Here is an 881,179-nt window from a genome sequence, read left to right on the forward strand (position 1 = left end):
AACGAAACAGAGATCATAGTGCAAAATGTCACTATGTATTACTAACGTCTTACAAGATTCATTAGACAGGAATCTAAATTTTTTACGTATCTGTGCAGAGATTTTATGAGTTTGAATGTCTTTAACATGCATACTACAGCAGGAGACCTTAGTACAACTGTACAACTATACAGTGAACTAAACACATAGAGCTTGAGTGTTCGTTGATAATCTGAAAAACTGAAAAAATAATACATTTATACTTGAAAATGTCAAAGATAGTATGACAAATATAATGAACAATTCTATAATAGAATAAGCAATGGTTTATCATAAAGTAAATTGCAATGAAATGCAGAGTATTTCAAGTTAACAAAAATGTTTGTAAAATAATATGCTGAAATACAAGTTTCTTGAATAGATAGGGAAACTTCATCTTGAAATATACACCACGAATTTGATTCTCGATAGCATCTGAAATATGTTAAGAACTTTAAACCTTGAAGAACGCAACACAAGTTTGGCGCCTCATGGTTATAATATTGTCATTACAAACTGACTAAATTAGCGATAAATACAGGGAGTAGATCACTGAATCAGCTCTTATTCCGGGTTTTATATACAATAACGTACATTATCTAACGCCGGAGTTTTGGTCAGAAGATATGTTTTCTTTGCATATATTTCAGGGAGAATATGTAACGTCAACATTTCATAAGCAAATGCAGCAACTGATCATATTGAATAATGCCAAAAATAGCTCACTTTGCCAGCTAGAACCTATTTTTGGTGGAAGTTACTACATCATCGTTTTTAATTGTTTGAATACTTCGGAAGGTTTTACGGATGTTTTTTTCTGTTTGGTACGAAAAAAGTTTACTATGAAGAAAATGGTCTGCAGAACTCTTTTTGCAATGTCTGTTATTAGTTCTAGCAGTTGATTTGTTTTTAGCGTACCATTCAGCAGCGAGGCCATATGAGATATAGACTTACAACTTAACTTTGGATCCGAAACACATGAGCTCCCGCCGAGAATCGAACTCCATCTTTGAAAAAAGTATCTGATCACAGTCTGTTCTTACCCGCTGGGGTTGGAGCAGACTCTACTATTATACTGATATTGGATGAAAGTGGTTAATAATTTCATAACCTGGAAGCAGTCATACTCGTGTCCCGGTATGATCGGAACAGAAATGGGGACGACAAAACGTCGTCATACACTTGTAAAACTTAAATGTTTTCTGCTGGTCTAGTGGCTTTTTGTTTCTTGTAGTCTCGTGTTCGATTCCCGTTAAGGGCCAATTAAAATTTTACTTTAACTAGAATTTATTTTCATTAATCATCCGTCTCCTTTAGCCTAAACGACTTAAACGTTGAGAAAAGTATTTGTTTTTAGATGTTAAATACTGAAAAAGTCAGGTGCCAGTTTTTGTTATATATTTACAAAATAATAGATAGGGAGGAAAGAAAATCTCTTGATAATCGAAACTGAACAATGTTTTAGCATTCATGCTTAATTTGCCACTACCCTGACACATTAAATTCAATGTAATATAAATACTACAAACAAAATTCGCTATTTGACTGTTGATAACATGGAAAATGCCAGGTATTGTTAAACATTAAACTTAACACCTCATTTTTATATTAATAAATAACTTAAATAAATAACAACAAAGTAACATTATTATTCATCTATATCTACATAGTACATAAATGAAAAATACGTTGTCTATCATAATGAAAAGTAGCTGAACCATTTGAAAGGAATTTTATTAACATAGTTAACACCTACCTCGGACTGGGTTGTTGTCACGCCATTCTTATTAAATTGCATATCCTAACAGAAAAGAAGGAGTTAAAAATTTATGCCAAAAATAGAATACCAAACGTTTGTGAGATGAGACTTGATATACAAAAACCTTATTTAAAACGAATGTGTACGTGTCCGACCGTGTTTAGAAATGTCGGTATTAAGTAGAGAATAGGGACAATTTGTATCATTTTTGCTCAAGATTTAAAAGTGATGACATCGAGGTTGTGTCTTGTCATACCATATTTAGCATTTGGTCCAGTCGGGTTTCTATAATTCATTAATATATATGTCATAAGTCGAAGAGATGGACATAAACATCTTATTTTAAAATATGTGACCCATCTTCTGTTGTCCATAAAAATTCGCTTTTGAGGGGAAAAGGGTTCAAGTTCTAAATACGCGGTCGATATGTAAAAGTGACATCGTGATTGTCTGTCCGATCATAACGGAAATAGGATGAACCGTTTAAAATGAATATTTGAAAACATTTAATACTTGGAAGAAAATGGTTAGCTGACGTCCACTGGAAACTTGACAAAACTTCTATACGATTTAAAGGATGGTCAACTATGCCTAAATATAACATTTCAGGTGGAGTAAACACGAGGAAAGAAGTAATAGCGAGTTTAAGTTTAGCATTGGAAGTCATTGAAAAATAGAATGTGATGCACGCAAAAGACAAAAACGTATCATTTTATAATGTTTGAAGACATGATTAACAGGTTATTTATTCCAACGGATCGACTATTTCTTACACGAGTCAAGTGTTTAGTTGCGCTCTCAATTGGTGCTGACTAATTGCGGCTACATTAACATTTTTTATTATTGAGTTTCATTACTAAACTTCACTTCAATCCCCATAACTTCTCCTCGGGTGTGTTTCCACCTGATTTTTTATTTTATTTAAGCATAGTTGATCATTCTCTAAATAGCGTCCAAGTTCGCCAGATGGCCATTTCTTACAAGGGAAAAATCAGACTTTGGTAAATGAACTTCGGGTCCATCCTTCGCGAGGTAGTAGTGCACATTCAAAGTGTTATTATTACAAATTGGGAGAGCACAATAGCCAGAAATAATGAAGACAAAGCGTCTTAAAGATTCCTACTTACGCATATGTGACACGACGCGTAAACTTATCAAGTGACGGCCTGGCAGAACTACGACACCAGTGCAGAGGGTTTTGGGTTGGATCCCCGCTCGAGTCAACTTTTTTTTTTGCTTTAACCAATAAAGTAGTCATTAAATATTAATTCAGCCTATGCTTATAGCGCATAAAACAATAAAAATCTTCAAATCAGTTGTCAAATCTTTCAATGTTCTATGTTAATTAACAATAAAATGTAACCTATTCCGCGTTGAATATTGATATCACGAGTTATATTATGGTTAGCACAGTGGTTGTGTAAAAAATGTTCTACACGCTTCGTGTCTATATCTGCGGACAGTGTGCGAATTACAAGCGGTATGAGGGAGAAATTCCCTTTGGTAATGCTGGATGTATGCTTTAACTAGCCACGTCATTTCCCACTTCACTTAAGGGGGGCAAAAGCACCACCGACATAATACTTTTAATTTTGTACTAGTATATTACTAAACAATCGATTAAAGTATATTTATTCCTCAAACTCTTGAGGGGAAATTGCCCCTCCTGCTCTTTCTGGCTATAATTGTCATAGTTAGCATCTAGTGTCGTCTGAAGCACAATCCATCCCCCCTTGCAAAAAGTCCGGTCAATTCGCAGCACTGTTCACAGATATCGACACGAAGAGTCAATAACATTTTATACACAACGACTGTGTGTTAACCACAATATAAACTGTGGCATCAATATACAACGCGGAATAGGTTACATTTTATTGCTCGTTAACATGAAACATTCAAAGTTTTTACAACTGATTTGAACATTTCTAATGTTTTATGTATTATAAACATATGATGAATTAATATTTTACTTGTAATCGAACCCAGGACTCTGCACAGGAGTCGAGGATTCTTCTAACTCTGCCACACTGTCACTTCATAACTTTTTGAGTCATGTTATACACTCATCTAGTTGCAATCTTTAAGACGTTTTCCCGCATTATTTCTGTCTTGCGCTCCTCCTGTTTGTAATATTAACACTTTAAATGTGCATTACTGCTTCGCGAAGAAAGGTCCTGAAGTTCATTTACCAAAGTCTGCTTTCCCCTTGTTAGTTAACTCTGGCCAGGTTTTTCTCATGTTACTTTCATACAATACATGTTCGAAGCGAGAAAAGGAATATTAGAAATATATTCCAAAAAGAGAGTTTCTGAAGAAACTCTCACCACAGGTAGATGAAACTCGGCATTTAAACTCCTCCTTACATATCTGTGACGACATAGACCATCCTTTTCGGAAATTCCACTCTAGCAGAGAAAGCAAGGCAACTGCTACTATATCTTAATTTCCCGTTCATAAACTGGCCAAAGTGAGTAAGTATTTTAGCTGTTTAAAATAAATCTAGAAGATAGTTAGTAGTTTTATTTATTTGGATCTTTTTCATTTCACTTGATGTGCTATTCTATTGGGGAGAAGGTTGTAATATTTTGAAAATAATATTTCCAGAAACTTATTCTCCTCGCTCGAAAACGAGCATTTCAACTATTTCGTGTCTGACCTTTAAAGATTGCTCCAGCCCATATTTCTAAACGAATTCTGTATTATATTTTTTGGTTTTTAGAATATATTTATGGGTCTTTAGAACCCATATTAGGAACCGGAACCACAATTTTAGGAAGCTAAAAATCAAGTTTAATTATGGGTCACAATAGTTCAGCTAGCGATCAACTTTTATACGCAGATTTGTGACTTTAATCTATTTTTGGTTACGTGGAAATTGCTTCGTGCATGGCTTGAAGATTAATAGAGACCTTTAATAGTTTACAAACCAATCACCTTACCTCCAATTGATAGTTCTAAGACTGATCAGTTGCTTCATTGGGAGTGTAATATTCCTTTCAGCACTGAGACTTGGGATCTTAACTTGGGATTCTAAACTAAATGAACTCCCATCAAGAATGAATAGGGTTTATTCCATAAATGAACATTCTGAACATACATTCTTTTCATTCCCATGTGATTGTTCCCAAACAGAATATGACCTTCCAGAATACATACTGTCTTTCCACTCGGTATGAACACTAGTTTATTAATCATATTCTCATTAAATAGTGAACATGATTTCTTTTTTCAACATAGTGAAACATCTAATATTAAAAACAAAATATACTAATATTGTTTCGTTCTTCTTATTATGTTTCCACAGAGACCAGCACTTCATTGACAACGTTGTGTTTTAAAAAATGTGTGTTCAATTAGTTATTCATATTTAAGATAGAGATACGATAAGCACTTGAAAGCGCCTGAGGTTATATTTGCTTCGCTGTTCTGCGCGGTGGTGACTTACCAAATTGCTACTTTAATTTCATCTACTTGTATATTTAGTTAGCTTATTTTTATATTTTATTAATGGAAAGAAATCTAGAACACCCTTATTTTTGATCACCTAGGTAGAATCATATTTGCAGCTTTACATAATTACCTTAGACAAGAATAAGAAAAATCTAACAGAATGAAACCATATATAAAACTATAATACTACAAGTAATGGTTGTTCCTTCCACGGAAAGAAAAAAATACTACAAGTAATGGCTGTTTCTTTGACGAAAAGTAAAAAAGTAAATACTACAAGAAATGGCTGTTCCTTCGATAAAAAGAAAAAAACAGTGCACTTGCTGAAGATTCGAACGTAGAACAGCTGGTTGGTAGGTTAGTACGTTAACCACTACAATACATACTTGGGTACTTGTTTTCTTACTATACACTTTAAACATTCAGCTTGTGATTTCTCCTTCTGTCGTCTTACCATATAAAAGTGTCTCTGCTTTCCTTGCTTGTCACACTATTCGTGTTATTTGTTATGTAAATTGAATTTGCAAAACTAATATGTTTTGTTGTTTTACCAGTATCCACCGCTTTAAAAGTTTTTAAGGTCAATTACATTAAGCAAAATGATTTTCTCATATCTTCCATCGCTTCAAGTTGCAAAAGATACTATCCCGAGGAAAACATGCATAAACTTGTGTGACAGAAAATATGCTAATCATAATAGGTGAACCGACCTCGGCAACTAAATATAGCGATCTTTATTTCTTAGTCTATGAGCTACTTACCTACTAAATTTTGTTTATTCGGGCAATAGTTACAGAGAAATAAAGTACCACACACACACACACACACACACACACACATATATATATATATATATATATATATATATATATATATATATATATATATATATATATATATATATCCGGAGTAAAAATATAAGTTCCCCATGATTACGTCGGAAGCTAGTAGTTGCCAGTCTTTTTAATTTCCTATCATTCCATTGGAGAGTTTCAGGAAAATATCCAATTTCACGCTCTGTAAATATAGTAGCCTTAGGGAAAGCTTGTTTAATATTGCTTTGTCCTAAAGGTAAACAGAAACAACTATTTTTAAATTATATACTAAGTTCATGTTGTTTGCTTAACAAGTTATATTGTGAGACATGAAATAAGTAATTGTGGATTGTAACCTAAGTAATTACTAGCTTATTTACATTTAACGCTTTTGGTCCTATACCCGAGCTTAAAGTAGCTTCTCACAAGCAACGTATGGAACAAGGCAGAATCAGATCCAACTCAAAGTTTGGCTAGAGGACACAGAATGTAAAAGAAGAAAAATGCTAAATTAGAGCTGCCTCCATCTAGAAACACCGGAGATATGCTCCGCAACATAACGCGTTACGCGACAATATAATATAAGGTAAACATAGGAAGATACCTGTTTATGTCGAAAACGGAAAGGACAAGGAGCACCGTGATGATGTCAAGATACCTGATATGCTGTAACACTGACTTGTCGGCAATCATGAAAGCCGCTATCGTGGAGATATCGTAAGGTATTAAAACATGAAGGGGGTTGTAACATATCAATTTAAGGTACAATTCAAAACGAAAACCAATGATGAAGTCGCGAAAAACATATGTGTAATGGTCTGGACGGAACGAAGTGTGAAAGACTTGGGCAAAAAAGGTACGCGACAAGTAGCCGCGACAGTGTCTGTGCATGGAAGTGCATCCACATGGGCGCATTATGCCTTTTGAGGATATTGGGTCCGGTTTGAGGCAGTGAAAACCACAGTTGCAACCCGTGATACGAGCGCTCGTTTGGAAACTACATGAAGTACAAAGGACTTTCTTGTGAAGCTGCAAGTCAGCAGCTTGCTCCGGAGATATCATCTTGGATTGGTGATCAAAAGCACGACCTACCTGGAATCGAAGTCCCTCTTGGAAAACGTTTTTACGTTTCTTGTTCAATTTTCTTGGTGTTTCGTGTGAGCAAAGAATATTTCGGAATATATTTGTTTAAACAACAGTATCTGGAACAAAGTGTGTACGGATGACAAAGCCCAGCCATGTTCTAACTTATATTTGTTTATGAATATTTCGCTTCTTTTGTGTGGTTTGCTACATTGTTTTTCGACGGTCCCAAACAGTCACAATTTCCGCATTGACTCGATGAGTTCCATGAGTTGTAATGAAATCTCCCACGAGAGGGCTAGTTTACCACGCAACGAGATGACTCGAATTGTGTCTACTGCTTTCACTGTCACATATATAACGAAGTGAAAGTGGCAGCAGGGACCGGCCAGTGAAAAGTGACAGTGTGTTTATGGCATACGCGAATCAAAACGCACAATATTCTGTGTAGTAAATGTGTCCGCACTATCGTTCATCTACAAACACCAGTGTAGAGCTACAATGATGAACCCTCTCAATGTGATGTTAGTAACGCAACAGAACCGACAGTGGCTGAACGAGAAGCAGCTGAACACATACTAAAGATTTTGAACAACTACGATGCAACAGAAGTGAATGTGGATGAGACTCTCAACATTGATAAATACCAACTCGGTCCGGTCCAAATGGGTGAAGAGAATGCTGCGTATAGTGGTGACGGCACGCTGTCTTGGAGTGATTCTTCGCCCGAACCACAGGCAACATCGTTCTCGTCCGACAGTGACTTGAGTCGAGTGGAAATAAACGTAATAGACAATTGACGTAAAAGATGTCAAAGGGCGTCAAACATCCTCACATCAGACATATCGCTCGACGAAACACAGATTCCGCAACTGTCCTTCGGAGAGAACACTATTTAAATGGAAAGTTAAACGCGACGAAGGCTTGTTGAAAAAAAAAAAAACGCGAAATGTATCGCGCTGCAACAATTTACAGCAGCGCGACGTGATAACCATATTGTTCATGACTGTGAACTGAAATTATGGGCAAAGTAGCATTTTCTAAAGAGTGATCTTCGTACGTTCAATGCTAGTCAGGCATGAGTTGAAGCACTCAAACAACAAAACAATATCAAGAGTCGTAAAATCACGTCATATGTCACAATAAAGTATGTATGTATCAGGGAGGATATTGATTTGGTTATTGCTGGGAGGCGTGACGAGACCACGAACATCATGGAGGGTTTTGAGAATGCAAATATATGAAATGCTGATAAATCCGGTTTTGCGAAAGAGTTGACAAGTAGGTGCTATTAGCCAATAGAGGGTGGTCATATATTCAGGGCTGTATCAGTATGTGGATGCAACATCACATACGTACACTGTGGTGCCATTGTTGTCGAAACTAAGGTGGTGGCGGATAAACTCTTTGTCATTCTTCAGGAACCCGTAGCTTTAAGTTCTCGGGTTCAGGACAATATGTTCGATACACCAAATTTATGGTATTCTGGACACCTTCTGGTAAAATGACATGGGAAGAATATACGGTTTTCATCAAATAGTGCGTAATACCACATGTAGCTGCAGATGGTACTAATACACACAGTCTTTTGTTGCTTGATTCATATGGACTTCTTAAGGACAGAGATACATTTTCAAGGTTACTCCATGAAAGTGGATTCACCGCCAATCATATTCGCATCCATATTATACCTGGAAAACTACCTTGTGGTGCTGGCCGTTGGATCTTTATTACTTGCGTACGTATAAACACATTGTTCGACGGATTTTGGAGGCATTGCGTGACCGAATCAACATGAACCTTCACCATGTAGACACCGTCTTCAAGCTGCATTGACTGTGCCACGATTTCACATGACGCATCTATGCGGCTGGAAACTAGCTAGAATAGCGGAGAAGATTAAATTAACATTAAATTAACAAATTATTTGTGTTGCATTAGTAAAATTTTTTCATATTATTTCATTCATTTTTTATTCCAGAATGTTTAACAAGATCTTTTTTTTGAAATTTAAATTTTCCTTTTGCTGAACTACACTTAAAATTGAAGTCGCAAAATATTCTTAAAATTGAAGTAGAAAAACCTTCTTCAATGCTGATTTTGACTTTTATTTTGATCTAAACTATTTGTACAGTTTCCGTTGCTATAGTCAGTGCAAATGAATAATGTGAATGAATGATATTTAATCAATAAATACGACTTTCATCAACCTATACACAATGCTATGATGTAGGAATGAGTTTCTGTTTTAAACTAATTAAATATCATAATTCTGGTGTTTCTACATACGAATGTAAGTCAAAAATTATCCGCCATGTAGCTATAACTTCATACATTGTTCATACTGAAGCGTATTGTATTATTATGCTGTTGTGGGCATGCTATGAAAGTTTGACTCTAATTCCTCCATTTGCCTTCCTTTTGTTGCGGATAGATCAGGGTCGCTCCTTTAGAAGTTTGCATCAAAAAGAAACAACGAGCAGTGATCCGGTTTGTGTGGTAGGAATGTGTATCAGGGTACGCAATCAATCAAAGACTTTCGGCACAATACGGGAACAGTGTCTGGCCACAAAGGACTGAGTATGAATGGATTGAAACATTCAAAAAATTGTTGCACAAGTGATACGTACGAGGAAGGAACCGGACGATCATCTACGGTCACAAATGATGACAACATTGAGCGTGCACGTGACATGATTCTGTTAGACGCATAACTAATGATGAAGTCTCACATCGTCTGGAAAATAGTCATGGTTCCTGACACATTTTCCGACCACGAAATCCGGATCACTGCTCGTTGTTTCTCTCTGGTGCATGAACCATGGAGCTATCTAATTGAGCTGATATGATCTATCTAAAACAAAAGGAAGACAAATAGAGGAATTAGGATCAAACTTTCATAGCATGATCACGACAGCACGACAATAAAATAGACGAGGACAGAGGTCAATAAGAACAATATAAGAAGAGTTATGTCAAAATTGCGGATAATTATTGACTTACTCTCGTAAATTTTGAGTTTTGTTCTGTTGTATGGATAGTTATACTCAAATTAGTGTTATAAAACTTACCTTTTATCAGTTGTTTGAGCTAAACACAGAATATTATTGGTGCACTGCAGGTAGTATACACTTACTGTCTAATAAGAATTACAATTCTAAAGAATATCTGATAAATTTAATCAGGTCATTTCTGTTATATTTATCACACTGTTTTAGGGAGATGTTTATATTCTAAAAGCTTTTGGTTTTCAGTCTCTTCTTTCATTTTATTATTTCTTTATTTAGGATTTTAAATACTGATATTTCAAAGGCGAATTACACACTTTTTCTTTGGAGTTTAACACGTTTTTCTGTTAATGAAAATTAATTTTCCTGCAGAAACTTTTGTATTTTTATTTTTAGATAATGAGAGAAGGTGGTGCCGATATATTTCCTGATTATGATGCGTTTCTTTACATCGAAGGTGCAGCCACGAAACATTATGTGGCTGAAACCCACCTTTATCGCTGCATGGCTTTGTTCGCTCAAACATATAACTTCTCTTGGAGTCGATGGAATTTACTAGCAGGCTACGAGAGAATAATAATGCAAATACGTGAATATATCGACCCTCAACAACTGGTAAGATAAACTTTATATTATTATTATTATTATTATTATTACACATTGTTCATGTTGTTGTCAAGTTACTGGTAATTCCTAAAAATTATTAGTAGAAATTACAGATAGCTAATTTAACAAAAAGACTTTACAATATACATAATATCTTGTATTTATTCAATATGAGACTTCCGTTTCTAACAAACTCAATATATACGTTATAAACATGAAATGGAATTAATTATTTAAATACAGCATGACAACTCCTGTATAGTAGGTTCTTCATGACTTTTAAAAATAGTTTCTAAATAGCTTTTTTTTTTACGTAGTGTTCTAATTTTAATTTTCACGAAGAACAACTGCATCACATCTCATACTTTAGTATTTTTAAATATTGTAAATATCTTGGTGTTGCCTGAACATTTGTATTACAATATTCAATTAAACTATCTGACTTTACATTCATTTTAGTGAAACATAGTAGTTCTTGCTTACTGTCTTGTATTTGTAATGTATAGAATTTATCGCTATCTTCTTGAGTTGATTGTCACTTAGCTATAGTTGATTTCAAATTTTCTCAATTCGTGGAAAGCAATAGCAAAATTATAATTTCGACTTTAAATAAACTTATTCTAACGTCAAAACAGGAACCTTCTCCTATAACTTCATCTTCTTGTTATTTGTATTCAAAGTGATGATGGTATTCTTCGTTCTTGTCTTAAAATGAAACAATGATACGATCTTTCTTGAGAATTTGGTAAATTACTGAATTTCTAAACAGCAAAACTTTTCTGAAGAAAGATGAGCACAAGGAGGAGCGTAGTGAATTTTAACATTATAAAACCTATTATCTTTCAACGCCTGACAGATCACGTTTAAATATGAATGGTTTACTTGCACCAACGATGTAGCTACACTGGTCTACAACTTTTCCGAATTTAAGCAGTAATGCCCTGTATCATATAATACTCTATCTTTAAATTGGACAACAAAAATCCTTTTAAAAAGTAATATTCAAAATAATATCATAATTGAGACCATAGGGAAAAAAGCGAAAGGTCAACTTTTCTTCATCCTGAGAAAATTTAATATTAAACTTTACAAATATAGCCTACTTAGAATATAGCAGGAAGAAAACACTATTGGCTGTAAGTAAAGTATGCACTATTTATCTTTAATATTAAGATAAGAGATTCTACTACTCAAGGCGTACGCACTACCCATAACTCAATTTTGACTAAATGGTGATATTTCGCTTTCATCCCAGTGGTTTCCAATTACTACTATAATTTCCCACTACTATATTACACGAGGCCGCGTTGGTTCAGTAGTAAAGCACTTAACTCTAATGCGTAGAGTCCTTGGTTCAATCTCAACTCAAGCGAAGTGGATTTTGTGGTGGACAAATGTCATGTGAATGTATTTTCTCGGAGTTATATCACTTCATTCATTCTACCATTTCGTTCATTGATATCATTGCCGTTTCCTTTAGCCTCAGAGGGTTATTATAGTACGTTAAACTACGAAAGAAAAATACTATGTATTGTGCACAAAAGCAGAAATATTGGAAGAACAAATATTCACAGATTTTTTTGATATGATTTGAGTTTAGCATCCCGTTCAGCACAAGGCAACTTGGATCTACAGCCTAACGTGAAATCCAAACCACATGAACTCCACCGGGAATCGAACCCAAGGATTCCAAAAATATTCAAAGAAACAGATAGGCAGCAACGAAAGAAAAGGCCAAATAGTGTTTTATTTTACCATCTGTTTGCTAATTTTTATGAAGTATTGAAAAATATATTATCATCTCCAAAATGATTGTTCTATATGATGAAAATATCTATTATAAAGGATGTTCTGTTATATTATGCAACAAATAAAAAAGGCATGGAATACTTCCTAAAAACAAAATAAAAATCACAATATGATTAAAGATAGTAATTATCTCGTAGCAGTAATTACATATTTTTCAATTGGATTTCTGCAGAAAACTAAGGAACTAAAATGTGCTTCTCGGAAGTGCCTAAACAGAAACGTAAACGATAGTTCCAATTAATATTGATAACGAATGATGATGAAACTTTTTCTTTTTTCTTTTGAAAAGAAAAGATACCAGTAAAGAACCTGACATCAAATTTCGAAACATTTCCTCTATGATTTAGAGGGATATTTTCATACTGTGGTTATGAAAATAAAGTCAAGTAGGGAAATTTCCACTAATGATTTCTTAGAACTATTTACTGGCAAGTCCGTACTTGGAAGAGTCAATGTAATCTTCAGGAACGTTATTACTATATTTTAAAGTAATATAAACTATTTTCTGTTAGTTTCTGATTACTGTAAATAAAGTTCTACGTATTCAAGTATGGTATTCAAGTTAAACCACAATTATCGTACTTCTTGAAAAGTTTTTTTAATAATATCTACAAAAATACGCTTTCACAATAACAAATAAAACATTTACGCTTTTCTTCTCACTTCCCACCAATGTGTATAAAGGATACTAAATGTGAATATATAGTACAATGTTAAAATATGGAAATAGCAGGATGGCCCAAATACATATAACTTACATCCGAATTGAACCGAAGCTAAATGGATGCTGATTTGATTTGCGATGATAACGTTAAAGATCATTATGTTTAGTTGCTGTTATTTGTTAATTCTGAGATAGTAGTACTGTAGGAAAGATGGTTAATTACTGTATTATTATTCGTAAAATTAATTTTGGAGTGATAACAGTGAAGAAAAACTGAAAATGAAGATGACGATAACATTACAACAAAGAATTTTTGCCTTACAAGGCATACTTCTTTTAAATTTTATCATTACAAAGTTCAAGCTAAATTTCACATTAAATCGTCAACCAAGGTCCTTATATATAAAGTGGTTTAAATATAGATTCTGACAAGTCTAGTTGATAATGCACAAATACATTATGTAAAATGTGTTCGTACTGCAGAGATTAGGAACCTTGTGTTATTATCTCTTCGGAAATAAATACGTCAATTAGATCAGAAATTACGAATTGCATACTCCTCGTGCCGTGGAATAATGACACTGCATTAGTTTGAAAGCATACGAAATTTGTGTTGTACATGAGTTTAAATTTGAGAACAAAAAATATCTGCAATATTGTGAGTGATTACAGGGACATATTCCATAGGTAATGCTCTTCAGTTGATGCTTGGTTTCATTTGAATGTGTATCCTCAAGATCAAAAATGTGTTTCCATCCATCTCCTTGTTGAGTATATGACTACGACTTAAATATAGGCAGGGATTGCCTAAGAATCTGTGATAGAGGTGTTTATTTGACTAAAGAAGTAAAGAATATGTCTATATAGGTAAGATTTAGATTCGCAGCATCAATGCAACATTATCTCTGAAAAGATTCGGAAGCACCAAAATATGTATCAGTGGCTGTAGATATTTTTGTTATTGAAAATCGACTCTGCAGTCTATTTGTCTGAACATCCATCTCCGGAGAAAAGGTAGAGAGAAGAGAAAGAAAGAGATATAACGTCTATAATATTTATTTGATTCACTAAACAACTATACTATTTTTACCAGGCTTATAAGACAGGAGCAAGGAGATCTAAACATATGTACTTCTAGACATACTAGAGAAGCGCTAATATGACTAGAATTGTTAATCGTGACGCGGAAAAGTAGCCTTGATGCTGTCGTCCCCATTAAACCATAACCAATCAATCAAAGTTGCCAATATAATAATGTAATTTCTCTTTCTTTTTTAAATTTTATTATACTTTTCTTAATTTTAGTATTTTTGAACATCCTAGCGTCTCTATTCAGGATTACGAGATAAAGAGAACATTTCCTCTTCAAGATTTAAATCAGAAAAATGCTGTATTTCCCGACCAGTTTCGAACCGACAACCTTTCCATTATCAGTCCAAAACTCTACTGCTCAACTAAATACATTTTCCTGGTAACACTTTAAGAATTAATATTCCTGGAACGTGTGATGCTCGCTAGTCAGATTTCATGTATTTATCTGTTAGGAAACTACATAAAGGATTGTCCGTTAAACAGTTGAGTTTTCCTATGATTGAAAGTCGATTATTGGTATAATTTATGATCATAAATGTTCAAATCTAAATAGTAATTTATTTTGTAATACGAGGTAGTGTCTGAAAGTTTCGAGACTAGTTCTGTTTATAGTAAAAGAGCTCTATTTACCTACGCTTACACACTATCAACTTGAAAATAGTCACCTTATACAGCAATACAGCGCTCCCATTGTTTCTGCCACTGCTGGAATGCATCCTGGAAGTCTGCTTATCGAAGCGTGTCAAGCACCTTTTGCGATTCCCGCTGGCCTTAAGCTTCGAAAAGATTAAGAAGTCCGCAGGAGCAAAATTTGGCGAGTTTCTGTGTGATCATCTTGTTTTGCTGAGAAACTCACGTGTGAGAAGAGCACGGTGATAGGGTGTACTCTTGTCGTGGAGCAACCAGTGTTTCACGCGCCACAGATCCGGCTGCTTTCGCCGAACGTTCCCTTTCAGACCCCTTAAAACCTGGCAGTAGAACTCGCTATTGACGACCTGGCCCCTGGGGACGAATTCGTGATGCACAATGGCGTAAATGTCGAAAAAGACCATGAACATGTACTTGGTTGAGCTGTGAAATCTGTTGTTTTGTCTCAGAGTCGTAGCTGTAGACCCAAAAGCTTGGTCCTGGAAATGAAAAGTCATTAATGGCACGCTGACGGATTTTTTGTGGCAGATTTAGACGCGGTGTTCTTTCATATCATATTAACATATTTTGCTGGTACGTACAAAAGATTACTTTGATATGTAATAACTACTTAATTATTCCCTTTTATTACAGGAAAACTTCTCTATGCTGCTTGTTACTCCACTCAAGGCTGCTCTCGTAGACTGTACAGAGGTCAGTCAGTCTTTTAGCGAAGAAGAAATTCCGGAATCAAAGGTAAAATAAAGTAAAAGAAAAGTTATGAAATATGTTTATTGGCTATTTTTGATATTCTAAGTGTCTTTTTTGTCTTGTTTACTTCACAGAAGTTACTGCTAGTTTCTAGCCTACGTTCCCTATAGAAAATGTGCATTATAGATGTTAATTTACCAGAAAGTTTCCGAGTATTATTTAGGACAATAATTTGGGACCCTCTTCGCTCAACGCTATCATGATAAATTCGTTCCAGAGATTATTAATTACTAGAGGAAGATGTACTAAATGTCATGGTTTATGATCAACCGTTCAAAAAGGAAACATGTAATATAAGGTAACATGTAATATAAAGGCAACATGTCCCTTGTTCCACTTTTGGGTAAACATTTCCAAAATGCATGGAACGAATGAGATTCGTATTCTACATTTCAAAAGTCTTCCATGCATTAAGTTACATAGTTTATTACATTCAGCAATTAAAATCCATCCGTTCTTTGCATCCATCACAAGATCATTCAAGTGAATGACCGTACGTACTCAGTGAAACAAGAACTATACATATACCAAATATTGTGTCTTCGTAGCCAGTGATCCAAATAAAATACTTCATAACAGCAGAAAATTTTACCTTCCCTTGTCCTTTCAGGAATGAATACACAAGGGGTAATATCAATAGAATGTCACAGGCGATTATTATTGATGATATAAAAAATGATCTAAATCTACGAAGCAGTTTTAGTGTAGTGGTGGGACCGCAGACGGTAGATGAATGCCCTAAAGCAGTATTTGGGTCACCTCGCCCAAAATGATCTCAATTAACATAACATTTCGGCGGCTATTAGTAATGGGAGCCCCTTAGGGGTATACCTTATATGGAGTGTCTTAACATTTCTAGCCAGATACTCAAAGGTAAAGATCAGATAAAATCAAAAAGAATCAAATACACTAAGCCACTTACACTTTCTCTGGAATTGTTCTCTTGTAGATGTTAAAATTGAACTGGAAACAACCTATTTCTCTCTCAAAAAAAATTGACGGAACATTTTTGTTGAGCATTTGAAACAAATCATGATCAAAATTTTATGTTAACTATTTTATTAAAGGTTCTTGGAATACATCTTCGAACACTTTCTATTATAGGCTACAACAAATGAAAATACAAACAAAATATACATAATGTAATTACCAGCACATCTGAAAACCATGTAAACCATCCAAAATTGATTATAATGTAAAATTAAATTCCACTAAAAACTTAAAATATAGATTGAATTTTCAAAAATTCCGCGCGATTGTGCCATCTCCATGATTTAACACCATCAACAAGATTATGTATCGTGGCATACATAAGCCCTTGGCAATGTAATAGCGACTACTTTGGAACCAAATACAGATTATGGGAATTAAATCTATCACATTTATAGTTTGGTTAGAGAAGAAAAAAAATTGTGAACGAAAGATTTAAGAACAACTCAAGTTATTAATATAAAAAATGCCAAAGATTATTGACTTATATAATCATAAAAAGATATACGAAAGAGGTTTAGAAACGAAGAAAATTAAATAGAACTTTCTAAGCGGAGGCAAAGAAACCTAACGTAAATACACTAAAGATGAATCATTTACCGCGTAGTGATTATGGCTCAGTGGTCAAGGCGCTCGACCCGTAATCTGAGAGGCTTTGGATCGAATGCACGGAGGGCAAATATTTGTTTTACTTGAAAATTTCTGGTGGCGATTGATCGGTGATGACTCACGTTTTATTATTTTCAGACATTTGAATATTGGGATGTTTCAATACTTGAACTATCAAATGTTCAAGAATGATAATAGTAATAATAATAAACTAATAATAATAATAATAATCTCGTAGAAAACTAAGGGTTAGGGGCTTAATATCGCTCAGGTCATATTATTCCAGCAGAAACGTGACATTTGGCAAGAATATTTTGGTTTTGTTTAGTGTTGCTCACAAGAAGAAGAATTTCCCATCTTGTTTCTAAAACAAAACAAAATCGAGACGAGAATTGACATTTTACATTCGAGACGGGACAAGGCTAACTCAAATTATCGTCTCGCTTTGGAAATGCGAATCCAGACGAGACGGAAAGTATCGTAAGCATTTCTTGTGTTATCTTGATTCTCGAAATAGTGTATGTCAATTCTTTAAGTAACAATTGCTCTGTAGATTGAATCTTATACGCTATTTTGTTTCTTTGTATTTCGGAGCTAATCGAATTTATTCTGGTCTGTGTAGGTAATTTTGTGGCAAAGGTTTCATAATTACTTCTGCATATCCTAAAATTTAGTTTATTATATACCCTACTCTTCAATAATACTCAATTACAGTAGGGCGTCGATAATCCGAACGTCAAAAATCCGAAACGTAAAAAATCCGTACGCGGTCCCAAGAAACTAGTGACAGTACACTAATTCAATTTTCTTTGTGCGCAGTCAGCCTTTTTACAAAAGCTCATTCATATGTATTTGTTTGTCATGCATATTTTCTATTTTTATATTCCCTTAGGCCTATACAAGTTAAGTTTTAAGTATGATTCACATGAACAGTGTAATTTAGTGTACGAGCAGGTTCTTCAGAAACATTAAATGTAAGTAGCCTTATGTACGGTATTGTAATTACTGTATATACTATATAACCACTGTATCGATAAAATAGCATACCGTACAGTATATTTAAGCCTAAATGGCCTTTTCTTGGTCATTTTCGAAAATCCGAACAATTTGAAAATGCGAACTACCTGTGGTCCTAATTAGTTCGGATTTTCAACTTCCTACTGTATTTCTATTATTTTCCTTAAAAAGTAGAGTAGAATACTTTCTACATGAACCTTTAGTGGAACACTCATTTAAAATTTGAGTAGTTACAGAGGTGTATCCTCAATGTTTGTACCCCTCCTCGAAATCCTGATTATTTTTGTAAGGTTGCCTAATTTTAGAGCTACTTTAAACATTTTAATACCTTTATTACTATTATTATTATTATTATTATTATTATTATTATTATTATTATTATTATTATTATTATTATTATTATTAGGCCTATTATTATTATTACTGAAGTTTTGTGAATTTGATGATTCACCCTATTCCAGAAAGGTTAAGCACTTTCTTTATGGTTGTTTTGGTAGTACCTCGCTCACCTGTGGAGCTTGTGTCCCAGGATCTATCCCAGCTCCCGCGTAGTGGGCATTCTGCTGGACAAACGCCGTGTTTGTAGGTTTTCTCGGTGGTTCTGTTTCCTACCACATTCTTTATTCCACTATTTCATTCATTCTCATCATTGACGTCTCCTTTAACTCAACCGGAGTAACCATGGAATTTAAAACATAAAAACTTAATTTTTCTTAGGGCTCTTGTGAGTTCACTAAACTGGGTAAACACGATATGCGGGCTCTTGTGAGTTCACTGAGTAAACACGCTATGTTCTCAGACAGTGCGAATGAAGGTTGTGCAAATGTGACGTCATGTTGTTAATATTTTCCCCTTGAAGAAAGTCGTTTCGACTCTAACTTGTAAAACCGAGAGAAATTGAGTATTTTTCGTGTTATTATACATCAGACGTATCAATATTATAAATGATAAAAATTTCCTTAATCACCTTAGCGTGAATCAAACTCATAACCACTAAATTATGAAAAGAATGCTCTTGCCACTGCAATAAGATTGATCTGTTAAGTATGAGTCAAAACACTCGTGTATTTAGCAAAGTGTACGCTTTTACATAATGACGAAATATTCTGATTTCGGTCATGGTAAAATGCTATAGTCCAGAGAATTCAAATTCAAATTAGAAAACAAAAAAGACATACAAACACGCAAACACATGAAGGAGAAAGTGGTATTAAGAGTAATTCGAAGCCTTAAGTGGGACCTGGTGCCTCAGACCACTATCTTTTCTGATTCACCCAAAGTATCTCCGTAACTTCTCTCTATTATACTTGGTTATACTCGTTTAAGAAGAGAGGTTTGGATCACCAGGACATATCCCCTGCATACGCCCCTATAACTAGCTAAATTTTAAACGAAAGGGTTTCAGTCAAATTTCATGCAGAAAGTAGGGCTACTGAACTCACAAAAGCCCTAAGAAAAATTGTCTTTAAGTTTTGCGTTCCCTGGTTATGCGGTTAAGCTAAAAGAGACGTCGATGATAAGAATGAAAGAAATAGTTGAATAATGTGGGAGGAAACAGACCCCCAAGAAAACCCATGCACACGGCGTTTGTCCAGCACAATTCCACTGGGCCAGAGCTGGGATAGATCCAGGGACACAAGCTCCAGAACAGAGCGGGATGCGACTAAAACAACTATAAAGAAAACGCTTAACCTTTTTGAAGTAGGGTGAATCATTAAATTCACAAAGCTTTAGTAATAATAATAATAATAATAATAATAATAATAATAATAATAATAATAATAATAATAATAATAATAATAATAAAGGTATCAAAATTTTTAAAGTTGTGCCAAAATTAGGAAAAACTTACAGAAAAAATCCGGATTTCCGGGAGGGGTACAAACATTGAGGACACACCTCTATAACTACCCAAATTTTAAACGAGTGTTCCACTAAAGGTTCATGTAGAAACTATTCTACTGTACGTTTTAAGGAAAATAATAGAAATAATTGAGTATTATTGAAGAGTAAGGTATATAATAAACTAAATTTTAGAATATGCAGATAACACAAGAAATGCTTACGATACTTTCCGTCTCGTCTGGATTCGCATTTCCAAAGCGAGACGATAATTTGAGTTAGCCTTGCCCCGTCTCGAATGTAAAATGTCAATTCTCGTCTCGATTTTGTTTTGTTTTAGAAACAAGATGGGAAATTCTTCTTCTTGTGAGCAACACTAAACAAAACCAAAATATTCTTGCCAAATGTCACGTTTCTGCTGGAATAATATGACCTGAGCGATATTAAGCCCCTAACCCTTAGTCTTCTACGAGATTATTATTATTATTATTATTATATTTATTATTATTATTATTATTATTATTAGTTTATTATTATTATTACTATTATCATTCTTGAACATTTGATAGTTCAAATATTGAAACATCCCAATATTCAAATGTCTGAAAATAATAAAACGTGAATCATCGCCGATCAATCGCCACCAGAAATTTTCAAGTAAAACAAATACTTGCCCTCCGTGCATTCGATCCAGAGCCTCTCAGATTACGGGCCGAGCGCCTTGACCACTGAACCATAATCACCACGCGGTAAATGATTCATCTTTAGTGTGTTTACATTAGGTTTCTTTGCCTCCGCTTAGAAAGTTCTACTTATTTTTCTTCGTTTCGAAACGTCTTTCGTATATATTTTTATAATAATATAAGTCAATTTTCTTTGGCATAGTTTATATTAATAACTTGAGTTGTTTTTAAAAAATTAGTTCATAACTTTATTTCTTCTCCACATCAAACTAAAGATATGAGAGATTTAATTCTCATAATCCGTATTTGGTTCCAAAGCAGTCGCCATTACCTGGTCAAAGATTTATGTCCGCCACTATACAATTTAATGGAAACCTCTGGAGCTGTAACTACTGAGATGCCTGATGTGATAATAGTTAGGTAACGCCTGCAGCACCAGGCGGTTGGTTGTGCTTTGTTAGGACAAACTCTATATTACATGAGGAGCAGTAGAACGAAGGTGTGCAGTGAACTGAATAGGTGGTGATAGTGTAAAATAGACAATCTCTGAGATTTTCAAAGACGGAAAATTGTTAACGTTTAGTTATGTGATACGAGCGTGGCGAATGTGGTGTCATACCGTGCTGGGTGTGTCGCGAAGGATAGTGGCCAAGACGGCCTACAAAACTCACGGCAAAATCACATTGGCGAAGAAAAACAGTGGGCACAAAAAATTCTTAATGACAGGTGCCGTCGAATATTAAATGATCACTCAGAACCGTTGTAAGACTGTGATGCGAGTGACGGAGGAACTAAAGCTGTACTTCCCATAGACTATGTCAAGAATCACAGTCCGCACATGACATGGACATACAAGGTCTAGTTGCAGTCGAAACTGTTGATAATGGACGATAATGCTTTAGCTGCGAAAGTTCAACTTGGACCGCTATGGATTCCAAACATGTGACATGTCTAGATGAACCATGGTTTACCTTATTTCTAACTCGGGTCGTGTTTGTGTGTGGTAGACGTCCAAAGAAGCGTATGATGCACAGTATCTTTACCGAATCGTGAAACATAGCGGCAGGTCCATGATGCTGTACGCTTCAATATTCTGATTTTCAGCACCTGTGCTGCAGGGGCGTCATTTAGCGGGGGGCAGGGAAGGACAATTGCCCCCCTGAGTTTGAGATTTTTATAGATTTTATCAATAAAATAGTAGTAAATCAGTGAAATACGCGAAATTTTACTTATATCAAGGGGTTTTACCCCCCCCCAAACAAAATCTGGAATGACGCTCCTGCTGTGCTGACGCTTACTGACCGCGTCACTGCTCGTGATTATGTCGCAATTTTAGGACACCATGTACATCCTGTTATTGAGATGTTTCCGGGAAATGATGGCTTATTCTGAGACAATAATACAACTATTTACAACATGTGGCATGATTTGAGAAACATCCGACTGAAGTTGAACACTTCCTCTGTCCCACCAAATCTCCAGACCATAACAGAATTGCACATCTATGATTCGTTTTGGTGACAGGAATCCGGCACAGATTACCACCTCCATTCTCTCTTATGGAATTAAGTTATGCATTGTACTCGAGATGGCTTTAATATTCCACTTCTTATCATTCACAACCTCTATTATTCCATTTGCTGAGGGCGAAACATGGTCCGACGCGATATGAATCTGGTAAGTTGCATATTTCAACACCTCGGTGCAGAAAAGGGACAACTCTAATCGTACATTTGGTTCAAAATTGAAAGAAACAGTGTTTTTAAAAATCAATATTTGTATTTAAGCCTTCCAACTCTTTGTAAAGAAAGGTTTTACCCGTATAATAGCATCTCCCTTTGCAAAAACGTTTGGAGGGTAAAATGAAATAATTTGAATTTTTACCCTTTGTGTTCAATCCTGCACAAAATATACAGTTGGAGCTGTCCTATTCTTGCACCGAGGTATTCATTTTTCAGGTGTTCCCATTAAATAGAAAAAAATATAAACCTTTTCTGTGGTCCTGTACTTTTCCAAACATGAACACATGGAGGAATATCTTGACACTTATTGGCTAAAATTGTATATATTCGTCAGTTTTAAAGAGGATTTAATCTCTCTTTAAATGCCGCTCCTAAAATTTGGAAGTAATACAATGTCACTTTTGTCTTTTCTACTTAGGTTTTATTTCATTAACATCCAGAAATGATACTGTAAAACAAAAACACCTAGCGGAAAGAACTTGGGTTTATTAATTGAAAAAAAAAAAAAAAAAATACAAGATAATGTATAATCGAAACTGCAATCTTTTATTCTGTTTCGTGTTATGTTCCTTCTTTTATAAATTTGAACATTATTATTTTAGAAACTTTGTATGATAATATTGTACAATGAAAGTCTACATTTTATTCAGAGTTTGATCTCAACTTACCACCTCAAAAAATAAATGAAACTGTACAATTTATTTAAGTTCGCAGCAGAGCCATAGTTAGGGGGTGGGCGAGCGGGGACGCAAGGGGACGCAGAACGAGCAAGAAGAAATAAAATATGTCGCAAAAGAGTAAAAGACGCGGCGTGCCGTAAAAGAATTGGGGCCCTATTAAATCAGTATTGTTGTCGGATTTCAAAGAAATACATTTATTAAAACTTTTCTTTCTCGCTTCGCTTGCAACCCAAAGTTTTCAATAAGAGTCATAACAAGTTTTTACTTATTACTTAAAGAAAGTTATTATATACGATTTGTTAATGACGGTGTGATATGCGAGGTGTCGAGTAATGACTTGTAGTGTACGGAGGAGCGTTCAAAATCGGAAACGGTCAAAGTCTGAAATACGTGTTTGGCGTTGTAACGATGACTTTGTTTAGTTAATCACGCTTTTCTACCCAATCGAATTAATCACTACGGTGAGATTGAAGGCATGAAAAATATGAAGAGTGAAGAGACACATGCAAACTGCTGTTAGCGCGGAATTGTTAAAAATGAAGGTAAACAAGAGGAATAATAACCTATTCAAAACCATAGGGTAGGGGCTAAAAGAGTCAGAACTTAACCCAACAAATTTCGTCTTTTTCAAAGACTAATCACTATTAGTGATTTTTTCTCTATTCCATTGACATATGATATGCTTCCAATTTGAATTAATTAATCGTGATCATTTCTCCATCAATTAGTTGTATCGCCAGGATATGTTTTCTCTGCATACGTATCAGTTGTGCTTTGTTTTATCTATCTACGTACAGAGAAAATATAAACTTTCTTAATTTTCGTTATATTTCTCAAAGTATTTTTTTTACAAAAAGAACTAACTTTATGACCTATAGAACCCGGAGGTTCAGAGCCACGTTCATAAAACCTCTTCAGTGACTTCTGCCCTTACCCAACTGAATCCAGTTTCTACTTTGTATTCCTATTTATGCGAGAACCATCTTAATATTGTTCTCCCATCTGCGTCTAGATCTTCCTAATGGACGTTATCCGATTGGATAGGATAGGATTTTAGATTTCTGGGCTTTCGGCATCTAAGTTCATTTAGCCCTTCACGTTTTTGAGGGATGGCGTCCCTCGGCGAGCACACAATCCGGGAAAAGGGAAGCGGCCTGACCGATAAGTTAGGTACCACCCCGGCATTTGCCTGGTGTGAATGAAGAAAATCCAAGAAAAACTTCATTCAGGGTGGCTGGCCTGAAAAAACTTTTTACACTTTTTCGACCGAGTGGCCCCAACGGGAATCGAACCCGGGAGCGCTCGCACCGAAGGCGAGAGCGTTAGCGATTACGCTACGCGGGGCCACTTCCGATTGGATTTCTAGTCAAAACTTTGACAGCGTTCCTACTTTCTTTCATTTTTTGCTACATGACCTGAACACCTTAGCATCCTATCTTTGATGATTCTAACAATTAGACAGTCCCTCGTTATGAAATTTCCGCCATACCCCATTCCCGTTCCTCTTGAGTCCGAATATTCGTCTCAGGATTTTATTGTCAAATACTTTCAGTTTGCGTTCTTCCCGCAAAGGAAGCAACTATGATTCGCAACAATACAGAAAAACAGGCATGATTACCGATTTATATATTTTGAGCTTCAAATTCCTCACAGAATTCGCGACGATAAAAGATTTTGAACTGAAAAATAACATGAATTCCCTGCTTTCAGACGCGGTGGCGGCGGTTAGACGTTAAAAGTAGGAGTGCAAGACATGATCTGAATATTTGTTTATAACTGTTAGTTTTCGTGGTTGTTTCTAACACTTTGACGAAAGGTTGTATAACTAATAGAATACTATCTTTTTCAGTTAAAATATCGTATATCGTATTTCATATTTTATTAAGTAAATTGCCAAGAGCAACATATTACTAGCCCTTTGTACTCTTAAACAACGAAAGGTAAGAAGAGATTTGATTTCTTGCTCATGAACACCTTAAAATTCTGTCTGGAAAATTGTGTGATCAGATTATTTAACAACAAATGTGCAAAACAAATAAATAGAAAGAATAATATTAATCATAGTAATGAATAATGAGGCTTGTTTTGTAGAAGTTATATTGAAACTTCGAATTAATAAACAACTTACAATTTTCATTCCAGATATGTTATTAAATATATGTTATTACTCTTAGAAAATGGAAGACAGTAAATACTACAACCATATACTACGACATTTAAAGAAATATTTGCTTTTGCAACTTCCCGAAACAGTTCGTTGCCATTAGGTGCAGTTTTCACTTTCTTGGAACACACCAAAACACAATACTTAGGATCACTCCATACTCCAGTTATACAAAATAATCCTAAAACCTAGAATTATGTTGAATTCACTAAATTCAATTGTATATACACTCGTACACCCCTAAACACACCACTTCACTCGTATATTACACTACAAAACAATGGAAAAGGTAGAAGTTGTTTCTTATTACGCTCTTTTTAATCAATATTCGTTACTTTAGAAAGAAGAAATGAAATTTTAGGATCTATTTTTTGGTGCAATTAAAGAATAACTTGTATTTTTTTTCGAAATGTTCTCTCAATTAGTTTCAAACGCGTAACATATCGAGCCCTTGTAAGAAGTGAAAGTGTGCTGGAATTCTTGTGCTTCAATAGGTTGATTTTTGGGTTATTTTCTGTGGCAATTAAAATGCAAATCCTGTAGTTTCCTTTACTCCACGGGAAGACAACCAATACGTACTCACGCAACGGCAAATATTATATGGTACCATTTTTTCAATGAACCAGTAATACATACAAAAACTTTACATTTCCAAATGAAACTAATTATATACATTAATGGGTTACTTCAAAAAAGTGCGGGGGAAACTGCCCCCCTTTGCCCCTCCTAATCGCCGCCCATTCAGACGACATTTAATGTCTTGGTCCATATCATTTTGGTCTACTAATATTGATCTTAGATACTTGAAAGTATCTACTTTATCGAAAACATTATTTGATACTTTGAAGCATCCATAATTTGCAGTATTACGATTACAGCGAACTTCCATATATATAGTTATTTCTGCATTTACTTCTAAACCTGCAAACATTTAATAATGTCTCTGCATTTCTTTATATAGTTCTATCACCTCCTATCAGATTTATATCATCAGCGCACGCATGACCTGGTGAATACCATTCAGCTCTAGGTCCTGGTGTCTATCTTTAATTTTCCTTATAGCGTAATCCAGAATGAAGTTTAATAATAATAATGTCGAAAACGCATCTCCTTGTTTCAGGCCATTTTCGACGAGGAGACTCGTGGAAAAGAATTTTCCTACTCGGACTTTACTTTGGGATTCGTTTAAACACATCTTAATTAATGTAACTAGGTTTTTCGGTATTCCAAATTCTGCAAGGATGTTGTATAATATTTATTTCCTAATAGAATCATAAGCCTTTCTTAAATTAATAAATAATTGATGTACAGAATTACTGAATTCCCATTTCTTTTCGAGTATTTGTCGAATGGTAAATACCTTGTCCATACTTGATCGATTTCTTCTAAATCCGCATTGATAATCTCCAATAATTTTATCAGGGTATGAGATCAATCTTGCTAATAGAATGTTTTATTATTTATAGAGAGGATTTTATAGGAAGTTGTCACAAAATAAATGCCTTGATAATTATTACAATCAGTTTTATCGCTTTTCTTGTGAATTGGAACAATGATTCATTTTTTCCATTCTTGTCATAATTTCTCCTTGTTCCAGATAAAGAGAATGAGTTTGTGTATCTTGGTCCACAATTTTCCCCTCTAGCTAAAATTAACTCAGACAGAATTTCGTCTACACCCGGAGATTTGTGTTTCTTTAATTTCTTTATAGCAATTTCTACTTCTGTTCGGCTAGGCTCCGAAGTTTATAGTTCTGCTGTACATCTCCCTTTCCCCACGAACATTAGCTTTTAGCTTTGTGTTAAGCAAATTGTCAAATCAATTAAAGATGCTATCTGTATCAATAAGAATTGTTCCGTCGTCTCTCTTTAACATATACGCGCGAAGTTGATATCCTTTCTTAAATTCGTTGATGCCCTTGAACATGTCTCGATTTTTTTCTTTTACTATTATCTACAATTTCATTAATTTAAGGTTCCAAAAAATCTCGTTTCTCTCGTCTAAATATTTCGGAAGTTTCCCATCTAATGTCAACGAAATTTAGTGTAGTTAAGGTCTATATCGTACGTATTTTGTAGCCAACGCAGTTTCGCCTATTTTGCCTTCTCCATTAGTTTGGTGCGTTCCTCGTTGAACCATGATTTGTTCCTCCATATTTCCGCATACCCCAATTTTTCTCTTGCTGAAATGTTAATGGTATCCGAAATTTGAACCCAAGTATCCTGAACGTTAGTGCTCTCAAAACCTTCTAAAAACGAGAATCTATCACACTTCGATCTTTTATTCCTCTCTCGCCTGGTTCTTCTCTAATTTCCTTAAACTAAAATTCTCCGTTTTCAGATGTTGAATATTCTCTTTATTCAACGATAGCCTCTCTCCCTTGTCATCGCTGGTATCAGCTAGTGACCTGTGTCACAGGCGGGTTCTCTGAACGAGTGAACATCGATTATGCTAGATTGTCTTCTTATTTCTACTGAAACATATTCAATTTGATTGTATTCTTCCATGTGGCGAGGTCCTTGTGTATTTATGGACGTCACTATGTGAGAATTCTGTACTCTTCACATAAGGTTTTTGGATGTTCCAAAGTTCACGAAACTAACGCCGTTGTCATTACTTTCCTCATGTAAACTTTCTTTTCCTACAATCGGTTTAAAATTATCCTGTCGCACCACCTTCGCACTGAAATCTTCTAATCGAATTTTCATATGATATCGCGGGACTTGGTCGAATACCCGTGATACTTCTTCATTATATCGTCATCGTTTCCTACTGTTGAAGTATGTACATTTAAAACAATAATATCACACCACCGACCCTAAGGAGTAATAAAAGGAAAGCTATCATTAACAAATTCAACCCACTTAATTGCTGATATTAAAAGAATGGAAATTAAAATGCTGTTTGAGTGGTCATACAGAATTAAAAAAACAAAAGTTTACAATTATTACTGGAAATTAATGCTGTCACAAATTTCGAACATTTTAAAAGCATATAGTTTCTAATATATTGAACTTTTATTTCTTATCGATAGTATGAAACGTTACAAATAGTTGTACTGTAAATATCCATAGCTGATCTTCAAATGGATCTGTATAACAACCAAACGTAGTTTTGTCAACTTTAACAAAAGGTCCAAAATAAGCTCCTTGAAAACAGCTCTTATTTGTAAATGAATACATAGTGATCGTTTTCGCCTGTTGGAATGGTCTCTTCAAGCAGCTTGATAAAAAAAATCGACACGGCATAACAACAAATGCTGCTTCTCTTATACGCAAAAGAAACAAAAGCTTGGTGCGGTGAGTGTTGGAGGGGGGCGCCGAATTCTACTTCGCCCGGGCGCCGAAATCCCTAGCCGGCTCTGGTTCGTAGCTAACATTGTGCACCGTGATGCAACTATTCCTCGAAAGTGTATTTGATCCCATGCTCTAGACGCTTGTCGAGACCAACAAAAGCTTACTTTGGTTTGCAATTATTGAAATTGTCAAAGGGCAATGGGAGATGTTTGATGGATCTAGGAAGAAGGATGTCATTTTACGCAGAAATGAATAAAGTCAACTGAATTGAATTGATATGTTAAATAAAATGACAAAAATTTAATATTCACTTTTGAGTCAATTCAAAAATTTTCACCAACGTTCTATTTTAGAAAGGAAAAAAATAATTTAGAGCCCATTGTTGTATGACACTTATGCTGCATGTACGTAACCATACCAAATTTTCGACAGGCAAACACTTATGTGCTTCTTGCATCCCTCCTAATTTTCGGATGGATCTTAAGATCAAACCTGTAATGTTGACAAAGTGTTTATAAAGGTTTATAGGTTGAAATTTTTAGATGTTTGAGTTAATTTTTTAGTGTATTCTTATCAAAATTATGTCTTTTCTTTATTCTTTCTAAAATTTAGGAGTGTTACAAGGTAAAGACTCTAACGTTTGCAATTTTGTTCTTTGTAATCAATGGTGCTATTCAAACGATTTGCACCGTTTCGGTAGAACAGGTTGTTAAAATATTTCGAGTTCTGAGAACCGTTTATTATACCCAGACATAACAGTAAATTTTATCCAGTTATACCCAGGAACAGTAAATTTTAGTTAAATTATCTGTTTTTAGAAATGCTTACAACTACAGGATTAAACATATGATTTCTCATAACAAGATAAAAGCGTTTATTTCTTAATCTAGAATGCTCAGATAGGTGTGGGTTATTATATTTGAAATGCATATATACCATTATCAACAATTGTTGATTCATTGCTGAATTAAGGTCTTTCCAACACTTTTTGGCAACCATCTATCTGGGATAATTCGTTTCCAACATATTCGCAGTTACCTAATTTCATCGAGCTAAATTTACGATATATTTCCGTGATAAATTTCCGGTTACTAGACAATTCATAGGAAACCATATGAAATAAAAATTGAAACATTTTGTGAGGGAAAAATGTACAACACAATTTTAATGTTTTAGTTTCATAAAGTTTTATAATTACGAAATGTTTTTTTTTTTTTTTAATTAGCCCATATACGTTGTATATTGACGCTGTTAGCTTATTTATCACATTAATTGATTGTTTACTGTTTATAACTTGAATAAGCCTATGAAAATGACTTTAACAATATAGAAGTGTGTTGATTGCAAATATGTATTTGTCTCCTAATAATATAATGCATGCTAAACCTTCGTAAGTTCAAAATATGTTTACGAAATTCGTTTTCTATCGAGTCAACCTCAACTCTCAAGTGTCAAGCACTAGCACTTGAATTTTGTAAAATGAGGCATAACAACTACTCAATTTCATTAGTGCTGGGAAAAGAAGTTTAAGTGCATAATTAAAATTGATTTAATTGTTTTAATGTAGTAACTCAGAAAATGGTACAGATACCTTTAATTTAAAACAAAGATAATTTACATTCAGTTTTCAAAATTTAATGAAAAATAAATCTTAAAGCTATAACTATTATTGATGCGTGTGTTATTTGTCTAGTATAAGAGTTAATCTCAACACTAAAGTATTGCATGCCGTTTATTGCTATAACGTTCTTGTTCAACCATAAAGAAAGTTCACAAGGTATTAACGTGTAGTACTGAAATTTCTACATCGGAATGAGGCGCGTAAAAAATACTTGGATAACAAAATCGTAGAGTCTCAAATTGATATTTATTGTACAAGCAAGAAACCAAAAGTGAATTGTTTCATATCACCCTACCTTAAACTAAATGAGACAATGTAAAGGTTGGCATAAACAGTAAAAAAAAAAAAAAAAAAAAAAAAAAAAAAAAGTCATACATATTATTTTCATCGCACAAATCACTCCTTGGCACACACACACACACTATGCACACACACACACACTATGCTATATATATCGTAGCATAAAAAGAAACATAACTTAAAAAATGAACTTCGAAAAATCATGGATTACAATCTTCGGAGGAATTCTCGGCATATTAGCGAGGTCTCTTTCCCTTCTAAATTGGTTCTACTGCCGATTGAAAATTAGTAAAGCAAAGGTGTATCATAATCTGCTTTTTGAGACTTAAATCATAAATAGACTGATACATTTCTTGTTTAAAATAGATATAACTTACAACATTATTTCAGCCAGGAAATTTGTACAAGTCCGTTGTATACTGTGTATCAATAAACTTGTTCTATTTCTTTTCTAGTTTTATCCTGACCTCTTCTGGCTCATCACAGATAAAGGGTCTGAAGAATCGAAAGTTCAGATGCAGAATATGGAAAGTGAACTTCGTGAGTGTGTTACTCAAATGCTTTTGGCAACAAAAGTATTGAGTTTTTCGTAGAACAATATTTATTTTAAACCATTGAGAATGCTTAAACTGAACATCGTTAAAAACAAGGATATTTGTACGCTTAAAACCTGTTTTTTTATTTGGGTGTGTAACACAAAAGTATATATAGGATATGTATTTATTATTAGTGTGGAAATTTTTATACCTAATTTTTTAGTGCTCAAGTTTAATTCTCTCTCTCTCTCTCTGAACGCAGGCAGTTTTGGTCAGTAATATTATGCATCTTAAGTGTGTATCCCAGGCTATTAGAAATGTACAACGAAGTTATTTTGTATAATGGTTTTATATGTATTGATTCCTAGATTTTCTTATTGTGTATTATAATGAAAACATTGATTTTTGTGTACAAATAAAACAGGGAGAGAAACCATTGTTAAAGTTTATCTAGATATCATTTTTTATTGTTTTTATGCCGAGATTTTTCGTATTGTTGTTCCAAAAGATTGTATTTTTCTTTTACAATGAAAGATAAACGTCAACTTACTATAAGTGTGCATGTTGATATGTTACTATAACTTGAAGTGTGCAGTTTTATATATATATATATATATATATATATATAGAAGTAGAAACAGCTGATAGGAAGTTTATACCTTACAAAAATAAATGTGTGAAGTAAAAAAAAAAAAACATTCAGATAGGGACTGACTTCATCGAGGGACTCGAGTGAGTCAAGGGACTCCAGGGAGTCGAGGGACTCGAGGGAGTCGAGGGAGTAAAAATAATTACTAGAGGGAATCGAGAGAGTAAATATTTTCACTCCAGGGAGTAAAAATATTCACTCGAGGGAGTAAAAATATTCAATCTAGGGAGTCTAGGGAGTAAAAATTTTCACTCGAGGGAGTTGAGGAAGTAAAAATATTCACTCGAGGGAGTCGAGGGAGTAAAAATATTCACTCGAGGGAGTAAAAATATTCACTCGAGGGAGTCGAGGGAGTAAAAATATTAACTCGAGGGAGTCGAGGGAGTAAAGTGAATAATCCCTCGAGTGAATATTTTTACTCCCTCGAGTGAATATTTTTACTCCCTCGACTCCCTCGGGTGTATATTTTTACTCCCTCAAGTGAATATTTTTACTTCCTCGACTCCCTCGAGTGAATATTTGTACTCCCTCGAGTAAAAATTTTTACTCCCTCGACTCCCTAGAGCGAATATTTTTACTCCCTCGAGTGAATATATTTACTCCCTCGACTCCCTCGATGAAGTCAGTCCCTTCAGATAGATTATTTTAAACACGACTCTCTATATTCTAATAAATCAATTTGACAACTGTCTATTATAAACGATGTGGTCGATTTAAAATAAATTTCCGTATCTAAATCTTTTTAATCCTTTGGGGACTTTTGGTACAGATCTGTACCATGGCGTTGACCTTCGGAATTTACTTTATAAATCTCTAGTAAAGTTTTTCACACTTTTTTTTTTTTTTTTTTTTTTTTGCATTGATTCAAGCGGAGCATCAAAAAATGTTTCATGGGTATTGTGTAGTCACACGTGTGGCGCCTTGGGGCAGTGACGTCACAAACATGGACGAAATAAAAAGAGAAGGGTAAATTTTAGAGCTCTTGTTTTTATTTATTTTTTTTTTTTTAAATCCTGATACATCGCTATTTATCCTAGGATCATGGTCCGTACCTCGTTGTGTTTGTAATAAAGGAATGTTTCCAACTACCACTAAAATTTTCCTATTATGTACGAGAAGCGGGAATATCTCGCCCAAAGTGGAAAAGGGATTTTTGCAGGAGTTTTTTCCTTTTTCGGGAATTCCTCCTTTCATGTACATGATTGGGACATGTGAGTGGTACAGTCCGCAGCAATAAACGTGCAACATGGGCATGATAGTTTATTGTGATACGATGAAGTCTTTTGCTCCAAAAGAAATGTGCAGGGGAGGACGCCGAGGTTTCTCCTGGCGTGATTCGTGCCACACGTTATGTTGATTCCTTGCGCTGGTAGGCGTAGTTTCACAATAAACTTACTGCTCATATTGCAGGTTTTTTGCTGCGGACTGTCCAGATTAAAAAGAGCATCAGTCCGAACAAAACGAGGTACGAACCATGATCGCAGGGTACATAGAGATTCTTTTTTTAAAAATGAATTTTTCCCCTATTACACATTTTTAGTCAATATGTTTAGTAAAGTAGCTACAGTGTCATCCCTATTTATCATAGAATCATGGTTCGTACCTCATTTTGTTCGTAATTATGCAACATTTCCAATGGTACCACTACCGTTGCGCTGTCATGTACCTGAGAAGATAAAGTTCCGAAAAAGGGCATTTTTGAAAATTTGAACTTCCCGGCTACTTCTTTATACATTTTTGGCGGGAATTCCTCCCCTCAGGTACTCCCATGCGCAAAAAATATTGCGCGTATACTGTAACTCACGATTTTTCGCAATTATTCCATTTTCCTTATGTTTATGGGTAAAATTCAGTTATTAGTATGTGGAGATAATAGAAAGCAATCCATCTAAGGAGATATTTCCAAAAAATATAATAAAATAATAAAAATATAAGCAAAAAACAAAATTATGTTCGGTTTTGTGTATACTGGCAATAATGTTTTCGAGGGATTTTTTGCAGTAGCACAGCACGATTGCAGAGGGAATAACTTTAGTTGAATGAAGGAACTGGAAAGTGGACTAATATATTGCATTTATTGGCTTAAATCTAGGGTGTAAATTGTCTACCAAATATAAATTAGCTTCTGTAACCAAGATGTTATACGGAAGTATAGAAACAAAGAGAAAACTGTTGTCTTAAGTTTGGAAGTGACATGCTCTATAGCCATGAGCATTTATTTGTTAAGAAAAAGACAGGCAACAAAAGGTAGTCTGTGTGGTCAAGTGGGTAGAGTGGCGAACTAGTAATTCTTATATTGTTTTGACACCAGATCGAATCCCATGCGATCCCATCCAATTTTTTCTTTAAAAAACATTGTAGAAAGTGTATAATTTTTATGTTAATAAGAACCGAAACAATATAATAATGAAATAACTTTTTTGTTTTTTCTGATGACGTATTTATATAGAATTGGTGTATGCTGTTGTATAGCTTCTTTTATCAACCTCTTTTCATGAAAAAAAAAAATTGTCTCCAATAAAGTATGAAAAATATATATAGACAGAAACAGACATCTTAGTATCAAAAGTGATTAATCGTGATGAATTAAACAAGTTTCCCGTTGTTAAAAAAGAAAACTATAGAAAATTATTGAATTTGGTCTTTAGGTTTTTAGCATGCTATATATATTCTTTATAAGACTATACTTTATAAGGGAAGATGTGCGATCATACCCACAAATTTAGCTAGTGAGTGAAAGATGTTTTCGGCACAAATATTTTACAGGTTTAGGTGCATGAAACACCAATACGCCATGGTCTCGACCTTCGTTTATTCCACATTATTATCCGACATATCATAGCAGGTAAAAAGCAGCATCAATTGGCAAGAAGAACTGCAAGTTGTGGTCTGTTTTCGATGCTCCGGACTCGATCGCCTAGCACGCCCGTCTATACCATGACTCATACGTTTATCATTCAGTGCAGGCACGTATCCTGCTTTTCTTTTCGGAGGGGGCCCAACACGAATTCTCGTAAGCATGTAATTCTAATGTTTCAAAAATATCAATAATAATAATAATAATAATAATAATAATAATAATAATAATAATAATAATAATAATAATAATAATAATGAGACAGTTCTGTATTTCTCTTAAACGTTTCTTACTTTTCATTTATGAACCGGTCAAACTGCATTGTAACACAAACGAAATCAAAAAATATTTTCTAGAGACATGTAAGGAAAACTGTCTGCTACGTATATCACATAAAAAAATAGCAAATGGCTATGAGTGTAGCGTTCTAATACAGTAATGTTATAAACAAAACGGAAACGAAATTATAATCCCATTTAAAAGTGTGCTTTAATTTCACCTGGTTTCAATGGCATTACGGTATATTCTTACAAGTAACACTCCGATTTTGATAAAATTTGGCAGGTAGATACTACACAAAATAAACGAATACATGTTTCTTTTTTTCTGCGGAAAAACGATTTTAGGGGGCAAAAGCCCCCACCCAAAATTTTGAAAATTGACGCCCGAAAGGCAAATACAAGTGGACCAAAGTGAACGAAATTGTGCACAGATATGGCAGACGTAAAATGAAGGAATACGTGTTTTGTATTTTCCTGGAAAAAACGGTTAGGTGGGGCACAGACTCCTCCAAACCTTTGATCACGAAATATCAAAAGTGCTAGTAACAATATGTCAGATGTGTGTAAAGGACGAAGAATTCCAACGACACTTTGTGTATATACGATACGCAAAAACTAAACGAATACCTGTTTTTTTTTATTTTCTGGCGAAAAAATGGCTTTTGGGGGTAAAAGCCCCCATCCAAAATTTTGAATGTTGATGCCCGAAAGGCAAGAAAAAGTGAATCTAAATGAAAGAAATTGTGCCCAAATATTGTAGACGTAAAATGAGGGAATACGGGTTTTGTATTTTCCTGGAAAAAAGAAAAGAAAAACGTTTGGGTGGGACACAGACCCCTCCAAAACTTTGATCGTGAAATATCAAAAGTGCTAATAACAGTATGTCAGAAGTGCCCAAATTTACATGAAGAATTGGAACGACACATTGTGTAGGGACAATACACAAAAAACAAACGAATACGGTATTTTTTCTGCGAAAAAATAGTTTTAGAGGGAAGAATTCCCCACCCAAAATTTTGAAATTTAAGGCCAAAAAGGCAACAAGAAGTGCACTGAATTGGATGAAATCGTGCACACATATTCTAGACGTAAATTGAGGTAATTGTGTTTCGTATTTTCCTGAAAAAAAAAAAAAAAAACGGTTGAGTGGGGCACGGATCTTTTTAGTTGGTTATTACGAAATATCAAAAGTGCAAATAAGTATACGTCAGAAGTTCCTAAAAGTATGGAGAATTGCAACGAAACTTCGTATAGGGACAATTTGCAAAACAATAAATGAAATGTGTTTTAATTTGTACGGAAAAACAGTGTTGGAGCCTAGAGCCACTCCGAAAAAAAAAAAATATTACCGTAAAAGTGCAGGAAGGAGTGGACCGAAGCAAATGAAATTGTGTGTAGATATTGTATAGACTGTATGTAAAATAAGGACTTTCGTGTTTTTAAGATGTCCCTATCAATTTTGGCACATCAACAGCAAACAGGAAATTAATCGGCACGTGTTTTTGTTTATGCGGAAAATCATTGTAAGGGTTAAAGTTGCCTCGTGAAATACTATAAAATACGCTATACTGTTTGTGATTGTTGTTGATCTACCAAATTTGAATAAATCTGATGGAGACACTTGTGAAACAGGAGAGGCTTTATTTATCATATCCAATATCTATAGACAATTTCATTGGCTTCGGTCCACTCCTTCCGACACTCAACACCACGGTCCACTCAACAGTATTTTTCTTTTCAGGAAAATACGAAACACGTATTCCCTCATCTTACCTCTACATTTGTGAACAATTTCATTCAGTTCGGTCGATTTCTTCTTCCCTTTCGGGCGTCAAATTTCAAAATTCTGGGTAGGACATTTTGCCCCCTAAGACCGTTTTTTTTTCACAGGAAATAAAAAAGCCGTATTTGTTTATTTTTTTGCTTATTGTCCTAACACAAAGTTTTGTTCCAATTCTTCATGTAAATTTGGGCACTTCTGACATACTGTTATTAGCACTTTTGTTATTTCATGATCAAAGGTTTGGAGGAGTCTGTGCCCCACCTAACCGTTTTTTCCAGAAAAATACGAAACCCGTATTCCCTCATTTTTCGTCTAAAATATCTATGAACAATTTCGTTCACTTCGGTTCACTTTTTCTTACCTTTCAGGTGTCAACTTTCAAAATTTTGGGTGGGGGCTCTTCCCCCTAGAACCGTTTTTCCGCAGAAAATAAACAAAAACCGTATTCGTTTATTTTTTGCGTATTGTTCATACACAAAGTGTCGTTGCAATTCTTCATGTCCTTTACACACATCTTACATGTTACTAGCACTTTTGATATTTCATGATCAAAGGTTTGGAGGTGTCTGTGCCCCACCTAACCGTTTTTTCCAGGAAAATACAAAATACGTATTCCCTAATTTTACGTCTGCAATATCTGTGCACAATTTCGTTCACTTTGGTCCACTTGTTTTTGCCTTTCGGGCGTCAACTTTCAAAATTTTGGGTGAGGGCTTTTGCCCCCTAAAACCGTTTTCCCGCAAAAAATAAAAAAGCACTTATTTGTTTACTTTATGTGTAGTATCTACCTGCCAAATTTTATCAAAATCGGAGTGTTACACTGGGGAAGTGTTACTTGTTAGAATTATAACAACAACTCATTGCCCACAGTTTGAACACTGACTCAAAGTAATCTGATATAAAAGAACCTCAAAAGGAAAAAGTAGGTTTATTAAAAAGTGTTTGAGGTTTGGAAAGGGACAGCTTCCAGGACCTCACGCTGGATACGTCCCTGAGTCAATGCATTATATTTGTTTCTTGCAAAACATGATTATTAGATGAGTAATATGTAAAATTATATCATAGTTTGACTCTTAATAGGTCTTTCCTTAACACACCCATATTATCCGGCATTCTGCCTGTCTGTTTTATGTCGGATAAACGAAACTCTACTGTATTTCCAAAGATAGCATATACACAGGGGCTAGCGGTCTGCACGGGCCGGAATTTTTAGAACGGACCCTGCCCGTCCCCTTTAATTTATAATCTATAGGCATTAGCGGATTAAGGGCGGAGCCAATGGAGCCCAGGCTTCGGGACCCCAAGCTCAGAGGGCTCTTTAAAATCCCTCTGTTTAACAGTAAAATATAGTAATCAACTTATATTATAGGCTCCAGACCGATGCTAATATTTTCCGCTCGTTACGCTCGCGGTATCGCTAGATTTAAGTCTTTCCATCAGCAGCATTTAACTGTTAATAATGAATGCAATTATTTAATTGTTAATAATGGATTTAACTAAACTAATTATTGTAAACTTGGAGCACATTCAAATATTACAGCATAGTTCTCGGTAGTTCCATAAACCTATGAGGCTGTGGAAGGCAGCAAAGAAAATTTATGCACTGGAACTATTCTTAACATAGGGCCCCCTTAAAATAGTCGGCTCTAGGTCCCCAAAAGCCTTAATCCGCCCATGTCTATAAGCAATATTTCACGAAAAGCATGTATTTTTTAACAAATGTGTTTGTCATCAAGTTTTCATAAAGTAGTCCCTTTCTCCTTTAGGCAATTTCAGAGGCCACGGTGTTTCAGTGGTAGAGCGTTCTCCTCTTGTGCATGGAGTCCTTGGTTCGATCTATGCTCGCGCCAAGTGAACCTTGTGCTGGACACTGTGTGCGTGAGTTTTCTCGGGGTTCTCCCGTTTTGTCCCACTTTCTTCATTCGACCATTTCATTCATTTCTTATCATCACTGTCTCCTTTAGCCTAGCCGGCATAACGTGGGATGTAAAACTTAAAGGTTTCATTTCAAATCATTTCAATCAAAAAACAGTTGTAGGAAGTATGTAATTTCGAATAAAACAAACTACTATATACAATTCTGAGTATATTATTCTTTTATGAAATTCTCGCAAACCTTATTTCTAAATCGAAGGGTAAGAAGACTAAATTCACTCTCTTGTTGTTATAGACCCATTTCAATTGAAGCAGTTGGAATAGTTGGAAAAAATTAAAAAGCCATACCCTATATTCCAGTGTGGCACAATTGGTATAACGCGGCACACTGGTGTGTCTAGCAAAGTGAACAGTGTGACGCAAACTGTTTCCTATTATTTGCAAGAATATTTGTCGAGTTTCTGTTATTTATTATTATTATTATTATTATTATTATTATTATTATTATTATTATTATTATTATTATTATTATTATTATTATTATTATTATCAACGATTCTTCTATGGACAGCTGTCTGTATACGGTTAAGCAACCACAAGTATCACATTGAGGGATAATGCAAAAGTCTATCTGCTTGTATATTCTATCGGGAATAACTGCATCCGTCTAGAAAGCTAGGACTAACAACAAAGGGATCCGATGTTCTGAACGCACACCGCCCCAAATCGTGAGTGCTACAAGTTCTCTTCTACGCCTTAGCACAATAAGGGCTGTTGCGTTAAGGGAGAGAGAGAAACAACTTAATTCCATTGCAGTTATATGCTTATTAAATGTTAACTTATGTTTATAAATTATGTAAATGATCGTATCGTTTTCTGTTTATTATTATTATTATTATTATTATTATTATTATTATTATTATTATTATTATTATTATTATTATTATTATTATTATTATTATTATTATTATTATTATTATTATACATTTCTTAATAGGTTGATTGCCACGTGTATGGAATTCCATACACACGGCTCTCCTGTGCAGCAGAACGTGATGATTTTCCATACGCAAACAATGTAGATATTCCAAGTTTGTTGTGTTCGTTTTATAGGTGTATATGTAATTAGATACATATGGCGTAGAAATCAAAATTTAATATCCATGTCACGTATATGCAAAACCATACACAAAGAAATTTATGAACAAAGACATTGAGTTTCAGTTTATCGTCTCGTTCAGCAACGAAGCTATATGAGACTTCGGCCTACTGATTAACGTGGACTCTAAACCACGTGAGCTCTCGCCGGGAATCGAAGCCGTGTCTTCCAAAGGCGCATGCGCTAACCGCATATCCACTAAGGAGCTCATGAACAGAGACATTTATGGGCTAAAACAAAGGCGAAAACAAAGATGTGTGATGTGATTTTGAGTTTATCGTCTCTTTCAGCAGCGAGGCTATATGAGACGTGGACCTACTGATTAAAGTGGAATCTGAACCACCTGAGCTCCCGCCGGCCGAAAACAAAGAATGTTCATTTCAATGCAAACCTATGTAGGCCTACGGACTTCAATATTCGCCCTCAAACGAAAGTGAAGACTATCCATGATTCGCAGTATTAAACTCTCTCTCACCTCTGTATTCTCCTAACATGTCTCCCAGCGATTACAACATTTTTTGGCGTCTCAATCACTTCTTATGTTAGTAGGATAGCTTTACCTAGAGGCCACTGATTAACCTGGCATTGTATTTTTCACTTTTTTACCTTTGGAATTGACAATCATCGTTTGGACATTTCAGTCGCACCTACCTAATATTAACAATGTTTCTACGATAATTTCGTAACATTGTATTATTTCTTTGTTGATTAGCTTGGTTAGGCTTATTTAAACACTTTAAAGAAACGTGTAACATCTCTTGGACGAAAATATACTAGCTCTCACTGGAAATCAAATCCAGAACCAATGCACTTGAACCATTTGACCACAAGAAGGCACATTTAAAAAGAGGTTTCGATTTTGTTCGGAAAATTGTGACTAGGTATAACATTAAAAATACATTTAAGAAAGGGTACGGAGCAAACGCACTGTACTTTCTCGGTTGAATTTCTTACACTGACTCGTGTTAGGCTGCAACTATTATTGAAACATTTATTTGGGAAATTGCGAATAAAATAATATTTTGGAAAACTTTGCTAGAAGAAACTTCAGGCCCAAAAGTAAAGTACCCATTGGTCATATTTTGGTTAGAAATAACTTGATCCATATACTAGAATTATTAAGGATATAATTGTATGCGAACTATAAGCAAAAGCGTCTGAGTAATTTCTGAGAAAATCATGAAAAAAGTCACCCCAAGAATAAATTATCCTTTGTGGATCTTTTCAGGACAAACAAGCTATGCTATATTGTTAGTGTTTTCATAAAACATTTATTTATGAAATACGAACACAATCGCCTGAGTCGTTCTTGAGAAAATCGCAGGGTAAAACTTACTGTCAAAAGTATTATACCACTTCTAGATTTTCCGGATGAGGGAATTATACCATATAGCTAGGTTATTTATGTAACATGTATTTATAAAATATGAACAACAAACTCTCCTGAGTTGTTTTTAGGAAGGTCATCGTTAAAAGCTTACCCCCAAAGGTAAACTCTTCTATCTGTAATTTTGACAGTATATCGAATAATTTTTAAGCAAATCGTCGGGAAAAATTTCACTGTCAAAGTAAACTCTCTCTTTTGGATTTTTCTTTCCGGAACAAGCGAGTTATGCATATTGTAAGAGTGTTACAGACAATATTTTTACTGAAATTAGAAGAAATTTGTCTCAGTTATTACTGAGAAAATTGTCAAAAAAAAAAAAAAATTCAACCCTTGAGAAAACCACTTCTTCTGTATGTTAACGGAATAAACGATTTATGCTGTATCTTAGTTTATTAATGAAACATTTCTTTACGAAATATGAACAAAATTGCCTGAGGCATTAATGGGAAAACCATCGGGGGAAAGCTCACCTTAAGAGTAAACTACTCCTTCGAACGAGTTGTCATATTGTTAGGTTATTAATAATACGTTTATTTATGAAATGTGGTTGAGAAAACTGTGGAAAAAGAACGCATACCATACAGTAAATTACACCATATATATTTTCTCAGAAAAAATATTCATATACGGTGGATATTTGTTAATAAAATATATATTTATAAAAAGTAAATAAAATCGTCACAGCTTTTTTTTCTTGAGAAAATTGAATTATTTTAAATTTTAATCCTTCAGTAAATTACCCTTACTTTTAGGTGTCGAAGGATATAAAATTCGAAAGATAGTATGTTATTAAAACGTTATGTCTAGAATTCGGTCCAGATACGTTGAACAGTATGGCCTCTATTTGAGTGCATGTAAAAGCGTGACGAACCGAGAGACGAATAGATGGACAGACATCGAAAAATAATTTTTTCGATATGTAGGAGCATTGTAGCTTGAATTCATTGAAATCTGGTATTCGGTTTTTATAACTATCACCACACTTTCTTCTTTCGTCGCTCGACTGTGAAAACGAATAGGCCTATACCGACACGTAAGGTGATAATTTGTAATCCCAAAAATTTAATTTGTTATGTTTAATGTGTTGTCACGCTAGAAAAAAAAACTTATGCATGTTACATCATTTTATTATCAGTTTTACACGCTACTGTATAATTTGGTATGATTATAATTAATACCCATGGCATCTTTTGGAAGCATTCGTGTTCCTCACAAATAGAGCTGTTAATTTAGTTTTGTTTAAAGAAAGCATCCTTTATTTCCTTACACAGACTTATGATTGCATTTGTTGCACTTGTGGATATGAAACAAAAGGGGAGAGAGAGAGAGTCAATACTCTAAAAAGAAACACACACACTGAAACACTAGAACAGTAATTTAACATCAGCTTTTTTTTTCTTCATGACAACGAGCTATCGCTGTGACTGTGTTCGCCACGCTGTGTGTAAGGCAGCAGGTCGCGCATGTTTTTTTTTTTTTTTTTTTTTACTGTTCCTGACTCACAGACACTCGCAGTGAGTTGAAGTTACTTCTGCTGACGGAGAGGGAATGATTAACCATATCATACCATAAACTGAAAACAATCGCTATTAGTAATAATACACTAATTCTAAATAAATATGTCATCAGAAAAAACAAAAAGTTATTTCATTATTATATTGTTTCGGTTCTTATTAACATAAAAATTATACACTTTCTACAATGTTTTTTAAAGAAAAAATTGGATGGGATCGCATGGGATTCGATCTGGTGTCAAAACAATATAAGAATTACTAGTCCGCCACTCTACCCACTTGACCACACAGACTACCTTTTGTTGTCCGTCTTTTTCTTAACAAATAAATGCTCATGGCTATAGAGCATGTCACTTCCAAACTTAAGACAACAGTTTTCTCTTTGTTTCTATACTTCCGTATAACATCTTGGTTACAGAAGCTAATTTATATTTGGTAGACAATTTACACCCTAGATTTAAGCCAATAAATGCAATATATTAGTCCACTTTCCAGTTCCTTCATTCAACTAAAGTTATTCCCTCTGCAATCGTGCTGTGCTACTGCAAAAAATCCCTCGAAAACATTATTGCCAGTATACACAAAACCGAACATAATTTTGTTTTTTGCTTATATTTTTATTATTTTATTATATTTTTTGGAAATATCTCCTTAGATGGATTGCTTTCTATTATCTCCACATACTAATAACTGAATTTTACCCATAAACATAAGGAAAATTGAATAATTGCGAAAAATCGTGAGTTACAGTATACGCGCAATATTTTTTGCGCATGGGAGTACATGATAGGGATATGCAAGTGCTATGATTAAAAACACTGCTTCATTACGGACAAAATTAGGTACAAACCATAATCCTAGAATAAATAGTCTTGCTGTTAGAGGGAAAAGAATGTCGTTCGGAAGCTATAAAAATTAGGGATGGCCAATTCCGGAAATTCCGGAATTTTTACTTTCCGGAATCCGGAAAGTAAAATCGGAAAATTCCGGAATTCGGAAAAATTCCGGATTTCGGAAAAGTTCCGGAATTCGGAAAAATTCCGGATTTCGGAAAATATCCGGATTTCGGAAAAATTCCGGAATTCGGAAAAAATCCGGAATTCAGAAAAATTATTTTTTCTTTTTGTAATCCTAAGAATTTTGTTCAAATGCAAACGAACAAATTTCCTTTTTGTAATCCTAAGAATGTATGATGCAAGTTAATCTGAAACTTACATCCTAAAGTATACACTACTCAATCTTCCCATGGTTAATGAGATGTAGTCCAAAAGTACGATGTACTCCTAATATTTAATTTTTATTTTACTGTGATATTGTCCAGAGGTAAGACATATATCACACTGAGATAAACAACTTGACATAATGAAGATGTTATCATACGTAGTTTTCCAGAAAATCGTGAGAAACGAATTTTTATGAAGTTAAAATATGCGTCGCTTGTTGCCAGTGTGATGCAGTTGATAACTTTTAAGCTGGAATAGTATTATTATTATTATTATTATTATTATTATTATTATTATTATTATTATTATTATTATTATTATTATTAATCGTTTATGTACTGTAAAAGAAAAATATGAACCGGTAAGTAGTAGATTTTATCTGTTGTTTTTTGATATCTTCTAACAGTAATAACAAACTGCTTGTAAATACGCAATGATTATCAAGGACAATGGCATATTAATGTAAGGACTACTCTGCAGACTAGCAATAAACAATAAACAATAACAGATAAACAATAGTTTCAAAAAAAGTAACTAACTTGGGTACGTCAGAATGTTCGCGAGAATATAGGGACGCATTGAGACTAGCAAAGAGCGTGGTGTTACTATTACTCAAAGGGCCGTACGATGGAGGCATTAACGTTAATGTTGATGGCACTAATGAGCACTTTCTTGCTCTAACGGTTAACCTCATTTTTGAGATGATTGTTAGAAGTGGGCGTATTGGCATGCAGTTAGAAGACTTATATCCATTATTTAAAAAGCACACGTTATCTGTAAAGTACTAACGATTTGCGTCATTATCGAATACTAACGTAGCACTAGCGACGTTTAAAGTCGAAATTGGAGTCTGACATAAGTGGCTTGTCAACTTCACGGACATTATATTTTCCTTGAATGAGAGAATTTTGCGCCCCGGAAATTTGGGCCCTACCACAAAAATAGGAAAAAATGCGTTCGCAATATATTTGCACTGGGATGTTTGCGCCCTACCCCAAAAAGAGGAAAAAATGCGCCGGATATATATTTGCACTGGAATGTTAGCGCCCTACAATTCAACTTATTTTTGTATTGTGTAAAGTAACTTCCACTCACACTTGAACTAGGCTTGCCTTTCATCGTCTCAGTGAGTTACTTCATCCGTTATAATATTCCGAACAAATGAAAAAAATACAATTTTAGTTCACTAAAGGGCAATCCATACAAATACAATTTTTCATTATACTACAAAATTTACAATAAAAGTATAAATGACTGATATATAATTAAGGCTGTTTGGCTTTACCCAGATATCTCTGTTCACAATCCTTGCGAGTTGTTTGGCTTTTCAGGACACAAAATATAGAAAAGAAAATGTAAAATGAATGTAAAATCAGTTCAGTAATATTATCAAAAAAACTACGTACAGTGTGTTTACTTGCTGGAATTACACTTCAAACACACAATTGCGTTCAGTCGTTCTTTCAGAAAAAATGTAACGGGGGGCACACTTAGTATTCCGGAGGGGGGTCACTGCTGGTACTATTCTATTTATTATTATATTATAGACGTATTATTTTGGTCTCCTCCGAGGGGGCACTCTGAGAACTCTGGGGAGGCCAGTGTTCCCCCAAAATCATCTCTGGAAGAAGCAGTGATTGCGTTGATCCGTTGTGTTCTTTTGGCTTATATTGAAGTTTATTCTCCCCTTATATAGCCACAATGAAAATAAATCACAAATGGCATGGTTGTGGGGGGAGGATTGTTTATGCTGTATACAGCCTTCCGAGCAAATGCGTAAGCTCCAATAGGTTCTTTTATTTCGCAGGGCTCAAACTTCCCGGTGGAGGTACATCGCAGGCGCAATTTTCCCTGTTCTTGAGGTAGGGTGCAAATTTCCCAGGCGCAAAATTCTCGACACCGTTCGAATGACCTCGGAAGACTATATCTTTTTCAATACTCTTTTATATTCTTTTACTCGAGATTTCTTCATGCCTTCTTATTAAAATACTTATTAACATATCCTCATTTCATTGTCGAAACTAATCAATATGCGTATGTGGTCAGTAAAATATTTAGATTGATCGAGCCCCTGGTGTGTAACCACAGTATTTCATATCATCCCCCCCAACCATTAGAAATCTTGGCTATACGAACCAATATATGTTGCCAATAAAATAGTTTAGAATGGTTGAGCCCCTGGTAAATAACCACAGTATTTCGTGACAGACTCCCCCCCGCCCTTCCTGTGCCTGACTCATTTAATTCTCTATATTCTTTACCGAGCACACATTTTCTAAAGCGGAATATGCTCTCTAAATACCTAAGCTCATTATTTTCAGCAGATGCACAAATCGGGTAACATTCTATCTACATGAATGTTATATATGTCGATTACTGGAAACCGCTTCTCGCTATCTATTACCATACTTACTATATAATGATTAACGTTAAAACCGGAAATGGTTGATTTGTACCGCTTCCGGTTTGAATATTACATTCATCAGGGAACTCGATTCTTAACTATTGACTCTGTACATCATGGCCAAAATTGATTGGTAATCCATCAGATAGTTCTTGAGACTGTTTGTTCCACTGACGGACAGAATGAATATATGGCTGTAGAGTTTTGATAAACTAAATTCGTTAATGAGTGATGATGGAACAAATATAAGAAAGGGAACCAAGAGTAGGCCTACCACCGGGAAAATTTTCGAACACAAAATTAGCCATCGAAAACCCACATGTCCTGGGTTAGAATACCATATATGAAAACTCTACCACTGAGTCATCAATCAACCGTTTATTAGTTTTATTAATTATTATATTAATATAAATTAATGAATGCCTGCTTATGTTAATTATTGAACAATTACATTGTATACTTCGTAAAGTCAAAAATTATAAATTTGTATTTACTGTACATACAGTGAGCGCAGAAAGTGTTCGTACACCTATGCTATTGAAACGAGAATGCCTGCGAAAAAGAAACAGAAAATTTAAGAAGTGTAATAACACACACAATATGAATAATGAAAACTAAGCTTTATGAATATATCAATAAAGAACCACAAAGACAAGTTTAATGGTCAGAAAGTAAATAAACTCCGTAGAAAGTGTATAGAGTAGACGCAAAAAGTGATCGTACACCTGACGTACGAATACAAAACAAAGATACCAGAACTGGGGTTCACTAGTATTCACCTGAGTATACACCTCTGTATAGCATGACGAGTAACAGAATGAGTTTAGTTGTGAATAGGAGTGAAAAAACTGCACGGTGGGCTGTCAAAATGGGAAGCAACCGAACAGAAACAAATGAGAAGACAAGAAAAGTAATTATTAAATTGCATAAGAAAGGTGTCTTTGAGAAAGATAGCAAACCTTGCAGACAGGCCCCGTTCAACAGTACAAACAATAATTGTGATGTATAATGTTTCTATCGCTGTGCGAAACAAAAAATAATAATAATAAAAAAAAAGAACTGGAAGACCAAGAGTGTTGATTGAACAAGATAAACGTTACATTATTAGGGAAAGAAAAAAGGTTCCAAAAAGTAGTGCTGTGCAATTGGCAACGGATCTGGAAACACGCGGTGTTAAAGTATCAGCCAGTACAGTGCGGAATATTTGCAGGGTATCATGGTCGGATAGCCAGGAAAATGTTCTGGGTGAACAAGACAAATCGTATAAAGAGACTAAAGTTTGAAAAAGAGTATAAAGATAAGGGATCAGGCCTCTTTCTGGAATAGGGTCATATTTTCGGACGAAAGTAAATTTAATTTTATCGAGTCCAATGGGAGGCGTATGGTATGGCGCAAGGTGAATACAGAGATGAATCCTCAAAATCTCGTCCCTAAAGTAAGACACGGAGGAGGGTCCGTGCTCGTCTGGGGTTGTATGAGTGCCTCAGGAGTGGGTCGTATCCACCTTATCGATGGAGTGATGATCCACAAAGTGTATATTAACATATTAAAGGAAAATCTCCATACTAGTGCGCAGAAGATGGTTCTTGAAAACAATTTATTGTTCAGCAAGACAACTACTCCAAACATACAGCGGAAAATACTCGATTGTGGCTACTCTATAATACCTTGAAACAACTTCGCACACCTCCCCAATCCCCAGACATGAACCCCATAGAACATCTATGATCTGTTCTGGAGACAAGAATCAGAAAGCACAGCTTCTCTACTAAAGAAGGCCTGAGAAGAGCTATTCGAGAAGAATGGGACATAATCAGTCCCGAAGCTACAGAACTACGAACTACTACAGGTGAAATCAATGCCACGAAGACTACAGACAATCATTAACGCACAGGATAATCCCACAAAATATTAAATAACGTTATATACTTTATAAGCATTAATTCAAGCATAAGTGTACGGTGACTTTTTGCGTTTACAAAAAAGGAATTCTCTCTTTCCTTCTGAACAAAACAGTGATTGTGTTTGTTTGGCCTTTCTCTTGTATATAGAAATAAAATGTATGAATGTGTAGTCTTAATTCTAGTTATATATATATTTTCCACCTCCCGTTCTCATGCTAGCTGTTTTCAATATAAAGTATGCACGGTGTAAGCGAATGTTATTAGAATATTTGTTGAGATTTCTTTTCCTTCATTGTGGGTTTTCTCGGGGTTCTCCCGTTTCCTCCCACTTTCTTCATTCCACCATTTCATTCATTACTCATTATCACCGTCTCCTTTAGCCTAACCGGCATAACCGTGGAACGTAAAACTCAAAATTTCATTTTATTTCATTTTTTTCCTTCATTGCCTTTCGCCTGGTAAAAAGTAGTTTGCAGTGCTTTGGAGCAGCTGCAGGTGGGAACGCGATAATGTTTGAGACATACCGGCGACTTTTTTGTGTGTGAAAATAAGACCTTTCTCATAAAGCAGTAAATAACTGCAGTAGCAATTGTTTACGTAAGTGATAAAGACATATCCAACTACAAGAAACTAATACAGTATATATATTCATTATTGTGTTTCTCTTTTAACAGCTACTAGCTAGGGATGGCCAATTCCAGAATTTTTACTTTCCGGAATCCAGAAAGTAAAATCGAAAAAATCCGGATTTCGGAAAAATTCCGATTTTTTCTAAATTCCGGATTTTTTCCGAATGTCGGAATTTTCCTGAATTCCGGAATTTTTCCGAATTCCGGATTTTTTCCGAATTCCGTTTTTTTTCGAATTTCGGATTTTTTCCAAATTCCAGATTTTTTCTGAATTCCGGATTTTTTCCGAATTCCGGAATTTTTCTGAATTCCGGAATTTTTCCGAATTTCGGAATTTTTCCGAATTCCGGATTTTTTCGAAATCCGGAATTGTTCCGAATTCCGGAAAGTAAATTTTCCGATTCCGGAAAACAAAATTTCCGGAATCCGGATTCCGGAAAATTTTGGCCATCCCTAATAAAAATCAATTCAGTGACTTGAACACAAGTGAGAATAATTTCTTTAAATGACCTGTTAACCAACATTTTCGAATCAGCTCTTCCCGCTGGTATAGTAGCTAATGCGTGGATCATTAATGTAAATAGTTCTAGGTTCGATTCTTATTCGAAGAGAGTTGAAGATTCCAACGCATTACGGTGGTTCCAATACCACTGTCATCTGTAACTCCATGTCTTACTTAAACTTGTTGCTAAAAAGGGACGCTAAACTTCATAGAAATTTTCGAAGCATTATACGTTAGGGATTCCATAATACCGTGGTACGCCTGTACTACTGAAGCTTACCTGATGTCCGTGAACCTGGCCCCACCCATATCGGCACTAATTTTAAAACATATGACAAAAAATAGTGCCCAATTAGTGCTGACGACCTGTAATGTTAAAAAAAAATTGTGCCGTTACACAGACTTTAAAAAACAAAGAATATTCTGGGTGGGGCTAGGTTCACGCTAGCCCCACTCACTCAACCGATTGAGATGAAACCTATACCCAAAGTTAGTGTTAAATTAGTGCTGTCGATACCGCATAAAAAGAAAATTAGTGCTATTATCAGAAGGCCAAAATATATTGGAAAATGTTCAATGTCGGCATCATCAAAGAAAACAAAAGATCCCTCATTTTTATGATAAGATATATAGCACTAATCTTTCTATGCAGTATCGACAGCACTAATTTAGCACTAATTCTTGGCATGGTTTTCAAAATTAGTGCTGTTACACAAACGTCAAAAAACCAAGAATATGTGGGTGGGGCTAGTGTGAACCTGGCCCCACCCACTCAACCGATTGAGATTAAACCTATGCACAATGTTAGTGTTAAATTAGTGCTGTCGATACCGCATAAAAAGAAAATTAGTGGCATTATCAGTAGGCCAAATATATTCGAAAATCTAATATGGCGGCATCATCAAAGGAAACAATCGATCCTTATTTTTATCATACTATGCATAGCACTAATTTTCTTTCTATGCGGTATCGTCAGCACTAATTTTGCACTAATTTTTGGTATAGTTTTCAAAATTAGTGCTGGTACACAAACGTCAAAAAACCAAGAATATGTGGGTGGGGCTAGCGTGAACCTGGCCCCACCCACTCAACCGATTGAGATGAAACCTATGCACAATGTTAGTGTTAAATTAGTGCTGTTGATACCGCATAAAAAGAAAATTAGTGCCATTATCAGTAGGCAAAATATAATCGAAAATCTAATATTGCGGCATCATGAAAGAAAACTATCGATCCTCATTTTTATCATACTATACATAGCACTAATTTTCTTTCTATGCGGTATCGTCAGCACTAATTCAGCACTAATTTTTGCATAGTTTTCAAAATTAGTGCTGTTACACAAACGACAAAAACGGCACTAATATTTTCGTTATTTCTGCCAAGTTAACGCTGTTTTCAAAGATTTTGTATTTACTTGTAGCACCTACATTAATAAATCAGGAAAGGTAGGTTGGTGTGCATTAAGAAGCACTAGCGATGCACTAACAATTGCGCTAGAAGGGATCATCAGTGCTTTTGATTTTGGTGGAAATTTAACGCAATGAAAACTTCCCCATGAATTTCCTATGGAGTTTGGTGACATGTAATTAGCCATATCTACATCAATAGTTAAGCATTTACGAAACTGTGTGTGTTTTCTAGAAGCACAAACGATGCATGAACGAATGAAACTTACTTTCCGTTAGTGCTTAAAATGGGAGCCAAATTCACGCTGGTCCCAAATGTTTTTCTACTTGTAGAGCCTACACTAATGGAGCGCTAACGTTAGTTGTCGGTGCACTAGGAAGCACTAACGAATGACACTAAATTTTTCATTAGTACTTGAAATTTCAGATGCAGCGTCAACTTGGCGCCACAAAAGGTTTTTATTTGTAGCTCCTATAGTAATAAAGCATTAACGATAGGCGTTAATGCACTAAGAATCATTAACGATGCACTAGCGATTGACACTAAATTTATCGTTAGTGCGTGATGTGGATGTTATGTTCAGGGACGTCGTTAGTTCTTAATGAAGGTGTTAGAAGGAAAACCCTTTCGTTGGACAATTTCTCGCTGCTACAGATACTTCAACCACTAACGAAAAAATTAGAGCCATTCGTTAGCGCATCGTTAGTGCTTCTTAATGCACCAAGACGTAACGTTAGTGCTTCATTAGTACAGGTGCAACAAGTAAAATACTTTGGGAAATAGTATGCACTTAGGCCCTACTATAAGCACTTAGGATAAAATTAGTGTGATTCGTTAGTGCATCGTTAGTGCTTCTAGAAAAAGTTTCGTTACTGTTTATAAGAAATTTATGAGGAATTTCTCAGTATATCAAAGTACCACCACATTTAAAAGCACTCATGACCTTTTCTAGTGCAATCGTTCGTGCAGTGTAAGTGCTTGTTAGTGTACCAACCCCTAACGTTAGTGCTTCATTAGTGTAGGTGCTAAAAGTAAAATATATTTGGAAGTTGGCTTGAACTTTCCCCACTTCAAGAACTAACGAGAAAGTTAGTGTCATTCATTACTTCTAGAAGACACTAACAGCTTGTATACAATTTGATATTTCTGTAGTTTGTCCCCACCGAAAGCCTTGAAGAAATATCAAAATATGGTAGCAATGATGTTAGTGCTTAGTGCGTTTAAATATTCTAACAATGCACTAACGATTTGTCATTAAGCCCATGTTTCTACGTCAATTTGTATAGCCCTTTTGGGATCCTATAGTACAATTTGTACCATACGGGGTGTTTCATGGTACAGTCAGCGACAGTAGACAATGGAGGTTGGATACATAAGAAATGATAGCTTTTTCCAGTAGCAGAATAGTTTCACTCGATGTCTGATAGTTGGACAACCAACATGACAGCAAATACGTGCCCGAAAACATAACATGCCAGGATATTTCTCCATTTGGAGGAAAAAGTATTACTATCTGAGAGCATCATTTAGAGAAACAACCACGAGTGAAATCTGCAGAAATTCCATTCACATTAAGTTCAAAGAGATAGGAATTAATGCAAAGAAAACGAAAAGAATAATACGCTTCATGCAGAAACCGAAAAAGTACGGAAAGCTAAATAAAATGAGAAAAGAAGGAAAGGAAAGAGCAAAAGACATGGGAATAAATTAAATATTAACACTTAAGGATAAACAGTGTCCGTCTTTCCCCCTGCCCCCGTCTTGGTTTTTCTCCCTTCATAGGATAAATCTCTTTCAGTATCAAAAGCGAACACCATTTATAGTGTTGAATTCCTTGAAAAAATTTTAACTCAGTCTAGGCCGAGACTCTAACCCCAGACCCTTAGAATGACAGTCTCACGCGGTATCCACTTACCTACACAGACTCTATCTGTAAATAAGCTATTATCCGCGCTGTTATCAAACGTGTTAAATCAGCCATTGTCGGTGAGCCACCCCAGTTCCATTTGAAGTTTAAATTTTATTTACCTCACTTAGCCATCTATGGGTAGCAGTCCCCTTGCTTTCATAAAAAGCATTTGTTCTGTAGATTAAAATCAAGAATGAATTAATCTGTACTCTTGGGAGCTTACTGGTGCACCAACATATCTATCTATCTATCTATCTATCTATCTATCTATCTATCTATCTATCTATCTATATATCTGTATATATATATATATATATATATATATATATATATATATATATATATATATATATATATATATATATATATATATATATATGTGTGTGTGTGTGTGTGTGTGTGTGTGTGTCGGATTGATTGAGGATTAAAAAAGCGACTTCGTAAATTTACGGAACGCGTGTTAACACAACAGTAAGGACATCTCGTAACGTTGTTACGTAACACACGCAATGTAAATAAAGTTTCAAAACCAGAAGTCAGAAGATATGCCGTGGGTAAGACGTCTGTTTGCTGAGTGGAGAAATCCGGGTTCAAATCTGGGCTGTTACGTTTTTTTTCTGTTCCGTTGAAAATACATTTCTATATTTTTGCGTTTGAAATTGCTTTCTTTCATTTTTTGTAGATTATCTTAAATTAGTGAAGGCCAAGTAAGGTCCGATTACATATATGTCTGCTTTATCTGTGTGTACAGTCCAGAGATGGAGTGAGTCAATTGGGTCAAGATTTGTAAGTAGGTCAGTGGGTCAGTGGGTCGTGGATCAACAGGACGTGACTCACTGTGACACACTGCCCACCGTGACCTTTCTGACTCACACTGACCCTACATTTTAAATTTTAAGGTCTCCCTCTTTATTCAGCCTCCCTCCTTATTATTAAATTCAATGTATAGATAATTATTGAGTTGAGTTGATTTTGAGTTTAGCGCCCTTTTCAGCAGCGAGGCTATATGAGACGGGACCTACTGATTAACATGTAATCCGAAACACATGAGCTCCCGTTGGAATCAAACCAGGGTCTCCCACGCCACAGGTATATAATTGTGTCTTATATAGCAGTTAATATTCTTGCTATAAAGTATAAAGTTATAGAAAACTTGTAGCTTCACGAAAGGCATTTGTTGGTCCTTCAAGGTCAACACAAGAACAAAAAAATTAATACTAGGTGTGCCTTTATAAGTGACTACTATGGTAACAACAGAATGCTGCCTACGTTTAACATATTATGCCTCCGGGGATTAGTAAAACGCTTAACTGTGTGGAAATCGCTGCACACAACAGGTCTTAGGAACACTCACAAGTACGTAAAATTGAAAGAACAGAAAATAGTGCATTTTTGAAATGAGCATACAATTCACACTTCACGCAAAGTTCCAATATGGGAAATCAGTCAATATCTTCAGTTGGAATTACTGAAAAAGACAGAAACTGGCTATTTAAAACTCCAAGTGTAAACCTGAGCTTGGAGCGATTCTATTAGCTATATCACAACGCATTTTCGTGAGTTGCCTCTGTGGTCAAGCGTGCTTAATAGCGCTGTTAGAGTTCTAGAACCGGAGGGCGGCGGTTCGAGCCTGAGTACAGTAAAATTATTTTTTTTAAATAGGGATGGCTTTTTAAAAGTATATATAAAGTTGTATTTTGAAGTGATTGTAAAAGAAATTCAGATGAACTTTCACATTTCCAAGCTCACTCGTATTTATTCGCCATGTCCCAAATTTCACAGAAATAAATCCCTACGTTAAGCGGGTTTACATATTCAGACTCCTAACAAGGAAGGGTCACGCAGTGGCTCCGCTGAGATCCGAACGAGACAAATGTGTTTTCATTTGATATGTTATAACTAGATGGATCCCGAAGTTATACGTGCCACCGAGCGGAATATCGTGAGTTACAACATATTTTGTAATGTAAGAACTACAAAGCTGGCAGAATATTTTGACCGAATCATTTGTTCGGAAACGGTTGGGTAAATGGAAAACTCGGATAATATGTATCCCGTCATTTTCAAGAACACACTTTTTCGGATAAAAAAGTTTGCCCAGGATCCTCGCAGGGTTCCACATGGGGTCCAACTCAAAATTTTCAAATGACAAGAGGGATTAAGTAGCACATCGTTTGAAAGCTGTTGCAAAATGAAAGAAGATGCAGCAAGTCTCGACTCTCTACGACAACCCTGTGCAAAATGGCGAAGGGTCAAAATGTAAACAAAAACTTAATTGAAAAGTCAATGGTCACCCCTATAAATTGGAAACGGTGAGAAATGTGAAATAGGAAAGGAATTGTGGCATTATTTTCAAAGCACAACAATTTAAGGTAAAACGTCTTGTCCCAGGGTCCCCACATGGTCAAGTTTCAAATGGCAAGAGGGGTTAAGTAGCTCATCGTTTGCAAGATCTTGTTAAATGAAAGTAGATGGATCAAGTCTCTACTCTCTACGACAACTCTGTCCAAAATTGCGGCGGGTCAAAAAGTAATCAAAAGCTTATTTGATAAACTATGGCCACCTTGAATCCAAGATGGCCGGTTAAAACTTATGTCGTTCATAACAGTACAAATTTAAATCTCTGTTTTTCTCTATTATATATTTAGAAACAATAGGAAGATTAAAGAACAATTGAATTTCGATTCACCTCAACTATAATTTCGTTCGGTAACAACACATATATGTTTTGTTTGGTTCCCTCGCCATCATTTACTTTAATATAACGAATATGCGATGAACACACAACTCTGACTTCCTCTAATTTTGTCATACGTAGTTCATGCATAAAGGACTTGCTGCACCAGTAGGTGGGTGGCTCTATTGTAATTCGTAACTGCGTATTCGTGGCGGTTACATTTGTATGTCATTCGTTGGTTTGATCGCAATACTCCAAGCAATACCAAATATACAAAAAAAAAAAAAAAAAAAAAAAAAACATTTGCAAGATTGGCGAGTAGTACCAAACCATGTGTAAGTCATTTCAGTACTTCGAGTTGCGCCAAACTTTGTTGGTTTAATTACAGTATTCCAAGAAAAAACATATTTATATATACAAACTCATTTTTCACGCTGGCAGCCATATTGGATTACCTCCAACACCAGTGGTTTGAGCTGGACATGCGTTCGATACATACTACGGCATTTTGAACTCAAGACGTTTCGTTTTTGATCATTTCGCATCTTTTCGTCATCCACTGATCAACACTCATGCCAAATTTGGTTTTCCTAACTTCAGCAGTTTGGTATGCCTATCCTTTCGATATAGGTTTTAAGCTGTCTCTTGGATTCAAGGTGGCCATAGATTTTCAATTAAGCTTTTGCTTATATTTTGACCCGCCGCAATTTTGGACAGGGTTGTCGTAGAAAGTCGAGACGTGCTCCATCTTCTTTCACTTAACAAGAGCTTTCAAACGATGTCCTACCTCTCTTGCCATTTGAAACTTTTTAGTTGGACTCCACCTGGGACCATGTGGGGGCTCTGGAACAAGACATTTTCACGTTGTGCTTTGAAAATAATGCCACGCTTTCTTTCCTGTTTCCACATTTGTCTTACCGTTTCCGATTTATAGGGGTAGTCATGTACTTTCCAATTAAGTTTTTGTTTACACTTTGACCCGTCGCCCTTTTGCACACGGTTGTTGTAGAGTCGAGACTTGCTGCATTTTCTTTCATTTTACAACAGATTTCAAACGGTGTGCCACTTAACCCCCCTTGCCATTTGAAAATTTTGAGTTGGACCCCATCTGGGACCCCTCGGGGGACCCTGGGGCATTTTTTCTTACCACAAAAAGTTTCTCGTTGAAAATGGTGGGATAAGTGTTGGCAGAGTTTTTCACTTACTCAACCATTTCCGAACAAATGACGGTTAAAACTATTCTGCATGGTAATTTTTTGTAGTTCTTACATTACAAAATATGTTGTAACTCACGATATTCCGCCCGGTGGCACGACGTATAACTTTGAGATCCATCTAGTTATAACATATAAAATGCAAACACAATGGTCTCGTTCCGATTTCAGCGGAGCCACTGCGTGACCCTTCCTTGTAAGTATGAAAACATTTACGCTCACTCCAACCTCAACCATTTCATGAATTCAACCTGATTTACGTATATTATTAGGACGTAAAATTGAATGTGATTTATTCTACAAACACTTTTATACATTGCAAGAGCTGTGACGTCTAAATATTCACTGAGAACTCATAGTCGTATCGCAATAAACAAAAGCGAGTATGGAACAGTAAACTGCTTTCACAAAAGTTAAAAGAAAGCCTGCAAAAGCCTGCAAAATGGTCGAGTGGTTTAGGTCGATACTCTATCAATCATATGTTTGTGTGTTAAAACCCGATAATAAGTTTTTCTAAGTGTCTTCCTATTTTCATTTGGAGGCGGAAAACATTTCTTTGAGTAACTCATTGGAAACTTCTTTTGTTTCAAATTCGGCTAAGGCGGAACAATATATCAATTGCAAATCTAAAATCCATAGCTGAAAACAAAATATAAAGTATGTTTTCCCATTATTATCCTCCGATTTGTAACGAGACCCGGGTTCGATTCCCGGAGGGAGTTCATGTGGTTCGGATCCCACGTTAATCAGTAGGTCCACGTCTCATATAGCCTCGCTGCTGAACGGGACGTAAAACTCAAAATCAATCAATCAATCTCCAAGAGAGAGAAATAAAAAAAACTTTGTTATGGTAAATTCTAGTTCAAAGTTCGAAGCACTTGCTTTTGCACGTGATTTTTTGTTTCTTTTTTCAGGGAACAGAAAAGTTCTGGCGCCTAAGGAATTATACCACATAATATTGCAAATTTTCAAGTGGATGTATTTACATTGCAATTTGTGGTAATAAAGATATTATGATTAGAAAACAATATTGTAATAAGTAAGTTTAATTTCTTCATCCATCGCAAGTCTTAGGGCCCCCTTATACCTCGCCGCCCCCGAATATCGATATCGAAAATTTCGAATGATATATTCATGTCCATATATTCGCGATATCGAATGTTGATATATGATAATATATATATCGACGATAGCGATCTATCAACATATCACAGGCCCAGGTCCGAGAAGTGATGTTTGAAATATACTGGAATCAACAATCAAATTCTAAATAAGTTCTCCATTTCCGTATTCAATGTTGAGAGGGAAGGGTGTGAACCCGAATAGAAATTTTAAGAAAAACAAATGTTAAGATAAAAGTAGGTTTTCCGTCTCCCCTTGAATATAAAAATTAACAGAAAACTGTTACTGCAATTTACCTTATACTTCTGTTTCTGATTGTTATCACAAATCAGCGACAGTACACATACTTTACATAGTACACCAATACACTCTATAACTTTTCACAGCCAAGCAAGCCGGAAGATGAATTTCCTGTGATATTAAAGTGGAATGTTCTACAAAATAGTCATAATTCATTGGCCATATTTCTATCAGTACTTTGGTACGGACTAAGAGCTACAAGACTAACAGAACTAGAAATTAGAGATTTCATTCCTTTTTTCTCTCAGACTAAAAGACTTCTGCATTTTCCTAAGATTTTCATTTTATTAATATAAGTCCCCTATCCTGGGCTAATTCTGGCTACCGCGGTTTCGAGATAATCGATAAACGAAAGAGCAAAGTTTGTCGACTCTCAACTCTCGACAGTTTGTGAGAAGATATTTCACAGTTCATGTCATGGGCGTCTCTGGCGGGGGGGACGGGGGGGACGCGTCCCCCCCAATATTTTGAAGTGACATGATCTAAAATTCCGCTGAGATACTAGCAGTTAGATCATTTCCTTTGATGTCCCCCCCAAATTTTACATGCCAGAGACGCCAATGGTTCATGTTGTTATTTCTTCGATACAAAAACACTTCTAGTTGACTCTATTCATGGCGAATTACTGAACTTATAAACATTGACAATTATTGAAAAATGTATGATTATTTTTAAACATAAAAGGCGTTACAGTTCAGTAGAATGTAGTAGTAGAATGCAGAAGTGAAAGAAAATATTGTTTATTTGTTGAGATGCGCAAACTGAATGTGAATAATAAGTGTTTCCCATTCTCTTGTCCAGAGGTGGATCTACGAAGGACTTCTGGGGGCTCGGTGGTTGGTAATACTCCTATTTAGAGCTACTTTTAAGAGCTCCAAACCCTGGAATGGGTTTTATTTATATATAAAATAACAAATATTATCTTTCTGGGAGGCAATCGCCATGATCGCCCACTGGATCCGCCCCCGCTCTTGTGTAGCAGAATTTGAAGATATTTAGCTCGTGTATGCTCCTGCGATGGTGATTAAGGATTGTAACATCTGGATAATTTTTATACTGATATCGGGTAGAAACTTATCCGGATTTGCAATATCCGGTTGACGGACAACAAAACAGATGACGGATAACGGATAATATCAGGATAATGGATGACGGATAATATCCGGATAGCGAATGACGGATAATATAGATAACGGATACTATCCGCATGATGGATAACGGATGACGGATAAGATCCGGATAACGGATGTTATCCGGATGTCGGATAATGTCCGGATAATGGATTTATCCAGATAATTTATAAAATTAAGATAACGGATAATATCTGGATAATAGAACATTCGGATAACTGATTACATCCGGATGACGAATAAAGGATAATATCCGGATAAAGTATGTGGTTTGAAAAAGACAATATAAGAGAGGGACTTATCAATGCTTTCTCCTCATGAAGTTATTAAAAGACGATCATCGGGCAGTGGTCTTTACCATTGAAAGATATTGCTTCTTAAAATGTTTCCTAGTAACTTCCAATTTTCTTGTTCTTGTTGGGCGCGGTGGCTAATGGTAGACCGCTTACTTTGGCGCGTGAGGTCCTTATTGTTTCGATCCCCGGCCAAATAAGTTTGCGGTGGACAAGATCGTATCCGTAGCTTCTCTCAGGGTACTCCCGCTTCTTGCCACTTTTCCCTTCATCAATTCTTCTATTATCATTGACTTGCTTTAATCATTCGGCACGGCAGCTCAGTGGTAGAGCGCTTCCTCTTTTGCGTGGGGTCCTTATTGTTTCGATCACCACCCAAGAAAATTTGTAGTGGACAATATCATATCCGTGGTTTTTCTCAGGGTACTCCTACTTCTTCCCACTTTTCATTTCACAAATTCCTCTACTATTATTGACTGGCTTTAACCATTGCGCGCGGTGGCTCAGTGGTATAGCGCTTCCTCTGGTGGACCAATTAAGTTTGAGGTGGATGAGATCGTATCTGTGGGTTTTGTCAGAGTACTCCCACTTCCTCCCACATTTCATTCCACTAATTCTTCTATTATCATTGACTTGGTTCAATCATTGGGCGCAGTGGCTCAGTGGTAGAGCGCTTCCTCTGGTGGGCCAAGTAAGTTTGTAATGGACAAGATCGTATCCGTGAGTTTTCTCAGGGTACTCCCGATTCTTCCTACTCTTCATTCCACCAATTCCTCTATTATCATTTACTTGCTTTAATCATTGGGCGCGATAGCTCAGTGGTAGAGCCCTATCTCTGGTGCATGGGGTCCTTATTGTTTCGATTCCCGGCCTAGTAAGTTTGTGGTGGACAAGGTCGTATTCGTGGGTTTTCCCAGGTACTCTCGCTTCCTCCCACATTTCATTCAACAAATTCTTCTATCATCATTGACTTGCTTTAATCATTGGAGATGCCTTGGTCCCTTGGGGATTGCGGTGATGTCAGAAATCAGATTCGGTCCCAAGCATTTGGGTTGTGATGTAAACCTTTGCTGTGGTTCAGTCTCAGTATATTATTACGCGAGTTAAAGCCATCCATACAGCTATAAATGTTGTTCTATCTTGCGCAACCAGGTATTGATTTTGAGCCAATTCGGAACCACATTTTTGGGGCTTTGAGGCCAGAAACCGATTTCGGACATTACGCTATCCTCAAACTACTAGGCTCTTTCCAATGTTACCATCCGCGTCCAACAACCCCATGTTTAAAAGGGAAATAGAAAGGACTCGTATCTAAAACTTCCGGACCCAGTTTCTTGATGTTCAAGTTTAGGGATCGATTTCTGATATCATCATTGTGCTCAACAGATCAAAACCTTTGAAATGTCGCCAACGCCGTCCAATAACTTCATCTTTAATAGGTGAATAGAAGGGACCTGAGCCCATAACGTCAGGACCCCATTCCTTGAGCTTCGTGGCCTGAGCCTGATTTCTGACATTACTACTGAACTCAGGGGCAGTGGTTAGGGATGGGCACGAGCGAGTTCGAGCGAGATTTTTTTAAAACTTGATTCGACTCGAAACAGACATCTTTTAGCTCGACTCGGGAACTCGACTCGAAAAATTTCTTCCGACTCGACTCGAAACTCGACTCGAATTTGGATCGAGTTTCGAGTCGAGTCGAGCCAAACTTGTGTGTAGTTTCAAGTTCCTTTTTCACTTATTCTGCATAAACAAAATAATTATTATCAATGTTGCTACTTCCACTACAACTTATTATTATTATTATTATTATTATTATTATTATTATTAAATTATGTAATTAAGCTTGAAAGATAGGCGGTTTGCATCTAAATACTAAAAACTAGTTGACTGCCGATTTCGGTAGTCGTGAAATCTAGGACACAAGGACAACGTTCACGAGGTTCTGGGTTTGAGTTCCGGAGGATCAAGTATTCGTGCTTGGGCCAAAATTTGTTAAAAGTTATAGCGTGCCAGGCAAACATGTTTAAAACTGTTCTGCCTGGGTCTACGGTTGTCAACGACTTGTGCGGCTTGGCTCACAGCTTATTCAATATCGAACCGAACCGAGAAGTAGGGATGCGCACGAGTCGAGACAAAATTTGTAAAATTCGAGTCGAATCGAGACTGCTCGTAAAAATCTTGATTCGACTCGAATGTCTCAAAACTCTTCACGTATTTTTAAAAATAGTTTTGAAGAAACTAATCACTCAGAAACAGTTTATATATATATATATATATATATATATATATATATATATATATATATATATATATATATATATATATATATATATATATATATATATATATATATATATATATATATATATATATATATATATATATTACAGGTGAGGATCCAAGGGAAGATACAGCCCTCTTGACACTCAGGTATACACTGGATCCAGTGTAATCCTGCTTTACACTGGATAAAGCGGCAAACTGTGATTTAGTCGCTCCCTTGATCATATCCTGGATCCGGGGCTTTAAGGGTTCATAGCTGTAAAACTATGGGACCTATCGTTAGGGATGCGCACGAGACGAGTCGAGACAGAATTTTCCTGACAAATTTCGAGTTAAGACACAGCTCTTGCAATAAAAAAGAATACAGTTTTCGAGTCGAGACATTACTTTCACAGCACATTTGCGAGACGAGAAAGCCTCAAATCTTGTCTCGTGCGCATCCCTACCTATCATAGTCGGGTTAAGACTTCACTTAGAAACTAATATGTGCGCTATCCAAAAATACAATGTTTGAGAATCTAAAGTATACACGCGACAATTTTTAGAGAGGAACTTTGGCTATGTGCATATAATTTGAAGTACTCACCAAATACCTGTATAAAAATTGTTGCAGAAGTATTGCAGAATTCTGAAACATGGATATTTGGATAGCGCACGTACTAGTTCCTAAATAAGGTCTTGACTCTACTACGGTAGGTCGCCTAGTTTTGGAGCTATGGACTTTAAAGTTCATTTCTTCGTGTTTTTGACAGCCTATAACTCCGAAATTAAGCATTTGTGCGCCCAGGTTTGTTATTACCTTTTGTCTTATCTTGGTGTCAGGAACAGTATTTCTTCCAGATATGTTTTTGGGGCACTGCCCCCCTCCCGGAGCTCTGAGAGTGCCCCACGGAGGAGACCAAAATATTACGTCTATAATACAATAATAAATAGAATAGTACCAGCAGTGCTCCCTTCACCCTGAACATTTTTTTCTGAAAGAACAACTGGTCAGGAATCTCCTTGCATTTTTTAAATGGAGTATCGCATCGCAGTTTGCAGTGCAAATGGGAATGCAATGCAGTGCAAACATGGAAATGCAACATTGCATTTTCATGTTTGCACTGCAAATTGAAAAATGTATTGCAAATTGCGATACATCTTTGTGTCTTTAATTACTACGTAAGCTAAAATAAGTAGCAAGTTAAAAATATATTACTATTATTTCAAGAAACTTCCCCCGACTTACAGGGTCGGTCATTGCAAGAAAACATGCCTCGACTTTGGATTACAATAGTTTTCCACTTTTGTATTTCCTTCCCTTTGTTAATTAATTGTTACTGGGTCATTCTCCAGATCTTCTCAGTTTTCGGGTGATTATCCTTGTTTCTGAGCGTGTAATAATAAAAAAATGTTCCTTGAAGAAAAGGCGAATTGGCAGCAGATTGGACCTAGCCGATATATGGTATACATAGCATGATTGTGGCTTGGTTAGTAAAACGCAGAAGTGCGTACAGTAGATCAATAAAACAGTAACGGTATTCTTCAATGCCAAAAATACAGTATAGGAAATTACACTCATCTTTGTCTCTCTTTTCTTTTTGCTTTTCATTTGAAGTACTGATATACCTGATACCCATTAACGTTCCTTGTTAAAAACAACACATGTTTCAGCAAGATTTCTTTTTGGGAGACGCCGCGAACCTCAAAAAACATCCCGAACAAATGGACTCTCTCTTTCTGTGTGTGTTTGAGCCAATGAGTTGTTTTTCCTAAACCTAATTGTTGAATTTGCCGCTGTGGTAAAACTATTTCGCTCAATTTGACAAATAATATAATAAAATATAATACTTATCCAGCAATGAGCGTGGATTGCAAGGAAAAGCAGTGAACCCTAAAGTACCCCTGTAGCAGGGACGGATCCAGGACGGACTTCTGGGGGGAGGGCGTGGATTGTAATACTGCTACTTAGCTAGTTTTAAGAACTCCAAATTTTGGGATGGGTTTTATTTATATATAAAATAAGAAAGCTTCCTCTTCCGTGGGAGGGGAAGGGGGCAATTGCCCCGATCGCTCCCTGGATCCGTGTCTGCCCTATAGCCTCTCCCCGAAATTAAATGCATTGATCTATTTTTTCCAATTCGAAGTCATTTTCGCTTCCATGTTAATGGTGACGGAGTTCTTGTTCTTTGTATCTCTGTACTCAAGAAAATAATAATAATAATAATAATAATAATAATAATAATAATAATAATAATAATAATAATAATAATAATAATAATAATAATAATAATAATGCATCTGAATAATAAAGATATTTTTAACCCTTCTTTAAACTTTCTGTGTATTTCTCTGAATCCGGATATGTTGTTTTATAGTGTATAATGCAAAAAGGCTTCAAACAGCAATCTGGCAAAAATTATTTATGTAAAAGACACAAACGCCTTATCAGTTGCTCTGCAAAGAACTACTAAACAACTGACGTCCTTTCTGTTTGCCTTTAAACACAATGTTACGATTTACAAGGCACAGACAAAAGTAGAGAGCAACGTGAAATTTCGCCTAAGGGCACCTTCGTTGCTAAACTGAAGACTAGCACTCTGTCAACATATTGCATAGCTATCAATAAGTCACACTCAAAGGTTCTTTCCAAACGTTTTGGTATAACAGGTTAATCAAACTACGCTGTTGTAGGTAAGGGATGGGACTCTGAATGACCGATAAGTGTTGGAGCTCAGAGCCGTAACTAGAAATTTCGTTGCCCGGGGCGAAGTAGAATTCGGCGTCCCCCGACACTCACCTTACCAAACTTTGACTTTTTCTTTCTGTGCTTTTATTTTTAACATATAAGAGAAACACCTTTCTGTTGTTATGCTACGCTTTTTTTTTTACCAAGCCGCTTAGACAGACCATTGCAACAGCCAAAAGCGATCGTTATGTATTCTTTAACACATAAGAGTCACTCTCAAGAGGCTTATTTTAGACCTGCTGCTAAACTTGCCAAACTACCTTGTATACAAATCCATTTGGAGAATAATTATGAAAAAAGCATGGAGTCGATTTTCCTACGTCAGGACGACCATGTTAGACATGCAGTTGCTGGACGCGAGTGGTAGCGTTGGAAGGGTCCGGGTCCCCTGAGTGCAGTAGTAATGTCAGAAGTCCGGCCCAGGCCACGCAACTCAAGGAATGGGGTCCTGACGTTACGGATTCGGGTCCCTTCTTTTCACCTATTAAAGATGAAGTTGTTGGACGGCGTTGGCGGCATTTGAAAGGTTTTGATCCGTTGAACACAATTGTGATGTCAGAAATCGATCCCTAAACTTTAACATCAAGAAACTGGGTCCGGAAGTTTTAGACACGGGTTCTTTCTATTTCCCTTTTAAACATGGGGTTGTTGGACGCGGATGGTAACATTGGAAAGATCCTAGTCGTTTGAAAACAGCGTAATATCCGAAGTCAGTTCCTGGCCTCAAAGCGCCAAAAATGTGGTTCCGCATTGGCTCAATATCAATACCTGGTTGCGTAAGATAGAACAACATTTATAGCTGTATGGATGGTTTTACCTCGCGTAATAAAATACTGAGATTCAACCACAGCAAAGGTTTACATCACAACCCAAATGCTTGGGACCGATCTGATTTCTTACATCACCGCAATGCTCAAGGGACTAAGACCTCTCCAATGTTTAAAGAGCACTACCCGATGATCGTGTTTTAATAACTCCATGAGCAGAAAGGACTGATATGTCCTATATGGTATTTTTTCAAACCATATACTTTATCGGGAATATTATCCTTTATTCGTCACTTCATGAATTGTTTGAGGTTGGAGTGAGCGTAAATGTTTTCATACTTAGGAGTCTGGATATGCAAACCTGCTTACCGTGGGGATTTACTTCTGTGAAATTTGGTCCATGAAGTTATACAAAAACGGTAAAATAAGGAACGTTAACATTCTTACAATGAGAACAGATTTCAATTCCCGGTGGGAGTTAGCGTACGCGCGACTTTATCGTGGGAAACCCGGGTTCGATTCCCGGTGGGAGCTCATGTGTTTCGTATTCCATGTTAATCAGTAGGTCCACGTCTCCTATAGCCACTCTGCTGACCGGGCAGTTAAACTCAAAATCACAATCACCACCACACGGCGGGAGTTTACATGGTTCGGGTTTTACGTTAATCAATATGTCCACGTCATATATGGTCTTGCTGTTGAAAGAGACGTTAAACTCCAAATCAACTCAACTCATTAAGATCAGAGTTCTGAGTTTAATACCAACTTGAAACCATACGTTCAAAATAAAAATTGAAATAAAATGAAATCTTTAAGTTTAACGTCCCATGGTTATGCCGGTTAGGCTAAAGGAGACGGTGATAATGAGAAAGGAGTGAGATGGTGGAATGAAGAAAGTGGGAGGAAACGGGAGAACCCCGAGAAAAACCACCAGCACGGCGTTTGTCCACCACAAAGTCCAAACGGCGCGAGCTGGGATCTAATTAGGGACCCGAAGCACCGGAGGTGAACGCTCTACCACTGAGCCACCGCGCCCCCCAAAATGAAAATTATTCATGCTTCTGATACCTATATATATGGAGAGAGAGAGAGAGAGAGAGAGAGAGAGAGAGAGAGAATAAATATGGTTGTATTTTTCATAGGGCCGAAGTGGCTTAGTGGTAGTGCGTTCATCTCTGGTGCATGGGGTCCTTGGTTCGATCCCAGCTTGCACAAAGTCAGATTTGTGGTGAAGAAACACCGTGTGCGTTCGTTTCTTCAGGATTCTCCTGTTTCCTCCTACCTACATCGTTGCACAATTTTCGTTCACTTCTCATCATCACCGTCTCCTTTATCTAGCCGACATAAGCATGGGACGTCAAACTTAATTTAATTTCATTTCATTGAAAAAATTACTATAATTCATAATCTGCATCTTTATAAAGCAACTTTAACAATTATATGGATGTATAATGCTTAAAATTGAATTAAATCGCAATTGCAGTAATCTGCAATATTTTAGGTTTCCCATTTATTTACATCAAATGTTTAGTTATTTGATACTTTATAGCAAAAATATTAACTGCTATATAAGACACAATTATATACCTGTGGCGTGGGAGACCCTGGTTTGATTCCAACGGGAGCTCATGTGTTTCGGATTACATGTTAATCAGTAGGTCCCGTCTCATATAGCCTCGCTGCTGAAAAGGGCGCTAAACTCAAAATCAACTCAACTCAATAATTATCTATACATTGAATTTAATAATAAGGAGGGAGGCCGAATAAAGAGGGAGACCTTAAAATTTGAAACGTAGGGTCAGTGTGAGTCAGAGAGGTCACGGTGGGCAGTGTGTCACAGTGAGTTACGTCCTGTTGACCCACGACCCACTGACCCACTGACCTACTTACAAATCTTGACCCAATTGACTCACTCCATCTCTGGACTGTAAACACAGATAAAGCAGACATATATGTAATCTGACCTTACTTGGCCTTCACTAATTTAAGATAATCTACAAAAAATGAAAGAAAGCAATTTCAAACGCAAAAATATAGAAATGTATTTTCAACGGAACAGAAAATAAAGGAACAGCCCAGATTTGAACCCGGATTTCTCCACTCAGCAAACAGACGTCTTACCCACGGCATATCTTCTGACTTCTGGTTTTGAAACTTTATTTACATTGCGTATGTTACGTAACAACGTTACGAGATGTCCTTACTGTTGTGTTAACACGCGTTCCGTAAATTTACGAAGTCGCTTTTTTAATCCTCAATCAATCCGACACACACACACACACACACACACATATATATATATATATATATATATATATATATATATATATATATATATATACAGATATATAGATAGATAGATAGATAGATAGATAGATAGATAGATAGATAGATAGATATGTTGGTGCACCAGTAAGCTCCCAAGAGTACAGATTAATTCATTCTTGATTTTAATCTACAGAACAAATGCTTTTTATGAAAGCAAGGGGACTGCTACCCATAGATGGCTAAGTGAGGTAAATAAAATTTAAACTTCAAATGGAACTGGGGTAGCTCACCGACAATGGCTGATTTAACACGTTTGATAACAGCGCGGGTGATAGCTTATTTATAGGTAGAGCCTGTGTAGGTAAGTGGATACCGCGTGAGACTGTCATTCTAAGGGTCTGGGGTTCGAGTCTCGGCCTAGACTGAGTTAAAGTTTTTTCAAGGAATTCAACACTATAAATGATGTTCGCTTTTGATACTGAAAGAGATTTATCCTATGAAGGGAGAAAAACCAAGACGGGGGCAGGGGGAAAGACGGACACTGTTTATCCTTAAGTGTTAATATTTAATTTATTCCCATGTCTTTTGCTCTTTCCTTTCCTTCTTTTCTCATTTTATTTAGCTTTCCGTACTTTTTCGGTTTCTGCATGAAGCGTATTATTCTTTTCGTTTTCTTTGCATTAATTCCTATCTCTTTGAACTTAATGTGAATGGAGTTTCTGCAGATTTCACTCGTGGTTGTTTCTCTAAATGATGCTCTCAGATAGTAATACTTTTTCCTCCAAATGGAGAAATATCCTGGCATGTTATGTTTTCGGGCACGTATTTGCTGTCATGTTGGTTGTCCAACTATCAGACATCGAGTGAAACTGTTCTGCTACTAGAAAAAGCTATAATTTCTTATGTATCCAATCTCCATTTTCTACTGTCGCTGACTGTACACCTTGTCTCAAAAAGGTTGAGCGCATTCTTTATTGGTGTTTTGAGGCAAAAATTTTCTAAGTCCAGCTTCGGGTATCTTCGGGAAAAAATAAGCCAGGTTCGAACCTCCAAGCCAGCCTTTGCAATCGGGAAAAAGTTTGCAGATGTGTTTTTCTTCTTTTAAATATAATAAGACTTGTTACCAAGTGTTTAAAAAAGCAACATTGATTGAAATACTTAATGATACAATATTTCGAAACCTTTTATTAATGTCACCATATGCTTGCTTATCATTTAGCTCTCCATACGTAATGGAACATTTAAATACGTTAAAGAATCTTTCCATATGTAAAAGAATGCTCAAAATTAAGAAATAGAACATAATTATCGCCTGAGTACTAAAATAAAAGTCAAAGTAGAACAGAAACAGCGTTTGTAATGGATATGAATGTCATAATTATCTTGAGATTCGTTATACAACGCTAGAAGCTTAGTTCTGGAAGTTCTTGTGTTAGCTCATTGGTAAGCTGTCGGATTTCAAGTCATAAGGTTGTGAGTTCGATCCCCCTCTGGGTCAATACTTTTTTTTTAAATTATATTTTCCGCAATGCATGAAAAATTATATAAAATAATTACATTAAAATACATAAGTTGTTTATATATAACATAATCATTGCAGAACATAGTAATTATTATGTTTAAAATATAACATCTGAGATAATTTTCACAATAGGTCGGTATTATATATGAGAATGTTAAATACAAGTTAGGAAAATCGTTTAATAGCAATAAATAAGTTATGTAGTGTATTTATTTGCAGCTATTTGTCATACAGATTTAACTTCTCAATATTCTCATTACAGTATGTTATTTATATTCGTGAAATGCAGTATATTCCTACTGATATAGAAAATGTATAAACAGAGTATCCAAAGTCGTATCCTGCTTCAAGACACATAACTTTTCCCGATCCCCTTAACGTCACGGGAAGAAACACAAATTCTCTTTAGAACGGAATGTCGTTACTTAGAGTCTTATTCGAATACGTTGAATATGCTTTTGTGTATTCATCTCTCTCTCTCTCTCTCTCTCTCTCTTTCGCTTTGTTTATGTGTGTGTGTGTGTTGCGGAATATCTTAAGTTGAATACAACATTTGCAAAGTATATGAGCATCATTGTCATCGAATACCAGAAATTGAAAGTCGTGTTTCTTCAGGTTGGGTTTGCGAGTTCATGTTAGCTCACTGGTAGAGTACGGACTTGCCACTGAAGAGGTCTTGAGTTCAAAGCCTACAGCTAATTATCATTTTTTTGTTAGTAGGATTGCACAGAAATCGGATACAAGGAGTGGTTTACTTCTACAAATATTTTCAGAAGGCTTTAGGTAGCCCTGAAAAGGGCTGTTTTCGGGAGTTAAGGCGGGGGCATTAATATTGTGTCCAAGACCCTTCTGAATTTATTACACGCTCCATTCTTCTGGGCATGGAATCTATTACATGGGTGACAAATCTATCTCCTTCCCCTACCTCCAGCCATGCTTCGGAAACAAGATGCCACAGGTCATCCTGAGTTCTTGGTGGATCTGCCTCAGGCCAACTTTCCCTTAGAGTACGCTTCACTTCTGCCCACATATTTTCCATGAGATTGAGGTCTACTCCACGAGGCGGCCAGTCGATTAAATCAATCTCAGGGTGCCCTGCGAACCATTCCTGAACCACATGGGAAGTATGTATTGGCGACTGGTATTGCTGGAACTGAATTACACCATCAGGCTGAAATACTCGTACAGATGGCACCATGATATTACTGATAATGTCTAAGTACTGAGCATTGTCCAGATGTCCTTCAATTCTATGAAGCTGTCCTGCTCCGCGACTGGAAATCCAACTCCAACATAAAATAGATACATGGCCACTGCGATTGCAAGCAGCCACATATCCATGGTCATTTCGGGTGCCTCTCGGACGATACACAAAACGGCGTCCCTCCTTTGATGTTGTGAATATGGATTCATCTGAGAAAACTAAGTTTTCCCAATTGAGACCCACATTCGCCTGTGCAAACGCGAGACGGTAAATTTTGTGGTCGTCTGAGAGTTTTTCCTTCACGGCAGCAACACGGCCACGTAACCCAGCATGACGAAGCCTTCGCAGAGCTGTATGCTTACTACCAGGAAAGAGAGAAGCTTCCCTTAGCTGTCTAGACGTACTTAGTGGGTCTAACCGGGCTTAGTTTACTAATCTCGCATCTTGAGCTTCGGTTGACACATGCGGACGACCAGGAGATCGTAAATTACCAGCCTGACCTGTAGCACCATATTTCCGAATCCATCGCCTTCCTGTAGAGGCCGGGACACCTACTCGCCTGCTAGCTGCAGTTGCAGAATAACCTTCCAACTCCCATAAAGTAATTACTGCTGTACGTCTATCCATAGTTACCAATGTTCTGAGCTGTGAGAAGGAAGCAATAGGTAAAAGCTAGTACCTGACGTGTGATTGGTTACTTGCACGACACGCCTATTGTGGGGAACAGCGTTGCCAGATCTAGCATAATGATGCTAGATCTAGCATAATTTGCATGTCTCTAGCATCTAGCATCTTGCTTTTAGCATCCTGCCCAAATCTAGCACAATTTCAGCAAGTTATCAAAAAGCCGTAAAACCTGGAGATGAGAAAGAAGTTGGTCGTGGGAAGAAAAAGAACGGCAGAAATTGGGTCTAGGTCAAAACCCCCACAGCCAAAACTCCCACACTCAAGAAATGTCAAAACACCCACACAAACGGTCATAACCCCCACACAAATGGACAAATCTCCCAAACGCACGAACGGTCAAAACCCCCACAGCCAAAACCCCCACACTCAAGAAATGTCAAAACGCCCACACGATCGGTCATAACCCCCACACAAATGGACAAATCTCCCAAACGCACGAACGGTCAAAACCCCCACAGCCAAAACCCCCACACTCAAGAAATGTCAAAACGCCCACACAATAGGTCATAACCCCCACACAAATGGACAAAACAGCCACACATAGCAACGGTCATAATCCCCACATAAATGGACAAAACTCCCACACAAATGGTCAAAACTCCCACATGCAGAAATTGACACAACTGCCACACAAATGGACAAAACCCCCACTAAATCGGACAAATCCCCCACACTCTGAAATGATCCTCATTCCACGTCTTTGTTGTGGCTCTTTATGACGCCCAAGAAGAATAGTTGCAACATCAGTTTAATTGGAATAAAAAAAATATTAAAAACTACAAGGGCAATACATGCAACCAGGATCATTTCAGAGTGTGGGAGATTTGTCCGATTGTGTGGGCGTTTTGTCCATTTGTGTGGCATTGTGACTATTTCTGCATGTGGGACTTTTGTCCATTTGTGTGGGGGTTTTGTCCATTTATGTGGGGATTGTGACCGTTGCTATGTGTGGCTGTTTTGTCCATTTATGTGGGCGTTATGACCGTTGGAGGTTATGACCGACTACCAGTGTGGGGGTTTTGGCTGTGGGGGTTATGACCGTTCGTGTATTTGGGAGATTTGTCCATTTGTGTGGGGGTTATGACCGTTTGTGTGGGCGTTTTGACATTTCTTGAGTTTGGGGGTTTTGGCTGTGGGGGTTTTGACCGGTTCCCCAGAAATGTATCCTCTTCCATTGATTCATACACTCGGTAAACCATACAGGCAGTCTTATTTTCCGAAGTAAGTTCGGAACGGCTTTGGGCTTTTTTTTCTTTTGTGGCTCCACCCAGGGTTTTCTAATCCTTTAACTCCGAGGCATGGGCGGAGCTATGGGGGCCATTCTCCCTACAACTTTTTGACAACTTCACCATCTTTATTTCTGACTTTATGATCATATTTATACCTGAAATGGCAGCTCCGAGACCGACCAAAAATCTGCCCCCCCTCCCCAGCAGACGATTCCCAACTCCGCTTATGCTGCGAAGTAATTTTCTTTCAAAATATGTAAACAAAAACTTTGCATTCATTTATACCATATATACGCCATTGAGTCTGGCAACGACTGCAGTAATTTAGTTGAGTTAAAATTTTGGTGCGTGAAGTATTGAGTTCTATCCATGCATTCTTGCTCTCTGTGTATTTTAAGTTACGTTATCGTATCTCAACTTCGTTTTTTTTAACTCCTGAATTAGTAATTATGAGGATCTAGCATAATTTGACCGAATCTAGCATAAGTTCAATCAGGTTTTGGAATAATTCCGAGCTGTGAGTCTGGCAACGCTGGTGGCGAACGACTTGGTCAACGACTCGCGAAAGAAATCTGAAAATGGTGCGCCGTAATAATAATATTAAAAATAGTTTTTATAAAGGAATATTAATACATACGAAAAGCTGTTTAAAGAATGAATTGTTATACTGACTTTACACGTATAAAAACATATACCATATACCAAACAGATTGAGCGATATGATGATAGCTGTTTCGAGACGAACACTTTCGAAGTCCAACTTCGGGTATCTTCGGAAAACAGTAAACTAAAGCTGCTGGTTCGAACCTCCAAAGCCAACCTTAGTAATCGGGAAAAGATGTACAGATATGTTTTTCCTTCTGTTAAATATAATAAGACATGTTGAAATGGTATTAAGTGTAGAAAAAAGTAACATTGATTGAAATACTTAATGATACAATATTTCGAGACTATGTATTCACACTCTCGTTTCGTCATTGTGATTTCCATACGGAAAAGAGCATTTACGTATGAGCTCAGTTATATTTCAGAAGCAGCTTCCGTAAAGTGGTACACCACCGAGCGTTTAAATCGTGAGTTCGATACCCGTTCAGGTGAGATTCTTTTATGATATTTTACTTTCCTCAATGCATGAAAATTATGTAAAATAGTTACATTACAATTCATCAGTTGTATATATATTTTCATATCATCAGTTGTATATATGAGTTGAATATATATATTCATATCATCAGTTGTATATATCAGTTGAATATATATATTCATATCATTTCACGACATAAGTAATTCTTATCTTTAAAATATAACATCTGAGGTATTCACAGAACGTCGGTGTGTTATGTGTGAATATTGAATACAAATTTAAAAAATCGTGTAATAGCAATAAATAAGTTATGTAATGTATTTGTTTGCAGCTACTTTCATCGCAGATAACTTCTCAATATTCGCATTACAGCATTTAGATAGAGCATATCGAAAATCGGATCGTGGTTCAAGACAAAAAACTAGCTAGCCCCAAACTGTCACGTAAGAAATTCACGAATCGCAAAAGTAAAGTGAAGACATTGAGAGCGGTAATTCTTTAATCGCTCTCTCTCAACTCTCTCTTATCTGCATTTATACATATAAAAGTGTATGTATGTATGTTCCATCATAGCTCATGTATGCCTAGAGCAGGGTTTCTCAACCTGGGAGTCGCGGCCCCTAGGGGATCGCGAAGATAGGCGGAAGAGATAAATATACTTATAATCTAAAACCAGAAATTATTTTTAAATATTATTTTTAATTTTGTTCTGATAGGCATACTTTTATTTTTTATACACACTGTAAAGAACAATAAAAAATAAGTCTACTAAACATTTTCAAAGGGTGTAGAATTCGTGTTACTATTCGGTTCAAAGTCTCTTGTCGTCGCGAATTCTGTCGAGAAATTTGAAGCTTAAAATATACAAAACGATAATCATGCCTGTTGTTCTGTATGGTTGCGAAACATGGTCGCTTACTCTGAGGGAAGAACATAGACTGAAAGTATTTGAGAACAAGATCCTTAGACGAATATTCGGACCCAAGAGGAACGGGAATGGGGAATGGCGGAAACTTCATAACGAGGAACTACATAATTTATACGGGTACCCAACATTGTTAGGGTCGTCAAGTCTAGGGAGGCCTAGGTGGGCAGGTCATGTAGCTAGAATGGAAGAAAGTAGAAACGCTTTCAAAGTCTTGACTGGAAGACCAAACGGAAAACGACCATTAGGAAGACCTAGGCGCAGATGGGAGGACAATATTAAGATGAATCTCGCTGAGATAAGAATACAAAGTAGAAACTGGATCCAATTGGCTAAGGATAGAAGTCAGTGTAGAGCTTTTGTGAACGCGGCATTGAACCTCCGGGTTCCATAGGCCATAGAGTTAGTTAGTTAGTAGAGTTGTTTAAAAATGAATTTAAATCAAAGAGGTATGATATAAAACTAATGAGAACTGTATATAAAAATACTAGAAAAATACACATGAAACAAAACCTGCACATTGAAATACAATTAAAATTAAAACCTAATGAAATACCTAAGCATGGTGTAATTTCACTAGTGCAGCAATGCCCGGTTCAATCTTCATGACGAACATTATCAAGCCATTTTCAACTGATAAGCGATTTCTTATCTTTGTTTTAATGTTTACCATAAAAAAAACACACACTTTCGCACAAGTACGATATAGCAAATGGAATTATTACTTTTAAAACAGCAATCACCAGACCAGGATATTCTTCTCTCCTCATCAGGCAGAACTTGTCCAAGTCTTCGTTACAGAAAACCAGTTGCAAAGACTTGTCGCATGATCATTCTATTATTTGGTGAAGAAGTTGTGGGCTTATATCGGATACGTTAAACTCCGATCATTGAAGAGTTTAACATCCATCTTGAACCAGCACCTTCGTCTTTGGGAATATAGATATTACAGTTACTGTATCCACTGTCAGTGCCGGGCGCCGAAAAAAGGGACCACATTTCGGAGGAAGTGTGTTACTCATGTTAGGAAAGTGCATGTGCACATGTGTAAAATAGAAGGAAAAACGCAATAAAATGTGCTCAAAATTAAGGAAAGGTAGGGTTTATTTTGAAAATGTTATTGAGCTTCGTGCCAACCATGGTGGCGCTTCGTAGCTAGTCTGTCGACGTCACTCATATATACGGTGACATCGTACTATACTCTCGCCCCGGGCAATGATTTTCCATGGCACTGTTCATTATAAACAAAAAAATGGATTCTACTATTATAGAAATAGGTATGTTAAAAATCCCACACAAGCTTATTATAAAACAAATTATAAAAGGGTCGCTGGCAAGAGCGTGTGATAAAAGGGGATCGTGATAGGAATTAGATTGAGAACCACTGGCCTAGAGTAATTTTAACCACATTTCTTATAGTTTCAAAAAGAAAGCTGTCGGGTTACCTATGGTGAATGGGAGGGGGATACATATAAAAGATTGCTAGAAAATGATAGATATTAGATTCAGTTTTCGGGGTCGTTTAGATAAATAGTGAGACTTTCAATTTTGCTTAACTCCGATTAAGCTCTCATTAGTAGGGATGGGCACGAACGACTTTTCTTTGAAACTCGACTCGACTCGAAACAGACATCTTTGAGGTCTACTCTTGGACTCGGCGCGAAAAATATCTTCCAACTCGACTCGGATTAGAGTCGAGTCGAACCAAAACGAGCCAAATCCTGTGTGTAGTCCTACCTAGACAATACATAGACAATAATTATTCTATCATTAATTATACTACTGTTACTACAAATAATAGTAATAATAATAATAATAATAATAATAATAATAATAATAATAATAATAATAATAATAATAATAATAATAATAATAATAATAATAATAATATGACAACACCGTGTACAAACATGAACGATAGATGGTTAGTAAAGGAATACTAAAAGCTAGTTGACTGCCGACGTCGGTAGTCATGAAGTCTACAAGGCAAGGACATCGTTCATTACCCTAAGCTGTAAGCGTCGGTGGACTACAGATGGTCAACTATTAACCTCTCGCCAGAAATTGGTGGCCCCGCAGCGACGATCCGTGATGGCCCAAGTTCCATTTTGAAAACTTTACTACCAGCGGCAGAGACGCGATGAAACGCCAACGAACCACAAAATTACTCTCCCAAAATATGTTAAAATGCCTATATGTGTGATTTGTTTATATTTAGGTGAATCAAAAAAACACAAAACAAATACCCCGGGGTGGACGCGAACTATCAATATTACGATTACTAGGCACGTGTTCTTCTGACTTCCCCACGGAAACAATCATAAAAAGCTTGGTTGTTGAAGGATAAATCATTGACGTCTTAATTTAGCCAATCAGACAAACCCCTACATCTCGAGTTCTAGGAGGTGATACCGTGAACCGTTTCAGATTTATTGCTTTCTGGTGGAGTACTATCCATGCGCAAAATTTGAGCATAATAGCCGACATGCATCTTCGGTGCCTCTTATCTTTAGTACAATTTTAACCAGAGATGCTGTGGGTCAATGAAAATTTGATCCACGACCCACCATGACCCACTATCACCCACCGCCCAAATGACCCATTGGCCCACTCTGACCCATCAACCATCGTGATCCACTCTGACCCACCACCAACTATGAACCACTCTGAACCATTGCGACCAACTCCGACCCACCAAAACCCACCGACATCAACTCTGACCGATGACCCACGTCCTCCTCTACATTGACTAAAGAGATTACACTTGTAATAAAACAAGACTGTGAAATTATCACTTATCGGAGTTTGAATTTCTACCGTCATTGGCTCAAGCACCTCTTTGTTACAATACTGGTGGGTCTGACCTTTACGATATATAATGGCAAAGTGTTTCTCATCTTCCGAATTAAAATGAATTTAAATTTATCATATGTAATTATTTCTTTGTTGCCTTACAGACACATTTCAGTAGAAAATAGGGTGAAATTTAAAAGTTTCGAATCAAGGAAAAGTAAACCAACGTAAAAAAAAAAAAAAAAAAAAAAAAAAAAGAGAGAGAGAGAGAGAGAGAGAAACTAATTTTCTATATAATTAAGCATGCCGTACTAATTGAAAATGCCCATGTAATTAAGTTTAGAATACAAATTTTATGGCCATTTTTCTCTAACTTTATGGCTTGATTGCCTTATGCTCGGAACGCTCCATATATTAAACACCAGCTTCAGCAATTATAAATAGAAAGCAGTGGGTATAAAATTCAAAAAGAACTTTAGTTTGCATTACTCAATTTTTTTCTCAACTAATATCAATCGTTTTCGATTATTTTTACAAATCAACCCACTACCAATTTCCAATATATAGAAAATGCACCCCCGTCCCCCCGTTCATAAAAGACAATTTTAAAAAATGCCAGGGCATATTCTCTTTATTTTTAATAAAGAGTTATATGCTGAATTTCAGCTCTCAGTTGAATGGCTTGTGAGATACTAACTTTTTCGCAAAAATTCGGATTTCTACTTCCCCTAAGGATATGTATTATAATGAAAGTGACACGCGTATGATAACTTCCCAGTTGGGATTGGAGCCTGATTATATACCAAACGTCAATTCATTTGACTTTGCAATTTGACCGTGATGATTACGCAGACATAGTTACTTTCAATTTTTTATGATACATATCCTTATTTCATATGTTACAGATGATTCAAAAATATTTTTTCAAGCAGTTAGCTCCTCTAGAATCTCACAGGCTGCATCCCAAAATCCAACTCCTACTATCCTATGACAATCCAAAAGTGACTGAACTTTTTTTATTAGGAACAAATGACAAAAGAAAAATGGAGATCTTGAAAGTAAAATGTAGAAAAGATCGGTGCCCCCAATAACTACATATTTCTCCGCCCCTTCATTCCGAACTTAAAAATAAAACTTAATTCGAATATGGTTAATTAGTGAATTTATTACAGCTAAATTCCACTCACTACATGCTACAGCTACAACTATGTAACAAAAAATAACAACTGTGAAACATGTTCTGAATTACTATTACATTTCTTACGCTATTATTAAACATATTAGAATAGTAAAAGAGGATTGTTCCTGAAATAGTATATTTGCTCATGATTTTTAACTTTTTCATACGGAAAAAAATTAAAATATTATTCAAGTTTTAAAATTTGCACTCTGCAAATATGTTGCCCTCTAGGCAATGGGACTAATGTGGACTAATGGGAAATGCTGCACTGTTAGCGGCGCTGAAAACTTACGATTCGATTCTAATATCGGTTGATTTCGATATCTTTATGTCGCTACGTAACCACCCTGGGTGCTAATGGAAGCTTAATTGCACTTGAATTGAAAGTAGAGCTATTCACCTAAGCGACCACGAAACTATGGATTCGATACTAATATCGACCCGTTTCTAGCATTTTTGATATGTATCCCGACAGTACTCTTTTTCCAGACTGTAAGAAATATAGTTAAAATTGCTCTAGATATATCAGAATTATGTTGAAACACACACATAAATCCACTTTTATATTCTGTATAAATAGAGAGTGAGCGAGCGAGGGAGCGAGAGAGGGCGACTCAAGGCATCACTACTTCCACATTGCAAAAGCATATATCAGGAATTGAATTGAAAATCTATGTAAAGACTTTCTGCTGTGGCATGCTTCATAAGGACAATTCCAGTCTGCTCACGTGACCTTTGGGGTTCATGAATTTTTTTGCGAGCGTTCCGACTTTGGATTCTCTGTTTATACCCTCTGTTTATGCATCGAATAACTTTTCAAGAACATAAATGACATTCTGCATTATGAATGTTGAGAATTACTCTCTATATGCCAAATAGCTGCAGATAAATACACTACATGATTTATTTATTGCTATTGAACGAGTTTCTTAACTTGTATTTACATCCTCATATATAATACCGACCTACTGTGAAAATTATCTCAGATGTTATATTTTAAACATAATAATTACTATGTTCTGCAATGATTATGTTATATATAAACAACTTATGTATTTTAATGTAATTATTTTATATAATTTTTCATGCATTGCGGAAAATATAATTTAAAAAAAGTATTAACCCAGAGGGGGATCGAACTCACAACCTTATGATTTGAAATCCGACAGCTTACCAATGAGCTAACACAAGAACTTCCAGAACTAAGCTTCTAGCGTTGTATAACGAATCTCAAGATAATTATGACATTCATATCCATTACAAACGCTGTTTCTGTTCTACTTTGACTTTTATTTTAGTACTCAGGCGATAATTATGTTCTATTTCTTAATTTTGAGCATTCTTTTACATATGGAAAGATTCTTTAACGTATTTAAATGTTCCATTACGTATGGAGAGCTAAATGATAAGCAAGCATATGGTGACATTAATAAAAGGTTTCGAAATATTGTATCATTAAGTATTTCAATCAATGTTGCTTTCTTAAACACTTGGTAACAAGTCTTATTATATTTAAAAGAAGAAAAACACATCTGCAAACTTTTTCCCGATTGCAAAGGCTGGCTTGGAGGTTCGAACCTGGCTTACTTTTTCCCGAAGATACCCGAAGCTGGACTTAGAAAATTTTTGCCTCAAAACACCAATAAAGAATGCGCTCAACCTTTTTGAGACAAGGTGTACATTGCGTTATAACTCTCCTATTTGAGCTTTTTCGTCCGTTTTTTTTTTTTTTTTTGTTTTGTTTTGTTTTTCAAGTCCAGAGGCATTGCAGAAGACACTACGGATGGTTTCACACCTTCCTGTGTCAAGACATAGGATGTGATGACGTCATAAGTCTAAAATTTATATTTTCGTGTAATACTTTTTGGGGGGGTTTATGTAAAGTATTTTTGGCGGGCTTATTTTTGCACGTAGAAGACTGAAATTTTGCACAAACATGCAGTCCACTGAGTAGTATTTACCAGATTTTTTCTTCAGATTTCTGCGTTAAAACAGGGGGGGGGGGATCCAGAGGGTCAAAAAGTTGAAAAAAGGATATTTTTACCCCAAAATCCCGTTTTTCCTCATTTTCCCGCCTTAAATACATGATGGAGACAAGTGAATGGTACCGCCTGAAAGGCAGTTCTATTCTGAAGAGAATGATGTGCGACACATGGCCCTAGGGTAATTAGGGAAGTTTCAGGGAATTTTTATCAAAATATACTTCTGTATAGGGGAATTTTGGACATTTTCGGTACTATGTTTGTGCTGGCTTATTTTTGCACCTAGAAGGTTGAAATTGTGCACAAACATTCAGTCCACCGAGTAGTATTTACCAGATTTCTTTTTCAGATTTCTGCGTTAAACCAGGGGGTACAGAGGGGCTAAACGTTGGAAAAGGGATTTTTTACCAAAAAATCCCTTTCACGGGATTTTCCCGCCTTAGATACATAATGGGGACACGTGAGTCATACCGACTGAAAGGCAGTTCTATTCTGAAGAGAATGATGGGCGAAACGTGACCCTAGGGTAATTAGGGATGTCTCAGGAAATTTTTTACCTGAGATTATTGTGTTTTACGGTAATTTGGGGCATGGTAGGTATTCCTGATAAAATTTCTCCCGCCCTTGGTATTCAATATAGAAACTTGAAATTTGGCACACACATTCAGTATACCGAGTACTATTTATCAGATTTTTTTTTAGATATCTACGTTCACAGAGGGTCGCTCCAGGGGGGCCCAAAGTGCGAGAAAAAAATTTCCCTCCAAAATTTTCCCTTTGACATCATTTTTCCCGCTCCTGGTATATGGTATGAGCATGCAAGTGGTATCATTTGAAAGCCAGCTCCATTCTGAAGAGAATGAGGTATAAACCATGATCCTAGATTAAATAGTGACGATGCAGTAGCTGCTTGACTGAAGTCTAAAAAATAGCCCAAACATAGCCCAAACGGATCTCTTAAGGGATAGATTTGGATATTTCTGAAGTTGCCCTCACCAAAAATCTTGAATAAATCCCAATATATGGTAGCACTAACCTTATTGCTTAGTGCGTTTAAGGGCACAACGATGCACTAGTGATTACCGTTGACCCTATGTTTCTACGTCAATTTATATGGAATTTGATATTTCTGAAGTTGCCTCCCCCAAAAATCTTGAATAAATCCCAAAATATGATAGCACTAACGTTAGTGTTTAGTGCGTTTAAGTGATCTACTATCGATGCACTAACGATTGCCGTTAACTCCATGTTTCTACGTCAATTTGTATAGATTTGGATATTTCTGAAGTTGTCCCCACCAAAAATCTCCAGTAACTGGTAAACGCTGATAGCACTAACGTTAGTGCTTAGTGCGTTTAAGTGCACTTTCCATGCACTAACGATGTGCGACGTTTGGTATAATTTGGGAGAGGTGGGGGGCCAATTTCAAGCACGTGTCTACATAGCAATATTTTTATTTCTATGCGACGTGTTTGAAGTTGCCCTCTCCCTACCTCTACCAAATTACAACAAACGTCGTACATCGTTAGTGCATCGTTAGTACACGTTAGTGCAATCACAATTTACGAGATATTCAAGATTTTTGGTAGGGGCTAACTTCATATGTAGTTATTCTCCCCACTAAAGATGGATTAGTGATTGCCGTTAACCCCATGTTTCTACGTCCATTTGTACGGATTTTGATATTTCTGAAACAGCCCCACCACCAAAAGTATTCAATAAATCACAAAATATGATGGCACTAACGTTAGTGCTTAGTGCGTTTAAGTGCACTAACGATGCAGTAACGACTGCCGTTAACTCCATGTTTCTACATAAATTTGTATGGAATCTGATATTTCTGAAGTTCGCTTCTCACCAAAAATCTTCAATTACTCGTAAACTCAGATAGCACTACCCTTTGTGCTTAATGCGTTTAAGTGCACTAACAATGCACTAACGATGTGTGACGTTTGGTGTAATTTGGAAGAGATGGGAGCCAACTACAAGCACGTTTATACATAGCACTAATATCCTTTCTATGCGACGTGTCTGAAGTTTGGCTCCCACCTTCCAAATTACAACAAACGTCGCAATTGTTAGTGCATCATTAGTCCACTAAACGCACTAAGCACTAACGTTAGTGATATCAGAGTTTACGAGTTATTGGAGATTTTTGGTGGGGGCAAACTTCAAAAATATCAAATTCCATATAAACTGACGTAGAAATTTGGGGTTAATGGCAATCCTTAGTGCAACGTTAGTGCGCGTAAACGCATTAAGCACTAACGTTAATGGTATCAGAGTTTACGAGTTATTGGAGATTTTTGGTTGGGGGACAACTGCAGAAATATCCATATCTATACAAATTAATGTAGAAACATGGGGTTAACGTCAATCGTTATAGCATTGTTAGTGCATTTAAACGTACTAAGCATTAACGTTAGTGCTACCATATATTGTGATTTATTGACGATTTTTATTGAAGGGCCAACTTCAGAAACATCAAATTCCATACAAGCTGTTAGTGTTTAATGGAAGCACTATCGATATACTAATGCATATCACTAATTTTTTTCGGGGGGGGGGGGAGTTCAAGCAAACCTCGAAAGATATTTTACTTTTAGCACCTACACGAATGAAGCACTAGCGTTAGTGGTTGCTGCACTAAGAAGTACTAATGATGCACTTACGATTGCACTAGAAGAGATCATTAGTGCTTTTGAATTTGGCTGAAATTTGACGCAATGAAAAATTCAACATACATTTCTTATCTGTGTTTTCTGACATTTAATTGGACATAAATACACTAACAGTAAAGCACTAACGAAATTGTTAGTGTTTCATACAACCACTAAAGATGCACTAAGGAATGGTACTAATATTTTCGTTAGTGCTTGAAGTGGGGGCGCCAAGTTCACGCACGGCCTATACTAACGAAACACTAACATTAGGTGTTGGTGCACAAAGAAGAACTAAAAATGCATTAACGATTTCCTTAGAAGAGATTATTAGTGCATATGAATTTGGCGGGAATCAATGCAATGAAAAATTCCCCATACATTTCTTATGTGAATTTCGTGACATGTAATTGGCCATAACTAAACTAATAGTCCAACATTATTGCAACTGTTAGTTTTTTGAAGCACTAACGATGTACTAACGAATGCCACTCATTTTTTAGTTAGTACTTGAAGTGGAACAACTAACTTCACCCTAACGTTCAAACCTATTTTATTTGTAGCACCTATACTAATAAAGCATTAACTTCAGTTGTTGGTGCACTACGAAGCACTTACGAATCACTAACAATTGCACTATTAGAGGTAATTAGTGCTTTCGAATGTGATAGGATTTGGAACAATAAAATATCCCCATGTATTTCATATGGGAGATTCATGACATATAACTCAGCACCTCCAGATAAGCAATAAAGGAAACATTAGTGCGGTTTTAGCAGTTTGTGTAATAGCACTGATTTTGTAAACTATGCCAAAAATTAGTGCTAAATTAGTGCTGACGATACCGCATAGAAAGAAAATTAGTGCTATGTATAGTATGATAAAAATGAGGATCGATAGTTTTCTTTGATGATGCCGCCATATTAAATTTTCGAATATATTTGGCCTACTGATAATGCCACTAATTTTCTTTTTATGCGGTATCGACAGCACTAATTTAACACTAACATTGTGCATAGGTTTCATCTCAATCGGTTGAGTGGGTGGGGCCAGGTTCACACTAGCCCCACCCACATATTCTTGGTTTTTTGACGTTTGTGTAACAGCACTAATTTTGTAAACTATGTCCAAAATTAGTGCTAAATTAGTGCTGACGATACCGCATAGAAAGAAGATTAGTACTGTGTATCTTACCATAAAAATGAGGGATCTTTTGTTTTCTTTGATGATGCCGACATTGAACATTTTCCAATATATTTTGGCCTTCTGATAATAGCACTAATTTTCTTTTCATGCTTTATCAACAGCACTAATTTAACTCTAACTTTGGGTATAGGTTTCATCTCGTTCGGTTGAGTGGGTGGGGCTAGCGTGAACCTAGCCCCACCCAGAATCTTTTTTGTTTTTTGAAGTCTGTGTAACGGCACAAATTTTTTTAACGTTACAGGTCGTCAGCACTAATTGGGCACTAATTTTTGTCATATGTTTTAAAATTAGTGTCGATGTGGGTGGGGCCAGGTTCACGGACATGCTTACCTGGGCTCAGAGGCACAACATACACTAAATACTCTTTTCCAGATGAGGTTTATCTGGTCTATGAGGTTTCTAGAACGTATTTCCATACTTTATTAGGAAGCTTATTCTGGTAAAAAAAAAAAAAAAAAAAAAAAAAAAAAAAAAAAAAAAGTACACAAATTTCGTGGAGGAAATGTAAGTAAAAGGAAACATCTATTAATAGCAACGGTAGTGTGTGAGGCTTAATGCAAGTATCTTTGTTTTTAAAATAAGTCTAATTTAAAATTTAGTATTTGGGAAAATTTTGATAAGTGTCGGACTGAAGACAACACTTAGCCTAAAAGCATACATTCAGGTGGGAGAGCAGAATTTGTAGACATTTGGAAAAGAAACTGCAATAGACTCAGATGTGTCAATAAATGATTACTACTTACGGATATAAGTTTCTCGATTTCAGCCTTCGATTTGCACAAACACACACACAAACACTCTACTAGTAACACAATTGGAAGAAGTTGTTTGGCGGGCACTTGGTTAGTCCACAAAGTAGCACGGAAAGTCCTCTAATTTATTGGGTATCGAAATTGATTCAAGAACAGTTCTGGGCGATGACCAATGAGAGACAGTGACTCCGGCACCGTAGTCGGCTAACGAGTGCAGCTTCTCTTCTCTTCTGCGAGAGCGACGTGTTTTGGCAAAACTTCCCTCTTTTTGGAAGGCCACAAGGGCATCTTCTGAAAATTTTGAAGGAACCAACGATGTCTAAAATAGTCCTAATTAGTCCTTTTACATATTAGATGTCTTCTTCTGAATCTTAGTCTCATTTTCGGTTATATACACAAACAAGCAGAATGAACGCTAGCACGGAGCTGTTGCGGTGATGGATTTTGGAGGCAAAAAGCTTAAAGTTACACGTTGTCAGTCCTATTTGTAACTTCCTATGGTGTTCTTCAAGAGGTGAAGCGTCCATATCTCAGCATAATGACAAATCGATTTCATAGCGATGGGAAAGCTCTTCTCGCTGCGTTTCTACCTTAGGTTTGCAGTTTCGTTATTTTTTTATATTTTTTGCTTTGCCTGCATGTCTGTTTCCTGGTTAATGTTGAAGTCCGATTATATGAAGCAAGAAAAGTAATATTTTCTAAGCAATGAAATGTAATAACAATTAATTTGGAATAATCGCGTTTTCCCCCGAATATTTCCTTTTTACTTGTTCTTGTTTATTTCTGCTTTCTTTCTGTATTTCTGCAAATTACAAATTAGATGAGTTTTACGCTCCCTCCGCGGTTTCAATTTTTCTTGAATGCAAAATTGAAAACTTGAAAACATTCAAAATTGTTGCAAATTGAATAAATGAGTCCGTTAAACATAAAAAAATTGAAATAAAATTGAAGTTGAAAAAACTGAAACACACACACACACACACACACACACACACATATATATATATATATATATATATATATATATATATATATATATATATATATATATATATATATATATATATATATACACATATATATATATGTATATGTGTGTATATATATATGAGAAAACAAACTCAGAATGAGGGCGTATTTAAATTGAAAGCCCTGTATATCATTCGTTTCCTAAGTACGTTACTTGAATCGATGAATAGCTATGACGTAAACAAAGGAAAAGTAAAATCAAAAGTATGAATGCAAAGATTGAATAAAAAATAATATCTCAAACTAATCAAAATTATCAAAATGCATAACAAGGTTAATGTATGAATTCGTAATTAATTACTCAAAATTGTAAAATATTTGTATCATGCAATAATGAAAGATATGATACTCAAAATTAAGTATTAAATGAATACAAAACATATTTAAAAATTACGACAACAAAAGTGAATCAATGTACCTAAAATGAAAACATATTATACCTAGTGCATACTTTGAAAATGTTCAGCAATTACTAAGATATGTAGTCATGTATAGTAGGCATTACGAACTAAAATAAAATGCAAGATGATTTAAGTAAAAGTCAAAGAGAAGCTAAAACAACATTGTAAAGAAATGGATAGTGTATTCGCTTCTAGAGTTCTGTGTTTTACCAACACACTCAAAACATGAATTCCTACACAAATTGAATGAGAAACAATTCTTTTCTGATTGCAAAATGTCATTGTCAATGTTTTTAGCACTTAAAGGCATGTCTCTATTAAGGAGGTTCAAGGTTCATAACAAATACCTATCTTAATAGTAAACATTTAAAGACACCAATCCTTAAAATTGTATTACAGTTTCTTATGAATATAAGAGGGAGAGGAGGGGTGGTATAAAGCACAAATACAAATGCAGGGGAACGGGAGAAAAAGGTGAAACAGAAGCTATCAGGTGTTTTCAATCCGTCACTCTGAGTGAATGGGTGATATCAATAAAAATGAGTAACTACTCCTAAGAAGTCCTACTCGGGAATCGGAGTAACTACAGCTGGAGTAATCTCCTCCCTCAATTTCGTATCAATAAAACAAGTCACTACTCAGGTCTAGACTGCTCCAGATTTATGAACGTTCACTCGCGTTTCCTCTGCGCGTAGCAGTGAGTCGTATCAATAAAAGAAGTGATTACTTATTTCTCTCATCTGTCGGATGATCATTTCATTGTGATTAACCTATGGCGCCATATCCTAAATGCCATGGAAGGGACAAGTAGCAACGACAGTTTCAATGAAAGTGCATAATTGTGGATGTTATAAAGGAGTTTCCAGTGGTACTTTCAAAGTCACAGCTATCAGAAAGTAAACGAACTATGGCCGAAGCTTTGAAAGCAATTACAGTGAAATGCAACGAAATACCTAACACACCAACGACTGAGACACAAATCCACAAGAAAATCTTTAATATTTGAGCAAGAATTAAAAAAAACTGATTTGAAAAAACGGGAAACAAGAAAGTAATACGTGTGGACTTTGTGGTGGACAAACACCGTGCTCGTGGGTTTTCTTGGGGTTCTCCCACTTTCTTCATTCCACCATTTTCACTCATTTCTCATTATCACCGTCTCCTTTAGCCTAACCGGCATAACTGTGGGACGTTAAACTTAAAGATTTCATTTCATTTCAAGAAAGTAATACTGAAACCATGTAGTTGAGCCAGTGGCTTCAAATAGTAATAATCTAACCAAGAACGATGTACTTGTTACTATCGGAGGGACCAACGATATTGCTAGAAATGAAGCTGATGCGGGTATAAGCAATCTGTGCTCTTTATTACCAAACCTAACTCATACAAATGTGATAGTTGTAGGTGCTCCACATCGCTATGATCTTATTAGCGCTTCTTGTGTAAACCAAGCGGTAAAAACTTCAATAGGAAACTTAATACATTAAGCAAACGTTATAGTAATGTGCACCACCTAGATGTTTAAGATTTTCCTCGTAGATATTTCACAAGACATGGTATGCACTTAAGCAATACAGGTAAAAAAAAAAAAAAAATGCGAGAAACTTAGCGAAATGATGCGAGAGCTTACAGTAAAAATTAGTGTAAATGAAACACCCATAATTATTGATACAAATGGTGCAGCACGCGAAAACTTTGACATAAATTGCAACAGTAGTAAAATTCCATGTCAACAATTTATGTCATACTATCTAATGAAGAAGGTATCAGGGTAGAATCGAATATTGAAAATATGAATGTTTCAAATGGCATTGTATCTTCTCAAGAAATTACGCCACATCAGGACAATGTACATAGGAAATCAAAAAGAGAAAGAAAGCCTCCAACACACCATCCGAATTATTTTTTATGGTAGGACCATCAACCCAACATAAAGACACCCGTAAAGATAATTGGAGTTTTGATAAACGCCTAATTGGCAATAAATTAAAACTAAGGTATATTGAGGGTAATGCCGTTAAAGTGCAAACATGTTATCAAAGTATACAGTCTGACAACTTAAGTTTCAAACATAATAGAAATAATATAGTTATTTTCCATCAAAATGTACAAGGGTTTTCATTATATAGAAAGAGCATGTTGGAAGAATCACATTTGGACAAATTGTTGGGAGTAAATTTAATCTGTATAACTGAGCGCTGGTTACAATCAGGCTGCTTAGATTACCTAAGCATTCCAGAATTTCAGCTAAGAGCAGGATACTACAGAAGTAATAGAGACAGAGAGGGAGCTTGTATATATGCAAAGCAGGGGCGTACACAGGGGTGGGTCCTGGGGTTCCAGACCCCCCGAAATCCCGTCTTTTTTGTAAATGTAGTCTACTTTTAGGGGCAATTTAAGAAATTTTCATATAATTTAGCCTCGAATTGTATTTGGACCCCCCGAAACGCTTTAGACCCCTCCTGAAATAAATTCCTGCGTACGTCCCTGATGCAAAGAGGGGTCTAAAAACGAAAGAATGCATTAGGTTTAAATATTTAAACGTAGAAAAACACTTTGAAAGTTGTGCATTAGAAATAGCAGATTATAACCTTGTAATTGTATGTGTATAAAGAACTCCTGACAGTGATATAGAAATTTTTATAAATAGGATGGATACGATACTAAATTATTTTATGAAAATCAAGAAGACCGTCGTAATTGTTGGTAATATCAACATAGACTTGTTACAGTCTATAAAACACGAGGTAGAACTTTTTCTAGATTCATTTAATATGGATGCAATTGTTAAAGTTCCCACACGTGTTACAAAATACTTCAAAAATGCAATTGACCAGTTCATAGTGAGTAAACATCATAACTACAACACAGTAGACGTCTTCAACAGCGGTTTTTCAGACCACCTTGCCCAAGTACTCGACATACATGTAACGCCTAATAAAAGTTTTTGTAATGCAAAAGCAAGTAATGTGACGTACAAAAGAAAATTTAATGATGAAAATACACAATATTTTAATCACCTTCTCAGGGAAGAAAATTGGAACGAGCTTTATATACATAATCAGGTTAATAAAGTTTTCAATTATTTCATTGATGCCACAGGATTATATTTCGATCTAGCATTCCCTGTTGAAAAATGTGTAACTTCAAGAAAACAATCAAAACCCTGGGTAACACAATGGATCAGAATAGTAAGTAAAAAAAATGAGACTTCTTAACAAGGCTAAAACACAAGCAAATCTATCACCATGTACACAGAAAATTACAAAAGATACAAGAACATATACAAACGGGTTCTGAAAGCAGCAAAAAAAAAAAAAAAAAAATATATATATATATATATATATATATATATATATATATATATATATATTACACAATGACACAATCATTAAAAAATCAGAGAATAAGTCGAAGGCGTTGTGGAAACTAGTGCAGCGCGAGTTAAGTGTAAACACTGGTAATGATGACAGTAATTTAGAGATAATTAAAAATGGCAACATAATAAAAGATCCTCGTATAATTGTTGACCTATTTAATAACTATTACACCAACTTATCACAAACGTACAGCAATGATCCAACATTGTCCACTTCGAAAATATTCTCAAAAATTTGCAACAATACAACGTTCCTACATCCAGCTACTAATGCAGAAATAATAAAAGTGGTAAAGAAAATGAAAAGTAAATGGGCAGCTGACGTAGATGGCATACTGCCAAGTATTGTAAAGAAAAGCATTAAATATATTGCTGACCCCCTGTGTTTCCTCATAAATATGTCGTTCTCAAGTGGAGAATTCCCTAGTATATTAAAAATTGCAAAAGTAAAACCAATATATAAAAAAGGCGACAAATCAGCGCTTGGAAATTATAGGCCTATTTCGCTTCTCTCAATTTTCTAAAAAATCTTAGAAACCACAGTAAGTGTCCGGCTGGCATTCTTTTTACTTAAACATGACCTAATAACACACGAGCAACATGGCTCCCTTTAAGGGAAATCAACGAAACCGCAATATATAACTTCGTGGAAAGTGTACATAAAAGTTTAGATAGCAAGGAGAAATGTATAGGCGTTTTCCTGGATCTTTCGAAAGCATTTGACTTAGTGTCATATAGCAATCTTCTCTCAAAGCTACAAGATTACGGAATAAGAGGAATTACATCCAAATGGTTTCAATCGTATCTGAAAAATCGGTAGCAAGTAGTGGAAATTACATACAATAACAGGGATACAAACCAAGCTACATGCTACATATCAGAGAAACAAGAAATATCATGTGGAGTGCCACAAGGATCCGTATTAGGAGCGCTATTATTTTTGATATATATTAACAACCTACCAAGTAATATTGCTCCAGCAGAAGCATCCCTTAATGCAGATGACGCTAATATTTTAGTAAAAGGTAAAACAAATGAGGTTGTTGAAGGTAGTGCAAACGAAATCCTTTGTAAACTATCTTACTGGGTTAAAGAAAATAAGCTTAAATTAAATATTGAAAAGACACAAGCAATCAACTTTCATCACATGCGCAACAAACATGCATAGCCTAGGAACATTGTAACTCAAAATAACGAAATAGAATATGTAAACTCAACCAAGTTCTTAGGAATTTGGATAGACAAAAATCTCTCCTGGGATGTGCACATAACTAAGCTTAGTAAAAAAAAATAAACCAAATGTATTTCGCAATTACAGTACTTAAAAATGTTTTAAGAGAGTCTACTTTAAAAACAATTTACTTTGGATTATTCCAATCGAATTTAACATATGGTATTATATTTTAGGGAAATACACACAAGGCCAAAGTAATTTTTACGATACAGAAACGAATAATAAGAATGATGGCAACTGCTAAACCAAAAGATCACTGCAAACCAATATTTTAAAAAACTTTGTATACTTCCAGTACCCCGTTTGTATATTTTAAATCTATTGATATTTGTAAAGAGACACCTACAAGGTGTCCTTACGCGATTAGAACAGCAGCATGATTATGATACAAGAAACGAACAAAACTTTTCTATTGTAGAACACAGAACAGTATTATATGAAAAAGGGTGTAAATACGCTGGCATCATGCTTTACAATAAACTTCCGAAAGAAATAAAAGCTCAGGACTCTGTTGCTAAATTTAAAAAAGAACTCCAGAAATATTTTTAAAACGTTGATTTTACTCGGTAGAGGAATACATGAACTGCTAAGTGAATATAAATGTTACATCGTGTACAGTAAATCAGTGTCATTACTTGCTTTTAGCATTTGAGGATATTTGTTTGAGGATTTCTAGATACACTGCAAGTAATAATTGCTTACTCTAAGTTTATTTTTAACAATGATGTCATGTAAAATGTACAGTGTAATAAGATATAAGAAGTAAGGCTTAATTATTAACCTAGTGTGTGTAATTTTCACTATTATTGTTTCTTTTACTTTTGTATTCATATATAAATGACGTGTCCACTTCATATGCATTGTAATACAGTGCTAAATGTATGAAAAAGGACGAAATAAATACAATACAATACAATACAAAGCAACTTTTTTTTTTTTATATAAGTTTATGAATGTTTCTTTTGTGATTTTTTAATAGTTTCTTATTATTGTTATGCAATTGCAACCAAAGAAAAATTCTAAAATTGTTTCGTTTTAATAATGTTTACTATTGTTAAAATACATCGAAATGCCGTACTTTTGTGGGAAGGAGGGGGAGCATACAAACCCCACGAGAGTCATTTCTTGAAATCAGAAGTATCTTTGGTATCTATTTATGTATAAATAAGTCAGGCCATAGTGGACTCAAATAGTTCGTATTTTTATTCACTTTTCTTACTGATATGCAAATTAAGTTGTATTTCTTTAACTTCGGCTAATAAAAGTCGTAGTGAAATTGTCCATATGTAGTTCTGTATAATGATTTCACTTGTGCAACTGTTTATCTCTTTGTCCTTCTGATAAGATTCTTGACAATTATATTAACAAGTATGTACAGCGTAAAGATCAGTACAGCGTTTTTTTTTTTTATCAGGAGTCCATCGTGAGTGAGTCTGCAGACGTATCGCATTTGTGGCCAATTAGACCTACTTTCGCGTTCAAATGGAGGACAATTTCTCTCGGATGAGCCGAGAAGCGGTTTGGATTCCGCTTCAAGCTTATGTGACCCTTTCCTGCATAACCCAGTTATTGCATAGTAACACCAAGGCGAAACAAACTTATTTCTGTCCATTTGTGATATAAATATATAGAGCAAATCATTCAAACCCCAAAAAAAAAAAAAAAAAAAAAAAAAAAAAAAAAAAAAAAAAGAAAGAAAGAAAGAAAGAAAGAAAAAGAAAATGATTTAAACCAAAAAAGAACCGAGTGTAAACAAAAAACGAGTTTTTTTTTATTTTTTCAATAAAAACCATGGTTTTTGCCATTCCTGATTACAAGTGAAATATTTTCATGTTATCCCGGCGCAAATCTTTTATGGTACAATAAGAAGGGAAATTAGTGAAAGAATTGTATTTTTCACAATTATTTCGATCGATGTTCCAGAAGTAAACCCGTACGGTATTTAGATCTTTGTTGACGAAATGTACACGTAATATTTTTAAAAATTATTTCTTATGTTGTTGCATTCCTAGGTGTAGATTTACTTTACGAGGGCTTCATCGTCATAAATACAAATACATACGAGACATACCAGATAAACTACTATAGGTTCCAAAACCGCTAACTGACGTGTGGTAGGTGGCCACTAATAGCAAGAAGTGTATGTAAGAGTCAAAGCAGAGAGGGAGCGCGCATGTTACGTAGGGGTTTGTCTATAGAGGGGAGGTGCATCAACGATGGAGGATATGCATACAAGCAAAAACAGTGGGAAATTTAATGTGCTATCCTATTTTATCCAATCACTTTATTACGAAATTTTATAAGTTGTTTCTTAGGATAGGAAAATGAAATAAGTTTTACGTCCCACGATAAAGACGACGCTGATGATGAGAAATGAACGAATTGGTGGAATGAAGAAAGTGCTAGGAAACGGTAAAACTCGCACAAAACCCACGCACACGGTGTTTGTCTACCACTGAGCCATGCTGCCCCTTTTTAGGATAGGGGTTGCATTCATTGGAGCAGATTGACTTTACGACGACGTCCCTTACGGGTATAAATACACATTCGGACGTGTTACAAAATCGACTGTGCAAAACATATACCAACTTCTGCTAGGTGGCAACTTGAGCAATAATGCTATTTAACTCAGTCAGGGTAAAAACGGAACAGGTAGACCCGCGCGGGGATGCGTCTGCTGGCAGTGTTCTTTATAACAGTTCCGCACACGGTGTTCGCTACAAGGCCTCAACTAGTCTACTATAGGAAAGCATATACCATTTGATAATCCTGTGCACTTACAGTAGTGTTTACGGCAATGTATTTCTGTCACAAGAGTTGTTTTGTATATGTCATATACGTTCAAACATTGTGAAAACCACATTAAGGTAGTTGTAAATACAAAGTGAAGGATGATCGAAATGCTGCTGTTAGTGGATTTCTAGAACAGGTTTTTGTGCAGTTTTTGCAGTAATAATGTTTTCTGCGCATGCATGCCTTGTTTCGCGCCTTTGCTTTGTATCTTCCACCGATGGCGATGTAGATATAATTATTGATTGTAGTGACCAATTAGCACCGGTTGGTGCATCACTCACAGGTTGGTGCGAGTCCAATTGAGATAAGTGATCGCGAGCCCAGTTGAAAGAAATGTGCTCGAGCGCAAGCGAGCCTAGTGCAAAATGTTCATCTATGATTTTTGTCCACCCTGTATTTGCATGCGCTATTTTTGTCCTTGCGCGGTTTTTGTACATGCGCTGTTTTTGTCCTTATATCTAACCAGGAAAAGTGCCTGACAATTATGTAACCTGAAACACAGTAAAGACATTTGGGTTGTCAAACTTAAGCTGACTTGCTTAACTTTGTTGTCTTCTGCCGTAATTGTTCCTGACTCATCTTTCCTAAGGATGTCTATAAAAATTGTAAACAGTCTGTGGAAGTTGACTTGTAAGACAGAGTGAGAGTAAGACAGAGTAAGACTTGTATAGATCATATTTTTTAAAGCACCAAACCCACTGAATGTCACAACTTTCTCACCAGTATAAATGTTCCCATTACAATGCAAAAGAGGGAAAAGATGTGATATGAAACAACAATTATAGATATACTTTGAAATCAGGTAGTAGAGAGTAGTTGTGTTAATAGTGCCACTTGGAATTTCATCCAAACGATGAAAAAATTTTTATAAGTAATTCACGTATTAACAATAAAAATAAGAAAGTAAGTAGTAAATATCTCAAAATAAAACCATCCATAACAAAAGGATTAGTCAACTCTATAAGAGAAAGAGATAGATTAAGTCGTTAAGTAATAAAAACCAAAATGATTTAGAATTTAACGAATATTGCAGAAGGTAGCCTATAGAAATAAACTTACACAATTAATAAAAGAAGTTGAAAATGACTAGTATAGAAAACCAATTATATTATATAATAACAATGATAGTAAATTATGGAAGGTAATAACAGACATTATAGATAAAATGACAAAAAAATATGTAGAAATAAATTAACTAAACACTAAAAATGGTTTAGTAACGTTTGAACGTGATCCAATGTTAATAGTTGAAAGTTTTAATGAGCACTTTTCCAGTGCTGACAAAAAAGGTTAATGCTTTTGCAATATAGAATCTACATACTCTTTTTTATATTTAAGCTGAATTCAGCCATATCCACCAAAGTCTGTTCACATCATTGAAACCGGATAGACCCTTCTAGATCTGATTTCTGTGAGAATCTCTATTGAAACTTAACAAACTCTTCTTGATAACCTAAGAAACAACTTGCGAAAAAAAGAAATGTCGAAGCGAGAAGAAGCTCCACAGTCTATGCTAAAGTCCACAATGATACAAAGGAAGACTATGCTGTGCATTTGATGGGATTGGAAGGGATTCATGCATCATGAATTGCTGCCGCCGGCAAAAAGATAGATTCGGACGTATATTGTAGTCAATTCGCGCTGGTGCCCTAGCAATTAAAAATAAACGGTAAGAAATTATCAACAGAAAGGGTGTCGTAAACGGTCTAGCTAACAACGCCAGACCACATAACCAGAACTTGGCTGGAAGATTTAATAAGTTCACCTATAGCCCGGATCTGGTACCACCAGATTAACCTCTGTAAAGTGAAATTTATCCTGAAATTTGTTTTATATTTTTTCGAAATAAATTATTTTCAGCTCAAAATCAACAATAAATAGCGGAAAACTATAATTACTTCTGAATTCCCTTTTTGAAAATAAAAATGAAATTTCATCATATCCGCAACAAACATACGCAGCCTGTTAATATTTCAATTGAAAATAACGGAATAGACTATGTGAACTCCACTAAGTTCTTAGGAATCTGGATAGATAAAAACTCTCCTGGGATGTACAAATAACTAAACTTGGTAAAAAATTAAATCAAATTTATTTCGCAATTAAAGTACTCAAAAATGTTTTAAAAGAGTCTACTTTAAAAACGATTTACTTTGGATTATTCCAGTCAAATTTAACATATGGTATTATATTTTGGGGAAATACACACAAAGCCAAGGTAATTTTTACAATACAGAAACGAATAATAAGAATGATGGCGGCTGCTAAACCAAAAGACCACTGCAAACCAATATTTAAAAAATTTCGTATACTCCCAGTACCTTGTTTGTGCATTTTAAATCTACTGATATTTGTAAAGAGACATTTAGAAGGTGTTCTTACGCGGGTAGAAGAAAAACATGATCATGATACAAGAAACAAACAAAACTTTTCCATTGTAGAACACAGAATCGTATTATATGAAAAAGGGTGTAAATACGCGGGTATCATGCTATACAATAAACTTCCCAAAGATATAAAGACTCAAAAATCTGTTGCTAAATTTAAAAAAGAACTACAGAAATATTTACTAAAACACTGCTTTTACTCGATAGAGGAATACATGAATTCCTAACAAAAAAAAAAAAAAAAAAAAACCTACATTATCTACAATAACTACTGTCGTTGCTTGTTTTTAGCATTTGATATATGTTCAAGGATTTCTACGTACACTGCAAGTAATAATTACTCTTACTTTGTTCTTAATAATATCATGCGAAATGTAGTGGATAAGATGTAAGGTGTAATGTTTAATTATTAACCTAGTGTGTGTAATTTTCATTATTATTGTTCTTTTTACTTTTGTGTTTATATAAATGACGTGTCCACTTCATATGCATTGCAATACAGTGCTAAATGTATGAAAAAAGGACGAAATAAATACAATACAATACAATACAATAAATGAGGTCTTTAAGTTCTACGTCCCATGGTTATGCCGGCTAGGCTAAAAAAGACGGTGATGATGAGAAATGAATGAAAAGGTGGAATGAAGAAAGGGGAGGAAACGGGAGAACCCTGAGAAAACCAGTGTACACTGTATTTGTTCACCACAAAGCTAATTTGGCGCGTGCTGGGATCGAACCAAGGACCCCATGCACTAGAGGAGAACGTTCTACCGCAGCCACCCGCCCCCTAATTCCTTTTTTCAATTGGGAGAAAACTCTAAAGTTGACTCTACCTTTATCTTCTTAATATTTATTTGTTTTCGAACCATGGACTTATTAAAACCTCCAACCATTTAATAAATAACGAAGAGCAAACTTTGTGTCGGCTTAAATGTATTAAATATGTCTATTTGAACTTTAGGTTTATCAATATGAAATTGTACGCCAAATTTGTTTTCCAAGATATTTCCTCACGTTCTTCGAAACAAATTTTCTTTTAAAAAATAAAAAAAAATGAATAACGAACGGAAAGCTTTCTCGAACATCCATTTCAACTTCGGGTGCCAGTTTCATTTTCTCCAAGTGTGCTCGCCAAATATTTTGGCCTTTATGCAGAATCATTCTGGCGCGTGATTAGAGTTACACTAAAGAGTTCGACTAACATGTTTCCTCCAGTAGTCAGACCTTTAGTACGACTCTAATCATACGTCAAAACGACTCTGCATAAGGCCCTTTATTTTTACGAAACAAAGTAATTGATTTCAAAACAATCAGAAACAAACCAAGATGGAGTGATTTACGTGTGTTTTGAATCTAGATTTAAACATTAGGGCCACTTTCAAGGTGATCCCATTCTTTTCGCTTTAAGTGCAAGGGCCATTGTTGAATGTTTCTCGTCCTATTGTTCACCTGATTTTGGGGCGCTGCATGTTTCGGCGTGGAAAGTGGAAGTGGAGCATCATGGCTGCTGAGCGCATATATGTTTACGAAGTGCAAGTGTAAATAATTATTGCTTACGAATTTTTTAAACAAATGGACCCAACAGTTTAGGATAAAACTATTGCTAGTCAGGATAGTATCATATTACCAGATGTGCTGCAATGTTCATAGTATAGACGATAGCATGAGTCTAGTTCGCAAATTTCGTGTAATTTGAAATCAAGTTATGATCTCGATGAAAAAACCAGCATGGAAAGTTATTCAGAAACAAGCATATGATATACTTTCACGTAAATATTCTGTATTGATCTTATGTTTAGCATGTACAGGATTACTCATCTCTGCATTCCAATTTGGCGAGGTAGGTTAAATGAAATCAAGTGTAAATAACTGGAAGTAGATTTTCTCTGCGTCTATAAAATCATGTAACAAAGAAGTTGTTAACTTTACAATACTCGTTCCAGCTGGTATACTCACTCCGACGAGAAATTACATTCTATTATTTGTATGAAAATGCATCAAAACTTCCCTAACCTTAAGCAAATCCGTTCGTACCCCTACCCTACTTATCCCTATCTTGCTCTACTCTATCCTACCCTACTGTACTGTACTTTTTAAAGCGGTCCTACCTATCGATGCGCAGCTGGAGCGTCTACTGTAAAATTCACCCCAAAAAGTATCAACTTGACGTTAGTAACGGTAATTGGTGTCACTCCGTGTAGAAAGTAGCACTGGTTTGAAGTTTTATCTAGAAGTGGAATCAACACAAACCAGCCTAGCGGTGCTATGGGTTCGATTCAGGGCTGGACGAAACTGCAAGACATGCACGGAGGTGCGTCTCTAGGAGCAGATGTGTCACCGGTGGTTGCTATACGTGTAAGGGAAGATAGGATTCTTTCATTATTTCCGGTGCAGATTTGCTATACGGATTCACAGATTTGTAAAATTACTGACCAGATTTCTAATAATATTTTAATAAACTAGTGTGTAAATAATCTAAGTATTTTGTACTCTTAACTAAGTTACGTGTCTACGTACAAATACATTGGTGAAAGCCGAATCTGTTATGCAAGGATTCATCCATGAGGTAGCTAGTAACCACGGTATACGAAGTGAAGTGAAGTGAAGAATCTGAAGTCAATATGCTAACTCATAATGTGCAACTATAGATATGTCCGGGGGTTAAGGGATCCACATAATTGTGAAACTTACGTTAGTGGCGTGTTAGAACACAGATGTGTAAGGGCAAGGTTCTAGATTACTGGTCTCCCGTCCCATTGAGCATTAATAAAAACAGAAAACAACGTGGCCTGCGGGACTTTAACCCACCTTCACTCGCTAGCACTCGCTCGGCAATACTATGTAAATTAAATATAAACTTAAGTACAGAAAGAAACCAACCCAGCTACTAATCTACATGGGTGACCAGTAATCTGGAACTTTACCATGTGGGCGCAATGAAAACGTATTGGGGTATTACCTATAACGTCTTTAGTAACGGACAAACACATAATTCAGCACGTATGGTACTTTGGGTAGTATTTGGATTCTTCCACAAATCACTTTGGTGTAACTCTGGTTAGGCGGAACTGTTATCTTTGATTCCCAGTAATCGTTTTCAGTGGTTCACTATTAGTCATAGAACTGGCATCGAAGGCGACGATAGATGTGGGGGAGATACTACTGTATGCCGTCTGGTAATTTTATGTCATATAGAGTGTTTGCTCTATCTTCGTCTATGTGTATACCCATTTTAGCTGACGCGCCTGCTCATTACGGACGCACCCCCTCCCTACAGCTCGGGCCTTCCTACTGCGCTCCTGCCCTGACTTGATTAGATAGCATTTGTGGTTCTTAATGGTCATCTAGCACTGGTTGGTTAGTGTCTTTGGCACACTTGTTCTTATCGTTTAAATACACTGATACACCATAAAATGAATCTGCACAGAGCAATGGAAGTTAATACTCCAAAACTGAACGTTTAAGACACAAAGTGTTGATTTACTGAAATAAAAAGTATATATGCTAATACAATGAGTTTATGTATGGATCCGTACGATAAATCTGTACCTTATTTTCTAATGTTGTGGTTTGTTGTAATATGTTGAAAGTAGTACAGGTACTATTTTGTCGTTTTTTATACCAGCTAGTGATTCTACCAACTGCCGATGCTGATGTAAATTAAGCACAATAAAAAAGACTAATTGTGGCACTAGTACCAAAGCCAGTCATCAGTGTGGTTCAGGGTTACGTTTTGTTTTAAACTACTTTTAAATTAATAATTCTTTTAACATCCTTTGTGCTACAACGTAGTCTGGCGTGTTAAGATTTAGATTAGATTCGGTTTCATATTTCTGGATTTACTCTGCGGTACTTACCTCTTTTTAACAATGTATGTATAGCACGGTTGGTTGGTTAAACCAGGCATTTAAAAAAAAAAAAAAATGGGTAAAACCAGAATGCATAAATAAATTTAAGAGCAAAAATGCCACAAATTGTTTGAGTCCATGAAATCTTCGTGTCTCACATTATTTAGAAGAGTGTTTCCCAATCTGTGCTCTGCGGACTCTCGGGAGGGAGGAGTGGATGATAGACTGAAAAGTAACCGCCAGACATTTTATATTCATTAAACTTTGTTATCGTGTTTTTCACACCTGGGATATTTGTGATGTACGTTATCTAATTTTCAATCAACTGAGATTTCGAATACGAAAAGATAAAAGAAGGAATTAGAGAACTACCCACCTAGGCTGAATGCTAAATTTATAATATTAGGCTTAACTGGTATGATCCCGCTTTTTTTTTTTTTTTTTTTTTTCTTTTCATTTACAATGAAAATAAGGAGGGCAAGGTTCTAAAACACAGGTTTCCTTCCAGGTCCACGACCCAGAGGTCAAGTTAGGTGAATTACTAGAAAGTAAACTATTTCAAACTGTTCACTAATCAAAATACCACTTTCATAAAAAGGATTTCTTCCAATAATCTACATTATAAAATAACAGTGGCGGGCAGAGACCCCACACACCCCTAAAATTTATATTATATATGTTAGAAGAAATCGTTCAACGCAATCCTTCAATCCTTTTCTCATGCCTTACGAACAGAGGAAGCATGAATGTAAATGCTTTATTAGAATCAAAGTTATTTTATGCTTATGTATATGTATGAATCTTTGAGATCCAAATTAACTCAAATGATTCGTATCGTTATTCACTCCTTTTATTGATATGCTAATTGAATGAAGTCGCAGTATTTCTACCTCATTGAACTAACTTGGACTAAATTAGATATTCTGTTCTCTGTAGTCTTTAGAAGTTGTTAATTTATTTTAATATCATGTATAACTCTGTGCAGTGATTTCATTTGTGTAGTTAGGTATGTTTTTGTCCTTGTGAAATAACTCTTAAAATATTCACACGTATATAACATTACTACAACACATCTATATCAGTTGTACCCCTGAATGTCAGTAACCATTGTAGTCAAGAGGTCTTCGTTCGAGTCCAGATTGAGGACCATTTCTCTCGGTGCAGAGTAGTTGTTCGGATCTTACTGTATGCATATTGCTGCCAAATTTTTCAAAGAGAAAAGAGGAAGATCTTGCGATGTTAGGGGGGAAAACGAAGATATGTAATATTGAGAATTTATGTATCACAAACATAAATATGGTTCACATAGTAACGGAGAAACTGGAAACTGGAGCAGTTGCATTAAATAGATACTCTCACACACACACACACACACACACACACACATATATATATATATATATATATATATATATATATATATATATATATATATATATATATATATATATATATATTACAATTCCCAATGATCATGTCGCTTTTAACTCAGATTCTACGTTAAAGTACATGTCCTTGCCTTACATAACCTCGGTGCTGAAAGAAACGCTACTCTCAAATCCAACAACCAAGTATGTTACACAAATCTTCTTTGCCTTTTAACTATTTTAGTGAAGCCATATATTCTTTTTCATACGTTCAAAAAACTTTCATTTTCACAATAGTTTCTGTTCCTCATATCAGTATGTCACGATGGATTCAAACTGGGATGTAAAAAATCAGTTCCTCGAATAATATATATTTTTTTAAAGTAACAAAGTCGTGTAAAAACATCTTAAAAACACCCAGGACTGTTATTCCTTTGTTTATTTTTTTTAAAGAAAAAGAAGTAAAGAAATCGTTTAACGGGGAAAATAAAAACATAACGTGCGAAGAAAACGTAACACCTGACACCCCTATTTAAGTTGTAGGTCCTGCTCTTCATAACCTGTTTGTTGCGTAAGAACGTTTAAGCCAAATAAATTTTTTCTATCTATACGTAATCTAAATAAATAAAATAAATCTATTTAAACAAAAAACAAAACCGGGTTTAAAAACAAAACTTTTTTTAAAGACATGGCTTTTACCAATCCTAAATGTGTAGTGTGAGATCCATGTAAGCTTTGTTCCTTCCGATCAGATTAAGTACGGTATAGTATTTATATTTCTAGGGTGATGTTTCAATGTCATTCTCTTGATGATAGTCTTCGAAACTTAATCTACCATTAGATGTTCTTACATATATACAAATAATGAAGAGCTGCTTTTAACTGTAATTACAGATAAGCTCCTTGGAGGAACGTGCAGATTATGAATGAAGGTGCTACCATATGTCAACTGTAAATATAATGAGTATTTGTCGCTTGCTATTAAATTCAGAAAAATGATGCATTTTATATGGTAAATGGAGAGAAAGAACGATTTTACGTCACACGATTCCTCAGTGGATGCGTACACAAAGAGTGAAAAATGCACGATTGGACAAAGAATTGAACCCAAGTTACCGTTCTAATGCGTTAATCATGACACTACTCAGTCCAGTCTCCTCTTTGAACAGCCACCGTGTGCGTGGGTTTTCTCGGGGTTCTCCCGTTTCCTCGCACCTTCTTCATTCCACCATTTCATTCATTACTCATCATCACCGTCTCCTTTAGCCTAACCGGCATAAACGTGGGACGTAAAACTCAAAGATTTTATTTCTTTTCATTTTCATTTTTTCTTTGAATAGACATAATTCTATCATTCGTGAAGTCGGTGCTCGACCGCTCAAAGCACATAGACTGTACCACAACTGTTGTGCTTGGACAGCCAGTGTTTACATTAATAAATGCCTGTGTACGGTTAAATTACACCTATAGAAAAATTTATTTGGTGCAAAATGGTTATTTTCCTCATTTATCGTATATGATATAAGCCTATAAATCAACTGCCTATATATTTAGTCAGTACGGTAAGCCGAACATCTGGTTTCGATTCGCTGTGCAGTAGTACAATTTTAACGTATATCATGTAAGAAAAAGGATAATTTCCCAGTGGGACGTGCTTACTAAAACTGTTTTAGCTTCGAGGGAAAAAAAAAAATATGAGTTAAGAAACGAAAGTACCGTATTGTACCGAAAATAGCAGAAATTAAAGCATAATTTAATTGTTTCGAAAACGATTTAAAAAGAAATCGAATTCTCTAAGTAATATATATATATATATGAGTGCAAAATACAATTTACAAATTGAAATGTGGACATGTAGTACCGAACTAGTGCCAAAATTTCTTTCTTAGTACCTTCAAAGAGTGTATTTTAGTTGCGCATACAGAATTTTATCAACTCACGGCTTTTACATGAACATTAGCTATATCAGTACTGAATATAGTATACGTATTCTGTCTGTATACGTTTTCATACAGTCGGCTCCTAACACCTTAAAAGACTCTCATTCTACTGTAGACTTACAATTTTTTATAGTTATGTTTCCATGAGGATTTGCTTCCAACAATCGATAAGAGAGAGAGCATAAGAGACTAGCCGAACAATTGCAAACAAACATACGTGAATACCGTAAAGGAACAGAGTGAAATGCATATTTAAATGAAAAGCACCCAGTTTAACATTTCATTACTTACTACTAGTAAGCTATTGTGTGTGCACTGGGAATCCTAACCAGGTGATTATTTCAGCTGAAATGATTTCGGTAACCAATCCTGCTACGGAACTTAGCCCTTTTTTCAAAGAAAATTTTAAAAGCATTAATTACTTTTCAGTTTGAGATTACCTACACAAACTAACTCAAAAGTTGGCGATACTAATATACATAAATAAAAATAATCTAAGACAGCATGATTTACATACCCCTGTACAATTTAAAATGTTTCACTTCACTTCGATAGTACTTTCTGTATGAATTAGTAAATTTTATGGCCTCCCAGATTCTTAGTTTGCACTGGAAAGAAGATACATTCATGTCCAAAATTATTGTCGCATGTCTATAAATATGTTGCTGTAGGAATATAATTTAATAACTATTTTGTCCGGTATTTCTTATAATGTTAGTATGTGTATAATCAGCAAAGACATGTATGTGGCAAATTTCATGTCAAAAGAGCAGTAAATAAGAACAATGAAACGAAAATAGAACTTTCTTGTCCATTTAGCAACATTTTGTTTTATTCTAATTTTCGTATTTATAATTCTTTTCCTATGAAATTTACCACCGATATACATTTCCCGATTATACACATAGTAGCAGTATTAAAAATACTCTGCAAAGTCATAATCAAATTATATTCTTCCAAGAAGACAGTTATAGATATATATGTGACAATCATTTTGGACATGAGTGTACATATACCAGAAAATTTACGCTAGCGTCATGTATTAATCGGCACACATTGTAATTTGCTTTCAGTTTAATATCTGACGAGTATACATCGAAGCTAAGGGAGACAGTAATGATGTTAATGAACGAAGTAGTAGAATGAAGACAGTGGGAAGAAATGGAAGAACCCGGAGAAAACCCACATACCTGGTATTTATCCACCGCAAAACCCACTTGACGTAAGCTGAGATCAAAACAAAGACCGCACGAGCTGAGCACTCTACCATTAAGCCATCACAGTACCATTCCTTGAGATTTATCTTGGTATGCTACAACTAAGAGAATATGTTGCAGTAAAGTAAGTGCCTATCACGTAAACTGCAATCGTGCATTAGCGTTTCTCTTGTAATTATGATTATTATTAATTGTAATAGTAACTGTATCTGTTGACAAAGCCATGAACGCTAAGTTCTTACGGCGGAAAATGAAATAAATAAATAAATATATCCTTATACATGAAACGTGAGTAATGTGTTAAATATTTTATGGTATGTGTAGATGAAGAAATGTGCAACTGAGCCACGAATCAAAACAGCTTCTCCGACTTAACCAACACGAACACGCTACCCAGACGTTGTCTGAACAGGCGAATCCTCAATTACTTGAAATCGTTCTCGGCCACTGAGACCACATGCACTATACAACTCCTGTAGGGCTTGGACTGTTCTATAATACTAACATTGGGTTATCAAAGCACAACGCCAGTTGTGGTAGAGTCCATGTGATCTGAACACTGACATCAAGAGTGATAATATATGGCTGTTCTGGTGTGAACTAAGTAGCGTAGTAGTTAACGCATCGACACAATAAGCCGGAGACAGATATCAATTTCCAGCCCAGTTGATCATATTTTTACTCTTTGTATATTACTGAATTTACACCAATAAAGGAATTGATGTGATATAAAATCGGTTATTTCTTCCATTTATCATATGAGTTGTACAGTTCCAAAATATCTCTTGTCCACTTTTTTGGAATGTGTTTTTATTCCTGTGTTTATGGTTCGCTAATACTTGATTTTAACTTTTTTTTCATCTAATGTGTTCAGGTATGTATCTTACATTTTACGAAACTTATTTTGCTTATTTTTAGGCAGGGTTGAAAAAAAAATTAAAAAAGAACAAAATATGTGTTTAAAACATGAAAAAGGTGTTTAAAATATTTTAAACATATTTTAAAACACACACGAAAAAATACACGTTTTAAACATTTTGAGCAGTTTAAAACATGATTTTAATTATATTTCAAAATCGTGTAATAACGTATTTATTATGACCTTTTTGCTCTTTTATGATCTTTTCATTTATTTTATTCTCGTTAAGACTACATTGTGCTGGGTACAGAATATTTCAGTATAGATTAATAATTCTCAACTTATTTCATATCACGACCCCCTTTTATTACATCCTCTTACTAGTGACTCTCGTAAGTACTTTCTTGGTTGTAATAAGCTTTTTAGGTAGATTTTAAAATCTACCTAGTATAAAGACTTCACACAATCTATCAATATACATAGCAAAACAAAAGTCCTTACCATCCTGGTGTAGTGAGAACGGGTTGAGGGAGAATGATTAAACTTGGAAGTAGTCTGACACATCAGATGGTGCTATCAAGCATCATGGCGAACATCTTTGCATAGTATTCGAAATTTCAAATGCAAATGGTGTCATGTTACATGTTTTAAGGCTATAATTTTACCACAAATGCGGTTGTGCGGTTATTTTAACCCTAAAGCAAGTCATTTCGAGTTGCCGCTTCGAAAAGTTTTGTAGTTATGCCTTTAGTGGCTAAGCTAATGTTTCGTGGAGGCGGATGAGATTTTTGTTGCAAAATTTGATACTATTTCAGAGCACTGATGCTAATAAAATTATTTTGAAATAATATGTTTTCAAAAAGTAATGTTTGAAGCATATTTCATGCTGTGCTAACTTTAGAATATTTTTTGCAAGCCTATGTAAATTGGTTCTATTTTGAGTTAATAATTTATTGAAGAAAGGTAATATTTGGGTCGTTCAGAGCACAATGGCTCCAAATCCATTTTCAATAAAGTTCAGTTTTCCTCAGCAAATGAATTCTATTTCAAAACGTAATACACCTCGTTTCAAAAAGAATGTACGTATTACGAAGAATTATTTTGTCCAAACTATCGATCGCTGTGCCTCAGCTCGGCTATTGGAGAAACGAATACATAGTCTACTTTATATTAATAGCCGCTAGATGTCAGTTGTCTTCTGTTTTGCTTGATAACCGTCATATGTTTAAAATGGCTACACCGCAGCAGAAATCATTTTGTGTTCTCGAGTTTGCGAAGTACAATTCCGTGTTTACAGTGCAAAGACGTTTCAGGTTGAGGTACCAAATTGATCCTCCGAATGGGTGAAACATTCGCAGATGGTATCAACAGTTTGTAGATAAAGGATGTGTATGTAAAGGAAAGAGTCCTGGCTGCCCTCATGTTCCTGAAGAAAATGTTCCACGAATTCAAACTGCTTTCCAACGTAGTCCTTCAAAATCAACTCGTCGTGCCAGTCAGGAGTTACAAGTGCCGACAACAACAATTTGGCGTGATTTGAGACGTCGGTTGGTTATGAAACCGTACAAGTTACAGCTGTTACAAGCCCTGCGTCCTGATGACAAACGCAAACGTGTGGAATTTTGTAACGAGATTCTGGATCCTATTGACAATAATAACACTTTTGCACAACGCATCGTGTTCAGTGATGAAGCGACTTCCCGTGTTAGTGGTCAGGTGAACAAACAAAATGTTCGAATTTGGGGCCTACAGAACCCACATGCAGTCATTGAACATGTACGAGATTCGCCCAAAGTGAGTGTGTTTTGTGCGATATCCCGATCATCTGTTTACGGTCCATTCTTCTTTAATGGAAAGATGGTTAACAGTCAGCAGTATCTCATTATGTTACAAAATTGATTTGTTTCCGAGGCTGCACGAAGACAACTTCATTTTTCAACAAGACGGGGCACCCCCTCACTGGAGTCGAATATCTGAATGAAACACCGAATCGTTGGATTGGTCGTCAAGGAGCTGGCGACTTAGCATTTCTCAGCAGGCCAACGGTCACCGGATTTGCCACCTGTGACTTCTTCCTGTAGGGTTTCGTTAAAGACAACGTTTAAGTACCACCACTTCCACAGAACCTGAAAGAGTTGAAGAACCGGATCCGTACTGCCATAACATCAGTGACGCAGGACATGCTTGCCCGAGTATGGGAGGAATTCGAGTGTCGATGTGATATTGTTCGTGTCGCTGATGAAGGACATATTGAACATCTGTAATTTGAACTTGAGAGGTTCGTAAATATGTGTGTAAAATTTCATATTCGTATGCCTTAAAGTTTAATAAATATATGCATTCGAAATACGTATATTCTTTTTGAAACAGGATGTACTTCGCATTCAAGAGTCTAAAACCATGAGAAAGGGCGTGGGATAGTTTCATATGACAGCCGCTAGACAGGGGCGTCAGTGGAACAGGAGGGCAACCGCACCTATCCCCACTCTGAATTTCAGATTTGGGGGCAGTAAAGCAGTTTTAAAAATCTTTTGATAAGCAAAGTCCAACAGAACAAGCTTGAGGTTCTTACACCGAATAAATACGGAGAACTCTACAGATGAGTAAAACTGGAAAGTTGGTTAGGCCTAATTTCCAGAATTTTAAGCAGGTCCGAAACTCGAAAGTAGAACCACTTTTGGAATCTTTGGGCCAAAAATTATACAAGAGATCAATATAGGCCTATAGCTCCTTATGGCCAATGGAAGTGGATTATAACTGATCAAAATCCGTATTTATTCGGTGTAAGGACTTCAAATTTTTTTGTGTTGGACTTTACTCAGCAGCACTACTGCCCCCAAAATCTGAAATTCAGGGTAGGGGACGGATGACCTCTAAACAGACGCCCCTGTCTAGCGGCAATCATATAACATTCTAGATTGCATCTTTTCATGTAGTTTTTCTTTCTTTCATCTCAAATTCGTGGTTGTGAAAATATGACGTTTTCTGTCGGTGTATTCTTTTGGACACACCCTGCATTTATTTAACGTAATTATGCATCATTGACTATGGCATTCGGAGCTTGACTTGTTGATCGTTCCCACGCTGCAGCGTACACAATATAATGTTAATATCTTAAATTTATGAGCAAGAAGGGGGTAAAATTAACCCTCCTCCCCATTCCATCAACGCCCTTGTGTAGCGGTTTTCCTATGAAACTCTAGTCCACATGCTTTCACGTGATTTTTGTTTAATTTATTTCGTACCCTACGCTGCAAAGATACTACGTTTGCTGAGCAAAAGTGAACCTTTCTGCAAATGGACTTGGATCCCTTGTGCTCTGAATGCCCCATATCTAAAAATATTTTATAAAAACTGAGTTGGAGCCAAATTTATCCTGCAACCCAAGTTTGTTCGAAATGCACAAAATTAGTTTGTTTAGTTTGATTGATTACAGTCTTGCATCAGTACCAAGGCTATATGAGACAGGGCTTTTTGTTTAAAGTGGAATTCGAACCACTAATTTTGAAATTTTACTTCGGATCGCAGTCCAAATCTATACAGCAAATTCCGACGTTTCGAGCCTCTATCCTCAAAATTTAATGTTAAAAGACCGAAAATTGCGCCCTGTAGCGTGATGCATACATATAGACAGACGAACAAATTGAGATCAAATTGTCCCAGACACTAATGTTCCAATAAGTATCACACTTTAATGGTTAGTTACGCGGGCGACTGCCATACCTTGCGCTTTCTCGTCTGGCTCCTTCATACAAGCTATACCAAGTTGAAAAGTTTTTAAGAAAATTTAGAACTGAGGTGGAGAAGAGGGACGAAATAAAATTTTCATAATATAATGAAAAAGATGTTGATACAAAATTAATTCTTATCTGAAGTTTCCAGTTGTATCTCAATCATATCACTGACGTTAGAATCATCAGAAGCAATTTTCGGATCAACACTTTTACCATTTGTTTGGGTTTCCAGTTTTTTCACAGCATTGCATTTTTCATAATGATTCTTCATTCTTTGAACTAAACCAACCATTTCATTCTTACACGTTTTGCAACGAGCTCATATGGTCGTTTTCTTTTCTGATGAAGTTTGAGTTACTCTAATAAATTTGCACCAAATCATGTCCTTTTTTCTTCTCGTAAAACTCCAAGTTGTACGGAGACTGAGAACCAACATGTACTGTATCAGTGAATGCCTGCGATATTTTAATTTCAGAACCTCAATGTAGCAAATAACCTTTTGTTTGTTTTCTGAATACAACACAAAAATTTGTTTCCGTGATAATTATTTTATTTATTTTTTTAATATCAGTTCTACAAGTAGTCCAACATTCGACTACTACACTTTCTCGCAAGTTAACTGAAAAGCATTTAAACAATACAGTATACGTTAAAAATAAGGGAAAAGAGACAAAATAAATTGTAGATCACCACATTGACCTGCTGTAGCCACGAGAAATCAAAACATTCACATGGGAAGAAAATAGTCTTCTGAATGAGAAGCACTTTTTGACAATTTTCTTGCTCTGGTAGTTTTTTTTTTTTTTTTTTTTTTTAATAAAATACACATACAAATAAACATATGTTTAAAACAAGTCTTAAAAATACGCGTGTTTAAAACAAAATGTTTAAAACGTATACAAAATGTGTTTTAAACAAAATTAATTGTTTAAAACAAGTTTTAATCATTTGTCTTAAACAAAACAACTCTGTTTTTAGGTGTAGGAATTAAGATGGTAAAAGGAAAAACTTGATTTCTTGGAATTTTGCAAAGTAAACAAGAGATGTTTTGGAATCGGCAACTCATATATGTTAAGTGTTTGTTTAAATTTAGCAATTCACTTAGTTATCATCATTGGTAATCAAGCTCATTATCGCCACTGCTAATTAGAACATGGCAGTATCTGCTCATTCTGAATGAATCCGATCCTATCTCAGCAGTCGATATATGATTAGTATAGTATTTTATGGAGTCAGTGTCCCAAGCACAAAAGTATCTCAAAAAGATAATTTGGTATCAGAGCAGGGTGGATTGATTTAAATCGGTCTGATTTAAATCACGATTTTAATCAAGATTTAAATCACTTGATTTTTTAAATAAAAATCGTTGATTTAAATCAAATTCCGAAATGAATTAATTTGAAGTGAAAGTAAGTAAAATCCCGTTTTTCTTCTGTTATTTCAATTATGGAAGATAATAATCATAATACAATGTGACTCAAATGTATGTAAGCACAGTATGAAAACGAGTATCATGTAGAGAACGATCAGGGAAAATCCCGTTTGAACGGGTTACGGGTGAACCCTGCTTTCTTCTCTTTGTAACACAGGGTTTTAAAATTTCTATTTCAACGGGGAAAACACCATGGACATTTAAGATGAAAACTCTTTTGTGTCCACGTCTATTTGTTTGTTTCCAGATAATAGGGGCGTGTTTAGAGGGGTCGGATCCCCTCTCCGAAACAATATTATATATATATATATATATATGTACTAAATACATAGAAGTTCCTCGGGATCGTAATACGACAAATTTTGAGTTGAGTTGATTTTAGTTTAGCGCCCCTTTCAGCAGCGAGGCTATATGAGACGTGGACCTACTGATTAACTTGGAATCCGAACCACATGAGCTCCCGCCGGGAATCGAACCCGGGACTCCCGCGCCAAAGGCGCGTACGCTAACCGCTTAGCCACGGATGAGCTCTACGACAAATTTTGGATGCATTAAAATATCGAATAATACTTTTGATAAAGTGGATACTTGACCCCTTTGCATAACATGCCGCGATCTGCGATGTGATCGCAGAAAATTTTCCGCGCCTGTGCAGGAAAAATTGTCAGAGGAAATAAAATAGCCAACAGAAAAGTATAAAAACGTGCCTGCTATGTATAGATGTCTTAAATGCACGGACAACTCGCATTTGAACTGTTTTTCACGTCACATAAAGCATATTTTTAACAATCACAAGTGTTTCTTCTTCTGGAACTGATCATCTTGATTTTTTTATTTTGGAATTCCTACAGAAAATTCTTGCAGGGAATTCGTGTTATTATTCAGTTCAAAATCTCTTATCGTCGCGAATTGCGTCGAGGAATTTGAATCTTTAAAATATATAAAACGATAATTATGCCTGTTGTGCTGTATGGTTGTGAAACATGGTCGCTTACGTTGAGGGAAGAACGCAGACTGAAAGTAACTGAAAATAAAATTCTGAAACGAATATTCGGAACCAAAAGGAACGGTAATGAGGAATGGCGGAAACTTCATGATGAGGAACTGCATAATTTATACTATTCACCAAACATTGCTAGGGTCATCAAATCTTGGAGGCTCAGGTGGGCAGGACATGTAGCGAGAATGGAAGAAAGTAGGAACGCTTTCAAAGTTTTAACTGGAAGTCCAATCGGAAAACGACCATTAGGAAGACCTAGGCGCAGATGTGAAGACAATATTAAATTGCATCTCGCAGAAATAGGAATACAAAGTAAAAACTGGATCCAGTTGACTAAGGATAGAAGTTAATGGAGAGCTTTTGTGAACATGGCATTGAACCTCCGGGTTCCATAGGTCATAGAATGAGTTAGTTAATTTTAGGCGAAATTTATGTACTCTATATGTATTTCGTGCCGCTAGCTAGTTCCAATTGTTTAAAAATATGCCCCTGCCAAATATCAGTAACTTTCGTGAAAAGAAAAGTGTAATGTTGATATACATTGTTGTACTTTTTCCTTAATGCTTAAGAAACATTGTTTGGGATTCAAATAGGTTAACGACTGGGAATTAATTCAAAATTAAAACCCAATACTTTCACGTAAATGACATAATTAACATTTAATACTAATTCCTAATGTTTTTTCTTCAGTTCGCGACTTGTATTATACGAAGAAAAAGATTTGATTTAAATAAAAAAAATCGATTTAAATAAAAAAAATCAACAAAAATGATTTTTTTTGAAAAAAATCATGATTTTTTTCCACCCTGTATCAGAGCATGGGGACCAAAATTAGAACAGACTCCCTCGAAAATTACAAATAGAGTGCGCGGTGTAAGTGGAGTGGATTCTTTATCGAGTGCAGTACTAATAACGGACCTAAGAGTCACAAGACGAGTTAAGTTCGCGAAATGCGGAGAGCATGGGCGGTCTTTACACCGCATTCGGTGTGCCAGCGTAGACCGTGTTCAGACCACACATCGCCGTAGCGAACAATTATGCTGGACAAGTGTTCCATAAAGGAAACACCAATGCAGAAACTAAAGGACGCTCGATGTGTTAGCACAGTAAAGATTAACATAGCGCCAAAGTGAAACCGCTGATCGACACAGGATTCACGTGAGTATCGCTTGACCAGACCTTTTGGTTTCAAGGATTGAGTGGTTTACCTAGTAATTGGAAGTACATGTGTAACTGCCTATACATTACTGGATTTATTAGAATCAAGCAGAAATAGCATATGTATTCACAAATTCTTTAGACTCTGTTTTTCCCGTGACCGAAACTTACGAACTTTATAATCTCTATCTCGCACATGTTTGCAGGGATAATGTTAGACCTGTCTTTTTTTTTTTTTTTTTTTTCTGAAAATTCACATTTGTGTATTCCCCGATCCACAAATTCAGCTCTACCGTCCAGAAATTTATTTAAAGGAAGTAACACAATACTGCCGACTCTGTCTGTTGGCAATGGACAATCGTGCGTAAGTTTTGCACGTTTGAACCTCTGCAACACTTACCACAATATTCAGAGACAACATAATGAATTGAAGAGAAACCACGTAGTACGAAGACAACTGATGCCTGGAACAAATATACACCAAAGTATGGTCTTTTAAGTGAAATGAAAATCTGACTCTTATCTTTTCAAGAAACAAACACCAACAAGACGAACAAATAAAATTACTAGGACATTAAGATAAGAGAAACTTTCGAGTTCGAAGTGACAGTAGATGGACAACTGACAGAAGAACCTACTAGGCAATACAGCATGTAATTTTCAACAAATCGCAAAACACCTGATATGGAGTCGGAACAAAATGAAAATGAAATATTTAAGTTTTACGTCCCACGATTATGCTGACTAGGCTAAAGGAGACGGTGATGATGAGAAATGAATGAAATGGTGGAATGAAGAAAGTGGGAGAAAACGGGATAAACCCGAGACAACCCACCCACACGGTATTTGTCCACCACAAAGGTCCTACTTGGTGCAAGCTGGGATCGAACCAAGGACCCCATGTACCAGAGGTGAACGCTCTACCATTGAGCCACCGCAGCCCAATGGAGCTGGAATATACCTAGGAAAGTTAAAATGCTATTTACCAACACGTATTTACCTTGTAATAACCGACACTGCATCATTATGTATAATAGTGCACCACTGGTACTTACATACTGAAAGGATGAAAGAAGAGCGCATACCTAAACAATTTCTGCATGTGAAAATGATAGGGAAACGGCTACACGAAACATCAGGGCACAAATGGCAGAACGGAGAGTGAAGGGAAGAAGGGTATGAAAAATGGTGAAGCCTAGTAATGTCGTTGTAGAGAAGTCTAGTATAAACCCAGTAGGATAGTGGATTTGCATTTTACAATGATAACAAAAGTATATAGGCAAGTGCAGAACAGACTGTAAAATAGTAACATTATATCTTATTGTAGAAAATTCGTAATTCCCTTGCATATCCTTACGTTTGTAGTGGTAAACAGTATAGGAGGTTTGACACTTTTGGTAGTAGGTGTGGATGATGATTTAAGTTCCACTTTATAATCTCATCACCTGATTTCTCATCAACAGAACAACAACAATTTTGGTTTGATTTGAATTTAGCGTTTCTTTCAGTAGCGAGGCTATATATGAAACGTGGACCTACAGCTGAGCATGGGATCCGAACCACGTGAATTGCCGCCGGGAATCGAACTTGGATCTCCGGGCCAAAGGCGCGTACGCTATTCACGTAGTCACAAGGGAGCTAAACACTCAAATGGAGCTACTTATATCGTAAAGATCTCTATGAATACAGTAGAAACTTAATAATAGAATTATTAAAATTGGATTAAAAGTTTTAATCTGTGTACAATCATTAATGACAGTAAAACATGAGAGTATTGTATCGAATAATGTGTATTTTTCGTTTTGTGTTTAGAGTTGGTTGAATTGGAGTAAAGAGAAGTATTTGTCAGTATTCAACTCATTCAGTGATAATATTGTGGGGAGATCACTGCAAGAGAAGTAAGTATTCTTAATGTGTCTATATATGTGTATGTGTAAAGATGATATATATAACTTAACTTTCATAAGAAAGAGTGGCATATTTTTAGGTATTATTTTGTAAATTTAAGAAAATCTTATTGTAAAACTCATCTTTTCACGAAATTATTGTTATTAGTATACGAACGTGTTGTTTAATGTTTCATATACGCGAATATGGGGTATGTTTACTTTACTATAGTTCTGAAAGTGATAATGGTGTAAGGTGACGTAATTCTTTCAACAAAATAAAATAGTTGTTCTGAGTAAGTGACGAAGATGCCTTATTTCAGAGTTGTCAGTAGAGCTGCTACCTTTAGATAAGCCTAAAGCGGAACACGCGGATCGAACGTGCACAGACTGGTTGTTGCTCATATCCAGTTTTAAGAAGAATAAGAGAAAGAAATAGATATGTTCATGAATAAAAGATTGCAATGAAAATATAAACCGATGAACATGAGAAACAGAAAACTCTTTGCATCAGCTTGTTTTAGGTTAGTTGAACAGAAGTTATGAACTAATGAACCAATCAAGGAATAACCTTATTGCCGATAATATCACTGCTGATAACACGAAATATTGTAGCTATACAACCATACCGATACCTTGATAGTCATAGGACCCCGTCATGGGGCGAAATTTACAAACACCAGTAGCAATTTCATATTTCGTAACTGTTAGTGTAAATAATTTGGCGTCCTGCCGTATGATCCTTTCCTGTTACATGTAGTTCAGGACTCTGGCATTTTTCTTAAAATTCAGAAAGACCTATTTAATTTGGGATAGGTGGTAACCCTAGTTGCAAGTTGCTGAAAGTGAGGAAAATAAATTTGCCAGGCAGCATATATCAACACCACTGGAACCTTAAAAAAATAAAATAAATCTTTGAAAATTATACTAAACAATATCCGATATTTCTAATTAGGCGTTTCAGAATCGTGCTGTACGCAACACGTCGATTCTTATATTCAAAGATTAGTGCTATTTTCTATCCCATATTTACAAGATGATGATGATGACATTATTATTAACTTTACGATGAATTATTTCCGTAGTTTGTAGGATAACATGAAAATACTGTATTAAATCAATAGCTGAATGATGTTTGTCATGTAAATTGTTTGTGTTTCGCCTTTGGGCTGTAGAGAGGGTTTTTTTTTTCTTTCTTCTTTTTTTTTTCGGTCATACGGGTATCAAGTCAAATACATATCATCATCATGCTTTATGAACTTCTCATCCCAACCATGCTTTTCGCTTCCTCTTTTTGGGCCTTCGATTACTTCAACATTGTGTTTAAAAAATGAAAACGTGATCTGATTCAATATTACATTTCGATAACCTGACTTAGCTCGTGAGCTTAAGGAACTTATTTCACCATCCAGCATAACATGAGGTTGTCTCTATAGCAGTGGTTCCCAACCTTTTTAGATTTACGACACGCTTTACTTAATGCCCGCGACATAGCGATACACTTATTTGATTTTTTGTTAATAATAATATAAATTATAATAATGTAAGAATATAAGTTTCTATAAAGTAGTGGCTCTGTATAGTACTGAGCATTGCTGGTGCCGCTGAAGGTGTTGACTGATACACACTGTCTTAAAATTGATTTAAACTAATTAAGTGCTTCAAGATTCTTAAATTCTAAAATTTTGCGGCACACCCATGGGAATACCCAGTACACTGGTTGGAACCACTAATCCATAGTATCAATCCCTATTTATGAATCTTTGTCATTGCCTTTGTGTTATGCAAGGAAACATTTAATTGTGCGCTGTTAATGGAATTTCAACGTGATGTTTCTTCGTGGGTGTCGCTGTTGTTTGTAGTGCAGTTATTCTTGTTTCTGTTATTATTATAGGCTGTCTACATATGAATGATATTATGTCGTACATAGTGTTATTGCTCGTATTTATTGTTCATTAGTTCCTGAGCATATTGGAGTACACACTAAGAGTGTTAATAAAACCAACGATATAATTATTTTAAAGCAGGATGGTTTATAATTCCCAATGTTCTCCAAACATTGCGAACAAAATTGCTTTAGTATGTACAAACAAGAGCAGGGAAGAATACAAGAAGCATGTAAAGTAAATAGGAGCTCAGTTCAATAGATACTTGGTGAGTCAAAGGAAGTTCAGGACCACAAAGAAAACATACAAATAGATTACTTACCTAACCTATTTCAGCGAAAATATTCTCCAAAGAAGAATGCTTTATTATTATGAAAAGATTGAGTATCTCATCACGGACAAGCTGCATCTTTAAAATTAGTTTTACAGGTGATAGTTTTTCAGTAACGTAGAGTAATATCCGATTAAATATATATTCTTGCAAGAAGGACGGTGCAGCTTTGCGCATAACATCTTACATAAAATCTGGTTGCATGGTAGGCCAGTGTTAAAACACTCACTTCTGCTGCGGGGGTCCCTAGTTCGAACCTAAGCCAAGTGAGTTTGTATTGGACAACATTGTATTCGTGAGTTTTCTGAGTTCTGTTTCTTCGCACTTTCTCATTCCATCAATTTTGTCAAATTATTCTTTCATAAATCAACAGTTTCCTTTAGCCTAAAGAGCATAATGTGGGACGCTAAGAAAAGGTTTTATTTTTTACATAAAATCTGCAAGTGAAGAGAAAGAGGATCTTGAAATGTTTTATATGAATGAGAAATTATCCTAATTCAAATGTACACTCATGTCCAAAATGATTGTCGCATATCTATAACTGTATTCTTGTAAGAATATGATTTGATTATGATTTTGCAGGGTACTTTTAATGCTGATACTATGTGTATAATTGGGAAATGTATATTTGTGGTAAATTTCATAGGAAAAGAATTATAAATACCAAAATCAGAATAAGTAAAACAAAATGGTGCTAAATGGACAAGAAAGTTTTATTTTCGTTTTATTGTTCTTATTTACTGCTCTTTTGACATGAAATTTGCCACATACATGTCTTTTCCGATTATACACATGCTAACATTATAAGAAATACCGGGTGAATTCGTTATCAAATTATATTCCTACAACAATATATTTATAGACATGCGACAATAATTTTGGACATGAGTGGACATCAAGATTGCGATTAGAAAAATAGAATGGTTGTGATTGTTCTGCGTTCCACCAAAACATTTTTTTCCAGAATATAAATTAATTTTTCGCGGTAAACCGAACTTGGTGCTGTTACTGTTGCTGTCGCAGATATAAATGCTTTTGTCTTTAAGGAATACTATAAAGTTTCAAAGTAAGGTAGACGAGCCACACATATCAAACGCAGAAACGGTGATAGGAAATGTAGTTTATCATTATGTTGTCCTCAACGAATCTGGAAGACATACGGAGAAATATGCTTCAGCTTAAAATGTCTGAAGCTTGCAAAAATATGCGAACTGTACGCATTGAACAAAGTTCATGCAAATCATGAACACACTACGACTCGACATCCCATTCTGGTTACTCTTATAATAATCTAATAGAAATAATCAAAACAAACACACACACACAAAAAAAGAAAACGATCAATTGTGAATAGAAACAATACGTTCTGACTAAATGGCATAATATATGAACGTTCTAAAAAATTACAGATCCCATTAAATTTGTAACCCTCAATACACTTCTCTTTGTTCTTTTTATTTCCCACTTAGTTTAATTAAATTCTTCTTAAGAATTCATTGAAAATAACCCCTAATGAATAAAATGTTAATTATAGCAATAATACTTAATATTAAGTAGCTGTCATACTGTTAAAGACGTCAACAGGAAATTGTGTGGTTCAAGTTCAACTCGCATTGGTATAGCGTCACCATGTAGACCAGCTGCAGTAGAGCGTAGCATTACCATTGCAGAGCAAAGAAAGCTAGAAGTGTAAGAGAGCGTAAATGACTACAAGGTAAGCGAACTTAAGCTGTAATGTAGTTATGTAGTTCTCTTTAAGGCGAGATAATATGTTGGAATGAAATAATATGGCAGTCTATATTATGAAAATCGATCTTACATAATAGTCTGTTCCCGCCAACTATACCGAGTTAAATCCCTGTTCGAGGTTCGGAGTCCAGATCCAATCCTTCGTAACTACAATCTTGCGTAAGGGCGTAACGACCTAGAGGGAAAAGTTTGTATTCCTTCTTAAAAAAAAAAAAAAATAAAATAAAAATAAAACAATTTCTTCTCACCGACTAAGGAAATGTGTTCTAATCGTAATGAGAAGACAGGTTAACGTTTATTTTTTCTCACTTCGTAATTGGCGTTCCTGGATTCCTATCCCTTTATCGACAACTTGACTATTTTTCGGGGTTTTTCCACCACCACGTGAATACTGGAATAATATTTTTAATTATAAAGGACCTGGCTTTTCTTTTTTGTTAATTCTATTTCTTTTGTTAATGCTTTAGTTCAGCAACTAAATGTAAAACTAATAAATGAAAATAGATAAACGTATCTAACATCATCTAAAGCATTTTACTATCACGGGCTTGTCATTTGGTGCAAATGGAGAATCTTGTATAAGTTTATGATTGCTACAATAACAACTTCATCGTCAACAGCAATAATAATGTAGTTTGTACGCCATATTACAAAGTGCTCCCTTCCCTTGCACTTCACTCCAAACTCTGACACTGTTATTAACAAGTTTAAGTCAATTTTTTTCTTCTTTCCCGATCTTCAATGTATCTATATAGGCTATATATGGTAAATCATTATCAGTAATTTTTTTTTTCTTTCCCAGGTTATGTCAGTATGTGCCAATAGATATTGTTTATACATGGGTAAATGGAAGTGACCCTTTGCTTTTAGAAAATCTGCAGCATTTTTTGGAAGAATATAAACAAGAGAGAGATGAACTTGACACAAGTTGCTCGTACAAAGATTGTGTGCCATCACATTACGTAGCTTTCAGGTACGTATTGTTAAATGAACCTTTAATAAACTTTCATGATGAATATTCATAGTTAGAAATAGAAGGGTTGTTACATCATCATTATCATGACGTTTTTTAAATTAAGGAGTAATAAATTTGACAATTCTTTTTACTAGCTTAATTAGGTGCGTTTTACAACTTTCATTTCTAAGTTAATTTTTATGTTAAATGTAGTAGCTATCTCTACCCTAATATCGTCTTTATCGTGTCTACTTTTAACAATGTTATAAAATATCTAAATCCTTATATTCCAGCCATAACTACTTTCTTCAATTGTAAGTACTTTAAGCATTATTAGTCCTGTCCTCACTTTTAGTTTTTAAAAATGTACCGTATACATCGCCAAGTCAACAAATAGTATGAAAATTTATCATCTTAATTTTGTGCTACTTAGTAAACACTAAGTAAATAAACATCATTGTTAATATTATTATTAGAGACCGGATGTTAGGCAAAATGCCGATTCTTTAATATTAAAGATATAATCAAAAATAACGTTTTAAAGTTTAGATGGGGGTTTATAGTTTCAATTTAAGGCAATTTTATTTTGCCTGTTTCGCCCATTCCTGCCTAACGTTGCCTATTCTATGCATTTTCTTCAAAATAAGACTTTATTGGGAAAAAATATATAATTTAGTATTTCAAGAAAGAATTCTGTCTCTTCCGAGAAATATAAGTGTGGTTTGTAGTTATAAGATGTCGTAAAACTTTGGACTGCTACGTGTACTGGTAAAATGCTGTAAAACTTTAGGCTGCTATGTGTACTGATAAGTGTATAAAATTTGGACTGTTATGCGTAGTGATAAAGTGCTTTAGATAATGTTTTTATCAAATATACGTGGAATACATGTCAAGGTTCGTTTTTATATATACTGTAAAAGAAGATATTAACAAACAGGTATGTTTCTGTATTCTTTGAACATTATCTATGACTTGAAATTATCTTTTAATTGTTTTGAGTATTTATCTCTATTATTTCGAGTTCATTTTAATGCCTATTTTACTGCTTATTTTTAAATTTTGAGTGCCTGTTTGCCTGCCTATTTTCCTTGTTTTTAGTGCGTAAACATCCTTTCTCTAATTATTATTATTATTCAAGAAAACTTCTTCAACCATGGCATCAAGAGCTTATATGATGTATTACGCAACAACAAGCAATACCTCGGAAATTCTGACTTGTACTAACTAGTATTTTCAGTTAAGGAGATTAATTAAGCTAGAGTTAGTATAGAATGAATCATCAGTAGATATTATTATTCAACTAATTGTATTAGTCATTATCAAAACAAGATAATGACAATTTCTTGAAAATTCAACTAGCAATTAAATTGTGTGCTACTCAGTTGAATGCACGGGTGAGTGTAAGCTTATCAATTTCGAAACATGTTTATATGCTACAATGATGTGTAAATAATAATAATATAAATATACAATTCCTTTGTTCAAATATATCGGAGCCTGAAACTGTCTGTGGCACTCAGTGTGTTGCAATGTATGGAATGCGGACCCTATGGTAGTATATCATTCATTGTATCGAATCAATTGAGCCATTAAGTTTATGTAGAAGGTTGGATCGTGCCCTCTTCATGTTTGTTAAGTTCGAGAGTTGTCATAGGTGTGCGGGAAGCTGGATTCTAGTCGCCAAATAATACGACGGGTAGTCGCCGATGCAGATTATCTAACAAATTGTAGAAGGAATTAGGCAGCATTGCATCAAAGGTGAAAATAATGGCAATAGAAAAATGCTTATATGCAAAGAACTGGCTCTAGCATCGTATGAAGTGGAATTTTCCATTTGAAAAGATATGAGAAAATGCTAGTAATTTTGGAAGACAATCCATGAGTTTTGGCAATGTCTTGGAAAAGAGCTTGCTTTTACATTGACTTAAATAATAGAAGTAAGGTTTTAAAAAATATCATCTTTTTCCATGCGAAAAATTATTCAAGTTCTGGTAATCCTAAAACAATTGTGCATTTTTTAATCTTTTTCATATCAGAAACCTACTTTAAGCTAGTCTTGTTCCTTTCCTTTTCCATGTTAGGATACAAATTAGTATCAAAATTTCAACATATTAAGGAGTTACGCTTAACAAAATCCGGTAAAATTTAATTTTTTATAGTGACTTTGGGAACGGAAATTCTCCAAACACCGTATCTGAACAGGTAGCTATTCAAAAGAGATAGTCTCATGCTCGTGGACCAGTACATGTCCAACAATAATATGGAGAGAGAGTAGCTTTGCAATCTGGTTTCGTCAATGATACATGGAACTTGCTGCGGATATTGTGGTGGATCTATGAGATGGTGTTAGTCATAGGCACCAGATTCGTGTGATCGGGACCCCCTTTAGCCTTCCTATTCTCTTCAATATCTTCTATGTAAAATTCCGCCATCTAAATCTTCAAAGTTGTTTTATAACATTACTTTTTACTTTCACTTATCATGCTTAATATTTTGAAAAGTTCCGTTGTACCATATGTCCGTTAATATTACGTATATATTGACATAACATATTATTGTGTGTATTGCTTTTTGTTGTGGTATATTTACTATTGTGTGTATTTACTTTCTTCATCTTCTTCCTCATTTGCCTTTATTTCTTATATCTTTTTCTAGTGCAACTAATTTTCTGAAATTTTGTTGTTCATTTTGAAAAGAGTATGTTTTATTTGCAATACAAAGCAGGCACAAAGTTAAACTGTATTGGTTTCTAGCATAAGAAGTAACATACGATAGATCGTCATTCTGATGATGAAACAAATAATTGTTGAAGCAGTTTTCTGAGTTTCTTCATTTTTGAATGAGTGCTCGGTTTATTTATGTAGTAAAATGTGGATTTGAAATACCATCAAATGTGAAATACGGGTATTTAAATAATACTTGTATTAATTTATATACTGTTACGCAATAGGTTTAACTGCATTAAACGAGTCTTCGTAAAATTTATAAGTATGATTATATATGTTTAGTATCATATTTAGTAAATAGGAATCAATGTATTCTATTTTATGCTACAAGCTAACGTTTATATCAAAACTAAATTTAACAGTGCCCTTCAAAACGTTTTAAATACCAGGATAAGCATATGTCAAAGAATGAATTTCGCTCTTTTACCAGGCATCCCATCCTTCTTTTAGCAGTGATCGGTTTGTGTGGTTTATACCTATATTATAAGTTTCTTCATTAAGAACATTAAGTCCTTTTTCACATTTATGTCCAAACCGTCATCTAATCAGCTATGATCTTGTGTCGTCTTGAGTGACAAAATGGAGTTCCTGTCCAAGGAGGGGAACATAAATCACACAGTGTACTTAAATAATTCCTGAATATCAAAATAATGTTTATTCGGATCTTATAGTCAGCATGGTTATTGGGCCTCTTTAATTGACCATGTTCGAAACTGGATAACTTAATAGTCGCCAATAGCCAATGACACCTATTGTATTCAGCCTTACAGAACATGAGATGGTGCTAGGAAAGGAATTACAATCTTTACAACACAATTCCACAGGCGGTAACAAAATCCATATCAAACATGTCATTTGACATTTCGAAATTCTGTATTTCTGAATTCATAGAATAGTGTGAATATTCTATTTAAGAATATTCAACGAAACGGAACGGTTTAGAATAATTCAGTCTCAATCGTTTAAATAAATACATATGAAAATACACATTAGTAAAGAAAAGTGCATGTTAACATTCAAGTTACTAATATTCACTAAAGTAAAGCTCATGACGTAAATAAACATTTTTGTTTCTTGTCTTGAAACCAAGTTTTTTTTCCATTTTTAGGTCCACAGATGTAGCACTTAATCTAAAACCTCTTTTAATGTACCTTTTATACAGTGGTGCCTGCACGACAATCATAAATATGCAATGTAATTCTACCTTTTTTTCTTTCTTTCTTTCTTAGTTCATGGCTTCTTCCAGAGATCTCATTAGCAGAACTTCAGTCAGCTTCTCCTTCACTCGGTGCTGCTGTTGATATGTTTAAAATTGAAATTCCAATGGTAGATGGAAATAAAAACTGGACGTTACTAGTGTTTCCTAGCGTAGAAGAAGCATCGGCTGCGGTAACAGGCCGTCCATTACAATTACAAACTATAAATTACACGTTGCGTCATGCATATTGGACAGCAGGTACTAATTAGTTCATTGAACTTAATTTGTAAGTAACAATGTTTCTTTCCATTTACATCAAAATTTGCTTTCAGGAAGCATTTTTTGAATATTTATTTATTTGAATTGTCATGCTATTATTTGTAATATTTTTATTTAATTATCCCTTCACGTAATTGTATTTGTTCCTGAGGGTGAATTTTCCCATGCTTACTTCAGGGTGAGAAAGAATGAAAGTAGAGATTAATGGCTATTTATGATCATGACCTTCCTTGTGCAGAATCCTATGTGCTTATGAACAGACCAAAGGATTCACAGTATGGAAAAGACACCTAATAATACTTGAAAGGGTCTTTTAAGGTTCCATTTTCAAATTTGTCTTTCTGCTTAAAGTTTGACCCTTGTGTTATGCGATATTTAGTTGTGGTTGGACGAGCGGATGTAATATATTATAAATAACTTGTGAAAAATAGTGAAGTAGAAATGGAATGGAACTTCTTGAATTAAGAGGTATCGAATTCTTGTTTGGAAAAGCGAAGGTTAATGTCCATCATACAACTAGAAGTCTGTGGTCTGTCATAGGACATTATGAACCGTGATATGAGTTTAGTCTCATTTCTTATGGTAGTGTAAAGAATAGTCAACAGATAAGTGTTGGCTGGGATCCACTTCACCTTGATAAACAAAAACAATTACACAGGTGTGGTTTAAGCTGTTGTGATAGGTGGACCTTAAAAAAAAAAAAAAAAAAAAAAAAAAAAAATGAATCAGAGACCTACAAGAAGCAGTTGATTTTTGTATTGTTAGTTATTTATGATAAATTATTTTATATCTATGAAAATGGTTACAACATTTAGTTCTTGCGAATTCTTTTATAATTCTTTGTTTCGAAATGTAACATTTCATTTTACATAAGTAAAATCATAAGGTAAATTATGACATTCTCAATTAAAGAAATGTATAATTTCAAATTCTGTACCGCTACGATTAAATAATACATGTTCATCAAGAACCAATGAAAAAATAATAATAATAATTTTAGATTTTACGTGCAAGAATAAAATATGCTGATTTGGTTACCATTGCAAGAATGTTGGTTTTCATTAATATATTAAATATGTTAAAACAGGATAGAAAGAGAGGTGTATCCCTGAATTTTATTCTGTTATTTATTTATTTATTTACAATGTACTGACATAGTTCGTAAACCATTTTACATTATAAATAGTATAATTAGATAATAAACTAATCGCTGAGCAAAATAAACTAATTTTTCTTACGTATAAAACTAATAGTTTTATATTTATCATCATCATCATAGGTATTCTGCCCTTACTGGCAGTCACTTGCAGCAACTGATAAGCTTCCATGCTCCACGGTCCTCCGCAAACCTCTTCGTCTTCACGTATGATCTTCCTGTTTTTATATAATCCATTAATTGTAGTCTCCTTCGCCTCCTCGCTCTCTTTCCCGCCACCATACCCTCTAGGACGTCCTTCATGATACAGTTTCTTCTTAGACAATGCCCTAACCAGTTTCTCTTCCTCTTTTTAACAATATCTAAAAGTGTTCTTTTCTCCCCCACCATTTCTAACACCCACTGATTCGTTTTCCACTCGACCCAACTAATTCTTTCCATCCTTCTCCACATCCACATTTCGGATGCTTCCAGTCGTTTTTCATCACTTTTACTTAATGTCCACGTTTCCGCCCCATACAATACAACACTTCACACGAAGCATTTTATGAGTCTTTTTCTCAACTCTCTATTCAAGTGTGTGTTTTCTTTAGATGATGATTAAAGAACTTGCTTTTTACTTAGGTGTTTTCTACTTTGAATAATAGTAGAATAATAGCAGCAGCTTTATATCTTTGCCTGTTTTCGGTATTCGTCTGGTTTAATAAGACGATACTATCGCTTTTTCTTTCAGCAAGCTCGGTACAAAACTCATACTTAGTCGTAGATGCAGTAATTTTGAGTGGAGTTCACTCAGGACTTAATGAAAAGACTTTATTTGAAAAACTAGCGAAAGGTATCCAAGATGACGTTCGTAGCATTTGGTTATATTCCGAGAAAGGGCTTGCTGTTATTCAGTTTTACAGCAAGCAAACGGCAGATACCCTTCGTAAGGTATAGTATATCTTCCACTTCAATAACCAGTTTTAAAATTATTAGATAATGGTAAACATTGAGATAAAATCTGAAGTGCAGTAATATGTACACCCTATTCCGAAGAGAATGAGCGCATTGGTTGTGGCTGCTTTGAGGTAAAAATTTTTTAAATCCAACTTCTGCTATCTTTAGAAACAGTAAACCAAAGATGCAAGGTTTGAGCCCCCAAGCCAACCTTCGCAATCGAGAAAAATTGTCCAGATATGCTTTTCTTTCTTCTTTTAAGTCTAGTAAGACATGTTGAAATGTTAAACATTGATTGAAATACTTAATGATACAGTATTTCGGAACTATGTATACATGTGAATACATGTTTGTTTTGTCGCCTACATTTCCATACGTGAAAGAATATTTCCAATGAAAGGAAGGACAATGAAATAGTTCTCGCATCCATAATAGAATATGAAACACAAAGGAGAAAAATCAGCATTTGCAATGGGTATGAATGTCATTGTCTTGGAAATTCAGGTATATTTCTTCAGAAGGAGTTTGACAAGAGTGGTCACGTTAGCTCAGTCGTAACCGGCGGGACTTCTAATTTTAAGGTCGTGAGTTCGACTCCAGCTTCGATCAAAATTTTTGGTATGTAATACTATATTTTTCAATGCATGAATATTTATGTAAAGTAATTACATTGAAATAAATCAGTTGTATATATATTCATATAATCACTTCAGGACATAAGTAATTATTATGTTTAAAATATAACATCTGAGATGTGATGGATATTGACAGAACGTCAGTATATTATATGTGAATGTTAAATACAATTTAAGAAAATTGTGTTATAGCAATAAATAAGTAAGTGTGTGTATTGTATTTGTCTGCAACTATTTGTTTTACGGAGGTTACTTCTCAATATTCTCATTACAGCATGGGATTTACGTTCTTGAAATACAGTCAAAGGCACAAAGAGAACATGAAGGTATATACAGAATATGCAAAATCGAATCGTGGTTCCAGACAGAAAACTCACTAATCCCAAAACCATGTCTACAGGAAGTTCACAATCCGCACAAGTCACTTTAAAAGACTAAATTTTCTTAAGCAAAGTAGGCAGAACAGAACTTCTTTCTATAGGTTTTTAGTTCAATACTCTGAAGTACTTTTGTATATGGAAGTAGTGAAGCTTTGGTTGCTACCTCTCTCTCTCATCTGTATTTGCATAAATAAAGATGGATGTCTGTGTCTGTGTGTGTGTGTGTGTTCCAGCATATCTCTGGAACTCCTGGAGCAATTTTAATCAAACCTCCTACACATATTACAGTCTGGAAAAGAGTACTGTCGGGATAAGACCCTCTAGCACAGCTATGGGAAGTGGGGTGGACAGTGGCGTATTTACCATTTTGTTTCGGGGTGTTTGCTAACTTTATTCCTGGAAATGTAAAATTCGGCAAGATATTTCATTTACTTTAAAATAGTAAATTAGCGATTAGCGATAGCAGTTTCGATGACTGAAGTTCATCCTGCAGTAGGGTTAAGACGACCTAGCACACCTAGGAAGGGTCAAGGGGAATAACGTATAAAATGATCGAAAACGACTTATATTAATATAGAGTCTATACTTTCGGAGTCGGTGAGATGAATAGCAGCACTTTGAATGTCTATTAAGTCCTACTTCAGCCCCATTCATACCTCTGTTTTTACGATTTTCTGAAAGGTAACTGGGCAATAGATTTTGCTCATATCTAATAAAGATATATTTAATTAATAACATGAAAATATGGCATAACTCATTTGTGCTGACATATTTACAAGGAGTAGTTTATTCTTGGAGGTGAGTTTTTTCGGACGATTTTCCCAATAAAGAGTCATGCCATTTATTCATATTTCATAACTAAATATTTCATTTGTGCTGAAAAAAAAATCTACCAGGGGTAGTTTATTCTTTTGGAACGATTTTCTCAAAAAATACTCTGGCGATTTTTTTTCATATTTCATAAATTTTTTGTTAATAAATTGACATTATGTCATAACTCATTTGTATTGAAACCAGGGTTTGAAAAAGCCCGAGTTTAAAAAAAAAAAAAAAAAAAAAAAAAAAAAAAAAAAAAAAAAAAAAAAAAAACCACCTTGGCCCATATGGGTTTTTTCGGGTTTAATTGGGTTTTTTCAAAATATTTCAATGCCTTTGGGGTAAAAGTGTTAAAATGTGATTTATATTTCAAGATTATCATTGTCACAACTTGCAACAATTTTCTATTCACTGCTGTTTTGAAAAATTAAGGTCATTTTGAAATTTTGCGTGGGATCGCCGCCAAAATATATACAGTTAATTTAGTGTGTCTTGTGCTTCTACTCTGAACATTTCAACTTAAAAAATCGAAAATTGCGGCGTGGATACCTCTATTTTGAAAAAAATAAATGGCAGCCATTTTAAAATTTTACATTGGTATGCCGCCAAAATGTGTACAGGAAATTTAGTGTGTCTCGTGCTGGTACCCTGAAAATTTGAACTTAAAAGACGGAAAATAGTACCCTGTTGTATGTGTGGTACAGGTAGACGAACGAACAATGTTGATCGAATCATCCAATGGCCTCAGAGACAGTCGCCAAATATGAACACCAAATATATTAATTTAGAACAAATCTATAACTCATGTTGTATAAAATAAATGTTTCAAAATGTCTTAAATAAAATTAAATATTTTCTAGCGTAAAATAAATAGTTTTATTGTTGAGGTTCACATCCGATGCTTTGCGCGTTCAATTACGGGAATTTCCCGAGCACTTGTTGCAAGACCGTTCTCCCAGAATATTAATTTAAAACAATCAACAAATATACAGGGTGTTTCAAAACAACACCGACAACGTTTGGGAGGTGATTTCTGACACCAAGATAAGACAAAAGTATAGATTAACCTAGATGCACAAGTCCTTCGTTTCGGAGTTATAATCTGCCGAAACCATAAAAACTGAACTTTAAAGGTCCATAGCTCCGCAACTATGGAACCTACTGAAGTCGGGTCAAGACTTCACTTAGAAACTGATATATGCGCTATCCAAAAATACATGTTTCTGAATCCTGCAGTATTCACGCAACAATTTTTATAGAGGTAGTTGGTGAGTACTTCAAATTATATGCCCGTAGCAAAACTCCCTCTATAAAAATTGTTGCGTGAATACCGCAGGATTCTGTAACATGTATTTTTGGATAGTGCACATCTTAGTTCCTAAGTGAAGTCTTGACCCGACTACGGTAGGTCCCGGAGTTTTTGCGCTATAGACCTTTAAAGTTCTATATTTTCGGCAGCCTATGACTCCGAAAGGAATCATTTGTGCACCCAGGTTGGTCTATACTTTTTGTCTTATCTTGGTGTCAGGAATCATCTCTCAAACGTTGTCGGTGTTGTTCTGAAACACCCTGTATAATTCATATTTCATAAAGTAAATGTTTCAATATGTCTTAAATGAAACTAAATATCATACAACGTAAAATAAATAGTTTTATTAGGGACACGGTGGCTCAGTGGTAGAACGTTCACCTCTGGTGCTTGGAGTCCCTGGTTCGATCCCAGCTTGCGCCATGTGGACTTCGTGGTGGACAAACACCATGCTCGTGGGTTTTCTCGGGGTTATCCCGTTTCCTCCTACTTTCTTCATTTCATTCATTTCTCATAATCACCGTCTCCTTTAGCCTAATTGGCATAATCGTGGGACGTAAAACTGAAAGATTTCATTTTATTTTTTTCAAATAGTTTTATTGTTGAAGTATTCAGTTCCGATGCTTTGTGCGTTCAATTGCGGGAATTTCCCGAGCACTTCTTTCGCGACAAAGGTTTTTATTACTATTATTATTATTATTATTATTATTATTATTATTATTATTATTATTATTATTATTATTATTATTATGATTATTATTATTATTATTATTATTATTATTATTATTATTATTATTATTATTATTATTATTATTATTATTATTATTATTTGAAAATGCAAGCTTTCTTTACTGTACAGTATATTGAAACTTCCCCTAGTATGGAAGTTTGAATTCAGCACTTGAAATAGTAAGCGTTACGTACTCTTCGAAACTCCGAGCATTAAGCTTCTTAAATTTGACAAGAATTTTTACGCTATTGCTGCTGTTGATTCTACAGAATGCTTATTTGAAAAGTAGCAACAAATAACTGAACTAAACTGTTGTTGTAAAACCAAACTTTACTGAAGAATACTTGTGTTACCATCAAAGGTAATAATAAAGTAATAGTTTTGTTAATACACTACATATTTACTAGTAGTACCAGCATCTATGGCCCTAAACCCATCAGACATGAGGGATAACGTCCTTCGGCGTTGCCGAGTAGGCTAGCACACTATTTACGGAAAGTATTTTCTAGAATATAAAATTGCATATTGCACTTCAAATAGGCTATAAGCATAATCCATACATTAATTTGTTCTATAATAATCTAAATCTAAGGTATGGCTTTTTTTTTTTTTTTTTTTTTTTTTAAATTATCCATTCGGTGCATTCAGAACTTTATAAAGGTTTTACGTTGAATGTTGTATACCTTAACGTGAAAGCACCTAATTCATCCAAGGAAAGTCCAAAACCTGATAAAAACCACTTCCAATGTAATCACCCTAGTTTTGTACCAATAATATAGTAACGAAAAGCTCAAAAACCCAGGGGGGTTTTAAGGTGAGTTTTTTCAGATGGGTTCAACCCGAAAAAAGCCGGTGTTTTTTCGGGCTGGGCCCACTTGGGCAAACCCGGATTGAAACATGTACAAGGGGTAGTTTATTCTTAATAACGAGTCATGCCATTTTGTTTGTGTTTCATAAAATTATTTCATTAATAACTCTATTATATTGTGTAAATTATTTCTTATAAAAAAAATTGCAAGGGATAGTTTTCTTTTGCGGATGAGTTTATTTTCACATTTCTTTCTCAGAAGCGATACAGGTGATTTTGCTTCCATTTCATAAATAAATAGAGACCTTACATTCAAAGGTTTTAATCATAGATACTTGTTTTAATTACATCTGTTTCTTACAATGACCAAAATCTGGAAATCCTTGTAGTCTTTCTTGGCTTTTTTACATTTAGTTTTATCTGGTATTATTAATTAAGCAGTGGTATTATTAATTAAGCAGTGGTATTATTAATTAAGCAGTGGTATTATTAATTAAGCAATGATTCATTTAGATCAAAAAGTTACAAAAATTCAATGAAAATTTAAGTTATTTGCTAAATTTTCGATTTAAAGGTGGAAACACAGCTGTCGCTAGTTGTAGGCTACGTCACATTAAATTCTAGAGGTTTCATTTATTGCTAAGCAGCTATTGAAACTAGTTGACAAATAAAAATTGATGTTTTGTACTAGTCTTATATTCATTATGTTCTTTCGTAGGCATCCGTTAACCTTACAATCGATGGAAAATATGCAAGTGTAAACAATGCATATTTAATTGTACAGTTACCTGTGATTAAAAATTTTGAGGACTTTTCTCCTTCAAGATTTGAGGACAAGGAGGTACGTATTGCAATGAAGAGATACCAGTATTCTTTTGAGGAATAATTACTGATTTTATAGGCTACAACTTTGTTAGTTCGGCTCTTTCTTGTGCAAGGGTGTTAGTATTTTGCGTTTGAAAATGATAATTATAATTAATTAAAATGTTCGTATTCTTCGTTTGTAAATGTTCATATTTTAATCAAGTAATATAAATTAACACAATTTACCCATCCTGTATGAAATTTAATAATTATTTAGAAGGTCTTATTTTATAATGTTTTATTTTATCATGAACATATAATGTGATATCAACTAGTACATATATTATTTGGAAAGGATTGAATTATGATGGAAATTGAAGATAACTGTAGAATCCCGACGACACTATGATGTTCACTATAAACTTGGTCTGGATAGAATCACAGACCTTTCGCAGGGGTAGCGCTATAACATGAGCCACCGTATTCCAGAGATATGCAACAAAATAAAATAAGCTATGTAGAATTTGTACTAATAATTAACCTTCTTAGTATTCCTGTATAGTCAATGTCATTACTTATGTTCTGTAAGTAATTTCTCGTTTAAGCTGTATATGCTTAACTAACTTATACCTTTTCTGTATTACCATCATATTTATCAAAATTGCTCTAATTTTCGTTTTTCATTATTATTATTATTGTTGTTGTTGTTGTTGTTGTGATTGAGAATTATTTTAATGTGTTTCTTTGTACAATAGGAATGTACTCTAAAGATTGACATAATTCTATGAAATAATTTACAAATACTGTGTAGGGATAGGAAAAAAAATCTCACAATTTGATCAACTTCCGCTAACTTGCAGTTTAGTATTTATTTAACAAAACTTGTCATTTTTTAAAACTAAGATATGATTTGCATTACTACATATCAAATACATTTTGAAAAAATATTCGCACTTGATCGAATTGAAATAGTCGTACTGAAACATTAAGTTGAAAACGTATAATGTAATTAATGAAAATACTAGCTCATAATTATGGCTTTATTAAATTAATAAGTTATATTTTTGTCTGATACGCAATGCAATATAAAAAGGAAGAGACTTAAATCCGGAATAGGGAAGCATTTTATGAATGTTTTCTTCATATGCTGAATTACAAACATCAGCAATGGCGTATTTTTAGGATCTTTTGGAAAATTAAATATTTTAACAAATCAGCTAAATACTAATTCAAATAAATAATTTTAAAAAGTAATAACATGTACCCGATGAAATCAAACACTATTTAAAAAATGTTTTCTGTTACTTTGTTGATTTGTCACTTAAAAAAAAAAATACTTTGCTTGTTTTGTTTACTTATTAAATTATTATGTAATCTTCACATGTCTTCTTAAATGATGTGCCACTGATGATGTCTGTAATTCGACACCAGTTAAGGTGGTTTCATAAAATATTTCCAATTCGAAATTAATTAGGTTATTTCCTTGTACAGTAGAACCCCTCTAATCCGTCACCTTCGGGACTGGGAGTATGGGCGGAACGCAAAAAAGGTCGGATTATCATAAAATACGGGAAAATACGGATTTATAGTATAATAAATTTCTGAATTCAAAAATGACTGTATTATTCTCTACAGTAAAAACAAACGAACAGTAAGCACTTAAAACTGCACAATACAGTACAGAAAACACACCTCAAAACGAAAGAAACGACACAAGTGATGATTGAGCACTAAAGCGGAAATGCGGTAACAGAAGTAAACAATACCGCGATGGCAGTAAACGACAATGGGCCTCGTGAGTCACCGACGAGTCGGAACAGGTTCGGCCCGAGCACGGGCGGATCAATCTGAGTGGCGGACCAGCCAAGGGCGGACGAGAGGGGTTCTACTGTATTTCTAAATTGTAATTTTATATAAGGTTTGTTTCTATCTAGTCTTTTTGTATATAATTTCTTACAACTTACAGAGATTCACAATTACATTTCTCCGTAGGAACTTAGGTATTCATTGAGATCAGTAGAGAAGTATGCTCCATGGATACGCCATGTATTTATTGTTACTAATGGACAAATTCCATATTGGCTTAATTTGGACAACCCAAGAATGACAATTGTTACCCATGATGAAATTTTTCCAAACAAATCTCATTTACCAACCTTCAGCAGTCCGGCCATAGAAAGTCATTTACACAGGTACTCTAATTTTAACAACTTAGTGTAACAATATGTTAAAGAAAACTTTTGATAAGGCAATTTCTTATATGAAATATAAACATTATTTCTGTATTTTAAGTTTTTTATGTGAGCTGTGTCTGTTATATTTGTAGGGTATTGATACAACTTTTGCTTTAATATTAATACAATTAAACAAAACCTGGCCAAAATTATTTACTGTTTCTTTAAAAGTTCCTGAAAAAGTATGTATATTAACGTGTGATGAAGATTTTTTTCCGTGTTGAAGAGTGTATTACAGTTGTAGTTTGCATTTCATTTATTAAATTTAATTATTAAACAAAACATACCAGATTCCGGAAGGTTTTTGTATTTTCCTATTTAAAATTTCATCCACAATGGTAGAAAATAATATGACAATAGGGATTTGCAGAATAATTAGGGAAGACACTCAACTAATCAAAAACAAGGTATACACTCATTCAGAGAGAGAGAAATGAAATTAATAAAGAAACTTGGATTATTCGTCTTTATCTTGAAACCTCTTCAGTTCTACCCGAAAGTAATAATGGAGTTCAAGAAGGACTTCAAACAGATGAAGACTGTTCATATTTGGAAACTTAATCATGTATCTGGTAATTCCCGAAAAAAAAACCTTGGTGAAATTTTACACAATAATTTCATTTGGTGCGCTACAAACATTCTCAATAGCGCATGAAGTAGTTGATGTTATAAATAATAAGAAAAATCGTGGCAATAAATGAATGAGTAAGTATAAGGAAAAGTGAACGAATTACTATTTACATTAATAGATGATTTCTTCATTTCTTTTAGTGTGCGTCACTGTCACATATGAAAAGTGTGTTCTATTTAATAACGTACTTTCTAAAGTTTATTAAGACTATATTACTTATAATAAATGGAGGTAACTGACTTTCCTTACACTCAATAATTACGAATTTAATGAAATTCAAAGAGTGAAAAGTGCGAGTCTGGACCAGAAATCGAACCCATGTTTATGCTACACTAACATTATCGAGTCCGCATACATTTTCATTTTTAAGGTTGGTGCTCAGGCATGTAAATCATATGGACTATATCACAACTCCTAATATGCTTTGTCAGACCACGTTTTATTATTATTATTATTATTATTATTATTATTATTATTATTATTATTATTATTATTATTATTATTATTATTATTATTATTATTATTATTATTACTAATGAACACTTAATGTTATAAAGGATAATTTAGAATTAAAATAATGAAAATGAAATTTTTGAGTTTTACGTCCCACTTATGCCGCCTAATCTAAAGGAGACAGTGATGATGAGAAATAAATGAAATGGTGGAATGAAGTAAGTTTGAGGAAACGGGAGAACTATGAGAAAACCCACGCACACGGTGTTTGTCCACCACAAAGTTCACTTGGCAGGAGCCGGAAAATTGAAATAATGTCTAATATCTAATATCTAACTGTCATAGATGATAAGTAATATAGACACTAAATGACATAGCTAAGCACAGACTTCAGAATTGGAAGTGTGTGGTTGGTCAAAAGTGGACTATATTGCGTAGGAGTTAGCACACTAGCCCGGAAGTTGAAGATTAGGGTTTGATTCCCGATCTACTTTCACTCTTTGGACTTCATTCGATAAAACTATTTTATATATATATATATATATATATATATATATAAAAGGATCAATACGTGATTCAGTTTCCATTAAATTGGCTCCTAGCGAGCCAAAAAAAAAAAAAAAAAAAAAAAAATCACATACAGCTGTTCTTTGCTTTCTGCTGGCGTCTGTCAGCAGTTTTGACACCCACATTGCACAGTTTGTGATTACTGAGTTTATCAATCACAATCCGATGCAATAAGAAGTTTTCGCAGACACTTCTGCAAATCTTTGGCAAGTTCAGTTATTGAGAATCAGCGATTTGAAGGCATTTTCTTGTTAACGCATTCCATCAGATCATCTATCTGAACACTAGACCTTCCGCTACGCGCATAGGCATAAACATTTGAACGCTCTTCCCGAAACTCTGCACCATTACGTGATCTTCCCTTCACTCATTACTGTGGGTCCGTAAATGACACACAATTCCCGATAGCTGCGTTCTGTAGTTTGGCGTTCAGAAATCGTGGCAGATCTCATTTCACATTTGGTGGGATTTTGCATCACGGCAGCTGTTTCATCTTAACTGCTACTCGCACGTACTCAACTTCACTCGTACGATTCTATCTATGTTACAAGCACAGACTACTAGGGCATGCCCCTGCAGATGCTCAACTTGCGTACATTTATTTATTTATTTATTTATTTATTTATTTATTTATTACATGTACCTCATAGTGTAGTTGTAATGGCTAATAACAAACAAATATTAAAATTAAGTATAAGGTAAATTATAGTGCAATTAGCTGACTCATATTTCCTTTAATGGAAAATAAGTAATATTACATCACGTAGCATATACTAGTGCAATGATGGGCAAACTTCGGCTCGCGACAAGATCAGCACATCCCAGTTCGAAGAATTAGGAGAAACTTTTAGAAATTCATTCACAATTGAAATTATCACAGTCTCCTTTACAATCTTTAATAGGGCTTAGCATTACAAAAATTTTCTAAAATGCACTATTTTTGTTTTAAATAAATTATAATGGCTCGCCGAAAGTTTTTTTCTTTTTTCTTTGGGCCCCTCTTAATAAGGTTTGCTCATCACTGTACTAATGCGTACATACTTCTAATCATATTTTAATAATATGTGTAATGTTTCATCATTAAAGAAATATGTTTTTTTTTATATATATATATATTTTAAAATTGTGTTTTAAATCAGAATTCCAGGCTTGTCCAAAAAGTTTCTGTACCTGAATGATGACGTTTTCTTTGGAAAAGAAATTTGGCCAGATGATTTCTATTCACAAGAATATGGTCAGAAAGTAAGTGGTAATTTTCAGTGTTAATAGAAATTTGACTTTCATGTATTTTATGGAAGTATACGGTATAAGAGATTTTGTTTTCTTTCTTTTATGGGACAATAAGCAACATAATAGAGCAGAGTGACTTAATGGTTAGAACATTAATTTCGTAATAGAATGATCATCGGGTCTGTACGCATCATATAATTAACCATCCTAGCTGGCAGTTTGTGTGGCTTTCCGCTTGTAACACCACAGAAATCGGAAATGGTATGTTAAGTTAAAGGACGAATTTTTATTTTATATTTTGTGTGTAAGTTTACATTCAAGGAGATGACACTAACGTAGAGGTAAAATATAATAAACTGAAGTTTATCTTATTCGTGAAAACGTCATAGAGAATCATTATGTGTACAAAAATAGAATTTCGTTAACCTCTTATCAAATGTCATTTCAATATTCTAATATTTCCGAATTTTCGATGTGACCGTAAAAAGTATTTTTTCTTTCTTTTTCCTTTAAGAAAGTGCATATCCTTCAGTTTTTGGAATGTGTTTAGAGAAATTGATATTATATGTGATACAGCTTCGAACATTCAAAATAAACTACGAATATTTGGAAGCTTGCCAAGTATATCCGTGGATTCGACTAATGTGTGTAAATTTTTCTTCCTTGTAATTATTTCGTAAAGAGTGCTTATGAGTGGTATTCATTTTTACAATTTACTTGACTGTCTGACCATCGTTTTAGTAACTTTATCAAATAGAAAATCGTTTTTCTGTTTCAGCAAAGTTTGCGTGCTTCATTTTTAACAGAATTAAAAATTTGTAATATACTTATAGAAATAGATAGTTCTTTCGCTTTATATATAAAAACAGTATCCTTCTTTCGGTGTACTAAAGGTTTTTCCATTTGTTTGATATTGAACTAGTTAATATTTCCATTGTTGAAACTGTTCAATATCAAATAAATCCTATAAGTCTTGTATACTCAAAAGTCACCGAGAAACATTTTCCCCATAACATTCTTTTGTCAACTTTTAATTTTATTTTAACTGTGCATTACAAGTGACATTGACAAAGAACAACGTTCTAATGCGTTTGTTCTATAATTAATTATACCTACATTTGTACCTTTGTGAATATCTCTTAAAATTGAGTTCGTTACAGTTGTCGTGGTTTGTATTCTCAGGAGAAAACAAGTTTCACTTCTTTGATATGTTGTAGATAACAACATAAAGAATTTTCAGAGAATGTATGTCAATGCTATTTGCAAGAAGGAGAGTGCTCCCAAGTGGTGTGTTTATTTTATTCTAAGTACTTTAGAACTGTATATCATTAAATAGTGAAAATAAGTTGATGGTAATGATAGTGCAATTAGTGGCTGATCCAGAAGGGGGAGTGCACTCTCCTGAAGGAAAAATATCTCTTTTTGTGTTACTTCAACAAGACTAGACATCGAAAATATATTTTCTGTCAATATATTAGCCCAAAAATTTATTCTCGCTCTGTTGTTAGTACAAACTAGCTGATATCTCAAACTGTTACAATTTGATTTTATTCAAGTTTATTTGAAATTGCTTTCTGTTTCTTTCTGAATGTCGTTTTAAATCTTCGATTCATCTTTGTGCTCTGAACAAAGACGTTTATTCCTTATGAGTAATAAGAAAATAAGATTTAGGGATGTGCTTCGCAATTGACACACATTTTACAGTTTTCTAATCAGAATTGCGCACGTAAGGGGTAGTGTTACCTACGAGACAGAAGCAAATTTTCAATTTCGAGAAGAAACATGATATTTATCTCGTTTTCTAGACAAGACGAGAAATTTCGTGATTCTCGTGGGTAACACTAGTTCACCCAAGTCTTAGACCTCAAATACTGGTTTAGTGTTGTATGATTCATAGTGTAAAAACTATAAATTGATAAAGTGTTTGTACAAAAACAACGAAGAGCATTTATCAACATTTAAAGATACGCAAGTCATTTCACAATCTACTCCAATAATAAATATGGTTTAAATGTTGTTATATTACACCGTCAGTGGACCTTCCGTGACGCGCAAGTTTTCTGTTAAGTTCTAGAAGAAATTATGAAAAATCAAGGCATAAGTTTACAAAACAATACGAGAAAATCGAGACAAGATGAGAAATATTTTCGAGAATCGGGACGAGGCCAGAAAACCTTATATTTTGTCACGTGAACAATACTAGTCAAAGGGCTAGTTTTTCCATTAATTTCGTAATTTATATCTACACAGATTTTATTGTATTTTATTTAACGTAATTGACCTACAATTATAATAGGTTGTATTTTTAATGTTTAACTTCAATTTGTTAGATACCATAAAATTTATGCTCGGTAAATAAAATGTGTAAAGTGCAATGTTCCAACTACACATAAAACATGAAGCTGAATGACAAACATTTTGTAAGCAAAACACTAATAGGAGGAAAACTCATATTAAATCAAATTCCCTTGACCTATAGCCTATGAAGGGCTGTGATTGGCCAGATGGGGCACATTTAACTGGGTGACTGAGTTTGCGCATCAGTTCCCTGACATCATTATTTCTGTTTGAGGCTGAAAATTTCCAAAATAATAAAAATAAAACAGAAACTATTAGCAATTAAGCTTAGTTCATAGTAGTCGTACTTCTGAATGGTTAACGTAACATTCTAGCTCATTTTGTATTGTTATCGTTTGTAGGTGTATTTGTCCTGGCCAATTCCTGAGTGCCATGAGGATTGTCCGTCTAGTTGGATAGCTGATGGTTACTGTGATAAGGCGTGCAATAATTCCGATTGTATGTGGGACGGTGGAGACTGTCGAAGAGGAGGCTTAGTCGTTCTGGACACAGAGGATAGCTTCGATCACTGGGCCGGAGAAATGGAAAAAACAGGTTGTACACCTCATTGCGCTAACGATTGGTTGGCTGATAAATATTGTGATTCAGTAAGTATCATAAAAGTAATGGTTTTAAATTCATATGAAAATCATACTAGCAGGAAACAAATTACATGCAATAAATATGTAGTATAGAGTTACTACGTATAAAACTACCTTCTGTATGGGTTGTTGAGGGGAAACTGTGCACCCACCCTCGTAACATGGTAGAAAAGCAGATTTCACTTGCAGTATTGCCAACTGAGGGAAAGTATTATTACTAATCTACTCAACGATTATAACAAATTGTAGTTTTAACGTTTACAATCATTCTCTTTAGACTAAAGAGACAGTGGTAAAGAAAATTAGAACATAAAGAAATAGTTAGTGGAATGTAAAGTATGACTGAAGGAAAGACAAAATCCTTAGAAAACAGACGCATGCAATGTTGTTCACAGCAAAATCCCTAATGCACAGTCCAGTATTGATTTTAACAAAAGAAACACTGACCAAAGCTTCAAACCCACTATATTTTAAACTATAATATATAATGGTTTCGGATATCTAACATATCCTTCCTCAGACACTATATAACATAAATGAAAATACAGACATATATATACAGGGTGTCTACTGGTCATGAAAGTCATGAAAAAGTCATATATTTTGCTTAGTGGTCATGAAAGCCATGAAAAAGTCCTTTATTTACCCAACTGGTCATGAAAATCTGAAATCTCAGAGTATATTTGTGATGGCAGAAATGACAAGTCCTCCAAAGTTAATGAAACTAGACATTTCCAAAGAAAGTAATTTGAAGTTGGCCCGTGATATTGATATTGGATTTGGAGCAAAAAATGCATGCAAGAATTTGAAAGAAGCTGATGTATACTACAGTTCAGGAATGACTGCAGAACGTTTTTAGTTACTATATTTACAAAGTTGAGTATTAAATGCCCCCTCAAGATAAAGCTTGTTAGAGGCGCAACTTGCTTGGATCCTGAAGTGATGTTGAATGAGGACCTCCGTTCTTCACGTGTGAATTCAGCCCTGGAAGAATTTGTGGATTAGAAGTACATGGCTCCGGAAGTTGCTGATCTGAAAAAAAAAAAAAAAAACTACGTTTGCTTCTGTGAAAAAAAGCAAGGTGAGAGAAACTTTAAAAGCTTTCTCCAGGAAAGATTATAAACTTGACCAGTACTTAATGAAGCTGATCACCGAAACCAGCCTTGTTGAACCAGCTACACTGAAATTCTTCAAGCAACTTCTGATCTTATTTCATGGTAATGCTGCAGTAGAAAGGTGCTTCTCTGTCAACAAGGAATGCCTTGTAGAGAATGTGGCAGAAGACTCTCTCATTGCTCAGCGGTTAGTGTATGGTGGAATCCAAGCAGCAGATGGTGTGAAGGCCGTTGCAGTCACAAAGCCTTTGACACTATCTGTGCGAAATGCATCGTCACGAAGGCGAGAAGTCCTCAAAAGGCAAAAAGACACCTACGAAGAACAAGAGAAAGCAAAACGCACCATGTTGAAAGACTTAAAATGTTTGGAACTGAAACGTAAAGCTCTCAGTGACTCAGTAACTTCAGAACTTGATGGAATTGATGTTCAAATTAACTCATTGAAAAAAGAAGTTGAACTTGTGATATTCAATCAAGATGTCCATTTTTGTGTTCACTTTTTTTTTTTTTTTTTTTTTTTTTTTTTTTTTTTAAGTTTTGATGTGATACTAGTATGCAGAATGTGAGAAAAAAATATTTGTAAAAGTACCCTTGAAAAAAAGAGAAGAAAGAAGGCATCAGACCCCATCCAAGATGAAGGTTCCATTATGAACAAATTCAGTAGGTCTTATCAGTATGTTTATGTACGCTTATTTCAATGACACGATGGAAAAGAATTGTATATTTACGTAATCAGTCTTTTCTTGTAAACGGAAATTATAAATTTAGAATTCAGAGTACATAAAATGCAGATAAAAAACCTAGCTGAATGTAACGGGACTGTTCACAAGATTTTTTTAAATCTATAGAACCTGGTAAGCCTTAAACCCATACTTGAACCGCAATTAAAAATTTGTTTACTGCCTTTTAAATTGCTCTTGTATTTTAAAATTAGTTGTCAGCTAATCGACATTATGTACATTAGACAAATAAGAACATAATGTGATCTTCATCTTAACCGATGCACCACTGATGGTAGGGGTTTATTATTACTAATGGTAAATTTTTATCGCCATGGTCATGAAACTTTGAACAAAAAGGTCATGAAAAGTCATGAAAAAGTCATGAATTTACTTTCTGGTATTCCAGTAGACACCCTGATATAGTCATTGTTATGAAACAGTTTAAATTCTTTTAAGAGACATATATATAGTCATTATTATGAAAAAGTTTAAATTCTATTAACAGACATATATATATAGTCATTGTTATAAAAAAAAAAGTTTAATTTCTGTTTGCTGAGGCCTTCAGCCAATCCCTTAAGTCTCCGTGTTCACTTTCCAACCAATCACGTTCCGCCATTTTTGATTCTTTTAAGGGCCTTTTTTATTTTCTTCTTGTCCACGCTATCCAAACTTCTTTGCCATAATTCATAATAGGTAAGCCCCCTGTCCAGTTCACCAGTTTATCTCTTTCTACCTTCTTTATCCAATCTGCTTCTTTCCACTTTTTTATTATCATTCTTGTCTCCATCTCCAATACTTCCGTCTTATCCCAATTAATTCTGTGATTAGTCTCCTTAACATATTTGTATATGGCATTGGTATCTTTCTTCCTCTTCACATAATCTTGACGTTGTTTTATCCTTTCTTTAATTCTCTTTCCTGTCTCTCCTACATATGACATATCGCAGTCCTCACACCATACCCTGTAGATGACTCCTTCTTCCTCTTCATTAATCTTTTTGATGCCTTTTCTATTCTTCTTCTTTATTGATCTTAATAAACTTTCTCCACTCTTTCTATAAGTTCTGACCCCTCCTTTCTTTAATAACTTCTTCAGTTTCTCCATTTCTTCTCCCATACCTTCTATACCATGCCACTTTCCACTCTCGTCCTCTTCATTCTTCTTTCTTCCTCTCTTCCTCCTCCTGCGTTCTTCTTCCTTCTTTAACTCCTTCCTGCTGTAACCATTCTTCTCTTACTGTCTGCAGAATTTCTCTATGCTCTCTTTCCTTCCTTCCTCTTCGCCCTCCAGCATTTCTATTCTTCTTATCATATTTGTTATGAAATTTCTCTTCGTACTCCTATCCATGTCGCTACTCTCATGGCAGAACACCCCCGCTGAGCTTTCTCATAACAATGACTATATATATGTCTATTAAAAGAATTTAAAAATTGTTCATAACAATGACTATATGTCTGTATTTTCATTTATGTTATATAGTGTCTGAGGAAGGATATGTTAGATATCCGAAACTGTTACATATTAGAGTTTAAAATATAGTGGGTTTGAAACTTTGGTCAGTGTTTCTTTTGTTAAAATAATCAATCCAAAGTGATGGATATTCTTGCTATTGAAGTGACTCCGAGACAGAAAAGGAGCATATACATATGGAAAGATAGGAGAAGGGAGATAGTGAAGATACAGCAAGTATGGTTCCTGAAAAAGTGTTTGAAAGAAGAAGTAACACCAAGAGGCCTCAGGATATTGAAGAAAGGAGTGGAGCACACATCAGTGAGGTTTAGGAAACTACTAAAAAAGGCCGAAAAAGAACTAGTGTCGAGTGGAGTTAGAAGGAAGAAAGAAGAACGAAAGAGTAGAGAGACTACAGAGAGAATAAGAAGTGAAATAGAAGACGGAATGATAGTGTTTGTGAGAAGTGGTTATGAAGAGTTTGGAGAAGTGGGAGAGAAGGAAAGAGAGCATTGAGAAATTCTGCAGACAGTAAGAGAAGAATGGTTACAGCAGGAAGGAGTTAAAGAAGGAAGAAGAACGCAGGAGGAGGAAGAGAGGAAGAAAGAAGAATGAAGAGGACGAGAGTGGAAAGTGGCATGGTATAGAAGGTATGGGAGAAGAAATGGAGAAACTGAAGAAGTTATTAAAGAAAGGAGGGGTCAGAACTTATAGAAAGAGTGGAGAAAGTTTATTAAGATCAATAAAGAAGAAGAATAGAAAAGGCATCAAAAAGATTAATGAAGAGGAAGAAGGAGTCATCTACAGGGTATGGTGTGAGGACTGCGATATGTCATATGTAGGAGAGACAGGAAAGAGAATTAAAGAAAGGATAAAACAACGTCAAGATAATGTGAGGAGGAAGAAAGATACCAATGCCATATACAAATATGTTAAGGAGACTAATCACAGAATTAATTGGGATAAGACGGAAATATTGGAGATGGAGACAAGAATGATAATAAAAAAGTGGAAAGAAGCAGATTGGATAAAGAAGGTAGGAAGAGATAAACTGATGAGCTGGACAGGGGGCTTACCTATTAATGAATTATGGCAAAGAAGTTTGGATGCGTGGACAAGAAGAAAATAAAAAAGGCCCTTATAAGAATCAAAAATGGCGGAACGTGACTGGTTGGAAAGTGAACACGGAGACTTAAGGGATTGGCTGAAGGTCTCAGCAAATAGAAATTACTTTTTTTTATAACAATGACTATATGTCTGTTAATAGAATTTAAACTTTTTCATAACAATGACAATATATATGTCTCTTAAAAGAATTTAAACTGTTTCATAACAATGACTATATATATGTCTGTATTTTCATTTATGTTATATAGTGTCTGAGGAAGAATATGTTAAATATTCGAAACCGTTACATATTATAGTTTAAAATATAGTGGGTTTGAAGCTTTGGTCAGTGTTTCTTTTGTTAAAATAATCCAAAGTCATGGATAGTCTTACCAGTATGGATACCTTGATTTGTATTTTAAAAATAATTGTGTACACTCTAAAGAAGTTCGCAAGCCTGACCACCTACCTCTCTTACTGCTGTAGAAGCTGTTATATTTTCAATGTTATAAACAACATAGTTGTGAACTGAAACAAACAAAACGATTATGATGCAGTATTTATTGGAAGGGAGGATGTCCTAAATTTTTGCGATTCAGTAATCATAGTTTGAATTCTTGGACATTAATTAACATCCCATGCGTAGCGCCATATCACTACACAAAAGAACATTTAATAATGCAGACAATTAATTTTCATAATAAGCAATAAACTTAAATAAAAAGTAGTTATTTCGTAAGATAGTAGATAGGCAGCTGAAAAATATACCAAATGAGGAAGATAATCCATCGCTCGTTCTAAGTATTAAAAAAAAAAAAAAAAAAAAAAAAAAAAAAAAAAACCTAAATTTAGATTTTGAAGGAAAGAGGTGTAATTGGACTTATAATGTTTTAGTACTTTAGGCATAAGTGACGAAGAGGAAGACACACACTAGAGGAAAGAACGTGTTCCGGATGTCATATACGAATATGCCCCAACATCGTGTTTTTCTAAACCCCTTAAAAGATACGAAACATAACATCGATATGAGTAAAAGTTGAAAAAAGATTGATTACTTTCCTAGAGTTTAGGATCCCTTTTCAGCGTCGAGTCTATATGAGACGTGGCCCTACAGTTTACAATGGAGTCCAAACCACTGCAGTACGTTCAAATTTCGAGGCTTTCCCATTGGAAATAAAAGCTGGGATCACGTGCATCAAAGGTGCGTGCATTAGCCACTAGACCAGCGGGGAGAATTTTTTAATAACATTGTTGACGCCTTTACTTTACTACCGGCTATTGATGAAAAATCTCAAAGACTAAAGATATATATATTCCGTGAAGAATCAAAGATGTTTCTAAATACTTAAGTCTCTTTATGTCATATGTAATTAATAGAGCAACCCACATTATGCTTTATTTTTTGTTTAATTATGCTTTATTTTTTCAAATTATGCTTTATTGTTAATTTCAATCATTGTTTACATTAATCGTGTATAATGTATAATATTTACTATACACTAAATATTCTAAATATCGTGATCTATTTATTAATATTTTATGCAACCAGTTTGTTTCATATTTAATGAACTTTCTACTTAATGCACTGTAAAGAGATATGCTTTACTGGAGTCAGTTTTTTCTATCACTTGTGTGCGCTTAGAGGTGCATATATACAGAAAGGAAAAGGAAAAGATGCCACCAAAAAGTACAGAAAATGCTTAAGTTCAAGAGGTACACATAACAATATAGTGTGGCGTTCTTGTGCACTATTCATTGTTGGCGGAAAGTTTTCTCCTTCTTTTCCTTTTTTTCTTTTGTACACATCAAAGGATTACACCGAAATGTTTACAGAAATAAAAATAAGCTTTTCATTGTTGCATTGTAATGTTCTCAATGATTTTGCATTATAAACATTGGTGTTTAATATTAATACAGTTTGTTAAACTTGCAGTTAAACAGAATTTTCCAAGAATTGTGGTATATATTTTAAATTATGCTTTATGCTTTATTTTCTAAAATTATGCTTTATTATGCTTTTAAAATTAGTTTCTTCTGGACTTTTAGAAAACCACAACCATGTTCAAGGTACCAACCATATGTGTAAATTTCTGTTATGCTTTTGGGTTGCCCTAGTAATTAAGTTCAATACATCGTATTCTGATTAAAACATTTTCTTATCTATGTCTTCAAATTGCTAAGAGTTGTCAACGAAAAGTTTAAGTTTAATCAGGGGTGGATAACTTAACGTAACTGTAACGTAACGAAAATAGTTCTCTGTAACAAAATTATTGGTTATTTAATGTAGGTAGGTACAAGGTATAACACCAATTTTTGTTACGACACCGTAACGTTATTCGAGCATGTAACGTTATTGTACCGTAACTACTTGAAGGAACAAATCTGTTTCGGGTATTCCATTCACGCTTGGTGGGAGAAAATCAACAACTGGTACCAGCTGAATGAGATTCTTTCCTCTGCGGGTATCTAATGGAACGAAAATGTGTGGAACAGAAGCTATTTTGTTACAAATACTATTTGCCACATGAGTAACACAGTTGATCAGACAGGTTTGGTAAAGGTATTGTGTTCATCAGTTACAGATCTTATCAGATCTTTGGAGAGTTCCTCGGACATGGTATCTATTGTATTGTTCTTCAGAGCGTCACATTGAATTTCGTTCTTCAGGTGGTGAAGCAGAATGAATATTTCACTTTCATATGTTGTTATTGCAAATATGAAGTAGAGACGGAGAAAAAAAGAGATCGATTTCTGTGAATATCATAGGAGGAAGTCAGTCACATAAAAGGAAAAAGGCAGGTGGAAGGGGATAGCAGGGTCAGGGGGGAAGCACAGAGTGAGACAAAAGTAGCAAAGGGGAGGGAAAATAGACAATCTCTTTCATTCTTCATCTTGCTTTGTTTTCGTAGCGCTCTTCGCTGTCCACAACAAGAGTAGGATTAATTTATGTAAGAACTGTTCCATGAATGGTGGGCGCAAGCCTGTGAAAATCATATTATTATTATTATTAAAACAAAACCCACAAAATAGCTAGGAAATTGTGTGATGCATGGCCACGTCATTGGCTATCAATCTGCATTATTTTTGGAATATTTCACCGTTGTTTGCTGATTCTTAATCCAGGCACATCCCCAATTTGTTCATTATATGGAATCAAACTATATTATTATTATTATTATTATTATTATTATTATTATTATTATTATTATTATTATTATTATTATTATTATTATTATTATTATTATTATTATTATTATTATTATTATTATGTCTAGCGAGCATAGCCTAGTGGCTAGCGTTCTTCTTTCGCAAAAGGGAGATCCTGGGTTCAAAGCTTGTGGCCTGCTACCCTGACCGGTTTTACCAGCTTTTTTCGTTGTTCCACAAAGTGAATGTCGGGATGTTATCTTTAAGCATAAATCCTGTCTGATTTTCTCCTTTCCTTTTTCCATTATTGATGTTAAAATATTCTGTTGTAAATTGGCCTTAGAAGCTGCATTTGAAATATTTTACATAAATAAATGAATGTTTAGAGCACGCCAGGCACGCGCCCAGAATTTTTTTTTTGTTTGTTTGTTTGGAGGTATCCGAAGATTTTTGCAGGTCTAATACGTATATGTAGTATTTGACCTGTGTTATTCAACACCCGAAAAGACGACAATTGTTAATTAGTGCCTCTTATTAAACATGATAGAGCTAAAGATATTAAAATTTTTAGCCTATGTCAATCATTTCGATGACAAAGAAGTATACTTATAGTAAGAAAGTTCACAAATGTTCGTCGACTTGCGAAGTTTTGTGGGGAGGAATCTGAATCCTGTGGATCCCCACATAGGCCTTGGTTTCAATTCCCAGTGGGAGCTAAAGTACTTTTCCGGTGTTGATTCAGTATCTTGAGACAATGGAAAAGCTTACGGTAGACTAGCGGAGTCCGGTTACGTGCTATGTGCCTTCCTTTTACTTAAGGAATAATGCTGTTGTTTGAGGTTGCAATTCATCAAGTATAAAAGGGGGAAGGGAGTTAGTAAAATCAATCTCATGTTGAAAGTTTACACATGTAGGCCACATGGAAGACAATATTTCAATATAAGTTAAACTATGTAAAATATTTATAAGTCAAAACTTGGTGTATATTTTCGGGTCGCGGACATAAGCTCACCGGCATTAAGCTCACCTATGTTAATGCAAAAGCGGACAAAAGCTCCCCGGACATAAGCTCACCACTAATAATATATTTGTATTATAAGATAATTTACGAAATAAAGAATACAATAATGATATGTAATTACATTTATAGATTAACTAATTTAATTGCAAAGGAAAATAAACCTGAATAAAATAAATAAGCAACGGAAAAATAGGTTTCTGTAGTGCAATATTTTCACAATTAATATTGAAACCCCAAAAGGTAATAGATTTCTTCCACTTCCGATTTTAGTAGAGGGATTAGAATACAGACGAAATGTATATTTTTGGGACGCTTAACTGATTGCAGAAAACAGCTTCTTGTTATCTATCATAGATTTATTCTATAACTCTCAACGTTAAAACAGGAAGTTTCTGATTTTCGACCACAGAAGATGGCAGCTATTTTTAGAACGCTGAATAGAATGCAGAAAACCGCTTCTTACTGTTACAATTCCTGTTCTATGGATATGACTATTGAAACCGGAAGTGGTTCATTCCTACGACTTCCGGTTTCAATTGAAGATCAATAGAGGACATGAAAGGTATTCTTGCAGTTGCGTAGCGAGAAACTCATCAAGGTGGTGTTCACACACAAGCATTTCATATATATATATATATATATATATATATACAGGCATGAGCGCCGATTCTAAGGGACCAAGATGACCCGGGACCCCCCCAAAGCACATGTAGGCCCCCTAATTGTATTTAAGAAGATATAATATTTGGAATAATTTGAATGCAATTTGTTTTAAAATCCTCATATATGCCTTCTCCATCTAAATGAGGCCCCCCATTTTACAGAGAAATCGGCGCCCTTGTATACAGGCGCGGATCCGAGGGAAGGCTATAGTCCCCCCTTGACGATCAGGTATACACTGGTTAAAATGGGCTTCATTTCTGCTTTACACTGGATAAAGCTGCAAACTATGGTTTAGCCCCTCCCTTGTTCATATCCTGGAACCGCCACTGTATCTATCTATCTATCTATCTATCTATATATATATATATATATATATATATATATATACAGGGCCGGATTTAGGGACTGCAAAGGTGCACTTCCCCCCTTTGTTGTAAATATACACTATCTAAAATGAGAAGCGAGCAGTGAAAATAGCAACACATTCCGAAACTTTTTGCCATCATGTTTTTGTTTGGGGCGTAAAAGAAAGCAGAGCTTTGCAAAAGCATGATTTTCTGAAGGTTGAAGGAAAAGAATTCACCAAGCAAAATAATATAACTTTTGTCAAGTAAGTAAGAAAACATAAGGCAAGAGGAGAGAAGGACATTTTTGTCCTGCATTCCACTTGCGTCCCTGCTTAAAATATTTCGGCCAGTAGTTACTGAAAAAGAAGATACAACGTACAAGACAAGTCGAGTCGAGACAGTCGGCGACCGAGCCTAGACATAATATATAATGATCTTTATTCCTTAAGCGATACTTGGAAACCAAATTTGATTTAAATCTGACCAATAGTTACCAAGAAATAAAGTACAACATACAAACAGAGCCGAGCCGAGCCTGTCCTTTGCCGAGTCGGCCACCAAGTATAGAGATGTTTATTCTTTGGATAATGGGCTATCTGCACACCAAATTTCGATGATATTTGGCCAGTAGTTACGGGGAAATAAAATAGAACATACAAGGCAAGCCGAGCCGAGCCTATCGCCGACCAAGCTCGGCCATCACATGTAGTGATCTTTATTCCTTAGATGATTGGGTACTTGTACATCTAATTTGGTTTAAATTTAGCTGGTAGTTTCCGAGGAATAAAGTACTACATACACACATACTTAATTACATCTGGAGTAAAACTACAAGCTCCCTTATGCTTACTAAGGAAACTAAAAAGAAAAGTTCTAACATTACAAATGGAACATACTTCATGTAAGCAGAATCCACTTTCAACATTCCAACACTAATGGGGAGAGCTTGAGGCGGGTGAGCCCCCCTGACTACGCCACTGCACTTTTGAGACACTTGAGAGCTATCCGAATGGAGAAAACTGCTTTCATCTACCGCTCTTGCTCTATGTAGACCAATATTTATTGAAACGAGAAATTATAGTTGAATGAACCACTTGCGGTTTTAGTAGAGAGTTAATAATAGAGATTAAATATGTTCTTACGAAACAGAAACCCGGATCTTCATACGTATTACGTTTTTCGATCTATGATGATCAATGATCAAACCGGAAATGGTTTATTTAAAGCACTTTCGGTTTGAGAAGACTATTTTAATAACAAACTCACTTCCTAATTCTTGACTCTTTTACCAAATTTGGTGATGATCCATGAAATACTTTATTTATTTATTTATTTTTGTCACACACTGACACACGCGAATATGGTAAATATATAATGGAGTTTTGATAAACCAAACTCTAGTTATTCAAAAAAAAAAAAAAAAAAAAAAAAAAAAAAAAAAAAAAAAAAACGAAAACTTGATTTTTGCCATCCCTGCACACAATTAATCCGTTCTAACCACAGAAACATCGTACTGTGTGCGTTTTTGTGATAAATATTATAAAATTAAAAGAAATCTATCCTTCCAGAAAACAAAAGAAATAGGCAAATATATAAGAAACATTTAGACTTTTTTTTGGTTGTACATTTGTGAGTGGAAGAGATTAAAGCTACTGCTTCGAAGGAGAATCCATCCGTTTCAACCAACAAAAGATGTAGAAAAGCAATTGGAATGACATTCCATACTGAGGTTTCAAAGATCATTATCTTTGTTCTACGAAGTATTTTGTTGACACGTGAATCATACCAACTTACGCCGAAAAAGCACATTCAGATAGTTGTGTCGTAAAGTTGTGGGAAAACAGTGGGAAGTGGGAGTGGAAAGGGAGACTGCTCAAGGCATAAATGATTATGAAACTGAAGGGGTAGACACAGGTTTCACTTTTCAAATTGTCATAATACATCCCTCCTCAGCATTTGTTCTTCAAAGAATGTCATCCATAGTAATTCATGAGGTTTGCAAGTGGTCTTTTGACTCTTTACCTGCAGTAACTCAATACGGAAGAATGCATTACAATTAATCCAAGTAATTAGGTGCAAAATTGTGACAGTCATCTGAATTGTATTACTCTTTGGCAACAAAATTACCAGTTCCTAAATGCAGTATTTTAAAAGATATTTATGAATTAAATTTTACATGTTATCTTATGAAGATTCTGAAGCCTCTGATGATGGGAAGACATCCCCTTAAGCTGTAGGTCATGTCTGACAGTGGCGTAGTCAGGGAGGATCACCCGGCTCAAGCCCCCCCCCCCCCATTAATATTGCGATGTTGAAAGTGGATTCCGCTTACATATAGTATGTTCTATTTGTGATCCTGATGTTAGGACTTTTCTTTTCAGTTCCCGGCGTAAGCTGACCGGATGTTGTACTTTTACTCCAGATGTACTGTAATTATGTGTGTGTGTATGTAGTACTTTATTCCTCGGTAACTGTCAGCTAAATTTAAACCAAACTTGATGCGAAAATACCCAATCATCTAAGGAATAAAGATCACTACATGTGATGGCTGAGCTCGGCCGGCGATAGGCTCGGCTCGGTTTGCCTTGTATGTTCTATTTTATTTCTCCGTAACTACTTTCTGAATATAATCGAAATATGGTGCGCAGATAGCCCATTGTCCAAAGAATAAAGATCGCTATACTTTACAAAGCGACAGGGCAAAGAACAGGTTCGCCTTTACAACAACAAAAGAACTACGAATATATTTTGTTTGACGGAAGGTGAAGGGGCTGAAGTATAATCTTGGGTGTGAGAATGTATTTATTTGGCCCTGTACATTGTCAGTTATTCGCTTCAAACGCCATATTTCTTACCTTTTCATGCCGGCATATGTAATGTCTTCTATATATTGATTTGCTATATATTACAGGCACGCCACGAAACCTCAAGTCTGAATCCAGCAACAAGATCATATAGTTCTTTTTTCTTTTCTTTCTTTTTTTTTTTTTTTTTTTTTTTTTTTTTTTTTTTTTTTTTTTGCAAGATATAATTTATGCAAATGTCTATCGCCAAACTGAAATATTCAGTCATCATTGGCGATCTGGCGATCGAAAATTCCAACCTGGCGACCAATTTGGTACATGGTTTTTGTTTTATATTACTTAGGCACCAGACAAGGGTTGGAAAAAATAGTTTTATTTTTTTTAAAAAAAAGAACAAAACGTGTTTAAAACATAAAAAAAGATGTTCAAAACGTTTTAAACATGTTTTAAAACACAGACGAAAAAAAACATGTCTTAAACATTTTGAACAGTTTAAAACACGATTTTTAACATGTTTCAAAATCATGTAATAACTTATTTCTTAGGACTTTTTGCTCTTTACTAGCAACCGACCTTCTCATTTATTTTATCCTGATTAATAACACTGTGCTGGGTCGTGTCGCCACGTTTGGCCTAATCCTCGTTTCGCCTAACCAATTATCTGACACTTTTATGACAGATAAATGATAAGATTTGTGTCCGCCATTTTAGGCGGAAAAAGGATCCTCGTTTGGCCTAATCCACGTTATGCCTAAAATGGCATACAATAAGAAAAAATCGCGGAAATTGAACTAGAGGGAAATTATATAACAGAAAATTCCCTATTATATAAAGAATTAAGAAATGCAAAATATATAGATTAATATTATAACTATTTTCGAGGAGTTAGGATTACCAAAATTCCTTTATGTATTTACTAGGACCATGGATATATACGAATATATATGAGTAGGCGAATAGCAAAACCCGTTAAATTCACATTTTAAAATTTGTGACAAATCGAGAAAAACTATTTAAACACGTCATAATTGTAAAATAACATTAGAAACTAGAGAACATTAAAAAATTAAGAATAATGTGAGTGTTGGTCTGTCGAAAGCTGTATAATCACACTAGTCTGTGAATTGCGTTATTGAAGAAAATAGTTTGGATTTAATAGTTTTTGCGTATGTAAATGGAAATAACAGCTTTTGCATCTGGACGAGCGGCCATTTTTGTTGAGGCTCAAGATACGAACCCTATCAAAAAGAAAGGGAGTCAGAGTCAGAAATCAGTATTATGCCTACTAAAATATTGGGGGGGGGGATGTATTATCAACTATACATTGCACAAGATTGGCACAAATTAATATGGATACATAAATGCTACATTAATTTTGTTCTAAATTGAAAACAATACATCCAAATGTGCAAAAAATTGAATTACATAATCTCCTCTCCATTATCATCTACTAAATGGAAATCCATATGGTCGTCGTCCTCTGGTGCATCACCATTTTCTCGATTTTCTATTCCTCAAAAACCTCTTTGTAGAACGTGAGCTTTGAGCTGCTTTCAATCGTCAAACCCTTCGTAACTACAAGCGGAGTTAATTATACCTATACGTATACATTTCTAAACTGAATGACTATATTTGGAAGAGTTTGTAACCTTTTATGGACTAACATAGGGTAAATATTAATTTGCCAATCATCCCAATATATGAATTTGAAATATAGCAAAACAAAATGTGCAAATGTTGAGTTTGAGCAAAACAGTGGCAGAAAGAGAATCAGGAATGGTAAATAAGTGGCAAAATTTTTTAACATGTTGTGCCAAAAGCATGTTATAATTTTGAATGATAATTGACACGAGACATTTTAAGGAAGAGGTTCTGCTGAAGCTGAAGAGACCGTTTCGAGAAGAACGTAATCCAACAATGTTCTGTTCAAAGTAAAGAGTTACCCTGAAATACAAAACAAACAACTTTTAACCATAGATAGTCCACTCACCTTGTCTTTTTGGCTACATTTCGTTTCCAGTTTTTCATGTGTCTTGTACGTTTTCCAGACAATTTTGGTGTTGTCTGATACCAAAATTATGATCATCGCTACTTAGACCATCGTTTTCTTTCGATTTTGCGTGCATTTGTCTAGTAATTATTAAAGAAAAGCAAATAAGCACAGAAAAGTTTCACGAACAGTTAGGTTAAGACGTATAGTGTTTCCATTTTCAGTCCAGGGTGCGCGGTGGCTCAGTAGTAGAGCGTTCACCTCCGGTGCTTGGGGTCCCTAGTTCGACACCAGCTCGCGCCATATGGTCTTTGTGGTAGACAAACACGTGCTCGTGGGTTTTCTCGGGGTTCTCCCGTTTCCTCTCACTTTCTTCATTCCACCATTTCATTCATTTCTCATCATCACCGTTTCCTTTAGCCTAACCGGCATAACCGTGGGACGTAAAACTAAAGATTTTCTTTTTTTTCAGTCCAAAAATAAAAAAAATGAAAGCACACACTTCAAGTTCTGCCAAATAAAATTTCGAGTGATTTACGATGTGTTACAATAAATATTCAGATTACTAAATTAATCCTATACAATACGAAACCTCAAATTGTTTGAAATATAGAATTAACCGGTTTTGATTCTGCTTTTCTCATAATGTTATTTGCAGGTTTGGGATTTAACAGTTTATGAAACTGAATATGGAAGAGGGATTTAACTGGTTTTGCATCTGTAGCCATGATGGATTTAACAAGTTTTGGTAATTGCCACATATTTCAATTTCAATTTTTGACCAGTTAAAATGGCTTTTTCTACTGAATACTATTTGGAAAAAATACCTTTCTAAATAAGGTTTCCAGAGCAACCACTATCTTATTTTTTTGTTGTTGTCCATGTGTCGGAGACCATGTTGATTTATAGTGTTTTTCTGTAAGCAATGTTTTGGACCTTTGGTACCTACTATTCACCCGTATTGTATCGAAGTACGAAGATCACCAGAGTCAACTATATCTTTATTTCTGTTATACGAGTGGAAATGGAGTGTACCAGCAGGACAACCACCCTCGTAACAGATCCCGGTTGGCCACCATCTGTTTAGAGGAGCATTCAACTTCTTCCTGCTGAAACAACCACCGAGAAGCCCGGATTTCAATCTCATTGTGCATCTCAGAAACTTATGCTATGGACATTCCCGGTAGTATGTGAAACGAGTGGAAATTCAACTCAAAAGTTGTAATTTCAAAAGTAATAATAAGAAATGAACTATATTTTTCTTCTTTCTTTGTCAGTAACACATTGAGATGTTACTGACATTGAGATGTTACATTGAGATGATTGTGGAATTATCCAAAAAGCAATTTGTCAGCGAAGCGATTTGTCACAAATCACTCATTGCGATCACAATTGTCCATTGTTAAGTTATGAGCAAATTTAGGATCTTTTGTCAGATCTAGCTCGAAATAGTTACAAATTTCATACGAATTGTAATTACAATAGAATCACAATCGGATCTCTTATAATGCATTAACAGTTTCAAAAAAGCGTTGAAACTGGAATGAAATCGTCTGAAAGATCAGCAAAATCTACAATAAAATAACTTTTGCACCTACATAAGAAGAAACACACAAACTATATTTTCTTTAACGTACCGATTAGCAGTACCATTTGGCAATATCAGATATTTGTAAACAAACTGCAAACTAAAAGTTACTTTTGAACAGCACTCACATTACAAAATTAATAACAGGTGTAACTTTTTGTGTTTTTCTCATCTCAAATATAGTCACTATACACCTTGTGGGTGCATTAATATTCTCAAAATGGAACGGAAAAGTAACTGTACAATTGTCGAAACATTTTTCCGAAAGCAAATAGTCCTATTACAATCAAATTAGTTATGGGAAAACTAATTTGTATTTCTCAGTTCTTCACATAGTAAGGAAATTTTTTTTCGAAAAATTTCCCTCCAGTTTTATCTCGACGATTTTTTTATAGTCCACCATTTTAGGCAAAACGAGGATTAGGCCAAACGTGTATCTTTATTTCGCCTAAAATGGCGGACATAAAGCTTATCTTTTATCTGTCATAAAAGTGTCGGATAATTGGTTAGGCGAAACGAGGATTAGGCCAAACGATGCAAGATCGTGCTGGGTACAGAATATTTCAGTATAGATTAGTAATTCTCAACTTATTTCATATTCCAACCCCTTTTTATTACACCCTCTTGCCAGTGATTCTCATAAGTACTTTCTTGGTTGTAATTAGCTTTTTAGGTAGATTTTAAAATCTACCTACTGTGGAGATTTCACACAATCTATCAATATGCATGGTGAAACAAAAGTCCTCACCACCCTTGTGCGTTGAGAACGGGTTGAGGGAGAATGATGAAACTTTTAAGTGGTCTGACACATCAGATAGTGCTATCAAACATCATGGCTGGCATCTTTGATTGGAATTCAAAATTTCAAATACAAATGGAGTCATGTTAGGTGTTTTAAGGCTAGAACTTTACCAGAAATACGCTTGTGCGGTTACTTTAGCCTTAAAACAAGTCATTTCGGAGTTACTGGTTCTGAAAATTTTCTAATTATGCTCTTAGGGGCTAAATTCGCGTTTCATGGAGGCGGGTGTGATTTTTAATTGCAAAAATTTGATTACTATTTCAGAACACTCATACTAATAAAATTATCTTAAAATAATAAATTTTCGAAAAGTAATGATAGTTTGAAGCACACTTCATGTTGTGCTAACTTTGGAATATTTTCTGCAAGCCTATGTAATTGGTTGTTTTTTAAGTCAATAATTCATTGAAGAAAAGTAATATTTGAGGCGTTCAGAGCACTAGGGATCCAAGTCCATTTTCAATAAGGTTCAGGTTTGCTCAGCAAATGAATTCTATTTCCAAACGTAATATTTTCGCAGTCAAGAGTCCGCAATAAGTATAACTAAAACCACGTTAAAGGCCGTGGGATAGTTTCATATGACAGCCGCTAGATAGGGGCGTCAATGGGACAGGAGGGCATCCGCCCCCACCCCACCCTGAATTTCAGACTTTGGGGGCAGTAAGGCAGTTTTAAAAACCTTTCGATAAGCAAGATCCAACAAAATAAGTTTGAAGTCCTTACACCGAATAAATAAGGAGGAAATACAGATGATCGAAACTGGAAAGTTGTTCCAAATGATGTCGTTTTTTCTTCCCGTAAAACTAATGTTAAGCGATTCCAAGTTGTACGGAGACTGACAAGGTACATTCGCGAAGTGTCCCCTCGGGATTCGTGTAACATTGATTCAAATGCAAAGTTCTCCGTGACCCAATGTGTATTGTACTAATTTAAGCGGCCCATACCGGTAATTTCCATATTTATGGGCTTTCATATATATATACGGAATTCAATCATACACTACTATAACACTCGGACACAAAGTTGCTTTTAGTTTCTTTAGATTTCACTGGACATGAATGGCATATGCAGAACAAATTGAATCAAGTACTCCTTCTCTGATATATGTTACCCACCTTGGCCGCCATCTTGGATTTAACTTTCGGTTTTTCAAATGGCAATAGGTTCAAATGATACATCAAATTAATGTAAACTTTTCTCGGAATTTCATTGGTGTACTGAGTTTTATCGTAGCTTGTATATACCATTAAATGTCAAGCACTTCATATTGAACCAAATAGACAGTTGTGTAGGGCCCCGTGTGTATATGCAATCTTTTATGTGTTATCGTTGATGAAATATTCTCTGAACTTATATACATGCAGACACACAGATGTCAATACGGAAATGGTAGGTCTTCACCCAAATCTGGCCGTATCTGGATCTACATTAGGCATTTTGACAGAATACAATACTTCCTTATTATATTATAACATGGAAGTAATAACAATCACTCATGGAAATGTAATAAGATTATGACACCTATGTTGTAAGGAGTTTACCAGTTAGAAATTGTTTTGATTTGTCAACATCAAAAACGTAATCGTAACTGATATTAACCTGCAATTTCTATTCGCAAAGTGGCTGGAGGGAATGAACATGTAATACCTTCCAAATGGTACAAGCTACGGTAAAATACATTACACCAGTGAATGTAAACGTAAATGTCCGATGTAACACTTGCACCTATTTCCATTTGAAAAACCAAAAGTAAAATCTAATATGGCGGATCTAAGATGGCGGCCGGGATGGGTAACACGTGTCAGAAGCAGTACTTGATCCAATTTGTTTTTCATGTGCCCATATTCATGTCCAGTGAGTAACATCTAAATAAACTAAAATGAATTTTGTGTCCGAGCATTATGGTAGTGTATGATAGAATTCCGGATATATGAAGGCCCATAAATATGCCAATTACCGGCATGGGCAGCTAAATTTAGTACAATACACATTAGACAGCAGAGAACTTTGTATTTAAATCAATTTTACACGAATCTCGAGGGGACACTTCACGAATGTAGCCTACCTGGTGAAAACCAACATGTAGGCTACTATATCAACGAATGCCTGCGATATATTAATTTCAGAACCGCAATTTAGAACCGCAAGAACCCTATGTTTGTTTTCTGAATACAACATGAAAAATTTGTTTCCATGATAATTCTTTTATTTACTTTTTAATATCAGTTCTACAAGTAGTACAACCTTCGACTATGACACTTTCTCGCAAGTTAACTTATAAGCATTTAAACAAAACAACGAACATTACAAATCAAAGGGAGAAAATGAGACAAAATAAACTACAGATTACCACATTGCCACGAGAAGTCAAAACATTCACATGAGAAGAAAATAGTCTTCTGAATGGGTAGCACTTTTTGACAATTTTCTTTCTCTGGCAGATTTTTTTTTTTTACAAAAATAAGATAAAATAGAAATATGTTTAAAGGTGCAAAGGTGCACGTGCACCCCGTTCCTTGTAAATATACACTACCTAAAGTGAGAAGTTAGGAGTGAAAATAGCAACACTTTCCGAAATTTTCCTCTGTCATGTTTCGATTTGGGCTTAAATCAAAGGGAAGTTTTGCAAAATCGATAGTTTAAGTCAATTTTCTAAAAGTTCAACAAAGGGATTCACCGAGAACAGATACTTAGGATTTCCAGGGCATTTCCTCATTCACACCACAGGTGCCTAAAGGCATTTAAAAAAATCCAATTCAATTTAAATGTAGGCCTACTGGTAGTTATTGGTGCACTCCTCAAAAGATCCTTTCTACCAAATCTTGTGTGTTGGTCCCCCTTGATGAGTTTCTCGCTACGCCACTGATGTCTGATATATATTTGATTTATAAACTAAATTGCTTGCAAGCAAATGAAATGCCCTTCCTGCTTCCCTGGGGGCCAGTATATGTGTAACTTTGGTGTATGTAGCTCCGGGTTCGATCCTTGTTGGGAAGTGAGCTCGAGCTTCAACCACATTGGTCAGTGCAAGACTGTTGTAAAATAAACATATATGGTGACTACCGGCAGTGAGCTCCTTCATGCCTCGTACGCGCCTTTCGCCTGGAAGACCCGGATTCGATTCCCGGCGTGAGCACATGTGGTTTCGATTCCATGTTAATCAGTAGGTCCCGTCTCATAAAGCCTCGCTGCCGAAAAGGACGTTAAACTCCAAATCAACTCAACTATCCGCAGTGTCATCACAAGAAGTAAAAATCTTATCAATAAGCTTACATTAAAAACTTCACTCTTTGATCATTTCTCTTTTTCCTCTTTTTAAATACAGAGCAATCAAAGTAATGCTATTCTCAAAGGACATGTGCCTGAGGGCCTAAGGCGTTTACTGAAACTTAAGTATGAGGAAAAAGAAAACAGACTGAAAAACGTGGAATTTATTTACTAGTATAATGGAGATTCTTTTAAAGCCAACCTTAGACTCCCTGTCGCCAAGGATGTTTAAACGTTACTCAAGCGTAACTCCAAGACCATCAGAATTGAAGAAGATGAAATACAGGTACAAAAGGTAACCGATAAAGAAAAGAGAAACATAGAAATGGTACTCATCATAACAAAAATGTCTACTTACACAAAAATGTTCTGCAGAATTTCAATACGTTTCATATCGCTAAAATCAAGGAACAAAACCCTTTGGATTCGAGAGAGAACTGGTATTCAGTGGAACCAGTTTTATCTTAACAATCTCAAGCAGGTACGACATACGTGGGTATTTCGAGTAACGCTAATCCCTTGGTGACCGTAACTACAATACCAAAATGCAGAATGTTCCATTGAGTAACGTTACTCGGCGTAACATAATTCAGAGCGTACCATTTTAAAAGTTACACTGACCAATAACGTTATTAACTAGGTGCAGAAATGGGTTACAAAATAGTAACCGTAACAGATAACAAATTGTAGATATTGAACATTTCGTTAAGTTATCCACCCTTGAGTTTAATATGACTTTTTAAACAATCAATGATAGTTTTGAAGAGCAACGAAGTACCTTTTTATTGGTGACTAAACAACTATTTTTACAAGTTACATTAACGTGCGTCAAATTATATCTTTAGTATATATATATAAATTCAATAAATAAATATTATTTTAGCAACAGCAAAATGTACTTTTCGCATATTTTCTCGAATAATCCAACTTAAATTACGTTAAGGCATTTTGTCTTACGAATGCAGCAGTGACATTACTACGTAGCCGCCTCATATGTTTTTATTTTCTAAAATATGACGTACTGTGGAGAAGTTTGTATGCAATATTCTGTTTTTTCTTTTTCTTCTTCTTCTTTCAGAACTGCAACACAAAAGAATGTGGATTTGACGCAGGAGATTGTGGAATATCTCATTATAACTTGTTATATTCGTTTGAATTTTCTTATGACAAAAAGGAGTATTCTGTTCCTAAAGGTAATTGTCAATTTCTTATTATTTTCTTTATATGAGGTTGTCTAAAATCTATTGAGCCTTTGGAGATCAAAATTGAGAATACATTTATTATTATTTGAAACTAATATTAATACATCATACATAAACTAATTTGGTCGATGGCTTGCCATTTATCCAGTAACACATATAATCCAATCGCTATACAACTTATGTGGTTCTTACTTAAAGAATTATGACACGTGGTTTTCACAGACCCCTTTTGAAATTAAGTTCACACCATACCTTTCAGGGAGTTTGCTAGACATCTAAGCAAATCATAGTCGAATGATGTCAGGTCCGAGCTATACTGTGAATCAATTGAAACCACTCAGCGTGGTATACAACAGCCTTTCTGTTGACCATTTCCTGTCGTTTGCTTTGAATTGCTAGGTGCACTGGTGCTAATTATCGACAGTATAGGTCCAAGGCTGTCGTTTTATCCAGCGCACCAGCTCGTAATGCACGATATCCTTTCAGTCTTACCAAACTCACACCACAGCCTTTCTGGGCGCCAATGTGATCTTTGGCACGGATTGTGAAGCTTCTTCTGGCTTCGATCACGATCTTTTTCCCACGATGTTTTCCACGTAGGCTGTCCAATTTGCATCACTCGTAATGAACGGCGTCAGAAATGGCTCGAGTTCGGTATGTCTCAGTAGAGATTTGATCGAGTAAATGTTTTTTGAACAGATCATGTGACACCCTAATGCTGAGCCTCTTTTTGTAGTCAGCCTTCTGCAAATAGTGTAACACTGTTTGGTGATGGATGATTAGGTTGTTGGTTATGTTATGAGTGCTTACATTCCGGTCTTGCTCGACTTTTGCCAGAATATCATCTTCCTTTAAGTGATTGATCGCCCACGACTAGGATCATCTTGAAATCGAAATTTCCAGAACGAAAGAGACTGAACCATCTGCCGGCTATTGCTTTTAACGACGTACCTTCCACAAACAGCAGAAATTTCTTCACACGCGTGCGCAGCATTTGTACCTTTTTCAAAATAAAATTGTGAAATGTTAGCGCAGTTTTGCGGGAAGTTCATTCATCTTCACTATGGAATACCTTACATGTGCTTGTAGATTTCCAACACTTTTATCATCTACTTTCTTCAACTGTCAGCTGTCAAATGACATTAAACCTGATCCGCTGTGACTCATATACCCAACGATTAAGAACATTAATGCTATGTCGTGCGCAAAAGGCACAATACTTTTTAGACAAGCTGATATAATCAACATTTGATAATGTATTATTTAAGAAGCAATAAAGATAGAAGTTTTGATGGAATCCGTTCCATTCTAAAGCAATCATAGGTGACATTCGTAAGATACCAGTATGACAGAAAACTACTTCTGATTTATAGCTCTAATTTGAAAAAGTTTTATTTATTTATTTATTTTATTTTAAGTACTTTACAATTTAACTAGGTAGGTAAGTGGTGGCGAACAAACTTAAAATTAAAGTAAAATCTACTTAAATTTCAGTACTTGTATATGTATAGAGCCCTCACTGAAACTTCTATTTCGTTCGTTTATCTAACCATCTTTATATTCAGTTATAGAAGGAGGGAAAAGAAAAGAATCTGAAACGAGTGAGAGTTACGTTAATAATAATGAATAAGATGTTTTGTCGGAAACAATGGGAATTCATATTGTAGTTTTTAGCAAATATTAAGTTGGTGAGAATAAAGTGTTCACTTTGGTGTGAAACATCTTTACAAGTCAACAGTGTTGGACTAAGTAACACACTCATTGCTCGTCCAGCAAACAGGTTGAGGTACTCAGACAGTGCATTTTTTAATGAAGTCTTACGAAAGTGCACCATGAGGTTTTCACAATTGCAAGTGATTTTTCTTTATGAATTCAGTCTAGAAAATTCTACACAGCAAGTTGCAAAAAGCATTAACAGTACATTTGGACCAGCAGTGGTGAATGAACGCACTATTCGCCATTGGTTTGTCAGACTTCATTCTGGCGACAGAGCATTTTGAAGTGAGTCCCGTGGGCACCGACCGACATCATAATATCGTAGAAGTAGACCCTCGGAAAAATGTTCTAGCCATTCTAAACGCTTTAGGTATACATCATACCACTGTCGTCCGTCCAGTCGGTAGGGTGAAAAAGTTTGATGATGGTTGTCACGTGAGTTAAAAGCAGCCAACAAAAATCTCCATCTGAAAGTGAGTAGTACTTTGAGTTAGACAAAAATACCTACTGGTAAATGAAAAATTAACCAGAAATCCAACAATAAAATATAATAAAATACAAAAAGTGAAAGAATTTTAAATACTCAGGTATAATCATAGATGATGAAAGGAATTACAACTCTCATATAAAAATGATAATTAAAAGAAAAATATCTCATAAAATTATAGACATAACTCAAAATAGGTTCTGTATGCCGATAATAGGACATAATAACATAATCTTTAACTCAATATTAGGCAACAGGACTGTGTATAGGTCTATCTTTAAACAATTAAAGATAACAGGAGATGATTGATGCAGCACAACGACGCACAATTTTGTTAAGACTCACTGGCGCCTATAGGACAATATCTATACTAGCATCCACTGCTACAGTGGATATTACTCGGGCCAGTTTGGTCATTAAAGAAAATGCAGTTAAATACTGGATGAAGAAAGACGAACAAATCCGAGCAACTAAAATGTCGACAAGAACAATATCAAGAATCTTACTATTAGAAAATTACAACAATAGTGAGAAACAGAAGACACAGAAAGAAGAGCGTATGGATTCATAAGTAACAACAGAAAGAGTAAAATTTAAATATTTTCAACCAAATGATGTACTCATACATTCCTTATCGGGACAAACAGGTTAGGGATCAGTATGAGACTTGTCTGTCACTGTAGGCTCATTGGAACCCCAGAATATAAGGTTTTCTTTTGCCAAGATGTATACAATCCTAAACTACATAGAGCAACATTTATAGTCTTACATTATTATAATTTATATTATTAATAACAATAAATGAAACAAATGTGTTGCAACGTGGACATGCAGTAGAGTGTGTCGTCAGTCAAAAAAGGTTGGGGTCCACTGTATTAACAAACGAATTGAGTTATGAGAAACTGCAGATTCTGAGTACTAGTTTCACAAATAAAGAAGGAACACTTTGTACTGGAGAAGAGAGTAAATTATAGTGAGTCTACCCTCCCGGTTATTTTTCTGAATAAATTGGTCCTCAAAATTCAGAGTGCTGGAGGTCCGCATTCTGAGGTATTTCCGAAATTCGAATAGTATGGCTTTGAATCACTAGTGTATGTGTGTAAATAAAAATGACCACAAGTCTTGAGTGCATGATAATAGTGAAATAGTTAAAATCATAATTTATGCGTATATGTATGTTAAAATATGCATAGGTATTAATGAATGTAACTGTGTAACAAGTAAAGTGAATAAGTTTTACAAAGTAAAAAAATGTAATGTATTCTCTTCTCATTATATATTACTGAGAAACAAGTAATAACAACGAGGGGTAAATACAAATAAAGGTAAAAGATAAATAAATAGATCACAAGAGAATAAAAAATTACAATTGGTGAAAAATTACAAATCTCCCACGAACTGGATCAAATCGCCAATGAAGCGCGAAACAAAAATCATTCCAGAGAAATAAAGAAAATCTTTGAGAAAAGAAACCAAAATTAATTAAACAGAAACCGAACTCAATCAAGAGAGAAACCAAAATCAATGAAAGGAGAAATCAAAATAAATCAAAAAGGAAACGAAAATCAATCAAAAGATAAACAAAAATCAGGCAAGAGAGAAACCAAAAAACATTTCAAAGAACGAAACCAAGAAAGTAACCACAAGTTATATTAAAACAACTGATTAATAGTTTAAAAATGTGAACATATATTATTAAGAAACAATGTCTAATTTTCTGTTCAAATCCTGTTTAAAAATTGTAATAGGCGGGATTGTAATAAGTACTCTGAGTCGAAGGAATAACCGAAAAAGTTTCCTGCATCAGATTGTCACTGTAAATTGGAAAATGGTTACCAGTTATGAAATCGCAAATGGTAAATTAATCCAGGAAAGTGACTGAATCGTGATCAGTGTCAGTGACGGTTTCTTAAAACACTTCTTCATCCATAGAAGATGTTGCTATTATGGAAGTTTATGGTGGGATTAATCCATCACATCTTTCTCAGGCGAGGTTAAACTATCAATGCAGATCGTAAGGATGGTAAACTCTATGAAACATACTACAAACTTGTCTGCAAGTATCCAGCAATGGTTAACAAACATAATGTCCTCATCTTGCACGACAATACTGTCGCTAAGGATGGAGCATGAGTTGTAATATAGAACCCTCCCTCACCTAATACATTCCACCGATATCTCTTCCACATCTTCCGGCATCGCGATCACTTCTTGGGAGGAAAGACTTTCCCTGATGACTGAGCGGTCGAATATATAGTTTGGGACTTCTTCGAGACTTATTTTCGCCACAGAATCCAATCGTTAGCAGAGCGGTAGCAAAACTGTGTGGTTGCAAACTATGACTATTTAGATTAACCAGATGTAGTTTTATTTCTTCCCTTTGTAAATTACATATCTGGGGTGGACATTTCACTCGCACCAACCAAATATAAGACAAGATTGCTTTTAAAATGTACATGGCTTCTTACTCGTAGAACAAAATATTTTTGGAAACGACTTACAAAGTATTTTAAAACAGTAATTGTATATTGTCTGTTTTACAATAAAGCCCAACATGCGCGTTAGGCTGTTCTTTACGAAAAATCCTGTTCCTAAACTACAAGCATCGGCTCCCCCATATAGAAACACTCTTTTATTGCAAAGTTATGATATTCGGTCCACCTAACGATTTGCATCCTTCGTTGTGCAGACTATTTGCTCCCCACATTCTTTATCTAATTTATGTCTTTAGATTGGATAGGATAGTCGTATAATAAAATGGTTATAATTGAGTAACGAGTCATAGTCAAGTTTAGTTAGAGAAGTGTTACACTTTTATGCTGATGAGAGAAAGGATCCTGTATTCTGTTCATCATATTCTGGTTTAAAAAAAAAAAAAAAAAAAATCAGACAATTAAACCTTGAAAAAGCTTCTTTCATAAAATAACTTTCTAGTCAATGTACATTTCTCGTGCATTTTAAGTTCAAAAGCGTTAGATTATCATTTTAATGTTCTCAAGTATTAACCATGTGACATTTTAATAATATTTTGAGTATATTTAAGTTAACTCGTTCTAAAATACTTTTTTTCTATTGTGTACAAATACAGAAATTAGTAAATTTCTATTTTTCTTGAATCTTTCTTTTGTAGGAATTACAGTCCTTTACTGGAATCTTACACGTTTGTTTGAGAAAGCCACAATCACCGATGGCGAATTTGATGAGTCACCAATAGTTCGGGTATTTTCTTTGTCCTTGAAATTCAAAGTTTTGACTCTTATTTTGTACCCAGGCTACAACGAAACAATTATTAAATTCTCACTTAAAACTGAAGAAAATGGATTGAAGATGCAGGTAAAGTGTAATATTTGTGTTCGAGAATAGGGATAATTTTTTATTATTTTACTTTGTCTATCAACGTTCTTTCCATATTTCTAGAAAATTTTATGTACTAACTAATAGAAGCCTAATATATATATGTATCGAGTGTTCTAAAATGGCGCTCACGTACCACAGAGCACTATTCTACAGGTCAAAATAAAGCGAACATATGGTAATATATGATGGTGTAACTTCTTCAGCCTCTATGGGGAATCAAAATTTCACTATGTGGCAACGTTGCAGATTAACTTGGAACCATTAGCATTGCTCTACAAATCCATCAAACAATTACGTCGATTGCTACACTAATAAGTGATGCTAGTGTTGACGTCTATCAACTTAACTATCATCTGGAAAGAACTGAAACAACTTTTTGATGAATTCTAGACTGATATGGCAAAAGTTGATATGTCCATTTTTCCGTTTGTGAGTTATATGGTGTAAAGTATTGCTTTTATGCAGATCTACGATATGGCAAAAGTTGATACAGGTGTGGTGAAAGTCTATGCCTCAGCTCCCTGTTGTCAAAACTTGATAAGTCAAAATGTGCACAACACTGAGTTGGCAGAACTTGATATGTTTGACATATCATGTTTTGCCACCTCGGGAAATTAATTGTTAGAGGACATGTCAATTCTATTCATCGTGATTATTGCTAATTTGTTGTCTGTAGATGGCACTGAATAATTTTGTTAGTATTATAATAAATGTAATTTGAACAAATTTGAGTTTCTCTCTACTGACAACAAAGGATAACTAAGAAAATAATTTGGATGTGAGCGTTTCGTTGCTGTTTGAATATTGTTTTTTTGTGTTGTAAAATACAGTAGTTAAGCATCAGGTTTCACTGAAGATTACCTTGTCAGGTATTGATAAATCGGCCGTAATATACTTGTTTTCCACAAGAAGAAAGTACATTAAGTGAAGGGAAGTCTGACGAAAGGTGAAAGTTAATGTGGATGAAACGAGCCACATAGTTTTGTGACCGGGCAGACGGTCACACCCTTGTACTGGAATCTTCTGACGTAGATGATCCTAAGAACATTCTTAAGAGGGAGGAAATATCTACAGATAGCCACAGTCCACCTGGAGGGAGACGGGGAATTGAGGAGCATGGTGAACCACCGGTCTATGCAACTGGAAAGAACCTGAATGACGACTTAGCAAGTCCAAGTTTGTGTTCAACTGTTGTACAAGAAACGGGATACAAAAGCAGAACGGACGCCGAATGTATACGATTAAGGTCTGAACAAGTACATGACAATAACAATGAAAACCCTTCTGTTGAAAACTGTGACAGGAATGCTGATGTAGTAAACACTTTCTAGTGACTTTCTTGATCCGAAGTTCTTTATGTCAGACGTTTTAGTGCGTCATGTGAAAGATACTGAAGGTACCCCCATTAATTGGCTTGCGATCTGATGGATGCAGTATACAAAAGAGTTTGGTGTTGTCAAATTTAAGTACACATTAGACGAAGGTGCGCCATTTTGTGTTCTTGACTTTCGCAAAAATCGTCGTGGTTACCCACCAACTTTGCCTATCAGCATGCTACAGTGAATCCCTGCCAATAAATCCGCGCAAGAAGTCTGATCTTTTGGACTTGTTACCTTTCATGGATCCTTGCTATCACGGCTTCTACAAAGAGTTACGCACGGATACCCGCGCTTGTCTTGTTTTTGATGACAATTCTCCATCCGAGAAGGAGGAAACAGACTAAGTTTGCATACTCAACATGTCTGATCATGCGTTCAGCGTTCATTGACTTTTTCGTTGAATTTTCTTTTCTTTACTTAAACATATTTTGGTGTTTCATTCTCACACATAATAATACTACAATATTATACTCACTGTAAAAAATTACGGTCACATTTACTGACCGATTACCGTTAAATCTGGCTGCCAACCGATTACTCTAAAATTTATTGTATTACCGTAATATTTAAGGTAATAGGAGTTAAATACGGTCTTTTATGCATGTATTACCATGAATATTACGGTAATATCGTAATCTTTAGGACGTTAGTTTGGTCATCGTTCAATAAATGTGACTGTATTTTTTTACAGTGCTGTTGAGCATTTATGCACGTATGCATTACTCACTTCTTCGCCGAAAAAGATTCCCTGTATTACTCCTTGTTCATAACTTACTTGTATATTGATTAGATGAGTTGTATTAATTCATTATATTATTGCAGTTGAAACTAAGTGCTTTTTGTTTAGCACCCAAATCAGCTTTACGTTGTGAACAATCGTAATGTTGCATAACTTGATATGTTCTTTAACCGCCATTTTGAAACGATTATGGCAACCTACGGCTCAAATCAAGATGTGCTGTAACAGACAGCATTCAAAGGAAGCAACTGGAGGTATTTCACAAAAAGTGCATGAAAAAATCGATTGTTTAGAGCACGAAAATATTGAAACGTGTTTTCTGAAAAAGTACAAAAATGGACATATCAACTTTTGCCATATCAGTCGAGAATTGGGAGATCTGCTTTATGGTTCTTTATCTGCGACGTTGCCACATAATGCAATGCACGTCTCCAGATGAGGACCCGAAAAGTGTATATATATATATATATATATATATATATGGGCGCCATTTTTAGAACACTCAATATATAAAAGGCTTATCATTGATAGTCTAGATTTCCAGCTAAATTTGTGAAATGACTATATATTTGAAAAGACCGCCATACCACTTGCAACTGTTTCTACTATACTGACAAAACCACATAAAACAAAAGTTTCCCACATAAGTTTCTAGACTTCCAAAACACACTGTTTCTTATTATGTAAGTTGTCAGAATCGTTAGGTGATAATTGCAATGATCATTTAATCGAACAAGTAAGTAACTAACAAATTCATTGAGTTATAAAATTGTAGTGGTAACATCTGCACTTAGAAATATAATTAATTGTATTGTTTTGTTGAGAGAGAAGAAAGAAGGTACAATAGTATTCAATGCTTAGCCAATATTGGAATAAATTTTCTTCTGTTTAACACTTTAAGTGCCATCTGATTATGTTGTGCGAACTGTCCTTAGCAGTGTTGGCCTTCCGATTAGAATGACATTTATCAGCAGTACATCCAGCCCTCAAAGACAAATCTAAAGATTTTTTTTTTTTTTTTATTTGAAAAGAAACTCGCTGTAACGTATGAAGTTGGATTCCTTTGATATCTTTCATGAGCAAAATGAAAAGATGATGGAAGCATCGTGTGAACATTCTTTTCTAATAGCCAAAGATTTTTTTTTTAAGCCTCATACTATTGGTGAGACTCTAATCAAACCTTGCATACTTAAGGCAACCAAAATTGTATTTGGGGAAGAAACCCAGAAAAAAATGACAAAATATTGCTTTTAGACAATACTGTGAAGCGTAAAATTAATGACATGGCCTTGGATTTAATACATCAGGTAGTTCAAAAGGTAAAAAAATAAAAAAATCTCCATTTTTGCCCTTCAGTGTGATGATTCCACGGACATATCTCAGTGTTGTCATTTAATAGTGTATTGGCGGTTCGTAAATGGAAAGAGGTTAATAGAAGAAATATTGTTTTCAAAAACTTTGAAACGTTGTTCGAAAAATATTGTTTTCTGCTACCTTTTCTGCTTTTTATGATTTGTCTTGGGACAGAGTTGTAGGAATATTTACTGATAGAGCTCCAGCAATGTTAGATTCGTGGTCTGGATTTATAAAACTGGCAAAGGACAGAAATCATCAATTATTTGTTCGCTCTGCTTAATTCACAGGCAAGCCTTAGCTGCGAAAACTTAACTAGGAAACCTTAAGTAGTTATTATAATTGGTTATTAAAATTGTTCATTTTGTAAAGTCAGGTGCTCTGAATACTCGTCTCATTGAGGCTTTGTGTGATGACCTCAGTGCTGAACATAAAATTTTACTTTTCCATGCTAAGTTCATTGGTTGCCGAAAAATAATATGTTAAGTAAGGTGTAGAGCTTAAGTCATATGCGAAATTATTTCTCCTAAGTGTAGGAAAAGATTAACTTTATACTTCTTTTACTGATGAGATATTTGGATTTTCTCTCATATTTTTGAAATATTAAATAATCTCAAATTCCAAGGTTGAAACACAAACATACTTACTTTTGTCGAACTTATCACCGAATATCAAGAAACTTGTAAAGGAAAAGTAATGTCAAACATCACACTGGAGTTTTTCTTCTGCCCTTACTTGATAAGGTTTTGAACTCCATCTTATACACTGACATAGCATTTTGTACTCATTTTATGTAATTTTGTTAAAATAAATTAATTTGCATAATTATATAGTTTTTAATAAAGCAGATATCTTGACTAGGAATAGGAAAGACAAAAAGTCAAACATGTAGCGTTTTGAAGTTTGCTTAAACTAAAGTGTAAATTCTTATTACAATTATGTTTTATTCATAATTTCACATTTTATTCACAGCACTTTTGATAGTCATTCTCACCATTCACACACACAAACAAATCGAAACTCAAAGAGGCTTTTTACATCCTCTCTTCGTCTTGTTCTTCTTTAATTCGACTTTTCGTCAGCAGGTGGTAGCATTATAGAAAAAAGAACACTACTAAAAAGCAACACATTCAAAGACTTAATAGAAGTTCGATAAAGATTACTGGATGTCCATTTTAGTATACGAAATAAAACATTGCTTAAAACTGGAACAATTACAACCCTGTTTTGTTTTGCGGCATCCCTAATGCCCTTAACTTTGTTTTCAGGCTCACAAGCAATCGTGAGGGAAATCATTGCAACTTGTAAGAGATAAGAAGTCTCGAAAGAGTATAATTATTAAGAGATTTCTGCTAGATTGTGCCAATAGTTTTCAGAACTATTTGCTTCATAGAAAAGGTAACTGCACCACGAGAATACTCAATGGTGTGCTCATGTTAGATCAACAGACTACTGACAATTAATTTCGATAGATTCATAGCATTGATCAGTCATCCAGACTCATTAGTATGCTGCAGTATTCCGGTATTAATTGCTGAAATAAATGCATTTCTAGCGTGTAAGAGAAAGTAGCTGATTATCCAATACGGACGCTTGCAAATTTGCACGAGACGCATAGGAACTTATTGTGCGAATAAGGGGATGATGATGGGTGTTCTGTCCAGTGGGAGTTTTGAACTTCTAAGTGTGGGACCGTCAGTTAACGTGGAAATACTTATGTCGCTACCGGATATTGAATCCGACCCCGTTCGAAAATAAATAATGTGGATCAATACAGCTGGTCTCTTCTGTATTTTCTGTGTTTTGGTTTAGTGTGAGACATGACTGTCTCACTACTTTAATTTATGATTCCGTTTTTAATATCATCACTCTAAAACTAGCAGTCTTTTCCATTTTAAGAATTTATCCTTGCACCAACTTGAAAGATAGAGAGGAACTGATTTCAGATTTAGGTTCAGTGACCTAGTTCGGTGGTTATAGATTAAAATCCTTTAAATTATGTAAGGTTAATGACATTCTACGTTTCTATAAATAATTAAAAGAAATTATCCATTAGCGTGCCACGTTAAAATAAATATATTGTAATGGTAAATTGTCATTATATTTTCAGCACAACATCAGTGTAAAAGTAAATACAGCGACGAATACAAGTCTCCCACATCTTTCCAAAGAAGAGGGAAAACACGATGAACTTGTTGTACCTATCTCGAAGTACACAACAGAGGAGCCTGCAATGGTATTTGAAAATTTTGCTTCTGTTAATTTGCATCCAGTAATAGCTTTTAAAAGTGATGTTGAAAGTGAGACCATTTCGCTAAAAAGTGAGGAGATTCAAACGAATACTTCAAATTTGCCACAGGAACTTTCGAAAGTTTTATCACAGCTCGAAAGGCAGTTTAACAGTGGTGAGCTAACAAGAGAAGGCTTCTTAAAAAAGAAATCATACCTTATAAAAGACTTTTTGAAATCAAATAAAGCACAAGAAGACATTAAAAATTCCCGAAATACGAATTCAGTTGTTAAAGAGACAGTTGTCAGTAAAATATCTAAGGAAAAACGTTCCAAGCCAAATAATATAAAAATTTCTATTTCGAATCATCAAAATGTGTCAGTTGATGCTGCTTCAGATACAAGTGCTAACAAGAGAAAAATATTGGGTATTCAGAGCAATCCTCGTTCTGTTATAAAATCATTGACACAAACAACATCTTCCTTAAATATTAGAGGCACACATGCCACAAGTCCCAGTACAAACGCAAAGGAGCGTAGCTCATATGAAGTAAAATCATATTTTTCAAGAAAACTTCTGGACACTTTTGCAGAATCTTTGCTTCATGTGAATAGATTGTACAACAAAAATTACGGATTTGAAGCGAGGAAAGTTCCGGCTCATATGGCTCATATGATAGATAAGGATATCATGGAAGAACTACAGAGAAGGTAAGTAAATAGATGAGTACTATAGCTGCATATAAATATATCCATTGTTATATTGATAGAGTATATTCTTAGGTCAGTAAAGTTGATGTAAAACACTAAGCTATAACATGTAAAATGTAGACCATTACATTTCTCTCTTAAGCAGATGGTCATGGCATAAATTCTGACCAATATAGTTTCAAACTAACAATGTGAATAACAATTTGATCTCTTCCGTAACATAAAACAAAATAGGAGAGCAAGAATATATTAATGTGGTATGTTCTCAGGGTTATATACAAGAGAATATGTAATTTTAGGATATGCTTTGACTAATGTAAGGAATTACAGCTACAGGCGCCGTTTCATTGTGCTAAACCTACAAATAATATTGCAAAAATATATTTTAGATTTTTCTTGATTTTTCTTTATTTTCTATATTTCTTTTCTTTTTCTTAATTTCTCTACAAATTATATGCAATAAATGTGTTCATTTTCGGAACTACACCCAGTTATCTTTTAAATATGATATAACATTATGATATTACAGTTAAATTCTTTATGCATTGTTGATTGGTTGCTGGGATTAATAGCAACCATGAAGCAATACAAATATAAGCTGCACTAATGGATGAAGGCCAAAAATGAAAGAGAAACTTATTAGGAGAACATAGAGTGCGGCAACGATCAGGGTGAGTAATTCTTGTTCGCAAGAGCACGAGCATCCATAGTCAACAGCCAAAAGAAAATTTATTTGTTTCACATAGAAAATATGACTTCATATGCAGAAAGTTTCATTGTCGAAATTGAAGCTTGTAGGTTGATTCGAGATATGATGAACTTGTTTTATATTTTTGATGTTTCGTTTTCTGGTTGCTAGCAATTAGTCGACAGTGCGTAAGGAGGCTAAATTTATTTCTATGTTCCATATTAAAAACCTAACAAACAAATGACTAACCTTTAAAAGATTGTATTTTTTACAATGAACCAAGAGAGATATGTGACACTTCATAGGTTTTATATATATATATATATATATATATATATATATATATATATATATATATATATAGGCTTTTTATCTGTCAGTTATTAGAATAATTCAGTGTCAATACTACAATCGCAGAGTTGTATAGCTACCTTGAAATGTACGGACATACATGAAAAATCACGAACGGTGTAGTTTTCAAACAATAAACTGAAGGGCTTTTATAAATTATAAAATTTCATGTTATTATTACTGTTATTATATTTTGGAAATAGTGTTCTACAGTCACTATCTAATATGATTATCGATCAAAATGCTTTAACTTCGGTGTTTCAGAGTTCTAGTGAGCCTAGTCTGATGAATACTAGGATTTTGATTTATAAACGTCTTTTAACCGAACAGAGACACAAACAAATAAATGATATTGAAATAATTGAAAGGGTGGAAGAATAAAGTGGAATAAAACTTTGCTAAAATTCAGTTGACATGATTTGTACAGTGCTGCTACCTTGTGTCCACCATCAACGGTATGGGTGAGCACACACGTTTTTCAATCGTCTCACCAATTATTTTATGATTGTTAAATTCTGTTCATTAAGATCTTTAATCTTCCGACTTATCGCCGGTTATTAGAGTTGTTATCATTGTGTTTTCACCATTGGCCTACATAGTAAGCTTTTACTGTTGTTTTATTGTGAGAAACTTCCTATAAGATAAAGTCTTTCACCATTGCTCTGCGTCTTTCTGATAATAACACATTATTCTTCGACTCTTGTCACATTTGCGGCCATTTCAGATCTTTAAATATTTCCTGAGCTCAGTGCATCTCGAAATATTTTATCATTCAAAATTAAATATATTTTACAAATATTAACATCCCAAAATAATTCTTTTTTCGTTGCCTTTATTTACTTTCTACCTAGCCATATAACTTATGCTAGTTTTTACAAGTTAAAAAAATTCAGAATTGTAAATTTTTATATGAGAATCTTTTTCTCACCTTTTTAATCATTTCTTTGATATTTTCTGTTTACGCTTTAACTGAAATTGTGTGGTGGATATTCAGCAATACATTAATTTACAAGATCACTTTACATTATTTTACAGTGGATAAGTTTGAAGGTATTCACTACCTCACATATTCTTCATAACTTACTTTTCATTATTTGTTATTTCGCTAATAAGTACGAACTTTTTTTGTACCGTACTAGTTTCATTATAGCCTGGACTTTTATATAGCACAAAGAACACAATAGTACACTAAAAACTAGTAACAACGGCTCAAAAGTAGTAACTGTACTACACATTCCAAAACTAGATTGATTTTTGTATCTTTAGTTAACAAACCACGAAACACACGAAGTCTTGTTTTGTAAATTAGTTACGGGTATGGATGGAATGATGAATATAGTATGATATCTAATTTTATAACCTATAATGATTACTACTTCTAATAATAAATCTAACATTCTAGACACAATTGAAAGGGAATCAATTATAAACGAATTTCCTTTCTGATGTTTCTCGATCCTTTTCTTCCTTTCATTCTACTCCTTTTCTTTTAATACTGATTCCAATTCTCTTCTCAGAAGAAGGTGCATCCATCGGAACGTGCAATATTTGTTTCATAATTAGTAACGGAAAAATTGAATGGCATTCTCTCTCAATTCAGATTGGAGCTAAAGCTAGAAGGGTTTAAGCCCCATCTTACTCATATACAGGTGTCCGTATTCTATTACCATTACTATTTATTGGTACGTTATTTTTTAGATTATTATTTTTTGCATATATTTATCGGTAAAAGGAGAGATGAGATGTGGAATTCAGTCCATTGTTCTTTTCGAACGAATTTCAAAGCGATGTGAAAGTTTTTAAAATTCATCATCATCATCATCGGTATTCTGCCATTATTGGCAGGTCATTTGCCGCAACTGAGAAGTGTACATGCTCCACGGTCTTCAGCTAACCTCTTTGTCTTCACGTGCGATTTTTCTGTTTTGATACCGTCCGTTAGTTGTAGCCTCCTTCTCCCCCTTCTCTTTCCTGCTACCTTGCCCTCTGCCATTCCCTAATGATATACTTTCTTCTTAGCGAATCTCCCAACCAGTTTCTCTCTCTCTTTTCAATAATATCTAAAACTAGCAGCGTTCACCCCGCTTCGCTGCGGTCACCCCGGAACGCAATAAACTTTGTTACTTAGATAATTTTTACTTTTTCGCTTTCAAGTGATATGATAAAAACCATAGAAGATTGCAGTAAATCTTAACATTATATCGCCTGTCATTTATGTTAACCCGCCCCGCTTCGCTGCGGTCATCCCGGTGCTGGCATATTGTAAAAGTGTCTGTAAAAATAAGCAAATCAATTAAAAAATTTTAAACAGAAGATTCAAGCTATTTTCCGCTGTATATCGCCTGTCATTTATGTTAACCCACCGAGTGACACGGTCATGCGGGTTGCATATAAATACGTTTATTTTTACCTATGATGAACTAATAACAAAGGATTTGTACGTTATGGACACCTGAATGGTCAATTATCTCAAGACACTGGTAATTAAAAATTAAAGTGATATGATAAAAACCATCTAGGGTCCAAATCCTAATAACCCCCCAAAAATGAAAGAAATTGGTTCAGTCGTATTAGCGTGATGAGCGGACAAAAAATTGTACGTTCTCTTTTATATATATAGATTGTTCTTTTCTCCCCTACCATTTCTAACACTGTCTCATTCGCTTTCCGCGCAACCCAACTAATTATCTCCCATTCTTCTCCACACACACATTTTGAAAGCTTCCAGTCGTTTTTAATCACTTTTGCGTAATGTCCATGTTTCTGCCACGTATAATACAATTCTTCACATGAAGTATTTTGTGAGTTTCTCTCAACGCTTTATTCAAGGTACCACTGGTGTCTGAAAAATAATTTCAGGAATTTTAACGTTAAATAAGGTCAGGACTGGTATCTTATCTCCCAAGAAACTCAAATCCCAAGTTCAATTCCAGGTGGAAATCGTGTAGTTTTCATCCTCTGTAAGACTGTAGGTTTATGCCACAGTAGTTGGTGTCACCAAAGAACTGTAAACTTAAAACAAATAATTCAAATGATCAACAGATAGTGTGTTCAAGTAAGTTTTCTCGGGCTATCAACAAGGTGAATATATTGGCTTTCGATGTTTTGAATGCAAACGTTGCATTTATTTTCAGAGATCGTTATGAAGAGACCGGAGATATGTGGACATGTATATGTAGCGGCTAGGTAGAGGCGGAGCTATGACTGGAGGCCAGTTATTGGCTAAGTGAAACATTTGCTCTTGATTCACTATCATGCTTACGAGAAATGTCTTTGTTAAACTTTTTTTTTTTTTTTTTTTTTTTTTTTAAGGGCTACAAGATAGGACTGAGTTGAAACCTATTGTCTCTATTGAGATTGTTTCTTTCACGTGATGTGGTTTTGGCTTCCTTTATTACTCTGTCCCAAAACGTACTGCATTTGGCTACTGTGGTAATAGTTGTAAAATGCCCCAGCTCTAAACTATGCTTTGGTAGTAATGACTTTTCGGGTTGCTGAAATCTGATGTAGCTTTCATCGTTCTTGCATCGTTGTTTTATGATGCATCTAGTTTGTCCTGCGTATGATCTGTCATATTCTATTAATATTACTCCAGTAGTGCACAGGCGTAGGTTGTCTTTTACTGATTTGAGTAATAATCTGATGTTAGCTGGAAGCTTGTGAATAACTCTTATACCATGTCTGGCAAACATTCTGGTGAGTTTACCAGAGGTGTGGGTGATGAAAGGTAATGAACAATACAGTAGTGGAAAGATAACTCTCACTTTTGAGTTTTTCGATCACTTTGTGTTGAAAAATATTTTATTATTATGGCCATGTTGATATCTATAAAACTATAGCGTCTCTCTTGTAGCGTCGATCCAAGGTGACTGAATTCCTTTTTTAAACTTTCTTAGCCACATACGGAGACTGCTCTGTGGATCAAGGTTTCAGCATTGTAAGATATTGTGACCTATTTGTGACAGCTGCTTGCATTGAGATAAAGGTCCGCGTATATTGCCTTCCTATATACGCTGTGCTCTAATTTTCCGTCAGGTTTGCACCGAACAAGAATACCAAGAAAAGGGAGGTATCCATTCCGCTCCAGTTCAATGGTGAATTTGATCTGGGAATAGTGACTGTTGAGAAATTCCAGAAAATTCTGTAATGTTTCAGGTCCATATGCGGACAGCCTCTTGCGCAGATCTTCGGGGATTCCAGACTTCTTCAGCAACAGGTTGGCTTTCTTCTCAACGGTTGATATCTGATCTTTGGTTAGCTTCTTGTAGGCTGGGTCGTCTAGCAGGTCAGCCATCATCTTATAAGCTTGCGTAGGTAGCATTACCCTTGTCAGATGGCTTTTTTTTTTCGAAGCAACTTAAAACCCATTGCGTTCTGCTTTGGTTATGTTGGATTTTGATAGAATAGCCCTAGAAAGGGCCTGTTTGGCTTTCACTCATATCTCGTCACTCACATCCGGTGGCAGTGGCTGACAGCTCGTTCAATTCGGATGAAATGTACTTTGGCGTGGGTGCGAAGTTGAGTCCCTTCTCTAGCACAGAGGTGTTGGCGTCGTCCAGTTATTTATCTGTTAAGTTTGCGATGTATTTGTTATCAATGAGCTTCTGTATTTTAGTTTTCTTGGTCTATATGAGTCATATTTATTCATAGCTCCGTCTCTACATAGCCACTATATGTAGTATGTAAAGTCAGCGTTCTATACTTGTCAACAGATCTCCAGTCTCGTCATAACAATCCCTGAAAATGAATGCAATGTCTTCATTCGAAACATCAGAAGTAAATATTTTCACCTGAATGGTAGCCCGAGAAAACTTACTTAAATCACGTCGCATGGAAAGATTCAACTCATTCTTCAGATACTGCGGTGCAAAGTAAGATTTCTGCCACTGGGTCTTCGAAGATTTCGAACTCATGAGTATCATAATTGCCTGCTGTAAGTCTGTAAAGTCAACGTTCTACCATATACATGACTTTACGTTATATACATATACAAAACGAAAATAATGTCATAAAAAGGCAAAATGTTCAAAATGCTTTGCATGATATTTATTTTATTTTCTTCTGTAGCAATAACGGAAGGAAGGAGTTAAGAATAGCTCTTCGTTGCTTTTTGTCTACTGACAAAGAACTTGTGCAGAAAACCATGCCTGGCTTTTTCTAGAACAACAACTGGCGAGGACCGCATAAGAGCAAGCAAATCTTCAACAGCTACTTTTTTTTTTTTTTTTTTTAAATATATTTTCCATCTCTAAACCTACAGGAAACATACATTGTAATTAATCCATTCCATTAAATGTACAATTAAAACAATCATTCAGTTTCTATTGCTATATACCGTATTCGTGAAGTAAACTTTACATGTTATCGTACGGGGATTGAGAAATCATTGATAAAAGGTTTACATCCCCTTAAAATCATATTTGTTCACAAAAATGTGTTCTTTCTCTAAGATATTAACATTCTCATATTTCTTATCTAAAATTATCTTCTACTACACTCTTCTGTTGTAAATTTTGATGTCTTTCGTTTATCTCTTGTTTCAAATATTTTATCTCCATTTGATGTTCTGTAATTTCTTAGATTTCGAACATTCTTTGATCTTCGTGTGAATAAATAGAATAATAACACTAGGGTGGGTCGTTTTGCAACTTTTTTTTCGGAACGAAATGTAATACCTGGCAAAAGTGGCCCACTCACATGGACATTACAGGTATAGATTTTTTTTCAAATCAGATAATATCTTCTGTGAGAACTATTGCCTCAAAGTTTCAAAATTCCACTGAAAATTAAAAAAAATACCAAAATTGTTCATTATTTTTAGTTATATTAAAGTAAACATATTTTGGGTTTATACATGCCAGATGCTATGAAAACTGACATTCAAGTCTCAAAATGCCAGTTATATGCCCCTGCGGTGGGATAGGGATGCTTGCTCTGGGACCGGCAAAGGGGGCAAATTCAGTACAATTAAGCGTTTCTACAGCTATTTTCGCCCTTGCCTTTTCCTTCTACTGGTGGTTCATAGTGGTAGCATAGCATTGTTGTTTTTCACCTTGACACTCCACCCCTCCACCTCACAATACTACAACACCCTTCTCCTGTCCCGATCTGCGTAACTCAGCGTCACTATCAACAACGAGCAGGATATGCTTCAAATTGGGCGCTATTTCTCAAGCGCTATATTTGGTTACTGTTGCATTCAGCTTATATGAATTGGCCGTTATAGATAATAGTTTGCTAAACACTATTTTCACAGAAAATTCTGTATTTCTTCTTTTAAAAAGTCAATATTATTTATTATATCACAAAAATGACTTCAGTGACAATGAAGCAGACCTTGAAGAGAAAGCAGAGGAAAGCTCTTCTGAGGAAGAGACCAAACCCAGAGACAGAACATCTAAACCGAAGCTAGATTTGACTTAAACTGCTATGATTGCTCAGAGATACAATGTAAGTGGAAGGGCTGTGGAACATACTGTATAACATCAGCTGTGCTTCAGGCAGCTTTAAAGGCTGGAATTATAACCTCTCAACAATCTAGCAACATAACTCTGCTTTAATTGTAGACAGGAGCAAAATAAGGCGTGCGAAACTTAAAGTTGTTCGGAATTTAAAAGTAAGTTCTAGAAATGATGACCCCATTAAAAGCCTATACTTTGATGGTCAAAGGGAAGACACTAAAACACACGCAGGCATCGTTAGAGAAGAGCACTTATCACTTGTGGCTGAACCTAACTCTCAATACGTTGGTGACGTGACACCATTCTCTGGCTCTGGCCATGACAAGACCACGGCTATTTTCGAGTACATCATGAACCAAATCGAAGGTGCCTTTGATGAAGTAGAGGTTCTTGGGTGTGATGGAACAAACACTAACACTGGTTGGAAGGAGGTATTCGTCAAAAATTAAAGTAACTAACAGGCTATTTGTCTCTTGCATTTCAATGAACTGCCTTTCCGAGCTCTCTTCACGCATATTGGCGATAATTCAAGCCCCTATTCTTAAGCAGGTCCCATAGGTTCAAAACTATCTGACTGTGAAAAGCTTCCAGTGGTGTCATTCAAACCAATAAAATGTGACTTGCCTCATCATAGTCAGAAGAGCTTAGAAAACTCAGTAAAGACCTGAGATACTTATCTCAAGTCTTTCATTACTAATGGTCCTCGTCACGTCTTTGAGACCATTCATAGGTCTAGATACTTACCAAATGAATACCAGGCTGTAATCCGTTCATCCATTCAGACGAATGCATTTCTCGCACTCCCAGAGAATGTTCTTTTCGCCATGATGACTGATGGTCTACTTGCTGTCCGACAAGATGCATTACATAAGATTCTTAGTGCTCGGAAACACGAAGCAGAGAATCTTCATAACACTATTAGATATAACATCATTCCCAGACTGAATTTTGAGGCGAAAGATTACACTGAAATGATGTTTTGGGAAAGCACTGATGTTTCAATACCTGTACCACCAGTTCTAAGGACGGTATCAAACAAATGGTTCATGGACAAACTTTCACTTTCTGACAACACTGTGCCAGAATAGTCCTCCACCGTCTATCCATGCCACACGATAGCAGTAGAACGAATAGTGAAATTAGTCACTGAAGCAGCCTCTCGAGTATGTGGCAATGATGCTAGGGACGGGATGATCAGGTCAACCTTACTTTCTAGGCAAGCTGTGTCTAAATTGCAATCAAAGTCCCAATTTGTGACAATTTTTCCTGACAGTGACGAATCGGATTAGTTCATCCGTCCCTATATATGGTTGGTTGGTTGGTTGGGTAGGGCTGGCGCAGGAGCCCTAGGTGCAGCCACCTCCACGTGGCAGACTCTGGGACGCTTGGACAGGCTATATGACCAGATGAGCGAGGACCTGCACAACCGCTTAAATGTACTGAATTTGCCCCTTTTTCTGGCCCCAGAGGAGGCATCCCTATCCCCCCAAGGGCACATAACTAGCATTTTTATACTTGAATGTCAGGTTTCTTAGCAACTAACATGTATTTAACCAAAAAATTTTTACTTTAACATAACTAAAATTCATGAAGAACTTTGGTAATTTTTCTAATTTTCAGTGAAATTTTGAAACTTTAAGGCAATAGTTCTCACAGAAGATATTATCCGATTTGGAAAAAAATCTATATCTGTAATGTCCATGTGGGTTGGCCACTTTTGCCAGGTATTACATTTCGTTCCGAAAAAAAAGTGGTAAAACGCTGCATCCTATAATAACACTTATATTATCTTTCTATATGTAATAAATAAGAAGAATCTTTGAAAATTTTGTTGAGTCTGAGAGATACCGAGCAGATTATAGACATTTAACACTTCTATTCAAAGAGAGAAAAATTGTAATATCGTTACCTGAAAGCATACAACTTTTGGAGATTTTGTTTGGGTAAGGATTAATTCCAAGGTGCTGATGTCTTTGTCGTTAATATAGTGTTCAGAAACTAAGACTTCCTTTTTAGAAACTCGGATCAGTTACTACATTTAATATATAAAATCACAGAACGTTCTACAACACTACATTAACTAATTAAGCAAAATAATTCATAGCAACTGTTTAATTATTAACAATAAACAAAAGACAACAATACTGTCATGAATTGTTAGTTTATACCATTAAATTTCTTTATAATAGATACAGTATTCTAGTTGATAACACCGTATTTAATTACTATACTGATATAACTTAAATCTGTCAGATGTTTGAGGAATCATGTTCCTCTAGTGCAGTGATGGGCAAACTACGGTCTGCGGACCAGATGCGGCTCCCTGTAACGTTCTATCCGGCCTCACGACATGATTCCTAAACTGGCAAATGAAAAGAAGAATAGGGTTACTTCGAAAGAGTTATATTAGAAACAGATTATCGGATGAGTATTTGACTTCACTTCTGGGAATCAGTGCATCACAGTTCGAATAAGATTATGAGAAAGTTCAATCATCAATATTACTTAGTATTACAAGAATTTTGTAATATGCACCATTATTGTTTTTAATAAATTATGTTGATCCTTTTACAGTTGCTTCTATTTTTTTTAGCCCCCTCCAAAAGAAAAGAAAAAAAATACCTATCATTGCGCTAGTATGTGCATTCGAGCGAAAGACGTGAGAGAACTACTAGAGACTATTTTTGATGCATCATCCCCCTGTTTGCTTGGTGTAACTAAGCAAATGACTGAAAAATTTGAGTCAGAATAACCGGTATAAATAAGCCTAATCCATCACGTAAGATTCTCGTTTCCGGATTTGTGACTTTTTTTTTTTTTTTTTTTTTTTTTAAACTATAGTGATCAATCTTTCTTTCTTTAGCTAATCGTGACATAACAGTGGTTAATTGTCCATTGTGCTACTCCTAAGTACTAATCTATCACTTATTGTGTTAAAGGATTTTCTAGAAAATCAATTTTGCTTTTCATAGTAGAAGCTTCTTGACGATTCGTACCTTTAATAGTGAACCAATGGTTGGTACGTTCATATTCATGCACCTAAAAATGTTCATTAAATGAAGTACGAACAAAAGGTAAATAGAGTTGCGTGCTGCAGTAGTAGAGTGCTAACCTCTGGAACACAGGGTCGATCCAAGGTCATGTGGACTTGTGGAGACAAAACGTGAACGTATGTGTTGTCGGGTTTCTCTTAGTATCATCACTCCATTTATTCTTTAATTTATTTCAATTCAACTTGAGTCTCTTTTAACTGAAGGACTTAAACGAAGAACTTAAAGTTGAAGACATTGTTTCATTTCAACCATTAAATAATTTGTCTGAATAATAATTTGTTTAAATTTGTCTTTAGGACATGAATTTCAGTCACTCGGCTTATAACGCCATGAGAATTTTCTATCTTTGAAGTTTCTTAATTGGTGTGTGTCAAGTAGTAGCTGGTTAGTTCAACATTTTTTTTTTCTTTTTTAAGTAAATTCTCCAAATGCAGAGATATTTTGTATTCAAAATGCAAACAGATGTTTTTTTTTTTTTTTTTTCCTTTGAAGTTATTTGTAGCTGCAAGTATATATTGTAAAACTGTGAAATACTGAGGAACTAAAGGAACGTACCATTGGTAACGTGAGAGAAATAAGCACTAATTTACAGTATTATGTCATGATGATTTTCTTATATGTCAGGGTAACTCAATCAGTTATCGTAGTGGATGTTTAAATATATTGTTTTCAAGAAACGATGTATAAATAAAAATACACAGTAAAGCGTCGTTTTGTTATAATTAATTAGTATTAAATAATTTTTATTTCCTTACGGTACTAGAGAGTTCGAAAACCATCACAAACTGCGATATTACTCTTGTAAGATATGGTATAGTAGAAGAAAATTTGCTACCATACTTTTCTTCTATTTTTTTTGTAGGTTTCCTCGCGAATGGGAGCGTACATCTTCTCATAAGATTAGAAGTCCATCTGATATGCAATATGCGTTCTCATATTTTTATTTTTTGATGAGCGAGAAAGATCCCCAGGATATCAACGAAATATTCAGAAAATTTGATACAGATCACTCGGGGTAAGTGTCGCTTCAGTTCTTTACTATATATTATTTTACATTCTGTTCTAAAATTGTTGCTCACTAAGTTAAAAGCAGGTTGAAATGGATATAAATCAGGAGTAGTGTGTCTGTTTCATTCTTCTTTATAAATAAGAGAAACCTAGTCAATAGAAACCCAAATATTGCCAATCTTGAAAGGATCTTCTTGGTTTGTAAAGCTTGTTTCAAGAAAACACCGTAGTGAAAATAGTGATAAACAAAACAACTCCAACTTTTTTTTCTCACGTACCTTCCTGTTGTATGCGTCATTAATGATATTAATAGTATTCCAACTTAAAACTAGGATCATGCATGTGATGGAAGTGGAGGAAACTGTAGTTAACTTTCATTTTATTTATTTATTTATTATAGTAAAAAATATTATTTATATTTTTTACTTGTGAATCGAAATCCATGAAAAATCTAACCTTTTGATATTTTAGAAAGTGTTGGATTCTTGTATATATATATCTATATATATATATATATATATATATATATATAGAGAGAGAGAGAGAGAGAGAGAGAGAGCGTTTCTAAACAACTGTCAATTTTTGGGAGATGATTCCTGGCACCAAGATAAGACAAAAACATAAACGTGATGAAGACAAACCTGGAAGACCAGGAAATGTCAGGGAATTTTTAAAGTCCTGGAGACGTTAATAACTTTTAATTTGCTAAGAATGAAATTTTAAAAATATTTAAAAATGATAATTTTAAGACGACCTCAGGTGTTGGTGAGTGCTTGTTTGTTAATTGGCAACTTCGAACTTAGAAACTTAAAAACTTAGATGTGTTTTCCACTAACAATGTGTAATAAACTTATGTTCTGCAATTATGCTCATTATCTTTTTCTTTTCGCTTGTTCAGCGGAAAAACATATCGGAGAATCATCCATAATAGTTAAATCAACAATTCGATGGTAAATTTATTTTCGACGCACGCATATATGAACCTTTTTCCTTTTTCATTTCCACTAGTTTCGATTTTATCGGAGTGTCCTGTCCTGCATTAAGTAAAGGTAGCTTATCATACAAATGTAATGATTTTGGAATACGATTTCTCTTATTTGACGTTATGTGCTTTCATCGTAATGTATTAAAATTCGAAAAGACTTTTTTTTTTTTTTTTCGGAAATAATATTATGAGTTTACGAAAATTACTGATAAAGTTGCGCACAGCATATGCATTGAGTCAGTACTCAGTGTATAACTGGACTAATTTCATCGGACTCTTAATCCTTAAATATGAGAGATACTGATACAGATAACCGATCTTTCTGCTTTGTGCTTATAATGCAATTTGTTAATTATTATACATTTATAGACACGTACTTAATCATTATCCATCAATGGTTAAACATTTGTAACCATTGTGTAAAAATGTGTAACTCTGCACGAAGACTGTAGAGAAGTCTTAAGATAGGGCACAAAACTGAACACTTTGTCTCAGTTTATTTCATGGGGATAATTAAAAGTTTAGGAAACTTCCTCGTAATTATTATTTTTTAAACATGTAGAGCTATTATGAAAGTTATAATTAATTTTTTAAGAAATGAAAGTTACTATGAAAGTTATAATTAAGACACATTTACATACATTCTATACCTACGCGTGCGGGGTTGATGGTGGAATGCAAAAGGAAACACCAAAGCTTATCAGATAACATGCGTGAGTGTGGTGGGTAGAAAACTTGTTTCGATTTCCAGTTAACTCATCTGGAATGAACCATATGTTGTTTCTGGCGAACTTTTATTAAATCGAAGGTTTAGTACAATTTATGAAGAAAAAACTAACCAAATAAATAAATAAATGAATGAAACCTCAAGATGTAAAGCATGTATTTACTTATACCAGTAAAGGTTAAATAAAAATAATATCCGGTCGCCTTAAAAGTATTGAGGCCTTTGCTCACGAGATGGCGTTAGTGTCCCAAATCTCAGGGTATATGAGTCGCAGTGGGTCAGGCCTAACGTCATCTGGTATCTGGCAGTTGAAGCTAGTAGATAGGCAAAATATGTTAGAATTCTTACAATCAGCCGTAAGGTATTGCACCGTGAAGATGAGTGAACCTTTCACAAAACTGCGCCACAGTTTACAATTTTATTTTGATAAAGTCGCAAATGCTGCGCAGGTCTCTGAAGAAATTGTACTGTTTGTAGGTAAGATAGGTTATTAAAAGCAATAGCGAAAAAATTACTCAGTCATTTTCGTTCTGGAAATGATGCCCAAGGTGCTTCTCGCGGTAGATAACTGATCACAGCAAAGGGGCCCATATTCTGGCAAAAGTCAAGTAAGATTGGTATCAAAGCAGTCATTAACGTCTCAATGACTAAACTCCATCACCAAACAGTTTTAAACCATTCGAAGAAAGCTAAGTACAAAAAGGAGCTCGACATTTGTGTGCCATATAATCTGACCCAAAAACATTTACTTGATCGAATTTCCATCTGCGGATTTCTGTTGAAACGTAACGAGCTCGAGAGCCAATTCTGATTCGGTTTATTGCGAATGTTGAAAAGTGGACAGCGACAGACTACAACAACCGTTTGGGGAAAAGATTGTGGTCGAAGAGAGGAGAAGCTTCACAGTTTGTGGCAAAGACAACACTGACGTCCAAAAAGGTTACTCTATGTGTTTGGTGGAATTGGAATTGCATCGTGCATCACGAGCTGCTAGCTACTGTCAGTCAGAGCGATATACTCGAGTCTGTACTATCGACAGTTAGCGCAAATGCGCATAGGAATTCGAAAGAAACAACCAGCACTATCAACAGATAAGGTGTTGTATACTACGCTAACAACACCAAACCTCATATATCTTCATAAGAAATTGAGGAAACTGGACTGGGAGGTTTTAATGCATATATCGTGTGGCCTGAACCTATGTAAGTCGTCACACAATCAGTTGTTTCGTGAACTCTGAGAATGGTGTTAAGTTTGTTTCGAAAGAGGCCTGGAAAACCCACGTGTCACAATTTCTTGACCAGAAACTACATTAAGTTCTGTAATGACAGAATTATGGCTTTCCCGGAAATATGATAGACGATCATTGAATAAAATGGTATGTGTGTGATTTCATAATAATGTTTTCAAATCAGAATAAATGTATTTTCAATTTTAATATTCAAAAGCTCAATACTTTTTAGACAACCTGGTATCAATATATTTAAACAAGCTATACAATTATATGAGGGATGTACAATTTCCTCAAAATGAAACAATTCTCCAAATATTACCTTCTGTTTTCTGTATTTATAACTAGCCACTTTAGATCAGTATCTAACTTAATTACATGATGAATAACCAAATTAATTTGAATATTTTCATGATATACGTAAGCAGTTAGAATTTTCATCAGTAAAATTTATTTTAGGTGTAAAGTTCTTACTAGTAATATTTGATTTATGTACTTTTTTTGAGAATACAATTTTCAAACCATAAGTTTCGCGTTCAATTTCAAGGTAAATAATACCTGAACCTGATAAAAGTAGATATTCAAGCACATAACTGTTGCACAAAATTGTAAGTTTCTCTCTCTAAAAGTGTATGTTTCTTATTCTGTCATTGTTATTCAATGTCACAAAAGCATAGTGATCAATCTGTATAACATGTCAACAATCTGAACAATCATAACAACCAGCCGCGGCTCGTACATAAAGATCTCCACAGAACCACCACTTTTTTAATTTAACGTCCACGATTATGCTTCAAGGCTAAGGAAGACTGAGATGATGATAATTACGAAATGGTGGAATGAAGACAGTGGGAAGAAACGGGAAAGCCCGGAGACAACGCACGCACCCGATGTTTGTCCACTACAAAGCAAATTGGTGAGAGCTGGGATCGAACTAGGGACATGCATTTAGTTTATTCAAGACATAACAGACATAGACTCACTTAATTCTGACATTTTTATTAACAGTACCCGTATATCATATTACCTGATATTTGTCAATGAAATAATGAAGGTCTTCGAACTGATGTTTTAAAGTCGAGGTTCTAGATGTACAGTTTAGTGTCTTACAGTTTATAAAGTTTTTAAACATGTAAGCTATTTTCGCGAGGAATAAACGTTTCCTAAGCAAGGAAGTTGTATTAAGATAAAATTGCGATCACGAAATGTTTTTCTAATCTTTGTATCCAATGAAAATTATCTTGCATTTATTTGTATGGAGTTATACAATTATATAGTATTGATTTTTTAAAGTATTGATTTTAAGCAGTATACATAGTACAGTCAAATCTTCTCGAGAAGTTTTTTTTTTCTTCTCAACTATGAAATACTAGAATACAAGTATTATTATGTAGTGTGACAAACAATGTCAATTCTGTTGTATTTAATACTTGAAGGTTACAAATGTTTTTTCTTCTATTTCTTCAAAGAACGTGGTCCGACAGAGAGATCAGGACAGTGTTAACACGTATTTTTGAATTGCCTCTTGGATATAACAGTGTCGTGAAATTTGAAAATCTAGTCACAAATTGTTCACTTCAGCTGCCTGCAAATTACTCTCAAGGGATTTCAACACCACCATATGAGAGATACTATGATTCGAAACTGGTGAGTAGCATAGTTTAAACTTAAGGTAAGTGTTCTTGTGTAATATTCCCTTATTTTTCTTATTGCATATTTTAAATGAAAACTACAGATTTGCTTTGTCTTTGATCTGCTTTAAGAGAAATCACTATCGCTGTACTAGTACAATGTTAGGATATCGTTAAAAATGTTCTGCAATTGGGAACATTTAACAATTAAACAGAATTTAGACGTATTGAATATCTTATTAAAGTTTACTATAGTTAATAATTGGATACGGAATGTTATTATCAATTCAAATATTACAAAATTACTTTTATCCAGCTATCTTCATGTAAAACTAGATCTATGATATAAAGAAATATTAACTGTGTTCAAAATTTTACTTCAAGCAGTAGGGTCGTTATTCTTTGTAAAAAATGTAAACTTTCTTTTTTCCCTTAGAATACACATTTCGAAGTGTAATCATAAAATCCCAAGTTAATCCAAGTCCTAACTATTTTCAAACATTCGTTTTGAGCAGTTCAAAATTTCCTTATTTTTATTTTTTTTTTTTAAAAAATTGTATTATGAATACAAAATTAGACAGAAATTTTCCTTTTCTCTTGAGAATTAGAATTTTTAAACACACTTGGACATGTATCAGCTTACTTTTAATAAGGAGCTTATATAGTGATTTCATCTGTCTAACTTGAGGAGTTCGGAAGATATTCTATTTTCGGGGCATAAAATTGAAACCTCTTTTCCTGTAGAATACATATTTTAATAAAATTAACATCATAAAAACGCGGCTGGTGTCATGTGCTAACTATGTTCAAAACTTTATTGCAAGTGGTTCAGTCATTTCACCGTGATGATGATACACACTTCGTTACCACCTCACTAAGAAGTGGAATTTTTGAAAACACGGGCATATGCCCACTTTTTATCTTCTAATATAAAGGGCTAAGTCATACACTTTGAACCTCTCTTCCGTCCTTAATATATGTATTTTAATAGAAGTTACATGATAAAATCCTGACTCAAGCCAAGGCTATGTTCAAAAATTCATTTCAAACAGTTCAGCTGTTTTCTCATAATGACAAAACAGACGACGTCTATTTGAATGAGGAGGGAAGCAATTAGAAATGGTCATGCGTAAAAGAGGAGTTTTCGAAAACGTGGACTGTGTGTCGAATTATTTTTAATGGAGAGTTTATATACTGAGTTTCATCCATTAACTTGTAGAGCTCCTAAGTACTCCATTTTTAGTGTAAGTCCTCTTCCGTCTTTCCTTTAGGATACTTATTTTAATTGATCATGATAAAATTTTAGTGTGAGGTAGGTACTATGTGTATGTTCAAAAATTGATTTCAAACTATTCAGTCGTTATTCCATAATAATGTGATAGACATTGATTTCATTTTTATGTATTGTTGAAATTTGATTCCTTGGTAACATTTATTATAAATCTGGATACTATGAGGTTTATAATAATTGGTGATACCACATTCCTTAGATTTTGTAGTAACATCATTTATCGTACAGAAGAAGTCTTAATCAATTAGGTAATTAGGTAATTTTTATCTGTAGGTAATTATCAACAATTATTATGAACACATCCTACTGCGTCTAAACAGTTTGAATGGTACAAAGGACAGATGTTGTGAATGACATTGATCCGTGATTTTCTGACTTCCACCTCTATTTGAAAAGTGTCAGAATATCAAGAACAAGAAATGTAATAGGAGAAAATTTCTTACTGTTTCTTTTACATTCTATATTTCTCAATTATATACTAATGAAATATATGACCCCTTAAAGCAGTTATTCGAATTAAGAACAATGCATATTTACAGAAGGAATAAATGCATGAGTTCCAACATAACTGTAGAACTTACTGAAATAATATAATTCAGTATGTAATGAGTTTCCTTTTAAGCAAAATTTTGGAAGCGATCGTGATTGATAGTTGTATCAATCGGAAATTTGGAGTATTAATATTTTTTGTAAGTAAAGGCGTTCTTTCTGAAAGGCTTATATCTCGTTGTTTGTTCCTTGTATAATATGCTTTATGGAAACAATTTGTGAAAAGTGTACTTCATATTATCGATAATTAGCATCTTAATCTATTTATAACGTTAACTTATGTGTAATTATTTTATGTTACAGCCAACCGTGACAGCGTCTTTGATTGCTAATTGTCAACCAATTGCCAATATGCTGCTGGAAAAGTTTGGTGGAAAAAAGAAGAACAAATATCAAATTGTAGGAGAAGATGATGTCACATTTAAAATGTTAAATTCTAATCTCAGTTTCGTTATTGGCCATCTAGATGATGTGAGGAAAAGACCCAAGTAAGTTATTTTAGCTGCCTTTGTTAAGATAATGTAAGTACCTAAGGTAAACACCCCAGTCATGGACACGGATAAAATCGCCGCCAGTAATAGACACTTCGGCGGAAATCTGTGAAAAATAAGACATTCACTAACGCAGGGAAGTTTGCATATTGATGAAAATTATCTACGTGATATAATGGTTCCACTCAAGATCATTAGGCTGTCGTCTGCTAGATCTACGGACGCTGCAGTTGTGGCAAAGTCGTGGTGTCGATTGCACGCACTTGATTTTACATTATGTTAAGAAGTTGAGTAAAGTAAGAAATCACTTGGCCGCTCCACTATAGTAAAGCTATGAACAAATTGAAAAGTGTGTGTTTTCTACGCACTAATATTGGTATAGGAAAGGCATAAGTGCGGCAAAGATGTATATTAATAAATTTGAACCGTCAATATTGGGGATGTTCATGACTGGTATGATAAAGGTGCTATTTGCCAATGTTGGACACCCTCTTTCCATTACTGGTAGAATTGGAAAATGTCTCAAGAACACAAATGTCCACTGCAAAAGTACCATGAAAGCTATATGAACAAACTGGCTCAAAGAAACTGGTAGCTTGTGACATTTACCATTAATGGACAGTGGGTGTGTATTACAGTACAGCTTAGCAACTTTGGTCCAATTGTGGACACTTCCGCGCATTCCCGTTAGTATATACGGGGTGATGCTAGAGGTGATTTTAGAGGTGAAAAGAGAACAAAAATGTATCTGGCGTTGTTTCCTTTGGGACCTCGTTCCGTTGTTTGGCTTTTCGGCAACTTTGACTGAACGTAAGGCAATGAAAGGGTGTGAGATATTGGCAAGAGGTTGTATAGGATCTATTCGTAAGATAACATCCTGGCATTTGGCCGTTGGAACTCAGAAAATGACATACAAACAAACAGCCCAAACAGATATCACAGTTTCGAATTGAGCAATTTATTTCCATGTCTGAGTTCCAACGAATAAATGCCGGTATGTTATTTTACGAATAGATCCTATACAACTTCTCACCTATATCCTACACCATTTTCATTCCTCATGTTTAGCCACAGTTGCAATATATATATATATATATATATATATATATATATATATATATATATATATATATATATATATATATATATATATATATATATATTAAAATGTGAATTCCTGAAGAGACCCTACCAACGGCACAAGGCCCCAAAGGAAAACATATCAAATAAATATTTGTCTCATGTCGAATAAATGGTATTTCAAAGAACGACTTCAAAACAGTTGTATTGTAACAGTTATTGAGTCTCAAATTTCACGAGAAAAAGTATTACTATTTAAATGTTGTTTGGAGGACTTGCAACCATGGAATGGGCCCAATGAGGATACATGTCTGTTTTATCTTTCGAAGGAATTAAAGTCACAAAGCTTCAACCAGTCAGTGCAGTCCGAGGATGTATCTCATATGAATGATGTTGCTCTACTTGTCCAAGAAATTCCTGCACCTACCCACGACAATATTTTGCCAAATCCAATACAAGCAGATTTGCATGAATTTTTCAAAGACTTGAGCTCTAGTCAGACCTAAATCCCGCAGCAGATAACGCATCGATTAGTTTGTTCCTATTCTCTGAAACAATGCCCATGCCTGCTCAATATTCTTCTGCATTTACAGAAACAACCAGAAATCCAGATGTCTGTACGGCAACTTCCATGATGACGAAATTTCACACAAGGGACAACTTTTCAGAAACCACAGAAGCCAACAATTCAGAACCAAGAGCCGTTGCTTCCTCATCATCTACTCGGTACCAACAACGGTTGCTTCCTCTTCAGCTACATCCCATAATCAGTATGGTGTGATCCTGATGTTCCAACTTCTTTCAAAAGCGCTCTTTTGGCCCGAAGACAAACCGTAATTGTCCAAAAGAAAGAAGAAGGAGCGGATTCCTGCAGTTGTTACATCTAAACCATGCCGACTGTATAGTGAATCAAACCTTGAAGAAAAAGCCAGAATTTAGCAAGAGAAGTTACAGAGAAAACGTATGATGGAGTTGAAGAGAGAAGAAAAGCGACGCGCAGAATAAATAAAAATGGAACGTAGAAAGCAGAACTCCAAACAGAGGAAAAAAAAAAAAAAAAAACAACTTAAAGAACTTTTCCTTTGCGTTTGTATCGGAAAATGGTACCGATACCTTTCAGAATAGCCTTTTGCTTTATTGTTTATTTTTCAATAATAAAAGTGGTATTTATTTTCACCACTTGTTCTCAAACACACGCAATTTCTTAATAACATTGGGCACTTTTTATTTGATTTTCACACAAGTACTGGTTTTGGTTAACATTTTTCAAGTGCAAAATAAATAAAAATCCTATGCACAAATTCTGGTTACGTATTAGTTTACACCTCAGCAAGTTAGACGTCAAAATATGCTGATTTCTCGTGTATGTCCATCACTGGGTGTCCATAACTGGGGCATCCACTGGTTTGAATATTCATCACTGGTTACAAAAGTACAACTCAAATAGTACATTCTACTCTTTACCATAGTAGTAATGACTACGATTTAATAGACGCAAGTGTAAACTATGCCTACCACTACGAAACAACAGAGTTACTACAATTCTCGTCCATCTACAACATATTTTGTCACAAATGCTCGTAATAGTGTCCATGACTGGGGTGTTTCCCTTAGTACGTATATATGTGTTAATATGTATCACTTAGAAAATTATATCAAAGAGGTTGATCGGTTAAGATTTATTAGGCTTGTATTGGGGAAGATTGTGAGTTATAAACCCTATGTATGTAATTCGTGACTGCTTGACTTTTTTAAAATTATTATTATTTAGTCTAAACTTGCTTAATGATTAGCATCGATGTAGTATTACAGTATCTTTGATCCGCATTATAAAGGAGAAATAAAATTATGGGTTTATAAATAACGTGCAAGGCCTCCCTGAAAGGTGATTTTATTTCAAAGTGATGATCATTCCTTTCTCTCTGGTGCTATTTGAATCATGTTCAAGCAATGAAGTTCAAATAGTCACGTTTGTATTCTAGGAGGAAGTGAACAATCTTAAATTGCATTTTACATATGCTACTCATCTTCCATAATTGCGAAGTCGAATATGTTGCTAAAGAAATAGCTGTCTTTCATTGTTTAAAAAGCAATTGTTGAATTACTATAACGCAAAATTTCAAAGATACCAGTGAGGTTAATATTTAAAAAAAATTAATTTTAGTCAGATTGAAGTTTGGATATGAATACGAAACTGATGGAAAATGGCACAAACTTAAGATAAAATTGTGGAAAACAGTCCTCTTTCCTGCATTCGATTTGCGTAGTTCTTATTACGGAACCTTCAACTATTTTTTTGAACTGCAAATTTTGAAGTGCTTCTAGTTAAATTGGACTACACAATTGTATATTAGTATTCCCAGAACTTCTTCTTTTTTCTGCAAGTATCTTCGTTTAAATGTCTCTGTTTAAATGAATCCAAAAGGCACTCATCTTACTCTTATCTACAGTAGGGTGACCAGACGTACTGATTTTCGCAATACAGTACTGTTTTTCAAAGAGCTACCGTGCATGTTGCAAAGACGCCTAGAAAATCGAGAGATGTCCTTTTTTAAAAATGTCCTGAGTTAACTTATTTCCAATATCTTAATATTTCGTTCTTTATTCACAACATTTTGATTCACAAGCATTCTTTTCCCGAATGATAAACCGCTGTGGTTTTTTAACACTCCTCAAAAGACTAGGAATGGAGACCAATCAACAAACCATTGTTTTTACTGAGAAGGGCTTGTTGAGATATCGGTAAAGTAGGAAAAGTTTCTTTTTCAACTTATAACAGTGATGCTAACCAAGTTAAGTAGAAGTTCCTCGTGCCGGTCTAAATTTTCTCTTATTCCTTAAAATAATACTAGGCTCCGAAAACCGGTAAAAAAAATAATAAATAAAAAAAATTAAAATTAAAAAGTCTTTAGACCAGCACGAAGTTTCACTGTATGTTCATAAAAATTAACCACTTTGACATTCATCTAAGCATTTGGAGTTGTATGAATTCTTGGAATACTTTTGTTCAGTACTTTTCTCAACAAAAATGAATGATTAAGTTAAGGTTACAGTTAATTGAAATGATGACATGATGACATGCATATTGCCGACGCAGTAAACTATCATATACTATTATACTTGTGTTCTACTTCTCGCTTGTCAGAATCTGATCACCCTAATCAACAGCGTTACAGATTTCTTCATTTGTGTTTAAAATATTACATTCCTGCTTGCTGTTTAAGCTAAACGAAACGATGAGGTACGTGTAATGATAATGAAATGAATGGTGAAAGGATAATACGTAACAGACATTTCCTGAGTAAGATTCTAACACATAACAGACATACCTTGGCAGTTGCCAACCTATTACCTTAGACTGCTCTGTCATCCCGATCAGAAATTGGTTGCCTGTATAGAGTTCAGCGAAGGTGTATGAGATTCGAACTTACAGCTGAACATGGGATCTGAACCATATGAGCGCCCACCGAGAATCAAACCCGGATCTCCCGCGCCAAATACGCTTCACTAACTATATAGCCACAAGGGATCTTACCATTCGGGAATGTTAGATATTAAAGAATCATTTCATATCTCGTCTTCGTAATGTAGGCAGCGAAAAATCGACGATTGGTGACTGATTAAAAGGTAACATTCTAGGAAAGAACAGAATGAATACCTGCTTACTAAATCAGTAACGTTGTAGAAAAAAGCACAATTATTACTTTCTGAAGTTTATTTACAGAACGGCTTACGTTAATGAAGGATATTTCTCTTTATTACTTTACGTTATTAAAGTATATCCTAATGATTCCTTTCCTTCGACACCTAACACAATCTACACTAAATTTTAGAGGAAAAGTAACCAATTGAGTAATTGTACATACAGTATATGTAAATGTGAAAATATGATAGTTAATCGTTAAATAACGACAATAGAATGTATCAAGATTTGATGTGTGTATTGCGCTGAGTAAATTGAATTAGAATTTCATCATGATTCCATTTACATTACTTTTTTTGAGGGATTAATAGTCAATTGCTTAGGCAAGGAAATATCTGTTAAAGTGTGGTAATACTTTGTTTGCATTTGTACATTTTCATGTATTTCTTCGTTTCCGTAAAAGGCAAAAATCGGAAGCAGTTAACGTCTTCATAAATTAAAATTAGTGAAAGAAATAACAATCTCATTAGAGAAATTTAAAATGTGTAACTCCAAGGAAAGAAAGCATCAAATCTCAAAATTCCCTTCTGAATATGGGTTCTTTGCCACCTGTATTTCCTAGCGCCATTATTATACTTATTACTGTCATTTCGTTATTTTAGGAGTAATAGTTATTTAGTGTTTCGTGTACTCAAGTATCTCTATTTTACATATAGAGTAATATATAAATTGTAATTGTAGACCTGCTATCAATAACGGTAACTGGCAAAATAATGAAGAATAAAGGCGTGCATATTAGCTTTCTATAATTGTATATCTTACTTGCAACATTGATATCAGGAATAAAGGCCACCTTTGTCCAAAATAATATACTAGTCTCTCTTAAATGATATGATCCTATCACTATTAAATTACTTCAGACTGCTGTTGTACCCGAAGCTACAATTATAACAAATTTCAGTAACATAATACGTAATACATAATAATTATTGTTTTTGTATTTTTAGGTATTTATATTTTTTTAATTGTTGAAAGAATAGTAAATATAATGTTAACAAAATGTATATAAATTATCCATCAAGTAACTATGAAGGTTCTGAAAACTCATAAACTGAAGGGAACAATCTTTCTGATGGATCTCCTAATGTTTTACTTGTTGTTGCTTTAAGTTAGATTTTCTTTCCAGGAAATTTATTTGTTTGAATGATAATATGGATCCAGCTCGAGAAAGCGAAAACGTTGTTGTACGTGCAGTGTTACAGGATTTTTATGAATCAATTTTCCCTGTTCCTTCGAGTTTTGAACTGCCACCAGAATATCGCAACCGATTTCTTCACATGTCAGAACTGAAATCGTGGAAAATATATCATAACACCATCAAAATTGCCACGTACTTGTGTCTCACGGCATTGATTGTGTTTACAGTCATCAATTTCTTTCATGCTGAGGTAAGAAGTGTATTTGTAGCATTAAACATTAAGTATTCAAATTCTTTCCGAATTACAATAAGTGGAAATTAGCACTGGCTTTATAAATTAAATGGAAAATATAATTGCAAGGAAAAAATCATTCTGTGTATTTTGTTTTATAGAATAATTTAAACTGAATGAATTGAGATATTCGTGGTAAAAGGACAAACTTAACAAAAGCTTGTTTTGGAGAAAATACATTTTAAACTTTCTTCGTATTGGCGAACTCCACGCAATTTTTCTACGTGTACAGCGCAGTTAACAAAACTTGGCCTCTAACAGTGTTGTAACGAAAGGGAAGATGGTTCGCCAATCACGCTGTTTCTAGGCAACCAAGGTCATTGACCATGCTGTTGCCGTGGTTAAAAGTTGAATCTTTTGTCAAATAGTTGTTTCTGTTATGATATAGTAGTGTCTGTCTAATAGTTGTTTTAATATGTGTTATTTTAAGTGCTTATTTCGAATTACTGATGATTGTTGATTTAAATAATTTCAGTGTGTGCTATGTTTACAGAAGAAAGATAAATACGACGGCTAAAAATACTGGAACAACAACGAATAAAATAGGTGGTTCGACATACAGAAGTCAGTCACAGTAAATAATATATAACGCATGGTGCTTTTCGGAAGACGAATAAGGAAATAAAATCCCCATTTTTCCCGTAGAGCAGGTGATCAAGCACACTTTAAATTTTTCGAAAGCTAGTGAAAGAACTACTATCCTCTCACTGCAGAAAAAAAATCGAAGCACTGGCGATAATTTTATGGTATCACTTAAGACATTTGGTTGAAAAAGAGAGCAAAACGTCATGAGCAAGTCCAAAATCAACTGTAGATAACTTGACAAGGATGCATTCAACTTCATGTTAATAAGCTCTACGAACAAAAGAATATCCAGCTTCAAATTTTCGCCTTTATTTGTTACGAAAAGATAGTTTATTCACGGGTGGGAAATCAACTCTACGCAAAGTACTTAAAAAGATGGGGTTTCGACATAAGAAAATTTTATAAGAAAGAGAGAATGTCGTTGTTATGCGGTGTTGTCTTTTGAGGAAGGGGCAACTATTGAACCTGAAACAATACTGTAGTATGATCGGACGAAACTATGATGGATGGATAATGGATGATGAGTAAATTTTATTTATTCCAGTAGCAAATGGTAGACTGACTCGACACCTAAAAGAACAAAAATTATCCCAATTGATGAAATACAGAGATTGATTTTGTTACATGCAGCCAGGTTGTAAGGGTTTCATATCGAATTGTCTCCTTCTGTTTTATAGGTTATCTGTAAGACAGCAGAAGTTCCGAATTTTATATAAACTCAATGGAAAAAACAATTTTATTAATCTATTCTTTACTTCTCCTGGAGATTCATCAAGGAGCGGAGGAGGGAGGGAGATTCAAGTACTTAATCTCATATCCTTTTTAAGAGACGCGTGATGTTTGTATATATATTATATAATAATATAGTAACCGTTTATTTTTCCATAATACCTTGCCCAAATGGTGATAAATCTCCAAACCCGTCCCTTGCATACGCTCTTATTCCAAGTATTATTATTATTATTATTATTATTATTATTATTATTATTATTATTATTATTATTATTATTATTATTATTATTATTATTATTATTATTATGTGAAACTCTTACGTTCTGTCATATTATTACGATTATAAAATTATGACTTTTTCAACGTCCTAAGTTTGTCGCCTGAGCTGATTCCTCTGTGGTTGCAGAGCCATGGAAACAGCGCCTCTAATACATAGCATACTCTCTTGAACTGTCAGAAGCCAACTTTCGTTAACTGCTTTGTAACTGTGGTTGCTGCGACATATTACTTTGGAAAAATAAAAATAAAAATTGACCCAATGTTTAGTTCATCCTTACTATCCAAAATGTCTTCATATTTGTAGATCATTTCTTTGTTGTATGAAAGTATATTTTGTTTTATAATGCTTACCTTGATTGTGGCCTTTTATTAGTGGAAGTAATTAATTATGCGTTCTTCTTTTTCTTAACTCTTTGGAAACTTGATTAAAACTACTTTTATTAAATTTCTGATACCAATAAGGCTATTATAATCACGTGTCTTGTCTGAAGAGTACAGTAAGCTGCTCTGGCTATTATAGCAATTGCGTGGACGTAAATAATATGGTTAACCTTCATGTTTTGTAAATCGTGAGATTTCGATTTTGAATCCTTTTAACCGGACTACCTTTCGAATCCTTTCTAAAGTACGTGACATCTCTTATTGTTAACATTCTAATGTAAACAATTTCATATTAGTCGTAACTCGTAACTGTATCTCCTTTAACAAATAAGTAATACCTCCATATATGCGTGGTCTTTTTAACTTGAACTAAAAAACTGTAACTGAGAGTATGCCATCTTCGTAAGCTGAGTCGGTTACCTGCTGATTAGGAGGGGGAGGCAACACATTTTATCTTGTAGAATTTATTATCTGCTTCAATTAATTTCGTCTAGCCGCAGGTGAGTGTCGGCTGGTCTACTGTCTATTTAAAACTGACAGAAATATTTTGCTCATAGTTTTCGTAACATTCTGAGGGAAAAAAGGAGTAAAACTATTTCAGCTGTTGTGAAGGTTATGATATATCAAAAAGCATTCAGTTGGTTAGATCAAAGATAGTCAGTTAAATAACTTTTGGAGGCACATAGTGGCTCAAAATTTCATGCTTTTTTTTAATTTTTATTTATTAAGCAGAAAAATATGTGCATTTATGTTAAATCAGTTTGAGCTAGCTCCTTTAATGATGTTGATATTCTACACAATTTACAGTTAGTTTGTGATTAGCATAGTTGTGGTAATATATAGTCCACTCCAGAGCAAAAATGAATCGTCTCCAGCCGTGTGTATATAAAGTTTATATATTTGTATTTGGTTTGTTTTGACACCTACATAATTTCTACCGAAAACTTCTATTTTAACAACTCGATTTATACCTTCTTGGCTTTAGTGAATACTACAACAGTAAATTATTACAATCAAATATTGTTATAATTTACAACCGGAACAATATTTGAGTGTTCCATATTGAAGTATAAAATTATAAAAGTAGCAATTCAAATTATTGCATTATGATTGTACAGTTCCCTAAATTAGTGCAACACTGTTAATAAAGACAGTCATTTGCATTTGAAACGTCTATTTAAAAAAATAAACATAGGTAAAACATCAAAAGTTTAATTCATTTAGTTAAAGAATGAAAATCATGCAGAATATATAAATTTAGAAACAGTAATAATAAAAAAAAAAAAAGTTCTTAAGTGTAGCAGCTATTACGATTTCTTCGTAATAATTAAATTAATCTTTAATCTAATTTAATTAACCATTTACTTTCAGGAAGAAATCCAATATTCATGGACCTCATGCGACATAAACAAGTCTGTTCTCTTTCCCTGAAAGTACTTTTAAATTGCCGTTTCAGAGAAGTCTTCCCAAATTGATTTTATTGTATGGTCCAATTTCATCCAATTAAAATGTTAGCTTTACGTCATCAAAAGGTCAAATTTGATGCTTTTTCGAAGGAGTTTTAGTTCTGCTACCTCAATATCATTCCTCTTTGTTAAAAACTTATGACCATTGTTTGCTTTTCTTATATCTGAAACCTAAACCTCGTGAAACCTAAGTTCTGGAGTCTATCAAGTTTATATTGTATGCTTTAATTTACGAAATCATTTACGCGGCTCTAAAATCTGGATGTTTTTCGATCCGTGGTGGAAGAGAACAGAGAGGGAGAAATCAGTGTCTGTGAACTACTGAAACCTAGAAAAAATAGGTTGTCTGTATTGAGTAACGAAGAGTTCGTTTAAATGATAAAGAACTTAGGAGTTTCTATTTTTACACTAAGCTAGGGGCCGCGGTGGCTCAGTGGTAGAGCGTTCACCTTCAGTGCATGGGGTCCTTGATTCGATTCCAGCTCACGCCCAGTGAACTTTGCTGTGGATAAATACCGTGTGCGTAGATTTTCTCGAGGTACTTCCTTTCCCTCCCACTTTCTTCGTTCATTTCTCACCATCATCATCCCCTTTAGTCTAGCCGGCATAAGATTTCATTTCATTTTTTTCTAACATTATCCTTTTTATTCTATTCTTATCGTTGTACTTTTTCTTCTTGAATATTATGTGTGCACCTAATCATAAATTATGTCCTTAGTTGGTGAGTTATTTTTGTGTCTATCCTGTAGTAAAAATTATTGGTTCACCTATTCGAAAATATTGAACCAAAGGCTCGAATTAAAATCCACTCGAAATTACATGCGAGACTCAACTTATCCTAAGTTTTATATAACTTATCATTTGAAAATCATATTAGTTAAGTGTGTTCTGTGTTACTCTATAGAAAATGTAGTTTGTTTACAGAACCTTTCTTGTTATTTCAGTGTTCCATTCTACAACGTAAACTGTTTGGTCATCGATTCAGAACACGAACTAGACAGCAGAGACAGTGCGCAGCTGAAGTTTAACGTCACTGTACAGTTTCTGGTATAAAGTAATGTAATGATGCAAACTTAAAAATATATATACAACTAGTCATGAACAATACTTGAGAGCGGTAGATTATAGTATCGTTTCCAGTATTGAGCGTATTATAGTTAAGATCATTGAAGACAATAATAGTGAGTGCCTGCCATTTAAAAGACTTTGTGAGAACATTGAGAAGCAATAAGTAAATATTTGATTATATTTAATTACGTAAGACTGAGATAGTTCGGTTCATTTAATAGAGTTGACTAATGCTTGCCATCTTGGAGTTTCACTCCACGAATTTTAATGGAAATGTTTCTGCTTCTCATGTGCCATAGAAGTGGAAATTTTAATTCTTGTTACTCGTTTTATGCTTTACCATTTTCATTCTTCTTGTTTCTAAGAAAATCAATTCTACTCTTAATAATTATGAACACGGTACTTAAACAGTATCCATGATTTTTACTTTCAAAGTGGTAGGAAAAATACGTATATTTTACTGGAAGTGTATATTTGATTTATAGTGTACATCCACAACAAACAATGTTCATTGATGAAGTATCTTTTCGACTGACTTCCTTAATCTTTCAAAGTATTATTCATATACGATATAAAACATTAGTATGTTATAGAGCAATGTAGGACAACCAATAAAATAATATTTGTTAGTTTTAAAATGAAATCTTAAAGAAACTTTATACTATTCGATCTCCTTGTATTATTGTCTAGAGTAATGGTTCTTAACATTTGTACAGGGAACACCAAATGTATATCTTTCATTAACAGTTTTAATAAGTTATTACTTCCAATAACAAACGATTTATGAGGGTTATATGAAAAGTTCTCAGAATGAAGCATATAGGATAGCATTTTTACAATATCTTGCAAATAGATCGATATTTTAAGGCTACGTGCATGTTTCATATATATGTTAATACCTCAAATTATACAGAGTAAAGTTTGTATTATAAGTGAGACAGATAACACTAGGTAAATATGACGTATCTTTTTTTATTATTATTATTATTTTGAGGAGAAATTAACATAAGAGAAGGAGCCGCACTATCGAAGCCAGGTAATGAATTTGTAAATTTTCTGTTTGTTGAGTGCAATACTTCATATATTAATAAATGACTATAACAGAATGAAATGCGTATACTGTTTACTAATTTTATGTACGAAATGCAGAAAATGATTGTACTCGCATATTACAAGTTGACTTAGCCAGAAATGTAGGTAAACAATGATTTACAATTGCTATATGTAACTAGAATACATTTTTGGCTCCAGAGAAAAGCCGAAAGCATGAAAGTGCATGGAATTTTTTGTAATAGAAATTTAAATAAGTGAAATGATAGTTAAAATTTCTGAGCATGTTCGCATACCAATCTTTATTGATCTACAAGATACAATCTTAAAGGTTGAAACTTAGTTCTCAGATTTTTAAACAGGTATTTGTAAAATACCATCATGCGTTCGGTTAGGGAACTCCGGTGGTAAATTATATAATGCACGTAAAAGTTTACTAACCTCCCTTTGTGCGAAGCAAAGGTGAATAATCCCACGTGGTTCGTTTCTATTTTACTAATTTTATTATCAATATCTGAGATTGAAAACAGAAGTGCTGTGAGGATAAGGGCAAGAATTATTAAAATGGTAGAGTGAGGTTTGGAGAAAGTGAACTCCTATGTGCGGAGATACCTAGTAAAGAGTTTAGTTAGTGCTCTTGAATGAAGGGCAAGGATACATTGACCACCCTAATTTTGTTGAACAGGTACTGAGTACATATTTCATTTCCTGTTACACTTTCTTAAAATTTTCTTAATACTAGGTTATGTTTATCATAACATCAGTGCTGTAGTTACTCGTATAACGAAATAACGCAGAAATGAGTCAATCGTAATAAGGAAACCTCTATCTCTAAACTTCATCGTATCCCAACTACTGAAGTACGAAAGGTTGATAGATTATAAACAAAGTACAATATCTTTGAAATACTTTAAATTATTAATGAATGTATTTATATTTCTTAATGTCATAGACTTTCATTATTTATTTAGCTTTATCTGTATCACTCATGCCCTATAGTATAATGGAGATTGGCTGTTAACTAGAAATGGGGTCTGAGATTTAAACACATCACTGGCAAAGTGCAAACCACTGTCTTGGAACTTCCATGTTTCACCAATCATAATAATGTTGCATGTTCCAATTTACGAGGCGCATCCAGAAAATAAGTTCCGATGGATTGTAAAATGGAAAATGGGCATTCGAAGAAAATGATGTTAATACTGTGAAGTTAGTGATATATAACCTACTTTTCAATATAGGCACCATTTTTGTTGAGACATTTGTCGTAACGTAGCATCAGCTTTTGTATGCATGTTCAAAGAATTCTACCCCATGAACTGGAACCAGAATGTCACAACCGTCTATAACTCAGCTGCACTGTCGAAATGGTGTCTGGCCAGAAATGGTTTCAGGGGGAGGAAAAATTAGATGATGCTGGGCGCGAGGTCGAGGCTATAGAGGATGTGGACAAAGATATTCTAATCAGCCTTGGTTGGCCACTACTGTGTTCGTCGTGCACATTGATGACAATGTCTTCACCTATAATATTCGATACATAAACTTCATATAGCCGGTGGATCTCTGATGCCGACAGTTTCTTAACATAGATAAACCTGTACCACGCATACCTCGCACTGGACTGGAGACTATATTCGCAAAGCCATGTTTACCGTACCACAGTTCTCTCACAACTGATTCCACGGAACTGCATCCTTGCAAGGTTATAACTACGTGTTCCTCTTCCACTCCTACGGAAGCACGTTTCGCTCTGACCACTCGTCCCATCTTGGGACACTTTCGGAACTTCTTTCTGGATGCGTCTTGTATGCCAGATACTTCCTTCCTTTCTTTTCTTGAACTCCACCAGAGTTAGTTTTTTTCGGAGATAACTTTACAGTATTCCTACAGTAAGCGGCTATTTTGCAAGTTCATTTTAATTTCTTTGGATCTTTGTTAATAAGGAACATCGACACTATAGGTATTGTGCCAAATAACAAGAACATTAAATGACAGTAATATAAAATGTCAGTGCCGTAGTTTTGAGAAGTTTTCAATTAACCCTCGTACAATATAAATTGTGTTAATAGGAATTTTGTTATCGGTTGAAACTATATGTCGTTTCTCCAGGCTGATTTTTAAGTGGGGTTTTAGTTGCTCGAGCTATCGCCTAAATATGCTTTCGAAATCAAGATTATGTATATGGAAATAAAAGGTGAAATAAGAAGAAAAAATATACAATGTAGAGTTATATCTCCTGTACAGATTCGGATCTTTGTACATCATAACTGAATATTGTAGTCATTTGCAAGTTATGATTGTTGTTATTCTGATTTGTTTCTCAAAAGGTTAATTCAAATTAATGTACTGCTGCCACTTGAATTGGGTCTTCTTTTATTAAAGTCAAATAAGGGGCTGCGGTGGCTCAATGGTAGAGCGTTCACCTGTGTACATGGAATCCTTGGATCAATTTCAGCTCGCGCCATGTGAGCTTTGTGGTGGACAGACACCATGTGCATGGGTTTTCTCGGAATTCTCCCGTTTCCTTCCACTTTATTCATTCCATTCATTTCTCATTATCACCATCTCCTTTAGCCTAGCCGACATAATCGTGGGACGTAAAACTTAAAAATTTCATTTCATTTTTAAAGTCAAATAAATCTAAGTTATCTTTTTTGTTTTTCTTTCTTCAAATTGAGTTGAATTGCTGAATTATTTCTGGTGCTTAAAATAATTAGTGGTAACATAATACAAATGGATTTTTTTCGTGAATACAATAGATAACATACATGAACATAGCTTATTTGGTTTCGACTACTTAAAATTCAACATTGCCCAAAATGTTTGTTTAAGTATTATTTAGAGCTTAATAGCTAGATACAGCAACATGAAATATTGAACTCAGTTCCGAATAATACTTACGTTTGTTATTTATTATTTTAAATAAAATTATTTGTATTATTATATTTATGGACACGTCTCTTTTATGAACGACGAATTTTTAAAATTCTTGCACACAAATATTTTATATAGAGAGATATATCAAGACGCTTCAAATTTTGTATTTGTCACAAGGTTTTCAGTTGCAGCGGCAAATACTGGAATAGCATCCTTAGTGTAGATGTCTACTTTTTTATGTCTGTAAAAGATTTATTGCTTCAAAAGCTATACTGTTTTCTTAAAGATGTTTTAATAGTAACAGATAGAACATGTTTTCTCTAATGTGTTTCTATTACAATAAAAATATTATATATTTGTAAACTTTGTTTCATTGTAGATTTTGCTTTTTTGCTCTCATTATTTCTATTTTCCTTCGTTCCTTCGTAAATTATCATCCTAAGTCCAAAACGATCTATTTTAATATGAGTTATTGGGTTGATTGAAGTTTAACATTGTGATCGCTAAGGATATATGATATATAAAGATTAAGGATATATATCCTACTGTTTAAAGTAGGATGCGAATCACGATTTTGTATCTGATGTAAGTTCTCCCATTGGAAATCGAGCCCGGGACTACGCATATTTGCCATTCGGCTGCGAAGGGATGCAGGAAAGTTATTATTACTTTAAGGATACTTGCCCTATTAATTCAGTAAACTATTAATTATTCTATTTTTATGAGTAATCCAGGCCATCTGATAATTGTTTATATATATTATGGTGGTCCCTATTTATATGGTGAAAAATAAATTTAGAAATTTCCTTGGACAAACTCCTTGAAATGGTTCTTCCATATGGGACTAAATTAAGCCAGGAGAAAAATTAGATCCATTGAATAATTTTAAATGGTGCATCAAGCGACCTAAAGTTTTGAATGCGTTTACAATACAATGGGGAAAATCTGGAATAAACCCTTGTAATTTAGAAACGGCTTAAAGGAATGGGGAGATATCTTGGAAAATGGAACTAGAGGAAGAGTCCATGGTGGCCGTCTTAAAGTCCGCCATCTTGAATTCAGGTCCAAATATTCAAATAGAAAGAGGATCATGTGACATATCGTTTTGAGATAGCGTTTCACTAGAAGCACAAATCTGGCATTGTTTTCAAGCTACCTATAATCATGTAAGAGTTATTACGTGTGAAAAACGAAATGCTTCCATGTAATGTTCTTTTATTGTAGTTATGGACCACAAAGATTTGTAAGAAGTTTGGAAGTCTCTTACATAATTTGAAACAAACTGCTAGAGAAAGTTAAATTTTTGTTTCGCTATGAACTACAAATAAGTTTCCATTAAGACGATTCATAGACCATTATGAGGGAAAAGAAAAATTATAACTTGGAAGAAATTGAAATATCCCTTATTTATGTAGTAACTTTAAGTTTTCAACCTTATTTGCTACATAGTTCACTTTTGTTACATCTAGGAAAAAATTGTCTATGGACCATCACTATCACAAAAGAAACTGTTTCTGCTCCTCATTTTTCGTAAGAACATTGTTGTAATCTTCTATTAGTTTCATTTCCCTTTCTGCTGGATTGTTTGTTACGTGGATGAATTTAACTATTGTTTTTACTTGAAGATAGTCATTGTTATTGGACCATGAAACCGGATCATACTCCAGAAACTCTCTGGCTATTTTAAATCTCCCGAGGAAAATTTGTGTGTTTGTTTAACAAAATTTCTGATTTCTCTTTTCACAAGAATTTTTATCGTATCACCTCTCGCGTCAAGCCTCTTTGCTGCATCACGGTTTCCCCTTACAGTTTTAATTCTTTCAACCATTTTTTCTTTTTGTTTTTCCATTACGCTAACTTCATAAAAAACAACAACAACAACTACTACTACGTTTTTCTCCGTCAAGTACCAGAGATGGCGAGAAAATTCGGAAAGAGCCACTTTATATAATTCAGCATCTATTTGTCTACATCTGTACAAACCTTTCAAAAATTGCATTCCCTGTAATCTTGAATTAGATGATTGATCACATTTAAACCAAACTTGCACATATAGTAGTATCAGAAAAATGACTACTCTCCGAAAACTCGTTTCTATTTCACGAAATTGTTGGCAAAAGAGAAATATTTTTAAACAGTAGATTGCTCTTCCCATCCACCTTGCATGGTGAATTGCTCCAGTCAAACGAAAGGTAAAAAGCCTCGAGGAGGTATGCCACCCAAGAATATGGTGATCAGTTCTAAAAATTTCCTGTAATCTTTACGATGTCCTGCTTCTACAAATTTGATAGGAAAATTTAACACTTCATCTTTTACATCGGAAATATTGTTTCTTACATCATCATCATCATCATCATAAATTTCTGAAATAACGTTAGTGCAATCTATTTTAGACCACTCATTCTGAAAACACTTAAATAGGGGAACGTCCGATCCTGATGCCAACGAAACACAATACTTATCAAATACAGATTTTAAAACCAATTCATAAATGTGGTGTGTACAAGGAAGGTTTAGAAGATTTTTAGGGAGCTTCTGCTTCAGCAGAATGCAAGCACCGTAGACGTGACCCATATTGCAGGGAGTAGTGTCATAACAAACTGCCTACACGAACTTTACGAAGTTCCATTCTTCAAGCGAATGAACTATAGTGGAAGCAATATGTTCTCCACGCCTCTCATGACCATCTCCTGTAATAATTGATAACCTGTCGACAGTCTCTCTGCCAGTCAAATTCGGCAGTAGTTTTCCGTCCTAATGCACAACAAACGCACTTGATGCATTCTGAAATTGCTTTTGTGGTCCTGTGAAACTTCGGTACGGATTTTCTCTCAGCACCGGCGAATGGAAGACCTATTTATTACTATTTCTTCTACATTATGGCCTAATGCTTCTGACGTCGCTGTCAGAGTATGCATTGCTTCTCTATCAGTGACTTTATATCGATCAAGAACAGCAACCTGTTTTGGAATAATAAAATTAGTTTTCCCCTTTTATATCTCTTGAGGGATCTGAGCACACACACACACACCAATGTTTACATTTTCTCTAACATTCTCAATGGGATTTTCCTCTTCATTACGTAATTGCTTACCTCCATGTCTTTTGGTGTATAAAATTCAAACTAATCATTTTCAGAAGTGAATTTTCTTTTGCGTTCCTCTTTCTTTTGAAGCCGTGCATATCCATTTTGTTCTTTTCGCGCCAAACTCTATGTCTTTACCAAGCATGTTACCAGGTCATCCCTTCTGCCTTTGAGACAAAAGAAACTCTCTATCTTCCTTGGTTTTAATAATACCTAAAGCATTAGCGTGGACTATATCAAATAAATCCGGCAAGATATTTGAGAAGGTTTCTTTTTGCCCTTGAACTTTACTCGACCTTTTATTTGTTCTTCTGTAATGCTCGCCATTTCTCAAACAATGCAATCAGCTTGTCAACACTGCGTTGGTATCCTTTACCGGGATCCTTGCCTTTTGCCAAAATACCTAAATTTATTTAATAGCTAATCGTGCACTTTCCCTCGGAGAAATCTTTTCACAGGTACTAATTCTCACACGACTAAAGCTATCTTGAAAATAGTGCCAGATTCGTTCTTCTGGTGAAACGCTACCTCAAAATGATATGTCACATGACCCTCTTCCTATTTGAAAATGTTGACCTGAATCCAATACGGCAGACTTCAAGATAACCGCAATGACAATGCTATACAAAATTAGGTGTATCTTCTCCTCTAGTTCCATTATCCAGGGTATCTTTGCATTCCCTGGAGCTGTTTCTAAATTACAAGAGCTAATTCCAGATTTTTCCCACACCATGTATTGTAACCCACACCATGGGTTGGGACATTGCCTAAGAAGAGATTGTATCATGAGGGACGTCCTAGAGGGTATGGTGGCGGGAAAGAGAGGGAGGGGGCGAAGGAGACTACAATTAATGGATGATATTAAAACAGAAAGATCATACGCGAAGACGAAAAGGTTAGCGGAGGACCGTGGAGCATGGAAGCTTCTCAGCTGCGGCAAGTTACCTGCCAATAAAGGCAGAATACCTATGATAATGATCAGTGGCGGCGGTTGGACGTTAAAAGTCAGGGGGCAAGACATGATCTGAATATTTGTATATAAATGTTAGTTTTCCTGGTTGTTTCTAACATTTTGTTTGACCAAAAGTTGTATAACTAATAGGATACTATATTTTCAGTTAAAATACCGTATATCGTATATAATAGTTTATTAAGTAAATTGAGAAAAACAACGCAAGTAGATACTAGCCCTTTGTACTCAAACAACGAAAGTGTAAGAAGAGATTTGATTCCTTGCTCATGAACATCTTAAAATTCTGTCTGGAAAATTGTGTGATCAGATTATTTAATAAATTTGCAAAACAAATAAATAGAAAGGATAATATTAATCATAGTAATGAATAATGATGCTTGTTTTGTAAAAGTTATATTGAAACTGAGGATTAATGAAAAACTTAATATTTAATTCCAGGGTTGGCTGGTTTAAACCATGGTTTAAACCAAGGTTTAAACCAGCTGGTTTTTTCAAAAAAAACCAACTGGTTTAAACCAAAAAACAAAAAAATGTTCGTAAAAGTGTAAGTGTTTGTAAAATCTTGATGAACACACATTTGTGGGTTATCACGTTTCACTCCCGTATACTATTCGTATTATATTCAGACCTAAATTCCCCATTCATTACTCAAAAAGATTATACTACAAAAGCAACTTTTTTTTTACAAGTTTATAAATGCTTATTTTGTGATTTTTTGTAGTTGTTATTATTATGTAATTGAAATCGAAGAAAAATTTTAAATATTGTTTCGTTTCAATGTTTATTATTGATAAAATCATCGAAAATGCCGTACTTTGTGTGTGTGGGAGGGGGGGTCATACAGACCCCACGAGAGGCATTTAGTGAAATAAGTATCTTTGGTATCTATCTATGTATAAATGAGTTTGAGCCAAAGTGGACTCAAATAATTCGTATCTTTATTCACTTTTCTTATTGATATGCAGATTAAGTCGGTGTATTTCTTTAATTTGGACCAATAAAAGTCGTTGTTAACTAACTTGAACTAAATTAGTTCTTCTGTACTCCGTAATACTTTGAAATTGTTCATATGTCATTTGTGTAATGGTTTCACTTTTGCAACTGTTTATCTTTTTGTCCTTCTGAAATGACTCTTGACAGTTATATTAAGAAGCACGTAAAGATCAGTACAACGTATTTTTTTTTTTTTTTTTTTTTTTTTTATCAGGATTCCTTCGTGAGTGAGTCGGCAGACGTATCGCATTTGTGGCCAATTAGTCCTGGTTCTGAGTTCAAATGGAGGACAATTTCTCTCGGATGAAACTCGAGAAGCGGTTTTTATTCCGCTTTAAGCTTATGTGACCCCTTCCAGCATAACCCGGTTGTTGCATAATAACATCAAGGCGAAACAAACTTATTTCTGTCCATATATGATATGAATATATAGAGTAAATCATTTAAACCATAGAAACCTGGTTTAAACCAAAAAACCTGGTTTAAACCAAAAAAACCGGTATTTTTGTTTTTTTTTTTTAATAAAAACCATGGTTTTTGCCAACCCTGTTTAATTCCACACATGCTATTAAATGTATGTTATTACTCTTAGAAAATGAAAGGCAGTAAATACTACAAGCATATGCTATGACATTTAAAGAAATATTTGCTTTTGCAACTTCTTGAAATATGTTCGTTGCCATTAGGTGCAGTTTTCACTTTCTTGGAACACATCAAAACACAACAATACTTAGAATCAATCCACACATCAGTTATACAAAATAAACTTAAAACCTAGAATTATGTTCAATTTACTAAATTTTATTGTATATACACTCGTACATCCTTAAACACAACACTTCACTCGTATATTACACTACAAAACAATGGAAAAGATACAAGTTGTTTCTTATCACGCTCTTTTTAATCGAGATTCCTTACTTTAGAAAGAAGAAAAGACATTTTAGGAACTGTCAATTTTTGTGCAATTAAAGAATAACTTGTGAAATAAGCCCTACTTTTTAGCATAATGTTCTTTCGATTAGCTTCAAAGCGGCTCACTAACATATCGAGCCCTTGTAAGAAGAAATGAAAGTATGCTGAAATTGTGCTCCAATAGGTTATTTTTTGGGGTTATTTTCTGTGGCGATTAAACCGCAATTACTGTAGCTTTCTTTACTCCACGGGAAGACAACCAATACGTATTCACGCAACAGCAAATATTATATGGCAGCATTTTTTCCTATTAATCAGTAACACATACAAAATCGTTACATTTCCAAATGAAACTATATACATTAATTGGTTACTTCAAAAAAGTGCGGGGGCAACTGCCCCCTTTTGCTCCCCCTAATCGCCGCCCATGATGATGATGTATTGTAATCAGATTCAAAACTTTAGGACGATTGAAGCACCATTTAATATTATTCAATGGAGCTAATCTTTCTCCTGGCTTAATTTAGTCCCATATGGAACCATTTTAGGGGGTTCGTCCAAAGAACTTCGGAAATCAAAAATTAAGGACCACCCTAATATATACAGGGTGTTTCAAAACAACACCGACAACGTTTGGGAGGTGATTCCTGACACCAAGATAAGACGAAAAGTATAGACCAACCTGGGTGCACAAATGCTTCCTTTCGGAGTTATAGGCTGCCGAAAATATGAAAAAATGAAATTTAAAGGTCCATAGCTCCAAAACTGTGGGGCGTACCATAGTCGGGTCAAGTTATATATATAAAAGAATCCAGCACTCGGGCGGGCAGTTCGAATATATATATATATATATATATATATATATATATATATATATATATATATACAGGACTTGAGACATTTTACGAGTGGGCAACGTTTAAAGGTGAATGATTGTGAAATGTTGAAACGAAGAAAGTGGGAGGAAACGGGAGAACCCCGAGAAAATCCACAGAGTGTTATCCATCATAATTGTAATGGTCTGGGATAGAAGTAAGGATCCTCGTGCCAGAGGGTTGCACTGTACCAATGGATCAAACTGTTTCCGTGCAAAGAAGTATTCCGTACAGCAGGGCCTAAAATTGAGTGGAGTACTCCACACTTTGTGGAACTGTAGGAAAGGAGTGTGGAACTATAATTCTTAAAGTGTGGAGTGGTATTAATGTGGGTACCTTACTTTTCTCGGATTATGCATTTAAACGCGTTTAGTGTGTCAAACTAAGTCTTACTGATTCAATACATTCATTGTGCAATGGGTTACTCAATTCCATATAACTGCCAGCCAGAGTTAATACGTATAGGTGTCTCCTAGATGGCAGGGAAAACCATTGCCAATTTTGAGGTGAAGGAACCTTTTAACTACATTTAGTTTTCAAACGTTTTCGGTTGCATTCATATAGTATTAAAATATGCAACTAACTACACGTTTATCTGTTGTTTCAACAGGACTTTACACGTTTCCGATAAAATGAAATGTGTTGTTTTGTAGATAAAAATTACACGATCCTTTTAATCCTTTATTGAAATATGTACTACCAGAGATAACATACATCAATAACCGCCAAAATTTAGCCGAAGCAAGGTAGACTCTCAGCAACTAATCATAACCCAGAAAATATTATCCGTTCGTAAGTTTCGTGGGGAAAAAATCTCGCTAGCCGGCCCAGGTTAATTCTTTTTACTATAGATTAGTGTTCGCTGTTTGGTGACGATGCTGCATTGTTGTCTTTGGTAAAGTAATTTCATTACTTTAGAAACAATAACGAAAATGGAACAGAGGAAGGAAATAAAGAAACAAAAGGTAAGCCAATGTTTCTTTAGTTCGTCTTTATGCATCCAGACACTACACCTAACATATGGTTCTCGTCTAGTTGATTTACCGTTACTTTGTGCCTGCAAGCAGCATAGGGTATTCAATTTTCCATGTTGCTGGGCGTTGGACATTAGGTCTATTTATTTTTATATGGAACATTGGAATCCAAAGCCTCAGTAAAATTATACAGGGATCCCTCCAGAAATTTCTTAGTGTGGGCCCCATTACTGACTAAATATTACCCGGTTTTGAGAAATCGCGCTCACAGTCAGCAGTATGAACAGGTACAGTAGGCAGTAGCCTATAACGCAGTAAATTTGGCCCAAGTTGGGCATGTTGGGTAAAAGAGTACATGGTCTTGTCAGTGGAGAAGTACTTCACCAACTCGGAGTATTTTTATTCGTTTCACGTATTAACGCAATTTGATGCGTATCCGCATCGCATCCGCAATTTGATGTGCTGCCCATCGCATTAATTTAGCATGGAAAGATGTTACCAAGAATGTCCAAGAAGTTTCATGTCATACAAGCAGCATCTAGACTGTGTGCTTTTTATCACTCTTCAGGGCAGCGAACGAAAAGTTTAACGATGGTAGCTTCAGAAAATAACTTAGAAGTTTTGCACTACCCAGAATATTTGGACGTCAGGTGGACAGAATTTTCATTCAGTATGCTCACTACTCTCCTATTAAAAAAAAAAAAAAAAAAAAAAAAAAAAAAAAAAGTATCCAAGCTGCCTTTAATTGCAAACGGAAAGCCATGGATGTAATGAAGCCAATGGTCATCTGCTTAAATGGATAGAAGTAGATCGCCTTCATCTTCTGTGTCTTGTGACAGACCCTCTATATGTTTTCAAGAACTGCCAGCACAAATTTGAGAGTCATGAAATGTTTCCTTTGGACATAATAACAAATAAAAATAGAACTGTAGCACAATTGGAAAGTATGAAAGAGAAACCTCTGTTAGGCGGGTGGGAAGAAACGTTTTTAAACGAACGTGTGCAAGAGAACGTCAACGGAGAAATACAGTACTCATTACATGGTATTCAACTTCATCGTAACACACGTCGTAATAAATCCCATAACAAATATGTCAGGGAGAAAAGAGATTTTACTGTAGGACGCTACGAAGTCCTGGATTCCATAATTAACTTTATTAGTCAGCATTTGCTGTATGAAGACAGTATTGTTGCTTTGGAGCCTTTGCGGGTTTTGCAAGAGGATGTAACTGATGATGCCCTAAGAGAATGCCACAAAGTTATTTATCCTGATACAGATCTTTTGCAGTTCCCATTGCAATATAGAGAGGCATCATCGTGCAGTATGATGAAAGGTCTGGACGCTAAAAGCCTTCTCATGAAAATCTGTGAAAATCAGTCATTTCATGCTCTGTGAACAAGTCTAGCCCGAGTTGTTGCTTCGAAACCATCTTCTTTCGATGTTGAAAAACTTATAAGTGACTACAACATATTGAAAACAGATAACAGACTCTCTTTGGCTCCCACTACTGTGAAAAATTACCTTCACGTTAATATAAATAAGGGTCCGTTGGAAGATTTTAGCCCAACCCCTGCTGTTATGAAATGGCTGGCCAGAAAGGAAAAGTGTTTTGAAGTTGGTAGGAAGTCAAAGGAACAGCCCTGGTATAACGGTGTATTTGCCTTGGCAGAAACAGTGAGACAGCGTGATGATCAGGGAAAAATGACAGTGAAACTCTTATGTAAGAAAAAGTTACTTTTTTCTTCCAGTGTGACTATTTTTCTTACCGGTTTGTTTCCTGTGTTTTAAGTTTAATATAATACAATTAAATATGTATCATTGTGCCTTTTGTTTGCTATAGATGCCAAAATTTTCCTAAATAATAATAATAATATTTTTTTGGTCGTAGGTAGCATGATGTACTGGACAGAACACTGATTATATATCAAAACAAACGCTGACTAAAGTAGTTTTTCTATACTATATGAAATTTTTACCAGTGTGGAGCTGTAACTTCGTTGAATTTTAGGCCCTGCCGTACAGTGATAATTAAGAATGTTGTCTGATATATTTCTCGTAGGATTCGTGCTCATATTGTTAAATAAAGCTTTTTTTCTACTAACATTACAATGGTGGAATGATGAAAGTGATGATGTATAAGAAATAATAAATAATGTTTTCAGATATCGTCTACAATAAATTAATGAGAATTTTAATACAAATCAGGGAGCCGAAAGAAATTTTGCGGGGTCCGAGCACCCAGGATCGGCGCCCGTGTCAAAAGGATAGTTTTAAATTTTAAATTACTTGACCTACATTTTAACACATATCTGGGGAGCAGTCGGGGCCAGACATAACCACCAGAGAAGTGCTCGCCACCTTCTGATGTTGAACTGCTGCTCTTTTTTTAAAGCTTTCAATCCTCCGAATGCCATTGTTTCAACAACAGTCCTTCTTTATAAAGGGGAACTAACAGAAGCGAAGTACAAACACAGTAATTTGATTTCGTTCTTTCTTTTAGGTTTTATCCATGTCTCTAAATGAACATTTTTACTCCCATTAAAGAGAAGGAGAAAAAATTGGGATCGAAGGGAAGGGAGAAACTAAAACAGTAGCGTATAGTCCCCACTCGTACCCTTCATTGAAAGCTTTATAAAATGGAAACTTGAAGGGAGGGGAAAATAAAACAATTTGTTCCTGTAATTTTATTGCCGTTTCTATCTAAACAAAGACGAGTTCGAAAATAATCGCCTCAAGATGGAAATGCAGTGACGTAGCAAAATAGGACAAAGGTAAATAGAGGAATGAATTCGAGATAGTGTATATGAAAAAATATAGAGAAAATCACGTTATCCGAATTTGACTCTTGCGTTCTCCATAACAACCAAATCGAATTAGGCGTTGTCATCGCAGCCGTGCTCCTCTAATAGATGGAGCCTACAAGCAACGTGATACTCTCTCTCTTTTCTTCCGACCATAGTTTTTGTTTTAATAAAATCCAAGTGGATCTGTGAACTGAAATAAATAATAAGAATGATGGTAATGATTCCTAAACACAGTGACCTTGGCTTCCATTTAAGAAACAGCGGTCGATTGTCAAATGAATTGCAGCGTTCTTTTTTTTTTTTTTTTTCTTTGTTTTTCAGTCCCGGTAGCATGTTTCTGGGGGATATTGATCTGAGCTGTCATAGCTATTTGGATTTGTTTTACGCTATTGAAAAGCAAAGTTACTTCCAGATAGTTTTGTCTGGAAGTTAAAATGTGAGAAAATTGCACTGCAAACGACGTAGTCTGCAAAGAGTGCCATGACATTTGAATTTAAAGTAGAAGCATCGATACGGGACCTGCAATGTTTTGATTGATTACCGTTAATATTTGACAAAATAAACACAATGATACCAAAGTTTTTAAAAAATCGAGCTCGGGAACGTAGAGAAAGTCGGTATTGAATGTGAGGAGGGGTGGGAAGGAACAAACACGGGACCCGACTGTACAAAAACTTTTGTGAGAAATTCAATCACTTCCTGTAGCGTAAAAATGCGAAATGTGCAAGGTCTCATGGTGAGCTCTCTCACCCACTCTAAATAATAATAATAATAATAATAAAAAGTTTAAGTTACACTTATGTTCACGAACATACGCACAGCTTAAGCTCAGGAACTGGACAGGATCAAAGAAATTCCACCTTTCTAGACTGGATCTAAAACAGTGGCGGGAAAGTAATACGTTATGTTTCATCTAACGTAACAAGTTACTTTTCTAACATGAGTAAAGAACACATTTTAACGCGTTACATAGTTATGTTTCAGGCATCAGCGCAAATCTGGCTTCAACATTGGGGGCGGGGGTAAGACCGTTCCTATATTATATAGGTATATAAGCGATGTTCAAAATATTTATGAAGTTGAAAAACAATGCTGTGAAGGATCAGGGGAGCAGAATTGTCTTCAGTGGCGTATTTAGGGGGCTATCGGGCTCAAGCTCCCCCCCCCCCCGAAATAAATTTGTTAGTTTTTCGCATTCCACGTATAACAATAATCCTTCTTACCACTTCTAAGAATGTCATTGACTTTCCATTGTCTTATGCTCTTTGTTCAGAAATAAGACTGTATTTGCCAAATTTCATTCCATGTAAGAACTGCGTTCGTTTTTCTTTCTTTCTTCCTTTCTACTTTTCTGTTTCTTTTTCTTGATGTTACTTTCTTTCGTTTCGCCTATCATACTTTATCCACCGTTGTCAGTTGTGATTCAAGTCGGCCGCCAATCAGTAACACCAAAACTAAGAGGAGTTGATAAGCGAAACTGGTGTTCTACACCAACTTGCGCGGATATCAACATGACGGGACTTTAGTTATTATAATAAAGGAAAAATTATATCGTTTAGTTCAAAACGAGGAACAATTAGCCCGGGAAATTAGGTAGGCCAAGAGAATGCTTGCTTTTTGTTGTATGAATAGAATAAAGTGTTAGATTCACTCCTAAATTTTTGTATCATATCATATAGGATTTATCCGTCTGCAATTCTTGCCATTATATCTTCAATTTATGCATAAATTAAGATATATTTAATTCTCAAACTGAGATGGGCAATTGCCCACTTCCTTCCCTGTGTCGGGCATATCCCCTCGAAACAAAATCCTAAATACGCCATTGGTTGTCTTCAACATTGGGAGGTTTGCAGATTTGAGGCTTATTCTAGGGAAGGGAGATGAAACTCATATTACGGTAGATGAATCTGATTTCTGAGGTGAACCTGTTGTAAAGTATATTATACAGATGGTGATCAGAAAAATGGAAACACCTGAACGAAATTGCAACTTACCAAATTAATATGGCATCGGGCCACCTTTCGCCTTCAGAATAGCCTTGATGCGACGTGGGATGGAGGCATAGAGGTCGTGAATGATAGCAAGTGGAATTTTACACCATTCCTCGTGCAGGGCATCGGCCAGTTTTGTGAGAGAGGATGGAGGTGGAAATCGTCGCCGGAGTCGTGTTTCCAAGACGGACCACAGATGTTCAATTATGTTGAGATCTGGGGATTGGGCGGGCCAGGGGAGGTGTTGAATTTCATCCCGACGTTCCTCAAACCACACTGCAACAATGCCAGCTGTGTGAATGGGTGCATTATCATCCTGGAAGATGGCGTCATTGTCCGGGAACAACATCCGGACCATAGGATGCAAGTGGTCTCCTAAAATTGCGACATAATCGTTGGCAATGATTCGTCCGCTAAGTGTGACTACAGGACCCAATGAAAACCATGATATAGCGGCCCACAGCATCACCAAGCCGCCGCCATGTTTCACAGTTGGGCGGAAACACAGCAGATCATAAGCTTCTTTGGGCGTACTCCACACATAAACACGGCCCGTGGTTGGGAATAGGGTGAAGGATGACTCATCCGACCATATCACACGTTTCCAGTCCTCAACGGTCCAAGTTGCATGGTCGCGTCACCATTTGCGGCGTGCGAAAGCGTTATGGTCCCTGATGAGCGGTTTGGCCCGTGCAACACGACCCCGTAAGTTCATGTCATGTAATTCGCGGCGGACTGTGATTGTCGAAACAGGGTGGGGGAGGTGCTGATTGGGTTCCTTCGTCACTTGCTCCGCAGTGGCACCTCGGTTCTGCTTGACAATGCGCTTTAATACCCGGCGTGACCTGTCACTCATGATTTTCTTCCGCCCACTGTTCCACTTCCCCGATGTGGTTTTCCCGTGTGTTGTATAGGCTGTCATCACCTTCGACACTGTCCCACGCGACACACCTAACACAGTAGCCACTGCCGTCACACTCACTCCACATAACCGCGCACCAACAATTTGCCTTCTTTGAAAATCTGAGAGGTCTCCCATTTTACACTACCTCCGTCTGCTGCAGCCACTGGACACTGCTGTTCCACTGCGCCTGACGTAGTATGGAGACCGACCTAACACACCACCACCAGCGGTCCGGTGCTGCGAGCGCCACGACACCACTGCCAACCCATACATCTGACGTGTTGCCAACTACAGGTGTTTCCATTTTTCTGATCACCATCTGTATATTAGGCGATGTAGATGAAGTAGTAGTACATATCAGTATTACAAATCACTGCCGTGAACACATTCTGAAATCTGAATGCATGCATATTTATAATTGGTATGTTTCTAATTAGATATCCACAAAGATCCACGTTAAAATTGTTTTATAATAATATAATAATATAAACAATGACTTTCCCAAAACTATGAAAAAGAATATCAATTATGTATGACGCAACGATACTCTTATTTGAGCAAAATGACGATAATCTCAATAGCATTACAGGAATCGTTACAGAAATCTGACGCATGTCATATACTCTTTGGTTAACAGATGTAACCTTAAGATTATGGAGTAAAATAATCCAGCAATTGAATTCTTTCCTTTGCTTACGAAAAATCCTCTCTCAAAAGAAAAATTGGGACACGCGAAAATAGGTAGGAACAAACCATTGTTCGACCAGGAATGCATTAAACTAGCAGAGAAGAGAAAGGCAAAATTACTTTGGCTACAAAATCCGAATGAAATAACTACACAAAATTTCGTAGACATCAGGCGGGAAACTTCCAAAACTTTTAGAATAAAGAAACGCGATTTTTTGAAAGCTAAAATTAAGGAACTTGAAGATAATTGTGAAAATAAAAACATGTATAAGGGGATCAATGAATTTAAGAAAGGCTATCAATCTCGTGCTTATATTAAAGAAAGCTGACGGAACAGTTCACACTGATACAGATAGCATCTTAAATAGATAGAAAGATTTCTTTGACGATTTGCTGAACTCGCGGCCAAAAACTAATGTGCGTGGAGAAAAGGAGACACACACCGCAGAACAGTATATTCCAGAAAATAGAAACCGAATACAAGTAGAAATCACTATAAAGAAATTAAAGAAACATATATATCTCCGGGTGTTAACGAAATTCCGGCTGAGTTAATTTTAGCTGGAGGCAAAAAATTGTGGAACAAGACACACAAACTTATCCTCCTTATCTGGAACAAGGAAGAATTGCCACAAGAGTGGAAAGAATCAATCATTGTGTAAGCGTGTGTCCTCCCCCACTCCCATTCCATTTTAATTTTTCCTAGTTACTCTTGTCTGAAGTGGAATAAGGCTCCATGGATTATACGTTGACGCAAACTTTGTGTTATGGTTTTATCCTTTTCAATGAATTGGCAATACTGTGTGTGGTGACTTGCAATGCCTGTTCAAGGCACAAAGGAAGAAAAGCAACAGTAACACTATAAATAAATAGTTCGACTAACTCGAACATAATCGATGCTTATCCTTATCATTTTCAGTATTGTGATTATGTAACTTTGATAGCGAATAAAAATGACATTTGACAATATGTATATTGTCTATGAAAAGGCGCTATTCAATGATAAGCGTAGTTAGCATCTGGCATAAGAATACAGACGCGTGATGCTAAACGCGCGAAGTGCACTCTGTGCCGCCATGAAGGATTGAATGGGTTAAGAAGTGCAGTCCGTGTTACAAAAATCGCTAATTTAACGAATCATCATTTAAAATGTAGTGAATTAGTTATGCAGGAGTGTAGAAGGGTAAATGCACTTACTTGAACATGAAATATTGATGGGATTATTAATTATATTCCAGAGGAACGTTAATTACTTAAAGTCGTTTGAAATCACGTCGTAGAACTTATGAACGTTGAGGTTTTCATCAAGAAAAGAATTTTTAAGTTTCGTAATCAAGTTTTTCATCAATTATGGTACAACTGTATAAGTTACTTGCAAGCACAATTACATCTGCTGTACTATTAATTTAGTCAATATTAAGTGGATTGTTACGAATTTCATCATGAGCCGAGGTGAGTTACGATAACCGGGACAAAATCAGAAAATTATCAGACAAGAGAGAAGGCGAGACAACCAGGAATAAACTTCAATCTCCCTTTTTCCTCATTTTAATCCCCTATTGGTGAAGTAGTGAATTAATGTGTGTTAGATGGTCATGCACAACCAAGCCGGCAATTCATAGGCAAAAATCTATTATTTCTATCACAAATTCATTTCTCGTTACTTTTTTTATTTTTTTTTTTTTTTTTTTACTGAAATCGTATATGGGCTAACAGGTATTAAAAACGTACAAAGATTCATTAACAGAAATTTATTGAAAAAGGGTGTACGTAAGTAAATACTTATGTGAAGTATTTTAACCAAATAAATTTCATTTCATATATTTGTTTGTTTCTTGTTGTTGTTTCAGCATGAATCACTACCGTGTGAATTTCTACCAAGATAGTGGGTATTACATCCAGGTATTTACATTCACTCTGTAAATGTTAACGGGCGTGCCGAAGACTCAATCAGACTCCATGTTGGTTCGCAATCCAATTAGAGGTTTGCTTCCCCTTTATTCTGGCCGTTACCAATAGCGGAGTGAAATGCTTGTTCCCTCTAACCACTAAAACCACCATAAGAAAGGCGTACCGGACAAGATACGAACCCAAGCGGGTCATAAGAATGTCTTCCCTAACAGGGACAGGCAGGAATCGAACCCCAGGCTGGTTATAATTGTTCCAATCCACAAGAAATGCGACAACACTGACTGTAATAATTATCGAGGCATCTCTCTTCTGTCAACATCCTATAAAATCCTTTCAAACATTCTATTAGCAAGATTGACCCCATACTCAGATGAAATTATTGGGGATTATCAGTGCGAATTTAGACGAAATCGATCAACTATTGATCAAATATTTACCATTCGCCAAATACTCGAAAAGAAGTGGGAATAGAATACCCCGGTACATCAACTATTTACTGACTTTAGAAGGGTTACGACTTGGTTAGGAGAGAAACATTGTACAACGTTCTTACAGAATTTGGAATACCGAAAAAGCTAATTAGATTAATTAAGGCATGCTTAAATGAATCCCAAATTAAAGTCCGGGTAGGAAAATTTTGGTCCACGAGCTTTCACGTCTAAAATGGCCTCAAACAAGGAGATGCGTTGTCGTCATTATTATTGGACTTTGTTCTGGAATACTCTATAAGGAAAATCAAAGATAGCAACCAGGGCCTAGAGTTGAATGATATTCACCGGGTTATGGCGTACGCTGATTATGTAAATTTAATAGGGGATGATAGGAGAACAATAGAAAGAAATGCAGAGGTCTTATTAAAGGCTTGCTGGGACATGGGTTTAGATGTAAATGCAGAGAAAACTAAATACATGGAAGTGCTTCGAGACCGTAATACAGCAAATTATTAATGCGTTAAAATATTAAATAATACTTTTGATAAAGTGGATACTTTCAAATATCTAGGATCAATATTACAAACGAAGATCATATTCACGAAGAAATTAAATGTCGACTAAAAACAGGGAATTCGTGTTATTTTTCAGTTCAAAATCTCTTGTAATTGCGAATTCTGTCGAGGAATTTGAAGCTTAAAATATATAAAACGATAATCATGGCTGTTGTTCTGTATGGTTTCGAAACATAGTCACTTACTTTCAGGGAAGAACATAGACTGAAAGTATTTGAGAACAAGATCCTTAGACGAATATTCGGACCCAAGAGGAACGGGAATAGGGAATGGCGGAAACTTCACAACGAGGAACTAAGTCTACATAATTTATACGGATTACCAAATATCGTTAGGGTCATTAAGTCTAGTAGACTTAGGTAGGCAGGTCATGTAGCTAGGATGGAAGAAATTAGAAACGCTTTCAAAGTCTTGACTGGAAGACCAATCGGAAGACGACCATTAGGAAGATCAACGCGCAGATGGGAGGACAATATTAAGATGGATCTCGCAGAATTAGGAACACAAAGTAGAAACTGGATCCAATTGGCTAAGAATAGAAGTCAGTGGAGAGCTTTTGTGAACGCGGTATTGAACCTCCGAGTTTCATAGGTCATAGAGTTAGTTAGTTTACAAAGCATGAGTAGGTGCCTAGGCTGATAATACAAATAGATGAAATGCGCATTTACTGAAAAGATGGGTTCTACTTACATTGGGTAGTCTATATACTCTTCGTGTGCTAGGGTCAAGGGAGAGGAGGAGATAAGATTTCACATCAGGTTACGTCGCGCACAGTCACAGACCTTCATTTTCATTAAAAATGGAAAAGGCAAGAGAAACCAATTTCATCTCACTTTCCTTTGTGGCAGTCGGACACAAATCATCACACTTATCTGCAAAGAGCACTTTTCAAATCGGATTATTGGGAGAGCCTCTAGTTCCAATGTTGGGGGATATGCCCCTCCATTTCTCCGGAATTTGTGCCCGTATTTACAGCTGAGACAACTTTCCAGCATGAGGAGAGGGGCATATCCTCCTCTGGCATTTATTGCAATTTGTGCCCAAGTAGCGGAAGTGGTAATATATATTGATGAGACTACTAAAGACACTACAGCACGAGGTTCAGTTTGAAATACTACAGAATACGATTCTTTTCAAAAAATGGAAAAGCCAAGAGAAATAATTTGCATCTTACATTCCTTTGTAGCAGTCGGACACAAATCATCAAACTTATCCCAAAAAGCACTTTTCTCGCCAGATTATTGAGGGAGACAGTCCTCCCAGGTCCAACTTTGGGAGACATGTCCCCCTCGTCCTCCCGGGATTTGCGCCAGTGGTTTCAGGTAGGTCAATTATAATGCGTTACTTTCACTTGAGTAGCTTCCCAACATTACTTTTAATATAATAGAATTGAAATGCCCGTTCTTTGCACGGGTAGAAAAGTTTATGGAAAATACTTGAACTCTCTTCGCCTTAGGATACACACTTCAAAGAAAGTGTAATTATAAAAACTGATAAAATGCTCTATTTTTGTAATTTATTTTGAATTCCCCACCCCTTTAGAATACGCCCGTTATCAATGTGACAAAATAAAGACCCTTGAAGTAGGTACTATATTGCAAAATTTATTTCGAAGTAGTAAGCAATTTTCCGTGATGCGATTACAAACAACAGATGACGTCGATTGGAGTGTGTCAAAAAAAATAATAAAAACACTGTCCCTCCCTCTTAGGCCTAATACCATATTTTGTAAAGTGTTGGATCATATGTCCGTTTATCTATAATGAGAAATTTATATATAGAGCTTCATTTCTGTTCATTCGTGTTCTCTAGAAAATTAAACGAAGAAATTATAATATTATTCTTAATTTCTGAAGTATTTTGGAAAAACATGTGATGATACTGATAAGTATCTAAGGTTCGAACACACAGGTTATCAGTTGCACCAAAGTCACTAAAGTCAGACTCTTATACAAGTGAGATACAATTAATCTTATTATGTCGCAAGTAGTGTAGCCTGCTTTTGCACTACCGTGTATACACAATGCCCTTGATCTATTTTCATATATAGGGTGTTTCAAAACAACACCGACAACGTTTGGGAGCTGATTCCTGACACCAAGATAAGACAAAAAGTATACATCAACCTGGGTGCACAAATGCTTCCTTTCGGAGTTATAGGCTGCCGAAATCATGAAAAAATGATAAAGGTCCATAGCTCCAAAACTATGGGACCTACCGTAGTATGGTAAAGACTTTATTTAGGAACTAGTATCTACGCTTTCCAAATATCCATGTTTCAGAATTCTGCAACAATTTTTATAGAGGCAGTTGGGCTACGGCCATGTAATTTGAAGTACCTCCACAAAAAAATGTTGCAGAAGAACCGCACGATTCTGAAACATGGATATTTGGATAGGGCACATACTAGTTCCTAAATAAAGTCTTGATCCGACTACGGTATGTCCCATAGTATTGGAGCTGTGGACCTTTAAAGTTCATTTTTTGATGTTTTCGGCAGTGTATAACTCCGAAAGGAAGCATTTCTGCACCCAGGTTGGTCTATACTTTTCGTGGTCTTTATCTTAGTGTCAGGAATCAGCTCCCAAACATTGTCGGTGTTGTTTTGAAACACTCTGTATGATGTCAACACAGAATTACCTCGTAGCTATATGATTAGCATACCACGTGGTTCGATTCCCAGTCTTAACTCTTGTGGCTCAGACTCCATGTTAAGCTGTAGATCTGCGCCTCATATAGGCCCGGTGCTGAAGGCGTCGTTAAGTTCCAAACCAAGCAATCAGTAATGTATCTCGAAACTTGAATATCCCTGTAAAAGAGATTTGAAGCATTTATACTCATACTGTATACCGATTTTGCATCGTTTAGCCTAATCCTAGTTTCACCTAATCGATTATCTCATACAGTTATGACAAATAAAAAAATCGTGTCCGCCATTTTAGATAAAATACGGATCATTATTTTGTCTAACGTTCGTTTCGCTTAGAATGACGGACTATACAAATTTAGGTAATAATCAGTGGCGTGGCGTGGCGTTGTTACCGGTTGTTGTTTTTACAAGTATCTCTAGTTTTTCAATATCAGAAAATCTAGTCCTTTTTTTCCTTTTAGCGTATCAATGTTTTAAACTATAGGCATTGGCAATGATTTTTCAGGGGGAAGTCAAATCCCACTTCACTTCCCTTGATCTTTTGAAAAGTGTGGTTTTTCAGGGTCTTCCATTTTTACTAAATATAATCGAAACCGTCTCTCAATGAACTTAGATATTCTTCAAAGTCATTTATTTGTTCTGCAAAAACTTATATCATGAATTTCCTTCTGTAAGATAGTGAACAAAATTTCTTATCTTGATCTTATAACATAAAACAGTTCAAGTAAAAGAATTGAAGTCAAAATTTTGAAGGGTTTGGTAGAATTTTGCTGCACCTCGAACTCTGGTTTGAGAATCTCATTCGTCGATATTTTCGGTATGGATTTAAAGAGTCCTAACAGTTCATCTTTAAAGCTATACAGCACATCATTTATCCTACTTCTATAGTTCCACCTTGTGTTTGAGGCTGTTGGGATACTTTTGTTAACTATACAAGCCGGTAGCCAGCCCAAAAATGTAGAGGGACGGCTGAAGTTAAGGGGGCCCGATCCAACCTTATTATATTTAATCACCATATTATAGTTTATTTGCAAGCCTACTATGAAAATATTAGGGGGGCAGCAAAAATTTAGGGGGACCCGGCCCCCTTAAACCCCCTGGATACGGGCCTGTGGCTACATAGTCCAAAGCATTTGTTCTTTTTAAAGACTTCGAGAATAAAGAAGCAAGTCACGATATAGTTTTAGAAAAAAATTACGTTTTGTACAGTCAACGGACTCTTCTAACACTATAAATGAAGCCTATGGACATGACAATGAAAAAAAAAAAATAGACTTGTGTATTTTGTTTAACAAGAGGTTGCTGCTTCCTACCTCACCAATCATAACGAAGCTCCATCGTATGTTTGAGCAACAAGTTTTCCGTATTGAAAACTAGTCAGACTGTCAAACACAATGCGGAACAGTCAAACTACGGTATAGTGAAGACGATTGCACAGTTCTTTTTCAACACATCAAACTGCATCAAAGTGCAAATTCAACTAGTAGGCTAGAGGCTAGGGCTGGAAGTTTGCTGAATCGAAAGTAGGTATTCTATACTAAATTAAAAACAAAATATTTTCAACTTAATGATCATAAATCTTAAATAATAATAAATATACGAATTAGAAGGAGCGCCGGGAAACATCTCTACTTCTCTCCAATTATCATTACTATGAAATTGCATACTGTTAAGACAATGAAATAACTTTACGAATACGGAAATTACAGCCAAGTTTCCATACTTGGATTAGGAAGCAAACGAAACAGTAGACCCTATAGTTGAATCACACTGCCAGCGCGATCCTCTATAGCGAGAGGAGAGCGAGTAGAATAAATATGCTGATGATATTCTAGATTCTCCTTGTTTTGACAGGGAACGTTCCTATTTTTTCCTGTTCCACTCAGCCGAACGGTAACATAAGGGCCATTCCGAACGTCCAAATACGAGCGCGCAGGATGCTTCTGGCCCTGGCTGGCATGCTGAAAGGTGCTTCTGAAGTGAATGACCGCTATCGGGGTTCGCGTTACCTCTGAAATCTATGGTATCAACAAGAATATGTTCTTATTTGGCGCTGGCAGTATAGCTGCGGCATAGGCCGTCCGAACTTAAAAAAAAAAAAAAAAAAAGAAAAAAAAAGAAAAGAAAGGAAAGGAAAATATGTAAACATCTTCCCATGTTGATGATGAAATTTAGAGACATATGAAAACAACGAAAAACTGTCATATGTTTACCGTTACCGCCGGTAACAGCGGTAATATGCACTACATGTCCCTGGTAATAATGGAAATTACCATCCACTTTGTTTTCTAGAACTCAGCTCTTAATTCCTCTTCTAATTAATCAGAATGTGAAAATACACAAAACAGGATGTCCAACAAATTGGAGAGGTAGTCTTCGAGCATCATCTAAACGTACATAGATCTATTGAAGAAATAAAATATGAACAAGAGGAGAAGAATACTGTCATAAGGATGCTTAGCCACTACAATGTAGCTCAGAAAAAAAATGAAATGGATGAACGATCAATTTAATGTTTTAAAAGTCACACTTAAAAGCAATGAAATTATCGAATTTCCTATTTCGATGCTATTATTTTTGTGCTTCGAGGTTTAGTGATAAGGTAATTATGATAATGAACAGAATGGTGGAATCCAGAAAGCAGGAGGAAACGGTAGTCCGAGAAAATCCACGCACATGTGTTTATCAATCAGAAAGTCACTTAGCGCGAGTTGGATCGAACCCTGGACCTCATGTATCGTCATCCGCAATAAAAAGTTCGCATATACTGTAACTTCAACATTTTCATTAATAACTCAGTTTTCTTAATATATTATCGTTTCTTTGTGCTTTCCTTAACAAAGCAGTGTAGTAATGATTAATTATTTATGATTTTTTTTAGAAAAAATCAAGAAAAATAAGAAAATTATAAGCAAAAAACATAGATTGTTATGAAACTTTAGTCTGTCAGATAATTACGCAAAGAATATTCCGAGAGAAATTTGAGGGAAAATGACGCCAGAAGTGCACAGGTATTAGGAACACTTACAAAGACGTAAAATTGAAAGAACAAAAAATAATGTATTTTTGAGATAAACATACAATTCACACTTCACGAAAAGTTCCAATATGCAAAATCAATCAATATCTACAGTTGAAATTGCTGAAAAAGACAGAAAATAACTAACTAACCCTATGGCCTATGGAACCTGGAGGTTCAATGCCGCGTTCACAAAAGCTCTCCACTGACTTCTATCCTTAGCTAATTGGATTCAGTTTCTACTTTGTATTCCTATCTCTGCGAGATCCATCTTAATATTGTCCTCCCATCTGCGCCTAGGTCTTCCTAATGGTCGTTTTCCGATTGGTATTCCAGTCAAGACTTTGAAAGCATTTCTGCTTTCTTCCATCCTAGCTACATGACCTGCCCACCTAAGCCTCCTAGACTTGACGACCCTAACAATGTTGGGTAAACCGTATAAATTATGTAGTTCCTCGTTATGAAGTTTCCGCCATTCCCCATTCCTGTTCCTCTTGGGTCCGAATATTCGTCTCAGGATCTTGTTCTCAAATACTTTCAGTCTATGTTCTCCCCTCAGAGTAAGCGACCATGTTTCGAAACCATACAGAACAACAGTCATGATTATCGTTTTATATATTTTAAGCTTCAAATTCCTCGACAGAGTTCGCGACGACAAGAGATTTTGAACCGAATAGTAACACGAATTTCCTGCTTTTAGTCGACATTCGTGAATATAATTTCTTCGTGAATATAATTTTCATCTGTTAATATTGATCCTAAATATTTGAAAGTATCCACTTTATCAAAAGTATTATTTAATATTTTAATGCATCCATAATTTGCCATTTACGGTCCCGACGCACTTCCATGTACCGGTATTTAGTTTTCTCTGCATTTACTTCTAAATAGAGATGCAAGGGCTCGGAAAAAAACAGGCTTTTTTGGAAAAAAACTCGGTTTTTTCTGCTTTGCTTTTTTGCTTCGGAAATTTTGGGCTTTTTTCAAAATACTGCTTTAAATTGATAAAACAGACTTTGTATCGCTTCTCTATAACACAAAAAAATCATTTAATTAGTGGTTGATGCTGATAATAATATAAAACATCGAAAATAAACTATGAATTTCGAAAAAATATTTCAAACAATTTTTCTTCAACATATTTACATTATGAATTCCACAGGATTAACCAATGTATATAATAAGAATTTTTTAACCTCCTATATACAAAAGTAAGCAGAATTGGCAAGAACCGTGGTTGTTTTTTAAAATGCCAAAAACCCGTTTTTTGGGGGATGTTTAAACCAGGCTTTTTTGGTTTAAACCAGGCTTTTTTGACTTAGATTTTTTGCTTTATGTATTTATATTACATATTTACAGAAATAGCCTAAGTTTGTTTCGCCTTGATGTTATTATGCAACAGCGGGGTTATGCCGGAAGAACTCCCATAAGCTTAAAGAAGTGCGGTCAGTAAATTTCTTAAGTTGAGAATCTCCCGCCCTAGCCATTGGGAAAATCCCGTCATTACTTGAAATGTAAAACAATAATGGGAAAATCCTGTTATTGCTTTGCATGTCAAATTTAAAGGTCAACGTACCATAATCAGTAAGCTAAAACTGAGGTATTAAATTACAAATTTAGTACCGGTACGTAGATATCATTGAAAGTCCAATCCAAGCTAATGTTGGAAGCTCCGTAGGCAATCGATAAATTTTGCCAATTTCTATCAATATATTTAAGCAATATTGGCTTCTTTATAAAACAACACGCATTTAGGCATGTAGAAATATACAATTTGGTTTGTTTCGTATATTTAGGCTTAACATCCTTACGAAATACCGAGGTTATCAAGGAGAAGACTTTCGCTTAAACTGACATCCGAACCGCTACTTGGGTTACGCATGAAAGAAGGATTGTGGTTCGACCGAGAATTGAACATGGGACACCTTGATTAAAAGGTGAAAGGGAAATAAAACTATTGCAGGTGGTTTGATATCTGGAAACGTTACCATGAAGTTCATACGATTCGCATTTTTCATTCTTTTTATTTTTGTGGTTTAAACCAGTTATTAAAAAAAAAAAAAGTTGGTGTAAATCAGCCAACCCTAAAAGTAAACACTTCTTTTTAAAGAATACACAAATAACTAGCAAAATAGTATGTAGTATTTTTACTTCAAAATATTCCATACCCTCTTTTTGAAACAAAATAAAATTAAAATAAAACATAAGAGAAATACTTAGATTTATATGATACACTTAAAGACTGCACATCTAGAGCTTTTGGTTCTGTATATTCTTGAAATTCTACAGTTAAGTTTTATAGAACCACCATCACAGTTTACCCAATCCTCAAGTTTTCTGAATTTTTAACAAGCTGGATTCAACATATCATTACGGAACTCCCCCCCCCCCCCCAAAAAAAAAGACTACGGAATATATTTAAGTTAAGCTAAATACAACTGCACAACAAACATGACTGAGTGATTAGCTTTTGCGCTTCTATCGGGAAGTCCGGGATTCAACCAGCATTCGACCATTCTGACAAAACTTTTCTTCATTCCATCTGTGAATGTAGAAATAGTGCGTGTACTGTGAGTTGGGCGACTTCCTTTTTTATTGTTTTTAAATCGTTATTATTACTAATTACCAGCAGTTACGGTTTTGCGAAGGTTAGGGGGGCGGTCTTTCGGACTGAAGCCCGTTCCCCAAAGTTACGGAATGTCTGCAACAAACGAAATATCTATTATTTATGCCTTTACTCATAAACTTTAAGCTCCCGTCAAATAAAAATTACGAATGTTTAAAAAAACTAAACATTAGTAAGAAATCCTTCCCAAAATACTTTTCTAAATCCGCCACTGATTCTCAGTATAAAATGATTTTTAAAGTTGTATCCGGAAGATTATTGCTAAACATATAAACGAAACGAAATATTAGTTATGCCTGTACTCATAAACTTCAAGCACTTCCCAAATAAAATTAGGACTTTTTAGGAAACGAAACAATCAGAAAAAACCCTCCTAAAGTACTTTTCTAAGTCCGCTACTGATTATTTGTATAAATTGGTATTCAAGGTTGTGTCCGGAAAATTATTGCTAAATCACTTCACAGCTACAGTATAACAGAAATGTGGAAGTACGGTTTGACGGATATATTGAAAAACGTACGCTTTGACGGATAAATAGAAAAACGGGCAAGTTTAACTTTTGCGCTAGAAGCTAGAGTACTAAAAGCTCTTAGAAATGAAACACGGATGACAAACTAGAGAAGAAAAAAGATGTCGATAACTCAAAAGTTAAAATAAAGTTAAATAGCCTCTAAAATTACCCTCAAATACTACATTCTTCATGTTAGCTTTAATTCGTAAAACATGTGCTCCATCCATCTTGATGGTGAATTTCAGAACGAAATATCACATTCAGGTCATGGAATTCTTATCTAACTATAGAATATACTATAAGAAAGCTATTTAGATACAAAAATCATGAAGTTGAAAAAAGCCAAAATTTCCAAAATTCTCGTTTTTTTCCCAAAAAGCCGGCTTTTTATGTGAAAAAAACCATCGATTCAAAAAAGCCGGCTTTTTTGCATCTCTACTTCTAAACCTATGTCCCTGCAAGCGTTTAATAAGATATCTGCATTTCTATCTATAGTTCTCCTATCATCCCCTATTAAATTTACATCATCAGCATATGCCATCACCTGGTGAATATCATTCAACTCTAGGCCCTGGCTGCTATCTTTTGATTTTCCTTAAGCGTATTACCAGCACAAAGTTAAATAATAATGGCGATAACGCATCTCCTTGTTCCAGGCCATTTTCGACGTGAAAGCTCGTGGACATAAATTTTCCTATCCGGACTTTAATTTGGGATTCATTTAAACATATCTTAATTAATCTAATTAGCTTTCTCGGTATTCCAAGTTCTGTAAGAATGTTGTATAATGTTTCTCTCCAAGCCGAGTGGAACAGACGCCTTTCTAAAATCAATAAATAGTTGATGTACCGAAGTATTGTATTCCCACTTTTTTTCGAGTATTTGGCGAATGGTAAATATTTGGTCGATAATTGGTCGATATCGTCTAAATTCGCACTGATAATCTCCAATAACTTCATCTGCGTATGGGGTCAATCTTGCTAATAGAATATTTGAAAAGATTTTATGTGATGTTGACAAAAGAGAAATGCCTCGATAATTATTACAATCAGTTTTGTCGCCTTTCTTGTGGATTGGAACAATGATTGATTCTTTCCACTCTTGTGGCAATTCTTCCTTGTTCCAGATAAGGAGAATGAGTTTGTGTATCTTGTTCCACAATTTTTCGCCTCCAGCTAAAATTAACTCAGCCGGAATTTCATCTACACCCGGAGATTTGTGATTCTTTAATTTCTATATAGCAATTTCTATTTCTATTCGGTTGAGTTCTGGAATATACGGTTCTGCGGTGTGTATCTTTTTTTTCTCCACGCGCATTAGTTTTTGGCTGCGTGTTCAGAAAATCGTCAAAGAAATCTTTCCATCTATTTAAGATGCTATCTGTATCAGTGAGAAGTTTTCCGTCAACTTTCTTTAATATATAAGCACTATGTTGATAGCCTTTCTTAAATTCGTTGATCTCCCGAAAGTTTTTCATTTTTACTATTTTTTTTTCAAGTTCCTTAATTTTAGGTTTAAAAAAATCGCGTTTCTTTTTTCTAAAAGTTTTGGGAGTTTCCCGCCTGATGTTTACGAAATTTTGTTTAGTTATTTCGTTCGGATTTTGTAGCCAGCGTAATTTTGCCTGTTTTCTCTTCTCTGCTAGTTTAAAGCATTCCTGGTCGAACCATGGTTTGTTCCTACGTATTTTCGCATGTCCCAATTTTTCTTTAGCTGAACTTTTAATTGCTATGTCTAATTTCAATCCTCGTATCCTCATCACTAGTGCACTCCGAATCTTCTAAAACTGAGAATCTATCCGAAACTTCAATTTGGTATTCCTCTCTTACCTGGTTCTCTTGGCTATTTGAAACTCTAAGTGTAAACCTGCGGTTGGAACGACTCTATTAGCTATATCAAACGCATTTTTGTGAGTTGCCTCTGTGGTCAAGCGTGTTTAATAATACTGTTGAAGATCTAGAAACAGAGGGCGGCGGTTCGAGGCTGAGTACAGTAAACTTCTTTTCCAATATAGGAATGGCTTTTTTAAAATATAAAGTTATATTTTGAAGTGCTTGAAAAAAAAGAAAATCAGACGATCTGTCACATTTCAAAGCTGAGTCGTATTTATTCGCCACGTCCATCAAATTATACGGAGACGGTAAAATAAGGAGTGTTAAAATTCTTACAATGAGAACAAATTTCAATTCCTGGCGGGAGTTAGCGTACACGCCTTTGGTGTGGGATACCCGGGTTCGATTCCCGATTGAAATTAATGTAGTTCGGATTCCATGTTAATCAGCAGGTCCACGTCTCATATAGGCTCGCTGCTGACCGGGACCTTAAACTCACCATCATCACCACCCGGCGGGAGTTCACGTGGTTCGGTTTTTACGTTAATCAATACGTCCACGTCTCATATAGTCTTGCTGTTGTGAGGGACGTTAAACTCCAAATCAACTCAACTCATTTAGATCAGAGTTCTGATTTAAATACCAACTTGAAATCATACGCCCAAAATGAAAATTATTCAAGCTACTGATACCTGTTCCTATATAGAGGGAGAGAGGGAGACAGAGAGAATAAATATGCTTGTATTTTTCACAGGGCCACGGTGGCTTAGTGGTAGATCGTTCACCTCTGGTGCATGCGGTCCTTGTTTCGATCCCAGCTTGCATAAAGTGAGATTTGTGGTGGAAAAACATCGTGTGCGTGGGTTTTCTCAGGGTTCTCCTGTTTCCTCCCATTTTCTTCGTTCCACAATTTTCATTCATTTCCCATCATCACCGTCTCCTTTACCTAGCCGACATAAGTATGGGACGTCATACTAAAGATTTAATTTCATTTCATTGAAAAAATTAGAATAATTGATAATCTGCACCTTTATAAAGCAATTTTAACAATCATATAGGTGTATAATGCTTAAAATTGAATTAAATCGCAATTTCAACAATCTGCAGTATCTTAGGTTTCTCATTTATTTACATCAAATGTTCAGTTATTTTATATTTTATAGCAAGACTATTAGCTGCTATATAAGACACAATTATCTATACCTTTGTCGTGGGATACCCTGGTTCGATTCCCGGTAGGAGCTCATGTGGTTCGGATTCCATGTTAATCAGTAGGTCCCGTCTCATATAGCCTCGCTGCTGAAAAGGACGCTAAACTCAAAATCAACTCAATAATTATCTATACATTGAACTTAATTAGGAAATCGGTATTGTTAACATAAGAACAAGTGGTTGTATATAAAATAGAGTTTGCGTATTGTTGTATTACCCCACTAGCCTTTCAATGGTGGACAGTTCAAACTGTCGTTCCCATCATTCTAATTATTTCGCTTCAATGTTCATGTTCCAAAGTGGTGACCGAAATGCATTGATATACCAGACAAAAGCAAGCAAATAGTTGCTGCTCAGACGGTAAAGCCAGGGACTACTAACGTGGGAGTTCGTGTACGAATCTCGGTGCAGTAATTTATTATAATTTTTCATAGCTGGGATTCAATTGCTACGAACCATATTTTCACTTTTGCTGAATCATTTAAATCTCTTCTATATCTAGCAGTAGCTTCTACTTCTATCAGTATGTGCAGTTGATTGCTCCAATAGCTCATAAAACAGTGGTTTTTATTTGCTAACAGCCAGAATCCACTTGTTATTTAGATGTATGTTGTTTTAATTCAAGTGAGCACTGCACAACTGTTTACTAAATTATAAGATCTAATGTAATATTCTGTTCCACTTTCCTTCAGGCAATTTTTACACGTTAACAGACAATATCGTACTGACCTTGTAAAGTCAAAATGTTAAAAGAAATGTTTTTAACATAACATACTGTTCTTTGAGTACTAGCTCAGAAGAGATTTATGTTTCTGCTCTGTTTCTAAATGGCAGCTTTTTGTTTTGGACCGTATAAAGAAATTAATACGTTCCATTACTGTTTCTTCCAATGTTCAAGCTAAATAATCACCTATTTCACAGAAAAAGAACAATGTGTAAAGTTTTACTTTCCTGTTGAAAATTTAATCCTTTTCCAGTGCCATATGAGCTAAACAATGCTTGATTTCTAGAGTGGAAGAATTTACGTAATTACTGCTTTCCCAGGGTGGGAAGAGTAGATCGACCCCTTTAGAAACTTAACAAATCTCATAAGCATTATCAGTTAGGCAATATTTCTTATCCAATCCTGCAACTATAGTATTCATCTCAAGTAATATATAACATAATAATAATAATAATAATAATAATAATAATAATAATAATAATAATAATAATAATAATAATAATAATAATAATAATAATAATAATCATCATCATCATCATCATCATCATCATAATCATTTAGTATCAGTCTTGAAGAGATTTTTATATGATACATGTATTCATGAAAATAGTCACTACTACTTACGTACTCAATTGGTATTCCATTCCGCGTTAATCAGTAAGTTCCGTCTCATATAGCCTCGCTGCTGAAAGGAACGTTAAAATCTACAGTGAGGGACAATTCTGGATGATACAGCCATATGGAGATTTACAGCTAAAGTTCTCCACCAGCTGAGTCCGAAGCATTTGCCGGGAAGTATTGCAACCGAATTAACTTTAAAAGAAGGCGGCCAGGCACTGAAAATTCCCGTACACTTGGGCGAAATCCCCACTACCGTCTACAGCATCATTTCTCCAAAATGAGATGAATCTTAGACGTTTAGTTCTTAGGGCAAACATATTACTTGATATTTGTTCTATTCGTGAAGATAAAGTGCAACAAAAAGTGAAAGTCCAATCCTATTGCTGTTGGAATGAACTCTCTTTAAGTCGTTTGATCTGAAATGACTTTGCAGAACCTGAATAAATATTGTCATTTTTCAGGGTGTGTGTGTGTGTGTGTAGGAAGAGCGAATGCTCCCCCTCCTACAGTATGAAAACATATACTTTTAATCAAATGCTTAGCGAGAGTGAGCCCATTGGTATAGCGCTTTTATGATTTGAAATCTTGCTCCCAAGCCATCTTATGTGATAACTGACAACATAGGAGAACGGGAGATGCAAATATCATGAAGGAGAAATACACTCACATGTGCAAATTCAGAATTGGAGACAAAATGATCGAATAGCATCCAAATTTTGTCGCAAATTTTGATTTTGTAAGTAGACAAGTAAAAGCTCACCCAAACCTGAGAGCATCCCATTACCAATTGTTGAATTCAAGTGGAGAACTCACTTGAGAGCATCAGATGATTAGGGAGGGAGAGAAACATCTTAAGATATGGGGAACGAACAATGAAAAAAAACAACAACTTCCCTCGACCCGAGTCGGATCCTAAACCCCATGATTACCAAGCCACGCCTTTGCTCACTCATCCACGGAGCCACACAGAATGACAGACAGTCATACGTCAGGAAAAACCGTTCGTTACGACCAGTGATTTATTGTTAGGGGGAAGCTAGGGAAATTCCCCGTCTCTAGTTTTTCTATTCTTGGCACTAACTTAATTACTGTTGTCCCAGCCTGGGAAGAATATTTTCCACCTCTCTAGAAAATTTCCTAACAATTTGCATACATTTTTAGCAACACAAAACATTTATTCATGGCTGTTCTGCATAATTATATTTACACAAACGAATTATTTCCAATTCTGTGAATTCCCGTGCCAAGTAAACAGAAGTACTGAGTATGAAATTCTATATCTCGCGAATAGTTTTGCAGAAAATACCTAAACTAAATTTTCTATTTGGAACAGGGGGAAGCACACACGCGGGGCTTAGGAAGCAGATTGCGCCCATAAGATTTATTTTGGTCAGTAAGGGACATACATTTACATTCAAATGGCAAAATCACACGTTTAATTATACCATATTTTTACTTTTAAGAGCGCCAAATGCGTAGAACGAATGCATTCTTTTTGGCTTGGAAGAATAAAATTATGGCTGAAAGTGGAAGTGAACAGACTGATTATGATCAGGAACAATGGATGCTACCAAGCAGTGGCGTAGCCAGGAGGTCTGGACCCCCCAACATTTGTAAAAGTTGCTAATATAAGGCCTAAGATTGCGGTTTTATTCAAACTTTTTCCCGGGGTAAACCCCCGGACACACCCCAAATGAATATTTAGCCAGCGGCCCTCCTGAAATCAAATCCTGGCTACGCTCCTGCTACCAAGTGATATATTCTCTGTGACATAAGAAAATGCATGTTTTCCGTGGGATACTATCTTTTGGCCCTTACTATTAGAATGAAATCGCTACACATTCCTTGCTACCACATCGCGATTTAATTAAATGTTTTAAAAGATTTTAAAGCTCAACCCCTAACCAAATCGATAACTGCATGATCTATCTCTTTGCAGTTCACCCAAGACACTATAGAAATATCGTAAAATTTAATAAAAGGAGAAAAAAGTTTTCACAGCGTGAAGCTTCCGATTATTGCCATATATTTATTGCGTAGATGTGTAGTGTATCTTATTGGATCCGTAGGTCATTGGATCCGTACAGAATTCCCGCGCCCCGTGTTCGAATCTTCGTGCTGCTCTTTTTTATTTTTATTTTATTATTGATCAGGTAGTACTCCAGTAGAAAGAAACATATGGTTACAGTTCAAGGTGTGATTCGATATTCTGCAAGTATTTAATTATTTATTTATTGTCAAGCAAAAAAATGAAGTAGAATTTTACAAGCGTAAAACTTCTAGATTTGACTGTTAATAAAAACTATGAATAAGATTACAGCTCAAAATTAATTGAATTCTCTTCAATTGTAGTCCATAATTAGCTATGCTCAAGGAAATGGATTTCAGCTGTTTTGTGTGTGATCAGCACATTGACTTCCATCATCCCTATTTCTGGAATTAAATATCACTAATTTTGTTTTTTTCGTTTATATATAAAATTCTCATCTTTTAGTCCTTAACAAAATAGAGATTATTGCTCAAACTGTCACTATGGTATTACATTACATTATATAAAGAAACGAAACTATATATATATATACAGTGGCGTAACAAGACGGGGGGACAAGGGGGCATTGCCCCCCCCAAAGTTCTGGTAGAAGATATTGGGGGCGCTGAAGGCTCCTAATGATTACTTTGCATTTTTTAAAAGCCGATTGAATAATGGAAAGTTTACGTACAAAAGCAATGTTTTGTAAGCACTGCCAAATCTTTGACAAAATAGTACAATGCTTTGTATTATTATAACTAATGGACACTTTTTCTGTTCCTCTTGTGTTGATTGTCTAGGGCATCTTTGATACAATAAAATAAAGAAATAAAAAATGTCTATATGACAGTCAAGTAGCGATATAAACATTTTCTTAATCCTTTGTCGCCACTCATTATGTACGGGTGACATAATGCTTCGATAGAATAAAAAAGGAAATAATGTTACAATGACGGAGCATTGTAAATATGTTAATTCTTCCTTTCGTGGTCCCGGGCTGTATACGGGCGCCTTTGATAGAATAAAAAAGAAATAATATTCATTTTGTCGTCCCTGATTGCATAGGGCGCCTTCGATAGAACAAAAAGGATGTAATATTGCACCAAAAGCGCTGTAGATATATTAATTATTCCTTTTGTCATCCCTGATTATATAGGGACGTCTTCGATAGAACAAACAAGGATCTCTTCAGCTACCGCGCAGGAAACAGACCCTGAAAAGACTAGAACACTCCCAGACATCCGCGAAAAATTACCAATTCAACACCGCGGAAGAGAAATTACGCGCAACCTATTATAAATGTTTGGACAATATCATTTGCAAAATTTAGTCGATTCCATCAGCCTGAACTGAAGAAGTATCATGCAATAGAGGATGTAATTCTGGAAGGTAACTTTTGTCACGCAATTAGTGACATTTTAAAAGAATACCATGTCAATCCGGACCGACTACAACTACAGACGCAACAGTTACTCACCACTATTCCCATTCCTACTTGAGAACTTCAAGAAACACTGTAAAGAAACAAGATAGTTGTTTTCTGAAGTGTTGAAAGTTCTTCGTCTCCTGCTTGTCATCCCGGCGACATCTGCAACTGCCGAGAGAAGTTTCTCAATGTTGTGGCGTCTCAAAATTTATCTGAGTTCCACAATGACCCAGGCAAGACTGAACCATTTTGCAGATCTTAATGCATACTCAGACAGGCTTGACTCACTGGACGTGAAGGTAGGGCTGTTCCGATAATCGAGTAATCGATAACAATTCGATAAAATTTCAAAACCGTTTCATCGATAAAGAATTTTAATTTTATCGAATTATCGAACTTTCGAGACTCCCGAAATGTTCGAGACTCCCGAAATGATCGAGACTCCCGAAATGTTCGAGACTCCCGAAATGATCGAGACTCCCGAAATGATCGAGACTCCCGAAATGTTCGAGACTCTCGAAATGTTCGAGACTCCTGAAATGTTCGAGACTCCTGAAATGTTCGGGACTCCCAAAATGTTCGAGACTCTCGAAGTGTTCGAGGCACTCGAAATGTAAGAAACATTAGACAACTTCGAGACACTCGAATTCTTCGAGAGTCTCGAATTGTTTGAAAGCAGCGATTACAGAAATATATCAATATGATCGCATTTGTCGAGTCGCTTGAATATTTTGAAAAGTTCGGGATTATCGGAGTGTTCGGAAGAAACAATGAATTCGAGGTTATCATAGTTGTATATAATATGTATTACATATATGCAGAGTGTTTATTTTAAAACTTCTCTCCTTAGCAATGAAGTGAAGGAAAAGTTTTTTCCACACAGATCTGTATAAGGTTTAAGCAGTCTGTCAGAAGAGAGAAAGACAAAGAGAAAACATACATCACCTGAATGGAATTGGAATCCAAGACACCATTAGTCTACTAATAGTCACTTTGCCGATTGCGCCAATAACGGGGCAGGCAAAAAAATAATTTTAATATGATTTCGAGGGTTTAATTTAAAGTTCTGTATAGAGATAGGTACTGATATAGGTAGAGGTAAGGAAAGTCGATAAGGCTGAAGACTTATCAAACTTCCGTTTCGAAAATTTACTCTCCGGCGCTCGAATGCCTTCGAGTATTTGAGATTGTCGTGAAACAAACCTTGAGAATTTTGGGTGTGAAGCTCCCTATTACAGGCCGTTCTGTCTGTCTGTTTGCATGTGGCATCCGACGATAACTTTCGAACGGATTGTTCGATTTTGATGGAACTCATTTTAAAATGCTCTCTTTTGCTTTCACCAGACACCTATTGTTTTGGTTGCCATACCACAAGGGGATTTTTCCCGAATTGAAGTATTTGTTCTTACTTTGGGCGTAGGCGTGTGAAAGCTACGATAACGTTCGAATGAATTATCCGATTTTAAAGAGGATTGGTCTAAATGCATAAGTCAGGTATCTGTTGCTCTTGGTTACTTTACGATATTTGATTTTGTGCATAAGATGCCGTGCGGCTCTGGGTATTACCAACCTCAAATTCAATGCGTACCTGGGAGGGGGATGCGGCGAAGCGTGGTGCCGACAACACCACATTCATCTACGACTGAGGGCACACTCCCTACATGCCCTCATGGCATGATGCTATGCACAAGGGAGAACTTTACATATGACAGAACGAAGACTAAAGGAAAATGAAATGAAGTGAAATCTTCCAGTTTAATGACCTACTATTATGTCTGTTAGGCTAAGGGAGAAGTATGATTAACTCAAGTGAATGATGATGGAATAATTGGTGGAATGGGAATGTGGAAGGAAACGGGAGTACGCCGAGAAAACCCACGGACACGATGTTGTCCACCACAAACTTACTTGGTCGGGGATCGAACCAGGGAGGGACAAAAGGGATGAAGGGGAAAGGAGAAAACACATCCTCTGACTTACATTTCAATGGCTCTGATTCAATTTCCATATCAAATTAAAATAACTTCCGATCACTTCTTAAGGAAAAATAGAAAACATTATTTCATCAAGAGTTCTCTCAGCTGCTTCGTATATTGTTGCAAACAGCCTTTCAAAGAAAGATGGTCGTGCAGTTACTTGCTTTGCAGTTGTTGAAAGAAATATTAGACCCTATCTCTCCTGTTGTGTCCTGCATACAATAGACTACTTATCATTGTTTCTTTATTTTAAGAAACAAGAAACCAATGTCTTTAAAACCGATTACGATTACATTGCACTTCGGTTGTAATCAGATTTCTCTATGGAAAACAAGGTTATACTGCTAATTCAAGCTGAAACAGTACTGGAAAGTGTGTTCAAGTTACTGAAGTGAAAATGTCAGCGAAAAGATCATATGGGATATTTGGATCATTCTGAAACTTGGATATTTGGGTAGGGAACATACTAGTTCCTAAATAAAATCTTGACCGGACTACGGTAGATCCTATAGTATTGGATCTATGGACCTATAAAGTTCATTTATTCATGTTTTCGGCATCCTATAACTCCAAAAGGAAGCATTTGTGCACCCAGGTTGGTCTATACTTTTTGTTTTATCTTGGTCTCAGGATAGGGTTGCCATATTTTGAAATTAGAAAAGCGGGGGATTCTAAACCGTAAGTACTGATGTGAGTTTGTGTATTATAAATACTGACGATCCTTCTGACCATTTTTTTTTTTTTTTTTTTTTTTTTAGTGATTTCTTTGTTAAGTGACACTTAATGTACTTTTCTAACAAAACTAAAGTAAAGAAAATTTAGTTTTTGCCTTTAATGTTTTATTAAGTTCAACAAATGTGAGTCTCGAATTGTAAAGTAAGTATTAAATAAGTATTACAGTAAAATATCTCTAATAAGAATTTCTCTAAGACAAGTTTTCAAAAAAAAAAAAAAAAAAAAATGCAAACGATATATGGCAGATGTTGTTCATACGGTGTTCTCTCTAAGGAATACAAAATAATTTCTAAACTTTTATCGTAAGAAAGCTAAAACATATTTAGGAGTCTTGGTCCATCTCTTATAAAATTTCTGATCATTTTCAAAGATTTCTACTTGAAATCATACTAACATACGAAAATACCACAGTTTCACAATATATGAAATTCAGTATAAACATTTTAAAAGAAAAAAAAATACTGATAATGAATCTAATCTAAACAATATGCTAAGTATCCGTAGGTTCAATTTGCAATCATTTCTGAATATATAAAGACTAGTTGAACATATAGATTACGTAACAACATAGACGTGTTCAGTTGAACTGGACAGAATGTTATCAAAGAAATACGCATCCATGAGATCATACATTAATATTCATGGGTTGAACCAAAATGTGTATGATTATGCCAAATTTTTTACATTTTTCATTCCCTTTAACTTCCTTTAAGAAATCTCGATGGCATAAAATCTTATCATAAAATTCTACGCATGATACGTCTTTTATATTGTACAAAACCAGTAGTAATAATTTGACAGTTCTTGCGTTCATCTTGTTTCTGTCATCTGTCCATTCGCGATTGAGATTGACAGAGAAATGTAGCGGTTTACGTTGAATATAACAACACTTTATCAACAAAGTCGCCTTAGATTTTTCTCCAATCCGAAAAAGCGGGTGGTTTTTCATGATTAAGAGATGATTAAGCGGGGGACGAATATAAGACCTGAAAATCTGGTGGTATCCGCTAAAATTAGGTAATGTGGCAACTCAAACGTTGGCGGTGTTGTTTTGAAACACTCTATATAAAATAATGCACCACGTTATTCTAAATTGATGCAAAACTCTTACGTTTTTAAAACCTACATTATTCGTCCAGGAGGCAATCTAACGACGCCAAACGACGCTTCTGGATCCGCTAGTGTGTGGATTCATCATAATGTACAAACCAACTGTATAGAACATATGGTACACTGTATATTCACTGTCGAAGAAATAGATTTATTTCCGTTTTTCACCTTCATTAAACTTAGTGATGATTTCAAGGATTCCCCCGCGTAGTCTTATCATACGTCCTAGATTCAAGCCCGATCCGGAAAATTGTCTGGGATTAACTAATGCCCGAAATTTTAGGGAAAATGGAAGACTGGGAAATTTCGCTGTGTTTGGTCAAGTGCTTGGCTTGCAATTCTGTCTTGTGCTGATATTTATGAAAAAATCAATAACGATAAGGTGTTCTTCGCAAGAATACTTTACTCAGGAAAATAATTAAGACAATAATATAAAAAATATATTTTAAGTATAGAAAATGAGCATAAGCATTTTAGGAAGTTAAGATTAGACTTTTCTTAACTTCTCAATAAACAGACACACCATTCTTAAAAATATCCAGAAATTATGGTAATCCTACCCCGGGAGATTTTGAATACACTGACGGTGAAAGTAGCAAAAATATTGGTAAACCACGGTGAACATGATCAGAGATATGTTTGTGGGGAAATATTCCTCCTAAACAACCCCTGAAATCACCACTGATTTGACTAACATTTATTTTACTGAAAGGCTAAAGGGGGAGTTTGCGCCCAAAGCATCATCATATCTGATTGCGGCAATGTGTGAACTAGTGGCCATTAAGAGAAAGCAAACACGACAGAAGATAATACATTTGGCTTAAAAATAAAATTTTGCTATAACATTTTAGCAACACCGTGCGTGATTAATATGGTTGAGGTGTTGGGCGTATACTATATCGTATGAAGAGCAAATTACAATATTTGTACGTTTAAGACCGTATCTCTGGCAACACTAATACACTAGCTGTTAGCAAATAACAAACAAGAGATAAAATTCAAGGAAAAATGAACGCTTTCTGTGTGTGGGGGGGGGGGGGAGGGGACGAAAAAGCAATCCCTTTGTGCACGCTTTCCTTTCTACTCGCTTTCCTTTGCAATAACTTATCAGATAAAAAAAGTTGTTTGACTAGTTTGGCTGCAAGAAGGAGTCATTGGAGAGGTGAAGGAACCGAACTGTCCATCACTACTTTTGATAATACCCGAAACTTCGATAATACTCAAAATTTCGATAATACCCGAAACTTCGATAATACTCGAAATGTCGATAATACCCGAAACTTCGATAATACTCGAAATTCCGATAATACCCGAAACTTCGATAATACTCGAAATTTCGATAATACCCGAAACTTCGATAATACTCGAAATGTCGATAATACCCGAAACTTCGATAATACTCGAAATTTCGATAATACCCGAAACTTCGATAATACTCGAAATTTCGATAATACCCGAAACTTCGATAATACCCGAAACTTCGATAATTTCAAATACTCGAAAGGTTTCGAGTAACCGACGACAACTCGATAAATTTTCAGTCCCGAAGTTCGATAGGTCCTCAGCCTTATCGAACACCCCTACGTGAAGGAACTATGTAGAGCATTCACAAATAGCTCCTACCGTGCAACTGTCTTCGGAAAACTGTGAATTCTGCTCTTTGAAGTGTGCAGGTTTTGTGTCGAAATGAGCTATAGGATCACAGTGGCTCGGTATTTTTTACATGGAACATTTAATCAAATTGAAACTATATTATTCCGTTCTTGTTAAATATATTAAAAGTTGGATGTTACGTACGCAAGGGCTTAAAAACGGCTTTTAAAAAAGTTTTTTCCACCGCTTTTATGCCGGTCAAATTTTGAACTTTTTTAACCCTTATCCGGGCAAGACATTTTTGTAACGTAAACGGGCAACCGGGGCCTGTGAGGCCCAGTATATATTTTAAGTGCAGAATACACAAAATCAATGCCTATTGTCACTTACTGTTTAGACTAGTCTAGAATGTAGTCTAGAATGTACCGGTATATATTTTTGTCAAGTAGCGAAACTTCGTGTCACGCCTTTGTAAGCCAAGCAAAATAGCAAATCCGGTCCAGACATTTTTGTAACGTAAACGGGCAACCGGGGCCTGTGAGGCCCAGTATATATTTTAAGTGCAGAACACTCAAAATTCAATGTCTGTTGCCCCATACTGTTCCAACTAAAGGTTACAATAGTCACGTGTTCAATATATAATTATGTGACAATTTGATCTAATATTTGACAGGAATTTCACTACTTATACGGGGCCTCCTAGGCCCCGGTTGCCCGGTTACGTCAGGAAAAGATTTTCAAATTAAAAAAAAAACACTAGCTTTACCAACTCGATATGTTCAGGATTTTAACTTCGACGAAAGATGGAAGAATTCAGTATTTTATGTCTTCGAAATACGTATGGTTATTGAGAAATTTTAGAAAAATGAAGCTACTGGGCCTGGGAGGCCCCGGTTGCCCGGATAAGGGTTAAATATATATTTCAACTTCAATGAAGAAAGTATTTTCCACCTTTGACCCCATTATAAGAAGAAAAAGAGGCTTAATTACTGCATTCTGAAGAAAAATAAATATGAGAAGTTTAACAATCAGGAATAATTGATCACTCATAAGAAAAAGAAGGCCAAATATATTAACCCTTTGGGGACTTTTGGTACAGATCTGAACCATGGCGTCGACCTTCGGAATTTGCTTTATAGATCTCTAGTAAAACATTTTACACCGTGATTTTGCATTCATTCAAGCGGTGAAGCATCAAATTGTGTGTTTCATGGGCATTTTGCAGTCACGCTTGCGATGCCTGGGGGCAGTGACGTCACAAACATGGGCGGGGGAACAAAGAAAATGATAAATTTTAGAGCTCTTTTTTTTAAAAAAAAATCCTAACACATCGCTATTAATCCTAGGATCATGGTCCATACCTAGTTGTGTTCGTAATAAAGAAATGATTCCAACTGTATCACTCAAATTTCCCTATTGTGTACCAGAAGCGGGAATATCCCGCTCAGAGTAGAAAAAAGGGGATTTTTCAAATTTTTTTCTTTTTTCGGGAATTCCTCCCCTCAGGAACATATGAGTGGTACCGTTTCAAACCTACCACCATTCCAAACAAAACAAGGTATAAACCATGATCGTAGGGTAAATAGTGATTTTTCAAAAAAAAAAAAAAAAAAAATAGAAGTTTTCCCCTATTACATATTTTTAGTCAATGTGTTTACTAAAGTACCTACAGGTCATCCCTATTTGTCGTAGGATCATGGTCTGCGCCTCATTTTGCTCGTAATGATGCAACGTTTCTAACGGCACCATTACCATTACGCTGTCATGTACCTGAGGATTTAAGATTGCGAGAAAGTTGATTTTCCCGCTTTTCTTTATACATTTTGGGTGGGAATTTTCCCCACAGGTACATGATAGGGACATGCAAGTGATACGATTTAAAACACTGGTTCATTACAAACAAAAAGGTACAAACCATAACTCTAGAATAAATAGTCTTGGTGCTAGAGCTGATTACTACATTTCCCTCCCCGTTTTTGGGTAATAGTTACTAATGTATTGTTATTTAATAAGCTCTAGCGTCAAGAGTGTTCATTGTAGGACCATGGTTCTTATCTCATTTTGTTTGTAATGAAGTAACGTTTCAAACTGCACCACTGCCGTGGCGCTAGTATGTATCTGGGTTAAGAAATTCTCAAAAAGGTTATTTTTTTCCTAATAAAAATCTCTTTTCCCAATTTGAGCGGGTTTTTTTCTCTTCTGGTACATAATGGGGAAATTTGAATGGTACAGTTGGGAACATTCCTTCATTACAAATATAAAGAGTTACGAACTATGATCCTACGATAAAGAGTCTTGACACTAAAGCTTGTTGAATAACAATAGTAGATATTAGGAAAAATAGTAAATGAATTTTAGTATCAAGACTATTTACCCCAGTATCATGGTTCATACCTCGTTTTGTTTGGAGTGAAGCAAAGTTTTTTGGTAACATTCGCATGTCCATGTTGTGTACCGGAGGGAAGAAATTCGCAGGAAATGGGGACTTTTTAAAAGGAATCTTAAGGAATTTGCACAGCAATTTTATTGCCTTAGGTACATATTAGGGAAATTTACAAATTAGGAAAACACTGTTTCATTCCGAATAAAACGGGGTATGAACCATGATTCTACGATAAATATTCTCGACGCAATAGCTGCTTGACTGAAAGTCTAAAATTTACCTAAAGAGTGGAAATCTCAAAAGGGTTAATGTGTAAGTTTTTCTAGTTTGAACGAATTGTTTGTACAGTTCTTAGAATAATGTTTAACGAAAAAAAAAAAAGTTTTGGTGAAAAGTTAGTGATGGGAACAATACCTGTTCTGAATAGTGGTTTAAGGTCTCGGTAGAAACTGATTTTATTATTAAAAAAAAAACGAATATCTTTACAATGCTTTTTTGGCTTGGGATCTTTTTCTTTTAATATATCATATTTACCGATGAAAAAACAATGTGTTCCAGCTTTCTTTTCTCATCATAGTCTAACTTTAAAAAAAGTACTGTATTCTGAAGGAAAATAAAAGGGAAGAGCCACTGCACTAAGCTTTGTTGCTCCAGTTCCTTAAACTAAATCATATTATGCTGCTATTAGTGAAACATTTTCTTCTGAAATATGAACAAACTTATGAAGCCTTCTCGGTTCTAATATTATGTATTGAAGAGTATCTGAAACAATAGTGTTTCTGGAACGGCAGTGGTTTTTTTTTTTTTTTTTTTTTTTTTTTTTTTTTTTTTTTTTGTCTGCCAGTTTGAATTTAAGGAACCCAAACAGCACATTTCAAGATGTATAAATTTCAATACCTTGATATGGTTAGGCAACCAATGTGAGACTTATGAGATCCTAGTTGTGTCGAAAGAGCTAAAATTTCCGCTCTCTTTCCTAAAGCCGTTTTTTTTTTAAATAAAAATAAAGCACGTCTCAAAAATCCGGCTATTTTGCAGTGCAGTTCAATCTATGTACTGAAACATTTGAAGATTAACCCTTTGTGGTGTGAGAGTAAAATAAGAAAAGTGTGCGTGTAGGTGTATTGTGAGAATCTTTTGATCACTTTAGGAAAAAAATTGTGGTTGTGATATGTCTTCAGCCTATGAGTTCTGGAGAGTGAGAATAAGGCTTTAGTGCCGAACATATACGGAACAATCATGTCGTACTATTTAGTGATTAATTAATAGTAAACTGTACTTCATATATATCCCGCTGCAAATCAAATGAGGTTTACTAGTTTTACTAATGTACGACTCTTGTGTTGAATAAATACATTGAGTGGGTGAAGAAGCTGTCTTTACTTCAAGTAAGTCAATATTTTAATTTTTCAAATGTATAGCTGTTTTCGTAAATTACAATTATTTCCCCCCCCCCCCACACACAAAATACATAACAGTAATACTGTAAAGATTAGTGGAAATTACGCGCTGTGATTGGGGGCGCTGATGTAAGACGGGCGCAACAAAAAGACTTTTCCCCTCCTATATTCGAAATGTTGTTACGCGGCTGTATATATATATCCCCGATCTTTTTATATAAATCAACCAATCTAAAGCCGGATCTTTGATCAAAAGGTATTTTCTCCTTTGCGTATATTTCAGGGAGAACTTGTCACGTCAACTTTTTATTAGCAAATGTAGCAACTGATCAAATTGAACAATGCTAAAATAGCCTACTTTGCTTGCTAGAACTTATGTTTGGTAGAAGTTCATACATCAAATCACTTTCTTTTTGTTTGTTTCTTGTTTTTTTGTTTAGTTTTCTTAGGTTTCTGAATACTTCGGAAGATTTTAACAGAATGCTTGTAATTATACATTTATGTTTGCTCTGTTTGAAATGAAAAAAATATTTATTATGAAGAAAATGGTCTGCAGAGCTCTTTCTAGAATGTATGTTATTAGTTGTAATAGTTGATTTGATTTTAGCGTCCCATTCAGCAGCGAGGTTATATGAGACATGGACCTACAGCTTAACGTGGGATCAAAACCACATGAGCTCTTGCCGGTAATTAAACTCAGCTTTTAGAACAAAGTATCTTATCACAGTCAGTTCTTACACGTTTGGGTTGCAACAAACCTTGTGATACATTTGTTATTGAAAACCGTAATGAAACTGGATAAGAATTTCATTACCTGGAATCAGTCAGACCCGTGATCCGGTATGACCGAACAAACCTGGAGACGATGGAAATGATAATGTCTACGACACAGTTAAAGGAGCAGTAACCGTTCCTGTTGGTCTAATGGGTAGCGTATGCGCCTGTGGTTCGTGTAGTCTCGGATTCGATTTTCGTTTGGAAATCATTAAAACTTTACTTTAAGTAACCTTAGTTTCGTTGATGATCCGTCTCCTTTAGCCCAAAGGACTTTATCGTGGACAGTAACAATACTATTAACGTATATCTACATAGTATATAAATGAAAAATAGTTGTCTATCATAACGAAAAATGGCTGAACCGTTTGAAATGTATTTTATTGACATGGTTAACCTCTAGCTTGGACTAGGTTGTTGAGATCTAGCTCGGGAGAGTACTCCCGGAAGTAGTAACTAAATACACGATTCTGATAGGTTGGCGTTATCCGTATCTTGCTATGTAGCCTATACCTCTGTATATAACAGAAATCATACGCTTGTTGCTATCTGTCCTCGTGACTGTTCATGCTAGCGCTGTAGGCTGGTAAGAAGAATTGCTTTTGGCGTGGGTTCAAACCCGGCCTAAGGAAAGTTTTCAATTTTTTTTAGTCGTTCATAACACTTTTTTCAATAAAATATGATGAAAAAAGTACTCAAAAAGGCGATTTGCTTGCTTTTGTGCAGATAAGTAGTAGTAGTACAAAAGCGAAGATATATATATATACATATATACATATATATATATATATATATATATATATATATATATATATATATATATATATATATATATATATATATAGATAGATAGATAGATAGATAGATATAGATATAGATATAGATATATAATTTCCATGAAATCATGAAAATAAAAAAAATGACTTCCAACTGTATACAGAAGGTAAATATATTGGCACGTGTCGAACCGAGTTGTTTGCTACTCGACGTTATGCCATCAGGCAAACTACTGGCTATCGACTTGGTAAGTCTTAAGGGCCACCATGGAGAAAGAAAGAAAGAAAAGTTAGTTATCCTAATAAAACTATTCGAGCAGAATAAAACTATGTATTGTGTCTGATTGGCAACGAATAGCATACGTTTTAATACAATAAAAATAGTGTCTTTTGATTTTCTCGAAAACGACTCATGAGAATTCACTTTTGAACATATCATTCAATTCATCTGATTGATTATCGGTGTGATTATCAATATATATATATATATATATATATATATATATATATATATATATATATATATATACAGGGGTCCAATATACAACGCAACCCGGAGTTTGGGATAGTAGAACTTTTGAATCTGAAGCGATACACAAATAATGGTTATATCAAAATAAAGCCTTGTTCATGCATATATTTTTAAACTAGGGAACAACTATTGAAGTACACTAGGAGCCACACAGTGTTGCCATATGCAACCAAAGGTGTAAGCATTTTTTTTTTCAAAACATGTAAATTGACTTATAACTCATACGTATGGGTATTCTGTCAATTAATTTTCAGTTTGTTTAGTTGGAGTAGCTTGGAAACTATGGAGAAGAAAAAAGAATGTTTCATTTCCACCGATAACTAATCGGATGGGGCCTCTGTAATGGGGGAACTAGGGAAATTGTAGTTTTCATGAATTAACACTCTGAATGGGCAACTTTGCTGATGTTTCACTGCATCAAAGATGTGTTATGGATCTGTCTACATTATGCAATTCCTGAAAACAATGAAAAAGAAACTTTGAAATTATCATAAAAAACCTTTTACTTACATACACCCGGCAACGCTGCTATTCATTTCTATGGGGCTAGTTTAAGCAAGAGGTATACAGGGACAATTCTCGAACTTACAAAACTTGGAAACGAACATTCGCAATACCATTGAGAACATTAACACTTCTACTCTTCGTAAAGTTGCTGCCAACATGGTGAAACATGTAAATCTGTGTTTGAATCAAAAGAGGGGGTACTTCCAGCATCTGTTGTAGAGCATATAGCTCATTGCGTGGTGGTAGCAGTATTGCCTGATGCATGAAAGTAACAGTTTTATCATAATAATTTCAAAGTTTCTTTTTCGTTCTTTTCAGGAATTGCGTAATGTAGACAGACCCTTAACACACATTTTGATGCACTGAAACGTCAGCAAAGTTGCCAATTCAGACTGTTAATTCATGAAAACTATGATTTCTCTAGTTCTCCCTTACAGAGGCCATAACCGATTAGTTATCGGTGGAAATGAAAAATTCTTTTTTCTCCTCCATAGTTTCCAAGCTACTCTAACTAAACAAACTGAAAATTAATGAAAGAACATCCATACGTATGAGTTATGTGTTAATTTACATGTTTTGCAAAAAAAAAAAAAAAAAAAAAAAAAAAAGAATTACACCTTTGGTTACATCTGGCAACACTGTGTGGTTCATTGTGTACTTCAATAGTTGCTTCCTAGTTTAAAAATATATACATAAACAAGGCTTAATTTGGGTATAACCATTATTTGTGTATCGCTTCAGGTTCAAAAGTTCTACTATTCCAAACTCCGGGTTGCATTCCAAACTCCGGTATATACAGGCTGTTCCAAAATTCCTGTAATTTTCTACAGCACTGGGTGAAGAAGAAGTTTTCACACTATTAATGTAAAATTTGCCACTCTTATTGAGAAATATCTGAATTTTTCGAATTTCTAAAGGAAATAAGAGAAAATTGCTGTTTAGCTCCCTTTTGGAGGTGTAAACACGAAAGTACATTTTCCTTAGGTGAGATTCAATGTTAAATTTTGGAAGCAATTTTCTCCAATAATTATTCGTAACAATTTTGGGACAAATGAGTTGTATTTGTTACAGAATTCAAGAACACTCATTCACAAAGCTAGTAAAGCCGTATCAAACATTATTTTGGGAAGGCAAGGGGCGTAAGAAGGTGGTGGGTGATGTGTTACCAAAATCCCAAAATTTATCTTCGGAATGCCAGTAAGCGTCAGATTAATCACGAATGTCATAGAATTAATGCTCCAATGCTCCGTAGATTTAAGAGTGACTGATAATGGGGCTAGAGCCCCCTTTCAAAAATAAAAAATCACCATAAGTATCTTTACCAGGGACATACGAGAAGAAGGTATTTCTTCTTAATTAATGTGAAATTTGGCGTCATTGTAACAAAATAGTATGCGTTTTTCAAATCTGGAATGTTATTTTGGTAACGCACCACCTTAGGGGGGCACAGGGGGCGAAGCATAATTTGCTGGATCTTTATAAAAATTCAAAATTTCGTTCCGGAATTTCCAAGTAAGCGTCAGATTTTTCACAACTGTCACAGAATTAATATTCTAATGCTCCTTGTATGTGCGAGTGACTTATATGGGGCTATAGCCCCCTTTCAAATATAAAAAATCACCATAAATATCCTTAGTAGGGACATACGAGAAGGAGGTATTTTTTGTTAATTAATGTGAAATTTGGCGTCACTGTAGCAGAAGATTATGCGTTTATGAAATCTGGAATGTTATTTTGGTAACGCACCGCCTTATGGGGGCACAGGGGGTGAAGCATAATTTGGTAGATCTTTATAAAAAATTCCAATTTTATTTTAGAAATTCCAGGGAGCGTTAGATTAAGCACAAATGGTACAAATTAATATTCCGATGGTTCTTGCATCTGCCAGTGACTGATATTGGGCTACAGCCACCCTTTCAAAATTCATATAATTTACGATAAATATCCTTAGCAGGGACGTACGGGAAGAAGGAAAATATGCTTTACAATTTATGTGAAATTTGTCATTATTGTAGAAGAATGTTTTGATTTTTTTTTTAAATCTCGAATCTAGTGTAAATGAATATCGTCTGCCAGTGTAGCAGATTGATGATATAGGTTCGTTGTTTTGGCATCCCTTGAATATAATCAAAGAATTTTGCGTTTTTAAAAACCAAAATGGACTCTTATAGCATAAAATCACACATACAAGTCACCTATATATTTTCTGCAGACTTAAGCAAACCAGCTCGAAATAGAACACAAAATGACAGTGAAAAATGTCGCGGATACCACGAACGAAAAAATCTTAATGAGAAGTAATTTTAAAAATTAAAGTCTAATAGGTGACCTTTAAACTTTTAATATTGTTTTATTCATTCATAAAAACGTAACCTTTCCCTACTTCTTACACAATAACTGTATGATCCCACTTTCCACGCAGTAGCTTACTCGTATACTGCACATGTAAGCACGTCAGGAAATCGTGTACTATGAACACATGGTTGTAGTAAAAACAAATGTCTCGCGAGGAATAAGGATCAAGTTGAGTAAGGCTATACCATAAACCCAAGGAAACATATTATTCCTTTTTAAAAACAACACTTTTTTGGGCTCAGTTGTCATTAACTAAATTGTTTAAAGATTTCATTAATCTAAGTGTAAGATAGATAAAATGAACTTACTTTTATTCAGCATGCCCTCGTGAACGAGCAAGACATGAATTAATGCGATTTACTAAAGCCACTGTGAACACCTTCTCCAACATATCTGAAGTGATCATGTCTACGCTCATGATTTTTTATAGAATTTGTTTTAGGAATCTCCACAAGAAAATAACCGCTTGGAGCAAGATTTGGACTACTTGGGGGCCATTCGACACCACCCCATAGAAATAAGTCATTCCGCAAACTTCTCTTTTAAAAGATTTATAATCGTAGTCGTATAAGAAGGTGATTTGGATATTTATTGTGGTTAACAAAGTGATTTTGGGATCGGGAAGGGGAAGTTGTAGCTCCACAATGACCACTGGCACATGGAAGTAGCTTCTGAGCGTAAATTCTGTGATATTAGTAATTATTTTTACGCTCACGCCAATAACACAAATAACGAAAACTTTGAATTTTTCTTGTCGCTACTGTTGGCCAATAAGAAGGAATGGCCGTAATAAAATTCCAGAGGCAACAACCATCATAGGTACAAGCGAAAGAGTGTTATTGTAATTTCTAACTAAAAATACAAATTTACCGCAAAATTCTTACAAATAATTAGAGAAAACTGCTTTCAACATTTCACATTGACACTCCCATTAGACAAAAGAAATTCTGAGTCCACGCCCCAAAAAGAAATCCATACATGGGTATGATCTAATTGTCACTTAAGAATTATTTCTTAACAAACATTTTTTTCTAAAATAATGCCAAATTTCACATTTATTATAAAAAAATGCTTCTGCCAGTAGGTCTTTGCGTAAGGACAATCATATTGAATTTATGATGCTTTTCAAAGAGAGCTGTAGTCTCATATTAGTCACTGATACATAAGAGTAGTATGGAGCATTAATTCTGTGTATCTTGCAACTAATTTGACACTCATGAGCACTCCCAAAATAAAATTTGGAATTTCTATCAGTCCTCCCCTATGACCCCCAAAGGTACCAAATTACTCTTCGTGCCCTGTGCCTCCTGTTACCAAAATAATATTCCAGATTTTTAATATCATAACGCCAAATTTCACATTAATTAATATAATATAGCTTCTTCCGTATGTCCCTGTTAAGAACATTTATCGTGAATTTTTAATGTGATTTTTAAGCTCAATATCAGTCACTGGCACATGCAAGAAGCATCGGAATATTAATTTTGTATTATTTCTGATCAATCTGGCTTTCCCAAAGTAAAATTTGAATTTTTTATAAAGATTCACCAATTTATGCTTTACTCCCTATGTTCCCTTAAAGCGGTACATTGCAAAAATAATATTCCAGATTTGATAAACGCATAACTTTTTGCTAACCCAACCCCAAGTTTCACATTAATTGAAAAAAAAATCATTCTTCTCGTATGTCTATACTAAGGATATTTATAGTGATTTTGTTTTAAATCTTTGAAAGGGAACTATAGCCCAATATAAGTCAGTGACCATGCAAGGAGCACTGGAATATTAATTTCGTGACATTTGTGAAAAATCTGTCGCTCGCTGGCATTTCCGGAACAAAATTTGGAATTTTTATAACGATCCATCATCTGATGCTTCGCCCCCTATGCCCCCCTAAGGCAGTGGTTACCAAAATAACATTCCAGATGTAAAAAAAACGTGTACCTTTTTGCTACAACAACGCCAAATTTTACATTAATTGACAAAAAATACGTTCTTCTCGTATGCCCCTACTAAGGATATTTATGGTGATTTTTTTTATTTGAAAGGGGGCTATAACTCATATAAGTCACTGGCACATACATGGAGCATTAGAATATTAACTTTGTGACAGCTGTGAAAAATATGACGCTTACTGGCATTTCCGGAACAAAATTTTGAATTTTTATAAAGATCCAGCAAATTATGCTTCGCCCCCTGAGCCCCCTAAGGCGGCGCATTACCAAAATAGCATTCCAGATTTAAAAAACGCATACTTTTTTACTACAATGACGCCAAATTTCACATTAATTAACAAAAAAAAACCTTCTTTTCGTATGTCCCTCCTAAAGATACTTATGGTAATTTTTTATTTTTGAAAGGGGGCTGTAAGCCCCATTATCAGTCACTCTTAAATCTACGGAGCATTGGAGCATTAATTCTGTGACATTTGTGATTAATTTGACGCTTACTGGCATTCCGAAAATAAATTGGGATTTTGGGAACACATCACCCACCGTCTTTTTACGCCCCTTGCCTCCAAAAGGGAAGGCCTTCCCAAAACAATGTTTGATACGGGTTTACTAGCTTTGTGAATTTGTGTTCTTGAATTCTGTAACAAATACAACTCATTTGCCCCAAAATTGTTACGAATAATTATTGGAGAAAACTGCTTCCAAAATTTAACACTGAATCTCCCATAAAGAAAATGTACTTTCGTGTTTACACCCCCAAAAGGGAGCTAAACAGCAATTTTCTCTTATTTCCTTTAGAAATTCGAAAAATGCAGGTATTTCTCAATAAGAGTGCTAAATTTGACATTAACAATGTGAAAACTTCATCTTCTCCCAGTGCTGTAGAAAATTACACGAATATGTTCTTTACACATTATCATATAAAGAAAAAGTAAAGTTTAAAAGTTAATCATGCCTTTACTGTCGTCGTTTTGATGTTATAAAGAAGTCCTTGATTAGTGTATATTCCAGGATCAGCTCATCTTAATAGATAGCATGATTTTCGTACAGGACATATTTTTAGGTTTACAAAACTTTGTTAACGATTTTCCTGAAACTACGCATTAGAATTTACACCTACCTATATCATTTTATTCAGTTCAATGAACTCGTTTGTTACATGTTTAAATATTGAATTCCGAGTATTTACTACTGTGCGATGGTTTTATAAAGATAGAACTTTCTTCTGCTGTTAAACGTAGCAAATAATTAGAAGTCTTAAGCCCTATTTTGCCATTATTCAGAAAATACACTTGCTTCGTAGAACTTCACTTCATTATTAACTTACTTCGTGAATCAGAATTTAAAAAGAAACTCGATTATTTTTATAGTGTAACCGTAAATTAAAATACGGTAATTGGAGAAAAATATATTGTAAAAAATCTAATTTCTTACTTTTACACAAAACAATAGTATCGTTTGTAATCGACTATCAGAAAATAAAGGAAAACTGAATACTCCATATGTAACGGCCCATTCCGTTAGAGAAGCTCTTACCTTGAAATGCTACATCTCAGGTGATGGATGCTACATTGTCATTCTTTCGTTTTAATGTCATTACATGTTCCATCTTATATATTTATTGATTTTCAATTGTGTTATTGTACATATGGTCCTATTAAATCATTGCTTTGTGTACACTTTTATGCATGTGTCATGTGCATCTTAGACTATGCACTTTTCCACTAATCAAAATAGTGGATATTGTTATACTATCTATCTACATCACGCAACTTTGATTAAACTGTAAAATTTTATTCATTGTTTTTAGTTTTGTTAAAGATACACGAACACTGCTGAAAATCGATTTTATATAGCCAAATGTTGAAATATATTGAGGAAGCACCGTACGTTCGTAACTGTTCGGAATATTATGTCATTGTTTTGAGTCACTGTTAGAAGACGACACTATCTAAAAGTTAACATGTTAACAATAATATATTATAAACAATCTTTCAGCAAAACTATCAGTTATTATCGGCAAGGAACAACATACTTTTTAACTCGAATAAGTTTATTTTTGTCGATTTTCTCGAAAACTATGAATCAGATCTTACACCTAAGCATGTCATTTCATTAAGCTTGATGTGGTGTATCGACTGATATACGAGGAACAGTCAAGAAAGTTCAAGGAATGTTGTTCAAGTTTTGGCATTTGTGATGCAATCACGATGAATCTCGTACAGCATAGTCCTTATTGCCGTTTATAAATTTGACAAGTATTAAAACGTCATAACAGGCAGTGTACGAGTAATGTAGCTGATCGAAGGAATGTGTGATGATCAGTTGATGCAATTTCACAGATCGATCAACAGAGACTTTGATATCCTTAAAAACAGTTTAGCACGACCGGATGTTTGGCTCTTCCCAAAGCTAAAAGTGGGCCTTTTCCGTTCCTTCAACGCAGAAGAGATCAAAACCAACGCGACGCCTAAACTTAGGAAGATATCAGAAGAGGACTTTCGTTCGTGTTTCCAACAATCGTAGGATCGGTAGAACAGGTATGTGTGTGTGTGTTCCGAAGGTACCAACTTTGAAGGCAATTAAGTAAACCTGTACTTATATTGTAGTAATAAAGAGCTACAACAGAATTCCGGGAACCTGTTGACTACTCCTCGTATGTCTTATCATTGGGTAATGCTTTAGTTAATTAGGAAACAAAGTTTAAAGATTGGACTATATCTCATTAACCATACTACGTTCTCTCTTGTTATTACTGTCATAATGAAAAGCTTAGAGGGTATACTTCAGTGTTAGTCTCATCTTAATAAGTGGATTGGTTTTCTTTTTGAGTTTCCAGAATAATTCCTTTTTCTTAATTTTCTCGAAAACTGTGCATGAGCTTTTTCACTAATGCGTATCTAATTTTACTCTACGCACTTTTTCCGATAAACTCTGTGCACATTTTTTCCGTTAAACACTAATAATGTTATAGACTTTGCTTGAAATAAGAATTAAGATTTGATCTAGTTGTATCTTGAGTTACTCATATAGAGTGATCAGTTCAGAAAGTTCTAAACCAAAAACACTTGTAACATCAAATAGAAATATTTATTTCATGATATAATTACAACCAAATTACATGATACGTATCAAAATAAAAGACAAAAAAACAGAACAATACAATTTCACAACGATGACATAATAAATAATATAAATAATGACACTATATACACAAAATTTAAAACTCAATATTATCACATTTTTTTCTCTTTTCAGTGAAAGAAAAATGAATGAACAATGAAAATAATACTTTTACGGTAAAGTTTATTAAATGAGTGAAATTATGGATAAAAATTCCACATTTTAGTTTCTACCTCCAACGTAAATGCAATGTTTTCTGGTAATGTTTCTCCTTTTCAGAAACCAATCTAAATTTACAAAATAATCCGATTATAATATAGTAATTTTTATACTTCTTTTTATAGTATATATTTAGTTTCGTGTACGTTTTCAGATGCTAATAAAAGATTGCTCCCACAACCTAAAGCATTACATAATAATTAACACTGATTTTTAACAATGCAAATAAATAATAAAACAATGAAATATTTCGTAACCATTGAAGTACTAAATACTATTACCGGCTATTTTTTTACGTACACTCTTCTTTTCTGTTAAGACATTTTCCAAATTCAGTTCTGGTTTACATAATTCAGAGTTTAACTAAATTATTTTGCTATTGATAATGTACCAATGACTTGCTTGTATGACACTTTGTTCTAATTTAAATAGTGTTTCTTATTAAAAATGTTGTACCATATTCCCAGACATACAACTATTGAATGGTTTGAAATCTATTTAAAATTAACGAAAGTTAAATAAACATAAAAATCGATTTTACGATATTCATAGATAAGTATTAGTTATGGTTGTAATTTTATAAATGTATTTTCAGGTAGCACTCAAACCATAATCCATATAAAACTAAATTTATTACACAATAAAACTCATAAAACATAAATGCGTTTTCTTCGTTGGATCGCACTGATTTCGTAAGGGACCAATCTTATATCTTAAAGTTGTAATTAAATATCTGTTTCTAAATTTCTGTACGTAACCTTTTTTATATTACGATAACAACAACAATAATTTGAGAAAGGACCAGCCTCAATAATGTAACACCAAGATTTTAATGGCGACAATAAAAGTTATAATGAATAATACAAAACTGTAGCTGAAGACTTAGTTCACTTCTGGAAATGGGAAGCATAACGAAGACATGAAGATGAAATAGGTACAGGATCACAGCACTGAATCCAGCCACATTGGAAGCACTGCTCTATCCTGTACAGGCTTCTTCTCCTTGGAAAATGATGAAGCTTTGGGGGATTTTGAGATCAGCAACAAGAAAATTCTACTGGCAACTTCAGTCCTACAACAACAAAATTTATAAATTAGGTAACAGTTCAAATGTATATGCATTAGATATATATCTCAAATGTTCACAGTGCTCAATTATTAACTGCCATTTTAAATATCTATAAGTTTACTTGTCTTTCTTGAAGTAAATAGTGAGCAAAAATTATAGTGAAAACCTTAATTAACATTTAATTATATTGGTTTATATTGAGATTAAGGGGTCAAATGTTTAGATGAAGGTAAAAGCTAATTAAAAATACCAAAACAAATCTACGTAGCCTAACTTTACCTATCCTAGTATTAGAAGAATTTAACGAAATTCTACCATTTTTTGCTTCGGAAGGAAGGTTTTCCCCCCTCAACGAAACATCGACGTATAAATATGCTATAAACAATCTGCCTACTATCTATGTTTTAAATCCATACTCATTGATTTTTCAAGTTGACCCTTTAATCTTTAGTAGGCCCACAAGAAATAGGATGTAACACTACTTAAAATATAACAGCTTTAATAATCACTGAGTTAGATTTAAAAGATCCTGTGTTGTTCTATAAAATGTATAGGCCTATTAATCATGTTACGCACTAACAAGTAAAGGGTCCAAATGGATGAATCGAGTTGCGGGATGAGACATATAGCGTCTAATAGAGAATGTGAAAATATATATATGTGCAAAATTATAACGACTGAGCGCCATAAGAAACGGAGAAGGAGGGGGTCAAAGTTGGTGCGGAAGGCCTATGTTAGGTTATAGAAATACAACAAATAAAGTGTTGAGTCGTAAAAATAGTGAAAGATAGACAATACAAACAGTAGTAGTTTCACATATTGGCAAAAGATGAATGGGCAGAGTAGATCATGAACCTCCGCCGCCATCTTGAAATCCGACATTTTTAACTCTGTGATATTGTTTGAAATGGAAAAGTAGTCATGTGATATATCAATTAGGGCCAGCATGTTCTCAAAAAGTCAATTATGAACTTTAGTGATCATTATCTGTACTTATTCGGAAGATTTAGGATCAACTTTATAGTTAGGCCTTTTTACAAAAATCTAGGAGCCTGATACTTGTATGTTAAAAATTTGGATTATCACGAAAACAAATTTAAGTTAAACATATCTACAAGCCAAGGAAACTAACAGTGAAATTTGATATCCAATGTGTATATTAGTACATTATTATTTATGACATTACTTCCGACTTGCTTCACATAGTGCCGAAGAGAACTGTTAGGAACTGTCTGGAAGAACCGTTTCCTCTTTGTTTTTCGCTTTTGGTTGAAAAGAATGTTGAGTTTATATAGCTACCTTTTGTTAAATGACATACTTATTAATATTGACCATAACGCAATAAAATCTGATAGATTGGAATGCAATTATGACGTACTGTATGTAGACCACTATTTTTTCACAACTTGCTATATTTTCACTCAACTTTATTTGTCCACCTTCGTAAGCAAAAGTAACTTGGGACGAGCATGTTATCTGGATGAAAAGTGGGCTACTGCAGTAGAATGTATTTTCGTAATAACCCAAACTTTCAACATAAGTATCAGTCTCCTAAATTTTCGTAAATAACTATAAAGATGATCCTAAATCTTCCAAATAAGTACAGGTAACGATCACTAAAGTTCATAATTGACTTTTTGAGAACATGCTGGTCCTAATTGATATATCACATGACTACCTTTCCACTTCAAAAAGATCACAGATTTCAAAATGGTGGATTTCAAGATGGCGGCGGAGGTTTATGACCTACTCTGCCCATTCGTCTTTTGCCAATATGTGAAATTACTACTGTTTGTATTCTCTATCTTTCACTATTTTTACGACTGAACACTTTATATGATGTATTTCTATAACAACATAGGCCTTCCGCACCAACTTTGACCCCTTCCCTCTCCGTTTCTTATGGCGCTCAGTCGCTATAACTTTGCACATGTACATATTTTCACGTCCTCTATGAGACACACTATGTCTCATCCCGCAACTCGATTCTTCCATTTGGACCTTTTACTTGTAAGGGTGATGAGTTAATTGATTTCTGTCATAGAACAAATTTCGTAACTTAAAATGTTTTAATTTAACAAATAAGATTTGCAAGGAAGTAAGACATAATTATGTTAGCAATGTATATGTCAGTCCATTTAGAAAAATAAAATATACATCCTTTATGACTAAAGATAATTATTCAGATAGAGATAATTAATTAGATAAATGTTATAGCTATTGTTTTATGCTACAGGTAAGTTATAACATGGAAAACTGTTCGTCACTGTTGAAGTTTTAAGATAATTTTGTGTTAGAAGAAAAAGATATAATAATTGTATTCCTTATTTTCTATAGGGTAAAAAGGGGAAATTGGAGATATGTTTTTGTCAACATTTTCCCCTCACAGGTTATAGGTGTTTTTCTAGTTTTTAAAACTGATTGTATGTTGCAGGTTCTTCTGCACCTACTGTGGTAGTGGTAAGCTTTCAGCATCTTTACTTTTGATGCTGCAACATTTTTATTTTTGTGATCTGATTTCCATCCAATTACCTCCAAGTAGGTAATTGGGTGCAAAATGATTTAAGCCATTGCCGGTGCACATAAACCCCTGGGAGTGATTGGTTGTAAATTAAGAAAACTCAAGCTTTCATTTGGTGTATATAAATTGTATTCCACTTAAAAACTGATAGTTTTATGTGGACTAGAAAAAAATTATACCTTTGTTTACGCAAAATAAGGAGTAATTTATTTCTAAATTTCAAAGATATTTGAATGCCCTTTCAAACCTTCCAGTTATTATTTATAGCACAGTATATTGTCTTGTGAACTTAATCCAAAATATATCACATACGAAAATATATATATATATATATATATATATATATATATATATATAAGCCGTCAAAACTTTGGTCGAAAACGTAAAAATATAGAAAAAACAAGAGAACAGGCTCTGATATTCAAAGAAACCTAGGAGAAGGTAATAAGACTAACGCTAAATAACTATAAACTATTACAATAGAGCATGTGTTGGAACTGGATTAATAGACAGGTCCTATTTACAGCATCAGCACTATTGGCATACGCAACGGCCACTGGAGGTCTAAGTTGAACAAAATAGCTTAACTTTCGCCCTCGGTGCTAGCGTCACGTCTACCCATTTACCCCCATATCATGCGCCCAATTACCCCGTGGGGGTAATTGGGAGGTACAAATTTTAACAAAATTTTAACTGCCTCAGAGTGAGGATTCAAGTTAGCTGCTCTTCACGGCACCATTCCTATGATGTTTTTAAGCAGCAGTCAAAAATCTGGCTCAAAACATTAATAGATGAGGATTTATTGTGACTGAAACCGAAACACACACAAACCTGAAACTAGGTTTCAAATGTCATTTCTAAAACAAATCTTTTTTTTTTTTTTTTTTTGTCATTATTACACCCTCTCAAAATTCATCTAAGCTCTTTATTTTTTAAATCAACATCTACCCACCCAAAATTTTGGTGTAATTAAATTCCATAAAAAATATACTGAAAGGTAAAATATAAATTTTAAAAAAGTTTTCTGCCCTATTACCCTCAGCGCCCAATTCCCCCTTCTACCCTGACCATTGACATTTCATGGATCAAGTTAATTCAACTAAGGGCTATACAGAAGATTATTGACTTTTTCATATATTGGCAAAAAGTAGAATCTGCGACAATTCTCGAATACTACCAAAAGTGTACGTAATAATTGTTCCTACCTAGTTGTTTCAGTGAAATGGAAATAGAAAAAATATTGTGAAATTATGATGGCAACCAACTTCGTGTCCCTCATGTTGCATAATCCTGAAAATACCTATGGCTATAAGTGTATGTATTGTTCTATAGTACTTACCCTTAAAACTGGTGAAGGGTACTCCCAATCTTCGGATTCTCCTTCTGGCCGTGAATCGTTGTAGATGAGGTATTCCAACAATGCCAAATCCTGTGGGTCCATATCTTTCAAATCTGGAAGAACTGACGGTGATGGCCTTACAGATCGTCTTCTACGGCCCCTGAAAACAAGCAAAATAAATGGTTTCAAATAAATATACCTACTCATATTTGGACTATATTAACTTAAAATAAATGGAATGCATAATATGAACTCGCTATACGGTATAAATAAGTTTAAGTTTTTTACTCATAAGAGTGCGTAGGGAATGAAACATAGAGAATACTAGTTTTTCATACGCGAGCTTTAGTCTGGTTTCCAATGGATCTATAGTCTTCAAAGCAGAATATGGAACGTTATTATTATAAAGAACTATTGTAACACCTTAAGCTTAGTATTACTTCATTCAGCAACAATTTAGAATCGTTTAGCTCCTAATCACTAAACAATTGTATGACTTCGTTTTACCAATTTATTCCCTTTTACTTCTATCTTTGTAGCAATTGAACTTATGGCGTGTTTTTTTCTTCATTTTAAGGCGATATATTTACAAGACAGTTTTCAATATTTTCCACTTTATCCCTTGATCATCCTTCAGATTTCATAGTTTCGGAAAGGTTAATATGGTCAACTACGTAAGTCAAGTAAATATGATGTTTTATTTGTTTTTCATCAGATATTAAACATATGTAACTATTTAAAACATGTAAAATATCTATGCATCACTTATTTGTGTATATTTTACATATTCCTTCACATCAGCTGCTTCTTTGCCACTTAGTCGGCTTGATGAAAAAAAGTTATTGCTTGTAGTGCTTTGAACCTTGAACCTTCGATAAACTAGAGTAATTAAATTGATGTCAAAAATAATTTATGAAAACGAATGTTGATTTGTAAGGAACTTATTTGTTTGTTCAGTTGTACTGACTTTATGTAAGAACTAATATACTACTGTAGTTCATTGTTAATATTATGTATAAGAAATACTTTACATTTTTTGTACCGAGAAATGAAATACAAAATTCTTTAATAAAAAACATATAAATCCGAAGACTGAAAAAATGGATATTTCTTTAGGAAATACATTGACAGTTCTATTTACAGGAAGAATCAATTTGTCATATTCTGTTTAAAGATTCATGCTAACTTGATTGGCACTGTTCTTTGTGCGTCAAGATCGAAGAGTCGTTCCCTCGTTTATCCTTCCGCTTGCCTTTACCTGCTAGGGGAGAGGGAATGAAGAAAGAGATGGGAGATATCTTTCTGTATTTACTTTACAGAAATATTGAATTTTGTCAAAATAAGATTTCCAGGAAAGAAACACAGGTTTCCATTTTTTGTTCGCTCTGTAATTGGCTCGCTGTGTAACATTATTTGATTTAAAGAGTTTAAGAATAAAGCTGAGTTAAAGAAGAACGAAGGGCTTATTTCTTTGTTTCCCATTATCATGTCATGATTGCGAACGCTTGAACATACTCCATAAGATAATGAGATAAACCAAAGAACATACAAAAGCACCCCTCAGTTGTACATTTATCATATTATAGAGAGCTTTCACATGCTACTACTATCACTACTACTACTACTACTACTACTACTACTACTACTACTACTACTACTACTACTACTAATAATAATAATAATAATAATAATAATAATAATAATAATAATTCCTTTCCTACTTCAATGAGTTTCTGCTTTGATGGTAAAACATAAATCTAAAGATTTTCAAACAATTAAAAGTGAATTTTAAATTTCCTTGACAGAATCAAGATTTCTTAAAAAAGAAACAAGTAAGTATACATGTAATTTAATCATCAAACTTTAGTATGACATCAATTATCAATTCACATTAAAACATTATACATGAGCGTCTCAGGGGAAGGCAATGGTAAACACCACTTGCACTAAAATTGAGTTATTAGGTGGAAAAGGTTGAGATCGGACCACCGAACAGTATTAGGTAGTTTAATTTCAGAAATGTTCCAGCAGATACCTGGGAAAATTTGTTTTGTATATGTCATTACTAGGGCTCGAAAGTTGAGAACCTAAAAATTGCCTAAAAAGGACATATAAAAAGACCTAAAAATATCTTTAAAAAAGACCTAAAAATTGGAAAAAAGGACATAAAAATAAGACCCAATTTAACTAGAATTACATATTTAACGCTCAAGAAATACAAGCTTCCGGTAGATTAACGTTCTGTCCTTCTTCCACAAACTGAAGTAAAAACTAAAATAAGAAAATTTCCCCACCTCCTCCCCTTGCTGGAGGACATTGTTACGCCTCCTTATTTGACTTGTGATTGTTACATATCTGGTCTTATCAGTCCAGTCGTTGAAGAATATCTTATCACTGGAATTTTCTTTACTAAAGAAAATATGTTTAAGAGTTGGTGGTGATTCGAGTTAATGGCCAGCAAATTTCTTGTCAAAAGATGAAGTGCAAAAAAGGACGTTAAGACCTATGAAAAGCTTTTAAAAAAGGCCAATAAACAAAAAAAAAAAAAAAAAAAAACGCCGAAAAAGGCAAAAAAAAAAGGACAAATAAAATCCACCATTCTGTGGCCTACAATGACCCAAAATGAGCATATATTATGTTAAGCCTCGTGTTCGGGCACTCGTAAAAAAGAGGATTTTCCCTCAACTTCCAGGCTCTAGTCATTACATTGAATTCCATGAGAATGTTAAACATTCTTTTCCATTTTACTCGAAAGTTAGAAGATGTGATATATCATTGTCATTACTCGAGTCACTTATATATACACAATGATTGCATATGAATTGTTAATTGGAGTCACATATACTTTTCCCATTTCTGTAGCTATGTTGCCTTATTATCTGATGTGTGATGTGAATTTTAAGTTACAAGTTAAGGTTTTAAAGAAAATATGGCAGAAATCATTTTAATGCCTGTGCTGAAATAACTTAAAATTTCTTGTGAATAATCATGTACAAATTGAGATGTGTTTTTATCTATCATAGAATGTGGATAACAATTTTATACCACTACTAAACATAAACTTTAAGAAAACATTGATGACTTCTCGCGTTTGGAAAACAGTATGAAAATTGTAGGAGCAAGGATAAATTCAAACATAAAGCTTTGTTACATACATCTACACCCAACGGAACTTAGTAAGCTGTTTAGAGAACAGTTTGGAAAGGAAAGTATAACTTAATGCATTCTTCACTTACATTTGTTGTAAGTCAAATTTTCCAAATCCTACAGGAACTGTTACAAGTTTCCCCTTCATTTTCTGCAGAGCTATTAGTGTTTCCAATTCTGCGATCCTCTGATCTGATACCCTTTTCTGCCTGTAAAGATATAAATAAAATTACTAACGTTAATAGATATGTACTAGTGACTACAATTGTATCAAATATTTTAAACATGCAAGTGCAATGCATTGATAGATTATAAAATACGTAGTCAAGTTTCTAATTAAGGGATGCCATATGAGCGGAAAATGAATGAGAGGGTCTTGGAAATGGTGGAGGAGAAAAGAACAATTTTAGATATTATTAAGAAGAGGAAGAGAAACTGGTTGAGACTGTATTGCCTAAGAAGAAACTGTATGACGAGGGACGTGCTAGAGGATATGGTGGCAGGAAAGAGAGGGAGGAGGCGAAGGAGGCTACAGTTAATACAAGGTCTGTATGATAAGTAATGAGACTCGCCGCGCCGCGGCGCGCGTGTCGCTGGAGCGGGTTTGTCGGTGATGGAGGATGTAGGGGGGGGTCCGAGCAAAGCAACGCACCGCGCGTCAGTTGGCTCCGAGCCTTAGTGGAGCGCGGACAAGCCTTGGACAAAGCCCTTGTGAACATTCTTGTCACGGCGGAAAATCAACAAACATGGAGGGTTCCATCGAACAGCGTTATGCGATCAAATTTTGCGTTCGCCTGGGGAAAACGGCTACTCAGACGCTTTCTCTCATCACGGAGGCCTACAAAGAGGAAGCCCTATCCAAAGCCCAGGTGTTTCGTTGGCACAGTGCGTTCCGGAACGGCCGGGAAAGCGTTGAGGATCTGGAGAGGGCTGGACGCCCGACAACAGTGACTACGGACGAAACTGTGGCAAAAGTGAGGGATCTCCTGAACTCAGACCGTCGATTATCGTTGAGATTGATTGCTGATGAACTCGATATGAACCACACAACAGTGCACAAGATTGTGACGGAACAATTGGGAATGAGAAAAATCTGTGCGAAACTGGTGCCGCGAGTGTTGACTGACGAACAAAAGCAACGACGTGTTGATTGTTGTCAGGAACTGTTGAACCTCATGAACAGTGACCCTAACTTTGAAGATGACGTCATAACAGGTGACGAGTCGTGGGTGTTCCAGTACGACCCTGAAACGAAACGTCAAAGCGCGGAGTGGCACATTCCTGCGTCCCCGCGCCCCAAGAAGGCCAGAATGTCGAAGTCAAAGGTGAAAACAATGTTGATTGTTTTTTTTGACAATGTGGGGGTGGTCCACAAGGAGTTTGTACCCCAAGGACAAGCCGTCAACGCCGCCTTCTACAAACAAGTCCTTGAGAGACTGCACAGGAGCGTCAAGCGGAAAAGACCGGCGATCGCTAGCCGGTGGAAGTTGCATCACGACAATGCCCCTGCCCACACCGCCTTCTTAGTGACCTCCTTTTTGACCCGGATTGGGGTGGAAGTCCTTCCACAACCACCCTACAGCCCAGATGTGAGCCCGGCCGACTTCTTCCTCTTCCCGAAGCTGAAGCCACGCTTGAAAGGAACCCGTTTTGCAGACGTCACAGCCATCCAAGCAGCCGTGACCACATTTCTAAAGGACATGCCGGCTGCTGACTTCCAGGGGGCGTTTGCAGCGTGGAAACATCGATTGCAGAAGTGCATCGACGCAAGAGGAGAGTACTTCGAAAGCTTTTAAGTCCCTGTACAGATCAGATCAATAAAACAATGTTTCCAGACCTGGTCTCATTACTTATCATACAAACCCTGTAGACTATATCAAAACAGAAAAGTCGCACGTGAAGTTGAAGAAGTTAGCGGAAGACCGTGAAGCATGGAAGCGGCAAGTGACCTTCCAATAATGGCTGAATACCTATGATGATGTCTATTATTTTTACGGGGTTTGTTAATGCTGGAATATTATCATGTTCATTTTCTAGTATTTATAAGTACTACTCAACGAAGTGACAAGGGGTAAGTTTGGAAATGAAATTAATATTCTAGTTTTGTCTCATAGTGATTTCATTTAGGCTGAACAGATTATTTTATTAAAGTAAGAAATCACGTGAACCTACAGTTTCCAGAAGAGCTTATTCCTAAATGGTTATCTCTTTATGAAGTTTGGTTTATGTTGAATTAAATAGTTGAACGTGCTTTGATCAACTATTTAATTTATTAAACACAAACCACACTTCTGAATAGAAATTTATATGCGGAAAAGTTTTAATTAACATTCGGAACTACAACTTTCCCATTCTAAATTCTAGTAATCAATTCTAGGGATCATATGATAGATCCAACAAAAATTTTGAGTTAATGTGTATTGTTTTGATGGAAAGTGAGAATTATACAATCTTCGATTTCAATGCATGACTCAAATTATTTGAGTAAAGAATGCTATATAAAGTGAAAATATCACAAATATAAATTATTGAAAGAAGAGTTTGTCCTAAGATCTACTAGTGATTTTTTTCTGTATTGGACTAGATAGATTTAATTTAATAATAGTCTATAAAAGTAGCAGGGCAAAATTATTTTATGTTTACACATGTTCGGAAGAACATACTAACAATTCATAAATAATTGAATAATCCTTGATATAGTAATTAGATTTGGATAATCACTAATGGCGACAATTCTTGACAAATCAAAGTAATCAAATCTACTTATTTTCATACATATAATAAGAAATCTATTTTGTCAATAATTTCAAAATGATTTTGCTGATTTATCTTGGATGACACTGTTTTTTTATTGCAACACAGCAACATGTTCCATACGTAAAGCAACTTCGTATAGTAATCTGTTATCGTGTTAATGTTATAATTACAAATTACTACAATTCAACATAATTTATTGTCGAGTAATGACTCAGCAAAATAAGAATGAAATAAACTCCAGATTTCCTTCTCTTTTGTAACAAAATTATTTTTTGTTGCTCTTTGGTCGTTTGTACTTGTGTATGTGATACTACATAAAAAATATGTATTTGTAGTCAAACACTGCGCCCTCTAGTATCTAATCTCTTGGTATGTCACTGACGTGATTTAACTTTATGCATAACTTGCGCAATAGAAGATCACTATGAAAGAAACGTGCAAGTCATTTTTTTTCGTTCATAAAAAAATAAATAGGAACATGTGTAAACAGAGATGTCTTTCAAAAGCCGTCAGACATCTTCTCATCTTATCGCTTCCGGTATGTTTTACGAAGTGTGTGGACTTAACGTACAGAATAGAGCAAAATAGAGGGAGTCCCCGTAGAAAAATCTCTTGCGAAATGGATATCAGGATTTATTTTGGAGTTATTATTAATGAAGATTACATATGGCATTGTGATAATACTGTATATGGCGCTTTCAGATAGACCAAAAAATAGTGGCAAAATTTAATAATTGAAATACGTATTCGAATAATGATGTAGGGAACTCATTACTACAATTAAGAATCTGCTAAATTAATCCAATAGGTAGATAACTATTATGACTTTTCTAAATACTAAAATTAACAAAACAACGTTGGCTGCCGTGTTGGGCCGATGGGCCCAAAAGTGAACTTTCCTTCTGCGCCGCGTTGGTCCGATGGGACCAACATTGTAATATTGAGTTTATGACTCTATTCCCAGCCGTTGGCTCACAACTAAAGCTATTTATTCGTGCTGTCGGACCAATACGGCGCACGAAAGTATACTGGAACTAATGGCCTGTGAAAAAGGTTTTTTCTTACTAACTTTATGGGAGGAGGGTTATAGCAACCAGTGAATATTTCAGTGGGAGTTACATAATACTGCATCAATGGCGCCTGGGGCCCAACCAGCTAATTTTGGCCGGCAGTTAACGTGTTAAATAGAATTATTTTATTAAACAATGGCCTTTGTATGCATCCTTTAAAATGAGATCTATTTATTTTTTTTTCTACAAACTTTACAAAATGCGAATAAAGTGCTACAATATTTCGAAGCACGCTTCAATTACTGATAAATTACAATTTACGGAAAGATAAAACTTCAAATTGTGTTAATGGTTGTCGCTTCTAGCTTTATGGTTACAAGTTATTAAGTTTAGCGAAACAAACTCGTGTTCGATTCCCGATGTGAGGACATCTGGTTGGAAAGCCAGTTTAAAGCTATACACATATCACATCTCATGTAGAATGAGTAATGAAAAAAGAATTTGAATAAAAAAAAAACATTTTAAAACATCGTTGACACATATGAAAATGATTTTAGTTCCTTTCTAAGTAGAAAACTCCCTCCTGACGTATCACATTCCTAATAGAGCTAGATACAGGAAGAAAAAATTGATAGAAGGCAAAAACAAAAAATTCAATTACATCATTAAAGAAATTGATTCAAACGAAATATGACACTTTTTAACATTTAGTTTAAAATGACGCTGGGAAAAGTAATTAGAAAATTAAATTGGGGAACAGAATGAGTTACGGAATACAATTTTGCTCTTCATAAATAACTTCGTAAGTTTTCATGTTAAATAATTACTTTCGTTACAAGCCTACGGGAAATTTAATGGATTCTAATATATAACAAAACTGAAGTGCTTCAAATGCTCTAAAAACAAATAATTACTAAAAATGTGTGAAAAAAGAGTGAAGTTATGAAATAGTAAGAGGAATATGGAAAAGTAGTTTCTATCATTATACTCTGCTGTTTGTGAATATGTTAACATGAAGAAAGACACGTGTGAGTGAAATAAAATTTACCATAAATGCGTTACAATTATTAACAAAAATAACAAACACGATCGTCTTTTTGTAAATCAGAAAATTTCTCATAACTTCACATATCACATTGTATACACTGCACCCACATTTCATCTCAAACATCTTCAAAAAGATTATTGCAGCAAAATATTAATTTCTCTTTGTTATTAAGTTAATGATATAACTATAGCATGGTACCTTTCATCTCACTGGAATTGTATACTTCTACAGAAACTGTGAGAAGGTACTATTGGTTTATGGAATACTTGCAAAGTGAATTGTTCCATAATATCGTTCCATAGCCATTTTTGATTTGCGTATATAACGCAGACACGTTTCGACGAGAATTGAAGCAAGTAAGCCATTACTTTGAAGTTTAACATAAGCTCTTGAAACTATTCTAAAATTTTGGTTTGAATTTTTGTATTTTACGGCTCTATGCAACACACAGGTTATGAAGGACGGGACCTGTCATTAACGCGGCCACCGAATCACGACTGGGGCTTAAATTTGGTGGAGTTTGTGGATGCAAAGATCATTACGCAAGACTAACCATTCCCCACCTCATTATCTTGCCTCCAACGTGATCTGAATTACAGGACCACGCCATAAATCCCTTCAATTATTTTAAAGTTTGTACATTTAACATAAAGTACATTTATTAAGAATAAACAACGAAGATATACATGTAAAAGTTCCTGACACATCCACAATTACATTTTTCTTACTGCAGTTCTTTCAAACTCTAAAGAAAAAAATCCATGTTAAATTATCATACGTTGTGTTCATAGAAATATTTTCGACAATCACTTCAAGAACGTAACACAAAATAGAGCAGATATTTTTTCTATTTCATACCCACACTCTTATTCTATAACTCCCAATTTCTTTATATTTGCTCTTATGTATCTATATCTTTATGCAATGTTAAGTTCTTTTATCTACAGAATAGCTAATGGCTACAGTTAATAATAAAGTTCTCTTTACAAAATTTTTATTCAACACTATGATAATATATATAATAAAATAATAATAATATTCCAGTAGAATTCCTAATTGCCCAAAATTTTGTTTCCGTTTTGAAAGACTGGCCAGGAATTATGTGCTAAAAAAGCGAACTCACTAAAAATTTCGCTAAAACACCAACATTATGCAAGAAAAATTCCATGAAAACTTTCTGACCATAACTCTGACTTATGAAAGAGAACTAAAATATCAAACACAAAATTAACAAACAATAAACAATTTTACGCATAAAAGTGTATCATAAGACACAAATAATATGCCAAATCTTCTTTCGGTTCACTTTGTGTTGTTTGTTGGCTGGATTTGAGTTTAGTGTCCTTTTCATATGAGACTGGGACCTATACCTTAACATAGGATCCGAATCATATGAGCTCCCACAGAGAATCGAACCTTAGTATCCGTCACCAAAGGTACTTACGCTAACCATATGGCCACGAAGGAGCTCTTCGGTTTGTGTAGTTTGTACAGCAATATATCTATGTTTGAAGTGCTAAGCAATGCAGCTGAGTTGACTTAATAATAAATAATTATTTTGGCCATACATTCTAAAACAAGGAACAAATTTAGCAAAATGCATTAAAAGAGCATTCATGCTGCACACACTTACTATAGAATGCAGTACCCTTACACTACTACTTCACAATATGATTTTATGTCATTATTAATGCATGTTTTCCAGTCAATATCATAAATTTCCCACAAAATAAATGTATCTGCTGTTATTCTTAGGGTGACTACATGTCTAGATAATACTGAATGTCGAATAATCATGCCATGATCAAGTCTATCGTGAATGAGAGAACATGTGTCTATTGCAATATCTTCTTACAGATGTATTACATACATAGGGCGAATACTCTAAATTTATGGTAGTGTTCTTAGCGCTATAGTGTGTGTATTGATATGAAGCTATGCTCCTCGGTTTTGGATATCTTCTTTTCTTTCATTTAAAACGGAGAAGATTAATTTCTAATACCTCGTCTTCACAATATATTCTTTTGTACTATCTGAAGACTTTTCGTAAAATATGGCACGTAATTTCGTGACGAATTTTGCATACAATGTTCTCCACAACCAATGTTTTGATTATGCTAATCAGTCGAAGATAACAAAGAAAAATAATGTATTTTAGTGTTCCTTATTAAAAGAATTTTCAAGTATAAAACTAGTACTTTTTATCTAGTAGAACATTATTTTATTGCTTATTATTTTATTACACTTTCAATGTTGTAATAACTATATTGGCAATAAAAACAGAAAAATATTAGCTAAGATTTACAGAGGAATCTGATAAAATTACACAAATTTATTTTTGATAGCACATATTTCAAGTATCTATCTATGCTTTTTTCTAATATTCTCACATATTCTTATTACAAGAGAAAAAATGGTTTCTAATATGTTCTTGTGTAATGAAATTTTGTATGAGATATCTGTATGTATGAGCTAAATATACATTATTTACTGTTCAATAATTGCTATAAAATAATTATTATAATACAATACCTGTGTGGCAAAAGTTATTCAATAAACTGTCCATCATAAGGACATGGAAAACAATTCTAATACAAATTCCTAAAAATCTGTTACATATTGAATATATTTGTAATATATACCATGAAGGTACTTAGTTATGACAGAAATAGTATAATTCTGTAAAGATTAAAATTATATGTCAATGGTATGTGATCTTTTAAAACTACCGTGGCAAAAGATTTGCACTAAATCAAGTATACTAACTGAACTTGTTCCCATTGTGTTAAAATTATAAATATTTGTCTATGGATATTAACATTAAAAAAATTAACATTTTCGTTATGAATACATGAATATGTGAAGGAATAATTAAACAAATAACGAAACAATCTAGTGATCCTCAACCCGGATGCATTCATTTTAATTTTTCTATCTGTCGAGATATAAATGTTTTCTGTGTTATACTGTGTTAATCCTCCGTGTATCATATGAAAAATAATTAAATAATTCAACATATATTCCGGAAACCATTGCGCTATAGTGTATAAGTAATTCAACATCTAAGCTGGATATAATAGTATTGTATTCCTTCTGTTTTATTTGCAAATCTACATAATGTGGAATTTTGCAACATTATTCTTTACCTCCTATGGTGGTTCGTAATTACTCTTTTCTTAAATAATAAACTAATCTCTGAGCAAAGCAAACCAATTGAAGCCATGACTTCCATAACCGCACAAATCCACCTAAAGAGATATTTAGAAACTCAATAAAAACTGAATATTTGTGGGAAATGTGAACTTGGAAATCAATTTTTTTTTCATACTTACAGTTTGCTGAATAACAAAGAATGAAAAACAAAAAATGATTTTCAAGTTTATATTTCCAACAAATATTGAGTTGTTATTGAGTTTCTCAGTATCTCTTCAGCTGGACCTGTGTGGTTATAGAAGTCACGGCTTCAATTTTATTATAAAATTAATAACTTGTGACTATAAACACTTAGCTTCATCAAACACTAATCAGCGAAACTGTTGCATGTTACTAGATTTATAATAAAATTGATTTCCATTGCTTAGTAATTGGTTTATTATTTGATCAGTTATAATAGACAAAGTTGGTGTAATGCACAATATAACTTTTCTTATCAAATGAATTACCATAATATCAAATTAAAATATTGGAAATTAATTATTTACTTTGGATCTCATGGAAACCTTGCGGAAAGTACTGACTTATTCTCAAATTCGGGATTCATACTATGCTTATAAAGTACAATTAGAATTTAATAAGTTTCATATTCGTTGTTTGGTTGGTTCTGAGTTTAGCTTCCCTTTTCACCACTAAGGATATCGAGACGTGAATCTACGTTTTAACGTGGGATCCGAACCACATAAGCCCCCACTAGGAATCGAACCCGGATCTCCTGTACCGAAAATTCATACGCTAACCATATAAACACGAGGAACTTTGTTACGATGTTTAAAAAAATTAATCTGTTTATAATACAATATCGATCCAAATTGAGTAAATTCTAAAACGGAAGTACTTTTTCTCCTCACTGTTGTGTTAATTTAATAATATTTTGACATAATTTATAAAATGTGGCATCAGTGGTTACCTCACTGTAATATTTGGCAAAACTGAACTATCAATATAATAAACTAAAGTTGTCACACTTTAGACCACAGATAAATTTAATACGGCTAGTAAAATGATAAAAAAAAATTCTATTTTAAATATGTGCTACCAGAAGTCAGGTTGTATGATCTTTCCAGTTTTCTTTGGAAACTATGTGTTACACTCTTCCTAGTTTTATTGCTAATCTAATTATTCCAACATTGAAGAGTGTAATGAAAATAACTAGAGATGTAGGCTATTCTAGTTGATAATAAATAGTAATTTCATAATAGTAGGTTGATATTGTCTTCTGTGAGTTTATTGAGTTTCCCTATGAGCAAGAGCTAGAAAATCTATAGAAAATCTATTTCTTGCATGTAAAACATGACAGAGTACTGACAGTAGTAATTGAGTTTCTACGTTATTATTAGACTATTATACCTTGGTTTAAGCATACTCTCAAGGTTGGCTCTTCGTAAGTCCAGGTTACTGGAATAGTTTTTCGTCTCCAAAGAACATAGTGGCCATGACTATTTTGCACAATTACTGACTTTTATAGGTTTGCTAGAGGATGTTTTCTCAATCTGTTCCAATTATATCACAGCGAATTCAGGAACAATAACTATAGCCAAGATAATGATGATCTTGATGTAACTATCAACATATCTATATATTTTTGATTTCATCTGCCAGGTCTTTATACTTTCTGGTTTCTGTACTAAATGTTATTCGTATATTGTAGGTGGGACTTCTATATCTATGAGTTACTTCTTGGTTCATTTTATTGATGTTAGTAATGTTCGATCTGTAGACAGTAAAGTTATATCTGTCCTGATTTTTCGATCCCACTATAATTTGTGTTTATCATTTGCAGGATTTCGCTGATATGTCGCATTATGTTTTGGCATTAGTGATTTGTTCCATGTTTTCTGCTAGAAGGTGGTGTATTTTTTTCAATGTTGATGTGTCTTTCCAGATATTGTAGAAAGCCATTATACGATATAATCCTATGATTTTCTTTATTACTATTAGCTTGGGTGCCATTTTCATTTGCACGTGTTCTTTCTAATCTATAGTAACTTCTGTAATCTAATACTATATATTTAATATTAATTTATTAAAGGCTATATACCACGAAAAAAAATTGCAAAGAAAGAATCTTAAACGCAGTTTAATGTTATTTTAATATTTAATATGAGACTAAAGAAAAATCTTCAAAGCCGGTCCGAGCAATTTATCAATCCGTTCTTGGTATTCGCAATAATGAATTTAATCGAGTGAGTTAAATTGAAGTAAATTAGTGAATTGTTACTAATTAAAATTTCCAACACAATTTCGCACATACAATGTCAAAACTACTCTTTCTGGCCGGCCATATTGCTTTTTGGTGTGGTGACTTGTAATTGGTTTCCCAAAGAATTTTCTATTATCACTACTATACCTTGATAGGTCTCAACGTGAGGGAGTTTTGCTTTAAGAAGTAAAAGGCTTCTAGTCTATTTTCATCGCTTTTGCATAGTTTTCGTGTTTCTGCCACATATACTACAATACTCCACATGAAGCATTTTATAAGTTTTGTTCTAAACTCTTTATTTAAGGTCGTACAAAATATATTTTTCTTCTTAGCAAGAATAAATGTTTTCTCATATTGCAAACGACTACTTACTTAAATCATAGGAGTACATATATCGGTTTGTAATATCACTAATTCTGGCTTCTAGGTAGCAGATATTGCTACTTTATAACCACACTGAGAAAAGAAAACGTATGGTGTACTTAAAAATATAGATTATATGCATAAATCCTGTAGGTTTTTTTTTTACTTAACGTACAATCCTATGTAATGAAATGAAATGAAATATTTGAGTTTTACGTCCCACGATTATGCCGGTTAGGCTAAAGGAGACGGTGATGATGAGTAATGAATGAAATGGTGGAATGAAGAAAGTGGGAGGAAACGGGAGAACCCCGAGAAAACCCACGCACACGGTGTTTGTCCACCACAAAGTTCACTTGTCGGGGGCTGGGATCGAACCCAGGACCCCAAGCACCAGAGGTGAACGCTCTTTCACTGAGCCACCGTGGCCCCCAATCCTATGCAATGTCCTGTAGCAAATGTATAACTGAAAACGTATGTTTTGTTACTTTCCGTATGTGTTCCGAATAAACGTACTTTCCGTACGAAAGAACTTCATATAGACGGTCAGAATCTAACATACAGATGGATCTATATAATGTATAACTGACGTATGTAAAATATATTACGTAAAGATATGTAATATACGGAAGACTGTTAGATGTCAAACATCCTGCACCTGCATGATGTAACATCTAAGAGATAAAAGGGTATTATGTATGTAGCATATGGATAACGAATGTTCTGTACAGATTTTCGTAGTAATCATAAGGGTTCCGTATATTTATATAATATTCCGCTGTCCGGATAACGGATGTTTCTCAGTGCAGTACTTCCTAACGTCCTCATGATGCTAAAACTATACGCAAAAATACGTGCCTCTATATGAAGTAGAATCCGGAACCACGCGTACCAAAGACACTGATCTTATTCGTTTGGCAACACTTCATGTCAAAGACTAAATTTTAATGTTTAACGTCCCACACATATACCCTTTAGGATAAAGGAAACGGATGGTTAATGAAGGCGAAGGATTATCAAATAATTGACGGAATGAGAATGTGTGTGGAAATGGAGAGCCTCTATAAAACCCACGGACACTATGTTAGTGATCACAAGCTCACATAGCCTGGATTGAACCAGGGACTTTTCGTACCAGAAAAAAGCGCTTTACCACTGAACTACTGTGCGTTCATAAAATCTTTGGCATTGTAGGCCGCGAAGGATCAGGTCACCCAAATGGCTTTAAGCTGGATGATGTGGAGTCACTACATAGGCTTCAATATTTTTGGCTTTGAAGACTAGACCTCACAATCTCTCAACTCAAGAAGCCCACTAATTGCTTCACTGTGCTAAGCCATCACTGAAAATTATATTGCCTCACCGGGAAACGAACCTTATGTATCAAAGTCAGGATGGGTAACCAGTCCGCTACACGAGTAACTCAATTCACAAACTCTAAAGTTAATTCCGAATGATTTTTTAAAATCATAATTACAATAAAGAAATATGTTTTAGGAAGTGGGATAGTCCTACATATTGTTCATTTTCCTTATTTCACTTTTAGTAAAAGAAAAGGTAAAAACTAAAGATTCCTTGAAGCTTACCTGTAAGGTCTGGCCATCGACTGAGCAACAATAGCAAGAACTATAATGGCAACAATGATCACTGTCCGGTGCATGTTGAGTGCTGGTGGGCTTTTTCCTCTAAGAGCTGCTTTCTACTCTTGTCCGTCACTGATGATGATAACCTGGAAAGGAGAGCAGACCGCTTGTATTTATCCCACAGGGCAAAGGGCAACGCAACACATGCTATGCGTAGGATGCTGGGAGAACCCGATTCAAGGAAAAAATGTGACGTTTCGTTACATATACCAATCATCATTTACGGTTTTTCTTAAATATAGAGATCACTTTCGGCTAACAAAAAAGTATCGTAGTAGAAAAAAGGATACAAAGAAAAATAAATAAAAGATACCTATCTTGTTGACAGTTGTTTTTTACTGTTAAGGTTACACAAGACGAGGAAAACCCTACTCTGAAATATATAAACAGTATATATTTTACAGAATTGAACCAATGTTATAAGGGGAAGAGGGGAGAAACCGTGTCAACTAGTGATGCAAGATGCTACTGAGATTTCGCGCTCATTTGATGTAGGCGGGGTTTTCATTTGACGTAGATATAGTTGTATGTACACAGATATAATTAGATTATATGTTTTAAGCATTGTAAACATTATAGCCACTGGATAAAGGTTTTGTAAAACAATTTTGGTGCTGAGAAGCTAAGCAAATTGATAAGTGAAGTGTAAAGGATTAACGCAGCTATAATAAAAACGGGAAGAGTAAACAACGAAGGAGGATCTTCTTAGAACTCTTTTATTATTCGGCTGATCAAACCCAAGTCATTCCTTTGTGCTTATAGTTTTGCGGTATTTTTTTTTTATTAGTTTCTTTTTATCGCCAATGTGATCGTGATTCTACGGACTATGATACCTAAGTCTGGAACTATTTCCGGCGAATTCTATTTCGCCAAGATTTGTTTTCAGTACACCCACATAAACACTTATTCTTCAGTAGTCAGGCGCCTATGGACACACACGTACACACACGCGCACGTATGCTATAATAGTTCCTTAGAAGAGCCATATAATGTAAACAATTAGCAATATGTATATATAACGGTGATATAATGTTGTGTAATCTTCATTACAAATGTAGTACATTTACGCCTCCATTTTTATCTAAAGAGTATAAATGATAGTCGTAATATGTATAAAATGTGAAAATATCATATGTGAGTATATGCACGTGGTTACAATCTTTTTTGAATAACGGCACACTTCGTTGAACGCCCACATCACATCACATCTTTTTTTTTTTTTTAAGGCTCTATGATTCTATGATTTTTTAAATCTAAAAATTCGCGGCACATTGGTAGTCAAGGAAGGTCTATGGAGTCCAGACCCCCCGGGAAAGTAAGGTGAAACAATAAACACTACCTATAGAAAATTAAATTTCAATTGTCACATTATCCTTCGGGATCTCGCATGTGCGGAATGTATATCAACCGCTTTCTCAGAATAATACGCGCTTGATCCCAATGCGTTGTGGGACAGCGGTGGCTTAGTGATAGAGCATTCACCTCTGCTGCTTGAGGTCCCTGGTTCGATCCCAGCTCGCGCCAACTGAACTTTGTGGTGGACAAGGGTTTTCTCAGAGTTCTCCCGTTCCTCTCACTTTCTTTATCCTACCATTTCATTCATTTCTTATCATCACCGTCTCCTTTAACCCGCACGTATAACTGTGGGGCGTAAGACAAAGATTTAATTTCCAATGCGCTGTATTGGATTGGTTGGACCGTCAGGGTTTCTGTAGTTAACAATTAACACAACAGTTAGTGATGACCCCATTGTTTTTATATTTTCGTGATATTGAGCTGCAATAATTACTAAAAATGCAAGGGTAGTGAAAATGCCGCCATTACACAGAGCGCCCGAAAGTTAACTCCTAAAAGTGACAATAGTGACACCCTCTCACATACTAAATGTAGTTTTTGGCTATAACAACTAAAGTGAGAAATAAATAGTTTTAAACAGTTTCTAGAAGGCAGAAATGCTTATAATCTACTGCTTTCCAACCTTTTTTGACAGAAGGTACACATTACTGAACGCCCACAATGTCATGACGAATGTTGTATAAAGTAAAGACTTGTAGGTAAAGTTACTATATTTCTGATATTCCAAACCGGGACACTGGTGGGAGGTAAATCTTCCAAACCGGGACTCTTTCACTCATTCCCAGTACAAGAGGTTTATATTCACTCCTTCCCAGTGTTTCTTTCATGCAGGTCCAGACTGACCCAAGTGGCTCAGACAGGGGCCAAATGAAAATTTTAATAAATAGAGGAGGTCAGGAGTAAAACAAAAAAAAAAAAAAAAAAAAAAATGTGGAAAACGTGAGCGACACGGCGGTAACCTGCACACATCAAGTTCTTTGAGAGATTCATTAAAATTTTATTGCGACTCACATCCCCTATGAAGTAAGAATGAGCAATGCCAGCTTCGAAGTCAAGTCCAACAGGTGCTAGCAAAAACAAAAGTGAAATACAACATACTTTCGATCGCGGAATATAAAAGGGAGCCGAAAGTGTAATGACCTGACAATACAATTCTTGAGAGTTTAGTTTCTCGGCCCAGGAAAAATAACAATTTGAAACCCAACAGAAAGAGATCTGAGATCAATTTCAAGATTTATAATATCATGGCGTTGAACCGTCGTCTTTGTAACAAGATCTCGTGGTTTTGCCATTGTTGAGTCAATCATGTCAAAGTTGCCAATTTTATCTGCCAAGAAGTCGAGCAGCGAGTCAGTTATTCAAAATCTGTTACTGTGAAGTAGTGTACTGCATGTCCTTATCATGTCGTTTCGAAAATTACCTTAGAAACGGAGCTTAGTACTATTGTAATGAGTGGATTATAAATTCGGACTTCTTGAATTTACAGCACTGATAAGTGAAAAATTATTAAATTCTTTGTACGTAGGTGTTTCTCTTAAATAATACTGTGGCTGTTGTTAAATCCCGCTTCACGGTTGTCGTTGCGTATTCATTACTACAATTGCTATTACAGTAAGAACTGGATATACACATAAATTTGGAATAAAATTACGTGAATCGAAATAAAAATTCATTACACGGATTTCTGGTAGCAATATTAAGATTTACTATTGATAATTTTTAGGGCGTCCGGAAATTGATAATTTCCCCGCGACACTCAGGGTGGGAAATTTGCATTGAACCTTTCAACTCCATAGCTTAAGTAGATTCATCGCAACAGAAACAAAATTTCGACAATGCACGCTGAGATTTTCAAAAAAAATTGACAAGCATAACAATTACGCGCAAATGCCGTGGGATTGGGGGGAACATGTCCCCTCCAATCTTGGAACTGTGGGGGACTGTCCCACACAAAAATTCGATTTGAAATGTGTTTTTGGCGAGAAATGTGATGATTTGTATCCGATTGCCAGAGAGGAAAGTGAGATGAAATTGATGTCCTCCCCCAGAATAAGCCTCAAATCTGCCCGCCTCCCAATGTTGAATACAACTCTGTTCCTCTGATTCTCCACAGCATCGTCTTTCAACTACATAAATATTTTGAACATACCTTTAAAAAATTATGGGAACGGTCTTACCGTCCCCCTTCCCCTGAATATTGAAGATAGATTTGCGCCGCTGATAACAATGTTGTTAAATCACATGACACAGTAGCATAAGGAGTAGAATTGATATTATTCAAATAATAAAATAGATATTAAAATTCGATCATCGATCATTTATTTGAATATAGATTATATTCTTCGTATTACACTACAATGTAATTGAACAACAATCATATCAGGCATATTTACTACTGATGGTAATTTCACTGACCATTCTTCAAGTTTCGACTCTGTTTAGAGTCGTTTGAACTCAGCTAAAATAATGAGTTTGAGTTTATTACGTCACCAAATTTTCTGTATTGCAAACAAGCTTTAGGCCAAAGAAATATAAGAATACAATAGTGCAAGCTTATTATATCGTAGTACGCATGCGTCACGTTTCGACAAAAGAAGCCAGATTGCCTTAGTGAAAATGCTCTTCTAGAACTATGTTACCAGTTATCCCCTATGATCAGTTAATAGCGTGAAACATGGAATAAAATACTGAATGAACTACTTATTTATCGAAGACTAACACAACTTATTTTGACCCTGCCTCTGTTCCAAATTAAGCGAATCTCCACACTCGGCAGTAAGGGAAAATTTCAATATTATAGAAATTGCCCCCACTCTCAATGAAGAAAGAGACATTTGTATGAATATATTATTTCTTCCTTAGGAGCGGAATTTTCGAAAATTCTAGAACATATATTTTCTTAATTTTGATTAGAAGGATATATACTGAATTTCACAAATTCAATTTCAGCGAATAATCGCATTGGATAACTCTCAATAAAGAAAGAAAATTTCAATATAATATAAATGGCCCCTTTTCCCTCCTTTAAGTGTGAAATTTTCAAAAAGGCTGAAACAAGTTTTTTTTTTTCTTATTATCTAAGAGTTTACATACCGAATTTCATCTTCAACTTAAGCAAATCTTCACATTCAGCACTTTATGATTAAAAAGAATGATTTTTTTTTTTTTTTTTTTTTTTTTAGAATTTCAGAAATGTTTCCGTTTCCCTCCCCTTTTAGGAAGTAAATTTTCGAAAGTGCCGAAATACATGTCCCCTTATTTTTTAATGGAGAGTTTACATGCTAAGTTTCTCTCTCTCTGACTTCAATAATTCGTGAGATGCGCTAATTTTGGGGGGAAAATTTTGAATTTCTCTTTGGCCTCCTTAGGATATTTATTGTAAAAACTCTTCTTTATCCTTTCTCTTTGTAACAACAGGAATATCCTGTCCAACGTTTACACTTCTACCCAGGCCCGTGCTGGCCCACCGGGACACCGGGACGTGTCCCGGTGCGCCCTCCGAAATATCACAGTATAAATAAAGGTACAAGCTTTTAGTAATAAATTCTTACAGTTTTATTGGTAAAGAACCCGTGAAAGTTGCAGTGCGCCCTTTACATTAGGCGCCCTTCCGAGACCACATCAAAGATGAACGATTTTATTTACTCTTCTGTATAGCACAGTTCTGTACAATAAATACACACAGTTACTGTTGGCGAAGAACACGTGAAAGGTACAGTGCGCCCTTTACATAAGGCGCCCTACGAAACATCACATTATAGATAAGTGGTTTTAGTTATCCTGTATACCAACTTTGTTTAATAAATTCAAATACTGACTGGTAATACAGAACCTGTGAAGAATACAGGGTGCCCTTTACATAAGATGCCCTACGAAATATCACATTTTTTAAAAATTTTATTTTATTCTTCTGTATTTCAGTTTTGTATTATAAATTCATACAGTTGCTATTGGCAGAGAACAGGTAAAGAGTATAATCACTTACAAAAATATTATAAAGTTATATAGCTATAAAACGAAACAATGTCATACATCAAGAATAGTTCGGATAGTCAAACGTACGATGTATTTATGTAATACTACACTGACATTAGTCTCTAATTTACGATTTTTACGGCATCGAAGCTTTCACAGTCTTAATATGCATCCATATATACGAACATATTGATTGCTCCTGTGTGTTCTAAAGCAGTGTTCGGATAATCAGTACCTGTTGTATTTATGAAATATAGCTATATAAATTGGGAACCGGTCAAAACCCCCACAGCCAAAACACCCACACTCAAGAAATGTCAAAACGCCCACACAAACGGTCATAACCCCCACACAAATGGACAAATCTCCCAAACGCACGAACGGTCAAAACCCCCACAGCCAAAACCCCCACACTCAAGAAATGTCAAAACGCCCACACGATCGGTCATAACCCCCACACAAATGGACAAATCTCCCAAATACACGAACGGTCATAACCCCCACAGCCAAAACCCCCACATTGGTAATCGGTCATAACCTCCAACGGTCATAACTCCCACACAAATGGACAAAACAGCCACACATAGCAACGGTCACAATCCCCACATAAATGGACAAAACCCCCACACAAATGGACAAAACTCCCATATGCAGAAATTGTCACAACTGCCACACAAATGGACAAAACCCCCACACAATCGGTCAAATCTCCCACACTCTGAAATGATCCTGGTTGTATGTCTTGCCCTTGTACTTTTTAATAACATTTTTTATTCCACTTAAACTGATGTTGCAACTATTCTTCTTGCACTATTTTGTAATGACAGAAACACTAAAGTCGGCGTCGTAAAGAGCCGCAACAAAGACGTGCAATCACGATAATTTCAGAGTGTGGGGGATTTGTCCGATTGTGTGGGGGTTTTGTCCATTTGTGTGGCAGTTGTGACAACTTCTGCATATGGGAGTTTTGTCCTTTTGTGTGGGGGTTTTGTCCATTTATGTGGGGATTGTGACCGTTGCTATGTGTGGGAGTTTTGTCCATTTGTGTGGGAGTTTTGACCGATTTTGTGGGCGTTTTGACATTTCTTGAGTGTGGGGGTTTTGGCTGTGGGAGTTTAGACCGTTCGTGCGTTTGGGGGATTTGTCCATTTGTGTGGGAGTTATGACCGATCGTGTGGGCGTTTTGACATTTCTTGAGTGTGTGGGTTTTGGCCGTGGGGATTTTGACCTAGACCCTATAAATTTCCGTAAAATGTGGTCTTCCTGTCACCATGGCACGGCGCGTCCTCAGGTTGTGGATCGAGAAGGCCTCTGGGATATAGAGGTTAGCTGCGAATATACTGAGTAAGTAGTCGCGGACAGACAAGGGATGATAATTCCAGCTTGAGAATTTTGTGTGAGGCTAACAACCTCATCCTGAAAAAAAAAAAATATATTGTTCAGATAAGTTCGCAGAATCCTCGGATCAGAACTGATAACTTGACACGAACTCAGCAAAGTAAAATTTGTAAAAAAAAAAATGAGTTTAGAAATAGAGGTTGGACCTAGTGGGATATCAGGAAGTTAGATGAGAAGGAAATGGAGAAGTCAAGTCGGAAAATTTTACATTCTTTTACAAATTAAACATTACCAACTAGAAACAGGCCTTTCCGTTCACAAACGAATACGTATATCAGCATTTACATAGGTTGAATATGTTAATGATAGATTTTCTTTTACTTCTCTTACGGGTCGGTGGTGTAATATTATTGTTTTAAATGCACATGCCCCAACAGAAAATAAGGATGGCGATTAAAAAAATACAGTTTTTACGAAAGAATAGAATGGGTATTTGATCATCTCCTGCAATACCATATAAAAATTCTGTTAGGCTGTTTCAATGCGAAGGTAGGACCAGAGGGTATTTTCAAACCGATTATAGGGAATAAATGTTTGCATAAGGAAGATTGTGACAACGGCGTTAGACTCGTGAACTGTGCAATATCCAGAAACCTTAACGTGAAGATTACAAAATTCCAACATCGCGACATTCATAAATATACTTGGACTTCATCAGATGGAAAAACACATATTCAAACTGATCATGTTTTAGTAGACAGAAAAGACAGTCTAGCACAACTGATGTTCGGTCGTTCAGAGGAGTTGATTGTGATAGTAAGAGAGAGACTATTGTGGAATAAAGGAAATATTCAATATCTGAAAACGGAGCGGTTTATTTTATTTCTAATAAAGGAAAGTCAGGTGAGAGGGGAGCCAGATTGAAGTGTCGAATAGATTCTCGGTTTTAGAAGGTTCGGAGTGCACTCGTGTTCAAGATACTTGGTTGAAATTAGAGATAACATTAAAATTTCAGCAAAAGAAATATTGGAGCACTTTTTTTTTTTTTTAAATAAAATTTCGAGCTTGCGTTTCTACTCCCCGCTAAAGCTGCACTTTTCATGCCTTTTTTTTTTTTTTTTTTTTTTTTTAATATCGATTCCGTGACAGCTCAAGAAGTCAACACTTACAATTACTTTACTGTTAGGTTAAGATGAGTTGATTCACTATGTGCTACGTTATTCAAATAAAGTAAAACATTACATTGAAGTTTTCCAGACAACATTATTGGCGTGGACTGCAAACTGTACAGTGAAAAGAAAGATGGAAAAAGCCCCCTCCAGTTGAAGTGCTTATACAGACACAGACAATGACATGGAGAACCAGTCGTATTAACAAATGCTGAAACAAATCTTCAATTATGCGCTTACTCACCCTCACTTGTCTGTTCACTAGGGGTGCATCCGCAGCGTGTATGTTAACATATAGCCACGAGAGAATATATCTCAGATTTTGAGTACAGTTTCAAAAGTTAATTTCCGTAAACTATAAAAGGCAGTGATTACTCTGATAATTACCACAAATTAAACGCAGCTTTTGAGTTGCATACACACAAACTACTAGGGAATGAGGACCACGTGCTAACAAAGAATACACTGGAAAATGAAAAAAATATAACAAAAATAAAAATAAGATGACAATCGATAAAAAATGTAGAGAATGAATATGACAAGTCCGAACTTCGCTAAGTATGGTGGAAGAGCCTATTTGTTTACTTCTTCTTGGACAACCGCTAAGAGCACTTATAAATCCATATGTGACTTTGTTATGCGCAATTAGTACATTCAAATTCACGAACGACGATGAACTGAAGGGTACGAGGATACGGTTGCAAGTAACAACTGTAGTCATAGAAACATAGTTCAACTAAACAACGGTGAAAATAGTGGGGAAATTAGAAATGACCAAAAGTGAAGAGTTTACATCGCTCATTTCGAAATACAGATAGAAGATTAAACTTACAAGAAATTACAAAAATCAGTGAAATTTGGCGTTATACTAAGCATAGTTTGGGGGGGGGGAGCGAGCATTCCCGGTGGGGATACTTCAGCTGACTTCTTTGGGGGGAACAAAATGTGATTGAGGGGGGAAATCCCCCTCATCCCCCCCCCGGTAATTCTCACTCTGGGTAAAATCGATCAACTATCGACCAGATATTTACCATTCGACTAATACTTGAAAAGAAATAAGAGAATACAACATCCTGGCACATCAATTATTGACTTTAGACTCTGGTAGGAGGGAAACATTGTACAACATGCTTACAGAATTTGCAATACCGAAAAAGGTAGATTAATTAAGATATGTTTAAATGGATCCCAAAGTAAGGTTCGAGTAGAGAAATTCTTGTTCACGAGCTTTCACGCTGAGAATGACCTGAAACAAGAAGATGCGTTGTCGTCATTATTATTTAGCTTTGTTCTGGAGAACACGATAAGGAAAATCAAAGACAGCAATCAGGTCCTAGAGCTGAATTATATTTGCCAGGTTATAGCGTACGCTGATGATGTAAATTTAATAAGTAATGATAGAATAATAGAAAGGAATGCAGAAATCTTAATTAACGCTTGCAGGGATATAGGCTTAAAAGTAAATACAGAGAAAACTAAATAAATGGAAGTTTGTCAGGGTCGTAATACTGTATTTTATGGATGCGTTAAAATACCAAATAATATTTTCTTTCAACAAAGTGGATACTTTCAAATATCTAGGATCATTATTAACAGACCAAAACCATAATCACTAAAAAATTTGATGTCAACTGAAAGCAGGGATTTCGTGCTATTGTTCAGTTAAACATCTTCTGTTGTCGCTAATTCTGTTGAGGAATTTGTAGCTCAAAATATAAAACGATAATCATGCCTGTTGTGCTGTATGGTTGCGAAACATGGTCACTGACTATGAGGGAAAATCGCAGACTGAAAGTATTTGAAAACAAAATTCTTAAACCAATATTCGAACTCCAAAAGGAACGGGAATGGGAAAGGCGAAAACTTCATAAGGAGGAACTGCATAATTTTATACCGTTTACCAAACATTGTTAGGGTCATCAAGTCTAGGAGGCTCAAATGGTCAGGTTATGTAGCCAGAATGGAAGAAATTAGAAACGCTTTAGAAGTTGTAACTGAAAATCCAAATAGGAAAATGACCGTTAGGAAGATCGAGGCGCAGATGGGAGGACAATATTAAAATGGTTCTCGCAGAGATTGAAATATAAAGTAGAAACTGGGTTCAGTTTTCTAAGAACAGAAATCAATGGAGAGCTTTTGTAAACGCGGCAATGAGCCTCCTGCGTCCATAGGCGTGCTATATTAAGTTGTTGATATATTTAGCTTCTTTTTATTTGACAGAAATATTATTACAGGAACTAAAAGTTTTTCTGTAGTAAAGAGGATTTCGATTCGAGGTGGTGATTATGATATAAAATGGCACCCATACTCTTTCAAAGTCTCTCTCTCTCTCTCTCTCTCTCTCTCTATATATATATATATATATATATATATATATTCCCGTTTGTATGGGCGCCCTTTTAGTAGACTTGTCCACCGCCCTCATTAGTATCCCAGCACGGCACTGCTTCTACCTATAGTACTATGGCCTGAAAAATGATGAGCGAGTCGCTTATACATTTTTAAATAGAATGTAACCTGCATCCCTTTTCTTCTCTTCCAGATCAAATATTAAAAAATGTTGAAAGATTTGTCTAATTATTTTAAAATGAGAAGTCCAAATCCTAAATTTCATGTCTCTATGCTTCAGAGACTCCAAGATATGGACATTTTAGGATAATTATAGCCATCCCTATTCCCTTCTCTTACTTGTTGAATTTCCAGGCCACATCTCTTAAGCTAGGAACTTTAAATTTGGACAGAGGATAAGATGTATGACTAATGCACTGTATCATTAAGGGAGTAGTTTTGGAGATCTGAAGAAAGAAGAAGAGAGAAATAGGGATGGCAGTTATTATCTTGAAACGTGCATGTTTCGAAGTATACATACAGGGTGTTTCAAAACAACACCGACAACGTTTGGGAGGTGATTCGTGGCATCAAAATAAGACGAAAAGTATTATGTTAATTAACGTTAACATCGTTTTACAATTCTTTGAAATACTAAAAACTTTTATTGCAGTTTAGAAACATACAAAACTTTTGTACATGCTTGTACTGACACTCAAAATAATTTCAATATCTATAAACAACATTTATTTTAAAAAAAGAAATATGAACTAGTAAATAGTAAACAACCTCAAAATACTTCATATAGGGTATATGACGTGCTAGTTTGTTTTTAAATTGTATGCCAGTGAAAGTGTTTAGAACTTACATAAATACTTCCCAAAAATGGCAGTAAAGGGAGAACAAGACAGGGACAGAACCAAACAAGACAACAACGTAGAAGAGACATATTACTGATTCTTCGAGAAATGAGAATTTTCGCTGATTTAAACTTTTCGTGTAAGTTAACGTTTTATTATAATTGAATTTGTCTTGTGTAAGATAATGTATTTTCAATACTTCTCACGGAGGTCTCTCGACAGGCCTACCTGTAATCAGTACACTGAAATATTTGTTCTTCTATAAAGCAATTTTCAATTAGTCAATTTAATAATATTGAAATTGCAGACTTAAAGAGTGCACTTGATTCATTTTCATTTAGAATGTCTGCTGCAGTTGATTGATCCAATAAAATGTATATCAATTTAAATTTAATTCTTTAACAAATTAACTTCAATTCGAATTAAATATGAAAAGATATTACTACTATACTACCACTGAAGTCAAATCTATTGATTAATATTAATATTCAAAACATGGGTATTTAAAATAATGAACATCACTCTCTCAAATAATCTATAATTCGACACAGTATAGACCAACCTGAGTGCACAAATGCTTCCTTTCCGAGTTATAAGTTGCCGAAAACATGAAAAAAAAAAAAATGAATTTTCAATGTCCATAGCTCCAAAACTATGGGATCTACCGTAGTCGGGTCAAGACTTCACTGAGGAACTAATATGTGCGCCATCCAAAAATACATGTTTCAGAATTCTAAGATACTCACGTAAAAAAATTTATACAGGCAGTTTAGCTGCGGGAATATAATTTGAAGTTCTCACCAACTACCTCTATAAAAATTGTTACTGAAATAACGCAGGATTCTGAAACATGGATATTTGGATAGGGCACATACTAGTTCCTAAGTGAAGTCTTGACCCGACTATGTAGGTCCCATAGTTTTGGAGCTATGGACCTTTGAAGTTCATTTTTTCATGTTTTGCGGTAGCCTATATAACTCCGAAAGGAAGCACTTGCGTACCCAAGTTGGTCTATACTTTTCGTCTTAGTGTCAGGAATAAGCTCCCAAACGTTGTCGGTGTTGTTTTGAAACACCCTGTATATATAAACATCCTACATGAAAAAAGAAGGGAATGAGAAAAGTGGAAAGAAAAATGGACTGAGTATTACAATTATTATGATAAGACAACACCATTTTAATCTTTCCACGAAAATATCTCAAAGACGGTTGAACATAAATGAATAATATAAAAACTTAAATAGAAAATACCAAGGGGCTCATAGAATGGTGTTGTCGCGGTGCCCCCCCCCCCAGAGCCGCCCTTCATGGAGGCCCAGGGCCCAAATTTAATACTTTAAATGGAAATATGGGTCGAGTGATATCTCGTTCGATAGACCTCCAAACACTAAATAGCGTTCTGGTGAAAGATTTTCCATATGCATCACCGTTTTCAAAATCACCGCCAAGACGTGGGCCTGTATCAGATAAAATTCAAGTATCACTAATATGAAAATGTTTGGAGATAAATGAACAGAATAAAAGGAAAACAGAAAAATGGTATGGGGCACGCCAAATGATGTTGTAGCGTTGACCCCCAAGGCCGCCTTGTATAGGGGCTCAGGGCCCAACTTCGAAATTGTAAATGGAAACATGGGTCAAATGATATATCGTTAGATAGATCGTCAAACATTAAACAGCATTGTGGCAAAAAAAAATCATATCAGTCACCATATTCAAAATGGCCGCCAAGACATGGTGCCTGTATCAGATGAAACGTCCAGTACCACTAATATGAAAACGGTTGGAGATAAAGGAACAGAATAAAACTCGTATAGGAAATCACAGAGGGTATCAATCATTCCACGGCTCGAGAATGATGCAACAGAGAAAAAGATTATTAAAGTGACATAATGCAAAGAAAGAAATCTAATTCATAGAAAATCATCTTTTCCTACCTCCCTCCGTAAGTGGGTAAAACGGGAATGAATGGAACAATCTGAAATGAAAACCTCACTTTTACTTGCAATAGTTATGGTTTGTCTGAAACATTTGTGTGTACAATTGACTGGTACTGTAATGAATAAAAATAAGCTGAAATTCGGTTTGAAGGGTAACACCCATTTGTATTACAAAGTGTGATTTGATAGGAAGGAGAAGCAACTGAAATGCGAAGCAAAGGTTGCAATAATACATTTTTGGAACTTACAAAATTTTGCGATCCCCTGAGAATTTAACACCATGAGTGCAAGATGTTTGGGATGCATCTGCATCAATATGTACCGTTTTGTTACTGAGGTTCACAACTGAAATTACCGCTAAAAGTTAAGCGGAAAGTACCTGTGAACAATATCTCACTGAACCTCATATTCTATCTCCTAAATTTCCCTCGCAGATGGTATTGGGTAGGTTGAAAATGGACATGCATCCTGCTCCGCCCGTTATAACTGGGATTGTCCTTGTCTTTCTGTTCTACTAAATGAATATTGGGACCTTCTGTACTGACACGGCCATTGACTTTTCACATTTTTGCCCACTAATCTGCGATCTGCATTAGACAACTGCACGTCATAACATAAAGTTATGTCACGTCAATTCACGTTCCTGAATTTTACGCACGAAAACTGAAGCTCCAAGCGAAGCCCTCAAACGTCTATCTATCTGAAATATTCACTGTTAAAGAATGATAATAATTAAAACAGGTTGTTTGAATTATTAAATAACAATGTACTAATCACACACTTTATACACAAAAACGTTAGTCAGAAACTCTCGTCGAAAAGATGTTTTATCCGATACTGGTGCCATGTCTTAGCGGTTATTTTGAAACCGGTGACCCATATGAACAATCGTTTTCCACAGTGCTCCTTAGTTTTTATAGATCTATTGAACGAGGTATCACTCGCCCCATGTTTCTATTTAAAATTTTGAAGTTGGGCCCCATGAAGGGCAGTCCTGTGGGTCACGGCGAAAATACCATTCGATATGCCTCATGGCATTTCCTATTTGAGTTTTTGTTCGGTTCATTTATGTTCAACCATTTTCATATTAGTAGTACTGGAAGTGCCATATGTTACAGACACCATGTCATGGCGGCCATTTTGAAAACGATGACCCATATAAAATAATTAAAAATCTTTTGCAACAACGCTTTTTTTAGTTTTTTCAAAGTTCTATCGATTGAGGTATCACTCACCCCATATTTCTATTTAAAATTTTAAAGTTGGGCCCTGGGCCCCCATGAAGAGCGGCCCTGCGGGCACCGCGACAACAACATCCGATGTGCCCCATGGCATTTCCTATTTGTGTTTTTGTTTGGTTTAATTATGTTCAACTGTTTTCGAGATATTTCCGTAGAAAAATCAAAATGAGCCACCCTGTATACGTAATTCATGATCTAAACTTCTCATTTAAAATAATTAGAAGAAGAAAAGATGTGGGGATTATAATCTGTACTCTGTTACTAACCGGAAGTAGTTGGCGCTAAACTTAAGCAGTTAGTTATATAGTTATCTCATTTCAGGAGAATTATTCACTTCTTTAAGCAGGAGGTCGATCATTAAAGTGATTCTGCAGAAACTTGGACTGATATTACAGTCAGCCATTTTTTGAACTAAGGAAAATACTTATTTCAACAAAATGTGATCTTGAATTTCAGTGCACGATCTGTCTGCTTCCGCCACATTAAGTTTGGTGTTTTGCTTAGAGCAGTGTTGCCAGTACTACAGTTACATAAACTAGCTAAACATAATGAAAAATATGAATCGAGCGTAAGCGACTTTAAGAATTACTTAACAGAATTTGTGTCATTTGCCTGCTCCAGAATAACTTCCGTAAAATGTATGTGATATAATGAACATTGGCATGTGCCTTCCTCCAACCTAAAATATAAGCGTATTTTGGAGGTTTACATTTCTAAGGTATAAGTGGTAAAAGAAGACTAAAATGAAGCACATGTTGCAAATTTCCAGATTAGTGATGCCCGTACTGTAGAAGAGAGCGAAAGATTTTATTAAAACTACAAGTGTTGAAAATCGCATCATTTAAAACTTTGTATTAAAGATTTGAGTATCGTTTAAATATATTGATAAGAATAATTCGAAAGGCTTCAACAAAATTTACGCTCATTACATCAAATTTGATTTTCTTGTTTATTTGTTTTTACTAAAATTACTCAGAAATGTTTTCTTAAGTTCGAGGTGGATTGACTCTCTTGCTCCTGACATCAATCTCAAACAATAGGTCATACTAAAAAGCCCCAGGGAAAGCACGTACCATGTTTTGTGAAAATCGGATAATTTTAGGAAAGTCATATATATATATATATATATATATATATATATATATATATATATATATATATATATATATATATATATATACTGTATTTGGTATGAGGTAATCTGATTCCTCTTATCAAATTTTATCGGGGCGGGATGGGGAGAGAATCAAGATTCTGCACTGACATAACAGTTATTAGTATATTAGTATATAAAGGTAACCAAGAAAGTTCTATCACTTCTTCACCAACCACTTTCGAACATCGATATGTCACCTAACACGTACCTGGAAGATCAAAAATAGTCCCCATCAGCATCGACGACTTTCTGCCAACGTTCTGGAAGGCCATGGACTTGAACTGGCGACCTCTAAGGTGATTGTCCAAGGAACGGAACAGGTGATAAACGGACGGTGCAATGTCCTGGGAATATAGTGGATGCAATAGTGTTTCCCATCCAAGGCGTAGAATGGTGTCCGTTTCGTCCTAGCCTCATGGGGATTAGCGTTGTCCTGTAACAGAACCTCTTTGCTATTCAGAAGTGTTGTCTCCAGAGTTTTGAGTTTTTCTTGAACACGACTCAACTGCTGACAGTACACAGTTGCATTGATGCTCTGACCAGCTGGTAGCTGTTCCTGATGCACGATGAGCGAGCAGTCCACCTAACACACAGGATGACCTTGTTTTGGTGGAGTTCTGGTTTCGATTGTTTTGGAACTGGTTCATGGGATGCTAACCAATGAGGATGACGCCGTGGAGCTTCGTACAGGACCCAGTTCTCATCACATGTCAATACCTTGTCCAAAAATGGCTCCTTCCTCAGACGAGACCGCAAAGAAACACAGGCGTCTGCTTGCGTTGCATTCTGGCCAGGAGTCAAACCATGTGGGACCCATCGACCCAACTTGTAGTGCTTCCGAAGTTGATGGAGATGTGCCGAATGGTTTCTCAACTCACATTGAATTGTAGTCTCAGTTCCTCAATTGCTGTCTGAAGATCTTCATTTTGTACATGTGTTAGTCTTTCGGCACGTGGTGCGTCTTCGAGTGTTTCGTCACCATCCTTAAACTTGTTAAACCACCGCTGCACTGCTCGCGTAGTCACGACACCCTCATCAAAAATTTGGCATATCTTCCGCCCCGCTGCAGTGGCGTTTGTTCCTAGTTTGAACTCGTACAGCATACATGCTCTTATGAAGTTCTGTGGGGGTCCCATGTTCACTCTGTCCTTATGCAAGTTCACGGTATAACTAAACTGCCTCAACCAGGTAGTATGTTGGATATTCCTGCAACAACAACTGACCTTCGCCTTATTTCCATTCGCATTCAACTCACGGTGTGAGGGCCTATTTGCCACAGACTTCCACAAAAAGTGACAGAATTTTCTGGTTTACCTTTACACAATTAATTAACATATGTATTTCTCAAATTCTGGGTAAATTGACCGCATGCTATTCCCACATGACGACTCTGACGTATTCTATAACGCAAGGAATGTGACAACAACGAAATTATTAACAGTGGTGAATTGTTTGCAACGTAAAAGAAATTCAAGATACGTACACTTACAAAAGCTGCGAACTCTCACATAACATGTATATTTCAATATTTTTCGTAAATTGAGCAGTCATACATTCAGAAGATGTACATACCGGAATTATAATTCTTCCTTTGGGAGTTTATTCTGTACTGTGACAAAGTAGATTAATCAAACATGTGTCTCTCTTCTTTCCAATTCTAACCGTATTCTTCTAACTTTAATAATGTACTGTGATTTTTTGCCCATTGGAATATTGTACTTGATTATTTATTTCTTCAAGTTTTGATGAAGGAATTTTCTACTTCTTTCTTAAGTTTCTCTTGAGCAGCCGCTGTGCATGATCCAATTGTGTATTAGTGGAATCGAAGAATAAAAATAATGAACCCGATTTTCCTGAATTGCCTCCCCCCCCCCCCCGATGTTAATCCTACATTTTGTTCACGAATTATGGCAGTTTCTGCATTTTCCAATAGATTTTCGGCTGGCCATAGTGCCGAAAGTAAAATAAATTCTACACCCACATTTGGTGTATACTTTTGGCCTTATCTTGATGTCAGGAAGCACCTTCCAAACGATATATATGTTCCATTTATAAATATCCAAAGAAAAGCCGACTTTCTTCGGATAGAAGCTTTTTCATAAAAGCCGGATTTTGGGTAGGGAAAGGAAAATTTCGCTTTTTGACCTTTTATGACTTCCTTGTTCAAGTGCCATTTTTGTTTCTCTATAGTGGGTTGTGCAATTAAAAAAGTCTGTTTACTTGTGAACCCTATGTTCAGTCTGGGCCTGTCTGTCTTGATTGGTACTCAGTCATTATAGCCATCGTCACTTATGCAACCTTCACATCCCAAGTGTCGTTTTGGCTGCCTAACCATCTTATCAAATACCTGAAAGTTACGCATCTTGATATATATGTCTTTTACTAGTTGCCTAAATTCAATCTGGCAGGCAAGAAAAAGTACCATAAAGGAAGAAACAGGTATAAAAGTATGCTTACTTTGTCATAAAATCTTGCTTAAATCTTGTTGTCTGTTCAGGAAACATTTTATCCTGAGCTTCAGAGAATTGAGTTTATAAAATTAAAGCTATTACCTGTTTTTTGGTATATGATGTTAGTTTAAAAACATTATTTGCAGAATCCCTTCTTTTTTACTGTCATAGGTGTCAAAAATGTTAAAATAAGGAACTTGTGGATAGTATTTTAAACATTCTCCCTCTCAAATTGTAGTGGCCACAATAAATGTCATATACAGGTCTAATTATAATGAAGTTTCAATTATTCATAAATTTTTATTTTATCCCCAAATTTTTATAACATTATTGCTAACACTATAGAACTATTTACTAAATCATATTTGTCATTGAATGTTAATGTAATAGCTGTATAAACAATTCGTAGAAAATAGAAAACTCACTGTGTCCATCGATTTTCAATTTTCTTTCCTATCGTATACCCAGTTTTATTTGATTCTTGAATTTTTTCCCGGATTTTCTCTTCAGAATGCAGTAATTAAATGTTTTTTTCATATTGTAACGGGAAAACAAAGGTGGAGTATACTATTATCTTCACTAAAATTGACTATTTTAAAGTCCAAAATTTCCATGACAAAAACCCGAGATGGAAATCTTCGTTTTTTCCCTTTTTTAAAATTTTTAAGAAGCTCATGCACATCTGGTTATTCACTGATGGAACCACATTTAAAAGTAGCCTGTATAAATTATCTGATTTGAACAAAACTTTGCCTGTAGAGGCTATAAGTAGTTTGAAGCTCGTCGAACAAAACAACAAATGTATGTGAATGACACTAATGTCTGTAATGCAATGTCTGCTGTGTAATTAAATGACTTCAAGCGTTACTTATAGTGGAGCTGCGAGAAGTTGAATACTCATTTCTCGTAATTATCATAATTACTGCTCCTGTGGATCGTGATGTATCAGTGGTCCATCTATGGTCTAAACGGTGAAATGAAGAGGAAAGTGCGCGCTCCTATGAGGTCCTGGGTAGAGGTAATATAGTTAACCTCTCCTTAAGTAAGATTATGATCACCGGTGAAGACCAGTGCAACTAATCTTGCATGTGAGCGTATGAACCCTAAAAGAATCGATTCTTGGAGACTGACCTATCGTCCTACGTTCCTCCGCACGATTACGAGTATATTTGATTCTTGCTCAACGCCGAGAACATATGCGGTAGTAACAGGAAAGACTGCAGTGGCGACTGCTTCAGGCACAGTTGCGGTCCATGGAGAATGTCCATAGATGTGCAAGTGAACGAGAATTGCATTCATGTATTCTAGGATCCGCCCTATTTAGGATCCATACTTAGTATTATGGTATAATGGGAAAGAAGATACACATCTCGTTCATCTCGAATCTTCATTAAGGGGAATAGGGCTATTACATCGTGTGTTCCTGACAACATCAATCCTGTTGCCCGCGATGTTAACCATACACTATGCATCTTCCAGCACAACGATACGTTCCATAAGGTCAGGCAACTCAGAGAGCTCTGCGTTCACATCACACGCTTTCTACCATGGTCTACTAAGTTAACACAGCAAAATTTATTTAACATGTCTGGGACATGATGGGACGGAGCCTAACTGGCAGCTCCGGACATCAACAATAACCATAGACTAGTTATGCCAGGATCTACATCCAGTTTGAGATACCATATTCCAGGCAGATATTTCGCATCTGGATTATCGGTTACTTGCCCGAATAACTGCTTGTGTGGCCGCTCCATATGATTACAGTACTATTATAGTGACTATTGTATGTTTTGAAACACCTACGTACAGGCCTGTATTTACTCACGGGCCAACAGAGGGGTCCAATTTCCTTGTGCTACATATTAAAAAAAATGAGCTTAAAATACGATATGTGGAAATAAGAGGCTCCCACGAGAGACAAACTAAAGATAAATCTTTTCAGAAAACAATGTTGGTACCACAGCGTGACCGTGTTTTCTCTTTAGTACGCTATTGGCGCTAGAAGGAGTTGAGACTATTTCTTATTGACTGCAGCGTAATGCTATAATCTTTTATCTTTTGTGTTGTTTTTGCCTACATGCAACTAAACACGAAGAGGAGGAGATAAAAAAAAATTCTTGGGCTCAGAGACATAGAGGGTGGCACTTTTTTTTTTTAATGGGGCCAGTAAAAATGTTAAATTCGGCCTCGTCTGTATAACATCTTGGAGATATCCCACAAGTGCTATGTTGAGATCGCTATCACCTTCTTCTGTACTAACTTTGCACCAGCCCTTTCTGCTGATATATTCGGTAGTGAGGCACCTTTGCTGCACGGGGTTCTGGGTTCGATTCCCGGTGATAGAGTCTTAAAATTTGAGTATATTAAGGTGGTTCGAATTCCATCTTAAAAACTGTAGATCGTTATTTTATATAGCATCGGTGCTGAAAAAACTAAAATCTAACCAACCAACCAACTTTGAACCAGATCTGTGAACTCCTACTGAACGTTCAGTACATTAGAAACTGACTTTAAATTCTAAAAAAAAAAATGTAGTTTATAATGTATACTGGCAACTCTGTTCGTGTGTCTCATACTTCGGAGTAACGATGAAGGATGATGTAGAAGCAATTCCACTTCGTAAAAGCTTCATAAGGAAGGGATTATTTCTGTTTTACCCAACCCATTTTTTTTAAAAACAAAAGCTGGTTTGTTTTACTCTACTTAACCGAATGTCTGTAGGTGACGTATAATTCTCACATGCGCAAGGAATATGCAGCAGTCCAGTAATTATCTTAACATGTGTGTGAAAAAGATGTAAGTATTCACAACCACTTTGATGTCACGATTCTTGGTATTGCAGAGTCTGACTGACACATATTTGCTACTTTTCGGCAATTTGTGGTTTCTATGAGATGTCTGTGGTGCTTGCATTTGTTCCTGCCTCACAAGGACAGGAGGCAAATTAATATGGGTTAAAAAAAAAAAAAAAAAAAAATACACGCAATACTATTTAATTGTAATAATCACATATGCGGGTAATTCGCGTGAAAAAGATAAAACAAAAACCCGTTTAAATCGAAAGGTATTTCTCCGAACATGCATTTACGCGGATTTGATTTTTTTTCTACAAGAACATAAACGCTATTAAAAGGAAATCTAACCAAGTGAGTAAAAGTAAAACTGAATTTTCTTATGAAAAGCAAAGAATAATAGAAAAATTTGATTCATAACTTTGAACATATTTCCTAAGATAACAATTTCTGGAATCTAAACAATTTCCTTATAAAACTTACTGTACTAGTTAGGGAAAAATGTTACTACACCCTCAGCTTAAGCAGTGCTGCAATAACGCCCCATAGACCACTCGGTAAGGAGGACGAGCTTTAAGAAAACCCTCAAGTTATGAAACTTGATTTGCAAAATAGTTGTTTTTCAGTTTTACGAAGGTAAGAACAGAGCTAGTTTCCCCACTATTAGCATGTAGCTCAGAAGGGACATTCATGGGAACAGATTTGGTCATTGGCTTCTATCACTGTTGTTTCCGAGTTTCTAGTTATTAATCAACACTGAAAAGTTTGAGTCTCACACAGGAAATGAACCAACGGCCACGTGCACCAAAGACATGACGTTAACCATTAGACTATACGAAACTGTACATAAGATTTTCTTTTTATTTTCAAATGTCAATGGAAGTGAAGAAATTATTGTGATTGTGAGAAAAATCGGATTTGAGATTTCAGTGGATTTATACGTTTTATGGGCCCCCACGTGATTCCGGATGGTCGTCCTTATGTTCACGGGCGTCTCTAGCGGGGGGGGGGGACGAGGGGGACGCGTCCCCCCAATATTTTGAAGTACGAAATATTCAATATTTTATTCTAGTTTAATTTATTTACTAACGACAGAATAGCATATAAATAATAATAATAATAATATTTATTTGGAATATAATATTCAGGCTGTGAAACAATTATAACAGAATTCTTGATATGTCTCAGGGGGTCCGTGAAGGTAAGATAAAAGGTAGCAAATTGAATCGAAGATAATACACAGGTTGGGCTAGGTTACAGTATTGGTTGAGAATTATTAGTATTAGATGCGGCACAGTAGTAATTTATTATGTACGATAGGATCAAGTTTCTGTAAAATCAAGTTTCTGTATACGAAAATTTATATTTAAGTCCATATTTCTTGGAAGGAGTTTCAAAGCTCCAATCTTAGTCTCAGAGGGGACCGTGACTAAAAGAAGATTAAGAACCATTGGATTATAACATTATGTTAATGTAGGCCTAATATTTTTATCCTCCTTCGAGTAATAGTCCTTCAGAGTAATATTTGGAAACTCATGAATGCAATGCAATGAGCTCATAAGTTTGGTGTCTTGTTTTCTCTTAGCTATAATGGTACTGATTCATTGCATTACAGTTGAACTTAGCTATAATGGTCATGATTCATTATAGCTAAGTCAATTCTCTGGAGAAATTCACAAGGGATATACTTTTGTAGTGATTTCTTTTCTCAAAAACAGTCCAGGTGATTTTGCTCATATTTCAGAAATAAATACAGTTGAACTCAGTTATAGCAACACCAGTTTCTGGGACACATCGTCTATTGCATGAACCATTCAGTGGGATCAACTACTTGTTCATAAAACAAGCAACTCTATACCATCTTAGTACGAATTCACAAAATGCATCAAGCTCCTGTATAATATATCTCAAATTCATTCAGTGTATCTGTAATGTAGGCTTTATGAATACCCAATGCCGACATCACATATCCAGGTTATAACGACACTCATTTATAACGATACTATTTTGTACGTCCCCTTAGTATCGTTATATGCGAGTTGAACTGTATTCCATTTAAGAATCCAATAACACGACATAAATCGTTTCTCTCTGGGCAATTCAAATGAAATCGACCAATTTCCAGGTCAAAAGTTGCTGACAAAATTTATTTATTTTTTAATTTTTTACCTAAGATTGTACCACATTCAGGCAGTTGAAAACGGGTATTCATTTATTCTTTAGCCGCGCAGGTTTGTTTGTAGCGGCCATTTTGTATAGGCGCGTGTGTGTAATGAGTTCAAACCAAAACCATATGAAAGTGAATGGAATGGACAATTTTCTGTATTCTGTACACATTGAGACATACTTCAGAACGTTGAAGGAAAGAGCTCTGAACATTGCGGTTGGAAACCTAGAAATGGCTATTTTGGAATGTTCATTTTGAAACGAAATAAATGAGACTCAACTTCAATTATTTGTCTAGATAGAGACTAAATAGTAAACAACGTCCCAAACAAGTTTCAGATCTGAGAACCATATACTTGATTTTCTGGAAATTTTTAAACATTGCGAATTTTCTAAAATCGTGTATTTTCACCATCAAACATCTCAGGAAGGACACAAGTGAAAAATCTCAAATTTGCACAAAATAGACGATGGTTGGGCATTAAGAAGTGAGTAAAATTGAATCACTGATACTTGAGTGGTTTCTGAGTTATAAGTAGTTGCAATTATATGAAATTCACGATTTTAACAGCTGAACTGATGTACAGGTTTTGTATTGATAGTATCTCAGACATACAATTTATCTGTGTTTCATCAGAAGAAGTGCTGTCAAACAGCAAGAAATTCGAGATTTGCTACTTGTAAAAGAATTATCATTGTCAGATTATATCATAGATTTATACCTCTGACGCAAGCACAAATCAGATATTATGAAGAACATAGCATGTTGTCATTTACCGTAGCCTGTATTTACGACGAGAAATGGTGAATTGGGAGAATTAAAGACATCAGTCATGAAAATAACGATCTTTTTATTAACTTTTTCCATCCCCGTGGCCCAAGAACTTTTTTTAAACTATCTACGAATGACAAAGTGTGGGTGCCAATCACTAAGGTTCTCCGCAAAATCTCACACCCACAGAGTTCACAGCTCTTACAGGTCGTACTTTCAATATCAGTGCCAAAATCTGTATACAAATTAGTCAGCTGCTTACCTCACTGATGTCTGATGCCTATAGGCAGAAAAGAAATAACAGACATTTCGTTTTTTGTACAAGATATGATTCATAAATTATGCATACTTTACCCATTAAACATTACTGTCGTGTTATTTTGACTTTTGCTACGTTTATATCCACTTCTCATGGCGCTTCATGATATTAAGTCCCAGTGAAGAAAATACTTATAACTCAGAAATTGTTCAAGTCTCAGTGATGCAACTTTACTCACTTCTTAATGACCAACCATCGTCTATTTTGTGCAAATTTGAGATTTTTCACTTGTGTCCTTCCTGAGATATTCGGTGGTGAAAATACACGATTTTTTCGAAAATTCGCAATGTTTAAAACTTTCCAGAAAATCAAGTATATGGTTCTCAGATCTGAAACTTGTTTGGGACGTTGTTTACTATCTACTCTCTCTATGTAGACAAAAAAATTGAAGTTGAGTCTCATTTACTTCGTTTCAAAATGTACAATCCAAAATGGCCATTTCTAGGTTTCCAACCGCAATATTCAGAGCTTTTTCTTTCGATGTTCTGAAGTACGTCTCAATGTGCACAGAATACAGAAAATTGTGCATTCCATTCACTTTCATATGGTTTTGGTTTGAACTCATTATACACACGCGCCTATAAGACCTAAAAAAAGACCTATAAAACCTAAAAAGTTACAGCGTTTAACGGAATCCTCTCAAAAGTGCAAAATACGCACACGCGCCTGTACAAAATGGCCACTACAAAAAAACCTGCACATCTAAAAAAGTAAATGAATACCCGTTTTCAACTCACTAAATGTGGTACAATCTTAGGTAAAAAGAAATTTAAAAAACAAATAAATTTTGTCAGCAACTTTTGACCTGGAAATTGGTCGATTTCATACGGATTGCCCCATATTGAAATTTTTTAAACTTCCAAACTATGCGATGCATACGTTTCGAAAGTCTTAGAGAACGACCATGTCTGTCTGTCCGTCCGTTCGTCTGTCTGTCGACAGGCATCGGAACAGAAATGGTAAAAGACATCGGGATTTTTTTTTTTTTTTTTGCAATCTATTCAACGCCCTAAAAGAATAGGTTCCATCCCTGTTAATCCCTATTCAAACCAACAATTTCTGCTTTAGACTTTTCTCGCCATAGAATAGTAATAGATAGCAAAAAACAGTTTTTTTGACAAACGATTCAACGTACTGTATCTAGAAAATATATCATCACCATCCTCAACACTCTATCGAAATCAGAATGAGTTCAAATTTACCAGAGTTCCAAGAACAGGTTTTATCTTCTCTGTTAACCCTCTATTCAAACCGCAAGAGAACCAATTTTACGGTTTCAAGGGTCATCGCCCTAGAACAGAGACGGTAATAGATAGCGACAAACTGTTTTCGCAACCAACTCAGTTTTCAATACAACATTTTCTCACCACCATAACACTCTACTAAAACCAAAAGTGGTTCAAATTTAGTAGTACTTCCGGTTTTTATATTGATTTCCATAGAGCGAAAACTTAAAGCTGTCGAATAGCAATTTTCTGCAATAGATTCAGCGTCCCAAGAATAAGGCAAATCTCCTCCACTAACTGTCTATTCAAACCGGAAGTAGTAAAAGTTCAACAACTTTTGGTTGTAACTTATATGGGCAAAGAACAAAAGCGATAGCAGAAAGCGATGTATTTTTTTTTCAATCGATTCAACTTTTCAGGTGAATAGGTATATATCATCATCACTTAAAACGTTCTACTAAAACAGAAGTAGTTCAAATTTGCTATTACTTCCATTTTTAATATTAATTTCCATGGTGAAACAACGGTAGGAGATATCGAGAAGCGTTTGTAAATTGATTCAGTGTCCCTGGAACTTGTTCCATCTCCCTAGCTAACGGGCTATTCGAACCAGAAATGGTAGAAATCAACCATTTCCGGTGTAGCGCCCAGGGAAGATGAAGTCCCAATTTTTACCCCCTCATAAATTATGATTGTAAAATGTCAATGCATACTGTGTTAAAACAGCAGATGTCTTTTTTGAAAAGAAGACGTTTGAGGTACAAGTTGATGAGAGTTTGACGTTAGACACTGGAATCATATTGGCTAAAAAGGTCAAAGAATCTAGAGGTGTGGCTGTGAATCGAATAAAGAGCTTCGTTTATGTCTTTTGACGCCAACTAGAGACCTGATGACCGCGTGAGCAGGTAGGGAGAACTAAAGTTCCTTATCCTTTCCTCCTCCTTTATTGTCCATCTTCAGACGGCACCTGTTTGTGACGTTCAACTCATTTTAGAAGAAAGAGCTACTACATGTGTTTGTCAAAATAATTTATTGGGGGGTAATCTTTGTGTAAGCACTCCTTGAACTCGCTGAAATATCACCCCGTCCCTTACTCGTACCTCTACATTAGTGGCAACCCTGAAACCAACTTAGAAGACGGTATCCTTTTGGTAATATATCTGGTTCCACAAGAAAGAAAGAATAAAAGCGGATGTCAATATGATTTATTGGGGGGTAGTTTTTGGCTGCACATTTTGTAACCCCCGGTAACGCATGGACGGAGTCAACCATGGGCAGGACACCGGTTTCAACATTGGTTGCTATAGAACAGATATAGTAATAGATACTAACCCGCTACTCTTAAGACAACATACTATCAGCACTCACAATACTCTACCAAACCAGAAGTGACCGAAATTTACTAGTACTTCCAATGTCAATACTGGTTTCTATATAGATAAAACGGTAAGAAATATCGAAGAGGTGTTTTTGCCACAGATTCAGCGCTCGGAAATTAGGTTTATCTCGACTTTTATCTATCTATTCAAATCAGAGGTGGTGAAATTATACGATTTCCGGATACAACAGGGATCGCATAACAGATAAAACAGATATAGATATCGACAAATATTTTTTTTAAAATATAGATTCAGTACCGGAAGTATATATATATATATATATATATATATATATATATATATATATATATATATATATATATATATATATATATATATATATATCACCTCTGATTTTATTCTTCTATTGTAACCAGAAGAGAGAAACATGAATTAGCGCTTCGGGTTTCAGTATTAATCTCCATAGAGTGAAAACAGTAAAATGTAGCGAGTAATAAGGATAGAGCGAGCTTTTTCCATATGGATTCAGCGTTCGAGGAAAAGGTTCTGTGTTTGATCTTATTCTCTATTGTAACGGGTAGTTATATAATGGATAATAGGTATATATATAATGGATTTACACACTTTCTTCTATATAGAGTCTACATGTATATATATATACATAATAAGTGAATTTTGGGTTCTCGTCCGCTCATTCCTCTAGAGACTACAGCAACCAACATATCAAGACCAGGTTTCAAAACTTAAAAGTTTTAATATGATAAACTTCTCAAGGGCGACAATGTTTCCAATTTTTCTCCTACGCTCAATACAAGGTAGTTAGCTAGAAAATGAAAACGGAAAATGCGTATTTTGTAAGTGGCTATAATAAAATATACATTATGTTTATATTTCATAAATAAACCAGTTGAGAATGCTCCAAGAGCATTACCAGAGCGAACTTAAAAAGAATGGAGAGATGGAGCAGGAAGGATAACTGTGATTGTTCCTACATGCAAAAGTGAATCTTTTTATCCGCACCTTTTCGCAAAAGTACGCAAAATATCCTCTCTCTATGGCTTACGGTTTCAGAGACATGGCTCCTTAAATCTTCCAAAATTCGAACTTTTTTGGCCAACGTGGAATGGTGGCCAATTGGCCAGTAGGCAGTTGTCCAGTGGCCATTGATTACTATTTGGTACCAAAAATGTTCACAATTCTCTTAGGTATTGATCAATACCATTATAATCTCTCTATGACTTACGGTTCCCGAGATATGGGTCCCTAAATCTCCCGAAATCGGAACTATTTTTTGGTCAATATGTCGGGAAAGGTAAGTCATAGAGAGATAGTGTTGGTGTTGATCAATACCTAAGAGGATGGTAAACATTTTGGTACCAATATTAACTGGTGGCCACTGATCAAACTACTGGCCACCGGTTACTGTTTGGTACCAAAATGTTCATCATCTTCTTAGGTATTGATCGACACCAATATCATCTCTCTATAACTTATGGTTCCCGAGATATGGCTCCTTAAATCTCTGAAAATCGGCCACTTTTTTTTTAACCAATATTTCGGGGACGGTAAGAGTGACGCGAAAAATTTCATCGCTTTCTCAGATAGTTTTTGGTGTTCTATCGAGTGGAGTGTTCAAAATTGAAAACAAAATCACAAATAACAGACAGACGGACAGACAGACATACAGAATTGAGTAACGAACTTTTTAAGTTCGTTGAAAATTTAATCAACTTTTATACAACATAATTGCAAGTAGTATATGCGTAAGACAAAGAACAGTATGCAAGTTTACAGTGTATTTTGCTACATATACAGCACATTGTATATAACTAAATAATATTTTGTTATTAACTTCTTTAGAAAATTACTGATGAGAATTTGTCCTTAAGCATGTTATTTTGTTTAGATCAATGTAATCTATCGACTGCTATAGTGTCTTAATTTCGGCAAATATTTAAGTTAAGCAGAAATTAAAACTTGAAGGTTAGAGATAAGTCTAGACTATATTTCATTAACCATACTATGTACCATCATCTTGCTAGTGTCGTCATGTAGAGATTAATGAGAGCACAAGATGTGATAAAAAAAAAAAAAAACACGGTGAATAAGTTTTATTAGAAACAAAGTAATAAGTTTACATGGAATTTGATTTATTCTCCTCCAAAATATTATTCTTGACTATCAATGCATATATATCAAAGTTGAATCCATAGCTGGAAGCATTTCTGGAAGGTTCTTTTGGAAGGGCGTTCAGCTGTTCTGTCACGGCCCTCTCAATGTCAGGACTGATGTCAAAACATTTTCCTTTAAGCATAGTTTTAATTTTGGGGAAGAGCCTGAAGTCGCATGGTGCTAAATCTAATGAGTAATGTAGATGTGGACAGACAGGAATATTTTTTCGGTCAAAGACTCTTGGATCAAAAGCAAAATGTGGCACGGTGCGTTTTCGTGATGAAGGAGAAAATCATTTGCCATTAAAGCGCTTTTCACGGACCCATGCGAGATGTTTAGTTCTTTGAAAAGATGTCGTACAGTCATTCGCCTGTTTGAATGAATGATTTGTGCCACTTTTTGCACGTTTTCGTTTGTTTTTGACGTTGGAGGACGTAATGATCATTGTTCGTTTTCAACCGCTGCTTGCCACTTTTGAGTTGCTCATACCACTAATAAACAGTCTTCAATGTTACCGCTTCATCGCCATACACTGATTTTAACATTTTGCGAGCTTGTTTGGCACTTTTTTGTAGCTTAAAAATATTAATGTCGATGAGCCACAAATACTCTTAACACGTCCTCACTGTTCTGCCTCTAAATGTCAACTGACACGTCATAGTTTGTTCAAATTCGAAACTGATTATCCCAAAGGTTCAGGCTATTGGGCTTACTTGTTGAAATGGATAAAACGTCAATAGGTAGTACTATGTAAGCACATTGAAGTGGAAAAAAAGAAACAGAGGTGGTATGCTTTATTATGACTTTGACTCGACATACTGGCTATCTAAATGTTTAAATACAGTGAGGGTATGTTGTGTAAAAGATTGCATTTCTATTTACATAATGACTGAAAAACAACTGTAGAGCTTCTATTTAGTTACGAAAGAGGGCCAGGAGAGTTTGATCCCCCGCCAATAGCTTTTTTTTAAAAAAAAAAAAAGATTCCCTTATGTTATATTATAGAAAATTATACACGAAAGTATTCAAAAACCGAGTTTTTATATTACCAATTTCTTGTGGGAAAGCTCCCGGTGCCCCCACTCGACAGGGGGGTATTCTAAACCCCCGGAGGAATGGCCTCCACAGCAGACAACCACTAAATCCGCTCATGCTTAAAACAAGACATTTATATGAATTAAGACAAGATGATACACACATACATACGAAAGAAACAAATCAATATGGCACATCAAAATATAAACTAGTTCAACTTATTTGAACACACCTATTCTTAAAAACAAAAGGTAGGAAAAAGATAAAAAATGTTAGTGTTGTGAACTTAGAATTTTTTTCTACATAAGAAATAAAGTCTTTTTACGTGTAAAGCTATTTGTCAAATACTGTGTATAAAAATGAATTTATTAAAAGTATTTAACACCTACTCTCCCGTGAGAGTATGTTTGATCACTAAAAAACGAGAGGTGGTATGCCTTCATCATTGAAACACCAGAGACGGTGTGGCATACCCCCGCATACCGTCTCACTTCGATCACTGACATGACCGTACTTTTTGATCAAACCTTGTATATTTTAGGCTCAGTTTCACTTCAGTTAGTCACATGGGTCTCGTACAGCATCAATTTCTTCTACGTTTGTAAAGTAATTGGGTTTATTCCATTTACTCTAAAACTACTCTTGAACTTTTACACTCACACAGCTTAATAAGATCTACTGATTTATATAAATTATGTCTCATATTCGGACTTTTTTTTTTTTTTTTTTTTGAAATGTTAATAATATAGTAGAAATTTTTCTCATGAAGCTTCAGATCGGTTACTTTTCTGGTGTGCATCTGTTTTCTCCCGACATTTACAGAGAATGACTTTTAAGTATTTTCTTGGCATTTAAAGGTAACTTAATATTAACTCTAGAATCAAAACGATACAATCCATATGTTTCTGTAAAAACCCAGGACGGTTGGTTTATTGATCGGAGTAAAGTTTCTTTGGGTGAAACTCTCTGAAAACGTTCATTATGATTTTGTTCACGTTATGGTAAAATTTTTATAATTTGTATCTCGATCATTGCACAGAAGAACACCTGTTACATTTCTTGAATGTAGTCACTTTCCATCTCCATCACCTTCTGCCACACGTGTGGAGAGCGTTACATACCGTCAGCGCGTCAATCTTTGTTGATGTCCCGCAGGTACAGCTATATGGGATGGATAATAGCTTCTCTTGTGTCGTAGTGCTTTCCACGAAGTCCTTGAAAACATTTTGGCGAAAAGTTTGTCACGAAGTCCCTGAAAACATTTTATGCACTATGCCTACATGCCACTTCCACTTTCATCCACGCTTGTTCTTCTTTCCGAAACATATTATGACGCTCAGGCTCGGACTGGTCAGGGCAGGAGAGCAGGGATCTCTGCCAGGGCCGTCACTAAATATTATATATAAAATTATGAATATTGAATAACATGGAAAGTAAGATAAAACATGTCTGCTGTGTTGAAACCTAGTTACTCGTCGTTTGTTCGGTGGTCTCCAGCATAGGCGTCTCTGGCGGGGGGGGGGGGACTAGAAAACTGTGTGACAGAAAGCTTAACGCCATTTGTGCCACATGGCATTGGTTTTGTGTTCCAATCTCGAGACTTGAATGCTTTATTCAAGTGTATTAATTTACAGATACTTATGGTTGGTCTTCAAACTCCTTTAAAATCTAAGTAGGATGTTGAGTGGGAGATTTTCATAAGAAAACATTTTAAAAATTTACATTTTCGTCAGAAATATATCATCTTCAAAATATAATGTGTATTTAAATTGAACGAAAATTTGTTAGAAATTTCTGAAGATTAAAAGCTTCTTTCCGTTGGGTCGTCAGATGAATGATGTGATGATACCTATACTTCGGCTATGTTCATCTCTTTCTTTCATGTTCTTCCATGTGGTGTGCTAACGAAAACGATGTACTTTTTCCCTTAATTATCAATATAAAATACTCGTAGCCTTCAGTTTTAATAAAACTTTCTACTGTATCTTAAACCATTACGATGTATATCCACTTTATACTACAATGAAGTAGTTTGAGTTATGCGCTCAACAAAATTCATAGTTTGCTATAAAATCATCCTTCTTTAAAGCTGATTTTAATAAATATTTATTTTTTCCAGATAAACCTACGTTTTTAAACATAAACCAAAACGATGTTTATAGAAAGGTTTAGGGCTAATAAATAATTTATGACTTCTATGTTTGATAAAGTTTGCAGCGCTGTTTTTTGTGATACAACTTCTAAAGGCATATAAAGTTTAGTAATTCTTCGACTCTAAAGTTCAAAGCTTAGAGAACTTTTGTATTCTAAAGAAAAGTAGCCTGTAACTTCAAGACCGTGTTCTGATTCCCCTAGCTATATATGATCATATTATTGGATCGCTTTTTTCGTGGTCGACAGAAAACTGAAAGAAAATGACGAAATGATTGAGTTGAGATTCTTTTTCTCTTCGTGAATTTCGAAAAAAGAAAAGAAAAGGATTTAGTTGGATTTCTGTTCCCTTACAAGACGAAGGAGAAATCAATGAAGATACAAATTTGACATTTGGAACGTCTATACATCTTTTTAACTTATCAATGTGCAAATTGTGAAAAGTGAATTTACTAAAAAGTGTTGCTCAAATAGTCAGAATAGAAAGAACATGAATTTAACAACCTAGAAACCGTATTTCTAACTGAGGTACTGCAAATTCTTAGTATTGAGAGCGTAATATTGATCATCTATATATTAAATTGCTAGGTTTATATGTCTCCGAAGAAAAGTTTATATGGTTATCTCCAATCCTTTTGACAATGAGATCTCGAGAATCACAAGTTCTAGAAACGTGCCGTTTTCGCTGGTCGATTCTAAATTTTGTGTAGATTGTCCAGTTCTAATTGAATATTAAAAAAAAAAAAAAAAAAAAAAAACGTGGCCGTAGGTCTATACTGGAAGTGCTGAAATTAAAAAAAAAAAAGCATCATAGCCTATGTGTTATACATTCCAACACTATATAGTCGTATACAGAGGTTGTATATCACTTAGGCGTTTGCTTCATTGCCAAATGATAATGAAAAACAAAGATAACCATTTCTCCAGACTAAGATGAATCTTTATTGTTTGGGATGTTTTGCCCAATGAACATCATATTTCACTAACATTATAATTAGTTGTGTATGTAATGTATTTGCTTATTACATACTGCACGCAAGAAGAAAGAAAACACTGATCATATATGAATTAGTAACTTCAACCGGAAATATGCTCAATCTTCCAAACGGTGCGAGAAATTGAAAAAAAAAAAATCTCTCCTTTATGGTACCCATTACCGAATTTTTATCAAGACGCTCTTCACTTGTGTTTGTAAAGGGACATGTGCAGATGTTGTGAGGAATAACAAGGAGATTCATGCTCATATGAGAATGATGCGCTGTGCAGAGAGCGCAGGTTCAGCTAGTTATTACGTTATCGAGTTTAATTTGCGAATGAACATTTTATAAATGCTTCCTACATATTGATATAAAGTTATGTGTCTTACGTAATCTCTATGAAAGATCTATTTTCTTGAATGTCTGTATAATGAAGCAATGATTACTTCCTTCGTGTCTAGACATGGTACCAACAATAATATTTTTTTAAATATCTTTTACTCTGGCTTTCTAATATCTATTTCAGTACGTCATTTATCACAAATTGTCTTTTTCTAGTAACTTAGTAGTTTTAGCAATGAGAAGCAGCTTAGGTTATGTGGATACGCGCTGCCTACTTTCTAACCTTAGAAAATGTTTTGGAAGTAGCTAATGAAGTAGTGTTTTAGTGAAAATGCAATTGATTTTCAGTGCAAAACAATACTAATGCATATGTTAAGTTTATATAAGATTCACACTCAAACGAAAGCGATTAAGGTTTATAGTTGCATTAGTGTTTATCTAGGACATGTGTCAGATAGTTTCTATTTTGTAATATAAGAAACGGTACTTGTGATTTCATAGCTTCTATCTTTTCGTATTGTTGGTCAGGTGGCTGGAGTCACTTTATAACCACGAGTCTACTTCATGTTAGTTACGAATATCTCCACTCACCACCAGTTGGTTAAAATTTTTTATCTTTTGTTTGCAAGGAATGGAATGTTGGGTGCCAACAACTTTAAAAAAAGAAAAGTAATTATGAATGGTTAACAAAACACAAACACTTCGCAAACAAAAAGAAATAAACAAGGGCTTAAGGTGGTGCCTGTCAAGTTATTTTTTAATATTTGAAATCAAGTTATTTTCACGAGAGCAGAGGGAATCTCCTATAAAATGTTTAAAGTGTTATTTTAATAACTCTGTGGAAAGGTAAATCTCATGCACTATTGTCTAATTTTATTACAATTGTGTGCAAAAAATGCCGGAGCCTTTATTCTTAAATAAGTAAATGCTTTGAAACAACTCTCTATATAAAAGAAGTTCTGACGGATTGAACTGTTCAACGCTAAGCCAAACTGCTTATACTAAAAGCTCGAAATTTTGACCGTACATAAGATTTGTGGCTACATTTAGAAATGCTAAATATGTGTTTCAGCGTTTTTTAATATTTTATCTAAAAGGGAAGAAATCAGTTAAGAGGTTCATTTATCTAGGTCTGTATTTATCTAGGTATATCAAAAACCATTAAAAATCTTTATGCATTTACATAATATGTTAAGCTCTTAATTATCTGTGTATTACAAAATTGTCAACATAATAAGAAATATTAGAGGATTGACATGACAATTTGTGTGTATTCTCTTTTGTCATTATTATATTTTGCTGAATATTGTACTGTTTGGTATAGCAACGATGGTAGAAATTTGACATTCATGCCTAAAGAATTTTATTAAAAGTCTCTGAATCCCTAAGTTTTAATGATAAGTAGAACAATTTTCTGACTCTTCATGTTTCCCAAATTTTCACTAACTCTCACGCTTTAATATGAATAACTCCCCATACAGAGTATATTTTTAAATAATAATAATAATAATAATAATAATAATAATAATAATAATAATAATAATAATAATAATAATAATAATAATAATAATAATAATAATAATAATGTGGTATGTTTGAATAAATACTGTGGGCCGCGTAGCGCAGTCGCTGACGCTCTCGCCTTCGATGCGAGCGGTCCCGGGTTCGATTCCCGGTGGGGCCACTCTGTCGGAACGCTTTTTCAGGCCAGCCACCCTGAATGAGGTTTTCCTGGGTTTTCCTCATTCACACCAGGCAAATGCTGGCGTGGTACCTAACTTCTAGATTCCAGGCCGCTTCCTTCCTTCCCTTTCCCCGGATGGTGTGCTCGCCGAGGGACGTCATCCCTAAGAGAGAAAAAAAAAAACGTGGTGGGCTAAATGGCCTAAGATGCTGAAATCCCAGAAACCTAAAATCCTAAATCATAAATCCTTGAATAAATACAATCATTACTACTATAGTTCTCAGTTCTAATGCAAGGGAGTTCTGAGTCGATCACAGGCCAAGCGAGTTGTCGTAAACAACATCGTGTCTGTGAGTTATCTCATGGTTCACCGTTTCCTTAGACGTTCCCATTCCGCCAAGTATTGCATCATCAATCATTTTCATTGATTATCCATCTCCTTTGACCTAAAGGGCACAACTATAAAATATTAAACTAGAAGTTTCAGACCATTTATATTTTCCACTTACTAAAATACAGAATAGTTTTCTTCTCCAAGCTCTAAGTCCCCGTGTCTAATTGCTTATCCTTCTAGTTCTATGGAAAATCCAATAAAAGCAAATATGATCCTACATTAAACTGTAGACTCATGTTTCATATTGCTTCGCGGCTGAAAATAAAACTCCCAACGATATTTTTCAATTTTTGGTTCAAAGCAAAGTGATGCAGCAGTGATTATTTGCTTTCTGTATGCAAACACCAAACCTCAAAATTCTGGTTGATCTCTTCTTTAATTCACATAAGTTGCATGTAAATGACGGTTATTCGTGTCTATTCTGTAATAATCTCCTTCTTTCCTTCTCAGTATTTCATTTCTTCTAAGAGAATTACGAATTATCATAAATTCCTTTAGAATGACTTCTAACATTACTAAGAATATAAGGTTTTGATTCACATTTGTTGCGTTTCTGGCAAAAAAAAGTTTTAAACAGAGATTCGTTTGCGTCACGGCTCTTTTATGCTTCATTTGATGTCTGTGTCTGAGGGTTTTGCAAGTGTGTCTGTATGTGTGTGTTTATATTGCGTGCATCGGGTGTAGCTAGCGTGTTCGGCTAAGCGAGTTACAGTCTTAAAAAAAAAAAAAAAAAAAAAAAATTCACGTTTGAAAGATGCTACTACTAATGTAATGTTTAATTCATAGAGGAAAATAGAATTATACAAATATGTGAGCATAAAAATGAGGGCAGTAATTTAAATTTTCCAGGGCACACTCTGCAACTGCAAGAAAATATTTTGGAAAACAAGCAATATTTTAACATTAAATTCGTTCCAGTATTCTTTTTCACTTTAATTTATTCATTCAAAAGTTTGTATATTGTGAGATTTTTCAGTGAATTAAAAGAGTCAATTTTCTCAGAAACAACTCGGGCGATTTTGTTCATATTTTATAAATACACGTTTGATAATCGGATAATGTAACATAACTCATTTTTCTTGACAGATCCAGAAATGATAGTTTACTCTTGGGGCTGAGTTCTTTACGAACCATTTCTCAAAAATTACTCAGGCGATTTTTGTTTATATTTCACAATTAAAATTTCACTAATAATCTGATAATATGGCACAACCATAAGAGAATGAGTTTTTGTTCAGAAGTTCTTTTCGAAAACAGTTTAGTGGATTTTGTTCATATTTCACAAGTAAATGCTTCATAAATAATTATCAATATGAATTAAGTCATTTTTCTTGAATAAATCTACAAGAATAGTTTACTGTTTAAGGTGTTTTTTTTTTTTTTTTTTTTTGTTTCAAAAGTGACTCAGGGACTTTGTTCATATTTTATTATTAATAATCCTATAACGTTGTGTAAGTTAATTCTCATAAAAATTCCCATAAGTATAGTTTACTATTTTAACAGCTTCCTCAAATACGATTCATGTGATTTTGTTGATATAAACAAATATTTCATTAATAAAATATATACGGCTAATATATTAAGTCATTTTTCATCAAAAAGTCCACAAAAGGTAATCTAGTATCAGGGTTAATTTTTCTTCGAACGAATATTTCCAAAAACATAATTTTGTTCGTACTCAGGAGTATAACATTATATAGCTTAAGAAATTGGGGCGAGAAAACTTAGACGATGTCCTGTACCTTTTGTTAAGAATGCAATGAACAGCATTTGAGTTCCATGTCAGATTCATTCATATTTGGGCATTACTAACCATTTCAAACATTTACTGGTTGTAAGAGTGAGAAGCTAAGAATTTACAAACATATTGTATACACATTTGTGTAAAAGAAGGTAACATTGCAGTATGGTTTAATTATATGTATTTTTGATTTGCTTTTTTAAAAAATGATAAAAAATGTGTTAATGTGGATTTTAAAGATAATATTCATTTCTGAGGAGAAATAATAAAATATGCTTTGACCTTGTTGCGTTTCGCTCAATATATGAAATAAAATTACTACATTTCTGAATCATGCATCCGTTCGTGAGACTGGAACTTTTGACTTAATATTGGAAATGTGACTTTTGAACCTTGACCTTTGATCAACTTTTTCAAGTCATCAATTTGCAATTTATCACTTAGCAATTTTTTAAAAGGGGTTAAAGCCCTAAGAATGATCAGAAGGAGAAGAAAGGGGAAATAAGTAGGAGGGAAGAGATTCCAAAGTCTCCAAATTCATTTTAAACATTTCTTCTTGAGCAACAAAGACAAAGTCGAAACTTTTTATAAATCTTTACTAATTACATATGGCTTCATAGATCCAGACGTATACGAATCACAGTTACAGAAATAAAACATCGCCATTACATCTTCTCTTGTGACAAGCAAACTCTGTTAGAATTTCTATTATTCAGCTTTCTAAGATTCTGTTTTATATAGAGATTCCTTTGGTACTATCATTAATCTCTCATCATCACCGTCTCCTTTAGCCTAACCGGCATAAATGTGGGACGTAAAACTCAAAAATATCATTTCATTTTTTCCTTTGGTACTAGGCCTAAAAATTTGCAAATATTTTAAAAGTTATGAACGTATAATTATAAAATTTGCTTCAAGAACACGTAGAACATTGCAAAAGGACAAGTGAAGATCGTGGTGTTATCAGATAACGATGATCATCTCGATCTATGTTGCACACTACTATGCCTATACTTCCATGGTATTGTTGTGTACGGTAGTAAAGGATAATGCTGCACAACAGAGAAGCGTGTATACATTGTTTATAACTACTAGGTGACAAGTCTCTTTAAACAACGACAGGCCACATTTGTTTTAGGAAATATGACGTAAGGCATTAGAAATTAGTGAGAATATCTTGCTGCCAGTTTTGCCGCGTTTATCTCTACCTAGACAAAATCTCACCTATCAACAATTTTGGTGCTTAAAACTTCGCAGGCGAAAATCTCTCCTCTCCAAAACCTCGTGCCCCAGAATCTTGCCTGGCCAAAATTTCGGAGGACAAAATTTTGCTAACACTATTTCGTCAATGTAGCATGTTCAATAGATCGATGTTTGTCTGTGTGTGCTTTCGCCAATATGAAACAATCACACTCAGTTCTGCCCAGATAGTAGTAGGATTTGAATACGTAGCCTTGCAGACGAAAATCTCGCCAGTCCTAAACTTCATGGTCAAAATTCCACCTATCCATTCTCGTGGGTTACAATCTTCTCTGGCCACACCCTCACGTCCGAAACATCTCAGACCAAAATCTCGCGTAACGAAATCTCGTCTAGCCCAACATATCGGCAAGACAAAACCTCGCTATTTCTTTGGTGTAGAGTGTTCAATACATCGTTCAATGCATATTGATAAATATACAGGGTGTTCCATAATGAACTTTTCTACTTTGATCGCGTATAAGTCATAATGGAGATAGATAGAGAGATGCGGTTATGGCATAATATTCACACACACACCTGAAGGTTTGTTTTGTACCAACACTTCCAACAAATTTCTCTTCTCTAATTTCTTTTGTTTTTGTCTTTGGAGGTGAGGCATTAATGATAATGGCTACCCCCAGAAGATGGCACAATGTGTGTGTGGAAGGGTGGACAGAGACCAAATCTGCCATCCAGACCCAGCGGAACTTCCGGGCGCGTTGCAGGGTACACCCCCATCACGTCCGACCATCCGGCAATGGTACACGAGGTTCAAGGAAACTGGAAGTGTCATGAAGGGGATGACTTCTGGGCGTTCGAGTATGAGCAAAGCAGATGTGAAACGGGTGCAACAGGCATTTCTCCAGAGCCCAACCATATCAATCCGTAAACTTTCTCGACAATTGTAGCTAGCAACGACCATAGTGCACAGGGTGCTTCATGAACGAGTGAAGCTCCATATCTACAAGTTATAGCTGCTGCATGAGCTTTACATGATGACAGGCCAAAGTACAAAGCATTTGCAATTGAGATTCTGAATCTCATTGATGAGAACCCAGACTTTCTAAAAAACGGGATGGTAATCCGACACATTATGCAGATATGGGGCTCGGAGAATCCCCACATAAGTCACATAGCGCCAGAAATAATGTGCGAAGGCCCAAATGTAAACGTGTGGTGTGGTCTGCTTCATGACCATGTCGTGAGACCGATTTTCTTTGTGGATGCATCAATCGTGGCGACCGATTATCTGGACATGTTGGAACAGTTTGCATTTCCACAGGTCGAACACCTGAAACTTGACATCCTGCGGCAGCATTACAGTGCCCATCCTCACTAGGTCGTGAGTGTTACGAGGACTTTGGACAACACATTTCCAAGTCGCTGGATTGGTAGAGGAGGACGCAATTGCTTGGCCCCCAAGGTCACTAGATTTTTTTCTTTGAGGCTTTGCGAAGGACGTAGGTTAGAAGATCCCAGTGCTGAACCTGCAGGAACTGCGAGCTCGTATGAGCGCAGCACTTGAACACGTCATGGGGAACATGCTAGGCCGGGCGAGGGCGGAACTGTAGTATCCTTAATAATGGGTGCTACAAACGGCGCACTCATTGAACTCTGTTAAAAGGCTACTAAAACTTATGGTTTGTGTGAATATTATGCCGCAAATCGCATCTTTCTATCTTTCCCCATTTCTGACTTATACGCGATCAAAGTTGAAAAGATTATTTTGGAACAGCTTGTACGTGTCCTATTTGGTGTTAAAACTAAAAATATCCGAGGGAACAAATCTACCATTCTATGCTACTGTGTGCCGGGTGCAAATTTTCTCACGACATTGGAGCTGCAACTTCGTTTCCTTTTGCAATAGAATTATTTCGGTTTTTGAATACGATAACTCTCATGCCGTTCTTTTTTAATGTATCCTGAAATTGTTGATAAGCTCTGTGCGTATGTTATTTGTGTCAAATACACTTGGTAGAGATAATCGTTCACTATAGTAAACCGTTTTAAGTCTTAACTTACCTGCATTTCACCCTCAACCATACGTGTTCAAATGGCAAACAGTGGCTCTCACGAGTTCAAACCTAAATTTTCAAGTACCATAAGAGGAATTAAGAACAAGATTGATGTGAGAGTGAGATTTTGAATATACGTGTATATAGTGACCTATTGAGCATTCTGCACTAAATAAATGGTTATAGTTAAGTTTTGTCCTGAAAGGATTTCGGGCAGGCGAAATTTCATCTCATGAGATTATCAATGACGAAGTTTTGGTCGGCGAAGCTTTGACTATAGATTTTGGACTGCGAAGTTTATTCCGTATACCAGTGGTGGCTCACATTTCCAGGTTCATCTCTAGTTTCAACATGCATCTCAGTCATATATTCATGTTAAAAATCTAATGAATAATTCCTAAGATATTCGCACTTTCGTGGATCTAGTGGCGGAAGTATTATCCTAAATTATTCTTCCAACTTTGTTAGTCTCTTCAAAAATAATTTTCCTAAATGTTTTCCTGCTAGAGTCCTATATCTGCCATGTGAGAAGCGTGCACCTGCCCCCTAATATATCAAGCGTCTTGTACGATATTCAGTGACTATGGGTATTGTGTTCCTTCACTCTCCTGTTTGGTCTAATTGTTTTGCATCATTTTTCTTACAATTTTGTTGAAGTAAACTTTCAAAACCAGTTCTGCTCTGAAAGCTAGCAAAGAACTTTAAATTTGAAGAAATAGAAGTGATACAATAATATGATTCGTTCTGTGGCTAGTCTGAACAATTTTGTTTGAAAAACTAATTATCCCCTTCACTTTGAAATACCCAATACCCACATTCATAGAAGAATTTGTACTGAAGGCTATTTTTTTTTTTTTTTTTTTTTTTAGCGATTATGAGTACAAAGATTTTAAAAGAGAGGAATGTAGCCATTTTTTTTTTAAAGCAAGACTAGGTATTAAACATGTTTTGAAAGAGTTCTGAATAAACAGCTATCTGATGAATGGCTTAAATATTACGTTTCTATAATGATGCATTACTACTTAGATTTAATGTAATTCCTAGCATGTCATGTCAGTGATGGATATTGATAGTTATGTTCTAATCAGAATTTCACAAATTTGCAACTCCTCTATGTGCTACTGCTGCAAATTGATTGCTGTAAAATTTGCTTCGGTATCTTAGAGAAATTTGGAACCAAAACTTAAGATCCAAGTTATCTAAAAAAAAAAAAAAAAATTAAGTTTCTAGAAAATTTGCTTCAAAACACTAAAATTAAATGTATACGTAAGTTTATTTTTATTTAAACTTTAGGCCAGCATCTTTGCAAAATAATGTCACATATCAACCATTTGTGACAAATCCTTTATATGAGATTCATACAATCAACAATTTAAGATCGAATAATTTGATACCGTGAAGGAAAGACTTATGGAGATTCAAACTATCATGCTTCTACACTTCAACTTGAGAGGGCAGCATCATCAAGGGAACAGTTCATGTTGTCATCTCATGAAGCGTGCATGAAGGAAAGAGGTGCCATTTTCTCTTTGTTCCAACATATGTCAGTTCTAGTTCTTTTGTTTATTGAAGTAATTAAATTTATCCATGTGTTCGTTTGTTCAAGATTAAAATATGAAAGTCAACAGTGTGGCCACTTTAATAATTTTATGCATAAATCTGGTCTTTTTTTTTTTTTTTTTTTTTTGCGTTGATTAACTTGTAAAATATTAGTTTAGCTATTAGCTATAATTTTAGTCAATTCTTTACCCTAATTGCCAGTTTCTAGATATTATATCTTTACAGTAGTTGAATCTTTTTCCAATCAAAAATTATTTTAGAAAAATATGAATTGAAGCAAAACATCACCTTTTGAAACCTGCTTACAATATCTACCATTTATATTGCTACACTACAGTATATACGTATATCTTACTTGTATCTTCTCTCCTATGCGCCTGTTTCACAGCAAATTGAGGTTCCGATAATTCTTGCCTTTCTAGAATTAATTTCAACGTGTTGTTAATTAGTGTGGATATGATCTGCTTCGGGTGTTCTCGGTTGTTATTTCTACTTCTAGGCCTGTACATTGTAGAATATATCCTACGAAATCTCTTACAATTTTTCCTAGAATCAAAATCTCAACGTGTATGGCATCAGATCACATGTCATTTCCTATGTTCTGAACGATCCTATGAAATTTCTCTTCTTTAGAGCATGCTCTATTTCGGAAAGAAAATTAGTAAAATTTCTATTTAAGCGTCATCAGGTGAGAGAAAGTGAAACAAATTTGTTTTCTTCCCGCCATGGCCGTATGTGGGTAAAAGAGCAAATATACTCTACGAAATGAACAGTGGAACAGGAACTGATGAGATGTATTTTGCTAATTTATCTTCTGATTTTTTTTTTTTTTTTGCTTTTTAAGAGATGTGCAATTTAACAACATAGCACCTGGTACCAATATCAGTAGAATGTGCAGTGTAGTTACGTGTATGGTACAAAAGGGTAGAATTTCCTACGAGATATATAGTAACATTTTTCCTCAGATATATCTTAAGATATTTCCTAGGACTTATCTCATAGTGTATAGCAGGTCTTACTGTTGTGCTAAATCAATAATAATCTCACCAATATATGGCCAGTATTATTGCAAGAATTGATAACGAAGAAAAGACTTCAAAGGATATTAGTATTGCTCATCAATGATGGTCCAAACACATTTTTTACTTTTAAATATGAATATATAAACAAAATTCTGCTTCTATGCAAACATAAAATGCTTTATGTTAGAGGTAGTAAAGTTCAGTAACTCTTTTACTTTAAATAGTTGAAATTAACTGTAATTCTGGGATGAAAATCAAACATTTGTTGTCGTGCCATCTACTGACGAAAAAGTAGGTATCATATTTCTAACGAGGAAGGTCCATAAACCGTGAGAGTTGAATTTTGATAAAAATTTGTGACAAGACTCAGTTCGAGTTGCTAAGTAACGTAGTAATAGTCACTCGATGCGCAAATGCTTCGTTGAGATGCTACACCGACGCCATCTTGAAATCCAGTAGGCAATGTACAAGAATACCCTTTTGGCACAAAAATGAAAAAGCTTTTGATAGATCTGACTTCAGTATTGAAAACCAAGGTAAAGCATCTATATGTGGGAGTACTTCCAGTGCATGATCGCCATTTTGAAAGCCGCCATATTGAATCGCCATCAAATATAATAAATGGCAAGGGGGTCATGTGGGGTATCAAATAGCACTGAAATTTACTCCTGAATCCATTTCCGCAACCAAAGTTTACATATCTGTTTTCACGTCAGAGTTAAGAGCTCTCTTACCTACAGAAATATATAAAAACTGTGCGAGTTAGACTTGTGTTATGAAAGGTTGTCGTGTGAGCACTTGCAGGATTTTAACTAATGCAGTAGTTAATGCAGTACAATAGCCACTATACCAATCCGATCTTGAGACTAGTAAGAGAAATCGTTAATTAAATTGAAATGCCTGTAGTGAAAATTGGAATAGCAGCATCCTACAAGTTATACCTATATCAAGCCAAAAATCAACTGTATGAAACCAAAAATCTATTTTAGGCAATTTTTCATGGTCCATTATAGTGTGTTAAGTTTTTTCTCCAATCTTGAAACCTTACGCAAAGACCATCATTGTTATAGAATATTGCATTCTTTTCCAATACTCATGCTTGACAATCTATAATGTACCGTGTTTATTACGAAGTTAAAATACTTTAATGTATTTATTGCCAGTTTGTCTAAATATAATCGATTTATCGCTGACGTATTGAACACTGAAGTGGATTTAAATTATCAGTTCACAGCCAATTCTTAGAAAAAGATACACCTGGTAACACCTGATATCTGTTCTGCTATTAGTGATAAGCGAATGCATACACACTAAATAAAAATAGATGGCAATAAATATTACACGATTCAATACCAAGTTGCTATCCATAAAACAAGCCTCTTTCTTGCTTTTTCCTACAATGTTAAATAATTAAATATTTGCATCTTTCCACCTTTAATGATGAAACACTTGCTTATATTATAATAAGGGCAAGACTAGTTTTCATATCAAAACTGTGATAAATAACTAATTGTAGCAGGTGTTCACTTGTTTGGTGTACAAGTTATATGGCAGAATGTTCATAAAGAAAATGCATTCCGTTTTGTATCATCAATTTTGTGCGCCAGTCCTAAAGGACATGCTTGCATATGCATGGCAGAAATGTCGGTACGTAACAGGAGCAATAGTTGATTCATTTACAAATGTTCTGGAGACTAGTAGAAAACAGTGTCTGTAGTCATGAAGATTTTGACGAAAGTGCATTTGTAAAGTGTTTGCACTGTTCCATGATGCTGTGTGCTAACCACTTCGTTTTGGATCTCCATAATCACAACGGAAGAACAAAAGGTTAGTAAGTTAATATTTGCTTATGTGCACCAGTTTATATTATTTTCTAATAATTTTTGTATTATTTTTCTATTAATTTTCTAATAACTTCAAGACATATTCTTGTAAAGTCATACGTACCGTTGCACCTAACTTATATCACAACATTTAAATGCTTTGCATAATCGCAACACACACATACTCATATATATAGCGCACTTTGAAATAGGTATAATTTGTTACAGTGCTGCTATTCCATTTTTTACACAGGCATTTCAATTTAATTAACGATTTCTCTTACTAGTCTCAAGATCGGATTGGTATAGTGGCTATTGTACTGCATTAACTACTGCATTAGTTAAAATCCTGCAAGTGTTCGCACGACCATCTTTCATAACATAAGTCTAACTCGCACAGTTTTTATATATTTCTGTAGGTAAGAGAGCTCTTAACTCTGACGTGAAAACAGATATGTAAACTTTGGTTGCGGAAATGGATTCAGGAGTAAATTTCAGTGCTATTTGATACCCCACATGACCCCCTTGCCATTTATTATATTTGATGGCGATTCAATATGGCGGCTTTCAAAATGGCGATCATGCACTGGAAGTACTCCCACATATAGATGCTTTACCTTGGTTTTCAATACTGAAGTCAGATCTATCAAAAGCTTTTTCATTTTTGTGCCAAAAGGGTATTCTTGTACATTGCCTACTGGATTTCAAGATGGCGTCGGTGTAGCATCTCAACGAAGCATTTGCGCATCGAGTGACTATTACTACGTTACTTAGCAACTCGAACTGAGTCTTGTCACAAATTTTCATCAAAATTCAACTCTCACGGTTTATGGACCTTCCTCGTAAGTGGTTTATGCAATACTCGTGTGTGTTTGATGTAGACTAGTGTGTAACATAGCTATTAACGGCGCTGTACACAGAAAGCGAAAGATGAGTTGTAGTAGACGTTTAATAGGTTAATACGTTTAATACGTTTTAATAGTTTCCATAAAGTGTATCTCTTAATACTCTAAAGCAGGTACTATGAACTGATCATAGGTACTAGTGAATTTGTTCATAGGAGACGTGTCATTCATCGATGATCCCGTATGTTTTGTTCTGTTTCAAGATAATTCACATTCCTCATTCAAACCTTGATGCGAGAAACTAAATAATTTTGTCACTCATCTGATTCATGTGAATGCATTATAAGAGAATACCTTGGTAGATTAGTACTAGTTTAGAAAAGTGTAACAATTTTTGCTAATAGTAATTTAATAATGCAAAAGTCTCTGAATTTCGTAATGTTATTAACGAAATGAAATTTCAGCTTAATCTCTGAAACATAAATAGAAGAAAAAAATATTATTTTAAAAGCCATTAAACAGAACGGAAAATTTAATATTGTCGTTTCTAAAGCTCGTAAGTCGACCTTACATCATTAACCTTGTAATTTGCTACATGGTCTCAGTTTAAAAGGACGTGTTGCTCTTTGAATTTCCATCCAATAAAGTAATTGATAATATTGATCAGGGACATTAAGAGGAAATTCAACAAGGTACATAACAATCATCATAAATGTTGAAATCTAACAAGAAAATGACGTAGTAATCATGTTTCAACATTCTTCAGTAATTAGCCCTCTTCTCGGAAAATTACGCAGAAAAATTTAATTTCTTGGCTGCGTTGTTCTCAGATCTTTCAACAAAACATTTATACATGATCAGGTATGTGGCGAACCTTGTTAACCGTCTTCCTATAACATACAATGTTCATTGGTTAGTTGCCTTGGTGTTAAGTGTCCCGTTCAGCACCGACGCTATGTAAACAGAACTTATAGCTTAAAAAGGGATTTTAACCACATGAGCTATCACTGGGAATTGAACCCTGTATTGGGAATGGCGCGTACGCATAACATTCAATCGTTCAGATATGGAGGAACATATACTAATAAAGAAAGCATCAAAGGTTGATTATCTGAATCTGAAATAGCTTTGAGATGAAGATGAGCTCTTCTGTGATAATATGAAAATTAGTAACTGAGACATACTGATCTTCGCAAGATATGTGAAGGAATTGATGAGTAAAGCAATGTAAGTCCAAATAGATCTCAAAGCTTTAGGAAATTTAAAAACCATTTTCATGTAGACTACGGCCGAGTATACAGTATGTAGTGTGTTCATTGAAATATCTCAGAATTTGTACTCTTCTCCAATTTACCAGTTTAATTACACATCGTAAGTATGTGTTATTATTAAGCAACTAGATAATTTATGTTATTTACTACACACTAAGAAAACGCACTATAATTTTGAAGATTATTTTCTGATGACATGATTTCGTAAGAACTGTTGGGGGTATTTCCTTTTTCGTGTCCAAACATTAACGCTCAGAGCGAATTAACATTCTGAAATTAAAAGTGCCATTTAAAGGATATAATTTTCATGTTCTTTGAACTTTCCTCTTTCTCTTTATATAGAGAAAAAAATACTACAATTCAAAAATTTACAGAATAAGATTCGATTCATAATTTCTGTAATGGTAATAGTTCATTATTCCTTATTTGTCTTAACTTCCGAATGCAATGGCGAAAGGAAAAAGCACCATATTCTAGATTTTAAGTTTTGTACGTTTATTACTGAAAGGAGTTTTATATATTAATTCATCCATCCACCTTTTTGTATCAACAATTAACTACAATATGGTTGGGAAAACAAAAATGAAGTGTTAAATCTCAATTTCAGGTTATTTATATTATTATTAATGGTAGTCAATTGTTGGACAAAATAGTTGTCATATTATCTCGAATGATTATATTTAATGATGATTGACTTTTTGTATATAAAAGAAGAAATTCTGATTGAATCACTGATCAACGCCCAGGCCAAACTGTTTAAGGTAGAAACTTGAAATTTGGACAGTACATGGATTTGTGACATAAGATAGCACTAAGGCCCCTTCAACGTAGAATTTTCAATAATAATAATAATAATAATAATAATAATAATAATAATAATAATAATAATAATAATAATAATAATAATAATATAGAAAATTCTGCGTTGAAGGAACCTACTTGGTAGCACGCTTGACCGGTTCGCTTGGTCCCGGATTCGATTCTCGGTGGGGTACAGTTGAAAGATCAAAGTGGTTCGGACTCCACTATAATCAGAAGGTCTACGTCTCCTTAAGCCTAGCAAGCATGATCATGGGGCGTTAAACTAAATCAAACTAAATCTATGTTGAGGGGAGTAAACAAGAGTTACAGTTTTATAATCAGATGTTCATATCTCGGATTCTCAAGCTCGCCATGGCTAGTCCCAGTCCTATGCTGACAAAGTGGGGGAGAACTGAAGCCCATGTGCGCTGGTCACCGTCAATCGCTCTGTTTGAATTGCATACGTATGACTTGAGAGAATTAAAACATTGCCTCTTGTCTTTGGTTCTTCCTCATAGACAAGTCGATAGGGCGATGGTCATAGGTGGGGCTTACGATGGGATCCCTCACCATCAGAGGAGAGGTGTCTTCGTGCATGGTCACTAGCCTACCAAACGGGTCATTAACACAGATCATTTGGCCGGGAGTATACGTGATACCTCACCATGATACTTTTGATGGTTGTAATGAAGGTAATTATAGCCACCCAAATTGGTGCCTCCCAAATGGGAATATCTGCCTAGAGCAAATGGACTACATCTCCTGTTGGTACCGGTAATATACGGTATACCCCTTCCGTAAAAGAAAAAGTTCACTTTTTTAAATGGGAAGGGGAGTGTATGACACATCAAATAACACTAGCTTGAGCTCAGGAATTTAGTGGTGTAATTTGTTTTTTCTATCTTGTACAGTTTAGAAGTTATTAATGTTCAAAGGTGGGAAATTACCTTGATACTGAATGCTACAACACATGTTCTACGTGTTGTCCATCCCGTGCAACCTCTCTGCCTGCACACGGAGAAGAATATCTCCTGAAATTTGGTCACAGGCTTATTGGATGCGTTCCTCCAGGTGTCTCAAATCACGGATTGTCTCAGCATACACTATCTGCTTAAGATGTCCCCATAGATAAAAATCAAGGGGCGTTAAGTCAGGAAATCTGGGCGGCCACTCCACGGAACCACGGCGACCAATCCACTTCCCTAGCAGTTGTTCATCCAAGCATTCACGGACACCAAGTCTATAGTGTGGAGGGGCTCCATCATGCTGAAAATAAGATGGGAAAATGCCGTCAGCGTTCAGTGTGGCAGGGAACACAAGGTCCTGCAGCAGCATCAGATACTATGGTGCAGTTAAGGTGTTGTAAATGAAAAATGGCCCAATGATGCGGGTGTCCCATATGCCACACCACACCATCACCTTCGCTGGACTATGTTCTCGACTCGGGTTAACCCAGTTCGGATTTGCGTCACACCAGTATCGACAATTATGTCGATTAACCTCCCCGTTCAAAGTGAAATACGTCTCGTCGCTGAACAGTATGCCCTTGACAAACGCAAGATCCAGTTCGTGTTGTTCAGTAGCCCACATGCAGAACTCCAACCGGCGATCAGGGTCATCCTCGTTCAGTTTATGTTGCATGTGCAGCTTGTAAGGATGCCACTCATTGGCGTGCAATATCCGGACAACGGAGGATTGGCTTATTGCACATGCTAGGGACATACGACGGGTACTTCGTTTAGGACTTTTCACAAACGACGCAACAACCGCCGTTGCAGTTTCCTCATTGTTGGCAGTCTTTGGTCGCCCACTACGTGCCCTATCTTGAACAGAGCCCGTCTGCCCGGATCACGTGAGCCACCGTGTTGTGCGATACCGGTTCTCTGTCTAGGTGCCGTATGTTGTAGTCAGCTGCTATTGTTAGGTAGCTGCGTTCCCCTGATATAAGGGTGATTGCGATCTTCTGTTCACGTGTCAGACCCATTTTAGATCACCTGGAACAAAGAGATAACTGGGTCAGTATCAAGGTAATTTCCAACATTTCAACATTAATAACTTCTAAACTGTACAAGATAGAAAAAAAACAGATTAAACAGATTACACCACTAAATTTCTGAGCTCAAGCTAGTGTTATTTGATGTGTCATACATCCCCTTCCCATTTTAAAAAAATGACTTGAATCCAAAATGGCGGATTTCAAAATGGCGGCCATGAATGACATACTCTCCAAAAGTTGCGGCCCCTCATCAAACCTCTGTTCCCTTCATCACTTTTTACTTTTCCCGTCGATTTTTAAACTTATGCAGGTGTCCAAGGACTTTTGACCCATCCTGTATTTAATATTTTGTATTAGTGTTGAAATGCGGTTTTTATTTTTACATATTCTAGATGTAGAGATCGAAGAAAACAATATAAATCATTACTCAACTTATGTATAGATTTGACTTATAGTAAGACAGATTATCATAACAAGAAAACCTTACATGCTGGATGTTATCCTAATTAACATCTAAAATCAGCATCCCAAAATTAGTATAAAATATTACTTGCTTTCCATATTATTGAAAATTGTTAAAAATTTGTTTAACAGTGTTATTATTTATAAATAATTTGTCATTTATAAAAAAGATTCAATAAAATTTCATTTTATCGATATATTTGGTGGTAGTAGTTGTATTATGAACACCTGTAGACAATATCCCCCTAGCTCTTCAAGCAAAAAATTTCTTCGTATACCCCCATCAAGTCCCTGTAAAATAAATGATTTCATTTCTATTGGTCAGAAGTACCTAACAAGTTATTTATCAAGAAGTAAGAAATAAAAAAAGGAAAGGAAATAAAAAGGTCGAAATTAAAGAATGGGATTGTAATTCTGAAAATAAGATGGACATACCTGGAAATTCCTGAAGAAGACATGCAAATTAAAGACGTGTTTCAGCATTTTTTTTTTTTTGATTCCGTCAGAAGGGAAGAAAAAAAGGGTGGGGACTGTAATTGTTATAACAATATAACCTTATCTCGAGATCCGTTAAGATTAGAGATATGATAGGAATATGAGAATTGTGAGTCTATAGGCCGAGCAAACGGAGGAATCTGGGAGCGAAGACCTCAGCTAGTCAAAGATTAGTACTTTATAACATTATAGCATAGAAATATCTATATGTATTTCAACGATAGACAACCGTATAGATATAATGATATAATGATATGATGATATAGTTTTGAGTATCATCAATTGTTATCCGTCAGTTTTCGAGGACATTTTGACGAATTTTACACGATATGAAACTGATTATGTATTTTATAACAAAGAAGAAATTTCAGAATTTTGGACTTTTTTTGACTAATTAATACATTTTCAACCAATAAATCGACCTGAAAGGATAATGTTCTTTCATTTGAGCCGATCTTAAAGGAACGGACATGAATGTGTCATCCAGACATTCGAATCAAACCTAGTCCATTCGATAAACATAACAAAGATATGTTCATGCATTAAAAATTAGGTGCCATGGACAACGGAGTAAGTCCCTAGGGCCCATTAACGCTGTTAGCATATAGAAAATCGCAGACTCGCAGTGAAATAGGTATTGCATCAACAATGTTCATGGGAAAGTCATAGTTATAGTTCATTCTCTTTAATATGAAACAAACTTTCCACAGGTATCATATATTAGGACACATAACGTACTTGAACATGGAAAATTGAGAGAATGTCGGGAAAATTCCCTGCAAAAATCCCTCACATCAACTTTGCTCCCTCTGGAGCGGCCCCAGGTAAAAGAACACAATTTAAATATATCACAAAAACACTATAGGGGATAAGAAATGTATGTATTAAGTTTTGTTTTGATAGGCGGAACAGGTATGAGGGGAAAGGTTATATACCAATTCGCTCTGTGCATACAAAGCCAAACCTATGTCCTGACCTATAAAGGGAATATACACGTAATATAAAAATATAAACGCAGTACTATTCATCCTGATATCAAGATTTGTACCACATTCTCATCAGAATGAAGCAAGCGTTTTGAACAGCAACTGTGCTATAGTTGTATTGGGATAAACCTATACGTTAACCACCAAAACCCCCATTCATGCCCTTTTGTTCTCTTTTCCGTTCTTACTGTCATACTATATCTTCTCAATTATTTTAAGGATATACCTCCTATCCGTATATCTCATACTATTTTTCAAGGTATATTTTAATTGTCTAAACATACCAGTGTGCGACTTACCAGGGAGGATGAAGGGGAACTACCCCTCTGAAGAATTGGATGTCTCCCATAAGTTTGGAACTTCCCCATGTTAAATTTCTCGGATGTGCACTTTATCCCCCTGGAAATGTATTTTAATTCGCACACTGACTTCTACCGGCTCCGGTGTGCTTCAGAGGACACAGAACTTCACAATAGAGCTACTTTGGAAGACATTTTTGCGATTTATTCCCAATTTCTCTCTTCACAGAACAATATACGCGATAACTACTGAAACGCTATTGTACCACATTATTACAGAGAATGTGGTACAATTCTTGATACCAAGGAAAATAGCAATGAGTTTATATTTTTATATTACATTCTCTTTATAGGTCAGGTCATAGGTTCGGTTTTGTACGTACAGAGCGTATTGGTATACAACCTTTCCCCTCATACCTGTTCCGTCTATCAAAAGAAAACTTGGTACACACATTTCTTATCCCCTATAGTATATTTTGAGATACATTTGAGTGTGTGCAATTACCTAGGGCCACTCCAGAGGGGATCAAAGCTGATGGGAGTTTTTTTTGGAGGGAACCTTCCCGACATTCTCCCAATTTTCCCTGTTGAAGTATGTTATTTGCCCCATTATATGACACCTGTGGAAAGCTTGTTTCATGCTGAAGAGAATGAACTATAAGACATGACTTGCCTATGAACAGTGTTGATGCAATAGCTATTTCACTGCGAAACTACGATTTTCATTATACTAACAGTGTTAATGGACCCCAGGGACTTGCTCCGTTGTCCATGGCACATAATTTTTAATGCATTAATATATCTTTGTTATGTTTATCGAAAGGATTAGGTTTGATTCGAATGTCCGGATGACACGTTCATGTCCGTTCCTTGTTAGTTTATTGTAATTGACACCACTACACAAAGGTCAACGTTTGAACAATACTCCACGTAGTGCTGCTCACGGGATGAGACAAGAAATAAGGATTTTCCGTCTCATAAATTTTCTGTTAAGTTTCGCGTCTCGGCTCGATTCTCAAAGCTTTCTTTTTTACTCTTGTCCCAATTCTCGGAATTATTTTCTCGTCTCGTTTTGTAAATTTATGATCCCTGATTTTCATCTTAATTTCATTTAGAAGTTATCAAAGTCCTTTTTCGTTATGGGAGGTTCAAAAGGATATAATATTAGCAACATTTAAACCATACTTATTATTGAAAGTATTTTGTGTAATGAGTTGTATAAATTTAAACGTTAATGCCCTATATGGTGTTAATACAATCATTTTATCAATTTATAGTATTTTTTTACTATGAATATTAGAAATGCAAAACACCTGGTTTGCTGGGAAGGAGATTTTTCTTATATAAAAAGAACAACTCTAAAAAAATCAGAAATTTTCGATTTTTTTACCTTTTTATGACTTTATTGTTAAAGTACCTCTTTTGTTTCCCGTAGTGGATTCTGAAATTAAGGAAGTGTACTTATAACATTCAGTGATTGTGAGTCTATGTTCAATCTGGGGTGCAATGTCAATCTGGCATTACAGTTGGTACCAGCAAGTTTTATGCAGCCCACACACAGCAAGTAACGTTTTATTGTCTAATCATTTTATCAAGTACCTAGAAGTTATACATTTTGATATATATTTTACTCGTTCCTAAATTCAATCTGTGAGCCAAGAAGCAAGTGACATAAACTAAGAAATATAAAGGTAACCAAGAGTTCTGTCGCTTTTCACTCACCACCTTCGACCATCGATTTGTTGCCTAAGACGTACCTGGAAGATCAAAAATAGTCCACACCAGCATTGACGATCTTCTGCCAACGTTCTGAAAAGCCATTGATTCCATCGCGGTAGAACTTGGTGGGCCATGAAGCGAAGAAAGTATCAAGTGCATTTTGCACCTCTACTAGGGATTTGAACTGGTTTTCCCTAAGGTGACTATCCAAGGAATAGAGCAGGTGATAATTGGAGGGTGCAATGTCCAGGGAGTATGGCGAATGCAATAGTGTTTCTCATTCAAGGTGTAGCATAGTGTCCCGGGTTATCCTAACCACTTGGGGCTTGGCGTTGTCCTCTAACAGCAGGACCCCTCTGCGATACATAGTTTTGAGTTTTTCTTGAACACTGCTCAACTGCTGATAGTACGCAGCAGTATTGATGCTCTGACCAGCTAGTAGTAGTTTCCGATACACGATGTCGCGAGCAGTCCACCAAACACACAAGAGGACCTTCTTCTGGTGCAGTTGTGGTTTTGGCTGTTTTGGAACCGGTTCATGGGATGCTAACCAATGATGACTGAGCTTCGTGCAGGACCCACTTCTCATCACATGTCAATACCCTGTCAAGATATGATTCCTTCCTCAGATGAGACAGCAAAGAAACACAGGTGTCTGCTCGCGTTGTCTTCTGGCCCGAAGTTAAATCATGTGGGACCCATCGACCCAACTTGTAGTGCTTCCCAAGTTGATGGAGGTGCTGTCGAATAGTTTCTGCACTCACATGGAATTGTAGTAACAGTTTCTTACATGTCTGACCACTGCTCGCCCCAATTGCTGCCTGAAGATCTTCATTTTCTACATGTGTTGGTTTTCCAGCACGTGGTGCGTCTTCGAGTGTTTCGTCCCCGTCCTTAAAGTTGATAAACCACTGCTGCACTGTGTACATAGTCACAACATCCCCACCAAAGGTCTGGCATATCTTCCGCCCGGCTGCAGTGACGTTTGACTCCAGTTTGAACTCTTGCAGCATGCACACCCTTATGACGCTCTGTAGAGGTCCCATGTTTACTCTGTCCTTACGCAAGTTCACAGTGTGACTGAACTCCCACAACCAGGTAGTATGTTGGATATATCCACACCAACAACTGACGTTTCCTTATATCCATCCTCAATCAACTCACGGTGTGAGGGCCAATTAAACACAAACCTCTACAAAATGCGACAGAACTTTCTTGGTTACCTTTATAGATACAAAAAAAGGTTTGGTATAAAATCTTGCTCTTCGATCAAGAAACAATTTATCCTGAGCTTCAGAGAATTCAATTAATTCTACGGCCTATGGAATTCAAAGGTTCAATGCCACATTTACAAAAGCTTTCCATTAACCTCTATCCTTAGGCAACTGCATCCAGTTTTTTCTTTTACTCCTATTTCTAGTAATACAGTGGGTAGACAAAAAATCTAAAAACACTTCATACAGGACACATAAGTTTGGCCCTCCACTGTACAACACGTGTTGCGGTTGCCGATCGTGTTTCTTAATGTGTCATGTGGACCTTCCTCTTCCGTCAGCAGTAACCAGTTCACCTGTGAGTGTCGTAGTGTGTAAATGGTGAGGTAAAATGGGCGACCTGACAGACTTCCAAAGAGGCATGATCGTTGGTGCCCGTCTGGTTGGAGCTTCAGTGGCAACAGTGGCGAACATTGTGGGGATGTCGAAAGGCACTGTGTCCAAAGTCACGAGGAAATATACAATTCATGGGCAAACGACGTATGCAAAGCACAACAGTGGTTGAATGAAAGACAATCAGATAGGGACCTGAGGGCATTAAAACTGATTATAGCAGCTAAAAAGAAGACCATTGCAATGAAAATTATTCTGACCTCAATTCCGGCCTACAGAGATCGGTTTCATCGGAAACAGTGCGACAGGAACTCATAAAATGAAAATTCATGGCAGGGACACTATCGCCAAACCCCTGATCACAGCAGTAAATGCAAAAAGGCCTAATGTGGTGCGATGAATCTACCTTCACCTTGTTTCCAACAACCGGTCGTGTTTACGTATGGAGAACACCGTCGCAGGCCTATGATACAGACTGTCTGCTCCCAACTGTAAAGCATGGGGGTGGTTCTGTTACAGTATGGGCAGTGGTATCGTGGTTTTCTGCAGGTTCCATCATAGCCCTGCATGGAACGATGAATGCTAAGGCGTATGAGGCCAATTTAGGGACCAGGCTCTACCCATGACCCAAATATTGTTTCCTGATGGTAGTGGCATCTACCAAGATGATTTGGCACCCTGTCACGCTGCAAAAACGGTGAAATCATGGTTTGAGGAGCATGACCACGAAATATCACACCTTCCCTGGGTCCCACAATTACCAGATCTGAACATCATTGAGCCATTGTGGTCTGAGTTAGAAAGGCGTGTTCGGTCTCATTGCCCTCCACCAGCATCCCTTAAGGAACTGGAACATGTTTTGGAGGAACAATGGTACAAAATTCTACACACCACAATTCAGGAGCTGTATACGTCCATTTCACGTCAGATTCCAGCTGTTTTAGACACAAAAGGAGGCCCCACACCATACTAGGTATGATTTTCACACTTTTGCAAACGTTTTAGATTTTTTTGTCCAACCCCTGTACATCTCAATATTGTCCTCCAATCTGTGCCTAGGTTTTCCTAATGTTCGTTTCCCGATTGGACTTCCAGTTAAAACTTTGAAAGGTCCCTACTTTCTTCCATTCTGGCTGCATGACCTGCCCACCTAAGCCTCCTAGACTTTATGACCCTAACAATTTGATAAACGTTATATGTTATGCAGTCCCTCGTTATAAAGTTTCCGACATTCCCCATTCCGGTTCCTCTTGGGTTCGAATATTTGTCTCAGGATCTTCTTCTCAGTTACTTTCAGTCTACGTTCTTCCATCAGAGTAAGCGACCATGTTTCGCAACCATAAACTTGTCACTCAACTGAGTATGTTATTTAAGTATCTAAGGCTTAAGCGTCATTACAGCGACCAAACATAAATACACTGGTTACTCATGAGATATTTATTGTATGATACTTCCGTAATCTACATGATAGCTCCATTACCAATTGTGATCCAAATTGAAAAGGGAAAAAGAAAAAGAAAGAAAACAAACAAACAAAAGAGGGGGAAACCCTATATTGTGCAAATGAGATGCATGGAGTAAGTCGTGAGTGGGAACCCTTCACCCCTGGTGGGGGAATATTCATGAAGCTATCAGCTTATATCTAATTTAATAGGAATATATATAATCCATTTCTTACTTTCGAACATACAAGGTTCAATCAAAATGAGAAGACTTTTATATCGGACTTCCGAAGAAAAATAAAATAAAATAAAATAAATAAAATAAATACATGACCGTGTTTATTATATATAGAATTCCCAGTCAGACCCCTTTTCAGTTTTATTAAAAATAGAAGAAGTAAAGAAGAGAAGAAAAAGATGGGATAAGAAGGAAAGGAAAAAAGGGAAAATAAGTAGATGAGGAAAGAGGGAAACTGTTACTGGATATTATTGAGAAATATGGTATAAGAAAGTGAATAATTATCGAATTGGGATCATTTCCAATAGCTATTGGGTGAGTATTTGGTATTAAGGTGATCAAAGGTAGACATGTTAACCCATACCCCTCAAACCTAGATCCATGTAACCCTAACTACCGAATTATCCCAATCTAGTTCTGAGATAGATGAGAAAGTTTAATTTAACAGTTTATTCAATATTTCCGAAAGTTCTTGACTAGTATCCAGTACTTGAAGCATAAACGATGAAATTGATGGCATGTTATAATTGACCACAGAGAAGAACAAAAAAATCATAGTAATACACATATTTGTCGAAGATTTTGACTCTCAAAATTCTCCCGTGATGATCATTCGTTCAGGCTATTTCTGTCCCTTCTGCTTCCTTTATAGAGCCAACTTAAATTGAGTTAGTATTGACTTTTCAAGACTTTAATTGTCAACTACCATTAATTACAGTAAGTCACACATATATGTCAAAAGATTTGGTGCACTTAATACTAAACCTACATTTCACTCACACTCACATTCATACAGGACAATGTATACTTCAGGTTGCATTTAGTTGAATTAAACTAACCTAACTACATTTCTATAGATATTTATTACATTCCAAGAAAATTTAATTTGGCATCACAGGAGAAATTTCGATACATGAAAAGAAAATAATAATATGCTTGATAGACATGCATAGAAATTTGTTACTTATCAACAATATTGAATAACACATTTATTTTTACAGATACATTAAGAGTTGGACTACGTTACAAAGTAAAAAAATCGACAGAACGAAAGACGAAGAAAAGAATCAAAGGTCAACATTGAACATATTTAAGATTCAGTACGAACTAATACATATTAATGTGAAAGAGTAAAGAAAAAAATATAATTGGTTAATCATTAAAAAAAACTTTGGTAGCATTTTTATGGAGTCTCTATCCCAAGAGGGGAAATTTCGACAATTTTATTTTTATGAGTCCTTTTCTAACGTCGATAATAACTCCTTTATCAACTCTCTTTATGCACTACGATTGGCGTCCATGAGAGTAGTTACTCGTTTGTCTTAACTACAGACAGAGATAGTTGCTTCACATTATATATATATATATATATATATATATATATATATATATATATATATATATATATATATATATATATTTCATTTCGTCACTTGACGCACTTGGTATGAAAATTCAAAATTTCATGAGATTTAAAATAGTGAATCCAGTCCCAAACATTGGGACATATTTCTATTATACGATATTTCAATGGAGCTAGGTCTCCGGACCTATCCTAGGTACTGTATTCACATTACTAAATTATTAACCACATTTCAGTTCAAATTAAGATCACTGAATTTTATTTCTGGTTTATATCGTGGAGTCAAGAGATTCGAGTCACTGAACTGGCGAATGACAAATAGTTATGTTTCCGGTCATAGGGGAAGGATTTGGGACACACTGTTTCATAATTCACTGATTTCGTTATGGTTTCACAAAAATAACTTTAGATACGGATTAGGGTTATTTTTACGACCTGTTACTTGTTCTATTTACTTGCAACATTTAACATAGTATTAAAAATTTAATAGTTACGAACATTAATAACAAATCTGTAAGGTGTCATTTATTACAAGTTACGCGGTAATACTCTACAATCACAACTAGTTGATCAGTATCGAGTGTCAAAAATCTATGGCAACCTAAAACAACCAGGGTAAATACCGAGCCCTTTTTCATACATATTCGCCCATATATATATTCATATTACTCAAAATAATAAATTTTACTCTAATATGAATCCTAGTATTTCGTCGATACTTAATTTTTTACATAACCTTTTCATATTTAGTAAGTATTCACATTTTCTTGGCTCAAAACAAACAAAAAAAGCCTGACTAACAAAATTCTTTTTCTTTTAATAAGGTTGCAACATTGAAATGTATATATATATATATATATATATATATATATATATATATATATATATATATATATATATATATACCCGATAATGAATAATAATTCCATTTACTAAGATCCGCGATAGAGAAAAGGTTGATATTATTTACTAAGTTGACACAAGAAGTGGAAATACAACAAATGGAACAGGCATGTAACTTTCCAAACGATGTAAGCATACATATATAAATGTATATACAGAGAAAGAAAAAATCAAGATTGTTTGAAATTAGTGGGCCCAAACTACTAATACATACACACCATATAACCAATCAATAGAAAGAAAACCAGAAGTCAGTAATCAATGGGTATAGTTCGTACAATCGATGAACAATAATCAAGTTTCTGGGAATCTGAAATCGTAGTGTACCCTCTCGTTAGTCCCTCCCATGGTGGGTTGAGTATCGTGAAAAATGGTCCTGAGTTGTTCTGAAATACCGGGAAATACCTCCACGAATTGTATCCCTTGATGTCTCAGTCAGTACATATGATCGAAATAAGTGATATGAACATTGTATGTTTTCATGAGTTTCAGAACCGTGGGGGGGGGGGGGAAGGTTCAAAAAATCTTGAAGTAAGATGGAAGAAAGAGACGAGATAGAGAAAGCGGCGCCAACGAAAGGAGAAAAATTAAGGTGCTACTCACTACACAGACGAGTGATCGAATTCAAGTATATAACAACTCACAGCCAAAAATATTCACATATGCCGAAAGAGGGTGACTTACTTAAATACGTAGTCTCGGGGGCGTCCTGCTGCCAAGGATGCAAGTCTGTGTCCATCAGATCCCAATCCCACAAGAGTTTGCTTGTAAGATTGAAATCTGAGCCCCGTATCCGGCCCAGACCAGCAGGATAAAAGGAGAGGGGAAAGGGACCAGGTAACTGCGTCCCCAATTTTGAAATCTCTAAGTAAAAAAGTATTCGATCCCTCAGAAGAACTAAGGAGGTTCAAGGACAGTAAAGAATCTAGAGTAAAAGTAATAGCTAAGATATCCCTAACTAGTAATTTACCAAAATAAAAAAAAAATTAAATAAACTGAATTTTGGATCGGTGATTTCAGTGACCAAACATCACCGATGGCTACCCTGCGCAGACATGCCAAAGTCTGGGACGCCGTTAATTTCCATAATCTAATTAAAATTAGAAAAGAAACGAAAATACTTAAGAGGGTCAGGGGTCGACGTCCGGGTACGCAATGGACCTAGATATTAATTTAGTAGCGGTTGATTTAATTGGATAGTCCTATCCGATACATTAGCTATATGAACACTGTACAGTAAATGAGGTAAGCAACGAAGAAAAAAATCTCGGAGAGTCAATGAATGTTAAAGGTACAAATGACCAAACCCGTACTTTCCGATGATCACAGAATATAGCAGTTATTTTTTCTTAATTATCATTTCCGTAAACCTTCAAAGGTAATTCCTACACGATGCTAACCTATCTGATGAAATTCTTAAGAAGCGAAGCTGTTAATATGAGGTACTTAAATGTGAAGCAATATATAATTCCCTATTACACATTATTACCCAATAGCAAACTCGGTTAAATGAATGCATCAGTGTGGACGTCAAAACGCGAAAGATTTTCTGTAAACATATTCAGATTCTCAATATATAATATACACAGGGCCTATTCATTTAAGTACAGGTGTCCTATCATCTCATTCAAATTGTATCATAATCGTATTATTTTTATATCATTACATTTATTCATTATTTACTCATTTTCACGCGAAGTAATATTTTACGGACACCCTATTACATACATTTACACGCAGGCCATACACGTATTACATTATGCACTAATAAATCTATAATTATCACAATCCGTCTCGCTTAAACTACCACACGATAACATTCATCGAACCACGGACTCTTTGTTCCGAAACACCAAATTATATTTACTTCGCAGTTTTGTAAAAAAAAAAAAAAAATCATACGTGCATTTACTGAAAGTTAAATTGTCAACGATGATTTTATTTCTGATTTGCTGATAAAACTAAAGCAACAATGAAATCTCTCTACAGCAACGGGGAAAGAGAATTTAATATTGTATTTCGAAACAAACAGTAACATCATGTAGGCTTACTTCTATTAAGAAAATATGCATTCTTGATTTCGGCGGATATTTAGGTTTCTAATTGAGGTAGCAAGCTGTAATTTTCAAAACTACGAGATCTCATGCCATTTCATTGAAACGTACACTCATATGAACCAAAAACCATGTCCACGGGATGTAATTTAACCCTTTCACAGAGGAAGTCGACTCTTGTCGACAGAACCAAATTTCCTTAACATGCGAATGTCGACGATAGTCGACGTGTTAAACTTTGTTTTTCCGTATCTTGGCTTTGTCGAGAGTAGTCGCCAAAGTTGTACCGTTCATTTTTGTTTGTGTTCTATTGTTTTCGATAAACAATAGAAATCACACAGAAAACCTTTGGCGACTACAATCGACAAACTCAAGATACAGACAAATTTTAACACGTCGACTATAATCGACATTCGCAGGTTAGGGAATTTTTTTTCCGTCGCCTTCCACAGTGAAAGGGTTAAGAATGAGGGGACCAAATCAAACAATCTAGATCGCTAACTCATGCAATGACGTAATGTCAACAAACAATTGATTACCGAAAACGAACACGATGGTGCTGCAGTAGAGAAATAATTTTACTGTGTACTAAATTATACCCTTACACTTATTAATCGGAACTATAATATTTACTCTGGTTTGGTGTGCTTCGAGTTAAACAAATGGTATTAAATTAACGCATGGTAAACACTGTCCTCGCAGTAAAAATCAAGCATTCACACAGAACTACTAACTACATACCCCACTGTAAATACTACACATAAATACTACTAACTAAACAAGCACCATTTATTATAGGCATGTTAAAGACATTACCTTCAAACACATTACTCCTTGTCGGTATATAAAGTTGGCTCTATTGAACTTTAGGGGGACAAAATGAGAAGAGTAACCCTAGGACCAATTGACCTGGCCAATTATTTAAAACATGTTTACTATAGTTTGAAGGCCCAGGGGACCTTAACAAAATTTATTGAGGGACCTTTCCCCTGAGAGGGGAAAAGGCCCTAAAACAAACAATAACTAACCCATCCCCCCGCTAGAACTGATTCAATTCGGAAAATGAATAGGAGCCCTTTTAGTTAGCTTAAGCTGCCATTATGATGATTAATGTTACAGTTATAAAACCTACTATGTACATGAACTTACTAAATAATAAAAAAAATCACATCTACCAGATACACTAACAAAATGCACAAAACAGGTCGTATTTTCCCTAACCGCTAATTGAACTTGTTGGTTTGGAAGAAAAGGAAAGTAAAATCACGCTTTCATTCTGTCTATTCTAACTCAGCAGCAACATGGCATCCTGTAAACCGGAATCTGATATTTCTTCTTGGTTTTACAGTTCTTTCAACAAAAGTATAGGTTTTCTGGCTCCTAAATGATCATATGGCGTTTATCAATGAAATTAAACTGGATATTACCTTGAGATCGTTAGAATTTCCGTCCTTTTCCAGCAGATAGATGGTAATCAATTTTACATGTTGTACTCACATACGCTTCCACGGTAGGAATGATAACATTGCACCGAAAACGACAGGGATAGGAGGATTCCTCCAATCAGGGCGCGGAAATTACAAAGCAAATAAAAATTGGTGAAATCCAGATATAACCGGATCTGAAAGTGACTATTGACTAGTGAGAGGGGGTGAGGGAAAGTTTTAGTTAACTGGCCAAATTCTACATTGGTCTGAAATTAAGAAAATTTATATCCAATGGCGGAACTATATTGTATCCAATGGTATGACGTCAGAATGGTAAACCTTGTAACTATTCAACTTGTATATGCGAAAATGGTATTTACAATTAATCAAAATATAAATAAATATTTTATTCCGTGAAAATATGATTCCTAATGAGACCTTTCGATTCATTACATTAATTTGAAGTAAAGAGAATAAATACATCGTGTAATTAAACCGAAATCGAATTTTAAAAAATTTCACTAGGTACAGGGTGAGAAAAAAAAAGTTGCCATTACTCTCAACTGTAATCGTACATTACAAAATATGCCTCAAAATGCTCATTAACATAATTAAAGATTCCATCTAAAGAGAACATACAAGAGATTCTTATAGTTGATAATCCATCTTGATTTGTTTGCACATAATTTATCTAGGCAACTAACATTCAATATAGAGGCATGTGCAATTATTCTGTAAGACATCGTGTCCGTAATTATTCCCAACACTTTCTCCCTCTTTACAAAATTAGTGTTTATAGTATCACGAACGGATTGACGAAGTATACCCAATAAAGAACAAAATAGAAGAACTAGAACAAAATAGAATTACAACAAGAAACAAGAAATTTAACATTTTTTAAAATTATAGTATAATTCAGGAGTGAAAGTGGATCTGAAAAGGTAGGGGGACGGAAGATAGTGGCATGATGTCACGACGTCCCCTGCCTATTTTTGCCCATTATAATTTTTTAGGAACTGGGAGACGTCGTACATATGTTTTGGAGGTGGGGAGACTGCGTCCCTTCGTTCCCTGCACTTTTACCCGTGATTAAATTTTTAAAATGATCAACGTGTTTCTGCTTTTTAGTTTACATATATATCCCCATCTCTCGGCCGCCTTCTTTTTAATCGAGATGATCTCTTAAAGAAAGTGGAAGGTGGTTCCTGCTCCTTCTCATTTTCGAAATTAATTCCTCGGTTAGGATGAATAATTTCCATAACATCCTTTTAATGTCTGTTGTTGAATTCGATTCGCTTTCTCCTTCGTTACTTCTTCAGATTATAAGACTTAGTTTTGCAACTGCCAATACAGAGGTTGTTCAGTCTACATTTGCCCAATTTCGACTTACCTAAAAATTTAGAAGAATACATGGTGCTAGGTCCGTAAGTGCTCAATGTGTTTCCCTTGGTTCCTAACAATAGTCCGACAGTGTAATTTCCACTGTAATAGGCTTCTCTGAAGAACTGGGAGGGGAATCTTGTTCCATTCCCTTTGCACAGCTTTCTAAAGTCCTTCCACAGTCGTCACACGCCGTTTTCCCAAAGCCCGCTTCAGTTATCCAAATCCACAATAGTCCATAGGACTTGAATCTGGAGATTTAACAGGTACCTCATTGAAAGGTATCACCTGTATAACACTTGCCTCCTCCATCTCCATGTAGAATGTGAGGGACGATCGTGAGGTATGTGATGAGGCCTTGTCCATGTGAATGCGCACCAGATTGGCGTCACTTCCGTCATTGTTGGAATCACATGCTCGTAGATCGGCCGCACGATCTGCTCCTACAAATTCTGCGAATTTATTTTGCACTTCTTCGCCACCCTACGAATCTTCAGTTTACTTCGGTAACAGTAGCCAGTAACAACCATGAACCCTTTTGGGAAGGATTCTTTACAGACACGGACCCACTTTCTGAATTCTTGGCGCCTTTCTCTCGGTACATGATGGCTCTTGGTTTGCCGCAGTCGGAAAGGTAAATCCACACTTCATCGAGCGTTACGACGTACATCCACCTCTGTTTTGCCAGATGCCGTTCGTACAGCTTCCGGGCGTTACACTTTCGTTCCTTTTGGTGGGCATCCGTGAGAAGATGGCCGCGAGCTTTCATGACTTTCTCCAGCTTGAGTTGATCGTGTAACATCTGGCTCACAGTCCTCAAAGACACGTCAAGACGATTAGCCATACACCTTTGTGTTGGCGGGTTTCCTTGCATTGCCATTTCGCGAAGTTTCCTCTGAATGGTGGAGGTGAGCTTGGTGCATTTCCGCTTCCTAGGCAACTTCGTTGGTGATCCAAATGGTGGATCTTCGTTGCCCTTGTACTTTTTAATAACATTTTTATTCCACTTAAACTGATGTTGCAACCATTCCTCTTGCACTGTTTTCTAATGACAGAAACACTAAAGTGGGCGTCATAAAGAGCCACAACATAGCCTTCCCAAAACCGGTTTAGTTTGGGCGGCATTTTGGTCATAGAGCGGAAACTCACAAACTTCGAAACAAGTTTAACACAACACTCACAACAATGGTCCTGTTTTGTGCGTTATTGTCGTCCGCGCGTTAAAACAGCTGCGTTCCCAGGAAGCCACTGCACAACACTGCAGGACGCCACGAGCCAGGTCGGGTGAGTCGATTCTGCCCAGGAGGGGGAAGGAACGAAATAGGCCAAACGTAGGCTGAACAACCTCTGTAAAACCACTTTCTTCACAACATTTCCGAATTTGGTGATCATGATACATACGTCTAGTTCCATTTACTAATACTTGATATGTATTATGACCCGATTGCTTTTCCTTTTATAAATTTCAACACTGCAGACTGATGATTCCTCACCCAAATAGTCCCTCCTAAAATTTTCATAATTCCCGCCATTGTTTTAGTTGACTGTTTAGAATTTGTGTACCAGAAAAGGTAGTTTAATTGGTTTGTTTCATTATCTTTTTAAAGATTTTTGACGTAGCCTTAAATGCGACTGCGTCGATATTAAATTTATTAATAATTTTCAAATCTGTGAAAGTATTAGATTGAGAACTGACTAAGCCAGTATTAGTAGATTAAATATATAAACTGTAAGAAACTTGAACTTATAGCGATTTCTACTTCTATTCGGTTAGGTTTTGGAATATACGGTTCTGCTGATGTGCATTTTACTTTCGTCACGAACATAAGTTTCTGTCTGCGTGTTAAGCAAATCGTCGAAGAAATCTTTTTATTTACTCAAGATGCTATCTCTATCAGTGAGAACTGTTCCGACGGCTTTCTTTAATACATAAGGTAGATGGTAGATGGGGTGAGGTAGATGGCCTTTCTTAAATTCATTGATGACCTTATACATGTTCCGAATATTTTTGTTTCTACAACTATCTTCAAGTTCATTATTTTTATGTTTCAAAAAATGGCGTTTGTTCGTTCTAAAAGTTTTGGAAGTTTCCCACCGGATGTCAAAGAAGTTTTGTGTAGTAAATTCGTTCGGGTTTTATAGCCAACGTAATTTTGCCTGGTTTTCTTCTCTGCTAGTTTAGTGCATTCCTGGTCAAACCATAGTTTGTCCCTACGTATTTCCGCGTGTCCTAACTTTTCTTTTGCTGAAATTTTAATGCCATCTCTAATTTCAACCCAAGTATCCTCAACACCAGGGTATTCGAACTTTCTGAAATTAAGAATGTATTCTACAATTCAGTCTGGTATTCCCCTCTCACCTGGCTCTCCTTTGTTATCTTTAAATTAAATCTCTCCTTTTTCAGATGTTGAATATTTCCTTAAGTCAACGACAATATCTCTTAATATCGCTGCTACTAGGCAGTGATCAGTGTTACAGTGAGCTCCTCTGAACGACCGAACATCAACTATGCTGGACTGTCTTCTTCTATTCACCAAAACATGATGAAGTTGGTTATGTTTCGTTTTTTATTTACTTAGTGAAGTCCAAGTATATTTACAAACGTTGCGATGTGGGAATTTTGTACTCTTCACGAGAAAGTGTTTGGATGTTCCAAAGTGCAGGAGTCTAACGCCGTTGTCATTACTTTTTTCGTGCAGACATTCATTCCCTATAATAAGCTCGAAAATATCCTTTTATCCTACCTTCACATTGAAATCTCCTAATAGAATTTTCATATCATATCGCGGAAGTTGGTCAAATACCCGTTCTACTTCTCGGATGAATAGATCCAAGCTATTTTCATTTTCAAGACATTTGAATCCAGCAGACTAGTTCAATCTAGATAGATTTATTAAGGTAGATATTCTTTGTTTTTTCCTCGAATTAAAAAAAAAAATTCTGGATGCCACCCATAGGGCAATTACATTAATAAATGACAATGTAATTCATTTTGCAAACTTTAAAGGAAAAGATAAGAAGATAAGAGGCCACGTCTTTGTTTGATGGTCAATCATTTGCATACTCTATGAGTGCAGCATGTTATTGATAAAGTGGGTACTGTTAAAATTCCATTTTTTCTAGTGATCTAATTTCCAGAAAGTAACCTAAGGTCCTTCATTTCAGAAACTTATTGAAGCACTTTATTTTCAAATTATATAAATTTCGAAGTAAATATGGTGTCAATTCTACGACCTGTCTCCTGTAATATGGTGTGTAGTTTGTAATGAATTGTTTTTACGTTTTGGGACTTAAGAGGCACCTAAAAGGAAACGTCATTTTTTCGAAAAACTTCAACTATATGTAAAATCGAATGAAAATATTATGTCGTGAAGGAAAGACAGTAACGCGCTTCGAAAGCTGAGATTTCGCACTTTTGGCAGCACCTAATACTGCATATAACTTCCAAGTTATGTCTGAATATTAGCGTTTATGAACCGCAGTGTACTTCTGCAACGAATTTACGAAGAGAATAACTGTTCAGAATATTGTGTTGAAGGCTTTATTTCCTAAAATGTGACATGTAGATATGGTACGATTCGGGAACAAGTATATTTAGAAAGAGTTTTTACTAGTTCCACTATAATTTCAGAAAATCTCTTTTAAGTCGCATCTCTTTGAATTAGAATATGACGCTGAAACAGTTATTTATTTATTTTTGCAGTTTTGTAGCTTCAGACCCTGAAAACAAAGCTCTTTCCGACCTATATGTATTACTTTTTCCTTCGTTTAATCAGTAGTACCCTTCCAAAGGATGGTAGTATTGTATGTTTTCACCCTTCTCTCTCTAATATATATCTAGCGGACTTATCGTAATTTTTATAGGAAATTCGCCCGCAGAAAATATTTCTGTCGAGTGTTTATCCGCATTATGGATAATATATTACGTCTCTGGGAGTGTACAGCAGAATACGTTTAACAAAACAAACTCATCTCGTTGGATGTGTTTTATTGGCATTGCTGATAGTTAATCTCCAGTCAAGGATTATCTTGGAGAGGCACTTATCACCCCTTGTAGAGAAGTGATATTTGGGAGGCAGCAAGTGGAAACCTGTGTTAAGAGGATGAGGCCCCGATGTAATTAGTATGAATTGACTTTGATGCCGTATCTAAAGAGAATGTGGGAGTTTGCTAAACTTTTTTTTTTTCAGTAGATAAGAAGCACGTTGCTCCCACACATCAGCAATATATTTAGTAGTAACAAGAACCACTAGGCACGAGGATGATATAAATTTTCATTTATGTTTGTCGAGTTTTATGGTTAATCTATTGCCATAAACAAATAAACAGTACGTAGGAACGCTTTGAATTTCTCCTTTTCATATATTACAGCATATTTTAGAGAAATAAACGCATTGGAGTTAATGTGATTTATTCATGACTATTACCATGACATTTGAAAGAAAATTGTCAATGATTAGCTTACGCATTGATTTGTCAAATGCGATATGGTTTAACAGATTAAAAAAAAAACTTAATGTGTTTTTTAAATAAGTAAGTGGCCTTTCACAATAACTAACTGGTTCATATCAGCTTTGCTATGTTAAATAGCTTAAACTAGAAATACAAATCATTGAACAATACAACGTTTATTTTAAAATAATAACTGTGTAGCAATTTCGCTAACTAACTGAACATATTGGTTTCATCAGACACTGTCAATGTCTGATGAAGCCAATATGTTTAATTAGTTAGCAAAACTGTGGCAAAGTTATTATTTTAAAATAAACGTAGCATTTCACAGTATAATTTGAGATATTTTACAAAGAGAAAAATAACTATAAAACAAGTAGATGAAAATAATTAAAAAGACTCTCATAAAATAGAGTGGTAAGATTAAAATTTTGTGAAATGTTTGCAGTTGAGAAATACTTAATGAGAAAGCATTTGTGATTTTTCATTTCATTCACGACTATTAATCACTTTTTGAAAAGCTAAGTATTATTACCAAAAGAAAAGAACTTCAGCTGTAGAAACATGGCCAGTCATTTGTGATACTTATATTGAAATAAAGCTTGTCCTCTTTATATTGATAAAGATAATCTGGCGCTTTTAATATATCTTAATAATACGAAGAGCATACAGACTTCAGTTTACTGGAATTGCTCAAGTTTTCTGTCGTACGGTGTATTTAGGTTATTTCAAAATAATCTCTTCACTATTTGTCATTTACTTTAGTGCTTTTCTTTAATAGCAAAAGATAGCTGAAAAATACCGGAACTTCCAGTATGATATTGTCATGTTTTGCACGTGTAGTTCGGTTGAATTTGAAAGGTATAGGATATTTGTATATTGTAAATAAAGAAAATCAGTTAATTTTGGTGGGCTGTAGAAGAAGATCCACACTCTTTCTTTGTCAGCAAGAATATTGCTACGTGAATCCGAATATGTTTTTTGTACAAACAGAAAAAAGAAGAAATACGCGAGCCAGAGAAATATTCATTTCCCTTCGAAAAAAATATTTCAGAAACATTAATTTTCAGATTTGCAGTCACAGAATGATTTTGGTTATATACAGTGGTGGCCTGGACTAAGTGCCTTATAACTCGGGCGGTACAAATAAAGTAACCATTTTCTTTGAGTCTACCAAGAATTTAATTTTCTGATTGACTGCATAACTACCGGTACGTACACGCTCTTTTCAGATGAGAAGCAACATGAGCAGTAGCCAATGGTACGCTATATTTAGCACAGAGTTGCCAAATTGCTGACCTTCCCTTCCCTTCTCGCTCTTTCTCCACCTAGCATTAAGTGAATTATCAGCATTATTCATATCAAAAATGTTATTCCAATGAAATTTAGAATATTCATTGTCCATGCTAAAAATATAAAATATAAATATGAACTAAATTAGTTGTCTTTTAATTTATTCCATTAGGACTGCTAGAAGCTCGTCGTCTATTCCATCCTGCTATCGCCATCGTCTATGACAGTTTGTATTTTGTAGTAGTGTTAGCCTGGGTCTTAAATTTATTACAACAGGTTATAAAGTTTGATAATTAGTATTTCATGAAATCTTGTCGTGTCATTTTCTATATGTTATGCAAAGCATTATCTCAGTCTTCCTGTTATGAGGTTAATCTTTTCGTTGGTTTAGAGAGGCCTTCCTCTACTTTAGCACAGATTAATCACATAAACGAAATGAATTCTAAATCCTCTGTTTTTATAGTTTTGGATGTTAAGTTTTTCCATTTCTTCCTCTGGTGTGAATTTCTTTCTTTTAAAAAATTTAATTTAATTCCTGGAACCACTTAGAAAACTGACAACTATTTTTAAAATATATTTTCTATAGTTCACGAAAACAATGTGAATTCTATTAACTAAAGAAGAATTCAAGGAACAGTTATACGAGTAAAGGTAAGAAACCTTGTTCCTGCTGAATTTTGTCAGCTTTTCGGGCATCGAAACCCTCAAGTTTGTATTGGATGCAATAATTCATGCTGCCATTTACATGCCTGCTCGTTTGTTCACTGATGATGATATCATACTTTGAGTAGAAGGGAATTAAGAGGGGGAAATGAATGCATTGCACGTTGTAGTACAATATATAGGAAATATCTCTGTACTTTCCTCCATTTTCAGGCCTGAGACGATAGGATACCAAAACACGATTTTCTCAAAATCTATTTCAACGTATTCAAATTCGGTCGCAGAGGAACCCAAACAATTCAAAACATTAATGAATGCACGCTCTAAATTAAGATAGTGTGACCGAATATCCCCAGCTACAATACAATGTCATTCCGAAAAATATTTAATGCTTGGAAGATAAGAAAGGTCTCGGGCCTCATTCTATTGGAGGCAACTGCGAATTGAATGTGATTACCGAAGCAGATTCGCGGAAAACGACACAGAGGAACTCAGCGTTGATCATTCGACTATTTTAGAAACTAGAAAAGGTGGGGAAATGGATAAATTGAACAAGCACTCTCTGCAACTCTGCTCTGCTCTGCTGTTGCTCCTGTGATATAAAACTTATTTCTTTTCACATGAGAGGAAAAGGTTAATCTTGTTTGGCAAGCGATACATCTGTCAGCTGTTGGATAGCACTTCTGCTCCTAAAATGTTTCCAGCTCCAACGTCACATTCGAAGAAGAATATAGTGATTATGAAGTACTTCATGTGCTTCGTGGTTGCACTAATACACTACAGTTGACTCAATCCAGATGTATGCAATGATTTAGGAAATTGGCGAAATTACCAAGAACTACAATGTCTATGTTAAGCATTAGTCAAAAGCATAAGTTTAATCAAGTTACACGACAATAATTTGAACATATAGCACTAGAAAGATTACATGTATTGCGATACGAAACACTGCCCCGCAGTATCCACGGCTCATCAGATCACGCACCCTGCGTTCCACCTTTTCCATCGTCTGATGTGTTATTGTAGTAATACGTCTTCGACAACCAAGACAGTGGTCATGATGCCTTCAAAGACTATCAGCACAGAACAGCAATTTTTTATATTACCGGGATTCTATAGTAGGCAGAACCGTGTTGCTTGTGGTTTTTAGTTAATTTAATTCCGTTCAGCTTCGAGGAATTTATGACAGTTTACATTTACGATTCAAATTTCTACATTAATTTCACAGCAACTCAATATATCAGGGATTTTCAACCTTAACCAATCTGGGAGCAGCGGCGGCACTAATTTCTGCACAACTTCCCGGAAGGAGGGATTGTGTTTGATTGTCATATATTCAAACAAAGATCGAATCAAATGTATAGAGATTCTGGAAACCCCAAGTAAACTTCAGAGGGGGTCATGCCTCCTCAGCCTCTAGGATCGACGCTCACATCGGAACCCATTCAAGATTCATAGAACTCAGAAATATAACATTCTTACGAGATTTTAGATACAAAACAAACATTTTTATAACGAGGGAATAAATATGACACATGGATTACTTTTTCTTCGTAAGTCCCCTCAATGACGATTTAGTTAAGTATTAACTCTAAAAATGCGTCAAGTTTCATTTTTATTTCACTCGATCATTTATTGAAGAGTGACATGATCTACTTGATGCTTTATTCCAAATTTCAGAATATCCTTCCTGACAGTCTTAAAATTTGCTGAACTATAGGCCTACATGAAGCAGTTCAGTTTGATACAAGAATTTCCTCGATCCGTAGGTTTGCTCATTACTTACCAATGGATCGGGAACCATACATTGAGAATTTATATATATATTAATTTCTCGTTCAAATATACAAGTATTGTAGGTGAATACACCTAGCGAATAGGAATAAATGTATGTCAAAGCAACTTGCAAATCAAATTGAAATTAAACTTTAAAATTGCACACACTTGCCTTCTACTCATACAGCTTTTTGAGTATTCTTTAAAGGGCGTTGAGCTTTACGTACGTATGTGAAGGAGATAAAGTTCAATAAGATCTATACTTAAGTAAATTCGTAATATATAATATAATATGATGATTAACAAATGATAAAATATTCAGAATGGCTATATATATAATGGCTAAACAATAATATCACTGTTGATTGTCTTATGATAATGGCAAGAATTAAACTGTTTCGATACCGATGTTTCGATAGAATTGCAGAAGCCTTTGTAATGGTATTCAAACGGCAGAATCGTCAAACATACGAAGTACGACTCTTATTGTTGTCATTAACATTATAACCATTTCTCAACCTTCCATTTCACAGATCCACGCAACGTTTGAAATGAATGATTGAAAGTCGAGTCGTTATTGGAAACTAAAACAGTGGAAGAATCACTGGTTAGGATTTTTAACATGCAAATGGTTAATTTTATGTAACAAGTATTCGATGATAAAAGAGTGGCTGAAAATCAACATGAAAAGAAAACTATACGTGTATGTTTTGAAATCCATGACATTTTTTAATCTAAAAACCATATGTATGCAATTTCATTCTTTTCAGAAATTGTGTGACTCGCTAAGTCACTCGTGCCAAAAGAGATCGCAAGTGGTTATATAAGCTGGTGTCGTGCTTGCGCTTTACAAAAATGTTCCGATACAACATTGTCGTATCTTGAGAAGTTTTTGTACAAATACCGAAAAAATGAAAAATTATAAAATGTTGTTTTAAAGAGATTACTGTTTTCCCTCCCAGATCTTAATGGACTTGTAGGTTTATTTCTGAGAACAATCCAAAGTAGTGCAACAAATATCAAAACTTGTTCCAAATTACTTCCGCTAATTGCTCTTTTACCCCTTAATTTATCTAGACTAGTATACATCAAACCCCAGAAGAGTTTGCAATAATGAGCTTAGATAAACAAAATCCACCTTTCCAATAGTACTTTTATATACAGCAAATTCTCAGTTTTGTAATTTCCATTTTATTATTTGACATGTGTGAAATGTCTCAATGTCAATCTATATACTCAAAACCACTAGGGAGATAAAGTATTGTAATGTCATATGTTTATATTGTGTTAGAGTGTGTACATATACGTAGATATTGCATGTCTCGCGGTTTCCATGACATGACATTTACAGTACAAAACAGACTTCAATAAGAGGCCTTTACACGTAGATAATTAATGTAAAGGAAACTGAATCCTTATGATTCCAACGGAGACAATAGGGGAATAATGTACTCATATTGCGCAATATGCAGGTAAATTATATTTTTATTCCAATCATAAACAACTAAAAGTACACTTCTTTTAATTAGTGTAAAGCAAACCTTTCAGGATGTTCATCGATTCTAAAATATCAAAACAAGTAAATTGATAGTAATTGTAGTAGGCAAGGTGAGAGAGATTTTCATTAAAGTAAGTGAACTAACAAATATACATATTGGAAATAAGGCAGTGATTAATTAAAGTTAGACACTGCGATCGTCTTCCGCTTATCACACAGTTGTTTTAATAATCTTCTTCACACATAAGAATCTGGCACGCCCGAAGTATACACATGTAAAAGTCTCAAACCAAAGTAGAAACTTTCAAAATGAAAATGAAATGAAATCTTTGAGTTTTACGTCCCACGGTTATGCTGGTTAGGCTAAAGGAGACGGTGATTATGAGAGATGAGTGAAATGAAGAAAGTGGGAGGAAACGGAAGAACCCCGAGAAAACCCACGAGCACGGTGTTTGTCCACCAGAAAGTTCACTTGGCGGAGGCTGGGATCGAACCCGGGACCCCAAGCACCAGAGCTGAACGCTCTACCACTGAGCCACCGCGCCCCCCTCGCCCCCGTAGAAACTTTCAATAAACTTGGGTCACACAATGAATATTTCCAGTGAAAAGATCCCGAGAAAGAAGAAAAATCATTTTTAGGTCTATCTAACTCGACAAATATGGGACACATCTAAGACTTTCAAGGAATTGCTTAGAAATGGGTATAGACTCTACCCAAATATTTGAGTCTCAAAATTATGTAGTATCACACCTGCTCAGTAAATCTATTTTGTTCTCAAACAGATTTATATATATGAAAGAGCACAACCCTACTGATTCACTCATTACAAGATCTCCAAAGCAATTAGGCATATAAGCTTGGCTTGGATTTTATGTTGTCCTTACGCTCTAGATTTAAGTAAGACAATCTTGTGAAATGCAGCCACTAGGGGGAAGGGAGTTTAAAAGTCTTTTTTTCGTTCTCTAGATTTTCGAAACTATTAGGTATAGAACTTTAAAATTTTCACAAATAATCTTCTTGTATGTTAGGGTATATGTAAGACGAGATTTTGCAAATTTAGGGTGAAATTAGGAGTAAAAAAATGCGTGACTCCTAAAGGATGAAATTAAGGTTTGAAATTTTTCTTCTTTCTCCAGACTTCCGAAACTATTAGACGTAAAAAAATTGAGGTTTTATATAAATACTCGCTAAAGCTCGCTGGGGGCTCCGCCCCCAGACCCCCGGTCATGCCTTTGCCATAAGGTGTCAAGTTCTAGAAAACTATTCCTTGAGGAATTCACTTCCCTTTACAGCACACACCTGTTACCAACACATACTTCAATCGAACCGGTATTATTTCTTCCATTTAACTTTGGACAGCAAAGACACAATTTATAAGAAAGAACTCTATTACTACTTCTATTCTGGCAATCATGTACATGGCTAATTATATACACTTTGCGCACATCTATACATGTTAGAGACAATAACAGAATTTATTTTCTGAAACATAAACAGCGGAAACTGTCTTGCAATAGCCTACCAATTAAACATTTCATTTTCCGAAAACACTCACTGTTTACAAATGTGAATTTTTCCACCCTTTTAAATATTATGTTTTGCAGTGTAATTTAGTACGTACAATGTATTATAATAGTGTCCCTGTTGTTAATTGTACATATTACCTTCAATAAAAGTAATTCACATCTGTGATATAAGAGTGCGACAATATTTCAGGCTTCCTGCATATTTATTCTTATATTTACAATGAAGACTACAATTTACTAGGTAATTTACAAATATGAATATTGTTGGAAATTATTTAAATTTTTTTCATAGCATTTGAGTGAACACTACTTTTGTACTGTAATGTAGTACAATGGATTATAATGTAAACCTTGGGCATAGTGGTACATATTACCTGCAGCAAGACTTTTTCAAATATTTCATATTTACTGGACAATTTCTTGCAGTCAACCTGTATGTCTCGTCTTGTATTTTCAATAAAGACTACAATTTGTAGGTAATTCATAAAAATGAATTTTGTTAAGGCTTTTTAAACATTAGTTCATAACATTTCATTCAACACTAGTTTTTGCAGTGTAAAGTAGTACATCTTATTATAATGGTGTCCTTTGGTAAAAAATGTACTTACTGCGCAGCAAGACTTTTTGAAATGTTTATATACACTGGGCAATTACATAAAGTCTTCGTGTATCTTTACTCTCATATTTTCAATGAAGACGGATATTAACTAAGTAATTTAGAATATGAATATTATTGCAGGCTTTTGAAAATTTGTTTATAGGATTTTAAACAAACCACTTTTTACATAGTAGTATAACAGTGTCTTAGAATTGTGTCTTTCTCATTTCTTATTACAATTAAATAACAAGACATCACTTCCTTAACGATACTAAAAAACGCATATATAACCCGATTACTATTCCGATTTTAGAGGTCTAATTCCCCACAGATGCCGGCCGCACCGTACCAGTACTATGTGAGCAGTAAGAACGATGTCGAAAATCTAAGGAAATCGGTAGTGTAGGGGATTGACGTGAGCCTACTGGCCAGGAGACCTGGGTTCGATTCCTCACAATCTTTCCCTCACTTTTTCTTTCTTTGAAAGTTTATTTTTATAGCATATATTGTTTGCCTATAAGGTTGAGTCTATTATAAAACGCATTTCACTCCAACCGGTACTGTAAACAAACTACTGACCCGAAAGAGGTACTTTTCCACGTATCCCGTATATTATAACTATATACGCTGCCAACGAGAAAATTATCAAAAGGTGCGTATATATATATATATATATATATATATATATATATATATATATATATATATATATATATATATATATATATATATATATATATATATATATGTGTGTGTGTGTGTGTGTGTGTGTCTGTGTGTGTATAAAAAGGGAGATTGTTTGCAATTATTTCCGGTTCGAAGCACACACTATCCTTGCGAGACCAAATGTATTTTTGTCTCGTCTGTATACTATATCGTGGAAATGATGCTCAATGTTTTTTTTCCAAAATGTTTTTGGGGGGTACACTGCCTCCTTGGGGCTCTTAGAGTGCCCCGCAGGAGACCAAATAATACGTGTATAATAGAATAATAAATAGAATACTATGAGCAGTGCCCCTGGGAATACTAACTGTGATCCTCAGGAACATTGTTTCTGAAAGAAACACTGGTGTTGCCCCATCTCTAAAGCTACATATGTTTCTTTCTAAATAGTTGAGTATCGTCTCGAAGCTTCACACGAACATATTGCCTAGTTTCGAGACGATATCAACAGTTAGTGTATAAATATATTCTTTTCGTCTATGTCTGTAATAACGAAAATATTTTGTTCACGCAATGCCAACAGAAACTATTTTGATAAAACGAAGCAACGTGATAAGAAAAAAAAGTAAGATAAAACAAGGTGCGGCGGGGAATCGAACCCAGACCTGCTAGTTAGAAAGCAGACAGTTTACCGCGGAGCTAACTTATTACGTTGAATTCTGTTTGTTTATTCTCCTCAATATACCACATAAGAGTCCAAATGAAGGCAATTAAAAAATATGGCAATTTTGCATTCAAGATGGCGACTTCTCCAATGATTTGTTTCTTCACTTAAACTGAACTACGTCCTTAATAACATAGCGAAACCTGGCTTACCTACCAAGAGCACAACTTACAATTTTCATGGTTACAAATTTTTGAGCCGCCATTTTGAATCGAATATGACGACTTTTCCAACATGTCGGAATTTTCCCCTCACATTGGCTGTAATCTACACACTTGAACGCAATTTCGTGATTCCACCATTACTACAAGTTGTGTAGAATTAGACGCACCCTTATAACATACCTAGCACTTTCTTACACCGAACATGACTATTTTTTTCAAGTTTAAGGGCGGATTCGCAAACTACGCATCAGAATAAACATCACCTCGAAATTTCAACGTCCTACATACAGCCATTACAAATTTCACATTTTTTCGATTTGCGCCGCGAAACGAAAACGAATTTTAATGCTCTTTTTTGTATCATAAACTATGTTCCTAGCTTCACTGCCTGACAAAATATGACGTTTCTATGGTCTGCGGAACTACTCTAAAAACGAGCATTTCGAAACGACGAAAAATTTCGACACTTCATTTACATGGAAAATGTCGCCTTTTTCGTGATATCGGAATTTTCCCATTACTCACATCCCATGACGAACAAGTATGCAAAATTTGGTGTTTGTATGTTTTGTGGAAGTATGCAAACAATTAAGTGTGTTTCCGATTATAGAGGTATATAATTCCCCACAGATGCCGGCCGCACCGTACCAGTACTATGTGAGCAGTAAGAACGATGTCGAAAATCTAAGGGAATCGGTACTGTAGGGGATTGACGTGAGCCTACTGGCCAGGAGACCTGGGTTCGATTCCTCACAATCTTTTCCTCACTTTTTCTTTCTTTAAAAGTTTATTTTTATAGCATATATTGTTTGCCTATAAGGTTGAGTCTATTATAAAACGCATTTCACTCCAACCGGTACTGTAAACAAACTACTGACCCGAAAGAGGTACTTTTCCACGTATCCCGTATATTATAACTATATACGCTGCCAACGAGAAAATTATCAAAAGTTGCGTATATATATATATATATATATATATATATATATGTGTGTGTGTGTGTGTGTGTCTGTGTGTCTGTGTGTCTTTGTGTGTATAAAAAAGGGAGATTGTTTGCAATTATTTCCGGTTCGAAGCACACACTATCCTTGCGAGACCAAATGTATTTTTGTCTCGTCTGTATACTATATCGTGGAAATGATGCTCAATGTTTTTTTTCCAAAATGTTTTTGGGGGGTACACTGCCTCCTTGGGGCTCTTAGAGTGCCCCGCAGGAGACCAAATAATACGTGTATAATAGAATAATAAATAGAATACTATGAGCAGTGCCCCTGGGAATACTAACTGTGATCCTCAGGAACATTGTTTCTGAAAGAAACACTGGTGTTGCCCCATCTCTAAAGCTACATATGTTTCTTTCTAAATAGTTGAGTATCGTCTCGAAGCTTCACACGAACATATTGCCTAGTTTCGAGACGATATCAACAGTTAGTGTATAAATATATTCTTTTCGTCTATGTCTGTAATAACGAAAATATTTTGTTCACGCAATGCCAACAGAAACTATTTTGATAAAACGAAGCAACGTGATAAGAAAAAAAAGTAAGATAAAACAAGGTGCGGCGGGGAATCGAACCCAGACCTGCTAGTTAGAAAGCAGACAGTTTACCGCGGAGCTAACTTATTACGTTGAATTCTGTTTGTTTATTCTCCTCAATATACCACATAAGAGTCCAAATGAAGGCAATTAAAAAATATGGCAATTTTGCATTCAAGATGGCGACTTCTCCAATGATTTGTTTCTTCACTTAAACTGAACTACGTCCTTAATAACATAGCGAAACCTGGCTTACCTACCAAGAGCACAACTTACAATTTTCATGGTTACAAATTTTTGAGCCGCCATTTTGAATCGAATATGACGACTTTTCCAACATGTCGGAATTTTCCCCTCACATTGGCTGTAATCTACACACTTGAACGCAATTTCGTGATTCCACCATTACTACAAGTTGTGTAGAATTAGACGCACCCTTATAACATACCTAGCACTTTCTTACACCGAACATGACTATTTTTTTCAAGTTTAAGAGCGGATTCGCAAACTACGCATCAGAATAAACATCACCTCGAAATTTCAACGTCCTACATCCAGCCATTACAAATTTCACATTTTTTCGATTTGCGCCGCGAAACGAAAACGAATTTTAATGCTCTTTTTTGTATCATAAACTATGTTCCCAGCTTCACTGCCTGACAAAATATGACGTTTCTATGGTGTGCGGAACTACTCTAAAAACGAGCATTTCGAAACGACGAAAAATTTCGACACTTCATTTACATGGAAAATGTCGCCTTTTTCGTGATATTGGAATTTTCCCATTACTCACATCCCATGACGAACAAGTATGCAAAATTTGGTGTTTGTATGTTTTGTGGAAGTATGCAAACAATTAAGTGTGTTTCCGATTATAGAGGTATATAATTCCCCACAGATGCCGGCCGCACCGTACCAGTACTATGTGAGCAGTAAGAACGATGTCGAAAATCTAAGGAAATCGGTAGTGTAGAGGATTGACGTGAGCCTACTGGCCAGGAGACCATAACGTGTTTCGTTGCTGGAGTGTGTGGACGTGTGCTTCACGCTCTCTGCGATTGACTCACTTCCTAGTTCTTGGTTGTCAAATACCTCGCTTTACACGTGTGAGTGTTTGTTTTCGCCTTGTTTCATATAGTGACGTTTGTATTTATTGCTTTTCAAGTGCTTTTTTTAAGAAAAAAAGTTTTTGTTTTTTTTCCTGTTGAATACTGTGATCCATTTGAAGATGTCAACTCTAAAACGAGTAAACACTCTGAAGTTTGATTTTGGCCCTGTCTCTGAGCGACCTACGTCTCTTGTAATTCATGAGTGGTTGCATAACACCTTCGCCTTTACTGTTGATCAGGTATTGAGTATCGAAATGGACATGTATCGTAAATGTATTTTTGTCAAATTGGTCTCTTTACATTTATGTGAGAAAATACTTCGTGATACGAATGGTACTGTAAAGTTTCGCGATTCACAAGGTTCATATGACATAAAAGTAACTTGGGCAAATGTTAGCATTCTAACAGTGAAACTGCATGTTACTCCCTTGGAGTTGTCACATAATGAAGTGAGGGATGTCTTTGAGAAATACGGTAAGATATATAGTATACAGGACGAACTGTATTCAGCCGACCATGTCTACCCTATACGAACTGGTACTAAGTTGATCAAAATGGAACTGAAACATGCCATCCCTTCGTTCATAAGTATTCAGAACAGTCGATATTGTGTTACCTATCCCGGTCAACAAAAAACATGCTTGCGCTGCAATTCTCTCCAACATCTTCACTCGGCTTGTCCACTCCGTCCTTCCCCACTGTCTGTTTCTGGTACCTTGAGTTATGCTGGACGAGTATCTGTTCCAAAGCCTTCGAATTTGACATCCCCGCCGGATTTCGTTCCGAAATTTTCCAACCTTGCCCCACCTATTCTGCCGCGAGGAAGTGAAGCAAGTTTACCTGCAGTGTCTCCAAGGGTTTCAGTGTCTGAAAATTGTGTTTCAAATGTTAGTGTGCATAATACCGTAGCATCTGTGTCCTCTGATATCAACAATACCAGTGATTTTCCACCCCTCGTGTCTCAATGTGCTGCTAATAGTGACAAAACTCTTTCCTGTGATAATGAGGCCGATGAGCGCCCCTCTCTGGACAAACAACACGGTGATCTTCCGGAGACCATACTGCATCCTCAACGCTCAACTCCCTCCCCACTTGGCGCCCCTTCTAATATGGTTACTTCCTTCCCCTCTTGTCCAGAAGACGATTCTAGTACCATGATTACCGACGAAAGTGCAACCCCCATTCAACCAATCTTAGGAACTCTCAGTGCTACGTCTCTGTCTTCCCCCGCTCTCAGTCTTCCAGCAGATGATCAAGTGCAGGAGTGCCCGTCTCCACGAGAAACAGTAAGAAGTGCACCCAGTTCTCCCGACCATACTAAACGTAAACGTACAAAACGACAAGAACTGAGTAAAGCCCTCTCTCAGCGAAATGATCAACTGTCTGACCATAGAGTTTCTGCATGTTCCTCTGATACTAAGTAAGTACTCTAACCTAACGTTAGTTGTGTACAGTATACGCTTCGTGTCTGTTCCCTGTTTGTCAATTTCTTGACAACCTTGAACGTTGTATGACATTTCCGTTTCCAGCAATAGTGACGTTTGTAGGATATTTCTATTCAGCATATCGATTCTTACTGATTTCAATAGCTTGTGTCAAATATGGTGTATTTACAAACCGATTTACATTTTTCTGCAATGTTTTTCTTCTTCATTATCATGTCCATTAAAATAGCTACTATCAATATTAACAACCTGCAGTCACCTACGAAAGAATTTTCGTTACGTGATTTTCTAAGTCAGTCGCATATAGATGTCGCGCTATTACAGGAAGTTGGCTTAGAAAGGCTAAATCTCGGTGCAGCTTATACAGTTTATAATAATTACACCACCAATGGCACAGGTACTGCAATAGTGGTCAAGAATGACGTAAACTTCACACCTGGGATATTTCACCCAACCGGCAGAATAATGACTGGAACGTTAGGAAGCATACAGATCGTAAATCTGTATTCACCATCCGGCTCACATCATCGTGTAGAAAGGAATGAATTTTATGTACATGATGTTCCATCTGCCTTCTCCTCCAACAATGAGCATATTTTACTGGCTGGGGATTTCAACGCCGTACTCCGTCCTGAAGACCAATCTCCTGGTTTTAACTACTGCCCTACCTTAAATGAACTGGTTAAAGGTTTTCACTTACAAGATAGCTGGCCATTGAAACGTCCACATGAACGTGGATATACTTACGTTCGGAATAATTCCGCTTCGAGAATTGACCGTATATATTTGTCTCCCAGCCTTGCTAAAAAGATTATAGACGTGGAAGTTACTCCTACGATCTTTTCTGATCATCACGCATATGCCATATCCTTGAAACTTCCTGATGTTAAAATTGCACGTGGTAGAGGATACTGGCACCTCAACACTTCCCTTCTCGCTGACACCAATTACTGTGAAACTTTTACAGCTAAATGGCACTATTGGTTGACACAACGACGACATTTTCGATCGCTCAGCGAATGGTGGCATCAATATCTGAAACCTCGGGTCTCTAGTTTCTCCAGATGGTATTCGTCAGAGAAGAGTCGAGATAATCGTAACCTGTACAATTTTTATTACAGATGTTTATGTGATGCTCAACATTCAGCATTTTCTGATCGTACGCTCCTATGTACTGTTAATAAATTTAAAGCAAAACTTTTAACCATGACCAGGAATAGAATGAAAGGTGTAGTTATCAGAAGTAAATCTCCTATATTTGACCTCGAGGAAGAGCCATCATTACATCACGTTATACAGGAGTATAAGCGTGGTGCGAGTCAATTAGTAGCACGCATTCAAGATGACGAAGGGAACACATTTTCTTCTTTCCCTGAAATCAAAACAGCGTTTTACACCTACTATAGTTCCCTATTTGGTGACTGCGGCGAAGCAAACATCCAACAGCAGCTTTTCCACAACCTTTCTCCAGTGCTCGATTATGATTCAGCTAGAGCGATGGACACCCCGATTACGAAAGAAGAGGTAGAATCTGCGGTGATGCATGCACCTTCTAATAAATCTCCTGGTCTAGATGGACTTCCAGCAGAATGGTACCAACGCTTCTTCCCCTTGATAGGAGATACATTAACAGACATAGTCAATGAATATTTCAGTGATGCGCCTGTGCAAAATTATAAATCTCCAGGAGTGACAGTACTTATTCCCAAAGTAAATACTGCAACTTTAGTTACTGATTACCGACCCATCACACTAATGAACTCTGACTATAAAATTCTGGCCCGCTGCTTGAATAATAGACTACAACCATATTTGGAATCCTTGGCTGGGCCATACCAATTTGCAAGTGTAGGAGATAGGAAAATCTACCATCTTCTGCAAACGATTCGGGATGTAATTGCTAGTTGCCAAGCTTCCTCTAGCACTCCTGCGGTTTTATCTATTGATTTCCATCAGGCATTTGATAGAGTAAATCATGCCTATTTATGGGAGCTTCTACAAAAGTTTGGCATAGGGGAGAAATTCATCGGATGGATCCGTGTACTCTATGATGAAGCACAAACAAAGCTTAAAATAAACGGATTTTTGAGTGAGCCCATAAAAATCAAACGCAGTGTCCGACAAGGCTGTCCTCTGAGCATGACCCTTTTCATTATTTCCCTTAGTCCTTTACTCAGGCACATTGCAGCACATATACAAGGGATTTCTTTTCATAATAATGGATTAAAAGTTTGCAGTTATGCGGATGATGTGACGGTGTTCTTACGTGACCAAGAGGATCTTCATTCTGTAGAAACATGCATTGAAGATTATGTGAATATGTCTGGCACTCTGGTAAATCGTGAAAAGACCAAAATACTGCCACTTGTAGAGAACTCTTTTATCACACAAATACGAACGGTCGACCAACTGAAAATCCTTGGAATAACCTTCACGCCTCTCCTTGCTGAAACCATACAGTTAAATTATAACCAGTTAGTTAATACTGTGCGACATGTTCTCCCACTTCACAGATCCCGTCAACTCAGCTTACAGTCCAGAGTATATTTTCTAAATGTCTTCGCATTTTCCAAACTATGGTATCTAGCCCAGATCCTACCTATGCCCTCCTACATTGCGAAACGTCTTACCAGTGTTGGGAATTGGTTTCTTTGGCACGGTCACGTCTTCAGAGTCAAATACCCATATACCTGTCTACCCACCGGACATGGAGGTTTGGGTCTTGTTCATATTGAATGTAAAGCTACTGCTTTATTCAAATTTCGATCATTTGAAAATATTCAACACAATGTAAATTGGGTCAGCCATGGTATCTTAGCTGATTGTATCGAACGTATAGGTTCAAACTTGCCTCTACACATTACTTCAATCCCTTGTTGCTATTGGTATTTCAGAGACGTGGTTGCTGATTATATTTATATGAGTGCTGAACAACAAGCATCCATCACTTCAGTGAAGTGCTTTTATATATTGCTCCTCAACCAGCTGAACCTTGAGCCTCCTCGTATGGAACTGAAACATCCAAACAACAATTGGTCCCAGATTTGGGGCAATGTGTTTGCTCGTCACATTCCACGATCTGTTCAATCGACTTGGTACACTGTTGTCAATGAGCTTCTTCCCACGAATGCCAAAAAGCACCGTCTCAAATTTAGTGACACTACCAGTTGTGTCACATGTGGTAATGAAGATGATATTGTGCATCGCTTAATTCAATGTGGATCTGCAGCGAAAATATGGCTCACATTCCAAACAGCTGTCAGTAAAATCTGCCGTACAGTTCCTACTCTTACCACAGTTCGCATATTCGTTCTACCGGACTTCCACTTTTATCCAATCACTAAACACAATTCAATTACCTGGTTAGCAGCTCATACGATTGAATACCTACTACAATCCTCAAAACTACGCTTTGTAACAGACTATCAACATTTCTTGTGCACTCAATACAGACACTTTCCGCCCGCTAGAAAGAAAAAGCTATTTGCGAACTACCTGGACATTGTACTTTCTGAATATATATGAAGTTCAAAATAACATGGTAAAATTCTCCTTCTTTCCATGAAATTACGATGTTAGCACTCTTGTCATACTACTTGTCGATATCTGTGTGTGATAATTCTCTACTGTATAAATGCTGTAAACACTTTTGATATATTAATCCTGTAATCATGTAATACTCCTGCTGTTATAGGAATATTGTATTTCATATGTAATTACTCTGTAATCCTTAAGAACAATAAAAAAGTGTGAAAAAAAAAAAAAGGAGACCTGGGTTCGATTCCTCACAATCTTTCCCTCACTTTTTCTTTCTTTGAAAGTTTATTTTTATAGCATATATTGTTTGCCTATAAGGTTGAGTCTATTATAAAACGCATTTCACTCCAACCGGTACTGTAAACAAACTACTGACCCGAAAGAGGTACTTTTCCACGTATCCCGTATATTATAACTATATACGCTGCCAACGAGAAAATTATCAAAAGGTGCGTATATATATATATATATATATATATATATATATATATATATATATATATATATATATATATATGTGTGTGTGTGTGTGTGTGTGTGTGTGTGTCTGTGTGTGTATAAAAAGGGAGATTGTTTGCAATTATTTCCGGTTCGAAGCACACACTATCCTTGCGAGACCAAATGTATTTTTGTCTCGTCTGTATACTATATCGTGGAAATGATGCTCAATGTTTTTTTTCCAAAATGTTTTTGGGGGGTACACTGCCTCCTTGGGGCTCTTAGAGTGCCCCGCAGGAGACCAAATAATACGTGTATAATAGAATAATAAATAGAATACTATGAGCAGTGCCCCTGGGAATACTAACTGTGATCCTCAGGAACATTGTTTCTGAAAGAAACACTGGTGTTGCCCCATCTCTAAAGCTACATATGTTTCTTTCTAAATAGTTGAGTATCGTCTCGAAGCTTCACACGAACATATTGCCTAGTTTCGAGACGATATCAACAGTTAGTGTATAAATATATTCTTTTCGTCTATGTCTGTAATAACGAAAATATTTTGTTCACGCAATGCCAACAGAAACTATTTTGATAAAACGAAGCAACGTGATAAGAAAAAAAACGTAAGATCAAACAAGGTGCGGCGGGGAATCGAACCCAGACCTGCTACTTAGAAAGCAGACATTTTACCGCGGACCTAACTTACTACGTTGAATTCTGTTTGTTTATTCTCCTCAATATACCACATAAGAGTCCAAATGAAGGCAATTCAAAAATATGGCAATTTTGCATTCAAGATGGCGACTTCTCCAATGATTTGTTTCTTCACTTAAACTGAACTACGTCCTTAATAACATAGCGAAACCTGGCTTACCTACCAAGAGCACAACTTACAATTTTCATGGTTACAAATTTTTGAGCCGCCATTTTGAATCGAATATGACGACTTTTCCAACATGTCGGAATTTTCCCCTCACATTGGCTGTAATCTACACACTTGAACGCAATTTCGTGATTCCACCATTACTACAAGTTGTGTAGAATTAGACGCCCCCTTATAACATACCTAGCACTTTCTTACACCGAACATGACTATTTTTTTCAAGTTTAAGGGCGGATTCGCAAACTACGCATCAGAATAAAATCACCTCGAAATTTCAACGTCCTACATACAGCCATTACAAATTTCACATTTTTTCGATTTGCGCCGCGAAACGAAAACGAATTTTAATGCTCTTTTTTCTATCATAAACTATGTTCCCAGCTTCACTGCCTGACAAAATATGACGTTTCTATGGTGTGCGGAACTACTCTAAAAACGAGCATTTCGAAACGACGAAAAATTTCGACACTTCATTTACATGGAAAATGTCGCCTTTTTCGTGATATCGGAATTTTCCCATTACTCACATCCCATGACGAACAAGTATGCAAAATTTGGTGTTTGTATGTTTTGTGGAAGTATGCAAACAATTAAGTGTGTTTCCGATTATAGAGGTATATAATTCCATACAGATGCCGGCCGCAAAGTACCAGTATTATGTGAGCAGTAAGAACGAAGTCAAAAATCTAAGCAAATCGGTAGCGTAGGGGATTGACGTGAGCCTACTGGGCAGGAGACCTGGGTTCGATTCGTAACAGTCTTTTTCTCACTTTTTCTTTCTTTGAAAGTTTATTTTCATAGCATATATTGTTTGCCTATAAGGTTGAGTCTATTATAAAACGCATTTCACTCCAACCGGTCCTGTAAACAAACTACTGAACGGAAAGAGCCACTTTTCCACGTATCCCGTATATTATAACTATATACGCTGCCAACGAGAAAATTGTCAAAAGGTGCATATATATATATATATATATATATATATATATATATATATATATATATATATATATATATATATATATATATATATATATATATATATGTGTGTGTGTGTGTGTGTGTGTCTCTGTGTGTGTGTGTGTATTTCCTTAAAAATTATAATCTTATACTTTTTCAGTTGTGGTATAGACTTCAAACTTGGTATACGCATCTATCAAAACGACCAGTATAAAAAGGGAGATTGTTTGCAATTATTTCCGGTTCGAAGCACGCACTATCCTCGCGAGACAAAGTGTATTTTTGTCTCGTCTGTATACTATATCGTGGAAATGATGCTCAATGTTTTTTTCCAAAATGTATTTGGGGGGTACACTGCCTCCTTGGGGCTCTTAGAGTGCCCCCGCAGGAGACCAAATAATACGTGTATAATAGAATAATAAATAGAATACTATGAGCAGTGCCCCTGGGAATACTAACTGTGATCCTCAGGAACATTGTTTCTGAAAGAAACACTGGTGTTGCCCCATCTCTAAAGCTACATATGTTTCTTTCTAAATAGTTGAGTATCGTCTCGAAGCTTCACACGAACATACTGCCTAGTTTCGAGACGATATCAACAGTTAGTGTATCAATATATTCCTTTCGTCTGTGTCTGTAATAACGAAAATATTTTGTTCACGCAATGCCAACAGAAACTATTTTGATAAAACGAAGCAACGTGATAAGAAAAAAAAGTAAGAAAAAAAAGAAGGTTCGGCGGGGAATCGAACCCTGACCTGCTACTCAGAAAGCAAACACTTTACCGCGGAGCTAACTTACTACGTTGAATCCTGTTTGTTTTATTCTCCTCAATATACCACATAAAGAGTCCAAATGAAGGCATTTCAAAAATATGGCAATTTTGCATTCAAGATGGCGACTTCTCCAATGATTTGTTTCTTCACTTAAACTGAACTACGTCCTTAATAACATAGCGAAACCTGGCTTACCTACCAAGAGCACAACTTACAATTCTCATGGTTACAAATTTTTGAGCCGCCATTTTGAATCGAAGATGACAACTTTTCCAACATGTCGGAATTTTCCCCTCACATGGGCTGTACTCTACACACTTGAACGCAATTTCGTGATTTCACCATATCTACAAGTTGTGTAGAATTAGACGCCCCCATATAACATTCCTAGCACTTTCTTACACCGAACATGACTATTTTTTCAAGTATAAGGGCGGATTCGCAAACTACGCATCAGAATAAACATCACCTCGAAATTTCAACGTCCTACATACAGCCATTACAAATTTCACATTTTTTCGATTTGCGCCGCGAAACGAAAACGAATTTTAATGCTCTTTTTTGTATCATAAACTATGTTCCTAGCTTCACTGCCTGACAAAATATGACGTTTCTATGGTGTGCGGAACTACTCTAAAAACCAGCATTTCGAAACGACGAAAAATTTCGACACCTCATTTACATGGAAAATGTCGCCTTTTTCGTGATATCGGAATTTTCCCATTACTAACATCTCATGACGAACAAGTATGCAAAATTTGGTGTTTGTTTATTTTGTGGAAGTATGCAAACAATTAAGTGTGTTTCCGACTATAGAGGTATATAATTCCATACAGATGCCGGCCGCAAAGTACCAGTATTATGTGAGCAGTAAGAACGAAGTCAAAAATCTAAGCAAATCGGTAGCGTAGGGGATTGACGTGAGCCTACTGGGCAGGAGACCTGGGTTCGATTCCTAACAGTCTTTTTCTCACTTTTTCTTTCTTTGAAAGTTTATTTTCATAGCATATATTGTTTGCCTATAAGGTTGAGTCTATTATAAAACGCATTTCACTCCAACCGGTCCTGTAAACAAACTACTGAACGGAAAGAGCCACTTTTCCACGTATCCCGTATATTATAACTATATACGCTGCCAACGAGAAAATTGTCAAAAGGTGCATATATATATATATATATATATATATATATATATATGTGTGTGTGTGTGTGTGTGTGTGTGTGTGTATTTCCTTAAAAATTATAATCTTATACTTTTTCAGTTGTGGTATAGACTTCAAACTTGGTATACGCATCTATCTAAACGACCAGTAAAAAAAGGGAGATTGTTTGCAATTATTTCCGGTTCGAAGCACGCACTATCCTCGCGAGACAAAGTGTATTTTTGTCTCGTCTGTATACTATATCGTGGAAATGATGCTCAATGTTTTTTTCCAAAATGTTTTTGGGGGGTACACTGCCTCCTTGGGGCTCTTAGAGTGCCCCCGCAGGAGACCAAATAATACGTGTATAATAGAATAATAAATAGAATACTATGAGCAGTGCCCCTGGGAATACTAACTGTGATCCTCAGGAACATTGTTTCTGAAAGAAACACTGGTGTTGCACCATCTCTAAAGCTACATATGTTTCTTTCTAAATAGTTGAGTATCGTCTCGAAGCTTCACACGAACATACTGCCTAGTTTCGAGACGATATCAACAGTTAGTGTATCAATATATTCCTTTCGTCTGTGTCTGTAATAACGAAAATATTTTGTTCACGCAATGCCAACAGAAACTATTTTGATAAAACGAAGCAACGTGATAAGAAAAAAAGTAAGAAAAAAAGAAGGTTCGGCGGGGAATCGAACCCTGACCTCCCACTCAGAAAGCAAACACTTTACCGCGGAGCTAACTTACTACGTTGAATCCTGTTTGTTTTATTCTCCTCAATATACCACATAAGAGTCCAAATGAAGGCATTTCAAAAATATGGCAATTTTGCATTCAAGATGGCGACTTCTCCAATGATTTGTTTCTTCACTTAAACTGAACTACGTCCTTAATAACATAGCGAAACCTGGCTTACCTACCAAGAGCACAACTTACAATTTTCATGGTTACAAATTTTTGAGCCGCCATTTTGAATCGAAGATGACAACTTTTCCAACATGTCGGAATTTTCCCCTCACATGGGCTGTACTCTACACACTTGAACGCAATTTCGTGATTTCACCATATCTACAAGTTGTGTAGAATTAGACGCCCCCATATAACATTCCTAGCACTTTCTTACACCGAACATGACTATTTTTTCAAGTATAAGGGCGGATTCGCAAACTACGCATCAGAATAAACATCACCTCGAAATTTCAACGTCCTACATACAGCCATTACAAATTTCACATTTTTTCGATTTGCGCCGCGAAACGAAAACGAATTTTAATGCTCTTTTTTGTATCATAAACTATGTTCCTAGCTTCACTGCCTGACAAAATATGACGTTTCTATGGTGTGCGGAACTACTCTAAAAACCAGCATTTCGAAACGACGAAAAATTTCGACACCTCATTTACATGGAAAATGTCGCCTTTTTCGTGATATCGGAATTTTCCCATTACTCACATCTCATGACGAACAAGTATGCAAAATTTAGTGTTTGTATGTTTTGTGGAAGTATGCAAACAATTAAGTGTGTTTCCGACTATAGAGGTATATAATTCCATACAGATGCCGGCCGCAAAGTACCAGTATTATGTGAGCAGTAAGAACGAAGTCAAAAATCTAAGCAAATCGGTAGCGTAGGGGATTGACGTGAGCCTACTGGGCAGGAGACCTGGGTTCGATTCCTAACAGTCTTTTTCTCACTTTTTCTTTCTTTGAAAGTTTATTTTCATAGCATATATTGTTTGCCTATAAGGTTGAGTCTATTATAAAACGCATTTCACTCCAACCGGTCCTGTAAACAAACTACTGAACGGAAAGAGCCACTTTTCCACGTATCCCGTATATTATAACTATATACGCTGCCAACGAGAAAATTGTCAAAAGGTGCATATATATGTGTGTGTGTGTGTGTGTGTCTTTGTGTGTGTGTGTGTATTTCCTTAAAAATTATAATCTTATACTTTTTCAGTTGTGGTATAGACTTCAAACTTGGTATACGCATCTATCTAAACGACCAGTATAAAAAGGGAGATTGTTTGCAATTATTTCCGGTTCGAAGCACGCACTATCCTCGCGAGACAAAGTGTATTTTTGTCTCGTCTGTATACTATATCGTGGAAATGATGCTCAATGTTTTTTTCCAAAATGTTTTTGGGGGGTACACTGCCTCCTTGGGGCTCTTAGAGTGCCCCCGCAGGAGACCAAATAATACGTGTATAATAGAATAATAAATAGAATACTATGAGCAGTGCCCCTGGGAATACTAACTGTGATCCTCAGGAACATTGTTTCTGAAAGAAACACTGGTGTTGCCCCATCTCTAAAGCTACATATGTTTCTTTCTAAATAGTTGAGTATCGTCTCGAAGCTTCACACGAACATACTGCCTAGTTTCGAGACGATATCAACAGTTAGTGTATCAATATATTCCTTTCGTCTGTGTCTGTAATAACGAAAATATTTTGTTCACGCAATGCCAACAGAAACTATTTTGATAAAACGAAGCAACGTGATAAGAAAAAAAAGTAAGAAAAAAAGAAAGTTCGGCGGGGAATCGAACCCTGACCTCCCACTCAGAAAGCAAACACTTTACCGTGGAGCTAACTTACTACGTTGAATCCTGTTTGTTTTATTCTCCTCAATATACCACATAAGAGTCCAAATGAAGGCATTTCAAAAATATGGCAATTTTGCATTCAAGATGGCGACTTCTCCAATGATTTGTTTCTTCACTTAAACTGAACTACGTCCTTAATAACATAGCGAAACCTGGCTTACCTACCAAGAGCACAACTTACAATTTTCATGGTTACAAATTTTTGAGCCGCCATTTTGAATCGAAGATGACAACTTTTCCAACATGTCGGAATTTTCCCCTCACATGGGCTGTACTCTACACACTTGAACGCAATTTCGTGATTTCACCATATCTACAAGTTGTGTAGAATTAGACGCCCCCATATAACATTCCTAGCACTTTCTTACACCGAACATGACTATTTTTTCAAGTATAAGGGCGGATTCGCAAACTACGCATCAGAATAAACATCACCTCGAAATTTCAACGTCCTACATACAGCCATTACAAATTTCACATTTTTTCGATTTGCGCCGCGAAACGAAAACGAATTTTAATGCTCTTTTTTGTATCATAAACTATGTTCCTAGCTTCACTGCCTGACAAAATATGACGTTTCTATGGTGTGCGGAACTACTCTAAAAACCAGCATTTCGAAACGACGAAAAATTTCGACACCTCATTTACATGGAAAATGTCGCCTTTTTCGTGATATCGGAATTTTCCCATTACTCACATCTCATGACGAACAAGTATGCAAAATTTGGTGTTTGTATGTTTTGTGGAAGTATGCAAACAATTAAGTGTGTTTCCGACTATAGAGGTATATAATTCCCCACAGATGCCGGCCGCAAAGTACCAGTAATATGTGAGCAGTAAGAACGAAGTCAAAAATCTAAGCAAATCGGTAGCGTAGGGGATTGACGTGAGCCTACTGGGCAGGAGACCTGGGTTCGATTCCTAACAGTCTTTTTCTCACTTTTTCTTTCTTTGAAAGTTTATTTTCATAGCATATATTGTTTGCCTATAAGGTTGAGTCTATTATAAAACGCATTTCACTCCAACCGGTACTGTAAACAAACTACTGAACGGAAAGAGCCACTTTTCCACGTATCCCGTATATTATAACTATATACGCTGCCAACGAGAAAATTGTCAAAAGGTGCATATATATATATATATATATATATATATATATATATATATATATATATATATATATAGTGTGTGTGTGTGTGTGTGTGTGTGTGTGTGTGTGTCTGTGTGTGTATAAAAAGGGAGATTGTTTGCAATTATTTCCGGTTCGAAGCACACACTATCCTTGCGAGACCAAATGTATTTTTGTCTCGTCTGTATACGATATCGTGGAAATGATGCTCAATGTTTTTTTTCCAAAATGTTTTTGGGGGGTACACTGCCTCCTTGGGGCTCTCAGAGTGCCCCGCAGGAGACCAAATAATACGTGTATAATAGAATAATAAATAGAATATTATGAGCAGTGCCCCTGGGAATACTAACTGTGATCCTCAGGAACATTGTTTCTGAAAGAAACACTGGTGTTGCCCCATCTCTAAAGCTACATATGTTTCTTTCTAAATAGTTGAGTATCGTCTCGAAGCTTCACACGAACATATTGCCTAGTTTCGAGACGATATCAACAGTTAGTGTATAAATATATTCTTTTCCTCTATGTCTGTAATAACGAAAATATTTTGTTCACGCAATGCCAACAGAAACTATTTTGATAAAACGAAGCAACGTGATAAGAAAAAAACGTAAGATCAAACAAAGTGCGGCAGGGAATCGAACCCAGACCTGCTACTCAGAAAGCAGACATTTTACCGCGGAGCTAACTTACTACGTTGAATTTTGTTTGTTTTATTCTCCTCAATATACCACATAAGAGTCCAAATGAAGGCAATTCAAAAATATGGCAATTTTGCATTCAAGATGGCGACTTCTCGAATGATTTGTTTCTTCACTTAAACTGAACTACGTCCTTAATAACATAGCGAAACCTGGCTTACCTACCAAGAGCACAACTTACAATTTTCATGGTTACAAATTTTTGAGCCGCCATTTTGAATCGAATATGACGACTTTTCCAACATGTCGGAATTTTCCCCTCACATTGGCTGTAATCTACACACTTGAACGCAATTTCGTGATTCCACCATTACTACAAGTTGTGTAGAATTAGACGCCCCCTTATAACATACCTAGCACTTTCTTACACCGAACATGACTATTTTTTTCAAGTTTAAGGGCGGATTCGCAAACTACGCATCAGAATAAACATCACCTCGAAATTTCAACGTCCTACATACAGCCATTACAAATTTCACATTTTTTCGATTTGCGCCGCGAAACGAAAACGAATTTTAATGCTCTTTTTTGTATCATAAACTATGTTCCTAGCTTCACTGCCTGACAAAATATGACGTTTCTATGGTCTGCGGAACTACTCTAAAAACGAGCATTTCGAAACGACGAAAAATTTCGACACTTCATTTACATGGAAAATGTCGCCTTTTTCGTGATATCGGAATTTTCCCATTACTCACATCCCATGACGAACAAGTATGCAAAATTTGGTGTTTGTATGTTTTGTGGAAGTATGCAAACAATTAAGTGTGTTTCCGATTATAGAGGTATATAATTCCCCACAGATGCCGGCCGCACCGTAGCAGTACTATGTGAGCAGTAAGAACGATGTCGAAAATCTAAGGAAATCGGTACTGTAGGGGATTGACGTGAGCCTACTGGCCAGGAGACCTGGGTTCGATTCCTCACAATCTTTTCCTCACTTTTTCTTTCTTTAAAAGTTTATTTTTATAGCATATATTGTTTGCCTATAAGGTTGAGTCTATTATAAAACGCATTTCACTCCAACCGGTACTGTAAACAAACTACTGACCCGAAAGAGGTACTTTTCCACGTATCCCGTATATTATAACTATATACGCTGCCAACGAGAAAATTATCAAAAGTTGCGTATATATATATATATATATATATATATATATATATATATGTGTGTGTGTGTGTGTGTGTGTGTCTGTGTGTCTGTGTGTCTTTGTGTGTATAAAAAAGGGAGATTGTTTGCAATTATTTCCGGTTCGAAGCACACACTATCCTTGCGAGACCAAATGTATTTTTGTCTCGTCTGTATACTATATCGTGGAAATGATGCTCAATGTTTTTTTTCCAAAATGTTTTTGGGGGGTACACTGCCTCCTTGGGGCTCTTAGAGTGCCCCGCAGGAGACCAAATAATACGTGTATAATAGAATAATAAATAGAATACTATGAGCAGTGCCCCTGGGAATACTAACTGTGATCCTCAGGAACATTGTTTCTGAAAGAAACACTGGTGTTGCCCCATCTCTAAAGCTACATATGTTTCTTTCTAAATAGTTGAGTATCGTCTCGAAGCTTCACACGAACATATTGCCTAGTTTCGAGACGATATCAACAGTTAGTGTATAAATATATTCTTTTCGTCTATGTCTGTAATAACGAAAATATTTTGTTCACGCAATGCCAACAGAAACTATTTTGATAAAACGAAGCAACGTGATAAGAAAAAAAAGTAAGATAAAACAAGGTGCGGCGGGGAATCGAACCCAGACCTGCTAATTAGAAAGCAGACAGTTTACCGCGGAGCTAACTTATTACGTTGAATTCTGTTTGTTTATTCTCCTCAATATACCACATAAGAGTCCAAATGAAGGCAATTCAAAAATATGGCAATTTTGCATTCAAGATGGCGACTTCTCCAATGATTTGTTTCTTCACTTAAACTGAACTACGTCCTTAATAACATAGCGAAACCTGGCTTACCTACCAAGAGCACAACTTACAATTTTCATGGTTACAAATTTTTGAGCCGCCATTTTGAATCGAATATGACGACTTTTCCAACATGTCGGAATTTTCCCCTCACATTGGCTGTAATCTACACACTTGAACGCAATTTCGTGATTCCACCATTACTACAAGTTGTGTAGAATTAGACGCACCCTTATAACATACCTAGCACTTTCTTACACCGAACATGACTATTTTTTTCAAGTTTAAGGGCGGATTCGCAAACTACGCATCAGAATAAACATCACCTCGAAATTTCAACGTCCTACATCCAGCCATTACAAATTTCACATTTTTTCGATTTGCGCCGCGAAACGAAAACAAATTTTAATGCTCTTTTTTCTATCATAAACTATGTTCCCAGCTTCACTGCCTGACAAAATATGACGTTTCTATGGTGTGCGGAACTACTCTAAAAACGAGCATTTCGAAACGACGAAAAATTTCGACACTTCATTTACATGGAAAATGTCGCCTTTTTCGTGATATTGGAATTTTCCCATTACTCACATCCCATGACGAACAAGTATGCAAAATTTGGTGTTTGTATGTTTTGTGGAAGTATGCAAACAATTAAGTGTGTTTCCGATTATAGAGGTATATAATTCCATACAGATGCCGGCCGCAAAGTACCAGTATTATGTGAGCAGTAAGAACGAAGTCAAAAATCTAAGCAAATCGGTAGCGTAGGGGATTGACGTGAGCCTACTGGGCAGGAGACCTGGGTTCGATTCCTAACAGTCTTTTTCTCACTTTTTCTTTCTTTGAAAGTTTATTTTCATAGCATATATTGTTTGCCTATAAGGTTGAGTCTATTATAAAACGCATTTCACTCCAACCGGTCCTGTAAACAAACTACTGAACGGAAAGAGCCACTTTTCCACGTATCCCGTATATTATAACTATATACGCTGCCAACGAGAAAATTATCAAAAGGTGCGTATATATATATATATATATATATATATATATATATATATATATATATATATATATATATATATATATATATATATATATATATATATGTGTGTGTGTGTGTGTGTGTGTCTGTGTGTGTATAAAAAGGGAGATTGTTTGCAATTATTTCCGGTTCGAAGCACACACTATCCTTGCGAGACCAAATGTGTTTTTGTCTCGTCTGTATACTATATCGTGGAAATGATGCTCAATGTTTTTTTTCCAAAATGTTTTTGGGGGGTACACTGCCTCCTTGGGGCTCTTAGAGTGCCCCGCAGGAGACCAAATAATACGTGTATAATAGAATAATAAATAGAATACTATGAGCAGTGCCCCTGGGAATACTAACTGTGATCCTCAGGAACATTGTTTCTGAAAGAAACACTGGTGTTGCCCCATCTCTAAAGCTACATATGTTTCTTTCTAAATAGTTGAGTATCGTCTCGAAGCTTCACACGAACATATTGCCTAGTTTCGAGACGATATCAACAGTTAGTGTATAAATATATTCTTTTCGTCTATGTCTGTAATAACGAAAATATTTTGTTCACGCAATGCCAACAGAAACTATTTTGATAAAACGAAGCAACGTGATAAGAAAAAAACGTAAGATCAAACAAGGTGCGGCGGGGAATCGAACCCAGACCTGCTACTTAGAAAGCAGACATTTTACCGCGGACCTAACTTACTACGTTGAATTCTGTTTGTTTATTCTCCTCAATATACCACATAAGAGTCCAAATGAAGGCAATTCAAAAATATGGCAATTTTGCATTCAAGATGGCGACTTCTCCAATGATTTGTTTCTTCACTTAAACTGAACTACGTCCTTAATAACATAGCGAAACCTGGCTTACCTACCAAGAGCACAACTTACAATTTTCATGGTTACAAATTTTTGAGCCGCCATTTTGAATCGAATATGACGACTTTTCCAACATGTCGGAATTTTCCCCTCACATTGGCTGTAATCTACACACTTGAACGCAATTTCGTGATTCCACCATTACTACAAGTTGTGTAGAATTAGACGCACCCTTATAACATACCTAGCACTTTCTTACACCGAACATGACTATTTTTTTCAAGTTTAAGGGCGGATTCGCAAACTACGCATCAGAATAAACATCACCTCGAAATTTCAACGTCCTACATACAGCCATTACAAATTTCACATTTTTTCGATTTGCGCCGCGAAACGAAAACGAATTTTAATGCTCTTTTTTCTATCATAAACTATGTTCCCAGCTTCACTGCCTGACAAAACATGACGTTTCTATGGTGTGCGGAACTACTCTAAAAACGAGCATTTCGAAACGACGAAAAATTTCGACACTTCATTTACATGGAAAATGTCGCCTTTTTCGTGATATCGGAATTTTCCCATTACTCACATCCCATGACGAACAAGTATGCAAAATTTGGTGTTTGTATGTTTTGTGGAAGTATGCAAACAATTAAGTGTGTTTCCGATTATAGAGGTATATAATTCCCCACAGATGCCGGCCGCACCGTACCAGTACTATGTGAGCAGTAAGAACGATGTCGAAAATCTAAGGAAATCGGTAGTGTAGGGGATTGACGTGAGCCTACTGGACAGGAGACCTGGGTTCGATTCCTCACAACCTTTCCCTCACTTTTTCTTTCTTTGAAAGTTTATTTTTATAGCATATATTGTTTGCCTATAAGGTTGAGTCTATTATAAAACGCATTTCACTCCAACCGGTACTGTAAACAAACTACTGACCCGAAAGAGGTACTTTTCCACGTATCCCGTATATTATAACTATATACGCTGCCAACGAGAAAATTATCAAAAGGTGCGTATATATATATATATATATATATATATATATATATATATATATATATATATATATATATATATATATATATATATATATATATATATGTGTGTGTGTGTGTGTGTGTGTGTGTGTGTGTGTCTGTGTGTGTATAAAAAGGGAGATTGTTTGCAATTATTTCCGGTTCGAAGCACACACTATCCTTGCGAGACCAAATGTATTTTTGTCTCGTCTGTATACTATATCGTGGAAATGATGCTCAATGTTTTTTTTCCAAAATGTTTTTGGGGGGTACACTGCCTCCTTGGGGCTCTTAGAGTGCCCCGCAGGAGACCAAATAATACGTGTATAATAGAATAATAAATAGAATACTATGAGCAGTGCCCCTGGGAATACTAACTGTGATCCTCAGGAACATTGTTTCTGAAAGAAACACTGGTGTTGCCCCATCTCTAAAGCTACATATGTTTCTTTCTAAATAGTTGAGTATCGTCTCGAAGCTTCACACGAACATATTGCCTAGTTTCGAGACGATATCAACAGTTAGTGTATAAATATATTCTTTTCGTCTATGTCTGTAATAACGAAAATATTTTGTTCACGCAATGCCAACAGAAACTATTTTGATAAAACGAAGCAACGTGATAAGAAAAAAACGTAAGATCAAACAAGGTGCGGCGGGAAATCGAACCCAGACCTGCTACTTAGAAAGCAGACATTTTACCGCGGACCTAACTTACTACGTTGAATTCTGTTTGTTTATTCTCCTCAATATACCACATAAGAGTCCAAATGAAGGCAATTCAAAAATATGGCAATTTTGCATTCAAGATGGCGACTTCTCCAATGATTTGTTTCTTCACTTAAACTGAACTACGTCCTTAATAACATAGCGAAACCTGGCTTACCTACCAAGAGCACAACTTACAATTTTCATGGTTACAAATTTTTGAGCCGCCATTTTGAATCGAATATGACGACTTTTCCAACATGTCGGAATTTTCCCCTCACATTGGCTGTAATCTACACACTTGAACGCAATTTCGTGATTCCACCATTACTACAAGTTGTGTAGAATTAGACGCCCCCTTATAACATACCTAGCACTTTCTTACACCGAACATGACTATTTTTTTCAAGTTTAAGGGCGGATTCGCAAACTACGCATCAGAATAAACATCACCTCGAAATTTCAACGTCCTACATACAGCCATTACAAATTTCACATTTTTTCGATTTGCGCCGCGAAACGAAAACGAATTTTAATGCTCTTTTTTCTATCATAAACTATGTTCCCAGCTTCACTGCCTGACAAAATATGACGTTTCTATGGTGTGCGGAACTACTCTAAAAACGAGCATTTCGAAACGACGAAAAATTTCGACACTTCATTTACATGGAAAATGTCGCCTTTTTCGTGATATCGGAATTTTCCCATTACTCACATCCCATGACGAACAAGTATGCAAAATTTGGTGTTTGTATGTTTTGTGGAAGTATGCAAACAATTAAGTGTGTTTCCGATTATAGAGGTATATAATTCCTAAACTTGTCCCTAAAATTAGGCTAAATTTACACAAAAGTTGGAATTTCGGGGGTGGTCTGGACCCCCAGGACTCACCCCCTCCGTACGTCCCTGTGTGTTTGTGTATTTTCTTACAATTAATATTTTATACTTTTCACTTGTGGTATTCACTTCAGATTTGGTATACGCATGTATCTTAACGAGGGACATAAAAGGGGAGAGAGATATTTTGCAATCATTTCGGTTTGAAGCAGAAACTGTTGTCGCGAGACAAAATGTATTGCTGTCTTGTATGGACACTATATCGTGAAAATGCCAATGTTTCTTTCAGACTCTTTTTGGGGGACACTGCCTCCTCAGAGCGCCCCTGACAAGATCAAAATAATACGTTTATAATACAATAACAAATAGAATGTTATTAGCAGTGCCTCCGGGCTAATACTCCCCCCCGAACATTGCTTCCGAAAGGGACACTGGTGATGCTCCATTTCCAAAGCTACATATGTTTGATTTTGAATGCTTGGGTATCGTCACCAAAAATTTACAAGAACATACTGCCTCGTTTCGGGACCATCTCAAAAGTTGCCTCTACGTATGTAATAATGAAAATATTTTGTTCCCGCAATACGAACAGAAAGTACTTTGCTAATACGAAGAAATAGAGATAAGAAAAAAATACAAATACCGCTTAGTCGTGAATAGAACCCGGACCTGCTAATTAGAAACCTGACACGTTACCTCTGAGCCATGCTCGTATGTTGATTTATTTTTTTTCTATTATGCTTAACATAGCTCATAACAAGGCAGATCAAGCCAATTCAACAACATGGCAACTTTGCATTCAAGATGGCGACTTCTCCAATGATTTGTTTCTCCATTGAAACTGTCCTTCATCCTTAAGAGTATACCAAAACATGACTGTCCTATCGTCAGAACAACTTACAATTTTCATGGTTACAAACTTTTGAACCGCTATCATACTATATCGTGCAAATGATGCTCAATGTTTTTTTCCAAAATGTTTTTGGGGGGTACACTGCCTCCTTGGGCTCTTAGAGTGCCCCCGCAGGAGACCAAATAATACGTGTATAATAGAATAATAAAAAGAATACTATGAGCAGTGCCTCTGGGAATACTAACTGTGATCCTCAGGAACATTGTTTCTGAAAGAAACACTGGTGTTGCCCCATCTCTAAAGCTACATATGTTTCTTTCTAAATAGTTGAGTATCGTCTCGAAGCTTCACACGAACATACTGCCTAGTTTCGAGACGATATCAACAGTTAGTGTATAAATATATTCTTTTCCTCTATGTCTGTAATAACGAAAATATTTTGTTCACGCAATGAAAACAGAAACTATTTTGATAAAACGAAGCAACGTGATAAGAAAAAAAAACGTAAGATAAAACATGGTTCGGCGGGGAATCGAACCCAGACCTGCTACTCAGAAAGCAGACACTTTACCGCGGAACTAACTTACTACGTTGAATTGTGTTTGTTTTATTCTCCTCAATATACCACATAAGAGTCCAAATGAAGGCAATTCCAAAATATGGCAATTTTGCATTCAAGATGGCGACTTCTCCAATGATTTGTTTCTTCACTTAAACTGAACTACGTCCTTAATAACATAGCGAAACCTGGCTTACCTACCAAGAGCACAACTTACAATTTTCATGGTTACAAATTTTTGAGCCGACATTTTGAATCGAAGATGGCGACTTTTCCAACATGTCGGATTTTTCCCCTCACATGCGCAGTAATCTACACACTTGAACGCAATTTCGTGATTCCACCATATCTACAAGTTGTGTAGAAATAGACGCCCTCTTATAACATTCCTAGCACTTTCTTACACCGAACATGACTATTTCTTTCAAGTTTAAGGGCGGATTCGCAAACTACGCATCAGAATAAACATCACCTCGAAATTTCAACGTCCTAGATACAGCCATTACAAATTTCACATTTTTTCGATTTGCGCCGCGGAACGAAAACGAATTTTAATGCTCTTTTTTCTATCATAAACTATGTTCCTAGCTTCACTGCCTGACAAAATATGACGTTTCTATGGTGTGCGGAACTACTCTAAAAACCAGCATTTCCAAACGACGAAAAATTTCGACACTTCATTTCCATGGAAAATGTCGCCTTTTTCGTGATATCGGAATTTTCCCATTACTCACATCCCATGACGAACAAGTATGCAAAATTAGGTGTTTGTATGTTTTGTGGAAGTATGCAAACAATTAAGTGTGTTTCCGATTATAGAGGTATATAATAATTCCCCACAGATGCAGGCCGCAACGTACCAGTATTATGTGAGCAGTAAGAACGAAGTCGAAAATCTAAGGAAATCGGTAGTGTAGGGGATTGACGTGAGCCTACTGGACAGGAGACCTGGGTTCGATTCCTAACAATATTTTTCTCACTTTTTCTTTCTTTGAAAGTTTATTTTTATAGCATATATTGTTTGCCTAAAAGGTTGAGTCTATTATAAAACGCATTTCACTCCAACCGGTCCTGTAAACAAACTACTGAACCGAAAGAGGCACTATTCCACGTATCCCGTATATTATAACTATATACGCTGCCAACGAGAAAATTGTCAAAAGGTGCATATATATATATATATATATATATATATATATATATATATATATATATATATATATATGTGTGTGTGTGTGTGTGTGTGTGTATTTCCTGAAAAGTTTTAATCTTATACTTTTTCAGTTGTGGTATAGACTTCAAACTTGGTATACGCATCTATCTAAACGACCAGTATAAAAAGGGAGATTGTTTGCAATTATTTCCGGTTTGAAGCACACACTATCCTCGCGAGACAAAATGTATTTTTGTCTCGTCTCTATACTATATCGTGCAAATGATGCTCAATGTTTTTTTCCAAAATGTTTTTTGGGGGTACACTGCCTCCTTGGGGCTCTTAGAGTGCCCCCGCAGGAGACCAAATAATACGTGTATAATAGAATAATAAATAGAAAACTATGAGCAGTGCCCCTGGGAATACTAACTGTGATCCTCAGGAACATTGTTTCTGAAAGAAACACTGGTGTTGCCCCATCTCTAAAGCTACATATGTTTCTTTCTAAATAGTTGAGTATCGTCTCGAAGCTTCACACGAACAAACTGCCTAGTTTCAAGACGATATCAACAGTTAGTGTATAAATATATTCTTTTCGTCTATGTCTGTAATAACGAAAATATTTTGTTCACGCAATGCCAACAGAAACTATTTTGATAAAACGAAGCAACGTGATAAGAAAAAAAACGTAAGATAAAACAAGGTTCGGCGGGGAATCGAACCCAGTCCTGCTACTCAGAAAGCAGACACTTTACCGCGGAGCTAACTTACTACGTTGAATTTTGTTTGTTTTATTCTCCTCAATATACCACATAAGAGTCCAAATGAAGGCAATTCAAAAATATGGCAATTTTGCATTCAAGATGGCGACTTCTCGAATGATTTGTTTCTTCACTTAAACTGAACTACGTCCTTAATAACATAGCGAAACCTGGCTTACCTACCAAGAGCACAACTTACAATTTTCATGGTTACAAATTTTTGAGCCGCCATTTTGAATCGAAGATGGCGACTTTTCCAACATGTCGGAATTTTCCCCTCACATACGCTGTAATCTACACACTTGAACGCAATTTCGTGATTCCACCATATCTACAAGTTGTGTAGAATTAGACGCCCCCTTATAACATTCCTAGCACCATCTTACACCGAACATGACTATTTCTTTCAAGTTTAAGGGCGGATTCGCAAACTACGCATCAGAATAAACATCACCTCGAAATTTCAACGTCCTACATACAGCCATTACAAATTTCACATTTTTTCGATTTGCGCCGCGAAACGAAAACGAATTTTAATGCTCTTTTTTCTATCATAAACTATGTTCCTAGCTTCACTGCCTGACAAAATATGACGTTTCTATGGTGTGTGGAACTACTCTAAAAACGAGCATTTCGAAACGACGAAAAATTTCGACACTTCATTTCCATGGAAAATGTCGCCTTTTTCGTGATATCGGAATTTTCCCATTACTCACATCTCATGACGAACAAGTATGCAAAATTTGGTGTTTGTATGTTTTGTGGAAGTATGCAAACAATTAAGTGTCTTTCCGATTATAGAGGTATATAAATAATAATTCCCCACAGATGCAGGCCGCAACGTACCAGTATTATGTGAGCAGTAAGAACGAAGTCGAAAATCTAAGGAAATCGGTAGTGTAGGGGATTGACGTGAGCCTACTGGACAGGAGACCTGGGTTTGATTCCTAACAATCTTTTTCTCACTTTTTCTTTCTTTGAAAGTTTATTTTTATAGCATATATTGTTTGCCTAAAAGGTTGAGTCTATTATAAAACGCATTTCACTCCAACCGGTCCTGTAAACAAACTACTGAACCGAAAGAGGCACTATTCCACGTATCCCGTATATTATAACTATATACGCTGCCAACGAGAAAATTGTCAAAAGGTGCGTATATATATATATATATATATATATATATATATATATATATATATATATATATATGTGTGTGTGTGTGTGTGTGTGTGTGTGTGTATTTCCTGAAAAGTTTTAATCTTATACTTTTTCAGTTGTGGTATAGACTTCAAACTTGGTATACGCATCTATCTAAACGACCAGTATAAAAAGGGAGATTGTTTGCAATTATTTCCGGTTTGAAGCACACACTATCCTCGCGAGACAAAATGTATTTTTGTCTCGTCTCTATACTATATCGTGCAAATGATGCTCAATGTTTTTTTCCAAAATGTGTTTTGGGGGTACACTGCCTCCTTGGGGCTCTTAGAGTGCCCCCGCAGGAGACCAAATAATACGTGTATAATAGAATAATAAATAGAAAACTATGAGCAGTGCCCCTGGGAATACTAACTGTGATCCTCAGGAACATTGTTTCTGAAAGAAACACTGGTGTTGCCCCATCTCTAAAGCTACATATGTTTCTTTCTAAATAGTTGAGTATCGTCTCGAAGCTTCACACGAACAAACTGCCTAGTTTCAAGACGATATCAACAGTTAGTGTATAAATATATTCTTTTCGTCTATGTCTGTAATAACGAAAATATTTTGTTCACGCAATGCCAACAGAAACTATTTTGATAAAACGAAGCAACGTGATAAGAAAAAAAACGTAAGATAAAACAAGGTTCGGCGGGGAATCGAACCCAGACCTGCTACTCAGAAAGCAGACACTTTACCGCGGAGCTAACTTACTACGTTGAATTTTGTTTGTTTTATTCTCCTCAATATACCACATAAGAGTCCAAATGAAGGCAATTCAAAAATATGGCAATTTTGCATTCAAGATGGCGACTTCTCGAATGATTTGTTTCTTCACTTAAACTGAACTACGTCCTTAATAACATAGCGAAACCTGGCTTACCTACCAAGAGCACAACTTATAATTTTCATGGTTACAAATTTTTGAGCCGACATTTTGAATCGAAGATGGCGACTTTTCCAACATGTCGGAATTTTCCCCTCACATACGCTGTAATCTACACACTTGAACGCAATTTCGTGATTCCACCATATCTACAAGTTGTGTAGAATTAGACGCCCCCTTATAACATTCCTAGCACCATCTTACACCGAACATGACTATTTCTTTCAAGTTTAAGGGCGGATTCGCAAACTACGCATCAGAATAAACATCACCTCGAAATTTCAACGTCCTACATACAGCCATTACAAATTTCACATTTTTTCGATTTGCGCCGCGAAACGAAAACGAATTTTAATGCTCTTTTTTCTATCAAAAACTATGTTCCTAGCTTCACTGCCTGACAAAATATGACGTTTCTATGGTGTGTGGAACTACTCTAAAAACCAGCATTTCGAAACGACGAAAAATTTCGACACTTCATTTCCATGGAAAATGTCGCCTTTTTCGTGATATCGGAATTTTGCCATTACTCACATCCCATGACGAACAAGTATGCAAAATTTGGTGTTTGTATGTTTTGTGGAAGTATGCAAACAATTAAGTGTGTTTCCGATTATAGAGGTATATAATTCCCCACAGATGCAGGCCGCAACGTACCAGTATTATGTGAGCAGTAAGAACGAAGTCGAAAATCTAAGGAAATCGGTAGTGTAGGGGATTGACGTGAGTCTACTGGACAGGAGACCTGGGTTCGATTCCTAACAATCATTTTCTCACTTTTTCTTTCTTTGAAAGTTTATTTTTATAGCATATATTGTTTGCCTAAAAGGTTGAGTCTATTATAAAACGCATTTCACTCCAACCGGTCCTGTAAACAAACTACTGAACCGAAAGAGGCACTATTCCACGTATCCCGTATATTATAACTATATACGCTGCCAACGAGAAAATTGTCAAAAGGTGCGTATATATATATATATATATATATATATATATATATATATATATATATATATATATATATATATATATATATATATATATATATGTGTGTGTGTGTGTGTGTGTGTGTGTGTGTATTTCCTGAAAAGTTTTAATCTTATACTTTTTCAGTGGTGGTATAGACTTCAAACTTGGTATACGCATCTATCTAAACGACCAGTATAAAAAGGGAGATTGTTTGCAATTATTTCCGGTTTGAAGCACACACTATCCTCGCGAGACAAAATGTATTTTTGTCTCGTCTCTATACTATATCGTGCAAATGATGCTCAATGTTTTTTTCCAAAATGTTTTTTTGGGGTACACTGCCTCCTTGGGGCTCTTAGAGTGCCCCCGCAGGAGACCAAATAATACGTGTATAATAGAATAATAAATAGAAAACTATGAGCAGTGCCCCTGGGAATACTAACTGTGATCCTCAGGAACATTGTTTCTGAAAGAAACACTGGTGTTGCCCCATCTCTAAAGCTACATATGTTTCTTTCTAAATAGTTGAGTATCGTCTCGAAGCTTCACGCGAACAAACTGCCTAGTTTCAAGACGATATCAACAGTTAGTGTATAAATATATTCTTTTCGTCTATGTCTGTAATAACGAAAATATTTTGTTCACGCAATGCCAACAGAAACTATTTTGATAAAACGAAGCAACGTGATAAGAAAAAAAAACGTAAGATAAAACAAGGTTCGGCGGGGAATCGAACCCAGACCTGCTACTCAGAAAGCAGACACTTTACCGCGGAGCTAACTTACTACGTTGAATTTTGTTTGTTTTATTCTCCTCAATATACCACATAAGAGTCCAAATGAAGGCAATTCAAAAATATGGCAATTTTGCATTCAAGATGGCGACTTCTCGAATGATTTGTTTCTTCACTTAAACTGAACTACGTCCTTAATAACATAGCGAAACCTGGCTTACCTACCAAGAGCACAACTTACAATTTTCATGGTTACAAATTTTTGAGCCGCCATTTTGAATCGAAGATGGCGACTTTTCCAACATGTCGGAATTTTCCCCTCACATACGCTGTAATCTACACACTTGAACGCAATTTCGTGATTCCACCATATCTACAAGTTGTGTAGAATTAGACGCCCCCTTATAACATTCCTAGCACCATCTTACACCGAACATGACTATTTCTTTCAAGTTTAAGGGCGGATTCGCAAACTACGCATCAGAATAAACATCACCTCGAAATTTCAACGTCCTACATACAGCCATTACAAATTTCACATTTTTTCGATTTGCGCCGCGAAACGAAAACGAATTTTAATGCTCTTTTTTCTATCATAAACTATGTTCCTAGCTTCACTGCCTGACAAAATATGACGTTTCTATGGTGTGTGGAACTACTCTAAAAACGAGCATTTCGAAACGACGAAAAATTTCGACACTTCATTTCCATGGAAAATGTCGCCTTTTTCGTGATATCGGAATTTTCCCATTACTCACATCCCATGACGAACAAGTATGCAAAATTTGGTGTTTGTATGTTTTGTGGAAGTATGCAAACAATTAAGTGTGTTTCCGATTATAGAGGTATATAATAATTCCCCACAGAAGCAGGCCGCAACGTACCAGTATTATGTGAGCAGTAAGAACGAAGTCGAAAATCTAAGGAAATCGGTAGTGTAGGGGATTGACGTGAGCCTACTGGACAGGAGACCTGGGTTCGATTCCTAAAAATCTTTTTCTCACTTTTTCTTTCTTTGAAAGTTTATTTTTATAGCATATATTGTTTGCCTAAAAGGTTGAGTCTATTATAAAACGCATTTCACTCCAACCGGTCCTGTAAACAAACTACTGAACCGAAAGAGGCACTATTCCACGTATCCCGTATATTATAACTATATACGCTGCCAACGAGAAAATTGTCAAAAGGTGCGTATATATATATATATATATATATATATATATATATATATATATGTGTGTGTGTGTGTGTGTGTGTGTATTTCCTGAAAAGTTTTAATCTTATACTTTTTCAGTTGTGGTATAGACTTCAAACTTGGTATACGCATCTATCTAAACGACCAGTATAAAAAGGGAGATTGTTTGCAATTATTTCCGGTTTGAAGCACACACTATCCTCGCGAGACAAAATGTATTTTTGTCTCGTCTCTATACTATATCGTGCAAATGATGCTCAATGTTTTTTTCCAAAATGTTTTTTTGGGGTACACTGCCTCCTTGGGGCTCTTAGAGTGCCCCCGCAGGAGACCAAATAATACGTGTATAATAGAATAATAAATAGAAAACTATGAGCAGTGCCCCTGGGAATACTAACTGTGATCCTCAGGAACATTGTTTCTGAAAGAAACACTGGTGTTGCCCCATCTCTAAAGCTACATATGTTTCTTTCTAAATAGTTGAGTATCGTCTCGAAGCTTCACACGAACAAACTGCCTAGTTTCAAGACGATATCAACAGTTAGTGTATAAATATATTCTTTTCGTCTATGTCTGTAATAACGAAAATATTTTGTTCACGCAATGCCAACAGAAACTATTTTGATAAAACGAAGCAACGTGATAAGAAAAAAAAACGTAAGATAAAACAAGGTTCGGCGGGGAATCGAACCCAGACCTGCTACTCAGAAAGCAGACACTTTACCGCGGAGCTAACTTACTACGTTGAATTTTGTTTGTTTTATTCTCCTCAATATACCACATAAGAGTCCAAATGAAGGCAATTCCAAAATATGGCAATTTTGCATTCAAGATGGCGACTTCTCGAATGATTTGTTTCTTCACTTAAACTGAACTACGTCCTTAATAACATAGCGAAACCTGGCTTACCTACCAAGAGCACAACTTACAATTTTCATGGTTACAAATTTTTGAGCCGCCATTTTGAATCGAAAATGGCGACTTTTCCAACATGTCGGAATTTTCCCCTCACATACGCTGTAATCTACACACTTGAACGCAATTTCGTGATTCCACCATATCTACAAGTTGTGTAGAATTAGACGCCCCCTTATAACATTCCTAGCACCATCTTACACCGAACATGACTACTTCTTTCAAGTTTAAGGGCGGATTCGCAAACTACGCATCAGAATAAACATCACCTCGAAATTTCAACGTCCTACATACAGCCATTACAAATTTCACATTTTTTCGATTTGCGCCGCGAAACGAAAACGAATTTTAATGCTCTTTTTTCTATCATAAACTATGTTCCTAGCTTCACTGCCTGACAAAATATGACGTTTCTATGGTGTGTGGAACTACTCTAAAAACCAGCATTTCGAAACGACGAAAAATTTCGACACTTCATTTCCATGGAAAATGTCGCCTTTTTCGTGATATCGGAATTTTCCCATTACTCACATCCCATGACGAACAAGTATGCAAAATTTGGTGTTTGTATGTTTTGTGGAAGTATGCAAACAATTAAGTGTGTTTCCGATTATAGAGGTATATAATTCTCCATTTACCCTAGGCTGATGATAGGATGGAGTTTAACGAAATGTATCTCTATAGGGAAGAACATGAGTTAGCTTTTACACAACTTCACTTAAAGCGAAAATTCCAAATATTTCGAAAAAAGAAAAAGAATACCTATAAAATATTTTCCTTAAACCTTATTCTTGTTGCGTGATGAATGGACATTTTGCTAGATTTATGGTATAGTCAATCTATCGAAACCAAACGTAAGCTCAAATAATATTTTTGTCGATAATACTGTAACAGAATTTCAATGGTGTACTTGTTTTCACTTCCATCTGATAAGAAATATTTTCACGTCTTATTCAACCATATTTTTCTTTAAAGGATAGTAATTAAATAAAAATGAAATGTAATTTTTAGTACAACGCATTCCGTGTAACGTGGGTTCCTGTCACCACGGCATGGCGCGTCCTCAGGTTGCGGATCGAGGAGAAGGCCTCTAGATATAGAGGTTAGCTGCGAATATACTGAATAAGCAGTCGCGGACAGCCGACTAGGAGTGGTCCTCCAGCTTGGGGGTTTGGGTAGGGCTAACAACCTCATCCTGTAAAAAAAGCACTTGTTCAGAAATATTCACAAAAGCCTCGGACAAGGACTGATAACTTGGCACGACCTCAGCAAAAGAAAATGGACATGAGATTTGGAACATGGAATATTAGGAGTCTTTATAGGGCAGGCGCGTTAAAATCTGTAACGAGTGAGTTAGAGAAATACAGGATGGACCTAGTAGGAGTTCAGGAAGTTAGGTGGGAAGGAAATGGATCTGTGAATTCCGGAAATTTTACGTTCTTTTACGGGGAAAGAAATAAAAATCACCAGTTAGGAACAGGGTTTTTCGTTCATAAACGTATATTACCAGCAATTAAACGGGTTGAATTTGTTACTGACAGACTTTCTTTTATTACTCTTAAGGGATGGTGGTGTGATATTATTGTTTTAAATGTACATGCCCCAACTGAAGTTAAGGATGACGATATAAAAGACAGTTTTTACGAAGAAGCGGAACGGATATTTGACCAACTCCCGCGATACCATATGAAAATTCTATTAGGGGATTTCAATGCGAAGGTAGGACGAGAGGATATTTTCAAACCGATTATAGGGAACGAGAATCTGCATAAGGAAAGTAATGACAACGGTGTTAGACTCGTGAACTTTGCAACATCCAAAAAACTAATCGTGAAGAGTACAAGATTCCCACATCGCGACATTCATAAATACACCTTGGACATCACCAGATGGGAAAAAACATAATCAAATTGATCGCGTTTTAGTAGATAGAAGAAGGCAATCTAGCATAATTGATGTCCGGTCATTTAGAGGGGTTGATTGTGACACTGACCAATACCTGGTAGCAGCGATAATACGAGAGAGGTTATCGTTGAATAAAGGTAATATTCATTGTCCGAAAACGGAGAGATTCAATTTAAAGAAATTAGAAGAGAGCCAGGTAAGAGAGAAATACCAGATTGAAAATTCGAATAGATTCTCGGCTTTAGAACATTCGGAGTGCACTAGTATCGAGGATACCTGGATTGAAATTAGAGATAGCATTTAAATTTCAGCAAAAGAAAAATTGGGACACGCGGAAATACGTAGAAACAAACCAGGAATGCATTAAACTAGCGGAGAAGAGAAAACAGGCAAAATTACGCTGGCTACAAAATCCGAATGAAATAACTACACAAAATTTCGCAGATATCAGGCAGGAAACTTTCACAACTATTAGAACAAAGAAACGCGATTTTCTGAAAGCTAAAATTAAGAAACTTGAAGATAATAGTAAAAATGAAAACATCCGGAACATGTATAAGGGAATCAACGAATTTAAGAAAGGCTATAAACCTCGTGCTCATATATTTAAAAAAATCTGACGGTACAGTTCTCACTGACACGGATAGCATCTTAAATAGATGGAAAGATTTCTTTGACGATTTGCTTAACACGCAACCAAAAACTAGTGTGCGTGGAGAAAAGGAGATACACACCGCAGAACCGTATATTCCAGAACCCAACCGGATAGAAGTAGAAACCGTTATAAAAAATTAAAGAAACACAAATCTCCGGGTTTAGATGAAATTCCGGCTGAGTTAATTTTAACTGGAGGCGAAAAATTGTGGAACAAGATACACAAACTCATTCTCCTTATCTGGAACAAGGAAGAATTGCAACAAGAGTAGAAAGAATCAATCATTGTTCCAATTCACCAGAAAGGCGACAAAACTGACTAATAATTATCGAGGCATTTATTTTCTGTCAACAACCTATAAAACCCTTTCAAATATTCTATTGACAAGACTGACCCCATACGCAGATGAAATTATTGGGGATTATCAGTGCGGATTTAGACGAAATCGATCAACTATTGACCAAATATTTACCATTCGCCAAATACTCGAAAAAAAAGTGGGAATACAATACCCCGGTACATCAACTATTTATTGATTTTAGAAAGGCGTACGACTCGGTTAGGAGAGAAACATTATATAATGTTCTTACAGAACTTGGAATACCGAGAAAGCTAATTAGATTAATTAAGATATGTTTAAATGAATCCCAAAGTAAAGTCTGGGTAGGAAAATTTTTGTCCACGAGCTTTCACGTCGAAACTGGCCTGAAACAAGGAGATGCGTTGTCGCCATTATTATTTAACTTCGTTCTGGAATACGCTATAAGGAAAGTCAAAGATAGCAACCAGGGCCTACAGTTGAACGGTATTCACCAGGTTATGACATATGTTGATGATGTAAATTTAATAGGTGATGATAGGAGAACAATAGAAAGAAATGCAGAGATCTTATTAAACACTTGCAGGGACATGGGTTTAGAAGTAAATGCAGAGAAAACTAAATACATGGAAGTGGGTCGGGACCGGAATACAGCAAATTATGGATGCGTTAAAATCTTAAATAATACTTTTGATAAAGTGGATAGTTTCAAATATCTAGGATCAATATTAACAGAGGAAAATCATATTCTCGGAGAAATTAAATGTCGACTAAAAGCAGGGAATTCGTGTTACTATTCGGTTCAAAATCTTTTGTCGTCGCGAATTCTGTCGAGGAATTTGAAGCTTAAAATATATAAAACGATAATCATGCCTGTTGTTTTGTATGGCTGCGAAACATGGTCACTTACTCTGAGGGAAGAACATAGACTGAAAGTATTTGTGAACGAGATCCTGAGACGAATATTCGGACCCAAAAGGAACGGAAATCTGGAATGGCGGAAACTTCATAACGAAGAACTCCATAATTTATATGGTTTACCCAACATTGTGAGGGTCGTCAAGTCTAGGAGGCTTAGGTGGGCGTGTCATGTTGCTAGAATAGAAGAAAGTAGAAACGCTTTCAAAGTCTTGACTGGAAGACCAATCGGAAAACGACCATTAGGAAGACCTAAGCGCAGATGGGAGGACAATATTAAGATGGATCTCACAGGGATTGGAATACAAAGTAGAAACTGGATGCAGTTAGCTAAGGATAGAAGTCAGTGGAGAGCTTTTGTGAACGCGGAATTGAACCTCCGGGTTCCATAGGCCATAGATTTAGTTAGTTAGTTAGCTAGTTAGTACGACGCATTAGCGTAGCTATACAAAGAGGTAATGCGATTAGTATCTTAAGCTCCTTCCCTTCACTCAAGTTAGGGGATCAATCTTTTATCTTAATTAAACATAAATTTTCCCTTATAAATTTTCAAAAATAATTCATTTTAGCGGCTCATTCTTGAAAAATATTTGATGTATAGAATACCCATTATTTAACGGATTCATAAGATCATAATGCATAAATAGCTTATATTTTTCATATCTGTAATTTCTTGTTCTGTATCATCATAATATCATTGCGTCATTGGGGTTTTATATTTCCCATCTAAATGAACTAAAAGTATTTCACCTGTACTCTAAAACTCTTTCTGTGATCGAATTAATTTTCATGTTATTTCGTAAGCTTTGCCATTTTGTGAATCATATAATTTAACAGGTATTAAACAAAATGAAATCTTTAGTTTAACGTCCTATGTTGTATCCTCGAGGCTGAAGGAGGTACATGGCAACTGGAAGTGAATGCATTATATAAGAATAGGTAGCATGGGGAGAGTGCGAGAAAAGGATAGAGAATGTTGTGCATCACAACATAATATATCATGAAATTGAAGGAGAAAATCTTCGTAAGAGAAATGAATATTGATTTGTCAATGAATAACTGTCCCCCATTTGATAATATGGCAGTTTTTTTGTTTTAAGATTAGGTATATATTTTTGTCAAAGTAAATTGACTATTCTATTTTATAAAGAAATCTACACACAACAAGACAAATAAAAGTTGAAATCAAGAACAGAATGACTTTGTCGATACCAGCAAAAGTTAACCGCAAATATTGGAATATTGGAACGTTGATCATATTTAGACTCTCAGTTAGTATCAAACGTTAAGGAAGCAGGAAATATACAGCAAAATTCACAGATGTTTTGTAATATTGTATGGCATCATATATAAGGACAGAGAAAATTTAGGAAAAGTACAACCCAGATTTCACCAGTTGTTATCCTTATCATATGTAAAACAAATATGGGCATGCTACAATGTATAATATATGCAACATACAATGTTATTTGATAGAGGAAAACTTGATCTATGGGAAGGTTGAATAATTTTCGGAAGTAGGATTTCTCAACAATATGCCAATTTGTCTTAAGGATATTGTATGAATGAACACTGTATTTTAGTCTGGCAATACAGGATATATCATTTGGCTGGGCTATCAATTCTTTTATCTGAGTTGAGTTTGTGTCATTTACTAGTGCTCAAATATTTTTAGTGCTTGTGAAGAAATCACTATAAAGGTACGAAATGTTCTATTACAATATCTTAAGTGTTCGAATAAATGACACAAAGTGGGTTTTTGTTGGCTCAAATGACTTGTTGAAATAAGAGTGGGAAAAACATAAGTGGAAATTACCTAATATAGGTTGATTCAGAGTGCCAGTATGAAAATTACTAAATTAAGAAAACTTATTTTACTTCTGTGAATGTTTTCTGTCTCTTAAGTGCCGAAAACTAAACAGTGTGATGAAGAAACTATTAATTCTGCCCTTTACGTTGTAAGGAAGAAAGAAATAGGCAGTTTTCATACAGCTCACATTCTTAACGTACTTCATACAACATTAAAATGATATGTGTGAAGCAAGCTATTGAATCAAAAGAAGAAAATGTGATTGTTACCAAATTAAATAAAAGTAAGTTCTCCCTTTACATATTAAAGAAAACCTTGTCAACTATTGCATTACTGTGGAAAATAGATTGTTTGGCTTGTCTACGACTGACGTAAAACATTTAGCATATCTATTGGCAGTTAGAAACGGAATACCGAATCTGTTTCTAAGTCACATGATAAAGCAGGAAATAAATGGTTGAAGTATTTCTTTAGTCACCATTTTCAGTTATCAATCAGAACACCACAAGAATTTTCAAGTTAAGACTCATGCATTTACTTCTGAAGCTATAGCACCGGAACATCTACGGATTGGGTCATTTGGAACAGCTACGGGCAACAAATAGTAGATATCAACGGTTTATCAGATTTGAATATATACAACATCTTCATGTGTTGTATGAGGATAATACAAACAAAGCAGAATGTTTCTGTTGCAATTGATTATTTTCTGAAGATCGTTAAGAAGCAGAATAGATAAAGTAGGTGATATGTTCATTACTGGCTATATTCTTTATGTAAACAGTCTTCATTTGTGAGATATGTTAAGGGTGAAATGTTGAATCTTCTAAATGACTTTCATAAGGGTTTCTTCGTTACTGTTCCAAAAGTTCGTAGGTCCTAATTAATTTCGCTGTATTGTGTTGAATTTTTGCCATTTAAAGTTTGTAGCGTATTTAATAACGATTCTTTACATTTTAAACCACTTTGCTAGATCAGTTCTTGGATTTATATCGTTTTTTCTGGTTTCTACATTTAAATTTTGTGCTAAGATTATCTTTAAAAATGTGAAAGTGTGTGTTCATTAATTCCATTTACTTAAGTTGAGGTTCGTTTTGTCAATTGAATTTTGAATTTTGTAACTTCTTCAAATCAAAGTGCAAAATTTTGAATCAATTTAACCCAAACTGAGATGAAGTGTTCGTTTAAAAATATAGAATCATATGTTAACTTTTGGACCATATAAAAATAATAGTAAGTGAAGCAAATACATTATTTAAATTTACTGTTTTATTTTCACATTTACAGTAACAAATGTGTAACATATATCACGAAGGTTATTAAGGGAGTTGTAAATATTATTTTCAAAGTTTAAACTGGTTATTTTAAGATTCAAAATTATGTATGTTATATCTCCATATGGGATATTCCACTTTACAAATATGGGGAATGGATTACTCATGGTTTTCATTTTTGGATTACATGAATATTGTTATAATTCTCAATTTGATGTAACATTTTGACGGACAAGGTTCCAATACATCATTACAACAGTTTCTAAAATATTTACTATGAATTGCTTTCGAACAAGGAGTTTTTAAAAATAACATTCCCATATGTGGCAATTTTTCCTATCAACAAAGGAAAAAATTAAAAGAAAAGTTTCTCTGGAGTTACGTAGTAAACAGTTGTGCTTATTACGCTTTAGGGTATGCTGCACGTTTGAACTAAAGGATTGTATGGACTAGTGTAAATTTACCAGGTACTTGTAACATTTTCGACACCATCCAGCAAATTAGATATTTTAAAATTATTTCATTATTATCATATTTAGTAAATAAAACTAACAATAGTTTTAGAAGTTTCTAAATAAACAGAAAGCTAAGTGTTAACAAACAGAAAAAAAGTATATAGAAGAAACCCTCTGATGAACATGTAGAATTACAGTATTATCATTATTGTTTACGATTAACATTTAGCCGTCAAAATACAGGAATATAAGGATTCCATGATGGCTCTTGAAAATAATATATCCTTGACCTTATTTCTTTAGATTATAAACAATCTCGCATATATATTCAGATCCAAGTATCAAATCATTGTGTAACAGATTTAAATATTTCACTAATTTTGAATCATAGTTAAGTATAGGGCAAAGGCCACTCAACTGATATGAGCAAAAATCAAAGATACCTGTTTTCATAAATATGGGACAATAATTTGATCTTTGGTTTATGCTATTGGAATATTACCAAAAACTCTGTTTAAACATTTAAAAGAGGGTAAAACACTCAAAAAGTTTCACTTCCAGTGAAGATCTATATAACAGATAATAAATATAAAGTCCACATTATATAGTTTTGTTTTGGTATGGTACAACTAATTGAAAATTCAAGGCTAATTATGATAGATTCAGGGCTATACCTATTAATGAGAAATCGTTTCATTTAGCGAAGGTTGGAGAGACTTACTATTTCATGTTGAACAAAGTGCCTCCAGCATATCAATGTAAAAAGTAAACGATTCATCGTCAAAATCATATTCAATGTGGCGCTTGTAAGACCTAGATGAATCGCACATCAAAACAATGGTTTAATGTTTGATTCATCATTGACCATTTATTAATGTGATGGAGCACAGATAAACAGTAAAAATCGACTACTTACCAAAGTTGTTATAAACTTTAGAAGATCAGTGACGCAAAATAAATATCAATGTTGATCAAGAATGTCTTCACAACAATGTAATTAAGTTACCAGTACATTGGAGGAAAAAAATTTTATAAAGTAGAAGAAAGTAATCCATTGTTTTATGATCATCTGACGATTCACTCTACATTCAGAAAATCTGTATGAAAATATTGAGTTCAACTGTCAGCCATCCATCAACAATGCTTTAAAGTACCATTTTTTTCTTTCTCGAACATTATTTATTCCCTGCAACATCGAAAGAGTCCAAGTAAGAAACTTATCTATTGTTATCAAATTCAAAACAGAAAGTCTGGATAATATTTTTCTCGCTGTGCGTAAGTGTCTAGAATGCTGTGTAGGAGTATTGTTATACTAAAATATACTTGGCGCAAATCACCAAAATATTGTGCATTTACTGCTTGTTGCAGTTGCTAAGAATATAGCTTGTGTAATTTGGATAAGAACTATGTGATATAGATACTAAGATTTAAGGCAAGAAGTTATTCTGAAAAATAAAATTAGGATTAAAAGAAGATGATTATAATATAAAATAAGAATATAAAGTGTAGTAGATATATAAGGAAGATTATAATAAAGAAGCTATCATTATATCATATTAAATCATCCATCATTATATCATTAAATGTTATGTAATTTGAATAGGATTGTAAAGTAATTTTTATAAAAAGTAACCAACAGGTAATTCATTTAAAATATCTCACATGATGAATGACAGGTTATGATAACATGGTTTATTGCTTAAAACTCTCCAATGCAAAGCCAAATTTATAGATGCAATAATGAGTTATCGTACTATTCATGCCAATTCTATCAATATTGTAGCTTACGTACTAAATTCCGGAATAAAGTCTAGCGTTCCTACAATACCGTATTTCGAAACAATATAAATTGCAAGCATCTCAAACGGAAGGAGTATATTAACTTACTTAATATGTCAGAAAGAAACTCTAGGAAACGAAAGAAATTAATTATGTATAGTGTCTATATTTAAAATATAAGATAAAGCTTACTGCAATAATTATCGGGATACATCTTTATTACCAACGTGCTACAAAATATCTATCATTATTGCAGCATGCTTAGGTCTTTATATGAATGATGTAATTAGAAATCATCAACGTGACATTAAACGTCACAGGTCATCAGACCAAATGTTTCAGATCAGACAAAAGTAGTAATATGATGGTACCGTTCGTCATCGTTTTGTCAAGTATTCATAGATTTTTCGCAAAGCCACTAATTTGATTTTTTTTTAAAAAAAAGATAGTTTACGAAACATCTTGTTAGAATTTGAAGTATTCAAAAATTACTGTAAAGTTGATTATAATCTATCTTTGTAAATTCTATAATGTTATTACTGTACTCGTACAATATATACAATATCCAAAGATGAGACATACCAATCGATGAGTCTAATGATTTCATTGAGTTGAACAAAAAATGACATACTTGAATGTAAATCATAATGAGTTGTTTGCAAGAAAATCGAATAAAACTAATTTGTATGACGATAAAAAGTATATTGTTCATTTCCATATAATCAATTTTATACGATTGGAGCAGATTATTTATTTACAGCATATGTAAAAAAAATATATACCACTTTCGACTAACATATTATGACTATTGTTTTATGTTTTCTCTTAATTCTTGCCCCATTAAGCAAAAATCTTAAATGATGCATCTGAGAGTTTGAGTAATAGATTATTCCATGTAAAATTTTAAGCAAAACAGTTTCAGCCGCTAGTGATTTGTAAGAAAAGAGACGTTTCTTTCCTATGAAAATTTCTTCTAAGTTCGGACTTCTCTTTCTAAACTGGTTAATTTTGCTGATAGAATAATCATTAATCACACTTTCTCAATATTTCACGACCTGAACGACCAAGTAGATCAGACCCAATTTTCAAATAGACGTTAATAAATAATAATTACTACAAGCATGGACTAGGAAGGAGGCACGAGGATTAATAGGAGATCGTTGGAGTTAACTACTCAACTCAGCCTAATAACGTTGGGCGACAACTTTGTATCTGATCTCTGTGTATCCACGAAAAAGAAAGAAACAAAAAGTAACGACAACATAGTATAAAAGTAATAAAACTAATAGATAGATAGAGGTCAATATTTTAAAAAAAACTAGATTCATGGCGTCAGAAAGTCTCGAATAAATTGTGAATATTCTTCTTCCGTCGAACTTTAAGCATAATTTGAATTACAAAATTATCGTAAAAATGACCATCAAATTATGCTATTATTTTTAATTTATGTACCAAGGATTTATAATGAGAGTCACGTGATCTTTGTCAGCATCATCACTTTGTAGTATGTATTTATAGTAATAGTAGTTGTGTCATATTCTGACCAGACATTCAGATAAATTTAGCACACGTGATGAATGGATGATGGTAATATAGGAAAAGAAGAATGTGCGATAAAAGTACTATTATCGCAGTTATGATTTCACGTGTACGTTTCTCTTGCTGTATCTATAGCTCTCATAGTTTTAAATGAATTTTAATATCGTTACTTATATTGAATATTTGGTCAGCTGAAGAAACTTAAAATACAATCCTAAAAACAACTAAACATCGGACTTACCTAAATGTTACGTGGTCTCTAAGATCTTAAGATATTCATGTTCTTTCAGTAGTGAACATATTGTTGATAGCTTAACAATTTCTAGCACCAATCTATTCCGTACGTTTTGTCTAAAAAGTTACTTTGACCCCTTCCGCATAAAGCCGCAGCAAAGGTAACGGCACCGAACAGTATAATCCTACCTTAAATGACTGAAATTTCTTCCAAATCACAAATTTTATATAGACTGTTCTTTGGATTTCTCGAAATTTGATGCTCAGTGTTTATACAAGGGGCGTTCAATAAGTTTTGCACAGATGGTTATAATATTGTTATTAGTTGCAATATGATATGAAATTTTAGGTGAACATGCTTTGATCCTTTGGTAATAGGACCATGTCATTCAATGTAGACTCCATCTGCTATGACCCATCTCATCCAATGTTCTTTCCATGCCTTGAATGCACTTTAGTAATGTTCAGGTTTCTAACTTTTACACCATTGTTTCACACAAGAAATGAAGACCTTGTTATGTCGAATGTTTTTGCTTACAGGTGGATCTTCAAACGAACAGACAGGAAGAAATGCGAAGGAGCCAAGTATGGATTGTAGAGAAGTTGAGGGACGACTTCCCATCCCATTTTCATGATTTTAAGCTGTATCATCATGACTGTGTGAGGTTCCCCATTGTCATGATGGAGTTTGATAACTTTACCTTGCAGCTCTAGTTTTAGCCTGGAGAGCACGTCGCATCTTATTCAATGGTAAAAATAACGCTCCTTATCAATTGTGGAGCCACGCTAGAAGAAGTCTGTGAAAATGATACCGCACTCGTCTCAGAAAAATGAATCCATAATTTTCTGGCCGGATCTCGAACGTCTATGTTTTTTCAAACCGCTACAACCAACGTTGGATACTGGCGCAAGTTTTTTCTCAGAAGAAACAAAAATACTGTGCATTAATAGTCTGATGTGAAAGAATGGTATACGTTAGAATTACACCATCCCAGTTGCATATAAGAATCACCGTAACTTTCACATTGCTGAGGATCTGACGAACTTTGATTTTTTGAGGGGATCCATAATGACACCATTCGTTCCATTAGCGTTTCAACTGTGATTCATACGATTTGACCCGTGTTTGATCCAGTATAATGACACGGTATAAGTAAGCCTCTTCTTCCTACTCGTAGCATTTCATGTGGTGCGAGCAGCGTTGTATCGCAGCTATTTCTGCATTTCCGTCAATTCATGCGGAATCTTTCATGATTCAATTTTTTCTCATGCCCAAGCGTTCTTTCAGAATGTATGGAACAGTCGTATGCGCTAATCCTATTTCTTGAGCCAGCTCGCAAATAGTATGGTATCGATCAGTATCCAGTAACGTGGTAACAACATTCGCATCTTCTTCACTGACAGAGTCGTTACGTGGCTTCCTCATTTTGGCGTCCCTCCTTGAACGCTCGTAACCACCTTGCCACTGTTATGAAAGTCAATGCATATTCCTCACAAGTCTCTTGAAGACCTTGAAGACACTTTTGTGCTGTGCGGCCTCTGGAACTTCCAATTTTTTTTATCCAACTCTGCTCTTGTTTCGAAAACATTGTAACAACAATAACCTTGCTTTACACTGCCTGCTACATGAGGCTGTGTTCTCATCTACTGCCCTTACACGTAACGTGGGAAGGGAAAATCCATTTGTGCAGAGGTAAGCTAAGTATATAACTAGCATGTAGTACGAGGAATATTATTTGTTTCTGTTGCGTGGTGTCTCTAAAGCAGTATTGCTACTATTAAAGTTCCAACCCTCGTACATATATATCTATCTGTAGAAAGAAATGTGTTAAATTAGATTTTCCACATATTCCATCTGGAATTCTGTACAAAATTTCTACAAGACAATTCTATATTCTGCAAACATTGTTTAGTCAGGACATATTTTTGTATTTGACGTTAGAATAATTATATCGGAAATAGTTTAATCGGAAACCACTATTTTTCAACATTGTAACATACGGATCAAGGCTGAAACAATGTTATCTCCTCAAAATGTTACCTCCTTATAGTTTGAAACGAACATATTTCTGTTCGCCGTTATCCTGTATATGTAATAATTTGACGTAGTTTCACTTGATATTTAGAAAAAAAAAAAAACTTCATTCCAAGTCAGCAAAGTTACACTGTTATGGTACTGACGATAACGATTATGGATACAGCCTGCATAGTTATTTATAATGTTATCAACATTTCTTATAAATCTCTTTTCGATATGTTTGAATTTATTTATTTATCATAGAATTTTATATTGTCTGGATTAAACTCTTCAAGTATTTATTGTGTCACAACTTTATTATTTATAGCTATTAGTAGCTATTCTTTGGAAAATATAGAACCTTCATGAAGGCCTATTAAATCTGCTTTCTGTTTGAAAAGTTCATTTTACAGTTGGGAAGCATTCTTTATGAGACGTACTCTTCTAACAGGGTTTAACTTTTGAGCAGTTGTTCTCAACCTTGTTTACCTGGCACCCTCTTCTTGAATCCCATAATGGAACTCACAATTTTTTAATAATAATAATAATAATAATAATAATAATAATAATAATAATAATAATAATAATAATAATAATAATAATAATAATAATAATCACCAATTTATATTTATTTACAGCAAAACTTCTGGAAATAAATATAAATATATGATTGTAGTTCAGTACAGCCGTTCTTTCAGAAAAAAATGTTCCGGAGGGCACTGCTAGTACTATTCTATTTATTATTATATTATAGACGTATTTTTTGGTCTCCTTCGGGGGGGGGGGCACTCTCAGAGCTCCGGGGGGCAGTGCCCCCAAAAAACATGTCTGGAAGAAACACTGGTCCAGTATTATTTTTACTAGCTTTGTTCTTAACGGAACCAAATTATTACTCAATACTTACAGTATTTTGTACTTGAACCATATTTAATTTTTAATGCCTCTGTGTTATAACATTCGTAATACCCATTGTAACACGAATGTAGTTAGGTTGAGAATTGCTGCTTTAGAGCTACGTGATACAATGCGAATGCATTCCCTGAGATTACGGAAATAGATATAGTTTAATTCAACATGGTTGTTTATTTACATAAGAGTAAAGTATATTTAAACTTATAACTATTCCTTCATTTTTATGTGAATGTTTCCAAGAATACAATTTTCGTATCACAAAACAATAATAAAATAATAAATACGTTTAGACATTCTCTTTCATTGGAATCGGGAGGAATTCCTTCGTTGTAATGAAGTCTTGCTATGATACTAGTTCTCTCAAAGTTGATTCTTACAGGTGCATACAAATGGATAACTATTTCTTTGCTTTATTTAATTTGTGTGAATCTGTCAATACAAATGAAAAAAATAGAAAAGTATCTGGTTGTTTATTAGAAGTGAAAATCTACAGTGTGAAAATATGTATAGAAAGCATTAAGAACATATTCTATGTTAATGACGAGCCGCTACAGTGATGAAAAAAAATGATTTCATAATGAAACACGGAACATTACAGTAGAAAAAGCTGATGTGACATTGCACCGTAAGATGAGATGTTTGTTTTGCAATTCGGGGCTAATAATCAAGTTCGCTATCAATGTAATGGGCATGCTCTTGAGATAATGCTTTGACCCAGAGTATTGGTTGCAAAATGTTAAAATAAATTTAATTGCGTTATGCGTATAGTTTAGTAATAAAACATTTCTTATTTTACGCTTCAAGTTTGACATCATACTCAACAGGAAACACGTGACAGTGTGAAACACCTACTCTATGCCACAGTTGCCGAATTATCTCTCTCTCGTAATGTTATTTTTTATATCTTGATAAAAAAAAAGAGTTTCCGTTCCTTGCAATACGAATATTATTATTTCAGCATCGATTAATTATTAGCAGACTGATATTTTCAAAAAAATATATATATATCGTGGAGTTGGGTTTGATTTGCGGTGAATTTGCTTGAAGGGCTACTTTAAGGTAACGGTGAACGGTAAGGGCTAGTCTCCAGAGTTCCCCGCATTTTAGGGGTCCCAGTTCTCTTATTAATTTTAAAATGTTTCAATTACCAAAACCCTTTTATAAATGTACCCTCTCTGTCCGAATAAAAAGTCTCAACAATTAGTTGATGGATTACCGTCAGTTTTGGTCACGGTGAAGAGGTGCGAATATTAGGAATTCAGTTCGTTCATGAAGGCGATCCATCCTCCTGTTTTAATGTTGATTCTATAGAATACAAACGGTAATTGTTAACGAGAAATAGTTTTCTGCAATCGGTTAAGCGTCTCAAGAATGCATTTAATCTCCATCCTTAAGGCTCTACGAAAACAAGAAGTTATAGAAATCACTACAGCTTCCGGTTTCAACAATATTGATCCACATGGAGCAGGAACGATAAGTGATAGTTAGAAGCGGTGTTTAAAATAGGTTTAGTGTTCTGAAAGTAGGCATTATCTTCTCTCTCCTAACCTTCTTTTCAAACTGGGTGTTGCAGAAATCAAACACTTCAGATTTTAAGATCGATTGCTATTAGAGTAAAGACAGTAATATATATATATACAGTTTATAGTGAAAATTTGCTTTTCGGAATCGCTTTAGCGTCCCAGGAATATAGTTCGTATCTACTATAATATCTGTATTAAAACCGAAAGTGCCAGAAAGTCATCCACTTCCGGTTTTGCCATTGATTACTGTAGAGTAAAAGTGATCATAGATTGAGAGATGCGGTTTTGTACAATCAATTAAACGTCCCAAGAATATATTACACTCCATTCTAATCTCTCTACTAAAACCGGAAGTGGTAAAACTTGAGAAATGTGAAATTGCTATTTGTTACTTAATACAGAAACTATACTAAATTTCAGTGTTCAACTTGGACAACATTACTTCATAGTCCTAGTATTACTTGTTGTAACATATTTTATAAAAATACAATGAGGAAAGAACTTTGAAGTACTGTACATTAAAAAAATAATTTGGTTTCGTTGATTGACATTTTCAAACTCGGTTATAATAACCTCGGTTAACCAAAATTTGTATTGAATCTCGTTTTATTTTGTTTATAATAGCTGTAAGTTATTTACTTTTAAAGAATTAACTTTACCTTATTTCGATTCATCGGATTTTTCTTTTGATGATGGTTACTAAAGCCTGCAGTGAATATGAATTTTCAAAATGAACTTAAAAACAACAATACGGCACAATCACAATTAAACCACATACGTTTAATGAACGTTGAACATAAGATATAAAATCTTCACCCTGATGACCTAACACATGATTTTCTTACATGAAAATATACATGCTGTAGAAAAGTCATTTTATAATGCTATAGGAAAGCGTGTGTGTGGGAAGGAAGGAAGATTTTTATTACTCCTATTTGTTTTGAATATAGCCATCACATCCACCAACAGAATTTAGTTGAAACCAAAATCGATTAGTTTATTATTATTATTATTATTATTATTATTATTATTATTATTATTATTATTATTATTATTATTATTATTATTACTACTATTACTATTATTATTATTAACGTCGGAATGATAACGGGTTTAGAAAGGTTTACGAATAAAATAAAAGATTTTGACAAAGTATGCGTGCGAAAGATACTAGATAATGTATACATTAGTGAATACTGTCAATGAAACATTTATATATAAAACGTTAACGTTTGTATATTTATGGTAGGGTTGCCAACCTCCCCGGAAAATCTGCGATCGGCACGGAATCGAGGTCTGCGTCCTGGAGTCCCGAAAATATTTATCGGGACGCCTAAATGTCCCGGATTTCAGCGAAGAAGAAAGGAAGGAAATATTATAGTTTGCTTTTTTCACAAGATTGGGTATATAATTATATTCTTGAACTTCTGAGTATGACAATTCAAAAGCTGAAAAAAAAAAAACTTGAATACATAAAACATGGATTTAATTAAGTTCACGATTTAACTACTTTGACATTGAACGAAGCACTCGTGCGTGTTATTGAGTTGTTAGTTTGTTAAAAGTAGCAGAAATAAAGTAAAAATTCAACGAAAGAAGTTCTTGAAAGACAATAAATACCGCCAGAACATATTGCCAATAAATTAAAAGTTCAAATATACATATATATACAACACGAAGAGACAAAACGTGTGAAAGTAAATATACTTGAACAAGCTAAAACAAACTCTGAAAGCCATGAAACATAACAGATCCTGAGAAATTTAGAAAAATGCTTATTAAGGGTAGGAGGTAAATCATCTGCTTACGTTTGCTTACCTATGCAGGAGAAGGTCTACTAAAATGACTAAAAATGTGATTACTAATTCTCGAACAACTCTATCTAATGGAGGAAAGTAAATTAGTATATAACACTTCTTTTCATTTTAAGCATTTCAAAGGTTCTCGTAATTTAGTAGCGTCCTGGATTTTCATTTTGAAATATAGCAACCCTAGTTTGTGGCCAATTCTTTTCGACAACGAAACTTCAGAAACTACAAACTTTAAAATCCCTCCGTTTTTCCTGGCCGATTCAAAACTTGGTGTATATTTTCCAGTTCATGTTCAAATTTTCAAATAACATGCTCTTATTTTCGTATTCAACGTCTCAGGATCTGTTATGTTTCATGGCTTTCAGAGTTTGTTTTAGCTTGTTCAAGTATATTTACTTTCACACGTTTTGTCTCTTCGTGTTGTATATATATGCATATTTGAACTTTTAATTCATTGGCAATATGTTCTGGCGGTATTTATTATCTTTCAAGAACTTCTTTCGTTGAATTTTTACTTTATTTCTGCTACTTTTAACAAACTAACAACTCAATAACAGGCACGAGTGCTTCGTTCAATGTCAAAGTAGTTAAATCGTGAACTTAATTAAATCCATTTCCAATTTCATCCCTTATCATAATAGAAAAAAGTAATAGCTAGCGGGTGGCGATTTTCTGTAATCGATTAAGTGTCTCAAGAAAGCATATATTCACAATCCACAGCACTCTATCAAAACCGGAAGTGGTTGAAATTTATTATTACCTAGGTACTTTCGGTTTTAATTCTGATTTTCACAGTGCAAAAACGGTAAGAGATGTTGAGATGTGGTTTCCTGCAGTTGAATATGCAACCCAAGAATAGGTATCATCTCGTCCACTAACCCTCTATTCTAACAAGTAGTAGTTCAAATTTAATATTATTTCCAGTTTCAATACTTATTTCCACAGAGCAAAAACGGTAAGAAGTATCAAGTTGCAGTTTTGTGAGATCGAATCATTGTCTCAAGAATGGGTTCCATCTTCTTCAATGCCATCCATTCAAACCGGAAGTGATTGAAATTAGCCATTTTCGGTTGAAATTAGCCACAACATTTATGGCTATAAAACAAAAATGGAAATATGGTAAAGATAGGGACTGCGATTTTCTGCAATCGAGTCAGTGTCTCGAAGTAGTTGAAATTTACTACTACTTCTGTTTTTAATGCTGATTTTCATAGAGTAAAAACAATAAGATATATCGAGATGCTGTTGTTTGCAATTGATTCATCGTCCCAAATATAATTTCCAACGTCTCCGTTAACATTTTAGTCAAACCGAAAGTAGTTCAAATTAGGCATTTCCAGGTTGAACATTTATTGCAACAGAACAAAATTGGTAATATATACCGGCAAGCCGTTCTCTGCAATCAAGTCAGGATATCAAGAGAACACACCATTACAATCCGCAAGACATACCAAAACAAGAAACAGCTGAAATCTACTCCTACTTCCGATTTCATTACTGACTTCCGTAGAGCAAAAATGGTAATAGATATCGAGATAAAATTTGTTGCAATCGATTCTGCTTCCCAAAGATAGACTCAATCTCCACCCTTAATCATATATTCAATCCAGGAGTGGTTCAAATTAATGATTTCCAGTTTCAGCCTTTATCGCTATTGAACAAAAATATTAAGTAATATGGATTCTCCGTCCGAAGAACAGGTTCTATCTTTGATCATATTAATATATTACAAACAGTAGTTACAGATGCACTACTTCAATTTTGAGTATCGGATTCCCATGGTTTCGAAATCTACCATAGTTTCATATTGTGAAACGAAACTAACTTGTGTTGCTCTTCGAAAGATTTTTTTTCGTTCTTTTTTAAAAATAGTTTTTCGTTTTCCGTTTTTCGATTTTTTTGTTTCGTTTTCGGAAAATTCAAATGTGGCCATCCCTAATCTGTAGTGCATCAAGCTAGAAGAACTAAGGCGTGTAATAAAACTCTCAGATGGTAATGATGGAACTTGGAAAACCTCTGAGTTTCAAAGAGCCAAAGAGTGAGTACGTGGTTAGACAATGCAAGTGTATCTAAGGTGTCAAGTGTGTTAGGTTTGCTTTGAGCAACAATGTCCAAGATGTTTTCATGGTAGAACAACATCAACGAAGAGTGATAGAGCACAAAAGAAGGGCCTCAGCGACGAGCATTGACAGCATTGAGAAGGATTGTCAACAAGGACTGTAGAGCGAAGGCGGCAAAAGTGACTGCATACTGTAATCAACACTTGAAAGAGCTTATTGCAACAACTACAGTCTAACGCGAGTTCCAAAATCATAACATCCGAACTCAAATTTAAATTTCCAAACCTATGATCAGCGTCAACAACTCTCTAGTGCGAACAAAATGTTGCCCGAGGAATGCCAAGTTAAGCGCTTATGATTGAAACGTATAACATTATGTGATGAGTCCTTTATCATCTAATTTCCAACAACAGGTCTTGTTTATGTACATATATAGTCCGATGTTGTATGCTTAAACACATGGCATAAGTTACTCATACCGAATATGTAAGATCATACTTATGAGGCCAATACAGATTTGTAGCACTTGTAGCACTTGCGTTGTTAGCTCTTAACATTTCTTAAAACTTACCGAGAGTTAAAAGTACTACAGATGAAGTCCAACAAGCAGCACTTACTTCATTTTTGGCTGAAGTATAGCAAAGCACTATCTTGTCTCAAGCTTTCCAATTACACTTTTAAATGGAGTATTGTAAGTTCTGCTATGTGGCTATTAGATGAGTTTATGTGTAAATGCATATGTTACAAATATCGTGTCATTCTTGGTTTAAAAGCTTGTAAAATACAAGAGTGAAGTTATATCTTTACCACTGAGAATAAATATAAGATATTTGCTTCTGTTGCTTTCTTTTGCAATTAAAGACTTTGAATCGTGGTTGTTAAAATTAATAGAAGACATTTGCTGTCTTTCATCTGTCTCTTAGGAGGAGAATATTTACTAGGCAACGATGATGCAAAAATTACGTTAACTTCGCAATAAATGTCTTTGAAGCGAAAGTTATCCTATGATCCGTGACAGACGATGGCCTCTTTATCATTGTAATATTACATTACTGATGCAAAATACTGTTAATAATGCCTTCATTAGCCTGGTAGTAAAATATGTTTTCTTCTATTGAAAACTATGAGCAGTGTTTAGTTGTAAACATCTTCAAAACTGTTTTGTTTTAACGAAGTGAATAAGACATTGTAAAATATAACTCAATTTAATCCAAGAAGACATTATTAAATTTAAATGCATGTTGAAATGAATAGTGTCTGCGGTAATTATTTCCTCAAATATAAGAAATAGGCATAAACAATCAAATATGACTCCAGAGACAAACGTAATTTAATAATGTTTACAAGTAGTAAAATGTAACCTTAAACATCCCGCAGATATGTATTTTTTATTGTGCATATCGATGATGGAAGAATTTGTAGAATAAAATAACCGTTAAACAAAATATAAACAACACTTTTATGAAATTCATTCAAAAGGAGAAAGTGTTTTTGGTGGGGTAAAATTAATGAGGCCAAGACTAAGAGCATTGAGATTATTAGAAAGTTTATTTATGGTAATTATTTACTTTATAGTCTTTATTTACTATCTTGCATTTAGTTCCTTTAACAAACACGAATGTATTATTCAGTTTCACGTATTATGGACGACGAAGGGATTGGTGATATTGAATGTTAATTTTCATAAGTTACGTTACATCAGACGGGCCCTACTGTTTAAACCACTGTTTGGGTATGTGCCAAGGCCCATACCATCACCGGAGATCGAACCCAAGCCCACATGCACAGAATATGCTCGTCATCCGATTGACTACAAATGAACACAAGAGAACAAAGAGAGAGAGGGAGTGAGTGAGAGCAAAATATGTCCGCAGAAACAATTCGACATATTTGTTTTCTATAAATTATACACGCATTTTAATGTAATGGAATTTACATTGAATCAAATTCCAGATAAATAATAATAATCCAGTGGCGTGATCCTGTGATCCAGTAGTGAAGAATGGCCCGCGAACTCCATTGGATTGAAGCATCGGTCCTGTTCACTTCATACGTTAGATGTATTTCCCGTTCTTCATAATCTTGGTATTGCATCATCATCATCATCATTACTGGCAGCTCATTTGCTGCAACTGAGAAGCTTCCATGCTCCACTATCCTTAGCCAACCTCTTCGTCTTGATGTAGATTTTTCTGCTTTGTTACTGTCCATCAACTGTAGCCTCCTTCACCCCCTCTCTCTCTTTCCTGCCACCATACACTCTAGCACGTCACTCATGGTAGTTCTTTCTCGGCCAATATCCTAACTAGTTTATCTTTCTCTTTGCAATTACATCTAAAATTGTTATTGTCTCCTCCACCATTTCTAACAGCCTCTCACTCGTTTCCGCTTGATCCAGTTAATTATCTCTATTCTTCCTCACACCTCATTTCGAAAACTTCCAGTCTTATTCAATGACCCACAAAATAGATTTTTTACCTCCTAACATTTTTGCTATTCCTATCCTTTTATTTCACGTTCTCATTTCATATCACTACCAATACAGTAATACTATCCAAGTATTGTAAACAACTCATATGTTCTATTTTTTCCTCTCCTACTTCTATATTTGACACCGATCTCTTCCTTCCAATCATCATTTGGTGTTACATACAGACACAAAAACATAAAATCTCAAAAACATGAAAAGAACAAAATCTTGTAATCCCTAATTGGAAGCCAATGAAATCCCCCCCTCCAAAAAAAAATAATCAACGCCAAAACGCAAACATAGTCGAAAAATAATGGACTAGATATTTGGCCAAACCTTTCTATACCATAAAACTTTGAAGAGTTAAAAGCAAAAAGTGTTATTTTCTGCATAGCCATCGTATTAATGAATAAGACCTATAATATTTACGTAACTTTGTATAGGTTAAAGCAAGGCTATCTCGTAAGTGATTAAGGTCATATAACAAATTGCTTCAATTAAAATATAACAAGTTTAAGCACTATGAATTTAATGATTCTTATCTCTTCATCGAGGAAAGTGCCAAGAATTTTCCTACGATGTCCTTCATTCAAGAATTAAGATATCAATGCAGAATCAGGATATCAGGGCATCACAGCTAATATAAAAATGCAAATATTGTGTGATAACTATATTTCTACAAGTCAGAAAAATGCATGTTTTCTTTATGAAATTCGGGGGCACGATGGATCAGTACTAGAGCTCTTATTTTTCGTTCGTGAGGTCCTGAGTAAGTATGTGGTAAACAACATCGTGTCTATGGATATTCTCGAGGTACTTCCGTTTCCTCCTACAATATCATTCCACCAATTCTTCCATCATGATTCACTTGCCTAAATCATCAGTCCCCATTAGCATAACATTCATAAACTTGAGACGCTAAACTGCAAGATTTCATTTTTCTTTATGAAACGCAATAAATTTTGGGTTGAAGTAAGTAAGTCTCTCTCTCTCTCTCTCTCTCTCTCTCTCTATATATATATATATATATATATATATATATATATATATATATATATATATATATATATATATGTATGTATAGTGGCGGATCTAAGGGGATATAGCCCCTCCCTTGATCATATCCTTGATCCCCCACTATATATTATATACAGTCCTAATATATAAACAAAGAGAGCCAAAGAATGTTTATCATACATTAGCTTCCTTGAATGTTATATGACATCATTCAAATTATCCTACGTTGCATCCAATGGTTAAAAATTCTTAAATAACTGCATTACACTAAACACAAAAGAAAAACTGAAACTTAAGAACTTCAGTTTTAAAGAAATCAATGTTTAAACCGTCTGCGATGGGTTATCGTAAAGTTTTATTTTACTTCGGAAGCTATTGAGCAATTTCGATTAAATTATCTTAACTTGTGTTTAGAAGTTTCTTCTTGTTCCGGGAGATGAAAAATCTACTCCCGAGGTCAGCGATTTTTCGATACCAGTGACGTCATTCAGGAAATGGATCAGTAGTTTTCTACGCACCCTGAGGACTACTTAGAAACTATGGGAGAGATGTGTTTCATTGTATGTTGAGTATATAGAGAAGTAAGTACCTGAACTTGAATCTGACTTTCTGTCTCATTTTCTTAATTTCAATTAAAAGTTCACGACATCTCTTCGTATACTCGGTGATGGAGTTTCTACAAACTTTATGTAGACGACTGGATAGATGTAACTAGTAAGTCAAGATACACTGGTCCAAATAATCTTACTTCTGCATGCAACACCGATGTTATGAAGAACAGAACCTATTAAAGTGGACTCTGAACAACGACTTGGATTTAAATTCAGTATATATTGTTCCCCACCACACTATTTCACATCCAAGGGAACTAGATTAATAGACTTGTCAGACGTCTCGGACAGTCCCGTTTTGAGGGGTTGTTCCGGCCAGTTTCGCGTTTAGTCCCGGTCAGACGGAGAAATTAAGTTTGTAATCGCAAAGTTATTTAACAACTTCTAATACATTTTTCCATTGTGGTCTAGTGACATTTTAGACAAACGATCTGGCAACCTTTTAAAGTTCTACGAGTTTGCATTTATGGTCGTATTTGGAGTTGCCGTGTTGTAGTGTATGTAATAGACTATTACTAATAGTTGACATTTGTTTCAATTGGTTCACAATGCCTTAAAAATCATGTACGTTTAATGATGAGCTGAAGAACGAATTTCTATTTCTAATTTAAGTGTCTACTTAAGGGGCCGATAGAATGAAAGGTTTCCAGTGCAGATCGAAATTGTTATTGCTCATAGCGGACGTTCTAGACATAAGAGACCATTTAATATCTAAGGAAACTAAGAATAGATTGTCAGTTCCTTTAAAAAAATCGTGTTTCAGAAGTGCTGATTCAGAAGGAGTTGAATTTAACAGCAAAAGAAGCAATATTTGCTTACCATACCGTAAACGACAATTTAATCTTTCATTTAAATAGGTGCTCGTCTAAATTGATTTCAAAGTTCTTTGATTCCGCGTTCACTCTGGGGAAAACTAAGTGTGAAGCTTTGGTTTTGAATGTCCTTGCACCGCTAGCTTTTGAGGAACTCCGTGAAGATTTAACCAAGGCTAAATTTGTAACTGTGAGTACGGACGATTCGAACAAGATAGAAAAGAAACTTGTACCCACGGGCGTCTCTGGCGGGGAGACGAGGGGGAGGCATCCCCCTATATTTTGAGGTACAAAATATTCAATATTTGATTCTAATTTATTTACAAAGGGCAGAATAACATATAAATAATAGCTAATAATTATGTTTATTTGGAACATAATATTCAGGCTTTGAAACGATTATAACAGAGTTTTTGATATACCACAGGGGGGTCCGTCAAGGTAAGCAGAAAGGTAACAAATGGAATCGTAGATAATAAACTGGTTGAACTAGATAGTACCATTTAAATTACTTTCTTTGATATCCCCCCGCCCCCAAATTTTACATGCCAGAGACGACAGTGCTTGTACCCATTCTTGTGCGTTACTTTCTACCAGACTGTTGCGTCAAAGTGAAACTATTAGAGTTTAAGTTACTTGAACGCGAAACTTCAGCATTAGTGTCAATCAAACTACAGTCGTAAAGCAAAACAGGCTTCATGAAAAAGTAGTTGCTTTCTGTAGTGGCAACTGCAATACAAATGTTGGTAACTTCAAAAAAAGGGAAAACCAATATATATAGTTTGTTTCAAAACAACACCGACAACGTTTGGGAGATGATTCCTGACACCAAGATAAGACGAAAAGTATAGACCAACCTGGGTGCACAAATGCTTCCTTTCGGAGTTATAGGCTGCGGAAATCATGAAAAAATGAACTTAAAAGGTCTATAGCTCGAAAACTATGGGATCTACCGTTGTCGAGTCATGACTTCTCTTAGGAACTAGTATGTGCTCTATCCAAATATCCAAGTTTCAGAATCCTGTGGTACATTCACAACAATTTTTATAGCGGTAGTTGGTGAGTACTTCAAATTATATGCCTGTAGCCTAACTCCCTCTATAAAAATTGTTGCACGAGTAAGTTAAAATTACAGGACCACGCCACCAGTCCCAGCTAAATAACCCACAAGGATTTTACTAAATGAAGAATTTCTAGTTGAGTATAATATAATAAATTTTAAAATTTTGTTAAGTCTGATCCGAGATTTATTACTCTGAAATATTTTTGGCAAATACATGGTCCATTACTTTTAGTTATTTCTGTATTTATAGAGTTAACGGAAGTTCTGTATTTATTAAGGATGGATGAACTGTCATTCTATAAAATATTGTACTAAGTACTGCTTATAAGTTTTTTTTTTTTTTTTTTTTTTTTTTAGAAGTTAAATATGTGCATAATTTATGTATGTACTTAAGTCAACATGGTGTAAAAATCTATTCCATCATTCATAAGAAAAAGAGGAAGAACAAGATACGAGAATAACGTATAACCGGAGCGTAGTTTATGCAGTTCGATGATAAAACGATTAGCATTTTATTGTTTATTATGCTCTGTATTCCTAGTTTCAACAAGAAACTATGTCATCAATGAGATATAGTGCAATAACTAAAAGATGTAATCATGTTGCTATGTAAATAAGTTACTAATGAATTGACTCATTGGAATACAGCTGTCAGTATCGTATACAGAAATACGATATATCTACATCAAGTGAAACTGAATTGAAAATAGTCAACTTTTAACGAAATAATATACAGTCTGTGTACTTACATATTTTGCTAGAACTGTATAATATAACAACATATGGCTATTGATACCAAAAAATACTAATATATATGTGCTACATTCAAATGAACTCTTGAGCTCCTTCGTGGCTAAGCGCTTAGCGTACGTGCCTTTGGCGTGAGAGACTCGGGTTCGATTTCCGGTGGGGGCTCAAGTGGTTCGGATTCCATGTTAATTAGTAGGTCCTGTCTCATATCCCTCGCTGCTGAAAGGGAGGTTAAACTCACAATCCACTCAACTCAACTCAAATGAACTCTTAGTCGACAGATCTTACGCTTGAAATCTGAAATCGATCTGCTTGATATAGATATTTATGTGTGTACTTAGTATCTTAAGTTAAAGTCACAAACAAGTCATTAATTGAACTGAGTTAGCAGAACTCTTACACCATTCGACTGTTTCTTTATCATGCAAAAATCGAAAATTTTCTACGGTGCTTGTGAACATGTTCCACATTGATAATATCAAATTAAGTCTGAGCTAACTTTATGTCCTTGAGGAAGGATTACTCAGAAAAACTCCTTACGGATTTTGCTTTAGCTTAAAATATTTTTGTTACGGCGTGCGTGTTTTGTTATACAGTAGACCTTACATTATACGTGTAAATTTCCTTGAATCCATTACGTAAGCTTATTAAAACTTATCATTTTATTAGTGAATGTTTATGCAACTTAAGATCACGTTGCATTTGAATAGTATATCTGAATAATAGATGCATTATCTTTATGAGTACATTATGCCATCCAACAGGGTCAAGAACACGTTATTCAACAGAATCATGATTAAGCTTCTCTTATGTAGCGTTGTCATGCTGCTGTCGTTTATTTACTACGAATAGTATAATCTACTCATCGTAAATAGGCGCAAATACCGTACAAGGAATGTGAATAAAAGAAACATAAGTATTTTAGCAATTTCATGCTTAAAACAAACGAACTATCAGCTTCATTAAATATATCTTGTGATTATGCAAAACATAAATGGTATAGTGAAACAAAATAAACAAGCTTAAAATCTAATTAGTAGTGAACCTTGTACAGAAAATAACGACATTATGAAAGGATTTCCTTTCCTACACATGAAGTCGCTGTCATTTGATCTTTCAACACGCATACGGCTCGTGTGTATTATTTGGAGGCATTAACACATAAAACTCCCCTCTATCCATGATATGCTGTATGTACTTTCTGTTCCTAATAAATACGTTATCAGTGTCTTTTCTTTCGCTACGCATTTGTTATGTTCAAAGGTTATTATTTATGATATAAACTACATATTATTCAATACATTGGATACTGTTTGTTTATTTCATTCCCCCGCAAAATTATCGGTTGTAATGATTTGCAACGCAAACAGTAAATGAAGAACTACGTGCAAAACTTTATGAAGGGTTCACAACTTTACAATTGAATATATTCAGAAAAAGCAATACAAATTTTCTTTCTTCATGTAATGCCATTATTTTCTTTTTTGCCCAACATTGCAATACTAGAAAAACATTTTCCTATGGAAAGTGTTTGCCAATTGTTGGTCCACGGACCCCTAGCGATCCGTGAAACATTTAAGGGATTCGTGGCGTTATTTTCATTTTATGATTTATAAAAGATATAAGTAGTGTCATGGATCCCCTTTTATGTTTATACTTACAACATAAAAAATACTTGTAATTTAATTGTTCTTAATATTGCTAGTTACATCCCAACTACTACTGCTACGAAAATATCAACATTTAAAGGGTTCGAAGCTGTACTTTACCTTAAAAATAAAAATAGCGCCAGCAACTTTGAGGTAATTGGGAATCACTGCTCTTAAAGATTACAACAGTTTATGTACTTTGAAGTTGCTTAAGAGTAAGCACCTTGAAGCAGGGGCATATTAAGGCTTTCGGGGTCCTGGAGTCGACTATTTCAAGGGGTCCCTATATTACAAATAATTCCAGCGCATAAATTTTCTTTGCTGTCTTCCACAGCCTCATAGGCTTAACACCGAGAACTATGCTGTAATATTTTAATGTGCTCTAAGTTTACATTAATTAGTTTAATTACATTCATTATTAACAGTTAAATGCTCATATACTGCAGTATAACATATAAATATCAAATACAAGCCAAATGGTCACCAGTCCCTGTAAAAACACTAATAGAGTATAGGAGATTTGGAAAATCTCCTCTATTTGCTCTAAGTAATGACAGAGATATTTCAACAAATTGGCACAACCTAATAATTTGGTTTGTAATAGAGACCCAAAATAGCTCACTCCGTCACAAAATACGTATCCTGAAGACGCTAGTGGAAGAAGACATAACTCTAGCAATACCGCGAGCGTAGCGAGCGGAAAAAAATTAGCATGGGTCTGAAGCCTATAGTATAATAAGTTGGTTGCTATGTTTTAGTATTAAAGAAAGGGATTTTGGGGACCCCCTGAGCCTGGGCTCCACTGGCTCCGCCCTTAATTCACTCCTGCCTTGAAGTAAATTGAAATAAAAAAAATGTATTTTTTTATCATAAAATTCAACTATTTTCTATTTGTAGCAATAAAGTGGATGAAAGTTTAGTTTAACGTGCTACATTTATGCTCTGTAGGTTGAAGAAAATAGAAATTAATGAAAATGAGTAATTATGGATGACTTGGTCAAATTAGAAAATGAGAGGAAACGGGAGAACACTGTGGTCAGCCACGTACACGATGTTTTCCACCACAAGCTCACATTATCTGGGGTTGAACCAGAGATCATTCCATTAGAGACGAGCACTCTACTGCTGAGCCACCATGCCTCGTTCTTCCCTTAGAAAAAATCAATGATAAATTTATACGAAACATTAAATAAAAGACATTTACCTTCAACACAGATTTTAGATTATAAGATAATGTTAATCTGCTACATTACTTGTTTTCTTGAAAATTTTCAATGTAGAAATAAGGTTCATGGCACTGATATGAAGCATTCACGTTTAGATACATTTCTAATTGTTCATTTTATACTAATTTAAGGATACTGAATGCAACGGATTTTTTTTTTTTTTTTTTTTTTTAAAAAAAGAAACATATCCTTTCACCAGTCAGGAGAAAAACGACCTCAAAGTTGGGATATTTGAAGTACCACTTACGACTCACTCATTTACTCGTGACCTCGTGGATGGATTTATTAAAATAAATAAATAAATAAATAAATAAATAAATAAAATAAGTCAATTGGATTGGATTCAGCTTTCTGAACTTCGTAGATAAAATCCAATTAGAAATTCTCCTAAGTGAAGGCTCTTTTACCACTGGTACAAGCAATAGTTCAAATATTCCAATTTTGAGGTTTCTCCCCTGCGATTTCATGCAGGGATATGCTTGAAAAAAAAGTTTCATTGGATTCAACATTCTCAAATTAGTATAAAACCGCAATTAGAAATTTATCCAAGCGTGGTCACTTTTTACCAGGGGCATGAGTGTTAGTTCTTTGTTAAAATAAGAACTTACTCAAAGATTTATAATATTAAAAAAGAGAAAGAAAAAGAAGAGTAGTGAAATGTTCATGTTATCATTTGTTGTGTATGTTGCTTATATTGTGTAATTCTATACAAAATTAAAAGATCACCTCCTTGTGTACTACTCATATAAAAAGGCGACCCTCATCATCATCATAGGAATTCTTCCATTATTAACATATTATTTGCTGCAACTGAGAAGCTTTTCTGCATCATAGTCTTCAGCTAAGCTCTACCAACCATAAACTGTAGCCAACTTCACTCCATCCCATTTCTCCTTTCACCGTACCATCTAGCATGTCCCTAACGAAACAATTTCTCCTCAATCAATATCCCAACCAGTTTCTCTTCCTCTTTTCAATTGCATCTAAAATTGTTATTTTCTCCTTCACCATTTCTAACATACTCTCATTCGTTTCCACTCGACCCAGTTAATCTTCTCCATTCTTCTCCATAACCACATGTCAAAAGTTTCCAGTCTTACTTTTTTTCCTTTTGCATAATGTTTGTGTGTCTGCCCCATACAGTACAATAGTACATACGAGGCATTTTGAGAGTCTCTTTCTGAACTCTTTACTCAAGGACCCACAAAATAGGCTTTTCCCCTCCTAAATGCTTTTTTCGTCATTCCTATCCTAGCTTTTATTTCATGTTCATATTTCATATAATCACGATTACAGTAATGTATCGGAAATCTATCACCTGTCTTTTTTTCACTCTCATCCTACTTCTATATTTGGCACTGACTGATTTGTCTCTCTAATGTTATTTTCGTATTGTTGCTGTTCTTCCCCATCTTATTAATTTTGTTTCCATCTTCTACAACAAACACAATATTAACTGCAATCCGTATACACCTAACCATTCTAACTTCTACCGAAATACCATCTTCATTAATACGCTGTTTTTTTTTTTTTTTTTTTTTTTTTTGTAATTCAGAAAGCAAGGACACAAACATGGACCAGGGCCGTGCCGTGGAAAATCAGCGCCCGGGGCGAGAGTATACGACGGCGCCCCCATATATATATTCCAAGCAATTTTTCTTATCTTTTTCCTTTTTTCTCCCGAATTTTTCGCCCTCTTACTTCGGCGCCCGGCTCGCCCCCCCCCCCACGGCACGGCCCTGCCGAGGACAGTTAAAAAATGCACATGCTCTTTAGTCGAACTCAAACACAGGAGAGGTACTGAGCCTCGCAATCTGCAGGTGAACCCCAGAGATCATTTAGCTGTGGATACCAGCTTCTAGATCAAAAAGGATGGCTTTCAAATTTATCATATTCATTGGTATGATAAGTTTACTAATGCCACTAGATTTTAAATTTACTTGAGCAATTTAACGTTTTCTGGTATACGAAATATCCGATACTAGTGTTTTAGCCTGCTAATAATAAGTTAAAGATAAATAAATAAAATCCGAATCTTCAGAAAAGGCTTTAATGGCCGTGGGATTGATGACTACCTGAACTTTTTAGTGATTGTATCATAATTGTGTTAATTTATCTCCAGTTTTGAGACTATTTCACCCTGTTATACCGATTTTATACTTCTTACTGCGTGAAAAGGGCATGAATAACTTTTAATGTATGGTACTATGATTTAGTTTATCAAGTTACGACACTGACGTATTAACAACTATAAATTCTAGTAAACATATTAACCCATGAATGACCTTGATATTTTGTGTTCTGTATTTTAAGTGACCTTGAGTAATTTCCTGCCCTCTGTTATTAGCGTTGGAGGATAAACAACACAAAAAACCACAAGAATTGAGTCGCCAATTTTAATTTATATTTTTATACACTGTATGTTCAGATAATATTATCAATAGATGCTGAGTCGCATGCACTTCGGGTTAAAAACCAATCTTTCGTTCTTGGATCTGGTTGATCAATGTACTCTATTACTACAATTAATGCAATTACGTATCCTGTTTCGTAGGCGGTATTTGTTTCCGCACTTATTGTGAAAACTCCGATTCAGCGTAACAAACAGAAGTGTTTTCCACGCGCAACACATTAACAAGGGCAATTATTCTTTTTTTTTTTATCTGGGGAGCACATTGGCTTAGTGGGTAGAGGGCTTACCTATAGTGTGTGGGGTACCTGGTTCGATCCCCGGGCCAAATAAGATTGTGGTGGAAACATCGTGCCCGTAGGATTTCTCGTGGCACTCCCATTTCCTCCCACATTCTCATTGCACCAATAATTTTAATCATCATTCACTTGCTTTAATCATCCGTCTCCCTTAGCCTAAAGGGCATAATTGTGGTACTTTAAACTGAAATATTTCATTGCTTCTTTTTATTTGCTTGAATATTTACTTTTAATACCTTCATTAGATTTGCAAGAAAATTTATTATAGACGAAAAGGATAAATCAACTCCAGGAGAGTATTCCGCATCAATTCATTCAAACACATGTTCATTTTTTCTTTCTCCTTCTCCAATCCAGATTCTTTCTCATATGGAGACGAATAATACTTAACCTGTGGGGAGCGGAGAGATGACAAATAGCGATTGTAGAGAGTTTGTGTTTGTAACTTATTACCAAATTAAACGATTTATAATGAAAACCCAAGAAAGAAGAAAAGTGCTCCGAAATAGAGAAATCCAAAATTGTCTACTGTCACAAGTAGAAAACCTTTGCCTCTGTCTCACCATATACGTATATGATAGAAAAACTAGTAAGATCCCAAATTGCAGAAGAAATAGTTCTTCACAGACTTTTTTTTAAACTTTCTTTTTAGAAGGACACTCTACACTTACAACGTACTGACCAATCGTCTCATCATTCATTTTCATATGCTTCATCTAACATTTAACAGGTTTGTTTCAAATATGTTTATTCTAACATTATAAGTAAACCTGTATTTATTTTTCGCGAAAATTTGTGTAACTTCAACCCCCAACTTTGATAGCCCATATCTCGGGAAGAAAAGGCCTGTACACTATTAATATTCCATATGCTTGCTAAATCCGCAATATGAAGAACTATCACCATGCCTAGTTTGATCAAGAACGAATGAATTTAAATTGCATACGATAGATTGTACATAATATCCTTTGTGATTGTGATTGATCTCTCTCTCTCTTCCTTTTCCTTCTTTGTTTTCTTCTAGAAGCATCAAATGAAAGACGAAAAAGATATATTTTGTATAATTGCATGTTTCAAATGTTTTCTTTTCCTTTTTTCTTGTGAAAAGTTACGGATTCATTACATTACTTATTTGATACTCAAACTTCTCAATTGTAATATATAAGACTACAGTAGTATATATTTAAATCTATTAACTGAATTCTTCCTCTCTTCAAAAAGTAAAAACAGTGTTGTTGATACAGTTAAATATTATACTGTTGCGTGCATTTGTGTACGTATTTTCGTAAGGAAGTCTGAATTTCTTTAGGGACTCGTAGGGAAGAGTCGTATTAATAATAAATGGAACGTTGCAAATCATCTAATTTGCTCTTAAAAACTACAGAACTTGTTCCTGATACGATCATATAATGGTCATACATATATAAAGAGAAAGAGAGTGAGATAAATATATATATGTCTACTAAAATTTTATGAATAAAACTTACTACTTAGGTATATTATTTAAATATTCCAAAATGGACAAAAATGTCATGGAACCATCCATCTACATAGTTAATGAAAACATATTAAAAAAGAAAACCTAATTCCTCTTTGTAAAATCTATTACTTACATACCAGTAGTTAATGTAGGTACAAAGTTAGAGAAGAACTCTTTAGAGACTATTCTCGTATATCTAGCAAGTAAATACAACAGAAAATAGGATTATGTTTCTCTTTGTGTAGAAACTCCTTTTTGCATACCTAATTCATAAATAAACATATATCTGTCTGTATTTTTTATACAGTTTTGCATTTTTAATAAACCTTAAGTTGCTTCATAACCTTCAATGCTGATTTTTTTTATTTCATTTTTAAGGATGAAAGATAAGAGTAATATAAAAATACTTTTAATAAATCTTATAGGTCAAAGTATGAGGACATAGACTAATTTGTTCCCCAAACTAATGTGTTGCCACGTGTAGGGTCTAAGTACTTTATATAGCATTTAAACAGTTGCGTAGTTTTTGATTGTCATAGCTTTTGCTCGTAATGATTTCTATTTGTGGCTACAGGTATTTCCCGAAAGCCATGAACCAGACGCTAAAGGCGAAGAAATCCTTAGATCTTTCTTAATCGTGAACAAAAATATCAAAACCAAGCAAGAAGAGTTGTTGTTTGAATTTACTTTTCATTTTAAGTGAAAAAAAATCAATACTCCGCCATCGAAAACTGGTGTAGATATATTTTAGGTTAAAAAAGAGCTCTATTTATTATATTTGAGATAGAGGATATAGTTGGTATACGTGCTTTATTCCCTATTGGCTGTATAGTAGGGCCTACACTTACCTGCTTTGTTATTCAATTTAAAAAATAATAAACTAACACGGGAGGGTCCCACAAGTTGTCGCTAAAATCTGATTGCCGCATAGCACATCTGAGAGAGCATTATGAGAAATGAACATGAGCGAAATTTAAGGTGCTATGGACCAGAAAGATAGGAGCTAGGGGGTTTCAAAATTTGAATATCCAAAAAATTATATCATGGAATTATGTACGTTTAAAGAAAATATCTGGAAAATCGTTAAAGCAATCAAAACAAAAGTTGCACAATATAATGAGAACAAAATGTACTATCGAAATCCACAAACAGTGTTGCCATAGGTGAAACAGTGTTGCCAACTCATCATAAAATATTTTATTTGAAATATCACCATATACAAGTGTGAACAGATTTAAAATGTACAATTATCACTAAACATAACAGTGAAGTGTAGTGGTACAGTGTTGCACACCATTGGAGCTACATATACTAAAAATGTACAATGGATAAGTCTGATATGTGGCAACAAAGGGTAATAAAGGAATGCGTTAGAAACAATGAGGATTTTGCATTATCCTTCTGTCTCCCCGATGATTAAGCAGACCACTTGCAAAAACAAAATGATACACGCGAGGAAAGAAATACGTGTTTTCTAATTCTGTAAACTGGTTCTTGTTTATCTTATCAATATTTGGAAGAGTAATTTCTTGGTTCTGTCTTTCGTGTTAACTGACATTCTTTTATTTCCTCTCCTACATACCATATGATTATGTTTGTACACTGTAATATTACCATATTCACATTGGAAATATTTTATTACTATCCCATTTCGTTTTTAGTCGGCCAGGATAACCGCGTGGTCTAGAAGGCTATACAACCAACATATTAGGCATCGCAGGTTCCAATATCGCCTCAGACATGTTTTTGTTGTACTTTTCACTTTACATTTCATTGTGATCTTTAGGGATGCGCACGAGATGAGTCGAGACAGGATTTTCCTGACAAAATTCGAGTCGAGACACGGCTCTTCCAATAGAAAAATATACATTTTTCGAGCCAAGACATCACTTTTACAGCACATTTTCGAGACGAGACAGCCAGAAATCTGTCTCGAAATCTCGTGCGCATCCCTAGTAATCTTTGTCTTTCATAGAGATTCGGAGCTGTCACAGAACGTAGAAATGGCATCACTCAATTTCGTTTTTAAATACATCAATATTTTGTGCCACTGCTGACATTTTGTTATGTTATACTATCTGTGTTATGCATTTGAACTAAATTCATAGTATGGGACCAAGATTAATTTATTAACACCAGACTTCTCCATTGTACAATTTCAGCACACGTAGCGCCAATAGTTTGCAATACTGTACCACTATACTTCACTGTTATGTATAGTGATAATAGTGCATTTTAAATCTGTGCACACTGTATATGGTGCTATTTATAATAATATATTTTATCCTGAGTTGGCAACACTGCTTCGCCTATGGCATTACTGTTTATGGTTTTCAATAGGGTACTTTGTTCTCATTGTATTGTGCAACTTTTGTTTTGATTGCTTTAACGATTTTCAATATATTTATTTTAAACGTACATAATTCCATGATATAATTCTTTGGATATTCAAATTTTGAATCCCCATAGCTCCTATCCTTCTGGTCGATATCACCTTAAATTTTGCTCATGTTCATTTCTCATGATTACAGACCGGATGTTTAGGCACTAAAAACCTGGAAAATAGGCAGGCAAATAGGCATTAAAAATTTAAAAAATAGGCAGTAAAATAGGCACTAAACTGTATCTCGTAATAATGAAGATAAATTCTCAATACCATTAAAAATAAATTCAAATAATAGATAATGTTCAAAGAATATAGAAACATACTTATTTGTTAATATCTTCTTTTATTGTATATATAAAAACGAAGCTTGTTATGCATTCCATATATACTGGGTGAACCTGAAAGATGTGCACATACTTCGGGAGGTGATTCGTGACATGAAAAGAAGACAAAAAGTTTTGTTGCATGTTGTCGAATTCTAGGTCGTGTTTGAGTGACAGGGGTGCCAACTTGGAATAGAAAATCGAATCCTGACAATTGGAACGGGACATTAAGGTGTGCTCATACTTCGGAAGGTGATTCGTGACATTCAAGAGGACTTTTGGCCTTCGTTTCATGTCACGAATCACCTCTCGAACTATGTGCGCATGGTTCTGTTCGAATTGTCAGGATTCGATTTTCGATTCCAACTTGGCACCACTATCACACGTACACGACATGGAATTCGACAGAATACAAGAAGACTTTTTGTCTTCTTTTGATATCATTAGTCACCTCCCGAAGTATGTGCACATCTTTCAAGTTCACCCTGTATATATATTGTAACGTACCACGTACTTGTGTTTACGAACACCTAATATGCTTATATATGAGTGTATTACTTATATTGTATAAATTACATATTTTCCCAATGAATGCTTATTTTGAAGAAAATTCATAGAATAGGCAACATTAGGCACTAAAGCAATTATTTAGGCAGTAAAGGTCGAAATAGGCAAAATAGGCAAAATAAAATTGTCTTAGATCAAAACTATAACCTTCCATATAAACTTTAAAACGTTACTTTTGATCATATCTTTAATATTAAAGAATAGGCATTTTGTCTAACATCCGGTCTCTACTCATGATGCTCTTTCAGATGTGCTATCCGGCAATCAGATTTTAGCGACAACTTGTGGGACCCTCCCGTGTAAGACTCTTTTCAATTATCGGTATAGTTTCAACTGATACTATTGGTCATTATATTAAAGGAAATAGACTCGTAGTTTGACTTTTTTTTAATTTTTTTTTTAAGTTTGAGTTCGTGTTTCTTCCGTAGTCATACCGGCAGTTTCATTTCAGTTTCAATGATTTTTTTTTCACTTACTGTTATTTCAGTGATTTCACGCAGGGTAAATGCTTTTATTGATATTCTGAATAATTTTAATTCGTGTGGAATTTTGTACATTGAGAAACATATTTTCACACAAAAAATCTCTGAATTTGTTCCTGTCCATTCACAGCTGTGACCGAAACGAGTCATTTTCAATTAAATCACGCTAGCAAGTTGCTCGACTTTGGCCGATTGAAATCAATACGTTACGAGCAAAGAATAATATTGTATTTCCATTTTGAATAACCAGTGTTAATTACATTTTGAAAAGCTGCTAAGAAAATAAATTTAAAAAAATCCTTCGTAAAGTGTCCTTTAAATATCCAGTGTAGCTGCTTGAGCAATCAGAGATAAGCATTTGTTGACATTTTATAGTTTTGGCCAATCGAGTATTGTTGACATTCATTCAAGTAACTGCAGAGTATATATAATGTTAGTGCTAAAAGAAGAAACATTCATAATTCTACCACATAAAGGCTATAGTTATCTTGTTCTTCTTCAGTGAGAGAATGCAATGAAAATATTCACAATTTACTTATTTATGTGTTACTGGAATAGTTTTAACTTGAAACTGCAACTCTCGGTTCCTATAAATAGTATTTATTAATATTTAATATTAGAAAGCGTATTCGCCCATGATTGATTTCGTGCTCTTGTGCACGACCAGTTATAAGGGAAAAGCACGCCGACCTTCTATTTACGAGGAAAAGCCACGAAATTCACCAACAAGGAATCACCAAGATCAACAATAGTTACGAAACCACATAACAATATTTTACTTGAAATAGAGAGTAAACCTGCGTGTTTAAGTGTTAACACGCATGCGATCCCTGGTTCGATTCAGTTGGGGAACTTGACTTTCATAAAACGTGAGTAATAGCACAGATCGTATGTCTCATCTAGCTAAAGATAAGGCTTAAACTTTAGTCAATCAATCAATCTAAAAGAAGAATACAAAATAAAGACAATGGTAATGTGATAGGCTTATGTAAATCATCATTTACAAAATGTATGTAATGAAAAAACAGTTGGCATTTGCATTGGACCAGCAATTTAAATAAGAGTCAAAACAATATAGTTTTTACTATAATTAAATCGTCACAAAAATTTTAAATCAAATTGCTTGCACGCTGGTGACATCTATTGGCATCAGGCAGGAAGGTAAAACAGGTAGTGGCACCTATCGGTTGGACCGTGTACTATTTGGACTTAACTTTACGCACAGATTGACATGATTTTGTATTGTGAAGAGGATATACTGGGTGGTGTATTATTCTATATATTTGTGTGGAGAATCTATCTATATAAGTAAAAATGAAAGTGACTATGTTTGTGACTTAATAACTCTTGAACCACCCGACCGCAAATTTTAATCATAAATGAGGTTTCCGACCTGGGAGTGTTTTTATTATTTCACTTTGACGATGCAATATATGACGATATGGAGGCGGAGGAGGAGATATATAAAAATGATCGAAAATAGCCAATATTAGTGTCGAAACCATAGTTTTCGGGGTCGCTGAGATGGACAGTGACACTTTCGATGCTGTTTAAATCCAAATTCAGCCCCGTAACTTTTTTTGGGGGGGGAGATATAGCCTATAAAAATGATCAAAAATGACCTATATTAGTGACGAACTCATAGTTTTCGGGGTCGCTGAGATGAACAGTGACACTTCCGATGCCCTTTAAATCCAAATTTAGCCCCGCAGCTTGGGGGGACGGGAGTGGATATATATATATATATATATATATATATATATATGATCGAAAATGGCCGATATCACAGAGCGCTTCGGTAATAGTAAAAATGACTAACAAACCTTTTACTAATTTTTTTTCTTTCAACCCAGCGAAGCGTATAATTGACGCTAGTAAGTAATAAATTGGACATGTGTGGAAGAGAAATGACAACTTGTTTGTAGAACTCAGAGGTTAGTAATTTCTTTTAAGCAAAATAAGGTTAAAGATATTAGTTGATCTGTTGCTACGTTCTCAAGAATAATTGGGTTATTGTGTCATATGTTGTCAGTCTATTTCTCTTTACCTCCATTTAACTCGCAAGTACTCGCACCCTTTTTTTTGTGACAGCAGTACTCACGAGATGGTCCAATAGACCCCCAAATTGATATTATTCCTTTTTTCAATAAAAATATTTTTTAAACAATTAAGACAATGTAGCATAACTCTAGACATGTTTTTAAAAGTATTTGCTGGAATTAGATTTTTTTGTACTGTTTCTGAGACATTTTGTTATATTTTTACATCAGGACTTCTGGCTAGCAACAAAATTTACCAATTTGGGGGTCTGTGTACACCCCGCGCGAGTACTTAAGGGTTAAGTAGCCTTAAGAGTTTCATCTGTTATGAATATTGATTTAGCCGTCACTCAGAAAAGAGGATAACTTTTTCCTCTATTGGATTATACTTTGGTTACTGCTGATTTTAATTATCAATATTTTTATGTTTCTTTCTATTTGTAAATAGTTTCTGATCATAGGCATAGTTACGGGGTATGCCTGTGGACACTTTTTTCTTCAATTGTCATGCATTCTAAAATGTTATCTGTAATTTATCTATTTATTAAAATTACATTTTTTTTACTACATTTAAAATCCAATAACTTAAAATGAGCAATTGAGAATGTTACGGTAAAAGGGTGGGTGAACTTGTAAGTACCTTGGTGCACACTCATATGAAAAGTTCTGGCTTTTGATTAAATTAACCAATTTGAATACAGTTATCGGTTAGTATAGGATTGAACTCTCTACACCTGAAAAGACGAAAAAAATGACAATTTTATTCCCAAAAATTTTCAGCAGGAAACTCATAAAGAGGAATATGTTTTTTCTTCTTATGACGTGAACCGTATAATGATCTAACAAATTAAACAACGCATTTTACAGCATCCCTGTTTACTCGGGTTTATTAATTACCTATTTTCTGCTAAAAGCAAGAGTGAAACGTAAAAGTAAGGTTTTGAGGTCATTGGTTTCTGCTACGTCAATTGGAATTTTTCTTACGTAGATAGGAAATATTCCATTAATGGCCATTGCACTCCGTTACCTATATATGTAATTTACTCAAAGACTAAAACTGTAACAAAACAAGACTTCCACTACAACTAACACTCAGCATGAAATTTAAAACATCCAGAGAACATGTTAACTGGCATTCGCCAAACTAGAAACTGAGTAAAATGACTAAATAACACCCTTATGTTTCTTCTTTAATTATACCTAACTGTGGAACTGTGGCAGGAGAGAATGTAAATAACAGCGATTTAATTATTTTAATTATTATTCATAGTTGTCATTGAAGAATCTTCCATGTTAGTAAGAAGCCAACACACAAGAAATGCCAACGACTCTTAAGATAAACAATTCTCAACTATATTTGCCATTCCATCTTAAAGTGTAAAGTGACCTTCAAACAAGGACGCTTTTGGAGTCGATTGTCCTTCTTGTATGCTCTTATACTGAGGCTTTTTCCGAGAACAAAAGGAAAATCTATTTCAACTGAGCATCATATCTTGTAATGTTATTAGAGATATTTGTAAACACATACAGGGTGTCTGAGAAATCGTCGTACCCTTTATGATCTTTTTCAAGGCAAATGAGTATGCCATATTGTTAAGTTATTAATACTAGGACGCCCAAGGACGGACAATTTGTCCTCTTCGATTTTCTTTTGTTTACTACACTGTTAATGTTGAACCCAGGTTGGATTCCTTTCTTGACTTTTCATTATTTAAGCTAAACAAACATTCTTACAGAAAAATATTTTTTAAAAGAGAAATGGCAATTTATCTCGAACACCCAATACTGGATAATTTGACCGCCATAAGAAAGCTTTGATTCAATGTAAGAAGTAACTTTTAGTTCAATTTTATTAGTTGTAGGCATCTTTCTTGTTATACAATAACTTCATCCACTTTGATAATAATAATAATAGTAATAGTATATACACAAACAATCAAAGATTAGTGTTTATTATTGCTTAATATTTAATTATATGTATAAAACTTAAAAATAAATAAAACAACATACTAACATTATTTACACTACAGTTGGTAAGGTTTCTAATAGTTTCTAATATCTAATAGTTTCTTACATCCCCATAATTATGTTCATTGCAGAGCCCACATAGTCCTCGCCTTATGTTCATAGAGAGCAAAGTATCCTCATTGACCGTTATTTTACACCATGTTTTTTTTTCTTTCTAAGGACGAGATCCTTGCAGAATTTCAAAATATGAAGCGAAGGGTCTGATTTGTTGAGATAAATTACGGAGACACTGAAAATGAAGACACATTACTAAAGTAAATTATTGCAACGAGAATTCAAGTGAAGAGTCTATATGCGATTCAGGTGTAGATGGCAGGAATGTGAAATCAGATGTCAGACATGATCATTTTCAAAGGAAACTGTCCACAGTAACATCAAAAATCGTACAATTGAGTTAGTGACAGATATTCGGGTACCGCTTGACACATCGAGAGATACAGTTTGAAAGATGATGGCATGAAAAATTAGTGGAACAGGATATAAATATCTGGAGAAAGGTTCAATATGATAATATGTACACTCATGTCCAAAATTATTGTCGCATGTCTATAAATGTGTTGTTGTAGAAATATAATTTGATAACGTATTCGCCCAGTATTTCTTATAATGTTAGTATGTGTGTAATCGTCAAAGACACGTATGTTGCAAATTTCATGTCAAAAGAGCATTAAATAAGAACAATAACGCGAAAATAAAACTTTCTTGTCCATTTAATAACATTTTGTATTACTCACTCCAATTCTCTTCTTTGCAATTCTTTTTCTATGAAATTTACTACAAATATACATTTCCCAATTATACACATAGTATCAGTATTAGAAGTAACCTGCATAATCATTATCAAATTATATTCTTACAAAATGACAGTTATAGATGTGCGACAATAATTTTGGAAATGAGTGTACATTGAGAAGTCGTGCTAAACTTGATTTCCTATTTTCCTAAAAGAAAACATGAGGGAAACCATGCACACGGGGCGTAATACTGTATTAAGAGAGAGAGAGAGAGAGAGGTAATTGTGTGAGAACTGTTAGTTGCTGAAAATGTAATCACGCATACAAAATTATGAGCAGAAACAAGCTCGTCGTGTGTTGAACAAACAGTTGTCAATCGAAATAAGGGAACTCGAAGTATTTATTGGAATAATATATTCATATAGTATGATCACTGTAGGAATAATGATATTCATAGAATAAGATCTGAAATTTAGGTTGTGCAATTTTGTAAGGGCGCCAACCCTGGGGAGCCGGGTCCCCCAAAGCTCATGTAGGCCCCATGTATTTTTATGAATATGTATTTTTTATTGTTATATGTATTAATATTATATGTATTTTCTATGAATGCTCCCCAAAGTTACAGGGAAATCGGCTCTCTTGCAATGGCTTGTAGCTAGTTGCTTTATCGAGATGATGATATTTTCTCAGATTTGACTTACAAATGACATGTAACCAGTGTCTACAAAACGATAGATTGGCGTTATTTACTGAGATCTAGAGTAAATTTACTGAAAATTCAAGTTTTCTTCAAATTAAGACCATACATAGCCATCTATGAATAACTTCTGCAGCACGACTCCCTATCAATTTATCTGGTTCTCTGTCCCAAAACTAGATACATAGTAGTTGATGGTAGCAAAGCAAAAGTAAAATAAAAATAAACTCTCTTAGTTTCACGCCCCACGATTTATCCCTTTAGAGTAAGGGAGAGACATATGATTAAGATAGGTGAATGATGATTGAAGAAAAGGTAGAATAAGAATGTGGAAGGAAACAGAAGTATCCCGAGAAAACCCACAAACATGATGTTGTCCACCACTAAATTACTTGGCTGTGGACCGAAATAAGGATCCCAAGCGCCAGAAGTAAGCACTCAACCACTGAGCCATCGTGCCCTTGTGAACTGATTTGTCATATTTTTAACATATCAAGAAAAGTGCGTTTATTCAGAAATTGACAAAGGATATTCTTATTTATTATATGAGAAGAAAAAACACGAAGAACGTCCTACCATAGGACAGCAAGTCTCAAAGCGTAAACTGTATTAGATGGGAAAACGATGTGAGAAAAACATAACTTACATTGTTACAACCTGAGTGGAAGTTTGATTTACAATCTTGAGATAAAAGGAAAACTTAGATAACATTTACCGAAACTTAGTTAAATAAGTACGAATATACAAAATTATCTCTTACCCTGAGGTCCAGAACCCTCTTATCTCCCTTGTTACGAGAACTTCACTGCTTCGCCAACATTATAGGAAAGAGACACAATAGGAATCACACAAACTAATTATGACCTATCGTCAACTTTTATTTAATGATAAGGACAAAAAATCACTGAGGACAAATTGTCCACCTCTTGGCATTTAAGATTGTTCAAAATCCTGGGCGTTAGAGCGTTAAGAAAACATCTATTACTGAAATATGAACAAAATCGTTTGAATTATTTTCGAGAAAATCGTCCGGGAAAACTTACCTCCAAGAATAAACTACCTCTTCTGGATTTTTCCTAAATTATTTATGCTGTATTATATGGTGGCTAATAGAAAATCAATTTATGATATATGAACGAAATCGTTAGATCCGTTTTCGAGAAAATAGCCAATTTTAATTCTCACTTTTCAGTAAACTTTCCTTATTTTTACTTATAAAAAGGAAATGCGGAAAAAAGGTCCCTAGGGAATCTTGTAAAAGCTTTTAAGTTTTAAATTTGGTTTCGACATGTTGAACGGTATGGTCTTAAGATAAATGAACATCTGCACATGGGGACGAATGGACATAGGACGAACAGATGAACAGATACCCAAAAATATGTTTCTCGGCATGAAGAGGCCATGGAATGTGTAAATTCGCTGAAATTTCGAATTTGGTGTTTTTCACGATCACCATACTTGCTTCTCTCCTATTGCTACTCGAAATAAATTGTAAATTAGAGAAAAATCGAAATAAAAATAAGATCATTCTCATATAGTTATGCAATAGTATAGTAGGCTAATAAAGTTGTAGTTGTATGCATCCAGTTAGGTGAATGAAATGAACAGAGTTGATTTATTAATCAATATCAATGGCGTAGGCAAGGCTCCGACTCGGCTCAATCCTTCTTTCCTTCAGTACAGTGATACCGAAATGGATTTTGCTTTCATGTAGTATGTTCCATTTATGACTCTTTTATATACCTAGCTAAATATTTTTTCACGAAAAATAAGCTTTACTTAGATATGTTTAAAGAAAAATTTACTGTCCATAAGCTCTATCCCTAATCCCACACAAGATTTCAACAAACTAGTTACACAACGTATACTGTCTACTTAATTTTTTCAACTCTTTTTCGTTACCATACACATCAAAATTTACCATCAGCTAGTGCGAACAGAGAGCATTAAAAAAAAGTAACGTTTAAATTACTATTTCTATTTAGCTCCGCTTTAGCCACATTGTTAGCGTAGCGACCTTGGTGCTCATCCTGATTCTATTCTCGCTGGGACCACCAAAATTTTCTGGTATTAACCCAGCATCGTGATGCAATTGGAGAGCTACCTGAATTAACAAGCAGGGAACTCTAATCGAGAAAGCCATATATAATGACACCTGCCAAGTGATGCGCTAACCTAGCGTTTCCCAACCTTTTTCAACTTGCGGCACTACGGGTGTTACTTGGATTCTCGCGGCACACTTATAGATATTATTTGTAAATATAAAACACAGTGGTATTTTTTCTGTGATTTTTGATCTCCTCACAGTTCGACAACTGGTTTTTCCCCGTGATAAATCATTATGCTTATTTTTCGTTCTAATTTAAAAATAGAAAAGAATTGCAGTGAAATATTGGACTCAAGTTAAAAAAAAAAAAACTTTCTTATTAAAAACTGTATCCAACCTTTTACTAAGAAGGAAGATCACTAAATAACGAACGAACAAACAAATATATTTTAGTTTTAAAACACAAATATAGGTAATTTATCGAAAGGATTTAATGACATTTCAAATTTTCAAGTTGCGAAATAGTCTGCAACAATAAAGAAGCAATAATGGTCATAACAATGACAACAAATACTTTTTTTTTAACATTAGAAATGTACAGAACAGTAACACGGTATGAAACTTAAAATTGTAGATTCATAATAGAGGTTCATAGTAATGTGAAATACAAATATACATTTTCCCCTACGTTTTACGATTTGATTGCTATAAAATTATTAATTTTGTTTCGATTCCTCGCGGCACACCAACGGTCCATTCACGGCACACCAGTGTGCCGCGGCACACCGGTTGGGAAACACTGCAGTCAGAAAGATTAATGTCGTTACTTGTTAGCAAAGGGTCTTTCCTAGTAAGATAGTGAAATCGGCACTTGATCCAAATTGGGTCGCTATTGACCCAAAAGGTTACCATTGACCTAAAACTACCTCGAAAAACAATTGACCCCCTACCCACTTCCCTTACTGAATTATCGTATCATACATGCTCAAAAATGGAATATTTTTAATTTTGGTGGGGATGGTAGAAAAATTTTGAACGTTCCACAGACTGTAGATACTATTTAGATGTAAATACGCATTTTTTTTTCAAAACCATCGATGCGCATTTTCTTTATTTTTTGCGTGTTGAACATTTTTAAAAAATCTAGAAAAAAATTCGGGGCGGGGAACACGTCGCTGATTTTTTTGGTTAAAAAATTTGTTATACCCTTAAGTACAACATGTATTTTTTTCTAGGCCTGAAAGTGATGGCAACATTGTCAAAAAGAAATAAAGCTGAAAACCAACGTGTTTTTCGCAGTTTTCCCACTGTTTTAGGGTCCTCAAGGTGAGGGTCCCTTCAAACAATCCTTCGCCAAAATTCACAATTTTCATTTATCTTTCAGCCCTTCCGCTCCTGTCGTTCCTTGGCTGCTTCGATTGTGACCATTTCGGAATAGAAACATCAAATATATCTCCGTAACAATGCTTCCACTTCAACCGACTCTTGCACAACGAAGTTACACATACATCGCGTAGGCTCCTCGTATCTATCAGTGCTTGCTTCACTCAAGGTATATAAAATAACAGGTAGCCCCAGTTCGCGATTAGCGTTCTGATTGGCTCCCTGTCCATGACGTCATGTGGAGGTATCTGTGAAGATTGTTTTCGCTTGCCTGCTTGTTACACTTCGCGCTTTATTCGTAAAACTGGACTTCAAAACATAATTATGATATTCCTTGTCTTTCCAAATACAAATAATGAGTTATTTCTACTCACAGATGAGACAATATAATGTAATAAATATATAAATATCGTCAATAATGGTTAATTATCTATACAAATAAAAATGAATATAATGTTTACTCGCTAATTCATTCTAGAGCTTTGGATCGATTTTTATAATTTTTAGTACCGTACATGAGTTGACCTGGCCCTTATTACTTTGGTTAAAGGGCAAATCCTAAGGGGTAGAAGGGGCTCAAAATTTGTACCTAAAATACAGTATCTCACGAATCTGTCAAGTTAGAAAGATGAAACTCGGTATATAAACTCCTCATTAAGCTTAAAGAAAAACATGTCCCATTGTTTTTGAAAATTTCCGTTTTAAGGGAAGAGGAGGCATTTTCTATTCATTGTAACAATGTTTGATTGCCAACTCTCCTCGACCAACTTGAACGATTTTTGGTACTTTAATGCAGCCAGGACTAACTAACTTAGTCGAAATTGGTGTCCAGTCCATGATTTTCAGGGTCACTGAAATAAATAGTGACCATCGCGATGCCGTTTAAAACCAAATTCATCTTCTTTGGGCGTGGAGAAGGGGTGGCATTACGGATTTTTGTCATTTCACTTTCATTGAAACGTAAATTCTAAGGGTAGGAGGAGTTCAAATAATTTCCATAAACCAATCCTCTCAATAAGAGCATTTCAGGTAGTAAAATACATAAAGCAAACATTATTCAAAATTTCAGAGATTCCGGGTATGTAATAACAAATTAGGTTAGGTTGTGTTAGGATAGGTTAGGTTATGTCAGAAATCTAATCTACCCTAACCTAATATAACCGAATCTAACCTAACCTAATTTGATTATGTTATGTTAAGTTAGGTCAGGTTAGAAATCTAACCTAAACCGTTGTATTTAGTATGTATTAACCAAATTGTCAGAAATCGTGACAGCAAAATATTTCCTTTACATTACTAATATTTGTTTATTACTCAATATAACACATTTTACAGTATGTATTACAGGTTATAAGTTGCACAGATATCTATAGAGTGGTATACATACATGAAAGAACCACCGTCACAGGGGAAAATTTGCAGTTATTTGTCCTACACTTTGCCCTTCGATTTATCGGAATTTAGTTTTTGTGGCTTAGCCTCCTCTCTCGGCCAGCCCTTCAATTATAAGAATATGGTAAGAGTGCACTTTGATCAGAACAAATGATTTTGTCACATGATGTGGCATTCGAGAAGGAATAAAATCAATGTGATTTGTACGTAACAGGTACGGTTCGGTTGAACAAGATTAGATTAGGTTAGATTAGGTAAGGTTCGGTTCGTAATAGGTTCCTATGAATGTTCTGCTCAAATGCACTTTGAACTCTTTGCTAGAATAATATTTCAGATACTTAACAAAACTTACGAATATCATTTAAACTAAAGAATATATGAGGGTATACATTTATATTCTCCTTGATACCCCCTTCCATTTCACTTTACGTACAGTATATAAACTCCTTAAGCTTCAGGCCCTCAGAAACAAATGTCATAAAAGTAAAATTAATATTGTTGTTACACACCTCTTTTTCAACTTGACTAGTATCTAGTTTATTTTTCCCCATGCCAGTTTGGTATCAATAATGAAAAAACAGCGTCAGATCTTAAACATTACTTTTGCAGGAAACTTAGAAGCTCGTTTCTTCAAACTCTTTGATAATCCTCTGGTGAAAAGTGAGCAGAACATATTCGTGAGTTATCCACATTAAAAGTGTTCTTTCGCTTACAGCAGGAAATCAATCTTCTTCGAATGTCATCATTTTTAGGGAATCGATGGAACATTATTTCGTTTGTATTGCTTCTTATGTTATTAGAATGAGCTACTGCACAAGTTAGATAACTTTTCCCCATCTTCAAACAGTAGTGTTATTGTTTATGCAGAATTTCACTTATTTTGAAAAATACCGCGATACCTCCGCGTGACGTCACCGACCGCAAAGTATCCTGGGAAAAATGAGAGCAGAAAAGCTATCCCGAGAGTCCCCTGTGCTTCACTGGCTGCAGACAGTGGCGCTCTCTACGGGTAGCACTCTCTACCACGAGCTGTGTGTAACTTTGTTGTGCAAGAGTCGGCTGAAGTGAAAGCACTCTTACGGAGATATATTTGGGGTTTCTATTCCGAAATGGACACAATCGAAGAAGCCAAAGAACGACAAAAGAGGAAGAGACGCAAGGGAAATGAAAATTGTGAACTTTGGCAAAATATTGTTTGAAGGGGCCCTCGGCTTGAGGACCCTAAAATAGTGGGGAAATTGTGCGAAAAACACGTTTGTTTTCAGTTTTATTTCTTTCTGACAATGTTGCCATCACTTTCAGGCCTAGAAAAAAATATATGCTGTACCTATTTTTAACCAAAAAATCAGCGACGTTCCCCCCCAAAAAAAGAATTTCTATAATTTTTGAAATTTTCAACACGCAAAAAATTAAAGAAAATACGCATCGATGGAACTGAAAAAAATGCACATTTACATCTAGATAGTATTTACAATCTGTGAAACTTTCAAAATTTTTCGACCACCCCCACCAAAATTTTAAAAAATATATATTCAATTTTGAGAGCATGTATGATACGATAATTCGGTTAGGGGAGGGGGTCAAAAAGATTTTTTGAGGTAGTTTTAGGTCGAGGGTAACTTTTCGGGTCAACAGTGACCCAATTTGGATCAAGGGCCGACTTCACTATCTTACTGGGAAAGATCCTTTTATCAGTATACAAGCAATGCTGTATAACTAAAGAAAACTGAAAAGATTACAACTTCTTTCTTATCTGTTTCATCTGCCTCATCTCTATGGACTGAACTAAAATGCTTAACTTCGTGTCATAGGAACCCATGAAGTAGTCTGGCCGAACGTATGGCCCACATTTCAGCCACTGACGACACCTAATGCTTGGTGTATGCGTATGTAAGTATGTCAATTCATTTTTATGTTATTGGAATTATTAGTAGGCACAATGACCTGTTTCTGGCTATGCCACTGATAAGTATTGCACTAATTGTTGCATTTGGAAAGTTCATAATTATTATAATTTGTTGGCGTGGTTTAATATTTTTCCTTTTCATACGTATACTATTAATAAAACAGTAAAGCTGACTGACTCATCGATATAAATAGCTAAAAAAAAATATATAATTTGAACAGGAAACTCTCTTGTCATGAAAATAAACGAAAAGAAAGGGTTTTAAAATACTTATCCTCGGTTTAAGCCCTTTTGAGCAAGTTATTATAGGAAAATAAACATTTATTGAGTATCGATTGTCCCGAAAGAATATTAGAATGAGTGTTTAAATCTCCCTTGATTAAATTCTGCATACGTCACTGGTATCTTCTTTCAATTTTTGCATGAAAATTTTCTTCGTAAAGAATTCTTGTATGTTACAACTTAGTTTACTTGGAGGCAGGAATAAGGTCTAAAGGCCTATCAGACCTAATTAATTGACACATGGTCAGCATATCGAATAATGTTGATGTTGCTTTGCTTATCGGGGTTCACTATCCCTTGATTCTAGTAGTGAACTAGAAATTTTAGAAGCCTACATGGGGAACGATTTCAATCTAATAAGTGTGTTTCTTACGTAAGTAATTTTTGAGTGAATTATTATGATTACCATACACCAGTTATTCTCAACTTATTAGTACCGAAATACTGATGAGCTCTAAAGAAAAGTTTGTATGGTCGCGAAATTCTTTATGAACTGTTAAAAATAGTTGAACAGTTTTTTTAGGGTTATATAATTAAGAGATCAGTATTTTGAAATTTAAGGCTCATATTATTCTTCCGTATTTTATTCCGTAGAAGAAGAGTATGTTTTTGGACTCGTACATATATGCTTCATCAGTAGTATAATGCTAAAATTTTTGGTAGGTATACGCTCGACCGTTTTCAAAATTAGGCTGTATACTACCCCCATATACATTAGTTCTTTCATAAACTTAAGGTGAGTATACGCTGGACTATAAAATTTTTAGGTGCTCTCGTATACGCCCCATTATATACATGAATTTGATATATTTTCACATACAATATACGACTTAAGTTACTCGCAACCACGGAAAATATCCTCTTCACCTTAAGAACTTTTTAATTTTACGTTACCCGTTTATGTACTGTTAGCTGAAGGAGAAGAGTAATTAATGAAGATGAATGATAATGAAGGAATTGGTGGAATGAAAATATTGGAGGAAACGAGATAATCCTAAGGAAACAGACTGACATGATGGTGTCCACCACAAACCCATTTGACCTTGCATCGAACTAGAGACCCTTACCATCAGAGGTAAAAGCTATACCACAGAATCATCGTGTCCCCAGAAAGGTTGAGAAACCCTGCTGTATTTGAACTAAGCTTAATAGCCTTCAAACTACAGTAAAGTACGTATTTACAATAATATATCGAATTTAACTCAATATTCTCAGTAGTTCTTCACATCATTTAATGCTATTAACAGTCTCTTAAATTACATTGTTAAAATGTGATTTAACTTTTAAAATTTGATTAAAAATTCCAAAATGTAATTATCTTTAATTCTTCATAACATCATCTTACCAATAAAGCAATAAATAAAATGGTAAAAATATTCCAAAAACAAAACAATGAATGAATGAAATGTAGTGTCTTACCGTCACTTTCAGTGACTTGTATCTGATGGATCCAATATTCATAATATTGATTAAAAATCCTTTATGTACATATTTTCTTCCCTAAAATACCTGAATTATTGCATCAGTGTGTACGTGCCGCACTTAATCTCACTATATACACGAAATATTAATTCACTTCACCTACTGTATATTTGAAATGCAACTATATTCCTTATTGTCCTCGAAAAGAAGTATGCAAAAAGAGGGCGGAAGTGGTTAGCTGTAAAGATATTATCTTGTAGACAATAGGAAGGAAACGTAATAGCACGTTTTGTTAACTTAAGGTTGTCATTCATTATATTTCCTGGTACATCCAATATCTTGTTATTTGTGGTACTGCTAAAATACAAATGATGCATTATTGAAATATTTTTTTCAATATTCGTTGTTCGAATGAAAGTCGATAATTAAATAATTACTAAAACAAATTATTCAGGTAAAGAATAAGTATTCGAGCTATTATTCGGATCGAACACTTATTCCGATAATAAAAAATGCTTGAATACCAATAATGGATCTTCAAATATTCAATTATCAGCAGAAAAATTATAGGAAATATTCGAATTATTTTAACATCAGTAACTTTAAGTTCCTTTTATGTCTTCAGTAAGATTGGTTTTGTTTCAGTGTGTTATGAAAAAATGATAAGAAAGCGTTTTGATTGCCAAGTGTGATTGTCAATCTAAAATGGTGGAATTTTCGTAATCGGAATGAAATAATCTGGAGCGTGAAATACCCTGGGCCAAGGAGAATAGAAAGGGAAGCAAATTAAATAACAAAGGAGCAGACGTATTTGCAGAGCCCACGAAAGCGGCGTCAGCACCACAAGGGGAAAGGGTAGAAGAAAGGAGGTATACGAGGAAGACAAACAAATGAAAATAAGTCATGACGTTTTCTGATAGGCTTACTGGGAGAGGTAAGCGTGAGGAAGCCAATATCCCAACTGAAGTAACCTGTTTCTATGGCCGGGTCCTATCCTTGATTTATTGATTTAGGTATGTGTGGAAGGATCGGACCGCAAACGCCGAGGTCACAGCGGCCCTGTTAGGTAAGATGAGGCGTGGGGAAGGCAGCAGCCCTAGGCAGCGCACAGTGGGCCAGATGCAGAATCTGACTGGAAAAAATTAGTATTCCACCTATACATGTAATATATGATCACTATACCAGTAAAATTATTACTCGGCGCCATAAGTGACCACGATATATTCCAAACAACTGAGAAACGATAAATAAGAGAGAAATAATGAACTAAAAAATAAAAGATAAAAAATACAAAAGTAAATTAGCCAAATAAAACAATAACGTACTTTACCTGCAAAGATTGAAGAGAGAAAGCATCTAATCTTCTTCCAGAGTCCTAGAACTCATCACTGTAGTCTTCGTCGTCGCCGTCTGCATAGTTATTATGATCATCATTATCATCATCATCGACATCATCGTCACCATCATCACAGTTATCACTATAGCGATGTCCTACTTCACCTTCCTGAGATGCTGCACATTTAATAGCAGGTTCTGTAAGCAACTTCCTGACATCAGGGAGGAATGAGTTTTTGTTTCGGGAAGGAGGTTGACTTGGACCTGAGGAGGAGCATGTGTAATACATCGCGAATGTTCTCTTTTCAAGAAATTTTTCTTGCATGAGCTGCCCTATCTGCTCTAATGTGCTTATGTGTTGCTTCTTGAGCTTCCTCGGAGAGCATTCCGATAGGCAAGATGGCTGCCTCAATAATTCTTCCTCGATAAATTAGAATTTTATGAACAGAAACCGGCATGAAGAACCATGGATATAGACTAAGATACAGTTTGGTAGTTTATAATGTGAATTCATCAAATCTTTCTACATTAACTGGAAAACCACATGATATAGTTCACAATATAATACCAAATCGCCGAATAAGTTCTTCATTAATTCCTGTAATTTCAGCGGATTGCGATGGATCTTGGAACAAACGCCGCGCTGTTTTTCCATCATTAGAATTTTCTACTCCTCCAGGTTTGGGCTGATCTACAATTAATCCCATTTTCGTTCGGAACTCTTGAATAATTTGCTCCTTCCGTGAAGAGAATTTGACTTTGTCTTCGGGGTTCGTAGCCTGCCATTTGTGAATGTCCAACCGATAAGCTATATGAATTAGACATTCGGAAAATCGTATCCAAGCATGTGAGGTGGAGATTCCAAATCCATATCTGCTACTATCTATCGCTTTTGTTCGTAATTCAATATTGTTCATATTCTTAGGAGTACATCCACATATATAGCACGTTTGAGAGGACGTTTCTGTGACAGAGTTGCATATCTTCCCATCCACCATTGTGACCACAAGTTCAGGGACAACATTTACTTCCTTCTCCTGAATCAGTACATTAGTAGGCTGCAAATTACGTATTTGCGTTTCCATCAAACGAACCTCCTTTCTCGACAGTTCAGTTGTCTCTCTTTGGTACAACAATTTAACGGGTCAACAAAATCTAGGCGGTGATGGTCTGGGATTTTGTCACAAAATTGCTTTGTCAACCTCCCCATCTGATGTTGAATACAACTATAAGGGAACGAAAGAAATAGCAAAAAAAAAAAAAAAAAAATTCTGAGTTACTATATACACTCTTCGATTCATCTTCTTTTTGAACTTTCTGCTTATATACACTATGACAACTGCTTCCATCGCAACCCCACTTACACATTAATTTCTTTATGTCTCCATCTCTAATACACTGTTTAATAACATATTTCTGTAAAGTCACGATGCGCTCAATTGTCTGATCAAGTAGTGCTTGTAAATGAACTTCGGCTGACATGTCAGTTACTATAATATTCTCTTCTCTGGAATAACACTTTAATTTTGCTTCCCGCACCACACTATACGAAAGATATATGTCACAATGTTTTACCTTTGCGCTTAGTCTCAAATCGGTATACTGGCTTTTAGATAAATTGTTATCTACAATAAGTGTCACGGCTTCATCCGGAGAATAAGTGTTTGGGTAGAGTTTTGGCGAATGATAAGCCTTCTTATATTTTGTTGCTCTCTTAGGTGTCGTTTGAGTGATTTCTCCTAGTACAATTGCGGCATCTCTTTTTCCAGCAGCTCTCAATGACCTTTGGGTAGCCAACACCAGCTCTTGCTCAGAATGCTTTGTAACGAGTGGCTGTACAAGGTTTTCCTTCGACTTCACTCCCGAATCTTCGAGGGATTTACTAGGTCTACCTGATTTGCTCGTCGAAGGCCTATGCTCTTGCCTTCGAGAGATCGTTTTGAAAGCAGTGACCACTTTATCAGAGAACTTAATATGTACTTCCAACCAATCATTATATTTCGATAAAAATCTATCAGTCATTTTATTACACAGCTGCCAACGCTTCTCGAAATCACCTTTGAAGGCACCTAAAGTCACTTTCACACTGCGAAGAACATCCACAGAAAGGCTTTCCATTCCACATTTGTTCGTAACGTAATTATAAAGTGCTTCGTTTCATGGTTTAGAAAGTAGCACCTCGTACAAGTCCTTGCGCATGTCCGGCTCTCTACACCTAACTTTGAAAATAAGATAAATATAAAAATCGGGCAAAAATGGGCAGTAGATCACAACTGTATTTCAAAATACATACATCAAACTACACCATGACAAAAAACCTCGCTACAGACATGGACGAACATTTTTAAATGTCAATTTGAATTTCCAATAGCAGATCTTACTACGTAATTACTTGCACTCTCGAGAGATACTTCTACAGAAAAGCAACATAAACAGATCAAGCAAAACATAAGTTAAACAGCAAGTACATATAATACCTTTACTTACAGCTTATTTCGCAAACGTTCCTTGCTTTTTCACATATATAATTAAACTACAAACTTTACGTTCATATAACCTGAATTCAGCACGCCACAAAGCAGATAATGAACTATCAACTTTGACGTGCTGCGACCACCACTACAAGCTGTTATTTGTGTTTATTGATATGTAACAAGAAACTTTGGTTATCACTTAAAACAACTGTACTATTCGAATGTAGATTAGATATAGTTGCCAAAAGTACTCTTTTCCAGTCAGATTCTGCTTCTGGCCCACAGTGCAGCGTAGAGTAGAGGCCTGCACGGGCTGGGCTTGGGCGGGCCGACTTTGTTATTTCTTTGGGCCAGGCCGGGCTTGGGCTGGCCGACATTGATTTCTCTTCAGGTCGGGCCGGGCTGGGGCCGATCAATTGCAATTCTTTAATAATTATTGACTTTCGTTAAACGATAATTTGAATAAAGCGAAACGTTGAAGAATTGTGTCCGTGAAAAATGTTACAAAGAATGCAATAGCTATTTACAGTTTGTGTTGCTTAGCGGCTCCACTTTCACTATAGAGGATTGCAGGCATTATGCGGTAAATTGAGCTCTGACCTTGACCTTCACTGAACTCAAAATATAACAAGAAGGGGTGGGAATGTTTTGCCTGTCGCTAAACAATATTGCCATCTTCACTTTATGCTAAAAATCAATTAAGTTAGATTTTTGTTACAGGGATTGTTCTCTCGATGACAGGCAAAGTTCTAGGAGGCAATGGTGCCATTCGGGAGGCAAGCGTCAGGTTGTAAACCAAATTTTAGAAATGTTTCTGAGGGTTAGGTCAAATTTAGTACTAAATTTTGAGAAATATTCGGGCTCGAGCTAATTTTTTTTAAAATTTATCGGGCCAGGGTCGGGCCAAAAAGTTTTAAAATTTATCGGGCCCGGGCCGGGCTTGGGCCAAGAATTTTGAAAAACTTATCGGGCCGGGCCGGGCTCGGGCCGAAAAATTCGGCCCGTGGAGGTCTCTAGCGTAGAGACGGTGGTATCCCGGCATTCGCCAGGTGAGACTGATGAAAACAATGGAAAACCGCAGTCGGGATGACTGGGTCATGTCATTCCTTGTGTCCATGTAATTGTCTATCACTGGTGTTTGCTTGTGTATATTTCTTTTCTATATAGTTATTATTATTATTATTATTATTATTATTATTATTATTATTATTATTATTATTATTAGTAGTAGTAGTAGTAGTAGTAGTAGTAGTAGTAGTAGTAGTAGTGGTAGTAGTAGTAGTAGTTGTAGTAGTAGTAGTAGTAGTAGTAGTAGTTGGAGTAGTAGTTGGAGTATATCGGTGTTGTTTACTCAAGAAGAAACAACTGATCAGCAAATTCAATGAACTGGTAGTCTGTGATACACTTGAACAAAGTTGGCAAGGTCGCAGCCTGTACGTACACAGATCATAGTATTTGTCTGAGTGAATTTGATCGTTATCCCAAGAGTGCAGGGATGAAATTAGTACATAGCAATCGGAGCTACCTGTTCCATGCGGCTATTTGTTCGTGAGGTGTCTAATGCGACCGCTCTGGATGAATTGAGAATAGTTCTGGGTTACCGATTTCACCTGTGACACGTGTGTTTTGACAACGTGAAATGTATTCAATACAAGAAAAGGCTGAAATGGTGGTCCTTCATGCAGTTGAAATGAGTCAACGGGAAGCAGTAGCAGAGTATCACAGGCGTTATGCAAATCAGGTAGCACCGTCCCATCAACTCATTTCGATACTCATGGCACGCTTGAAAGCCACAGGAAGCGTGGCGGACAGGCCCCGTAGTGGACGACTACGGACTGCAACATCCTGCGACATGACTATTGATGTGCTTGCAAAGGTGGCAGTTAGTCCTGAAAGATCAACAAGGAAGATTGCACTAGAGGCGTCCATATCTCCGAAGTCGGTCTCCAGAATTTTGTCACGTGAACGTTATCATCCTTACAAGATACATTTGGTACAAGCGTTACATGGGGATGACACAGACCGACGAACAGAGTTCTGCGAGTGGTTTCACCGGACACAAACACAACATCCTATGCTAGAGGCTGACATTCTATTAAGTGATGAGGCTACTTTCACCTTAACGGCACAATCAACAGACACAACGCTGTATTGGTATCGCGAGAACCCCACATAGTTGTTGAAGTGCACAATCAAACCGATAGGCGAGTGAATGTGTGGTATGGAATACACGGCAATGTTATATTAGGGCCCGTGCTTTTGCTTGATAGATTAACATCAGACCAGTATCTACATCATCTGCAAACCGCATTTCAGCCGTATCTGGATGAAATGCCTTTGGTATCGCGACGTGTATTTTATTTCCAGCACGATGAAGCATCTCCAGGTTACGGCCACACAGTGCGACACTGGCTCAACGAGGTGCTTCCTGGCAGATGAATTGGTCGAAGGGGTCCCGTGGAATGGCCGCCCAGATCACCTGACCTCACGCCATTAGACTTTTACTTGTGGGGGTATCTAAAGTCCGTTGTATATCGGAATAGACCCAGAGCCGTGGAACAGCTGCAGAAAAATATTAAAAATGTGTATAGAGCAATAATACCCCGAACACTCCGGTGTGTGAGTGGTAGTGTGCGACGCCGTATCCGTTTGTGCCACCATCAGGAGGGACACCAATTTGAGCACCTATTGGTATAATGCCCAGAACTGTTGCGTCTGGAAGCATGTGCCGTGCGTGCGTGAGGTATGTGCATTTCTTCTCACTGACATGTACAGTAAACCTGTCTGAAAACGACACGATTTATTTTCATTTGTTTGTCTTCTTCGTATACCTCCTCTCTCCTACCCTTCTTCCCTTGTGGTGCTGATGCCACTGTCGTGGGTCCTGCAAATAGGTCTGATCCTTTGTTCTTTAATTTGTTCTCCTTTCCATTCTCCTTGGCCCAGGGTATTTCACGCTCCAGATTACTTCATTCCATCTTGTCCTCCACTCACGTGGCAAAGTTGCATTTTTCTTTATTATTGGGTGCTATACCACTGTCGAGCTTAAACGGTTTGTCCGATTACGAAAATTCCATCATTTTAGATTGGCAACCCACACTGGACAATCAAAATGTTCTCTTATCATTTTTTCATATCTTCAATAGTTAACGAGTTGGCCTACGGCAAGGGACTTTTGACTTGCGCTGTATATATATATATATATATATATATATATATATATATATATATATATATATATATATATATATATATATATATATATATATATATGTGTGTGTGTGTGTGTGTGTGTGTGTGTGTGTGTGTATGTATGTAGATAGGTAGGTAGATATAGATAGAAATAGATTATACTATACTATTCAGCTAAAGTCTTAACTAGTTCCTGTTTCTCTTTTCAATTACATATAAAATTATTGTTTTTTCTTCCAATATTACGAAAATCTAAAGGGTACGGCAAAAGTTTAGCACCATCCTTGTGCTTTGGAAACGGCTTGAGGAAAGATGACGAAAGTTTGGATGTGAGTAGCTGGGGTGGGAGCACCAGATGGTGCCATTTGGCATCATGGTGGCCATCTTGAAATCCGCCATTTTGAATTAAGGTCCAATATTTCAAATGGGAAGTGGGTATGCGACACATGATTTTAGGCTAAAATTTAATCAGAAATACTAATTTGAAGTTATTTTTATCTAACTTGAATCAGTAATAAAATTTTGTGAGTAAATATTGCATGTGGGGTCCTACAAGGTATGTTCTATGTGTTCCCCCTTGTATGTTACACATAAAGCAAGACATTTCTTCCAGTTTTGATGGACCTTAATAACAATTCCGACGTCACAGAGTCACAAGCTGCCTGATTCGTTGTTCGAGAGGTCGGAGATGTGATTCTTTCTTGATAAGCAAGTGTTTTGAATGGCCCCAGAGATAAAAGTCTAAGGGTGTCAGGTTGGACGAACGGGGTGGCCACTCAATTGGCCCTCGACAACAAATCCAATGATCCGGGAACTGTGGATCCTGACACATGGTGCATAGTAAGGAGGCGTACCATCTTGTTCGTAAAAGACAAGGAAGTCACCTTCTGGGTTCAGCAGTGATGGGAATACCTATTCCTGCAGCACGTAAAGATATATGTCCCCATTTAGATTTCCATTGATGAAGAACGGCCTGAAGATACTAGTGTTCCATATCCCACACTATACCATTATCTTTACCGCATGAATTGCCCTAGACGTACTGTGTATGTCCGTTGTGTCTGATCAATGACGTTGACTTTGTTTATTAACCTCAAAACAGAGCCTCAAGTCATATAACTTTATATAAAAAAAATATCTGTCTCAATCACATCTTCATTTTTTTAAGTAGTTATTCTCAATAGAACCTATTTATTCAGTTGGTTAATGTTAACAGATCATGTGGTGTAGGACGTATCTTAGCTGAATTAGCTGAAACACACATGTACGATTTTGCAATTACTTCCATTTATCTCGTAGCTAGCGTCAGTAAATCTATATACTACAGGGCGCAAAATTTCAGTCAGGCGCACTCGCCAATCCAAAAGTGATGGTCGCCAGTAGCTCTCACGTACAAATTATGGAAGTCCCTCCACCCTCACGACCTTTGGTTTGACAAAGAAATAGATTACATCAGGACATAAAATTTCAAAACCAGACAATTGGATTCTGGACAATCAATTTTGAATTGGACAATCCATATGCATGTTAAAAAACATCTTACCTTAAATCCTCACGTTTGTGTAACGCTCTCTCTCTGCGCTAAAGTACCAGTTGTCGATTACAGTTTTCTGATCAAAGACCTTAAGGGAAGGACTACTGATGGAAATTGTCAGCAAATCATTCAGTCTTCAGTGAATTCCTGTAAGAGTCTTAACTCTGTTGAGACTGCTGAAGCCTCTCTCACATGAAGCAGTACTCACAGGTAAAACTGGACAACATGTGACAATTGGAAGCAAATTTGGGAATCTCGTAATGAAATTTTCGATTGAGGGTAGCAAAGGAGGGGCGAATTACAACATTGTGAAGGCTTCACTTTCCATGTCCGTTGTGAAGACTTCATATTTCGTGTTTTCTCACTCAGTGACAATTGTTTTCGTGCGAAACAGAAACTGCGCAGCCCTGTGAGTTTAGGCAGAAACCATTCCTACTGAATACTGGTCGCCAGCTCTAAATTTCCAGCAGCCAATGGCGACCTGGCGTCCGGAAATTTTGCGCCCTGATATACTTAGTACGTACAAGTCAGAAGATTTTTCTACATTCAGATGGAAACACAAGCTAAACTAATTGCTATAACAGAATCAAACTTTCTGAAAGTTTATACATTTCAAGATGATTTGCTTTTCGAAATTCATACCAAATTACCGAAAAAGTCTTTAGATTCTTGGCATTTTAGTTCTATGCATCTTGAACAACCGTAATAGATCACAACACGCTTGTTGATACTAGATCTAATGTTTCAATGCCATTATTTTTAATCGTCTTGATCTACCTATATAAATCTACAGTGTTATCAGAGTGTAACGGAAAAAAATAATGTCCAGAAACGAATTATATTCCAAGCTAATCTCACTGAACTAACCAAAATATTATTGTGAGTATAAATAATCATGTGTGGTTTTCGTAATATTTTATAAAACGTGAGAATTGCTTCTGTACGATAACCACCTACCTAATGAAAATAAACTAAAACTGAAGTATACAGTAATCGCGCTTTTCATTATAACATTAGCTAGAAAGTATACTGTTTAGAAAACAGTATACTGTTTAGTATACTGTATGGTCAATGAGATAAAGCCCCAAATTATGTTGAAGTCTTGAACTTTGGCTTTTACCTAACTATAGTATTGTCACAAGCAGTGGCGGCGATTGGACGTTAAAAGTGGGGGAGGAAGACATGATCTGAATATTTATATATCAATGTTAATATACGAATTTCCCTGGTTGAAACTATATACATTAATATGCCATTTCAGAAAAGTGGGGGGCAACTGCCCCCCTTTGCCCCCCCCCCTAATCGTCGCCCTCACAAGATAAGACATATATCAAATTAGGTTAAACAAAATAATATACTTTAAGGTAATTTTCATACGTGTAATTTTGAAGAAAATCGTAAAAACGATTTTTTATGTCGTTAAAACGTGTGTCATTCTTTGTCAGTTTGATGTAAATGATAGTTTTTATTGTACTGAAATCAGGTCCGTATTTAAATAAGTGCTATTCTGTGCTCGAGCACAGGGCGGCAGAATTTAGAGGGCGGCAAAATTTTAGAATTCTTTTTAACATTCCTAATAAAGTAATATTTAAAACTAGCAATCTGCAGAGTCCCGCGCAAGGGTGAGAAAATATGTTAATGTGTTTAATTCGCTTTAATTACAATAATTACTAATTAGCTAGCTTAACTGATTATTTTTGAAAAGTCATCCTCTCGCCCCCGTACCCCAAGGGGTGAGGATGAACGTCATGAAAACTGATACCGTTAAACTCAGCGACCTCGAAAACTATGAATTCAACACTAATATATGTCGTTTTCGATTACTTTCAAAATCTCGCCCCTTCCCCCCTGGGAAATTGAGTATGACCTTGAAGTTGAATTGGATTAAAACTGTCACTGTTCATCTCAGCGACCCCAAAACTACGAATTCAATTCTAATATTGTCATTTCGGGAGGGGGCGGCGAATTTTGTGCGGGGGCGCAAATTATTTAGAGCACAGGGGCGCACAATATATAAATATGGGCCTGAATGAAATAGAATATTTATTGGAGCGAAGCTGCTCTTTACTCGACTTAGGCGTTCGTTTGTTTGAATATTTCTCCGAGATGTCTGAGCTGCTGTTAACCAAATTTAACATTATTTATTCGAGATCGCGCATAGAGTGTCGTAAGGACTTACATATCCCGATCGGACATATTTTTGAGGAATAATCACCGAAAAACGAGATGCTCACAGTTTTAACATTGGAAAAGTATTTGGCGTGCGAATTCTTATTGTAAACAATTGAAAATAAGATTTTCAGCTTTAGAAATAAGACGAAGCCCTTTTCGTTTTGTTCTCGAAACACACCTTTTCAAAGCCATTATCCTTTTCACCGATATGCCAAATTTAACTATTTGCATGTAGTATTCGTTCACAAAAACTATTGATACACAAGAAATTGTATGAATAATTAATAAAAATGGATAGTTTCGATCCAAATTTATAATTGTCACATACCTAGTTCGTATCTTGTTTATAGCTTTGGAAATATTCAACATGTATTAATGAGACAAAATTGACAAAAGCACTGAATATATCAATAACACTTGTGTAACAGTTTCGATAATGTAACATTGCCTTCGTCAAACCCATTGTGAAAGACCAATCCAAGAATAATGACTTCAAGTAAATACTGTATAAACAGAAACTATAAGAAGCTCTTTTCAATTTCCGTTTATATTAAGTTTCTATTTTTAGATTGATCTTTCATTATGTCTCTGATAAAGGCAATGTTACGTTGCCGAAACCGTTACACAAGTGTTATTAATGTATTTAGTGTTTTAGTCAATTTTGTTTCATTAATATATATATATATATATATATATATATATACAGATGGTGATCAGAAAAATGGAAACACCTGTAGTTGACAACACGTCAGATGTATAGATTGGCAGTGGTGTCGTGGCGCCCGCAGCGCCGGACCGCTGGTGGTGGTGTGTTAGGTCGGTTTCCATACTACGTCAAGCGCAGTAGAACAGCAGTGTCCAGTGGCTGCAGCAGACGGAGGTAGTGTAAAATGGGAGACCTCTCAGATGTGGAATTCTGACACACACATACTCCTAAAAGTGAAGTGCATAATCCTAACAGTAGCACACTAGTAAGATACTAATAAAGTTCTGTAATTGGACCCATTCTTCATCGTATCGTATCCTGATCTTTCTATCAATAACATGTTACACTACCCAATAATTATTGTACTATCTTTTTGTAAAGTATGCTATTCTACCAAACTCTACTTAGTTGTCTTAAGTAAATGAAGAAAAAAAATCGGCTTCCCTTTCATGTAACTAGGCTTGACTTTAAGACCTGGGCAATATTGTTTCTCTGTCAAAATGAAATACTACTGTAGACCAGCTATTGTCGATTTTTTAAAATGCAAATGAATTTCTAAGTTTTGTACCAAGAAATTAAAATTTAGTTTCATTAAGGTGGATCACCACCCGTAAGTCAGTACATATTTTAGCTCATTCCCTTAATTATTGCACAATGAAACGTTACATATTATAAATATTGTACTATAAGATAAAGTTATATTTCAGCTACAACACAAGACACTGATTCAATTGGTTGTGTTTTCTGATATCGGAAAAGGGAACAAATAAAAGAAAATATTTGATTCGTTTTACAATGAGCACACAAGATGGCACTTGTTGTTAGATCTTACTAAAAGTGCTCGATTTTTATGAATGTTCATTTGTTTGTGTAAAGTATTTTAAAGTAACGATCTTATTACGAAATAGATATATTGCTTGACCGTTTTTCGTGTTATATTTCACATTTTATTTAAATATTAATTTACATTTAAGGAAATAAATTTTGAGAAGAAACTTGCGCAGAACGCCATAATGCGTTGTTGCCAAATTTGTACGTTTAATTCCTGGATTCTAGCGTTGCAGTTCGAGACGCGGAAGTTAGCTGTGAATTGCGTTAAGGGCCGAAAACTAATTTCTCCAGTAAGTATCCAAGCAGAATTCCATAATTACTTCTTTTATTATCTGGCACCAGTAAGCGCTCGACACTACCTGGCAACGCGGCATTATTCAAGCAGCGTTTAGCATAGCACCGAGAACACCTAGTGATCCACCTTAATTGAACTGTTAATGAAGTAATCAAGAAGACTGACTTACACTTATGCACTGTGTTTTCCATTTAGGTAATTCTATTGTGACAATTCCTTTGTACATAAATTTTCTTTCTTTCCACTACCTTCATAAAGATATACAGAGTGGAACTAGCTAAGAAATCATTTGAATTCACATGTATTTGTTCCAACATAGAATCAAATTTAGCTTTTAACAAGTTCATACTATTAATAATTAAAATAATTTCATTATTTTGCCGAAATATTTTGAGACTTCCTCATCTTTTTGAAATGAAATGAAATGAAATCTTTGAGTTTTACGTCCCACTGTTATGCCGGTTAGGCTAAAGGAGACGGTGATGATGAGTGATGAATGAAATGGTGGAATGAAGAAAGTGGGAGGAAACGGGAGAACCCCGAGAAAACCCACGCACACGGTGCTTGTTCACCACAAGGTTCACTTGGCGGGGGCTGGGATCGAACCCGGGACCCCAAACACCAAAAGTGAACGCTCTACCACTGAGCCACCGCGGCCCTCTCCTCATCTTTTTGTCTATATTACGATTATTAACACTTTAGTGTGGTACAACTCTTCGATAATTTTGCTGAAAACCTTGGGTGGTATGTCTTGATCGTTGAACTCAGTGCATGTGCTTTCATCCTTAGTAGAAGGAAAATCTGTCGACAATTCCACATAAGCAAATGCCTCTTTATTAACGTTGAGTAAGATTGAATAGAGAAAACATCGTTCCTGTAATGACTAAGTGATATTTTCCAGTGTTTTTCTTTTTTTTTTCCTTTAGCTTCTGTTCTCTCTTCAGAGTCTCATTGATTCCACATATGCAGATTGTTCCAAACACTTCAACTGAGTTTCCTCTTCATTTTCAGTCACTAGTTCTTGATCTGCCGGAGCCACAGACAAGAGTGAGCTTTCTAATTGAACTGGCAATTTTGGGTTTCTTTCACTGGAGACTCACTTTTGTAATTGACGTTGTCGCTCAAAATCGTCAAAGAACTTATATTCAGGCCGTGAAGACGAAAATAGGTAACTCCATAACATAATACGTAGAATTGGTGAACTCTTTGCTTTATTGTATGGCATAGTAATGGCAGTACTTTTAAAAGATATTAGATGTATCGATCTTTTCATATTAGTTTTAACAGCTAAAACTGGATCTGCAGTATTTCGAGACAAGTCAATTACTGCATTGCCTGAAGTTCTTAGAAAGGGTATCTTTCGAACTTTATTGGATGTTTTCAAATGTAAAAACAACATAGTAGAAACCAAAGCAATTACTATGGATACACTGTACAGTGAAGACAGCGAAAGTTCAACATGAAGTTTCAATAAATCAGGTTCTAGCAGCCAATATGTCAATACTTACAAAAGTGTTAAAATATGCTCTGAAATCACAGCACCTCACAAGATTGTCAGTTGACAATAAAGATGTAGAAGCAGCAGTCTTCCTGGAAATTATTTATCCAACTTATAATACACAGCCAGAAACTAAAAGATCACAAGTAGCAGCGGATTTCTCTACTTCGCTCTCTCTGGTTGATTTTCGACATCTACGTCTTCTCGTCCTCTTTTCCTTTGGCTTTGCAGAAATATCTTTGGCTGGAGGTTTCAAATATAATGGCTTTCACACGAACGGTAGCCTCATCGGACCAGCCACGAAGTTCGTCATTCGGTATTCATAACAGAGAGTTCGAATATTGTACGGATTTCTCCATATTCTCGCATAGGGACCTCCTACATAATTTCTATGAAATTGATGTTCTATTTTTTTTTTTTTTTTTTAAATATTCGCTTGGTATAATATTTATTTAGAAGATGCAACAACTTGTTTGTTATTTTCCTCGCCTATATCGCTCGTCTAGGGAAATGGGATTAAATGTATTGTTAAAACGTAATACAAATTTACAATTGATTGTTGAATCAACTTCATTCATTGTTATTGTATTCTAGGTTGTGCGAATAGTAATAAAAATAAAAACAACCTAAATGACCAAACTTACAGATCTGCTCCAGTCCAAACTCGGTAAACAAAAAGATGGTGACAAAATAAGTGCAATAGTATTTCAGCATAGCGCACTGGCTCGTGTAACATACCGTATACGTTACAGGGTATTTAAAAGTATGCAGCACTCATCATAATAGTAAAATTAAACACACCAAGCGGCAATATAATTAGCTGTTCGAACAGATAGCTGATCATACAGACTTTGGATGCCTCTGTGTGGTTATAGTGTACAACATTTGCTATAGACTTTTGCATAGATCTCTGGTCATTGCCGTCACGCAGTCATTCCGTGCTCAATAGGATTTATGTCTAAAGATCTAGGAGGTCAGAATAGAAGGTGTATAACGAGTAGCGCAGGTTTAGTTGCCATGCCGGTATACATATTCGCGTTATCCTGCTGAAAGATGGGGTTCCATAAAGTGTTCCAGTATAAAGTTGGAGGATAAAATTGATGACTTCATGAATTCAAGAAACAGTCCTCATATACTTCCCTTAGTAAAGATCAGACGGGAGTGGGGTGTATAGATTATTGTCCCTATACCGTAATGTAAGGTTTGGGTCCTGCATGGTGACGTCAACACGTGTTAAATTTTCCCTCTCACCGACACATCTACTAACACTTATATGCAGTCACTGTGGTCAAGACAGAAGCAACTCTAATCGCTGTATAACACCACTCTCCATTTTACTCGCAACTGTAATCTGTACTACCGAAAACGTTCTTAATTATGTGTAATGTCAGGAGAATTCGTACAATACGAATCGGACTTGTTTACGATTGTTTAGTGTTTGTTTGCTCCGATACGGATCCAGTCATTTAATTTACATTAGCTATCTCTTCCTTGTCGTCAGTTAGTTCGGCCCGAACAATCGCACCACGTTCAGGGGCTATCCGATGAGTCGTAGGGGCACTGGAGTGCACATCGCCAATAAAGTCGCTCTGTATGACATTGTGTACACCCCCCCCCCCCCGAAGACCACTAATAAGTCACAACCCACGCAAACTACAATTCTGCTAAACAACTATCTTGCCATGCATATTGCGACTTGTTGGAGGTTATATATGGCACAATTCGCCACCATTGCAAAAGTCTAATAAATAATGAGTGAATGGTGTTAGTATTTACTTAGTACATTAAAGTAATTGTCCAGAAAAAGGTACTAATCAGGAATGAAGGGTATCCACTGTCTGGTTTTGTTGTGAGACTGATGTAATATCGTGCGTTGGAATTTTCCTTATTTTGATAATTTTTTAAATTTAAAATTAGTTTTTTTTTTTCGCCACAAAGATTTTGGGCTTTCTTATGTTTTCTCGTTGATTCTCCACTTGACTTAAACTATTTGATACCTCGTCTCCCTTTTTATATATACTTATGCTTACTTTCAAAATCTAGTAGTTCAACATATTAGACTCGTTGTAAAGAGTCAAGAGCAACACAATAGCGAGTCCCCTGTTTACTAATGTATTAATTAATACATTTGTATGGGTTAACAAATGAGTTGAAACATTACTTCTATCATTTCATATATAACATTTGGTATAAACTGTAGACGTTATATGCAGATAATATGTAAACCGTAAAATAGTCTTGTAGTAAACGTCATTCTCTTCCATTAATTAAATAGCACGTCTACAATTAACATTTTTGTGAATTGTCGAAAATGCGTATATCCCGTGATTCCTGTCGGGCAATTTCAGCACTAGCAATTTGTGTGTGTATGTGTACATGTAAACAATATGCTAGATGTGTTAAATTTCGCCATTCTAAGATTTTGAATGATCGATGTAAAATCCTCAATATTTATGTAGTAAATATAACGTATGTATTACGTAGTTTGAAATCTATGAAAAACAGTATTTGTACTTAAGATCAATGATTAAAGTCTTGCAAACACGCAAAACGTAAACTTTTCCAGTAGCCAGATTTCCCGACACGACATCCCGGTCAATTTATATGGTCTAAGCATATAACAGATATTGCAGAATTTGTACTTAAGGTAAATAATAATTATTTTCGGCCCCGGCATTAACTTCAATCTATATGAAATAAATGTGAAATATTAAATATAAAGTTTTTCTTAAACTTGAGCCCCTAAAATATCTATTTTTTACTGTAAATATTCAGTATTTTATTTTACTTCGTTTTCAAACTTAGCTAAAACATTTCCATGAAAAAATAAAAAGTATGGTCCACCAGTCAAAACTTTCTTGCTCCCATTTCATAAATTAAATTATATCATGTTGGAGTGGTTACTGAACATTTATGAACGAAATGTGAACAACATCTGAATCATAATTGAAACAGAAGAAAAATGTCCGAAAAGAACTTATTAATAAACTTACCTTTCGGCTATGTGCCACAAAAAATACTTATCAAAATTGTAAGATTGTTAATGAGATATTGATGTATGAAATATAAACAAAATCGTTGAAGTCGTTTTCTGGAAATTGAGAATTTTTCTCCCTTTAGTTTATAGTAAACTAACCTAGTTTGTGGGAATAGGAAGAAAATTCGAAAAGAGAAAAAAATACAATTGAGAATACTCTAAGAGCATTGTCAGAACGAACTTTAAAAGAATTAATTTTTCTTATTAACTTCTACTGGCTTTATACCAAATGTTCTATGTACTTTATTATTATATTCATTAAACAATTCTTGTAATATATCTATCCATTTATAATTTCCTTGAATTCTGAATTTTTTCCACATGTTTTGTTTAAGAATTCTGTTAAAATGTTCTACGATATGTTGTTTTACGAAGACACTTGCTCAAAATGAAGGACTCAAAATTAAAAAAAAAAAATCGCAAAATATCATCTCTCTTCACTTACAGTTGCCAAGATATGGCTCCTTGAATCTCCCAAAACCCGAAATCTTGGCCAATAACTGGGGAACGGTGGCCACTTGTTACTATTTGGTACCAAAATGTTCATCATCCTCTTAGGTATTGATCAATACCAATATTATTTCCCTATGACTTAAGATTCCCGAGATATGGCTCCTTAAATCTCCCAAAATGGGAACTTTTCGGCCAATATCTTGGGAACAGTAAGAGTGACGCAAAAAATTCCATCACTTCTTTCAGGTAGTTTTTATGCTTAATCGAATGGAGGGCTCAAAATTGAAAAATTTGCAAATAACAGACACACACACACACACACACAAACAAACAAACAAACACACACACATACACACAGACATAGAAAATTTAGTAACGAACTTTGAAGTTCGTTGACAAGAACTAGGATTGTAAAAATTAAGTTTAAAATTCAGGTCAGATATGTTGAACGATAACTTTGCTCAGCTTATATACGAAAAGTAATATAAACTTTCTGCAGTAAGAAGACCTCTGAATATTCTGAGAAAATGTGCGATAAATGAAAAGTGAAGTAGGTCAGAGTTTGCATGGTTTTAATCATCTTAAAATCATAAAACTATAACACTAAACGAACTAAATAAAACCATATGGTACTAAAAACTTAAATTTCATATTAAAATTTATCACTAGGTCAAGTGATGGTGTCGTGCACTGTAAAAAAGAGAGAGATTTGTTTTGTTTTTGTTTTCCCTTTATATAAGAAGATTTTAACATTTGACAATTTCAACTCATCCAATAGAAATAACTTTTGATTCGATTGAAAGCTTTAATTTGATTGATTTTTGTTTACGTTCTTTTCATCAGTTTAAAATTAGATCTGAATCACTGTGATGCTTCTATTCGATGCAATTGGACCGGAGATAGAATAAGAGACCTCGCACACAAATGCATATACTTTATCCACTATAATACGCTGGAGGGCCAGTAGCTCTTTAAGTTCAAAGGAAACGCATATCGTGTCTCATGCAAATATATTACGAAAGCTGTCTTGAAGCATTTTTATAAACTTGCATCTGAATTCATTCTTGATTCACGAATTCAACTCCAAGAAATAAGCTCAATCACCATAGTCCTCTGCCATTATTCGCAGGTCATTCGTCCCAACTGAGAAGGTTCTGTGCACTACAACCTTCAGCTAAACTCTTTCTTTTCACGTTGGAATTTTCTGTTTTAATACCATCTTTCAAATGTAACTTCTTTCACCCGTCCCTCTTTTTCCTGACAACGTACTTTCTAGCAGGTTCCTCATAACATAAATCCTTCTCAGCCAAAGTCTTAACTACATTTGTTTTCTGTTCTGTTCAGCTAATTCTCTTAATTCTTTTCTACATCCCATTTCGATAGCATTGAACCTTTTTCCTCGCTTTTGCGTAATGTCCGTGTTTTTCCCGATACAGTACAATACTCTACACAAAATATTTTATGATTCTTTCGCTTATCCCTCTATTCAAAGATTCATAAAACATACTTTTCTTCCTCTTAAATATTGCTTTCGTCATTAATAGCTTTAGTTTATTTCATGTTTTCACTTCACCTCCTCACTCAAATATCTAAAACTATTTAAATGTTCTGTTTTCTCCCTCCTACTTCTATACTTAAAACTGACCGCTTTGTTCCAATCACCATGGTTAGAACATTAGAAGCACAGTCATGTTTCGTGAATATCTGTTAATTTCTAGTAAAACTATTATTACACATGATTTTGACGAATCCCTCCTTTGGGTTCATGAGCCTGATTCACTTCAGTCGAAACAATGACACAAATTCTTAAATTCAAGAAAAATACACGCTATGTTTTACTTTTTAAAAAAGAGAGAGGAAGAAAGAAAGAGAAAGATCTTTGTTCAAAATTTAGCGTGGAAAATATCTTTATTTTTACATATTGGGTTATTTAGTATTGTATTATTTCAGAAAAGAACTGTGAAGCAAAGTGCAATAGTGTTAATACTGCGCTAGGACATGATCTAAGTTTTAATAGTTTTGATAAAGTATTCACTCATATTTCTCAGCTGATAATAAAATGACCAAAACCTTAATCTTTCGATTTCGTACATTCCAACTATTTGCAAACATGTATGATCGAGTGGTTCAACTTAAGATAGAAAGATTTGGAAATTGAAAGACATGTCTATCCCGGGTTCGAATCCAACTGAGGGTAAGGTTACTTTGTACAAATCATTATTTTACTGTTCATTATATTTTCATTAATTTCTTACCGTCTCCCTCAGCCGAAAGGTCAGAGACGTGGGGCGTGAAATTCAATAATATGATACAATACGTTTCAACTAGCATCACAAGTAAAAACGGTATGTCAGTGACTAACCCTACAGGTATTTTTATATTGGCTACAGTCTTATATGTAAGTGTCTGAGTATGTGATTGCATTCTGGATTGTTTCAGCTCTATGCTTACTTTATAATGAGGGCGGTGTGAAAAGTTTTCGGCCTGACCCAGAGATGGAACTCCAATCAGCAAAATTTTATTGTTCTTGCCTGGGAACGCTTTTCAGTTGTTCGCATAACAAGTGTCAACTTTTTCTTTCAAGTACTTTGTGTGTAGGCATTGTTGCAGTTAGACGTCTTGCGTGTTATTTGTGAAAATGGATAAACCTGAATATCGTGCGGTAATCAAATTTTTCGTTTCGGATGGATTAACCCTTACGGAAATTCATCCGAAGTTGACAAAAGTTTACGGGGACTCTGTTCCTTCCATGCCAACCGTTAGAAAGTGGGCAGCTGAATTTAAACGTGGTCGCACATCCCTCGAAGTTGACCCACGTGAAGGAAGGCCGAAAACAACAACCACACCGGAAACAATCGAAAAAGTGCATGATATCGTGTTGGACGACAGGCGAGTGAAAGTGAGTGAGATAGCTGAGAGTGTGGGGATATCGGAGGAACGGGATCGGGAAACATCTTGCACAAAAAACTATGGATGCAAAAGCCCTGCGCAAGATGGGTGTCGCATTTGCAGACTGCTGAACAAAAGCAAATGCGAAAACGATTTTCGCAGCAATCTTTGGACCGATTCAAAAGGGATCCGACCGATTTTGTGCGGCGATTTGTGACAATGGATGAGACATGGGTTCACCAGTACACACCAGAAATGAAACAGCAGTCCAAGCAGTGGGTGGAAGCCGGTGGTGCAGTGCCGAAGAAAATGAAGACGATCGTATCGGCCAGAAAGGTCATGGCTAGAGTGATTTGGGTTGCGAAAGGGATCCTGTTAATTGATTACCTTGCAAAAGGGAGAACAATTACAGGCGAATATTACTTCAATCTTCTTGACCAGCTGGATGCCAAACTTCGCGAGAAGATGTCTGGCTTGAAAAGAAAAAAAAATCATCTTTCACCAGAACAACGCACCTGTGTACAAGGGTGCGTTGGCGATGGGAAAACTGCGGGATTTGGGGTACGATTTTCTCGGTCATTCCTCTTATTCTCCTGATTTGGCACTATCGGACTTCTATCAGTTCCCAAACTTGAAGAAATTCTTTCCGGGAAGCGCTTCACATCGAATGAAGAAGTTGAGAGGATCGTGGATGACTATTTTCATAACCTTCCAGACTCTCACTTCCGGGAAGGAATACTGATGTTGGAGAAACGCTGGACCAAGTGTATTGAAGTTAAGGGAGATTATGTTGAAAAATACAATCATTTTTGAACTGAAATTCTCAGTCTTTCATTGTCAGGCCGAGGACTTTTCACCCCGCCCCCATATTAACTTATAGTGTAGACTACGAATAGATTTACTTTGAAATTTGTTGTTATCTACGAAGTATCAAATGGCTAAGATTTAACTAAACGCTTTGTAATTAGAAAAAGATACAGGATTCAAATTTTTAAACAATTTTTAAGTTTACATTATCGACCTGAACCAGACCCTATCCAGGGGTGGTCTGGGGGCCGGGGCCCCTAAAATTTTCACGGTAGGCTTGCAAATGAACTAGCTATAATATGGTGATGAACTATGGTTGGACCGCCTCCCCTAACTTCAGCCAGCCCCCCTACCTTTTTGGGCTGGCTTCCGGCCTGACCTGAACTCATATTTCTTACTTGCTATCAATTTTTATGCTCTTTGTGTTTCAGAAACATTGAACTGAAGAATTAAGAATGTTCGACTTGAATTCTGAAATGCTAGGAAAAAATATTCGTTTTCTTTTCATTCTAAATAGTAGCACAATCTTTTATCTAATACTTACGAAAATCTTGAAATCATGCATGACATTTTGTTTATACAGGATAGAAATAAAAATTCTAAACTGCTTTATACTTTTGTATAAAGAAAAAGGAACGAACTGTTTATCCAGCATCAAGTATTTATTATTTGTTCTGTGTTATTGACCATTGTACAGTAGAAGTCACTTGCATTATCTCTCGAAGACTATTAGAGATAAAAGAAATCAAATATGGTAGTTTCTTGAACCTCATATTACTAAGTTTCCTTATTTGAAGAAAACAATGTAAAAGGAACACGGTTTTTCCTTATAACTATATTTTATGAACTTCCTCGTAGGTGTCTTTCGTATGCCTACAAACTAATTGCTATTGGAGTCAATGGTAAAGCATTCAATTCTAATACGAAGGAATCTTCAAGCTATGTCTGCTTACGATGGAGATGTTCCCTTCCACTTACCCATTCATTGAAGCCCGAAGTACTTCTGGTCACAATATTAAATATCTATGGAGCGATAGCGATATATCGTTTTTTGATATGGGTTTATTGTCCCAAGAGTAGGCTCATTTTCACCTTCATTTATCCTTTGAAACCAGAAGTGTGTTAACATTAGATCCCTATAAATCAAAATCAGTAGAAGATAGCGAAGAATGTTTTCTTGATATACATCCAGTGTCCCAAGAATATGTTTAATGTATTCCCTTATCCCTCTGTTAAAACTGAAAGCGATACAACTACACTGCCAGTTTCAATCATGATTTTGCAATGTGAAACGGAACTAACTTATTGGAAGGAATAAAAGCAAAACACTATTCCAAAACCTAAAAATTTGAACAACTATACTCCGTGAACAGAGTCACAGTAAGTCGACTATGAGGAATGCAGCGGGTGTGATTCTCCTGCAATTTCCATTTGTGATTGGTATTTTAAAAAGTCCCTAAAAAGATTGAGAAGGAAGAAATAGATTAGCTTAGGTGAATCTTACGAGCTTTTAAAAGGAACTTTTTAACTATAAAACTGTAGAAACATAAACTAACTAATACGAGTCTACGTTAGTCTTATTATACTTCATTTCACATTGTTTTACAACTACTGTATATTTTTCGTTTGAAATAAACATTTACCTATGTGAGAGCAAAATACAACACGTTTTATTACTCTGGGCGAGTGACATATTGATAGTTATGTAATAACCATGGTCTTACATGTCAAAAATTTTGTAATTACTTTTTAATATTTGCTCTTTTTATGTGTATCAAAACTGAAAACAATCTACGGTTGTGGCTAACCTCATGGTTATTCGCTTTCCCACAATTGTTTTTACTATTAGTTTTATTTAATTTAAAATAATTTTTCTATTTTTCCTGTTATGATGACGTCATGTGATTTAATACCATGCCAGAAGTAGGAATACAATCAATTCAAATTTATTTAGATTTAATTTACCAAATTATTTTTGCAGACTAATCAATTTTCCCTATCTTGAAAGAATTATTTATATAATTTCGTAACTAATTTTTATTTATAACAGCTAAATCAACCTCTGGAATTAAATGAAATATGAAATTATTTATTTAACTATATTCCATATGTTGCAGTGGGCGTTCCCTTGTTTGTACAGTTGTAGCCCCCTTAGCATCAGAATTAGTAAATATTGCGTTTAGGATTACCGACTAATTCAGGAGATTTTTAAATGGATCAGACACTTAAGTTTTAACGGTATGTGGAAAAATTGAATTTTTCCCATTTTAGCTTCGACTTTGATACAAATACATATATATACGTGTTGAAGAAGTGTCTCCTTATTTTAGGCATAAGTTATTGCCTAATATTTGACAATTCACACAGTATGACGAGATAAACTAAGTGACTGAGTGTTGTACGTATGATCCATCTTTAATGGTAAGATTAGAACAATAGAAGCATTGATATTAAGAAGTTACTTGGTTGCATTTTAGTGGTTGATAATTATCGGTGGTGTTGACAGTATACTTGTCTTCAAAGATGGAAAATACATTTACAGTATTTTTTCCTGATATTTACGTAATAAACACAATGCTCGGGTAAAGAAATTTACAGCCTCCCGCTTTCAAACCTAATACCGATTACCTGCATATTTCGTAATAGTACATCCGATTAATTCTGTAGTACGAATTTTACAGTATGTTTTCGATTAGTTAAACTAACCTAATAAGCAATGTGAAACAGAGAGATCTTGGCTATTTCAAAATAATCTGTAAAATATATCTTAAAAGCATGAGTATTTACTAGTTGATTTTTGCATGTCGTTTTATTTCAAATTAGTATCGTATCCAAATTATCTGAAATGTTAATGATTCAGCAAATACATACATTCAATCATTTCTTACGGTTTCGAATCGCAGTTCTCTTTTGCTTAGTGTTTTTTTTCCTGATCAAATCTAAATAGCAGAATAAGTCTTCGATAATAACATTTCTTTCTATTTCTGATTACCGGTAAAAATATGAACTTCGCAAGATATGTGGCCTACGATTATTTTATTGATATAATTGTGTTTATAAAAACAATAAGAATAATTAAAGAATTTCTTCGTGAAATAAAAATGTAGTTAATTTTTAATGTATGAAAAATGAATAATTTATAAAAGAAAAGAATTATGACAACCTAACGTAAGACAATTTTCGCGTAAGGTATGTATGAAACATGTTGTTAATAATTTAATGGCCACTGCAAAGTAAATCTGTACCTATAATTAGTATAAATTTTCCTTCTTGTTCACATGATTATCTGTACAATTGAATAATACGTAAATTCTATGAATTTTGAATATTGTATCAAAAGACATAACTATTCTGTTTCGACTACATTATTTGGCAATAATTTTAAATCCCTTGAAAATTGTGCATGCTTAAAAATCTCATTTATTTTTCCCTTTTGGAAATCTATAAACTAATAATTTCTGTAACTTCTGTTATGAAGTAGCAAAAGCAGAATTTACTGATTTTAATGAATTTCGACTGTCATAATAAAATGGTATTTGAAAAAAAAAAGAATTATATTATTTCTTAAACAGCATTGATTCAGATATATATAACAAATTGACTTTCTTAAACAGCTATAGAGTACCCACTAAGATGTGAGAGTGCCTAGATAGGTAATTGAACATTGTAATCAATTTTGTCTTACTTTTTATATTTAGTCAGATTGCACAATTATTTTCCTTTTGCGGTAGTTTTTTTTCCGTTGCCGCTGGCGACCTATTTCTTGTAATCAATTATTAGTATTATTTTTCGATAATAGAAAGTAACTTATTACAATAAGTGGCTCTCCTTTAGCCAGGATCGTCTCATATCTTATGATGCTGTGCTCTATTGTTGTTATTATTAGATAACGAAAGAAGTCAGCCAAGATCAAATGCAGGTAAATATTGCGAAGTAGCAGGTTTTAGGTTGGGTTCTTGGAAGCGGGATAGGCTGTGTTTCCATGAAATAAAGCTTAACAAAGCTAGTGTTAGTAAAGTGAAGAACTTGAATTTAGCAAACAGAAGTTTATCTACTACATTTAATGTTTTAGATATTTTCTTAGTGTGTGTATTGAATAACACAATGCGACGTACTAGGAAAGCTAAAGTTAACGAAGAAATAGCATTAAAGTGCTGTTCCGATAATAAAAAGGATGATTTGGTGCTTGAGTGCAAAAGCTGTTCAAGTGCTTATCACAGTACTTGTATTGTTATTAGTGATGAAGAGTTTGACAAGTACAGGGCTGGAAATTTAATTTGGTTTTGTGAGTTTTGTAGAGAAAAAGCGGCACCTATTAGCGACGACAATACTGAGAATGAATCTTTTGCGGATTCAGAAAATCTGCTAGGTTTAGTGGCGACAGTGAACGGAAATCCTACTTCAATTAATGCAACTGTTAATACAAGAAGTATTGTAACTTCTGAAGGAGGTAGTGATAAAGTACGCCAAAACACTGGTAATTTCACTATTGATGGTGATGCTTTTCAGGTGTTGATGAATAAACTGGGGGAAATAGGAATAGCGCAAACTGAATTAGAAAAAGGAATGAAAGAACAGGTAGACAAACTGGAACAAAATGTAAACAATAAAATCGAACAAAGTCAAGCTAGGTTAGAGAATCAAATGGAAAAAGTTACAAAACGATTTCAACCATTTTAAAGGGGAAGTACAAATGAAAATAGACAAAGTACATTCTGATTTGATTGAACGGGTTCAAATTGTACAAAAGAATACCACGGAAGCATTGTCTCAATTTGATGTACAATTTGGTAGTGTGAATGCCGAATTAATTTCTCATAGTTCGGTAATAGATAAATTAAAGAACACTGTAAAAGAGACTAGCGATAGCATGACGGTATTAGATACTAAGGTAAATCAGATAACAGATATTGTAAAAGATGTACTTAATGCCGATCAGAAATGGAAAGAACCGGTATCGAATCTAATTCGGGATGTTACTAAGCATAAGACCGACTTAAGCAGGATAGAACGAGCGATTCAATCCGGAGAGGTGAAATCTGCTAGTTTGGAAGAGCGTATGTCCAAGCTAGAGGATAGACTGGAAGAGGTAGATGCTAATAAGGCAAAAGATTCAGATAATTTGAATACACACGAGACGAATCATGCTCGATCGGTAAAACGCAAACGAACAACTTTTGATATGTATAGCCAAGATCCATTTGTTTTCATGGGGGGAGATAATCACTCAGAGAATGAGGATGAGATTAAAGAAATTCCTACAAGTAATGCAGTTAAAACTTCGACAATTAAACAGACAATTTTCCCTACCTTTAATACTTGTTTTAATCGGTTATCTGATAAATTTCAACCGCAATTTCCACGTTTCGTAGATAAAAGGAACGTAAGTCAGAACGATAGTTTCAGAATGCCAATGGAAGATTATCATAGTAATAATAATCCTTATTTCCAAAATCCGTATCATGCCATGATTCCCAATAGTTGTAGAACAGATAAAGTCAGTGGAATTTCAGAGACAGTTCCTAGACTTAAAGCTAGTGATTTAAGAGCTTTTCCACATTTTTCAGGAAATTCTAGTAAGGAATCCGCTAGAAATTATTTAACAGATCTAGAGCAAAGCCTGGATTATTTTCAAATTACAGAAAAACGAGATTTAATGTTCGTTTTAAATCAAACTTTAACTGGAGCAGCTAAGATCTGGTTTCTTTCGGCGGAAAGCCGAATAAATAATTTTTATGATTTTGCCCAGTATTTCACACAAAATTTCTGCCCAGATTATAAGGAGCGGTGGGAGTTAAAACAGCTAAAGAACGAGAAATATGAAAAATCTAAGCATGGCTCATTAATCAATTACGTGTGGAATTTAATAGGTAGATATCAAAATGCAGTCAGCAATCCTACAGAGAGAGAAATAGTGGACATTGTCTTAGATGCAATTCCTGACGAGAGATTTGGATTCTTAAAGATAGTAACACGTAAATCAGTAGATGACTTAATTTGCCATCTGACTAAGTTGCAACCGCAGAAAGAAAATAGTTCTAGTTTTAATGAAACGATTAAGCCTAGAAATAAGTTTAATGTGCGTCAGGTAAAATCCACGTCCACTAAGGAAAGAAAACCTGATCGTATGAATAGTAGTTGTCAGACAGAGACTAGATTTGTAAATGCATCTGTTAACAATAGCACAGACAATAGATTTATTGGCAAGAGTAGTAGTGACAGATTCGTAAGTGATAGAAATAAATATTTTAATGGGAATTTAGCCAATAATTATAGAATCTTAAGTGACAGAAATAGTACTGAGAATTTCAATAATTGTAATAGAAATACAGAGAATAGACAGGATAGAGATGGTAGATATAAATGGAATAATTCTTTTACCAGAAATGGCCCACTTATGCATCCTTTTCCACCATTTCCTTGGTTCCCAATGGGAGTTAACTGGTGGAAATTTCCTCAATCTAGATTTAGGGGTAATAATCCTAATTATTTCAGTGACTTCAGGAGAAATAGAGGGAATAATCAGGAAACAACTCAGAATGAAAATCCGGAAATCCCGCAAAATTTGGAAAATGCCTCCGGCAGTCAGTGAGCTCTGATGGGGATCCTGTCTGCCTAAATATGATTTCCCCATCGAACATAATTTCTGATAGGGAACTACATGAGGCTAATATGGTGGATGAGAATGAAACTTTAATTAAAACTAAGATGTCGAACAATAGTATAGCTTTGAATATTCATTTTGTAATTGATGATGAAGAAAAACAAACGAATGTGATAGAAACCTACCCTTCACCAATCATACATTGCAATATAGCAGATATTAAATTAAAAGCCATCCTTGATAGCGGAAGTGATTTAAATATTCTCAATTACAATATTTGGAAGAAAATTAACGAAAAATTTCCATCTGCTAAGTTAAAACCAATGACTTCTTTATCACTTAAAGGTTTTGCAGGACAAGAAGAGGTACAAGTAAAGGGATTTTTAGTTTTGAACATTGAAATTAAGGGAAGCATTTTTGAGGTACCAGTTTATATCGTAAAAAGTTTGAAAGTAGATTTTTTGCTCGGATATCCATTTTTTATACGTCATCATGCAATATTGAATTGTAAAACTGAAACATTAGATATTACAGACAATTTCAACAAAAGCATTATCATTAATCTAGACGAAGATCATACCTTGTATATAAAGTCGGTCACTACTGAAATAAAATATGATAAATTGCAAGACGATGAGAGTATAACTTCAGAAAAAGAAATCAGGGAGAGTATTGGAAGTAGAGAGGATTTGACGCCAACTATTAAAGCTAAACTATTGGAATTGCTTTTACGTTATCGGCATTTATTTTCGAGTGATCCCAGATTGATAAAGACAGACCCTTACGAAATTAAATTAACTGATAATGAACCAGTTGTAGGCAAAATATACCCAATTCCTCAGGCGTTACAACCAGCTTTTGAAAAGGAGCTAGAAAAATGGTTGAAATTGGGAATCGCTGTTGAAAAGAGCAGTCCGTACAGAAACCCCATTCATTGCGTGAAAAAATCAAATGGTTCTCTAAGGCCAGTGATTGACTTAAGATTACTAAATGTTAAGGTAATAAGTCCAAAGGTACAAGTAGAACCAGTGCAAGAGTTACTTATGAGATTAGCAGGATCGAAATACTATAGCAGTATCGATATAACCCAAGCCTATTATGGAATAGCCTTAACTCCTTATGAGTGTACATGCTTCGTATACTTAAATAGACAGTATTGTCTTTGTCGTTTGCCTATGGGACTAAAATCTAGTGCTGCAGTATATCAAGAGGTTATGAACAAATATTTTGGGCCAAGATTTAAATCATATGTTATTAATTTCTTAGACGATCAACTTATATTCAGTAAATCCATAGAAGAACATTTTCTACATTTGGAAACCGTATTGCAAATTTTTGACTCAGCAAATTTTGCTTTAAACTTTAAAAAATGCGATTTCATTAAGACAGAGATAAAGTTTTTGGGCCATATTGTGACTGCAGAAAAAATACAAGTTAATCCAAAACTTAATGAACCGATTAGATATTTTCCATTGCCAAAAACAAAGAAACAAATTAGACAGTTCTTAGGTTTGATCTCTTGGAGAAGGAGACATATAAAGGGGTTTGCTGAGCTTACTGCGCCGCTGTTTGATCTCCTAAAGAAACAACAGAGAGTAGGATTTACACCTGAACTATTAGAAAGATTTGAACAATTACGAATATTAGCCAGTGAAGCGCCCTCGTTAGCTCAACCGAATTTTGATTTACCATTCCATTTATATGCTGATGCCTGTGCTCAGAGTTTATCCTCATATTTGGCACAATTTCCACAAGGTAAAGAGGAGAAGGAACCAGAAGTAATAGCCTACGCAAGCAGGAGAATAAAAGCGCATGAATATTCCTTAAATATATACCAACTGGAAACGCTTGCAATATTATATGCATGTGAACAATTTTCACAGTTTATTTTAGGCAGAAGAGTTATAGTTCATACGGACAACATGGCAGTAACTCATTCGCTAAAGGTACAAAACTTAGATCCACGAACTACAAAAATGTTGTTAAGATTACAACGTTTTGATATAGAATATCACCATATTTCGACACAAGACAATAAAATAGCTGACATTTTGAGCAGAAATCCTCCAGAACCGCCACTAGATACAGAAGAACATTTAATTAATTTTATAACAGTCAGTGATTACAATATGCTAAATTGGGAGGAACTAAAAGTAGAGCAACAAAAGGATGAATACTGTAATAAGTTAAGTAGATTACAGTTAGATAAGACATGTTTACATGAAGGAATATTATTCCTTAAAGATGATAGTAACAATAGCTGGTTGTTGGTAGTACCGAAAACTATGACTAAACAAATAATAGAAACAGTTCACAACAAAGCTCATTTCGGTTTGAATAAATGTTTAAATTTTATAAGGAGATTATTTAAGTGGAAAAATATCAGAGCAGATTTACGTCGTTATATAAATGATTGCATTGAATGTTCAAGAATAAAACATACTAATATAGTTATTTCAAAGGAGGAATGTCATATTACAGCCGTCAATAGCCACGAAAAGCTTTGCATTGATATTGAAGGTAAATTGCCTAAAAGTGGGAATTATGATTATATTTTATCCATAATAGATGTCTACTCCAGATTTTTAGTTTTCTTGCCATTGAGGAAAGCAAATTCTAAAGAAATAATTACAGTACTAAAAAATAGATATTTTCACATAGTGCCATATCCAATGATGATAATCTCAGACAAAGGAGGACAATTTTCTTCTAAGAATTGGAAAGAATTTTGTAAAATCACTGATATGAAACATATAATGACATCTCCTTATTCTCCTTTCTCTAATGGAATTCTAGAGAGCTCATAAGAATTTGAATCAATTGATAAGACTTCGATGCCACAGTGATCACACAACCTGGTCTAAATTTTTACAAGAGATTCAAGATATGTTAAATTATTCTATGTGTAAAACTACAGGAAAATGCCCGTCGGAGTTATTTTATTCCTACTCAACGGATATGCATCTGAGGAAAAAATATCCATGGCCAAAAGTTTTAGAACAAACACCATTGCAAGATAGACATTTTCAAGCAGAAATACATGTTCCAAACTTACAGGGAAGAAAGAAAAATAAAAATAAAAGAGAGGTAACCTTAAATGAAAATGATCTCGTGCTAATAAAAACGCACGAATTATCTTCTGCACTGAAACAAAAAACACATAAATATTGTTATTGTTATTGTGGTCCATTTATCGTATATAGAATACTAAGGAATAGAGCCATTCTCAAAGATCTTAAAGGAAATGAAATAGGAACACAGAATTTTACAAACTTGAAGCTTTTTAACTGCTCAGAAGAGAAGAGGAATGAATTACTGAAAGACTATAAGCCCTGATTTAGAAAGATAATCTATTGTATTATTGAGGAAAAGTACGTTAATTCTAGCTTCATAGGAATGCTCCTCTGAATAAAAAATTACTGTTATAAACATTAGTTTAGATTAGTTGTGTTTAAGATAACATTTATCGTGTATTCAGCGTTTGACAAATAGATGCAGTTAATGTTAAAACAATTTAAAATAATTTCATCAATTCATAATTATGTTAGATTATATGAGAAATTATTTTTTCCCCCAGCGGGGGCTTTGTGGCTAACCTCATGGTTATTCGCTTTCCCACAATTGTTTTTACTATTAGTTTTATTTAATTTAAAATATTTTTTCTATTTTTCCTGTTATGATGACGTCATGTGATTTAATACCATGCCAGAAGTAGGAATACAATCAATTCAAATTTATTTAGATTTAATTTACCAAATTATTTTTGCAGACCAATCAATTTTCCCTATCTTGAAAGAATTATTTATATAATTTCGTAACTAATTTTTATTTATAACAGCTAAATCAACCTCTGGAATTAAATGAAATATGAAATTATTTATTTAACTATATTCCATATGTTGCAGTGGGCGTTCCCTTGTTTGTACAGTTGTAGCCCCCTTAGCATCAGAATTAGTAAATATTGCGTTTAGGATTACCGACTAATTCAGGAGATTTTTAAATGGATCAGACACTTAAGTTTTAACGGTATGTGGAAAAATTGAATTTTTCCCATTTTAGCTTCGACTTTGATACAAATACATATATATACGTGTTGAAGAAGTGTCTCCTTATTTTAGGCATAAGTTATTGCCTAATATTTGACAATTCACACAGTATGACGAGATAAACTAAGTGACTGAGTGTTGTACGTATGATCCATCTTTAATGGTAAGATTAGAACAATAGAAGCATTGATATTAAGAAGTTACTTGGTTGCATTTTAGTGGTTGATAATTATCGGTGGTGTTGACAGTATACTTGTCTTCAAAGATGGAAAATACATTTACAGTATTTTTTCCTGATATTTACGTAATAAACACAATGCTCGGGTAAAGAAATTTACAGCCTCCCGCTTTCAAACCTAATACCGATTACCTGCATATTTCGTAATAGTACATCCGATTAATTCTGTAGTACGAATTTTACAGTATGTTTTCGATTAGTTAAACTAACCTAATAAGCAATGTGAAACAGAGAGATCTTGGCTATTTCAAAATAATCTGTAAAATATATCTTAAAAGCATGAGTATTTACTAGTTGATTTTTGCATGTCGTTTTATTTCAAATTAGTATCGTATCCAAATTATCTGAAATGTTAATGATTCAGCAAATACATACATTCAATCATTTCTTACGGTTTCGAATCGCAGTTCTCTTTTGCTTAGTGTTTTTTTTTTCCTGATCAAATCTAAATAGCAGAATAATTCTTCGATAATAACATTTCTTTCTATTTCTGATTACCGGTAAAAATATGAACTTCGCAAGATATGTGGCCTACGATTATTTTATTGATATAATTGTGTTTATAAAAACAATAAGAATAATTAAAGAATTTCTTCGTGAAATAAAAATGTAGTTAATTTTTAATGTATGAAAAATGAATAATTTATAAAAGAAAAGAATTATGACAACCTAACGTAAGACAATTTTCGCGTAAGGTATGTATGAAACATGTTGTTAATAATTTAATGGCCACTGCAAAGTAAATCTGTACCTATAATTAGTATAAATTTTCCTTCTTGTTCACATGATTATCTGTACAATTGAATAATACGTAAATTCTATGAATTTTGAATATTGTATCAAAAGACATAACTATTCTGTTTCGACTACATTATTTGGCAATAATTTTAAATCCCTTGAAAATTGTGCATGCTTAAAAATCTCATTTATTTTTCCCTTTTGGAAATCTATAAACTAATAATTTCTGTAACTTCTGTTATGAAGTAGCAAAAGCAGAATTTACTGATTTTAATGAATTTCGACTGTCATAATAAAATGGTATTTGAAAAAAAAAGAATTATATTATTTCTTAAACAGCATTGATTCAGATATATATAACAAATTGACTTTCTTAAACAGCTATAGAGTACCCACTAAGATGTGAGAGTGCCTAGATAGGTAATTGAACATTGTAATCAATTTTGTCTTACTTTTTTTTATTTAGTCAGATTGCACAATTATTTTCCTTTTGCGGTAGTTTTTTTTCCGTTACCGCTGGCGACCTATTTCTTGTAATCAATTATTAGTATTATTTTTCGATAATAGAAAGTAACTTATTACACGGTTTTACGCAATTATTTAAGTCGAAAAAGTTCAAAAAGAAAAATAAGCAGAATACTAATCAATACAAAGTTAGCAAATCTTTAACTTCGTTACCTTATTTTCCTACGCTGCTGACTGACTGCTATTCCCCGCACACGTGGGAAATTCCGATCAACAGCATATCTCAACTCTTTGAATGTTCATATTTGTTTTAAATTTTAATATGCGCTTGTTTAATATTCATATTTGGAGAGTAACTTAATTTTCCTGAGATGACCGCTATTCATCCCATCTCCCTTAATTACCAAAGTTGTGAGAGAAAGAGGCATAAAGTTTGTTCAGTACGCTGAAGAATATGGAAAAAATAACATTGTTTTTACATAAAAAGAGTTATTTACAGTAACAGTACCTGAATTTTTTATACTCTAAAAGGAGCTTCAGATAGGTATCTTAAAGAAAAGTTATGTCCAAAATTACCAAAAAGTTTAACTTGACCCCCTTGGGAACTGAACACGGCAAATGCAACAATAATGCTTGCTTTTGCTATGATTGCGCCTTCTGCACTAACAAAACACACACCACTTCACACTTGCTATTGGATGTTTTTGTCAGTTTCATTTTCCAATGCTTTGTTCCTCCGCAGTCTGAAATGAGGGTAAAACAACAAGGAATATCGGTATCAGCTGCATGCTAAACACGTTCTTTTTCACAGCCCGTTACTAATATAGACTCTCTAGGCATAATGCAGAGTCGTTTCGATGGATGATTAGCGTCATACTAAAAGCCTGACTACTGCAGCAAACATGTTAGTCGTACTCTTTACTATAGCACTAATCATGCGTCAGAACGACTCTGCATAAGACCCTGAAAGTTTAGAGTTCCCTTCAGTTGATGCAACTAGGAAGTTTGTAGAAATTTATTTTGTTCTGCTGTTGACTTGTTTCTGCTCTTGAATGATTTTCGGTTTTTAAAAAGAAAAGTACCTTTTTTTTTTTAGATCCGCGTAAAAAACTGTTTTCCTACGTGACATAAATTACGTGAATTTACGTTTTTTTAAAAAAAGAAAAATTAATTGCCTTGCAAAACCTGGTTTCACTCCACTAACTCTAAAACTCTAACTTACTTAGGAAGGGCAACTAAATCAGTTGAACAATTATAGGAAGCCAGTCGTTCAGCAAGCTGTGTAAAACAAAAATTAAGAACTCGGATGAAGGGATGGGTTACAAATTAGGATTAAAGCTACCATGTACAGTATACAAGAAATATCACATAGGCTATTGGGTCCGTTACATATGTAGCCACGTACGCAGAAATTTATTTGGGCTGGGTCCAAAAAAATGGGGGGGGGGTTCCAAATTCAATATGAGTAGAAATTATATTATTTTTTAAAAAATCAGGCCTAAAATTAGACTGTTTAAAGAAAAGTCGGGACTCTGGGGGGATATAGACCTAGGGCCCATCTGCATACGTTGCTGCATACGTAGATAATCACTTGGACATGTCAAATAAAATTCTTCCATTAAAGGCACTGTGACTTCCTATACTGTTCAGGAGGCAGATACATGTAGTTTACAGAGATCCCCAATGAGGGACAGTTTAGTGGTGAGCTACTTTAATTAAGAGTCAACAAGACTAGGAACCAGAGGGTGTAACTACTATGGCGCGAACCCCGCAACGCGGGGGGAGAGACTTTCAAGGGGGCCTCTTCACCCTAGCCTTCTAATAAGTCGAATCAACATGCTTTCCAGTTCTGTATTAGTCGGAAATGTTCTTCTACCCTCCCCTTTTTACGGCTATCTTTGGGAAGCTTGACGAACAAAAACAGACGGTCCGGCCCAGTTTTATATGCTATATATTATCCTTCAGCGGGAAATATTGAAGTAGATCGGGAAATTTCGGGTCCTCGGACGGGAAATTATGAGTCGGGAGTCTGACAACACTGCAGCATTTGAATTTCTTATAATAAGAATGTCCACGGTATTATCGGAAGTAAATATAGTATCTAAATTACTTAGGGGAAACTTTGTAACCTTGAAATAGGAGTGTCGGCTCTTGAAAAGTCTGTAAACAGCTTACAAGAGAAAAGGAATGACTATAATAATCTGAAGGAAGAAGCAACTAAACTGTATGAAAAGTGGAATGTGTAGACATCATTTAGATGCAAACGATTCAAAAAGGTCAAATGCCATTTTGATTAGTTGAGTGAAGATGGTCGTCTCAGTGATAGTGACTCAAACTTTAGAATTAACATCTATATTAAACTATTTGACCTACTAAATTAACAGTTACATTGTTGTTTTACATCTTTGCGAGATACAGTATCCAATTTTTCCTTTTTGTTTCCTACCAATATAATTCATTTCACTAATGATGAAATTCTAAGAAGGGCACAGATACTTCAAACAACTCACAGTTGTGACATTGGTTCTTCCTTTCCGATGAAAGTAATTTGCTTTGTAAAACAGCCGAAATCTGAAATAAATGTTCAGAATTCTGTTTTTGACCTAACAAGGCTTTTAATTTGAAATATGTGTCATTGGCATTTAGCTTTCATAACATATTACCGCATATTTCTTGCTTTTGATGCTCCCTGTCTCTGTCAGTTCTGCGGAGAGGTCATTCTCAAAATTAAATTTATATATATATATATATATATATATATATATATATATATATATATATATATATATATATATATATATATATATATATATATATATATATATATATGTGAGAAGCACAATGGGCCAAAATAAATTAAGCAATCTAGCACTGCTCTCAATAAATGCGGACGAAATGAATGTACGGGAGTTAGTAAAGAATTTTGCTGATAGGAAAGCAAGAATGAAACCATTCAATTAATTTCTGCTACTCTTCATGAAGACTGACATCACTGACTGCAAAGAGTTAAGTCCATCTTCCATTCTGAAGCTTACCGGTATTGAATAAATTACGTGTAGAACAAAGTGATTTCCATTTATGAATAGTTAGGTCTAGTAATTGCATGCATTTAACTCATTATTCACAGATACAGAGTGATTATTTATTATGTCATCTATCATGCCACAAAAAGATGTTAAGGCGGTGGCCCTGGCTACTCTCTCGTGGGCAGGGGGCATAAAACGTAGTTACGCCACTGCTAGGAACAGCTTACCACACCCCTAACAGCACAAGATGCGTTAGGCACGTGCCATTTAGGTGTTCCAGCTACTTTTTAGGTACCCGACACTTGGCACATATGATATTCATGTGCTAAGTATGCACTTCAGCTACCTACAGTCTTAGGTACTTGTTACACCTAATTGATATTTGCAACTATGTACCACAAATGTAGTATTTATATACCTGGGTCAGTTTCGCACTCCAACAGTCATCTGTTTTTATGTCGTCATTTGGAACATAATATCTGTCATGTTCTAGATACTTCCTTTAGGTACATACTGTTTCAGGTACCCTAACAACACTAGATGTGCTAGGCATGCGCTATTTCGGTGTTCTAAATTCAACTTCCACATTTGATGCATTTGTTGCTTCTTTTTCTAAGCGATTGTGTACTAGAAGCAACAAATGCATCAACTTTATTAGATGGCAACTGTCGCCGATCATTTGAAAGTGAATATGGAAAAAGTAAATAAACACTCTTCATTTTGTTATAAAATTACATGGCAAACAGATTTTGTCTGATCCCAAATGGTTATCGTCGAATATATGCGGTTAAAGGAGCACTCTGATTAGCCAAATTCAAAAGACCTCAACAATTTATCCCTCTACAAGCAGGGCCAGCCGTAAGCCGATTGGACCGATTGCTCCAAATCCGGTCCCGCGAATAAGGGGGCTCCGCGCTAGTGCGGTCTACTCTACTCTCCAGTGTTTTTTAATAGCATATTAGGCCCCAGAGTAAACAAGTGTGTTGTGGTCCTTATGACTAAATTTTCTTCCTAATACATGTAATGAATACATGCCATTCTCTTCACGGGGCCTCCAAAGGCTTGCGCCCCCCTTCCGGCTAAGTGGCTATGGTACCGTTAAGATGGCTCTGCTCAGGGGTGTAGCCAGCAGGTTTGTGTAGGGGGGCCGTCGTTTTTGAGGGGGGGCACCTACAATGTACAAAGGCAAAAAAAATGTGTTGCTGCTAGTGTTTTTGAGGCCTGAAAGAAAGGAAAATTTTGGTTTCCTTCTGGAAGAGTAAAAACACTATTTTAGCTTCTTCTTCTTCTTCTTATTATTATTATTATTATTATTATTATTATTATTATTATTATTATTATTATTATTATTATTATTATTATTATTTTCGTGGAGGTCTGTGTTCAATTGGACCTCACACCGTGAGTTGAATGCTAGTGGAGATAAGGCGAACGTCAGTTGTTGGTGAGGGTATATCCAACATACTACCTGGTTGTGGCAATTCAGACACACCGTGAACTTGCGTAAAGACAGAGGGAACATGGGACATCCGCAGAGCGTCATAAGAGCATGTATGCTGAACGAGTTCAAATGGAGGTCAAACGCCGCTGTAGCGGGACAGACGATATGCCAGGCCTTTGGTGACGGTGTCGTGACGACGCGGACAGGTTTAACAAGTTTAAGGACGATGACGAAACACTCGAAAACACCACGTGCCAGAAGACCAACACATGTACAAAAAGGAACTGGGACTACAATTCAGTGTGTGGAGAAACCATTCGGCAGCACATCCATCAACTTGTGAAGCACTACAAGTTGGGTCCATTGGTCTCTCATATTTTGACTCCGGGCCAGAAGGCAACGCGGCAGTCGCCTGTGTTTATTTACTGTTTCGAAACCATTTCTGGACAGGGCGTTGACATGTGATAAAAAATGTGTCCCATACGAAGCTCCACGGCGCCATTATCATTGGTTAGCATCCCATGAACCGATTTCAAAACAGCCGAAACCAGCACTGTACCAGAAGAAGGTCCTTATGTGTATTTGGTGCATCGTGCATCGGGAACTGCTACCAACTGGTCAGAGTATCAATGCAACTGTGTAGTGTCAGCAGTACTCAAAACTTCACTTTTGAATTGCAAATGGGTCCTCGTTTACGGGACAACGCTAAGTCCCACGTGGCTAGGATGACTCAGGACACCATTTTCCGCCTTGGATGGGGACAATATTGCAACCACTATATTCCCCGCGTATTGCACCGTCCGATTATCACCTGTTCCATTCTTTGGACAATCACCTTAGAGGACGCCAGTTCAAATCCCTAGTAAAAGTCCAAAATGCACCTGATACTTTCTTCGTTTCACGGTCCACAAAGTTCTACCGCGATGAATTGATAGGCCTTCCAGAACGTTTTCAGAAGGTCGTCGATGCTGATGGGGACTATTTTGGATCTTCCAGGTTAGGTTTGACATATCGATGTTCGAATGTGTGGGCGAGAAAGCAAGAAAACTTTTCTTGGTTACCTTTATATTTAAATTTAAGACCTTGTATACAGAACCTATCTACACAAGATTGATTTTCTTTGAAATTTCACTTAATTTCTTTATGGTTTCCTGACAAAAATATTTATTTATTATTCGTGACAAAAAAAAAAAAAAAAAAAAAACAATTATTTTATTACACTGAGTAGAAATAAGAGAGCGAATGAAATCCAAATTGAATAAAAGGATTGTTTCTCACCAAATTTTTCATTCTCTATGTCTTTCAAAACACTTGTTATAGCATATAAAAATATACTGTACTTACAAATGAGTTTAGTACCTTTGTTTTATGGCTGTATTTATAGTACCTTGTTAAAACTTTGTCTTCAAACTGTCAAATATAGATCGCAGTAAATTGTGTAACCTGCTGTCACAAAAAAGTATCCTATTTTTCGATCGGTATAAGGAAGAGATACTATATTATTTTTCGATCGGTATGGAATAACAATTTTCTCCATACTATTTTACCATAAATTATTAATTGTCAATAAACTTTGTTACTTTTAAATGAATGAAGCGAGATAATTTTACTATGATGTTTTAAAAGCTGGTCATTTGGGGGGGGGCAGGAAACCATTTGGGGGGGGGCTGGCCCCGATGGGCCCCCGCTTGGCTACACCGCTGGCTCTGCTACTCTCGGTTGTCAAGTACACACAACATTCCAATACAGGTACATCCATGGACTTCACAAAGGAAGGTATGACATCTCCCTAACAAGTAAATGAATAGTTTGTATTAAGTTTCCGGGCCAGCAAATATTTTCTGAATTTAATGCTGCAGTAGTTTATTTATTTATTTACGTTTACAACTTCTGTTGCAAAATAGATATTATGTCCAGCAAGTATTCTGCACACCACCAACACCTCTAACACCCCCAAATTTTCTTACACACACCCCTGGGCGTAAAAATATTGTTTTCTTGAGTTTGTGTAAAAATATGTATCATTATTCTGCGTACACACCCTCTTTTATTTTGAACACTCCATTATGTAAAAGTCCCTGGTGTTCTTACGGATTATGTTATTCGATACTACCATGAATACCGAGATGGTATCAAATAAATCAGCCTCAGGGCGACTTCTTTGCATATCCTTTCTCTTATTATAGTTCTCTTAAAAATACAAAACCAGAGGACGAACTTTGCCCTCTCCTGCGAAAAATTCCGTGGATGTATATTTTTAATCAAGTCAGGAAAACTGAATGTATACTAGTGCGTAATGAATAGGTGGTTGCTTATGAAGGTTTGTCTTCTAACTCAAATAATCCAGTGAAAAACATGTCATCCATCTTCCATCAGTTCCTTAAGGTTTGTGATCGTATCATCACTATTTCATTTTGCCTGCAGTCGATGACGATTTCAAACTGATTATACCTTTCTTAAGGAGCTACCTATGATGTTCTCACCAGCGGACATGAGGTTATACAGCTGTTAAGAAATCTTTGAACCAACGAATTCATATCAGTTGTGCATTTTATTATGTAAAGTTACGGAAACAAATTTCACCACTGTATTTCTCGTAAAATTCTAGCCCAATTTGATATATTACATGATCCCCTTGCTATTAAAAAAAAAGTAGAGCAAGATACAAGATGGCTGACTTCAAGATGGCAACCTCAAATAGATGTCTACTTTTTCCCGGTGTCGATTAGTGTTTTGTTTTGTTTTATTTTATTTTTCATCCCTTTACTCGTTTTACAAATAACATGAAACACATTGTTATGGTTTATTCTGATAAATCCTTTTTTTGGTCACTGCAAACGTCTTTAAGGACCGAAGCACTTTAAATTTTGCTTACGCTCGTTTCTTGGTATTCCACACTCTTCTGCCAAGTTTGGTCATGAAACTAGGTTTCGACATCGATAGGATTACTTGTAAGAGAAGAAAACTATGAACCTTCTTGAAAAATTGCGAGGCACAAGGGTGAAATGTGTATTTTCAATTTCGTTGAAACATTAGCTGCTCTAAGCAATGAACAGGCTGAGCGTTTTCACCAGAACATTTTACAGATGTAAGAACTTTATAAAGTGAAATAATGAGAGATTACTGTTAGTTTCTCCTGAAAGAGGACTCCACAACATAGAAACGGGAAAATGTTTCGAAACTGTCTTTGCCGCTAATCATCTTTCTTAATCAAGCTTATAAGTAAAATGTAGAGTATTCCGGGGATAAACTGACAAAGTTATCATATGTGTTCAGGATCTCAATAAAAGAAAAACATTTTCTGCGACTTTGGACGGAAACGCTTACTTACGGAGAGAGAGCTAATTAAAAGTACTTACTGGAACTGGTCATTGCTCTAACTCTTTTTTACTCCTATCTCCGTAATTAAGCGTTTTCGATCAAAGTTGCAAATTTTTTTCTTGTATCGCGATTCCGAACACATATGAGAAGTTTGTCGGCTTTTCCCGGAACATCCTGTATATGAATACGTAATAACGATATACACAGAAGTTTGTAAATTATGTTTTTGCAATGTTAAGTATCAGAAACAGGTATTTCTTTCATTAAAACTTAGAATTTATCTTCATAAACACCTTTCATTTTATATCTCAAATTACATTTACTCCTGTCAGTACTTTGCTCAGTGGTAGAGCGTTCACCTCCGGTGCTTGGAGTCCGTGGTTCGATCCCAGCTCACGCCATGTGGACTTTGTGGTGGATAAACACCGTGCTCGTGGGTTTTCTCGGGGTTCTCCCGCTTTCTTCATTCCACCATTTCACTCATTTCTCATTATCACCGTCTCCTTTAGCTTAACCGGCATAACCGTGGGACGTTGAACTTAACGATTTCATTTCATTTTTTCCTGTCAATAGTTAATCATCATCATTATCATAGCAGAAAATCTGAGGGTGATACAGAAAACTGACTACATTTTCGTTTCAGGACGTTTGATTTAGTAAGAATTGCATTGTTTTATCTCTCCACATGTTTGAAAGTTGACATTTGAAGATATGTGTTATCAGTGCTACGAAGTTTATTACTGAAAAAATAGGGTATATGTAAAAATAAATAAGTAAATAAATATATAAATAAATTTAGCTCATGGCTGCTATTAATTGTGTTATCGATAGTTTTAATTTAAGATGTAATAGATTTCGCCCTTCATTTCTTGATTCTTCACTAACCTTACTAACCAAGAAAAATAGTCGAAAGAGGTCGCTAGTGCAACCTATGTGCTTGAGAATACTGAAGTGCAGCAGTTGCGTCGACAGACTTACGTTCGTTTCACAGAATAAAAGAGGGTATGATTCGTGTGTGTTTTTGTGTTGTGAAGACTGTTGATGGGGATTCACAATTATTATATCATTGAAATATAATTGAGGTAAGTTTTAGTGACCAATATATAATCAATCTATCTCAAATATGAAGCCACTGATTTTTGAAAGAATAGTATAAAGGGCAGTAGGAAATGTCAATAAAACATCAGGTAAAAGATTATTGTATATCATTGAATATGACTGAAACAATGAAGATGAATTCATTTTCTCATTCATTCATTTTCAACAAGTATACCTTTAGTTACTGTAACTTTTCACAAAAAATTATATGTAGTTGTTAGGTCTATGTTTTATTCAGTCATATTAACACACAATACAAGTAGAGTCTACTATTTTGACCTTAAATTACACCACAGGTGCACGCGCTAACCACTAGACCAGCAGAACAGAAGAGTATATATATATATATATATATATATATATATATATATATATATATATATATATATATATTGGTTATACAGACCTTGGTCCAAGTTAGTTGTAAACCTGGGGCCCCGCAAAATGTTTCCAATCTTGCCCCGCTCCAACTAAGGCTGGCCCTGTCTACAAGTGTCGTTCTCCTCATCGCCTTCGTGCCAAATCGGTAGAGCTCGCGGCTAGTAATCCAAAGTTGGTGGTTCAAGCCCAAAAATGTAGCCACCCTGAAGTAGCTACATTTTTTTTTTTTTTTTTTTTTTTGTTGCTTGTTTAAAGTGTTTTTAGACTCACGTTAATGTAAACACGTTACACATATAGGTTATTTAACATATTTTGGGGGTGTAATTTTGTGGTTCATTGACGCTTACGGCATGGGGAACATACCTAGAACATACTAGGCACGTTCCCCAGGTACATATTAGGCATGTGCCTAGGGGCGGACATAGACTGTGGCTATCACTTGCCATCCATGTGATTTCACTTTCACAAATACATAAGGTACACACTGGACACATTCCCATGTACCTGAGGGAACATGATAGGCATATACCTGCTATGTAATTGTGTTGTTAGGGATATTATCTAAATAGAAGGTGTCTAATTAACCATAGACATTCATTGTTGATAACACCGGGGTGTTATTTATCCATGAGAAACAGACGTTAGCATGAAACTAAGGAAACGAAATGACACGGTGTCTCCTCCGTTGTTTCGAACGCCTCATCTCCCTCCACGTTTGACTGATAAAATATTGTTATTCCCGTCTACGCAGATTGAGATTGTGTCGCCATCTCTTGCCTCCTGATATAACGCGGTAAACCAGCACCGTTGACTATTGTCACAGAAAAGCCTATAGAATGGAAACTAGTGCCATCTATACGAAATAATTCAAGTACAGTAGATAATCCCAATCCTAAATCTATTGCTGCTTATTAGGATCACGCAGTAATCCGTGCGAAAAAGCCCATTTTGTGGAGTTTTTGACTAATTTCTCGAGAAGAGATGAAGGGAATTTTCGTCGCACTTGACATCAAATATGGGGAAGGGGGGTAGCAGACCAATGACTTGACAATAATCTTCAAATCTATTAATTATCGAAATTTGTAACAGGCAAGTACATATTAGTGTCGAAGCAACTTGTAATTCTAAAAAAAGAAAAACAAGTTCCAAAAAATGAACCTATGCTTTGGTATTTTTAAATTGAAATAATGTAATTAATGGGAGGGGGAAGTAAAATGCATAATGAACAACAACTTTAAAAACGTTCTACACGAAACGACTGGAGAAAAAAGTTCTAGTACTCTTACGTTCATTTCAATATTATGACATAAAAGATGTATGTAAATAGTAAGTTCTGAAGTCAAGTTGTACCTACTTGTTTTCGCAAATATATTCAAATATCTCCCTCAAGCAAGTAAAATATTTATCAACGACTTGATAAACATAGAAGATAAAAATTTACGAGTAGCTTACTTATATGTTGAAAAAAATACGTGAATACAATAGTTTCATTTTTCATGTGTTATTTTCTTTTAACTTTCATTTTTTGTAATTAGTATAATGTGGGAAATTCGAAAGCAAAATAGGAATTTCTGCCTCTTGAGATGGGATTTTTTGTTTTACATTGGCACCACTGGAATCGCTTTGATTACTGGAAATTAATAAAAAATAATTGATGGAATGATAATGTGAGAAGAAACGGAAAAACTAGGAAGTCCAAAGACACAATGTTATTCATCTCAAACTCACATGATCTGGGATCAAACCAAAGTTCCCTCACACCAGAGGGTTTGGTCTACAACTAAGCCAAAGTATCCCCCTCCAAAGATATGAAGGGGTAAAAATTCCTGACTCAAATTGAGACTTGTAATGGAATCAGATTAAAGTATACCGTAAAACGGGGCTACTTTGACAGGTTTTGGACTAGTTTAGATGTGTACACGGAACACTTTCTGCAACCAATGAATGATACTATTCTCATCATAACAATAAGTATCTAGGCTATCACATCCACTACTAAACCTAAGTCTCTACAAGTAAGTTTTGGCGGGAAGAAATTAAGAAATACCGGTCAAAGTAGCCCCGGGGGTGGGGCTACTTTGACATCTTATGTATTTGCTGCATAAGATCAAAGTTACTCGACGTATGGAGTTATTTTGACATGGAATTTATGTAAAGTGTATAAAACACGGTTTTGGTCATGTGTAAGGTACGGTATGCTGTATACTTGATAAGCACGAAATCTTTATTTTGTTGTGGTACATCATTATACACCACTATACAAGTTTTTCTAAAGCTTAACTTTTAACATCTTTTACTTCGAACATACACGGTGCTTTACCTTACATTGTTACTTTATTTTTACTCTACTTTATTTTTCTTTTACTTTACTTTACTTTTAACATAATTACATATGTACCGGTGTGTTATCTTTACATGTAACGATGGAAAGAAAAACCTTAGTCGTCAACATCACAGTCGTAACAAGCATACTGAGGATTTTTTGATCCACAATTACAAAACCCACACACCCATTTTTGCACAGGACACATTGAATCCACTGTCTTCCACCCTTCCACGACACGCTGATATATATCGTCAGAGTGCGAATTAGATTATTCATTTTTGGAGGGAATAAACAGTGGCGGATCTAGAAGTCCTTATATTATATATTGGGGGACAGGAAGGGGTAGAAATATAATGGGAGAAATCTCTCATCCCCTCCGGCAATTCGCACCGTGGACACCATATCAGTCTTTATCTATGAAAGTATATGCAACAATTCTCACCGGAAGCACGAATTGCTCATCTGTCAAAGTAACCCTAAATGTCAAAGTAGCCCCGTTTTACGGTACTGTATGATAAAATGTAAGACAAGCTCCGAAACTATTGCATCAGCTTCTAGAAAAAAGATACATTTCAGGCAAATGCCCTGCAGGCCAAAAGGAACGGATAATCATTGGAAATGAATGATTATGAGAGAGTTGATGACATGAGAACATGCAATCCACGAGAAAGACACGGACACGATGTTGTCCATCACAAACTCACGATCGAATCAGGTTCCTCTCGCACCAGAGCTAAGGAAGTTGTAGATTTTTTACTGAGGAAATGAGATAAGACAGATGGTACATAGGAATAATGTGAATAATACTGCTACCTGTGAATAATTTTCATTGCCTTACCTATAAATCTTTTAATCGTTATACTCGGTATCGCTGTTAATATTTGCCGGCTTCATTTACTGAAACCTTCATGGCCACTCTCTTTGGCTGTTACACTAATTTACCACAAGAACAACCTTTAGATACTCAGTTTTCTCTCCGTTAACTATTATTTCTCCGCACCCTCTACAGTACGCATCATCCACCCTGATGATCCTTCTTTTGCAGTTACAATTGGCAGAAATCCATCTCCAGACAGGAAAACGTGTGGAAATGATTGTCTCTTACTTTCCTGAAATTTGAATATGTGAAACTATAAGAGAATCTAAGACAAGCATATATTTTGTTATACGTCGTAGTTTATTAAAAAATGTACAGGAGATATAGCAGGTCAAAGTTGACCACGCGGAATTCACTGACGAACGTCATATTTTTAAAAAATCACAAAAACTTTTAAACAAATAGAAAATGAATCTTTTTCTGCTGTTATTGTTTTAAAGTACAGTTATTGCTACGAAATATAAACCCAAACCTGTGTTCAGAATTAATCTTTGTAAAACAATTATGCACAAAGCATTTCTTTAAAAACAATTTTCACCTCCAAAACACCAAACTTAAAAAAAAAAAAAAAAAAAAACTGAAAATATTACGATAGTTTTAATTCTAACAAGGAAAGCTATCCAACTCCTCGACAAGTATCGCATTGAAACTTGCACAAGTGGAAGGACATATTGAAAGATGGAAATATGCTTATTCATACGACTCGCAACGTCGTTAAACCGCAAGTAGAATGATTATTCTCCCATAGCCCCTGAAAGGTATGTACTCTAGTCATACATGCCAGAATGTGATACACTGGAACCAGTTTTGTCACGAAGACAAATATTGCAAACTCAAGATGATAACAGTCGGTGATGATTGAGGTCTCTAATACCTCATTGATGCGAACCGATGTTAAATGGAGCACGATACGATACACCGATCGTAAATTCCAAACGAACATATTTACTTGTGCTGGAGAAAAGAGACAGGCTGAAACCACAATGCAAAGGTGGCTTTCTATTATTATTATTATTATTATTATTATTATTATTATTAGTAGTAGTAGTAGTAGTAGTAGTAGTAGTAGTAGTAGTAGTAGTAGTAGTAGTAGTAGTATGATTAGTATTAGTAATATGAGCAGTATGATGAGTAAAGATAATAATAATAAGAAGAAGAAGACAACAAATGTATTGTTTGGCACGTTCAGTAACGAAGGACTTCGGTCCGTCTTGAGTGTCCTCTAGCACTGCTATAAATGTTTCAGAATCCAGAGATGACCATACCCCAGTCAGGACCCGTGAGTCGCTGGCTTGATGCCTCAATCCTCATGAACACGAGGTCTGCAAGAAGAAATAGCATAGGACAGAGTTTCTCAACCTGGGGGTCGCGAAGATAAGCGAAAGAGATAAATATAATTAGAATCTTATACCGGAAAATATTTTACAGTTTTTATTTGTATACATACTGTCAAGAACAACAAAAAATTGGTCTACTAAACATTTTCCGCAGATGCAGAGTTGGTTAAAAAGAAATTTAAATGAAAGAGGTAGAGGTGGATGCGGGTGCGGATAGAGATGCTGCGGATGCGATATTTTATATCCGCGCAGACCTCTAGAAATGAGTGTTGAGAGGTTTGTGTCAATTTTACAGCACTTTGTAATCTCAAATGTCACATTTGTTTCGTCTTCTAATTCTGACCTCCCAAAATGAGAGTTTCTCCCTAAATGAGCAAATTTTGTCACTTAAAGTTAGGACATTTTGATTTTTTTCCCTCCATGCATTTGTTCAGCGTATTCAATGTTTGGAATATGTCGGTAAGAAAAGTAACTTTATTGCACCAAGAATCATCACTAAGGAAATCGACATTTTCACTTTCTTCTGACAGAAAGAATAGAAGAAGTTGTTCTTTAAGTGCATAAAATCTTGACAATACACGGCTACGAGACAACCACCTCAATTTCGTCGTGGCACACCAGTGTGCCGCGTAACACCAGTTGGGAAACGCTGGGCTAAACAATACATTTGTCTTCTCTTTCTCATTATTATTATCTTTACTCATCATGCTGCTCATATTACTAATACTAATCATACTACTACTACTACTACCACCACTACTATTACTACTACTACTACTACTACTACTACTACTACTACCACCACCACCACTACTACTACTACTACTATTACCACCACCACCACCACTAGCACTACCACTACCAACACTACTACTACTACTACTAATAATAATAATAATAATAATAATAATAGTAATAATAATAATAAATAATCACAGAAAGCCATTTTGTGTTGCGTTTTCAGCCTGTCCCCTTTCTGCAGTGAGTAAACGTGTTCGTTTGGAACTTCGGGGCCGCGGTGGCTCAGTGGTAGAGCGTTCACCTCTGTCGCTTGGGGTCCCGGGTTCGATCCCAGCCCCCGCCAAGTAAACTTTGTGGTGGACAAACGCCGTGTGCGTGGCTTTTCTCGGGGTTCTCCCGTTTTCTCCCACTTTCTTCATTCCACCATTTCATTCATTACTCATCATCACCGTCTTCTTTAGCCTAACCGGCATAACTGTGGGACGTAAAACTGAAAGATTTCATTTCATTCCATTTTCGTTTGGAACTTCGATCGGTATATCGTATCGTGCTCCATTTGACATCGGTTCGCATCAATGAGGTACCAGAGATCCCAATCACCACCAATCACCAAATCTTGAGTTTGGAATATTTGTCTTTGTGACAAAACAGGTTCCAGTGTATCACATTCTGGCATGTATGACCAGAGTACATAACTTTCAGGGGCTATGGGAGAACAATCATTCTACTTCCGGTGCAAGGACGTTGCGAGTTTAAGAGTAGGCATATTTCCATCTTTCACTATGTTCTTCCACTTCTGCATGTTTCAATGCGATACTCGTCGAGGAGTTGTATAGCTTTCCTTGTACGAGTATTACGTATCCTGAAAACAAGAACACTCCACTTTGCCTCTGGATTTCGTAATCAAGTTTTCAAAACGTACACATAATATGTCACGAATGTGTAAACAATGTACAGAAACATCTCTCGTACTAAAGATGAAGCAAAAATATATGTCCAACATTTCTCAATCATTGTGATTTTGAAGAGGATTGGTCTATTGTTCCACCAGGAGATGTACAGGACTATCATTTGCTGAATGACGAGCTATCAATGTTTATAGCAATAATCTATTACGCCAATGAAACTGAAGTTTCTCAATTCTAAGAAGTGATAACACAACACAATTCTTCTCACAAGGAGACTTACGGAAGTGTCACTCACCGATTTGAATGAAACTTTGCATACTTGTAGAATATCGAAAAATAATCGACACATATTATTTTATTTTGGCAATGGTGCAGGTTTTAGGATAGAAATCACCCTTTGAACGGTAGGGATGGTCTCCAAGCATAGACAGAAAACAATCATTTAATATAGAAGAAACCATACTGCCAAGGTGGGGGAGTAGAACAGCTGATGCAGAATCTGACGTCAAAATTACAAAATTCAAAATGCCGGATCCAATATGGTCATTAAAATTACCAAAAGTCTTCTGGTTTGAAATGTTTTATAGTTTGGCAAGAACAAACATCGTTGACAGGGGTTACTGCGAGAAGGTTGCAATAGAGTACTTCAAAATAGAAACTATTTCTGCAGGAACAGCTGGTAGGATTCAGCCTCTTGATGTATTCTTTAGGTCGTGGAAAAACTTCTTGAGACATTTTTCTGACATTGTCCTCTACAACTATAACATAAATTTACATCTTTGGGAATAATATAATAAAGATCCAATCACTGATTCATAAATTTGTTTTCTTCTCCCAGATTTGCAATTCTTATTAGGTACGCGTGATACAAAAGCGGTTATTTGGAAAAACAACTACCTGTGTTTGAAAATCCTGTAACATTTTGTTTCAAAGATTCCGTAGCATTTTGCGATTTATTTACAGTTATTCCATAATAAGTGTGTGTGGTGTAAACGGTGTCTATACATCACACACTTTTTTGCGGAATATCATAACTGTAAAACGTTTCCTCGATAAATTTATAATTATAACAATTGAGGATATATGAAGTTCTGATATAGTGAGAGGCGAGGGGGCTCATTTTGAATAAACACACCGACTAGTGAGAGGCGATGAACTCACTTTCAATAGAATAGTAAGAGACGACAGCATACTATAAATAAGAATCCCTAATAGTGAGAACTTTGGCGTGGGAGTTCCGGGTTCGATTCCGGGCGGGAGCTCATATGGTTCGGATTCCACGTTAATCAGTAGGTCCCGTCTTATATAGCCTCGCTGCTGAAAGGGACGTCAAATTCCATATCAACTCAACTAATAGTGAGAAGTGAGAAGACGCACTTTAATCAAGCATCCCATTAAAGTAAGTACAGAAAGGGTCAAATCGGCCTGCAACCTTCTCGCAGTAACTCCTGTCAACCATGTTCTTGCCAAACTACAGAACATTTCAAACCAGAAGACTTTTGGTAATTGTAATGACCATATTGGATCCGGCATTTTGAATTTTGTAATTTTGACGTCAGATTCTGCATCAGCTGTTCTACTCCCCCCCCCCTTCCCTTGCAGTATGGTTTCTTCTATATTTAAATGATTGTTTTCTGTCTATGCTTGACACTATCCCTACCGTTCAAAGGGTGATTTCTATCCTTAAACACGCACCGTTGCCGAAAAAAAAAATACGTGTCGATTATCTTTCGATGTTCTACAAGTATGCAAAGTTTCATTCAAATCGGTGAGTGAAACTTCCCAAAGTGTCCTTGTCAGTTTTTGTTAGCACTTCAAAGGTCAAAGAAAGCTTTGGTGTTAAAAAAACTAGAACTAGCATAATCGCAGATGAGGCTGCTAGTCATTTTAAAAACCGCTTTCAACTCTATGAACTTCCTAAGTTCCTCAAAATAGATTTTTAGTACAAGTGGACACGCAAAAGGTCCATATGATGAGGTCGGGAGTCAAGTGAAACATTAAGACACTAAACACAACCTATCGAAACTTTGATGCATGCCATTCAAATTACTATTAACTCAAACATTTACGCAATATACTACTATATTTTGTGGCCCTGCATAGTATAGTCGCTATCGCTATCGCCTTTGGTTCGATTCCCAGTGTGGACGCTCGGTCGAAAAGGTGTAAGAGCTCTTTGAGGCCAGCCATCCTGAGTGATGTTTTTCTGGATGTTCTCGAGATAGCCCAGAAATCTGATTCCTAATCCTAAGGTGTTTTCTTTTATTCAAGAAAGCAGTAGATTTTCAGTCTTTTAAGCGAGTTGAAAATTTCATTCATTGATTTACCACCTCTGTGTAGCGCTATCACTGCTATCCGGTTTTGGTAATCACTCTATTGAATTCTGCCTATGGAACTGTATATCCCTTTCTACAACAGAACATAGACTGAGTCATCGCGTATTCCACCGTCAGGTTCCTTCAATTTCTTCACAACGGACAACCTCTGGAACTTTGTACCAGTATTATAACCAGACTAACCAGGGAAGAGAGGGAGATTAGATATCGAAGTGGAGTATGGCTTATACACGAATCGAAAGCATTAATGACGCCTATTACAGAACTGTAATAAAAAATTTCGGACGCATATAGTGTGAGTTGTATGAACATACAGGGTGTCCAGAAAGTACGTTGCCACCCCTAGGAATCGCAAACGGTGAGACAGATGTCAAAACAGGAAAACACGTATTTGATCATTTTAAAAGTACAACGTATCAAAGCAAAATGTGTTGTTTCAGGGCCACCCGCAGGTTTCCAGGCAGGGTCGAACTAAAAAAATTGCAAATGGCAAGGGGGACAAGTAGCATATCGTTGGAAAGCTCTTGGGAAATGAAAGAAGACAGAACAAGTCTTGACTCTCCAAAATTACCCTGTGCAAAGTGGCGACTTGTCAAAATGTACATCCTCATTTCGTTCTCCGAGCTCATTCACTTTCCATTTTGAAACCGGCGCTTGTTGTCATTGTGAGACATCTGCAATTATTGCTGTCCTGGTGCAAGAAAATTTTTTGTTTCAATCATTTTATATTTGATAATCCAGACAATGAGTATAAGTACCACTGTTATACATTATATGTTAACCAGTCAGTTCTATACTCAAAGATGTCAAATGTTATTTCTTTTCTTTTCTTTATTTCTTAATTTTCTTTTGTTTTATTATATTTCTTTATTTCTATATTTATTTAGACATTACAGGTTCCAAAGAGCAGAATCTCACAGTAAAGCATTTCCTTTCTTTCCATTGAATACAAGAACTAAAGTGAAACCAAACTAAATCTCTGAAAGAATAACTGCTGAAAGAATAACTTAAACGCAAGATGTTCGCACAGTGTTATCGTAGAGCGTCCAAACTTGCTGTTTTAATTTAACAACAGCTTTCAAACGGTATGCTATTTGACCTCCCTTGCCACTTGAAAATTTAGAACACAGGTTTCGAACACAGGTCTAGGGTTACTTGTTTATAATATAGGCCTAGAGAAATTCATTTCAATTCACTTCAAAACAAAAACGAAAAGAAAAATGATTTATCATCTGACTTGAAAGGTTTGTGATATTTATAATTTTTTAAATATGACTTTCGACAGTGACTTCAACATGGTCCACTTTGATTTGCTATACATCCGATACATTTTTTTTATATACAAACAAAATGTTTTTCTCAGATTCTCTCATAGTTTCACATACTTAAATTTGAGAAAAAGCACAGACGATAATTTCCCCATTTTTATTTTCATTTTCTGCCTGGAGATGGATTCAGCCAGTTAATTACTCCATTATTAACTCCCACAAACCTTCTACTCCATGTTTACTTTAATACTTCCGCCGTCTCTACGATCAACAACAAACTACAAATGGTTCTCATTCACTTCCTCCTGATTTCCTCTGTATGTTCACTGACATTAAGCATGTATTGCCCAACTAAGTTAACTACTATTTACCTATCCAAAACCTTGATAACTGGTTCCAAACTGCCAAATAGCTACTCCGGTTGGGTGCTGTGAAAGTTGATAAGAATTATGTTAATGTTACGTTCACGTTACATTACCAACTATTTTCACAGTGAAGATGTACACTCATATCCAAAATGATTGTCGCATATCTATAACTGTCTTCTTGTAAGAATATAATATGATACTGATTTTGCAGGGTACTTTTAATACTGATGTTATGTGTATAATCGGGAAATGTATATTTGTGGTAAATTTCATAGGAAAAGAATTATAAATACGAAGATTAGAACGAGTAAAACAAAATGTTGCTAAATGGACAAGGAAGTTCCGTTTTATTGTTATTTACTGCTCTTTAGACATGAAATTTGCCACATACATATCTTTGCCGATTATACAGATACAATATAAGAAATACCGGGCGAATTCGTTATCAAGTTATATTCCTACAACAACATATTTATAGACATGCGACAATAATTTTGGACATGAGTGTACATAAGACAAGCCAACGCCAGGTCACACATGACAAACGACAGACAGACTTCAAAACAGTTCAAATTCTGATTGTTGGAACTTTCCTCAAAACTTCCTTTTTTTTCTTTTTTTTTAATATTTGTGTTTAATCTGTATCAGGGGCGCACTCAAGGAGAGTTGAACTCATTAAATGTTAGTAACTCTGCAGTCATTTTTGAGCTTCCTTAAGAAAACTATACTTGCTTTAACAGCGAAATGATTGATCTGATCTAAAGATTTAATTTTACACTACATTTGTACCCTTTCTTCTTTCTTATATAAACAATTTAGTCCTATCATTTTTTCCTAGAAAAAACTGAAAGTGGAAGTACTGGAAAATTACTTATCGTTTTTCTCGAGTGTAAAATAGAATGAAATATTTAAGTTTTACGTTCCACATTTATATCGACTAGGCTAAAGGAGACGGTGATGATGAGAAATGAATGAAATGCTAGAATGAAGGTGGGAGGAAACTGGAGAACCCTGAGAAAACCCACGCACACAGTGTTTGCCCACCACAAAACTCACTTGACGCGATCTGGGATCGAACCAAGGTTCCCATGGACCAGAGATGAACATCTACCACTAAGCCACCGCGGTCTTTTCTCGAGTGTAGAATAACGGAAATTAAATACTACAAAGACGTAGTATTTTATAGTATTGGACTAGAGGTGTATCGAGACGAAATGAGACTTCATACAATCTCAATCTCGTCTCCATTGTGTTCCCCACAGAAAATCATGCTATTATCTTAACATTTGGTAGATAACTACTACAGTATATTTTATTTTACATCTCCCAATTTAGTTGACATTTTATAGCACGAGTTTCCTGCAAATTTATGATCTAATAGCTTAATTCATTTTTATTGTGATCTCAAGTATGGTCTCAGGTTCAAACATGGTCTCGGGTTGGACCCGAGATGAGTTAGATTCACACTCCGATTCCTCGTGTAGCTCGCTCCCAACTTAATTGCATTCTTATACTAGTTCATAAGTTGTAATACATTATATACGTATATATTCTGATTAATGCTCGGAAAATTAACCCGATTCTGGACTGCTCGCCCGTTCGATCGATATTGCACTTTTACTCGAATAAAACGAGTTGACCTTATAGGGTTGATTGGTCCGTTAGACCCGTTTGGATCATTTGACCTATGGCTTGTTTGAATCCTTTGGATTTTTTGACTCATTTGGACCTTTTTATCCATTTGGATCTTTTATCCTTTTGGACTCATTGACCCGTTAGACCTAGTGGACATAATAGAATGAATGGATTTTGTTCTGTACAGATAGGTTCCTTCTCTGGATGTATTCCTCTGTTCGAATCGAACCTATTACTTCCTGTTTTAATAAAAATGAAATGAAATCTTTGAGTTTTATGTCCCACGATTTTGCCGTATGGGCTAAAGGAGACGGTGATGATGAGAAAGGAATGAAATGGTAGAATGAAGAAAGTAGGAATAAACGGAAGAACCCCGAGTAAACCCACGCACATGGTGTTTGTTCACCATAAAGTTCACTTAGCGTGAGCGGAACGCCATACATTAGAGGTGAACGCTCTACCACTGAGCTTCCTGTCTTAACACTGAATGCTACACAGCGAGAACGGTAATAGGAGGGAACAACCTTCTTTTACTTCTCTATTTACTATGATCGAATTACTCATTTACATCTTATATTGCCTTTCGTTTAGCATTGATTCGTTTTGCCTTGTTGTTTATTTGAAGTAAAAATTTATTTTCCTTTAATAAATGTGAAAAACTCCATCTAATCTAATCCTCAGGCTGCATTTTAGTTCATTTTAAAACATGTAGCAGAAAGAATGTTTTGTACTTTCGAAATGATTCAGTATAACAAGTAAGTCACTTAAAAAAAGAACGTAAATGCTTTAGGTTTTAACTTTTGTTTTAAGGTTTCCTACATCATAGTTAAGGAGACATTCGAATTTTCCGCTAAGTTCATTCGAATTTTAACGTTCTTTCTGAGCACCAAAGTTATGTGTAACGAGAGCTCAAGAGTAATTCGGGAGAGATGGGATCCGAGTCAAGTGAGTTTTAACTGAAAATCGAAGCCGGGTCTCTAACACTGAAGACGTGTATACAAATTCCACGCCCACTTGGAAGGGTCGACAGGGTTAAGATGCTCTAGAGGGATTCATACTTGTATTCTACTTCAGGTAGAGGGCAATTTGCCATTTAATTGAAATATAAAGAATGTGTATTATTATTATTATTATTATTATTATTATTATTATTATTATTATTATTAGTAGTAGTAGTAGTAGTAGTAGTAGTAGTAGTAGTAGTATCCAGATTCTTTCGAACTTAGTATCCAAATTTACCTCGAAGTACATGGAAAGCAATCGACCCAACTCTGCAATGCACCATTTGCATATCCATATTAATACTGAATATTAGTATTGAATTAATATTAATATCTAATTAAATGTGCATTAATATGTAACTGTTGGGTGAAGAAAAAACGTTAGAATGGATTAGATTGATTATATAGCACACAATATGTAACCATTCTACACAATTCGTTAAAATACTATTTTTTGACAAATCTGCGTGCATATTTTAAATAAAATTCGAGGCACAATGGCTTTGTTGGTAAGGCGTTTACCTATTAACAGGACAACCCGGTTCCGATCCTCGATTAATACCGAGTACTTTCTGCTTCAAAACATAGAAATAATCTTCTTAATTGTAAATCTGTTCTAAACTAAAACTATTGAATGAAAGAAAAGCATCAGGAATACTTTTCCTTATTTCATGGATGTGGAAAAATCTGTTTAACAATGAAATACGCGTAATATTAATTTAAGATATTTAATATGGTAGAAGTGAAATTCTACAACCTGAAAATAGATTTGAATTATAGCAAAGATTTGCATCTAAATTGAAAATGTAACGAAATAAATCTGCTAGGAGACCACCAATATTTTTGCATATGGGTTTTGTGTTAAAAAAAGAAACTAAGAGCAAAAGATGCTAGGAGTCTCCAGCTCTGCTGGTTACTTGCCTGATTCTATGACTGAGGCAAATAGATTCTGTGTAAAGAGGTACACATTATTGCAATTGAAAGAGTTATAGGATCCCTTAAAGAATGCTCGATTTTATTACCAAGTCATACTGCTAACGTTCGTAAGAGTGCGTCACCGCTGCATTCTGGCGCCGTGCAAGTCAAGACATGAGAACAAGTTCCCGAGTGGCGGCGCTGTGAGTGTGCTTACTGTGCGTAAACAGCACATCATAGACTGCGGCCACATCATATACTTGTCTCCCCTGGACATTTTCTTGATCGTCGAATTGAAATCAGCCCCGCCAGAAGTTTTCGGACGTTTCGGAAATCTAACATAATGTTACGACCCAGCTGAAGGCCATCCCTAAAGACGATTACGCCAGGAGTTTCCAGGAGTTGTATAGCTGTTCCCAGAAGTTCTTACCATTAAAGAGGATTACTTCGAAAGACAATAACTGTTGTTTCAGGTAAGGCAACCATTCATTCGAAATACTCGTGTAAACACATTCACCGAGCTTTCTAGACAGAAGTTATATCTAAAACCACAGTTCCAGAAAGAAAATGAAAGAAAGAAAAACATTTGTAGCACTTTTAACGCTTAGCATTTTAAAAAAAGAAATATTAAAATATAGTTTTCCTTCACACATTTAAATGTAAAATGTTGGTTCATAGTTCTAACCAATTCTTTGCTTTAATTTGATGCTCTTCCTCCTTCCATGATCTTACCATATTCTATTCCGGAGAAAATTTTCTATTCTCCTTTAATTTGAAGATTTTATCCTCAGCTTCGAAAGAAAATTTGGTAATATGAGCAGTTGTACTGAAACTACAAGAAAGTTCATCTTTTCCTGCAGAATTCCTGAAAAGTGTGGAGAAAATAATGCTGAAAGGTTGAAACCTTATTTGTTTGCATTACAAAATTTGATTTTGGAATATGTTGTCAACATGCTCTTTATGCAATTAAAATTACTAGAAAGAGAATAAAATCTTTTGAATCCCCTCAAATTTTTTTTTCGAAACAATTTCGAAATATCACGTGATCAGAAGTTGCATTTGCTCCCTTTTCTCTGTACATATGCCCATGACTACGTTTATCCAAAGACAATTTTTAATTTTATATGTTTGGTAATAGGGCATGAAATTGTTTCGAGCATATTGAGTAAATATAATTGAAATTGCATATTGAGTAAATATAATTTAAATCATTTTTGGTCATTATTTGAGACTGAGCTTAGTCTCGCCTCAGTATCGCCTCGAATTACAAGTGTCTGTCTCGATCTCAATCTCATCTCGAGTGAGTCTCAGTAGGTTGAGTCTCAGTCTCGTCTCGATTTACAAACACCCCTTTTGATCTCGGTCTTGTCTTGAAATTTCTAGACGCGACGAGACTGAGATGAGTATCGGTCTCGGTACCATCCCTATACTGGCACATCTTCAACTTTGGACCCCTGCCACCAACACTTGTGGGTGCGCGTATATTATTCCTAATTCCTAGTCCAGTCCATACAATTCTATTTGATATTACATGTTGCTTGTATCCCTAGTTCATTCATAGACCAGAAAGCACTTTTATCAATATGGATCATGTTAGAAACCTCCTATCACAAGTCGGTTTAATTTCTTCTATATCCTAAGTTGGTTTTTCGAAATAGCTCACTTCCTCCCAAAAGGTAAATTCTTATTGATTAGTCTTTATGTTATTTCCCTCTTTCATTTTTGGAAAATAAATTAATTGTTTCCTGCTAACAAAACCTCCAGTATTAAAACTTAATTACCAGTCTAAGCTTAAAATGTTCATGCGGTGAATAACAATAGCAAATCTACCATATTTATACACGTGGGGGGCACTTGGCGTAGCGATAAAAAAACTCATCTTTATTTCAAGGGATTCCTGGTTCGATCCCAGTTTATATAAGCCAGCCAGCGTATGAAGTAAAAGTGGTGAACACATCAGTTAGAAAACTGTGGGTTCCGCCTTTTCTGTCATACTTTGATTCTATCATTTCTTTCTTACTCAGTAAATAGTGCTTGTTGTCCATCTCCTTTAACCTGAAGGTTGTAAACATGGGACATTAAACATTTAATTTGATTTGACATGTCGTTACTGTATATATAAATTATGATAACTTTCTCAATAAGTGTGTTACTTTTTGAAATATATTGTACAAAACGATATTTTTATTGTAAAGGCTTTGCATTTTCCAACATGACTTCAGGAGCACTTTCTACCTTACTTCATGCCCGGCCCGTAACCAGAGCATTAAGACAAGACGGGAAGATATTTTTTGGGGGGAATAACTTGAATTCACCTTACATTCTTAACTGCTTATTTCTTTGAACATATTTATCTAATCAAATAACTGAAAGTTTCAGGAGGGTGAAGGTAGTTACAAGCAAGGACCCGGGCTCCCACAAAGCTCATGTAGGCCCCCACGTTGTGTTTATGAGTATACAATATTTGGCATAATTTGAATGCAAGTTGTCTTAAAATCCTCATATATGCCTTCTGTGTATGAATGCTCCCCCCCTCCCCAAAAAATACAGAGAAATAGGCGCCCTTGGTTACAAGAGGAGGCTCAGCCTAACCTTGTGATTTCCTATAGTTACAGGCCCGCTTCAGGCTCTGATTGTAATTATAGAGTTAAGACGCAATACCGTATTTCGTCAAGCTGTGAATTTTCTTAAACACAGAATTATCTCGGAGTACTGAAGCACACTCTTATGCGAAGTATTATAGAACCCCCACACAGAATCATAATTCATGGAAACAATACATTTATACTTTTCTGTTCGCTTAGAATGAAGTTGAGTGACGTAGTAGTGTTAAAATGGAGACTGTATCCACTTTGTTTTTGCGCGTTCTTCTCCTGAAAGCACTAATTTCCTTTCTGTGACTTAATAAAGTATCTTCAAAGATCCTTTGTGATACTTTTCATCTGAAATGTTATACAGCGTCTTGTTCTTTTAAGAGTTTAAAGCCCCGGATATTGAAGTCGGTCATTAATTAAGCTCGTCATTATCGCGTTCAAACAAAGTACTTACTTTAGATTGTGTCTCATAAAGTAAAGGAGGCTGAGTAAATCTTCCCTTGGCAGACAAGGATTTAATAAATGTCCACACACCGCTCCGCTCCGTTCGTGTAAACGCCTTCCACTTAAACAAAACTTCAATTGATTACACGTTCAAAACAACGTTGTCTATTTTTGTTCCTTTCTTGTGTCGTAACGTGATATGTTTGCTATTAATAAATAGTGTAATCATATTCTCATTTAAAGCTGACTACGCCAATTAGTGTACCATGTCTAATGAAAATTATGTTGTTCATTTACTTTGAATTGTTGTATAAATATCTCGTATTCTTTGAAGATAGTCATAAATAATCAATCAAGATTATCTAAATGTCGAGTAATAATCATGTGGCGCAGATTTTGTTCTCGTTAGTGTCAGAATTTTGACATTAACTCAAGGTTGTGGTTCCATTAGGATATCCAAAGGAGATGAGTTATCAGTTGAGTAGCTGGAATTACGTGGTTACAATATGTGTAACACATGGATCATATCATACACAAACACTCTTTATGTCGTTTAGCAGGAGTAGCTTCCGTGAAAACCCAAGACAGTGTCCATATTTAGAACAAACTCATTCAAAATATAGGAACTTTGGATATGCGATAAACAGTACTTAGTTTTAGATGCACAGTAACATCAATGTTAAGTAGAAGATACGTATGTTTATTTTGAGTATAAAGTATACTCCTTAAAATAAATCGCAATATAGTATTTACCTCTGCACCATGCAATTTCTTGTTCAACATCAGAAACGTGTTATATTCTACGTTCACTTTAGTGAATACTTATGTAGGAACTCAGAAGAATAAAATAATGTCTTTCTTGGTTTTCAATACTTACCTCAGTTAAATAACTGAAAGTTTGATATTTTGACATCAAGAACTCGATATTAGTAGGAACAACTGTGGATATAAATATTTAAAATGTCGACCAATAGAAACATTATCGATACCATCATCATTGTTCAGTTATTTTAGTTTAGAATCTAAAATTGGATCCAAAAATGTAGAATTTTAGATGCAATCCAATAATCTTCGATCTTTGGATAAGAAGACAAGGCAGAAAGTGGCCATGGCCTTGTAGTGTCTCGTGGTCGATCGGAAAATGGAAATGGCTCGGAATCAGAATAATTCCCAAATGGAAAACATAGAAAATACTGGCAGGATCACCAACTTAAGATCTGAAACAGATTGTCGATTATTTATGCTTTCGCCGGAACAAGCATCAAAATTTAAAGTCTGTTCTGTTGAGGTTCCAATAATTTCATACGGTTCTTGGAATATTTGTAGCATGCTCTATTTTATGCCAATATTCCAACACAAATAAATAAAAAATTCGGAATACTTATGTAGCAATTTCGGACTCGTGGAGATGACCAAAAATCTAGCTGTCTTAACACTTTAAATATCTGTCTCAATACACCAGCAGGATTTTGAATCGGTGTGGGAGAGCCAGATTCAATTCCTAGTAAGAATTCATGAGGTTCGGAACCTACGTTAGGTCCACGTCCCATATAACCTGGGTGCATAAAGGGGCTCTAAATCAACCAAATCAAATCAAGGATTTTTAATAGTTTCTGATGTTATTTGATGTTTATTAGTTACAGGGAAAAAATAGGCTTTGCAGGAGTCGATAGATCAATAAATCCAAGATTACAGAAACATTTATTTGCATTTAAGGAAAGAAATATTTCATTTAAACAATTCTCACAAGAAGCATTATTTATTTGGAAAAGATAAAACAAAATAGTGCTATCAAATACGAATACTTTCTGCTATTATTATTGTTTTCATCTTACAAACGGAATATTTTTATAAAATTTTACTAATTTAACCTACAGTACTATCATGCGAGTCTCATTGCAACACTAATAATAAAAAATAGAAATAAGAGAAAAAGTACGCATAATGTTTGCGCGCAACGGTATTGAAGTATTATGTTATAGTTTTATAACATAATGAAAAGGATTAGACAATTCGACAATTCGACTAAGTAATGGAGTTATCTCACAATCATGTTAATTCTACACATTTTTATTTGCACATCTAAATTTTCACGCTAGTATCCTTGAAATTATGAAACCACGTCCTATAGACCAAAGATATTCTGAATCTTAATATGATACTACGAATATAAATAGAGAAAAGTCTGAAGAAATGGTAGATAGAATGCAGAAACGTAACGAAATTGGATTAGAGTTTAGAGAATGTATTTCTATAGCTTCGACTAAGTCAATATGTAATAAATAGATAAATAAATTCACTTTAAGCTGATTGAAAGGTGCATGATAGTGATGATGCGAAATATCTCCCCTCGGAACAAACAAACAAAAAAAATCTTTGGTTGTTTCAAGTTTAGCGTTCTTTTATTCAGGCTATGTGAGACGTGAACCTACACCTTAACGAGGGATCCGAACCACATGAATTAGCACCGGAAATTGAATCCAGGTCTTCCGAAGATGCATACGCTAGCCATATAACTACGAGAAAGCTCTGGAAACAAACAATTTGCGCGCCATATTACCTGCTGAACATTTTCAAAGTATTACTATTACTTCTATTACTATTATTATTATTACTATTACTTCTACCTTAATGACATAATGGGGGCGCGGTGGCTCAGTGGAGGGAGCGCGGTGGCTCAGTGGTAAAGCGTTCACCTCCGGTGCTTGGGGTCCCTGGTTCGATCCCAGCTCGCGCCGTGTGGACTTTGTGGTAGACAAACACCGTGCTCGTGGGTTTTCTCGGGGTTCTCCCACTTTAAAAAAAGGGTAGTTGCAGAAATCAGGCTTTTGCAACAGCAATTGTTAGCTCAATCAGTTGCTCGGCAGACGCCGTGCCGTTCACCTCGTTGTTCCGGTAGGTGTTCGAGTGGAAGTAGTGAGTGTGTTAACTTGCTTCAACTCAACCTGCATTGTCAAGTGGAGTATTTTCTACTACCAAGTAGTTCGAGTTATATTTACTCTTTTCATCATATTGTCTAGTGTGAAGTACAGGTTTACCTACTAAGTGCATTATGTCTGTTATCCGAGTGAATACTTTACGTTTGTCATTTCAAGATGTTGTGAACAAGCCTAACACATTGGTCTTGCATGAATGGATCCGCAATACTTTTCATCTGCTTCCTGATCAAGTTGTCAGTATTGAGTTTGATTATAGTCGCAAACAGTTATATGTTAAGTTAATCTCACAAGTGCTTTGTGAACAAATTCTGTTTCGAATGAATGGAAAGGTTAGTTATTCAGATGATCTTGGTACTTATAACATTTTAATCGATTCTGCCAGTTCCAATATTATGACTGTCCGTTTACATTTGGTACCCACCGAGTTGGAAGATCATCATATTTCTCGTGTGCTTTCTCAGTACGGTGAAATTAAGTCAATTGCAGACGAAATGTATTCTACTGGACACATCTATGAAGTAAGGACTGGGAGAAAGATAATACGTATGAGCATTAAGCGCCCCATACCTTCTTATGTGACTATCTGTGGTTTACGTTTGTGGTTAACGTATGGAGGTCAAGTTAAAACCTGCGCCATTTGTGACTCACCAAATCATTTTCTGATGGAATGTACAAAGCGTCGTCTTCCTCCAACCGTATCAGCTTCAGTATCCAGTGTCTCACCATCCAGAGCCCCGCCCATGCCCGGCAATTTGAATAAAGTGGATACTCAACCGAACGTTCATTCGTTTACTAGTTTTCCTGTGTTAAGTGAGAAACGTCCTCCAACTTTACAGGAGAACCTTCAACTGCAACTGCTGCAAGTCCTTTTGCTAAGGCACTCACTGAAACTGGATCCACTTGTCCGCTTGGTGTCCCCCCTAGTTCTACAGCTGCATCTCACACCAGTTCTCCTGCTATTGCCTCCCAGCAGACCCTTGCTTCTAATGCAACGCAGAGTGACTCTTCCAGTTCCACTACCATAGCGCCTAATAGTTCGGATATTCCACAACAGAGCATTACTGTTTCAGCATCTTCCGCATCGGAGACGGATACGCTACCTGAAATCACGGTAAGACCGTTAGTGGGCATTGCTGACTCTCACCAGGAAGTGACGGATTCTTTCGATAGAGATTCACCATCTACAGAAGCATCCCAGCTTCCCTCTCTACCCGAGAAGAGACGTCGCAAAGGTCGATCTCAGTCTTCCCCTCGTGATACATCCAGTAGAGCCAATAAACTTCAGAAAACTAAGAGCGTTCCCCCCGTAAACAACAATTGTGTGTCTGGTTTCACGAGGTCACGAGTAGATCCCCATCATAGTGAAGCAAGTGCTAAGGCAAATGATAGTGCTACCTCTTCGGACAAGTGATCATATCACCTTCCAGTATAGAACGGGAATGTGTGCGAGTGTTGCCCCCCCGTCTTTGTTTTTTCAAGTGTATTGTGTCATTTCTTTGTGTCGTGCTTTTTTGGTGTCTTTTTATTTTTCTGTGGCCATTAAATATGTATGCCACGCGTATAGCCACTCTTAATGTCAACGGCATTTCTAGTCTCACCAAGCAAAAAGCGCTAGCCGATTACATCAACCAATCGTCTCTGGATATAATTTTCCTTCAAGAATGCAATATTGACAATTTCTCCTTTCTTTTTAATCATTTGTGGGAAGTCAATCCTTCCGAAACTGGTTCTGCAACAGCTATTATATATCGCAAAGATATCTCATTAACCGCTTTCTCAAAATTTCCGTCAGGACGTATTATCACAGCCAATTATGAAAGCATACACTTTTGTAATTTATATTCGCCATCCGGGAATAACAAACGTGCTGAGCGAAACTCCTTCTATCTCACCGACGTTCCAATGGAGTTACATTCTGGTACCAGAGATTTGATTTGTGTAGGAGACTACAATGCAGTGTTAGCTCCTATAGACTCAAGTTTTGGTTACAATACTTCTCCTACATTACGTAAATTGGTTCAAGACTTTAAGTTAGTTGACGTATGGCGTCATTATAAAGGTAACACTCCAGGGCACACTTTTTTTCGATGAAATGGATCCTCACGTTTGGATAGGATCTATGTCAGTACCACTTTAATTAATTTTGTGCGCTCCATAAACGTTCAACCGGTATGCTTTTCTGATCACTGTGCTGTGGTCTGTACCATTGATCTACCCATCCGTAAGTACTTAAAATCATCCTTTGTTTGGTCACTCAATAACAGCATTTTACCTGACGAGGATCTACAGTTGCTAATTACCAATAGGTGGAACTATTTAATGCACTTTAAATCTCACAAGAAAAGTTTGTTTTCATGGTGGTTACATCACATTAAACCGTCCTTTCGGTCTATCTGTAAACAGCACTGCAAAGACAAATGCTCTCTTCTTAAAGAGCAATATAATTATTACCATCACTTATTATGTGACTACTATAAAGAACTTGCTCAAGGAGTAGACGTACTTCCTCGTATTAAGGAAATTAAGGCACTCCTACTCACTTTACATCGAAAAAAAATCAAGGTTTTTTCACGAGAGGCAAAACAACGATGCTTCAGCATGAAGTTCCCTCTTTACATACAGTTATCTGTGAAAGGCGCAGAGGTAAACAAAACCTTATTTCCAAGGTCTCCTTTCCTAACGGTGTAGTTCACGAGCATGATCAGGTAATCCCAGCTTTGTACGATACATACCAGAACCTATATTCCCCCGCTCCAACCCAATCTTCTGACCCTTGCTTCGAGCGTCCGACCGGTACTTTCACCCCGGAGGCTCGTAACATATTCAATGCCCCCTTTACAGAAAGAGAAGTCAAGCAAGCTATTTTTGCGGGGAAGTTAAATAAATCTCCGGGACCCGATGGTCTTACACTAGAATTTTACCGCCAATTTCACAGCATTCTTACGACTTTTCTCACAGAAATGTATAACGAACTCCGACTCACGCCCACGTGCATCTCTTCATTTACCGCTGGCATAATGGTACTTGTACCTAAACATGCAGGTGCGCATGACTTTGATAATTTTAGACCGATTACCCTCCTTAATGTTGACCAGAAAATTTTATCTCGTTGCCTTGCCTCTCGTTTAGAACCGTTTCTGAATCAAGTCTTACACAATGATCAGTATGGTTTAAAACATACAAAATCTATGTTTTTAGCACTAACGAGGGAACCTATCCAAGTGCGACTCTGACTTCGAGTCGAGACTATGGTCGTTGGATACCTTGTCCCAAAAGAACATAACACGAAAAGTGATACATCCTCGATCGCAACCGTTGCAGAGATATAAGCGTGAAAAGTTCGAAATTGAGCTCTATACTATACATTACAAAGTCAGCTTCCGGGTCAGATTTGGCGGAAACGGTCAGGTAAGGAAACTCAGCAAATACATATCAAAGTAGTGTTGGGAGCCCACCACCTTTTGAATGAAAAAAATGTTGCCCCCGGGTCACTCGCAGGGTTCCCAGGCGGGGTCCAACTCAAAATTGGCAAATGGAACCGGGGGTCAAGTAGCATATTGTATGAAAGCTAGTGTTAAATAAAAGAAGAAAGAACAAATCTCAACTCTCTATCATGACCCTGTGCAAACGGGCAACTGGTCAAAATGTCAATACAACCTACATCAGAAAATATATGGCCACTCTTCTAAATCCGTTAAGATGTGACAATAACAAGACAGAAAAACATGTTTAAAAGTGCAAGGTATTGAAGTTAAACAAATTGTTGCAGAGTCTCTCACAGTGGCCATATATTTTCTGATGTAGGTTGTATTGACATTTTGACCAGTTGCCCGTTTGCACAGGGTCATGATAGAGAGTTGAGATTTGTTCTATCTTCTTTTATTTAACACTAGCTTTCATACAATATGCTACTTGACCCACGGTTCCATTTGCCAATTTTGAGTTGGACCCCGCCTGGGACCCTGCGAGTGCCCCGGGGACAACATTTTTTTCATTCAAAAGGTGGTGGGCTCCCAACACTACTTTGATGTGTATTGGCTGAGTTTCCTTACCTGACCGTTTCCGCCAAATCTGACCCGGAAGCTGACTTTGTAATGTATAGTATGGAGCTCAATTTCGAAATTTTCACGCTTATATCTCTGCAACGGTTGCGATCGAGGATGTATCACTTTTCGTGTTATGTTCTTTTGGGACAAGGTATCCAACGACCATAGTCTCGACTCGAAGTCAGAGTCTCACTTGGATAGGGTCCCTCGTAAGTAATATACGAGAAGGTATTCATTGGTGTCAGAAAACAAGTTCTCCGCAGGTCGCTTTATTGGCGCTTGATTTTCATAAGGCATTTGACAGATTGTCACATGATTACATGTTTAAGGTACTTGAAAACTATGGTTTCGGAGACAGTTTTCTTAATTTGATTAAATTTCTTTATACTCAACGATATGTAAGATTAAAGGTTAATGGTGCACTTACATATCCTATCAATGTACGTCGAGGTATTGCACAAGGTTGCCCCCTGTCTTCCATTCTATATAGCTTGGTTCTTGTTCCCTTTCTTTTAACACTGGAACAACACATTCAAGGTATACAGATTGGTGCAACATCCTTAAAATTACAAGCATTTATAGACGATATACATTGTTTCATTACCAGTCCACAGGAACTGTCGCGTGTTGAACTTCTCATATCGAACTATGAGTGCGTTTCAGGTGCTATTCTCAATAAACAAAAGTCACGCCTGATGTGTATAAATCCGGCTGACCAACACGTGTATTTGTCTACGTTCCCCTTTACTGATCGCATCAAAATCTTAGGCGTAACTTGGCAACGTCACATAGCAGATACTATAGACTACAATTTTCATATCACAACCTGTACTTTGGTTACACTCATACACCAAAGTAAAGTCCGGCAGGTCAGTCTTGCAGGCAGAGTATACCTTTTAAATGTTTTTATTTTTAGTCGTCTTTGGTTTCTGACTCAATTTTTTTCCTTGCCGAAGAAATACCTAAGTATCATACGAAAACACACAGGGCAACTGCTGTGGCATAATCACTGCCTAAGGGTAAGTCACGAGACTGCGTGTTTATCAAAACGTGATGGTGGCCTTGGCCTTAAAGACATTAAATTTCAGAGCTACTCGCTGCTGATTCATCGCGTCTGCCAAACATTATGCTCCTACTCCGAATCCTTTTCCAGCAAGGCGTTATGTGTACCACTACGTCATATTGAGTTACAAGCTCCCCTGCATATACAACCTTGGATTTCCCTTGTGCCATACCTCAAGGACGTATTTCTTGATATTAGTTACTCGCTTATCGCACGAAGTCACCTTGAAGATCTTTCTGTTAGACAATTATATAATCATTATCATGGCACCACAACTTCGGTCCCTTGTATTGTAGAACATTACCAAATGACACACTGGAAGAAAATCTGGGAAAACATTCATACTCCGGTATTGTCTCCTGCCATGCAATCTTTTTGGTACAGTGTTATTCACAATATATATCCTACTAACGGGAGACTTTATGAATTGGGTATCTGTAATATTTCTTTCTGCGGTACTTGTTATGTTCTCGATACTCTCCAACACCGGCTCGAAAGCTGCTCACGAAACACAGCTATATGGTTTCATTATCAAAAAATCATTGCCCGTATCTGCAGAACAACTCCTTCTAATATTCACTGTACGTCATTCATGCTGCTTCCGGATTATCAATTTTATCCCAGCACTAAACATAACGCAATTTTATGAATCACGTCCCAAACTATCGATATTCTTTTATGTAATGATTTTAATAATAATGTGACTTTGTATGTCAATCAATTATTGTCCCGTATGCAAACTCTAGCACTTTCAATTCGTAAACAAAAGTTTGCTAATTTTCTAGCAGCAATTTATTGAAGTGTCTATTGTACTTTTTTTTTTTTGGTATAATTGGATGCTTACAGTACAATTTTCTTTGTTAATCCTTTCTGATGTAATAGGCTAAATAAGAGTACAATAAAGTATTTAAAAAAAAGTGGTAGAGCGTTCACCTCTGGTGCTTGGGGTCCCTGGTTCGATACCAGCCTCCGCCAAGTGAACTTTGTGGTGGACAAACACCGTGCTCGTGGGTTTTCTCGGGGTTCTCCCGTTTCCTCCTACTTTCTTCATTCCACCATTTCACTCATCTCTCACCGTTTCCTTTAGCCTAACCGGCATAACCGTGGGACGTAAAACTTAAAGATTTAATTTTTTTTAGTGACATAATATAAATATAAGTCTCCCCGCTGGCTGAATGGGTAGTGCATATGCTCTTAGTGTGCGTTGTCCTGAGTTCAAATCTTAGTAGAACTACACAAAAATTTAACCTCACAATAATTCACTTTCGTTTATTACACATTCCCTTCTGTCTAAAGGACGTAACCGTGCGACATTAATGGCAAAAATGGCACACAGATTGCAAAAATGTGTGACTGAAGATGGCGACTCTTTTGATTAACTAGGCATTGGAATTTTCATTTTCTCTTCATCATTTCTGTCTATTTCTTCTTTTAATCTTTGAAAATGACACGCATGGGAAGGACATATTATTTAGCAACCTAATGCCTTCCTTGTCCGTATATATAATGTAACAATGTAATAACTACAGAAGTGTACTCTGGAACTGAAGAAATAACTGTTTATATTAAACAAAAAATTGCAGATTAAATCGTATGTTGAGCAAAGCACGCAAACTTTCTCAGCTTTCTTCACTGGTGCTCTATCGTAAGTCATGCGTACCGTCCAGCAGCGGAGCTCCTTTGTGGATAAGCGGTTAGCGTACGCGCCTTTGCATGGGAGACCCGGGTTCGATTTCCGGCGGAAGCTCATGTGGTTCGGATTCGACGTTAATTAGTAGGTCCACGTCTCATATAGCCTCGCTGCTGAACAGAACGTTAAACTCAAAATCACCTCACCTCACCACCCAGCAGAAGTTTACGTACCACCCGTAGTACGTAGACCACAAATTGAGAAACGTAATGTGTAGAAAGGTAGAAATGCAAAGGCGTTTAAATGAACTCCACACAGTATGCAAAGAGTATAACAATTACTTATTTTCCCCTCTGTTTCCGGAAATTGAAGAGAAACACGTTTTAAAAGAAGTGATGAAAACGAGTGACTTTTTTAAAGCGTCTTAACGATAATTACAGCTAAAACTGAGGTAAGATTTTACGTAAAATAGCTCCTAACCTTATCTATCAAGCAGGCCCGTATCCACGGGGGGGGGGGCAAGAGGGGGCCGGTCCTCCCCCTAAACTTTAGCTGGCCCACTTGAAATTACACGGTAGGCTTGCAAATGAACTATAATATGGTGATGAAGTATAATATGATTGGGTCGGGCCCCCCCTAACTTCTACCGGGCCCCCCTAAATTTTTGGGCTGGCTACGGGCCTGCTATCAGGTATTGGCAAATGTTTTCGAATCTAAACAACTGTATCGGGATTGAACTAAATGTTTTCCTTGATAAAGTTTTCAAGAAAACGAAGCATTGACATTTCATTCTTGGAGATATCTTTCAGTCCAAGTTCAAGTTTTTAAACAAATGCTTTGATTTTTATCATGCATTGAAAACAGAGTAATGTTTACCATTTTAAAGTTCTTTTTATTTTATTTTTTTAAAAATTCAAATCTACTGAATATGTCAGCAAATTAGACTAGGCTGCAAAATCAATTTTTTCATCACGTAAAGAGTCTTCCATATTGAACTCAGTCACATAAAATCACATAAACCTTCGTTTCGCATTTCAAAAAATCCTGATTAGAACACACTTATGTGATAGCCATAGGAGCCCTGTAAATGTTCGTATTCAGCTCTCATTTCGTGACACAAATCAGAAAATAATCTCGAGTTCGATTAGTTTGATATGATAAAATTTACAATATTAATAGACTATGACAATGTAGAGTTTATTGTTAGTCACGATACTATTGTAGGTGTTATTTTAGGTGACCTCTTGAGATCGAATAACGTTAATGTAATAAAACTTTGTGAACTCTATTGCGTACACAGTTCGAAAAACTCTTACTTTAGAGCAAGAAGTACATTAAAATGTTTTACAAGAGAACTTTGCGTTACAATAGATTAAAATGTTGTTGAAGTATCTCTATAACTAATAATGTTAATCAATTTTAGTTAATTGCTCACTGAAGAAGCTAATTTGTAAATTTGTTTACAAGAATTCTAAAAATTCTGAAAATTCCTAATAACAAGGCATTGTAAAATTGTTAGAAACAAAAGACGTACAATAACTTGTAAAATTAGAATTATGGTTTAAAATTTATAAAGTAGTGGACTTGTAGTTTTGAGACATATGATCACCTACACATGAGAGGTTATAAATACGAGTATATTGTAGTTTTACACGAATTCGCGTTCATCCTCTTGTTCACAATGTAGCTCATGTTACGATATACTCTTACTTTCTACTCACTCAACTTTAAACACTTTCTGAAATATAAGGCAGTTCGTGTTAGTTTCCGAAATCCAAACTTGTTCAGTCAGAACTTTCGTAATCCTCTGAAGAGGAAAATACTATATCATTTGTTTTTTTAAGTTCATTCCAAGGCACATGCAGTCACTGTTATATAATTTTAAAATTTAATGTCTAAGCATTTCTTCCTTGAGATTTAAGAAAAATAACGTTTTCATTCTCTTTTCCCGTCTGGTTCCTTCGGCAAATTGCGCTCTGTTCTCTCTTTCGCCATTGGATTGTATCTCCTTCCGTATTATTTTCTCAGGTATAGAAAGGCCCTTCGGCACCTTCAAACGAAGGAGATCTTTGGCGATCGAATATCTTCTCTGTCCTCTCTACTTGTTCCGTAAGGAAGGAAGGAAGGAAGGGAGGAAAGAGAAAGGGAAAGAGAAAGAGAATAAACAATAATGAGAGACTTGATGCAGTCAAAGTTCACAAAGTGTTCTCTGACGCTTCCTCTCGAGTACTTGACGACGCTACTGCTCTTCAAAAGGGTTTTCTGTAGAGAGGATACCTATTGCCTCTTTTTTCCATACTGATATTCTTATATACTTTTCGAAATCATTTCAGAATTTAATTGTGAAATAGATACTGAATACAAAACTTTATTATATACTGTGGGCAACAAAATAGAAATTTTTAAATCTATCATCATCGTCTTCATCACTACTACTACCTACACCATCATCATTATCGTAGCTACTGAATGGTCATTAGCCCCAAAATGAAAACTTTTCCATGCCTACTGTATCTGAAACCTTTTTACCTTGGCGTAAGAATCATTTTCCTTAATGCATATGTTAATTCTCAAATTTAGCACAGGAGTAGGTGTCGATCTGCTTGGTACGCATGTGAAGTTTCTGTATTAGACCTTTAGTCTACCATTTAAAATTCGAGATTGAATTTAATGATATTTTCGATATTACAATATTACAGAGGCGGCAGGTATTTCAGAACAAAGTCACGTCCACAGGGAATAAGAGACAGACACTGGAAAGAGAGCATTTATTACCTTTTAACATGCTGCATAGGTGATCAAAGTCACAATGGACGGCATCGTTGAATTTAAACTCCGTTAGCCTCAATAACAGCGCCTACACGCTGTCGCAATTGCCTGCAGGCAGTTTCGAGATAAGTCTTGGGAATGTTCGTCCAACAGCTGCCGTGAGAGCCGTAAAGGTATTGTGTGAATGTTTATTGGAGCCTCTCTTAACATACGTTATAATTAATTGGGTTAACATCTGGGGAGCTGAGGGGCCATCTATTGGCAGTAACATGGTCATGAAAATTGTTCACCAGACATTCTTGGGTGGTATCGACTGCATGGGATTGAACGGAGTTCTGCTGAAAAATATACGGCCTCTCATGCGATACAACAGTAACTCTGGACTTCACAAACAAGTTCTGTATCTCACTGTTCACTCCTTTTACATTCAGAACTATCACCGAGGTTGGAAATTTGGCGTGCATAACAGTTGAAACCTCTTCCTGACTTTTACACAGCCACCGACCATTTTTGCAGCTTACCTTCTGGTCCTCGACAAAATCCTTCTCGTAGGAAAAAAACAGAGAATTTCGGACTCTTTCGGATGTTGTAGCTTGTTCAGCAAGCGCTTAACTCTGGTCAGTCGGTTCGCCCTGGTACTCTCGGACAAGAATTGTCCTCTCTGCATCATTTTCGACTTGTAGCCAAGGTTTTCATGAACCACACGACAGATAACCTTCTCGTAAACCTGGAACCCACTAGCGTATACTTGCATGAACTTCCCATGATCCTCATTGATGGCATCTTGGACAGAGCGAACTAATGTCCGAATCCCGACAATATCGTTTACTGTGAGGAAAGGAGACCCCCTATCAGCCCCGGCAGCCCCTAGTTCTCTCCGATCTTTGAATTAAAGACGAATGACCGGGCGGAATTCAGGAATTCAGCGGTCTTTGAATCGGAGTGGTCTGTAGCAACGGAGACAATGACAACATGTCTTTTTTATTTCTTGGATTAGCCTAAATACTTTCATGTTTACCTGCAAAAGAAAAGATTTCTAACTATGACGTTCAGGTTATTGTGTCATGTGTAATGTGTGTTCTCAGACTCAGCAGAGCTTCATTGTCTAGCTCCGACGACTATAATCAGATCCTTATAAAATTTAGAAGGAACTATTGCGAAACTATCTTTCAAAAATTCAAATAAGAAAAGAGTAATCAAAATCTGTGTCGAAATTTTGCATGAACATACATACAATGTATAAGTCGAACTGAAAACTAGTTAATTATTTTTTAAAATCTGTTAAAGATATTGGGAAGAAACAGGAGGAAAGCCCTCGAACAATGATATCAATAACAAACTCACGTTGTCTGGTGTAGAATTAGTTACCTTTGTCATCCGAAATTAATACACTGCCACTGAGCCACCGTTACCCTTGGATCTAACATGAGTTTCCTATCTCTGCAGAGCATGCGAATCCGGGGCTTGGGGCCGCTGGAAGGCAACCTTCTAAAAAAGAATGCCTTTTGAATCCATCCTGAATAAAAATAGCCAATTTACGACGGTTTTATAGGATGGATAGAAATAGTTTGTTTCTCCAGGTGGTACACGAGGGAATTACCGGATGATTACATTTAACTGCAGTTATTATTTTTGTGCTGAGGCTGGCACAGTTGTAAATAATTCGTCTCTAGGAAACGAAACGCTTTCACTCTCTATCTCTCTGTTTCATCAATACCAGCACAATATAAGTTATATTGCAGCACACATGTGTAACTTCAGACAGGGCTTGAATCTCTCACCGAGAGAGTGATGCTGCCGCAGACCGTTCGTAAAACTGTGTTAGCAGTATGTAGCATCTTCACATATTGCAGAAATCATTCGCCGTATATCATGAAAATAATACACACAATAGCGATATATCATTTTTTTAAAAAATAACGGGGACATTGGTCCTTCATCCCAATTTAAGACTATATTCGAGGTGGAAGTCACTCATCTGTTTCATGCGCGAAAACAGTCGCTCGAACAGTCACTATATCATCCTTTTATAGAAAGTTTGTCACATGAAAATTCAAGTAGATGAATGTTCTTTAACACCTAAACAGGCTACATTTAAACTGCCCATTTCTTTGTTCCTCGCAGCATAGAAAGCATCATTCATATTTGTTTGATCACATTGTTTCGTTTTGGCATTTGAAAAATGCAAAACCACTGGTGAATCCGTAAGTAAAATAAATGTTCTTAATATTGGGAGCATATTATTAGGCACTCCGAATCACCCTACATTAGGCAACTTCCACTTATATTTTTCCAGTTCTTATTTCACTGACAGATCATTTGAACAAACAAGAGCACAAGAGCAACCTTACATTCTTTGCTCCTTGTATTCCTTACTTAAACACTTAAGATCTTAATCCATATTATAATTTTTATAATCTTTAAACGAGCATACACTGATTTATTTAAACGCACTGAAAATAATCAAGCACTAGCAGATCACCTACTTCAACTGTTATAGTGCTACATGTGTATGGCACGTAATCATTCCTTTCGGAAACATCCCTCAGAATCCTAACCCTACCCTGAAATCGTTCACAAGTGCATTACTGTTACAGTTATCGTAAAATGACTTACACCATCCAATTTTTAGTTAAAAGAGGATGTCATTTGATATATCGCATGATCATGTCCATATGTTAAATAACAAAATTAAACTCAATATGGTAGACGAAGATACGCGAAGCTGGTAAGAATTATTTTTCAAGCATATTTTGTGCATACTATAATTATATTGCCAATTATATTTGCTTTTCTGCTTTAAATACAATGTATTATTGATGGTAGACTACAAAAAATACAGGTGCCGACTGAACCAAAACTAGAATAAGTAAGTTTCATAAATGCTTCAAAAGTAACTAAAGTTATTAAATTAGAACTACGAATCGCTCAATTTTAAGTAAATAACCACTTTCAGGTTATTCACATTTTTGACGAGCGATGATGTTACAAACTTAAGAGTATACGTATGTATTCCAGGAGGGTGTCCGGTATTTCCATTTTCAAAAAGTTGGCAGCCCTAGATTAACCCTAGATTACAAAGGTGGTTTGTACCGAACTTAAATACAAAGGCGTAGTCTGACACACTACTTTGGGTAAAAAAGAAAAAAGACATATTTACAGTGAAAACATATATGTGCAGAAGTAAGTACATTCAATAAAGAAAAAAATAAGGTCTGGGTGAAAATGAACTGTGTATAAGGTATGACAGGTGTTCTAAGCATAGTAGAATATCAACACAATCAGTTCTATCAATTTTTTAACATATGCAGAAATAGCAGCAGCATTTAGCACTAGATATTCCAAGATACATCTAAATGACCTGAAATTTACAACAGATATTGGCTTTATGCTCTCCAAACATGGCCTCTGAGCAACGACCACAGATAAGTATTGTCACACGCCTGAGTCGTGGGAACAAAAAACAAATCTCCCTTCCTTGCCGTTGGGGTGTCCTTGAACTGGATTTTCTAAAGAACCATCTCATTCCTCCTCCGAATCTCTAAACCCACGCCAAGGAATAGAAAATTTGAGATTGTCTCATTTTCTTAATCAGAATTGAAATCTGGGTCGGCATCAGTATCGTCAGTGTCTTAATGAATTTCCGTTTTTACATGGTCCGGGGAAATTTCACTTTCTCTATCCTCAAATCAAAATTCCTCTAAATGTTTCAAAATTTGATCTTCCTCAACGTCTATTTTAATTGTCAACAGTTGAGAACAAAACTTCACACACTAAAACACAAAGTTTGTATATATAAAGTTTACATTCTAAAGAATAACCGATGAAACGTTAATCAACAATATAAATTCTACCTACGTAAATACAAAGGCGTAATCTGTCAGACGACGCAAATTAAAATTACTCAAACTGGAAGGACACACGATCTCAACAATCGGTGTCCTACGCTGTCTAGCCACACAATGAAGGTACCCACATGCTCAAAAAGAATTGCGCGTATACTGTAACTCACGATTTTTCGCATTTATTCCATTTTCCTTACGTTTATGAGTAAAATTAAGTTATTAGTATGCGGCGATAATAGAAAGCAATCCATCTAAGGAGATATTTCCAAAAAAATAAAAATATAAACAAAAAACAAAATTATACTCGGTTTTCTGTATACTGGCAATCATGCTTTCGAGGGATTTTTGTAGTAGCAGAGCACGATTGTGAAGGGAAATTGGCAATAGGCAGTGAACGAGCTGGCGGAAGGAACTCGAAAGTGGAGTAAAATATTGAATTTATTGGTTTAATCCTAGTGTCTAGATTGTCTGCCAAATATAAATTAGCTTCTGTAACCAAGATGTATGAAAATATAGAATCAAACAGGAAAACTTATCTTAAGGTTTAAGGCGATACGCACCATGGTTATGAGAATTATTTGTTAAGAAAAAGAGAGCAAACAAAAAGTAGTCTCCATGGTTAGGTGGTTAGAGTGTTGGACTAATAGTTCTTATATTATTTTGACACCAGATCGAATCCCATCTCATCCCATCCCATCTTTTTTTATTTAACAAAACATTATAGGAAGAGTATAATTTTCATGTTAATAAGGACCGAAACAATACAATAACGAAATAACTTATTGATAGTATCCTTTAATCGACGTATTTATTTAGGATTGGAATACTATTGGTAACAGCGATTTCTTTCAGTTTATGGCCTTGTATGTTTACTCTTCCCTGCAAAATTTGACATGGAAACAGGAGTTGGTTGTGCCTCCATTGAAGCAAGCGAACAATAGGAGAAACGGCGAGAGGAAACACCCTCGCACCATCTGACTTTCACCTAGTAATGCGACCGTGTTGCTGCCAACGAGGTAGAAATATGCCAAGGCGTTTCTCCCATTGTGCGCTTGTTTCAACGGAGGCACAACCAACTCCTGTTTCCATATCAAATTTTGCAGGTGACCCCCGTTGGAGATATTCACGATACGCCACTGGTGTCGCTACTATTTTTATTGCATTCTACACATACGATTTGGTAGTTCAATTGTTTGTTTGACGGCTCCATGTGCATTATTAGCTGAGATAAGGCCTGCTACGGGCAGTCAGATACAAGTCTGCAACAATGCCTCTAGTGGCTAAATGGGAAATGATATGACAAAGTTTGTCCTCTAAAAGTTGCATGACATTTAATGTCCTTTCGAACGATTCCAACAGTTATACCACTTTCCATTGCAAATTTTGAAGTTGTCCCCCGTTGGAGGTATTCACGAGACGCCACTGGTCTCGCTGCTATTCTTATTGCATTCGTATTACACATACGATTTTGTAATGCAGTTTTTTATTTGAAGGCTCTACGTGCAGTTTTAGGTGCGATATAGGCCTGGTATGTTCTTATTGAATCACCCGGTATATTTTTAAATGTTACACCTAATCAATTTTCCTAACAAAATCGAAACTTATTTTTAAGTGTAACTTGTTGTTGCGAAATGATTCAAGTGCATTCGTTCTGGATTTGATTCCTGGTGAGAGCTTGTGTATTGTTATCCAACGTTAAGGTATATGTGATACGTCGGTGCAAAGAAAAAACTGTTTTAACAAACCTAACCATGCTAATTAATAATACAATATTACGAAATAATCGAAGAAACGCTTTTAATATTAGGTATTTGCGAGTGTGAAATGTCCAACCAATGACTGTCAACTCCAAAGGTAAAGAAGTGAAACATACAATACCAGGTTAATCAGTGGTCTCTAGGTAAAGCTATCGTACTAGGAAGTGATTGAGATACCAAAAAATGTTGTAGTCGCTGGAAGACATGTTAGGAGAATACAGTGGGTGAGAGCGTTTAATACTGCAAATCATGGATAGTCTGTACCTTCGTTGAGTATTGAAGTGTGTAAGCCTATATAGGTTTGCGTTGAAATGAACATTAGAACGCAATATCTGTTGAACATTACGGGAGGCTTACGGACAGGTTTGCAGTGCACTTCACGGGGTTCGATATTGTAACGATCCTAGCAAACTCCTGAGCCTTCTCCACCGTACACTATGAGTTAAATTCATGCTTAGTTAAAACTCTATTTCTTTAAATTTAAAACTGTTAACCGTTATCACCTGTGCACCACGGGCAACAATCCACCAGCAGTTCTTTGTTTTTGCCCTTTGTTTTAGCGACATAAATGTCTTTGTTCATAAATTTCTTTGTCTATGGTTTTGCATATACGTGGCGTGGACATAAAAGTTTGACTTCTACGCCATATGCATCTAATCACAAATACATCTATAGAACGAACACAACAAACTTGGAATGTATTGTTTGTGAATGGAAAATCATACACGCGGCGCTGCAGAGGAGAGCCGTGTGTACGGAATTCCATATATATGGCAGTCAACTTCCTAAGAAATGTATAATAATAAGCAATAATAATAATAATAATAATAATAATAATAATAATAATAATAATAATAATAATAATAATAATAATAATAATAATAATAATAATAATCTTAAATAAATTAAAAACTCTCTGGGCTTAGTGCATTAGCACAATACAAAATATTAATATTATTATTTTCGTTTTATAATGTTATTTTCTATTCTTTGTTTCTCTAGTTTCAATTCTATTTCCCAAACTACAATATTCAGATTAGTTCTTTTCCTAACATCTGAATTTCTCCAGCACTAAATTTTCCAGCGTTTAAATATCTGACTTTAAATTAATGTAATGCATAAATACACATATCGCAGTAGAACACCTTCGCTTCTAAATAGATGGCCTATTTGGCTTCAATGCTAGAGATCTGGAATCTGTTTCTCATGGGAAATCATGTGATTCGCATCCCATGTTAAGATGTCGAACCCTAACTTACATATATGCTATAGCTTCAGTGTTAGTGAAAGACATAAACTCCAAATATACTAAATAAAAGCACCACAGAAAACAAGACAGTTTGAGCAGACTGAAGTTACGATTCTTTCTAGTCAACTAATGACTTTCCTATTGTCTTAGAATAGTTCATGAAAGAGCACGAATTACATGAGAAAGAAAATAGTTTATCTGTGTTAAACAAAACAGACCAATCGACAATCTGGATAGAGTGCAAAGTAATGCATCACAGGGTATCTTTTTAAAACCAAAATGATCCAGAGCTATTTCATTTTTATTCATACTAGTTATTCCGCCCGCCGTATATTATAGACAGTGGTCAAATCAATTAGCAACTGATTCAATGATCAATATAGTAAATTTACTTAGTATTATTATTACTATTATAGACGAACAATCGACATCTCTCCAAACCTCTAGTTCTGTTTGAGTTTTACGTCCCACGTTTATGCCGGTTAGGCTAAAGGAGACGGTGATGATGAGTAATGAATGAAATGGTGGAATGAAGAAAGTGGGAAGAAACGGGAGAACCCCGAGAAAACCCACGCACACGGTGTTTGTCCACCACAAAGTCCACTTGGCGGGGGCTGGGATCGAACCCAGGACCCCAAGCACCAGAGGTGAACGCTCTACCACTGAGCCACCGCGGCTCTTTAGTTCTGTTTGCCAAACATAATCTACTTTAACGTAAGTTTCATCACATAGATAACTAAATGTGAGTATATTTCAGCTCCTCCTTGTGCGTGGGTTCCCTCGGGGTTCTCCCGTTTCCTCCCATTTTCTAATTCCACCATTTCATTCATTTATCATCATCATCGTCTCCTTTAGACTAGCCGGCATAACCGTGGGATGTAAAACTCAAAGATTTCATTTTATTTTTATATTTCAGCTTCATCTTAAACATTCTTTCTGGAAGTAAGACAAATAATCTTAGAATGGAAAATAAAATATTTTGGTTTTACTTTCCATGGATATGTCCTGCAGGCTAAAGGGCACAGATGATCAATCAATACAAGTGAATGGTTGTGAAAGAAGTGGATAAAGGAGAACGTAGAAAAATGCGACTGAAGGAGGGTCCAAAACCCAATAATAGAGTGCTGTTCACCACAAACCTACATAGTCTAAGATCGAACCAGGGACCAACTCATCAAAGAGGAGTAATATTTCATACGAGTATTGTTATCAAGCTAATTTTAAAAAGTTTGATGTACACTGTAAAAGAAATGAAGTTGTAACAAAAATTGTACCATTACCGTGATTTGTATGCTGTTTGGTACTTGAATGGTTAGGCAACTGCGATACACAAAACTTACCGCTGCCATCAGTATTACTGACAGGACGATAAAATCCCAACTGCTTCCTTTCATAGTACCTAATTCATTTATACAAATGGACATTATACAGTAATTGTATAAGAGGACTATTTAAAACTGTAATCTACTAAGAATATGACTTCAAGAAGAGATTAGAAACGTTTCTTTGTGGAACTGAAGTCGGGTAACAGAGAGTAGTGTTATGTGCATATTTGCAGAGAAGATCGCTAGAAGTCCGTCAACGCTTTATGTAATATATTTAGATATATTTTCCTGATTGCAATAATCATACTATTATTTTCACATAATGGTTAGGAAAGGTAGGGTGGATCATACCCAATTCGAGTATGACAGGTGTAAGATAGTGTACTTAATCTTGTGTGTGTGAGAGAGAGAATATATATTTGTGGGGGGGGGGGTGTAAAATTATTAGAGTGTTCAATTCGAACTAAACTGAAATATTTTAGTTCAATAATTAAAGAAATATTAGAAATAATATATAAAAAAGTCATATAATTTGATACCACTCTTTTACTCTCAACTTTGATAATTGAACTTCGTTTCCTTGTGTCTGAACGCATCATATGAAACTCTTGCGTGCGATTCGTACCAAACATACTAACCAAAGTCTCTTACATCAAAGGATAGAAGGTCTGCGATTTCGTAGAAATGAAATATTTTAGTTTAACGTCCTACAATTATTTCCTTTAGCCTAAGGAAGACGGATGATTAACTCAAGTGAATGATGATGGAAGAATTGGTGGAATGAGAATGTCGGAAAAAACTTGAGTACCCCTAAAAAATCCACGGACACGATATTGTCCACCACAAACTTATTTGGACCGGAACTTATTCGGACTTATTAGGAACCGGACGCACAAGAGGTAGGCTAAGCGATCTGCCGCTGAGCCACGGTGCCCTCTCCTTACGATTTAGTAGAGACCTTCATGATTAATGGCTACCGGACACTCTCGTCGCAGGGTACCTGAGTTCGACTTCCAATGAAAGTTCATATAGATGCGATTCCTCGTCAAGTTTAAACCCGAACACAAACACAAAGAATGGTATAGCAATTAAAATTATACATGAGTACCTTGCTTTAATTTCGATTTCGATTTTCGATTTATAGAAGTTTTTAATTTGATACCAAAATTCAAATTATTGCATCTAAAACTGGAATTATTGAGGCCGCGATATGGAGTCCAATACATATGTAATTGGTTCGAGTCTCAACTCTACAACCAGCGCTTCGTTTTTATCCAATTGCACCTGCTCACGATTTAATGTGTCCGCCTTTGCCTGAAATACATGTGGATATTTATTTCTCCTTATATAATATATAAATGAGAATTAAAGAATAATTTCATGAACTTTCATTTCGACAAGGCAACACGTTTAGCAGCTTTGCTTTCTTGCTATATATAAATTTAATTAATAACTGGGAAAGTCCTTGGTAATGACGACCAATTTTACACGCATTTTTTATATCGATTGACCGCGGATTTGCTTGTTGCGGTATTTTAATAGCACCAATAAACTTGATAATCAACGTATTCCCGTACTTATCTCAAAGAAATGAAATGAATGCCAAGGTCAAGTGTGACAATTGGTAATTATATAAGGACATCGTCGTAACAATAATAAAATCATCTATGGTAGGTTGGCGATTGAACTTCCTTATTATGAGAAAAACATATCTTTTTCATGGTGTGAAACACAGGGTTTTGTTTTGTATATATTTAGAATCATCAGTAATGTAAACTCTTCACATAACACTTATAACAAGATAAAACTGCATTTGGTTATACCTGTATCTCTATTCACTGTCTATTTCTCGGAGTTTTGTTAATGTAAGAGAGTAAGGAGGATTGGAAGCTCTTAACAAGGCCCAACTAAGAAGTTGTTACTCCTCTACGAGTCCTCAAATAACTTCCATCGCTCTTAGCAAGAACTGACTGAAATCTTGTCTTCCGTAATTAGTTTCTTCTCTGCGGTCTATCTCAACGAATGATGCTATCTCCAAGGATTATTTTCACAGTTTTGCTGTACACTACATTTCTTCTCATTCTCCATAGAGATTCATGCTTCCTAAATAAGACAATATTTTGCTGCATTAAAAAAAAAAATGTTTTGCATGGTACACCTACAGTCAGTCATCATCAATTTGTTTGCAACGTTTTTCATACAATCTAGCTCACAAAAACCAGATGACAATTACTAAAAGCCTCTAATTACACAGAAAGGTAAATTATCTTGACTAACGTCTTTGTAATAAGGATAATACGAGAAAGATTTTCGTTTGTCTCGTTTATGTCGAAGACAGAAAACCATGTTTTGTATTGTCTGCGAGATTTACGTGAACATAGGATTAACTGAAGCAGAGGTAGAGCGGACAGTTGTTATTATTATTATTATTATTATTATTATTATTATTATTATTATTATTATTATTATTATTATTATTATTATTATTATTTTACATCCCTCTAACGTAGTGGTTAATAGTCTCTCAGATAAGTACAATGTCATATTTCTTCATATCGCTGCTGTAGTTAAATACGACGTATTATAACAATATTTTTAAAACTTAGGTTATTCATGTGGAAAATTTAGTATATCTATATAATGTCCACTTTTGCTCCAAAAAATATGGTTAGCTATCTCCTTTAGAAATCCCTGCAACCTGGGTCATAATTGGAAGCAAATTATCCAACAAGCCGAGAAACTAAATTGTGGCGTTCTGAGAACTAATTTAGGACAATGGAGAAATATAAAACTTTTAAAAATACGAACAGACTTAAGAAAAAGCACTAAAAAGCGAAATATAATGAAAGTGATAAGAAGTAGAAAATAATAATAATAGAATTCTTGAAAGAAGGTAAAAATTCATTACTATTGTCTATAAAATTATTTTGAAGTCCTGAAAAGCCGAACAAATTAATCTCTAATATAAAATTATTTTGATAGTAATTTTATGAGGACATTATGAGTTGAAGTGGAACAAGTTCACTCTTTCTCTATCTTTGAAATAAACGAACAATTATAATTATTAACTAATTAATTACCAAAACTTTTAGATACAAGTATTTTATGCGTAAGAACTTTCCTTGGAAATAGCTTATTCGATAAGTGAAAATTGCATCGAAATATAATCAACTGGTCTCAATATAATCGCGAACATACATACATACAGACCAATCTGATAACCTTTTCCTGAAGGCGATTAAGAAGGAAAAACGGTGAACATTTTGAAGAATGCTAGTTATGTCGTATGAGTAATTTTTACCAGCGAGAACTATCGTGTTTTCTTCGTCGGAATGCTCGTTTGTTTTATGTTAAAAAAAAATTACTTTCGAGCGTCGAAAGAATAGAAGAAAGTATGGTGATAGTGAAAAATAAATCATTTTCGAGATTTCAACGGGTTCACACGTGTCGGAAAAGTGCTTTCTCGACGTCTGTTCGTCTATTTGTTCATCCTGAGGTGCACTCGCCCAGAGACTATACTATTCAACGTATCGAGAACAAATTTTAAACTTGAGGTTTATACTTGATTCTGCAGGAGAGTCTTCGAATTTTCTTCCTATCCCTAAAAATAAGGATAGTTTACTGAAGAGGGAAAGTCAAAATTTGCTACTTTCTGAAAAACGGCTACAAGAATTTTGTTCAAATTTTATTAATTATTTTGTCAATAAGAACCCCACATCTTGGTATAAGTAATATCTTTGGGAAAATCGAGAAGCGGTAATTTATTCTTTTTGATAATTTTTTTGCGGACGATTTTCTCAGAAACGACTCAGATGATTTTGTTCATATTTCATAAATAAATATTTCATTATTAACTCTATAGTACTATGTAAATTAGTTTTTGCGAATAAATTCACAAAGGATAGTTTACTCTTGGGATGAGTTTTTTTTTGTGACAATTTTATGAAATACGACTTCTGCAATTTTGTTAATATATCAATAACACAAATGGCATAACTCATTTCTTATGGTAAGCTCTATAATGGGTAATTCACTTTTGGGCTGTTTTTTTTTTTTTTTTTTTTTTTTTTAGCGGGGGAGTTTTCCGAAAATGCCTTGAAATTTTGTTCGTATCTCACAAAAAAATGTTTCATTAATAACTATGCAACACAACAAGATTTAGTTTAAGAAATTGGAGCGAGAAAGTTTAGTGCTGTGGTCCGTACCTTAATATTTATTCTTTGATTAAGATATGAGAGGGCCTAGTATACTGATCACTGGATAAGTAGCTAAAATTTAGGAGTTAGCTCCAGGAACAGCAAATAGACAAAATAACAACTTTCGGGAAATCAATGTTAAAGATTGGATATATCTTTATTATGAGGTGTGATTGGAAAGTTTTAAGACTGGACTTGTAATTTAAAAATGGCAGTGCTTACAGGCTATTGTGATGGATCTACTTGAAACTAGTCCCCTACTGCTTGAACATACCGATTCCAACGGTGTTTCCACTTCTGGAAGCATTTCTGAAAATTATTTTTCGTAAGGATGTGAAGAGCTCTCTCCGTATTTGCTTGGATATCTCCAATTGAGTCCAATCCCTTTCCTTTGAGCGATAATTTTAATTTAAGAAACAGGTAGAAGTCGACAGGGGTCAAGTCAGGGGAATAGGGGATTGTGGAAGCAGAGGAATGTTGAATTTGGCCAGAAATACCTGGATCGATAACACTCATCTGACAACGATTTCGGAATGAAATGTACATACACTGAATACGTATTCAAATCATTAGTTAAGATTGACTGAACCACGTAGAAATTTAAATTTACGTCGTGAGCTATCTCCCTAATTGTAAGTCTACGTACCGAGCGCACTAAATCGCGAACTTTCACAATTTTTCCTTGTTTTTTCACGTGGAAGGCTGGCCAGAGCGGGAGGTCATCTTCGACTGAGTTGCAGCCATCTTTAAATCTGTTAAGCCAGATAAACACCTTTGACCGAATCAAACATTTATCTCCAAAAGCTGTTTTTCAGAATTCGTAAATCTCTGAAGCAGATTTTCCGGTTTTAAAACAAAATTTGACACAAACTCGTTGTTCCAGTTTTTAATTCATTTTGAGGAATTAATAATCCGTTATGACACATATTCCGTCGCCGCTTTCATTCTAACCGGCAATTATATATCTACTCCTCTGAGCATCTGCCTTAAAACTTTCCAATCACACCTCGTACAAAACAATTAATGACTATTCAAGCAAATTAGTCAAGCAAATTAACTTTATGTTCTATCAGAGAACAAGTGACCAGAACATATTCCGTCGTCCGAGATTCGACTGCACTTTTATGATACAAGTTATTGTCAGTACGCTCATAACGCGTTCATTTAATCACACTGTGAGCATAGTGACATGGAAGTGGAACACTTATTTGTTAAAATTAGGAAAAAAGAGCTTGGAAATAATTAGGCAACGAAATAAATATTTATAATATATGTATTATAGATTTCTAAGAAGATATATGGAAAGTTAATTTTCATCGAGGAACATCTGCGTGGTATAAGGCATATTATTGAATTTGATTCCCTTAAGGTGAGATATTGGGAAATTATTTACATATATTATTTCGTAAGCTAAAAAGCATGAAATTCAGGAATGTCTTCAACCATAACCACATTTTTTTTTTTTTTTTTTTTTTGTAAACAAGCAAGTTTTAAGATATTTTACGGAACGAAATCACGAAATTTTACATCATAGTCAAAATGGTAACTTTGTGGGCTGTGTACACAGTTATCAGAAATGAGCTTATATAAAGATAACCAAGGAAGTTCTGTCTCTTTTTGTGGAGATCTGTATTCAATTGTCCCTCACACCGTGAGTTGAATGCGAATGGAGATAAGGCATAGGTCAGTTGTTGATGTGAGTATATCCAACATACTACTTGGTTGTGGCAGTTCAGTTACACCCCTGAACTTGCAGACGGACAGAGTGAACATGATACCCCCACAGAGCGTCATAAGGGCGTGTATGCTGTACGAGTTCAAACTGGGATCAAACGCCGTTGCAGCGGGGCAGAAGATATGCCAGGCCTTTGGTGAGGGTGTTGTGACTACGCAGGCAGTGCAGCGGCGGTTTAACAAGTTTAAGGACGGTAACAAAACACCCGAAGACGCACCACGTGAAGGAAGACCAACACACAGAGAAAAATCCGTTCTCCGGACAGCGATATATTGTACAAATATACGGTATCCTCTTGCTTACTATAGAGATCAGTACGGAGGATACGTTATCTGTATGCTACATAGGCACTGCCCTTAGGTGTTACATCATGCCGTTGCAGGATGTCTGACATCTAACAGTTGTCCGTATATCATATGCATATACTTATGTTACCTTCGTCTGCTATATGTTATATACGTCCATTTGTATGTGAGATCCTGACCGCCTACATTGTTTCATACGGAAAGTACGTATAGATGGAACACTTATACAGAAAGTATTATAAAACATGCGTTCTCAGTTATACGTCTGCTATACGTTAAGTCTAAAATCTACAGGAATTACGCATGTAACCTATCTTTTTAAGTACGCCACCTACAATTTTTTTTTCTCAATACACATGTACAAAATTAAGATCCTCAGGCAGCAATTGAGGCGAACAATTGCCAGACATGTGTGGAACTGGGACTACAACTCAGTATGACTGAAGAAACTATTCGGCAGCACCTCCGTTAATATGGGAAGCACTACAAGTTGGGTCGATGGATTCCACGTGATTTGACTCCCATCCAGAAGGCAAAGCGAGCAGACACCTGTGTTTCTTTGCTGTCTCGTCTGAGGAAGGAGCCTTTCTGGACAGGGTGTTGACGTGTGATGAAAAGTGGGTCCTGTTCGAATCTCCACAGTGCCGTCATCATTGGTTAGCATCCCATAAACCACTTCCAAAACAGCCGAAACCAGCACTGCACCAAAAGAAGGAAGGTCCTCCTGTGTGTTTGGTGGACTGTTCGCGGCCTCAACACTCTGGAGCCAGCACTTCTGGATCGCAAAGAGGCCTTCCTGTTACAAGACAATGCTAAGCCTCACGTGGCTAGGATGAGCCGGGACACCATTCTGCACCTTGTATGCGAAACAGTATTGCAACCGCCATGCTCCCCGGACATTGCACAGTCCGATTATCACCGGTTGCATTCGTTGGACAATCTCCTTAGAGAATGCCAGTTCAAATTCCTAGTAGAGGTGCAGAATACACTTGATACCCTCTTCGCTTCACGACCTACCAAGTTGTATCGCGATGGAATCCATAGCCTTCCAGAACATTGACAGAAGGTCGTAGATGCTGATGGGGACTACTTTTGATCTTCCAGGTACGTCTTAGATGACATACCGATGTTCGAAGGTGGTGGGTGAAAAAGCGACAGAAAGTTCTTGGTTACCTTTATATATTACATGGAAAAGCTCATCTTGAATATGAAAGTATATAATCCGTACATGTTATACAGCAACCTTCTTCAATTAAGGAGAACTGAAATTATAAAACACAGCTTTCAATTGTGATAGAAGCATTTCTACACTACGTAGTAAAATTACTGTGTATTATTGTTCGTGTAAAAGTAAAATTCCCAACATAGGCTTGAGATTCGCTATCATTTCGGTTAATTTTGAGATTCTTAAATCCAATTCAAATGTTATTTGATTTTTCTTAAAATTTATTTAATTGAGTTTTAAAAACAACTGTTTCCTTCATGTTTTCATAAGTGCTACACTTTCAAATCAGACGACAAGTACAAAGGAAAAGTGATTATTACAGTTACACTATGCGAAAAATATAAGCATGTAGCCTGATTTTGTAGCAGATATACTTATATATATATATATATATATATATATATATATATATATATATATATATATATATATATATATATATATATATATATATATATATATAATGCGTCAATATGTTGAATCTGCGAGAATAATATTTCTTACAACAAATTTGCTGAATTTCGGAATGTTTACTTGCAAAAATTAAGAATGCTGTGACTTCGGAAGGTACGTAGCCTAATTAATCGTACTGATTTTTATTTTTTATTTATTTTTTATGAACAGCTAATGCATCATCTGCTTCTAAAAATTTGAAAATGTTCCTATGTGTATAGTATAAATGACGAATTACAGAATCGTATGCGGAACTTCTGCTTTGTGACGTGAATATTTCACATCTAGTTGAGCCTCTTCACAGACGAATAAAATGACTTACAAAGACAGCAAAATAAATTAAAGAAAACATAAAAATGAATAAAACTCTTCATGAAGAAAGGCGTAAAGTTTGATCACCGGAATTAATTGACTTGCATTTTTCTTTCTTTAGCTCAGTTCCGAGAAAGACATTAAAAGACAGCAGAGGGACTGTAATTTCTTAAGAAAATGTACAAGTAATATTGTGGAATGTCGTTGTTTCGCTGTTGGCGACTTTGTTCATACGGTTTTTGTGCCGAACGAGGGACGAATAGAAGAGTCTCCAATATAAGTAACCGTAGGTTGTTGCGGTCGTGGTGTGAATTTTGAGGATGTTGATGAGAGGTCAGTCGACAGAATGTGATGAACGAGACATACTCTAGAGAAACAGGAAAGCAAATTGATCTCTCAGCAGGCATCATTATTGTCAACGTGAATGACATTCGTAAGATATCTAGAGGAGAGGGAGGACCAACGTAAAGGGATTGTTAAAAAAATCAAGGATAAAGAACGCTATTTGAAAATTTAGTGATTTTTTTTTTTTTTAAGTGACTAATTTATCTATTTCAGCACGGAGAACATGGAAATACATACATACGAAACTGATCCTGTGGATAATGGAAACATGGGAAAATGACTTAACAGTTTGAAATTATTTTATTTTGTTTTATTTATTTATTTTTGTAGTTAACATTTATCTTAACCTGGATTTTATCATGGCACTTTGATTAAAATGTTATCATTTTAATGACATTTTAAGGGAAGAGTGAGAGATTCAAAATTTAAGGTAAACTTTAAGTATCTCACTGGTTCCTCAAGTTAGCAAGATGAAATTCAATATATGAACTCTTTATTTAAAATAAGCGGAAACGTTCGTTCCAACGTTTTCAAAAATTCCCGTTTTAAGGGGAAAGGGGAAATTTCTATCAGTTTTCGCCACATTGAAAGCAATGCTGTCTGCTGTTCGTGATCCTATCACCGAAAAACAACTGACTCGTTTGAAATGAATTTTTGAACATAGTTTGTACCTACCTTCAGCTGTTGATTTATTATGTCACTTTCATTAATAGCTGTATTATAGGCGTTCAAAATCTACGCCAATAATAGAGAACCTTATGGATTTGAGTCATTAATATCCATTGGTTTGATTTTTTATTTGCTTTTCAGTTTAGCGTTCCCTTCAGCAGTTTAGTTAGCATGGGATCCAATCCACATGGGCTTCTGCCGGGGATTGAACCCGGATCTGCCAGACCAAAGGCGCTGATACTTAAAAAGGAGGGACCAGTTTTTAACTGTCATTGAAATGTGTATTTTAAAGGGGGGAAAGTGCGCTCAACCAATTTCCACAAACCGTTTTCTCATGCGAAGAACGGATATTTCAACTACTACAATAATAAATATAAAGAATACAAGGAAATGTCATTTTCAAAATAACTAAGTAGATTGCGCAAGTTGAAACCTACAAGTATCATAAAGCGCACTTCTGTTGTAGAGAGCAGTGGTGGCACATATTCGAGTCAGCGCATCACTTGAGTTAGAACATCCGTCTGGATCAGCCGCGCGTTTGGATTTCGCTTCTTAGGCCTGGTCTGATCCAGACAGACTCGATGTTCCGGAAATAGCTGAAATATATTAGCTCTTAAGCATTATTGATATCCACTACTCGAACTCGAATATTCAGTGTTTGATTCCTGGTGTAACATTCCTTTATTAAGGGACTAATGTTTTGACCATTTCAAGCATTGAAGTATAGATACATTTCACCTGTATTATGATATTTCATCGTTTTCGTGTCACATCGGTCAGACAGGGTCACTTCGGGTCATGAGTTTCGTATTCCACAGGTCTGACTGCTTCTGGGTGACAAAATTCGTGACCTGTTCCACTAGTGCTATAGAACTTTTATTCAAGTGCATAGAACGAAAGTGGAGTTTCAAGAGTTGAGTGATTTTTCAGCACCGAGGCTTTACGAGACGTGGGTCTACGGTTTAACCCAATTTCCAGAGTGCACATGCATCCACAGACAAGAAGTAGCTGTATAAATATCACTTATGTATTTGGTGAATGAGTTACGATGAAGATGGGGTCACCAAGATTATAGGTGTTAAGAACAAAGAGAGATTATTTAAATCGAGAGGTAATGAATTCTAGAGTGAAAAAAGCTAGGAATCGATCGCTAATTCCTCAGCAACAAGAGAATTTAGATCAGCATTAAGATGGATCTCACAGAAATAGGAATACAAATGAAAACTGAATATAGTTGCCTGAGAACAGATGTGAATGGAAAGTTTATGTGAGTGCGCATTAAATCTTCAGGATCCATACGTCACAGAATTAGTTAGTTAAAATCAAAGGTATTACCTCTGATCATAATCAAAGGTATAATTTACCGATGACTTATTCTAAAACCAAACGTCAATGATTCACTGTAATTTCTGAATAATCTTAGGTAATTTGCACACGCCAACGATAATATCGGTGGAAGCGCCAACCATGTCGGCGATGGAACCGACTTCAATGTACTCAAATCGTAGCTTGCACACGCACCAACATTTTCGGCCGATCTTCCGAAACGGCAAGTGCTGTCGGCAAAGCCCCCGATATTGCCGGCGATATCGCGGACACCAGTTTTGTTGGGACTAATGCTTTCTTATCGAGCTTTGCACATGGCAACGATAACATCGGTGGAAGCGCCAGTAATGCCTATATTCTACATCCTATACAAATGATAAGTTATTGTTTAAATACTGCTACTTATATTACCAGGAAAAAAACATAATAGAACTTAAATTGTTTTTCCTCTTAGGAGAAAAGAAAATACATTGGTTTATTTTAGTTTTAGCGTCCCACTTTTATGCCAGGGTGGCTAAAAAAAGACGCGGACCTAGTGGAATCCGAACCATTTTGGTCATTCAACTGTACACCCACTGGAAATCGAACCCAGAACCACGTGAACCGAATGCAGTGTAAGATCACTACGCTCAATCATTTCTCTGCTAGTGAAGTACAGTGTTATTAAGAAAAGGTACAGGTGTCTGTCAAACTACGAAGTTCCGGAGATGCATGATCCGACATGCCAATGGCTGGCAAAACAATGGTCTACATGGGTAACATTCGTTATTGGCTCACTATGCTCACTAGGCATAAGTTCTTGTTAAAAAGAAAAAAAAAAGACTAACTTTAGTAATATATTCACGAACAGCATTATTAACTCATTAGTATTCACTACCACAAATATGTACAGTGGATATAGTTCATTTCTGGGGATTATTCTTTAAGCGTAATTTTCAAAGTTTCAAACATGTTAATATAAATGTATGAAAAAATAAAATTTTCCTCATTATTATTATTACTTTCTTTTATTTCATTATAATTTTGTGCCGACCACTTTTCCCGGTCCCACTTGACAAGCAAGTCGACGTTGGAATAGGTGTTGACAAATTATTATTATTATTATTATTATTATTATTATTATTATTATTATTATTATTATTATTATTATTATTATCAAGTTTCTATTTTAAAGTATGAATTTGGAGAAAAAAATCGATGATAACCAAAAATGCTCCCCAGGACCTTTGTAGAAAAGGTTAATAAATAAACTAAAATAAAACTCGAAATTCCGGGGATTTTTGGCTGCTTTTTCGCAGGGTTTAGAATTCGATATTTGAACTTCTGTTATTGAAACCGATCACGAGGAAGCGAATAAAAAAAAACGCAGGGTCGCTCCCTCTAGTGGAAGTGGTTTACAATTTAGAAGTAACCAGTCAGTCAGTAATTTAATAATAATAATAATAATAATAATAATAATAATAATAATAATAATAATAATAATAATAATAATAATAATAATAATAACAACAATAATAATAATAATAATAATAATAATAATAATAATAATAATAATAATAATAATAATAATAATAATAGACTTATTGCAACTGCCAACATTTCTATTGGTGGAATACAGTGTCTATTTATGTATTGTGGGTCTGAATATGATTTCCAAATCTTTCTCTTAAAAAGTCCAAAGTTTCAGCATTTGTGCTGTATCACCGGACCACTTTGAAAACTGAAAAAAGCACCAAAATGTATTGTATTCCGTTATATTTTGTTGGATCACATTAAGTTACGTTAGATTATGTTACATTAGGCATGCAGTATTACTTTAATACAGATCCATAGTATAAGTATTAGTAGTAGTAGGAGCAGGAGTAAGAGTAGTAATAGTAGTAGTAGGAACGGGTTAGAAGCCCGGCAGGGGATGGTTGGGTTCTGTTCTTGACATGAAATGGGCAAATTCAAGACTTGCCAAATTTTTTTCTGTACAATTTACAATTTATGGATCGGTATAGTAAAACAAGTGTACCTCTCCGCGAAATAGTCCACCCGCCTCCACATACAGTGCCGCTAAAAACATCAAAAACAATCAACAAATACAACCACTTTCTTAACTTTTACTATTCCCCTTACCTGCCTTGTACTCATTCTTCCTCACAAACTTAAATAAATTCTCCAATTGACCCGGTAAATTTCCTAAAATTGGTCCGGCGATACGGCACTTAACCCAAAGTTTCTGCGAACATCCTATGGTAATTAAAAAATTAACATCGTCTTCGCGTAGTTTCTCATAAAGTGTGTAGAAAAAAGCGTCTTCTGTGTGACACACAGCCAATAATGGATGAACCCCAAGCTTTTGTCACTATGTTTCCTGTTTCTATGTTGTAAGTAGAACCAGGTAAGGATATATGTCTTGTTGAGCGTTTCTCAACCTTTTTCCTTTGGGGTACACCAAAGTAAGTTTCAAAATTTTGCGACACTCTTGCCTGTGATTTTTTTAGATGCTAACAAGCAAACACATAAAAACACATACAACACTTTTTATTATGGAACCACTATGAGATACAAATCTCAAAAACAAATTACGTAAAATGGTTGAGCAGAAACGTATTAACATAAAAGAAACTTATGACCCTAAGCAGCAATATGAGAAAGAAATATTATCTTCAGAAATGTCAGAAAATCTCATGACACACGTGACATGTATTCTCGACATGTATTCTGTATTCTGTATTCTGTATTCGACATGTATCTCATGACATGTATTCTCGACACACCAACGTGTCGTACACAGCGGTTGAGAAACGCAGCTATTGTTGATAGCTGGATTGATGCTTTCTCTTCCATGTCGTAAGCTACATCTCTGCGCGGGCATTGCCGGCCACTTGTGCAAACCATCCACGGAGCTTCCATCGACATTGTCGGCGACGTGTCCAAAGCAGGGTCGCCAACCGTCCCGATTCTATCGGGACTGTACCGATTTATAACTTATTCGTGCCGTGTCCCGACCAGACACTCGTCGGGATGCATATTGTCCCTATTTATCAATTTTCATAGTTAATTAATATTTTATTGGTCGTTTTTACAAAGGAATATCTTTTTCTTTTACACGCAAGTTTTATGTATAGAATCAATTTAACAAATTTGTTTTAATTTGACTCATGAAAAAATAGTTAGTAACTCGTCTTTAATTTATAGTTATTCCCTAATTGTTTTGAGTTGATAATCTAGCTGATGATGATGATAGTATATTCCATGCAGCTCTAAAAATATTGTTTTTGCAATCTTTACATTAAAGAGACTGCTACCGCAGTGGCAGTACCACTGGTGCTCACTTCAGCGGGTAGCCGGCACGCTAACTGTAATTAATTTTTTTGTTATAAAAATGAACTCTTGTGATTGCACTTTAAAAGAATACTCTTTGCCTCGATGCAGGGCGCATTGCAGTGCCACCTCTCAGAAGAAATGGGTACTAACGGAAGACGCTGTTGATTTGGCTCCAGGAGACTTCCAGACAGCATTGTTTAGGAACGTCTGTTTTTTGAGTGGCAAAAAAATTGCAAATGTAACTTTTCACTGTTGCAAAATAAGCTTTCTCTAGCTGTGTAAGAATTATACTTGGTTTTTAATGCTATTATTTCATTGACTGATGCATGCATCATTAGGCTCTATAACAAGTTGTGCAAACCAGGGGAAGCGATAACAAATATGGAAAATGGAGAGAACGTGAAGGTACTAACATGTGGGTCAGCAACAGGAATTTACATTCCACCGTTTGTTATTTTCAAGGACAAGAGACTGAAAGTTGAATATCGCGATGGTATGCCACCAGGATCCGATATGCATGACGGAATCAGTCCCGGTACTAGTGTTGTAAGTTCTATCACTATTTGCAATTTGTTCATAGCTAGGAACAATTCCTTGGAACTCATTTTTGGCCCATACTACAGCAGTAAGAACGTCTTTAGCCTTTATGTATTCATCAATTCTTGCCAAACACGTTACTGCCCAGACAGTTACGAATGAAGTTGATACGGATAACGTAATTTTGTGTTGTTGGCATTTTACCTGTGAAGGAAGTCGTCTCAACTCTTACACCCAGAGAAATTGAATATTTTTCATGTTAGTATACATCGGAAGTATCAGTATTGCATATTATAAAGATTTGCTGAATTGCCACAGGCGGTATCAAACTTGCGTCCCCAACATTATGAAACTAACGCTTAAGCCACTACTCTAAGACATCACTGTTCTGATAGAAGGAAAATGGAGCTGTAGAGACATTAGTAATTACACACTTTTAGGATTCCAGTGTAATAATGTTGAAAATTTCTGATTTCAATCATGATAAAATAGTAAAGTATTATGTAGAAAGAATAGTCCAGAGAAGTCAACTTTAAATTGACAACTCATATGTACGGAGGCGCTGCCGTATGCTCTCGCCTCGGGCCCTGATTTTTCATAGCACGGCATTGGACAAATACTCATATTATTGGAATCTGGTGTTTCAGGGCACTGGATTATTTTTTAAGTTAACTAATTTAACAAACATTCCTCAATACCTTGTTTCCTATTTTTACGCGTTTTACTCACTTTTACAGTTTTTACACTAACTCTTTAAGAAGAGGGACAAAAACAGAAACATTGAAGACAGTAAATATAACAAACACTATTCGCGCGTTATTCCCTTGCCTGAAGTAAAACAATAAAATATGGTGAACATGCAATTTTTGGTCTTCCATCTTCTATGTAGTGTCAAATCCAGAGTTGGAGTGGGTCAGTGGGTCGAATGGGTCGAATTTTCTGAGTGGGTCAGTGGGTCGTGGCTCAACAGCATATGACCCACTGCGATCCATCACCCATCGTGACCCCACTTGTCACACCTACCCACTCTGCTCACTGCATTGTAGACAGCATCTTTTGAACAGCATATTTTTCCCCCTCGACCCTAGCCATTTAAACTAAATACACGTGTCTGATTGGTTGGAGCTTGCGATTGTCCAAACATTCTGGTGTATGTATTGTGAATTATTGTAGTAATAAAAGAGCATTGTCACTTTGTTGGAATTGAAGAAGAAGAAAATTGAAGAAGCAGTTGTGGTTAAATTTACATCATGGCAGTCAAGGTAGAACAAAACGAGCCCTGCGGGGCTTCTAAATCGCTTCTTGTCCTCCTTCTACTACTACTACGATTACTTATACTGTGGATTCGTATAGTAAAACTGCACGCGTCACGTAATCATTTTTTGAGTATTATTTCGATCTTATTTTAATGAAAAACAAGTGTTTTGAAAATTTTAAAAATAAAAGATAAAAATAAAAAGCTTTCCTAGACCCGGTTTTTAACCTGCACCAAAAGTAATGATAATTGCTAGCCCATTGCTCTTGTACTTTCGGCTACGAAGACCGCCACTAACAAACAGTTCATTTTTGCTATATTTCTGATACGTGGCGAGAAACGAATAATTCCAACTTACCACAACCGCGTATTTAGCTCTATGAGTTGGGTCGAGCGTGATTTAAAAATATGCTTCTGAACACTGATCAAATTGTCTACATTTTACTTTCACGTCCTCCATTTCCCTTTTTCATTTGTTTCTGATTACTTACCTGAGTTGACTATCTCTAAGTAGAGATGCAAAAAAGCCGGCTTTTTTGAATCGATGGTTTTTTTTTTCACATAAAAAGCCGGCTTTTTTGGGAAAAAACGAGAATTTTGGAAATTTTGGCTTTTTTCATTTTCATGATTTTTCTATCTAAATAGCTTTCTTATAGTATATTCTATAGTTAGATAAGAATTCCATGACCTAAATGTCATATTTAGTTCCGTAATTCACCATCAAGATGGATGGAGCACATGTTTTACGAATTAAAGCTAATATGAAGAATGTAGTATTTGAGGGCAATTTTACAGGCTATTTAGCTTTATTTTAACTTTTGAGTTATCGACATTTTTTTTTCTTCTCTAGATCATTTCAATTTGTCATCCGTGTTTCATTTCTAAGAACTTAGTACTCTAGCTTCTAGCGCAAAAGTTAAACTTACGTTTTTCTATATATTCGTCAAAGCGTACGTTTTCAATATATCCGTCAAACCGAACTGCCACATTTATGTTATAAAGTAGCTGTGCAGTGATTTTGCAATAATTTTCCAAACACATCCTTGAATACCAATTTATACAAACAATCAATAGCGGATTTAAAAAAGTACTTTAGGACGAGTTTCTCTGATTGTTTCGTTTTCTAAAAAGTCCTAATTTTATTTGGGAGGTGCTTGAAGTTAGGCATAATTAATATTTCGTTTCATTTATATGTTTAGCAATAATCTTTCGGATCATTGTATACTGAGAATCAGTGGCGGATTTAGAAAAGTATTTTGGGAAGGGTTTTTCTTACTAAAATTTAGTTTTTCTAAACATTCGTAATTTTTATTTGACGGGAGCTTAAAGTTTATGAGTAAAGGCATAACTAATAGATATTTCGTTTGTTGCAGACATTCCGTAACTTTGGGAAACAGGCTTCAGTCCAAAAGACCGCCCCCCTAACCTTCGCAAAACCGTCAGTGCTGGTAATTAGTAAGGGTCTTCCCACTTGCGACAGACCTATTAGCGACAGGAACTGTTAACTGTCCTATGAGCGACCGATTCTATCAGTTAACAGTCCTATGAGATAACCGATTCGTTCATACTAAGATAATGGAAGAATATAAGGTTCTTTCTTCTTTAACTTGTTTCATGCTAATGTGATTTAGAACCTAACAAAATGTACTATGAAAAATTTCGCTCTACCTGAATTTAATTCGTGAAAATGCTCTCATTACATTAACAATCTTTTATACATTTTTCCTAATATTATATTTTTGAATTAATTTCTATGAATACATTGACTGTATCAAGGAGAAAACTAACTAAATACTTAGAGTAGCTCCGCCTCTTTCTATGATTCTAATATAATTTTAAAAAAATCATGTTAAAATTATAGGAGCATAAGTTTAGATTGAATATGTTTATGGCATAAGAAAGAAATCAGAAGAGGTAGGGACGCCCGAAGAAAATTTTCTAGGGAAGGGCATCTCCATGGTTACTGTATCACGTCTGGTATATCTGATATTTAATATATGTGATTTGCTATATTACGCATACATTTTCGTGATCCAGGGGGGCAACCCCTGCCTTCCCATCGGGCGCCCATGGAAAGAGGGTGTTCACCACTTGAGGATATCAAAGAAATCTAAAAACACGGTGTATTCGAAGAAATTATTACACAATTTACAAATCTCTCGCAGGACTTAACAGTTCATCTAGTTATACGGTATTATTTCAGATTGCTACACCACAAGCTTTTATTAATAAGCCAAAACAAGGGAGGAAGGCAAATTAAGCAATTAGTTTACGTTTTAGTAGCTTACAATAGGGAAGAAGGTAGTTTAACGAGTTTGTTTACCTTTTGGATTGTTTAGAGTGAACTGCATTGTAATTGGTAGGATTGGTTGACAATAGCCAATCAGATGTAAGGGATCTCAAAAGCTGTCTTTTATCATTGACATTTTTTTCATTTTATTCACGGCGAAACTGTTACACGTTCAAGTTTTTCAAAATAAAATATATTACTGGACGTAGTGAGTAATTAGATTTGAATCAAATTAAGTACAGAAAACAGAGCTTTTGAAGAAATGGGATGTTACAACTTAATTTTGAATAATTACATAGGAATATACTTTTCATGGAAATATCAATGTTGCCTCGTTAAGTTATTTAATATGTTTTATGTCAAATCTAACTCAAAATTAAAATAAGTTTTATTTGCACTCACAGTAGAGGAAAAATATATTTGACGAACAGTATCACTGGCACGTACATATTTCATACCAAGGTTGTTCGGGCGCTAATAACGCCAGAGGCAAACATACTTTACAAGATGGAATCATATCATCTTCCATCATCTTAATGTAAATGAATCGGTCGCTCATAGGACAGATAAGAGTTCCTGTCGCTAATAGGACTGTCGCTTCTGAGACTAATTCATTAGTAATAATAACAATTTAAAAACAATAAGAAAGGAAGTCGGCCAACTCACAGTACACGCACTATTTCTACATTCACAGATGGAATGAAGAAAAGCTTTGTCAGAATGGTCGAATGCTGGGTTGAATCCCGGACTTCCCGATAGAAGCGCAAAAGCTAACGACTCTGTCATGTTTGTTGTGCAGTTGTATTTAGCTTAACTTAAATATATTCCGTAGTCCTTTTTTTGGTGGGGGGAGTTCCGTAATGATATGTTGAATCCCTCTTGTTAAAAATTAAGAAAACTTGAGGATTGGGTAAACCGTGATGGTGGTTATATAAAACTTAACTGTAGAATTTCAAGAATATACAGAACCAAACGCTCTAGATGTGCAGCCTAATATTTCTCTTATGTTTTATTTTAATTTTATTTTGTTTCAAAAAGAGGGTATGGAATATTTTGAAGTAAAAATACTACATACAATTTTGCTAGTTATTTATGTATTTTTTTAAAAGAAGTGTTTACTTTTAGGGTTGGCTGGTTTACACCAACTTTTTTTTTTAATAACTGGTTTAAACCAAAAAGATAAAAAGAACGAAAAATGCGAATCGTGTGAACTTCATGGTGACGTTTCCACATATCAAACCACCTGCATTAGTTTTATTTCCCTTTCACCTTTTAATCAAGGTGTCCCATGTTCAATTCTCGGTCGAACCACAACCCTTCTTTCATGCGTAAACCAAGTAGCGGTTCGGATGTCACTTTAAGCGAAAGTCTTCTCCTTGATAACCTTGGTATTACGTAAGAATGTTAAGCCTAAACATATGAAACGAAACCAAATTGTATATTTCTGCATGCCTAAATGCCTGTTGTTTTATAAAGAAGCCAAGATTGCTTAAATATATTGATAGAAATTGGCAAAATTTATCGATTGCCTACGTAGCTTCCAACAGTAGTTTGAATTGGACTTTCAATGATAACTACGTACTAAATTTATAATTTAATACCTCAGTTTTAGCGTACTGATTATGATACGTTGATTTTTAAATTTTACATGCAAAGCAATAACAGGATTTTCCCGTTATTGTTTTACATTTCAAGTAATGACGGGATTTTCCCGATGGCTAGTGCGGGAGCTTCTCAATTTAAGACATTTACTGACCGGACTTCTGTAAGCTTATGGGACTTCTTCCAGCATAACCCCGCTGTTGCATAACAACACCAAGGCGAAACAAACTTATTTCTGTGAATATGTAATATAAACACATAAAGCAAAATATCTAAATAAAAAAAACCTGGTTTAAACCAAAAAAGCCTGCTTTAAACCAAAAAAGCCTGGTTTAAACATCCCCCCAAAAACGGGTTTTTGGCATTTTCAAAAACAACCATGGTTCTTGCCAACTCTGTTTACTTTTGTATATAGGAAGTTAAAAACTTATTATATACATTGGTTAATCCTTTGGAATCCATAATGTAAATATGTTGAAGTAAAATTGTTTGAAATATCTTTTCGAAATTCATGGTTTATTTTCGAGGTTTTATATTATTATCAGCATCAACCACTAATTAAATGAATTTTTGTGTTATAGAGAAGCGAAACAAAGTTTGTTTTATCAATTTAAAGCAGAATTTTGAAAAAAAAGCCCAAAATTTCCCAAGCAAAAAAGCGAAGCAGAAAAAACCGAGTTTTTTTTTTTCAAAAAAGCCGTTTTTTTTCCGAGCCCTTGCATCTCTATCTCTAAGTGAAAAAAGAACTTGAGGCATTTTTGGATATTGATATTTTAATTGTAATAATACCAATAGGACGTATACTACTACTTGCCTTTCGAGACACAGCCTGTGAGTTTTAGATTCGCTACTTTTTGGGAACAATACATTTTTGAATCACAGTAATATATAAATAATTATATAAAAAAATATATGCAACTATGTGTGCCTAATCATCACGGCCAAATTGCAGTCAAATAAAATGGCTTTAGGTACATAGTTAGGCCCTAATCCAAACTGTGATCTTATCGTATTGCGTTCATTATAATAATATCCTAAGGGATAGTGGGTATCCAAATATTTGCGAAAAAAATTGAGTATCTCATCCGCCGTTAAACTTACGGAGCTGAAATTCAGTATATTAACTGTTTATTGAAAATGAATAGAACGTCTCCTAGCATTTTTTAACATTCTCCTTTATGGGGAGGGGTGCACTTTCTACATATGGTAAATAGATAGTGGGTTAGTTTATAAAAATTATCGAAAACGATCGATATTAGTTGAGAAACAAGTTGAGAAAGAAGGAATACAGCCGGGTTAGATTGCGGGAGCTTATATGGTTCGGATCCGTACTTCATGCCGTAAGCGTCAGTGGACTACCGATGAGCAACTAGTGACATCTCGCTAAAAATTGGCGGCCCCGCAGCGGCGATCCGCGGTGGGCCCTCTTCCGTTTTAAAAATTATACCACCAGTGGCAGAGACGCGAAAAAAGGCCAATGATCCACAAAATTACTCCCCCAAAATATTTAAATCGCCTATATGCATAATTTGTTCACATTAAGGAGAGTCTGAAAAACACTAAAAAAGTTTTTAAAAAGCATCCCAGGATGAACGCGAACCACACTAGGCGCGTGATCTTCCGACATGGCCATGGAGGCGATGAAGAAAAAGTCGCTTGTAGAGGCATAAATCCTTGAGGTATTTTTAATTTGGTTAATCAGAGTGCTCCTGTAACCATGTATATTCGACGATGACCGTTTGAGATCAGATAAAGTCCGTTCGCCATGTACTTTCTATAACAAAATGATGCGCGTCTATTTACTTTATTTCATGGTTCTCCCATATTCACTTTTAAATAATCGGCTACAGTTGTCATCCAAATTCATACGATTATACGCACTCATCTCAAGATTTTTCACTTCATGATGTAGAGCCAGGGGTTACTCTTGACCTCCGTAGCTCACTTTAGGAACAATTCGTCAGGAAAAAATAATATATAATAATAACCGCATGCACATGACTGGCGATAATTCGTGTCGGTCCCTTCGCGATTCTCCGCGGCAAATCGAAGTCATCGCTGCTATGCGGTGGTAACTTCAATACCCCGACTCTAGATATTTCTTTCGACTCGATGAAACCCTGCCGGCAATGGCACACTAGCTGCAGTCCTTTGACGCGTCGCTATAGCGACGATCGACTTTACCGGCAAGTGGACCACTAGGTGTTGGCGACGTTTACGGCATTTGGTTTCTATGCGAAATTCAAATTCACATTTTAATTTGAATTTCTCAATTGTTACTTCTTATTTTACAGGTTTCTTCAATATAATACAACTTGTAGAGTAATCTTTAAGCTTTCTAATGGGGTTTGTTCCGCGTCTATTTTACCGAAATACGTCATGACTTTTCCGACAACCTGATATTTTAAATGTTGTTAATACGCAAAGTTCATTAATCTCAGCACTTATTCACTTACTCTGTTATGATCATCACAACCTTTAGGGTACTTCCTGTAGATATAGAAAGGTGAAATGCAGTATCCAGGCTTGGTATAGTGTGCAAGTAAACAAATAAAAAGCAACAGGATAATATTTCCCTCCCCAAACCCACTACAATGGAATGTGTTGATTATTCAACAAGAAGACTTGAAATTCAATCAGAAAATTCGTAAGATATAAAATATATAGCTAAGTCTCGACTTTGCAATAATAATAATAATAATAATAATAATAATAATAATAATAATAATAATAATAATAATAATAATAATAATAATAATAATAATAATAATAATAATAATAACATAAAGGAATAACAGAATTACAATATCAATTACGTAAACAATACCTTCCAATAAAGAAACAATGCTAAATGCCACGTCGGTATTCGAACCAGGATCACTGTAATGGCAGTTCTCTGCTCTCACACTTTGCCATCAATTCCTCAGACAAAGATAAGAAAATAAACTAGTAGTTATGATAGATAATCATAGCACACACTATTTCTACACGTGTTGATATAATTCAAAGAATATGAAAATAATTTCTATCGTCTTTTCTTCTTTGGAAACTAGAAAATAAAGAAGAATTGTAGGGATGGGCACAAGCGAGTTCGAGCGAGTTTTCACTCAAACTCGACTCGATTTGACTTAAAACAGACATCTTTGAGCTCGACTCGAGAACTCGGCTCGAAAAATTTCCTCCAACTCGACTCGAATTTGACTCGAGTTTCGATTCGAATTGAGTCAAAACGAGGAAAATCGAGCCAAATGCTATGTGTAGTTTCAAGTACTTTCTTCAAGTATCCTCCATAAAGAATATCATTATTATCAATGATGTTACTACTGCTACTTATTATTATTATTATTATTATTATTATTATTATTATTATTATTATTATTATTATTATTATTATTATTATTATTATTATTATTATTATTATAAAAACACCATTATAAATATAATAGATAGGTATATCTGAATACGAAACACTACTTGACTGCTGACCTCGATTTTGGAAAAGTCTAAATCTTCAGGAGGCAAGAACATCGTTCACGAGGTTCTGGATTTGAGTTCCGGAGAAGCAAGCATCCGGACTCAAACCAAAAATCGTTACAAATTACAGGGCGTCGGCCAAACTTGTTCAAAACTGCTTGGCCCGGGCTTAGGGTTCTGAATGGCTCGAACGGATCGGCTCATAGCTCATTCCCTACCAAGCCGAGCCAGTAGCTCACACACCCAAGTCGGGTTGAGCCGAACCAAACCGAGCTGATGTCTTACACCAACCAAGCAGGCTCGAGCCGATGGCTCATCTGAGCCGAGTAGGTGCCTCATCTCTAACCGAGTCGTCTGGAGCTGTTCGCTCAGTTGAACCGAGCTGAGACGGTTAACATCACTACCCGGGTTGGGCTGCTTCGGCTCTAATCTTCGACCGTGCAGGTCTTAGCCTTGGTGGTAAGAAATACAGTATATACTTATGTTAGGGGTTACGATATTTGAGGCTCTCTCGTTATAAAAATCCATTGCCGTCTTGTTAATCGAGACGAGACGAGATGCTCGCAATGTCCCATCTCATGAGCAACAGTAAAAATATTCCATATTACTGCTTACGTTTCTCATGGATTTCGCTTTCCAGTCTAATCAGGTAATGATTTCAAAACGAGTTAAAATGAGCTAGCCATTTATCAAACTCGACTCGACTGAAACTCGACCTCAGAACAGTGACTCGACTTGAAACTCGACTCGAATACGCTTCGAGTTTCGAGTCGAGTCGAGTTTTAGCTCGACTCGTGCCCATACCTATTGCATTGTAAATGTACTGTAAATCGGAACCATTGCTGAAAACTATGACGTAGTCTTAACTTTAAGAACCTTTCGTGATATGTTCCTCATTGAGGAACGCCTATATAAGTTTTTTTTATTTAAAGAAAGAAATCTCGAGTAAGTTATTCTGACACTTACTTAAGCAACGTCTCCTTATAGAGGGATAAATCGTTAAGTCCTTTTAATTTGACCAACAGAGTGCTCCTTTAACCGTGTATATTCGACGATAACCGTTTGGGATAAGATAAAATGCGTTCGCCATATAATTTTATAATAAAATTACGCGCATCTATTTACTTTATTTCAAAGTTCTCCCATATTCACTTTCTAATATTCGGCGATAGTTGCCATCAAAATTCATACAATTATATGAATAATAATAATAATAATAATAATAATAATAATAATAATAATAATAATAATAATAATAATAATAATAATAATATTAATAATATTAATATCAATTACGTAAACAATACCCTCCAACAAAGAAAAAATAAATATCACGGCGGAATTCGAACCCGGATCACTGAAATGGCAGTTCTTTGCCATCAATTCCTCAGACAAAGAAAATAAACTAGTAGTGATGTTAGATAAAACATAGCACACACTATTTCTACACGTGTTGATGCAATTCAAAGAATACGAAAATAATGTCCGCCAACTTTTCTTCCTTAGAAATTAGAATTTACGGTGAGGAAGAATTGCATTAATGTAAATCGGGACCAGTTAAAAACGATGAAGTAACCTCATGTTGAAGAACGTTTCGTGATATTTTCCTCATTGACGAAGGTCTATATCACTTGTTTTTGAGTTAAAGGAGGAAACCTCGAGTAAGTCATTGTGACACTCATAAGGAATGTCTCCTTATACGAGTATTACTACAAGTATTTTGTGTATAGTCTTACATGCAATGCTTTTAACTAGCTAATAGTTTAGATGGAAGTGACGCAGCAGGTAAGTGGTTAGCGCATTGAACTTCTATTTGGCGGACCTGGGTTCAAATCCCGGTCAGGTTTAAATTTTTCAAATGTTTCAATTTCAATTTCAATACATACTCAGTGTGACAAGCAAGATATCTCCTCCAGAAAGAAAAAGCTGTTGGAATGAGGAGAATTGGAGAAGGTCTCTCAATGAAGGCAATCATTTACTAACTTATTTCCAACAGTTGTTCTAGATTTGATATTTTCAACTACTTTCAAGCATTTTCTGATTCATGTGTGGTCAGTATTTTTATTTCTCTAAACATACAGTATATAAAGCAATAATACGTTACATACACAGCAATATTAAGATAAATATACGATGTTCTTTGGAAAACACGATCGGAACCATAGAGATTCATCTTACAAAAATGGAGAACTGTTTCGTTAGTCACCTACTTTACAATTTTACCTGGATAAACACCTGGATCAGGGGTACCAACTGCTGTCAGTGCCGAGAAATGTTACGTGTAAGTTGGTTTGCATATGTCTAGGCGTTCTCACAGCTGCAAATTACCTGGACCCCAAGTAATGGAATTAGAGCACTTGGGGGGGGGATACTTTTGTGGTTGGGTGTACAAGTTATCTTCACAGACTGCGGCAAGCACAGATTCGCTTACACAGAATCGTCACAGTGTTTCCAGCCTACAAACTTTCGGAATATGCCTTGTACTAGAAATTCTAAGAGATTTGGCCTGTATAATTTACATTATGCACTATGGGATGTCCAGGAGAGAATACAAGTGCAACTGCTATTCTAGATCCTCATATGTAAAAATAAATTTAAAGAAGGATTGCAATAAAATAAGAAGAGTATGTGATTTATCTCAAGTCTTCTACTTGATTATTATCAATTATTTATACATCACTGAATCTCGTTAATAAGCTTTGTACACTAGTAAAGATTACCAATAAAATGACTCTATTCCATACAAGCATACATACATGTAGTCTTATTATTTTCATTTACGTATTAGTAATACGTCTATTTCGTATGAAACAACTGAAAGCATACAAACCAATGTGGGTGTGACAAGTAGATGACATGAAACATAAAACAATCTTTCAAATTGTTTTCTTAAAAGATAATATTTTTATTCTTCAAACTTGATGACACGTACACCTGTGTTTGTATGTTCTTCAAAAACAAAAGAAGATGGCAGAAGTTTGAAGTTCGCCAGGAGAAAAGTACCGTACATCTGAAACCAAATTCAACTCGTATGCTTTGAAAAGACTTTAGTTCTTCTAGGAACCTCGAGGCATTTCTTTTGGAACAGACAGACAAGTTTTATTTGTATTTTCCACAACCCATGCTTTCATTTTTCTTATGTAGAAACAAAAGAATTTTCGTCTTCCTTTATCTTATTCCCTTTTCAAACACAATTTTAAAGAAAAAAAAAACTTTTTTTGAAAAAAAAAATTCAACATAGGGACCCTAGTTTGTACATTTTTCAAGAATGGTGATGAAGTTAATTGTAAAGTTAATTCTCTTCATGGGCGTCGGACCGTTAATTGTTCATTTCTCATTGAAAGGCGATGCCTAATGTAGCATTCTGAGTAATGAAATATTCCCAAGATTGCTGTATGTGGATGGTTGGATTAGAATTTAGTGTCCCTTTCAACAACAAGGCTATACAAGTCGTAGATTTACAGCTTAACATGAGATCCAAACCACATAAAATCCCTCCGAGAATCAAACTGGGTCTTCCATGACAAAAAGTTGCACGTTAATCACATTGCAACATTGTGGTATAGGCTTGTGTTATTTATAAGAGAATAATATCAAGAAACATGATGTAAAGGCAATTAGGCAGTGACAAGTGGACAATAATACTCACTAAATGTATTGACTCAGCCCTAATTTGAATCATACCAAAGAAATGTAATGTTATTTGATAGAACGTCAAATATGAGCAGGGCCGCACCCACGGGGATCCCCCAAAACTTCTTAACTCAACATACAGGGTGTCCAATATACAATGCAACCCAGAGTTTGGGATAGTAGAACTTTTGAACCTGAAGTGATACACAAATAAAGGTTATACCAAAATAAAGCCTTGTTTATGTTAGGTAGTCAAAAATAAAATTGTGCCTACGAAAATTTATGATGTGTTAGGCATAACAAGCACTACTTAATTATCTATGTAAATTTATCTAAAATATAATGTTGAAGCAGTATATAATATATATAAAACATTACGTATACTTGTCACAATATATTTCTCGTATTTTAAAAGTTAAACCATATACCAATAAAAGAATACATAGAAATTATACAAAAGCTTATTCTAGCCCAAGATGTAATCACAGTATCCTCTTTTAACTTCTTCTTCCAATCTTAACCATCATAGACATGGCCCTTATTTATGAAACATTTCTGATCAACCAACTACTTATATTTTTCATCCTAACAGTTTATGCATATATTTTTAAACTAGGAAGCAACAATTGAAGTACACTAGGAACCACACAGTGTTGCCAGATGTAACCGAAGGTGTAATTTTTTTTTTTTTTTTTTGCAAAACATGTAAATTGACTCATAACTTATAGGTATGGATGTTCTGTCGTTAATTTTTAGTTTGTTTAGTTGGAGTAGCTTGGAAACTATGGAGCAGAAAAAAATTTCATTTCCACCGATAACTAATCGGATGAGGTCTCTGTAAGGGGGAACTAGGAAAATCGTTGGCAACTTTGGTAATGTTTCAGTGCATCAAAATGTGTGTTAAGCATCTGTCTACATTATGCAATTCTTGAAAACAATGAAAAACAAACTTTGAAATTATTATGATAAAACGTTTACTTGTATGCACCCGGCAACACTGCTACTATCAGAAATGAGTTACTAGCTCTACAGTGGTTGATGGGAGTGTCCCCTGTTTTGATTCAAACACTGGTTCACACGTTTCACCAAGTTGGCAGCAACTTTACGAAGATTAGAAGTGTTAATGTTCTTATTGGCACTGCGAATGTTCGTTTCCATATCTTGAATAGTTCGAGAATTGTTCTTGTATATCTCTTGCTTTAAATAGCCCCATAGAAATGAATAGCAGTGTTGCCGGGTGCATGCAAGTAAAAATTTTATCATCATAATTTTAAAGTTTGTTTTTCATTGTTTTCAGGAATTGCATAGTGCAGACAGATCTTTAACACACCTTTTGATGCACTGAAACATCAGCAGGGTTTCCAATTCAGAGTGTTGATGTATGAGAATTACAATTTCCCTAGTTTCCCCTTACAGAGGCCTCATCCGATTAGTTATCGGTGGAAATGAAAAATTATTTTTTCTGCTCCATATTTTGCAAGCTACTCCAACTAAGCAAACTGAAAATTAATGACAGAACAGCTATGAGTCAATTTACATGTTTTGCAAAAAAAAAAAAAAAAAAAAAAAAAAAATTACACCTTCGGTTACATTTAGCAACACTGTATGATTCCTAGTGTACTTCAATCGTTGCTTCCTAGTTTAAAAATATATGCATGAACAAGGCTTCATTTTGGTATAACCTTTATTTGTGTATCACTTCAGGTTCAAAAGTTCTACTATCCCAAACTCCGAGTTGCATTGTATATTGGACACCATGTACATTGTACATTTTCTCAATAAAGCTATACTTGTTTAACAGGGAAATGATTGATGTAGCATAAAAAATTGATTTTACACTTCATCTGTATCTTTCTCTTATAAAAATACTCTAGTTATATATATATATATATATATATATATATATATATATATATATAAAAGAGAACGTACAATTCTTTGTCCGCTCATCACGCTAATACGGCTGAACCAATTTCTTTCATTTTTGGGGGGTTATTAGGATTTGGACCCTAGATGGTTTTTATCATATCACTTTAATTTTTAATTACCAGTATCTTGAGATAATTGACCATTCAAGTGTCCATAACGTACAAATCCTTTGTTATTAGTTCATCATAGATAAAAATAAACGTATTTATATGCAACCCGCATGACCGTGTCACTCGGCGGGTTAACATAAATGACAGGCGATATACAGCGGAAAATAGCTTGAATCTTCTGTTTAAAATTTTTTAATTGATTTGCTTATTTTTACAGACACTTTTACAATATGCCAGCACCGGGATGACCGCAGCGAAGCGGGGCGGGTTAACATAAATGACAGGCGATATAATGTTAAGATTTACTGCAATCTTCTATGGTTTTTATCATATCACTTGAAAGCGAAAAAGTAAAAATTATCTAAGTAACAAAGTTTATTGCGTTCCGGGGTGACCGCAGCGAAGCGGGGTGAACGCTGCTAGTATATATATATATATATATATATATATATATATATATATATATATATATATATATATATATATATATATATATATATATATATATATATATATATATATATATATATATATATATATATATATATATATATATGAAAATATACTGTAGGTGGAAATATTTTACAATTATTTATAGTCTTTTCAGGTGCAGAATTATACTCGTTCACTAGTACATAAACGTAGTGTGGCTTATAGTATTGCACTCTACCCCTCCCTTCCCCTCATAAGCTTGGACCCTGCTCAACAAATAATTCTCGATGCGCTCCTGAATCTGAGCCAACCTGATGCTTCCAATAACAGATCTGCTATGATCTTGGCATGTAATGGGTCTACGAAGTACCGGTACTGATATCGAGGGATTCTTCTTCTTCTTCCAAGAATGTGTAAAGATAAGTGTCCAATTATTATTTTACAAGTAGTGTATCAGGTATTGACGTATAGATGACTCCTACTTGAAATTTTAAACAGAATTGTAAAAATTACTAGATACGTAACTTCTAAAATTCAGAATTTATCCATAGTATTTATAATGATTTCTTTTACGTGTGATTGAACTAGAGGATAAAAGTGTCATATTACACTTTTGAACAGATGAATTTTGATGGTGAACGAAAATGATATGTGTTACTCTTGCTACACAATACTCACTTAAATGATTTCTTGTACGGATAGTTAGGAATTTATAAAACTTAAGATGTCACTTATGCAATAGTTATGTAAAACCTCTTAAAATTAGGACGCATTCAAAAGACCAGCATTTCACCGTTTTGAAATAAAAGTGCGTATTGGGACTTGTGTATTATTATTATGTATACCTAGAAATGAGTTGTAAACTTACACTATACAAATTAAGATATGTTTTTTTTTTTTTTTTTTTTAATAGTAGCAATATTATTTTTCGTAAAATTTCTATATTGTTTAATACGTCCTTCAGTTCATAATGTTGACGTAGATTTGGATTGTCGTCTTTCAAGATGAAAGTTTTATCGATTATTTACTTTAAAGGGTAGAGCCCCACAACCAATACCAACTAGTATAAGTTTAATTACCGTTACGCCATCTGTTCTTTTAAACAAAAGAAGAAAAAAGCAAACAATACGTATATGTAGTTTTCGAAAATAAAAAAATGAAAATTTATTGACTAAAAGGATTTAATTTTACTTCCTCAATTTTGGGTAATAGTTGTGTGGAGTATTGAACAGATTTCCAGGTAGCATTAATCTTAAAATATTTTAATACCCTAAGTAACACATTACCTAGTACATTTTGTCCGGATTTCCAGAACAAAGGATATGGATCATCACTCTCCCCAGAACTTCATCCGATTGAACTTGGATTGCAAACCAAGTGCGAGTGTTTGTGCAAGATTGAGGTGTATTACCATATATACTGTTTGCTGGCGTCATCAACAGTATGGGAAGGCGGTGTGCAATCTGTATAGCCATTTGGATGAACAAACTCAACGCTAAACATTTCCTTAATAACAGTAAAAATCTGACCAAACCAAATCACTTTTAATAAATAACAGTGTTATACTAGGTAGTTTCGATAACCCATGATTACCTTCATCAGGCACATTATCATGTCTTATGAGGACAATGATGTATTACCAAAACTACAATACCATTATTTATTAAAAATGATTTGCCTTGGTTAGATTTTACTGTTTTTAAGGCAACGCAGTTTCAAAACTAGAATGAACAGCATTCAGACTGGACATTTCTGGCGAATGCCAAACGAAGTCGATGTGAAATCGCCAGTACAAACACTCAAAAGGTATGTTCCTTATAGTCACCATTCGCTGTGTTTCTGTGTTATATAGCCTACATATTCGATTCCGCAGATCGGCATTAATCTCCTATCTTCAGTGGTCTATCATCACATTGTGTCCTTTAATTTCTGGACACAAGTGTATTAAAAAACCATCTTTGGATCACCGAATGATACAGTAACTTAATTATTCAACTATTTCATTAATTATGTTTAAAAACTTCAATTTTTGATTTGTCAAGTGAAAGTGATATTTAACTAGAAATGGTTCTATTGAAATTATAAGGAATAAGGTTGGTAGGAAATCCTACTTAAGACCTTAATAAGGAATTTAGGGTTGTTGTCCCTATTATGACTTATCTTTAGAAAGATGCGAAAAATCGAAATATCACACATTTAAGGAATTTAACAGAAGCTATTTTTCCATTCCATGGTTTTTCATTATTAAATATTTTTTAAAAAATGCGACACAGAGGGTAGTTATGGGTAGTAAAATGCATGAATAGGTAAAAACAAAAATGCTTATGAATGAATTTATTATTTACTCAGTGATTGTTTAATCTAGACTATGAATATTATCATCATGTTTCGAAGGAAATACAAGCGCACAATACGAGGGCAGGGTGAAAAGTTCTCGACCCGACCCAGAGATGGCACTCCAATCAGCAAAATTTTTTGTTCTTGCTTGTGAGCGCTATTCTGTTGTTCGTATAAGTGTCAACTTATTCTCTCAAGTAGTTTGTGTGCAGGCATTGTTATTGATAAACTTGAATATCATGTGGTAATCAATTTCTTTTTGTTTTGGATGGATTAACCCTCACGGAAATTCATCCAAAGTTGACAAAAGTTTACGGGGAATCTGCTCCTTTCATGTCAACCGTTAAAAAGTGGTCAGCTGAATTCAAACGTGGTCGCACATCCTTCGAAAATGGCCCACGTGAAGGAAGGCCGAAAACCACAACCACACCGGAAACAACCGAAAACGTGCATGATATCGTGTTGGACTACATGCGAGTGAAGCTGAGTGAGATAGCTGAGAGTGTGGGGATATCGGAGGAACGGGTGCGAAATATCTTGCACAAAGAACTATGGATGCGAAAGCTCTGCGCAAGGTGGGCGCCGCATTTGCTGACTGCTGACCAAAAGCAAATGCAAAAACGATTTTCGCAGCAATCTGTGGACCGATTTAAAAGGGATCCGACCGATTTTGTGCGGCGGTTTGTGAGAATGGATGAGACATGGGTTCACCACTACAAGCCAGAAATGAAACAGCAGACCAAGCAGTGGGTGGAAGCTGGTGGTGCAGCGCCGAAGAAAATGAAGACGATCGTATCGGCTGGAAAGGTCATGGCTAGTGTGTTTTGGGATGCGAAAGGGATCCTGTTAATTGATTACCTTGAAAAAGGGATAACAATTACTCCAACCTTTTTGACCATCTGGATGCCAAAATTCGCGACAAGAGGCCTTGCTTAAAGAAGAAGAAAATAATATTTCACCAGGACAACGCACCTGTACACAAGGGTGCTTTGGCCATGGGAAAACTGCGGGATTTGGGGTACGATTTGCTCGGCCATCACCCATATTCTCCTGATTTGGCACCATTGGACTTCTATCTGTTCCCAAACTTTAAGATATTTCTTTCTGGGAAGCGCTTCACATCGAATGAAGAAGTTGAGAGGATCGTGGATGACGATTTTCACAACCTTCCAGACTCTCACTTGCGGGAAGGAATATTGATGTCGGAGAAAAGCTGGACCAAGTGTATTGAAGTTAATTGAGATTATGTCGAAAAATAAAATCATTTTTCAACTGAAATTCGCAGTCTTTCATTGTCAGGCCAAGAACTTTTCACCCCGCCCTTGTACTTTAAATAATATTTTTAAAATATTTTTGCGTTACTTTCTCATTTTTGCGACTTCAACTTTTCTCCATATTCACAATTTGAAATTCTCTACTTGTTTTGTTTGTTTGTTTGTTTTTGGTAGTACCCACATTTCGGGACTGTAAAGTACATAATGTGGCATATACAAGGAATGTTTACCTCTGTTGAAAACCTGCAGCATCTTTGTTTTCTGCTCACTGATTTATACTGGGAAGTATTTTTCTGTTTTGTTTGAGAGGAACTGCAATTTTAATTGTTTGGTTTACTGATATCTTCTTCAAATCTATTTAAATGTTTCTTACTTTCTAGATCTAAAAATTAAATTTTGTTGTGTATAACATTCAATAATCTTACATATATATAGGGTGTTTCGAAAACAACACCGACAATATTTGGAAGGTGATTCCTGACACCAAGATAATACAAAATGTATAGACCAACCTGGGTACACAAATGCTTCCTTTCGGAGTTATAGGTTGCCAAAAACATGAAAAAATGAGCTTTCAATGTCCATAGCTCCAATACTATGGGACCTACCATAGTCGGGTCAAGACTTCAGTTAGGAACAAATATTTGCCCTATCCAAAAAATCCATATTTCAGAATCCTACGGTACTTACGCATCAATTTTTATAATGTGAGTTTGGCTACGGTCATATAATTTGAAGTACTCATCAAATACTTCTATAAAAATTTTTGCAGAAGTACTGCATGATTCTGAACCATGGATATTTGGATAGGGCACATACTAGTTCCTAAGTGAAGTCTTGACCCGACTACGGTAGGTTCCATAGTTTTGGAGCTATGGACCTTTAAAATACATTTTTTCATGTTTTCGGCAGCCTATAACTCCGAAAGGAAGCATTTGTGCACCTAGGTTGGTATATATTTTTTTGTCTTATTTTAGTGTTAGGAATCATCTCCCAAACATTGTTACATTGTCGGTGGTGTTTTCAAACACCCAATATATATATATATATATATATATATATATATATATATATATATATATATATATATATGCCTCGAACCCTTCAGTAAAATTATATATTTAAAATTGCGCTTGATTTCAAAGTCAAGTAACGTGAAGGAGTTTCTCTTTATAGTGTGACATTAGACCAATTACGGTTTTAGTAGAGATATTGAAGTAGAGGTGAAATATATTCTTGGGACACTTAATCAATTGTAGAAAACCGCTTCCTGCTACCTGTTACCGTTTTCCACTCTATAACGAGCAACATTAAAACCGGAAGTGATTTATTTATCCAACTTCCAGGTTTATTAGAGAGATTAGAGTGGAGATGGGATATATATATTTCAGACACACTTAATTTATTACTGAAAACCGCTTTATGCTATGTATTGCGAGATTTGTTCAATGGCGATCAACATAAAAACCGATATTTGTACCACTTTTGGTTTGCGTACCGGGTCTGAAAACAAACTCGATTCTTAACTTTTGACTCTGTATATTCTATTATATTTGGTGGTGACTGATAAAGTACTTCTCAAGACTTTTTGTCTTGCGGATGGATGGGCAGTGTAAATATATATATATATAGAACTTTTGATAAACTAATCTTCTTAAAACAGAAAAAATCATTCCATGGTCTGTCGCGCTGCAGCTGCTAGCCACTGTTATAGTTTAGAGCCCACGTGAATAGTGGGTTCTGTCCTCATAACCTCGGTATTGTATAAGGACATAAAACACAATAACAAACCAGACATATGCAAGTCAAAATTTGAGAAATCAGAATAATGTTAAAAAGAAATCCATACACTAGAATTTCCACATTTTCCAAGTGACACTTTTTAGCTTACATAGTGACTTTCATTGCAGTTTGCTTTAAGCTTTTTCCAGAGAACGTGACTTTACTATTTAAATTGAACTATCGTACCTCATACCACATGTTTCCATTAATTTATGCTAATTGTGATATCGATAAACGTAAATTGCTTCTATGAAGTCTTGTGTTATGTGTTTCCCTTTGCTACTTCCTTATATCCTCTGTGAACTCTTCGAAGGTTCTGGGAATGTAATGCGATTACTTCGGAGAAAGATACTTCCTCTTTCAAATGCAAATAAGTGACCTCTTCTTACTTCCATTGCAATGTTTGGAGAAAGAAATGCTGGAGAGACAAAATACAATATCGTAGTTTTTAGAAAGTCATTAGCCTAATTATCCTCCGTTAATGAAAAGTGACGTCATGTCCTGGTCTTTCTAGTGTATATGCTAAGTCGTATTTTTTTCCTTCGGTTCTCGGATTAAACGAGAAAGAAATAAAAGAGAAAAAGAAACAGGAACGAAAAATATGAACAGTAAAGCATACTGACTATTTCGAACCATATGTACTGTGTATGTTTTTACTTTGTGTCAAATTGAAAGAAATTTTAGTGTTTCAGATCCTCCTTTCTTAAACTTTGTTATCCTCTGACAAAATATATTTGTAATTTCTGGCCTGTAAACAACATTAATGACACAGTTACACGATATCGGTTGCCATTATTCAGTACTTCTACCATAGCGCTACAAAATATACGTATTTAGTGCGGCAGACCCTGGTTCTATTCTCGGTGCGAGTTCATATAGTACGGATTTCATATTAAAATATACCTCCACATCTCATATAGCCTCAGTGCTGAAAGGGATGCCAAACTCTAATCAACCGACCAGAAATAACAAAATAGAAAATTAATATCTCAAAGATAAGCATTTTTGCTTCAGGGCTAATTAAGTTTAAATTCTTGTACAAGAGAACGGTAATTCAGTGTTAGAGTGCTCAATTCTAGTGCAAGTGATCTGTGTTTCGATCCCAGATCATGTGTGTCCTCGACAACGAAGCGTGAGGAAATTTTCGCAAGGTTCTCTTATTTCCTTTCACATTCTCATCCGGTCAATTCCTCTATCATTACTAAACTTTCACTTATTGCCCGTCTTCATCCTAAAACACATATCGTATATTCAAGTTAATGTTGTAACCCATTGGAATTAATATATAGAAAAAGTGAACTTTCAAGGCACAAGGCTGAAAGTTCTGACTTCTTGCGCTGAATGAAATGAATGATTAACATATATTTATTACGTAGAAACACATGAAGCATCAGTGTAATAACTCCTAATAAGACATTTAATCATGTAAAGCATTGGGTAATTAATTTTTAAAGTTCATATCTCTTCTGAGGAGGGCAATCATAGATACAAATCTAGGTGTTAGTGACATTTGAAGTGGATATCTTGTCGACCAGTTCTTCATCATTTGCACTTTCCTCCATCTGAGTGATTTCTGCTTCGTCTCCTAAGACAGCAGAACGGTTGGGAGTGGTTTTATCGGAACGGGAACATTTGGAGGTGGTGTACGTTGTGCCTTTTCATCTTGATGAAAGTTTTGGTATTTGTGGGAATAGGAGTCAAATGGTTTTGGGACTCATAAGGACCAGAAGAATTACAGTACTGCTGGCCTGCACTAAGTCTGATGCTGAAGGTGACTTTGTAAATGGTAACGTGGTTGTATTTTGGATTACTTGTTGGATCATTTTTAGTGCTGTATTTTCTGCAGGCAGTGTCAAGGTTGTCTGGCTAGAGTCTTGACGTGGAGGACAAGGATCTCCGTAATCTTTGATGTGTGATTTCATGATATGCAGGCCACCGCAGTCGACATCGCGTCCAGTTAGCTTCTTTATATCTAATAACTTTGGAATATCTGGGACTTCAATGGTGTGCATGCGCTGCCCATATCCACTTAACACGTTCGCTGCGTTACGATGAGTCACCAGTGGCTCATGCGATCTTACTTTGAGCTTCTCTCCACAGATGACGACACAATATTTCAAATTCACACTTCAGCCATCTGTTGACAGAATCTGAAGCTACATGACGCCAAAGCAAAACGAGACACAAGGAGACTCGTATTGCACTAACTGTACTAAACTCAGTTTTACACTGCAGCAGCGAATTTTCCATTTTTAGTGCGGAGGTTAATTGGGCAATTCTATAAGAATAATGCACTTCTAAAAAAAAAAAAAAAAAAAAAAAAAAAAAAAAAAAAAAAAGAGGTTAAAATTTCAGAAATACTTGTTTACACCTGGCAGAAGAAATATAGAGGTACGGCCCAAAGTTTTTGGACGCCATATTGGAAAATAGCCGCCTCTTGAAAAATAGGGCCAGTTTTCATAATATCCATTTTAAATAGCTTCTGCTTCAACACTATTCATCCGAATTTCAAGGTTAATATGTCATTCTCTTCAGAATAAAACAGGCTTTTAAATGCGACGTGGAACATATCCGTATGACATACAAGAAAAGGAAAATGTGGAGGAAATCGTAATTTTCTTTAAAAAATATACTTTTTAGAAGTTTGAGCCCCTCTAGAGCGTCCCCAGGTGAGAGTACGAGACCCTAATATGCTCTGAAATAATACAAAGGGGTTATGGTAATTTCTTTGCCAAATAACATTGGAATATCCTATACAATGGCATGAGAAGAAATGTTTCCTAGTCCTGTTTGAAAGTAGAAAATTTACATTAATGAGGGAAATTGTGATCTAAAATTTCTGGATAAATTAATATTCCAACGAATTTCATGGCTAGTACGTCATTTTCTTTAAAATTATACAATTTCTCAATCGCAATACTGACATGCCCCTATGAGGTACGAGAGAAGGGAAGTTTCGGGAAAATCAAGAAATATATCTGAAAATCCTTTCTTTAAATGTCTCTTGCTCCTAGAATGATACCAGGTGAAAGCACGTGACCTTAATGTACACTAAAAAATACATTGGTGTTTTGGTAATGTTTCTGCCAAATACTATCGTTGCGATATCATACATAGTAACGTTGTGAAAAGTAATTTCCCAATCTTGTTTGCAAGGACAAAATATTACTTTTTAGCAGTACTTCATAAGAGTTAACTCTGACGTTAAGTAGAGAAAAACAGTTAACTCATTGTGGAATACTACCTATGTTTTCAGATATTGCACATTCACTTACTATGATAAGACATTCGATTTTAATAGCAGCGGATGCTGTAAATTATCTCAATGAAATACAAACACCCTGTATTGCTTGTGATGTTCCCTTGATGTCCTGAAAAGTTTGGTGATGACAGGTATGTTGTGATGATCGGGGACCTAGATCTAGAGAAGGCTATCATGAGTGTACTCGGAGATCTTTCAGATGGAAATGGATGGGTTGACTGAGGCAGGGTTAACATCTTTGGGTAGAACTCAGTCTTATATCAAAGTACATCATATTACGAAGGCAAGGCATACACATCAAGTGACATTATGTGTCCTGTTTATCTTTAAAAAATAAGTTTATATTCAATATATTAATGAGCATGAAGAAAAACATGAACCAAAGGATTCGTTTCTGGAATTTTTTTATATCAATCCGAAGCTCCAATTTTAAGCTCTATTTGAACTCTGACAGGATTGGCTTTTTGGTTCTTTTCATTTAACCATCAAAACTATGCCAGATGTCTTCCGGTGCATTTGCCTGACATGAGGAATCTGCCAGAGATGTGCCCGAGAATTCATGGCGAGTTTTTAGCCTGGAAGTTTCTTGCCAACATTAGAGGGAGATTATTTTCTGCAGTGGCATTGGACCAGGGGCCTGAACAGTACAATGCTTACGTGAAAGGACATGGAGGTGCCGTGAGATTAAGAGGAAACCCATATGCTTTGAGGCGATGGGTGGTAGCTGATCCTGAAGTAGCAAGATTGATACAAAAATATTAAAAAGATTTTAAAAAGCCTAACAGAGCTTCAAAGGAACACCACGAATGTTCATCAAAAACCTAGTCTTTATTTTTCAAACGCGTAAATACTGAAAAACACTATTAAAGATTGGGCAATCCATTTAAAGGCAGCAGCCAAGACTTGCGAAATGTGCATAGTAAAGTCATTGTTTCTCAAAGTGGAATTGCAGATTTAAGAGAAATAAGAGACCTTGAAATCCATCAATTTAAAGAATTTGTCAACAACAGACTTGAACAGCAAATAGTATCAATTGGGAAACCGATCAAACACAATTAAGTCAAGTTGTTCAAAACAAAAACTCCAACCAAGAGCAAATCCCAATTGCTCATGAGAAGGACAAAAAATGATGCCTACTTTTTTCAAAATTATATATCGGGTATCAGCGGCGAGGTTCTGATCTTAACGAATTTTTTAGCCATGAAAACCAGCCATTTCCGCCTTCTTTGTCAGACTGTGGGCGCCTTCCAAAATCTAAGAAATATGATCTTCTTCAGTTTTTCATATGATTTCTCCTGAAGACGCCAAGACTTTTGATGAGTACGCAGAGAGATTTGTCAGCTTAGTTCGCACGAATGGGACAGTGTAAACAGAATTGTGATTGTCTGGGATAACTACAAACCTGACAGTTTGAAAGCTGAGGCGAGAATGTTTAGAGGTGCTAGCATAAGATGAAAAGTTTGCAGTAATACGCCTGTGTCTAAAAATTGGAATAAGTTTTTGTTCAATGGTGGAAACAAGAAAGAGCTCCTCGATGTACTTGCAATTAAGCTCGTACCGGTACCTCGACCCGGAAGAGATGTGGTGACTACGAAAAGAGAAGCGATATTATGCAATACATCATTATGTACTCATGAAGATCTTTAGCCATGCAGCCAAGAGGAAGCGGATAGAAGAATTTTGCTTCATTCCAAGGAGGGGTATCAAGCTGGACACAAATCTGTCATCATTCGGACAGTGGACATTGGCGTTGTAGTGCTTTCTTTGGTAACAATTAATCAACTACAAGCAGACTTCTTATGGATTGCATTTGGCACTGGAAAGAATTCAGAGTATATCCCAATTCATCTACTATTTACCAAGCTTGGATTTGAAAAGCTACTTCCCTTCCACTTTTCCATGCATTGTCGGGTTACGACACAACTTCCTCGTTTGCTGATTATGAAAAAAGGCTTGAGAAACATACAGAAATCTCCCGGAGATCACACAGACATTCCAGCTTTTGTCCCAGCAACCTGCAGAAATTGAGATGTTTATGGACGAAGTTGAAAAAATTGTTTTAGTTTTAATGTACGATAAGTCATTATGTAATACCACAGTTAATGAATGTAGGAAAGAGTTCTTTACAAAGAAAGGACGTTTCATGGAAAGAATATCACCAACAAAAGCACCTTTATTTCAACATGTCTTGAGGAATGCTTGTCAAGCTGGCTAATGTTGGGGACACTGGTTAAGCAACCTACCTTACCTGATCCAGGCCTTTGGGGTTGGCACAGAAATGAAACTGGGGGCCAACATGGACCACTATTCCTGAAGCAGCTCGTACATGTAGGGATTTGTTCAGTTATTCTTGCAAAAAGTGCAACACTACTCGTTGAAAAAGCAAAAGTTCACGGATGCGGTGTACAATACTTTGAAAGTGTACTGACTGAAAATGAAAGTGAACAATTTGAGCTTCCTATTTTTGTTGACAGTAGTGATGATAACTTTGACGGCGTTGAGACTGGTTGGTGTTCAATGCGGTTTGTTACACGGTTGCATAAATTGAGCACGTTACAAGAGCAAAAGTTCATGGATATAGTGTACAACGCTTTGCAGGTGTACTGACTAAAAATAAAAGTGAACAATTCGAACTTCCTACTTATGTTGACACTAGTGTTAATCATTTTGACGACATTGAGACTAACATTTAGTGTGGTTTGTTACATGATATTAGTTTTTCCTCTATTTTAAAAGTAGTTTAATCTCTAACACTTCTTCTCGTTTCCTTTCTAACGTGTCAGACAGAGCAATGGTGTTTATTGTGTCAAAGTAAAAAATAAATAAATAAATAAAAATGAAGTACAATAATGAGAAATTAAATGAAAGAAGAAAAAATAAAATGTTATAAATAATTTCCCTTTGTCTCCAGGTTTCAAAATAAAAGATGTCAGAAGACCCACCCTCATGTACAATTGTATAATTAAGAGAATTGAGAAATTATTTTTCACAACGTTGCTACGTACAATATCGCAGGCACATTACCAAAACTCCAATGTATTTTTTAGTGTATATTAAGGTCACGTGCTTTCACCAGGGATCATTCTAGAAGCAACAAACATTTAAAGAAAGGATTTTCAGATATATTTCTCGATTTCCCCCAAATTTCCCTTCTCTGATACCTCATAGGGGCATGTCAGTATTGCGACTGAGAAATTGTATAATTTTAAAGAAAATGACGTACTAGCCATGAAATTCGTTGGAATATTAATTTATCCAGAAATTTTAGATCACAATTTCCCTCATTAATGTAAATTTTCTACTTTCAAACAGGATTAGGAAAAATTTCTTCTCATGTCATTGTATAGGATATTCCAATGTTATTTGGCAAAGAGATTACCTTAACCCCTTTGTACTATTTCAGGGTACATTAGGGTCTCGTACTCTCAACTGGGGACACTCTAGGGGGAGGGCTCAAACTTCTAAAAAGTATCTTTTTAAAGAAAAAATTACGATTTCCTCCACATTTTCCTTTTCTTGTACGTCATAATGACATGTTCCACATTGCATTTAAAAGCCTGTTTTATTCTGAAGAGAATGACGTATTAATCTTGAAATTCGGATGAATAGTGTTGAAGCAGAAGCTATTTAAAATGAATATTATGAAAACTGGCCCTATTTTTCAAGAGGCGGACATTTTCCAATATGGCGGCCAAGACTTTGGGCCCTACCTCTAGATTTCTACCGAGTGTAAATAAGTTTTTCTGGTTTCACTTTTTCTTTTCTTTTTCTTTTTCTTTTTTTTTTATAGAAGTACACAATTTTTATGTTAACGTCCCTACTATTTTACTTCTTATTCTCGTTCTTGACCTTGTGATACTGATTTTTTTTTTTCCATAACACGGGAAAGAAAATGCAGGTAGTGTGGTTTGACCGACTCAGCTCTTTTTCGTTTCTTCAGTATGCACTTGAAATTATACAGATTGTATTTTGCAAACTTTTGGTTGTCGGGGATATCTTACATTTTTAATGTTTTTTATACGAATTAAGCATACTTTCTTCATTTTATAACTATAAAATCTCTGTTCATCTAAAGAGGATTAGGCATTGACCTAAATTATTACTCCGTAATTCGCCTAATGTAAGAAAATTATCTCCAAGTGTACTTATAGCAGGATGGCTAGAACAGGTGAAACTTTTTCATCGTTCAGTCTGATCCTTTACAGATCAGTGGTAATGGTATACAAATGCACTGTAGATGCACATAATTAGTAATATGTATATGCAGTTTTTTTAAAGTGTTCTTCAAGACAGAACTTGAATAGAAGTAAAATTTCTCCAAAGCAAATCACTTTTAATATCAAAAAGTTCATACAGTCACCTAGAAAGTGACGAACCATGAAGCCCCTCAGACATGTATTTTACATATAATTAGGTCCTTTTATGTTAACCATGCAAATTATGGATTCGTTACAAGTCTTTTTTCTTCCTTTTTCAGGTAAATAACTGAAGGTGCGATGATTGAGAAGCTTGATGTACGGAGCATCATGAAATTCTTTCATCTTCATGGGAAATCAGCACAGCTGATTTCAGACAGAACTTTCTTGGTTACCTTTATAGTATTAAACAAGAGACATGTAAGTATCTATTGGAAAACTTAGAAATCATTATGGTCATAATTAACTAGCTAATAATGTTAAAATCCTATTACGAAAAGGACAGCAAATCCATAACTCATGAACAGAAATGAAATTTCTAGCTTTGTGTCCCACGATTATGCCCTTCACGCTAAAGAAGATGGATGATTAGCTACTGAAAGCAAACGATTATGGAATAATTGGTGAAATGACAGTGTGGGAGAAAATGAGAGACTCCTGAGAAAACCTACGATGTTGTCCAACACAAACTCACGTGATTGTGGATCGAACTACGAATCCTTAACATCAGAGGTGAGCGGTCTATTACTGAGCTATCGTCCCTTTCGTTTACTTTCATCTACAAGTACTTCGACGCAAAGATATGCTGATCTTTGAGAATTATTTGCCTAGTTTGCGGATATTTTCCCTATTTTTTCATCGATTTGCTTTTATATTATCTTGTGAGATATATATCAATTTATCGTATACAATATGGTTGGAGTTTTTGAAAGGAAAGAGAGTTCCAACAATTTTTAAATGCAATTGATCATTGAGTTACAGTGAGTGAGTGTTTTTCTGTATTAATTCTTCAATATAGCTTAGCCTTTAATCATTTGCATGTTCTTCCTCTTGCAAATATGATAAGGTAATATTTATTCCCATGTGACATGGCTACGTTTAGTGTTAAGTGCCTAGTACAGGTACTTACTAGCAACCAATTTACAATCGTTTCAAGTGAGTTAGTACTGTTCCTTTACACAACAATGCAGAAGGGAGAAAATGCTTGTATCTAGCACCCATTGTTCCTTTCGCAGGAAAAGCGGATGGCGAACCCATACATCTCTTGGTGCTCTGTCCCTGGAGTCTTAATTACTGATAGAATAAACCTTGAAATGAGTTGGCTAACCAGAGTATTATGGCGAGACACTTCAAAGCAATCCGCTTCATTAACTTCAGCGGCTGCAGTGAGAAACAAAGAGGAGGGAGTACACGCTCTTCCATCCATGGTTGACACAGATGCGTCGTCGTGTTGGCTCTTTTTGTGAAATAACGTTGCCCATGGTATCGCCTACACTTTACGTTATGTCAACACAGTGCTCATCGTATTGTCCCATCCGAAATAAACTCCGGGATACAGAATTACCTTCAAGTAATTTCACCTGATACAACTCTGAAAATGCTACAGTAGAAGGTGTTCTACAGTGTTCTACAAAAATACAATTACCTATTGAGCTTTTTGTTTATATCAGAATGTATTATGTTACATTATCTGAACATCATTTCTTTAATCAGATTACTGTATCTCAGGAGTTTCATATATATATATATATATATATATATATATATATATATATATATATATATATATATATATATATATACAGAGAGAGAGAAAATACTTCCATTGGATTGGATTGATTTGAATGGATAAATTACCTTGTATTTCTCAAATCTATTAATTGAACAGATTATTTGAGAGACGGAACCAGATTCAATTATTTACACCGGCCATACACTGACGTATTTTTCCGCCGTAGCCATAAAATTTCATGCGCTAGTCTTGTTAGCAGCTGTCAATACGTTAGTGTATGGGACCTGGCGTACGTTTACGTACCGAATTTTTATACGCTGGAAAAGTCTGGCTGCTTTTAACTTCGAGCGTAAGTACGGCGCGTAAAAACGGCTCAGATGAAAGGGTTTTCGAGCAGCAGGTGGTCTCTTGCCCTTTCCACGTCCTTCTCTCTGGTCTGGTCTTATTGTTTTCAGAAGAGAAAACCTGTTCTTGTGTTGTCCTCGCGAATCGTTGCTGAGGTTTGCTGGTAGACTCATCAGAAATCATCATTCCAACCTAGTTTCATTCTTTCTATACATGATTTCGGCTAAATTAATATTTTCTATTGCACAAAACGAGACCTTATTTCCTAATTAAAATTCATAATTAATTTTCAGTGCATAGAGAAAAAGGTATTTAAATCCAATACTTCAGAACCAGAATTCGCAAATGATGAGAGCTCCTCCGTGGTTATATGGTCAGCGTAAGCTTCTCCGGCGCAGTACATCCTGTTCGATTCTCGGCAGCTCACGCAGTTTGGATCTCACTTCTCATATAGGCTCGCTGACTAATAGGTCGCTCAAGTCAAACACAAACCAATCGAACATGATGTCTTTCGACTACGAATTTTACATTAAATTTAATATTTGACAATTAGTCCCAAGATACTTCAACAAGATACTATCTCGATATCCGCCTGATAAAACAGCAAAAAATTGCGTTTGACTATCGAAATTCGCTGAATTTTTTTTGCTATTTCGACCACCTGCTGATTGTTATTTTAAGTACCTTCTCAATTTTACAAGAACTTGTAACAAAATAGGTGCAGAAAGTCATTTTTTTTTTCACGTGATTACTCCTGAAAAAGAAAAAATGTGATAAACCACAATACATAGGCTAGTGTTTCTTTCTTTGTGAATTATTTCAAACCTCAGATTGTACATATATTTAAATTTAATAGACCTAATAATCCTATTTCGCCATTAGTGCTCACATACTAAGTCTAAATAGCACAATCATTGTACCTCTCGTTTTAGTGTGCTTGCTTTTCAGCCTTAAAAGTTCAAGTTCAATCCAGAGTTGACTATGTTGAATATTTTTCAACATTTTATTATATCTCGTCATGATGGGGACTGTGCCAGCACTTATTTGAAAAGCTTATGTAGATTCAAAACAGAACATACCTAACGCCAAAATTGAAATGACACCCATTTGCAGGAAATAGGCTTACACTCATAATAGTTCATGTTAACTCGTAGTATGCCATTAAAGCATTTCTCAACCTTTGTGGTGTGGTTACTATCAATACTCCCCAGATAAACGTTAACTTAAGGTCTATTATCACAAAATATTAAATAACAATGAATATCTGACACTTAAATAATTTCTTTCACGAACAACTCAATCATTTTACTGAGCTCCTCTGTGACTAAACGGTTAGCATACGTGTCTTTGGCGTGGGAGAGCCGGGTTTGCTTCCCGGTGGGAGTTCATGTGGTTCGGATTCCACGTTAATCAGTAGGTCTCATCTCATATAGCCTCGCTGGTAAAAGAGACGTTAAACTCAAAATCAACTCAACTTAATCGTTTTACTATCTTTATAAGTAGCATGTCCATCCTGTCAGGAGAATTTATATAATAATTGACTTAATAGTGTACTATTTTTCTTCTTACTTAATAGTGTATTATTTTAGTGTCATTTTTACTACTAGAGCTCCGAAATTAATTGATACTTAATTGTTTTCAGTTTCGTATAACATACAAGTTTGTTTACATTTTTCTTTTTAATTCCTTATAACTACGCTTTCTTACAGTGAAATATGCCTTATGTAATGAATATAAGAACTATGAGTATTAAAAACATACAATACGACGGGCTCTTTACACTGAGAGAAATGAAAATTTAAAATAAAACAAATCTGTTTATTTTCTGAACCAGTAAATGGAAACTCTTCCGACTTACATTGCTTCAAATCATTGGTTCATAAGTTGTGAAACAAATGTAATAATAATAATAATAATAATAATAATAATAATAATAATAATAATAATAATAATAATAATAATAATAATAATAATAATAATAAATTTAAACGAACGAATGGATTTGGTTCAAAGTGTCTTTAATGAGTTAACAGTTTAAACTTCATTTGAACTAAGATTGGGTAGCTCTCAGTTAAGTTTAATAAGCAGTTGGATGTTTGTACCAACATGTACTAAAATTTAAACAAACCAGTCATTCAGAATAGTTTAACTTTGTTTGAAAATAACCTAATCTGAGTTGAATTGGAGAATAGAGAGTTGTGAATAGCTAATGTTTGAACGGAATTTGACTACTATAAGTTCGAAATTAAATAAATTAAGGTCTATATTATGGTAAAGCTTCGTGATAATATGCCAAATATCATAGATACGCCAAATTCATGAAACAGCTACAATAATTTGTAACAACCCCACATTTTATTATTTGCAGTTTTTTATGTTCCCATATAACATACACGTGCAAACATCTTTCTTTTAGACAAATTTAATATTTAGTATACTAAATAACTATAATAATTTTAATAAAGCATTAAATTTATCTTCCTTTCCGTAATCAATTATAGTTGCGCAAAAACACAGATCTATTCGCTTGTAATGGAAAGTGCCAGTGACTTCAATTGGGTATGAACACCAGAAAGAGGGACAAAACACTACTAATAGTAAGGGGGCATTAGGCTATAGTGTAAAGCCAAAAAAGTGGGGGCAGCAATTACCTCCATGCCCCTAATCGCCGATGGACAGCAAACTTGTTAATAATATTCCCAATTTAAGTGAATTTTAAGAAATTGTTGAGAAATAATTTTAGTAGTATTTAATTAGATCTATACGGTTTTATTTGAATTACTTCACTTCAGATCTACAATTAGTTTCATTATATTTTCATTAACTGTTAATCATCAAACGATGCGTTCAAACGTAGTATATTCACTAATAGTCATTACATTGGCCAACAACTTAAATTAATTTGTTTACAATTAAATAAATTACCTTTTTTTTAAAAAAAACACCAAATTTGTTATATTTAATTTGAACATGTGGTTTGGTCCAATCATTAGAATCAATCTTTTTTTTAAATTTAAAAGTTGGTTTCATCGATTAAAAGTAGGGATGGTATCGAGACGAGACGAGACGAGACTTTGTACAGTCTCGGTCTCGTCTCGAGTAAAAAGTCACCGTCTCGGTCTCGGTCTCGTCTCGGTCAACAGATGCTTGTCTCGATCTCGGTCTCGGTCTCGAGTACCAAATCTCGGTCTCGTCTCGAAAGTCTCGAAAGTCTCGAAATAAATAGTGTGAAATTAAAATAGTGAAAGTATTATTCTCGTACAGTCTGTCGTTTCCGGTTATTTTTTCCTTTCATTTTGACTTAGAATTATGGTATGGTGTACCTCTTCATAGCTAATTTGCTAGTGCTAATGCTTTCCATGCACGTATTCCAGGTTCAATGATCAGTGGGTATATCACCCTAAAACCCTAATAGAACCCATATTTCACTTTCAGTAATAGACTTGGTCTCATATAGCCTCAGAACTGCCTATACAATTAAACTCTATTAAATTAACTCCAGTACTATACAGTAGTTTATTTCCTTCCTTTGAATCAGAATTGTTCAATACCTCCTAATGGATAACGCAACACATAGCAGCACGAATGTATTTAATCGTACCGAAATTGAAACTTTACAATTTCTCATTATTCAATACATTCTGCTTTGACTGTAATTTTAAAAACAGAATATAACGTTCATTATCTTAACAAATAGGGTAAATTATTACTACAATATACGTATTTTGTTTGAAATTGATGAAATGCTTTATTAGCGTTTCACATCTCCGTGTTTAATTGACACTTTATAACACGAACGTCCTGAACCTTGTGGTGGGAGCTACTACACTCATCTTTGCTATGTGAGGTCTCGGGTTGGATCACAAAACAAGTTAGATTCAAAGTCCGATGTTTCGCATAGTTCGCGTCTCATTTTAAGTGCATTCTGTTCTTATACAAGTTCTTAAGATCGTAATGCATTACGTAAGCACATATCCAGTGCCGTAACATAGATTAATCTTATTCTTGAGCTCTCAACGGTGCATGCAATCTTTATTCGAGAAAACTAATCTTGCGTTTATTACGTTGAAATTTTATATTGATTGAAAATTAGTTGCTAAACATGGACATACATATTATATAAGTATATAGGTAATTCGAGTTATCTGTATCTATTTTTTCTCACTCGCCAAAACAAGTGATTCTTAACTTTCTAGTTTTCTTTTGTATTACTCTTCGTAGTTTTGCTGCAACATGATGGATTGAATAGTCAAAAATACTTTTTTCGCTCTATGATTTTCATTAAATTTTGGATCCATGTTTACCCTAACTTACCTAGTAAAAGTTATATATTTAGTCTTAGTTGAGGAACCAGTTTTTCGCTTCTGTAAAATTACGAAATTATGACTTGGTTTAGTTTAACTCCGAGGTCCAGATATAATAAAATCATCACCATCATCATAATCAATCCATTGCTGGATGAAGGTATTTCCAATTCTTCTACACAACTATCTAACTTGGGCAATTCTTTCCCAGGTTACTCCTCAGTGACTCCTGATTTCGTCACACCTTCTTGCATGCGGAGGTTTCCTAGGCTGTTTTTGTCTCGTGGTATCCTGTCTAGAATTGTTTTCGTCCCTCGATCATAATTTCTTCTTGCAATACGTCCAGCACACTTTCCAGCTCATATTAAATTATTTCATTAGCACCATCAGTATTCATTTCTATATATTTGGGCTACAAATAGTTCGAATTCGCTACTTTCGGAGTACAGACACGCTACTTTTTAATCATCGGATCTGACAACACTGACTGAATGATTTAAATCAACACAATGTGAGGACCCCCATTTGGTCTAGCGGATAGAACTCTTGATTTCAGTTCGCGTGGTCCCGAGTTCGATTTCCGGTAGGGATAAAGTTGAACGACAGAAGTGGTTCGGATTCCACTATAATCATTAGCTGCACGTCTCCTTTAGCCGCCCTAGCATAAATGTGGGACGTTAAACTAAAACAAAACAAAACAAAAGTGAACACTGTGTATTACTAACTGTAAATTCTTGAATAGTTGCTTATAGCTATATGGTATGGATCGAGTTTGAGGTGGTCGGGGGTCAAACTAACAAGTGAAACTTAATTAGGGTGCAGTTAGAACTTTTAATTAAGCACGGTCTTAATCTAAAGTGTACACCAGGCCTAAGGCTTAGGGGGAACAACTAGTGTTACTGAAAATGTATCGGTTACATTTAATTTCAGTTACAATTTGCATTTACATGTATTGCTGGAACGAATATTTAAACATTAACATTATAAGTAGCCCAAAGACTATGAAAAACATCGTCTCTTGAAAGCATTCTTGCACCATAAAACAAATTACGAGAAATTCTAAAATATTTTGCAGTTTATCTATGTTATTTACACATATTTAGAGTAATATTTAGCTATCTATTTAAGTGGGCAACACTGATTAAAATAATGTAACTGTGACTTGTAATTAAAACCACCAAAAACTGTTGTAATGTTATAGAAGCAAAGGAAAGCAATAATCATTATAAAAATTTAATAAAAATGCGTCATTTTAAGCAGTACAACAATCACTACCAATGTGTTGGGTATCTCTGATGGCGTTATAAGCATTTAAGTCTTTTGGAAGCATCTGCATGATGTGACGTGATATGTCAGCGCGTTTTCGAAGTAAAGTCTTTAGAAACATTTAAATTTTTCGTTTCTTGTAACTTTGTTCCTTCATTCATTCGAAATATATTATACCATGATCACAGTATTTGACGCTAAGGTACAGTTGATGCGTATTGCACCGTCCATGCCATTTGAGTTATTAGAGATTTCCAAGCTACATAAATAATGTATGGGCTATTGTGGTTTTGGTAAATAAATTAGAAGTATGTAATACTTTACGTAGCGCAATTTGAGAAAATACAACTTTATTTTGCTTTAGCAACATTGCTTGTTTATCTAGTGATCTTGCAGTCAAGAAGAATTTCCCAGCTTGGTACAAAATTTCAGCATTTTGAATATATATATATATATATATATATATATAGGATGGTCCATTTTAATCTTTCCACGGAGATATCTCGAAAACGGTTGAACATAATCAACCGAACAAAAACACAAATAGGAAATGCCATGGGGCACACCGAATGGTGTTGTCGCGGCGCCTCCCGGGGCCGCCTTTCATGGGGTACCAGGGCCAAACTTTAAAATTTTAAATGGAAACATGGGGCGAGTAATACCTCGTTCCATAGATCTTTAAAAAGTAAAAAGTGTTGTGGCAAAAGATTTCTCACATCGGTCACCGTTTTCAAAATGGCCGCCAAGACATGGTGCCTGCATCAGATAAAACGTCCAGTACCACTAGACCCCTAATATGAAAATAGTTGGAGATAAATGAACAGAATAAAACTCGTATAGGAAAGCACAGAGGATATTTATCATTCCACGGCTCGAATATAATGCAACGAAAAAAAAAAAAAAGATTATTAAAGCATAATTGACATGATGCAAAAGAGGAAATGATAGAAAATGATCTTTCCGATCTCTGTCCGTAAGTAGGTGAAGCGGGAATTAATGGTAAAATCTCAAATGAGAACCTCACTTTTTATTTGCAATAGACATGGTTTGTCTGAAACACTTGTGTGTACAAATGACTGGTACTATAATGAATAAAAATGGAATGCAATCAAAATGGAAGATACCATTTAATAAGAATTTTACATTATCCCATTACAGAGGCATTTATCTCTTATAAAAACACATTTCAAATAACTTTGTTTCGTAGATACAATTTGCAAAAACTAAGGCTCTCATTTGCAATTTCACCGATCCTTCGCGCTTCACTCACTTACGGAGTGAGGTTGGAGCGATAATTTTCTAGGAGTTAGATTTCTTTCTTTCCATTATGGCACTTTCACTCTAATCATCTTTTCGACTGTTGCAACATTCCCGAGTTATAGAATGATAAATACCCTCTGTGGTTTCCTATTCGAATATTTGTTCTGGTGTTTCCATATTAGTGATACTGGACGTTTTACCTGATGCAGGAAGCATGTCTTGGTGCTCATTTTGAAAACGGTGACCCATATGAACAATCTTTTGCAACAGCACTCTTTAGTTTTTAAAGATATGTCGAACGAGGTATCATTCACCCCATGTTTCCATTTATAATTTTGAAGTTGCGCCCTGGACCCCCCATGAAGGGTGGCCCTGGGAGTCTCCGCGACAATATCAATCGATGTGCCACATGACATTTTCTATTTGAGTTTTTGTTCGGTTCATTTATGTTCAACCGTTTTCATATTAGTGGTACTGCACGTTTTACTGTATCTGATAGAGGCAACATGTCTTGGCGGCCATTTTGAATAGAGTGCCCGATATGAAAAATCTTTTGCCACAACGCATTTAGTTTCTCAAGATGTATCGAACGAGGTACCACTCACCCCTTGCTTCCATTTAAAATTAAAGTTGGGCCTCGGGAACCCATGCAGGGCGGACCTGGGTGGCACCGCGACCATATATATATATATATATATATATATATATATATATATATATATAGATAGATAGATAGATAGATAGATAGATAGATAGATAGATAGATAGATAGATAGAGAGAGAGAGATAGAGAGAGAATTCTATTTGCACAAGCAGTGGATTTTGTTTCGGGAGAGGCTTGAGGAACGAGTAAGAAACATTTGCATTGTACGTGCAATGCAAAAAATTATCACAAATTTATTTCGGGGGGGTTTGAGCCCGATAACCACCCCCTAAATACGCCACTGTACATCAGTCAACCGTTCTTATATTATCTAACACAGCAACGAAACAAATTTTGAGTGAAGGCAATTTTAGTATTTGTCAATATCAATATTCGAGACGAGACCGAGACTTTCGAGACTGACCTAAGTCTCGTCTCGATCTCGTCTCGATTTATAGGTCTGTCTCGGTCTCGGTCTCGTCTCGGTATATAAAAGTGCGTCTCGGTCTCGGTCTCGTCTCGGTATATAAAGGTCCGTCTCGGTCTCAGTCTCGTCTCGATAATTCGAGACGAGACCGAGACTAGTCTCGGTCTCGGTACCATCCCTAATTAAAAGTGTCTGCTTACTGTGTCACAAGGTTTTCAGTAGACCCTACATTGAATGCTGTAAATTTCTTATATCTTATACATTAACATTAGAGACGGACAGAGGGCGTATTGTGAAATTATACACTGAGAAAAATGTATGTGGCGTACATAAAAACGTAGTTTACATGTGTAAATCATGTAGTTTTAGGACTTAACGTACAGCAAATGTATAACTGAAAAAAGTACATTTTATACAACTTCCTGCATACATGTTTCGAATAAACGTACTTTCTGTACGAACGAAAGAACTGTATATAGGTGGTCAGGATCTCACATACAGATATCGCATGTAGCATACAACTGGCGTATGTAACATACGTATACGTATGTGATATATAGAAGACTGTTAGATGTCATACATCCTGCAACGGAATGATGTAACATCTAAGCGGGGAAAGTCTGTAGCATATGGATAACGTATGTTCCGTGCAGATTTCTGTAGTAAACATAATGATTCTGTATATTTGTACAATATACCGCTGTCCGAATAACGGACTTTTCTCAGTGTATTAATTAATAAGAATTTGCGTCCGGTGAAGGGGAATATTAAAAATTCGAAAAATTTTCTCTCTCTCTCTCTCTCTCTCTCTCTCTCTCTATATATATATATATATATATATATGAATATCACAGTCGAATCGATAGGTGTTAGTAAACAATACAAATGTTTAGAAGGTGGATGAAAAACAGCCGTTGGTAGAGATTTCGGCGCCAGGGGCGAAGTAGAATTCGGCTCACCTTATCAAGCTTTTTTTTTTTTACAAATAAAAGAAACAGCTGTTGTCGTTATGCTACGCTGAATTTTTATTATGCTGCTTGCACAGACTTTTACAAATAAAATCTGTTTTCAAGAGACTTATTTTGGACTTTTTGTTAAACTTAGAAAACTGCCTTTGCTGTAAACAAATACACTTTGAGAACAATTATGAAAATTTACAACTATTTACGTTTCATACTATATATAAGAAATGAAATTTTAATACGTTAGAAATTATGTGATTTAAAAAATGTTCGAAATGGGTAACAGCATCAATTTCCAGTAATAATTGTAAACTTTTGTAATTTTATGATATTCTGTATGTGAGCACACAAAGAAGATTTTAATTTTGATTGTTTTACGGTAAAAATATTTTGTGAAATGTAACGGAAGCTCTGAAGGGACCTTCTTTGGGAATTTCTTAATATTTTTACCGCGTGATGGAGGTAAAAAATATGTTTAATGTTTGCACTTGAAATCCAAAATGTAGTTTGGCTACTACATACACTACGTGATCAAAAGTATCCGAACACCCCCCAAAACATACTTTTTCATATTAGGTACATTGTGCTGCCAAGTACTGCCACAACTCTCAGTAGTCATTAGACATCATGAGAAACCAAAATGGAGCGCTCCGCGGAACTCACGGACTTCGAACGTAGTCAAGTGGTTGGGTGTCACTTGTGTCAGAAGTCTGTACGCAAGATTTCCACACTCCTAAACATCCCTAGGTCCACTGTCTGATGTGATAGTGGAGTAGAAACGTGAAGGGACACGTACAGCACAAAAGCGTACAGGTCGACCTCATCTGTTGACTGACAGAGACCGTCGACAGTTGAAGAGAGTTGAAGAGAGAATAGACAGACATCTATCCAGACCACCACACAGGAATTCCAAACTGCATCAGGATCCACTCCAAGTACTATGACAGTTAGGCGTGAGGTGAGAAAAAACTTGGATTTCATGGTCGAGTGGCTGCTCATAAGCCACACATCATGCAGGTAAATACCTCGCTTGGTGTAAGGAGAGTAAATATTGGACGATTGAACAGTGGAAAAACGTTGTGTGGAGTGACGAATCACGATACACAACATGGCGATCCGATGGCAGGGTGTGGGTATGGCGAATGCCCGGTAGACATCATCTGTCAGCATGTGTAGTACCAACAGTAAAATTCGGAGGTGGTGATGTTATTGTGTGGTCGTGTTTTTCTTGGAGGGAGCTTGCACCGCTTGTTATTTTGCGTGGCACTCTCACAGCGCAGGTCTACATTGATGTTTTAAGCACATTCTTGCTTCCCACTGTTGAAAAACAATTCGGGGATGGCGATTGCATCTTTCAACACGATCGAGCACCTGTTCATACTGCATGGCCCGTGGCGGAGTGGTTACACGACCACAACATCCCTGTGATGGACTGGCCTGCACAGAGTCCTGACTTGAATCTTATAGAACACCTTTGGAATGTTTTGGAACGCCGACTGTGGCAGGCCTCACCAACCTACATCGATACCTCTCCTCAGTTCAGCACTCCGTGAAGAATGGGCTGCCATTCCCCAAGAAACCTTCCAGCACCTGATTGAAAGTATGCCTGGAGAGTGGAAGCTGTCATCAAGTCTAAAGGTGGGCCAACACCATATTGAATTCCAGCAGTACCGATGGAGGGCGCTACGAACATGTAAGTAATTTTCATCCGGGTATCCGGATACTTTTGATCACATAGTGTATGTTCAAAATTATAGTACTTAATTAATTTCTTAATGACTGAAAATTTTGAATTAATTTTTGAATTTAACAAACCTATTTTCATTTCCAATTCTTTCCTTTCTTCTTGCTCCTTCGGCACCCTCTTGCTATCAGCGCCCGGGGCAATCGCCCCGCTGGCTCCCCAACTTAGTTACGACTCTGATGAGAACTATTCTAAATATAAAGCAATCTATTCTCAGTTGCTAAACAAATAAGAGGTACCACAAGCACTTGTATATTTAAAAATTAGTTGTATTTAAGGTAAAGGATTTTTTATCTTAAAAAGATATTTTAACTTCCAAGCAACTTATTATTATGAGCAAATGTACTATCCAATGTAATGTAGCATGGTGCATTAATATCGACACTGTTAGAACAAATGCTATGCTTCAAAGATCGTGAAAGAAAACAGGAGAGTGAATTAGTTGCCACCTTTCATATTAGTAAAGTACAACAATACAATTGATATTGTTTTCATTTGGTTATGCTGTACCTCAGATCAAGTGGTAATTCGTTTTCTAAATATTAAATTTTAATTATTCTAGATATTCTTTGTAACTTTTAAATAGCTTGTCAAGTCACACTTCGAAATTAAAACTTGGTTTGTTTGTACTTGGAGACGGTTGACTTTCCTTCTTTTACTTGACCCTTTCATTAAGGACTAGATTCTACAAGAGCAGCAGATGTGCTGAGCATATATTACCCAAAAGCAGTGCGCAAATTACGTTGTGTATATTTGAAGGGGAATAAAATAGTTCCTAACACAAGATAGTTGATTGCTTTGTGAGCGATCAATGTTTCAATTTGTTGCTTTTGGAAGGGATTAAAACAAAATACAAGGAAATTCCGGCCCGGGATTCGCACCCTGCCCTCAAGACATGAGTGGCACAAGCTGGATGGTAGTCCCTGGTTCCATGAGATATGTTACGCCAAGAGAGTATATTTATTTATTTATTTGTTCGAGAAGTCTAACAAATTTAGTGAGAAAATTTATTAAATTGAATACTGCTTTCGCAAAATCATGCATTTAGCTTTTGTTTTTCTTTCTTTTTTTTTTTTTTAATCTGATTTAACTTTCTTAAAACATTCTATGGGAATTTCACATTCCGATACTACGAAAAAGAAACAAAAAGTACTCCTACATTTGAATATCACTTCCTATCCAAATCTATTCTGTTGTTCTTTCTTTTTATTCGTTTCCTTAATAGCATAATGTTTGTAGGACCTGTACTTAGAAGATATATATGTCCTCTTCAAACAACTTGCGCAAACTGGAAAACGACCGCGTGCTCAAACAACAGGCAAGAGGAAGAACGAAAAATGACCGCTTCTTTTTCTTCTTCTTTTACGCGCCTATTTTTACGCTAGGTGTATGGGCCAACTTACGGACCGAAATTTACGACATCATTTTACGGACCGAAAATGCGCGCTGAAAATACGCTAGTGTATGTTGGCCTTTAGAGGACCTTCAATTGCTAAATGAAATTCTATTGAGATTCGTAAATCCAGTTGAGTTCAGTACAGCAAAAGAATTTCTTTGAAGTCGTCCTGCCCAATTATGACCATTCCTCGCAAGATTATCTTTTATGAAGCAACTTCAATTGGTTTACATGCTCCTGCTCTACGCAATTCTTCATAAGCTATTGTTATTCTTGTAGCTGATAACTACCAACACAAAAATTTCTCAGAAAATGTATTTTTATCTTATTGAATCCAAATAATACCAATATTTTGTATATTTAACAGTAGAGAACAAGACTTATAAAAGAAAATCCATTGCGTAATTAACATTGTGCACTTTCATTGTTCCGCGATATAACATTTTGAGAGGTACTCTCCATCTAGTCTAGTGGCTCACACACCCACTTTTGATGAACGAGGTTCCGGGTTCAAGCCCCGGTGGTTCGGACCTTGAACGCATTACGGTGGTTCGGGTTTCACATTAAAGTGTAGGTCCATGTTTCATATAACCTCGGTGTTGAAAAGAGACAGTAAACTGTAATAAACAAACAAAACAAAAATAATTCCGAAATAACTAATACGTAGAGTTGTCTAATTCTCTTTTTATTAGGGGGCCACGGTGGTTCAGTGGTAGAGCGTTCACCTCTGGTGCTTGTGGTCCCGGGTTCGATCCCAGCCCCCGTGAACTTTGTGGTGGACAAACACCGTGTGCGTGGGTTTTCTCAGGGTTCTCCCGTTTCCTCCCACTTTCTTCATTCCACCATTTCATTCATTAATCATCATCACCGTCTCCTTTAGCCTAACTGGCATAACCGTGGGACTTAAAGCTCAAAGATTTCATTTCATTTTCTCTTTTTATTAATTGTACCGTGTTATGCAAAATTGAACTAAGCGCCAAATTTTGAAAATCCACGTAAATGCGACGATTGGTTCCTGATAAGCATTAGAACGTTTTGCCCAATCGAAAAGAGAGGAAAACCAATACCTTTCCAAAAAGAGAAACATAATTTCACTTTTGATTACGGCTACATTAATGCTTGACATCAACCTCTAACGTAATTTTCTTAAAAGTATGAAAGTGGCGCTTAGTTCGTTTTCGCAGGACACGGTTATTAAACTACGAATAGGTTTATCACATGTTTATAAAACAAATATTGCGAATTAGTGTACTGTCCTTCAACAAAACTATTGCCATTCAAAACAGAAAACTAAAATCAACAGACGTGTGCATAACTTTACAGTTACCGCCAATTTCACCAAATATAATTAAAATTAAATATCGTTCAAAATTAATTAATATCTCGTTAAGAGAATTTATGATTTTATCAACATGTTCTCCCTTCTGCTTAGCATCTATTTCAAATTTTATAGATATACTAGCAGAATACCAGTTCTTTGCACGGAAGTAATGCATTTCATTATGTGACTAGGAAGTGTCACTGTTCATTTCAGCGGCCTCGAAAACTATAGATTCGACACTAATATCGGTAATTTTCGATCAATTTTTATATATCTCTACCTCCCCCTCCCCAAAGGTGCACTGTCAAAGTGAAATGATAAAAAAAACCATCGTGGGCTCGAACCTCATTTATGTTGAAACCTTGATCGAGATCGGTCAGGTCGTTGAAAGTCACAAATATAGTCACTTTCATTTTACTCGTATATACATTATGTAGATCCGCTAGGAATTATTTTTTAGTATATACACTTTATTATTGTGTACGATTAACAGTTGAATATTTATATGGTATACGCCAATTGCGAAGTTTAGCTTATAAGTCAAAGTGTGTATTATTGAGTAAATTTTACCCCAATTATTTATTACTTTTAAAAATATGATTATATGTAAAAACAACTTACTAAATAAAACACTCGTTAACATAGTTAAGTGAGTGAATGTAAAAGAAAATAATTATTAAATATGTAGCTTCGAATTTCGTAATTTCGATTGCTAAGTAAGTTATTTTAAATGCACCATTGCCAACCCTAAGATGTATACAAAACTTAAAACATTGAAGAAAATATGTATGGATAATAAAAGGAATAAATTAACTACTTTTTAATAATGTAATTTGTTATCACAGCACTCCATTCCCTACCCAAGTTTCTCTTCTCTGTGTAAAGTTTCTTATAACGATTCACAAGTGTCTTGAACGTCGGCCGGTAGAAATCCTTGATCTCTTGGAGGTGTGTTTAGAAAAAAGAGACCAAAATTTATCACAAATCCAACATTTTCGAAAATAGAAGCGGTGGTTGCTGATTTTGGGACTCACATTTTCTGATTGAGAAATTTGTTAGAAAAATCGTGTATGGATCCACGGGGATAATTAATATCATCAACTATGTGAAGAGAAAGAAAGCTAGTAGTGAAGGAAGCAGCTATGCTGTATTCTTCCGTGTAACTAATCACTAGTATTGGGCTTCAAGAGCAGAAGACGCTATATAATTGCCATTACTGTTGGTTATTTTTTAACCTTAAAATGGATTTAAAAGGAAAACTGGTTCACTCAGAAGACGAAAATGAAACTACATTAGTGCAATTTTTACGGACATACTCAAACAAGAGGGGAACCAGGTTATTTGACTTGTAGAAAGATACACTAGCTAAATACGTTGCTGCTGAAGGTAATTTACTTTCAACGTGCAGGAAAGAAGTTCCTACAGACCTGTAGTTTGTCCATCTACCTTATTCAGTATCAGACATCCCAAAATTTACGGATCCTACAGAACGCAAAATGTATGTTAAGAATCTTTTCTGATGAGTCGGTGTAAAAGTTTGCAATGATTCTAAAATACTCAGTTTGAGTTAATGACATCATATGGGAAAATTAGTTCGAGATATTGATTATTGTAAACTAAAACGCTAATTTTGCGTTGCGTTGACGCAAACTGATTCTGAATGCCTCATTACAAAATAAATAAATAAATAAAAAATAAAAATAAGTAAACTTTGTATTATTTATTGAGTTTTTATTTGAATTTATTCAGCATAAATAAAGCAGAGAGGAACCAAATGACTCATAAAAATAAATAAAAGACTACTAAGCTAGTAATTATTTTCAATTTAAAGACAGATGAACTTCGAAACCAGAATCCTATGGTTCTTTAATTGTTATATAAGTATATTTTGTGTTCCGATGGCAGTTTCCACCTGATTTGATGAAATCGAATATGATCTGAAAATATGTCTATCTGGAAGTACATGCTTCTTATAAAAAAGAAGAGTATTTTTTTAAAAATATTCCAAGTTCTCTATTCAGCAACCAAACATACTTAAATTACGAAATAAAATGTTCGTATGCAATGTCTGAGCGACACATATAGTATTTTATCTCTTACGGTAAACACATTCTTTAGTCAAATCCAATAACGTGTTTTTAAAAGCTTTGGATAAAGCACTGTACAAAACTGACAGAGAAGTCGAAATAAAAGTGACTTAAATCCCGACATTGTAACGAGTTTACATCCCAAGGGACTTGCATTGCGTCACCATCACTCTGAAGGAAGTAGTGAAAAGGCAAAGAAGTAAAAAGAAGAAGAGGGGAAATGTAGGCGTCATAGCTGTTCTGAGGAGCCATGAGCTAAAACCTTTAAATCCTTAACATTCCCTAGAGGTTGCTACTCTGATTTTTCCCCTTTAATAGTAATATATTACAGGAAAAGAGCATCGTATTACACATAAATGTAATAATAAAGTTTATTCTTAGAAATTCTGTTGAAAATATTTCAAAATACTCTTATTACATAAAATTTCCTTTTGCTGACAATGTTACAAATGTCATTACTGACGGTAACCTAAAATACGAGCTACCAATGGGAAAATTTATTCTTCTTATCTGCATTGATCAAAAAGTTTTTAAACGTATACTCTGAAATATGTGATATTTTTATTTGTAATTTTGCATTTTGAGATATTTCAAATGGCGTAATCTTATGTTGCAAAAGTTTTTTTTTTTTTTTTTTTTTTATGTCAGAAACGAGCAAACTGGCAGTCTTGTACTTTTCGCACGAGTTTGTATGACTGTTTAATCTTTATGAAATCATACACGTACCTCTTATGTTAAAATACTCGCTTATACGTATAGAACTCAACAAGCTCTCAATAATCAACAGGTGCTGTAGTCTATTTGTAGTTAATGAAGAGTACTCCAACAGTATTGTCTTTGGCATTTTGTACTGGCAAATAAAGGCAATTCACTGAGAGTGCTTGAATTCATTATTGTCTTCTTTTGTGTGTGTGATAAAGTTACATATTTGACTGACGGTGTTTCACTATTTTTTGTTCCTTATATGTGTGTGTATCTTGTGCTTTTATCTTTTGAACTTTTATTAGGCTATCATGTTGCGTTAAAGAGATAAGCAAGTATTTAAGAAAGCTAAAAAATTAACAAAATAAAATCACATGTTACCGATATACCGTATTTCTCGGACGAATTGATGGATTGCTAATAATTATAGTAGGGGCACTAGCACGCAGTGAGGATATTTGTCTCTGTTACACTCATTCCCTGCTCATGATAGGGCTTTCGTGTTAAAAACTAAGAACATAATTGAAAACAAATTAATATGTTACTGTAAAAATACCAGGGTAACTTTTCTGAAGTTTCGAGGAAAACGAGAAAAACTGTTGTTTGAAAACAGAAAAGATATGACGTATATTTTTGGGGGGAAGGCTATAATGCTACCTTAAATTTGTAATAATAATGAACCACCATGGTTCATGAGAACCACTCATGAATGAATGTTGTCTGGTGTAGAAGGAAGGGAAGGTAAAATTTTCATGAATAAGGTCCATTTTACACAATTCGCTGCTGTTTTGGTAAGTGAAGTGCTTTCAATCAATAAAATGAACGAATATAGTGTATACAATAATATTCTTTAGACAGAAAAGAGTTAAAAAGTGACTATGGGATAATATAGTAAAGTGCAACTATCATGTGAAATGATTTTCATGTATTAAACTTATACAGAGTAACATAAGTGTCACTTTTTATAGTTTCTCTTTCCCTTTTAAATAATATTAATATTATTAATAATAAAATAAAGTAAAATAAAAATAATAGCAACGTACTGTAATTCATTTATACTGCACACATCCTGCACTGAAGACTACACAGCCACAACCTTAAGTGGCATGTCGGAAAGGTGTCAAGAAGGAGGAAGCTTCAAACTCCAGAATTCATATAATTTTAGAATATTCTTTACATATCTTAATACGTCAACTATGTATTTTTGCATAATTTCTTGCTCAAAAAGACTTATAAGCCCGAACTTCCGATATATATTGCATTCTTGCTGCTGAGTAGTCTAATTATTTATATAGGGTGCCTCAAAAGTATCCTGACATAGCTGTTGGGAGGTTGGCAGGAAGTGTCACGGAGGAATGCACATGCTGTTGTAGTCTAAGGGTAATGTCAGATAGTCTGTGATTGTCAAGATAAACAAGATTAGCAAGATGTAATGAAGACTGAGGATATGTGTCTTAAGGACAAAGAATAGAAAGATTATATACGTTGCGGCAGAAATAGACGATTTTTTTTTTTTTTTTTGCAAATTAAATATTTTAATGACCTTTTATGAACAAAAGTTTTACATGTCCAGAATGTACATACAAAAGCATTATATATGGTAACTACGTCTTGAAAATTATGTCAGTGAGGTGTGCTCCATGGTTATTCAAACAGATCTCTGCACGTCGCCTCACAGCACTCACAGCTTATTGAACCATGTCCAGCGGGGTTTGGTAGATTGCATGTTGAATGTATTCATGCAAATCCTGTAATGTTGCAGGTTTTGTTGCATACACTTGTTGCTTCAAGTAACCCAATAGGAAGAAGTCACACGTCGATAGGTCGGGCGAGCGTGCAGGCCAAGGAACATTGACACGACGAGAGACAACACGTCCTGGAAACATCCTCCCAAGAATGTTGATCAATGGAATTGCTGTGTGTGACGTGGCCCCGTCTTGTTGGAACCACATCCGTCCAGGGGACGCCGTCGCAGTTCTAGAAGTAAAAAGTTTTCGAGCATGTCCACATATCAAGCACACGTGACAGTTACAGTGTTACCATCCTTGTCGTTGAAAAAGTATGGTCCAATAATCCCATCAAAATAAACACCACACCATACTGTTACTTTAGGGCTATGAAGGGGCACTTCATGCAACAACCTTGGATTTCTGGGTGCCCAGTAACGGAAATTCTGCTTATTTACACACCCATCAATGTGAAAATAAGCCTCTTCGGACATGATTAACCTCCGTAGAAAGTTTGGGTTCTCATTAATCATTTACAACTGCGTATTGCAGAATTGTACGCGAGCATTAAAATCCTCAGGGAGCAACTTGTAAATCATCTGAATTTTGAATGGGTGGAAGTGTAGGTCCTGGTGTAATATTCGCCGCACACTCCTATCTGACATGCCAAGTGACACAGCATGCCGACGAGCTGAACGCCTTGGACTTCTAATTAATGTTTCTCGAACTCTCTCTGTGTTGCCTGGTGTTCTCACTGAACGTCGACGACCTGGGGATTTCTTTGATCTTGCAGAAGCGGAAGCTCGGAACTTTTTCACCCAATTAAGAATAGTTTTTCGTGTCGGTATTTGTCCATTTCTGCCAATGTTAAAATGACTCCGAAAATTACGCTGCCTAATTGTTGCAGAGTCTTTGTTCTTGAAGAAACACTCCACTGCGAAAGAGCGATGAATAAAGAATCCAGATTTATGTAAGAGTGAATATCGTACAATTTCAGATAGTTTAAGATAATGATTATTTTAAACTACTAACACTAGACAAATTTTTCCTTTAAACTCTTAAAACGTAACAAATGACGTAGAACTAATTCTAAGAACTCTATGCTCTCAATTTGGTGAAAACAGATACAGAATATAGTTGACACAAAAGTTAAAAGTTGGATTGCAGAGGAATTTCAACGGTGAGATCTGGAGATAACTGCATTAAAAGAAGAAATATGTTTATTAAATTGTCAACTAAAGGGCAAGCAGGCAAAGACAGAAGTTAAACAGCAATAAGAATACTATATAACTTCATCGTTAAGCACTAGTGAAAGGTTTAAAGTGTGTACAAGATATCAACGAGTTCATAACAATAAGAAATGTCCAGCTACATCTAAACGATGTTCTAGATGCCTGTTTACAGGTCATTATGCAAGAGTATGTTTGGCAGAGAGGTTGAATCCCGAGTTCGAATTGAAACATAAATCAAAACCACCGAACTTGCAAAAGTTGCTCAAGAAAAATCGAAGATGGAAGAGAAAGTACGGAAAGCTAAGCAAGGCAGTGCAAATGTTGTAGCGGAGATTGCTGGGAGGAGGATTATGTTAAATAAGTCAAGTCGCAATAATACCTTTAACTGAACAAGAGTGCAGGCAGGAGAATGAGAATATGGAAGGTATAGTTTCTAGGGTTGCCAGTGAAGATGTAGTTTCCAGTGTTGCCAGTAGAAGAACCACGAAGCACAGGATCAAGGAGGACCATGAAGGTATCCTTTCCAGGGTTGTTAGTGAAGGCGTAGTTTATAGAGTTTCCAGTGGTAAAACTAGGGAAAACAAGATTTTATTAATACCTAGATTTATGAAGCGTTTGGAAAAGTGGTACTCAGAAGATAGAACCAAGAGAAAGGATGAGACTCAGACAAAAGATTTCTCAAAGAATTGTTGTTGAAGTTTAAAAAATGTAAAGGGGGTAAGGAGAAGTGTAAGAAAAGTTGAAGTGATGTTTCTAGAAGGAAGCTTATGTTAGATCTGATGAGTCAATTTGAGATAATAACTAACAGGAAAAGCGTGCAGGAGAAGGCAGATAATGAATGCATGGTTTCCAGGGTTGCCAGTGGTGAATGCATAGTTTTCATGGTTGCCAGTGATAAACAATATGAATTCAAGATACTGAATATATGTCGTAAGGGCGAAGAATAGAAAGATAATATGAAGATTATATGAATTAGTAAGATTCAAAAAGAGATTATTGTCAAAATATTTAAGATCAAAGGTATGAATTAAAGGAAGAATAAAGCTTCAAGATTTATATAAAAGTGAACACATGGATTTGATTTATACTTCATTATAATTACGGATAGTTTGCAGTAATTTACCATATGACATCACTCTACTATAGTACTGCATACACTCCACATGGACTACGATCATTTAGTTAATATATAAACATCTTCTAATCCATAGTTGCACTCAGTCACCCTGATATGCATGCTATTTATCCGTGTCCCGTCCTCATGTATCTTATTTATACTTTCATCTTCTGCTCTAACTTCCAAAATTTGTAAGGGTCGCGGTGGCTCAGTGGTAGAGCGTTCACCTCTGGTGCTTGGGGTCTCGGGTTCGATCCCAGCCCCCGCCAAGTGAACTTTGTGGTGAACAAACACCGTGTGCGTTGGTTTTCTCGGGGTTCTCCCGTTTCCTCCCACTTTTTTCATTTCATTCATTACTCATCGTCACCGTCTCCTTTAGCCTAACCGGCATAAACGTGGGACGTAGAACTCAAAGATTTCATTTTCATTTCATTTTTTCCAAAATTTGTGATGATCTAGTCATGGTTTTTTCTTTTGTACCGGTTCATCCATGCTTATTCTTATTGTTTCTAGATGAGATATTTCACCATTGAAGACTCTCTTATCTGTATGATTGCATTTGTCTTTGGTTAAACTTATTTTCTCCTTTAGTTTAGCTATGTCGATGATTCAGTAGGACTATATATTTTTCACAATTCGAATAGCTAACGCTGAACATTAAGTAGGAATGAGTTAGATGAACGTGGACGTTACGCAAGCACGCCAGAACCACTAGAATGTGTCGTGGCTAAAATGCGACGACGTCTGTCAATTCCCCAAAAGAGCTTTTTACCTTATCGGTTATTTTTTATTCAGATTTTTATCTTCTTGAAGCCTTTTAATGTTTATGTTTTTACCTTTGTTGTTAAAATTATCAATCGTCAATCCTGGCTACTGATCTCATTGTAACAGGAACAAACACAGCCTTGTCGCTGACGCTCAATCAAACTACCAATCAATTAATACGTCGATTTGAAATAATAACACTTTGTCATTGATTATTTTGGATAATGAAAACAACTCAATAAACATAAACCACTATATCGAGAAATATGTCATAAAAGTATTTTTTGTCACATCCGTCCACAATAATTCACATCTCTTCTAAAGTTTTGAGTTGAATTTTTGTTGAATAGAAAAATAAATAAAATATGTGACTAATGCAATACACAATATCTTTGAAATATGATTTTTTGTGCCCTGTAAGATCATTAGCTAACTCGAAACTCAATCAGGAAAAGACCATTAGGGAAACCTAGGCGACTTGGGAGGAGACGGATTTCGCAGAAATAGGAATACAGAATAGAAACTGACTAGAGTTGGCAAAAGATAGAAGTCAATGGAGAATTATTTTCAATCCAGAATTTAATCAAATTCTGATATTATGATCAGATATCATTTGTGCCCATTGAACTCTGTCAAAAATCATATACATCCTTCTAAGTACACTGGACCATTGTTAATCCCGCCCTGAGTGGTCCGACCTCCCTGTAATGCAGCCACACATCTGGTTTTTGCTGCATGAAGTTGCCACAAATCTGTCAACGATTGTAGGGGAAAGGAGGGTAAATCGACGAGGTGTTTAAGATGACGAATTGTCAATTTCCGAATCCTGAAGTGATACGGCAACACAGCCTTCATGCGGTTCGGAAGGCATTAGTGCCACACGTGTTAGGAGATAGAAACTATTCCAATCGGCCATGTTCCAGTTGACCAGGAGTGCTTTGACTGCTTGCACGTCGGTTCGTTGTAAGATTCCGGTGTCAGAAAATAACGTCTGAAACTATTGTGGTAAGTCCCCAGGACATGATTTCTGCTTTTTCGAATTAATGTAGTATATTAATTACATCAATAGTTCAATGTAACTCAGAAATAACTTGATGACATATTTGTCTCTTTTGCAATAAAAAATGGTTGTTTCGCGTAAGATGACGAATAAAATAGTCGGACAAGATGGCGAATTCGCCATCTTGCCCGAACTGCGTGAGCCTAACAAGGGAGCAATTTGGAAGAATAGTTTATGACTATGTTGAGTCTATGAAGATTCCTAACCGATTCAACCAAGAAAAGAAGAAGGCCGGCAAGAACTTCATCAAGACCTTTATGGATAAATTTCATTACTTTCTGCGAAAAGCGGAACCTGCATCTGCAGGGAGGCTAGCTGCTTTCAAAAAAACAAATGTTGAATCGTTCTTTAATGTCTATAAAGATGTTTTAAATGAGAAACACTTTGAATATCATCAGATTTTTAACATGGATGAAACGGGCTGTGCAACTGTACCCACGAAAACCCCAAACGTATTAACTTCAAAAGGAAATCGAAGAGTAATTAAAGTTTCTTCTGCTGAAAGAGATGTGAATGTAAGTATGGCTTGTTGTTTTAGTGCTGTTGGCAACTACGTCCCACCATTCTTTATTTCCCAAAGGTGCGTATGCAGGAACACTTTCTGGACAATGCTCCTACTAGCTCTGCTGGTATCTGCAATGAGTCCGGGTGGATGAATGCAGAAGCTTTCGTAAAATGGCTGGAACATTTCATAAAAAATGTGAGACTAAGTGCGGAGAATCCCGTACTTCTTTTTATGGGCAATTATTCATCCCATGTTACCTTACAGGCAGTTAACGTGTGCAGAGAAAATCATATTAGCCTCTTATCATTTCCTCCGCACACAAGCCACCGGATGCAGCCTTTGGATGTTGATCTGTATGGTCCATTGAAAACTACATATAGCCGTGCTTGTGATGACTACTTGATATATCATCCAGCTTAGAGAATCAGCATAAAGAATGTTGCTGCCATTCAATGTGGCATATAGTAGGGTGGCCACGATCAGTCACGCAGCAAAGGGTTTCCGTGCTACAGGGTTAGTGCCATTAAATTTTCAGATTTTCAATGATTTCGAGCCATCATTGACAACCAAAAACCAATATGTTCCTGAAGTTACAGCGACCGCAGCAACTGAAATAAATGCCACGGAACATTCAACAACTACAATGTCTAAATCAGCATCTGCATCATCTGTATCAGTACCTAAACCTTCTATTCCAAAATTGACTCCTTCCTTTGTGCAATCTAACCAAATACACTCTTAACCTGCATCACCCAGAACCCGATTCTTCCATTTTTGAACCCGGACCATCTCATGCAGAACCTGGACCCTCAAATGCGAAATCATACAATGGTCTACCCCTTCTTCTTAAAGCAGTTAACAAAGGAAGGAAACAGCGAAAGAAGCTGCCTTCGTTGCATATCACCAGCAGTCGTGTCAAAAGAACTCTGGAAGAAAGGCAAGCCAGGAAATAAGCCAAACAGAAGACAAAAGAAGATATGCGTACCCAGAAAAAAGGAACACGGAAACGAAAGGACAAATCTCCGCACCATAAAAAGAAGACATGTATTAAGGATTTGTATTCAGTGGACTCCTCTGACTCTTCTATATCAGTGACTTACATGGACGAAGATAACGATTCCGACATTTGGGGGGGGGGGGGTGGAAGTGTGTGTAGTATGTAATGAATATGGTAAAAGTGAAACGTGGTTCGCTTGTAATGCGTGTCAGAATTGGGCCCATGCTGCTTGTACTGGATTGTCTGTAACAGAAGCAAAATTCAAAGCATACATCTGTGACTTTGGTGCTTGAAATCACATTGCACTTGTGTTCATATTCTTCTATGTATGTTATTATTTGTGTATTCTGCAAAATACTGCGTTTGAAATACAATAACCAGTCCAGTTCTGTTCTCACTTTTTGTCTTGTCATCTTACCCGCATAGGAGGGTAAGATGACGAAAGTGATATGGGGTCAATAAAAGTGAAATATCATCGTAACTTTTGAATTTAAAACCATCAAAGAATTAACAGAGTAAAACGAAAGTCTAATAATTGCCGTGAACATAGTATCGAAACATTTCATCAACACAAGGCTGACAAAACACGCATAGAAGCTTACTATCGTCAACTTACCCTCCCTTCCCCTATCTGTTTATACTGAAACTTCGGAAAAATACATGCAGTACTATTGTGGTCTCTGTTTATTGTTGATTGTAACGCGGTTGCGTGAAAAAAACATGTCATCATCGAGCATCTTCATTGCGGCAATTAAAAATCAGGGACATGTTTCATAATGTTTCATAGTGACAAACAACCGTTTTTAGTAACTACGTAGAACATATGGTGGCAAGATGGGTGAAAGTAATTTGGGAGGGCAAGGATGCTATTCAGGACTACCTCAAAATGCAATTTATTTCTATGCAGTTGATTAATGAAGTGAATGATTCTAAAGTAATTGGTGGAATGACTATGTCAAAGGTTGCGAACCCCGAGGAAACCCGCGAACCATATGTCGTCTACCAATGAAAACTTGAGCTCGGTCGTATGTCGCTTGCATCACGCTTGGAAAGGCACGCTAATGAATGGAAGGTTTCTGGTGCCAGGTTCTAAACACATTACGTCCTGCGCAAAGTGTCGGTATGAAGGTGATATTTATTGTGGCATCTTCTTGCATAATAACACAAAGTGTCACACTGTTAACGTTGTGCAATACCTCATGCGTAACTGGCAGTAGGAGGCACTCGATCCTAAACTCACCGGATATGAGTCCGTGCGATTACGATTTCTAAGATCTGCAGTTGTAGTGGATCATAGACATAGCGGGCAATTATATAAATGCAATGTTTGGTGTTTATTCTGCAAAAGAAACAAGTTATAGTTGGTTTTCTAACTACCAATATTCTTAGTTCGTGTGCAATTTGATGATTAAGTATTGTAAGTGGTCTCATTTTTTCCTTATGCTTTGTAGAATAAGAAAAGCGATGGTGGACATCTGGGACCCGCGACAGGCAAATATGGCGGCCATTCCAAGATGGCGGGCGAATGACATTTTTATTTGTCTCTATCTCGGTTATTTTTCATCCGATTTCGATCATCTTTTTGTTTTTAACGAAAAGTCTTTAGTAGCTCTATACTTCCATTAATTACGAAATTTCTGCTATCTACTTTAGTTTTTACCCAAAATGCAAATTTCATGTTTTTGTTCATTTTTTGTACTTTTTTCAAATATTGTTGCAAGAAAAGTTTGAGATGAGATTAAACTAACTGTGAATATGGAGAAATCAGTTTTATTGGATACTTAAGATGTACGAAATGTGATGGTGAAGGTCTTGGACTCTCCACTGGCAAACATGGTGGCCTTTTCAAGATGGCGGACGGACGAAATTTAAGCCCATTTCTGTCTAGTTTGTTTTTCATCCGTTTTCGATTATCTTATTTTAAAACCTAAGCGCTTTTCTAGATCTCTAATACTAACTAACTAACTAACTCTATGGCCTATGGAACCCGGAGGTTCAGTGCCGCGTTCACAAAAGCTCTCCACTGACTTCTATCCTTAGCTAATTGCATCCAGTTTCTACTTTCTATTCCTATCTCTGCGAGATCCATCTTAATATTGTCCTCCCATCTGCGCCTAGGTCTTCCTAATGGTCGTTTTCCTATGGGTCTACCAGTCAAGACTTTGAAAGCGTTTCTACTTTCTTCCATTCTAGCTACATGACCTGCCCACCTAAGCCTCCTAGACTTGACGACCCTAACAATGTTGGGTAAACCGTATAAACTATGTAGTTCCTCGTTATGAAGCTTCCGCCATTCCCCTTTCTCGTTCCTCTTGGGTCCGAATATTCTTCTTAGGATCCTGTTCTCAAATACTTTCAGTCTATGTTCTTCCCTCAGAGTAAGCGACCATGTTTCACAACCATACAGAACAACAGGCATGATTATCGTTTTATATATTTTAAGCTTCAAATTCCTCGACAGAATTCGCGACGACAAGAGATTTTGAACCGAATAGTAACACGAATTCCCTGCTTTTAAGATCTCTAATACTTGACCACAAAAATTTACACGGGATGTAGGTGCCTAACCCACTAAGGATCTAAAAGTTAAAGTTTGGAATTGTTAAAAAAAATTAAAATGGCTTTATTGAACCAGCATTGGATGATAATTCCAAGAGACTTACATATAATAATGGCCGCATTGAGAGCTATAGGAAATTACATTTAGTTGATTGGCATTCCCAAGCTGTGGATCGAAAGCGGTATCTTTAGTGATACAACTGTCAGTCATTTATTAGACGAAAAACCAGTTCTTGGGTCATGTAAAATTCACATAACTGTATGTGCTGTTTACGTTACTTTTTGAAGAGTTTCTTAAAGAACACAAATACTTAGAAGATAAATGCAAGAATACACAAAAATGATTTGGGTGCATGGCAGAAAAAAGATTCAGCTTCCGTACAATTAGTCAACCAAGCTGCAACCGAGGAAATGGAGAACATACAACTATATGAAAAACTTGGAGACTTTTGTAAAAATAAAATAAAATAAAATAAAATAAAAATAAAAATAACAAATAAAGTGAGAAGAATATTACGTTTAAAGTGGTCCTAAATTATATGAATATTGTTTTCACTTTGATGTCATTTGTGCGAGTGCAAACTGGAAGTTAAGATTGTCTTCATTAGAAGATTACTTTACAAAGTATTTCTTTGCATTGAACTTACCCAATTACAGTGCATTCTGCATCTTATATATTGCAGAAATGAATGCACTACCTGAAACTAATATAGAAGTATGTCACAACCTGAAGAAAGAAAGTGGGCTCCTAACAAATCTGGTTCACCATTTTGTCATCTTGGAGCGGATGAAGCACTTGAGCAAGAAAATCGGCGATTGAAAATTAGAGGTGGGTTTGTCGGAATAACTCAAACTAAGGAAACGTTAATTAAGTTTTTTCTAACAAGTCCAGAACTAACAAAGATGTATGCTTTAGACATGAAACCAAGTGAACCGAAAAAGCCTGAAGACCATCATGAAGCACACTGTGCTGCATCATCTCGTTATAAGAAAAATTTCATTACTATAATAGGATGTTTGCAAACCTATGTCAATCCTTTCATCTATGATGGGGAAGAACTGCTTAATATTATCACAATGACTATTACATCACCTGATGTGAAACATGATGTGTCCAGCATGCCAGATACTGATTTACAAGAATACCAAAAGATTGTTGGTGAACGAATTATTAGAACAAAGAATTTCTGGGATCCATTTTCACACAGAACACTAAAATTGTGGAAAACAATGGTAAAAGAAGTGAAAGTTCCAAGTAAAGAAGATATTCTATAAATATAGGATGACAAAAAGCTGTTTAATGGTATTGTCGTTCTTTGTCGTTTGCGTCCTGATGTAAATTTCAAAGAAATTATCGGAAAGTATGAGTTAACAGCAGTCCCAAGATCCATGTTTTCAAGTGATGGAACAATGTACACAGCTCAAGCCAAACGTAAGCTGATGCACCATTTGGAAGAACTTTGCACAAAGGAAGTAACAACAGATAGGTTATTCTCAATCCTTCTTTAGTAACTAGCAAAGGTGCAAACCAAGTACAACATACTGACTCTGGGACTGCAATTATAGATGGTATAGCAGAATTACATACATTGATACCTTCAAAGATATGCAAACTGTTGCTGATTTGGCAGATCAATTCAGCGATACAATTTTAGGTAAGTACAACGAATACGCAGAAATTCATATCGTATTCGATACTTACTTTGATAATTCCCTAAAAAAAAAAAAAAAAAAAAAAAAAAGCCACCAGAGAAAAACGGCAGCATGATAATCCACCTGTTATATACAAGATTGAAGAAAACTGAATATGAAACATGTCACCATGAAAAACGTTTTATCTCATTATAAAAATAAAGACTTACTTACTGTAGTATTAGCTAACTAACTCTATCCCCTATGGAACAAGGAAGTTCAATGCCACGTTCACAAAAGCTCTCCACTGACTTCTATCCTTAGCCAATTGGATCCAGTTTCTATTTTGTATTCCTATCTCTGCAAGATCCATCTTAATGTTGTCCTCCCATCTGCGCCTAGGTCTTCCCAATGGTCGTTTTCCGATTGGTCTTCCAGTCAAGACTTTGAAAGCGTTTCTACTTTCTTCCGTTCTAGTTACATGACCTGCCCACCTAAGCCTCCTAGACTTGATGACTCTAACAATGTTGGGTAAACCAAATAAATAAGGTGGTTCCTCGTTATGAAGTTTCCGCCACTCCCCATTAATTCACTGTAGTATTAAGTCAGAATTTGTTCAAAAAGTCTAGTCATTTAGAAACAACTGTTATTCTTTCTTTCTGTGGCAAAGTCAAGTCAAACAAATCATAAGAAGAAGCTGATACAAAGTTAACTCCCCACGCAATTCTTGCAACCCAAAGAGGAGCTTAAAAAAAAATAACAATTTTTTCACCAGATACTGGTGTTCTTGTACTGGCGATCACTAAATATCCAGAACTGACAAGTGATACCAAATTTGTTTTAACTGGTTCTCAGAAGCGCACGATTCGTATAGATTTAATATATCAAGCCTAAGATTAGAAAAGAGTTGAAGTTTTACTGGGAATGCATCCTCTTTTTGGATGTGACACTACTGGTCCCTTCAATTATAAATCAAAAACCACTTTTTGTAAGAGCTTCATAAATGCTAGTGACAAAATTCTCAAAGCTCTTGCCTCATTAGGTCAAATAGATATTATCGAGGGTGAAACATACACTGCACTTGAAGAATACATATGTTCAGTGCACATGCCAAAACTAAATATTACAACCTTGAGTGAGCTAAGGTGGCGGCTGTTTACCAAAAAGCAAGTTCAGGGATCAAATATGCTTCCGACTCAAGTTACCCTTCATTCGGCTATAAGAAGAGCTCATTATCAACCGATGATATGAAGAGGAGCTCACATTCCACAACCTAATACAGTAAAACCTGCCTTCAACGGACCCTTTATTAAACGGAAAACTGTCTTAAACGGAAATATTTCACGGTCCCATGAATTTTGGAGTGCAAAACGTGTAAAAGTCCCTTCATTAAGCGGAAACTGTGTTATTCGGACAACGGAAAGCATAATAAACCTTTAACGGAAAATTCAGAGTTCCAGACAACAGCGTTTAGAAAATGTTTTGACATTCTGTGAGAGGGTAAATATATACATTACATGTCTGCGATAAATTCTTCGTTCTTTTGTTAAATTTTTGTGGGCATTGTTGACCTTCCCCAAGCACTACTCATATTCACCCCCAGAATTTGTCCGTAGTCCCCTCACCTAAATCAAGAATGAAACGGAAAGTCGGAAGGAGAAGACGAGTGGAAGAAGAAGAGGAATACGGTACCGAGTTCGAAAAAGAGTGTAGAATAAAGACGTATCAAGATGATCTCAGAAGTTTAAAGGAACTGTAACAATTTGCCTTACGGAAAAATGACTCTGATTTACTCAGTGTAGTTTCTCAGGCTAAAGTGTGTACGGAAAGTAGAACTGCTAAGCAGCAATGTATGCAGAAAACTCTGCTTGACTACTGCAAAAATAAATAAGGCATGTGCATAGCATATTTTGTATTAATTTTAAACTTTTTGTGTATTAATTCGTAGAAAAAAGAAGCATTGTAATTGAAAAAGGTACTTACAACGTACGTACAATATTTTCTCAGTATGTCCGTTATAAGCGTGTATTAAAAAAAAGACACCGTCTACCTCCATTAAGCGGAAACCTGACTTTAACGGAAATTTCTGCGAGTCCCGCTCGATTCCGCTAAAGACAGGTTTCACTGTATTTCACCCAAAACTTCTGATTTTGGCTGGATGGTAAAGGAAAATGAATACCTACCTGTCATGTGTAACACGCCTTGTGCTTCTCAAGGACTACGTTGTTCCTATGTCAAGTTCCCTGTGGTATCCTGCAAGTGTGTGCAAAAGGATGTACTATGTACTGAAATGTGCTCATGCTTGGCTGAGACTGATAAATGTGAGAATATTGCAAACCTTGATGAAGTGGATTATGATGACAGTGACATCGAAGACTATGCTATTCTGAAGTTGAACTTTTCATTCAGTTTCAAGTTTGACAATTTTTAACATCTAAGTACATAATATATTGTAACTATACACCTATAATAATGATAATTTTGCGCTAACATATGCATCATTTAGTAATAAGTTTCCCTTGCCGTGTCTGAAGTATATAAAGCTTATTTTTTCTATTCTTGTACTACTAGTTTTTTAAAATGTTAACTGCAGACCGTAGTTTTATATTATAGTTCTATAGTCGTTTTATTTTATTTTGGATACAATTAAAGCAGATAGTAGAAAAATTGTAGCAAACAAAAGAGTAGAACTGCTAAAACATTCGTTTTAAAAAAAGATAATCGAAAACGGATAAAAAAAAAATAAACGAGACAGAGATGGGTTTAAATTTCGTCCGTCCGCCATCTTGAAATGGCCACCATGTTTGCCAGTGGAGAGTCCAAAACCTTCACTATCACATCTCGTACATCTTAAGTATCCAATAAAACTGATTTCTCCATATTCACAGTTAGTTTAATCTCATCTCAAACTTTTCTTGCAGCAATATTGAAAAAAAGTACAAAAAAATGAACAAAAACATGAAATTTGCATTTTGGGTAAAAACTAAAGTAGATAGCAGAAATTTCGTAATAAATAAAAGTATAGAGCTACTAAAAACTTTTCGTTTAAAAAAAGATGATTGAAATTGGATGAAAAATAACCGAGATAGAGACAAATAAACATGTCATTCGTCCGCAATCTTGGAATGGCCGTCATATTTGCCTGTCGCGGGTCCCAGATGTCCACCATCGCTTTTCTTATTCTACAAAGCATAAAGAAAAAAATTAGAATACTCACAATACTTAATCATTAGATTTCACAGGGATGTAGTTACGAAAAGCACTATTAAGAATTATAGCAATATTGTCACTACTTTTTACCCAACTCATACTTGTGGGCTTGATTTTGTTCTCCGACTTTATCTGTAAATTTCCGTCGACTTGAATATCATATTAATGATATTTTGTATGAAGTTAATAATAAGCTTAATATTAATATAATATTATAAAGGACATACTACTTCATTGGCAATGTTTCGTATTATTAACATATCCTTTTACCAACAGACTGTGCTAGACTGTTTGTGTCGTGGATACAAGTAATCATTCTGCTTGAATGTTCCAGCGGGGAAATCATCGTAAATGAGGGTCAGCTATATCAACTAAAACCCAGCTGTCATCCTTGGTTAAAATGTCTTTTTTTACGGTCGCCACAAATTGCTATGAATCATATGAGCGGTTCGATCTGTTCCGGGAATCTATGCAGGTATTGAGAAGGAAAACAAACACTCTATGCTGGGAGGAAACGAGAAAGAGAGGACTATTTGTGCTGTACTATAAGCATGTATGTACTATTTTTATGTACTATTTTTACGAAAGTATTTTTTCAAAATAAGTTTAAGAGTGTTGACGGATTTAATAATCATTTGCTTCTTATAAAACTCGGTTTCTGCGTAAGATTGCTTTTCGAAGAACCTCAGCTGAAAATAGAGGGATAATAGTGAGCATTGCCAAGACCACAATTAGAAATTTCTTCACACATACAACTAAGAACAATGAATTTTAATCTTAATTTTCATAATTTACCTGTTTATTTGTTTGTTTGGAAAGTTTCGGGATCATTTTCTTTATTTTCTTAATTTAAGATCGGTTTAACTTCAAATGCGTTGTTTATTTGAATAAACACTTTTTAATTCAAATTAATTATAGTTTTAGTATTAATTTATATTTATTTTACTTCAAATTGAAATATAAAATGAAATTAAATCTTTCAATTGTCTACGTTCTGCAGTTTGTGCCAATTAGGCTAAAGCAGACGATGATTGTGAGAAATGGTGGAATGAATAGTGAGAGGAAACGGGAGAACCCCGAGAAACTCACGAACACGGTGCTTATCCACCACAAAGCCCACTTGGCGCGAGCTGGGATCGAACCAGAGGTCTCACGCACCAAAGATGAACGCTTTACCACTTTTTTAAATAAAAAAAACATCCTAACTTATTTTCTACTTCAGCCACTTTTCAGGACTACTAGACACTACAGGGACACGAACATAGAAACATCGAGGACAGTTAAAAATCCACCCTTGCTCTTCAGAGGGACTCAAACCCCCGGTGGGTTTCACCTCACGATCATCAGCCTATTGCCTCAGCTACACCCACGGTGTCATCGCGCCTCCCCAAATTGAAATAGTTTAGTCATTTTTAAGAAACAAAATACGCATATAACAATACTAACTAACTTAATCAAATACTATAACATTATTCGGCGTAAGTTCTAAACTGCGATAAACAAAGCCACGTGAAACTAAATCTCGCTGATTTGCTGTTGTCCTACCGACGCTTGTACTCTTCCGCAAAATAGTTCATGTGATTGCATTATTACTTTTACTATGAAGCTTCATACAAAACTGCTATACTATTATAAATGACAAAAATATAATACGGATTATCTAATAATACTGCAATCGAGTGTGGCTAATGAAACAATAGAAATAAACACTAAGCATGCGCAGTAATTATGGCGCCAACTCAACTGTGGACGAGTGTTCTGCTTTTAAAGTCTGAAAGATGACTGGCATGAATCCCAGTTCCGCGAGTGTTGTGATGAAACACCAACAAGGCAAACCTTTACTCACTAAGCAACAATTGTTTAGGAGCGAAATTCAAATACTTTTTTTTTAATCTTTCGAGTTTCTTTTCTTTCTTTTCTGCTGCTGCTCTAAGTATCTGGACAACACGAGACAGTATAAACTGAAATAGTGTGACGTCACATCCGTCTTGTTGCTATGGTGATCATAGTTTTATTTTCTAAACAACATGGGCTTAGAACCTAAGTACAAAGCGAAAACAGTGACATGTTAAGTTCCGGATTACAAACATCAGAGTAAAAGAAACACTTGTATATATTTAAAAAGATTCCAATGAATGAAACTACGAAAACACAGAAAAAGCAAGCAATTAGGATAAATAATATGTTAAAATATGTCAAGCGTTGAAAGTGAAATGTTTCCCCCGATATCGCAGATTTTGTGTTTTATACATTTATAGAGGTTACGTTAAGTGTCAAAATATATTTAGCTTATTTATTATCAGATATTAAATTTAAATAATTGTGGAAAATAATTAGTACTATCGGTATCACCACATTACATTCCAAACGTGTAAATCTACAAAAATAGTGTTTAAAACTTGTGCTGAACCCCTCATAAATGGATGTTTCCTTGTTATTATATTTTTAAGGTAAGTAGGAAATATAAGGAAAGGTCTGATGCATGTTAACCGACCAGAAATTGGTCCAGATTGAAAATTCTCAAAACGTATATGGTTACAAGCTCTGTATATATATATTTTTTATTATTGATTGTTTCGTTATTTTGTAGCGAATTTTAAAGTGTGGGCGTAAAATATCTGAATATGCCAATATAATTAACATCAAGGATTTCAAAGTAGACTATTACTTTTCTTGCAGACAAATCCAGTATTGGTTCTATTTTCATTGTGCCGACAGCTTATCGGTCTGTACCTTACCAGTATTTGCATTGCATGTAGTTGCTTTTGTTCATTGTGCACTACCTGGTAATGGCGTTGGCATTACTTATGCAATTTCTATCTTATCAGATTACCTAGAGATGTGCCCCCTGTAGAAAAAGGTTCCTTATATGTTACTTCGTTAATTACTAGACTTCACTCGTAAATTTTCTAAATAGTAGACCCATTTTCTTAATCTGCATCTTTTCCTGTCAACTTTACGTTGTTCTCAAAATATTCTAAAATTATTATTAAATGTGTGTTCTTATTAGCAGTATACTTCATAGTATTCCTATCGCTTCATAGTATTCCGTTTGTTTAGAAAACAACATGGCGATCACCATGGTAACGAAGAGGAAATGACGACATCACTATTTCAGTCTATTGACAAAATGCACGTGTATAAATTGCTCCTCCCCGTGGGGAGTGGGAGTGATACATCACTAGCCAATCGTATTTGTGACAAGCGGAAGGATACGAATATTTTGTTTATCGGAGTTTAGAGCTTACGCTGAATAATGTAGTAATTTTAATTAAGATCAAACAAATAAAAAAGATACAATCATTAGTCACAACTTATGGGTCAAAACTGATACAGTCAGCAGCAAAAGTATCTCCCCCTGACTGCTATAACTCCATTATGTCGGGCTCACTAATTTTGCTGCTATCACAAACACCTTGACAGATGCAAACCAATTTACAACTAAAATTTCAAGCAGCAGGTTACGGTTGATAAGCCTGAGGAGCACTGAAACAGGCTTTCGCTGTGGATTTGATGCATGAAGAAATTTCTCCATTTCAATCTCAATTGTTTGGAGCACATTGTTCAAGGAATGATATATATCATTGATATTATAATTCAATGTGTGCATAATGTATTAGTATTTCACTATGTTCTGGATATGGGAAGAAAGGAAGAAATACTGACCATACATTTGTTAGAAAATGGTTTATACGACTAAAAATGTCAAATCTGGAACGATTGAAGGAAATATGCTTATACAGCTTACTCTTTTTAATTCGAACTAAAGTCTATTCCCCTTGGAAACTGTATTAAAAACAATGGTTAAAAAATCGTGAATAAATGAAACTTTTGAATCTCCTGTTTGGATAATTCGAAGTATTTACAGTGGAAAAATTTGTAGTGTTCGTTAGATTGCAAACAGAACAATGCAATTCCAACAGGTTTTTGTTTATCTGTTATCTTATCCAGAGGTGACCGTGGGAAAGAGAAAGCATTATTTATTGATACCACCTCCGCTGGACACTCTCTCGCTCTAGAGAATCTGGCAAAAGGTGCTTGGTATGCATATCTCCTCCTCCTCAATAACCTGGAAGTGTCCATCCTTCTATAGAAGTGTGGATGACCTTGAACCCTGTCCTCCACTAGGAAATGACTTGTGAGAGACATTTGTGCAATTCCAATTAACTGAACTAAAAGCAGTGACAAAAATGTAAGCAAATTCGTTTGTGATCTATTGGCGTGCATTATGCACAATGTCAAATCGCGGAGCGTATTCTAATTCCTTACGAAAATGTGGTGCTTTAAAAGATAAGGTGCACTGCATGTTAGTTTTTCATATACAGTACAGTTATTTTGTTTCCTTGATTTTACTTAAAAATGAGAGTTTTTGGTTAATTCGAATTTTGGATAATTCGAATTTTTTTCCTGTCCCCTTGGACTTCGAATTAAAGAGACTCCACTGTACAATTTTCTGTATATTGATATTCATGGATGGCAATATTAAAACAGAAATTAACCGACATATTAAGTAAAGTTTGAATTATATGGCAGAAGCAGCTTCATATTGAAAGGCCAAATACCAAAGCGTAAAATTTGTAATAAATACATTCTGTTTACTTTGACATGTGGATCGGAAACGTGGACCTTCATAAAATCATTTACCGTCTGCAGATACACAACAAAGCATAGGAATATATGTGTTAGGAATCACCCACAAAGATAGGAAAAGGATCACATGGATCAGAAGGATGAGGGAAGTAATATTATCATGAAAATAAAGGCAATGGATTGAATATATTGCAAAAAGAAACCATGATTCATAGAAGTAATTCTTCACTGGATACCAAGAGATGGAAAACACCTTCACCCAGCAATTGATTGACAATTCTTGACTATATATATATAACGTTTATCCTAATTGGAGTATTGGGATATAGGATCCTTTTCACCACATCTACGATTTCTTCTGCTTTCCTTAATTTTCTTCTTTCGTGATATATCCGACAAGAATTGTGGTATAATTTTGCAGAACACCTTTTATGGGCACAAATAGATACCACTGCTTCTCCACCAAGTATAAGTAAGTCTAGTGCTAAATGACACAGGTTTTCGCCCATTTACCTTGAAACAATGGCGCTGTGATGAGAGGATTTTCAAGCAAATATTATTACTATTATTGCTGTTAATTTTGAAAACTGTTCAACCTAAGCACAATTATTGGGGCGAGTAGTTACAGGTTCTTGCTCCTCACGAATGCAAGTTTACTGATTATTTAGAAAATTTAGATGAGGTCAGTCATTTTTGAAAGGAATTAACCTAACCGGAAGGAAGACCTAACCGGTATGAAAATGTAGCACATGTTAAAAAAATTCGTGAATCCGCAAGTGAAGTACCAGCTCAAAGGCTTCACATTTCCGTCAATGTACATCATCTTGCATTTTAACATCTCCGTGCGAGAGAAGTTTGTTCCAGGTAGGTGTTACTTTGTTATCGGATTAGCAATAAATTCGATGGAATTGCCGCTACATTATTGAATGATTTGAAACTAAGGACTCATGATGTGTAGCAGATAAAGCAAAATCTTCATAATTCTCTTGAGGATTTGATTATTTGGCGTTTAATCAGTCAGAAAACAGTCTCTAACAAAAGGGCAATTCGTACCTAGTGCGCTTCTGAAGCTAGTTTTCGATTCATTGTTGTATGTGCTGAGTACAATAATTTAAACACACTTTATTTTACTGACCTGATTGTAATAGTTCTGATTGTAAGACATCTGCACCATTTGTATTTAATATTATGATAAACATGACCGTCCGTGGCGGGGGAGTTCCTTCCCTACTTGATTTTCGAGGTGTGTTAGCTTACTTATACACTATAGTCCTTAACAGTGTTGCCACAGTCCTAGCTCTGAAGTGGGCTGAAAAATAGTACCAAATTGAAACAAAAAGGGCTGAATTTTTTACCAGTGTAATACACGGCTCTATAATACGAAACTCAAAGAGGTAATGTTCTAAAACAACCCCCTCTTCCAAGAGTACAAATCAACATGTCGATATAGATCTATAAAATGCATAAATGTTCGGATATCTTTATATTCAATATGGCGTCACTAATAAACAACTTACCCGCTAAGCCAGCAATTATGTCAATGTATTTTTCGTGCTATTATCTTTTGGTGTAGAATCTTTGCAATGACATGAATTATAGACTTATTTGAGCACACGCTAGTCTTCTTCAGAATATTCAACACTTGATTCAACGTGTTTGTGTTGTTCTATTTCTTTTTAAGGTTTGAAGATAATATTTCCACGACATTGCTTCCTTCTCGTCTCCCTCATGCGTGGCGCGCATGTGCCCACATAGCGTCATTTGTATCCCAGTATAGTTCGAATTACGAATTTTCCACACACAGTTCCTAGTTAAGCGGTGCAACGCCACAGGATACAAGTTCAACAGCATTTTTTAAGAGTCCAACACACAGTATAAGTAACGTGAGATGCAGGTGAAATCTTACCGACAGTTTAGAAAATGTGACAAGTATTTGTTAAATAGTGCTGAATTGAGCAGAATTGTACCAACTTTTTCACAAAAGGGGCTGAAAATGCCAGCGTGGTACCAACGGGCCGATGAATGACAAAAAGGGCTGAATTTGGTACAATTGTACCAAGTGTGGCAACACTGGTCCTTAATATATTTATATTAAATACTGTAATACTATAGTCTATAAAGATATGTGCGTAAATAACTATTGTTTCATGTTATGTATTATGATTGAACGAACAAGTGCTAAAAATAAGAGCTTGTTTCTTTTTGAGAAATCATTCGGAGACTACAGTAAGAAGTTATAAAAAGAATAGATGCAGAATCGTAAAGACAATTGAATTTCTTCTAAAGGAGTCAAATTATTCAGTAAAGTATTTACTCAGCCTATAATCTAGATATGACCAGCTCCCTTGTGGTTATGTGGATAGTCTACATATCTTTGCTTAGAGATAACCGGGAAGCTGGAGCTCATTTGGTTTGAATTCCACGTTAAGCTGTAAGCTTATATGTCATATAGCTTCATTGCTGGATGGGACGCTAAACTCATATCAAATCCGAAATCTAAATCTGACTCTATGTTGCTTTAATTTTTCATTCTCCAAAGTACAAGACAATCACCAGGGACGATGGTTTGAAAATTCATTTTAAAAAGTTGTGGAAGCGCATCGGCATGAAATTGCAGATATACTCGAGAAAAACACTTCAAGGTTAAGTTTTAAAGATGCAAAGCTGTACAGGGTACAAACTGAAGTACTACGAGAAAATGGGATAGTTATTTGGAAGTTTCCACTCGTGTTTTCCCATACCCCGAAATTAAATTCGTGACCCTCCTATATTTGTATACCACAATATGTTTTTCTTCTCTGCTAGGTTTGACTAGCCCTTAACAGCACAATCACATAGCAGGGATATGCCTATCATGTTCCCTCAGGTCCATGGGAATGTGTCAAGTATGTGCCTTATGTACTGTACCTCTGAGATTGAAATCACATGGATGGCAAGTGATAGTCACAGTCTATGTCCGCCACTAGGCACATGCCTGACATGCACCTGGTGAACGTGCCTAGTATGTTCTAGTTATGTTCCCCATGCAGTAAGCGTCAATGAACCACAAAATTACTCCTCCAAAATGTGTTAAATCGCCTATGTGTGTAATGTGTTTACATAAGGTGAGTCTAAAATACACTTTAAACAAGGAAAAAATATACTCAAGTGTGGGCGCGAATCACCAACCTTTGAGTTACTAGCCGCGTACTCCACTGACTTGGCCACGGAGGCGACGAAGACAATGTCGCTTGTAGAGGAACAAATTGGTGAAGTCTTTTGAATTTGGCTAATCAGAGTGCTCTTTTAACCGCGTATATACGACGATAACCGTTTGGGATAAGATAAAATCTACTCGCCATGTAATTTTATAACAAAACTAGTCTTTGGCTAGCTTGGGGCTCCACCCTCAGTCCCCCGAGTCTGCTCGGCCTACGACCTTGCGCTTCTTTTCTATCAGCTTTGCATCAACAATGAATTTCGTGAACTTTCTCTTCATATTTCCTGAAACTGCCGATCCGGGGGCTTCGAGCCCACACACTGTCTTTGCTCGGTCTACGGCCTCGCATCCCTTGAACCCACAATTCTAAGGTTTCTTTTCCTATTTCAACTATCTAAAAGATAAGATTTTGTATCCCAAGAAAACACCCATTTAAATAACATGGGAATTTCTTCATCCGCCTTTAGAGCCCTAAAAATTAAAATTATTAACTTTCGGCAAGTTTCCTGTCGGTTAGTCCTGAAAGGCTACAATCGTGCCATATTTCATCATTATAATCCTGCAGGAAGTGCGTAAACATTTTGGGGTGTAGAAGACATCCCATATAAATAACATGGGAAAGATTTTTCAGTTCTCCATAAAACCACTCTACGGTTGGAAATTTTTATTGCTGATTATTCACTTAGGTAACGCTAACGAAAATGTATATACAAGCATACCAAATTTCAAGTTTTTATTCCAATTCTAAGTACCTAAAACATGAGATTGTAGGTCCAAAAAAAGGTCCATTTAAATAACATGGGGAAAATTTTTCATCCCCTCCTTAGATTTCCTAAAAATTAAAAATATTCACTTTTGGCAATTTTCCTGTGGGTTAGTTCCGCAAACCTACAATCATGCCAAATTTTATCATTATAGCCCTATAGGAAGTACTCAATAATTTATGTTAGCTCATGTAGTTTTATATATTAAAAAAGATGACGAGTGTCTATTCACTTTATTTCATAGTTTTCCATATACATTTTCAAATGATCGGCGACAGTTGCCATCTAAAAAGTTGATGCGTTTGTTGCTTCTAGTATACAATCGCTTAGAGAAAGAAGCAACAAATGCATCAAATATGGGAGGTGAATTTAGAACTACTAAATGTAGCATGCCTAGCACATCTTGTGCTGTTAGGGTATCTGAAACGGTATGTATCTAACGAACGTACCTAGAACATGACAGATATATGTCCAAAGTGACGACATAAAACAAATGACTGTTAGAGTACGACACTGAGCCAGGTATATAAATGCTATATTTGTGGTACATAGTTGTAAATATCAATTAGGTGTAACAAGTACCTAAAACTGTATGTAGCTGAAGTACATACTTAGCACATGAATATCATATGCAAATGTCGCCGATCACTTGAAAATGAATATGGAAGAAAGCAAATAGACAGTCGTCATTTTGTTATAAAATTACATGCCGAGTAGATTTTATCTGATCCCAAACGGTTATCGTCGAATATACGCGGTTAAAGGAGCACTCTGATTAGCCAAATTCAAGACCTCAACAATTTGTTCTTCTACAAGCTACGTTCGCGTTATCGCCTTCGTGGCCAAGACGGAAGAGTACACGGTTAGTAATCCAAAGGTTGGTGGTTTGCGCCCACCCTGAGGTAGGTCTACATTTTTTTACTTGTTTAAAGTGATTTTAGATTCACCTTAATGTAAACACATTACGCATATAGGCGATTTAACATATTTTGGAGGAGTAATTTTGTGGTTCATTGACGCTTACGGCATGGGGAACATAACTAGAACATACTTTCACGTTCCCAGGTACATGTCAGGCATGTGCCTAGGGGCGGACATAGACTGTGACTATCACTTGCCATCCATGTGATTTCACTCTCAGAGGTACATAAGGCACATACTAGACACATTCCCATGTACCTGAGGGAACATGATAGGCATATGCTTGCTATGTAATTGTGCTGTTAGGGCTGTTTTCACCAATTGCAGTACTGTTAAATGGACGTCATTTCTTAAGGCGACTCTTCGTTTGTATACTTTACATAGACTGATCCTGTAGTGCTATTTCTTCTGGCAATGAACTGCCGTCCACGTAGGTAAAAATTTAAACGTAAAATCAAATCTTTTCTCACCCGATACATAAAAGCGTTTTCCTAATGTATTTGTCGGTACATAATACATTATATTGTAATTAAAACTATTAAGAAAATATTAATATAATAATACATTAGAAAGAATGGAATTATGACGCAAATTAAACACATAGTAATTGCAAAATAGAATACAATAACATGACACAGAAAACTAATTAGTTTATATGTCACTAGTAGATGCAGAAAACAATACATGCGTTTAAATATTTATTCTAAGCAGTGGATTTTAAAGTTGTACAACCGTAATATATATGCACAGATGTCAACAACTTTCTTGAATTCACCACTGACGTACGAATTTACCTTAATTAGTTTCTATTCTACAATCTAATGAATGTGCAAAGTGGAAGAAGCCTCTCAATTATACTATGAAGTGTTAGGATTGTGGGTTTCTCATTGATATGAAGTACCATTCCTTTTCTTGGAAAGGAAGTTTTCCAGTGTTTTGATACTGTAACACTTATGCAACTTCTAAAATGCATGAATTCTCTATGTTGCACTCCAACTATGAAAATATGGATCACTATACGTAATAAACAGTGATTATATAGTTTCCACTTTTAAATAATACTATTTCTTTTCTACAAATTGATGTCTTCTTAACGGTTAACGCTCTCGCCTTTGGTGTTCGGGAGTTGGGTGGGACGCTGATGGAACTATATGTGGTTGAGATATCATGGGTACTGTAGATTATGTTTCATGCAGTAGTCTTGGAGCTAAAAGAAAATACAGGGTGGTCTGTAAGTGGGCGTACCCCTCCCCTTAGTTTCAACAGTATAGTGATAGTTATGGTAGAATGTTTATGCACATTTACCTTGAAGTCTTAAGAGTCTTAAGAGTAATAAACATCGGTATGATCACCATCCATGTCTTAACACAGCTGAATTCTGTGCCAAGTTCTCGCAGATGTTTTGCAGAGATACTTCGAAATCACGAGGGTGAAGCCGTGTTCCACAGCTGCTCGTAATTCCTGCCTTGTGTGATATCGGGTGTTTCTTACTTGTTGCTTTATGAAACCCCAGAAAGCATTGTCTGGTGTCATCAGATCGGGACTTCTTGGAGGCAGGCAAAGGGAGCAGGTGAAGATGCACAACGTCTTCCAATCCAGCGGCCAAGAAACGTCTGATTTCAGGTGATTGCGCACGTGAATCGCGAAGTGCGCTGGTACTCCATCCTGCTGCATTATAACAATGTCTTTGATACCATTTTATTCCAGTTGAGGCACCAACCACTCATTAAGCATCTCGAGGTAAGAATGTCCATTAACATTGTCTTCGAATTATTACTAATTAGGGTTACGTCCACTTCCGGACCACGCTGTAAATTTCTAATTATTGTTAATCATTTCCCTGGTGAGTTATAATAAAGGATTGTCTTGGTTTATTTTTTTTTTCTATATTGTAGAGATGATTGAATACTAGATACCTATTAAGTTACGTCCTTTCTATCACAGTAGTTCTCCTTTGACCCAATTTTAGTGGCATTTTCTACTGATTTGTATAAAGCAATCGAGTTAAGTATGCATTTTTTTCGCGTTAAAAAGTAATGCTTAATAACTGTAATTTTAGACATTGACGCTCAATACTATTTATAAAAGATAAACACTTCAGTGCGCCATGTTCATTCCTAGTAGAAAATAGTTACACTAATAGATGTTGCCAGTGGCGTATTTACGATTTTGTTTTTGAAGGTTTTACTAACTTTATTCCATTCTTCCTTTCGGCGCCTTTCATATAGAATTCATCTTAACTCGAAGTTGAACGTCTCATATGGGAATTTTAGGGAAGCACGTCTACCCCTTTCGTACGATTCTAGGTCAAACATCTAAAAACGCTAAAACAAGTATTAATTGTGTATTCGAAACATTAAATCTAAACAGCAAATTTCATGTCTCTAACCGAAAAGGATTCCGAGATATCTTCAGTGAGGTATTGTTATTATTATTATCATTATTATTATTTTCGAAAGACGAATAATGCTTTATTGCCACAAATGACATTGTCAGACGTAGAATCTCTTTTGAGATTCTTTTTAGTTTTATTTCATCACTTCTACCCTATTTACAAGTATAGAGCGAAAAGAGAGAGAGAAAAAAGAGTCTCCTAGAAACCTTAATTCCATTGACCCAGTGGCGAATAGTTTCCTGGTAAATGAAGAAAAATTACCAGGTAACCGATTTATTGATGCCATAAAGTTACGAACTAATACTACTGGGATAAGGGTTAATTTATCAAGAGCATATCCTTATATAGAGAAAAAGCTTTGATCATACAGTACACCTCTAAAAACATTTGCTTTCGTGCTTAGATAATGTACCTAAGTATGTATCCTGCCTTACGAATGGCTTGATACCATTGTGAATTAAGCGAGTATTAGATGTCGTAAGCTTGAAATTTACTGGAAAGGGTAGAGTCAAAATAGATATGATCAAATGCGACATATTGGAGCAATAATAAAATATTTAAAGTAAGATCAATTACTTCTCGTTCTAATGATGCTTTTAAGTTAAATATGATGTTTCAGAAAATTTTCAGTAATTTTATTCAAAAATATTGTAACTTACTTTCTTAGATCAATTATTGAAATGTTAGATACCATTTTGATTATCTTTACTATATTGAACGAGATAGTTAGAAACGTCTAATTCAAGGAAAATAATTAAAATATTGAAAGTTTAAATTTTTACTTCCATATTCTTTAATTTAAATGTTCTATATTTATGGTATTTCTTTTAACTACTAATTAATTACTATGATTAACTCTATCTTGACAACAATCTTTGTTCGTCAGACCACTGTGTTAGAAAGATTCCCTTTCTTCCCTTTGTAAACCCCCACATTATTATCTACAGATGAAATTAAATCTAACAAGTAAGAATAAGCTTTGACCAATTGAGAGATCTTTATTTCAGTCAAAAGGATTATAATTTCCAATAATGTACATGGTTACCAGAATTGGGGCTTGTCAACTACTTAGCTATAAACTAATGTAAGTGTGTGTGCGTGTGTGTGTGATGCTTGAAATAGCAACTATATTAAAACAATACTTCTGTGGAGAGTTGACATATTTTGACTTACATGACATACTTAACCATTAACAAAGAAATAATGTACTTGTGAACACGTTATTTAAATAAATAACGTAAGAAAGTTGGTAACATTGGTGATGACTTGGCTTTGAGTTCCTTTCAGCAGAGACTATGAGACGTGGACCTACAGCTTAATGTGGAATCCGAAATACATGAGCTCCTGCCGGGAGTGTTTGACTTTGAATTTTATTTTTATTTATTTATTTTATCTGTAACCAAGAAATGTCATTCAACATCAAAAATTAAAATTTGTTTTCTATTCGTTGAATTGTGTGGCATCTCGGTTTCTGGAAGTGCCTGGACAGAGGACACCCAAACTACAATTTTTGACATTGAAAAGTCATCAAGAGAAATGTTGAAATCTCGAATTCTTTTCATTTTCTTCTTTCTATGTTCTTGATATTTTTAATTTACCACTTGATATCTGGTGACTTGACAGCAAAACTAAAACTTCAATTGAAGAATTCGAAATTCTTGCTAATACTATATAATCAAGATATGAATTAACAATAATAAGGGTCTTAAAATTGATTATTGAGTTTAACGCTTATTAGAGAAACAATGGCCTGTTTTTCTTAGGTTCTTTAAGGAGGAAAGAAATAATGAGTTCAACTTTTCTTTAAAGATTTTTTAGGGATAAACTGTCTCTATACCATTCTGTTGAACGTAATTTAACGTCAACTTTTGATATTCTTAAAAAGTGTGTCAGGGTGAATTTACCAAGTTATTATTTTACGAGTCTCTTTTAGAAAGTAAGTTTCCTTAGAGCAGTAAACTCAAAGAAAACACAGTGATCTTGAAACACTTACTGTCATTGGAAAGCATAGATGACACTATTTTCCGATATATTCACCACTGGAATTTAGTCATGTCATACCATGGGATCAACTTCTGTATTCCGACGTCGTAACAGTCAGCGACCTAGGAATGGAACCATTATAGGACAATCATCTGTAGCTAATTGTTCATTACTATGAAAATGCTTAAAGAACAGGAATTTATTGAATTTAAAAAGACATGAAAATCGCACGGCGTAAAATTCAGGTGATGAAGATATTGAAAAGTAGTGTCACTTGTACTGTATCTTTGGCAATAAATGTATCACTGTGTCTTCTTGTGTTTACCGCCTTAGGAAAACTTACTTTCTAGACGTGCCTCATATTTTTGAATATAACTTCTGTATGCGTATTTATGTAGTCCAAAATTTTAGCATGTTAGGAATCTGCAAATCATTCGTCCGTGGATATACACAACGTGTTTATGTAGCGATATTCATGGAGCCACATTTTTCAGTCAATTTAAACAACATGTTTACTAAGGGGTATTTATGGAAGCATAGTTTTCAGTCAATGTACACAACATATTTATAAAATAACGTACACGACTTATTTTTAGTTAAATACTTGCCCTGTTATCTCGCCATATCATCGTGTTTTTTTTAACGCAAAGATAAACTATTTCAAATTTAATATTAATTAGATTTTTGGCTACAATTCCTGATAGAGCGAAATCATTTGACACTATCGATCATGACATATTGCTACCTAAGCTCAATCTCTTTAATTTTGCAAAACCTGCTCTAAAACTTCTAGTTTCATATTTAAGAGATTGTAAGCAGTCTTATCCTTTATCGACTGAGCATATTTCTAATTTGATAGAGATCGATCTGAAGTACTTCAAGGATCGAATCTAGGACCCTTACTTTTCATACCTTTTATTAATGACAACCAATTATGTGAAATCATGAAAGCAGTTATTATTTGCCGATGAACTTGAAATATATGCAGAAATTCATTTGATTAATAACTGTGTAAAGTTACAAGACGATTTGGTAAACATATTTAACTAGAGTATAGAAAATAATCTCTATATATAAATATCAACAAATTCAAATCCATTTCATTCACGCGTAGTAGAAATATTTCGATTACTCCTATACGGTAGATAGCTCTCCATTAATTAAAGAAGAGATGGCTGAAAAGCTTAGTGTTATATTCGATGATCATTTGACATTTATAGTACACATTTCTTTCATAGTAAATGAAGCTTTTATAAATTTGGATTGGATTATAAGAGGTATTAAGGATTTCAGAAAAAACTTAATTTCTCAAAGTACTTTCTTCGCATGCGTCAGATGAACACTGGATATGCTTCTCAAATGTGGAATCCAGAGTACATCAAATATACTATCAATATTGATAACATACAATCCAATTTTGAATAAGATTTCTCACTTCCAATCAGACTGAGAACTGTTCCAAATATGATTCACCTTCCCAACTAAACGGTAATTTTTATCCACCATCCTTAGAAAGGAGAAGATTTACTCATGATCTTGTGTTTTACATAAAATACTACACAGTAGAATTAACTGTTAACTTGTTAGAAAAGATCAATTTTAGGGTACCTCATCCAAAAAACGCGAGATCGATTAGAATTCTGTTCTTTTGTAATAAAGCTAAAACAAATACCTTAAAGAAGTCTCCTACGGATGTGTGTTTGCTGCAACAGGGTTCACTACTTTGGATTGATAATAGGTTTTTGTAATGACAATGAGAATAAATTTAAAATACAAATTGATAGATTATGTTTGAATATGTTATAATCAATATCTTGTGCATATCTTATATTCTAATAACGTACATGAATAGTCTTAATAATATTGTGTTTCTTTGTTATATTAATAAGATAATATCATTAATGTAATTACTGTAACCTAGAATATTGTAGTTGAGAAATAGCTTATTGTATTCTTTAAATAAATAAAATAAAATAAAATTTATTCTCGTTGTTATGTGCTACGCCGCAACAAGGAATACAACAAATCTAAATTATGGAAAACACTTACATATGAAGTGTAAGTACTCATAAATTACAAATAGTTTGAGATAAAGGATGAAACACAGAAAAATATAGGAAAATCAGAATATATTAAATTGCAAAATATGTTTCCTAATATCATTGAAGCGATTGTAAGAAAAGTAAATAACTTTTGTAAAGGAATGTACTTTGTGACGGATACCACTCACAAAATAGCCTTATTTTAACTGAATTCTTGCATAACTGCTTTCACTGTTACTTGAAATGGAGCTCAACGACGAGAACTTTGTCCTACAAAAATTTATTACATTTTCACGTTTACACTGAGTACCTGTGGATGACCGCCCATCTTGCTCCCTTTGCAAGTGCACCTTGCTCAATGGCAATGATCGTTTGCATTTTGTTATTCTTTCTGTTTTGATATTCCAATATTTTCACAAAACTCTAACCTCTGATGCGAGGAATTCCTAATTCAATCCCCGGTCACATGAGTTCGTATGACATAAAGTCATGTTCGTGGGTTTTCTCAAGGTTCTTCCGCTTCCTTCCACTTTCACATTCCACCGATTGTTTCATAATCATTCAACTGCATTAATTATCAAAGCACAATCGTAGGATGCAAAACTAAAAATTTCATTTTATTCTTTTTTTAAAAATATTTTTACTTGGAGCTTATCGTATTTACAGTAGAAAAAATAAGTGAATTATTGAACATAAATAGTTAATTTTTATCTACAAAAGTTTTGTGTTTTCATGACACTTTCAATTATGTATCAGATGACAAACCTTGCCATTTAAAAACTTCAGATGACCTCCAAAGCCTCATGGTAGATGGTTCTTTGAGGTAAGAAGAGAGCTCTATTCGAATCGTCCTCTGATAATATTTTTCTATCTCACTTTTTGTTTCATCTTTTTGATTCCAAGCCGTTTGTTGTTTATAACCACTGGGGTAGAATCTAATAAATTATTATAAGTATTTTATACCATCCTTAAATGATGTCAAATAATAATTTTAAAATTGGCTGGTAAATTATGTGAAGCTAAGAAACTTCGCTAATTTTGTCGCCGTCTTTTTATGAGTTTACAGAATTTGTCATACAATCATTTAAAAAAATCATTAAAATACTGTAATTGTTTTGCTACTTATTGCAAAATACAGTGCCAATTGTCGTAGCTGAAAAATTGTCAGTGTTCCATTATATTCTTCGTTGTTGATAAATAAGAATTCAAATTAATTATGAGATCATATATTTATGCCAAAGGTATCTCGTCTGATGTTATGATGTTATTTGAAAATTCGTACGACTCTCCTCAAAAAATCAATACCTTTTGCTCAATGCTTTAAACTTCCAATACTGCCTTCTGGGGTCTGCCTTAGTTAAAATGTGATTTACCTGTATAGTTGTACGCTTTATATATACACAAATATTTAGTTGCTAACTGATTTAACTGTTTACATACTTTTATTCCGGTGCTCTGTAAATTTCCATTATACACTTTATCATGATTCCTCTCCCTTAGGTGACGAACACTTGATAGTGAGCAACATCTACAAAACTTACTTTACAACATAACATGCTAGAAGACAACTAAATTGCACTGGAGAAGAATACTGGAAAATATTGGAGAATACTGGAGAATACTGAAGAAAACTGGAAAAGAATACTGTATTTTCTTTCCATTTATAAAATGTTTTGAAATATTTTTAAACTTCAATTTTGGGAAATGTAAGTAAATAGTAACTTCTTTTGAGAATTGAATAATCACTTCATTGTTTAATATGCAACCAAACATATTTAAATTCAAGATTATTGCATAAAGTATAGGATATGACCAGTTTATTTAAAAAATGATATAGAATTGAACGAAACTTGCTCAGCACCCAACAGTTGTTGTTAGTTACAGGTACTGAGAATCTGAAGGATGCCATGAGAATAAGGAAGATTCAGTCTCTTCCCATATGCTGATTTTGAAATATGTATTATTTAAGAGATGATACGTGTTGGTTTTAACATAATCCCATGCATATGAGTATGGTATTGTTTCATATCTAGGACTATTCTATACTTTTATGCTCCATATTTTCTGTTTAAATACTTGTGTTTCTTTTCGTTGCCTGATCTTATCAAGTTAGTACTTGTCTATTATAGTTACTTTATATTCTGTTATACTCAATGGTATTTTAATGTAATCTCATGTGTTTTCTGCAACAAATGAGTTGGATTTTAAGATAACAAAAACAAAATTGTCAAGATTAATAAAATTATTTCACAAGAGAGGAAGATAAAATTTACAAAGACTTCCACAACACTAAATACTTAGGTGCCCAGTCGACTCCGAAACATTCTTGACAAGCATAATATGTTTTCAAAAATCTTTGTAAACCATTATTTCTATGATAAATTAGAGAAAAATTCGTTGTCATTTAATATTTCCTTCCATTTTAAAAATCTTATATCCTGAGAGAAAAAAAAGCAATTTTACAAACTTATAACTTCTGTTTAGCAAGAGTGACACGAATACGTTTTCCTACTATCTTGCATTAAATTCGTGTTTATATGCGACTAATAATGAATGCCATTATGCCATATAATATTCCATCTCTCTTTTACGTGTATATTGTTTCGTTATAAAATAAGGTTTAAAATGTTTATGATGGCAAACAACATTTTTTACTATCTTCAAAATAGAGTTGTATTAATGTTTAATTATATTACTAAGATATGTACATACTAGTGATTTTCTTTTCATCTTATTTTTAAAGACTTGCTCTCAATTCTTAAATAACAAACCATTGCATACCCCCCGAGGTATGTACAAAATGTTATTCCCTTATTATTATTATTATTATTATTATTATTATTATTATTATTATTATTATTATTATTATTATTATTATTATTATTATTATATTTCTGAAGGGAAATCAAATCTCGATGTGGCCTAAGGGCGGAGTGGACGAAGGTCCCTACACTTATTTGATACGAGCGCAAAGAAGAGTTTATTCGGCAAGCACAACGCTCCTATCACCTTGTAATTCCAGGTTTTTGTAATTAATACATTTGGCAGAGATTAGGTAAACCTCTGACCCGGTAGAACGATAAAATAAATTCCGCCTCTAGCGGGGATAGAATACGAATCTCCTGGTTAAAGGTAGACATCTGCGTCTTTAAGTAGCTAATATTTAAGGGCGAAACATCATCTGGTTGGATCACTATCTAGTTATCTGAGAGGGAATAGCCAATAAAACACAGAAAACTGATAAAGTCGCTGACAGTTGAATGGTAGAGGATTCACATGAAATGAAAATGAAATGAAATTTTTAAGTTTTACGTCCCACGATTATGTCGGTTAGGCTAAAGGAGAGGGTGATGATGAGAAATGAATGAAATGAAGAAAGTGGGAGGAAACGGGAGAACCCCGGGAAAACCCACGAATATGGTGTTTGTCCACCACAAAGTCCACACGGTGCGAGGTGGAATCGAACCAGGGACCCCAAGCACCGGAGATGAACGCTCTTCCAGTGAGTTACCGCGCTCCCACGGTAGAGGATCCAAATAGCAAATGTAAGACGAGAATCCAATTAATCCGTTTTTTGTTCTTTTATGATTTGATTTCTAGAAGTTCCTGGTTTGTTGTACTTGTTCGGAATACAAGGGGATGGGGGAATACGAATATGTTGACGTAATAAATAAACGACTAAAACTAAAACTTTAGTAATAAATGAAGAAAAAATCTAAAAAGTCGATCTTTTTTAGACTGAAAATGACATTTTGCGCATTTGATTCACGACATTATGATGCACGAATGAAGTAGCACTTGAGAAGTCGATTATATAAGTTTGCTAAGGTACAACAACACAATTCGCTAATACAATTCAATTGGTATTGTAGTATATCTGAATGATGGAAGGAAATTTTAAAGTTCTCTTCAGATTCCATTAAATTAATTACGGTACACACATAAATATACCTACACACACAGACAGACACATACATATATACATATATATAATGAAAACATTTCCAGCTGAATGAGGTGCCATTGCCATTGGTATTTCTTCATTCAACCTTTCTCCTTTTCTTCTGTCTTTTAGTCGAGTGTTTGACAAACTTCTTCTGGCTGAATTTTATTTATTTTTTATATTTAAGATTGTTTCTGATAACAATATGTACATCATTTCATCAGTTTAAATTACTCTCTACTAGTTAATTACCTCAAAATCACATTTTCACAACTGAATACAACTGCCAACTGAGAATATGCTTACGCAAATAGTTCTTATCATAAACACAGAAGTTCATAACAAGTGTAGCATCAATAAATAATGTTTACGTAATTGACCACAAAGATTCTGTTACCTTGAGTTTGAAAGCTGACTTTTGGATTAATTAACAAGTGCCGATTTTAAAGTATAAAGTATTTCAAAATATTATATCAGCCATAAAAGTGTTGGGAGCGGTATACATAAATCACATTTTATCTAAGTTAAAGCTCTTATTTTTTGGTACATGCTTAAAAAAAAACTCACTTTTGTATGTAGGAACTAGTTCTAAAAGAGTGTGGACAAATCATGTCTCGCGGACCAGATATGGCTCCTGAAAGTTTCTATTCAGTTCGCGATATGATTTACAATTTGACGAATAATAATAATAATAATAATAATAATAATAATAATAATAATAATAATAATAATAATAATAATAATAATAATAATAATAATAATAATAATAATAAAACATTCTCTTAATTATCTCATCCCAGAAGTTTTGGAATCCTTCAAAGTACAATGTGTAGCTGACATTATGTATAGATATATCTTTTAAATGTATTTAATTCAGTTGCATAAACAGAGTTGGAAATCCTGGAAATTTACGTTTAAAATGATACACCTTTGAATTTCCTGAACAATTTCATGACAGTCTCATGAAACTTAAGTGAATCAGAGATATCACAACCAATTTACATACATACAGCGAAATCAATGATTCCCATTAAAAAAAAAAAAAAAAAAAAAGAAAAAAGAAAAAAGAAAGAAAAGAAAGAAAGATCGGATGTAAGAGAGATGAAACGTAACTTGGCTTTGAAATGATATCTCAATTCGCTAGTATCCCAAAGCATTATTATGTCACTGGCTCAAACCTCGTGGGGATGAAGGGGACATGTCCCCTCCAATTTTGGAACTGGGGGGACTGTGTCGCCAATAATCCGATTTGAAGTGTGTTTTTTGGAAAGAAATGTGATGTTGCCTGTATGCCGATTGTCACAAAGGAAAGTGAGATGAAATTGATGTCTCCCCCAGAATAAGCCTCAAATCTGCCCGCCTTCCAATGCTGAAGACAACTCTGCTCCCCTGATCCTACATAGTACCTTTTCTCAACTTCATAAATATTTTGAACATCGCTTTAAAAAAAGTTGTGAAGAATCCCCAGTGGAGGATTGTACCCGTCCCCCCAATGTTGAAGACAGATTTGCACCGCTGTTATAAGTACTAAATGGTTCTATAGAGGTATAATGAATTGTTTAAACAGTCTAGTTTTTATTTTCTGAAAATTAAAAAAGTAACGACGATTTTTTCTTTTTCTCCTACGTAAAGAACAAACATTATAATTATGGTTGGAGCAAATATAAAAAGAAACAGAAACTTACCTTGACAATGATGAGTAGAAAACGTACTCCGAGACACCTTGTGAAATATGAAGTTTTGGAGCCTTTCTAGCTAGAGACAGCTACTAACTGAACAAGTATATGTACGTGTATACGTATGTCTGTGCGTTTGTCTTGTATGTGCGTGTGTTGTGTGTTTGTGTATGCTTTTGGAGATAGCGTAGTCGACTAGTAGCTGTAACAGCTCTTGTAGTGTGTGTGTGCCACCTGTTGAAGCGGCTCCGAGAGGCTGCGCTTTGATCTGCCGTCAGCTTTATAGAGAGCGTCAGGGCTAAGCAACAAGTTAAGGAATGTTCTTGGTGTCAGCCCCTCGCTCCTACGTCATGGGTACTTGCCTTCGCCTCATTGGCCCAGCAGAAAATACGGTTTCATACACTCCAGGATAACGAAACGAAAGGCTCTTTTTAGTGTTTGAGAGTTTGAAATTACAACCTTTCTTTGACGTTTTTATGAATGCTAAGACGAAATCCAAAGTTTTCATTGATATCAACATTATGATGGCTCTGAAAATATGTTTTCATGTCTAGTTAAAATTTGATTTTTATGCACAGGCAGTATTTACGTATTAACTACTTGAGTGATTGGTTGTTTGCTTGAAGTTTGATCATCCCCTTTCAGCACAGAGGCTATTTGAGACAATACCTATCGTTTAAATTGAAATTTGTATTTGAGGCAAGCACTCCCACCCATCCAGAATCGAATGCGTTACCATATGCACGGAAAGCAAAATGTTCACTACTGGGTCATGGAGAGGTACTGTTAACTATTTAATTTTCGACAAATTGAAGCATTTCCAAGAATAATGCTCTATGGGAAATTTTGGACTTTTCTGAGTTACCAATAGAATCATATTATTCAGAATATGACTAAAATATACTGAAAGACTCGTTTCTTTATTGAACAAAATATGGCCTAGTGCGCTCCTCGCAGCATTGCTCTATATGCGAGATTCCTTCAGTTTTCGTCATTTTTCTTGGTTTATATGTAACTATGCAAATGTCCCCGCGTGTTACTACGGGCAATATTTTGCGTTCTTCCTTCTGGACCTCTCATATAGAATTCGTCTCAATTCAAAGTCCAGTACGAAATTCGAATGTCTCGTGTGGTAAATCACCCGCAGCCCTTTTTCTTCCTTTCTACCAAGGTAGAACAACTGTATTTAAAAACTCCGAAACGTGTTGAATTATTTTAAATGGAAAAAACTAAATACCAAATTTCATGTCTCCAATGTTAATGGATTCCGAGATATGGACATCTGATTGTCATAATAGCAATCCCGACCTCTTTTCTTTCCCTAAAATAAAATAAAATAAAATAAAAAATAAAAATAAAAAATCGAAAAACACTAGGATACAGGTTTAGTTATTTTATGAAAATTTATGAAAAACTATTTTTTAATTATTTTATTTTGGTATTTATGAAAAATATAAATATACCCAAATTTCAAGTCCCTAGCATTAAGGGAATCCGAGACATAAATATATTATAACAATTGTAACCCCCGTTTCCTTTCCCCCCTTTCTCTTCCACAATGAATTTTCAAAAACGCTCCTTAGGAGATACCTTATCTCACAAATAATTGAAATCTGTAATGTTCAGATTTCAAATTTCTAGCTTAAGCAATGTTGCTAAGGCTTTCATCAGTTAGTCAGAAGTCCAGGTTTCTTCTTTTATATAGAAAGATACGAAAGACCTTACAATAAATTGGCAAATATAAATAAATTGACAAAGTTGACACACAAACAAGTTACGAATCAGCAGATTAAAGATAGTGGACACAGAGACCCGGAGGTACTCGCCTCTTCGCATCTAATGATTGCTTTCTCCAAACTTCTCTTATCTAGAAGATAAAATCAAATAGGCAGTATGTAAAATTACAATTACTCTACATACTTATCAACAATCTACAGTCATCAAAACAGTAAGCTAATGTTTAATCCACAGCGATTGCCCCCGCCCAGGCAAGCTCCCTGGCGTTCGAGAGGGGCCCACTTTAAGACTTTTTCTTACTCCATATACGATACGAACATGAAATTATAAAGGAAGCATCAAACAAGTTCACTACATGACAAACAAAACAGCACACAAACGGTAAATAAAACAAAAATGAGTCCTGGGCCTACTTCAGTAACAGAAGTTTACTATTATGGGCCCTAGAAATAATATTGGTATGGCTTTGAGATTTGTCAATAGTTTCCCCTTAATTAATTTGTCATGTATGGAATGGGCCAGATCGAGCCCGCAGACCATGCCGTGCGGGAGGGCTCACAGGCTGCGGGGGCCCAAGAATTTAAAAAATACTTGTTTCTAGGGGGGGGCGAATACGCGTATTAATGCTTGCCCCCTCTCCAGAAAAAAATCTAAATTACGGCGCTGCCTAGCCATTTACCATTTCGTACAATTGCGTCTGTTTGCTGTCTATTCAGACTCTTACAGCTTCATGTAGGAGAGCATTACAGTCTACAATAGCCAAAAGTGACCAGTTTTATGTTCGAAAGCATATTCTGTAACTTACATGTCATTTCTGGAAACACCTATTGAAAAACTGTAAAATTTTTGTAATGTACCATTACAGTTGAAAGTAATGGCAATTTTTTTTTTACGCATCCTATACCTAGTAATTTTTTTTTATTCAATTTCGGTTTAGTTACACAATTTATTTACTCTCTTTACTTCGAATTAAATATAATGAACCCAAAGGTTTCGTTAGTAACCATATTCCCACTGTATAATATATTTATTTATATTTTGATTAAGTGTAAATCCCATTTACGGATATATAACTTGAATAGTTACAAGGTTTACCATTCTGACGTCATACCGAAACATAGTTCCGTTATTGGATATAAATTTCCTTAATTTCAGACCAATGTAGAATTTAGCCAGGTACCTAATCTTTCCCTCACCCCCTCTCACTAGTCCATAGTCACTTTCAGTTCCGGTTATATCTGGATTTGCCAAATTTCTATTTGCTTTGTAATTTCCGCGGCTAAAGTTTTCGTTCTGATTGGAGGAATTCTCCTACCTCTGGCTTTTTCGGCGCAATGTTAGGAGAACAAACGAAGACACCTTGCAAGGAGCAGCTTGTAAATTTTGTGCTACATATTTTTCGGGAAGAATTCCAATTTCCAAGGACAACTAAGGTAACATATAATGTAATTCAATAGTTAAAGATTTACAACGGAATAGGAGCCCGAAAAATCCGCAAATTTTGGTAAAGAAGCTGCAATTCAGTGAAATAACAAATTCCAGTTCTGTTTACTAGGAAGCCATGTTTGCTGCCTATCGAGAATAGACAACAGTGAAAGAGTGACTTTATTTTTTTTTTTTTTATTTCAAACTCAAGTAGGGATTAGGGAAATTACGACCTGTTTGGTGCATGTTGTTCGTGTATTAAGTAAATGTGACTTTCTATTATTTATTCAGTAATCGCATGTACGTAGGTTTGATGGTTGTAAAGTGAATAATAATAATGGCAGCTTAAGTTAGCTTAAAAGGGCTCCTATCCCCTTTTCCAAATTGAACCAGTTCTAGCGGGGGAATGGGTTAGTTATTGTTCGTTTTAGGGCCTTTTCCCCTTTCAGGGGAAGGGTCCCTCCATAAACCTCCTTAAGGTTCCCCCAGGGCATCAATTTTTGTCAATCATTATGTAAACAATTGGTCAGGTCAATTAGACCTAGTGTTTACCTTTCTCATTTTACCCCCTTTAAATTAAATAGAGCCGACTATGTATATATCGACGAGGGAGTAATGTATTTTAAATTTAATGTGTTAGGTTATTTTCGTCAACATGCATGTAACTAAATGGTGCATGTTTAGTTTAGTTAGTTGTCTTTATGTGTAGTACTAACAGTGGTGTATGTAGTTAGTAGTTTTGTGTGAGTGTGTGAATTTTCGATTCGGACAGTGTATAAATATGCTTTAATTTAGTACCATTTTTCTAACATAAATAAACCAGAGTAAATATTAAATTTCTGATTAATGAGTACAAGTATACATTTCAGTACACGGTAAATTATGCCTCCACTACAGCGCCATAGCGTCAGTTTTCGGTAGTCAATTGTTTGTTGACAGTACGACATCGCATGACTTAGTGATTTAGATTGTTTGATTTTGGACAGTTATTCTCAAATTACTTCCCGTGGACATGGTTTTCGGTTCGGATGAGTATACCTTCGTATAAAATAGCATGAGATCTTACTGTACTGAAAATTTCAGCTTGCTAGGTCCAGTAGTTAATGAATAATCCGCTGAAATAAAGAACACCTATTTTCTTAATAGAAGTAAAGCCCATATGCTGTTACTGTTTGTTTAAAAATGTAGTATTAAATTCTTTTTTCCCGTGGCTGTCGAAAATTCCATTGTTGCTTCAGTTTTATCAACAAATCAGAAATAGATTAATCATTGACAATTTAACTTTCCGTAAATACATGTATGATTTTTTTTTAAACCTGCAAGGTAAATACAATTTGGGTGCTTCGAAATAAAGAGTACGTGGTTCGATGAATGTGATCGTGTGGTGGTTTAAGCGTGATAGATTGTGATAGTTATATATATATATATATATATATATTTATTACTGCGTAATGTAGATATGTGTATGGCCTGCGTGTAAAATGTACGAAATAGGGTGTTTATAAAATATTACTTCGTGCGAAAATTAGTAGATAATGAATGAATGTAATGATATGTTAATAATATGATATATAATATGAACGAGATGACGACCCCTATATTTAAATGGATAGGCCTAGTGAATTTTATATAGTGAAAATATGAACATGTTTACGAAGAAAGAAAAAAAAATCTCTCGCGTTTTGACTTCCACACCAGTGCATTCATCCAACCGAGTTTGCTACTTGAAGGTAAATTATAGTCGGGAATTGTGTGTTATTTTGCATTTACGGACCTCATAATAACAGCCCCAGATCTTAAGCCTTTCAATAGATAGAGTAGTATCATGTGGGAATTACTTCTAAAGGATGACAGAAATGATAATTAAGAAAATCAACTGCTATATCCTGTGATCATCGAAAAGTACAGGTTTCGGTCATTTGTACCTTTAGCATTCATAGCCTCTCCGAGATTTTTTTTTGTTGCTTACCTTATTTATTTATTGTGCAGTGTTCATATAACTCAGTTCGGACTATCCGATTAAATTAACTGCTACTAAATATCGCGTACCCGGATGTCGACCCCTAGTCCCTTTAAGTATTTTCATTTCTTTTCTTAGTTTAATTAGACGAGGGAAATTAACGACATCCCAGACTGTGGCGTGTCTGCGCAGGGTAGCTATCGGTGAAGTTTGGCATAGAAATCACCGATCCAAAATTCAGTTTATTTAATTTTTTTTTAATTTTGGCAAATCACTAATTAGGGATATCTTAGCTATTACTCTAATTTCATTACTATTCTGGAATCTTCTAGTTTCCAAGTGGTCGGATGATTTTTTTTCCCTTTGAAATCCTAAATTAACGCCTACTCCAACCTTCCGGACGATTTTCGGGACCCTGTTGGTTTGGGCCGGATACGGTTACTAGATAATAATTTTACAAGCAATAACTTGTGAAGTTATTATTTACAAGACACAGACTTGCTCCTTGGCAGCAGGGCGCTCCTTGAGTCTACGTATTTGAGTAGACCACCCTTTTGGCATTTTAATAATATTTTGGCTAAGGATTTGTTGAGAGTGAAATTCGACTTCTGTCTTTGTAGCGTTAGTTATTTCTCACTTAAGTCTTTGGCGCCCCTATTCTTCGTCTTCTTTCTTTTCTATCTCTCTCTCTGTCTTCATTACTTAGAGATTTTTTTTTTCAAATTTTTCAACCTTGCCCCCCCCCCCGGTTTCTGAAACTCATAAAACATACAATATTCATTTCACTTATTTCGATCGTATGTACTAACTGAGACATCGAAGGATGCAATTCGTGGAGGTATTGCAGCACAACTCAGGACCATTTTCGCGATATTCAATCCACCACGGGAGAAATTGACGGGAAGGTACACTATGCTTTCAGATTCCTAGAAACCTTCGTTATTCATTGATCATACAACTTATATCAATTGATTACTGATTTCTGGTTTTTATTTCTATTGATTGGTCATATAGTGTGTATGTATTAATAGTTTGGGCCCACTAGTTTCGAATAACATTGATTTTTTTTTATATACATATATATATGTACTTACATAGTTTTAAGAGTTACGTGCCTGCTCTATTTGTTGCATTTTCCACCTCTTATATCAACTCATTAAATAACACCAGCTATTTTTTTTGTATATATACGCGGATCTTTAGTAAATTGAAAATGATTATTGATTATCGGGTTTATTCATATGAAATACAATGTTGCAACCTTATGAAGGAAAAAAGGTGAATTTTGATAGTCAGGGTTTTTGTTTTGTCTTTGAGCCAAATAAATATAAATATTTATAAAATATGAATACTTGTCGAATATGAACGGTTATGTAGAATTTAAACGTCGACGAAATATTAAAGTGAAATTTATTGTATGGATTAATATGAATATATATATATATATGCGAGTATGTATGTAATGGGCTCGATATTTACCCTGGTCTTGTTAGGTTGCCATAGATTTTTGACACCCGGTATTAACCAACTATTTGTGATATATAGTATTACCGCGTAAATTGTCATAAATTACTTTTTGTTGAGTTGTTATTAATTTCTGTAACTATTAAAGTGGAATATAATGTTAAATACTGCATGTGAATAAAACAAGTAGCGGGTCGTAAGATAAATAAGAATAACCCTAATCCTTACCCAAATTTACTTTGCGAGTGAAATTAGCAACCTACGAAACAGTGCGCCCCTCCAACGACTTTTTCCATCAGTAAACATGAAACAAATCCTTCCCCTGCGATCGGAAACCAAACTATTCAATATTTAGAATCTTTTGACTACAAGATCTATACTAGGAAAAAATTAGTGATCTTAAATTCAACGAACTGAAAGCTGTTTAATAAGTTAAAGTGAATACCGGAATATGGAAATATGTTCCCAATATCTGTGACTGGATTTGATAAGTTTTCCTTAATATTGACAAACTTTGAAATTTTAGATAAAGTGCGTCGAGTGACGAAATGAGAAATATAGATATACATATATGTGATATGAAGCAATTAGTTGTCTATAGTTAAAACAAAAACAATTGAATACTCTCATGGACACAAACCACAGTGCGTAAAGAGAGTTAAGAAAAAAAAAGGAGCTGTTATCGACGTAAAAACAAAGACTCATAAAACTGTCGATATGTCTCCTATTGAGACAAAGACTCAATAAAATATTACTAAAGTTTTTTTTTTTTTTTGAATGATTAACCAATTATTTTTTCTCTTTTGCCTGCAACGATATGTATTCATTGCATTGAATTTTAAATATATCTTGACCCTTGAAGTTTTTTTTTCTTCTTTTTTCTTGTTTCGTCTTTGGTTTAATTCTTTTTCATGTAATTCAACTTTTAATATATATATATAAAAGGGAAATGTGTTATTTGATCTTGTTGCAAGTAGCGAATTTCTGTGCATGTTTATGAAACATTCTTTTCATGTATTAAATTTTTTTGTTATGTCAAACTAAATCTTCTTCTATTGAAATGTAATAAATGTCTATAGCAATGTAGTTAGGTTAGTTTAATTCAACCAAATACAATCCTAAATATACATTGTCCTGTATGAATGTGTGTGTGAGTGAAATGTAGGTTTGGTATTAAGTGCACCAATTATCTTGTCATACATATGTGACTTATTATAATTATTGGTAGTTATCAATTGAACTCATTGAATGTTAATACTAACTTAAGTTGGTTCTATGAAGGAAGTAAAAAGGACTGAAGTAGCCTGAACGAATGATCATCATGAGAGAACTGTGAAAGTCAAAATCTTCGACACATATGTGATACTCTGATTTTTTTTTTTCTGTGGTCGTTTCTAACATGCCATCAACTTCGTCGTTCATTTTTCAAATATTGAATATTAGTCTAAACTTTCTGGAAATATTGAATAAACGGTAAAATTAAACTTTCTCATCTATCTCCGAGCTAGATTGGGATAATTCGGTAGTTGGGGTCAAATGGATCTAGATCGGGGATGTATGGGTTAACATGTGTCTATCTTTGATCACCCTAATACCAGACATTCACCCAATAGCTATTGGAAATGATCCCAATTAGATAATTATTCACTTTCCTTTACCATATTCCTCAAAATATCCAGTAACAGTTTCCTCTTTATCACCTTCTTTCTTTACCTCTTTCCTCTTCTATCTTCCTCTTCCTTTCTTCATCTTCTTCTTCTATTTTTAATAAAACTGAAAAGGGGGTCGTGACTGGGAATTCTATATGTAATAAACACGGTCATGTATTTATTTATTTTATTTTATTTTCTTTAGAAGTCCGATAAAAAGTTTTCTCGTTTCGATCGAACCTAGTATGTTTCGAAATTAAGAAATGGAAATTATATTCCAATATAATTAGGCATAAGCTGATAGCTTCATGAACATCCCTACCAGGGGTGAAGGGTTCCCACTCACGACTTATTCTGTGCATCACTTTTGTTGCAGATTTTTTTTTTCAATCAGTTTTAGATTGACGAGCGGTGACAGGATTCGTTGTTATGGCAACAGTGGTTTCTATGACAACGGCCCCGTTTTTCCAGTTTTAGAATGGCGACACGTGACAAGACTGTTGCCATGGTAACGCATGTTTACTGTGGTAACGGATCTGAAAATGCTTATTGAATAATACCAGTTATCATGCCAATCAGTTTGAATTGGTGAACCGCGACAAGAATGGTTGTCATGGCAACGCTTGTTCCCATGGCAACGGATCTCCGTTTAAATGGCGACCGATAGATTTGAAATTTTTTAAGAATGTTAAAGAGTGAGGTTGAAGGCATGTTGAATTGATTACAACATTGAAATTAATACGAGAAATTTTATAGTCAAGTGAAACAAGTAGAGTCGTTGGCTACTTTGTCATTTTTGTTTCCTTTTCTAAGGGGGAAAAAGAGAAGGAGTGTCAAAATTTTTCTAAAATAGAACTAAACGCTAGAAGGGTTTCAAGGAAGGAAAGAGAATGGGAGTCCTTTAATTTATGAATAATACTTGTCTGGATAGCGAATAAGTATTTTATAGTATATGTGTATTTCTGATATATATCTTGTCTTTTGTAAAGTGTAAAGTGTCTCAAAACTATGGCAACAAAAAAGGTTGTTGTGTCACAGGACGAGTGTGATGTCACGTGCACTCAATGCACATTAAACGAAAAAGAGAAAAGATCTCGCGCCCCGCGGAGACTTATAAGATGTACCGGTTGTGGACTAAAATGGATCCACTTTGCTTGCTCCAATTTGGACGATACTGCTGAAAATGCAGAAAAAGTTCAAACCGGCGAAATAATGAAATATTGTGAGGAGTGTGAAAGGGACCGAGGCCAAATATCTCCAGCGGAGATATCTGACCTCGACGATGAGGAAAAGAGTGGAAATCAAAGTGATTCTCGGGATCAGACGGCAAACCCGAAGGAAGGAATGTCATCTGGAGGGTCTGACACGTCTGCATTAATTCGCCAGATGATGGAGATGATGAACGAAAGATTCACTAACATGGAACAAAATAATACAGAAATGAGACGTGAAATAAATGAGAAGTTTGATACCTCGAAACGAGAGACCGACGCTCGATTCGAGGTATTAAACAATAAAATTGACCAGATCTGTTTAGACTTTGCTTCTTCGATGAGCAAATTGAAAGAGCAAACATCTACTGAACTGGAGCAGGTTAGATACCGGGCCCAACAGTCTACCGAGCAGCTCAGAGACGAAACAAATAAGAAATTCAACGAAATAGATATAAGGTTTGAGAGTACAAACAAAAGATTTGGTGACATCGAACAAAAAGTTGAACAGCAGCAGGCTGAAATAAGTAGATTGAATGTTGTAATATCCGACCTATCAATAGAAACTAAACTAGAGTCGGTTGACCAAAGAATTAGTCGAATTCAAACCGAAGTAGACAGTATTAAGGGGAATATTACTAAATTGCAAATCGCCAAGTCTGATATCTCCTATCCTTTTCCTGATGGCGATTCTCCAGGGAAAATTCTCCCAGAAACAAGTAACGTCCTCCCGGGTAAGAGTCAAGTGTTGCCCGATGCACGGGACACAGCAATGTATTGCCCCCCGCATCAGCCAACCTCGAAATCATGGTTGAGTAATTTTGATGTACCGATGCAGTCGAGTGTTGTGACTACAACAGTCACTAGCGTAAATGCTCACTCTACCTTTGGAATGGTACAATCGTACAGCGTGCTGCCAGGAGGGGAAAGGAGATGTGCCGGACCGTCGGTTACTACCGTGGTGGGTCCTAAGTTTGAACCTTACATGGTCAACACAAATTACAAAACCTCTCTTGGTCATATGGGAGCGTTCAGTTCAGTGACCACTCCGTCGGTGGCAAATCCGGTGACAACCCCAACTGCTCAGGATAACGCGTTGATTCCACTGGATTCTTTTCCTGCCCCGTATAGTATGAGCTCTAAAGTTTCCCTCCGGGATATTGAACGTTTTCCCACTTTCGATGGGAACATTACTAACGGGTTACCTCGAGTTTTCCTGCGGAGACTGCAGCAATATTTAGACATGTATAAACTTACTGATGGGGAACGCCTGCAGATAGTTGAAAAATGTTTGATCGCCGCTTCGGGCGCATGGTTTGCTTCGGTTAAATACCAAATCCGGACGTTTAGTGATTTTTTGATTCTTTTCAAAGAAGAATATTGTAATGAGCACATCGAACGGCTCCAAAAGAGAAACTTACAATCACTCCGGTATGATCGCTCCAAGTATGGGTCCCTCTTGGACTATGCTTGGAAAATTATCGAACTATATTATCAGATAGCTGAACATCCCTCTCAGGCTGAACTTGTAGATATTATAGTTAACGCTCTTCCACCCGATGAGTCCCGGGCCATAGCGTCCCACTTGTGCCAAACGGTGCGAGAAGTCACCTCACGTTTAGCTGCCTTGTGCGGCAAGGAAGTTGGTGGTCCACCAAAACGATACTTCGCCCGACAGGCAAAAATTCTAAAACCGACGAAGACGAAGGTAACGGCAAGTTGCCAGACAGATTTCCTGAGTTATACCCAAGCTGGATCTCGTTATCCTAGTGGGTATGGCTCAGAAAACAACAATAATGGCCGGCGACTATTTAGGAATCGGCCCATGTTCAACAATCGCCGGAGTTATCGTCCCTATGACCGTACCAACATGGAATCGAACCCGGGTAGGGGCGATAACACCAGGAGGAATTTTAACAGGGCGTACGGAAGAAGGGAGAACGGTAATAGTCAGAATAATAGTAACAATAATGTAAATCGACCCCAGAATTCAGTCCCTTCGCAAGTGCGTGGTAACGGTGAGCCTAGAACAATATTAAATGGGAGTGATAGTCGCGAAACGGCGGTAAAGTCGACAAACTAACGCCGCAGTTACCTGATGAAATGGGGGAGGATAACTGCGGGTACATACACCCCATTAACCACAAAATGCAATATTCTAATAATAGTAAATCCGAGTTTCAGATACAAGAATACCCCTCACCGAATTCCTTAGAATTTATAATAAAATTCGTAATCGATGAAGAGCCATTTGCAGTGGGGGAAGAACGTTATTTCTCGGCATCTCCCAGCCTAAAAGGAAGTATCGGTGGCGTTGAACTTGTTGCTACCATTGATAGTGGTTCGGAGCTCTGCCTAATGGACTGGGAGGTGTGGAGAAGATTGAAACAGCGCTTCCCTTCTGCAAAATTAAGGCCGTACACGGGTCTTACACTGGGTGCATTTGCTGGGAAGGAAAGTTTTTCAGTTCAAGGGGTTCAAAATTTCAATCTTAATATTCAAGACCATATTTTTGAAATAGCTATTTTTGTTATTAAGTACTTGCGAACGGATTTAATCTTGGGTTGCCCATTCTTAGATAAGTTCCATTGTATCATCGACCGTGAAAAGAAAGAAATTCGTATGAAAGATAGTCTCGGGAATGCAGTTACTGTTTCAACTGATAAACCAAATGTAATGTTAGTGGGAATACCGGAAAGAGAGATTGCAATCGGTGAGTCAGGGCGGCCAGTGATGGATCAGCCCATGCTTGACCCCAGATTTATCTGTCAAGCTGCCTGTGCAGTGACACCTCTCAATGGGGGAGAGGTTAACAGGGACGACCAGCTGGATCCATTCCTGAATGCTGAATGCAATGTCTCTCCACAAGACATCGACACTTACATTACTACTCGGGATGACTTACCACCACCAATTAGATCAGGTCTCCGTAAACTATTATTACAGTACAGATCTCTCTTCTCCGAGTACCCACGTCGTGTTAATGCGCCTCCATACAAAATTCAACTAAAAGATAACGAACCAGTTGTAGGACCTTGCTATTCTGTCCCACAAGCAATGCAACCCGAGTTTGAGGCCGAATTAAATAAATGGTTACGGTTAGGAATTGCTATAGAACAGATGTCCCCATACAGAAATCCTATTCATGTTGTCAGAAAGGCCTCTGGGGGCGTACGTCCCGTTTTGGACCTCAGGGCTACCAACTCAAAAATTATTTCTCCACAAGCACAGGTTGAACCAATAGACGATTTATTACATCGTGTTTCACAAGCCACTTGGTTCTCATCTTTTGATGCGTCTAGTGCCTATTATGGGATCAGTTTACACAAAGAATCATATCAATGTACTAGCTTTGTGTATAAAGGAAGGCAATATTGTCTTACCGTTTTGCCACAGGGATTGAAGAGCAGTCCTGCTGTTTTTCAATCCGTTATGACTAATTTTTTCAACGACTCAACTCGTTCTTTTGTAGTTTTATACCTTGATGATGTTATGGTAAAATCGATCACGGAAGAAGAACACTTATCTCATTTAGAAAGAACCTTTGAAATTTTCAAGAGGGCAAATTTTTCCTTAAATTTTCAAAAATGTAAGTTTTTCGCACGGGAGATAAAATTTTTAGGTCATATCATTAGTGGCAAAACGATAAGGGTCGACCCTAAATTAAACGAACCCATTCGTTGTTTTCCGGTTCCGAAATCAAAGAAGGCATTACAAAAGTTCCTAGGCCTCATAGGATGGAGGAGAAAGTTCGTACCAAACTTTTCTGGACTTACCGCTAAATTATATCAACTACTAAAAAAGGATCAAAAATTCACATGGAACGATGAAACATTGGAAACTTTCCATAAGTTAAAAGAGCTTATTAGCAATCCGCCTGCTCTAAGTCAGCCAGATTTCTCCCTGCCATTTCACATACACAGTGATGCGTGTATGGAAAATCTGGCTGGCTATCTTGCACAATATCCTGCAGGTCAAGAAGATCCTAATGTCATCGGATATGCTAGTCGACGGGTAAAGCCTTACGAATTGTCTCTGTCGATCTCTCAGTTGGAACTACTGTCCGTTCTGTTCCTATGTGAGCACTTTGAACAACATATTATGGGTCGTATCACGTATGTTCATACCGACAATGCAGCAGTTACTCATGCTTTCACTCAGAAGAACCTTGAACCAAGAACCACCAGGATCCTACTTAAATTACAGAAATTTGATTTAACATTTCAGCACTGTCCAGGCCGCGAGAACAATATCGCCGATACACTTAGTAGGTACCCGCCTGAGGTATTGCTTGAACCCGAAACCCATTATGTGCATTTCCTAACGAAAACACAATATGCTGACATTGATTTAAATCATATCAAGAAAAATCAAGAAACTGATGAATTATGTCAAACGTTCTTAAGGCAATTTGAAAATAGTGGTAATCAGAATAGAATCGCAATGCATTGTGGGTTAATGTACATAAAACCGTTGCGAGTTCAAAAATGGCTTTTAGTAATACCTCAGGCTTGTATTCACCAAATTATCAGTATTGTTCACTCCACAGGTCATTTTGGAGTTCAAAAATGTTATCGCTTTTGTCGCGCAATCTTTTATTGGAAAAATCAAAAAGCTACCATAAAAAATTTCATCCGAAACTGTATCCAATGTGCGGAAACAAAGTTCGCAAACCGAACCATAGCTCAGCAAGAATATCACATAAGAGCAAATGTACCCCATGAGACTCTGGGGGTGGACCTTATTGGGAAATTACCACCTAGCCAGGGATACTATTATATTTTATCATTAATAGATATTTACTCTCGTTTTGTTACTTTTCTTCCGCTCAGAAAAGCTCATACCAAAGAAATAATAACGGTACTAGAGAGAAGATATTTTCACCTTTTACCATATCCTCAAGAATTCTTAAGTGACAGGGGCCCACAGTTCCAGTCCAAACTGTGGCAGGATTTCTGTGCTAAGTATAAAATTAAACACAAGAAAACAGCTAGCTATTCTCCTCAGGGTAACAGCATAACAGAGCGCAGCCATAAAGAGCTCAATAGGTTAGTTCGGTTATGGTGTAATGAAGATCAAACCACCTGGTATAGATATCTTGTAAAAATACAGGACCTTCTTAATAATTCTTATTGCTCAAGTATTGGTTGCACGCCGGCGGAACGCTTTCTGAGTTACTCTGCTGTTGACAACTACCGGAAGGTGTTCCCATGGCCAAAACAATTAGATTCCGTTGAAAATAGGTTTAAATTTACGGAGATAGATATAAATTCACGAAATTCTAGTAAACGGTCAACACATTCTGTTACTCTGGAGGAAGGTCAACTAGTAATGCTGAAATTACACAACTTATCGTCAATAATAAAGCAGGAATCCGCCAAATGGATGAAAATTTTCACTGGCCCGTTTATCGTGAAAAAATTATTAAAAAACTGCGCTGTTTTGTATAATCTCAAAGGTGAAAGTATCGGAACTCACAATTTTCGAAATTTAAAGATTTTCAATTGTACAGAAGATAAATGTAGTGAATTACTCGCGCAATACCCCAAGTAGATATAATATACTGTCCTAGAGTGACTGGTAACGTTTGAATGGGATGAATGAGTGTATTAACTTAACAAGCATCATTAGTTAGTATTCCCAATTAGCAAAATTTTGTTATTCTAACAAAATTTTGTTAATGGGCCGGGGAAAACTGTAATGTACCATTACAGTTGAAAGTAATGGCAATTTTTTTTTTACGCATCCTATACCTAGTAATTTTTTTTTATTCAATTTCGGTTTAGTTACACAATTTATTTACTCTCTTTACTTCGAATTAAATATAATGAACCCAAAGGTTTCGTTAGTAACCATATTCCCACTGTATAATATATTTATTTATATTTTGATTAAGTGTAAATCCCATTTACGGATATATAACTTGAATAGTTACAAGGTTTACCATTCTGACGTCATACCGAAACATAGTTCCGTTATTGGATATAAATTTCCTTAATTTCAGACCAATGTAGAATTTAGCCAGGTACCTAATCTTTCCCTCACCCACTCTCACTAGTCCATAGTCACTTTCAGTTCCGGTTATATCTGGATTTGCCAAATTTCTATTTGCTTTGTAATTTCCGCGGCTAAAGTTTTCGTTCTGATTGGAGGAATTCTCCTACCTCTGGCTTTTTCGGCGCAATGTTAGGAGAACAAACGAAGACACCTTGCAAGGAGCAGCTTGTAAATTTTGTGCTACATATTTTTCGGGAAGAATTCCAATTTCCAAGGACAACTAAGGTAACATATAATGTAATTCAATAGTTAAAGATTTACAACGGAATAGGAGCCCGAAAAATCCGCAAATTTTGGTAAAGCTGCAATTCAGTGAAATAACAAATTCCAGTTCTGTTTACTAGGAAGCCATGTTTGCTGCCTATCGAGAATAGACAACAGTGAAAGAGTGACTTTATTTTTTTTTTTATTTCAAACTCAAGTAGGGATTAGGGAAATTACGACCTGTTTGGTGCATGTTGTTCGTGTATTAAGTAAATGTGACTTTCTATTATTTATTCAGTAATCGCATGTACGTAGGTTTGATGGTTGTAAAGTGAATAATAATAATGGCAGCTTAAGTTAGCTTAAAAGGGCTCCTATCCCCTTTTCCAAATTGAACCAGTTCTAGCGGGGGAATGGGTTAGTTATTGTTCGTTTTAGGGCCTTTTCCCCTTTCAGGGGAAGGGTCCCTCCATAAACCTCGTTAAGGTTCCCCCAGGGCATCAATTTTTGTCAATCATTATGTAAACAATTGGTCAGGTCAATTAGACCTAGTGTTTACCTTTCTCATTTTACCCCCTTTAAATTAAATAGAGCCGACTATGTATATATCGACGAGGGAGTAATGTATTTTAAATTTAATGTGTTAGGTTATTTTCGTCAACATGCATGTAACTAAATGGTGCATGTTTAGTTTAGTTAGTTGTCTTTATGTGTAGTACTAACAGTGGTGTATGTAGTTAGTAGTTTTGTGTGAGTGTGTGAATTTTCGATTCGGACAGTGTATAAATATGCTTTAATTTAGTACCATTTTTCTAACATAAATAAACCAGAGTAAATATTAAATTTCTGATTAATGAGTACAAGTATACATTTCAGTACACGGTAAATTATGCCTCCACTACAGCGCCATAGCGTCAGTTTTCGGTAGTCAATTGTTTGTTGACAGTACGACATCGCATGACTTAGTGATTTAGATTGTTTGATTTTGGACAGTTATTCTCAAATTACTTCCCGTGGACATGGTTTTCGGTTCGGATGAGTATACCTTCGTATAAAATAGCATGAGATCTTACTGTACTGAAAATTTCAGCTTGCTAGGTCCAGTAGTTAATGAATAATCCGCTGAAATAAAGAACACCTATTTTCTTAATAGAAGTAAAGCCCATATGCTGTTACTGTTTGTTTAAAAATGTAGTATTAAATTCTTTTTTCCCGTGGCTGTCGAAAATTCCATTGTTGCTTCAGTTTTATCAACAAATCAGAAATAGATTAATCATTGACAATTTAACTTTCCGTAAATACATGTATGATTTTTTTTAAACCTGCAAGGTAAATACAATTTGGGTGCTTCGAAATAAAGAGTACGTGGTTCGATGAATGTGATCGTGTGGTGGTTTAAGCGTGATAGATTGTGATAGTTATATATATATATATATATATATATATATTTATTACTGCGTAATGTAGATATGTGTATGGCCTGCGTGTAAAATGTACGAAATAGGGTGTTTATAAAATATTACTTCGTGCGAAAATTAGTAGATAATGAATGAATGTAATGATATGTTAATAATATGATATATAATATGAACGAGATGACGACCCCTATATTTAAATGGATAGGCCTAGTGAATTTTATATAGTGAAAATATGAACATGTTTACGAAGAAAGAAAAAAAAATCTCTCGCGTTTTGACTTCCACACCAGTGCATTCATCCAACCGAGTTTGCTACTTGAAGGTAAATTATAGTCGGGAATTGTGTGTTACTTTGCATTTACGGACCTCATAATAACAGCCCCAGATCTTAAGCCTTTCAATAGATAGAGTAGTATCATGTGGGAATTACTTCTAAAGGATGACAGAAATGATAATTAAGAAAATCAACTGCTATATCCTGTGATCATCGAAAAGTACAGGTTTCGGTCATTTGTACCTTTAGCATTCATAGCCTCTCCGAGATTTTTTTTTGTTGCTTACCTTATTTATTTATTGTGCAGTGTTCATATAACTCAGTTCGGACTATCCGATTAAATTAACTGCTACTAAATATCGCGTACCCGGATGTCGACCCCTAGTCCCTTTAAGTATTTTCATTTCTTTTCTTAGTTTAATTAGACGAGGGAAATTAACGACATCCCAGACTGTGGCGTGTCTGCGCAGGGTAGCTATCGGTGAAGTTTGGCATAGAAATCACCGATCCAAAATTCAGTTTATTTAATTTTTTTTTAATTCTGGCAAATCACTAATTAGGGATATCTTAGCTATTACTCTAATTTCATTACTATTCTGGAATCTTGTAGTTTCCAAGTGGTCGGATGATTTTTTTTTCCCTTTGAAATCCTAAATTAACGCCTACTCCAACCTTCCGGACGATTTTCGGGACCCTGTTGGTTTGGGCCGGATACGGTTACTAGATAATAATTTTACAAGCAATAACTTGTGAAGTTATTATTTACAAGACACAGACTTGCTCCTTGGCAGCAGGGCGCTCCTTGAGTCTACGTATTTGAGTAGACCACCCTTTTGGCATTTTAATAATATTTTGGCTAAGGATTTGTTGAGAGTGAAATTCGACTTCTGTCTTTGTAGCGTTAGTTATTTCTCACTTAAGTCTTTGGCGCCCCTATTCTTCGTCTTCTTTCTTTTCTATCTCTCTCTCTGTCTTCATTACTTAGAGATTTTTTTTTTCAAATTTTTCAACCTTGCCCCCCCCCGGTTTCTGAAACTCGTAAAACATACAATATTCATTTCACTTATTTCGATCGTATGTACTAACTGAGACATCGAAGGATGCAATTCGTGGAGGTATTGCAGCACAACTCAGGACCATTTTCGCGATATTCAATCCACCACGGGAGAAATTGACGGGAAGGTACACTATGCTTTCAGATTCCTAGAAACCTTCGTTATTCATTGATCATACAACTTATATCAATTGATTACTGATTTCTGGTTTTTATTTCTATTGATTGGTCATATAGTGTGTATGTATTAATAGTTTGGGCCCACTAGTTTCGAATAACATTGATTTTTTTTATATACATATATATATGTACTTACATAGTTTTAAGAGTTACGTGCCTGCTCTATTTGTTGCATTTTCCACCTCTTATATCAACTCATTAAATAACACCAGCTATTTTTTTTGTATATATACGCGGATCTTTAGTAAATTGAAAATGATTATTGATTATCGGGTTTATTCATATGAAATACAATGTTGCAACCTTATGAAGGAAAAAAGGTGAATTTTGATAGTCAGGGTTTTTGTTTTGTCTTTGAGCCAAATAAATATAAATATTTATAAAATATGAATACTTGTCGAATATGAACGGTTATGTAGAATTTAAACGTCGACGAAATATTAAAGTGAAATTTATTGTATGGATTAATATGAATATATATATATATATGCGAGTATGTATGTAATGGGCTCGATATTTACCCTGGTCTTGTTAGGTTGCCATAGATTTTTGACACCCGGTATTAACCAACTATTTGTGATATATAGTATTACCGCGTAAATTGTCATAAATTACTTTTTGTTGAGTTGTTATTAATTTCTGTAACTATTAAAGTGGAATATAATGTTAAATACTGCATGTGAATAAAACAAGTAGCGGGTCGTAAGATAAATAAGAATAACCCTAATCCTTACCCAAATTTACTTTGCGAGTGAAATTAGCAACCTACGAAACAGTGCGCCCCTCCAACGACTTTTTCCATCAGTAAACATGAAACAAATCCTTCCCCTGCGATCGGAAACCAAACTATTCAATATTTAGAATCTTTTGACTACAAGATCTATACTAGGAAAAAATTAGTGATCTTAAATTCAACGAACTGAAAGCTGTTTAATAAGTTAAAGTGAATACCGGAATATGGAAATATGTTCCCAATATCTGTGACTGGATTTGATAAGTTTTCCTTAATATTGACAAACTTTGAAATTTTAGATAAAGTGCGTCGAGTGACGAAATGAGAAATATAGATATACATATATGTGATATGAAGCAATTAGTTGTCTATAGTTAAAACAAAAACAATTGAATACTCTCATGGACACAAACCACAGTGCGTAAAGAGAGTTAAGAAAAAAAAAGGAGCTGTTATCGACGTAAAAACAAAGACTCATAAAACTGTCGATATGTCTCCTATTGAGACAAAGACTCAATAAAATATTACTAAAGTTTTTTTTTTTTTGAATGATTAACCAATTATTTTTTCTCTTTTGCCTGCAACGATATGTATTCATTGCATTGAATTTTAAATATATCTTGACCCTTGAAGTTTTTTTTTCTTCTTTTTTCTTGTTTCGTCTTTGGTTTAATTCTTTTTCATGTAATTCAACTTTTAATATATATATATAAAAGGGAAATGTGTTATTTGATCTTGTTGCAAGTAGCGAATTTCTGTGCATGTTTATGAAACATTCTTTTCATGTATTAAATTTTTTTGTTATGTCAAACTAAATCTTCTTCTATTGAAATGTAATAAATGTCTATAGCAATGTAGTTAGGTTAGTTTAATTCAACCAAATACAATCCTAAATATACATTGTCCTGTATGAATGTGTGTGTGAGTGAAATGTAGGTTTGGTATTAAGTGCACCAATTATCTTGTCATACATATGTGACTTATTATAATTATTGGTAGTTATCAATTGAACTCATTGAATGTTAATACTAACTTAAGTTGGTTCTATGAAGGAAGTAAAAAGGACTGAAGTAGCCTGAACGAATGATCATCATGAGAGAACTGTGAAAGTCAAAATCTTCGACACATATGTGATACTCTGATTTTTTTTTTTTTCTGTGGTCGTTTCTAACATGCCATCAACTTCGTCGTTCATTTTTCAAATATTGAATATTAGTCTAAACTTTCTGGAAATATTGAATAAACGGTAAAATTAAACTTTCTCATCTATCTCCGAGCTAGATTGGGATAATTCGGTAGTTGGGGTCAAATGGATCTAGATCGGGGATGTATGGGTTAACATGTGTCTATCTTTGATCACCCTAATACCAGACATTCACCCAATAGCTATTGGAAATGATCCCAATTAGATAATTATTCACTTTCCTTTACCATATTCCTCAAAATATCCAGTAACAGTTTCCTCTTTATCACCTTCTTTCTTTACCTCTTTCCTCTTCTATCTTCCTCTTCCTTTCTTCATCTTCTTCTTCTATTTTTAATAAAACTGAAAAGGGGGTCGTGACTGGGAATTCTATATGTAATAAACACGGTCATGTATTTATTTATTTTATTTTATTTTCTTTAGAAGTCCGATAAAAAGTTTTCTCGTTTCGATCGAACCTAGTATGTTTCGAAATTAAGAAATGGAAATTATATTCCAATATAATTAGGCATAAGCTGATAGCTTCATGAACATCCCTACCAGGGGTGAAGGGTTCCCACTCACGACTTATTCTGTGCATCACTTTTGTTGCAGATTTTTTTTTTTCAATCAGTTTTAGATTGACGAGCGGTGACAGGATTCGTTGTTATGGCAACAGTGGTTTCTATGACAACGGCCCCGTTTTTCCAGTTTTATTTTGACTAGTAAAATATTTATTATTATTATTATTATTATTATTATTATTATTATTATTATTATTATTATATAATTGTTGAGGGATAATTGTAAGAAGTTCTTCAATAAGGTACCGCAATTACTCATTAGAAAATTTTGTGAGTCATTGATTGGAAAATTTCATTTTGTTATGTGTAATTAGCTGACAAGATTAAGTTAAAAACTATGGTTAAATAGTTTCTGTATTTGTAATCAATTAAGAAAAAAAACTAAAGTGTGGGATACAATTGATGGCGTGTGAGTTATGTGAAATAAAACAAAGACTGTGACGCAACGTTCTTATTGGTTAAAGTGGTGTGGGTAAGCAGACGCTCTAAGAGAAAGCAGGTGAAGATATATATATATATATATATATATATATATATATATATATATACAGTATATATATATATATATATATATATATATATATATATATATATATATATATTGTAAGGATCCCCACGTTGCCGTACCAGGCAATAACCACGTGTGAACTACATGTGTTGATAATAAACACAAACAAACAGACGACGTTCCCGAAGAGGAGTCGATCACCATCGCCAACAGTCGGAAGGACGAGAATCGACGATAGAAGCCAACAAGACAAAATAAAAAAAACCTGCACACCTCAACCAACATCAATCTTCCCGGATTAATCACAACACCTAAAACCCCTCTCACAACGCTTGGTCACCAAGAGGTATCTATCCTTATACCCACAACGCTTAGTCACCGGGTTCCTTTCCTCTTTCTCACGACGCACGGTCACCGAGAGAGAGATACCTAATCTACACCCCTCTCACGACGCTTGGTCACCAAGAGTACCTCACCTCAAAGCCCACGACGCTTGGTCACCGGGCTCCCATCTAATCTTACCTATTATTAGTGAAATTTCTTATTATTTGTGTACATAAACTTTTATAATAAAAGGTGAAGGAAAAAGTCCAAATCCCGTGTACATTTCATTTGCTCTACCCAAAAAATCTTTACAATATATATAATTCTTTGCTTCTTTTTGTGCAGAAACTGATATGTATATATAAAAGACATGGCAACGCCACAGACCTCTGATTTGCTAACAGCATTTAAAAGATACTTGGCGTGCTACCATCAAACGCCATAAACGTGGTCTCTTAGCATAGCTATGTTGGGTTCTCTGAAGTTAACAGATGATCAACATGAAGAAAACAGTAAACCTTGTCGTTATTTCTTTGTAACAATTATTCCATACGTTACATTTTTTCATCTAAACTGTATATTTTAAATATATAAATTTAAGTTATTATTAGACTTCGGATTTTTGCATATTTGCATGTTTTTTTTTCCTGATGTGATATAGATATGCTCTTTAAACAAAAATCTGTTTCAGGTGTTTTATATATATACCGCCAATTTTTCTTGACCACCAACGATCAATGTTGCTAATCAAAAGCATAAATCTAGTACTGAACGCAAGGGCATAGCCAGGGAGAGGTGAGCCAATAATTTATCACAAAAGAGGATTGTAAAGCCATGTTCATGAAACAACTTGCAGAAGCTTTATATTTAGCACGGTATAATTTGCAACCATCCCATACGATTACACAACACAAATAGAAGATTAACAGGCTGAGTCTGCTCATTAAGGCCCGCAACCAGCCATTAAAGTTTAGGAGAGGGGCACAAATATGCTAGGGGGTCCAATCGTCACAATTCTGGATCTCTTTTATCAATTGCGTTGTGATTTGAAATGAATATTTATTTTTTTTACTGTAGTATGAAGAAAATTACATTTATAACTAAGAGACAAAGCTGTGGAAAGTGTTCGGCTACTACAAGATATAGTACCTTACTAACTTTTAGCAAATGATGACTACGATAACAGTACAAGACACAAATTTAATTTATTTTTTATTTTTTTATTTTATTTATTTATTTATTTATTTTTTTTTTTTTTGTTAACAACTACCATATCTCGGTTGACTTACGAGCAGCGCTGCTCTCTGAAAGGGATACGACCTACCCCAAAGCTTTCCATAAAAACGACAACTAGCAATCAGTCGCAAATATTTCAGTCTTCGTGGTATGATGATAGTTTTTTTGGCTTTCTAGGTGTTCTATAGGGAATAAAATGTTATGTTTCGTCTGCATTATGTTTGGGGCAAAGGAGTCGGAGTGGTGCTCAAACGGTATTTCTGATTTTGGGTAATTTAATGAAGAAAGCTCTAAAACATGAGTCATCGAAACATTTGCTGCATAGTGAATCTTTTCACTTGTTAAGGAAAATACACCTTGTACATGCATTGCATTGTATTGTATCAGACAAGTGACTAACTTTGGCATCCCCATTTCTGAATACCACGCTACGCTACTGTTATATTGATATGGTTTGGTATTTAAACACTGTAAGTTCACCGCGTACGCAAACGGCATATCACAAAATCAAACCATTTACAAGGACATTTGAATCACTAAGGTTTATATAATTCGTTTTTATATGGATTATCCTATGTGTGTTCACATTCAAATATATATTTTCTTTGATTACGTAACATTCCACTCAAATAATTAAACGATTGAAGAAACATAATTAACACTTCTCTTTCTTGTATAAGCAAAAACTCACATTTTTTACCTGTTAAAGTGCCTTTTACAAACATTAAATATCTAGAACAATTACGGTAACAAAGAACAAAATACTATTATCAACATGGCAGAACACAAAACTTTTTTTAATATGAAGCCTTGTATCTCCTCGTAGAAGAATCAAAATTGCTAATAATAAAGACACAAATTCGTGCTACTTATATATATATATATATATATATATATATATATATGAACATTTCTTAATTAGCCATTACATTTGCAAATGATTTACTAACGGTTTTGAAACAGTACTTACAACTAACATTATCAGGTTTTAGGACACAATTTTAGATCACATAAATCTTGTAAATACGGATCATATTCTAATATTGATTCAACAATTTCATTGACATATTTAGTGTCAAAAAGAGCTTTGTCTATTTTGCCGAGGTTACCCTGGACTGATTCATGAATATTATAGATGATTTCACTCATATGACTGAATTTCATCAACTTTATACTGATTCTTTCACTCGTTTTCAATTTCAGGACCGCAATGTTTCAATGCAAGGTCAAGCCATATTTTCTTTGTTTCCTTTGTAGGTCTCGATACTTTCATGCGATCTACCGAATGTTTACCAACCGAATTTCCCGTTAAGGGGTCAATTAATTCAAAAACCTCTTCATTATGAGTACCTTTGCATACTAAAGGACCACGATATATCTCGAAAAATTTTGCCACTTTCTTATGAATTGCAGAACTTACATGATTTTGACGAAGAAATACTAAATCAATAGATTTAATTTTGTACCTACTTCTCTGTTTATATTATATTTTTCATTTCGTTTCCTAATAATTTCCTTTCTTTTCATGTCAGCCATTAAAAATTTACTATCCCAAAGAGATTGTTCATCATTTTCATTTTCATCAGATACAATACCAAAATGCCGAAAAAATTGACTTTTCTGCTTTCACATTGAGATGCAAGCTAGCCGGGCTTACTCCGAGGCTACTTGATATGGAATGATTCAACAGAACTACAATTTGGGGAATATATTTTTCCTACGTTGTGTGATCACTCTTACACAATAATTTAAATAATCGATTTGTTACTCAATGCATGCCTTCAACAATTGATGATGAAGGATGATACGGGCTTACATAATGTATAGTGATGCCATATTCGGCCATTTTATTTTTGAACTTTTGTGAGCTAAACCAACTTCCATTATCTACCAATACAGCATTGGGCAAACTCAAATGAGTAAAATAATATGACTCTAAGAATTTCAAAACACTTTTGTAGTTGTATTTCTCATTGTATATAGTATATAATACCTAGTACCGGTAAAAGCATCAAGTATGGACAATGCATATTTACATTTTGTGGATGATTCAAGGTAAGGCCCTAGAACATCAATGGGTACAAGACTGCGTGGTGAATCTACCGAGAGTTTTTAACGGTTTTGCTGGAGGGGAGGTTTCTATCTTTGTTTTCTTACACTCTATACAATTAGAAATAAAATCACTAATATCCCTCCTCATAGATTTCCAGTAACATACATCATTGACAAAACCAAATGTCTTCTAAACCAAAATGGCCACGTTCACAATGCACATGTCTAATTACTTCCTGAGCTAATGAGGGGGAAATATAGATCCTCCAAGATTTTGGAAAGTGAAAACTTTTGTTCATTAAAACACTATTTTCAAGTTTATAGAATTTATCTAAATTTCGATTTTTCAATTTCATGTAAGGATCATTAGGATTTTTTAACCATTTAGCAATTCGGTCATACTCAGGATGTTCCCTTTGTTTATCAATAAGTTCAGAAAGAGTCATATTTTTTAATAAAGTTGGCAAAACTTGTAAACTATTAATAACATGTAACTCATCTATAGGTGACAAAACCACTATGGAAAGAGTATCACTGACTTGGTTATTTTTACCTGCTATGTGAACAAATTCAGGTCAAAACATACTAGCAAGTCAGGTCAGTAGTAGGCCCCGACGTTGGCGCGAATGACTCATCCTCACTCTCTTTTATGACCGGGGTGAAAGGTCAATGACCTGGCCCGGGGTGAATGACCTAGGGGTACCTAGGACCACCCCCTCTAAATTTTGGCAGGGGTACCATGGCCCACCCTCTAAATTTTGACAGGGGTACATAGGACCACCCCCCTTAAATTTTGGAAATTGCCAAATCTAAAAATTTGGTATGGTAGCCTAGGACCACAGTATGTACCCCTATCAGTATTGGGTGTCTATGTCGTTCCCTTTTATGAGTAAAAAATTGCCAAAAATTCAAATTTCGTTTTTTTTGACCTAATTTATCCCCTTTGATGAGGTGTTATTACCTTATATGGTTATATGGGCGTATACAGGGGTCCATTACCTTTCATAAGACATGGGTATATTAATGCACCTCTTGAAAAATTTGGGAGGGGTACCTTGGCCCACCCCTTAAATTTTAGAAATTGCCCAACTTAAACATTTGGTATTATAGTATAGGACCCTAATATGTATTATGATAAATTTGGATGGTCCACCTCGTTCCCTTTTAGGGGTATCAAATTGCCAAAATATAAACGTAAGCAATACGTAGTACCACGTGTTTGGTTTTGACCTAAGTTATCCCCTTGGATGAGGTCCTATTACCTTATATGGTTATATGGTAATGTATAGGTGTTCATTACCTATCATAAGACATGGGTATATTGGTGCACCCCTTGAAAAATTTGGGAGGGGTACCTTGGCCCACCCCTTAAATTTTGGAAATTGCCCAATTTAAACATTGGGTATTATAGTACAGGACCCTAATATGTATCATGATAAATTTGGGTGGTCCACCTCGTCCCCTTTTAGGGGTACAAAATTGCCAAAAATATAAACGTAAGCAATACGTTATACCACGTGTTTGGTTTTCGGCCTAATTTATCTCCTTGGATGAGGTCCTATTACCTTATATAGTTATATGGGCGTATACAGGGGTCCATTTCCTTTCATAAGACATAGGTATACTAATGCACCCCTTGAAAAAATTGGGAGGGGTACCTTGGCCCACCCCTTAAATTTTGGAAATTGCCAAATCTAAAAATTGGGTGTGGTAGCCTAGGACCATAGTATGTACCTCTATCAGTATTGGGTGTCTATGTCGTTCCCTTTCATGTGTAAAAAATTGCCAAAAATTCAAATTTCGGAGGTTTTTGACCTAATTTATCCCCTTTGATGAGGTGTTATTACCCTATATGGTTATATGGGCGTATACAGGGTTCCATTCCCTTTCATAAGATATGGGTATATTGGTGCACCCCGGGAGGGGTACCTTAGCCCACCCTTAAATTTTGAAAATTGCTCAATTTCAACATTTGGTATTATAGTACTGGACCCTAACATGTATTATGATAAATTTGGGTGGTCCACCTCGTTCCCTTTTAGGGGTACAAAATTGCCAAAATATAAACGTAAGCAATACGTTATACCACGTGTTTGGTTTTTTGACCTAATTTATCTCCTTGGATGAGGTCCTATTACCTTATATGGTTATATGGTTATGTATAGGGGTTTATTTCCTTTCATAAGACATAGGTACATTTGTGCACCCCGGGAGGGGTACCTTGGCCCACCCCTTAAATTTTGGAAATTGCCCAATTTAAACATTTGGTATAATAGTATAGGACCCTAATATATATTACTGTAGCTTCGTTCCCTTTTAGGGGTACAAAATTGCCAAAATATAAACGTAAGCAATACGTTGTACCATGTGTTTCGTTTTTTATCTAATCTATTCCATTGGATGAGGTCCTATTACCTTATACGTTATATGGTCACGTATGGGGATTCATTTCCTATCATAAGACATAGGTACATTTGTGCACCCGGGAGGGGTACTTTGACCCACCCCTTTAATTTTGGAAATTGTCCCTTTTATATGTTTGGTATTATAGTATAGGACCCTAATATAAATTACTATAAATTTTGGTGGTTCACCTCGTTTCGTTTCATGGGTACGAAATTGCCAAATTTTAGTACAACCACGTGTTTGGTTTTGGCTCAATTCATCCCCTTGGATGAGGTCCTATTACCTTATATGGTTATATGGTCATGTATATATTGGTCCATTTCCTATTATAAGACATGGGTACATTGATGCACCCCGGGAGGGGTACCATGGCCAACCCCCTTAAATTTTGGAAATTTTCCAATTTGAGCATTCGGTATCATAGTACATGCCTCAACATGTATCATGATAAATTTGGGTGGTCCATCTTGTTCCCTTTCATGGGTAAAAATTGCTAAAATATAAACATAAGCAATATGTTGTACCATGTGTTTGGTTTTTGGCCCAATTTCTCCCCTTTGATGAGGTTCTATTACCTTATATGGTTATATGGTCATGTATATGGGTTCATTTCCTATCATAAGACATGGGTACATTGACGCACCAATTTAAAAATTTGGGAGGGGTATCTTGGCTCATCCACTCGGTTTTAGAAATTGTTTAATATAAGCATTTGGTATCATAGTACAGGACTTCAATATGTACCACTATAAATTTGGATGGTCCACATCGTTCCCTTTCATGGGTAAAGAACTACCAAAAAAATCAAATTTCGGAGGTTATTGACACCTATTTAGCACGTTATATGGTTTATTACCTTTATATGTTTATGTTCCCTTTTAAATTTGGGAATTATCAAATAACAAAATTCGGTAAACATTTTCTGGGACCCATTGGTGTTCCTCTTATGACCAAATATTCAAAATTTAAAGGTTATTGACCGGCTTTATTATTGAATAACTACAGGATTTATTACTTTTTCATAAGACACAGGTGTATTTGTGTACCAATCTTAAATTTTGGGAGGGGTACATTTCTTATTGTCATATCAATAATTGGTAATTGTTCTTAAAATTGGATAGTATCTCATTCATTGGGTAAATCATTATGATCACGTGATCGGTTATTGACCTATGATGGGATTAGGAGTCCAGGACATTGGTACATTGAAACTTTGCAGGATAATTTGATAATGCGTCATTGGTTTTGATTATTCCCGCCAAATATAAACGTAAGCAAGACGTTGTACCACGTGATTGTCCTTGATGAGGTAGTGTACAGGGATTCATTTCCTTTGTTGTGGTACTTCTTAAGTTTGAGTACACACACACTTCTAGAAAACAGTTGGTTCTACTCAGGTAAACAATTGACGGACATTATTGACCTTATTGAACATATAATGATATGATTAACTCTAAGACTTAGGTATATCAAGAGAAGTATTCTTTAAATTTGGGAATGGATAAACAGAATTTTAATATAAGGTGCGAAATTTGAAACAATACATTGAACTTTAGTCACAGCTCATAGTCTAAGATCATTGGTGGTGATTGATTTGACCTTGAGCTTTAGAAATCTGATAGCTAACCTTATTGAATCTTATGACTCATAGACGAAAGGCAATACATGCTACAACAGTTTAAAATTTAATCATAAGGTGATGTAATCTGACACAACAAAGTTATTGTTAATGCAATTTGATTGGATGATCACTATCTTTCCTGCAATCTGATTGGTTGATCACTATCTTTCGTGCAATCTGATTGGTTGATGATTTTCAAATCTTTGCTGTATTCAGTTTTAAGTTTTGTTTAACATTTAAAAATCTTGGTTTCGTTCAACATTTTGCACTCACTGATAAATATGATCAAAACCGTTTATTTGTTAATCGAATAGTTAAAAAACGGATAAAGTTTGACGGTTAACCGTGAAACGTAAAATTTTTAGTTTGAAATTTTTTTGTTTGAAACTTTGTTTGAAAATTCTTGCTTTCAAAATTTTGTTTGAGATTTTTTCGTTTGAAATTTTTGTTTGAAAATTTTTTCGTTTGAAATTTTTTGTTTGAAAATTTTTGTTCGAAAATTTTGTTTAAAATTTTTTGTTTGAAATTTTTCGTTTCCAAATTTTTTGTTTGAAATTTTTTGTTTCAAAATTTTGTTTGAAATTTTTTTTTGCTTCAAAATTTTGTTTAAAATTTTTTGTTTGAATTTTTTTCGTTTCAAAATTTTGTTTCAAAGATTTTTGTTCTAAATCTTTGTTTCAAAGTTTAGTTTGACATTTTTAAAAGTTTGTGCACTCGTTAGTAAAGAACCGGAACTGTTTAGAACAAAAACCTTTGACAACATTGTGGTGCAATAGTACACGTCAGAACCTGGGGTTGTACTTGAAATGAAAAAACACAATTCATTTAAATGGGTCATTTTATTACACTCCACATACATCCATACCAGATAGTGGTTCTGGATATTGTCGATACAATGTATTTTGAACTTCTTGCACTAGTTTGTCTTTAGCATATAATTTTAATTCCAATTGAAGTCTTTTAAGGTCTAATGCAATATCAATTGGTGGAAACTCAATATCCATTTGATCACAAATAAACTGTTTATCAATACAGGTATGCACCCACGAACGATGTTGACAACCATCACAATATCTAGATAGATGTTGTACAATATGCATAACACATTTTTCAAAATAGTACTTTTTCAGGAATATACTTGTTTTGTTGCACACTTCCACTGCATGTTTCACACACTGAAATACGCTGATAAATTTGTTCCATTCCGTTTGTGTTAGATACACCATGTTGCGAGGGACATGGAATGTACTCTTTTTACGTAACAGCACCATCTTCTCTTCGAGGACTGTACGCAGCACCACTTCATGATTTGAGCCTAATGATTTGACTATGGTCACATTTAGCTCATCATGAAAATAATCGTTCATTTGGTCGATTCGTGAACATAATATTTGCCATTCTTCACAGGTCAGTTGTACACCAAATTGTTCTGCTTTGCCCAATCGAATCACAGGTTCAAATGTTCTAGCACTGATACCAATCATCACATGTTTTGTTTGAAATATATTTATTGGATAATAGCTTGCGAAGATGAACTCTTTATCGTTAGAAGTACACATCTTTCCTCCTGAAAAGCACTTGCTCAAATGATTTCGTGGGATGACACTGTATTTGCTGGTTTATAGTTATTGCTGACGTCATTGGAAAGGAATGTGCTGACGTTTGAATTCATGATTTCATCACAGTTGCTGACATCATGCCGACCGACCAAATTCATACAACTATGTCTAATGTGCTGACGTTTGAATTCATGATTTCATCACAATTGCTGACGAATCTGGCTGTGTACTAAATTCAAATTGATGACTTCGACTCAAGAATCCTTTGTAACATAAAGATACAGATCCAGTATTTAAGAAACGCAGCAGTTCTTCTTGTTTTGATGCTTCCATGGGTAAATATCTTGTTGGTAAAATTATATTCTTATCATTTTCAAGCTTCACTACGATTCTTAATCCAAACTTTGTAGGGATCATTTGGCTAGCTAAGATTCTATAAGGTACATTCTGTTGTAAATCAGTAATCTTGGTAAATGATTTCATCACATCACGTGTGTTTAGAAACTGCAGACAAGTAGCCATGATGATGTTATGAATACTAACTGGAACGATGATGAAAAACTGATGACGTTGCATTATCATGTTCTGACGTGTACTATTGCACCACAATGTTGCCAGAGGCCAATGTCGAAACAAAATTTTGAAACGAAAAAAATTCAAACAAAAAATTTCAAACGAAAAAAATTCAAACAAAATTTTGAAGCGAAAAAAATTTCAAACAAAATTTTGAAACAAAAAATTTCAAACAAAAAATTTGGAAACGAAAAATTTCAAACAAAAAATTTTAAACAAAATTTTGAAACGAAAAAAATTTCAAACGAAAAATTTTTAAACAAAAAAAATCTCAAACAAAATTTTGAAACAAAAAATTCAAACAAAAATTTGAAAGCAAGAATTTTCAAACAAAGTTTCAAACAAAAAAATTTCAAACTAAAAATTTTACGTTTCACGGTTAACCGTCAAACTTTATCCGTTTTTTAACTATTCGATTAACAAATAAACGGTTTTGATCATATTTATCAGTGAGTGCAAAATGTTGAACGAAACCAAGATTTTTAAATGTTAAACAAAACTTAAAACTGAATACAGCAAAGATTTGAAAATCATCAACCAATCAGATTGCACGAAAGATAGTGATCAACCAATCAGATTGCAGGAAAGATAGTGATCATCCAATCAAATTGCATTAACAATAACTTTGTTGTGTCAGATTACATCACCTTATGATTAAATTTTAAACTGTTGTAGCATGTATTGCCTTTCGTCTATGAGTCATAAGATTCAATAAGGTTAGCTATCAGATTTCTAAAGCTCAAGGTCAAATCAATCACCACCAATGATCTTAGACTATGAGCTGTGACTAAAGTTCAATGTATTGTTTCAAATTTCGCACCTTATATTAAAATTCTGTTTATCACCATTCCCAAATTTAAAGAATACTTCTCTTGATATACCTAAGTCTTAGAGTTAATCATATCATTATATGTTCAATAAGGTCAATAATGTCCGTCAATTGTTTACCTGAGTAGAACCAACTGTTTTCTAGAAGTGTGTGTGTACTCAAACTTAAGAAGTACCACAACAAAGGAAATGAATCCCTGTACACTACCTCATCAAGGACAATCACGTGGTACAACGTCTTGCTTACGTTTATATTTGGCGGGAATAATCAAAACCAATGACGCATTATCAAATTATCCTGCAAAGTTTCAATGTACCAATGTCCTGGACTCCTAATCCCATCATAGGTCAATAACCGATCACGTGATCATAATGATTTACCCAATGAATGAGATACTATCCAATTTTAAGAACAATTACCAATTATTGATATGACAATAAGAAATGTACCCCTCCCAAAATTTAAGATTGGTATGAAAAAGTAATAAATCCTGTAGTTATTCAATAATAAAGCCGGTCAATAACCTTTAAATTTTGAATATTTGGTCATAAGAGGAACACCAAAGGGTCCCAGAAAATGTTTACCGAATTTTGTTATTTGATAATTCCCAAATTTAAAAGGGAACATAAACATATAAAGGTAATAAACCATATAACGTGCTAAATAGGTGTCAATAACCTCCGAAATTTGATTTTTTTGGTAGTTCTTTACCCATGAAAGGGAACGATGTGGACCATCCAAATTTATAGTGGTACATATTGAAGTCCTGTACTATGATACCAAATGCTTATATTAAACAATTTCTAAAACCGAGTGGATGAGCCAAGATACCCCTCCCAAATTTTTAAATTGGTGCGTCAATGTACCCATGTCTTATGATAGGAAATGAACCCATATACATGACCATATAACCATATAAGGTAATAGAACCTCATCAAAGGGGAGAAATTGGGCCAAAAACCAAACACATGGTACAACATATTGCTTATGTTTATATTTTAGCAATTTTTACCCATGAAAGGGAACAAGATGGACCACCCAAATTTATCATGATACATGTTGAGGCATGTACTATGATACCGAATGCTCAAATTGGAAAATTTCCAAAATTTAAGGGGGTTGGCCATGGTACCCCTCCCGGGGTGCATCAATGTACCCATGTCTTATAATAGGAAATGGACCAATATATACATGACCATATAACCATATAAGGTAATAGGACCTCATGCAAGGGGACGAATTGAGCCAAAACCAAACACGTGGTTGTACTAAAATTTGGCAATTTCGTACCCATGAAACGAAACGAGGTGAACCACCAAAATTTATAGTAATTTATATTAGGGTCCTATACTATAATACCAAACATATAAAAGGGACAATTTCCAAAATTAAAGGGGTGGGTCAAAGTACCCCTCCCGGGTGCACAAATGTACCTATGTCTTATGATAGGAAATGAATCCCCATACGTGACCATATAACGTATAAGGTAATAGGACCTCATCCAATGGAATAGATTAGGTAAAAAACGAAACACATGGTACAACGTATTGCTTACGTTTATATTTTGGCAATTTTGTACCCCTAAAAGGGAACGAAGCTACAGTAATATATATTAGGGTCCTATACTATTATACCAAATGTTTAAATTGGGCAATTTCCAAAATTTAAGGGGTGGGCCAAGGTACCCCTCCCGGGGTGCACAAATGTACCTATGTCTTATGAAAGGAAATAAACCCCTATACATAACCATATAACCATATAAGGTAATAGGACCTCATCCAAGGAGATAAATTAGGTCAAAAAACCAAACACGTGGTATAACGTATTGCTTACGTTTATATTTTGGCAATTTTGTACCCCTAAAAGGGAACGAGGTGGACCACCCAAATTTATCATAATACATGTTAGGGTCCAGTACTATAATACCAAATGTTGAAATTGAGCAATTTTCAAAATTTAAGGGTGGGCTAAGGTACCCCTCCCGGGGTGCACCAATATACCCATATCTTATGAAAGGGAATGGAACCCTGTATACGCCCATATAACCATATAGGGTAATAACACCTCATCAAAGGGGATAAATTAGGTCAAAAACCTCCGAAATTTGAATTTTTGGCAATTTTTTACACATGAAAGGGAACGACATAGACACCCAATACTGATAGAGGTACATACTATGGTCCTAGGCTACCACACCCAATTTTTAGATTTGGCAATTTCCAAAATTTAAGGGGTGGGCCAAGGTACCCCTCCCAAATTTTTCAAGGGGTGCATTAATATACCTATGTCTTATGAAAGGAAATGGACCCCTGTATACGCCCATATAACTATATAAGGTAATAGGACCTCATCCAAGGAGATAAATTAGGCCGAAAACCAAACACGTGGTATAACGTATTGCTTACGTTTATATTTTTGGCAATTTTGTACCCCTAAAAGGGGACGAGGTAGACCACCCAAATTTATCATGATACATATTAGGGTCCTGTACTATAATACCCAATGTTTAAATTGGGCAATTTCCAAAATTTAAGGGGTGGGCCAAGGTACCCCTCCCAAATTTTTCAAGGGGTGCACCAATATACCCATGTCTTATGATAGGTAATGAACACCTATACATTACCATATAACCATATAAGGTAATAGGACCTCATCCAAGGGGATAACTTAGGTCAAAACCAAACACGTGGTACTACGTATTGCTTACGTTTATATTTTGGCAATTTGATACCCCTAAAAGGGAACGAGGTGGACCATCCAAATTTATCATAATACATATTAGGGTCCTATACTATAATACCAAATGTTTAAGTTGGGCAATTTCTAAAATTTAAGGGGTGGGCCAAGGTACCCCTCCCAAATTTTTCAAGAGGTGCATTAATATACCCATGTCTTATGAAAGGTAATGGACCCCTGTATACCCCCATATAACCATATAAGGTAATAACACCTCATCAAAGGGGATAAATTAGGTCAAAAAAACCGAAATTTGAATTTTTGGCAATTTTTTACTCATAAAAGGGAACGACATAGACACCCAATACTGATAGGGGTACATACTGTGGTCCTGGGCTACCATACCAAATTTTTAGATTTGGCAATTTCCAAAATTTAAGGGGGGTGGTCCTATGTACCCCTGTCAAAATTTAGGGGGTGGGCCATGGTACCCCTGCCAAAATTTAGAGGGGGTGGTCCTAGGTACCCCTAGGTCATTCACCCCGGGCCAGGTCATTGACCTTTCACCCCGGTCATAAAAGAGAGTGAGGATGAGTCATTCGCACCAACGTCGGGGCCTACTACTCAGGTCCCTCTAGCAAGTCTAGAGTTCCAGTGACGAATTTTATCCAAATATAGTAAAGCATGATGGTCAGTAAACACTTTCACATGTCTACCATAAACTATATGTCCATAACGTCTAATAGCTGTTACCACAGCAAGAACTTCATTTCTGAAATAGTGTAATTTCGTTGTGCTGGTGACAGAACTTTACTATAAAACCCTATGATAACCGGTTCACCATCATACAAGATATTTCCAATTATTTATGTTTATTTACTTCTCTGAGTATATTTATTCTATATTCACAGGTACTTAGCGCATTGTTTTTTATTTGTAAATCAATTATATATATATATATATATATATATATATATATATATATATATATATATATATATATATATATATAAAGTACATGTATTTTAATTTCTCATACTGACTGTAAGCTGTTTGAACCCGAAGAAACCAAATTTATTCAAGAAGCCTTGGACGCTTCCGGACCTGAAAACATTAAAAACGACCTTGCGTTTATCAATACTCATTTCAGTACAACTTCAAAGAAAGATTATAACGAGATTAGAAGAGCGATGATGAGGACTTTATACTGCATTTGAGCTGTTTGATCCAATAATGAAGTAGACGCAAGTAACTCGAAGTAGACGAGAGTTAAGTGACAGTATTTCAAATTTATCGGCAAGTAACATTGCTTCTTTGAAATACTGTCACTTAACGACCCGTGACACGGAAGGAACATTTTCGACGTACAAATGTTTTGACTGATAAATGCAAGTTTTTGCCAGAAAATACTGAAAACTACGTAGTTATGTATTGTAGCATGAATGCATCATAGTTATATACTAAGTACATGTACTTCAAGTAATACAACTTTTTCCTCTAAAGATAAAATTTCTCATTTAACTTTAGCTTTTGATTGGTACATATTTACAATTAATTTTTAGTGCATATTTGTATATTTTCAGTGCATATTTTCGTGATTTTAGCGCATATTTGCATGCACATTTTGCCGTTTGTTTTAGTGCATATCGATCTGAAGTCTAGTTATCACAAATTGTGGGTGATGTGGTGCCTAAATTGCTGATAGAAACTCACAAAGAGAGAAAAAAATGACTGCTACTCGTGATTCTTTTTTTACCCGCTGGGAGGATGGGAAGACTTCTTTTCTTACATAGTGACAGGGGATGAAATCTGGATATCGAACGCCTTAGGGGAGTCGAAGCAACGGGCAATCCAATGGCGGCACTCTGGTTCACCAAAAGCGATGAAATCCAAACAAACACTATCAGTTCACAAGATCATTGCAACCATGTTTTGAGACCAAAAGGATGTGATTCTTCTGAAATTCTTGGAATCAAGACGAACAATTACAGCAGGTATGTATTGCTAAACACTAAATAATCTTGCGACCTAAATCCAAAATCGACGGAGAGGAATGTTTTTTTGAAAGGTTTTTGAAAAAGTTTATGTACAGTAGTACATAGTTTGAAAATAGTTGAATCTTAGTATTGTAGTTATGACACATCTAAAGTCATTAGTGGGAAGTTCTCCGTTGATGCAATCTGACTGGCTAAGAACGTTGAAACCTTGGTTTAAAAGTTTTAACAGGTTTCAAAATTTTTTGCTTAAAAAATTTGATCACTGTTCAAATATTTTAGTTTAAAAAAATTTTGAACCTTTAAAAAAAATTAAACAAAGCTTTGAAAGTGAACAGCTAATCAAATTGCATCGAGAATAAAATTCCACTAACGACCTAAGACTATATGTTTTTGAAGCATAAAAATGGAGTACAATGGATTAAAGTAATCCCTTCTGATGTTTTGCGCTTTCCAGTTCCGAGAGTTGGAAATACTATTTTAATTTTATTTAGTACTTGTACAATTTCATACTAACTCACGCTCTTCTTTCTGCTACCTACAAAGCATAGAGGCCTACTTATCTTTTGTGCACTTCAATGGTACATTGCACTTTGCACTTTGTGCACTATCGTTTGCGCATTATTCCTCTTGAAGAGTACATTGTCTTGCACTTTGTATGTTTAACATAACTCTTGCTTTGTAGAGGATTCCATCATACTCATCGTTCTTTATTGTTTATATTATTCTTCATTTTTGTTCTCTTATTTCTTAGGGCTGTCCTTCCTCTCAATTTTTAATCATGTACAGCTGGCCTTTTCTCAGTGATAATCCGTGTTCTATTGCAACTCAGAAAAACTGTTGTTTGCAAACGATCTCAAAATATATGCAAAAATCAAAACAAAACACGAGAAGACTGTTATTTATTACAACTAGACCTATATCATGTAATGAATTGGTCTAAACTAAACAAACTTCAGATGAATGTAGATAAATTGCGTCTGTGACGTTCAATAGGAAAGAATTTTCTTGCGAATATTCGTATTCCATTGGTGGGGCAAATCTAAACAAATCAAAGTCAGTGAAGATTTGAGAGTAATGTTTGATCATAGGTTAACCTACAATCGACATGTAGAAACAATAACTAATGAAACCTACAGAAACCTTGGATTCGTAATCATAATGAGCTTAGAAATGATACGAAATTGAAGACTCTTTACTTTTGGTATGTTAGGGCTAAATTAGAATATGCGTCAGTTATCTTGAATCAATATGTTAAAACTGAATGCCAGAAAGTTGAACAATTACGAAATAAATTCTTAAGATATTTGACCTATAAAAAGACCGTTCTGTATTCAAAATTTGAACACTATACCAATCTTATTGATTATTTTAAATTCAGGACGTTAGAATAAAGAACACTAGCTGACTTAATTTTTCTCTTTAGACTCCTGCATTATAAAATCGACTATCCATCGCTGTTACAGAATCTATTTATTCAAGACCTGTCCCTTAAAACACGTGCAAAAAACAATAACATATTCTTTGACTGGAAAGCAAGAACAAGTATTGTATATGTCACCTACTTGGAGAATTAGTACTGCTTACAATGCAGTAAGTAAAGAGAACGTTTGTTTTGATATATTTAGTAATAAAGAACGTCACTTGAGGAACCAAGTGTTAAAAATCCAATTATTTATGGTTTGTTTGCACTTATTGTATTTTAAATGTCTTGTACTGTTATTATGTTTTTAAACTCATTTGTCATCTTTATTTTTACTACTTAACTGAACATAAATACTGTCAGTGGCGTATTTAGTGGGCTTCCGGGCTTAAGGCTCCCCGAAATCTTACTATAGTAAAGTATATAAAATATCTTGCAGAATTTTCACATTTCCAGGCAAAGCCCCTCCGAAACGAAATCGTAAATACGAAACTGCTAATTGTTAACCTTCTGTAACTGAGTTTAATACTCTGTTGAAAGCACTAACTAACTCTATGGTTTATGGAACTCGGAGGTTCAATGCCGCGTTCACAAAAGCTCTCCAAAAGCAATATTGTCCTCCTATCTGCGACTAGATCTTCCTGGTGGTCATTTTCCAATTGATCTTTCAGTTAAGACTTTGAAAGCGTTCCTACTTTCTTCCATTCTGGCTATATGACCTGCCACCTGAGCCTCCTAGACATATTGACCCTAACAATGTTTGGTAAACGATATACGTAAATTATGTAGTTCCTCGTTACGTAGTTTCTACCATTCCCCATTCCCGTTCCTCTTGCGTCCGAATATATTCCTCTCAGGACCTTGTTTTCAAATACTTTCAGTCCATGTTCTTTCCTAAGAGTAACCGACCAAATTTCACAACCATACAGAACAATAGGCATGATTATCCTTTTACATATTTTAAGGTATAAATTCCTCGACGAATTCGGGACGAAAGGAGATTTTGGTGAGAAATGGATGCAATGGTGGAATGAATAAAGTGGAAGGAAATGGAAGAAGCCCCAAAATACGAATGCTGTTTGTGTACCACAAAGCCCACTTGGCGCCTGGGATCGAACCAGGAGTTCCATGTACCAGAGGTGAGCACTCTACCACTGAGCCGCTGTGTCCCTTGTTAAAAGTAAGTAAAGGAAAAAGCAAAACTTAGAATCAGAAACCGAATGAATAAAACAAATGTAGTTGGTACTTCCTTTAATACAGTTAAATTAATCTTATCACGTAACTTCTCTCATAGGAATTGGACACTTAACAAACTATGAAAAATTTGATAAGGGAAAATTTCGTATCAGTCGAGGAAAACTTTGTTAAGGAAACCTACGAACACTGCATGAAACCTCGTAGACAAAAGTTTTCCTACCCGAACGTTACTTTGAGACTCATTTAAACATATCTTAATTAATCTAATTAGTTTTCTCGGTATTCCAAATTCTATAAGAATGTTGTACAATGTTTCTCTCCTAACCGAGTCGTAGGCTTTTCTAATATCAATAAATATTTGATATACTGGGGTATAGTCCTCCCACTTCTTTCCGAGTATTTGTCGAGTGGTAAATATTAGGCCCGTAGTTGATTGATTTCGTCTAAATCTGCACTCATAATCTACAATAATTTCATCTGCAAATGGGGCCAATTTTACTAATAGAATGTTTGGAAGGATTTTATAAGATGTTGACAGAAGAGAAATGCGTCGATAACTATTACAGTCAGTTTTCTCGTTTATCTTGTGAATTGGAACAATGATTGATTCTTTCCACTTTTGTGGCAATTCTTCCTTGTTTCAGATAAGGAGAATGAGTTTCTGTATCTTGTTCAGTGGCGTAGCAACAGGGTAGGCAAGGTAGGCATTGCCTACGGACGCAGGGAGGTTTGGTATATTAGAGGGCGCCCCAGATTTTTAATTAAAAAAAAGAAGCAAGTTATATAAATAGAGCCTCAAGTTTTTGCTGTCTTCCTTTTTGAACATGGCAGGAATACAAATACCTGTTCACTCTCAGTTTATTACATTTGCGTATCAAATTATTGGCATTACTGTAAACTCGTCTAGGTTATAGCACTGTATGATTACGAAATTAATCTTCCTGTACTAATACGATATCTGTCCTATATTGATGTACTGAGCTTACTAACTTTAAATAAAATTCTCCTGCGCAAGAGGCTTCAACAATAATGACAAATTCTATGACCTATAAGATCTGGATTAAAACAAGTTAAAAAGTGTTGTTCTGATTAGGAGACAATACCATTGCCACGTACTGCGGCTACACAGAACCAAACACAAACACCAAGAGTCGGGCAAACCGGGCAACTGCTCAGGGTTCCCAAAGAGCACCCCAAAACAAATTTTCGAACGTATTTTCTAGTATCACTGTAATAAAATATTAAACAGGTACTAAGTCAGGTACTAGGTCAGGTGGGGAACAAGAAGGCACTTTGACCGTGAAAATTGTGCTCATGAATTGGACATCTCTGATCTGATAAAAAAAAAAAAATGCATAAGCAAAAGTGAGAACACCTCCGATTTTGTATCCAATTTGTCTATTTAAAAAAAAAACTGAACATAGAAAAAAATGCTTATAAGCGGTTTCACAAAATTTTATAATTATGTCAAATCGTATATATATATATGTATATATATATATATATATATATATATATATATATATATATATATATATATATATATTCATTTGAAATCATTTTGGTAATGCTAATTGATACATTAATATTTATTTGCACTACCACTGCAAAAAAAAAAGTCGAATTTTACATGAATATATTTTTAATGAAGAGGACACTCTGTCCAGTTTACTTTTAAAATACATATCACAACGATATAAAAAGAAAAACGGTCAGTCCCCTCGCACTGATAATTTTTGGATAATGCCCGTTTCTGCGCATACGCATAAGTTATAGATGGTCATGCATGGGGCCTATTCGATGGGTGAGGGGGCGCCACTAGGGATTTTGCCTACGGGCGCCAAGGACTATTGTTATACCGCTGATCTTGTTCCACAATTTTTTACCTCTAGTTAAAATTAACAGCCGGAATTTCGTCTACACCGGGAGATTTGTGTTTCTTTAATTTATTTATGAGGGATTTCTACTTCTATACGGTTAGGTTCTGGAATATATGGTTCTGGGGTGTGTATTTCCCTTTCTCTACGCACATTAGCTTTTGGTTGATTGTTAAGCAAATAATCAAAAAAAATCTCTCCATCTATTTAAGATGCTATCTGTTTCAGTGAGAACTGTTATGTCAGTTTTCTTTAATGTACGAGCATACGAGCATGTATAAGCACGAGGTTGATAGACTTTCTTAAATTCGTTGACCCCCATTGAGGGTACAAATAAATAAGTTCTAATTTCTTTCAACTATGCTAGATTAATATTTGTTTTTCATTTTGTATTCGAAAAACTAAGGAATGTTTAAGTAAATGGTTTCTAAAATATAATACCATATTTTTTTCTTCTGTAAGCTAAAGAATTCCAAACATTTCATATCTTTAAAAACAGAAAGAGTTTGTGCCGCAGCCTTGAAATCACCTACGCAACACGAAACAATAGAGTATTCTACAAAGCAGAAGACCACCTAATGGTAACCTGTTGAAAGTAATGAAATAATGTGTATGTGGTTGTAACAAAATTACTTATAGAGGAAAGCGTCTCGCAGCCAAAGCGCTGGGTCAATTTCTTTCTGCAGATGAAACTCTCATCTCAAGAATACCAATGCGGGTCTTTCGATTTTGTTGTTTCCTTTTCTTAGCAACCACTCTCAATGCAATGACACGTTCCTTAGCTTCGAAAGCCGTTGCTTCAGAAAACGATTAAAATAATTCCGTAACGCTTCAGAAAAGAGAATTTTTTTTCTTTCTTAGAAACCGGAAAGCATTAGTGCTGAACCCTTTTTGTACCACATTCCTTTAAAAAATTACCTACCATATGTGCGTAATTTAAACATAATAGTTTAAACTTGAATACTACAATATTGTAGTGTATTTAGTACAATATTATAATAAGTTTGACTAGTGTTGTTCCTCATTTCGACTCATAAATTTGTAAGAATTCTCGCTCATTCTAGATTCTCGAAGAGATTCTTTCTCGTCTCGTCTCGTCTCTCTTTACAAATTTACGTATTTCACTTTTAGAAATAGTCTTAGTAGAATTTTGAGCCAAGTAAAAGGAAATTCAAACGCTATATAGAGGTAACAGTTGAATAATATACCAACACGTGTAGTACACACATGGTTAGCATGATGTGAAGACTATCTTCCAATATATATATATATATATAGATAGATAGATAGATAGATAGATACATCACTCGGATTCCATAATCTGTTCATACCCAAACGAACATACACGTAATGTAACAGAAACAATAAACAATACTGTAGCATACAATTAATCGAATATTAGCACAAAGCTTTTCATTAAATATTAATTCATACAGAAAATAGGTTTTCTTACTTCTTAATACGGAAAAAATCCTTTGTAACTGATCACATAAATAGTTACAGCAGTTTAATAAATAAATAGCATTACATAAACAGTTTAAAATTAAACAATTAAATCGTGTAATCTGTAATGACATACGACGAGGATTTAGCTTCGGGTTTTCTTCATTTCTTATTTAATCTATTTACAAGGAGAAGTTTGCCCTTCCCGCTAGTCTAGTGGCTAGCGCGTCCACCTATGAAGTTGAACGCAATGCAGTTGTTCGAATTTCATCTTAAACCTTATGTCCAAGTTTCAAATAACCTTGGACTCAGTAACATTTTGTATACGCTTTATAGAGAATGATCTAGATTGCACTGAATACTCAATACAAATTCAATTCAATTAAGTTTTAAGTTTATAGGCAAAAACAAACTAAGCACTTGTACAGCTAACTTGTTTTACCAAGTTGTTATAATAATATCACGGTTGCCATCTTGGATTTGCACTATCTTCGAACATGGCGTCATCGATTTCTGACATCACCATGGCATAGGAAATAAAACCGAAGGGACATTGGCTCTGGTAAAGTAAAGCACCATTGGGTAATTTTGTAAAAAAAAAAAAAAAAAAAAAAAAAAAAAAAAAAAAGTCTGCTTCCGTACTGTGGAAGTGACAAAATTACAAATAGGAAGAAGTTGAAATAATATTTTCTTCTACCCACACATTGCTCCGAATGAAGTGAAAGTTGGTAAATTTGTCATACATTAAGTATTATATTTTCCTAAATATTTGGATTTATGATGACTACAAGGAGAGCTGAGCTATGGGTCGCGAAATTCGCAAAAAGGGAAATTTAAGAGGGAATTTTTGTTGAAATTTCCTCACAGCTCCTATCTCTTACGTCACAGTGTAACACAAGTAGTACCACTTGAAAGCCTGTTTAAAACTGAAGAAAACCATGTGCGAAACGTAATTGTAAGGTAATTAATACAATAGCAGTATCTACTATTGACATGGCGTTAGAAAAAAAAAACGGAAAGAAAGAACCAGGAAAAATATTTTAACACCGGAAAATATCATCTCTGAATTTAATATTTCATTGTAAGCCTTCTTCATATATCAAATAAGTTTTATGGTTAAGTTTCAAAAATTAAGGTCTTTTGTGGATAATATCACAAATTCTATAAACAGGTAAAAATTAAACATGTTTGATTGCAGCTTGGTACCTTATTATACAGATGTTGTATGTATTTATAAGACGCGATCTTTAAGAAAACTGCGAACACGGATAATAAAACAGAATAATGCTCAATAACAAAACACTCACTGATATTTAGCTACAGAACAGTTCCAAGATAACAAAAATCAATATCTTCATATAAAATTCTGGTATTTGTCTTTACTGACCTACTTAGCAGCTTTGTTTCAGGACTTAAAAATAATTAGAAATATTAAATACATGTATGTTGTATTTGTGTTTTGAAAAGTGGTTAAGTTATGAATTGCAATAACACGAAGCTTTTATCCTTTGTAGGCATAAATGAGAAATTGGTTCCTCTTGTTTCAATATCTAATAAAGTAAGAGAACCACCAGATTGACGTATAGCTAGTATTAAAATTCCAGGGGAAGGAATATATATTTGGAGTTTACATAGTTTCTTTTAAATGCTAATGTCCTAGATCTCTAAAACAAAACAATATATTCTGAATGAATCAGGCATTCGGAATATGCAATACTTTTGCAATTGCGTAAGACGTAGCATGGGGCAAGAAGCACGAAAACACGGAATTGTACTTATTTTCCAGTAAAAACAGAGGTTTTTTTTCTTCTCAAACCAATTAAATTGGTTGCGCAGACAATACTGACGTGTAAGTGATCCCAATAAATATGATAACCACCAGTGGCGGTGATTGGACGTTAAAAGTAGGAGGGCAAAACATGATCTGAATATTTGTATATCAATCTTGGTGTCCCTTGTTGTTTCTAACACTTTGACAAAAGATTGTATAACTAATAGGATACTATCTTTTTCGGTTAAAATACCGTATATCGTATTTTATTAAGTAAATCGACAACAGCAACGGAGGTATATAGCCCTTTGTACTCTTAAACAACGAAGGTGTAAGAAGAGATTTGGTTCGTTGCTCATGAACATCTTAAAATTATGTCTGGAAAATTGGGTAATCAGATTATTTAATAACAAATTTACAAAGCAAATAAATAGAAATGACAGTGTTGAATTCAGACTTTTTACAAGGGGTAGCAATAAAAATTTCAGGGGTACGTTTAAAAAAATACTTCCGGATTTGGTCCGGCAAGGCCATTCTAACTCAAATTTTTTTCCAAAGAATTTCCTAAGTCCCTCCAGGCAAATGCCGGAATGCATAAAAAGTACAAAACACAGAAACCTTTCTTTAAAAACCAGTGTGGAAAACCCTCACATTACACCTCCATGTGAGAGGCTCTCTTTTTCAACTTTCTGCCTTCCTCCCTTGCTCCCAACAGTGCACGAAGGCTTCCAAAACAGCTCGTCTCGAAACCTATACAATACAAATGTGAAGAGCGAATCAGGAAGATGAAGGCTAATTTGAACCTCGTTTGTTTACCAAGTCCTTAATATAGTGCTTCGCCTCCCAACCTTTTTATAATTGGTCGGTTGCAATAACCAACATATTCCCATTTTCCCTAACTAACGTTATAAAGTGTTTGTGTGCGTCTGTATCTAATTTCCAAATTTTATTAACTTCGACTTTATACGAGAATGCAGTTTAATTAGAACAATTAAGTTGGGCAAAAGAAGAAACTAATTTTCTTTTAAAAAAATCTTTGCTTTTAACACACTTTTATTCCCGAAACAATTAATCAGAAAAAAGCAATTTCAATACAATACTATTCTAGGGGTACACATATTCTAGGGGGCTAGGCCCCCTCTTGAAAGTGCCTGAATTCAACACAGAAAGAATAATATTAATCATATTAATGAATAACGAGTCTTTTTTGCAAAAGTTATATTGAAACTGGGGATTAATGAATAACTTATATTTTTAATTCCAAACATGTCATTAAATGTATGTTATTACTCTCAGAAAGACAGTAAATACTACAAGCATAGAGTCTATGCTAGGATTTGCAATATTTGCTTTTGCAGCTTCCCGAAACATGTTCGTTTCCATTAGGTGCAATTTTCATTTTCTTGGAACACATCAAAACACAACAATACTTAAAATCACTCCACACTCCAGTTACACAAAATAATCCTAAAATCTAGAATTATGTTGAATTAACTAAATTTAATTGTATATACACTTGTACACTCCTAAACGCACCACTTAACTCGTATATTACAGTACAAAACAATGGAAAAGGTAGAAGTTGTTTCTTATTACGCTCTTTTTAATCAATATTTCTTACTTTAGAAAGAAAAAAAAAGACATTTTAGGAACTGTCAATTTTTGTGCAATTAAAGAATATCTTGTGAAATACTTTTCTCTCTCTCTCTCCTTTTTTTTTTTTTTTTTTTTTTTAAATGTTATCTCAATTGGTTTCAAAGCGGCTGACTAACTTGTCGAGCCCTCATAAGAAGGGGGTATTTAAGCAAAACCTGCTAAATCCACTTTTTGAATTTTATCTGGGAACGAAGAAAAAGTGACGCCCTCACGTTTTCAGAATTGTTGAACAACTTTTTATTTAGAGGTTGATTTCATTCATTTGTATTAAGTAGTGACAACTAAACAACAAAAAAAGTAAAAAGAAAGAAAGAAAGAAAGAAAGAAAGAAAGAAAGTAAGTAAGTAAGTAAGTAAGTAAGTAAGTAAGTAAGTAAGTAAGTAAGTAAGTAAGTAAGTAAGTAAGTAAGTAAGTAAGTAAGTAAGTAAGTAAGTAAGTAAGTAAGTAAGTAAGTAAGTAAGTAAGTAAGTAAGTAAGTAAGTAAGTAAGTAAGTAAGTAAGTAAGTAAGTAAGTAAGTAAGTAAGTAAGTAAGTAAGTAAGTAAGTAAGTAAGTAAGTAAGTAAGTAAGTAAGTAAGTAAGTAAGTAAGTAAGTAAGTAAGTAAGTAAGTAAGTAAGTAAGTTAGTTAGTAAGTTAGTTAGTTAGTTAGTTAGTTAGTTAGTTAGTTAGTTCAACAATTCTGAAATATAAGGGCGTCCGTCACTTCTTCGTTTCCTGACAAAGTGAAAAATGGATTTACCAGGTTTTGCTTCTATACTCCTGAATTGAAAGTGTGCTGCAATAGGTTAAGTTTTGGGTTATTTCTTTTGGCAATAAAAATGCAATCCCTGTAGCTTCTTAACTTCACGGGCAGACAACCAATACGTACACACGGAACGACAAATATTATATGGTACAATTTTTTCTCATGAAACAGTAATATAAACAAAAACTTTACATTTCCAAATGAAATTATATACTTTAATGGGTTACTTCAAAAAAGTGGGGGTCAACTGTCCCCTTTGCCCATGATAACCACAATGTGAATTGTATTGGTTGATTTGGAGTTGAGCTTCCCCGTTCCCCTCCGAGACTATGAGACGTGGACTTATAGATTAACGCAGGATACGAAGCAAATGAGCTTCCAACAAGTCAGGGTCTCGAAGGCGCTTATGGTAATTGTATAGCCACGAGGAACTGCATACCAGATTATTAAAACCCCACACATGAACACACAAACAATAACCTATGTTAATTTGTACTGCTTATATATTCATACTTCTAGTACCGCAATATGCAATTTAGGTTTCTCCATGTTATTTTGTTTCCTCTATTGTATATTATTTTCAAATTTTGTTTTTGAAGTATTTAACTATTTTTGTACTTAAGTAGTATATTCTTTTTTATGTGGTTCAATACTTTTCTTTTGTAATTGTTAATATTTTCTATGTATTGGTGCTTTTTTTTAAAAAAAAAAATGTATGCACGTGGTTAAGTGCTCGGAGAAGGCTGCAGAGCCTTAACTTCGCCACGTAAAAGAAAAAAAATGAAATGAAATCTTTGAGTTTTACGTCCCACGGTTATGCCGGTTAGGCTAAAGGAGACGGTGAAGATGAGTAATGAATGAAAATGGTGAAATGAAGAAAGTGGGAGAACCCCGAGAAAACCGACGCACACGGTGTTTGTCCACCACAAACTTCACTTGGCGGAGGCTGGGATCGAACCCGGGACTCCAAGCACCAGAGGTGAACGCTCTACCACTGAGCCACCGCGGCCCCACCCCGTAAAAGAAGTCATAAATAAATAAATAGTGTGCGCTTTACATAACTTTTCGATCGCTATAAGTTATCCTCTCATAGCCTTGGACCACAAAAATAAATAAATAAATAAATAAATAAATAAATAAATAAATAAATAAATAAATAAAAGATTAGAGATAAAGTACGTAAATAAATTACTCAGAATATGTAGTATTTTTGCACATTTAGTAAGGACTTGCCTCGGGTGCCACGGAAAATTGAAATTTCACTTTGTTGCAGTAAAAAATTTGTTTACGCCCTTGTCCTCGGACAACTAACCGTAAGTTGAGTACGCAGGCAATACATGTAATTACGTGTTACTTAACCCTTTAACTGGCACAGGAAATGTGTATTCTCAGATGGCAGACGTAGTACTACGTAATAGCCACAAGAACATTAAAACTATGAAACAAGTATGTATGTTTCACACAACAACAATAGCACACAATAATAAACAAAAAATGTTATAAAGACGTCCCCACCAAGCCAAGACGTTCGCTACTGTTTTGAAATGCAGTTTCTGCTTCTTCAAAAGCCAACATCGTTTGCGTATTAGAGGCATTCAGAGCCATCTGTTGAATGGTTTCCGATTTAAATGTAAGAAAAAAAGTTTTCAAGAGAGACCTTCGTCATTGCCACTGAATCATAGTGACTTTTTAGTCAAGACTAGGGATGGCCAGACGGATCCGGATCTCGGATATCCGGATCCTATAATATCCGTATCCTATAATATCCGGATCCGGGTCCTGTAAGATCCGGATCTCGGATCCGGATCCGAAATTTCGGATCTTGGATCCGGATCCGGAATTTCGGATCTTGGATCCGGATCCGAAGTTTTGTATCTTGAATCCGGATCCGGAATTTTGGATCTTGGATCCGGATCCGAAGTTTCGAATATTGGATCCGGATATTCGGTTCCTCTATCCACACCCGAAATTTCGAAGTTCAGATTCGGTCTCCTGATTTGAATATTTTAGGCCTTAGATTGAGACCAGAACTAAAATATCCATATGTATAAAATTGACTAGGTGAATTTTATCTAACTCAGTGGGAAGACAATTCAATTTAAATGACAAAAGATTACATGAAAATCTCATTTTCACATTTAACTACAAGTATGCCACTTTCATCTCAAGTCAGTAATTGTATAGATCTGCCTTTTGTTATATATTAATCGAGTTAGGATTAAAACTCGATTGTTTGTGAGACCTATGATAATATTTTCAGAATGAGTTATAACGTTGAAAAACTGCATAGTAATGCTGCATATTTTCTTTGTGCCACATTGGAATTTAATGTAGTCTATCTTATACAGTCGGCTCTTATGATTAATTCAATGATCTGAACTCCTGCAGCATTACGCTAAAATCATGAATGTCTGAATTTTCGTCATTATTTCTATTTTTTATTACGAGCAAAATAAATATCATAAGCGGCATTTTACATAATACATATAGACGCAGTTCAGTCAGTTGATTGCTTAAAGTTTATAGCAAAGCTATTACATTTCTAAGACACTGGCGGCTTTAGGACAAAATCCATGGCTTTCCCATAAAATCTTAAATCTCTCTATATAAAAAGGGCAAAGTCCTGAGTGAGTGAGTGACAGATCACCGTACAGGTCAAATCGCTTAAGCTACAAACGTGAAATTTGGACAGTTTATAGGCTTTGTGACGTAGGATACTACTAAGGAAGGACTTTGGGAAATTCGACGAGGAAGGGGGGAAATGGGATGGATAATAATGATGATTCTTGACGTTAGATACTTCAAATTTGGTATTTGGGTTTCTCATTGAAAATAATTTGATACTTGTTAAAGTGCTTTTTGATATTTAAATTAGAAGGGGCAGGAAAGATGTAGAAAGTAAAATAACGGGTGGTAATTGCAATTATTGCAATTAGTATAATAATATGCCTATATCTTGGAAACTTAAAGGGTTAGAAACATGGAATTTGGTATTTGAACTTCTCACTTAAAATAATTAGATACGTATTTCAACGTTTTTTTTTTTTTTTTTTTTTTTTTTTTGATATGTGGCCCAGAAGGGAAGAAAAAGGGCGAGAAGAAAATTAAGTGGAGATTAGAATTATTGTATTAATATGTTCAATTATTTAAGGTTAGAGATTTGAAATTTGGTATTTGCATTTCTCATTGAAAATAATTTGACATGTGTTTCAGTGTTTTTTGACGTTTTAGTAAAAAGGAAAAGAGAAGAGATGGTAAGGAAAGAGGGTGGGGATTGTAATTATTATAATAACATGTCGATATCTGGGAACCTCTGAAGGTTAGGAGCATAGAATTTGGTATTTGGACTTTACATTTGAAATAATTAGGTATGTACTTAAGCGTTTTTTGATGTATGTCTTAGAGGGGAAGAAAAGGGGCGGGGAGAAAAGACTTTTATATCTCGGAATCCTGGAATGTTAGAGAAATGAAACTTGTTATTTGAACAAAAATTCGTTATGAAATGAAATCTTTGAGTTTTACGTCTCACGCTTATGCCGGTTAGGCTAAAGGAGACGGTGATTATGAGAAATAAATGAAATGAAGAAAGTGGGAGGAAACAATTTGACATGTGTTTCAGTGTTTTTTGAAAACCCCGAGAAAACCCACGAGCACGATGTTTGTCCACCACAAAGTCCACACGGCGCGAGCTGGGATCGAACCAGGGACCCCAAGTACCGGAGGTGAACGCTCTACCACTTTTTTTCACTTTTTTTTTTTATTTAGATGCAAAAAAGTATTATACATTGGAATACATAACAATTTTTTTCCAAAAAGGATAACATATACTGTATTATTAACAAATAACAAGGAATCAAATCACAACCAGCAGAAACATAAAAAAAAGAAAAAGAAAAAGAAAAGAAAACATTAGTAATACAAAAATTATGAATACATCATTGTTAATTTTTCATCAACAACAGCTAAATAATTCGAGAACTGTTTTCGTTTGATAGTTTCAGTTATTTTCCATCGTTCTTTCAACAGGTGAAAATAATAGTCTGCAAGGGTTGGCGTTTGACTTTGAATCAAATATTCCACAGTTACACCACACAACCAAATTACACTATTTTGTTTGTAATGAGGATAATATGAAAAATCAGGAAATAAAATCATTAGCGGGGAAATATCCTGGATCCCACAACGAACGAGAATACACATGATACGTGCGAACGTCAACCATATGTCGTGCACCAAATCACAAGTTGAAAGCCGATGTTGTAAAGTATCGTCTCTACTACAATGCGAACATGTTCCGTTAGACATCAGCTTAATTTTCTGTAACTTTATATTAGTTGGTATGACGTCATGTACAATTCGATACCACACGGAGCGTTGATTGACATTTAGGACTGTGTTATTGATATTTTTCCAGATCATATCCCAATTATAGTTAGGAAAGTTGTCTTTTCGTTTAATAGTAACATTTTGTTTACACTGATATGAGCTGTACAAAAATTTAATATTCTGGTGTTTGGGAGTATCTAAGTCTAGAACCATGTAACTAGAATTCAAGAGTACATCATACAAATATTTTACAGTGTTTGAAAGAATAGACATATTAAGAGGAGGGGTGACTGCCGTGGCCTGTACCCAATAGAGACCCCAGATTTTAGCAAAACTGGGTGTATGTAATTGTATCTTGTACATCCAATTAATCAAATATAAAACAGTGCTTTTGCAATATATATCCACCATGTTGAGACCTCCAGCATTTTTAGATTGGGTAAGTACATACATGGGTGTTTTAAAAATGTTACCTCTCCAAACAAACCAATAAACTGCAGCTTGCATATAGCGGGCAATTCGACTTGGCAACGGTAAAACAGGACTTAAATACCAAAGGTGAGATGTAATATATGCATTAACAATCCAAATTCTTTGTTCAAGACAGTAGCCACGAAATTTCCACGATTGACATAAACCTTTCACCTTCTGGAGGGCTAGAGCCCAATTTTCTAAAATCATTTGTTGGACCGTGCAATAGAAATAGACACCTAAAATTTTTATCCTATCGACATGGAGAATAGGAAAAGTAATCATCTGAAAATCCCAAGTACCAAATGCAAGCAATTTTGTTTTCTGAAAATTTATGCATGCCCCACTAGATTGTCCAATATTTTGTATGACATGAAGAACTTGATTAAGTTGAGCTTCATCTCGTACTAAAACAGAAAGATCATCAGCATAGGAACGCACTGTAAGGTGGAGATCAGCAAAGGAAATACCTATTTGCATAGCATGTAATTCACAAATCAATGGTGAAATGTAAATATTAAAAAGAGACATTGAAATCGGACACCCCTGTCTAATAGATCTATTGATTGTTATAAAAGGTGTTAAATAACCATTTACCTGGATTTTAGATCTCGCAAACATGTACAAAATTTTCACTTGATTAATTACAGCAGGATGAAATCCAAATTTTTCCATTACTAGATATAAATACCCATGGTTAACCAAATCAAATGCTGTCCTTAAATCTATAGATAGAAGGCCACCTTTACATTTGGTGTAATCAAAATATGCCACAGCATCGCGAAGATCCATCAATACATCAAGAAGTTTATTACCTTCTAGAAATCCTGCTTGCATTGGGTGGAGAATGCTTGAGAGCACTGTTTTTAACCTATTGAAAAAGCATTTTGCTACTATTTTATAGTCAACATTTAACATAGTTAACGCTCTATAATGCTTAAGACAAGTAGGATTTGGTAACTTTGGTACTAATATAATGACACCTGTAGCAAAGGATTCACTAATTACACCATGATGCAATATTTCATTGACAATAGTAGTAAACTCATCTGCTATAATAGGAAACACCTTTTGATAAAATTCTGCTACTAATCCATCAATTCCAGGAGTTTTATAACGCTGAAAACTGAGTATTACATCATGGATCTCATTTTTGGTATATGGTTGCATTAACATGTCGTTATAATCCACTGAGCCACCGCGTCCTCTTAAAAATTCGTTATGTTTGCAGGCGTATGATGTGCGAGGCCGTAGGCCGAGCAAATGTGTGGGCTGGGGGGGAAAGCCCCCATGTACTTGCACTGAAATTCGGTATGTCTCGGGATACCGGAATGTTATTACATACAATTTGATATTTGAACTGAGATTCGGTATGGTTGTAGGTTTACGAGGTACGAGGTCATAGGACGATCAAATGAGATATCAGAGGGTCTAAGGGCAAATCCCCAGACATTTCTTTTTAAATTGATTATGATTAGAGGCTTTAGTGGTGCGAGGCCCTAGTAACGGGGGTCTAGTGGCGAAGCCCCCAACTAGCCGAGGTCTATTAAGTACATAAATGTATTTGCGTAATGACTGGAAATTGCATGTATGCCTGTGGACAAAATTGCATAAGTAGCCACGAGAAATGACAATCCTTTAAGATAAAAATTTTAAAAAGCTACCAAAATGTACTCTTGAATGAGTTGTATATTATGTTTGCGCAGGGCTGAATCCAGAACGGACTCCTGGAGGGGGCGGATGGATTCTTAGGGGGCGGTTGGGGATGCTAGCAGTGAAAAATTACTTAGATGATCTGAAATTGCCACAAATTACTACTAAAGTACACTGTTAATTGTGGCGCTGGGTAGAGGCGAACGACTTATCGCTAGGGATGCGTTCGAGTCGAGTCGAGACAGAATTTTCCTGACAAAATTCGAGTCGAGACACAGCTCTTCCAATAGAAAAATATATATTTTTCGAGTCGAGACATCACTTTTACAGCACATTTTCGAGTCGAGACAGTCTCAAATCTTGTCTCGTGTGCATCCCTACTTTTCGCCCTCCCCCTGCATCCGCCTATGTGTTTACATGAATGATATAGCTCCTTATACAACCTATGCAGAGTTAATAGTAGTGGATTACTAATTACAAAGATACGTGTTACTGCTCGAGGCTCCATATGGTATTTTGTATACACATACAGTACATTAATACATTGATTTTGATACATTAATTGCCATTTAGAACTTCATCTCTACTACAATTCTTAATTCTAACTGGAGTGGTACGGTCACAGAGAAACGTATTTTTAAAGAAAGAAAAAAATCTCATCAAGAGCAAGAAAAGGAAGTTGCTCCTTAATTTGATTTGATTTATATTTTATGGGCTGTTCTATTAGCAATGGCCTAGCCCATCACGACTAGGAAATGGCCTCATTCAGTGACCACAATAACTCAGAAAGAATTAGAAAAGTAAGCAGCCTGAGTCTAATGAAGAAGCTTGGGCTTGAGACTAAGGTTTCATCCAAGGATTTGACTAGTGTTACAGAAAACAAAGGACAAATTTCCATCAGGACGACCTCTTTAAAAAAGATTTACTACTTTTTCGGTCAAGTATTTCTACTAGAATCGAATCTGACAATGAGATTGCTCTCACCTAAGTCGACAGTTTTACTCAATCAAATTTGGAGTAATTGTGACATATTAAGGCACGAAAACCAAATATCAACAGAATGAAGAGAACGCAAGGCTGTCACACGATCAGATACCAAAAGTGTCTTAAAATCTTATTTTAAGCATAGGAATGAAAATCACTTTGTCAATAATTTCGAAAATTTTGCTGATTCGGAACACCCGAATTTTCTGACACGGAGTTTCGAATCCGGATCCAAGATTCGGTTTTTCAGGTCTGGATCCAAGATCCGTTTTTTCGGATCCGGATCCAAGATCCGTTTTTTTCGGATCCGGATCCAAGATCCGTTTTTTCGGATCCGGATCCAAGATCCGAAAATTCGGATCCGGATCCAAGATCCGAAAATTCGGATCCGGATCCAAGATCCGGATTTTCGGATCCGGATCCAAGATCCGTGTTTTCGGATCCGGATCCAAGATCCGTGTTTTCGGATCCGGATCCAGTGTCCGGATATCCGGATCCGGATCCAGTGTCCGGATATCCGGATACCGGATATCCGGACCCAAGTGGATCCGGATATCCGGATCCAAAAATATCCGGATCTGGCCATCCCTAGTCAAGACCACTCGCATAAATACGGGAGGATGAAGGGGACATGCCCCCTTCAAGCCTGGAACTGAGGGGACTGTCCCCCCAATAATCCGATTTGAAATGTGTTTTTTGGAGGAGAAATATGATGATTTGTGTCCGAATGCACAAAGGAAAGTGAGATAAAATTGATGTCCCCCATAACAAGCTTCAAATCTGCCCGCTTCGAAATGTTGAAGACAACTCTGCTTCCTTGAACTTCCATAGCATTGTTTTTCAAATTCATAAATATTTTGAACATGTGTAAATATATATATATATATATAGGAACGGTCTTTCCCATCCTCCCCGCCCTTAATGTTGAAGACAGATTTTGCGCCGCTGGTCAAGACGTAGTAATACGTCGTAGCCGTTTCAACTGCACAGTACATATGCCATGATGTAGTACTACGTCATAACCAGTTAAAGGGTTAATTATCTCCGTGGTGAACCTCAGGGTACATTCGTGCTACTTGCTTCCACAAGGAGTTGAGAAACTTTTAAAAGTAACGTGGATTAAACAAACAATCAAAAACAACCTTTTTATTGAAAATAATGGAAGTCGTTTCCGCTCCTTCCTAGTGTCAAAAACATTTTCCATTTTCTGTATTAAAAAAAAAAAAAAACTTGATCAAGGATACATTAACAATCAAGTAAAAACAAAATAAATTTAAATAGATAAAAGAATAACGTTAAGGCATTTACTCAGCAATTGCAAAGTAACTTTAAATGTTAATTGGTAACATTTGGCATACAGGCGGGTTCTTCTATTTACTACTGTGCTCCTGATCAGACAGAAACATCAAAGTCGAGAAAATATTTGCAGGGTGTAGATTCCGAAAGATCAGTGAACGCCCGATGCGTTTTTTTTAATTCCTTCTATCTTCATTATGGTTTCCCGCTCTTTCTGGAAATAATAATGATATTTGCAGTTTACATTACATTACCACCTGCTGATATAACCAGAGGTAGCCGACTGAGATTGTTAACAATATTTTCAAAATGTACAAGACCGCTACATTACAAAGAGAAAAAATGGAAGGTAAATCTCAAAATAAGCTTGGAAAATGTCCATTTCGCACGGTTTTCGTGAAAAAAATAACGACTTTTTTAATTCACCAGTCTTTTAACTATTATATTAATAAAAAATTAACTTCTAGAAAATTTAATTTATTGAATTAGTAGTTAACAAAATTTCAATTAAATAATATTTATTTTTTTTAACGTATTATTATAGACAATCATGAAGTTACAAGCAATGATACGTGAAAGACAGGTAAGAAATTTGTCTTGTCATTATTTTTAAAAGAATGCATGATTTTCCCTATGAAGTCCCCTGGGAGTGAATCTAGCCACTAGGTCATGAAGTTGACTTAAAAGAAAGTTAAAGTTATTGATGTTGTTGAGTAAGTTGAATCATGTCAAGATTGAAATAAATAGATATCTATATTCAGGTAGGAACATTTGACACCTACATTGGAAGAAAGAGAACGAGACCGTGTATTCATATCAGTATAGAATTTTAAAATTCTCGAGTTATGTTTTGCAAAATTAGGGAATCTCCACATTGTAACCATGACTTCATTTAGTTGTAACTGAGCTTGTTGGCGTAAAAGCTAGAGATCTGCCTGGCATTAAAAATCAGTTTGCATTTCCCTATTATAAATATTTTATTTTCTTTATGGTTGACACTTTATACGGAATTCTACTCCATACTTTGAGTAAGTTGATAATTGTCAGTATCTACAATAGTAAACATGAGCATCGTTGACCTTTGACTATTTGGGACATTAATGTTCCATTTTAATAATGTCCTTTTCCTTTAGCTGAAACTGAACTTTGTTAGATTCTTTATTTGTGTACTAACTTGCACTTTATTAGATCGCATTAATGTTAAACAAAGGCAAGGAGTTGAAAGGCCAGAGCATCATTCTAACAAAAAGACAGCTAGATGCCAGTAGTCACAATTCAACATATGTATTTCTCATTACCACCTTGCGTCATATCAGAACTTATTTACAAACTATACCAACTTTTACCTCCAGAAATTGATTTCCAGAAGAATAGCATATCATACGAATGTTTGAAATTGGAATATCATTCCGAAAAGATCACATTTTGATCTTTGACCGTAAACCACCAATCTATACTACTCACGACCCTGCTTTGGTGTCAAATAAATTTCCAGCCTTCGTCCATTTTTTCACTAATTACACTTTCTGAGAAGATACTATTTTTGCGTCGGGCCAAAAAGAAGTTATATATTATTTCCAATTTTGAGACATCTGCATAAGTAGTCAATTATATAATGGTACTTGAGGTGGACATTATATCAGTGTGTTTTCTCCGTTCTAACCCACATTTCCTTTCCACCGATTCTATTATAATCACTCACTTTCATTAAACATTCGTCTTTTTTAGCTTAGTCTATAGAGCCTAACCGTGAGATGTAAAACTGAAAGATGGCATTTTTTTTAATAATTGCACTTTGATATAATGTTCTAATGCTGCTGATTTTAAATGTAAGATTACAGTTAATGACAAAATACTTTAAGTATTTCATCGATGAAACAGAATAAATCAATACAAATGAATTTTATCCTTTAATAACATAGACACCTAAAGTAATACTAGAAATTGCATCTCTTTGAAATCTATAACTGTTCGAATAGAGATATTCCGTTGATATAAAGGGGCGTTTTACCTATTAGCAATAAGCTTTAAACACCAGATCATTTACCTCGTATTGGCTAATTAGGAGACCGTTAACTTACGAATAAGGAAAAAACGATATGTCTTCATTTTGAAATGGATGTTTTTTGTCAGGGTTGTATTGTTATTTCAGCGAGAACGACACTTCCCAGATGGCAAATTTAATTTGTTCCTTGGGAAGGAAAGTATTTCCAACATTTTACGAGCCGCCGTGGGAAGTCACAAGAATTTTGTTTTAGAAGTAAATGCACGGTAAGATGGGGGAACATAGTGGGATAGGTTTTAATAACCGTTTCCGACCGAGTCTCCAAACCACTTTTGTTACGACATTTTTTCCCCTTTTCCTCCCTCAGTGGATACATTCTACTTCTAATGTTATCAGGGGATCGAACAGGAAGCAGGGAGGAGAATAAATATATCACATGCCATTTACATTTACTGTTGATTCTATTCGTGCTTTTATATTTAGAAATCTGCTTCTAAGAAAAAAAAGAATGGTATTTTTATAGATTTAATTTTTATTTCCTGTAACCTTTATCAAGAATCTAACTTGTCAATATACAGGGTGTCTCAAAAGTACCCTGACATAGGGTAACTCTATTATCAGAGTTTACAACAAAATATAAGAGGAAAACCGTCTCCAAATATGATGTTTCCAATCTAAAAGGAAGGATTTTTTTAAAATTGGACAATCCTTTGAGGCTGTACACTCTTTATGCGCCCAATGTTAAATGAAAATGCAACGTTGCCATTTACCTGGACCCACAATATGAGTGAATGAAGTTATTAACGTACGCTGCCATGTCGATGGTCAACCTCTACTTCAAACAGTAGCTTCTTTCATTTATGTTGTGGGTCGAGGTAGTGGCAACGTTGCACTTTCATTGAACATTGGGCGCATAAAAAGTGTACAGCCCAAACGGCTGGTCCGATTTAAAAGCTTCCTTCACTTTAGATTGAAAATATCATAATTGGAGATGGTTTTTCCTCTTACATTTTGTTGTAACTATAATAATAACAGAGTTACCCTACGTCAGGGACTTTTGAGACACCCTGTATGTACTAAGACTTTTATCGAGGAAGTGAAATAAGCTCGTGTTTACTCAGTTTTCTCGAATTAATGCTACCTGTGACAAGTTGAACACAACATTAAAAAAAAAAAAACATGTTTAAAACATGAAAAAGATGTTCAAAATATTTTAAACATGTTTTAAAACACACGAAAAATGTTTTAAACATTTTGAACAGTTTAAAACATGATTTTAAACATATATTTCAAAATAATTATTTAATAACTTACTCGTTAAGACTTTTTGCTCTTTATTTGCAACCGAATTTTTCATAGACTACACTGTGTTGGATACGGAATATTTCAGTATAGATTAGTAATACTCAACTTATTTCATATCATGACTCGCTTCTATTACACCCTCTTGCCAGTGACTCTCATGAGTACTTTCTTGGTTATAATAAGCCTTTTAGCTAGATTTTAAAATCTACCTACTATGGAGATTTCACACAATTTATCAATGTACATGGGGAAACAAAAGTCTTCACCACCCTTGTGCCTTGAAAACGAGTTGAGGGAGATGGATGAAACTTGGAAGTGGTTTGACACATCCGATGGTGCTAAGTAGTTTGTTGAATAAAAGTAAAGAATATATAATGAGGCAGTGTCGATAATTTTGACATTTTAGCAGTTCCTAACGCACGTTTGAAAAAATGGATACACCCTTTTACGCATACTAATGACACATAATGTATGCAGGTGCGGCCGGAGGTAACATGACACATAATAAATGGTTTCCGGTCAAAAGAAATGTTAATTGGACAAGCAGAATACAGAAAAGACCTTTCGGAAATAAAATATGCAGATCACACACGTAGAACAAGGTAATTCATTAATATTAAGCACATGTAACGCGACAGCTGCTGCTGGAGAATATGCTAGAAATTGTGATTGTTGGAATGGGATATCACGTGATGGACGAAGCATATTAAATACCCAGTGTTTTTTAGTGAAAAGGAGTTATAGATTGGTTTTAAAGCATGGATTTACCGAAACCTTTGAATTTTAGTACAAGAGGTGAAAGTGATTTCGCAGAATCATCATCTTTGCCGGGGACAGAGGTTTCATCCCAACCGGTGGTGATCCCGCACTTTCCGCCATTGGAAACAGAAGTTACCCCGTCTAACTTGGATGTATTACCGGGAACAGAAGTTTCATCCCAACCGGTGGTGATCCCGCAACTTCCGCCACTGGAAACAGAAGTTACCCCGGCCAACTTGGATGTATTACCGGGAACAGAATTTTTATTCCAACCGGTGGTAAGCCCGCAACCTCCGCCACTGGAAACAGAAGTTTTCCCGTTACTTGATGTTGAAAACGAAATAGAAGAATATCCCCCTACACCTTCACCAACAGTGAGTAATTCCCCGGTGGAGAATTGGGAGTTGGAAGAATTTTTGAATTTGCCATGTGAGTGTACTGTGGAACGTACATCATTGGATTGTATAAAAGACTGTATAATATACTGGAAACCAGACGATATTTGTATTTGTTTTGCTTGCGGGTTCGGAGACGGCAGTCAATGGACACACGATTGTTTGGTGTTGGATACGGAATCTCTTGAACGGAAAGCTATAGATGCTGTAACGAAATTTGAAGCTCGTGAAGAATTATTATCAATTTACAGAAAAAAGCATGGACAGCCTTTTGCGATGATATGGAATTTCATTGAACGTTTCCGAGATCTTGTGTGGGACTTTGAATACAGACCCATTCTATTAAAAATTTTACTGGAAAAAGATTATGGGAAATACGTGGACATATGGTAAATTGTGTATTGTTTGATTTCCTTTTATTAGTAATCATGTATTGTGATAGTGAGAATTGTGGACAAAACATTAGTGAAAGTTGTGTGTTAGAAACGATAACTGTATACTTACGCTCAAATGGAATAAGTGGTATGCAGCATAATCCTGGAACTTTTCTTGAAAAGCACTTGTTGAATGATAAGACTTTAGTAGAACTCTTTGAAATTTTTCATGAACGGCATCGTGAAATTTCAATCACAAACTTTATGTTAAAAACTGGTGAATGTTTAAAAAATACTGAATTTATTGGACAACTTATTCCAGTTGTCATGGAACGTTCGTGTGAAATTTCAGTTTGCCATAAAATGTATATTGTAGACATACAGGGATTTAAGATTTCCCCGAATGAATTTGTAATACGTGAATTTTGTCTTACTGCGTGTGATGATACTTTAAATTTTCATTGTTTAGTAAAAGTACCATGCGAATTTAACGATTTACCAATAGGTTGCCAAAAACAAATCGATTGGCTTACAAACCACTTGCATGGCTTGTCATGGTCTAGTAAGACTGGCTATCTCGTATCACATATTCGGAATATTATGTATGATTTTTGTGCATCAGATGCAACTTTCCTTTGTAAAGGTGGGGAAAAATCCATTTGGATAAAGAAAATCTTTGCGTTAGCAAACGTTGTGGATCTAGAAAGAAAAGGTTGTCCACCATTAACAGAATTACAAGGTACCGTTTGTAATGAAATTTGTTCATTTCATAAGCAAGTAGAATCAAAATCGGCATGTGCATATCGAAATGCACAACAATTGAATTATTGGTGGAAAAATGAGCGATCCACAACCCTTACTAAGGGCATAGCAAGTTTAATGTTTTCATTGTAATCTTAAAACTATTGTAAGGAAGATATATTTTATGGAGAAATAAAAATATAAAAGTTTAAAAAATTGGTATTTATTTATTTCTAAAAATCTACAAACACCTACTTTTTTTCTTTTTCATTATGTTTTCTACATGTTTTTTGACAAGCTTATCATTATTTTTTAATTTTTTATGATTAAACATTGCAATACATTTGTCAAATGAAACACCACGTATCATATAATACAGAAAATATAATACAAAATATCCACACATGATAGAATGATTATCTTGAACTTGTACAGTATTTACAAAATAGAGTTTACAATTCCTTTGTAGGAACTGTTGAATTAGTTTAGGCACACCCTGTACCAGAGAATCAAAATAGTATCCATGTTTATTGTTATTGATATAGATCGCTACCCAATGGCTACCAGGTAAATCAGACTTGTCCAAATTAATAATCAGTCCTACAGGGTGTTGAACAAGTATAGGTAAACGATCAATGGGATAAATTCCAGTCACATTTGCACCGGTAATACAGTCCTTTAGTAACACTTGTAATAATTGATCACTATACATGTTTATTAGTCTATTTCATCCTTACTTTCCTCCTCTTGTTTTATTTTTGATGGAACATACGTTGCACTATTTGGATTTACGTATAAAACATAACCATAGACTTTTAAGTATTCGGCATATAATAAAGCTTCACGCACACAACACTTAAATTGTCCAAATCTATGTTTTAAATAAGCACAAGAGTAAACATGAAATCCCAAGGAAGACGCTTTTGGGCACTGTAAATCTTCTAAATTCACAACAGTCCGTTCCAATAGTTGCTGCAGATAGTCCTGACGTGTTTTACCATAAGTATACAAGGTACAGGTATTAGCACAATATTGTTTCAATATAGTAGGTAACAATGAGTAATCTACATCGCCATTGTACCAGTCAATACCATAATCATGTTGTACTAGATGTTTATTCGAAAGTATGAGCGGCACACGTAATTCATGTAATGGATATGGTGGTTTAAAAATCCAGCTTTGTACAAAGGGGATATCAGGATTTACAATTGCAAGTTCCTTAATAATAATATGATCATCATTATCGTTGAACGCAGAGAAGTGAACAATAACCCTCATGGCACTCAAATGACGAAATTTTACATTGTATGATCAGTATATACATTCCTGTCTTTATCGATTTGAATGAGAGAGTCAAATTGAGCGTACACAATACATGTAATGGAATTTTGTAGAGGTTGAGAAAATGATAATTTTAAATTGACAGGGGAATCACGTATGACATCCCACGTAGAATCATCTAATGTTCCTGTTGGAGATAGAATGAACGGGTACAAAGTGTATCCATGTCGAAATTCTTCACGGGAAATTGTATGTGAATGATCTTGATAATATATACCGGTACCGGAAAACAGAGTGGAATATGTTTGAACATATAATCCATTTTCAAAATTAGGAGTGAGGGGTGTCGGTGGAAATGATTTTGAACCAACTTGTAATTGCAGTTTGTTAACGTTAAAATGTTGAAATTCAAAAGGATTTACATGTGGTTGACCATTAAATGCAGCGTTTGATACAAAACCTATAACAACACCTTTTGGTACTTTACCCAAAAATAAATTATCGAGATTATATGAACTTACTTCTGCGGGAATGGTATAGGTACGAGTTTCAACACGAGTAAGAGGTATGCTGGCCGGAGTGTGTTCCATGCCAGCATTGATTTGCATAGCTAAGTCGGCAGCAATATCTAGACGCCGCACGTGAAGTGTTACGTCTTCAAGTTTGACTTTATATGCTGTATTTTCAGCAGACATTAAACAAAACGTATCTTTTGTACGATGTAATTTTACACGTAAGCTTACTTTATTAGGAAGCATACATCCCACACCGGCAACATCAGCATGGATACGGCCATACATATCGAATGATGCACTATTTCTAACATACTGGGCACGATTTGTAAATCCAGTATTTGCATTACCTAATACATTAAATTGGTTTGCAGTATCTTTATACCATAATCCCCCAGTTAAATGGGTTCGAGCGGCATCACTACCATAATTTAATAATGTTTCGATATAAGCCCGGTACGGATATGAACCAGATGATGAACTAATTAATTTATCGTTTAATAAAACATCAACTTGACTAAATAACGAATGAAGAAAATTATTTACAGGTGCAACAATATCCGCCGCAACTAAATTTGTATTATCGTTTTTTGTAATTTTACATTTTACATAGAGATACAAATATGCAGTGTGAATAAAATCACCAGTTTCACCAGGTACAACAAATTCAATTGGTCCTTCTGACGATAAAGTAGAAACCGGACGATATTCAACAGTGGAAGATGACTCAATAGCAGTTTGAGTCATTGGAATAGTAAACAAATCAAGTTCACTTGTACAACATTCAGGACTACTTCCACTGAGTAAAGCCATGATTAACTAAATATATCACCGGAATATTTTCGATTACGTTTGATCGGAGGACCGAATTGTACAATAGCAGGAGCCTTACGTTTTCGTGGACGTCTCTTACCACTACCGGTTAACAACTGACTAAGTTTATTTGCAGCTTTAGTTTTTAATGTTTCTCCAGCTTCTTCTACGCGAGCACGAACGGATTCTTTAAATGGACGGTCTTCTAGTACATCACCTGCAACTTGTATTCCTGTTTGTAACGCTTGCCGGCCTACAGCTTTGGCACCTTGTTTTAATAAAGGCAATGCAAAACGAAATAAACCTTTAAAGAAACTACCAATCCCATGACCCCGTTGATAAACTGGACCTGAAAAGAAGGGAAGGCCACGTCCCCGCTGATAATACGTATGTTGCTTTTTCATTTTCCAGGAGAACGTTTAAAATGAAGTGTCACTGTCAATGTCCCGGAACGAAATGGTAAATTTCGTCCTGCGTGGTCCTTTAGTAGTATTTCAACACTGTTAAAGCAAAATTTAGAGAGTGGTATATAGTGAATATCTTGATATCGTAACGTTTGAACTTTTCCATAAGTCATATTGCCAACAGTTGCAATACGTAGTAAGGGAGCTTGCGTATCTCCCACCAACTGATATTCAATAAGATCAGTATACACAAAAATTTGAAAAGGATATCCAATATCTAAGTATGGTTGTTTAAATCCCTGTTTTTGAATAACGAGGTCATTTTTTTCATGAAAACCTAGTTGTATAGCCAAAGTAGGTGAAAGTGTTATAAATTCAACGTTTGGTTCAGAAGTAACATGAATAATATTGGAAGCGTTAAATCGTATAAATTCTGAAACTTTATTTAATTCTTCCAGTATGTGTTCAATGTTTGCATAATATCCAGGAGTAATTTTACTTTTCATAATTTCATGACCTTCTAATTTGTACCAAACGATATTTTCATCTTCGGTGACATTATGACACGTTAAAGGAATATGTATTTCACTTAACCCGACACACCAATCCGTATCTGTTAAACGTACAGTATTTTTCAAATTATTAATGAAATGGGTTGGACTATTTTTAGGATAAACGTCTGTACTTGCATTTGAAACCAGTGTAATGTAGAAACTGTCTTCGATGCTTTCAGAAATCATTTTCGTCTAAAGTGAAGTGTCAAGTTCGAAGTTCCAAAACGAAATGGTAAGTTTATACCGAGTTCATCTTTTAAGTTTACTTCTATCGTATCAAAATATTTCTTTTCAACTTTCACGTACTGCGGGTTATGAAATAAAATATTTTTGATTCGTCCATACCGCTCGTAAAATATACTAATTTTACGAAGTAAAGGTCCAATTTCTTCTTGTTGTTTTACAATATCCACACATACGTTAACTTCTGTTGGAATATTATAATCAAGGTTACAGGGATATTTTCCCTGAGGAGCCAGAAATTGTTCCCTATGTTGATCTTTTATATACACCACTGAATTATAAAAATTTGAATTTTCATTCATAAAACCGAGTATATGTTGTAAACCTTTTGTTATGTCTAGAATACACCGATCACGTGACCGGAAGGAATGTTGAATATACACTTGATTCTTAAAATAATTATATTTTATTATACGTACTTTTTCGGGAATTAGATTTAAGATGGCTTTAATGGATGCATAATATCCCTCTGTTACTTTAACAGGATATCGAATATATTCACCATCAATAAATGTATCAATTGTAATTTGTTCACTCGGACCAACATTATAAAAACTCCACGGTATATTAATTTGTGTTAAGCCCACAACCCACTCTCCGTCCGTTAAATCTATGGCCCTTGCAAGTTTTACTCGAAATGAGGATGTTGTATTATCAAAAAGTGTACTACTTGCATTGGAAGGTAACGTCACGTAAAAACCGTGTTTCAATGACGAATTCATTATGCAGACTGAATACTAGATACTCGAATCCACGAATTCATACTTTCTGGGTAACCTAACCATTTTACGAAAACCCACCCCTTCTTACGTTGAAGAACTTTTTCAATTAAATAGGTCTTGTTTGAGCTTAGAAATATTTTTTGTAATTCTTCAGCATAAAATATTCCTTTAATTTCATCACCATTCCAGTCTTTTAATTTATAAGTTACAGGATTTGATTTTATACATTTATCAACAAGAAATATTTCTCGAGACCAATTTGGCAAATATCCTTTTTCAAGCTTATGTTTATATTTAGTAATACGAACATAATCTCCTGCTTGAAATTTACAAGTTAATTTCTTCTTATGTACAGTCTTTCCGTACAGCGTATTCCACACTTGATTGATATTTGAATCATTTACTTCTGCGGGTGCCATTTTAATAGTTGAATGATAACTATGATTATAATTGTGTACAATTTGATCCAACACATCAATGTACCGATACGTATTTTCTGCAGTAAAATAACGATATATTTTACTTTTAATGGTACGAATTACTCTTTCTACTAACGCACATTTCATTTCCGAATGTACACTATAATGATTAATCCCAAAATCTTTAAACACTTTCTTTACATGGCGATTATAAAATTCTGACCCTAAGTCAGTTTGTACGTGAACCAGTAAGGGCACTTGATTTAAAATTGAAGTTATTGCATTAGCCATTTCAGGCCCTTGCTTTGTTTTCACAGGAATGCAATACAAGTACCGCGAAAAAATGTCAATTGCACATAAAATATAGCGATATCCGTCATTATACTTTGCAATATTTTGCATGTCCGCCAAATCGCATTGTAATGTTTCATTAGGACCACTAACATAATATTGTTTCCGTGGAAATGTTTTTCGTATTGGAGCGTGCATTGTATATGCATCTTGTGATGCTAACCATTTTTTAATTTTCTCTCGGGATAATTTTGTTTTACGTTCTAATGTACTAACACTGGATAAAGATGCAGGATCTGAATACTTGTAATAGATTTTTGATAATTTTGTCATTTCTTATTTACATTTTATATTCTTTCCAATACCGAAATACGTTAGCTGCAATTGCGGGAGATACTGCAGTCGAAGAAGAATGCCGTTTTCGAATTTTACTGCCAGTCACTTTCGGGGTTGTAAAAACAGGTGAAGGCGGTCCTGGTGTACGTGAACTAATAAATTCCCGAGGAACATTAATATCATCCAATAACGTTTTAAATGGCTGTAATCCTACTGGTTGTGTTGAATACTTCCGTGTACGAACGACATCATTTACTAAATCGATAATATTGGAACCGGGAATATTTCTATCGATAGCTACTCTACCTGTTTGATCCCACGAGATTTTCTGTGAATTAATGAGTTGTTTAAGTAATAAATCCGTTTTCCTTCGAAGTGTTTTTGGTACTGATTGTAATATGTCGGGTACAAGAGTTAAAATACCATTATCTGTACGACTACTTGCATTTTCTGAGTCAACAATGGGTAGGGCAATAGGATTTTCCGGTGTGGGACTCGATTTATAATGTAAATATTGATGTAATACTTGCTGATACAATTTCCATTTTTGTTCTCTACTCAAATCTGTACGATGTAAGATTTCGCTCATATCTTTATCTAGTCTTGATTGATGTGCTTCATGCGTCTTTAAATTAGATTGTATTCTATGAAGTGCATTTTCTGGAACTAATAGCATTTTACGTAATTCCGACATGTTATCTTCCAAAAATTGTTGAGGCTAAGGCACCAATGAGTGGCCCGAGAATTAATGGAAGTAATGCACCACCTTTCTGTAGTAATAATTTCTTTTTCTTTTTAAGAGAAAGTTTTGAGGAGAGAGCACGTAAGATCTTCTTATGTCTACGGAGCCTTTGCTTCTGAATTAATGATATGGGGATATTTCCTTTTATAGTATTTTTTGCTACTTGTGATATGGTACGAATCAAATCACCCGGTGCGTTTTGAAGAATAACTTTCCGATCGGATGGCTTGCATTTCGCAAGCGTGCAGAGCGTATTATAATGATGTTTTACCTTCAACATCTTGATGCCAACTAAACATAAAACGGTGTGGCCGCGTTTTTAACACTACTGTACACATGCATTATTTCTCCGGGAAATATATTTGTTCTCAGTCGTAGGGCATCATGTGTTTGTTGTGTAAGGTCAAACAATAAATACGTGTGTGGTTTTTGTGTAATTTCCTCAAAGACATTCACGAGTTGTTTGCTTTCACGAGGCATAATTTGTCTTGCTAAATATTCAATTTGTAACTTATCACGTGGATTCTTAAATACCACTATATAATGTGCATTTAAACTAATATCTCGAGCATGCCGGTTTTTTGGAAATAAATTTTGAACAATAAATATTACGGTTAATTTCTTGTGGTGAGCGTACTTGGTAAATAATTTGGCCACATCATCATTTGTTTCTGACATTAAATCATCTAATATGAGTAATGAATTTTCACTTATATCAAAAGTATTTATATCGGGGATTCCTTCCAGAAAACGTATTTTTGCATCAACGTCCAAGTTTGGTATAACTGCGCCATAACACCATACAATTTCTTTAAAGGAAACATTAAACATATCATTTCTTTCTTTGATTAATCGATTCACAAAGTGAGTTTTACCAGCACGGGAAGGGCCGGCTATGAGAATAGTGCACGGATGTTTAAAACGTAACATCTTCGTTGCAAATGACACAATGTGATAGAAACTCTGCTTTTTATTCCCCAAAAAACGAGTCTCTGGCCAATCATTTATGAGATCTATAGCCATACGGAACAGTAACACTTTTTGGTACGTCAGTCACAATGTCAGCGTCTATCCGTCTGCGTTTACTGGTCACCATTTGATGTCTTTAGTTCTCTTCGAGAAAAGATGCGCAAATCTGGTTTCCGAACAATTTTGGATGGCATTTCGATTACAGTTGCCTCCCGATTCCCCGTCACTAAATCATAAAAACTATCAAAATTAATTTTATCACTTGTTCTGTGATTTAATGTTATTCCACGTATTTTATAGACATATTTCATTTCCCCACTAGCATTGCGTAAAGCGTAGGCGTAATTCTTTGCACCTAATGCTATTACTTTACGTATTTCCCAACCTTCGGGAACTTCATTTGTTAACCCACCCAAATACGAACTTAATTTTAATGGGAGTTGCTCATCTTTTCTTTGTATAAACATGATACTGTCCGTATCGCAATAGATTACATTCTGTTCTCCAACACTTGTTAGTAGATCATACAACCACAGTCGTGCCCATGAGGTTATAAATGCTGCCAGCACAACATTTGAAAATGCTAATGGGATATTTTCACTCTCACAGTCTTTATATTGAACAATTAAATGAGTTTCACCAACTGGTGTTACAGCTTGAATTTCATATTTAGGATCTGTTAAAATTTTTAAAAAATCCTCTGCTGTATCAACCATTGTGCACTGTGAAAGGTCTGTTCTTTGTCCCCATTTCCCGTACAGCGAATTCAAAAACAGTTTTGCTGTACTGCGCAGGCCTGGATTATATTCTATGTTCTCATAATTTAACTGTATTCCCTCATGCCTGAAATATTCTTGAATGTACTTTTCCTGTTTTTCTTTTGTAGTGCATTCTGCAGGAAAGCCTGAAGCTTCTTGTTTCATTTGTAAAAAGGATTTCACATATGACCCAAATAATCCTTCACAAACATCTTTTTCCGGGACTAATAAATCAAACTCCCATATTTCATGAATTTCAATTAGCTCATACCCATTGTCTAATGCTTTGTGCAGTTCGGGGGTACAAAACGTACCGGTAATGATACGTTCAAGATCTATGTGCGTACATTCATCATCATTTTGTTCATCCATGCACGATTTACACAATCCAAAGATTAATCTTCCTCCCGTAACATAAGGGAGGATTGGAAAATATAAATCGGAGGGTGGAAGAACGCTGCATTTTACAAGTCCATGAATGTTTCGCACATTGGGGAAATTGGGGCCATTGTGTACTTTAGGTACATTCACAGGCATGCCTCGTTTACACATTGTTGCGGGATAAAGCGAGGTGACATCTACGTAAACTACGTATTCGTCCTCTGCACAGTCTACATATAACTTAAAATTTTCTGTTCTACCTCCTTGATAGGCAGATTTCGGAATGAGAGGATCACGAATATGTTTGCACCGTTGTTCGAGGATCTTCTGTATATGTTTATCACGTTTTACCATTGCATCCCATTCACATTCCCAAATTTCTATTAAATTATAACCTAATTTTTTCAAATAGTTGCGGCAGTGCACTGTTTGTTCGTATCTCTTTTCAAAAGTGTTGTACGCACCATTTTCTTTGCATAAAATGCTATTTCTATTATCTTTATAACAGCTTTTACAGGAATGCCAGTAACATCCCATGAACTGATATATAGTGTTTGTTTTAGCGTCAAAACCATCGACTTTATATCTGCCAAACCGTTCCTCCAACGCATTATTCGAAGTAACAATAGATCTCTTTGTTACATGTTCCATATACTTCAACCATTTTAATGCTTTAATACTCTGTTGTTGAGTAAGTTGGAACCCGTTTGGAGGGATAACTGGAATTGTGTTTTCAATCAGGTGATGACACCGGTACGTCAACATTGCTAGACTAGCGATTGTTGTGCTGGAAATAAAACATTGAATACCATTTGTTTTCTCTTCAATCATGGAGGTAAATTTAATTACTGCCTCCGCCAATATACGCACATCGTTCCGGCAGTACTCCATCAATTCTTTCTGAAAATCAAAAATATCACCATTCCGTACTCGCTCTTCATGCCACAGCATAAGTTCTGCCCGGTCTGCCGTACTACGTGAGTCTGGGTCATAATAATACAATGCCGGCCATTCTCCAACATAATTTTGATGTTCCTCTGTATTAAAGAGATATGGAAAATCTCCTTTTTTCAATTCCACATTCAATCCTAAGGTTTTCGGTAATTTGGATAATTTTACACCAAGATAAAGAAAAGTGTCCCGGAAATAAAAACGATTACTAATACTAATTTGAAATATCTTTTGACCGTGCATAAGAACATGTGGAGTTATTTTTTGTTTCTCAATAAGTGTCCGCACACAAAATAGACCATCATATCGCGAATTATTGTGAGCAAGTGCCACAATGATCTGATACTCTGGCCTTTCCATAAGCACATGTTCAATAAACGCCTCCATGGTTGTGAAAGAAAACATACGGTTCCCGGATATTTTATCTCCGCACTTGAAACACAAACTATCTACTCCAGTATTTATGCAGTGAAAACATACATTCAAACAACAACATAAATTTACGGCATGCTCCCGTTCACCTTTCTCATTTGGTGCTAATAGCATGGTTTCCACATCAAATATAATGTACAAAAACCGTTCAGTGCGTTTTAGTTTACACTTTTGAACGAAACATCGATGGCCAACAGTTACGTGCACTTTACAAAGACTACAATAATAGTCGCCGCATACATGAGGAGATTTTCTTTTTCTCACATCATAAATTACACCACATGCGTTACACAATTTTACGTAATCACATGTGGATTTCTTTACTTTATTTAGTGTTAAATGGTTATTAAAGCAAATGCCTTCAGCAAAGTTTCTATTACATTGTGTGCAATGTACCAATTTCGCGTTAGTTTCTTTACTATGAAAATGTTCACAGTACGAACATCTCATCTGACATTGGTGAGCCGCACGTGTTTCATAAAATCCTTCCAAGCATGAAAAGCAAAACCTTGTCTTACCCATAAACGAAGTAATATTCTTAATGGGTTGAAAGTGGCCCACAGTATCCCCTCTCTGATACAGAATAAATATCTTTTTCTCAGCATTTATTCCTGGGTAGCGTACCACAGGTGTTCTGGAATCTTCCGGTAATTCATATACTACAATTTGATAATTCTTTTTCACTAAATAATTTTGAAATGCAACTACATCTTCCAAATCAAATCCCTGTTTCCGTTCAACGTACATTTTTGCATCGTTACACAATTGTTGTGCTTTATTTCCCCAAGTTTTGCGTGTAGGCAGGGTCATATCATATAAAGCCTGCTTACTTTGTTCATGCTTTGTAATCCAATATACTATGGATTTTGGCAGACAAAGAAAATCGCTAGCCTTTGTGGCCACCACATGATCCTTGAAAAACATACTCATTTCTGCATATTTTCTTACCGCTGCGCGTTTACCTATACCCTGCCCGTGTAATCCATCAACGATATCAAACCGGAATTCTAATTGATTCCCTAAAAGAAATGATTCATTGCTATTTAATACGTTTTCCACCGTTCTAAGAACCACATCGGTATTCAAATTTTGACGTTTTCGCCATGGAACAAACACTTCTTTATTCAAGAGATTTCTGTCGGAATTTATTCTTAAACCGACAAAATCGTGGGGACGTGTATCCCTCAGAACGGTAGAAAGCGCATAATCCATCATGGACGTAATATAATCCATGGGATTTGTAATTATATGTTGTACAGTTGGTTTTACAATAATTTCCACCCCTTTCATATTGAAACGCGGGTACTCTCTCACATTTCTCCCCACAATTTCAAACATATTACACTCTCTTTCATTTCCTCCATACCCTCGCAATGGAGGGTGCTGAGAAGTTGTGGGCCGCATATCTTCTGAATAATGTGCATTATTCAGACGATCAACACGCGCATTTTCTTCCTCAATTTCTTGTAATTTTTGCCACAACATCTCTGTAAAGTCAGTTTCGGAATTTTGAATTTCTACTGGTTCATCCAAATTAATTTCATTTAATAGTGCCCAATCAATATGTAATAAGTCATCTTCATCATTATGTTCTGATTGAACATTTTCTCGATTTCCCGTAAATGAAAAGAACGCGGATACACTTTTGTCACTCACTCGCTCTAACTGCCCCTTCTCAGAGGCCATATAATTTAAATATGACATAAATGCCGCATCATACAGTCGATCTTCACGGAAAAATCCGTGGTCAAAAAGCTCTATAATATCCGCTGCTGAGCGAACATTATTCAGAATGATATATTGATTATTTTTATAATATAGGTACAAAAGCGATAGTAGATCACTTACAATTTCAGACGATCCAACATACCCTGCTGCTTGCAGGTCCACTACTTGTTGCCAAGTCTGTAAAACACGTTCAGCACTATTCAACCCTCTCAGTCTTCCCTGGAAAATGGTTTCATCAATCACGTTAAATTCCTCAAAGTAAAACTCCATTTTTCTGTAAAATACAAGACAAAAAAAAAAGTGCAATCAATATATGTATACAATGACTAAAAACCTGAAAACAAACAAAATTTTGAAAATAATAATAATAATAATAATAATAATAATAATAATAATAATAATAATAATAATAATACTTACCGAATAATAGTTTATCTCTGTTTAAGTGATAATCCAATTGAAATCCACGTCTTTCGTGCTCTCTGCTTTTTCTCGATTCTATCACTTATTTGCTTCAGCACCTAAAACAAAAAAAGAAAAAAAGTGTACTTAGTTACCGTATTACGACTTTTCAAATTACAAAATATGATATTCAACGTAACACTAACGCTCAACCATATTGGCTTTGCATGTAAGAGAGCCATGGTTCGATTCGCGATGCAGATTCTGTTAACTACCTATCCAATATAAGATAGCCCTGGTTCGAGTTCCGGCAGTATCATGGCTCCCTGCTCAATAAAATTTCCCATATACTTTCTAAATACCTGTTATATCTTACACAATTCATAGTTACATACAAGTAACAACACCTGCTAAGCAAAATGTTTGTCGTACGGCTTTTCACGTGGTAAAGCTCTGGTTCGATTCCCGGGGGCGCATTCTGCTAACTTTCTATACAATATAATTTATATATACCTGTTATGTCATACACAATTCGTAGCTATATATAAGTAACAAGTTCACACTGCAAACATAAAAATTAGCGTACGGTTCTCCACGTGGAATAGCCCTGGTTCGAGTCCCGGGGGGCGCATTCTGCTAACTTTCTGTACAATATAATTTATATATACCTGAATGTGTTTAAACACAATAAATAGCTATGTATAAGTAACAAGTTCGCACTGCAAGCAAAAATATTTAGCGTACGGTTCTCCACGTGGGAGAATACTCATTCGAGTCCCGGTGCTATCATTAATGATGATTCCCTACATATTACATTATACTATATCTTAGTCACGTTATAATTCCATAAAAGTACACCGAGTCATATCATTTTTCAATGCCGGAAAATCCACAATCAATTCCCGATAAAACCAAACAGTTCCGTCCCCCTTATACTCCAAACAATTACAATATGTCCCTTTCCCATATAAAAAATGAACAAGTATAATACAAGAAAACTACAACGTTAGTACTTACCAATCTTCCAATCTCTCCTAGTAATAAAATATCTTCTTCGCAAAGTTAACACTTGATGTTCTTGGTGCCCTCTTCTTTCTAAATGTACACATCATGCAAATGCATCAGTATTTATATGCCCTTCAATCTTTCCAGAAGTTTCGAGTGTGTTCTTTCCCCTATTCCAACAATAATAAATTAAAAAAAAGATCTGGAAGTTTCTTTCACTCATACCAACGATCCAAATTTCTAGCATATTCTCCAGCAGCAGCTGTCGCGTTACATGTGCTGAATATTAATCAATTACCTTGTTCTACGTGTGTGATCTGCATATTTTATTTCCGAAAGGTCTTTTCTGTATTCTGCTTGTCCAATTAACATTTCTTTTGACCGGAAACCATTTATTATGTGTCATGTTACCTCCGGCCGCACCTGCATACATTATGTGTTATTAGTATGCGTAAAAGAGTGTATCCATTTTTTCAAACGTGCGTTAGGAACTGCTAAAATGTCAAAATTATCGACACTGCCTCATTATATATTCTTTACTTTTATTCAACAAACTACTGTGCTATCAGGCATTATGGCGGCCAAATTTATTCGTATTCGGAATTTCAAATGCAAAGGGAGTCATGTTGCATGTTTTAAGACTAGAATTTTAGCAGGCATACGCTTGTGCGGTTATTTTAGCCCTAAAACAAGTCATCTCCGAGTTACTGTTTCTGAAAATTTCCTAAATATGGCCTAAGGTGTTAAGCTCGAGTGTCGCGGAGACGGGTGAGATTTTAGTTGCAAAATTTCATTACTGTTTCAGAACACTGATACTAATAATATTATTTTAAAATAATACATGTTTGAAAACTAATGTTTGAAGCACACTTCATATTGTGCTAACTTTAGAATATTTTCTGCAAGCCTATGTTATTGGTTGTTTTTCCTTAAGTCAATAATTTATTGAAGAAAAGTAATATTTGGAGCGTTTAGAGCACAATGGATCCAATTTTATTTTCAATAACGTTCACCTTGCTCAGCAAATGAATTAATTTCAAATCGTAATATCTTCGCAGTTAAGAGAAGTGTTTCTTCCAGACATGATTTTTTTGGGGGGGACTTCCCCCCTCTGAAAGTTTCTCCCCGGAGGACACCAAAATAATAGGTCCATAATATAATAATAAATATAATAGTATCAGCAGTGCCCCCTGTTCGGCCGCATTTCATTATTCTTTTGTTTTGTATTTGGCAACACTGGAGAATTTATAGTGCTTTATAAGTGTCAACGTGGTGTGTGTGACTGCATAGTGTGTAGGTGCTTATGCATAGCAATTATTGTATTTAGTTGTGTGTTTACAATATAATAAATAGTATATTGTGCAACGAACTTTGTGTTCAAAATAATACAGTCCACGAACATTAAATTGGTCCTTACCGATCGGATTTTGTTCCAGTTGTGCATGTGCGTGGTTTGCGAACTTGTGGCGCAGTATCTTCATTTTGTAGTGCATTGTCAAAGTGGTGCAGAATTATAACAATGGAAGAACTCATAGGTAAGAAAACTGTACTTAAACGTGAAGTGACAAGGTTAATACATAAAGTGAACGAGAATAAAGACAAGCCTAACTTCAGTATCAAGCTGTACACTGAACGTGCTACGCAATTACATGGCGATTGCACAGAGCTCATTACAAAGTTCATTTCTGTGGGTGGTGAAAGTGAGTTTGCAAAATATGACGGAGAATTTAATGAAGTGCAAAATAAGTTGGACTCTATCTTAGAAATTTTGTACAATATGCAGTCACCTAATACTGAACAGGTAAATACATCTAATAAGCAGTGCACAGATGTGAAGTTGCCAGACTTAGAACTTCCTACATTTTGTGGTAGAGTGCAAGATTGGCTATCGTTTCGTGACTTATTTGTAGCTGCTGTTCATAATAACAATCGGTTAGGAAATGCTCAAAAGTTGCAGTATTTGAAGACAGCTGTATTAGGGGAACCTGCTGTATTGTTGCAGTCTATTTCCATATCTGATGATAACTATAAAGTAGCATGGGAGTTACTTAAATCAAGATATGAAGATGTGAGAGAGCTAGCAAATCATATTTTGAGCAAGTTGATTACTCAACCAGCTGTGAAGAATGAGTCATCAGGTGAGTTACGAAGATTGGTTGACAATAGTGTTCAGTGTGTGTGTGAACTTAAATCCTTGGGCCTTCCAGTGGAACATTGGGATGTGATTTTAATTTACCATGTGGGTGAGAAGCTAGATAAGAACACCAGAAAACAATGGGAGCTTTCATTGAAAAAAACGAACAACCAACTTTCGACCAGCTGAAAGAGTTCATATTACAACGTGCCAAAGCGTTAGCTGCAGTGAGTGCAAGGTCACCGGCAGACACGTCTACTTTAAAAACAAACAAAAAAAGCAACACGTTAGTGCATCATTCAAGTCCAATCGTGTCATGTATCATGTGTAAAAATAACCACAAGCTATATAAGTGTCAAGAGTTCATAAATATGTCAGTGAATGATAGGCATAGTTTTGTGAAAAAGAATTCGCTTTGTTTCAATTGTTTGACCTTAAATTGTTCCGTGAATAAGTGTAGTGTGAAGCAGGGTTGCCACACTTGCAACAAAAAACATCATACTTTATTGCATTTTGAAAAGAAGGATAAAGTAGATCAAGTAAATTGTTCTCATTCTATAAATCAAAAACTAATTCCTCAGGTGTTGTTGTCCACCGCTGTCATAAATATCAAAGATAATGCAAATAAGTTGATACAATTTCGTGCACTTATCGACTGTGGTAGTGAATTATCGTTTGTAACCGAACGCTGCGTCCAGAAATTACGCATAAACAAAGAGAAAATAAATATGAGCATATCAGGTGTTACTGGTTCTAACGTTGGAAATTCTCATGCAATAGTTGATTTGTGTTTTCAGTCATTGTACAGTAATAATAATATTCATACTAAAGCAATAGTAGTCCCAAGAATCACAAGTAACTTACCCAGAGTAACTATTCAAAATATAGGTAATTGGGAAGTTGTGAAACAAGTAAACTTAACTGTTCCACAGTTTAATAAAAGCGGCCCTATTGATGTGTTGTTAGGTGCTGATGTTTTCCCATTATTGTTGTTCAGTGGGAGACACGTAGGTACGAACGGAGCTCCGTCTGCCATTGAAACGGTGTTAGGTTGGGTATTGTGTGGTCAGATTAACTTAACGAATAACACATCAAGTGTTCAGTCATATTTTGTTTCTGTTGATCTCAATAAAACATTGCAAAGATTCTGGGAAGTAGAAGAGTTGCCAACTGTACAACATTTATCCGTTGAAGAGCAAAAATGTGAGCAGTATTTTGCTGAAACTTACAAACGTGATGTTGATGGTAAATATATTGTAAAATTGCCTTTTAGAGAAAATGTTCAGCCTCTAGGTGTATCACGGGACACAGCAGTAAAGCGATTATGCCAGATGGAACGTAACTTACAGAAAGATCCTGATTTATGTAAACAATATTGTGATTTCATGAAGGAGTACTTAGACTTAGGTCACATGGAAAAAATTCCTGATGTAGAACTTGATAAGCTTGTATCTGAATCTTATTATCTGCCACATCATTGTGTCTTAAATGAAAGTAGTTCTACCACCAAATTGCGGGTTGTATTTGATGGTAGTGCTAAAACTAGCAGTGGAGTATCTCTCAATGACAACTTAATGGTAGGTCCAAAATTACAAGATGATATTATCCCATTAATATTAAGGTTCAGAACTCATCCAATTGCAATGTGTGCTGATATAGCAAAAATGTACAGACAAGTTAAGGTAGAGCAAACTGATTCTGATTACCAGGGAATAGTGTGGAGAGAAACAGTTGACCAACCTATTAGTGATTTTAGATTGTTAACTGTTACTTATGGAACCAGTTTGGCTCCATATCTGGCTGTAAAGTGTTTGCAACACTTAGCTGTAGATGAAGGTTATTGTTATCCCAGAGCTGCAGAATTAGTCACGAATGATTTCTTTGTTGATAATTTAGTTTCAGGTGCAGCTGATAGTAGTGAGGCAATGGTATTGTACTCAGAATTAACAGCATTATTACACAAAGGTGGTTTCGAATTAAGAAAATGGTCTACTAACGACATGAATGTGCTAAATAGTATACCTTCTCACTTAAGAGAAACTCAGTCGTTAATTTGTTTTAATGAAGATGAGAATGTAAAAGCTTTAGGTATACAGTGGAATCCATCAAGTGATTCATTTTCATTTTCTATTGTTGTTCCCACTTATAAGTCAGTAATGACAAAACGAATGTTACTATCTGATATTGCAAAATTGTATGATCCGCTTGGTTGGTTATATCCAGTATCCATTGTTGCAAAATTGTTGCTACAATCATTATGGAAATTAAAAATTGAATGGGATGACGTACTTCCAAATGATATTGCTCGCTCGTGGGAAGTATATTGTCAAGAATTGCCATTGTTGAGACAGATTAAGATCAAAAGGTGTATTTCTTCTGAAAATATTGTGAAATATGATCTAATTGAGTTCTCAGATGCTAGTGAAAAGGCGTATGCTGCAGTAGCATATGTACGTTGTATAGATACATCTGGAAATGTGCAAGTATACCTAATTGCTGCAAAGACCAAAGTTGCCCCTATAAAGCAAATATCAATACCTAGGTTAGAATTGTGTGCTGCAGTATTTTTATGTAGATTAGTCAATACGGTCATTAAGGCAATGTTAATCAAGTTTGAACAGGTTGTCTATTACATAGATTCTACTATTGTGTTAGCATGGGTTTCTTCGTGTCCGAGTAAATGGAAAACATTTGTGGCTAACCGAGTATCTGAGATTCAACAATCAATTTTTATTAAATGGGCGCACACATCGAGCAAAGACAACCCAGCTGATTGTAGTTCTCGTGTTTTGAATCCGTCACAATTAGAGTCTTATTCACTATGGTGGAATGGGCCAAAGTGGTTGATGGAATCAGAGTTACCTATTGTAAATATTAATTGCAAAAATCTAGATTCTGTTCAATGTGAGCAAAAGTCTTCAACTGTTAACATGCACATTAAGGTTGACTGTACAATAGTAGATAAATTTTCATCATTATCTAGGTTAGTTCGTGTTACTGCTTGGTGTAAAAGATTTATTAGGAATAGTAAAGGTAAACAGGAGTTAAAATGTAGTGGACCATTAACTACAAAGGAGTTGTCAAATGCATTAATGCATTGGATAAAACAAGCTCAAGAATCAGAATATCCACTTGAGATAAAATACTTACGTATGAAAAAACCTTTGCCTTATAATAGCAAACTATTGTGTTTAAATCAATTTCTTGATGAAAATGATGTCATGAGAGTTGGAGGCCGCTTGCAAAATGCTAATGTAACATATGATTTCAAATATCCTATCTTACTTCCAAAACATGCTAGACTTACAGAACTTCTTGTAAAATCTGAACATATAAAGCATCTTCATGCAGGTTCACAGTTACTTTTATCTGTTTTGCAACAAAAGTTTTGGATTATTGGTGGTCGTGACTTTGTAAGGAAGATTGTAAAAAGTTGTGTAACATGTCACAAACAGTCAAGTGTAACAGCCTCTCAATTAATGGGTCAACTTCCTGTTGGTGGAGTAACACCAACTCGTCCATTTTTGCATTGCGGTTTAGATTATGCTGGTCCACTAATGTTAAAAAATATGAAAAGTCGAAATTCAAAATTATTCAAAGGTTACGTAGCACTCTTCATTTGTTTCAGTGTCAAAGCAATCCATTTAGAATTGGTAAGTGATGCTTCAACAGAGTCATTTATTGCAGCTTTGAAACGTTTTATAGCTAGAAGGGGAAAACCTAATGATATTTACAGTGATTGTGGTTCAAATTTCATAGGTGCAAACAGAGAATTAAAATCCTTACTGAAACTTGTAACGAATGGTGATTCAAAAGAGTCTGTATGTAATTACCTCAGTATGCAATCTATAAATTGGCATTTTAATCCACCATCCTCACCTCACTTTGGAGGCATATGGGAAGCTGGTGTAGAGTCTGTCAAGTACCACTTGAGACGTGTAGTTGGTAACACGATACTCACATTTGAAGAAATGTATACAGTTTTGTGTCAGATTGAAGCATGTTTAAATTCTAGACCATTAACTGCTCTATCTTCTGATCCTAATGACTATCAGGTATTAACTCCTGGTCATTTTTTAATTCACGATGCATTAGTAGCAATACCTGAACCAAATTTGTGTGAATTATAAATCAATCATTTGTCACCTGGCAATTAACTCAAAGATTGGTCCAACATTTTTGGAACCGTTGGCAAACAGAATATTTGTCTCGGCTGCAACAAAGGCCAAAGTGGTGGTGTGAACGTGCTAATATCAAGGTCAATGATTTAGTATTAGTGAAGGAAGATAAGACATCTCCTCAACATTGGAATTTAGCAAGAGTAGTTGCTGTTCATCCTGGTGTAGATAATATTGTTAGAACTGTTACTATTAAAACTAGCAAATGTGTCTTCAAACGACCAATTGTAAAAATTTCTCCTCTTCCATTTAATGAAGAATAATATGTAGAATGTGTAGTGTAGAGTAATGTGTAGAATTATATGTAGTGTTGAAATGATATTTCAAGGTGGGCGGTATGTTCGGCCGCATTTCATTATTCTTTTGTTTTGTATTTGGCAACACTGGAGAATTTATAGTGCTTTATAAGTGTCAACGTGGTGTGTGTGACTGCATAGTGTGTAGGTGCTTATGCATAGCAATTATTGTATTTAGTTGTGTGTTTACAATATAATAAATAGTATATTGTGCAACGAACTTTGTGTTCAAAATAATACAGTCCACAAACACCCCCCAGAATATTAAGAGTGCGCCCGGAACTTTTTTTTCTGAAAGAATGACTGGTTAAGAGTCCGAAATAAATATAACTGAAACCACGTGAAAGAGCGTGGGATAGTTTCATATAACAGCCGCTAGACATGGGCGTCAGTGGGGCAGGAGGGCAGCTGCCCCCACCTCCACCCTGAATTTAAGATTTTCGGGGTAGTAAGGCAGTTTTAGAAACCTTTTGATAAGCAAAGTCGAACATAACAAGTTTAAGGTCATCACACCGAACAAATACGGAGGAAATACAGATGATCAAAACTGGAAAGTTGCTTAGGTTTAATTTCCAGAATTTTAAGCAGGCCCGAAACTCGAAATTAGAGCCATCTTTGAAATCTTTGGGCCAAAAAATATACAAGTGAGCAATATAGGTCTACTCCTTACGGCCAATGGAAATGGATTATAACGGATAAAAATATGTATTTATTCGGTGTAAGGACTTCATTTTTTTTCTGTTGAACTTCACTCAGCGAAATGTTTCTAAAGCTGCATTACTGCCCTCAAAACCTGAAATTCAGGGTAGGGGAGGACGCCCCTCTCTAGTGGCAATTATATGAAACTCTAGATTGTACCTTGTTGCGGCGTAGTTTTTTCTTTATTTCATTTCGGATTCGTGGTTGCGAAGATATGACATTTTCCGTCGGTGTATTCTTTCTAACTCACCCTGCATTTATTTAACACAATTATGCATCATTGACTATCAGCGACGCAACTACGCTAGTTGTCACCCAGGGCAAGAACTCGCCTTAGCGCCACCTGACCAGCCATACCAAAACGCCCCCGAAATATTTGCCCAATTTTGCTCCTTCCCAATCCGGTGCCCGAGGAATAAGCTCCATTTGTCCCTCTAGTTACGACACTGATCAAGAGAACCAAGTAGAGATCTAGCACTCTGTCCCGGCGTGGGAAATTTTTCCATGGGAATGCTTTCTGTGCGATGGTTACAGCCTTTCATGGCTATATTTATAAAGTAACTTTCTGCCGGAAGTATTGGACGAGGCAAGTGATATGTGACGTCATATATTGTAGCTTACTGTAGGGAAGGGGTGAATGGGGGAGTAAGGGAAGCAGAAATGGAGAGAATTTAGATAGTCCTATAATGTACCCCTGTTGTAATGACCTCTGAGATTTGGGAATGGAGGAGTAAGGGAATCAGAAATTACAGGGAAGTAGGGAATAATTTTTGGAAGGACCTCGAAAGTATTGGATTTTGCGTATCATGAAGGGGGTAATGTGGTCCTATTTAAAAGGAATGTTTTGTGTAGAGCCATGAACTTGATTCATTAAATTCAAGAAATGATTTTTAATTGGTTAAGAATATGACATAACCATTATCTTGAGAAATGATTGGTTGATAGATTACACACTATTTCATTAGTTAGTTTGTCAGTTAGTACGTATTATTGAGTGAGAAGAGAGTGTTTCTGCGTTTGTGTGCCTGTTCACTTGTTTATTGAAATAAATAAAGAGGATTTATCTATATCTATCTATCTATATATCTTACCTGATATATATATATATATATATATATATATATATATATATATATATATATATATATATATATATATATATCAAGTAAGTATATATAAAGTGGAAAATATGTCATTATTGGTAAAATAATAATAATAATATTTATTGAGTCGATAGACGATGATTGGAATAAAATCTTTTTTTTTACGTTCCACGAATATGCCTGGAGCATTTAAAGCGTAAGTCACGTCTTATATCATGGTATTCAACAGGAATTGTATAATAATAATAATAATAATAATAATAATAATAATAATAATAATAATAATAATAATAATAATAATAATAATAATAAGCCTGTACTTAAAGAAAGAGAGAGTGGCGTGCGTTCTGAAAGTTCAGGCATATGTTGTTTTGTTCACTTAGCGTGAGCTGTAATCAGAACGAAGGACTCTCCATGAACGCGGGAAAACTCACGCACATGATAATGTTTGTTAATCAGAAAGTTCACTTCTCGTGAATGGGGTCGAAGATACGACCTCATGCATTATACGTGAACTTCGTCTCGTTTTGTGTGACTCTTATCGTCTCAAATAAAACACTGTTATTAAATTAGAGACGATGCTTAAAGCAAGTGAATGACGATGGAAGAATTGATGAAAATGAAACCAGAAGTCCGCATGCAACAGAAGTGAATGTTCTATGACTGAGCCACTCCGTCCGCTGTCCCGGTGTCGAATAGACTAAAGGAGATAATGATGATGAAAAAATGAATGGAAAGGGGGACGAAACGCGAGAACCCCCTTAGAAAACGTACGTACGCGAGGTTTCGTACGTACCGTAAAGCGCACTTGGCGCTTGGGGAAATGTTCATCATTACAGCAAGAAAATAATTTTGTTCACTTATATTTTGTGTTAGAGTTTTATAATTATTTTTTTTAAATTTACGTCATACCTTTATAGTTTTGAAGAGAATGTCACATTCATTACGTTTAAGGAGAGAGAACGAGTTATTTCCAAATCCTGGGAAAGATAAAAAGAAGAAGAAGAGAAATGCGAAGGATCTATTTGTACATAATGTGGAGGATTAAAAATTTCTATAGCATTACTTCCAAGTGTATGATTTACAGGATTCATATTTATGATACGTAACAATGGTGCTACTGTATCTCCAATAAATACAGGTTAAATTATATCACAATAGAGATACATTGTAGATGAAAGTCCTAAACGTAAATTTGGATCCCTTTGTCCTTGATGCATGTCCTTCAAATCTAATTTTGGTTCAAATCCCAACATCACACTAACACTTAGTGCCAATACAAAGTCCACATCTGTGTCTTTATTAAGACGTCTTATAAAACAGGTATTACTTTTACTAATGTAGGAAATACGTAAATTTGTGAATTTGTTGTGTATTAATTAACTTTATCAACTCTGAAATATCAGTATAATAACGCACAGGAATAGCTACAAACTTCCATTCATCACTGTTTGCAGATTTGTAAAAAAAAATATTATTTTGCTCATTAATATTTAATATTAAACGAGGATAATGAATCTCAACAATAGCCACTTTTGATTTTTCACGCAATCCTATTCTTCGATGAAGTTTAGTAGTGTATGATATTAAGGTGTTATTAAGAAAATTTTGCATAGAACTATTACTGGGAAGCATGACATAAAAATCTCCATCAGGTTCCATTGTACTTCTTGATACCTTCTGCAGATCTAGATACTGACAGCCCAATTGGGGTTGGAAAATTTTACCCGATTATGACATAGCTACGATGCGTAAAGCATCTAGCTGGGAGGGACAAGGATTTCGTGCAGGAGCGATTTATTCAAATCGTCGGGGAGTTCAACGACCCCGCACACTCCAGTTATGGGAAAAAAATTGTAAGTCGGTGCCTTTTGGTCTTCGGGACCAATTCATTAACCTATATTTTTGTTTAATTAACGACTTACAACCTGTGTTGTCAACCAATGACACTCAGGATGGCACTACGTAAGGCTTAACCGCCGTTTAACCTATGTATATATATTAAAATGTTTTAAAGTTTATTAGTTATGTTATGTAATGCAAATATATAGATTGATATTTTAACTATTTTGCATATTATGATATAATCCGTAAAAATGTTAGCGTATAGGCAGGTCTTGTTTAGTTTTGAACATTACTAGTTTATGAATAGATTTTGCATACTTAGTGAAAAAATGTAATCAGAATTTGAACTTTGTTTATATGTCGTATCATATTTACATAGTATATTCGTATAATTCCGATTATTATTCTGGAAAACAGATATTTTGAAATAAAGAAGTAGTATTAATGCGGAAAACATATTTAAAAAAAAAGTTTGCTTTTATAATTTTCACAAGTTTATCTATTGCTCAACGACTCACACAAAGGAGAGAATATCTAACTTAGTTTCGTTTTGTCGTAAATGATTCATACAGGTGGAAAAACTTAGTTTAGTTCACTTTATTAGAGTTTCTATCTATGTCAATATGAGGAAAGTGTTAATTGAAGCTTTCGCTACACAGTTCATTGGAATAGAATGATCAGAATTAACGATTTACTTTGTTGTTAACCGATTATTTTTTATGTTCGAAAGCTTGCAAGGAGAGAAAATACCGTTTCGAATCAGCACTTGTCAATAAACTCACACGATTGTAATGAAAACTTAGATTGAATTTGAGAATTTTGAGAGTTGAAAATTTGAATAAATAAATAATGGAAAGAAATTGGTTCATTGTACAATTTAATAGTAATCAATAGATTCCATTGCTTATGGTATGTTGAGGCAATCACGTTTAAATCTGTTAGTCACGTCGATATTGATAATGATCATCGAGCGAACAAAATGATTGTGTGCAAAGTATTTCGAGCTGTATACGTTTGAGTTCAACCGAATGGCAATTGAGCATTACAAATGAATTAGGGCTATATTTAAGATGCCAAAGGCTGTATAGAGCGGCATTCTTATATGAATTTATTGTTACTACGTACGTGTACTTTAACGTGATGTCAAAGGCCATTAAGAGGGCGACTCACGTCTAGAGATGGATACTCCCTATTATTTCCCGAATACCTAGCCTGTTCCTAGACGAGTAGGGAATGTCGTTTTTAAGTGTTTAATGTTTTTAGAGGTGGATTGTATATCCCTCTTATTATGTGATATGCGTTTGTGATGAATGCCCGTAAAATGGAGTTGTAGTATGCCTTTGCCAATAAGATGCTTGTTGAAAATTAGATTAGGAAATGATTGTATCAGCCAAAAGTCGTATGTTCACCAATGTTATAAAAGATCCGTGCACTAGTATCGATGCCCGCATACTTGCTGCAATTGATAAATAAGTAAAATAAAAGTTTACGTTCGTTGTGAGCAATGTTGATAATAAGAAAGAAAGAAAAGTGAGTTGACATGTGATTCTAAATTTATTTGAAACAAATCAATGAATCTTTTGTTTGTTGTTTGAGCAATACGATTATTGAGACTTGATAGTACCTTTAATTTTGCATTCTTTTAGTACTTTTGATTTTTAGTAAATTGAGAATATAGTACTTTGAATAACTAGTATGTGATTTATGTCATAATTATTTTACGAATTTTTGTTTTGAAAATTTCTTTTGGATTATTAATATTTTGTATGTATGAATATGTTAGTTGATATAGTCATTTTGATGTTATTTTAGAAAATTTGAGTATTAATTAAGTTTGTTGTAAAAGGTGCATATATACACACATTACACTACACAAAATATATATTAGGAATTCCGATATTACCGTTCGTTACGTTGTGAGGCTACACTTTCGAAATTGGTATACACATTTTACTATTGTTTAGTAATTAAGTATTTTGTGTTAATGTTTATTTGCATATTGGTTTAATGTATTTATATTATGTGTTTAGTGGAAAATAATTAAAAAGGTAAATTAAGGTACATTGAATTATGGTGAGAAGCCAATATTTGAAAAAAAAAATATAAGTAAACAAATAAAAGGAACTATAAACTGAAATTACAAATAAGTTAATAATGAACAATTTATTAATGGTGGCATAAAGGTGGCTTTGTTTAACAAAAGGTGGTTTAAAGAACTTAAAAGTAGCTTCATATAAATAAAAGGTGGCTTTAGAGAACATAATAGGTGGCTTTAACAAAGGTGGCTTGTTGTTATACAGGGTGAATAACCACACAGTTACTTAGTGAAGTGCAATATATAGTGCAGTCCCAATACGTCGAATTTTCATAGTGAACCCCAACCATCTTCGATTTACATACAGTGTGTTCCCCAATATAGTGATTTCCTAGGAGCACTTCAGAACACTAGTGGAGTGAATTATATACAGTGTAGTCCCGATATACTGAATCTTTATGGAGAATTTCCAGTGACAGTTGATTCATATACAGGACGTTTCAAAATACAGTGACCCTCAAGTGACATTCCAGTATGAACTATTAACCCTTCAATGGCCAGGGTTCTCTTCACAAATTGAAGCAATTTGCTCGGACACTGCTCGGGCCCCAATAGGATGTCACCGTCCTACAGCTCATTTTTTCTTGCGATTTAAAAGAGGTATTGAGAAAATAGATTTATTCTGAACTTTATTAACTAACCCTCGTATAGATCCAAATGTTCTAGAAACTCTTTGTCATCGCTTTGGTATGTCTTTTCATCTGTGTTAGTAGACTTCCGTTAGATTTCGTAACCTTATATGGACATACGTTGCAGAGACAGTGATTTCCTTTGTGAACGCTCTCAGTCCCGAAAGGAACGGGAAAGTCGCAAAGACATTTTACTTCTTGCCATTGCTTAACGCTGATTTGACTAGTTAAAATGCCCGCACTTCTTCAGCCAAAGAGTGCGAACTTAGTAGTATACGTCATCATCTGGGCGCTCTAGCACCGAGAACATATACGCAATAGCTGACTGGAAAAAGCGGGCAGTCACTCTGTAGTTATACAACATCAAACTCGTCGACGTTTGGTTTTGCCCTGAACTCGCCTTTCGGAAAGCAGCATTCAGGCTGCCTGTGATTATTGTATTGTTAGACGAGTGTGTACACGTAAACGTTCTCTGTTGAATTAAAAGAGAAGAAGTGTTCTATTTATATGTGAAAGTGACAGTTCGTTATTCCTCACATCAAATTTTACGCGAGTGTACTTATTTGACAATACAGCGGCAACGACCTCCTGGAGCAAAACCTATATTTGTAGCTCCTATGTGGAACCATCACTGAAGAAGCAGTAAATTAACTTTGGGACTTTAACTCCAAAACCAGTACACATCCTCGAACACAGGACAACGAGGGAGCAACTTCAACAGGCTAGCCGAAGAAACACGTGAGTTTATTAATATTTCATGCTACCACGTCGTCTATAATCAAAGCCACGCCACTATCGTGTCAATAGTATTAAATTGTGAATGGTAAAGATATTGGAAATATAAAAGCATGTAGTATTTGTGCTCTTATAGTAACATTATATTTCTTTTACCGAAAAGTGACTTTATTATTTGTTACATGCTTAGTACTTAATTTTCTTTATACGTGTAGCTTAACAATAATCCTTACGTTGCCTACATTTTCATTTACCATGTTCCCAGTCATCGTAAGTGAAACTGCAGGCATGGGAAGATAATCGTTTACGTCATGGTATAACTGGGAGACGTAACTAAGAAAAAGGGGAATGTATGAGAAATAAAAGTTGTTCCGAACCACGACGTAAATAACGATTACACGCTATTATGCTAATATCTCATGCGCGTTATTATACTAATATTTCAGAGTTGATAAAGTTAATTAATATACAACAGATTCACAAATTAACGTATTTCCTACATTAGTGAAAGTAGTACCTGTTTTATAAGACGTTTTCATAAAGACACAGATGTGGACGTTGTATTAACACCAAATGTTAGTGTGATTTTGGGATTTGAACCAAAATCAGATTTAAAGGACATGCATCAAGGACAAAGGGTTCTAAATTTACGTTTAGAACTTTTCTCTACAATGTATCTATATTGTGATATAATTTAATCTGTATTTATTGGAGATACAGTAGCACCATTATTACGTATCATAATATGAATCCTGTGAATCATACATTTGGAAGTAATGCTATAGAAAGTTTTAATCCTCCACATTATGTAGTTATAGAGAAGTTGCATCTTGAACATATAAAAATAGATATAAGGGATAGTACAGGCTCTCCACTGGCATTTACCTTCGGAACTGTATGCGTTAAACTACATTTCGACCATTAGGACAACATCAACAATTATGAATAATTCATATTTACATCACTATCAAAAACAAGCTCTTTCAGGAACTGGAAATGTTTGTGTTGGATCATCTTATCAAGCGGGACATGGTATTAGAAGTTTCCTTGGAGGATTATTTCATTCAATCATGCCATTAGTCAAACAAGGCGCTAAAACAATAGGAAAGGAAACCATGTACATTTTGTTTCCCCATGTACATTGATAGATTGTGTGAAATCTCCATAGTAGGTAGATTTTAAAACCTAGCTAAAAGGCTTATTACAACCAAGAAAGTACTCATGTGAGTCACTGGCAAGAGGGTGTAATAATAGCGAGTCGTGATATGAAATAAGTTGAGAATTACTAATCTATACTGAAATATTCCGTATCCAACACAGTGTAGTCTATGAAAAATTCGGTTGCAAGTAAAGAGCAAAAAGTCTTAACGAGTAAGTTATTAAATAGTTATTTTGAAATATATGTTTAAAATCATGTTTTAAACTGTTCAAAATATTTAAAACATTTTTCATGTGTGTTTTAAAACATGTTTAAAACATTTTGAACATCGTTTTCATGTTTTAAACATGTTTTGTTCTTTTTTAAATGTTTTCTTTTCAACTTGTCACATATAGCATGAATTCGAGAAAACTGAGTAAACACGAGTTTATTTCACTTCTTCGATAACGTCTTAGTACATACAGGGTGTCTCAAAAGTCCCTGACATAGGTAACTCTGTTATTATCATAGTTACAACAAAATGTAAGAGGAAAAACCCTCTCCAAAATGATATTTTCAATCTAAAGTGAAGGAAGCTTTTAAATCGGACCAGCCGTTTGGGCTTGTACACTCATGCGCCCAATGTTAAATGAAACACATGCAGAACCCTGCATACCACTTCAAGTACTTTCCTTGTCAGTTAAAAATCTTTTGTTTTCGCGAGTTCTGTCGAGGAATTTGAAGCTTAAAATATATAAAACAATTGCCATGCCTGTTGTCCTGTACGGTTGCGAAACATGCCACATACTCTGAGGAAAGAACGTAGACTGAAAGTATTTGAGAACAAGATTCTGAGACAAATATTCGGACTCAAGAAGAACGGGAATGCGGAATGGCGGAAACTTCATAACAAGGAACTGCATAATTTATACCGTCCACCAAACATTGTTAGGGGATCATCAAGTCTATGAGGCTCAGGTGGGCAGGTCATGTATCCAGAATAGAAGAAAGTAAAGTTTTAACTGGAAGTCCAATCGGAAAACAACCAATAGGAAGACCTAGGTGCAGATGGGAGGAGAATATTAAGATGGATCTGACAAAGTAGAAATACAAAGTAGAACCTGGATGCAGTTGGCTAAGGATAGAAGTCAATGGAGAGCTTTTATGAACGTGGCATTGAACTTCCGGGTTCCATAGGCCATAAAGTTAGTTTTTTTTTTCAATTAGATTCAATTACTAAGAAATCATAAAAATCATCATCCTTGCTGGTAAATCATTTGCTATGCAAATTATACTTCAAGTAGATAATCTTTAGTGTCATTCATCACTTGGCATCTTTTCCGTCCCATTGTTCGTTTTTCTTCTACTATGCATTCTAGCACGTTTCTTGGAATAAAATATCTCCTCATAACATGTTCCCTCGAAATACACTTCCTAGCTCTTTTCTTTATATTTATTAATAGTCCCTAATTAGCGTAGTCCCTAATTATCTCTGATGTAGTTAGGAGTAGGCATTTCACAGATGATGAAGAATAGGGTTGTGCACGAGACGAGTCGAGACAGAATTTTCCTGACAAAATTCGAGTCGAGACACAGCTCTTCCAATAGAGAAGAATACATTTTTCGAATCGAAACATCACTTTTACAGCTCATTTTCGAGACGAGAGAGCCTCAAATTTTGTCTCGTGCGCATCCCTAATGAGGAAGTTATTAAAGCATTATGTTTTCCTTGCTTTTCTCTAATTCAGCAGATTTTTATGCAAATGGTGTTAACGTACTGATTCATACAAGTGAGAAACACAAAGTAATACAATATAAATATGTAGAAAAGGGAGCGTTTATGGACCAAATTTAATTTCCCTTACTCGTCTCTATAACGGTGATGGTCAGAATTTTCTAGTCTCTCCTCGTAGTTTTGACGTTTGGAAAGGGAGGACGGATAAAAATGTTAGATTTGTGGGCCTTTATCAATAAAGTTATCCCATAAAGATTATTAGTTAACTTACTGCTTGCAACAATTCCAACATCATTGAAGAAAATGACCAACCTAACTTCTCAGGGAGCTTCTTCAAGTTTCTATAAAGATTCTTCGGAATATCTCTTTCGTTTCAGTTGAAATGAAATCAAAAGGGAACTTGATATATTCTATCATAGTTAGCAGAGCGAGTTCCGTAATCCAATCTCTTTTTCGCTGTCTGCCTTCTCTTCTCTTTCCAATTGTTTTCGCCTACATACTTTTCATTTCCAGTTCTTTTTTTTAATGATAGCATTGTTTTTCTTTTTTCTTCGAATAGGCTGAATCCATTTGTTCAGCCTTGACCTCAGTCAACTTTTAAAAATCTCTTTCTTTTATATAGGGTGGTTCATGAAGTGAGACCTTATATTCTAAAGTAGTTCTACTAAAAGTAATAAAGTGGCTCCAAGTTTAATCTCTCTTTAGCAATTTGTTGTAAATCAGTACTCGTTATATGTTTTCCCTTCAGATTGTTAAGTTTCATCTTACAAACACTCTTCGACTGTTCTCCTCATATTCTACATTATCTAATTTACTGTTACTTTTAAGTTGATCTTTTCAGTTATACGTCCTTTGATTGGTGTGGAACTTCGTCATGATGTTTGCACATACAGTTCTTCCGGCAAATGCTATGCAAACTCGAAGGAAAAAAAGTAAATGAAAATATCTATGAGAGCTGTTAAACAGATAGTTTTGTTTCTGCCATCTTATTTAAATTGCTTAATCTATTCTGTACTGGTTATAACCATATTACAGTATTTTTGCCCACACAGTTTATTTCCACTCTTCCAATAATTAATATGCACACTATTCTGTGCTATTTATCGTCTAAACAATTACACATTAGCTGAAACTACTTAAATATCCAATATATGATCAATATTTGCCTTATGTAATACCACAGCAATAGGTCGTTGTAGTTCGTCATTCAAAATCGTAATATCGTCACTATAATAAATAAAGAAGTACCTAAATACCGTTCGTTGTCATAACATCCAGTAAATACAGAAGTCAACGTACAAAGTTGGTATTATGAACAAACAAATCGATATCAATCAGTACAATTTTAACTAACTTGTTTTCTTTTCTCTTCTAATTAGTGAGGTATTTAAAAGCACTTCTACCTCAAAGCTGGATATACACAAACATTATATAAACCTTATCGTTGCATGGTAATACCACAAAGTAACAATATCTCTGCGTTTCTGGTGTTTTACGTATGCTACCTTATTACACTTTCTGTTCAAATGCGTCATTCCTGTTAAATATAGTAAATCTTGTATTAATTCGATTAAGTTATTCTTTCGTATTATTCTGTATATTCATAGGATGTCTTATAATATTTTCGGTTCATACAATATACAGAGTGGAAGGTAACAACATCGAAATACTTTGGAAGGTGATTCCTTATATGAAATGAAAGAAAAATGTTCTAGTAAACATGGGTCGAAAAACGTATTTCTTAGCGTTTTTGAATCTGGATGTTTCCCTAAATTTGTTTATTCATAATATTGATATAATAATAATAATAATAATAATAATAATAATAATAATAATAATAATAATAATAATAATAATAATAATAATAATAATAATAATAATAATCGCTAAGTATGCAGTACTTTGAAACTTTCGCAGCCTTTCTGTTGTCAAAAGCGCCTAAATGTATGCAACCCAACATACACGTATTTTCCTTTTTTAATTGCGAAAGAGAAGCAAAATGTAAACAGTAAATAATTTTGTGGTCCTTGCGTTTTGAACATAATCTTCACAATATACTTTGATTCTAATGATATTCAGGACAATGTCACTATTTTTCTTTTTACATAATTAACACTATCTTCAGTAAGTATCCTTAATCACTTCACTCAATTTTTATTTATAGTGAAATTATTAATAGTTTGAAATCTACTACTTTTAAGTATTATTCCGTTTTTACGTTCTTTTGTAATGCTGTACTAATACTGTAAAATATGCAGTCAAATTTAAACATTTATGGAACAAACAAGAAAATGGTAAATTTTAATTTTCATTTTTCAGCAGAACCCTTACTTTCCTCCTTGGAAATCTTATTAAAAGTTTTAAGTTCAAAGTTTAGTCATGATACGCAGAAAGGTATGACCTCTAGTCAAGTGTACATGCGTCGGGAACCATAAACTCACATAATCTGAGTCCCTTTTGTTGGGATGAGGAGTCCTGAAATATATAAACCCGTAGAAATCGATTTTTTCACAATCACCATAATTTGTCTGTCCTATCGTTACTTGATCTTGTTTTACTTCTTAGTTTGAGCTTAGCTTTTGAGTTTTACACTTGAATTCAGTGAGACAATTCCATACCACATTATCTTCCCTCCGAAAAAGCTATGCCACTGGCCCTAGCCATAGCTCGAAACTAAAAAGAATGAAACCTTTAAATTAGTACGTTACTTACCGTAAAACAGAATTGAATGAATACATACAGCAGCAATTACTCTGTTACATTACTATATTGAGCAGGTTTTACTTCACAGTAAAGTACAAATTTTCTTCGTACAGTGCACCTCATAGTTCTAGAGCACAGCGTTAAAAGCTTTATAGCTAACGGAGATGATCGAACTGCCAACAATGAATATGTAAATACTTGACTTCTATAGAATAACTGAAACTTGTTAATTGAGGATGACTGTTTTACAAGTAAGTTGAACTGACATTTGAAAGTTCATGTTTCTCAGAGGTTCATATATTTTTCGGCTGTTTGATTAAAAATTATATTATGAACATGGAAGAAGTGATACGCGAAGAAAAAATTTTACCAAAGTGCTAGAAAATATGCACTAGAAACGATTATAAAGCAAATCAACTTATGCCGTATTATGAACTCAAATTAAAAAATTAAAACAACATATAATTTTCAGATCGGTAAAATAAATAATTTATGGTGTAACATGACATACTGTATTATTACAATAGCTATCTTGTACATCTTTAAAATTGCCTTTGGATTTTCAATTGGCCAGAGAAGAGCAAGTAGACAACATCCAATGATCTGACTCAATCAGGTCGATTCGATTTACTAACCACTACTGAAGGCCGGTTACCGTGTGACCTAATTTAATAAGTGGAACAAGGATTAAGACTTTGTTTTTTGTCTATGTTTATCTTTTTACACAAAAAATTCCTCTGAAAACCTGTTATTAACCTTTTGAAACCATTCTTCAAACGGAAGTCTAACTATTAAAATCAGCTAATAATTTTCTATACACTTAAATTCGCGTTATGCTTTAAAAATCCAGAAAAAACAATAAAACCTGGAGAAAACTTACCTGGACTTGAGTGCATTCATTTATTTACCGTCAAAATCATGTTGGTAAGTGCAGTTCGTTAAAAAAAGCTGTCGGAATGATACAACAAGGATCATAATGCAAAAGTGAAGCAGCGCATCAAGATCGGGTGAAAAGACTTAGTGATTATTTGGTGAAGTACATTTCATTAATTTACCACAGGATGTAGAGTAGGAGGAGTGAAAATTCACGAGATTTCCAAAAAACGAAAAATGATAAAACAGAAACGTACAAACTCATACATACTTCACATTCACTGGAATCTACGATATAAATATTTGCTAAGTCGTCTATCCGACTTTGATCTGATGTTTCATTCTCAAACACTAGTTTTGGAACCGTTCTCAAGCCCTTGTATCATTCTGAACAAATTTTCGATGGCCTAGGCTCCGAAATGACGTCTACCTATGTTGGCTCATACTTTTTTTCCATAGGAAAGATTATTTCCAAACTTCATCGATATTTTTTCCGATTATCCTATACATATTAATTTCTGCGTGTATTTATACACTGCTTAGTTAAGTGATGTAGGAGACTTTATTTTTATTTCTATTAGTTTAAACTACTGAGTATTGCATAACAGAGTGACTTTTCTTTAATGCACTGTGATAATGCACCAAGACTAAGGGAAATGGTGATGAAGTGATAAGTGATAATAGTGGAATGACGAAAGTGGGAGAAATAGGGAAAACTTCTAGAAAACACAAACACGATTTTTGCCCATCACAAAGTCTACTTGTCAAACCTCGGATTGAACGAGGAACCCCACGCACCAGACGTGAACGCTCTTCTACTAAGACACCGGCTCATATAGCAACTTATAATGCAGATTTTTAAGTTAGGATTATTTAAAGTGCAAAAAGTAAGGAAGCCACTATGAAAACTTTAGGATTATTTAAAGCGCAAAAAGTAAGGAAGCCACTATGAAAACTTTTTACAGAATACTACATGTTTTATTCATAAATCACGTTTAGTCTTCACTTAAGGAAAAATGTTAAATGTAAGTTTACATGAGGTTTTAACTAATTTCATGCTTGTAACAAATGTAAATTTTATCTAAGATTGAAGTCCGAATATAATTAATGTAATTGTTGTTGGTCCATGCATGATCATTAATTTAATATCAGGATATATTTTACTAATACTCGGAGAAACGTAAGACAATCTCATTGTAAATACTGGTTCGCATTGTTAACTCCAATATTTCGTAACAATAGTTACTAATTTAGAAGCACAGGCATAACTATTGTTTGTTTTTTGCGGAGAAATATTCTTTTCCATGAAATGAAGAGGAAATCTAGTATTAGGTAACCCTTACCATTTATTCAAATCTTCAAATAGAAGTTTGTAATTCGATTGCAATTTTTTAAAATGTTAAATGCAATAAATTTAATAACACTTGAAATTACATTGTGCTATTAAAGAAAGAAAATGTTTTAAAGAGAAAGATGCATTAAATACCATAAGTTTATGATTAAATGTTATTCTACATGCCTAATATCTACAGATTTCTACAAAGAATCAACATTTATAAGGTTATATTTTTCGTATGTGAGGTCAAAATTAGAATACTGTTGTACTGTTTGGACACCAAATGTCACTAAATACTCTGATGCAATAGTAAATATATAGTTTAAATTCTTAAAAGTGCTTGCACACAAGGAAACCGGTTTCTACCCAAAGTATGTCCCATATGAAGGCTTAGTAACGAATTTTAGTTTTCAAACATTAGAAAAAAGGAGATGGGTTTTTGATTTGTTGTTCTTACATAAATTATTAAATGGTAAAATCGATTGTCCAGAATTAGTCCCAGGAGTATTATTACGTGTCCCAACAGGTAAGACTAGAACAGCAAACACTGGAACCATTCTATTGTAGAAAAGTAAGAACTAACATACACAAGTCTCCTCTGTGAAGAATGTGTGCTTAATATAACGAAATGATTAGATTTCATGAAGTAGATGTATTCAAAAACGTTCAAAAGTTCAAAAGAGTTCTCAGGCAACATTATTATACATACATTATTAACTTTCGTATAATAATGTATGTATAATAGTATATGTTAAATAATTATGTATACGGCACTGTAAGTGGGCGTTAAGCCTGTTGTGTTGTCTTTATGAAATACCTAGGTAATTATCTGAAAAAAATATTTTTAAAATTCATTTAGATATATTTGTAGTTCTCTTATATGTTGACAAGGATCTAGATACAAGTCTTATTTTGTGAATATAAAGAGATTAGACTTGAAAACATTTACTGGATTTTTAAATAAACTTTTTCCTGCTTCCCTCCTTGTCTGCTTAAAGCTCTGCATTACGAGGCATTTACGTCTGCAACAAATGAAACACAAAACGATCATGACACAAATAAACAAAATAGACACTACTAAATTGAAATCAAGAACGCTTTCGATCGTTACTCTATGCTCCTATTATGCTAAATTTTATTTTAAACATTCGTTTCATTATATGGAAATTATAAGTCACACAGATGTGAAGAAGTTTCTTTGTCAGACAAACTTGTAGAGTACCAGTTTTCTTTCAAAGATATAATTAGCATTTATGTAGACCTTATAATTCCGGAAATGAAAACATATTTTAATGGAAAGCTTACTCAGGTCCCTCGTGAATATATAGTTGAGGTGCTCGTTTTCGACGCGGGATAGTCGAGTTGATTCCTAACAATAGCTCATGCAGTTCGAATCGATGTTAGTCTGTAGGTCCACTTTTCCCAAAGCCTCTGTGTTGAAAAGTGGTCAAGCTACAATCTAACCCACCAATATGGAATTCAAATCCGCCTTAGCAGTTGTTTCAATTTTCTGCTAAAATCTGTGTCCTCGAGACATGAATTCAAACACAAGGCCATGAGTCGAATTTAAAGATTTTGTACAATTTTTAAATAAATATTTCTTTAAATATTAGTTTCAACTATTTTGTATTGTAAGGTAATGGAAATTTAATTCGATGGGATTGAACTCAAACCTTTGCAGTAAAGACTATTGAGGAAGCCACTTGGTTATAAATTCGAACTACTACTTTTAGAGTAAATGCACAAGTACTTGCATTTAGAAAATTTATTCTAATTTAAAGTGTTTCGTTACTCCCTTTTAGTGCAAAACAGAACCTCTACAATTACAAATTAAGTTGGGATGCTCCTAACGAATTTTAAACAATGAACTACTCAATTATGTCGCTTTGCATTTACTTTCTGTAAAGATTACTAATATTTTTAAATTTATGAACGCTATGTGTTAATACACAACAGCATGTGCTGTTTTTTCATTTGTAAGGCTTTGGTTATTTTATACAAATAACACTATTCAATAAATTGGTGTAGTATGTTACCACATACAAGAAAGCGACATATTTTCGTTTGGTAATACTGCGGATATTTTAGATTGGACGTCCTGTGACGTCATAATTTGATCCACGTGGGACAGACAGAAACATCTAAACTCAATAGAAACAGTGGTAGCAGACAACAAAGACCATCAAAGATGGATTCGAAAGTTTTCCAGGTATCCCTCGTGGAAGCCATGACTACTCGTAGTGTCATTATTTCTATTCTCTTGCCTCCCATCCGCCCAGCTTTATTTATTACTTTCACTGTTTCTGCCTGTCTCTTGTCCAAGAGAGAAAGAACACTCTCACATATATATTTGTCTGTTGGAAATGACTGCGTTACGCAATAAGTACAGAACTTTGAGGGAAATGTTGTTAAGCCACTCAACTCATCATGTTCACTCAAGTAATTAGAAATTATGCTCTCCATTTAGATGCAGAAATAAATTTTATAACCTTCACATATACTCATGTTGAAAGTATTATCTTTCACAAATGAACATGCATGTTTTTCGCGGAATAGTATTTTTTCCTCTTGTAGCAGTGAAAGGTATAAGAAAATAAGTTCACTCAATCGTTTAAATGATCTTAAGGCAGTGAATCATTATAAAATAGCAAAATATATTACATTTGCTAAAGTAGTTTAGGCAATATAACATAAATAGTGTAACAAGCAAGGAAAACAGCAAACAATATAAATATAAAACAATCACTTGAGTGTTTAAAGTTTAACGTAAGGGTAAAGAATGTGTATACATGGTATAGTGGGTATCGTCCTTACCTATGAATCAGACGATCAATGTTCGAATCTTCGCAAATTTTACTAGTTTGTATCTTTCTTTTTGTTTCGTCGAATGAATTGCTATAAAATGTACTACTTTGATTTCGTCCTGTTAGAAGTTTTCTTTTTCCTAAGGTAATAATATAAGCAGGGGTGGAAATAAACGCTCAGGAACCGAGAATCCATGATAAATTCAGGACTGGTTCTAGAATCGGTTTCAATGTTTTGTTGAATTTAAGAACTGCTCTTAGAACCAGTTCTATTCTTTTGTTACTTTTAGAAACCGCTCCCAGAACCGGTTCAATTTATTTCCTGCATTCAAGAACTGCTCTCAAAACCAGTTCTGTGTTTTGACCATGGTTCAGAAACCGGTTCAAGGACCTGTTTGGTTTATTACGAAGTGATTGTGGAACATGACCAGAACCGAATCTGAGATATCAAGAAACTACAGAGACCGGTTTTTGTGTTAATCTCTTATGTAAGGTAAACGTGAACCCGCCTTTTAAATGTAAGAAAAATCTAGAACCGGTTCTGATGCTCTTTCTGAGAAGTCAGAAGAAAGGACCAGTGTTTGTACCAGATCTGATAAATAAAACAAAAGACCAGTGCTTGTACGGTTCAACCGCGCTTTCTAATAAAAGAACTAAATGATATGTTACGTTCTGTAGCCTATTGGCATGCCAAGAGGTATAGCATGAGCTATGACCATGGAAGGGTAAGAAGAACGTTAGTGGTTAGGAAGTTGGTTACGGAGAGAGAGGGGGCCTTTTCATAGTGTTTTTAACCCACGCGGATCCTAATGTTCAGTATAAGTACAATTTAATGAATGATAAACACTCAACGTAATTGATGCATACAGGTTGAAATATTTATAAAGATTCAATGCCATCCATATCTTCTTTTCCATCTTCTGCTTCTTCTTTGCTTTCTTCTTGAAATTCTAAGGATCTGATTACTTTATGTAAATATCAAGTACTTCCAATAAAATTAATCTTTTCTCGAAGTACTTGCAACAATGCTTTTATGGAAGATCATTGATTGTGAACAAGTTAGACGAACAACACATTTGTCAAAATCATCCACTACGAATTTTGTTTTCCTTTGTGCTCGCTTCTTATTCTCGTTGTTTTTAATTTGACTTTTTCGTACTCATTCAAAACAAGTTTTAATGTACTTACTAAAATACCAGTAAATCTAGCCGCTTATGCACCGGTACCTGCTTTCATTGCTTGGCTTTTAACTATCAGCCTCTCTATTCATAAAATATTTTTTTAAATTAAGTTTTGGCTGTGATTCTTCTTACCCTTTACGTGATAAAAAGGAAGCAAATCAGCACACAACACAAATTAAAACAGCATCGAATTATATAAAACGCTATTACACTCCACGGAACGCTATTACACTCCACAGGCTGTTTAGTTCGGCCACTATTGTCACCTTGAAGACTTCCCCCTAAGTTCCATAAATAAGCATTCCTGGAGGGAAGATACAAAAGGACCATTTTGTTTTACCAATGACAAACTTTAGTGGATGACAAGGAAAGAGGTTGACAGGTCTGAAGAATACAGGTATTAAACATATTCTGCTCCGTTCCAGGGTTATGCATCGAGGCTAAGGAAGACAGGACAATGATAATGAATGAAGTAATTGAATGAAGAAAATGGGACGAAACGGGAGAACCTCAAGAACACCCATACACACAATGTTTCTCCATCACCACTTGGCGCGACCTGGGATTGAAGTATAGACTCCATGCACCAGCGGTGAGGTCTCTACCACTGAGTCACCGCAGCTTAAAATATACATCTTGTCATGTGATGAAATTTTTCTTAATTTAAATTAATATACGCTCATCATGCATTAAAAAAGTAAAAAGTAACCATAAATCCACCTAGTACACTCAAACATTTAGTTAAAACAAATAAATGTTAAATGCTAGGAGAGATGAATATAAGTGATCAGTAGCAATGAATATAACGTTTGGAAAATTGCTTCAGGCGTTCCACAGTTATGCCGGACCGTACACAGATGCATACGTACATTTATATAAAATATATAAATGCAAAATATAGTCTTATACAATTTATTAACCTCCCTTTCACCTATATTCACTAGTCTCCTTTCAGACCTGGCATCTCTTAATATAGACTGTGTACTAAATTTCAGTTAGATTAACTGAGTACCTTTTTGCAGCAGCCAAGTTCAATTATTACTTCCTTTTCAAATTCTTTCCCTAGAACACTTATAACAAATAGAAAGTACAAATTCATATAACTGTCACCAAAAACTAATATAAAATACGGGTAGGAACTTTCATTCACAGATAAATTTTAATATAATGAACTTATGCCAAATTATTTTGAAAATGATAAAAATGCCTACCCAATACTTTAAATTTAACTTGGTAACTGACGTTTTCTTACAAGACTGTTTATATATTAATAATTTACATCACTATATTTCAGCTTGGCTTACCAAGATAAAACTACCGAAGAATTTGTGACTACAAAGAAAAACTTCTGCAGCAATGTGGGTTACATGGTGAGCAGAGAAAGCGTCCGGGATCAATAAGAAGGATACAATTCAAGTTATCAACATTAATATAAATATCTAACGAGGAAGGTCCATAAACCGTGAGAGTTGGATTTTGATGAAAATTTGTGACAAGATTCAGTTCGAGTTGCTAAGTAACGTAATAATAGTCACTCGATGCGCAAATGCTTTGTTGAGCTGCTACACCGACGCCAACTTGAAATCCAGTAGGCAATGCCCAAGAATACCCTTTTGGCACAAAAATCAAAAAGCTTTTGATAGATCTGACTTCAGTATTGTAAACCAAGGTAAAGCATCTATATGTGGGAGTACTTCCAGTGCATGATCGCCATTTTGAAAGGCGCCATATTGAATCGCCGTCAAATATGATAAATGGCAAGGGGGACATGTGGGGTAACAAATAGCACTGGAATGTACTCTTAAATCCATTTCCGCAACCAAAGTTTACATATCTGTTTTCACTTCAGAGTTAAGATCTCTCTCACGTACAGGAACATTTAAAAATTGTGTGAGTTAGATCTGTGTTATGAAACACGGTCGTGCGAGCACTTACAGGGTTTTAACTAATGCAGTAGTAGTTACTTGATCTACAATAGCCACTATACTAATCATATCTTGAGACTAGTAAGAGAAATCGTTAATTAAATTGAAATGCCTGTAGTGAAAAATGGAATAACATCATGCTACAAGTTATACCTATTTCAAAGTGCGATGGAATAGACTGCTGGTTGATGAAACACATGCCTAATAGTACTGACGAGCAGAGAATACCAAATGGATATATATTATAAAAATGATATAAACTGGTGAATATTAGTTGAACGACCAAAATGGTTCGGATTCCACTATAATCAGTAGGTTCACGTCTCCTTTAGCGTAGCAGGCATAAGTATGGGACGTTGGACTGAATCAAACCAAAAATATATTTTAGGCAATTTTACGTGGTCCGTAATAGTGTGTTAAATTTTCTTCTCCAATCTTGAAACCTTAGGCAAAGATCATCATTGTTGCAGAATATTACGTTCTTTTCCAATACTCATACGTGACAACCTATAATTTATCGTGCATATTACGAAGTTATTGCCAGTTTATCTAAATACAATCGATTTATTGCTGACCAATTGAACAATTAAGGGGGTTTAAATTATCAGTTCACAGCCCATTCTTAGAAGAAGATATAATACTAAGTTGCAATTCATAAAACAAGCCTCCTTCTTGCTTTTTCCTTCAATAATGAATAATTAAATATCTGCAACTTTCCACCTTAAACGATAAAACACTTGCTTATCATAAGGGCAAGGCTAGTTTTCATATCAAAACAGTGATAACTAATTATAGCAGGTGTTCACTTGTTCGGTGTACAAGTTATATGGCAGAATTTTCATAATGAAAATTCATTCTGTTGTGTACCATCAATTTTGTGCACCAGTTCTAAAGAACATGCTTGCATATGCATTGCAGAAATGTGGGTACGTCACAGGAGCAATAGTTGGTTCATTTACAAATGTTCTGGAGCAGTGCCGGATTTACGTATAAGCTAAACAAGCTATAGCTTAGGGCCCCATACTCTTGGGGGCCAAAACAATTCAAGGAAAAAATTGAATGTACATTTTCAAAATATAACAAACAATAAATAAAGTAACATCTACATATAGCAACAGTGCTTCGTTTGTGTAGACCCCTATGATGTAAGTAATGGTGCCCCTTCTGCTAGTCTGCTTCCTAAAAATCACTGGTTTCCTCACTTCTGTATGTAGGGTCCTATGTTCATCTGGACACATAAAGGGTCCCATTATCTTCAGTAGCTTAGGGCCCCACCAAACCTAAATCCAGCTCTGTTCTGGAGACTAGTAGAAAATAGTGTCTGTGGTCATGAAGATTGTGACGAAAGTGCATTTGTTAAGTGTTTGTACTGCTCCACGATGCTGTGTGCTGATCATATCGATTTAGATATCCATCAAAACAACCGAAGAGCAAAAGGTTAGTAGGTTAATATTTGCTTATGTGAATCAGTTTATATTATTTTTCTAATAATTTTTCTATTAATTTTCTAATAACTTCCAGATATATTCTTGTAAAGTCATATGTGCCGTTGCACCTAACTTATATTACAGCATTTAAATAATATGCATAATCGCAACACATATAAACTCATATATATATATATATATATATATATATATATATATATATATATATATATATATATATATATATATATATATATATATATATATATAGCACACTTTGAAATAATATAGCACACTTTGTATAATTTCTTACAGTGCTATTCTATTTTTCACTACAGGAATTTCAATTTAATTAACGATTTCTCTTACTTGTCTCAAGATATGATTGGTATAGTGGCTATTGTAGATCAAGTGACTACTACTGCATTGGTTAAAAACCTGCAAGTGCTCGCACGACTGCATTTCATTACACAAATTTTACTTGCACAATTTTTATATGTTCCTGTGAGCGAGAGAGCTATTAACTCTGAAGTGAAAACAGATATGTAAACTTTGGTTGCGGAAATGGAATTAGGAGTAAATTTCAGTGCTATTTGATATCCCATATGACCCCCTTGTCATTTATCATATTTGACGGCGATTCAATATGGCGCCTTACAATATGGCGATCATGCAATGAAAGTACTCCCACATATAGATGCTCTACCTTCGTTTACAATACTGAAGTCAGATCTATCAAAAGCTTTTTGATTTTTGTGCCAAAATGGTATTCTTGGACATTGCCTACTGGATTTCAAGATGGCGTCGGTGTAGCAGCTCAACGAAGCATTTGCGCATCGAGTGACTATTACTACGTTACTTAGCAACTCGAACTGAATCTTGACACTAATTTTCATCAAAATTCAACTCTCACGGTTTATGGACCTTCCTCGTAAGTATATGTGATGGAGTAAAACAAACCATCAATAATACTATATCTGTCATAATAGTCTCCATAAATGAAGTAAGAACACAGAAGAGTGAAGGGAACATTTGAACACCAACAATATTCAAATGAAGCAATCAATTTAGAATTGATATTCAACATTGTGCATGATGAAATGAAGAAAGTGTTGAAGAGTTGTAAATTAAGAAACAGTACACACAATGTTGTTTCTAACGTGTAAGTATGAAGTGATTTTCAGAAAGAGAAGGTGAACGCCCTGTATTACCAACAATAAAGAGTTTAAGTTTCCCAGAAACTAATTCCCAAAATAATAACCTTAAAATATAACCACTGAAAGACTTCATAAGCCTCTAGAACCTGTCAGATATACCCAGGTGAGGTGTGACGCTTGAAAGATAACGGAGAACGTCCCGGACCATCAATAATAAAGAGTTTGTTTCCCAGAAAATAATTTATATAAAACACACAAACGTGAGAAGTGGTGCCAAGGGAGAGGATGAAGAATGCCCCGGATCAGCTACAGTAAATAGTTCAAGTTTTCAAGAAAATCATTTACAGAACAGCAGTCTGGAAACATGGCCACTGAAAGACGTTATATAAGCCTCTACAATATGTAATACATATCCAGATGAGGAGTAGTGCAGAGGGCGTGGATGGAGGAAGTCCCCGACATTAACAATAAAGAACATTCTCTTCTAATTTCGGATAACCTCCGCGAGAGTCGTTTCGGTTGAGGGAAGGAGAATGGTCATGTCCTGTAATATCTGTAAATATATGTAAATTAGCATACATGTAAATACTTGTAGTATTTGGAAATACTTGTAATACATGTAAATACTTGTAATATATGTAAACACTTGTAATACATGTAAATACTTGTAGTATATGTAAATATCACTTGTAATACATGTAAATATTGTAATATATGTAAATTCTTGTAATATATGTAAATACTGTAGTGTGTATAAATACTTGTAATATATGCAAATACTTGTAATATATATAAATACAGATTACAACTGTTGAAGTTTCTCGTAAGGAAGATTGAAACGGTAGCCGACTACAAGTGATAATAATTCAAATTGAATGACAAAATTTTGTACCTAATTAGTAATTTAAACTAATTAGAAACTGGAGTACTATGTATATGTCTTCGTATTCTGGAATTTTTCTAGTAGAAATATTCATCTATAGAACGAAATAGGCATATTTGCAAGTATAATTTATTTATTTATAGACAATATTGCTGGTAACATGTAACAAAACATGTAACAAAAGGGTAAGCATACAAGTGATAATTTTAGTGACTTGTTGATCATCGATTCTGCACTTAAAAATTTACTGCTTTTTTAAATTTAGTGAAGGACAGCCTGAATACACTGGCGGATCCACGGGGAGGGCGCGATTGCCCCCTCTAAAGGTTTTTTGAACTTTCAGCATTTATCATTGGGAATACTAATATGGTCTTTTTCCCGACCAATCAATCTGTGTGACAAGCATAGCAGAGTCTAATCAAAATGTGTGGTACTTAATATTACTTAATACAGACATATTTGAATTGTGAATACTTCTCTCCTTAGTTCCTTGGGGCGGTCACCATAAGCCCCAAAGTAGCGAGAATATGATTCATTCGTTGGACGAACAACTGTAATAAGGAGGGTAAGACGGCTCACTCTTTGTACTAAAAATGTGTTATTGTGTCCTAGAAAAAGGATATGAAATGGATTTCGGAATTCCGGATTATAATCTCAATTACCTTTACCATTAATAAAGAGAAATATAGAATCTTCAGCGGTCCTTACCGAAAGCTCTCTGAATCTAAGAGGAGACTCTTCAGTTGGTTGATTGATTGATATGTATTTACGTCGTTTGTCAAATGCGATGCTTTACAGAATGAGAACTAGAGTTTAAAGTTGGATCTGACCCACTGTAGTGCGTTCGATGTTCATTTACCGGGAATTAAACCACAAAATCTCACGCATCAAAGATCATAGGTACGTTTGCTATCTACTAGATCAACAAAGAGAGCCGTGACTTTTGGGGTTCAACACGGAAACATTAGGAAGGGACCAGGGATTTGTTATGACTTTAAATGGTATTCCATCTTTTCATGAGAAATAACACAAGCTTGTTACTGTAATTCACCCATAAAAGACGAAATCCTGAGTGAGTAACTTCGCACAGGCCAAACCAATTAAGCTGGAAACTTGAAATTGGGACAGTAGAAATATATAAAATTTGTTACGTAGGGTATCACTAAGAAAGGATTTAAAAAAAAAATTCGAAGAAAGGAAGGGAGAATGGGGTGGAAATTACTTTAATAAGATGTTCATCTCTTCGAATCAGTTAAGACTAGATACTTGAAATTTGGCATTTGGATTTCTTATTTAAAATAATTTGACACGTGTTTCAACTTTTTTTTATGTTATAGTAAAACGGAGAAAAAAGAGATGGAAAGAAAAAGTGGCGGCGATTGCAAATATTATAAGATATCAATATCTAAGAATCTTTGAAGGTTAGAAACATGAAATTTCATATATGGACTTTTCACTTAAAATAATTCAATACGTATAGCAGCATTTTTGATATTTTACCTAGAAGGGAAGAAAAGGGGTGGGATTATTATTATTATTATTACTATTATTATTATTATTATTATTATTATTATTATTATTATTATTATTATTATTATTATTATTATTATTATTATTATTATTATTATTATTATTATTATTATTATTATAAGATGCCATATCTTGGGATCCCTTGCGGTTAGAAACATAAAAGTTGGTAGTTTGATTTTTCATTTAAAATAATTCAACATGTATTTGAACGTTTTTTTTTCACAACGTAGAAGAGAAGGAAAAAAGGTGGGGGTATTATTATTATTATTATTATTATTATTATTATTATTATTATTATTATAAGATGCCATATCTTGGGATCCCTTGCGGTTAGAAACATAAAAGTTGGTAGTTTGATTTTTCATTTAAAATAATTCAACATGTATTTGAACGTTTTTTTTTTTCACAACGTAGAAGAGAAGGAAAAAAGGTGGGGGGGTTCATTAAAATGCCTTATGAGGTGTTGGAATTTCGTGACACAGTTTTAGCTAAATCCAATTCTATATGAAAGAAAGAAGGAAGAACGCGGAATATTGTGCCACAGTACCACGTAGGAGCATTTGCTATATTGTGCAAGGCCGTATGTCGAGCAGATTGGGGATCTGGGGGCGAGCCCCACCTAGACGAAGGCTAGTATAATATACCTAGGTAATTTTATTGTTGTTGTAAGCATAACTATAATTAGTCTATATTATGTTTCGTGGACCCCCACAAATATAGAGATAGATTCATTTTGTATTAACTTTTGTAACTGCTGTCCCGCAATTGTTACTCAAAATATAAATGATTAGAGCAAATTGTATACTCTTTTGTTAAAATGAATGATATCGTCAATACATTATTTTCTTTTATGCAAGGACTGTGTGTGAAGTGAATCATGACACCGTCACGCCTCTGAAACGGAAATACGATTTAATTTAAATCTACAGAGAAAATACTCCCATTACAAAAAAAAAAAAAAATAAATAAAAAAAAAAATACAAGTTCGGGTCCCAAAGTGGAATCTGGGAATTATTTTAACACCCACCTCCCTCCAGCCCCGTATTCATATGAGTCCCATTCTTGTAAATTAAAATTCTGGTCACCTTGAAGCTACGCTTATCTTCGAGAAAGCGAACCGCCCCTCCCAAACGATCCTTCTGGACCCGCTAGTGCCTGAATATATCGATTTTTGGATCAACCACATAAAGTTTGTTGTAGAGATCACACACACTCCAAATAGGTAAGGTTTTCATTATATTGGTTTTCAATATTCTACTGTGAAATAAGCCAGGTTTGGACGTCTTCTGACGTTAGGAACTTGAAATTTCAGAAGTTCAACTAAGGCGACACTTGGGTTTTGTTGTTTATCTTAATTTTGTTTAGAAGGTAGCACAGTAACCGAACTTTCATTCTGCTGTCAAAAGATACAATCTTCAGTTGTTTAATTAAAGAATGGTATATTTCAAATTTAGGATCTTATGCCTATTTCTGTGGAAACTAAGTACCTTGTGAATTTTGATTGTATCATTTCTATTTTGCTGCTGTATTTTTTCCTTGCAGGCTTCCAAATTTCGGCAGCGTATTCAAGTTTCGATTTAACGATTGGATTACATAGTGGTTCTAATGTGTCTTGTTTCTTGAAATCTCTTCTAGTTCTACCCCAGGTTTCTATAAACAAAATTGTTACTTTGGTATGAAAAATGACCCCGAAGTACGTAAATTCTTTGCCTTTTAATATTGACGTTGTCAATGCAATAGTTGTATTTTATGGATGTGCTTTTACGCGAGTATGACATTATAAAACATTTATTTACATTGAGGTTCAAATCATTGAGTTGACATCATTTGGAAAACGCATTTATATTGTTTTGTACCACCAGTAGGTTATCCAGTGATTTCTAAAGAGAATAGAATGCACATTTAGGAGAACAAAAAGATCATGGCAGATTGTAACTTCCTGCTACTAGAATACGACATACTCTGGCTTTGGGAAGCCATTCTGTAGCCAATATACAAAATACTGACTATGGAACTTTATCGATAACTAAGTAAAGAAAATCAAACGAGTTTCGTTTTCACACTGTGAAGACTTCCAAACACTCAAACTTGAATTAGTACATCTATAACTAAAACCTGTTCCTCTGATGCTGAATTCCTATCAAGAGACCATTACTCGCAATCCTTTACTGTCTTTGTGCAATGGCCATAAAGGTTAAAATTTGAAATCATTAATTTCAACCACTTCCGGTTTGAAGAGGGTTAAGGGACAGAATTTATTCATAGGACAGAATCAATTGTGAAGAACCATTTCTCGACATTTTCTTTTTTGCTCTATGGAAATCAGTATTGAAATCGAAGTTCTATTGTCGTTACCTATTACCACGTTTGTTCTATAGTGATAAGTATTAAAACCGGAATTGGCAACTTTAAACCACTTCCTGTTCAAATAAACGGTTAATAAAGGAGATGCAACCTGGACGCTGAACTAACTGAAAAACACGCATCTCAATATCTCTTGATGCTTTTACTCTGTGAAAATCAGTATTCTAACAAGAAGGAATAGTAAATTTGAATGTTTCTGGTTAACATAGTGTGTTGCAAGTTGTGATTATGTATTTCCTTGAAGTACTGAAGTTTATAATAGAGAAAAATCGTTATCAGACTTAAGTCTAACAAGAAGATTGTCGATGAGGAGTTGCAGAATCGGGTAGAAGTATTATCAATTTCCACGACAGAGTGCGAACGGGGATTTCCCCTTATGAATTTACAGACGACTGATATTAGAAATAGAATAAGTGCTCAAACATTGTCTAACTTGTTGTTCATCAATGTTAATGGCCCACCGCTAGACAAGCTCAAAGTAGACGATCTAGTTATTTCTTGGCTGAAGGATGGACATCATTCCGCTGCGGATGATTTACCACGAAAAAGTTCTGGACGCCAACAGGAAAGAAACCCAATTTGAGATTTGTTTTAAGGTGGCCAATTACGAGTTATGGAAAGTGCATACTTGTATTACTAATGGCTTATCTGTGTTATTCAACTTTGTGCCTAATTTTTAATAAGTCTCTTCTTTGCTTTAGGTAATCTACTTTGAATAAATATTCATAATAATTGCAATTATATATATATATTTTAGCTTAAATTTAACGTAGTGTTTTAGTGATTACACAAATTACAATTATGAGCATACTTTATGGAGATGCTCTCACAGAGGGTACCCGAGCACCTTTATACACTATGAAAAACTGATTTTTCAAGTATTTTGTGAGAAAAATACAGTGAACTGAGAAACCATAACCTTTTCCATATTGCACAGGGGTATTTTCCTGTAAATAGAAGTTTCTTTTGGAATGCGTTGAAAAATTAACATTTGCAAGAATACTCTCTCAGTACAAGTATATTTTAGGCACACACTAATTTCCCCCACCTCGAAGTGCTTCAATTTCCTCACTGACAAACACTTTACCATTTGATATTGTAAACGTGAGATCCACCGTTATTGTAACAGAGTGGTGCTTGAGCGATTGACTAGAAATTCAAACTCCGATTAGTGACAATTTCACAGTCTTGTTTTATTACAAGTGTAAACTTTTAGTCAGAATATAAGAGGTCGTGGATCGTGTTCAGAGTTGATGACGATGGATTTTGGTGAGTCACAGTAGGTCACAGTGGATGAGAGTGGTTCATGGTTGGTGGTGAATCACGGTGGGTCAGAGTGGGTCACAGTTGGGAAGTGGACCACGGTGGGTCAGTAAGTGACGGTGGGTGGTGGGTCAGAGTGGGTAGTGGGTCGTGAGTCGTTTTCATTGACACACGCCAACTCTAGCATCATGATCAGTGGGAACATAATAAGTGTCTTGATGAGGAAGCCGAAAAACAAGTAAGGTACGAAGCCAATTTGTGGTATCAGGTTCTAGGGAGGCTTATTAATATTACACTAATGCTAGCAGAAAATTTCCTAGCGTTCAGGGAACACAAGGAGGAGATAAATGAAAGTTATTGTGAATTTTTTTTTTAATCTCAGGCTCATCTACTTCGTAAATACGATCCTATCATAAATTATAAACACAGCGAAAGGTCATATTAAATATTTAAGCCCTGCTATACAGAATGAAATAATTCACAGTCTTGGTGCCCGCCTTCAACTAACCTTAGTACAGAAAGTGAATTCGTCCCCATTTTTTCTTATTATCATGAACACCATCCAAGATATTTCAAAACATGATCAATTATGCATAAATGTAGTTATTCCCCATGTTGAAATAATCCTAGATGAACATGATGAACCAAATGAACATTTCATGAAGTTAGTACAAGTAACTGATCAAAGACCCGAATGTATAATTAGTGAAGTGCATTAGCTTTAAATTCATTAAAATTGGATTTGAAACGTTGGTTATGTTGTCTATCATTCCACAAAAAGTGTTAAGACTGGGGCTCCTGGGTATTCTCTTGCAGGGGGCTCATAAAACGTAGTTACGCTACTGGTTAACGCATGACATTGACCTATCCTTTGGACGCTGCATAGATTGCCAAAGCAGCTTCTCGACATCTCTTATCATTTTTGTTCTGATGGCCGTCGACGGACGGACGGACTAACAGAGAGGTTCTATAAGAGTTGAGTTGAGTTGATTTTGAGTTTAACGCCCCTTTCAGCAGCGAGGCTATATGAGACGGGGCCTACTGATTAACGTGGATTCCGGATCACATGAGCTCGAACCGGGAATGGAACCCGGAGCCCCCACGCCAAAGGCGCGTACGCTAACCGCTTAGCCACAAAGGAGCTCAGGTTCTATAAGACTTTTCCCACACTTACTCAAAGCCTAGTTAGGAAGCCAAAGTTATAACAAGGGATGACATGGAGAGCCCGAAATGAAATAAAATAATGAAATAAAAAAATTAAAATAAAATTCGGCTTAAAAATATTTTGTATGTTCCCTGTCTTTTAATGATCGATGCGGAAAATGCACTGCACATTACGAAAACCTGAAAATATGGACTGCCTGCTGCGTATGGTCATTTGGGGCAATACCAACACCCTAAGGACCTTGACACTACTACAAGATTGTAGGTCCGCATTGGCTCAGTGGTGGAAAGTTCATCTCTGGTGCTTGGAGTCCCGGGTTCGATCACAGTCCCCGCCAAGTGAACTTTGTGGTTGACAAACACCGTGTACGTGGGTTTCCTCGGGGTTCTCCCGTTTCCTCCCACTTTCTTCATTCCACCATTTCATTCATTTCTCATAATTACCGTCTACTTTAGCCTAACCGGCATAACCGTGGGACGTAAAACTCAAAGATTTCATTTCATTTTTACAAGATTGTAATGAATTATTAAAGAAACGAATTATAGCCCATGGTTAAGTATACTATTTCAACTACTTGACAGATACAATACATGTTACACAAAAGAGATGTGTGGCTGTGGAGCGACAATTGAAATGAACGATGAAAAAGTGTCGGTCTTCTCCAACTCTATGGAAAAGACCGACAATTTGTTGGTGTAATACCGACATCAACATTAAAATCTTATGTACTATGATAATGTTACTAATAATTCCACAACGCACATTACTGTTTGTAAAGTAGTTCTTGAGCTTCATACAAACACGGGAATCTGTAAGTTTAGGAATGTAGAATGTCTTTATTTACAGCTACAGAAAATATTTTTAAAATGCCACTGAGTTACAAATTATGGAAAGAACAATAGCCAAATTTATTTAGTTACAGGAAATATATGAAACAAGAATTTCTTTCAAAAAATAATATGCTAAATGTGAGTTAGTGCAGAGAGCACAAAAATTCTGTACTTGATGAAAAAGTATTTGTTAATTTATGTTAATCATATGTTATTAAAGGTATTGTTATAGATTAAAATATTAATGTTAGTTTCATATTCAGGAAAAAACAAACATTATACTCATATTTGTCTGAGATTTCACACTGTTTACACTCAAAGAATTGATTGTCTGGATGAAGAACAGTCCTCGTTAAACCGCTAAACCGCTATTTTGTACACTGAACCCAATCAACGGAATTGTTTAGCCGAAAAAAAAAAAAAAAAAAAACAGATAGCACAATTTTCTTTTCGAGTTTTCTCATTTTTGTTACTGTGTTTTGCAACATTTTTATGTATCTGTACAGTTTTTTATGTGTCACTATCTTTTCATTTTTCTATTTTACTGTCTTTCTGGTCAAATGTCAAAAGTTTGACACTATTGTCCTTCGCTTTACATTACCACATCTTATGTCCTCAGTTGAACCCATACGCGTCTAATATAATTAGCTTTTCTTCTAGTGCGTGTTCGTCTTCTTCGGCAAATGTATGTTTACCAAAATGTTTCTTGCAGTTAACTTTGTATAACCTGTCACGTAACGTATCCGAGGAACTTCAAAAGCTCTAGAATCAGTAACAAGTAGCACTGCATTCTTTACGGCCTCTATAGCTACTGACATTTTGTTCAAATTCCAGAAGCATCTCATGCAATGGAAAAAGGATGCATTCTATTATCTATATGTTAATAGTAATGTGGTATTTTTGGTATATAAGTATTAAAACTCACAACGAAAGGAAAAAAAAAAAACATCTGTCGAAAGTGCCATAAATGTGAGTGTCGGAAGTACCCCGAATCTATATGTTGCACTTAATTATATTTTATGCAAGTTAAAAACACTACACACTGATGAGCCTGCTACCTATCTGTGATTGCACAAATTTCAGCAGTATGTTGTCCACCATGACTACTGAGCAATACAACTTTTACTTCCAAACAAGAGCTTAACAAAACATACTCAATTTTTTTACAATGACTCTTGACATCTCACATATATCTCACACCTTATCACATAAATTTAGACTTTTCTCGCCAAATTATTTTACTTACTTTTAAACTTTTACAGATATGCATTTCATACACCCCACAGTTTCACTTAGTACTAATTACGCCAACATTTTCGCCTCCAGATAGAATTGATAGCGCTTTAAGCTTAGAAGTGTCGGTATTCCCCAACTATCGGTCATCCCCTGAATGACTTTACAATTAACATACAATGTGTTTCTCCATTCCTTTCAGTACTTGAAAATATGAAATCAATTTCGTTCGAAACTGACTTCTTGTGAAATGTTCCCTACTATAAAGGTAATCAAGAAAGTTCTCTCGCTTTTTCATCCACCACCTTCGAACATCGATATGTCACCTAAGACGTACCTGGAAGATTAAAAATTGTCCCCATCAGCATCGATGACCTTCTGCCAACGTTCTGGAAGGCCATGGGCTCCATCGCGATAGAACTTGGTGGGCCGTGAAGGGAAGAAGGTATCAAGTGCATTTTGCACTTCTACTAGGGATTTGAACTGGTGATTATCCTCTAAGGTGATTGTCCAAGGAATGGAACAGGTGACAATCGGACGGTTCAATGTCCGGGGAGTATGGCGGATGCAATAGTGTTTCCCATCCAAAGCGTAGAATTGAGTCCCGGATCATCCTACCCACGTGGGGCTTAGCGTTGTCCTATAACAGGAGTACTCCTTTTTGATTCACAAGTGCTGGCTTCAGAGTTTTGAGTTTTCCTTGAACAAGTTCAACTGCTGACAATACACAGTTGCATTGATGCTCTGACCAACTGTTACAATTCCGGATTCACGATGCCACAAGCACTCCACCAAACACACAGGAGAACCTTCTGGTGCAGAGCTAGTTTCGGCTGTTTTGGAACTGATTCATGTGATACTAACTAATGATGACGGCGACGCGGAACTTCCTACAGGACCCATTTTTCATCACATGTCAACATCTTGTCCAGAAATGGCTTCTTCCTCAGACGAGACAGCAAAGAAACACAGGTGTCTGCTGCGTTGTCTTCTAGAATGGATCAAATAACACTGTTCAACAAATTTTGATCGAAACTATATAAATTCTTTGAAATTGCGATTTTTACATTCATTTAAGCATAATATGAAAGGAAATGATAATAGAAGAGTTTTCTTAGCTCAGGTTGTGAAAAAAACGCCCTTGTACAACAGTAGCTGTATATATACAAATGTATTAATATTTAGAGAACATTTAAGCAAAATCCTTGTAAAAACCTACATTTCACTTTTTTTTTTTTATCTATTTCACTGTGATGTGATAAGCTGGGGAGTTAAGAAGTACCCTAACCTATAGCTTTCTATACCCTTGTACTTCCTTTTTCAAAATTGCGCAAATACCAGTTTCACAGCGATACAGAAAATAAAGTAACCGTGGTCAAGTTAAACATTAACAATTCCGTAATAAAAATCAGTATTAACATCAAAACATGAAAAATATATACAAATACCTTTTTGTGCAAGAACTACACTGCAATGTAGACAAAAGTTTCAAGTGATCCCTTGTACAGGATTATGTTTATTTCATTTTGAGCGTCTTCGCTTGGCTTGCCTTTTGTAGGTTACATCTGGAGCATCCCTTGCAATAGTCCAACAGTAGTCGGCCAATATGTTAGAACTCCACTTTCCCTCATATCTCTTCTCCATGGCTGCAATATCTTGATGGAAACGCTCACCATGTTCGTCACTTACTGCTCCACAATCTCGGGAAAGAAGTCTAGATGTGAATGAAGAAAGTGGAGTTTCAGAGATATATTGCAACCAAGATTTTCGTAGCACAATAACAACTTTGCTACCAGTTGTTTGTAATTTGTTGCTCAGTGTCTTCCCAAGAACTGTGAACAAACACTCTTCAAGCTTTCCCACGCAACTTTCTCTTCACCTTGGAGAATTTCGTCGAACTTGTGATCTTTGAATAGTTGCCTAATCTGTGGCCCTATGAGAACACCCTCTTTAACTTTGGCATCACTTAATCGAGGGAATTGTCCTCTTAGGTACCTATAGGCCTCATCCTCTTGGTTCATGCTCTTAACAAAACTTTTCATAAGACCTAATTTAATATGTAGAGGGGGAAGCAAAATTCGGTTACGATCTACCAGTGGTTCATGCTGCACATTTTTCACTCCCGGCTGAAGAGTTTCTCTGGTACTCCAATCAATTTTGCGGTAATGAGATCCACGATCTCTACTGTCCCATTCACATATAAAGCAACAATACTTTGTATACTCTAACTGCATACCGAGCAACAGTGCTATTACTTTAAGGTCTCCACAAATGAGCCACTGAAAATCGTAATATTTAATGGCTTGAAGTAAACGTTTCAAGTTTTCATAAGATTCCTTCATATGAGCTGCGTAACCTACAGGAATTGAAGCAAGTTCATTTCCAATATGTAAAAGCACTGCCTTTAAACTCACATTGGACGAATCTATAGAGAACCTCCACTCCGTAGGTTCGTAATTAATTTTAAGTGCCCTCATGAGACCATTTACATCTCTACATGCCACAAGTGTGTCTTCCATAGTAAAAAATGAAGTTAACATCTTCTCCCTATTCCGATACACTGAAATATTTACTTTTTCCTGCAATAAATTCCATTGCTTTAAGCGTGACGCTAAAATTTCGGCTTTGCTTTTCGAGAGGTCCAAGTCTCTGATTAGATCACTTAGTTCCTCTTGAGTAAGTCTATGTGGTTCACATGGAGGTTCTTCTACAACAAATGTAGGGTCCTTCGAAGTACTTGATTCAGGAGCTTCACCTTCTTGATCATCATCAGAAAAAAGATCGTATTCTTTAGGTGTGTCAGGAACAGATAGTCCTTCTCCATGTAGAACAGGGCGCATTGCAGAAGGAATGTTAGGATAGATCAAGGCCCGCTTCTTCTTCATGGAAATTCCCTTCTTGACGGAAGGAACCATACAAAAATAACAGTCTCTGATGTGGTCGCTTGGCTCCCTAAAAATCATGGGCACTGCAAAAGGCATTGAGCGCCCCTTCCCATTAATCCAATTTCTTAGATTGCTGGCACAAGTGTTACACACAATGTGGGGTGCCCAAGATTTATCTTGGTCTCCAATTTTACAACTAAAGTAATATTGATAGGCTTTTCTTATTAGTGGTGTTATAGTCTGCTTTTGTGAGGAAAATGTCACTTCCCCACACACGTAGTAGAAGCTATCCGCACTGTTTACACAATTTCGCGGCATTTTTGTTTATTGAAATCCTCAAAATGTCACTTGAAATAGTTCCGACAACTATTTAAAAATAGTCATTCAAAATACCAGTATTTTTGCGTACTTGTAGTTGTATTTTTATGTCCTGCACTACACAAACGTCACACCCAAAACGCTGATAACTGCACTAAACCTGTCTTTTCTAACAATAGCAGAACACTACTGAGATAAGGAACACAATGAAACCAAGCGTTCATATAGTTTCTCCAGTGTTGCCGGATCAGTGTAACATTTTACCCCAAACGAAGCGAATATATTTATTTTTAAAGCGTTATTATTAGAGATGCCTGTAAAACGAAAAGTAGAGCTAATATTCGAAAATAACTTTCAAATTCGTGATCAGCACCACAAAATCAATAAGAATTAGCTGATTTTGTTCAATTTACATTTTCGTTGTTGAACAGTGTAATTTGGGACACATCGATCCAACTTGTAGTGCTTCCCAAGTTCACGGAGTGCTGCCGAATCGTTTCTCCACTCACACTAAGTTGAAGTCTTAGTTCCTCACAAGTCTGGCAACAATTCGCCTTAATTGCTGCCTAAAGATCTTCATTTTGTACGTGTGTTGGTCTTCCGGGCACGTGGTGCGTCTTCGAGTGTTTCGTCGGCGCCCTTAAACTTGTCAAACCACCGCTGCACTATCCACGTAGTCACAACACCCTCACTAAAGGCCTGGCACATCTTCCACCCCGCTTCGGGGGCGTTTTACCCCAGTTTGAACTCATACAGCATACACTCCCTTATGACGCTCTGTGGAGGTCAGATGTTCACTCTGTTCTTACGCAAATTCACGGTGTAAATGAACTGCCACAACCAGGTAGTATGTTGGATATACTTGCACGAACAACTGTCCTTCGTCTTATCTCCATTCGCATTTAACTCACAGTGTGAGAGTTAATTGAACACAGACCTCCACAAACAGCGACAGAACTTTCTTGGTTACCTTTATAGTCCAGACTCCAGGACCCTGGCTGAAGTTTGCTATAGGTAATTTCACGGTAAAGTGAATCACGTACATCAAACAACTGAGCCAGGACTTTGAACCTTCAGCTACTGTGGAAACAATGTGCCATAAGAATTATGAGTTATATATATATATACAGTGGCGGAACCAGGATCTAATCAAGGGAGGGGCTAAACCATAGTTTGCCGCTGTATCCAGTGTAAAACAGGTTTGAAGTCCATTTTACCAGTGTACCTGAGCATCAAGGTGGGCTATAGCCCCTATAGCCCATCCCTTGGATCCGTCCCTGTATATATAATAAGAGTGTTATGCCTATCGTCGATCTAGTAAATTTTAAAATTAGGAAAACAGGGATAGATGCAAGAATTTCAATATTAATGATAGTGCACATTATTCTTTCAGTGAGTGAATGTATACTTTATAATTGGAAGTAATATGATTAACGGTAGAGTACGTTTGTTGCTCTCTTCCCAAGCTTTTTTACTTGAATGTTACATAAACCGCCCTACGGTAGGTACTACTCCGAGAATCGACCTGCAGGTGTTACGGTTTCCATGTATAGATGTGTCTTCAACTGAGATAGTAATCATTCGTACGTCGTACCCTGGCGTATAAATCGTGTTAGTTTGCAAGCATTATGTTTATTACTTCTTGGTGTTGGAGTTTGTATATATGAGTGTAAAATAAAGAGCTACCTCATGGTACTACTTTCTTTATATTTTAACCAGCAATCGATTGTAACCTAAAATGTAGTTAAATACGTAATCAAATTTATGCTGTGTTGCTATGATAAAAGCAGCATTTTGTCAGAATATTTTAATTTGACTAAATTAAAATGATTTAATCTTACTGTTATATGTATAAATATTATAAAAGTTAATCAACGCTTTGTATCATGCCTAAAACCTTAATTATTGATTTTAATAATAATCAAGGATTTGGGATTTTGTCTACTAGTTTGTTGATAATTTTTACTAACTTTTTTAATTATTATTATCGTTTTTTGACCTACTTGTAGTTCTTTTCTCTGCTGGTATTGACATGAATGAGAAGTAAAATATTTAGTTGCATAGTTTACTATGTCTAAGAGGTACATCTTTTGTCTATAAGCGTGTGATGTAAGCGTGGTATGTAGAGCGTGACAAGGAATCTATCTTATGAGAAGTCTCGGATGCTTTGTGACCGAATATAGTGAGAATTTATTGCATCAAAGAGAGTGAGATCTCCCACGCCTTCCTTTCTGCGTGATTGCTAGTGTAAGAGCTTACGGCGAGTAATTGTGGAATTTACGACGCACTCAACGCATCAACTGTTCTTAAAAAGGTTAAAAATTACGTATTTTCAACTTCAACATTTGCTGAACTGTCTTCTTCATAATTAAACTTTTAGCTCCTATGTCGCATGCCTTCAAAACAAACTTCGTAACAAGAATGGAAAGAAGAAAGGATATTTTAATTTTGTTAGCGTTTAACGAATAAAAATATCCAAAGAAGGAGACTCTTAATACTCGATAAATGTTATTGACCTGAACAAAATGATTCGATGAGTCTAAAATCTCATGCGTAGTTTTTGAGGAAACTAAGAAAAATGAATTTCTCTGTAAATCGAAAAATTGGTGTTATATGAGAACCATGTCACTTATTGAGATGAAAGGCAAGCTCTTCATTAAGACATGATATTAAATATTATGGTTAATGAATTATGGCATAGGGATAACTCGCTACCCGAAGCTTCTTACAAATGATGCATTGGGTTTATTCTAATTGTGGGGGGGGGGGGGAGTAGGTGAGAAAGAGAAATTTTTTTCAGAGGAAATGTGTTGTTGGTAGTAAAACGTAATTAATGTGTGAGTAATATGTGAAGTAAATGGAATAGAAATACAGTATGTTCGGGTTAAGTTTAGATATGCCCCTCCATTTTTTATAAAAATTAGGAAAATTTACAGGAGAAATGAGGTAAGAAATGATGATTTGGAGTTTTTATGTGATGTTTAGTGTGTAAGTTTGGCAGTAACGTTATGATTAATACGAGAAAAGATATGTAGAAGTGGGTACTATTTGCGAGACGCGGAAGATTTCGATAATTCAGCAGCATGATAGTCGTATATTATGGCGAATCGGTGAGCTGAATGTGATACTTCCTCATTGAGTTTTACAGAATTATATAAGAATATTGAAGAGAATTAATAAAGTTTTTCTAAGAACCAGTGATTACTGAATTTAAGTGATAATTGAAGCTTCTATGAGAACCGGGTCTAGTCAATGTTCTAGTGTAACTAAAGTCTTATCGGGTAAACTAACCTAACCTAGCCTAACCTAACAATTTTTAATGTTTTAACTGCTTTTTTGTGAGTTTGAAACTGGAGGGACACCTCTAAACTTAAGCCGTGTGTTCAATAGAAGAACAACATTGAAACAAGAGAATATAGTGCATACCCTTTTGAAAGCCATTGCCGATCTAAACAAACCATGAAGGTAAATAAAACGTAATATAATCTAATCTAACCAAACCAAACTTAACCTAACCGAACCGAACCGAACTAAAAATAGGCTATAGTTATGAAAAAAGTGTGATTTTTTAAGAAAAAATTCTCCCCTCCCCCCTGTAATTAGAATTTATCCGATGCATTCTGTTACTGTTAGTCATGATTAACATTTCAAAACAGAATCCAAAAATAGGTAAAACAAAATTGATTATGTAAACAATACTAATTAGCTCTTATCGATCTTATTTACATAAGTCTAAGTTTGTTACCATGCATAAAATTATCGAATTTAATAGGGAAATTCTGTAAATAAGCTTTTGGTTTGTTCGAATGAGGGAATTATAATTTAAATAATAAATTTCACAAGGTTTTTGAGGGATATTTTAGAACTTGGGGGGGGCAAAATCAGGGGAAAAAATACTATGTTTACAGGAGAAATGAGTTGATATTACGTTAAGACTAAATACTAAGTACTAACCTAAACAAACCTAACTAACCTAGCCTAAACCATCAAAAAAGCAGAAAATATGAGAAGAAAGTATGAATCTTAAGCATAGAAATACAGTATGTTCTCAAAAACCCCAAAATCCTAACCTAACCTAACCTCAACCATCAAAAATATAGAAAATATGGGTTGTTCTAAAATTGGTCGTCCGTTTCTACCAAAATTTTGAAAATTCACCGGGAAGAAATGAATTTTTGTGTGCTTAATAATGCATAAGAATAGCGAAAGTTGTGTTTATTTTCTTACATAAACGGTTCTAAACATGGAACTATTTGGCAAGCAGAGGGAACTACTTGGCGCAAGGTTATTTCATGGTAGGATTACGGGAATGTAATGAGCATTTGTTTTATAGGCATGGCAGATCATAACAAGGAAAATCTATTAAAACTAAGTAAAAGTCTTGGCTTAATAAATCAAAAAAGAGATTGTAGAAAAATGCGGTAAGCAAATAACTGTGAAGAAACGTTTAAAAAGTTATACTTGTCAATGTAACGGTAACATAACCAACATGGCGGCAAGGTTCTAGAACACATGCCCCCTTCCCATTTAGTTGTAATAAAGACAAAAAACAACGTGCCCTGCGGGGCTCTAACCCGCCTTCACTCGCTGACGATCGCTCGGCAATACTGTTTGAATTAAATATTATTTATTACAGAAAGGAACCAATTATTACGCTTTTAGCCAAAAACTAGGCAGACAACCAACTTCCGAATAAATGCCGAAAATATAGCAAGAAAGTACGGATTTTAAGTAAAAAGTTCCGGCCCCCCAAATCCAAAAATATGCCAGTTTTTGATAACTACTTTTAAATCTTCTATTCTATTCTATTCATTTCCCTTACGGGGAATTTTATAAAAAGTCACAGCACTAAGGCCCAGTTGACTGCTTCACTAGTTTTGTTTTGAAACGTTTTGATAAAATTATAATTGTATAAAATGACCCGTTCCAAACATGGACGAATTGGCCTGTTCCAAGTAATTCTGTTTTAACACTATTTTGTTGAAAGGAAAGGGAAGGCAGAGGCGCAGGACATAAAAAAAACATGTAAAATAATATAAAGTGTGTATTAAACTAAATTGTCTAGAAATAAAATTGTTTACGAAATTAAAATTGAAATAATTAAAGAGCACAACGCTCCATTGTTTTATAAACACAACGCCATCTTACGATCTTATCTTATAAATCTTGTATAGATGTAGACAGTTTGATCACCATTTATATGACTTAATTTTTTAAGTATGTGCATTTTTATGACACCTTCAGCCCTACGCATATTGGTTCATTATGCCCTAGTAGTAAACTTTATGAGAAGTAGCAGAAAATTACTTGTTAATAACACAAAACGAACAAACATGCAAAATCATGAAACAAAATTATGAATAAATTATAAATAATCTGTTATACATTAAATTGTGGAACAAACGTTAGCACGCTGAGTCGAGAGATGGTGCATAACATAGTTACATAAAGTGAATACCACATACTACTACTACCCTAGAAACATTTATAAATAATATGAAGTTATGCCCAAGCTTATGACAGTAACAAATCATTCCATAGCAATCATATTGAATACATGCAAAGAGACTTACGCGTAGTTCCATACGAGTTGATAGAGAGATTCGAATCCATTTATTTTTGTTTTCCAGGACTAAGAATTTTGAATGTTGTTTCAAATTAGTTACAATATAATTTTAGTGATATATTTTGAGTGAGATATTAAGATCGGGGTAGAAATTTCCCCGAACCGATCGGGTTCTCGCATTGACTTCCTATTTATTGTATTCATGCCACTAAAAATAATTATTACACTATAATTGTATATCTTAGTTAACCTCTTGACGAAAATCTCAGTTTCTTCGTTGTAGTAGGTTTAAGATGTTATTTTTACAAATTTCTGCTGAAAATGTAGTCATTCAGAATGTACTTTTCAGTTGATTTGGATGTGTTGTTTTGTCCCTGTCTTCTTTTGGTGCTTTCATGAGATCTTTTCGCACCCCTGAAATTTTAAGTATATTTAATTACATCCAGAACTGTGTATAGATTAGGAATATGTTAACATAAGTTTCAATATCTTATTCAAAATGTTAATTCCTTCTTTCGCAGATAAATTCAACTTTGACAAGAACGGATACGTGACAGCAACATATAAACAAGAAAATTAACAATAAAATGCCTGTGTGAAGTTGGCCCCTCAAAAGTTTTGGCTACAAGAGATCTTTATTGGGCCAGAAAGCACTTCATTTGGGCTGTTTGGGCAAGTAAGTTTTAGTGTTTGGGCTACTCTGGAAACAAAGCTACAGCTTCACAAAGTTTGAGGGGCCAACTTCACGTTGGCCTTCCAAGTGTTTGGGCCAAACGAGATTTTTATTGGGCTGGATAGTACTTCGTTTGGCGTGATTGAGTCAGCAACTTCTAGCGTTTGGGCTATTATAGTTTCCGAAATATGGGCTATTAAATCCCTTTTGGAAATGTGATTTTCCCGCTTCTTTTGTAGGGGCCAACTTCACTAATATGACATTTCTGACAAATACGTTTATTGGAATCGACAGTAATTTTTGTTTCAGGTTTGCACGGGCCTACAAAGCATTCGACAGTGTTAAGGTAAAAGGTCGCAACCCTCAAAAAATTGAAAATGTGGTTTTTTATCTTATTCAGCTCACTATAGGTCAGGCCATAGTTGAGGAAAATATTGTAAGCTTGTGTGTATTATTAAAGCAAATAAACCACTTTTTATAGTTGTGTCTTGCAAGGATGTAAATGGAATGTACATGTTCTTTTCTAGCTCTCTTGTAAAAAGTTGGAAATGAGGCTTACGACGTTTTACCTTGATACCCTTGACATATCACTATGGGTACAGGCTGTAAATTTTTAAATATACAACCATATTTCTCGGGCCTATTCGGGCCTAACTTTGTAAATATACTGTGCAACGATATTTACGTCGTATTACACTGTTCTTTCTGGAGAACATTTAAAGCACAACTGCAAAATTAAACCTCTAATTGCTATAAATAAAAATACCACTTTTACGTTAATTATTAGAACGTTTCTGAAATTCGGGCTTATTTCCGGCTAATTTGATTATCACATGAGCTCGTGCCGGGCTCAGACCGAAATGCTAAAATATATTTCGGACTCGGGTCGGCCCTCAAATTGTAAATTCACGGGCCATCCGGACCCAGGCTAAAAATTCTGGCCCGTGCAGACCTCTACTTTGTGTCGACTAGCAGTTTAGGAAGATTCCAGATTTGGGCTTATTTGAAACAAAATTAGATCTTCACAAAGTTTGGGGAGCCAATTTCACATTATTCCACTAATGATTGGGCCAGACGAGATTTTTATTGGACTAGATAGTACTTCGTTTGGGCTGATTGAGTCAGCAACTTTTAGCGTTCGGGCTGTCATAGTTTCCGAAATATGGGCTATTAAACTTATTGAAAAGTGATTTTCTGCTTGTTTTGTCGTGATCAACTTCACTATGATACTTCTGACAAATACTTTTATTGGAATTGACAGCACGTTGTTTCGGCTAACAATGTAGCAAAGTTCAAGATTTGGGCCCTATTTGAAATAGTTAGACCTTCACGAAGTTTGGGCTAGCCAACTTCAAGCCCCTCCAAGTGACTGACCCTAACGGAAATTTTGTTGGGCTGGATAGTTTTCCGTTTGGGGTGATTGGGTCAGCAAGTTTAAGTGTCTGGGTTATTAAGGTGTGGGGTAAGGAATGTTACCATCTTCCACACACTATGCCAAAGGTTTTGACACAGAATTACGTCATGATTGATTTCTATGACAGTACTAAATTTACATTTGGAGAAACTACAGAAGATGCTGTCTACAATGCAGTAAGTAGAAAGGGTCGGTGGGTCAGGGTGCGTCATAGTAAGTGGTGGGTCACGGTGGGTGGGGCATCGCAGTGGGTCACGGTGGATGATGGGTCGCAGTGAGTCACATTCTGTTGACCCACGACCCACTGACACACTCCAACTCTGGATTTGACACCACATAGAAAATGGGGGCCGCGGTGGCTCAGTGGTAGAGCGTTCACCTCTGGTGCTTGGCGTCCCGGGTTCGATCCCAGCCCCCGCCAAGTGAACATTGTGGTGGACAAACATCGTGTGCGTGTGTTTTCTCGGGGTTCTCCCGTTTCCTCCCACTTTCTTCATTCCACCATTTCATACATTACTCCTCATCACCTTCTCCTTTAGCCAAACCGGCATAACCGTGGGAGTTTTCAAAGTTTTCATTTCATTTCACCACATAGAAAATGGAAAACCGAAAATTGAATGTTCACCATGTTTTATTTTTTTACTTCAGGCAAGGGAAGATCGCACGAATAGTGTCTCTGATTTTTACTGTCCTCCATGTTTCTGCGTATTGTCCCTCTTCTTAAAGAGTTAGTGGAAAAACTGTAAAAGTGAGTAAAACTCGTAAAAATACGAAACAAGATACTAAGGAAGGTTCGTTAAATTAATTACCTTAAAAAAATAATCTAGTGCCCTGAAACACCAGATTCCAATTAATATAAGTATTTGCCCAATGCCGTGCCGTAAAAAATCAGGGCTAGAGGCGAGAGCATATGGCAGCACCTCCGTACATATGAGTTGTCAATTTAAAGTTGACTTCTCTGGACTATTCTTTCTGCATAATTACTATTTTATCATGACTGAAATCAGAAAGTTTCAGCATTATTACACTGGAGTCGTAAGAGTGTGTAAATCTATTTTATCCTTCTACCAGAACAGTAATGTCTTAGAGTAGTGGCTTAAGCGTTGGTTTCATAATGTTTGGGACGCGAGTTCGATTCCGGTTGCGGCAATTCAGCAAATTTTTATAATCTACAAAACTGATACTTCTGATGTATACTAACATGAAAAATATTCAATTTCTCTGGGTCAAAGAGTTGAGACAACTTCCTTTACAGGTGAAACGCTAATAAGACAAAATTACGTCATGTGTATCAACCTTCGTAACCGTCTGACAAGTAACGAGTTTGGACAAGAATTTATGAACATACAAGGGCTAAACACGTCCTTACTGCTGTAGTATGGGCCAAAAATAAGTTCCAAGGAATTGTTCGTAGCTGTGCACAAATTGCTAATAGTGATTGAACTTACAATAGGGATCGCTAGTCACGAGAATTACCCTATTTAAGATGACACCTCACCTTTCCACTTAGAAGAAGGGCGAAACAAGATGCATAACTGTTATCAGCTAAAAAAATTTTATATTCCATTTCTTGTCATAAAATAATAATTCTATCTGTAAATCCGTAAACGTAATAATATTATTGCGTTCATGTGTAAACCTAAGAAACATTTTCTATACCTATATCTTTTCTGTTCCTATGAATACCTTCGACTATGTTACTTTTTCTTTCCATTGTGGTAATAATAATAATAATAATAATAATAATAATAATAATAATAATAATAATAATAAATATATAAAATAAAAGTAAGTGTAGTTCGTCCGTGCATGCCGGAAAGGCTCCGAAACCAAGACCCGGAGCCTCATGGGAGTTATATGGTATTGTAGCCCTGTATCTCCCATCCATGAAGAAGGTTTCGGTTTGGACAAGCAGGGGTTCTAGAGGAGAAAACGCCCTAGCAACGGTGTTACTGTGCTAGAGTGGTAAAACATATCAAGAAGCGTTTTCTATGCAACCTATCTTGGGACACTGAATCAATTGCAAAAAAAAAAAAAAAAAAAAAAAAAAAAAAAAAAAAAGCTTCTTGATATGTTTTACCACTGTATGGAAAGCAGTATTGAAACGGAAAGCTCTAGTAAATTTCAACCATTTCCACCTTTCATAGTGTGTAGTGGGTTCTGATGATATGTTCTGTTGAGACACTAAATCAATTGCTGAGATGTGCTTGTAGGTTTCTATTACCGTTACTATTATATGATGATCAACGTTAAAGTAGGAAATGGTTAATTTGAACCAGTTTTAATTTTAGGAAATGGTTACCGGAGGAGATGGAACCTATTATGTTAGTGAGCTTTATTGATCACATGAAATCACTTGTCGATATATCTTTTCGTTTTTGCTCTAATAGCTGTTGATGGACGGATAGACAGACAGAGCCATCGTATAAGACTTTCGACACTCACATAGCATAATTTGAAGTCTAATAATAATAATAATAATAATAATAATAATAATAATAATAATAATAATAATAATAATAATAATAATAATAATAAATCACAACTATTAGTTTAGCAGTAGTAGTAATGATTTTCTTAGCAGTTAAACGTCCCTTGAGAACTGTGGCTATACAAATTAAATACGTAACAACTGTAAAGCAACAATTTGGATTTTAAAATTTCAAGATCTAATTGCAATTAGCAACAATTACATAATTTGTCTCGCAGTAATGATCTTCAGTTTTAAAATTTTAGATATCTACTTTCATTTTTTAATAATTATATAACAATGATTTTATAAAACGTAACGTAGATACAATACTTGTTGATATTGTTAAAATTAATTTTGATCCAAGCAGTTTATATTCGAGTATTCTTTTACCAAACGTGTTAGAAAACAGGGCTTGGAAGTTAATTACATCGATTAGTTGTGTTGAAAAGGAGATTTAAATCATTACGAAGAATGTATTTGTTTTTGTATTCGTTTCTTTTGTGTTAGCTCTTCAACCCCGTAAATCATTAACACTAAAATGCTACCGGTGCATGTACGGGGATGGAAATGCTATTAAGACTTTTCAGATTATTAAATTTGGACTGATTGAAAAGGTATCCAAGGACTGCAGGGAGATTAAGGGAAACAAACATCTGAAGGATTGTCCGCCTGAAATGAACTTACCAAATGTGGACTGCTTATGATTGGACCAAAGCTTGGTGGTAACAAGAAATTAATCTACTTACAACGCGAATGCGGGGTCGAGACCAATAAACAAACAGTCATTGAAGGAATCAATTTAGATATGAATCTGGATGATACCAAACTTAAAGACGATAATTATGAATTTTTGATTGCAAAGGTGATGGATGTAACAACATGGTCAATTGCAGTAACACTTCTGTGGATGGCGTTCCTACATCAATAGCTAATCATCCTACATCCTACGTTCCTACGTTTCTATATCCTTGCTTGCTAGCACCTTGTGGAATCCTCGCCTGGTTCCTTTACCTCTGATCAAGACCACCAAACAAATTCATTTCGTTCAATACATATGGACTCGGATCTCCTACACTTCAACTTTGAAACCAAGGCTAAGTTACGTAAACAGTTACAAATGTTTCCGTTGATATTTATGTGTAGAAATGTGAAATTAGAAGAATGAATTAATTACGGAAAAGAAAGAATGTATAATCATTGATTTTGTGAATAGAAATATGAAATCAGTAGAATGACAAAATTATTGCAATGTAATTTGTCGAATCAATTAATTATGGAAAAGAAAGACATAAGGAGCATACATGAATAGTTAGCCTGTGTGCAGTTGGACCCCCAAAAGTTTGGGCTACACGAGATCTTTATTGGGTCAGAAAGTACTTCATTTGGACTGTTTGGGCTACTCTGGAAACACAGCCACAGCCTCACAAAGTTTGAGGGGCCTACTTCACGTTAGCTTCCCAAGTGATTCAGCCAGACGAGATTTGTATTGGGCTGGATAGTACTTCGCTTGGGCTGATTGGATCAGAAACTTTTAGCGTTTGGGCTATTATAGTTTTCGAAATATGGGCTATTAAACTTTTGAAATGTGATTTTCCTGCTTCTTTTGTCGGGGCCAATTTCACTAACATGATATTTCTGACAAATGCGTTTATTGGAATTAACAGTACTTTGTGTGTACTAGCAATTTAGGAAATTTCAAGATTTGGGCTGTATATGAATCAGAATTAGACCTTCACAAAGTTTGGGGAGCCAACTTCACATGAGCCCTGAAGTGATTAGCCCAGACCCGATTTTTATTAGGCTGTATAGTGCTTCGTTTGGGCTGATTGGATCAGCAACTTCTAGCGTTTGGGCTTTTATAGTTTCCGAAATATGGGCTATTAAACCCTTTTGGAAATGTGATTTTCCCGCTTCTTTTGTCGGGGCCAACTTCACTAATATGATGTTTCTGACAAATACGTTTATTTGGAATTGACAGTACTTTGTGTCGACTAACAGTGTAGGTAAAAGTTCAAGATTGTTGCTGTATTTGAAATAGTTAGACCTTCACGAAGTTTGGGGAGGCAAGTTCAAGCCCCCCTCCAAGTGACGACCTGACGGAAAGTTTATTGGGATTGATACTATTCCCTTTGGGGTGATTGGGTCAGCAAGTTTTAGTGTTTTGGATTATTAAGAGTTGGGCTGTATTTGAAAGAGGGTTAGACCTTCAGATATTTTGTTGCCGGAAATAATAGATTTTAATCTAATAGGTGAGGATTTTTCTTATCTCATAAACTGTTTGGACTATACATCGGTAGAGCGCCAAATGGTGAAGAAAGATAGAATGTTGCCATCTTCCACATACTATGCCAGAGATTTTGACACAGAAACACGTCATTATTAATTTCTACGATAGTACTAAATTTGCATGTGACAGAGGTTGGAAGTGGTCACCCAAAACCAGTGTCTGATTTACGTTTGATGGGGCCCTAAGCTATTGAATGTCATGGGGCCTTTTATGTATCTTTCCTTTTCAGCTACAAAATGTCGCTATTTTGAAGTGGGTTTGAATAGATGCTATATGGTAATTTATGGTCCTAATACCTAGGTAGATATCTAAATACGTTTACACATCAAATATGTACGACACGTATTTGGTAAACTTACATATTGATCGACTTACAACATACAAAATACAGACTCACAATCTAGTCTCTGGAAGTTTGCTATAACACGAAATAATAAGGTGTCAATATACTATGCAAACTGCTAATAATTATACAGGGCGAGTCAAAATGATGGACTCGATTTCAGAAATTTATTCTGTGAAATCGAATAAACATATGCTATTGTGAGACATGCGTTTCGAAAGGCTAACTTGCATAATTTCCACTTTCTACCGCTACAAGTCAGAAGCGAGCAGTTAAGGAAAATAGCGTCGAATGAAAGGCGGAAATATTTCTGTGTGTTTATCATGTATACAAATCTGTGATTAGTGTACACATGATTTGACTCCATGTGATTTCTTCATGTGGGGTTTTGTAAAAGGATCATATTTATGTCCTACCATTTCCTACAACATTGAATGACTTGCGTGCTTGCATCACAGCACCCATTGATGATATAGACCGAAACATGCCCGAAAAGGTTTGACAGGAGACAGACTATCGGCTTGATGTGTGTCGTGTTACGCGAGGTGCTATTCCATATGAATTATATATATATATATATATATATATATATATATATATATATATATATATATATATATATATATATATATATATATATATATATTCCAAGAATATATGTTCCAAGAAAACTTTGACAGTTTATCTTTCTTAGCACATATTTCATAATAACTGTTTGTTAGATTCAACTTCGGGTCCATTACTTTGACTTTCCCTGTATATAGCATTATTAATATATTATGTTATAACCTACGCAAAATATAAATGTAGTTAATAGAATGTATTTATATAATATCATCATACCAGCCCATACGGTTCATTGGAACAGCAGATTTTTATAGAGCCGCAAATAAATGCTGAATGTATAAATAGTTGCAAAGCGAAGGCAGATTGGTGAGTCATAGTAACGGTATCTTATGAAAAAGAATATTGTGTAACAAACTGCGTTTCCACTTTCCTATACTTTTGTCTATTTTGAAAATATTACAGAAGAACTAAAATTACGTGTAATTTAATTTCGTCCCAATTAAGCCCGTTGCAGATCTCTGCTTCCTTCTACGCCAACTACGATATAAGCTCCTCTCCATGCTTTTATACGTGGAGGTTGCAACATTTCTAATTTCAAGTTCTTTCTATTCAGGATTTTGGTAAGGTTTGAAACGTTTCTACAGAAGTATGAAAGCACCCCTTTAAAAGTGGAGCTGGGAAAGAGGTGCCCCATTATATTTAGAGCCGGGAAACGAGGACCCATTGTGAGCGGGACTAGGAAACGGGGCCCCATTATAAACGGAGCTGAAAAACAGGGCTTATGTTACAAGCGGCGCTCTGAAAGAGGGGCTCAATTACAAGCAGGGCTAGTAAACAGGGAACTCATTTCAAGCAGGGTTAGGATACAGGGCCCATTAAAAGCGAGGCCCTTATTACTTGCTTCATAAGAGCCTAGTGCATAACAAAAAATACAGCTGTGTTATGTGCGTTTTATCTTATTTGCTTCTTATTATTTCGAAATTATATTACAGCCAGTTCTTGTCTAAAATTTCTGGGGAGCCCCCAAGAGAGTGGGTCCCTAAGCTATAGCTTGTTTAACTTATACGTAAATCCGGCACTCCCCAAAACCATTAAAATGTAGGTTATGTAATTACGACTCCCATTTATTCAAGGCCGTAACAGCGGGCACCTTGATCGCTTTTGCACCGTGGACATCGCCCCGGTCGCCCCCGCCTAGTTATGCCCCTGGACCGAGGATGGATGGGCAAGACCAAAGCCAAGACAAAATGTGCAAGAATACCAAGACTGCCAAGATTCCAGCAAAAACTTGACCCACCTGCTTCATATATTATCCACGTATACACAAAAGGCTTACGTAAAAAGGAAAGAATGAATGGATATCAAAATTATTTGGACATAAATCTTAAAAGTTTCACGCAATTCAATTATGTATGTAGTATATATAATTTTCACCAATGTCTTATTCATAGATTAGTTTACCCTATAATAACCATTGCAATTGTAAAGTTAATGCTTTATACAGTTTATTAATACAGTAATTGTTTTCCAGTAAAATAAATTTAGGGGACTAAACCTCATAACTACTTACACAAAATTAGCGCTGTCAAAAGTTGAGATTCACAAAATCTGGATTTAGAATTTCAACTGAAACCGAAATACGGAATTCCGATAACTAACTACCTAACTCTATGGCCTATGGAACCCAGAGGTTCAATGCCGCGTTCACAAAAGCTCTCCATTGACTTCTATCCTTAGCTAACTGCATCCAGTTTCTACATTGTATTCCAATCTCTGCGAGATCCATCTTAATATTGTCCTCCCATCTCCGCCTAGGTCTTCCTAATGGTGGTTAACCGATTGGCCTTACAGTCAAGACTTTGAAAGCGTTTCTACGTTCTTCCAATCCAGCTACATAACCCGCCCACCTAAGCCTCTTAGACTTGAGGACCCTAACAATGTTGGTTAGACCGTACAAATTATGTAGTTCCTCGTTATGAAGTTTCCGCCATTCCCCATTCTCGCTCCTCTTGGGTCCGAATATTTGTCTCAGGATCTTGTTCTCAAATACTTTCAGTCTATGTTCTTCCCTCAGACTAAGTGACCATGTTTCGCAGCCATACAGAACAACAGGGATGATTCTCGTTTTGTATATTTTAAGCTTGATGATGATGATATTCCTCATATTTTGTATGATTTTCCTCTGTTAATATTTGAAACTATTCATTTTATCAAAAATATTATTTAATATTTTAACGCATCCATAATTTGCTGTATTCCGGTCCCGACGCACTTTTATGTATTTAGTTTTCTCTGCATTTACTTCTAAACCCATATCCCTGCAAGCGTTTAATAAGATCTCTGCATTTCTTTCTATTGTTCTCCTATCATCCCCTATTAAATTTACATCATCAGCATATGCCGTAACATGGAGAATACCGTTCAACTGTACTCCCTGGTTGCTATCTTTGATTTTTCTTATAGCATATTCCAGAACAAAGTTAAATAATGGCGACAGCGCATCTCCTTGTTTCAGGCCATTTTCGACGTGAAAGCTCGTGGACAAAAATTTTCCTACTCGGACATTACTTTGGGATTCATTTAAACATATCTTAATTAATATAATTAGTTTTCTGGGTATTCCAAATTCTATAAGAATGTTGTACAATGTTTCTCTCCTAACCGAGACGTAAGTCTTTCTAAAATCAATAAATAGTTGATGTACCGGAGTATTGTATTCCCACTTTTTTTCGAGTATTTGGCGAATGGTAAATATTTGGTCGATACTTGATCGATTTCGTCTAAATCCGCACTGATAATCTCCAATAATTTCATCCGCGTATGGGGTCAGTCTTGCTAATAGAATATTTGTAAGGATTTTATAGGATATTGACAGAAGAGAAATGCCTCGATAATTATTACAGCCAGTTTTGTCGCCTTTCTTGTGAATTGGAACAATGATTGATTCTTTCCACTCTTGTGGCAATTCTTCCTTGTTCCAGATAAGGAGAATGAATTTGTGTATCTTGTTTCACAATTTTTCGCCTCCAGGTAAAATTGACTCAGCTGGAATTTCATCTACACCAGGAGATTTGTATTTCTTTAATTTCTTTATAGCGGTTTCTACTTCTATTTGGTTGGGATCTGGAATATACGGTTCTGCGGTGTGTTTCTCCTTTTCTCCACGCACACTAGTTTTTGGTTGCGTGTTAAGCAAATCGTCAAAGAAATCTTTCCATCTATTTCAGATGCTATCCGTGTCAGTGAGAACTGTACCGTTAGATTTCTATAATATATTAGCACGAGGTTGATAGCCTTTCTTAAATTCGTTAATTCTCTTATACATGTCCCGGATGATTTTTACTTTTACTATTTTCTTCACGTTCCTTAATTATAGATTTCAGAAATTCGCGTTTCTTTGTTCTAAAAGTTTTGGAAGTTTCCCGCCTGATATCTGCAAAATTTTGTGTAGTTATTTCCTTCGGGTTTTGTAGCCAGCGTAATTTTGCCTGTTTTCTGTTCTCTGCTAGTTTTATGCATTCCTGATCGAACCATGGTTTGTTCCTACGTATTTCCGCGTGTTCCAATTTTTCTTTTGCTGAAATTTCAATGCTATCTCTAATTTCAATCCAAGTATCCTCAACACTAGTGCACTCCGAATCTTCTAAAGCCGAGAATCTATTCAATCTGGTATTTCTCTCTTACCTGGCTCTCTTCTAATTTCTTTAAATTGAATCTCTCCGTTTTCGGACAATGAATATTACTTTTATTCAACGATAACCTCTCTCGTATTATCGCTGCTACCAGGTAGTGGTCAGTGTCACAATCAGCCCCTCTAAATGACTGGACATCGATTATGCTAGATTGCCTTCTTCTATCTACTAAAACGTGATCAATTTGATTATGTGTTTTCCCGTCTGGTGATGTTCAAGTGTATTTATGAATGTCGCGATGTGGGAATTTTGTACTATTCACGATTAGGTTTTTGGATGTTGTAAAGTTCACGAGTCTAACACCGTTGTCATTACTTTCCTTATGCACACTTTCGTTCCCTATAATCGGTTTGAAAATATTCTCTCGTCCTACTTTCGCATTGAAATCCCCTAATAGAATTTTCATATGGTATCGCGGAGTTGGTCAAATATCCGTTTCACTTCTTCGTAAAAACTGACTTTTATATCGCCATCCTTAACTTCAGTTGGGACATGTACATTTAAAACAATTGCCTTCTTCTATCTAATAAAACGTGATCAATTTAATTGTTTTCCCGTCTGGTGATATCCAAGTGTATTTATGAATGTCGCGATGTGGGAATTTTAGTGGGTTCCTGTCACCACGGCATGGCGCGTCCTCAGATTGCGGAAGACCTCTAGATGTAGAGGTTAGCTGCGAATATACTGAATAAGCAGTCGCGGACAGCCGACTAGGAGTGGTCCTCGAGCTTGGGGGTTTGGGTAGGGCTAACAACCTCACCCTGTAAAAAAGCACTTGTTCAGAAATATTCAAAAAACCTCGGACAAGGACTGATAACTTGGCACGACCTCAACAAAAGAAAATGGACATGAGATTTGGAGCATGGAATATTAGAAGTCTTTATAGGGCAGGCGCGTTAAAATCCGTAACGAGTGAGTTAGAGAAATACAGGATGGACGTAGTAGGAGTTCAGGAAGTTAGGTGGGAATGAAATTGATCTATGAATTCCGGAAATTTTACGTTCTTTTACGGGGAAGGAAATAAAAATCCCCAGTTAGGAAGAGGGTTTTTCGTTCATAAACGTATATTACCAGATATTAAACGGCATTCCGATAATGTCAAAAACCAAAAACAGACTTCAGATAATGAAACATTAAAATCTGGATATCTGGATATTGGGTAGCATTAGCCAAAATCTTCAGTCGGTTGTTTATCATCGCGACCACTAATTTACCCTCGCGGGCGACCTCTAGGTTGCCATGCAGCCATACACCTTCTGCATGCGCATACTCATTTGAATACATGTGTTATTGCCAGTATCGAGGGTGCGACCGTGACTTAAACCTCTACCTCAATCGCGAGGTCTCTTCGGTATGTTTCTGCTCATAGGACTTATTTTAACAACTTATACGCGTACAAATGCGGAGGTTTCAGACCACCTGGCTACGCCACTGCTTTGTAGTATCCATTGTTTCTAAACATCATCAGTCTCTGTTCACTTCCATGTTCAGCCATAATTTTATTCTTTCCAGCGAATGACAAAACACTCGTTCTCCTTTGCATTTGGCGTTCTTAAACGTAAGATTATGGTATAAATGTTCGATCTTGCCATTTTAAACATTAATTTCTGTCCCCTCCTCCACGAAACAAATCTCATGGGCGCAACCTTCTCCCTAAACCCCGCGTGTGTGCCCACCTTGTCCCAAATAGAAAAATTGAATTTGGATATTTTCTGCAAGACTATTCGCGAGATATAGAATTTCATATCCAGTATTTCTGTTTACTTGGCGCTGGAATTAATAGAATTGAAAGTAATTGTTTTGTGTAAGTATAATTATGGACAACAGCCATGGATAAATGTTTTGTGTCGTTATAAAATGTATGAAAAAATGTTAGAAGTTTCTAGACTGGTGGAAAATATTCTTCGGAGGCTAGGACAACAGTAATTAAGTTAGTGCTAGGGAAAGGAAAACTAGAGACGGGGAATTTTCCTAGCTTCCTCCCTTACAAATAAACGTTTTGTAAGTAACAAATGTTTGTGTCTGACGTATGACTGCCTATCATTCCGTGTGGCTCCGTGGATGAGTGAGTATAGCAGTTGCTTGGTATCTTTGTGATTCATGGATCGAACCCCATCCAGGGCAGTTGAATTTTTTCATTCTTTGTTTCCCATATCTTAAGATGTTTCTCCCCCTCCATAATCATCTGATGCTCTCAACTGAGTTCTCCACTTGAAATCCACAATTGGTTGTTGGATGCTCTCAGGTTGGTGAGCTTTTACATGTTTACTTACAAAAACAAAATTTTCGACAAAATATGGATGCTATCCGATCATTTTCTTTCAAATTATAAATTTGAACATGTAACTTTATCTCTCTTTCAACATAATTACATATCTCCTTCTCCAATGTCGTCAGCTATGGATCGACTCCCATCCAGGGAAGTTGAATTTTTTCCTTGTCCAATGTCGTCAGCAATGGATCGAATCCCATCCAGGGAAGTTGAATTTTTTCATTCTTTGTTTCCCATATCTAAAGATGTTTCTCCCTCTCCATAATCATCTGATGCTCTCAACTGAGTTCTCCACTTGAAATCCACAATTGGTTGTTGGATGCTCTCAGGTTGGTGAGCTTTTACATGTTTACTTACAAAAACAAAATTTTCGACAAAATATGGATGCTATCCGATCATTTTCTTTCAATTTATAAGTTTACACATGTAACTTTATCTCTCTTTCAACATATTTGCATATCTCCTTCTCCAATGTCGTCAGCAATGACATAAGATGGAAAAGGAGCAAACTTCAAATCATAAAAGCACTATATCAATGGGCTCACTCTAATTAAGCATTTAATTAAATGTATGCGTTTTCACGCTGAAGGAGAGGGGATTCGCTCTTCCTACCCTCTTGAAGTGACTGAATATTTATTTAGACTTTGCAAAATTGTTTCAGATCAAACGACTGAAAGGGTGTTAATTCCAACAGCAACAGAATTGAGCTTTCACTTGTTTTTGCACTTTATTTTTCACGAATAGGATGAATATGAAGTAGTATATTTGGCATAAGAACTACACGTCTAAGATTCATATTATTTTGGAAAAATGCTGTAGACGGTAATGGAAATTTCACCCAAGTGTACGGGAATTTTTACTGCCTGGGAATTATGCCATCCACTTTCCTTTAAAGCTAATTCGGTTGCAATGCTTCCCGGCAAATGCTTCGGACTCAACTGGAGGAGCACTCTTGCCGTAAATCTCGATCTCCATCTCCTTGTCCTCACCGTACTTCTTTGTATGATACACACGTAAAACTATACACAGCCACTTGAAAAAATATACGGATAACAAAAGCGCTGATGAGAAGATAACAGTCGGGGGACTTAGTTAACCTTATAATTAACTCAAATGAGGAATATATTGTAATGACTTTGGTAGAGTCAATGATGGACCGAGATTTATCCCCTTCACCAATTTGTTGTAAAAATTTGTAAAATACAAAACTTCTTTGATTACAAAGAGTAAAATAGTGTTTTCTCTTGTTAATGTCCAAGTAAGAGGAGAATAAGTGTTTGGCACGGTGCTCCTTCTCTCAAGGCATTCTCCAAGGCACCTGCCGGTTCCGGTGAGTCTTGAAGGATAGCCCCCTCAGCTCAAGCCAGCTTCGCGAGGCTTGGTTGTAGAAAGGACCCCTAGTACAGTGCGACCTCAAGGCGGTGTAACTGATTTGATCAGTTGAACGACTGATGCTGCGTCCCTCGGTGGTCCTTCTTTTATTTGTCCTCTTCAGGTCCTTCCGTGAGGTCCGTCTTCTTTCGGCGTTCCTCGGTGTCTTTCGTATTGGCTTCTTTTCTGCTAGGTTGTTTATAATCAATAGCACGTCTTGACACGTGCGTCTGTCGTGATGTGGGGATCCTTATACCCCCACACTGGAAAAAAATCTGGAGGATTATTTTGAGAAAACACACAATTTTTATGAGAGATATTTGTCGGCACTACAACACTGACACCTGTGGGGATATCGTATAGACATTAGAAAACAATATAAATACTATGATGTACCAAGATCACTGTGAAAAACTTGTTGTGAAATATACACATAATAGTAATAACACTGTAGTTCCTTCCCAACTAAACAGGATCAAAAATAATTTATCATTTCCTTCAAAGTGGGCAGAAGTGATATCACTGTAATTAATGAATATGCCAGTTCTTTAAGGATCAGTCACATGCGGTATGGGTAGTATATATCAGTGGAGTCTCTTTTGTTGTATTAGTAGGTGCCAGTGAATTGAGTTTTCCTAATGGTGAAGATATTTTTAGCCAATTGGTTAAGTTTTGTTTTGTAATGGGACTTATGAAGGGTGAGGCCCAATTTAATTATTATTAGAACGAATGAAAAGAGAAGAATCAGTTTTAGAATTTAATAGCTTCTTTTCTTTAAAAAAAGAACAAAATAGAGAATGTGAATTTTTTCACTCAATGCATGATGTAATCAAGAGACTGATTTTATGAACATCCTGTACAAGGAGAAAAATGACGTAATAAGCATTCTTGTACGTTCGTATTGAAGAAATGATGTTGGAGATAAGAAATCATTGTATTTCGACCTTGCAAGAATTAATGACTTTTGAGACTAAAAAAGAAGAGAAAAATGTTGATATTTATTTTAGCGAAGAGAACGAAGATACTCATGTAACAAAGGGGAATAACAGAATGAGATATAGTTTATAGTTGAAATAAAGAAGTACGAATTTATGTCAGTGCATCTTTTTTTTTTTCGTTTCCTTGTTGTTGGTCCTCTTCTGTTTCCGGTGAGTACGTAGAATTTTGTTAAATTCTTCTTCTTGGTTTTTGCCTCTCTCTTAATTTTCTCTTCCCTCTGTTTGGTCTTCGTAAAACGGTTTTAAGCGGTCGATCGCAATTTCTTGAGTTCTGTCCTTGAATTTAGACGGTAATTCTACTCGATATAAATTTGAATTAATCTTCTCCAGGACGCGTGCCGGGCTGTCGTAGTGAACTGTGAAGTGTTCGGGTAAACCTACTTTTCTTGTGGGATAATATCCCAAAACAAGGTCCCCTGGATTATAAGTTGTCTGTCTATTGCGCTTATCGTAAAACTGCTTTTGTCTGTTATACGCCTGTTCTTGATTGTTTCGTACTTTCTTTCTGATGCCCGCTAGTTTATCTCCGTCAATTTGTATGTGTTGTCTTGATTCGAGCGTACATTCTGGCGGAGTCTTTGGTTCGTAACCAAATAATAAGAAGCTTGCTGAATACTTGGCCCCTCCTTGTACGTACGTATTGATGCCAAAAACTACGTACGGTAACCATTTTTCCAGTCTGTATGGTGTTCTTGTACGAAAACTTAAGACAATTCTGCATCATTTTATTAGTTTGTTTTACTAACCCTATAGAAGCATGATTATAAGCGGGAGAGTAGTTATAGACGAAATCGTACTTCTGCGCCAAATTTTGTAAACGAGTTGCTCCATGTACTGGGTGTCGGTCCCAATATAATGTTGTAAAAGCTTCAAATTTGAGGATAATATCGTGTTCCAAAAATGTATCTATATTTTTCGCGTTTATGTCATCTACTGCCTTTGCAATGATATATCGTGTGGCTTGTTCTGTGGCTACTAGTATGTACTTATTTCTTCCTTTTCTGCTTTATAAGGGCCCTAGCTTGTCATATATCCATGTTGTTGCTACCTTTCCCACCGGGTGATGTAATAGTTCGGCTTGTTTCTTTTGTGGTAGTTTCTTTAGCCGTTGGCAATCTGCACACGTGCGTAACTTGTGAGCAAGATAGTTTCCCACATATGCCATATAAAATTTCTTGATAGCGGTTTTGTATGATTTGAAAATCCAAAATGCCGATTGGTAGATTGGCGGTGAAAGGTTATGAATCACAAATTGGCTAGGGGCTTCGGTATGCATAAGAGATATAGTGAAAATGAAATGAAATGAAATCTTTTAAGTTTAATGTCCCACGTTTATGCTGGTTAGGCTAAAGGAGACGGTGATAATGAGAAATGAGTGAAATGGTGGAATGAAGAAAGTGGAAGAAAACTGGAAGGAAAATGGATTCCCCACTAACAAGGTGTCCTAATACGTTAAGTTCCTGGTAGCCAATGTGTGTATTTTTTGGTGATGCCCGAAAATCATGTTTCCTAAGCTTCTGGAATAATAATTCTAAATCCTTCAAATGCTGTAAAAAATTATATGAACTGGTGACAAGGTCGTCAGCAAAACTTGTAATTCTGTCTGGTAGTCCTTCCAAAATCATCCTAGTAGCCAGAGACAAGCTTTGACTTGAGGTACAGTGGCCCATCGTACACCTCAAAAATTCGTATGATTTTCTACTATGAATAAGCTCGAACGTCATATATTTACGGCTCTTAGGATGCAACAAGATTTGGAAGTAGGAATTCGAAAGATCGGCCGTTGTTATGAAGGGTTTCCCCCTTTATAGAGTTTAGAACGTCCTCTGTTATTTGAAATGACACTGATAAATGTTTGGTATAACTGTTATATTTCTGCAGATTGAGAATTATCTGGAATTCTCGTGTGTTGGGTTTCTTGATCATCAGAAGTGGAGAGGCGAATTCGTTATTGTCTGTGGGCCTGATTATGTTTGCCTTGATAAGGTCTTGAATCTGTTTATCTACCCGACTTCTGATATTTAATGGAATAGGTGGGGAGCGGTCGTGGAATACGGCAGACTTAGAAATTCTAATTTTATGAACGTATCCTCTAAAATATCCGATGTCATCAGGGGCATACGTAAAAACGTCTGTATATTTAAAAAACAAGTCATAAACTGCTTGCTTTTGCTTTCTATCCAGGTCGGGGTTAATGTCAAAGAGGTCTTTATCAAAGTGTTTTTGTGCACTTTAGACGTTCCTCCATTTTCTCTTTTGTTTTAAATTGATATGCTTTTATCAAAAAGTCTGGTTCTTCTAGGGCGTTAAAAGATATTTTGTGTCCTTCCTCAAGAGCCGCCACTGGCGTATTCTTTTTTATAGTTACGCTTTTGCCACTTGGATTTGAAATTAAAATTATCATTTTCCTTGTTTCTATCTTTTGATAGGGCATTTAATCTATACTTCTCGCGTAATCCAGGAAGCAGTGATACATATAAATATTCTGTCAGCTATTTTTTTCTTTCCTGCTACTTGTACATATGTATGAGAAGGTGGAGGTAAAGTTATTTGCTTCGTCACGTATAAACAATTGTGGTCTGTCTGCGTTACTGAGTCGTAAAAGCTGACAATATATTTTCTGTGCTTTGAGCTGGTAGCTGTGGCTTCCTCGGTCATTTAAAAAAAGATATTGTATTCTTATTTAAATCGATGATGGAATACGAACGTTGGAGAAAGTCAATTCCTTGAAACCCCCAACTACGTCACTCCTCCTACATTCTGGTTATAATTTGTTTTGTTGGTCGCCAAGGCAATTGTAATAAGCCTAACGGATTTAAATGATTTATGAAGATATTAAAGTTTTAAAAGGCAATGGACTTCCGAAATTATATTTTCTTTTCTTTTAGTTATATGACCGTGTCCAGAACGGAGGATGAGGACGAGTGGTTTTCAATTTAAAAAGAATGACACGAAATTACCTTTTCTAAGGCAATTTCATGCTATTGTTAGCTTGTAGTATCAGAAATTCGAAGTTAACAGTAAATTGGAACTAGGCCGATTCATATTCAATTACGCCACATAATTGAATATGAACCGAGACCCTCCTTGGTAAGCTGCGAATTGATATGAATGTACTAATCATATTTCAGAGTGAAATCCTAATAAAATGGTACCGTTAACTTAAATTACCGTATTCATTATTTTCTTCTATCATGATGATGCACCACCTCATGTTTTATTCATTAGGCTTTTGATGGTAACTCTGTTAAATGTTGATATTTATGGACTTCCAAGTTTAAAGTGATTCTGTTGACTTATCATAGATTACTAGTATCACACCAAAACTATCTTATTACATATTCCTAAATTATACTAAACACTAAAGTCAAAAGTCAGGTACTACTTACTACTAATACATGTTGAATCAAATAATTCAATTCCACAACACATTTTAATAAATGAAATATTCATTTTAACATACAGAAAAAGATTGGAAGAAAAGAAAAAAATTGTATAACAGAATATAATAAAATTCGAAAGCAAGATTTTAAAATTTTATCATTCGCAAAACAGATTTAACTAATGAGTTTTAAGAAAACGGTGTTACATTTGAGATTATTAAAGTATCCAACACATCGGTAACCAGATTATTGAAACATAAATGAAATTAATATACATAGATATATTACACATTTTAGAAAGTTTCGTAGCTTTTGCGTATGTGAAATTTAATAAGCACGTCTAGAAAACAAAATCTGTTTCTTAGCTCCACTATCAGTGTGGCATTACGATTGATACTATACGAAGAATGGTTGATAATAAAACGTCCAATAGTGAACCACTTCCTTTAAGATACTTGAAAGGGTTTCGAGTTAGCAAAGTAACGAAAAATAATAATAATAAAACAAAATCCTTGAAGAGATTAGGATTAATTAGAACGTTGAGTCTCTTCGCTCACATCCACTTAAATCGTTTGATTAAAAAAATCTATATCGGGTCCTATGTCGATTAGATTGTAGTTCAGAATTTCACTAAGAGTACACAGTACACTTTCATAATTGTATATATAAATTTCCCTGCTTCTGATCAGCGCTCCAACTGATCTGCTTGAAGGAACTGTATCGGTTTACTTATTTATCCGTATCATACCTGAAGAAAATTTGATTTCCACACAAAAATCATGTCTCATCCGGGAATAGTATATTTAGTCATTATGAGGAATTTAAATGGTGGATTGTAGTATCAATTATAACTTCATGAACTAATGTTTCTGCTTCCACTTAACATAACGAACACAAAAAAAATTCTTAGATCAGGATATATATATATAGAGAGAGAGATATCTGGGACAGCTTCTTAACTTTGATTTCACTAAGTTGGAAAGATATAATTTGGTATTCCTGAGTGCTTGGTTTAGTATGTTACTATATTGCTTGCCACCACTGATTTTTTTTAAATCACTATTTCACTGAGAAGTTGATGCATAACTATGTCTCTTCACCCAATTTACAAAATTTTAACAGTATTGAATGATACGTATGCACAAATATCGTACTTGAATTGTATTAAAATCAGCAAATATATATAAAAAAAGTCGAACAAAATATGGCTAGCACCCCAGATTTCAACTCGAACAATGTACTGGTAGGTCGGGACTCGACAAAAATCATGTAGAATCGGTAAATATAGGGCTAACTTTACATTTCTCTACTTATTTCAAACATTTCGTAATGATTAATTATATATTTTTCATCGTAACGTTACCATTCCCTGTAATCATATTATATATGCGTCACAATTCAATTTTATTTTCAACCCCCTTTCCACTGCGTACAACATATTTATATAGAATGCTCTGTGGCGCTAGGAAGCTTTACTTCATTATATATGTTACAAAATGACTTTGGGTGAAGAAAATTATGAAAACAAGGCTACTTTAAAATTAGGTAATGAGTAAAAAAAACATAGTATTTGTAAGATCAATAATTTTCTTTAAATACATTCAAATGTATCGACAACCGTAACAAATAGGAGGGGAGAGAACAAAATCAGGTGGTATATTGTGATTCTTCCTACACAGAATGGGCATTTGCACTCAGCTCAACGAGGAAATACGATGTCAGTTAAGTTATGTCGCAAGAAACCGGAAAGAAAAAAAAACGTGTATTGAAATGTTAATCTGCCACTGAATAACCCAGCTCGCCACAATCCAGACACACGACCGAAGAAGGTAGCAGATAGGCCCGAAACGTAATCATTGAGTATAATATATATATTGTGTACAGTACAAACCAATGTATAAACAGCAAAAAAAAAAAAGTTAACAACCACTACGAATTGACGCTCAAACTTTTATATAGATATATTAACATGTTTAGGGAAAATAGGGGGATATTACAATAAAGAGATAGGTTAGAACAAGAAAAAGTCAGAAGTCAAAAGAAATCCAGGCAAAGTTACTTAGTTGAGAGTAAACGAAACTGCGAGTCGTTTTTTTTTTTTTTTCAAAAACTTAGCAACTATTTTAAATGCCAAATATATTTTCCCCTACTCCAAAAATATCGCAAGCCTTAATTTAGACAATTTCCCAACTCGTAGTCCTCGTTAATCATCAACACATGCATAAGTTTCAGGGTATGAAGAAGAAGTAAGAAGTGGACATTGTTAGTTTCCCACGCTAAAAAAAAAAAAAAAAAAATTAAAACATTCGCTGAATATCCAAACTATTGCATAAACTCCGAACGAATACCGCCCCCAAATATCGGGCGGATTGAAACGTCCCGACATGACCGCTGGAATTGCTGTGTCCTAGCATGGAAAACCAAGAGAAAACACCCTAGGCGTTACCCTTAGGTTCCCCGCGCTCTAGTCGCTGTAATCTGCCAGAAACGTCCATGTCGGTTACGGCCGACTACATCGGAAGGTTGGGTTTGCCTGTTTAATTTGAAATATTCTAAAAAAAAATCGTGGTAGTTTTAAATGTCCGTAGAAGACAGGAAAATAGTAAAGCACTGACTCCAATCTAAGAAAATAATAAGAAATAATAATAATAATAATAATAATATAATAATAATAATAATAATAATAATAATAATAATAATAATAATAATAATAATAATAATAATAAAGGAAAAAATAATAATTCAAAATTCCGACATTTTGGGAAAGAAAACTGCCAAAAATCCCAAAATGAGCTCACAAAGACATGCTCGCTACAGACATGCTCCGCGTTTCTAGAACGTAAGAGGAAAAGGGAGTGGCGTGTTATCTTAAGGTCAATAATAAAGTTTGAACATCGTCTCTATCGATTTTTCCCTTGCATTTAACAGATGCCGAAAGTACGAAAACGAAATCGCAGAAAACAACAAAATTTGCATCCTCCCAAATCAACACACACACACACATACAACACGTTGTCTACTGCACGTCAGAAGCACACCACGCAAGTCAGCCGCTTGGAATAATGTTTGGACTTCGGAATAAAATATTTCTTTGCCGTTCGACAGAGAATAAAACTTAAGTGTAGACCATAACTTTCATAAAACAGTTTTAGTTGACCATCCACATTAGTGAAATATCATGCACTTGTGCATGAAGAAAGTGGTAGGAAAAAAAATCCGTATACATGAAGTGTATTTACTGATGAAACCTACTTTGACACTATATCTGAACAATTGTCAGTTGTTCCATTAAGAAAGTTCACTATTATGCTGTTGGTTTCTACCTAAAGTCTAAATTTCCTTCACTGCAACTTCTTACCTAATTCAACCAAATAACCTTTCTTTCCCAACGCGTACCGAATTATTCAATTTTGTCAGCAACAAATACAGTTAGCGCAAGACGCCGAAATATCACACGCACTCATCATTACACATGTACTTCCATTAATCGTGGCCTATACTCAAAATACCATGGGGTCTTTATCAATATTCTTAGAAATTATCATTGGTGTTAGGCCCAAGAGTCTCTCACTTGTCGATAAAACATTTATATTTATATTTATTTATTTATATTAGCATTACATTACGTTACGGCCACAATACGGTCAAACACATTTTGACTATTTACTTTTACACCTATAGACGGGTGTGTCTAATTTACTGGCTAACACATTTCTCTGGCCACCGGCAAAACTACAACAGCTATCGACACCAAATTCCACACAAATATCAACCTTCAGGTCCCCGACATATTTTTAAAAAATTATTAAAATATCGTGATATTTAATATATCTTTATTACAAAAAACTATTAAAAATATGATAAAAACTTGGCCACCATGGAAACTATAATGGCCACCGACACCTAGCAATGCACAAATATCAACCTTCAAGACACCGACATATTTACAAAAAATCATTAAAATATCGTGATATTTAATATATCTTTATCACGAAAAACTATTAAAATATGGTAAAAACTTAGCCACCACGGAAACCATAATGGCCACCGACACCAAAAAATGCACAAATATCAACCTTCAGAACCCCGATTTATTTACAAAAAATCATTAAAATATCGTGATATTTAATATATCTTTATCCCGAAAAACTATTAAAAATATGATATAAGCTTGGCCACTATAAAAATATGATATAAACTACGGTGCCTATTGTGGATTGTTAAATTTTATGTTTTGATATAGGTCGATTTGCAAAGCAATGGTCAATTTCTACACAGAGTGGAGGGGAATATTGATAATAATGGTTATAAAATTACATGTTACAAGTTTAGGACATCTACAGAGACCAGTCAAGGATCTCTGGCAGATGCCTCGCCGAAAGAACTACATTTTTGTACCCTGGTGGGCCACCGTTACTTAACTTGACATTATGTCAATGTTTACGACACAGAATTTCCAGGGGGCTGCCATGATAAAAGAACAACAATACTACGTTTTATACAAGAAACGACAAAATGTTACTTTTATTGGGTAAAGATACATACAATAACTTTTCACGATTTCTTTTCACTGCTGAAAATTCTGGATTTATAATTTAAGAATGGATGGTTCCAGTCACTGCAAACATGGCTGCCCACATGACTATTGTTGTCGTTACTTTCGATTGTTAGTTTGTTACTAAATCTTCAAAGTTTTGATGTCGGAATTTCACTTAATTATTATTGTTTCCTACCTCTGTTAATCTTCTGTAATAGTCGTTGAGATGGAGCAATAAGAATATATATTTTTATTCAATTTATTTCCTCACATTAGTTGGTCCTCCTGTGCTCACAAAGGTTCTTCAAGATTAGACGCTAACATCACAGATTTAGCGGTCTTTGTACACTATCATCCAATGGTTTAAAGGCAAAAATGCCAATAGGACCTATAACAATCAAGTTAGAGATGGGAGCGAACTACAGGAAACCGTTCTAGCGCATTTCATTGGATGAGATGGTCCCTATTTTTACAAATTATTTTCCTTCCTTCCCGTGATTTATATTATTTGTTTATAGTCATCTATTTTACTTAAATAGAAACTTTAATGTCGAAACTAAAGAGATGAGAGTATAATAACGTGGTCATTAAAGAAGCAGTGGCGGAGAAAGAATTTAAAAAGGGGAATAAATATTTTTTTTTAAATTAAAATTTAACAGGAATATAGAAAAATACATGTATAATTGTAATAATATTTTAGATTATTACATCCTATAATTATTGGAAATGTCTTGCAATTACTCTAAAGTAATGAGTGAGTGTTTTCTGGCCTATTTAAAATTTTATTAATGCTATTTGGTTCAAATGAAAGTTATTGCCTGAAATTCATTTTATTATTGTCTGAAATGGAATTAGACTTGTCCCAGGGGGAACGGCCTGAGCTAGCCAGAGGGAAATCGTACACCCTATGTCAATTATCGCATTCTGAAGGCCTAATTTAGTTTTAATTGTTACATGCGACCTGTTATTTTCGTCCTCTAATGTAATGTTTTCCCATCTTTCTGCCAATTGTCCTGATTGTTCTTTTATTACAGGAATTTCGTAATTTTTGACAGTTTCTCTTAGGTCACCTCGTTCCGTGTGGTGGTGACGGTCGGCCCCCTTTTCAAAGCGTTGCCTTATGCGTTTTTTGACGCTTGTAGCAAACAGATGCACCATGCTCCCGCTTCCGCCACGTCTTTGATTACAAAGAGTAAAATAGTGTTTTCTCTAGTTAATGTCCAAGTAAGAGGAGTATAGGTGTTTTGCACGGTGCCCCTTCTCTCAAGGCATTCTCCAAGGCACTTGCCGGTTCCGGTGAGTCTTGAAGGATAGCCCCCTCAGCTCAAGGAAGCATCACGAGGCTTGGTTGTAGTTGGACGACTGATGCTGGGTCACTCGGTGGTCCTCCCTTTATTTGTCCTCTTCGCGTCCTTCCGTGAGGTCCGTCTTCTTTCGGAGTTCCTCGGTGTCTTTCGTGTTGGCTTCTTTTCTGCTAGGATTAGTGATGGGCAAAATGATTCATTTCGAAGAATCGATTCATTTATTCTGATTCACTGAAATGATTCGATCATTTAATTCGTTCATATGAATTGGTTGTCAGCGCGCATTCCCTTCGCGCAAGTGAATTGGTTGGGAATGATTCGCTCATTGAATCAGTTAGGTTTCCGCGCATCTATTTTGCGCAGATGAATTATTTGATCATATGAATTGAGTGGGCATTATTCGATCATATGAATCGCTTAGGCTACTGCACTTCTTTTCTGCGCAACTTAATAAATTCCTTGTGAGGAAGTACAACCTCGTGTTATCATCTTTGCCACACGACACGGCCAGCGCCAGCGTTGCATTGGGGTGAGTGCGTGGTAGCTCGGGAACTCTTAAGCTTCAGTGCTGTTATGAAGTTTCAATAATATAGTGTTGCTCTTCTCCCATTGTTGTTATTTTTGCATCCTGTTTTCATATTAGGGCTTGAGGCAAAAACTAAAACTGTTGCAATCTCCACGTTTTTTCTGCAATTTCAGTTCTCGAGGAAATACTTTGTTGAAATATAATTCATAAGATTTTCACGGGATACAAGTAGTTTTAAAAATTTATTTTCAACTTCTTATTGTCGTACATATTAATATGGGGAAAAATATAGAGCCCTAAGTGCAACGTATAGGCTAAATTCATGTTTTTGGTTTTAAATACAAAAAGTAGGCACCTACTATGCAATGAGTCCGTAGTAGCATATTCATTTCTGGTGCATATTATTTTCCCAGGTTATGTACACTTTGTAAAGTACACATTATGTTAATGAATTTCTTTTGTTGTTATAAGTCTTACAGTTTTGCACTATTGGCTAAAGAAGAGGTGGATGATTAATTAAAGTAAATTATCTCGCAATCCATTCTATTCTACCCTGAGGTCACCATGACTCACTTATAAAGCTGTTACCTCCGGTGTGTAGGGTTCCTGGTTTAATCCATTGCTAAATAAGTTTGTAGTGTACATCATGATGTCCGTGGGTTTTGTCGGGATACTGCCGTTTCCTCCCACACTCTCATTCCACCTATTCCATAATCATTTACTTGCCTTAATCATTCGCTTTCCTTAGATTAATGGACATAAACGTGGAATTTTAAACTGCAAGATTTCTATTTTATCCTATTATATTCTAAAATATGTTCTATTTTATTCTTGACTGGCAAAAAATAATGATCTTTTTGAATTCTTTTGAGCTAGAGAAGAAAGGGAGTTAACAAATCAACGTATATTTAATATTATTGTGATTATTTTATAAGGTTTCCCTCGGGGAGACATTGAGTAAGCGCGGAATAAAATGAAATGTTAAAAACTTTTACGTTACATGGTTATCTTCGTCTAGACTAAAGGAAACGATGATGATGAGAATGAATGAAATGGTGAAATGAAGAAAGTGAGCGAAAACGGGAGGATTCAGAGAAAACCCACACATATGGTGTTTGTCCACCATAAAGCCTATTTGGCGTAAATAGGAGAAAATCAGGGATCCCATCCACCAGAGGTGAACGCTTTACCACCTCTGGGGATAATTCTTATCCTCGGGGTATTTTTTCTCCCCGCCTACCCCTGAAATCATCACTTTTTGTCTATATTCTTAAGAGAAAACCATTAGTTAGTTAAATTTGAGTTGAGTTGATTTTGAGCTTAACGCCCCATTCAGCAGCGAGGCTATGAGACGTGGACCTACTGATTAACATGGAATCCAAACCACATGAGTTCTTGCCGGGAATCGATCCCGGGTCTCCCACATCCTCTTGTTTACATGGAAGCTCAGAAAACCATTTGTATCTGTACTTCCATTTCAATAGTAGTAAAGCAAAAAATAGGTACCACTAAGCAAGGGCGCCGATTTCTCTGTAACTTCGGGGGGGGGGGGCATTAAGGTGCGTTTGGTTGCAGACAAGGGTCTAAAGGATCTTAAGACTAATTCAAATTATGCCAAATGTTGAATATTCATAAAAATATATTTGAGCATTCAGGGGGTCCGGGTCCCCCAGAATCGGCACCCTTGCCACTAAGCTCTATTGCATGTGGACAAATGTTTCTACTGAAAGATGCAATGCATTATCTTCCCAGAAAGAATCTACGTTCGTCTTTCTATGCATTTATATGCATTTGTGAAATCCATTATGTACCAAATTTCACAAAATTAAATCCCCACGTTAAGCGGGTTTGCATATCCAGGCTCCTAACTATGAAAACATTTACGCTCAGTCCAACCTCAATCATTTCACGAATTCAACCTGTTTTACGTATGTTATTAGGACAAAATATCGATTGTGATTTATTCTAAAAACACTTTTATACATTGCAAGAGATGTAAAGTCCAAATATTTACTGAGAACTCATAGTCGTATCGGAATAAACAAAAGCGAGTATGGAACAGTAAACTGCTTTCACAATAGGAAAAAGAAGGTGTGCAAAGGAATACAAAACGGTCGAGTGGTTTGGGTCGATACACTATCAATCATATGTTTGTGAGTTTAAACCCTGTAGCAAGTTGTTTCCTTTTTAAGTGTCTTCCTATTTTCACCCGGAGGCTGAAAATATTTCTTTGAGTAACTCATTGAAAACTTCTTTTGTTTCAAATTCGATTAAAACGGAACATTATATGAATTGCGAATCTTAAATCCATAGCTAAAAAAAAAAAAAAAAAAAAAATGAAGTATACTCTCTACTCCATTATCCTCTGATTTGTAACGAAAAACTATTTATAAACAGTGGTGACTTCAGAAAATTATTCTCGGGGGGAATTTCAATATGCGGGTGGAGGGCAAACATTGGTAGTCCACATTGAGCGCGATCGAATATATGGTCCTGAAGGCGGAAATTTCTTTAGCTCGAGAGGGGTCTCAAATTCTCCCTCAGATCACGTTTTGAAAGCATCATTGCTTAAAAGCTTTTCGTAACAAATATAATATTACACTTGTTTCTCATTCTACATTTAGAATTGGTAAAATCATAACTTATAGAGGATTATAATAAAAGCATAAAAATTACAATACCGATCATGTATAAATTATCCTGTAAGTTACCAACTTAATTACCAGTTACCAACTTAATTACTAGTTACCAGATTAAAACTCAAATATTTGTTTTCGGATTGCACTTAGAAGTAAGTCCTCTCTATATAATCCTGATTGGAAAGCCATGTTTAACACTAATTAATTAATCAATATTTATACGAATGTTTTTTTTTATTTTACTATTTTTACTATTCAATATTATATACACTTCATTTCCAAAATCAAAATCTCGAAAATGTATATTGTACGAGTGCAGACTCGCAAATAAATGATTATTTATCATATATATTGGTCTCTATTCGAAATTCTATTTAATCGAATCCGACAGGAACAAAGACAGAAATATCGAGAACAGATGACAAAAAAGAGAGAGACAAACGTTGTACCCGGCGGGGACTCGAAGTAAGTTCGAATGATTCTTTATAAGCTGAACGCCTTAGACCACTCGGCTATGGTAACAACTAGTGATTGCAGCAAAGGCTTCGAGTAGTAGTTTTTATTACAGAATAACATTTTCTATTGCCTAAAATTTAAACCTAATTTACTTTGATATAATATATCTATTAATTTGTTTCATGAACGTTTTCTTTACTTTGATGAATGATGTATGTTGTTGATATAGATTCTATTACACATTCTTTCGTAAATATTATAGAAAGTATCATGGTTATTTATGATCTTTTATGGAAATTGACTGGCGCATGCGCAGTACACAGACAGTTCAATTGAAGGCGAGGAATGAAACGCTTACACACTGTTACAATGTTTCCCTCGCAAGCAGTAGTTCCCAACCGAGGGACGGCGGGACGCACTTCCTCTTCCTGGGGTGGCGTGAAGGATTTACGAAGTCCCTTCGTTGTCTTATATTTCTTGAATGATTATACACAATATCCAGTCACATCTTCTACACATTTGGAAGTGATAAATCATAGTATAAATAAACCGTCCTCCACATACAGTGATTGTTGCTTTTCCAAGATTATAAACTGAAACACTTTTTATTTCAATAGAATATAAAAGTTTCAATGGGAAGGGTTACAACCCCCTCAACCCCCTGGATCTTCGATATGTCACCGCCTAAACTGTAACTTTCAAGTTAGAATCGAAAAATGGAGACATGTGACCTACTAAATATATTTTTAGTTAATTATACATTTTCATAAATAAAATATCCACAATTACAATGACAGTAAATGCTAAGTAATTATTGTAAATCTTTGTACTTTCATTTTCCCTCTTTCTTCTCAACTGAGCTTGAAAAATGTAAAAATGGGAGGTTAAGAACTTCAAATATTACGTATATTTTAGCGTATTACGAAATTATATTTAATAGAATCCGGTAGGATCACAAACAGAAACGTCAAGAAGAGGTAAAATCAAATTGTACTGTGGTGGGATTCGAACTACTCTTGAAAAATGCTTCAGAATCTCCAACCGAATGCCTTAGTCCACTCGACTAATGTGACAAGTTGAAAATATAGTAAACGTGTTTCATGTTCAATCTTTTGTTATGGAATGAATTTTATTTTGTATTCTCTGAAGTTTAAGCCTATTTTGGCCTGATTAATAGTCTGTTGAAATTGTTTTATGTTTACGGTATTCTTTACTTTGACGAATGATGTTAATATAGGTTCTATTACGTATTCGTTCATAAATATTACAGCAATTGTCAGGATTATTTATGAACTTTCATGAAAATTGACTGGTGCATGCGCAGTAGAAACAGAAAGATGCACTTTACCGACATTTGTCATACACGCCAGAACGCAAATTTCTAACAGGTTCTCAAAATGCCTCGCTCTAAAGGCTGTTGAGAACTGTCTGTTGCTCTGAGAGGAGAAATCATAGGCCGAGCAAAAATGGGACAAACTGTGCCTCAGATTGCTAGAGATCTGGGATGTGACAAGAAAACAGTCAAGAAATGGGTTCAGCGACATGAAGAAGGTGGTGAATGGTTCAGGTCTCGGTCAAGAAGTGGAAGGCCAAAAGTGACAACTTCAGCTCAAGATCAAGCTTTAGTTACAGAAGTAATCAACAGACCTCTATGCCACACGTCAATCCTCTTGGACAAAGCCAGAGAATATAATTGTTCTCACGAAACAATAAGAAGAAGATTATTGGGGCTGGTCTACACTGTTCAAGACCCGCTAGGAAGACTCTCCTCACTGAAACTCACAAGGCCAGACGAATGGAATAGGCACAGAATAACATAACCCAACCTCAGTCATATTGGGACTTAGTCATCTGGACCGACGAGAAGGTTTTCAAGTCTAACCAACAAGGCAGACTTATATTGTATAGACCGCGCGGAACCAGGTATGCTGAACAAAATATTATCAGGACTTCTTGTTCAGGACGAATATCAGCACACTTTTGGGGATACATGACAGCTGCTGGTCCTGGAGATTTACTTGCGGTGCCTGAGAGAATGAACAGCAGTGTTTACATTAATATCCTCGAAAATACGTTCTTACTGTCCTTAGAAAGAAACTTCCCCGAACAGGAAGAATATATATTTACGCATGACAACAATGCTGTTCACACTTCCCGGCAAACACGAGAGTGGCTAAATGAACATCCAGAGTTAATTTCTATTGAGTGGCCCCCTCTATCCCCAGATTTGAACCCAAATGAACATCTGTGGGCCTACATGGTGCAAGAATGGGAAGAGAGACGTGAAGACAGAGACCAAACGTTTCTTCAAAATCATGTTATGGAACTGTGGGAACATTTTCGTGACACACCGTCGTATTGCTCGAGACTTGTATCTAGTATCCCCTCCAGACTTCAAGAAGTTACTGACTCTGGAGGTGACTACACGAAGTTACTGACTCTGGAGGTGACTACACGAAGTACTAGTGTGTTATTTTTTGTGTAAACATTTATTTAAGTTTCATTTATTTATTATATTTTTTTCAAGAGCAATACTTTCGTTCTTCATTCTTTTCCTTTGCTTGTTTACTTATTAGTTCGTTAAAACGTAAAGGAAGAGTAGTATATCTTCAAAAAGTATTTGTGAATTTACTTTGAACGTTTCTAAGAATACATTTACTTTTTTTCCTTACTCTATATCATGCCCAATATTACTTTCATTTCAGTTAATAAATAACTTTATTTCACATCTCGGATAAAAGTATTATTGTCTTTTTAACGATATTTTTCCTTTTGATTGTGTAATTTCTAGTTTCATTGAATTATCTCAATTCTAATGAATAAATCACATTTTGTTTATTGTCCCTTCCTTAGCTTAGTTCGAATTCGAGAACAATTTGGTGTAATATACGTTCTTTATTCTTCATATTGTGCAGTAATGACAATATTAATTATTTTTCATGAGTCCAGTTGATCAGTGAGAACTTGGACAAACATTAACCTGGTGATTCTTTACGCAATGACAAGCGTAAAATACATTTTAGCTATTCTTTATACTTCATAGCAATGAAACATTCTAACAGTCTGTTAGCGTTTCCTTCCTCGCCTTCCAATTGAACTGTCTGTGTACTGCGCATGCGCCAGTCAATTTCCATGAAAGATCATAAATAACCATGATACTTTCTATAATATTTACGAAAGAATGGGTAATAGAATCTATATCAACAATACATCATTCATCAAAGTAACGAAAACGTGCTCATGTAACAAATTAATAGATATATTATATCAAAGTAAATTAGGTTTAAATTTTAGGCAATAGAAAATGTTATTCTATAAGAAGAACTACTACTCGAAGCCTTTGCTGCAATCACTAGTTGTTACCATAGCCGAGTGGTCTAAGGCGTTCGGGTTGTAAAGAATCATTCGAACTTACTTCGAGTCCCCGCCGGGTACAACGTTTGTCTCTTTCTTTTTTTTCACCTGTTCTCGATGTTTCTGTCTGTGTTCTTGTCGGGTTCGATTAAATAGAATTTCGAATAGAGACCAATATATATGATAAATAATCATTTATTTGCGAGTCTGCACTCGTACAATATACATTTTCGAGATTTTCATTTTGGAAATGAAGTGTATATAATACTGAATAGTAAAACGAGTAAAATAAAAAAAATATTAGTATAAATATTGATTAATTAATTAGTGTTAAACATGGCTTTCCAATCAGGATTATATAGAGAGGACTTACTTCTAAGTGCAATCCGAAAACAAATATTTGAGTTTTAATCTGACCCAAAGTTGGTAACTTACAGGATAATTTATACATGATCGGTATTGTAATTTTTATGCTTTTATTATAATCCTCTATAAGTTATGATTTTACCAATTCTAAATGTAGAACGAGAAACAAGTGTAATATTATATTTGTTACGAAAAGCTTTTAAGCAATGATGCTTTCAAAACGTGATCTGAGGGAGAATTTGAGACCCCTCTCGAGCTAAAGAAATTTCCGCCTTCAGGACCATATATTCGATCGCGCTCAATGTGGACTACCAATGTTTCTCCTCCACCCGCATATTGAAATTCCCCCCGAGAATAATTTTCTGAAGTCACCACTGTTTATAAATAGTTTTTCGTTACAAATCAGAGGATAATGGAGTAGAGAGTATACTTCATTTTTTTTTTAGCTATGGATTTAAGATTCGCAATTCATATAATGTTCCGTTTTAATCGAATTTGAAACAAAAGAAGTTTTCAATGAGTTACTCAAAGAAATATTTTCAGCCTCCGGGTGAAAATAGGAAGACACTTAAAAAGGAAACAACTTGCTACAGGCTTTAAACTCACAAACATGTGATTGATAGTGTATTCACCCAAACCACTCGACCGTTTTGCAGGCCTTTTGCACATCTTCTTTTTCCTTTTGTGAAAGCAGTTTACTATTCCATACTCGCTTTTGTTTATTCCGATACGACTATGAGTTCTCAGTAAATATTTGGACTTTACATCTCTTGCAATGTATAAAAGTGTTTTTAGAATAAATCACAATCGATATTTTGTCCTAATAACATACGTAAAACAGGTTGAATTCGTGAAATGATTGAGGTTGGACTGAGCGTAAATGTTTTCATACTTAGGAGCCTGGATATGCAAACCCGCTTAACGTGGGGATTTAATTTTGTGAAATTTGGTACAGTACAAATAGTGCACTTTTTCTGTGTAAATATTGTATTTAGATTGAATATAATATAGTACTTTGAGCTGATTATGAAACATTAAAATTGACCTTTTTGGCTAGTGCAGTTGAAAGTGATGGTAATAGCTTTATCCAATGTACGTACAGTATCTTGATAATATAGATAAGTGATCATCAAGAGTATGCTGAAACTAACTACGAAATCGTATTACATCTAATTGAGCAACACTGTCAGTACTTCATGACGAGAAGAAACCAACAGAAAAGTTTATTTTGAAAGTAATCTGCTTCCAACAACGCGGCTTCCTCTCTTCCCAGAAGCAACCCTACCACGCAGGAAGAAAAAAACGCATGCATCTACGAAAGAAGGAAGAAAAAGGGCGCATAAGGTTTTCTTTCTTTTACCAATCCCCGTGAACTGCAAGCGCATTTGCAGGAAGCAACCTACCAATTCTCTCACACAAGCTGGCACTTTGTGATTCTCAATTCATTTCGATCACGGCAAGCAATTCAGTGAAAAGTACAAATGATTCATTGGAAGAATCAATTCATTTCTGGCAAGAATCATAATTCATTTGATTCACGCCATGATTCGTTCATAATGATCGAATCGTTCATGATCGACACAACACTAGCTAGGATGTTTATAACCAACAGCACGTGTTCAGTTGACACGTGCGTCTGTCGTGATGTGGGGATCGTTAGAATATAAACAAGTTCACTTAGTTCAAATAACTATATATATCCGCGTATTAAATAATATAGGATAGATTATGCGGTATATGTATTAGTTTATTTTTTTAAAAATAAACACAAAGCGTTCCGCTGAGTTTTAAAACTATTAACAGCAGTCCTACCTGCCAATCAATTAAAACTATGGATGGAGCACTTGGGGGGAAGAACCCAACCACCAATGAAAATTTCGGGTGTCTAACTGGGCGTGAGCTGCTATGTTCCGGCGCCACTGATTAATACCTAATGTTACTTCGAAAGAACAACTTGTCTGAATTCATTATTCGTTAAATAATTTTTGAAAATGCTAACTATTGGTAATTTATTTGTAAATATTAAAAATGCAAAGTTCGATAACACTCAAACGAGTTGGAGAACTTACCCGTATTAAAGTAGCCTATTTCCCGTTAACTTTATAATATAACTGAGGGTTCATGATTTGTATAATATTTCTGCAATTTTACACATTCAGAGACAAAGAGAAAAGGGGAGACTATAGTGTCAATAAACAAGAATTTAAAACTGCACGAAATTAACGCATAATATCAAAAATAGAACCATTCATAGAATTAACTTTGCAACTTATTTTCTCCATTCATTTTTCTTGCTTTATTTTCAAGATCACTGAATGTATCCTCTGGAGATTATCTTTCATTTAGCAGCATCCAACTGGAGCTCAGGCTTCTAAATGAAACATTTTAAAAAGGGTAAACGGCGAAAGCGGGAATCCAACCCGGGCAGCCAGACTAGAAAACTACAACTCTAACCACTCATCTAAAGCGTTACTTCTTTCGGCTCACCTAAATAAAGAGCATTTTCTGTTCCTTCAAAACAGATTTTTTACAAACAATATAAAAACTGCTTCATTTGCAATCAAATACGGCGCGGGTATTATCCTCATAAACAAACTAAATACAAATCAATTGCTGCGTAGTAATCGTGATTAGGTGGTCAAGGCGTTCAACCAGTAATCTGAAGGTAGTCGAATCAAATCGGATCCAAGAACGACCAGTACATTTTTTTACTTTAGTATTTTTGATTTCGATTGATCGGCGATGACAAACGTTTTATTTTCATCTGATATTTGAATACTCGGATGTTTCAATACTTGAACTATCAAATCTTCAGGAATAAAAATCGTAATAATTATTATAATTATTATCTCATAGAAGATGAAAAGTTAGGAGCTTATTATCGCTTAGGGTATAATATTACAACCGGAAATGTAACATTCGGCTAGAATAATTTCGGTTTTGTTTAGTGTCGCTCACGAGAAGAGGAATTTCTCATCTCGTTTCTGATACAAAACAAAAAATTGAGACTAGAGTTAAAATTTTAAATTTAAGACGGGACAAGGCTAACTCAAGTTATCGTCTCGCTTTGGAGATGGAAATCCAGACGAGACGAAAAGTATCGTAAACATTTCTCGTTTTATCTCGATTCTCAAAGTAGTGTATGTCCATTCTTTAAGTAACAATTGCTTTGTAGATTGAATCTTATACTCTATTTTGTTACTTTGTATTTCGAAGCTCATTGAATTTATTATGGTCTGTGTAAGTATTTTTCTAACAAAGCTTTTGTAATTACTTCTGCATATCCTAAAAGTTAGTTTATTATATGCCATACTGTTGAGTTATATTAAGTTATTTTTATTACAATTATTTTCCTTAAAACGTACAGTAGAATACTTTCTACATGAAACTTCAGTGGAACGCTTTGGTTTAAAATTTAGGTAGTTGCAGAGGTGTGTCCTGGAGGTCCAAACACCCTCTCGAAATCCCTATTTATCTGTAAGTTCTGCCTAATTTTAGAGCAACTTTAAAATTTTAATACCATTATTATTATTATTATTATTATTATTATTATTATTATTATTATTATTATTATTATTATTATTATTATTATTATTACTGAGAATTTAAGACCTCAATATTACGTCCTATTGCAATATAAATAAGCGTACTGAAGTTAATAGGAAAAGAATAAGAAAAGATAAGAGATAGTGATAGAGAATGGATAAGAGCGATTAGTGTTCGAAAGGAAATGAGAGGGGAGAAAGAAGGTGTCAGCTGCTGGACAATATTAATATCGAAACTTCGGATGCCTAAGCAGAAATTAAGAAGGATTTGTTTTCACCACGATACATAGTAACACACGTTCTTTGGCTAAAAGACTTTTGATTATGTATGCGTTATATTCATATATCAACAAAATATACATACCAATATAAGAAAGAATAGTTTCTACTTAGAAACTTTTGTTGAACGGATATATGGAACGTGTTGGAAATGGCGAACGAAAATATTATTATTTCTAGCAATAGGAGTGATAGTGGAAGACGTTCGGAATAATTGCGCGGAAACAATATCGTTTCAGACATATTTATGACTCATACTAGGCCTTAAGCATGACTCTTACGGGTCGTATTCATGAATTGTTTGCTAAGCACGTCACGTTTTCCACCACAGTACGAATCAAGGTTGTAGACAGACATGTAACGTCAGTTTGTTAGTATTTTCCCTGTGAAAAAAGCAGTCTCCACTCTAATTTGTAAGACCAAAAAAAATTGAGCATTTGTCATTTTATTGCACATCAGATGTATGAATATTATAGTTCATAAAAACAAGTTACCCCAGCGAGAACTACGAAACGAATGCTCACGCACTACGCTAAGACTTCTCTGTTTAGTAAGAGTCAAAAAGCACTCGTTTCTGAAGCAAGTTGCACACGTTTACGATAACGACGAAAAACACTGATTTCTGTCATGATAAAATACTATAGTCGAGCGACTTCAAATTTAAATTAAAAAAGAAAAATATACATATAGTGCCACAGGCCACTTTCTTTTCTGATTCGCCGAAAGTATCTCCATATCTTGCTATTACTGCAATTACAAATATCAATATCCAAAAATGCCTGAAGTTCTTTTTCACTTACAAGAAGAAAGCAGACTTTGGTAAATTAACATCGAGGCCATTTTTTGCAAGGTGATTGTGAACATTTAAAGTGTTCATATTACAAACTGGGAGAGCGGAGTGGCCTAATATAGTATAGAAAAAGCGTTCTAAAGTTTTCGACTCGCCGCATATGCCGTACGTTGCGCAAATTTATTAAGTGATGGCGTGACAGAGTCACATTCCAAGGGTTACGGGTTCGGTTTCCGCAGGTGTCAACTATTTTTTTTTTCTTCAACCAATAAAGCAGCCACTTGTAGCTAGAACTAAAATGTTAATTCTCCATATGTTTATAATGACTTAAAACAGTAGAAATATTCAAATCAGTTGTAAAATCTTTCAATATTCCATGGTAACTGGCAACATTATATAATACATTTCGTAAATATATTGCTATCACGAGTTATATTATGGTTACCCCAGTCGTTGTGTAAAAAATGTTCGTATGCTTCGTGTCTACACCTGTTGACAGTGTGTGTATTACAAGCACTGGCACAAATGGCACGGGTGGATGAGGGGGACATGTCCCCTCCAATCTTGGAACTGAGGGGTTGTGCCTCCAATAATCCGATTTGAAATGTGCTTTTTGGGGACCAATGTGATGAATTGTGTCCGATTGCCACACAGGAAAATGAGATGAAATTGATATCCCCAAGAATAAGCCTCAAACCTGCCCACCTCACAATGTTGAAGACAACTCTGCTCCCCTGATCCTCCACAGTATTGTTTTTCAGCATCATAAATATTTTGAACCCGTCCTCCCTCCCAATATTGGAGACAGATTTTCGCCGCTTAACTGAAGTGGAATAAGGGGTAATCATCTTTGGTTATAGTAACATCCAGTATTACCAAAGAGGATTTCCTTCTCACCCCCCCCCCTCTTGAATTTTCAGACTGTCAACAGATGTAGACACGAAGCGTTAAGAATATTCTGTACACAACGACTGTGGTAACTATAATATAACTCGTGATATCAATATATTTACGAAATACACAGGGACAATTGCGAAACACGAATTGCCTTATTTTACATATACAATATCTACGCACAGCTTCAATCGCTTCGATCTACCCCTTCCCGTACTTCTACGATAATATTTACTTTTTCCGGAAGAGGCCTTGGCCCCAACACTGTTTCTTCGCGCAAACTAAAAACATATGTTTGCTTATTTTTTTGCATATTTTCCCTACAAAAGTTTCGTTGCAATCCTCCATTTCTTTAGGTACTTCTGACGTATATTTATTAGCACTTTAGATAATTCGTAACCAAAGGTTTAAAAGAATTTTTTTTAGGAAAATACGAAACAGTTATTGCCTCATTTTATGTATACACTATCTGTGCACAATTTCATTCACTTCAGTCTACTACTTCTTGCCTTGAGGGCGTCAACTTTCACAATTTTGGGGTAGGTGTTTTTCACTCTAAAACAGTCTTTTTCGCAGAAAATGGGTAAAAACAAAGAATCGTTTTCTTTTTGCGTATTGTCCCTACACAAAGTTTCGTTGCAACTCTTCATTACCTTTAGGTACTTCTGACATACTGTTGTTAGCAATTTTGATATTTCATGACCAAAGGCTTTCCGGAATCCGTGCCCACCCAACCTTTTTTACCAGGAAAATATGAAACACATATTCCCTCATTTCGGGTTTATATATCTGTGCACAGTTTCGTTCGCTTCGGTCCACGTTTTGATTTTCGGTCGTCAAATTTCAAAATTTGGATGGGGCTTTTGTCCACTAAAACCACTTTAACAACAGAAAATTAAAAAAAACACTTATTCGTTTTTTGCGCATTTTTACTACACAAAGTTTCGTTGCAACTCGTCATGCCTTTTCCGCGCTTCTGACGTACTGTTATTAGCACTTTTGATATTTCGTGATCTTTGCGTTTAATGTTCCACGATTATGACTGTTAGGTTAAGGGAGGTCCCATGATTAAGGCAAGTGAATTACGATGGGCAAATTAGTGGAAGGAGAAAATTGGAGGAAATTGGAGTGTCCCAAGAAAACTCACGAGCACGATGATGTCTACTTCAAGCTTACTTGCCTTAGGAACGAACCATGTACCAAATTTCACAAAATTAAATCCCCACGTTAAGCGGGTTTGCATATCCAGGCTCCTAACTATGAAAACATTTACGCTCAGTCCAACCTCAATCATTTCACGAATTCAACCTCTTTTACGTATGTTATTAGGACATAATATCGATTGTGATTTATTCTAAAAACACTTTTATACATTGCAATAGCTGTAACGTGCAAATATTTACTGAGAACACATACAGGTAGTCGTATAGGAATAAACAAAAGCGAGTATGGAACAGTAAACTGCTATAGCAAAAGGCAAAAAAAGAAGGTGTGCAAAGGAATACAAAACGGTCGAGTGGTTTGGGCCGATACACTATCAATCACATGTTTGTGAGTTCAAACCCGGTAGCAAGTTGTTTCTTTTTTTTAAGTTCTTCCTATTTTCATCCGGAGGCTGAAAATATTTCTTTGAGTAACTCATTGAAAACTTCTTTTGTTTCAAATTCGATTAGAACGGAACATTATACGAATTGCAAATCTAAAATCCATAGCTAAAAGAATGAAGTATACTCACTACTCTATTATCCTCTGGTTTGTAACGAGAAACTATTTATAAACAGTGGTGACTTCAGAAAATTATCCTCGGGGGAATTTCAATATGCGGGTGGAGGGCAAACAATGGTAGTCCACATTGAGCACGATCGAATATATGGTCCTGAAGGCGGTAATTTCTTAGCTCGAGAGGGGTCTCAAATTCTCCCTCAGATCACGTCCTGAAAGCATCATTGCTTAAAAGCTTTTCGTAACAAATATAATATTACACTTGTTTCTCGTTCCACATTTAGAACTGGTAAACTCATAACTTATAGAGGATTATAATAAAAGCATAAAAATTACAATACCAATCATGTATAAATTATCCTGTAATTTACCAACATTGGGTCAGATTAAAACTCAAATATTTGTTTTCGGATTGCACTTAGAAGTAAATCCTCTCTATATAATCCTGATTGGAAAGCCATGTTTAACACTAATTAATTAATCAATATTTATACGAATCTTTTTTTTATTTTACTATTTTTACTATTCAATATTATATACACTTCATTTCCAAAATCAAAATCTCGAAAAAGTATATTGTACGAGTGCAGACTCGCAAATAAATGATTATTTATCATATATATTGGTCTCTATTCGAAATTCTATTTAATCGAATCCGACAGGAATACAGAGAGAAATATCGAGAACAGGTGGAAAAAAAAGAGAGAAAAAGCGTTGTACACAGCGAGGACTCGAAGTAAGTTCAAATGGTGCTTTACAAACCGAACGCCTTAGACCACTCGGCTATGGTAACAACTTGTGATTTTAGCAAAGGCTTCGAGTAGTAGTTCTTATTACAGAATAACATTTTCTATTGCCTAAAATTTAAACCTAATTTACTTTGATATAATATATCTATTAATTTGTTACATGAAGACGTTTTCGTTACTCTGATGAATGATGTATGTTGTTGATATAGATTCTATTACACGTTCTTTCGTAAATATTATAGAAAGTATCAGGGTTATTTATGATCTTTTATGGAAATTGACTGGCGCATGCGCAGTACACAGACAGTTCAATTGGAAGGCGAGGAAGGAAACGCTAACACACTGGTAGGATGTTTCCCTCGCAAGCAGTAGTTCCCAACCGAGGGACGGCAGGACGCACTTCCTCCTCCTGGGGTGGCGTGAAGGGTTTATGAAGTCCCTTAGTTGTCTTATATTTCTTGAATGATTATACACAATATCCAGTCACATCTTCTACACATTTGGAAGTGATAAATCGTAGTATAAATAAACCGTCCTCCACACACAGTGATTGTTGCTTTTCCAAGATTATAAACTGAAACACTTTTTATGTCAGTAGAATATAAAAGTTTGAATGGGAGGGGTTACAACCCCCTCAACCCCCAGGGTCTTCGATATGTCACCACCTAAACTGTCACTTTCAAGTTAGAATCGAAAAATGGAGACATGTGACCTACTAAATATATTTTTAGTTCATTATACATTTTCATAAATAAAATATCCACAATTACAATAACAGTAAATGCTAAGTAATTATTGTAAATCTTTGTAGTTTCATTTTCCCTCTTTCTTCTCAATTGAGCTTGAAAAATGTAAAAATGGGAGGTTAAGAACTTCAAATATTACGTATATTTTAGCGTATTACGAAATTATATTTAATAGAATCCGGCAGGATCACAAACAGAAACGTCAAGAAGAGGTAAAACCAAATTGTACTGTGGTGGGATTCGAACTACTCTTGAATGGTGCCTCAAAATCTCTAGCGGAATACCTTAGTCCACTCGGCTAATGTGACAAGTTGAAAATATAGTAAGCGTGTTTCATGTTCAATCTTTTGTTACAGTATGAAATTTATTTTGTATTCTCTGAAGTTTAAGCCTATTTTGGCCTGATGTAATAGTCTGTTGAAATTGTTTTATGTTTACGGTATTCTTCACTTTGACGAATGATGTTGTTAATATAGGTTCTATTACGTATTCGTTCATAAATATTACAGCAATTGTCAGGATTATTTATGATCTTTCATGAAAATTGACTGGTGCATGCGCAGTAGAAATAGAAAATGCACTTTACCGACATTTGTCATACACGCCAGAACGCAAATTTCTAACAGGTTCTTAAAATGCCTCGTTCTATAGGTTGTGGAGAACAGTCTGTTGCTCTGAGAGGAGAAATCATAGGCCGAGCAAAAATGGGACAAACTGTGCCTCAGATTGCTAGAGATCTGGGATGTGACAAGAAAACGGTCAAGAAATGGGTTCAGCGACATGAAGAAGGTGGTGAATGGTTCAGGTCTCGGTCAAGAAGTGGAAGGCCAAAAGTGACATCTGCAGGTCAAGATCAAGCTTTAGTTACAGAAGTAATCAACAGACTTCTACGCCTCACGTTAATCCTCTTGGACAAAGCCAGAGAATATAATTGTTCTCACGAAACAATAAGAAGAAGATTATTGGGGACTGGTCTACACTGTTCAAGACCCGCTAGAAAGACTCTCGTGACTGAAACTCACAAGGCCAGACGAATGGAATGGGCACAGAATAACATAACCCAACCTCAGTCATATTGGGACTTAGTCATCTGGACCGACAAGAAGGTTTTCAAGTCTAACCAACAAGGCAGACTTATATTGTATAGACCGCGCGGAACCAGGTATGCTGAACAAAATATTATCAGGACTTCTTGTTCAGGACGAATATCAGCACACTTTTGGGGATACATGACAGCTGCTGGTCCTGGAGATTTACTTGCGGTGCCTGAGAGAATGAACAGCAGTGTTTACATTAATATCCTCGAAAATACGTTCTTACTGTCCTTAGAAAGAAACTTCCCCGAACAGGAAGAATATATATTTACGCATGACAACAGTGCTGTTCACACTTCCCGGCAAACACGAGAGTGGCTAAGTGAACATCCAGAGTTAATTTGTATTGAGTGAGCCCCTCTATCCCCAGATTTGGACTCAATTCAACTTCTGTGGGCCTACATGGTGCAACAATGGGAAGAGAGACGTAAAGACAGAGACCAAACGTTTCTTCAAAATCATGTTATGGAACTGTGGCAACATTTTCGTGACACACCGTCGTATTGCTCGAGACTTGTATCTAGTATCCCCTCCAGACTTCAAGAAGTTACTGACTCTGGAGGTGACTACACGAAGTACTAGTGTGTTATTTTTTGTGTAAACATTTATTTAAATTTCATTTATTTATTATATTTTTTCAAGAGCAATACTTTCGTTCTTCATTCTTTTCCTTTGCTTGTTTACTTATTAGTTCGTTAAAATGTTAAGGAAGAGTAGTATATCTTTAAAAGGTATTTGTGAATTTACTTTGAACGTTTTTAGAATACATTTACTTTTTTCCTTACTCTATATCATGCCCAATATTACTTCCATTTCAGCTAATTAATAACTTTATTTCACATCTCGGATAAAAGTATTATTGTCTTTTTAACGATATTTTTCCTTTTGATTGTGTAATTTCTAGTTTCATTGAATTATCTCAATTCTAATGAATAAATCACATTTTGTTTATTGTCCCTTCCTTAGCTAAGTTCGAATTCGAGAACAATTTGGTGTAATATACGTTCTTTATTCTTCATATTGTGCAGTAATGACAATATTAATTATTTTCCATGAGTCCAGTTGATTAGTGAGAACTTGGACAAACATTAACCTGGTGATTCTTTACGCAATGACAAGCGTAAAATACATTTTAGTTGTTCTTTATACTTCACAGCCATGAAACATTCTAACAGTGTGTTAACGTTTCTTTCCTCGCTTTCCAATTGAACTGTCTGTGTACTGCGCATGCGCCAGTCAATTTCCATGAAAGATCATAAATAACCCTGATACTTTCTATAATATTTACGAAAGAATGTGTAATAGAATCTATATCAACAACATACATCATTCATCAAACTAACGAAAACGTGTTCATGTAACAAATTAATAGATATATCAAAGTAAATTAGGTTTAAATTTTAGGCAATAGAAAATGTTATTCTGTAATAAGAACTACTACTCGAAGCCTTTGCTAAAATCACAAGTTGTTACCATAGCCGAGTGGTCTAAGGCGTTCGGCTTGTAAAGCATCATTCGAACTTACTTCGAGTCCCCGCTGTGTACAACGCTTTTTTCTCTCTCTTTTTTTCCACCTGTTCTCGATATTTCTCTCTGTATTCCTGTCGGATTCGATTAAATAGAATTTCGAATAGAGACCAATATATATGATAAATAATCATTTATTTGCGAGTCTGCACTCGTACAATATACTTTTTCGAGATTTTGATTTTGGAAATGAAGTGTATATAATATTGAATAGTAAAAACAGTAAAATAAAAGAAATATTCGTATAAATATTGATTAATTAATTAGTGTTAAACATGGCTTTCCAATCAGGATTATATAGAGAGGATTTACTTCTAAGTGCAATCCGAAAACAAATATTTGAGTTTTAATCTGACCCAATGTTGGTAAATTACAGGATAATTTATACATGATTGGTATTGTAATTTTTATGCTTTTATTATAATCCTCTATAAGTTATGATTTTACCAGTTCTAAATGTAGAACGAGAAACAAGTGTAATATTATATTTGTTACGAAAAGCTTTTAAGCAATGATGCTTTCAGGACGTGATCTGAGGGAGAATTTGAGACCCCTCTCGAGCTAAGAAATTACCGCCTTCAGGACCATATATTCGATCGTGCTCAATGTGCACTACCATTGTTTGCCCTCCACCCGCATATTGAAATTCCCCCGAGGATAATTTTCTGAAGTCACCACTGTTTATAAATAGTTTCTCGTTACAAACCAGAGGATAATAGATTTGCAATTCATATAATGTTCCGTTCTACTCGAATTTGAAACAAAAGAAGTTTTCAATGAGTTACTCAAAGAAATATTTTCAGCCTCCGGATGAAAATAGGAAGAACTTAAAAAAAGAAACAACTTGCTACCGGGTTTGAACGCACAAACATGTGATTGATAGTGTATCGGCCCAAACCACTCGACCGTTTTGTATGCCTTTGCACACCTTCTTTTTTTGCCTTTTGTTATAGCAGTTTACTATTCCATACTCGCTTTTGTTTATTCCTATACGACTACCTGTATGAGTTCTCAGTAAATATTTGCACGTTACAGCTATTGCAATGTATAAAAGTGTTTTTAGAATAAATCACAATCGATATTATGTCCTAATAACATACGTAAAACAGGTTGAATTTATATATATAGTAATATATATATTTATATATATATAGTGATTTACAATTTATATATATAGTGATTCAAAAATGTATTGTTTTCAGTAGTTAGCTCCTCTAAAAACTAGGGATGGGCAAAACCGGTTTTTATAAACACCGAAAACCGGTTTCTATAAAAACCGAAACCCGAAAAACCGACATTTCGGTTTTCTCCAAAACCGGTTCGTTTTTTTCCAAAACCGGTTTTGGTGAAAACTTTTCGAAAACACAAAACTATTTCTGTGGAAATGGATTCGGTTTCCGGAGAACAACGAAACACCATTCTGGTCAGAAATAGAACAAATTTTGGGAAACAAACCGGAATCGGTTTTGAAGAAAACGGAAACCGGACCAGGTAAAAACCGAACCGGTTTGAAAAAACCGATAACCGGTTTTTGTGCCCACCACTACTAAAAACTCACACGTTGTGTCTTGGAAGCCAAGTAGTAGTATAAGTCCTATTGCTATTATTGCAATTACAAATATCAATGTCCAAAAATGCCTAAAGTTCTTTTTTCACTTACAAGGAGAAGGCAGACTTTGGTAAGTGAACTCGGGACCATTTTTTGCGAGGTGGTAGTGCTCATTTAAAGAGTTAATATTACAAACTGGGAGAGCGCAATGGCTAAACATAACCGAGAAAAACCGTCTTAAAGTTTTCTACTCGACATATATCGTACGACGCACTATTTTACCCAGTGACGATGTGGCAGAGTGAGTAAAATCTGTAACTTATGTGTAAAGTGTCCCGGGTTCGATTCCTGTGCGATTCATACATCTTTTTTTGCTTCAACCAGTAAAGTAGGCATTTGTAACTATAAGTAAAATATTAATTTACCGTATGTTTATAATGAATAAAACAATAAAAAATTTAAAATCACTTAAAATCTTTCAATGTTCCATGTTAACTGGCAAACAAAATGTAATCTATTACGTAAATATACTGATATAACTAGTTATATTATGGCTACGACCAGTGGCATATTTACAATTTTATTTCGGGGGGGTTTGTCAACTTAAGTCCTGGAAATGTGAAAATTCTCCAAGATATTTCATTTACTTTAATATAGTAAATAACACTTCGGGGGGTTAAGTCCGGAGGCGTCCCCGTTAAATACGCCACTGGCTACGACAGTCGTTGTGTAATAAATGTTCTTGACGCTTCGTGTCTACATCTGTTGACAGTTTGCGAATTACAAACGAGTAGAGGGGGAAATCCCTTTTGTTAATACTGGATGTTGCTACAATCAAAGGAGATTTCCTCCTCATTCCATTTGTAATTCGCACACAGCCTACAGATGTAGGCACGAAGCATCAAGACAAGTTTTTACACAACGACTGCAGTAAGAATAATATTTACGGAATAGATTAAATCTTTTCCTACCGTAGTTAACATGGAACATTGAAAGATTTTACAAGTGATTTGGAAATTTCTATTGTTTTATTCATTATAAACATATAGTGAATTAATATTTTACTTATAGTTACTAATGGCTACCGGTACTTTATTGGTTGAACCAAAAGAAAAGATGTATGACTCGAACAGGAATTGAACCCCAAACCCTTTACTCATGAGTCAAAGATTTTCCTCACTTTGCCACGCCGACACTTGGCAAATGTGTGCGCCGTACAATATATGCTTAGAGTATAAAACTTTATGACTGTTTTTCTCCGTTATTTTTGGCCATTGCGCTCTCCCAGTTCGCAATATTATTTTTTTAAATGTGCACTAGTAACTAGCAAAAAATGGTCCCGAAGTTCACTTACCAAAGTCTGCCTTCTCCTTGTAAGTGAGAAAAGAACTTTAGGCAGTTTTTGACATTGATATTTGTGGTTGCAATAATAGCAAAAGGACTTATACTACTACTTGGCTTTCAAGACACACAGCGTGTGAGTTTTTAGAGGAGCTAACTACTGGAAACAATACATTTTTGAATAACTATATATATAAATTATTATATAAAAATGGATGTAACTACGTGTGCCTGATCATCACAGCCGAATTGCAAAGTCAAATGAAATGACTTTTGGTATATAGTTAGGCCTTAATCCAAACTGAGTTGTTATCATATCACTTTCATTATAATAGTATCTTAAGGGGGTAGTGGGGATCCGAATTTTTGCGAAAAAAATTAGTATCTCACAAGCCGTCAAACTTACGGAGCTCAAATACAGTATATTAACTCTCTATTGAAAATGAACACAACGTCTCATATCATTTTTTAAAATTCTTCTTTATGAGCGGGGACGGCACTTTCTATATATGCAAAATTGGTAGTTGGTTGGTTTGTAAAAATAATTGAAAATGATCGATATTAGATTAGAAACAAACTGAGAAATAGAAACCATGCACTTTCTACTATAATAATTGCTGAAGCATACGTTTATTATATGGAGCGCTTAGGGCACAGGGCAATCAAGCAATAAAGTTGTGAGTAAAATAGACATAAAACTTGTAATGTACGCTTAATTACACGGTTATTTTAAGTTTGGACTATACGTTGGTCTCCTTACCTTGATTTGGGACTTTCAAATTTCATGCGTTTTTCCACTGAAAAGTATCGATAATTCAACAAGGAAATAATTAAACCATGATGATTTAATTAAAATTCATCGAAATTTGGCCCATTACAAAACTACTATTTTATATTGTAAAGGTCAGATCCACCGTTATTGTAACAGACCGGTACTTGAGCGAGTGACCGTAAAAGTTCAAACCATAGTTAGAATTTCACAATCTGGTTTTATTATTAGAAATATGAACTCTAGTCAGTAGAGAAGAAGCTGTGTACCATGTATAGAGTTGATAACGATGTGTTTTGGTAGGTAGTATGTTGGAGCGGGTCGGTGGGTAGTGGGTCAGAGTGGGTCATTGCGGGTGGTGGGTCCAAGTGGGTCATAATGGGTGGAAGGTCCAAATGGCTCATGGTGGGTGGTGGGTCCGAGTGGGTCATGGTGGGTGGTGGGTCAAAATTTTTTTGACCCACGCCATTATTGCGTCACATATTTCAATGCAAGCGGTCCCGTGTTCAATTCCCAGTGGGAGATCCTTTGAAATTGTGTACGTCTTCGATGTATCTGTGTTAGTGTCTCTGACGTTCAAGGTTACTGGAAATAAATGTAAAACGAGTATTACTAAGTATAATAAAGACAAGTTACGGAGATACTTTCGGCGAATCAGAGAAGAAAATGGTCTCAGACATTTATGTATATTTTTAAAAAAATTAAATTTGAAGTCTCTCGACTATAGTATTTTATCATGACAGAAATCAGTGTTTTTCGTCGTTATCGTAAACGTGTGTAACTTGCTTCACAAACGAGTGATTTTTGAATCTCCCTTAACAGAGAAGTCTTAGCGTTGTGACGTGAGCATGCGTTTCGCAATTCAGGGGTCACGGGTGTAATGTACCATTACAGTTGAGAGTAATGGCAATTTTTTTCTTACTAACCCTGTACCTAGTGAATTTTTTAAAATTCGATTTCGGTTTAATTACACGATGTAGTTAACCTCTTTACTTCAAATTAATGTAATGAATCGAAAGGTCTCATTAGGAATCATATTTTCACGGAATAACATATTTATTTATATTTTGATTAATTGTAAATTCCATTTTTGCATATACAAGTTGAATAGTTACAAGGTTTACCATTCTGACGTCATACTGAAACATAGTTCCGCCATTGGATATAAATTTTCTTAATTTCAGACCAATGTAAAATTTGGCCAGGTAACTAAACCTTCCCTCATCCCCTCTCACTAGTCCATAGTCACTTTCAGATCCGGTTATATCTGGATTTCACCAATTTCTATTTGTTTTGTAATTTCCGCGGCTGAAAGACTCCGCCCTGATTGGTGGAATCCTCGTAACCCTGTCGTTTTCAGCGCAATGTTATCATTCTTACCGTGGACGCTTCAGGAAGCACAAATTGTAACATTGACTACCACATCTCTGCTGGAAAGGACTGAAATTTTAATGAAATCAAGGTAAAACCCAGTTTAATTCCATAGTTAAACACTGACAACGGCGTAGGAGCCCAAAAATCTGCATTTTTATTAAAGAAACAATTAACAATTCAGTGATATTCCGGATTTCGTTTTACAGGACGCCATGCTGCTGCCAAGCTAGAATAGGCAGAGTGGAAGAGTGATTTTAGGTTCCTTTTCTTTTAAACTAGAAAACTCAGTTAGGGATTAGGTAAAATACGACCTGGTTTAGTACATTTTGTTCGTGTATATAGTGGATGTGTTTTTTTTTATTATTCAGTAATGACCTGTACATAGTAGGTTTCGTAGTGTGATACTAATCATCATAATGACGGCTTAATCTAGCTGAAAGGGCTCCTATTCACTTTTCGAATTGGAGCATTTCTAAGGGGGAATGAGTTAGATAATATTCGTGATTAGGGCCTTTTTCCCTCTCAGGGGAAAGGTCCCTCAATAAACCTTGTTAAGGTGCCCCCAGGGCATCAAACTCTAGTAAACATGTTTTAAATAATTGGCCAGGTCAATTGGACCTAGGGTTACCCTTCTCATTTTGTCCCCCTAAAGTTCAATAGAGCCAACTTTATATACCGACAAGGAAGTAACGTGTTTGAAGTTTAACATATTAGGTACTTGTCTTTAATATTCATATAATAAATGGTGCTTGTTTAGTTAGTAGTTTTATGTGTAGTATTTATAGTGTTGTATGTAGTTAGTAGTTCTGTGTGAGTGCGTGGTTCTACTGTTAGGACAGTGTATTTACCATGCGTTAATTTAATACCATTTGTCTAACTCGAAGTACACCAAACAAGAGTAAATATTATAGTTCTGATTAATAAGTGTAAGGGTATATTTTAGTACACGGTAAACTATTTCTCAACTGCAGCGCCATCGTGTCCGTTTTCGGTAATCACTTGTTTGTTGGCATTACTTCATTGCATGAGTTAGCGACCTAGGTTGTTTGATTTTGGCCCCTTATTCTCAAATTACATCCCATGGACATGGTTTTCGGTTCATATGAGTATACGTTTCGATGAAATAGCATGAGATCTTGTAGTATTGAAAATTACAGCTCGTTATCTCAATTAGAAACCTAAATATCCGCCGAAATCAAGAATGCATATTTTCTTAATAGAAGTAAGCCTACATGATGTTACTGTTTGTTTCGAAATTACAATATTAAACTCTAATTTCCCGTTGCTATAGAAAGATTTCATTGTTGCTTTGATATCATCGTTAAATCAGAAAAAAATATAATATTTCATAATTTAACATTCAATGAATGCATTTATAAATATTTCTTTTTTCTGCAAGTAACTATAATTGGGTGCTTCGGAACAAAGAGTCCGTGGTTCAATTAATGTTATCGTGTAGCAGTTTAAGCGTGACGGATTGTGACAATTATAGATTTATTAGTGCATAATGTAATATGTGTATGGCCTGCGTGTAAATATATGTAATAGTGAGTCCGTAAAATATTAGTTCGCGTGGAAATGAGTAAATAATGAAAAAATATAATGACAGTATTATTACGATTATGATATAAAATGAATGAGATGATAGGACACCTGTACTTAAATGGATAGGCCAAGTGTATATTATATATTAAGAATATGAATATGTTTATTGAAAATCTCTCGCGTTTTGACTCCACCGATACATTCATTCAACCGAGTTTGCTATTGAATAGTAATGTGTAGTTGGGAATTATATGTTACTTCGCATTTAAGTATCTCATATTAGCAACCCTGGTTCCTAAGAATTTCATTAGATAGGGTAGCATCAAGTAGGAATTACCTTTGAGGGTTTACGGAAATGATAATTAAGAAAAATAACTGCTATATCCTGGGATCTTCGGAAAGTACAGGTTTGGTCAGTTGTACCTTTAACATTCATTGACTCTCCGAGATTTTTTCCTACGTTGCTTACATTATTTACCGTACAGTGTTCATATAGCTAATAGATCGGATGGGGCTATCCAATTAAATCAACCGTACTAAATTAATATCTAGGTCCATTGCGTACTCGGATGTCGACCCCTGGTCCTCTTAAGTATTTTCGTTTCTTTTCTTAGTTTAATTAGGTGATGATGGAAATTAATCGACATCCCAGACCTTGGCATGTCTGAGCAGGGTAGCCATCGGTGATGTTTGGTCACTGAAATCACCGATCCAAAATTCAGTTTATTTAATTTTTTATTTTGGCAAATTACTAGTTAGGGATATCTTAGCTATTATTTCCTCTAGTTTCATTACTATTCTGGACTTTCTTAGTTTTCTGAGAGGTCGGATGATTTTTTTTTGAAATTCCAAATTAAGAGTCTGCACCAACCTTCCGGTATGGCCGGGGTCTCCAAGAACTCAACCGGATACAGCGAGAAGGGGAATTTCCATAAAGCTTTCGCCTTTCTGAAAATTCCCTTGTGACTTTCGAGACTACGTATTTAAGTAAGTCACCCTCTTTCGGCATATATGAACATTTTTGGCTGTGAGTTGTTATATACTTAAATTCGATCACTCGTCTGTGTAGTGAGTAGTACCTCAATCTTCCTTCTTTCGTTGGCGCCACTTTATCTATCTTGTCTCTCTTCCTTCTTACTTCAAGATTTTTTGAACCTTCCTCCCCCCCGGGTTCTGAAACTCATGAAAGTACACAATGTTCATATCACCTATTTTGATCTTATGTACTAACTGAGACATCGAGGGATACAGTTTGTGGAGGTATTTCAGGTATTTCAGAACAACGTAGGACCGTTTTTCACGATACTCAACCCACCATGGGAGGGACTGACGAGAGGGTATACTACGATTTCAGATACCCAGAAACTTGATTATTGCTCATTGATCGTACAAACTATACCAATTGATTACTGATTTCTGGTTTCTTTCTATTGTTTGGTTATATGGTGTGTATGTATTAGTAGTTTGGGCTCACTAATTTAAAACAATCTTGATTTTTTCTTTCTCTGTATATACATTTATATATATGCTTACATAGTTTGAAAAGTTACGTGCCTGTTCTACTTGTTGTATTTCCCCTTCTTGTGTCAACACATTAAATAATATCAAACGTTTATCTATACGCGTATTTTAGTAAATTGAATTATTATCGATTATCGGGTATATATATATATATATATATATATATATATATATATATATATATATATATATATTTCAATGTTGAAACCTTATTAAAAAAGAAAAAGCATTTTAGTTAGTCATGGTTTTTTGTTTTGTTCTGAGCCAAGAAAATGTGAATACTTATCGAATATGAAAAGGTTATGTAGAAAATTAAGTGTCGACGAAATACTAAGATTGATATTAGAGTAAAATTTATTATATTGAGTAATATGAATATATATATGTGTGTGAATATGTATGTAAAGGGCTCGGTATCTACCCTGGTTGTTTTCGGTTGCCATAGATTTTCAACACCCGATATTGACCAACTATTTGTGATTGTAGAGTATTACCGCGTAACTTGTAATAAATAACACCTTACGGATTTGCTATTAATGTGCTTAACTATTAAATTTTTAATACTATGTTAAATTTGGCATGTAAATAGAACACGTAACAGGTCGTAAAAATAAACCTAATCCATATCTAAAGTTAGTTTGTGAAACCATAGCGATATCAGTAAATTATGAAACAGTGTGCTCCAAATCCTTCCCCTACGACTGGAAACATAACTACTTGGCCTCCACCAGTTCAGTGACTCGAATCTCTTGACTCCGCGATCTAAACCAGGAATAAAATTTAGTGACCTTAACTTGGACTAAATGTGATTAATAATTTCGTAACGTAAATACCGGACCTAGGATAGGTCCAGAGACTTAGCTCCATTGAAATATCGTATAATGGAAATATGTTCTCACTGTTTGGGACTAGATTCAATATTTTAAATCTTAAGAAATTTTGAATTTTTATACCAAGTGCGTCAAGTGACAAAATGGAAAATATATATATAACGTAAAGCAACTATTCTTGTCTGTAGTTAAGACAAATTACTAACTACTCTCATGGACGCCAACCATAGTGTATAAAGAGAGTTGATAAAGGAGTTATTATCGACGTGAGAAAAGGACTCATAAAATTGTCGATATTTCTCCTCTTGGGACAGAGACTCAATAAAAATGCTACCGAAGTTTTTTTTTCAAATGATTAACCAAATATATATATATATATATATATATATATATATATATATATATATATATATATATATATATATATATATATATATATATCTTTTCACATTGATATGTATTCGTTCATACTGAGTCTTAAATATGTTCAATGTTGACCTTTGCTTTTTTCCTTTCTCTTCTTCTTTCGTTTAGTCGACTATTTATTAACGTAATCCAACTTTTAATGTATCTAGAAAGAGAAATGTGTTATTCGATATTGTTGAAAAGTAACAAATTTCTGTGCATGCCTATGAACCATATTATTACTATTATTATTTTTTCCATGTATCGAAATTTTTTCCCTGTTCTGTCAAATTACGTTTTCTTGGAATGTAATAAATGTCTATAGAAATGTAGTTAAGTTAGTTTAATTCAACTAAATGCAACCTGAAGTATACATTGTCCTGTATGAATGTGAGTGTGAGTGAAATGTAGGTTTAGTATTAAGTGCACCAATTCTTTTGACATATATGTGTGACTTACTGTAATTAATGGTGGTTGACAATTAAAGTCGTTGAAAAGTCAATACTAACTCAATTTAAGTTGGCTGTATAAAGGAAGTAAAAGGGACAGAAATAGCCTGAACGAACGATCATCATGGGAGAACTTCGAAAGTCAAAATCTTCGACAAACATGTGTGTTACTTTGATTTTTTTGTTCTTCTCTGTGGTCAATACTAACATGCCGTTAACTTCATCATTTATACTTCAAGTACTGGATACTAATCAAGAATTTTCGGAAATAATGAATAAACTGTTAAATTAAACTTTCTCATCTATCTCAGAGCTAGATTGGGGTAATTAGGTAGTTGGGGTTAAATGGATCAAGCTCTGGGGGGTATGGGTTAACATGTGTCTACCTTTGATCACCTTAATACCAAATACTCACCCAATAACTCTTGGAAATAATCCCAATTCGATAATTATTCACTTTCCTTTACCATATTTCTCAAAAAGTATCCAGTAACAGTTTCCCTCTTTTTCTTACCTTCTTATTTTCCCTCTTTTCCTCTCCTATCCTATCTTTCTTTTCCTTTCTTCATCTCTTCTTCTTCTTCTATTGTGAATAAAACTGAAAAGGGGGTCGTGACTGGGAATTCTATGTATAATAAACACGGTATTGTATTTATTGTATTTTATTTTATTTTTCTTCAGAAGTCCGATATAAAAGTTTTCTCATTTTGGTTGAACCTTGTATGTTCGAAAGTAAGAAACGGATTATATATTCCTATACAATTAGACATAAGCCGATAGCTTCATGAATATCCCCACCAGGGGTGAAGGATTCCCACTCACGACTTATTCCATGCATCTCATTTGCACGATACAGGGCTCCCCCCTCTTTTGTTACGGAGCCAGCGGAACTTTGTTTCTTTCTTTCATTCTCTTCCTTTCCTTTTTCTTTTTCTTTTTCCCTTTTCACGGGTTCGATTCTTGCTGCGGTAACTTGTTTTTATGAACAATAATATTCATACTTATGATGTGTAATAAAATGAAAAATGCTCAATTTTTTCGGTCTTACAAGTTAGAATGGACACTGTTTTCTTCACAAGGGAAATACTAACATACTGACGTTACATGTCTGTCTACAACCTTGATTCGTACTGTGGTGGAAAACGTGACGTGTTTAGCAAACAATTCATGAATACGACCCCTAATAGTCATGCTTAAGGTCTAGTATGAGTAGTAAATGTGTCTGAAACGAGCAATTATTCCAAACGTCTTCCACTATTACTCCTATTGCTAGAAATAATAATACAGTATAACCTCGTTAACACGAACTTTCTTAAGCCGAACACTCGGTTAGGACGAACAAAATTTCGGTCCCGGCATCGCTGTACGTTATCTTATAGGAAGTTTTATCGGTTAACACGAATTTCGGTTAGCACGAATTACGAACTAATTTTTAGTCCCTTGAGTCAGTAAATGTTTTCATTTAACACGAACTTTCAATCCTTAGTTTTTTCCAGATCATTAGTCCTATTTTAAATTTCACTCCAGATCAGTTTTTGTCATACAGTATTTATACAGACGAAAATTGCCTTGTAAATAAGAGAAAAACCAGAAACGGGTATCTTTCCTCTCTTATGAGGTGTTGATTCTGTCCTCCGTCAAGCGCTGAACATGCAAGTGCTTGGCAGACGAGCTGGTGACAGCTCGAGACAAAACGTCTTCTCTCCCCTGTAACTCCAAACTGGTGACAGCAGTCAAATACCTTTCCGTTACTAGCGGTACCCAACCTGCTAGCGAAGTTGTCAGTTTTATAACTTGACCTTGATTTTCTGCGTAGAAACTTTTTTTTATCTTCGAAGATAGGATAATAAGCTTACTGTAGTGTTTTCACTTTTCAGAGGATGATACCGAGACCGAAACTATTCTCGATCTCGATCTTAACTCGAATTTGAGACCGAGCCGTGCTTTTCGAAATCGAGACGAGACCGAAACTCTCAGTCTCGTCTCGATACAATTCTGTGGATGGTGTCAAGACGGAGAATAATCTTGGTCTCGTCTCGAATTTGGAACCGAGACGAGACCGAGACTACTCAATCTCGTCTCGATACCATCTCTAGTGTTTTCTATGACATACATAATATGCTGTAGTGGTATGTATAGTCTGTATACTGTAGTGCGTATGTATGGAGAAAATGTATTCGAATAATAAAATTTGGGTCCCCGGTTAACACGATTTTTTTTTAAACACGAACTCCTGATTTTTCAGTCCCTTGGAATTCGTGTTAACGAGGGTTTACTGTATTTTCGTTCGTCATTTCCAACACATTCCATATATATCCCTTCAACCAAAATTTGTAAATAGAAATTATTCTTTCTTATATTGGTATGTATATTTTGTTGATATATTAATATAACGCATACATAATCAAAAGTCTTTTAGCCAAAGAAAGCGTGTTACTGTGTATCGTGGTGAAAACAAATTCTACTTAATTTCTGCTTAGGCATCCGAAGTTTCGATATTAATGTTGTCCAGGAGCTGACACCTTCTTTCTCCCCTCTCATTTCCTTTCGAACACTAATCGCTCTTATCCTTTCTCCATCATCATATCTTATTTTTTCTTATTCTTTTCCCATTAACTTCAGTACGCTTAGTTATATTGCAATAGGACGTAATACTGTCTTAAATTCTCAATAATAATAATAATAATAATAATAATAATAATAATAATAATAATAATAATAATAATAATAATAATAATAATAATAATAATAATAATAATAATAACAATAATAATAATAATAATAATGGTATTAAAATTTTTAAAGTTTCCCTAAAATTAGATAGAACTTGCAGGTAAATCGAGATTTTGAGAGGTTGTCTGGACCTCTAGGACGCACCTCTGCAACTACCTAAATTTTAATCCAAAGCGCCCCACTGAAGTTTCATGTAGAAAGTATTCTACTGTACGTTTTGAGAAAAATAACTTAATACAACTTAACAGTATGTCATATAATAAACCAATTTTAGGATATGCAGAAGTAATTATAAAAGGTTTGCTACAAAAATACTTACACAGACCATAATAAATTCATTGAGCTTCAAGACACAAAGTAACAAAATAGCGTATAAGATTCAGTCTAGAAAGCTTTGTTACTTAAAGAATGCACATACACTATTTTTAGAATCGAGGTAAAACGAGATATGTTTACTTTTCGTCGAGACCATAATTTGAGTTAGCCTTGTCTCGTGTTGAATGTAAAATTTTAACTCTCGTCTCAATTTTGTTTGTTTTGTATCAGAAACGAGATGCAAAATTCCTCTTCTCGTGAGCAACACTAAACAAAACCGAAATATTCTTGCCAAATGTTACATATCTGGTTGTAATATTATAGCCTAAGCGATAATAAGCTCCTAACTTTTAATCTTCTATGAGAAAATAATAATAATTAATAATACTATTTTTATTCCTGAAGATTTGATAGTTCAAGTATTGAAATATCCGAGTATTCAAATATCAGATTAAAATAAAACGTGTGTCATCGCCGATCAATCGCCATTAAAAATTCTAAAGTAAAAAAATGTACTGATTGTTCTTGGATCCGATTTAATTCGACTACCTTCAGATTACTAGACGAACGCCTTGACCACTTAACCACGATTACTACACAGCAATTGATTTGTCTTTAGTTTATTTATGAGTATAATACACGTGCGGTATTCGATTCAAAATTGAGAAGTTTTGTATTTTGTTTGTAAAAAATCTGTAATGTTGATAATTTACTGAATACAGTGATATAATCCCTTCGAGTCAATTGCATATTCCTGTTTTTTGCGATGAACGAACAGAAAAGGCTCTTTATTTAGGTGAGCCGAAAGAAGTAACATTTTAGGTGAGTGGTTAGAGTTGTAGTTTTCTAATGTGACGGCTCGGGTTCAATTCCCGCCTTCGCCGTTTACCCTTTTTAAAATGTTTCATTTACAAGGCTGAGCTCCAGTTGGATGTTGCTAAATGAAATATAACCCTGAAAATGAAGTAAGAAAAATGAATGGAGGAAATGAGTTACAGAATTAATTCTATTAATGGTTCCATATTTGATATTTGGTGCATTTTTAAATTGTTGCTTATTGACACTATATTTTTCTTTTTCTCCTTGTGTCTCAATGTGTAAATTTGCACATGTATTATACAAATCACGAACCCTCAGTTATATTTGCAACCTAAGGAGATATACGCTTAGTACAGGTAAGTTCTCCAACTCGTTTAAGTGTTATCGAATTTTGCATTTTTAATATTTACAAATAAATTACTGTATAACGATATTTAGCATTTTCAAAAATTATTTAACGAATAATGAAATCGGACAAGTTCTTCTTTCGAAGTAACATTAGGTATCAATCAGTGGCGCCGGAACCTAGGAATTCAAGCCCTGTTAGACCTCCCAAAATATTAATTAGGGGCTGGGTTCTTCCCCTGAATGATCAATCCATACTTTAATTGATTTTCAGGTAGGATTACTTTAATAGTTTTAAAACTCAGCGCAAGGCTTTGTGTTCATTAAAAAAAAAAACTAATACATATAGCGCATAATCTATCCGTATATTATTTGATACGCATATATGTATAGTCATTTGAAGTAAGTTATCTTGTTTATATAATCCCTCATTTGAGTTAATTATAAGATTATTTAAGTTCCCCGACTGTTATCTTCTCCTCGGCGCCTCTCGTGTCCGTATATTTTTTCTGGTACTGTGCGCTATACTGTGAGTACAAGTATGCAAGGACTCCCTTTTGTCATTTCGTCAGCCAGCGTTTTGCCTCACTCCTGCACAAAAACACTTTTTACAGTTTGTTCTTTTCATCAGTGGGGGCAACTTCATGCTGCTGTTCTAGCTACTCTACCAGGCGTAATTAATCTTGAAGCGGGCATTAGTGGGTTGCCTAACCAACGGATTTTGTACCTCAAGAATTTCTGTGGTCCGCTGTACGCGTGATTGGTCCATTTCCGGTTGCTCTCCTTTCTTCACATGAATCTGTTCTACCTCATTCCCTTGCGTCGACTATGGGTAATATTTCGTACATTTAAACTTTTCCGATATCTCTTCTCGTTCTCACTATATTCCACACATCATTTTGACCCCATTTTTATGCCCCTATTTGACCTTTTCAATGCGCTTATTGGTCGATATAAAAAAATACGTGTCGCTTGTTTTTCGATGTTCTCTTATCTATGAAATCTTTTCAATATCGGTGTGTTACACCGGGGTACCCTGCCTTGTTAGTGTTTAAAGCGTAATGTTGTAATGCTTTTACGTAAATCCAAAACTTTCCCCAGTGAGAAGCAAGTATTAATCTATTACGCAAAAAGCAACCAAATAGTGTGGACGTTTCAAAAGATTATATTGTGTTTCAAAAGATTATAAAGCACAAGAAACCTCAGGCATCATACAATCACATTTTATATCTGAACAATGTAAAGTTTTGATGTGTAGTATATCAACTGACTAACCAGTCTAAAATTATCTGCGTAGATGTATGTACTGCAACTTATAAAATGTTTGTAACATTAACGTAGTCATACAATGTTATTTAGTGGTTTCTGAATTTACCTCATGCCTTTTCCACTTGCTTTGAGAAACAATACCTCTAAAACAACTAAACATCATTATTTGATTGAGATCATGTGTCTTGCTACTAAACCTTCTTGTATGGTTTGGTAGATAGGAGAGATTTTCAAAGAACCTCAAATTACTAGTTTCTGTTGCCAGATAGGAAAATTACATCTTTGCTAATGAAAAAGGTAATTACTGCTAATTGCTAATTAAACATCGTGGTAATTACGGTATAGAATTTTGCTTGTAAAGTTCCGCTTTATAAAGTCCCAAAGAAGTTGGTAATCAATCTAGAGAACTGGATTTGCTACTTTAAGATCTCACAAATTACTTCTTGTTCTTAGTCACATAATCAGCATAAAAATTGAACAACTTGGTTCAAAATAATGTCACACAATTTTAGCATTTCCAGAGTTTTAGTATTTATTGTTTTCAAGCTTCAGATGATTCACTTGTGTTAATTATATATCCTTTCAGGTAATGTCTCTATTCATGGAACAAGTAAAAATATGAAAGCCTGTATTCTGTATTTAATGAAAGCTATTATCAACATTTTTATCGAGTGTAGTTCAAATGAACATATGGGAAAAGCACTGTTCATTGAGTGATACTCTACACACTCAAATAATGTCGAATGTAGGTAACTAAGCTTTGCATTTCAAACTAAATGAAATAGCATAACTCATTTAGAAGAGGTAGATATTCTCAAAAATCAGTGATGGCATATAAATCCTGAAGTTACACTCAGGGGCGGATCCAGGACCGACTTGTGGGGAGGCGGTGGGTTGTCATACTGCTACTTTTAAGGGTTCCAAACTTTGGGATGGGTTTTATTATATATATAAAATTAGAAAGTTTCATCTTCTGGGGTAGCGATCGCCCTCGGATCCGCCCCTGGTTACATTTAGGTTTTGAGAGCAGACTTGAAATTGTGTTCGGGCAAACATCATTTGGGGTCGGACTCCAAGAATGTTCTTAATATACAAAATTGAAAAATACGTATTAGTGGTACAGGAAAATAGAAAACAACTATGTTCAAACATAACAAGCATTAGATTTGTGACTATAAAATCTATAGTGTTAAACTAAAGAGAACAATGATTTTCATAGCACTGAAGAGTTTTTACTTATGATTCCTTTTGTAAACAAACCAATGACGATTATTTCTAAGTTGTAACATCTTGATCTACATTCCCCATACAGTGAACACTCACTCACTATAAACACTGACTGGGGAATGTAAATTTAACGAAAGGATAACAGTCTCCTGCATGAGTTGACAGTTAAAATAACAATAAACAGAATTGAATATCACTGAAATGGGAAGCAACAAGAGAAATGAGTACTTACGGACTTTTTTTTTTTTTTTTTTTTTGCCAAGCATGTATTTTGACTTTTCTGGCCTTCTAGTGATAGCGGCATTCTTCACCAGTGCTGCTGTGGGTGATAAGACAGTAGTCACGAGTGCTTGAGAGCTCTAACTGGACTAGCCATTCATCCTACTTTATTTTACTTTAAAACAACGAATTTCCAGTTGAATTTGTGAACAAAACATCTCCTATAGCGCGTCCAGTAAGAGAACGTCTCTGACAGCTCGCAGTGACATTGCCACTACTCGCGTGTCAAGGTTTTTTTCGGTGCAACTGTAGTGGGAATTTAATTAATGGCATAAGACAGAGTGATCGTGGTTGGTAACACTGGCATCAAAGTAGGGGCTGCAATGTCCCACCGCATGTGGTAAGAAACGTCAGAGACCATCTCTTGTTGGCCGTGCTATAGACTATGATGTCATTACTTAATACTTTGACCCCCTTCTGCTCAAAAACACAAAACGCGCTTTGCTGTGTGTTATGGTATGTAAAGGAGTAACTATTCCCAAAATTTCAGATTTTTTTTTATCCAGGCCTATTGGAGATATTGGTCAGTGAAGTATGCCAAATTGGCATAATTCGGCATAATTCCCCAACTTTACGATATTTTTTCAGGCTTTTGGGAGCAGCTACAGGTCTGCAAATTTTTGTGTATTACCTTACGACCCCGGACTACATACACACACATTCAGACCTCTACGTCAGTTGTTCCCTCTTCCCAAACATGTCCAGAAATGTTGCTACTGTAGGCCATGATTTCACCCCTTTCAAGTGGTTTTACATAAAAATGTTAAGAAAACAAAGTTTTAGCTCTGCACAAGTTGGACACGCCCAGCAATTTTCAATTTGCTAGGACAAATACATGCTGAGATATTCAAAAAACATAAACGCCTGAAATCGAGAAAACGCAAGATGGCGGCAGAAGCTGCGTCGCTACGAGATGTTTCAAAAAATAATTAATTGTGGTTTTGAAGTATCATTCATGAAAAAAATTAGATTTTTTGGAGATGGTCGAGCGGCACATACTTCATCACTTAGAATGAATTGACTCTTATACCAGTATATTAGGACATTTATATCATTAAAAATATGATTTTTTTTTTAAAAAAAATCTTTTTGAAAAAAACATTTACACGCCATTAATCTCGAAAAAAATACACTTATCGTCGACAGCGCCACAAACTGTCGTATCTCAGTTTTCTAAACTTTTCAGGAGAGCGAATTTTAGGTTTTCACACAACTTTGAAAAGCCATAACTCAAAATCTATTTTACCGAAAGGAGAGAAAATTTACCAAGTTATAACTTAAATCATAAGAAATCAGTGTAGAAAGTTTTATGGAATTTGCCTGTAAAAGCTTGAGAAAAATTTGGCGGGAAAAAGATACGACAGTTTGTGACGATGGTAATCCTCTCTTGTATGAAAGATACGACGCATATTTTTTATACTGAGAACTACATTAATAGATGAACAATTGGAATATATTGCACTTTCATTGAAAAACTTCGTGTTTATTACACAAAATAATTTAACAAATGCTTCCTGAGATTCTTGAGGGTAAAACGAAATTCCTGAGAACACACAAGAAACACAATATTAAGAGCATACTAACCATAACATAAAATAATGCTATCAACTTGTCATTGCCAGAATATAAAATCTTCCAAAGTTGCAAATTGCATGCTTTGATATTGCACTTCAGAAGGATGGCTAATGTGGTAAGTTTCTGTAAAATTGAACATGTTCAGGGTTTCGAATGATTGGAGTTGGGCCCGGACACAATGATAACGAGTCCTCGTAGGCGTGGGAGACCCGGGTTCGATTCCCGGCGGGAGCTCATGTGGTTCGGATTTCACGTTAATCAGTAGGTCCACGTTTCATATAGCCTCGCTTCTGAAAGGAACGTTAAAAATCAATCAATCAATCAATTAAAACGAGTCCTCGTACTTCTCTGGAGCGATAATTTTTGACAAGTCTGCAAAGTAGGAACTTCTATCTGGTGGATTCAATCTGCGTTCTTTTCAGGGAAATACTTATGTAAGTGTCCTCAAAATGACTTGTCTTAAACTGAATGCAGTTTGGATAGTCTTTGTTCACTTTCACTTCGCGCATTTCCGTCCAATTGATTGGATCTCCATTTTCGTCACGTCTAACTGACAGAATACAAGACATTGGGACAGAGATCTAGTCCCATACATTGCTTCTGTCAACACAATGAACGGTATGTGGGTTCTTTTTCCTTGCCAGTTTAACAATCGGTTCAAGTTGCGAGGCCACAGTGCTTAATAGATGTGCTTATAGCACTGTGGACTGAGTCTCTCTGATTTTGTCCATGCCTAGATTCAAAGAATCGGAGAGAAATTTCTCTGATGTTCTTACGTGTTTGCACCGCATATCCCATCATAGCAACCAACCTGAACTCCTACTAGGTCCATCCTGTATTTCTCTAACTCATTCGTTACGGATTTTAACGCGCCTCCCTATAAAGACTTCTAATATTCCATGTTCCAAATCTCATGTCCATTTTCTTTTGCTGTGGTCGTGCCAAGTTATCAGTCTTGGTCCGAGGCTTCTGTGTTTGTTTCTGAAAAAGTGTCTTTTTTTCTATTACAGGATGAGTTTGTTAGGCTCACTCAAACCCCCACGCTGGAGGGTTACTCCTTGTCTGCCCGCGACTGCTTATTCAGTATGTTCGCAGCTAACCTCTATATCTAAAGGCCTTCTCCTCGATCCGCAACCTGGGGCCGCGGTGGCTCAGTGGTAGAGCGTTCACCTCTGGTTCATGGGGTCGCGGGTTCCAACCCTGCTCGCACCTAGTGAACTTTGTGGTGGACAAACACCGTGTGCGTGGGTTTCCTCGGGGTTCTCCCGTTTCCTCCCACTTTCTTCATTCTATCATTTCATTCATTTCTCATAGTCACCGTCTCCTTTAGCATAACCGTGGGACGTAAAACTCAAAAATGTCATTTCATGTCGATCCGCAACCTGAGGACGCCCCATGCCGTGTAAATATATATGTATACAGCTCCGCATTGATCAAGTATGACATTCTAGCTTATAAGTTTATTTGCTTCGGCTGTTCCGAGCTTAAGATATAAGTATAAATGCATTAGGAACAAATGGTAAAGAAACTAAGTCTACCTGATGGATAACAATAAGAAATGATACAAAAAGCAATGAGTTGATCAGTACGGGACTGTATACCTACTTTTGGGCCACTTTGTATATATAAACAAATTGCTTTGAATATAGGCGTATCTGTCCAGTTGCGAAAGATCCGTTGCTCACAAACTGTCGTAACTCAAGATACGACTGTTTGTGAAAATGCTTTATATGCTTCATCTTAAGATACGACAAAGTGACGTCATCACCGCTGTCAAAGCAACGCACATCACAGATGTGTCGTTTTGGGAAATTGTAGAAGTCAGTGTATGCAACTACATAGTAAAATATCTCAATTTTCGATTTTTTTGAGATACGACACTTTGTGACGCTGTCGACGTTATGTGGAACGTATCAGCGCCAAAAGGAAAACATAAAGGAACTGAGAAAATTGGAGCTCAAAGCAGCTCTTGTTTTAATGGTCTTTTCTTTATCTGCTAGCTTCCAGCATCAGGCTTCTCAGTAGACCTGTCAATAAATGAACAACGGAAATACAACTTCTTAATACTACTCGATTGGTCGGATTTTCTCTGAATATATACGATATTTGGGGATTTCATTTGAATATAAGCTTGATTATAAATGTTTCCTTGATTATAAATGCTTGATTATAAATGTTTCCTTTGCATAAACTGAATCTCTGAGTATGTTAGTGTCAACTTCAACAATACTTTTATATTTTAAAGTAATATAAACCATATATATATATATATATATATATATATATATATATATATATATATATATATATATATATATATATATATATATATATATATATATATTTACAGTTATGTTTATTTAGAAACTTGAAAATGAATTAAAATGCCATTTCATCGAGCGTCTCATATATATGAATTAAACGTCCGAGGAACATATTCTATTTTAGATTTATTTCTCTATTCCAGCTAGTATTTACATGAAATGTAATGAAATCTTTAAGTTTTACGTCCCAGAGAGGTGCGAACTAGGCTAAAGGAGATGGTGATGGTGAGAAATGAACGAAATGATGGAATGAGGAAAGTGGGAAGAAAGGGAAAACACCGAGAAAAATTTATGCATACGGTATTTGCCCACAATAAATTTCACTTGGCGTGAGCGGGAATCGAACCTGGGACCCTATATACCAGAAATGAACACTCTACCAGTGAGCCACCGCATCTCAACTAGTACTTTTAGATGCACTAATTCAAGTTTGAGTATTGAATTCGCATAGTTTGAAAGGAAACACTGCAAAACGAAACTAATAATAATAATAATAATAATAATAATAATAATAATAATAATAATAATAATAATAATAATAATAATAATAATAATAATAATAATTTATTCTTCTTCTTCTTCTTCTTCTTCTTATTATTATTATTATTATTATTATTATTATTATTATTATTATTATTATTATTATTATTATTATTATTATTATTATTATTGAAAATGAGACAACAAAACTGTGGTTTGGAGAAAGCGGAAAATGACTTTCGCAACTTAAGAATAAAAGGAACAAGCTCAGATTAAATCCCATATGTAACTTCTATAACGCCTTTAACAGTGGCGTCTATTGAGAAGAGTCAAATCGGTAAAAAATTAACATTTTACAGCTACAAACAAGAACACATTTTGTCGCTACTATTTTTGCACATGAATTATTACGTATTTTAAGTTCCTTTCTCTTAGCTTGTAGCGATAATACAATAATTTTTACTTATGTGACTTCCCTCGAGAGCCCCCACTGCAAGAGTCATAAAGGGAATTGAAGATATTTCGGTTTCAGGTTATATATATATATATAATATATAGAGGGTGATTCAATAAGAACGTACCAGGCCTATATCGCAGCTAATACTGCACGTAGAGCCTTCAAACAAAACAAAAAAAAAAAAAAAATACATTACTAAATCGTATGTGTAGAATACAACAAAAATAGTAGCGAGACCAGTGGCGTCTCGTGAATACCTCCAACGGGGTGCAACCTCAAAATTTAAAATGGAAAGTGGTATAACTGTTGGAATCGTTCGAAAGGATTAAATGTCATGCAACTTTTAGAGGACAAACTTTGTCATATCCTTTCCCATTTAGCCGCTAAAGGCGTTGTTGCAGACTTGTATCTGACTACCTGTAGCAGGCCTTTATCTCAGCTAATAATGCACATAGAGCCGTGAAACAAACAATTGAACTAGCAAATCGTATGTGTAGAATGCAATAACAATAGTAGCGACACCAGTGGCATATCGTGAATATCTCCAACGGGGGTCATCTCCAAATTTGACATGGAAACAGGGATTGGTTGTGCCTCCATTGAAACAAGCGCACAATGTAAGAAACGTCGAGAGGAAACACGTTGGCATATTTCTTCCTCTGTGGCGGCAACACGGTCGCACTACTAGGTGAAAGTCAGATGGTGCGAGAGTGTCCCCACTCACACCAGGTGAATGTCGGGAGGGTACTTGCAAACCATGCCCCGGCAAACAACCGCCGACGCCTTTGCAGGATTAACTCGGGGCCTAAGCCAAGGGTAGCCCAGACCCACAATGACGTGGACACGCGATGTTTCTTGTGTGCGTACATACAATATGAAATATCTCCCAAATTCGGGAGCATGTGTTGTAGGCTTGTTTGTCGTTGTCTCGAACAGCACACTCATTTATCGTTGCCAATGATAATGTGGTGGTACTCTTGTAGATCTAGTAGCTAACGCGTACATGATCTTGCTCAAAACATAGAGTATGAGGCCTCGAACAGGCGATTGCTGTTATGTCAGACAGAGGGCAGAAGGAGCGATACTGTAGCCAAAACACGTAACACAAGCGTGTATAGTCCGAGAGTGATTAACCTTTGCAGTGAGTTAAAGTGGTCCGTGTACTGAACAAGGTGTCGTGCATTGAGTTCTACTACCCTGTGCATTACAAGCTCATAACGGGACGAACACGAAACTTCCACAAGCAGTGAAACCTCTTTGATTGTGTTGATGTGTGAGTGATTGTAGTAGAAAATGTCGGTAGTACATAACATTCATGCGGTATACAAATTTGGAGGCATTCTAAATGCTCATGATTTTAGGGGGATGCCGGGAAAATTATATGGTTGCAGCTCGATTATACGCTGAACGCTATCCACAACGACAAGCTATTTCCCGCAATCTGCTGCGGAGATTAGCAGCACGATTGTGGCAGACAGGCAACATGCGTGGACGCTATGGTGTCCGGAGAAGAGTGGTACAAATTGAAGACGTTGTCATTGATGTACTTGATGCTATTGCAGTAAATCCTCATGTATCTTAGCGGCAGATCGCACGAGATCGTGATATCAGTCAAGGTAGTGTTCTGCGTATTCTGTGGAAATCACATTTTCACCTGTACCATCTCTCTCTGCAGCAAGAACTAAGTAATGAGGACTGTAATTTACGGCTTCTATTTTGCAACTGGGTGGTCAATCGCGTGAGAGAACATCCGAATTTCATTCACTTCATTTTATGGACTGATGAAGGGACATTCTGCAATGATGGCAACGTGAATCTCCACAATGCATATTACCGGGCAGCGGAAAACCCTCACTGGATGAGAGAAGTCAATCGGCAACACAGGTGGTATATTAATGTCTGGGGTGGCATTGTAGGAACTCAGGTCATTGAGCCATGGCTTTTTGCTGGTCATTTAACAGGTACAATGTTTCGTAATTTCTTGCGACACCATCTGCGCCCCTATTGGAAAACGTACCGCTCCAGATACGTCAGACGCTATGGTTCCAATTAGATGGCTGTCCAGCCCATAATGCTGTCATGTGTAAGAAGAGCTAAATGTTCTATTTCCGCAACGCTGGATCGGAAGAGATTCTAATCCACAGTTTCCTCCGCGGTCGCCCGACCTTACTTGTATGGACTATTTTTTCTGGGGTCAAATTAAGAATCTTGTGTATGTCAACCAACCAACTGCAATTCACAACATTCAAGACCGCATTACAACCGCATTCCGGACCATCAACGTGGCCGAGTTGAAAGCTGTTGCTCACAATTACTTACAGCAAATAAATCATTGTATTGCTGTTCGAGGACATCACTTTGAACATTTGTAACAGCCATGGGGCGGAAGGTAAGCTGATTCTTTAGCTTTTTACTCGTCTTTCTCCAATGGCTCGATTGCAACGCCTCAGCTTTCTGTCCCCATGTTTTGTTCAATGCTTTGGCAACAGCCCATTCGGTTCGTCTTTCTTCGTTGCAACCAACAGTTTCTTCTTCCGTTTTGTTATAGCATCATACATTGTCCCTCATCACAGTTCTCCCCATCCACTGCGCTTCTGTCGCAGCCATACGGAAACCACTCTCTTCAAATATTGCGTATGTCATTGATTCCCTATTTAGAGCTTCATTCAACAGCAGAAAATGTACCTCTGCTTACAGTTACAGTGTGTACCCTCCCCCCGTCGTGGTCTATTGTTGACGCCATTGTTGTCTTCATTTACACGGTGTGATTCCGCGTATGTACAATTGTACGTCCCGTTCGTTTCAGACAACTATTTACTCTTCCCTTTGGTTCCGCATGCAGAAACCCTCGCATCATCTGACTTTGACCTCGTAATGCGATCGTGTTGCCGCCACAGAGGAAGAAATATGCCAACGTGTTTCCTCTCGACGTTTCTCCCATTGTGCCGGCACAACCAACCCCTGTTTTCATGTCAAATTTTGCAGATGATCCCCGTTGGATATATTCACGATACGCCACTGGTGTCGCTACTATTTTTATTGCATTCTACACATACGATTTGGTAGTTCAATTGTTTGTTTGACGGCTCTATGTGCATTATCAGCTGAGATAAAGGCCTGGTACGGGTAGTCAGATACAAGTCTGCAACAACGCCTTTAGCGGCAAAATGGGAAAGGATATGACAAAGTTTGTCCTCTAAAAGTTGCATGACATTTAATATCCTCTCGAACGATTCCAAAGTTATACCACTTTCCATTTCAAATTTTGAGGTTGCCCACCATTGAAGGTATTCACGAGACGCCACTGGTCTCGCTACTATTTTTATTGCATTCAGTACATACGATTTAGTAATGCAATTTTTGTTTGAAGGCTCTACGTGCAGTATTAGCTGCGATATAGGCCTGGTACGTTCTTATTGAATCACCCTGTATATATATATATATATATATATATATATATATATATATATATATATATATATATATATATATATATATATATATATACAGTATGGCGCTAAATTCGTTGTACAAAAGCAGAGTAGTGATTCCTGAGAGTAAAACAAACAAAAAAGTTCCAATAAACATAGTTCGAAAACCCATCGTTTACGTGTAATAAGCTACCGAAAACATGAAAAAATGAATTGTAAAGGTCTATAGCTCCAAAACTATGGGACCTACTGTAGTCGGGCCAAGACTTCACTTAGGAACTAGTACGTGCTCTATCCAAAGGGAACAGGTCAAAATTCCCACAGCCAAAACCCCCACACTCAAGAAATGTCAAAACGCCCACACAATCGGTCATAACTCCCACACAAACGGACAAATCTCTCAAATGCACGAACGGTCATAACTCCCACAGCCAAAACCCCCACACTGGTAATCGGTCATAACCTCCAACGGTCATAACACCCACACAAATGGGCAAAACTCCCACACATAGCAACGGTCACAATCCCGACATAAATGGACAAAACCCTCACACAAATGGACAAAAACCCCACACAATTGGACAAATCTCCCACACTCTGAAATGATCCTGGTTGCATGTCTTGCCCTTGTACTTTTTAATAAAATTTTTTATTCCACTTAAACTGATGTTGCAACTATTCTTCTTGCACTGTTTTCTAATGACAGAAACACTAAAGTGGGCGTCATAAAGAGCAGGAACAAAGACGTGCAATCACGATCAGTTCAGAGTGTGGAGGATTTGTCCGATTGTGTGGGGGTTTTGTCCATTTGTGTGGCAGTTGTGATAATTTCTGCATGTGGGAGTTTTGACCATTTGTGTGGGAGTTTTGTTCATTTATGTGGGGGTAATGACTGTTGCTATGTGTGGCTGTTTTGTCCATTTGTGTAGGAGTTATGACCGATTGTGTGGGCGTTTTGACATTTCTTGAGTGTGGGAGTTTTAGCTGTGGGGGTTTTGACCGTTCGTGCGTTTGGGAGATTTGTCCATTTGTGTGGAGTTATGACCGATCGTGTGAGCGTTTTGACATTTCTTGAGTGTGGGAGTTTTGGCTGTGGGGGTTTTGACCGTTCGTGCGTTTGGGAGATATGTCCATTTGTGTGGAGTTATGACCGATCGTGTGGGCGTTTTGACATTTCTTGAGTGTGGGGGTTTTGGCTGTGAGAGTTTTGACCTAGACCCTATCCAAAAATACATGTACATGTTTTAGAATCCTAAGGTACTCACGCAACAATTTTTATGGAGGTAGTTGGAGAGTACTTTATATCATAGGCCCGTAGTCAAACTCCCTCTATAAAAATTGTTGTTGAAGCACCTCAGGATTCTGAAACACGCATTTTTGGATAGGGCACATACTAGTTCCTAAGTGAAGTCCTGACCCGACCAAGATAGGTCCCATAGTTTTCGAGCTATGAACCTTTAAAATTCATTATTTCATGATTTCGGCAGCCTATAACACGTAAACGATGGGGTTTTCGAACTATGTTTATTGGAACTTTTTCTTTGTTTCACTCCCAGGTATCACTCCTCTGCTTTTGTACAACGAATTTAGCGCCATAATATATATATATATATATATATATATATATATATATATATATATATATATATATATATATATATATATATATATATATATAAAAGTGAAGTTATAAATTAGGCCAAAGTCTGTGAATTCGTTCAACATTTTTCACTAGTTGTCTCGTTTGCTGATTTGAGAAACAAGGAAAGAGTGGGTATAAAGCTCCTACTTTTCCTTAAGTCATTCCATCACAATACATTCGACATTTGATTTAAATTGAGTCAAGTTGAATTCTTGTGTGTTTTTCTGTACGTGAGTGTGTTTGTTCAACACTGAATTGTCTAATTTTCTATGCATAGCCCCAGTGGATTCTTTTCTAAAGATGTAACAACATACTTTTAAAAAAACAAAAACATATATATATTTCAATGTGTGCCTCAAGAAAGAAATCCAATATCAAAATCTAAGAATATTTGATTTGATTTAATTTAACCCGATTGGTTCGTCGAGCGACAGAGAGGGTGAGCGAGATTAGATCAATCACTGTGTGGTATTGGAATTCCCCCGCAGAGTTGTGTTTACTCACAGGCCGCTGAGTTGGCGCCTTGAATTAGCCTCAAACGTTGGCTGACTTGATTCAGATCACACCACTACTGCTCTGAATGAAATAGAGATATTTCCTGTCTTCTACTAAAGAAAAAGACGTTGAAAATAAATGGAAAATCATTCCGATACGAACACTATGTACAGATATAGGATTTTCTAAGGAAAGAAATTCAAATTGGAAGTATACAGTACATATTTTGTTCTTTCTCTGCTTCCATGATCGTGAATTTTTAATATGTAGGTCAATGTCTGCTTATTTCTTGTGATTTACATGATAGAATGGTGTAATATATCTGTGTTTCTTGGTTTGCTGGAAGTAGAGGTCTTCGTATGCTAGTGTTCCTGATAAAAGAGAGCATATGGTAACTTTTTTTCACAATTTTTACTATTTTATATTAGATTATTACTGATATTATTGTTTGTGTGCTATGACGCTAAGCAATGTGCAAGCGAACGAAAGTTTATATATTTACTTTAATTTAAAAAAATTCGTCATTTAATCCTTACCAATCTTAATGTTTCATAAAAAATATGTAACTTTTATGGAGTTTTCGCGTTATATGTTCTTTTTAATAGGAATAGGGGAGTAGGGAAGGATGGGAATGAATTCACTTTCTCAATACTGATTGATTTCAACTTTGAGAATTTATGGAAAACAATGTCATAATTTACAAACAATATTTTATCAAAAAATGAATGATTTTTACAAAAGCTATCATGGAATATATTTCCTAAATCGTGTGGGAGAGTTTAATAAACTCCCTTATTGTTGACAAATCTTAAACACAATCGTCGAGGATGGTTCGGAACCCTCATGAAATGTATATCATATTCCACCAAAATCGAACACTTTTTACGAAATTTATCGCAGAATATATTTTTCAATTTGGGAGTATATTCACCCTCTTATTCTTCACCAATTTTAACTCCATTCAGGGTGAATTGTTGGGTAACTTCAAATGAAATATCCGCTTAAATTTTTCAAACTCAAACTTGTTTTCACTACAGCTTATTGTGGGATCCAGATTACATTATATTCCACCGGCAATCGAATCGACCTCCCACCCCAAATGTTCACACGCTAACCATATAGCCACGATGGGGCTCCAATTGTTCTATGAGTTGTTAAGATATGAAGAAAGTATTTTCTCGATGGTACCAACATTGGATGGTGAGTTTCTTTTATTTTTTTTTAACGAGTTCATCAAATAACTTTATACTCACGCGAAAATAATAGAAAATTTTTACTTCATCACTTCTCACACCTATGAACATATATCTATAGATGTGAATGCTCACTCAACGAAGCAGCAGCTGACATTCAATAAGTCCAGTATGACTTCTATTCTTCTTCATAAATTTGTAAGCTAAATATACTAAAACTACTCATTTCTTCTGAAATTCCATCTTGAAGACGTATGCATAAATTTGTTTCCGCTACCAATCATGTCAATGGTTGCTTTGACTCCGCGGCGACTCCCTAGTGACAACGCTGTAAATGGTCGAAAGTGGTCGCAGCGACCATTGTGGATGAGCATTAATGGTCTGTGTATCCACCGACTGCACCGAATTCAAGCCCTAGTCGTGGTTCAGAGCTTACGTTAATAGTGGTGCCGTTCTTCATAACCTCGATGTTGCACAAAAACTCAATACACAAAAACCCAAACATAGATACCCCTAAGTCTACAATTGTTAAAATACTGTTATGTCATTTTCAAGTCTGTAGTAAAGTTCTTGTGTGTATGTGTGTTGTTTGAAAAACGTCCTATCTCCCAAAAAATATTAGCTAGATTTGGTCTTGAAGATATTATCCTTGGTATTAAGCTAAAGTATATCTATATCTATATCTATATCTATGTCTATATCTATATCTATCTATCTATCAATATATATATATATATATATATATATATATATATATATATATATATATATATATGAAGCTAAAAATGGATACGAATCTGTTGATGATGATTTTTCTCTACTTCAAAACTTTTCCTATCTTTTAAATTATTATTGTTTCTCATTCTTATTCGAGAAGGACTATAATAATGCTATCCATCGTACTTTTTCTTATTTTTTCTACTAATATTTTCATCGCCTTACTCCTCATCAAATTGAATTGAAACTAATACAAGTAATTCTTAATCTTAACTAGCAGTGTCACGTGTACTCGTGTGAAGAAGTTTGGTTTGTATGGAGTTATATTTTCTTAATAAATATCCAAACTAAAATTGGTAGTAGATTTCTACCACTTCCGTTTCAGTAGAGATTAGAGCGGAGATATACTTGGGACGCTTTATTGCTTGCAAAAAAAAGGTTCTCTATCTACGAGTGGTTTTGTTCTGTAGTTCTCATCGTTAAAACCGGAAGTAATTGATTTCTGCCACTACTGGTTTGAATAAATAGTTAAAAGACCAGATGGTACATGTTTTTAGAACGCTAAATCGACGAAAAAACAGCTTTTCGCTATCTCTCATCTTCTTTGGTCCATGTAGAACAATATTGAAGCCGGAAGTTGTAGTGGATTATTATCACTTCCGGGTTATGTAGGGAGTTAAGGATGGAGGGGAAATATATTCTTGGGACGCCAAGCCACAATCATCACTTTATTTTAAAACTTTTCCGTACATAGGAGCAACAGCGTTGTGCTTGCAGCACTAACAGACAATATCGATTGACATTCTGTCCGTTTTCTTCAAATCTTATTTGTAAAACTGACGATTTTGGCTTAGTGTCATGCTGAATCACCTCCTAAATTTGTTAATAACTTTCAATACGTAGGAGCACTAATACTGTGCTTGCAGCACTAACCAACACTAATGTAGTAACAAGAATTAATGTCCTTTTCATTAAGGCAAAATTTATTTGTAAAATTGGCTTTTTCGGCTTGACTTCAAACCGGAATCGACACTTTAATTTCTTAATAACTTTCCGTAAGTAAAAATACTAACGTTATGCTTGAAGCACTAACCAGCACTAACGATTGACATCTCTTTTAATCACCCCAAAACTTGTCTGTAAAAGTGACAATTTTGGTTTGGCGTAAAGGCAGAATCGTTACTTTAATTTGTTAATAACTTCCTGTATGTAGGAGCACTTGCTTATGGCACTAACCAACACTAACGTAGCATTAACAATTAGTGTAATTTTTATTATGATTTTCAGATGGGCGATTTTGACTTGATAAACGTGAAACTCCTGTAGGATATTTAAACATGACTTCTATGCTTATAAGAGAACATTTATATCTTACCTCAATGGGTTAATATCTATCCTTCCCTAATTTATCGTCATGTTTCAGACGTTACATAACAAGTAGAACTACAGTTTTAAGATTCAAGCAATGTAACTAGAAGCTGCTAGATAATTTACAGTAGTCAAAAAGACAGTTCGCTATTTGAGCCCTTATTTAGTTTATGTTTTCACCTATTATATTTTTCTGAATGTATATACCATATTCTTCATAGCTCAGGATAATACATAATTATGAATTTGATTACCTACAAGCTTGAAGAGAAGACTTGCTCAATTTTCAGTATTCTATTCTTCAAGAAATTAGCGACCAGAACACAAATCAATTTCCGTAGAAATAGACGCTAATGCAAGTGATAATAAATGAAGTAAGTCCCGCAACTTACAGATTGAATTTGAGAAAACCTAGTGTTAAGAGGTGAGTTAACTATCAAGAAGAAAAGAGAAAAACTTAATATTCAAGATATAAATGTACTTTCACTTCAGTGCCAGTGATGGGGAAATTAATCATCTGTCAATAAAATTCTTCGCTTAATTACTCAATGTTCCGGAAGAGTGCAGATCTAAGAAATCTTGCAGAAGTTGTTAACACAAGTAATTCATGATCCGACTATGAAAAATTACTTGTTCTCTTGAAGGGAACGTTACTCTCATATGCGATCGAAATGAAAGGTATACGTACACTGGATAACACAGAACACTTCGTTGCATAATAAAAGCATTAACCACGTATAGAAACGTAACAAAATAATGCATAGAAGGTACGGATTCTTCACACTATCTTTCTTGCTCACCTAAAATTGATTATGGGATTCTGCTTTAGCCTTCTGTTCTTTGCGTTTATAGTCACTCATTCTGTACATGGAAACTAAAAACAAGCCCATTTTATTAAAAACTAGCGAAATATACCCATTCTTCGCATGGGGGCTGTATTTGGAAGTCAACGCCTGTGGGAGTATCACCATTCATTTCAGCAATCACAGAAACTATGGATTTGACACTAATATCGGTCATTTTGGGCTATTTTTACAAGTCTCAGTACCCCCCCCCCCCCGCTGACACCCGGCCCGCATTAATGGTACTGAATTTGATAGTCATCGCTAATGGAAGTGTCACCATTGATCTCAGCGACCGCGAAAACTATGGATTTGACACTAATACCGGTCATTTTCCACTATTTTTACCTGTCCCGGTAAATGCCCTCCTGGTTCGAATTTTGACAGAAACCTTCGTCTTGATTTGGGGCCTGGACCAAGGTACCCGTGACCAAATTTTGGTAACTGTTCACTCGTCTGATCCCAGGTCGCAAAGACAGACAGACACTCAAACAAACTCTATTTCATTTATATTAGCCTTAATCATGAAAGCTGATGCTGGGTAAAATAAATAAGAAATCTCATTTAAAGTACAAAATAAAATTATATCGTCAGCAATGTCATTCAGTGAGTAACGCTAATTCCTAATAGTAAAGCCAAGATAACAGGAATTACTACCTGCGCTGACTACCTGTCTGTCTGATGCCAATAGATGTCGCTACTGTGCCGAAAATGTGCAGATTTAAAATTATTGTGAGAATGCAACAACAACGAGTAATGTTTTAAAAAATAAAAAGGTATAGGCCACGGCACTAAATTTGTTGAAATCTCTAATTTGATTTTCTTTCCATATTTGGTCACTATACTTTCTCTTCTACTATAAGCGCTCAAAGGTAACAAATATTGATAGGTTTATGATATGTATTTAAAATTGATTAGAATCAAATATCTATGCCAGAAACTCGTGCATATTTCGTAAGTAGATATTGAAACTTAATTTTCCTAAGAATAGTAGTCAAGTTGCTAGGCAGTATCAGACCAAATTACAAAGAGGCAAATCAATCATAGTTAGGAAGAGCTGTAAGAACTTCCAATATATGGTTATGGCTTAAGCGACTAATCTTGCTTGTCAGGATAGAAATTAGAAGGTAAGCTGTCGGTGTAGATTCGGTTACCATCATTCTCCCTTTAACTGCAACCTAAAGCACGATAAGTAATTGTAAAATAATTCCATCTATCATTTCAGGAAAAAAAATATATAGAACTAGTTTTTATGGATGAAGTGGTAAGATCAGATTTTCATGCTACATCAATCATTTCCCTGTTAAACAAGTACCGGTATAGTTTTATTGAGAACAAATGAATGTTGAATTAGGAAGCTTTGGGGGGTATGGACCCAGTGGACACCCCCGTGAGTACGCCCCTGCTAATAGATAGTAACTGATAAACTGAACTAAATTCTGTACGTTACGTCGCTCGTAAAGCTCAGCACACAGATTTCTTGTGCTGTTATTTCTGGCTCCTTAGACCGTCAACACCCAAAATGTTTTTCCACCAGGAATCACATTAGATACTAGCACATCAAATCAAGGTTGTTAACCTTTTATACATGGTAACACTATATTAATTTTTTTTTTTTAAGATTTGCTTCCATTTAATTATAACCTAATTATAACAATATTTAGATTTTAAAAAGTAAGAAAAGAAATCTTTCTTGTCTACACGCTCATTTGGTACGCAGACAAATTTTCTCTCTCACATTTTGTAAATTAAATCATCTTATAACGTTATTACTTCACTATTTGTCCATGAATGAACATAATATGCTAAGCGATTTCAGGAAACGTACGGAGAAAGCCAGCCCATCTTATCAATCGAATTAGTTCCACGGGACGAGACATTTCATGAATCTTGTGGTCAACACTATTTTACCCAAGTTTTTGTTATATGATTCATAGTATAAAAACTATAAATAGATAAAGTATTTGTACGAACATAATGAAGAGCGTTTATCAACGTTTAAAGATACACATATTACATAATATACTCCAATAATAAACTTCTGCTGTTATGCTGTTATGCTATATCCTTTATGGACCTCGGAATAATATGAAATTTAAAAATAAAAAGTAGATAATAAATTTTGTACATAAATTTACAAAACGAAACAAGACCAGGCCAGAAAGAATTCTTCCTAAATCAAGATAAGACAAGAAAACTGTATTTCTCGTTTCGTCTCGTCTTGTGCGCAACAATACAAGTAGAACACCTGTTCTGAGTACTTTAGTAATATACATACTATACTATATTCCAGGGATTATAATGAAATGTTTATTCACAAAATGTCCATCAAATCATTACAGTCATTCCGAGAAACTCGTCTGAACAAAGCACACCAACACCACTAAACTTCTCTCTCTGTAATTTAGTAAGAAAAATGAGTTGTGTAATATTTTAAGGTCGGTTAATATAAATATAATAGTTAGAACCATTTTTGAAAAAAAAAATGAGGCTTTCATTCTCGTGTAAACTGACCTTAGTTTTTAGTTTAGGGAAAAATGTATCACCTTAAAATAGTTTTTTATGCTCTCTATGCTTTGAACGATACGGCATCTAGGCTTCTGTATATAATAAAGAACAGACGGACGAAATTCAACACGTACAGGTCATAAAACGCGTAAATCCGTAAAAACCCAAGTTATTTCTGTTTCATGATCACAATACCTATACTACAACTGTTACTTGAAAGTTAAACTTTACCTCCGTCTATATAGAACCTCTTTTCCTACTTTCAAGAATAATGACCTACTACATTGTAGAGTCGTTAATTAAATATTTATTTCCGAATTGTGAACAAAATTTACTGAGTCCTTGCAAGTTTTGAAAAGTAACCTTTGCAAGCTTTTGCTTGATGATATAGCACTAGCTGATGATATAGTTCAGAAAGCCAAGAAGGACGGCAATCTGCGCCACCCACATATCATTCAAGTAAGGAAAAGCCATTTGATAGGCCATAGCTCTTCTGGTAGGGACTTTTACTCATACATAGTAAAAGTATACTCACTCCACTGAATACATACATTATATTATACCTGCATATTACAGGATGTCCGAGACGAAACCCTCTAATTTGAAACACTTATACTGAACGTAATAAATAATCCAGATAATTTTGTTAGGTGTTAGATGGTAGATTATCTGTGGAAATTTATATTCATAGTGTTATGTCAAGTTTATTTTTATTTTTATTTCAGGTGCTGAAAACCGACGAAATTGAAAAATTTGAAAGCACTGAAAAATGGCAACAAATACTGAAACAGTACAAACCGAGATGCAGAACTATGATTCATTATTGCAGCTCAACGACGTTTCCTTGCAGAGCACCATAGAAACCTTTCCGATGCTAAGATAATCAAAGAGTGGAAAACAGCGTTTCTAGAGACAGGATTTTTTGCTAAGAAGCATGGTAGTGGACCATCAAGAATTTCAAAAGAGACCGTTAATTTCATTTCAGATATATTTGAAAGAAGTCCTAAGAAATTCGTTGGTATGGCGGCACTTGAGCTTGCTATCCCAAAATCAATTGTCCTCGATGTGCTACACAAGCGTCTAAAGCTTTATACATACAAAGTGCAATTGTCATGAGGTGAAATCCGACGATAAATTCAAACATGCAACGTTTTCCGAAGACATTCTTCAGTGCATTGACATACACAACTTTTTGGCCAAGATTATGTTTTCCAATGAAGCAACATTTCACCTCAGTGGAAAGGTTGTGCGAATCTGAGGTAGTGAACATCCTTGAGTGGCCAAAGAATATCAACGAGACGCCCAAAGGTAAAGTTTGGTGGGGCTAAATGGAGGATGAAATTATTAGACCTTTTTTCTTTATCTTGATATGTTAATCAATTTTGTGTTCCCTCGGATAAGATATCGACACCCACACCTACCCTTCCAGCAGGATGTAGCTCCTCCACACTGACATGTGAAAGTTCATAACTCATTGAGTGACAAATTCCCACAAGAATGAATGGGGGAAGGTGATCCAATCCCATAACCACTCCATTGCCTCGCATTACTCCTCTGGATTTCTTCCTGTGGGGGTATCTTAAGGACAAGTTGTATACTACCAAAGTGATAACTCTGGAACAGCTTCGTACAGACAATTCAAATTAGAGCGTTTCATCTCGGATAGCCTGTGTTATTATTGCATTATGTATCTGAGGTGGCTTAACAAAATTGTTACAGCCACTGTATCAAATGTACGACCGTCAGGTTCAAAGGTAAAAATGGTAGTCACTGTAGGTTTCGTAAATTGTAGTGTTTTCATTGTTAAAATTTTTGGGACAAAATTTACATACGCTTTACGTACGAATCGATAACATAATATGTTTGTTTAAAGCTTATCGATTCAACGTATTTGTGCATATTTGATTTTGTCAAACAACACACTATCTGTTTTATTAAGAAAGAAGAGAAAACAATGAACTAAAAGGAAAACTAAGTTTAATGTGTCACGTACATGCCCTTCAGCACAAAGAAACGAATACAAATGAAGATAAGGAGAATTGATGGAATGAGAAGGTGGAAGGAAACTGATAACTCCAAACAATCTACGTCTATGATTCTTTCTACCATTAACTTACATGATCTCGAATCGAACTAAGGAATTTTCGCATCAAACACACTCTACCACTGAGTCATCATGTCCTCTAAACAAGAGAAAAAAGAAAGCGCCTGAAATATATTCTTTCACAACTCACAGAAAGTCTAATAATCCCAGTGTCATAAAGTTTGGTTTGATTTGAGTTTAGCATCCCTTTCAGCAGCGAGGCTTTATAAGACGTGGATCTACAGCTTAAAGTTCGATACGAATCACATAGATCCCACCAAAAATCGAACCAGGGTTTCCCGTACGAAAGGTAAGTACACTAGTCGTATAGCCAGGAAGGAGCTCCCGACTGATACTGTATAAGAATGTACAGATATGAGGCAATAAATATATTAAAACGAGGGAGACCTGACTCGTTCCTGACGAGAGTTCATCTGGTTCAGATTCTACGTCAAGCTGTAGATCTCTACTAGAGACGTTCCATCTTGATTTACAGTTTATTTTATTTCAATTTATTTATTTATTTATTTATTTATTTTACACTTTCAAGAATCTTTGTGCCTTGGCAGATACATCCCCTTTCTCAACATAGTCTCCATTAAGAACTACAAACTTCCACCAATGATGTGTCAAATTCTCAATGCCCTCTGTGAACCACTTTTTCGGAGTCTGTCGCACCCACGTTCGGACAGTGTCTTGCAGTTCCTGGAAATCGGAGAAATGGTATCCAGGCAGCTATTTCTTCAATGCCTCGAATAAGTGGTAATCAGAAAGTGCCAAGTCAGGAGAATAAGGTGAGTGTGGCAGCACCTGGAACCCAAATTTATTAATGGCAGTCGTTGTCTTTGTACTGCATTCAGGGATTTGGGAACTCACCTGGCAGACACCTTACCCATCTTAATGTGTTCCTGCACTATGCTGTGCAGAGTGATTCTGGCAAGTCCTGTGGCCGCCGCCAGTTCCGTGCACGTGATGCACCTGTTGTCCTAAATAAGCTATTCCAATCTTGAAATGTTCACTGGTGTTTCCACAGTCACTTTTCTTTCAGAACTGGTTCCCTTCTCCATCAATGTGCGGACACTTTTCCAGCTGTCCACCCAGTTGTAAACGGTTTTGCATGACGGTGCACACTCTACACACGCTGCCACCAATCCATGTTGTCCGCTCATGTGCTTTCAGCTGTTTGTGAAATGTGTTGTAGTTTCTAGGGATTACACTTGTCTGTATTGTTCTTCCGCCTGAAAGCAGACGTAAGCACTACTTTCTTCCAACTGTAATGACGAGTTCAATGGTGGACCCTGAATGAAGGAAAAAAGGAAAGTGTAAATCAATATGGAACGCCCCTAGTACATATCATATAGCCTCTGTGCTGAAAGGAACGCTAAATTCAAATCCAGCTCGAACTTTTAATCAAACTTAGTTTTTTATAGGACATTTTTTAAACTTGAAGATATTTTAATCTCTCCTATCCTTTGTAATTTATCTGATGTATACATTTTGATATTCCTAATTTAATCATCATTTTTTTCCAGTTCTGAGTGATACTTCTGTAGCCAGTCAGATAGAACTTAAATATTTTCTCTCTTTACTCATGTCTCCATATATGGCCTCATTTTCAGTACATCTTCGGATATAATACTGTATTCAGTGTGCGTGTTACAAATATTGTGAAAGTGCAATCTATATCAATCTGACTTTATACCCATGCTTCCAGCTAATAGAATATATATTTTGTTTTTAAGAAAACAGAACTCATGATTGTTCTCTTATGGAAATAATTGGTTTAAAATAAATGTAAGTGAATTCTCGATATACGTCTTTTTAAATTTACTTGTATTTCAGCATTTAACATTTCATGATCATACCACCTAAACCGAAATAAATGTTTTAGAATGTGTTATTATAAATGATGAATTGATAAAAAAAATTACTTGTGCTCTAGAGGGAATCAAAATTGACAAATACAAGTTGTGATTTTCACCCCCTAAAAACGCTTCACAAAACAAAATACTGTAGACTAATACAAACATTTAATCTTCCCCTGGAATGTCACTGCGCAGAATTGCATCAGAAGCTACAAATCGAAGCATCATTTTCATTTCTAAAATTGTGATACGAACCTTTTTATCTTGATTTCCTTCTATCACTTTGTTCTGTGTTGTAATTATCTTTGTAATGTTTTAATAATATTGATAACTTTTATAACTTTACTTATTTTTAGTTTGCAAATCGTTGGAAAAGAAAAGTACTCACATACACTATAAGAAGTTCCTCGTAGCTAAAAGATTAGAATTTTCTCCTATGAAGAGTAACTCTGAGCTTCGATTCTCGATGGAGATCTATACTTTTGATTCTATGTTAAGACGCAAGTTCATGAGTCTCATATAGTCTAAGTACTAAAAATGACACATCAACAACAAGAAATTCATATGGTAATTGTAGAAGAAAATGGTGCGAGGGGTGTCTGATTCGATCCCAGGATATATAAGTGTCTGGTAGTAGTCAACATATGTCAATGGGGGCTTCTCGAAGTTGTCTCACATTCTCACTTCACCAAATGATTTCATAGTAATTCACTTTAATTAATCGTTCATTTCCATTAGACTAAAGGGCATAACAGTGTGTCATAAAAATTGAAATTTCACTTCATTTCATTTTGTAACGACATATAAAAATTTACATCCACCTTATGGTTGCCATATTACTCGAATGCAAATTCAAAACACAAGTTTTTGAAAAGAATCTTAAAGCACATTTCTAAATATACAGTAATACATAATTTATGTGTTGCATTTAAAAACACGGAATATTGACCTTTATTAACAACACATTTAATTGTTTTAATGGCTTATTTGTAGAGCACTCAGCTCCAAAGCATAAAGTTTCTGGTTCAATCCGAGCTCTTGCCAAGTAGGTTTTGGGATGGACATACACTGCACGCTTGAGAATTTTCGCGGGTCCTCTAGTTTCCTTCCACTTTCTTCATACCATTATTTCGTTCACTATCATCATTACTGTCTTCTTTAGAATCAGCACAAAAAACATATTACTTTAACAATTTAGTTTACAGATTTCATAATATCCTTTCTAACACCATTTGATATTTAACAGCGGTCTTCATTAATCCACTTCTGTGTTCATTTCGTATTTATCAGCAACTATATATCTTGTTGTAAGCAAATACAGTACACTGCCGATACCAGTACGTAAATAAAGGACAAATGCGCATCCTGTACAATCTTCATATAGGACAGGTGAATAGATTGTAAACTACACAACAAGCCTGTATATACAGGGCATCTGGTAGCCCTAATTCATCTCTTCATTTCCACATCACTCCGAAAGAGAAATGTGGGTTGCCTATCCACCTGCATTCTCCAATCTCCACCTAACTATCTACATTTCGAAGGACATTACTTAATTTTCTGATTGTATATATCATTTACATTGTATACATCATATATGATTGAATATATTATTAAATCCCGCATTTTGTAATGGTTCATTTCGCATCCCTTTTTCCAACAAGCCTTTTAATCAAAAGTTTCTAAAATATTTAGCATCTATTCGTAAGTGCAAGTTAACGACCAAACTACACCTCTACAGAAATAAATTTTCATTCTTTAAGCTGGATCGCTAGTCACATTTAGGGTAAAACTTTCTCACTAGATGGCAGAGCACATTGCGACACATGCGATGTTGCCACATGAGTTACGAATAGAAAAGTGTTTAGAGACGATCACATTTTATACATGCACATCTGAAGATTATAACAGTTCCAAATAAGAACACTGTTACGAGTATCCAAAAACATATGCAGGATTTTTCCAAGGGCGGGGAAGGGGCAAAAGCCAGACATACATTGATATGCATAACGCTTAATGCAAACCAATTATTATTGAAGCATATTGCGTAACTTTGTGGACTACATTAAATAGGCCTATGTGAAATAATCTAATGGGTGTAACCAAATATAGTATGCCTTCACGTGTGTTTCTGGATAAAAACGTTTCGAAACAACCAAACACCTTTCGAAAATGCAGGGAAAAGCCATTGTCCCCTTGCCTCCGCTGCCCATGGCCTTATCGTTGACAGAGCATATTGCTTTGCTCAATTGTGACATTCACCTAGGAACCGGTTGTTAAAATTGTATCTCCACTTTCATATCCAATACTTACGGAAACAACAATTTTCTAGTTTTACGGTGTCAAAAACCTTTAAAACTTTTTCTTTTAACATTGGTCGAATATGAAACACATGAATTTAATTTTTCTACACAATCCACTCTACGCTCAATGTAAGTTTCCCATTATTTACAAAGTATCCCGATGCCTCTGAAGATTTTTTTTTTTTTTTTTTTTTGATTGGCTACGCAACCAGTCATATACCATTTGTTGTACCTCTTCATCAGATTGCAACTTCTTTCTCTTTAGTGCCTTTAAGAGATACAAATATGTGAAAAGCACAGGCGAGATTCGGTACGCAAGGAGGATGAAACAAAGATTTTCAATGATAGCAGCCATTGCACAAGCAGTAGTATGAGTCCGAGTATTGTTATGTTGTAGAGGAAATTTGTTTTCAGAAGTCCGTGTTACTTCGAATAGTAAGTTTACGACTTTTTGGAGATCGGAATACAAGCTATTATTGACTATGAGTTCCGTAGACTCTAATGCTCCAAAATGACACGCTTTTGGTCCCAGAAGAAAGTACTAACTTCCCTGTAGATTATTGTGTCCGATAATGGATACTGCCTCTATTGCATGCTCGCTTTCTTACTTTCGGATTGGGGCCGTGGTAGCTCAGTGGTAGAGCGTTCACCTCTCGTGCTTGGGGTCCCTGGTTCGACCCCAGCTCGTGACAAGTGAACTTTGTGGTGGACAAACAGTTTGCCTGGGTTTTATCGGGGTTCTCTCATTTCCTCCCACTTTTTTCATTCCACCATTTCATTTATTCCTCATCATCACCGTTTCCTTTAGCCTAACCGGCATAATTGTGGGACGTAAAACTTAAAAATTTCATATTTTACTTCTTGTAATAGCGCACCCATATTTCATTCCAAATAACGAATCTTCTGAAAGTTTGCGGAGTGGCAAAATCTCGTCACACATCAACACATCCTGCTTCAGTTCGTCTATCAGCTGGCATGATACCATCCTGGCTCACACATTCCGAAATCTGAGTACAGCGTGGAAAATGTTATAGATTGAACCGTGACTTATGCCAGTAATTGTAGCTGCTTCATCCAGTCACTCTGCATTGCCCCTTATCACAATTTCAATTTACATAGAGCAATGACGGTAAGTGATAACAAGCAATTATTTGTTGGTATAGATTCAGCGTCCCAAGCATAGGTTCTATCTGCGCTCCTTATTCTTATGTTGAAACCGCAAGTGATACACGTATCATTTACGGCCAGAATATTGGACCAATGAGAGCTAGACATAGAGCACGCACTTCTGATGGGTGAGATTTTTGGCTGGATTCCAGCTCGTATCAAGTTTGCTTTGTGGTGGACAACAGACAAACCATATGTGTGGGTTTCTTCCAGGTCCCTCCCTTTCTTTCATTCAACTATTTCATTAATTTTCATCATCATCACCTTTCCTTCGGAACACAATGATAGGACGTTAGAAAAAAATATTCATGTCTCTCGGTTATGCCATGTAGGCTAAACGAGACGGTGAAGAACACACGAGAAACCTCGAGAAACCCCTCACACACATGGTGTTTGCCCACCATAAAGCCTACCTGGCAAATCTGAGATCGAACCAGTGACCCCACATACAAGATGTCAATCCTCTACCACGGAGCCACTGCAGCTCCGGAGTAGAAAAAGGATTTGCATTTCTACATGTGGTTGCGTTTCTCAACTGAAGATATACATACTTTCTTTTCATTATAAGAAAAAAAAATCAAGCTTTACGGTTTTATGAATTTTTTAAATACTAACTAGGGAAGGTCGCGGGATATTACTCTGACATCGTATCGATATTATGCTCAGTCGACGCCTTTTTGCATATGTTACAATTAGGCAACCGGAGAAATCCTCGATCGCAAGCGTGTTCGAATTATGAGCATTAAAAGTTCAAAATTGAACAGATTTCGCAGAAAGTTTGAAGTACCATTTCTCGAGATAGACGCTTCAGTTTTGGCATCCGGGAGTTCTCCTAGATGCTCAACACAGTAGTAAGATCAAACCGTACGCATTTTGCAAGATAAGGGCAATTATTTGGAAGGGTGTGAAGGGTAATGGCGTCTTACACCTTGCAAATTGCCCCCCTTTTGGCATACTGGGTCAATAAGCTAATAAAATATATTTGATACCCCTATTCGACTGTATTGTTATTTAAATATCACTTTCTGTGTAGCCTCCTTCAAATTGAACCAAAGCATTTGTCTTGAAAACGCTTTGCAAGGTGTGCAAAATTTAATGAAGAACGTCGTGGTATTCACAATTAAACTTGTGATGATCTATATTGTAGTGTTCTTCCCAAACCCGTATCCATGGGAGGTCTAAGGGGCCGGACTCCCCTTAAATTTTTACTGCCACCATTAAATTTTCACGGTAGGCTTGCAAATGAACAATAATATGGTGATGAACCATAATATGGTTGGAATGCCCCCCTCCCCAACATTTTTGGGCTGGCTACAGGCCTGATACTTCCCCTTCTGTAGCTAGGAGTGAGACCAATATTTTCTCAAAAAGCTCTGTCACCAATGTGTTGTTTTGTCCGGATCAGTTGTTTAGCAAAAATTTTGCACTGGGTCACACTAAAATATAGTATCATATGTGGAAAACGAAAATCATGTTACTGTTAAAATGAAGTTAAATAAAATAAATTATCTACTAAGGCTGGCATTGAGGTACGAATATTAGTTTATACCACCGGTATTTTATTTATTAGTTAGAGCCTAATCGTGCGGAAATGCGATCTAAACAGCTCACGCAGCGCCAAACAGGCCTGCCGTGGAACTCCTGAGCGGTACTTCGAACCCTGTCGGCCTATGCTTATGCATGGTAGAATACGGTGTTCTAATACATCATTGCCAGCCATGTACTTAGTTTTCAGCGAATTGGCATGTCGATTGTGGGGAAATATTGGTCAAACTCCAGGAAATATTCTAAGATATTCAACTGACCGAAAAATTTAAAGAAAGAAAAAATGGTTAGCGGGAATGTGCCCTCAAAGTTGTGAACCAGGTGACTTTTATTCTCGAGAGAAACGCTGTTTGCATACATCATCGCTAGCCGATTTTTTTATTTTTTATTTTATTTATTTATTTTTTTGTTTTTGTTTTTTGGTCACATTTCTCGCGGAATACCGTAAAATATTGCCTGAAGTTTGGCCACTATTTTCAAATAATCGCCATTGAAAATTATAAAAAATGGCTATGGATGAGATATTGAAACACCGTCTTTCATAATGAATACCATCATGTCCATTTGTTTTCTTGGGGTACTCCTGTTTCCTCCCTTCTTCTCATTCCATCAATTCTTCCATCACCATTCCCTTGCCTTAATCATAGTTTTTCTTAGCTTAAAGGGTATAATCATCGGATGTTAAACTGAAATATTTCATTTTCTCCACAATGCACAGAGGCCGGCTGGGTTGGGAGTCCCGCTCAAGTTAATTCCGCGACAAAGCGTTTCGGAGACAAATGTCATTGTTTAATGTTTAGGTGGCCACACAGAAAAGTGACATTTGAATGACAATACAGTTGGTGGAAAATACATTTTATTAGCGTATTGACCCGGTGTGCCAAACAGGATGCAATTTGCAAGTTGTAAGACGCCATTACCCTTCAATCCTTCCTCAATAAGTTCCCTTATCTTGCAAAATACGTACGTTTTGACCTCACCATTTGTCGAGCACCCAAGAAAACACCCCAGTACCAAAACTGAAGCGTGTATATCAAAAAGCGTGGTTACTTCAAACCTTTTTCAAAATCTGTTCAAGTTTGAACTTTCAACCCCCATAATTCGAACAAGCTTGCGCTCGAGGATTTCTCCGGTAGCCTAATTGTTTCATATGTAAAAAGGAGTCAACTGAGCATAGTGTCAGTATGAAGCCAGAGTAACACTCCACGATCTTCCCTAGTAAGTGAAATTAATTAGTATTTTCCACTAATGAGTTCAGGCAACTATTCGTGTATATATGAAAGCTCAAAAACATATATAAATTATTTTTAAGAATACATAATATTTTATCTAAGCAAAATGAGTTTCAGCAAAAATAAAGAAAGAAAAGGAAAGAAGAAAACAGAAAGAACACACATTACATACTTAACGTTCAAAATGATCGTCAAAATAAACTACCTTTGTATAACACGTGTGCATAATATTTACGTGGAAACAAACAGTTAAAAATTGAAAAACGCTTAGCTGTTTCTTCAAATTATTCTCCCTTTCTCTTCGCTTCCCTTGGCTCTTCGATCTTTTACTTTGAGTTGGATTCTTCTTTTTTGTATACGATTCCTTCTGTTTCCCCATTTTCCATTTTTGTTATTTATAATAGTTTTGTCACAATTCACAGGTTCCGCCTCTGGACTTGAAACGCTAACAAGGAATTACTCTACTACTGTGACTGCAACAGTAGACATGCAAGTTTGGCAACGAAGCATTATGGCGTCCTGCGCAAGCATGAGATTCAGCCGCTAAAACTATTTCCGTAAACATAGAATTATATTTGGATAGAATGTAAACCGTAACACGAACAATGGTCATATAATATCCATATTCCGTAATGAGACAACTACTTATAAAATAATTTATGCTTGTATGTAAAAATTTCATAAAATTGAGCACAGGAGTAGCAAAATCTAACAGCAAGCGCTATCTTGGGTACTCATCTTAAAACTCATCAAGATCTTTCCTCTTATATGTTACTTTTTTAGATAACAGAATACATAATCACAGGAAATAGTATCTTATGTTGTAGCTGACGCGTTACTCTATTTTATAGTGCAATATTTATAATATGAGGCATTTCTTTACGAGTTGGTTAAGGCAATGAACTAATACTTATACTGATTTCCGGGCAGTGATCCACCTTAAAAAAATATGCTTCAATAAAAAGTTTTGCGAACTCCATCATAACTAAACTATTAGAGTATGTGACTTTGGTGCTGGAAACCGATGTTCAATTCCCGATAGAAGCTCATGTGGTTTGCATCTCACGTTGAGATGTAGGTCTACGTCTCATATAGCGTCGCTGATAAAAGGGACACTAAACCCAAAATTAAACAATCAACTAATCAAAGGTTTCCCACAATCTTCGTCATCTTTATTTATTTCATTTTATTCTTATCTGTTATCACATTCCAAAAACTGTAATGTTCACACAACAATGGGGCCACGGTGGTTCAGTGGTAGAGCGTTCACCTCTAGTGCTTGGAGTCCCGGGCTCAAACCCTGCACCCGCCATGTGAACTTTATGGTGTACAGTGGGCCACAAATTCTTGATATACAAAGTCCGCGAGACAGGCAACCAAAATAACGCCAGCTCCGAGATTAATTACGCCAGGTAGAGTAGCTAGAACAGCAGCATGAAGTTGCCCCCACTGATGAAAAGAACAAATGTTAAAGTGTGTTTTTTTGTGCAGGAGTGAGGAGAAACGCTGGCTGACGAAATCACAAAAGGGAGTCTTTGGATACTTGTACTCACAGTAAACAGCACAATACCAGAAAAAATATATGGACACCAGAGGCGCCGATGAGTAGATAACAGTCAGGGGACTTAAATAATCTTATAATTAACTCAAATGAGGAATTATAAACAAGTTAACTTACTTTAAATGACTATACATATATGAATATCAAATAATATACGGATAGATTATGCGGTATATGTAGTCAGATATTTTTTTAAGTAAACACAAAGCCTTGCGCTGAGTTTTGAAACTATTAACAATAGTCCTACCTGCAAATCAATTAAAATATGGATCGATCGTTCGGGGAAGAGCTCAGCCTCTAATGAAAATTTTGGGGGCCTAACAGGGCCTGAGCTCCTTGGTTCCGGCGCCACTGATTGATACGTAATAATACTTCGGAAGAACTTGTCCGATTTCATTATTCGTTAAGTGACTTTTGAAAATGTTAAATATTGGTACGCAATAATTTATTTGTAAATATTAAAAATACAAAATTCGATAACTCTCAAACGAGTTGGAGAACTTATCCGTAATAAGCGTATTTCCCCTTCCATTGCAAATATAACTGAAGGTTCTTGATTTGTATAGTTTTTGTGCAAATTTACACATTGAGACACAAAGAGAAAGGGGGGAATATAGTGTCAATTAACAACAATTTAAAAATGCAGGAAATTAACGGATAATATCAAATAAAGAACCGTTAACGGAATTAACTCTGTAACTCATTTCCTCCATTCATTTTTCTTCTTTTATTTTCAGGATTACATAATCACTGTTTTTCTCCACTGAAGATTATCTTCGTTTAGCAACATCCAACTGGAGCTCAGTCTTGTAAATGAAACATTTTTTTAAAAAATCTAAAGGGAGCAGGCGGGAATCGAACCCGGGCCAGGAAATTGGCAATTCACAACGGTAACCATTCACCTAAAGCTTCACTTACTCTGGTTCGCCTAAATAAAGAGTATTTTCTGTTCGCTCGAAACAGTGGCTTGTTTATAGTCAAATTGATTGCCAAAGCACGGGAATATGGAATATGTCGAGTCCCTACATTGGTGCACTATGGGAAAGTAAATGGAAATGTTCAATATTACAGGAATAATACAATCAAGTGGAATTATGCCTGTGCAAATACTTTTATACTAACATAGAGAATGAAACTAATCAATATTTGAGCTTATTGGGTTGATAATGTTGCCAACCTGGTACAAAGTGTTTTGTTTTCAAATAGGCCCTGTTATACTCCCAAAATTTTCATTGGGGGTTGGATTCTTCCATCTATATTTTTAATTCATTTGCAGTTAGAACCACTGTTAACAGTTTCAAAACTCAGCTCAAAGCTTTGAGCTAGTTAAAAAATAAGCTACCATATATACCGCATAATCTATCCGTATGTTATTTGATACGCGGATATGTATAGTTATTTGAACTAAGTAAACTTGTTTATGTAATCTCTCATTTGAGTTAATTATAGTTTAAGATTAACTAAGTCCCTCGACTGTTATCTTTTCATCGGCGTTTCTAGTATCCGTATATTTTTTCAAGTGTATGTGTATAATGTTACATGTGTATCACACAAACAAGAATTATTGTGAGTACAAGTGTCCAAAGACTCCCTTTTGTGATTTCGTTAGCCAGCGTTTCGCTTCACTTCTGCGCAAAAACACTCTTTACGATTTGTTCTTTTAACAGGTGGGGACAACTTCATGTTGCTGTTCTAGCTACTCTACCAGGCGTAATTAATCTTGAAGCGACGTTATAAGGGTTGCCTCACGGATTTTGTACATCAAGAATTTCTGTGGCCCGCTGTACAAACGCCGTGTGTGTGGGTTTCCGCGATTTCATTCATTTCTCATCATCGACTTTGAAGAAAGTTTTCGAGTCGAGTTGGAGGAAAGTGTCGAGCTCTCGAGTCAAGCTGAAAGATGTATGTTTCGAGTCGAGTCGAGTTTCAAAGAAAACTCGCTCTTACCCGTCCCTAGTGTTTTTTCAACTTTGTACCTAATTTTCAATAAGTCTCTTCTTTCCCTTTCATAAACGAAGGTAAACTACTTTGAATAAATATTCATAATAATTGAAATTATGCATATTTGTAATTTAAATTTAACGTGGTGTTTTAGTGATTACATAAATTACAATTATGAGCATACTTTATGGAGATGCTATTACAGACAGTACCCGAGCACCTTTATACACTATGGAAAACTGATTTTTCAAGTCTTTGGAGAAAAACACTGAGAACTGAAAAATCATAACCTTTTCCATATTGTACATAAGTATTTTTCTGCGAATAGAGGTTTCTTTTGGAATGCGTTGAGAAATTAACACTCGCAAGAATACTCTCTTAGTACAAGTATATTTTAGGCACATACTAATTCCCCCCGCCTCGAAGTGGTTCAATTTCGTCATTGACAAACACTTTACCATTTTATATCGTAAAGGTCAGATTCACCTTTATTGTAACAGAGTGGTGCTTGAGCGATTGACCGTAAAAATTCAAACTCCGATTAGTGACAATTTCACAGTCTTGGTGGTGAGTCATGGTGAGTGGTGGGTCACGGTGGGTCGTGGGTCAGAGTGGGTCATGGTGGGTGGTGGGTCAGTGGATCGTGGGTCATGATGGGTGGTGGGTCAGTGAGTCGTGGGTCAAGTTTTCATTGACCCACATCAACTCTGGTACACTACGTTAGCACACTTGCGTACTTCAGATGGGACTTCGTAGTAGGAATAACAATAATGTCAAACTGACTTAATAAAATTTTAAAAGACATTTTTAATATTTTTATTGAGGTGAATATATTTGTAGGCTCATCTACTAACAATTTACTTGATAAATATACAAATTAGTGATTTTACAAGTGGAATATAAAAATGTTACGCAAATAACAAACGTATTTACGTTGTGTTTTTTGAGTATGCAATAGAATTTAAAATAGCATAGGGAAAGCAGCCAAATTTTTCTTTAATAATGCTATAAAGGCATTTGTCTTTAAATATTACATGGTTTACTTGTATGTAGCTTAATTGAAATAATTACACTATCGGTAATGGAGCTATTTGCAGGTAAATGACAAATTTTAATGGCGTATGAATTATAATGTTAAGCTCTAGCATATAATAATGAATACCTACAACAGATTTCAGATGAGAAGCGGCATGGCCTTGAGTTGGCTTTACGCGGCGTCCAATTGGCTTTGAGCGGTGTTGACAATTCGCGACAAGCAGTTCTGCACGCTGACTTCTCCCGCTACCGCGAATCTTGACAATAGCAGAGGCGCTTATTAGAAATATTGATTTAGCACATTAACTGCTCACTTTACGAAGTAGAGGAAAGAATTACGAACACATACGTGAAAACTACATCTTTTTATGACAACTGGTTGTCATGATACATGCTTTGAAAGGTTTCCATATAAAACAATTAGTAAAACGAGCGTTGAGTCCCGTCTAATTTCCAGTGGATTTTTCTTCGATTTGGAAATGGAACTCAACTTTTATTAAAGGATAATCAGGGGTGTAACCAACAGGTTGTTCTAGGGGAACATTACTTTCAGGGGGAGGAAAGCTTTTCACACATTAAAAACAGAACAAATGACCTATTTCAGAATATGAAAGCATTTTAACTCACCATGTATACTATACACATATTATGTTTTCTCGATGCTACCTTAACAAAAGACGGATCTTGACAGTACTGAAGTTGAAAAGCGGATTGTAAGAAATCTATATATATAAAAGAGAACGTACAATTCTTTGTCCGCTCATCACGCTAATACGGCTGAACCAATTTCTTTCATTTTTGGGGGGTTATTAGGATTTGGACCCTAGATGGTTTTTATCATATCACTTTAATTTTTAATTACCAGTGTCTTGAGATAATTGACCATTCAAGTGTCCATAACGTACAAATCCTTTGTTATTAGTTCATCATAGGTAAAAATAAACGTATTTATATGCAACCCGCATGACCGTGTCACTCGGCGGGTTAACATAAATGACAGGCGATATACAGCGGAAAATAGCTTGAATCTTCTGTTTAAAATTTTTTAATTGATTTGCTTATTTTTACAGACACTTTTACAATATGCCAGCACCGGGATGACCGCAGCGAAGCGGGGCGGGTTAACATAAATGACAGGCGATATAATGTTAAGATTTACTGCAATCTTCTATGGTTTTTATCATATCACTTGAAAGCGAAAAAGTAAAAATTATCTAAGTAACAAAGTTTATTGCGTTCCGGGGTGACGGCAGCGAAGCGGGGTGAACGCTGCTAGTAAATCAATAAGGTATTCATAAGAAAACAAATGCTGTTTCTAGCAGTCTGTTTATCCGACTTTGTGTTTATGTAGGTTAAAATACTAAAGGGAAAAAACTCGAAAAAATATCAACTCAGATATTATTATGCAATAATATAGTAGTGAGAGATCCTGGGGGGACTGAGGGAGCCAGGGCCCCTCATTTTATTTGTAAATGTGCAATATTAGGCATAATTTGAATGCAATTTGTCTTAAAATCATCATATATGCTTTCTGCATCTGAATGCACCCCCCCCCCCAATTTACAGAGAAATCAGCGTCCTTGTAATTAGGTACACAAACTGTATTGATGATGTTTTCTTTTTTCTTTTTTTTTTAAAATCGTATTTTATTATAAACGTTCCTAATTTGCATTAACTATTAAATAAGTTTACTAAACATATACTAGATGAACCTCCCTCATTTCGGGGCTGGAAATAGTTTGGAAAGTCAAGGCCCTCTTTTCCCCCGTTTCTACACCCTTGAGAATAGTAAGCGATCGAATTAAATAACAAGCCTCTGCAATTTGATTCATATATATATATATATATATATATATATATATATATATATATATATATATATTCGATTCCCGGCGGGAGCTCATGTAGAAGAACAGAAGGTATGGGACATTCGTAATATTGTTTTGAAATTGCCTTCATGCAAGATTCTTCCTTATTCGACAGAAGAAACGCAGTATGATTTTTTTTCTTCGTTTCAATACCTTACGTATGTGTGGCCAATTACGTACTCCTTCTTTACTCCTCTAGCAGGGATGCAAAAGCACCAGGCGTCTGAGTGGTGTCATAAATTATTGTAACCCAAAACAAACTCGACCATAACGTATTGCTTACGAATCAGATGGATTGTTGTTGTGAGACCTACATCAAGTATAAGAGTATGTTATTATAGGAACAGACATGGAAGCAAAGGAGCTGATTGTGTGTGTAGGAACGCAACTTCTGTTCTAGCATAAACAGAATTCATCAGTGTCTAGGTTGCTTTCTTTCGTGGTAGTTCATTTGTTCTCCAAAATTATAGTTGACAATGTCTTTAAGGAAACCGAGTACAAGTGCGGAATTTTCTTTAAAAAAAAAAAAAAGTGCTACGAAGTGAAGCTCGAAGAACTATTTTTTGTGTTTACAATTTTTGGAACTCATAATAAAAAATTTACAAGAGTCAGATTCAGACAATGGCGAAATATTAATTGACATAGACGATAGTGAAAGTAGTGTTGAAGACGAACGTTTAGCAGTTCCACTGGAATAAGTTAATAGGTAGGTTATTCAGTTGCTATATATACTTCTAGGTTACACAGCCAAAATCTTTGAGTTTGCTGGAATAGTATATTTACATTGTGAATAATGTTGCCAATGTATGTGTAATAATCTCAACTAGAGGAAGAGCGAGAAGGGAAAGGGGAGTCCGAAATCCGGCAACACCGCGCGGAATATCGCACAGCATTGGCTACTGCCCGTGATGCTTTACATCTGAAAAACACTATAGATTATTTATTTCTCTATAGCTACAGCCACAGCTGCAGCTGCAAATGTTAACTCGTAGGTAGATTCTAAACAAATTCCTTTCAAAGCTACCAAATTTCCTTGCACTTGAGAGACTGTAATATCCCAGATAGCACAGAAAAGTTTTTAAAAATATTTAAAAATTTGCAAATGCAAACTAAAAATTTGCAAAAAAAAACTTGCCTTTTCAAATGAGAAAATTTGCCGAAAGTTCAATGCAAATAACGAAGTTGACGCTGGCTAAGTTTGCAGTAAAGTTGCCTCAGAAAACGAAAACATCTGCCAATACAAACTAAATGTTTGCGACTGCACAGCAAGAAAGTTTGCCAGGACATTGCTGCAAATATTTTGTAAAAATTTTGTTTGACAAAATTTCCGAAAATGAGCCGATAAATTTGGTGAAAATATTAAAAGGTTTGCAGCAACAAGAAAGTGTTTTCACTTGTAGAAAGTATTTTCACTATCGCAAGATCATGTTTGCTGCAAATGTATCAGGTAATGTTTGCTGCAAATTTATAAAGTAATATTTGGTGCAAATTTAGAAGGTAATGTTTGAAGCAAATTGTGAAGGTAATGTTTGTAGCAAATTTAGAAGGTAATGTTTGTAGCAAATTTAGAAGGTAATGTTTGTAACAAATTGAGAAGGTAATGTTTGTAGCAAATTTAGAAGGTAATGTTAGTAGCAAATTTAGAAGGTATTGTTTGTTGCAAATTTGGTATATGGCTAAAATATGTAACAAAATTCTGAAACTAGTGATCGAGGCATAAGTCAAAATATTAACTGCTTGCGATTTAATATTATTAAAACAGAAAACACAATCTACCCTTCCGGTTGCATTCATGGAGTAATCACCTGTGACGTTTAGAAGATATTTTTCATTATTTCCAGGTTCTGCCTAAATGTAATCGGGATGAGACATTGTGTTTCGTATGCTTTAATAGTTTTTAAATCCCAAGCAATTTATATTTTGACTTGTACCTCACTAGTTTCAGAATTTTTCTACATATCTTAATCAAAATTTCCAGCAATTGTCTTGAAACTAGTACAACTATATTAAAAAATCAAACGAGATGGGCTGATAAGGGTCATTTTTCGCCCATCGAATACCGGAAAAATGAAGAGTCCGATTCAGACAAGTTTGCAATGTTTGTATATTGGAAGATATGTTTTGTATGTGAATATAATAGATATGTGAGACAGAAAGTAAGTCATAGAAATTAGTGCCCCAAAAGAGGTAGTTTTGCGTCATTTTGACAATGTTTGCTGTCGTTAACATAGGCTTGTAATAAGAAGGATTCGATGAACCTAAATAAACCAGACTCGTAATAATACAACGCTGTGTAAGCTTTCATATGAGGATCAATTTATTTTGGTTCAGTGTGTCTTTCGACCTATGAGAGAACAGAATGTATCTAGTCTCTATAGACACTTTACATTTTTCCGGTGTTCGATGGGCGAAAAATGACCCTTATCAGCCCACATTCTTTTGAAGAGAGCAAATATAGAAGGTAGTTTGCTACCTTCCAGCTGCACTTTTCTTGTTCATAAAGTAAGAAGTAACTTATTAACGACTATTTTGTCATTAATTTATATATGTGTATACATAAATACTTTAAAAAATAGAAAACGCCTAAACCTGAATATTTCTGAAGGTTACATCAACGTTTATTCCATCACTTACTCTTGTAATGGACACGGAAAGTTTATCTGGTTCCTCGTAGGGAGATTTTGACTTTAAAGCGAGTCATTGATACAAATCTAATAAATTTGACCTTTCAACGAATTTGTCCTGTACATTTTAATTCAAAATTTTACCAAGTCCGCTGCACAATCACTCAGCAAAGTAACAATTGACGACAAATTATCCAATAACAACACATCCAAATGCATAAACAAACATGGCGGCATCCAGATGGCTCCAAGAACAAAGGATTAAGCCTTTTCTAAATTGTCATGTCGGAAAAAAACAGTAAAAATCATGGTAATGGCACAACCGTATTAGAATGTGTGAGAACAAGCAGATAAAAATAACTATAAGAAGATTAGGATGAAACATTAAAAAATACTATACGGTAAATAAAGGGCATTATATATTTATTGCTTGATTTTGACTTTAGAATGACAATGTACTACAAACTACAACAATAATCAGTGATTATATTACAGAATGCATAAGATTAACAAAAACTGTTTTATAGAGAAAAAAGTTGAGAAAAGCAAGTTGTTGTGTATATATAATAATACTTAGTACCAGATGCCAATATCTGAAGCCTATGCACAACGCTTCCCACCACTATTTTGAGTTTGAAAATTGTGCGAAAATGGAAGAAAATATCAAAATTTCGAACTCTGCGTTCTTCCTATCTCGAATCAACCTGATTTCGCATCAAGCACAGATAGAACACACCCGGAAGCTTTTTCCCCGAACTATCGGAACATGCATCCAGAAACAAACGTGTGTCAATATCTGGCGTATAGACACACACTTGATCGAGAAGCGGCCCAGTCATCACTCACACAAACTGGTTGCATAGCATCTGCACGATACAGGATTCATTTTCAAAATTCTTATTTGCAATCAGTTACTTCAGCTAAATACTATCTTATATTGAGAAACAAAAACATCCAGATGTGTTTTATATATGCTCGCCATGCTTGGTGCAAATTCGGAGGCGATTTGAGGTAGGAAGTTGGAGTTTTCTGGTGAGGAATATTTTGCTACACGTTAAAATTCTCCATTTCTCAGTTTTTATCTGGAACTGAGGTCACAAACTATAAAACACTCCATTGTGGTTTTAACTATTATTTTAACTATTTGGTCTATGCTGTCAAAAACCCAGGTCTGTGGGGTGAGTCTAATATACCTAAAAATCTATTCGTACCATGCAGTTTCCCCACATACTCAATTATAAAACTACTTCACACTTTACACCCTTTTCATGCTAATTACTTTATTTCGAACAACAGGTAAATATTTTGGGGGGTAACTTTTCTTAGCAGTTACAAGCTGCTTGAGTCATACCAACTGATAGATTTATAAATCGAGTTCTCTGCCGATACCAGTGACCAGCTCACAAAATACCATACGACCATTTGTCAAAATTTCATATAATTATATGAATTTCACGGAAGTAATACGAGATTATATATATATATAAAGCATAGTGAATGTGATATTTGAATGATACCGATCTTTCAGTTCATAATATAGCAGACTACCTACAGCACAGATGCTGCAAATTATCTCGTGGATGAACAAAACAGTTATATTACTGGAAACTATGTACAATGCATCTTTGTTGATAACTACCCCGATGGTAAACATTAACTCTTGTTTCATATGCATACAAGCTAAACGACTCTCTTTTCATTATGAGTAACTTTCCTTGATTATCACCTACCAAAAACTAAATGTACAAAGCAGATCTACCAACCGTGTACGGTTTCAACCATATATAAACAAGTCTTAAGTTGTTCGGATTACTTCTTATAAATAGTTACAAATATTTCGTAATCACTGTTCTTCCGTCACGCATACAAGCTAAACGACTCTCAATTTATGTGTAACTCTCCTTCAAAATTAGCACCCAACAAAAACTAAATGCACAAAACAGACTTATCATCATGCGCTTTCAGCCATATATGAACAAAGTATTATGTATAGTTATAGGTCTTGCTTCATACGCATGCAAGCTAAACAACTTTCACTTCATTATGTGCAATTTTCCTTCAAGATTAGCACCCAACAAAAACTACAAACTCAAAACAGACTTATCACCACTTTTCGCCATCACTGTTCTTCCGTTGGAAACTGAGACTGTGTGCTACTGTGAGTGCCACCTCCAGATGAGGATGCTCTCTTATCCAGAGTAACTCGAATAGTGCTTCAGCTTTCCTCAAATCAAACTCGAGTAGCACTTCCGCTCTCGTCCATTGAAACTCTAGTAGTGCTTTCGCTCTCATCCATTGAAACTCGAGTAGTGCTTTCGCTCTCATCCATTGAAACTCGAGTAGTGTTTCTGCTCTCATCCAAGGAAACTGGAGTACTGCTTCTGCCTTCTCTGAAATGAAAATTCAAAGACTTATGCATTTGTACTATAACATTCGATTATCAACATGATATTAAGACGAGAGTCAATTTCTCACGTATTGACAAGGAAATATCTGAGGACCACGGATGCTACAGTGCCAAGTGACATTGAAGAAAAAACTATCCTCTGTTGCAGCAATGATATGGAAACACAACGTGAAGTGCATAATTCCCTCAACAGGTGGCAGAATAAATCACCTAAGTTGAATTGCTTCCGATGATTTAATTTTGCTTCCGATACTTGGTGCTCATTTTCCTTTAAAAACTGCATCGTTTTGAAAATTTCGCAATTGTTTCATATACTACTCTTCATGATACAATCATCAGAGCAAATTTCGTTTCTCTAGCTCCAGCGCTTCAGCCTGTACAGCTTTTTCATATACGTTTTCCCGCTTTTTTGGATCGTCTTTTTAACGTAACCTATACTTAATGATCCACTTTCGGTGGTCATAAACTCAAGATTGCGAATTCTTTAATACTTCGTAATTTTCCGCAAACTACTGTTCATGATATACCATGATAGCAAATTCCGCTTCTGTAGCCTTCGTGGTTCGCGCTAGGCACTTTCTAATCGGTATATTGACTGGCGGCCCTATTCCATTCAAGATGGCGTCCTGGCCAAAATTTTCTTTTTCTACATAACTTGCTCTTCAAGACACACCTTCGCACCAAATTTCGTTTAAGTCCAACAGTTCGGCCTGCGATTTTATATCACTGAACTGTGATTCAATGGCCATAAGACTTTGGAATACTCATACAACTGAAGCTAGCACATGGGACCCTCAAGATTCTTTGTTACCCCAATTTGTGATTTTAAATATACAAACGTTGTATGTCAAATTTTTGAAAGATAATAAGACTTCCCTTGTACTTTTGGTTCATGATGACATGTATGTTGTAGATTAAAATCATTTACTTTAATGCTAATTATTACAGGAATTATAGAACAAAAACAAGCAGAGTTGAATTGCTGCCTCACAAAACTCGAATTGTGAGGAGGACTATGAACTTCGGTACCCGATTTTTAAAAGTGATTCCTGATTTGGTGAATAATCGAGCAAGTAATTTTCTTAGTCTTTCATAAGGAACAATATAGCTTTCAATTTTTTTTAAAAAAAATCATGTTTTTTTGAATGTTTTCGAAAAAAAATTTTCTTAACGTTTCGTGAGGGACACTATTCGCTTTAAACATTTTTCATTTGTTGTAGTCTTGGAGAGCATTACTTTATTTCTTTTTTTTCAACTATAGCCTCTATGTTTTAGGGTGTTTTGGGATAATGTATATATCCCCGAATCTCTTAAAATGGTTGAGAAAGTATATGGTTGCAGACACTTTGTTTTATTACCACAAATACCAAAGCGGTCTTTAAAAATGATGAAATATATAAAGAAGTTCCTGAAAATTGAATGGCTCCTGTGACCTTTGACGTTTCGGAATTTGCAATCTCCGACTCCGTAATCCCAAGACGTTGGTCATAACTGCTCAAAATTTTTAAAACGCATTATCTGGGAAGTCGGAAAATGTGGCTTGGCCCTATATGCACCCGACGTCCTCTTTCGTTATAGAAAATGTACACCACGCAAAACTGAATATTCTTTGTAAACATAATTGTTTTAGCATAATTTTATTTCACACATGGTTTAACAGAATACACTGTCGTTAGATACAAAGGCACACGAGAAAATGATTCAAATTAATAACAGATTGCTAACCGACTCATATATCCTCTCATGAGAAAGTAGCTACCACATGATATGGAAAAATACGCAAATTCCTTCTATTGTGGCTAGCTAGCAAAGATACAGGGCAAAATATTATTAAAACAAAAACGAATACATACCACTAAGAAACAAAAGCGAATAAAACTCACGAAGAAAGAACTAAAGCAACTAGAAGTGAACAGGAAACAAAGGAGAACAAACAGAGTGCATATGGCGGCGTGGGACGTGTCTATGTAACGTCATTCTTGCAGCATTAACTAGACTTAATGTACATAGTAGCATTTGCCTGAATCCAGATTTAAGGACAGTTTGTGATTATAAATAAAAGTTATTAAGTTGTTTATTGTTTTCCCAGAGCCTATTACAATGACCTGTTTTATATTACTTGGATTTTGTTTAGAATAAACATCAACAAAATGTTCAACATGTCAAAGTAATAGGTTCGAAAAAAATGTTACTATAATGAAACATTTTTATCTATAAATAGAAACATCCTTCATTTTGAATTCAGGCAACGTTCATAATGCTACCACGTATTTGAAGTGTGACCGATCTGGCAAGGCTGAAGGAGCATACACACCACGCCATATGCAATCTCTGTTCGTTCTTCTTTGTGTTCCTATGTACTTTGCTACCTGCTTTAGTTCTACGCATATGCTTGTTTCTTGCGTTGCTTCTGCAGCGTAGTGGAATGTATTCCTTTATTTTCTACATATTTTGCCTACCTATACCCATCCTTACAACGTGGCTACAGAGAACGAACCTAGCTCATTATTCTATCACATGTGGCCATCCATCAAAGATTCCTCACGAGCATATTTTAATAAGCAACTTATCTTTCATTAATTACAACACGCCAAAAGATTTGTTTTCGAAGCTCGAATGGCTTCCATACATTTCTGTTTGAGACAACTATTAACTCACAAGTGGCAACAGATATGTAGACTTTGCATACAATTCCAGTGCTCTTTGATACCCCACATGACCCCATTTTCATTTATACTATGTTTGCAATTCAATATGGCGGCTTTTAAGATGGTGACATTGCACTGGAAGTGCCCTCAAACATAAGTTATCTACCCCGATTTCCAATAGTTGTGTTGGATCTGCCAATATTTCCTTCGTGACGCATCCAAAGAGGTATTCTTCACATTTTATTGCCTACCTTATTTCAAAATGGTATGCATGTAGCAGCTCAATGGAATATTTGTGAAACGAATGACCACTACTGTACTCCTTAGCAACTAGAACTTAATTTTAACACAAAATTTCATAAAAAATCCAACTCTCATGATTCGTGTACTTTCCCCGTAAGCAAACACACTACAAAAATATAAAAATCAACGCCATTACACCCTCCATGTGCTTATAAAGTGCTTTCCCTGAAAATATGGATTTTCTTGCATTGGTTCAAACTTGTACGATTATTTTTGTTTTTTCATTATTTGAAAAGAATACTAGGGACGATGTGAAGATTGTACTGCTTTTGAAGTGACAACAACTGGTTTCATTTTATAATGACTACTGAATTTTTAACTGTTTTTAGTGCTACTTTAAGAAAAAATCACTGAATAACCGAAGCATTTGCTTCAACTGATGAGTAATCATGGAAGAAAAGTTATTTATTACCATCAAAAAGTGCTCTTTAGCTTTGCTATCCAATGCTTACCATAAAAGTTCCTGAGTACGAACGAACGTAAAATTGCTTACTCACCTTCGAGTTAACCTCGTTTAGGCTTGATTCAGAAATCCTTGTATACATTTCTTTATTGAATCTTGGGTTGTATTGGGTTGTATTCATAACAGCATCTGCATTGAAAAAGAATATTTTTGATCAAAATATTAAACATCAAATGGTTTATTCTAATTTTTACACACTTTATTTGAACATAGTGGTAGCCTTGTCCGACACTTTTCAAATACCACAGCAGTCGTCAAATGCAAAGAGTCTAGCCGGATAAGAAGGCCAAAGTGAGCGTTACTAGGATTGCTTTGATATTCAACACCAAAAAACCTTCATGTCGAAAGATGACTCCACTTCGGTCACTTTCAGATTTTGAATTGTATAAAAATTGAAAAATAAAGCTATTTCTCCTAGACTCGTCACTTGTAGTGGCTTCGCACACTGCAACATTGCAACAACAGTATCCTCTATAAAATATCTTGCGTTCCAAAGTAAACGTACAACAAAGTGCAATAGGTTAAATATTATAAAATGCATTCATGAAAACAAAACACTAGAAACAGACCTATTTTCATTTTTAAAAGGCCTCGATTGAGCAGTTTGCCTCATTACACTTGAATGGGCAGAAACTAAAAGTATTTAATCAGAAACGAAAAGCATTTAATATTATAAGCTCCTTTTATCCGCCTTTTCTGATTGTGTGGTAGGATTCTGTCAGGGTATCAAACCTAAAAACATTACATTTACCATCCAAAACTGAAGATAAATGTTTATATTATGACCCATGGTGTGCATTACGAAAACCTCCAAATTCAAGTTCTCAAAGAAAATTCTAAACATTTGGAACGTATGGTGTAATTTAATATATTCTGTTCCGTTTCCTTTATTAGAATTCCGCAATTTATTTTTACAATATGAACACAAATGACGTTTAAGGTTTATTGTGCGAAGTCGTAAAAAACTATCATTATTTACTTAACTAAAGACTAATTCTATATTACCTTTTTTAAAAAGTAAAAGTCTATCTGACATGACACAAATCCTCGCATTTTTTAAATTCCAATACCTAATATTTATAACGAATATGTATTTCAAGTATTGAAACAAGTTTCCACACTATAAGTTTAATTCAAACTACAAGCACTTTTATCGATACCGAATTTTCATACACCTTATATTAAAATATATGTAACTAGTACTAACCGTGGATTATTTTGCATAATTCAGTGTTTTTAAACGTTTCTGTTTTTATTTCTTTAAATCCCTTCTTCCAGTATAAGAAAACTGCAACGCTAAGCAATCGCTGCAAACTTTCCTCATTATGTTAAGCCCATGTGTTTTGAAGTCCATGCCTCCTTGTGATACCAGAAATTGTAGCTGAAAAAATGTAGGCGTGTGTCAAAGTCATCTACTTAAAATTACATTCAATCTTCAGAATGGAAAATAAGATGTCATAACATTTGATGCAAATACCTAACAAATAAAAGCATCCTACCCAAAAGTGAACACATGAAAAAGAAAGAAAGAAAAACAAAATTAATCGCAGCACAGAAGTACCAAATTTCACAAAATTAAATCCCCACGTTAAGCGGGTTTGCATATCCAGGCTCCTAACTATGAAAACATTTACGCTCAGTCCAACCTCAATCATTTCACGAATTCAGCCTGTTTTACGTATGTTATTAGGACATAATATCGATTGTGATTTATTCTAAAAACACTTTTATACATTGCAAGAGCTATAACGTCCAAATATTTACTGAGAACTCATAGTCGTATCGGAATAAACAAAAGCAAGTATGGAACAGTAAACTGCCATAACAAAAGGCAAAAGAAGACGTGCAAAGGCATACAAAACGGTCGAGTGGTTTGGGTCGATATACTATCAATCACATGTTTGTGTGTTCAAACCCGGTAGCAAGTTATTTCTTTTTTTTTAAGTGTCTTCCTATTTTCATCCGGAGGCTGAAAATATTTCTTTGAGTAACTTATTGAAAACTTCTTTTGTTTCAAATTCGATTAGAACGGAAAATTATATGAATTGCGAATCTTAAATCCATAGCTAAAAAAATGAAGTATACTCACTACTCTATTATCCTCTGGTTTGTAACGAAAAACTATTTATAAATAGTGGTGACTTCAGAAAATTATCCTCTGGGGGAATTTCAATATGCGGGTGGAGGGCAAACATTGTAGTCCACATTGAGCACGATCGAATATATGGTCCTGAAGACGGAAATTTCTTAGTTCGAGAGGGGTCTCAAATTCTCCCTCAGATCACGTCGTGAAAGCATCATTGCTTAAAGCTTTTCGTAACAAATATAATATTACACTTGCTTCTCGTTCTACATTTAGAATTGGTAAAATCATAACTTATAGAGGATTATAATAAAAGCATAAAAATTACAATACCAATCATGTATAAATTATCCTGTAAGTTACCAACTTTGGGTCAGATTAAAACTCAAATATTTGTTTTCGGGTTGCACTTAGAAGTAAGTCTTCTCTATATAATCCTGATTGGAAAGCCATGTTTAACACTAATTAATTAATCAATATTTATACGAATATATTTTTTATTTTACTACTTTTACTATTCAGTATTATATACACTTCATTTCCAAAATCAAAATCTCGAAAATGTATATTGTACGAGTGCAGACTCGCAAATAAATGATTATTTATCATATATATATTGGTCTCTATTCGAAATTCTATTTAATCGAATCCGACAAGAACACAGATAGAAATATCGAGAACAGGTGAGAAAAAAAAAGAGAGAAAAGTCCCGGCGGGGACTCAAAGTAAGTTCGAATGGTGCTTTACAAGCCGAACGCCTTAGACCACTCGGCTATGGTAACAACTAGTGATTGTAGCAAAGGCTTCGAGTAGTAGTTCTTATTACAGAATAACATTTTCTATTACCTAAAATTTAAACCTAATTTACTTTGATATAATATATCTATTAATTTGTTACATGAACATGTTTTCGTTACTTTGATGAATGATGTATGTTGTTGATATAGATTCTATTACACGTTCTTTCGTAAATATTATAGAAAGTATCAGGGTAATTTATGATCTTTCATGGAAATTGACTGGCGCATGCGCAGTACACAGACAGTTCAATTGTAAGGCGAGGAAGGAAACGCTAACACACTATTAGAATGTTTCATCGTTGTGAAGTATAAAAAACAGCTAAAATGTATTTTACGCTCCTCATTGCGTAAAGAATCACCAGGTTAATGTTTGTCCAAGTTCTCACTAATCAACTGGACTCATGAAAAATAATTAATATTGTCATTACTGCACAATATGAAGAATAAAGAACGTATATTACACCACATTTTTCTCGAATTCGAACATAGCTAAGGAAGGGACAATAAACAAAATGCGATTTATTCATTCGAATTGAGATAATTCAATGAAACTAGGAATTACACAATCAAAAGGAAAAATATCGTTAAAAAGACAATAATACTTTTATCCGAGATGTGAAATAAAGTTATTAATTAACTGAAATGAAAGTAATATTGGGCATGATATAGAGTAAGAAAAAAGTAAATGTGTTCTTAGAAACGTTCAAAGTAAATTCACAAATACTTTTTGAAGATATACTACTCTTCCTTAACGTTTTAACGAACTAATAAGTAAACAAGCAAAGGAAAAGAATGAAGAACGAAAGTATTGCTCTTGAAAAAATATAATAAATAAATGAAACTTAAATAAATGTTTACACAAAAAATAACACACTAGTACTTCGTGTAGTCACCTCCAGAGTCAGTAACTTCTTGAAGTCTGGAGGGGATACTAGATACAAGTCTCGAGCAATACGACGGTGTGTCACGAAAATGTTGCCACAGTTCCATAACATGATTTTGAAGAAACGTTTGGTCTCTGTCTTCACGTCTCTCTTCCCATTCTTGCACCATGTAGGCCCACAGATGTTCAATTGTGTTCAAATCTGGGGGTAGAGAGGGCCACTCAATACAAATTAACTCTGGATGTTCACTTAGCCACTCTCGTGTTTGCCGGGAAGTGTGAACAGCACTGTTGTCATGCATAAATATATATTCTTCCTGTTCGGGGAAGTTTCTTTCTAAGGACGGTAACAACGTATTTTCCAGGATATTAATGTAAACACTGCTGTTCATTCTCTCAGGCACCGCAACCGAATCTCCAGGACCAGCAGCCGTCATGTATCCCCAAAAGTGTGCTGATATTCGTCCTGAAAATGAAGTTCTGATAATATTTTGTTCAGCATACCTGGTTCCGCGCGGTCTAAACAATATAACTCTGAAAAGTTGATTAGACTTGAAAACCTTCTCGTCGGTCCAGATGACTAAGTCTCAATATGACTGGGGTTGGGTTATGTTATTCTGTGCCCATTTCATTCGTCTGGCCTTGTGAGTTTCAGTCAGGAGAGTCTTCCTAGCGGGTCTTGAACAGTGTAGACCATCCCCCAATAATCTTCTTCTTCTTGTTTCGTGAGAACAATTATATTCTCTGGCTTTGTGCAAGAGGATTGACGTGTGGCGTAGAGGTCTGTTGATTACTTCTGTAACTAAAGCTTGATCTTGAGCTGCAGATGTCACTTTTGACCTTCCACTTCTTGACCGAGACCTGAACCATTCACCACCTTCTTCATGTCGCTAAACCCATTTCTTGACCGTTTTCTTATCACATCCCAGATCTCTAGCAATCTGAGGCACAGTTTGTCCCATTTTTGCTCGGCCTATGATTTCTCCTCTCAGAGCAAGAGACAGTTCTCCACAACCTTTAGAACGAGGCATTTTGAGAACCTGTTAGAAATTTGCGTTCTGGCGTGTATGACAAATGTCGGTAAAGTGCATCTTTCTGTTTCTACTGCGCATGCACCAGTCAATTATCATGAAAAATCATAAATAATCCTGACAATTGCTCTAATATTTATGAATGAATACGTAATAGAACCTATATTAACAACATCATTCGTCAAAGTAAAGAGTACCGTAAACATAAAACAATTTCAACAGACTATTACATCAGGCCAAAATAGGCTTAAACTTCAGAGAATACAAAATAAATTTCATACTGTAACAAACGATTGAACATGAAACACGCTTACTATACTTTCAACTTGTCACATTAGCCGAGTGGACTGAGGCATTCAGCTAGAGATTCTGAGGCACCATTCAAGGGTAGTTCGAATCCCACCACAGTACAATTTGGTTTTACCTCTTCTTGACGTTTCTGTTTGTGATCCTGCCGGATTCTATTAAATATAATTCCGTAATACGCTAAGATATACGTAATATTTGAAGTTCTTAACTTCCCATTTTTACATTTTTCAAGCTCAATTGAGAAGAAAGAGGGAAAGTGAAAGTACAAAGATTTACAATAATTACTTAGCATTTACTGTCATTGTAATTGTGGATATTTTATTTATGAAAATGTATAATGAACTAAAAATATATTTAGTAGGTCACATGTCTCCATTTTTCGATTCTAACTTAAAAGCTACAGTTTAGGCGGTGACATATCGAAGACCCAGGGGGTTGTAACCCCTCCCATGGAAACTTTTATATTCTATTGAAATAAAAAGTGTTTCAGTTTATAATCTTGGAAAAGCAACAATCACTGTGTGTGGAGAATGGTTTATTTATACTACGATTTATCACTTCCAAATGTGTAGAAGATGTGACTGGATATTGTGTATAATCATTCAAGAAATATAAGACAACGAAGGGACTTCGTAAACCCTTCACGCCACCCCAGGAGGACGAAATGCGTCCCGCCGTCCCTCGGTTGGGAACTACTGCTTGCGAGGGAAACATTCTAACAGTGTGTTAGCGATTCCTTCCTCGCCTTCCAATTGAACTGTCTGTGTACTGCGCATGCGCCAGTCAATTACCATAAAAGATCATAAATTGCCCTGATACTTTCTATAATATTTACGAAAGAACGTGTAATAGAATCTATATCAACAACATACATCATTCATCAAAGGGCAAGTCTTTACTTTGACTCCAACTGTGACTTTAATCGGTTCTTATAGGTTCAGTCACTTCCTGCAAGTGCTTGTGCGTGAGTCACTTGTTGGAACTGTTCGTGCCTTTGGTGTGACGTCTTAGTTCATATTTTTCCCACTAGGTGTCTGTGTAGTCATATGGTAGTTTGTTAGTGTGATGTCACGTTCTGTGTGCATGTATGTGTGTACTGCTGTTTGTGGCATGCGGGAAGCGCGTAATTGAATTGGTTGAATTGAGTTAGAGAAAACCTATCATGGTTGTGGTCTAAAGCTGAAGATATTTTCGACGTATGGTAAAAGTGGACGTTTATTGGTTTTTCTTGTTTGTAATAATAGCAAGTGTGCTCGGTTTAATAAAACGACGTGTGTGCGGAAAGGAACATTTTTCAGTAATGTTGAGTATTGCGCATGTGTTCTTGGTATCTTATTTTTTCGTGTGTGGAATCAGCAGTTATGAGTTCATTATTCATGAGTGTTGTTCTATGGCGAAATGGTGAGTTTTTTCTTTTTTTAATTCATATTATTTTTATTCTTGATTTGTTTTGCATTTGAGTATTAGGCAAAGTATTTGGTTTGCTGCTGCTTGTCCTATTGTCTTGTTGAGATGTATTTTTTTTTCTTTGTCATGCATTGATTTATGATTAGAGACGAGTGTTTTTTTTTTTAATTTTTTCCTTCTTATCTTAGCTTTATAGTAGTGGTGTAATTATTTATTATTATTTTGGATGTTTTTATGGTACTTGAGCGGGGGATTTGGGGGGCGGTAGCCCCCCATTTAGATCTCAAAATTCATAGTCACCGCTTCACCTGAATTGATGTTTAGTAACATTGTGGCCCTTGTACTTATAGTATAATTCTTAACATCGTATAGTAACATTGTGGCCCTTGTACTTATAGTATAATTCTTAACATCGTACATTACTTTCACTGTGTTAGTAATTGTAATCGATTCATGTGATCCGGTTCCGGGAGCAGTTTAGGAATGATTCCTAAAGTGCTCCGGGACCGGATCACATGAATCGGTTGATGTCACAGTTGGAGTCAAAGTAAAAATTTGCCCATCAAAGTAACGAAAACGTGTTCATGAAACAAATTAATAGATATATTATATCAAAGTAAATTAGGTTTAAACTTTAGGCAATAGAAAATGTTATTATGTAATAAGAACTACTACTCGAAGCCTTTGCTACAATCACAAGTTGTTGCCATAGTCGAGTGGTCTAAGGCGTTCAGCTTGTAAAGCATCATTTGAATTTACTTCGAGTCCCGGCCGGGTACATCGCCTTTTTCTCTTTTTTTTTACCTGTTCTCGACGTTTCTGTCTGTGTTCCTGTAGGATTCGATTAAATAGAATTTCGAATAGAGACCAATATATATGATAAATAATCATTTATTTGCGAATCTGCACAATATACATTTTCGAGATTTTGATTTTGGAAATGAAGTGTATATACTATTGAATAGTAAAAATAGTAAAATAAAAAAAATATTCGTATAAATATTGATTAATTAATTAGTGTTAAACATGGCTTTCCAATCAGGATTATATAGAGAGGACTTACTTCTAAGTGCAATCCGAAAACAAATATTTGAGTTTTAATCTGACCCAAAGTTGGTAACTTACAGGATAATTTATACATGATTGGTATTGTAATTTTTATGCTTTTATTATAATCCTCTATAAGTTATGATTTTACCAATTTTAAATGTAGAAGAGAAACAAGTGTAATATTATATTTTTACGAAAAGCTTTTAAGCAATGATGCTTTCAGGACGTGATCTGAGGGAGAATTTGAGACCCCTCTCGAGCTAAGAAATTTCCGCCTTCAGGACCATATATTCGATCGTGCTCAATGTGGACTACCAATGTTTGTCCTCCACCCGCATATTGAAAGTCCCCCGAGGATAATTTTCTGAAGTCATCACTGTTTATAAATAGTTTTTCGTGACAAATCAGAGGATAATAGAGTAGTGAGTATACCTCATTTTTTTAGCTTTGGATTTAAGATTCGCAATTCATATAATGTTCCGTTCTAATCGAATTTGAAACAAAAGAAGTTTTCAATGAGTAACTCAAAGAAATATTTTCAGCCTCCGGATGAAAATAGGAAGACACTTAGAAAAGAAACAACTTGCTACCGGGTTTGAACACACAAACATGTCATTGGTAATGTATCGACCCAAACCACTCGACTGTCTTGTATGCCTTTGCACATCTTCTTTTGCCTTTTGTTATAGCAGTTTACTGTTCCGTACTCGCTTTTGTTTATTCCGGTACGACTATGAGTTCTCAGTAAATATTTGGACGTTACAGCTCTTGCAATGTATAAAAGTGTTTTTAGAATAAATCACAATCGATATTATGTCCTAATAACATACGTAAAACAGGTTGAATTCGTGAAATGATTGAGGTTGGACTGAGCGTAAATGTTTTCATAGTTAGGAGCCTGGATATGCAAACCCGCTTAACGTGGGGATTTAATATTGTGAAATTTGGTACATGATACTACAGTACATGAAGACCACGTTTCACAGGTTACGAGACGAAGAAAACACTCAAATCGTTCTCATTGACGTTCCGGATTAAGAGCTATGGAGCCCGGAAAAATTTTCCGCTAGTTTAAATGCATTGGATAGCTATATGAATTGTTCCTGACGTGCAATCCAGTCTTCAAACTGTTCATGATTTATGTGAGACGACGTTATAAAGGGGAACAAGGAGAAAATGAGACCAAAATTGTCCGAATTGGCTTTCCGGATAAAGCCATTCGTGAAACTGGTTATAACTTCGTTGTAGCTTTTTTGTGCTATTAATATACTGCTTGTTTTTAATTGATTTCAGATACATTAAGTCGTTAACTTAAAAATGATTTATTTTCTATGTATTATGGCTATTTGTGGGATTATTTTAAAACAAATTTCTGCTAAGAACGATGTAGCTACAAGCTTTTAACGCAGTCGATATTTTGTTTACAGAGAATTCCTTGTTTTAAGAAATTAATTGCAATGCGATTGAATATAGTTTATCTAATTACGCTATTAGCTCGAAAATTATTAGAATCGGACTTCCTGTTACGCCGCTGTCTTGAATCCAAAAGGGCGGGAAAACATTAAATAAGAATGCATAGACTAACCGCTGGAGTGGATACCGTAACATTTCGAAAATGTCAGAAATCAACATATTGAATTAATATCGTGATTTGAATTTGATTTGGATGTATCATATAAAATTGAACTATGGAATTTTCAAAAAGTCACCATCTTGATTTCAATATCAAGCCACCATTAACACCAATTTCCAAGTGTAAGTACGTTTCTTGCTGTTATCTCTAGTAAGCTCTTAAAGTTTCAAAAAGGTAAACAATACTTCAACCACATCGATCTTCCACTAGAAAAAAGAGCTCGTAGCAGCTATTAAAATAATTTTGTTGATCGAATTTTGAATACGAAGCTACGGAAATCAGTGCGCACAGAGAGCTACAGTTAATGTAATATATTTTAGATTACACTCTTGTAAACCACCTATGTTTTGTAGTTACTGTGGCATATGCCTAGGACGACATTTACTGGTGATGGAACTTAAGGAGACTCCTAGGGAATTCGCAAAGAATGTAAGAATATTCTATATGATACGATATTTTTTATTATTCGAAACAAGAAACAATACAAATTTGAACTTTAGTACGTTCGAGAACGAGCAAAATTTGTAACCATCAAATATTATAATTATTGAACTTTGGATTCCAACTTTACCTCCCCCGTGACCTTTAAATACGCCGCGGTGGCTCAGACGTAGAATGTTCACCTCTGGTGCGTGGGGTACCTGGTTCCATCCCAGCTTGCGCCAAGTGAACTTCGTGGTGAACAAACACCGTGTGCGTGGATTTTCTTGAAGTTCTCCCGTTTAATCCTACTTTCTTCATTCCACCATTTCATTCATCATCATCATCACAGTCTCATTTAGCCTACAAGGCATAACCACGGGACGTAAAAATAAATATTTCATTTCATTTTTAAAAAAACCCGGATTTGTTTTTCTAAAACACTGCCTACCCACCATCACGCATCAATCAACATTTAGGCCTACTCCTTTCAAACACTCTATTCCACCTAAAGGCCTTCTATTACACTTTTGATGGATAAAATGGAAGTGCTTTACGATGGTTAAAATAACTGAAATGAAATCTTTAAGTTTTACGTCCCACGTTTATGCCGATCAGGCTAAGAGAGACGGTGATGAGAGATGAGTGAAATGGTTGAACGAAGAATGTGAAAGGAAACGGGAGAACCCCGAGAAAACACACGAGCACGGTGTTTGTCCACCACAGTCCACACGGTGCGAGCTGGATCGAACCAGAGACCCCAAGCACCAGAGGTGAACGCTCTACCACTGAGCCACCGCGTCACCCGATAAAATAACTGAGTGCATATGAAAGATGACTCTATTACATGTTATTTTCCACAGGTGCGGCGGTGTATTTCTGCACAGTGTACAGAAGCTGTATATTATGTTTATATGTGGAGCGTTACAAGTATGAAACCATGACAAGTTCTATTCAGATTCGTAACTTTGCCAAAACCCATTTAGTTTCACTACCCTCGCTTACGCGTATACCCATGATCATTGACGCGCCTACTTCCTACGGACGTACCCCGAGCCTCCACACCAGCATTGCACCGCCCTGGCTCGGTTAGATAGCACTCATGCTTTCTGTGGTCATTTAGCACAGGTTGGTTGTGTTTTTGGACTGTAGTTCTCGTGTCATACACCACGAAGGCGTATTTATATAGAAATCGAAAAATAATTGTAACTTTTCAACAATTACCTCTGGTGGCCCCTTTGAATGTTTTCTATTCATAGTGAGATATTTTCAAATATAACCCAGCGAAATCTTTTAGGAGACAATATGAAGGAAATCAATGAAAGTATCAATTTTTCAACAATTATTTCGTGTGGTGCGCCAAAATTAAACCTGCACGTCACTTTGTACATTAAATCATTGTTTTCACCTCATGTTAAGTTCTTCACACAGAAATTAATCAATTCTACTTGTAAATTTTCTAAAGGTAGGTAAAATAAAGAGTAAAATATTTGCATCCAATAAACCTTTCCCGCTATCAGATTGAAAGGTCCGACTTGATTCACTAGCAAACGCTACACGAACATCGTATAATTCACATCTACTCCTGTAACATTTTTCATTTTATACAAAATAAAAGAATATTCAACTATTACTGTGCACTTACCAATTTGTACAGCACTCACACGCCCAAGGTATATGCAATATACAACAATACAATAACTTGGAGTACACAACATAAAGAAACCAAAAATATGACGTCTCTTTCGTGAAACTACCAAGCGCAGTGAATTGCGGGTAGGTAGCTTGAAGAAAATTTGCGAAAATTTTGCAGTTGCAAATTTTTGGAACTACATCTGTATATAATTTGCTGAATGAAATTTGCTATATCATAAAACTTGAAAATAATATTTAATTTGCTAAGACATTCCAAGTTTGAATTGAAATTGTCAAGCGCCCTAGATATGTGGAAGCAAATTTTCTGAAATTTGCCAAGTGTTTTCTGTTGCAAATTTTTGAAACTACATTTGTATGAAATTTGTTGAATGAAATTTACTCTTTCATAAAAATTGCAAATGATATTTAATTTGCCACAAACATTCCAAGTTTGCATTGAATTTTCCGCAAATACAAAATGGAAACTTTCACCTTATTTGCTATGACGAACAATAGGCAAGTTTACGGAAAACTTATGTGCTATTGGGGATACCAATAACCATACACTTTGCATTTTTGACAGCTGCCCAAAAGTGAAATAAGATCAAAAATTTATTTTTCCACATTTATCAAAGATTTCACAAATTCCTCATGGTAAATCTTTACTTTGACCATTTTATTTTTTATTCTTCGATTCAGCGATTTGGTCTTTCGGTTCCGGTTTTGAGAACAGGAACCAACCTTGATGGTTGGTTCCTTTCTATACCAAAGTTTAATATTTAATTTACATAATATTGCCGAGCGAGCGTCAGCGAGTGAAGACAGGTTAGAGACTCGCTGGGCACGTTCTTTTCAGTCTTGGTTACGAATCGGTTCATTGAATGAAATGGCCAAAGTAAAGACTTGCCTTCCTTTTAATTCATATAATCCCATTACGGTAGCCATTATGAATTGATTATGAACAAATAATTCCTTCCGTATAGTTGAACAATGAAAACCACTACATTGCATGCTGTATTTTTTCATAAAAACGTCTCTTAATTTTCATAAAATTCTTATTAGATTAATAATAGCTTTTTATGATTATATTTGGACGATGGGATTTGTTTCATCACTGAGTAACCATTTTCGTAGTGGTAAGCATGTAGGAGAGACCGCAGGCATATTTCAAGAAAGATGTAGGGCACCGAAAGCATAGTGCATTTCACGCAAATGTTGAAGTGTATAAAATGTACAGAACTCAATTTAAGCAGTCTTATAAGATAGTAATCTTATATTTTTTTTTTTTTTGTATTTTTTTAAATATTACTTTCATTAGGGTTATCCACCTTGAGTACAGATGATCCTTATAAATTGGTATTTCATAGTGGCAAAATAGATTTTTTTCTGTAAATTTTGGCCCTCATGTTGCCCAACTCCACCACTTCTTTCCTTGTCATCCTTGTAGGTGTTGATTTTGGTGTACATTAAGAATATGGAGGCACTATTTTGAAGATTTACGGGTAAAATCTATAGATTCACAAAGAAAGAGTAACATATAAGGAACTTCAACATTAGCATAATTTGGTAGAAATAATCTAATCAGTATGCCTGTAACTGAAGCAATACAGTAGAGCAACGACAATTATAGTGTCATTGTTGTGTATCTACCGTACATAAAGGAATTATACTCAATATGAACTCTCTCTCCCAAAGTAGTTTTGAGCCACATTATTGTAAATAGCACTCCCCTCGGTGTCGTAACGCTCTTGCAAATTGCTTACTTCCCCCTGCAATAAAATCCCTAAGCTACTTCGCAACACTGTCATCAGCGCCCTAACCAACAGTGCTACTTTTCTTCTGGGGGATTAATAAATATTCCTTCGTGCAAGCATGCCTAATAAAATAGAACATCGCCAATGGTTTAGTGGTTTTTATGCTGATAAATATTTGCAGACACGGCAAAGCTGAAGCTGTTGGCATACATGAAAGAAACTCATTTTATGGTAGGGTGACCGAATCGTCAACTAGAAAAAACGGGACAACTTTTAACTTTTGGATAGGTTTCTTCCCTAAATATATATTTTTACCTCTCTGTTCTCTCTCTCTCTGTATATATATATATATATATATATATATATATATATATACAGTAGAGCGTCTGAAGTAATTGGGGGACATGGGTGTTCGGAAAACTGGTTTGTTCGGATAATCGAACTGTACTGTACTGTACTGGACTGGACTGCACTTCTACAGCCAGTGCCAAACCGACAGAAGTGTGCTCATTGTTGAAACACAGCGACTGGCGGCTTGGCCGGTCAGCAGCGCCTTATGAAGGTCCCATTAGAAACAATGTTCCGCCAGCGGTGGCTCAGTGCGGCATCTACTGTGGGAAACCTGGTTTGGGAGTGAGGGGGATGATGGACGGTAGGGTGGGAGAGTAACAGGTGCGAGCGAGTACACAGTTCGGTTAAGCGGTCGTTCGGTTGACCAACGTTCGGATAATCGACGCTCTACTGTATATATATATATATATATATATATATATATATCAGGGTTAGTCAAAATAAGTGTTACAAGCCAATGTCTTGCAAACTATACATTATATAAGAAAAATATTAACACACAATATACAATACAGAGGGGCCTCAGAAATGAGTCAAATATTAGGTTTCCCCCGCCCCCCCATTTTTGGGGGAAGGGGATGAACGTGAAATTTTTAAATGGGAACATAGGTCGAGTGATACCTCGTTCGAAAGAGCTTGAAAAATTGAATAATTTTTGTAGGAAACAATTTTTGATATGGGGCACCGTTTTCAAGATGGGCCTCAAAAATGGTCCTGTATCCGATAAAATTTCCAGTACTTATAAATAAGTGTTACAAGCCAATATGTCGCGAACTATACATCATATAAGAAAAATATTAAGAGACAATGTACAATACAGAGGGGCCTCAGAAATGAGTCAAACATTAGGTTTCCCCCGCCCCCCATTTTGGGGGGAGGGGGTGAACGTGAAATTTTCAAATAGGAACATAGGTCGAGTGATACCTCGTTCGAAAGAGCTTGAAAAATTGAACAATTTTTGTAGGAAACAATTTTTGATATGGGGCACCGTTTTCAAGAGGGACCCCGAAAATAGTCCTGTATCCGATAAAATTTCCAGTACTTATAAATCGGAAATGGCTAAGTAGAAAAATATGAAACAAAAAATGAATCGTGGAATGGTGTTGTCGTGGTGCCCCCGGGCCCCATCACGGGGCCCCGGGACCAATTTTAAAATTTCAAATCTGAATATGGGTCGAGTGATACCTTGTTTGATAGATTATGGAAAACCAAACAGCTTATTAAAAAGAAATATTTTGATTTCGGGCAAGCCTGTTTCAAAATGGCCGCCGGAAATGGTTCCACTTTCAGATAGAAAGTGCAGTGTTCAAATTGAGTATTACACGCCAATATCAAGCGAACTACGCGTCAAATAAGAAAAGTGTTAAGAGTCAATGTACAATACAGAAAGCCTGAAATTTTGTTAAAGTTCTCTCGCCCCGCTTTTGTATGGAGGGGCGTACATAACTAACTAACTAACTAACTCTATGGCCTATGGAACCCGGAGGTTCAGTGCCGCGTTCACAAAAGCTCTCCACTGACTTCTATCCTTAGCTAATTGGATCCAGTTTCTACTTTGTATTCCTATCTCTGCGAGATCCATCTTAATATTATCCTCCCATCTGCGCCTAGGTCTTCCTAATGGTCGTTTTCCTATGGGTCTACCAGTCAAGACTTTGAAAGCGTTTCTACTTTCTTCCATTCTAGCTACATGACCTGCCCACCTAAGCCTCCTAGACTTGACGACCCTAACAATGTTGGGTAAACCATATAAACTATGTAGTTCCTCATTATGAAGCTTTCGCCATTCCCCATTCTCGTTCCTTTTGGGTCCGAATATTCTTCTCAGGATCCTGTTCTCAAATACTTTCAGTCTATGTTCTTCCCTCAGAGTAAGCGACCATGTTTCGCAACCATACAGAACAACAGGCATGATTATCGTTTTATATATTTTAAGCTTCAAATTCCTCGACAGAATTCGCGACGACAAGAGATTTTGAACCGAATAGTAACACGAATTCCCTGCTTTTAGTCGACATTTAATTTCTTCGTGAATATGATTTTCGTCTGTTAATATTGATCCTAAATATTTAAAAGTATCCACTTTATCAAAAGTATTATTTAATATTTTAACGCCTCCACAATTTGTCGTATTACGGTCCCGACGCACTTCCATGTATTTAGTTTTCTCTGCATTTACTTCTAAACCCATGTCCCTGCAAGCGTTTAATAATATCTCTGTATTTATTTCTACTGTTCTCCTATCATCCCCTATTAAATTTACATCATCAGCATATGCCATAACCTGGTGAATGCCGTTCAACTCTAGGCCCTGGTTGCTATCTTTGATTTTCCTTATGGCGTATTCCAGCACAAAGTTAAATAATAATGGCGACAACGCATCTCCTTGTTTCAGGCCATTTTCGACGTGGAAGCTCGTGAACAAAAATTTTCCTACCCGGACTTTACTTTGGGATTCACTTAAACATGTCTTAAGTAATCTAATTAGCTTTCTCGGTATTCCAAGCTCTGTAAGAACGTTGTATAATGTTTCTCTCCTAACCGAGTCGTAAGCCTTTCTAAAATCAATAAATAGTTGATGTACCGGGGTATTGTATTCCCACTTCTTTTCGAGTATTTGGCGAATGGTAAATATTTGGTCGATAGTTGATCGATTTCGTCTAAATCCGCACTGATAATCTCCAATAATTTCATCTGCGTATGGGGTCAATCTAGCTAACAGAATATTTGAAAGGATTTAATAGGATGTTGACAGAAGAGAAATGCCTCGATAATTATTACAGTCAGTTTTGTCGCCTTTCTTGTGAATTGGAACAATGATTGACTCTTTCCACTCTTGTGGCAATTCTTCCTTGTTCCAGATAAGGAGAATGAGTTTGTGTATCTTGTTCCACAATTTTTCGCCTCCAGCTAAAATTAATTCAGCCGGAATTTCATCTACCCCCGGAGATTTGTGTTTCTTTAATTTCTTTATAGCGGCTTCCACTTCTATTCGATTGGGTTCTGCAATATACGGTTCTGCGGTGTGTATCTCCTTTTCTCCACGCACATTAGTTTTTGGCTGCGTGTTCAGCAAATCGTCAAAGAAATCTTTCCATCTATTTAAGAGGCTATCCGTATCAGTGAGAACTGTCCCGTCAGATTTCTTTAATATATAAGCACGAGGTTGATAGCCTTTCTTAAATTCGCTGATCCCCTTATACATGTCCCGAATATTTTTATTTTTACTATTATCTTCAAGTTCTTTAATTTTAGCTTTCAAAAAATCTCGTTTCTTTGTTCTAAAAGTTTTGGAAGTGTCCCGCCTGATATCTGCGAAATTTTGTGTAGTTATTTCATTCGGATTTTGTAGCCACCGTAATTTTGCCTGTTTTCTCTTCTCTGCTAGTTTAATGCATTCTTGGTCGAACCATGGTTTGTTCCTACGTATTTCCGCGTGTCCCAATTTTTCTATTGCTGAACTTTTAATGCTATCTCTAATTTCAATCCAAGTATCCTCAACACTAGTGCACTCCGAGTCTTCTAAAACCGAGAATCTATTCGAAACTTCAATCTGGTATTCCTCCCTTACCTGGCTCTCTTCTAATTTCTTTAAATTAAATCTCTCCGTTTTCGGACATTGAGTATTACCTTTATTCAACGATAATCTCTCCCGTATTATCGCTACTACCAGGTAGTGATCAGTGTCACAATCAGCCCCTCTAAACGACCGGACGTCAATTATGCTAGAATGTCTTCTTCTATCTACTAAAACGTGATCAATTTGATTATGTGTTTTTCCGTCTGGTGATGTCCAAGTGTATTTATGAACGTCGCGATGTGGGAATTTTGTACTCTTCACGATTAGGTTTTTGGATGTTGCAAAGTTCACGAGTCTAACCCCGTTGTCATTACTTTCCTTATGCAAACTTTCGTTCCCTATAATCGGTTTGAAAATATCCTCTCGTCCTACCTTCGCATTGAAATCCCCTAATAGAATCTTCATATGGTATCGCGGGAGTTGGTCAAATATCCGTTCAACTTCTTCGTAAAAACTATCTTTTATATCGTCACCCTTATCTTCAGTTGGAGCATGTACATTTAAAACAATAATATCACACCACCGTCCCTTAAGAGTAATAAAAGAAAGTCTGTCAGTAACAAATTCAACCCGTTTAATTGCTGGTAATATTCGTTTGTGAACGAAAAACCCTGTTCCTAACTGGTGATTTTTATTTCCTTCCCCGTAAAAGAACGTAAAATTTCCGGAATTCTCAGATCCATTTCCTTCCCACCTAACTTCCTGAACTCCTACTAAATCCATCCTGTATTTCTCTAACTCACTTGTTACAGATTTTAACGCGCCTGCCCTATAAAGACTTCTAATATTCCATGTTCCAAATCTCATGTCCATTTTCTTTTGCTGATGTCGTGCCAAGTTATCAGTTCTTGTCCGAGGCTTTTGTGAATGTTTCTGAACAAGTACCTTTTTTTACAGGATGAGAGTGTTAGCCTTACCCAAACCCCCAAGCTGGAGGACCACTCCTAGTCGTCTGTCCGCGACTGCTTATTCAGTATATTCGCAGCTAACCTCTATATCTAGAGGCCTTCTCCTCGATCCGCAACCTGAGGACGCGCCATGCCGTGGTGACAGGAACCCAATGGAGGGGCGTACATGGAATTTTCAAATCGCAACATAGGGCGAGTGATACCTCTTTGATAGATCGTGAAATACCGAACAGCTTACTAGAAAAGTTGTTTTGATTTCAGGCAAGCCTGTCACAACAGCATTACCACAACCTAATATCCTGTCAAGTAGCAGAATAACGTTTAGTAATTCTACGGGTATGTGCGATGTTAAAAATTGTAATTTCAATCACTGGAAAGCAAATAATTTCAACATTTACCATGTTACAAATGATGCTCGATATGTCCACTGGCGCAAATCCCGGGGGGGACGAGGGGGACATGTCCCCCCCAATGTTGGACCTGGGGGGGACTGTCCCCCCCCAATAATCTGATTTAAAAAGCGCTTTTTCGGATTTGTGTCCGACTGCCCCAAAGGAATGTAAGATGAAATTGATTTCTCTTGGCTTTTCCATTTTTTAAAAAAAAGAATCGTATTCTGTAGTATTTCAAACTGAATTTTGTGCTGTAATGAGTTTAGTAGTCTCATCAATATGTATTAATTCCACTTCCGCTATTTGGGCACAAATTGCAATAAATGCCAGAGGAGGATATGCCCCTCTCCTCATGCTGGAAAGTTGTCTCAGCTGTAGGTACGGGCACAAATTCCGGGGAAATGGGGAGATATGTCCCCCCCAACATTGGAACTAGAGGCTCTCCCAATAATCCGATTTCAAAAGTGCCGATTTGAAAAGTGCATTTTGCAGATAACTGTGATGAGTTGTGTCCGACTGCCACAAAGGAAAGTTAGATGAAATTTGTTTCTCTTGGCTTTTCCATTTATAATGAAAATGAAGGCGTGCGACTGTGCGTGACGTAACCTCATATGAAATCTTATTTCCTCCTCTCCCCTAGGCCCTAGCACACGAAGAGTATATAGACTATCTAGTAAATGCGCATTTAATCTATTTGTAGTATCAGCCTAGGCATCTACTCATGCTTCGTAAGCTAACAAACTCTATAGCCTCTAGAACTCGGAGGTTCAATGCCGCGTTCACAAAAGCTCTCCACTGACTTCTATTCTTAGCCCACTGGATCCAGTTTCTACTTTGTATTCCTATCTCTGCGAGATTCATCTTAATATTGTCTTCCCATCTGCGCCTAGGTCTTCTTAATAGTCGTTTTCCGATTGGTCCTACCGCTAACACTTTGAAAGCGTTCCTACTTTCTTCCATCCTGGCTACATGTCCTGCCCACCTAAGCCTCCTAGACTTGATGACCTTAACAATGTTTGGTAAGCCATATAATTTACGTAGTTCGTCGTTATGAAGTTTCCACCATTCCCCATTCCCGTTCCTCTTGGTCCAAATATTTCTCTCGGGATCTTGTTCTCAAATACTTTCAGTCTATGCTCTACACTCAGTAAGCGGCCATGTTTCGAAACCATACAGAACAACAGGTATGATTATCGTTTTATACATTTTAAGCTTCAAATCCCTCGACAGAATTCGCGACGACAAGAGGTTTTGAACTGAATAATAACACGAATTCCCTGTTTTTAGTCGACATTTAATTTCTTGTTGAATATGATTTTCGTTTGTTAATATTCTGCCTAGATATTTGAAAGTATCCACTTTATCAAAAGTATTATTTAATATTTTAACACATACATAATTTGCCGTATTACGGTCCCGACGCACTTCCATGTATTTAGTTTTCTCTGCATTTACTTCTAAACTCATGTCTATGCAAGCGTGTCTAATAAGACCTCTGCATTTATTTCTATTTTTCTCATATCAACCCCTACTAAACTTACATAATCAGCGTACGCATAACCTGGTGAACACCGTTCTGCTCTAGGCCCTGGTTGCTATCCTTCATCTTCCTTATAGCGTATTCCAGGACAAAGTTGAATAATAATGACGACAACGCATCTTCTTGTTTCAGGCCATTCTTAACGTGAAAGCTCGTGGCCAAAACTTTTCTTACCCGGACTTTACTTTGGGATTCATTTAAACATGCCTTAATTAATCTAATTAGCTTTTTCGGTATTCCAAATTCTGTAAGAACGTTGTACAATGTTTCTCTCCTAACCGAGTTATAAGCCTTTCTAAAATCAATAAATAGTTGATGTACCGGACTACTGTATTCCCGCTTATTTTCGAGTATTTGGCGAATGGTAAATATTTGGTCGATAGTTGATCGATTTCGTCTAAATCCACACTGATAATCTCCAAACATTTCATCTGCGTATGGGCTCATTCTTGCTAATAGAATGTTTGAAAGGATTTTATAGGATGTTAACAGAAGAGAGATGCCTCGATAATTATTACAGTCAGTTTTGTCGCCTTTCTTGTGAATTGGAACAATGATTGATTCTTTCCACTCTTGTGGCAATTCTTCCTTGTTGTAGATAAGGAGAATGAGTTTGTGTATCTTGTTCCACAATTTTTTGCCTCCAGCTAAAATTAACTCAGCCGGAATTTCGTTTGCAACCGAGATTTGTGTTTCTTTAATTTCTTTATAGCGAGTTTTACTTCTATTCGATTGGGTTCTGGAATATATGATTCTGCCGTGTGTATCTTCCTTTCTCCACGCACATTAGTTTTTGGCTGCGTGTTAAGCAAATCGTCAAAGAAATCTTTCCATCTATTTAAAATGCTATCTGTATCAGTGAGAACTGTTCCATCAGCTTTCTTTCATATATAAGAACGAGGTTGATAGCCTTTCTTAAATTCGTTGACCCCTTTATACATGTCCCGAATGTTTTTATTTTTACTGTCTTCAACTTCCTAAATTTTAGCTTTCAATATATCTCGTTTTTTTGTTCTAAAAGTTTTGGAAGTTCCTCGCCTGATGTCTACGAAATTTTGTGTAGTTATTTCATTCGGATTTTGTAGCCAACGTAATTTTGCCTGTTTTCTCTTCTCTGCTAGTTCGAACCATGGTTTGTTCCTACGTATTATTTCCGCATGTCCCAATTTTTCGTTTGAGAGAAGATGTTTCGTAAGCAAAGAAAAGAATTCAATTGCTGGAATATTTTTCTCTCTAATCTTAAGGTTACATCTGTTAAGTAAAGAGTATGACATGCGTCAGATTTCTGAAACGATTCCTGTAATGTTATTGAGATTATAATCATTTTGCTCAAAGAGTATTGTTGCGTCACACATAATTGATATTCTTTCTTCATAGTTTTGGGGAAGTCGTCATTTATATTATTATATTACTATAAAACAATTTTAACGTGGATCTTTGTGGATGCCTAATTAGAAACATACCAATTATAAATATGCATGTATTCAGATTTCAGAATGTTTTCACGGCAGTGATTTGTAATACTGATATGTACTACTACTTCATCTACATCACCTAATATATAATATACTCTACAACAGTTGATCAGATTCATCTACCGTAATATGAGTTTCATCTCCCTTATCTAGAATAAGCCTCAAATCTGCCCACCTTCCAATGTTGAAGACAACCAATTGCGTATTTAGGATTTTCTTTTGAGAGCTATGCCCAATACAAGGAAGGAAGTGGGCAATTGCCCACCTGAGTTTGAGAATTAAATATATTTTAATTTATGCATAAATTGAAGTTATAATGACAAGAATTACAGATCGATAAATCCTATATGATATGACACAAAAATTTAAAAGTGAATCTAACCCTTTATTCTATTCATACAAGAAAAAGAAAGCATCCTCTTGGCCGTCCTAATTTCCCGGGCTAATTATTCCCCCGTTTTGATTTTCTTTAATTCAAACATTTCCTTCTTTTAAAAATAACTAAACGATATAATTGTTCCTTTGTTATAATAACTAAAGTCCTGTCATGTTGATATCCGCGCATGTTGGTGTGGAACACTAGTTTCGCTTTTCAACTCCTCTTAGTTTTGGTGTTACTGATGACGGCCAACTTGAATCACAACTGACAACGGTCGATAAAGTATGATAGGCGAAATGAAAGTAGTAACGTCAAGAAAAAGAAACAGAAAAATAGAAAGGATGACAGAAAGAACAATTAAGGACGCGGTTCTTACATGGAATGAAATTTGACAAATACAGTATTATTTCTAAACAAAAAGCATAAGAAAATGGAAAGTCAATGACATTCTTAGAAATGGTAAGAAGGATTATTGTTGTACGTGGAATGCGTAAAACTAACAAATTATTTCGAGGGGAGAATGAGCCCGATAGCCTCCTAAATTCGTCACTGAAGACAATTCTGCTCCCCTGATCCTTCACAGCATTGTTTTTCAACTTCATAAATATTTTGAACATCGCTTATATATATATATATATATATATATATATATATATATATATATATATATATATATATATATATATATATATATATATATATATATATAAAAGAGAACGTACAAAAATTTGTCCGCTCATCACGCTAATACGGCTGAACCAATTTCTTTCATTTTTGGGGGGTTATTAGGATTTGGACCCTAGATGGTTTTTATCATATCACTTTAATTTTTAATTACCAGTGTCTTGAGATAATTGACCATTCAAGTGTCCATAACGTACAAATCCTTTGTTATTAGTTCATCATAGGTAAAAATAAACGTATTTATATGCAACCCGCATGACCGTGTCACTCGGCGGGTTAACATAAATGACAGGCGATATACAGCGGAAAATAGCTTGAATCTTCTGTTTAAAATTTTTTAATTGATTTGCTTATTTTTACAGACACTTTTACAATATGCCAGCACCGGGATGACCGCAGCGAAGCGGGGCGGGTTAACATAAATGACAGGCGATATAATGTTAAGATTTACTGCAATCTTCTATGGTTTTTATCATATCACTTGAAAGCGAAAAAGTAAAAATTATCTAAGTAACAAAGTTTATTGCGTTCCGGGGTGACCGCAGCGAAGCGGGGTGAACGCTGCTAGTATATATATATATATATATATATATATATATATATATATATATATATATACGAGACCGTCTTACCCGTCCCCCCCAATGTTGAAGACAGATTTGCGCCTTTGGATATGTCCTCCATCCTGCTCCACACACCTCCGTAAGTGGCGGCATAGGGATGTTCGTACATCATGTAGCATCTCTGGAGTGATAGGTGTACACACACTTTGGATACGCGCCTTCATATCATCAGTAGTTGTTGGTACGTTGGACATTACCCGATCCTTAACATAACCCCAGAGGAAAAGATCAAGTGGGGTTATGTCAGGAGATCGTGGAGGCCAGTGAATAGGACCTCGACGCCCAATTCATTTATTCGCCATACGGTGGTCCAGTAAGGCTCTGACTTGGCGTGCGTTGTGTGCCTGAGCACCATCATGTTGATACCACATTCTTATACGTTCAGCGAAAGGAATATTCTCTAACAACTCCGGGTATAGTACATCACTGATAAATGCGGCATAGGTATCACCAGTAAGACGTCCATCAAAAAAATATGGCCCAATGATATGGTTACCAAGGATGCCACACCATACATTAAGAGACCACCGATGCTGATGAGCAACTTGTCTCTGTCATAGTGGATTTTCCCTAGCCCAATAATGTATATTATGTCGGCTTACGTGTCCTGTGTTGTAAATGTAGCTTCATCGCTAAACAAGATTGTGGATATGAAGTTGCGCTGTCTGTTTTCCATACCTTCCAACCATAGACAAAATTGCAATCTGGCATGAAAATCATTGCCAGATAGTTTCTGATGTAAGATGATATGATACGGATGAAACATGTACTCGTGCAAAATACGCACTACAGATCTTTGGCTAACTCCACTGGCCTCAGCAAGATGTCTCGTGGTAACATGTGGGTCTACATGCACTGCTGCCAATATTCCTGTTGCACGTTCTTCATTGATTGCAGATCGGTAACGACCCCTACCTCGTTCTCGGACAAGACTACCATGTTGCCGCAAACGTATGTCCAATCGCAGAAATGCCATGTGAGATGTTTGTTGGCGTTGGGGATAGTGCATTGCATACATTAGTGCCGCGTTACGATAGTTTCTTCTACATTCGCCCAACACCAGCAACATATCTACACAATGATCAAACACCGTCATTGCTCTATTCAAACGCTACCCAAACTAATAATATTAATGCGATAGTGTTCGTTTCCTTGTACGGAAAACTTATCACCAAAGTTGATATCCCGTTCTTTCTACGCTTTTGAACCGTTCAACACACAACTACAGCCCCTACCTACAATATCCACACTGCCACTTCCCTTTAAGTCACTAACACTCTCACTAACAGCTAGGCAATGTAACATCAATGATGATTTTACGTTGAACACTACTACTCAACAAGAAAAAAATAATACCATACTATTCACACTGCGTGAACAAACAACACACAGGTACAGTCAAATGTTCTCAGTAGAACAATGAAAATCACATTCCCCATCCCCTGTGTGATCGGCTCTATTGACACTTGTGTATACCAGCCATTATTAAGGAGGTAGAGTAGCTAGCTATTGCTACGTTTCTAATGTATATTTTCGGGTTTCCGGCACCAATTTATAATACGTTAAAATGTATATTTTCTGGAGTTGAGACACCACTAATTTTACTACATTTATTTCTACGTAGTACCTAGATTGTATCCCGGTTCTTAAACTACGTGACAAACACAATTTACAATTTTCTTAAATTGGTTTTAATACTTAATGTTGAGAAGCGTTTATATTCCACATTGACATATTTAACAAGATGTCTGCACTTACATTTATTACGTTTCCATAGCGATTACATTAATAGTTGACGATCAAAAATAATCTAAAGATATTTCTTTGCAACTTTCTTTTCTTTGTATAAAACGGCTCAAATAATTCGCCTTTGATCCTTTTTTTTTTAAATAAGATGGTACAGATTGTTAGTGCAATATACAACGTTATCGTTGTGCTATGTTCCGAAGACCATCGGTTCCATTCCCCAGGCAATGACGTTGACGGGCTTTCCTTACTCTAACTGGGCACATGTTGAGATGTTGCCTACAAGTAATGCGTAATAGGTACCTTCCTATCCCTTTCTCATACGATTGTAGTGATTGAGAAACGACGTCTCTTTGCGCATACGTATTAGTATTATTCATTGTCTTATTATTTTCATTCATATTATTATTATTATTACTAGTTTTATTATTATTTTTCGTAGTAGTATCCTCCTCCATCTTCTTCTTATTATTATAACGTAATAGGTCGATTTTCCTCCGAACATTTTACTTGTTATTCACTTACAGTATGATGATGGAACCTCGTGTTCGACATATTTTTAGGCCTGTTTGTATTGTACATTGACTCTTAACACTTTTTATTTGATGCAATAATTCGCGGGATATTGGCTTGTAACACTCAGTTTGAACACTGCACTTTCTATCTGAACGTGGAACCATTTCCGGCGGCCATTTTGAAACAGGCTTGCCCGAAATCAAAACATTTTTTTCAATAAGCTGTTTGGTTTTCCATAATCTATCAAACAAGGTATCACTCGACCTATATTCAGATTTGAAATTTTAAAATTGGTCCCGGGGCCCCATGATGGAGCCCTGGGGCACCACGACAACACCATTCCGCGATGCCTATGGCGTTTACCTTTTTCATTTTTTGTTTAATATTTTTCTACTTAGCCATTTCCGATTTATAAGTACTGGAAATTTTATCGGATACAGGACAATTTTTGGGGCCCATCTTGAAAACAGTGCCCCATATCAAAAATTGTTCCCTACAAAAATTGTTCAATTTTTTAAGCTCTTTAGAACGAGGTATCACTCGACCTATGTTCCCATTTGAAAATTTCACGTTCACCCCCCTCCCCCAAAATGGGGGGCTGGGGAAACCTAATGTTTGACTCATTTCTGAAGCCCCTCTGTATTGTACATTGTCTCTTAATATTTTTCTTATATGATGTATAGTTCGCGATATATTGGCTTGTAACACTTATTTATAAGTACTGGAAATTTTATCGGATACAGGACCATTTTTGGGGCCCATCTTGAAAACGGTGCCCCATATCAAAAATTGATTCCTACAAAAATTGTTCAATTTTTCAAGCTCTTTCGAACGAGGTATCACTCGACCTATGTTCCCATTTGAAAATTTCACGTTCAATCCCCCCCAAAAATGGGGGGCGGGGGAAACCTAATGTTTGACTCATTTCTGAAGCCCCTCTGTATTGTACATTGTCTCTTAATATTTTTCTTATATGATGTATAGTTCGCGATATATTGGCTTGTAACACTTATTTATAAGTACTGGAAATTTTATCGGATACAGGACCATTTTTGGGGCCCATCTTGAAAACGGTGCCCCATATCAAAAATTGTTTCCTACAAAAATTGTTCAATTTTTCAAGTCTTTCGAACGAGGTATCACTCGACCTATGTTCCCATTTAAAAATTTCACGTTCACCCCCCTCCTCCCAAAACGGGGGGCGGGGGAACCCTAATGTTTGACTCATTTCTGAGGCCCCTCTGTATTGTACATTGTCTCTTAATATTTTTCTTATATGATGTATAGTTCGCGACATATTGGCTTGTAACACTTATTTGTAAGTACTGGAAATTTTATCGGATACAGGACCATTTTTGGGGCCCATCTTGAAAACGGTGCCCCATATCAAAAATTGTTTCCTACAAAAATTGTTCAATTTTTTAAGCTCTTTCGAACGAGGTATCACTCGACCTATGTTCCCATTTGAAAATTTCACGTTCATCTCCCTCTCCCCAAAATGGGGGGCGGGGGAAACCTAATGTTTGACTCATTTCTGAGGCCCCTCTGTATTGTATATTGTCTTAATATTTTTCTTATATGATGTATAGTTCGCAAGATATTGGCTTGTAACACTTATTTTGACCCACCCGATATATATATATATATATATATATAATCACAGAAAAAGGTCAAATTTACACTTTTTCGTTTTAAAACCGATTGAAAAGCTTGTGGAATTAATTGAATAGTAAGTAACTATCAGCAACTAACAAAAAATGAAATTCTGAAAACATTACTAAAAAAATATCTAGGTATTAAACATTCATCAATATCTGTTAATCAACAAAATCTGTCACCGGCAAAATTTATAACAAACTACTCTTAGCATCGGATTCAAACTCCCTTTATTTGCTTTTTCTTACTTTTAAACATTATTTCATTTAGAACTAGTTTTCTTTTTTACTTTCAGTTTTATAGTTCTACACTTTTGTTCCCCTTTCGTAAATGTACTGTAGTAATGACAGCGCCTCCGTCTTCCACCGCCCGAAATAGAGAGTAAAAACAGTTTGTTTCAGCCCCTTGCACTGTCGTCTGCGGAGTGGGAGTCTTGTCTTGTCTTACGACTATTATCAGTCAAATAGGTAGGTGCACCAGCTCACTAGTCATATGTGCTACAAATGCTAAATACTCAAATGTGTGCCTCAAACAGAGGATTTAGGATTCAAAAGCAAAATAGAATAAAAATACAGGACACAGTCGAGAAAAATGGACACAAGTCATGAAAAGAGTCGAAGTCAGGAAAAGGTCAAAATCGGTAAAGAAGTTCAGACAGGGAAAGAGGGCGAAAAGCTAAGATGAACAGGGCAAAAAGTAAGGGTAAGTGGGAAGTATAAAATGAAAAAAAGAAAGCGTATAAAAAGAAGGGGATGTATGTACGTGTAAATGAAACAGAAAGTGTAAGTGTAGTGTAGGTGTATCACTGGGCCGACTTAACCTCCTTCCTCACGGAGCACCACCAGCCACGAGGCACTCACTAGCACAGCCACTGTCAAACTTCCAGTGGGAGTCTTGGGGAGGGAGTCCTAGGAGGGAAAACAGTGCAGCCACCACATCCAGTATCGGAAATGTCGTAATGATGCTGCTCAGTAATTAGACATATTTCAATATAATCACATAGCTTTGAAAATAATAGTATAAATTTAGGAAATTTTAGACTGGAAAGTTCTTTTGTACCCAATGTACGTAAATACGGGACATTTTGGCGTCCCGGGAAACTTTTTCGGGACACCGCGAATGCTAGTCAAAAAACTGGTGTTTATGCATAGGCTCTTAAATGTTCGCCATGTATTTAACTGGTAATGGACTGTCTTCTAACAATGGAAACTTCCAATACTTGTTTTTAGTTTTTATTGTACCTTACTAATCGCTGGTTTTCAACTAACACTTAAAATAAACCACAAAGTACATATAATAACTGCACTGTGTTCATTGCACTTAAATAACAAACTTAACTTTAAAATTATGGAAGAAATGTTCGTGCCTCGTGCCTTATGCACCGTCTCTCTTCAACACTTTCCATCTTGAATAACAAATGAAATCTAAATTTCGTAGAAACAGTGTTTCCAGTTCTTAAAAAATATTACTACATAATATAAGATTTAACATGCCGCCCGCCAAAAAAGGGCTAGTGACCTTTTTTTAAAAAAAAGAAAAGAAAACAAACTTCACATAACAACAAATAAAATAGACCAAAACAGGAAATAAATATACTTTAACATGAATGACATTACGATTCATCATTATTTGGTAAAACACAAAGTCCTCTAATTGAGCGTTTATATAAACCATTGGAAGTTTTAACAGTAGCCACTCGAACCAAACCGTCAGGTCCAGAATGCACTTCAGTGATGACTCCCAATTTCCACGATAGAGAAGGTAGCTTATCTTCTTTGAGAACCACCAATTGACCTGGCTGTATGTTGGCACAGCTTCTCTTCCACTTATTTCTTCCTTGTAGTTGTGACAAATATTCCATGTACCATGTAGCATGTAGCATGTAGCATGATTAGGCTGTGATTTCTTAAAATCACTATGCAACAACGTGTGATGCTTGAGATTACATATTTTGCATGCACTTAGCGAACAATCTTTCGCTACATGGTTGACAACTTTCAAACAATTAAAGCAAAGTTTGTTTTGTTTCGCAAAACTTAATCTTTTGGATACACTTAATTTCTGAAACTCATTACACTTGTGTAACGCATGACTTTGTTGACAAAACGAACACAAAACATTAGTACTCACATAAGATTGTCTAACATTTTTTACTTCCTTAACAACATTAGATTTACTGAGATGCGACTTTGATTGTGTAGACTTTACCAATTCTAAGGCCTGGCATTTATTTTCTAAAAAGACATGGTTCTTCTAAACTAGCAAACTGTTCCCTATTTGTTTGATTTTCAAAGTCTTTACGTGTTTGTTCATCTAGCTTTTCCAAAACTAGGTGCGATAACAATATATCATCCAAAGGAGTATCTAACTGTAACGCTTTAAGTGCATTTACGTTACTTATAGTTTGATTTAATAATGTCCTTAAGTCCGCCACTGAATCTTTACTGACAGTCGGTAATGAAAACAATGCCTTTACATGAGCAGTTGCTATTAGCTTTGGATTATTATACCTTTTGCATATCATTTCCCAAGCAAGTTTGAAATTTTCACCTGTCACTGGTATATTCTCAACTAATTTGCTTGCTTCACCTGATAATGAGGACAACAAATAATGAAATATTTGAATATCATCTAAACTTTGATTGTTTACAACCAAACTACTGAAAGTATCATGAAAATGTCTGAAATCTATAACTTGACCTTTAAATATTGGTAGCTTTATGACTGCTAATTTTAGACACCCTGTATTCGCGGCTGAATCACCTCACGAACTTCTATTGCTACTACTAGCCTTCTCAGCTGTTTCAACAATTGACGTCATTTTTGCGAGAGTATCGTAGTAAGTAGCTTCAAACAGCTCTCTATCCTGTGTATATTCATCGTTTTCGTCCTTTAATTCAAGCTGTTTTTGCACTTCATCATATTCTTTGAATATATTGGGTAAACGTGCACACCTAACTTTAATTTGCATTACATCACCATCTGCTCCAAATTGTTCAACAAATGTTTTCATTCTTGTAAGGGAAGCTTTAGCTAGGCCTCTTGCCTTTATAAGAGAATTTGTATTTGAATCCATTGCTTGTGATATATCTACCTGAAGTCCTTATAACAACAGACGTTTACACAAGTAAAAAGAAACAAAAAATATACTTAGCTACGTGACCGCTATATGTCCCCTTTGTTTTTTTTTTTTTAGATTGCAATGCACAGCTGAATGCGTGGGCGCTTACGTGATAAGTCCACTAGGTGAATTTTGCTTCTGTTTCTTAACACTCACTGCCTTTACACACACACAGTTAATATGAATGTTTGAATGATTCACTTATTGTTTTTCTTGGCACAACACTTCCTCCATCCGGCCCGGAGGACCAAGAAAAACTGTTTATGCTTAGGCTCTTAAATGTTCGCCATGTATTTAACTGGTAATGGACTGTCTTCTAACAATGGGAACTTCCAATACTTGTTTTTAGTTTTTATTGTACCTTACTAATCGCTGGTTTTCAACTAACACTTAAAATAAACCACAAAGTACATATAATAACTGCACTGTGTTCATTGCACTTAAATAACAAACTTAACTTTAAAATTATGGAAGAAATGTTCGTGCCTCGTGCCTTATGCACCGTCTCTCTTCAACACTTTCCATCTTGAATAACAAATGAAATCTAAATTTCGTAGAAACAGTGTTTCCAGTTCTTAAAAAATATTACTACATAATATAAGACTTAACACGGGACAATCCCGTTTTTACGGGACGATTGGTCACCCTATTTTATGGTTACCCCATATTGTCAATCTGTACGATATATTTATCTTTAATATAACTGGTAAGTCATTCGTCTAAAAAAACATATTAATCTTTTGTAATACGTGAAATTCTTTCTTCTTTGTTATCAATGTTCCATATTCCACCACGATGAGGCGCTGTAAACAAGTGTGGATCAAAAGCTAATTTGACGAAGTGTACACTATTTAGTGTGCACTCCATTTGTAGACTTCGAGTTTGCATCCTCGAAGTGTGCACTATGCACTTTTGGACCCAACCTTAGAGGAGTTCATCCTACATATTTCTACCCGTATCATCAGTAAAATGATAATGTAATGTAAGAATAAACAATGCATACGAATTGAGAACAATCCTGTAATATACAAACTGTAAATTGTATGCAAATTTTGTCTTTTCTTCGTTTCTAAATTTACACACACACACACACGCACACACACACACACACACACACACATATATGGTGCCTTCCATTTCAATTCAGGCAGAGCATGTACCATCACCATCTCAGATATTGTTGAAACTTTTTTTATAGCAACTAGACATGTTTTTAAGAGACCCATATTTTTTTGTTTTGTCGAAAAAAATTTTCCCGCCAAGTAATGGGCCATCAAAGATGGGGAGTACAATTTATGAATTGTAGAAGACATGGAAAATGGTCAAATTTGGAGCCTCACCATTCGGCTATGGGGACAGGTAGAGTTATAATTCTTGTTGTGGTATGTACATAGGGATATAAATAAACTATATTTTATTATAGTTTGGTTTGCGCATGCGTATCTTTTTGTACATAAATTAACAAGTGAACGTCAATTTATCTGAAAAGTCGAAGTTTGCGAATTTTTTTCGAGCACTTCCGGTTCGAATTTTAAAATTCTGTTTTCGCGGTTGGTAAGACCTGATTACCCGCTTTCCGAAAAAAAAATTGTATCGCTTGTGTGTGCAACCGTTTAGTCGCAAAAAATTCGAGAAATTGTAAAATTTTCAAAAATCGCCATTTTTGGGCGCCATTTTCTCGAAAAGACCATCTTTTAAAATTCTGAAATTTTGTCAGATTGTTCAACTTTACATGAATAATAAACACACCAAATACCATTCTCGACCAATGCTTCACAAATTAACTGCAGCCTTTTAAAGTTATCGAAGTTTCGTTAACTTTGATGTCACAGTTAGCAACACTGCAAACAATAAAAGTGCAATGATTTGATGATGTTTGTGGTTCACATTCATTAAATGAAGAATAAAAGGTTTTCTTGACTGTTTTTTCCATCATTTTGATCAAGAAGTCTCTCTGAAATAGTAAAATGAGCCTCCCCCTACTCCTCCGTTTTCTTAAACCGAAATAATCTGAGGTGGAAATTACGATTACGAAATACACAAATTTTAAGTTTACTTGAAATGGCCATCCAATAAATTCTGATGATCTACAAAAAGCTTGAACTATTAGCTCAGTGATGATTTGGAATGCTGCAGACAAAGTCTCGATTAAGTGCGATGTCACCACAGTGATCGAAAGAGGACAAAAAGTTAAAAAAAAAAAAAAAAAGTTTTCTTACGCGTTTCAAAGAAATTTACTGACTTTTTAAACAGAACAATCCCAACATAAGAATGGATCACTCGGAATTTTGCAGTATTCGACTAAAGTGGGTCAGTCCGCAACCTGCGAGGGAAGTGTGTATGTGTGTGTGTGTGTATTCTGCAAATTTTAAGTTAGCTGCTACTGCGTTGCTACAAATCAAAGGTGCAGCCTGTATTGAAGCTGTCATGAGTGACCTATTTCCTTTAGTAGTATGATCCGTAGAAAATGACAACTGTCTTCTTCAAGAATGTGGTGAATGTCCTGGAGTGGAATAAGTGTGGAGTCTTTAATCGTTGATCCTGATGAAAATGAAAGTGTTACATATGCCATATGGAAAACAATAATCTCGTTAAAAAACTGTGCCACTTTCTGTTTTCATATCGTACATTGCTGGTTTAACTGTAAGAATTGTAATTCATGACTACATGAAGAAAATCCAAAGAGAATTAATTGCTACCGAAAAGCACCGTATAAAATTTTAAGATACAAATACTATTTTACTTCATGTGGACTTCGCTGAAAACTGGACTGTTATTCTGCAAAGTGAAATTCAGAGTTATCACCGGAATATGAAACAACTGACAGTTTTGTTGTAATAAACGACGATAAAACACACGATTCGGCTCATGTACTCATAGCCATAGACAAGATTCTAAAAATACTCGAAGAAAAGCGAAAATATATTTTATAGAAAAAGGTTTGAATACGTGAAATTAGTGTCTACAATTTCCCAAACCGTGTCAGTGATTTCTGATGGTGTTGCATCCCACTTTAAAAATCGCTTTCAGATGTTCGATATGCAGACAGGTCCGATAAAGCAGTGGTTTTGCAGTGAAACCAGCCATGAAACCGGTTTCTGCGACGGTATTGACGGGGGGAGGTGTAAAGAATGTGGCAACGCGGCATAACCTTAAGCAAAAACAGATACACAGTATTAAAACCGCAGAAGAAGAAAATGAAATGAAATCTAAGTTTTACGTCCCACGCTTATGCCGGTTAGGCTAAAGAAGACTGTGATTATAAGAAATGAATGAAATGGTGAAATGCAGAAAGTGGGAGGAAACGGGATAACCCCGAGAAAACCCACGAGCACAGTGTTTGTCCACCACAAAGCCCACACGGCGCGAGCTAGGATCGAACCAGGGATCCCAAGCACCGGAGGTGAACGCTCTACCACTGAGCCACCGCGCCCCCACTAAAACCACAGAAGAATTCGTGAGTATAGTGCAAGTACAAACTCCGGGGGTTATTGTCGTTTTGTTGCCTGGAACTGAATTCGACGACTTTCGGAATAAAAAAAGGGAAAGTATGCGACCCCGACCGGTAACTGGTATTCAACGAAGTCATCTTTGGCTTTCGGAAAATGGCGAAGTTTCTATGACAGTAATGGGTCACCATGAACTAACTTCATGCTTCCCCCAAAATCGAACTTCTGCAATTCAAAGTGTAGATTTATGAAATCTGCAAAAAGGAACTCTTGTTACATACATATATGTATGATAACCAGTGGTGTGTAGCAGAAATATTATGAATGAATCATGAATTACGTGAAGTTGAAGTGCTGTTTATGTTTCTACATGGACCTTCAGCATTTGTGACTATCGACAATGTGCTACGCAGGGGCGGATCCAGGACGGACTTCTGGAAGGGGGGGGGGGGGTAATACTGCTACTTAGAGGTACTTTTAAGAGCTCCAAACTCTGAAATCGGTTTCATTTATATATATATATATAAATATTCTTCCCCTTGATCCACTCCTGGACGAGTTGTAAGTGAGCCAACACCTATTGGAGCACCTGCACGGTTACATGCTCTTAGCGAAGACACCAACCAAGCAAATGATTGGTCCATGTAAAATAATAACAATAATAAAATCAGGGAAATTTTGTTTCCGAAGACCATTTTAAGTAAGTGAACTTGAAATTTGTGCGTTTCGTAATCGTAATTTCCACCTCAGATTATTTCGGTTTAAGAAAACGGAGGAGTAGGGGGAGGCTCATTTTACTATTTCAGAGAGCCTTCTTGATCAAAATGATGGAAAAGAACAGTCAAGAAAACCTTTTATTCTTCATTTAATGAATGCGAACCACAATCATCATCAAATCATTGCATTTTTATTGTTTGCAGTGTTGCTAACTGTGACATCAAAGTTAACGAAACTTCGATAACTTTAAAAGGCTGCAGTTAATTCATGAAGCATTGGTCGAGAATGGTATTTGGTATGTTTATTATTCATGTAAAGTTGAACAATCTGACAAAATTTCAGAATTTTAAAAGATGGTGTTTTCGAGAAAATGGCGCCCAAAAATGGCGATTTTTGAAAATTTTACAATTTCTCGAATTTTTTGCGACTAAACGGTTGCACACACAAGCGATACAAATTTTTTTTCGGAAAGCGGGTAACCAGGTCTTACCAACCGCGAAAACAGAATTTTAAAATTCGAACCGGAAGTGCTCGAAAAAAATTCGCAAACTTCGACTTTTCAGATAAATTGACGTTCATTTGTTAATTTATGTACAAAAAGATACGCATGCGCAAACCAAACTATAATAAAATATAGTTTATTTATATCCCTATGTACATACCACAACAAGAATTATAACTCTACATGTCTCCATAGCCGAATGGTGAGGCTCCAAAGTTGACCATTTTCCATGTCTTCTACAATACATAAATTGTACTCCCCATTTTTGATGGCCCATTACTTGGCGGGAAAAATTTTTTTCGACAAAACAAAAAAATATGGGTCTCTTAAAAACATGTCTAGTTGCTATAAAAAAAGTTTCAACAATATCTGAGATGGTGATGGTACAATTTTATATTTGTTTTGCCTGAGTTGAAATGGAAGGCACCATATATATATATATATATATATATATATATATATATATATATATATATATATATATATATATATATATATATATATATATATATATAATATTAATGCGTTCTTCGTTATTCAAAACTAGCAGCGTTCACCCCGCTTCGCTGCGGTCACCCCGGAACGCAATAAACTTTGTTACTTAGATAATTTTTACTTTTTCGCTTTCAAGTGATATGATAAAAACCATAGAAGATTGCAGTAAATCTTAACATTATATCGCCTGTCATTTATGTTAACCCGCCCCGCTTCGCTGCGGTCATCCCGGTGCTGGCATATTGTAAAAGTGTCTGTAAAAATAAGCAAATCAATTAAAAAATTTTAAACAGAAGATTCAAGCTATTTTCCGCTGTATATCGCCTGTCATTTATGTTAACCCGCCGAGTGACACGGTCATGCGGGTTGCATATAAATACGTTTATTTTTACCTATGATGAACTAATAACAAAGGATTTGTACGTTATGGACACCTGAATGGTCAATTATCTCAAGACACTGGTAATTAAAAATTAAAGTGATATGATAAAAACCATCTAGGGTCCAAATCCTAATAACCCCCCAAAAATGAAAGAAATTGGTTCAGCCGTATTAGCGTGATGAGCGGACAAAAAATTGTACGTTCTCTTTTATATATATAGATTACCGGTATGTATATTACCGTCTTTCGTTGTAACAACATTTTAAGAAACTACAGAATCATTATAAACGATTTAAGTGACTATCGTGCACAGCGTCCGATTTATCGGACGTTACGTAACTTCCCTATTATGACGTAACAAAAATATATATTGATCAAAATCTGTTCATAGCAGTCCCCTGCATTAAAAACAACCAAATAATTTGAAATAACATAGCTGATAAACTTTGTGCACTAATGCGTTAATACATCAAAATGGAAGAAGTTACAACCAACACCTCTTTTAAGCGTGAGAGTGGTCAAGTGTTGAAGAGCAAGGAAAGGGCTATTGTTATGAACGTGTTTAATTACTTAAAGCAGAAATATCCGGGTAAAAGTATAAATTGGTTCGCGAGTGAAACAGCTGAAGCCACGAAATCTTCCAGGACAACTGTTTGCAAAATTCGAAGCGAGTTATAACGTGGACCTTTAGTAACACCGAACAAGAAGCGATTAAGAAAGAAAATTGCAAAGAACAGAAGATTCAATCAGACAAAAGGTCCATAAGTTCTTCTTTAGAAATTTGCCACCAACACTCAATTCCGTTCTCAAACACGTGAATTCAGAGCAGTAGCGTAGCGCGGTATTTCGAAATGGGGATGCCAAAGTTAGTCTCTTGTGCGATACATTACAATAAAATACATGTTCAATGCGTGTTCTCCCTAAGAAGTGAAAAGGTTTACTATGCAGCAAATGTTGTTCCGATGACTCATGTTTTCTAGCTTTATGAAACTACCCAAATCAGAAACACTGTTTGAATACCACCCTGACCCCTTTGCCCCAAACATAATGCAGACGAAAGAGAATATTTTATTTCTTACAGAGGACCCAGAAAGCCAAGGAAACCTGTCATATCACGAAGACTGAAATGTTCGTGAATGATTGCTAGCTGTCGTTTTTATGGAAAGCTTTGGGGTAGGTCGTCTCCCTTTTAGAGAGAACGCTGCTCGTAAGTCAACCGAGATATGGGAGTTGTTAACAAAAAATCAATTAAATTTGTGTCTGGTACTGTTATCGCAGTCATCATTTGCTAAAAGTTAGTAAGCTACTATACCTTGTTGCAGCCGAACACTTTCCACGGCTTTGTCTATTAGTTATAAATGTAATTTTCTTCATTACAGAGTTGGCGTGGGTCAATGAAAATTTGACCCACGACCCACTGACCCACCACCCACCGTAACCCACGACCCACTGACCCACCACCCACCATGACCCACCACCCACTGTGACCCACTCTGATCCACCACCCACCATGACCCACTGTGACCCACCATGACCCACCATCCACCATGACCCACCACCCACCGTGACCCACTTTGACCCACCACCTACCGTGACCCACCACCCACCATGAACCACTCTCATCCACTTTGACCTACTCTGACTAACCAAAATCCATCGTCATCAACTCTGAACACGATACACGGCCTCTTCTGAACTGACTAAAGAGTTTACAATTCTAATAAAACAAGACAGAGTGGTGCTTGAGCGATTGACTAGAAATTCAAACTCCGATTAGTGACAATTTCACAGTTACAATAACGGTGGATCTGACCTTTACGATATAAAATGGTAAAGTGTTTGTCAGTGAGGAAATTGAAACAGTTCGAGGTGGGGGGAAATTAGTGTGTGCCTAAAATATACTTGTACTAAGAGAGTATTCTTGCAAGTGTTAATTTCTGAACGCATTCCACAATAAACTTCTATTCGCAAGAAAATATCACTGTACAATATGGAAAAGGTTATGGTTCCTCAGTTCACAGTATTTTCCTCACAAAAGACTTGAAAAATCAGCTGTTCATAGGGTATAAAGGTGCTCAGGTACCCTATGTGAGAGCATTTCCATAAAGCATGTTCATAATTGTAATTTGTGTAATCACTAAAACACCACGTTAAATTTAAGTTACAAATATGCATAATTGCAATTATTATGAATTTTTATTCAAAGTAGTTTACCTAAAGCAAAGAAGAGACTTACTAAAAATTAGGTACAAAGTTGAATAACACAAATAAGCCATTAGTAATACAAGTATACATTTTCCGTAACTCGTAATTTTTCACCTTAAAACAAATCTAAAATTGGGTTTATTTCCTGTTGGTAACTTTTTCGTGGTAAATCGTCCGCAGCGGAATGATGTCCATCCTTCAGCCAAGAAATAACTAGCTCGTCTATTTCGAGCTTGTCTAGCAGTGGGCCATTAACATTGATGAGCAACAAGTTAGATAATGTTTGAGCACCTAGTCTATTTCTAATAACAGTCATCTGTAAATTCATAAGGGGAAATCCCTGTTCGCACTCTGTCGTGGAAATTGATAATATTTCTATCCGATTTCTGCAACTTCACATCGACAATCTACTTGTTAGACTTAAGTCTAATAACGATTTTTCCTGGTCAGGTTTGAAATACTCAGCAAGAAGTATAATCTCTCTATCACCATACAACATCTTTTCCATATCGACCATGTCAGTTGGCAATGTCGACCCATGTAGAACAGAAACTCCATCTACCACGCCTTTGATAGGGAAGCTTGTGAATAAATTATCAATTAAAGCCTGATAAACTGATTATTTCTTATTTGTTTATAAATTTAATTTTAGTAATTACACGTGAAGGTTTGATACCATTACCAATTTTCCTCCCCTGTCTAGAAAGCAAAAGGGAACGAGGTTCCTGGAAAGTGTTCAGAGGTGAATGGGAAATTCCCTCCTTCTTCCCCTTCAATTACCACACTGCTGTTTGCTATGTGCCAAATTACGATGAATTTCAATTAAATTATCATAGTATAATTATTTCCTTGTTGAATTATCAATACTTTTCAGTGGAAAAAAGGATGAAATTTGAAAGTTCCAAATCAAAGTAAGTAGACCAACGTAAAGGAAAAAAAGTGTAAAATTTTCCATACAATTATGCGTACAATCCAAACTTAAAATTTCCGTGTAATTAAGCTTACAATACAAATTTTATGCCTATTTTTCTCACAACTTTATGAGTTGATTGCCCTGTGCTGTAAGCGCTTCATATAATAAACATAAGCTTCAGCAATTATTATAACAGAAAGCAATGGATATATGAAGCCAAGCACTGTATTTTTTGTTTCTGATTTTTTTCTTAAATAACATCAATCGTTTTCGATCATTTTTACTAGGGATGGGCACGAGTCGAATTCGAGTCGAGTTTCGAGCCGTGTCAAAGGTAGTTTTCTCGAGTCGAGTTTCGAGCCGAGTTACTGTTTTTGAGATCGAGATTCGAGTCGAGTCGAGTTTGATACATGGCTCGCTCGTTTAGCTCGTTTTAGCTCGATTTGAAATCATGGCCTGATTAAACTGGAAAGCGAAAGCCATGAGAAATGTTAGCCGTACTGTGAAATACTTTTAGTGTTGCTCACAAGAGGGGACACTGCTTGCATCTCATCTCGTCTAGATAACGAGACCACAATATTTTTTTTTAAATAAAAGGACAGCCTCAAATGTCGTGAGCATCAATATATGTATATACTGTAGTTTTTACCATCAAGGATGAGACCTGCACGGTCGTATTTCTTAACCTAAGCAGAAGCCCAACCCGGGTAGTGATGTCAACGGGCTCAGCTCGGTTCAACTGAGCAAACAGTTCGAGCCGGCTCGGTTGGGATGAGCCATCGGCTCGGCTCAATTGAGCCGATGGCCTGAGACGATTCGTTCGGGATGAGCCACCGAATCGGTTCGGTTCGGCTCAGGTGAGCTATCGGTTTTTGCCGTCTCGGTTAGGTGAGGTGTTGACTCGACTCATTTCTCGGTTCGGCTCGATAGTAGATGAGCTGTGAGCCGAGCCACTCGATCCGTTAACAACCCTAAACCCGAGCAGAGCACCGCGGTGATTCAGATAACTGCTAACTCCAGAACAGAAAAATAACAGGGTTGCCGGGGTATTCTAAGATGGATATAGGCCTATACATGATATGTCTCATGTAACCCCTCTTTAATCAAATTGATGTGGGTATCAATTTATCTCCTGGTATACACCTTTATGCTATAGCCGTGCTGAGGCAGCTCTCACGTTATGAATACTCGCAATTAATTAATTAATACGTAAAATTTACCATATTTTCCAATATTTTATCATATATATCTCGAATAACCCCTCCAACCATAATTATCAACATTAAATCTCCTTGTCTTTATACTGTATATGTGACTGTGTATAACTGTGTTGAAATGGCTCCCATTATGAATGATTAATAAAAGGGATAATTCAAAATTGATCACTTTTCTGAATATCTTATCATAGGCTATATAGAGAAATTACTAATTTTTCAGTATTAACATGTTGCTTTATTAGTCTGTTTTTCTGTTAGTATCAATCATTATAAAGAATTCTAGTGACAAAAGAAATCATACTTAACTTTAAATTATCTTCATAATACTCTTTCGTAATATTCCTATATTGTCTTTAGCTATATAATTTTCCTATGGTATTTTTAAATTCCTCATATTTAGAATTTCTTGCGAGAAGAATAATCGTCATCTAGTTTCTACATATTATTATTATTATTATTATTATTATTATTATTATTATTATTATTATTATTATTATTATTATTATTATTATTATTATTATTACCAATATTATAAAAAGCCTATTCCGGAAAACAATGTTGTTATTTGTATAATGTGGGCAGCTCGTGGAAACATAATTGTATGCCACATTTTCTGACTTTCGACTAAGTATGAAAAGAAAGTTCATCATTCCTATGCAATTCGATACAATGACACATACCAAATAAGTTTCCCTTGTGGTTTAATACCAATCCAGTCCACCTAATAACTTAATTTTACCAGAAGTGACAATTATCATGATGTTCGCTAAATCATATCATATCATGGTAAAAACGAAATGAAATCTTTAAGTTTTATGTCCCACGGTTTTACCGGTTAGGCTAAAGGAGACGGTGATGATGACAGATGAGTGAAATGAAGAAAGTGGGAGGAAACGGGAGAATCCCGAGAAGACCCACGAGCACGGTGTTTGTCCACCACAAAGTTCACACGGCGCGAGCTGGGATCGAACCAGGGACCCCAAGCACCGGAGGTGAACGCTCTACTACTGAGCTACCGCCCCCCC

At 35.4% G+C, this 881,179-nt stretch overlaps 4 protein-coding genes and 1 long non-coding RNA gene across 13 annotated transcripts in view; 4 read left to right on the top strand and 1 right to left on the bottom strand.

The window, feature by feature from the left end:
- The window catches only part of LOC145662694 (dynein axonemal intermediate chain 7-like), a 450,989-nt gene extending 419,247 nt beyond the window's left edge, over positions 1–31,742 (top strand). The window contains exons 13-15 of one of the 2 annotated variants that reach the window (XM_081728534.1): positions 10,530–10,748; positions 15,586–15,687; positions 31,102–31,742. In XM_081728534.1, the coding sequence (XP_081584660.1) occupies positions 10,530–10,748; positions 15,586–15,687; positions 31,102–31,239 (459 nt within the window). In that variant the 3' untranslated portion in view covers positions 31,240–31,742. The remainder of the gene's footprint in view (positions 1–10,529; positions 10,749–15,585; positions 15,688–31,101) is intronic. The other variant, XM_081728535.1, reaches the window with a different exon arrangement.
- Positions 31,743–97,131: 65,389 nt separating this feature from the next.
- On the top strand, positions 97,132–205,775 carry LOC145662696 (N-acetylglucosamine-1-phosphotransferase subunits alpha/beta-like). 3 transcript variants are annotated; one of them, XM_081728538.1, is made up of 17 exons: positions 97,138–97,740; positions 114,268–114,353; positions 119,110–119,280; positions 123,218–123,444; positions 125,355–125,554; positions 130,957–131,079; positions 133,035–133,234; positions 136,067–136,169; positions 138,857–139,102; positions 160,201–160,315; positions 165,658–165,860; positions 171,466–172,295; positions 183,711–183,863; positions 188,269–188,446; positions 190,574–190,758; positions 196,671–196,932; positions 201,362–205,775. In XM_081728538.1, exons 1-17 carry the CDS (start codon positions 97,606–97,608, stop codon positions 201,443–201,445), a joined length of 3,501 nt encoding a protein of 1,166 aa, XP_081584664.1. In that variant the 5' UTR covers positions 97,138–97,605; the 3' UTR covers positions 201,446–205,775. The 3 variants fall into 3 exon arrangements, with proteins under 3 accessions (XP_081584666.1, XP_081584664.1, XP_081584665.1); XM_081728539.1 differs by lacking the exon at positions 114,268–114,353 and having other exon boundaries at positions 97,143–97,740; XM_081728540.1 differs by lacking the exons at positions 196,671–196,932; positions 201,362–205,775 and having other exon boundaries at positions 97,132–97,740; positions 188,269–188,471; positions 190,574–190,710.
- Positions 205,776–258,367: 52,592 nt separating this feature from the next.
- LOC145662697 (uncharacterized) lies at positions 258,368–615,408 on the bottom strand. Its single transcript, XM_081728541.1, has 5 exons — positions 615,155–615,408; positions 278,876–279,018; positions 266,785–266,904; positions 263,549–263,708; positions 258,368–259,691 (listed from the first exon to the last, which is right to left on the bottom strand). Exons 2-5 carry the CDS (start codon positions 278,947–278,949, stop codon positions 259,686–259,688), a joined length of 360 nt encoding a protein of 119 aa, XP_081584667.1. The 5' UTR covers positions 278,950–279,018; positions 615,155–615,408; the 3' UTR covers positions 258,368–259,685.
- LOC145661594 (uncharacterized) lies at positions 444,140–444,676 on the top strand. Its single transcript, XM_081726912.1, has one exon. It carries the CDS (start codon positions 444,140–444,142, stop codon positions 444,674–444,676), a length of 537 nt encoding a protein of 178 aa, XP_081583038.1.
- LOC145662698 (uncharacterized) lies at positions 480,691–817,619 on the top strand. 6 transcript variants are annotated; one of them, XR_014127082.1, is made up of 5 exons: positions 480,691–480,875; positions 560,921–561,059; positions 611,027–611,232; positions 651,646–652,056; positions 716,199–716,414. It is a non-coding gene; the product is annotated as an uncharacterized LOC145662698 (long non-coding RNA). The 6 variants fall into 6 exon arrangements; XR_014127081.1 differs by having other exon boundaries at positions 651,703–652,056; XR_014127083.1 differs by lacking the exon at positions 480,691–480,875 and adding an exon at positions 495,226–495,457 and having other exon boundaries at positions 651,703–652,056.
- The last annotated feature ends 63,560 nt before the right edge of the window (positions 817,620–881,179 follow it).

Source organism: Thermobia domestica, chromosome 10, assembly GCF_964235325.1.
Source record: "Thermobia domestica chromosome 10, izTheDome1.hap1.1, whole genome shotgun sequence".
NCBI classification, from domain to species: Eukaryota; Metazoa; Arthropoda; class Insecta; order Zygentoma; family Lepismatidae; genus Thermobia; species Thermobia domestica.

Coding starts and splice junctions, on each gene's coding strand:
- LOC145662696 (XM_081728538.1), top strand. CDS start 97,606: ATGATCTCGATGAAAAAACCAGCATGGAAAGTTATTCAGAAACAAGCA. Junction 136,170..138,856: donor CACAAGAATATGGTCAGAAA/GTAAGTGGTAAT, acceptor TATCGTTTGTAG/GTGTATTTGTCCTGGCCAAT. Junction 183,864..188,268: donor TTTGATACAGATCACTCGGG/GTAAGTGTCGCT, acceptor ATTTCTTCAAAG/AACGTGGTCCGACAGAGAGA.
- LOC145662697 (XM_081728541.1), bottom strand. CDS start 278,949: ATGCACCGGACAGTGATCATTGTTGCCATTATAGTTCTTGCTATTGTT. Junction 266,905..278,875: donor TCGATGGCCAGACCTTACAG/GTAAGCTTCAAG, acceptor ATATCTTTACAG/GCAGAAAAGGGTATCAGATC. Junction 263,709..266,784: donor AAATTTGACTTACAACAAAT/GTAAGTGAAGAA, acceptor GCTTGTTTTCAG/GGGCCGTAGAAGACGATCTG.
- LOC145661594 (XM_081726912.1), top strand. CDS start 444,140: ATGTATTCAATACAAGAAAAGGCTGAAATGGTGGTCCTTCATGCAGTT.